At 41.4% G+C, this 1153433-nt stretch overlaps 4 protein-coding genes and 1 pseudogene across 14 annotated transcripts; 3 read left to right on the top strand and 2 right to left on the bottom strand.

Moving 5' to 3' along the window:
* Positions 1–390244: 390244 nt before the first annotated feature.
* On the bottom strand, positions 390245–405263 carry LACC1 (laccase domain containing 1). Of its 2 annotated transcripts, none has more exons than XM_081045722.1 (7): positions 404456–405263; positions 402749–403366; positions 401475–401653; positions 400560–400725; positions 395711–395936; positions 394278–394438; positions 390245–392788 (listed from the first exon to the last, which is right to left on the bottom strand). In XM_081045722.1, the coding sequence occupies exons 2-6, from the start codon at positions 403308–403310 to the stop codon at positions 394279–394281; spliced, it is 1293 nt and encodes a 430-aa protein (XP_080901848.1). In that variant the 5' UTR covers positions 403311–403366; positions 404456–405263; the 3' UTR covers positions 390245–392788; position 394278. The 2 variants fall into 2 exon arrangements, with proteins under 2 accessions (XP_080901848.1, XP_080901847.1); XM_081045721.1 differs by lacking the exon at positions 404456–405263 and adding an exon at positions 404080–404226.
* CCDC122 (coiled-coil domain containing 122) lies at positions 404358–447138 on the top strand. The gene is made up of 9 exons (XM_081045723.1): positions 404358–404986; positions 405736–405778; positions 407452–407608; positions 408542–408625; positions 424053–424132; positions 424652–424767; positions 429067–429465; positions 430262–430378; positions 445484–447138. The coding sequence occupies exons 5-9, from the start codon at positions 424087–424089 to the stop codon at positions 445631–445633; spliced, it is 828 nt and encodes a 275-aa protein (XP_080901849.1). The 5' UTR covers positions 404358–404986; positions 405736–405778; positions 407452–407608; positions 408542–408625; positions 424053–424086; the 3' UTR covers positions 445634–447138.
* Positions 447139–480684: 33546 nt separating this feature from the next.
* On the top strand, positions 480685–993459 carry ENOX1 (ecto-NOX disulfide-thiol exchanger 1). Of its 9 annotated transcripts, none has more exons than XM_081045511.1 (18): positions 480871–481008; positions 579592–579656; positions 741289–741427; positions 764837–764983; positions 803551–803691; positions 804532–804669; positions 855808–855981; positions 857235–857441; positions 860945–861178; positions 871480–871692; positions 888790–888896; positions 892853–892970; positions 917161–917345; positions 943435–943542; positions 947562–947618; positions 973355–973457; positions 982518–982603; positions 992491–993459. In XM_081045511.1, the coding sequence occupies exons 4-18, from the start codon at positions 764896–764898 to the stop codon at positions 992620–992622; spliced, it is 2091 nt and encodes a 696-aa protein (XP_080901637.1). In that variant the 5' UTR covers positions 480871–481008; positions 579592–579656; positions 741289–741427; positions 764837–764895; the 3' UTR covers positions 992623–993459. The 9 variants fall into 9 exon arrangements, with proteins under 9 accessions (XP_080901643.1, XP_080901637.1, XP_080901641.1 ...); XM_081045509.1 differs by lacking the exon at positions 480871–481008 and adding an exon at positions 481897–481944; XM_081045512.1 differs by lacking the exon at positions 480871–481008 and adding an exon at positions 482260–482371.
* On the top strand, positions 590210–591362 carry LOC308496916 (hsc70-interacting protein-like; annotated as a pseudogene). Its single transcript has one exon. The product of its transcript is annotated as a hsc70-interacting protein-like (transcript).
* Positions 993460–1082017: 88558 nt separating the features above from the next.
* DNAJC15 (DnaJ heat shock protein family (Hsp40) member C15) lies at positions 1082018–1143805 on the bottom strand. The gene is given in 7 exon segments (XM_081045978.1): positions 1082018–1082235; positions 1106594–1106664; positions 1114955–1115031; positions 1123195–1123268; positions 1125655–1125706; positions 1143626–1143640; positions 1143644–1143805. Coding segments are annotated over 7 exon segments (444 nt in total). The 5' UTR covers positions 1143728–1143805; the 3' UTR covers positions 1082018–1082164.
* Between the last annotated feature and the right edge of the window lie 9628 nt (positions 1143806–1153433).

The raw sequence follows: 1153433 nt of genomic DNA, 5'->3' as shown, positions 1-1153433 counted from the left end.
ACAAGCCCGGAAACAACCATGGTTCACCTGAATTACTCATATGGAGACTTCTAGCAAACAGTTGGACTTTTCTTCACATTATGCTCTTCGAAAGCCTCATTTTCTAGCTTCCCTTCATTTATGGTATTTTTCAAATAGAATACTAAACACTGGTTTGTCATAAAAAGGTGGTAATACCATGAGGAGGTGATTCTAGTAACCAGTTTTGAAACAAATGCCCTTTATTCCTTTTTCAAAAAATTGTGGTAAAATACACAGCACATAAAAGTCAGCATTTTAACCATTTTTAACTGTATAGTTCTGTGGCATTCAATACAACCATCACCACTATTCATCTCCAGAATCGTTCCATCTTCTCAAACTGAAACGCCATGTCCACTAAACACCAACTGCCTGTCCTTCTCCTCCAGCTCCTGGTAACCACCATGCTACTTTGTCTGTATGAATTTGCCTGCTCTTGGTACCTCATATAATTTCCTTTAATTGACTCAATGCCCATAAATCCCATTCAACAGCAGAAATGGGATTCCGCATCAAGAGGAAAGGGACTCGTTAGACTTCTGGCTGTTAGTTCAGGCATCCATTTTGACACAAACAGACTTGTAGAAATTTGCAAGTCTGGGTTCCTGGTTCTAGATCAGCTTTTTGAGATTCCTTTACGGTGATGAGGAAACCACTTTAACAAATGTCCGTATTGGGTTAGTTCCTTCTTAGGAATCGCATGGACCATGGTTCTATAACTCTAGGTAGGGCCTGCTCAGTTATAAAAGGGAGATTCTATCCTTGAAGGAATGTTGAATTAGTTAACAGTTGGAGGGTGACCCTTGGATGTACCCCAAACACTTTCAGACTCCTTTGGGATGGAAGCGTAAATAAAACGTATTCTTGTGGCACAGTCACATTTAACTCTTATAGCAGAGTGGTTAAGGGCATAGGCTTTGAGTCCAAATCCTGGCTTTCCACTGATGAGCTGGGCTACCTAAGGCAAGTTAGTTAACTTCTGTAAACTTCAACTTCATCACTTGTAAGACCAGTTTAATAACACTTCATCTCTTTGAATCGTGTGTAACTCTTGGCGTGTAGTAGGCATTCAGTGGAAGTTGATAATTATTATTAACCAACTGTTTTGGCTGGAGTTTCCGTAGAAGACAAATTAATCTTCTTGTGCCATTCCTGCACATGAAAATCATGCGTGATTGACCAGCAATGGGCCATAATTATAAGCTTGCTGAAGATCAAAATCACTACTTTAAAGAACTCTGGGATCTCACTTTCCTAGTTTGAAAATAAAAACACAGATGCCTTCTTGATTATGTATCTCCTAATCCTATCTAGACTGTATTAAAAAAAAAAATCTACCCCATGATAAACTGCACACATGTTGATGACAAAATTTTCTAGGAGCAGTTTCCATTTTGACGTGTAGTTTCATAGATTGTATTGCTAGAGAGTTTGGCAAGATAGACAATAAGATATCGCTATGACATCTTGGATAGATGAAACTACAGATGAATGGGACCAGGGGAATTCATCCAGGGCTGTAAGAAAGTAACCCGTAAACTGAGCAGTAATTTCATCAGAATATGCCAGAACACACGAGCAAATTGTTGGGCTGGGACATGGCAGCAGTGAACACACTGGCTTTTGCTGTCATAACAAATTGTCACATGTTTTTAAAGAAACGATGACATGGTTTCGTAAAATGGAAAGAAAGAAAAAGAAGAGTAATTCTGCTGCTGTTGTTTATGAAATAGGTTGAAAGGATGATTAGAGAGCAAGAAATTAATAAATTATTTGGCATGCGAGCTCATAGTAACAGACCACAGAATAAAATCTTTGTCAGTGGTTTCTTCTAGTTGCTCTTAGAGTGAAAAGAAAGTAAGATTGAGAATTTGAACACTTGGATTTTATGCCAATTTCTCCTAGTTCTACTATTGTGATCTAAACAAAGCACTTATTTCCAGGCCTTCTTTGTCTGGTTTGTAAAATGAGAATAATATTAGAATATTTACTCTCTTAATTCATGCTGCTGTTGTGATGGTCACCTTAAATAGGTGAAAAGTCTTTGAAAAATATAAAGCATAATATGTGTTCTAATTATACTCATTTTCCAGAGATTTATACCTTATTTCTCCATTACATTGTGGGTTATTTTTGTTTGTTTGTTTGTTTGTTCATTTCAAAAGTTGTGCAACTTTCCCCTTATCTCTCAGAAATACTTAGCAAATACTTGTGCTGCTTACTAAGAAGATGGGCTCAGGGCTTGATTATAGCTGTTTCTATGTACTTGATACTTTCTTTGGTGATTCCTGTCTCTCCTCCCAGCAGTCCTGCAGGAGAACCGTAAAGTATGTTGAAGGTCGGCTGATTGATTTTAGGGACACATCCTGTCTAGGACCAGAGGGAACCCCACATTTTTCCTAAGGAGGATGGGATGATTAATTAGAATGAACTAAGTTGTTCTCATTAGCACTTTTCTTAGGGCTGGCGATATAGATTATGTACTAGCCCAATGTTCTGATTTATCTTGGTCTACACATACCTACTATTTAAACACAGAAAGATCACGAACTACTATATTTAATAGAATCTAAGACCCCATTGCTTATAAGACTTATATTTATGTTATTTCCTGTAAGAAACCACAACCCCCCCCAATTATAATTTTAAGATTTTAGTGATATTATTTAGTGTTAAGCCCTGATTTCAGGGATTTTGAAATGGAGAAACTGTGATTTAGTGTTGATGAGCTATGGTAATGTTTATGAGTGTCTGTTGTGCCCAAGGAATGGATAAGGGCATTCCTTCATTCAGTTGCCACAACAGACGCATGAGACAGGTTTTCTTTTATATATTTTATAGATAAGGAGACTGAGACACAGAGAAGCTACTCTGCTGAATGAGTTAGAACTGGTAAATAATGATCCTGGAATTTAGGTCCAGGTCTGTCTGATTCCAAAGCCTTTTATGCCACGTTGGGTTTTGTTGTGTATCGACCTATCAGGAAGTTTGACTCTTGCTCTAACTGTATTACAGGGCTAGAAAACATTTGGCTGGCAACATTGTGTGTCCTAGCTAGATGTTCCTCCTTTTTAAATCATGAGTCACATTTGACTTTCACAAGATAACTGACCCCAGAATGGACTAGCGTGTTCACTAGTGTGGATATACCACAAAATCTATTAATTCTCCTACTTTTGTCGATCAACTAGAATGTTGTATTAAATCTTTTTGTACATACCTCCTTGTGCATATAAGGGTCATTTCTTCTACGGGTATACACCTGGAATGGTATAGTTGGGTTGTAGGCAGTGTGTATTTTCAATACCACCAAATGTTCCCCAATGTTTAAATTGATTTATACTTCTATGCTCTGTGTATGAGAATTTCTATTTCCCCTTAATCTTTGACAACATTTGGCATTGTCAAACTTCAAACTTTGCAAATCTGATGAGTGGGAAATGGTAACTCTGCTCTTTTAATTTACTGGTGATCTTTTGTTTCTGAGATGTATTAAAGCTCATTGGAATGTGGACTGTGCCCACAGTACCACAATTCTTAGGAATTGCATCATACCATCCACCCTCCAACCTCACCTGAGTGTCCAATGCAGATGCAGAGGGGTGGGCAGGCCAGGGCGTGTGAGATGTGTCATGCTTTAGGGCTGATAACTGCCTTGGCACCCACATCCTGTTAGTGTGCAGGACTGCAAGGCCATAACAAATAGTGACCCCAATTTTCTTAAGTGTAGCCTTCTTTCTGTTTAATGCTTGGCTACATTTAGGAGCAACTCTTCCTGATGAGCTTGCAGAGTAAAAAAATAGCCTCCAGCCAAAGGTCCTTGGCAGAAAACATTGTGCTTCTGATGTCTGCTAAGAATCTATGCCAGGTAGACATGGTGACACCTAGACATGGCAACAGGTAGACATGGTGACCAAGTAGACATGGTGGATGAATAGACATGGTGACCACATAGACACGGTGACAAGGTAGACATGGTGGACAAATAGACATGGTGGCAATAACTTGTTGATTAGATTCTCCCTGGGCCTATCTCCCTTAACTGTTCAAGTTCATTTGAGCATTAGACTTGGGGTGGAGTGGAGGAGACTAGGATTCGGAGTACACATGAGCTGATGTCAGCTCCACCTCTTAACAAATAGATGATCTTATCTCTAAGCCACAACTTTCTCATCTGCAAAATGGTGATCATAACAACACCTGCCCTGTACGATTGTTAGGATTCGGTGAGGTAGTGCAGGGGTACAGTAAGAGCTCATTAAATGGCAGCCATTTGTGGTAACAACTATCTGATTTATGTCTGAGAATCATAGGTCACAGTAAATGACACAAGTGCCACAGGATTTGCATTGGTCTCCAAGTTCATCCCACTATATAATGTATTATAATACCATTTGCATTATAATTCCCATTAGCCCCTAGTTTGCAATCTCTATACAAGGTAAATTTTTATACCTCTATACAAGGTAAGTTTTTACCTTGTATAGAGATTGCAAACTAGGGGCTAATGGGAATGTATTTTACTTGACCTGCAAAATATTATTATGATTTATTTAAATTTGGTTGAACTTTTAAAAACTGGGGAGTCTCAAATAAATATCTTAATTTCTTGCTTCTTTTGAAAAATTGAAGCTCTGGTTACACTAGGCCAGAGACCTATGTATTTAAGATAACCCCAAGAGGTCCCTCTCAATGGGCATGCTTCCTCTTATCTGCCAGAGTCCACAGGCCCACACACTGGATGTATTTACTTGTATTTCCCGCCTGGCCCTCATAGGAATCTGAATGTGTGGTTCCTGTTTTTGTGATTGCCAGTCTTCACGGTTCCTTCGTGATGATGAAGCTATCATTCTCTGAGCAGGGCCTTATGATTCCTACCTATGGCTTTCAGGGACAGAGGAGGAAACTAATGTTTGGTGTCAGGCCAACTGTGTGCCAGACATTTGTGCTCTGCACTTTACACACCCTACATTATTTCATCTTCACAATAGCTGTGCAGTATATACTATTATCCTCAAACACAAATTACAAAGTACATTATTGTAAGTGGCAAAACAAGGTTGGGAAACTGAATACCTTGCTGCAGGTCACACCGCTACAAAGAGGCAGACCTGGGAAGTGAGTCTGGCCCTTTAGAACTCCTAACCCATTTTCTACTCATTAGATTTCGCCAAAGGACAGGAAATTAGCTTGTCAGAGATTCTGCTGTCCAGCACTGTTAAGGCTCACCTAAATGTTCTGGCAGTTGTTAACTGGGTTTTAGGTCTTCCCCGGGAGGAGGGGTCCAGGATCTCTGAGGAGGAGGTGCGCATGTGTGAGCCCCAGGGCATTATCTACTCTGCCCCGTTTGGTGCTACCCCCTCCTTCAGTGGCCATCGCCCCAAAGGACCAAGTGAGATGAGCATCTAATCTTCAGGGATGGCTTTAGGTCTGGCTGAGCTCCAACACGCTAATGAGGCAGGGGTTTTGAGGTTAAAGAGGCAGGCCCCCTCCTTACCTGTCCGACTGAGATGTCCCAGCCCAGTTCTGGACAGTCAGGGAAAATGTCCGACTGAGAGTCTGAGCAAGTGGAAACAGGATGTGTGTCATACTGACGGTAATCACACGGCTGGTGTAGTAAATGGGAATGAGTTAGTAGAAGTCTGATTGGCTCTTAACTGGATAAATATTGTGTAGCAGTTACCTGGGTAAAAACCCGCTTCCTGTACAGGGTTGATTTAAAAACAAAACAAAAACAAACCAAAGACTCTTGTGGGTTGAGTGCTCTGTACCATGTAATTATTTCCCAACTAATGATGCCAACTCAACTTTATGCAAAGGGAAGAGTCAAAAACAATTCTTATTGGCCAAGGGATAGTCCAAAGTGTAGAACTATTGCTCCACAGCTTCAAAGGTGAGAACCACTTGTTCCTTTGTTCTTCAAACAATTCACAGCTATGGAAACCTCCTTAAATTAAAAAAAAAAAAGAGAAAGAAGGAAAAGAAAAAGAAAAAGTGTGTCATTTAATTTAACACTCACAATTTCGTAGGAAGTCCTGTGTGTGGCCTTAGAAGCCAGAAGACTTTATGTCCACTGAGATCCTTGGTCAGGGAACTTAGCTTCTAGCTTTGTTTTCACCTACAGACATGAGACGATAATATGTCAATTTCTACTCGGCGCTGGGATGTTCAAGTGAGATGATGTTCAATCCAGGCAACAAACATTTATTGAACGTCCATTATGTGCCAGGCACTATGCTGAGAACAAGAGATAAAAGTGTCCTGGAACCTCAAACACTCCCAGTTTGCTGGGGACCGACCCTTTAATGAGTGTCCTGTTTCATACTGAAGGATGCTTGTGGAGACAGAAGTCCATTCTGTGCGACAGGAGCTCAGGGAAAGCCCCCGTCCCACTCTGGAAAGGCAATGGGTGGGAGGTGGTATGTGCTGGCTGTTGGAGATGTATGGGGGTCCACGAGGAACAGAAAGGGGACCGTAAGGAGGGGAGCAGCATGCGGGGCACCTACAAACCCTCTAGTGTTCGTCAGAGTTCAGTGGGTCACTGGGAAGGAGTGGCGCAGGGGGATGAAGTTGGCAAGGTGGGTGGGCTGGGCAAGCCCGGCTGCAGAGGGAGGCTCTTGGGCTTCCCGCTGGACGTGGAGGGCCACTACTGGGGGAAGAGATGCTGGCAAATGTTAGGGATGGAAGCAGACAGTGGAGGGTGTTTCAATCTTGCCATCATCAGGTAGTATGGAGCCAGTCCACGGCCATCTAGTCAAGGATGTAAAACAAGCCTTCTCTGGAACTTTATCCCTCCAAAGTCTGCTCTTTTATGCAGTTGTGTGCCTATTTGAAGTGAGTTCTTCAGCCTTCCCTCCATCCTTCCTGTCACATGCCCTGGCCCAGCTTTGAGCTCATCCTCAGCCAGGATTCCTGCATGTGTTGGACCTCACCACCCTCACTGCCAGCCTGCCAAGTGCATATTTTTCTCTACTTTGTTCCTGCGAGAGAGTCCAGGCCCCACCAAGGCTCTTTGAGCATTCCAGGACCCAACTGCCTCCAGCCCTGCGATTCTGTGACCTCCTCCAAGGTCAGACGCTCGCCCTGGCTTTGTCTCTTCAGCATAAGCTGGGGAGGTTTTTGGTCTCATCAGGGACTGGGAGCCAGACTCCCCCCACAACAATCTGCAAAAATAGCCCCTGGTCCCTCTCTCTTCCACTCCCTTTAGGGGCAAGAAAGCATGGTGCCCATCACCTTTGCCCACCTGGTTTATTGGGACTGCTTAGACAGGCCTTGTCCTGCCAGCACCAGCCCAGGGCAAGAGTTCTGACAGAGAACCACAGCCCAAACCTCTCTGTCCAGAAAGCTCATCAACGGAGCTAACAGACTGGTAAATAAATACATTAGGTTTGTCTACCATGCAAAACAGCAGCAGTTAAAACATTTGTGTAAAGCTGTAGTTTTCACTTGACTAAAAGTTGGTAAAATATTAAAGATGACAATTTAATTATCATTGTACATGTATGGGTGATCTTTTCATGACGTGGCAATGTTTGGAAAAATAATAAATAGAGGCCTAAATACTAGTAAGTTATTACATAATTATTACATACACTTTATTTTTCTTGCCTTATTTCAGCTCAATCACTATGTTATAATCAAGATTACATTTGATAATGACATAAAGGATAAAATATATTGTAATTATGTAAAGGTAACAAGGGATAAATATATTTTTATTTAGAAAGTGAATTAAATTGAATGTAAAATTTTATAATTATTTTTATATGCTCTTTTAAATAGCTGCTGTTCTCCCAAAATAGTAAAATTACCTTTTAAAATTAAGAGATAAGTTATAGATTATAATTAATAAATATCAAAATTTTAAATCAAAATGATTTAAGTAGAGCTGAGTTTTTAATTTTTCTGAGTATTTGAATCGTATTAAATATTTTATAAAAAGTAAGTCTAGTTGTATTTCAAGCATTAAATATCTTTTTATTTGCCAATGTCAAGAATTGCTGTCATGTTTTATGCATGTCATGTGTATATTTATAAAAACACAAATTTAAGAGTAATATGAGTAGTTTAATATTGCAAAATGTTTTCCTGTCACCATGTTGTGATTGCCCTGATAATTTGCAAGTATCTCTAGAACCATACACTGGAGCACAAATTAATCCTCTAGCACTACTGTGAACCAATATTATACTACATTTTGGTACATTAAATTGGAAGATTCTGTCTTCCACCCTGTCAGAAAGGGCGGTCTTGGCAAGTTAATTTGTCTTTTATCTTCATGCTTCTGTCACTCAAACATTTCTGGCACTTTGAAGCAGTGTTCATGTCTGACCTTGGCGTGGCGCAGCCTATAAAACTTCACAACATTTCAATGCAGTTATCTTTTATTTCAAGGACAAAAGAGCAAGAGTAATAGACAAGTGATTCCCTGGGGCCTGAATGGTTTTCACTACGAGAATAGGTTAGTTATTAGATAGAATGTATATGGTTACAAGTTATACTGTGTACCAATGAACACCAGATCAGCATAACAAATGTCAGAGGTGCCCATGTATTTCTTTATGACATTTTTTTGCTTGTTTGTGTTAAGTGTATTTATATTGTGTAAGAGCCTCTAGAGCATGGGAAAAATAAAATATAGGACAGACAATTAAGTTTAAATTTCAGATAAACAATGACTAATTTTTAGTATAAGTATGTCCCCTAAATTGCATGCGACATACTTATTGTTCATTGTTTATATAAAATTCAGAGTTAACTGAACATCCCGGATTTTTATTTGCTAAATCTGGCAACCCTAAGCATGCTTTCTCCTGCCCAGGACTGGAGATAGTACTGAGCGAAAAGGCATGATGTGAAACACAAAAAAGAGGGGAATATACCCAGCATTCCAGAGTTCTCCAGAAGATGATTTCTTAATACGCCATATTTGGAAAATAGGAGAAATCACTTAAGGACGCTGCTAAACTCTTCAATTATCCTATTTGTATAACTGAAAAGAATGCTGTTAAGTTAAAATTTGTCCAGAATTGATTGACTCATTGCCTTATAAGGGTCTCTTGACACAAGCCAAGAAGACTGTTCTTTGCACCTGTGGTTCAGGGTGTGAAGACCTATTTCCTACCAAATATTACAGAAGAAGCTTATCCAACAGGAATGCAGGATGTTTACGATGCAGGTAGATTATGAAGAAATTAGTAAGTTCTTGAAGAACAACAAGAACTAAGCCAAAATGCACCACCCACTGCTGAGGTGGTACCTCTGTGAGGGTTCAGGCCCCCATCCTTCCTGCTCCAGAGGATGAAAGTGGCTTCTTCCCATGGGCATTATCCTTGGCAGCCCTCCCTCTGTAGGTAAAATCATTATCCTAATGGGGAAATTGGATCCTATCATTCCTCTGTTTAAAAATTTCAAGACACCCGATTCAGCAGTTTCCCAAATTTTAGTCAAAAGGAAGTGGAAGAGTGAGCCACAAGGTATCCCGGGCAGAGCATACCTGGCAGAGAGAGAGTGGAGAGTGCACAGGTCCTGTGGTTTACGGAAGCTAGTGTGGCTCCAGGAGGGTGCCTCAGGGAAGAGCACTAACTGAGCTCCGGGTGTCGTAGCTCTGCAGCCCACTGCAGGGACTTGGTGGCTATTCCAAATGAGGTGAGGAGCACCGCACACAGCATTCCTCCTTGATAGCATTCAAAGTTTTGAAAGGAAACATTTAAGAGAATAATGTTTTTCACCATATGGTGAGACATTATTCCTCTCTGTTGGTGAACCACCCAAAGTCCCTTGGCACGAGCACACCGATCCCCTTTGGGAAACAGTGGTTCGTAGGGATCAGTCCAAACTCCGTTCCTTAGCATGACCTCCGGGGCTCTTGAGTTTGAATCTCTTTAGAAATTAAAATTCCTCCCATTGTACCTACACACATACACCAGAGTGTTTACAGTTCCCCAGGCCCTTTCATTCAGCTCAAACGTCACCTCCACTGCTAATGTTTCATTTCATCATGTTCCCTGTCTGCTCTCAAAGCACTCACGAGGTGTCTGAGTTAGTCAGAATAGGTGGATAGATCACAGACACTCCCTAAATCTTATAGATCTAAAACAACAAAGATGGGTTTCTCATTGACGCAAAGCGTGCTGTGGATTTGGGACGCTCTCCTGGGTAACTGACCTCACATGTTGGCTCTCTGTTGCTGTAATCGCAGCCTACACTTCCACAATCACCAAAATATCAGATGAAAACTCTGATGAGCCTCACATGGGTGGTGCAATGCTTCTGCCTGTATCATTTTCTCTAACATTTATTGACCAAAGCAACTTGGCCCCACCTGGAAGGGGCACTAAAAATATTGGTAGATGGCATTCGTGTTACGTAATCCCTCTTTAGGCGTGCTTGTCATGCTGGCCGTGATTTGTTTCCCTTATGTCTCCCCCACACTATCACGCTGTGAGTGTCTCTGCAGCTCATCATCTTACTCTGTCGTGGCCTAGACTAGCACTGGCCTTGTACGTAGTAGGTGCTGAATAAATGTGGTGTTTTTTTTTTTTTTTTTTTACCAAATAAATGTTCACCATCGAAAACTCAAACGGGTGGCTCAGAGGAACTGTGTGTTCCATATTTTTATATTTTACTTTGTTTCTAGGAAAGCATAGCCCCAATCCTGAAGTTTCCTGCATTTCTCACAAATTGGCTGGGTCAAATCATGAGGTTTATGAGTTTTTAAAAGTTACCAACAAAGACCATTAGTTTCTTAGTGTTGCTGGAATATTTACAACAGTATAATTTTTGCTCATACCTACTCTCCAGGGAGCATAATCTAGTTACAGGCATTACCTAATGCAATCAGTTCTGGGGAGGGGAATGGAGGTATAATAACCTCCATTGTCTGGGAGGAAAACTTGGGAAGGTTCAGTAGTTTGCATAAGTACACAAGGGCGCATAAAGGGCTTGATTTCCTGACTTTGGGTCATACATCTCTCCATTCCCTCTGGGTCTGGCTTCATTTTTCAAACCCCCAAAATGTATGAAAGAGGCCAATTTTAACTGGTTTCTTTCAAGGTGAATACTGGTTTTTTGTTTTTTTTTGCAATATCTTTTTCATATTGATGGGTTCAAAATCATTACTATAATAATAAATCCACATAAATAGCAAACAATATGGCTCTGAAGCCAAGGTCACTTGTCAGGTTGAGCTGGATAAACTCAGAGCATAATAATAAATGACCACACGGATCCCATCCTTCTAAGATTTCCTCACTTTAGACTTGAGAACATCTCGACATGAAATCTATCCTGATTTAAACGAATATATCCAACCCGCTTCCCAACAGCTGTCTCAGGATGTTTGCACAGCGCACTGAAGGCCTTGGGTGGTCAGTCAGCCACTCTATTTTCTTGAAAAAGTGGCTCAGAGGTTAAAAAGACCCTCACCATAAAATGTTGCATGTCACCTGGCTTCTTCAAAGTCTTTTTCCTTCCACTTTGTTGGTTCATTCATTCATTTCATTATCCATTCACCGAGCATTTCAGAGTACTTACTCTGTGCTGGACAACTGGGCTTACTGTAGGTCATTGAAAAGCACCTGGTCTCTCCCCTCTGGGACCTCACCATCCAATGCATGTATGACTAATTACACTCCAAGATAGTAAGTGCAATAATCTGCGCAGCATAGATTAATAGCCCTGAGGACAGTCAGTCTTGGGGTGGCCAGGGAAGAGGTCCGGAGAGCTTCCCATATGAGGCGACTGCTAACTTTTCCTATGGCCACAGAGCTGGGAGGTGGTGGAACCAGGTCGCAAGCTCAGCTCCGTGAGAACCCAGAGCCCATTCCTTCTACATTTGGATGAACAGCCTTTCATTCATCAGTCTCCTTTTCTTCTCTAGTTGCGAAGCAACAAATGATGTTTATAAAAGTGTTCCTGGTAGATGATGACCACTTTTAGAATTTGTTGTAAAGCTTTGTTTTTGTTGTGCAAAGTTTAAACCTCCAGAGTCCAGATTCTTGCTAGGACCATAGTATGGGTTTGTAGTCAGGGGCTTCTGAATGTGTGGAAATGAAGTCTAGAGTCTTCTCAGAACAGACACGCCAGGATGACAGCATTCTATCTTGTCTGCTCTACAGAACTCTGTTGCCTGTGATTTTTGAAGATGGCAACGGCCACCAAGAAATCATTCTACTGGGACACAGCCCTCTGGCAAGTGTCTGCTTCATGAGTCTTTCCAACTGAGGGAAAGATGACACCTATTTACAAAGCCCCCATTTAAAACCCATAGTTTAGTAAAAAGCATTTTTCCTTTTTTTTTTTCAAAGCCGTATATATACATATTTGATCTGAATGTCAGGGGTAGGTGCGGGGGCATTATCTTGCGAGCAGAAATCATCCTGTCAAGGTCCAGAATATTCTCTGCCTTCACTGTCTCTCTCGGCATTTCCTATTTCTTCTTGTGTGTCTCTAGAGACGGCGCATCTTGTTTGTATTGACCTGTTTGACCCAGTGCTACAGAATGGAGAAAATGTTCTAAGCTGTTCCAGGAAGCAGCCCGAATCTCTCTGAAGGTCACAGAATTTCAAGTCACATATGTGCAGCCAGCTCCGTGCTTTAAACAACTCCAGAGAGAGAGGTCCCTCTGGGCTCCTGCAGTCTCCGGGGAAGAAAATGCCCTATCAGCTTCTATTCCAGGGCCCGTCAGCCGCACAGCCCTGCGATTGCACAGGGAACGTATTAGCTGACTGAAATCCCAGCATTAGAGAAAACAAGACTGGGACGTTGCTTTCCCCGTGGTGTGGCTTGGCTTGCTCTCTTGGTTGTTCCTTTTCCCATAAAATGCGTCTTTTGGAAGCCACAACCCAAGCATCATCAGCACAACCCACCTGTGTGCACAGCACACAGGTACATGAGCTGATGCTGGCCCCCTAGGAGCCTGTTCGCGTCTGGGTCCGTGCTTGTCGTTAAGTATTAACAAATCTCCTCAGACCGACTTGTGAAAGCTCAGGCATAGTCCTGATTTTGATTGGCATCAGCAGGTGACCCATAAGAAATATGGGCTCTGGTTATTCCGTAGCAAGTGGAAGCAGGGTCTGGTGGTGGTTCTCCAACCTTGGCGTATTAGGAAGGAATATTGGTGTAAAAGGGCCTGGGCCTTTTTACTTTTAGGAAGTTCCCCAGGAGAGCCTGATACATACCAAAGTTTGAGAACCACTGCTGGAAGCACAGCACTACTTACGTATTATGTCTTCAAATTTAGTTGCATGCTAGTGAGATGCTTATAAATGAAACTATGTATTTCTTGAGGCTTACCTTTTACCAAATCGTTTCTTATTACATTTGGAAGGGAAGACATAGAAGGTACCAGAGGTACTATCTTCTTACAAGGCAATCAGGAGAAAACCTGAATCATTGATAAGGAGGGTTACTAAGCAACCATTAGCCTAGTTAAGATGTCGAAAGTGCTTCAAAGAAAAACTCCTTGGCCTAGGGAGGGCGCTTCAGTCCCCACTGACAGAACGGTGAGCAACTTTATTTTGCTTCTATTATTACTGCTGGCAAACACACCTGAAGACAGCATCCTTATCAAATACTTCAAGAAATACGAAACGATATTTCACATGAAAGCTAAATAATTTATGCAAGACAGTAAACACAGAAGACTTAAGTAAATAGTCCTTGGTGAAGGGTAACTGAGTAAACTAATCTGTACTTGTGTGGTGAAGTTTTGCTAAAGGACTGTTTTTTTCTAAGAAATGGGCAACTGTGTTGCCCGTTAAGATAACTGAATTTTGCACACAGAGCTCTTCAGTTAGTCGCATGTCCCCACAGCCGCTCTTGTCCCTGCTGTGGGGCTGAGTGGCTGTGAGGCCTGCTGGGATTTGAACATTTGAACCTCGTTTTTCTCAGAGTGTGAGGGGTTCCCATGCTGCTAATTGGCTCAAATACACCCTCACTGCCTCTCTATTAGTCCCATGACAGCACCCAACCGGCTGGGTGGTAATTTAAAACAAAACAAAACAAAAAACAAAACATCAAAACCAAGAGGAAAACTGCTACTAAATATTCCAACACTTAGTTCTTTGTTGGAAAATGTTTACAGGGGCCCAGTAACGACTGCTGTTCCCATAGACAGAGTGTGTGTATTTTTTTTTTTTTTAAGGCCTCTGCTTACAGCTCTGTGAAGACAGTTATCCTCAAAAGTAGCTGGTTACTGCTGGCTTCCTTAGTGCCCGCAGGACACACTCTGAGCCGTTAAAGCCGGGACTGACGGGACCTCTAAACACAGTGGACTTACGTTTACTCGGCCACATTTCTAAACTCAAATTTATAACCCGGGCAAATATTTGGTGTGAGGGCAACTGCATGGAGTATTTGAAATCAGGACTGTTGTTAGAAACGGCAGACATACAAATATTTCACCTAATTTCAGGGCTGGAACAACTACCATGTTCTCAAACACAAGGCATGTAGAAGATTGTCTCGAACAGTTTTCTCTACAAACATGTTCCAGCTGGGAAGGACTTGGAGGGGCTTACTTGAGATTATTTATTTACTAATATCCAGGCTCTAATCCTATAGAGAAAATGGGAAAAAGAGCCTTTTTTCTTTCAGCTGGCCTCTTTCTTTCCACTGGGACGAGAACACATTCTCTGGATTAAACACTAAATATATTAATGGTTTGTTTGGGCTAACTAGTTAAGAATGCTGAACAGGGAAAAGTCACTTTTCCTTCCTTGCTTCCATTTTCTGCTTTCATGTGGTCAGTTTCTTATGGTCCACTCTACAGAGGCACGTAACATGGACTGGGGTCCCTTGCTGTCGGGCTGCCTGGTGGGCAGAGGTGGCTGCGAGCATGGTGTCCTGGGCAGCGTGTGTCCAGGCCACTGGGCAGTGTGTGTCCAGTTGTCATTAGTACACCTGTGTGCCATTTGGGTCCAAATCTCAGATAACAGTCTTCCACTGCTGAAGGAAGGCTGATGTAAACGTGCAGAAATACTGATGCAGTCAGACAGGTCCAGTTCTGTTGCATGTACAGGAATCCCCAAGGAACACATCTAAGTTGTGAGTCACTGCTCTTTACCTATGGAAACAGTTCTACCAAGAGGCCTGAGTAATGTAGGCTGACGTAGGTACTGGGCCGCTGTTTTGGGTTTTTTTTTTTTACTGTGCCTGTTTTATAATAAAAACTGTTTTACTTCCTAGACTTTACGGAGCATTTTATACTTTCCAGATTCCTTTCAACTGCTATCTCCTGTCACCCTCTTAGTAGCCCTGCAAAATAAACAATTATCGTCTCCCTTTGACATAGAAAGAAATAAGCTTCAAGTTCATCTAATGTGATGTTTAGAAAACTTAAGTAATGAATACCTTTAAAAAAAAGTGCTTACAGACGCCAAGTGTTGACTTAAATTATTTTTATGTAGCGTTACATAAAAATGTGCAAAGATTCTGTATGTTTATATTCATTACACAACCATTAAAAAATCTACTGATTAAATATAAACAAGACAAAACTATCAACATTCAAGTTAAAAACATTCATTTCATGTGTTAGGTGATATTTTGCTGAAACCAAACTGCCAGTACTGGGCTTTATAATAGACCCATGTATCTACATTTTTCATACTTCACTTATCAACATGATTGCTTTTATTAGTTTGAGTCATTATGCTTACCACAATCGCTATTCTCCCATTTTAACCTGACCTCATGTTGAACCATGGGTCCATGATTGTGAAGGACCATCGATTGAAAGGTATAAGCCAAAATTTCATACTCAAAGTTAAAAGAAATCAGTATATAATGAAAAAGTCCTTATTGAGTATTTGCTGTAATCCTTAGCGTTGCTGACCTGTTGGAGATTGGTGCAAACAGAAACAGGATCCAATGAAAACATTCACTCACTTAGTCATTTGACTGAACTGTGGCTCTGGGATGATGCCTCCATTCTTCCTCCATATTTCTTCATTTGAATTACCCTCTGTCAGTAAAGCCTTCTAATACCCCACCCTTCAATGTTAATTAAAACCTGTCCATTCCACAAGGTCCAATTCAAATGCTTCCTCTTCCGGTCAGAATTGTACCGCCTGTCCCCATACCCCACAGCTTATCCCTTTGCTTCACTCTGCCTTGGGTTGTAGTTAGCAGTTAGTTGCATGCATGTCAGGTTTCCTCACTGGGTGGAAACTTTTAAGCCAGGTATCTTTTCATAATCATTGTGGTTCCCAATATGAATGAAATGTCCTAGTTTTAGGGGAAAGCCAAGTGAGGAATCCTCACAGGATATGAATTTGAGCTCCACAAGAGGCAGAACTCTCTGTCAATTGCTTGTTTTCTGACAAAACGGAAGCCTGTCGGCATAGATTGGTTGACACAAAACTTTAAACTTTCAAAGCTTGAGCAGATTGAGGACTCTTCATCTAATCCAAATCTCTTGTTTTATAGGAGAAACCGAGTCTCAGAGAAATGAAACGACTTGCCCAAGGAAAGGTCACACAGGTAAGTATATGTAGCACCAGTAATTAACTCTGAGCTCAGTGTGCTCTGCTGTATCAGACAGCTTTCCTGCCATCAAGTCTTCATTGATCCCTGCAGAAGCCATTCCAGGCAGAATGCTCAGATCTCAGAGAAGAGGCTCAACCCATTTGTTCATCAGAAGTTCCTGAGATTGATTCATACTGCCTGCTACAGTCCAACGTTTTATTTTCTTACCCAATTCTACTCACCAAAAAATGCAGCCTTGGATCATATTTAACAGACAGCAACAGATCTCATTAAGGACAGATTGTGTGTGTCCAGCATACAGTAGGCAATAACAAAAAAATTTCTATACATTTGAATGAATAAATCAACATCCACATCCTAAATCCCATAAAATTATAAATACAGACACTGATAAAATGAACCAATGAGCTCGCAAACATAAATTACAGATGGCAAGAGTACAGAGCTAATAGTACGGTTTTCCATTTAACCATTCACACTTTACATCAGGGGTGGTTAAACTCTGGTCCTTGGGCCAAATCCAGGACTTCTTTTTGTTAATAAAGTTTTATTGGAACATGGCCATGCCCTTTTGTTTACAAATTGTCTATGGCTGCTCTTGGGCTGGTAGAGTTGAACAGTTGTGACAAAGACTATATGGGCCACAAAACCTAAAATATTTACTACCTGGCCTTTTATAGAAAAATGTCTAGCCCTCGAACTTGATGTGTTTCTTAACCTGGAGTTTGCATTTAACTCTAACAGGATCTCTACACATACTTTTGGAATTCTACCAGAACTTTTCAATGTTATGTTTTTATGTCTGATAATCTGGAGTCATGACTACTCTAGAACCTAGTCACAGTGTTTCCATGTCTGCATTGAGATTTGGGTTTAGAGTTGTTGGAAACGTGAGAAGGTGGGAAAACCTCACAGTGGGCTAGACAAAGTCCCTTTATCCAGGGCTGTGTTAACTACCTTGCCTGTGACTTAGGGGCATCTGCCCACGAGTCAGGTAAACTCAGAACCAGAAAATAACACACAGCATTTTTCTACCCTCGAGAGACTCCTCTTGGCATAGCTAAACCTACTTTCCTTGCTCCAGAGGAAAAGGAGGGTAGTTATTTTTGCTATTTGGAGGAGGGGTCCACATTAAACTTTGCATGGGGTACATTTTTCTTAGTTTCTTCACCAATTCATGTCCCAGGTATTCATGAAGTAGTCAGTGGGTTTCCAAGGACCTGGGCTTTTGCCAGGGAAACCAGTGTTACTCCATCTGGATAGAGGGATTGTACCACCTTGCTGCCTCACTAGAAATGTGTCTCTCACAGAAAATATGAAGTTGAGCTTGGTCATCCATTTAAAATGGTGTCCTTGAGCCATTTACACATCCTTGGGGGTCTATATCAATCCAATCGGATTCATGAAGAGAGAGAGGGAGATGAAAGCAGACAGGCTTTTAAAAGTTCATGGCCTGTGAAAAATAAGACTGGTTGGTTAAAGGGGGAGCTTTCAAAGCAAGAAAGCAGAACTTGACTTATAAAGCTTGAAACCCATGGCAAGGCAATCAAAATACTGATTTCCCCAAAGTACAAAGACTTTTGTGGTATTTCAAACCAAGGAACTGCTTAGAGGAACTCAATTTTAGTCTTGACTAGTTAAAATAAAGTTTACAATTGCAAACTGGAACAATCCTGTAGGAAAGAATTACATAGCAGGAGTTATAAAGAAAAGCCATGCCCCTAGGCCCAGTAATTCTACTCCTAGGAATTTTTCTTAAGGAAATAATTCACAGAAACCAAAGAATATGTAAACAAAAATGTTCACTGCCACATTATTTTTAAGAAATAAAATAAGAAAGTATTTATGTAAAAAATATCAGTGCTAGGAGAATGTTTAGTGATTTATGCTACATCAATATCATAAAAATATTAACATGAATAATTATAAAGAACATGTAGAAATATGGAGAAATGTGCTATAGGTTAAGTAAAAATAATAGCAAGCTAAGTAGAATGTTCAACAAATTAGGTTGGTGCAAAAGTAATTGCGGTTTTTGCAATTATTTTTAACTTTTTAAACCACAATTACTTTTGTACCAACCTAATAATTGTGGTATGTAAACATTACATGCAAAGAATGAGGTAATAGCAAAGAATGAAAATAGTTTAATTAGGTAGTGTGACAATATGGGTGACATTTAAAATATTTTCTTTAACAATGTTTTTTTTTTTTTTCCAAAAAAGAATGAGGGCAGTCACTAATTAAAAAGCCAAAATCTCAGAGACAAATATTAAGGGAACACCATATTTTAATTTTGACCTAGATTTGATACATCAGGAGAAAATAAAATCAGTTTATTCAAACATCATAAGGATTCTGAAGAGAATCTGGGTGCCAAAAGTCACGCTACGCCCTTTCTTGTGAGAGCTAATGGGCACTGAGCACTTACTGTGTGGAAATGTCTTTTCGTCTTCAAACATCTTCTGTGGCAAGCACTAACATCATTCACATTTTTCAGAGGAGGTAGTAGGCATAGAGAGGATGGTAATTTGCGCACCAATCACACAGATAACTACCCAGGGGCAGAGCTGGGATTTAGTTCAAGTTTGATTTCAGTCGGAAACACTTCGAGACTTTATGTGTAGCAGAGGCGGCCTATCAGACTAAAAAACTCTTAGAAGGAGTAGGTGCTTGGTCATCAGACAGACCTGAATTTGGATTTTGGCTTTTTGCATCAGCTAGGATGCTTTTAATGAAAGGAAATGGAATCTGATGCATGCTGGTATGAGCACTTACAAAATTTATGATCTTATGTAACATGGAGGCCAGAGGCTGGGCTTGGTGGGCTTGGTGGGGTTGGCAGCTCGGTGATGCCATCCAGGACCCTTGCTGTCTTTCCCCCTTGCCCTTCTGCCATCCTTGGAATGATGTTTGCTGGGAAAACTATGTATCACATCCTTGCCCGAGATGGAAAAGACAGTTCCTCTGCTTGGGATGCTCTCTCAGGAGAGGACGCTTTCCTCCGAAGACTTCCAGCAGAAATGTGCTCCAGGGTCATTCTCGAACTAGTTTCTGGCTGGGGATCATGGTAGCCGGATAGGTTTACACCAGTGTGGAGGTGTCAACGTCAGAGAGTCAGCCATGATGTTCACTGCACTCTTCTCTTGGTTACCTGACATGTTTGCATTTCCATGTCTTCACCTGTAAGATGGTGGGGCTGAGGATTCCACGATGAGGGTTGGATGTGCCTGGTCCATGGGGGACATTCGGTATTAGTTGAGTTTGTTAGTTGGAGGAGGAAGGAAGAGAGTAGTGGTTGAATAAGCTTGAGCTCTCCGGGGTGCAATCCTATTGTGCTTAATTCTTTTTCTTTACCATCCCACCCTCCAGCAATGATAGAATGATCATTTGGTAAAAGATGAGGTGCTAATACTCCTAAAATATTTTAAATATTCTTTTATCCCCACTGTTTTTCGCAGCTTTATTGAGATAACATTGACATAAAAATTGTACGTATTTAAGGTGTCCAACTGGATGTTTTGCTGTACGTATACACTGTGAAAACGATCACCACAATCCAGCTAACTAACATGTCACCTCTATATATTTACCGTGTGTGTTGAGAAGATTTAATCTAAGATCTACCCTCTTAGCAAATTTCAAGAATACCATACAGTATTCTTAACTGTTGTCACATGCTGTTCATTAGATCTCCAGAACTTTTTTATCTTGTGTAACTGAAATTATCACCTCTTCTTGTCTTAAGCATTCACCCCACATCTCTATTGAATATACAGTTGATAAGAAAACAGCATAAATCCAGAGTTTTAAGATGTTATGAAGTTCCATTGTTTAAAAACTGGAAATTAGATTTCCTAGAAAATTCACAATTTTTAAGATCCATGCTAAACAAGGTAATTTCTGCAGTTTCCCACCCCCCACTTGTCTTTGTTACTGGTGTTTCTCTCAGGCTGTTTTTCGTTGATGCCTTAACCCTCAAATTTCCTTCTCTGCATTATTGTTAATTTATGTACTAAGTGCAAAAACAATGGGTGTTCACAAGTTGCAAATTCAGGCACCTGAACATTTGTGGCTGTTCCCACCCTAGTCCCTTCTTACAAAAGCAGAAAGCACTTTCTCGGTTAAGTGACCCGTTAGGACCAACTCCCCTGGAGGGACATCACGCCCAGAACTATTTCACATACTAATGTGTAGGCTGTGCTCCTCTCACCATTCCATCTGCCCCTCTACCCCCATCTCTGGTGACACGTGTGTGACAGAATGATCCCTGGAGGCCGACACAAGGAGCTGTGACAAACAAGAAAGAACTGGTTTGCAGAGCCTGTTACGGTAGCATGAGTATGCACTGATTCTTTCCCTCTTTCTGGCCTTCCTTCCTCCTTCTCTCCCAGTGGCCCCTGGATAGAGCTCCTGGATATAACTGTGGTTCCTGTCAAATCAGACGCTAGGATATCAGAAATCATAGCATGTTTCTTTATTTGGGTGACTAAGTGCCAGCCCCACGATGAAGCCTGAGTTCTGGTGCATTTTACCAGTGTGTGCAGATACAAAGACACTGCTGATTTTGGCATCTCTAGTCAAACGCCGCAGGAAGGATGATATGCTTATCTCTGTAGCCAGTTCCTACTTAATTCTCCAGGCTTTATCCACTTACTGCAACCGTAAAACCCTACTAACACATTAAAAATTATAAAATACCAACAGGCAATAGAGTTCAACCCATAAGAACGTGGCTGTAAAGTAATAAATAATTTGTGTGAACATCATTTATTATAATGCAATCATACAATACTTAATAAGTGATTTAAAAGAAAAGTATTACTTAGAATTTTTCTACCCAAACACAACCATCTTTATTTTTGTGTTTCTAGGTAGCACTGGCCATATGTCTGCATGTTCAAATAGTTATAACCATAATGCATAGGTAATATTACATATATTACATACACGGTCAGAGAACTAAGTATGTGAACTCATCCTAGAAAAAGTGCTACACACCTCATTGCTGACTATCACTACGGTCACCTTCGAAGTGCTCCCCTTGGGAAACTATGCACTGATGCCAGTGCTTAGTCCACCCTTCAAAGCAATTCTGGAACTCTTTCTGGAATGGCCATCAGAGCTGTCGTCATATTACCCTTGATGTCCTGAATGCCATCACAATGTCTTACTCTCAATATTTCCTTTATCTTCAGGTAAAGAAGAAGTCATCGGGGGCCAGATCAGGTGAGTAGGGAGGGTGTTCCAATCCAGTTATTTGTTTACTGGCTAAAAACTCCCTCACAGACAGTGCCGTGTGAGCTGGTGCATTGTCGTGATGCAAGAGCCATGAATTGTTGGTGAAAAGTTGAGGTCGTCTAACTTTTTCAAGCAGCCTTTTCAGCACTTCCAAATAGTAAAATTGGTTAACTGTCCAGTTGGTACCAATTCATAATGAATAATCCCTCTGATATCAAAAAAGGTTAGCAACATTGTTGCAACAAGTTTGCAAATTTAATTTTGAGACTATGTATATATTATAAATGGTAGTAGACCTTATGTTCTTGAATTTGACATTCTCAATTTCAGTTATTTGCATGGGACTTCAAAGATCACAGTAACTTGTAATTTTGCAGGGGTTTGAGTTTGAAAGGGCTGGGTTTCAAAGCTGCTGTGCAAGAAGATGGGAATCAGACAGTCAGTGAGCAAGCACAGCCCACTGTTTCTGGATTTCAGTACAGCTTTTGTGCATCTGGAGCTTGCTAGGGACTCTAACGAACCGACAGAAATGGTGTTTCCTTGCAGATTTAGGTGAGTACACTAATGATGTGATATAATACTATGTAAAATTCGTTTTATTGGCAGAATTTATTTTATAGCTTTACGAGCAAATCCTGAGCTCATAGATTCATTAAGAATCTTAAGGGGTTACTTAACGTTTTTAGTGACTGCATTTTAAAGGGGGAAATTACATGATGCAATGGTTTTCACTGATCCAGGAATGTGCAAAGATGTTAGGCCATATTCTTCACGCATGCCAACAGTGTACTGTATTCTACTTTTTCACGTGACAATTTACATATAAATGTTTTCACATGGTGTTAGGTAACCCTCATAAAGATCAGGTCAAATGACTACACAGTATTACACTGAGTTGTTAGATCATTTGCCAAGCCACTGATCTCTTGCTCAGGTTTTTTTCAGTTTTGCACTATTAAAGATAATGATAAACCTCACATCTACTTTTGAACTATTTTCTTGGGACAAATTCCTAGAGGAGGTAAAAGGAGATGGATGTTTTTATGACTCTTGATAGAAATTATTGTATTGTTTTCCATAAGATTTATGTAAATGTATATGACCATCGATGTAGGAATGCCAGTTGAGTGATGCAAAAGAGATGTTTTCTGTTAGTTAAATGGGTGCAAAATGATTCGGTATTATTTTACTTTCCAATGCTTTGATTTGTGTCCAGGTTACACATTGTACATATATTTAGAATCCAAATTTCATTTTAAGTGCGGTATCCGTTTATATCCTTTGCTGGGTTTCTTTTAGGGGGTCATTCTGGGCTTTGGAGTTGACAGAGGTGGAGACGAGGAGTTTGAATTCCAACTCTGTCACTTACTAGCTGTGTGACTTTGGGCAACTGACTACATCGTCCTGTTCTCTGCTTCCTCACCTATAAAGTGCGCATAACTGCATTTCTCACGGAGTCTTGTTAAAAGAATTAACCAGGCTAGCACATGTGAAGAAGTACTGAGCACATACATTTAAAAAGTTTCCTGAGTTTTTAGTCCTATGATATGGTTTCAGTTGTTGGTTGGTATCCTATCGCGCTCAAGGTAAGTGCTCCTTAGCTTCTCAGCAGCCTGGGTGCCTGCCATCTCTGCGTTCATCGACTACTCGTTCTTCACAGGAAATGTCCTGACTATTTCTTACTGTTTCCTAATTCTATCCATGCCTTTCTGCAAGCAGTTCTTCCCCTCCTGCCCCTGCCACTGTCTCCATTTAGCAGACTGCTAATCATCCTTCAGAATAGCTTCTGGAACTTTCCTTGACCCTCCAGTCTAACTTTACTCCTCTCCCTCCTGTAGACCCCTGTGCCTGTCTCCATTATGGCATTTATCGCATTATTCTCTAGTGTCGATTTACTTGTATTTTTTCCTCAAGTAGACCCTAAGCCTCATGTGAGTAAAAGCCATGTTTTATTTGATTTTACAGCCTGACTTGTAGCACAATGGTTGGAGTGAGGAAAGTGCTCAGCAAATATTTGTTGAATGAATGAATCAATATCTGCATTACTCATTGGGTGTGAATGTAAATGTCTTAAAAAGGAAAGAAAATCACTTTCACCGGCCAAATGTTTGCCATCCCTTGGGTGGATTGGATGTAGGGCAGGGTGGTGGGAGGAAGGGCTTCATTTTTCAGGGACTGCTCCAGATGTGTGACCTGTGCAGTTACAGTATACCCATGTCCTCCTATCAGCCTGCCATCGCCCACCATGGTTCTGAACTGTTCTCTAAAACCCTGAGAGGCAGAGAACTGCTGGGGGTGATTGAGTTTGTCAGTGTGACCTGTTCTCTGAAGGCAAGCCCCAGAGAGGAATCCCCAAATTATGGTGGGCAGTGCCTGCCTGGCAGGAAGTAATGAATCTCCCAAGATGAGAACTTGGGAAGTGACAACATCTATTTGGATGGTCAAGTTCTGATCTAATTGTCCAGAACATAGAAACAGGCGCATGTTTTGGCACGTCTCTTAATGCTGAAATACTCATGTAAGGGGTTTGGGAGGAGTCTAGCTGGGAAGCCTTAGAGTAAGTAAAACTTGAGTTAGATCTCGAAAGAAACAGGTAAGTGAAACGTAGTATGTTTTCTTAGCAAGAAGAACAACAGTGAAACATGAGGTGTGGAAACCCTGAGGGGGCAGTTCTGGGTGGAGCGGAGAAAGTGAGGAAGGCAGATGGGGCGAGTGGTGGCTTATGGGGGTTGGAAGGCTTCCCTGAGAATGCCTTGCAGCACATCTGTGCAGTGTTGGGGAGCCCTCTGCCACCTGTCTGGTGTCCTCCTTCAGCATGGGAGTGCAGAGGCCACAGCAGGGGGCTCTGAAGGACAGAAGTGAGAAGTCTCAATGGGCAGTTCCCTTGGCGTCTTACTATTCTGCCCTGGTGGAGAGCAGTGGCCTGGGCTTCCTGGGGGGACTTCTCACCGAGAATCTGGAAGGCAGGCTCAGAATTGCAGCTCAGGGGTCAGTCACAGCTGCCTGCATGCTTCAGCTTGTTGGATGTTTGCAGGGAGGGTGGAGAGCAGTGGGGGTTGGAAAGGAGCCTTTATTCAGGCAGGAGGGCGGCATTTTCGGTACACGTTCCTTTGGAAGAACATCCAGGATGGTATGTGTTTCATAACACTATGCAACCAGATACATCCTGGGCTGGTTGGATCCATGACTTGCCGTGTGTATTTTAATCAAGCCCAATCTCCTTAAAAATGTTATTGGCAGAGCTGGGGAACAGGTATGTCATACGGCCTCTGTGGCTAAGTGTTAGGGCGTTGAACTTTTCATAACCCTCACCGTCCAAAGACCAGACATGGCACCTGTGCTACTAAGGGGAAAGAAATGATTCAGAAAAAACACAACAAACTCTGACTTGTTTTCTAGACTTGGGCCCTGCATGCACTCAGGTGTTTTCCTTAAGCAAAAGTACTTGCTGGCCAGACAGATCATTAACCACAGTGACTGGGTGTCCATTTGGGACAGGTGCTGTTTGTGGTGATGGGAATAATTAGCTCTGGAAATGGTGACCAGGTCACGGTGAAGGCCCTTTCTAAATTATGGTGCCAGGCTCACCCAGACCCTCCTTCCTGCTACTGCCGGATGCAATCAACCAGTGGTCAGACGGACCCAGGGGACACCACCCTGAAGTGCTGAAAGCAGAGAGCACTGTCGTTCTTCTCCCTTTTGTACCCTAGACGGTGACAAGTTCCTTTCTATCTTTCCACCCCCTCCTTTCTATCTTCGGTCTGGTTAAACTAAAAACATTTCAAATGCCACTATTTATTGAGAATTTACATGTTGGCTCTATCTATATTTTTCTATTGGCACTCGTGAATGTTATCTGCCTTGGCTCTCTTGGATTCTCCTGGACATAGGATCCTTATGAATAAAGCATTCAAAGCCAAATGTTCCAGTGTGACAACTTGATGTGTTACTGGAGAGGGGCATAAGACGCAGATCAGGTCCCAGAGGAAGACTGGAAGCTGCCGGGGCCCCGTGGAAGGAAGACTCCGCCTGGAGTCCGAAGAGTTCCTTCAAATACTGAGTCTGCCACTAACCAGGTACTTGATCAGGCAGTTGCTCCACCTCGGTTTCTTTGTAAAATGGTGTGACGTATCGTACCAGTGTTCCTCATTTTGCTGTCTCTGTCTGGTGGAGGATTATGCCTCCTTGCCCCACGGTGCCAGGCGTGGCCATGTGATTTTTGGCTCCCCTCCCTCCTGTGGAAGGACTCTGTATTCCTGCTCCATTGACGTCAGGCTTGGCTAGGAGATTTGCTTTGGCTGATAAAAGTGAGGACGAGTAATTGTGTCATTATTGTATAGATGCCTTAAGAGCCCTTGTGTGGCTGCCACATCTTTCTCAGTGGGTCCTGGCATGAAAAAGACCTGGAGCAGGACTGCAGCTGACCCTGTAATGTGTGACATGAGTGAGAAATAAACCTCTGTGGCCATAAACACTGAGATCTGGGTGTTGTATGTTATTGCAGCATAACTTAGCTTAAGCTGATTAATACAATTGAGAATAATATGATCTCTCTGATGGGCTTCTTGTGAGAATCAAATGAAAGAATTAAATCAAAAATGTGTAGTGCACTTACAAGGTGCCACCTACTCTGTTCTAGGTCCAAGAGCTACAAAGGTGTATAAGGCATGACGCCCACCCGCTAAGAGCTAAGAGTTAATAGAAGAGACAGAGAGTTCTAAAAACTCTGTTAATATCGATATATAGTAGACCTATGGCATTTGTAAGGGATTCAGCCTGGGCTGTCACAAATTCTCCAATTCAGGAAAACCTCTTAAGGTGTTTTCCTCAGAAAATGCTTCAAGACTAGTGAGTTGAGAAGACCAAAACTGCAGCATGACGTGGCCGCTGGGCCGCTGTGTGGGGTCAGCTGTACGACTGCCCAGCACCCACCTACACCACCGACGCCAAAGCACATTATTCATACCCAGGTCTTATGAAAATATTTTATGTCAGTGGCATATGATCGCTTGTAAGTAGTCAAAACCACGAATGGAAATTATCCAAGAATCCAGGGTACATAGTATGCAGCGTGGTAGTATTTGATATCCAGGGTGGTTTATCACTTGATAAATGGTTGGTCTAAAGTTAGAGAATGGAGCTCCTTAATAAAATCTACAGTATGTTTGTTCTAATCAGGGGTGGTTTTGCCATCGGAAAGAGAAACCCACTCCAACGAGTTCAGTTAAGGAGGGATGAGGGAAAGGATGCGGGACGTGGGGAAGGATCTCCTGGGATCTGTAAAGCCTCCAGGCAGTACCCTTGCCATTCGTCATCTCCGTTCCTTCCTAAGAATGTCCACTTCCCTCTCTCCCATCTGCTTTCCCTACAAATTGGGCTTCCTCACGTGGTCTCGCCCTGGTCTGCTTTGCCACTGCAGACCCGGCCCCTCTCTAGGTGACTGCAATGGGTAAATTTATGTGTCAACTTGGCTGGGCCCTGGGGTGCCCACATATTTGCTCAAACATTATTCTGGGTGTTTTTGTGACGGTGTTTCTGGATGAGATAAGCATTTAAACTGGTAGTCTGAGTAAAGCATATTGCCCTCCTCAATGTGGGTGGGCCTCAGCCAGTCAGCCTTGCGACTGGGATGTTGGTTCTTCCTGGCTCTCGAGCCTGCCAGTCTTTGGCCTGGAACTACCCTGTGGGCTCTCTCGATTTGAAGGCCTTTGGACTCGGACTAGAACTAAACCATCAGCTCTCCTGGCTCTCCAGCCTGCCGACTCACTCTGCAGATACTGGGGTTTGCTGGCCTCCATAACAGCCTAAGCCAGCTCCTTCTCACAAATCTCTTTCTGTATCCACGAACATCCTTTGGTTCTGCTTCGCTGGAGAACCCTGACTAATACAGTGATTGGACAGCTTCAAGCTCACAGACGCCTTAACTGTCCGTTCTAGATCTCAGTACCAGTGCTGTGGGAGAGCAACTCTGACCTTTCTCAGGCAGGAGACGCTCCCCAGTCCAGTGAGTGCTGGGTGGGGATGGTGTGGCCTACGGGCCAGCCTGTTCAGAGTGGGGACAAGACTGGTTCGGGAAGGTGTTGTGGGTGAGGAACAAATGAATAGCATTTCTCTCACAGTTTTCCTCTCCAGCTAATGCAACTAACTTAGCCTCTGTGGACTCAAGAAGAGGCATTTATACTATTGTGAGGACATCAAGGGGTTGTCCTTCTGAGTTCTACTGCCTGGAAGTCCGGCACACTAAATGGCTCCTTTCTGTCCCACACTTGCTTTCTAATAAAAGAAAAAAGCAACACTTTGCTCCTATGACCACAAATGTACTTTTAGTCATTTTGGGGACAATGCTATTATCCACCATGCCCTTCTAGAACACTGGACCAGGAGACACTAGAATGAGGGTTTACATGGGCTCTGCTTTCCTCCAGCTCTGTGACATTGGCAAGCTAATTCCCTTCTGGGGCCTCACTTTATGCCTCTGTCAAATGGGGTGAACACCCATCTCTGAAGATACAATGAGGTGGTGCTGTGCAAAATTCATTATGATGTAAAATGTTATGTTAAATCTGTTTAAGAAGTCGATAACTAGATAGAATAACTAGAAGGTACTATAAAAAAACATCTAGTCCAACCCCTTAATTGCAAAGATTATGAAACTGAGGCTCAAAGACGTGTTATTATGGCTATGGACGTAAACAGTGATTCTCACAATTCTATGGTTTATTCTCTGACTTCCCACCTGCCACCAGGTGTTTGTTTTCATAGCTGGGAGGGTCAGCATCTCCAGGCTGCCTCCCCTCCCTCTCCTTTTAAGGACTTTGCTTTCTCTGGGGCCTCTTGTTGGACCCCCTCTGAGGGGAAATGTGTGATCTTCTTCCCTAATCAGGAAGCCAGCGTATGCCAGCTGCTCTTCTGGGGGCACACTTGCCAAGGCCAACATCCAAACTCCTATGGCAAGAAGAGTCGAAAGCCATAGATCCCAGTGAGGATTAAGTCATGCGGCAGAAGAAAACGGCCGCACACAGGCAGGTGAGCCCCGTAGCCAGGTTTTCTGGGATGTGCAACTTGGCAGAGTGGAGCCTGAGCGCCCCGCAAACAGCTTTTGATCCAACGCCACAGTGGTTTTTGAACTCAGAGTGAACACTTTAATCACTCTTGGCTCCGATTCCCCAGGTTAATTTCCTGACATCTAAGGAGCTTTGTTTAGTGTATGTAACTTCCTGCCTTTTATGTCAGAGCCTGTGAACTGACGGAATCATGGAATGAGCCAAGATAACCTGGGGGTGGGGGCAAGTATTTGAGACTCCTTTCCTAGCTTTATTTTCCTTAGTCACACACTTGCCCTTAGTCACTTTTTTCTTGATAGGAACACAATAGGGGGCGCTTATGTAAGATGTCAGAGGAGGGTGGGGAGGGTCTGGACCTGTCCTTGCCCAAGTGAAGAGCTGGAGAGGTTTTACCCCGGTTTTATGACTTTGCACTGGTGTCAGGGGCCTTTGGGGAGCAGCCACAGTGGGCCCTTGTCCTCGGTCTGTTTCATTATTCTCTCCACCCTCCTTCTTCCCCATTCAAAGGCCCCTAGCAACCGTGGACCGACAAACAGGACAGAACAAGTGAACCCCACCCCCCACCCCCCGCCATTACCCTGTTGTCTGAGCTGTACAAAGTCCCCTATAGCTTCCCTCACCCTCTACCTTCCCAAAAGGAACCTCTTCCCCAGTCTGCATTTGTGTCCCCTTTCTTGGTTTGACAGCACCATTTTATCAGAGTTGGTTCAGTTGTTTGTCCTTTATGTGGGTGAATGCCAGGGTTTCTAGAAGTTTCTGGACAGCTGGGCTGTGCCTCTTTGGCTTCATGCATATGGTGCCTCAGCAGACAGGAGTCTAATAAGTGTTTTTGAGTTCGGCAGCTGTTGCAACATTTACCTCTCTCCAGTGGCTGTGGTGAGGCTTGGTTGCATTTCAGACATCCACGGTGCAAGTGTGAAGTAGTTAAGTTTGGGGACACAAATGTAAAGCAAACAAACAAACAAACATGATTGCTTTTACTTAGTAGGGGCTGAATGCATTAGCTCAGGAGATAAAGGGAAGCTCTCTTTGCCAGTAAGGCATTATCTAGAGCATAATAAACGAGAAGGGCCCTTAAAGAGCATGTCCAATAAACCCACGGACGCCTGGGTCCCGTGGGCTGGTTTGCTTTTTGTTTGTGTGACCCCAAGCAGTCCTTAGTAGGCGCTCAGTAAATGATTGTTGAATGAATGACTGAGACTGCCCACCCCCTGATATTTTCCAGATGAGCACACAGCTCCACAGAAGCTGTCATAGAACTAGGAAGATGAAAATCTGTCTCTTGCCTCCCAATCTTGTGCTGCTTCTGCTCAGCTGACTTGTTTGTGTCGTGTGTCTGCTGTGGACCACTGCCTGCTTCAAAGGACACTGCCTGCTTCTGACGGCCCTCGGACCTCAGGAACCTCCTCAGGACTTCACAACTTCATGAGAAGGAGGGCCCAGCGATGTGTCGGCATGACATTTTTGTGGCTATTGGGAATCTGGGGGAGTCTTCTTTAGACTTGACTGGGTCCCTAAATCTGAATGTCCAGTGGTGTAGGGTCAGAGACAAATGCTGCCCAATGTGGTGCTCCCTGACCCTAGCTCCTCCCTCAGGGTAACCTCCAGAAGAAGTTGTTAAGGGGACACTGTGACATATGGATCAGGCTTGGGTGGAGCCCATGGTTAGCCATCGAGAAGAGTCACCTTAAAAATCTACCCTCCCCCAGTTACAAACAAACAAACAATGAAATCCTTAGGAGCAAAACAACTCAAGAAAATACTTTGTTCGAGAATTCCCACAGTCTCCATAACTCTTTGCCTCTCTCTTTTCTCAGTCTCTGTCTCCGTCTTTGCCTTTCTCAGTTTCTGACACACACGAACACAAGCTCACATACACACAGTTCAGTTAATTCTTTCACCCAGTTTTTACCAACAGCCACCTTGTATGCTCTGCTCTGCAGGTGACTGGAAAAAAATGCCAGCATTAAAGTTAAATTGACTTGTATTCGAAGGGACTTAATTATCCAGGGACTCAGTGGGAGGAAAGGCAGAGGAGCCATTGGATCCCCAGTGGGATGAAGCAGCCTCTGCAGAGGGGACAGTGGTGTCACTGGCACGGAGCCCAGGAATGGTCATCACAGAGGCAGTGAATCACCTGCCTCACACAGGTGGCTCCTGCCCTGCCCCCTGGGTGAACTCCCTAGGTCCTGGAGCCAGGCGGGCTCGGACTACAAACTCATCCCTGACCCAAGTTAGGAGCTAGGGCCAAAACAGCAGGAGAACCAAGACAGTGGGAGGTTTCCATGGCCATGCCCTTGGAGAAATGCCAGCAATAGGAGTCTAATTCTAGAACCTTCTTAAGCAAGACACTTTAAAGTCCTGACGTCAAGGTTTCCTACACTGGGAGAAAAAAGATTGTTTATAGCACTGAGGCTAGGTAATGCCCTGGTTTCTAATTTAACACTTCTTTTTTTCATTCCTTCCTATTTCCTCTACCAACTAGCTACCTCCCCAGGGTGTTCGTAGGAATAATGAGAACATGTGTAATTGCTGCGAGCTCCTTAAAAGGAAAGTGCTATATAAACAGAGTATTTTTATGTGTGCACGTAAAATAGATCTTCTCTGGCTAGAAGTTTCTTATTCATGGAGCTAAATGAAATAGGTTTATTTGGAAAAGCAGTGATCCCACAGGACCTGAGTAAGGCAAAGAGCTTGTGTTTTGGGGGAAAATCAGTCAATATCAGAACTGTTCCTAGCTAGCATTCATTTCTTCCCCCTCTCTGTGGAGTCTTCATTCGTTTCTACCTTATTCTCTTTGTTTTACCTAATGCGGCTGCCAGAGCACACACATGGGCTTCTCTGGGAGAATGTAAGGTGGTTTTAGGTAGTGGTGGGTTGGTAATTCTTTAACGACTAGATCTTGGTGGGGGGTAGCCCTAATTTTTAATTTTTGCCAATTTTTACAATGTTAATACTCCCCGCCATAGCCAGTGTTAAGCTAGTGACGTGGGGCTGCTGTGGATGGAGTTGGGGAGATATGCACAATGGACACCATTATGTGGTTTTTCCATCATTCAGATAAAATAGATGTAAATAACCCAAGAGCACAGATCATTGTCCATTGTCGTCAAGTTATTAGGAAGTGATGAGTTTTGACAATTCATTACATTTGTTTTTAAGATGATTTAATTATGAGTTTTGTGATTTGATTTTTAATAATGGTTGCATTAACAAGTGACATGCAAAATTTCAGAAAATTTGGTGTTTGGCTCTCCCCAGATGGCATGAGAGGGCCCCAGCAGCCCACCGTGCCCAGGGCTGAAGTGTTGAGCTTGGTGCGGCCTTGATGCTGAAGCCCCTGAAATGTCTGGCTCTCTTCGCCAGGCATCTGTTGGGTGTTTCCACCTGGATGTCACATTATAAGGGTATATGTATAAAAGACAATGTAAATAATTCCGGGTTTCCCCACGAGTGTCCACTTCTGACTTTATCCAAATTAAAAATCTTAGTGTCATCATCTTTCCTCTTTCTCTCTTAGTCTTCACATTTGCTAGGCTACTATTGTCAAGTCTTCCCTTGCGACATCTCTTGTAGCAGGGGTTCTCAAACTTGGCTGCACGTTGGAATCACTGAGGAGCTTTAAACAAACATAGCTGACCCTTCAACGAAGTGGCATGTAGCCCCCCTCTCTGCCCCATTCAAAATTTGGCATCTAACTTTCAAGTCCTCAAGAACTTAACTGATAACAGCCTACTGTTGACTGGAAGCCTTACCGATAACATAAATTGTCAGTTAACGCCTATTTTGTATGTTATGTATGTATTATATACTGTATTCTTACAGAGTAAGCTAGAGAAATGAAAGTGCTGCTAAAACTCATAAGGAAGAGACAATACACGTATAGTACGATACTGGATTTATGGACACTGTAAATTGACATGGTCTGTCTGCAAGATGAGAAGAGCCACACAGTTCAAACCCATGTTGTTCAAGGGTCCGCTGTACTGCTCTCTGGATTCCATTCATGGAGACGCTGATGTAACTGGTATGGCGTGCTGCCTGGGCATCACGATTGTGAAAAGCTCCCCAGGTGACTGAGGCTCAAACAGGGCTGAAAATCACTGTCCTCTCCGTTTGCCTGGGTGCCCTCCTAAGACAGTACAATGGAAACCCAGCTTGGAAGGCGAGCAGACTTGGCTGTGAATCTTGGCTTTGCCTCTTACTAGGCCATGTTTCTTACACCTCTGAGCTTCACCTTCGCCAAACCGTCAGTGGGAATAATAAGCCTGATCGTAGGTGGTTATGTAAACATACTTTAGTTCAGGGCTTCACTTAATGAAAGTCAGATTCCTACTTCGTATTTCTGTGGGCTCCTAATTGACCTTGCCTTTCATTTACTCCTCAGACTACATATCTCAAACGCTACTGCTAAGAAGATAATTCTCAAAAGTCAAACCTCTGTTCAAACACCTCGTGGCTCCTCTTTAGCGACATTAAGCTGCCTCCTCAAGGCCCCTCAAAGATCTCACCCCAATGTACCTTACCAACCTCCCCTTCCACCAGGAAGCTGGAACATCTCCCTCAGGCCTGCAAATCTATCTGGGGCTTCCATTCTCTAGCTTTCCCCCATCCCACCCCTTCCCCCCAACCCTATGATGCTCTCTTGGAAGGCCCTGCCTGCTCCTCCCTCAGGGACCAGCTCACAGCTCTCAGGGAGCCTTTCTTTGCAGGCCGACTTCGATGGCCATCTCTTTTTCCCAGGCTCTTTTATTTCTTGCTCTCCTCTACTCTGTGCTCCCCCATTGAATGTAGACATCTGCACTTCATATCCTCAGAATGAGGCCTCCTGGATGACAGGGATCTCTCTTTACCCATGGCGAAGGCTGTCTCTGGGACATGGTCAGTGAGAGTAGCTAAGTATGCAGGCCTGCTAGCTCAGAGCTGCCATTTTCTGAAGTTGCTCAGTGGGAGGGAGACGGAAGTGACTAAGTAATTCTGAGGTCCCACGGCCACTCTTCTGGCACCCCTTCCCTACCTCTGGCTTTCCAATCTGCCTCAGTGTACGTACTATACCTAATTTACCTCAGTTTCTCCTGGGCATTCAGAATGATAATCCCTGGCCTGAACTCTAGTTCAGGCAGCTCTCCCCAGGGCCCTGTAAGCCCCAGACACTCAGCAAGGATGGAAATGAGGAAGACAGTGAGAAGATGAAGGTCCTTCCTGCCCAGCTCTTGGTTGTCACCACCACTTACCCCTGGGAGCACTGCATAGGACAGGGAGAGGCCTCGTACCAACACTCTATTCACTTGTCTCCCCAGAGAACGTATGTCCAATACCACTCACAGTAAAAGAAATGCTGATTTTAGAGCAATTGATTTAAAAATAATGTCTAGGTGAAAGTAAACTCCTTTACTTGGGCTGTTCGATATCCTATTACTGTACCGTAACCATTTTGGATGAGCAGGTTGTAATTTCAGTTTCTTGTTTCGACCTCTTGTGCTCAGTTTCCTAGCTGAGTAATCACCATCATCACGGACTCAATTGGGCAAGTTGAAAACCTCTGAATCCCCCTTGACTCCCTTCCTGCCTCACCTTCCAAACCAAATTAGCCTCTAAGGGCTGTTGAAGCCTCAAAAGCCACATGCCTGGCTGTCCTGTCCATTCTCACAATGGCCTATTTCAGGCTTCCACTTTCTCTTGGTCGCTCTATGGTAAGCCTCTGACTTTCCCTGCACATGTCACACTTCACTGCTGCCTGATCTGGCTTCCTAAACTCTGATAAATCATACCCAAGTTTAAAATCCTGTTTCACCCAAAGAATTAAGTCTAGACCCTTTAATGTGGTTCCCATGCATTCATTCACATCTGCCTCCAACCCACCTTATATCTGCCTAATACCCTCTCCTTTTCCTCCACTTAACCTGTGTCCCAGACACATCACGCATCTCAAGGGGCTTTCATGCCTCCACGCCCTGTGTCTTCTATGTCCCTTGCCTGGAATGCCTTTCTCTCCTCTTCCACCTGAATATTCCAACGCAACTCTTAAGTTACACCTCTACATAACCTTCCTTGATTCTCTCTGACAAAATTAATGATTTCTTCTTTGTGTTCTCATAGCCCTTAGTACAAATCTTATTCTGCACTTGACTGCATTATTTTAAGTATTTGTTTTCGTATCTGCCCTCATTCAACTGTAGCTTAGTCATTTTGGTATTCCCCAGTGGCCCCATGTGGAGGGAGGTGTTCCACAGATGTTTGAGGACTAAATGAGTGCATTTCCGGTCTCATGTTGCACATGCTCTCTCTGCTATCCTCCTCCACAAGAGATATACCAACAGACCAAGTGGAGAGAGCCTAGAAGCAGACAGTGATACCCACAAGTATCTTAAAACTCGGTTGTATGCCTGGAAGAAACTTCCTCCCAGATCCCATGTGGCAAAAAATATTGAAGCGAGCCATAGCAGACAGGTGAAAAGTCTAACCTTCACCCTCAGAAAAGCTGTGTTTGGAAAAACCGTGTTGATTTTAACTTGAGTGTTAGCCACCCATAAAATGCTGCTGGAAATCTCTTTGGGGTTGGCCCAAGTCACAGAATTGTGTGGATCGTTTTCTAAGCTATGCTTTGTTCAAATAGCAATTCCCAGTTTGCCTCAGGTGTGGAGTTCGGGTTCACGGTTCACTGCATGTTTTAGGAAAACACGAGCAAAGATTCCAATCCTCCTTTCCCCCCTTACAGTATGTGAGGCTTAGCTTGTTTGTTCACATGACTCAGACTTCTCAGAGAACAGATTGCTGATAATGACCATTCCATCTCTTGGCTCTCTCCCAAAAGAACCATATTTAAGCTCTCGGTGGATTTGAATGTCCACAAAATATTACTCTCCAGGGTAAGCCTGGGGGATTTGGGGGAACTTTGGAGTCGCTGACAGAGCCAGAGTTCTGGGCCCACGTTAAAGACAAGGCCACACTTGGCCATTTCCTGGGAGATCTAGCCAGATTGAAAGAATGAATAAATGAATCCTTCCCCATAACTTGAAAAAAGGCTTTGAAAACCCAAGTGCGTATTTAATGTTGTTTTCCCTTCTCATCAGCCTTCCTCTCTCTCCCCGCCAGAGGTTCACCCACTTGCCTTTGAGCAGACTTGGTGAAGGCTGTTCACTAACCTTTACTTTGCCGGATTAGCCTTCAGCATCAAACAGTAAAAGACACCATCAGAAACCATTGTGCAGGACTGGAGGCTGGATGGTTCTCTAATGAAATCTGGCTAAAACAGAAGGAAAAGCACTTTTGAAACAAAAGTAGAATGACAGTAGGGCATAAAATGTCTTCATCCCCTTTATTCAAGCAAATGGCATCTAGGCAGGTTGTCCCTTCTCATCAAGTGGGCATGTGTGCTGGGGGTGGTGTTGACAGAGTGCAGCTGGGTGCTAGGGAGATGCTGGTGGAGCAGCCAGGTGGTGAAAGGGAGGAGGGTTTGGCAGCGTCTGGGCTGATTCCTGTTAGAGCTCCGGCAAGGATCACCAGTATGGAAGGGAGCTCCAACTCCATGTCAGCAAGTAAATGGCCACGGGAGTCTCTGTAAATGACAGCGGTGCTGCTTGTGTCTGCCTGGGCTGGTATTGGTGACATCTACTTGTCAGACCTTCAGGAATTAACGTACATTACACTAAAATTACTGTCCAGGGGTGAGCATGAACCTGGGAACAGTGAGGAAAGGAGAACCTGAGTGATCAGGTAGGTCTGGTTAACCCTGGAGAAGGATAATGCTGGAAAGCAACTGGGGACCAGATCTAGTGTCTGTCATATGGTAGGTCCTCAGGAAACACTTGCTAAACGAATGCATGACCCACGCAGAGGGCAAAGGACAACAGGCAGCTTCTGATGACCTTGGCTACTCTACTGGCTTCCCCAAAAGTATAAAGCCTTGAGTTAATGTAGGGGGGAGAATGCTAATGGGGGGAGGAATTAGCTTGCAAATAGGATGCAGTAAATACAGGGGAGGTACAATAGCCTCTATTTATTGGGTATCTATGTTCCAAGAATTCTGCACGTTTATCAACACTCCTTACAAATACCCTGCAAGGTAAGTGTCTTTATCCCCATTGTATGTAAGAGTGCGTTGCCGAAAGTCACCTGGCTTTGTACGACCATCCAACCATGCAACTTTGGCTGCACATCCAAGGTTCAAACCTAAAGTCCACATCTTTGCTCTATCCAAGCTATCCTTAAGCAGGTAGCATGTTCTCTCTGAGGAGGCCCGTGTTGCCCACACTTTAATGCAAGAAGGTGTCACCGTCTTTAATCTTTAGGTGGACTCCTGAGAGCCCACTCTGGCACAGTGCCATTTACACAAGGATTTCACAGCACTGTATGATCAGGTGTCTTGAACATACAAGAGCAACAAAGTTGTCTCTCCTGGTTGAAAATGGAGAAACTGCATGAGGAAGTTATACGACTTGTTTGAGAGTCTAGAGAGTGAGTCATTGATGGAGTGTGCATGGCAATGAGGACATTTAGGAGGCGGTTAGGAAAACTGCAATGGATCTGTGACATATAATAGTGTGTACCTATTGCTCTGGTTACAAGCTCGGACAATTAAGTTCGCGAACTTTCCACCGTGCGCTTACACAGTGGAAAGTTCGTAAACTTAATTGTCCGACCTCGGTAAGGAATGGTTTTTGCATTTTCAGTGCTTGTAATTGTATATCCTAGGATACAGCAAAAACAATGCCAAGACATTTTAGATCACATAGAGCACAGCTGTCATTCAGAGGCCATTCTGCCTAGAGATTGGTTTGTCTTATGTGAAGGGAGTATCTGGTCCCCAAATCCGATTTATTACCCATGTTTCCACTAACACCTTTGTGGACCCTCTACTTTCAAATCTCTATATGGTCCAAGGTTTGTAGGAGAGCAATAGCCAGAAAGGTGCAAGGGGAGCCTCTCTACCAAGGTCCTCCCTGGATTTCCCTTTGACATTTACCACAGTTAGATGATGCTTTCATGTGTGGATGTGGCCCCATCCCCTCATGTTCCAATGAATACCAACCTGGAGGTCTAGCTGTCCTGGACAGGATCTCTGGGGGATAGGATGCCCAGCTCTGTTCTGGGGGTTACTGGAAGGCACCTGGGGAAAAAAAAGAGAAACAAAATGGAAATCAATCATTTGTCCAACCTGAGTGTTCTTCAAAATGTGATCCATGACACACTCGTTCCATGAGCTGGTCTGTGATAAAAAGGTTTGGGGGATGTTGCATGTTATATTACCCATGGGGAGCTTCACAAGACAAGTCCGCCTATTAAAGGTTACAAGAAGCCTTACAGAAAACAACCCATCTCTTTTTGCTTACCATATTTTTCTACAATTTACTTGAGTATGGAATGCTATCTCCCCTCACGCCACCATCTCATCTCTTAAGATCCAAGGAAATCACTTAGCATTGAGGGAGAATAAACATGCAGAAGATGGAATCTGCTGGCTTAAAGGAAGTGAGAGCCCTTTTTCCATTAGTCACTCCCAAATTCCATTCAGCAAACCATCAAGGTATCCGGAGGGAGGCTCACAAAACATTATGTCAATCCTGGAAAGATGCCTTCACTTTGACCGGAAAAGCACCCACTACCATATGCAGTGTGCAGCAGGAAGAAATGGGCCACAGGAGTAGCCTCCCAAGTGCTGCCCATTTGCAGTCACTTCCTCGAAGAAGTCTTGCCAACACCTTGCTTGAGCTTGGCCTCCTTCAATTGTATACTCTCATAGAACCTGCTCCTTTCCTTCAGAGTACTCATCCCGTTTTGCAATTAGGCACCCACTGGATTGGCTTATGGCTTCCTCTGGAATAAGAGCAAGAGAACAGGGACCAGCACATAACTGGTGCTCAATAAATTTTGATCAAAATTTTTTATTCAATCCATGAGAGGCCATAATAAATTCACATCCCTTGGTACTCATTCAACCAGATTCCTCTTCACACTCCAAGCAAAAATCTGTATTGTTTGCTAGGATTACCATAACAAATAAACACAAACTTGGTGGCTAAAACAATAGAAATGTATTCTCTCTCAGTTCTGGAGGCGAGAAGTCTGAAATGAAGGTGTTGGCAGGATTGGTTCCCCCTGGAGGCGCCGAGGGAGAATTCGTTCCATGCCCCTCTCCTAGCTTCTGGTGTCCCTTGGCTTGAAAGTTGTATTAGTCCAGTCTCTGCCTCCATCCTCACATGACCTTCTGCTCTCTGTGCATGTAATCTAAGAGATGCCTGAATGAAACTTTGGAATCCCTCAAACATAACAAGAGCCTACGGCTGTACCACCCTGTCCCCACTCTGCTGCCAACAATTATATACCATATAATTACCTTCTCACGCATCTTCTAAAGTATTTTCTAAAAACTGGGGGCTTACACATCTTACCATTGTTAATTCTGTCAACAGACATGTGTTGGATATCCTTGACCAGTGGTAAGATTTCTCTAGATGGAGAAGATAGGGAGGCATTTCAGGTGACAAAACCATAAGTAGTAAAAGTTCAGCCCAGGTGAGAAAGAAAGATTAATTTCCCTCTCTCTCTGACCCATTTTTCACCTTCCTTATACCAACAAGCCACAGTATTCACCAACTACCCATTCATCCATCTTGTTCTCAGCCATAGTTGTGCTGGTTGTTTTCGCTGGAGCTATAGACAAGACATTTGCCATGGAAGAGGTAGCTAAGTTGTGAGCAGAAAAATGGGACAATATACAAAAGAACTACCGTGTTTCCTTGAAAATAAGACCTAATCAAAAAATAAGCCCTAACATGATTTTTCAGGAGGATATCCCCTGAACATAAGCCCTAATGCATCTTTTGGAGCAAAAATTAATATAAGACCCAGTCTTATTTTCGGGGAAACATGGTAGGATTTCCATCCTCTGGGAAAATGCCTCTTGAAAGAACTACAGGAAGTCTATGAAATCTTAGGTCGCTGCTGTCACTGAAAGAAGTAAGGCTGAATATGAACTTGGTCATCGAGGGCTTTGGTTCTGCTTTAGATACCCTTTCCTTCAGGGGTAAGAAGAGAGCAGAAGAGCTAATCTGGATGACTGCTACTTCCTACGGAACCCAAGTTCGTCGTAAGGGGACCAGATGACCCGGTGGTCCACGATCTCTGGAAAATGGAACGAGAAAAATATCCTGCCCCTACCTTCAACAAACTGTAGAGTTCATGGCTTACTTTATGAATTAACATCTCAGATGAATATATTGATGGAGGTTGGGAAGTGTTCCAGCTTTGAGTGCTAAATCACAGAACCATTTGGAGTCACGATCTTGTGTTGGGCTAGGATTCCCCATGAAGGCCCTCCTCTTTGTTACTCCCTTGTATGCCTTCACCCTTCTCCCTCCAAATCCCAAATAGATACGGTTCTAGAGTAACACCACCAGGCAGACATACCTAGTATCTTATTAGCTCAAATGACTTGACAAGAGGAAATGAAAGCATAATTATGTTTCTATCAATATATCAAAAAGAAGAATGAGGGAAGAGGCAGACTTTGGTCCTTTCCTGGTCATAAGGAAGAAGAGACGTGATATATCTGAAAGAATCCAGTTTGCTTTTTCCATCTACTTCCTTAAATAAAAGTAAAATATGAATCCACAGATAAGGAAGAGCTGGAAGAAAATTAATGAAATGCTGAGGAATTATCTTGATGAATGTCAAAAACATACCTCATCTGAAGAAGGAAATGTTTGCAAGATTTTTGTGGAAAAGGAGGAAGGCACACTGCAGTAAAATCAATATCCATTTCTGTGGGGGCAGGAAACACTTTCTGAAAATTAAGTTCTAAACATATAGTGATGGTTTTGAGATTGAGACACTTGGAGAGAGAAAAACCTGGATGAGTTTCAAAATCTTGCTTTCTTTTTTTTTTTAATTTATTGGGGTGACAATTGTTAGTGAAATTACATAGATTTCAGGTGTACAATTCTGTATTACATCATCTATAAATCCCACTCTGTGTTCACCACCCAGAGTCAGTTCTTCTTCCATCACCATATATTTGATCCCCCTTACCATCATCTCCCTCCCCCCACCCCCCTTACTCTCTGGTAACCACTAAACTATTGTCTGTGTCTACGAGTTTTTGTTTCTAATTTGTTTGTCTTGCTCTTTTGTTGTTTTTGGTTTATATACCACATATCAGTGAAATCATAGGGTTCTCTGCTTTTTCTGTCTGACTTATTTCGCTTAGAATTATACTCTCAAGATCCATCCATGTTGTCACAAATGTTCCTATATCATCTTTTCTTACTGCCAAATAGTATTCCATTGTGTATATATACCACAACTTTATCCATTCATCTATCGAAGGACATTTTGGTTGTTTCCATGTCTTGGCCACCGTAAACAAAGCTGCAATGAACATTGGAGCACACGTGTCTTTATGTATAAATGTTTTCAAATTTTTTGGGTAGATACCCAGGAGAGGGATTGCTGTGTGTGGAGGGTCCTCAAAAAATCTTGCTTTCTAATATTCATGTCCTTTCTTTCTAGGAAGCAAAATTTATGAACTTCAGAATTAAATTCAAAAGATATAGAACTTGGTATGCTGGAAATATTCACTAGCAAATATGTCAGACTCCAATAAAGATGGGTCTGATGTATTTACCTAGGAGAGAAGGAATCTTGTTTTTAATTCTTTTAAGTCAGGCAAATGAAATGCATTTCATTAACCTTGATGCATTAGGGGGGCCCTCGGCTCACACATTTTATTTAGTAAAAGGGCATAGTATACTTTTGTCTCCTAATGTCTGCTTGTTCTGAGAAATCTTTTTGCCTTTCATGCACACACTGGAAGCCCATCTCCAAGGTACATTCATTTCCAAACAATATCCTCAATCAGGTGCATTGCAAAATGGATCACTCAATCCTCCCCACAAAGAAGACAAACTGTCATTGGAAGGTAGCCTTCCCAAGGCTGGGATGTGGAGTGGGTGCTTGGGGAAGGAGGGTGGGCTTTTTTTGGGACAGTGATGGAAGCTTTAGGAGCCTTTTTGCCCTGTGGTTGATGAAACACTCTCATCCTCTCATCTGAAATAATAGTCCTTTGACCAAGTATGTCCACTGAATTCTGAGATTGTACAATGTGAATGCTAATGAAAGTCAAGTGAAAGAAAGCAGTCAGAGAGGAACAAGAGAGGAGAGAGGATATTTCCAGATGAGGTTTGAAATGAGATCATGAGTTGCTGAGGTGAAGACATGTAGGATGGCTATTCCAGATGGCAGGAACTGTAGAAGATGTCACCGAGTGTTTGTCTTTAGGGAAAGAGAAAAACATAAAGGGACAGAAACACCAAATAGTAAAAGCACTACCTACATCACAGAACCCTGTTTTAAAATTGGAAAATGCTAAAAGAATACAGATTTTAATTTAAGTGACTTTGCTGAACATGATTTTCAAAAGTAAGAGTAATTTTCCAGGGTATGGTGGCTTAGTGGTTGAATTGTGGCCTTCCAACAGATATGCCCACATCCTAACCCCCAGAACACGTGAATGTAATCTTATTTGGAAAAAGCATCTTTGTAGATGTAACTAAGTTAAAAATCTTTAGAGATCGTTGTTCGTTACCTGGGTGGGTCCTAAATCCAGTGCAAGTGTCTTTATAAGAGATAAAAGAGAGGACACAGACACACTGAGGGAAGAGGTCCTTGTGAAGATAGAGGCAGAGATTGGAGTGATGAGGCCATAAGCCAAGGAACGTCTTGAGCCCCAAGAAACTGGAAGAGGCAAGGAAGGAGTCTCTGCAAGAGATTTCAGAGGGAGTGTGTCCTGTGCACACCTTGGCTTTAAACTTCTGATTTCCAGGACTGTAAAGTAATAAAGATTTCTTGTCGTAAGCCCCCCAGTTGTGGTAATTTGTTAGGGCAGTTCTAGCACTCAAACGTGGGTGGACATAGCAGGGTCTAAATGTCCATATACACCAAGTTTTGAACTGCGGGCCTTCCTCTTCCTAACCTTTTGCATGTCCCTTAGCATCTCTAAGTTGCAGCTTCTGCTTCTATAAAAAACTGGTAAGACAAATAGTACCTGCCTCCTAGGTTGTGGGGAGCAAAGCACTCAATGTGTGGAAAGAATGGGACACAGTGAATGTCACATAGTAGGTGCTCAGTAATGGCTGCTGATATTATTATTATTACGGTGATGATTATCTCCCTCACCCCAAACTACTTGCACTGATGCTTACACATTACCCACTCATGTTGGTGAGGACGCCATTCTCTCTCAGCTCCAAACACACACGCCTGTAACCTGCTCTGCAGGGCTGGGGCCAGGACTCTGTTAACTACATACCTCCTTTGCCAATTAGCGACACTCCAGGGAGATAGGATGGACACCAGGAGGGGAGAAGGGACTTGTCCTTTCTGTTTGACTGCTTTTCCTGTCAGCAGTGACCTTCATCCTGGAAGCAGCAATGGTTCCAGCTGTTTGCAGCCCCATCACGTGCTCTGAGGGACCAGCACCCGCCAGGCAGAGCCTCCTCCTCAGAAGTCAGAGCCCCAGCTCCGAGTGCCCCTTCTCCAAGCTTCTAGGGTTGGATGACCCAAGTCCCTTCCTGGGTTCCCCCAACCCTAGAGGTGTCTGTTAGCTACTTCCTACAGTTCCCAGCTTTTGTCACCTCAGCGTCTCCCAAGGCTGTTTAACCAATTCTCTATATTATATTCTGTTAAATTCAGCGAAGTTTCTGTCTGCTGTCTATCCCCTGGTGGATCAACACTCTGTGTGGGTTTCTTGGTTTATGTGTGTGGGAAATGGTTCAGCCGATGAGCACTGAATTGAAACCAGAAAGACTAAGAATTGTATCTTGGCTCCTTTACTTTCCAGCTGAAAAAATCTTGGCCAAAATACTTGGCCTCTTTGAGAGTCCAATTTTCTTATTTGTGAAATGGGATTAATAATGTTTATCTTGTAGGGTTATATATAGTTGAATGAGATAATGTTTAAAACGTTCCTGGCACCTAATGGATGTTCAAGAGATGTCGGCTATCATTTTATGGGTGTTAGAAATATATTTTCACATGTGTACATCTTTTCTAGGTTCCTCTGCTTTCCACTGTTGAGCTTCTGAGCTCCTCTGGGTGTCTGGACTTTCTTATTTCAGCTTCCTGGGTTCATTTAGGGTTCTCCTAGACGAGAAGACTGCAGTTGTTATGTTAATTAGCTTGACTCCAGCGAACTTCAGAACGAGGAAGTGATAGCGGTGCCTGTGAAAGGAGTTGGCTTTAAAATGCACAATAAATGAGGATGACAAATAAGACCTCCATTGGGAAGCGCCTTTGGGACACTTAATAGCCTGGTGCTCACTCAGCACTTTTTCTCACGTGGGTATACTCCTAACTTTTAGAAGGACACTCAGTAAGAGGCTGTGGCACCCCTGGGGATGGCAGAATGTGAATTAAAAACTAAATGAATACAATAAGATGGGGACTATTCCTCTAAGACTCATTTAAAGCCACTCCCATGTTTAAAGACTATTTCAATATCAAAGAACCTGGTCTGCAAGTCACCACACATTCCCTGGGCACCTGTGGAAGCTAAGGAAGCATTCTGTAGGGGCTGTCAGAGTTAAAGGCAAACAAAAACCATGGTTTTAGCCAGTGTGGGATTTCCCGTATAATGGAGAGACCAAACTAACAGGCCTGACCACAAATATATCTGCATATGTGACTTATCTAGATTCTAGAATTTTCTGTAACTCCCAGGAAGATTCCCGAACTGGCAGGTGCAGGGCTGCAGGCATTGAAAAGCATTTTTCAGAGTCAGAGACAAAAGTATTTTTCATTCCCTCCATTCTCTCTTCCCACCCACCCCCAGCTGACCCCAATGCCGACTCTGCTGCTAGATATCATTTCATCAACTCCCAGGAGGCTCGATCCATCCGCTTGCCTCCCAATGACTGCCCCTTGTCAAAGTACATCATCCATACTCTCTCAGGACCCTGGCTTCTTTGTATGAGAACATTTGGTCAGCCAGCTGGACAAACCACCTATGGCACCAGACACTGGGCGAGGCCTATTGACGCAAAGGCACATAAAGTGTAGATTCTGTCTCAAGGAGTTTACAGTCTCAGTAGGAGAGACAGACAGGTGAGCAATGTGTACGTTGAATGCAAACGATCTTGGCTTCTAGGAGGACGAAGCACAGAGGGCATGGCCATTCTAACAAAGACGCGACGAGAAGGAGTTTCGTAGACAGTGTACAATGCTATCCCTTTCAGGAACTATGACTTTGGAGGGTGAGTAAATGGGGCTTGCAGGCACTATAGCAAAACAGAGGATGGGCAAACAAAACATTGAAGTCTCAAAATAGAAACACCTTTCAGGTTCGAACCTCAGGGGACAGAAAGGAGGGCATCAGGCTGGTGGTGAAGGGGTTGGTTTGGCAGAGAGCACAGGAGGACAAAGCTCTTGCTTTAATTATCTTTGTTCTGCACCTCATGGCCGGCCCTGATGCTTCAGTTAGGTGTTTCGCACCGCATCCTCTCATGCCTGCTGCCCGCAGACTTATAAGTACCACGTCAGGATAGTTGAAGTGGTACCACATTTGGAGATAGGGCTCAGGAGAAGCACTTGGGCCCTCTCTCCAGCCAGGGTTCCAATGAAAGTTCTGCTATGCTCCCCCCCCCCCTTCCATCCCAGGAAATGGGCTCTCTTCTAAAAACATCCCGGGGGCACCTTCCGCTCCTTGGTCCCATGCTGGTCACCACGGCCAGTCACTAGTGCTTTTCAACATTTTCTATTTTCCAAGTACTGAGCTGGTTGCTTTGGAAGCAAATAAACAGTGAGCACAGTCCCTGCCATTGAGACTTGCAATTTTTGTTGGGGAGCCAGACTTATACATAGATTTTCATATAATATAGTCATGGCCAGTGGGGAGGTATGCAGAGGGTGCTTTAGGGGTTCCAAGGAGCAACACTCCACCCAACCTGGAGCTTTTGAGAAGCTTTCGAGAAGTGATGGAGGCTGAGCTGCATGTTCAAAGGTGAGTGAAGGGCAGCTATGTTAAAAAAAGATGGACAGAAACTGCAGACTGAGGAAGGAGCATGAGCAACAGCACAGGCACTTGAAACAACCGAGGAAGGAGCCCAATGACAGCGTACAAAGTGAGACAGGGGCGGGCAGAAGAGGACATTAGAAGGGTAGAGGCCAGTTCGTGCGGGACCCAGCTCGCTAAGCAGAGAGCTTAGCTGTTTTCTGTCATGTTGGGAAGCCAGACCGGTTTTCTGTTGAGAGTGACATGCTTAGATGTTGTCTAACTGCAGAATGGAAGATGGATTTAAGTGGTGGTGGGTGGGGGGTGGGCAGTGTTAAGACTGGAAGCCGGGAGTAAGGTAAGAGAGGCTGAGCTCCTGAGCTAGCAAAGGGGTGACAGAGTGGAGGACAGGGGGAGGAGTCAATTCATGGGCCATTTGGAACCAAAGAAGCAATTGGATTTAGTGATGATTGGCTAAAGGAGAGAAGAGAGAGGAGGAAGCAGGATGATTTAGTTTGAGGCTTGGCTGAATGGAAACCCGGACTCAGGTTGATGAACTCAGCCTGGGAACACAGGAGCAAGACAGAGTTCTGAGGAAGTGGGGTCGCTTAGAGTTCAGCTTTGGTTGCTCAGACAAGAAGAGTTTGGAGGGCCCAAGAAAGGGTTTGCTCAGCAGGGAGCTGGACAGGTGATCTGAAACTCCTGAGAGAGCAGAGGTGACTCGTGAGCATATCAACATGTGGGTGGGAAGCTCAATGTTGACAGAGAGCAGAGGTGACTCGTGAGCGTATCAACATGTGGGTGGGAAACTCAATGGTGACAGTGGCTGGAATCATCTCTGAAGAGAAAAACAGGAGATAGAAGATTAACACATTATCCCTTCTTTTCAGGCAATCTCACTGGGGTGAGAAAGGCTTGGACCCAAATAACTAGAATATAAGGAACCATGTAATAATCCCTACAATTACAGCAGCTGCATTTTCCAGGTCAAATATTGGGTCATGTGGTCTCACCACGCTCTGACCACAGACATAATTTTTGAAGGAGAGTTTTGTCAGAAATCCAGTTGCCTTAGTTGTTCTAATAGAGGTACAAGTAGAAATGTTTTTAAAGCATAGAGTAAGAAGAAATTTGTGGAGAAAGAGGAATTTGAGTTAATCCCTAACAGTGGACTTGGGAAGTTTCAACTCTACCTATATTTAATGTCTTCATGATATATTTATTGTGTCATCCTGGAGCCTCCAAGAATAGGGTGCCCTGGTGAAAAAAATTTGGGAGTCCCACAGCAGGTGCAAACTGGCTCAAGTCTTTAGAAGGGTTTTGGGGCTCTAGAGTTTCTTTAGGATTCTGGGTCCCAGTAATTTGTACTGATGTCAGCTTTTCTCATCCTGTGTCAACCAATGGTAACACACCTAAATGGATACAATTAATGTGTTCCATTATTTGTAAATGTAATGAGGGTTCAGTTATGTCTAAACTGGAATTCAGAGTATGCCTATTTGCAGGATAAATGAGCTATTGGCCAGCTAGCACTCTCAGCCCCCCAAATCTGCCTCGTGAATTGTTTTGTACAAGGTTTTTTGTTTATTTCCCCCCCTGAATCTTGCAGGGTAATAGAGGAAGTTTAGTGCATGAGCATCTTGGAGAGAGATGAGAGGTAGTAGAGAATGGCAACAATGTCTGCCTCCTCTGCTTCGTGTTATGAACCTCAACTTTTTATTCTGAAAAATCCTCAAAAAGTTCCAAGAATGGTACAGTACATACCCTTCACTTAGATTCACCAACATTAATATTTTGTAACATTCGCTTCCCCTCCATGTATATTGTGTAGCATACACATTTTAATTTTTTTGAAACACTTGAGAGTTAGTTGTAGGCGTCATGAGCTTTTATGCCAAAAGGCTTCATCATTGATATCCTAGGAAGAGGGATATTATTTTGTGTGGTTATAATACAACTTTCACACTCAGAAATTTCATGTTTATACAATAATATTATCTACTATGCAGCTCACATTCAAATCTCACTATTCCCATTAAGGTCTATTGTGGCCCCCCCACTTTGTTTTTTCCATTTAAAATTCCAGAACCCAATCCAGGACCATTCATTGTCTTTAGCATTATGTCTATCCAGTCCCGTTAGTCTAGAGAACAGTCCCACAATCTTTTGTGATTTTCCATGACATGCAGATTTTTGAAGGCTCCAGGCCCGTTGCTTTACTAATCCTCATTTTGGATTCTTCTGATTGTTTCCTCATGGCTAGATTCAGTTAAACATTTGGGCACGTCTGGTTTTTGAGCTCCGGCGTGGAGGGTCATGTGCAGAACTAGAGAGCTGTGTGATTGACATCCTGGCCCAGGCAGGGAGCCCTTCCTGACCAGACGCATCTCAGGGCACTAAGGACAAGCAGGGCCGGTGGACAGTTCCAGAGCTTTGCAGCTTCGATGTGACCAGGCTCAGTGCAGCAGAGCAAACATGAGACAGTGGCCTGGGACGGCTGTCAGAGACTTACGGGAGCCCAGAGAGAAGCACAAGAGAGCAGCACCCTTGGAGTGCTATGGAGTGGACACATCCATAAACTGTGTGAGGCTCCCCTGGGGTTCCAGAAGTACTTGGGACTGTTGTCACTCAGGGTGGAGATGTCTGTGTTGTTGATACTCTTCCTGATTAGACGGTGGGGTAGAAGTCCAATAGTCAGGTGAAAGTTGGGGTTTGCAGTCTGGAGAGAAGGAGAACGGACTGCTTAGCAGATGGGAAATGAATCAATAATGGAAAGAAACTACCAAGATTTTCCTTTTCCTGAGCGAAGCAGAAGCTGTTGTGATGGAGCGGGGAGGGGGATGGAACTGTACTATAGTCCGAGAGCCTACGTAAACTCATTTTTAATAGAATTTTTATCATAATGAAACAGGAAAGGCACACATTGTACTTCCTTTTTCAAGGAGAGATTTCCTGCTCCTGACATTTCCCCTGATCATTTTGAGAAATGTGTGGGAGACAGAGCACCCGCTTCTGTGCCCACCTTTGAAACGCCGGGTCACACGTCTGCTGCCCTCCCTCCTGACTTTGCCCAGTGCAGGGGGCATCTACGGCTTCCTTGGTAGGAAGGAAATCAAAGTAGAAACCAAGCTCGCTTAGGAATAAAGAGGAGGGGATTCTTGCCATTGCATGGAGCTGGTCCCCCCTTGGAGCTCTAGGGCCAGGCAGATCCGGGTTGTGAGCCTTTTGATCTTAAAGCCCCTTTGATCCTGGACTGATTCAGGCAGGGGCGGGGCACGGGGGGCAAAGGGGGGATATAGCTGGTGATTTGTGCAATCATTTGCTCACTCTTAAGACCAAATCTTACCTCACGGCCATTAAAATTGTGAACAAAATGTTTCAAAGCAGGAAATCATTTTTTTGTTAAATGTATTTATTTATTATATTAAGCAATGATGCCGTCTACTTGTAAAGCATTTTACCATTTACAAAACATTTTCCTAAATGATGTTTGGCCTTCACATTAGCTTCCTAATGTAGGTAAAAGGAGGAAGTACCCTAGAATCCAGGAGCTCTCAGCCCAGTGGTAGGTCCTCTGCTCCTTGCGTCCTCCTCTCAGCAGCTGGGTGCCATCTAAGATGTTCGTTATGAGAGCTAATTCATCCACCTTTCACCTTTCAGGCTCCTCTGAGTTCTTCCTTCCACCTGTTACCAGGTCTGCACGGAAAGAAGACCAGATGGCACTAGGGAAAACCCTGGGCCTCCTTGGGCAGCTGTTGACCCAGAGAGAGGAAGATGCCTCTGAAATTTCCCCCTTTTGTGAAAACACAAATTCTCACGCAATGTGGGAGAGTCACCCTGCCTTCTCATGAGACTGCTTGGAAGGAACAAATATGCTCTGCAAGAGTTATTTTCTTTGACCAACAGAAAGCAGGTCTGTGTTAAGATCAGCTTCTGGGTTGGCCCCTGAGTCTGGGATGATGGATTTCAGAAGGTCAGCAGGCCACCTGCCAAATTTCTGCGGGGTGTGTGTGTATGTGTGTGTGTGTGCGCGCGCTCAGGCAGCTATTAGATCACTCTAAATAATCCTCCGTAGGTCATAGCTCCTTTCATGTGTCACTCACAGATAAGACATCACGATGGAAGTGGCAGCCTCCACGTACAAGTTCAGCTAACACTGGCTTGCCTTTGCCACTTTTGAGAAAGGTAGCTTCCACCAAACGTTTGTGAAATCCCTGAAAAGGGAAGGTTATAAGGGGAGAGCTTTCTAACAGCTGCACCGCAGGGTTTTTCTGAAGGCCGACCAGGGTCTTTCCACACGGAGGTGAAGCCCTGCTGGTGGCTGAGAGTGACACTTGAAGACCCGCCCCCCTTGGTTCTCCTCTGGGAAGCTAAATCAAACATTTGTCGATACACATGTTTGCACGTTCCTGCCAGATGTTCTGGAGTGCAGCCCATTACGACGCTCTCTGTGAAGCTTAGTGTCTATGTCGCGAGGTGGAAAGCATAGGAAATTGTATACCGAAGGGGAAAAAAGCACCAAATCTGAGAGGCAAGCTTTTCTCAGGCTTAAAAGGAGATTAGGAAATCTAGAAAATTCAGAGGTTATTATGGTAGAACCAAAAGAACCAGCCAATTCAGGATAAAACAAAACAAGTCATGCTCGTGTTCGTGGAAACATTATTTACAATAGCCAAAAGGTGAAAGCCACCCAAATGTCCATCCATGGATGAATGGGTAAGCAAATGTAGTCTATACATCCAGTGGGATATTATTCAGCCAAAAAGGGGAAGGAAATTCTGACATATACTATAACAGGGATGAACCCTGAAAACATTATGCTCAATGAAATAAGACAGTCACAAAAGGACAGGTACTGTATGAGTCCCCTATATGAAGTATCCAGAGTACTCACATTCACAGAGACAGAAAGCGGAATGGTGGTTGCCAGGGACAGGGGGAGGGAGGGTGGGAAGTTGTTGTTTAATAGGTGCAGGGTTTTAGTTTTGCAAGATAAAAAATTCCTTTCAAGAGAATGGTTGCACAACAGTGTGAAAATACTTAACACTACTGAACTGTACACTTAAAAATGCTTACAATGGTCAGTTTTATGCTCTGTGTACTCTGCCACAATTAAAAAACAACAAAAGACCCAACCAAACAAAAATAAGGCAAGACAAGCTAGTTCTAAAACAACTCATGGGTCCAGAGAGCTTTGTTGACTGGCTGCTCAGACATCTTGTAGACACAGCTACATGTGGCCCGCTGGGGAGTGGAGTCAGAAGGGGAATCTCAGCTGGGCGAGGAACTGCCATGGGGAGGGCTGTTCAGGAGGGAGTTGGCTCATCCTTCGCCCTTTGCCTTCCTGGGAATTCTTCCCTCCATGTATGACTTCCAGAGAAAAACTTGTTTCTGAGTTTTACTCTAAACACTTACAGTGTGCTGGGCAGGGCACTGCTGTCTCTTTAAGATTTCTGGAGACTGGAGTGGTTTGTCTTTCCTTGGGCACAAAGAATGATCAGACTCATTGGTCAGATAGGAGATTTCTGCCTGGGTTGGTGGCTGATCTAACAGATGTTTCACAAAGCAGAATACACAAGGTTCTCTGTGCAACTATGGTAATTTAGAGGAGTCCAACCTCTATAATATAAATACAATTGAAAATTACACATTTAACTGGCTGGTTGGAGCAGCCGGATAATCAGCTCATCCCTAGCACGCGGGTAGAATTCCGGCACCCACGTTTACGATCAGATGCATTCCAGGGAAGGGCAAATGACATCGTGAAGCTTTGTATGAATGCAGATGAAGCACCAGACTACACAGAGGAAAGTCGTGGGGGAACTGCATCAGCCCACCGCACAAGGTAACCGACAGGCATGCCACGCTCAAGACTGCTCCCATGGTAGGTGCCAGCACTGGATTTGTGCTATGGATTCCTTTCAACAAAACTTTATTGGTGCTATTAATTTAAAGTGGTTAATTTGAATTTTACTGACTGTTTAAGTTTTGTTTCCAGTTCCTGTATAAACTTGTGTTTCTTTTCAAGTATGTCAGAGCCACAAGCATGAAGAGTGTATATCGACACTTGTGTGGGTATATTTTCAAGTGGCTGTATAATGTTAATAATTTATGTGAACACTCAGCGCCCAGGATGCCTTCTCCTCTTTAGAAGCTCCTACAGCTCCCAGGGTGAGGAGCCCATTATCACGTGGGGCGCTAAGAGGCTCCATCACATTTGCTGAGACCTTTCTGGGGCCAATAAAGTGACTTATTGAGAGTAACCGAACTTACATTTAGGAAATCTACCCATAAATACATAAAGCTGTAACAAAATAAATACCAGCTTCCTGTGTGTGCTCATGAAGAACCTGGCCCCCTGACTTCTCTCTCAGCCTCTTCTCTCAGGCTCCGTTGATGCTCCTCCATATGTGAACCCTTCATGACCTTTCTTGTCACTGCTCTGGTTAGCTGGCTGGCTGCTTGTTTTGTTCAGGATGCTTGTGTCATGTACAGAAACTTCTAGCCTTGACATCAGCACATGCTCAGGTTTCACTCTTAACACAGTCCTGATCCAGCAGTTTCTATGGAGTTGGCTTCCCTGGGAACCATTCTGCAGGCTGCTGATTTCTTCTTGTGCTCGTCACCACAAGACTGGCTTTTCTTGTGTTCACGGCAATTTGTGTGTCTCTCTCTGAGCATTTACTCTGCCCTCCTCTTGCACTCTCTGTTGAGATGTGGATCCTGCCCCGAGTGATAAGAGGGGCCCTTGGAGCTCTGGGGGCAGGAAGTCCCTTCCTGGGCAGGAGCCAAGGTGAAAACGGATTCCAACTTGGGGTGGAGACTTGGGCGTCCAGACACGTTGTGAAACCATTAATGTTTTTGCTGTCACTACTAGTTAGGGGCTATTTCTGGTTAACTTTCCATGACCTATGTCATAGAGGTATCACACCTCTACTATTCATTCATTTGGTAAATATTTACTAGACATCTCCTATATGACAGCCATTATTCCAGGTTTTGTCAATACCAAGGTGAGTAAAATATAGTGTTTGCCATTCGTGAGCTTGTGGTCTCTTTGGGATGCCACGTGCATTTAAATAGGTTGCCATTCATTGTGACAAATGCCCTACCATGTAATAAAAGGCCATACCATATAATAAAGCCCGTCTGGGGTGAAAAGGAGGAGCCGCCTAGCTGCCAGGGGAGGTCAAGAGAGACATCAAGGGGTGAAGGGCATGCCATTTGAACCCCTCTTGAAGGATGAATAGGAGTTCCTTTGGTGGGAAACATGGGTGGGTAGGCATTCATGGTGGAAAGGAGTTTGTGAAAAAACTCAAAGAAAGAGAACAGCATGGAGCTTGGGTAAAATATAATTTGTTCAGGATGGCTGATGCACAGGTTTTTGTGTATGTATTGTGGGAGGGAGGGGGTGGTGGCTACTCATACTGGAAAGAATCAGGGTGCAGAGTCCAAAGAGGCTCAGGCTCCAGGCCAATCAGGGGCAACTGTAACCACTCCTCTGTCTTTGGGCTGTTGTGTTTTCCCCTTCCTTCCTCCCTCCTTCTTTCCTTCCTTTCTTTCCTTTCCTTCCTTCCTTCCTTCCTTCCTTCCTTCCTTCCTTCCTTCCTTCCTTCCTTCCTTCCTTCCTTCCTTCCCTCCCTTTTAACAGCTTTATAACTCACCCATCATACAATTCACCTGTTTAAATTATACAGTTCAGTGGTTTTTAGTATATTCACAGAGTTGTACAACTATCAGCACAATTAATTTTAGCACAGTTTCATAACCTCAGAAAGCAAAAACACACCCTTTAGCAAAAACATACCCAAACACACCCCCACACACACAACCTGTATCTCCCTGCCCCCCTTTTCAGCCCCAATCAACCACTAATTCACTTTCTGTCTCCATGGATTTGTCTATTCTAGACGTTTCATGAAGATGGAATCATACAATATGTGGTCCTTTGGTGACTGGTTTTTTCCATTTAGTGTGGTGTATTTTCTTTAGCAGTTGCAGAATGGGCAGCAATTGTATTTCCCTTAATCCTACAAAGAGAGAATGAGTTCATGGGAGAGAAACAGAAAGTAAACAGTGGTGGAGTAAAAGGGCCAAGCTATAAAGCCATTCATTTCATTTACGATATTTTTCTGGGACCACAGCTCCCCAGGTGTGAATACTTCTCTTACAAAGACTTCCTCTTGTTTTGAGCAATAGGTAGTTTATCTGGAGCCTCCTGACCTGCAGGCGAGGATTGCGTATCCTAGGGGTGGAGACAATCCTTCTCTTTCCCACTCTCATATTGCCATTGCCTCCAAGAAGCCACTGCTGAACTTGGCACCTATGCTCTTTGCTGCTCTATGAGCCTCCTGCCTGATAATGCATACACAAAATCGCTTCTTTTCCAGGACAAACTTGATGAAATACTAAGGGGCATAAGCGGTACCAGAACTGTTTTCAGAAGTGTTGTAAAATTCACATTTGCAAATTCAACAGGGCAGCCCTGTCCATTGCATATGTTGCTGTGCAGAATTGCTGAGTTCTGCAAAGGGCTGTTTTCTTTCTCTGGGAGGCCTGCTGGCACATTTTCAAAGACCACATCAGTCAGCATGAGCAGCCCTGGGCCTGTTCCATGCAGCTGTCTCGGGTTTTATAGACCCTATGACGGAATTTTATAGACTGGCTGCCATTTTGGGTTGTAGGCTAGTGATTCTCACTCTTTCCCTGCATGAACATTTGATTTTAAATCTGTTTGCAAAATGACACCGTTAGCCTGAATCATCTTAGACTTCAAGTGCTAAAATAGAACGGAATATGCAGTAGTTGACTCATACTATTGTAGTTAAACTACATGTCACTTATTACTACATGACTTTAAGGATTGTTATAATTAATTTTATAAGGTACATCGACTCCAGAGAGCGTCTTCCATCTTGTTCTCTTCTCTGGCAGTGTACTTCATTAGTACACTTCTACCAAAGACTATACTTTAAGAGCTCATTGTGTTTAACTCTGCTTTCTCTCTCTCTCTCTCTCTCTCTCTCTCTCTCTCTCATATTTATATTTACCAAAATAGGATTACAAATTTCCCCTAGTATTTTAATTAGGAAGATTTTGTCATATGGCTTGAGGTTGTCCTTTAATGGTTTTAAAAATGTGCTAAATGAGAAAGGGAAATGGGAGAGGCAGATCTAGGACAGCAAGTAGAAAGAATGCTTGCTGCCCGTGGAAATCCCAGCCTAGCGAAGGGAAGCTTCTAGCTGAGGTTCAAGATCAATTTGCCTAATCATAGCAGCTGAGACCCAGAACCTGATCTTGGAGTTGACCTCTTCTAAGTGCTAATTCGGTGGTGTGGTGTGGGCCTGGAACACCAACGCCAGGAGAGGTGGTGGCAGCACACTTTTCACCAGATATCAATGAGCTCACAATCCCTGACCAGCCTGGTATGATAGGTGAGCACAGGTTTTATAACCAGTGGGCCTGCATTGGACTTTGGGGCCATTTACTAGCTGTGTGATGGTGGCCCAGTTATTCAACATCTCTGATCTTCAATTTACTTCTTCTGTAACAGAAATATGACAACACCTCTCTCCGGGGGCTTTTTGTAAAGACGAAATACGCAGTGAATGTTGTAGATATGGGGGAGTTCAGATTCAAGATTTGTCCCTGTCCTTTGATCAGACAGTATGTGACATGACCCGTGTGAGAGTCCCTGACCAGAGATTCAGCTAGAAAGGTGGCTTTATCCATTTCTCTCATATTTCTTTCCTGGATCCATTTGCTCCTTTACTCAATGATGAACACCAAGTGCCTGACCCTGAGCAGAGGCTGGGGGTAAAACCATGACAGTCAGACCTTGTCTTGCTTCTTCCTGCTGGTCTAGTGGAGGTGCTGGCCTTGGAGGACAGTTCCAACCAGTGTGGGTAAGCACCGTGCTGGGGGCATTTGGAGAGTCAGATAGCTTAGGTGGGGAGGGGTGCAGGAAAGTGGAACCCCCAAGGAGGCAGAGGAGGTACAGGCAAGGGCGAGGCAAAGAGTGTAGAACAACACACAGTGGGCAAAGAAATGGGGATGATGTGGCTCCTGGTATGTCCAGAGTGTGAGGGTGAGGGAAATACAGAACTCAATATCGAGCTCCAGAGACAGGACGGGCTCCCTGCACAGGCCTTTTCTCCTTGCCTCCCCAACGCACTTCCATTCCTCAGATGTTGATGCCATGGATGCTGGCATCCCTAAGGTAGGACGCTGGGGCATTCCTCACATGCAGTGTTAGAAGCTGAAATGCCTTTTTCCATGGAAACAACACGTTCAATGATGGTTTCATGTCGTTAGCGTAGTGCTATAAATAACACTTTCGAAGGGACTTTAATTTTAACTAGTAAAATATAGAAAAACACTGGGGGATGGTAAAATATAGAAAAATACCTGTTTCCTGACTAGGGATCCTTTGAAATGCAGAGTGCTGGGCTTCTTGCTCTGGCCAGCGGAGCTCAGCTCAGATCCACAGGCTGGCTCTGCTTGGACTTGAATGTGTGGTCCAGTGAGGCTCTCTCCACAGGGCTTCTGTTGTTCCACCGCTCTATGCTCCCTGACTTGGTCTGTGGGGAGACTGATTTGGGAACCCTTCTCTAGGCAGCAGAGATTAGGTGTAGTATAATTTTTTCCATCTGATTCACCATCAGCCTGGGGTTCATCCACATACAAAGTCAAGCGTGATAGCTGAGGCAGTGTTTGGAGGTGACTTCTCACATTCCGGCAAGTGCCTCTTTTTCTTTTCCCTTCTTCCAGTCCTCCTCCATGTCTCTTACCTCACCATGCTAGTGTTTTTCTAGCTCAATTCAATTCAATTCAATTCAATTCAATTCAATTCAATTCAATTCAATTCAATTCAATTCAATTCAATTCGGCAAAAGCAGATGGGACATCTGCTACTGTGCCTGCCACTCTAGGGTGCAGGGCTAACACAATGCAGAGCTCTCACCCCCACGGACTTTGCAGTCTGGCAGAGGGGGTGGAGGACAGAGGCCTGGTGGGATAGTAGCCCTATTGGGGCAGAGTCTCCGGGAGCCTGGGGACTTGTACCTCAGCCACGTTGGGGACAAGGAGGCCTGTAGAACCAGCAGGAAGTAGCTAGACAAATGCAGCTGCGTTCCAGGCACAGAGGAAAACAGGAGCAAAGACGCAGACACTTTCTTAGCCTGGTGCACGCAGGATGTGAGCCAATGGCGAGGGCAGAGAGGAGGCGGAAGTGGAGAGCCGTGAGAGCCGAGGATGGGGAGGCCAGAACCAGGCTTTCCTGTTTCTCCCCAGAGGCATGGAGGGTGCAGCCCTCCGAGCTGAGATGGACACTGACTTCTGCTCTATGGGAAGTGTGTATTTTTCAAAATTTCCTTAGAGGAAAGAGTCCCAGGAGAGGAGAGGGGCTGAGCCTGCACTGGCAGGAAAAGTGGATTAAAAGCAAACCCAAAATAGCTCCTGAGGGTTGACCAGATGGAAATTAGATTGCTGGTCTGTGTGGGTGTAACCCTGGGAGGCCAGTAGAACAGTGAGAACCGGGGAGTGATCCATCTTCTAGAGAGTAGGGGCGAAAATGTTGCTGTCTGGTCCCTACTCAGCAAATGTCACAAAAGAATATTACCCAAAAAAAGCCCCATAAAAAAAAAAAAATTCCAAGTGTAAAGGATTTTTGAGTGCCACAGGGGGGGAAAATCACTTTATTCATGGATGACTGTCAAGATTACTGGCCCTGCTCTTTACAATAATACCTAGACTTGTTTGGGAAGTAACAATAGGGAGGCAGCTTTCTAGTCTTTCTTCCTGAGCTATGAAGAATTCAGCCATTCTCCTTAGGTTGCTGTCATTAGGTGAGGGGTGTCCCATTTAGGAAAATGCACCCGGCCTTAGAAAGTGGCTGGTTTGCCGTCTTTTCTGCTTGTGTCTGTCTTTGGTCTTGACATGTAAAGCCACGTACTTAAGAAGAAAAAAAGCTGGGGTGCTGTGAACATGTAACGTCTGTGCCCTTTTGGTTTCTTCTCTTATTGCTGCAGTGTTTGGGAGACTCGGTCCAGGGAAGTGAGGCTTCTGCTGTTTAGGCTGCCCTCGGCTGCCCAGCACCCCTGTTGGGTGATTCCCCTCTTAAAACTACAGGAAGTAGCAGCTCCAGGCTGAGCACACACCTCCTTCTCCTGAGAACGACAGGCTTCGGGAAGGGAGATTTAGATTTCAAGTAAACAGGAGGGAAGATTTCATAAGCTTCTTGGAAACGCCTGGACCTGATGCTTGTCATCTGCTACTAAATTTGGCCTTTTCGTTTTTCTCACACAGGAGACAATGGCAACCGTGGCACAAATTCCGGGATGGATTTAGATAAACAACTTGGCTGCTGAGGATTTTTACCTGATATGGGTCCCAGAAATATCCAGGGTTATAAGCCTGACTCAGGACTATTTCAATTAAAGTGTCAGGAATAGAAAAATTCAATCTACCTGATCACTCACTCTCTTTTGTTTTTGAGACTTATAGTTTCATTATTCTTAATAAACTGCTGGAGGCAAAACTATTTTTGTCCTTTCAGCTTTTATGTCATGTGTAAGCTGAGTTCCGCATTTGGATAATATTGTGGACAGATTCAGTTTCACCTCCACCCTTTTCCCGGACAGGTGGAACACATCTCCCCTACCTAGAGCATAATGCCTGTACATGGCACTATTACAGCACTCATCGCCGATTGCATATTATTTGTTCACGAGTCTGTTTCCCTCGGTGCTCCTGGAATCCCATTAGGATCCATCTCTCATTGACTTTTGAATTCTCGCTGTGAGCACAGTGCCTGGCACCCAGTAGGCATGTATTTGATGCTAAATGATCATCCTGATTCTGGGGGATGATGATTTTGGGTGCCAACTGACAAAGGAATAGAGAGAAAAGCTCATGGAAAGACAGCTAAAAGGAAGAGGAAAGCACAGAATTTGAAAAGATCCAAGGATCCTTTTTTTTGTTTCCTAGCTGTTTCTGTCACCTGGGGCAAATCACCAATTTGACCTTTTGTTACCCCTGAAATGATAATACTGCTTTCCTTGTAGATTTTGGGGAGAGGATTAAATGATACAATAGATATGAAAATGCTTTCTCACCTGTGATGTGTTTTATGTAGAAACATCCTCATTCTTGGAAAGAAGCTCCTGTACCCAGAATCGTCACAGCCGTGTTCCTGTGTAATTCCCGCACATTCTATCTGAATGACCCGGGCAAGTAAATCACATAGCCTGTCATGGATGCTTCTTTGGTAAGGAAACTGTCAGTGCTATTTCCCAGGATCAAAAGATGTAACACACATTAATATGGTTTGAAGAATATTAAGGTCTGTGAACTGGGGCCATGGTATTATCAGATAAGGGGGGGCGGTTCTCCCTTCTGCTTGAGTTCCCTGCTATCCTTCCTGCCCCTGCCCTCCTCCCTTCCCCCACCGGTTCTGGGCACATGTGCATGCATGTGTGTAGTGTGGGGACAGGAGGTAACAGCCCCTCTGAGTGCCAGCAGCTGTGCTCATCTTTGCTGTGCAATAACCCAGGTGGGCTGGATTCTTGGCAGTCTGCTACAAGGACAGAATGTGGAGAGCAGCAGAAGCTGCCTCTGCTGAAATCCCCCTTTTGGGCAGATCCATCCAGATGTACAAACAGACACAGACATTTCTGGTATACCTGCTCTCAAACTGGACATCAACAATGTTTGTCACTCTTTTACAAACAAGGTCAGCTTTTCTCATCAGCCAGACAATAGAAGCAGTTAGGGTTGTTACCTGTGCACTGAAAATAAAGCATTTCATGCAGGATTAAATAGAACCTTAATAAGCAGGACCCTCAGTTCACCAGAATTATGTTGTTGTGTTTAGTATTCATGGGAAAGATTAGCAAGCAACACACAAAGCTGGTGTGTCAGGATGATGTATTAAGATATTAATTTGTGCTTTGTTTGTGCTGCGATGGAAAAATGCAATTGAGTGAGACACTGTTGTGCTTTATTTTATCCCACATTTCTCATTCTAAGAGAGTGGACAGGTCTTTTAGGGGCACTTGACTCTGAACTCCTTGGGCAGAAGGGGGAGATGAGGATCTCGGGTGTGCAAATGAAATTTGAGAGGGAGGTACAGTGTCCTGAGACTGGGGCACTGGTGGAGATTGGCTGCAGAGTCATGGCACCATTACCCCTGCTGTGTCCAGAGGAGCAATGAGACCTTGCACAGAAATGGTTGTGTAGAGTTCCCAAGGGCTGAAACCCAGGAAATGGGCCCCCCGGCCTTGGTAACTGGCTTCTGCTGCCCCTGGCACGGGCAAGGAAATGCCAAGCATTAGAACTTCAAGAGATCACCTGGCAGGTCAGGAAGCCCCACTGGATCCTGAGACTGAATTTTAGAATCATTGTTCAGAGTCGAATTGAATGAAAAGAAATACATGTGATGCATTTCTTGGAAAGCTGACAAGAGTTTGCAAACTTACCCTGACTTGGTTGGCAGTATTTATTTTAGAGATGCAATTTCCAGTGAGCTCTATGAGGTCAACTGATTTCCAGTCCAGTTTCCAGCAGCTATGTTTTCAGGACTGTAGGGGCTTAGAGAGTTGAGGGTAGAACAAGCAGAAAGCTGAGAGCCGAGTTTCGGAAGTCAGAGGTGGCATTTGGAGAAGACTGGCTCACTGGAGCCAGGGGCTGGAGTGTCTCTCGTCTCTTCCCAGTGGGAATCCCTGAAACCCCTAGAGTTTGTGACAATGGCAAACTCAGGAACCAGCTCATTAAATCCCCGTAACAGCCTTGGGATGCGGGCAACTGTTACTAGTCTCCGATTTTACAAAGAAACTGAGGTACAGAGATGCTCAAGATCACATACCCTGTTTCCCCGAAAACAAGACCTGTCCGGACAATCAGTTCTAATGCGTCTTTTGGAGCAAAAATTAATATAAAACCTGGTATATTATATTATGTTATATTACATTACATTACGTTATATTTATTATATTATATTATGTTATATTATATTATATTATATTATATTATATTATATTATATTCAAGACCCGGTGATACAGGTTAGCTCGCCTGTCTCTAGGTAGACAGGGAGGTCCCTGGTGGAATAAACAAAGACAGCCATATCCTAAAACTCCAGGTTTTGAAATCACTCCTTCGCTCCAGGACATAATATAACAAGGCCTTGAGATTAATCATAAAATTCCTTTTGGCCTGACAGATGGAACAGATCTGATAGATAAGAGTGGGATACTTTGCTAATCCCTTCAGGATGGGCAAGCAGAAAAAACCTGGTAGATAAATTTCTAGAAGGCGCCAGTTCCCTTCTTCAAACAGTTCCCTTCTTCAAACAGCAACCCTTCCTCAAACAGGCAAGGGAAGGTATAAAAGTAAGAGCTTTTGCCTCAGTCACGGGCCACCCCCATTCGGGAACCCCTCCAGCTTGGGAGCTTTGACTCTATGCTTTCAATAAACTATCCTCTTTTTAAAACTCTTTGCCTCTCCTGGGTCCGTGTTTCCATTCTTCGGTCTCACGAGGCAGGATCCCAGCCCACACCCAGAAACTGCTGGCAGATCCAACATCATCTACATCATTTGGGGACTCACAGAAAAAATATTCCTCCTTCACCAGTCTTATAGTAAGGGGCAAAGCCAGGAGTGAACCAAGCAGTCTGGCTTTAGAGTTCATGCTCTTAGAAACTACTCTTCTGCCAGTTGATCTTGAATTATCACGGATGGGCTGGGATATTGTTACTGGACAGGGCTCATGGGTCAGGGTGCTAATCCAAGCAATGATGGAGGAGATTTTTTGCTGTGAGTGAGTGCCGGGATTGTGTCTCCTGAGACTGAAGAATGGAAACAGGGACCAAGGAGAGGCGAGGAGTTTTTAAAAGGAGGACAGTTTATTGAAAGCAAAGTGTCAGAGCTCCTGAGCAGGAAGAGGTCCCAAACGGAGGTGCCCAGCGTGGGGCAAGGGCTCTTATTCTTATATCTTCTCTTGCCCACTTGAAGAAGGGAACTGACGCCTTCTAATGAAATTTGTCTGCCAGGTTTGTTCTGTTTGTCCATTCTCAAGGAATTTACAAAATAACCCACTCCTATCTATCAGATCTGCTCCATTTGTCTGGCCAAAAGGAATTTTATGATTAACCTCAAGGCGCTGTTACATTTTGTCCTGGAGAGAAAGAGTGATTTCAAAAGTTTCAGAATATGTCTGTCTTTTGTTTATTCCACCAGGGACCTCCCTGTCTGCCTTATAACATGCTAACTAATCTGTCTCAGCAAGACTGTAAATCATCAAGGAAAGTCAAGTATGCCTATTCTTTGTGGTTCTGAAGAGGTAAAATATTTTTTTTTTTTAGGACAAATTTTTACAAGTTCTGAAACAAAAAGAGGTTTCCGGCCAACCCTTGGTTGTTTCACTTCTGAAATACTGAGCAGCTCTCTTGCTAGCACATTTTGGTTCATCGGGATTTTACTTCAACCAATAACTTACTGTCACTGTGGCCATCTTGAAGTGGACAAAGCCATATGCCTCCTGCGCCAACTTTATAACTTAACCAGCTCTGGTCTGGTCTGTGGGGCTCTTGTTTGGAAACACCTAAATATAAGGAGGGGCACTGGAATCTTGGGATGAAATCGCAAAAACAGTGGTATTTGCTTTCTGGTAAGGACACTGACTTCTGACAGCGTATATGGGCAAAACATAGAATGAACGGTTTCTTCCAGACCACGCCATTGAAATGAAATTTGACTGGGATTTGGAGAGCATTATTCCTACCTTTGGGGAATTCCTGTGTGGATGTAAATAGAGCTTAGTATTTGTTTATAGGTAAATACCCACAGGGTCATAACAGGTGAGGGCTTAAGGATATAGCAATGACAGCACTTTCTTTTTGGAATAAGACTTTATGTTTGGGTACTTTCTGTGTAACACCACTTTCTGGATTTGAAGATGACATTTCTCATGATATTCTCAACCCATGGTCATATGGCAGAGTGGTCTTATAAAAACAGATACATTTATACTCTAGGCCAGTTTTCATTCCATGGAGTGTAACAGTCAAGAAGCTTCCTCTGTTAGAAACTTTGAGACGACCCCATTCCTCCCTCCCCCAGGGGAGCTGCCACAGGGCTGTCTGCCTCAGTCACAGTGGGTCTCAGCAATGAGGAAATCACTGAATGAAATCATCTGCATGGCTCTGACAACAGTGAAACAATTACATAGGTTTCAAGTGTACATTTCTATAATCCATCACCTATACGTCACATTGTGTGTTCACCACCCAGCGTCAATTCTCCTTCCATCACCATATAGTTGACCCCCTTACCCTCATCTACCACCTGCCCCTTACCCTCTGGTGATCACTAAACTGTTATCTGTGTCTATGAGTTTTTGTTTAAAAAGACCATTATATCCCACCTAATTGCAGTGTTACCTTTGTGGTATCAGGTGACTGTATATGGTTATAACATGATTTTTTCTACTGCCTTTTATTTCTGATCCAGCTTTCCCTTTGGACTTGGGTTTCTGACTCTGATACAAAGCCGTCTGCCCGTCTGTCTATCCTTCTATCCATCCACCCATCCATTTGTCCATTCAGTCTTCTATTCAAGTATTATCCACTGCCGGCTTTCTCTGTGACTGGCCTCTCTCAGTGCCCCAGGTGACTCTGCTCTCCTCAGGGGGGCTCTCATTGGTCCCTTTTGTCACCATGCCACCCTCAGGTTCATTTTCTCGGCCCCTCCCGTGGCCACACAGTCCATTGTAGTACCAAGTTGACTGGTCTGCAGTTCCCATCTAATTCTGGGGGAGGGAGGCCACAGTTCCACCCTGGGTCCTCTTCTTCCTGTGAAGTGGAACCCATCCTCATATCACACCCTACCTTCTTTAAAGCCCTGCTTTCTAAGGGCAGCTCAGAAATTTTCAGATCTAAAGAAAAAGCTTTGATAAAACCTGAATCCTGCTAAAACCCTTTCTCTTAACAGCCTTACAAAGTCTATTTCCTTTAGAGTGAAGTATAGTTTGAAATTCAGGGCAGGAGCAATGGTGTCTTTTTTCCTGTGAGAATATTCCCTTCCTGGGGATTGTCTGTCTCAAAAGCACGGTCTACCTTGGAGTAGAGGCCAACAAATGTTCACTGGGAAGAGATAGGGGGCAATAGTCAAGTATCCCTGGATAAGTGGGAACCTGTGTGGGCCCCACCCTCCAGTGGCCCCCATTTTTCACCTCTGTTGCCCTGAACTGTGCTGTTTCATGTGACATGGAGAAACTGCCTTTCTCCTTATCCTGGTTCTGATTTATGTGGCCTTTTTCAAGATCAAAACTTAAAGTAGAGCTCCTGAGTTGCAAACCCCCGACAGGGCACGGAGGCCTCTGAGCTGCACTTAGCTGTCACACCACGTCCTGTCTGAACCACTAGCCCTGGGCAGTTGGCCCCAAGTGGAGAAGCAGCAGCCCCAGGGTGTCACCATCTGGCAGACCAGCAAACCATAGAAGCTTCTCCAGTGGGCGTCCCTCAACTTCCGCTCCCTGGATTTTGACTGGTGTCCAATGCAAGCACCCTCGCGAAACTTAGGCAGCTTGAAGGTTGCTTTTCAAGGACCTGGACAACAAGGTTAACTCAAGGACAGTTCTTGGCCCTGGGTGTGGCAATGACCTACTCCTTCTGTCTGACATTATGGCTCTCTTCCCAGTCATCTTAGGGGGAGGGGTCTACCCATGTACTTCCCAAATTTCTTATCATTTTGGCTTGAGGATTCAAACCTTCTGGGCTCTGTCATGCTTCTGGGTCTTTATATATTTTATTGCTTCTGAGGATACTTTCTACTCATAGTCCTTGATTCAGCGGCATTCACTGAAGTAGCTGGGCACTTCTCCACGTACTGACATGGCCCAAGTCCTAACGGTCTTGCCCAGCATGTAATTCCATGTCCTGGGACACTGCCTCGAGGACTCCCTCTCCCTTTACATCCCTTTTCCCCCTTTCCTCTCAGCCCTGAATTAGGGGCTCTTCCTCTGCTCCCTTAGAACCCGACACACATTTTTATCATGACACTATCATGTATTGTAATTGCTTTCTTGGTCAACCCTTTTTCGACCTAATTACTTCTTAAAAGGGCAAAGATAGCGTCTTGTTCACTAATAACACTGGTTGCACATAGAAGACCTTCAATGGAATTTACTAAATGAATGGATAAATAAATGATCGTTTAAATGCATTTTCAAAAGCACATCTTGGTGAAGGATTGAGTAAGAGTATATTCTCAGAACTGGGAAAACAAACCAGAGAAATTTAGTGTGATTTTAATTTTAACCTGACCTTGAAGCCCTAGGGTGAATAAACAGAAGATGAAAGACAAAATATTGGATTTAAGAAATGGCAATTTTCTCAATGTTTAAAGTTTTAAAAATCCCATGCAATTTTGCCCACAGAGAGGAACGAAAAATGTTGCCATGAGAGAGCTGTGAATTTCATCTTGTCTCCGGGACAACAAAGTGAATAATTTTAGAAAGAGACGGAGAGAAATTGAGACAGCTTCACAAAGCAAACTCACTGTTCCAACCAAAAAAAAAAAAAAAAAAAGTCATTTCAAAAAAAGAAAAATGAAGACTATCAAAACAGAAGGATAGGAATCAAAACCAAAACCAAAGAAAATATAGATTCTCTATACAGCATCTTCTCCTGGTGTAAGCTGAGCAGGAGATGGTGAAACAACGGAAATGTTATGAGTATTCATCTCTATTAAGACATCACTGCGTCGTCTTTCTGACGTTTACATCAGGGAAGAAATGTCAAGTCGAAACCATGTGAAGAAGCTGTCTCCCAAGGCCCATGGCAAAACCTGATCAGTCCATAGAAATCCTGACAGGCTGTCCGTGAAGACGCTGACAGGGAACAGAGCTGCTCGGAAGGATTGGCACTCTCCTCTGGCTTTGCTCTAGCGCCTGGAGCATTCTTCTTTCGGCTCCATCAGGAGCAAATCTCAGGTCTGTTTCCTTCATGGTTGTTTGCCTCCTGATTCTGGCATTCTGCGAATCAGTTTGTTGTCATGGAAACAACCATTTAGACCATGCATCTGAACAGGGCCTTGCAAAGTGGATGAATAGGACCCAAAAAAGTATCCACTTCAGTGCAGCAAGGCTCCCGTCAGGAATACAGTCACTGCTCGGGCAGCAGCGGGGCTGTTACATGGATTCCTAGAGCGTTCTCGGTTCATTCCTTCATCTGTCCATGTACTCAGAACACATTTGTTTACTAGTTCTTAAGTGTCCTTAACATGTGCCTTCAGCAGAGATGTTTCTGACGTCAGTATCAGGGCCCTCCCACGGTAGCCGAGCTCCCACATTCGGTCAGCACATTCCCACAACAGTCCACCGCGGTCATGGCCACTTCCAGCGCTTCATGTTTAGAATGTGGATGAGGAGCTGCTTCTGACTCTCTGTCTGCGGCATCGATTGTGAGATCTCTGAGGGCCTCGGGCCGTCGGGGCAGGCAGTTCCTTCTGCAGTAGTGCCCATAGCGTGGCAGTTAGATGACAGCACCCCAAGTCATGGTGGGAGGAGAACCCACAGGTGGGAGCCTAGAGCTAGGGAGAGGAGTAAGAGTCATTGGGGAAAAGCAGCTAGCTCCAAAGGGCATTTTATTCCGTGTAAGCAATGTGAAGCCATTCTGAGGACCTCCCTACCTGAAAACTAAGTGAAATTATGCATTCTAAACATGGTTTGGGGGGCAATGAGTCACTTTAACCCAGAGAATAACATCGAATAGGACAATAGTTGGGGGTCATTTAGCACCCCAAATGATACTGAAAGCAGAGTATTGCATATCGCAAAAGCCAACCAAGGTCTTGATCTATGGGTATTCAGAATGACAAAACACATTAAGAAAAGCTAAACAGATATGAATATATACATGTATTTTTTTAAGGAGGTGAAGTGTGTAGTATATTTCAGGAAGATGCCCTACCAAATTGATAAGAAAGGGAAGAAAAATTTTTTATGAAAAATTAAGTCACGTGAAATATTTCTATGTGTATTCTATGTGAATAGAGTTACTATTTTTTATCTCAGTGCCAAGGGTTCTTCAACATGGACTCCACAGAAGCACGGCTAGCGTGGGAGGGATCTTTGCAACCACATTTTACAATGGTTGTTAAATAATGATTGACCTTGGAATGCTTTCTGTGATGGAATCTTACACAGAGCCCCACCTGTATGTGAAAACCCCTCTGTCTGCCAGCTTGGGTGGAAGGAGCTGTAAGAAATGCTGGTTTCAGGTTTAGAAGATGTCTTAGTCTGCTGGGCTGCCATAACGAAAGACCACAGATTGGCTTACACTATAGAACTTGACTCTCAGTTCTGGAGGCTGGAAGCCCAAGCTCAAAGCGCCACCGTGGTCATCTTCCTGGCTTGTAGACGGCTGCCTTCTGGCTGTGTCTTCATATGGAAGCGAGAGAGACAGAGAGCTCTTTGGTGTCTCTTTACGAGGACACTGATGCCATCGTAGGACCCCAGTCTCATGACCTCATCTACCCCTAATTACCTCCCGAAGCCCCCATCTCCCAATACTACCATGTTGTGGGGTAGGGCTTTGACATCTGAATCTGGGGGGACATAATTCAGTCCATGGCAGGTGGAATGAGAAGGTATAGGGAGAGTCTGTGGTTCCGGCAGGCAGACGGGGGACTGCTGCCAGGTGATGCTTTCGAAGCCAGGGTCCTGGCTTCTACTGCACAGCCTCACCTTCTGGAACAGCCACCCTGGGTACCAGTGCTCAGTCTCTTCTGCCCTTTGAGAGCTGGGTGGGTTTCAGGAAGGCTGCCTTGTCTAAAGCTTGTTCTGGAGGCTGCCTTGTCTAAAGCTTGTTAGGAGCAGTATTAACCGTTGTATTAGAAACAGTTGTCATGGACAGAGCCCTGGCTGAAGTCTGCACTGTTCACATAGAGTACCTCACTTCACCTTCACGACCACCTAGGCTAAGGCACCCTTACCCCTTTCATTTCATCGAGAGGGTGCAGGCGCTATGTGATAAAGCAAGGTCACACAGCCAGGAAGAGGCACAGCTGGGGATGGAACTCAGGCTGTCCGGCTCTGTGGCTGTGCCCTTAACAGCACCACCCTTGGGGATGGACTGGACAAGCCCATAATCAGGAGAAGTGTGAGAGTAACCCCTCCCCTGGTCTGAGTGTCTGAGATGAGCTGTGTGGCCCCTGGTCAGGGCTAGGGCTGGCAGGTTGGCCTGTGGGTGTTTCCCAAGGTGAGAGCACAGGCATGGACTCAAACCCTCTGCTTTTCCCAGTGCCAAATAATGAAGTAGATAGGCTTATTCCAGTCCTATTCTCAGTGTCCTGTTTCCTAGTTGGATAGAGGTCAAAGGTCTCTTTATGGAGGATCACAGGCTCTAGGCACTAAGCCAGGCCTATGAAGCTACCTGAAACCTTTTGGTGCCATTGGACAGGACCACATGGAGCAGGATACCATTTTAGTGTGAGAAGTAACTGCTGGTCCCTTCTCCGGGGTGACCATCTCCCCTTCCTCAGTGGTCCTCAATCGTTACCACAGATGTTCATGTGCTGGCTGTCCGAGAGCCCAGACCTGCTGTCACAGCTCTTGGATTGATGTCAGTGTGTCCCAGGGCTCTTAGTATCAGCTGTTGTTCCAGGTTGGATGGTCCGTGTGCTCAGCGCCACAGGAAGAAATGGGGGGTGGTATGGAAGGGTGAGGATATGTAGGGGAGCAGGGAATATGCTTTGCTGCCGATGTGTAAGCAGTATGTCAGATTTGGGAGTTACAGTGATAAGAGTTCAGGCTTGGCTTGTCACTGGGTAACTTTGGGCAAATGACTTTACCTTCCCAAAGTCCAGCTTTCTCACTTACAAAGTACAGGACCTGCATTGCAGGCTGTTGTCTGGATTAACCTAAGGTGTGTGCCGTCTAGTCGGGACTCAACAATGTTAATTTTTTTTTCCTCGGAGGCTGAAGGTTACGTACTTTTACTTAAAGAAACGCTTCTGCTAGAGTTTAATTGATTTGATATTTCCTCTGTAGATTGTTTGTTTGCCTTTGCCCATGGATCTTTTTACAACTGAGACACTTTCATGCTTTTGAGTAAAGAGCGGAAGTTAAGCCAAGGAAGAAGCAAAGCTGGGGTTTAAAGACAGTCAAGGAACAGTGAGGACCTCCCGTTGGTAGGAAAGAATCACAATGACTTTGTCATTCACAATGACTTTGAAAGAATCACAAAGAAAAAAAAAGGATATCCTGGGGAAAAACTGCATTGACATTCATTCCACTGTCTCAAGTCTTGGAGAGCTTGACAAATTATTGTTTTATGTCATGCTCTCAAGTGTAACCTCGACAAAGAACCACTGTCTCCTAGAAAGACTCAAACAAGTGAAATTAGGGAACTGGAAGAGCAAAACAATAGTAAAGAATCACCCACCAGAACAAGAACAAAGAAGGAAGCATCCTCACAAACTCAGAATAATATTTCAGACCAGATTCTGCCTGAGGTCAATATTCCCTGAACAGACCTGCCCCAGGTGACAGCTGGTTAGCAGAAGATGGATGGTTGAAGAGTTAAAACTCATCTTTTACTCTTCTTCCCTGCAGATCTTAATTTTCAAACATGATTTTCTAGCTAACTCTTCAGTAATAGGGAGCAGCTGATGCATTATGAGGTTTCTTTCCTATGGGAACAAGCACTTTGCTGGTGGAGAAACACAGCAAGAAAAAAACAACAAAAAGCCATGCAAGTGGATTGATGAGCGCGAAGCAATGGCACGATTGGCCAAGAAAGAAGGGTAGGAAGTCACCCATGGAGATGAAGCACACAGATGTCATTTAATATTGCTTTCAGTTTCGGGAGGAAGAAATTGCCTCCCAGCTGAGCACGTGGTGGTGAAGAAGTTTCTGTGTTCTCATTCCGACCAGGACTCTCCTCTCCCCCGCGGCCTCCCCAGATGCAAGCGTCTTACACTGAGGGGCTTTGAAAGGCTCTTCATTCATTCCAAGGCAGTGGAATGGAGAGTGGCATGTAAAGTGCGGGCAGTCAAAAGCACCTCTGTGTGGACGACTTTCCTGAAGATGCTTCTCTTTCCTATATCACCAGGATCTTCTCCAACAAATGTATAGCTTATTCCTCCAAATGGCTTTTGAGAAACAATCATTCTGATTTTGCCTCCCCCACATATAGGGATTTAAAAATAACCAATGTTAGGATCAAACCCCGGATTAGCTATTTCTGGTGCCTGTCTTCCTTCCAAGTCATGAAGAAAATAACATCATTCAGGGCCATAGTCGCCTCACGTGGCATCTTCCTGTATCTCTGTCAGCATAAACATTCATCCATTCATCCCCTCATTGCCAGCCAACTGAAAGCAATGTGACTGACACATAAATTGTGTGAGGCAAGGGACAGGTGGGTTCGCTGAGCTCGGGGCCCTGCCAGCCCTCCTATCATTTAATAAGAAAGCTCTCAAATAAACACCGTATGATTTAACTGAATCTGAGCTAGGAGATACGGGTTTTACAGAAACTAATTATGGCAAGCAGCCTGACATATTAGTGCAGTAAATCTCACCGATGTGAGGCCCTTGAGCTGCTGCTCTGTTGGTTTATTCTCTCTCTCTCTCTCTCTCTCTCTCGCTCTCGCTCTCGCTCTCGCTCTCGCTCTCTCTCTCCGTCTCTCTCCGTCTCTCTCTGTCTCTCTCCGTCTCTCTGCATCTGTTTCTTTCATTCAGTCTCTTTTCACTTACTTTCATCTCTATCTCCTCTTTCTGGCATGTTTAGATTTTGAATAGGGGTTTGGTACTTGTAACCCACTGATTCCTCCTTCAGATCAATAAACATATGGTGTGTGTGTATGTGTGTGTGTGTGTGTGTGTGTGTGTGTGTGTTGGTCTTTCTGCTACAATGGACATGACAATTCAGGACTGAATGGTATAATAAATCAATGTGGCAGGTGGGGATGGGAGGAGGGGGGCAGTGAATAAAAAAATGATTGACACTTCCTGCCTTCAAATACCTTATCATGGATGTCACTGGGGTGGTACTGGTGGCTATGGAAAGGGGAGGAAGAGAGTTATGTAAACAACTAGCCATGGAAACATCAGGAAGAATAAGGTACAGGCCATTTGTCATGAGAGTGCAGACGGAGGTGTTTTAATTCTGACTAGGCTAACTTTAGCTCCTTTCCTGCAAGGCTACCTTCTGTTTTGGCTAGGAACGGAATGCTTGATTAAGTATTGGGACCGAATGGACTCATAATTGCATTTATTATTTACTTAAGAAGAAGTCTGGAGCTAAGTGGTCTCAGAATTTGTTCAGTCACTTGGTAATCCTTCCATGCTTTTCCCATCTTTCTTTGCCATTTTCAGTATTAATGGCTTTTTGTTCTTATGCTTCATGGTCTTAAGATAGCTGCTGCAGTTCCAGACATTGCATGAGCATCCCGAGATGAAAGGACGGGGCAAAGGCAAAAGACCTTCTCTTGATTAGTCTTTAGATTTTTATTTTTTAAGAAACAAAAGCTTTTTCTGAAGCCTCCAAAAAAAAATGTTCCTTGTACTCTTGTGGTCTGAACTGGATGGCTAGCTTTAAGGAAGAATAGGAATGTGAGTCAGATAACCATGATTTATTTCCTAGGGATCGATGTGTTGTCACACTATTACAATTGAGATTCTGTGAGGAAGGGGGTAGAGGGCTGGGGATGGCAGCTGGGTGGGCCAATCTATGATATCTGTCACACTTTCTTCTATGCTATTTGAGGAAAAGGACATTTGTCTTACATCAGTTACTGAGGTGCCCTCTCCCCCGGCAGATGCTCCTCACGTAAGTACCCTTCTCTGCCATTTGCTTTGCTGCGTAGTCACCAGTGGGATTCTTCAACTACAGTTCCCCTGAAACAATATTGCTTCCTCTACACATAGCTCCACATAGGATTTCAGATCAGACAGACCTGGGTTCAAATCCTATCCCAGATGTACTGCTCACTAGCTCTGTGGTCTGGAGCAAATGACTTAATTTCCACACTTGGTAAAAATACACGAAATAATTTGTTTCTCATTGCATTACTATGAGGATTAAACAACGAGTGTACAGTGCCTTGCACAATAAATGACAGTTTTCTCTTTCTCCACATTTGAAACATAATATTAGCTGACGTTTACTGAGTGCTTACTGTATGCCTGGCACAACTTTAACTGCTTCATACAAATTAATTTATTTGACCCTCTCACCAGCTTAGCGAGGTCTGTAATAGCATCATGTGCTTTGACAGCTGAAAGAATAAGCGAGAAAAGTATATTTGTCTAAGTTTCCAGACACAGAAACAGAATGAAGTCTGAATCAAGGTTGTTGGTCTGGAGCCTGGGCGCTCACCACTGTGTGCTACTTCCTCCCACTCACAGTGTGTCTGTCCCGGGAACGGGTTCCTGCCCAGCCACCACCAAATCTTCTCATGAGGCCACAGACTTTCGGCAGTAGGCTGTGTGAGTAACCCCACTGTGCGGCGGTGGAGGATCGTGGGTCCTCCAAGGGCAGGGGCTCTGTCCTGTCTGAGAGGTGGCACAACAGCAAAGCAAGGTCACAGGAGGGAGGGAGAAGGGGTAATGCTTGGCAATACACATCAGGCTGTACCCCACCAAAGGGTTTCCTTCCGCCTTGGCTCGTTTAGCCAACGTCAGTGTGGGTTCTAGCATCCAGCTCCCGACACACGGGGACTGCCCTCAGAGAAGCAGGGATGGGAAGACTCCCGCTTCCCACAGAACCCCTGAGCCCTTATACTACTTTCTAGGTGACAGAGTGAAAAGATCACTACTTTCACTGACAGAGTGAAAAGATCAGCTTTAGAACCCAGCAGCATCATCAAATCATTTTGATATTCTCTCTGGGTATAGCTTTTCTAAAGGCAATAAGACAACCTTGTTTGTTACATGGAGGAAAACGGCCATCTTCCCTTTGGCTTCTGAAAAACCCAGTCAGTCGCAATGAATGATTGTAACGAATGGAAATAGGCTGCAACATCAAAACTTTAGGTACCCCACGGAGCTCAGGGACTAAAGCACCTTTTGGTCTGAGATCCCAGAAACCAAGGGAGAGAAAAGATCAGAATGCAAAGCTGAATCTCTGCTCTGCTGGCTGTCCTGTCTAAGTAATTTCAATTTGATTTTTTGGATGGTGGTATTTCTTTCTTAAGGGAAATATCAGTGCCTGCCTTAATATGCATTCCATGAAAAGAAACAGATGAGTCGTAAACAGTGTTGGAAAGGTCTTTGATGTGGATAGAACATTTTTCATTAAAAAAAAAAAAAAGGAATGATACCACAGTCTGTGAGGTTGGATGGAGGATGGTGGGATGGGGAAAGTGGAGGTGTTTAAGGACTGTACTCGGAGGAGACAAATTCCTCTGCACATCCCCTTATCTCTTTGCTGTTGTTTGTTGCCTTTGGACTTTGAGTAAAGGATGAACACCCACAATAGTGGACCAGACAGCTGCAGGGGCACAGGCCTGCCTAGAAACAAATCTCTGCATTGTATATGATGAGTGACAGTGAATTGTTTACATGCCAGGCATAGAATCATTGGTTACTTAGGCCTCTCTGAGCATTGCTGAGCCCTAGATTCAAGATTGCCATTTTAAAAGTGATTTCCTGGTACCTTATCGCACATGATTTCCTAGTAACCTTGGCTGGAGGTAGGATAAGGGAGATTTAAGAGTTATCTGATCTTACCGAGGAAACCTGGGCTCAGAGCAGCTAAATGACTTGGGATGGGGGAAGCACTCTGACTTCTCTTCTTTGCTAACAAACCCCACCAAACCATTGGGCCCTTCTCCTCTTGGTCGGGAGTTCCCCGCAAGGCCTCCCTTAGATGGGGAGACCTGAGTTCAACGCAGGAGGAAGGTGCTGTCCAGTAAAAGAGGATGGAGACATGATGGTTTGGGTCACCAGCTTGTGGCCTCCATAGGCTCAGAGGTGCAGGTAGGTTCGGCAGGGCAAGTATATGTCCAAATTCTAGAATTATGCGCACACTGAATACTGGAAGGGGCCTCAGAGGTTTTCCAGGCTAGTTCTCACCAATGAGGAAAATGAGGCTAATTCTGCCTCACACATGGCAATTCCCATGTGTGGGTTTTTCCTCCACACCACCCAAGTCTCTGACACCAGCTGGGTGTCCTATAATTCAACTCAACCCTGACACTACCTGGGGAAATCATCAGATCCTACAGGATAAGATATCAGTCCCCCAAGACTGCCATCTCCTTTAGTTGCTGATCGCAGGCCAGCTTCCAATGACCTTCTCCTTGGCTTCAATTAATTTGCTAGAGTGACTCACAGAACTCAGAAAAAGATGTTACTGACTAGATCACTGGTTTATTATAAAAGAATGTAACTCAGGAACAGCCAGATGGAAGAGAGGCATAGGACAAAGTTTGTGGGAAAAGGCTCAGAGCTTCCAAGCTTTCTTGGAATCTCCGTGTGTTCATCAACCTAGAAGTTCTCTGAACCCCATCCTTTTGGTTTTTTATGGAAGCTTTGTTACAAAGCCACGAATGATTAAATCATTGACTATTGGTGATTGATTTAACCTCCGGCCCTTTTCCCTTCCCCAGAGGTCAGGGGGTGGGACTGAAAGTTCCAACCCTCTAGTCACAGGATTGACTTGCCTGGCAACCAGCCCTGATCCTTAGTTACCTAGGGGCTTTCCAAAAGTCACCTCATTAATATAACAAAAGATACCTTTATGTCTCTCATCACTTAGGAAATTCCAAGAGTTTTAGAAGCTGTGGGCCAAGAATGGGTCAAAACCCATATATTTCATATTATAAATTACAACATCACAGAGACTCAGACAGGTGACTAGATTGACCTAAAGCCACACAGATGTCTCTGCAGGTGTCCAGTCCAGAGCACTTTTCTCTGTCCCTCACTGCCCAGCATTTTGGTTTCTTTCTGCAGGTCGTGGGGGTGAGGAACACAAGTCTGGGAATGGGTGAGACTCAAGTTTGAATTCCGCCTTGGTTGTAAGCTGGCTATACACCTTTGAGTGGCGCGTTCAAGGTAGAAAGAAAGGGGGAATGGCAGGTGGTTCTGTCTAAGACTGTCTCTTTTTCTCAGGAAAGGAAAATTAATTTTGAAGATGCATCCAGGAGTCTTCTGCTTGCATTCCATGGGCCAGGATGGGGTGATCTGGCTCTCTTTGGCTTCAAGGGAAGAGAGCATTAAGCTGTAGTCTCTGTAGTAGGAGGTGCGAGGGAGAAGGGGGCGGGACATAGTTTATAGGGGTCAGTCAACATCATCTGCCTCAGATCACACCCTGAATTTCAGGGAGTAGGGGCATGGGACCCAGTCTACAGCCCAGCCTCATGTGTAACCCAGGGAAGCAGCTTCTTACTCTAAGAACCAGGTGAAATTGGTTCCAGTGTCCACTTCTTGGTACTCCCAAGGTTATCTCCATGATGTCTTCATATAAGAAGGAAGGTCGGCTCTGGCTCGTAGCCCCTTTTCAGTGGCATCAGTTCCACTTGAGGACCACGTCCCTGCCTGTGGGTGCTGTCCTTGTTCTCCCCAGTTGACCCAAACATGGATCTCAGAGATTTTCTTTTCTTTCCGTCAACCTCCCCAAGCTCTAGGTACATGCCTTTTCCTAAGAAGTGAGTTTAGGGTGGGGTTCTCTGACCTCAAAGCCAAGGAAAATTCACTAGAAGAAAACAAACTGGTTATGCCATTGTTTGTACATCGTTTAGTCAGAAGGCGCTCTTTTAATTGTGTTTTCCCCTGTTGGGGTGCAGGCTAAGTCTGTTTCCCAAAGTCCTGCTTGCGCCATTGTGTGACGCTGCCTTCCCAGAGCAGGGTGGGGGTTTGATAAATTCGCTACATAAAAGCAGGGGGACAATTAGGAATGAGGAAGCACCCACTCAAATATCTGAGCACTTTGGCAAACGTTTGGGGACTAAAAAGTAAGAACTACTTTCTTTGGTTAACTAGGGTTTCAAAAGGGATTTTTTTCTTGAATTTTTCACTTTCTCATGTGAAAATTTTTCTTATTGTTCTCTTGGTGGGGGAAATAGGTTTCAATGTGAAACTCTGGTCACCTCCAATGGGGTCAGTGGGATTTTGCTGACTTAAAAATATCTATCTATCCATATCCATGTCCATATCCAATCTATTTAAATATACCTGAAACTAATAATATTACGTCAACTGTAATTGAAAAATTTTAAAAAGAAAATTAAATATGGAAAAAAATGGATGTAAAAGAACCATCTATGGATTTATAAGAAGTTGGAATTTCAGCTCAGCAGTTCCACTTTGTGCCTTAAGAGGAATAGAAAGTATAACAAAAGGAATCTCCTGTCTACCCCCAGAGAGCAGAAGAGAAAACAAACCTCTAGCCCACAGCCTGGATATCGTGCAAAGTTCAGGTGTGGAATTACAGCTTTAGACCACTGTCTGGGGTCAATGAAACTTTGCTTTGGGATGATAAATGAGGCACGGGTTAGATGTGACAATGTGATATGAACTAGCTCTCTGAACAGGCTCAGAAAAGTGGTTCCTGTCTTGATTTCAATGTTAGTAAAAAGGACAAAAACCCCCAAAGAGTTGATCATCACAGTAAAAAAAAAACCAAACACCAAAAAACAAAACTCTATATTGATATGTTTTTATATCTATTTAAATATTTGCCTACAACTTTTGTAATGTCTCTCTTCCATCTACCCACTTTGCAGACAAGAAGTACTGCATTCCTGAGGTTGCATTGGAGAAAAGCTCCAAGATCTTGGGTCAGAAATAAGGGCACTAAATGTTTTTTCTTTTCCACGAGACAATGTCTCTGGATCTGGAACATGCCTGTGTCTTTGCTGTGTCTCTTTTCCCTTATGTGAAGGGTGAAATGTCATTACTCAGATTCCTCAATGCCCTGAAGACATCCTGATGGGCGATTTTCAGGTGGCTTGTGTTGGAAACACTTCCTGGTCATGGCTTCAGGGAGTCAAAGAAGGGCATCGAGAGAATTTCACTGCTGATAGAATATAGAAAATGTCCTTCTAGGCCCAGAATGGAAAAGAAGCCACCTGCATCAGTCCATTCTAGTTGATGAGTCATCTGACTTAATAGACCTATCAGCTCCTCACTTAGGCTCTATTTACATATTCTTTTTTTTTTTTTTGGTGGGGGTGGGAAGAGAGAGGTGGTGGGAGGAAATTAAGTACTTTTCACCTGTGCTAATGTTTCCTTCCCCTGAGCTGTAATGTGAGATCCCTTCTCAGAGGAATCAGAAGTGGAAGCAATAGCTGAAGTTTGATAGGTCATCATCTTGCAGGTGGGAGCAGAGTGTGACATCAAACAATCCTGTGGGGCCAGGAGGAAAGTAGGAAGAATTCATTCAAGATGTTCATTACCACGTATGAGAAGTCGAATTGATTTTTACAAAGTTGCTTTGTAGAATCTTCTAGAAGGGTATGTTGAACAGCCTCTTTATTCAAACAATGTCCCCAAGTATATTCATCAGTGGGGGATGAGAAACTGAGACTTGTATGAAGTTCTTTCAAAGGAAGAACTGTCACCAACCCCATCCCATTTTATAGATGAAGAAACTGAACTTTAAAAAAAGAGAGTTGTTTCCACAGTCCACTCGAGCTGAGAGAACCATCTACATTGAGTTAAGACTTAACTATTGTCCTATTACTGTCTTCCTCCCTCTGTTCCTGGGGTTGAGGGTGGCACTGAAGGTGGATGACAGGCCAGATTGATCATGTCACTGGTGTTTCGTGCAGCAGCTTAGGCCAAACTGTTGTAGCAGCCATATAGATTAACCTACAGTCGGGTCTTTCCAGATGAGTCCCTCAGCCTTGTGAGGCAACCACAAAGAACTATTTACTGCTCCCCACACATGGCATTCTCTTTGTTGTTTTTGTGCTTTTGGACATTTACTCTGCCTAGAATTCCCTTCCTCATTTTCTCTTCTGGTGAAGTCCCTCTTCATTCTTCAGCCCCTTCTCCGTGGTCACCTCTCTAGGAAGCCACTTCAAAGCATGCCTCTCACAGCCGGTCACCCTGTACGCCGTCAGTACCTGATCAGGCACCGGCATCTCTCTTTATGCTGTGTGTACGACTCGAGGACAGTGACCTGGGCCTTTTTAGTTTTATAGACGTATGCCTCAACAATGCCTGACACTTCAAATGTATTTTTTATTCATTGATTATTCAGTCAATCCTGTTACCCTCAAAGCTGAAACAGTACCAGTGGCATAAGAACTCCCACAGAAACCTGTATTAATTCACTCTCATTATACCTAACCTCTTGAGGGCAGTTGCTGGGAGCTCACGAAGCAAACCCAAGCCAGTGGGTGTGTAAGAAGGGAGCTTCGAGCCTGCCAGCATTTTCTATTCAGATGCTATTCTCCACTGTCAACATGTGTCAGGTGCCCCTTCCACCCCCATCTCATTCAATCATCACCACAGCACTACAAAGTAGGTTTTATGATCCTTACTTTGCATGTGAGGAAACTGAGGCAAAGAGAGATTACATCCTTGGCTCAAGGTCACAGAGCTCTCTACCATGGCAAAGCCAGATACAGCCTTTGGTCAGCTGAAGGGTGAAGGTGGTACTCTTGACCACTGAGTTACACTGTTTTTTAACATATCCACCCCAGCAGCTGTGTAAGTGGCACAACAGTGGCAGGAAGTGGGAAGGGCTGGCTCAACCTGGGCTAAACGTTTGTTTTCACCTTCAGGCTTAGAGGGAGATTCCTAAATGGGGCTGGCCCGGTGCTGAGTGTTCAGGTAATCTTTTGGGAGAGGCACCGCTGCGCCTTTCCGACCCAGGCTTCTGTGGTGTCTACACCCATCACTGTCCTTGTTGAAGACCAAGTGTGAGGAGCTACACACACACACACACACACACACACACACACACACACACACACTCACTCCGCTAAACAGCTGCTGATTGGAGGCCAGGCAACAAACTCAGAAGCACTGCATAATCAGTATCAGGGGAAAGGTCCCGTGTGGGGCCTGCCAAGAGGCAGCTCAGCTGACTCCAAACACCAGTGGGAAGAAGCCCTGGGGCCCCAAAGCTCGGCTGCTGCCCTGTACTTGCTCAGAGTTCTGGGCAGGGGTTTGGGGTGGGAGGGGAAATCTTCCAGCTGGTCCACAGCAGCCCCGGGCAATGGTCAGAGCCTGGGACATGCAATCCTGGGGGGCTTCCCTGCTTGCTGCACACCCAACTGCTGCCAAGAGACCCCAGGAAAAGCTTGAGAACAAAGAGGCAATAAACACACTCTGAACTCTTTTACCAACTGGCTCCATCCCAAACAAAAATGAGAAATGAATTGCTGGAATAAGCGTGGTGTGTGTGTGTGTGTGTGTGTGTGTGTGTGTGTGTGTGTGTGTGTAAAACTGATGGAAAAGAAAACCCTGTTATGGGAATACTCTGTTTGGACAATTTAAAGTTATGAAATGAATACAGCACATTTAATTTCTATAAATTGGCCCCCTGAAAAAGCTGACCTGATAAGCTATAAAATCTTAGCGTCTCAAATTTCCTAAGTTTTAACATTTCTGGGAGAAAGGCAAAGTGTGTGTTTACAGATATGATCTATCATTTTTATAACAACACTGCTGGGTTGCTATCCTTGACCCCATTTACAGAGGACAAAAGTAATGCTCAGATTGTACAAGTAATTTGTTCAAGGTCATGTTGCTGGTATTTAAATACGGTCTTTTAGATTCCCCATTTCATGCTATTTCTGCTATGCTTCTCTGTGTGCAAATATGTATTATTATTAATACAATGTCCCAAGCCAGATCAATATTCAGCAGTAGCTATGTGAGTGACTGCTCAATGTATCGGCTTTTTATAGACAACCTGTGGGCGTGTTGTCACCCAAGCCCTGGACCCAGGGCTTAATTTCTGACTCTCAATTACTTCCTCTGTTCTTTTCCTTGATGAAATAAATATGTTGCCACTTGCCTTTATTCCTATTTCATAAGACTTGGTGAATTCAAGTCTCCAAGCTGCTGCCAATATCTTAGCCACAAGGTATCCACACATTTTGCTAATTGTTGTTTTGTTTGTTGTTTGGTTAAAGTCAGACCATATCTACTTTGTCTGGAATTGAGCTGAAGGTTTTTGGAGCGGTCCAGGTGAGAGGCTTGACCTATGGCCTAAGGAGATTGGCATGGTTAACTCACCATCTGGAAAGTTCTTTTGAGCCCTTCCTTCCATGAAGGCCTTGCTTCTAGGGGACCATCAGCATGTCTAGGAGGTTGCAGTTTTGTAGGAATGGGATCAACCCAAGAAAAGTGGCAAACGTAACTTCTCTTTTGCTATCAAGGTGAGTATGAATACAAAAATCAAGCTCCATAGAAAATAATGGGAATAAAACCAAACACTTATGTATGTCTGACCTGTTAACAAGAGGAATCAAAACAACAACAAAAAATCCTTTCAGGACTTTTCTGATTTGATCATTTGACTGAAATAATTTGTAAATATAGCTGTTAAATTGCTGAATATCTGCCAATACTTGTGAGAACACAGAAAAAGTACGATCGATGGGAAGACCTATCCTCAAAAATATTTAACATTAATGAGCACTGATTTACATGATAAAACCAACAATCCCTACAACAATTCTATCCCTTTCAAAATAAAGAATCTCTGTGCAGAGAAGGCAAGAAACTTGTCCAAACTCACACACTAAATGGTTCTTTGACTCCATTGTTCATACTTGGCTCAGTTACTAATTCACTCATTTGTTCAGTAAGTATTTTTTGGCTGTGCCTTCTGGGTGCTATTCTAGGCCCCGGGGTGCAGCAGTCAACAAGCCCAAAGCAGACCCCTCTTCCTGCGGAGCTTGCACTTGAGTCAGGGGTCACTCCCAAACTGCGAGTATCATGTTTAGCGTGACACCCACACCTCCTGAAGCTCCATGCATGAAAATTCACACCTCCAAAGGTGTGGCAAGTGCTGGGTCTCTGTGGCAGGTGTTTGTTTTAGTGAACCAATTTTACACTGTGAGTCCCAGAGGAACAGATGTTGAAGCCTCTCTCTTGTTTCCCGTCACGTGTTCTGGAGGCGGGGTGTCCTAAGATCAGGGTACCAGCACGGTCAGCTTCTAGAGAAGGCCCTCTTCTGCGTCACAGACTTCTTGCTGCCTTGCACTTGGGGGAAGGGGCTATGGAGTGCTGGGGGGGTCTCTTACCTAAGAATGCTAACCCCACCCCTGAGGGCTCCACCCTGATCAGGACCGAAGCACCTCCCAAAGGCCCTACCTTCTAATACCATCATCTTGGGGGTTAGCACTTCAACATAGGAACTTTGGGGGACCACAGTCAGGCCATAGCACTTGCCTAAGCCAAGCCAAGCCAAGGAGTGAGAGTAACTAGACGCTTTACACAAAGGAAGGATGGAATGAGGGCAAGTTAGAATCTTAAATAACTCACTAACTAACTAGGTAACTAACTACCGTGTTTCCCAAAAAATAAGACCTAGCCGGACAATCAGCTCTAATGCAAAAATTAATATAAGACTCGGTATCATATTATATTATATTATATTATATTATATTATATTATATTATATTATATTATATTATATTAATTATATTATACCCGGTCTTATATTATAGTAAAATCAGACCGGGTCTTATATTAATTTTTGCTCCACAGGACACATTAGAGCTGATTGTTTGGCTAGGTCTTATTTTTGGGGAAACACCGTAACTAACTTCTTCAGCCCTAAAAGCTTCACTGGTCAGTGGCATCAGTGATCAGATGATTCCCAGAGGGGAAACCGGGGCTGTTAAATCTAAAAACTTTCTGTGAACATTAGTTCCAGTTGCTATAATACCCTTCCATAAAAAAAGACAATTTCTCTCAATTCATCGGTCTCAAGGTCATAATGATTTTCAGCTCAGAGGAGGGGATGTTCTTAGGCATCACGAGGCCTTGATTTCAAACAAATTTGTCTTGCTTTCTGTTACCACTGACAGAGCTGCCATTGACGGAACCGAGGGCATCAAAGCCCAGCGCACATCCCCAGGCCTGGGGAGATTCAGCAGACCATGAATCAGATTTGAGAAATGGGCTCTGTGTGGAACCCATCTCCAGTCTCTTTAGGATACACCCAGGATTTCATTGTAAACCACCCATCCCATCTTGTGTACAGACGGCTCTGCGCAACTCACACGCACACAACTGCCTCTGCTCGTGGGACAGCTTTCCCCGGACAAGGGATTTGCTGTGCTTTTTCACAAAAGACACTCCATGAGGCAAAGAACTGATGTACGAGTGAGTCCATGTTACAGTCTGGCGGCGGGGACTCCTTGGAGAAGGGCTCCCAGTAAAATCAGGGGACTGACGGTGCTGTGTTTGTGTTAGGTGTGGGCCCCATGCTGCATGCCAGCCCACTCACTATTCATAATACCTGCATCTGGGGTCATTGGAGAGGCCCTCATGCCCCACCTACTAACTGAGATCCTTATGCACCTTTTCCCTAGGTTTTCAACATGCACTAGTTTACTCTGCTGCTGAGTGTGCAAAACAACGCTGGTTTTATGTCTCCGCCTGGCCTTTGTACTGCTGAGCTCAGGGCAAGCCCTAGTCAGCCTCTGCAGATCTGAGTGTGACAAGACCTGAGAGCTTGCCTGCTCACTTGATACACAAGGATTCGGTGGCCCAGAGACCGTGAGCACCAGGCCAGGGCCCCGGCTACTTATTTTTAGAGGTAGGACCAGACACCAACTATCACAGTGCTTGGTGTTGGGATCTTTTCACTTATCCATTCGACATCTGAGAAGCACTTAAGCCAGGTCTTTGAGGAACAGAGGATAGGGAGATTAAAAGGAGATCTCTGTCTCGATGAGTCCATGGTCTTGTTGCAAGAAGTGCTGGGAGTTAACATCGAAGGGAGAGAGGCCTTTGGATGCTGCGAGAAAAAGAGTCTTCCCACGGTTGCCATCCTCCACTGAATGCGACTCAAACCAAATCAGCACAAATCTGAGATTCACTAAATAAAACCACTGGAAAACAAGGTCAACGTGACCAAGGCCAAGAGAACCAACACAAGTGCTTTTTCATCCTTCCTGAGAGGCGAGCTGAGGAGTGGCCCCCAGTGACAGCTGCGGGACTCATGCCTGGGCTTTGTCCCCCACCCCAGCGCTGCCTGGGATGAATCACACACCAGAGAACAACGGGGCTATTTCTTAAGAGTCATTTGTCAAGTTGACATCCCTGCCTAGAGTTATTTAGGGCTTTCTAAAGACACCCCTTTCCCTCCCTGCTGCAGGAAGCACCTGTGAGGCTGAGGAGCTGTGGTTTTGCTCAATAGCACTTTGATATCCCGGACGGCCATCAGTTACTCTTCTGTCCCTGCTGCACGGACTTTGGCTGATACAACGATAGGGCAGCTCAGAGAGGATGATGATGAGGAAGAGGAGGGTGAGTTCCTCTGGGATCTCAAGCCAGACACTGTCTGGAGGTGACCTTCTCGCTGATTTCTGTGGGGGCTCTTCCAGGCAAGGACAGACTGAGTCGTCAGCTGGCTGGACTTGGCATATAACTGAGACACTCCCATGGGGAGGTTTCCCTCCCCAAGCCGAGCCATGCTCTGCCAGCTACGGAGAGAGAAAGCAGGTCTGTAAGATGGCCCGCAAAACTAGTTTTCTGATTCGGGTAAATGATTTAGGGAGAGGGAAGCTGGAGAGGAATCAGAGGAGAAAAACACAAACAGTTAGAGGACTGGGTGAGTGGACCTCTGAAAGCAGTTAGGGAAATTAGAGTTGCTGAGTCTGGGAAGGCCAAAATGAACTGAGAACCAGCTTGATTACAGGAGAATAACTGTATGGGGATTAGTGGCCATTTCCACTGAGAATATGACGTGAGCTGGAGAGGCTTAAATTGCTGCCTGAGGATTTTGTTCAGTATAGATTGCCTGTCTGCATTACTACACTGTTCTTATTCCTGGAGTGGTGGGGCTCCTTCCCTAGAGATGTGCATGAATGAAATGACATCATCCCTGCGGGAATGGTTTAGAAAACGTCTTAATGGCACATGGGTCTCTCCCTTCACACTGCCCAACAGCCCAGCTGACCCTTAGATATCGATCAGTTTGGCAGAGTCAAGAGTCATTCCCGACATTCTAAGATGAGGTATCTCTGCCTTTTCCAATGCATTTTGCATATTGAGGTCCCACTTATCTTCCTTAGACTCATCTTGAGTCATGGCAATGTTCTTCTCAAAAAACATTGATGCCCCATTCATTCATTTATTCCACAAATATTGAGTATCCATTGTGTTGAGGACCTATTATGTGCCTGGCACTATATCAAACTTTGTGCATATAATGTGGCACAAAATGCAACAGGGCCTCAAGGAGGTCACTCTGTCTTCATATCCTTGTCCTGGAATTTTTCAAGGCGCCCACCATCAGGTTTTAACATGTCTTTTTGACTTTATGTCTACTACAAAACCTTCTCTTCCACCAGACTAGTCTGTTCACCATGCCCAACCCACTCTGGGCCTTGGATCTTGCCATTACTGATGTATAGAATATCCGTATCCAAAGCCCATCTCTCCTTCTGAGCTAACACGGTTCCCCCTCCTTTAGGAGAACTTCTGTGGCCACTTATGGGGGCACCTCAGCCCCCACATTGGTTACTTGGTACTAGGTATTGTCTGCCTGAGTGCAGACTGCAAATTGGACAGCTGCTGTGCTTACTATGACCACTTCTGCCCTCACTCACTGTGGATAAGACCTGAGAGAGCCATGACCAAGTCCTGAGAATTCCCAGGCTGCAAGGGCGTGGGCTTAATTTGCCACAGTGGGGAGTTATGTGGGACACCTAGATGGAATCCAAATGTTTGCTGCTTCAAGTGTTTGCCTTCAAGTAGGCCTGTTGGTCATTCAAATCAGTTGATAAGCACGGGGGAGTGTGAGAATATCTTGGACAATCTAAGGAAGGGATCAACCAATTACAGGTTGGGAGGTAGTTGTTTCACAGGCTCATGGCCTCTCGGGTCTAAAGTACCATAGGAGTGCCCTTGTCCAGTCTCACACGTAATGTAAGACCCTCTACAAGACCCATGATTGCCCCCTTTGTGGGTGTGAAGTTCTGGCCAGAGGTTGGACATCATTTAGACTTCCTTAGATCTTCTTTAATTCTTTGAGTCTATGATTTTCTGTGAATCCCAAATTTCATCTTTAATTAATTCTTGGTACTGGTAGAAAAATTAGTTCAGCTATTCCTCCTGATCTTTTCTCTGCCTGGATGGTAGGGTGTTGACTATTGTTATATCTTCACATGGAGGGTCTGAGACCCCCTCCCCCAGACCATGTGAAGTAATACCCTTTCTCATGGGACTGTGAGGACAGGGAGAAGGATCCGTGTGGCCCTGGGGATTTCTTTCCAATCCACACAGTAGGAGATCTTGTCTGGGAAAATGGCATCAGGCAAGAGCGAAAAGGAGAGAGTGAGCAAGCCCTCAGGGTAGCCCTCAATCATACCATCCTTTTCTTCTGGTTAAGCTGGTGTGAGATGTGTCTCTTCCATTTGTAACCCATGAGTCCAGAATAATTTAGGAACTTTCTTAATTTTCCTGTTTTCTAGATACTGTGAAAAGTGAACTAAAGATCAGAAACTATTAGTCTCAGCGTCCAACCTGTCCATGATGGTTTGGGAAAGAATCAGGAGAAAGAAAGGATGGGGAATAATGTAGATGAGAAGTGAAACGTTCTCACGTGTGAGGTCCTGTGAGATGGGACCCATAGGTGATTCATGGAGTCCAGGTACCTTTGCTCCTTTTAGACCACCGCTTGGTTAAAATAAATCACGGCCCCAAACTTATACAGACTCAGGCCAACCTTGGAGTCCCAAAGTGAGTGTTGTTCCATTGTGTGGACATGGTGCTATTTGTTGGGTAAAATCCAGAAGTTTAGAGAGTACTTGGTAGATTCTCAGTGTTTTGGCAGCCAAGGGGAAAGAAAGAAGAAAAATAGAAGAAAGATCAGAACATGAGAAACGTAGACAGTAAACTAAGGAGAGAGAGACATGACTCCATCAATAAAATGCTGATTGAACATCTCCTATGTGTGTGAGGCTGTGTTAGTTTCAACTTGTCATTTCAAAGCAACAAGCAGAAACCTTATTTGTGACGACAGACGCTAAGAGCTAGGTGTGTCTGGTGTAAGAAAAACTCACACCCAGGTATGAATAGCAAGCAGCAAAGACAATTACTCATGATGGCTGTTGAGGAAGGAACAAGGGTGAATGAACACACGTTTAAATTAGAAGTTAACACCTATGGAAAATGTTTTTATGATATTCATTTAAAGCCTGGAACAGTGCACACAGAGAGACTGTGGCATCTCCCTTGGAGGGGGGCTGTAGAGAACAGTTTAGACTGCCTCATGGCTGCTTCTCAAGCTTGATTACAGGTCTGCGTCTCTGCCCGTCACATCTGTTTTTCAGTAACACTCTGGAGGAAGGCACGTTATCCCTTTGGACCCTTAAACATAATCCATCTAAAGCTTTTGCTTTTTTTTTTTTCCTGGCAGAGTTAGTTTTTCATGTTTGTTTTGTCAAGAAAAGGCATAATATATATATTTTTTCTTCCCTCCCCCCCGCAGTAAACAGTTGAACAAAATGTATACAACTTTGTCCAAACTTTTTAAATGCTTCCAGATTTGGATCAAGTGTTTATGTAGCTTTTAGAAAGTCAGAATGGATCTTGAAAGGTCAGAAGCTACCTGAACTTTTGACTCTGCCCTCAGCTCACTCACTGTGTGGGCATTGTTTTATCTTCCAACTGGGAAAACGAAGGGCCATTCTTTAGCCCTATCTTCGTCCCAGAGCCTTTCCCCTCTTGCAGTCTGTGCCACTACCCGCAAGCTGAAAAACACCCCAGGGGACCATCGCACCATTGTGAAAGGACTAATCGCCACATACCACTAGGTTTTCCTTCCTGGCCTGCGTCATAGGCCAGAGCCTGTGGTTCCCACATTGTTTCTGTCATCATCTCAACCAAGCCTAACTCTTGATCTGGAGTCTGGGCAGGACAGCCCGTATCAGCACGGACTCTTATGTAAGTGGCTCTGGGGAGAGCTGGCCATAAACAAACATTTTTTTTAGCCCTTGTTTTCTCTGCAGCCTTGAACATTTTTTTTTTCCTCTGAGGCTGCTGATGTGCTCCTGTGGCAGGATGGCAAGTTCCCAGCTTAGAAATGTCTTGCGCTGCATTTCTAGGTTCTAAAATCAGAACGAAGGGGACCCAAGTGTTCAAAGAAACTGAATTAACGAGAATGGGGACATGGAGATGGATTTCTCTACAACAGGATGTGAGGTAGCATTTCAAAAGTGTGTCCACACGTCGTGCTGCTGGTCACCCCTGGTAAATTACACAGTTGCTTCAGCGCAAGGGATGTGGGGACCAGCAGCTAATCTGGGAATGGAGAAGGGATGTCATGACTACCGCGTCCGGTCTCTCAGGGTCAAAGGCAGATTCACTGTATGTACCAAGTACATACTATGAGAACAATGGGACTGAGTATTTGTAGAATCCATGTTTCCTTGGGCCACTCCGTCTCAGAAACTCAAAGGAGGAACAATTTATGATAACGCTCTCAAAACACTCTGCCTCTAACTCCCATTAATTACTGCATTTAGTGGAAATCCCACCCAAGTAGGCAGTTCCTGGGCCTTTCTAATAGGGACAGTCGGACAGGTCAGACAGGCTCCCATTCACTGGGGACAACCCTGGGGGCTAAAGCTGTTGCTCCTGTGGCAGACAGATGGCATCTGTGAGGCTACCTGGTATCAGCTGCTTGTCTGAAGCAGCACTTCCCCTCCCCTTTGATAGTCTCATTGGGAGGCTCCCACAGACTGACCCTGAACCCTCAGTCCCCCAGGCAGTTGTCAGCTGCTTTGTGTAGAAAGCCAGGCTGATTTCTCCGTATCTCTGAGTAACTCAAATCATTTCACTATGAATTACTAAGTGCTTTGTTATTTTGGGGAGTGGGAGGCTGGGAAGCACATCAAGAGTTTCTGTTGGTTTTTCCTTGAGTCTACTGAGACCCCTGAGAGAGGACGTACTGCCTCTGCCTGGTCACGTTGTTGCCCATTCAGGAAAGCTCCACTCTGCTCACTGGCAAGGCTGAGTTCGCAACTGTACTAACCCCACCTCTCTCATCACTGTCTCTGTTTGCAGAGACTTCTCTGTTTGCAGAGAAGTAGGATAGAGCCACCGGGAAAGGAAGTGGCTCACCTAAGGCCACTTGGCTTGTCCTTGGTCACACGGAGCTGGGAGTGGCTACAGAATTTACGGGGTGAGGCACAAAATCAAAGTGTGGGGCCCCTTTTAAAACCCTATTAAGAATTTCAAGGTGACAATAGCTAATCATTAAACTCAGCGTAGGCCTTATGCAAATGCACAAGTTGCACAGCGTCTCTAGTTTCCAGAGCAGAGTGGCTGAAAGAGGTAAGTACTTTGAGGGCCACGTAAAAAAGCCTACAGAGATACTTCTAGCACCTGAGTACTGCCTCGTGGGATCACTATAAATAACAAACACCATTCTGAATACTTCCATATGTTAAACCATTTTATACACATACATATAAATCATTTACATCTATTAAATCATGAATCCTCACAACACCCATACTAAGCAGGCACTATTATCCCCCCATCCCGCTTTACAGATGAGGGAACTGAAGCACAAGAGAATTTCAGAGAACGTTGATTTTGAATTTGGTTCTCAGCTTTCTGATAAAGAACCTCTATTGTTCAAGTCTACCTGGAACTTTCTAGACCTGAAGGGACTGAGTCATTCTAAACCCAGATAATTGTTTTATGTGACACCAAACAAATGTATTCCTATGTCACGGTAGGCACTACCCTTCCAGTAACTGAAGCATTCCTTTCCGTGATCCTGGGCATTCTGTTGGGCATCAAGGTGCCTGGGATGATTTAAGTCACAACCAGAGGGTTTCTCTGTGAGCATAGAATCCAAACAAAGCTAATTGCATGGTCTCATGGGAGACGCCAACGAGACTAACACAGAATCTTGGAAATCCTCCTCCTTGTGCTTTAATGTATGTCTTCCTGGTGGTTGCAAGTGCCCCTGTCTGCTGGACACCATGTCACTCCCACCAACTCATGCCAGGCCAGTTATAGGACAGCTGAGTGGCTCGTCCCTTTCTTTACATTGTTGAGTTCTAGTCTGGGATTTCATCCCAAACATCATGACCCCATGGTAGCTCATTTACAAACCAACTTCGAGGATGGTTGAGCCACAGAATGCCTGTTGATTTCTACCAGTTCCCACTTCCGAGGGCAAACCGAATCCGGGCCTGTGGGTGCTGCCTGAATCGAGCATTTAAGTAGCTCTGAGAGGAGTAGATGTTAAAGTGTTGAAATTATGTTGGTTCTGTCGTGAACGTAGAATAAAGATGCCAGGCTGGCCCCTTGGAGGTACATTAACTCTAAAAGCGCCACCGAGTGGTATTAAATAATTCAACAGTGAAACTGCACTTGGATGGCTTTCAAGTGGGACTGAGGAAATAGCCGTAAACTCGATGAGTTTTGCATCAATAGAGAAGTAGTTTTGTGTTTTGTTTGGTTTGTAAGCCTCCACTTGAAAGTTGTCTCCTCCCTGACAAAAGTCAGGGTGATTCATAAAACCATCTTCTGATATAAAGAGAAAGTACTCGAGGGATTTTGAAGGGCAGCGTCTGGGAACAACTGAAAGAGTGGCATGATCGGGTTATGAAGAGGACATTGGTGACGAGGATGATGACAGCTAACCTTAAAAATATTTTCGCTCTCTATATAAAAATATTAATTTTTAAACAACCCTATGAGGTGAATCTCATTTTACTGGGAGAAAATGGATTTTGAATCAGCAATGGTTCTAGAGAAAAAGGAGATGAGTCTTAACCTCTGAACTTGAAGCGTTAAGAATTGGCTGAAACTGGAAATTTGTTCTAGATGGGAGATATGGTTCTAGGCAGACCAGCAGGTGCTGGATATTGGTGGGGTATATGGGGGAGGACCAGAGACCACAGGAGATAAGCGATGGAGGTGGAAGAGGGACCTGAAAGGACTAGGGCGGGGGTGTAACTAGGTCAAACATACCAGGATAAAGTTCTCCTCAGATCCTTTGCCGAGAAGGGATCCAAAAGCATCCACTCTCTAGTTAGGCGTGGATATTAATTGGCATTGATTCTATGTGTTTGTGCTCAAGTTAGTTGTCAGTAGACTGGTTAGATGTCATTGCAAGGTGTGGATTCTGCCTTTCTTTCCCAATCACTTTTGCTCCATTATAAACAGGGAAGCAGGAGCCAGTTGATCAGCACATAGTCACTTAGTCTTCTCCCCCTCCCTGGCAGCTGGTTTCACCATGTCCATTTGTAAAAGAGGAAATGGTGGCTCAGAGTTACTCGGTAATTTTTATCGCTAGGTAATTCACAGGGGAGGAGTTCAGATCTGGGTTTCGGATCTCTCCTGACGCGTCCCCTGTGGGGAATCAGGCAAACAGCAGCCCTCAGATACAAGCAGTCAGCCAGGCTTATTCCAGTCTGCAGCGTGTCTCCTTCAGAAGGCTGCCGGTAGCTGCTCCCTGCAGCCCCAGCTCAGGTTCAAGTCTCCTTTAGCTCATCCATCCTTTGCTTACTCACGTGTGGTAATGTGAGAAAAGCAAGAATATGGCTTGGGAGTTCCTTACCTACTTTTTTATGTTCAAATCAGCTCTTTGAAAGCTTAGTCAAACTACAATGATAGTAATAACATGAGTCATTTATCACTAAAGCAGGGAATCAAACTTCTAGAGCATCTACTAGGGACCAGGTACTGTTTTAAGCATGTGACATTTATTTAGTTGGCCCCATATGTTCATAAAGCAGTTTCCGTGTGTGTGTGTGTGTGTGTGTGTGTGTGTGTGTGTGTGTATCGCAATGGATGCTAGAATTTGTTTTATCTGGCTCTAGTCTTGAAACTTGTCAAAATGAATTTGAGCAGGGCCTGACCTTCGTAGAATCTGATTCTTACATGAGGCTCCAAAAAATGGTCCCACGCTAAAGCCTGCCCTTCTGGCAAAGGGAGGAGCCAGACAAGAAAGCCAGGGTCTGAGGCCTCCCTGGATTTCCCCAGGCCTCAACTCCCTGGGAGTGTTTCTCAGAATCTCCGGTTGTTTCCCTCCTTGCTCTTCTTTTGCTATCTCCCCTGCCACCGCAAGTCTTTCCTTGTCATGGTGAAGAGCCACATGCTAGCTACCATGTGCATCAACCCCCCACCTTCCTCTGGCTCTCAGGACCAAAGCCTCAGCTCTTGGGACCCTCTACACTTTCCTGCTTCCTGGGAGGGTGGAGACTGCTCACACACCCGATGCCTGCACAGTAGAGACACATGCACCTAGTCAGCTGAAGAATTTGGCTCCAGGGGTCCAAAGACACTCTACACCCAGCCCTGTGCAGTAATTCCCCTCATAAATCTCAGCTGTAACTGCAAATTATTTAGACTATCCTGTTTTACTTCCTTCTCCTTTCCCTTCAGATTCAAAGGATTTGAGATTTAAGAGAAACATTGAGTCTGAATTAAGCAGCATGCTTACCTTGATCATCTTTAAATCTCTCATTTCACCAGCGTGGGGGAATCTCAGGAGTGGGGAGAGGTGGGGGTGGGGTAAGGGTTGGGGGGGATCTGAGGCAGAGATCAGAAGATATCTACAGATAAAAAGACACTTGCAAAGCCAAACCTGCTATGGACTTGATAATAGTGAAGGTGGTTCAGCCCAAAGGAAACACAAAACCAGAGGCCAGCCTACCTCAATGCGACATTATTGCCCTTAATAATTGTCCTCGGTGGTGGTACACCTCCAGAATTTTGAAACAGGAAATAAACAAGATTCCAGGGGCCACAGCAAGACAGTAATGACAGTTTGGGGTTACAGCAGCAGCCACTTTTTTGATTAGGCCTCCGTCCCTCCCCTTGATCCCTCCCCTTGGCCGTGGCAAGGGGTTTAGGGTGCTATTTGATCCCTGTGGCTTTTCTTCCACCCCGTTCAAGTAGCTGCTTGCAGGCTTCTCCTGGCCTAGCACACAAACAAACTTTGAATAACAAAGGAAAACCCTGGCAGCATATTCCAAGGCAGGCCTGAGGCGGGGATTTCCCAGAGTTTGTTATAAGAGGCAACCTGCTCTCCCCACCAGGTAGGGAGGAGCCAGGAATCAGGTGAAAAAGCCTTGACTCAGGCCTAGAGAATTTCAGTGTCAACACCCACTCTTCGAGACGTGCTGTTTAATTATACCTGTTATCTTCAATGAAAAGGTCACTCACTCTATATAGCAAGTAATTAATTGCTTACAGCTTCACATACTGCTCTGCTTCTAATCCCTTTGCATTTCTGGTTAATTTGTGTAGGAAAACCGTTTTGTTTTATGGGATGGCAACCACAGTCCATGGTCATTTGGTGAGCTGGCTCCGTTTGATGGGTCCTTTGTAAACAACTGTGTGTAGAATTGAAGGGTATGGGTGGGCAGCATGGTACTCAATTGAGTAGTTCAAACTGGTGTCAGTTGTCTCATCCATGTCAGAGGTTCACTGAATGACTGGAAACCAGAATAATCGCTGTGGTCCCAGTAGAAAAGGAGGAAAGCATGTGGGTTTCTAGGGAGAACATTCGTTCACACCACTCTGCATGACTGCACTCAGGGTCTCCCTGCTCCCAACTTCCTGTCCTCAGTCCTCAGAGTGACTGCCCCGGACCATCAGGGGTTCCCTCTTAGGACTGGTCAGCTCTTTTCCGAAGAAGATGCCTTAGTGAAGAGTCACGCTTCGCCCTGTCATGCTTGTGGCTTTGCTTGTTGTCATTGTGGACGGAAAAAGGGCCACAGGTTAAATCTGACAAGCTTAGGAGCCTGAAAATAACCACACAGGATGGCGTGAACATAAAAATTCCTAGCTAGGGTGGGCCGTGGCGGGAAGTCACATCCAATCTGTTGCTTGCTTGACAAAGGTCAGTTAATCTTTACATTAAGTGAGCCTGTCTATTGTCTTTTTGCATGGAAGATAACATCCTTAGAATGTCAGGAATCCAGACCAGAGCAGGAAACTACAGAATCCCACGTTGTTATTCTTGTCCCCGGATCACCATCTCTAGTGCTGTAAAAAGTGATCTATTAACGATCCTGTACCCACCTATGAGAAAGAAGTACCTGTCTCTCCAATTTACTTTTATCCAATCCCAGAGATTTTCCTGCTTTGCTTTCTCTCTTAATCTACCACCAGTGGATTTCATGGAACCCTCCGCCTTTGATTCTACGTATAAACTGCAACTCGCCATTTTGCGGAGCATTTTCTCAATCCATTGAGATTTTGCTTCCTGCAAGTGTCGTCCGTTTGGCTCAAATAAACTCTTATCAGCTGTTTCTTATGCTGGATTTTTCTTTTGTTGACATCATGATGACAAAAGGGAAAGATGAAAGTTGCCAAATTTGGTTTATAACTCAGCATCATAATTTAGCCCTTTCATTTCCCTTAAGAGTCCAATATGTTGGAGATAATTTTCAGGAGAGATGAGGGGGATGGTGGATTGGTAGAAGGAAGGAGTGTCAAAATGTGTTTTATCATTTCTTCACCTTTTTTTCTACCCTTTTTTCTACATGGGACTCATTTAATCTCTATTATAAGCTCCTCAGTAACCAGAAACCCATCATCTACACCTGTATCCACAACTGACCCAGTTTCTGTAATACTGTTTTCCTCACAGTTTTTTGGCTACGTATTTTTTGATCACCTCTTCATATGACAGTAATTTTATTGAAAAACAATAGGAGAACATAGTCATTCCTCTAACATGGTTGATCAACAATTTTTTAAATTTTAGATTAATAGTTGGGAGGCACAAACATGTGGCCCACGTGGGGATATATGTGTTATTTATAGCACCTGTACACTAAAAACTACAAGACATTAATGAAAGAAACTGAAGAAGACAGAAATAAATGAAAAGATAGGCCATGCTCATGGATTGGAAGAATGAACATTGTTAAAATATCCATGCAAACCAAAGCAATTTACAGATTCAATGCAATCCCTATCAAAATTCCAAGAGTATTCTTCATGGAAATAGAACAATCCTAAAATTTATATGGAACTACAAAAGACCATAAATAGCCAAAACAATCTTGACAAAGAAAAACAATGCTGACGGCATCACATTCCCTGATTGCAAACCGTATTACACAGCTCTAGTAGTCAAAACAGTACGGTATTGTCATAAAAACAGACACATACTTCAATAGAAGAGAATAGAAAGCCAAGAAATAAACCCATACATTACATAGTTAATTAATTTATGACAAAAGAGTCAAGAATATACAATGGAGAAAGGAGAGTCTCTTCAATAAGTAGTGTTGGGAAAACTGGACAGTCACCTCCAAAAGAATGAAACTGGACCACTATTTTATACCATACACAATATTTAACTCGAAATGGATTAAAGGCTTCAGTGTAAAACACAATACAATAAAACTCCTAGAAGAAAACAGTCTGTATACTTCTTGACATAGGTCTTGGTGGTAATTTTTCAAATCTGACACAAAAAGCAAAAGCAACAAAAGGAAAAATCAACAAGTGAGACTACATTAAACTAACTTTGCACAGTGAAAGAAACCATCAACAAAATGAAAATGCAGCCTACTGAATGGGAGAAGATAATTGCAAATGATATATCTAATAAGGGGCCAATATTCAAAATATACAAAGAAGCCATGCAACTCAATAGCAAAAAACCAGTTTGATTAAATAAATGATGGGCAGAGGATCTAAATACACATTTTTCCAAAGAAGACATGCAGATGACCAACAGGTACATGAAAAGGTGCTCATCATCACTAATCATCAAAAAAATGCAAATCAAAACCACAAGGAGCTATCACTTCACATCTGTTAGAATGGCTCTTACCAAAAAGACAAGAAATAACAATTGTTGGCAAGGATGTAGAGAAAAGGGAACCCTTGTGCACTGTTGATGACAATGTAAATTAGTACAGCCACTATGGAAAAAAAGGATAGAAATTCCAAAAAATTAAAAATAGAAAGACCATATGACCCAGCATCTCCACCTCTGGGTATTTATCTGAAGGAAATGAAAATACTAACTCAAAAAGACTTATGCACCCCCATGTTTATTGCATCATGATCTACAATGGCAAAGATATGAAAACAACTTAAGTGTACATCAATATGCATGAATGGATAAATAAAATGTGATATATACAGAGTGTGCCAAAAAATGTGTACACATTTTAAGAAAGGAAAAAACTGTATTAATATATACTGATAACAAAAGATGAATACAAGTCACGTTTGACCTCTGCAGTTACAAAAGGTGCTGAAAGTGGTTACCATCAGCGTCCTTCTGATTATGGTGATACTTCTGATTATGGTGAACTATTGCTTGAGAAATGTTGATCAAAGTATTAACATCTCTTAAATTGTGTATACATTTTTTTGACATCCCTGTTATATATATGTATATATGTATACATATATATACGTTTATATGTACATATATAATGGAATACTATTCAGCCATAAAAAATGAAATCTTGCCATCTGCGACAACATGGATGGATCTTGAGGGTATTAAGCTAAGTGAAATAAGTCAGAGACAGACAAATACTGATGATGTCACTTATATGTGAAATCTAAAGCCAAAGGAAAACCAAACAAAAACAAAAATCCAAGCTCATAAAATGGAAACCAGATTGGTGGTTGCCAGAGGTTGCCTATGGGAGGGAGTGCGGAAAACAAGTGAAGGGAGTCAAAAGGTACCACTTTCAATTATAAAATAAGTCAAAAGGATGTAATGTACAGCATGATACTGTATTGCATGTTTGAAAGTTGTTAAGAGAGTAGGTTTTAAAAGCTCTCATCAGAAGAAAAATATTTTTATAAATACCTAAGGTGATACATATTAACTAGACTTATTGTGGTGATCATTTCGGAATGTATACAAATATCAAGTCATTATGTTGTACACCTGAAACTAACATAATATTATATGTCAATTATACCTTATTAAAAAAAAAAAAGACTGTAACTCACAGGAAGAAATACATTGCTACCTGGGACATACATAAGAGTTTTATACAATACTTACCATTACTATGAGCAAATAACTCTGATATAGATAGAATGCTACATGATTATTAGAGTTAAAAGTTTGTAAGAAAATAGAAAAATGAGGATTTTATTGTATTGAAAAGCAAGAAGTTTTAACTGAGATCTTTCCCATGGCAATTACCTTGAGCACTATAAATGAAAGCCCATTTTTGTGTAGAAATGTTGTTTTCCTACTAGAAAGGAAATCTAATACTCCATTTAAAATCCAACGAAAACCCAGGTTCTGGCTTCCACAATACTTCTGACAGACTATATAATTAAAGTGGAGTGAGGAAAATATGTTACTTCAACCAGGAATTCTGCTGGGAGAGAAAAATGACATTATTTGTAGCATTTTCCAAGGACCAATTCTATATAAATATCAGGTGTTATTCTATCCACCTTTCATAATTAGAAAGAAAAAAATATTATGAAACATTTTCTTTACAAAGAAGTAAGACTATGAATCCTGAGTAATTGCCACCACAGACATTCAATAGAGCATGGAAGTCAAACTCAAATGGTCAGCCTATTTTCCTGTCTCAAATTCTTTTCCTTGGTTGAAAAAATTTTTAAGTCTTAAATCTACAGGCTGCCATGGAAGTGAAAGAACCAGTCTCTGTTGAGACATCGCCTTTTCTGAAGTCTCGAATGGAAAGTTTTATGAAACGTAAGATGGAATAAAGTTAATGAGAATGTAGGAGGGCGGTCTTGAAGACTCCAATTTTGCCTAGAAGACCTCACAGTTTCTTCCTTGGCAATATAGTCTAGAGGGTTATACATTACTTTGCCAATTGGTTCCAGAAGTTGGTCAACTGTTTTGATATCTCTCTGAGGAGTTATCTTTTGTTGCTCATAGCACAGACACTTTGTAAGACTGCAATTTCTTGGACTTCAATTACCTGTGAAATTTCTTTTGGAAAGGTTAAATTAAGTACCAAGGGCACCATTACCTTGCTTTTTCTACTCAGGTACATTAGGGTTTTATGCCTCAGTGGATATGGAGAGAAATTATGGAAGGTGGAAGAGGGAGATTTTAAACAGATCTGAGGTAAAAAAAAAAAAAAAAAAAGGGAGGGAGGACTGGATAGCAATGGGATGTATATAGTGAGGTGTTTCTTATTCCAGAAAGACGATAGAATGAAACATCGTCACTATCACCAGAGCTCTCTAGCTTTGAAATTCCCTGGCACTCTTGATGATAATAATAATAATAATAATAATAATAATAATAATGATGATGATGACGATCCTTATGATGAGAATAATAATAGCTAGAGTAAACATTTAGTGATCTCTAAGTAAGTGCCGGACGTGGAACCAAGCATTTTATGTGTATTCTTTCATTTAATCCTCACGATAACCCAGTTTTGCTCAGAGGATTAGTAACTTGCCCCAAAACTAATGCTAACAATTGGCACCGCAAGGATTTGATTTTGAGTCAAGTGGAATCCCTAGTCTCTTAGCCATTATGCTGTCCTGCCTTCTCGATACCTGTAAGATGTCCACAGTGAAGTATCTGTGCTTTCTAGAACGGGTCTCATGGGGAGTCAGTGCTAATGCACCACTAATGCTGATGGCATCCTCTTTTGTTGACCCCTCTGTTTTTCTTAAGAAAGAATGCTCTCTCCATAATTCTAATGTACGAGATCTAAGGCACTGTGACAACATTTCCTTTGGCTGCTTTCAAATTTGCCAGTTTATAATATTCCCTCAGTGACCATGTGTAGTCAGGGTGATTGGTCCAGACTTGGGCATGTCAGCTGGACCAATAAGTGTCCTTCTCTGAGACCTTTTCAACTGAAGGTCGCAAGAACACTCTTAGTTACATGAGCCAGTCAGTGATTTTTTTTTTTTTTGGTCTTATTTCATGTCGAGTTTCTGAAAAAGTCCTGATCAATATAACCTTATTGCTAACTCTTCTCAATGTTTGTTTCATTGTAGGCCCCAGAACACTTTAGCTATAGGAGAATTTGGTTTTGTCCTAATGAACACCAAGAAGTTTGTTAGATAGTAAATGAAAAATGAGAAAAAGATGGGGAATGGGTACTGAGAGGGAAATGCCCTCATGCTTGAGAACATAGTGTTGGACTGTTGGGGAATATAGTTCCATGGGAAGTTGTAATATTTCTTCCAAATTATTTGTTTAAATAGGTAAGAAATTTGCACAAGGACGAGGTGCTAGAGAAGACGCCATCTTGTCTACATGTAGGAGAATCCTGAGGAGTTTCTGGATCTAATCTCTCCTTTTTTGTGCCAAGTTTGAGAACTCATCATACTTTAGGCTTCATAAAATATTTCTCCTGTGGGTGCTTCTGTTTCTGTAAAATTTCTGGGTATGCATGCCTTGCTAGTGGAACCTTTCTCCACTGTGTACATCTTTGTCCCCAAAGGACATATAAGAAAAAAATATATCAGCTTGTTTTTCTATCTAAATGGAGGTTTGTGCTCAACACAAAAATCTAGCTACAAATAAATTATGTTCTGATCTTGAAGGATAAAATAAACACAAAGCAATGCAGAGCTCTGTGTTGCCAGGGCGAAATGGAACATGACGTTCAGAAGTTTCCAATTGAGTTCCCAAATTAGAATAAATCTTGGCAAAATGCATACTCACGTCCCAATAGGAATCTTATCATTTGAACTCGACACTGGCTCCTCCACGCCTTACTTATTCCAGTAGCTCCCAGGAGGCCCGAGGACCTGACTCCATGTGCTCTGGAGCTGCCCCAGGCCTGCTGGTTTTAGCTTTGTCTCACTCACGTCGGTTGGAAAAAGCATCAACACCCTGACCAACGATCTAAGACTTGGACACCCACTTCCAGCCCCATTTCTTTTAGGAAAGCCAGCAGTTGCTGCTGGACCTGTGCACTGGGTGGCTGTCACTACTTGGTCTCACAGCTGCAGCCCTCTCCGAGGCACTTGGTGGTAGGTGATGGATCCAAGCCTTTTGGCTGAGCTCTGGGTTACTACAGAAGTCTCTGGCTCATACATTCTATGAAGTAGTTCATTTCTAGATTAGAGGCTTTCTAGGAGAGGTGGTCTGGTTCAGTGTGGGACTTCCTATCGGAGGTTTTAAATGAAATACGTCCATATGGCTGCTCATTAGTGTCAGGCAAGGGTAAATACTTGCTGAGTTACATTCCAGGGGCCAGGATACCAAACTTCATCACCAAAATGGCCTTGAAGAGCTCCCTTCTTTGTTCCTGGGGTCTCTCAGCGCAGGATTTCACCTCATCTCCTTCTACTCATGGACCACAGTGTAGAGTTTCATCAGCCATGTCCTCTTTGCCCCTTAACATGCTGTGCTCTGTCTAACCTTAAGACTTCGGCTCATGCCAGGTTCCCTCTTGCAATGCTTCCTTCCACTGCACTCTACAAATGCTGTTCATCCCTCCAGCTCATCTCACATATTACGTCCTATGGGCAGCATCCCTGCCAACGTCAGCCCACTTTTGTTGCTTGCCTTTCTCTTTCGTCAAGGCCTACATCACACCATCACTGCCCCACGGATGTTTAGTCTTTTATTTTTCTGCAATTGTGTCCCATAGTTGTACCAATGCATTTTGAATTCAGGGCACACATTTCAGACTTTCCTGTTTTAATATATGCAACTTGAAAGATAGGTACTTGGAATGTGCTGAAAGTTGAATGTAAATCTAAAAAAAGATGAGCAAATTCTTTACACTAAAAGCTACAGAACATTACTGAGATAAATTAAAGAAGTCCTAAATAAATGAAGGTAGAGATCATGTTCCTGGATTGTAAGACTCGATATTATAATAACAGAAGCATATTTTCAGGAGCGTGGGAAAGGTGAAGATTTCATAAACAGCGTTCATAATTTTATGATGTACCAAACATAAAATGGATGTTAGATGACATTAAAAATGAGAACGTCTGTTTATCAAAGACACCATTAAAAGAGTGAAAAAGGAAGCCATGGATTAGAAGAAAATATTAGCAAATTATAGGACTTATATTCAATATAAACAAAGGATGTATATTGGACAAAGGATTTATATCCAAAAACCATATCAAGATATCCCACAAATTAATAAAAAAAGATAGGCATCTCAACAGAAAAAAAAATTGCAAAAAAACTGAAAGAGTAGTTTACAAGAGAGGAAAGCCGAATGGCCAAAGAACATAAGAAAAGACGCGTAACTTCATTTGTCATCAGAAAAATGCAAATTAAAATCATGAGCTTCAAAAACACAGCCATCAGAATGGCTAAATTATAAAGGACATTCCAGAGCAAGTATTGGTGAGGAGTTGGAATATTTGGAACTCTTACACACTGTTATAAAACAGTATTAGTGTGCAGGTGGCACAACCCTTACTTAGCAGGAGCTACTAAATCTGAACATAGGAATTAGCACGTTTGCTCCTAGGTATAAATGAATACATATGCTCATCAAAGGACATGTAGAAAAATATTCACAGCGCCACTGTGCATAATGACCCAATGAGGAAACAACCCAAACATCCACCAGCAGCAGAGTGAATAAACAAATGTATATTGATGCAATGAAATGCTTTCAGCAAAGAGAATGAGCAAACTATTGCTACATGAAATGATCGGGATAAATTTCAGACATACTATCGAGCAAAAGAAGTCAGACACAAAGAGTGTATATTGTAGACTTCCATTCCTTTGAAGTCCAGAAAGAGGCAAAGCTAATCATGATAACCAGGAAGGCTTTTAAGATGCAATAGTTCTGTTTCTTTGTCTGGGTGGTGGTAACAAGAATTTGTTCTTTTTGTGCAAGTTCCCTGAACTATACACTTACGATTAATGCATTTTTCTGTATGTGTGAAGTATTTGTTTAAAAGCAAAAGATTACGTCCTAGGAGAATGAACTCATCAGGGATTTTTACCCACTGTTTCACTTCTGCTCATAAACCCAGGAGTGGAAAAATGAGGAAAATTTGATTAAACAAACGGACCCATAAATCCCCTTTCAAACCTCATCTTGACCTTGGAAAGGATAAAACCCTGGTTTGAGCCACTCAGCTTCTCCTGCTTCAACCAATGGACTCATAAAACCATTTTATAGATGTCGTTTTGCTTTGCTTTCAACAAGGAAAGCATCTTTATTAATAACACTCGCGTTCTCATCATCTCTCTACGTAGCTTCCCTCCTGGCTTAGAATCTCCTAAATCTCTCTCATGACTGTAACCTTGCTGAATCTTGCATTATAACTCTGTTTATTCTTTTCTTATCTCACCACCCCAACCTTCCGAGGGCAAAATAGCCCTGTGCTGCTCAGTTCAACACATAGGAGAGAGGCTCAAGGCTGGATTTGTAAAAATATTTAATTTAATTGGATTAACGGCAAAGCTCAGGGTTATAAACTAAGTGGGTGGTTTCAGCTGCAATGGGTAGGCCTTAGATGGTCCTCTCTGTGAGTGGGGTAGAAGGCCACCACGCCCACCGAACCCCAGCCAGGTGCTGAGGTGTCTTTGATAGAGTCCTCAAGAACACAGGCTTGATTTTCCAGGGGTGGTCGTGGGCACACACATTGATTTAGGACATTCCATCCAGAACATTCTTAAATGAGGCAAATTAGAAAACATAGTCTCCTGTTTTTATGTAAATTTTATCAATTACACCAAAGTGAGGTGAGACAACATTGTATTTGAGATCTTGAACTCCTGAATTTAAAGTGTTTCTAGTTTTGCCATTACTACTAACTGTGGAACATAGGTGGTGAGGATGGGGGAGGGGCGCTTAGCACCTGTTTGCGTATCTTCCCCCAACACACAGGATTATTGCGGGGATTCATCCATGCATGCATGCATTCAGCTTTCAATTTCAACATTCAACATTTATTCAAAGCATTTTATGTGTCAGCCATCTGTGGGCTCTGGGGACTCACAAAAGACTCACAGTCCAGTTGGTAAGAAAAATGTTCAGTATTTCTCAACCTATTTTTCATTACTGGCCTCTAAGGAGACTTCTTTGACATTTTGTTCCTAACCTCCCTCCGTCCCTCCATGAAATTTTAATACCACAGATTACATATATATATGTGAATGTATGCATATTTGTGCTTTACAATAGGAAGAGTGAGATTTTTCTAACACCCCTCCTCCAAGAACTACTTCTCGCCCCCTCGGGAGAGATATTCCCTCCAGTGAAGGAAACAAATGATTGCCATGGTGAGGGCAGTAGAGAAAGAGGTAGAAGCTGCAGGGTCACTCTACCACCCTTAGGTGGAGAGACCAGTTGTGATGGGTGACATTTGGGAAGACTTCAGGGAGAAAATGGAGGTGCTGGAGATCACCAAGGACGCATCAGGACGGCCTGGCAGCCATAGGGAGGGTCGTACCCATGGAAAGGCACAGGGGCTGTGAGGCCGTGTGCCCACTCTAGGTGGGTGCAAGTGGAGAGACCCAGGGTCAGGAGGCAGGCAGGGGCAGTGATGGGGAACCTTGAAAGTTGAGCCTAAGAGCAGACCTTATCCCAAGGTCCATGGGGACACAAAAAGTCTTAAAGAGGGAGAATTACTGGACCATCATCATAAGTTTTCCAGTTCATTCCGGCTTTTGTGTGGATGAGGCAGGGAAATCAGGTCTGAGAACTACAGAATTTGTAGAAGCTGAAGAAGAAATCGTGAAAATTTGAGTGAGAGCAGTTGCCTGTGAGGATGAGAGAAGGGAGAGAGTTTTGCAGACAGGATTAAGTGACACCGTGCACGTGACAGCCCCTGACATGTTGCAGGTAACTGATAGGGCTAATTCCTAAAACTCAGGGTTTGGGACCATTTGAGGGGCCTGGCGCTGCAGAAGCTTCTCAGAGGCCTCAGAACCAGATTGCGTAAGCCTCTCAGTGGCCCGAGGTTTGATATCTGTTAAGTCAATGTTTCTCTTTGAGGTACACTGGGCAGACTATACCTAGGCAGGGGCTGCGAGGGGGACAGCGAGTGCTGCTCCTTGGCTGAACCCCGACCTCTGAGCTGAATGGGCCCGGGATTTATGGGTAACGACAGGACCGTACAAGATGTGTGCAGTGTTTTCCCCACTGACTGCCCATGTCCCCGGTCTCTCGGCTCCGGTCAGCCTGAATCCACTGCCTACATGGGGGGCTGCATTTGCCGCCCCTTCTGCCTGGGTTTGCTCTCCTCTGGAAATTTCTCACGGAAATTAGACTGCTTAGGGATTACCCCACATGAAGATATTCACTTCCTACCTGGCAGGGGCTTTGAGGATGATGAAAAAACTAAAAGAAGGCAGCAGTGATATGCTGCTGGGGAAAATGAGGAATGTTCATGTGGAAATGGCCTTTCTGTTCAGGGCAGGAGCAGGAGTCGGGAGCCTTTCAGCCATAGAAAGGCTGTTTGCTGCTCCTGGAGGCCAGGGAAGAGTCCAGGAAGTGGGTCGGGCAGGGTGCTGCCACTGCTGGTGCCGCTTCTTCTCTCTTCTGGCAGCAGCAGCTGCCCAGAGAGCCACCTAATCAGGCCTTGGGGTGTACAGGAAGCTGTCTGTCCTCGGCCCAGGACCCTGTGATACAGGCTAACATCCATTCCCTCTGGCGGTATGCTGTGTGTCATAAGATGGATTTGAAGTAAAGATGAATGCTCGTTTGCCTGTCCTGAATCAGTTCCATCAGATGCAAAACTAATCAGGTCCCCACAGGGGACCACCTCCTCTGTGCTCATCATAGAACACCCCTTTCTGACAGAACATTCCTTCCAACACCTTCCAAGCCCTCCTGAAGCTCACCACAGTCACAGCAGGAATCATGGACCGCCAGTCTCCCTCCCAGCCATCCCTGCTAATGTCCCCTCTCTGTGGCGTCCCCAGTCTCAGCTTCACTGGGCCTCCAGCATCGGCTGTCTGCTCAGCCTACCCCCAGTTGGACTGACAGCTGAGTCTCAGACTGTTTGCCTTGGCTCGGACATAAGGCCTTTAGAACACTGCTTTTTGAAACTGCCCTTCGTGGGTTTGCCATGAAACTTGGGCAAAGGGCCTTGGCCCTATGCCTACCCAGGGTGTAGGATTTGGATTTAGCTGGGCTCACAGAGCTTTCTAGATTCCACTTATTTGTCAGGAGAAGGTGGAAACAACAGTGCTGAGAGGGAACCAGAGCTACGGACGATTAAGGAGCTGGCTAGGGAGCCCTCAAATGTCCCAACGAGGCCAGGACTTCTGACTTGGCTCGTGTTTCATTCCAGGCAGGGGCTACCCAACCATTCAAAGGACATGTCCTCCGAGTGCTGACTCACACGTTTTGGTATCAGTGGGAGGTCATTCAGTGGCTTACCACAGTCCCTGACATCGCCCCCATTTAAAAATTAACTGGATTAGGAGCTTAGGGGTATGTTAGGTAAACACCAGGAGAATGCAAATCTGGAAGCGAGGACCAGCACACTGTGACAAACTCAGGATTCACAGCAACTTCAAGGGGCTGAACAATGATGGAAAGTTCTGAGAGGAATGAGAAATGTGAATGAGAATTGTGAATGATTTTTCTATGAACTATGTAGTGCGAGAGAGGAGAGGAGGGGTGTACCATCATGCATTGGAAGTGTTCAGGAGTTTAGTTGACAGTAAGATCAAGGGAATATAAAATACAAGCTCCAGTGTCTCAAATTTCACTTACCCAAAACTAAGCGTGTCAGACTTTACTTCCCTTCATTGTCCCAATTACTGTTGATCTAGGATATTAGGGTTCCAGAATTATCTCTTATATGGTTTTAATGATCTATGATGTGATGGCAATCTGTAGCCAGTTATTTAATATGCATATATTTGGTGCATTATCCCATAATATATTTTCGTAAATCACTTGATCATCTATTTTTTAGATCAATATTTATTGAGCACATAATAAGTACTATACACCTTGCTAGTTGCTGGAAATACAGTAATAAATGAGATAGGCATCATCCCTGCCTTCTAGAGCTTGTTCTATTAGGGGAGACACACGTTAAACTTGTAAATGCACATAAAATTATTCAAAATTATAATCCTCATTAGCTTTATGAAAGTACAAGGTTCTAGACAGCATATAGGGGAGAGACAGGCCTGGCTTTGGGAAGTGAGAAAGTGAATTCTGAGCTCACTTAGGGATATATAGCTATTCTGCCCAATATGGTAGCCACTAGACACGTGTGGCTATTTAAAGTTAAATGTATTAAAATCAAATGAAATTAGAAGTCTAGTTCCTTAGTTGCCACTTTTCAGTGCTCAATAGCCTTTGTCAACAAGTGGCTGCCACGTTATATAACAGATATAGAATGTTTTCATCATTGCAGAAAGTTCTACTGAGTGGCCCTGTTATATAGTATTCAACCAGCTGGGAAGCAGCCCCGGTGAGGGAGAAGGAAACACCTTAAGCCAAAAAAATGCACACCCTGATTTAGAGAAACAATTATAATCCAAGAGAAACAAGGTTTTTAGAATGTTCGGTGTGACATTGGATGGTGGGTTTCAGTGAAGGATCAGAAGAGATGGGAAATATCCCTCCTCCTGTTTTCTGACACAAGCTTGAACAAACACTACCCAGCAAAATGTCCAGTTCTTATTCCCACAGGGCCTCGTGTTCTGGACCTTTGCTTTGGTTCCCAGGTGTATGAAATAATTAGTGACCAAGACAACATGACAGAGAACAATACTGTGTTTGAATTGTTCAGCAAAATATAAAATGAGTGACATAGAATATGACAAGTGACAGTAAGTTTCAAAGTGTATAGTAAAAATCACATGTAACAAATGTGTGGTGAGGGTCGGCCGTCACTACCCTCTGAGTCGTTTGCCATTTGCAACAGCCTCTTGTGCTCTGCCCCCAGAGTAATTGTTGGTGCTCCTTTGAGTTCTGTGTCCTTGGGCCCTATTCTCTTTGCTCTCTACATATCCCCCTGGGTGCGGCCATTCACTCCTTGACTTCACACATGATCCAGATGGTTCCCAAGTCTGTATTTCTAGCCCCAGACCACTCTCCGTGCTTCAGACCTCTAAATTCTAACACCCACTAATAATGTCCAATTGTACATTTCACAGACACTTGAAACGCATCCCTGGGGTGCCCAGCCAAACTGCACGCTTCTCAGGTGCTGACTTCAAGAATGGCAACACTGTTCAAGCTGGAAGCCACACGCTTGGGTGTCATCCTTGACTTGGCACTGAAATTCCTATCAGTCACTAAGTCCTGTTGATTCTGACTCCCAAATATCTCCTTGAATTCATTGACTTGTCTCCTGCCTTTCTCTATTCTCCTAGTTGATATTTCACAGCCTGGGGATAGAACCATTTCCTAACCATTCTCCATGGTCCAGTCTGCGGCCTTCCAAAGAGTGCTTCACAGTGCTGTCATAACAGCCTTTGGTGATCTGCTCATGTCCTTCCACCGTCACCAACCTTCCATGCCTCCCCGTTACACGGGTCCAAATGACTTTCCCTTTTTAAAATTTATTTATTAGATTCAGGAGTACAAAAAATATAATAATTAGACATTTACACGCCTCAGAAAGTGATAACCCTACCAATCTACTACCCTTCTGACATCATTTATAGCTGTTATAATACCTCGTCCCCTGACATAGCCCCTATCGTCAATATATATTGACTATATTCCCTATGCTGTACTCTACATCATGTGACCATATATATGTATAATATATATGTGTATATTTATTATAATTATAGTTGACCTTCCATATTATTCTACTTCAGCTTCCAGACTTGCTATAGTTGCAGGCTCCTCTTGATTTGGCCCTGATAACTTCTCCAGCTGCTTCGCTTACTCTCTCTCCCTCGTACATTTTTCTGCAAATACACTTAGCTTCATTTAGTTCCAGGAATCCATCATGCTTAACTTTGTATTGGGATTTTTGCACATTCCATTTCCAGAAACATTTTCACCACTCCATGGCTTCTTTCCCCCTTTTTCTTCCTGGTTTATTTTGTTTAAATATCATTTTTTTTCAAGGAAACTCCCCCAATTCCCCAGCATGGGGTTAACTAACCCTGTCATATACCCATTGAAGTGAATTGAATAATGGCTCCCCAAAAGATAAGTCCACATTCTAATCCCCAAAACCTATGAATGCTAGCTTAATTGGAAAAAGTGCCTTTGCAGATATAATTAAGGATCTTGAGATCATTTTGGATTGTCCAGGTGGGATCTGGACATGTGTCTTTACAAGAGGCACAGAGAGAAGAGAAAAAGGACATGTAAATAAGGAGACAGATTGGAGTTATACAGCCCTAAGCAGAGGACTGTCTGGAGCTAGCAGGAGCCAGGAGAGGTAAGGAAGGAGTCTTCCTTAGAAACTTCTGAGGAAGCGAGACCCTGCCAACACCTTGATTTCAAATGTGTAGCCTCCAGAATGGTCAGAGAATAAATTTCTGTTGCTTTATGCCTCCCTGTTTGTGTTGTTTTGTTTCAGCAGCCCCAGGGGACTAATGCACCACCCCTTAACTTCCATGATACCTCATCACAATGCTTCAAAGTGGCCTCTGTTCTTGTTTGTCTTCCTAAGCGCAAAGTTTCCTGAGGGCAGGAGCGTGCATATGTTTACAATTGCATTCCCAACACTGGCTCAGGACCTGGTACAGATTAAGAAATCATCTGGTGTACGAATGAAGCACTGTTGCCCCATATACACAAGATAAGCTTGTGTATATGGACTGGAGCTGGTCTGATGAAATGGGCAGGATTTGGACAACTCTGAGAATGTGTTATTCCCAGCAATAGGAACCAAATTAACGAGGGCCTTGAGATGAAGATGAGAATAATACATGAGCTCATAGAGACCAACCTGATTACAGCATGGGGTTCTTAGAGTAAAGCCAGGTGATCTCCAGGGTGACAGAAGCTTCTCCTGCAGACCAGAATTTCCCTGGCAGGTGTACTCAGCACCTCTGTGTGCTGCAAAACGATCAGTTTGTCATGACACCTGTTCTCCCCAGAATGGCTGCCCAGGATCTGGCGTATCAGAGCAACCCACCACAGCATACATATGTTATCATGTTCTTTGAGTGCCATGGCTTGAAAAAGACTGGGAAATACTGCTAAGGTGAGGGGTCATTAAAGCTTCTTGAACTGAAACATGAATCGGACCAGCTACATAATATGGGGGCCCCAGTACCAAATAAAAATGTGGACCTTCGGTTCAAACACCATTAAGAGGGCAAGAGCAGAGCATCAAAGTGTGGAACCCTTCTAAATGTGGGGTTCTATGTAGTTGCACAGGTCTCACACCCATGAAGCTGACCCTGACCATGGAAGAGAGGTTTGCTGGAATGGATGCGAAGGTGTGTGAAATGGGTTGAAAGGATGGGGGCTATGTCAGGGGACGAGGCAAGGGACCCCATTGCAGTAATCCAGGAAGATGGGGGTGCGGGGGCCCTGGCTAAGATGGTTCGAAGAGATGCCATGTGTTCAGAGTCAGAGATGCTTCCGGGTCTTTCCAGACTTCTCAGAGAAGGGGGACGCATCAGGGGAGCCCTCAGGAACTGGGGGACATCAGTGTGTCGTGAAACTTGTGCTGCAAGCTGCCGCAGGCAGGAATGACTACAGCTCACAGAGGCGATGAGAGTGGCACAGGCATTTTACTGTGTCACAAAGGACCCCTGGAGATTTCAGGTGGCTGCCTAATAACTTACACCTGTAGTGAAGGAGATGGATGGAAAAGGTGGTGGGAGAGGGCAGCCCTCAACGGCCTCCAGTGGCCGGATTGTGAGAGGGTGAGGAGAGGTGGGGACTCGCCAGCCCGTTCCTGCCCACAGGACACAGCCATTGTACAGCCTCAGCTCTCCATGGCTAGGTAGGGACCCAGGGGGCACCCTGGCCAGAGCTTCAGACTTGTAATGAGAAGCCAAGGATTCAGAATTGTGACATCTTCCTCACCGTTTAAGTGCTGACAACTAAGCAAATGTTTTCTTATAAGTACTGTAAGCCAAACAACACACATCCATGGGCCAGTCTGGCTCCCGGCCTAGGCTGGCAGCCTCTGCATAGGACGCAGTGGGTCAGAGCTGGGGCGGGGTTCACGTCCCATTCTGCCACCTGGCCAGCTGTGTCCTCAGGCAGAGCCCCACGGGGCCTCGCTTTTCTATATAATGGGGACAATTGTAGCATTCGTCCCTCAGGGTAGTGGTGAGGATTAAATGATCTTTGAGGTAAAGCACAGATGAAAGTATGTACAAGCTACATAAAAGGTGGCTGTTGCAATTCCACGTCTCTACTACACGTGAGCTTCTGTGCTGGGAACTTTGTGTAGTTTATTCTGTGCTCACAATCAGGCTATCAAGCATGCTTCCCACAGTGTACCCACATCCCACAGGATGTGTGATTGCAGCACTGTTGTCAGATATACGCAAGATAAACAGAACGGGCTCAGAGATAAGAAGTCACTTGCCTCAAATCACGGATTCTTCTGAGTAAGAATTCAAATATCATTCTTTCTGCCTCCAAAGGTGTTGCTTTTTAAACAGTGGTTCTTACCCTATAGTGACTCTTGTATTTTTATCATAGAGATTTCTAGAAAAAATCTTCCAGCCAATGGTACTTTGCAAACAAAAATTTGATAACAAACTCCAAAAAGAAAAAAGAAAAAATGTGTCCCCTAATCAAACTCTTTCTCAAAACAAAAGTAATCAGAGCTGCCCCTGTATCTCCCCACTCCCATCCAAGGACTCTTAAATAGCATTCTTTGGGGGAACACATTATTCTTTGTAGTTTCCCAAATCCCCAGGACAACCCCTGCATTCCTCGTCTGCCTCAGGGGGGAAGGAGTTGATAGTTTAATGGACAAGGGACCTAAGCACAGGCCCAGAGGCAAGAGTTTAAGAAGCCTCAAGCCCTTATTGAGTAGACCAACTCCCTGGGGATGTTCAGCAATGTTGACAGGAGTCAGATCCTCACAGGGGGTGTGGGCCTCTGTGCCCTGGAAGGCAATTAGGTGTGTGCTCAGTGGTATACACTCTATGTTGATCTTCTGGTCTACAGGCTGATCATACCATCTCCCACTTCTCTTGGGGACTTCACACTCTGGAGCTGTCTACCTAGAATCTTCCAGTAATCAGACTTTCTTTTCTCAAGAAAAAAAAAAAAAAAAGAAAAAAAGAAAAATGAAGGAAAAAAAAGATTTGCATTGTTTGTAGATCTGAAAGTAGCAGCAAGCATTTTAAGGTGTTCCTGGGACAAAGTTTGGGTGTTTGAATTGGGAGTGGAATTGGGGTGGGGGGAGGTCCCAGCTGGGCAAGTCAGAGTGATGAAATACATGGCAAACGGCTTTGTCTGATTCTTTTGACTATAGGCAAGCCAGTAGGGCTGAGAGCACGATGTTCTCAGTAACAGCCTTGACAATGACATGATTTGTTTCCTTCCAAAACTGAAAATGGCATCTCAGCCTGCAAAGGAAAGCATTCTTCTGAACCTGTGGGATGGGAGAGCAGATTTCATCCTCCAGAGTAGGAAAGGAAGGCATTTAGCAGAGCAGACTCCAATAGAAATGTCATCTGGCCAGAACACTTGCCTAAACAATGCATATTTTATTTGTTTTGAAGGAATTTCTCTTCAGTCTATTCATGGGTAGGATTTCAGATGAAGATGTCCCTCTTTCTCAATGACCAGATAGAAACTGAATATTGCCTCTGGCCAAGGGGCACCTGAGATATTTCTGTAATTCATGGCAGAAACGAAGTCTTCAAATTTGACCCAAGCAGCTGACATTTTTTGGCCCTAGGCTGATAACTACTTCAATGGTTTTCTTTTTTCATGCTTTTCTGGATTCTTTTAGTTGGAAGGATGTAGAAGAAGCCTCAGTGCTTTCTCAATGGGGGAAACTGAAAGCTAATAGGCGTTTATGCCTTTTAGAAAAAAATGATGGTTGCAGTTAGTTAGCAGTTAATAATGACTGTAAGTGATTGTCAATCTCTTGAGCTGCACAGATACTACAGATAGAAATAGGTGAGGGTTCCCATGTTTTCTCCATCAGTGAAATGCATAAATTAAGCTTGACTTTGGCCGAAGAATACCAGAGACGTGGACCCCGACCCCTCTGAAATTACAGTGGAGCGCATGAGCAGCACGCCTCAGTCACAAACATGCCCTACTGGCTTGACTATAGTCAAAAGAATCAGACAAAGCTGATGTATTTCATCACTCTGACTTGCCCAGCTGGGACCTCCCCCCACCCCAATTCCACTCCCAATTCAAACACCCAAACGACAGGCACAGGCTCCAATCTGTTCATTCTAAATCAGTGGCTTGAATTCAGATCTCATTTGACAATATAAATTATACTCTGAAGGTGGAGGAAGTTTTCAGGCTGGCCAACAACAGCCCACTTGCTTCTGGAGGATTTGTCCACTTTTTGTAACTTTGTGTCTATGGACTAATGTATTGATCTCCATGTCCTCATAGCAAATCCCACAAGTTCTATGTCACCATTCTGCTGGAGGGAATGACCTCTTCTTTCCCTTTTTACTGGGATTCTGCTTTCTTAGAGGTTCCCGTGGGGGTGGGGAGATGGTACCTGGCTTTGGTGCGAGCAGAGAGAGGTAGGTGGCTTAACTGGACATGCCACACACAGCAGGAAGGGCTCCAGGGCATGGAAGGAGCAGTTCATTTTAGGAAGGAGTTTCAATCTTACGAGGCATTTACTAGTGATGGGGCCTTTGGCAACACCTTCTTGAGGAGTCCCTCTGCCTGCAGGGACCCTTTGAAGCTCAGTTTCCACATCTGGAAAATGGAAGCAACAACAATAATAAATGATGCTTCCCACATGGGGTTGTGAAGATAACGAGATGGGGTATGAGAAAGCACCTAATATGGTGACACACTGTCACATAACTGGCATTCAGGAAATACTGAGTCTGGATCTGTTAGAGAAAGAGACAGCACGTACAAAAGCATCAGCAAATATAAATACACTGAATACAAACTGTATACAGGCTGAGAAACAGGTGGGGGATAATTTGGATATGAGGCACTCTGTGGGCTAGCAGATAAAGTTATTCAGGAAAACTTGGACACTTCATGTGGATGCCCCTTAAAGGACATCTTTCTCAGCATAGCCAGGCTTTTTGGGTTCTTCCTGATGGTCAGGATTTGGTCAGGGCTTCTGTGTGGGGCTCTTGGCTCTGCTTCTGCTGCTCCTGTAAGAGGGAACTTAGCCCCACCCATGGAGGGCTGCAAAATTCAGCAAGTAAAAATACAGAACGCTCAGTGAAACTTGAATTGCAAACAAACAATGGATAATTGTTTACTATAAGTATGTCCCATGTAATATTTGGGATGTACTTACACTAAAACAAATTCATTGTTTATCTGAGATTAAAATTGAACTGAGTGTCCCATATTGCATTTAGAGACCCTACCCTGTCTCCCCAACTTGTAAAGGACCAAGGGCAGAACTCAGAAGGACACCCCACACCGATATCTGGGTGGATAGATCAATTCCAGAAAAATAATGAGGCCAAGAATTTCTATTGTCAGCCAAGGTCTGTCAGCTCCCCACATTGAACCAGGGACTCTCCTTGTGGAAACACCAAGATTGATGCCCCTGAGTGTGGTAGCTTTGGAGATTCAGCTCCAGAGAGAAAATGCTGCCTGCCCTGGACAAGGACCTGAAAGAAATTACCTGTGACCATAGATCAGGGGTTTCTCCAGAGATCAGTTTCCCACCTCAGAGGCAAGCCTGATGGCATCCATAATTGGGCATTATAATACATTCAATCCCAAGAGGCATGATGTGTTTGCTAATATATGACTAAAATGTCTCCGGAAGAATATTCCAGAAAATGATCATGCTGGCTGCTTCTGGGGGAAGAGATATGGTGTCTGAGAAATAAGGATGTGAGGGAGATGTTTCACGGTATGCTTTTTTGAATATTTTAAAGGAGATCTAAGTAAATTCAGTAACTTTTAAAATGTTTACCTTAAATCAAAATTTAAAGTGGAAGGTGTGAGTCTTCTATTTTGAATTCTGCTACCACTAGAGAGACATTAGTTACTTATGGAAAGTGGAAAGGCAGGGGGGGTGAGATGCTTAGGTGTTTTGTTTAGGTCCTGTTATTATTTTCTAAACTAAAATAAACTTCTGCTTCTGGGAAGATGGAGTAGATATACTTTCTCCTATTTCCTCACTAAGGACAACTAAAATCTCTGAGCATTACATCTAAAACAAACAGTAGATGATTTTGGAAGATGGAGAGGAGAAGGCAGACCAGCTAGGCACGTCGAGACTTGAGAAATGACATGGTCACGAGTTCCCTGGTTTTCTCTTTGCTTCCTATAGCCCAGACTTGGAGCCAAAGAAACCAGCAACACAGAAAGGCCAACAGCAGCAGACAAAGAAAAAAAGGAAAGAAAAACCTGCTTTCTCTATCCAAAGGAAGAGGACAGGAGCAGTCTCAAAAGACAGCAAACTTTTAGACAATAATCGCTCCTTCAGCCAAATACCACAGAAAAGACTGTGCCCCGCTCCCACTCACGCCAGCCAAGACCAGGTGGAAAATCTATACTTCCGCCCTTGTGAGGCTGTATTGAGGTGCCTCCCCCCGCAATCCCTTCACAGGCGTACAGTCAGAGAATGCCAAGTATGGGCCCAGTACTTCCATCTCCACTGGCTTGCAGAAACACCCCTCATCCCCACCCGAAGGTATTTGGAGACTACATGGGGAGCAGGAGCTTCCATTCTCACTCAGCCTTAACAAGGAGCCCCCGCCCTCGGGTGTCAACAGAGGCCGGGTGGGGACCCTGGATTTCTCCCTCCACCTGGCAGTAACAAGGTGGTTTCCCTGCCCCCAAAATCTCCCGCTAGAGCAGTATCAGAAAAATGACACTTAAAAACAGAAGGTTTAAATAAGTTCCAGAGTCGCATCACATATTTTGATATACAGCTTTTTGTTGGTTTCCTGTGGCTGCTACAACAGATGACCACAAACTGGTTGTATTTCCTCAGAGTTCTGGAGGCCAGAAGTCTGAAAAGGGTGCTGGCAGGGCAGCTATCCCTGTGGACACTTTGGGGGATAATCGCTCTTTGCCTCTTCTAGCATCATGGGCAGTCACCACTCCTTGACTGGTGGCGACTTCACTCCAATCTCTGTCGTGTTCTGTATCTTGGGTGTATTGATGCCAATAGTTTGGTTGTGACATTGTGCTACCATTTTATAAGATGTTACCATTGGGGGAAACTGAGTAAAAACTAAAGGAGCTCTGTCTACATTATTTCTTAGAATTGCATGCGAATCTGCAATTGTCTCAAAAAGTTTAGTTACAAAAACCTGAAAGTAACTTAAAAAAAACTATGTTTCTGTATTACTTTATAATTTAAAATAAAAATAAACAATGTACTAGGAAATATGTATCTAACATAAATCACAAAAAGTCAATATGTTAGTGTAACATGACCTTTACGTCACTGTTACGAACAGACAATGTGATAGAAAAATAAATGTGACAAATAATTCTCAAACTAAGCCATGCAAATGGCCAGTATGAAGTGTGAGCATGAGTTCCATCAGCTTCCATTCTGGTTAGCGCCCCCTTTCACTCTTAAAACACTCTTGATTGGACAACTAGTTACACGATCGTCTTACTCATAAACCAAAAAAAGATGTTCAGCTTCACAAGTAGTGAGAGAAATGTGAAAAAACAAGTGACTGTTTTCTCCCATCAAATGTTAAAGAATACAAGTTTGCTAATTCTCACTGTTGACAAAGTTGTATGGAAGGTGTTTCTTCTGTGTTCTGCTGGTGAGAGTATAAATTGACTCAGATTTTCTGGAGAGTAATTTATTAGGATGTATTAAAAACCTTGAAAAAGCAGATTCTCATGAAGAGCAAGTCCATTTCTAGAAAATTAGATGAGTATACAAAGATGTATGTTTAAGGATTTTCACTGACATGTTATATATACATTGAAAACAATTAAAATATAAAATGTCCATTAATATATAAATGATGGCACATATATATACATGTACATGCTATAGACTATTATGTAGCCATTCACATATATATATATATATGTATATAACTAAATATTAATATTAGCATATCTTGGTAAATGAGTTATTTGTTAATGCTTATTTTCTCATATATACTATTCTATGGTTTCTAAACTAATTTCAAAAGTCATATACAATTTTTGTGATCATAATACTGCAAACCTATTTTAAAAAGATTATGAGAAAATTCTATCTAGAAGATCAAGGTAAACTCAAGGAGATTAAGTGAAGCAAGAAAATGCAAAGTGTCACCTGAGAAAGAAAGTGGCCTCCACAGGATGTAGGAATTGATTCTAGCATCTAAGAATATGGTTGAAGCTGGGCTTAGTTAACGTGAAAAGGACGGTCACCTTGCTGTTCTGTTTTTGAATGCACTGGTGGCTGCATTCGGAATGAGAACATATGAGACAGGTACTTTATACACTGCAAAATGCTGTGAAAATGTTGGTTGTCACGCACATCACAGGTGACCTCTCCATGCTGTTGAGATGGGATTTAAGGGCAGCTCTGGAACCCCAATGAGCCAGCTTGATGCCCATGAATGGGGCGCTCTGACATGTAGTTCATGTTTAGCCATCCTTGGGCTCTATGCTGACACAGCACAAGGTGTGGTGCCCAGAGCAAAGGTTTGGGCGTCGTAAGACATAGGTTCAAATTCTGACAGACCCATTTACCACCTTAGGAAATCAGGGCAAATTGCTAAAATTTCTCTAGCTGCTTCCTCCCCTTGGAAATGAAGAAAATCCTAATCCTCGCGTCACAGGAGTGAATTGAGAACCTGGTGCAATGGGGTGTGTGAGAGTGTTTTGCAAATGCACATTCTCCAAAGCTGGGTTCGTGTATTAGCAACTCAGTATTGACACTAGAAGGCATGGCACTCCTGTGTGGACCCACTGGCCACCTGCAGTCCCGGGGAATTGACAAGCTCCTTAAATTCTTGAAACTTTTGTTTCCTCATCTATAAAATGAAAAGTATAATAATTTCCTTATAATGGTTTTAATGAGAATTACATGAGATAATAAAGTAGGGAAGGAAACCCACATTTATTGAGTATCTGCTTTGTGTCATATACAAACTAGGTGGTTTTATATGATAGTAAAAAAACCAAATATAAGGCATATATTTCCCCCCAAATTACCCCATGATATAGAGGGCTTTGCCTTACATTCAGGTCCTTATACTGTTTCTTATAGTATGGGATGTTTTCTCCATTATTTTATTTGTGAAAAACAATCTACCATTTGGGAAAGACACACTAGACCAAAATGAGTCAATGGATGCTGTTTGGGGCACACAGAGGTCATCTGACAGAATCGGGGGAACAGGAGACATGAGCACTGACTCAGGAAGCAACACTCCAGGATGGGTCACCTGCACTCAAGGCTCCTGATCAAACACCCGTATCTGCGGGGGATTGCCTGGCGCTCCCCATAGCCTTAGGAGCTCATTTCTTTGGTATGACGAACAGTGTCAAGACTGTTGATGGGTCAGGAATATTGTCCATGCTCCAGCCCCTTTTATGAATAAGATATAAGGAAGTGGCCAATCTATGCCCTCCACCAGCCCCTTGGTCCTCTGTCCCCGACCAGAAGTGCCCAGGGCTCTCCTAAAACGATCACATTTGCCCAGTGCCAGCCTGTCAGGCACCCTGCTCACTGGACTGCCAGGGCCAGAGTGGGTCTTCCTGAAACTACTGAATGAGCTGAACGGCTATTTTTGAGCTTAATTGCCAATACATGTCTGTATGGCTGGCAGGGTACCGTCTAAAATTTTTGAGGCTGTGAGAGAGATTTATAGTTCCCCATGAGCATCTCACCTCAAGAGGCTACCAATAGTTACCAAAAGAATCTGATGTTTTCTAAACTGCCAAATTGGCTTAAGTCAGAAGACAATGTTGTCTGTCTCCCCCCATCAGACCATAAAGTCCGTTAAGGTTGGGACCGGGCCATTTTTGTTGGCTGCTTTCAAATGCCTAGTATGGTACAGTACTTCATTCAAAAGTATACATAGGAAGCAGACACGTTTAGTGATTACAAGGGTTGGATTTGCAATAAAACTTCCTGTGTTTAATACTGGCTCTTGCAAATAGTGAGAAACTTTGGTGAGGTTACTTAACCTCACTATGCCTCAGTTTCTTCTGTAAAATGGAAATGGTGACAATGGCATGATGCACTTCATAGAGCTCTGATGTAGATTAAATTAATAGACATGCAGAGCTCAGAACAGTACCTGACTTTCTATTCTCATTATGTACGAGGTCTGACAATTAAGTTCGCGAACTCATCCTAGAAAAAGTGCTACATACCTCATTGCTGAATATCACTACGGTCACCTTTGAAGTCCTCCCCTTGGGAAGCTATGCACTGATGCCAGTGCCTAGTCCACCCTTCAAAGCAGTTTTGGAATTCTCTTTCTGGAATGGCTATCAGAGTTGTCATCGTATTACCCTTGATGTCCTGAATGTCATCAAAATGTCTTCCTTTCAATATTTCCTTTATCTTCGGGTAAAGAAGTAAGTCATTGGGGGCCAGCTCAGGTGAGTAGGGAGGGTGTTCCAATACAGTCATTTGTTTACTGGCTAGAAACTCCCTCACAGACAGTGCCGTGTGAGCTGGTGCATTGTCGTGATGCAAGAGCCATGAATCGTTGGTGCAAAGTTCAGGTCGTCTAAGTTTTTCACGCAGACTTTTCAGCACTTCCAAATAGTAAACTTGGTTAACTGTTTGTCCAGTTGGTACAAATTCACAATGAATAATCCCTCTGATATGAAAATAGGCTAGCAATATTGTTGCAACAAGTTTGGGAACTTAATTGTCAGGCCTCGTTTGTATATAATGTTTGTTATATAAATTAGTAGTCGTCACGCAGTGTTCTGGTAACTGCACAAAAACCCTGTCCAGACCAGCTATTAGTGTACAATGAGTTGCCATAAATCTACTGAGTCCAAGAACTATTTCCCTGTCAATGAATCCACCTGCAGCGCACACTAAACCCGTCCTGGCAGGGTTGGAGGCGTTCCACACAGCTAGCCCCTTCAGTTCCCACTCCTACTTCTGCCACAGGCCAGCAGGACGCTTTCTTGAGAAGGCCACCTGGGACCCAGTCCCAAGTCATTGTTAATGGGTCCCATTATAGCTACACTAAGTGACCTCCCTACCGGGATGTTGATTGTGACAATCCTTCTTTGTTCCATTCCATCTCATTAATTTACGCTCCTTTTTCCCTGACCCTGTCCAGGGCTATGCTCAGTGATTCTAAGAGTGAACTGGGATGAGAAGAGGGTACTTGTTGACTATTGGAAACTAATGGCTTTTCCCATTGGAGGCGGGTTTGGCAGTTGTTCTGAGTTTAGGCTAACATGTGTGTGAAGGACTTGCGCTGTTCACAGCACCACGTGGGTTTCCACACGCATGCCCAGAAGCACCACCACATGCATACAGATCCACGTCAGTGGCACACACACCGCTGTGCACCTACATGTGTTCACAAGCCCTCTTCTTCCTCACACAGCTCCCGAACTTCTCCTGAAAAGATCTGGCATAGGGAGAGAAGGGGAAGCAATCCACTTCAATCCTCACATGACATTTGCTTCTCACTTGTTTTGAAGAATTCAGGTCCCTTCCTCATGTTTAGTCTCTTCCTCTCCCCTCTTGACTCCTGTCCATTCCTCCCCCACTCCGGGAGGGCTCCAACTTCCATGTGTGTAAGGCCCAGGTATGCGAGTGTGCACTGTGCTCAAGGAATGACTCACTGTAAATGCAACTCTGCAGACCCTTTGTATCCGGGAAGGAGGAAGTCAGCACAATGTCCTGCCGTACTGACCATCCTCCTCACTGCTCTGGGGCTGTGGTGGTGAGGACAGTCACAGGGAAAGGAACATTCCAGACTTGAGGGCTGAGATGCCAACTCCCCTGGTTGCTGCTTATCTCAGGAGACTGTGCCCTTGGACCCCTAAGTATTTAGAGGCCACTGCTTCCCACACCTTTGAGATGGTCCCACTTATTGGGCAAATCCCTGTGTTAGGTACACACCAAACACCCTCTCACTGACGTGGCTTGTATTATATGCAAAGACAGCAACCATGAGCGTGGGGTCCATCGACAGGAGGAAGGCCTCTCCTTCTTGTCCAAGATGGTGACAAAATGGCCCTACCCCTTCCACACAAAGGAGGCTATTTATAGATTGGTGTGTCTATGGCCACCGAGGTGTGTCTCTATGAATAGAACTTTCCAGAATAAACTTCCAAGCTGATTTTCGTAACAGTCTCCTAAATAGTGTTGACTGACAGGGAGAGGCAAAGTTATCTGAGTTTCCACCAGCTAGTAAAAGGCATGGCTGAGGAATTTGACGAGGGATATGTTAACGAGGTTCAGTAGGTAAACTCCTAGCCAGAGAGAAAGGCGAGAGAAAGGTTGCACCGATGTATTTTTCTCCTCTAATTATGCACTGGCTTTGGCAAAGCAAGTAGATAATGCAGGTAAGACATGTGCGTGGTGTGGTTGTCAAGGAGATGGGGGGGGGTGTCAATTTGCTGAGCTCAATGCACAGGGAGACCCAATCAGCACAGCCCAGCATTTAGATTTCTGGAAACTTACCAAATCTCTGCGTCTCTGTCCAAAAGCTCTGTTGAGTTTAGTGATTTGTGGTAACTTCTCACCTTTCCATGTTTCTCTTCTCCCTACCACCCCCTCAGCCTGTGAAACTGCCGACATAAAATGACATCCTCTGCCGCCAGGGAGTTTCAGCCAGGGGGAGATTGCCTGATGTCTGTGAGCGCCTCTAAGGACTGCACGAAGCAAGACAAACATCCAACCCAACTCCCAGCTCCCACTCGTCGGGACTGTGAGGGAAACAGAGGCCTCCTCAGCTCACTGACTGGCTGGTTCCAAGAACAGGTGACTAGACTCGAGAAATGAGCCTGGCGTGACAGGGGTTTGGAGCCAGAGAGGAACAGGCCAGACCTGAGAGCAAGAAAGCTGAACTGCAGATGTTGTTGACATGTTTCCATGTCACCCGAGTGTTTGGATCCAGGTACTAGAATGACAGGGTTTTTCTGGCAGGATGGTGGGGAAGCTTCTGGGACCCGCTAGGCCAGGGTGAGCCTTGCTGGCTGTTCTGTTTTTCCTGGGGTCGCCTCTTGTGGAACCTGTTCCTTTTTAGTACATTGGTAAATCGTTACAGAGCCACAACTGGGCTGTGTGTGACTTCCCCCAGGCTTCATTAGCCTTGGACATGAAGGAGACTGTCAACTCCTAGGATCAAATTTTGTTTGTCCAACTGCATCCCCCAGGGTCCCTTGGTCCCTTAGATGCTCCGTGGTCAGTCCCGCTGTTGGAAATAAGACTGTGTCTTCTGTAAGCTATTGCTTCTGTAAGGGGTTCCCTCACAGAGTTGTTGGACCGCAGAAGTTGAGTAGATCAGGTTTGAGTTACATAAGACCCTTTCCTTTCAGGGCACAACCCCTACCACCACAGGGGATAAATGGTGTGGAGTCGAACCACAGCCACCCATGTCTTCCACTCCCATTGTTTTTCTCCTCGGGGAGATATTCTCCCCAGGGGGGCACACCACCCTTCCTTTAACTGGCCTTCTTTTATTCTACCCCCTCCCCCGCCCCCATTACAGTTTACCAGTTGAAGAGGCCTAGTTCAGCCTCTTCACAGATGAATGGATCCCCAAATACTGACAAATGTAGAACAATTTGATTGCACATGAGAGGAGGAGGGCCGGAGGGGAGGAAAGTAGAAAGCACCCTGGGACAGGTGAGTGGGGGCAGTGACAAAGCTGAGAGGTGAGATTGCTGGAGACTTCAGAGGAGGACATCCTATGTCCTAAGTGCTTCCATAGCAACCCGGGCTTTCCTCTGAATTGCCTCCCACGATTATAGTGCCTTGAAACTGCTCTTTCAGCCGTCTCCCCACTAATCTATGAGCTTCAGAGACTGAAGCTTTAATCTCTGTATTCCCAGAACCCAGCTTAGTTTCTGATATCTAACAGGTGTTCAAAACACAGAAGAACGGTTCGGGCAAAGGTCTAGGGACAAAACAGGCAAATTGTGGGCCGGGACAGTAAACAAAATTACTTGGTTTGAAATGATGGATACGTGTAGGGAAAAGGCTCCTGCAATGGAGGGCCACCCTTTGATAGTTAGCCTTGAGTATTTATATTTTACTTAACAGTGAGGCAGAAGCTGAAGTCAACTCGTGGGTGTGGATCGGACAACAGGGCTACAGAATTCATTTTCAGAAGTTGTGTTTGGAATGGTTGGAGTGAGGAGAGAGGAGGAAGGAGGCAGGGGGCTGAGGTATGCAGCAAGGTGTTGTGGGTAGTCAGTCAGCACGACACAGGGAACAGGAGCTGAAGGAGCATTTGTGGAGCGAAAGGCTGGAGCAGAGGGGGAGGGGCAGAGAACAGGAACTGGGCTGGGCTATGTGAGAGACTTAGAGATGTGGATTCCTTCATTCATTTGTTCCTGTGTGTGTTTATTCATAAACTCGCAGGTGCTTTATCCAGCATTGGCTGTGGCAATGCCCTTACTAGGGCTCCTCTCTGTGTGGTGCCAGGTGGCAGCCGCAGGGCACAGCACAGCCAGAGGATGGACTGACTTCAGTCTCCACTGCTTCCTGACCTGATTCTACCTGTGTGGTGCTTGGTATTTACTTAACTTGTCGAAACCTCACTCTCCTCACCCATGACGTGGGGATGATGACGTCCCTCATCAAGTTATTGTGAGAATTGCCTGAGATAATGTATGGAACTAACAGAGCTTAGCTATCATAGGACAAATGAATATTTTTATGTATTAGGCCCATTGGGATACCCAAACAGGTAAGGCCCCATCTTGTCCTCTAGCACCCCAAAGACAACTTTGGGGGGCAGGGATATTTGTAAACTGTGCTGTATGATGTAATGTGGTAAATGATTTAGTAGAAGGATGACACTGATGTCATGGAATTCAGACAGAGAGACAAATGGGGTCTGGGGCGTGAAGAGAGATGCCACACAGGAAACGGTAATTGAACTGGGTTTTGAAAAGAAATAGACATTTGGAAGATGAGAGGAGGGAAGAGGAAAAGGCATTTCAGACAAGAGGAATAACTGTACAAAAGATCAAAGGATAATGACACACCTCCCTCCCGGGGTTGTAGGAGTGGACTCGTCAGGGTCTGCATTGTATGAAGGAAGCACTTGAAATATCAACAAACACTAGTTTTCTCCCTGCTTTTGCTAACTCCCAGCTGTATCTTCTCTAGACAACTTGGAGCTCCAGAAAATGGAGGGATGTCTCACAAAAGAGGAGAGAAGGCAAGTGTTCTAAGGCCAAAGCTTTTATGACTATGGTTGGTGAGTGAATGAAGGAAGATAAAGCACGTGTCTACAGAGGAAGCCGACTAAGGTCACTCAAGGTAAAAGGAGCAGAAACAAGAGGATTCATGTCACATAGGTTAGGAAGGAAATGTCTGAGGAATGAGTTTGGTCAATTATGACAAACGTAAAGAGAGGTCAAAAATGGAAGCACATTGCTGGGGCTGCTTCTCGTGACTTTCAGCAGCCGACTTATGGGTTTCCATGGTAACAGCTGTGACCACTCTAAGAGGCTGGCTCTCCAATGTTTCCACATGGCTCCAGAAATGTTTTTTCTTCTGCTGGCATCCTTACTGTCCTCTGTACCCCATCAGGTCCATGGTACAGGTAGGTCCCAGAGAGGTGGGAGCAAGAGGGCACGCAGCTCTACCCAGAGCCACCCCACAGACCAGCCACTCTCCCAGGACAGCCCCTCCCACTGGAACCTTCTGACCATTAGGCTGTCCACTCAGGACCACCCCACTTCGTGAAGGACAGTTGCCTTCCAACCTGGAGTCAGCCTTGCGGAGGAATTTGGTAAAACCAAATTAAAACAAAAACAAAGTCTTTCCATGTCATTATCGTAGCTGGGATTGGTCTTCCAACTACCCGTTGGTACAATTCTCCAAAAGAGGACCTTACAGGACTCGTACTTCAAATATTTAATGACAAATAAATATGGTTGTCAAGATAAAGTCCTATGAGACTGGATTATTCACAAATGCACTGGAAAGTAATGAGACCACATTAAACTCCTATGTGTCCCATCTATTCCAGAACCTACAACAAAACTCAGGGGGCTTACAGTTCCTAAAAACTACAGGCTAGTAGGCCTTCGCTTGAATCGCATGACAGTGCAGGAGGATATGGAACTCCCTTTGGTTTATTTATAGCTGAAACCCTCTAGAGTGGACTAAAATAGAAGCAACTCCTGAAAGGACAATAATACAATGGAGAAGACAAATAAACATGGTAGGATATTTCCTTTTTTGTTGCCTCCTTTTTGCTTCGTATTTTGTAAAACTTAGTGAATTGAATCTAAAGAGCTACTCTAAGATAGCAGTGTAAGCGACCATGCTAATGGTTAATTCCCTTTTGGTTGGTCAGTTTTTTAAAACTTTGAAGAAAATAAAGATCAAAGATGAAGGAGATTGTATATAATTTTGCTGGAGAAATAAAGGCAAAAGCAAGTGGTTAAGGAGGAAGTGGGCTGTAGGAAAAATAAGTCATAGCTAAGGGACTGGCTAACAGAGAAGGAAAGCTGAAATCTATGCTTGTGGAAGAGAAGCTCTTGACTCTTCATCGGGGACTGAGCTGTGTTCTCACTGGCGTTCTTATTCTGCTAGATCCTTCTCACTCCGTGCGCAATAAAACCTTGCTGGTTAGTCACCAAATACTAACCTAGAAGCTGCGAATTGCAAAGTGGAATGCTTAGCACATGGGCGTATAGAAAGAACGATACTCTAAACCCCCTGCACTTTCACCTACCTCAGAGACCCCAGACTAGGTGAGAGCCCCATGTACGTGCTTGTTTGTGCAACACCTCAAGTGCCTCTTTTCCTACAGCCATCGCTCTTGTGTTACTTGTCTTCCCACAAGTGATAAGTTCCATGAGGGCAGTGACTCTTGATGAATTGACCCCACCTGTATGTATCTGGAGCATCTAGTATTCTGCCTGAAACACACAGTAGGTCTTCAATACATAACGAACGAACGAATGAATGAATGAATGAATGAAAAAGCAGTGGAAGAACAAATACCATTTCTAGGCTGTTGAGATTAATTCATCCCTCTTTTAGAACGGCAATGGAACATGTCATTCAAATATCAGCTCACTCTCCCCTCCTTCCTCTTTCCTTTTTTCTTTCTTCTCTTACTGCCACATGCTTCACTCCTCACCCCTCCCATCAGCCTTTAGATATTAAAATGACAACATCAACAAAAAGCATGAACTGCATTCCAAGCATCTGTATCCTGGAGGAGGTAGGGTTGCTGATATGGCTGGAACAAGCGCAGCCCACGTCCCCTGCTCTGCTGCATGGGGTTTTTATTGAACAGGAACATGTCGACTGGCGTATTGTCAGTTAGGAAAGAGAAGCTGTGCCTTGTGGTGGCTTTGAGTGTGGAGCAATTTTTTCTTCATCTTTGAAGATGAAGAGCCCTTGTAGGCAAAGCAAGTCAAAATGAGCCTGAATGCTTCAAGCTCTATGCAACCCAGGAAGAATGCGGTGCGGTGATATTGTTTAGAAAGAGACTCGGTAATTGCTGCACTGGAGAGCCGACATTTGCAGAACTCAGTTGTGTGGCGTCTGACTGAGTAAGTTAGCAAAATAAAGACAGATGGCAATGGATTAACTCCAACACACCCACCAGACAATGGAAGCCAACAGAACTGTGGAGGGCTCTAAAAAGGCGCTTTCTGGGATAGTTTGCCCACTGCCTCCAGGAGATGCCACCTAGTGACTCCCTAAAACATTGCATCTTGCACGACCTTGCACCTTGAGGATACAATTAAGGGGACCGTGCCCTACATAGATTGGCTTTGCTTAACAGGAAAAGAGAGAGGGAGACATACCAGATCATGCTGGAGTTGAAAATTTATAGTTTACTGTTCAGTTCACTGAGAAATAACGGTGGAATTCTGTATTCCTCCTGGTATGCTTAGAGGAAAATGAAAAACAAAAAAGAAAAGAAAGAGAAAAAGAAACAAAGAACACAAATCCTGCAAGACAGGCAACTAACTATCTTTCATCCAGAAATACATGACCCAGAGATACATTCGAAATTCAGGACAAATTTGGGTCCTCACTTTGTACAAATAAAACCTGGGGTAGTGAATCATTTCAAATGTCAGATCCAGCTGGGTACAGAAGCTCTCTGAATGGCATGGGACTGTGAAATGGGCTCCACACTCACAGCTGGGAGCCTGTGGTCACTGAGGTTGTCTGCCATGGCTGCAGGCAAGGGGACTGGTGGTACGTGACAACCGTACATCAGGCTATGAAATCTCCTAATTTGTTCCAACAGTTTTTCATTCAAAAGGCTCTGTGTTCTCCTGACTGTCTGAGGGCAGGAGATGAAATATGCTGAGAACATATAGAAAAGGTGATGTTTTTCCATCTAAAGAAGAGATGAAGAAGTAATACGAGCACTTTTGTTAGGTGCTACCCAACTAGGGTTTCATTATGTATGTCCCTCCGTTGTGGAAGGCATCGTTTGATTGGCAATTTGTACTACTACCATATGTAATTGAGGGCTTATAGTCCTTGAACATGTGCCAAAAACTTGGCGGCGAAATACTGATTATTCCTGCTATAGGATTTATTTTATAAGTGAAGGTCTAGGCAACTGACCCCGAGTGCCAAGTCATTGAGGAGGAAATGAGGTATAGGTTCTGGCCTCTCCATCACTACCTACCCCACTCAGCTGACACAATTTTTCTCATTTATCCCTGGAGGTCACCTGGTCTATGTTTGGGCCAAAAGTTCTTTTCTCTTTTGACCCTTAACAACTTTTGGTGACCAGCTAATGGTACCAGCTGTGTCTGCAAATTGGGGGAGGGCGGATCCAGTCTGGCGGGCCAGGTACTTGTGTGGTGAACTGGTTTGACTCTAGTCAACAAGGTCCAGGTGTCCAGGGTGAGAGCCTGGGTCCCCAGGTGCTACAATTCTGCCTTCTCAAGTAATTCTCTCTAGAGGCCCATATCCTTTGAGCTCAGTTTATTTGGGGGCAGAAAGCTCTACACATAGACACCAAATGCTGTTCACCCTGGTCTACTTTGAATTCCATTAACACTCATTGATTAACTCATCGAAAGCTTACCACATGCAAGGCACTGTGATAGGAGTTAAAACCCAGAAGTCAGAGAAAGGGTGTAGCTTTGGCTCTGCATGCAGTAGTCATTTACCTGACTGAGAGCTCTGCTTCCACTTTGACTGAATGAGAATACTGGGCTGAAGTAAACCCTCTAAATTCCTCTCTCATGCTAATGTTTTATGGCTTGAGGAAGAAAGAATGGGAGAATGTGAGGCTGGGTTTCAGATTTGGTTTCTTAAGGTATATTAATTTTATCATTTATTCATTAAAAGAGAGTTTTTTAGTACTGACTCAAAAGAGAGTTTTTTTAGTCCTGACACTGTGTGTCAGGAACTAGTCTTATACAATGAACAAGACAAAGTCTCTGGCCTCACAGAGCTTACAGCCTATTGGGAGAGACAAAGAGTAAACAAAATAAACAATATATGCAAACTATAACACGCCGGATGAGGAGTGCTATGAAGAAATAAAGCAGAGTAAGGAAAGAGAGGGGGAGAGTGACCAGGGAAAGCTTCTCTCTGAGAAAGAGGTATCTATTCCACTTGATGAGAGGTAGAGAATGATGTGGGATTTGGGAGAAGAGAGTCCCAGGCAGAGGGAGGTGCAAATGTGAGGGCTCTCGGGGGACAGTAGGCTGGGCATGCCTGAGGAACAGCAAGGGACCCCTTCGATGAATAGTTTATCCATTGCTATATGTGGCCAACCCACCACGGGTTGGAACCCCAAACTGGCTGGTGAATATCTCCTATGTGCCAGGCACTATTCCAGGGGTTTGGGGACACAGAGATGAAAACAAATCACTACCTGTGCAGGAGAATTTCGCATGTCAGTGAAAAGCCAGCCATGCATAGAGAAAACTCTACCTAATAGTGTGAAAGAGGCGCTATGACGAAGATCATGGCTGAGGGAGATGGGAACTCAGTGAAGAAGGTGACATTTCATTGGGTCTGGAAGGATGAGGTGGAGTTGGACAGGCTGAGGATGGGGTACTAGTATTTGCAAAGGCAAGGTTGCATAGAAGGGGGATGTGTGACTGGAGAATAATGAATCGAGATCCGGTAGATCAAAACATAGGGCAACAAGAAGACATTGCCAACGAAACCAGAACGGCTTTTTGTGCCTCCTCTGCTTTGACATAGCTTTACATTTGGACTTTATTCTGTAGACCAGTGGTCCCCATGATTCACTCTTAAGGACTGTCTTTACATACATTCTTTGTAATGGATCGTGTCTTCAAAGGTGTCTTTTCAACCCCCCTAAATACTGTAGTTATTAAGAAGTAAGGAATTTGTTTCCCATTTCAAAAAGTCATCCAACCTTCATAACTTCCAATCAGACCTACAGATAAGCATGAGATACAGCATGTTACCAAACTGGGTTGATAAAATATTATTCGGGAGAAAAGGAGCTCCCCTATGCAGTGAGCCATATCATGGGTGTACTTCTGCATCAGACAAACCCCCAAATCTCAGAGGTTTAACACAGGAAGCTTTATCCTTGTGCACGTGAGGTCCTCTGTGGGCTGGGAAGCCACTGAGAACATTTCTTCCAAGGTCCCTGTGTCATGGTAGAGGCACCCTATCTCAGTCTGGAAGTGACATTGTCAGTTTTGTTCACAGTCCAGTCCATTGGACAAAACTGTAGTCACATGCCCAGCCTAATGGAAAGGGAGGCTGGAACACGTGGGTGTGCACGTGTAATATTTGTTCATCACTAACAGCCTCTGTCATGTGGCATAAATGTGCAGTTTTGCTCCTAGGTTCTTGGAGTTCAGGGGAAGCTCCGGTTGAGAACCACTGCTCTGGCAATAGCTAACAGGGGAATGACTGGATTGGCTTCTTTCTCTGAGAGACCACACAGGTAGTAGTTCAGAGAATGGACTGTATTGAGTAGGCAGGGAGACCAGTTGGGAAGCACTTGGTCCAAATGGGGCAGGATGAGGGCCTGGCACAAAGAATTGGCAGTGAGATAGAGCAGGGGAATGAGTTCTAAAAATAGTCTGGGGTAAAATCCCTCAGTGTTGGGGACCAGATATGATGCCTGAGGGAGTCGGAGGTGTCAAAGTTGATTCTTGGGTTTCTAGGCTGGGTGATTCAGAGGCACTAGGACAGCAAAAGCATGAGTCAGAGCGGAAGGCAGAGCCAGGCAGGCGGGATCCCCTTCACCAGGGCTGTGGGCATAATGGCTGCCAGTCATCCTTTTTCCTTCTGACCTAGTCATTTTCCTTACCTCCTCCCCACCCAAGAAAATACCAGGTCTGAGTCACAGCCTGTGGGAATTCCAAAGCCAAGGCACCAGACTTAGGGCAGGTCCAGCCGGAAGTTTCAGACTCCAATCCAGAGATAAAAAGCTTTCTTTGCACTAACTGTGCCTGCTTAGGTCTTCTGTTAAGTGTCTGGGCCAAGCAGCCCTTATCACTGCCACCATTGCCAGCACTCAGGGCTCCTTCTTCCCTTCTACTCACTTTCCTTCATCAGAGTTTTCCTTCTGGACTCTTCGTAGTTGTCCCTGCTGACCTTGCCAGTTGGCACCAAGCATTACAGCAACCCCCTCATCCCCTTGGAGATACTGTAATCAAAAGTATCCGTGCACTTCTAGTTCAGAAACCCAGGCTGCCTGTCTACCATTAGGCAGAAATCTCATCCATGGAAAGATCACACCTTCCCAACTGCTGCAAAGTGAGCAGAAAGGGGCAAACCCCACCCCTTTCAACAAAGGGCTATGCTTTTTAATTGCTCACTCTGTACATCAGAGCCCTGAGTGCAAAAATCAATTCTGTTCCCAGTTTGAAACATCAGTCTCTTAGCAGAATCTACTATGATATGGTTTCTCTGAACTTAATAAAGACAATTGAAAAATCACCCAAGAAGAGGTGAAACCACACTTAGGAACAAACTGTATTCAGTTTATCAAAGTCTACTCAGTTTACTCAACGCAATAAACTGTTAATGAGCAAGTGGTCATTATAATGGATGGCAGAAGAGAATGGGCTTGGGTGTCAGGGAAAACTTAGTACTTGGATTCTAACTTACTGCGTGTTGCACAGCTTCGCCGTCCTTGTCTACAAAAGAGGGATCAGAGAAGGCAAATGGTTGTGCTGTTTTAGGATCGGGCCCATGATATGCAGGGAACCTAACACACACCACACACAAACACACACAGACACACACACACACACACACACACACACACGGTGCCAAAAAATGTATACACATTTTAAGAAAGGAAAAACTGTATTAAAATTGCAATACTCAATATATACTGATAACAAAAGATGAATACAAGTCACGTTTGACTTCTGCAATTACAAGAGGTGCTCAAAGTGGTTACCATTAGCATAATTTTAATACAGTTCTTTCCTTTCTTAAAATATGTATACATTTTTTGGCACCCTCTGTGTGTGTGTGTGTATGTGTGTGTGTGTATATATATATACACACACACACACACATATATATATATACATACCCCCACTATCTGAAAGCAGAATGTTCCTATGAAAATCTTTGGTAAGCTGAAATGGCAGACAGCAAAGAAACAATTACCAGTAATTTCTATGGAAACATTTTTGAGCATTCCTAGACCCTAAAATTAACTTACCAAATCATACCAAATGACACATAAAACCTAAAATAACACTGACATATAGTAATAGCGGGACCACTCCCACTGCAGGGGGCACCCACTGCCTCTATGTAACTCTATGCTCACTATAACACAAACGCTGAACAGTTTTTGCTATTCACCTTTTTTTTTTTTTTTGTAAAAGTGCAAATACTCTGGATTTCTTTCAGTTAGCAAAAACAGGCACTATTGTAGGTTTTTAGTAAACACGAAGTGTCCTAACAAACTTTCAAAAAGTGGGGGATATGTGTGCGTGTGTGTATGTATGTACTCGTATATATAATACATATGTAAAATACTGAATGATATATCCATGTTTGTTTTAATACTGGGATACATTTAAACCTACTTACCCAGTTAGATTACTTAAATGTGACCTAATAATAATTAGATAAAATTAATATTCCACGAAGATGGCCCATTTCCAAATTTTAAAATGTCACTACTAATAATGAAGATGTTGGGTTGCAAGACACCTCCAAGAAAATCCAGAGAAATGTTCTTTAAATACTGAACCAGTGTGGAGCAGGGCGTAATGAGCAACAGCCTCCTTCCCTTTTACCAGAGACTGAGAACATAAATGTCTTCTCGGGGTTTGAGAGACATCGACATTAAATGTAACATAAACGGGAAGCATTTTGAATAAGAGAGCCATCCAAATAGGCACATGATCGTCTCAGTGGTGCCGCCGTGTTGAAACACACTGATCCTCTCAAGTTCACTCCCCATGGATAGTAGTCTCATGGCTGGGGAGCCCCTACTATTCAGCCAGTGTCCACCAAACTAGCTCCTTACAATGGGAGGCCTTTCTGCTTGGTTGTCCCCTGGGCCACGACCCACTTGTAGGACATGCTTAATACGTGTCTCTGTAGAGCTGATCAAAGAATAGTGCTTGTGTGAAAGTGGTTCTCTTTATGCCAGGTCTAGGCTTTGGGTGAGATGAACACAAAGAAGGAGGGGAAGAAGAAACAGCCGCCTGGTCAGCGGGACGATGCACGTCCTGGGCTGCTCTTCCCACATTCTCTTTACTGAATTCTTGAAGATCCCACTCAAATACTTCCTCTGTGTCCCCATCGGGACCCATTCCCTAACCCAAGGCAGAATGAGTTCCTCTCTCCTTGAGCTTCTTCTAACACTGTGCACATAGAGTCAACACACTATACGACAATTAGCTGTTTAGGTGTGGGTGTCCTCTGCTATTCTTTAATCACCTTGAGGGCAAGGGTTGTGTCTTATCTCTCATCCCTAGATCCTGGCATATGGCAAATGCGCAATGAACATACGCTAAATTGGGTTGGCTCCTACAATGCGTGATGTGCCTCAACCAGACTTTCAAGAACCAAGACCTTGCCTGTGGGAACGGAAAGTGAGTCTCCATTTTAATTTGTGTATCAGGACTCGTGTTTCCTGCCAGTCTGCCAAGCTTTTGACCCAGATTCCTCCTCTGAACCTACTTGCCGGGTCCAAGTGCAAACATAATTCCTGCTCTGACCCAGATCCACGGCCTCTACTCGTTCCAGCTCACCAGGGTCTCCTACTTTGGCCTCCTCTATGAAACCTGGTGTGTGACCAAGGCAACCCTGGTGAAGAGCCAGGTGGGGCACGCTGCATTGCAAGGTCCCAGAGTGACATCTGACTCTGCTGGCTGTCTGCAAGGCACCTGGGTGGGCCAAGCAGAGTAAGCTTTCATGGGCTCAAGTATCCAGCGTGCTGCCCACAGGGCAGCCTGGGGCAGGAAGCAGGTGCAGACGTAGCCCGCAGTGGAGCCCTGGAGGCAGCATTTTGGTCGGTCAGGGTAGCTGGCTTGCCCCACTGGCTGTGACCATGCCACCAAAAAGGTATGGATGAAACCGGAACAAGAGTTCAGGGAATAGGAAAACGGCAAAGAAGATGTATATAGATTGAAAGGAGGTAGAAGGATGGATTTTGTTTAGACCAACTTGGGGCCCTGGTACCCCTAATAGTGGGTACCAATAGTTGGCCTCAAAAGCTGTGCCCACATCCTAACCCCTGGTACCTATGAATGAGCCCATTTATACAAGGTGTCTTTGCAGACATAATTAAGTAAAGGATTTTAAGAGGAGTTTTCCAGCACTTAGGGTGGACCCTAAATCCAGTGACAGTTGTCTTTAATAGAGACAGGAAGAGGGCGATTTGGGACAGAGATGCACAGAGGAGAAGGCCATGTGAAGATAGAAACAGGGATCGGAGTGACACTGCCACAAAGCAAGGAATGCCGGGAGCCACCAGAAGCTGGAAGAGGCAGGAATCTTCTCTTCTAGAGCCTTCAGAGGAAGTATGGCCCTGCCTATACCTCAGACTTTGGATTCCAGAGTTGGCAGAGAACAAATTTGTGTTGTTGTAAGCCCCCAAGTTCCTGGTACTTTGTTATGGCAGCTCAAGAAAATTAACACAGCCCTCCTGGGCTCATTTGCCAGAGAAATGGGTATGCATTTCAGTGTTTGGGTCCCTGAAGTTTCTCAGAGCATTCAGGAAAGAAGACGAGGCACAAGCCAAGCGGCTGGCTCAGCACCCACAGAAATAGCTCCTTTCCCCGCAAATGATCAGTAGAGACCGAAAGTAGCCACGGGAAGAAAGTTTCTGTTATTTACCTAAGTTCATTCTGAGAAAGTATCTGCTGCTCGCAAGAGAAGTAATAGTAATAGAAGTAATGATCATCATCGTAATAATTACAGGGAGCATGCCATATGTCAGACACTATATCGAGGGTTCTGCATACATCCATTTTTCTGATGAGAAAATTGAAACTCCAAATGATTAGGTCAACTTTTCCATAGTGCTTACTATGTAGCCCTGTTCGAAGAACTATCCATTTACGAACGAATTCAATCCTAATAATCTAGTGGGGAGGAACTCTTATCTCCACTTTACAGATAAGAAAACCAAGGCACAGAGAAGTTGCACAACATGTCTAATGTCACACAGTGAGGAAGTGGAGGAGCTGGCATTCAAATCCAAGAAGTCTTGCCCCAAAGATTCTGCCTTTGCCTAACGCTATCCCATAGCTCTAGGGAAAAATAGCGATTTGATTGCAGGTGCGTCTGACCCCAAACCCCACGTTTAATCTATGAGCTGCACTGCCTCTTAGAATACCAAGAGGTCGAATCACCCTGTGAACATTCGTCCTGCCCATGTGACCGTCCCTTCTGCCTTCTCAGTCACAGGCTCCGAGGGTTGTCAGCCAGGAGACCTGATTCCTCCCTGTTGTTGCACAATCCTCAGGTCGGCGGCAGGCGTACATGGAAGCTCAGACCCAGCCCTGGCAGTGGATGACATTGGCTTCGAGGGCCAGTCTCCAGGAGACTCAGGAGAGCCCTCGTCACCATCCTCTGTCCCCTCTCCCCACGCTGTCCTGTCCATGTTTACCAGTTGTATAACTGAGGTTTTTAGTGTTTCAACAAATATTTATCAGGCATTTGTTGCATGCTGTGCGATGTGGTATTTGCTGGAGGTAGAGTAAAGGTTCAGGCCCATGCAAAACACGTGTGCTCTCCAATTCTAAATGACAGGAGCTATCAAGGAAGACTAAGATTCATAACAGCCGCTACTTTTAGAGTGCTGGTTATGTGCCAGTCATTATCTAATCCTCCCAACACAAGCTGCTCTGGGACAACGCAGGAGGCCCTAACCCCATCTCCGGAGGTCCACAATGGGTTCCTGGAGCAGTGCTGGTGGACACCTGAGGGATGAGTAGGAGCTGGCCAGGTAAAGAAAGGCAGTCAGGGAGAATGCTCTTCCAGGCAGAAGCCTGAAGCTTGTATGTGCTGTAGAAAGGGCAAGGAGCTCAGTGCAGCTGGGGGCAGAGCACGAGGTGGGAGCAGCGATGGGTGTGGTGGGAGAGGGAAGTCTGCAGGTAAAGATCACAGTGGCTTCGCAAGCCGGACTAAAGGTTTATTAGTCCCGGGGACTGGCGTCCTCCCTATCAGTACATGTCAGCTGGGATCCTTAATATCTTATCGCTCTTGCTACATGCTCTGTGCCCTGTCCACCTGCTTCCAGGTGGATGAACAGCCCAGAATTACAGTCCGCCCACCCGTCTGATTTGGAGGCGCCACTACTGCCCCAAAGTTCCTTGGATATTGATGCTGGCCTTCATTTTGTTCAAGTTCACCACCCCCTGTAGACAAACCAAATTGATGGCTAGATACCACCAGCCCTGGACAGAAGACTCTCAGGACAGTTATTCCTCTCCGCTGTCTCAGCTGCTCCTTCCTCCCCACTTTCTGGTGCCTTAGGGTATCCCCGAATGCTTCAGGAAGATGCCTGCCCTCTGCAGGTTAAGATGAGATTCAGAGCTGTGTCCTGGCAAAGGCGACACAGCTGGTCAGTGGAAGGAGACCCTGGTCTCGTTACTCTACATCCAGGGGTTTGCTCAAGGGCAACGACTCTAGAGACATGTAGCTTGGTTCTGAACACAGGCCGTACTGCTAAGTAGCAGCTGGGCGATTTGGGGGCATGTTATTTAGCTCTCCTAAGCCTCGACTTCCTCAAATGTAAAAAGGTGAAAATGTATCTCCCTCATGGGACTCCACTGGGAATTAGAAAATGCATGTAGAGCACTTAGCACATGTCCAGGCGTTTACTAAAGACTCCCACGGTTATGCTGTAACACTGGATTCCCCGTTAGGTGTGAGGCATTCTGCTCCCGACTGCTGCTGGATCTCTACGCCAAGGGAAGCTTTCTTGCTCAAGAGCATGTCCCTTTTCTGTCTGGGGAAGCCCACATTCAGTGACTGATTGCTGTGGGGAGACCGATTCTGGCCTCCTTGTACCCTTGAGAGTAATCAGTCGAGTACCCCTCCATCTTCAGAGCTCCTGAGATCAGCTTAGATCTCTGTTGCCACTGCAGGGGGCTCACTTCTTCTAATCCTGTTTCCTCAGCTCTCTGACAGGGGCCGTTTCCTAGAGCAGTCGCACATAAATGTCCTACCTGCAACCTCAGAGTCTCAGATGACCGAAGCTGTAAGAACGAGGAAGGCCACCTCACTGCCGGCAAAGATCAAGCCTGTGCTAATATTGACAAGAATACTCAACTGGAGGCAAATTAGGTGATTGGGTTATATTTATTGCCTACTCTTAGAAAAGTTATTTCTGCGTTGGTTTGAAGTTCCTATTAGGAAGATAATGCACAAACTCGAAATTCACAAGTATGTGTGACTTACAAAAGTGAAATATTCTTTAGCAAAGACCCAACTTCAGGCTTCTTTCAGACACTGATTGCTCTGAGCAAGACACGAGTCTGGGATAAACACCAAGTAATATTTATCTTTTAGACTCTTTTATGTTAGAAATATAAATTAATATCACGTTATTAATATTCAGACTCTTTTACGTTAGAAATGTAAACCAACCAACAACTAAGTCACGAATTCAGTTATTAGTGTTACCTATTGTTTTCCAAAGTCTAAATCATACATATCATGAACTCTTATCACGAGACCTATTAGGAAGAGTATAGGATCATTTGGGCAAACCACTATGCTGATGCGTAGAGTTGTCACATTTTTCATACATGCTTTACCAATTTTTAATGAATTCGAAAATAGTAAAACATATTTAACACTAAAAGTCTGCAGCACACAGTTTAGTTTTATTTTTGATAACTGCAAAGATATTTGGCCTTTGAATGATTATCAGTGCATAATATATGTGCTGAGATAACAGTTACTAGAGAGTTATAGATGAGGCCAGATTTCATGTATTTATGATTAAGATATACACTAATATCCATATTTGCATCCATTAATCTTATTGAATATAAATATGAGGACCATTGTTGTAATATTGGTAATTGGGGTATAGCTGCTAGTGGTACAACAGGGAGCTCATTGATTCAAATGGGATTAGGTAGATAGGTAGGAAGAGTTTTACATTAAAGTTTACATATACTGTCATGAGGTGTACAGTTATATAAATATTGAAAACTGTATATACTCGTGTCACCAAAATACTGATCGAGATCCAGAACATGTTTTTAGAGATGAGGAGCCAGGAAGAGAGAAACAACGGTCAAAAACGACCCCAAAATAGTCGAAACAGCAGTTCTTCACGTTTGTTGAAGTTTTATCTTAAGCAGCTTAATAGTTTAAATATAGGCAAACACTTTAAATTAGACTCTTCGGTATCAAAAAGATGGTGATGAAGAAATTATAAAGAAGACACTGAATTTTCTCAGAAATCCCCTCCCCCACTCCAAATATTCCTCTCTTCAAATATTGTTCTTTACGTTAGCTTTGCTGAAATAGCCACATTTAGTTATTAGGGGAAATATATATTTAGAGGCTTTGGAAATTACACCAAAGGATTTTCCATGCTTTCAGCAAAGGGAGGCGTAGCCACCCAGTGTGTTAAATTTTGCAAAAGAAACTGTGGGGCTGGCATCGCCCCTGCCCTACCTCTCCCAACGGAGCCAGGAGACTGGAGCAATGGGAAATGGTGCCACTCTCCAGCCGTTCCTATTGGCTGGCTCACAGTTCACCTCATGGCGTTAGTATAATGACTATGCTGTGGGTTTGACAGTTGCAACATCGAATCCACCACAAAGTCTCTTTCTCACTTCCAGGGAGTTCCGCTGGCCCTCCCTTAGTTTGGTGTAAGATCCAACCACAACTTTAATTATTAGTCTTCTTGAGAGACCCAGCAGACTCTCTCCCACACACACTGACTCCCTCCACTCAGCCATGAATGAACAATCCAGCTCTTTACGACTAACTCCCCAAATAAGTGTCAAGCCCCAAAGCGTGAGTGAAATAATGACAGGCCCTACACAGCACCACCTGGGCACGCCACTCCTATTTTGTGTCTTATGCAATATCTTACACACATCCGCTGCCTGAGTAAAACTTTCTCTGGTGCCTTCCTCTGACTCATGAAAACATCGACTTACTCCACTGTAGACAATCCTGGATCCTATTTAGCTGTGCTTGTGGAAGAGGCATCATCAAGGTTGCTTAGCAGCAGAAACTGATTGATTAAAAACAACTTTCTAGGAGGAAAGCATGCTCATGTTTTCCTATGGATTCATGTCTTCTGGCTGACTGACTCGCTAACTGAATTACTCAAAAAGATTTTCTCCTCATATGTGCTGGAGGTACCCGGAGGGCAAATGCCTGGGAAAGACTCGACAGTTAGAAAGTGGATGAGACACCTTGAAGCAATGAGGGGGGCCATGTTTCTTCTGTCCAGAAACCTCTAATTAGAAAGTCTGAGGACTCGGTGTGTCTTGCTGTCAGGTTTTATGAGCGGCTCCGGCAGGATGAGGGAGAAGCTCAGAGAGGGAGGAGGGACATGTGTCATGCTGGGGATTGGGCCAATCAACCCAGGAAACAACTTATTTATGACCTAGTGACTTGAGGCACACCGGGTGCCAAACTCCTTTTGTTGAACTATTTAGACTAACAGTTACGCTCATGGGGCCAGGAAGGTAAGAAAAATAGCAAAGCTCCCTGTGGAAGTGGGTGGGACGGGGCAAGCATTTACATTTGTTGAACGATTATTATGTGTTAGCCACTGTTTTCAGCATTTTTTATATGCAAAAATAAATACGATTAGTTTAACAGTGTCTTTAAAGATGAGAAACCAAGACTTGGAGAGGTTCAGTTCATGAATATGCTACCTGTCAGGAGCAGGGGTGGGATTTGAACCCCGGCAGCCATCACTCCTATGGACTGCATGACCTCGGCCCTCAGTCTCAGCTGATGGTGACCACGGGGGAAACTGTGCCCCTGAGGTGGCAGATCTTTCCATTTTTTCCCCAGAAAGCCAGTTTATCTGAATATATTAGTGAGAAATTTCTGAATTTTTAAATCATTGGCAATATCTTTTTTAAAAAATATATTTTTATAAAACTCATATCAGGTCAGCAATTGAATGCTGGCTGCATGGGATCTGGATTGCTTCCTTCTTGCTGAAAGTCATTCGATCATTGCTCAACCTGCAGCTCTGTGTACATAGGGCACAAACCTGGCCCAAGGAAGTGGGAATGTACACAGGAACCCCCACGGGCCCCAGTGCAGGAAACACCCTTGGAGGAAGCCTTGCAATGTTGGGTCATCAGAGGGAGTTTGATTGCCCAGGTGTCACTAGTTTCACCAGAAACCCAGGGAGAACGTGCACTTCAGATTTGCAATGGAGGAGTCTAGGCCCTGTATTTAGGCCACAGTGTTGTGATTCTGTAGTTCAAAGGTCAGTGGGTTACCAGTCAGCTGAGATACTGATACTCTTAGCCCTCAGAGGACTGGGGAGTTTCTGTGGTCCAGATGTCCCTTGGCTGGTCACCTCTGGCAGTAAGTAGCTCCTCCTTTCAGTTTAATCCCGTGTTGCAGACACTGTGTATTTCTTAAAATGTCTGCCACGAAGTTAAAATAGTTGGGGAGTGCTACTATAGTCTGTGCCTTATATGATATGGATTACCTAACTTACCATCAAGTTTTTTCTTTTTGATGAATGGAATCTACATCTTTATGTAGATCTTTTAATTTTTTTCCTCTTCTGCCCACCTGGATAATAGAACATCCTCCTCCCAGTTCTCCTCCTTCCCCTTATTCCATGGATCCTTTCATGAAAAACAAATCAGTACACTTCATTCATTCATTCATTCCAGTTCTCTTCCTGACTTCCAATCTCACATAGCAATTTGGTGCTATTCGGTGTCAATTTATTCAATAATAATTTGTTATTTGTTTGGAAAGGTCCCTGGGGAGAGGGCACAGGGACCACTGGGAGAATCAGTGTGACTCAGTCTGCCTGGGATATTCCTAGTGTTAGCACGGAAAGTCCCAGGGACCCCCTCAGTGCTGGGCTAATCAGGATGGTTTCCCCCCAGGTCCACCTGTTGTCACAGACACAGCAAAGCACTCTTGTTCATACAAGTGAGTAGGTATGGACAGGGAGGGGGAGTGTTTCACACCAAGTAAGCTCAATTCTTTTACTGCATGCATACAAGGTCATCTGCTACGAGGACGGTGAGCAAATGGTAGAGGAATTGTCACTCAGTGAACTCTAGGTCCCTTCATACCATGTTCTTGTAAAGCAACCTTATAGCATCTTACATTGGGTGTATCTATGCTTTGTGTGGATGTGCTCTGTTATTTCTTGGAGAATGCAAATTAATACAAGTAACGGAATACGTGAAATGACCATACAGTTGACCCTCGCACAAGGTGGGGGTTGGGGCGCCCACCACCCTCCCCACCCCCGTGCAGTAAAATATCCATGTATAACTTTTGATTCTCTAATAACTTTACTAAGAGCCTACTGTTGACTGGAAGACTTGTTGATACTATAATGCTATAAACAGTCGATTAAGACATATTTTGTATGCTATATGTATCACATACTGTATTATTACAATAAATCTAGACAAAAGAAAATTCTATTAAGTTATAATGAAGAGAAAATACATTCACATTAATGTACGTATTTGCTGAAAAAAGTCTATGTATAAGTGGACACACGTAGTTCCAACCCATGTTGTTCAAGGGGCAACTGTATATTTATTTTTCAAAAATAAAAGGCAAATTCAAAAGACGTAATCTGTCAAGATGAGGCATCACCTAAATCACGAGAGGCACCTGTCCCTGTAACTGCCATTCTTTAATAACCACTTGTCCTCAACTGGCCCACATGGTCCGGCTCTCTGCCCCTCCCCCCATCCTACATAACACGCTTAGTTTAAGTAACAGCTACTCACTCAGAAGTGGGGGACATGTGGCTGTTATGGAGGGAGGGAAAATTTGAACTGTGACCCTCAAAGATGCACTGGAGGGTAAATATCGCAAAGCTGTGAGCGGAGCCCAAAACAAGGCAAGTGAAACTCAACCCATGAACTTGGACAAGCTCTTAACCTTTCTGTGCCCCCGCACCTCCATCTGCAAAGTGAACGGGTGGATGGGCTACTCAAACCCTTCTCTCCCTCATGCATTCTAGAATTCTAGGACTTTTTGAGGGATGGTAAAGCACGCGAGGCAGTTACAAACACACATATATACACAAATTAGAAATCTTTGGCATGTGAAGCCAAGGGACTAGGCCAGCGGTCCCTGCAAGAAATGAGGATTACAACGAGAATGGACAAAACCCTAGAACGATGGGAACCAGACTACAATCTGAAAGTTGGTGACAAAGCAGTCTCACTCCCCCATCAGAAGCAAACTTTTCTAAGTTTGCTTTGCTAAATTGTAACGGTATACAATGAGCAAACTTCTCATTGTATACCGTTACACTTTAGAAAAGATTTTCACACAGGACAATGGCTTACAGTTGAGAAGCACTTGAACATGAACAGTGTTTCATTTGTTCCTCACACAATCTTGGGAGGCAGATAGCAGTTTCTATTGTCCCCATTTTATAGATGAGGAAACTGAGTTTCCAAGTAATTAAGATCACAGAGATGAGTCTTGGACCCCATTCTTGTGAATGTCTGTACCTTCTATAGAGAATGGGGAACAGTGGGGTCTTACCACTGCACAGCCATTTCAGAAGTGGGAACCCTGGGCGTGGAGGGTTAGGGACCCATGGAACTCACTGTGTCCTCACCAGGCTAGAGCAGAGGCCAGCCGTTGTGAATGCCATTAGGTCAGCCTGCTCTTAGGGTCACCGAAGCGATGTGACTATAGATTTGAGGGTAGCCTGACCAGTCTGTGTCCTTGCACCACTGATCCAGTCACTGCTAGAGCCCTTCTTCCTAAATGTTCCAACACGACAGCTGTGGTCTGGGAGGCTGTGGGATTGAAACGATCTAAGTCTGTGTGGACCTCAGGCCTCTCTGCTGTATAAAGCTGGATTCTATTGTACCATTTCTGATGTTCTTTAGATGTTTTTTTCTATTATAAATTATTATTCCAAAAATAGATCCGTAATGGATTCTTGGACATCTGAATTTAATTAGGAACCTTCTTCTCCCTGACATGGATGTGGTTTTACTGTTTCTGGCCAGGCCAGACAAGAATGTCTGAAGACAGATTTCTGAAGTGTGGGCCAATTCTTCTGATCTCTTTACCCCAGGCCTCTGCTTTGAGGTGACTTAAACTTGCTGTCTGCCATCACTCTGGTCAGTAAGGAGTGTGTGGAATGTCTCAGAAGCGACTGCCCCCGGAGCCAAGGCTGTCCCCGTGACCCCATCAGGGTCCTCTGGGATTCAGAGGGTTACTTCATGTCCAGTATTGGGGGACTGTGGCAGGATCACCCCAGCCATCTAATCATTTCACGACATGGGAGGGGGTGATGGGATAAAATCTCCCGTGTGTGTGTGTGTGTGTGTTCTGTTTCTGAGGTGTTTGGCCTGTGGAGCCTCCAAGGGTACTGTGGGCTCCATTTTTTGTTTCCCAACAGGACTAAGACCAGAAACTCACTTACTGTTTGTCCTGTAGCTTCTCTGCTTAGCAACACCTCCCCCTTGGAGCTGGTGCTGCCTAAAGAATGAGAGGTTTCCAGGGAGCCCTGACAATTGTTCCCAAGTGCATGCCCTCTGCCCCTCCGTGTGTGCAGGCCACACTACCTGTACCTGGGCTGCAGAAGCCCACGCCTCCTAATGAAACTCCCAGGTGCTCAAGCAGCGAAGATGGGATGGCACATCCAGCCATTTATTCACTCATATCTCCACCCAGTCATCCCTCACATAGCTACTGAGTGCGCAGGGTGTGCCGTGTGCCAGGCTGGGTCCTGGGCATTCGGTAGTAAACACAGAAGACACGGTCCGGGGAGGGGTTTCTGTGTCAGTCCAGCAGCCTGAAGCACTCCATCTGCTTTTGCTTCAGGTGTGTTACTTCCTGCCAAGAGCCTGGACGTGTTTAGGGCCCTCCTTACGTTTGGGAAGCTCTGGCTCCACTCTGCTCCTTTGGAGCCCGGCCCTTGGTTGGCCTTGCGTGAGGAGCAGGGCCCGGAGGTGCCTCTGTCAGCACTTTGCAATGAGCGCCGTGCCCGGGGAGGGGTCGGGGCGTGGGCCTCTGCAGGCTGTGTCATCCGGGCTCCGCTGCAGAGCTTACATCACGTAGGGAAGCTGAGCTCGTTGCTAGGCTGTGGCTATTTATTTTTATAAACGAGACTTGTGCTTAATTTAGAAATCTCCTTTTTCTTTTTCTTTTTCCCCCAGCGTCATCTGGCTGTCTGGCACCATCAAAGCATCGCATTTTTGACCCAACAAGAGTTCGTGGGTGGATGGGGGTGGGAAGGAGGTTGGGGAGCAGACTGGTGCCAGCCCGGCTGCCTCATGGGGTGGTAGAAACACGTGGCTGTGCCATCAGCACCCTGTTTGGCTTCTGGGCCAGTCTCATCTGTGACACCTACATAGTCCTGGCTTGGAACAACAAGATAGAAAGCGCCCTGGGCGCTAGCTCCTCTTCTGATGAACCCCACACTGGGATACCGAAGGCCAGGTTACACAAAAGAGGACCAAAGTCAGGTGCCAGAAGCAGGTGATGTCTAGACTGTCAATTCTTTGGATATAGCTGTTTAATAGAGCCACTCTATTGCGGCTATTTTGATTTGGCCTAAAAATTCAGCCAATAAGTGTTCAGCTTTCACAAAATAAGTGAAGAGTAAAATGGGCATTTTATATTCTACCTTTGAGCTTTGCCCAGCTCCGACCTTCACCCTATTGCCAATCCTACCTCTGGGCACCAAGGTGTATGGATCGGGGACAGGTGAGGGAAAGATGTGGCAGAGGTTCTAAATGGGAGAAAGATCAGGATCACATAATGGTCAAGAGTGAAATAAAGGTCAAGAATGAGGTGACTGGCAAAGCTGGGCGCAGATAGAGAGTAGAGGAGTCTGGAGAGGCCTCTGGAGGCAATAAAAGTGTCACTCAAGTTGCAAGAGTGATGGAAGGAGGGGAGGGAACTTGGTTATTAAACATAAAACCCAGTGAATTTGCATTCTGACACTCCAGTTTTGAGGCTGTGTCAGAACAGCGGCATGAAATCGTTGGGCAAGAAAATATCCCACTTAGGATTCAGAATGGCTCAGGTTGGCTCTTCAGTGTGTGACTCATAAACGTCTACACATTTTACTTTGGGGCTTGTTTGAGCCTCAGTCTCCCCATATCAAATGCAGATGATTATGTCTACCCGTCCTCTTTCCTCACCTCTTGTTCTCCCTCCAAGTGACATGAAGAGGTGTGAGCCAGCCGCTCGTAAACCGCTTGCAGTCGCTTGGAGCAAGATACTTGTGTAACAGTGGGTATTAGGATAGATGCATGTTCTGTGACTCAGACATTTCCGAGTTGGGCAAAGGTAGCTGCCTCTGCTTGGTGACTCGTGTAGACCCCGTGATCGATGCCTTCAGCTGGGATGTGTAGCGTTTGTGATGGATTTGCTCTTGCCACAGCAGAGACCTTCATCTTTACGCAAAGGCTATCGACTGAGGGAGGTTGTGCATGGGCACTAGGAGATTCGATGTGAACAGAGTGGAAAGGAAGCGGGCATTTCTACCCGCCATCTAGAGTTTGAGTCATCGAGTTCCCCTCGCCAACAAAGAAATTCTTCCAAAGACTGCCGTTCGTCAAGGTTTGTCAAGGTTCTCTGCCAGGTTTCACAGCTTTCTTTGTGGATATTTACCATCACGAGATAGGTCTCTGCTGGTGTGGTCCTGGGGTGTCCTTCCAGAACTGGTGCAAGGAGGCAGCAGGTGCTGTGGCCTCAGCTTCCAGAAGCCTGACCAGAGGCAGCCATGGCTGGGCAGGAGCCCCCGTGCACCCTCAGCGTGGAGGCAAAGGACATAGGCGTCTCTACTCTGCTGACCCAGCCCTACTGCCGAACACTTGCCATCGCTGATCCCTTATTCTAAGAGCCCACTCTCTCTCCTCTGGTACAGTTCATCTCTGTTCCTGCCACCAACTCATTGCGTTGTTATTTTTCACCGTGTCCCTGCCTTCAGATTTCATATGGATTCCTTTCTCAGGAGTCGTGTTTTGATTCCCTCCTCATTTACTTCCAAGTGCCAAGAACAACTGTGTTCCGGCAGGAGGATATTATTTGGCTTAAAAGAAAGAACGCACAGTGGCTTCTCCGCACTTGCATTCTTTGGGTTTACAGGGGGATTTATTCTGGGAACTGCTGAGAGCCTCCTTCCAGGCTCTCCCCCCAGTAACTTGTTCTTGTCAGTCACTTTGCTTTCATTGTTTGCAGCTGGATGACGAGAAGAGCTTTTCTCTCCAAGCCTGGGTATAAGGGCTCAGCACCCCCTCCCTCCACCATTACACCCCAAGGATCTTGGCTGGGCCCACATGGAATATTCCAGTGGGTATTGTCTCCATTTTTACAGATTTGAGCCTCCTCACCAGTATTTGTGCGATAAACCTTGCATTCTCTTCCTGAACTGTTAGTGTCTCCAGTGCTAGGGCTTAGAGTTTCCCCTTCAAGGTAGTCCTCTCTGAGTGACCAGCCGCATTCCCGGGTTTAGCAGGAGGGCAGGGCCCCACCGACACTTGCTCCTCTGTTGACACCAGGGAGGCTTTAACGACACATGGTGAGCCTGGTAGCTGGTGTTGTCACTGTCCTATTCACATTTTGGGGGAGTTGTGTCGCCCCATTCACCAGTTGGTATAGTGATTTAGGAATTTGCTATTTGTTGGAGAACTAAATGAAAACCCAGGAGGGGCTGGGCACCGCGCAGGCAGCAAGCAGGCCTGCTCGCCTGTCCCCAGAGGACATTCTGTGTCCCCTGGGAGTGACCTGGCCTAGACTTGGTCTGCCTGGACCTATTGCAAATGACAGCCTAGTTTCCTCTAGACTGGAGGGCAGTCTGCACCCCCAGATGGAATGCTGCACTTGCGGGTGAGGGAAGGGAGGCTTTGAGGGGTCAGCCAGCCAGACCCTGACCAGTGGAACAAGCCAGGGCTGGCAGTGAGCAGCCCTCACACTTGAATGTGCTTCCAGGTTTACGAATCGGCTCCCGGCAGTCTCACCACAGCTCTGGGAGGTACATAGGACAGGTGTTATTACTCTGATTTTACCAATGAGGAAACCAAGTTCCAGGAAGTTTAGTTAACTTCCTGGTAGTCAATTAAGTAAATGACTGGTGGACTTGAGACCAGAAACCCCAGGTTCCTGACATCTGTTCCAGCGTTTTCCATTTCCTATGCTGCACTTCAGCAGGGCTTATGTAAAACAGCAAAGGCAAGTCCTAGTCCTTCCAGCCGGGAAGGTGTCAGAAGCTGGTGTGGATTCACACTGGAAGTGCTGGGGCCTGGGAGGGTGTGAGTGCTGTGTCCACTTTGACGGCAAGGCCAGGCTGCGTGACTCGGCAGGGCTGAGACCATTTGCAGGCTTGCTATTTATGAGGCTACAGTGAAGGGAGCACACATGAGAGGAAGGAGTTTCTGCAGGTACACCGTGCATACACGCGCGCATGCCTGGCCAGAGTCACGAGGGCCGTTTGCCATGATGGCTGTTGAAGATGGATGGAGCAGGTCCCCTTGGAGGTCACCTGCAACTTCCAGACACACCGTGGCTTCTTACCTCCAGCTTCTGCACCTCTGCTTGCGGGCTTTTTCTGGCCACAGGAATTTGCTGAGTCCCTGCATGGGGCAGCCCAGATGAGCCCTGGAATTAACTGTACCTGGAGCAACCCTTAACCGATGAGCAATGGATCTGGGGGAAAGATGCCTCAGGTTCTTTGCCCATCGATAGGACAACTAAAGTGTGTTCTAACTGAGATTTTTAGAGGGACCCCAGCAGGAGTGAGCCCCAGTGTTCTCAAGCAGCCTACTCATTAACATCCCTTTACTGGCTTTCCTCTCTTCTGTCTTGCTTCCTCAAAACCTCACTTCATTTCCTGGGATCATCTCCCCAGTAAACTGTGCGTCCAGATTCCTGTCTCAGGACACAAAGCAGTGCCCAGCTCCTGCTTCCCAGGAGTGCCTGGGATGCGGTAGGCTTCCAACACAGCCAGGTGCCCGCCGAGAGTGGCAAGTGTGCATTTCCTGGTTGGGCATGGCTGCTTTGCGGCCGTTGGCCAGGCAGACTGTGGCTCTGGGAAAAATGATGATGGAATTCATCAGGTTGGAAGAATCTCTTCTCTTCTGTGTCCAGAAGAGCCCTACATCAGGGCAGCATGGGTAAGAAACAGAGAACCGAGCTCAGTGTCTTGGAAAACGATGCCAGCTTGAAGTCAGCCTACATTTTCTTGGTGTTTTGTCTTCTGTTTTGCCAACCATGAGGGCTCTGAGGAAGTGCTGTCTCAGCTACTGCTCATCACGTCTCAGGCCCGGGAAGCAGCACCATACACGCTCACCTTCATGGAGCAGGTCTGGATTGACTTGCTTTCTAAATTCCTCTTACTGCAGCTGCAGGAGACCCTCTGGGGCCTGGGATGGAAAGTAGGGTCCCAGATGCCACTTTCCCATCAATTCTCCTGTGTTCCAGCAGACACCAGACTGAACTTGCTATGAAGCTGACACATGAGAGCAAACGTGCCCTTCTAATGTTTCATAACCCACCTCCCACAAAACAGAAGGCACCCTTTCTCTCACGTTATGCCCTGCCTTGTGCTTGACATTTTTAACGGGCTGAGTCTACAGCCGACTTTGCATTCCCAACACCTCCCACTTGAGCTGGCTCCCGGTCCCTCTAGGCCTGAGGCTCCCAGTCACGTGCTATACCCCAGAGAACATTGTGGGCTCCCTTTCTGGGCAGCACACACTCCTTCTCACCTTGACATTTAGGACCTGCTGTTTCTCTTCTGCTCCAATAAATCTGGGCCAGTCAAGATTCACTGTGCCCCAGGCAGGGCTGGGATAAGTGGCCTTTTCTGTGGGTGTTGGGTGAAAAGCAAGCATGCTCTTTCTGCTGCTGTTCCCTGGCTTTGCAACTCTGTGAAACCCTAAGCAGAAAGCCCAGTTTCCATTTCCAGACCCTTGTCTGGTCTGCACATAGCTGAGTATATCTTCAAAGTTCCTCTGCTTACACCAGGCAAAGCAACACTGTCCGTTTCTTGGACTCTTCCTTGTTTGTGGCCCAGGCTGAGCTGCAGGTTCCCTGGGCTCTAGTGTGACACAGAGGTGTCAATAACTGAGGAACATAGAGGCTGAGCCTGTTCTGTCCCTCCCCTCCCGCCATGCCTCATTCTGCAATTGGGGTTGCAATTGGACCAGCTTAGGACCAAGGGAAGTGAAGCTTTTTAGTGCCAAGTATGAGCAGCTAAGCAATGCCAAGAGTGTGTATGTATGGGCGATAAAGTCATCAGAAAGAGGGACAGGAGAAAGGCAGGGAGAGATAACAAACGGGAGAGGGAAAGAAGGAAAAGGAGAAAAATGAGCCCACAAAGCGATAGTAATGCAGAAGAGTGGCTGACTGCCACCTACAATCCTGTGAGTGGCACTGATGCCATCTGTCACCCATCCCTGTTTCAAAGGAGTGGCAGGAACTGGTGAACACATGTGCTTGCTTCAGAGAATACACACCTCAATGTTAGAACCCTGTTGCCTGCCATGGTCCCCTGGAGTGGGAATGAGCACGACCCATCTGACTCAACAGTAAGAGGTCTTGACACAAGGATTTTAAAATGCTTTGTAAGATAAATAAATCACTTGTATAAATATACAATGGTGCTCTTCTCTTACTCATCCCGAGACTTAAACACACCCTATTAGCACAACCCCCTACCCATATTAATTTTAGAATGCTGGTTTAAAATATTCTTAAGGAAGAGACTGTGGCAGTTGGGTTGAGCATATTGCCTGGCACATCCTAGGTGCCCAGGAAGCGTCTGAAATGGAATTAGTGACGGAACGAATAAGAGAGCAATACAAAGAAGACTATTTTAGCAAGCAGATTCCTGAATGTTCAACACTGATTACGTTTTGAAACACTTCATGGCTTGTGTCCTGGGCCCCGAGGATGCAAGGATGAGTGAGCTCTCCACACGCATGGTCACTATGACAGATGATCACCCCCCACCCCGGAATGCTTGTGCAAGGAAGCTGGGGACAGGGCATGAGATGGCTGATGCTGCCCAGCAGATTCTGGAGAGGTCCGTCGATATGCGGGTTTTGAGGCTGCCGAGGTCTCACCAGACAGATCAGGCACTGGAGGACAGAACCTAAGGACCATGAAGGTATGAAAAAGCCCGCTGTGACAGAGAGCTGCTATGCCTGGGTTTGGTGGGGACAAACGGAAGGGGTGTGTGTGTGTGTGTGTGTGTGTGTGTGTGTGTGTGTGTGTGTAGGAGGGAAGGTAGGGGTCCTGGTGAAAGAAAACACAGACAAGATAGAGATCCTTGAATGCCTTTTGTAACCACCAGCTTTTGCTGGTCACCAAAAGTTTTAGAGTGTCTTCTATAGGACCAGACATTAATGAGGGAAAACAGTAGGTTTCACTTATTAAATCTTCATGTCTCCTTAGGGGCTCCTAGCTGATGGTAAAAGGGAAGGAGCTCTCATCTCTAAGCACCTGACAGTACTTAAGTGCTTTGAGTCCATATTACTCTCTACTGTGAGCTACCTCAGGGCAAAAGTACCCTGGTGTGTGAGCAGACTGAGCACCACAGAGCTTTACTGAAGGTATGTATGTATAGCTGGGTGGATGGATGGGCAGATGGACGGGTGGACGAGCAGAGTCCTACAAAAGACTGTAAGTCCTACCACTCTCCTAGGGGGGCAAAATTCATCCTTACCATGAGTCCTTGTTTATCACTAGCCTTGCAAGTCTCTCACAGGCACAGCGCCCAGAAGAAATCATTCTGGAATGACAAGAGACAAGACTGGAGCCCTAAAGAATTTAGGGAGAAATCCGGTCAGGGCTTATCAGAAGTGCAGCTAGCACAGGCCCCAAGGTCTGGGAGGAGGAGGAAAGGCTCTGCAGACCCTTGGGCTCGCGGGCCCCCAGCAGAGCTGGCAGAAATGGGCCCAGTGCTGCAACAGCACGAACACGTCTGCTACAGAAGGCCTTGGGAGCCAGGAGAGTTGATAAAGCCCTAATGGGAGCAGATAAAAGGCACTTATGTTCCCAAGTCCCTGGGCTCCTGCCACCCTGTGGCTCCCTGGGGAGGTACTTGTGGTGTTTGGATGTTTCTCTCACAGAGGCCTGGGGAGAAAAATAGCCACTCAACATCGAATAGATTAACCACTATGTCACTGCTTCTGCCGGCCTCATTCTGACACTTCTCCCTTCTGACTGTAGAAAACAATTGTCCTCTAATTGCTTTCATAATCTTGCTCATGGAGCTACAGCGATGACAAAAAGCTCTCATTTGTTATTGTTTGTTGTGAACATTGATTTAAGCCGAATTATTCCTCGGTTGCACATGAGTCCATGTATTCTGAAGAATAGAGTGTGCCCCACCGCTCAACGCCTCGTAGGCAGGGTCTTTGGAGCCTGGAGGGGAATGTTACAGCTTGTTTCTTGCTTCTCTCTAGGTCTGAGGGCTGCACCTTCCAGGAGGTCACGAATCAGACCCTCCGCCCAAAACACAGCACCGAAGTGGGGTCCTTGTGTAGCTGAGGGCCACCAGCCAGCAGTGTTTGACGAATAATTGCAGGAAGGCAGCCAGTGGATCCGAGTTCTCACCAATCTAACGGAATTTCCCTAGAATTCAGGACCAGCCTTTGACACTGTGTGCTATCGTCTCTTCTTCCAAAGCACAGAATCGAAAGGCAGAAAAATATCACAAGTTGTTGACATAATAAAATAGTGTTTATTAGAGTTTGGTGCTGGATGCTAGACAGTCTTTGAGAAGCTTATTTCCTGCAATCTGCGTACAGATCATACCTGGAAGGCGCGGAGATTGCACGGAATGCCTGGAAATATGAGCAGGTGGTGTGAGCCCAACATTCCAATCAACGGGCACTGATTTTCAGAGTAGCAATCAAGTGGACAATGTTTAAGAGAAATACCTGTGTGTGAATTAAAGGTAGGGCTCAGAAATCTAAGTTGCTTGGCTGATTACTTGGTTCATTTGTCCAACTCTATTTACTGAAGAACTTTAAAGTACAAATACCAAATGAGGCACCGAGAATTTTAAAGAAGAATAAGCCACTGCCTGCAGCTTTGAGGGCCTTACACTCTGGCGAGAAGTAGAATATGAATACATTATGTAAATAATTAGAGTATCATAGTACATGAAGAGTAGAAAGTATTAGGAAAGCATCAAGGAAAGATTATGGGCTCAGCCTGAGGAGATGGGACCCAGATTTGAATGGGCCTGGAAGGGTTGGTGAGCCTCTGAAAGATTTGCTGAGGGCATTTCAGGCCCGGAAGCTGGAAGAGCAAGGAGTAGTTAGGACACGGAAGCAGTCTGTGTGGCTGGAGAGAGCTGGGGCTAGTTCTGGAAGGTTGAGTGATGTGGGCCTTCACAACACAGGCTTTCAGTGGGAGGGGGCATGAAGAGACTCCCTCTGGCCCATGTGGAGGGGATGGATGGATGGAGGGAAGACAGGAAGAGAGGCAAGTGGGAACATGGCAGAATTAGTGGGCTAGAGGACAAGCTCCAAGACACCCATGAGAGATGGAGTCTATTCCACCCTCTCCACCCTCGTGTTTCTTGCTTTTCTCTTTATAGTGCCTTTTGGGCACTACTACACACAGCTGTTTTATAATTTGATTCTCTTAATCTGCTTATGCTGGGAGCCCTCCCCCACGTTTTTCTTGGATTCTGACAGCCAGCGTCTATTTCTGCAAGGTCAGGCTGCACGGTATTATTTTTGTCCTGGGCTGTGGATGAGAGACGCCAGTATACACAGTCAGGTTAATGGGAGTCCCTCATACAGGCTGGACTCAAGTTGAAGTCCCTCCTTTATGATCTAAGTAATTAATTCATGTTTTCTCTTTACTGAAGCTGGAGTTATTGGTGTAAGGACCTGGATCTCTCCCTCTTTTCTCTGTCAAGGCTGTTTATAATTCAGGGGTCAAGTCTCAGCTGGAATGAACACAAATTCATCAGACACCTGCTGTTTACACTTCACTCACTATTCCAGGTTGTGTTTAAGAAAGAGTCTGAATAGTGTCCAATGGCCAAAGGAAGGTGCAGACTGCTGAGGAAAGTGTAGGCGAGGTGTTCGTTGCAATAAGCAGCCCCTACCGCGTGCCGACCTGGGCCAGCCTTGGGCTAATGGTGAACATCTGTCCTTCCCTGGAGTATTGCCCATGTGCTTGGAGTAACTCGACATCTTTGGACTTCACAGACACAAACACCTGCCTCTGGGATAACTGTCACAGTTGTTTCCAAATCATTTCTACGAAAGGTGATATATGAAAGGGCTCTCTTGGAGGCCTCACAAGGAGCCCTGCCCTGGACCTCTCCCTACTGTCTCTCCCAAGGGTGTTAAGAATCCAGAGGTCAAGAGTCAGCCGACATATGATCACAGATTCATTGCACACCTGCTGTTTACATGTACACCACTATTTCAGGATGTGTCCGAGAAAGAGTCTAGACGCTGAGTCTCAGCAAAAGTCCCTTTTAATCCCTCCCATTACCAACAGTGCTTGTTTCTGGCTTGGGACAGCCTTTGTATACACTGTTGTGAAAACTAATCTCTCCTAACATACTTGCAAAGCCTGATGCATGTCATCTGGACCCCCACCTCCCTACCAGTGACGCAGAAACAAGAGAAGGGCTAGTCTCTGGAATGCTTCTTAGACCTTAACCCTCCAGCCATACTGAGGAAGCAGCCACTCTTTTGGAGATGGTCAATCGATTTGCCTATAAACCAACCAACCAACCAACCTACATTTCTCTGAACCTGTTCCCCTTTCCCAAAGGTAACATATTCTGAAGAATAAGACAAAAGAAAAATAAATAAGTTAATTTAGTACCTCCCGTATATGTGATTTTCGGTTAAGTGCCTATAGCATCAAAAAGAAACTAATTAAAAAAAAACCCTCTGACCTCATGGAGGCTAACATGAAACGATATGGCCCCTCTTACCCATATAGAGACCGAAATTTTAAAAACAAACATAGTGTAAAACACAGAACTTACATGTCTGTAAAAATTCTAGATTTTCTGATTGTAGAATCCTGGACAAGTTAATTGATCTGAAGATGAATATTTCTCATGTTTTGTGTCCTTGCTTTATTGGTTCTTTAAGCACATGCTTTGCCTGTCTACTAGTAATCCATATGGGGGCCATAACTGTACACACCACAGGATACAGTCTATGCACACAGGACAATATTGGAAGGAAAAAAGAACCCGTATGTCATTTGGGTTTCTCAAGAGAAAACAGAACCAGTAGGAGACTATATAAACACACACACACACACACACACACAGAGAGAGAGAGAGAGAGAGAGAGAGAGAGAGAGAGAGAATTTATTTTGAGGAATTGGCTTAAGTAATTATGGGGGTAGCTGGGGTGCCTGGAATCTGGGAGGCAGGCCACAGGCCGGCTGGAAGCTCTCAGCCCCCGATGCTGCTGCAGTCCACAAATGGAATTTCTTCTTACTCTGGAAAACTTGAGCTTTGCTTTAAAGGCCTTTTAACTGATTAGTGGAAGCCCACCCAGATTATCAAAGATAATCTTTACTTAAAATCAATTTTAATAGATGTTAATCACTTCTACAAAATGCCTCCACAGCAACACCTAGATTACTGGGTGCTTTTTCTTTTTTAATTTTAATTAAATTTATCAGAGAAACATTGGTGAATAACATTATGTAAGTTTCAGGTGCAAAACTTTATAAAGCATCATCTGCACGTTCCATTGTGCCCACACCAGGCAAAGTCTAGTCTCCTCCTGTCACCATTTAGTGGACCGCCTTTACTCTTCTCATTCTCTCCCCACCCCCTTTCCCTTCTGGTAACTACCTTCTCCTGACAGCATGCCCTCAGTAAATCACTCAACAAGAGCCCTTGTCTCAGGCTCTGCTTCTAGGGAACCCAACGTAAGACCCAAACATTTACTTGGAGAGAGCTTCCCTTCTTTGTGCAATCCTGAGCCATTTGCTCGCTATGATTCTTCCATTCAGATCCCTGGGTGCAGCCCAGCCACGTGATATTTTGAGCCAGAAGAGGAAAATGGCCTTGCCTGTGCTGCCACCCCAGACCTCTGCAGCCAGGGAGCCTGGTACACTGAGACCTCTTTGTCTAACATTTTGTCTAATTCTTCCTGGCCAAGTCTATTCAATTAGCCTGACCTGCTCTTTACAACAAATAATCACACTTTCAACCACCGAAGTTTGAATTTCAGGAAAAATGCTCATTCATTCATTCATTCATTCATCCAGCCAGCCAGCTATTCACCTGTCTACCCATCTAATAGTTACAGAATATTGTCCATGTAGCCAGGTACTGTGCTAGGTGCAGAGTATGTGGCTGCATACCGTGTTTCCCTGAAAATAAGACCAGGTCTTATGTTAATTTTTGTTCCAAAAGACGCATTAAGGCTTACATTCAGGGAATGTCATCCTGAAAAATCATGCTAGAGCTTATTTTCCGGTTAGGTCTTATTTTCGGGGAAACACGGTACATAGATAAGACATAGTAACTGCCCTCTAGGAACTGGCATTGTAGAGGGAGAAACAAACAAGCAAATAGGCAATTGCAATGACATTTGTGATCCATGCTAGAATATGGTGCTAGAAGGACACAGAGAAGCTCCTAAATCAGTGTGGAGGTTCAGAACGGCTTGGTCTTCATTGTGGCTGATCTAAACAGAAGTAAATAGAATGAACACTCCCTAGCACACTGCATATCTGAGCCAGTGACTTCCAAGAATAAGGTATTACAATGTACAAAGATGTGTGTAGTTTTAAACACAGAATGGTTGCCTAGTGATGGACAGAATAATGCGATATAAATGCAAAGGACTCTGCCTGCTGTGTTATTATTGCTGTAACTTTTCTCCCACTCAAATGCTCACTTCCTGGGGGCCCAAAGAAAGAGCAGCTGAATTAGATGATTTCTGCCCTGGGACTGGCTAGATCGGTGGCAATCAAAACCCGGGTCTTCCGCTGCCTTTCCACCCAATGGCAAGGCTGATCGCCCACAGACACGGTCAAGATAGGGGGTCTCACTGCCTTATTATTGCCTATTCCTCCCATGCCATTCATCAATCTATTCCTGCAAGACATGCAGAGGTTACAGCATAACTATGATGTTAGGAACGTTAATTGTTCTGCGTAGATATTAGCGTGGCTGGTGCTAATGGGAAAGTAATTACTTCTCTGAGTCTTTATGGCCATTTTTATTGCCCTCTGGTGGTTATGTAGTTATTAGGCTAAAGATGGTAATGACATAATACACGGTGGCTATTACTGCTTTGGCTATAGAATTGGGGGTGGAAGAGTCATAAAGGAGGAGGAGTTTGGGAGAGGCTGGGACTTGATAAATGCTTAATTTTTCTTGAGAGTATTTTTATCTTTGCAGAGAGTTCTCTTTGCACAGAAGAATGTAAAATCCTACATGTACCAGTGATGTGGTGATTCAAGAACCCCAAGATATTATTCAATTGTCAGCTCTGTTGGTGATTATGTGCTGGAGTCTGAAACACAAGGAGTGTCCTGGTCTCTCTGACTACCTCCCGTCATCCAGTTCCCTGCGTTGTAAGCCTCGAGGTTGGTCTTTATTCCTCCATCTCTCTTACTCTCCTGCACCCCACTTCCGGCCATTCTCAAAGCCCACCGATTGTATCTCCTGAGCATCTCACTCTATTGCAGGTCTTTGGTCGTGACCATGGCTTTGGTAGATCCGTGCGCTTCTCTCTTCCTAGACTGCTGATTGACAGCTGCTGCCTTACTGGCCTCCCCCCTCCATTCTCAACTATTCCTACCCACCAGTCGTGTCAGTTCCTTATTCACAATTCTCCTCACTGATTACCGAATAAAATAAAAATTTCATTCCAAGATGCTTCAGGATCTAAGCCCTACCCACCTTTCTAACTTGACCTCCTTTCACATTTCCTTCTCATTCCCAATAGCCCCGTGTCTGACTCATTATTTGTGCTTCTCTGAAGTGCAGAGTGCCTTCTCCTCATATGCCACTCTTACTCCCTGGAGTGCGCTCATCCTTCTGGGTTACTTCATCTGAAAGCATTTCCTGACTCGACCGAGCAAACATGGCCATAGCTTTCCTGTACATGGGGTATTCCACCTAAAAAAAGCCTAGAAATGACCACATTATATTGTAACAGTATGTTCGTTCATCTGTTTCCTCACAAGACTGTGAACTTCTAGAGGTTTACAAGGTTTTTCTCATTTTAATTTCTGGTACCTGGCTCAGTGTTAGGAACACAGCAATTATTTATTGTGTGCTGAATAAATGAGTAAAGTGGATTTCTTCCTCATGTGCTAAGATCTTCTGGATAAATCAGTTACACTTTGTAAGGATCGTACGAGGCATTTTTATCAACTTACAGTCAGTCACCTAGTCACATCTGTTAGAAGGCCCGGCTCCCTTTCTTCATGATCCCCACACATGCTGTTCCCTCTGCCTGGAACACCCTTCCTTCCTCTTCATATAATTTCAGCTTAAATGTGTATTCCTTGAAGAAGTGCTTATTTAGCACCCTTCTAACCCCATCAGACTAGGCTAGGCCCCCTGTGATACATTCCCATGGCATCTACGTGTTGTTTTTCCATTTCACTTATCTTAATTATAATTAGAAAAATACTTGTTTAATTATTTATCTAATAATTGTTTTAGCTCCTAAATATTAAGCTCCTTGAAGGCGGGGACTATCTTTGTCTTATTCAACACTGAGTTCCCGGGCCTGAGTTCACCTTGCCTAGAGAGAGTCTATAATAAATATTCAAAATAAAAACTGGAAAAGTCCCCAAGGCAAGACATACCTTTAACATCTGCTTATCCACATACATTAAAAGGTTACAGGACTACATCTCTTTCCAGAGATAGGCTGACGTGCATGTTTTCTTCCATAACATTTCAAGCCACACGTCGTGAAACCTCATGAATTTGGACTAAGGAAAATAGGGAGAAGAGAGGTTCTTTCACCTATGTGGTAAATTTCAACTTGAGGCCCTTTCTTCCAGGTTAGTTTAATTCCACATCTACTGAGCACCTACTATGGGTCAGGTACTGTCCTAGACTCAACACTGGGTATATGAACACGAACATGACACGTGACTTGGAGATGTGTAAAGCCCTTTGAGAAATGTCTTTCTATAGATGTAATAAGTTTACATTTACTCTAAACACGACTTGTTTCTTTACACTTGATCTTAGCCAAAAGGCCGAGAAGCGATACAACTTGTTTCTTTAAATCACGTGGTCGTCTTCGCCCAGTTCTGTCTGGAGTGTTCTTTTCTGTCTTGACCATTTGGTCAGTTATTATTTACCTTTCCCATATCAAAGCCTTTGACTAAGATCACACCCCTCCTTTCCTCCCTGCTCCCTTCTTTCCTTCCCCAGAGCCCTACCCTCATAGTTCCTTCTTCATTCAAGGTCCCCGGACTTATTTTAATATAATATAAGATTGGGTCTAATGTAATATAAAATATAATATACCAAATCTTATATAATATAATATCATATAAGACCGGGTCTTCTATTAACTTTTGCTCCAAAAGACGCTTTAGAGCTGATGGTCTGGCGAGGTCTTATTTTCGGGGAAACACGGTATTCTGTGTGTGCCTTCAGGGCAGGGATCATCATTTCCTTCTGCTTCCAGCACAGTGACCAAGACATAGGAAAAACTTGATGATTTTTGCTGCTGTTACGACAAATGAATACTTGAATAAAACTAGTGGTTTTAACTAGAGAGCCTGCAAGCCTATTTTTTAATGACTTGTTTCCAGTTAGGAATACTCACTCCTACAGAGACCAAGACCTCCAAAGTTCCTCAGTTGTTTGTTTGTTTTTTTCTCCCTGTAATCAACTAAATTAAACATCCCCTAGTACAGCCTTTTTATGTCAGGCTTCTATGAGGTTCAGCCATCTGAAGTTACTATTTTTGTGCCTCAAAAATGATTGAACATCAGCCCGCCCGTGGGTCAACCAATACTTAGCAAATCCACCCATTAACGATGGTGCCCAGGTAAATATCAAAGTGTCTGTATTTAAATGTTCCACATTCCAAAGGAAAGGACTGTTCTCCTTATCTCAGCCTGGGTTTCCCTGGCTTGTCTCCAATGCTATTCAGAAAGGTCTGCTAAGCCCACTGCTTCTTTCCTTCCCCCTGCCTGAGATCACAAATGCTTGGAGTGCTGTGCAGAAAGAATCTCTTACAGGATCACTTATGAAAGGTTAGCATTTTTGGCTAATTAGCAAAAGGCTAGCACAAAGCAGATACACAATAAATGTTACTGAATGAATACGAAGCCACACAGTGGCTGTTACACATGTCATGGAGAGTATCTCCAGTCGGTTGGGATATGGGGGCTTGTGGGATGATGGTTTGGGGAAGCACCTTCCTTTCTCGAATGAGAGTCACACTTTTTGGCTCTTTGTCCCTGGGCCTTTAATTCCACTGTCCTGCTCCTTCCCATGTGACCAACACCCACAGGAGAAGCTGTCCTCGGAACTGTCTAACCGACAGCCTCTGTCTGAGGCTTTATTGCTTATGCCTCCCTTTACTCTGTTTCTAAGGCAAATGGTGTGATTGGCTCCCAGACTCCTGCCTCGTCACCTGTCTATGCTTATACTTTCACTGCTGAAATCTCACGACCAATATCTCTCTACCAGAATTGCCTTAGATTTCACTCCTTCACAGAGACTTCATTTTCTCTGGTCACTCAAAATAGCATCTCAGGACGTTGACAGAGCACTTGGGACCAACACCCAGCACCACCCCTACTGGTCTGATGTGCCTCTCGGATATCTCCCAGCCCAAGACAGGGATGACTTTTCCCCATCCCAAATCCGGGCAGAAAAGGGGACAGGAACACAGGCCTGTCCCTCCACCCCACCCCCAAGGATCTTCCTTTTGCCACCAGTCAGACTTAAATGTCATCTAACACTGTTCAAAACTCAGCCTCCACTTAGCTTCCATCTCACACTCATATTTCCTGGGATTATGTGAAAAGGTGGAGGAAGAGAAGGCAGAAGAGAGGGGCAAAGCCCAAGAACCTGGATATTTTTCTTGGGTGAGTCGGGACTGCTTTGCACAAAAAGAAGCTGTGTATGGAAGTGTGCTGTGTAGTTTAAGGCCACCACAACTATAGAGGCTAATTCACTTAGCAGGAATTCTGACCTGGCTCCCAGGGAGAATTGCTTCCAGCTCTCCCCTGTTGGTATTATTCCTTTTTGCCCTCCAGGCAAATAAATCCTTCTCCCATCTCACAGGGTTTAGCCTTCAGTCTGAGTCCTTGATCTCCTCCGGTCTACCCGCTCTCACCTTTCCCCCAATCTCCCGTTCCCCTTGTTCTGTGACATTGAGGCACACAGGGTTTCCAGTCACTGCAGTACACCTTGTGATTATGATGTAACTGGGTAGTTTATTACCTTCTCAGAAAGGCTTCAAAATTATCACTAGGAAGAGAGTGTCCATGTGGGCAGATAAGATGGCTGCTGCATTCCACTCCTGGCCGGTGTCCATGTGGGCAGATAAGATGGCTGCTGCATTCCACCCCAATGATGTCATTCTGCCATTCTCCCATAGTGGGCACTTCCATGGAGAAACTGAGGGATGTGACAGGGCAAAGCACTCAGCTAAAATGGAATTCCAAACATAGGACCTACACAAGGGTTTCCGGTAATCACTCTATAGGGAGTCTACCACAAGCCAGGGCTTAGATTCCTCTCTCTTTTTGTTCTCTCCTGCCTTTTGGGAGTTTAAAAGTAAGTCAGGGACATCTTGTAGCTGGTGGCAAAAGTATTCATTATGAAAGAGAACTCATTTTGTCATACATAGTGTATAGCACAAGTATTAATGTGTGTGACTTTTGGAGTTAGATTGCCTGGGTATAAATCTCAACTCCGACAATTTTTAGGATTTTAAACATGGATAGGTTGCTTAACCTCTCTGTGCCTCAGTTTCCTCACCTATAATATAAGAATTACAATAGGATGTAACTCACAACTCACTGTGAAGGTCTAATAATTTAATATAATATATACCACACTTAGAACAGTGTCTGGCAAAAAGCTGACAGAAATACATTATGATATTATTGGTGGTAGTAGTGGTAGAAATAATGTTTAGTATCTGCCTTAGAGGAGTATGTTTTCCTGTAGCTTTTTTCCCTATGTGACAGAACTCACCGAACCCCTTGACTATGTCCCTGGACCCTCTAGTTCTCTGGACCTCTGAGACTCACTGGTTTAGCAGAAAGAGTCCCAGACGGGAAGTCAGAAGACCTGAGGCTATTTGTAGCTACACGCATACTAGTCATTGACAGCACACTGCAGACCAGGCCTTGTTCTAGGTTCTCCTCATCTTACTTTCTGTATTCTTCACACCACTTCCGCAAGGTAGCTATTATTTCCTCCATTTCACAGGTGAGGAAACAGTTTTCAGAATGGTGTAGCGACTGAGCCAGTGCTACGAAGCAGAAAACATGGGTCTAGAACCACTATTAAAATCCAGGATTCTCAACCTTTGTAACCATAATTTCTCCCACCAAAATATCCCTGTCATATCCATCTTACAGGACGGGAGTCCAAAGAGAAAGTATTTATGCAAGTGGGCTGCAGGCCGTGACTTGGCCTGCCAGCATCGGACTCCAAGCAGAAGGAAGCCCCTGGAGGATCCAGCGAGATGTAGGAGATGCTAATGATGGGAAGAGACTTCAGATTCCAGGCTGGACACTGGGGCCTGGCACTAGGCTGAGTGGCAGGCGCATCGGTCTATAGGGCTGTGGGAGGCAGCAGGGGCGGGGTTGCTTCTGGGCCATGCTCACCTTGTGGGAGAGAGAATTGCACCCTCGCTACTCCCCATTCAGCCCTGTGGAGGGTTCCCCTCAGCACTGAGGCCTGTGAGGCTTTATCAAACACCAGAGCACTCCCTGTGGGCATAGAGAGAGCTGGCTTTAGTGAAAGGAGCCTGGTGAAAACTTGTCTGGAGCAAATGGTCTCAGCTGGCTCTCAGGATCTGGAACCCGGCCTGGGGACAATTGGTCATTGTGATAAAGATCCCAGGATCTGGCCTTCTGCTTCCTCTCTCATTCCTGAATATTCCAAGGGCAGGATCTAACAGGGTGTAAGAGAAGGCTGGGGAAAGAAGCTGGACGATGAGTTTCCTACTGGAAACAGACTTGCAGTCATCCTATGAGGAGATATTGGGAAACAATGGGATTTGGGGAAAGAATGACACTTTGGTTCTCACATTTTGGTATGATCCATTGATTTTGCTTCTTATGGCTGTCTCCACCATCTCATGGTTTATCGCCATAATTCTGACTAGATTTCCTGCTCTGACATTTGCCCATTCTAGTCAGGCCCACTGTAGTTCAAAGTGACGCTGCTAAATGCTCGTGACTTTCCCTGCATCAAAACTCTTGTGGGATTTCCCATTGCCCTCAGGATGAAGGCCTAGCACTGAACTTGGCTTTCAAGGCAATGAGGGTTCTGGACTGTGATTACTACTGTTGCAGCCCCATCGCTAGTCACTTTCCACCCCCTCTCTTCAGTTAAGGGTTTGTAAGATTAATAAATGGATGAAAGAGTTGTTTCTGGAACGATCAGCAGTATTATCGGAATAGAAGAAGCCCTCCATCATGGGCGGATGAAAACATTGTGCTCGCATCAGATGGGGGATGTCAGCTGTGCCCTGGAATCTAAGAAGCCTGAAGTCTAGTTCTGGCTCAACTGCTGGTTTTATTGTGTAATCTGCCACATGTTGCTTCCAGTCTCTGTTCCTTCTTTCATTATATAAAATAGGGCCAGAGAAGTAATGATTCTATTGTCTTATTTTTACCTTTTCAAGTTACTTCAAAGAGAAATCTAATAGTACACAGAGAAACACTTCCCAAATTCAAAGTATTATTAATATATGTCCCTTATGTACTAAGGTGCACAGCATTAATTACCTTTAAAATCCTTTCTAGGTCATGCAGAAATCTGTACTTTATATACGGGAGGTAATACCTAAGGTTTGTTTCCCTTTAGAGCAGGCGTGTACTTAAAGCACTTGCACACACCTTCGCACGTGGCTGGATCTGAGAAGCGGGCCTGACTTGGAAGCCTTGCCCACTTCTGCTCACCAGTTGTTGTCCTTAACAGAGGGGCTCAGCGAGAAGGTAGGACAGATGGGTCCTGCCTGGATGAAGTAAAGAGGGTTCCATCTTGAGGAAACCTCAAAAATTAATGCTTTTTGTGGCACATATAATGATTACCCTCAGAGGAATGGGAAAAGAATGTAAAATACTAGAATGGGGGGGGGGTCATGGGCTGTTGTAGGTCCCTGCTCGTCCTATGCTCTTCCTCACCCCATATTCTCTGCCTTCAGTCTCTTTCCCAACCTGGGATGCAGCTCTCCTTTTCTTACCACAGTCTTCTACATTCATATATTTTTTCACCTAGTGAACTCTTGGAAGATACCATACATATTGCATGAATGAATGAAGAAATGAAAGTATGCTGGATGGAGGGTGGGATGGACGGCATGAACATGAAGCCAGAAAGCCTGGGTTCTTATTTGCATCAGCCCAACAACCTTATGAAGTACGTAGAGCGTCAATTATTGGTCCCAAAAGGGTTTGGAAAGTGAAGTGACTTGCTTGAAGATGTACTGCTAAATCGTGGCAGACCTGAGCCTTCACTCTTAGGACATCTTTCTTCCCACAACATCAAAATTCTTGAAGAAAAGACTTAATTTCCATGTTTGAGACTGAGAACAAGCTTCCTTTAGAGAAAAGAACATTTATGTGCCTGTCTACTTTGTCACCTCTTCCTCGCCTTCAGCAAGTGATTTCAGAGGCACGCCGGTACTCACAGGCTAATTTTAAAGGCAGGTTTGGAAAGCGACACCTGTTGGCATCATGGTAAGACAGAAGTAAAGCTTTCAGCCCATTTTTGCAGACTTCTAATGAAAGACTCAGTATAGTTATCTGCTTAGGAAACAAGCCTGTTTCCATGGTAGGGGAGGAACTGAGGGAGGAAAGAAAAAGAATAGAGAATATTTTCTCCAGATACACTGAACAATTCAAAGGGAAATTCAGTGACCAGGATATGGCAAAGGGTGAGCTCTGATAAATAGAATAACTCCTTATGTCTCATCCAAGGGACGGGATAAATGAGAAACTTGGGCATAAAAATGTTTCATTGAGCTCATGAAGGTGCCATATTTCACACGCTGGGGTTCATATCTCTCCATTTAGACTCTGAAGCTAGATTTCCTGGGTTTTAAACCCTGATTTTACCACCAACTAGCTCTGTATTCATGGGCATGGTTCTTAAGCCCTCTATTCCCATCTGTAAAATGGGGATAATAAAAGTTAATGCCTCCTTGGTAGGTGGTTGTAAGAATTCGGTGAATTAGCTTGTGATAAGTGTGTGGCACATGTTAAATGCTATTGTTACTGTCATCATTACAGCTGGTACTTGGAGCAAAGCATATACTGTAAGACATTTCTTTTCAAATGTGTCAAACAAGGGAGGAAAGAGTAGCTACGTAACTTGGGCACTTCTATACATTCTGACCTTTCTCTCTGTCTCCCATCCCCAACCTTCTGGAAATTTCAGACTTCATATGTTCGGGGTAAGACACAGGTATATGTATTTTGAAAAGGCAGATCTAAAATGCTTTCTTTCATTCTACTCATCAACTTAATATCCTACCAGAACTCCAAATTTAAGATATTTCTCTGGAGGGTAAAGGTATTTTTACTTCATGAGGATTACCAGGGTAATATAAGCTTGGGCAGGGCATGTCCATATTATTAAGTCCATTCCCTTAGCTAGATTGAAGTCAATCCAATTTAGGATTCATAATTCTTTTCCATTTTGGATAAGCTGATGAGCACACCTCACATTTACAGATGATATTATCATGATGATAATACTTCTGGAGAAACTAAGGTCTAATAATTTAACGTTTGTTCATAGGGTATTGTGTACATTACGCTGCAACTGACGTTTTCCCCTTAATAATCTATGCCGACCTCCTTCCAGGTTCATGCACTGTAGGTCTAATGCATTCTTTTTTAATAGCTACATAATATTCCACAATGTATATCTTTTCCATACTTTGTTCAACCACTCCCTATTGCAGGAAATGCAAATTGTTTGCTACCAGATTTCTACCACTGGCCACTGTGCTGCAGTAAACACCCTTGCACAAATACCCTTGGGCACTTTTTCTTTCTTCTTAGGATAAGATCACGAAAGTGTAATGGTTGGATCATAAGGTTGTGCCTTGGTAATTTCAGATGATGTTGCCAAAAAGTTTGGAACACTTCACCACTGCCCCTCCCACGAGCTCCTTCCCATATATGTGCTATGGGATGGGGGCAGATTTATCTAGAAACCTTCCAGTGGAGGCAGCCAGGAGTATAACAAAACTATGATTCACGGTTCGTGAAGTACTTTGGATTTTATGGGTCGGCTAAAACCTCAGTACATAACGTGCTTCATGCCCTTTTCTGAACATAACTGAGTCTGTGATGTGGCTGAATTTACCACCCACCATTGCATAGCCATAAGCATCAACCCACCTTCCATCCTTGCTCCTACATAGTTTTGCATGACACCTGCTTGAGGGAGAGAGAGAGAGGGAAGGAGTAGACACACACACACACACACACACACGCACACACACACACACACACACACAGTGCAGGGGGGCAGGTAGGAGGAATTGTGGGAGTGCGAATGCATATATCCAGAGACCACAAGATACATGTCAGGTGACAATGTATTTCCTTATTTTCATGCTCTCTCTGCTCAGAAACATTTTCAGCTTAATAGCGGCTGACTTCTGTAACAACCTCCTGTAATCTCCTGCAAATCCAATGGACTCTATGTTGTCACACTTCATCAGCTGTGTTACAATTCCCAGTAACTGGCATACAATTGATGTCCAATCCCTGAAAAGCTGGCCCCAAATAAATGGCTTCAAGGGTCTTAATGCTAAATCAGAGGCATTCTGAACAGATTCTGAAAGTATTCTAAGTCAGGACAAATCCTCCCTAGAATCCAATTTGGCTGTTTCATTATCAGTTTTCTTTCCCACGTGTGGAAAGATGATAAACAGCACTGTAAACATGTAGATGACATTGACTTTTTGTGACCTAATGTTTCCGATGAAGAGAGAAGTACAGGTTGTTAAAACGGGGAAAATGCACACAACCCACTGACAGCAGATGACTGCAAGTTTCATTTTGAACAGGAATCCTTTGTCACTTTACTACCTCAGTGACAAAGACCTGGCTGCTTCCACATTTTACACTGGTTTCATTTAACCTTTGGGCACAGAGAACTGATACACCTACTCCACAAACTAAAAGCCACCTTAAAAAAATTGAAAGTTGCTATCTATTGCTCAGGCCAAGATTTTCAGGGGAACAGAGAAGAGTGGTGACAGCAAACGTTCCAGGACCAAAGTGACTTAACTTCTCTGTATCTCAGTTTCTTCCCTTGGAAAATGGGCCGATAGTGGTTTGTACCTCCTTTTTTTTTTTTTTTTTAAAGTGCCACTAAGAAGAACCATGTGATAACCAACGGGTGCGAGGGTATATGGACAAAGAGGGAAAGTTTAGTTAATATAATCTAGCCTCAGAGAAATCGTATGAACTGTTGGAGCCTGGTTGTCATTTTAAGTTAATAGGTCTCCATGTAAAGTACTGGACTTGACAGTATACTAGTGTTCCTGTTCAAAGCCTTTGGAGTTGGACAGATCTGGGTTGAAATCCTTGCTCTGTCCCTTCGTAGCTGTGGGCCCCCCATTTCTTCATTTCCCTTGTGGGGATGAAATGGGGGGCTGTATGTCACACAGTGCAAACCCAATGCCCTGCAAGGGAGCAATGCATGGCAGCTGTAATTATTATTACACTTAACCTCTTGCTCTCGTGCATTGACAACGTACTAGTTTCCTCTTGCTGCTCTAACAAACTACCACAACTCTGACGGCTTCAAACAATGGAAATTGATTCTCTCACAGTTATGGAAGCTGGAAAGGTGAAAGCAGGTGTCAGCAGGACCACCCTCCCTGCAGGAGCCCGGGAGGAAAATCAGTTTCTCGCTTCTTTCAGCTGCTGGAGGCTGCCGGCATTCCTTGGCGTTATTTGGCTTGTGGCTGCCTCACTCCATCCTCTGCCCATCTTCACATTGCCTTCTTTAGGTGTGTCTAATGTCCCCTGGCCATTCTCAAGGACACTTTTGATAGTATTTAGGGCCCATCCAGATCATTCAGGATAATCTCATCTCAAAATCCTTAATTTACTCATGTCTGCTACAACTTTACCACGTAAAATGACATTCACAGGTTCTAGAGATTAGGGCTGATGTTTTGGGGGGCACCACTCAGTCCACTGCAGTCCCTGACCCTGTGTCACACTACCCTGGATGTCGCAGATTTCTAGCTGAGGAAGGGAGGAAATCAAAAGGGAAGCAACAACTTCACTAACCAGAATTCGGAGAATAGGGAGTATTTGTCAATCAAAAGCAAAATAAAGATATTGTTTCTGAGGTACTGGACTCTTCTTTCAAACATAAACAATGGTCACAAACAGGGGATTGGCTTAGAGGTCCAGACGGTGGATTCTGGACCTATGTGGTTTGGTCCACTTTTAGCTGTATCTTGGGAAATTTGCTTCACTTCTCTATACTTCAGTTTCCTTTTCTGTAAAATGAGGACAGTTAGGGTGCCCACCTCAAGGGGTGCCCATGAGGACTAAAATTATTAAGTGTTGTCATGCCTTTCTGTGCATGTAGCTGAAGAAAAGATTGGAGACCAGGTAGAACACTTGCAACATTTCTACAATCAGAAATCCCCACTCTCTGCTTTTTTTCCTTCTAATTCCATGACTTGCTTCCAAGAGCATTATACAGCAAACATTCTTGTTAATGAAGAGTCATTGTTCTCAGGAAACTCATGACTTGAGATTTCCTGTGCGATTATGCATACTATGAATGTGTCCTGTGAGCTGAGAGGTCTGAAAGGGCAGCTCCAATTTTGTGGGACTGAAGCTTATATAATTATATAATATGGGGGCTCTCTTGACAAAAAGGGACACAAAGTCAGAAATGCAAAATTATGTACAAAAGTGAATAGTTACTATGAGAAAAGAAAGCACGACCAATCACAGGGTCAAGCTGGTCCTGGAAGGGAAATGAAATGCAAATTCCAGGGCCAGGCCTATGCATATGGTGACAGTTTAGGTGGTTGACAGCAGCAGCTCCAGAAGTGGTCTTGGCAGGGTGGACCCAATTGGCAGCCCTCTCCTGGACCAGGAGTCAGTAAAGTTAGATCTCTTGGTTAATAAAGGAGATTTATTACAGGTAAACTAAAGGCAATTATCTTTAGTTTATCTTGAGTGTTCCCTAAATACTATCAAAAGTGTCCTTCTTTTCTCTTTGTAAGATTTCATAGATAACGATGTACATAGATGTCTGAAACAATAGTCCAATTTGGGGTTAAGAAGACATAGTCCTGTGTTTCTTTTTAAGTTCTTAGCCTTCATCTAGAAAAGGATCATTTTTCAGATCCTAGGTCTTATCTGGATGGAGAACGGAGCCTGGAAATGTGGGTCTGGGGTATGCCAGGATTACAGTGCCTTCTTAAACAACACATTTTTGTTTTGATCCCCTCCTTCTCTCTCAAGCTTGAGTTTTATGTGGCTGGAAGAGAAAGCATGTGTTTAAGAATTTGTGTGGTGAGTCCTGACCCCCAGGGTTTCTCAGTACTGTCTGGCAACTTTGGAAGGGCTGAGGGTATTCCAGAAAGTATAATCCTGCCCAAGCAACCACTGGAAGTGGGGCAATGCCTGTTTATATCTCCCTCTCATTTCTTTTTTATTGTGTCCTCCTCACCTATCTTCACATTCCATGCCCTCCCCCTTCCTGCTTCATTTCAGAATCCTACAGATACCAAATTAAGAAATCGCTCAATACCTGGGATCTCTGAGATACCCAAAAGCATGACTCTAATGATGATGGAATTTTGGGTACTGTGACAGGAAATGGAAAGCTCATGTGGAGAGCTGCGGGGACAATAAGCTCCCAGGCACTTGCCAAATGACTCAGAAGCCAGGCCTGCCCACTCCTCGTACTCACCAGGCTGCTGCCGCCCTTCAAGGTCAGCTGACCCCTACCTTGGGCAGTGAAGCTGGGCCAGCTCTGCCAGGCCCAGTGAAAGTCACATGCCCATGCCAGCCTGTCCACACTTGCTCATCAGTCAGAAGCCACAGCACATGGAGGAGTGCTGTGGATTTCAGCGTGGATCATCACAGAACTGGTGCTTCCTGAAGCCCAGGGTTAATCTAAATGGCTCAGGGATATGCAGAAAGCTGGCACAAAACTGGTTTCTGCTCTTGGATGGTACATGGGACCCGATTCTACTGAGGGAGTCCGTGTTTCAGCTTAACAAACATGTATTACTAATGTGTGTAGTAGCCCTTTATCTAACTATTCATTCAACAAACACTTAACACATGCCGGGCACTTTGCTGGTAAAAGACACAAAGAAAAATTCACAAGTTAGATTATAAAAACATATGCGCACACCAGAAATACTAGTGTCATGTGATAAATGTTGTAATGGAAGATAAATAGAATTTTAGGGCAGACAAGAAATAGGATCGATGAAGTGTGTGTGTGTGTTTGTGTGTGTGTGTCTGTGTGTGTGTGTGTGTGTGTGTGTGTGTGTGTGTGTGTGTATAGGGGTTCTAACCCAAACCAGGCAAATGTGATTTTTTTCCCCATAGGTAACCTAAGGATCCAAGTGTCTCCTGCCAGTCTAGACCTTTTCCCAGTAAGAAGTAGCTTTCCCCTCCTACCTTCCCATCAGGGTCACTTCTAGTATATTTTGAGTGAAAGTGTCATCTCACATTCCTTCCTGAGGTGAGGCCACCCATGTGCCAGCCTTCTTTCCATGGCACCCTGTTCTTAATGGCTGCTGACAGCTCCTCTGATTACTGACCTAGTCCTTCTTTCCCTCCCCCAGGACAGTATCCCCATTCTGCCCCAAAGCACCCAATTAAAGCTGTTCTACGGAACAGAGTGATGGAAAGGTTGGAGGCTATGGAAGGGGTCACAAGATAATGAAGAATGGAAAGTATTTAAAATAGAAAATCAGATGCCACTGTTCTTTAAAATGTTGTAGCCATCCTCACCCCAAGAAATTTCTCGTGGCCCATCTTGGGCTCCACACCAGCCACCTTCCCTGGACCCTCTCCACTCTCTCCAGAGACCACTGTGTGTTCCTGGATACTCAGATCCTGGAGTAGGTCTTTGCTTCCCTAAGGAAACTCAAATGTGTGGTTACTTTATGAAGCAGAAGTTTAGTATTTCTGTGTCCTGGCCTCTCTCAGTCAGACTAGGTAACTCTGCAGGTCATTTTCGTAAATAAAGGCCACTACCCGAGGTCCCTTTCTTTGAGCAGCTCTCCTAGACACAGAACAGAGTCAGTCATTTTGCTATGATTGTTCAATCATTTATTTTTCACCCCCTTAAAGGTGAGAGGTGGAATAAAATTAAATCTTGTAGACCTGAATCTCCTATGGAGCCCCTTTTATCAAAGAAGTTATGGGGAGCAATATGGAGGCCAGGGAAGGCAGGTCCCAGGGAGGGCTGGCCATTTGGGCTGACGTTTTGCATACCTGTCAGTCAGGGGGTGTGTCCTGGACAGATTCCTTGAATCTTACCACAGTACCCTGAATTTGATGCTTTCTCTTCTACGTTGAACTTGTGATTCTAAGCTGTGAAAGAGACCTTGAAAGGATGGACCTTGAAAGAGGACTTTCAGAACTGCTTCAGAAAGTGGCAAGAACGATGGGATAAGTGTGTTTGAAATGAGGGGACTTAATGGCAATGTGTCTTTTATTGTAATAAATTTTTTAAATTTAAATATTCACTATATTGTTTGATCACATGTCGTACATTATCTTTTCCCAACCTGAATAGAAATCCATGCCCAACAATTAACTGGCAAAAGGTATGAGCGAAACCCATTTTTAAAACTTGCATATTTACTATAAGACAGACAATACGATTGAGTCATTGTTTTGTGCATGGAAGTAAATAAAATAATAATTATTGTAAAGAAGAAAACTGGTACTATAAAAAAGCATTCTCTACCCAATTTCTTGGTCCAAAAATACTGCAGTCACAGCATGGGTATATGCACATCCCAGCTCCTCCTCTTGCCCCGTCAGCCTGGCCAAGTAACCTGGTCACAATGCCTCAGATAGTTCAGAATGAGAATAAGTGAAGATTTAAAAACAAACAAACAAACAAACAAACAAACAAACAAACAAACAAAACTTGCTTTGGTTTAAACGACCTAAGTAATGTGAAAAAAAATCAACATTAAAAAAAAATTTTCATTTTTATTATTTTTTAATTTGGATCATGCAGCATTTAGGTCTTGTTGAATGCCATCTGGGGATGTGTTTCCTTCTCCTGCTCTGAGAGATCACTTCTAGCCCATTCCAAAGGCTGTGAGTCTGTCCCAGCAGCTGGCTGCTGCCAGTTGGGCTTAGGCATCGGCCCATTTGCCTTCACTCTCCCCTCATGACAGATGTTTGTGAAGCTTTAATGCTGGCCAGAGTCCCCTTCCCTGGTAAGTGGCAGGAAGGGACTCTCCTCTGAGGCAGCCATGGGGTTCGGGCCCAGTAGTCCCGGGGCTGCCTGCCTGCCGCATCACCACCACCCTGCACCACCAGGGCCTACACCAGGTTGAGTGGCTAAGAATATTCATGGCAGTACTTAGCACGTGGTTTATGTTCACTGTCTGGTACCTAGTTCACCATCTGGGATAGAAAGATGAAATAGAGCAGCCCTGAGCAGAATGACGACACATATCCACGGAGACTCAGGATGTATAAACTATAGCATCCTAGGGGAAGGGGCCAGGGAGATACTGAGGACAGGAATGTTGTTGTTTAAGAGTTTTAAGAACACAGAGGGAATTCCACTGTTTAAAAAGTGAATAAGAAGAAAGAAGCCTAACCCAGCAAGAGGCAATGACCCCAAAATTCTGACACCAACAGGCAGCAACTTCCAATTCAAAGCCACCAGTCCTCCCTCACTGATCTCCCTTTTCCTGAACTCCTATCACATTTCCCATCTTTATTATATGGTTTGGCCTTTATACCATACTCTGTTTTATGTTGTCTCCCAACCGTGGTTCCATGTATACCCATATGGCACACTTCAAAACATACCTTCTCTTAACCATAGCTCACACCCAATTGATTGCACCAAACAAGTTAAATTTGTCACACACTGTTACTAAGGTCCAACGTGCTGCTTCCCATATAGAAGATCCCTGCCTGTCCATTGGCTGGAACTTCCTGCCTTTCCATTGGATGGCAGCAGCATTCACTGTAGTTTGTGATCACAATGGAAAGGCTCCAGGTCACACATTGCTTCTGGTATACGGCAATTTCTATCAAATAAAAACATTACGGTGTGTCCTCATCCACCTTATTCACCGGATCTGGCACCGTGTGACTTCTGGCTCTTCCCCAAAGTCAAAATGACCAAGAAAGGTAAATGTTTTGAATCGATTCAGGGCATCGAGGCCGCCACGACAGTGCAACTAAAGACACTCACGAAAGAGGACTTTCAGAGCTGCTTCAGAAAGTGGCAAGAACGATGGGATAAGTGTGTTTGAAATGAGGGGACTTAATGGCAATGTGTCTTTTATTGTAATAAATGTTTTAAATTTAAATATTCACTATATTGTTTGATCACATGTCGTACATTATCTCTTCCCAACCTGAATAGAAATCCATGCCCAACAGTTAACTGGCAAAAGGTATGAGTTAAACCCATTTTTAAAACTTGCATATTTACTATAAGACAGACAATACGATTGAGTCATTGTTTTGTGCATGGAAGTAAATAAAATAATAATTATTGTAAAGAAGAAAACTGGTACTATAAAAAAGCATTCTCTACACAATTTCTTGGTCCAAAAATTATTTTTAAGGCTTCTAATAACAAAAAATTTTAAACATACACTGAAGTAAATAGTTTAACTCCTGTATAACCATCACCCTGAGTCCAGAATTCTCAAGTTTTCACCACTCTTGTTTCATTCATTCCCCTTTTACCCAAAGTAATTAAAAATTTTAATAACAAATCCCAGATATGTTACTTATCCCTATACATTTCAGTATGCATCTCTAAAAATTATGGACATTTTCTTTCATAACCACAATGCCTTTATCAACCTGATTAGCATCAACATAAAATTAACAATTCCTGGATTTCATCTAAACTTCTCTGATTGTTTTCAAAGAGCAAGAACATCATTGAAAAGAAGGCCTCTTTCCAAACCTGTCACAGGGAGCCATGCTGGGAACTGACAAGAGAAGGCAGTGATTCAATCTTAGGTCAATTCTTATCTGGCCATACTAGCAAAGTCTGAGAATTATAGTCACAAGCATGAAGCTGGCTAGTCTCTGGCCTGATGGTAAGACTGGCCTGGAATCCAGCTTTCTGGGGAGAGGCTGTTGGATTCCAGAGAGCAGTGCTGTTTAGAGGTGTGTGTGTGTGTTCAGATAGGGGATTTCTTTGGGGGCACTGAAGTGGGAATGGATATTAGGGGGTAGTGATAGAATTCAGGGGTGCTATGAATTTAGATGGGGAAAAGGGATCCATCTTAAGTTTTTATTAAGCTTTAATGGAAATTTTAAATTTATTTCAACTATAAATATAGGCAGCAAACTACAGAAGTATTAGCATCTGTGACTTTGTCACCAATAGAAATGAAAATATTTTAATACCATATTATAGTTGTTACTGCTATCTTCAAATACTGTGAATGCTTTATGATTACTTTGAAACATCAACAAATTTTTTTTTTCGTTTTACTATTTGGATAACTGCATTTCAATATACTCAACTTCCTTTGTAATCCTGTATATTTTATTTTAAAAAGACAGTATTCTGTGAAAAGTCCACAGACTTCACCAGATGGCCAAAAGAATCCATGGCATATAGAGAAAGGACCCCTGGGATCAAGACAGCCTGTGTAAGGACATCCAGAAAGACTAACAACTGGGTTGCTGGGATGTTGAGGAGAGAAAAGAGAATTACCTCTTGACTAGCTCATCAGTTTTTTTGAATCCTGCACATAACAATAACCAGGAGTGAGACATCAGACCCTGAAGGAGCCGGAATCAGTGCAAGAGCCATATGAAGGCCCATCTCCAAATCTACTTTTCTCTTAATGCTGGCATATGAGTCACAAACTTTGGCCAGCTCTTCTGAAAGGATGCTCAAAGTCCTTTAGAGGCAGAGTACTATAAAAATCTAAGGTATTAATAGAATCCCTCCCACCTCAAGGCTGCGGCTCCTCCCACGGCCTTCCTGGCAACATATTGGGCATCCTGCCAAACTGCCTTTGTGGGGAAGACTGATGGAGACATCTCTCAGCTCACAGCCTGAAGCCCATATTGACTTCCTGTTGTGAACAGGGCAGAAGGGAGGTAAAGCAATTGGCCTAAACTCCCTTTTCTGGAAAATGGGAGCAATGCCACTTGCCACCTACCTCACTGAGTTTTAAGTCAATCAGCAAGGTGTATATAAGAAATAAGAGTGTCACATTATTGTATCATGAAAAAGTTACCAAGCTTTGTTAAAGGAAGAAGGTAAAACTAACCAGCTTGGATCACACTGATCACATTCTCTACCTAAAAATTCATCAGTCTGGTTTGCATCTCACTGGCGAAATTGTGCAGTGCATTGCATATAACTGCCTTATACAGGAACCATATCTTAGAATTTTCCAAGCAAGGATAAAGATCTTTTTCAGTCATTTTTGCTTCCTACAGCCACAGCAAATTATCAGCCTTTAAATTGCACATTACATGTTGTGTGGCCTTTGGCTGGCATGTGTTAACAATGATCAAACATTAAAAACGGCTGGCAACTATTCACATTGGCTCCAAACTGGAAATGACCCAAATGTGCATCAATAGCAGAGTGAATTAAATAATTCGTGGTATATTCCTAAAGGGCATACTATACAGCAGGAAGAGAGAGTGAACCATTGCTGCTGGCAACGACATGTATCCGCCTCACAAATATAAGTTGGAGAGGAAAAAAAACAGACAGAAAAGAATACACATTGAATGATTCCATTTGTATAGAGCTCACAAACAGCCAAAGCCAGCCTGGGGCATTACAAATCAGAGCGGTGGTTGCCTGTGGATGGTGAACAGTGCTAGGAGACATGAGTGGGGTCCCGGGTTGCTAGTGCTAACTCTGTTTCTTGACTTGGGTATTGGCTACTTGGATGTATTCATTTTGTAAAAAGTTAGGGAGCTGTACACTTATAATTTGTGCACTTTTCTCTGTGGGTGTTATATACTTCAACAAAATGTCAGAATTAAAGAAAGACAGAGTCCCCCAATTTTTTTATACCCCCTCCTTCGGAGCACTACCTTTCTTAGAGAATTGGTGATATTTGAAAACAATGTTAAGAAATCTAAAATTCCTAATTGGGGTTTCTGTTAATAAGAAAATTACAGAAAGTAAGCTATACTGCCCACTTCCTACCCCCCAATCGAGTTATAATTCTTTTTTATTGATATATGTCTTCATCTTAAATGACAGATATCATAAAGCCAACTGTGATCTGTTCTAGTGACTTGTTAAACTGACCTTAAATAAAGTGAGCAATGATGAGGATGGCCTTACCAGGAGCTTCTCCCAGGAGGCAGGGTGGTGGTGTGGTTTGGCCGTGACGAGGGCACCCAGCCGAGCTGATGGAATAGGGCCTGACATCATTCTTGCTCAGCTCAGGTGGCATGCATGCAGCAGGACAAGGGGACACTTCTTCTATTTTTTCCTAATTGGTGGGCCCCAGTGGGTACCACTTTATAAAGAGGACTAAGGAGGGATGAGTCCCTACTGCTGCCCCCACAGGACCCTTTCTTCTGCTGCTTGCTGTTGATGCCCTGCCCCTCCCTTCTTCAGTTGCCCACCTTCATTTTTTCCTCTCTTTACACAGGATGTCTTTGGGAACCACTTTTCTTCTATGTCTCTCTGTCATCCCACCCCATGCTTCAGAGTGGAACTTAACTGTAAGACCACCGGTTTCACTATTTCCTTAGTGCAGTAAAAGGTGAGAGCTCTGTTTAAGAGTCCCCCAAACCCAGTTCCTATCCCAATGCTTGGTGTCTAGAATGTGCTTAAGAAACATTTGTTCAAAAAAGGAACTACAGATTCATGGTATTTCTTTTGGCCCTTTTGCACTTTTGTCTTTCCCTTATTCTGGGATATTTGTTCTGACTATCAGTGTGGAAAGAGAGCATGTATCAGAGTTAGATCTGATGCCAGAATCCCACCAGTCACTTGTCACTTGTTAAACTCTGAACAAGTTACACACTCCCTTGCAGTTTTCATTTTCTTAACTATAAAATAGGGTTAATACTATCTCCTTGCAAAGATCTGGGGAGGGCTGTATAGACAAAACATGAGAACAGTATGTGCATATAGCACTGCACAGGCATTCATTTCCTCATGCGTTTGATAACATTTTGATAAGCTTGAAATAAATGTGAGAAGCTCGGATAGTTATAGTGATACATAAACAGGCTTCCACTCTCATTATGCACAGAATTCTTTGAGGGGATTTATTTGTAATCAATAAATACAAAAACATTTTTGCATGGGTATTATAATAGAACTATATATGGTGTTTATCTATCTATCTGTCTATCTATCTATCTATCAATCTATCAATCTATCATTTAGCTATCCAGGCATTCATTCTTCTATTTGTATATGTATATAATTCTTTTGTCTGGATTTATAAGTAATAATATTAAGTACTGTACTTTTTGCTAATAATATTATTAATACTACCTACAGAGAAATGTCTGCTATAAAATTATAACAATATACATACAGAGAGAGATGTTTCCATTATAATCATTTTCTGGGGCATAGGATATCAGGTGCATTTTTCAATTTCTTTTTTTTTAAAGATTTTATTGGGGAAAGTGTGTACTTCCAGGCCTTTTTTCCTAGTCAAGTTGTTGTCCTTTCAATCTTACTTGTGGAGGGCACAGCTCAGCTCCAGGTCCAGTTGCCATTTCTAGTTGCAGGGGGCACAGCCCACCATCCCTTGCGGGAGTCAAACTCGCAACCTTGTGGTTGAGAGGACACACTCCAACCAACTGAGCCATCCGGGAGCTCAGCGGCAGCTCAGCTCAAGGTGCTGTGTTCAATCTTAGTTGCAGGGGGCGGAGCCCACCATCCCTTGCGGGACTGGAGGAGTTGAACCAGCAACCTTGTGGTTGAGAGCCCACTGGCCCATGTGGGAATCAAACCGGCAGCCTTCAGAGTTAGGAGCATGGAGCTCTAACCGCCTGAGCCACCGGCCGGCCCTCAATTTCTTCATTAAACTTTTCTATATTATTTGAAATCTCTAGTAGCAGCTATCATTTAAAAAAAAACATTAAAATGCTAAAAGTTTTATGAACTAAATAAATTTGAAACCCTAGACAAAGTGGAAAAAAAATCCAATGTCAAAATTGGCATAAGAAATAAGGAACTTGAATAGACCAATAAGTTTTAAAGATATTAAATTATAATTATAAATTATAAATTATAATTGACAACTTCCCTTCTCAAAAAACTGCAGGTCCAAATGGTTTTACAGGTAAATTCTATCAAATTCTTGAGGAACAATAAATTTCCATCTGCATTATCCATTATTCCAGAAGAGACAAAAGCCAAAACTGCAAAGCTCATTTCATAATATTGGTATCATCAGATAAACACAGTATAAAAAAAAGAAAATTATACCTTCTTTCTTTTATGCAAATAGGTGGATTGTGCCAACATAATTCAGAACATTAATAGATTAATTTTCTTTAATCTCATAATTTCAATTGAAACAGAAAAAGCATTTGACAAATTCTTTACTTATTTATAATAAAAACTCTTAGCAAAATAAGAGTAGGAAAAGATTTCTTTAATTCCCTTAAGTAGACGATGATTGTATTCCAAAACCCTCAGCAAATATTTTACTTAATAAAGAAATTTTAAGTGCATTCCTGTTAAGACTGGAAACAAAACAAATATTCTCACTGTCAGAAACCACTGTATATTACAACCAATACTATATTGGAAATCCTGGCCAACACTAAAGGGAAGAAAGAGAAATAATAGGTAGAATTGGAAAAAAGAAACAAACTATTGTTTTTGGCAGGTGATATACTATCTACTCAGAATAACCAATAAAATCAACAGGTAAACTATGAGAACTAGGTGGATATCTGATCAAACTGTAACAGCATTTCCAACAGCAAACAACTAGAAATCTTATTTTAAAAAGCAAGATACTGACAATTAAATTATAGAATAATCAACATAGAGACCCATCTGAAATCCAGCTGAACAGAACTTTTATAATTAAGGATATAAAGAAGCCATGTCGAGACTGGTACGAGGGGTGGAGACACAAACGAGCTGGCCCCACACCTGGGTGTTGTGAATGAAAATTGGGAGGGAAATCTCGGCCACAGAGGTTCCCCACAGAGGAGCAAAGGACGCCAGCCTCCCCAGCCAGGAATACTGGTACCAGAAAGAGATGCCCCCCCAACATCTGACTGTGAAAAACAGTGAGGATTCCCACCATCCAGGTACAAAAGAAGGCAGCAGGAAACCCAGATGTTTTCTTAAACGACCCGCACACAGACTCTCTCACTCCCAGGCACTCACCTTGGGTTCCAGCGGAGGGTTGGTGACTCAGGCAGCATTGGAGGCATACGAGGGGCAGACTGAGGTGAGTGGAGTGGAGTCGAGTTGAGGGCTGGAGGACATTTGCCATTTTCCTGTTGTGAAGTTCTCTTGCGCAGCCGGCAGGCCGGTACCATCTTTCCTGTGTTGAGCCCTCCCCCTCAGGCCAAATCTAACTCTGATTTGTTCCTCTGCTGACTCCACCCTGCTGACTCACCGAGACCCTGCCACACCCAACTCCTTATCACAGGAGGCTTTGTCAGCAGCTGAACCTTATAGGAGCCGGCAGCTAGCAGCAAGCCTCAGAGTGTGCTGGCTTTTTGCAGAACTACCGCAGTCCTGGTACTGGTGGCAGCCATCTTCAGTTCATAGCATGGACTCTCCCACGTGCCTCCAGCTCTGACACAGGCAGAGACTAACTGTGGGTTGCTTTGTAGCTCCTATCATGTATTCCCTGGCTGGTAACAGGCAGTGGCTGACGTGGGCCTGCACCAGAATCCTGCCCAAGAGACCCCAGAATCAACATACTTGTAGATTGGTTTCAGACCACAGCAGAGCACCCCTTAATTAGCCCCATAAGTGGCACACACAAAGAGCAGTCTCATCAGGCACCAGAGCCCACTGGGGAAAATCCCACTCAATGGAGTAAGCCCCCCACATAGCAGCCTGTAAGCTGTGGACATGGCCAAACCCTACAGCCAGTTAGTCTGAGGGTCAATCCTACTCACTGATGTGCCAGTAGCAATCAAGGCTCAAATATAAGAGGGCACACACAACCCACACAAAGGACACTCCCGGAGTACCCTGGGCAGGTGACCATGGAGACTGTGTCACTGGGCCCCACAGGACACCTACTACATAAAGTCACCTGGCCAAGACTGGGAGACATAGCAGATCCACCTAATATGTAGAAATAAACACAGAGATGCAACCAAATTGAGGAAACAAAGAAATACATCCCAAATAAAAGAACAGGCGAAAACTCTATAAAAAGAACTAAATAAAATGGAGGCAAGCAAATTATCGGAGACAGAGTTTAAGACAATGGTTATAAGAATGCTCAAGGAACTTAGTCAGAACTTCAACAAAGAGATAACAAGCATAAAAAAGGGCATAGAAACTATAAAAAAGAACCAGTCAGAAGCGAAGAATATAATAACTGAGATGAAGAATGCACTAGAAGAAATCACCAACAGAATAGATGAAGCAGAGGATCAAATCAGTGAAAACAAGGTAGCAGAAAACACCCAATCACAACAGTGAAAAGAAAAAAGAATCCAAAAATTTGGGGATAGTTTAAGAAAGCTCTGGGACAATATCAAGCATAATAACATTCACATCATAGGGGTACCAGAAGGACAAGAGAGAAAGCAGGGGACTAAGAGTCTATTTGAAGAAATAATAACTAAAAACTTTCCTAACCTGATGAAAAAAATAGATATATAAGCCAGGAAGTGCAGAGAGTCCCAACCAAGATGAACCTAAACAGGCCCACACCAAGACACCTTATAATTAAAATGGCAAAGGTTAAAGACAAAGAGAGAATTCTAAAAGCAGCAGGAGAAAGGCAACTAGTAACTTATAAGGGAGCTCCAATAAGGCTGTCAGCTGATTTCTCAACAGAAACTTTGCACTCAAAGTGATGAAAAGCAAGGACCTACAAAAAGACTACTCTCCACAGCAAAGCTGTCATTTAAAATTGGAGAGATAAAGAGCTTTTAAGACAAGAAAAGCTAAAGGAATTCATTACCACTGTGCCGGTATTATAAGAAATATTAATGTAATGTAAATATTCTTTACAATGAGGGGGGAAAAGGATTAAAAACTACGAACAAAATGGCAACAACTACATATCTATGAATAATTATTTTCAATGTAAATGGATTAAATACTCCAATCAAAAGACATAGGGTGGCTGAATGGATAAGAGAACAAAACCCATACATATGTTGCCTACAAGAGACACACTTCAGACTGAAAGGCACACACAGAGTGAAAGTAAAGGAATGGAAAAAGTTACTTCATAAAAATGGAGAAAAAAAAAAAAAAGCTGGGGTAGGAATACTTATACCAGACAAAATAGACTTTAAAACAAAGGTTATAACAAGAGAAAAAGAGGGATTACCTAGTAATCCCACTTCTAGGTAATCATCTGAAGGAATCCAAAATGCTACTTTGAGGGGCTGTGTGCATGCATATGTTCATTGCAGCATTGTTTACAATGGCCGAGATGTGGAGGCAGCCTGGGTGTCCATCAATGGATGAATGGATAAAGAAGAGATGGTCCATATATACAATGGAATATTGCTCAGCCAGGGAAGGGAATGGGTTCTCACCATCTGTGGCAGCATGGATGGACCTGGAGGGTATTGTGCTGAGTGGAGAGTGTCAGACAGAGAAAGACAGATGCAATGTGATTTCACTTATATGTGGAATCTAAAGAACAAAACAAACAAACAAACAGAAAGAAAAAAATAAATTTTAAAAGAGCAAGACACTGTTCACAAAGCAACAACAACTGAAAAATGTCCAGTAATTAATTTAACCAAGAATACTTAAGGCCTGCTTGAGGAAAACTTAAACCTTCCAATAAAGGACATAGAAAAAAAAACCTAAGTGAATGAAAGGCTCTCAATCTTGGGTGAGAAGATTTAATATTATAAAGATATCAACTCTCCCCACATTTATCTAGTAAATACAATCAATTCCCATCAAAGTTCCAGCTAGATCTTTGAGATCCATGATAAACTTATTCTAAAATGTGTCTGATATTGAGACAGTAGAAAAAACTTCAAAAAAACTTTATATGGTATAAAATTAGTTATAAAGCATATCAAAGTTAAGGATTTCTGTTATACAAAGGGCATATGGATAAAGTTACAAATGTATTTCAAAATGGGAGAAGAGCCTTTACAATATAGAAGAACACAAATCAAAGAAGAACTCAAACAACAAATCAACAAGAGAAATACAGTAGCCTCAACAGAAAAAATGGGCAAAGTATGCCAACAGGAAATTTACAGAGCAATACACTCAAAAAGCTAAAAAATTGTAAGTAACTTGGCAAATATACACAACCATGAGCTATAATTACATATATGTTTTGACTGGAAAAAATTAGAAAGCTGAATTATGCCCTGTGTTGGCTAGATGTGAGGCTCACCTTACTGGTGAGAGTAAGGACTGGCCCTGCAAGTGGGAAGAAGAAGTACTATCTGCACTATTCAGGCAAAGTTAGGTAAACCTGTGTCCTGTAAACTGATAAGACTGAAAAAAGGGTAAGGAAATGAGAGGAAATAACAAGGTTTGCAGCTTAATTGACTGGTGACAGAGTCCAGGATAGAGAATGAAGAAGGAAGAGGAGCTGGTTTGGGGATAAAGATTATGTTTCCCATTTTGGACCTGTTAAGAATTACGAACTTAGGGGACTTCCTGATGGAAATAGGAGATACTCAATCAATATTAACTTCTTCCCCATCAAATATATTCTCTTTTTCTTCTGTGTTTAGGAAAGTTTGAATCTTAATTTGTAATTTTCTCCAACTTAAAATTCTGTTTACAGTTTAAGGGCCAATTTTTCTATTAATCCCTTCTCAATGCTAAAAAAAGAAAACACTGATTTTTCAGATCATCACAACTTTTAAGCTATAGTTAGAAGCTGAGTAGGAAGATATCCTACTTTTTCCAAGTCACCTAATGTCAACATTCTTGGGCATATTTTTTAAAGTGAGGTAAAGAATACCTAAGGCATTGGAAAGGTCATGCATTTTGGTGCCAGAACACTTGAATTTAAATATACTAGCTCTACTGCTAGCAAGCTATGCAATTTTGGTCAAGAGGCTTAGCCTTCAATAAATGGGACTAAATAATAATTACCTTCCACGAATGTTATTAATATTAAATAAAATTATATAGATTAAGTGTCAGACCCATAGTAGATGTGTCATAAAAACTATCATTATTATTATTATTATATAATACTACCACAGATGCTTACCTTCAATTCTTATTCATTCTAAATTTCACAGAATAGTCTGTATCAGTACTGTTCAATAGGAATATAATGCGATCCACACATGTCATTTAAATTTTTTCATAGCCATAATAAGAAAGTAAAAAGAAGCAGGTCAAATTGATTTTAATAATATATACTTTATTTAATCCAACACATACAAAATATAATTTCAACATGTGACCAATACAAAAGTTATTAATGAAATATTTTATGTTCTTTTTTGGTGTTGTTTTCAAAATCTGTGCGTATTTATTCTTAGAACACATCTCCATTTTGAACGAGCCACATTTCAAGTGCTTCATAACCAGATGTGGCTAGTGGATTGAACAATACAGTTCTTAGAAGCAGTGTTTTAAATCCTGCATAATTTAAACATTCTCTTGAAAATCAACAACTCTTCTGTATTATGCTCAGGTCATAAGAGTTTGTCGAAGGAACAATAGGACTCCCCTCCCCCCCCTCCCCCCCCCGCCACTTTAGTCATTAGAAATGGAGGTTTCTTTGGACCAGTTGTTAGGCCTTTGGTGCTTCTGGAAAGAGGTCTTTGCAAATGCTCCCTCCTTTCCTGCCAGTCTCTTGGAACCACACTGAATGGGGCCTTGGAAGGATCCATGGAGCGGTTTTAGCTGCACCTTGAGGGGAGTGAAGGTTTTTGAACTCTTCCCTTCTGGGTTCAGAATATTAATTCTAAAACAAATCTTATTCCATCCCAGAACTTTGAAGATCCAAACTGTACCAGCCATTAAACAATGGAAAGGAAGGAGGCAGCTTTTCCCATTTGGGGCTCACTCAGGTTCCAATGGAAACAAGCAGCCTGTTTGCTGTTTGGAATTGGTTTGGAGTGAGATAAAGAAAAAAATACATATTGTATAAGCTTGTGGTGATGACAGATTGGGTAAGACAAATATTAACAATACTTGAAACAAATGAAAATGTATGAAATCATGACCTTTCTCTGCAATAGCTAAGGGAATATCCTGCTTTGGGTGAGAGGGTGACCAGATGACTTCTCTCAGATCCATTTTAAGTTTATTATTCTCTAGTTTTTGAAATAATTATGTACATAACATTTATTGTGGTAAAAACACCTGACATGAAACTTACCATAGAACATGAAATGTCGTGTACAGTTCAGTAGTGCCGAGTATATTCACATTGTTATAAAACAGATTTCCAGAACTTTTTCATCTTGTAAATCTGAAACTATACACATTAAACAAAAGTTCCTTTTCCCCTCTCCCCTCAGTTCCTATCCACCACCATTCTACTTTGTGTTTTTAAGAATTTGACAACTTTAGACACCTCATAGAAATGGACTCATACAGTATTTGTCTTCTGTGATGGAATTATTTCTCTTAGCATAATATCCTCAAGGGCCATCTATGTTGTCCCAACAACATATTAATAATAATTTTATTTTTTAAGTTTAATCTCCCAGATTTATCAGTTTTGGAAACGCATTTGATTTTTTTTCACCAAACTTCTACTGAACAACACCTATATGCTGCATGGGCAGCCTAGTTTCATGTTGAATAGCTTAAAAAGCTGGAACCTTTGGTCTCAAGTTCATGCAGCCACGGCTGGGACATTCTCCCTCCAGCAAGCTCTGAAGAACATGCCAGGGAATGCACAGCACTGTGTCCAACATAAATTCTATTCTCCTCAGCCAGGCACTTCATTACTCCATTTTCTTACTCTCCTAGGAGATGATTCAGGCCCACAAATCATGGGGAATATAGGTAAAAGTAAGCAAAGAATGTGTGGGTGGCCTTGAATAAAGTGGAGATGAATTCACAAGCTCAATATTTCATGCTCAGTGATTTGAGTGGGACACAGACTGGCCAATGGCAAAGAATCCCACATCACAAGACTTTGTCCGCACCCTCTGTCTTTCCCATTCCCAATGCTTTTGACATCTCTAGAGCAGCAAGGGATTCCACTCTGCCTCATGTGTCTTGGGTCAAAGAGAACAAGCACAGAGCTCCAATGTGTGATTCCCAGCCTGAAAGGAACCAAGTGTCTTCTGATAAACAACACTTGAGATTTTTTTTTTTTTATGAAGGCATTAGACTGACCTTCTTTTGAAATGGGCTAGACAGGGTAAACAAGGAGAGATCTTGTTTTCCCTTCATACTGGAAAAATAACATTTCTCCCTTTCCAGTTCAGTACAGTTGACTGAATTGGAAAGGAATCTATTTTCTCTGGAAAGATTTATTTGCCCAACAGTCGTGTTTTTGTATGTGTGTGTGTGTGTGTTGGCAAGAGGTGATAGATTTTCCAGAACAAGGGGCGTCTTGTTCACAATTTAAAGGGGCCCAGACGTTGACGATGGAATTTAACGTTAGGGAGAGCTTTTGCAGCCTTCATTAACGCGCATGCTGGATGCCCAGCACGTCAAACTGGCCTGGGCATCCGGACAGGGAGGCCAGTGCGCCGGGGCGGGACTCTGGGGCCCCGCCCACTCATGGGTTGCAGATAACAACATCTTTCCTTTTTTCACCTCAGTCTCGAAGACATGTGAAAATTAGACTCTGTTAGGAAGCATCTGCATGTTCATTTTTCAAATAGAGAATTGTTTCCAAAAAAGTTAAACAATTCTTGAATAAAGCCATGTGGAAAAGCTAAGAGTAGACTAACCTCCTCTCCTCACAACCAGAGTTCTTTTCCCACCTGGGACACACGTTTCAGGCTCAAGCAAAGCTGTAAATTCCTTTCTGGCCAAATTAGAGAGAAGACTTCTAGGAATTATTGGGCACCCCTATCTCTTGCCTCCTCTCCTCAGCTTCACCAAGGACTGGCATCATATTGGAAACTTGAGGGTGAGGATCTCCTACTTGATTGAGAATTGTTGTCACTACTTTTAATTTTCTTGTATTATGTACCAGGCATTAACATAATATAAAATAAAATTGTATACTTTGGGGTAGTTCTTTGAGAACATTTCTTTGAAGGTGAATGACCTACTTTTCATGAGTTCAAAAAAAGTTAAATATGTACATATGTATATGAACACCAGAAAAATATATGTATTTTAATACATATTTTCTGGTGTTAGAATATATATTTTGGTATTAGAAAAGGATATTATATATATATATATTATATAGATATATAGATATATATAGAATATATATAGAATATATAGATTACATAGATAATATATAGAGAGAGTGAGAGACAAAAAATGTATACACATTTAAGAAAGAAAAAACTGTATTAAAATTGTAATACTCAATATATACTGATAATGAAAGATTAATACAAGTCATGTGTGTACATTTTTTTGGCACCCTCGGTATATAGTCTAACACCAGAAAAGTAATATACCTTAAGCTAGTTTCTTTCCTCTGATTTTTTTGTTTGTTTCCAAGTCACCAATTGCTGAGCTCAACTGACAGCTCAGCTGGATTTCGCACAAGTGACTTTTCACTCAGCTGGTCTTTGCCTTGCCAGGTACAGCTGGCCAATGTAAAGGAAAGGAAAGGTGTTTTTCCTTTGAGCACGAACGTTAAAACTTTTACCACATTTTCCATCGCCTGGTGTCTGTTTTCAAGGAAGCGCAGACAGGCAGAAAATAGAGGAGTCTGAAATTTCTCCTTTGTAGATGTTGGCTTCCAGCCTTTTAGTGCATTTAATTTAGCAAATGTCCACATAATTAAATGAGGGGAACATAGAATTTTTCTTTGATGGCAAAATGGTTTCCATGAGGAAAAACTGGCTGATGGCATTGGCTCGGAGGTGGTGCTGGAAGACTTCACAGCAGCCGGGCGCCCTCCTTCAGTGCTCAGACCATCCACCTTCCCAGGGACTGGCAGTGTCGTAGGGCTTTGTAACCATCTAACTTCTTGAGGCATTTTAAATATTTACAAATACATCCTTCCCACTGTGCACTGAAGTCCCTGTATTTGACATAACTGGAAATTTCACTAATTCCTATTATGTTCTTTATTACCCAGTTTGAAGATGGGTGGGACTGAATCTGGGCTAAATGGATTTCACACTGGCTTTAAATTTCCCCAGCAAGTGTCTCTGGGAAAGACCCCAAAATTTTCCAGGGCAGGTTCCAGTCTTTTCTTCTTAGTCTGTTCAACAAATATCCTCCCCATGCTGGGTGTTAAATATATATTAATTGGAAAAGCTGTCCATGAGGTAAAAGAAATAGAGCACAGGAAAGAAAAATGGCAGCAAAGGATGAAACGGGTGATCACTGAGTAGATCTGATTCTCCATCTCCAAGTTATTCTTGTAGGGCTCCTAGCCTAATGAAGCTTCTGGGTCTGTCTCTGCCACGCTCTCTTCTCTGCTTCGCCTCCAGTGCTGTCTCCTAAACTCCACCCATTCGTCCTTCCATCGGCACCCTTCATTTCTCACCCCCCAGTGCTGAGAGCCCTCCCAGGTAACTGTTTCTCTTGCCTCACTTCCATCTCTTTCCCTCCAGCCAAAGGTCTCAGGAATAGGGGTAAATTCAAAACAACTTCTTCCTTAAGAAGCAGGCAATCTCTGGAATGCAATAATGTGAAGCTGGATGAATCCTGTACTCTGGGTTTCTGCATGTGAGACAAGAGGGGGCTGCCTCGAGTTATAAGAAGGAGATTTAAGATGGGATATTAGCACTTGGCAACTACTGTCGAAGTTGGTTGTTCACAGAGATGCATTTCACACTTGGGCTGTGGACAAGGTTAATGTAACAGAATGGGGTAAAAACTGACCGACCATCTAAGCAGCTGACCTGAGAATTTCTCCTACCTTGATGAGCCGGCCTGATGTGAACAGTGGAGCAGGATGATTAGGCCCAGGAATGTTATGGAACAAAAAGAACAAAGAGAGGATTAAATTGCTCTGTATAAGAAAACGAAGGCATAATACTTTTTACTAGTGAGGGTGGGGGTAGAAGGAAAGGGAGAATGTTGAACTACATGGTAGTATCCATCAGTTGATGGAAAAAAATATTATACCATGTCAATTTTAGTTGTTTTGCTTGTTTACATTGGTATGGTGTAAACCTCTGTCTAGTCTTCAGTAAAGGATATCCAGTACTTACAAATTACAATGAAGTACAAACAAAAACTGTGTGTGTGTGTGTGTGTGTGTGTGTGTGTGTGTGTGTGTGAAAATAAGGGACCCTTGTGGATTTTCTATATCCAGAGCCGCATGTTGGAGAAAGCGCACAGTGGACAATGAGGTAATTCACATATCGACACACAGTCAATATTTCAATGGGAAGAATTGGAACTTGACCAGCAATATCATAAGGCACACCTTCCTTATGTATGCGAAATCCAGGAGACAGGAAGGATGCAAGGCCCCCTCAGATGGGAATGTGGGCCAATTCATTTAAGGCTCAAAGGACAGATTTTGTTTTTCTCTGATGCCTTAGTTAAATTAAGAGCACATTTAGCAAAGTAGGGGGGCGATGGCTGGGCAGCCATCTACTGACTTGATTTGGGTCTGACAGCATTACCTGCAATAAGAAAGCAAACTAAAAGAAATTTTAAACTTCTCTCCAGTACTTTGACTGTACTGAAAGAGTCCTGACATTCTTTCACAAAAATGTATGGATCACAGACATATGGATTCATCCAAAAATGTTAATTTCATGAACCCAGATTTGACAAGGGCCATTGAGCACATGAATCCAGCCTCTGGAAACAACTGCCTGGACTTGACCCCCCTTTACTTGTAAGTGACCTTATGCAAGTTCCTTGAACTCCCTATGCCTCAGTTTTCTCTTCTGTAAAATGGGGATAATCATAGTTCCTAGCTCTTCAGGTCCTTGAGAAGAGTGAGTTAGTGTGCAAAATGTACTTAAAATCTTTCTGGTACATTCAGAACCTGAATTATTATTATCTTGCCTTATCACAGGAAGCTGGGAAGGGGATTATGCTAGGAAATTTATGCATATACCTCAATCTTCCCAACAACTAATTTTCATAACAATGGCACATTATTAAACCTATTTTCTCAGCTGAAGACCTGAGACCAAGGAAGATGAGTAAATTTCCCAAGGTCATACAACTGGTTAGAATCAGATGCCATGTAGGCCATTTCTTATGTAAGACTACAAAGGAAAATTACAATTACTGGTTATTGCTCACACAAGGAAGAGTGCAGTATCTTAGATCGTATTTAAATAGAAATGGAAAACCAAACAGGAAATAGCTATGTTAAGTGCATTAGGTTAGCCACATACTATTTTAAATGGGAACGTGTGAAATAAAATGAAACGGTTACAGTTTATCTCTGAGCAGAAAGTACATGGAATAAGCAGTATGGCTGAGCTAGCGTGTCTGCAGAGTCTTCCTTTCTGGTCTGCTCTGGCTTGATTTTTAAAACACAATATTAAGAGTAGATTTAGCCAACATCTCAAATTTTAAATATGTTCATATTAGTTGAGAGACATATGTTTTCCCTAAAAGCTGTGTGTAAAGCAAAATTCCCTTCTTCTCTTGTTAAACAGTTGAGCAAGCCTGGTTTTCTGGAGGTTACCTTTCCTGTCCACCTGTGACTTGGAGCTGGTTATTGACCACAGTTCTGGGGATGGGCTGGGAGGCAGGAAAGAATCAGTCTTCGTTGAGCACTTCCTGTTGTCAGCCCCACGCAGGACAGCCATCGTCCCTTCCAATCCCCAGCACCATCTTCTGAGGGTGGTGCTCTCATCCTCCTGTTAGAGATCAAAACACTGACACGTAGAGATTTAGTTAACTTACTCATGTCACAGTCACCAACGGGGGCAGCCGGCTTCAAACCTAGGACTCCTTGCCTCCAAAACCCAACTCCTATTATTCATAATTTGCTCCCGTGTGTTGAAGATGGATCTGGATTAAGTCAAATTCCAGGCCAGGAATTGATACAAGTTGTGAGTTGTTACTAAGACTAGAATCATTCATTTTGATGTGTGTAAGGAAAGGGAGAAGGTCAGGTACTTCTAAGTAACTGCTAGATGGACAAAGAAAACACCAAGAGCTCCGCTGGCCTGGGCCTACAATATAATCACGTGACTTCTCCCTTCTTCCCTCAACACTTTTTGACATTATTCCAAGAAATCTTCAGACTCTCATCTCTTAAACCAGTGGTTCTCTTACTTTTCACATGTGGAATAATTGGCACGTTTTATTCTTATGAATGGTACGCTCCCGTGAGTGTACTCAAGGCTCCGATAAATGTGCTACATCTGCATTCCTTTCTCTTCCACTCAAGAAGGCCTATAAGAATGTGAGCAAATATTGTGTGGTTATTAGAGCCATCATTTTGAATCCATACTCATTTATGCAAAGCAGCACGTCTTCTGCTAACTTCAGCAGTTCCACCATTATTTGTAAAAAGCTACATGCAAGATATCAAAAAGCTGCTACTCAGATGTGTTTGAAATCTAAATGAAGCAGGCACCGTGGGTATATATTTTGACGTATTTCTAAAGGAACAAGTTTTCTGCATTGTATTGTTTTTCATTTTTTCTTTTTTTGGTGAGGGTTCTTTCTGTGCTCTGCTTCCATCAGTAGGAACTAACTAACCTAGAGTTACCTAAACTCACCATCTCAGAGTCGTTTGAGTGTCTCCCTCATGCCTCACTATTTCTCTCATATTGGTTCCCTTTTCTCCATCTTTAGTTTAGGTCCTCATTATCTTCCTTCTGGACGATTTTCTGCCCACTTGGTTCCCTGCCTCTTTTCTCTTTTCTCTATAATATTTTCATCTCATTGCTGCCAGATGTGTGTTCCCCAAATACAGTTTAAATGCTATCATTTTATTGTAAGAAAACTCTAAATAGCTACCCAGATCCAGGGCAAACTCCTCAGCTCAGCTCCTAAAACACCTTGCCGTCTGATCCCAACAAGCTTTCTGCTATTTGCACCCTATGCCTCAGCCAAAACATAATGGATAACCGGTGTCTGTATTTCTCTTTGCCCACTCATTCTGCATTTCATTAAAATGCTACCCATCCTTCAAGGTCCTATTCATCCTCCAAAAACCTCTCTCCTGATTCTCTCAATCAAATGAGATGTACTCAGTCTTCCTTTGAACCCTTCTGTCATGAAATGAACAGAAATGGCTGTATCTCACTCTAATTTCTATTATTATCTCTACAGTAGTTCTTTAGTCTCTTGCCCCACCCCCACCCCCTCCACATACACTAAATTTATCCTAGCAGTTGAGACTTTGTATCTCTTGCAGTTCCAGGATGGTCTTTCTCATGAAGTGATGATTGCAATGCTGTTGGTGGTGGTGCTGTTAGAGAAAGGGAAGAAGAACAAAAAGGAGTGGGAGGAGGAGGAGAGGGAAAGAAGAGGAAGAGAAGGGAAAGGAGGACAGAAGGAGGAGGAGAGGGAAAAGATGGTTAGAGAGCTGTTTTTCTTCTCCAGTCATCATGGTTGGACAGCTCTAATAGTTGGAAAGTTTATCCCTACAGTTATCTAAAATCTGCCCGCTTGAAATTCAGTTCCATAAATATTTATTGAGTGATGATTATGTAGAAATTGCCCCATTTTAGGCACAAATCACATTCACTGATCCAAATATAGCTGAGATGCCCGCCCTTCCACCACCCATCACCAGGAACGTTCTTCTCACATATTGAGGAAGAAAAAGGCTTCTCTGGAGTCCACCCTCTTAGCAGCTTCTTCAAGCTTCGTCCACCTCTGCTCTCCAGGTTCATTTCTGGAAAGTGCCTTTCTCCACTCATCTCTGAGCTACAATATGTATGAGAGTGCATGTGGGGCTGCTGAGAGATGTATTGAATTTATTATCATTATGTATAGCAAGCTCCTGGGGGTCAGAGGCAGAAAGGTTTGTTTTTCCATTTACACAAAAAAATGTATCTGAGCCTCATGGTTAAATTTTCAAATAATTTGAAGATTACTACCCTATTTCTCATAAATCTTCTTTGGCAAGATTTATTTACTTTGGAAACAAAGAGTGGAGGGATACTGAAAAAGGTTCTTAGTCAAAATACCAGGAGATGGGCTTAAAAGGGGTGTATTTAGAAAGAGGAGTCATTTATTTAGGATTGAGTAGATAAATGACAGTTCATAATTACAGGGATGGGGAAAGTTTTGTGAGTCGGAGTGCCTGGATTATATCAATCTTTGGTGGTACTCTTCTATTGCTGGCAGAAAAAACAGACCTAACTGTGGTCTCATAGGTTAATTATGTGAATTAGACTTTGTTGTAGGGAGTTGCTATGCAATGCTTTATCTGATTTGACACTTGGACCAGCCAACTCCACTGATGGCTTCCTTTTCATCACTGCTGCCATTACCCTCATTTTCTCTCTCCTGAGCCATGTAATGACCTCCCAGCTGGGATGCTCGTCTCCAATTACTCCTCTCTCCAAAACATACCACACAACCCAGTGAGGGTAATCATGCTAAAATGCTGCTCTGATCGTGTTCCTGGCTCAGCAGTCCTGTTTTCTTAAATTGTATGTCTTAAACTTGGATGTCCCCTCCCGCCTCCCCCCTGGAGACATTCCTAAGCTCCATATAGAGTTGACCACGCCCACTTTTTACCTGTTATTTTTGATACAGATTTCAACCCTAGTACTTAGGACACTTTATTTCTTTATATCTCTCTCTTACTTCCAAGACTCATTTTACATTCGTATCCCCAACACCTCCCTACCATAGCGTGTAGCACCTAGTGCGTGTCTCACGTCTTGTCTTAGGAATGAATAGAGGACAGTCCAGTCTTCTCGGCACTGCACGCTAGGCTCACCTGTGTGGGCTCACCTGTCTCTCCAGTATGCCTCTTCCTGGGCTCTCTTTCTTTGGACACCACAGAACAAACCTTTTCCTGAACAAGGCTTGAATGTTCCCACCTTGATGGGAAAATCCTTCAACTGTGCAGTCTGTGGCTTCACCTGGGTGGTGTCTTCCCTTTCTCTACTTGTTGAAACCTGACTCACCTTTCCAGAGACAGTCTAGACATGGCTCCTCCATGAGGCGTCCCCATGCTCTGGCAACACCTGGTTGACCTGTCTTTGACAGCGCTGATCATGCACTTATTTCATGACCTCTTTCAATTTCATCTTCACCGCAGCCTTTAGACTAGGGTTTCAACAAAACAGGGGCTAAGAAAGTGTGTAGAGTGGAAATAATATGGCAACTTGCTCACCATAGTGAAGCTCAGTTGACTTTGCTGGGCACACAGGCCTGTCCCTGCCGCATAGACCTTGCCCTTGAACAAGTACTAGAAAATGATACCTCACAGGCAGTGATGGCATTGCTAGGACATGGTCAGGCCAGTCTTTTCCTCTCTGTATTGTCCCTGGAGGAGTAGTGAGCCAGGCTGTAGAGCCTGGAGCTTCCCAGCCTGTGTTCCCCACCGCGATGGGTTACATCTCACCCCTCAGTGTGGCCAGGCCTGGCCCACAACCACCCGAGTCCCTGGGCCGGTGGCCTCTGGCCATTAGCTCAGGGTGCCTCACAGACACTGTGCATAGGTCTGTTAGGACAAAGGTTGGAGGGCACTGATCTGAGTCCTATTAGGGCCAAACCACGAACACGTGGGCATGCACACACTGCTGTGGGAAATGCCTCCCTTTGCATTTGGTGTCCTATTGGTGAGCACAGCAGGAACAGCTGGGAACCTGGATCCAGGAGCGATTTCCCAAACCCATTCCTTACATCTGAGTGACTTGAAGCAGATTATTTGAACTTTCTGGGCTCCTGTTTCCTTGGGGATTTTTTTTTTTTTTAATCTTCAGGGACTTATTTTTTTTTTAAGCTGGCTTCATTTGGGGTTAGGAGGAAGCCATGATTTGAGGTTCTCAGCTCCTCCCTCATTTTAGTCAGGGTCGTTCCCTCTGGTCTGTTTTATAGGTGAGGGGAGCAGATAGGCCTCCCCTGGAAAAGACTGCCAGAGCGGGTGACATGCACACTCCCTTTCAATGCTCACATCCTTGTGGTCTCTGAAAACCTATTTCCTATCGCTCTGTGGAAAGTAAGTATATTGATACACGTTAGGCCACAACTTTTTCATTCTTAAAATAGTTTGTTTTTTCTGATCTGGTCACTTGATCATTTGGTTTTCTGAAAATGTAGAGCTTCTGGGTGAGGTAAAAGCCTTAAGGATATGGGTGTTAAATCCATTCAGTAGAAGGCAGAAACTGTGGTTCCTCTTGGAAAAGGAATGTGAATATCTTCTGGGAGCATCAAATGCCACAGATTTCAGCTTCAGGTGGCTTAATTCTCCCCCTCCCAAGTAAATATTATATGACTATGAGCTAATTTTAGAAAAATGCAATCTTCAGATTTTGTGCTAATCATTTATTAATTCAACAAATAATTGCTTGTGGTAGCCATACCACTGTTTGGCCCCAAACTGTCCAGATTAGACTCTGTGTGTTATGTGATCCCCACTAATTATTTCTTACGCTCCCTTTCACTCTGCATATCAAGCACCATCCCTCTGCCAGCTATCTGCCCCTCCGGCTTCGGCTTCATTGGGGGAGATTCACAAGCCACTCAGCCCATTCAAAGCAGGGAATTGGTTCCAAACAACCTCCTGAAATTTATTTCTGAGCCTGATCAATTGAAGGTTGTTAGTGGTAAACAAAGGATGGTGGAGGCAAAAAAGAAGCTGCAAAACTGGACAAAAAAAAAAAAGGAAGGTGGACCCTGAAAAAATGATAGGATTTAGAATCAACCCATCTAGGTAAGGCCTGCTTCCATCTTGGATATGCATTTTTAGAAGATTCTGAATTCATGCTTTCTCCTCTGTGTTTGTGTAATTACTGTTTCTAACAGTTTGGTTTTGCACGTGAGGATTTTGTCACTGGCGTGAACATTCACCCGGATTTTGACCATGACAGACTCCTGCTTGCTGAGTCAGAAACCAGTCTGTGAGGCAGGAATTCACTTGATGAATGGAGATAGGTACAAGGCGCCTCCTTCACTATTCACAAGCATGATTTATTCACTTTATTTCACACACCAGCTTCTGTCTCCATCCACAGAACTGGAAAGAGGGTCTTGTTTATGTAAAAGCCTTGTAAAATGAATCCATTCCCGCAGGCCTCCTCCTTAGCTACGGGAAGGACTCCCAGACATGCTGTGCACTGTATAAACACACACTTTTATCAACACCTGGCCACCTTCTCTGTTTATAGCCTGTATATTCTCTTCCCCTGTTCTGAACTAGCAATGCTTCTTATTTCACTTACAAGCTGGATTGGATTTCTGGGATCTTCTCCTATATATACGTGTGTGTGTTTGTGTAGTGAAATGATGACCATGTTAAATCTAATTAACATCCCTCACCACATAGTAACAATACTTTTTTTCTTGTGATGAGAACTTTTAAGATCTAATCCCTTAGCAAATTTCAAATATAATATAGTATTATTAAATATAGTCACCGTGCTATACATTATGTCCCCAGGACTTAGTTGTTCTATAATTGAAAGTTTGTACCTTTTGACTGCCCCCTCACCGATTTCACCCCCACCTGCACCCCCAGCCTGTGGCAGCTACCAATCTTTTCTCTGTATCTATTAGCTCAATTTTTTGTTGTTTTTAGATTCCACATATACATAAGATTGTACAGTTTTGTCTTTCTCTGACTTATCTCAGTGTTCCAAATGGCAAGATTTCCTTTTTATTGCTGAATAATATTATATACATATATATATATATATCACATTTATAGAATATATAGATATAGATATATTACATTACATACCACATTGTCTTTACCCATTCATCTGTTAATGGACTCTTAAGTTGTTTCTATGTCTTTGGCTATTGTAAATAATGCTGTAATGAACACAGGGGTGCCTGTATCTTTCTGAGTCAATGTTTTTGCTTTCTTTGGATAAATACCCTGGAGTGGAATTTCTGGATCACATGATAGTTCTATTTTTAATTTTTTGAGAAGCCTTCATTCTCTTTTTCATAGTGGCTGTGCCAACTTACATTCCCACCAACGGTGCACGAGGGTTTCAATTTCTCTATAGCCTCACAAATACTTGTTATTTCTCATCTTTTTGACAAAGGCCATAATAATGGGTGTCAGGAGATATGTCATGTGTTTTTAATTTGCATTTCCCTGATGATTAGCGGTGCTGAACACCTTTTTATGTACTGAGATCTTCTCACTGTTCCCGCTCTACCATTACAGATCATGTAAGGTCCAGTTGAAACACAGCCTGTCCAAAACCTTCACTGGCCCCCACTGTGGACATAAGGTCTCCTTCCTCTTAGCAACTCTGACATTGCTTCACAAGCTTTCTCCTGGCATTCATCATTTTTCATTGGTAACCTGGTAATTGGTATACAACTCTCAGGGCTCCTATTATTACTACAAACACCTGGACCGCAGGGTGTGCTTATCTCCATCAGGACTGGGACCATGCGAGATCATCGAAACATTTGCCTCAGACACAAAATTTAAGGGGGCCCTCAAAAGCCCAGTCAAATGAAAACCATTATTATGTGACATATTAAAAAACAAAAATTAGTGAAAAAATCCACGACGAGCATGTTATCAAAATTTTCACTAAAGCCTCAGGCTTTAAAATGGCCCATCACTGTTACTGATTCTGGCTTTATTGGAGATTTTGATATTCTATTCATCAAGGATTGTTGTTGCTGTTGCATGTTTTGATTTTTCAAAACAATTACTGCATTCACGTGTTATTTATCTTGATTCTTGAGTTTTTTGGCTCCCTCTTAAATGCTCTGCTTGGGGCGAGTGCTCACTCACCTCACCCTGGTCCTGGCTCTGATCACCATGGCAACTAGCACAGGACTTTGTCCAGATATGCCCTCAATTAATATTTCATGAATGAATGAAGGAATACCAGCAGACATATTTTAGGTGCTTCTTTTTCTCTTTTCTTCTTTCTAAAAGCAAAATGACACTTAAGCCACCATCCAGCATCTACTATGACATTTAGACAGGCAGCACAGTTAGGGAAGTGGCAGTGCTTTCAAGTGGTTGGTTGTAGCACCAGTCAACGTTGCTCTTGCCAATTAAAATAATTGATCCTGAGCCTCTTTTACTGTGACAGCACCGCCTCCAGTCTTGCTTTATTTCATAAACAATTCTTGAGAAGCTAAATGGCCACAGAGGCACAGAATCATCTTTCACTCTCTCTCTTAGTGAGTTATAAGCCACTAACAACAAAAATAACTTGTTTGGAAGACCAACATACTGGGAGCAGGGGTCCTGTGGATGGGTTTCTTCAGGTGTCTAAATGCTTCCAGGGAGAGGAACAAGGCACAGGCCTGAAAACCAAATGTGATGGGTCCACCCCACCAACTATACTACACAGCTTGACAGGAAGTAACTTTTTTCCATCACAATAGCACAGACACATAGGAGAGAGTCCCGTTTCTCAGGGGAAAAAGACACAGATCACACAGGTATTTAGTCTAGTCTCGCACATGGCCTGAAGATGATGGTTGATTTTTCAGTATATTCCTCAACATTCATCTTACACAGACAAGAATGACCATTCACAAAATCCTCTCACAAAATCATCTCCAGAAAGTTGACCCTGTAATAACAAAATTATTTCTGTGCCCTGGTAGATGGCCCATGACAATAATGTTTTTGATTCTGTTATAGAAATTTTATTCAGCAAACAGTGCTGTCATAGTGTTTTCTCTGTGTTCTGTCCACATAACAGTCACTGTCCCTAAGCGGGGAAAGAAGATTTTATTCTTTAAAAGTTACTATGATTTACACTTTATGTCCTGGCATCGAATGATTGTTAGTTTTTATCTATCCTCACTCCTTCTAACCTTAAGTAGTCCAACTGCAAAAAAGTTATAAAACTAACTTTAGTTAATTAAAAAAACAAAAATAATCCACCCCCAAATCCAGGACCTAGAAGAAAGGAAATGATTCTTAGAGACTATCACTTTTTTTTCTCTGACAGTCTTCAAATAAATTCTTTTCCCATTTTGTTTCTTTTCCTTTTCATGGTGTAGTGACTGAAACTTCACTTCCATTTCACCTCTGGAAATCTGAGAATCTGAGACTTAGCAATACAAATCATCTTCCAGGATGTGCCAACACCTCCTGGAGTGTTAAGTGAGCTTGGTAATGGATTAGGTTTAGACTCCACATTTCGTGAGCGCCACCTTTCATGAGGCCCTACTGTGTGCTAGCCATCCATGCGAGGCAACTTTCCCATGTTATTCATTTAACCCTTTGAAGAGTCTAGAGGGAGAGCAGGTATCAACAGGCTCATGTAGAAGAAATTAAAACCAGGACTCCAAGAGGTCATAATGTGCCCAGTGTCGCAAAATTAGTGAGGGGCAAGGTTTAGCCCATGTCTCTTGCGTTTCTCATTGCGTACACCTGCCTGGTATTCATCACAGTCTGCCATTATTTTTAGAAGGGAAATTCTGCACTGCTTCGCCTCCAAGAGATGCACAGGATATGTTTATCCAACCCAGTCTGTTATGTGGTTAGTTCCCAAGGTGAAACGAAATCAAACCTAAGAGGTCTCAAGCATTAATTCAACCTATTTTAAGAAACAAGCACTGTTTTGTTTGGCTTTCCAGTCCCGTATTCCTTTCTCTGGAGTTCCATATTTTTTCAGGGAAATTGCTCCTTTTTCAGGAAGATCGTCCTAATTTCTAAAAAGGCTTACAAGTAACAGGTTCTAGATCACCTTGGAAGAACTAGTAAGGTAATTGTGTGTGAAAAAGAGAACAATTTGATCCAACGATGAGGAAAATGCATCACAATTTATACACCTGAATTTTGGGGTTATCTGTGGGCACAGTTGTGTGTGCACCGGGGGTGAGGGGAGAATGTGTGTAACAGAAATTGAATGGTGCTGAAAAATATATCCTAATCATTCAGGATCGTGTTTTTGATAAACAAGCATTCAAATGTTCATGACTACAAGTATCATGGATAAAACGACTCCAGTGAAAACCAGTGCAGGAGAGTCAGGGGGAAATAGCTCATCACAGTGGTCAGCATGTGGGCTCTTAAAGTCAGCCGTGTGAGTTTATATCCCAGTTCTGCTCCTTACTAGTTTTGTAGCATCTGGTAGATCACTTAAAAAATGAACAAGTGAGTTCTATCTGTTCAGCATTCCCATCTGTACAATGGACTCGATAACAGTAAGTATGTATAAGGATATTGAGAAGATTAAAGCAGAAAGTGCATGTCAAGTGTGTGACGTTTCATGAAAGTGAGCTATTACCAAAAGGGGGATGTGTCTGTAGCACTTTTGAGCTCCTTGTAGTAGAATAATCTATTTCTCAGGTTTATGAAATTGGGAAAGAGTTAATCACGACGGGAGTTGTTACCCAATTGAGAAATAGAGGATGTGATTTTATTAGTGGAAATCAACACGACCTCTGTAACTCAGGAGCACAAAGCATAAAAAGCATGATGAGGAGGACACCTAACCAACAAACAGTACTAACTGCAGTATTGTGGACAGCTGAGCCTCCAAAGCCTCTATGTGCCTCTAACAATTAGCAGGCAATAACCCTGTTCAGTGGCAGTGGGTCAGTGAGTACAAGAGGCACCAGCAAATTTAAAAAGAGCAGATGCCCCTTTGCAGGACATTTAATTAAAGTAGAAAGACCTGTAATAACATCCCCACTGTGCTCTTGATGTAAATTGGAGAGGCACAGCATCGTATAAATTCTCCCGACCAGGAGGCTGGTGTGGAAAGAGCCAGACACTGTGGACCACATCAGATCCTGCCCGGAGGACTTCCGGGTACGTCAGCTGACAACAACTACCCCGAAGTCACAGAGCACTTTCAGCTCAGCAGAGTTCTGGGTCACAAAATGGGTGGGAAGCCACAGAGCTGCAGGCTTTTTAAATGCAGTTAAAGATTACACCACCCGTAATGAAACACCTTTCTATCTCCTCATGGCCGCAATTACTTAGTCACCGATAATACAAGAAATTCTTCAGAAATAATTCACAGAGCACAGAAATCAAGCCCCACCCTTTTATGTTCTGAGACATTAGGGGTAGCTTCCTTTGTGGAAGGGGGACGTAGACTGCATGGCGCATGCTCAGTCCATGGTACCCTCTCACAAACACGGGAGACCTAAACTTTGGAAGGTGGTAGGCAGTTCCACAGAGAAACAGTGTAAGAGGTGTCTGCCCCCCCACAGCAGTGGCTGGTTTCAAATATGGTCTCCGTGTCCCAGCTTTACAGCACTGGGCAAATGACTTCATTCCCTGTACTTCTTGGTTTTGTCATTCATTAAGTGGAAGGAATAATAACGCCTACCTCACAGGGTTGCTGTGCTTGGCACACTGTTGGTACTAAATAATTGTCAACTATTATGCCCATTCTTCTGAGCTGTTAACAGTGGCCTCACCTCTTTGATAGTCTAGCAAAGAAGTCTTTGAAAAATAGCACCAATAAAGTGCATATTTCATGTAGATAAAATACTAACATTCTTTTGGATACATATCCAGAAGGATAGCTGGGTTGAGTGGTAATTGTTAATTTTTTGAGGAACCCTCATACTGTTTTCCACAACAGCATTTTACATCCCACCAATAGGGCATGAGGGTCCCCTTCCCCTTTTCTCTGCATCCTTGCTGACACTGTTCTTTTGTTCTTTTTTTGATAATAGCTATCCTAACTGGTAGTATGAGGTGATACATATCATTGTGTTTTTTTCTTTTTTATATATAAATTTTATCTCAATAAAGGTGTTAAAAAATATCTAACACTGTACCTGACACATAAGTAGGGAGCTTAGACAATACAGGTAGCTATTGGCTCTTTGATTGCTATGTGAAGAGGTAACATGTCTTGCTCTTTCTTTGAACAATGTTCTCCTCCTCTGTTAGTTCTGCTGTTTTGACCTTTCCCAGTGGACCTGTTGAGGGTTCACAAATAACTGCCTTTGGCAGTTACTTACAGGGTTCATTCGGAATGCATTCACCTGCTAGGTGCTAAGACCAGAGGGGAAAGGGGCACAGAGAGGAGTGTGGATGGGTCCCTTCTTTATGGAACTTAAATGGTAACAACAAAGCCTCACAAGTGTTAGGATGGGAAAGTCAGCATGTGAGCAAGTCGTGTGTCAGGAACACATAGGAGAAGGAAGGAAAGGCTTCCCCGAGGAAGTGAAATTTGAGCTGAAAACTGAAGGGTTCTAGACATTAGTGACACTGGAATAAGTGTCCAGGTGGGTGGAAGAATGTGGTTCCAAGACCTGCAAGGAGAAGAAGCCTGGAGCTGAGAGGAACGGAGACGTCTCCAGCTGCCTTAAGAAGAGGTGGAAAGGTGGGTGGTGGCCAGATTCTGCTGCAGACTTGGAGACCACGGCAGAGGGTGAGGTTTGATCCTGAGAGTGATGGGGAAATTACTGAAGGGTTTCAAGTAAGGGAGGGAAATGATGCTATCTGACATCAAGAAGCCCCATTCTGGCTGCTCTGTAGGGAAGAGAGAATGTGGGGAACCTGGCAAGAGGCATTAATGCATTCTCTCTTGATGACTCTGGCCCAGCTTTGGTGGTTTGCAGGCAAAGAAGTGGGTAGATTTGAGAGAAATTTAAATGTTTGGCTTAAAACCAATGCTAGCCCTGTACCACCATCCAGATAGGGATGAGACAGGTAGGAAACTGAACTTCTAACATGTCCTTCTGCTAACGACACTTGGAACATATTTAGTTTGGAGAAAGAAGGGAACTGATATCTGAAGTGGAACTTAGAGTTGTCTACCCCTGTCACTTATCCATGCTAATGTACTTGACCCATTGCTTCCTTCAGCTAATAAAGATTGGCTTGCTCTCCTTTCACTCTAATTATGCTTATCACTGCAGGGGTCTAAAAAAGCCAGGAATAACTCAACAGCAGTCGCTCTGGACAAACAATCAGCAAACAAAGATAACTTTAAAGAGTGTCAAGCCCAGCTTTCTGACTCCCTCATCAGCATCAAGGCCATTGTCTCAACAGCCGGAGTCACCAACAGAAAGGGCCAGGGCTGCTGGAACCAAGCGTGACTCATCTGTTTACTAGAGAGGAAAGATAACGTGCAGAAGTTGACAGCTGTCTCTCAGGAGACCATTGTACCTGGAAATGAGGGCACTGGGTTCCAGCTGGAAATGTTTCCACTGGCACAGACACAGACTGGATGAGAGGTCACTGCATGGGAATGTGAGTGAGTGAGTAAACGAGTGAATGAGTGAGTGAATGAGTGAGTGAACGAGTGCATGCATGTATTTTAAGAGACGGGTCTTCACAGCTGTGAAGGACTGGCTGTTCTAAGTCACTCTGGTTGTGTCACTGAGTAACTTAAAGGTTAGTGATCCGATTATGTGTGCTTCCTTCTTTACAGCTTAGAAGTAACCAGACTTCCCCATCAGCAGACTTCCTTTCTAGGCAGAAGTAAGATTAAGGGCAACAGCAATAGGAATATTGGTGTCACATTAATGGTACATCGCATTCTGAAGGCGGTGGACCTTTCAGGTTATATACATACATTACTTCTAGTGAAGCAATGACATCTGGGTGCCCTTAGGAGTATGAATCATCCAGGGAGCTTTAAAATACTGATGCCTGGGCCCACCCTCTAAAAACTGATTTTATTGATCTGGGTGGAGCCCAGGCACTGGCATTTTAAGGCTCCCCACAGATCTGATTATCACGACAATCAGCTTCATTTTATTATCAGGGAAACAGAGCCCCAAGGTGCCAAGGAACTTGCATAAGAGTAAGATCAGGGACTTGAACCTTGGGCCTGTCTGGCTACCCACGCTCCCACCCAGTTGCTTCCCATACTGACTAGTGAGTGCTTGGGTAGAGAGTGAGCGGGGACAGAGGGGATCCCAGGTCAGCTCCCCGGCAGGTTCCTGGGAACTGTGTGAGCAGGAGGCCCCGCCCCGGGCTGAGTCCCCCTGCAGCTCGGGGTGTGGGTCCATAAAGGAGAGCAGAGTGGGCATATTCCCCGCCTTCCTTCGTGGTTGCAGCAGCTCCTGGCCTCCATCCAAGCCGCAGGGGGTGGCCCAGAGGAGACACTGGGCAGAAAGTTGAGCAGGGCATGGCCAGGTTGGGGCAGGCAGCCCCATGCCCACTCATTTACCCTTTGCTGTGTTGCACTGCTGCAGGGAGATGAACTTTCTTCCCAAGTGTCTGCCTCCTCGCCCTGTGCTATGTCAGCTCAGGGCTGGCGCCAGGTGCCCCGACTACCTCTGACCTGGACTTCTGAAACCCTGGCGCTATCTGGAGGAGGTCACACTGGTTGGTACACTATTGCAAGGAAAGGAAGCATCTCTGATTCGTCCTTTGTTGATCTCTGGTTGTTTCTCCAACCACGAACAAAGTTGCCCATGACTGCCTGCCAGAAATATAATCAAATGGGATTCTGAAGCTTCCTTGAAATCTCCCACTTCACAAATGCAGGGGAGTCTAGCAAGGTATACCTGATATCATCCCTGGGAGTGGCTGAAAAAGGATTGTGCTCTTTGGGATGAAGGAAGGAGGGCAGAAATTTGTGGAATCTGAGGTGGGAGCTGTCTGACCCTCTCTGTACTTCAGATCTGAACCCTACTTTTATATTCCCCATAGAGGTTTGGACCTTCATTCGTTTATTTACTCAGCTGTTATTAAGAGTTTATAGTGCTGGGGAGTCTTAGAGGATTAAGACGCTTTCCTGACCTTATGTGGCTCACCGTGTAGCAGGGGAGAAGTCACATAAAGAGGCGAAAAGCCCTGGTATGGTGGGGACACAGGGAGAGGCCTGGGCTGGGTCAGGAGGTGGGGTGGGTGGGTGTCCTGGAGGGGCAATCCCTCACTTGATGTTACTGAGTGCCCAGCAGGAGTCAACCAGGTGGCAAGTGGAGAAATGGTTTTCTAAGTGAAGCCGATAGTTTCAGCAGAGGGACAGGGAAATTCAATAAAGGATCCCCTTGTCCAAAAGTCACGTGGGCTTAGCTGCAGAGACGTCCTTTTCTCGGTTCACAAACTTGGACTTCCTTTTCTGTGTTCAGGCCAAAGGGCTGAATCCAAAGTGCAGCTGAATTCCTCACTCCAATTTTTTTTTTTTTTCAACAGAAACATGCAGATCCGAAGACCTACCAGCCACACCAAAGAGCTTTTCCCAAGAAGGCATGGTCCAGGAAGAGGCAGCTGTGCTGGGGGAGGGATGTTACATTCTGGACCAAAACACATGACTCAAATAAGGTCAACAATGCAAAAAGCACAGGCACTGCAGAAAGGAGTCATTTTCTCCTTTGGTAAGCATTACGGTTCATAATACTAAGTGTCAGAGCAGGGCATAGCAGGGCAGACAAATAAATGCTGGGTGGGAGGGGAACCTGGATTCCAGTCCTGGCTCTGCCACATAGGGTCTCGGATGACCTACTTCAGTTTTCGGATCTTGACGGTGTTTGTATATAAAATCGGGCAGAGGGAGTCCCCAACATAAGCGCCCTGAAGCTTGTGAGTTGCATGCTCATGACACACCTCTGCAGTCAGTTTCTACTGAGGACAGGGGTCGGAGGGTTGGGTATGGTTCCATGAACAAGAGCAAAGGGTGTTGGTCTCCAGCTCCATTTCTGTCTCCTTGTCACCTGAGAGGACCATGGCTAGTTCTCCTTGCAGGTCACTTTATTTCTCCATGGCCATGACCTTCACTTTGCCTGTTTAGCAACACTACACTTATCACTGCTAAGATGCATTGGTTTCTTTCCGCCGGTGCTGAGCCAGTCTACTTTATAAGAGAATTCACAATGGTTGTGTCATAGTCGTGCTCTCCGCTTCCTGAGTGGAATAGCACCAGTTTTGATGTTATATTACTTATAGTTAATTACATTATATTCTGGATTGTTCTTCAATGGTGAGGTGCAGAGGAGGTTTGCTAGTTCATTCCCTTATGGTATTTGAAAAAAATAAGCCCCCCGAATTAAGTCCATGTTATTATCTCCTTCTATTTCCAAATAGGTTTTTTAAGGCTTATCAAATTAAAAAACATATCTAAACACCTGTAGTCTGTCATGGAATAGTGGGGGGGGAGCAGAAATCCACACGAAGTAGAGGCCACAGAAGGCAGTGCTTGGACAGACGCCCTTCCCTTTCCATTCCCACTGTTGCCACTTGAGGTGAGGCCTCGTCAGCTCACCCCAGGACTGTTAGAAGAACTTCACTCTTGTTCCCCAGCCTCCAACTTCCTTCCCCGGCAGTCTGTGCTGTCCGGGTAGCTCAGTTACCAAGTCACAGGTCAGCTCAGAGTTTCTCCATAGCTCCTCAGCCAATGCAGCATAAAATCCATCCCCCGCAACCAGACATTCACATGCTTTACTACTATGTGGCCCCTCCTGACTCCCCAGGGGCCCCACAGCTGTGAAATGGGTCTACTCATTGTCCTGTGATAGTCCTGGAATTGGTTCCCTTTGGGCCTGGACTTAGGGATCCCTCTGCAACCCGCTCTCAGAAGCCCCTTCCCTCCTCCTGGATGTGGGTTTCAATCCTACCCACAGACTCTGACTGTAGAGCTGGACGCACAGTCCCCACCCAGATACGCCTGTGGCAATCTATTTTGGTGAGCGATCGTTTTGTGCTATTTCCCTTTGCTATTTAGAGATTAAGAAGATATCCCTGGGCCAAATGATACCTCTTGTCCCCACTTTTCCATTTTGCTGGCAGCTCCACTGTCCTCCAGTTTCTCTGCTCCAGTGACTTCAGAGTCCCCTTTTCTTCAAAAACCCAGAAAGGACTCGATATTATTGAGATATTTTTCTTGGCTGTCCAAGTACTCTATGTCCAAGCACATTGTATACAGTTTCATAGTTTTGTCCCTCACATTGTACATCTGTCTTTATAATACCTGAGCAGGTAAGGAGAAAGAGAATACTGATGTCTACTGCATATCTACTGCGTGGCAAGCGTGGGCACATTTGGACACATTGGAATTTACCTACAAACTTGTCTGAAGTATTTCGATCCATGCTTTCAAACAAGGAACTCAAGCTCAGAGGGGGTTAATGGCTTCCTCAAAGACAGTTTGGTGCCAGATATGGTGCTAAAGAGAAAAAAAGAATTGTGGTGAGATGGAGCTTGTTAGGACAGGCTTCACATTTGGGGTGGGATCTGAGCCGGACGTAGGTCTGGTGGGCAGGACGAGAGGGCACTGAGAGCGTGAGTAGCATCATGAAGATTTCAGACTCAAAGTGACAACATGACCACCTATGTCTTTTAGAGATCATACCTGATTTCCTTTAAAAATGGAATATTAAAGTTAATCGCCTGGTTTTGAGTCTACAAACACTGCAATGTGCTAGGAGGGCCAAAGGTCAGGGGTAAGTGAACTTCACAGCAGCATGTTAAGAACAGAATAAATGAGGAGAAAGAAGCAGAGATTTTTAAATTTTAACTCCAGGTCAAAAGAGGACTCAACACAAAATGGCTGAATCTGGGCAGCCAAACAATCCCGGATGGTTTCATACAGCAGGATAAAAATGAATGAGCCAAAGTGAGTTCACGGATGATAAGACATGCACAACTCTGTGCAAGAGGGTGTGTGTGTGTGTGTGTGTGTGTGTGTGCGCGCGCGTGTAGCTAAAGGTATGTAGGAACTCTGTACTTTCTGCTCAATTCTGCTATGAACCTAAAATTACTCTAAAAAATAAAGTCTATTTTAGAAATAAAAGAAAAGATCGACAATAAACAAAATGAGTAATTCCAGGTCCCAGAGCTGTCCACTGTGGTACGAGGAGAGGGGAGTATTGCCCTTCTTTCGGTGTGTGGGAGCATCGACACCTCACTCAGCTACTGTGAATTTCATCACCTTGTATTTTTCTGGTTCACTTGCTTATGAGTATTGAAGGCCTTGAAGAGCAAGACATGGAATGTGAAAAGGGGGAAGAGGAAAATGAAGAGAAGCAATTGAAGGATGCTTCAGTTGTCTGAATATTGAACAATAAAAGGTGGCTGCATGTATAGGTTGCAAAAGCTTAATGATTAAGTGTCCAACAAGAGGAGTTTTGCAGAAAATTTAATATATGGTGACTTTGGGAAGTTGTTCACTTCTGTAATTTTTTCAACATTTTTTCTCTAAAACAAGGATAACAACACCTGCCTCATATGGTTACGGTGAGAATTAAATAACATAATGTACATAAAATTCTTAGCCCGAAGCCTGCATTCATTTGTTAAAGCTAGTTAGTGGGAGCCTATTATGAGCTAGACAACAAGAATGCCATGAAGAGCAAAACAGATCCCTCCGAGCTCATCGAGTTTACCATCTTGAGGGGGAGACAGACATCCAAGAAGGAAACACAAAAATAATTAACTATGAATTTTGGAGAGTCCTATCAAGGAAGAACTCAGAAGGCTGTGAGAAAATAACCAGGGCCTCTGAGTACTTGATCAATACATAGTAGTTAAAGACAGACTTTTTTAAACTAGACAGATGGATTCATTTCTATCAGACAAACCCTCCCACAAAGAATAATTGGGAAAAACTGGATAAAATAGTTTAAAAAGACATCTGTTTGAAGGAATACATAAGACCAATGCAGCAAAGACATTCGTAGACAAGATTCCAGAAAGAGGTAAATACAAAGAGGTGAGGTCAAAACGCAACTCTGCTTTCTCCTGGAAGCATCTGCAAGTTCATTGGGGCTATAGATTGTTTTCAGCAATCTCATGTGACAAAATTCGCATGCGTGGCCTGCTAATGTGAGGGGCCCTGAGAAATACCCTAGCTTTTAGTTGGGAGCTCTAAAGGGCAACGCTGTAAGAATAAAGGCAGACGAGGCACAGGCCAGCTCTCACAAAAACTGAAAGTCCAGGTTGGATTAAGGTGCTTTGCCACGTGAATCTAATCCTTCACAAAGAAAGAGAAGATCATCCAGAACCTCAAATAATCTCTATAATTTTTCATAGAAAAATGTCCAGTACTCAGTTTTAAAAATTCTCCTATATCAAGAGACAGACCAATGACCAAAATCACTGAAAAACAATAAAAACAGATCCATAGAGGATACAGATACCTTACAGATATGGAAGGTATCAGACACACACTTTTAAATACTGTTAAATGTATTCCCAAAAAATCCAGAAGGAGGGAAGCCTCCTAAGCTCATTTTACAAGACCACAATCACCCTGATCCCAAACCAGACAAAGACATTACCAAAAAAAAAGAAAAAGAAAACTACAGGCCAATATCCCTAATGAACATAGATGCAAAAATCCTCAACAACATATTAGCAAACTGAATTCTATAATACGTTAAAATGATTTAATGTGGTCATCATAAACCATGACCAAGTCGGATTCATTCCTGGTATGTAAAGTTGGTTCAACATTCATAAATCAATTAATGTGATACACCACATTAACAAAATAAAAACTAAAAACCATATGGTTATATCAATAGATGCAGAAAAAGCATTTGACAAAATCCAGCATGCATTTATGATAAAAAAAAAAAAAACTATGACCAAAGTGGAAATAGAGGGATCATATCTCAACATAATAAAGGCCATATAAGATAAACCCACAGCTAACATCATACTCAGTGGGGAAAGGCTAAAAGCATTTCCCTTACAATCAGGAACAAGACAAGGTTGCCCACTTTCACCGCTTTTATTGAACATAGTCTGGAAGTTCTAGCCACAGCAATCAGACAAGAAAACGAAATAATGGGCATCCAAATTGGAAAGGAGCAAGTAAAATTGTCATTATATGCAGATGACATGATACTATATAGAGAAAATAACAAAGACTCCACGAAAAAATTATTAGAACTGATAAATGAATTTAGTAAAGTAGCAGGATACAAAATTAATATTCAGAAATCAGCTGCATTTGTATACACGAATGACAAACTATCAGAAGGAGAAATTAAGTAAACCATCCCATTTATGATTGCTTCAAAAACAATAAAATGCAAGAAATTAAGTAAACCATCCCATTTATGATTGCTTCAAAAACAATAAATTTAACCAAGGAAGTAAAAGACCTGTATTCAGAAAATTATAAGACATTGAAGAAAGAAATTAAAGATACAAAATAAATGGAAACATATACATGCTCATGGATTGGAAGAATTAATATAGTTAAAATGTCCATACTACCTAAGGTAATATATAGATTCAACGCAATCCTGATCAAATTACCAATGACATTTTTCACAGAACTAAAACATATAATCCTAAACTTTACATGGAATCATAGAAGACCCCAAATAGCCATGGCAATCTTGAGAAATAGGAACAAAGTGGGAGGTATCATGCTACCTGACATAAAATCATACCACACGGCTATAGTAATCAAAACAGCATGATATTGGCATAAAAACAGAAACATAGATCAATGTATGAGAAGAATAAAGAGCCCAGAAATAAATCCATGCCTATATGGTCATTTAATCTATGATAATGGAAGCAAGAATTTAAGTTGGGGTTAAGACAGTCTGTTTAATAAATGGTGCTGGGAAAATTGTACAGACACATGCAAAAAATGAAGCTGGACCACCTTCTGATGCCAATACAAGAATAAATTCAAAATGAATAAAAGACTTAAATGTAAGACCCAAAACCATAAAACTCCTAGAAGAAAATATGGGAAGTAAATTTGCAGACATTACCTTTAGTAATATTTTTACTGATACATCTTCTCAGGCAAGGGAAGCAAATTAAAAATAAACATGTGGGATTACATCAAACTAAAAAGTTTTTTTCACAGCAAGGAAACCATCAATAAAACAAAAAGGCATCATACAGAATGTGAGAAGATATTTGCCAATGATATATCTGATAAGGGGTTAATATCCAAAATTTATAAAAAAACTCATACAACACAACACCAAGAAAAACAAACAACCCAATTAAAAAATAGGCATAGTCCATGAAAAGACATTTCTCTAAAGAAGACATACAGATGGCTAACAGACATATGAAAAAATGCTCAACGTCACTAATCATTAGAGAAACACAAATAAAAAACACAATGAGATACCACCTCACCCTGGTCAGAGTGACTATCATCAATAAGTCAACAAACCACAAGTGCTGGCAAGGATGTGGAGAAAAGGGAACCCTTGTGCACTCTTGGTGGGTTTGCAGATTAGTGCAGCAACTATGGAAAACTGTATGGAGATACCTCAAAAGAAAAAAAAAAAGGAAAATTCAACTATCTTATGACCCAGCAATTCCATTCCTGGGTATGTATCCAAAGAAATCCAAAACACTAATTTGAAAAAATATATTACCCCTATGTTTATTGCAGCACTATTCATAATAGCCAAGATATGGAAAAACCAAAATGCCCATCAATAGACAATCGGATAAAGAAACAGTGGTACATTTACACAATGGAGTGTTACTTGCCCATAAAGAAGAACGAAATACTACCATTTGCAATGACATGGATGGACCTAGAGAATATTATACTAAGTGAAATAAGTCAGACGGAGAAAGAAAAATACCATATAATCTCACTTATATGTGGGATCTAAAGAACAGAATAAACAAACAAACAAAACAGAAGTAGACTCAGAGATATAGGGAAACAAAACTGAAGATTGATAAGTGGGAGTGGTGGGGGATGGGGGAGAAGGTGAAGGGATTAGAACGTACAAATTAGTAGTCACAATATAGCCACGGGGATATGACATAGTTTGGGGAATATAATCAATAATGTTGTAAAGATTTTGTAGGGGGTCAGATGGGCACTAGTCTTACTAGGAAGGCCACTTCATGGATTCACGGACTGTGTAGATGTCTGATCAGTGTATCACTGTGCACTGTACACCTGAAGCTGAAGCTGATTAATATCGAATGTCAACTAGAATTAAATATATATATATATGTATATATACATATATACATATATATATATTCCCCCCCAACCCCCACAGGATGTAGAGTACAGCATACGAAATAGAGTCAACTAAATTGTAACAGCTATATACGATGTCAGAGGGGTAGTAAGTTGGGGGAGGGGGTTATCACTTTGTGAGGGGTGTAAATGTCTAACTATTATCTTGTTTCCCCGAAAATAAGACCTAGCCCGACAATCAGCTCTAATGTGTCTTTTGGAGCAAAAATTAATATAAGGCCCAGTCTTATTTTACTATAATAAAAGACCTGGTCTTATATAACATAACATAACATAGCATAGCATAGCATAGCATAGCATAGCATAGCATAGCATAGCATAGCATAGCATAGCATAGCATAGCATAGCATAGCATAGCATAGCGTAGTATAGTATAATACAATATAATATAATACCAGGTCTTATATTAACTTTTGCTCCAAAAGATACATCAGAGCTGATTATCCAGCTAGGTCTTATTTTCGGGGAAACACTGTCCATTGTTTTGTACACTTGAAACTAATTAAAAAAATAGAAAAAATATACTGTTAAGTTTATTAGAGTAACTTGATGACAAGATGGAGAATCTCAACAGACGCTTGACATCTATAAAAAAAGAAGAAAATTCTAAAATTGCGAAATGCAATAAATAAAAGTGAAAACTCAATAAGTGAATTAGGACAGCTATGTCACATTGGACATAGCTGAAGAGAAAAATAATGGACCAAAATGTAGGTCAGTAGGAATTATCCAGACTGAACCACAAAGAGAAATAAGAATGCAAAATAGAGAAAAAGAAGGTAAGAGGTATATGGAACATTGTAAATAATCATTTATAAAATATGTAAGTGCCAGAAACGAGAAGGAAAATGGGCAAAGGAAATATTTAAAGAGAGTTTTCTAAAACTGATGAAAGGCTCAAGCCACCGAGGCATAAAACCCTATAATTCCCGTGGTGGACAAACGCATATCAACTACGGCAAGGCACACCATAATAAAAGTGTTGAAAACCAAAGACAAAGATAGAAAATGTTAAAAGCAGCCAGAGGGAAAAATAAGACACATTCTCTTCAAGGAGAACAATAAGGCTGAAAGAAGAATTCTTTTTTTTTTTTTTTTTTTTTTTTAAGAGGTTTACTTTCACAAATATTTTATTGCCCTCATATTCTTTTTTTTTTATTAGTTACAGTATGTTAAGTGAAATAAGTCAGAAAGAGAAAGACAAGTACCATATGATCTCACTTATATATGGAATCTAAAGAAAAGACTATGTGAATGAACTAATCAGAGTCAGTTTTGGGGACGCAGAGAAAAAACCGAGAGTGGTTAGATGGGTGTGTGGGAGGGGGTTGGGGATAAGGGGAAAGGTGAAGGGATTTGGAAGCAGCTGGTAACCACAAGATGGCCTCAGGGTTTTTCTTTTGAAAGAAGAATTCTTAAGACAAATTACACCATCCCATACCTCTTCCAAACTAGGGTTTTTAAAATTGTCTTTCAATATTGAAGATAAAATTGATTAATTTAAAAAAAATAATCTTTTTTTATTATAAAATAAAGCACAGATACAGAACCACCCAAAACCAATGAAGAGCTTCATAAATTATTTTAAGGCAAATACTCTTGCAACCACCATAAAGAAATAGAACTTTGCCAGCCACTCAGAAATGTCTCTTTGTTTGCTATTCTGATCACAATGTACTCCCTTGTCTAACAGCAACCATTACGCTATTTATTGTAATCTCTTTCTTGAGTTTATATTTTGATTATCCAAATATACATTTCTACACTTGTCTATTAAAAAATGTTTGTTATATCATGTAAGTGTCTTTTAATCTGCTGGAGGCCCTCCATTCCTTTCTTCACCTTAGGCTTTATCTGTTGAAGACCCTGAGCCACTTCATCTGTAGAATTTTCCAGAGTCTGGATTTTTGTAGCATCACAATCATGGTACAGCTCAGCAAGCCCCTCTCTTCTGTGTGTTTCTTGCAAATTGTTGGCTGGATCCAAAGCCTTGACTACTATACAAGTATTTTCTGGAGGAATTTGTCATCAATACTTGCCCTAAAGGAAATACACAGGGAGGTCTTCAGACAGAACAAAAGGGATGTTAACTGACAGCAAAAAATTATAGGAAAGAATAAAGAGTAAGGAAAAGATATACATGTAAGTAACTCTAAATAAATACTGACTCTCTAAAACAGTATTCATAATGTCTTATGGGGTTTTAAATATATGTAGAATTAAAATATACAATAACAATACAGCATAAAATTCAGAAAAAAGATAAGTCAAAGTGTTCAAAGGCCCATTCATTTGCACAGGAATTGATTGTTAAAATGCTATTTTATCTTGTATTTTAATAAATCCAGGATTCATGTTTAATCTCTAAAGGAGCCTTTTCAAGAATGCCAAAAGATTATATTTGTATACGAGCAACTGCCAAGATGTGAAAAAATGAAGCAGTGGAACTATTCGATTATCCTAAAAGAAAGTAAGGAGGAAAATAAAGGAACATAAAATGAACAGGATAAATTGGAAAAAAAAATAGTAAGATGGTAAATTTAAACTCAAATGTTACAGTAATTGTAGTAAATGTAAACAAGATTATAAAATTTACATTGTCCGACTGTATTAAAAAAAAAAAAATAACAAGACCCAATAATACAATGCTTGCAAGACAAGCATCTTAAATACAAAGATACAAAAAGAATAAAAATTTTAACATGGAGAAAGATATACCATATAAACCATAACCAAAAGGAGGCTGGCATAATTATATTCATATCAAACAAAGTAAAGTGTAGGGCAAGAAGGGACACTTTAAAATAATAAAAGAGTCAATCCACTAGGTTGATAAAATAGTCTCAAATTGGTATTGTTTCATAATATAGCTTCAGAATATAAAGATAAAACTGACAGAATTAAAGGAGAAATAGGCAAATCCATAATCACAGTGGAAACTATAAAAAATATTTTTCACTGAAACTGACAGAAAAAAAAAGTACAATAGTGAGAAAAATCAGACATGGTCCCCGCCTGCATTGAACTTGCATTAGCAGGGGTGTCCAAACTTTTTTCAACATTTTTCACCAAGGGCCATATGCGGTAAAATACACAGCCAGGCCACTCCCTCGAGGTGAAGTACGTATTGCCTCACCTGGTTTATTTAAGTAAACTGAATATATTTTTGGAATTTGCTGTGGGCCAATTAAAAATGGATTGCGGGCCGCAGTTGGCCCGTGGGCCACAGTTTGGACACCCCTGCATTAGAGTAATGGTAATCAGATAAGCACATGAATGAAAATTTCAAGTTAGCTGAGTGCTTCTGAAGGAAAGGAAGACAGTTTTATGACAATGACCATGACCTGGGCTGAAGGAATCAAAAAGTCTTTACTGAGAAAGTGACACTTGATTTCAGACTTGAAAGATCTCAGATCTGAAAGATGAATGGTGGTTAATTAGGAGAGTGGAAGTAGAAGTGTGGCATAGAGAGCCTTCGACATGGGGCAACATGACGTCTGCAAAGATCCTGTGGTAGGAAGCAGCATGTGAGTTTGAGGACCTGGAAGGAGGGCCGAGTGACCAAAACACAATGTATGAAGGCAAGTAGCTCAGAATCAGGTTGGAGAGGTGGGCCAAACCAGAACATTGAGAATTTTGGAGGCCATGTTATGGATATTAGGCTTTATCCAGAGAGCAATGAGAGGGCAATCAAGAGTGTTAAACAAGGTTGATATTATTATTGGATTTGTGTTTGGAAAAGATTATTCTAGCTGTGGCATGAGAACAGATTGTAGAAGGTCAGAATCAACAGCAACCAAAGGACACAACGGTTTTTACCAGATGAGGGATGACGGTGTAGGCAGTGGAGGTGGAGAAGAGTTAGATTCAAGAGACACTGAGGAGGTAAAATCAACAGGACGTAGTGAAGGATTACGTGGTGACTGAGGGCAAGGCAGGCATCAAGGATCTCTTTTCAGGTTCTTGCTTGGGTCTGACAGTGATGCCATTTTCTGAAATAAGAAACACAGGAAGAGGGTAGGGCTCTAGAGAAAAGATCATAAACTCAGTTTTGGACACACTGAGATTGAGGGATTTCTTTTCTTTCTTTCTTTTTTTTTGTTAGAGAGTGCTCTATAGAATGTCTTCTCAAGGCTCTTAATTGATTTTTCTTTGTGGAGTTTGGTTTGCTTTATTTGCTTTTCTTACCCCCCGCACTCTAACATTTCAAAAATGCAATTGAAAGCCCTGACTGCAGTGCTTTATCATGTCACTGTATCAAAATATTGACACTTGCCTAATTTGAACCTTCCCAGGGAGTAAGGCAAACAAGAGAGAAGATGGAAAATTTGTTGTGATCCCCAGGAGAGCCCGCAGGATGTTGGATACTGACCCCAGTTAGAGTCCAAATGTGTCAGGGAACTTTCCTGCCTCTGGTTGTCAAGGACCAGCGAACAGGGCAGGATTGCTTTTATTGAAGATGCTGTACAAGGATGAACAAGCCAAGTTTAGGGGAATCGGCTCTCTACACACAGGGCCACTTCAGAGAAACACTCATGAGCTCTCCCTTCATTGAAAATTAAAGCTGTCAAAGATATGAATCAGATGTCATGTAAAGGAGAGGCCAATTATTTCTTCCAAAGCAATTTCCTGGTAGAGCTCCAGGATGGGACATGCCATCTCCCATGCTCCAGGCTGGTTGGCAAGTAGTTCCGAAAACCTTTCCCTGAGAAAGAACACAGTGGAGATGACAGCCTGCATAGTCAATTCACATCCAGAAAAAGAAAACGTATATTCATGGCTATTCCTTCTTCTTGTTCTCCTTCTTCTCCTCTTCCTTCTTCTTCTTCCTCTTTCTCTCCTTTCTCCTTTTCATCTTCTTCTTCTTTGTTAGTAACCTTAGGAGGATGTATCCTTTTATTCCACACATATTTTTTCCCCTGCTTCTCCCTTCTATTGTCCTTTAATTCTTTTGGGGCTTAATTTAAAAGAAGAAATTAAATTCCTATCTGTTAAGGCCTGATAAGAAATCTGATTGTGGTATCCAACTGGAATGTGGTTCATACATTATGTAAGGTGTAAATGATGTGTTCTTCTTTAAGAGGGCTTAAACGTTAAGGTTTTGCCCCATATCATGATTATTAAGTCTACAGTTTTAACAGTTGGCGAATTGGAGGGAAGATCTGCTTCCTTACTTGGAATAGAATCTTGAGTTTTATAACCATATGAAGGAGATCAGAGGAGATGATTTACAAAGCTTTTTCAAAGCTATGAACCATAACTCACAATTGTCATAATCATAATTGTCAAAAGGGGAAAGGTGGTAAATGTTCAGGAAGTTATTGTTTTATGTGACTTTCTGTATTTCTGATTTGCTTGAGATCATCATCTTAGGAATTTATAAAACAAAAATTTATCTACACGTAGCCTGAAACCATGTCTAAGAGCCATGACTTTGTTTAATACCAATGCTACTAACACAAAAGCACCATACAGTTGTGATTTTTTTGTGTGATAGTGTAAATGAATGTAATAATATCATTAAAATTAAATGTTAATAACAAGTTAATTATATATTTATGAAGATTTATTCTTTTAAATTTTTTTTTCAATTACAGTTGACATTCAATATTATATTAGTTTCAGGTGTACAGCATAGTGGTTAGACACTTACAGAATTTATGAAGTGATCCCTCTGATAAGTCCAATACCCACCTGATATCATACATAGTTATTCCTATGCCGTCCTTTATATGCCCCTGACATTTTTGAAGCAGGGAGGCTCTTAAACCATCAAGTAGTCCAGGGCTGTCTGATTTGATATCCTGTTTTCAATCCTCCCCACTTCCCACTACCCATAAGGAAAGAAAGTCACAAAGGGGAAGTTACACGATTTGTATCTCAGAATTAATCTTATGAATTTTCTTCAGAGAGCCAAGAGCTTGAGATAGCCTTTGTTCTAACAGACTGATCTGACACTTAACAAAGAGAAAGTCTCAAATGATTGCACTGGGAAGAACTTTCCTACCTAAAGTCCCTCTCCATGGGTTCTGGGCTTTGAATGTGCTTTCACCGTTTTTATGTCCATTTTGGATTCCTGCAGACTCTGAAATTAGGAGGAAGCCATCAGGTTCTTGGATAATTGCTGAGTGTAATTGAGGGGACTGAGAGAAGTTCCTTAAAGCATGTCTGAACTTGCTCCTTGCTTTGGACCCCTCCTACACACTGGTAACTGAGTATTAAGCTTTTGAGCTGATAAATAAAAGTCTTGGAGTTGAGTGTTTTGCTTTCGTGTTTGCAAGCTACGTGTTCACTTCCTTTCCTCTAAGAGAACACTTGCTTACTTCCCATGTGGCCCCAAACCACATTGAGAAATATTGGCCAAAGCTACCTTTTAATAATTTATCATGTTGTTGCTTGTTCTTGAATTTGATGGATGAAACAAATGGCCTAGAGTTTGTGATTAATGGAATCCCATTTCTATTCCAACCCCAACTCATTAACCAATGATTTCTACGTGTGCCTGTCATGTTAACAAATATGTCAGAGGCCTTAGTTTTAAACCTGGGGCTAAGCTGGTCATCTCAGTTGCAGTACTAATTCATTCCAAACAATTATTTAATAGAATGGCCTCGGTTTTCCCATCTGCAAAATGAATTTGATGTTGGCGATATTGGTGTTAAAGTAAAAAATTGGTGTTAAAGTAAAAAATTGGTGTAAAATTAAGAAAATTGCAGAAGGCTGTGACATAACCTAGTGTATTATCACTTTATAACAGAGAGTTTTACCGACCAAAGAGAAGAGCTATGAGCCGCTCATGGCATTGCTGATAATTTATTATTAATGATTTCTAAAAATTCCAGCATTGCAGGAAGATTCAAGCATCATTACTGCACTATGCTTTGCTTTTGTGGTAATGGACAGCTATTTTTCACTGTCACTTTCATGGGCAGCAGGGGAGCACAGTTGAACAATTTTAACAAATATAGGACAGTAGAAGACATATTCTAGGCTCTGTCACTTGTTATTAATTGAATGATCAATTTCAGCTTTTATCAGAAACAAGAATTTCCTAGACATAGGCAGTAACCCGTATACCTGCTCCTCACCTGTACCCTGATACATCACACCCGGTCAGAGGCAAGGGTCAGGAAACACTGAATTTGTTAGCACTTTTAGGCTTAAAGAATGAAAGAATCCACATCATCACTTTTTTCCCCCTTGCTTTCTATGTAATCGAGAAGAAACAGTCATGTATAATTTCAGGCAGTGAAGACGCTTCTATCTGATCAAACTTTCCTGTGGATTAGAGTGAAAAAGTTCTTTTGTTGTCACCGAAAAGATCTTTTCTAGAGGCTTCTAAAAAAATCATGTTTCAGAGAGGGCTTTGTCTTGTAGACTGCTCTTGGAGACAAGGACTCCCTGCTTCCCCACAATGTAAAATAAGTCAAACCCAGTTAACATACTATGGAAGCAAAACTACGCCAACCCCCATTGTTACAAATGGAAGCCATTCCTTTCTGTGTGAATCACAAGGCCCCTTCTGCATCTCCAGCTTGTGATTTGTCTCTCTTCAAAATGTCTGTCCCTGGGGATGGTTGTGTCTGAAGACGCCATCAGCAGGAACAAGGATGTCAGGGGTCTTGGTCTGTCTCCTCCTCTTTTCCGCGCCTGCCCCTTGGTGAGTTGGTGCTGCACGAACAAACAAGTTTGAATGGCATAGTTTCAAAGGGACAAAGAATGCCAAGATAATAGCTCTCTGCAAACGTGGTGCAATGGGCAGATGGAGGAGGTGGAGGAAGAAGATATTTAGCATGTATGCACTCATTATTAAAAGCTTACAGCTGAGCAATTGCATATTTGTTTTGATATCTTCTGACCTCATTGAGTTTTCCTTTGTGCAGTCCAAGCCTGTGCAACAAACACTTTTTATCCAATTACAGTTGGCAGTGTGTTTTTTCCCAATCAGCAGGGCCCTTGGTTGTGTGGTAAGAGTCAGCAGGAACGAGGGCGTCAGGGGTCTTCTTCTTCTTTTTTCTTATTTTCCATGCCTGCCCTTTGTTGTTTGGCTTTATGTTATTTGATGCCGAGAAACGACTCTAGATGCATCATATTTTCCACCCATTAATCAATGCTAATCCAAAAAAGCATGAGGCGTAGACAGGGACGTTCTCTCGCCTTCACTGACAAAACAAATCAGTGTTTATATTTGGAATCTGTTCCAGACAAATGAAAGGACAAAAGAGAATGCACTATCCATTAAGCACCATGAAAACATGGCTATAAAATCTCACAATTTGTTCAGAGCCAGTAAATGGACATTGCGATATTTGTAACCTGTATTATGGTCTAGTGAAGTATTCCTTAAAAGGCATTACATGGAAAAGAAGGCCCTGAAGATGTTTGAGAGAGGAATTCTGGGGTTCAATAACTTTGGGGAGTATTTCATACAAGACTAGTAATCTTGGAGAGTCATAATGTATAATAGAATTTCACAGCTCTGACAACTCCTTCTGTTAAAAACAAAACAAACAAAACTATTATAACTCCACATCTTAAAAATGTATTTGATCACAGGTCACATTTTTAAGCTAATTTTTCTGGGAATAATACCTATCTGAAAGTAGCAAGTAAAACAAGTGACCTATAAATAACAGTTTGGGAATAGATCAGTGCTTTTAATTAAAAGATAATTTCCAACCCAAGGTCTGCTACTGATTTGTAGTACATCACAAGCCACCATCAATAATATCCTGCTATACCCCATCAACAATATTTTCTTCTAAATGAAAATAATAATATAAGTGAAAATTTATTAAGATTTTTAAATTAAATTTATGGAGGTGACATTCGTTAGTAAAATTAAGTTCTTATGATATGTCAGGCACTTTAATAACTGCTCCAATGCCTGATCTCATTTATTCCTTTACACTTGTGTTTATTTATAAATAAATCGAAGTAATAGAAGAATACATTCTCATCACAAAAAGGAAAAAAAAAAACACGAAGAAAATTCCTTTAATTTTAGTAAGTAAACATCTAGGTCTTTTTCTGTGCATTTACATAAAAACGTGTCCTTGCAAAAGCATATGCATATTTAATTATTTACATAATTAGAATCATGAATACTATGGTGCAAAAGGCTTTTTTCATTTAAAAGTGTGTGTTAAAGATATTTCTATCAGTATATGTGCAGCTACCACATTCCTTTTAATGGCTTTATGACATTTATGGTACATATGTACCCCTAGTTTTTTATAGGTAGATATTCAGCTTATTTTCAAATTTTCATCCATGTAAACAATTAATTTTATTTCTGTTTCTGGTAGTATGCCAGATATACATCTTTGAATGATGCCCCAATTGAAGCAACCAGAATGCTGGAGAAAATATAGACTATATCATCTAGTGCATAAAGAAGGAATCCTCAAGGTCAAAAACAAGGTGAAGACAGGGACCATGTGGAGCAAGAGACTGCCAAAGTTGTCTTTCTTTCTGAGGTTTTTTACTGAATCCAGGAAAATTTGAGCTACTGCTTGGTGAGATGGAACCAGGAAGTACAACTTAATGTCCATACAAGGAGCTGAAGCCAGTAGAAAACACCCAACATAAAGCTGGCATTCAAAGGGCTATACCTTCCATGTAATGGTAAACAAGGAGGAAAACCACCATTCAGAAGGAACAATAAATAAATTTACCTGGCTCAATCTGGGAGCTAGACAGAGGATGAGGGCAATCACTGCTGAGAATTCAAAACCACAATCCTGACTTCATGTGGGTTTGCAGCCTAGTTTATGTCTTTGTATTTCAAAAAATTTAAGTAAAAAATATAAAGAGGATCTAGGTCCCATTGAGAGGTGGTGCCTCTAGGAATATTTTGTAAACAAAACAAATTTAAAAGAAATCCCAGACCTCAAAGAATTCTTACTGATAATGTTATAAGAAAAATGATTAGCCTACAGTCAAAATTCACAAGACACATAAGGAACCAAGACACCATAAGTGAAAACCAGCAGAAATAGTAAACAGGAGAATCTAACTTGCGAAGAATTTATATACTGGAATTATCATCACTAAAGATTAAAAGAAGACTATTATTTAATATTTTGAGAAATAAAGGATAAGCTTGAGAATATAAACAAGAGTTAGAAATTTTAAAAGAACAAAATATATTTGTAAAAGAATCACTAGAGAACTTCTGGAATTCTAGAATACGTATACAAATTGAATTAATTAGGCAATGTAAACAAGCAGGTAAGACAGACACAGCTAAAGAGATTAGTCAATTGGAAGATATAGGTAAAAAAGCTATACAGAATATAGTTTAGAGAGGTCAAGAGATAGAAAATATGGAGGATATGTTAAAGACGTAGAGGATAGAGCAGGACTATCTGACATACATTAATGAAAGTTTCGGAGGGCAATAATCAGAATAATGGGGAAAAGGCAATATTTGAAGAGATAATGGCTGAGAATTTTTCCTAATTATTGAAAGACCCTTTCATTTTCAAGAACGTCAATAGTCACAAGTACGATTAGAAAGAGATAAATTTATATCTGAACATGTTGCAGTGAAGCAAAACACCAAAGAAAAAGAGATTGAAAAAAAGAAAAGAAAACAGTTGGCAAGTAGACACAGCCACTTACAAAATAAAGGCAATTCGATTGGTGGCTAGCTTCTTAAAAGTAACATTGGCAACAATAATTTCGTCATGCTGAGAGAATATAAATATCAATTTAGAATCTTATACTAAGAAAACATCTCTCAAGATTGAGGGGAAGTAAAGATATTTTCTATTCTTTTGCTTAGCCATGCACTACTTACCTTGTCACAGACTGGTTGCTTCACCTATGAGCATTGTCCCTTTATTTTGAATAGGAATAAGGGAAACAGCAAAAAGTAAGAAAACATGCTAGGTAATTCTGCTCTCTGTTTACCTAGAAGTCCCAGCTACACTTCCACTTACACCTCATTGGCTAGAGTTCCATCACGTGACCTCACTTTTCTGCAAGGGAGCCTGAGACACATTGCCTCGCCCAACAAAATTTAGCCTGTTTATAAAAAGGACAAGTATGGTAGATATTAAATAAGCCACTAGTAAACAATTTCTATCACAATCAAGAACAAAACACGGTTTCTGTCCTCTAAGAATTCATGGTCTAATGAGAGAGGTGGACCTATGAAAAAGGTAAATGTAGAATTCCAGACACACTGCTATAGTTCTTTCTATAAATTAAATGGAGAGGCTTTACTACTATTGCTTTTGGTCTCTGTTCATTCATCATTCCATCAGTGAACCAACCGATTTTAGTGAGCTGCCTCTTGTGCTAGGGATTATACTAGTTCAGGGGGACAAAGAAAAATCAAATGTGGTTCCCTCTTTGTAAAGGTTTATTACCTAGTGGAAGATGTCAGGTAGAAAAAAAATACTCTGGTGCCAAAAAATTTTTATAACATAAACTGGGGAAGAGGAATAAAAGAGCGTGTTATGAGTTGACTTCTGTCCCCAGAATTCCTTTGTTGATGTCTTCACCCCCAGTACCTCAGAATGTGACCTTATTTGGAGATGGTGTCTCTATGGAGGTAATCAAGTTAGAATGAGGTCGTTAGGGTGGGCCCTAATTCATTATGACTGGCATCTTATATGAAGGGAGGATTTGGACACAGATATGCATTGAGGGAAGGCACTATGAAGAGACAGGAAAAAGATGGCCATTTACAAACCAAGGAGAGAGGCCTGGGACACATTCATCTCTCCCAGGCCTCAGAGGGAACCAAGACTGACCACACCTTGAGTTTGGACTTTTGGCTTCCACAACTGGGAGACAATCAACTTCTATTATTTAAGCCACGCAGTCTGTGGTCTTTGTCATGGCAGCCCTAGCAAATTAATACAGAGGGAATGATACAATTCTCCTTGAGGAGTGGAGAGTGAAAATGTTTTAGAAAAGCCTTCATGGATTACCTGAAGATGGAGCTGTGGGATGAGTGGACACTCACCACAGAGTTAGAGAAGGAGGAGCAGGCAGGATTCTAGTCCAAAAGAACGTTCTGGGTAGAGATTTAGAAGTGTGAAGAAGGACAGCATGACCTGAGAAAGAACTATGGCAGGAACTGTAGCAGGAATACGGGTTTCGAGGTAAAATGCCGTGAGGGAGGAGAAGGGAGTAGTAAAATGACCAGATTAAGAAGGATCTTTGATTTCACAAAAAAAGCATCTCATTGAAAAATAAATATGAAATAGGTTTGTATCTTGTTTTGTATCGGATTGAGTCTGTTTCTGATCTTTTTTTTTTTTTTTGGTGGCCCCTTAAAGGAGACTTCTTCATCAGTTAAAAGTGATACTCAGATGAAATGTGCCCCCTCTAGTCTCCAGAACGTTCTGTACAGCACCCGCTACATTCAGAGCCACAGTGTTGAACAAGTAGCTACTGATGGAAATACGGAGCTGTACCCTCTGTATGGCTTGACATACTTTCATGAAGTCAAGGTCAAGGTCAGAGTCCTTCTAATACGAATGTGTTCTTTCGATTCTTTTGAGACCATTTAAGAGTTGGGCCTTTGCTTAAAGACACAAAATCAGTTAATGGAGCAGATTGTCTGAGGATGAGGTGATATTATGCTACAATTATGTCTTTTCAAATAATTGTGGTATCTTGTACCTTTCTAATTTGAAGTTTCTGTTCTGGGTGCATGTTTCATTTCTCAATTTAACTAACTCAAGTACATGCAGGAGATATTAGAGGAGCAGTAGATACAGGCCTTGCATGTTCAAACCAGAGAATAGAACACTCTAGTGTGTTTTAAAATAGAAACTTTTTCAATTAAACCAACTCCCTCCTGCTCAATAAAATCCATCTAAATCAAATTTGATGACAGTACTTTTTAACTGTAATAAATGACTACAAACAAGCAATTTAATTTGCAATGCCTGCCACATGAAATATAATTAACCTAGCATGACCTTCATTATAATATTTGTCACACCTTCAATCAAGGTTATCAAAATGGCCATTATTCATAAGCGATAGCAGCCATTCATTGCTGACTTCTGTTATGCCAACATTCGAAACCAATACTTCGTCTTCTACATAGAAATTAAATTTTAGAAGCGATTAAATAAAACAATGTATTATAAATCCTTGTTGCTAAAATACAGGATGTGGAACGTATTATACATGAGGAAAGTCTAAATAACATAGCAACTGGATTCCATTTGAGGAATCTGCTATCCATTCATTGTGTGGCTTGGATAAATCCTTCAACACTACTGTACTTCGGTTTTTTCACCCGTAAAATAAAAATAGGAGACATAGATGCCCACTCATCCAAATGAAACACACTGAGATTAAAGCAATAATATTCCAGTTGTCCTTGCTTGAATATACACTAAAAATCTTACAGCAAAATGAGCGTTTATGCTTGAAAAGCCTGGAGCCATTCACAATTAATGTTGGAAGGTGATACTCAGAGCTTAGCAGATAGAAAGATAGAATCAACACCAACTTTGCTTATGGAGGGACTCTTTTTTTTTTTTTTGGTGCATTTCTGGAAAAGGACAAACAACCAAGTAAATAGACGTTGTTTAGAAGAATACTGATGTTAATTGGATATGAAAATCGCTATCACTGGAGTTAAGCACTCTTGCTGCTTTGGGGACTGAGTTGAAAGAACTGTAGTTCACCACAAGGGCCTCATACCAAATCTCACATCAGATCAGAATCAGTAACAGATGTATTAATACAAATAGAAAGACAATGACACCTACAGGGTTTTTTTTTTTAAAAAAAAAAAACAAACAAACATGTATATGTAAGTTGACATTTCTACATGTGATTCTTATTTACTAATGGCAGTTCTGTTTGGCATAAACAATTGCAGGCCGCCCTGACTTATATACACCTTTCTTATTACCTCATATCTAAGAAATGGTCTGGACAGTCAGCGTGATCAGTAGAGAAAACGGACACTCCTAGGACCCAAAGGGCACAAGTGACTCCCTGAGTCTCTAGAATCCCCTGATGACCAGCATGGGTGCTCTCCCAAATATCTGGATTGCCCTTCCCTGATACCAATCCACTTTTTCCTCAAACTGGAAGGTGCTGCACTGTTTATGTTTTTTAAAAATGGGTTCAAAATTCCACCGACATGCTCTGTTTGACTTTTAACAGATTAGAAAACTGTCTCCATTTTTTATAATGGCACAGATAGATTTTAAAAAATCATCTATATTGCTTTTGCCATCAAGATCATATAACCAGGGAACATTTCAAACATCTTTTTTCCAAATCCTCTCTCTCTCCAGCACATACTTCTTTCAAAAGCAATTAATTTCTCACTCCTCATTAAAATAAGTGTGTTCACATTTTTGAAATACCAGCTAGCTTACTATCAGCCACCTGTCATGGTAGAAATGGTAAGCGATTTAGGTCATTCATCTTTTTTTAGAAGACAGTAACTCACCCTGAGACTTAACAGCTCTTTTAAGTACCTTGCCATGAGATAACCAGGGAACCTCTGCATAATACAAAAGAATATTATGGCTGTGGGCAAAAGCACAGGCACATGTCAACTGCAAGATGTCAAAATACGCTGAAAATGAATTAACACAGAAGATGCTACTCGTAATACCTCTTTCTGTCTGGTGAAATCCCCGAGGACTGTGGGTCACACAAACCTCTCACACTTGGACCAAGTGAGAAAGCCAGTAGTTATCCATATGATAATGGTGAATTTTAATTTGTTTTTTAAGATAAATAGAAGTTTGCCATGTTCACCCCCTGGGATGCCCACCCTCTATGGCACCAAACAGCCATTGATTTTAAGGTGTGTAGGAAATGGATCTTTGAAGGGGGGTTGTGTTTATGAGTACCCAGTGATTGCTTCAGCCTCAGAATATGCAGTACCTATGCCACTTTTGACTAGGAATACATTTCTCCGTGGCAGCCATGTTGTAATTCTTAGTGTCTTGAGTCATTTCTTAGGTATTTTTTAACTTAAATCATAACTATTTAATCTACAATGTATATTAATTACTACTCTATTCTGGTCTTCTAAGAACTTAAGTAGATTTTATGGTTTAGAAACTAACCAATACCAGACTTATTCTGATTATCATGGAAATGTAACCCGTATGGTAGGCCCATTACTTCTCTTGTACTATGGTGACTGTATCCACCTACTGACTCACCTGGGTCCCAAATGGATCGGTGAGCATAGAAGGAGGCAGTCAGGAAAATGAAACCGATCTTCTACTTGGTTTGTACCAATCGTTGTGGAGAGGAGTCCTAGGCCTTCTCATTCCTGAACTGATAATAAATGTTCTACATACTGAGAATAACAAAATCTGTTCTTTACTCAGGGTTCGGTTCATAGGGGTAAAGCAGGGTCTCTCAACCATGATACCATCGACATTTGGGGCAGGATGATTCTTCATTGTGGAGGGCTGTCGTGTGCAGTGTAGGATGTTTAGGAGTATCCTGGCCTCTACTACCCACTAGATACCAGTAGCAGTCCTTCCCCCAGTTATGACAACCAAACATGTTTACAAGCATTTCCGAGTGCCCCTGAGGGGCAAAATCACTCCAGGTAAGAACCATTAATTTAAAGCTAAAAGAATCAAAGGGGCAGTTGGGTGTTTTGCTGCCTCTTTCCTTTGCACCACACAATGAGGCCTAGAGTTTTAGAGCTTGCCCGTGGAGCCTTCCTCTTTCCCTTCCCAGATCCCAGTCCTCTCTTCCTGAAGTCTTCTTTTTTCCCCCTTTTATCTCCGTGTCCTTCCTTTCTCTGTTTCCCTAGACATGCTGCTCAGCCCAACAAAGATGATCAAACCCAGAGTCCATTCTTCATATCTCGCCAATTTCACAGCCCCCATTGCATGAGGAGTATCTAGGCTTTTCACCTTTCTCCTCTTTTTGCAGAGTGGAGGAATAAACTCACTTCTCAGAGTTTAAGAACCGAGGGAAGGATGGGGCAAAGCAAGTGAAGGATCATTTCTCACAACCTGCACTGCTACTGAGCAAGTCAGCCCCAGCTTTAGCTCTTGCCGAGATCATTGCAATGAACTGACTGGTCTCCTTGCTTCTACGCTTGCAGCACACTCTTTGTTATCGGCCCAGAAGCTAGACTGACTCCTACTAAACGTGATTCAGGTCATGCCACTCATCTACTCAAAACCCTGCAAATACTCTTCATTACACTCAGAATAAAATCTGCTGTGCACACCATGGCCTGAAGGCCTTCTATGACTTGGCCCACGCAGCTGCCTCTGACCTCAGTGCCTACTGCTTTCCCCCCTTGCTCTCTCTGCTTCAGCCACACAGATCTCCTTGTGGTTCCTTGGCCCAGAAGGTATATTGCTAACTTAGATCCTTTGCACTGCCTCTTCCCTCTGCCTCGACTGCTCTTTGGTTAGATATTCATCCGAATGGCCACTTCCCTCACCTCCTTCAGGTCTCTGCTCAAATGTTAGCTTTTCAACGAGGCCAATTCTGTTCACCCTAATTAACACTGCAACTTCTCCTATCCCCTGTCCCAACTTTCCCAGACCACCTAACCTACTCTCCTTTTATTTCCTTTTACTAAAAGCATTGATCAGTTTTTAATATCAAATATATATGCTTGTTACTTTTCCTGTATTTGTTTTGTTCACCAACATAGCCAGTGTTTAGGATGGTACCTATACATAGTAGGCACTCAATATTTACCAAATGATATTTATTCAGTGAATAAGTGAGTGAAGATTGAATTCTCTTCAAGGTGAAAGTGGGGCAGAAAATGGAGAGGGCCTGTTGCCCAGATTGTGATGCAACCTCTGAGAGAATAAATAGGACGACCAGACCACTAGTGACAGATTGGGCCCGAGATGTGCAGAAATAACCTGTATAGTTTAGGAAGCGCACTTGGTGCCCGTGAGTGAGCAGGCTGCCGTGGGATAAGAGAGGAAGCAGGGAGGCCAGTGAGGAAGTTATTGCGGTAGTTCAGGCGAGACATAGTGGTCCATGGTAATATTTGTGGGCACGCACTTTGGAGGTATTACTGAGAACATTTGCTGAACCATTAGACGAAGATGTAGGAAAGTAGGGGAGAAGGATGGTGTTCTCATTTGCTGAGATAGGAAAGATGAGAGAGAAATAAAATTCTTGTGAGAAAATCAAAAATTGTTTGGCTGTGTTGTTTGTGGTACCTGATGATGTTATCACGTAGGACACTGGACAGAAGACCTAGAACCCAAGGAGGAAGTCGGGCTGCATTTATATATTATTGGTTTTGTTAGCTCATATTGATGCTTCAACAGCCTTGTGAGCAGCCAGGCAAACATTCCGTTCAAATCATGCCACTGACACCTGAGACAAGCTAACTAGTTGTTCACTAAACATTCTTATTCCCCCAGAGAAGAATTGTTGCTGTTGGAGGCAACTGCCCACCAGGACTCATTTCTTAGCTGTTCTCGCATTTATTCTTATTCTTAAAAAAAAGTAAAATGTATTAATTTTTATTTTTCTAATTTGTAACATTTAATAATTCTGTCAGAGGCTAAAATTTACCTAATGATAATTAACAGAGAAATAATTTACTAACTTAAAATGTAAGTAAGAATTCAATTAAATATTTCAAATATTTATGTAAAAAATCAGTTTCAAATATCTTCTACTCTTCTGTAATTATTGAATTATATATCCATCTGAGGGAAAAAGAGAATCTCTTTCTCCTTGTATTCTGCATCTAGAGTGTTCCTAGTACAGAATGGATGTTTAACAGGTAGTAGTTTAATGAATAAAATAATTCATGTTCAAAAAATTCATTTGTTTCATAAAGAAGGTCCCCAAAGAGAATTTGACTTAAAAATACTTTGTTAGGCTAGTATTACTGTTATCTGAATCTAAAGTAACAAAAATGCTTGTCTTTAAACATATTCCCTGAATTTAAAGCTGTTTGGCAGCATACTTAAATACCTACTATCTTCATAACCTCTAGCTTAGTAATTACACTTTTGACATACAACCCTGAGAATATACTAATAAAAACCTTAATGTAATTTAAAATAGCATAGTGTTTTATGCAACCTAAAATGACCAATGGTAGGAAATATTTATGTACCCAACGGCAAGTATTGACAAAATATTGTGCAGATATTAACAGTTATGTTTATAAAGCATTTCATAACATGAAAAGAAATCCTATAATGTTAAGTTTAAAAAGCTCTAATCTAAATTACATACAAAGTATAAATGCAACCAGGCCAAAACTTATGTGTAGATCAATTACTGGAAAGAAATATTACTCAGTTATCTATGATTTTGCGAGGGTGTTGTCAGGACCTGAGAAAATTTCCCTTTACCACTTTAGTTCTTCCTGCTGGTGGAATAATTCAAATGACATGCAGCAGAATAACAGGAGAAAATGAAATTTTAATACATGCCCACAGGGAATTCACATAAACATGAAAATTCCAAAGGCAGTGAGGAAAAATGAGATGTATTTGTCATTTTGGACTACTGAGGGGAAGGTAGTGAATTCACAGGTAGATGAGAAAGAGCCAACATTTGGTAAACACATTTTTGCAGGGCCACCCAGAAACACTGAGACAGAAAGGGAACTGTAGGGGACAGATATTTTGCTGTCTGCCACTCTTAATTCATATGCTAATGTAATTATGCTAGTGACTATGCTTAGGCTTCCTTCCTGAAGCAGGTTTTTCTATCAGAATTTCTTTAGGCAGGTGAAGAGGAAAGTAGAAAAGTCTTCTTGAAATTTTTGGGCTTTAATTATTTTCAGCTCAAAATAATTTATACACCAGGGTGACTCACTTCTGACCCCTATAGTGCTACAATTATGAGATTTTTTCCTTTTCATGTTTTCCCCCTAAATTCTTTTGTCATAGCTTATATTCCAAGCTGCCATCATCTCTTCTCTGAACCACTGCACAGTTGCATGCATTCTTTCATTATTTATACGTTAGATAGAGTGACCTTCTGAAATAAACTGGAGCCTTCTTAAATAAGTTGGCTTTCTAGTTCAAGTAGAATAAAAGCCAAAATCTTTTAACTGGTTGACAAAGACATGCTTGATCTGATCTGCTCTATAGGTCCTACTTATTGGATGTATATTTAAAGGCATTTCTCCTATAATTCACCATTATATTTTTGAAAAAAAAAAAAAAGCTTACACCTTATTTATGTTCTTCCATTCACTAAATTCCACCTAAATCACTGATGATAAATCATATTTCCCTCACTCATATTTCACTCACAGTTCACCCAACTTGATAATTTCAGAAACTTTTGTTAATAGAACGTACATGTATTTCACATCCCACCCATATAAATATAGGTGCAACTAGGACAAATCGCCTAAAAATGTTGCTAGTGATATCTACTGAAGTAAGGGAATATGAATGAATGATTGTCAAGATGAATTCATATTAAGCAGTATGTTCCTTATTGGTTATATAGGAAGCATGAGCTTCATGTAGCAAAAACCATAATTGTTTACGAGAGATTAAATCAGGTGCTCTATCTAGGAAAGGAGATCTGCACTCACATTTATTTATTTCTTACCTGGGGTAAACAATTAATATTTGCTATTTGCCTTAAGTCTGGAAGTGTTTGTAAATGCCTGATACAGGGAAAATAAACGAAGATGGCTAAACAGCCATCTGAAATAAAGCTGATTCTTTTGCTTAGTTCCAGTTCAGTGGGGCTCCCTGGGTAGAATAAAACGGCTAGATCAGGATTGTCTTATAGAAAAACAATGCAAGCCACATAGGTCATTTTACATTTCTAGTAGCTACATTAAAGAAATAAAACTGAAACAGAAGAAATTAGTTTTAATAACACATTTTATTTGACTCACTAATCTAAAATATAGCTCTTTTAATATGTAATCAATGTAAAAATTGTTGAGGTGTTTATTATTTTTCTGTACTCAGGTTTCAAATGCAGCGTGCATTTTATACTTAAGAAACATCTCAATTTGAACCATCCCATTTCAAGTACTCAGCAGCCATCTATGGCTAGTGGACGCCATGTTGGATGGCATAGAGCTCAGTAATATGCCAAGAGGAGAGTGCGACCAAATAAGAAATGTCTAAGTCCACTTCTCTGGGTGGCTGACGAGGCAAATCGTAAACACTTTTCTGGGATTGGCTGCCTTCAGTTTTTGAGATAACGAAGCCGACAAGCCTGGATTCCAACAATCTGATATGGGTTGTCCAAGACTTCAGCCAGCCAAGGTCAATCAGTGGATGCACTACGTTGCACATGGTTGAAACTCTGACAAGATTTCTCTTTGCCTTCCAAACAAGTCTGCAGAAGTCTTTTATTGATTCATCAGCCACACTGATCTTCAGTTAGGATGGCCTATATACTTGATCACTCAAACAGGGGTACTTTTGAAGGACAGAGGAGATACTCAACAATGACCTTGAGATAACAGGTATAATAGGAGACTGTCCCCGCTGGCAAATCAGGACATATGAGTACAATCCACCCTACCTTCAGTCAGTGTCTCCACCTCTTAAAGAACTTGGGTTACTGTCCATAGGCACATGTTTCCCCAGCATCTGTGTAACTCCATGAAGAGGAGCCAGTTTCCACAGGAGCCCCGCTTCCTCCAGTAGGGTTCTGGGTGTCATCCTAAGAGGCAGCGTCATAAAGGGTCTTTTGGTCTCATGTCTAATAACATTGCTTTGGTGCAATTTGCAAGCTTCCTGTTTTGCAATTTTCCACTGTGGGTCATGCTTAAATTGGGGGTTTAATGAGAAATGGCTTTTGTCAGTTAAGTGGAGCTTCTTGTTGGCAGGGTCTCCCAAAGAAAGCAGAGGACCAGTAAACAAAGCTGTGCGTGTGGGTGACCAGGAGACCTTTTTCTTTCTCTTTTCCTTCCTTCCTTTCTTCCTTCCTTCCTTCTTTTCTTCCTTCCTTCCTTCCTTCCTCCCTCCCTCCCTATCTCCCTCCCTCCTTCCCTTTCTCTCTCCTTCCCTCCCTCCCTTTTTCCTTCTCTCTCTCTCTCTCTCTCTCTCTTTCTCTCTCTCTCTCTCTGTCTCTCTCTCTCTCTCTCTGTCTCTTTCTCTCTCTCCCATATATATTTAAAAGAAGTGGAGCTATCATCTCTGACATCCAAGGGGAATATTTCACGGGAAGTAACAGATGGCTCAAAGCCACCTTCATTTCTCAGTGAGAGAGAATGCCCGTGGGCTTGGAAAATTGAAGGTTTAGAAGCTAATTTTGTTTGACTCTTGAATCCATTTCAGACAAGGACTCCAAAATAGAAGATTAAAGGATTTTACTTGTGCTTCTAAGTACCTTGAGCTTGGAAAGGTAAAAAATACAGAAGTAGGATGACTGTGAATGGATCCACAGGAGATTAAACAGGAGGAACTTACTGGTATTAGCCCCAGGGTAGTTAGATAGAATTCTCATATTAGGGTTTGGTTGGTATAGTTCTTTTTTATGTTAAGACTGGAGTGCTTCACAAAATTGGAAGACACTGGGTTACCATATCAGGTTATATTTTATGTAGAAACTACAGGTCAACTTACTCAGAACAAAAAGGCATATAGTAAGATTTAGAGGTTAGTGTGAGTATTGCAAGAAAGGTAATGAAAAGTGCAAAGAACTCAAGTCTATTCATTATTTCATCAAATATTTATTGAGCACCTACTATGTGGCAGTGTTCTGTTTTAGGTCCTGTGATCAGCTATGAAGAAGGTAGAGAAAGATTCTGTCCTCTACAACACAACAGCAAGAAGCTGACAATCAAGAGGTAAACAAATAGTGAGGTAATTTCAGATGTGTATAGGCACATGAAGAAAACTGAAAAGGGCATTGGCAGAAAGAATAAGTAGGGTGGAATGAAGGTACTTTCAATAGTGTGATCAGGGAAGATTTCTTTGAGGACGTGGTACTTCACCTGAAGCCTGAATGATAAGAACTTCCAGGTGACAGGAATACATATGCAAAGGCAGCTTAGCCCACTGTGTGCCAGCCATCATTTTAAGTACTAGGGATATAGTGTGAAAAAATTAGGCAACATTCTTGCCCTCATAGAACTTGTATTTCAGTCTGGGTGGGGAAAAAAAATGAACCAAATAGAAAAAACTTAGCTGGGAGGTGCTAGGTGGAAAAATTAATTAGGGATGACGACAGATCATGGCTCAGGGAGAGTTTCACCAAGAAGGTTAACAGTTGAGCAAGAACCTGTAGGAGGTAAGGGAACGAGCCATCCACATTTATGGGGAAAACAAGTGTTCTAGAGAGGGAGCAGCCAGTGCAAAGGCATGAGACAAGAATATGTGTAGCTCATTTGAGTAACAGTTAGGAGGCCAATGAGACTGGAGTGTACCCAGGAAAAGGACAAGAACAATTCATACTTAATAGTTAGTACTTAATATCAGAAGATGATGGGTGCCTGGAAAGTGGAGGGAGCCTTCACATCCCAGAATCATCATACCTGCTGCACAGAGAAGCTCTCTGATAGTGGAAGACCTATGTGTAGTTCTGTGAGATAATGCTCACTCCAGTAATGTTTTGTCACCTTTGTATTTTTTTTCACCTACTTCAAATCCCACCATTTCTCCAGATATTATAAACTCAAGAATTAAATTATGTGTCCAGAGGTAGTTTGCTTCAATATTTTCTAACTTGGTTCATTGATTTATAAGGAAAGATTAAAGATTCCCTGATCGATACCCTAAGACTTCATGATTTCATCCGTTCTTGGATGTTGGTTAACCAACAATTCTTTAGGGGAACTTCAGATATCTTTCAGGTATTGATTTCTGCTTTAATTCGTTGTGGGCAGAGAACATACGTTGTATGATTTAGATGACTGTACAAATGTTGAAATTGTTTTCTGGCGTTAAGTATGGTCTTAGTGATTAATCCGTGTACTTAATTCTCCGGGGTTTTTGTTTGTTTGTATGAAAATATCTTTATTTCTCCTAATCTTTGAAGAATTATTTTCACTCAATATAAAATTCTAGGTTGCCAGTTGTTGTATTTCAGAACTTTACAGATACTACACCACTCTCTCCTGACTTTTATTTCTGTTGAGAAGCAATCTATTTATAACTGTTACTTTGAAAATTGCAAGTCTTTTTCTTCAAGCACCTTTTAAATTGCTTTTGTTTTTAGTTTTCAGCAGTTTACTACATTGTGCTTGGGGTAGTTTTCTTTGCATTTAATTTTTTTGGATCTTAGAGCTTCCTGAATGTGAGTTGATATGTTTCATCAGATTTTGGAAATGCTCAGTCATTACCTCTTCAGATATTGCTCTTGTCATATTTCTCACACCTCTATACTTGTAAACCCAATCACAAGTGTTAGCTCTTTTTTTTTTCCAAACTGTATACTATATACCCTTACACTCTTACTATATTTTTCCTCTTTCTTTTCTCTCTGTGGGTTAACCTAAATTTGTTTTCACTTACCTATCTTTCAGTTCAGTAATTCTCTCTTTCGCTCTGTCTAATTTTTTTTGTTAAACCCATCTACTAAGTTATTAATCAATACTTTTCAATTTTACTATTTTTATTGGATTCTTTATTTAAATATTCCAGTTTCCTGTTATCCAAATTGTCATCAGTTTTCTAAAAAATATCAATTACAGTTAATTTGAGGTTTCTTTCAGACAACTCCAATATCTGGGTTGTCCATGGATCCATTTTTATCATTTTCTTTTTATCTCTTGATTTTCAGTTATTTGGTCCTCTCTCCGAGTATGCCCTGTGATTTTCTATTGAATAACTTGAATTGAATATGAAAAATTACAGAGGCTCTTGTGATATTATCTTCTTTCATAAAATATTTAATTTTCTCCTGCAAAGCAATTAGAGTTGGAGCAAGTAACCACGATTCAATGGAGAAGTAGAGGTTGAATTTCAGTTTTTGTGAGGACTTGTCTATTTACAGTTTGCTTTTATTCTTAGCATGTAATTCTTCATGGGTATCAACTCAAAGAGTAAAATTTTTAGCACTGCCTTTCTTCCTTGGTGGGACGTGAACTCCAATTGTGTCTCCCCAGCACAATGTTATCAACAAAAGTTTGCTAGACTTTTTAACCTCTTTGTGTGTTTCACTTCTAATCTTTTCATCTGCACAGCTTAGCAGTCACAATATGTCTCCAGGGTAAAAGCAACAGAGAATGTGAGCAGTCTCATTGTATTTTCTTTCTTTCCAGAATATATATCCCCTAACTCGCTTCTCCCTTGATAGTTCTCCAATGTTTTTAATTGCTACGTTTTAGTATTTGTCCAGCTTTACTTGATGCTATCAGAGGGAGAACTGATTTAATGTAAGCTACTGTAATTCCTAAAAATGTACATGAATTGTACTTTTAAACTTTTATTTACTTGTTTTTTCATTTTTTAATTAGTTTTAGGTGCACAAAACAAAGTAATAGTTAGATGTTTATCATTTATATCCCTCACACTGTGTCAACCCCCCTCCCCCATCCACTACCCCTCTGACATTGCACTCAGCCATTACATTTCCACTGTCTCTATTCCTAATGCTGTACTCTGCTTCTTGTAAGTATATACATACATACACACACACACACACACACACACAAACACACACACACACACACATATATAAACTTGTAGTTGACATTCATTATTGTTCAGCTTCAGCTTCAGGTGTACAGTGCAGTGATCAGGCATCTACATCTTCCCTGAGGTGATTTCCCTAATGAGACAAGTGTCCATCAGATGCCCTACAAAATCTTTACAACATTATTGATTACATTCCCCAAATTAACTTTTGTAACCCCCTGGCAATCTTGTGGTTACTGACTGCTTTCTAATCCCCTCACCTTCCCCCTTATCCCCACCCCGTTCCCATCTAACAACCCTCAGTTTTTCCTCTATGTCTCTGAAACTGTTTCTGATTAGTTCATTCACTTATTCTTTTCTTTAGATCCACATATATGTGAGATCATATGGTATTTGTCTTTCTCTGTCTGACTTATTTCACTTAACATAATGTTCTCTAGGTCCATCCATGTTGTTGCAAAGGTAAGATTTCTTTCTTCTTTATGGCTGCATAATACTCCATTGTATAAATGTACCACAGTTTCTTAATCCAGTCGTCTACCAATGGGCATTTTGGTTGTTTCCGTCTTGGCTATTGTGTATGTTCATGGACAGGAAGAATTAATATAGTTAAAATGTCCATACTGCCTAAAGCAATATACATATTCAATACAATTCCTATCAAACTACCAACAACGTTTTTCACATAAATAGAACACATAATCCTAAAATTTATATGGGACCATAAAAGACCCTGAATAGCCTCAGCAATCTTGAGAAATAAGAACAAAGTGGGAGGTATAATGATACCTGACATCAAATTATACTACAAGGCTACAGTAATAAAAACAGCATGGTACTGGCATAAAAACAGACACATAGATCAATGGAACAGAATAGACAGCCCAGAAACAAATCCATGCCTATATGGCCATTTAATCTATGACAATGGAAGCAAGAATTTACAGTGGTGTAAAGACAGTCTATTCAATAAATGGTGCTGGGAAACCTGGACAGATACATGCAAAAAAAATGAGGCTGGACCACCTCCTTACACCATATACAAAAATAAATTCAAAACAGCTTAAAGACTTAAATGTAAGATCTGAAACCATAAAATTCCTAGAAGAAAATATAGGAAGAAACTTTACAGATATTACCCGGAGTAAAATTTTTACTGATATATCCCCTTGCGCAAGGGAAGTAAGAGAAAAAATAAACATGTGGGATTACATCAAACTAAAAAGTTTTTTCACAGCAAAGGAAACCATCAATAAAACAAAAACAGATTCTACTGAATGGGAAAAGATATTTGCCAATGATATATGCAATAAGGGGTTAATATCACAAATTTATAAAAAACTCACTCAACTCAACTCCAAAAAGACAGACAACCCAATTAAAAAATGGGCAGAGAACATGAAGAGACATTTTTCTAAAAAGGACATACAGATGGCAAACAGGCATATGAAAAAATACTCAATCTCACTAACCATCAGAGAAATGCAAATAAAAACCACAATGAGGTACCACCTCACCCCAGTCAAAATGGCTATCATCAATAAATCAACAAACATCAAGTACTGGGGAGGATGTGGAGAAAAGGGAACCCTTGTGCACTGTTGGTGGGATTGCAGATTGGTGCAGCCACTCTGGAAAACAGCATAGAGGTATCTCAAAAATCTGAAAATGGAACTACCTTATGATCCAGCAATTCCACTCCTAGGTATCTATCCAGAGAAATCCAAAACTCTAATGCAAAACTTTTATTTACTTTTAAATACCATTTTGATGAAAATTTTACTTAAACATCTAAGAATCATTATCGATCTGCCAAGTGAAGTAAGGACACCTGTTACTTGACAAACACATTTTTAATAGATAACTACACTGTGGTCATGCTGGAAACCAAGTAACAGGAGGAAAGAAATAAACCATGAGATCATATTACCATTAAGGTGTTAGTTGAAACCAAAGGGAAAGGTACTGAAAAACAATGTCAGTGTGGGTGTGTGTAGGAGAAAGAGAACCATTAATAGCCCATTTATTTTTAGAAAATATTTTTTTCATTCTAAAAATATGACCACTTACCGGGTAGCACTATGATCTTTCAGTGTAACTTGGTAAAAGGAGATGTTGATTGAGAGGCAGGTGATATTACTCATTCCGTGTCTCCTGAAATTTTGAAAATAAGATGGCAGAACTGAGTTTCCTCTTTTCCTCAGCTGGTGAAAAATCACAGCTGCACCAGTTATACGAGAGGCAGCAAAACATGGCAGCATTGATGGAAAAAGAACTATTCTGTGTCCATTCTACAGTAAGAGCAGTTATGTGAAATGAATGAATAAGGAGAGAAATGGATAAACACAGCCTTTCAACCCTTTACTTGGGTTATCAACCTCTAACGAACCACTAACTTGCTCTCCCACAACAAAAATGCCAAGCTGCTGGAGATAGATGCTACAATTCACCAAACAGGTAACACCAGAAGGCGTATGGAAGAATTCCAAAGGAAGAGTAGAGGAAAGAGAAGGGACCTTCGAGTCATAGTAACTAGGTTCAAATTCCCAGATTCTGTCACTTCTTATCTATGTGGGCTTAGTCATTTTGCCTGAGTCTCTGCTTTTCAATTTGTAATCTGAGAATAATACCTACCTTGTAATACTGTTACACAGATTAGAAATTTCCAACAAAATGACAGACATAAATAGGTTCCCAATAAATAATTGGTATAGTTGTTATCTCTTTCTCAAAACCTCAAACAAAATAATGTATATTTAGTTACTTATTGTCACGTAATCACTTCTGTGGCAGACAATTTGCTTTAGAGATTCTTTCAGAGTGAACTATCAATTTTTATAGTAGAAGAGTCATGTGAAATCAGCAAAGGGTGAGATAATGACTTCATTAATAATAGTCATCCCAGGAGCTATTAGTAATTTCTCATGGGGAAATAAAACAATTAAACACTATATGGTTGAGAAAAAAGGAAATCAAATGGAGTGTAGCCTTTGCAGTTATGATTTGTATTTCATTTATCATTTGAATACAGTGAGACTTCAATGTAGGCTTAGTTCTTTGTCATAAGTGATTAGAAACAGAAAATTAATTTGTGGCACAGTGACCTTTACACCAGTCAGTGTGCTCTTTCTGGTACCACAATTGTAAAGATTATTTATAAACAAGAACCTCTACATTATCGATGTTACCACCACTGCCCATCGCATCTTTCATGTCCTTAACTTACCCCTCATTGGGTTTAGAACCCAAGGCCCATAGTTATAATCATTCTGTCTCCCACTCAATTTCCTCGCCACTTTCCCTTCCATTATGAAGGTATGGCAAAACACCAAACTTCTCACTATTGTCCCATTTCTCTTTATAGTAAAACTCGAGTTGTCTTTGCTTGTTCTGTCTACTCCCCCTCCACTCATTTTCTCCTAAGCCCCAATCAGGCTATTGTGCAAACCACTCCTCTTAACACGTTCTTATCAAAGGCACCGAATCCAATAGTCAACTCCACATCCTTATCTTACTCCGCAACATTTGCTGCAGGTGACAATTTCTATCTTTAAAAAGCAACTTTCTTTCGTTGGCTACGGAGATATATCCCTGCCTAGCTTGTCTCAGGCTTCACAGGCTCCTGCTCCTCAGTCTTCTCTGATGGGTCCCTTCCTTTTCTTGATTTCTGAGTATTGCCATGCACTGGGGCAAATCCTCAGATTCCTCTTCACTCTCTGATGATCACATCCAGACCAGGGACTTAAATAGCATCTACATATTTCATCAAGTCTAAGATTCTGTGAGAGGCTGAATAATGGCCCTCAAAAATAGCCTGGTCCTAATTCTTGGGATCCGGAATGTTACTTTATAAGGCAACAAGGACTTTGCAAATGTGCTTCAGTTTAGAATATTCCTGTGGGAATGCTAGCCCTAAATGTAATCATGGCAGAAAGGACAGGCAAAGGGAGATTTGACAATGGAGATAGAAGGCAATGTGATGGCTGAAGGAAGATGCTCGACTGTTGGCTTTGAGGATGGAGGAAGGGGCTACAAGCCAAGGGGTGCAAGAATTGCAGCTCTAAGAGCTGGAAAAAACAAGAAAAGGAATTCTCCCATAAAGCCTTTGTAGGAATGTGGCTTTGGTGGCAAACCAATGAAACTTTTTGGACTTTCTGGCCTCTAGAACTGTGAAAGTATAAAATTGCATTGTTTTAAGCCATCAAGTTTAAGCCATCAAGGACCACAAACTTTTGGTCCTTTGTTATGGTGGTCATAGGAAACTGATACAGATATACTTTTATCTTTACATTTTAGCATCTTTGAGATCAGAATGCATCTAACAGCTTTGTACCTTCTTTTAAGCATTTGAAATTAAGAAGGGAACATAAGGAAGATGACATAGAGGTGGGAGAAAGCAAGGCTGGGGTTGGATTGTAGGGTAGTTAATAAGATTATGTGTTTTCTTGAGGGTGGTTGTGCTACCCAGGGATCTGAAAAAGAGGCATTTCAAAGGTATATTAATCTTGATGTATAGAAACAATGGACAAGGCTTGCTTAAGGCAAAGATAAAACTTTTCCTAAGAAATTGTATTCCTGGCAGCGTGACTACCCACCTTGACCTTCCCATGTAGGAATTTATGATCAGACCACCTGGTGAGGTTACTTTCAGTCACTGGAGTTATCAGGCTTATTATAGAACTCCTTTTTCATCTGCATTACATTATTATTAACTAACATCCATAGTTGATATTAGGGTTCAATCTTTGTGTTGTATAGTGCTATGGGTTTTGACAAATGGGTAATGTCATATAACCATCATTGTAGTATCATACAGAATAGTTTCCCCTAAAAATTTTCTGTGTTCCATCTATTCACCACTCTTTCCTTCCTCCGCAACCCTTGGCAACCACTGTAGTGTTCTAATGTTATGTGACTCAATGACTAGACAATTCCCAGGACAGACGCGAGAAAGCATATGCTTGACTTTTCTGCTGCTCCTGACACATTGCCTTCATGTTTAATGTTTGTGCTTTTCAAAGCTATTAAGGAACTGCAACATATTTTTTGGGTTAAAAAAAGAAAAAACAACAACAGCCCTGCTTTTACCTAATAATGTTCCATCTTGTACTTCTTTCAGAAAGATTGCTTGGTTCCTAATTATTACCCAGCTGTGGTCTCTGAGGCTACCCTCTGAAAGCTGTGATTCATATGGGGGCTCACTGGGAAATAGTTTCTCTCAGAGATTCATTTCCTCTTTTTAGGGTTCTCCCCACTCTCATATTTCTTTTTCTTTTCATGTCTTCATTGTCTAACAGGTTTGAGTTATTGAGATTTCTAAATCTGTTTTTATGCAATGCCACTTTAATTAAGGAATGCTCACGAGCAAATTGATTTTTCCCATCAGTCCTGGTGGAAGCCTATGCTTGAAACCTGCCAAGTGGCAGATGCTCTAATATTGGTATTGGGGTGGAGGGAACATGGAGAGCTACCAAAGGGCTGAGTGTCTTTCTGTGCGGATGGGGACAGAGGGACTACCAAGTGGATGAGTTGTCTTCTCTGATGAGGAGAGGATCTCTGTCCTTTTTACTCTGGGACTACCTGTCAAAGCAGCTGAAATGTGACACATGTCCTTTCTGGTCTTCCCCGTGGGTCCTGGGGGTTTCTCTCTCCTTTCGTCATGACCACCGGCATCAGATCATTTCCTTACCCTCCAATACTAGACTATTCTCTCGGAGAAACTGGCCAGCTACAAAACCACAGCTATTGCTAAACGTGAAGTTCTCCTAGTGCTAAGGAAGGAGATAATGTATTCAAGAGAGGAGATTATTTATGCTCATGTATAAACCAAGTTCATAAGAATGGTTTCTTTCCCCAAATTGCTTGTCATTTTCCAAGCACATAAATTTTTCTTTCACACATGTTTTACATGTACTCATCCTGATGTCAGTGTTTCCATTTCTTTCTTTCTTCTTCCTCTTCCTCTGTGGAGTCTTCTCTGTGGCCCCAGGGTGAGCCAGTCACTCTTTGTTCAATCTCTCCATAATTCTTTTTTTTTTTTTTTAAGATTTTATTGGGGAAAGGGAACAGGACTTTTTACTGGGGAACAGTGTGTACTTCCGGGACTTTTCCAAGTCAAGTTGTTGTCCTTTCAATCTTAGTTGTGGAGAGCGCAGCTCAGCAACAGGTCCAGTTGCCGTTTTCTAGTTGCAGGGGGCACAGCCCACCATCCCTTGTGGGAGTCGAATTGCCAACCCTGTGGTTAAGAGGACCCACTCCAATCAACTGAGCCATCCGAGAGCTCAGCGGCAGCTCAGCTCAAGGTGCCGTGTTCAATCTTAGTTGTGGGGAGCAGAGCCCACCATCCCTTGGGGGAATTGAGAGTCAAACTGGCAACCTTGTGGTTGAGAGCCCACGCTCCAACCTACTGAGCCATCTGGCCAACCAGGAGCTGAGCGGCAGCTCATTGACTTCATTCTAGTAGCAGAGGGCACAGCTCACTGGCCCATGTTGAAATTGAACCGGCAGCTCCATTGCCCAGAGCTTGCACTCTAACCAACTGAGCCACCCGTCCGCCTGTAATTCTTTATATATAATGTTAACATAACACTTTTGACTCCTCTACTATGTAACAAGTTCTCTCTTAAAGGCAAGTAGTTCATATAGAGCTCCACAATCCACAGTTAGGTGCTCAAGAAATTATTGATTGAAAGAATGAACTTAGATCTTTAAAATATAGATTTGAGTGTAAGCTGTCGACCCCATGGCCTACATGTCTGGAGGAATGGTGCAACCAGCCCACTGCAGGCCATTTTCAAGAGGACTGAGAGGCTCTGGGCAAAGAATTAGAACAACAAGATATGTTCCTGGAAAGACGTAAGTTCTCCTGCCTCCAGCTCCACACATGTTCTGCACATGTTTTGCCTTAAACTCTTCCTCCTTTGCTGAGCTAATTTCATTTATGTTTCAGAGCTGAGTTTAAATATCACTTCCCTAGCCACACAGACTGTCAGCCCCCCTCCATCTTGTTCTTCCCTTCCAAAGGCCCCCCATTTCTACATCAATATCTGCGTACATCATGTTTAGTTACTTGTCCATTGTCTGTCCTATTTGCTTGTAAATTTCATAAGGTCAAGACCATCCCCTCTTGTTTACAGCTTTCCTCCCTGATTCTGGCCCAGTTCCTATTCACAATAGGAATGCAAAAATATTTGTTAAATAAACAAATTAGTATATGCAAATGCCTACCCAATGTTCCACTTCAGTGACTCATAAGTACACCAAATTGAATATGTTGCAAACTTTTGATGTCCCCTTTGAAATCTGTTCTCCATCGTTTTCGTCTTAGTAAATGCATCAGCCTCCATCGAGTTACTCAAGCCAAAACTTGGTAGTTGATCATAATTCTTCTTTTCTTTTATCATGCTTCCATATTGAATCTATCAGTGAATTCTTCCTATACTGAAATACATCTCCCGTTTACTTAAAACCATCACCAGTGTCACTGTTTTTCTTCAAGACACCATTGTCTCTCATCTGGATGACTGCAATTTGCCTCCTGACTGTTCCCCTCTCATTGCTAATTTGATTGCTAATTGATCGCTAATTCACCACACAGCAGTCAAGGTATCTTTGTAAGATGTAAAGAAAAGTATGCCAATGCTCTGCTCTTTAATATCTACCCTGCTTCAACCCACAAACCCAAGCAGAGCTTGGCCTCTCCTTACCCACCAGTCCCACCTCCTGTCATTCTGCCTGTCTCTCCCTGGGCTCTGGCCACACTCGCCCCAAGTTCATCTCAGGTCATGCTGCCTTTTTCCTTAGGGCCTTTACTATTCCCTTTGCTGGCAAAACTCTTCACCTCCCTCCTTAAAGGGTTGTTTCCTTCTTGCTCTTTGAGTAGCAGTTTAAACGTCATTTCCTGAGTGAGGCCACCTCTTGACATCTTTGTCGGCTCTTGTCCTTTGTCACAACACCTTGACTGTTTTCTTCTAAGCACTTAATGTCCATTTATTAACTGGTTTACATATTTACTGTCTGCTCGCTGGAACACAAGCTCCATGATGCTTCTTTTGCGCATGAATGTACAGCACGAGACTTAGTGCTCAGCAAATAGTAGATATTCAATAAACATTTGTGGACTGTAAGAACAGACAAATGAATGAACATAGTTCAGGGACAACGGCATGGGGATGGGGTGGAAGGGTGGTTTTGAGGACAGTCCAGGGTCTGTCACAACGAGCTGCAGGGATCCAGAGACTGGTTCTCGTTACCTTGGTCACCATCAGCCTCAGTGTAGACATCTGCCACAGTTGGCCTCTCGGGTGGGTAGTGAAGGCCTCACCTCAGTCACAGCAGAGATTAAGCACCATGAGAGGCTGGACACACTGGGTTGCCATCAGGGCCAAGGTGAGCTGTTGGAACCCTTGGGTGGTGCCCTCTGGGAAAAATTTGGGCCTGGCTAGAACCTGTATGGGCAGAACTGGAGGGGGCTGAAGGTTCTACAGTGCATGTGAGGGCGGAGCTAGAAACAATGACATTTTGTCAGAGTTGTGGCCAGGGACATGTGGGTTTTTTGCTTAGCTACATCTTTTAAGCCTGATTTCTCAACTGTTCATTTATTTGGGGTTTGATTTTTATCTTTGAGACTTTTAGAGTAGGTGGTATTAAAAATCACTTGCATCAGTAGGAGTGGAAGATGAGGACTCCGGAAGTTAAAACCGCAGTCCCATGGGTGGTAGTGGTTGCCATATTATGAAGTCACTTTGGAAATACACGAAAAAGCAGACACAAAAGATCTCTGAGCCATGTTCCAGCTGTTGTAGACACTCTTCAGGTATTTACCTCAACGAGTCCACTAGCTGTCTTAATAGGTCACAAGTGGCTGCCTTGTATTTTTTAAAGAGTTCTTACCAGGTGATCTAATTTAAGTGCACATTTGGGCCAAATTCTCATCCTTTACAACTCTATGGAGACATGAATTCATTAGCAAAACGGCATAGAGTTCTTAAAAAGGAAGAATTGTCCACCAGTCGGTGAGTTAGCCTAAAGTATTAAGAACTCTATCTTCTGTTTCCAGTCTGTTTGTTGTCAAATTATTTCCCTCAATGGGGGCTGATTCTCCTGAGGGGCCGACATGTCTTGTTCTCATGCCCAACAGTGTCCTGGGTGAGGAGAATGAGATCACAGCAAATCAACAATAGATTCGTCTTGCCCAATATCCAGCCTCTTCAGACTTCCTCTCCCTCCCTCGCTGAGGCTACTGAAGCCCAGTTTCAAGCTTAGCCATTTCCCAGGCTTGAACAGTAGAAAATGTTCCAGCCTACACCTTGACTCTGTCTTGTGTGCCAGCTCTGCCCTGTGCACATGCCCTTCTGTCTTCCACCCAAGAGCTGGTCTCCACCTCATGTGTCACTTGTGAGAATCCTGCTTCCCTTTTATCCCTGGTGTCTGAGTTTCTGCATCAGAAACCTGATATTACCGTTGTCTTTTTAAAATATTTTTCTTCTTTAAGATTTTTTTTTATTGTGGTAAAATATACCTAACATAAAACTTACCATTTTAACCATTTTTAAGTGCATAGTATATTCACGTTGTGAATTCATTCACATTATTGTGCAACCGTCACTGCTATCCACCTCCAGAAATTTTTCATCATCCCAAACTGAAACTCCGTAACCAAGAAGCAGTCACTCCCCACTTCCCCCTCCCCACAACCCCAGCGACCTCTGTTCACTCGCTGGCCACTCTCCGATGGTCTTGCCTCACTCTTGCCTGCCCAGCTCTTTGTTCCCTAGCCACAGGGACTAGTCAGGGACTAGAATCTTCTTTTTGAACTTTGACACAGAAGGTGAAGCCCTGCTACTTGCTAACAAAATTTTCATATTTTCTGTCTGCCTGGACTTCTGAATATCACTTCATATGTCTTCACTGCCTTTTTCCGCCTGTCTCTCCTACTTTCCTTACCATTCCGCTTTGAGCTCCAACCCCAAATACATTCTTCCTCCTTCCAAGACCCTTCCACATATCGGTGGCTTATCCCAACTCCTGAAACAGTGTTCTGTCTGCTAGACTACACTTGTTCTCAGCACTGGTAGCTGGACTCATCTCCCTGCTCCCTCATTCCAAGTCCTCTTCCCTCCCAGTATGCTCTTCCCCAGCCCCTGGGAGGCCAGAGACACTCCCATTCAGTACTTGTTCACATGGGGACAAAGCCACTGGCTCTGCAACCTTTAGGAGTATAAGGCTCTCAGTCCCCCTAGGGGCACATTGATGCACATTCAGAATTATTCACAAAAGCCTATGAGAATTGACAAAGCACTTATCCAGGCAAACAGTCAGCATTCCTGCAACACGATTGAGATGAGTTTGAAAGGACTGGAGTGACCTGATAGGTAATCTCCTTTCAGAGAAAGATTTGAAAGACTGACTTCAAAAGTCATCAGTTACATTTCCCAGGCTCCACATCACCGTGCGAAATATGAATCTTTTTGAGAAAACCACCAACCAAGACAGGAACTAAATATGTCACTGTGTCCTATTGTACTTGAGCAGGTTAGATTGTTAAAACCTACAGTCCTATCCTGAAGTAAAGCTTGTTCTTCTAATGTACCGTATTCGTCTTCCCTTCTATTAAAGACTGATTTAATTAAAAGATTCGTTTCTCTACCATTTTAATAGTAGGTATTTTTAGAGGTCAGTGAAATATTACTGTGAAATTGACAATAATGACCCAATTCCTCATCTCCTTCAATAGTCATGACACATTTAAGACTTATCTCCCTGAGAAAAGAGATGAGATAGAATTAGATATTCATAATAAATCTGAATTCTCAAGTACTTCATTTTTCAGTGATCCTTTAAAAATAGTGCAGAGAGCCTATTTAAGATAGCATTTGGGTCGTCTCTAACAGTCTAATTCTCTTTGTCACATGTTGCTTTTGTTCAGAACCGACGCAAAATAGGTACGGGGCAGGGATGTCAGCATCAGGCAGGTGAGGGAGGAGTTCAAAGCTGAATTTTCAGCTATAAGATGACTAAGGTCTGAAGCTCTAGTGTAAAATGTAGTGACTGCAGATGATAACACTGTATTATATAACTGACATTTGCTAAGAGGGTAGAACTTAAATGTTATCATCAAAATAAAATAAAATATATATTTTTGAAAAGCTGAATTTATATAGTATGGAAGCAGAATCATATAGAGCGACTATTCTCCAGCTGAGCAGGAATCAGGGAAATAAAAGTCTGATGAGACTCATACAAAAAGCAGAGATGGTGAAAGCATTTTGGGGACAAACGCAAAGAAGAGAATACGTGACTGGAATTCAGACTTAGGGATGCTCAGAGGACTTTTGTGGTTTGTTTGTACCAATGCCCTTTTAGAATGCCCACCTTTGGTGTTTTAATTCAACAGCTGACTTCTTGTCTACATGCCTGGGGTCTACTAACAGGTGCCATACAACAGGACAAAGGCTTTCTCATAACACACTTAGTTGTAGAAAGGGTATTAGGTTTTAATTTGCAAGACTTAAGTTTAAGTTATAATTCCACTGCTTTTTCAACATATATTTGGAGCAAATCACTTACCCTCTCTGAACCTGTTTCTTCCTCTACATAATAACAAAATCTACTTCAATACCTAGTCTTTTTGGCATCAAGTGAGCTAAGGAGGCTTTCAGTATTGGAAATCCTTTTATAGCTATTAAAGCTAGATATTCCTAAAAGAAACGTCTTGCAATCTCTTAAAAGAAAAATCCAGCCATGTGTCCCATAGGAAATGTCCCCTGCATGCAGAAAACAAAGTCAAGAGTTAGTATTTTCCTGTTCAGTTCTGTTCAAGAGTTCTATGTTATGTGTTTTTTTTTTTTTTTAGCTGCAAATAATGGACATTTCTGCCAAATACGTAATAATGATAATACTAACTCTGAACTTCTTCTGGCTGCCACTTTAGCACTAAGCCAGTAAGCCAACGCTGAGCCAAATGGCACACATTTTTCTGGGACTTTTCAGTGTGACGTCAGGTCATTTTATCCCAGACTTTTCTATGCAGATCTTCCCCGACCTGTCTGTAACGTTATGTAAAAGAGAGATAACTTTAAAAAAAAAGAAAAGAAAGAAAAACTTTATATTTTAGAACAGTTTCACTTTTACAGAAAACTTGTGAAGACAGTTCAGGGCGTTCCCATATACCCCACACTCACGTTCCTGTATCATAAAGTTGCATTATTAATATGGTATATGTGTTGCCATTAATGAACTGATATTGAAACGCTATTATTAACTAAAGTCCATAATTTATTTAGTTTTCCTTAGTTTTTACCTAATTTTTTTTCCTGTTCCAAAATCCATCCAAGACATCACATTGCATATTTAGTTATCATGTCTCCTTAGGCGCCTCTTAGCTGTAACAGGTTTTGAGACTTTCTTTGTTTCTGATGACTTTGACAGTTTGGGAGAGTACTGGTGAGGTATATTGTGGAATACCTCTTAGTTGGAATTTGTCTGATTTGTTTTTTCCTCGTGGTTAAACTGGGATTATTGGTTTTGGAGAGAAAGACCACAGATGTAAAGTACCATTTTCATCACATCACATTAAGGATGCATGTTATCAGCCTCACTTATCACTGTTGATGTTGACCTTGATCACCTGGCTGAGGTAGGGTTTGGCAGGTTTCTGCACTATACAGTCATTTTGTATTCCCCCTTTTGTACTGTACTCTTCTGAAGGAAGGTGCTAAGCGCAGGCTACACAGCCACACTTCAGGAGAGGAGAGTCAGGCTCCACCTCTTCGAGGATGCAGTATCTACATAAATCATTTGGAATTCTTCTGCATGAGAGATAATCCCCTTTCAACCCCATTTATTTATTTATTAAATTGTTTATATCAGTATAGATTCATGGGCATTTATTTCATACTGTGGGTTATAATCCAATACTAACTTTATATAATATTTTTGCCCAAATGGCTTCAGCTTTGGACATTGGGAGCTCTTTTAGTTGGCTCCTATATCCATCCCTTTGTAATATGTCCCTCGTTATGAGATTTTTGTTTGGTTTTGGTTTTTGGATACTGTCTGTCACTGCAAAATACTCCAGGCTCATCGTGTATATTTCTTGCCTCCATTCTAGAATTGGCCATTTCTCCATGGAGCTCTGCTCTCTTCTATTGGAGAAGGTACCATTTTACTCCAACCAGCAATGTATGAAGTTTCCGTTTCCCCCACATCCTCACCAACACTTGCAATTTTCACTCTTTCTGAGTTTAGCCACTCTATAGGGTGTGTAGTGGTATCTTGTGGTCTTAATTTGCATTCCCTAATGACTAATGCATTGAGCCTATTTTCAGGTGTTTGTTAGCTATTTGTATTTCTTCTTTGGACAAATGTCTATTCAAATCATTTGCCCAGTTTTCAAGACAGTTGGTTGTTTATCTTTTATTATTGAGTTGTAAAAGTTATTTATTGCATGTAAAAGTCCTTTATTGGATAATGTGTTGTAGATATTTTCTCCCAATCTTTGTCTTATTATTATTTTTTGCAGTATCTTGTGAAGACCAAAAGTTTTTGATTTTGATGAAGTCAAATGTATCCAATTTTTAATGGATGTGCTTTTGATTTCATATACAAAAAAAAAATATTTACCAATCCATCATCACAAAGGTTTTTCTCCTGTGTATTCTTCTAGTCATCTTATGATTTAAGCTTTTATATTCAAGTCTATAATCGATTTAAAGTTAGTTTTTTTCAAAGGGATATCCAATTGTTTCAGTTCCATTTGTTGAAAGGCTATCTTTCCCCATTGAGTTATCTTGGCACATTTGTTGAAAATAAATTGACCATGTATATGTGGGCTTATTTCTGGGCTATTCTGCACCATTGATCTTTGAGTCTATCATTTTGCCAATAACACGCTGTCTTGTTTACTATGTGTTGAGCTTTGAAATCAGGTAGTTTAAGTCCTTCAACTTCGTTCTCCTTTCTCAAAATTGTTTTGACTTTCCTACGTCCTTTGCATTTACAAAAACTTCCTAGGATCAGCTTACTCATGTCTAATAAATGAAGTCAGCTGAGATTTTGGTAGGGATTATTTTGAATCTCTTGGTCAGTTTGGCAAAATTGGCATCTTTTTTTTTTATTAAATTTATTGGGGTGACAATTGTTAGTAAATTTACATAGATTTCAGGTGTACAATTCTGTATTATATCATCTATAAATCCCATTGTGTGTTCACCACCCAGAAAAATCGGCATCTTAACAATGGCAAGTTTTACAATTCATGAACATGATGTATTTCTCACTCTAATTTAAGTCATCTTTAATTTCTTTCAGCAATATCTTGTAATGCTTATATTTAAATATTTAAAATATTTTTCTAAGTATTTTGTTTTTTTGATGTTATTATGAAGGGAATTTTTTTATTAATTACATTAAAAACAAATTTATTTGGGAATATTGGGAAACAGAGCGCTTCTCCAGGGCCCATCAGCTTCCGGTCGTTGTACTGCAATCTAGTTGTGGAGAGAGAGTGCAGCTCAGCTCCAAGTCCAGTCGCCATTTTTACCGACAACCTTGTTGTTGAGAGCTTGTGCTCTAACCAACTGAGCCATACGGCTGCCCCCTATTTAAGACTGTTTGTTGTTAGCACATAGGAATACATTGCTGTCTGTATTAGGTTGGTGCAAAAGTAATTGCGGTTTTGGAAATTATTTTTAACCTTTTAAACTGCAATTACTTTTACACCAACCCAGTATATTAATCTAGTATCCTGTGACCTTGCTAAACTTTATCATTAATTCTATTAGTCTTTTCCTTAGACTTGTTAGGATTTTCTACACACAAGATCATTTCATGTGTGAATAAGGTATTTTACTTCTTTGCTGATATATATGCCATTAGTTTATTTTTCTTGTCTTACTTGACTGGATAAAACCTCCAATACAATAAACTTCTTCAACCAAAGGGAGAAAGAAATTAGTCTTTCATCACTAAGTATGATATCAATCGTGTCTTTTTTTTATAGATACCCTTTATTAATTTAAGGAAGTTCTCTTTTATTCCTGTTTTTTTTGGGAATTATTAACACGAACAGGTACTTTTTTCTCTGTTCTTTTTCTACATCTATCGAGAAGATTATATGGTTTTTGCCCTTTATCCTCTTAATAATATATTACAATAATGTATTATAGTATATCACATTGATTGATTTTAGAACTTTACTCTTGCAAATACCATTTTTTTCATAGTCATTTTTACACATTGGTGAATTTGATTTGCTGGTGTTTTACTTAAGATGTTTGTGTCTATACTCATGAGGGTTATTATTCCATAGTTTTATTATTTACTTTCCCTGTGATACCTGTCTTGCTTTGATATAAGGCTAATACTGGCCTCATTGAATAAGTAGAAAAACGTTTCCTCCTCTGTTTTCTCAGTTTGTGTAGAATTGGTGGTAATTGTTGTTATTTTTTTCCTTAAATACTTGATAGATTTAACCAATAATGTCACTTGGGCCTTGGCTTTTCTATGTGTAAAGAGTTTTATATAGTAATTAAATTTCTTGATGTAGATTTAGTCAGATTTGCAATTTCTTTATAAGTTAGTTTTAGTAATTTGTGTCTTTCTAGGAATCTGTCTGTTAATTTGTCAACTTCATTGAAATTGTCTAATTTGTTAGCATAAAGTTCTTCATAGTATTCCCCTATAACTATTTTGATTTCTTCATGGTCTTTGTTAGTATGTCTCTTTCATTCCTGACTTTGGCAGTCTCTGTCTACTTCCATCTTTCTTTGGTCAGGTTAGGTAAAGGTTTATCAATTTTGTTGATGTTTTCAAACAACCAAATTTTACTATAATTTAATTGGAATTCTCTGCTGTTTTGCTCTTTTGTATTTTACTGATTCCATTTAGATCTTTATTATTCTTTTCTTCTATCCTCTTTGGGTTTGATTTGTTCTTCTTTTCCTAGCTTCTTATGATAGAAACCTAGATTATTAAATTTAGATTTTTCTTCCTTTTTAACATAAGCATTTATAGCTATAGGTTTCCATCTAAGCACTATTTTAGCTGTGTCCCATACATTTTGATGTGATTTATTCTAATTTTTAAAATTAGTTCACAATATTTTCTAATTTCTCTTGTGGTTTCTTTTTTTGACTCAGAGGTTATTTAGAAGTGTGCTGTTTGTTTTCCAAACATTTGAGGATTTTCCAGATGTCTTTTTGCTATTAATTTCTAATTTAGTTCCATAGTAGTCAGAGAATATGCTCTGTATGATTCTAATCTTATCAAATTTATTATTATTTGTTTTATGGACTTAGCATAAGATCTACACTGGGAGATTTTCTGTATACACCTGAAAATAATGGACATTCTGCTGTTGGTGGTAGAGTGCTTTATGTATGTCAACTAGGCCAAATTGTTTGATAGTGTTCAAGTTTTCCTTACTGATTTTCTTTTTAGTTCTATCAATTACCGAGAGAGTAAATCTCCAACGATAATTGTTGATTGGTCTATTTCCACTATCATCTTGTCAGTTTTTGCTCCATGTATTTTGGGACTCTGCTGTGAGGAGCATTACATGTGTATTGTTATATCTTCTTGCTTCCTTTTTATCATTACTAAGTGTCCCCGTTTTTCTCTAAGAATATTCCTTGTCTTAAATTTATTTTGTCTTCTATTAGTGCAGCTACTCCAGCTATCCTCTGGTTACTATTTGCATGGTGTATCTATATGGTGTCCCTTATAGCATAAACCTCCCATGATTTACTTTTTGTTTCTCTCATAAATGTTTGGGCATTTATGTTAAGCATTGTTTTATAGATTGCTTCCCTCCAGATGTTCAATCATTTCCTTAGAATAAGGAATTCATTTAGTTACCATCCCGCAAACAATTGGATCTTGTCCTGCTAGACTCCATAAGATACTGTGAAGTTTTTCTTCAGTCTCTTCTCTCTCTCCTTCTCTCCATACTCTCCTCTCTACACAGTTTCCCTAACACCCCCCCTTCTCCTTTAAGGTACTGAGTGGTTCACAACAACTGATCTGTCTCTTTTTATTAGGGCCCAGAGATTGCAATAAACTCGTTCGTGTTCTTCAGTAACTAATTATGGGTGGCCTTATTGAGGAGAGGGTTTGTTTTGTTGTTGTTAGTGTGTGTGTGTGTGTGCGTGTGTGTGTGTGTGTGGTGGCAGCCACCTGTGTATTCTCAACTCCATCTCCAATCCATCTGTCCAGGATAAGGAGCAATATCCCTTTGGGATATGAATTAACATTCGTCACATATCATTTCACAGCAGTTTGTAGGAGCAACATCAAAATTGATGTTGAAATTATAGAAAGAATTGGCAAATAGATTGATGACAGTAAAATCCTTGTGTGTGTAACTGGAAAATAATACAGGTAACCCCCATATAACACGATTGTTAGGATCCTAAAAATGCCATGTTATGAGAATCTGTGTTACACGAAACAAAGAACTAGTACAAGAAAGAGGGTTAGGTTCCAAAAATTAAAAACACATACTATTATATTTTTATAATTAAGAGAAATATCTTTAAAGCAATTTTCACCAAAACTATAACATACTAATATGCATTAAATAATGTTTTCTTTGTCATCACTACAAAACGTTAACCGAGGACGTTTTCTTTTTGACAAGATATCTTTATCCTTTCAACTTAATACTCCACGAACAAAATGGATTTAAAATTCTAATAAACTTTAAAATTCTGAAGTCAAATCAGATATGACATCCACGCTCGAATGAAAAATTTCAAATGAGATATCTTTTGCTCTTAAAAGCTCTTATTATGCTCTGTGTTGTTCAGGAATTTCTCTAATTCTCAAGCTGTGTTAGAGTGAAACTGTGTTACAGATGTGCTGTGTTATATGGGGGTTACCTGTATTAGGAAGGCAAAGAGGAACTTTTCTTGAATGAGGATTTATAGACAGATACAAATAGATACAAATATAGATATAGATAGATAGATATATGGATATCTATCTATCTATCTATCTATCTATCTATATATATAAATATAGGTTCTCTGTTCTATGCCAAAATAGTGAACACCTCTGCAGCATAAAATGCTTCACGCAGCAATGATATCCATAAATGAATCCAGATTTTATTGTATCACCAAAGTGTTAAAAATGTATTTCTCCTTTTGTATTCTGTGCCAATAGAAAGAAACACACAAGGATAAGACTGGACTTTAAACTTAGCTGATTTGAAGTGCTTGGGGAATTTCATAAATGTTACAAACAATTTTTGATACATTCAGTGTTGTTCCTTTTAATACTTTCCCAGAGCCACCAACTTTTTTGATCCTTCAAAGTGATTAAATTTTGATCTTTTAGAAATGTTCTTTTGTCCTTAAAAGAAAAAAATTTCTCATGGAAACTGTATCAAATGTAAAGAGAGTGGGCGTTTACAATTTCTCAAACTAGTTAGAATTCTCAACTTCAGTCCTCATATTTTTGTGATGGTGGGGACACTAGGGCACAAGGCAGCATGAGGGGCGAGGGGTGCCCTAGTGTTTTTGGTGATCGCACCAAAAACATCTAGAAGAGAGTTCTGCACATTACAAGTCTCAGTTGGAATTTCACTGGGGTGGTGCCTTCTGGTGAAAGACAAGTGAAAGAGATAGAAACAGAGAGGAGCCGACAGTGAAAAGATGAGAGCTTTCATGGGAATCTTATGTAAGACATGATATGTATAAGTACACACGTGTACATACGTGTGCACACACACACACACAAACACAATTTTTTTTTCACTGTAAAAGTCTTCAGTGTTGAAAGTTGGATGAGTAACGAAGGGTATTGCCTGTTCTTCTCCATTCAATACCAAAGAAACTATTTACCTTGGGCCCAGAAAAGGCTGTTTTTTTTCTCCTCCACCCCATCCCCACACCCTTTATGCACATGACTATTTATTTGGTTGCTGGCCTTTCCAAATGGTTCACCTGGGACAGGTGTGTACGGCCAGGGCAGGTAAGAGCCAGAGATGAGATAGGTTGGGCATTTGCTCTATAACAAGTGCCATCCTCTCCTTCCCACCCTAGGGACATGTTTCTGGGTATGTAAAATTCATTGACTTTTATTCTGATTTTCCAAACCCAGTTGGAAAATTTGAATACAAATGCCTCTCCCCCTTTTCAAGGTGTCTGTAAGGTTATCTGAGGAAAGTCCTAAGTAAAACAGACCTTGCCAGGGACACTAACTAGGTTCTTGGTTCCTTTCTTAATTCTCTCTATAATAGTAAAACATTAGAAGAGTTTTCTAGATCAGCATATTGATTTTCTCAATGAGAAAATGGCATGCCGGAGAGGCTGAGAGGCTTTGTCACTCTCACAGCTGGTCTTCACTCAGCTGGGACTTGAATTTGCTCCCCTGGGCTCTCAGGCCAGCATTCTTTCCACTCAGCTGGTTACATCCCCGATGGACGCTAGCCAAAGAACTTCCTGATGAAAAGGACCTTCCATTTTTTACAACGGCTGGCTCGAAAATATTTTCTTCGGCATCATGCAGTGTGATGAGATATGTTTTGTACGGAAGCATTATTCCTTATTACGAATTTATTTTTAGCCTCCTTTTAGACATCAGAAAACGGAAAGGCTGAGTTGCATAGAGTCTCAAATGTCCAGGCAACACTGCTCTTCACAGGACAAGGGCCGGCTTCTGAGGGCAGGGCGATGTGGCTGGAGCAAGAACTGTCGCTGCCCGTGTACAGTGAGGCCCAGAGCACTGCGTCCCTTCTGACAGTCCCCCCCTTCTCAGAGCCCCCAAATAAACCGAGATTTGGATTGCCAAAGGCATTCATAGGCAAGGAGGTTAAAAGTCCCTTGACACCAACACCACACTTTGATCACTCGGTCGCATCCAAGGGCATCTATGAAGCCCCGTGCGAGGCTCGCTGCAGGGGCGCTCACAGGCCTGCGTCTCCCGTGGCTGCTCGGCCTGGTCCAGCCCGGCCCAGCTCCGCCTGCACGCGCACCGCAGCGCTGGAGCTACGCTTCTCGCCTCCACAGCAGGAGCCCTTTTTGGTTCCTCCCCAGATGTTAGTCCAAGTTCAGGACTCATCTTCCCTGACGGTGGAACCTATGCTCGCACCCCGACTTGCACGAGATTCTGCACCAGAGACACCCCAGCCAGTAGTCAGAGCTTATGCAGAGGAAATGGCAGCATCTGTTTTCTTCTTCCCCAAGGCAGAGGGAACGTTTACAGTGCGTTTTTAGGAAAGCGATTTACAGCCAGGAATTGGAAGAGCTGAAGTATTTTTGCAAGACCGATGTCTCACATTACAGGTTTATGATTTGCCTAAAAATAAATCATTTATTTTAGGCTTGGACTTCAGAGAGAAGAAAAATAAAGTCTTAGAATATTTTCCTTCAACTTCTCCATGACATTCTTTACATCAGGAAGGGAGATGTGGGAAGGCAAGATGGAGTTTCTGGAGAGAAGGGGAACCCAACACGACTTTCCCTTGGTTTATTTATGAGATTACATTTTCCTGGCCATAATACACTAATTCCATTTTGTGACTCACTCAGACAATTTACTGTGTTTAAAACTACATTAAATTCTTTTCCCAGTGCTTAGGTCAAATATACATACTAGGTATACAATTGTAAATTCTTCCTGCCAAGTCAAGCTCATGGTATGGACACAGTATTTGTGTTCTCGTTGCCATGGTGACCAGAAACCGTTAAAGCCAAAACCTCAGAAAACAGAGTGACTGTGCATATGATATGTATGTGTGTGCTTCTTAAAATATTCTTCTCAAATATGGATCTAAAAATCTCTTAAAATTAGTTTTCCATTACTAGCATGTAGGTTATTACCTAAAAAGAATATTTTCAGAACGTTCTCTTTTAACTCATTCCTTTTCTCTCTAAACTGTAATCTAATGGTCATTTATCTCAAAAGACAGATTTTGTAATACATGAGAAATGCTTTTTTTAAAATATGGATGAAACATCCCAATGAGAATAAAGTTTAACGAAGTTGTTTTCCTACTGAAACACACTGTCTTTTTCAAATCTCCCCTTTAAAGCCGTTTATACAGGGATAATAAAATATTTTTCCCAGTTTGTTTGAGAACTTGGTAAATAAACTGGGGCAATGCTAGACAGTGCCAAGATATTAAACATTTACCAGCTGTAAGTATTCAAACTTTTCCTTTTGTTGGCTGATGGCCCTTGGGTCCCGGACTAACCCTTTTTATTTCCTCATATACTTTATTCTGTGAGATGATTTTTTTTAAATTTATTGGGGTGACAGTTGTTAGTAAAATTACATAGATTTCAGGTGTACAATTCTGTATTACATCATCTATAAATCCCATTGTGTGTTCACCACCCAGAGTCAGTTCTCCTTCCATCACCATATATTTGATCCCCCTTACCCTCATCTCCCACCCCCAAGTGAGATGAATTTTAAGGGCTCACCCTCAAAAGTAACACTAAATGGGAGTAGAGAATGTAATTTTTATAAGGCCTAGAACCTTCTCAGCATTGGATAAAAAAACAAATCTCTCATCCACACATCGTTCTTCTTATATTTCCAAGTGCAAAGGAAGGATGGCTGAAAAACCTTCATTGAGTAATTTTCCTGTCCCCATTGCTCGTTTCATAAGGACACCAGAAAGAGGATTAACACATCCCTTGTTCCATAATTCCTGGCTTAATTTTTAACCTATAACCTAGCACCAAAATGCTCCACAACCCTTTTTTTATTTCAAGATATTTCTATGTAGGAGGCATAATACAAATAAAGTCATAGCACTATATTTAAGCATTTATTTCCTATTTTTGATGCTATCTCGAATTTAATATCTAAGCATCAAAAACATCTCAAGCTCAATAACCTGGCTCTTTTTCTGCCATCTGGTGGAAAAATGGAGAAACAGGGAAATTAGGTAATAAACCAAGAAGAGTTTCTTCAGAGTCCATAAATGCGTCCGTCAGCAAATGTTTATGGGCTATTATTATCACTCATTATTTTATTCAAATAGTACTCATCGAGGCTTTTGGTACCATTAAGCACCCTACTCTTTGAATTAGCCACACAATCCCTGTTCCTCAAAGGGCTGTGAGATATTACATAACAGCTTAGTTATTTCCTAGCAATCAATTTAAACACAGGACATGGCTGGGATTCTTTAAGACTATGAGGTTACCACTTAGCTCATGTTCATAGTACTTTGCTGTTTAATGATATTATGACCCTGAGATACTCATGGTTTTGTGAGCATTTCTAATAAGAAAGAAAGAGAGGCGAAGAGAAGGGTGAGGGAAGGAGAAACTCCCCTATGCCTTATAAAGCAAAAATTAAAGCTTTGGAAGCATCTCTCAATAAACCATGTAAGAGTCTCTGAAAGATCTCTTTATGGGGAAAAATAACCCCTGTGAGCTATCTCCATTTTTAGCCATTCCTAATGTATAGGCTATGGAAAATGGGCATGTGATAGTAGAGGTGTGATAATAATTATACTAACTGCCACAGATTTGAGGAAAGTGACAGCCTCCTCAAATTAACAAAATGACACTACAAGCCTCATTTGAATTGGCCCATGTATATAGTCAAATCCAAGATTCCTTCTTCTTGCCAAAATCCACACAGAAGAGGCAGCCATAAGTCACGTAGGAGTTACCATGCTTGTTATTAAATGTCCTGTTCATTTCAAGGAAATGGGGCTCTTTACGCCAATGGATTCTGGATGGAGGCACTTAAGACGGATGGGATTTTATGTTAAAAGGGACTATTGGTTTGGTCTATTGTTGTTAAGAACATTGAAATCTTAGGAAGGCCCTTCAGAATGCTCCAGAATCATTACCAGGGGGACAGAGGCTTCATGTTAAACCTCTCTGAGTATAATTATCAATGGGTATATTTTGAATAGACACTCAGATATGTGATGCTTTGCTAAACAAAATAAAATTTTATGTAGTCCAAAAATAGATTTTAAAAATATATCCTCTGGGGTTTTTGTAGCTGGTTGTCTACTCCAGCTTAGCCACAAGCATCTGGTATGCTGCACTAGCCTGGAAGCTCAGGGCAGTTTCACTCCTGTAAATGCTCCTCACACCTCTTATCCACTGACCAGAACATCCAGAGGATTTGGAACCTATGGAAGAGAAACTGGCAATCAGCGAGATTCAGTGTAAGCTCCTTATGATCAAATTACTTCAGTCTAAACTCGTTTTTCATTGAAATGGTTTCTACACTGTAAGTACAGTGTGTCTATGTGACAGCAAAACACCCTGAAACCTTCCTGATGACAAAAAAAAGGAGAAAAATGAACTGAATCCAAATACAATTGGATTAATACACGTGGAGAGATTGCCATCCAAACAAGGATGTCTCTAGAAGAAATTTAAAGTAGTCTGTCATGTTTCCATTTTAATTCAAATTTGAAAAAAAATAGAAGGTATGCCTTTTGAAGTTTGCTCAATAAACATGTAACTGAGTGTGCTCTAGATGGCTGGTTGTGTGCCAGGATTTGGGGATAGAAACATGGATGACGTGGAAAGTCTGACCTCTGGGAGCACTAGTGTCTCTTGTTCCATAACAAGAGTTATGCTTATGATAGAAAGCCAGAGAACTAGAGATGAGAGAATCAGGAGCAAAATCCAGGCAGACATCTACGGGGCTAAATTTGGCAAAGCTATATGTGAAGTTCCAGACTAAGGGTTAAAAAAATATTAGCTATGCCCTTGTAGAATGGGGAGACAAGGGTTAGCAACTATTTCATGAAAGACTTAATGGTTTGAGAGGTCCCAATATAGGGTGACCATGCAATGTAGCTCCCCCAAAAGCCAGTGCAATGCTGAGGTGCACCATGTAACTATGCTGATCTAGAACAAATTGGCAACCACCCTCTTCTATTCCGTGATGGTTCTGATATCAGAATGTTGTATTCTGCACTGGACACTGCGTATTAGTCGGGCTACAGACAAATTCTAGTGCATTTGTCAGAGATCCGTTGAGATGACAATGGGTTAGAAACTAGAAACTATTCACCAGATGTTCACTGAATGCCTACTTCCTTTCAGTCACTGATTTTGGAACAAAATGATGAACAAAACACACAAGGTTCACGTGGATATGACTGCTTAATGAAAACAGAAGATGAACATACTGATAAGTGTTACTTTAAAAACCACCCAAACCCTGTCCCAGGAAGCACATAGGAAGGGAACTAGAGACAAGATGTTTAGACTGGAAAGAGGAAGGTGAAAAGGACACACAAATATCTTATTAAAATGTGAGAAAAGGTTTTCTATAGGAGAGTGACTAAAGATATCCCTTAAGACCCTGACGAGTAGAACCATGGCCAGTGAGAAACAGGAAGAGATAATCAACGTAAGATCAAACTTCCTATACATCTGGTCAATTCAACAGAGACAGAGGCCAGATTAGAGGAAGAAATGTTCTTCACCAACCCCCTTCCCAAAGCAGAAATGCCACGACTACTGCTTGTATACAAGTTGGAGGCCCATGATGATGGTGGGTCCAACCTTTGTGTCCCCTCGGTACTTTGTAGGTACCTCTGTGAGCACTTCTCACTCAGCCCACTTGTCCAATCCTTGAGTAGCTTCGTTAACTTCCCTGCAACCATCGTGTCCAGCCTCTAAGCCTCAATTCAGGTTCTCATCATTTTTACCTGGGCTCTTAGTCAGGAAACATTCCGTTGCAAATGACAAAAACTCACTCAAGCTTCCTCAATCAAAAAGGAATGCCTTGGTGTGTGTAACTGGTAAGTTCATTGCTATACTGGTTTCAGACACAGCTACACTTAGGTTCTAGATTCCAGAGATACACGCAGTATCAATAAAGACCTATTTCCCCATCTTTCCCTCTAAGTATCGGCATATTGATCCGAGGGCTCTCTCCATGCAGCAGGAAAGATGGCCTCTGGAAGCCAAAAGCTACATCTTTTCATCCTGAAGCAAAACCAAACAGTGTTATGCATAGGAGGTATGTGTGCAACTTCATGGGAGAAGTCTGATTGGTGCTCTTTGGATTATGTGCATACCTGGATCGATCTCAGTGAACTAGGGAAAAGGTATTATAATGGGCTGGGTTTGGGTCATATGTCCCCTTTTTGCGGGGGAGAAGCCAGGGCAGGGCAATTCTCCTCCAAAAAGCAGACGCTTAGACAGACCAAAAAACACACACACAAAAAACAACAAACAAACAAACAAACAAACAAAAAATAAATTGGATGTCTTCTACAGTTACACTATTTCAATAACTTCCTATTTGCCCCATGACTTCTCCAGTTCATGCTTTTCTTCGCTAGAAGAATAATCTTCCTAAACGGCAATTGCAATTCTCTGCCTTCCCCTCTTAAAGCCTGAAGGAACAACTATTTGTCTACAAAATAAAGTCAAAAGTCATTAGTATCTGGCCCTGTACCTACCTCTCAGTCTTATTTCTCCCTAGGCTGCTCTCATAGCCAGAGCGCCAATCATTAGGAATTGCTTGCAGTTCCTCAAACATATGAGATTATTTAATGCCTGTCTTTACTTAGTGTCCCTTCTATCTCCTTCCCCAATCCCACTAATTTCCTTTCCAGAGTTAACCCATAATCACCTCCTCTCCAAGCCTATCCTGCTCCCACCAGGTAGGATTTATCCACCTTTGCCCTACGCACACCTCTGTCTCTAGCTGATGCATTTGCTTACATGCCATGTCCCCATCTAATGACCTCTGGGCTCCTAGAGGACAGGCATCAAGCTTTCTTCATCCTTACATTTCTGGTAATCGCCTGGCTGATAATAGGAACCTAATGAGCACTTTTAAGGGAGAGTAAAAGAGGAAAGGCAGGAAGGAAGAAAGGAAATACACAGATTCCCCAGGGCCTGTCCTTTCCCTCCATATAATAAACAAATTTTGAAAATTATATTCTGGGTAAAAGGTCTGAATCCTGTTGTCTCAATCAAAGTAATGAGAATTTGGGACCCAGTCACAGTGGAAGACAGATAGATGAAGAGAACATGGGAAGAGAGGACAAAAGTCCTTATGGTGCCCTTTCTGGTGTGGACTAGCATAGACCGGCCACTCGTCCCACCCAGATAAGAGGTGAGCCCAGTCACAATACAAGAAGCACCATCTTTAGTAAAACACTGGCTGCCCTGTTTCTGACTCACTTCCTCCTGGGCAGTCATGTGGAGAAATGGAAGTGAACGGAGAATTTCAGAGGTGACCCAATTCTCTGCTGAAGCCTTTCCAATCACAGGTCTGAGTGTATTTTAATTATACCTGGACACAGGAGCCCTCGCCCAGGCATAGCTGAAATGAAATCCCCTGACAGACTGTCCCTGTGGCCTGTAAAGATTTGCTTAAGCTTGTGGTTATCTCAAGAGCCTGACATCACACTGATCATTAAACAACAGTGCCGAGGCACAGCTGGGCGTTACCATGGCAACCTGCACTGGTTTTGCCTGCAGAGCTTGGTAACAAGAGCGTTTTATTATGGGTCATTAAGGGCAAAAGGCTTCATTTACATTATTTCCTGTAAAATCGTATTATTTCAGGTGTTACCCTACATTGCCATCTATGCAGCTCTTCTAAAAAGAAATCCTAAGTGTGGGGTATTAGGTAGAGTACCAACCACGAGCTTCAGGTAAACGGTAAAGCACAGTTTCTATAGATGAGAAAGGCATTTCTGCATAGGGATGCGGGCTAAGGAGGCTCCCAGTGTTCTCTGAAGGCAGAGAATTCTGATTCTGAAAAGTGAAAGTCTTTCTCTTTATCATCTGTTCCCTGGGCCTGTGTCATGCTTTAGACTCATTGAGAAGGATTCTTGGGTCCTGTGATCGACCAAATCCGATTGGACAAATTCGGCTCTGCTCTTTTTCCCTTTAAACGTTATTCTGTGCCTGTTAAGAGCACAGCATGAGGTCTACCTTCATCACAAACCTCTGAGCACACAAAGCAGCACTGCTGGCTGTACGTATGGACAATGCTACACAGATCTCTGCAGATTATTCCTCTTGCTTAACTGACACTCGATGCCCACTGATTAGTGACTCCCTGTTTCTCCTCCCCACCCTTAGCAACCGCCATTCCACTCTGATTCTGTTATAACTTTGACAATGCTAGACACAGCGTATAAGTGGAATCACGCGCTTCCTACGATTTGGCCTATTTCTTATGCACATCAGCTGCTGAATGTCTTATGTTCCAGGGTAACCTTTCTTTCCCAGCTGTACCAAACGCAGGAAACGGTAGCTTCTATCCATACAAAGCACTTAAAGCTCTAGAAGGCAGTGATGCTTTCTCTTGTGTAACTATGCCTGAGAGGAGGGAAATTAGGTATTCAAACCTGGCCAGCATCTTTCTGAAGCCCCGGCCCCTGGCCAGCATTGTAGGCTGACCTGGAGCCGCTGGACAGCGACTTCTCTTAACTGTGATGGGTCTGAGTCTAATTGGGAGAAGGGACCGGAGATCATTCATTCACTCACAGCTCCATCTGCTTCCTATAACTAAGGATATCAGTTCTACAGAGGCAATACCACCAACACCACAGAGTATGCCTTAGCTTTCCAATAGTTCCTTCAGGCTTTTCCAAATGCTTACAAGTCCTCTCATGACCAAGAAAACTCTGGGGATCTTGCACCCCAGGATGACAGCTGAGAACTAGAGAGAGACAGCAAAGTAATCTTTACATTTTCTGAGTGAATGTATACAGCCAGGGATACATGAAATGCTTCCATGTTCAGAAAACCACTTACCTAAATGAATGGAGCACTAGGCATGTCATTGAGTTAGTTCACGATTTCACTGGCATTTGACACCATCCTCCAAGGAGGGCGGCAGTTGACTTCAGATGACTCAGAGTGGCGCAGTGGCCAGCAAGGGGGCGACTGTCAGTGCTTTGCTTATAAAGAAGATGATACAGAATTTCTGGAGCATATTTTTAAATGTTCACCAGAACTGGTAGAACTAGAAGAAGTAGGCTTTTGTGCCAAATTACACTCTTTTAACTGTAGAATTAAGGTATTTCTATTATAAATATCTATAATAGCTCTATCTCTTCCATGAAGGTTGAGTGACACAAGGCAGGAGACATGTGAGTTAAGCCAATCTGAATGTCCCAGGTGTGTTTCCTGGTGTGACCGGGGACCAAAGAGGTGGCTCCAGGACACACTTCCTGCTCAGCTGTGTGAGCCCCCAGCATACCTTCAAGCCCAAGAAGATACCACTTGAGGGTTATGACAAAGAGACTATTTTAAAAGTTGCTTTTCTTGCTCCAGAAAAGGCTAGCTTAGTTTTGAAAATGAGGCAGTACTACAGATATACAATAAAGGATATGTAAGCCCATGCTATGTGTAGAATGGAGGTGAATATGAGTTTTAACTGTTTTCTTTTTATATCAGCAGTTTCCTCCTGCTAAAAGGGTTGCAGCTACGTATGTCAGGAAGTGCCCTATTTTAGGAGCTTCATCTTCCACCACTCTAAATCAATGAGAATATGAGGAATTCAAATTAAAAGGGGCAAAGTTCTGAGGACAGGGTTGCATACTCAACTCCCAACAAGCTAGATTAAAAGATTGGATTTAATCACAAATTATGGTCCCAAATCCCCTGCTTTACCTCTGGTATATTTACAGTGAACTCGCATAAAGATTTTACAAATACAGAACTATTTTTCATGGATAAAGACAACTGAATAAGAATGGTATTTATACATAAAATCAAACGTTTGTAATCCACATTTTAAATTTCCTGTGTTTAGAATACATGGGATCATTTCTGTATGCACAACTGAAATAAAATTTGTTGTTTAATATGATAAACAGAACACATACAGACCATATTTGAGAAATGCAAATATCTTAGACATAATAATGACAAAGATAAAGGAGAAAAAATTAAATGAAGCCCAAATTAATAAAATGGACATGTTTTTAAAAATTAGTGGTGGTGTTTACTTCCAAATGTTCTCCCCCATTGTTTATTCCTGGCTTCTAAGTAGTAAAAGCATTACAGTGATATGCATTACCAGAAATAACATGGATTAATATTGTAACAGTTTGAGCAAAATGAACTAATTTAATTAACTTGCCTATTACCTAATAAACATTTAAAAGTTCAGCTAATCCTGCTGCGAATTAAAGGACTGAGCTGCCTGTGGATGTGTCACAGAGAAGATTCTTTTCTTTCACGTTATTTCCCTCATTAATAGTTCTGAAGAAAATCATACATGTCATTTAGCATCAAGCCTATGAAAAACCAAAAAGCACTATTCAAAATGAAAAGTTTAATTATTTTGACCTATTTGCATAGGTAAAACTTGAATGATCTTTCATTTCTTTTCTTTTCTTTTTAAAGTGATATCGCTTACGAGTATAAACTTAAACTAACACTTGGACTAGGGTTTCACATTTCTTTTTGCACTGCTTACTTCAAAGTCACCTGATTCTATACCTCTTGCTATTCAATGTGACTAAATAATATGTGACCTGAGTATGAGACCCTCCATTCTTTGACTGGATAAAATGGTCAAAAGTGTTAGCCCAGTCCACTTATAAGAAATCTTTATAAGCTCATTGAGAATAAATAATAGTCAAGCTTGAAGAGGCCATTTAAGAGCCAGTCATCTCCAGTGTGGATAAGCAAAGAGACCTATAAATAAAATGTCAAGAGCTATCTGTGTGGAGTAATAATTTTGCATTGTTCATATGGAACCCAAATCTCGAGAGTTTTAAGGGCCTCGGGACATCATCTCATGATTTCTGCAGCTCCTGAATAGGGTCATAGGAGGCTGACATCTAGCCTTGGAGAACAGATGGGGACGCTAAGGACTGTAGTGGGCCTTATATTTATTTTGGTAAAGCACGAAGCCACATTCTTTTTTTAATTTCATTTTCAAGGACCTCAGGTACATGGGACTGAGTTGATCACACTTGTCAGTTCAAGTACACTATTAGCATCCATCCGCAGAAGGTCCCTGATTTGTTTTATTACTTTTCCCTTCACCTCCCATCTCCAATCCCATGTCTCTCCCTACTCTCCTGGAAAACTATATAAAAGTATGTGCTGTCCTTCCAGGTATACCACATGTAAACGTATGCATTTCTGACCCCGAAATTTTGTCCCTGGAAATGTACCCCAGAGAAAAGCTTGTACACATTCACAAGAAACTATGTACATATCTCTCTCACGGAGATGTTTGGGAGCAGCAAAGAAATGCAAGCCACCTCTGTTTATCATTAAGTGAATAAATACATAAAATATGGCTTCTATACATGACAGAATACTGTGTAACAGCTGGAGGCAGTGAATTAAATTCTCATATAGTCACATAAAAAATGAAATAGAATGAGCTGTAGAGCACAATGCATTTATGTAAAATTTTCAAATGAGACACAGAAAACAATGTTAAGTAGTTCTCAGACATATATTCACTCATCTCTCATTTTTAAATGAAAACAAACAGATGTAGTTTAAGAATGAAGGGACGAAAGGAAAGAAAAACATGCAAGGGTAAGAGAGGAAAATACAAATGAAACAAAGGGGTCCATGGATATAAATTATTAACTATGTACCAACACAGTATTAAGATCTCTGTATTCATTATCTTATTTCAAACTTACAACACCCTTATGAGGTAGGTACTATTATTTCTTCTACTAAAAGTTGAGGCAATTGAGGCTCAGAAAGGGTAAATATCCCACCAAAGGGCTCATTGCAAGAAAGTGACAGATCCAGTTTGCAAATGGGGGAAACATAGCCCTAAAGTCACTAGGCAGTTATGAAATCACTCTGGAAGCTGTGCTTTCGGTGGAGTCAAGATCTTTCATTAGAGGGCTGGCCCAGTGGCTCAGGCGGTTGGAGCTCCGTGCTCCTAACACTGAAGGCTGCCTATTTGATTCCCACATGGGCCAGTGGGCTCTCAACCACAAGGTTGCCGGGGCGATTCCTCAAATCCCTCAAGGAATGGTGGGCTGCGCCCCCTGCAACTAAGATTGAACACGGCACCTTGAGCTGAGCTGCCGCTGAGCTCCCGGATGGCTCAGTTGGTTGGAGCGCATCCTCTTAACCACAAGGTTGCTGGTTTGATTCCCGCAAGGGATGGTGGGCTGCGCCCCCTGCAACTAGAAAACGGCAACTGGACCTGGAGCTGAGCTGCGCCCTCCACAACTAAGACTGAAAGGACAACAACTTGAAGCTGAACGGCACCCTCCACAACTAAAACTGAAAGGACAACAACTTGACTTGGAAAAAAGTTCTGGAAGTACACACTGTTCCCCCAATAAAGACCTGTTCCTCTTCCCCAATAAAAAATCTTAAAAAAAAAAAAAAAGATGGTTCATTAGAAATTGTCCCATAGCGGTTTTCTCTGTTAGAATTCTATGCTCAGCTCTCAACTATTAATTGTTTATGTTCCCCAGATTCTAGGAAGAGAGTATTAAAAGTAGAAGACATAATGTGTAACAGACATTGAGATATTTTCTGCTGTGACAAATAAATACACTTGCATCTGATTTATACTTCAGTGTTTCATTAATTTGGCTACCATCAGTTAATATCAAAGAAACCAATAAGCCTAGGTACACTGGTAAAATTTAGTTTCTGGATATGGAAAGGTAAGAAAGTAATTCAACAATGTGGTGACTCCTCTCTTATCATCACTATACCTGAAAATCCGGCTTGACCCTACCTATAAGCTCTCTCTAAACACCATAGATTGTCCTCAGTAGATTATAAAGCTTCTGAGAGTATATATTCTGTTTTCTAGTAATAAAAACTATTCTATAGTTGATCTTGAAAATGTTAAAGAAAAATATTCACTAACCAGAATAATCAATTAAATTTCCATACGTTTTATGCGATGCTTCCAGGTTGCTAGAGATTAAATTTAACAATGATGGAATCTCTTGGAAAGACATACATTTTTTTCCAAAAAATATATAAATAGTTATTATGTTAATAAACAATTACATTATATTAATAAACAATTAATAGTTGCGAGTTGAGCATAGAATTCTAACAGAGAAAACCAACTATGGAAAAATTTCTAATGAATGATCTTCACGCCAGCAAAAGCACAGCTCTGAGTGATTATTATATGTATATATTATATATATATAACATATTATATGTATATTATATATATATATATGAAAACCAGCCCACACACCTATAATTTATTTTCTTTATAATTGCTTAATGGAAAATGTCTTTTGAGAGCTCTAGCAGAGATGGCACACAAACTGTTTCTGATCATTGAAAGAACAAGGAGAAAGAAGAGCAGGGGGACACCAGTGACATCACTGAATAATATGAGGCTTGAGATTGTCACTTTTCTATTATATATGTTTAGTTTGCAATCCAGAGAAAGAAGCAGAAAATAGGAAGCCACAATAAAAAGTATCAGCGATTGATAATCTCATATGAATCCTTAAAAGCTAAAAAAAATAAAAAGAAATATGGTAGAAGGGAGATCAAATTTATCTTATATGAACTCTGAGATTCAAGGCTCTATAAATAGAAAAGGAATTGAATAGATAGTATTAATGGAGGGCATATTTAATACATTCCGTCTCTTGGAAATTTACTAATACCTATTAGTAAAACCTTTATGTTCCACGAAGAAGAATCTGATTAAAGAAATCCACATGGACTCTATTTCTTTATGTAGAGTAATAATTCTTTGTATTTTTAGGATTTTGAAACTCTTTAAAAATTTGGTGGACGTTATGACCCATCTTTTTTCAAAATGCACATTCATACATCTATTTACATAAAATTCCAAAATTTCATAAATCTGAAACTCAAGGACTTAGACTGGAAAGATCAAATTGATAGGCTATGAAGCAATTCAATCTACATATCCTCTAATGATTCTTTTTATAAAGTTTTTTTTATGATACATCTTGACATTTGCTATTTTTCAGGTGCTCACATAGTACACAGAATGATAGTCAACCATCTAACTTCAGGCAAGGTCCAATTTTGACATTAGATTTTGTTTATTTTACTAGGGCTGCCATTGAATTCTGCAAATTGAAGATCTCATAATGATACTTCCAGGAACTAGTGTCAAAGGATATAAAAAAAATCTGGTTACCAAGGAGAGGGCTAGTGATCCCTTGAGCTGATGGAAGGGAGGCGATATTAATCAGTGGATATATCAAACAAATAGAAGAGAACTGAGAGTTCATCAAAGCTTGTTGCTTTCTGAAAAAGTCAATCTAGAAGCGTGTTCCACTGGTATAGTTGATAATACACTAAAATATTCTTGTCTAACCCCCATGTCAAGTATATCATTGAGGTTTAATGCAGTCATGTGCTGACAGCATTAGAAATGCTATCTCCCGAGTACACTAAATCAAATTGAGGACAGTTAGTAAGCTATGAGATCAGTTCCTTGTGTCTTGGGATGGTCTAATGAGAAGCATGGATCCATTAGGAAAAGCTTTAGGCCCCAAAGCTATTCCTACTACCTACTCCTCACTGGATGTTCATCTCTGTTCCTCAGGTGTCATTAAACCAAAGGTGCAGCTGAGACCTAAGATAACATTAGCTTGCTCAGTTAGCTCAGACATGACTAACGAAGGATGTCATTTTGTACACTCAGATTTTTTTTTTTTAGTTGCTACTATGTGGGTGATACTATAAAAAGCAACGTGATAAATTTTAGGTAAAAGATAATAAAAAGCAGGAAGGTATTGTGAGGAAGCCTGATGTATGAAATCGGAAATACTGGGATTGACCCCTGGCTCTGTCACTTTGTAACTATGTCATCCTCCACAGTCTCTCTGAGCCTCAGTTTTTTCATAGGTAAAGTGAAAATATAATGCTTATTCCTTAGGGATTTTCTGACTTTTCACATTAGCCATCAGTATTTTTCATTACATTCCAAATATATTTTAAATGTAATTTTTATTTCCATTATACTAATCAATGTGTGTCCTGAATCCCTTTTTCTTTTTCTTTCTTTCCTTCTTTCCTTCTTTCTTTCCTTCCTTCCTTCCTTCCCTCCCTCCCTCCCTCCCTCCCTCCCTCCCTCCCTCCCTCCCTCCCTCCCTCCCTCCCTCTCTCTCTCTCTCTCTCTCTCTCTCTCTCTCTCTCTCTCTCTCTCTTTCTTTCTTTCTTTCTTTCTTTCTTTCTTTCTTCTTAATAAGATAGAACATATTCCTAAGAAATTGTATGTAGGAAGTAAATGTTTGACACTGACTACATCTCAAAAATCCTTTTAAACATTTGATTGGATATAGAAATCTAGGTCAAAAGTTAGTTTCTTGCAGAAGAGAAGGCGTTGTTCTACGGTTTTCTAGCTTTGAGTGTTATTCTCGAGAAGACTGACACAATTCTCATTCCTAGCCTCTATGGTGTGACCTGTTTTTTCCTCTTAGAAACTTAAATATGTTTTTATTGTTCAAGAATATCGTAAAATTTCAAGATATTGTGAGCTTTGCTGTCTCTTTCATTTCTTTGTGCTACTGTTCACTTGAAGGGCCTTTTCATCAGAATTCTTATGTTCTTCACTTCAGGGACATTTTCTTGCATCATTTCTGTGATAATTTCCTCCCTTCTACTTTCCATTCCTTTTTTTAAAGAACATTTCAAACAATCCTCCTGTTTTCAGCCTGATCTCACACTCACCTCTTCAGAGAAACTTGGTATCTCCAAATCCTAATTCCTGGAACAGAAGGGTACAGCCATGCTGACTTCACAAGGTTTCCTCATGCTGGCCAGTCAGCTACTAAGAGCCACAGCCCTGAGCTCTCAGGTTACAAGGATCCAGCTACTGTTAATCATTTACATAACCAGGCAGAGCAGGGATTTCCACTCCACCCTCTCTTCTCTTCTATCCACTCTCCTGCCACCGCTCTGTCTCTTTTCCTCCTTTACCTTCCTCATTTCTTTGCCCTATGATCACTTGATTCTCCTCTTCTTTTACCCTCTTCCATTTCCCCCTTAAACTTTACCATCTACCTGTATACTAACCCTACTCTTCATCTGTCCCCATCTCCATTCCATTGCCTATCATCTATCCTCTGTATAGGCTCACCTGGCAGTAGTTGTAGCTATAGACATAGCATTCTGGAGCTGGAAGGGTTCCATTCACAGCCGAAGAATCAGGCCCAGGGAGATTGGGCTGATTTGTTAGTGGAGCATCAGGTCCAATCTGCTAACTCTGGGTTCATTGTACTTCCCATTACACAATAGTTGAGGGGACCTCAATGTTAGGAACCCAAACTCCTGGGTATCATCCCTATGCATTTTGTAGTGCAAATCCCACCAGAAAAGTGGATTTTTATATGGTGTCTGAGTTAACTACGTCATTAGAGAGTAGTCTCTGGATATTCCAAAAGCAAAATAAAAGAAATGAAAAAGGTGTTTCTAGAAATTGCTAGCATTCATTGAACACTTATTATGCACCATTTGTTTTTTTTTTCATGTGTTATCATATTTAAGCCATATACTAACTTTATGTAATAGATGCTCTCATAAGCTCTGATTTCAATATGATGAAAGGTTAGGGAAATTAATTTCTTTACTCATAAGAGGGACAGATATAGGAAGGAATCATTTGCAAGTCTGGTTCTCAAGTCCATGCTTATGATGCTTCCAGATAAACATTGTTTAAAGCATTAACAGAGCCCTCTAGACAAGATCAGTAGTCCTAGAGCCTGCCTGATTTAAAAACAGCCTTCAAGTGTTCATGCTGTCTGCCTGTTTAGTAATACCTGCCTCTCCTACCTCTTTGCAAACCTCTACATTCAGAAAGGGATGGATTCTCTCCAGTCCCTGTCCAACTTCATCCTGAGCCCTTCCACCCTCGTGGAAAAAGGTCAATATAGGAAAAGTAGTTTTCCAGACCGTTTTCAATGTGGCTTACTGTTTTTCAGTTAAAAACATTTGGTGAAGTGATCTTTTGAAGGCTATTATAACAATTACATCTAGCAATCCTCTTAAGGTTTATTTAAATTGAGGTAATTTTCATCCATCTAAGTTTTTGATGGGCTCTCCAGGTTCTCGTGAGTGCTGTTTTGAGCTGTAAATCTAGTTTGGCTAATGGAGGCTTAATAAGCAAAATGTTCTTGCTTTTTCTCCAGTATAACTCAGCTATAGATCGTAGCAACAAATCTTGATTTTGCCTTGAATCATGTGTTGACCAGCTTGTCAGAATTTCAGGTGGCATTGTATATGTATGTGGGTGGAATCGCTACAATTTATATGTAACTGAATTAAAAAAATATATATTTCTTTCAAATGACTTCAACCCTATGACTCATTTTCAATTTGGAAAGAAAATTGTCCGGTATATGGTAGTCTATGAGAGCTGCATTTTGGCAAGCACAATTTATACTTCATTATCTTTTTTTTTTGGTCAAGGCAGTTTTTAGAAAGGTGTTTGTATCATCTGTTAAACTGATGTGTTTCTTCTTCGACTGCCATACCAGCTTTATACCTTATTTTCAAAATCTTCAGGGCATGTGTCTCATTGCTTTAAAGTATAATGAACCATATATCAGATCGTAACATATGTTCTGGTCTTCAAAGCTAGAAGTCTACTACCTGTTTCCTAACAAGTAGGGAGCCCAGCAAATGCTCTGCTGTGTCTCCACAGTAAGGAATGGAACGTCGTGTTCATTGGGCTTTCCAAGGCCTTTGGAGCCAGTGTGGAATCCAGGACAAACATTAGTTTGTTTCTCGCAGACTTGTCACCACGAGGTGATTCCGTCTGGTAGATTAAGGCAAAGAATGAGGGCCAGTGAGGTCCCTGGGGGCACTGTGTTGAGTAATGCCTTCCCCCAATACCAATTCATGTCCCTTGGAACCTTAGAATGTGACCCCAAGCGGAAATAGGGGCTTTGCGGATGGAATTAGTTGAGACCAGGTCATACTGGATTAGAGTGGGCACTGAATCCGATGACTTATGTCCTTAGAAGACAAAAGACAGAGACAACAGGAAAGAGACAGGTGTCGCAAAGATGCAGCTACAGGCTAAGGATTACCAGAAACCACCAGAAACTAGAAAGAAGCAAGGAAGCCTCTTCTCTTGTGCCGTCAGAGAAAATGTGGCTCTGTCAGTACCTTGATTTTAGACTTCTTGCCTACAGAACTTTGAGAGAATCAATTTCTTTTCATTTAAACCACCTGGTTGGGGTAGTTTGTTACAGCAGCCCTAGGAATGAACGCACTGAGGAACTTCTGATGATTTTGTTGAAGAGAAGTGATGACAGTTAAGACTGTTGTAAACACTCAGGACTCCTGGGTAGAGAACTTTAAACAGCTAGAATGTGGGTGGTGGGTGAGAAGTATGCTTGGGAAAAGAGCACACAGCAACCAGAGATTTCAAGCAAAAGGGCAACTGCTAAGGCAGTGAGGACAATACAAAGTCACTGCCAGCCTTGGAATGGAGGGTTAGAGCTGCAAATGAAAGAGTAGACGTCAGGAATACCCTGGGCCATCAGTAACCTATTAATCTTCCCAGCCACACCAGCACACATAAACATAGGACCACTGAGCCCAGCCTGGTCATTTTGCAAAGAATTCAACATCAGTAAATGGAAAGCTGTTTACTGTGGATTATGGGAAGTGGTTCATTGCTTTGGGAAATCCAAGCTCAGGACCAAAGCTCAGACCCAGCTCTGCTCTCAGGAACATTGGGAAGCACATGGGCTGTGGCATTGAGCAGACGTGTTTACATCCTGGCTCCATTGCTTTCTGGTTGCTTGGCTATAGTATTTTAACAAAATGCCATGAACCACGGTGTCCTCATGTAAAATGGGAATAAAAAATACTCACTTTATAAGTGATTGTAGGGATCAAGTGAGATAACATACACGAAGCAGCCAGCTTACAGAAGGTGCTCATTAAAAGTTCCTTTGGTCCCTTCCATCCATGACATCCAGGGAACTAAATAGTAATTATTCCCTTCCTCTTCACACTTGTATCCCTAAGATACTTGGCAGGGTATGATTTCCAAGGAAATGAGGAGGCTGTGTTTGGTCATTTATGCTGATATGATAATGTACTTAATACACTACTTCCCTGGTCTAGGATAAAAACTATTTTTAAAACCCGCTATATACTTAATTAACATATCCATCACCTCCCTGTTGTTTTTTTTCTTTTCTTGGTGTGAGAACATTTACGTTCTACTCTCTCAGCAAATTGCAATTATCTACTACAGTGTTATCAACTACAGTCACCAAGTTTTATATTAGATACATTATTAAAGGATAAATTCTTTTTTAGTGGCCATTCTTAACATGTATTAATAAGAGGTCTTCTAAAAGCTATGGATTTAACTCAGAAGCAGACCTCAATGTCTGCTATGGTGAAGAGATAAACTCCTTGGGCTGTTTTGAGCTTCCATTCTAGAGTGTATGTGCTGGCCAGTGAAGCAAGGGATTATATAGCTGGCTCCTCTTACACACAGCTGAGATCAGTCCAAGACTGAGATGGAGCAAACGTGTTCTACAGTAGGACGGGAAAGGTAACATTTGAAGCTTTCCTTTTCTCTAGTTCTGCGAAACCATAAATAATATCTCTTCACATAGACTTTTCTGGGCCAAAACTCTGAAGGCTTCTAGAAAGTAAGGGTTTTCTAGTTTGGATTCAAACCAAGACCTCAGGCCCGGCTATAATGGGCCGCCCAGCGCCTCCCCTGCATGAATCCCCTTTCCCTTTCCTTTAAAAAGGATGAAAATAGCCTGAAATCTTGTTTGTGATGTTTTTTTTCTTGTTTTCAGTATTTTGTTCTACCCAGAGAAAGAAGTTACATTTCAATCCTACAATAATTAAATCATGAAGGACCAATTGAGAACATTTGTTTTGCTGAACTGGATGAACTAGTTATCAAATTTAGAAGTACTTTCTTGAAAGGAAAAGGAAGGCAAAAAAAGAAAAAAAGAAAAGAAAGAAAAGAGAGAAAAGAGAGAAAGAGAGAAAGAGAGAAAGAAAGAAAGAAAGAAAGAGAGAGAGAGAGAGAGAGAGAGAGAGAGAGAGAGAGAGAGAGAGAGAGAGAAAGAAAGAAAGAAAGAAAGAGAAAGAAGAAAGTGGAAGGAAGGAGGAAAGGAGGCGAGGAGAGAGAAGGGGAAGGGATACGAGATGAAGGGAAGGAAAAGAAGAAAAACTATAACATGGGAGAAGCACACCTTTTGGGTTGTTTGTTAAACCCAGATCACCTGTCTTATGCCTTCCCTGGTCTAAAGTCGTCACCTCATTTCTTATCTACCGAAGAGTGAAATGCTATAGTGGGTGACCTCTCACAGCTGAAACTCGGTAGGTCCGACAATTTAGCTCATCCTGTACTTGCGAGAAAGTTTGCTTAGAAGAAACTACATCCAGGATAACAGCTGATAACATAAAATAAATGCTCAGTGTTAGTCACTTTCCTCACAACTACCCCTGAGGAGATACCATTTTTATCTTTGAGTAAAATGAGGCCTAGCGTGATTAAGAAACTTGCTTTGGGCCCTATAGCTATTATAATCAGCACTCATACGCGGGTCAGGGATCCAGTACCCTGAGCCTGTAACCACCCAGCCACACTGGCATTCCTCAAGTGGAGAAAAGGAACCAGAATGTCCCCTCCTGGCACAATTCAGCAGCAGCGTGTGGGCCCCAGACCCTGGAGACAGTGTGGGAAGGGGTTTGCTTGAAAAAGCAGCAGTGTTTTTTAGTTCCTCATGTTTTCTTAGAAAGAGGAGGTTTCCACTCCACTTTCTACGAGGAAAAAGATGGGTGGCACTCCTCTGATTCTCTCTGCCTCCTTCACTTACTTCTCCTCAGAGGAAGAGGAGTAAACCGTCTGATGTGGGAGAATGGAAGAAGAGCCCAGTGTCTTGCCCCCACAATTTCATTGCTTCTCCCCCAGTCTGCCCTGATACACTACTTCTGCGGTTAACTATCCAGAGCAATCTCTGCCCCTCTCAGAGTGGGGAGGCCCTCCACTGGTATGGCTGAGTCAGGAATTCTGTGCAAACTGTAACAAGCCCCTTTCACCATACATGTAAAGCCCTATTTTCCAATCATTTTTATAAGCAAGAAAAGGGATGGTTTTCTCTCCATCTCTCTGACTCTTCTGTCTCAGTTCACAACTTCCTCAGCTCCCCATTTCTTCCACGTCAAAAGTGGGAATAGTACTACCCACTTCACAGGTGTGTTCCAACAGTTAAATGAGATAAAGTATATAAACCCCTCTGCACGTGGTAACATTTAGTTTCTTACCCCTTTTCTTCTTCTCATAGTCACAATCCAACTTTTATGAATTGTTTTCTTATTAAAGAAATATAAGTATATCTTCCATCATACAATCCCTTATTGCAAAGATTTAATTTCATTTTTATAACATCTCATAACTTTAGGCAATAAAACTAAATTTGTGTAAATAAGTGTCAATGAGATCCAAGATGTCAGAGTAGATAAACTCTGTGCCTGCTCCTTTCCATGAACACATTAAAATTACAACTAAATTATAGAACAATCAACCTGGAGAACCATTTGAAGTCTAGCTGAGCAGAAGTTTTATAACGAAGGATATAAAGAAGCCACGTCGAGACTGGTAGGAGCGGAGGAGACATGAAACAGCTGACCGCAAACCTGCTTGTAGTGGTTAAGAATCAGGAGGGAGATCTCGGCCACAGAACTTCCCCCAGAGGAGGAAGGGACCCCATCCAGACCCACATTGAGCTTCCCAGCCTGGATTACTGGTGCGGGGTATAGTAGCCTCCACAATATCTGGCTGCAAAAAACAGTGAGGATTCTGACATCCAGGTGGGGTGGAAAACGATGGGAAACCCAGGCGTCTTCTTAAAGGGCCCACACAGACTCACTTGCTCGCAGGCACTCACCTTGGGCTCCAGTGAAGGGATGGTGATCTGGGCATCTGAGGCAAAAAAAAAAAAAAGGGCAGATTGAAGTGTGTAGCTTCACGGTGAGGAGTGGAGGACAGGAGTGAGGAGTTCCTTCTCCCATACAACCCGGCGGGTAAGTGCCATCTTTCCTGTGTTGAGCCCACCCCTCCATGGCCAAATCTGAATCTGATTGGCCTGGTGAGCTCCACGGTGATAGCACTCCATCAACTCCCCCAAAGAGGAAGGCACTTTCTCCATGAGCAGCCAGCTCCGCCCGCATTGCACTCTTTCTTGGAAAACTCTGGGAGTTTTTCAGGCAGGCGGCCACTGGCCTCCATGTGCTCTGAGATGTTTGCTGAATAGTTTCAGGCTCAGGCCTCAGGGTGTCCTAGCTATTTGCGGAGCTAATTCAGACCCGATACTTGTGGCAGCCGTCCTTGTTGGCAGCATGGCTTCTCCCATTGCCTCTAAATTTAGCACAGGCAGTGAACAACTATGGATGGCTTTGTAGCTCCTACCAGGTAGTCCTGAGCTGGTCACAGGAAGTGGTTGACCTGGGTCTGTACCAGAGCTTCTCCCAAGAGGTCCCCAAACCAATATACTAGGAGATTGGCTTCAGACCACAACAGAGCACCACCAAACTAGTCCCACAAGAGGCATACACAAAGGGCAATATCAAAAGGCACCAGAGCTCACTGGGGCGAATCCCACTCAGTGAGGTAAGCCCCTCGCACAGCAACCCATGAGCTGTAGACGGGGCCAAACTCCACTACCAGTCAGCCCACAGGTCAATCCCACCCACTGACATGTCAGTAGCAATCAACTATAACAGGAGGGCACACACAGCCACACAAGGGACACTCTTGGAACACCTGGAGCAGGTAACAAGGGAGACTGTGACGCTGGGCCCCTTAGCCTACTACATGAGACTCCCTGGCCAAGACTGGGAGACATAGCAGGTCTACCTAATACATAGAAACACACACAGAGAGGCAGACTAAATGAGGAGACAAAGAAACATGTCCCAAATGAAGGAACAGGAGAAAACTCCAGAAAAAGAACTAAACAAAATGGAGGGAAGCAACCTACCAGATACAGAGTTCAAAACAATAGTTATAAGGATGCTCAAGGAACATAGCAAGAACAACAAAGAGCTAGCAAGCATGAAAATGGACATAGAAACTATAGAAAAGAACCAGTCAGAAATAAAGACTACAATAACTGAAATAAAGAATTCACAAAAAGGAATCACCAGCAGATTAGATGAAGCAGAGGATCGAATCAGCAATTTGGAGGACAAGGTAGCAAATCAGAACAGCGAAAAGAAAAAAGAACACCCAAAATGAGGACAGGTTAAGACCTCTGGGACAACATCAAGGTTGAAAACATTTGCATCATACAAGTACCAGAAGAAGAGAGAGAGCAAGGGATTGAGAACCTATTTGAAGAAAAAATGACTGAAAACTTTCCTAACCTGGTGAAGGAAATAGACATACAAGCCCAGGAAGTGCAGAGTCCCAACGAAGATGAACCCAAACAGGTCCACACCAAGACACATTATGATTAAAATGGCAAAGGTTAAAGACAAATAGAGAATTCTAAAAGCAGCAAGAAAAAGGCAACTAGTAACTTATAAGGAAGCTCTCATGAGATTGTCAGCTGACTTCTCAACAGACACTTTGCAGGACAGAAAATATTTTATTGGCACAAAATATAGAACATGATGAAAAGCAAGGAACTACAACCAAGGGGAATCTACCCAGCAACAAGGACAGATAAAGGGCTTCCCAGACAAGAGAAAACTAAAGGAGTTCATCACCACCAAAGCAGTATTACATGGAATGTTAGAGTGATCACTTTAAGATGGGAAAATATAAGAAGAACAAAAATATGAAAAACAAAATGGCAATAGCTACATATCTATCAACAATTACTTTCAATGTAAATGGATTAAATGCTCCAATCAAAAGACATGAAAAAAACAGAACCCCTATGCTACCTACAAGAGACTCACTTCAGATTGAAAATCACACACAGATGGAAAGTAAAGAGATTGGAAAAAGATATTTTATGAAAATGGAAACAAACAAAGAAACAAAAACAAAAATGTTGGGGTAGCCATACTTATACCAGACAAAACAGATTTTAAAACAAAGGCTCTAAGACCAAAAAGGACCCAGTAATCCCATTTCTGGGTATTTATCCGAAGAAACCCAAAACACTACTTCAAGGGGATGTGTGTATCCATATGTTCATTGCAGCATTGTTTACAATGGCCAAGATGTGGAGGCAGCCTGGGTGTCCATAGATGGATGAGTGGATAAAGATTAGGTGATACATATATGCAATGGAATATTGCTCGGCCATGGAAGAGAATGGGTTCTCACCATCTGCAGCAGCATGGATGGACCTGGAGGGTATTGTGCTGAGTGGAGCTTGATAGACAGAAAAAGATAGATGCAATGTGATTTCACTTATATGTGGAATCTAAAGAACAAAATAAACAAAACAGAAACAAACTCAGAGATACAGAAAACATTTTGATGGTTGCTAGATGGGAGGGGAGTTGGACGTGTGGGTGAAAAACAGGAAGATATTAAGAATTACAAATTGGTTGTTACAAAGTAGTTATGTGGATATAGGGTATAGCATAAGGAACATAGTCAATACTATTGTATTAACTCTGTATGGTGTCAGATGGGTACTATATGATAGATGGGAGGTGGTTGGGGGCTGGGTGAAAAAGGGGAAGGGATTAAGAAGTACAGATTGGTAGTTACAAAATAGTCATGGGGATATAAAGTAAAGCATAGGGAATATAGTCAATGATAGGGCAATAACTACAGGTAGTGCCAGATGCATATTAGACTAGTCAGGGATATAATTTCTTAAGTTATATAAATGTCTAACCATTATACTCTATATGCTGTACAGCTGAAATTAATACAAAATAATATTGAATGTCAACTGTAATTGAAAATTTTTAAAAGGTGGGAAAATATTAAGGGAAATAAGAGGTCCAGATTTCCAGGTTTAAAACAAGTAAGTTTTGGGGATGTAATGTACAGCACAGGGAATATAGTCAATAATATTGTGATAGCATGGTTCAGCAGATGAGAGCTGAACATTTCTCACTGATGTGTAGCATGACTCTCTTTCCCTTAGGAAGTAAGTGACAAACTGATACGTGTCATTGGAATCAACGAGTCAGCCCTGTCAGCAGATCCTGGCAGGATCTGCCTTTAGGCTCTGCACTTAAGGGATTATCTCGGCCAAGCCAGAAGACACACCTGACAGGGCTCCTGGAACACAGAGTTTTCAAAGGCTGTACCTCAGGACCTAACAGCTTCATGCAGGCAAACCTCAGTAGGAGGACAGATCCAGGGAGGGTTCTGCTTGATTCTGGCTCCAAGCTGGAGCTCCATGATGCCAACAACGAGGGGAAAGGATGACAATCACTCAGGGCATTTTGGTCCCTCCTCGTGGGTCCCTTCACTGTGGTGATGCTGCCCATCTCCAGCATGGACCTGCCCAGTTTTGAATTTTCTGCTTTTCCTTCCCATTTAGATTTCTGTCCACATTGGCCCCAGAACCAGGAAAAGAGACATAACAAAAACCATTTCTTAGCATTTCCTTGAATTCTGGGGGATTGTACACCTTGAGTCCCTGGAAAAGAGTCTGTTAGGAGAGGGACACACCAGTTTGTTTCTTCTGTACCCTGGTCTTTCCTTAGCCACCCTTCCAGAAGTCCACCTTTGTTTCTCAAACTCAACTGTACTCTTTAGGAAGAGTCACAAAAGGGTGGCCCTTCCCTCTTTCCCACTGGTTTAGAGGTCAGAAAAAGCAGAGTAGAATAGAAACAGGGAGTGGTCATGAAGTCCCCAATTTCACCCCCTCTGTAGTCATTTTTTTAAGTTTAAAAGTCGCTAACTCAGTGTTTACCCATCCTTCCCGTATTGGCCTAAGTGGTTATGTCTGCCATAACTTTTGGACAGCCACGAGGTTTGGGAATTTGAAAGAAACTAAAGATGTCATTTCCTTTTTTTTTTTTTTTTTTTTTTTTTTTAGAGAGAGAGAAATAAACTGTGTGTATCTTCAATATGTAGTGTTTGAAGTGTGATTTAGCTTATGCCATTATGAAGAAACTTCAACATCTATTTTGGTTTGGTAATTAATGAAAAATAATGTGAGACCGTATCAATGTTACCTGCCATCTATTTAAATGACTGCTTTTGAGATTGCTAATTGAACCAATTTGCTGGAGCAGTAATGCCATTGAGTGTCGCCTGCTTGGAACATGGCTTAGCTCACCAGAATCAGACAGAAAGACCTACAGGTCATAAGTAGGTAGAAAGCTAGTAGCATCATATTTCTTTTTTAGGTAAACTTATCCAACATTTCAATAGCATAACAGAAAAGATACACTTTCACCTGAGACAAAAGTTAGTCCACTCCAGCAGAAGCTTTAGCATTTGTGATTCCTAGGTTTAGCAAGATAAGAACTGGACCTCTAGGACTTTGCAGTGGGATGAAGGGGACAAGTGTTAATGGCGGAAGCCATGGCTGATTTTATACCTGGTCAAAGAGAGATAGTTCTTTTTGGGAAAGAAGGGCATGGGTGGGCCTCATATTGGAGGAAAAATTAGGATCTGTGACTAATCTAAGTGATGATATGTACTTATGTCATATTTTTATGCAAAAAATAAAGGCAATTGATGAAAAACAATCAAGTCGTGTCACCTTCGTCATTTGCTAACATTCCCAAACTCCCACTGGAACAGTGGTAACAACTAGAGTTTAATGACCTTGTACTTGTCCTACCAATCATTCACACTCATCATTATGATATTATTTGGCTTTTTCTTTCACTCCTCCCCACTCCCCACAAAAGAGGTCACTTGTCACTGAGAAAACTCTGTTAACTGCTGAGGGGCTTGTTGTGAAGCTTTCGGTATTATGGATGAAACGAATTGTTGGATAATTCTGTGTCTTAGACATTCAAGTATTTGAACTCATACATAGTGACCAGGTATTATGAAAATTCCCCTGCTTTGCAAAAGTAACCCGAGCTTTCCTGAGGAACTGACTTGTGTGGTTGTTGGAGGGACTAAAATTGCATGAGTTGGGAGGCTCCTGGCTGTTTCCTTCCAGAAATATTATGCGGCCCTACCCATACACTTCCTGCCCCAGTCCCAGTTTTGGAAGCTGAATGTGTGACATCTGGCAAAGGTAGGGGAGCCAACCTTCCCTCAAAACCTTAATGGGATACAACTTCCTTCCTTCCTGAACTATTATAATGAACTATTATATTTCTCATTCCTCATTCTTCACTATCAGAGCTCAGTGATGAAATGATAGAGAGCTTGAGGGATTTTAATAATGGGGACTACCAGCTATGAAAATATTGACTCATGTCTTACAGAAATTGATATTGGCTTACTACATTGAGTCTTTCTATTCTTTATAAAATGTCTTAGTCTGACATACGCGACATATGGTAGACCAGTGTTTCTCAAACTTGAACATGCTGCATATATCAAAATCACTTGGAGAACTTATTTAAATCCAGACTGCTGGGCGCCATCCCCAGAGATGCTGACTCAGCAGGCCTGGATTGGGACCCAAGGATTTGTATTACTAACAGGTTTCCAGGTAAAGCTGCTGGTCCAAGCACCTGACTACGAGAATTCCCGTTGTAGTGAAAGATACCTGTGAGGCAGGGTTAGGGTGACCAACTCATTCTGATTTGCCTGGGACTTTCCCAGTTTTTATAGCAACAGTTCCACATCCCAGGGACTCTTTCAGTTTGGGGCAAATCAGGACAGATGGTCGGTCACCCTATTTTTGGTCGGAGAGGCCAAAAATATCTCTCGTTCGAATGGAAACTTTGCATTTCTTAATATTTCCAAAAAACATTTTCAAGTTTGCTGTATTATGAATTTATATTGAGATGATCAAAAGAATTTTTCAATCACTAGGTTTAAGATACTTCATCTCTCTACTATCCATATTTTCAGAAATATGAATTGTTTCACAATATTCCGTAATAACTGTAATGAGATCTTACTGAGGCATGAAAGCTCTGTGTGGCACCGTGTTAACATTTCACATATATTATATCTAATTCAGACAACAGTACAGCTTGTTAGAAATTATAGCTAATACAGGTGGGCAACAGGTGACACAGCGGGTGACCCTGCAGCTGGGCTTTGAGCCCAGATCTCTCTGGCTCCAAAGCTTGTCTTCTTTCCCTTACAACGATCTGAGTGGGTATTCATTGTTTCTAGGGTTTAACATTTGCCATCACTTAATAGGTATAAGATGTTCAAGGCCAGTCTTCTTATCTGAGCACTAAATCTGCAAATATAGCGCACGCCACCATGTAAACACTGGTGTCTCCTCCTACGGGAACAGAAGGTCTGCAAACAGGCTTTTCGTGATTAGGAAAAACTGGCAGAAGCAGGAAAAAATGATCAAAAAGCAATTTCATTGTCATATTAAATTATTTCACACGTATCAGGCACACTAAAATAGAGAATAAAAGTTGAAGAATACACACAAATATAATGTGATCTCTTTACCAATCTCTTTATCACATTTCAACAATTATCAGTCATTCCTTATTGCAAGAAGCCGGAGTCTTTCTTTTCCTGGGCAATTTTCACATGTTCCCTGCTGACACAGTTCACTCTCACATCCTTCTCCCAACAGCCCAGGATGAAATTCTCTCCACTGTTTTCCCTCCTGTCCTTCCTACTAGAAAGCTCCCGAGGTTCCATTTTCTCGCCTGTGCCATCTCAGGAACAGCTCCTCCTTTTCTGAAGGAGAGCTATTTACTCATGTTTTGGGAAGCTTTAAACTTTTTTTATTTTAGGAGGATTGAAAAAGGAAACCTGGTCAAAATATGTCGCTTTCTCCTGGGCTGCTCACCCTTGATAATTTCATTCCAACCAGGAAAATGACCTGTTGACTCATGAAACTCACTTGGTGGATTCTCTCCCCACTGTCCCCATTTGGCAACGCCTCACCGTAAGTCTAGGATCAGTTCTTTGCTTCGTCTGTCCGTCTTGTGACTCAGAAAGGGCACTTTTCATATGTTTGTTACTTTATATATATTTGGGTTCGTCAGAATGTTGGGAGGACTTGCTTTTATGATTTCCTCGGACAGGTGTTCTCAATTCTCAGCATCCTCCCACATCTATGAGAATGTTATGTCTGCACAGTATGAAACACTTCACAGTCACCTTTCTTCTTCTTTCTCGATTTCCATTATGCAGAATTACTTAATTGTTTGGTTTTGTTTCTAACCATGAGAAAGTAAATGCTATGAAGGCAAACATTCTCCCAGACTCCTGGCACCTGTGTGCCTACCTCAGTCAGTGGCAGAGAACCCCTGCGGCCTCCTCTCCCAGTAGGACGGCTCACCTGAAGTGGGCGTAAAGGCACCTGCTCAGAATAGATCGTCCAAAAAGAGAACTAAAAGTGTCCTTGGCCCCAAAGCAGAGTCTATGGGGTGTCACCGATCACCCACAGTGTCACCTCACGCCTGTGGCCTTCTTGGCCCTGAGCCTAGATCTTCACCAACCTCGCTTTTGTGACTTGGTTTTAAACTTCACCTGTGTCGCTGGGCTTGGTCTGGTCCTTCCTTGCCAATAGTTCAAGACATGAACTGGCTACCGCATACCTTTTATGTTCCCCCAAATGTCGGATAAAAGAGGAAGATGAAACTCTGCACGCAGTTATGCCCCAAAATGAGGTATATGTGGCTGAAACTTTCAAAGAATGAGAAAGTGACTGGGACAGTGGCTAGTAGCAGGTGACAGGAAGTACCAAGTTCAGCAAACACACAGAAAACGCCATTGTTCCAGGCTCAGCAAATAGCAGCTGCATAATCCTTTCTTTAGGTCATCATTTAAAAGTCAAATATCTTGAACCAGGACACCAGACAAAGACACAACATTAGTCTTATGTTTTTTTTTTCATAAGCAAATGAGGACTATTAACAGAAAACAGGTTAAACATAAATGGCCAACATCATAAAAGGTTTTTACTTAACACATGTCTCAGTAACAAAGCAAAAGTGTCCTAACGACATTTAGCATTTCACATTAAGATAATTGTAGAAACTGTAAGAAACCAACAACAAACAAGTTTTTTTATTTCTTTTCATGTAAAATGTCTTTTGTTGTTTGCTCACAAGATCAAATTGCTCCTTTTTGGCCAAGCTTGGGGATGCTGTTTTAAACTCTGAACTGAACCAGATAAAAGTTGCTGGTGGTTTCTTCCTCTCTAAGGCGTAGACCAGCAGAGCCCCTGCCAGGCCTTGGGCCTTCCCGGGGTCATTTCCTGACCACAGAGCAGGAACTGCGGAGGGAGGGACATGGGGCAACTTTGACATCTTTGTTTTAGAGAATCAAGGGCACAGCCTTCCATTTGAATTTCTGGTTGGCAAGTTCCAAGGAATATGATCTTTTAGCCAATAATCCATCTCAGTATTGTCCCAAAGAGTTGTAATAACGCACACAAGTCAGTCAATCAGGTTTGCAGAACATACAACTTCTCCCCCAACTCTTCTTTCTGAAAAAATAGTTCTTTCCAGAAAGCAAGTAATTGCTACTGAGAATTTGGTTATTTCTGACTTGTGAGCAGCTTGCAAAACAGTATTTCGATTAAGATGCCAGTTTGGTGATGTTTGTTTAATCATTAACATATTACATTTTCTGGATTGAATAGCTGGAGATTACCCAGAAAGCTAGGGAAGGAGAGTTTGAACCAGAAACACAGATTAGAGAATTAGACTAACTGATCGTTTAACTTTCCCAACTACACTCAGAAAGTTTAGGATTAATTAATCTGGCCTGCACTAGGTTTTGTATATAACTATCTGGGAAGACATGTTTTGCTAAACAAATTAATCATGTAATAAAATTACATAGTGCATTTTAAACGACTAAAGAGAATAACAGTAAGGTATAACTATTTTTGTGTGTGTGCTTTATTTCTATCGAATTTAAATGGGTGAAGGAGAATATAATGTTTTGTTGAATAGTGATTTAAGTATTTTTTTTTTTTTTGCAATCACGGAACTTTCTTAATAACAGCAAGAGGATGAAATAGTATGTTTAGAAAGACAAATAATACATTTAGGGAGACTCAAAACACTACGACAAGTTTGTGTTTCAACATTTGACTTCTCAGTCTAGTTCTTTTCTTTCTATATTTTAAAATTAATTTTTGTTACATTCAATGTCTCGGTATAACTATATTATGATTGTAGGCAATCTGATGGAAAAAAGCACCAAATCTAATACAACAAAGAAAAACTTTATTGTGGCATGCTATGTCCCAGTGCTATATCAAAGTACTTTTTCTCTATATTCAAGACTTTCCCCTTTTTATAGTCTAGCTGATGTCATTTCCTTTTTGGAACCCAAAAGGCAAAGAGAATGTTTCCCAGATTAAGCAATAGTACACGTCACATTAGAGACCCAAGGTGTGAGTCAAGAGCCAGGAACTGGGAACCTGGTACTAGGTAGGAACCAGGTAACTCAACACCCAGACAGCAAGAACCTGGTGTGTCTGTAAGAAGTAACCCCAGCTGGTCTCCACTACTAAGACCAGGGTAAGGGCAGTCTTGCATCTGACCTAGCCAAGAAAACACAGGAACAGTATTGGTAAAGTACCAGGCAACCATGTAATTCATTGTCCAAATCGGCATACTTTTGAGAGTGAAAGATACTAATTAATAATTATTATAGCAAGACAAAAAGAGTAGACCAAGCCTATTCCAGGCAAAATAAGACTTACGGGCACCAGTTAGGAAACTATGTCGAGCTACACAGTTTTTAGATCATGAAAACACAGAGCAGAGGGGATCATCTGCTAACCCTTTTGTTTTATAGGTAGAATAGCACAGGTGTCAGGTGTAAAGGGGACTTTCTCAAAGGCTGACAGCAAGTTACTGGCAGAATGAGGAGTAGAATGGGAGTTTCCTGCTCCCAGCCCAGTGTTTTCCCAGTGTTGTCAGCCACATATTTGTGTAGTGTTTTATTGTCTTCAAAGCGTGCTGACAATCTCACATAGCCCCAAGTTTCCCCAGGCCACACCATTCGGGAATATAAACTAACTTTGTAGCAACAATAACAAATAGCATTTTCCGGGTTCTTTCTGTACCTTGTGATTTCAGACATTTCAGGTCTGCTTTAAATTCCTGTTAAACAATTTCTAGGAGTCTCCTAGGGTCAACTCATGGTCGTTCATGTATAAAGTCCTCCCTGCGTTGTGTGGAATCTACCATGTCCCTCAGCCTCCCCTTCAGGCCAGTGTAGCATAACCACCATGAGCTGGGGATCTGAAGTCAGAGCTACATTCTACTCCCTGGGTACTATTAAAGTTTGGAACACAGCATTAACCTCTTAAGGCCTAAAATTGCTCTAGGCCTAAATTTTTGTCAAATGTGGCCTTAATAGAATTACTTTCTGGAATTATGGCTATTACGTGAAATGAGGTAGAGTCGATTTTCAATATTTTTGGTAGTTCTATTCTATAAAGTCATCACAAACACTAAATTAGCAAATACGGAACCATCACTCCTAGGGGAAATACAGCGTTAGGTTCCTGGCAGGAACCTAATGCTGTGTGTATATATATGCCATATATGTATAGATCATATATATGATATATCATATATATATATATATATATATATATATATATATATATATATATACAAAACCTTGTTTTATGTGTGTTTCTGTTTGAAAACACCTTATTGAACATATAGAATTGATTCACTAATATTAAATGCATGACCAACAGCTCTATAACTCATGCCGGAACAAAGCTTCCCCAATGTTGATATTTTTCCTAAGGCAGATCACAGCTTTCTTGTGCTTACGAACACTGGAAAGTACTTTGGGGGCCATTTTGAATAGCAAGATCACAAACAAAAAGCAGAAAAATGTGAAAAATATGGCACGACATAGTCCACAAGAAAGATACTTGTTGACAGTATGAGAGCCGAAACAAGAAGACAGAAGGTTACCCATTGGACAGCAGCTGGGAACACACACTGTGTGTCAGGGGACTTAAATTTTTCTCCATTCTGTACTTGTCTATGAAGACCACAAAAGCTCCGTGAGTACTGATTTTGGAGTTACTAATAAATTTTAGCAAGTAGGAGAATATGGAATGTACAAATAATGATGGTTGTCTATATTAAACAGCTTCGCACAGTAATGACACGGAACCCCCAACAAATGCTAACTATTGTTGTTCTTATGTGATTGTTGGTAAGAAAAGCCTCCCAACAAGCCCTAAGACACAGGGAAGCCGCTCCTCACAATTGCTGGAGACCCCAGTGCTACCTACTGCTGATGTCAACCAAAGGAGATATTTTCTTCTCCAGGACAAAGCCTTATACCCCACGTAGGACAAGTGTGAATTTTTCCCAAGTGGCACCAACGTCCATCAGGTAATAGACTCCTAGTGAGCCCGCTTTCCAGGTCCCCTAGGGTCATAACTACTGAGTCTTTAGGTGAACATCATGTGGCTCTAACTCGGACACCCGTTTCCCCTCCTGAGTCCTCTCAGCATTTGACCCTCAAGGTGTTTATATGTTACGCGTGCAAATGCACAGCACGTCAGAATGAATTAATGACCCAGCATCAAACAAATTCCACCCACACTTGAATGCCCCCCAGTTTCTCTTACTAAAGGTACACAGATTTTCCATTCCCTTTCTTTCATTTCTGTTTTGTTTTGTTTTGCTTTATTTTTCACGCTCCGCCTTCAGCTCTCTCTGTGGCCTCGTACATTCTCCTACTCTTGGAGCTTGTTCTTGAAAAGGATTTAATTCCTCCTCTGGCTGCCCTCAGGGTTTTCTCTTTCCCTGTCCTCTCAGACGCCTTGATTTCTGGCTCATTCACTGTCTCAAATTCCAAATATTCCCTCTTCTAGCAGATCCCCTTCCTGCAGACCTTTCTATAATTGAGCTTGTTGTTCTCCTCTGGCTGTCTTCACTTCCGAGAATGGCCTCCTCCTCCCTCCGCCCTTTCCTCCCCTGTGGCCCTTGGAAAAGCCTTGTTTTCTCTGGGGCAGACCCAGACTGTCGCCTTTCCTCAGCAGGGGGTGTCTTGTCCCTGCAGTCTTTTTCCTGTGCTTTTTGTTGAGCTCTAGTTGCATGCTTGGTTTCCCACTTCCCTTTCCTTTCTTATCGCTGTCTGAAATCCATCACACTTGACTCACGAGATTTGTAGTTTTGGATTTTGAAAAAAAATTGGATTGTCTTAAAATAGATGGTACTTGAACACTCTGTGCACCTCCCCGATAGAACAGCTTGTGATCACCTAGATTTGGATACACTGTAGGTCACGTCCCGCCCTCTGAATCTGCAACTCCACACAGGTCAGCTCATTGAGCTTGCCAACCAAGCCTGTGCCTTAGGTTCTGTCATTACCAGCGCCATAAAGAGCTGATGCAATTCCTTATTGCTCTGGAGTTTTAAAAATCATTCCCAAGCATTAATTTGCTGTGTAGGTTAACACTGTGATCCTTGCTGCTTCCACTTCCTCGGCCCTGCCCCACTTACTCAGCCCCCACTCACTCTCCTGCAACGGCTCAGCTAGGGCTGCCAAGGGCTGCCTGAAACATCAACCCAATGACCTTGCCCATTCTCCTTGTCTCATTCTCCTTCTCGGTCTTCTCAGCACGGTCAAACACTGTTCATTCTTTCCTTCAGTAATCCCTGAGCATTTCTCTCTACCAAGCTCTGCTTTAAGTACGTAGGATAGGTTAATACAGGTCCCTGCTTTTGTGAAGGTCATATTTCATTCCACTGGGGGCAGACATCAAACAGCATAAACAACAAATTATTGTTATGTAGACAGATTAGTACGTAAACTATCAGGAATATTAGCAGTCCTAGAGAGAAAAAAGAAAGGTGGAGCAGGGTAATGGGGTTGGATAGATGCAGTTAGTGGGAGCTTTCAGTGTTCAAAGAGTGGTCAGGTAGACAGCCCTGCAAAGGGAACAAAGAAGCAGAGGCTTGAAGAAGGTGAGAGGAAAAGTCGTGTAGACATCTGGGGGGTGGTCCAGGCTGAGAGGGTAGCCAGTGCTAAGTTCCTAAGGCGGGGTGTGTCTGCCTGTGCAGGGAACAGCAAGGAGGCCAGTGCACTGCAGAGGAGAGAGGTGAGGGGAGGGTCGTAGGAGATGAAGTCATACAGCTAATGGACCTCAGGCTATCTCCGGCCTAAAGCCCTGTCGACCACACTCCCCCTTGGCCTCCATTAGTGTGCTGTGCTGGTTCTCTCTTTAGTTGCTTCCTTTCCTCCCTCTCCAGGGGCCTTTCCTTAGCTTCCCTCAGAGTTGGGTGCTCCAGATGCTCTTTTCTCATCTTCCTCTGCTTCCACGCCAGCTCTCTTTTTCAATCACATCTATATCCTTGGCTTTAACTGTATGAATAATTCCCCAAACTTCCTCCAGGATATACGTACTACCAAGGTACTGTTTCTAACTTGGTGTCTTACAAGCATGTCATACTCAGTATGTAATAAATCGGCTTCCTCTCAAGCCAGTATTTCCTGTTGCCATTAATGAAAACTCTATTTCATTGGCCACTGTACTTAAAAATCTCAGTTACCATCCTCCTCCTTATCGATCAGTGTCGCAGTGCTCGTAAGTCTAGCTCCCAAAATGGCAGCTTCACATGGGATCTTGTGCCCAAGGCAACCACAATTCTGACAAGGGTTTGCGAGTCACTTTTAGACTTCTATATGATCATATACACCTACCACATTTCTGATTCCCGATAACAGTTTGTGATGACTCTACCAAAACATTAAATTGGTTTTATCCTAGAATCATTTGCAAGTTGATAATACAGGGCAATTCCAAAGAGCTAGACAAGGTCGCCTTGGTTTTGTGAAAACGGACAGAAGAATAGGGTGCTGCTTGCGAGCTCTTCTGCTGGGGCCCGGACATTCAGATCCTGCTCTCTGCTGGGTCTCCCCTGGCGTTTGTATATCATCACTGAGGCTGCTTGCAGGTCCTGCCTGGTACTATAATTCAGCAGTTTATCACAAATCCCCTCAGAAAAGAATGCAAGGAATGAGCGAAAACCCTGGAAGTAACCCATCTACCCCCCAACCCGCTGAAAGATAGCACAGCTTACAGGCATAGCTCACCACCAGTCTCCACTGGCACCGTTCAGTTTTTAAATGAGAAGCCCATCGTCTACCCCCATTTCCACCTTGAACCACAGGGTACGAGCAGCATTATTTATTCTTTCCAGGCATTGTTATTTTCCATGGCACTTCTTTTGCAAGAACAAAATGAGGGGTCACCCCGTCCTGCCTGCTTCCGGCGTCTTCACTCTCCTTCCTTCCTTCCCTCCCTCTGCGTCTCTCCTGAGAAGCCATTACACACCCTGCCTTTAGACAGAGAAAGACAGTGGAAACACAGCTGCTGCCTCTTGACAAGTGCGTGCCATGCCTCCCTCTTTGGGTACTGCCCTTTTTGGAGCACACACTGCATACTCCATTCCTGTCCACCCTTTGTGTAACTGTCCACCCTTCTTCCTTTGGGGAGGAGAAGGCACTCTCTAGGAAGGGGCTGTGCTACCTGCATGAAGCACAAGCTCTGGCTCTGTTGGCAAAGATTCAAAAGTGGCATTGGAACAAGACGGGGTCAGCAGCAGGGTCCCCATGCGAGGTAGGTGAGGGCAGACACGGCGAGAGTGGTCCTGAGACCTAGCAGAGAAGTGATGGGCTCACTTGCAGAGACTGGCCACTCGCAGAAACACTTGAGGCGTTTCTACAGGTCTGAACGTTGGGGTTTAGTAGCTAGAGAAGTCTGATGACAGGTCAGAGACCTAGTGGAGAAAGGAAAGGAGTGAGAGTGAGTAGAGAGAAGAGGGTTTGGACAGAAATAAGGCCAGGGTGGGGTGGGGTGGGGTGAGGGTGGGGGTTGCTCCCTTCCCGGATCTCCCAGCCAGCACACAAAGGACCTCACAAAAGCTGTTTCCAGCTTCCTGGCCTGTCTAACCTCAGTCTAACAGTAAGACCAGAAACCACTGGTGTTAGTGACTTCCTAACACACCCGTAAAGTACTTAGGCACGCCCCACTGTTCACACATTCGTGTGAAGAGTCCTATTTATTAGAACTGGGAGCAGTAGGTTGGAAACTCTTAGGAAGATTCTGTCAGGGATTCTGCGAATTCTATGGCCTTCAACTGGCTGTGTCTGCTTTGTATCCATTCTTTACATGCCCCTCTCACCCCAATGTCTGAGGCCCACAAAGCCGCGGCGACATTGTTGTGAACTCCTGGTTGAGGGAATACTTTTAAAGCCTCACAGTCTAAACTCTGAACCTTATCCATCACATCAGGTCCACTCAGCCTCTCTACTTTCGTGGGTTTCATAGTTGGTGTCCGCTTCCTGTGCTGTTTCACTTGGAATTGGTCATTGTGTTCTGAACAGGTATGATTGGTCTGCCATCCCCGTAGAAAACTGGCTTGCAAATTCTCTCCAGACTCCATTTTCTGCACCCGTGACTAGGAGATGCCCAAGACACCCACAGCCAGGCGGGAAGTGTGGGCAGCGGGGACGTTCACTCAGCATCATGGCATCTGGTAACTGGCTGTGGGGCAGGAAAGTGCCAGAGGGGAAGGAAAAGCTTACACATAAAACAGAAACTTGCCTAGATTCGACCAGTATACATTTCACAGTGGCAAAAACCTTGAAAGCACAGAGCTTAAACGTCCCTTATTAGCCTGACGTATAGTGAAACTGATTGCAATTAGAAGAACACTGGCCAATCCGATTAGCCAATATGTAATTAACAAGTTCGATGAAAAAATATTCAACGCCAATGAACAACAAATGTATGTTTTATTATAGGCTTTATTAAACATTATCTGGCTAATTTGGCCAACACGGTAAATTTATTACGTATATGGGCACATTCTGGAAAGATAACGTTTGGTGCCTCAGCTCACCATCTCTGCCAAGGAATATCCTGGGCTGTTTAGCTTGTGTCATTTGTCATTGACTAATTAGCCTTTTAATTGCTCCCATCTTATGAAAAAGAATGATGGGAAGAGTACACTGGAAGTAGTTGCTGGAAATGATTTAAAACTTTGACATAATTTCCTGAGCCATCCTCTGGTTATTTGGTAAGCCGGACTGGAAAGTCCAGTACACAGATGTGCTTCAGAGGCTGAGTGCCAAGTACCCCAGGGCCTGGGAGGGCAAAGTATGGGTGCACCCAACTCCCAGCGAGTTGAGTCTGAGCTCACTGCCCAGATGGTTGCAATAAAATCCTCCTTTCACAGAAGAGAAAAACATTTTGAAACAGCTCTCCTATGTACAGTATTATCACAGACAAGCATCGAAAATCAAGTCTGAGTCACGCATTTTAATGCAAAGTGCTATTTTTAGTTGACAGTGTCAGCTGTTAGTTGATACTATCCTGATGTCTGGGCCTCTTGGCCAGAGTTCCAGTGATTGGCTGATCATTAATGGACTGGGTGAGACATGACTTATTAACAAGTTTCAGTTTGAGGCTGTGAATTGGTGGCATAATGGTCTTGCCCCTTCTCTGCCCCACGATCAAAGTGTGGTCGCTGAGAAGTTGTGACCAAACATGGCTCCTCCCACGTCTTTCTCATCTCTGCTCTTTCAGAAATAGGCAGGGTTTTATCAAAGAGCGTTCTTATTTGATGCCACTGTGTAAGTATAATTTGGAAAAAGTAGCATTTTTAAAACCAAGACATTTTTAAAAGGGGCTTTTGTTAAAAATACGTAAAACTGGATTTTCCCTAGTGATGTGTTTATATTCACGGATCACCCAGGCTTTCTGTGGCCCAGGCTTCTTACACATTCCCAGAAATTCAGCAAAGTCTTCTGAGAGGAGGCATCTGGAGAGGTCTGCTTCTGTTTTCAGCATCTCACTTGTCCCCAGGCTATTCAGCAAGATCCTAAAACATGGGGCCCAGGGAATGACCAGGAAAAGTCAGGATTCAGGACTCTCCAGGGTTGCAGGGCGGGCAGTGGGTCTTTCAGCCTTTCTCCTCGTGGTTAGGCTTATTGTCTTGGGCTGGCTGGCATCCACCATGCTTGTTTGTTTATTTGGTGGATAAAACCTTTCTCTTGTTGGTTCTCATGTTTCTAGATCCTAGCATAACATACCTGATGACTGCCAGGAAATGATTTTCACCCCAGGACGACCAGTCAGGGCAGTAACCACAGTCTGGGAACCAGAGAAATCCAACTGCAAGTCTGAAGCAATTTAATTTATCTTAATAAATGTTCACAGTAAGTGGAAAATGTGGAGGCCAGTTCTCCATTACTTAGTAAATTCAAAATATAGGCAAAAACAATCAAATCTAGTTTTTATCCAAATGTGTCTGACGATTGCTTCAGGTTTTCCATTTCATTGTGTTAGTTATTCAAATGCGTTTTACCAAATGCAAAAGCTGACGGTCTCTCAGTGTTTCATTACCAGCCAACATTTGAGCTACTGGGAAAGCAACTTGGCAACGTGTGTCAAAAGGCATAAAAACATGCATGTCTTTGGACAAGTGATTCCATTTCTTGAAATGTTTTGAAATTTATCCTCGGGAGATAAACAACTATTGTATACGAAAATTGAGATAACTAAGCAATCATCTTGAAGCAGACCACATGTCCAACAGGATATTTAGAATAAGTAATGGTAAATCCATATTACGGAATACTATGCAGCCATTTAAAAGCTATACCTTTGAAGAACAATAATGGCAAACATTTCATATCACAAAAAGAAAAGAAATGGTGTGGAGAAAGAGATAGAGACAGAAACAGAGCAGTGTGGGAAGGCGTGAGATTGGAAGATGGGACAGTTGAGGACAACGGAATGTGAACAGATTTACTATTGACATGTGGCATCACAGGGCCGAGACGTGGGCTATGCTGCAATGAGCATGTGCAGACTCTTCTGAGGAATTATTCACTTGCTCAGTTGGTTGGTGTAGTAAGCTATTCCAGAGGATTCTAGAGCCCTGACAAGCAGGTGAGTGAAACTATGAGCAGGTGGAGACCACACACCTTCTGTTCATACCAGAGACACGTCTCTTTTCTTAGCAACTACCTTACAGGGTAGTCTTAACATGCTTGGTCACACTCTTCTTCAATTAAAAACATCATACGAATTATCTCAGAGCTGTCTTGTAACGGCAACACTTTACCTTTTCTTCCCTTCTCAGGCACATTTCTTAAAGGAATACACTCAAAATGTCAACTTCCTTATAATTTGTCCTCACTTTTCAGTACATTGAAATCAGGCCTCGACTCCCACCGCGTCCCTCAGATGTGACAAAGGTCACCACATGGCTTCCTAGTTGCTGAATTCAATAGACTCCTTTATGTTCTCATCTACTTGGACCCAACACAGCATTTAACCATTCTTTGTTGAGTTTTCTCTAAAACTCTTCAAAGTCATCATTCTCACTTAATTATCCTTTTATTCTTACCATTCCTTGTCTCTTTTACTCACACCTCCTACTAATCCTGGCCATTCCCACTGACTTTCTGAAAAATGTCTCTTTATCTTTCCAGATTCGGCTCCAAGTTCAATACCACTGTGGAATCTTTGTTCATACACTCCCTCTTCAGAGGTGGATTTACATGGAAGTTAATAAAACTTGAGCATCAGGACACTTCATTGGCAAAAGCCCCTTCCAAGGCCCTGGGGATCACGTGTTCATCAGGCCAGAGATCTTTGTTGAACTTGAAGATGAAATCTGTTTTAACTGTAATCAGTTAAGTGCTCTGTTTCTTTCCACTCTGTCCCCACCCCATTTGGCACATGTCTCTTCACACCAGGTAGCCTGGAGTGGCCAAGGGCATTTGCGGGATCCAGTTCAGGGAGAGTTGAGTTAGATGTTTATTTAGATTTCATCAGATGCATTTACGTGGTTCATAAACACTTCCATGTATAGTTAAGTGACGCTAGCTGTCTTGGTGTAGGGAGGGTTTCCGGGAACACTCCTGCTGCCCTTGAGGCTGACTCACCCTGGATAATGACACTCACCAGCAGGGAAGCCAAAGGCTGCATCATAATGAGAAGAGCCTGTCACCTGGGTTCTGGGCCTATAAGGCCATTTAGGGGAAACAGGTGCTTAGCTGTAATGAACTTTCTTCTAATCCTTAGATATGTAAAATTGTAAGAGAATGATTTAGCCTTTAATCACACTTAATCAAATTGATCAACAATAAAAAGTTCAATGAACTATGCTTGAGCAGAGACTGAATTGCATTTCCATCTCTCTATGAAAAGCGATCATAGAAAAACCATTGTCACATGAAGAGATGATCAAAGACTATACAGTCAAACCATAAAAGGAAAATGTTTTAGAAGTTTGTTATGCAGCTAGTTAATAAAACTGCTGTGTTGGGTATTTTCCCCCTGGATTTTGTATTCATATGGCATTCATCAGATTTTTAAAACTTGGAATTTGTTGTAATGTCTTTTCTCACTGTAAATAAAATTTCTCTTCCATACTTAAATGTATATGAGCAATTTAGTATGTTTTACCTTAAGGAGAGCCCTGCAAATCACATTAACTTCAGGCTCCAGAAGCCTGGATCCTCCTGGCTTCTCTTGCAGACCTGGGTAGCAACCTCAGGTCTTCATTTTGTAGCTCCATTGCTTAGCCCGAGCCCAAATGCCTACTTCAGGCTCAATAAATGTTTGTTGAAAAATATTTCATCCCCAAATATTACGATGTTATACTCAGGGTTTACTTTATCTTACTCAGAGGGTGAAAGCTAAAGGCATCCTAAAAAACCAATTGCAATTCGGTGGGTTGCACTCAGCTTTTGTGCTCTTCTGCTCATATAGTGCTTCGAAATACTGTGTCTCCACTCCTAATGAGAGGGAGACAGAATAAAGGAGAAAAATGCAGGACTTCCTCTAATTATTATAGGTGACTGAGAATATAGAGTACACAAAATGCAGAATAAATTAAAGAAAAATAATGACAAATATCTGCCTAGGATCCCCTTGAAACCCTGAGCAATCCAAATTCCCTTTTCTGCAGACTACCCAGCTATTAGGAGCAGAGTCAGGGCTTAGAACTCATCTTCAAACATCAACTCCTTTACTTTGTTATTTTCCATTGTCTTGGAGGCCTTGCTATTTCAGGGGACGAACTCTACCCGGAGGCCTAAATCGTAGGTATTCAGCCAGTTGCTGAGTCTGCAGAGCACCCGCCCAAGTCTGGCTTTTTCCGCTTTCGGTCTCTCTCTTTCCCCTATTCTTGATACTCTTTTCTGTGGGACTCCAACCCACCCTCTTTAGTCTGAGTCTAATGTTGATCCCTTTCTGTATCATTGGCACCTAATCTGCTCCTCTTCTGGGTTTTATGATCAGAACTCTATGACCTCACCTCACCCTTGACTTCCACCCTAGCTCAAGTTCTTTCTTTCTTTGATGACTAGTCTTTTCCTTTCTAGATTTTCATAACCATAGAGATGCAGTCCTTTTATTTTATCCTTTGTAGGTGTTTATCTGATCTTCATCATCAGACCCTTTACCCTGGCATCCCCTCTCTTTGTAGACATTACAAGCACATTTCCTGAAAATAATTGACATTTCTCTGATATATAGCTCTTGTGATTTAATCCAGTTTATCCTTCATCCTCCAATCCTGTCAGCCACATATAAGTAAATATAAAACTGTCATTTGTAATCCATGTCTACAGACCACTCATGAACTATATACCTCCTTAGGGAGGGAGGGAGGGAGGGAAGGAGGGAGAGAGAGAGAGAAAGAAAGAGAGAGAGAGAGAGAACGCCAAGTCAGGATTCATAAATCATAGAGATGGCAGCATAGCCCTGTTTAGGAAGTCAATAAAAGTAAATGTAAAATAATCAGTATAAACAAAAGAAAGAGGAGGACATGGAACACTAGCCATGAAGAAGACAGAACACTTATTCAATGTTCTAGGTAAAATAAAAAAGAAGATTTGGAAAACAGTTGAGAATGGACTTCTAGCGGAAATTGAAATATAAGTCTAAATCCTTGAAGCATAGAATAGATATTTCAAACAAGAGTCAGAATAAAGAAAATGTAAAATTTTATGTTCCGGTGGCAAGAGAAACATCCCCCTCTGTCTGAGAAGAATGATCAACTAAACTGAAGGTGCAACATCTGGGCCTTAAAGGTCCATATTGAACCCAGAAGAAGAAAACTCAATCACCAAGACGACAGGTGCTGTAGGCTGATTACATTTCTAGCTCATGAAAAAAATGAAGAACTGCATCACTCTTCTTTATGTGCTGCATTTTGAAATGTGATATTTAAAAGAATAATAGTTAGATTAAAATAGAAGTGAATTAGCACAAGAAATATAGAAGGTTAAAAGGGTACACAGTAAATTCATTTACATGAGAATTCTTTGGAGGCAGATTCAGAGTATATTCAAGTTTGAAGATATAGGGACAATGTGTTTCAATGGTAATAAGAATATTTGCTTCTTGTTTTTGAATAAATTTGGTTTGACTCCAAAAACCTGTTACTCATAATGATAGGTTTTTCAGAATTATTAATTAAAAACCAATTAACTATAGTCTCAACCTGGATTTCTTTCCAGTTCCCTTGGCTGTTAGTGTTTCTTGAAAGGGAAATATAACAAAGTCTAGTTCTACCTTTTCAGAGGGTCTGACAATCCTGTACCATCACACAGGAAGCAAAACAGGTGTTTTTCTACTAATGTTGGCATAAAGTTGTATTGAAAAAAACAGAACATCTCAGGGGATTGTCAGGCCATGAAAAGAGGGTAGGTAAGAAGTAAAAATCTGCATTATCTGATCTTGACCAAATTTGGAGAATGACATTTTGCACATCTTCAGACTGCTTCTCTGTATTTACATTAGAAATCTTTCCGCACTTGATACACAGAACGACATATACATCTTGGAAAAACGAATGCTTCCATTTGGGAAAGCGAGTACCCAGGATTTTACTCCTCCCAGGTCATATGAACCTTGGAGTAGACAAAAGCCAGTGACATTGGTCTTTGTCCCCCACTAAGCCCACAGTAGTCAGGGACTGGATGCCATGTGCTAACCAAACACGGTGATCAGCACTGCTTTCTGTCAACTCACAAGAAAGTCCCCCAAAATCATCTGAGCTGCAGACACATAGCAAGAAAAGCACAACAAAAGGTACATTTCTTTCTGTTATATCCTAGATCATGCAAGGTTGTTACAAAGAAATATACCCTCATTCTCTCGTATCCCCATGTCCCGTTCTTATGTATGTGTGGTACTCCCAACTTTGGCATAATTCCTTGGCAGGGAAAAGACAGATTGTATGATTTCTGAAGTCTTTTCCCAGAAGGAGATCCAATCTTAAAAAAGAGTTGTGTTTCCTGGGGATGCACTGAATAGCCCCACTGTTTTCTCAGGAAGCTGTTTATGTGTTCACTTTGTGCTTAACCAACCACACCCCCCAAATAACGCAAGCAAAGAGGCACTGTAAAGAGTTCACATTTGAATTGTTTTGGACAATTTTCTGGCAAGAAATGAAGTGTTCCAAGTTAGGGGCTATTTCTCACACAAGAAGAGTAGGCAACCCTGGGCTGACAAGTCTTTCAGTAAGATCAGCTCCCACTTTGTAGCTGTAGTGAAGGGTATTACAGCCAGGAACCAAATTACAGCTGAGTCTTAGGATCAGGGCGCCTTGACCCATGAGGGTGATTCAGCTCGTGTCTCAAGAGGAACTTATGCATCTTGGGAATCATTTCATTAAAGAATTGGAGCCAGATTTCTTGAAACAAAGGGAGAGGTCTCATATTCTGAGAAGCTGAACTAGTTTGGATAGGCTTACAAAATTGAGATTACTACAATTCAGTGTATCAGTGGAACTTCATTTCTACAGACAAGAGTCAAGACTGAGATCATGATGGCGTTTATAAACCATAAAATTCTTTCACACTCTCCTACTATGGAAAGACAAATTTAAGTGTCCTCTCCAAAAAGCTGGGCTCTTTGACTGCTTGACTAATAGAATTCAGAGGAGCCACTCTGCTTGTTTTCATACCCAGGCCTTAAAGATACTGGGCTTTCACTTCCTGTCCCTTGGGATGCTCACACTTGAGATTAGCATTCCAACCGCCATGCTGTAAGGAAGTCCGAGCAGCACATGACAAGACCCACGTGAGAGGAACCCAGGACCCTCGAACGTGATTTGGGCTAAACTCCCGGCGAATAAGTAGCACCAACTTGCCAGCCATGTGCATGCACAATCATGGAAATGGATCCACTCGTCCCCAGGCAAGCTGCTCCAGCTGGTCCCATTCTAGCAGGCGAGTTGTCCCTGTTGAGCCCCGAAAAAATGGCAGATTTATGATCAAAAGAAATTATTGTGTTTTAAGCAACTAAATTTTAGAGTAGACTATTATGTAGCAGCAAATAAATGATACAGTCAACTTGTCACAGGATATATTTAGGCAATCTGAGGATTAAAAGTGATTTTTCCTTAATCCAGTTTTGATTTTGAAATCTAAAAAAGCAGATTCAGTTTAAGAGAGGACATGCTTTGTAGCAAATATAAATTTGATGTTAGTGTTTTGCAATAAGCTCTGTTAAATCAATATCCCACATGTTTAAAATTGAAAACAATAATACTAATAACAAAAACACAGCACTATTGGCAAATTCGAACGATTCCTAACATGGGGGTCTTATTATTGTTATCTTTGACATCTTTGCCTTCAGTTGCACGTCTCAGTGATGGACTATTTTAACACTTTAATTTTTTTGGAACATTAGATTATATGGAGAGAATTGTGATTATATGACCATTAAGATGTTTGGCCCGGGGGAGAATACATCAACACAAAACCTTATGAAATGTAGAGTAAATGAAACACTAAAAAACCTGATAAATTTATTACAATCCATCTCAAGTACTCACAATAAAGATATATTCACTTATTTGTCCATTCACTTGACAAATATGTAATGAGCTCCAGTCACGTACCAAGCACATGTTAGTGGTTAAACATAAAGATGAATAAGAAGATATAGTGAGGGGCCTTCCTGGTGGCTCAGGCGGTTAGAGCTCCATGCTCCTAACTCCGAAGGCTGCCAGTTCAATTCCCACATGGGCCAGTGGGCTCTCAACCACAAGGTTGCCAATTCAATTCCTTGAGTCCCACAAGGGATGGTGGGCTCCGTCCCCTGCAACTAAGATTGAACATGGCACCTTGAGCTGAGCTGCTGCTGAGCTCCCAGAGGGCTCAGTTGGTTGGAGCACATCCTCTCAACCACAAGGTTGCCGGTTTGACTCCTGCAAGGGATGGTGGGCTGTGCCCCCTGCAACTAGCAACGGCAACGGCAACTGGACCTGGAGCTGAGCTGTGCCCTCCACAACTAAGCCTGAAAGGACAACTTGACTTGGAAAAAAGTCCTGGCAGTACACACTGTTCCCCAGTAAAGTCCTGTTCCCCTTCCCCAATAAAATCTTTAAAAAATAAAAATAAAAAAAGAAGATATAGTGAAAACAATGAGTAACAATGATTGCCTTCTGAAAAGGAAAACAGCGTTCCTTTTCCTTTTCAATTGGGTTGAAATACCTCTCACTCTTGTCTGCAAAGTATTTCTGTACATTTGTACAGAAATCTGTACATCTGTACATCTGGGGAAACTGGGGCTTATGGACCTCAAACCATTTCCCCCGCCTGTATCCAATGGGGCAGAAATTGCCCATGGAGAGCCACACACTTTCAAAGGGTTTAGCAGCTGTACACCCTGGAAAAGACAATAGGTTGGCTCAGATTCTTGTCTATTTTAGCCAGTGGGGTGCTGTCAGATGTTCCTCCCCCACCTCTGATGACAGCACTTTGATTTTCCTTTCAGGGCCCACTGTCAGTGGCCACTTTTTTTTTTTTTTTCTTTTTTTTTTTGCTGCTGTCCCAGGTTAGCTAAGGTGGCAACATTACATTTTGTTTTTCCTGGCTACAATCACTGCTTTAGAGTTGGGCAGGAGACACAAGTCAGAAACATTTGGACCTTCTTTGTGGCTGCCAGGGGTTGACCCAGGGTTGCAAGCCTAGGGGTGTAAGTCTGGAGCTCCTGGGGCAACCATAAGGGGAGTGTCTGACCAGGAGTGAAGCTAATACACAGGGGAGCAGAGCAGAGACGGGGAGAGATCCATTAGGCCCTGGGGGTGGGAACAGACCATGTGAGCCTGTAATTCCCATCCTTTCACTGAAGCTCATTTGAATAAGGTTTCTGTCATTTGCAACCAGAAGGTTTGTAAAGTAGCTGATCTATCAGATGAACCCATTTTTGGTCAAGAAATGGTGTATGGAGGTAAGTATGATTTGAAAGAGGAAATTAAGAAGAGCCCAGAGTCTGGGTCCTCCCCAGGGAGGGTGTTCCAGGCAGCTGAAGACAGACGCAAGCATCTTGAAGATGGTTTGGGGGCTGATAAAAAGCAGGGGGAATCAAGGGATATGGTAACTTCCAGAAATTCTCTTTACTTCTACCTATGGGCTTGATACTTGACAACCATGCATACACTAGAACTTAATGTTTTATAAGATTTTTAAAAATTACCTACAACATGATTTAAGTTTTCAAAGAACATCCACACCCCCATTTCAATTATCCTTCTAACTGTGCCACCAGGTTCATTACTATCCCATATTAGAGATGATATAACCAAAGCCCAGAAAGAAAAGGTCATGGATTTGGATCTAAGTTAAATGAGTCTGAATTTAATGTTCGTTGCACTGCTCTACCCCTGTTGAAAACAACTTAGGTCATCTTTATTGTAATCTCACATTTGAAGCATTTGTGTTGGGGCGAGGGGGAAAGAAAATATCAAGGATTCTGATTCCAAAGTGTTTCCGAAACTCGTCAAATGAAGATTGTAGGAACTAAAAGTTTGAGATGGCAAACTGAAAAGAAAAACCTCTCTTTTTTTATTATATCAGGATAATCAGATAATAATTTTAAATTGATATTAGATTTTTCTGACAATATGACTTCTCTGCTCTTCGGGCCAGACTAGGCTGCCAAGACCGGTGAGATGGGGCTGGTGGGGAATGGAGAGACGGGGACGGTTAGGGGATTTATAGGAAAGTTGACACCCTCTCCCCTAGATATTCCAGATAGGATTTTGCAGCAAGACAATCAGCTGGAGAGGTTGGCATCGTCAAAGATACAGGACTTCCTAAATTAATTTCATCCCTTTTAATTAAGAAGCTGACCAGGAGGAGAAAATCATAGTTTTCTACCAGGAAAGGCCTGGGAAGACAAGAGGAGGAAGTCACAGACAATCCATCCCGTTGCTGCCCTGAGAGCTTGGGAGGGATATGGAAAGGGTGCAGAGAGGAATATGGGAAGGAGATAGTGGGAAGTCATAACCTGATATTCCCAAACTGGGAATTTGGTGCAGAGCTGGGAGATCTCCTGGACAGGCTGAGAGGAACACCAGGGGTGGAGGGGTTCCTGCTCACTGCCTGTTCCCCCTGCGCTGAGGTCCAATGATGAGGATAGAGAACATAGTCGAGCAGGAAAAGAGGTTTGATGCTGGTCCTAAACTTCCTGCAGCTTCTGTGTAGCACGGATAGCAGGTTGAGAAATTTAGGACCTGATAATGATGAGGTGGGGGAGGGGGCAAGACAGATAATCCTGTAGAAGCTATAGAGTATGCAGCCTGGGCAGATGTGGGGAGACTCAGAGCAATTTACCAGTGAGGGAAAGCCAAAAGTAATAGGGTCGGCAGGGGGAGGCCCTGGGCCAGAATAAGTCAAGAAAGAAAAATCACGAGGTCAGCTTTATTTACAGTGGCCAAGACACGGAAACAACCAAAGTGTCCTTCGATAGATGATTGGATAAAGAAGATGTGGGATATGTACACAATGGAATACTACCCTGCCATAGGAAAAGATGAAATAGTGCCATTTGTGACAACATGGATGGGTCTTGAGATTATAATGCTAAGTGAAATAAGTCACACAGAAAAAGCCAAGAACCATATGACTTCACTCATATGTGGGATATAAAACCAAAACCAGCGTAGGAAAAAGGCAAACAAACAAAAACTCATAGACACAGACAACAGTTTAGTGGTTACCGGAGGGTAAGGGGAGAGGAGGGTGGTAGATGAGGGTAAAGGGGATCAAACATATGGTGATGGAAGAAGAACTGACTCTGGGTGGTCAACACACAATGGGATTTATAGATGATGTAATACAGAATTGTACACCTGAAATCTATGTAACTTTACTAACACTTGTCACCCCAATGAACTTCAATTAAAAAAAAAAATCACAAGGTCATCAGCCACAGGCACCAACAACGGGTCCAACTCCCATCAGCAGGTGACAGCCAGGGCCCACTCAAGGGTAGCAGCAGGCTGGGGTCCCCTTCTCCCCATGGTCTGAGATTATGTGAGCTGCTCCCCCATTACCCAAATACCACCTTAGAGAGAATGCCAAGAAAAGGGGAAGAATTGGAAAGTCTGAGCAATTATCCCAAAGCATTGACTTAAACCTAAGGAGACTTAAGATTATCAGAGCAAATTGGACAGAAATGGGTGTGTGAGTGCCGGAGTGGCCATACCCAGGAAGCTGGAGATTCCTGAGGACTCTGGACCTTGTTAACCAGTATTTGTGCTAAATCCCTCCCTGGGTGTATTCTTACTCTTTCTACCACTGAGTGATTAGGTTTCTTCCTTTGGAACACTGATCCCCAGGCTGGCTTAATAATAAGAATCACCTGGAGAATTTAACAACACAGTATTTTAGATTTTATATATAGTCTCACCAGACCGACTGTATTAGAATTTCTAAGGGAGGGTCCAGGATCCATATTTTTACAAGCACCTCCAGTGACCCCTGTGATCAAGGTGACAAATGCTGGTATAGATTTTAGCAGAGCTGTGACAAGTAAAATGTGTCCTAAGGCCCTCTCAGTTGTGTGACCTGGCAAGCTGACTCTGGCTATGTTTGCAAGGACAGTGGAAATGTCTTGTTAATCTTCTAAAACTAGCATTCTTCCTGATTGTATTTCTTTCTCCTTCATTGTTTAGGGTTCAAATGTTACCACTTCATTACCATGCCTACACTAAGCCAAATTAAATTCTGTCAGTTTGGTTAAAAGATGTTAAGCCCTTTGTTTTGAATCACTCAGACAAATGAACAGCTTGGATGGCTACATCCCACACTTCAGTACGGCCATCGGGATTGGTTTAGGGGAAACAGTGACAGTCAGAGCACAGCCAATGATGGGGGTTCTCCGATGAAGTGAAGAATGCCCTTTCTCTACCCCAGATGTGAATGGGGTAGAGAAATTAATTAATATCACTTAATGTCAGTTTGCTGGGGGATTAATCATAACATTTGGGGGCAAGCCACAGAAATCTTCATTTCTGACCAACTCAGCCAGAAAGTTTGTAGATCACGGCACCAGACAGAGAGCAAGAATCTATGCTCATATCTGACACAGCTCAGATTGTGGAGAAAAGAAAGGTGTTTTAGTCAGGAATCATGGTAATTTCCAGTAAAGAAAGAAGATGGCAACAAAAAGTGCGTGGCTTGAGGCCCATGAGGAAGGAAGGGTGGCTCCCGCAGGAAAATGCCTCTATTTTCCAGGCTCTGAGGAATCAGGTGAGCTCCAGAGAGCAGAGTTAAGTCTGCTGGTCACACAGATGTTCCCTGCACACAGCAGGACCTGCCCGGCAAAGACTGTTAAACACTGATGGGAAAAGAAGGGCATAAGGATGGGTGAGACATGCCCCTGTCCCCGCAGAGTCCACAGCCATCTAACCCTGTGAGAGAGGTGGCCTGTCGGAGAACAGTCCGTGGGGGCACCAGGAAAAAAATCACCTATCTGTCGCCAGGACCAGGAAGGGCTCCAAGAAGGCAAGTTGGAGCCCGATTCTGAAAGACAAGTAAACTTTTGTTCCTGGTTTTCTTTTGTTTTCGTATTTTACCATGTTCCAAAAAGGATTTGAAGCAATTTTGAGTTGGAATGTCCCCAGCTGAGAAGTGGTTTGCGGGCAGACAAAACAACAGGAAGTAAGGCACAAAATAATGATAAATGAACACAACCGAGGCAGGGAGGAAAAAGGAGCACAGCAGGGTGGAGAGACCGTGGGAATGGTCGTGGGAGGGGCTCCACTCGCCCAGGGGAGAGGTGATGAGCGCCCAGACCAAGCCAGGATCAGCGGGCGTGGGAAAGAGGTACCTGCATGAAGACATCTTATAAAGCAAAATCTGCAGGGCTGGCCACAAATAAAATGTGGTGGGTTAAAGGAAAGGGAAGAGTTGAAAAACATGCTGACATTTCTAATTTTGGTGCAGACCAGATGAAAACATAATCAACCAAGATGGAAAATATGGGACAAGTGTCAGGCAGAGAAATACTTGGGCAGGAATGAAGCCGTTAGTGTAGAACCAGTCTGTTTGGAATTTTTAAAATATACATTATAGGTGAAATGGGTGAAAGGGGGCGTCAAAAGGTACGAACTTCCATTTATAAAATAAATAAGTCTTGGGGATGCAATATACAGCATGGGACTATAGTTAATAATACTGTATTACATATTTGAAAGTTCTAAAAGAGTAGATTCTAAAACTTCTCATCACAGGAACAAAAATTATAACTACATAAGGTAACAGACATTAGCAGGACTTACGTGATGATCATTTTGCAATGTATACAAATATCAAATCATTATGTTGTACACCTGAAATTAATATAATGTTATATGTCAATTATACTTCAATAAAAATTAATAAACGAAAAAATCCCAGAAGAAAGGTGTTTTAAATATTTTAGGATCACTCAAATTATTAAAGTGTTTTGGTATCTAAGGACGAAGAAAAAAATACTTCAAAGAAACAGTAACAACAAATATAAATTCTACAAAAACCTACCTTGAATGCCTCACTCAAGGAGAGTAATTTTGGCAAAATGATGTGTGTCACGCAGGGGACCCTGCTTGCTGCGCCATTTGTCATGCAGGGTGGCCTGCGGGTCTCTGCTCTCGCTCCCCTCATAAGAACGCAGGACATGGTGAGGCCAAAAAGGAACACCCATGGAGCCATAAGTAGGGGAGTCATACCACTATATTCTCTCCGGTGGCATCCGCCTCTCTGCAATCCGCTCTTGCTAGCCCCCATTTCTTTTTGCTAGCGTAGCCACAGCAGTTATATTAGTGGCCAATGGCTTACGGGTTACAGCTGATGGCCAACTAGCCACAGCTGCTGGCCATCTGATCATAGTTGATGGCCATTTACTACCCGAGCCAGCACCTTTCTATGTGAGGCCGAGAGCCTGGAAACTGTTTTTTTGGGGCTTTGTCCCCACAATGTGATAGCAGGTTATTCTGCTAGAAATATTGAATATATTAGGTGCTACTTTTAGCAGAGATTGCAAATAAAGGGGAACAGATGATCCTACTACCATATAAAGTATTAGTTATGAGGTTATTTATTTGTAGTAAGCGTCAGGCACTGCATGAATAGAATAATTCATAGTGCTGACTCAGAGAACTGAGAGAATTCTGAAGCCAAACAAAGAGTAAAAATGATGATAGATAGACAGACAGACAGACAGACAGATAGATAGATAGATAGATAGAGCAGGAGAAAGATCTCCGGAACAGCTATCAGTCCGAGCTTAAGCTCCAACCTCAAGGAGGAAGCAGAACAAGTTGAATACAGACAGGAGCACAAAAGCTTCAAAAATAAGATGCAAATCGGATAGGAGCTTAATTTGCAACCTCCTTGAGCCCTAGAGACTGATTACACACGTTATTTTCTCCTGTGCTTCCTTGAGTTTTGGTGTTGCAGTTGTTTTGTTGTATTGTGTTTATTTTCGCCGAGCAGAAAAATACTCTGAGAAACGATAGGGTGCTACCAGGCAGAGGACAGTAGTAGCAGCCGCGCCTTCTCGTTTCAGAATGAGGCAGGGGATGGAGATAAGCCAGTGGGAAATAATGAACATCGCAGCTAATTACCATAGTCCAGGAGTCAGCTGAGGGGCCGTGGGACCTGGTCCAACCTACAAGACACCTAGAGCTTTAACCAGTGAGAGATTGAGCCCAACCGGTCCAGGTCCCTGTGGATTGCACAGGACAAACCCCCATTCCAAAATAAGGCAGGGAAACAAACAGAGTGAGCCTGCCTCGGTTTTACCACTGAGCACACAAACTGCTTTAGAAAGAAACAGCAGCATTTTGTACCAAAACTTGGCAAGCCCATGGCATTGACAAGGTGCTAAGAGAGTTAGTTGATGCTTGACCTCACCAAGACTCAGCCTGTTTGGGTTCCAGCCCGTCTGAACCTTGATAATGAACACATATCACTGAGGCTTCTGATGAGGCAAGCCTGCTCTCTGCTATGTTCTCCAGCTGTCACTTGAACTAACTGGTAAAATTTCAGCAGACAATAGTGAGACTGTCGAGTCAGACAGTAACTCTTTTAATGATTCCAGCGAGGTCTCTGGATTTACTTGGATATCAGGAGTTCAGGCTTGGGGAGAAGAGAGAGGAGCAAAGGCAACTACAGGAGTAAGGCATGTATGTCATCAGAAAGAAATTCTCCTTTCTGGAAGAAATGGGGGTATCTATAGGTGAGTGCTTCCCTGCTAAATACATATTAAAGTTGTGGATTAAATTTGTAAGACTCAATTGCTTCACTACAGTAATCCCTCTTATCTGAGGGGGATACATTCCAAGTCTTCCAGTGGAAGCCTGAAACTGGGGATACTTACCTCACCCTGCATATAGTACTATGTTTTTTCCTGTGCATGCAGACTATGGTAAAGTTTAATAAATTAGGCCCAGTAAGAGGCAGGTTAACGACAATAATAATAATAAAATAGAACAATTATAACAATATACTGTAATACAAGTTGTATGAATGGCTTTGGGGGCCATTATTAAGTAAAATAAGGGTGACAGAACACAAGCTCTGTGATACTGTGACAATCTGACAATCGAGACCCCTAGGCTAACAGGTGGGAGCGTACACAGTGTGGATGTGCTGGACAAAGGGTTGATTCACATCCCAGGTGGGACAGAGTAGGAACGTGCGCGATTTCATCATGCTCCTTAGAACAGCACACAACTTAAAACTTATGAACCGTTTATTTCTGGAATTTTCTTTCCATTTAATATTTTTAGACAGCAATTGTCCACAGGTAACTGATACTGTAGAAAGTGCAACCTCAGACACCGGGGGATGACTGTACTTTTGTCGATTGTACATCCAAGAATTTGAAGCCTGGAGCAGGCTTTTGAATGCACAAGAAGCAAGAAATGAAGAAACACTGAAAATAGCAGAATAAAGGGAAATTATGAGAATGGGAAGGATTGTCGGGGAGCAGGACATAACACGGATCTTCTGTGATGACAGCATCCCGACTCTGGAGGACAGATCGACCCTCAAAAAGAAACCGAGCTAGGAAGAGATGGGCGACGCCCTGGTCTAATGGGCTTCTACTCTTTCCTTCACCATCTCTGTCAATCCCCAGCTTTCACCTTTCGTTACAGACACAGGCAGGAGAGATATTTGAGATAGAGAATAAATAAAATGGTGAGTTCTGACCAAAGAGAACGGACGTGGGCCAGAGTGTTGGAACAGGGCGGGAGACCTCCTACCACTAAATCCTGGGGAGATCTCAGAAATGGGGTGCAGGCAGCTGGAGCATCAGAACAGAACCATTTCAAGTTTACAGAGTGGTACATTTGTACTATATGAACCAGCTAAATACCTGCCCTGGTAACAGATCCTGCTTTCATTCTACTTGTTTCCTTTCCACTCCATATCAGATTCCTTTACACAGGACCCCAAATAACTAATTCCATACCACCCCAGATGTGGTTGTCTGTTTACGTAACTGCCTCCCTCACTATTGTAAAAAAAAAAACCCAAGAAAAGGGTCTTTATGTCTGTTTTAGGCATCTGATCCTTTACCTTGGATAGGAGAGCTGGAATCCTGGAAGAGGTAGCATCTGAGAGATGCTTGTGTACGATAAAATTCAGAAACGCAGAGAAGGGGAGAACTGAATTTGTAAGCTATGGAAATAGAATAAAAGAAGGCAGGGAAGTGAGTAGTAAAGGGCTGTTGTAGAAAGAGGAAATTCTGAAATCTGGCTGCACGAAGGAAGAAGAAAGGGGAGTAGCAGAGACTAAGTCTGAAAAGGTATTCTGAGGTCAAACCATAAAGTCACATCCATAAGCAGCTAAGGAAATCGAACTATATGACACAGACCATGGAGAAGAGCTGAATAATTAGAGCATGGGCAAATCATCTGCGGGTGTGTAATTATTCAGTGGGACAGAGTCTAAGCATTGGGGCCAGTTAAACTGATGTTTCAATAGTCTAGGTAGGAGGCAGTGTCATAACTTGACCTTGGCAGGTAGTGACAGTGGGAATGGAGAGGACAGTTTGGATGTGAAAGACATTGTAGAGTGTAACTTACAGCCCTTGGTAATTGATCAGAGCACACATAAAGAAGGGTCAGAATCAAAGGTGATGGCAAAGCAGTGAGCCTTGATTCCGGGGAAGAAGCTGTTCTCTTAAGAGCATAATTCAGACAAGGACCAGCTGGAAATCAGGTTGGGAGAGGGAGAGGAGGGTTACACTAATGACATTTGAATCTGATGGACTAAGCAGAACATCAAGGAGAGGGTTACAGCGAACAGTAGTAAGTGTAGGATCAGAGCTTCAGAGAGACATCAGAAATGGAGATAGGGAATAAATCCAAACAGACTTCTATTTCACTGAGCATAAAAAGACAAGGCTTCCATGTGTGGACTCGGATCCCACCTATGGCACTCACTTCCTCATTTCCTGAGGCTCCTCCCTGTTTCTGGGAGAAAGTTGGGCAGGCAGGTGGGACAGGGTGGCTCCTGCACCACCTACCTGGGCTGCCATGGTGCAAAGCTGATGTCCAAGAGGCCAGGCAGGAGAAGAGACAGCCTTTCCCCAGAGCCTGTCTCAGCCTCCAGAAAATTCTATTTTTTTAAAGCTTTTTAATCATGCTATTTATAAGTCAGTAGAAATGGAGAGAATATTTTATAGAACAAAAATTTATACATGAGTAAAATAAGCTAACCATGGCAAGGAAATGCTGGATTGCTCCAAGAAGCTTTAGTGTGGCGGAACAACAAAAATAAGAAAAAAAAAACACTATCTCCAAGAAAAAATTTTTTTTCTTTTAAGTACTTCGAGGTGATATCAATCTAACAATATCTCATCGTTGTTAATAATAATGACACAAGTGCCAGGTCATCAGGCAGGATGTTCCTGTGTTCTGCTCCTACGGGGTTTACGTGCTAGTGACTTTATCTTTTCTGAGTGTTGCCACACTATTTCTTCTTTTGAAAAATTAGATTTGTTTGTTTGTTTTTAATTTTATTGGGTAACAGTATGTTTTTCCCCCAGGACCCATCAGCTCCAAGTCAAGTCATTGTCCTTCAATCTAGTTGTAGAGGGCACAGCTCCCAGTGGCCCATGTGGGAATCGAACCGGCAACCTTGTTGTTAAGAGCACCACACTCTAACCAACTGAGCTAACCGATCACCTGAAACATTAGATTTTTAATTTTGAAAACGTTTTCTAGCCTACTTCTGGACTGGACATTGTGAAAAACTAGGCGTCCCAACAGCCACATCCCACAGAACAATAATTCTAACCACTTGTGTAAGAGCACACTTTCACAGTTAACCACTTCATTTCACCAAAACAATTACACCATATTCACTTGGATAATTTCCTTCTCTCCTGAAGTTACTTATATTTCCACTTAAAAAGTAAAATGAACCAAAATGATCAAGTGTTCATGGTCTGGAGTTCCTCCGTCTGGATCCTGGAGCTCTTCCTGCTGCTGCCGTAACCAATTGCCACATTTTAAGCCGCATGGCTGAAAATGACAGAAATGTACTTTTTCACAGTTCTGACTCCACAGGTCCTAGGTCAAGGTGTCCGCAGGGCACGCTCCCTCTGAAGGCTCTGGGGAAGAATATTCCTTGCCACTTGCAGCCTGTACTGGCCCCAGACATTTCTAGGCTTGAGGTGCAGCACTCTTATCTCTACCTCTGTCTTCACATGGTCGTCTTCCCTTTGTCTGTCTGTGTGCCCATTCTGTCCCTTATAAAGACATTCACATAGCCCACTCTAATCCAAGATGGCCATATCTCAAGACCCTCAACTTAATTATACCTGCAAAGACCCTTTTCCATATACAATCACTTACACAAGTACCAAGAGTTAGGACTTGGACATGTCTTTTCTTGGAGAGGGGCAAACTTCAACCCCACTAATTTACCTCTCTGTGCTTTTGTTTCCTCATCTGTAAAATGATGAGAGGATGCTACTAATACTCAGTCATCGTATAAGTAAATAATACATGAAAACCACTTAGCACAATGCTTGAAACATAAATATGGGCTGTTATCGTTTGCTTGGGTAATGAAAGAAACAAACAAAGAAAAAACAAGATCAAGTTGCGATTCTGTTCTGCACCGCGTACATTTCTGTAAAGTAGTTCTCATTTTAAGTTTTATACAATGTTTCCTTCATTTTGACTTCACTAAATCTTTGTGAACTAGAAAGACATTTTGAGTATCATATTATACCTATTTTGCAACTGAATACACTGAGGCAGGGTGTGGTTACGTCATTTCCACTAATTACTAGCAAAGCTGGAACTTGAACTCTGGTGGTCTGACGATAAATGAAGCACTCTTTCTATTCTGCCAGCATACCCAGGCAAGTTGTTGTGTATTTTTTATGACAAACCATCCTCCTATAGTCAACATTTCATCTAGATATAAGGAAGGGATCGTGAGAGAGATCTTCATTTGAAATATACCTATGACAATTAATACGGAAGAGAGATGAAAAAGCCAGACGAACTAGAAAAGAGGGAGACGAAAATATATTTATGAAGAGATAGAAGGCAGCCTTTATTTAAAATGTCCTTTTCTGCAAGTTCCGTATGTAATACTTCAGTATGTTTGGTCCAGAATAGGTTACCAAGCAACCTCATCAGGCCTATCACTTTGCATGTGCTCCTCTGTGTCCCTGCCTGGTGATGGGTTAGAGCCACAGGATGTCCACAGGGGAGCTGTTACTCACTTTGTCCCCTTTCTAACCTTGCTCAGTGGCAGTTAACAGAGGTTCCAGCCCAGCGTCTAACGCTTCAGGGAATGTGGGGGCAGAACCAGATCAGAAACAGGCAATAAAATAACAGCAGGAAGAAACCTGGAATTTAATCCCTTGCCAACCGTGGTGAGGACAAACCCACTCTATTTTGTTCTAAAGGTATTCGTTGATGTGGAGAAAATGAGATCTATTGAAAGGAAAGCACACGGAGGAGGGATTCTGGTGTTTTCATGTAGATCATTCAGCCTCTAAATTCCCCTGCGAGCTCTTGCTAGAAGCCAGAGAGCTTCACAGAAAAGAACAGAAGAAAAAGGGTAAGGAGTGGGTGAGATGGTTAGGTGGAGACACACTCTTCTAAATTTTATCCTCAAAATATGGAGTGTGAATAATTTCATAAGGTGATGAAATATGAACAAACATGGGTATTATAACCTCCTTTGGAAATTGGACTCACGCTGTTTAAAGTCATTTTAATAACCCTGTGGTTTATTCTATAATATATTTTCCAAAGTGCTGTAGAAAGCCTCAAGGTACATTTACAATGAAATCATTCAGCAAAGTCCTTTACACCATTGATAATAGTAATAAAATGAAAAGGGTCACATCTAACTCTAAACCACATTAAGATAAGTCTTTGCCCTTGTATGGAATTTTCCTTGAAGTGACTGACTTCTGGGTAAGAATTAATTAAATCTCACAACTGGAATGAGAGGCAAAATTCCAGACAAGTACAATTATATCCTGTTATGAAGCACTGTTTCGATTCACAGGTTGGGTTACACGTGGATCAGCCGAAGCCCAGGGTGCCCATGAAAATGGCGCAGGCATCCTTCACTCTGTAACCCTGAATGCTTATAGCACAACGTTACCCTTTGTCCAGGAGACCTGATTAAATGACTGACTCAGGAACACGCTGCTTTTGTTTTCCTCATTTACGCCATGCTGCCTTTCAGCTCTTCGTCCCACATGATGCCCATCTAATCCCACGTTTAAAGCATTACAACGTGTGACATAATGACACCATAATTAATTTCTCAAACTCAACCGCTTCGCATTTCTCCAATCTGTCTTCAATGAAAGTACAGAACAAAATGTGTCCCGTGTCCTTGTAGGAGCTATTTCTACGAAGCGCGGGAAGACTGGTCTTTCCTCCTGCCTCCAGTACTGAATTTTATTTGGTTATGTTATATTTGTGGAAACTGTATTTTTTTTTAAAGATGTAATTCCCCTCTAATTGGATCTTGAAGTCTGTGGGACATATGTCTTCCAGGAGCTGGCCAGAGGCCAAGAGCAGGAAATGGCCAAATATCCATCAGATGGTAATGCCAGCACATTGAGTTACCACTGTGCTCTATTACATTTGAACAGGAACCTTTAAATGGCACGTGGTCCATTTGGGTAACTCTGTGCTCTTTTCCTCAGCCCCCTTCCAGGCCTTCATGTTTCATTTCCTGCCCGCAAGTTAAATCTGACTTCCCATCCTGTCAGTTAGATGTCCTTCATGTCATGTGCCACACGCAGAACGTGCTTCTCAGGATCAAGGCCAAATCGAGGACCTTCCCTGCCCACTTGGGTCAGATACAAAGACTAGCCTAACTGGGAAGACACGACAGTGTGCAAATAAGAAACAGAGATCACGTGTATAGCTTATTGTAGCTTCTGACAAGCTCTGGCTGAGCCAACCAAAGTGATGAGGTATAGAGACAGATTTTCTGAAAAGGCTTCAGGAGGCTGGGAGTTTTAGGACATGTTTTAAATGTTAAAATGTAAAGGAATGAGAATGGAAAGGCAGGTTCAGTGAAAAAAAGGGTATCCTAGGAGCAGAGAAAATCTCAGAATGACACAAGCACGAAGAGATGAGCTGCTGTGAGCATGAAAAAAACTGGAGATGATGGAAGTCCAAAACAGGTAAGTTTTTCCCACAACCTCTCCAGAGAGTCAGTCAATAAGCAAATATGTCCTCAAAAGACTAACTGCTCTTCTGTTGTGTTACATTTGGTGAAACACATTATATCCTCTCAGGTGCCTCTTGTGATTCAAATGACAAAAACAAGTTATCTGTTGCTCACCTATGAAGAACAATGAGTCACTAATTGTCACATCAAGCATCTATTTCTTACAGAACCACGGAAGTGACTATGGTTAGATATTGGAGAAACAGTGCGGTTATTACAAAACTTGGATTCGTGGTTTTTGGTAATGAAACCTCCGCTCTGCCCTGATATTGCTAGCTCTGCAGCCAGAGCACAGATCCCTTTGTCAGGGTGACCCCACAGAATTCCCTGTCAAATGCAGTGACAACCCTTCTTTATCATTCGCTATTTAAAAAAGACTCTTCCATGAACAGTGTGGCCAAATCCTGAGGGCGTCTGAGAATTTCTCCTCCTTTCACTGCTGCCTGCGCCCCTGGAGTCCTGCTGTGAAGGTTTTCCGAGCCAGCGGAGCGGAGCGCCCTGGGACCGCCTGCAGCCTCCTTTCTCAGGGCTCTGGTCCAATGACCCCACCTCTAAACCTCATCATTTTCAGCAGCCCAAGGAGCTCAAGGCTTCCACTGGAGGGCTTTGCCTCCGATCCCTTGCTCGTTCTCTAGGGCATTAAAAACAAAAAACTGCCTGCTGGTTTTCCCCATCATCAGAGTGTGTTCTCCGGACCCCTCTTCACCCAGATTAAACGCAGGAGAGCAGACACACCATAATATAAACACATTAATTCACTTTTCATCTACTTTCTCATCCACTCAACAAACACCATTTAGCACTTACTCTGCACGGGACACTGTGCTAGGTTTTATGGCCGGTGGGGCGTGGAGGCAGGGGTCTCTGGGAGTGTGGGCTGGGAGGGCACCCCGAGGCTTGCCGCGTGCACGGATGGAGACCACCCAACTCCCGTGCCATCTGCCCTGGTCTGGGAGTTCACTGGTTCGAGCAGGTGTAGAAAATGGGAGGACCCAGTGTCCTCGGGGTCCAAAACTAAAGGAGGAAGGGACTGAGAGAGGAGTTTAAGAATGCAGTTACAAGCCACATATGACATCGCTTCCCAAACAGCGCCCTCCTCTCCAGATGCTCGTCTCCAGCAAACCCTGGACGCCAAGTCCTCACTGCGTATGCCCACCACCCCTCACCACACCTCTGCAGGTACCCGGCCCACTCAGACATTAGCTGACACTGTTGAATAAACAGATAAAGGAGGTGAGACTACTGGTCCTTTGTTGGAGAGTGTGAAATAAGCAAAAAGGAGAAATTGGAAAGTAAAAAAGCAGAAAATGATTATGTTCATTTGTTCTTGCCTTTTAAAAAAGGGGGGGTGGGTTTGCTACTATCTCCGTTTCCAAGACAGAAAATCAAAACTGAATGGATAAATGATGTGCCTTCTAAGGATATTGCAAAACAAGAAGAGAGCCCAGATCTCCTCCTTCAAGGTTCTGATTTGCACGGATTTCTTACTATCACCTTGAGAAAGATTTCCCCCCCATCTAAGTCCCCAGAGTAAGATAAGTTTTAACTCTGACTTCTGCATAGCATCTATCTGGTTCTAAGTGAATATGGCCACTGGACTTTGGATACCAGTGAGCAAGAGAAACTCTAAGGGTTTCTCTAAAAGAAGTGACAGGATACCTACCTGTGTGAGAAGGGAAAACCATCCAGTACCTCCCCTCGCTCCCCAGTCGCCCTCACACACACATGCCCAATACTGACAATGTTAGTACATCTTCTGAGGAGACAGAAATGCATAAATCTCACAGAATCCATCTTTAGGGGAAAGCAGATGGTTATATAATATGCTTTGTGAGTCAGAAGAATTCCTAGAAAGAAAAAACTAATAATCGATTGACAACGCAAATAAATTGTTGCTACGTACGGCCATATTTTTTTTCTTTGCACAGAAGGCAATTAAGATGACACCAAGGAAAACTGCCTTGACTGTTCACAGAAGTCAGACTTAACAAGTCAAAGAGCTTTTTCTCAGATAAATCCAGCCCTACTCCGCCTTCTATCTTCCCTCACTTCCAGCAGCCTTTCCCGCTGGGCGATGCTAAGCTTTTTGTTGAGTCAGACCAGCATGTCTTGCAGCTGAAGGTGCATTGACAGGCTTCTGACAGGCAGGGCTGACGGACTTTGAGGTTCATTCCCATCCATCAGCCTGACAGGCTTCACAGAGCTAGACTTCAGCACCTGTAACAGCACTTCCCCAGGGCCTCGGCACACCAGGCTAATATCAGAGAAAAGAACATATGGCAATTTACCAGCCATCTCCCTGCATCCTCAGGCACTCACTTGCCAGAGTAAGGAAGGGCTCTGGCCTCCCGCTAGAATCTGGAGGAGGCCGCCTCAGCTCCGTTCCAGTTTGAGGATGTGCTCATGAGTGTGGCTTCGAAAAAAATTCATTTTACACAGTTCTTTTATTTTGTTCTTATTCCTTCATTAGAAAATAAAAAGGATGGGTCCTCCACTGGACCCGGGTGCCCTTTTACTTTTAGTGCAAAGATTCCCTGTGCTTTTCTTTAGGCAGGTGAACTGCCATTTCTCTGATGAAAACTGGTATGGAGCACGCCTCAGCCTTTCTCGCCTCTGGCTTTTTGACATTGTCAGCATTTGAGGTAGGAGAAAGTTTGACTAAGTTGTAGATATTGTTCGTTCACCTGTAGTTTCAAGTCAAGGAGGCCCTGGAAACCCATTAGCCAGGAGCGTTGGGTTTTCTGTTATTTCTTCTCTGCTTTCCACCCTCTTTTTGGGTTCGGAGGGAAGATTATAGAGCCAATTTTGTTCATCAAGGCTTCCTTGGGTTCACTGCTGTTGGCTGCCCCCACCAAAAATCACGATTTAAATATTGTATGGGTTTTTCTTTGTGTTACCATGGGAGCAAAGGGCTTTCATATCCTTGTATCTCCTAACCGGAAGCACAAGTCTTTTCCTTTTATCTTTTTCTATTAATAGTTTTTTTAATTAATTGATAACAATTAAAAAGTATGAAAAACCAAAGAAATGTGCATATTTCCAGCTTCCCTTAAAAGTAGGTTCTCCTGAACCTGCTAGGCCTGCATTCCTATATGCAGTGATCAGTCACACCCCTTTACTCAAGGTGGGCACCCTGCACTCAACCCCGTCCCCTCCACTCCCATCATCCAGCTGAAGTCACGTTACCTGTGATTCCTGGTCTTTTGGATATTCATTACCAAATCTTTTCATCAGGACTGAGAGTCCCAGGGAAGGGTTTTTCGTTTGTTTGTTTGTTTTTAACCAATTTCTGATTCTTCTAAACCCATGGGAGATAAAAACTAGGTCAAAAATATCATCGTTTCTGGTTTAAGGATCTGATTACATTTGGCAGATAATTCATCTCCCTGACAACAAGTCAGAAATAACTAGAGGTGGGTATCTCCTGATCTGGGATAGAATTTTCTCGCTTTGGGAATATATAGGTAGAAACCAAGTCCAGGGAAGTTACCCCTTAAGTTTTTATGCTTTGAGCTGTTAGCCCTGAAGTATTGTCTGATGATGGACAGGTGACGATTAAACATACTTGACTTTATCTTTGACTCTCTTTGAACACAACATCAGTATTTACTCTCAGGACCTTTTCAAACTTAATTTGAAAGAGCTCCTTGCCACCCAATTCCCTACTCCTGGAACTTCTAACTAGTATCAATTTCAAGCACAAAGTCCCAGACTATTTTTCGATATGTATATTCTTATCATCTGAACTTGGGATACTTCCAAACTATGCCCAAGTTTAGTACATTTAAATGAAGTCAAGCAAGTTGAATTCTTTATAAAGCCTGTTATCCAAAAAGCAGTGATCCTCATAGTGGAAGGTCACAAGCCAAGAGCTATCGAGAAAACAGAATTTAAAACTCATAGTTAAGACTTAAATGATATGGTTTAACCAGCACCAAAATTTATTCCTGTAACTAAAAAGTATGAAAAACCAAACTAAACTGTGATTTTGTGTGACTGCTCTGCAACTAATCCTGAGCTTCTTGGGAACAGAGACTTCATCTTATTCCTGACGTGACCTCAGCACCGCATCCTCTGCCAGGCAGCGGAAGTTCAGTGAATGTATGTTGAATGACTAGATCAGACGTAATTTTTCTGAATTATGCTGGATGGAAGCTCAGAAAGAGCCAAGAATATCAAAAGCACATGCTTTTGCTGATTTTTGAAAGTAATGAGTTCAAAGATTTCAAAACCATATGTGTGTTGTTAATGGACCTAGAATGTCCTAGAATATATTAACTTAGGCCCTTGTGAGGGTTGGGGGTGAGGGGTGGGGAAACTCTGCAGAAAGAGCCTTCTCATCCTTTGTTAACTATAAAATCTACAGCTGTCCCACAAATAGCCCTCCTCTAGTAAGAGGCCTGCTCTACAGGGCTCCCGTAGTGGGTGTTTACAGGTCGGCCCATATCAGCAGGACAAGAATAGCAGGGAAGGTGACGCTGAGCGGAGGGTCCCATCAGGCCTTAGGAATTCCAAGTCCTATGAGATGACAATCTAGGTGGCCTGATAGTAGCAGAAGGTGTGAAACATGGACAAAATTAGTGTGGGTTTTCAAGTAGTAAAGATAAAATGATTTTCCCTCTTTTTGTTGTTGTTGTTTCGTTTTCCAGCATTTTTTTATGGAACAACAATTGACATAGAGTATTATATCAATTTCAAATGTGTAACATAGTTATTCAACCTTTATGTCCATTACGAAATGATAACCACAGTAAGTCTAGTGATTCCATTTTACCTTTCTTGGTGACATTTTACAGTGTGTGTTTTTTGCTTGATTTAGAGCCAGTTGACAATGGCCCATTGTTGAAGTGGTCTCTCTTCTTCCCATTCCTAAATTCTAAATACCTTGGCAAGATGGGCACATGCTCTACTGGTGTTATCCATAGATGCTTTAACTAAAGAGTCTGTTTCTTAAGTAATGCCTGAGATGACAGATTAGCTTGGCATAATTTCTCTTATCTATTTTTTATGTCAAGTTGATTTTTATTTAACTGTAAATAGGAAAAACGGGAAAAAAGATAACTAGGAAAACCTGATTTTTAAAATTCTCACATTAAATCAGATTGTAAAAGGACAGAAAACTCAGACAGAATTTTTGCAGGCAGAATTTGCAGGCAGAATTTGAGCAAGTTACTGGGTCTCTTGCTGTACCATACGAGGTCTCACAATTAAGTTCGTGAACTTGTGGCAACGATGTTGCTAACTTTTTTTGATATTGGAGGGATTACTCCTTATAAATTTGTACCACCTGGACAAATATTTACCAAGTTTACTATTTGGAAGTGCTGAAAAGGCTGCATGAAAAAGTTAGATGAAAAAAACCTGAAGCTTTCACCAACAGTTCATGGCTCTTGCATCATGACAATACACAGCACTGTCTTTGCGGGAGTTTTCAGCTAGTAAACAAATAACTGTATTGGAACACTCTCCCTACTCACCTCATCTGGCCCCCAATGACTTCTTCCTTTACCCGAAGATAAAGGAAATATGGAAAGGAAGACATTTTGATGACATTCAGGCATCAAGGGTAATACAATGACAGCTCTGATGGCCATTCCAGAAAAAAGAGTTCCAAATTGCTTTGAAGGGTGGACTAGGTGCTGGCGTCGGTGCATAGCTTCCCCAGGGGAGTACTTCGAAGGTGACCATAGTGATATTCAGCAATGAGGTATGTAGCACTTTTTCTAGGATGAGTTTGCAAACTTAATTGTCAGACCTAGTATGTCAAAGAGTAAGATCGGACCCACGGATTAAATGTTTATTTTAGGATTAACACTAAAAAATGAAATTTCCTACCAGCCTTAAATACTTTTAAATAAAGTTTTAATTGAAGTTTAACATCTATGAAGAAAAGTGCATACATTATAATTTCTTACTTAAAGAATTATCACAAAAAGAAGTCAACTACCTTGATGAAGAAATCCAACACTACCAGCCCTCCTCATGGTGTACCCAATCACTCCCTCTGTCCTCTCCAAACACAACCACCATCCTCACTCTGACATCACAAATGAATTTGCCTTTGAACATTATTAAAATGAAATTATACCGTAGGTATGTTTTATGTCTGCTAGCCTTATATTGGTCTACAATTTGGTGCTAATCAAAATTCAGACTTACTAACAGGGATGACCTTTGTGTCTATACCTGTGTGTCATTCAGGATTATTTAGGGAGGAAAAAGTGACTATGTGACTTGAGTGGAAAGACCTTGAATAGAAAATTAGAAAGAATTAGGAGAGCTGAGGGAACAAGGGTCCACTTTAGGAGACCTAGAAATACAGTGATCACAGAGAAGCCTGTGGTCTCAGCTGCCTGTGTAAAGAAACCTAACTGTCAAGGGAAGCCATCAGGGATGACTTCAGCTTCCCACCCAGGGCTGTCACAAGAGAAATATATACCTTCTTCTCTTCTGACTTCCATTTAAGCTTCTTTCAGTGGCAGATTTAACCCCAAATTCTACTGGAAAGAGATTCAGGAAAATGTCGTTCTGGATTTCTTTCCTGTGATACAGGAGAGAACACAGAAAGGGGTAAATATGATACTGAGCTCAGAACAGATCATTTGCCTGGAGCTTAGACACTTTTAAGTTAGGTGATGGGAGAGACTCGGCCTGTCTGAATTTCTGATGTGCTGATCTCTCCTATGTCTTCAGATTCATGCCCAATACAAATCCTCTAGTGCCCTCCTTAGGGAAGCTGGAAAGGCTGCTTCTATTGTACTTCTTTCACGACCAGCAAATTAGAAGGCCCTCTTCTCTTATTTTGCAGATTGTACAAGGCAGCGTTTGAAGAAAAGCAAGCTTGTGTATAATCATCGGAGGGTCCCCAGAATTAGATCAATATGAAACTCGTTGTATTGCATGTGGCCACTTCCCATGGACCATGTCTTTCAGATGGTGAGACCACCTCTCTGGGAAGATGTAGTTGAAAATAATTATTAGTCATCATCCTCTACTAACAGAAACAATTTTCTCCTCTCACCTAGTTTTCCACCCTTAGAGGCTGCCCTGTCCTCTCAAAGGAATTACCAGAGAGCAAGGACTTCTGTTGGTTTGCTTTTCTGTGCATCTAAATGTCCTGACTATAATCTCCAGTGGGTCCCAGTAACCAGGCAACAGAAGACATGCTCCAGTTGCGAGGTCCTCAATCCACTTTTTCTGTGCTATTCTCATTCAGAGTAAGAACACCAAAGGCAGAACTGCAGAAATTAGACTTAGGTCTTTATTGCTACAATCCGATAACTGGATTCACCCCCTTCTTGTTACTGATCAGAAATTCTGTGCTAAGTACTCCTAAATGGATTAGAACCATAAATCTCACCTAAGAATAAGATCAAAGTCAGCTTCCTGTTTTCCTTACAGAAAAAGAAAATGGAAGGAGATAGCTTTTTTTCTGGTGACAGTTTATTTTAACCCAGATGCTTTCCCCATTTGCAATTTAGTCTCACTTGTGTATTCAGAAGCATTGCCAATCCGGATGGGTTTCTTGGGCAGAGACTAAGAGACAAGGTTAAACACAGATGTTCTGGTGCCTGAAATCCTTTAGAGTCCACCAGGACCTGAGCTGTTAAAATAAACTCAGGGAGAACTGTCTGGACCCATTTTTCTAGAGACAAAGTGAGCATAAATAAGCATAGAATCAACAGACCTCTTGGGCCAAGGTCAGAGGCAACCTGGGGACGTGGATTTACAGAGAAAAATACTATCTATACTACATTTGCTACAAGACAGTACAGAATCAGATATTCTGGCTTTTAATCATCAGGGTATCACGAGGAAAAGAGGTCTAGATTGGCACTGAGCCTGTCAACACTTTATATAATAAATGCTTCATTTACTGGAAATTTGGCTTTTAGGTTGCCAAAGCTAAAAATGACACTCAAATGTGAGGTCAAACTGTAGTTTATAATTCCCTTTATTAGCTAAACACATACAGTCCTAACTATCCAGATGAAAGGGGTAACTGTTTTCTCAAATGGTACCTCAATCTCTAGTGATTTACAAAGTACTTTTACATCCATCATCTCACCATTATGGTGTGTGTGCCCCTGTTACACAGATGAGTTGAACTGGAAATAGGTTCAGGTGCCAGTTTTAAGGGTCTTCCTCTCTTCTCTGGGCAACATTAGTTTTTGTGTGGCCTAGCAGATGCGATTGTCCTTTGTCTGTTCCAGGCACAGACACCTGTAGAGAAGCCAGCAGACTAGAACTTGCTCACGCTAACACCTTAGGTGAGCGTCCCTCCCACTGTCTGGGTTTCAGCTTCTGCGTAGGCACATTCTAGATAGGTTGTCAAAGTGCTGTGGTCATCCTCACCAGCTAACAGAAATGATAAGAATGAGATTGTGTGGCCGTGGGACTTCTACACTCGGTGGTGGGAATATAAATTAGTATGACTGTGTTGGCATTGCGTAATAAAATTTAAAAGGGAAATACTAATTTACCTATACATTTTATATCTGATAAATAATCTGATCCAATGTGATAGTCACATAAATACGAAAAGGTGTTCATCACCACATGGGACTAGATAAAAAAATTACGATATACTCATCATGCAAGAGAATCTATGCACCTAATAAAAAGAGTCACGGAGATTTATGTCTGTTGACTTGAGTAGAAGCTCCATGACAGTTTTTAAAGAAAAGGAATTACAAAGCAGCATAGTTGGTACAATCCCATTTATGTGTAAATCAAATAAAATCCCGTATCATGCCATGATCCAGTCTCAGCAGTGTCGCATTCACAGAAACAGCCCAGCTTACCAAAAGGCATTACAAATTAATTTCAGCCTTTGCTCTCAGCTTCCAGAAAACATAAGGAATGTATGATTCCTAACCCAAAGAACTACATTTTAAAATACCCTCTGTACCCCACCTTCTTCAGCTTGTTCTCTAACTCTCACACTGTAATAACTCCTGCAGACTCTCTCTCCCCACAGCCTTTTCCAGTTTCAACCACAAACTTCACCCAAAAAATGATCAACCACTGCTCTTTTTGTCCCTCTTCACTCTTTCTTTGGTTTTCTCTTCGGTGATTTCCATAATCTGAATAATAAGGTGGGGAGAGAAAAAAACGCTAAGGGAACACAATTTTCTCCCCAGGGAGTAGAACAAAAAGAGATTGACTATGCACCTACTATGATGTCTTAACCTTAACCTAGTAGTAAATGCAAAATCATTATACTATTATCTACTGTATATGTACATAGAAGTGTCTTCAAGGATGTTGCAAAATTCTTAACAATAATGTCTCATCTGGGATTTCCCTGTGAATTTTGTTTTTAACTTTATATCTCTCTATCTCTTTGAATTATTCATGATAAACATGTTTTGTTTATAACCAGAAGTGAGAAATAAGCTCATATCCACGTGAAAAAGGGATTGTCGTGATGCTCATAAGGAGCAATGGATGAGAAAAAAATAAAAACACAATTTAAGTATAAATCACATGCATTTTAAATAAATACTGTTAGACCTTCCCTTCCTGTTTTCAACATTCATTAATAAGCTCCATTAGTTTGGAATTGTTTTAATGACTCCTACATGTTCCGCTGGTCAGTTTCTTAGCAACAGTTGAGCACCCCCCTCTATTGCTAAATTCATTTTACTACCAATCAATCCTGCTTACTTTGTGGGTCCACTGTATTATGACTCGTACGGGATCTACTAACTTACACAATATGTTAAACAGTTCAAACAAATTGTAACTCTTGTCATCTATTTGTGCTGGAAGCCATCATTTTTATGAGTCTCTTCGGTGAACAGGGAGTTACCTTACATGTGTTTTTATCCCTCTCAATCTCTCCACACCTCCACATCCCTGCACCTCCTTCTAAATATATAGCACTTATTTATTGTTATGATTTGTGAGCCAGACAAACTTCCCTGAAAATCAAGCTGCCTGCCTCTGTAGTTCCCAACATTCTGAGTCATGAGTCTCCTCTTGGCTAGGGGAGTTCTGAACAGGAGTTTGCAACACATTGCTGTGGGGCAGAGCCCCACGACTGCTGTCACTTATGTCAGATAACAGGCACTCTTGATTTCTGAGCAGGGAGCCTGTTAGACTCTCCATCCAGAAAGGTCAAATGGCACCTTTGCTTGTGGCTGGAAATTCCATCCTGGGAATTCCAGAATGTAGAAATTGTCACCTGATGATTATATTTACCTCTCAAAGTACCTTCAGAATTATAACTGAATCAGTTATGGGCAAAGCTAACTGAAAGGATATCGATTTGTGAGGAGAAAAGCAGTAACTGCTAATTGAAATCCTGAAGGACCTGAAAAACTGGAAAAGTGATTCGAAACAAGCTTTAATAGGCTGGCTCCAGAACAGAATATTCAGAGGGAAAGAAGTGCCAAAGGAAGTAGAAAATGGCTGACCTTTTGTCCGCACAGATTCAGGAGTCAGGAAGGGACTATACCTTCCAGTGATATCGTGTGTATTTGTGTATTTGTGTGTGTGTGTATGTGCACGCATGCGTGCAGAAGCAGGGAGGGGGGGGCGGGAGGGGGGGAGGGAGAGAATACAGCATGGCACATCTGTTTGCTTCCTCTTTATTTCTTTTGTCCTTCAGATTCACTTGAGTAGCCCTCAATTATATGGATACGGCTGAGTAAACCCCATGGAACTGGGACTATGGTGTAATATAGTGTATATGGTCCTTTATTCCTCAGGGTTTTTTCTTTCCTTCTGTTGTTTTTCAGAGTGACTTCTGCTAGGAAATAAATCAACTTGGCCAGAAGCCTGACTTTTCTACCCCTGAAGGAAGAGCTCAGCAGGGTCACTTCCCCAGAGAAGCCTTCTCTGACCTTCCTGACCGGATGATTCTCTGTTTATCTAATCTCACCTGCACCACCTTATCACAGTTGTGGCTTTGTGTTTATACTGTTACTCTTTGTTTACTATCTCAATATCCTCCTCCAGGCTTTAAGCAACATTGAGGCAAAGACCACGACTCTCTTTGCTCATAATTATATTCCTAAGGCCTTGCACAGTGTCTGAGCCACATTAGCACTCAATAAATACAGTACTTGTCAAAAAGTAGATGAATGAATGAATGAATGAATGAATGAATGAATGAATGAATGAATAAGATCTTTTTAGCATGGTCCCAATCGAGGTCAGTGAGCAGAGAGGATAACAACACGTCCAACATAAAGTTACCGTAAAGTTTAAAAGATGGGGCCAGTCGAGTGTCCCTGGATTTGAGTTGGAAACAGAGAAGATGACAGTTGTCTATAATGTGACAGACACTAGAACTACTCATGACTCATCCTTCCTGGGAAGGCCTGTCCTATGAACTGGCTGGGTACATAACCAAAGAAACAACCTTTACAAATGATATCATCATGGGCCTCAGACTCATAGACTGACACCATTTCATCTGAGGAATGGACAGATTTGAGGGGAGTGACCCTCCCTCAAAGGCTCGTTGAGGTTAGGATAGGGCTCTGCCAAACCAGGCCTTGTCGCCAGCCCTACTACCATGTTTCTGGACAGCAGGTGATGTTTACCAACAAGAGTAAGAAACATTCTGGATCCAGATAAATCCACTGTGGGGACAGAGCCAGAAGTACAGTTTCCAGGGTCTCAGCCTCACTTGGAAAGGTCCTGGCTCAGGCAGTAAATGGCCATCAACTGTGACTGGATGGCCATCAGCTGTGGCTAGTTGGCCGTCAGCTGTAACCAGTGAGCCACTGGCCACTAATATAACTGCTATGGCTACGCTAGCAGGAAAATGGGGGCTAGCAAGAAGATGGTGGCTGGCGAGCACAGATTGCAGTTAGCAAGTGAGGTTGGTTGGCAGAGAGCAGTGGATGGCAGGATGCGGATCGTGTGGCTCCTGCTTCCTGTGTCTCCAACCCAGCCGCCAGCGAGAATATAGTGGTGTGACTCCCCTACCTATGGCCCCGTGGGTGTTCCTTTTTGGCCTTACCATGTCCTGCGTTCTTATATGGGGAGCGGGAGCTGAGACCCCGCCTGACACCCTGCATGACATCCACAAATGGTGCTTCCCCTTCTTGCCTGCCGCTACTTCTGCTGGAGGGTTTCTGGGTCACCCCACCCCACATGAACCTCATAATCAGTGGTTTATCCCTCACTAGGCTCTCACCCACCTTGTATTCACACAGTGATTTTCATCTGAACCTGCTCTAGATGAGATTAGCACCCTGTGAACGTCACCAGGGGAAGAAATTGAAGTCGTTATAACTCAAAGGGACCTGGTCAGTTGGTTGGAAGTCAGAGCCACAGAGTAGAACCCAGAACACCTGCAAATGAGAACTTCCAGACTGCACCCCGACACCCTTCAGCACCCTAAGAACAGGGAACTTCCATCTCTGTATTTCCAGCAAGGCCAACCTCTACTCAGAGCTTTCTGCCCTTACCACTGTTGGTCCCCACATATGACCTCGGAAGCAGACTGAATTCCCCCCTACCGAAGACACATGTAAACACGCGACGGATGCCATGATATCAGATGAGGATGCCATTAGAGATGAAAGAAGGAGGGACTGATTGCCTGGACTGTCTGTCTGGTTCTATAGTCACGTGAGAACTTGAGAACCACACTCAAGGAACTTCCAGTGCCAGTTATTTCCACCCAAAACTAGATAGACAAATACTTTTGTGGTATCAATAAAGACCAAAAGAGAATGAATCCATTGAGCTCAGCCAGCCTCTCACCAGTGCCACCTCAATCCTAGACGTTATCCTCCCAAAAATATAGATTGACTCACTTCACCGTTCAGATTAAAAGTCTCCATGTGCTTCTCATTATCCACAGGATCAAGTGCAAACTCTCTTCACCTCCTTGTGTCATTTCCCTCCACCCTCCACACACTCTTGAATTTGTACCAGCAACATCAACTTGTAAAATTTCTTTATAGGTATTTTAAATATAAATTAATGCATACTCACAAATCAAACAAAGTAGCACATAGAAAACTATGATGTTCTCTTTTTCAAAATCTCCATTTCTTTCCCTTTAGACAGAAACTGTTAATGCTTTGGTGGGTAACCCTTCAGATCTTTTTCTATACATAAACTTTTATGTATTGGAGTTACATTGCAACTTACTGAACCAACTAATGCACACATAAAAAAAATACATAGAAACAGATAGAAACATACAAGGGGAAAGCAGTGTAAACAGAGAGGTTCAGGCCACTATGCTTCATGCCTGAGAGCCTGTGAGACAAGCTGTGCTCTGCTGTGCCTTAGGAGAGCTCAGTGTCCAGGTCTGTGGCGTGTAAACACCCCATGAAGCTGAGTGTGGTTCTAGCGCTCACGGGTGTAGGTTTGACTGCAGCTGATATTCACCTTAGCAATTTGCTTCAAGGCTGAATCCTCTCATTGGATGGGACTCCGCTATACATGAACATACCTTCGTTATTATAATGCTTTGCAACCACAAGCATTTTTCAAGTATTTATCTCCTTATTTTTAGCCACTGCCTGATATACCATTAACTAGATGGACCGTGGTTCATTTAACCTCCTCCTGTTGATGGGCATTTCGCCCCAGGTCTCATTAATATAGATGATGCATCAGCCATCCTTTGACAGAAGCCTCAGTTTGGGAATGTTGGTAGGATACATACCCAGTAGTGAAAATAATGAAAAAAGGTGGGAACTTTTACATTTTTGCTGAAGATTACTAAATGGTTATATAAATTAAAACACATATGAATAGTGACCTCACTGTTTTCTCAGGAATGTTTTAGAGTTATTTATTGTAGAAAAGTATGAAAAAGAAAGCAAAAATGTCCTGTAACCTCCACTAAAACTTACAATATAGAATTACAATATGTAAATTTAAAAACTAAAAAGTAAAAAAAATTCTCCTTCTTCACAATTTTTTCCAAAAGTAAACTACCCCATATTTCCTTTAAATTTTTTTTGCATGCATGTGATAGCATTCTTATATACATACAAAAAACATACACATGTCTTCTTAAAAAGAGATTATTATATATGTGCAACTTTTTAATTGTGCTTTTCTTCCCATTCAAAAAATATTTCTTTGCTATTCTTTCCATATCAGTATATATGACTCTACCTAGTTGCAGTGGCTGCAGACTATTCCATTCTATTGGTTTTTCGTAATTTATTTAACTCGTCCCTCCGGACTGATATTTATAACATTTCAAGTCTTATGCTATTGATTCTAAAGACACTCATTGCAAACCACTCATAGTCTAACACTCATTCCTCAAATTGAGCACTGTTATCTTTATTTATATTTTATTATTAATATACAGATGTAAGTAGTATGATTGTGTCTGCCCCAGCAAACTGTGAATTTCTTAAAGAACAGGAGCATGCCTTACAATTTGGTAAATCCCCAGGGCCTAGGACACCGTTACATAATATTTGCTCACTAAATATCGTATGAATGCATAGAGAGATGAAAAAATGAGCTAGTAAAGGTCTATCTTTTCTTAGTTTTCATATGAGCCTGAAAAATACGCATTTTATGGGTCCACTGATACAAGGGACATTTGTTAAGCATCTACTATATGCAACATATTATGGACCACATGGCCAGGAACTGAGGCAGGTGCGTATATAATGATGATAAATGGAGATAAGGGCCAAAGGAAGTGCCACAGGCAATCAGAGGGGAAAAGACAGCATTTGTAGAAAACAGTATAAGCTTAACATCAGATAGTGTAGCATTCGTAAACCAGCTTTTTTTGGGGGGCGGGGAGGGTGGGCAGAGGGCTTGATTTGTAGTACACACAATTTGTATGGCAATTTCCAAGCTCCCAATATGTGTAAAAATTACTGAAGCCGGTACAAGCCTTCTCCAGCAGTACGCTGAATCAGGACATCCCAGCCAACCTTTTGGAAACCTCCTTTCTTCCCGTCACCATGACTTCCCAATACCACATCTTCAGTGATTGCCAGCCATCTCATACACTCTATGGGTGAAACAGTGTTTTAGGGAGGGTTCTTAGCAAACAGAAACAGGGAGCACCACAAAACAACTACGGGGAGGCTGGTTTTCTCAGTGGTTAGAGCGCAGTGCTCATAACACCTAGGTCGTCAGTTGGATTCCCACATGGGCCGGTGAGCTGCCCACTCTACAGCTACATTGAAAACAACGATTTGACTTGGAGCTGATGGGTCCTGGAAAAACATACTTTTCCCCTAATATCCCCCAATAAAAATTAAAACAAACAAACAAAAAATCACAACTTCAAGACCTGGTTAAAAATGCAGAAAAGTGCGGTCCAATCGTCTATGCTTCACGTCCTGTCTTGCTGGCTCTCAAGGGGTCCATCCTCTCCCCAGAGGCTTCCATTCCCCATTACGTTGCCTACATTGCTGAGTTCTTCATGAATGCCTCCAACCTGGTTGTGTTGAACGAACCAGAAATGTCTTAGAAAGAGAAGAAAAACAAATGGAGATTGCATGTTATAAGCAAGGCTCAACTCTACCTGAGCTCACACCCCCTGAAGCTTTCACGTGTATTTACACATCAAATGTACAGCAGAAATACGGAGACTGAAGTCTGCAGGATGAGTCAGAGTGTATTTTAAGAGGTACTGAACTCACTTGAAGATTATATTTTTCTTTGGATCCAGGCAACCAAATGTATCAGCTGTGCCACGAGAAGGTATAATTTCAAGATCCTGTTTTGGTTCCCCAAGTAAGAATATCGTACAAGTTTCTGAAGAGGGAATTTACAAGAATTAGTCACTCTTCGCTCAAAGTGTTTTTAGTAGGATTGTTTGGCTTTGAGCTCTCCTGTTTATCAGAAATCTTGAAAACAAAATAAAAACAGCCAACCAAAAAAAATCATATTCACCTCTTTGGGAGTTTAAAATGTATTTTTCCAAATAGAACTTCAACCTACAATATTCTCATTCATCAGCTCCAGACTTGCCACCCAAAGTAAGATTCTAATTTTCCACTCAAAATAAACCGTGAAAACGAGTATATCGGAAGAGGTCCCTTGGAGAATTAAATGGTGCCTTTGATGATCAAAATGAAGAAAGGATGGGAAATCATAGAGACAAAATTTAACCCAACCTGGTGAAAATCAATAAAAATGGGTTTTTGTTTATTTGTTGAAATGAAGAACATGGATACACTATCTCTGAACATGAACAGTGCGTGCATTCCACGGTTTCTATGGAAGATTTCAGCTACGGGAAATTGTTAAAGCTAATCTCTAGGAAGAAGAAGAATGCTGTGTTTAAGAGGAAACATAATGTATCAAGACAACAAAGGCTGAGCAGGGAGGACTGGGTACAAGAAGAGGACCCAACCTAGAGCCGACGACTGGGCCTGACAACCTTTGACACCTTTCTGACCAGGGCCACTGTCGTCAGCATGCCACCGGTACAGTCTCACAGAGCCCCCCGCCCGCCAGGGCCCTGGCTGGGGGCGAATGTTCTCTGGTTGCTTCTTGAGATTCTGAATTTTATCTTTGAATTTGTGGGTTTGAAATGAAGTCTACGGAGACAATGGAGTGTGTGCTGGCGGCGTGGCACCCCAGCCTGCAGGAGGGCCCTTCTCAACCTCCCTCCCTGGGATGGGCTCGTAGCTGCCCGCTCTTCCACTTCTGGACGCCTGAGGCCGTGCCCAGCCTCCCCTTCCTGCCCCATTGCAGGAAAGGACAGCTGCTGCCCGTTGGTCCCGGCTAAGCTTAGGCACCAGAAAGGCTGGCGTAGAGCTGATGTGCTTTGCATGCTCTTGGAACAGGGCATGCACTCCAGGTGGCGTCCCCACCCTGGGCTCATAAACCCACAGCACATTAGGCAGGTGACTGGGCCTCTTACCCACCCTTGATCCAGCTACTGAGTGCCTCCCGAGGCAGAAGTAGCAATTCCTTGGGGGTCACCCATCAGCAGTGGGTTGGGGCAGTGACGTGATCCTGTGAGAAGGGGAGACTGACTTCCCAGCTCCTAGCCAGGTATACAGGTCACTCCAGTGGCTGAACATTGATATACAATTAGTGACTGTTATATGCCTCTCTTTTACATTTTCTTCACTTAATTACCTCTCTATATCTCCCTCCAAGACTTAATATTTTTAGTCATTTGAGCACATGCTTTTAGCTGCAGCCCTCTGCCCAGATTCTCATCTCTTACTCCAGACCAAGAATCAGCAAATGCCCAAGAGGAAAGGCAGACACAGAAGCCAGCTCACCTCTGCTGTTCCTTTTTCTCTGGGATCTTAGCCCCTAACATCCTGGTTGCTTTGGCGACACATCAAAATAAAAATGGTTTGTTTTAAATGGCTTTTATTTTCCAATGGGAGCATAGGTAGGCATGCCACAAGTCTAGTTCTTCATTGCTGGAAACTGATAATATCGTTTGGCGTCATAAATTAGACAACTATCCCTACAGACAGAAACAACAGAGGGACATCAACCATTTCAGAATCCTAACTATCATTCTGAGTTCAGAGACTCTGAATTTTAATTAGTTTGTATGAAATAGTATTTTACATTAGTTCTTTAAAGTAGACTATGTCTTTGACTGTGTGTTTTTTCAATTGACATTTTAGGCGATTTATATCACCTACTTGTAACATTTTGCAGGCTGAAAACTTTGTGGGCACATTGTATACCATAATACTTCCAGGCCTGGGTTGTCTATCTGCGTGGTCAAGTTAAACAATTAACTACTTTCTGGGGAAATATGGCCCCACCTAAGTGTACATCCTCCATCCAACCCCTGTGTGGAGGGAGTACTGCCGCCTGCCACCTGGGCAGGCACATGCCCTGGTAAGACCCCTCACTAGTCATAAAATTTCACAGGGAAACGTCAAACCTGCCCTTCTCTCAATTTCTTCTCAAAATAGTATATGCAGGGAACTCCTCTTTATCAGTAACAAGATGGGGTTCTAAACAGACAATATACTAGGAATTTCTTTGTGGAGTATTTTTTTTTAAAAACTTAGTTTTATGAAACATCATTCAAGGAAGATTACCATAAAACCATACAGTCCACTGCTTCCTCTTGAATCTAAAAGTGTTCAAGGGAAAAACATAGATTGCTGTAGGTCTCATTGTTTGGGTCCCTCATATATGAACGATGCTTTCGCATCAAGTCTTTGCCTTGTGTACAGAGAGGTCACAAGAGGAAGTCATTCTAAACTTGCCATTTTATTTACTGCAGAAATAATTGTTGGGGATGTTGACCTCCATGGGAAATCGCAGGACATGCTTCTCCCAGCTCTCAGTATCAGGAAGAGCTATGCGTCTCTAAAAAAAATAGTTCGTCCTCATTTTTAGACACTGTAAACGTTGTAATCTACTGTGTTTCATTTTGTTTGGCAGCTAGGAAGCTCAGAGCCAAATCTGGAACCCACCTCAGGCAATGTATTTCAAGTATCTTGATAATTAATTTTGACGCTGGTTTTACTTTATTTTCCTTATTTTTTTCTTCCCTCTAATTTCTCCAGTTATGCTGCGGCTTTGGCTATGTATTTTCAGATATAAACTCTCATACTTTTTGGAATGAAACGAAGGATAAGTGACATGTGAATAAACCACGTCAGGAATGGGGACAGGCTGTCATTACTCCTCCATCGTTTTGTGTTTTGGATCGACCCTCCTGGCGTGGACAGGGCGGGCTGTTACATCATCCTGCAGCACCAGCCTTTAAAGCAGGGACCCTCTGGAAGTTCCTGTGCTGGCAGGACCCCGGAAGTGAGGGGAGAGGAGCGCGTGGCCCACCCCAATGGCAACTGCTGATTCGCAACAGCTGACAGCTTAGAGACCTGCTTTCACAGCTGGCCATAGTCCCTCCCAGCTCTGAATGTTATTGTATTCTACAATTTTATGAGGAGTCCTTAAACTCACAGGTTAATTCTGCTTTTGTAAATTCTTGACATTGTTGTGACAACTCTCTTCTCTCTGTTTCTCGAAGCCCTTATCTATTAAGAGTACTTGCTGCTCAGCTTCTTCCAGAAGGTTCTAGCCAACGTGAAAATCTGAGTGAGGACTCATTGTCCCTGCCCCCACGCTTCCACTCCACAACAAAAATGGGGTTAGCAGCACACATGATATTAGCCATCCTGGTCCCCATAGAAGCGATTCTTACAGAGGGTGGGAGAAGAGGAAAAGATTCAATGTATTTCTCCTTTTGAGAATCCTACAGAATTGGGATTACATTGACCAAATGTGATCACCTTTGGAATCATTTGCCTTCCTCCCAGCACTTTAAAAGTTTTCTTTGAATTTTTGCTTGAACCTGTTGTTCAGGGCAGGGTGTGCATACACCTTGCGGGGAGATAATGAAGCTAAGAGAGTCAGGCGGGGTGAGAAAGGTGAGTGCTGTATTCTGCGCTCCTGGGCGATGTTCATCCATCTGCAGACGGGGCAGTGAAGTCACGCCCAGGGCAGAACAAGGGAGGCCTATATGCGATTTTTGGGGAGGGGGTTGGCTGAGTGAGGTGGCAGTTGGGCAGGCCCCCCCAGCACAGATCGGGCATGGGCAGCTGCATCCGGGAGTTGTTTATTGCACCAGAGGTCTGCTGCCTTTCAGGGAAATGCCAGGGGCCCTAGTTTCCGTCCTGCGAGGAGAGGTCTGACTTGGCAGAGGGGTATGACTTGGCTCCTGGCTGCTTTGACCATGCCCGTAGCTGACCTAACAATGACAATGTTTCCTTTTTTACAAAACACGTGTTACATTTCATATGATGGGCCATATGTGGAGGCTGGTATGAGGCTAGGCCAACCCCAGCAGGTTTCTAAGGGTCCTTGGCAGCCTCTGTCATCCACGCAGTCAGTATCATGGGTCAGGAATAACGCTAAGCCACTGGGGACAACTTCCAAAAAGGAGCTTAGGATGTGACAGCAGGAAAAGAAGAGAGAAAAATAATGTCAACATGGTGTGATAATTGAGGGATTGGGGGTGGGGAGTATAGTAGTGCCTCAAAGAAGAGAGCAACCCATGCTGGGGGACTTAGAGAAAGTTCAGAGAATTAACCTTGCAGTGAAAAATAAGTGGTGGTTTGCCAGGGTTGCATGGGGGAGGGGAGCAGGAGGCGGGCAACTCGCAGTAAGTGCAAAGATGTGGCAGGAAAATCAGCGTGGAGAACTTGCCAGGAATGTGCCTTTCTTTTAACCAAGACTGAGAAGAAACAAAGAAGGAAGGAAGGAAGGAAGGAAGGAAGGAAGGAAGGAAGGAAGGAAGGAAGGAAGGAAAGAGAAAGAAAGAAAGAAAGAAAGAAAGAAAGAAAGAAAGAAAGAAAGAAAGAAAGAAAGAAAGAAAGAAAGAAAGAAAAAAGAGACAATAAAATACGCTGTATCATTTTTCATGGAAAGTCAGTTTCTCCCCACACCAACAACAATGAGAAAATATGTTGGAGAATGTTTCTGTTCAAATACTAGTTTGAAAGAGGACTAAATCGCTGGCCTCTTTGCGTGTCAGTCTGTCCCTGGGAGGAGAGCATGGCAAAGAAGTTTCCTTATATTTTCCATGTTTTCGCATGGTCTCTGAGAAGCTTTGCTGAGATTCTCCCGACACCATTGCACAGCCTGAAAAGGCCACCAGCGGCCTAGTTGCTCAGTTTCCCGTGCACCTCCTTCATCCAGACATAGAACAGGCCACAGTGCAGATGTAAGTAGTTGGTTCCACTGTTGCCACAGGCAGGAAAAAAATGCTTCCCGCCACACTCGCTCCTCCCTCTCAGGCTTTTGTTGTTTTTCCACGTGTACTCACATGGTCACGCTGCTCCCCAACCACTGTGAGAACCCACTGCCATGTTGGGAAATGTCCCTACTGCAGTCATTAGGGGGTTCTTCCTTCCCCATCTATCTCCTTGTCACAGTGTCTTTCCTTCTTCCAGCATAACTATAATAAATATTTCCAGGCACCAGAAATCTGCTGAGATGAGGCTGTTTTGCTCATGAATTCCTACTTCCCAATTCCCTTGATGCCTTGTTCATTGTATGTGTCAACGTTCACAGCCACGATGCTCATATATTTGGTCGGACATGATTCTGCATGTTTCTGTGAAGGTGGCTTTTGGATGAGATTAATAATTAAATCCAGTGGACTTAAAGTAAAGCAGGTTACTGTCCATAATGTGGGTGGGCCTCCCCAAACCAGCTGAAGGCGTTAGTGGAACAAAAACTGACCTCCCCCTTAGTAGATGGCCTTTGAACTTCAACTACAGCTCCTCGCTGTGTCCCCAGCCTGCTAGCCTGCCCTGAAGATTTTGTACTTATGAAACATCCACAACCACATGAACGAGTTTCTTAAAATCTCCCTCTCTCTATCCTTGTCTCTGTTTCTCTCTGACTCTCTGTCTCTTTATATACATCCAGAGGGTGCCAAAAACATGTATACACATTTTAAGAAAGAAAAAAAACTCTATTAAAATTGTAATACTCAATATATACTGATAACAAAAGATGAATACAAGTCACATTTGACGTCTGCAATTACATATTGCTACCATAATTCAATTCAACTTCGATAGCATCTTTTAAAATATGTATACATTTTTTCGGCACCCCCCCCCCCCGGTATAGACACATATAAACACACACATCTTGTTGTTCTGTTTCTCTGGAAATCCTTGACTAATGCACCCTTCTCCCAGGGTAAACCAAAGGTGTCCTCATTAACCATGTGGTACTACGTACCTCATAGCCCCCAAGGTCCTCCAAAGAGCTTACCTCGAAGTTCATACATGGCAGACTGGGAATTGGGCAAATTGGGGGAAGGTCATTAACAGGGCTTTTGCTGTATAAATATACACAAGTATTTTACCTCAGGGTAGGGAAATCCAGCTTGTGGAGAGTAACACACCATTTAATTAGAGAAAGCAAAGGGACCAATCCTTCCCTGAAACGAGTGACAACTAACAGAAAAACATAACACCAATCTTTGCTCTGTACTCACTGGATTTTCTTGATTTTCAGATATCACTTTAGATTGAGTGTTTTCTTGCCTTTTTGATAGTTTAGGTCTGGTGTTAATTTAATTAACTGACCTACTTACATCGACATTCACGTATACAAAATCTCTCATGGACACCTATGGGACTTTTTACCTAGTAGCCTTCTAAGTATTATTGGAGATCCCTGAAGAAAACTGTTTCTTCAATTCTCTTGGGAGAGCTGCCCCCTCCCATCCATCTCCATGGACACTCTGTTAGCCCTGTGCTACTCGCTGATACAACTAACACCCAAGGGTAAGATCCTAACTCAAGCAGGGCCAACAAGCTCCTTCTCTAGGAGTTTTGGACCTGGGACTGAGAAAATCACATTCTCTCTCTCTAAGCTTTCAGCAGTTATATTTTCTGTCATTAAAATAAAGCTGTTGAAAAATGAATGTGGGGAGTTAGGGTTTTCAAGAACATATTTCCAGTTGTTCCAGAGGCCCAGTATTTTTCTGACCTTGGTTTCCATGTGAGATGTGTCTGTCCTGATAATAAACACTCTTTTCCTCTATGGTAACCCAACTTGGGTTTCTGTCACTTGCAATCAAAGGAATCTGATGTAATATGTGTGGAAAAGCACAGCATCTATGAAACCAGGACTCTGTTCTGGTCTCAAGGCAGCTGAAGTCATGTTACCTCAGACAAGTAAACACTTGCCATCTGACACAGGGTGTGCCACCGGGAAGCCACTCCATGGGTACTTCTTGTCATGGAGTTGGCTCTAGAGCTGGGTTCTTATCCACCCTCAAAAAATTTTTCTCTTCAACTTTACTAGGAATACATATTCACATGTGTAATCTCCTGCACAGATTATGACCATCTCAGCCACCTGCCTGATCAGTAGACTTTCAGAGTCAACACTGCTAAAGTTGAGAAAAATACTTGGAGGAATTATAAATTATAGAAGCATAAAAAAGAATAAAAAATGAAATCTGAAAACGCTCAAGTTCTGATTATGCTCCCTCCACTTCTTACCTGTCTCCAAACTTATTTTGGGGAGGAGGTGAAGGAACCTCTAGAATTGATTTTCCCCCCCGTCTTTTGCGTCCCCCGCCCCAGTCTGGTTCAAGCCGTTGTTTCTCAGTCTAGTTGTGTAGGACACAGCTCCCTGGCCCATGCTGGTATTATGAGCCTTGCACTCCCCCTGGCTGAGGCAGTCAGTTGCCAGTTGTTGGTTGGCCACTCACAGCAGCTCACGGAAGCTCTCACCGGCTGCCGGCCACTCATGCTGGTTGCCGGCCATTCATGGCAGCACAGAGCAGCCCAGCTCCAGGGAGAGCTATAGTTCACAGTCTTAGCTGTAGAGGGCGCAGCTCACTGGCCCATGTGGGAATTGAACCGGTTGCCTTTGGCATTAGGAGCACGGCCCTCCAACCACCTGAGCCACCGGGCCAGTCCTAGAATCATTTCTAAGTTCCACTTTACTCCTGCGCATCAAGCCTAAAAATATCAGTTTTCCCCCTTTGTTGGCTTTTCCTTCATGAGGAATTTTTACACACTTAAGATATTCAGAGGATAAAACAACTTCCACTTCTTGCTTCCTCTCATCCAACCAAAAGGTTATTTTTTAAAACATAAAATTAGATGACTAACTCCCTTGTCTAAAACACTCCATTTGTTTCTCACAATACTTAGGAAAAAAAGTATCTGACCATGACTCACAAAGCCCTGTAGAATCAGGGCCCTGTATACCCTCCTGTCTATCCCCAAACATGTCAACCTTCCCTTCACTCACCCTCTTCAGACACTCTTGTTCCTCTGAACCTCTTGAAAATGCCTAGTCCCAAGAGTGGTATTCCAAACCGGAAATACTGTGCTTACTGAACCTACCAGGCTCAGGTCTTCCGGAGGCCCCTGGAAGGGCTGCAACACCAGCCATGAGGAAGTTTTTACCTTGGAGACAGAGATCCTTATGATATCAGACCAACATTTGTTCTTTTACTGTCAATACGTGAGAACTAAGTAGGCAACTGCCTGATTTTTCCCCTGCTCCGAGCGTCATGGGACCCACATCATCACTGAAGTGAGACCACAGAGCCAGCACCAGGCCCCTGGCAGTACAGAGTGTCATGGTTAGTGATCCAAGTTCAATTTAGACAAAAGTAGGTTTCAAACCTGGCTTTACTACTTAGTGGCTGTACTACTTAAACAAGTCACTTAATCTTACTGAGCCTCAATTTTCTACACTGCAATGTGGGAATTATTTGACTTTGTCAGAGATAAATTGGGAAAAGCATATTAAACCCTTTCTCATAGTAAGCACTCAGGCACTGCTAACTCCTGAACAGTAACTAGACAGCATTGGAGTCTTGGCTTTTATTTCTGTTTGGCAAACTTCATAGGTGCGGACATTAAAAGACTGGTTAAGCAAGTTAAGAGCTAGCAAAGCAGTCAACTTTTTGTTGCTTGTGATTGTGGTAGGCCCTGCCTGAAGCCACTGTAACACCTTTGCTGGGTGCACGGCGGGACCATGGTTCTCAGGTGAGGCAGAGCAACCCCGAATCGAACCCCTTGGTCGTGAGGCACGCTTCTGACACCCACAAGACCTCTCACCCAGAAGCCCTGGGGTGGAGGGTAGGAATGGAAACAAGTTCACAAGATCATTCTCACCGCACACATAAGCTCCCAGTATGTTACTGGTGCTCAATCCCAAACTGACTTCCTTATTGAAAAAGAGAATCTATAATTCTGATCCCAGATGCAATTTCCATTTAGTTTTGCATCTTTTGAAAAATCTTTCTCCAAAACATAAATGATATAGTAGAGATGTTTTTGTGGGGTTCTTTTGGTTTTCGTTTTTTTGTTTTTTAGAAATGTGTGAACAAAAGGATGGCTGGGATATTTATTTCAAAGCCCTGCAGACCGCCTCTTTGACATCCCAAAGTTCCTCAATGGTCCTGTAAATTGAATATTATGTAATCACATGCTTGGAAGACCCATTCTTTCAAAGACCTGCCTCCCACAATGCAGGCTGCATGAGGTGGAAACTTATAGTTCGTTTATAATATTAATGTAGCACCCGCATTTAGCACTTTATCACTCTTATCACCTTAATCTGTCTAATAAAGAATCTGACTCCCATTTTGATGTTTGATTATTAACACCTTTCAAGCCACATCAAGCCAACAACACTTTCAAGCCAATATGTTCCTTTCTCCTCCGCCCCACATCTGGAAAAGCCGATAAGAAAGGCTGGTACTTCCTCCTTTGGCAGCAGCAAGCAGTTCAAGTCATGCAAGCCGAGCACATGTGAGGGAACACTCATTCCAGCCCGACACTCGAACCACCATAAAATCCAAGCCAGTCATGCTCTGCTTCTCTCAAGCCATTTTCTTGGACCCGTGTAGCAATTTGCTCTGCTCTCCCTTGAAAGCCTCATTATATGAGTAGCAAACCTTCTCATACCCTCTGTGTGTGTGTGTGTGTGTGTGTGTGTGTGTGTGTATGACTCTCAGTCTAGACACTTGAACCATTTTTGGGGTGGTGGCGGGCCCATCTTGTGGAATGACCCAAACAATCTGGAAAATGGCGGTAGCCTTTCTACCTGTGTCAGTACCGGAAGCCTGTCTATACAGTCAGCGCATGGCTGCAAGATCCGTTCCCCCACCATGCTGCTCTGATTCTGTCACTTCTCCACTAAGGTTAGAATTAAATTTTCTCAGTGGTTTCCCTACAAAATCAAGGTCCAAAACCTTAGCCTGCTATCTAAGGCCCATCATTTTATCTTTATCTTTCTAAGCTTGTCTCCTCTACAGTTTTTCAAAAAACCCTGTTAGTTAGCCAATAGTTGAAGTAGTTATTCGCAAAGGAATTGAAATGTCTGTCTTGTATTCATAATTGGCCTTGTATTGTGTTTCCATTGTTGTCTTCAAGTATTACTTGTATCTTATGATGTTATTTAAACTTTCAGTTCTTAACAATTTTCCCGTACTGTTATTTTAAGAAGACATTCTTTGTTCCTCCTACAGGACGTAAGGCAAAGTCTGACACCTCATATGTGCTTCACGAATGTTTATTCTCCTAATGTGATTTTATAATGAGTCATAAATCTACTCCAAGATTTCTCAAGGGTGAAAAATTAAAACAAAGGATAATTTTTAATGTGGACTTTACAGCCAAATTTTATGTTTAAACATGTATGACTTTATAGGATTGGGTTTGGGAAAATATTTTTTAATAGAAAAATGAAATGTATCTGTCCTTTAGTCTGTTGTGATAAACAAACACATTTTTCTCACAACTGTCACTTATCAACGATAAACCACGCCTTGGCTGAATTATTACATCAGTTGGTTTGTTTTGAATGTATTGATTTTTTACAGGAATTTAAAAACTAATATTCTTTTAGTATAGATTTTAATCATTCAACCAGCACTACTAGCTACCTTGTTTCCAAAAAGTAAGACATGGTCATGTTTTTCCACTGTGCTGGTGTTTACATGGGTATACAGAAGCGGGACTGTGGCTCCTTCCAAAAAGCATTTCTCTCCTTTAAGCCCGCTATGTAGTCTCCTTCCTGGGAAGATAATAGCTCAAGGAGAGTGAGTTGGGGCATCACAGCTCTCTCAGTAACAACCGCAGTCATGCCAGTAATGCTTCTAGCACGATGACACTGGATATGCCATGATAACCAGTAGAGTTCTGAATTATTTGCATGAAGGCCAAAAATGTAGGTGGCTCACCTTTCCCTTTAACTTACTTAGATGCAAAGAAAAGGATGTCCAACAGAAAGCCTTCCGTGGTCTAGAAGCTCCTTGGACAATATTCATACCAAAGCCCTTCTCAAAAAGCCTACTAGTAATATCCCCAAATAGGCTCTATTCTCACTTACTAGCTATTAACAGCTTGTTCAGTAAAGGCAGATGAGTCTACAGATCTGCACACATAACCATCTGGGAGGAGGGGGCTAGAGATTAGAAAAGAAAAGGACGTTCCTAAGAAATGCTTTGGGTCACATACTGAGACTTCCTCGAATATTTCTGAGAACCATACTAGAGCTTGAGTTGCCTATTTTCACTGTGCTTTTGTGAAGGTGACACTGCTTGCAGACTAAACCACACGATTCATATTTCTTAAGTACTGCCTCAGCTCCACACTCTAAATTCTACAGCACTTAGTCAGTTTCCCTGGTACAACTTCAGCTACCATTCACTACAAAACTCACTGTACGTACACAAACACTCAAGACATTCTTTGGTGTCTCGGCTCTTTCCCACCTCACTCAACACCCTTCGTGTGTTTCCTCCCTCCTAGTTAACTACCATTCCCTTCATTCCATTTTCTCACTCATAACTCCTGCCGACAGCCTTCCAGGTCTGAAACAATTTCCATTCAGCAACCTCCACATTCCTCACTTTTAAATGCTCCATATATTTGGATAGTCTGAAGAAACCTTAAAATTCCTGAGGTCTCCTTAGAGGACTTTTAGATCTGCCCCAATCGTTTGCTACTCTCAATATACTTTCCCACACTATGTTCCTCTCTTGTACTTTTCTGGCTTGCAATATTGATTGTAGCAGCATCTAAATCTGGCAGTGGCATACTAGGATGCTAAATAAATCTTCATTCATAATGACGGAGGCTAATAAAGCAGTTCTCTAAGATAAGGTCGTGATGGCATGTGAGGAACGTGTCAGTAAGCTCCCTCAATCACTAAGATTTATTTTATTCTTTAAAAAAAATGCAGCCTCATTTACCAGCTGCACAAAGCAAAATGCATTATCACAAATTAGCATCAGGTTTCTTAACTAATGTGTATTTTTTTAAAATATCTAGAATCACCACGCATGGCTGGTTGTAACACAAGTGACATTTATCAGTAAAATATGGAATTAATTCCATGAAGACTAAAAGTCTAAGTAGATAATATTTTAAATATGCTCCCATACTTGAAGGGTTTCTGGTAAATACAATCTGAATATTCCACTGATATCCCAATTAGGTTTCTAGTCTTTGTATCAGATGAGTAAAATAATCATTCCTAAATAAATACCACATGTCCAGTAATGATTACATTTTATTATTTCTTTTGCACTTATCTTGTAATAACCAGCCAACAAATCCAGAATAGCAGTTTACATTATAATGTTGTCACCTTTTCGTGGGGATTTGATCCTAAATATGACCAGAAAATCCAGTACAAAAATATCTCCTTGGACTCATTTCTTGGTTTCCATTCTGTTCTATCACATTCCCAAATGGGACAGGTAAAATAGAGGTACTTTTATTTATCAATCAATTAGTAGAACAACAATGGGAAAAGCAGCAATTCTTTTTTATGTCAAGAGCTGGTCACTTTATTTTCAGGCAAGAGCTGACTTTAAATTCTTAAATATTGACTAACTAGCTTCCAGTTAAAATGTAGATTGAACACAAGTATTTACTATTTTCCCTCCAGAAACCTCACTTAGAAGGTAATAAAGATATTAAAACATAAAAATCCACAAATATAAAGAAAACAAGAAAAGAAATGAAAACAAAATTTTGAAAGTTGGGTATCAGATGGGTGAATGGTTACTAACTTAGGAAACTTGAAACAGCTTGGAAGTGTTTTGAGGTAGGTGAGCCACAGTGTAACTCCAGAAATAAGTAGTTGCATGTTACATACCACAGAAAGCCTCGGTAATTGGGGTATCAATTACCTCTGAAAGTGGGGGGTTCAAGTGAAGCTAAAAGCCAGAAGCTTAGTTGAAAATCTATACAAGAAACAACCTCATAGATCTCCTCCAGTCTGCTCAGCCAAATGAGTACCAGGAAAGAAAACAAAAGGTTTGCACACTGAAGAGGTAGAAACAGGAGACTCTGGCCTTGCCTCATGACACATACTACAGGAATACTGTACTAAAAACAGGGAGAACAGAACAAATGTGAAACTTTTGAAGGGCGAACCCCCCACCCTTGCCCTGACCCCTTCTCCCATTCCATCCCAAAATGTGGCAGGAGCTCAAAACCCTCAAGCATGAAATTAGAGGAGTCATTTCCAGGGAAAATTACCCTGCAAAAACAAACAAACAAACAAACAAACAAACAAAATACCCTACAAATATTGACAGCTGGGGTTCCTCTAAGAAAATAGCCAGATTATCTTAGAGGGAAGCCTACTACTCAACAAGGTCATCCACTCATTCAGAATTTATAAGCAACCTTTATTGGTACCTTGAATATGAGCATACAACCAATAATAACACTGAATGAAAGAAAGATCTGTGATATGAAAGATATAGACCAAAACTAAACAAACAGGAGAAAAAAGAGTTAGAGAAAAAACAGAATAAAACATAAGAAAACTTCAAATAAACAAAAATAACTAATCCTCGTAATCCGCAGAAAAATAAAATAGATATAACATTCACAGAACAAGAAAAGTAGGCTATAAAAAAGCAACATTTATTGAATAAAACCAAATTCATGGGAATTATGAAAAAAAATAGCAGAAATAAACATTTTAAAGGAGGAAATGGAAGATCAAGTTTATTTAGAAAGTATGACATATCTGTTCAAAAGTTAGAAAATAGAAAAAGGATAAGAAAATTAAGAGGATCAATCTAGATGTCTAATATCATTTTTAAAGGAATATTCAGAAAGAAAAAATAAAACAGAGGGGTAGACAATTATTAAAGAAGTACTTTGAAATAGTATCAGAACTAAACAAAGTAGCTTCCAAACGGAAGAACTCACAAAATGCCCCGTATAACGCATGCACAAAGTGCACATCAATTCCTATAGTCAGGAGCTAAAACCTCCCACAGAATGAAAAACATAAAGATCAGGAATCAAACTAACATCGATTACATCATGTTATTATTAATACAACACGCACAATAACATAAGGTGTAACATCAGAACCTAGAAGATAATGGAGCAAGGCCTTCAAAATCTTAAGGAACATGACTTGTATTCTAAGAACCTAGTCAAATGATCCACTGATTGTCACAATAGAATATAGACACCACGATCTCAAAAAACACATTTCCTATGAACTCCTTCCTAGGAAGCTACAATAAGATGTGCTCCATCACAACAATAGAGGAAACCAAGAAAGAGGGAGGCATGGAATCTAGGAAATAGTGGGTACAACATGGGAGAGAAGAAAGGGGAATCCCAAATATGGTGATGAAGGAAGATTTCTTGGCAACATCTGTATGACTGGCCTAAATATCAGCCAGTCCAGACTTGGGGTGGGGGGAGGAAGGGGGCGCTAGTTGTTTATAAGAAAGATGTCTTCAAGGAAACAAAAAATGATGTGATAGGTTACCTGATGTAATTAAATATATCCAGAGAGTTTCTGGTAGAGAGTTCAAGAATGATTCATGGTAGTAAACAGCATATAAAACTAAACAAATGAAGAAAAGAAGATGATTATTAACTCTAGGAAAAACAAACAGGTATAAAAGAATGCTATGAATAATATTTACAAGGGAATAATAATGTACCTAATGAATACTAATCTAACAAAAATTATGTTGAGAAAATGTGAGGGCTAAAGTATCTTTCGTAGTAGGAAGTTAGTAGATAATATCTAAAGATGAAAATTAAGAAATAAAACTAGAAGCATATTATTGAGAAATACAAAATTAAATATTACAAGAAAGCTAAAAGATTAAAAGAGATGGCTTCTTGAAAATGGGATTTGGGAATAGAAAGAGGTTCAGCAAGGGAATCCTGTTTTTCATGTATAGCTTTACAGAACTATTTGACAATTTAAACTATGTACATATGTAACTTTGATTAAAAGTAAAATTAAATATAAAAATTAGAAAACGTGCTAGCTACAACTTACTGGTACAAAATTGTAAGAAAGACAAGTGTAATTAGAGCTGATTCTAAAATGTATGTGAAAATGCAAAGTATATAGAAATGCCAAGACATGCAGTGTAGTACTGGCATAGAAATAGACAAAGCAGTGAAACAAAGTAGAATTAAGAAAATATTCATACATGTACAGTCATCTGATTTGTGACAAAAGCATCACTGTAATTTAGGGGGGAAGATTGGAATTTTTAATAACTGTTGCGGAACTAATTGTGTATTCATTTGGGGGGAAAATGAACTTTGACCCTTACTTCACACCATATACAAAAAGTTAGTTTGAAGTAGATTATAAATCTAAAAGTGAAAAATAAACCTTTAGAAGAGAACAGGGTAAAATATTTATAAACCTGGAATAGGATTTAAATAGTACAACATAAAATTTCTAGTCAAGGTGGTGGAGAAGGTTAACTCTGTGATTACTTCCTCTCACAGTCACATCAAAACTATAATTAAACTACAGAACAACCATCATTAAGAATCATCTGAAGTCTAGCTAAACCGAAGCCCTACAACTAAGGACATACAGAAGAAGTCACATTGAGAGACTGGTAGGAGGGGCAGAGACATGGAACGGGTTGGTCCCACACCCGTGTGTGACCATTGAAAGTCAGGGGGGATATCTCAGCTGCAGAGATTCCCCTTGAGGAGCCAGGGGTCCCAAACCCACACCAGGCTCCCCAGCCCAGGGTTCCAGTGCCAGGAAGAGAAGTCCCCATACCTTCTGGCTGTGAAAACCATTGGAGATTGTGGCTGAGTGAGACTGAGGGCACCTGAGGTCCCAGGCACTCCTTTTAAAGGGCACAGACTTACCTGCTAATGGATTCACTTGCTCTGAGCTCCAGCACTGAGGCTCCAAGGACATACAGAGAGGAACTGATTTGTCTTGCCTCAAGGCGAGGTCAGGAGGGGCGCTTTCCCTTGGAAAGAGGAGCTGGAGGAAGCCATTGCTTCTTTGTTGAGCCCTCCCGCCTCCAGGCGTGCATATGCAGGTGGCCACCATATTTGAGTTTCCATCAATCGCCCACCCTGGTGATTCTCTGAGGGCTTGTCCAACCCAACTTTTGGGCACACCCAAGCCGCTTCCAGTGGCTTTTCCTTACAAACTGCCTGTCTTGTCTCATGCTGTGGCCTTTCCTAAAAACACTCAAATGTTCACAAAATCCAACCAAGCAGCATCTGGCTTTGGCATGTCCCGTACCTCTGACTGAATAGCCCTAAGTCTGGCACTAGAGAGAGCTGGCCTCAGTTCAGGGCTAGTCCTCAGGTGGCAGCTCGAAGCCCAGTACCACTTGCAGCCATCTGAAGATTGTTTTATGGTTTATGCCCCATGGCTCAGGCAGGGCACAGCTGCAGCTGAACTTGGCCTGCCCCCCCCAGTCAGACCAGGGGCTGGCACATCTAGCAGAGAGTTTTGGACCAAGTTGGAGCATCACACAACTACTACCGGGAATTACACCCAAAGAGCACACTGGGCAGGCACCAGAGCCCCGCTAAAGCAAATCCTGCTCTGTAAGGTCAGCCTCTGGACAACAACTCCTCCACTATAGTCCCTGCCAGTCCTCACAACCAATCAACCCGAGGGTCAATCCCTCCCATTGATCTGTGGACAGCAACCAAGGCTCAATTACAACAGGAGGACACACACAACCCAAGGGACACACCTGGAGCACCCAGCTCAGGTGACTGGGCCCCACAGGGCATCTACTACATAAGGCCACTCTACTAAGACTGGGCAACATAGCAGCCCTACCTAATATCTAGAAACAAACACAAGGAGGCAGCCAAAATGAGGAGACAGAAAAAGAGCTTCCCAGACAAGAAAAAGCTAAAGGAGTACATCACCACCAAATCAGTATTACAAGGAACCATAGAGAGACTTTACAATGGAAAAAAAAAATGCTCAATTTTATTATTCATTAGGCAAATATAAATTAAAATCAGAATAGATACCACTCTGTACTCACCAGAATAGCTCGAATTTAAGACAGGTGATAATAAAAGTTGATGAAAATGTGTGGCAACTGGAGTTTTCATATGTTACTAGTAGAAATTTAATTATATAACCATTTTGGAAAATTGTTTGGCAATATCCATGTGCCTATACTAAGTGCCAGCAATTCCCCTCCTAGGTATACACACAAGAGGAATGAATGCACACACCCAGCAAAAGATATACAAGAATACTCATAGAAAACATATTCATTAAAGTGAAAACACTGGTAATAACGCAAATCTTCATCAGCAATAGAGATAAACAAACTATGGCATTTTCATACATTGAGATACTGAGTAACAATTATAAAAAGCCAACAATTATTATATGCAACGATATGGATGAATTCCACAGACATCGTGTTGGGAGAAAGAAGCTAGACGCAAATGAGTACATATACCAAGGGTGCCAAAAAAATGTATACACCTGACTTGTATTCATCTTTTGTTATTGGTATATATTGAGTATTACAATTTTAAAAGAGTTTTTTCCTTTCTTAAATTGTGTATACATTTTTTGGCACATTCTGCAGTATGATTCTGTTTATCTGAGGTTTGCAGGCAAAACTAATTTTTATGGATAGAAGTCAGAGTTATTACCTCTGAGGACAGAGGTATTGACGGGAAAGGAGCACAAAAATGCCTTTTGAGATACTGGAAATACTTTGTATCTTGAATTGATTTGTGGATCTGTGGATATGTTCATAAATAAAAATTCAACAAAATATATACGTCCAATTCATGCACTTTACTGTATGTTATACCTCAATGGAAAAGTTTGTTTGGGGGACATCCTCTCGCATGTTCTTTAAGCACCTTCACCTTACTCTGAGTGTCCATATCACCACTCCCTCTTATTTCCAGTAATCCTGGTTGAAGCCTATTTACTCTTGGAGCCAAGCTGAAAGCAGGTTCCCAACTGTTCAGCCCCATGATTCTTCCAGTATCACACCATTAAAACACCCTCTTCCCTAACCACTCAGAGTTACAGTTTAACCATCTCAAGCTTAATCGTCTCAAAATATATGCTGTTTCAGACATTCTGGCCTTCCATCAGCCTTAAGTAAAATGCTTGCTTTTGGGGAAATTGCATAGACTATTTTTAAGATTCCATGCTGTCATCTTATCCCACATTCTAAGCTTGCTCAAGTCCTGCTCCCCTCCCATGCCCCCCCAAAAGGACAAAAGCAGAAAAGAAAAAAAAATAGATAAAAAAAAATGGCTGTGTAAATTTCTAAAACAAAAAAAAATTTCTGGTAGCACAAATTTCATTTTATCATTTTGTAATTCTCATATTTTTCTTCTCCCTTTCTTTTACACTATTCCTATTCCTTCTTTTCTCTCTAGCTATATCTTATAATCTTTAACATGATATATGAAGAATGAAATAGCTCTAGAATGATTTTTTTTCATTAATATACATTTTAGAGCAGTGTTATGTTTAAAAAAATATTGAGCGGGAAGTTAAGAAAGTTCCATATACTTCCTTTCCAAGACACCCCATTTTCTGCCTACATTTTTCCTATTAACGTCTGCTATTGGTGTGGTACAATTTTACATTGATTAACCAATATTGATACATTATTATGAACTAAAGTCCATAGTTTGAGTTCACTCTTTGTGTTGTATAGTCTATGAGTTTTGACATATGCGTAGATATATATCTCCCATTACAGTATCAAACAGAATAGTTTCTGTGCCCTAAAAATGCCCTGTGTGGCAACTGTTCAACTCCCCACCCCCATCTTCACCACCCCCACTGAACCCTGGCAATCTCTGCTATTTTTATTTTCCCCATAGTTTTGCCTTTTCCAGAATGTCATATAGTTGGCTTCTCACTTGCAATATGCACTTAGTTTCCTCCATGTCTTTTCATGGCTTGATAGCTCATTTCTTTTTATTGATGAATAGCATTCCATTATTTGGATGCCATTATTTGGATCCATTATTTCACCTAGTGAAAGAGATCTTGCTTGCTTCTAATTTTGACAATTCTGAATAAAACTGCTACAAACATTTGTGTCCAAGTTTACACATGGACATAAGTTTTCAACTCACTTGGTTAAACAAGCTGGGAATATGGATCACATGGTAAGATTATGTTTAGTTTCATCTTCTTTTTTTTTTTTTAACATTTTAAAAACAAAAAAATGAGGCACTTCTCCAGAATGGGATATTGAGAATAGCCTTTCTCCCACTGCTAATCTAGTCCTGCTCAATAATAGGTCTCATAATAGTTAACATTTGGGATATCCAAGATGGCGGAGTAGACAAACGCTGTGCCTGCCTTTTTCCATGCACACATTAAAATTACAACTCCATTATAGAACAATCAACCTGGAGAACCACCTGAAGTCTAGCTAAACAGATATAACACGATATAACAAAGAAGCCATGCTGAGACTGGTAGGAAGGGTGGATACACAGAATGGGCTGAGCCCACACCTCCGTGTGGTGGCTGAGAATTGAAAGGGATATCTCGGCTGCAGAGGTTCCCCCCGGAAGAGTGAGGAAACCCCAGCCCCATACCAGGCTCCCCAGCCCAGAGTACCAGTGCTGGGAAGAGGAGCACATCCATATCTGGCTGTGAAAAACAGTGGGGATTCCGACGAAGGCTGCAAAAAACCCAGATGCCCTCTTAAAGGGCCTGGGCACAGACTTACTTGCTTGCAGGCACTCACCCTGGGCCTTGGTGGTTGGACAGTGACTTGGGGGGCGTTGGAGGCTTACGGGGGGCAGCGGTATGTGGATTCTGGGCGAGTGCTGGAGAATAGTCACCATTTTCCCGGTGGAGGCCCTCTTCCTACAGCTTGCAGGCAGACGCCATCTTCTCCGCGTTGAGTCCACCCTCTCTGGACATCTGAATCTGATTGGTCTGTTGAGCTCCACTGCTTCACCCTGCTGACTCCCTGGAACCCTGTTCTACTCAACTTCCCCATCGCCAGAGGCACTTTCTCAGTGAACAGCCAGTGCAATCTGCATTGCATACTTTCTTGGAAACTATCAGAGTCCACAGACTCCAGACAGGTGGTGACTGGCCTCAATGTGTTCCTGAGACTTTTGCTGAGTAGCTCCGGGCTCAGCACTGGCAGCAAACCAGAATCTACATTAACTTGGTGGGCACAACTCATGCCACTCTGGCGACTTCATGAGACCCTACCTCACCTAACTTTTGTACTGCAGGAGGCTTTATTGTGGCTGAACTTTAAGGGAGCCAGCAGGTGACAACAGGTCTTGGGGGCATCTTGGCTTTTTGTGGAGCTACCCCAGGCTCAGTACTGTTGGGAAACATCCTTGGTTCACAACGTGGCCTCTCCTATAGGCCTCCAGGTTCAGTACAGGCAATGAACAATCACAGATCCCTTTGTAGTTCCTACCTGATAATCCCTAGCCGGTCCCAGGCAGGGGTGACCTGAGCCTGCACCAGGGATGTAGGGTATAGCATATGGAATATAGTCAGTAATATTGTAATAACTATACATGGTGTCAGATGGATACTAGATTTATTGATGTGATAGATGGGATAAGGTCGGGGGGCCAGGGTATAAAAGGTAAAGGGATTAAGTACAAATTGGTAGTTACAAAATAGTCACAGGATGTAAAGTAAAGCATGGGAAATATAGTCCATGATATGGCAATGACTATGTATAGTGCTGTGTGGGTATTAGACTAGTCAGGGGAATCACTTCTTATATAAATGTCTAACCACTATGTTGTATATGCTGTACACCTGAAATTAATGTAAAATAATATTGAATGTTAACTGTAATTAAAAAATTAAGAAGGAAGGGGGAAGGTGAAGGGCAATAAGTGGTCCAAATTTCCAGGTATAAAACAAATAAGTCATGGGGATGTAATGTGCAGCATGGGGAATATAGGCAATAATATCACGATAGCATAGTGTGGTGTCAGATGATCTCTGGGCTTATCATGGTGATCACTTCTTTAGGTATGTAAATGTTTAATGACAATGGTATACACCTGAAACTAACATAATATATGTTAGCTATATTTTTTATAAATATCTTTTATAAAAATTTTTTAAATAGTTAATATTTTAACATCTTATCCTCTACCTTTCTTCTCTTAAAGGAACCTCTGAACTCCTCTGTACAACATATCAAAATCAAGTAAACTGGGAAGACAACCAAAATGCCTTGAGTCAAATTCCGTTGGTAAGATCTCTATCTTTTTCTTAGGCTAATGAGCTTTGAAATGAGTTAGGCCATGTTTGACTCCAAGATCCAAGTTTGACTTACTAGCTCCTCGTGGCAGTTCCTTAATCTTCCATAGCCTCAGTTTCCCATCTATAAATGGTCATAAAATCACTGCACAATGGAATTGAAGAAAGAAATTTGATGAGATGGCAAAGTGGGAGACGTTAAACAAGTTTACTTCCCCTCTGATTTAGACTAGATGAATACCACACTGTATTCCCCACCACCCCTCCACTTCCCTGGGTAATACTAGTAAATAGTCTACCTCTTTTCAGGAGACCAGGAAATCTCTGGTAAGACTTCCAAGTGAATTTTTGAAAAGTCTTCGAAAGACTTCTAAGAATGAATGGCATCTGTGGAAGTCATTAGGATTAGGATGTAAATAGACATTGACAGCTCTCTTGATAGTTTTACTCCTTAGCGTTCTTTAATGTATTTTCCTCCCTGCATTTTAAACGAAGATTCCAGAAGATAATACAAAGAAGTTATTGCCCAGTTAAATTTTAATCAATCTTGTGGTTCACTCCCCTTAATCTGTCCCAGGAAATACCAGTCTTTCTGCGACACAGTCTAATTTGTCCACAGAATTCAACTCTGACTCTTCAAACAACAAGGTAATGTGGGATCATCGTTCCTACAAGGACAACAAAGGTCAAATGAAAGGAACACCGTGTTGAGACTGCTTGGAGCCTTGTGAAAGTGAGACTGCTGGTTTTTATGGATGTGAGTGTAAAAATCATTTTTCATGGAAACATATCTATCTGTAGATGTTAGATCTACCCACCACAGGGAGTATCCAGTCAAAATTAAGTGACTTCACAGAGATGGAAAGTGCTGAGATTTACTGATCACATCTAGGATACGTCATATTTCTTAGAGCTAGCTAGCTGTGCTTTTAGCATCATAATGAATGGCATCTCCCTTTTGTCTCCCTAAATGATTACCAGAGGCTTACCAGCTGTCTAAATGCACCAATATTATGACCTTCTGCCAGTCGTATATCCCAATATTCTTTCCCCAAGATAATTTACCCTCTTAACCTTCAGGGTTATATTTGCATCATGAAGCCAGCATTTTTTCTGCCTCAAAAGAGGGCATGACCCATGTTTGATGTGTTCATGTGCTTTGTAGCCCAGAGCCTAGTGAACGTGGTGTTGAATATCTGTTGATAAATGCCATGTCCTTATTGTAAAATAGGCAATTAAAGATGCAAATTCTCTCTTTACAATGTGATTACCAACCCAATGCTTAATAATTTGCATTTTACAATTTGCTACATGACAGGAGCTATGCAGAGTATTAAAAATAATTACAGGCCCTGACATTCTCAAGAGATGTGTGCTGAGACTTTTACAAATTCCTCAAATCACAGATACCTTTCTAGCATAGAATTTCTCTCATAAAGTTCAGTCAAGTATCACTAAAACCTTTTAATTGACCCCTTAAGACCTTTATAATTCTATAAATAGAAGACTAGACTCATTTATAAAGGTAATAATAAGAATTCTGTCTGGAAAATTTATTGAAATAGTTTATGAATTGCCTTTCCTTATTTCCTTATGGATCTCATGGTAAAAGCATTCCTGCCATGAGTCCAAGACACTGCCAACTGGCATTCCTACTCCATAATTTATCCCCAAATGTATTTTGCTGTATAAGCATCTTCTACCAGGGGTGCCAAAAAATGTATACATGTGGACACTTGGGTCAACGTTGCTCAAGCAGTAGTTTGCCGTCATCAGAAGGGTCTGGATGCTGATGGGAACCACTTTGAGCACCTCTTGTCATTGCAGACGTCAAACATGACTTGTATTCATCTTTTGTTATTGGTAGATATTATCACAATTTTAATACAGTTTTTTTTTCCTTTCTTAAAATGTGTATACACTTTTTTGGCACCCTCTGTAGTTCTTAGATTTCTTAGCTTTCTCTTCCCTTCCCTGCCAATCCTCTTCACTGGTTCGTTTTAGTTTTTTTTTTTTTTCCATGTTTGTTTTTTTGTTTAGCAGGGGCATTTTCTACAACATTTCCATAAACACTTACTTCACAAAAGTACCTGGATGGGAAGATAGACCAACAACCATAAAATCAGGCTAAGATGAGGATGCTTGGCAACGGGTAGGCTCCGCGCAAGGAAAATGACACTCCTGCCAACCAGCCTCTCCGCAGGGTATAGGAGTCAATTGTGCCCTCAGCAAAATTCAAATGATCACATTCTGTGGACCACTGGGTTACTTAGCAATAGTGAAAGCTGCACATGTTAATTCTCTGAATGCCATGGGTCCTATAATGACTGTTTTTAAAGTTCTAATATAATTTGTGAACACACATCCTTTTTCAGAGAGAGAGAGAGGGAGGGAGACTAAATTAGTGAGCCCTGTTGTGTGTAGGAACTGGGCTACTTGCATTATACTCTGGAGACATGACATCATTTAATTCTCCCTGTAACGTTATGAGGTAGGTATATTATTCCTATTCTTACAAGAAACTAAAGCTCTGAGAAGATATAAACATGTCCAACATTACACAACTAATAATTGGGTGGGAAATAATTCAAACCTGGGTTTTTCTGACCCAACAGTGTTATTTTCACTGGAACTTTGCTGTTCACAATGTCATCAGCTGACAGCATTGGTGTCACCTGGGACGTTGCTGAAAATGCAGAATCTCTGAGAAACTTAAACCAATGAATTAGATAATTATAGAATGAAGTCTGCCAAGTCTTGTAACTGCCTAGGAAAGAATGGAAAACTAAGAAACTGAGGCAGAGGGACTGAAAGGGTTGGTAAAAGTTGAATTCCCTACTTAATTAGCTAATCTAAACATTAACTCTGTTCGTTTTCTCTGGGATCTTTATAGCCCTTCCTTACGTTGCTTTAGATTCCCTCTTCCAAATAGTCTCCTCTACTAGTCTCTCTTATCCCAATCAGTGACATGACCCCAATTGCCCAGGCCTGTCCTAGGGGTCTTTAATTATTCTCTTTTCATTGTCCTACATGTAATCCATCACCTCCAAAATAAATACCAAAAGTTCACCACACTTCACCATCACCACCCTCATCCAAAACACCCATCCCTTTCCCAGATGATTACATGGTCTCATAACTCACTATTCTTTCTTTCTCTACTCTTTGACTCTTGCCAATCATTCATTACACAGAAGTCAAAGTGATAATTTTAATGATATTTTGAAGGAAATCCTTTTGTATTAAGAATAAAGTTCAAGCCCCATGATCCAGCCACTCTTTTTACGAGCCTCTCTTTTATTTACCAGGCTTGAGTTAAATTGGCCTTCCTTCTTTTTCTGGAGCATGTCAAACTCCTTCTTAGCTCAGGATCTTCATCCTCCCTTTGTCTGGAATGCTACTCCCCAGATCTTTCTGTGCCTCCTCATCATTCACATGTGAGCTCAAATATCAGCTCCTTGGAGGAGCCTTACCTGACAATTTTAACTAGAGCAGCCTCTCCTTATATCTGCCATTGATTCCATTACCCTGTTTTGTTGTTTTATTTTTTTCATAGCTCTGCAGCATGTTGGGTTTGCCAGGAAGCAGAGATTCAGGAGTAATTTCGCAAGTGGGAAGTTCGTTAGTTTCTCTTGATCATCACCTGAGGAAGGGAAGGAAAATAAGAGGATTGGGCAAATGGGGGGAAGCTGGGCTACAACTATATTCTCAAAAAAGGCCTCAGCCAACCGCACAGTTAAATTCTGAAGCTTCAACCGCCCTTTAGAGATGTACCAAGTTTCAGCAAGAGGGGACAAGTTTTTATACCCCCATGTAAACCAGTTTCTGGACGCCAGCTGCCCCAGGGAGGCAGAACAGCTCTGTTCAGTTAAGACAATTCCCAAAAAAAGCTGACAGCTAACACTATCTGTTTGCAGCACTCCCAGCAGCTTGGGGAGTATGTTTTTTTGTACTGAATGAGGACATAGGTAACCCACACAGAGACCCCTCGTCTCCTCTTCCTTTTTTCCCTCTCCGTTCCCTTCCTCTCCCTTTCCCCCCTACTGCCTTAAGACTAAGAGGATTCACCTTGTGAAGCCAAAGCTGTTGTCAGAGAACACATTTTGGAGTAATTTCTTCCTTTAGCCTGGGATAAAGTATAAGAGTGAACCGGCAACCTTTTCAGGGCTACCACAAGCTTCGGAATGTGATGGAGGAGTAAAAGAAATCAGATTTCATGACTAGAATTTCTGAAGCAGTGTAGAACTCAAGGGCTATAGTTCTGGGCACCAAAGGAATATTAAAATTTATGGAAGGTTCTGGGCCTCCACTGATATTTACTCTGTTTTATTCCAATCTCAGATTACATTTTAAGGAAAACAAAATGAAAAATTATATTCTTTAAACTCATTTATTAACTATGTGCATTTGCCAGTTAGATGAAAAACCTGCTGCCAACATACTGCCAAAGCCAAGTAAAACTGAGGTTAGACTTTATATGTAGTTCCTTAAAGAAAACCACATATAAATATAGTTAATATTTTATATCTAGAACTATCTAGCTATCTATATCAATGTACATTTACATATATAGATATATCAGCTGTCAGCTGATTTCCAGATAGTGAAGTTTGTAATATTCCATTGAAAATAATACTCTTCAAGACCATAATGTTTGTACTCAATTACTCGGACCAGTCTATCCAAAAAACACTTCTAATAATGGCATGAGATATGTGGAAAATTTGTGAGAACAGCTAATGCCAAAATTAAACCGAAAACTCGAGGCATCCAAAGTCCAAAAGGGCATTATGGGTACATTGGCAGGCTGGAGTGTACCCAGCTCAGTTGCAAGGGCCAGGGTAGGATTTTCTCATCTACTCTTTTCTTTCCTTCTTCGGTTTCTGCAGGAACTTAAATACATTCTTTATCTAGATGACAGAGTCCACCTTCTGGTATCTGTCTAGTGACTGGCTGCAGAGAGGAACCGAGTATTGAACTTGGCTGAGGAAATCATGCTTTAGGTTGCCTCTGACCAGCCGTCTGGTTTGTTCAGGGACATGAGCTGCCTTCAGGGAGGAGGCACTTTCTTCCTCCACAGCTGAATTTCAATGAGCAGAATCAGTCACCAAAGTCAGGACACCCTATGCCCTGACAGGCTCCCGGGCTCCTCAGGATGAGGCCAGACTGGGGATTAGAGCGTGTTACATTTTATCTTAAACAAACATGGAGCAGCGGCATGTCTCCAGGATGCTTTCTCCTGAACATGGAGGAGTGTAAGTTAGGGCTGCACGGCCTTCTCCTTCCTGCCCTGATGCCTGACGCTCCTCTGAAATGAAAGGCATCTTCTTTTCAAGAGAGTCATAGAAACAATGCATAACAATTGCTAGTTATACATCTCACTCACATAATTAGCAAACAGATTCCACAGGTCATAAATTGCGAGTGCTTCAATTTCATCTTGTCCTTCCTTAAAAGTCAAAAGCCAGCATATTCAGTATAAATCAACTCCACAGTACAGTCACCAGGAGGGCAAAATCCGAGGGTTCACGACAGATTCTGGTACGTTTCCGTTTTTATCTGATTGTGCAGTGTTGGGAAAACGTTTAGTTGCAGTAACCGCTTCAGTATGTGTTACTCCTCCTAGGTGTCTGATTCCTCTCAATTTATTTCACTGACAAAAAGCATGTTTTTTAAATTTGCCTGCATCACGGAGACAACTGAGGAAAGGGGGAACACAAAATGAGCCCCATTGCTTATAAATTATTGAAGCATGTTGTCAGCAACAATAAATCCTGGTGACAGGTGACAGCCTCCGAAGCACAGAGCATGCAGCCCAATCTTGGAGCCTGGTGGGGAAAAAAGAAGGAAATAACACGACTTCTTGAATGGAGAATTGAAGAAGCCCCTACCTAGTTAGGTTTCGAATATGGAGTTGGGGAATCTCTTCACAGTCAACCCCGATCACAATTAACCAGTAAGTCGTTTTTCAAATGGTCGGATAAGGTTTTATACCATTTCTGTTGTTCTTGTTCTTTCTTTAACATATTACCTGGTTGACAACTAGTCAACTAAAGTGATTTAGACAATATGTTTCAGAGGAAAAGCTTATTGGCACCAAATACGAAAACCTCTTACACCTTCTGTAAAAAAGTGTTAAAAAAAAAAAGATATAAAACAAGCTCTTACTTTAACTAGTTGATGAAATAAATATAAAGGATACTGAATATTTTCATGGCGTTTGTGTGAATCCCATTCTCCCTATCTTCAGTTCTAATTCAACAAGCATTTGCTGGGGTCTCTCAGTAACTTCCTGTCTCTCTTTTTGAAACAAATATAGTCTTGCAAGGTATTTAGAACTTCTTGGCCAGCAAAAGGATAAGAAAAAAATGCCATTACTACGGTGTTAACCACAATTTTTCTGTTGCATTAATGTAGCAGTTTATTTTTGTCCATCCACATCATTAAATACCACAGGGCAGCTAGTAGTAATCACTGTATTTTGTTTCAAGAAACACCATGAGCTCCCCAGACTAATTCAGAATGGACTCAGGCCTAATGTCAAAGGGACACAGAGACCATCAGGTGTCAGGTCCAGCGCCGCTGGGTCTTGGGTGGGAAGGCGCCCTTCTGCTCTCCCAGCCTCAGCGACCTGCACCTGTATGACCCTGGGAGCGGGTGCCTCGGCCGGCTGGCACCCCGGGCACCTCACTCGACCACCCTAGGCCCAGGCCCTGCCTCAAGGATGCTACCTTGGTGAACTTTATGACTCCAGAGACCTCTGATCTCTCTTCGTGTCCGCAGAGTGGGAGACCGGTGGCTCCAGGACGAATCCCACCCCGCGAGCCGAGCCGTGGTGGACGCTTTCCGAAGGAGCTGCCCCAGGCTGGGCTAAGGAGGCCCCGCCACGCGTGCTCGCGAGGGCAGTTTCTCAGCGCTGACTCGGGACCTTCCAGCTCCGTGCCCACTGCTCCCCCAGACTTGGTAGTTTTAAATTCAAGGCCACCATCCTAGGAGAAAGATTTTTATTTTTTTATTTTTACCTTTAAGATTATTTGAAAAAAAAATGTGCTTATCTTATCTAGGAAATATTGGAGAAAGAAAGAGACAGGGAGAAGGGGAAAGAGGGAGCGAGGGAGCGGGAGACAGAGAGAGAGAGTCTACCTATAATTATCGAAAGAAAATAACATTGGTTAGTAAAATTACATAGGTTTCGAGTGTACAATTCTGTAATACATCTATATATCGCATTGTGTGTTCACCGCCCAGGCCGTTCTCCTTCCATCACCATATAGTTGATCCCGTTTACCCTCTTCTACCACCCCTTCACCCCTTCCCCTCTGGTAACTGCTAAACTGTTGTCTGTGTCTATGGGTTTTTGTCTGTCTTGTTCAGTTGTTGTTTTCAGTAACCAATGTATCCCAGCAAACTGAATTAAAAAACATTATAAAAAGAAAATGAGACCTGATTCTAGGGTAATGAGGTGGATGTATGTGTGCTTGCTTACACGTGGGGGTGGGGTGAGTGTATGTACCAAGGACAGAAAGAGAGAGACAGACTAGCCTAGGTATGGCAGTTTGTTTTGGTAGAGTCCTGACTTGATGTCTCACCTAACAAAGAAGGCAGGTTTAACAGGCCATGCAAGCTACACCTTCCACCAACTCAGGAAAATGTCTCAGCCTCAGTCTTGATTGGATGTGCACACTTTTTTTGTTTGTTTGTTTGAAACAGAGGACGTTGTCAGATGGAAGGCAGAAAGTCTCATGGGGCACACCACGGGAAGTCTTTCTTCCTGCCAGGATTCACAGAACCGGGTCATCATCTCTGACTTCTGCGGCGGCAGAAGACCAGCCAACCAGGGCTGGACGTGCAGACTTGCGAATTCTCTCAATTGTATTTTTGAGGAAAAAGTTACTTTGCAAACTGGTCAGTTTGCCCCTGAACTGCAAATTCTCTTCGTCCCCACCCCAACCACTAGTTCCTTTCCCCACTGCCACTAGTCTCTATTTCCATTTCCCCTTCCTCAGGCATTTCTCTGCCTCTAGAAAGATAAGCAATTATTTTCAGCTTCGAGCAGAATGCTGCCCCTTAGGGGCCCTCCAAATGCAGTAAGTCTGGGAAAAGGTGGCTGATTGACAGATCCAGGGCTACCTGGCAGGTACTGTGGGATTCCAAGGGACTGGTGAGCTTGGTGTAACTGGCTGGAGAAAAATCTGTATGAAAAATAGAGGAATCGAAGCTTCTCCGCCTCCTCTGGAGGAATCCGATTGCTTCTTTCTTTCCCATTGGCAGATAATTCCACTTTTAGATGCCTACACGAAAGGCAGAAACCATTTGCTTTGTGAATTTTAGTGTTTCCTCATTCATAGTGTGTGTGATTCCTGGCCAGTATTAAACGGGCTGAACTCCCTGGGTTTGCAATTTTTGCCTGGATCCCCAGCGGGCTCTGCCTGTCACATTCTGCTCAGGACCACTTGAGGCTAAGTCAGGACATAGGAGCTCAGTTGTTGCTCCGAATTCTCAGCGGTGCTATTCACGTGTCACCCTGTAATTGGCACAGTACCGCCAACTTGCCACATTTCAGCGACTGTTTTTGTGTATGCCAGAGTATTATTCTAAGGCTCCGGGTTCATGGTTTTCTTTTTCATTTAAATCCCTCTGGTAGATTACTGCAATAGCTTACAGTAGATTAGTTGGGTCAGTTTTGTCTTGTTGCTTAAAGTCAATTCAGTTTAACAATCATTTATCAAATTCTTGCTCAGGACAGATATAAAAGCTGCAGAGGTTACATAAAAAGTTGAGACATAGTTTACAATCTACTTGGGTCGATCATTTAAGCACAAAAAGGAATGTGACACACTGTAGAGTTAGATAGGTGCTTTAGGATACATAAAACATTGTTCCTTTACTATTATGCTGTTAGCAGTTGGCTATCAGGAATGGGAGACTGATGAGAAAAGGCACGAAAAACAAAAAGCAGGAAAGGGGCTCGATCCAACACTTCTGTACAATAAGCAAGTCCAGACCTTAATTCTGAGAGGACCCCCTGCTCCTCTGGCTACCCTGGAACCCTCTGAACAGTGCTATGTGTCACTCTCTTTTCAGGGTATCAGTGTGGAGAAGCTGTTATTCACTTTTTTAAGACTTCATTTTTTTAGGACAGTTTCAGGTTTACAACAAAATTGAGAGGAAGGCACAGAGATTTCCCATAGATCCCTGTCCACACATGCTCGGCCTCCTCCATTACAAACAACACTCATCAGAGTGGGGCATTTCTTTACCAAGTATGAACCTACATGGACTCGTCATCACCACCCGGAGTCCATACTTACCTTAGGGTTCACTCTTGGTGTCGTACATTGTATGCGTATGGACAAATGCATAATGACATGTATCCATCATTATAATATTAGAATATTTCCACTGCCCTGTTCTCTGCCTATTCATTCCCAGACCCTGGCAAACGCCGATCTTTTTGCCGTCTCCATAGCTTTTTGCCTTTTCCAGAATGGCATAGAGTCGGAATCAGACAGTATGTAGCCTTTTCTGATTGTCTTCCTTCACTTAGTAACATGCATTTAAGATTCCTCCATGTCTTTTCACGGCTAGATACCTCATTTCTTTGTAGTGCTGAATACTATTCCATTGTCTGGATGTACTATAGCTTATTTATCTGGTAACCTGCTGTGAGGGAAACAGTTTTGTTCTTTCCTGTAAAGGGGCAAACCCAGGTCTTCCCTACGAGGTCTTTCCTTCCTGTGTGTCTCCTGTACTACCCAGACAAATCACTTCACTTCTGACACTTTTGGTCACCAAATGTGTGGGAGTTTTCCCCACAACAACAAGCAAGTCTCCGACACCTGCTGAGTGTCCAGGAGCCATGGGTAATTCTCAGAACTCTTCCTGGGTCAACGCAGGAAGTAAAGGCAGACTGAGAAGGGCAATAAGGTGTTCTTGAGGCAAGAATTCTATTGAACAGTTGAATATACATGTTTGAAGCTTAGAAGAGGGACTGGCCTAGAGAGTTTGATTTGGAAATCATTAACATACAGCTGACATTTGAGTCAATGTGAGTAGATGAGGTTCCAGGGAGAATGTGTAGGGTGAGAAGGGACCAAAGTTGAGAGCCAAACACTAAAACACTAAAGAGCGGAAATCAGTGACATTTCCTATTGACACAGAATTGGCACTAAGCCCTTAGTTTAGGTTTTTGAGATGTTTGGGATGTTGAGTTGGGAATTCATTTAGTTTGGGTTTGGTGGTATGTATTTATGTGGCTCCTAGCCACTTACTTCCATGTATACTTAAGTGACTGCTGGCTGTCCTAGTACAGAAATGACTTCCTGAATGCCCCTACCATGTACCATGCCACCTGTGACAAGAATTGTGAGAGAATGTGTGGCCAGAGGACACGTAGTGACATGAACATTGCACTTGGCACCAGAAATGCGTAGGTAGCAAAGAATTAAGATACAAAATGTTTGGAACCAAAAGAAAAATCCTCCTATGGCAAATTCCTCCATTTATAAATCACGTATGAAGAAAACTTGAAGTTTTCCCAAATTTGACAACAATCCTTAAGATGTGTACGATCATTCCTATGAGTTGTAAAACTGAAACTGTTTTAAACATCATCAATAAGATAATTTTTATTAGCCGTACTAGAAGGCAGATAGGACTACTCTTCTGTTATTCCTATAGAAAATATTATAAAGACGTTGTCATTATGAAGAATTGAAGATAAAAAGGATATGCTATCGAAATGTGTTTAGGCAGTGACGTAATTAAAACATGGTATTTATTTCTGTATTTCTGGATGTTTGTGGTTTTTGGAAGCTTTCTAAAATTTGTTATTATGATCTCAAATAAAAAGTAAATAGAAAAATCATAGGCTTAAACTCAACAAAATTACGAATTATATCAAATGCAATTTTTCTAACCACTCCAAATAAAAAGCAGAGATTGTCAGATCAGATGAGATATCAAAAAATACACGCCATCTATAAGAATCCTACATTAAATATGACAAAGGGAAAAGGGAACAGTTTTAAAAAGATCGACGGTGATAACACTAATTAAAACATATCTGGAGTTGTATTAATATCAGACAAAGTGGGTTCAAAGGAAAGAATATTAGCAGGGAGAAGGAGGGTATTTTATAATGATAAAGGAAGAAATTCATCAGGGGACATAACAGTTCTAAATGATTTTTGTACCTCTTAACAGAACTCCAAAATACATGAAGCAAACTGGTAATACTGGAAAAAGCAACAAAAAAAAAGGAAACAGAAACAGAAAAGTCCACTGGGGTGTCAGAGATTCCACTGCTCTCTCAGTAACTGACAGAAGAAGTAGACAGAAAAATCACTAAATATACAGAAGACTGGAACAGCATTATCAACATACCTGACCTAATCAACACGTATAGACAATTCCGTCTAACTTCAGCAAAATACACAGTTTTTACAAATGTACATGCAACATTTACCAGATGTATTAGTTTCCTAGGGCTGCCATAACAAAATACCACAAACTAGGTGACTGAAAACAACAGAAATTTCTTGTCTCACAGTCGTTAGATTAGGGTCCACCCTAATCCAGTCTGACCTCATTTTAACGTGGTTAGACCTGCAAAGATTCTATTTCCACATAAAGTCACATTCACAGATACTGGGAACATATCATTTTTGGGGGGCGACAAGTCAACCCTCAACACCAGATGAGACCATATTCTGGACCAAAAAACAAGTCTTAATAAACATAAAAAGATTAAAATAATATAATGTACTTTCTCTGACCACAAGGAATTAAATTTTAAAAAAATCAGTAACATCAATATATTCGGAAGATCTCCAAATATTTAGAAACTAAACAACACACTTCTAAATAACCCATGGATCAAAGAACAAATGATGAGTGGAATTAGAAATTGAGGTGAATGAAAATGAAAACGTATCCAAACCTGTTGGATCTACCTAAAGAGTTCTCAGGGGCATCATACACTTATATTTAGTGCTTGCAGCATGATATGCTTACATTAGCAAACTAAAGGGCTTAAAATGAATGATTTAAGTTTGCACCCCCAAAAAAAACTAGAAAGAGGATTGCAAATAAATCCCCAAATAAGCATAAAGGGAATTAAAATAGATAAGAATAGAAATCAATGAAATAGAAAACAGAAAAGCAATAGAGAAAGTCAATGAAACAAAAAGCCAGTTCTTTAAAAAATAAAATAAAATTAATAAACTCTAGCTAGACGGATCAGGTAAAGAAGAGAAAAACACATAAACTACCTACTTCCTTAGAAGACACAAATAACCAAAGTTCAGCTAAGAAGGATTAGCTGGCCTAGGTTACCCCCATATCTTTTAAAGAAATTAAATTGGAGTTAAATTTCCAAACACATACAGCTTTATAAGAGTTCTCTTTTGATATTGATTTATATATTTTAACTTTTTTCTATAGTTGTTTTTATAAATCTTCTCTTTTGTTTTCTGGTGTCTCAGTATAATGTTGTGTAATGTGTCATTTGGCATGGGACCTATTGTGTTTCCTAAACCTGAGGATTCGTGGTCTTCATGAATTCTGGAAAACTCTCAGCCATACTACCAGAAGTGGAATCCCCACCATTCACTCCTTACTTAATCAGCGTTAGGCTCATTTTTGGTCTACAACAGCCGACCATATTTAGGCATCCAGCTCTTCCCTCGCTCAAATTCCAGTTCTCAGAGGCACTCAGTTACTGAGACTCTTTTAAATTTAGATAGACTCTTTTAATAAACCAACAATGCCCTGTCTCTAACGAGTGGAATATTGAAAACCACAGTCGTAAAGTAGACACATTTTTGAGTATCTGCTGAGTCCATGCCTTTCTTTGTGATTGCTCTCTCACCACAAACCCCTTCTGTTGTATTTGTGCCCTATTACCCCTTCTCCCTGGATTAAGCAAATTGACACAAAGATGGGTACCTTGCCCAAACTGCATTCCCTTTCTTAGAATTTAGAATGAGCACACACGGCACTAAGTCACTTTAGAGAAGGAAAGAAGAGAAAGAAACCAAAACAAATGAAGCCAAGGCCTTTTGAAGGAAGGGTGCTAGTGTGAGGAGCAGAAAGTCCAACTCGTACCATCCCCAAAACTGACAGTCTTCTTCCTGAAAGGATCACATTCTGCTAAATTTGAATCCCCACAACAAACCACCCAGTTTACTTTAATTGCTGGTATGTGGATATCCTGGGTAAACCCGAAAATCACCATCCCTATAGCAATTCCATTTTCTAGTCGTACACCCTGACAGTGGAAGAGAACTAAAATAAATGTTTACTTTCAGAACAGTATGTTTCTCATAGAATTGAATGTATTGATTACCAATTAGAATTCTAAATTCCATGTCACAGATCTTGTTTTCAGAGATATAGCCTAGTACTTGTAGTTGTAAATGTATAATTAGTATGGGCATAAGATATTTTTAAATATGTACTCAGAGAATTCACTGGAAGGATAATAATTATACATGCTCCTTTTACCTCCTTTAGATAGTAAGGGGTCAAGTGTCCTACACAGATACTGAGGACCACTGCCGGCTCCCAGTTTGATTTGCTCAGGTGACCACAGGAATGATTTCGCTTCCTGTTCTTTAGGAACAATAAAAGGAAGTAATAACTCCATTTTCTAAATGGGCAAGAGTGGTAATAGGAACGTGCTGGTAAGGGAATTGAGGTCTCAAATGATCAAAAGGAGTGGGAAGGGTAAAACTGTGAGTCCTAAACGGAAAAGGAAGGTTATTATTGTTTTGAGAGATTGAGGAACATCTGCTTGTGCTTCTTGGGGGTGTTGCCGATATTCCAGAAAGAAGTGCTCACACATTGCTGTCAATCCCCCAATTATTTTACCAACGACAGGAGCAGTTAGACCAAGTCACGCATACAGGCGCTGCTTGCAGAATTGCAGTTAGAGGCAATGAACTGTTTACATATGCCAGCAAAAGTCATACTAAATTCATATAATCTCAACGGCAGATGAGAACTACATGCCACGGCCCCCAACAGGAGTCAGGAGACGGCAAAGAAAAGACCCGCAGTAGGTACTGATGAGCTCAAAGAATTCTCTCCCAGACGTTACAGTGAGGGCAAGCACCCCTCATGCTCAATTCCATCGTTCTCATAAATGGCTACACATAAAAGTATTACAACTTAATTGCTTTGCTTTGTTCAAAAGAAAAAAAGTATCAAAAGTCTAATTCTTTACATTTTAGATGAATAATAAATAATATGAAATCATACTCAATACACAACATTGCTTCTATAAATTGTCCTTTAGTCCCAAGTATGGTCCATTAAAGGGGAGAGGGGAGGATGGAGGCAATAAAAGTGAAACTAGTAAATAGAGAAGAATGAAGAGGAGAAAGGGAGATAGGCAATAAGGGAGGTAAAGAGTAACAATAAAGGGGCGGCCAGATGGCTCAGTTGGTTAGCGCGCGAGCTCTAAACAACAGGGTTGCAGGTTCAATTCCCACATGGGCCAGTGAGCTGTGTCTTCTGCAACTAGACTGAAGGACAACTACTTGGAGCTGATGGGCCCTGGAGAATATTCCCCAATAAAACTTTTTTAAAAAATGAAAAAAAGAGTAATAATAAAGAAGTCAGATATACCAATAAAAATAAGAGAAACAAGTGTAGTGACTACTGATAACAAACATTTTTCTGGTGAAAACTAATTATAAAATACCTCTCCTTCCCATTCTTTTTACCTGCCTCTTTAGTGAATTTGTAATGACTTTTTAATTTAAATGTTGACAATGGGAACATACAAACATTTAATGTTTTAAAACATTTTAAATTTTAAAGAATGGTAAAAATATCTGGAAATTGTAAAAATATCTGGAAATTTTCAAATTCTAACAAGGTATCATTTAACAAACTATAAAAACTACATCTTATATCATTTTAAAGGCATCATGATATAATAATTTATAAAGTTGAAATACTGAAGAAGGGGGGGAAAGCTTTATTTCTTTTATTGCTTTCAAAGTTCCTGTATCTTTTTCACCAGAAAATGGACTTTGAGCTTGTATTCAAGGGCATGTCAATTGTTGACTGTATCTCTCTGAAACAAAGGAAAGAAAAACAATTACTGCTTTCCAATGCCTGCTAGTTAAAACATAATGGAGCTTTTTCTCTTCTTTTCATTTTTTCCTCTCTCTCTCTCTCTCTCTCTCTCTCTCTCTCTCTCTCTCTCTCTCTCTCTTTCTCTCTCTCTCTTTTTCTGGCAGAAGGGTTAAAGGGTCAGCCAATTTGTTTCTGTCAAATAAATCTGTCAAAATGTTAGATCAGGTGAGTGAACAAAAGGAAAATGTTACTGGATGTCTGGCCATTATTCCCCCAAGGCAGTAATTAGAGCAATATCACTTAACATTTGAAATCATCACATAGAATTCATAGCAAAGTTTCCATCCTACATTAAGATCATGCCTAGCGACCACTCCAAATGTCTCAACTATCTAAATTTTCATTTCTTAATAGGTTAGATTTTCCTGCAAACTGTAAAATTCTTATTTTTTACTGTATTAAAAACTCTACTAAAATGTACACATGGTGCTGAGATTTTAGGTAGAGATTCTCAGCTCTGGACATGCAGAGCTGAGAATAGGACACCCAGAGTGTCCCCTAGTGCAGACTGGTGCTCTCCAGGTCAAGTTTGGAAGGGACATCAATTAATATTCTATCTCTTAGACTAATATTTCTCACATAAGTAAATTCTAAACTCCCTTTAAAGGGAAAAATTTAGAAATAACCTGTTTTATTTTAATAAAAGCACAACATTACATATCCATTCCTTACACTTTAAATATTTACACAACTATAAATCCAAAAGAAATTTACAATGATATACTACACATATTAAAACAAAATGAGGAAAATTCAAATTTTCAACGTTTAATTTCATGCATGGCATTGGTTTTTTGAAAGTAGATCTCTGATGTAGAAAAATGTAAACTCAGATCCAATTTTAAAATATACCCTTTCTAGAATGATGGTTACCAGGGGTTGGGAGGTTGGGGAGATGGGGAGATGCTGGTCAAAGGGTACAAGCTTTCAATTATTAGGTATATAAGCTCTGGGGAATCTCAGGTACAGCTTATGGACTCTAGATAATAACACTGTGCTGTGTACTTGAAATTTACTAAGACAGTAGATCTTAAGTGTGTGTTCTCACCACACCACACACAAATAAAAAATGGTAACTATGTGAGATGATGGATGTGTTAACCTAATTGTAGAAAATCATTTCACACAGTATATATATGTCAAATCATCGCACTGTACACTTTAAAATATATACAATTTTATTTGTTAATTCAGCTTCAGTAAAGATGAAAAAACTTAAAAAATAAAATATACTTTCTCCTACCATGAACAAGCTTCTGTGTAGTATACAGAATAAAGCCTAACTCCTTAGCACAACATTTTATAGTCAGATCCCTTTCCAACCTCATGCCCCTCTATATCCCCATGTGGCCTTCACCAACTTCCAGCTGGATGGCTTTCCGTGTCTTGCCGTCCTCCCAGAAAATACCAGTCCTTGCGTGTGCCTATGGCTTCCCCCACACTATTTTTCCAGCCTCCACTCTCCTCTGCCTACCAGCATTCTAAGTTTGCTCTAAGACTCAGCTCCAATGCCACCTGTTTCATAAAGGCATCTTCCTGTCCCCTGGACTGGAGAACTGCACCTTCCCATGAGTTTCTAGAGCACATTGCTCATACCTGTTTTCAGGCTGCTTGGTATTTATTATTAATATGTTAGCTATTTATAGATCTGTCTTCCTTACAGCACTGTTAACCTTATTAAAAATTACAGCAATATTGAGATTAATTCACACCATATACAAGTCACCCATTCAAAGTGTGCAACTGAATGGTTTTTAGTATAGTTACACAGTTGTGCAGTCATGACCACAATTTTAGAACATTTTCATCACCCCAGAAAGAAATCCTTTACCCATTAGAAGTCATTCCCCACCTCTTACCCCCAGCCCTATGCAAACATCAATTTAGTTTTTGTCTCTATAGATTTGCCTATTCTGGACATTTCATATGAATGGCGTCATCAAATATGCGATCTTTTGTGTACATGTAAACCTTTCACAGGCAGAGACCAACTCCTATTCATGGAAGGAGTCGATAAGAAGGGTAGATGTGTGCCATAACAGAAAAATAATGAGTTTGCAGTCACACAGACCTGCGTTAAAATCTCAATCCTGCTATTTACTGGTTGTGTAACTTTGGGCAAGTCACTTCATCTCTCTGAGTCTCAGTTTACACATCTGTAAAATAGGGATAACAATTTTTCTCTTGAAAGATGATTGCAAGAATTAGAAATAGAATATAAAAGGTTCCTAGAAAAGAGGCTTCTCAATAAATGGAAGCTTTTATTTGTACTTATCTCTGTATACCCACCATAGCTGGCATAGTAGATAGTAATAGATATTGATTAACTAATTTATGGACAAGTGATGAAGAATTCTAATGCCTTTCCTTCAGAGTGCCAATGGACTTTCAATAATTATGGGAAAGAGAGTGCTCCCAGGGCCACATCTGTCCTGGAAGATCTAAACTGGTCCCTTTGTTTGTCAGCCACTGTTCTCCCTCAGAGACTGGTCAATGGAGAGAAACAACAGAGCCAATAAACAAATCAAGGGTCTGTAATCAGAGGAGAAGTGACCGGGTCCTGGCCCTGATCCCGGCATTCTAAAGGCACTCTGAAAAATCAGCTCATCCATCTCAACGTCTAGTTTTCATTTGTATATATTTCTTCATCAAATAATTACTGTTGTTGTCCCTATTACAGTACAAAAGAAGTCTAAATCACACCAGAAAAAACAATTTGAATTCTCCTTAAGAAAAGCAATGCCATCTGAGTCACAAGTAGAAAGAAGTACAGAAAGGGAAAGGCATAGAATAGATGTTGATTCAAAGGAACGAAAAGTCCAACCACCACAAAACAATTAAATGAGACCTAGAGAGTCTTAATAAATTAGGAACCTTCCCGATGAGACTGAGAAGGCTCTTTACAGGAAAGAAAGGCACTAGCATACCAATCCAATTCCCCAAAAGAAAGAGAAGAGACAAAAGAAACAAGTCATAGTAAGTTTAACTGAGTCATGCTTATAATAGAGGATGCAATGATTGAATCAACAGCCTGGAAGAAATTGAATAGTCTGACTTAAAACAAAAGGGTACATAAGTAATTCAATCTCTATAGAAGTGAAAAATGGCAGGAATTTTAAAGAAGGAGGGATCTAATTTCCAAGAGATGGTAGTGCAAGTTACATGAGTTTTCTGTAAGACTTCATTTTCTTTTTACAACCAATACACTGCAAACCATGGGAATAATTAAAAATACAATCATTTAATTTGGCAATTGATTATCAAAGCAGTTTAGTTTAACCAAAAGAAAGAATAAAAAACAGAAATAATTTTGGAAACTTGCTATTGCAACATTTTTTTTTTATAAAGAACCAGACAAATTAATTACCTTCTAGTTGGAAAAAATGTGTGAAATTCAGATGGAGAAATATCAAATTGGTGTGTGGAAATGCTTGAATTGATAAATTCTAGCCGTTACAAGTAAGCACAGGAAAATTTCAAACATGGCCATGAGGTAATACCCTTTATTGGCACAGAAACAGGCTGACCGTTCCCATCTCAAATTGCTCTAGTTCTTTACTTTACCCTTTCCCAAATAACTTGTCCCATGATGAGAGAATGCTTACCTTCTGCAGCAAAAGAAGAGGGCCAGTAAGTTTTTCCATCCACTTATCTCTATAAAAATAAGACAAAGAAGAAAAATACATCGATTTTTAATATGTCTAGTTCCTATACCCGTGGCCTGCTCGCATATTTCATAAACAAGTCATTTTAAAACCTCGTGCTATGACCTCACCTCCCTTTTGTGTAAACAAATATCCTCTCAGGACATGGAGACACCTGAGACTTTGTTTCTATATCAAATGCACACAGGTGAGAACAGCTCCTAAAACTCTCCAAGGATATTTGCCCACTGTAAATGAGAGACTCTCTGAGTATCGAGACCTGAAGTTAAGAGTGATGCATGTATTTCTTTCTTGTCGTTCCAGATTCCATCAGAGGTCTGTTGAAAGTGTTTTCTAACAGGTTCAATAGTGAGGGTTACCTGAAGAACAGGCCCATCTGGGCTCCAATGCTCAGTCGTCAAGAAGGGGAACCAAGGCCTACAGATTTGACTTGGTCTTTGTTTATGTAAGAAACTGTCAAGACTGAAACCCATTTTCAATACTGAGCATCCACAAAAGGAATCCCTCTAGTGCTGACAAACTTGGGAATTGGGAAAGAAGAGGGAACACTGAGGTAACAAAATATTGGCTTTCAATATTACGCTAAGCATAACTGAGAACCCAAATCCAGGCCCCAAATAACCAACATGATACTCATTGCAAGAAATGAACAAAGCACAAACATCCTCCAGTGGAAAATGGCAGAAAAATTGTTCTGGTTCACCAAGCTTCCTAATTCTTTTAATATTCACAATTATCCTGGTTCTTGCATTGAATGTGCTTATTAAATTTCTCTCTGACAGGCCGCACAAACTTTAAGCCTTAGTGGTTGGATTTGTTTTTTGCGCCCTTAACATTCCCCAAAAGTTTTGTTTCAAGAACCAAAAGTCTACTGCCCTGGCTGTTAGTCACTAGTCTCCTGTCCTATGTTGGACCCTTCCAGGGACTTACTCATTTACCCAAGTGAAGTGCATCTTTTTTATTTTTCTCTCTAGCTTAGATTTCTAACCACGGGAACAATAACATGGTACCTATAATCTGCCGTAACAGGGTTAAAGTTCTGCAAACATTAGCTCATGGAGATTCTTCTGAACAAGTATGAAGAACCGTTGTATATTGGAAACACTATGTATGACACACTAATAAAACATGGATGTAGAACATTACAGTATGGCTGCCTAGTGGCCAACGCAGCTGAAGGGCATAATTACATGTACACTCCAGCCTCTGGATTCCCTGTTACTGCTCAAGTTCCTTTCTACTTCTCAAGACCAAAGAACCCAATGGGATTCTTTGAAGAACATTCGGTTTTTCCCTTATCATCAGAATAGTTTATAGCAACAAAAACTCAGTCCAGCAAAAGGTTATGGCCTATGACTCAGATATTTTTAAAACTGACCAAGGTATCCTCTGGTATCTCAGATCCCTATTAGCCTAGGATAGGTACTACTTAATATTATAAAGGTTAGCTTAATGGACAATCTAAGTCAATTAGTAAAAAGGGCAGAATTGTAAACAGGGGAAGTAATATGTAATCCATTCTATGTCCATTATCACGGGGCTCAACTCACTGAGCTGTTGGCTTTTTGCTGCCGTAAGGATACAAGGATTCCACCACCAAGTGAGGTATTGGACCGGATCACCTCTGCTCATTTTCTGAGGAAGGCTGTGTGGAATGACAGAGGAGTTTACGATTTTAAGCCCCTACCCTCCAAAAACGCTGGATTCCAGTTCTGTCTGTTGTATAATATTGAACAAATGATTTAACCCTTCTGAGTCTTGGTTTCTTATGATAAGATGGGTGTAATTACACCAACTTTAGAGAGCTGCAAATGCTTTTGTTGTATTCATCACATTTTGATTTGTTTAGAGTTCTGTCTCTGAGCTTCTTGAGAGCAGAGACTGCGTCCTATCCATCTCCCGTTCTTGAAGCCCTAACACAAGCCCAACAAGTAAGTCATTCAATAATTGTTGGTTAAATTGTAAACTATTTGCACAGCTATACCTTTTTCATGACAACATACTGAATAACATTTTTGTAAAGAAAAAAAACTCGTTTTAAATTCAGACGGTGTAGTGGATTAGATCTTTAGAAAATATTCAGCCTCATTCCTTTCCTGAACGAGAGAAGTACGTATCCTCACCTCTTGATTTTAGACTTTGGGCATGTGTGTCGCTTTGGCTAACAGGATGTCCATGGACATGACATGAGCAGAGGGTTGAACTGGGCTGGCACGTCGGGCTTTCTCTCCTGAACTCCTGCCTTTCACCCTGTGAAGAGCCTGTCTTGAACAGCCACTAGTCCAAGGAGGATGAGAGACACGTGGTGCCGAGGAAGGCGTCCCAGGGCCAGGCTAGATTAGCCAAACCTCAATTGACCTTTAGACGTGTGAAGCGGGAAGACTTATTACTCTATGCCACTGAGTTTTGGGTGGTTTGCTAGACATCGTTACTGTGGTCTAACTAATTAATAGTTGGTGTTCCCTGAAGGAATATGCACCATTTGCTACAGTATTAGCTCTCAAAGTGGACTATGCTTTTAAATGACTGAATCAATTGTTTATTGAATTCAGTAGATTGCCTACTAATGTAAATGTGTTCTTGAGGTGTTGTTTCCAGCGGTATAGGATTAAAATTGAGGACCTGAAGGCAATTTCCTGAAACAAGGTCTCCCCATACGCCTGGCCCAGGCAATGTTTGCCATGAGACGTACTGCTTGAAATTTTGTTTAAGTGAGAAGGTTTCCCTTTTCCATGGTCAGTCACCCCTGAATGCCTGGTGATGGCATTTGTAGGAATATCTACGAACCAGGACCAAATTCTTTTCTCCTCAGGCAGTAGAGCATAGAGAACTCTCCATGGGACCATGATGTGGGTGACAGGAGAGAAGGTGGTGACCAGGACCGCCAGCCATGGGAGTCTGGGTGCAGTTTGACAATTTTAATAAGTTGCCAAGGGTTACTGATACCAGTGGAGACTGTGCCTGCAGATTTCAGATGAGATAAGTGGAAAGAAATTTTTGAAAGAAATTTACCAGCCTCAAGCATTCAACAGGGCATAGGCATCAATCAGTTTTTTTACAGAGATGGAAATGGAGATAAGTGGCAAACTTGGTAGGTTAATTAAGTAGCAGTTGGTTAAGAAATCTCCTACTTTCTACCTCATATACTTGCTGTAAATTTTAAATGAGATTATGACTACACAATGCCTGGTCTATGGAAGTACTCAATAAATGTTATAATTATTATTACTGCGATTACTATTTTAGTGTTTTACTTAATTTTAAAACTCACCCAGCACAGCCAGTAATTACCTCTGTATCTCTGTGTAAGTTATGTAATCACTCGGGCCCTGAGTTTATTCATCTGTGAAATAAAGTGGTTGGAACAGATGATATTTAATGTCTTTTTCTAGATCTAAAAACCTCTAGTTTTACATTAACAGGAATCGATCACATCTGTCTTAACTAAGGTTTTGTACTCACTGGGGTGGGGGTGAGGGCTCTTTCTGACCATAATTCTGGTGTCCTGAAAAATCTTGTTTCTTGTTTGTCTTAGCTAAATTTTCCTCCTGTGGAAAACACTTTTTTTTGGAAAAAGTTGATTGGACTTTACGTCAGTTTCTAGCCCTATTTATGCCTGGGAACTTAGAACTGAGGTACTATAAAGAGAAAAACCCAAACTGGAAAGGTTGTCTTTTCTGTTTATAGGGTCATACTTTTCCCATTTGGTTTTTCTCTGAGGCTTTCCTCAAGAAAACGAAAGCCCCTTAACAGAAGTGCTACAGGAAGGACGCCCCTACTGTTTTAATGGTATGGGTCTAATTACAATAATATGATAGATTGTTTACCATACACTGAAGAGAGGAAACTTCAAGTTGTTCCGGGTATAGATACTGCAAATAATTCAGTAAGATACCACTGACTTCACTGAAGGATCACTGTCTAAAATTCTACATAATGGCATTTTTACTATCAGCATAACTTCATGTATATCATAAACAGTAACTTAATGATGACAAAGCACATCAGAGCAGAAATCAAAGCACACTTGCCAAATGATGAATTTACCCCTATCTGTTGGCCTTCTTTTGAAAAGTGCTAACTAAGGCTTTGGCCGAAAGTTCCGCTTTTGCTGGAGGGAATGTGCTCGCTGAGCCCCCTGAATCTCGCTGCCTCTTGTCTATAAGACAAGCCCTCTGTGTCCTGCATCACCAGGGTTCCCACTCTACGGCATCTTAGTTTTCTGCACACAAATGTGCTGTTGTTTCTCCCGTGGTAGAAACACCAAAGCCTCTCTCGGTCCCTCGGCCCTCTCCAGGTCCTGTCCATGTTGCACGTCCATCTGCCCATGCACACTCTCCATTTCTTCTTCTCCTGTTCTGCCTGGAGCCGACTCCTACCAGGCTCTCCTCCATTTCAATGAAACTGCTACTTCTTATCCTCATGAACTGCTACATCGCCAAATTCAAAGGTCAATTCTTGGTCCGAGTTGATTGTCCCCGTTTTTGAAATACTGTCTCCATTTGGCTTCCAGACACTACCCTCTCTGGCCTGTCCTTCGACTTCATTGGCTGCTCCTTCCTGACCTTTCCTGAATCCTCCTCATCTTCCTTACTTCTAATGTTGGAATCCCTGGAGCCAAATCTTCAGACATCTCTTCTCTAGTTACATGTATTCTCTAGATGACCTCAGCCTTCCTGTGGCTTTCAGAACCATCCATATGCAGATGAATCCAAAATGCCTCTAAGTCCAGGCCTTCCCTGCCCATTCTTTCTAAAATAACACCCCTTCCTGTCATGTTCTGTTCCCTTTCCCTGTGCTATGTCTTTTCCCAGCACTTAATTTTCAGCAGGGACTTTATATTATATATCTATTCATGGATTTGTCTATCATGTTCCCCTCCTGACTAGAATGAGAGCAGGATTTGGTCTGGTTCCTTTCTGTATCTCCAGGACCCGAAATAGGATCTGGTGTGGTATACATTAGGTACCCAATATGTATTTGTCGAGTGAATAATTAATCTCAAAATTAATTCTTTCAAATTGTCCAGCACCCTTTTCTTTTAGGTAACAGCGCCAGACAGGCAATAGCTGTAGCTCTCTGAGTAGGAGGACAGCAGGCTGCCTGAGTTATTTACTACTCAGAATGCAGGTGAAGGGACGCAAGAGTGAGCTGAGGGGTATCCTGCAGGGGGAGCTGGGGAGTGGCAGCAATTCTAATTCCTGTCCAAACCAGGGAATGGCAAAGCCAGTGCAGTGCAGTGCAGTGGCTGGTACTGGGTGGGGAGCATGGGAGGGGACGGCCACCGCCTAAAAGCACAGCATCCTAACTCTCAGGTGAAGCATGGAGACAAGGATCCTCCAAACGGCACTCGAGGTTAGCCAGGGGGCCTATCCGATGTCCCCGAGCAGAAGGAAATGTGCAAAGCGCACAGGAGACCTACCACCTTCATGCCTGTCTCCTTCATCTCAGTGTCGGGTCAGATTGTGGCAGCCTGCAGATGGGCTGACGCTCCATCCCGTGTCAGAGGTGGGGTGGGCTGGGCAGGTACTATGGGTGATGCAAAGATAAACGGACAAAAGTTCTGCCCTGGAAGTGCCTGCAGACATAGACGAGATGGTCGGCAACCCATAGAAGTAAGAGCGTTACATAACATTTAATGTGCTTGTGGAACCGTGGAATCATAGCAAATTATATCTGTAAAGGAGGCTATTTCTGGATCGTGTTTAAATATAGAACTAGTCTCTTGGGTACAAGAAAAAGAACAATTTACCAGTCACAAAGCTCTTCATCTGCAAAACGCAGACTTTAAACCGAGTTCATTTTTATGTTTCCTTTCAGTTCTAAATTGCTGATTCTTAATTCTCAAACATGTAGCCCTATATAGATACACATACAAACAGAGATAATGAAATCTCATTAATTTGGATTTTGCTGATTTGGAATTTATGATCAACCAGCATAGTGAGGTAGTTGAATTCTAATTTTAATTTTGCTCTATCGGTGACAGTAGCTTGTTCAAAACACATTGCAAACAGGTCATAAAGGAATGCTCACCAACTTTAAAGAACAAAATGATGTTTTCAAAGTGTTCTGAGCTCCCATTTGTAAACAAATAGCTATAGTGGCCATCAGACTCTTGGACTAGTGTTTCTATACACTTTATACAGATCCCTGAGCTCGGGCCCCCTGGACAGAGGGGGGTGGACATGCCAGGTGCCCGACCCTCACTCACCTACCTGGAGCCTCAGGAATCAGAATCTGACTTAAGGGGAAGCCAAGGGAAAGCCTGGCCAGAAGAACCAGGGCCTGGCTGCTTCTTCCCTGAACCGCCTATGGTATTTCTTGCTCTGGGAGTAAAAAGTACTTGTGAAAAGTGAATAATAAAAAGGATGTATTCTTCTTTATTAATAGGTGATTATGTAAACTTCATTCCTTTAGAAAAAATGTAGTGAATGCCTGTTGTACAGGAGGCACTATTATATATGCTTGTTACATTACAGACTTTTCAGTAACACGTGTTTATTTCATCCACAGCTCTTGAAAACATGCTAGAAGAATACCTCATTATTATACAGTTAACTCCAATGGGAACTTCAGTTTCATTGCCTCAAAAGGCTGCAGGTGAACCTTCCAGGCAAATGGGAATGTCACCAAAAATAGAAACTAAGGTGATCAGGGAACACTAACATTTAGCAAAAGCTTTTAGGACTGAGGTCAGAAAAGCTAAAATTCAGAATGAGATGCAAATTGAAAAAAACCAGGAAGGGAATGGAAACAGATCCTGGACACCACATCACTAGAAATTTTCGTTATACCTTAGAGAAATGATGACAAAGTGAATCCTGAAGGGGAGATGGATCAGGGGAGCAGTACCAGAAGTCAGTAAGTCATCCGGCTGAGTCAAAAGACTAATCAAGACAGGCCAGGGGCCTCCTCTCCCTTGAACACGATGAGTGCATCTCCAGCTCTGTGTCTTTCCTAATGCCCCTCTCCTCACCCACTGTCTGACTTTCCAGATACTGTTCATTCTTCAGAGCCAGGCTTCAGAAGCGCTTCCACTTCTCCTCCGGGCAGCCTCTCTAACTCCTCCTACCCAGAATGACAGCCCCTTTCTGGATATCCCGGGGAATCCTTCCAGCACCATAGTTTACCACTAAATGGCTCCTGAATGGATTAGAGGACAGGTTCCTTACTAGCAAGACTCATGCCTCAAACCTTTTAATGATACATACTTAATGAAATGCATTTGTTGAAAAGAATAACACCGTAGGGAAGTGAAACTATCTTAGAGAATTTGGGATGTGTGGTCCATACTACTCATTGCACTTAACACCTTAGAAGACATAAAGGAGGCGCTAAAATATGTTTGACTGGCATAGTGATTGACTGACAAAAGATAATAAGGAAGTTTTTCTTTACTGTGACCTTTCATTCTACCTTATATGTTAATAATGCATGAAGTTGATTAGTGCAAATAATCAGATAATATGTCTCAAAGTAAACTCAAGACATTCACCACCACCCTATGCACCCCCCAAAACTGTTTGGACTCCTGTATCCTCTATCCTAATTAATGACATCACCATTTGCCCAGGAATCTGGTGGTCACCCAGCACTCTGATCTTACTTTCATATTTGATTCCTTTTCTAAAGGTTCTGGGGCCAATTCCAGTTCACGTGGGGAGGCTGTTTTCCCCACACTACCACAAAGCCAGTCTCTGACACCAGCTGGGTGTCCTACAATTCAACTCAGTTCTGACACTCTACCTGGAGAGTTAGATCTCACAGGTTAAGAGATCACTCCCACAAGACTGCCCCCTTTCAGTGGCCAATCACAAGGCCAGGGTGTCCCCTGTTCTTCTGACCAACCGGCTGTAGATCGCAGGTTCCAACGACCCCCTCCTTGGGTTCAACTAATTTGCTAGAGCAGCTTACAGAACTGCTCTAAGTCACTGGTTTATTATCCAAGAACGTAACTCAGGAACAGCCAGATGGAAGAGAGGCATAGGACAAGGTGTGGGAAAAGGCTGAGAGCTTCCATGCTTTCTCGGAATCTCCGTGTTCACCAACGTGGAAGCTCACTGAACCTCATCCTTTTGGGTGTTTATGGAGGCTTCCTCACATGGCATGATAATTGAACCATTGGCCATTGGTGACTGATTCAACCTGCAGCCCCGCTCCCCTCCCCAGAGGTCAGGGGTGGGACTGAAAGTTCCAATCCTCTCGTCATAGGATTCCCCTACTAAGTAGCCCTGATCCTTAGCTTACCCAGGGGCTTTCCAAAAGTCGCCTCATTAACATAACAAAAGATACCTCTATGTCTCTCATCACTCAGGGAATTCCCCTGGGCTTTAGGAGCTTTGTGCCAGGAATGGAGACAAATATACAGATAGAGATAAATCACAATTATAAGTCACAGTATCAGACCATCAAATTCTGTTGATGTTCTCAGATCATTTCTGCCTCTTTTTCAGCACAGCTTTTATCTTGGTTCAGGCCTTAGCATCTCCACCCAAGCTCTGTGGTCATTTCCTACTGGTTGCCTTGGTGTCGCCTCTCTCCAATCCGTGCCACATATATCTTGGGATGATCTTTCTAAAATGTACATCTGTTCAGGTCATCCCCCTTTCTAAATATTCCAATGACTTTTAATGCCTAAAAGATACAGTCCTTACTTTACTGCATGTCATTCAAGTGCCCGCATAATCTGGTCCCCGCCTTTCCTTTCAATATGCACTTTGGCTATTGGCCTGTATACACCATGCCTTCTTCCCAGGCTGAAATGGTCAGACACTGAAATACCATGCCATCTCATCTTACATGTGGAACCATTTTGACTCTATTCATTGAGAGTATGGGTTACTCCCAGACCTAAACCAAGGAGTAATTTCTTTTTCGACCACTTCTGCAAGGCTGATACTTGGGTTGTCACTATGCCTGGTAAAACCTTCCATATATTTGCTCATATACCCATTTTACCAACTAGATCTCCTCTGCTCTCAGAAGGGTAGGGAGGGACATATCAGATTCTGGGATGGGGAGAGAGCACTTTGGCATGTCATTTATTTCCACTGAAGGGAACTAAAGTTTCGCCACCCTGAAGCTGCCTTTTGGGATATTGATTTTAAGCTATTTATTAAGAAACGTGACTCAGAAAGAAACTTTGGCTCTCTTCCCCACCTTCCTGTCCAAGAGATTCAGACCAAAAAAAAAAAAAAAAAAAAAAGGGCTTCAGAAAAGAACCCTTGGGATGGTGGCCTTAGCCTAATTGGAATTAAGTATGGCAAATAGGCAGGCTTCAGGCTGTTAGCTAGAGATCCTCTGTGTCCCATTGTTGCTGAGTTGCCCAGCAAAAATTTGCCTACCTTTTGTGTTCAGCTCTTCCTCAATTACCTGTGAATCGCCCATCCTCACTTCTGAAATCTAAGACTGTGCACCCACCCCTTTTCTCCTTTGTTCAAAATGTCATACATACCCAGTGTTGCCTCATGCTCTTTGGAATGTTCAAACTTACGTAAATTCCCCATGTGTATGCATTAAAATTTGATTTTCTCCTGTTAATCTATTTCTGTTAATCTCATTACTAGCCCAGCTAGAAGAACTGAGAAGGTGGGAGGAAAAGTATTAATTGCTTTTGAGCTCCCACACCAACACCATAATAATCACTCAAATGTTTGCTGAACACTGGTGAGCCAATGATGAAAGAGTTTAAAAGAGAAGGAATTTAGGGGGAAGAGAACAGCAGGAGCAAAGGCTCAGGAGCAGCAGTGAATTTGCAGTTGGCTGAGAGGAGCTCAGGGCGTTTTCTTTCCGGACATTGCCAAATTGCAGGTTTTTATGAAAGGGCTAAAGGTGAGGGAAGGAACCAGCTTTAACAAAGCAGTGCTTTACTCAATAAGTAAAACATGAAACAGAAAAATAACCCAAAGACTTCTGCCTGGGACGCTGGAAGACTGGTGGCAACTTCACAGAAAAGGAAAGCTTGGATTGCACGTTCAGACCAGTTTCCACAGCCTGATTTTGAAAAAAAATGTCTAAGGAGGAAAAACAGGATGGTTACTTACAATGTCCTTCCCAAAACGAGGGCTTGCGCCACCCGGTGGCCATTAGCCCAACTTTAGATTCAATTCTTTTTAAGTGGCTTGAACGCTCCAAATTTGTACTTGCATACCCTAGCACAGTGCCAGGCATGAAGAAGCTATTGAATCATGTTTTGTTAAATGAATGAATGAGTTGAATGTATAAGTGAGGCAAAGCTCTGCGGTGAAAGAGCTCTGATCTGAAGGTCAAGAGAGCAGAGCTGGAGCCCAGAGCAGGTTGCCCACCCTAGTCCACGTGGCGAATCGATGATTTTGAGCTAAAGTCACCTGAGAATCAGCAAGGGCAGGAAGAGCTCTCTGAGTCTCCTCTGTTCCCCTAAAAGCAGGAAATAAATCTCCATGACAGGTTCCTTCCCCACTCCTGAAGGACCGGAACAACCTTATCACAAGAGTTACAAAACCCAGAGTCGAAAAAGCGTGTGTAAACAAACCTTGTAACGCCTTTGCTAATTTATCTAAGCCCGAACTGCTCAGATCCCTCACTGATACCCAAACCTGCTTCGATTCCCTTCTAATGAGCACTAACTTTCTGTCCTGCCAGTGTCTCATCAATGTACCGTTTCTCTAAGGACAAAAAGCACCTAGTTCCATCACTTTTTGAGCCTCATTTTGTGATCTGAGCATCGTATTATTGATTCTCCTGTGAGCGCCTGTTTGCTTCTGTTCTCCTGTTAATCTAGTCTTGTGTCTACTTTATTACTTTATAACTAGTCCAGCTGGAAGAACTAAAGAGGGGTCGAATGGGGGGGGTGCCCCTCCCACTCCCCAACAGCAAATGCCTAGTTCCACACTATTAACTGTGGGGTGATCCTAAGAAAGTCCCCAAATCTCGGTCTCAGTATTGATGTCGGATCTCTAAGTACAGGATCACTAAGGTGATGTCCAACTTGAATGTTACTGACTGAGGCTTCTATTTCTTCATCTGAAAAAAATGAGGTGGTCAAGCTTGATGATACACAAAAATCCCTTCAAGTTGTAGCATCATGCTCTTTTGAATTTATACAAACACATGATTTTTCTGGAAAATTATTAGGTGAGATCAAAACTCCTTGGAGGGTCACAGCACAAGAAGGTTGATCATACGAGGCGATATGCAAACTTTCCGCAGTTGAACTTGAAGTCAGAGCTGGAGACATCTTTCTGGTTCTGACCTCGGTTCCCTTCTGATTGTGTCTTCATCTCTCCTCAGACATGTTTCTAACCGTGGCTTTGCAGATGCTATTCCCCCTGGTTCCCAGGCTCAGGCCCCTCCTACAGCTTACTTCACCCTCCCTCAAGTCCAGGCCCCTCACCTGGGTGGGAATCGAAGAGTGAACAAGTATTACTGTGTGGAATTTTTAGGTTAATGGAATTACAATATTACATGTTCGTCTAACTTTCTCAGCTAAAATGCAAGATCAAGATGAAAAGACATTTTTAAAACAATCGTGTTCCTAACACAGGGTCTCACATGCAATAGACAGTCAGTACTTTTGAACACTGATGTTTGTAATGAAGAGTTAAAAAGCATGAGCCAATTCTAGGGCTGGGGCAGGAATTATACATGACGACTATGGAAGATGTGTAGAGCCAGAAAGTAAGGAGGGGCTAAAAGAAACCTCATCATGATGAAATGGTGTCAAAGGGACACAGGAACCCACCTAAAAAAGGGCCAAATAGCCAATCTGAGCAATAAAAGTTAATATTGGATTATAATCCAAAGTACAAAATAAATATCCATGAATCTATACTGGTATAAAGTATTCAATAAATAATAAATGGAGAAGAATAGACAAATCTGTGCAGAAACATTTCAAATAACTTAGTAAATATTCTGTCCTCACGGAAGTGAGCGTAACACCCCACTCCACACGTGTCGCCGTGCACACACCACCAAAGAGCAGAGCATGGAAGGGGGAGTGAAAGTGTGACTCTGGAGAAAGCTGACAAATACTACTTCAGCCAGATAATCCAGAGTGCTAAATCACTGGCAGTACTTACCCTTGATATGACTGGGCTTCTGTACTCTTCCTCCCAAGATCCATAACCCAGATCTAATCTCGAGAAAAACATCAGAGAAATCCCAGTTGAGGGGCATTCTACAAAATACCTGACACATACTGCTCAAAGCTGCTCAAGTTGGGAAAAATAAAGTCTGAGAAACGGTCACAGCCAAGAAAGGGGAACCTTAGGAGACATAATGAGTAAATGTCATGTGGGATCTTGGATGGGATCCTGGAACAGCAAAAGAACATTAAGTGAACAGAAAGGAAATCTCAGTAAAGTATGGACTACAGTTAATAATAATGTATCAATATCGGTTCATTAATTGCAACAAATGTACGAAATTAGTGTAAGATGTTAGTAATAGGGAAAATGGAGTATGGATTCATGGGTGTTTGCAGTTCTCTATGAATCTAAACGCTTGCTATTCTAAATGCTCGCTATTCTAAAATTAAGAATTAATTTTCTTTAAAGCATAAGCCCATCACACTTAACACCATGTGGCGATTCAAGGAAATGTCAAAGTATTATTAAGTACCTTTTGGAAAATTAGGTAGCAGAAGGATATATTAAAGAAACAGGGATTTTTCAATCTAGGAAGGAAAAAGATAAAAGATGGTTTAGCCACAGTTTCATGTATGTGTGTGTGTGTGTGTATATATATATATATATATATATGTATTATATATTATTTTATATATATTTATATTTATTATATATTTTTTTTCATTTGAAAAAAGTATTGCATTAAAGAAAATATAGGGAAAATACAGAAAAAGCAGAAAGGGGAAATAAAAGCTTTCATAATTTCACCATCTAATACAACTATTGTTACTATTTTATTTTCAATTTTTAAAACAGGCATATATTTTTTGTAGTTTCTCTCATGTTGTAGTAGTCATACTTGATACACAATTTGATTTCTTTTACTTGAAGGTAAATCTCACATGGAGTTCATTGGCTTCACTCTGCATTTTGGACAGAATTAAGTGAAAAGGAACTACGTGACCTCCCAGGACTGTATGAGTATCCTAAATCCGCTTGACTTCTCGAGGATGTACTGCAAAACCAGAGGGGCTGCATATGATATTACACAGGCACTTGGTGGTATATCTCGCCATTTCATTGTGGAGGAGGTGTGATATTTCAGAAACAAAATGAAAATGGGGGAAAGTCCATCGTCAGACAAGAGCCTCAGAAATAAGAGGTAGGGCACTAAAAGCACTGGAGTTGGAAAATAGTTTAGGGGAATTCAGAAAGGGTATGTGTTTAAGGAGCAGTATGAACAACTATAAAATGGCAAGGAATCAGAGGGCTGTGAAGGATAATCTATTTTGCAAATGTGTGGTGTGTGAACACGAGGTCAGAAGAAAGACTGTGGTGGAGTAAGAGGTAAGAAGTATTACCATTATTAAAATCTCCTTCGTCACTCCTAGGTAGGAGCTTGAATTCAGACAATAGTGTTTCTTAAGGTTTGAAACAGTGGCTATTTTTCAGATAAAAAAGTTTGACATCTTAGATTCAGCCAGATTGAGGGAACTAGACACAGTCAACATTCTTGAGTACATACTGCCACCCAGTGGACGAACATGTGTGATGCACAGAGCATTTGCAGAGGAAAAGACAAAGGAAGATAAGAAGAGGTGATGTCCATGACCGGAGTGCTAAAACTTCCGGTTCACTGAAGGCCGGTTATCATACATGACCCAAACCTGAATCACACCGCTCATTTAAAATGCCAGAGTAGGTTTTAATGCACATTTCCAAAATGTTCTGATAAGCATTTTCAGAGGCTTTCAGCAACGAGAGAAAAATATTATGAGTGTCCCTATCACCACATTAAAGTCTCATTAATGCTAATGAAACTTATGCCCATGAATTTCCAATAAGACAAGTCAGAGACACTTAACTTATAATAGGACAGAAAGAGGGCTGTCAAGGCAGAGATTAGAGATTCAGATCTTGATTCCCTGGGGTGCTAAGAGCTTTGACATGAAGTCCAGGAGGAATTATACTTTTGGCATAATAACCTTGAGTGTCTCTTCATGCAAAGCAAGTAAATATATGCATAGAAATATTAGATAAAGATCATGGGTGCAAGTTGGGTTATTTAAATATGTATTGAGACCCTGTTTAGGTGTGGATTTCTTAGTGATTCAACCTGGAGGGGCACATCTCTTGGGGTAACTCCGTAAGAATCTTCTGGTATTCTGTGGCCAAGTCTAAACCTATTGATTGTGTTTCCTAAAAAAAATTAATAGAATTTATAGGATTTGAATGACATTGAAAATCCAAAGAAAACTAGGCTGGGGCTTTATTTTTTGCAATGTTTATGCAGTACCCTCTCCAAGCGGTTTATTTCACCCCCTCTGAATACCTCTAGATAGGAACCCGCTAACTAATGTGCTTCTCCTTCATTGTCTGGGATTTATTGATCTAACCCCACTTAGAAGCTAATAAGTCAGCCTATCACTGTTTCATGGATGTTGGCCGAAGACATGAGATGCTGAATCAGAGACAAAAGACTTCATCATTCACAATAAACAAGCAGGATGAACATCATATCTGAGCTAGTTTCCCTGCTACCCCAAGTCCCAAGGGGGGTCCAGGTGTATCTGGTACACACCATAGCTTTGTGAAAACAATAGGTTAAGAATACTGAGCTTGGGGAATCCACGGCTTTTATAGTAAGTGGTAACAAGCCCACCTTGTTTCCAAAGTGGAATCTTAATTGACGCCTCATGATTACTTGCTGCACACACAACCCTGGTACATGGCCTGACAAGAAGCAGTCAAAGGCCTCGCGGGATCTGAAGTCCCCTGGAGGACTGCCTTTCCCAGCATTCATACTAATCCAAAATTAGCCTCCCGATCACTTCCAGTCATTAGTTCTGTTGATCCCTTACCCATTCCACATTTTGTGCTTCAAACATCAGCAGTGTTGCCAATGAAACTCCCTTTCTCAGAGTGAATAATTTCTAATCCCTTTGACCATTCCTCCTATGATCTGGCTTTAGGCCCCCTCACCGCCAGTGTTGTTGTTTAAGGCTTACTTCCCCAAATAGACTAAATACTCCAATCACTAAATAGTCTCATCACTGCAGAACAGAACAGAAACACATCACTTTGCTCATTCTAGAAGTCTTTCTCTATATAGCTGCCTAAGATCCCACGAGCCTTTCTGGCAGTCCCATGAATTTCCACTGAAAAACCCTGACTTTTAACATAAACTGCTAATAAGTCACACACTTAAATTCTATTCTACTGTTATGTCAGAGGATGGAAGCTCCATGTAGTTTTTTTCATTAAAGGAATTATCATACCAACCAGAGCGCATTTAATATAATAGAAAATGTAAGAAGAGTAAGCTCCTTCTCTAAAAATAGCTGTTATTTTGCAGTTTTAGCAGAAAAGTGTAACTCCTTATCGTCTCCTGTTTTTGTGAATTATGGGCCTCCTCTATAGAAACTGTTTGTTCTCTGTGTTAATATAAATGCCACAGACTCTCATGCTTTGTTGAAATATGAATCCAACAGTCAGAGACCTTTGCTTTTTTCTCTTCCCTCCCCACATCACGCCTGCACAAGGAAAGGGAGTTGACCATGTTCATCTTCTGCTTTGATCAAGAAAACTAACATGTATACGTCTATACTTTTCAAAAACAGAAACGTTACTTTAAATATTACTAGCAGGGCAATAAGTTTAAATTTTTTTTTGAATTATAACTAAATTTCAAACACACAGAGAAGTAAATAGTACAATGAACTCCCAGATAACCATCACTCAGATTCAACAATACGTATCAAGATTTTGTCACATTTGTATCATCTGTCATTATTATTATTATTATTATTATTATTACTATATTAATGTATTCGCTAGCAACTCACAGGTAACACATCAGCTTTTTAACAATGTAGTTCAATATAGATCGATATGGATATTTTTCCCATAAGTGCATTGTCATTAACATTTACCAAAATTAACAATAATTCCTTGGTATCATGTAATACCTAGTCCATATTCAAATTTCCCCAAGTGTCTCAAAAACATGTTTTTATAGTTGTTTTCTTGTCACTGTAATACAAACTAGGTCCACGCATTACATGGAATTGTAATGTTTCATAAGTCTCTTTCAATCTAGATTGACATTCTTCATCAGTTGGGAAAAGTGGATCCGTTTCTTCACCACTGTGAATTTGTGGTATCGTGACCTTAATCCTCCTTCCTCCATATCTCTTACACATTAGCTCTCGAGCCTGATTAGATTCAGACTCAATGTTTGTGAAAGGATCATTTAAAGGTCATTCTGAGTGCCCCCTTCTCCAGCGCACTGGGGAGCAACACCCGCCAGTCGCCTCCCTATGATTAAATCGTGTTAAGGAATGAGCCATTGATGCTTATGGAAGTTTCCTTTTTTCTTTCTTCCTTCCTCCCTCTCTCTCTTTCCACCACTCCCCCACCCCACCTTTCTTTTGTCAAGAATATGCGTTGAAAGCTGTCAAGCCTTTTAGTTATGTATGGAGATAGTCATGTGATTTTTCTACTTAGAATTATTGGTATTTAATACCTTTGATAGAAAATGTAAGCAACAGTAAATGTCCCTTGTAACGCCGCCTCAGTTGTGGATTTTAATTTTTTTCATTATCATTCTTTTCTAGAAATTCAGGTATCATTTTGTAACCCCCTTTTGTAACCGACTCTTACAGCACAGCTGCTCATCTTGCTTAGATCCTGCTGCACTGGTGACCTGGTCACACTCACGCACGCGCTGGCATTTTGAGGGATTTCATGTCACCAGCTTTTGTTGATGATGCATGCTATCTCTGTTTTTTCCCTTCTGCTGTCCTCGTAGTTTGTTCAGTTTTCAGTCAGAGTTTTAAAGTGGTAATTCAAAACTGCTACCATGATAGCAAATCTAGAATATCTCAACGAATTATTCAGTAAGACAACCAGTTAAAACTGCAAATGTTTTAGAGAGAGGTTGAAGGTCATTGTCACAGAGCACAGGAACAATCGCTGAAGTTTGGATGCCTTTGTAAGGGTTCTCTGCTAGAAACGATCTTTGCAAGTAGTTTTATAGCCCAGAATTGGTTTTGTTTGTTTGCTTTGTTTTGTAACTAGAGAAGAAGGAACTTCCCCCCCTCCCTCATGTGACTTATTTCCTTCACCAGCAATTTGAACAATCTCCAGTTTCAATGCCAAGCACGGGAATCCCATCAGCCCTGAGAGAAAAGCAGGCCTGAGAAACTCAAAACTTACTACATGAAAAGTAAAGGATATAATAAGAATTCTATCCAATGAATTATGGGGACTATATTGCTGCAACTATACCTTCCACCAAGCTCACGGCTTTTGGAGGGGAGATGAAGAGTGACAGCGAAGGAGATTCCTACTTAGATCCTCGAGTAAGATCTGCACTAATCATTGAGTATCATTCAGGGCCAAATTTTCTTCATGTATTTAAACAGATATGCGCTTTGGAGGGTTATAAATCAAAATCTACATAAGTAAAATTATATGAATAGAAGCAGGGTGAAGAAAAAACGCAGAGTCTAGGTTGGAAAATTAGATGTGATTTCCCATAGTTATAACAGAAAATAACATGAGTTTTTTGTTTGTTTGTTGTTTTTGTAGTTCCTGTTGTGGAGTCTTTGTTGCATGGCTAAAGTTGAGAACAGGGACCCCATATTCTAGGCACAAAAAGCAGAATTTGCTAAGTGGACCCCCAAACTCCTGGTGCCCTGAAACTATCATCTACTTGCAGAGATTAAGGCTTTATGGGAGAAGTTGGTGAGAATTAAAGAGCATTGTTAGAGTCTTGTGCATTACCCTTCCCTCCTCAAAAGAACCCCCACCTCCCCTAGCAGAGCCAGGTACTAGGGCAGCTGCTGAAATAAATTCTTAGGCCCAAGATGGAGCCACCACTGCCCAGAGTGAAATGTCAACAAACCAGACTTTCTTGTTCCTTTAAATCAGGGGTGTCCAAACTTTTTTCAGTGTTTTTCACCAAGGGCCATATGCGGTAAAATACACAAACAGCCGGGCCACTCACTCGAGGTGAAGTACGTATTGCCTCACCTGGTTTATTTAAGTAAACAAAATATATTTTTGGAATTTGCTGCGGGCCAATTAACAATGGATCATGGGCCACAGTTGGCCCGCGGGCCTCAGTTTGGACACCCCTGCTTTAAATACTCTGCCTGGCCAGAAAAGCAGTGAATCCCCAACCACCAACCCAAGGCTGGACTCTATACTTGGGTCCTTGTTCCTTCTCACCCCAAACAAGGTTGACTGTGTAACCCAGCCAATCAGATATTTTCTATTTTTCTCTTCTTCGTTCTTTATTCTTTATCCTGTAAAAGCTTCCTGTAAAAGCAATTCCAGCCCGTTTTTGCAATTCTTTGAATGCAGACTGCTTCATGAAGTGTTCAAGTTTGTGTCACCTAAATTGTCTTCTTTAATCATTTTTCAATAGAACTACATTAAACAATCATTCAAGAAGTTTTACTGAACTTCACCTGTGGTTCCCAAGTTTGGGGATGGCAAGCACTGTGACCTGTTCTTGACTCTCTCCTGTTAAAGTCTAAAGGAAAGATGGTGGCGAGTGGTTGGGGCTGCCTGGAAGAACAGAGAGACGGCTACATTGGGAGTAGTCTGAACATTCAGAATTTGGATGGGCAAAACTGCCTAGTTTCCTGTGGGCTAAAGGACCATAGGTAGACTAGAACTGCCTTTATAACACTTTGCTCAGGGAATAGCGCAGCTGTGTAGAGCGCACCATTAAAGCAGGAGTTAAACAGTCAGCTGGAGGGCACTCTGTCTGGATTTGTGTATGTGCAGGGGGTGAACTGAAGAAGTCTCCCACTTCCCACTAATGTAACCTGTATCCTTCCTTACCACCCAAACTCTGGCAACAGCAGGTGAGAAAGAGGAGCAAGGTAGGGGAAATAGAAAACCAAGCCTTATACTTTAATGCCTGTTTGGTCCCAGCTGAGGAGAAGCTTTAAATTTAGATCAGATTGAACTTGGTAATATTCTAAGATTTATCACAAGTTGGAAACAGGAAAGTTTAATGATGGGTAAAATAACATGGCTGGGCATCTTAAAAATATATCTCCATTACAAATGTTCTTTCCTTAGAACGACTTTAACATATCATTATTATTTAAATAAACTCAAGTAAATATTGGAGCTTTAAAGTACCTGGTAAAAATTGACACCCCCCCCCACACCCCCACACACACAGTATTGGATCATTAGAGGATCCCCTCCTCTCCCTCCCTCCCTTTTTCCTTCTATAGATATGATTACAATGTGTTAACATCTTTGCCAGAGACGAAAAATATGAAGACGAATAAGACATGGTCCTTACTCGGAAGTAGCTCATGTTTAGTAGTAGACATGCAAACAGACCGACATTTAAAAAATCAATACACTAAGGACTATAAAAAATGCACAGGATGCTGGGAAAATGTTCTGGAAGAGGTAACCCTGATCCAGGTCTTAAAGGATGGCTTAAAGGATTCAAGAGAAGCGAGATTGACAATTGCTGTGCACGCAGAGCCAGGATGGGGTACAAAACCAGGGGCGGGAGAAAACATGGCTGTGGAAGGCCATGGTAAGACCCATTGTGGACCCAATGACACAGAAAAAAAGTTCATGTGTTTTGATACAGCACAACTTTCCTTATATGGTAGAAAGTGGACCTTTGAACACTAACATGGCTCTGCAGCCTGCCTAAAAGCCACTGAGATTCTGTATATGGCTGGCATACTACTCACTGTGTTGTACCACACTGACAGCGGAGCTTCGGTCACATCTCCTTGAGGATCTATGACACGAGAGTGCTGTATCCACTCTCTGGGATGTGTAGGTTGTAAATGTCCTTGGTATTGCTTGTTTGCTAGTTTAGTAGAAAGCGTAAGTGAAAGGAACCTTGAACCCAATCTCAGTTCTAGCCAGTCTTTGAATGTAAGCCAACCTCCATGGAGTGACCTAGCTTAGTGGCATATTGTAGGAAATGAGCAACGGACAGAGTGGCTGGCATATACCGTATCGAGTAAGGAGTGGGGGAAATAGAAGAGGTGAGCAGGGGAGAGACTGTGACAGCACTTACCAACTTTTGTGAGTGGGTCTTCATCTTGGAAACAGTGGAAAAGCCATAAAATAATTTTGAGGGATGTAACATGACCAGATTTGCATTTCAGAGCAATGACTAATGGCAGTGCAAGAAAAGATTCAACGAGGAAGGACTAGTTAGGAAGCTGCTCTAGTGAGGCAGGTGAGAGATGACAATCCAAATGTCTGGAAGGTGAGAGAGACTGGAACGGATGGTAGATTTACAAAGTCTATAGTGTGAGAAGGGAAGGAGTAAAGGAAAGGGAGGCATTCAGAAACCTCTCAGGCTTTCTAGATGGGCGACTGCATGAATCATTTCATTCTCTGAGACAGAACACCAGAGGGGAACAGGTTTTGGAGAGAAAATGATGAGTGAAGTTTGGAGGATGTTGTATTTTAGGGGCTCACATATCCAACGAGGAACTCTATAGCCATGTCTGAATATATATTTTAAAGTAGAAAATTCAAAAGAATTAAGTTACTTTATGAATATGAAACATTAGTTATGAAAACAAGGATGACGGCATAAAATAAGAAGATACAACTCTAAAACATGTGCTTAAGGAATGTGAAAGAATAGGGAAGTACTACTAAGACATAAACTGAAGCAATGTGTGACACAAAACCAGGAATTGAGAAAACGAGAGGATATTAAAAACTCAAAACTTAACTGTCACCATGAATAAAGCTATTTTCTACAAATGCTCTCATGAAATAAGAGTGCTCTTCTTTTGTTGTTGTTGGAAAGGAATGTGATATTTTGAGCTATCGAGTCTGCTGGAAATTTTGTTTAATAAAATAGAGTAACTGGACACCCCAGCCTTCTGAGAATTAATGAAACAAAAAAAGCTGATTGAGATTCAGAAAGGACAAAGTTTACCTCAGGCACTTGGCACAAAGACTCAGGGAATGCGATGTAAGCATTTCTTTCTCTACAAAGAAAATACGTCAAAGGAGAGTAAGAAAAGTTTGTCTCACGCCACTGACGTGATCATCATGAGTCCAAACTAAATGTGTTAGTCAGGAAGACGTACAGGCAGATTTCCTTTCCTTCACTGAGCAGGGACTTAACAAAGACCAATGCCGTGACTTACGTCAGCTGCCTCCTCCTTGAAATCACAAGTTTAAAAGCACTGCCTACAGTGGGAATGTACATGCTCTAGACCAGAGTTCCCCATAACACATACAGTGAGCGTACGGACAACACGTACCATTCTTTACTGGCACAATATCCAAAATTTTATACACACAAATCTATGATTCCACTGCATCTACTACATTTTGTGTGGATTTTACGTTAGCTGGGGCAAAGAGGCTATATATCATACATAGCAAATCTGTATTTCTTGTTTACCATTTAGCATGCACATGCGTGTACACACACACACACACACACACACACACACACAAAGATAATTGAGCTTTGCTTTTTGAAAGCGCTGACTTCCACAGATCGGTGGCATTCTCTAAGAGTGCACACAAAAAGGAGGATAGATACATTGTAAGTATAACTTTTGGACAACCAGGTGAAAACAAATGCCAAATCCCACTGTGAGATACAGAACAATGTAATTCAGATGTCACTGCCATTTTATCATCCAGCTTCTGAGACCATGGGTATTATTAATGTTTTGTCATGTGACACAGAATAAGTTTCTCTGAATTTCCCTCCAAAAATTTACTTATAGAAAAGCAGTTATTGGAGATTCTGTAGAAGGGAGATCCAGGTGGGTGAGTGTTCCTAAATGTTTTCATGTACTTGAATTACAATACCGTTTTCCCGAAAATAAGACCTAGCTGGACAATCAACTCTAATGTGTCTTTTGGAGCAAAAAAATTTGTCTTATAGTAAAATAAAACCGAGTCTTTAACATAATACAACACAACATAACATAATATAATACCAGGTCTTATATAAGACCGGGTCTTTTATTAAGTTTTGCTCCAAAAGACGCATTACAGCTGATGGTCCGGCTAGGTCTTATTTTCGGGGAAACATGGTACATTACATCTGAAGTAAAAGCAGCACATTGATTAACTTTAAATGCCCTCTTTTTTTTTCTGTACTAGTAAATACAGAGATAAAGACTGGTTCAACTTTATATCAAGAAAGAGCAGAGCTTCTTATAGAAATACTGCCTCCTAGTGGAAAGATCATGTTTTCGTATAGCCTATTTATTTTTAGTCACTATGCTGTTCTTCACAAATTAAAATTACAATTAAATAAATGGTAGTTTGGTAATTAATACCTCCAAAAGAATCATATCATGAACTCTTATTTGATTTCCAAACTTAATTTTTCTGCTTAATAAAATGACAGCTGACATTTCCTATGTGCAGTTAAGTAGCAGTGCTTTGATTGAAAACAAAACTTATTAAAAATCATCATTGGGGTTGCAGCCTAAAAGTCCCAGAAACATATATGCTGATGCTTAAGAGTAACAGAAACCTTGCAGGGGCAATAGCATATGATTATTTAACAACCTAGTCATTTTGTTTCTGAGTTACTGAATCAGTATTTTTCACTCAATAAAACCGAAGGAGACAATTTTTCACTATATGCTTCTGCACAGAAAATTCAAAATCACAGACAATCAAACATAATTTTTATTTGTTTTTTTAACATTTTCATACATAAAGTGAAACATGGCTGCCTAGTATTCTATAAATTTGTAAACTTCAAACAAAATTATGCACCGTGAAGAACTGGAAAGTTATCAACCTTTCTCAAGGTGTGGAATTATTCCTTAATCTTTATTGTAACCATTAAATGAAAAGAATGGTTTCATGAGTTTGCAACTGCTGCCCTATGTTTTGTGTTTAATGCTTTCTCTGAATTGGAAGAAATGAGGTGTTTTGCTTAAGTTTCACACTGAGCTATGAGTTGCAGAGAATTAAATCAAATAAGGTTATCAGGTTGCGTCAACCTTACAACACATATCAAGTATTGAAATTGTTGGTTTATTGACTATCAACCTTTCACTGGATATTAAACATCTTGAGGGCTAGGACTGTAGTTTTTTAACTTGACCTAATACTTCAACAAAATTTTAACTGAGTGAATAAATGATATTAACAAAAGATTGAAAAACAAACTAAAAAAAAGGTTGAAAATAAAATTTTAATTCCAATATTTTTGATTAACTGTAAAATCTGCAATGAGATCTGCAATCACAAGATGGAGGTTCAAATCTATTTTATCACAAATTATTTGACTTTAACCTCGACCTCAGCGAGGCTCAATTTTCTCATCTGTATGAAAAGGGTAACAGCTGAACTATGTATTTCAGAGTAGCTGTAAAGGTAAAATGAGATAATGTCTGTGAAAGTACTTCGTAAATATCCAACAAATGTAATTTTCTATTATTCTACTGTGTATTCATGTAAGAAACATATGTATAAGAAATCTTAAGATATGATGTGACAATTCATGTTAACATATACACCATATACCGGTTTCCCAGTAACACTCACATTAACATGTATACCATTGTTTCCCAAATGAAAAACAGCTTAACTCCTGGCTTAGCCTCCAAATATATTTAAAACCACGCATACCCCACAAAAAATATGCCTTCCCTCAAGACACAGGCCCCAGCACTTTTTCTCTAGCAAATACTGTAAAAGACACCCATGCCTCCCCTTCCTCAAAACACTGCAATCTGACCCCCCACCACTTCCTGGAGGATGGCTTCAATATGGTGAATCCATCGGATTCTTCTCAGTCCTCATTTCACCTCTGAAGATTTCTTTTGAGTACCTCTTCTTTCTTCAAAATGACTATATTCTATTTTTTTCATACTTCTATGATTATTATTTTTTTACTGGTTCAGCTACTTGTTCTTCAAATGCAGGTGCTGTATGCCGTTTCATCCTTGGACTTTTTTGTCTCCCAGCAATTCTGCTTAGATAATCCAGCCTACTCCAATGGACTAAAGCATCATCTCTGCATAGCCAGCTTCTACATCTGTGTCTTTTTCCTGGCTCCCTCCTAGGTTCCACGTCTCCGTTTCTAATTGGTGACCATGTATTTCCACCTGCATGTCTTCTGGTCTGTGTGTCAAATTCAATACCGTTCTCCCTTGTTTGAACCTCCTCCCTCCTTTTGTTGCCATGCAGGGTAGTCAGCCAAGCAGAAATCTTGGAGTCCTCAACGATGTCTCCACTCTCCCTCACCACTCATTTCCGTATCTACTAACAGGATCCACTGATTCCATCTCTGAAATGTCTCTCTGATCCATCAACTGTCTTCTCCATTTTAATGTCCATTGCCTTCATTCTGGCTTCACTATTTCTTTTTTACAGCATTTTGATTGCCTCTGAACTAGTCTCTCTGCTTTGGTCTCTCTCATTTTAAATCCATCCTGGTAAATATGATGCCAAGGAAATAAAAACACTCCTCTACTTGTTATGCCTACACTTTGCCTGGAAAATAAACTCCAAACTCTGACATGGCATTTGAAACCCTAAATAATGTTCCCAACCTGTTTTTCCAGTAAGTCCTGTCTACACCCTTCTTTCTCTAAAACGTGTGGCACACTTTCAGTTTTATGCCCTCATTCATGATCTTCTCTCAACCTGTTATGTTGTTTTTCATTTGTCCAAAGCCTGTACATCTTTCAGGCCCTTGTGATGTAATTTTCTCTATAATATCTCCTCTATTCTGCCTTCCAGATAGAATAAATCCTTCCTTCTTCTGTACTCTTCTACTGCTATTAAAAATTAAATTTATGTACTAGAAGCCTTTATCCCCTCCACTGCATTAGACTCAAAGGGAAAAGTCTTACCATTTTTATTTCCCCTGTTCTTTACACCATGACTGATAAACAGAAGATTCCCAATAAATACTTAACAGACCTTTTCCTGATTCATGCAACAAATACAGAGAACAAACGTTAAGAGGAATCCTTATCTGTATAAAATGTATAAGCCACATCATACCGACGTTTTTGCCAGTTATTGTCAGAATCAAATGAAAATCATTTGGCTTTAGATAATAGTGAAAATTTACCCTAAAGATGAATTATCCATTGTAATCCTTTGGTATTAAGTAAACCAAACAGCTAAATTTCTCTCCTGAAGTCAGTTTGGAAGGAGGCAGGAAACAGTCACATAAAAATTCAGACAAGTATCTGTAAAAATAAACAGAAATCAAATATGAGATCCTTACTAGTGCTATTAGAATATCAAAGTGAGAATCATGTAGTCTGTTAAAGTCTTTTGTGTGTTAAAGGGTTCAAGATATTTGGAAGACTAAGAGTACTATTAATTCAATTAAAAGTAACCTTAAGGAAAATTAGATATATGCTAAAGGGTCAGTGCTAAATCACTGTAATGAAATATTTTTAGATAACTATAAAAAACCTCTCTCTAATAAATGGTAATTTTATTAAATTACACTCAGTCTTGCTCTATGACTGAAGATCAGGTGTCAGCAAACTATAGCCTGTGGGCCAAACCTGGCCCTTCGCTTGTTTTATAAATAAAGTTTTATTGAAACACAGCCAAACTCATTTGTTTCTGTATCATTCCTGTGTGCTTTTGCTCTGCAAAGTTGAGTAGTTGAGACACAGACTGTATGTCTCACAAAGCCTAACATATTTACTATTTGGCTCTTTAAAGAAAAATGGCCAATAGAAATCTAGTTGACAACCAAGCCATTTTGTATGAGGATTTCTTAGTATTCTAGAATTTAGAATCATTATATAAAAATTCCTTCTCAAAAAATAAAAATAAAAAAAGAAAGGTATAAGGATGTTATGACCTAGCCATCCCTCTTCTGGATACTTAGCAGGAAAACTTGAAAACACTTATATGGAAAGATGTATGTACCCCTATGTTCATTGCAGCATTATTCACAATTGCCAAGACATGGAAACAACCTAAGTGTCCTTTGATCAATGATTGGATAAAGAGGATGTGGTACATATAAGCAATAGAATATTACTCAGCTGTAAGAAAAGATGAAATACTGCCATTTGTGACAACATGGATAGATCTTGAGAATATCTTGCTAAGTGAAATGAGTCAGACAGAAAAGGTTAAGAACCTTATGATTTCACTCCTATGTGGGTTATGAAACAAAAAGCAACAAACAAGCAAACTCATAGACACAGACAACAGTATGGTGGTTACCAGAGTGGAAGGGGAGTAATGGGAAAATGAAGAGGGACAAATATATGGTGACAGAAGAAAACTAGATTTTAGGTGCTGAGCACACAATGCAATATACAGATGGTGTATTATAAAGTTGTACACCTGAAACTTACATAATGTTATTAACTAATATTACCCCAATAAATTTAATTTTTAAAAAAAGGATGTTATCATAGTAAAGTACATAGATTATTAAAGAATAAATTATTTTTTATACCTTTAACGTATGCATGCCTGATTAACTAGGAAAAGGAGTGGCTGTTCTTTCTGTTAGAGTATGTCACTGCAAATGAACTTTTCTACCACTATTGTTTCACTAAAAAGTGGAAACTTAATTCTTCCTATAGGAATAAGGGAGTAAATATAATTATCTTTAAAAATGAGGGGAGGGAAAGGTGGAAAGAGGAAGAAGGGGATGGGCGAGAGGGAGAGGCGTTGGGAGAGGGGAGGTAGAACCTACTGTACCTCATTCTCTAATTGATATGAAGCCAATCTGTGTACCAAAATTAAGGCCATCTCGGACATGGGAGAAGAACTTGTCAGGATGGCAGGATGTACAGAGGTTGAGATCTTGCTTCTGGTCCTCAATATTCTGTGGTAAAATTCCTCCCCGTTCTAGAAGAATCCTTAGGATAAAGATTTTCCAAAAAATAGCAAGAGTTTATTTTACCAATGGTCAATGCAACATGAAAAAAAATGTATGGATATTGGTGGAAATGAATTGTTGGAAATATATGCTTGGAAGAATACAAATTATTATTCAGTTACAGAACGTGGACTAATCAGGAAATGGTAGATTTTATCACCATTTATCACCTAAATTCATATATGAAGTATACAACTTTCCATATTGTCCTGCAAACATAATCTGGGTACAGAATTCTGTTATCAAAACCAAGTTCTTATTTGAAAAGAAACTTTAAAGTTACCAGGGTAGTTGTAAACAAGAGTCATTTGATTCAGACAAGGCATGCTTTTTAGTCATTTGGTCTTCCCATCTCCTTTCCTTCTATTACCAAATTTTTCACACAAAATTTGTTTTTCCATAAAGACTTTATGACATGAAATATGACTACAAATTAGTGATACTTATTCCACAAGTAACATTTAAAGATCCATTTCAATCCTTTCTACTTATGTGCTAAACAAGGTAGAACCTGGGCAAGGTTTTGCTGATTGGAATAGAAACACTGTTCAAATCAGACATCAATTTTCCTTTGTATTACAGAAAGGACAAATTTTAACAGCTATTAATAGCAAAACTTCATAAATTCAAAACTGCAAAGGACCATAAAAATTTTGAATGTGACTGTGTTTATATCATCTAATATTTTTGGTAAGAAATACATTCCTCTAGTTAATTGGAGAATACAAATAATTTTAAAATATCAGCTTCCTGACAGTTTATTGTATTTAGGAAGATTTAACTGGGGAATGACTATGAAGTACACGCCAACTTTTCTACATGAAGTTTAAGTAGTTCTCTTAAAACTATATACCAACTGTTTCTTCCTTCACTTTTTAATTTATTGTTGTGAAATATTTTATTAACTATTTCATTTTTTAATCCCCCTTTTTTTTATTAGTTTCAGGTGCACAAGACAAAGTAATACTTAGACGTTTATCATTTATATCCCTCACACTGTGGACCTCTCTCCCCCCATCTTCCTTCACTTTTAAATCAAGAAGAGATACTATCCAGGAAAATTTCTGGATGTTTGTTATGAAAACTTAGGTGAGAATAGATTTCATATTTAAAATGAGTTTTTGCATACATGTATATGTCAACGATTTAAATATCTGCCACCTAAATTTTTCTTGGATTTACTAATGGTTCCCTAATTTTCATTTTACAAGCAATAAGCAAACTTGCAGTTCCAGACTGAAATCAAACATACCTGGTGGCCTTACGAATGTCTACATAGGGATTTGGGGAGTCAAACAGCCGTACACATTCAGGATCAAGATTATGGAATGCCTTTGCTGATTCCCTTGGAAGTGTGAAGCAGCAAGGGCCTACTGACGGTCCCAGCACCACAATAATATCTTCCAAACGACAGGCATATTCTGCTCTCATAGCATTCACTGTAGCCATAGCAACACCTAACAAAGTACCTCTCCAACCTGGTAAATAAGAGAAAAAGAAACAAAGTTAAAACATGACAAAATTTCACCTTAATTTATATCTAAGTTAAAAATGAGCAGTCAGTTGACGTATTTCTCGAAGTCCAGAAATAGTAAGGGAATCACAAACTTAAGCTAAATAATCAATTAACTAATTAAAATACTGTTTTTTAAAGGAGGTATACCATATGTAGCACATGACATAGAAGAGACATTTAATTTCTTCCATTTCTTTTAAAAAATGTTGTGTCCTTTTAGTTTCCACTGGGATATATCTTCTTAGTCTTCTCTGTCTCTCTCTTCCTGCCTTACTTTTTCCCCCACATTTTAAAAAAACTGTGGAAGAAAAACATAACATTTGCCATTTTAACCATTTTAAAGTGTACACCTCAGTAGTGTTAAATATATTTACATTGTGCAGGCAATCTCCACAAATTTTTCATCTTGCATAGTTAAAACTCTATACAAGTTATTAAACAATAAATCACCCTTTCCACCTTCCCCCAAACCATTCTACTTTGTTTCTATGAATTTGATTACTCCAGATACCTCATATAAGTGGAATCATACAGCATTTATTTATTTTTTATTATTACTTACAGGACTTTATTGGGGAACAGCGTGCACTTCCAGGCCTTTTTTTCCAAGTCAAGTTGTTGTCCTTTCAATCTTAGTTGTGGAGGGTGCCGTTCAGCTTCAAGTTGTTGTCCTTTCAGTCTTAGTTGTGGAGGACGCAGCTCAACTCCAGGCCCAGTTGCCGTTGTTAGTTGCAGGGGGCGCAGCCCACCATCCCTTGCAGGAGTTGAAGAGTTGAACTTGCCTTGTGGTTGAGAGGACTCGCTCCAATCAACTGAGCCATTCGGGAGGTAGCTCAGCTCAAGGTGTCATGTTCAATCTTAGTTGCAGGGGGCGCAGCCCATCACCCCTTGCGGGAGTCGAAGAGTTGAACTTGCCTTGTGGTTGAAAGCCCAGTGGCCCACGTGGGACTTGAACCGGCAGCCTTCGGAGTTAGGAGCGTGGAGCTCTAACCGCCTAAGCTACCGGGTCGGCGCGCATTTGTGTTTTTGTGATTAACTTTTTTCACTTAGCATAACGTCCTCAAAGTTCATTCATGTTGTAACATGTGTCAGGATTCCCTTCTTTTTAAAGGCTCAATAATATTCCATTGTATGTATACACCACATTGCTTATCCATTAATCCATCAACGGACACATGAGTTGCTTCAATCTCTTGGCTATTGTGAACAATGCTGCTATTAGCACGGTTTGCAAATATCTGATTGAGATCCTGCTTTCAGTTCTTTTGGATATATATTCAGATATATACTCAGAAGTAGAATTGCTGGACAGTATGGTAATTCTACATTAAAACTTTTAAGGAAACACCGTGTCATTTTCCCATAGCAGCTGCACATTCCCACCAACACTGAATCAGTGTTCCGATTTCTCCATATCCTCACCAAAACTTATTACTTTGTTATTACTTTGTTTTGTTTGTGTGTTTGTTTTTCTGTATTAGCCATCTTAATGGGTGACATCTCACTGTGGTTTCAAAGATTTGCATTTTCCTAGTTATGTGGAACATCTGTAGGGAAGATGTTAAAGAAAATTTGCCTTCATTGGTTGGTGTGAGCTTTTGTCTACTAGCTTTTGTCTGTTACTGCATGTGAGGTGATGGTTAGCTTAGGGTTAAAAGAATTCTGTGCTGAGATTAGGTATTGAGTAAATTCCCCCTTTGGTCTCATTCTCCCCAGCAGGGGAAGATATGAGATGAGGTTGCTTTTCTGTCCCCCTTTGTTCTCATTATCCGGAGTAGGGGAGATAAGAGATGATGTTGCTTTCTGTCCGTTTCGCCCACCTCAACAGATAAAGTGAGGAAGTAGCAAAATTATATCGGGATGACATGACACACATGTTGCCAGGCTTTGGAAGACCTTGGGCCTATAGCCCCAAGCAGGAACAGTAGATGTTGCTTGTCCGGATGAACTAGCCCTTCAGCCGGATAAGCAATATTTTTATCATTGACTGCCGGACCGTCCTGGAACTGGCCATTTCCAGAGGGGGAGCCAGGAACAAGACATCTGAGAAAATATGTAAGACAGACTTCAGTTGGCAGTGTAATTTCATCATTTGGTCATTTGTCATTGGTGATCCTTCATCATTCTGACATTTTGAAAACTTCCAACAAAATGCAGCTTACACCATCAGGGGATGTCCTGACTTCCAGCGGCGAACCTCGTGAGGTCTGGCTGGTTCCCAGTCTCTCCAGTGTTGTTCCCCATGGTCAGCCTTCTTGAGAACAGCTTGCAACTTCAAAAGATGCCCTAACTTCCAACAATAACTGCAACAGCAACGGCAACAGCAGCAACATTCTTGAGAATTTGTTAGCATCTTAAAAACACACGCAGCTTGAAGCTTACATCAAAAGATGTCTTGACTTCTAGCAGCAACAACAACAACATTCTTGGGACCTAGCAAACAGCGGTGTGGGAGATGCCTGAGTCTCTCAGCTACAGACCTGGCAAGGCTTTGATTTATGACTTTTCAAGGACTGCTTTCCCTCAGTTTGGTGAGCTTTATTGGCATCTACTATAATAGTTACTCTCACGTAAAGCTTATCACTGCTTTTGGAGAATCCTTAGTGATGTTATCTGTGTATTTAATTTAATTAGCCAAGTGATTTTTGATCAATAATAAACATATGTTGGGATCTCTTAAACTTATACGTATATATACTCCTTTGCCATGACATCGTTATCTATATAGTTTAGTGCTAATCACCTTTACTTTCGGACATTAACATATTCTATTAATTGCCTTTGTCTTTTGTTATTACAAGTTACAAAATAAATTGATTAGCTATTACTAAATAAATTTCTCCCCCCTCTCTAGTGTGCCCTCCTTCTTTTCCCCACTTATCATTACAGCATCTTTTCACATGCTTGTTGATCATTTTTATATCATCTTTGAAGAAATGTCTATTCAAGTTCTTTGTCCATATTTTAATCAGGTTATTTGTTTTTTTGTTGTTGTTGAGTTGTAGGAGTTCTGTATATATTCTGGATATTAACCCTTTGTCAGGTATATGAATTGCAAATATTCTCTCCCATTCCATGAGCTGCCTTTTTTACTTTGTTGATTGTGTCCTTTGACACAGAGTTTTATATTTTGATGAAATCTAATTTATCTGTTTTTAATTTTGTTGCTTTTGCTTTTCTTTTCATATCTAAGAAACCATTGCCTAATCCAAGGTCACAAGGATTTACACTTGTTTTCTTCTACGAGTTTTATAATTTTAGCTTACATGTAATTCTTTGATACATTTTGAGGTATTTTTATATATGATGTAAGATAAGGGTCCATCATCCATTTTTTTGCACGTGAATATCCAGTTTCCTCAGCACCATTTGTTAAAGAGATTGTGCTTTTCCCATTGTATAGTCTAGGTACCTGGTTGAAAATCATTTGACCATATACGCAAGGGTTTATTTCTGGAGTCTCTATTTTATTCTATTGGTCTATATGTCTGTCTTTATGCCAGTACCATACTGTTTTGATTACTGTAGCTATGGATTATTTTTTGAAGTCAGGAAGTGTGAGACCACTAACTGTTCTTTTTCAACAGTTTCATTTTGACAGCTTTATCTTTGGTATTTTTAAACTTAATGTTTTAAAACCTAAGAAGTAACAAATAATATCCCCTTTGTATATCCGGGAACTAAGATTCAAATTTTAAATAACTTTTGACAATGTCAATTAGCAATCCTGATTTCTAGTCATCTGATTCCATCACTTTAGCTAGGTCAAAAGAAAAATATGCCATTTTCTTATTTATCTATGGCCTAAAAACCAAAGTAGTCATAGATTTACAAGCAGAAGGAAATCCAAAAGATCATCCCTCATTTCACATAGAATCACAACGACTGGATAATCTAAATGGTATTTTAAAAACCTCCAGGAAACAAAACTCCATAACCTTAATACATCATCTAAAGACTTTTACATTTTGTTCTTATCTTTAGAGAATAGCTAAAGCCACTACACTATAGCATATTGAACCAAATGCAGTTTTCCAAACATTTCTTACTTGTCCTTATCTTCATACCTTTATCCATGCTGCTGCCATCTTCATGAACACTTTTTTGCAGTATGCCTAACCTTCCTGTTCCCCAATGCCTAGACTTTAAGGCTCCTAATCCAGAGGCAGTACCACTCCCTGGGGAGTGTTTTGAAAAGCACGAAGACTCTTTGTTTTTTAATTACAATAATTGGGGATTTCGAAAACCAAGCAAACTGTCTGCAATGCAAGATTATCTTGCCCAAAATGTTAACTGCATCCCTTCTGAAAAACGCTGGCACCTAGCCAAACCCTATACATTCCTCAGGAATCAGCCCATGTATGTACTTCTGGGAATTCCACTCTGACTCATACAATTTGACTTAGGTATTCCTTTTATCTGCTTTTATAATAGGATTATGCTGAACCTACCCCCATCTTTACACTGATCACCCTGTAAAGCAATGAACTGTTTATCCGTCTGTCATGCTCTCCAGAGAGAAATTATCATTTTTCCTGTAATACAAAATTGGTAAAATCCTACATGCTTCATTAAGTTTACTTACCAGCGTGAGCAACACCACATGCTTTTTTGACAGGATCTGCAAAAACTATAGGTATACAGTCAGCACCAAGAGCCGCTACTGTGACTCCTCTCTGATTTGTGGTGATTCCATCGTAAGATTCAGGCTCCTTCCTTCCCATAACCCAAACGTCATTGGCATGATCAGTCTAATACCAGAGATGTGCAATAAAAATGTTTTGAAAGTAGAACTTCTCATACCATTAGTTTTTCTGAAAGTGCTTATTTTGTACACAATCATATAACCAGTTTAAGATTACTAGCATTCATTACATATATCACCTCTACATATAACAAATTTACTTATCATTTAACTTTTGGTATTATAATTTCTGCATATTTTATTGAAGGGAAAGCAGACTTTAACACTGAAAAATTCAATACTGTCCATAATGAACACTTCCCATTTGAAATGGATCCCTACGTGAAGAACTTTCCACAAAGGACTAATTCATTTACCAAGAAATTTACCAAAGAAATTACCAAGTCAATGATATTTATACTTGTCCTAGACTCAAGTAAAGCTAGAATTCTGTAAGAAACAAGGCATTATCTCATCAATTGTACCCTAAGTTCCTGGTGTTGATTTAGAAAACAATGGCTTTTCTCTTCCACCATTTAGGAACCTTCCTTCTACATTAAAAAGGGCAGTGATACTATACTCTGTGAGAATTAGCTATACTTTTAGACATGAGGAGCTCCAGGTGAAATATATACATCACAGAATTGATTTTCAGGCTGTTGTCTATAGATATAAGAAAAACAACCCCAAGCATTATCCTAAAGTTCTAGATAAAACACCAGATGCAAAAGTTAAATAAGTTGATTAAAGCTCATTAGTCATTAGTAGAGTTAAGAACAAACTTGATAGCTTTCAAAATATGCAACATAATTTTACCTTTATTCGGTAAAATTTCTTTGCATTAAATCCTGCGGCACTCCCCAACCTACGCAGATTTTCTTGAACAACTATCTTGGGATCTCTCCGTTTGGAACTACTGAAGAGATTGAACGAGCTGAGAGTTGGTATGTAAGATATCCCACCTGTTCTTGTAGTAAATCCATGTATGAAAATATCTGTTGAAGATAAGTTGTGAAGATTAAAAATATGTTAATACAAAATACTGTAAAGAGCATTACAAACTCTATCTCTTGGTTAGACTTTCCCTGATCATCTCAACCTGCATTTGTTTATCTGGCATCTACTTTCCACAGCACCTTGGCCCTCCATGTGTTCTTTTTACACACTGCTTTGTGTTTGTTTTACCTTTCCTTCGGGATTATTGCTCTTCAGAGAGTATCTTCTGTCCTATTTGTCTTTGTTATACTCAATAGCATATACCGTGTTTCCCCGAAAATAAGACCTACCCAGACAATCAGCTCTAATGGGTCTTTCGGAGCAAAAATTAATATAACACCCGGCCTTATTTTACTACAAGACCTGGTCTTATATAATAAAATATAAGACCGGGCCTTTTATAAGACCGGTGGCTTTGAAGGGAGCATCACTTGATATCCCTTGACATCCTTAACACTACAAGACCACCTATGACACTCCCATGTTGCAACTGATGCTAATGAGCACAGAAGCCCACAATAGCTGTGCGGACAGAGCCATGAGTGCAGTTTCCAGGCTCTCGCCCTCAGATGGAAAGGTGCTCACTCGGGTAGTAAATGGCCATCAACTGTGACTGGATGGCCATCAGCTGTGGCTAGTTGGCCGTCAGCTGTAACCAGTGAGCAACTGGCCACTAATATAACTGCTGTGGCTACGCTAGCAGCAAATGGGGGCTAGCGAGAAGATGGTGGCTCAGCTAGCAAGAGCGGATTGCAGTTGGAGTGCGGCGGATTGCAGCTAGCAAGTGAGATTGGCTGGCAGAGAGAAGTGGACGGCAGGTTGTGGATAGTGTGGCTCCTGCTTCCTGTGTCTCCAACCCAGTCGCCAGAGAGAATATAGCAGTATGACTCCCCTATCTATGGCTCTGTCGGTGTTTGTTTTTGGCCTCTCCATATCCTGCATTCTTATGTGGGGAGTGGGAGGTGAGACCCCGAATGCCACCCTGCATGACAATAGTCTACAAAAAACAGAGGGCAAAAAAGAGGTGAACAACTTCAAAAGAAAGACTTGTTTTTCATGTGCCTGGTGAAAACAACAGACAGTGCTTAACATACCTGGGATCAAAAGAGATGTGATAATGGTTAATTCTCCATTCAGTGCTGGCAGACTTCTCAAATACGTTTCTATTTCATTCTGGATTGCTTCTAGTTCTTGAGCTGCGGTTATGTTAATTTCAGTGGACTGTTTCAAAAGACCTCCCCTCAAAGTCAGCTGTAAATCTTCAAACTCAAAATTGTAAACATCTGTGAAGAGTTGATCAATAAAAGCTTTCATTAATGTCTTCCGGTGCGTGGGTACAATTACCTTAATGCTGCTCAGATTTTTTTCATCAATTTTTTGTTTAATGGTATACAAAGAGGCAGCCACACTGGGATTGCTAACAGTCTCAAATTCTCTCAGGAGAGTTGACAATTCATTGTTTGTTTCTAATTCATAATTATCATGATCACCATCCCTTGGACAGCTGATGTTACTGCAACACATTATGCAAAGGAACTTGGCCTTGGCGGCATGGTGGCATCGAATAGCAGTCAATGTGTTCAGCAATGTCTGGTGATAGTTTTTCTGAGCATTCAATTTCCAACTAAAGAGATCAATCAATACTGCTTCTGCCATCTTTCAATAACTGTACAAAGCTCTTCAAAGAAGTCTTCTGTGCCCCCCAAAATCACCTGTAAAGAAAAATTAGCATAAATAACACAAAATTATATCAATCTTCTTATAGTTACAACAGAAACGTGTGGCTAAGAAAGCAAAGAGAATCGCATTGATCTAAAAGTGTCACCAAAACCGTAACTCTAGAACCCTCCCAGAAAGGCTAGTCCACTATTTGTCATGAGAATCATGACAATTCAAGTAAAGACACCTCTTAATTCAAAGTATATGTACCTCTTTCCAAAAAAAAACCACAGTTCCTGTTTTGTTTTGTTTTTCATACAGCAAATTTTAAGCAGGGAATTAATTACGTGCGGATTTAGACCAAGTCCAATTTTTAAATTACATGGTATCGATTTATGCGATACTAATTCTGACATGCCAGGCATGTTAGGTCACATCCCTTCAGACGAAATACCGGGGCCTTACATTCAGTATTTTAAGTGGAGCTGTACTTTCCAATCGCGTCTTTCAGGGATAAGAGCTGAGACGGCCTATTTCCTTCCAGCGTTTACACAACAGTCCAGGAACGGCAATGGGCACAGAACTGACTGCCCCCTGGAGCAGGCCTGCGTCCCACGTGCTGTCCTACTCAGTGCCGCCGCGAGACCGTCCCCTGCAGCCCCAGTCCTCCGCGCCCCGGCTGCCGCTGCTTCGTGGGGGACCCGTTTTCCTAAGCCCTTTCCCGCACGGTTTTCCCCGGCCGCCACCCCAAACCTCCACCCCCTACCGTGCAGGGCTCCCGCTCCAGTTCATCTCGCTAGTTGTGAAAAAGGTTGAGAGAAGTAAGGGCGCCCGTGAACTCCCGCAGGGCGCAACCGTGCCACCCGCCGCTCCCGCGCTGGGCTCGGGGGCGCGTCCCCACCCGCGGGGCCTCGCCCCGCCCCGCCCCGCCCCCTGGGAGTCCAGCCAATCAGGGCCCGGGATCTCCCTCCCGACGCGCGGCCGCCCCTCGCTTCCGGCGCCCGGCGTGCGGCGCGCTGTCCGACGTGCGGCCCCCGGCCCGTCCCCGCCCGGAGGCCCGAGCTAGCGGGAGCGTGTCCTCCGGGGTCCGACGCCTGTGTCGTCGGCGGCGACGCCCGTCCTCCCTCAGCCACCTCACGCACCTCCGCGCGGACCGGCGGATCCTCGCCGGGCGTCCACCGGGCTCGCGCCCCGCAGGCCGTGGCCGGCCGCGCCCGCGCGGGGGAATCCCGCGAGGAGCCGACGCCGCGCCCGCCGGGGCCTCTGCAGTTCCGGTCGGGGCGGCCGGTCGAGCCCGCTCCCCGCCGAGGGAAGAGGAAGCGGAACAGACCGCGGAAGGCGCCCGCACACGTCGCACGCCCGCTCCCGCCCGCGAGGGGACGTCCTCCCCGAGTGCGCTCGGCGTCCCGCGCCGCCGGGCCCGTCGCTGCCCCACGGGGCGGGCGGTGAGACGCTCCCCGCGGCTCCGGTGACAGCGCCTCCTTCGCTGGCGCGTGTGCCGTTTGCAGACGCGCGTGGTTGCGCCTGTGCGTGGTCGCCGATCCCGCCGCGGTCGCTGGCCGGAGCTGCGCCCCCCACAGCCCCTCACCCGGGTTGGCAAACACGCGTCCCTGACGTCCTTGCAAAAATACGATCCACGCTGGGGGGCGCTAACCACTGGGGCTGCGACAACGGTGCGGATTTGCTTTCTTGATCAGCCCTCGGGGACCGTGACATTTATTTGTAAAAAGTGGAGCAGATGCCATAGTCCAGGGAGGGTAGGGCCAACCCTCAGGGGCGGGAGGAAGGGCATCGCCAGGCACTGGGCCTGGAGGACGGGGACGCCCCTCTTCTCACGCGGTGGCTCGGGGGGGGGGCGGGGGGGGTGCCGACCTGACCCTGCGCCCGAAGGAGCCCGGCTCGGGGAGCTCAGAACCGCAGGTGCTTCCGTGTGACCGGCGCGTGGGCTCACCCACCCCCCCGGGGGCGGAGCCTACGCCCACCCACCCTCCCGGGGCGGAGCCTACGCCCACCCACCATCCCGGGGGCGGAGCCTACGCTTCAAGTATCCCGGCAGGTGCTTTTGTCACAATGTGTATTTTCGTTACTTTCGCCGGACGTTGGTTCTGAGCCCCGAGTGGTAGATGGTGCACCTGATCAGAAGGTGCGCTCTGCCCCGAGCCTGTTTTACGTTAAATACGGGCACCCTAAGCGAAACAGGTCTTTTAGCGACAGAGCCCGTTTCAAACACTTATCCCAGTGGTCAGAGACAATGGGGGGAATTCCTTTTATTTCACATTCCACGCAGTGGCAGCACATTGAAGAAGAAACATTTCGCAGGAGGAACGCTGCCAGGGAAGAGCTCGTCCTTCTGTTTTATTTGCCTACGGGTTCTTTTCCCCCTTCCCTTCTGACGCTCGTCTCCTTGCACTCTTACCTCTAGGGACTCCACTCCAGGTGGACCTTTGCAACCCGGTCCCTGGGAGGCAAGTCTGGGCGTGTTTTGTTTTACTGCTTTGTTCTGTTTTCATCTCTACTGATGATTCAAATGCATAATGAGCTTTGGAAAAACAACCGGCCTAATCCTCAACCTTGGGCGGGCCGCATGATTTCATCCTTTACTTATGCTATTACTTCTATTTAGTACACCCTTCTCTTTATATAATACTTATTTAACTGTTGTTTGTTCAAGACCCTTCAAGCTCAGATGTGACTTCCTTGAATCCCTATCCCCTCACTAAACAGAATTAATTGCTTTTTCTTTAGCATTTTATTTCCCATACAGAAGCAGCCCTCTCATAGATGCAGTCTGGACCCATAGCCAGGCAATACATTGAAAAACTGGATTAAACGTTGAGTTGTACACTGTATATAACAGAACTTGCTGGTATATAAGTTATATCCAAATAAAGCTGTTTACAAGAAAATTCAGTTAAACCAGAAAGTCATGAAAAAGTATAAGACCTTAAACAGTTTATTTTAACTTAAGACACTTTTTAGGTTAAATGTATGCCCATTTGCCAATATATTGAGAAAGTCCAAGACTTTTTCTTTGCATGGGGCCTGCTGATTAAGAGTTCTGCCTCGTGTCTCTTGCATAAACTATACCTCTAAACCATGAGCTAAGATTTCCCAACATTTTGTTCCTTTATGAGGAAAATAACTTAAAGGCATTTGTGAAGCTCTCTGAGAGCAGAGTTCTTTCTAATCATTCATAGTTGCCTCACACATTCAAACAACTCACCTTTACTGGGTCTTTCCAAAATATTAAACATAGATTTTAAAGAAACAACAAATTTTATTTCTACATTGTTTCATTGGCTTGTATAGCATTCAATTAAATTATGAAAGCACAGTAACAAGTACAACTGGCATAAACAGGTTCAGGAAGAAACACAAGTAACACTGTCAGATTTGTACAGGTCAGCTGGTAGCAGAGATGGGCAGTGTCACTAGAAAAGTAGCTTCTTAACCATTTAGCATTGAGCTTGAGCTTTCAGCATGATAGGGGAATTAGTTTATGATTTACAAAGGAAATAGAATGAGTTAATTGTTAGAGGTTAAGTGGAATTAGACTTAGAGATTGTCTGCTGTATCACCTACATTTTAATTATTTGACTATATTTTTCATAGAGACTTAGAGCATTTGCGTGCAGAGAGAATGACTGTGTTAGGGGAAACCATTGGGGAAATCCCCATTCTTATGTCACCACGTGAATCTCATGAGAACAAGTGGGATTTAAAAAACAACAAAAACTGAACAGTTGTTTTTAAGCCATTTGCACTAAAGTTTATGGGTACTTCAGGAAAGGATATATATATATATATATATATATATATATATATATATATAGCACACTTTCTGTTTAAAAGTTGTGGTAGTTTCCTAAGGTTGCCATAACAAACTACCAAAATTGGATGGCTTAAAACAACAAAAATGTGTTTATTGTCTCATAGTTATGGAGGCAGCAGTCTCGGATCAAGGTATTATCAGGACCATGTTCCCTTCAGAGCTTTTGCTTGTCTCTTCCAGCTCTGATGGTTCTAGGTGTTCCTTGGCTTGAGGCTGCATGACTTGAGGCCCTAATGCTCTGTCCTCACTCACATGGTCTACTTTCCTGTGTGTCTGACCCTCAGATCTCCTCTATCATTCTCATAGAAGGACAGTGTGGAGATAAAGGCCAACCATATGAGAACAAGCAAAGTCTCTTCAGAGCTTGCTAGAACAAGGGAGTCAGCCACCATCACTTGTGTTTTGGCAGAGACTCAAAGGCAAGCAGAAGAGTGGGCAAGTTTTATAGTGGAAACATGTTCAGGTATGCCCCGATTGGAGACTTTTGACATGGGGAAGCTAACTAGTAGCTTGGCTAACTAGAAGCAGGGCATCCTATGTGATTGGTTAAGAGCGCATATTTGGCTTTCTCTGGTTGGTCCCAAGTTGGAAGTAGGGACAAAAATTAGGGAAGCTGTCAGTTATTAATCAAGCACTGCCCATTTTGGCTCAACTGTTACATTGGTTATTGTTTAGCTTCCTGGATTATTAGAGACAGTGGTCTGACTTCCTTCAAGTCTGACTTATGGATAGCAGGCTGGCTTCCTGGGTTGGTTATTGCAGTTAATAGGTGGGTGGATGTTAGTTTCCTGGGTTGGTTGCTGCAGGCTGTGAGTCAGACTTCTGTTTTTGTATGTTGTCTGGTACTGCGTATTTAGTCTAAACTATCATTGAATTTAGTGTCCACTCTATATCCAGGATTATCTCATCTTGAGTTCCTTAACCTAATTATATCTGCAAAGACCCTTTTTCCAAGTAAGATCATATTCACAGGTTCTCTCATTGGTGAGGGGTACCCTTCAACCTACTATAAGCTTCTCTTGGTTTAGAAATCACGCTTACTTGTTTATAGAGTAAAAAAAAAAAGACCTTACCTCTTACTGTCTTAAATGAGACATGCAAGTAAGTATGACTGGATTTCACCAAAGGCCTATATATACATTTTTTTCTCCCAAACAATTGCCTGGGTATCTCTTAAAGCTTCGATTCAAGCTCTACACCAATCCTTGTATGTCTATACCCCAAAACATATATTTTGGTAGTCCAGTACTTTCTATACATTTAGAGAAATCCCACCTTGGTTAGAAATCTATAAGCAACATGTGTAACGTATGAATGTTGTCTATGTTGTCTTTGACAGGAAATTAAGGACTATAACAAATCCTCTGGGTTTTTTTTTTCTTTTTTCTGCCTTCAGCATTCTGAAACTTTAATCTCATTGCCTAGCCAGAGGAGAGTATGATTTCTAGATTGAGAAGATTCTAAGACTGACATATAACAGGTATGCGCTATATTTTTAATGATTCAATTAATTCCTTTTGGATGACCTTGACGATGTTATAACTTCTTGAAAATACATGGTTGAAAAGACTTCTGGTCTTTTTTACTTAAAGAATGTGTTATTGATTCGTACTCATTTGTACAATGTCACATTTTTTCCGGTTATGCTTCTTTGATTTGTTAGAATTGAACTACCCAGATCTCATTCTATCATGCTTATGACAAATATAGAACATAATTTAAAATTCCCTTGATTCCAGGAAAAAATTTTATCTCATCTTTCCCCAGATTAATTTTTTTAGCTTATCTAGTCAAACATCAGCTTTAATGTTAAACTCCCCCTCCCATTTACAGAACAACAATTTCATACTTATGTGAAAATTATCTACAAAAATTTTCTTGTTTTCTAATAAAATATCTATTTTAAATATCTATTCCATTCAAAATGAACAATGGTGCTTATGTGACGTGGGTGCACATATACAACTGCCTTCTGTTACTTCTTCTTTGCCAAAAGCTCTCAAAAGCCCTAGTGAAGTTTGGCAGTCTTGCTTTATTTTGCTCATTAACTTGGAGGGAGGTGTCAGGTGATGAGTTTCCAAAAGCTGGGACCACGTCCTTATTCAAATTTCCTCCCAAGAGCCAAGTACAGGGGCTTACCTCTTGAATTCAAATGAGATCATACACAAATCATGCCTATCACAGTGCTTTATTACATATTAAGTACCTAATAAATGTTAATTTGGATCCTAATTGTTTCAAATTCCATGCTTCCTGCTTATTAGATGGATATGTGACCTGTGGCACACTCTAATTTCTCCAAGTCTCAGTTTCCTCATCTACAAAACATAGGCAAAAAAAAATCTAGCTTGTAGGATTGTGCTGAGGGGGAAAAAGATAAACCATGTAAAAGCACCTTTAAAAGTGCTGGTTACTTAGTACTCAATACATGTTGACTATAGTTAATATAGAAGAATGGTGGTTTATTATAGTTTTATTGCATTGTTTTCTGTAAAACTACTTTTTTAGTTGAAAGTGTTTTAATGATTTTGTTTTATATGTAATGTTTGGATATATACTATCAAACACTATAGGTATTGTAGGTTTTTTTGTTTGTTTTGGAATCAGAGTTATTTAATTCATCTCTATATTCCCTACCATGCCTTGCGTATAATATGTACCCACATATGTGGGTGGTTTGAGTGAAAGAGTAATTGGTACCATCTAGGCTCTAAACTCTTGTTTTCATTGATTTATACAATTGTAATGAATTATAAGTAGATGGCAGTCGTTTGTTTTCATTTTTATTTTTTGTCTATTCTACAGTAGAGACCAAGAAAAAAACTAAAACTTTCCCAATTTTAAAGTAGATATCCTTTCATGAATAGTTGGTTTAAATAAGTGCCACCCAAAAGTTCTTCAATTTATGTTGCTTTAGAAATAGAGATCAAGAAGTACCAGTTACTTTATTTTTTATTGTGTGAATCTAATTTTCTTCGTTTTTTAGATTTCTTTCTCAAATACTTTAGAGAGTACAAAAATGAGTAAGACATTGTATTTGCCTTTCTGGAGCTTACAGTGTAATGGAGAAATACAGTATAAAATAATGGAAATCAAATAAAAATTTGTTGAGTGTCAGGAATTTGCTAAATGTTCACATCTATTTTATTTAGTCCTCACAATAATATTAATGAAGCAGGCACTACTATTGTTCCCATTTTACAGACAAGGAACCTGAGGCCCTGGTTGGAAAGAATGTACCTAATAAACTAGTAAATGACACAACCTGGATTCAAGATTAGCTCTCTCTTACTCTAGGGCCTGTACTGTTATAAGTGATGATATTATAAAGTTATAGAAACAATTGTACTAAAGAGTGAGAAACCACATCTACCCACCAAGATCAAGAAAGACTTCTTAAAGAAGATGACATCTAAGAGAGAATTGAAAGATCAGTTGCAATGTTGACATGATCGGAACAGTGTTTTAGGAGCATTATTCTGTCAGTAGAACAGACTGAATTGGAGTGGAGATAGATTACAATCAGATACTTATTATGTGCCAGGCAAGGTTCTAGATCTCTGACCTCATGGAGCTTACATTAGTAAAAGAAGGTAGAAAAGAAACAAATGTATAAGATGTCAAGAGAAGAAACAAATATATAAGATATCAGTGGCGATAAATGCTATAAAAGAAAAATGAGGCAGGGTAAGGAAATGGAAGGTGAAGGAGGGCAGGTCATGTATTAGAGTTACTAGGAAAGGCTTCTTTACCGGTAGTATTTGGAAATGGTGAGGAGTGGTTGGATTGCAATATAATTTGAAGATGGAACCAATGAGTTTTGCCAAAAGAATTCCATGCCGCTTGTAAGAGAAAGAAGAGTCACGATTCTGGCTTGTCTTTTGGGTAAAACAATTGGGGCAACAGTCCCGAGCCACATACTTGGGGAGGATTTTTGAAAGGACCTACAAAACATCAACGATGAGTTCTTATTTATGATTATGTTAAGCAAGTTTGGTTCAGTTGCCCTCGGCACTACACCCTTTTAGAGACCTCCCTGCTAATGTCTCCAGGGTTTGGGGCCTGAACAAGAAAAATGAACTTATAATTTACCAAGATGGAGAAGACTGAAGAAGCAGGTTTAGTGGTGGTGGTGATGGACACCAGTGATGGACAGATAAGTCAGGAGTTTAGGATGGAACATACGAAGTTGAAATGCCTATAAGAAATCCAAGGGGAGATATCAGGCAGGCAGTTTGGTATCAGTCGGGATCTCAAGAGGGGTGCTCAGGTTAGAGATACAAATTTCGGACTTGTCAGCCTATAAGTGGATTTTAAAGCCATGGAACTGGGTGACGTCACCTGCAAAATGAGTATAGGGAAAAGAAAAGGCCTGAGGGTTGGGCACTAGGACATTCTAACATACATGAGAAAGATAAGGAGGAACCAGCAGAGGAAACCAAGAAGTATAGTGTTTCAAAAAGGTGGACATGATCAAATGCGTCAAATGGTGTGACTAGTTCAAGAAAGATGACTGAACTTGTCCATTGAATGTGCAAACATGGAGATCAAAGATACTGTAATAATCACTTTCTTTTTATCAACTAGAGAGCTCTAAAAATCTCTCATGAGGAAATCTAGCTATCTGTTTTGTGTTCCGTAAATTCGGGGTTCGAATCATACTTTTAGCAGGCAGTTTTGCAAAGAGAATTATTCTACAAAAAGTAAATGCTACCATTAAAAATGAAAGCATGAGACAGAATGACATTAGCAGAGAGGATGTGTCTTTCCATTGGTGATGGAACTCTATTTTGGGCAAGAAATAATTTCTGAGAAGTTTATGTTTTCTGGCTGATCAGGAAAGATAGGTGAAACCTGTCAGAAATGTCAGTCAACCGATCTGTGACAGTTCTGCACCCTAAGGCCCATTTGCATCATGTACAGTATATACCTGGCATACTTGGAAGAAGGTGATCTTCGGTAGGAGCAAAGTATAGTCATGAAGGGAAGTCAGGGGTCAGCCAAAGGCCCAGCCTGAGGAGTCTGTGGTGATAGCGAGAGATGAAAATGAAGAAGCCAAATCCAAGAAAAGAAGATGCAAAGAGGGGCAGTTCACACTCTTTAATGGCCTTTGGGTGAGTTCTTACTGGATGTGGGAATGGGGAGCCAGCTTGGGAGCTCCACTGGCAGAGACTAGATAATAACTTAATTCGCGCGTCCATTCTAATCCCTCCTCACATCTGTGTGGCTTTAGGCAATACCTCATGAGTGAGTGAGAATAATAAAACACTTCATTATTTAAATTGGAAGATAAACGTAAAGCGTGTGCTTCCCAGATGAGATTGACGTATATCCATGGCTTTTCTAAGTTACCACCGTCAGGATTCCTCAAACATGTTGTTGACTTGGAATGTTATGTGACATGATTCTAGAGACATGGGTTGTAGACAGTGAGCCATACAGTAGCTGACCATTGAAAATAGAAGTGAGTTTAAATATTTGTATTATATTTTTCTTACAAGCTTGCATTTTATTGCTGTTTGAGAGTTTAGAATGCTACAGTGGGGCTCTTTGAAGCAGGCCTTGAAATGGTTCTCATTGAAAGAGTGAAACTGTGAGTTTCAGTTTTTGTTGTATTAGTGGACTTACAATGCTTAGAAGAATAAAAGAACCTGTTTTTTAATGATGCAGCACAGTGGTTCAGAGTATGTGTTCCGGATATAGTCGTATTTGCCGCCTCTGCCATGTCCCAAGGTTCCTGCCCTTTGCTGTTATAAGTCCCAGCAGGGGAAAACCCACACACTTAGCTCACATTCAACTCTGGTATTTTCCTGCAAACAAGGATTACTATAGGCCGGTGTTCTACTTCTGAAGAACCCAGAAAAGATGCTATGAAAGCCCTGTTGATAACGGACAGATGGCATAAGGAAGTCCTGTCTTATATCTGTCTGCAATCTCTTCCAAGTGAATTTGCCATAAGCTTTGAAGCATGCTGGCATCTTGAGGCTGGCTGGCAGAGATAGGCACACAGCTCTGTATAGGAAAGGAGCAGCACTAGGGTTGTGGTTGTTATTAGGGCGGTTCACTAGTATTCTGATTCCACCCCTCTTTGGGCATATAATGGAAGAAACTTCCTTATTATGTAAAGTTGGGTGTGATCATGAACGGGCTTTGACTAGTGGAGTGTAAGTACAGGTTATTTGTGCCATTACTGGGCAGAGAACTTTAAGTGACAGCATGACTTGTCTTGTGTCCTTCCCTCTACCATGTTGACTGTGGAAGCTCATCAAGATGGAGCCTTCATCAGCCTGAGTTCCCTTAGATGGGAAGAAGCTTCCTGCCAGCCTAGTGTTGACATATAACATCATAAGAAATAAACTTTCATTATTTTAAGGCACTGAGATTTTGAGGATATTTATTACTACAGCATAACTTTGCCTATTTTTTAAAATTTTATTTTTCTTATAGTTGACGTACAATATTATTTTTTAATTTTTATTATTTTTTTAAAGATTTTATTGGGGAAGGGGGACAGGATTTTATTGGGGAACAGTGTATACTTCCAGGACTATTTCAAAGCTAAGTTGTTGTCCTTTCAGTCTTAGTTGTGGAGAGCGCAGCTCAGCTCCAAGTCCAGTTGCCGTTGCTAGTTGCAGGGGGCGCAGCCCACCATCCCTTGTGGGAGTCGAGTCAGACCGGTAACCTTGTGGTTGAGAGGACGCGCTCCAAACAACTGAGCCATCTGGGAGCTCAGCGGCAGCTCAGCTCAAGGTGCCGTGTTCAGTCTTAGTTGCAGGGGGCTCAGCCCACCATCCCTTGCGGGAGTCGAGGAGTCCAACTGGCAACTTTGTGGTTGAGCGCCCACTGGCCCATGTGGGAATCGAACTGGCAGCCTTTGGTGTTAGGAGCACGGAGCTCCAACCTCCTGAGCCACCGGGCCTGCCCAACATACAATATTATATTAGTTTCAAGTGTACAACATAGAACTCTTAAGGTAGAGTGGTGAAGGGTTAATTACAGTGGATTCAAGAAGCATGATAGGAAAGGAAGTAGACAGCAAGGGTCTTGGCTCTCAAGAAGAAGAAAGAAATAGCTGAAGGGGGTTATAAGGCCAAGCAAAGGTGGTTATTGTTGATTTCATGATGGGATGTTCAGGATAATAGGTTTGACTAAGGTAGAAGGAAATTCTGTAGATGGAATATTTGAGGAGTAATCTTGAGTGGAAGAGAAAGGAGTACAAAAGTGGACGATTGGCCTTATTCATTGAGCAAAGGCACTTTATTCATTGTAAGAAAAGGATAGACTAGATGTGGGTTCAGGTGCAGGAAGACTGGTAGGTGGGCTGATTTACCATACTCTCATTTTTTTCTTGCTATCTCAGTTAAATAAGAAGCTGAGTTATCAACTGAAAGAGGAGGGGGGAAAAGATCTGGAATATTTCAAGACAGAGGAGAAGGAGTGAAATAGTTACAAAACTTGGTGAATCCTATGGGTGTAGCATCAAAGGGCCACTGATACAATGGTCCTGAATTTCAAATGAGCCGACAACACATGTGAGTGTTTTCCAGCAAAGCAACTGGTTGGGATTTTCCTAGGGAAGTAGGATAGGGAGAGAGCTCTAAGAGGAGTGAGGATGAATGCAAAGGAATCTAAGCCAGGTAAAGAGTGAAGTGAATACATGATGGGCTGAGGGATCCTGAAAATGTAGAAGAGTCTGTGTGGTTGAACAGCTCTTCTAGTCAAAATGCTCGGAGGAATGAACGGAAAATGAAAAGAGTTTGAATCGGAGACATGGAAGAGGTGTAGTAGTAATCTGTGGGTGGTTGGGGGCGGATGGATGAGAGACAACATCAAAGAACTGAGAGGTCAAGATGTTAGAAGTACCATCGGTGTGAATGTTGAGATCCCAATGATATGTAAGAGGAGGAGTAATAGAGACTCAGTGAATCACATGCTGCAATGTAGGAGTGAGGAGTGGAGACTGGAAGTCACAAGAAAGCAGCCAGGAAGAGTAAAGCTTATCTAGTCTGATGGTGTGAACTTCAAAGACACTAAGTATTTTTAGGGAGAGGATAGAATAGCAGTTTGGCAGTGGTAACAGAGAACAGGAAAAGTGTCTCATCTCCAGACTTAGCGGCTTGAAGGTGACAAAGCAATATCTTTGGAGGATTTCAGTTCTAACTGAAAAAACGGTGAAGGGAAAGCTCACTGAAAAGGATGAAGATAAGAGACAATTTTGCTGAAGATGGATCAAGAGATCCATGGGTTACAATTGAAGGATATACAAGAATTGGGGAGTGGGTGACATATCAAATTAGGGGACTGACTGAGCCTAATAAGGATGGGTCTTCAGGATGAGGATGACATGGGGGTCTTAGGCTTCTCCGGAGGCTGAGGTTACCAGGGATGTGGGGTAGAATGGGAATAGTGCCCACAGTTCTTAGCCAGATTGTGGAGATGACACTGTGATTTGGGGGGGAGAGAGAAATGGGGACTCACCAGAAAGGTAACTGACCTAGAGAGGACTTAACAGGAAATGAAGAATTCACTGAGTCTCTGCAGTTGTGCAGATTGTGGTGTTGAAGCCCCGGGAGCAGGTCTGTGGAACTGTAGTGGTTCCATCAGTGGACTTAATGAAATAGTCCTCCCTAAATAGAAATGTGGGAAGTCAAGGGAATGGAACGGAGAGGGTTGATTAAAGCAATATTTCAGCCATACAGAAATAGAAAAGTAGCTGGATTCTGGAGTGCTATATAAAGACATGGCTCTTCCCTTAAACAAATTATAACCTTGGTAGTCTAGAATACTGGTTAAGAACGTGAACCTTGGAGCCAAACTACCTGAATTCACATAAAATCTCTGACACTAAAAACTATCTATCTGACTTAGGGCAAATTTCTTGGTCTCTGTTAAATGAAAATTAGAATAATAGTATTAACTTTATAGGAAAAAATGAGTTAATATTTGAAGGTTAATATTAATATTTGTAAAGTTCTGACACATGGCACAGAATAACCACTATATAATGTTTGCTTCTGTTGTTATTTTTTTATCTAAAACACTGAAAACTGTCAGACACAAGATAAGCACTATGTAATTGTTTACCACTATAATCAACTGAGAGAACTAACAGAAAGTATACAGAGAGCATGCATTTTCAAGATAGGTAGGTAGAATGAGGGATAAAGTCTGTGATCATGAAATTCATACAAAAGAGCTAGAGAAGAAATCAGATTTGGATATATTACCATTAATCTGGTGTAGACTGTATGTTAAGTACAAAGGACATAAAATAATGGCATGAACAGAGTGAATGGGCTCAGTATCAGGGAAGACCTCACAAAGGAAGCAAGTCTGAAGTGATATTTGGAGGAAGGAAGGGGCATGAAGAAACAGAAAAATAAATTCTCGGGTGATTATGGCTCTGCTGAGTAAAGCTCTCAGGATTTCTTTAGCTTGATAAAATAATTCTGGATAGATTTGAGTCTCCTATTTTAGGAAGCAGTTTAACTTGTTGTTCTTTTCTTTTTGCTTGTATATCAACTTTCAGTTCTTTAAAATTTTATTTTTGGGAAAACACATGTAACTAGTATACAAGTACTTTGTATTTAACCATCTTTAGGAAAGACATTTAATAATTTTGCACATTTGCTTGTAGAAGCTTCCTTACACATGCCTTACTTTTTTTTTTTTTTTTTAATTAATTTTATTGGGTGACAATTGTTAGTAAATTTACATAGATTTCAGGTGTACAATTCTGTATTACATCGTCTATAAATCCCATTGTGTGTTCACCACCCAGAGTCAGTTCTCCTTCCATCACCATATATTTGATCCCCTTTACCCTCATCACCCACCCCCCACCCCCTTACCCTCTGGTAACCACTAAATTATTGTCTGTGTCTATGAGTTTTTGTTTCTCATTTGTTTGTCTTGTTCTTTTTGGTTTATATACCACATATCAGTGAAATTATAGGGTTCTCTGCTTTTTCTGTCTGACTTGTTTCACTTAGCATTATTCTCTCGAGATCCATCCATGTTGTCACAAATGTTCCTATATCATCTTTCCTTAACGCCGAATAGTATTCCATTGTGTATATGTACCACAACTTCTTTATCCATTCATCTATCGAAGGACATTTTGGTTGTTTCCATGTCTTGGCCACCGTAAACAAAGCTGCAATGAACATTGGCGTACACGTGTCTCTATAGAGAAATGCTTTTATATTTTTGGGGTAGATACCCAGGAGAGCGATTGCTGGGTCATATGGTAATTCTATTCGTAATTTCTTGAGGAACCTCCACACTGCCTTCCATAGCGGCTGCACCAGTCTGCATTCCCACCAACAGTGTATGAGAGTTCCTTTTTCTCCACAGCCTCTCCAACACTTGTTACTATTTGTCTTGTTGATGATAGCCATTCTGAATGGGGTGAGGTGATATCTCATTGTGGTTTTTATTTGCATTTCTCTGATGATTAGTAATGTTGAGCATTTTTTCATATGTCTATTTGCCATTTGTATGTCCTCTTTGGAGAAATGTCTCTTCAGGTCCTCTGTCCATTTTTCAATTGGATTGTTTGTTTTTTTGTTGTTGAGTTTCATGAGTTCCTTGTATATTTTGGATATTAGCCCCTTATCAGAGGAACTGTTTGCGAAAATCTTCTCCCATTCAGTTGGTTGCCTCATTATTTTGTCAATAGTTTCTTTTGCTGTGCAGAAGCTTTTCAGTTTCATATAATCCCATTTGTTTATTTTAGTTTTTACTTCCATTGCCTTTGGAGTCAAATTCATAAAATGCTCTTTGAAACCAAGGTCCATAAGTTTAGTACCTATGTTTTCTTCAATGCAGTTTATTGTGTCAGGTCTTATGCTTAAGTCTTTGATCCATTTTGAATTAATTTTGGTACATGGTGACAGATAGCAGTCCAGTTTCATTCTTTTGCACGTAGCTATCCAATTCTGCCAGCACCATTTATTGAAGAGGCTGTCTTTCGTCCATTGTATGTTTTTAGCTTCTTTGTCAAAAATTATCTGTCCATATTTATGTGGTTTTATTTCTGGGTTCTCAATTCTATTCCATTGGTCTATGTGTCTGTTTTTCCGCCAATACCAAGCTGTTTTGATTATTGTGGCCCTGTAGTACAAGGAAAAATCAGGGAGTGTGATACCTCCAGTATTGTTCTTTTTTTTTAATATTGCTTTGGCTATTCGGGGTCTTTTGTGGTTCCAAACAAATCTGATGATTTTTTGTTCTATTTCTTTAAAAAATGCCATTGGGATTTTAATGGGGATTGCATTAAATCTGTATATGGCTTTGGGTAATATGGCCATTTTAACTATGTTGATTCTTCCAATCCATGAGCACGGAATGTCTTTCCATTTCTTTGTGTCTTCTTCAATTTCTTTCAAAAATGTCTTATAGTTTTCAGCATATAAATCCTTCACATCCTTGGTTAAGTTTATTCCTAGGTATTTTATTCTTTTTGCTGCAATTGCAAAAGGAATTGTTTTTTCTATCTCTTTTTCTGAGATTTCATTGTTGGTATATAGGAAAGCAATGGACTTTTGTACGTTGATTTTGTAGCCAGCAACTTTACTATATTCATTGATTGTTTCTAATAGCTTTTTGGTGGAGTCTTTAGGGTTTTCTATATATAGCATCATGTCATCTGCAAAGAGTGACAATTTAACTTCTTCATTCCCAATTTGGATGCCTTTTATTTCTTTCTCTTGCCTGATAGCTCTGGCGAGGACTTCCAACACTATGTTGAAAAGCAGAGGTGATAGGGGACAACCTTGTCGTGTTCCTGAACGTAGAGCAAAGGGCTTCAGCTTTTCACCATTAATTATGAGGTTAGCTGAGGGCTTGTCGTATATGGCCTTTATTATGTTGAGGTATTTTCCTTCTATACCAATTTTAGTAAGTGTTTTAATCATAAATGGATGTTGTATCTTATCAAATGCTTTTTCTGCATCAATTGATAGAATCATATGATTTTTGTCCTTTATTTTGTTTATGTGATGTATCACATTGATGGATTTGCGAATGTTGAACCATCCTTGTGCCCCGGGGATGAACCCCACTTGGTCGTGATGAATAATCTTTTTAATGCATTGTTGTATTCGATTTGCTAGAATTTTGTTTAGGATTTTAGCATCTGTATTCATCAGAGATATAGGTCTGTAGTTTTCTTTTTTTGTGTTGTCCTTACCAGGTTTTGGTATCAGGGTAATGTTGGCCTCATAAAATGAGTTAGGGAGTACTGACTCTTCTTCAATTTTTTGGAAGAGTTTGAGCAGGATTGGTATTAGATCCTCTTTGAAGGTTTGGTAGAATTCACTGGTGAAGCCATCTGGTCCAGGACTTTTGATTTTGGGAAGGTTTTTGATGACTGATTCAATTTCCTTACTGGTGATCGGCCTGTTAAGATTTTCCAGATCTTCATGATTCAGCCTTGGAAGGCTATATGTTTCTAAGAACTTGTCCATTTCTTCTAAGTTATTAAATTTGGTGGCATATAGTCCTTCATAGTATTCTTGGATAATCCTTTGTATTTCTGTGGTGTCCGTGATAACTTCCCCTTTTTCATTTCTGATTTTGTTAATTAGTGTCTTCTCTCTTTTTATCTTAGTGAGTCTAGCCAAGGGTTTGTCGATTTTGTTAATCTTTTCAAAGAACCAGCTTTTTGTCACATTAATTTTTTCTATTGTCTTTTTGTTCTCTATTTCATTTAGTTCTGCTCTGATTTTTGTTATTTCCTTTCTTCTGCTGACCTTGGGTTTCGCTTGTTCTTCTTTTTCTAGTTTTTTAAGGTGTAACATGAGGTTATTTATTTGGGATTTTTCTTGTTTCTTGAGATAGGCCTGTAATGATATAAATTTCCCTCTTAAAACTGCTTTCGCGGCATCCCAAAAATTTTGGTAGGATGTATTTTCATTGTCATTTGTTTCTATGTATCTTTTGAGCTCTCCTCTAATTTCTTCTTTGACCCAGTCATTCTTTAAAAGTATGTTGTTTAATCTCCATGTATTTGTGTTTTTTCCTGCTTTCTTTTTGCAGTTGATATCCAATTTCAAAGCTTTGTGATCAGAGAATATGCTTGGTATGATTTCAATCTTCTTAAATTTGCTGAGGCTGATTTTGTGTCCCAATATATGGTCTATCCTTGAGAATGTTCCATGTACACTAGAAAAGAATGTATAGTCTGATGTTTTCGGATGAAGTGCTCTATATATGTCAATTATGTCCAATTCATCTAATGTGTCATTTAGGGCTGCGATTTCGTTATTTATCTTCTGTTTGGATGATCTATCCATAGCTGTCAATGATGTATTTAAGTCCCCTAGTATAATTGTGTTTTGGTCAATTTCTCCCTTTAGTTCTGTTAGTAGTTGCTTGGTATATTTCGGTGCTCTCTGATTGGGGGCATAAATATTGATGACTGTTATGTCTTCTTGTTGTATAGTCCCCTTTACCATTATGAAATGTCCATCTTTGTCTCTTGTTATCTTTTTCACCCTGAAGTCTGTTTCATCGGAAATCATTATGGCTACACCTGATTTTTTCTGGGTACCGTTTGCTTGAAGTGTCAATTTCCACCCTTTCACTTTGAGTCTATGCTTGTCCTTGTAGCTGAGACGTGTCTCTTGTAGGCAGCATATGGTTGGGTTTAGTTTTTTGATCCAATCTGCTACTCTGTGTCTCTTTATTGGTGAGTTCAGTCCATTTACATTTAGGGTGATTATTGATATGTGAGGATTTCCTGTCATTCTGTCTTTAGTTTTCTGGTAAGGCTGTGTCTCCATTGTTTCTTTGCCTTTTTGTTGTTGTCTGTTATTTCTGTGTGGTAGTATTCTATGATGTTTCCCTCTGTTTCTTCTTTTATTACAGTATATATTTCAGATTTGGATGTTTTTTGAGTGGTTACCCTTGAGTTTATGTAAAAGAAAGTTTGATATTTAGAGTATTCCAGTTTCTTCAGTACGCTTACTTTCTCTATTCCCATATTCCAGTTCAGGCCATTACGCTCCCCTTTTTTATGTTTCGGTTGCCACAAGTTGTCCCTGTTGATGGTGGTCTAATAGCCTCCTTTAGTATTTCTTGTAGTGCAGGTCGTGTATTAGAAAATTCCCTCAGCTTCTGGATGTCTGGAAAGGTCTTTATTCCTCCTTCATATCTAAAGGAGATCTTTGCTGGATATATTATTCTTGGCTCATGATTTCTCTCTTTCAATAGTTTGAATATTTGGTTCCATTCCCTCCTAGCTTGTAGAGTTTCTGCTGAAAAATCTGATGATAATCTAATGGGCTTTCCTTTGTAAGTTACCGTCTTCTTTTCCCTGGCTGCCTTGAGGATTCTTTCTTTATCATTGATTTTAGACAGCTTCAATACAATGTGCCTTGGTGAAGGCCTGTTGGGATTGAGGTAATTAGGTGTTCTATTTGCTTCTTGGATTCGAGGATCCAGTTCTGTCCACAAGTTTGGGAAGTTCTCATCGACGATTTGTTTGAATATATTCTCTGTTCCCTTCCCTCTTTCTTCTACTTCTGGTATGCCCATTATTCTTATATTGCTCTTTCTGATGGAGTCAGAAAGTTCTTGTAGAGTTCTTTCATTTCTTTTAAGTCTCAAGTCTCTTTCTTCTTCCCTCTGTGTAAATTCCAGGTTCCTATCTTCGATGTCACTGATTCTTTCCTCCATCTGGTCAACTCTACTACCTAAGCTGGATATTTTATTGTTAATTTCTTCTATTGAGTTCTTAATCTCCAGAAATTCTATTTGGTTCTTTTTCAAGATTTCAATCTCTTTTGTAAAATGCTCATGGTGTTCTTTGATTGTGTTTCTGAGTTCATTAAACTGCCTTTCTGTGTTTTCTTGCATCTCGTTCAGTTTTTTCAGAATTGCGATCTTGAATTCTCTGTCATTTAAATCACAAAGGTCCATATCTCTAAGTTCCTTTTCTGGAGAGTTTTCACTTTCTTTCTGAGCTGTCTTGTTGCCTTGGTTATTCATGGCAATCACTGATTTACTATTTCTCTTCCTAGACATCTACAGGAGTGTCTTCTGCAACAGGTTGATAGGTATGCGAAGAGCTTTTGGAGTTCCAAAGCTCTTTATGCACCAGATTCAGAGCCCGTTTGTTTCAGCAGTTCTGTTTACTCCTGCAGGGATCCGCCCAGATAGGTGGGGCCAGGGGCGGGGTGAGTTGTGAGAGGTGGCCCAGAGCAATGGCGGCGACCACCACCACAGCCAGTCCTGCTTCCACAGCTCCCTCCCCTTTGCCGGAACTAGTTGAGCTGCGAATCTGTGTCTGCGGTCCACAGTTCTCAGAGCAGCAAATATTCTGTCCTTTAATCCGACACTGCTACTTTATAGCTTCTAGCACCGGGCAGGTGGGGGCGGGGCGAGCTCTGGGAGGGTAGGGAGGGGGCGGCTAGTCTCCGTGCTTAGGGCTTCCGTTCTCCGCTCGGCAGTGAGGGCTTAAACCACCGATTTCAGCCCTCTTCCCTCAGTCTTTGCTCCGAGGTCTGCCGTGAGCGAGCGTTGGGTTCAGCGGTTTTGTATGCTGCCCCCTCAGCCCTGTGGGCCGTAAGCGGAGCCCTAGCAGTCCGAGTCCTTCCCTCTCCCGCAGCAGCGGAAGATCCGGGCGCAGCGGGCTCCCGAGCACCGAGCTAGGTCTGTGTCCTGCGCCCGTGCGGCTCCTTCTCCGCACTTCTCCTCTCCCTCCTCCCCCGCTCGCGGGATTCACCCACCTGGAGGTGAATTCAGTAGTCGGCCTCTTCGTCTTGCCTGTCTGCTGTGCAAGGAGTCCTTTGTGGAGTTATTGTTGTCCGATTCGTTGTAAATTCCAGGGGAGCGTTACAGAGGCTCACCTCACGCCGCCATTTTTTTTTCCTACTCACATGCCTTACTTTTTATGGCAGCATTTTACTTCTTTTGGCTTGCAAAGTGTATCATGACTTTTTTATGATTGGAAAGATTCACAGGTTCTATAAAAATCAATTAAGATTTATTTTTTTAAAAGGATGTCATCTAAATAGAAAACAAAAAAAAACACAAACAAACAAAAAAAAGAAAACAAAGCCACATGTTCAAATGTTAAAAAGGAGATGACAATTTCAGAAGTATTTAACAACATTACATTTCTTTTATTAATCATGCAAACTTATATGATCTCCTTTATGTAGGAAAGGACAGGCAAATTCAGATACCCTTTTTCCTAAATCTGGTAATTTCCTTTACTCTGCCAACTCAGCCTTCATTTGCTGATAGGGGAAAGAACTGTGTTGGTAGGGGAAAGAACTCTTCCACCTTTCAAAGGAGAAAAATACCCCCTCATCTTATCAGTTACTCATAGATATAGAAGACATTGAAATACGATTTTAAACCTGCATAGGGCTTACCCTGGCCAGAACAGAACTGGACAGAAGTGCAGTGTCTATATCTTATACCCATGGCAGAATTTGCTAATCCAACGTGGCACTGTTTCTCCCTGATTCTGGCTGTAGTTTTAGAATCCATTTCATCACAGTACTGAAGGTACCAGCTACTAATCCATAGTAATTATTGCGCACTATGTACGCCAGGTGCTATGTAAAGCATGTTACGTGTATTACTTTAATTGTTGTAACAGCCCTGCGAGGTTTTATGGATGAGGGCACTGATGAGCCAAGAAGTTAAGAAACTTGCTCAAGATCCTAACAGCTGAAAAGCTGGAGAACCGAGATTCAAGTACAGTTCTACTTTCCTCCCCATATCTCTCACTTAACCATTGTATTTTAATTTTTGGAACTAATGATCAAATGTCATTGCCATTTCTGTAAGGTATTTGGCAACTAATTTACTTTTAGGATCACCAGGATATATGAAAAGAAAAAAAAAAGCAAAAGAAAAGTGAAAGATTATCTATATTGAATATTTTGTAGAAAGGTGAGCCAAAAGGGCAAAAGAGACAGAAGAATGTCAGACAACAAAGAAAAGAAGAGTCAAGGAGTTCTTGAAGAAGGTAATAAAGTAATCCTAAGAAATAAATAATTAAAAGATAAACAGCAACAAAGAAGTCTATATGATAGGACAATTGTGTTAAAATTTATAACAAATTTGAATATAGGGAAGCTGTTAAATTTCTCCAGGAAGAAACTCAGTGTTTAGAAAAGGCATAACCACCTGAAAATGCAGGCCTATAACGAAAATCTGTCAACTATAATTGCTATATCGTTGTTATGGTTGCAGTATAATTATAACATATGTGTAAGTGGTCTGGATAAAAACAATTGGGACAATCAAAATATTTATACTGTTCCATAAAGAAACAGGTGTAGCATTGCAGTAGGCGATTTTGAATTGCCTATTATTATGGTCTTTGATTTTGGCTCTGTTTACATTGAGAAAGGGAAGAGAACCAACCCTAAATTTAGTTTATTTATGAAAAAACATCACATTTTTTATGACTGTGAGTAAGGAAACATAACTTTCTTAGATTGTTTGCATTACAATTTGTCATGCACTTCATTCTTTTGTCTAGCTCTGGCTAAACAAGACACGTCTTCATTGACCGATGCTGTAAAACAAGTTGCAAAGCAACAGCAGTCACAAACGTCAGAAATAGAAAAAAATAAAAAGGTTCTGTTTCATTTGCAGGTAACCTGTCTTATACTATCTTCTGAATGAGTATTTTTTTATATAACTATGTTAAATTAGTAATAGGGAAGTTATTAAGGATACTTAATTTGGGGATACAGTTTTAAATGCATATGTTTTTGTATTTACCTTTCTTATTCTATTATCACTAAGTGAAATCTATATGAGTATTCCCGTTTCATGGAATATTTTATACACCCATTATACAAAGATTCAACAATGTCTTCTTGCAACTGTAGTATGAACAAATAAAACCCAGTGTGTCACAAATAATTATTTTAAATTCACTTTTATTTTCCCTAAAATGCTGAATTGAAGGACGGTTGAGTTTGTAAGCCAGTGTTTTGAAAGCTATGGCTTGTGAGTTACTAGTTGTCAGTTAACATTTAAAGTAGATAAGGAACATTGCTGTGTTCTTTATGTTTCCTAATATACTTATAATTCCATTACAAAGGATCTGGAAGCCATGCTTGGTTTTTGCATACAGAATAATTAGATATAACTATACTCTGTTAACATAGCTAAAAAAAAGAAAGAAAAAAACAAAATGGAAACAATACCTTTGTACAGGTTTTTTGTTTTTGCTTTTAAATATATAATAGAAATGAAAAGAATAGGTTTTAGAGTTGAACTGCCTAGTTTGGAAGACAAGATTTGCTACTTCCAGGTCTGTGCTTTAATTTCTCTGTACTTCTGTTTTCTCATTTGTAAAATGGAGATAATTGTAGGACCATCATTTAATCATGATGATTAAGTGAATTAATACTTGTAAATATTATATATGGTATCCTTGCTAGGACCAGATTTTGATATTTTGGCTTTAGGTATTAATGCCTCAGCAGAGGCATGGTAATAATTATACTATTATGGTAATATGGATTTCTTACAAATATTTGCATTGCATTAGCTACTTAGAAAAGAATACACATTTACACTAGAATCTAATACAAAAATAATAATGTCTCAGATTTCTATAAAGACATTTTCTATAAACTTCTCAGTCTTCAAAATGTTTCAAAGATGTTGTCTCACTTACATTGAGGGCCTACTTTCTATTACTGTGTTTCCCCGAAAATAAGACCTAGCCGGACAATCAGCTCTAATGCGTCTTTTGGAGCAAAAATTAATATAAGACCTGGTATTATATTGTTATGTTATGTTATGTTATGTTATGTTATGTTATGTTATGTTATGTTATGTTATACCCAGTCTTATAGTAAAATAAGACCCGGTCTTATATTAATTTTTGTTCCAAATGACGCATTAGAACTGACTGTCTGGCTAGGTCTTATTTTCGGGGAAACACGGTAAGCATTTTGCTCAACATTATCCTCTTTCTTAAGTTTCTCACCATCTATTAAAGAGGGAGCAAAAAAGTAAACAAATAATTACACTCAGGGCAGCAGTGTCAGGAATAGAGGCATGAACACAGATTTAACACTGAAGAAGGAGTGACCCCAAAGAAAGTGATGATTCAGTTGAGTGGTAAAGGACAGTTGGAGTTCACTTGAGTCATTAGGTGTCTGGGAAGGTTAAGGGTTCGGGGGTGAGCAGGATGATGTTCCAGTCAAGAAGAACCCAAGAAAATTCACAGAGGCCTGAAACCACATTAATACGTTTCATAGAACTAGAAGTTAGTTGGTGGTATAACATAGAGTGTTTTGAGAAGTGGGAGGCAAACAATAAACAAAATAAAGAAATAAACCGAAAGAAGGTAATTCCACTGATCGATGTATTAAAAAAGAAATACAACAGGATAATGTATGGAGAGTAACTGGGGGAGGAGGGTGTGTGGTTAACTTATATTTTGATTCAGGAAGACCGTTCTGAGGAGTAATAAAGCTGAGTTGTGAAATACAAAGACACTATCAGGTAATAGCTAGGGGTAGAGAATTCTACAGTGGAACAATTACAAATGCCCTTAGGTGGGAGGGAACTAGACATATTTAATAAACAGAAAGGAGGCGGGCAGGTGGAGAGAATACTATATGAGAAAGATGGAACAGTATACATGGATGAGAGCACATGCAGCCTTGTAAGTCCCCTTAGGAATTAGAATTTTAGTTTTAATGCAACGGGAAACCATTGGAGAATGTTGAGCAGGGAAGTAATATGATGAGATGTATATTTTTAAAAGATTCTCTGGCCTAATATATGGAGCCTGGCTGAGGTACAGAGGGAAGAAGTGAAACGGAAAGAGCGGTTGGAAGCTAGGCCATGCTACAAAAAATAATCAGAAGTGAATTTGGAATTTTATTTTGGCAGCCCAACCATCAAGGTGTGCTGGTAAATAGGGTGTTGGGTAAGGTAAAGGGAAGACTCGAGAATGACTTCTAGGTTTTTTAGTGTCCAAGTGGAAAGTGGTGCAGTTTGAATTCAGGAGGACCGGGGAAGGAACATGTGGAGCGTGTAAATTAAATGTTCTTTTCTGAACATGTATAGTTGATATGTTTATTAGATATAGAAATAGAAATGTCAAGTGGGCATTTGAAATATCAGAACTGGAGATAAAAATTGAGATTCATCAGCATATTGTATTTTTCAGTGTACTTCCCTCTTTTGTCTCTGACAGGAAAAGGATAGACTGGGTCTGCCTTTTTAGTGCAGTGCCTCTCTCCCAAAATTATAAATTCGTTCAGAGAGAATGACTGTACTAGACAGAAAAAAAAAAGAAAGATGGAGGATGGCCTGTGTTGGTGGCAGTTAGATATACAAGTAAATAATAAGGAGAATGGAGGAAATAGGATGGCTCCCCAAGTAGTACCATTAGTTAATTGGTTTGTAAAAACAGGGGTGTGATGGTTTGCATTTTGGTCCCAATTCTTCATTCTTGTGCCTATTCATGCCCTTTGCCATGTGTCATTACAATGCCCTCCCACACTGGGTATATATCTACCCACTGACTATGAGTCTCATCATGTGACCAACTGCTGATGTTATGAGATCAGAAGCTTAAAAAAGCTCTTCCATAATTGGGCTTCCTTCTGCATCTGCTGTCATCCTGAGAAGGACATGCCTAGCCTGGCCCACTGGTGAATAAGATACAAGCCAAGACACCCCAGCTGGCTAGTTGGCCAAATTAGATCATCTTACAGCCAGCCAACCCCAGACATTTAAACAAATCCAATCAAGGTCAACATCTAGCCAGTCATGTGAGAAATAAACACTTATTTTTGTATATCTCTGAGGTTTTGCAGTTCTGACAATTCATAATTGATACAAGGAAGAACAGGATGGGATGGGGGGAGGATTGATCTGATTTTTCGACATGATAAATGTGAGATGGCTAGTGGCAGCCGGGTATAGGACTCAACAGCCATTAATGTTCTGTGAATCATCAGCATATATGTAGTTCAAGATGTAAGTGTGGATAAGGTTACCCAAGGAGTATGTATAGAATGAGAGGAGGAAATTATGGTGACTGCACCCTGATGAAGGCCTGCGTTTGGAGGAGCCATTGTGATTGACAAGGAATGCTCAGCGACAGCTGGGAAAACCAGAAGAGTGGTGGTGTGAAAACGAGGGTTCAAAAAGGAGGTCCTTGTTAGAACTGCCAAATGCCCAAGAGGTAAGGCAGACATCTTTATAATCATTTTACAAATGAAGAAACTGAGGTTTGGCTAGGGTAATTAGGTTTGCTATGATTATATCAACTAGTAAATAGCAGTAAGGGCGATAGAACCTAGGTCTTTTGATTTTTTTTTTTTTTAAATCCAGGGCTTCATCATTTTTATCATATTGTTTCTCTTCAGTGTGTGCTTCTGATGCCCAATAAATATATTGTTAAAATGATTGTAAAGTATCTTTTATATGTAAAATGTTAAGACATGATAAAATTTCAATATTTAGAGTTATATGAACATTAAATAATAAGAAATATACTGGGGGTGCCAGAAAAATGTATACAAGTGGACACTTTGGTCAACATTGCTCAAGCAGTAGTTCGCTGTAATCAGAAGTGTCTGGATGCTGACGGTAACCACTTTGAGCACCTCTTGTAATTGCAGACGTCAAATATGACTTGTATTCATCTTTTGTTATCAGTATATATACGGTTCCTTTCTTAAAATGTGTATACAATATTTTTTGGCACTCTCTTTATAACTCTGGGCTCCCACTGAGTTTATAACATAGTCATGTTACGTTATTGCATGTTTCCTTCTATTATACATCAATTTTTCTATATCTGATAAATATATTTTTTATGTTGTGATTTTCCTACATGCACTATGGATCAAAAAAGTGACTTTCATGTTAAATATCATGAATTAATAACAATAATGTTGAAATATTTTACAGAGTGAACTTCATGAGCTGGAAAAACAAATAGCATCTGTCTCTGCAGAAACTAAAGAAACAGAAAGGCAAATTTATCAGCAAGATGCTGCTATCGAGAATAGCAAATTGCAGTGTGAAAACCTGGAAACGCAAATCAAATCCTTACATACAGAAAATGTAAAGCTTAAATTTGACATAGACGCAACCCAAGAAGATTTTGAGGAACACAAGATAAGATATAATGAATACTATGCAAAAATAAAAGTGTATAAAGATAGTATGGGGGAGGAAGAAAGCAAATGGTCATTTATGACTGAACTCCATGAAAAACGAGAGCTTGTTAAAAAACTGAAGATAATGAAAGAGGAACTCAGGCAAGATCTCCAAAATCCACAAGGAAACCGGATAAAACAAGTACAGGTTTGAAATATCACTTATTAAAACTTTTTCTAGTACTTGTTTTTTTTCTTTTCTTTTTAGTAAGTACACTTACTATAAGTGATAAATTTATTACTAACTTAATAAAATACCCACAGATGCTCTAACCAGATTCAGAAATTATTTTCAAAACTTTAAAACACTTGGATAAGTACATGAGTTATGTAACAACTGTGCCAAACATGAAAATGCATAAAGAAAATATCCCCAAGTCCCCTGTGGATTAATAAAATACATAGTCATACAAAATCACAGTGAATAAGCAATCCCTTTGTTACAAAAAGTGTGACTCACAAAAATGTGGAAACCCTGCTTTTTAAGCTAATGGATCCCTGACCGATCTAAGTCAATTTAGTATGCTTAATGCTGTTATACAAACAATATGAATTAATAATTGTACCTTAACATCTTTCTATTTCTTTTACTATTTTTTGAAGATAGTGGGAGGTACAAACTTAAAATATCTATCATTTCTTGCTAGAGAATTAGAAATCATCCCTTACACTCTTGCCCAGCAGTTGCCACTATAACTGTCACTATATTATTTTTTATGTCTTATTTTCATTTGGATTTTAGTTCTAAAATTTCACATCTAAGATTTGTTTGTTTGTTTGTTTGGAGAATCATTTTTTATCATTTGTACCATAGAAGTAATATTTTAATCCTATTTATCAAAGTTAAATATGACTAGTTTTCTTAAGTTATAGAAACACTGAAAATCTTGGATTTATATTATTCATTGTTTGATTTGTATATTTTAAATTTTATAAACATACAGGAAGATATTTCAAAGCTAAAGAATAATATTATAACTATAAAAGAGTCTATCATTGAAAAAGCTTGCTTTCTTGAGGAAGAAAAGAAAACACATGAAAAATTAAGAAAAGAAATAGAGGTAAGTCTTTATCTGGATTTCAGTTTTTATGGGACCATTTCTTAAACTTGTATGATGCTCATAATTTCCACAGTCTACTCTCAATTCCCCAAACAGCTAGACAAAAAACAAAACAAAACAAAACAAATAAACAAAAAAAACAAACAAAAGAACTATAAAAAACATTAGATAAGTCCAAATAATTAATAGGTAATTAGAGATAACTCCCCCATTCAAAGATATTGAAATATGAATGTGTTCAGAAAGCACTCACTCCTTTTTAAATCTGGCCTAGAATTCTTCCAGGTCTCATTCCACCAGCAACCTGGTACCCAATTAATGGCTAGCAAGCAGAGGCTTTTGAGCCAAAAATGATGAACATTCCTCGATAGACATCAGACTCCTCAAAATGGACTAAAAGACAATGAAGACATTGGTATTCTAAACCCCTCCAACTTCATATTTGCAATTATTGAGTCCAATTAAAAAAACACTGATATAGAAAATTGAAAGTAAGACTAAACTTGGTAGACTTCTATAGTCATTTTTTAGTTGAAAACAACTAAAGAAAATGTTGAACAAGCTAGCAGAACATTGGGTAAATGGTATGAAAATTCTTTTTTTAAAACATGAACATCCAAAAAACAGTGTAAAAAAATGACTAATAAAGGATTGACAACTAAAACCACAACGACGTCCCATATATATCCCATCAGCTTATCAATATTACAATTGTTAAGATGTGAAGCACCTGAATTCTGATATGTATTGATGTGAGTGTAAATTGGTAAAAGCATTTTGGAAAGGAATTTGACATTACCTAATACTTTCTTTAAGCTAATATACTTTATTGAGGTATAATTGTCATAAGAGTAAGTACACAAATTGTAAGGATTTCGCCTGGTTAACTCTGACTAATGTACATGTACACCCATGTTACCATCACCTAGACCAAGACATAAAACTTTCCCATTATGACCAGAAAGTTCTCTTGGGCCCTTTTGTCAGGCTACCACTATTCTGATTTTTTAAAAACAGGTTTATTATATAATCTACATACCATACAATTCACCTATTTAAAGTGTATAATTTAATTGTTTAAGTTTATGCACAGATAATTTGTAACTAAAGCCACAGTCAATTTTAGAAATGTTTTGTCACCTCAAAAAGAAACCACATACCATTTAGCTATGATCTTCCCATTTGTCTATTGTATTTACCCATATTTTTGCTCTACCAGAGTCTTTTCTTCTTTTCTTATTTCCTAAGATTCCTTCTTTTATCATTTCCTTTCTCTTTAGAAAAGTTCTAATTTCATTATTTTATGATAGGTCTCTGGTCACAAATTCTTAGAGGTTTTTTCATCTGAGAATATCTTGATTTCCCCTTCATTGCTGCCGGATATTTTTGCTGGATATAGAATTCTAGGTTGACAGTTCTTTCTACAGTTGAAAAATATGATGCCACTTCTTTCTGGTCTCCATGGTTTCTAATGAGAAATCCTCTGCTATTTGAATTGTTTTTCTCCGTATAGATAAGGTGTTTGTTTTCTGCTGCTTTCAAGATTCTTCTGTCTTTCGTTTTCAGAAGTTTTATTGTGATGTGTTTTGGCATGAATTTCTTTAGATTTATCCTATTTGGAATACTCTCAGCTTCTTGATTCTGTAGGTTTATGTCTTTTTCCAAATTAGGAGAAATTTAGCTTTTATTTACTTCATTACTTTTCCAGCTTTGCCCTTTCTTTTCTCTTTCCTGGACTCTGATGACACAAATGATAGATCTTTTTTTGTTTTTGTCCCACAGGTCCCTGAGGCTCTGTTCATATCTTTTGTCAGTCTATTTTCTCTCTGTTGTTCTGATTGAGTAATTTCTAGGGTTCTATCTTCATTCATGGATTCTTTGCATTTCCCCTATTTTCTGCTATTGAACCTGGTTCTTGCTTTGATGAGTGGCTTTCTTTTGAAATCTGGACATGTGGTTATTATTTTTTGGATTATTGTTACTTCTGCGTGGTGGTGGAAATTCAGATTCCCTAGTCAGTCTCCATTACCTTTCATGGAGGGATGAAGGACTTCTTGTTACTCCTGGCCAGGAGTGGGAGTTCTGGCTGCCCACTAGGCCTCTGCTGATAACCCTATGGCTATGAGGGGCAGAGGCATCTGGTTACTGTCCCCCATGTGGCCTCCACCATGTGGATGTGGCCTTGTTACTACTGAATGGCGGTGAAAAGCTTGACTCTCCACTCGGTCTCCTCTGACAATCTCTCACTGAGCAGGAGAAGGATGCCTTTTAACCACTAGATGGGGGTAGAAGCCCACGTTCCCCAAATGAGCTTCTCTGACAACAGTGTTTGCCAGAGCCCAGTAAGGTGAAAATTCCTGGCTCCCCAATTAGCCTTCTCTGACACCACCCCTACAGGGCAATTGGGACACTTTGTTAAGAGTCTAGCAATGGTGGAAGTTAGACTTTTCACTCATTCTTTGCTGGTTTGGATGGTGGTGGTGCCATAGTTTTCTTCTGTGGTGTTTGACTTTAATAGAGTAATTACTGTCTAAAAGTTTTCTCTTTTGCTAGGCTGCCCTTTCCTGGTTCTTTGGTTAGAGAGAGCAGGCTTCTTTTGGAGCTTCTTTTTTATCTGCACCGATTGGCATTTCCAGGTTGCTGTCTTCTCCAATATGCACTCTGGGATATATGAGGCAAAGTGAAAACCCAGGGAACTCATCACCATGTCGTGCCTTGGCTCCTGAGGGCCCAGGACAGTTTGCTTTCTTCACTCCATTTTTCAGAAGCTTCTTATGTTTACTTTATATATAATGTCCAGGGTTTCCAGTTGTACTTAGCAGAAGGAATAGGTGTATAATGTATATCTACTTCATCTTGTCAGAAGTATTGGGTATTTTTAATGGTAAAGGGTGATGTAAATGGCCACTGATGTTAGATTTAGATGGAATGTCACTGAGTTGAGACTTCATTTTTTTGATGTTATCATCATTAAACTTTTTACCCTGAAAACTTAATAAACTGGTTTTAAGCTTTCATAATAGGGATACCTCTGTTAATATTCTTTTCGCTTTTTAGTTCTATTTCTATTACCTTTAATACATTTAAAAGTAGTCCTCAATTGTATCACCATATTATGGTTGAGAAAATAAAAATCTAAGACATTAGAGATCATCGATAGTAAATTATAAAATTGAAAGACACGGCCACACTATTGTCTTGAGAACATTTCAGTTTTTCAACAATTCCTCTTATTCCTTGACGAGAATTGATCGTTGATGTGAATTACTTCTTGCTCAAAACAACCAGTTTTTTTTAAAGAGGATAAATTCACATATCTACAGTTTTTATTACTTATTTCTTCTTTTACTGTTTTTTTCTACCCCTTCTGAATGGCTTCAGCCATGGCCTTGGTGTATGTAGCTCATGGTCATCTTTTGCCTGCATTATAGCATTCTTTCATTCTAATCTTTAATGCTTTCAAAAATTTTGTGCTTTGCATGGTTTCGTTTTGATAATAATGTTGCTTTTTACATTTTATTTTTTTTTTGGTTCAGAAGAAATGAAAATGGTTTTTGAAGTTTACATATTTTTTAGTCAAATAAATATTTTGGTAATTTTAGGCCATATCTAAATGCAAGAAGTATTTCCAAATATTTATCCCCAAGTGCCTTTTTGCCCCAGTCTATTGTCTGTCTTGAGATAGATAGATAGATAGATAGATAGATAGATAGATAGATAGATAGAAATTTAGAAGAAGGAGTCTATAAATAAGAGAGAGGAAAATAAAGATAAGTTATGAGCCATGTAAAAGTTGGGGAAGCAAAATATAAAGCATACAAAAACAAAACTTCAATACAAAGTATTAAGCGACAATTAGTGATTTTTAGTTCAAGGTTAAAAAAATGTCATTTGCCAAATCTAAGAGTTTTCAGGGAGAGGAGATTAGAGCAGTGAGAGTCTTTTTAGCAAATGATTGCTACAAGCAATATTTTGTGACAATAGACATTGTGTAAAGCATTTTGTGAGTCATTGATGGTTACTCTTGCCTAAATTTTGTACAATCTTAACTCCAAATGTAACAGGATAGGACAAATTTAGAGCACTTTCAGAGCTATTCAGGGTCCAGAACAAAATATGTTTGACTTGCTACAATACAACATGCATCTTATAATTAACTAATGCATTAATACGGGCCTACCTCATTCTTTTTAACTGCTGCAAAATATCCCACAGTGTGGCTATACCTTAATTGATTTAACTATGCCACAAGTGATAGACATTAAATAGTTTCCCGTGTTTCATTATTAAAAATAATGTAGTGAACATTATAGCACGTATACCCTTTGCACCAAGAAGTAGAATTACTCGGCGATAAGACAAAGTCCATGATCTTTCTATTACTTACTATCTTTTCTTAATAATTATCATCACAAATACTACTACTACTACTAGTAATAATAATAATAATAATAATACTAGTAATAACAATAAGAATAAAATAGTACTATGGATTCTTACCCACCTTCGCATGACCCTCATTGAACAAATATTAAAATTGGCCTTATTGAGAGCCCCCAATCTCCATATTAACTTCCTTCACATACTTGGCTCTAACTTGAGTGCACATGCATGGGGGCTAAAGTTTCAAGGAGCACAGTGGAGAAACCACAGCTGCAATATTGAAGAGCTAAGCTGAGATTTTTAGCATGTACACAGTACGGTATCTGCCCACTGCCCATGGCTGTCACACCTTAGCAGTAAAGGTCGTACTCAGAACTAAGAACTGAGACAAAGCTGGACTAAGAACAAGACTTGGACGTCAGAACAAAACTGAGACACACTTACAAAAGTATAAAATAAGGTCTCATAAGTTCAAGATGGTCCACCAGTAATTTAACAGAACAAAACTCAACACTTTTCAGAGGAAAATAACAGAATCCGGAGTTTGCACTATATGTACAATAGTCAGTTAATAATAAAACCTTCTTAGACGTATAAAGAAATAATAAAGTATTACCTATAAATAAGAGAATAATTAATACAAACGATTACAGTTGACTCAGTAGATTTTAGACAAGGACTGAAACTTGTGATAAATCTGTTATATATCCTACAGGAAAAAACTCGGCTATGACGGAAAAGAGAGAATTTTAATAATGTAAAAGAATCAAATGGAAACCTTAGCGCTAAAAAAAAGCTGAAAACAATTCATTGGGTGGTATTAACAAGTTAGGCACAACAGAAGGCAAGGTCCTTCTTGAACTTGACAAATCAGCATTCGTCAAAGCAAGCACACAGAGAAAATGAACAAAACGTTGAAAAAATGCTCAGAGCCACGTTGATTTGTGGGACCATGTTCAGCAATGTTACATGTGGGAAATTAGAGTCCCAGAAATAGAGAAGAGAGAAAAAAAAAGAACAGAAAAATATTGGCAAAAATTTTTCCAAACTTGAAAAAGAATAACTCGTAGATTCAAATTTTGCAAGCTTAAAAACTTAGTAAACCCCAAGCAGGATAAATATAGAAAAAAATGACATCTATAGAAATTGTCAAGCTACCAAAAACCAAATAAAAAGAAAAATATCTTAAAGGCAGCCAGAAATAAAGTCACATGATTTACACAAGAACAATGATTAGAATACTTACTGATTTTTCTAAATAGATTTTATGTTTTAGAGCAGCTTTAGGTTCACAGCAAAATTGAATGGAAAGTACAGAATTTCCATATGCCCACTACTCCCCTAAAGCCTCCTCCAAGTCTCCTCCACTGTCAGTGTCCCCCACCAGATGGAACATTCCTTTCAAATGATAAACTTACATTGACATGGCAATATCACCCAGAGTCCGTAGTTTACGTTAGGGTTTACTCTTGGTGTTGTGCCTTCTATAGGTCTTGAAAAATGTGTAATGACATGTATTCATCATTACAGTATCACATAGATTCCTTGCCCTAAAAATCCGCTATGCTCTGCTCTTCCTCCTTCCCTCCCTTCTTTTCCTCTCCTCTAATCCCTAACTAAACTACTGATCTTTTTTTCCCACGACTTTGCTTTTTCCAGAATGTCATAGAGTTGGAATTATGTAGTATGTAGACTTTTCAGACTGGTTTCTCTCACTTAGTAATATGCCTTTAAGGTTCCTTATGTTTTTTTCATGGTTTGATAGCTTTTCTTTTCTTTTTTACAGTGCCAAATAATACTCTGTTGTCTGGCTGTACCACATTTTATCTGTTCATCTACTGAAGGATATCTTGGTTGCTTCCAAGTTTGGGCAATTATGAATAAAGCTGCTATAAACATTCATGTACAAGTCGTGATACAGACATAAGATTTCAACTCATTTGGGTGAATACCAAAGAATTTGGTTACTGGATTGCGTGGTAAAAGTATGTTTAGTTTTGTAAGAAACTGCCAAACTGTTTTCCAATGTGGCTCTACCATTTTGCATTCCCACCAACAATGAATGAGAGTTTCTGTTGCTCTACATCCTCACCAGCATTTGGTTTTGTGAGTTTTCCAGATTTGGGCATTGTAGTAGGTGTGTAGAGATATCTCATTGTTGTTTTAATTTGCAAATCTCTGGTGACATATAACGTGGAACATCTTTTCATTTGCTATTTGCCATCTGTATATCTTTTTTGATGAGGTGTCTATTCAGGTCTTTGGTCCATTTTTTAAAAATAGTATGGTTGGTTGGTTTCTTATTGTTGAATAAATTGTCTATCTTTATCTATTTTAAATAACAGTCATTTTTCAGATGCATCTTTTGCAAATATTTTCTCCCTGTCTGTGGTTTGTCTTGTCATTCTCTTGTAGTGTCTTTTACAGAGCAGAAGTTTTTAATTTTAATGAATTCCAGTTTATCAATTATTTCTTTCATGGATTATGCCTTCTGAGTTGTATCTAAAAAGCTGTGCCATATCCAAGGTTATCTAGGTTTTCTCCTATGTTCTCTTCTAGGAGTTTTATAGTTTTGTGTTTCACATTCAAGCCTATGATCCATTTTGAGATAATTTTGCGACATGTGTAAGATCTGTGTCTAGATTCATTTTATTTTGAATAAGTAAATGAACATCCAGTTGTTTCAGCACCAATTTTTTGAAGAGATTCTCTTTGCTTTTTTGTATTGCCTTTGCTTCTTTATCAAAGGCCAGTTGACTATTTTTATGTGGGTCTATTTCTGGGCCCTCTATTATGTTCCATTGATCTACCTGTCTCTTTTTTTCTTTCCATTGCCACACTATCAAAATTACTATAACTTTATAGTAAATCTTGAAGTCAGATACTATCAGTCCCCCAACCTTGTTCTTCCCTTTCAATATTATGTTGGCTATTCTGGGTCTTTTGCCTTTCCATATAAACTTTAGAATCAGTTCATTAATGCCTACAAAATAACTGGAAGGGATTTTGACTGAAATTGCACTGAATCTCTTGCTCAAGTTGGGGAGTACTGATAACTTTATCCATGAACGTGGAGTAACTCTCCATTTATTTAGTTCTTCTTTGATTTTTTGTTATCAGAGTCTTATAGTTTTTCTCATATACATCATCTTTTGTTAGACTTACACCTACGTGTGTAATTTTTGGAGGGTGCTAATGTAAATGGTTATTGTGCTTCTCATTTCAAATTCTACTTGCTCATTTTTGGTATATAGGACAGTGATTGACTTTTGTACATTATCCTTGCATTCTTCAACCTTGCTATAATTTATTACTGATTTTTTTAAAAAATTATAAAAAGTAGAGGTCAGTAAAAAATAGTAGGCATCATTAAATTCTGAAAGAAGGAAAAAAAAACTGTGGAACAATGATTCTATATGAATTTTATACCTAGTGAAAATATTTATCATACATGAAAGTCAAGAAAGGGATTTACTTATCAACAAAAGCTGATGGATTTTGTTTCCAGTAGACCTCTTACAAAAAATACTAAAGAAAGTTCTTAAAGCTGAAAAGGAAATTATACCAAGAAGTAATTAAAAGCACTGGAAATGGGAAATATATGAATAAACAAATGAGTCTTTCATTTCTCAAATTATTTAAAGGTTAATTCATGCTTTAAAATTAAAACAATGTATTTTGAGTTTTGTGACATATACAGAAGTAAAACATATCTCAATAATTGCCTTTTCTGTCACCATGTATATGACCCCCTATACCTTTTTCAATTTTCCCTCATCACCTTTTTCCTTTGGTAACTGACATACTGTTGTCTATGTCTATGAGTTTTTTGTTTGTTTGTTTTGTTTGTTTATTTGTTGCTTTCTATTTTATATTCCACACATTAGTGAAATCATATGGTTTTCGTATATTTTATTTTCAGGTGCACATGCAACATTCACCAAGATAGACAATCTACTGGATGATAAATTTGAAATAATTTTATATTCTTTGATCACAATAGAATTCAATTAGAAATCCATAAAAATAAAAGCTAAAAGATTTATATGATCTGTAGAGAAAACAGAATATAATTTACAATAGCTAAGATATGGAAGCAACCCAAGTGTTTATTGATAGCTGATTGGATAAAGAAGATGTGACACATATGTACAATGAAATCTTACCATTTTCAACAACATGGATGGACCTAGAGGACATTATGTTAAGTGAAATAAGTCAGACAGATGAAGACAAGTACCATATGATTTCATTAATATGTGGAGTCTGAAAAACTCAAATTAAACGAATGAACAATAACAACAACAACATCAGAAACAAACTGATAGATACAGAGAACAAACTGGTGGTTGCCAGATGAGAGTGGGTAGGGGGATGGATGAAAAAGGTGAAATGGATTAAGAAGTACAAATTGCCAATTATTAAAATAGTCATGGGGATGTAAGTACAGCATAGGGAATATAGTCAGTAACATTATAGTAACTACGGATGGTGTCAGGTGGGCACTAGACTTACTGGGGTGGTCACTTTGTAAGGTATATAAGTGTCTAGTCATGATGTTACATTCCTGAAACTAATATAGTATTGTATGTCAACTGTAACTGAAAATAAATTTAAAAAAAATAAATCAATATAAGTAAGATAGCTAGAAAATAAATAAACGTTTCAAAATTGGGCATTACAATTCTAAACTCATGAGTCAAAGAAAAAAATCACCAGAATTATTAGAAAATATTTGAAATTGAATGATAATGAAAGCACAATATATGAAAAATGGTTGAGTATAGTGAAAGCAGTGGTTAGAGGAAAATTTACACCTTTAAATGCCTCTGTTAGAACAGAAAAAAGCACTTATCTAGGCTTTCACCACAAAAGACTAAAAGAAAAAGAATAAACCCAGCCAAAAACAAATGGAAGGAGTGAAATGATAACTAGCAGAAATCAGTGAAATAGAAAACAAAAACTAGAGGAAAAATAATCAACAAAGCCAAAGTTGAAAAAACTAATAAAATAGATACACCATAGCACACTGATAAAGAAAAGAAAGGATAGTATGGACATTACTTCAGGTTCTATAGACTTAAAAGTGTGATAAAAGCCTATTATGAATAAATTTATGTCAATAAATTTGACAACTTAGATGAAATGGGCATGTTCCTTGAAAAACACACCTTCCATAACTAACACAAGATGAAATTACTTTTATGTTTACGCTTATGATCCATTTCAAATTAAGCTTTATAAACGGTGTGGGGTAGAACTCAGTAAAATTGAATTCATAGTTAAAACCCTGCCCATGAGGAAAGCTTCAGACTGACATGGCTTCACTGGTGAATTCTGTCACACATTTAAGGAAGAAATAATGTCCAGCCTATTCAAACTCCTTCAGAAAATGGAAAGAGAGCTCTTCCCAACTCATTTTAGAGGGCCAGTATAACCCCGATACAAAAGGGAACAGGAGCATTAGCAGAAGAGACATTACAGGTCAATGTCCCTCATGAACATAGATGCAAAATTCCCTATCAAAATATTTTCCAATTGAATTCAGCTATATATAAAATGGCTAATCCCTCATGACAAAACAGAGTTTATACCAGGAATGCAGTTGGTTCAACTTTCAGAAAGCAAACGATGTTATTTACCACATTAACAAAATGAAGGAGATAAAAGGATATACCTAACTCAATAGTTGCAGAAACAGCATTAGAAAAATTCACCCATTTATAATAGCAGTTCTTGGCAAATTAAGAATAGAAGGGAACATTCTCAACCTGATAAGTGGCATCTATAAAAAACTTACAGCAGCAACATATTTATTGATGAAATTTTGAATGCTTTTTCCCTAAGATTGGGAATAACGCAAAGATGTCTTATCCCATTTCCTCTATGAAATATGCTGGAGGTCATACTCAGTTCTCTAAGACAAGAAAAAAATATATAAGGCATAAAGACTGTAAAGAAGTGAAACTGTCTTTATTCACAGACCGCACGATTGCTTTTATAACAAATCCTAAGGAATACACACACACACACACACACACACACACACACACACACACACTAATAAACCAGTAAGTGAATTTAGTAAGGTCTGAGGAAAAAAGATAAAAATACAAAAATCAATAGTATTTCTATGTAGTTTCTATGTAGTAGCAATAAACAACTGGAAAGTGAAATGAATGAAACTCTTTTTTATTAACCCTAAAGAACATAAAATACTTGCCAATAAATTTTCTGAAAAAAAGTGTAAACTTTTACATCTACAAGGAAAATATATCTGAGAAATTAAACACTACTAAATAAATACAGTGATATACTAGATTCATGGTCTACAAAACTCAGTATTTTTAAAATGTTAACTTTCCCCCCAAAATGATCTATGGTTTCAACACCATTCCATGAAACTCCCAGTAAGATTTTTTTTGTAAAAATTAAGCTGATTTTAAAATGCCTATGCAAATGCAAAAGAACTAGTTAGCCAAAACAATCTTGAAAAAGAATAAAGTTGTAATACCCTACCTATTAGTAAGATTTATTATGAACCTACAATTATCAAGAAAGTGTATACTGTTAAAAAGAATAAATAAGTGGACCAATGGAACAGAATAGAGTTCAGAAATCAATTACGCTTTGTAAATTTTACAAAGGTTTCAAGATAATTCAATGAAGAAGGAAAGCCTTATCATAAGTGGTATTGGAACAACTGGGTGTCTGTATGGAAACAATGACCCCTATACTTACTTCACAACATACACAAAACTTCATTTGAAATGGATCAGAGATCTAATCATAAAAGCGAAAATCGTTAAGCTTCTAGGAGAAACCTTAGGAGAATATCTTCATTATGCTGGATTAAGCAAAGATTGCCTAGGACACACAATACGTACTAACCATAAAGGGAAGAAAAAAAAAAAAACGATACATTGATTGAACTTCAAAACTTCTGTTCTTCAAAAGGCAACATCAAGGAAATGAAAGGACAAAATCAAAGGAGTAAAAATATTTTCAATACATATAGCATAGAAAGGACTTATATCCAGATCTTGTATATAAAGAACTCCTACAGTTATTTTTTAAAAATAGGTAAAATATGTAAACAGAAATTTTACAAAAGAAGGCATAGGATGGCCAATAAGTACATGCAAAGATACTTGGCATCTTTAACCATCAAGAAAATGAAAATTAAAACCACAATAAGATACCATTTCACATGTAATAGAATGGTGAAAATTACAACAAATGATAATACCAAATTTTGCCAAGGGTGTGGAGCAACTGGAAATTTCTTGCATTTTTTTGTTGAGATTATAAAATGGTGCCACTGCTTTGGAAAATGGTTTGGCAGTTTCTTAAAAAGTTAGCATACACCACCTACCCCAGCTCTCAGCAATTCCCTCCTAGGTGTTTAGTGAACAAAAATGAAAACATATATCTTTGAAAAAGCTGACATATGAAGGCTGATAGAAGCTTTATTCATAATAGCTCTAAGATAGAAACATCACAAAGGTCCCTCAAAAGAAGAATGGATAAGCAGATTGTGGTATATTCTGATAATGGAACACTAGTCAGCAATAAAATGAATGAACTACTAACACACAACATGGATGTATGAATTTGTCAAAACTCATTGAACTGCACACTTAAAAATCTGTATATTTATACTTCCATAAAAATATTTAACCGTACTTTTTTGAGTGAAGAGCTTCAGCAAAGAGAAGTTACATGACATGTTTAAGTGGCAGCAAGTGAGTTCCAGGTCTTTTAAGTGCAGTATATTCTCCACGGTAAAACAGCCACATCACGTGAATGTCTGTTACATGTGTGGAGAAATTGAGAACAATATAGAATTTGGCAACATATTTTACATAACGTTCTTCTCAGAATAGGGTAGCAGCTGTTTGATTTACAAAAACTGTCTCATTTTATTTATGTATGTATTCATTAATTCATTCAACACATTCATTGAGTTCACACTATGTGCCAGTTACTCTTTTAGGTTCTGACAGTAGAATGGTGAACAAAATAAATGGTTAAAAATCCCTGTCCTCATGGAACTTGCATTCTAGGTGGTGAGATAGACATCACAAGATATATAAGTAAGACATAGCACTAGCTGTGGCTGGGGGTCTAGAGTTTCACTAAGGGGACCTTGTACGTCTCTATTCTGAGCCGTTGTGTAGTCATTTCATAGCTTAACTATTGAAGAATAATTTCAGAAGCAGGCTAATATGCAACCAACCACATTTACTGATTAATAAAAAATTTGTTCCAATTATTTTATTTCTGTTAATGTATTTTATGAACACAATTCTATGAACATGCATTGTGACTGTATTCTCCTAATGAATGTATTCTATTGGCTATGTCAATGCACATATATATCAATGGATATATATCCTCTTAAACATATTCGATGTATAAAAAATCTTCTTTTGAATAGAGCTTCATTATTTAATATAATATTTCAGTTTATTCTATATTTATTTCTAATCCTTTTAAAGTCATTTTCTATTTTGCCAACACATCAGCCAGCTTAGTTCACCAATTTGAATGAATTATCTGAATTTGCAGAATTACCAAACACCAAAAACTTAGAAAGACGTATAAAGTTCATGGCAATTTATGTGAAGTATGAGTTGACAAGTCTTCACTTTGTTCTTATAGCCATGCTTTGGAATGCTTAGTGTGTTTCAGTTCCAGGTCCCCTGCTCTGCTGCAGAAATGTGTTTCAATATAATTGGTTTCCTTTGTCATCTTGTGTGTTTTATTTTATGCATTTAAAAACATTATTCTAAAGAGTCCATAGTCTTCACCATACTGTCAGAATGATTCATGTACACTTAAAACCTATGTAATTTTACTAACCATTGTCACCCCAATAAATTTAATTTAAAAAAACAGGAGACATTTACAAAGAGATAAAATTAATTCCATAATAAAGTGGGATGTATTATTAAAAAAAAAAAGGATCCATGGCATAATAAAGGTAAAGAACCCAGAGCTAAGGGAAGAGCTGGGAAAGAGAGGGGAATTTTTGCTGGTGGAAAAACAGAGATGAAAAAAAGAATAATTGGCACGCAGTATATCCCCGTCAGCATATAGCACCATCTGGGTCGCAGCAAGAATAGCTGATGGGGAGACAGGTCGGGGACAGAGCCTTAAGGCTCCAGAAACGCAGAACCTTGTATCCCTATATCCCTTTTAGGCTATAAACTTATTTTTGGCATATCAGTTCTTTTGATAAATTTGGTGAATTGGTGTTTTGACAAATTAATCCTTATTTGAATTGACTTAGAACCAGCCTCCTGACTTTCTAGGGCACCCCCTTCAGTGGATAGAGAAATAAAAAGGTAACATCCCTATTACTCTATCAGTTCATTTATAAGTGGGTGTTTTACTGCAATGAAATGCCCTTCACATCCACTAGGATGGCTATGATTAAAAAAGACATAATAAGTATTTTCAAGCATGTGAAGAAATTGGAACCCTCACACATTTATCATGGAGATGTGAATGTGGAAAGTAGCCTGGTAGTTCCTCAGATGGTTAAGCATAGAGTCACCATATGACCCAGTCATTCCACTCCTAGATATATACCCCAGACGAGTGAAAACGTGTGTCCACACCAAAACTTGTACATGAATGTTCATAGCAGCATTGTTCATATTAAGCAAAAAGTGGAAACAGTTCAAATGTTCATCAACTGATAAAATGGATGAATAGAATGTAGTATATCACACAACAGAATAAAAGAGAATGGAGCACTGACACCTGCTAAAACATAGATGCTAAGTGAAAAAAGCCAGTCACAAAAGATCCCATGTGATTCCATTTTATAAAATGTGCAGAATAGGCAAATCTATATAAAGACAAAGCAGTTCAGTAGTTGCCTAGTGCTAAGGGTGGTGTGGGGGAACGGGGAGTCAATGCGATGGGTACTAGGTCTCTTTCTGGGCTAATGAAAATGTACTAAAATTGATTGTGGTGATGGCTGCACAACCCTGTGAATATACTAAGAGCCACTTTTTACACTTTAAAGGATGGATTGTGCAGTATGTGAATTATATCTTAATAAAGCTGTTACAAAAAAGGCTGGGTGCTCTTTGTACAGCCAGCACCAGTATCAGGAATTTGGACTTTTTGACTTTTCTGTGACCTGAGGCCAAAGCTCCTGCACTTTCCACTGTACTCACTGACTTCCAGTGTGGCACTGTCTGGCTCAGCATAAATACTGATCTACTTAATGTCTGGGAAATGCACCACAGGACCTAAGTGTTTTAGATCAGTGGGTCTGTGTTTCCCTGAAACACTCACACAGGAAATAGAACCGTTGCTCTGGATTGGTAACTGCCTGATAAGTAGAAGGTACTCCAGCACGGATATTTCACTTGAGTTCAAATCCAAAATACCATCACTTGGTAGCTGTAAAACCTTGGTCAAATCACTTAAACTCTTTGATCTTTGGTTTCTTTATACAAAAATGGGGTAATGGTATCTACATCATGGGTGTGACAAAAATTTAATTATATGTAAAAAGCTCTCAGCACAGTAACAGGTAATGTTGAATAGTTATAATTACTGTTTATATTTATTATCATTATTATTTACAGTGAATAATTTCTAATAAAGTGCTTTCCTCTTTAGAGTAGTCAAAATATCCTTTAAGGTTGTTTACTGTTTATCCTTCTCAAGCCCTGTTGACGTGTAATCTTCTTTTAATAGGTACAACATAAGAGATATGGTGCAATTCTTAAGCGTTTGCATTGTCAGGTGAACAAGCTTCAGTCAAATAGAAGACAGTGGCAATGGAACATTCAACAATTAGAAAAAACAGCAGCTGAACTAAGAAGATGCATTGCAATGAAAGATTAACCTGTCCCTAGAGCAATGCAGAACACACAGTATGCCAAGAAAACCTTACAGGACAGGATGCAGAGAAATCCTTTGGATTCTTTTTTTTACTCTTATTGATTTTTACTAAAGTATAATTGACCAACAGTATTACATTTGTTGCTACATATATAATAGTAGTGGTGCTATCATTTACATACCACTATCAGAGGTTTGTCTTCATGACACACACAGAGGGGGCCAAAAAAATGTATACACATTTTAAGAAAGGAAAAAAACTGTATTATAATTACACTGATGGTAACCACTTTGAGCACCTCTTGTAAGCAGAAGTCAAATGTGACTTGTATTCATTTTTTTATTGGTGTATATTATTACAATTTTAATACAGTTTTTTTCTTCCTTAAAATGTGTATACATGTTTTTGGCACCCTTTGTATATTTTCTCTTTTTTGAATCAGTCATTATTTGTTAAAGTACCTTCCAACACTGCAGGAGACAGCAGTAGATAGACAATCGGAACTCTTGCAGAATCGTGGGTAATTCGATGAATACTTTTCATGTATAAGATGTACTCATGAATGCCTGTTTATAAATATATTGCCTTTACTATTATACGAAGTAAAAATTCAGAGGAAAAGAAACACTTGAATTTACAATGATTTAAATTGTTAAGATATTTAAATAGATGTCTGTTTCAAACTTTTTATTAGTACTTGTTTTCTTACTACTGTCTTCACAGCAGTCCATAAATATTCACATTTACAATAATGTTGTTATATGTTCAATGTCTCAGATATTTTTCTTAGTTTTCTCTTCCATACAGAAGGTAGCAATCATTTTTCTTTGTTATTAGATAACATTTTTAGAATGTTGCAAAGTATAAATTTTTTTCATGTTTCTGTCTGGAAATTTTCTATTATTGTTCTATGACTAAAATAACATCGTGTAAGGCAAACATACAAGCTCTTAAAAGAAGTGTTAACCAGTATAGACTAAGTATTTTTTTTCATTGAAAGACAAGTGCTATGTCCATGGCAACAAATCAAAATTTAACTTGTCCTTTTTAAGATAAAAGTGCTCCTTTTCATGGCTCCATTGAATCAAATTTTTAGGAGCAGAAACAAAGCATTAATTATTGAATGCATGGTTTTTTAATTTTTATTTTTCAATTTTCAATTACAGTTGAAATTCAATATTATATTAGTTTCAGGTGTACAACATAGTGGTTAGACATTTATATAACTTATGAAGTGATCTCCCAATAAGTCTAGTACCCACCTGGCTGTCACCATACAGTTACTACAATATTATTGATTATATTTACCATACTGTACTTTATATCCCCATGACTATTTTTATAACTGCCAATTTGTATTTCTTAATCCCGTCACCTTTTTCATACCTGCCCACCCCCCCAAATTCCTTCCCCTCTGGCAACCATCAGTTTGTTCTCTGTACCTGAGTGTTTCAATTTTGTGCATTTATTTTGCTTTTAGATTCCACATATAAGTGAAATCATATGGTATTTGTCTTTCTCTGTCTGACTTATTCCACCTAGTATAATACCCTTTGGTCCATCCATTTTGTTGCAGATTGTTAAGTTTTTATTCTTTTTTATGGCCAAATAGGAATACATACTTTTTAAATATTTGCTTTAGGATTTAGTGATCTCAAATCAACAATATCAAAATGATATCTCAAGTTCATAATTTTCTCTTAATGTCTAATATTAATAGTCTTATTATGAATTAACATAGTTTATTATGGCTAACACTTTAAATGGCTTATGCTGTAGTACAATCAGCTTTGGTCCATGACTCTGAAACACAGCTGTGACTAAAAACAGTTAAACCTGTGGATTGTGGAGTGAACCCACTATGCTCAGCTGAATACAAAGCTGAGCCAAACATGTATTATATAAAAACATATTTAAATGTAATTTGCATATTTAAAAGGCTCATCTTATAGTTATACTTTATTTGCAGTTCATAAATTTCTAGTTTTAAAACTTTTTAAGTTTATAATCAGTTTCAAAATATTTGTAGAAAATAGCTAACACCTTGAGCTATGTTTTTGGAAGTTTATTTTATAATGAGCAATAACGAAGATAGGTTTAATATGCTTAAAATAATGCCTTCTATTTGAGAAAGTAATTTTCAATGTAGTTTTTTAAAATATCAATGGTAATAATATATGTACCTATTTTAAGTTTTGTGACAATTTAAAGAATTATTTGAAAGAGAAAACTTTTCCCTTACTCTTCAAAAGCATTTCAGGTGATGGAGGCTTTCAGATTAATCAAGAACTAAAACTCGAGGTATCCTCAAGCCTGATAATATATTATAGTTAGAGGATATAATATTTTAACATGGTCACAAACTCTAAAGTTAGAAAATTAAAGTAATTTGAAAAATTTCTCTATAACTGAATCTAGCTTAGAATATGAGCTCTTCTGCTTAATGGTCTTTCTCACTTATACTTTGGAAGACAGTTCGGTGATTTACAAAACTAAAGGTACTCTTAACACATGATCCAGCAATCACAGTCTTCATTATTTATGCAAAGGAATTGAAAACTGATGTCCACACAAAAACACACATGCTTATAACGGCTTTATTCATAATTGCTTAAACCTTGAAGCAACCAAAATATCCTTTTGTAAGTGAATGGATAAATAATCTGTGGTCCATCCAGACAATGGAATATTATTTATTGCTAAAAACAAATGAGTTCTCAAACCATGAAAAGACATGAAAAACCTTAAGTGTATATTTACATTTGCATTACATATGAGAAAGAAGCCAACCTGAAAAGGCTACACACTGTGTGATTCCAACTCTATGACATTCTGGAAAAGGTAAAACTATGGAGACAGTAAAAAAGATCAGTGGTTGCCTGGTCTGGGGGCAGTGGGGTTGGAGGAGAGATGAATAGGGAGAGCACAGAGGGCAGTATACTATCATACTCCATGATAATGGATACCTGTCATTACCCATGTCTCCAAACCTATAGAATGGACACCCAAAAGAGTGAACCTTAAGGTGAACTATGGGCTTTAGCTGATTATGTGTTGGCGTAGAGTCATCCTTGGTAAAAAGCAGTGGACCACTCTGGGAGTGATGTTAACAATGGAAGAGGCGGTGCATGTGCAGGCGGCGTGTACACGGGAAACTTCTGTACTTCCACTCCATTTTGTTGCAAACCTACAACTTCTCTAAAAAAAATTAGGTATTTTTAGAAATAAAAAAGCCCCCAATTGCACAGATAATACTATGTGAGCATTCATGTCAGTAAAGGCAAGTGAGATCCTGCTGAAAAAAATTGCTTTGGAACCTTTTAAAGTTCACATAGATGATTGCAATTTAAACTCTGAGTTTTGTATCATCTTGCGTGGAACATGGAATCCCTTGTTCATAAAAATCATTAAGTCCTATATGAATACTATGGACATTTCAGACCTTTTTTGGGGAAGGGGTGGGTTCAGTAGTTTCAGAAGATCTTGTGGTTTTGCAACTAAAAACTGTTTGATTTGTTAGTTGCTCATATTTTCAATATTATAAATACTTAATTTTCATTAACTAAGATAATGATTACTAAAGCTAATGACCAGAAGCTAGAAGTTCCATGCCTGTGTAAAATAACCCATGCTATATTTGTTTATTTCAATTTATAATGTATTTCTAAGGGAAAGGTTTGTTTTATTTTACTTTTGTGATAAATTTATCAGTGTAAGGAACAGGTTCTATATCACATTAGCTACCAAATAACGCTCCTAAATGTTACTGAACTATGACCCAAGCCAGGAAAAAGAAATTGACGCAGAAACTAATAGCACAATAGATTTATCCAATGCATAGTGAAGAATTGGATGCTCCGAATTGCTTTTTTCTCTTCTGTAATGTTCCATTGAAATGATGGCTGTGGGATCTAGGTCTTGAGAAAAATAAAAATAGCATATGATTTGGTAAAGACAAAGTTCTGTTTACACAATCCAATGAAAACAGACTTGAAGTAATGAACCTTCAATCTCCTAATTGATGAGATGGTGTATTCCAAAAGCAAAACCAGAGTTCATGTGGTAAAAAGTTTTTAAATTCTTCTTATCTCAAAAGCTCTCTGGCAGAACAATCATGTTAAATTGGAATAAAATTACAGATATTTGCCAGTATCACTCAGTCACAGGGCACAAGGTAATTTAGAAGCAATGATAATCTGCTGCCAGTCTAAGATACATTTGCAAATATTTCTGTCTGAAATGTTTATCAAGAAGTATAATCCACCTCATCTACTATTATTTATTACGCCCCATGACATTATTTTAAATAGAGTAGACATATGTAATCCCCATGCTTCCATTGGAGAAACATCCTCAAGGGTTCTCAAGATTGTTCCTCCTAGAATCCATAGTGCTTGTTTGTGCATACGACATGGAAAAAAAATAGCAAGCCTGCAATTCGCATCAGCTGTTTTGTTTTCAGTGACTAGTGTTAAATAACTCACGTGCAGTCATCTCAGTACATCAACTGGGCTGAAAATATCACACAACTTTCTTTTCATCTACCCTTTCCATAGAGACTCTATACAGCCATTATTAAGTGTCTGTCATTCCTTGGAGTGAGACCTTTTTGAGGGCGCTGCATCCTTTAGACGTAATATTGATTTTGCTGAGCAGTTACGTGATATTGGTATTATTTTAATTTGTGGCTCATATAGATTTGTATAAAGCACTTACTTCTCAGAAAGGCCCATTCTTTTCTAATCTTTCACTAATTTGGATTATTCATCTTCTAAACCTCTCAGTCTCAATTAATCTGTCAATGTAATTTACCCATGCACAGTTTTCTAATAATGTAATTCTGTTTAGTTACTTTTTTTGGAGTTTTGTTTTATGCTTTCATTTGGAACATGTTTCATTGTCTCCTCATTTTGGCTGCCTCCTGGTGTTTGTTTTTATGTATTAGGTAGAGCTGCTATGTCTCCCAGCTTTAGTAGAATGGCCTTATATAGTTGGTGTGTTGTGGGGCCCAGTGGCACAGTCTCCCTGCTCTGGGTGCTCCAGGTGTGTCCCTTGTGTGGGTTGTGTGTCCCCTCCTGTTGTACTTGAGCCTTGATTGCTGTTGGCGCATCAATGGATGGGATTGACCCTTCGGCTGATTGTTTGTGAAGGTTGGCCATTACTACAGTGGAGGGGCTATTGTTCGGGGCTGACCCCATGGAGTGAGATTTGCTTTAGCTGGGTTCTGGTTCCTGCTGAGTCTGCCCTTTCTGTGTGTCATTTATGGGGGTGGTTGGGTGGTGCTCTGGTGTGGTCTGAAGCAGACCACTGGGTATATTGGTTCTGGGGTCTTTTAGGAGGGGCTCTGGTACAGGCCAAGGTCAGCCACTGCCTGTGCCCTGCCTGGGGCCACTTGGAATGAACTACACAGTGATCTGCAGATGGTTGCCACTTGTGCTGGGCTTGGGGGTGCCTGGGAGAGGCTAAGCAATGAACAGGCTGGCTACCACTAGTGCCAGGCTTGGGGCTGCTTAGCAAGAGGTATGGAGCCTGCCGAGGCCAGATGCTGCTTGTTTGGGATTTGTGAACCTTTGATAGGTTTTAGGAACGTCTGCAGCCTGAGCAAAGATAGGCTGTTTGTATGTAAAAGCTACTGGAATTGGCTTGGGCGGGCCCACAAGTTGTATGGGGTGGGGTCTCAGGGAATCAGCAGGGTGGGGCCAAGGATGGTTGGGGTGGGGCTAGGTTGGTGGAGGCACAGCTAGGGCTCCTGCCCGTGGGTGCCAGCTGGGTGCGGGAACACTCAACAAAGGAACAGTAGAGTCTGCCAGTACTTCTGTCTGGGAGAAAGCTGCTTCTCCCTGGCACCTTTCGAGCGGCTTCCCCAGTGCTGGAGTTCGGAACAAGCGAGTCCGTTCATCAGTAAGTCTATGTGCAGGCCCTTTAAGAGGAACACCTGGGACTCCAGCTGCCCCCCTGTCTCACTCAGCCGCAATCTTCACTGGTTTTCACAGCCACAGGTTGTGGGGACCTCTCTGTTACCAGAACCCTGTGCTGGAGAATCTGGGGTGGAGCTGGGAACCCCTCCCTCCTCAGGGGGGTACTCTGCAGCTGAGATATCCCTCCCAATTTTCAGTCAGCACACGTTAGTGTGCGGCCAGACCATTCAGTGTCTGCCCCTCCTACCAGTCTCCATATGGCTTTTTCTGTATGTCCTTAATTATAAGACTTCAAGCAATTCTCGATGATGGTTGTCCTGTAGTTTAGTTGTAATTCTGATGTGGTCATGAGTGGAGGCGAGCACTGGGTTTACCTCCTTTACTATCTTGGCCAGAACTCAAGATACTCTTTATTAAAAATAGAAGTCAGAACACTTCTCTGAATAGAAGTTTATACCTTAATCATAAATGTAATGCATATTTAGGATAATTTGGGACAATTTCACTTTGTTTTTATTGTTTCTATATGAGCTATGCATAATTATAGAGTTTAACTATAATTCTAATGTAATTTTCCCCAATGATACACTTTATATCTTTCCTAATTACATCTATATCAAAATAATATTCAGAAAATCAGCATTCTATATCTAATATATTATTCTTTACACCACTGAATATAGCCTCTCTTTTAATCACTTTTAAATATTCTTTACTTTTTTCTCCTATAACTACAATATCCCATTAGATGATGGCACGGGGGTTTTGAGCACTTTTCAGAGTTTGGCATCAGAGGTATCCTTAACCATGCTTATTAGGCCTTAGAGAGTGCTCATTTTCTTGTACCAAGAGAGTTTTGAGCTTTCATTAAGATGTTTCCCAGTTGCTTTAATTTGAGATTCAGTTTAGTACAATTATGGCTGCTTGAATCAGGGATATTTGAGAAATAACCTACATAGCAAAATGGAATAGCATTGAGTAGCCAGTAAATAAAAAACACACAGTAAAATGGTTTAATATCCCATATATCAAAGGGAAAATGCATATTCTATGATATTAACTAATAGCTAATACATCACCATATGGGTAAATAATTTCAAAGAATACCAGAGTCCTTGAAATTGTAAGCATTCTTTGAATTGGAATTAAAAATGCAACACTATTTAATGTGGTGGAATGAATAAAAAAATGAAATACCAAATATACCTTATTAAATAATGGAAGAATAGAGCTTATTAATGTGCATATTATCAAGAGTATGAATTCATTGAATAAGTTAAGAGAAAAGTTAAGATTACAAAACATTATAAACAATATAGTCTAATCATGTTTTTGGAAAAAAGTGACTATGAGCTGTATTTCAATGAGGTAGGAATATTTCGCCCACATCCAGCCCAAGTACTACTGTTTTCTCTGGGCTAACTATTCCCAGCTCTGCAATGACAACTCATGTGACATTAGATGGAGTCCCTTCACCATCCTAGTTACAGTCCTTTAGTCTGCCTTGGTATTGTCCTAGAAAAGATGAAGAACAGAAAACAGTACTCAACGTATAGTCTGATCAGCTGCTTGTAGAAGACGCCTATGTCACTCCATATTTGGGACTTGGTTTTCTATTAACGCAACCTGTTTACAAGTGCTTTTGTTGTCATCGTATTATATTGCTCACTCATTTTAAACAACCCAAACCTGATTTTTGTTGGCATACAAGGGATTAAATTTTTTGCCTGACCATAGAATCATTATTTATTGTCATTTAATACATTTTTCTTACTGGCTCATTCTGAATCTTATGAAATGGCATATGGGATGTCATACTTGATAACAAAATTTGATTTAGGATATTGAATATTGTAAATGGAAATCAAACATTGTTCTAAGTAGGAAAATTTCAATATTATTCTCCACAGCATGTGTATTCTGTCTATGACATCTACAAACAGAGAAGTTATGCTCTTCAAAAGAGTAATTAAAAAAGCTAACATTTACTGAGCCTTTGCTGTGAGACACTATGAATTAGATCACAAATGCTCCTATTTTAGAGATGAGAAAGTTATTTACTAAGATACTTACATAAAGAAACATTTTGCTTCACCAACTCTGGTTAACCAGAAATATGGTTCATACAAGAGAAGCAAGATAGATACCAGGTTCTCTTACTTTAATTTTCAATGTTTAGAATAGTGGACCTGTGTAAACAAATCCAAAGGACACTGAAGGGAAAAGGAGAAACTTTATTCAGATAACAGTTCGCAGCCTCCGGGAGAAATCTCCGCAGAGAAAAGGAGAGGCTATTTTTTACAGAACGACTTCCTACCCATAGTTCCCATATCAGCCCATTTTACGTAAATGAGGTTTTTAAATTGCACACTTTGGATAGGTCAAGGCAGGTACCAATATGTTGGTTGGAGGATAGCATGGCAATGACAGAACAAGGAACTTCTTTGCAGCGCTTGACTCAGACGGCCTAAGCAGGTGGGGTGCAGCATGGGAAACCAAGAGTGCAGCTTGTGGTTCTTCCCTGTATACAGAGTAAGTTACAAGTCACTAAATGGCTACTAGGCTCTAAATTTGAATTTAGGCCCGATTAACCATAAGAAGTCTGAGTCCATCCTAATAGATAAATTCCTTCTCAAGGTTCATATTAGGTAATCTTCTCAGGGTCTACATCTAACAATCTCGATCAGTTATAATCCCAATTATCCTTTTAAAGCATTACAATGAACTCATAGATTTTCATATATTTGATGTTTTAGTCAATGACGTTATTATTATATAATAATGTGAATAGTATCATGTTCAAATGGCCCATTTTTGACCAGTGGGAACTTCTTCAGTTTAGCTTCTATGTCCTTTGGCATAACCCCAAGTTTTTCCTAGTTTAGTTGCTTTCAGGAATGACAACTTGTCCCAGACTTACCTTCTACATTCCCTCTGCCTGAGATGTGAAACCTGCTACTTTACCACGGAGCTCTTATTTCTTTATTAGGAAACGGTAGTGAGAGACAACAAGCTGAACGCTAAGGATGTTCATCGCTACTGGCCTTTCTTGTTCCTGGGGCTTTTCAGTGGACAGAGCTAGGAGATATCAATACTTTTGGACAAAAAAAAATCATGAGTTTATACTGTATTTTCCACTCGAAGATCACATGGAGTTTTACTTACCACCTTCAATTTTATAGGCATATTTTTTTCTCATGCTGAAAAATATTAGTTCCTAAATTACATTACTATTTTTATTTTTTAATAATAAAAGTGTTTTGATTTTTCAATTTTGAATTTTTACTTTTCAAAATATCAACAACCGTAAGACAATTTCAGTATGTCAAGCACATTTTAACTCTTTTTTTCTCACTCATTATGGATTTTTACCTCAGTGTCGTCATTTCGAATAGCTCTTCTCTGGATTCAGCAGTATGTGGTAAACAGAGAAGTTGTAAAAGATAAGATTGAACTCAAGACATACCTGGGGAGTCGTCTGTTTGGTTTGGTAGTTTATTTTAAAACTAAACTCAACATTCCAGATTGCACGCAGAGTGCTAATATTTATTGAACACCTAAGATATGCTAGACATAGGCAAGGGTGCCTCGCAAATATGTACCTTGATGTAATTAAGTACGCCAAGGTTCTGGATCATTTATTCAACAGATGTACCTCACTAACTGCATCTTTCTGCAACACAACATAATGTGCGATATATATTCTCTCTCCCTTCTCCCACACCCAGTTGTGCCCACAAGACATGAAAAAGATGGTTCAGTTTAGTAACGTTTAAGGGGTAAGTATAACCAAGTACCACTATGTTTCACATGTTTTCAGAAGAGTGAGCAATGTGCGCTGTCTTTGGGATGGTGGGTAGGATTTCGATGGAAAGGTAAGGATTAGATATTTCAAACCACAGCTGCTGTGTGCTGGAACAGCCACAACATGCAGGTCTAAGTGGGGGAGGAGTACACGAGAATGTCTGAATTAGATCCATGGAGATTCAGAGGCTGTATGTGATTCGGAGGGCTGCATGGTGGAGGGAGGAAAGAGAAACATCTCTTGAGAGTCTCCACCATTGGTTCACCCAGTGGCTCTGGCTCCTCTGGGTTGTTTGGGACATGAAATCATAACTGTGTCAATGCTTCTTTATATAGTAGTATGTGTATATTATTATGTATAATAATTCCATCATAATGGTATCAAAACGTGAAATCTGCAAACATCTGTGTTTTCTGTAATCATTCAAGTAGGTCCCTCTCCCACAAGCAGCCCTTAGCCAACCAACCCATCCATCCAAGTTAAACTGGAAATTAACTTTGGAGCATGCCACAAGGCCTTTAAAAATAGCAACCTAGACTTTTTTCGTTTTTAAGTCTTAAAATGTACTAAATAAACATGAAGAGGTAGCAATTTAAAATTTTTAATTTGTCTCTTAAAACCAAAACATCTGGTTCAGATGTTTTTATTGTTCATAGCTCTGAAAGCAGCTAACGGGTTGATGCCATTTTGTTATGCCTCTTGAAAGTAAAAAGACAAGGCCTGGTAAGTGTTACTTTGACACATGCTTGAACAAAACCTGCCAAAATACGTCCTACAACCCCCAAACCGACAGATGGTCACCCACGGCACCAGGATGACTGACTCCGAAAGCCCTAGACGGTTGTGTGAGTTGTAAGGACTTGTTTTAGGTCATCCCACCCATCCCAAGACTCAGCTTCCCACAGAGATGGGGAGTCTGGCCCCTGCTGCCATGCCCCGGCCCACACCACCCACGGTACCTAGCATTTGACTGATTCATTCATTCACTTAACAAAAATACCTTTGGGGCAGCCACTCTGTGCAGGCTACTAGGATTCAGTGCACAAAGACAGAAGTGGTTCCTGAAGTCGTGGAGCTGACAACCGAGCAGGGAAGGCAGCGGTAAGGAGCTTCCAGGTTAGTGGTTGAAATGTCAAGGTGGTAAGTGCTCTGAAGAAGTATTACAGGGATATCGTGGGAAGTTCAAGTAAGACTTGGTCTAGCTATTGATCCATGGAGATTCTCGAACGTAAGAGAACAAGCAAATTATCCTTAGCAAGCACTTTTTCTGGTGTTGCTACGTATGTCTCATACACTCGCGTAAGCATTTTGTAAACAGTAATTCTACACAACTTCCTTATACGGTAGGTGCTATTATGATCATCATTCCCATTTCACATATTGAGAAAGTGAGGCACGGGGAGGTTTTTTTTGTTGTTGTTTTGTTTTGTTTTTAAGTGACTTGCGCATGGTCACATAGTGACATAATGGCTTAGCCAGGATTTGGACCCGGACGCTCTCAACCACCATGCTCGGCATCTTCTCTTACAGAGTCCATATAACGCACAGGGGGAGAAGCACGCACATCAAGGTCCAGCACATGCTGTCATTAGCTTGAGTACGTTCGTCTTCCTGAGCCAATCGCAAAATTTAATTGGATCGAGGATTAATAAATTCCATCAGAAATCCAAGTGGAGCTGGATAATACTTTAATATATAATTCATATTTTTTTTCTCATCTAATTTTTCCCCTCACCCCTTTCAAGCCAATAGCCAGCTCTGCACTCCACTACCTCTGGTGTAGAAAGTAAAAGAACCTCTATATTTTCTAGCCTTTCCTTCCAAAAATAATACTAAGGCCATAGAAGAACTTAAAACTGTTTATAGAAGGTGCATAAGGGAGATATGTTTGCAAAAGCGAGCAAAGTTTGAAAAAAGTGAGAGGAAGGGAAAGGAGTCCTGGAGCAGGAGTCAGTGCGGCCTTCAGAACTATCCAGAAGCAGAAGAGTCTGGTGCAGAAGGGTTTTGAGCGCTGGCTGTGCCTGGTGAAGCAGCGAGGACAGGGTATCATCAGAGGGCTGCCGGACGATAAAGGACAACGCGGGTGGAAAGAGACAATGGGCGTGAATTCAGTCGGACCCAATCGGGAAACCACTGTCTTCATCCATGTTCTGGAGGGTGTACCCTCCCGGCCACTCGGCCAGACCTCAGAGAGATCACACATTTCTGATCGTTTTCAAGCATAGTAGATACAGTCTCATCTTTAGTTAAGCAGAAACCCAACTTTAATGTTGTTTCAGCTAAATCTTCTCCTCTTCCCTCAACTGAGGTCTGACTCCTGGCTTTGTTTGGGTACCAAGAGTAGGATGGGCAGGCTATTTCTACTGATGTCTTCTTTTGAACTCCGGCTTTCAGCACCACGGCCTCCCCTACCCCACCACAATGGGAGGAGTAGTAAGGCTGACAGGAAAGAACAAAGGCCTATTTTTGTGGCTTTTGCTGTTTGTAGTTCTGTCACATGTGGACCCTCTCTGTTTTAGGTTGTATTTGCAGATTCTTTAACTACTTCCCAGTCAGAGAACTCTAGTCTGCACCATTCTCTAGCGGGATACCTTCCAAATGACGTCTTTACCATCCCTTGCAGCTCCCACCCTCCAGGGACACACCCACACCCTCTTGCTGCTGGGGTCCTTTCACTTTAACAGGTAACCTCTTGCGCTGGCTCAAACCCGACTCCCTTCTGGAGTCCACTTGGTGATATGCAAAATCTCAGAGCAATGCCTTGTAATGTTTTGGCTTGGGGGAGGTTTCCAAGAGAGGTAGAGGTTAAGTGTTCCTCCAAGCTGGAATGGTGGGCAGTCCAGGGTCAGAAATTGAGTTATAGAAAATAAATGGATTTCTTACACAGTTATGTTTGTAGCTTGAGGGTCATACCTGCTAAAACAGTAAGCCCACAATGTGTGTGTTGTCCCCTGGAACAGTGTGACACATGGCCCTCATCATCTATTAATGTAGGCAAAGAACTTTTTGCTCATTGTAATAAATGTCGTTGGAGTTCCTTGGTATAGTTACAGAGGAGAAGAAGTCATTGCCATTATCCTATTGGAGGCTGAAGGAACAATTTACTTTCTAATCAATTTGTACCATGGAGACTGTGGTATCCAGTGAGGAGTACCTACTGGTTTCTCATTCAAGGGTGTACGAACAGCCTTCTTTAGTAGAGCAATACAGAGAAAGATTTCTTCCCCTCCTCTTCTCCCCTCGCCCTCTCTCTTCGTTTGTCAATTTATCTGTAATAGTTCAAAATCCTAAAGTCCCTGCTATCACTAGTTGTCACAACGGTGGCTTCTGTTCACCACCTACTTTCTAGATTTTATCTCGTCCTTGTTGTGGCAGCAGGGGACCAACTTGTTTTGACAAGTTTCTGTTCTATTGATCTTCTCTGTTAATTTTCAAGATACTTAGGAGGAAAGTCCTTTACTCTGTGTTGGGAAAACAAAATCTGTTACCTGGCATTTACCCAATATTAATAACAGTTTTAAAAGGACAAAATTTCATACTTAAAAGTACATGATGCTACCGTGTCACTGGATTGCACTTTATATCTAAAGAACTATTATGTGCTGCTGGGTTAACTTTGACATGCTTAGTTAATGGGAAAAAGAGAACAAAGAAAATAAACCGCCAAAATGGGTCTGCCAATCATAAAGAAGAGAGCCCGGTTGGGGGTCTCTCAGGAATCACACATCTACTATTCTGCCTCTCCCGCTGGCTTCCTCACTTGTCAGATCTTTTTGATTTTTCAATTACACAGCTCTGAATTCTTAGAAAGGTAACAATACCGAAGCCCAGCAAATCTGTTAAAATTCTCAAAAAAGAAACAAAGAGCCAGGAAAGTGGAACAGACTCAGAAACGGCTGTTCTCAGCTCACAGCACAGAATATGTTTTCTGGGAGTATGACATGGTTTCATGGCAATTTCAGGTCAATTGCTGAATACGACTTTTCTAGGGCTCATCCCTCAATTGGTTATGAGTTATTTTACAATAGTTCTCAAAGTTCCCTGTGAGCCCATAAATGCCTATCTAGTGAACTTGGCAGATAAAAACTCTCACTCTTTAAATGTGTTCATAATCACAGTTTATAAGCTAATTGTGTATTCCAGATCAGCTAATTTTCCAGATAAAATAGATGTTAGACAATTCAGATTTTATGCCACCATCATTTCCATTGATTACTGACAAATATTAGGGATCCAATAGTGTAGCATACAATTAAATGAAACAATTTCAAATGGATGAAGGAGGGCATTTCGTCTTAATGTGAATCATTTTATTTTAGCAATATCTATTGCTCACATATATTTATCCGTCATTCACATACCCCCTAGACACTTATGTGCTATGCAAAACATAGTGATGGGCTGAGAAATATCCTATGCTATTGTATTCAATGGTAATTAACAAAAAAAATTCCTGGAAATGGTGCACTGAGTGGGCAGTAAACTGGATTAGATATGATGATAGCTGGCAACATTGTCCACTGAGCAGCACATTTGAGCGGGAGTCGTGTTTCTAAATGCCAGTCAAGGCAATCCTCTCCTCAAAGCAAATTACATCTCTTGATTCCTTAGTTTCTCCAGCATTAAGGGTTGAGAGGAATCCCTGGTGAAGATTCCCAAGGTCTTGCTTTACCAGAGCTTTCCATTTCATACTGACTCATAATTCATATATTAACTAGGTAGTTCTTAAACCTACCTGAGGCATCTCAAGACTTGGAGCCTTTAAAATATCTGAGGTTGCTAATTACCCCTGGAAGGTGATAGAAGTGGGGTAGAGTATAACATTCCTCTACCTTGTATTCCTATTGTGCTTAGGCTTCCACAGTGTAGATCATTGCTTGCTTTTTGTCAATGTCTATATTTGCACATATCAATTTTTATGAGTTAAGCCTTAAGCCACGAATTTTTTTTTTAATTTATTTATTGGGGTGACAATTGTTAATGAAATTACATAATTTCAGGTGTACAATTCCGTATTACATCATCAATAAATCCCACTGTGTGTTCACCACCCAGAGTCAGTTCTCCTTCCATCACCAAATATTTGATCCCCCTTACCCTCATCTCCCTCCCCCCACCCCCGTTACCTACCCTCTGGTAACCACTAAACTATTGTCTGTGTCTATGAGTTCTTGTTTCTCATTTGTTTGTCTTGTTTTTGGTTTATATACCACATATCAGTGAAATCATAGGGTTCTCTGCTTTTTCTGTCTGACTTATTTCGCTTAGCATTATATTCTCAAGATCCATCCATGTTGTCACAAATGTTCCTATATCATCTTTCCTTAACGCTGAATAGTATTCCATTGTGTATATATACCATGACTTCTTTATCCATTCATCTATTGAAGGACATTTTGGTTGTTTCCATGTCTTGGCCACCGTAAACAAAGCTGCAATGAACATTGGAGCACACGTGTCTTTATGAATAAATGATTTCAGATTCTTTGGGTAGATACCCAGGAGAGGGATTGCTGGGTCATATGGTAATTCTATTCGTAATTTTTTGAGGAACCTCCACACTGCCTTCCATAGCGGCTGCACCAGTCTGCATTCCCACCAACAGTGTATGAGAGTTCCTTTTTCTCCACAGCCTCTCCAACACTTGTTACTATTTGTTTTGTTGATGAAAGCCATTCTGACTGGGGTGAGGTGATATCTCATTGTGGTTTTCATTTGCATTTCTCTGATGATTAGTGATGTTGAGCATTTTTTCATATGTCTATTTGCCATTTGTAAGTCCTCTTTAGAGAAATGTCTCTTCAGGTCCTCTGCCCATTTTTCAATTGGGTTGTTTGTTTTTTTGTTGTTGAGTTTCATGAGTTCCTTGTATATTTTGGATATTAGACCCTTATCGGAGGAACTGTTTGCAAAAATCTTCTCCCATTCAGTCGGTTGCCTCTTTATTTTGTCGATGGTTTCTTTTGCTGTGCAGAAACTTTTAAGTTTCATATAGTCCCATTTGTTTATTTTAGCTTTTACTTCCATTGCCTTTGGAGTCAAATTCATAAAATGCTCTTTGAACCCATGGTCCATAAGTTTAGTACCTATGTTTTCTTCTATGCAGTTTATTGTGTCAGGTCTTATGCTTAAGTCTTTGATCCATTTTGAATTAATTTTGGTACATGGTGACAGATAACAGTCCAGTTTCATTCTTTTGCACATGGCTATCCAATTCTCCCAGCACCATTTATTGAAGAGGCTGTCTTTTCTCCATTGTATGTTTTTAGCTTCTTTGTAAAAAATTATCTGTCCATATTTATGTGGTTTTATTTCTGGGTTCTCAATTCTATTCCATTGGTCTATGTGTCTGTTTTTCCGCCAATACCATGCTGTTTTGATTATTGTAGCCCTGTAGTACAAGCTAAAGTCAGGCAGTGTGATACCTCCAGCACTGTTCTTTTTTCTTAAGATTGCTTTGGTTATTCAGGGTCTTTTGTGGTTCCAAACAAATCTGATGATTTTTTGTTCTATTTCTTTAAAAAATGCCATTGGGATTTTGATGGGGATTGCATTAAATCTGTATATTGCTTTGGGTAATATGCTTAAGCCACGAATTTTGACCTAAATTTGAAGAGAAAGGCAAAATAGGGGTTTCTTAGCTGAGCAGAAGAAACTGTGGAAAGTTCTCAGTTCTGGCTGCGTATTGGAATTACCTGAGACATTTTTGAAAAACACTGAATCTTTGGCCACTCTCCAAACCGATTAAACCAGACTTGTATAAGAGGCTTGGGCCTCAGCATTTCACAAAGTTATCCAGACGTTTTTGATGTGTAGCTAGAACTGAGACCCACTGGAAAACATAAACCAACAGTGAGTGAGAAGAGGACGTATCTTATGGCTGTGGAAGACTCTCAGGGACAGGAACAAAAGTGTGCTCAGAGGAAAACAGAATTGCCTCGGATCAGTTTTGCATAAAGGGAAAAGCATGCGGAACAAATGAGAGCTTCATAGAACCAAGCAGGTAGGCTTCGAAAATCACCAGCTGGTAAGAAGGACTTGGTCTGAGAAGGGACTGAATGTGAATGACAAGACAATGATGTCCAGAGGGTCCCTTGATCTAGACACACCCTATTCTGTGACCTTGTAATCGCCAATGTGCAGAATAGTCAACAAATCCTGCATTCAAAGAGCTTCTGAGCACTGAAAAATTTCACGTCTTACTCCTGAGGAAAGGCATGAGAGGAAAAGTTGCATTGAATGAGTGACTAATTGTCAAGCACTTGTTTTGTATGAGATACTATAAAAGATAGAAATAAAACAGGGTCCCTGACTCTAATGAGCACATTTCCAATGGGTGGCAAGATAGTTGTAATAACAATACTCATATTATGTATCATGGCAAATTTTCACTTCCAGGCCATGCTTATTTACACCCTTCTTCTTCAACACACCTCTAGAGCTATTTAAAGTCTGGGACTAGATGTCACGTGTTGGGTCAGACTGCAAGTGCCGCGGTTTTAGAGAAGGAAGAGGTCACAACGCACAGAGCTGACCTAGGAGCAGGCTTTATGGAGGGCTTAGTCCTTAACTGGGCTTGATGGCTGAATCGGCTGTAGGGAAGAGACAGAAGGGTGTTCTCGGTCCTGGGGACATCTTTCACTGATGTCACCGTTGTCCCCTGGGGAAGTCAGAGGCAGGTCCAGTGTGCTGACATGCAGGAAGCTTCGCTACCCTCAGAGCGTGACCAGTGCCGCCAGGCCAGGTGACACCTCACAAGAGCCACTTTTTACAGCGGGCTGAATGACGAAACCTCTGTCCACACTGCCGCATCCTGCACAGTGTGCTCTGTGAACCACCTATCGCCATGACAACCCCGAAGCCTTTACCAGGCCAGAGCAATTGACATCTAAAGGAGGTGCCCTATGTCTGAAAGCACAGTGGGCTGTAGAATAAATGGTTTACTGATATTTATACAAGGAGGCCTGACAAGTTCGTGAACTCGTTGCAACAATGTTGTTAATGTTTTGTGATATCAGAATGATTGTTCATTATGAATTTGTACCAACTGGACAAACAGTTAACCAAGTTTACTATTTGGAAATGCTAAAAAGACTGCGTGAAAACATTAGACGACCTGAACTTTTCCCCAACAATTCATGGCTCTTGCATCACGACAATGCACCAGCCACATGGCACTGTCTGTGAGGGAGTTTTTAGCCAGGAAACAAATAACTGTATTGAAACACCCTCCCTACTCACCTGGTCTGGCCCCCAATGACTTCTTTCTTTACCTGAAGATAAAGGAAATGTTGAAAGGAAGACATTTTGATGGCATTCAGGACATCAAGGGTAATACGACGACAGCTCTGATGGCCATTCCAGAGAAAGAGTTCTAAAATTGCTTTGAAAGGTGGACTAGGTGCTGGCGTCAGTGCATAACTTCCCAAGGGGTGTACTTTAAAGGTGACCATAGTGATATTCAGCAGTGAGGTATGTAGCACTTATTCTAGGATGAGTTCCTGAACTTAATTGTTTGACCTCGTATTACAATACATGATAGAATGATATTTTCTGTTTCCAGACCTTACAGCCCACACTTTGGGCACCTAAATTAGTTCTGGGAGAGGTTAGCTGCCATGAACACACACCATCAAGAAAGGGATAAATGGAAGGAATCTGATTGTGGGGAGTAAAAGAGAGACTGGGGGCCCACAGGGAGGTGGGGTGCTACAAGGAAGGCAGTGGGGGCCAAGGCAGCAAATGCTGTCTGCTTCCTGGTTTTCCTGAGGTCCATGTGTGCAGGGAAGTCCTGGAGTTTTCCTGGAGCTGCTGCGCGCCACGCCTGGCATGTCCAGACCTCGGAGTCACTGAGAGGGCACCCAGCAACGTGCAGCTTCTAAACGTGCCCCAGATGGTGTGTTGTGCAAGCACCCGGTAATGCAGGACAATCCTCTGAGCAGAAGCGGGATGGATCACTGCAGATCACCCCACCTGCAGTTAGACCTTAGACACCGCAGAAGCTGTGGAGTCAAGAATCCCAGTGTCCTACCTAGACAGTGGTTACCAGACTCCAACGTGCAAAGAGTAGCCTGTTATGTGAAGATGTCGGGCATCAGACGAGGGGTTTATGATTCAGCAAGTCTGAGGTTCAGGCCGGAACCTGTGTCTTTCACGAGCTCCCAGACCATCCCGGTGCAGGGAGGTGGAGAGTCTGAGAATCACTGAGCTGGGGTTTCGTCGCGGTGCACAAACCATCCTGTGCTGGGGTGAGTGCACCTACAGGTAGGGAAGCCCAGCCCCTGCTTACCTCCAGGTGGAAAGCATAAAATAAGCATTCACATACACTGCATAGCTCATGGCCTCCACGTTATGATAAACGTTCCTCTTCCGCTTCTTTGTAATACGTTCGGAAATATGTTTGCCTCTAAGGTGGATCAGACTGAGGATGGAAAGGAGAGCTGTCAGCAGAGCAAAGGAGATGGATTATTTTCAACCTGTGGAGGTGTCTCTCAATTTTTACTTGGTGATGCTTCCATGTAGGGAAATTTAACTTTCTTTCTAGAAAGGTGTTTTATTGTTGTTGGTTTTTTAAATATCAAGGTAGATTTCTGGGAAGGCAATTATTTTGTTTTTATTAAGTATTTCTTTTAATACCAATAGTAAAGTGACTTAGAATATATTCATAAAGAAACAAACACAGCCATTTTTCAAATGTCTTGAAGTCTTCATGACAGGTAACAAAGGTCTTTTCTTATTTATGGTGTGTGTATCTGTTGAATGTACACAATAGTTATCTGCAAAACCTCTAACAAAGGGAAAATTAGAGCCCAGTAGATGGCACTGTTTGCTATTTTTTACAAGTTAATTCAGTGAGCAATCATTCCCCTCATCCCCAAACCTATTTGTTTTGACAATAATATAAATCCAACCTCCATTTTTAAAAAGCATGACTTACAAGGAGCCCAATCATTATGTCCTTTTCCAAGCCCACATTGAGTAACTCGCACAATTTATTAAATAGAAAAGTACTTAAGGGTTATTAATCTTGTCTGAGAGTAGAAAGCATTTGACTCGCTCCTTTTCTTTCACTGCTGCTAGGCAGCTGTATTTCTCCTTTCCCCTTCAGCCCTCATACACACTACTACAGATGCTCTCTCTTCAAAAAAGATGTAGGTTAAAAATCAATTTCAGGCCAGAACTGCACTTGGGTTTAAATGAAACTATGTTTGTATTGGGATTACACCTGGCTGTTCTCTAGCATCTTCTTTCCCCAAACATTATAATACATTTATGAACAAATACTTTATTTTGTCTTTTGACATGAGAAAGAACAACTGTGTAATTGATGTGGGTAGGACACTGAAACCAAGGGCAGTGGTATGGGCTTTGGGCTCCAATCCCCGCGCTAATCATACGACCCTGGGGATAATAGTAGTTAACTTTTCTGTGCAGCATTTTTCACATGTATATAACGGTGATAACACTGCCTACTCCATAGGGGTGTTATGGAAACGGAATTAGATAATGTAAGCCTCTAGTACAATGCATGATTTGCTGTAGGTACTCAAGTAGTACCTACTTGATGACATACTATGTTTTTTGAGTACCTACTATGTTTGTTCTTTATGTTTATATCAAATTAATCTCCTAGAGTTGGGCATGCTTTACAAAAAAGTTCCTTCAAGAACTTCAGCAAAACAAATTGCATAACCTCCATTAGCAATATACTTAGTCTTAACTCTCCCCCAGTGTAAGTGATGCTAAATTACTGTGTTTTCTCATCATTAACATCAAACCTATATATTTAAGCTTTTGGGTCTTTAGAGCCACATGAAGGCAATTCAGCAAGCACCATTTACTGTTGAAGGTTAAAGTGGCTGTACCCTATAATCTCCTACTCAGCTGCCAATACTAATTTAATACAGAGAGGTGAACACATGGCTGAAATGTGTAGCGCAGTATCTATTTTTCCCATCTTGGTTTAAAATTATGAAAATTATATATTGTCTACAAAAGCTAGTATTTGTAGTTAGTGATAGTTTCCCAACACCAGGACACTAGATAGAGTACATCAAAGTGCCAAGATATTCTACTAGGAATTAAAATTTGATATCTGTTGGCATTCAATTTGATTAAAATTCAGAAACCGAGCAGAAAAAAGATTAACAAAATGAACTGGAATGTTCAGAAGGAGAAAAAAAAAACACAAAAAACAACTAGTAAAAAATAAAGGAGGGGAACTCACCCCAACAACAACTTGCATTTTCTATATTTATCCATGTCTATTAGCTTCACTTGGTTGTCAATTTTAATTGGTTTGCAACATGCTGTGGTTCTAATGTATTCAGAATTTCAATTGCTATTTCTTCCATCTAAGACAGTATCCCAAATGCAGTCTATTCCTTGTGAATAATAAGGGTTTCTCTCATTATAGAAATAAATAACTTATGAAATCTACTGTTGGTTTTTATACCTGAGGACACAACTGTTTAGAAGTGCAGAAAATGTCTCCTTCACAAATCTTATTTGCTTCGCTGAGAGCCAGGATGATTCATCAAGGTTGGCCCAGTGCTAGTTAAGATTTGTAAAGGTTAAAGTCAAGGCAGGTGCCGACCAGAATGTCAGGAGCTCACGCCCGACGTTCCTATCTTTCCAGTGCAATTGTTTCTTGGACGCCAAGACTATTTTTAAAAGAGAAAGAATCCTACTCTGCTTGTGTGCAATGTATGTCTGCAGCTACATATATCTATATAATACTTGACGGTTTTAAAATTTGAGAGGCCATGTGACATAATGAAGAAAAGCACAGGCCTTAGAGAAAGACAGATCCGGAGTCCTAGAGAGGTATCAGCATCTATTAGTTTTCTTACCTTGGGCACTTATTTGCCTTTTCTGAAGCGGAGCTTTGTCATCTGTAAAAAATGAGGATAATAATGCATGCCCCACAGGAAGTGATTGGGATGTTTTATCACAATGCCTGAAATGTAGGAGATGCTCAATATCTGATTAAACATTAATTCAAATGGAGCATTGGTAACAACTTCATATATGAGAATCTAGGTTTGCCACAATAAAAAAGTTAGTTGTTGATAATTATTCTTAACCATAATTGTAAGAGAAATAACAACAGAATTTCCTTAAAGAGAGAGGATATATTATTAGTACATTTAGAATGTAAGAAAAATAACACTGTAGAAAACACTATTAAGTATAGCGAAATATACTGTAGAACAACAAAGGGCAAGACATTATGTTGCTTTTAGGCCATTCATTTGTTCACTCCTATTAATAAAAATAATCCCCCCACACACACTTGAGTAAACCGAACAGGTATTTTTCTAGGATTTACTTTAAATGGGACTGATTGATATTTAGATATTCAAGTTTGTTAATTTAGCTAGTGTCAATATGTATGTGTGTGTCTAGTCTTCTGCCCTGTTCAGAGATATTAGCTAATATGTGCCTAATAACTGTATGGAAATTAAAGATTAAACAAGATAAACAAGAAGACCTAAGGGTCGTGGAGTTGAGAGCTGGGCTCACTTTCCTCCGTCATTTTGTCTGAATGTGTCTCCGACCTCTCACTTGATATGAAAAGTTGGAAAAGCACTTAAAATCTCGGATGGTTTATTGAAGGGATAATAAAACTGAAGTACCACATGTTGATGCTGGATACGTGAATGAATTCAGGGTGCGTATTCTCTAAGTATTTAAAATGTTATTAGACTATATTATCATAAGGTCTTCATTTTGGATAAGATTTCCGTCTAAGAAAAATAGAGTGATTGATGTTTTGTTTCTCTTTTTTTTTTTTTCCTGGAAAATAAGAAACTGAATTAAGGATATGATGTTAGCTGTAATTCAGCAATACCAGTGTTTGACAGAGACTGTTTGGGTGAGAAAGGTTGGTAGTCTCTTGAGTGGATTATGATTCTAAGTAGTAAGACAGTACGGTTAACCACGGACTTCCTTGATGGACCATTTTGAAAAGATAATTAGCCAAAATGCTGCTAAAAGACTGAAATACATCTGCAAAATGATAGCAGACATAGAAAGGATGCTGATTTGGTCCCTAAGCTAGTGCACTTCTCAAACACATGCATTGTGATTTTATTCTGGCAACTTCTAGGGTTGCAGGACAACTGCTAAGTGAGCAAGTCCTCAGCTCCAATCTCGTCTAGTTAGTAGAAGTACTGACTGTTTCCTGCTTCATCTCAGGAAAGCAGCCACTGAGAAATGCATAGTCATTCTCATACCCTTCCCTTCATTTCTCTCTACTGTTCCCCAACTATCTTATTGCACAATCTGGCTTGTGTGCCCAACACTTTTCAAAGCTCAATATAGCACACAAACATCTCCGAACTCTCAGGTGCCATTAGCACGAACAGAGGACATTAATAGCAGACTCTCAGTTGCAAAGTCATGTGTATCCTAGTTTTAGTGTCTGACTTCTGGACAACCCATAAGATGTTAGCAGTCAATACACCACAGGTTTTCTTAACGAAATGAAAGGTTAAGCTTGGACTTTTCCGGGCTCTTCCACTTATTCCGTTTTGCAGGTTACAGGTGAGTCTAATAGAGAAGTGGCTATGTGTTTGAGCTGCTGAAGAGGCAGCAACTTCTTGGAAGTATGATAGGGCTGGAAAGTAATATTGAACATCGGCATCACATGTTTCACTAACTGACACAGAAAATTAACAATAGACGATGGTTTTCGTGGGTTGAGCAGCAGCCCAGATGGCCAGGATGTCAGATGTTGCTCTGTATTCAATAATTGTTTCTTGAGTCCTGCTGGTAGGCTAGCCATACTATTAATTAATTCATTAAACAAGTATTTATTAAGCACTTTCTGTGGGCTGGGGTCAGAGTTAAGGGCTGAGATAAAAAGGAAAGAAAATAGAGGGGCTTCTCGGCACGTTCATAGAGCGGTCATGGTTATTACCATGACGTTCCTTCAGCGTCAGTTGAGAAGAGCACGGACAGATTCTGCAGGTTAGATTCCTCTCTAGCTGTGCTGCTGGCTTGTGGAGGGTCTTGGACGGGCATTTAACCCCGCAGTCTCACTTTCTGCTTCCATACAAGGAGGCTGATGATAAAACTGACCTATCCAGCTTTGCCACAGTGTCACTCTGATGGACACACGAGATCATCAATATGAGAATGCTTTGAAAATTGTGAAGTGCCTATTTTAGTTTCACGTTGCAATAGACAGAAATCATAATTCCCACCTCTTCCCCTCACATGGATGCTGTTGCTTCTTGGCGTTTATTGACCAACAATGCTTTCTCCCTGATTTACAGACGGAATTACACAGACTTCCTGCCCTGTGATTCTAAACCACGCAGACATGCCTGATAGAAAGATGAGACAGCAATCACAGTGGACAATAGTGTGTGATGATTACTAATACCTTTATAAACGGTATGCATTTCCCACGTGGCAAGTGTCATGGACATTTTTCTTAGTACTTAGGATGTTTGCTTATTGTGCAAAAATAACTTACGTAATGTAAAACAAGAAGAAAGGTATGGGTAGATCGAAAATAATGGAATTTGAGTAAAGAGAAGGGAATAAATAACACATTGGGCAGTTGGGTCCAACAAGATGTGTTGAACAGATTAAATACCGTATATGCAACATATTACTATATGCTTTACACTATGCTGAGTCCAACACTGGTGTTGGCGTGAGATAAATAGCAACTGAGTTTGCAAGTGGATTCTTCAGTTTACTCTGAAAACTATGCCAAGTATTTCAACTCATGGTTGATTGTGGTATTATAGTTAGCTTCGAAGATATTATTTTTAAATAGTAACAACTGCAGGAAAACACCCCTGAATATTTTAGCATTTATACAATGCCTTAGATTTTACAAAATTTTTATGTGAACAATTTAATCTTTGTAATAACTGTGTGAGATGGGCATCATCATTTCTAATTTAAAGATGAAAACGCTGGACAGGAGTTGGTAATTTACTCAAAGTAAGACAGTAAGTGGGAGACCCATGGCTTGAACCCAGGTTTTCTAACTCTGAGATGAGTTTTCCATCTTTGCTTCACATGAATAAATCAACAGTCTAAAATAAAGCACAATTATAATGGGCTGAAAAAAAGAAGGAAACCTGGAAAGTAAATTAAAAGGCAAATTCAAAGCACAGATTGAATTTGGAAGCATTGTCCCTCTTATCCCTCCTCTTATTCCAGTTGCAGAATTTTCAAGTCAGTTCCATTGATTTCCAGAACGATGCAGGCATTAGAAGGATTTTGTGAAAAGGTCATTCTATGCAAACAGTACCTTCTTACAGAATGTCAGTGTGAAGGTTTAATTGTGGATTGTGGTTCTGCATATGTGTTGCATACATTACTTTCACAGTGTTATTGGTATGCTCAAAAAAGAGACTGAGGTGAGAGTCACTAAAAAGTTTAAAGCGTTAATTTTATTTCATATGCAATATGAAATCTGAAAAGGGAGTGACAATGGCTTTAAACTTAATATAAGCCAAAACACAAAGTCATGAAAGTCATAATTGACATTTCCATTTTAAGAATTAAACATGATTCTGCATTAATAACAAGGCTACATGAGTAAAACCTATACAGGTTCATATAATTATGCATTGTTGTCAACACAACTTTAATGATTTCCTGGAAATTCAAACAGTCTTCTAGTCAAAGAACAGCTTACTACGTGGCCTCTTGGCCAAAGTTAGGGTAAAAGACAACACCAACTACAATAACTCTTCGGGTAGGGTCTGGCTGCTAGAACAGAATATCATAGACTGAGTGGCTTAAACAACAGGCATTTATTTGTCACAGTTCTGAAGCCTAGGAAGTCCAAGATTAAGGTGCTGGCAGATCCAGCATCTAGTGAAAACCCTCTTTCTGGTTTGCAGATGGTGGTTTTCTTGTTGCGTCCTCACATGGTGGAGAACAAACTCTTCCATCTCTTCTTGTAAGGGCACTAATCCCATTCATGGGGGCTCCACCCCCATGATTGAATTAACTCCCAAAGGCCCCATCTCCTGACACCATCACATTGGGGCTAAGGATTTCAGGATACGAGGTGGGGTGGGGGAGGGCACAAGCATTCAGTCCATAGCAGGTAGGTGAGCACATTTAGCATTTTCCTCCCCTCCCCGGCCCACCCCAGCACAATACGAACATCTTAACACAAGATCTTTTAAAACAATAAGAACAAACTCTTGCTTCTTCTCTCTTAGACTATTGCCTCCACTCTAGAAATCTAAAATGGAGATTGTCTCACTAAAACAGCTGCTAAAGGCCAATTTCCATTTCTTTTCATTTTTCTTCGATACTTATCATGGAATAAAACTATCAAAATGTATGAAAATAACATTGTGCTCTGGATTTTCTATTCTACAGTTTCAGAGAATCATCTGACCAGAGGAGTATTTTATTGATCATCAATGTCTGGCTCTAGGAAGTACTGTGTATAAATACTTTTAATTAGACCTATTTATAAAGAGCTTCAGAGAGGATAATTCCACCATCTTTCTTATGAACTCAATTTGGATACAATCCCTTTGTCAGGAAACTCTTCTTTATGCTTTGATTAAATCCCTTATATGCAACAGATTAAGAAATATAAATATACAGACCGAATCTTTGCACGTGAAAACTTGACTATTAGAATATCTTAAATATGGGAAAAGAACTTGATTTTATTTATTTCCAAAAACTTGTGTTGTGATTTTTATAATATAAAACTCACTGATGAATGTTTCAGGCTAGGTCATACAGGTTGCAATCCCTTGATGAGATCTTCATGGTTTGGGGGTTGGTTTACAATTTCAAAAATTTTTGGAGTGGTCTGGCGCCAAGGAACTATTTAATGCCTGCTGAAATCACAGGAAACTGATTTAGATAGGTGAATATATGGTGCGATATGAAGGGTAGGAAGTTGATCAAGAAGGAGGGAAGACAGATATGTGCCTTTTCTGCTGGGCTGTTCTTGTTTAGACATCACCGTATCTGAAAACTGAATTCCAATAATATTTTATTTATTCAGAATATCATCTAGACACGGGAAGTAAGTAAAAAGAGACTGTAGTGAAAAATAGATGTTCCCAATTTTATCCAGTGGAGCTCTCTTTCAAGCGGAGAAGAATCTACAATCAGTCACACTGATAGAAATAAGAAGAGATAGCTGACATCTTAAAGAAATATAGAGAAAGCAGACATGTGGACTCAAAAGTCTATTTTGTGGAGGAAGATGGTTTATTAGGGTTCTCGAGAAAAGAACAGATATGCATACAGTTGACCCTTGAATAACACAGGTTTGAAATGCATGGGTGCACTTATATGTGGATTTTTTCCAATAAATATACAGTTGGCTCTCTGTACCTCCGTATCTCCAGATTTTGCATCTATGGATTCAACCAACCACACATGAGAAACAGTATTTTCGATCCAAGGGGTTAGGAATACATGGATAGAAGTTGGCAGATGGTCGACTTAAGTTATACGTGGATTTTTGACTTCATCCCTAGCCCCCATGTTGTTCAAGGGTCAACGGTGTTTATATACATATACATATACATATACATATATATATATATTTATATGATGTATGTATTTATTATAAGGCATTGGCTCACATGATTATGAAGCACTGCAATATTCTGTCTGCGAGCTGGAGGCCCAGGAATGCCAGTGGTGTAGTTCCAGTAGGAGTCCAAAGACCTGAGAGCCAGAACAACAGACGGCATCAAGCAGAGAGGGAATTCTATCTTTCTCTACTTTTTTCAAGTCCTGGACAGATTGGATCATGCCCATACACACTGGGGAGGGCAATGGGCTTTACTCAGTCTACAGGTTCAAATACTAATCTCATCCAGAAACATCCTCACAGACTCACCCAGAAATAATGTTTAGCCAAATATCTGGGAACCCCACGGTCTAGTCAAGTTCACACATAAAACCGTGTTTCCCCCAAAATAAGACCTAGCCGACCATCAGTTCTAATGCCTCTTTTGGAGCAAAAATTAATATAAGACCCGGTCTTATTATACTATAAGACAAGGTATAATATAATATAATAAATATAATTAATGTACAATACCAGTTCTTATTTTACTATAAGACCGGATATAATATAATATAATAAATATAATAATATAATATAATATAATATAATATAATATAATATAATATAATATTAGTACTGGCTCTTATATTAATTTTTGCTTCAAAAGACGCATTAGAACTGATTGTCCGTCTAAGTCTTATTTTTGGGGAAACACGGAGTTAACTATCCCGGAGGGTAAATTCTATATACTCCCAGTAACCACTAGGGGCATGTCAACATTAAGGAAGAAGGAAATGCTTAGTATTGTCTCATTTAATCTTCATAAATAGTGCTAAGAGGTAGGTATTAAGTTATCTCTATTTTCAGATAAGGTAACTGAGGTTTCTAAGTTAAAAGTAAAACTTCCCAAATTCACTGAAATAACAATAGACCCATGATACAAATCCAGCTCAGTCTGATCTGAAATCTCACCCTATTTTTACTCTTTCTGTGCCATCTATTTTACCGTTAAATATTAATGTTTATTCTAGAGATTTTGGTTTCTGAAGATTAGGTTAAAGAATATACAACATACTATATGTTAGCAGGACTGCCAGAAAGTCATTCAATTAAAAAATCTTTTTCTTAATTATTCTGGTCAAATATGGATGGTTTTGGTACATTAATTTAAAGGCTGGTTTTTGAGAATGAAGTGAAAAAAAAAAGGAAGTGGAAAGCATCCATCTCTTTAAACTTCAGCCACGCCAGGTACTGCATATGAGGGATGTTATATGGCTACTCAACTTGGTTCTGGACCAATTGCTTCATCCTGTCTCCCAGTTCCAAATGTTGTTTCTACCTTCACCTCACCTTTCAGATGCAATGCTATAAACTTGGTATCTCTTAATAAAGACTTTGGTACCTCTTTCTGTCCAAGGCAACTCCTGGCCCACGGTGGCCCTACACAGAGAAATTTGTGACATCTAGCACTGGGAAGAATAAAGATAAGTGATCCTGTGCAATAAGAGGATACCCTTGCAGTTACGGAAATTCTCTGATTTGCTAAATATAATGACTGTCTCCTTTGATTAATGCCAGAGACATGCTATCAATTCTCCAAAGCTTTTTAATGCATATTGTTACGCCAAGTACTGTAAACTAGTTCCAAGATTATAGCTTCTCTCACATATTGCCTTTTATTATCTCATTATTTTTTTATATGAGTTGCACATACAGGATGGTAACTTACTTGGTTAGAACTTTCATAATTCACTATGTAGGGTGTATATTCTTCAGAGAGCTACTATAGACAATTAATCTCACTTGTTTTCTTTCTTTCCTTCTTTCCTACCATCAATTATTTAGGTTTCATTTTAAAAATAGCACCAGAGGTCCTGGTCTCTTAGATTGGCAGAATGGGGTAGGCTGTGTTGGGGTTGTTTTACTAAGGCATCAGTAGCCTTCTGTACAACTAGCACATTGGCAAAAATATAAATATTGTTATATGTTTCATTAGTAACAATAGCTTCCTGGGTAAAACAGTGAACATGCCCGATTGCAAAAGTAGGGAATTCTGTTGGAATTATAGCCAGCATTTGCATTGTTAAGCACTGTTTTTGGATTCTTACAAGCAAAATAAAACAAACCTCCTCAATTTTGCCTGCAGCAATTGACATAAAACATGAACTCAAGTAACTTACCTCCAGGCTCACCTTCTGCAGAACCAGTAGATGGTCACTCCATAGAACACTCTGGTTACTTATTGAAATCGAGAATCTTTTCTGCTCCATCACGGAATGCAGTACCAGATCCAAGGTCAGAGCTGGACTTCATCTTGGGGGTGGAGGTTAAGTAATGCAAAGCATCCACAGAATGGCCAGAGGCCAAGGAGAGGCTTGTGACTCCAGAACATGTCAGCTGAAGGTGAGATTAAGTTTTAAAAGGACCATTAACATGTACTCATTGTTAGAGGTGGGGAAACCAAAAGGACAAGTGTAAAGGACTTGCTGAACAAAAAGCCCATCTTGGAAAGAAAGAGCATGAAAGGGAAAAAGAAAAAAACAACACTTTTGAGTCTTTTTGTGAAAGTGTTGTAACATTTTGCTAAAATGCTAGAATTTAAATGGCTGAACTTTGATTTGAATGACATTTAAAAAAAAAGAACCTATGCAAAGAAAATGTCTGGAAGAGTATATGCCAAAATAGTAATGATGGTTGCTCCCTGAGAGGTGATGTTACAGCAATTTTTTCTTCTTTATACATTTCTGCATTGCCTATCCCCTCTCCGTCCCCCACAATGAGCACACACACTGCTTTTACAATTGAGGGGGATAAAACAGTGAACTATTTTTGTTTTAAATAAAGACATTTTAAGGTTGGTTTTATTCTGTAAAATAAATTTTTGCATAGCTAAATTAGCAGGGCAAAGTACCATTGGGGAAGCAGAACCTGTGTGACGAAGAAAATATAGACTAATGAAAAACAAATGAACACAAAAGCTTGGGTTTGCAACAGCAGCAGAATTTATAGAATGACAGCACCTCTAGAATTAGGGAACCCACAATTTCCTGCATGTGTCTGTTTCTGCCAACTTTTGGTTGTCTGTGGTTTTCTTAAAATATCTTTGGAAGGGACTCCCAAGAATCATCAAATCAGTTCAACATCCTTTCATTTATAATCTAACAAAGGCTTCCAGAATTTCTACAAGAGCTTCCCTTCATGCACATGTTCCAATTATCTATCCAACATTTTTGACTTAGATGACACGAAGAGTTACTGAGCTTCTAAAACATGAGGGACCTTTCTTGCATTAAGGAAGAAGGAAAAGCTACTTCATGTAGTTTTCTTAATCAGTAAGGTAGTTATAGTCTCCACTTTATATAGGATGGCCAACTGAAGCTCAGAAAGTGCGTTGCCCAAGGTCTTACAACCAGTTGTTGGCCAGACTAGGATTTGAACTCGGATCTTATTACTTGGTGCCCAGTGTTATTTTCATATGACACTGAGACTACCTCTGGAAAAGGGAAAAGGTGTAACTGTTGGTCCTGAGGAGGCAGGGTATGTAAAGTACTCAATACATGGATGGTTGGCTTTCAATAGCTCGAATTATGTGACTGGCTTTAGGTCTGTACCACCCTGTAAGTGAAAGGGAAGTTCACAGTTGCGTTGCTTTTAAACACTGAACTTCTTGTTTTCTTGTATTATTGCTTTTCTACTCCTTATAATTTTGTTATGAATTGAGTGAAGGAGTTGTATTTATAAATGTTATAGTAACCAAAAATAATTCTGTATTAATAAGTGAAAAGAAACTGAGAAGGTAAAAATTAAGAAATTTTCAGGAGAGGAATGATAAAATGTTAAAATTTTTCAAGAATAGACTACTGGGACTTTGTAGATATAGAAATTTAAAAATACATGGGTGGCTCTACTAATTTTTTTCTCAGTTGAATGTAAACTCGAGCATATTCTACTCAATTCTGTGCTGCACGGGGATCTCCAGTGAGAGGTAATCCATAGCTGCCATTGAGAGCATGGTCCATTTTTTGTCAGTAATTTCCTTCCTCTCCCAAATCTAGAATTCAGAATACAGCAATAGAATAGATTTTACTTTATACATCATGTGATAATCTAAGTGATTACTACTAGGGAATGTCAATATGAAAACATGCATGTATACATTGGCCACTAATAATTTTCCACTGAAAGGTATGTTTATTTAACAAACAGCTTCATTACGTTGTATTGGTAATTCAAATGGAAGTTTGTTGTACCTGGTCAAGTGATAAATTAGTCTTATGTTCCTGTTTTTGTTTCCAAGAACAATGATAGCTAGATTTTAGGCCCCTTCAAGGCAGAGATAGATTGCGTTTTATCCTTTAGTGGTAATAACCACGGCGTGAGGAACAGAAGTGATTATGAAGTAGGTTCTCAATAAATAACTTGTTTGGTTTACTGATTTGCTTAAGCATCGTCTTTAGATTAAAACTAGAAGCGAGGACATTAGTAAATCTACCAATTCATTTCCAGTTAGCCATAACTGTCAATGTGTATGTGAAACACGGGTTCTTAACCTGAGCTTCAGAGGAGGTTCCCTTAACTCCCTCCAACTATATTCAAAACTTGTTTGTACGTTCGTATGTTCTTTTTCCTGAGGAGATGATCCGTAGCTTTCTTCAGCTTTCAGGAAACCCGTAAGTCCATCAACTATGAAGAACCATTGGTATCGAATCTAAACACCTGCTTCTGAAATGTCAGCACTGATAACTAAGAAAACCTGCCTACTTTTGCTTGGGAGAAACTGTAACTTTTTTTCTCTTATGTTTGATTTTCCTAAAGATGCGTGATGTCCAGTCAGAATTGTTATCGTACGTAATGTCTGAAATAAAGCAATGCACAAAAGCACGACTATGCACAGGATAACTTGACACTTCTCCTTGCTCCCGTGCTATGCTCTGTACTGAGCTGGCACTGCGTTTGGGCATAGGTCAAGGTGCTTTTCATCATTTAAAACTCTAATAGGCTAAGTGATCTGAGACCTAATTATGGGGGAAATTACCTGTGTCCTGATGCATGCTCACATCCACTAAAACCCAGGGCAGCACTTCAGCTAACGGTCCTTGCCTCTCACTTCAAAGAATTTGGGGCAATCTGCTCCCATCCTGAGAAGCTGAGGTTGGAATTCATGGTACCTCTCATAGCCTGAATCTACCAGTCTTCAGAGGTAGAAGGCTTTTATTCTTTTTATTTAGACCGACAGGGTAGAGTAGTTAGCTGTGGTCAAATCAGTTTAAAGTGTTTCTCCACACACTCCGCCCTTTTCCAATCCTGTGTTTTTAAGGAAGTTAATGTTTGACTAGTTTTTTGCATTGCTGCAGAGCGAAAAAATCAGTTACCTTAAGGAACATTCCCTTTTTAGGAAGAAAGATAGGACCTTTATAATTATGCTATTGATTCTCAACCCAACTGATAGCAACATATGAAAATGAATCTCTTAGTAGTACCTTTTATTATTATTTAGTATTTAAGTAGCATGAGGAGTTATGGTTTATAGCATTTTAATCCTAGCTGTTCCTTCAAACTTTTATCTTTAAGTGGGTCAGAAATACGATATATCTTATGTTGTTATTCTTTCTATTTATCTTTTAAATTAACATATATTAAGATTCTTACTTTGCAAATGTTGGCTTCTTATAAATGTATTTATTTTTACAAAGAAAAGACTGCTCCCTTGGGTGGTCATCAGAGAGGGTATGGCTTTGTTACGTTCTTCCGTCCCACCAAGTAAGAGAAGCACGTGAAACACTGTTGAAACTCTGAAGGGAACTTTCTAAGGAAAACAAAGCTTTAAAATGATTTTGGAAGATTATGATTCATACCCATTTTAAAGATTGGCTGTCGAGTTCATTTTGGGTACCAAGAGTTTTCCTGCTCCTCCTGTAAATTCTAGAGCTTCCTTTCAAGTAAAAAAAATGTAAATATCTAAGCTTTCAACATAACAAAAAAAAACACATGAATTCCATATCACACAAAAAAAATGGCTAAGAAGATTGTAAATTGAGTGACAGAAGGGAAGTCATTTAAAGGGACCCCCACTATAAAACACAGGGCAGCACCCAAATAAATCCATTTTTAATTTTCACTTTGTTTCCGTTATACTTCAAAGCTGTGATATCACGAATGGAGATAGAAGCAGCTCACTGAAGAGCCCAAGTTCAAAGGAATTGGAATTTAGCATGGAATGCAAAATTGAGGACTTTTGCTTCTAAGAGGATGGTTGAAACATGCCAAGGTTGAAGAATGTGGGCTTGGTGCTACAGAAGAATTAGGTGTCTGGGGTGACCCTGAGTGTATTGGCAATGGCTATGAAGTAACGCTCTTTACCAGAGAAAAGCTTGTACCTGACAAGCTTTTAGAAAGGTGCATTTCTCTTAACACTCTTTTCCTGTCCTTCTGCTCTAGAAGGGACATTAAAAACTGCTAATGAATGGTGACATTCCTGTTTGGAGAGGGACTGAAGTAAAGCACACTTCAGCCTCCTCACAGGTAAGGTACCCATGGGCTTCTCCGCAGAGCACTCTCTGCTTGCACCCTTTGGAAAGGCTGTACAATGGGTCAGTATTCTCTGCTGTCTTTCTTCGCACTGGAGCTCTGGCCACCAGAGGGGAAAACAGCCACACACAGGGAAATCGCGTAAGTTAACATCAAGCAAGCCTGGTGGGTTAGTAATGACTTTCCCAGGATCCAAGTCTTTGCCTCCAGGATGTGTGAACCTAGAAAACAATGTCATTCATTCAACATTTATAGAGAACACACAAAACACACGGTACTGTGCTCAGTACCGGAGGGCATGCAAGAAGATACACACCACAATCTGTGCCAGGGGCTTTCTGACAGGAAGGCTATTTCAAGTATCTTAGGACCCCTCAAGACATTCTTGGATGAATAAAATTGCACTCAGCATTTAAAATAAACATGGAGAAGGACACTGTGAGGACAATATGTATTTAAGGAGGGAGGGCATGCAAATGTGCTTGAAAGTATTATTGCTAAGCTATACAATGTAGCTTGGATGAATGAGGGAGCAGGAGGTTTAAGGGGGCAGAGCTCCTGGCTGGCCTCTCTGGACCCTTCTTGGAGGAGCTGATGCCTACCCACACAGTTAGCTGAATCCGAACAAAGGAGGCCGGCACTTTTACCTGGGAAGTGGATAACTTGGAGGGAAAGTGGCCTCCGGAGGAGGAAGAAATGCCACATCCCACTTGGAGTGAGAAGCGCCCGCGCCCCCCAGCGTGCAGGCCGACCGCACCCTCCGCAGACCCCCCTCGCCCCCCCCGCCCGCATCCTCCACCCAGGCCCGGCGGTGGGCCGCGCGGCGCCCGGTTCCCCGCCCACTCCACGCCCGCAGCCCTTGCGCGCTCCAGCTGCAGCCAGAACTCGGCCCGTGCGCCCGGGTCCTGGGCTCGGCCCCTCAGCGGTCCGAGCGCCCCCGAGGTTGCAGTGTGACCGTGGGGTCCCGATTCCTGCTCCCCACGCGCAGTCCGGAGCCCGGACAGCGGCGGCGGGAGCGGGCGGCTCGGGCCCTCCCGCAGGGGGCAGCGCGCAGCGGGTGCGGGCGCCGCCTCTGCCCCCCGGCGGCCGCGCGCTCCGCCCGCTCAGCCCGCTCCGCCCGCTCGGCTCCGGGGCCCGCGCGCCGCCCGCCCTTCCTGCCCCGCGGCCCCCGGGCGGGCAGCGCCCCGACGCGAGACGCGCGTCCGGTCCTCCGGCCGGGGCCTGACGGATTTCCGGGGGCGAAGAATTTGGCCTCGGTCCCTGCGAGCATCCCGGCCGCTCTCCCCCTCCTCCCGCGACGCCCCCCCCGTGGGCGCGCGCGCACCACACACACTCCCACTCGCAGGCGCGCGTGCGCACGCCCGCGCCCCGAGCCGCGGAGTCTCGGGCGCCCCTCGGCAGATCCCACTCTCGGGCGCCGCCACTCACACAGGCTCCCGGCCGCCACGGGGCGTCCTCCGTCTGCGGCGGCGGCGGCGGAGGCGGTGCGGGGAACGGCCGCCGCAGCTCCGAGCCCGGGACGGAGTCCGGGGAAGCGGGGAGGCGGCCGCCGCGCCGGGGAGGAGCCGCGCCCGGCGCCCGGTTCCGCGGCCCCAGGTAAGCGGCTCCGGGGCCCGCAGCATCCCCGGGGCGCCCGGGTAGAGGCCGGTTCCCGGGTCCCGCCCCCGCCGCGGCGCGGGGCAGAGGCTCCGGGGGGAGTGGGCCGGGGGCGGGGAACGGAGCCCGAGTCAGGCGGTGCGGCGGGGGCGCGGAAGCGCGGGGCTCCGGAGCAGCGCCCGCGCCCCCCAGGTCCAGCCCTGTCACTTTTGCGCCCCCGGGTGCCCGGCGCCCCAGACCCCGCTCTCCCCGCGCCGCCGCCAGCCCTCGTGGGCTCGCGGCTCCGCGCCCGCCTCCCACCTCCCTGCACCTTGGACAGCGCCCCCGCCGCCCCCGCGCCGCCCCGGGGTCGCGTCCCGCTCCCGCTCCCGCAGCCCGCCTGCTGCTCGCCTCCTCCCGGGTCGGCGTCCTCCCGCCTCGGCGCCCTCCGCGGGGGTGCGGGCCGGGAACTTTCCCCCCGCCTCGTCCGCGCTCGGTGCTGTTGTTGTTGTCTGGGACCGTCCCCTTAGCGCGGGGACCTCGGACACCTGGGACGCGTCTTCCTCGGGGGGAGCCCGTCCTGCCGGCCGAGCACGGGGCGCGAGCGGCTCTGGGCAGCTGGGCTCGGCCGGAGGCTGGCGGGGCGCAGAGCCCGCACCCCGGGAACGGGCCTCCCGCCGCCGCTCGTGCTCCCCACCTAGCGGGACTCGACACGTGCGCGCCTCCCACGGACGCGGCCCCTCCCGGACCACCCCGGTCCTCCCCCTGCACGGCCACGGCCACCCCATAGGTTGGACACCCGGGGCTCGCGGGTCCGGATTGGCTGAAGGCGTAACCCCGCCTCCTTCTCGGAGGGGGGTGGTTCTGGCGTGCGTGGTTGTCATCCCGCGGCGCTCACGCGGGGGAAGTGGGGTCCACAGGTAGCCGAGCCCGGCTCCGTGGGATCCCCGCGTCCTGGTGTGTACAGCTCCTCACCCACCCTGCTTCCTTCAAACTCGCTCCTGCTTTTCTCCTTTTTCTGTCTCTCAACATTTTAGTGCTAAATATTTAAAAAAAAAAAAAAAACAGAAAAAGAAACTTAGCCCTACCTTTATTAATACTGTATTTGTTCGGTGGTATCGATTTTTAAAGCAGATCTAGAAGAACGAGGAAACAAGTGCGTACGCGGAGGTTCGTGGCAAACTGGGCTGCAGATTTGAGTCCAGTAGTCTGGAGAAAGTAATGGGTGCCTAAGGGATCCGAAAAAGGGTGGGAAACGCGGGAAGGCAATTGTTTCTTGGAGAAGGAGAGACGCAGGAGCTAGCTTGGGAAGCTGAGGGAGAAGGAGCTGGGTCATTTGTGGGCTGAGATGTGAAGGAGAAACCCCGACCGGCGCTCCGGAGAGGTAGGTCCATTCTGCGGAAGAGGATTCTGTCTGGGAAAGTGGTAACATGGGCTAGTATTTAGTTCATTGTTCACACATTTCGTTTTTGTGTTGCTAGTGTTACCCCTTGGATAGGAGACTTCATAGTAATGATGTCAAACCATGAAGTGGATGTCGCATTTTCCAGTTTCTTGTAATATATAGATTTGCAAGTGGTAATGCATTTTGAAAAAGTGAATTTCGGAGGCTCCTCTAGAGGGATGCACTACACAGTTAAGTTAGAGCGCTTTTGAAATATTGTGAAGAGAGATGGGTGAACATTGCATCAAATCCAAAGATTGTTCTGGCATTATTTAGGACCTTGGCAAAAAAAATGTATAAATGATACTGATTTCTCTTTATTTTGAAGCATGATCGCCTCTAGCATTTTGAAGCTTTAATTCCTTCAGGCTGTTTTGATGTTGTGTCTGCCCGTCTGAGAATATTGTAATTCTTATCTTTAGAAACCTTGTTGCAAAACAAACCGCAACTGATACAAGTTAATGCTGACAACTTTATATTGAGTGCACTGTGTGTTATATTATTTGTAAGCTAGTGAAATATGCAAGAGTAACATAGCGTGACTGTTACTCCCCAGGGACCCATATCAAAACAAAGTGGGGAGTCACGTGAGGCTATTTCAGGGAGAACAATTCAGTTATTTTAAAAATGATTCTTGGGTGTAAACAGCAACCACATTTTCTCATTTGAATTATTATCTTTGTACACAGTTGTAGCACGTGATATTAAATAAAGTAGCATATTAAATATGTTATATGATTCCAAAGTAGATAGTAAAGGCTTTCCATTTATTATTTTTACATAAGCAGACAGAATTGCTTTTCTGACTGGAGAACTTTGCATTCAAGGAACAGAATTTGATACTTCCGGCAAACTAGAAGTTTTTGCTATTGTTGAGAAAATAATTCCTACTATGTTTTCATATCTCTAGGTCATGCCTTGACTTGCCTTGAGGGATTTGGATTCTAGATTTTGGCCTCTCGAATTTAATGGGTTTGGAGGTAGAGAGGAGAAGAATGTACAGTCACACACACACATATAGGAAAAGTAGATGTATGTATTTCAACACAGCTATGTATTTATACGCATAGTTTGGGGAAACATTCCGTTTATTTGTACATGTATTGTCATCCTTAGAAATTTTTTTCTCATTCTTGTCCAGAGGTGGCCCTGTTTTAAACTGTAGAAAGCATTATCACCAGTAGAATTGGCCAATAGATCATGGAAACAGACAATAGTATTTTGTTGCTTGGCAACCACCTACTGTGAGTGAAAAACAAAGCAGTGACAGCTGCTTCCACATCCTGATACTGATATTGTAGCTCAAGCATTGCAGCCCTCCAAGTGAGACAAATCTAAGTTTCATTTGCGTAAGGTGAAGCTGTTTCTTTCGGGGGATGTGTTTAAAAAGAATATTTAAACATTTTATTAAATAAGAATTATATTGTTGTTGTGGGATGAAATGAAGCATCCAATTACAATAGCCCTCTTAAGCTTAGTGTAAACTGAAAAATGCAAGATTGGGAGGAGGGTGTAGTCCCTTCTCATTCTTCCCTTTATAGTCAGTCGTCAAACAGCGTGCGCTCATTTTCTGCTGCAGCAGGTTCTCTTAGGATTTCACAGCAACTTGGAGTTCTCTATGATACCTAAATAGGTGGTTGGATTTCACTGCTAGGGGTGAATTAGAGACTGGTGCTCTGGCCTAACCCTTTAATTTTAAGGGACACTGTAGCACAAGTGAGATGATATGACTTGACCCTGGTGACAGAGCTATCTCCAGGGTGTCTTCCCTCGGGGCTCACTTGAAAAAATTTCCCATTTCCTCCCTTGACTTTTTTTGGGGGGGATGGGGTGGGGGGGTTCTTTGTTTACATCAAATTTTTGACCAAGATTTTTATCCTAATAAAGAGACTTAGAAAACACAGGGAGGCTTCAGAGTAAAACTTCAGTATTGACACTAGGCTACACTGGAGTTTTAGATACATTGTATTCTGTGTATTCTGCCTTCAGTCTGTGACAGTTCTTTGACTCCCCCTCTTTCCCCAAACTGGGGAAGCCCAGTCCCTGGCCTTGGTAATTGTTTACAGCTTTGGACAGTCTTTAAGGCTCTATTATCTCTATGTGAGTTTTGAACAAGGATGGGATTGAAGATTGTGTTGGTCAGTCTGTATACCTGCAAGAGTCTGAACGTTACAGCTAATTAATCACTCGTCCCAGGCCGCTGTCTGCAACATGACAGACGTAGCATTGGTGTCGTGATCTGGGCTCTTTAGTGACAGTGTCACTGCATAAAACTCGTTTCAGTCTTTCATCAAAGCTGTCTTGCCAAAAGAGTTACCTGAACCTGTCGTGGAGGACAAGTCACCTGTGAGAGATGGTGATTAGTGCACATTGTTTTTTAACTCCAAAATTATAATGATTATTGGATGGCAAACTTGAATCACCTAGGCACTGGTAAACATTTCTTCTAAATTTAGGGAATGTATTGCATGCACAATACCTTCTGAGTTTCCTTACGCTATTTTTAAAAAAATCTGTATTCCTTTGTTTATTATTTATGATAAAGGTAGGCATTTAATTTTAATATGACATCTCAAGTAAAAAAAATGTGGAGTGGACTGGTTGGAGAAAGAATGGAATGACAGTATTAAGTACCACTGAAGAGCCATTTTCACCAGAAAGGCAAGCACTTTAGCAGATTTGTAGGGGGAATAATTGATTTACAGCATGTTTAACCTAGTTTCAGAAGCCTGCTATTAACTTGTTCTAGCTAGAAGGATTTTCAAGCAGAATAATAATTTGGTAAATTTCAAGTGAACTTCACTGATTTTTTTTAAAAGAAAAAAACACAACAAACAACATTTTCCACCCTGGTTGTACTTCGTCCAGGACAAATATTTGTTTTCAATCCTTTAGGATTAATCTTAATTTAAGGTCATTATTATATTTTAAAATTTCAGAACCATTTCTCTTTGCCTAGTGTGATGTTAAACATTCTGTACTTCATACCTTTAATTTAATCCACCGGAATCTTGACATGTAATGAATTTTCCTCTCCTATCTTCATGTACAAGATAATGTATGTATGTGCAAACACACGATACTTACATTTTTTCCTTTTTGTTGTTTACATCCTTATGATAGAACAGTAAAGGACTTGATTTTTTTTAATATAGTAAAGGGAAACTTTAAACGAGATATTTACATTTTCAATTTTCTTATGTCAGCTTCTGCTATTGTAACCTGTAAACTCTCACCTACACAAGTAGGATGATCAGTTAAAACAAGGAACTAAAAAAATATGTATCTGAACAGCATCCACTTGCTACCCTCCAGGCTAGACTAGGAAGCATATTCTCTCATTCTTAGATGCTTAGATTTTTCACACCCACATACACATTGAGCTGAAGGTCCTGTAGGCTCTTCTTTCTTTTATTTTAAGAGGGGACAGAAGTAGCATTCGATTGGGAGACCTGTGTGTGGCAGGTTTTTTAAAATAAAGCCTATATATTTTGAGATTTTCAAAAAGGCAATAGTATTGGGACAATTAAATTGAATTATTTCCTTCGGCGATTTTTCAAATTTATGCTGCGAACATAATCCATGGCCCTTAGAGCACTGCCTGGCACGTGGGAGGAGCGCAGCGTGTACTTTGTGGAACACGCCCTCTCCTGTTTGTAATGGTGCAGATATTTCATTTTGTGCCCGTATGAATAGTAACAGGTGAGAAAATGGAGAAGAACTTCTTGTAGTTTTCATTGTTTCTGACACTGTAGAAAACAAGTAAAAATAATTAACTTAGCCAGTGATAGTTTGCAACATACCATTGTTAGTGTAGAAAGTCACGCGAGGGGTATCGATCTTCCACCAACACAGGCATGTGAGTGCAGACTGGCTGCTTCAGGGCCCATCGCAGCGTAACAAAGGCTGCAGCAGTTAGTCTGAAGGACTGCTGCTGTACTGGAGCTGGAGGGTGACGTTTGCTCGCCCCAGGTTCATTGTGCAGACTGGACTTGGCCCAGGGGCTGTGCCTAACATCTCCAATGGTGGGAGGAAACCCACAGACTTACGGTGGCCAAACCTCTGTTTTGGTCTTGTTTGCAGGAGGGCAACTTGAAAACTGCAGGAGCTGTTGTGCACATAAGGGGTAGAGCCCAGGTCCCAGGTACTGCATTTCTGGTCATTGAAAGAAGCCATAATCCCAAGAGCTCCGTGCCATTGAAATAAGACTTTGTTCTTTACCCTGCTCCGTCTTTGTGAAGTAGGTGGAAAGGGATCGTGTCTCTGGGGAAAAGCTGGCAGAACCACCAGGTAGGTAACACCCGGCTAACTCCCTATGCGTCTTGCGAATTTCTCACCTTGGCACCGCTGTCCAGGGGTGTGTTTCCTTTGTAGGATTTCATTCACCGTTTCCTGCAGCATGTCTTTGGTAAAGTTATGCTGACAAAAGGTTACAGTGTTTTGCTGGAGGGATTCCTGAGTGTCTTGCATATCGCGGGTGCTCAATCTGTATTTGTTTAGTTTTACTAGTGGCATTGCACCTACTGTTTTTATAGATATGGAAGGTAGTTTTGTTCAGGGAACCTACTTAAATAATAGCCACACCACTTCTTTAACACACAGCTATCGAGCATGTACTATATGAATGGTCCGGTGTTTGGCTCCAGGGATCATAGCGATTCTTAAGGCACTGTTTGTGCTCATAGAAGAGAACATGCTACTCGCAGGGAGTCCGTGTGGTTTAAAAGTGACCATGCAGGGGTGTCGGTAGGTGTGGGGAGCAGGGCGGGGGACTGACCAAAGGGGACCTTGTGAGGGCCACTCAGGACGCACTTAGTGATATTGGTCAGTGTTTCACCGTCTGCCTGTTCAAAGGGATCCCATAAGTGCTTGTTATGAGTACTGAGTCCTGGGTGCCACCCAGGGCCACCGAGTCAGAGCAGACACGGTCACGTTGGTGTGCGTATGCCCAGATGCCCTCTGCTCTCATTCATGTCTGCAGGGTTCTTCCTCAAGTGGCCACTCTTCTCCCCCCGGGAGCCTCCTCTCCACGTGTGGGGCAGCTCAGGGTTAATGGCCTCGAGAGTGGACCTCAGCCAGTGACAGGAGAGAGCAGGGTGGTGATACACTGCCATCCGGGACCCACAGGGGCCCTACCGGACTCCACTGTGCTTCACTGTTGTCCGTAATGGCAGTCTGTCTGCTAGGCAATCGGGGCTGTATTGGGTGTCTCCCTTTCCTCTCCCAGGGTTTCCTAGGGTCCCCTCCCAAACAAATAACTTGCACTTAAATTCTGTCTCAATGTCTGTTCCTGGAGGAACCCAACATGTGATACTGAAGAAGCTGCTTTATTATATTCCAGTTTTGGTTAATGCCCCCCCCCCCCTGGTTTTTATAATGAGGCAGATTTGAGAGGCCCAACCTTGGGTTGTCGAGAGCTACTGAAGGATTCAGGTGAAGCCAGTGCCATTTATTGACTTGCAGCTGAGAAAGATCATGCTGAGCTGAGGGAGGGAGATGAGCTGGCAGGTGGCAGGGCAGGCGGTGGTGAGCCGCTAAGCCGAGGCAGTGACTGTGGGAGGGCCGCAGGACGGGCTTTGCTGGAAAGCTGTGTGGAGGGTCCGCATGACATAGAGGCCTGTGATGTGCGGTCTCCGAGCTCACTGCCATTTCCAAGCGAGGTTTCAGCACTCTCCCCTGTACCAGGGCCCCGTCTGTCCACTCGGCGGGCGTGACAGCCCTTCCAGGGCTGAGCGCTCTGCCTGGCCCATAATCGTGGTCAGGCTTTCTAGAGTTAAGTAGTATAAGTCTAGGCATACAGAAAAGAAGACAGAAAGATACATTAAAGAGTATAAATAATTCACTACCAGATCATTAGAAGAAGAGCGGTATATTTTACAGGAAAGCTTTGTGCAGCTATAGAAAATGATAGTTGGAGAGGTATCTGTCACACATGTCCCAGATACATGATGACTAGTGATTTTTCCCCCCATGCTCTTGGCTGAGTGGTGATTTTCATTCAGCATCAGCTTCTGGAAGACCTAGCATGTGCTTGTATCTGTTGTTTTTCCTGCTTCTCTGATAGTATTGCAGTTTAGCTGAATGAATGAGTGGTAGCTGGGGTGGGGCTGCTTCATTGCTCTTCTTCAGTCAAACTGCCAGGGTGTGGACTGCAGTTTCTCCTGCCAGGTCTCAGGCCACCAGCTCCCCCAAGAGATGAAAGGGTCCAGAGGGTGGGCCGAGGAAAGCCTAAATCCACAAACAGAGCCATTTTGAAATACATGCTGAATTATGCAATGAGCGGGTTAAAGCTTGCTAGATGATAGGAAATAAGATCAGGCAGCCTCCTACTTGTCTCACGTATGGATCCTAATATTCTGGCTCTGTCTGTCGTCAGAAAGGCAAAGACTGAGTAATGAACTGGGAGAACCGGACACCATCATATTTCTGCAAAAGCAGAATTGAGCCAACGACGCAGGGGAGATGGAATGATGAGATGTTGTCGAGCGGGTCAGCAGAGCGCTTACTGGGCCTTGCTTTTCAGGGAGCACGCAGTCGTGACAGTGGAAATGCTGAACATGTGAGTGGAAAGAGACCCGATGGGTGTAACACAGCGGAAAGGAAGAGGCCTTCTAAATGTAGAGTACTAAGCACATTTATGATGTTTTTAATTAAACCTTTTATTTGGAGATAATTGTAAATTCCTGTACAGTTGTGAGAAATCATGCAGAGAGGTCCGCGTGCCCTTTCCCCATTTCCCCCGAGGACAACCTCTTGCAAACCTGTAATCCAGTGTCACCACCAGGATATTGGGTGCTATCCATCTATCCTGTTCAGATTTCCCCAGCCTTACTGCTGCTTATTCGGTGTGTTGTGTGTGCCCATGTGCACACGCGTATTTTGTTGTCTTTAATCCTTAGGATATTTTTTACTTTAAAAAGAGCCCTTTACATTCTAGAATTTTGAAAATAAAGGTCACTTGTTTAGACTAGTGCTGGCTCAATTGTAACTGAGGAAAGGTGCTGTAGAATAAATTCCTCAAGCCGCTTCTAAGTCTTCACTTCTGCAAAGCGGTGCCAGGGGCCCCCTGAGGGGGCAGGAAGGGCAGTGCACCACTCAGCCAGGTAGGACTTCCACTTAATTTATGTCTTGTTTACTATTATATGGTAATAAGAAAACCTTTGAAGAGTATGACTGTTGTAAAAGAAGCTTGCTTATTACAGCTCATTGTGAGTCTTCTTCCTTATACTAGCATTTCTAGCCTTCCCTTCCCACGTATCTTTTCCTTCCCTCTCCGGTCTGTGTTGGAGGGTCTCACCCCTGCAAGCTGCTTCCCAGATTTCTGGATGAGCGGCCGTGTTACGTTCAGCCCATGGGAGGCACATGGGAGACAGCAGGGAGAAGGGCAAAGCCAGGCTCTGTTCCCCTCCCTTTGGCTCTGAGCGGCATCTGTGGCAGTGGGGACGCCTGTCTGGAGCCCCACTCATACCTGATAGACCTTTGGTTCTAGCTGCTCACAGCTGACTGACCTGTGGACTCCAGCGGCGCCCCCGCTGCTGTTGGCGCTCCAGGCGAGGGGAGTAAGAGCCTTCTGCTCTGGCCAATCTCTGCATACCTCACTGTCCTGTGTTAGGCTCTCCTCCTCCACGGCCTGATAACCAATTCTCACTAGTAAATATCCTCAATGAAAAGTACTTGGAGAGATTTCTAGTTTCCTAGTTAGGCATTCCCCAGTTCCTCAAGAGATGGCAATAGTATAGGTTTTCTTCTGAGATCCTGGCTTCTTCCACTGCAGATATCTTGCTCGCTCCAATCAGAGTAGAAGTGCCGGCATTTGTAACCTGACCCCTTCCACCAGGCGTCTCTGGGCCGTTACTGACTATTCATCCCTTCCTCGTTTGGTTTTCCAAACACTGATTTCCCGTTGTCAGATGTATTTGGCAGTTTGGAAGCCTTCCCTAGCATCTTTGTCATTCTATCCCGAACTCTCCTTTTCCTAACCTTCCCTGTCTTATTTTCTGCCAGTGGTTCTTTCTGACCTCATTGCCATGTGTAATATCCTTAGGCCCCTAGTAACATGTTGGTCCCATGACTTGCTCCTGAATGTACTTTGGTAGACAGGTCAGACCTCTGGTACATAGGGATTTGGCTTTGCTGGCACTTCACTTTCCTGCACAAGCATGCTTTTTTTTATGATTCTCAGGCTCCTTTACCTCATATCCCTATAGAAGTACGTATGATTCTATAAAAGTGATGGTCAAGAAGTTAGGAAGCTTTTGGAAGGACGGAACAGCATCTTCAAGTATAAAGTATAAAGCTTTTGGAAGGACGGATGCAACTAGTATCTTCAAGTATAAAGCACGTTTGGAAGCCATGTCAGAGGTAGCAAAGCTGGGGGCCAGCATGGGAGCCACACAAGCTGCCTTAAAGAAGGGGGCACACAAGAGAAACTTGGTATGCTTAGAGAAGGTGTTAGGGTCTCCTAGTGCCTGCTCAGGCTCCGCCCCCTGTGGGGAGCTTCGCCTCCTGTTGGGGGGCAGTTTCGGGGGTTGCTACGGTGGTATTGGTCCCACAGTTGGCTGCATTGTGTAGCTTCATCCTGTCTCCCGGCAGTCTCCGACCGACTACAGAGAGCTGGGAGTTGGATCAAGGAGAAGCCTTAGAGTTATCTTGGACTGAGATGTTCAAAAGGTCGCACAAACAGCCCAGTTGTAGGTGCCCCGTCCTCAGATGCCAGGAGCCTTTAGGCATCGCAGCACACGTGAAAACAGTCTTAAAATTAATGGCCATGCGCGTTGCCACTAGGTCGCTGGACTTGGGCTGGGAAAGCTTCAAGGCTGTGGCTTACGAAGAATTGACACATGGAAGAGCAGCCTGTGGCGTGGGCTGTAAGTGCGTTCAGTGGGGTTGGCTCTTGCAGTGGGGCAGGGCTGGGGGAATGTTTCGGGGGCTGGTGCACACAGCTCCGAGCACACGGGTCTCTTTGGAACCTGTCCACAAGGCCACCCTCTTGCCTCTGCTCTTTATAATGACCAGACGTGGTGAGTGCTGGGCGGGAGAATTGTGGATTAGGCGGCTCTGGGGGAACTCACAATGGGAAAGAAACAAGGTTATTTTAAATGGATATAAGCTCTGAAGGCAAGTAATTAAGGCACATTTCAGCCTCATGGCCAAATTAGGGTTCTAGTTAATACAAATGCAAGATTAGGAAACATAAATCAGTTGCACACCTATAATCATTGAAGAACAGTTTGTTTAGTAGCCAAATAGCAGTTATGCCTGCTCTTACATGCCTTTCCCCTCCATAGACCTTGTCCCTTTCTCTCTTGGCACTGGCTGAGTTCAGGCTCCTCTTGTCCCTGGCAGTGATCTGTGCAGTTTCCCGCAGGAAAGCGGTGCCTCCGTCAGAGCCCACAGCCGTTTCTGAGGACATTGTCCTGAAGCCTGGTCTTCTACCCATTTCAGTTGCATTTTTCTGCCAAGATGTCATCTCTGTTTCTTGCCATATTCTCAGGAATGTGCAGTGGCACGAGGAGACAGTTTTTAAAGGGAATTTCTTTTTAGGCAGTAGGGACTTGATTCTGTCAACAAACAAAGCGGGTCCTGCCCAAGATAGAGAAGCTGTTTTTTGGGCTCTGGTTGATGCTCTCTCTATTGTGTTGAGTTGGCCCCACGTCAGTTCTGATTTTTCTCATCTAGTTATTAAGAGAATAATGTGGACGTGTAGATTACAATCTCCATAACATTGTGACCTAGCTTGATACTCTGTTCGTAGTAGAGATTTAATGCTCTTGGAGGAAGGCATGCTACGCATTCACTGTGCCAAACGAGTCAGTGTTTATTGTGTCAAGTTCACCCTGGGCGCCGGAAATGCAGTGGTGATCGAAAACAGTCACTGTCCCTGTCTGCTGCGAGCCCACGGTGTACTGGAAAGGCTATTATACTGGATAAGATACTGGAAAGGATTATTAAGCAAAATGAAAATAATTATATAATTAGAACTCATGATAAGCAGCTGGAAAAAAACCAGGTCTCTCTGAAAGGGTATAATGCGTGTGAAGTGGGCAGGCAAGGCTTATCTAAGAGAGTCATTTAGAAATTAAGACCTGAAGAGTCATTGGTTATCCAGGTGGGAAGTCCAGTGTGGGAAGCCCAGACATGAGAAGGAGTCACTGAAAGATGGCCATTGTGGCTGGAGAGCAGAGAGCGACGGGGACAGTGGCTGGGAATGGGGCTGCTGAGAGGTAGGTGAAGGCCCGATGGCGCCAGACCTACGGGCCTGTCCTGCTGAGGACTTTGCGTTTTATTCTAAGTGCATGGGTGGCCATTGCAGGGTTTTTGTTCTGTTTCATTTTTCACATTGAGGCGAAATTCACATAACATAAAATGAACCATTTCAAAGTGAATAATTCAGTGGCATTTAGTACATGCACAGTGTTGTGCAACCACTGTGTTGTATCTGTTCCAAAACATTTGTGTCGCCCCAAAAGGAAACCCCATACCCATTAAGCAGCCATTGAAGGGCTTTGGAGGGAGTGAGGTGGTGTGACTTGTACTGTGTTTCCCCGAAAATAAGACCTAGCCAGACTATTAGCTCTAATGTGTCTTTTGCAGCAAAAATTAATGTAAGACCTGGTATTATAGTACATTACATTACATTATACTGTACTATATTATGTTATATTATTTTACTTTATTTTATTTTTTACCCGGTATTATTATATCATATTATATTATATTATATTATATTATACACAGCCTTATATTATAGTAAAATAAGACCGGGTCTTATTTTAATTTTAGCTCCAAAAGACACATTAGAGCTGATGGTCTGGCTAGGTCTTATTTTCAGGGAAACACGGTAGTATGTAAGATCTTTCCGGCAAGTTTCTGGAGAATGGATTGGAGAGGACAAGAGTGGAAGCAAGACAGCCCACCTGGAAATTATAGTCAAGTCTGAGTGAGCTGGTGGTGGTGGCTCCCTTAAGAAGAGACAAGAATAGTAGCCACAGATATGGGGAAGAGGGGATTATCCAAGATGGAGGGACAGAACCGGGTCTATTTATCCGTGAGTGACTTCGTCACCTTGTCTACATCACTGGTTCCCAGAGGGTGATCTGTGCCCCATTCGGATCAATCTAGGATGCCTGTTAAAAGTACAGCTACTTACACGCACCTCAAGATACTGAAGCAGAAGGACCAATTGGGGACCCTGATGGAGTCTGACTGCCCCTGAGGTTTGAGAACACGTATTGTTGCTGACTTTGTCATTCTGATGCCCTTTAAGAATGGAAGGTGACCAGACAGTCCATCAAAGTGAGATGAATTAGAATGAGACACAGAGTAGACAAAGGATAACCTAGGGCATGTTTGTAAGTTTGAGTGGGAGGGATGCTTTTTGGGGATGTGTCTTTAACTTGATCCCCGAGGCGGATGCGTTACGTGGACAATTTTGGTGTTATTTTCTGTGCTTTTCTTTTTAGAGTATTGTGACTCTCCCAGATTAAGTGGTGACTGACTGAGAACAACGGCAGGACCGTGAAATATCATGTAGGCACAGTGCAGCAATTTATTGTAAAAGAGACAAACAGCTCCTGGAGATTAGCTTGTAAAACAAACCATCCTAGTATATTTGCAGTTCCCCTGTTTCTACAAGATTCCTATTACTTTAAAGAGATGTTGACTTCAATTAACTGATTTTAGAAGTGGGAGTTTTTGCGACTTTAGAGTCAGAAAATCTTGTGGTATAAAAATCACCAATAAACAAATTAAGATTTTTGTATTTTGACTTCTGTTTTCCATTTGCCTTTGGTACGGTTTTCTAACCCAGTGTTAACTTTTTAGAGCTGTCACTCGCAGCCCGAGTCTGCGACACTCACATGTTCCTATCCCAGTGGTGTTTGGAGCTTTCAAATAATCCCCTTCCATCCACCCCGTTCCCAACAATTTATGACATACATTTGGTTAAGTTATAATTTTAGAACTGAAAGGGGTCGTAGAGAATGTGTAGTTTGCTAGTTTGCTTATAACTATTACCCTTGGAGAACTTAAAGTTGTCAGAATAAGGCTTTCCTATTGAGGGGGGGGGGTTCGGTCCTTGGGGATTGACCCCCATGAGTAAGTGTGTGTAATATCCAGTGGCAGTCAAGGATTCAGTCCTCTTCTCTACCTAATGAAATAGCACCTCAGCCCAGCCGCCCCTCTGCAGCTTTTGAGTGGCCTCAGTGGCACCTGCTCTTTCTGGAGGCAGTCATGTGCGTTGCTATCCCTGTATCTTCGGCTCTCCCCCTTTTTGGAATAGGAAGTGCTCAGCTTTTGGAAGAGGATGTTTCATTTTGATTAATATTTTTCCCACTCTTCTCGAAAGCCACTTTGGCACCTCTGGTTGTGTTTCTTTTTCAGCGTCCAAATTCAGACCTTAAGTGGTCTCATTGCTTTGTCATGCAGTTTTATAATGTTTTGAGGGCCTTTCTGGCTTCTTTGATTTCTGCCCCCCACACACACTGGAACATTTAAGTTTAGAGGGAGTATGAGGTAAAGCTATTCGTTTATTTTACACTAAAGATAAACAATCAGTAAATAGCCAACTTTTTAAAAAAAGCTTAATTTTTCTGTCCCACAAAAATTCATGCTATCATATAAGAGCAAACACTATAGAATACAAAAAAGGAAAGTAAAATAACTCAGAAATACTAGAGATAATCATTATGGACATTTTAGTAAAATGTTTCCAGGCATATCTCTTGGTCTCTGTCTCTTTCTATCTCTGTCTCTATATACATATGTACATTACACACATACATATGTATGTATATATGTGTGTATATGTATTCATACATATATACCATGTACAAATAAAATTCTAAATAAATGGGGTTTTGCTTTATGTGCTCTTCTGTAGTCTGTTTTTCTAACAACATGTGGTGGGCATCTTTCCATGTCAATAAATATATATTATCTTTTTAATGACTGGTTACTTTTATTGGATGGTTTTCTTTGTAACACCAATCCTAGGGCAAACTAGCTTAAATAATAAGAATAAATGGAAAATTCCAGTGGGTGGGGACTTTTGGCCTGATTCATTTGGGTTTAGGATTGCTTTATTTTTTCTTTGCTACTCTTTTTCATGCTCCTAATGGTAGCATATGACATCTCTTTGGGCCCATTCACTATTCAGAGAAGGAGAGCTCTCTCAGTCTTTAGACTAGAATCCTGGGTTTCCTCCTACCTGGATCATCTTAGGTAATGTGACGGGGGATGCCATTTTCAATGCTTCAGATTTGGGTACAAGTTTATGCTCATCCCGTCCAAACTTCATGAATAAGAAAGTCAGAGTTCTGCTAGAGAAGAAGGCGGGGACCGGATTGCAGAGGAGGCAGCTAAGGGTGTCTGTTAGGGTTTACAAGGCTTAGACGTTCCTGTGGTTTTCAGTTTTTCCATCTAAAAATCCTCGCTGCTTGAAGCCTGCTTGTACTTATGTACAGCGTTTTATGCTTGTGCAATGAGCTCATTTGGGTAAATTCTTCTTAGAAGAAGTGCTGGATCCAAAGGTTGGCCACTTTTACGTTTTAATGGCCATAAGCCATCAAAGCTGTGATACTACACTTTTGCCTATTATATGTTCTACGTTGAAATCCCTCAACGGCCTGTTGTGAAATTTTTTTTATATGTTTTTTGCTTTTGAATCTTTTAGTGGAGACTTCCGAATTAAAGCAGAATGTCAGGTGTCACAATTTCTCTGAGCAAGACAAATTTGAAGTGACATAATCTGAGCTTAATTTAAGCTTCTCTGGTGTAAAATGGACTCTACCAGCTGCAAGCCTCATGGTTGGTGGCTGCTGGCTCAGGGTAGACGATCTGCGTGCCTCTGAGTGCTCACCTGAGACATGCCATGGCACGTGCTCTGCAGCCACTCTGTCGCTGTTCTCGTCCCCATCCCAGTGTGTAATAAAGATCAGCGAGGCATAATTGGAAGTGCTGGGAGCTGATGGCCAGTCATGCACTCACGCTGCATTTTCAGCTGTAGTACCTACTACAGGGGAACCTGCTAGAAAAAATTAACTTACAAATTAGGGACCTCTGGGATGGCAGGACCTGGTGTGTCTTGGTCGTCGTTTTGAGGAAGTGAGTGGGGAACTCATTGGGATGGCACATTTTTAGGGACCCAATGGCAGAGATGTGCTCTCTGCCATCTTGGCCTTTATTAAGGTGAATGAGAAGGGCATTTGGATGGGAACCTAGTGGTCTCTGAGTTACAGTCTGTGACGGGTATTTTCAGACATGGTTGCAGATACCATCCTATGCAACCCTCATTGCAGCATTGTTTGTTTGTTTGTTTTTATTAAGGTGAATGAGAAGGGCATTTGGACGGGAACCTAGTGGTCTCTGAGTTACAGTCTGTGACGGGTATTTTCAGACATGGTTGCAGATACCATCCTATGCAACCCTCATTGCAGCATTGTTTGTTTGTTTGTTTTTATGCCACTAGTAAGGGGAAAAGCTCAGACGGATTAAATCACTTGTCTGCCGTCATAGCTGGTAAGTGGAAGAAACAGGAATTTTGAGCTCTTTCTTCCCACACATTGATGCACCTTGTCTCCCAAAATGGAAATTATTAATAGCAACTTGCTTTATTTTAACTGATGGTACAAAAGAAGAAGTGCAATGTTTAGTTTTGAAATTGAAATACGGCATTGAAGAGATTGCCCTGAGAACTGTAAATGATAAAAATGTAAGTGCAAATGGCCTAAATGAGGTGTGTGACGTAGAAAATAAGGAAGTTGGATCAACAGTGACAAAGGGAATAGGCTTACCTGTGGAAAATGACTGTAGGATGAGCGTTTCATGAGCATGAGATATGTGGATAAGGGCTAAGTAGTAAAAACAGGTTAGGTAAAGTGGTACGGTATATGTGAGCACATTCTAGAGATCTGAATATGCTCAAGAAATATAAGTTATTATTGCTAAATTAGAAATGTTTATCATGGAAGCATATTTCCATGACAGAATTTTATTTCAAAGTAGAGAAGTGGTGGCGTTTGGAAATGTGTACATTTGGCTGCTGTTTTCATTTGGGTTCAGAATGCTAGAAAGATATGGATCAAAAAAGCCAAACACTATCCTTATCAAGAAGGAAAAAAAAAGAACAACTTATAAGTAAAAGCAGAACTTTATCAGGGTGGAAATACGTTTATACTTAGAAAGCGAATGTTAAGGTGTAGACCACTTGGTGGAGAAAAGTAATGGCTTAAACTCACAGGAATGGAATTATGGATAGCACAGGGTGACTTCTGCTGACATTTCGAATTAGAGTTCTTTGTGGGCGTGGGTCAAAAGGAGGCCTCCACTTCTCTGTCTCTCTCACTTCCCTCCCCACTCCCCGCCTTTATTGCCAAATGCCAGGTGGGACTGGAGGGCACTGACAGACTGAGTGGTCCTAGTGAGTCTCCTATTGCATCTGGCAACACATGTATTCCGTCCTTGAGCTCCTGCTGGCGGCTAGGTACTGCCTGTGTGTGGTGTCTGCCAGCGGACAGTCGAGTAAGAGCCACAGGGGAGAGTGGAGGGCTTTGGCACGTGCACAGCTGTACATGGCAGACCCTGCCTGCTCTAAGTGCTTTGCTGGGAGCTGAGTGCATTCTTTCCCGCCGGTGCTCTAATGAAGCCATTACAGAAAACCTGCTGTAGTGTCTCCATAGTCACGTTTATTGGAATTCACTCCATCGTCCAATTGCACTGATCATTAAAAAGTTTTAATGTGCAGTCTCAACTTTTCTCTCCTTGGCTTGAGGCAGTCGCTGCCCGCCCTGTTTGGCAGTCATCCTGAGTGGCTGTGAGCACCAGTGATGTTATTGGCTGAGGAGTAAAACAGAAGCTGAATCAAGTTTGGCTCCTAGCATACTTCAGGGCAGAGCTTCTGGTCCCGGGCTTAAAACAACACAGACACAGCAGCTGAAAATGTCACTGAGCAATGCATCCGCAAATGGCCTTTGGTGCTCTGTGGGGGCATCTGGGCCTCAGCATTGAAGATGCCGCTGAAAACTTCCACTGCTCCAAATTTGTGCTCATGTCTCTTTAGTCTCTAAATCTTAGCGTGAAATATTTAGGACCCCAGGAAAGCTAAATTAATGGCGAGTCAGAGTAATTAAGGCAAAGTAAATAATCTCCAAGGTTCTCATTCCCCGTGAAACTAATTTCATATCTTATCCTTCATGTGTTAAAAATAGTTCTCTGCTAATTCAAGATGCCCATGCTCTGTGTTGCTGAAGTGTACTTCAGTTCGATTGAAAGATGCCGAGCAGAGAGTTATTTTCAATTGGGCATTTTTCTGGTTGTTGTTTAAGAGACACATTTTGGCACCGCAAGAGCGCGAATGTCTTGGGGTGAACGGAGAGTTGGACACAGCTGTGGCTGGGCAGCTGCTGGGCCAACGAGCTATGGTAACTTGCAGCTGGGACAGCCTTCTCATCCATGTGGCAAGAACTCTGTTCCCACCCTCCTGTCCAGTGACGAGATTGCAGGACGTTGGCCATTGCGTGACCTTGTCCCCGTGTACAGGTTTAGACACTAACTCTGTTCAGCCCTTCTGAGCCACAGGGACATTGGGGCTTGAACATGATCTTAGAGTTTTTGTCACCTTCAAAGAATCAGCATACATGAGGGAACAGTTATGAGCTTCTGAGTGTTTAGACCTCAGTGTACAAAGCCCATCGTTCCACAGCTGAGCTATTGCAGTGACAATACCCCATTGTCCCAGGGCCTGAGAGGACACTTGGGCCTGAAGGCATGGCTGTGACCCGGTGCTTCCCCATGCTAAGGAAACTGCTCTCGGATTGATTATTGCTACAGCAGTGGCCTTGATGGAATGAGAAAATTCTTTTTCCTTGTGATAAGAGAGTATCTGGGTTAGAACGACCACAGGTGCTTGAAGAGAAATGCAGGACATATGGACCCTCAGTTACCTACAGCCGAAATACGAGATTGTTATCTTGCTGTTGCTCACTTTCAAAATCCCTACTTATATTTTTCTCTTCAAAGAGCTGCCTCAGCCCTTTAGACTCCAGAGAAATGCTGTTTTGCTTTTAAAAAGTTGTGAGGTGGCCATATGGGGTACCACAGGCCAACCTCGGAGACACTGCGGCTCGGTTCCGGACCCCTGGGTAAAGCGAGTCGTGATCTTTGTGCTGGCGGAGGGTCGCGCCTTCAGTGTGTAAAAACCACAATACCCGTGAAACACAGAATGGGGTACAGTAAAATGAGGTAGGCCTGCAGTCGCTTTCCAGCACAGTGGAGTGTGTTTCTAGTCACACATCTGTGCAGGAAAATGGGGCTAATTAATGGAAGGAGAAGCACACTGCAGCGACTGTCATGCCTCTCACGCTTTTTGATATTTAGTTTTAGAGTTACTAGAAGATGTTTTCGGTCAGTGAAGTGTTCCCTCTTGCTAAATTTTACATTTCTCTTTCTGAGGAAAAAATGTTAAACTTGAGTTGAGTGTTGGCATGTGGTACGTGTGGGGAATAATAACATTTTTGCTGTATGTAAGGACATCATACTCTCTTTGTACGTTGTGACTTCTTAGTAAGACCACCTTGATGATAATCCCCACGTGCATTTCTACAGCACCCAACAGTGTGCAAACCATCAGGTCAGCTTTCGATCATCAGAACTGGATAATCTTATCCCTGTTTCAAAGGTGATGACACTGAAATTTGGTGAAGTCAGTTTGCTATTTATTCCTTCATTGACTCACCTTTTAGTTCACAAACTGTTTCGGGGTGCATCCTGATGTTATGACAGTTCTGAATGTACAAAGTGAGATGACCCCTGCCCTCGCGGAGCACAGGCCACACAAGGAAATGGATGGGTGTGGGTACCTTCATGGTGGGCCAGCATCACGGTGCAGTTAGAGGTTTGTTCGTACAGGCAGGTGCGAATTATTCTGACCCGGGCATTGAGGTGCTGGTCATAGAGGTGAGAATTAGCTGGGCTCCAGAGGGCTGCCAGGGAGAGACCGTTGCTCAAAGCTGAGACAGAAAAACAGAACGTTCCAGAAGAGCAGTGTGACGTGGCTGGGGAGTATGAGCTGAGGCGATAAGCTTAGAAGCTCACATCGCTTATAAATGACAGAGCTGGAAGGTAGGGGGTTCCTGCTTCCCGCTTGATTTTCTCCTTTCCACTACATTCTTGGTTGCGTATTTGGGTTTTCTTTTTTCTCCTTCTAAATATGTCGTTAGCACCCTCTGTACAATCCAGGTTGAAAAATGTGACGCGTAGGGATTTCGTATGACTCATCAGCTACAGGCACAGCTTGCATTATGGTCAATGCATGAATCTGGGTGTGTCTGTCCCTCTGTGTTAGTTAAGCTGAAGTGACTGGGCTGAGGCCCAGATGTTCTCAGTTAAGTGTCGTGACAGGCGAAGCAAATGCCATTTTACCAACCACAAACAGGTACACTTCTGCATGACCCAGCCCTGGTGCAGAGGTCGCCCAGCATACGTATATTTGTATTTGGTACTTGGAAATATATAAAGCCTTAGTAATTATTCTGAAGGGGTTGGTGTTTTTTTTAAAGCTGTTGGTCTGGTTTAAAATGGCTTTTTGTTCACAGCGATGAGTAAGTACTACAAATAATTGAAAATGACTTGGAAAAGGAGGGTAGAGTGGAGGTAAGGCATATTAGTTGCTGGCTGATACTTTTGCTTTGAAAGCAGGTGGTTTTGTTAGATTTTGTACACTGTAGGTGGTGTAAAGAACAAACCTTTCCATTTTTCTTCCCCCAAGAGCCATGATGTTATCTTAGTAATTGAAAATAATCTTCTAAAGTTGCTCTTTAACTAGATTTACACAATCCCCTTTCAAATCATCTGTTATCTGCCCTTACATTTCACAGCAAATGTTGCTGTCTGCACAGACCCTGCTAATAAGAAGATCAAGTGTAACTCTTTTCATGATTTGAAATAAAGTGTTTCTATTGTAATTATCCTGGCTTCTGGTTGTGCTGTTACAAGTGGGCTCATTTCTCAGCTGGGTTTATGAGGATGTTTCATTGTGGAATGTAAGGCCTTCTGTTCCAGCAGTGTTTTCTTGCATAAACGTCTGAAGGATTTCTCTCTCTCAATCAGGTTAATTTTTTATGTTAAAAAAATATTTTTGTAGATATTTCAGGGTATGGACTGGGAGTAGGGAGAGGTAGGTTTGGAGAAATTTTTTTTTCTGCTATACTTGGGTGACACTTGAGGGGTGCTATATCCTCTGTTTATATCTTTACTGACCTCAGTTTCACAAAATTAGAGTGAACACTGTACCTATTTAACTGCAGTGGGCAGGTTTTAAATTGGTGTTTTATGATGGTGGCGAGAGGTAAACATCAAAGGTGCTGCTAAGGAATGTTGTGAGAAGCTGTTTCCTTTGGAATTCCTTTGGAATTCTTCAGGAATCGGATAGATTCTCACACGTTTAGGATACACATTCTCCATGAGTTTTATAGGTTTCTGACAGTGCACGTAACTATTTCTAGCCTGTGTTCACATTTTAGTTTTAAGTTGCTATGTTATCCCCCTATTGCATGATTGATCTGTAGAAGCCTTTTGGTTTTCCTAGGCTAGCAAAATTTTCAATAATGTCTTCTTTAAATCAAAAATTACTAATTATTTCCTCAAGGAAGCTATCAATCAAACCGTAGAAAGATAAAAGCACATTAAGTCCTATTTAAGTTGGACTATCGAATCACTCTGAGACTGTACGTAGGAGGTTCTCAGTGGGTATTTGTTACGGGTATTTGGCGGAGTGAAAAAGGCCTGAGGGTTGAACGAAGGATGGGGTCTGAGAGGGAAGACACAGAGGCAACTAGTTGGTTTTCAGGAGGTGTTTGAGTACAGTCCCCATGGCTGCACTTCAGGGCCTGTGGTTAGATGGAGGCCCAACTCCTTCCTCCATGTAACAACTGTGCAAATCCTTTAAATTTTGAGCTGAATTTCCCTTGGGTCCAAAATAAGAGGGTTGGACAAACTGACCCTCAAAGATCAAAGATTCTCAACTGCTCTGAAATGACAAATTCTCTAAAATCTGAAGAATGTTCGAATCACTCATATACCAATAATAGAGTGGGTTCATGAGCAATAGTTAAACTATACGGTCTGTCTTTTTAGGCTATCCATTGTATCGATCAATTCTATTAGGAGGGATTATTGGGAATTGGTTGGATCATTTAGACACCTTTTTAATTACATTAACAAAATATAAATATTCCATAAATATGCCTATTCACAGGCTTCATATAACGTGGGGCTTTTTTTCCTTCTTAAAATCCCTTCTGACCTTAGCTGGAAGGAGTATTGTTTGGTATTGTAAATGGTAAGAGAATAAATATCTTGCCTAATTCCCACAGTTAGCGACCAGCGGCAGTGCCTTCTTAGGATGCAGCCTTCCAAGTGGTTGCTTGTCCCAGATAAACGACTTCCATCTGGAGAAAATGGGTAACGCTGGCTCATGCTCATTGGCGGCAAGAGATCCAGGCTGTGCTTCTACTTTTCTATGTTGTGTTTTGTCTTGTTTAGTACATACCATGTCTCCCACTTAAAAGAGATCTAGGAATAGTCATGGGGAGTTAAAATCAAATTTGTCCCGTGGTTAACTGAACAGGTGAAGAAGTTGAGAAGGAAGAAACGCAAGTCCGACAGTTACAAGGAAGCGAATTGCCCACTCCCAGGGATCTCAGAAGACGGAGACTTGGCTGTGCTGTACACCAGTAGCTCCCAATATGCACACCCGGGGAGGAAGGGAAAAGTGAAGGCAGGTATGCGTGGAACAATTGGAAAAGGCTACACATGGAGCTTACATGTATCCTGGGGCTTCAAACGGAGAGTAGACAGAAGTGGTAACGAAGTTGACATTGCCCCTGAGCTGCTTTAATATAGGAGTTTCTCACTGAACGGAGATGTGGCCAGATGAATTCCTCAGACTTTGCCAACGCTTGATCTCAGCATCATATCCATCTCAGACACACCCAGGTGCATTGAACACCAGGAAACCCAGCTTTCTTTGACATTGGGTGTAGAAAAAGTGACGAAGGAGGACTAATTAGATCTGCAGGAGGAAGCCGGGGGGAGAGGGCAGAGAGACGCATGCTCTTACTTTACTGTTTCGTCTCTTCCTGTTTTACTGCCGACTACTTGGGACCCTGTTTGCAGCCCCTCTCCTGTAAAAGTCGGTAGGAGTGCACTGACCGAGGCTGGAAAGTGACACAGATTTGGCTGGAAGCAGTGCCTTCATAGTGTTGTAGAGCCGGACTCCTGGGTGATTCAGCAGACACAAATGAGAAGACAAAGGAACCACTGTCCCTTTAGTAGAACAGGAAGCAGAGGTGGGTGCCAGCAGAGGGCAACTCATCTGCGCACAATTTCATCTAATGCAGCAAAGTGAGCCAGGCACCCGAGACAGTGAGTGGGGAGCGCTGATTTGTAACCCGCGAATGGAGCGACGTTTGGGTGGCGGTGTGTAGGTAGTTTTATGTACTGTCACAGAATAGAGTGGGGTGCTTTTTTGTCACAGTGTGAAAAATGCCCTGAGAGTAACTGCGTGAGTCCGAAGTAGCTGCAAGGTGTTTGGTAGGGTGACGGTCTATCTGACGGTGCAGAAAGATGAGGGTACGTATGTTTCTGTGGGTTTTAGGTACTGGCTGTATTAGTCTTTGTGTGAAATAAAGGTGATTTCCTTCAGACTGAAAACATCTATTACACTGTTTTTTATAACTGATCATAGTTCTGAGGAATTTTACTTTTCCTTACCTCCGTTTCTTTACATCTGAGTGGAAAATGAGGTTTCTTGCGGGCATTGCTGCTATGGAAGCATGGTTTCCTGGAAATAAAATGAGGGCAGGGAGGAGGAAGACCCCAGGCCTCTTGACTTTGGGCAATTCATTGAGAATTTGGGTGGTCAGAGCTTCCCTCTCACAGTACTAATAATTATACTTCCGTTTTTCTGTATCTCAGGAATTTGGAGAAAATAAATGAGGTAACAGCATAAATGTTTGAGCTCTCTGCAGGGAGAAATGCTATATAATCATAAGCAACATAATGCTCGCTGCCAGGCGGGTTGTGTTGGTTTCTCTATCTTTTCTACTTTAATACTCTGGAAGTAAAGTCAGGAAATCACGGTCCCCCTTAGCTCCCTGAGAAGATTTCCCACAGATCCTGCGCATTTGAACTTAGCTTTAGGTGAAGAGTCTTTTTACGTGCAATGTATGTGTGGTACCTGTTGTTTGGGTTCCCTCGGGATTTTTTTTTTTTTTTGATCTAGCTTAATCGAATCCAAGGAAGGGGACAGCGTAGCTGATGGCCGAGGCAGGCAGTAGGGACAGGTGCCAGTGGAGTCCTGGGGCTCTAAAGGAGACAGTCCGTCGTCAGCGCACTGGGTAACGTGCTGATGTGGTCCCTGGTTACGGGGGTGGGGTGGCGGGACTCAGACGGCCGGTGTCCATAGCATGTGGCAAGACTTGTGGTCCCCTCCATACCTTCAGGAGAGTGGGAAGTGAGGGTATGGTCCTGGCATTCGTAATGATTACTAGGGGCTGTTTGTCTGCTCTAGGGATGCAGGACAGTGTACATCTTGTTGCATTTTAGAAGGATTTAGTTTTTAGAAGTTTTAAATGAAATTCTAGCACAAAGTGATACTTTTTAGCTTTTTGGGAAGTACTTAACCAGACCAGAATGCTCTTTGATGGTGGCAGATAATTGAAGTGTTCATTTTTATTATGTAAATGAAAAACAATGAGCTTTGTTTTCATGGTGTATCGTTGTAGGGAAGCGAGTCTTACACTGATAACCTTTCAGACGTATAGATGCCGAGTGCGGTATTCCCAGGTTCCCTCTGCTCTGTACTGCCCGTTATTGTACAGTTATGATAATTAAACCGTCCTATTATTCTCCTGATAGGATGTAAGTCTTCTGAAAGCAGAGGCCATATTCCTCTTGCTCACCGTTGTGGCTGTAGCATCTAATAGAGTACGTGACACAGAGCAAATGCTCTGTAATTATCTGTCGGATGGATGGATGGATGGATGGATGGATGGATGGATGGATGGATGGATGCAGCTTGATTACTCTGTACCCAGCATGGGTTCAGACACCCTCCGAGAAGCAAATATCATAAGCGTTGCCCACAGCTACACACTGAAGAGATATCACTTTATCATTCCAGGTGATATAAAAATGCCAACCTGTGAAAACTATTACTCTTTATTTTCACATGCTTATCAGATGATTCTGGTGTGCAGCTTGGAATGTCAACCTCTGATGTAGAGTTTTACAATTCCATTTTACTCTGAAAGACACTGGCTTCTCTATCACTGGAAGTTAGAAAAATAATGAGGCATTTTCATGTTAGGTGTGGTAGAGACTATTTGAGCATAGTATGAGGAGTGGAAAAAGTTCCACGGAGTAAGTTTAGCACTTTGCTCTTGTCTATCGTGCTGTCATGTTCCCCCAAATCTGGTTGGACTTTAAACGAACAAAAAATATTTACTTATGTGACTGTTTATTATTGGTAACTATTTGTGTGTATTATTTGTTACCATTGCTACTAATAATATCAATGAGAACACGTATGAGATACTAATCATCCTTCGAGTATTATAAATATCATTCCATTTCATCCTCTCACTGACACCCTATTAGAGAGGCACTGTTTTATCCCCATTTTACAGATACAGACATCAGGGCTTATAAACAAGTTCAGTCACTTGCCCAAAACCATTCAGGTAGGTAGTTGTAAATTCACCTTTTTATTTTGAGATAATTGTACATTTACATGCAGTTTTAAGAAATAATATATAGAGAGATCCCTTGGATCTTTCACCTAGTTTCTCCCAAGGGTAATATCTCCTGAAACGACAGTACAGTGTCACAACCAGTGCGCCCACATCAGTACAGCAGGATACAGGACATTACCACCCCACAGGGGCGTCCACGCACCCTTCTCTGGGCTCGCACATGTATCTCCTCTCTTCTTACCCTTCCCCCGTAGCCCTGACCCCAGCAGCCACCAGTCTGTTTTCTAGATTCTATAATTCTGTCATTTCACGAGTGGTATACAAACACAGCATGTGCCTTTTGGGGTTGGCTTTTTTCCACACAACATAATTCCCTGGAGATGCATTTAGGTTGTTGCTTCTACCAATAGTTCGTTCCGTTTTATTCTGAGGGATAGTCCAACTTTTTAATCACTTTTCTGTCAGACGACTTCTGGGTTGTTCCCAAGTTTTGACTACTATGAATAAAGTTGCTATGGACATTCGTGTGTAGGCTCGTGTTTGGACATATCCCAGGTTTTTATTTCTCTGGGATAAATGCCCAAGAGTGCAATTGGTGGGTAGTTTCATGTTTAGTTTTTCTAAGAAACTGCCCAACGGATTTCTATAGTGGCTGTACCATTTTACATTCTCACCTGCAGTGGATGAATGATGGTTTTCCCGCATCCTCTTTAGCATTTGACATTGTCATTATTTTTTTTTAGCCACCCTGATAGGTATATAGTGATACCTCATTGTCATTTTAATTTGCATCTGTGTTCACATGGCAGCATGGCTTCGGGCTGGCTGGTCACAAGTCTGGCTGGCTGTCAGCTGGCGGAATGAGGGTGGCAGAGCCACATGTCCTTCTGTATCTTCTCATCCAGCAAACCAGGTTGGTGACTGGGCAAAGTTCTGAGGAACAAGAAGCTCACAAGCTCTTTTGAGACCTCCACTTGGAACTGGCAGACCTTTGCTCCCATGTGCTCTGTTATGCAAAGCAAGTCACAAGGCCAGCCCAGATCAGGAGTGGGGAATACACTGCCCAGATCAGGGGTGGGGAATACACTGCCCAGATCAGGAGTGGGGAATACACTGCCCAGATCAGGGGTGGGAGAAGCTGCAAAGTCACTATCAAAGGGCGTGGATACAGATGGGACAGAGGTGGGGGCCACTTTGCAATTAATATACCACACCAGGTGTCTTGGATCTTCCATCCATTTTTGCCCTTTATAACACACATAAATATTTGTGAAAATATAGTTGACTGGGAGTTGGAAAATCAATTGTGTGTGTGTGTGTTAAGAAATCGGATTAAGGGTACTTAGAGCCCTAATATTATCCAGCTTGTTTATTAACACTTACCTTTAGCATATGCAGGATTGGCTTCTGCCTAAATCACAATGGGACAGTTAAAATTAAAGAAATGTAATCAGATTTTCATCTTTTTTTGTAGTGTAAGTGTTACATAGGCTACTTTCTGCCTATCCAGTTTCAACTCAGCTGCTTCTGGGCAGCCCTTAAATTCATTCAGCAAATCTTTACTAAGTGCCAGGCACTAGGGCTAAAGAAAAAAAAGAAAAGCGAAAAGGAGGCCCAAGGTCCCTGCTGAGGACTTGCAGTCCCGCGAGAGACGTGGCTGTGCTGCCGTGACAGGTGGTGTGCTGTGTGTGCCCCCGCAGGCACAGCCTTTGCTCTGGGCCTCGGCACTTATCCCGGTTTTCCTTCTCACCTGGAACAACGTGGCCTCCACTCTGTTCTGCTTCCCTCCCCCAGGTGTGCAGTCACGGGTGTCTGTGGGAGACTTAGAGCTTTGTCTGTGAATGAGGTGTCCCTGCATCCCAGCTGAGTGACAGTGTTCTGGGGACGGGTTTCTCAGGAGTAAGGGGTTTCTCTGCTTGCTAGTGAGTTCGGCTCATCTTAGTAATTAGCCACAGGCTGGCTAGAGCTAGTGCGGGTCTCACACCATAATTATTTTATGGCTTTGACGGAAGCTCCACAGCTCTCTGTAACATTTTAGTTCCTCGGCTAAGGTCGCACCAAAGAGTGATCGACCTGTTTGACAATTAAGATGACAACTGTGGATTACTTTATAGTTTAATTTTTGTTAAAAATGTAATTGAGGAGAAATGTAAATGGGACAGTATCTACCAAACGGTTAGGATTGGTAATCTCTGGCTGGTAATGATGATTTGTTTTCTTCTTTAGTTAGGCTCAATTGTGTTTTCTAATTTTATAGTATACAAATGTGTTATATTTGTAAAAAAAGAAAAAATTAAAAAGTTTATGTGAAAGAAATTTAGGGCCCACAAGTAATGATTTCTGACCAGGGAGAGAGCATGAGAGCGGGAGGCTTTAGAGCTTCACGGGTGTCAGAGACCCCGAGTGAAGGGGTGACAGAGCCCTCCTGACCGAATGTTATGTCAACATAGAGAGGTAAGAAGCAGAGTAGGGGATTCTGACCCGATTCCGTTCTCTGCGGTCATTCTTTGTGCTTCCCGGGGTGCCCTTCGTACAGTGAGCCACTCACATGCCACGCGGACGCTCTGACAGAGATGGTCGTGTGGAGGCAGGGCTGCAGGTGAAAATGCTCACATCTGGCCCACAGCCTTTCAGTTAGGAGCGTGCCTGGACGTTTCCTGTGCAGTGTGGAAGAGCGGAGTGGTTTGTGTTCTGGGGCTTGGAACAATGGTGTCCTTTCTTTGATGTCCCGAGCAGATCTGGTGATGTGAAGGATGGGGCAACATGTGACCTCTGAGTTTTCTGTTGTGGAGAGCCCACGCAGCACGCAGGCTGTGCCGTGTCGTGGAGCATGCATCCTACTTAACAGGTGTAGGGTCAACAGGATCGTAAGCAGACTTAGCAACACAGGCAGGCGGCATGAATCCATGTGCAGAAATTAGAGTCAGCAACGCTGGCCCAGCCATTCGGAACACAAGCAGCTACATGGAGCACATACTCCCGTTCTGAAAGGTAAGGACTAGATTCCGATGAAGAAAACCTGGTCATAACGGGCTGAGGAAAAGCAGCAGAAACCAGCCTAAAGGAATCAAGGCCTAAAGAAAGGTGGAGCCTGGCTGCTGACGGGCGCCCTGGAGTTCCTCAGTGCTAAGGGATTACACTGTTTCAGGGTTCTTTAGAAACTGTTTTAGGAAGGACCGTTTGCATGAAATTGTAGGGTTTTCCCCAAACCACTTGGCTGATGTTTTAAAGACTTACTCAAAGCATCTTAGGCCAAAGACTCAGAAACAGAAATGCTGAGGATATATGTTTACTTCTCCTCTCTCCCCTAGACTACCTGTCTCCACAGCACACCTTTTCCCGTAGGTAGCTCTGATCAGCTTCCTTTGTCCCCCTGGGAATTGAGACGTTAATCTTAATTCTTAATTCTAGTGTCCTCTGGTAAGATTCCAGGATACAATTTCAATATATATATAAAAAGCAATTGTATTACCATATACTAGCAATGAGCAATCAGAAATTGAAATAAAAATGCCATTTACAATAGTACCAAAATGAAATACTTAGGGAAAAATCTGACAACAGATGTGCAAAACCTGTACACTGAAAAACCATAATATTTTGCTGAGAAAAAGAGGGCCTAAATAAATAGCAAGCTTTTACGTGGTCAGAAGTCTCACCGTTGTTAGAATGTCAGTTTTCCCCAAATTGATCTATAGGTTCAATGTAACTCCAATCAAAATGCCAGCAGTTTTTGAAATTTATCAGACAAAGCTAAAAAGTCACATAGATACACAAAGAACTTAGAGTAGCCAAAACAACTTTGAAAAAGAACAAAGTTGAAGGACTAAAACTACTTGGTTTTAAGTCTTGTAAAGCTAAGTAATCAGGAGTGTGGTGATGATGTCACAACAAACAGTCAAACAGATTATTGGAACAACAGAGAGACTCAGAGATAAAACAATACACATAGACAACTGATTTTAGACAAAAGTGCCCAGGCAAATCAGTGCAGAAAAGATTGTTTGTTCAACAATGGCTCTGGAACAATTGGGTATCTGTAAGCAGAAAAATGAACATTGAACTATATCTTATAGTATATATATATATATATATATATATATATATAAAACACAAAATAGATCACAGATATCTATGTACAATCTAAAACTGTAAATCTTCTAGAAGAAAACATAGGGTAATTCTTTGTGATATTGGGTTGGAGAAAGATGTCCTAAATATGATATTAAAAGCACAGTGCATGAAGGAATAAATTGATAAACTGGACTCCATCAAAATGAAAAGTTTCTGCTTTTCACAAGATACTGTTAAGAAAATGCAAAGATAAGCCACAGATTGGGAGAAAATATTTGTAAATATATCTGGTAATTGACTTGCATTCAGAATATATGTCACTCTCAAAACTTAAAAAAAAAATTGGGCAAATGATTTAAACAGATAGTTTACCAAAGAAGAAATGTGGGTGACAAATAAACACATGGAAAGATGCTCAAAATCATTCATCATTAGGGAACTGCAAATTAACATCCAGTGAGATAATTCAATAGACATTCACATGGCTCTAATTAAAACAACGGACCATGTCAAATGCTGGAATATGGAAGAAATGGAACTTTCATTCACTGTTAGTGGGGATGTAAAATGGTACGGGTACTTTGGAAAATAGTTTGGCAGTTTTCTAAAAAATTACACATACCCCTATCACGTGGTTCACCCCTTCTCACATCTAGCTATTTACCCAAGAGGAAAGAAAACGTGTGTCCATACAAAGACGTGGATATGAAAGTTCCTTGCATTGTGCTTCGTAAGAGCCAAAAACTGGAAACAACTCAAATGTTCTTGAGATGAAAGGACACTCATTGTAGCATGACCATGTCTGTGCTGAAACTACACAGGAATAAAATGGAATGAACTATTGATTCATGCAACTACATGGATAATCTCAGTATAACAATGCTGCATGAAAGAAGCCAGGCCAAAAATGAAAGTACGTACTGTACGAGTCCATATATTTGAAAATATGGAAAATGCTAACGAAGCTATTGTGTTAGAAAGCAAATCAGTGGTTGCCTGGGGAGGGGAAGGGTGAGAGGGCGAGCTTACAAAAGGGCATGAAAAACACTTGGAGGTAATGGATGTGTTCGTGATCTCAACTGTTGCCATGGTTTCACAGAGACGAGTGTTAAAACTTATGAAATGGGATACTTTAAAGTGTACAGTGTATTGGGTTTGAGTTATTCCTCCATAAAGCTATTAAAAACACTGCAGTAACGTTCCGTAGCAGGCAGAGCAGGACGTACACAGGGCGTTTTCTGGGCACAAAGAAAGGAGTGAGTCTCTACTCGCTTCGGCAGCACGTGTACCCAAATTGGAATGATACAGAGATTAGCCTGGCCCCCTGCACAAGGATGACACGCACATTTGTGAAGTGTTCCATCAGAGAAAAAAAAACAACATAAAAAATAAAAGAAAGGAGTGGTTCAGTCTTTCCTGGGAGTGGAGAGTTAGTAAAGCTTTACAGGGGTGGCGATCTTCACTGAGCTGAGAAAGATTGAATCAGCGTTGTGGGAACTGCTACCAAGACAAAACAGTCCAGCTAAGGAGCTAGCATCAGCGAGGGCTGAGAGGTGTGAGGGAGTGTGGCAAAAACATTTGAGGGGTCCTGCGAGGTACAGCATCCTGGCAGCCATGGAGGTGAATGAAGCCGAAGACTCAAGTAGGGGCCAGACCCTGGATCCTGTTCATCATTCTGCACTATTAGGAGTTTAGGCCCAGGCGGCCCCTGAAAGTGTTTGATCTGAGCAATAGGCGACCATATTCATTTACAGGAAGATTACCCTCACGTTAGCATGATGGCTTATCTGTGATAATTAGGGATACATAGGATTTTCGTTAAATAAGAAGAGCATTTTCCATTGATAAAGGTCCCACGTGAGCACACTTCCTGTGAAAGTATTTTATTTTGAAAGGGTCTGAAAGAAATTTGGTCACACGGCAAATCTGGCCCCAAATGCCAACTGTGCAGACACATACGCACGGACGTACGTACGTTCCTGGATTTCTCTCCTGTCCCCCACTTGTACCTGACTTGTTCACGCAGAGGGCACATTCATCAATCTTGTTCCAAGGCTCTTTTGACAAAAGGTTCCAGATCAGAGATTCTGACTTAATCTAAATTGTAAACGTGCCTCACTGCAGAATCACATCAGAGGGCCGCTGAGAACCAGGGTCAGCAGCCTGGAGATTCCCAAGGCATCTTTGTGGTCCAGCTCCAGTGGCCCAAGAGCTCAAGGTCAGGCCCACCCTTACCAAACCCACCCTTGGGTTCTTTGAAAAGCTCTTTGCAGTGTTGCCGGCCAGCATATAATCCCTCAGCTGGAAGGTGACACCCTGGACATAATCAAAGGATGCTGGAAGTAATATCACTGGCATGAGGGGACGATTGCAGTCCAGAGCCCTCTGATTTCCACATCCACTTGGATTCTGCTGCAGATATTTCTACTTTCTGATAATCTTTGGTCACTAAAGCCAGGTATGCCAGATTTGTTTACCTGGTACAAAAGCCTTCTTGCTTTTTCTTTCTCCTGGGAATGGACCTTTAGCCACGTGTGTTGGAAAACTAAATCTCCAAGGGGTACGTCAGTGTGCCTATGGGGAAAATCTAAATATTAAATAAATATTTTCTGACTTTTCATACTAGTGGTTTAGTAATCGTTTAAAAATCAGATCCATTTAAAAAATCAGATCCAGCATTTGCATGTTTTTTGAGGACTGGGGAATGGTAAAGCCTGTTAATTTTATAGTGTATTAGAATTACCAACAGATAGGTAATCGTTTGATTTATGCTGGGAGGGTAAATATTATATTCAGCAAAGAACTCTGAATTCTTGAAGGTCATAAGTAAAAACACGATGAAATGATAGTGAGAATCGTTTCATTTGCTTTACGGTTGAGCTGTGAGGACTGATTGTTGAGTTACTAACTGCTCAGCTACCTTAAACACGGGGAGAAGTGAATGTGTCTGTTGTTATCATCATTATTGTTTTTACTGTTCCTCTTAGTTCAGAAAATACCACCAGGCACATTCTCAGAGATCAGTGGTTTGTGTAGGTTTTAAGTGAAGTCAGGCCCTACTCATTGCCTGGTGAGGCACAAGGCCAGTCCCCCTGCAGGGAGCAGGTGTGTCTCTGCTCCCGTGATCCTGACGTGGCCCTCGCTGTAGTTACATACCGAGCCCAGCATTTCCATGGCTCCTTTCTCCAAGGCGAGCTCCTGCCTGGGCCACAGAGGCCCCTCTCTGCACCTGTTCAAAGAGACAAAAGCAAAATTATGTTTATCTCTATATGGCACAGATCTGTTGTAAAAAAGGAAGCGTTTCAAACTTCACAAAATTGTTCTGTGTAGTTTTGACGTGGTTACAAGCCACGGGAAGTGGGGTCTTTATAATTTCTCCTAGGAAGTACCTGTAGCCGAATTTGCTCTCGGCCTTAATCTTATTAATGTCAGAATATATTCATGCAAATAGTTTCCTTTAAATGGAACTGACTCCATTTATAATAAATCTTTACTAAAATTCAGATGAGAGGAGGAAGAAAGAGTTCTGTGTAACTTGATGAGAAACCATTATGTAATAGCGATTGACAATGGTGACGATGACAGCTGATGATAACTGCACAGTATTTACCATGTGCCGGGCGCTTTTTCATGGGCTTCTAATTTGACCCTTATAAGGATCCTATGGGGGTCGATGCTATTATTTTTCCTATTTTCCAGATCTGGGAACTGAATCTCAGAGACATTAATTAACTTATTTGGTGTTACATGGCTTGTAAGTGGTGGAGGAAAATTCAGACTCCGGCAGTCTCACGTTAGCAGCTGTGTTCTGAATTAGGGTGCTATCTTGCCGCCTCATGACAGAACCTGTTGAAGAAATCATCTTAAAGACTCGATGTAAGTTCTGGTTTTAATGGCATAAGTCACTAAAATAAAGCAGTTGCATGGGCACAATTTATTGAGTACCTACTATGCCAGGTACTGTGCTAAGTACTTTGCACGTATTATTTAGTGTTTTGCATGTATTATTTAATCCTCTTAATAATGTTTTGAGGCAGGTATTATCATTCACATTTCGTAGATGAGAAAAATGAGGCTTACAGAGGTTTACTGGCTTGCTCAAGGTCAGAGAGTAATTTGAGATAGGATTCAAAGCCCAGTTTTTGACTCAAATGCTTGTGTTCTTCACCCTAAGCTAAAATGTAATAAAAAGGACTCAAATTGGACTGTTTCATGCATAGGCAGCTCTATTATGCAAGTCATGCCATTAATTTTGAACTTTTCAGTTAATATAAATAACTCATACATATCAGAATTGTTGCAGATTCTCAAATGGTTTTATCTTCACATTTAAAAGTGTGTCCAGCAATGGGACTGGTGCCTGAATAATGCTTGTAATTATTGGGCAGTATATTCTAGAGTGGGGGTTCTTAACCTGTTAGTGTCATGGATGTCTTCGATTGTCTTTCTGTTTGAGTAAAGTGTGTGGATGTATAAAATAAAATATGTAGGGTGACAAGAGACTAATTCCATTGAAAGAGTTACCAAATTGTTAAAACAAATTTGTTTTGTGGGAATACGTGTGCTGCGTTATTAACACATTATATTCGAGGTAGCACTGGGTATAACAACCACTGTAATTCCAAACTGAGTATGAGCCTAGATGATATTTTGAAACATCAACAATAACAATGAGATATGGAAATACCTATGATTTCTGTTGATGGTAGTTGTACAAATCCTGCTAATACTATCATGATTTGTTGTCTAAATTCATAATTGAAGCAAACACTAAATTTCAGTTAGCCATTGATGAAAATGTAGATCTGATTGTTTTTCCCGTCTGAGTTTAAGTACCTGCATGAATTCTATCCGTGGACCCCTCTGGGATCCATGGACCCGGATGAGCAAACTCTAGCCTACAGGGTATTGATTCATCTTGTGCTCTTCAAGTAAAGGTACAAATTTGATGTGTGGTTTACATCTAGAGACGGCAAAAGCAGAAGTACACTTTCAAGGTCGAGGATGGGGTGACACATGCCCAGAAAGCTAGCTCATGAAGGGCAACAGTAATCGAAGTTGTAAATAGGAGACTTTGATATTAAAAGGATGTTACTGACTTTATACCATGATAGAATCCACTAGACTATTACCCTTTCCCATGCCTTGTTTTCGTGCACAATAGTAGTACTGTACCACGTTGGTTTATTCAGAAATATTTATTGTCTGCTATGTCCAGGCACTGGGTTGTCATTTGTCTATCAATTTGAATCTCACAGTTCTTTGAAATTATACCCATTTTTTTAGACTAGGAGCCTGAAGTATGCAGTGGCTTTGATGTACTTGTAAGTGATAGAGCCAGTCATCTTACTTTGCCTACTGGGGGGTACCACCCACTCTTGCAGTAGTCCCAGCTTGCTACACTGGAGGGGAGGGCTCGGTAACTGAAGAGTTTAGCTGCCCCTACTCCCAGGAACAGCTGAGACGTGGTGACACAGACTGGCATGATATATAGTCACGGTGATTTTCAACTGAAAATCACTGAACTTGTTAAGGGCAGATAAACTGCATTTTGAAGTTCAAATTGCTATTTGGAAGCAAGAAAGCAGATTTCAGGTTAATGGATTTGGAGCCAGATTACTTTGTGCTTGACTGGCTTTTGGTAAATCGGCCATATGTTCTGAGTCTGCTCATAAATTCTGTTTGCTCTCCTCCCGTTTTCTTTTTGTGCTGTTTTATTCACCAGTATCCCATTCACTCTCAACCTCACTTTTCCATGTTTTGGCCACCTTCTCTCTTTTATGTTTCAGAAATTCTCCATCACTTTTTGTCAGAACTCTGTAGATGGAACAGTGATGGTCCTCTGGACCCTCAGAAATACCTCTCCTTTCATGTTCAGATGGTTTTCACATTCCTCCTCCCCTCAACTTAGGGTCATTGGTTAAATTCTGCCCAGGTTAGAGCTCAGCATGACCACTTATCTTTGGTGTTAGTTACACTGCCTGTCATTAGCCTAAGATAAACTTCTAAAAAGTTTGTCTCCATATACCAGTATTTTTAAAAAAATTAATTCAATTTTTACTCTTTAAAAGTCTTCCAATAACAGATACCATACAAGATTATATAAAATTCAAACATTACAGAAATTCATTAATATAGAAAATGAAAAGAGCCTATCTCATAATTTCCCCTGTTACTCCAAACACTTTGTTGCCTGTGTGTAGACTAACATACGTTAATAAATATAGTTATTTATTTTCATATAAATATGAGATTACATCATGTATATATTTCTGCAACTTGCCTTTTAAGAGTTTTACTTATCATATCTCATAGACATATCTTTATGTCAATACAAATAGGTATACTTCAATTTTTAAAGTGGTATAAGAGGGCATTTTATGTATATATGAGAATTTATTTAATCTGTCCCTTATAGATGGATATTTGAGTTTACCATTTTTAACCATCACGAAGCTGCAAAGAATGTTCACATATACTCCAATTGCCTATAAAAATATAGTATATATATATATATGTGTATATATATATATATGTATGTTCATTTTTAATAAAATCAAAGGGAATTTTCAAAGAAAACTATGCTCTTAATTCTACTACTGTCATCTAGTGTTTTTGAGTTTTCTATATTCCCTTCCACACGTCAGCTTTTTATACACATTATTTTAATAATAGTATATTTTATCATTTTATATCTTGCTTTTATCACTTGATATCCTTTTATAAGCATTTTTCCATGTTGTTAAATTTTCTTGGTGGTTCTAAGAGAAATGTCAGTTTCCATTATATTGATTTTCTGATTGATGCTTTTGTCTTCTACTCTTCTGCTTTCTGTTACCTGTCTCATGATACTTCAGCAGTGCAACCTTTCTACTGCAGTTTCCGCTCTTCTTCCATGTTCTCTGCTAAACAGCTTCTTCTCCCTCCACTCTTGGGAAATCTTCGGACCAGAGGCTGTGGCATCCTGGCCAGCCTCTCTGTGGAGCTGTAGGTCCAGCTCACCCCTCGTGCTTAATAAATTCCTGATCATCATTTGTGACTGAGTGCCTTCCCAGTGAGCTCCCTAAGAATTTTCTCCCCATTTCAGTGCCTCTACAAACACTGCCTTCTGGGAAAAGAAGTATGCCCTGTTGGTAATCCCTAAATGCTAAGATGCATTGTAGATGTAATTTGTATTCACAGCCATTTATACAGTGCATGTAGGCAGTTCAGCACCAAGGAGAGTGACTATTTGCTTTAGCTTGGGTTCAAGGTCAGTGGAGGATTTACTGTGTTAGGCCTCTGTAGTGCTGTTGGCTAGATGTAAAGTGTATAAACAAACTTTAATAATGGCAAAAGCACTGGCAGAGCTGCACCTGAGGAAATAGTAAAGTTCACACTTCTGTAGCTTAGACTTAATGGAAGCAAATCGTCTTCATATTTAACATTTGGGTTGTTTGTCTTACTATCAGTTCCTGGAGTGATTCATCACATGTCTTCCGTTCCTCTACACATAACTGCTTAACAGCCTATTCCAGAATTCCATTTGGTCTTTGTCTTGTTTCCAGGCCTGGGGACGGGTTCACATTTCCCTTTGTGTGCCTTAGAAATCCTTGCCGTGGTGTTCTGGCCTCCTTTGCTCTGAATGTCTCCAGGGCTGGGAGTACTGCTTCCTTATTAGCTGTTGGTTCACTGACGAAACAAAACAAAAACAAAAAACATGACTTGAGGGGCTTATTAGGGCCTCGAATGGACCTTTTTTTGGTCTTTTTATGTAGCAGCTTCTCAGAACTAGTTCAAAGTTGCCCAGACCCTGTTTCAGAGAAGCCTTGAAGCCTCATGCTCTCACTGGAAAGGTACTCTGGCCGTTCCTTGTGCCCCGCAAACGCTGCAGGTTTTCACTGAAAGGGAAATCTGGCATAAGATAGAAGATGGTGGAAAGCTGCTAAATCCAGAAGAAAATCCCCCTTTTTACTCAGAAACAGAACTGTAAGCCTCTGTTTCTTCCTCCCGGTGCTGCAGCACTTATTCTGCTTCCCCGGCCTCTCCTGAGGCCGAGGACGGCAGGCGGGAGGGTGATTGCATCTCTGCAGGTGGCACGAGGGCGGCAGGGCTTTTCCCAGTGTGGTGGCTCCGGGTACTGGCCTTTTGCCTTGACCATCTTCTCAAGGGGCTTTAAGAGAACTTGAGGCCTTATGCCTGAGAACCCCTGGCCTGGACCTGTTAGAAAGCCTGCTTCAAAAGCTACTTCAAAGAGTTTCTGAGTTAATAGGAAATGTGGCTCTTTTGTTTTCCAGTGAAAATGTTCTGAAGGAGTGGGATTGGAGGGGAGCCTCTAATCCCATCTGGTCTGTAGCATCTTCTCCATTGAACTGGGGAGAGATTTGTAGTTCTCACAGTGAACTATTTAGGTTAGTCATCATGTCTCTAAGAAGGACTGATGACAATCCAAATCAACTCCCAGTGAGGGATTATCTCAGCGGCTTTCTGACTGGTCCCTCTGCTTCCATCCCCACCTCCTCCCTCATTTCGTCTGTCTTTAAGTGATCACATCACTCTCCCCCAGACCAAAATGGAAGTCTGTCTGACTTAAAAACCAGAAATATTGGAGTCAACTTCGAGTCCTCTTTTTCTCTCACATCCACATCCAATCTCTGAGCAATCCTGTCAGCTCCAGAACCTGAAACATATCCTGAAGGTGACCACTTCTCACCACGTCCGCTGTCAACCTCTTGGTTGAGCCACCATCGTCTCTTAGCTGGTTTATGACAGTCGCCTCTTAGCTTTTCTCTCTGCTTCTACCTTAGCTTACCATCAATACAGCAGCTCGACCAATTCTGTTAAAATGTAATTTAGTTCAACAAGGGTGCCAAGATGATTCAATGGGAAAAGGATAGTCTTTTTAACAAATGGTGCTAGACAACTGGATTTCTCTGCGCAAAACGATATACAGTTAGATAGACCCTATTCCCTTACACCATATACAAAATTTAATTCAAAATGGATTAAAGACCTAAGTGTAAGAGCTAAAACTGTAAAACTCTTAGAAAAAGACATAGATGTAAATCTCCATGATCTTGGAGTAGGCAACACTTTCTAAAATATGGCACCAGAAGCACAAGTGACAGAAGAACAGATACATTAGACTTCATCAGAATTAAAAACTTTTGTGTTTCACAGCACATCATAAAAAAGTGAAAAGACAACCCACAAAGTGGTAGAAAATATTTTCAAGTCATGTATCTGACAAAGGACTTGTGTCTAAGGTATAAAGCACTTCTATAACTCAATAACAAAAGACATAACCTGATTAAAATGAGCAAAGGATCTGAGTAGACGTTTCTCCAAAGAAAATGTGCAGAAGATCAATAAGCCAACAAAAGGATGGTCACCATTTCTCGCATCTGTGGAATGCAAATCAAAACCGCTGGGAGATGTCACTTCACACCAATTTGGACAACTATGATATAAAGACAAGGACAAGTGTTGAGGGTGTGGAGCACTGGGAACCCTCATGCACTGCTGGGGGAATGTAAAAAGATTCAGTCACTTTGGAAATAGCGTGGCAGTTCCTTGGAGGGTTAAACGTAGGGTTATATGATCCAGCAATTTTAGTCCTAGGTATTTATTTACCCAAAAGAAATGCATGTATTTTTCTGCATAGAAACTAGTATACAAATGTTCATAAAGCATTATTTGTAATAGCTAAAAAGTGGAAACAACCCAAATGTTCATCAAACAATGAATGGGGAGACAAAATATTGTCTGTCCATACAATGGAATGTTATTCAGCAATAAAAAGAAATGAAGTACTGATACATGCTACAACAAGGCTGACCCTTGAAAACGTTGTTCTAAGTGAAAGAAGCCAGTCACAAAAGACCAAATATTACATGATGCCATTTTTAAGAAATATCCAGAATAGGCAAATCTATGGAGACAGAAAGTGTATGAGTGGCTGCCTAGGGATGGCGTCTGTGGGATGTTTTTTTTTTTTAAATTTTTTATTTTTGGAGTAATGACATGTTCTAAAGTTGATTGTGGTGATGGTTTCACAACTTGTGAATATACTGAAAGCCATTGAATTGTATGCTTTAAATGGAGTAATTCTTTGACATGTCAATTATCTCTCAATACAGATGTTATAAAAATAATAAATTTAGTGATATTACTCCTTCGCTTAAAACTCTCCAATAGCTGCCCTTCTCATTCAGAGTAAAAGCAAAGTCTTTCCGATGGTCCTTGGTACTTTCGTGACTTGAATACTCACCACACTTTGCCTCCGTTACCACACTCCAGACACCTTGGCCTCATTTCTGTTTCTCAGAAATGTTAGATTTCTAACTTGCTACTTAGGAATCTGCTGTCCCCTCTGCTTGTAATGCTTTTCTCATTTCTGTCCACATGACTCTCTCACTTTCCTCAGGTCTTTATCCAGCTATCACCTTATCTAACCATCTTATTTAAAATGCAACCCACTACACTAGCTCTTATTTTTCTTCCGATCTCTTAGAATCATCTAACAAAATATATGCATAAACATAGGTGTTAATTAATTAGTTAATTACTTACTTAATTAATGTATTGTGTTAGTTCCTCTTGAAGGCCAAAGGTTTGGTCTGGTGTTTTTCACCAGTCCCTCCCCAGTACCTAGAAGAGTGCTGGTATATAGCAGGGGCTTGCTCAGTGGATATTTATTGAATGAATGAACTGGTACAAGTTTGTTAGTGGACAATTGGTATCAATTAATCTGATTAGCTAGTTGGAACTCAGAAAACAGTAGGAGTCAGAAGAAATGTGAAATAGGATAATTTTTTTGTTTTTTTTAATGGGCCTTTGCAGATTGGTCAAAGTTTGGGATGGTGGATTCTGCCCATAAAGGGGCAACCTCTCTAAGTCAGGAATTTCGGGGTGAGGGTCTTTGATGCTAGTGGAGAAAAAAGTTCAGAGAGGAAATGTGATGGAAGGAAAATCAAAACAGAAAAGGGCTTAAAGGCGGTCCCCTTCCTTTGCAGCTTTAATGCGAGTGCATGTTGGGCCTTCTTAAGAATTGAGTTACTGAGCAGCAAGCTTAGTATGAGGAGATGAGATGGTTTCAGAGTTTTTGAGGCAAAAAATCATGAATATATGCTTATTATTATCAGGTATCATGAAGAGGAAGTAAACACACATGACCCTAGAGCAGGGGTGTCCAAACTGCGGCCGGCAGGCCAACTGCAGTCTGCAATCCATTGTTAATTAGCCCGCAGCAAAGTCCAAAAATATATTTAGTTTACTTAAATAAACCAGGTAAGGCAATACATACTTCACCTGGAGTGAGTGACCCCGCTCTTTGTGTATTTTACCTCATATGGCCCTTGGTAAAAAACATTGAAAAAAATTTTGACACCTCTGCCCTAGAAGAATCAATTGTCACCTTGGTATACCTTTTGGAAATTAACTCACTTTATTGTTTTTAAAAATATATCTAATGACACGCAGTTCATTAAATATATCTAATGACACGCAGGTCACTCTTTGAAAAGTAGTGAATGAAACCATTGTTTCTAGTTAAATGTGGATGAGAGATGGGTCGTTTAAATAGAGTGGGTTAATATTATCTGTACCGATTAATCTTTTTAATTGATAATTTTAAAACTTGTACCATTGTAATTTGATATATGGTACTAGAGAAAGGCAGTTAATCACAAAATAGGTGTTTTCGGTGTGAAAAAAAAAATTTTTCTTCCACTTAATGTCACAGAGCTTTTCCTTAAATTACTAGATTGTTTGACTATATATTTGACTGTATAGCTATATATTATGTAAAAAAACTGGTTAAAGATTCCTGAATTTAAAATACTATGGCTTGGGGCCAGCCCAGTGGCTCAGGAGGTTGTAGCTCCATACTCCTATGCCTCCTACACCGAAGGCTGCCGGTTCGATTCCCACATGGGCCAGTGGGCTCTCAACCACAAGGTTGTTGGTTCCGCAGGGGATGGTGGACTGTGCCCCTTGCAACTAGCAATGGCAACTGGATCTGGAGCTGAGCTGTGCCCTCCACAACTAAGACTGAAAGGACAGCAACTTGACTTGGAAAAGTCCCAGAAGTACACACTGTTCCCCAATAAAGTCCTGTTCCCCTTCTCCAATGAAAATCTTAAAAAAAAAAAAAGTAAATAAATAAAATACTATGGTCTAATTTATAAAATTATTTTCCTCTTGGTTATATCATATACTGGGAGCTTACGTAAAAGGACTTTTGAAAGTATTTGCAAGAATATGACATTCCCAATGCTTAATAATAATATTTGGAAAACACCATCTTATTAATAACATTTTCCTACATATTTTCATTTAAAATACACAAGATTTTCAAGGAAACTAATTATGGTGATAAATTTAGTTTTAAATTAAAGTAAGAATTCTATAGAAGGAAGAGAAACATGATTTAAAATCATAGCCCCAGCTCCTTTTGGAGTGAGGCTGATCCCCAGCGGGGGGTGTTGAGCAGAATAAGAATTAAACCCCACACTATTAGATATGTTTGCAGTGTCAGGGCTCATTGTGTGTTCAGTGTGATTGCAAATTAGCTAGACAGGAATTTTAAATAATAAAAGTCAAGGTATATCCTTGATATTTACAAATTATGACTTGCTGGATAACATTTATATTTGTGGATGCCAGACTTTTCATCAGGTGGTCTCTTCTGGGTCAAGCCTGGTCTCCTTTCTTGTTGGTGGTATCACCCTGCTTTTCACTCATGGTATGTAAATATGTGAAATATGCATTCTGGGTAATGAATGTAAGTTGTGTAGCTGGGTGGTGTCATTGGCCAGTGAGATCAGTTCTGAGGAAGGGCTCTCATCTATCCAGAATAGTTTAGTGAAGGTCTAAACCAAATAGAAACATCCATGCTCAAGAACAGTGAAGCTTGGAAGAGAGTTGAACCTATCAGACTACCCAAGCATTCTTTGGCACTGCTGAGCAATTCAGAGATTTCCCAGAGATCTAGACCAATGTTCGTTGGAGGAAATCTGTGTCAGTCAGTCCAGTGCCCAGGGCTGCCTTTTATTTACTATAAATACACCAAGATACATAGCCAGTCTGTTAACATTCAGGACCATTCAGGCCAGAACGGGCGGATCTTCCCAATATTGTCTGGGATTGGGAAAAACTAAAGGACAGTGGCATGTAGCAATGCAAATTTAAATCATTTTTTCCATTTGATCCATGATTCTGGAAGTTCTTTCAGAGGTCATCTTTGACTTTATGACATACAGCATTGTCTTGATAGTCAAAAGTACAAGATGCAATGGGAAAAATACAGAGTGCCAAAAAAATGTATACACATTTTAAGCAAGGAAAAAACTATTAAAATTGTAATACTCAATATACACGATAACAAAAGATGAACACAAGTCATGTGTATACATTTTTTTGGCACCCCTGGTATTTTCTGGTGTCTTGTGGGAGACCCTGCTCACTGCTCCATTTGTCGTGCGAGGCGGCTTGCGGGGTCTCTGTACCCGCTCCCCACATAAGAACACAGGACATGGTGAGGCCAAAAAGGAACACTCACGGAGCCATGGGTAGGGGAGTCATACCACTACAGTCTCGCTGGCGGCTGGAGCCACACGACGTGTGACCTGCCTTCCGCTTCTCTGCCTGCCAACCGACCGACTGACCAGTGCAGCCGCGGCAGTTATATCAGTGACTAATTGGCTAACTGATTACAGCTGATGGCCATCTACTACCCGAGCCAGCACCTTTCCATGTGAGGCCGAGAGCCTGGAAACTGCTCTCTGGGACTGTCCCCACAGCTGATCAATATTTAAAACAACGCAACAAAACAAAAACACTAAATCTAAGTCTGCCTTCCACTAGAAATCATCTATGGCAGAGTGAGATTAGATCTAATCTGCATTAGGACTGTATCTTCTGGTCCACTAGATTCCTCCAAGTTAAGTTGGCTGTTTTGAAGGCTTTCTACTGTGGGATTTGGGAGGAGAGATGCGGCGGGAGTTTGGATAAGAAAGGATGGCAAGGCAATGTTTTATGTCTTTTCCAGTTTGAATCCAGCATCGTTGCTGCCTTCCATGTCTTCAGTAAGGGCTCAGCACCACCCCTTCCACTTCTCCTAACGTCTCCAGAGCCACCTTTCACTACAGCCTTGAGGCTGGTTCTGGAGTTTCCCACCCAGACAGTCTCCTTAGCTTCTGTTGTTAGCCCAGTACGAAGCGTCCGGGTGAGAATGAGTCTTTCCCTAGGACTAGGGGGCCAAGCTGTAAATTAGACACAAAATACGATGAACTAACTTAGGTGGGATCAAGTAATTCACCAGACCATGTGTGCTACTTCACAGTTTGTCTACAGCTGTTAGCACTACTTCTTAACCTTGTGTCAATTTTGCCAGAAAGCTTGCTCATCTGATGAGCCCCATATAATCTGAAGATGATCACGTGGAAATGGAGCACTTGCTTTCACTTTCCCAGGGCCACAATAAAGGCATGCCAGTACGAGTTCTAGAATTTTAAAAAAACATTTTCATCCAATGAGTTGTGTAATTCTGACTTTAGAAAAAACAGCTTTTAGTGACGGCACCTCTGAAACGTAACCCGTTGACTGGCTTTGTTTAGAGAAAATAAGCAAACTACCATGTTTCGTTTGCTGAAAGTTTTTGATAATTTTCTTGCCATAATTTGGGAAAGTAAAACATATAGTAAAGCTCTTCAGGTTTTCTGGCCTACATTAATAATTAAAAAATCAATAAGCGCACTGTAGCAAAAGTTTCTATACAAGTATAAATGTGTATGATTGAATCAATAAGGTACATTAAACCGTGTTCTCTGCAGCCAAGCTGACAGAGAGTGCAAAGTGGGTTTAAAAAAAAAATCAATAAAAGGAGGGAAGTGGAAGGGGTTATTCCTGAAAATGGGTTTTGCTCATCATTCTCTGTGGCTCACTTTACCTTCTATAATGTTGCCCTTTTCTGGGAAGTCTGAGGAAGCAGGGATTCTTCCCATCACTGTGCTGTGGTCAGTACTCAATGGAAGGCATATGTGGTTTTAAGCCTTAACCTTGAATGACCTACTGGTGTGATTAGATTGTGTGTATGAACTGCCCTTCCAACTTGGAGGTTTTGAATTATTTTTCCCCATGGCCTCTCACTTTCACATTCCATTTTGGCTCCAAATTTGCCTTGTCCTTTCATACTCTCCGATTCCGCAAGTACTTGTATTATTTAAAACGACTGGTAATAAATTGTACTGTTTGTTTCGGTTTGGCAAATACTGTAATGTGTCTTATTGATTACTTCATTGTTTTGTTATATATAGCGAGGAGGAATTTTTTATGTCTGTTCAGAAAAGCCAAGTTGTAATTGTGGTCTTGAAAGATCCAGTTACTAGATTGTTCTCTTAAATATCATGCTTTCTGATACATTTAAACATTGAGTGTTTTGATTAATATTTTATAGCGTAGGAATACATTGTCTATTTTCCTGAACTCATTTTCCACTTTGAAATGGTAGGTCTTTCTAAAAAATTTCCTGACGCAAGCTGAGATATGTAAAAGCATATTACAAACAAATACTGTCATTCCTTCCCCCGCCCCCCGTCTTTGGAGACAGGGAAGCAGACAGATAGTCTGGTAGAAAGCCTGCTGAAGTCAGGGTTGGCAATGGTGTCTTAAATCTAGAGCATGATTTTTCTTATCTATAACATTATGGTATGTAAGAGGTCTAAAAATATAACTAGGCAACCATAAGTTTTCTGATTCTGGGTCTTCCAGAGCTGTCCTCTGTCCTCGTGAATATGTCCCATCTATCTTTGTCCCAAACTGGAATCTTCTTTACATCACGCATTATTCTCGTCTCTTCAACAGGAATGCTCACTTTTCCCAGGTGCCTTTGGTTCATGCTGAGATTTCATTAAATCAGAGTTGTCAGCACCTGTGTGCCTACACCTGCATCAGGTTCCTAATGGGTCTTCAGATCTGGGTGTTCGGAAATGCACAGGACACGGGGCAGAGGTTCATTGGATTTGCCTCTTTGTCTTCTCCACGATGATTCCCATAGAAAAGGGAGGCAGGGGGGTCCAGAAGTTTCCAAAGATACTTCCAGCTGTGAAAGGGGCGAACTGCAGTGACAATTTTTCATTTCTCTTTCTGTTGAAGACAAGAATTTCTGATGTCAAGGCATCGTATCCATTGGTATAGGTTATAGGGCAATTGTATGGCCTCCACTTAGACTATTCATTGGGATTCATTTTCATGAAGTTCTGCTGCCGGGTTAAAGGATGGAAGAGATCGCCCTTGTGTTGGTTCCTCGGGCTGCGGTAACAAAGTGCGCACACATGGGGTAGCTCAAAACAACAAATATGGATTATCCTGTAGTTCTGGAGACCAGGGGTCTGAGATTAAGCTGTGGGCTGGCCACGTTCCCTCAGACACGTGTCGGGGAGTCCTTCCTTGCCGTTTTCTAGCCTCTGGCAACCCTGGGCCTCGCTTCGCTTGTGGTGTAGCACTTCAGTCTCTGCCTTGCTTGTCACATGGCGTCCTGCCTTTGTGTGTCTATCTGTTCTCTTCTCCGGATCAAGTTACGTTGGGGTAGGGCCCACCCGAATGACTGCATCTTAATTGGATCACAGCTTACCAGACCCAGTTTCCAGATACGGTCGGGCTCACAGGTACTGGACGTTAGGACTTCCACAGATCATTGTGGGGGACACGATTCAACACGTAATCGCCCTGAAGCTTTTTGCCACGTCTAGGAGGCACAGCATCTCTTGGGGAGGGGTTCAATCTGAGCTCTGCCGTCTGAACAATTGGATTTGGAAAACAAGTCTCTGGTACAAGGAAAGATGGCAAAGCTTTTTAAAGGACAGTTGGTGCATTGAAAAACTGTGTTTCTGCTTTTCTTTGGAACATTCAGACAAAGTCAAGGATAAATCGCCATGCTGGATGTGGCTTACGCTAATGCCTTTTGATGCTTCTGACATGTTTGTAAAGCCCAAGATTCGTTTGTACATGGTGGTGATTATTTTTCAGTTATTTGTGTGGAAAATAACTGAGCTGATGTAGTTTTTTCAATAACATGCTTACTGGACCTCCCACACAGCACATGCTGTCTGGTCTTTGTTCTTCTTTTGCTACAGAAGGTATTTTTACATACCATTTGTTGTATTTTGTTGTTGTTATTCCCCTATGTGGATGGTGTAAGATGATTTATGGTGTATGAAATACTTATATTTTTCTTTCCCATTCCCCACAGTACATACAATTTTCGTTTGTGCAGAATGGGGTCTGGTCCCCCAGGTAGGTTTACCCTTCACCAGGTGTGGAGGGAGGGTTCCAGGGAGGGGCTAGTTAATAGTGACGTGTATCTGGTCCGGCGTATTAGATGTGAGCTGTGTTTTACTTTGTGTGTGTTCCTGTGCAATTAGATGTAATTTGTGTCAGTGAGGTGAGCTGTCACTATGTCCCACAGCCTGGTACTGACTTTTCCACATCCAGAACAGTCTGATGGGCAGGTTGGAACTTACTTTGTGATGTCTCCCTGGGGTGGAGTGTAAGGTGAGAGAATCCAGTGAGCGCTGAGGGTCAGGAAACCCCCCAAATTAATACACAATGCTGCCTGAGACTACGCTTCATCTTCCGAACTTTTTCAATGGCCTCTTAATTCTTGTGGGGATTCACACTTTTGAAAATCTTGGTACAGGATTTAAGGTGAATGCATCTTAATATTCCTTCATCTAACAGCACACTGTCTTTTTTTTTAAAGGGTACTGTTTTTAGCATTAGTTCTTCAATGCTTAGCAGTTGGAAGCTAATTGACTTACTTTTACTTTTTTTTTGTAAATGGCAGGGGGCTTATTGGGTATTCATTCTTATTCGCTACATGTGTTTTAATGACTTGGTAGAAAATGAAACTAGTTTTCTGAGAGTGGAAGTACAGTTGACCCTTGAACAAGCAGGGGTTAGGGGCAATCAACCCCCTCCCTGCACAGTCGAAAAGCTGTATATAATTTTTGACTCCCTGAAAACTTAACTACGAATAGACTACTGTTGACCTCACTAATAACATAGTCAATTAACACATATTTTGTATGTTATGTGTTTTATATACTGTATTCTTACAATAAAGTAAGTTCAGAGGATAGATGTTATTATGAAAATCATAAGGAAAATACATTTACAGTACTCTATGTATTTATTGAAAAAAATCCGTGTATAAATGGACTGCACTGTTCAAACCTGTATTGTGCGAGGGTCAGCTGTGGATTCTAGAGGCTCAAATTGTTACATGTCAATTTCAAATGGCCTTTGGTAATAAGGATTTGAGGGTACACACTTATGAACAAACACGTTATGAGATATAGGTTCGATGTATTTTCTGCTATTGGGTGCTTAGTCAAAAGGAGTGGGGGAAGACAAAAAACTAAGAAAATTATCGAGGTATGAAACAGGAGTGGGTCCCGGCTGTACAAGAATCAATCCTGCAAATAGGCTGTTTTTAAGGGTGAGCAGAGTAGGTGCAGAAGGAATATCAGGCTGGGCGTGGCGGTGCTCTAAACCTCTTCAATTATATTCATGTTACATGTGGCTCCGATTAGGTTTGCGGTGAATTCTGATGCTGTTGGTATTGATTTTAATTTTCTTTCCCTTTTCCTTCTCTGCTTGGGATGAAATGTTAATTAACTCACCTGTGAAACTCGTGTGACTCATATTGCTTGTTTAATTTAGATTGCAAGCCCACGGGGCAGAGTCCTTTCTTTTCTCGGCAGTGTGAAGGACCCCTTGGCAGAAATGTTTATCATCATTATTATTATTATGCATTATAAGAATCATGAGGTTCTGCTAAAATATTATGTTGATTGCACTCACTCAGAAATGATAGCTTTAGTCCTTTTCAACTTGAAAATATTTTAGTTTGCTTTAAGCAGGTTAAATGGTGATTTCATCATGAAGACTACGCTAGGTACTAAATTGAAAGATAGTTTGAATGCATTTTTGAATTATGTTGGTTATTCTGAGCCAAAAGCAGTTACACCTTCAATGTAAAGTATGTTTTAATCATATTCAATCTCTTCTCACTCTAGAATGGCAATGTGGATTTTTCCCCCCAAATTATTCCCCCCAGAGGAATAAAAACTAGGAGTGGACCAAGCTAAAAAAAGTTTGGCTGAGGAAAGGAGTTATGACTGAGTGAAAACAGGTGGCTACAATATTCTGCTTAGAAATATCTTCAACAGGAACTTTTTTTTTTTTAAAAAAAGATAAACTCTGTCATTTACTGCGGAAGCTCCAACCTTGGAAAGTGACAGAGAACTGAAGCACATACCAGAATAATTCAGTCCAAAAAACACTCCATGTGAAATATCACAACACAGAAAACCTCATTAATTAAAACTGACATGGAAAGGCCAGCCAAATTAGTAAAGTAGAGTAATCTCTGGTATTTGGCAAATTGATGTGATTACCCAAGGTCGTTACCTAGAACTTGGGAGGTAGTGGGTAGTGGGGAAGAACTCAGAGAGAAGGTGGGCTGGCTTAGTGGGTCTGTGCTTATAATGACTGGTTACTCCTTCTATGAATTCTGTAAACATTTCTGCAGTGCCTATTATGTAATTGGCACTGTGCTAGGAACTGGGCATACCCAGATGTGCCAGACACTGCTTTCTGCCCTCAAGGAAGAGATATACCATAAAGAGTTAGGAAGCTGTGTAAAAGACCAGTGGCAGGTTACAGGGCGTCACGCACGTACGGAGAATGGATAGGAGCCCGAGAAAGCTGCCACGAGGAGGTGATGCCTGAGCTGAATGCTGCAGAGCGAAGGTGAAGATGAGGGGACAGCATGAGCAAAGGCACTGCCATCAGAAACAACAGACATAACAGGGTGCCACAAGCGGTTTCTGGATCACCCACAGTGGGGGCAGGGATGGGGAGGCTAGGCAGTGGACACAGGCTCGACTGGAACTTACATTAAGGAGCTTGGGCTTTGTTCTGTAAATGATACCTACTGAAGGTTTTGAAGCGAGGATGTCGTGCAGTCAGTGTTGTGTTTTACAAAGGTCTCTGGGGCATGGTTTCTTCAGTAGAGGATGAATTTGTGGGTGGAACAAGGCCAGAGGCATGTAGACCCATTAGGAGATGTTTTGAGTTATCCAGGCAGAAAAGGAGAAGCACTAGAATCTGGATGGAAGAAGCAGCAGCCCTGGGAGGTGACATGGGTGTAGACTCTGATGGCAGTGGAGGAATAGCGAATGAATCTCAGATTCGCTTGGGGATTCCTAGTGGATTGCTGGCGCTACCAACTGAAACTGAGAACAAGGGTGGAGGTTAAGGTGGATGATTGAAGATGAGGACATGCTTCATTTGATGTGCCGTGGGATATGGCTAGTACCTCTGGTCCACGGTATGCGCTGAGATAGCACCTACCGCCTTCCTCTCCTTCCTTCCCTTCTGTTTGCCCCTTCACTGCAGTCGGATTTAAGGCAGCCAATGGCAGTAATGGGTGTGAGGGTCATTAACAGATGGTGATAGATAACAGTGTGGGGATGGGAGAGATTCCCCCCACACAACATGGGTAGCGGGGATCCCCAGAGAGTGGGAAGGGGATCCCATCCAGAATTGAGGGGCAGGGCTCCCAGAGCAGGAGCAGAGGGGCACCCCCTGCAGAGTGGGGTGACTCCAGAAGCAACCTAGTGCAGAATAGACCTGTTTGATTTACAAAGTTCACTTTTCTTCTGTCACTAAGACAAAGGTTTACTCACTTCTTCCGTCAGAGAGACTTCAATATTTTCAGGTTATCATTTTGCCATTCATTTTTTTCCCCTTTTAGTCTCCTTGAATGTATTGACTTTTAAAATTTGATTCCACTTTGATCGAAACATTGGCTTCTGTGCTGTGTGTACAGAGAACACACACCGTTTGCCTAAGATTGCCCTTGTTAAGACTATTTTTATGTGCTAATTTATTTTTCAAGGTAAAAATGTGAACAAAATGTTACAAAAATGTTTTAATAAATAGATGACAAAACGTGACTTTTCGGTGGGTTACTTAGATGTTTGAAAATCGCTCTTCCAGCGCTAATCTTCAGAAATAATGCACAGAAAAGTGTTTACCTGTGCCTAAATTATCCCAAATACCAAATTTGCAGAGTATGAGTCAAGAGGTTTTACTATAATCAAGAGAGTAGTGTTTTAATCTGAGTTAAATAGATACTTACTTAGATTTTCTACTTTATTTTAGCATATATAATTATATCCAGAGTATATGGTGAGTAAATACAAATTTAGGGAATGTTGGATATTGTGGAACACTGGATTTTCTGTTCCATATTCTGCTACTTTCTCAATGAATGACATCAGGCAAAATGGAGAATTTCTTTGGGTTTCAGTTTCCTTGTGTGTAAAACAGAACGGCTGGACCAAGTCCATGCCTTTTGTGTTTATTACATTATTACTTTTGACTCAGTGAATAAAGCTGAGAGAGGGGCTCGGGTTGGAGTTGGAAGGTAACTGTGTGCCAAGGACCTCACAAGGAGCTTAGCTGGCCGAAAAGAAAGGGCAGAAAGGGAGACCCCCACATTCCTCTCCCAGTCACACAGATTCTTGATGATCTTCTATACACCTCCACTTGCCATTTCAAATAATTTATACAAAATATTTTACAAAGATGCATGATTGGGTTGTAAATACATGGTCCATTTTTTCCTCCAACTTGTGGTTTATAGAACATGGATAAGTGGCACATAACCAAAAGAGTTAATGGTTAGATAAGACTTGGGAAATACTACTTACCGGGGACCCCTCACTTAGAAATTCCCAATGCATCTCACATTTTCCAGGAAGTTCTTCTGTAAACAGATATGTTTCTTTTTTTTTAACCTGGCAGTTCTCACATGCATTTATTAGATTCTATTTTACTCAGAATCTATTGCCATCCCAGAGATCCCTTGATCTCAGTACACTTCACGGGAAACAGTGGTATCTTGCCAAAGCTCTCCAGATGTGCACCAGGGGGCCAGGGGCAGATGCTGGGGATGAGCATGAGCTAGACTCAGATGTGTATCCCACCCCGTGAGTTCTTATAACTCAAAGAGGCCTGGAAAATAGATTCAGAAAGAAACTAAATGCTTTCATTCCCACTCAAAGCCTTTAACTGACCAGTGCTGATGTTATTATTCAGATAGTCTTTAATTCCACCTTAAGCAAGAGACTTGAACTAAAACTTACGACTTTGAGGTTTTCACATTTTTCTTTTATTGTGAGGACCGTTCTAGAAAATGAATGTGCTCTGACTTGTGAAAATCCCACCTGGTTGGATTCATAGGTCTTTCTAATTCCCACGTCACTCTTGTCCCTTCACCTTTCTCTAGGGAAGAAGGAAAAGAAAGATGACCAGGAAAGAGGAAAGGAAGCTAGGAGGAGGGGAAATTGTGTTCATAAAAGCCCAAGGGTGTTAAATTCTGGCAGCGGGCACTGGGCCATTAGTACGTTAGCCTGCTTGACATTTTTTTTTTTAATAGTAGAAAATAGTGTTAGAGGGAGCTTTTGTTTTAAATTTAGAATGACTTCTTGCTGTGGGTTGGTGATATTGGTATTTATACGAGATGTGCTAATATAGTTATTTTGGGTCTGCAAACAACCCTTAACGTTTGATTTCTTTAAAATGAGTCAATAACCAGAGGGTAAGGGGGCTGGGGGGAGGGAGATGAGGGTAAGGGGGATCAAATATATGGTGATGGAAGGAGAACTGACTCTGGGTGGTGAACATACAATGGGATTTATAGATGATGTAATACAGAATTGTACACCTGAAATTTATGTAAATTTACAATTGTCACCCCAATAAATTTTAAAAAAGCAAAACCCTAAAAATAACAGTAATAATTTTAGCAGAGTCTTAAAAAAACACTCCTCGAACTTGACAATATTGTCCCAACGGTTTCCTACCTTTAATTAGCGGTGAGGGCCACAGGGCGGTGGGGTGGGCAGGTGAGAGGAGAGGCGGCCTCCTGCGTCAGAAGGTTTGCTCAGACACCCCCTTCCCACCCTCTGCCTGGTCTCCCCTCTGCCCCTGGGCCTCCACAGCAGCCACACATGAACTGCAGCAGCTTCTTTAGCCATCCTCATCCTCCTGGGACTGAGCCCCTGACTTCAGGGAACCCTATGCCGAACACAGACTTTCTAGAACAACTTTCTAATGACAAACATGGATTGAATTCCCTTTAGTCTGCGTGTGCGTTGTCTGCAGAGTAAGGATCGGCACCATCCCAGTAGCCTTGCCGAGCAGCGCTTGAGCTGGGTGAGGAGGGGCTGACAGCCATGTGTTGGGTCTACAGGAAGTTCCGGTGTTTATTCCCATCTGGTTGAGCACGTGTGATGAGGAATTAGTCAGAGAACGATCGTACAAAGGAATGTGACTTGACTCCGTGAAAGCGATTTGGGGGACACCTGCCATTGCTCTGCAGTTTGAGACAGTGAGAAGTGCACCACGAAAGAGCTGGGCTGTCAGTACTGACATCTGCACAGGGGGGAAACGCCAGGAGCTTGGTGTGTTCCTTGATGCACATGTGGCCTTGAGGCCAAACTTTAAACACTTCTGCAAAACACACACACACACACACACACACACACACACACACACACACACACAAAAACCCAGCATGTTTGTTCAGTCTCTTCAGGGCTGAATTCTGACCAAAGGAGATTTTCTACTTCCCCCATCAAGCCCGTTTTTCTTGACCGCCATTGTTTAAACATGTGTATTATTTGTTGGGTGATTCAGGTGTTTCCCAGGAGTTTATTTTATAAACTTATGTAGATGATGGAATGGTCACTGAAGAATTCAAGTTGAGACATGAAAAATTGCATAGCACAAGAGTTTAGAACCTTAAGGTTTTCTTTGTCCTCTGCTGTGTGCTATGCTATGGATTTACATTTAAAAAAATGCATGGCCATACTTTGTTTCACTCCTTTGTTTTATAAATATGTGGTTTGCTTTGAAAAGTGACATTGTCATTACGTGCTCCTTGGACCATATCTGGTTACCACAAAAGCTAGAAGCATCAAAACTATCTCAGTGGCTTACAGCTAGTCAGAACAAGAAAGTGGCCGTAGAAATAACAGCAGAGAGCGGTGGTCACTTCTCATGCAGAAATTGTGGAAGATAAATTTGACTCAGGAGACAAAAGATATACACTTATTGGTGAAGGTCTTGCCGCCTACTTCTGCCTTGGCCTCAGGGAAACGAGTAGGTCTTTGGCTGATACTGGGTTAGCTCTTCCGATCCCTCCGTCTGAGACACGTCACCGCAAGAGAATAAAACCATTGCCACTTGGTGATTCCCGAGGTCTGTATTCTTTAGCTGGGCGGTGATATAAAGGCCCAGGTAGCTGTGTCCTGATTCCTGAACATTCAGGCATTACACGGAATCACGGGTCTTCACAGTCATCTTGTCTGGGTCAGAAGGATTGGCTGATGCTGCTTAACGAGTGGGAGAGGACACCGCATTTGACTTCCTCATAATTTAAAGATAAAATGCTGCCATCACTCCTTCTAAATACCAGTCAGAAAAAGCTTATCCTTTTCTGCCAAGGTCAAATGCTTTAGAATTACAGTGTAAATCAAGGAAATGGGGACATACATCCCATGTAATAATGTTTGAATTCTCGATATGCAAGAGAACATTAGCTTTGTCATGTCAAACACCAGAGTATTCAGTGGAGGCGATCATGCTCTCTCTTGCTCCTTCCCCCAGTGGGTCTGTGTTCTCACAGTGAGAATAAGAGTCGGATAATGTTTCTTTTGTAGGTATCTTATATATGCTGCATTCATAGCAAGATGAAGCAGGGCAACTAATGTAAAAGTGTGTTTTTGCATAGATTTAAATAGATGCTATGGGTGTGAAAGCGATGGGGAGGAGGAAGGACAAAGAAAGGGAGAGAGAGAGAGAGAGAGAGAGAGAGAGAGAGAGAGAGAGAGAGAGAATGTTCTTCTGAGGAAGGATGAATTAGATAAACATGACTTGGAAGCCATCCAGAATCTTTAAGTTCATGTTAGTTTTCGGTTGAATTTCCTCCAAAACCCATTTATTACCAGAGTTATAACACAAAGGCAGGCTTGACTGGTTTTTGTGTGATCTTTGCATACACATTTGGTGTTTATTGAGTTTCTACTACGGTGCTAGCCAGCGGTGGTACGCACATGGACAGAACAGTTCTGGTGCTCAGGTACAGAAAAGCAGTATTTCATCAGTGTGGTACGGACACAGCTGCCACAGACAGAGTGGAGGGAGCCATAGATGCTGTGGGAGTTCCCTCTCCTGCCTTTTCTGCCCTGGGTTGGAGGTATTGATGACACAGGTCTCAAAGGGAGGAGAGAAGGAGAAACAAGCCCTCAGACATACAAGGGGTAGCATACACAGACGGTTGAGCCGGCCCCTTTGAACCCAGCATCCTGAGTTCTTGGCGGGGGACAGATACGCCATTCCTATTTGTGCAGGAGCATGCATTACCTTTTATGCGTGAAAAGTCCTTCATGTGCATTTGATTTATTTAATTGAAAGGAACTGATGGAGAGGCAAAGTGGGCACTTCCATTTGGGCACTGGCAAAAGAACGTGAAAAATGCATCCCTAGAATCTTCTGGCGTTTGTAGCATCACTTAAAAGACCTAATGTGATGTCATGTATGATTTATGCTGTGTAGGTGTTTTTCTACCGTGTTTGAAGCAGATAGGTATTAGAGTGTAATACATTATGTAGTTTCAAATATAAAAACTGCTTAGTGATGTGAACAGATAAGGTGTTGTACTGCTGATCAGATAGCTCAGAATAACTGTTTTCAGTGGCAAAGCTTCTATTTGGACATTTTTATCCTAATGAAACACTCAGAAGTCTAATTTCCTTTTTTTTCTTACTTGTAGCTAGAGAGTTTGGTTCAATTTTTCACACACACACATGCACACACACACTTTTTTTTTCTTTCTTTTTTATTTTTTTATTTTCTGCTAGGCTTTTGTATAGATACTTCAAGTGCCACCACCAATTTGAAGGAGAGCAATCAGCCGGGCAGAAAGAGTCCTGGATCCCGTGTTTAGCTGCGATATCACCTCCCTTCTGATTCTGACCGTCAATGGCTCTCACTTTGTCTTGGGCTTTCCTTTTTGCAGGAGGGTGTTAAAAATGCATCTATACTCACAAAGTGCTTTGTTACCAACTCGAGGTGAATACAAGAAGAGTAGGAGTTGAAACTGCTTTGGAGAGTGACAGAGTCGGCTGTCTCCCACTTTTTAATTTTTAGTCGACATTTGTGGTGATGTCATTCCCAAACAATGCTAACAGGTAGAATACAGAGGACTTCCGTGGCTTCCGAGTCATTTTTAGGAAATGGAAGCATTTAAATGAGAATCCAACTTTGCTTTTATAGGTACTGGTTTCAATCATGTTCTGGGCTTATGTGGTAGGAGAAAAGCTAGAGAAAGCAGAGAGTGTTCCACCCAGAGGTAGTTTCACACTCTCTGGACTTCCAACTGCCAAATATGGCTTCCCCGGAGTGATTTTCAAGATGTGGAAGTAGGAAAAGCTACAAAACATATCTTAAATGGGACAAAGCTGCTGTGTGGCAGGTCCCGGCTCCCACTTGCTGCGCCAAGGCAGAGAATGAGTGTCGCACCTGGGGTCTCCTGCTCAGAACCTCGATGGAACAGTTTGGGGAAGGCTGGAAACTCTGGAACTGTGTTGATGCTCCTGGAAAGAAAACCTGTTTTGGCTCCTTGATTTTTTAAAGCCCTTCTTGCAATGATGTCATTCTTCTTAGTAGGTTTGGTGTGTCGTCAAGGTTTTCTCATAGAGATTCAGATGGATACTGTCCTGTGTATGTGAAGCTAAGGGTACCACGTTGGGAGTCTTTTTCACACTCGGATACGGGATGTGTAATCATTCTAATTTCATTTAGCATTTGGACCAGTGTTGCCCAATATTTCAGAATCTCAGGGTATGAAGGAATTCAGTGGCCAGTGGCTGGCTTCATAGCATAGTAGCTTTGTAATCTTGAAGAAATTACTCAACCTGTCTCTTTACCCTTAGAATAAGAGCAACAAGAAGACTATTACCCACCTCATGGATTGGTTATTGTGATTTAATAAGATATGTAAAGTGCTTCTCTTAGTGTTTGGCATTTAGGATACACCAAGAAACCACATCTACCACCATCATTATCATCATTATTTTATGTCCAGTCTTTATCTGATATTGCATGTTTCTTAAAACTTTGTCAAGTACTCTACTCTCTCAAGGGACAGAGAATGTACTGAATCTCCAGGCAGGCCCATGTTTGCCTCTGCAGAAATTCTTCCTCATGTTGGTTTTTCTGCTTCTTAGAAATTTCTCCCCAATGGTCCATACTGTGCTCTGACATGTCAGTCTTAAACCGTCTTCTGTTTTTTCTGTGACAGACATTCAGCTGTTAGAAGTCACAGGCTGTATTTCTCCTACGTCTTTTAAACACCTTATTATCCCTATTTTGCAAAAGAAAACTGAGGCTCACAGAGATTCATTAATGTCCTTTTGGTTATATAGCTAATAAGTTGCCAAAATAATTTGAACCTGGTACCTTTCGATGAATTCTTCTCTACAGCCCTTTCAAATATGGTCCTCAGAACTGAGCTTAATACCCCAGGTGTTGTCATCCAGTACAGAGCTCCGAGTGGGATTGCTGTTTTCCTAGTTTGGGATCCTGTGATCTTCTGTTCTTTATTATGCCCACTACATTCTGTGTCTAACAAGTGTGCGCTGAATACTGAACGAACACAAAGTCGTAGATGAGGCCCCGAGGTCCAGCACTCCCATGGCCATGAATAAAGCAGAGGTGTCTGCCCTCTCAGAATTCACATCTAGTGCAGGGTGGGCTGCACAGTCCAGTGCAATTGAAAAGGTGGGGTCCCTTGTTCAGAAAGAGGAGGAAAAAGGGGCCATTAAAGATATAAAATATAAAGTTGTTTCCTCCTGTCTTCCATGGTCTCTCAACTTGTTTTTTTTTTTTTCTTACTTGCTATTAATGCCATTCTAAGTAAAGAATAATTGAAAATTTAAATTATTAGCATGAACTTTACCACTCAGCCTTTATATTGTGCAATGCCAGCTTTAAATGTAAATATAAAGGCACCAAACTTGTGTGTGGAATCAACAAAATTACACAGTTCCTATGTATTCCGTTTTTACCAGAACAGAAGAAACACTGCACAAAACTACCTTGGTTGTTTTTATTTCACTTCTTGACAATACTTCAAGAAGTCAAGAAGTCACTTCTTGACTATATGAATATTCTCCCCAGCACTTTCTGCCTTTGGATTGCTGATAAATAAGGAAGAAGTGAATGGAAAACATACGATGAATTCCCTTCTCTTTCCCATTCTTTATGTCATCATTTTCGGCATAAATGGTTGGTTAGCATTTACAACACCGTTGCCTTCTTTCTGCAATGGAACCAAATTCTGGGAAGCACTGCCTTTCGGGGCTGTCAGTGGCTCTGCTTACTCACCACTCCATCACAAACGTAAGACACTTACCTTCCTTTTAGTCTTGCTAAAATGCCACCCATGTGGGTCCCCTGCAGTTCTGTCCTCAATGGCCATTGAGCAAGCTGTTTGCAATGAGGTGGAAAGGAGCTGTGCACATGTAAGCTGTGTGTTCTCCTGTACCCATGCTCCGTTACTTCATCAGGTTCACCCACAGAACACACGCTCAAAGACAATATGATGAAGAATGTCAAGATGGTAACAGATGGGTAGTAAACCAAGTGTGGGCCATTCTGAGAGTGGGGCGCTGTGTGACTTCACAGGTCACACCCATAATGCCAGCCCTGTCTCCTAGGCAATCAGGTGAGTCTGACACAAGGCAGATGGCATCTGAGTTATCATTGAGACAGCCCTGTGGCCTTGAGCACCTGACAAGACTGGGTAACGTTTCAGGGTGACGGTGATGTTGACGTAGCCATTGACGGAAGGAGTAGACAAAGAGAGACATTGACTGTAATTTACAACATTGTAATGTGTCTCTGAAAGTTACTAAGAGGGTAGATCTTAAACACCTTCATCACAAGGAAAGACACTTCTAACTGTGTGGTGATCATTTTGTGATATGTACCTATATCGAATCGTTATGTTGTACACAGTTGAACTGTGCGAGTTCACTTATATGTGTTTTTGTTTTTCAATAAATATATAGGAATATTTTTTGAAGATGTTCTTACTGAGAAGCAATCTTATTGATTATACTAGGTTACCGTAAAGCAGTCATACTGCTGCTTTTTCATGATCAATGTGTGATCCTTATACCTGTAAATAATTACGAATTAATTTTTGTCATTATGTTTTCATTTGTGATGTGTACTGTTAGTAACACGTACAACATCTACAGTGTTTTGTATCCTATAAGATGCTATTGATGTGGGTGCTGACAGATGCTTCATCTTGTGAACAGAGGATGTAAACTTACGGCGATGATACAGTGTGGTACTGTAAGTCATTTCTCTTCCTTATGACTTTCACAATAACATTTTCTTTTCTCTAACTTATTTTATTGTGAGAACACAGTATATAATGCATAAAACACACAAACTGTGTGTTAATCAACTGTTGGTGTTATTGGTAAGGCTTCGGTTCAACCGTAGGCTATTAGTTGTTGAGTTTTAGGGGAGTCAAAAGTTCTACGGGGATTTTCGACTCCACAGGGTAGAGGGGTCGGTGCCCTTTGCCCCCGCATTATTCAAATGTCAACTGTACAATGTTACATGTTAATTATATCTCAGTTTTACAAAAGGAGGCGCTGAAAGGGTTTCTACATGAGGGAAAATGTGAGCTAAGGCATGGAGGATTGGAAGTACGGACTCTTTAGGTTCAGGGAGCAGCTGTAGTCCAGAGAGGCCTGGGCAAGGAGAACATGGTGATTTTATAGAACATTTACTCTGTGTGGCAGGAGAATAATGGAATAAGATCCTTGCTTCTTTATTTTCATTTATATTGCATGGGGTCTATAAATCTGCTAAGAGTCCTGAGAGAAACACCATATTTATATAGGTGATTTTTTCAGTGATATTGTAAGTAATTTATATACTCGTAAACTTTAGACAATATCCCCCCAAATGAAACACTGTTAATTCTCTGGTTTGCTTTTAGAATGATTACAGTTAGAAAGATAAATCTGGAATTTTCCCCCCAAATATATCTGCTTGAAGAAAGGATGAGGTGAACATGCTGTAGGTCTTTTCTTTATATGTGAAAATTTCAGTGGATTTAAATGTGTTACCCTTATCATGTCTCAGCGATAGCATGTGAGTTTTGATATCTTCTCCAGCAGCCTGAGGCAGGAGGTCAGAATTGGCCAAGAGGCTCATTCATTCGGGCAGGCTAGGGGCTGGGAGGTGGTACGGTCCATTAGGTGCATGGCCAAAGGGCTCCTGAGTAGTCTTCAGAGTTCTGGCCGCTCCACTTCATATTCTGAGGCTGTCCATACCTGGTCCGCTGCACTTGGTCCTTTGATGGTTGCTGCTCTGGATTCCTTATGTCGAGCTGAGGACTTAACTCAGGTGTCTCTTGTCTATGAGTGTCTTAGGACTTGGTGCATTTCTAGTTTCCTCTTGTTTTACCCACGATCTTATCTCACAGCTTCCCAGCCACTGTGTTATGACCCTTGGTTTGGGAGGGTTTCGGAGGGTGGTTAATGGTCAGGTACTGCATGGAACAGCTCCAGCTCCCCCGGGTAGAGAGGCAGGCTAGAGCGAGACAAAGTCATGGAAACCCAAACCCGCACAAATCAAAGCCCTGAATGTGTGGGGCTGATGCGCATTTATGTGAATGTGTGCTTCTGGGGGTAGGTGTGGAGCACCACGACTCATTTACTACTTCTAACAGATTTTGGGTGGAGTCTTCAGGATTTTCTGTGCATAGCATATTATCTGCAAATAAAGACACTTTTACTTTTGTCTTTCTAATCATTTGAAGGCCTTTTATTTCTTTCTCTTGCCTAAGTGTGCTGCCTAGGACTTCAATTACTATGTTAAATAGAAGTGGCTGGAGAGATCAGCCTGTCTTGCTACTGATCTTGCAGGGAGAGCTTTCAGCTTTTCCCCACTGAGTATAACGTTAGCTGTGGGCTTGTCATCTATGGCCTTTACTATGTTGAGATATGTTCCTTCTATGCTTAGTTTGTTGAGACTGTTTATCCTGAAGGGATATTGAATTTTGTCAAATGCCTTTTCTGCGTCTCTTGAGATGATCATGTTTTTTATTCTGAATTTTGTTAATATGGTGAATCACTGTTTTGTGAATATTGAACCATCCTTGCATCCCTGGAATAAATCCCACTTCATCATGATGTGTGATCCTTTCAATGTACTTTCGAATTTGGTTTGCTGATATTTTTTAAGGATGTCACATCTATGTTCATCAGGGATATTTCCCTGTATTTTCTTGTCGTGTCCTAGTCTAGCTTTGGTATCAGAGTAATGCTGGTCTCCTCTACTTTTTGGAAGAGTTTGAGAAGGATTGATATTAGTTCTTCTTTAACTGTTTGGTCTATGTGTGCCCTTAAAGCGGGAGTGTGACTCTTGTAGGAAGCATATCAATTTTTTTTTAATCCATTAATTAAAATCCATAAAGCTACTCTATGTCTTATCCATAAAATCCATAAAAAAATCCATAAAATCCATAGCTACTCTATGTCTTCTAATTGGAGAATTTAGTTTTATTTACCTTTGACGTACTTATTGATAGGTACAGACTTATTATTGCCATTTTGTTAATTGTTTTCTGATTGTTTTATAATTCCTTCATTCCTCCCTTGCGCTCTTTCTTTGTGATTTGATGATTTTCTGTACTGGTATGTTTTGATTCCTTTTTCTTTATCTTTTTTTGTATCTACTGTAAGTTTTTGCTTTGTGGTTACCATGAGGCTTTCATAAAACATCTTATATTTTAAACTGAGAAGAACTGAACCTCAGACACATACAAATGCTCTACATTTTTTCAACCCCCCATATTTTATGTTTTTGATATTACAATTTATCTTTTTATATTATGTATCCATTAACAAATCATTATAATTATATTTATTTTTGATATGTTTGTTTTACTCTTTATACTAATGTTATACGTGATTTACCCACTACCATTACAACATTAGAGTATTCTGAATTTATTTACTTTTACCAGTGAGTTTCATACTTTCATATGTTTTCTTGTTACTAATTAGCATCCTTTAATTTCTGCCTGAAGAACTCCCTTTAACATTTCTTGTAAAGCTTGTCTAGTGGTTCTGAATTCCTTCAGCTTTTGCTTATCTGGTAAACTATATATCTCTTCTTTAATTCTGAATGACAATGTTGCCAGGTAGAGTGGTCTTGGAAAGCAGGGTTGTTGTTTTTTTTCCCTTTTTTCTTTCCTTCAACACTATGAATATATTACCTTCAGGCTACAAAGATTATGCTGAAAAAATCTGTTTATATTCTTATGAGTGTTCCCTATACATAACAATTTGTCTTTCTTTTACTGCTTTTAGTATTTTCTCCATGTATTCAACTTTTGACACTCAATTATCATGTGTTTTCATGTGGTCTCTTTGGATTCTTCTTGTTTGGTAATCTCTGGGCTTCCTGGATCTGGATGTCCACTCTTGCCTCAAGTTAGGAAATGTTACAGCCATTGTATTTTGAATAAGCTTTCTGCTTTTGAATGAGCTTTTTCTCTTATTCTGAGAACTCTATAATGCATATATCAATCTATTTGATGGAATCCCATAATCCCGTGTACTGTCTTCACTGTTTTTCATTCTTTTTTCTTTTTTCTCCTCTATTTGGGTGATTCCATTGCCCTGTCTTTGAGTTCACTGGTTCTTTCTTACACTTGATCGTCTGCTGTTGAACTCCTCAATTGAAATTTTCAGTTCACTTAAGTATTTTTTAGCTGTTTGATTTCTGTTTGTTACTTTTTAATATTTTCTACCTCTGTTGAAATTCTCACTTTGCTCATGCATGCATTACTTTCTTCACATTGGTGAACATCTTTGTGAGTATTGTTTTAAACTCTCTATCAAGTAAATAACTTACTCCATTTCATTATGATCTATTTCTAGAGATTTATCTTATTCTTTAAATTACGTGGCTCCTTGTGTAGTTTTGGCACATTAAATGAAACATCCACCTCTCGTAGTATTAACAGAGTGGTCTCATGAAGGAGGTGAACTTCATTAGTCAGCCTGAACGAAATCCCTGGTTGTCTCTTAAACCTTTGTGATTGAGCAAGCTGCCTTCTTTGTTGTTAGTTCTTTTCAGCAGTTGAGGGTGTCCAAGACCTACCAGTGTCCCAAAGGGGAGGGCCACATTCAGCACCTAGACACAGGCTGACTGGAAGCTGGATTCTTAGGTAGCGACTGGGAGAATATGTAGTTAAGCTCCTTGCAGTGATAAACTAGGTGATGGGTGTTTTTGCATGCTCCCTCTGCACCACACCAAAATGTACACGTATAGCACTGGCAGCTGTGGGTGCTTCTGTGCCTGTTAAGAAGTACCGCTTTGTCTGCAGCAGTCCTGTGGGACTGCAAGTTCCATTGACTCTCAGAGCTGCGTGATTCGGGTTGTTTCCCTTGGGCAGCATCTGTAAAAGTTGGGGTGCTGGACTTATGTACAAGCTCCTTCTAGGGACATGTAAGCAACTTGGAGCTGGCTACAGGGAGAAGGTGAGAGAGATATCTGCCACCATGCCATGGTTTCCAGGGAGGGTAGCCAGTCTCTTAGTTACTCTTAAAATTGTCTTTCTTTTTTTTAGCTTCATAACTTGGCAGTGTAGATTGTTGGTTTTGAACTATTCTTATTTTTTAATACAAGCTGTTTTTAAAGCTACAAATTTTCCTCTAAGCGCTCTTTAGTTAATTTCACAATTTTTTAATATGTTATGTGTTCATTATGCAATTCTAAGTATTTTTTAATTTTCTTGTGATTTCATCCTTGGATTCATGGATTATTTAGAAGGACATAGCTTAATTTCCCGATAATTGAGTTGGAATTTCTAGATCTCTTATTGATTTCTGATTTCAATTCTTTGTGGACATATCTGTATGATATTTTAAAATTTATTGAAAATTATTTTATGTTCCAATATGGGGTCTGTCCTATTGAATATTCTTCAAAGTACTGACAAGAATGTATATTATATAAATTTTGCATTGTTGAGTTTAGTATTCTGTATATATTTTAAGTTAAATTTTGTTAATTGTGTTGTTCAAATACTGTTTATCTATCTTATTTTTTTCTTTTTATCATCTCCCGAGAGTGATATGTTAAAAATCTTTATATATGTGATTTTTTTCATTCCTCCTCTAATTTCTGTCATTTTTTTGCTTCATGTATATTAAAATTTGGGGGCACATACCTATTTGAATTGTTATTCTTTATTAATGAAGCAGCCCTCTAATACCACTTTATTATTGTGACATAACTCAGTTTACCTGGTAATATCCAGTGATTTGAAGTATATACTGTTTGATATTTACATGGCCAACTCAGCTCTCATATGTGTCATGCGAGTATTACATAATATATATATTTTTTATTATTTTTTTAACTGTGTCTTTCAATCTAAAGAGCATAATTTTTATGGAGCATATAATTATTTGCTTTCTTATCTAGATTAACAATCGATGCCTTGTAATTTGTTGATTAATTTTATGTCTATTTAATATAACTATTGATATTCACATTTAATTATTATTATTATTGCTATTTGGTTTTATTTGCCCCCTCTTTTTCTGTTCCTCCTTTCTTGTCCTTTTTTAATTGAATATTTTCAGAATCTCATTTTGTATCCTCCTTTTTATTTATATTTTTGTATTATTTTTAATAGTTGCTCCAGAGATGACAATGGTTAGCTTTATCTCATTGCAAACTACTTTCAATTAATGTTAAAAAACTGCACTTAAAATGGTAGAACCTAACCTGAGTACACTTTTATTTATTTCTCTTTGCCTTTATGTTGTTGCTCTGATATTTTTATTCTACATATGTTATCAAACCCAGAATACATTACTGTTGCTTTTGTATTAGTGAGCTGACTTAAAAATTGAGGTAGGAAGTAGTATTTTATATTTATATATTAATTATTTCTATCTTTGATTCATTTTTTCCTATAAGTCTCAATGTCCAACATCCAATGTCTCTAATGATCTGAGTACCGTTTCACTTCAGTTAGAATACTTCCTTTAAGTCTTTCTTGTCATGCAGACTTCTGTAAATGGCTTTTGCTTATCTGAAAGTCTTTATTTTGCCTTAACTTTTGAACTGAAATATATGAATGCTCTTTTTTTTGCCAAATGTAAAATTTTAGTTACGTTTTATTTTTCAGTAATGTAAATATGTCATTCCATTGTCTCTGACCTTTATTATTTCTAACAGTAAATGTTATCATTCTTATCCCTTACCCGTGTGTGTGTGTGTGTGTGTGTGTGTGTGTGTTATCCTAGACTTGTGTTTAATAGTTATCCTAGACTGTTTTTAATTTCTTTATATTTGTTTTTTGGAGTATGACAATGATTTTCCAAGCTGTGATGCTCTTTTTTAATTTATACTGGATTTGTTAGTGTTGTTTTTGATTTGTAAAATTTTCAGTCAATATTTTTTCTGAAGATAGTGTTTCTTTTCTCATTTGTCTTTTCTCTCCTCTGAGGTTTCCCATCACAAGTATGTTATACTACTTTGTAATGTCCCTCAGCTTATTGAGCCTTTGTAATAATAAATTTATTTATGCATTTATGATTTCTGTGCTTTAATTTGGATGATTTCTGTTGGTCTCACACTTCAAGTTTATTGATTCTTTCTTTTGGCCGGTCTGCTGTTAACCCCACCCATTAAAAATTTCAATTCAGAGACTGTGTTTTTCAATTTAGGATTTCCACGTGCCTTGTGTTACAATCTCTATCTTTCCTGACATTCCCCTCTAGTTATCCTTTAGACCCAAACTCTCACAGCTTGTGTACCATGTTTACAGTGGTATTTTGAAGTTTTTGTTTGCTAATTCCAACACTAAAATTTGTTTTTATTGACTGAATTTTCTTGACTCTTTGCTACATTTTCTAATTTATTTTCATATCTGGTGAATTTTTATTGTGTCCTGATACCATGAAAGATATGTTGTAGGTATTCTGGATTGCTAATTTCCTTTGACGACTTCTGTGTTGTGTTGCAGCACCCAGCTATGTTATATAACCATCACGTTAAACTTGTGGAGGCATGGTATTAGGCTTTGTCAGGGTAAGTCTATTTTAGTTTTGCTTTCACTCCTGGGAGAAATAGCCTTTCAACATAGTATTTTCTTTTAAGTTGTGGCTCTCCTGTGGTGTCACTGGAAAGCTCAGACTGTTTCCCAGGGCCCACCTAAGTTGGCAAGACTTGAATTGGAAATTTTGTTTCCTCTAAGTTGAGCAGCTGCTGAAATCTATATTTGGTTTTCAGCCTTTCATTGGTTTGTTTTCTCCAGTGCTCTCTGGAGTCTTGCCCCATGCATGCATGCATGCACAATTAAGTAATCAGCCAAAGATTTATTTGCAGATTGCAGGTTTTGTGTTTCCCTTCTATGGATTTCTTCTTTCTCTGACCCTCACCCTGAGCACTTTTCATAGTGCTCTGGCAGTCTCAGGCTCTGTCCTCTGACTCCTCAGACCAATAAGACTATGGATTTCTGCTTGAATTCCATCTATACTGCCCTGGGGGAAAAGATGTACAACAGCACATCTTATCCAGTGTGGTTTCTTTCTTTCAAAGGTCAGCTCTCCTCTTTGTTTGGTTTCTCTTCAATGCCTTCAAAGAGTTGTGTTTATATTTTGTGTCAAGTTGGTACTTATTTTCAGCAGGTGGGTTAGTCCGATCAAAGCTACTCCAGCATTATTAGAAGTCAGAACTTCTCCCAAGGTCTAGATCGGTGAGTTTAAACTGTTTATAATGATTTTAAGTTCCATCAGGACTTGTTTCTGCTGTCTTATTTCTATTTTATACTTACTGTTTTTTCTTTTTCCTTATTTTTGCCTTCTTTCAAAATTTCCTTTGACTATATAAAATTTTCTTTCGTTTGTTTAAAAGATATTCATTCAATTTTTATTCTTTAGGTGATTCTCCCTGACTTATTCATATACAGTTTTCTTTTTTCTTTTTCTCTATAAATATCTTAATTTAATAGTTATCCTTAATCCTCCCTATCAGGAAAAGTACAATAGTATTGCCTGTCTTTGGTGTCTTTTCCCCATCCCTTTCATTTTGTATTTTAGAGTTTTTAGTTCTTTGTCATCAAGGATTCTTTAGGTTTGAGCATGGGGAGGGAATAGAATAGTCTGTGCTAGTTTATCATTTTGCCATCAATTGCATATAGTTGTTTTTAAATAAAATGTAATTCCATTAGATACAGGATTGCTTTTTAAAATGTACAATGGAGACACTAATAAAGAAACAGCTTCTGAAGGAAGGCTGATATAGAATTGGCAAACAAGACGTATTTTTTTATAGTCAGCGATTCCTTTCTGAACACATTATAGGAAAACAAAACAGTCTTCATTTGGAATTTCAGGTAAGTTCTCTTAGCTCTTAGCATATAACCTGTTTATTACATATTTTGCTTTGAGTGTCTCAGCTACTGATTGAAAATTCACTACCAAGAGGTAGTGTGGGGATATTCTATAGAGCTAATTAAGAACGGACTCATCACTGGGCCTTTTGACAGGGGGAGGAGATAGATATTCAACATTCCCAGAGAAGTCTCAGAGAAGTAACTGAGAATACCATCAGAGGTTGTTTGCATTTATGATCCTGATAAGTACCTCTACTTGGGGGCAAACACATTTCTCGTTACCCGTAAATAAAGAAGAGAGGCATAAAGAAAGTGAATGGAACAAGAGGAAAAAGCTAAATTGTTAGGTGGAACAGTTATTCCATACTCTTTGTGTTTCTATAGTGGAGAGAATTTGTATGTTAAACCTGAGCAAGGAAGAATATGGAAAGAACACTACCCATTTCACTATGCTCTGTCATTTCTCCCTCTGCTGGGTTGGAGGTTTCCTGCAAGGTGAGTTAGGGAGTAGGAACTGGGCACGCCCTGGACTTTGAGATCTGCCCACTGGTAGTTTTCTAGCTATCCAGTGGATAAGCTTAATCCTCAGGAGAATGTAAACCAATCCTTTTGATGGCAGATATGAAGCCATGTTCTCCAATCAGATTGAACAGTAAAATCCTGTACCTTTATCCTCTATCTACATGCTTCATTGACCTTTGTATTTTGATTGGAACTTCAGAGGAGTGTTGTTAGTCTTTAAAATCCAACATTATATTTTGGTGCCCAAAGTCAGTTTGTATGGTGATGAAAAATGATAGAACTATTGTAGAGCACTAAAAAAGAGTGCAGGCAAACTATTAATACGGTCAACATTTTGGATGGCTCTAAAGGGCATTATGCTGACTGGGGGGGAAAAGAAACAGTCTCAAGAGGTTATATGGTATATGGTTCAATTTATATAACATTCTTGAAATGACATGATTAGAGGTGGAGAACACATTAGTGGTGGCCGGGGGACAGGGGTGGGATGGGGAGTAGCATACGAGAGTTCCCCGTTGGAGATAGAATTTTGTATCTTGATTGTAATGGTGGTTACATGAACCTGTACAGGGGGAAAATTGCCTGAAACCACACACACACACACATACACACACACACAGACACACACACACACGAATGCATGCTAAAGCTGATAAAATCTGAATAAGGCCCGTCACCTGCAGTATTGTACCAATGTAGTTTCCTGGATTTGATGCTTTACAGTAGTATATAATATGTTACCATATGGGGGAAGCTGGGCTAAAGCTACACAGAACTCTCAATTTTTGTAATATTCTGTGAGTTGATAATTATTCCAAAATTAAAAATTAAAAAAGTGCAAAGACTGCCACTTAATCTGGGTTCCTCCCCATGTAAAAAGTAATAGTGGGGGATGAGCTAGAATTGATAAAGCTGGATCTGCTGTGAGCACCTTTGCAATAATATATTGTGTCCCAGCTAAAGTCGTCCCACAAATAATGTTCAAAACCTAAGAAAATATCCTAGTAAACAGTGAATTTTTGAAGTCCATTTATCTCTTCCTGAGAATTTTTTAATCTCAAAAGTAGATTTTATTTCTGTCCTTACTGAATGAGATTGTTGGCTGCCTTTCTTTCTGGTTCACATGTGACACTTAGGAAACTCAAGCTCATTTGTGAATATAAAAATACATTTTCATTTATGGTTGGCTCTAATAAAATCAAGGTGCTCTTTAAAAACAAATGATTATTTTGGGGGAAGAAGTACAGAGTCAGGAACCATGAATGGTTTGGGTAATTATTATTCATTACACAGGTATTAACCAGTGTTCATTGTTTAACAGAAATATATACTTCAAGCCCTTAAATATCCAGAACATGAAGGAATTTTTCTTTATTATTGAAATCACTGTATGCAAAGCTAGTAGCATTTGAAAGCTAATCTCCCTATGTGCCAGAGTAATTATAGCAAAGTAAATAATGTCTAGTGTTCTTATTCCCTACAGAAATGGTTTAATATCTTACCTTTCAAAACTGGTTTTCAGCTCATTCAAAAAGCCGAAAAGTTTCTTAGTATTCAGGAAAGGAGGAACTTGAACAGTGCTCTGAAGCGTATCTTCCCAACAGCCATTGCTGTTGTACTGGAGCACATTCTCCATCTGAGGAGAAAACAAATCCCCACATGGGAGCTGGGGGGTGTTCCTTCTCAGAGCCCCAGATCAGAATCCTGAACCAGAAGCCACCGTGTGTAAAGAAGAAGTGATTTGTGTGGCTTGCTGCTGTTTCCATAGGTGGCGTTCTTCCCTTAATTCGTTTCTAAACTGATGCCCGTGTGATATTAGGGCCTTCCAAACATTCCCATGAGATGTTACATAACGGGCCTGAGCCACCATGTTGATTTATTATCCGCTGGGATTTTCTTTTTCATCCTTTATAAGGTGTGTGGTGTTTGTCCCAGTCTCTTTACAGGTTCCAGAATGAATTGCTGTGCAATTGCTTCACAGGTTATAAGGCAGTAATCAACTAGGATGAGTTCTTTGCTTCTACATCTAAAACGTTGTATCAGAATGCCAAAGCAATTCCTGCTCTTTGAAACTGTGAAGTTGTTTTTCACAGGCCCCTTTACTGGTGTATGGGCTGGAAGCTATGAATTTTTCCCTAAAAGGTTAAAACTGTGAGGAGAGTGTCTCAGCATATATGACTCATGTTCCTTCTAGAGCAGGATCATTGGGAAACATTTTGTTTTGAATAAATATATCTTTAGTGAAGTGTGCAAAAGACTTGACATGTGCTATTTGCAGTTTTCAGCCTGTTATAATTTTGTGAAAAGTACAGTGTTGATTGAAATTTTCTATTTTTGATCCTGGTGTTAAGATCGTTTCTGTTTTATTTTTAGCCTCAGTAAGATACTGAGGGGGAAAAAAAAAACTTCATTTTTGTGAGTTCTTATTTATATTAAAATGGTAATATTTCAGATTTTCAAAAGATGCCTTTGTATAATATAGTTTAATTGTTTAAATTTTAGCTCATAATCTGTCTATTTGACAACTATTGAGTTTTACAATTTGTTATTTATGCTGTGACTTGGTATTCTGCAGAATTTCTGCTATTTGGCTGACTACTCTAGGAATTAGGGCCTTTGGAGGTATTTCCAATTTTACATTATCAATCTTTTTTTTTCTCCCCCCCCCCTTTTTTGTGTTTAAGAGAGCTTCTAGATCAAGATGGGATGTATTTACCAGGTTACCAAACGGTAGTTACGTAGGAGTTGTGACTCTTTCATACTGGTTGTCAAACACAAAAAAGGGAGGTTTGAAACGGGCCAACAAAGCATTATTTATGAGAGCGCATCACCGCTGGAAACAGTGCATTGAAAATTTGGGTGAAAACCAGTGAGACCAAAAGGTTCCCTGCTGACCCACCCAATTCTGCTGAGTCCTCCCCTCCTTAAACTTCCCAGATCTGCTTCTCTCCTGCTCCACCCTCACTCTCTGCTAGTGTCCAGTGTTGTCTGCACGTTTCCTCTGCCTTTGTTCTCCCTCTTCCTTCATTGCCCTGCCAGATGTGGTTGTTCTTTACAGCTGTATCCTTCCCTTCTGCCCTGATCTGGAGTAACTGTGAGCGCGGCATGGTCTGTTTTATTTGGTTTTGGAGCCTCCCCTCAGCAGGACAGAAAGAACCATAGAAGCTGCACTTACTGGAGCCGATAGGCCCCAAATCAGTCTTGCTCCCCTAGGTTAGGCATTGAGAGTGGTGGGTACCCTTCTGTGTGCTCTGTAGCACCTCTTTATGTGGCCCCCACATTTCGCCAACTACCTTACGATGTCTAAAAATTGCCCATTCTGTAGAAAATGTCTTTACAGTCACCCCAGTTGCTTTTCCAGCCGAGCCCAACTAGAAAGCAGAAACAGGAGGAGCCAAGAGAAGTCAGAAAGCAAAGAAAATGGTATAAGGACTTTGGAAAACAGCCTGGCAGTTCCTCCAAAGGTTAAACATAGAGGTACCATATGAGCCAGTAATTCTTTTAGGCATATACCCAAGAGACTGAAAATACATGTTCATAGGGACCTGTACCCAGTGTTCATAACAGCATTATTCGTAATAGCTCAAAAGAGAAAAGACCAACAAAGTGCAGCAATGTATGTATGAATAGGTAAAGTGGTCTACACACAACGGAATTTTATTCAGCTATAAAAGGAACAAAGTTTGGACACATGGTACAACATGGATGAACCTTGGAGACATGCTGAGTGAAAGGAGCCTGTGACAAAATCCACTTGCTGATTCAATTTCATGAAATGTCTCCAACAGGCAGGTGCCTAGAAACAGAAAGTAAATTTGTGTTTGCCGTGGACTGTGATGGGAGGAAGCATGGAGAGTGACTGCTAATGGTTCCGGGGTTTCTTCTGGGGATGATGAAATGCTCTGGAATTAGACATGGGGATAGTTTCACAACTGTGAATAGACTAAAATTCACTGAATTGTACTCTGTAAAGGGGTGGAGTTTTATGGTATGTGAATTCTGCATAAAGCTGTTATTCAAAATAAAAAGAAAAGATGAAAGAATTTAAAGGTAAAAGGAGAAAGGGTTTGAATCTGTTTCATTGACCCTCAGTGGGCTCTCTGACTGTCGTGACGGGTGACATCACCTTTGCAGATGAGGGCATCAAGGCGCTGAGAGGGTAAGTGACCCTACCCAGGATCCTGCGCTGTGTGGTAGGGAGGCAGGAAGAAACCATTCTTCCAAACAAGCTCATTCCACTCGTTTTGTTTCCTTAGAAGAACGTGCACCTCGTATCAGATGGCTTTTGTGAACACATCACCCTTTGAGGCCTGATTACTGAATTAGTTTGAAGTCTGGACACCGTCAGGGCAAAGCCCTGCCTGTTGTCTGCCCCTTAGCTACTTGAGACACGTCACCATTAGTGCCGGTGCTCGTCTCACTCTGGCCTGTGTTTTCTCTCCTCACTGAAAACAGTGTGGTTGCTGGTCTTCTCCAGGAAAGGAGAGTGGCTGGGGCTTATGCTTCGGGGTGACTTTCATTTCTTAAAAGCACCACATGAAAGACAAACTGCAGGTCAAATTCGGGCAAGGGTTTGACTGCAGCTGTTGCACGGGAGAGAACGCATTCATGAGGAAGGACTCTCTCAGAGGAGGGAGAACACTTGGGTTTCATAAAACAAGAAAGTCAGTGAATAAGGGTGGTGGTGGGTCTTATCTCGGAGCTGGAGAAGGCGGGTGGTCCTTTGCACGTAGCCCCTTCTCAGCCACGTCTTCTCCAATGTCAACAATATGTTGAAATTGAGCATACTTCTATTGGTGTTACAGACGTGGACGGGGATATATTGTCCCCTTTTTGCACAATTCAAGTGAGATGCATTCACTTCACGCGGGGTCAGTTTTAAAGGAAACTAAAAGATGACCTAAGGAGAGTTAGAGGAAAGGACTGGCTTGTGTGAACAAGTGCGAGAGGTAAATGAGGTCCTGGCAGTGACCACTAAGGCCGCCAGAGCCACTGCCAGCTAGAAAAGCACAAATTCAGCCGGAGAGGAACTTTGGAGTAAGGTGATGGAGTTATTTTTGAACATAGGAAGTGGTTAAAAAAAAATCCCGTTTGGTGGTGTTAAGACTGATTCTGTTCCAGCACAGATTAGCTCAGTAACAAATTGGGCTTTCTTAGTGTTTTTTTCTTTCTTTTTTTTTTTTTCCCAGGCCTCATTTCCATGATTTTACCATATGGAAACTCTGACTTTTCTAAAGAGCTTGCTCCATTGAGCAAGCTTGGTTGCATTTTTCAAATGTTTCTTGACAGTAACAGCTCTATTTCTCAATTAGCAAAGGGAATAAAGTTGATTAAGCATATCCATGGGGTGACAATTTACATCTGATTAGCCCTCTAAGGTAAACATTCAAAGGTCACACAAAGAACTTTTACGTCTTTTTGCCTACAGACCAGTCACTAACTCCTAGCTTTCTGGTAGGTACTCCTCATAGTTGAAAAGCCCTGTTTTAAAATGATGGACTTTAACTGATATCGAGTAATAAAATCTGTAGAATGTAAAGCTTTGTTGACATTTTGTTTGTTGCATGTTTCTAACCATATTCTGATAACCATCTGTTTTGATGAGAACTATTAGCTAATCACAGACCAAAAAGAAAAAAGGGCCATATGTATGGATTTGCAGCATTCATGGATTTATCCTTAGAGCTGAAAGGTCTTCCAACATTTTTTTTTCCTGACTAAAAATAGGCAAACAGAGAAAGGGAGGGAGGAAATTAGCTCTAACTCCTCTGTTATACAAATTAACCATAAATCCTTATTTTATGCTTACAGGAATCAGAATAGCTTCATTACTGTCTTGTGTATGAGAAAGATTCAGCACGGTAAATTTATAGTGTTAATTGCTCAGGCAGTAGTTTCGGTGGTCCTATGATATTTTGTTAACTGCGTCTCTAAAACCTGTGATTGTTATAATTTAGTTAAAATGGCAGCTTTTTTATACACGTGACCCTGCTCTCTCAATTCATTCATACGGACATGCGTTTGTCTTCTTTCTTCATTGTATTCATTCTTTATAAACAGTGCAAGTAATTATGTTGTTGGTAATTTTTTAATTATAAAAATATGCATGCTCTTGGTTAAAACACTAGATAACGTAAAAAGGCATGAAGAAGAAAAGAAGGTTATGAAGAAGAAATTCATATTCCTACCTCTAGAAGATAATGATTATCTACATTTTGGTAAATAGCCTTCCGAATATGTGCTTGATTTTTTTTTTCTGTGCACATAAACAAACATTCTAACGTAGGACACTGTTATACATTGTTTTTAACCAAATTTTAAAAATTTCTGTAACACATGATGCGTAGCTTTCTGTGTAAGTAAATATGCACGTATCTTTGATTTTGATGGACATTTGGGATGTTCTCTAGATAAATTCTGGTGAAAATTCTGGGTCATAATTTTTGATATTTACGTTAAACTACTTTTCAGAACTCACTTATCAAGAGTGATTAATGGTGCCCATTTTCCTATACCTTCAATAACAAAATATGTTTTTAATCTTTAATTTTTAATCCAAATAACCTATAAAAATTGGATTTCTTTGATTTGGAAGTCTGAAAACTTTACATAAATTTAGAGGCATTTTCTGTACAAGTTCATGTCATTTGTTTATTTTGCTTTTTCTAATAGGAGGTTGGATTTTTGTATTGGTTCACAGGAGCTCTTTATGTATTAGGAAGATTAATCCTCTGCTATGTAAATCAGTTTAATCAGAATAAATTAGGTGCCAGCCAATATGCCAAATATGCATTTGTCTCTTTTTGTTGATTGTCTTTTCACTTGAATTTATAGTATTTCCCCCCAATTAAAAGCCACTTATTCAGTTTGTCGATTGTATTAATTTTTGTAGTTTTTTTGGCTTTTAAAATCATGCTTGGAAAAACCTTCCCCTTGAATTATGGAAGTTGTCCTTTAAATTTTCTTCTAGTTCTTCTGTGATTTTTAGAAATTTATCTATCTGGAATTAATTTGGAGTAGAGATACTTGCTAAGGATGCAGAACTATTATTTCTACACATTTAACTCTTTGCCCCAGAGCCTTGGTTTCAGAGCCATTGCTGTTCCACTTTCATTATACACAAAGTTCCCATGGGTCTTTGGATCTAATCCTGTTTTTTCTGTTCCATAGATCTGTTACCATGCTTCCATTATTGTCATATGGCAGTGTTAGCTTTCCCTCAGTTAGGTGGAGCTTTGAAGAGCATTGAGAGTTATTCCTAAGACTTAAGGAAGTGACCCCTGAATGAACCGTAAAGATGAGTAGTGATGAGATGAGTGAGGGTCAGGTGGGGTTGTGGGGAAGTGCGTTCTAGGCAGAGACTTTGGTATGAATGGTCTCCGAGGTGAGGACTAATGGTGTGTGTGTGTGTGTGTGTGTGTGTGTGAAGTATGAGTTGGGTGTCATGAGAAATGAAGTCATAGCTGTAGTCCAGTACCTGATGTTTGCGGTTTTTTCTGCCATGTAAGAAATTTAGATTTGTTTTCAGATAGTGTATATTATTAAAGTGTTTTAAGCAGAGACCTGACACTGTCTAATTTGTGTTTTAGATAGATTTTTTTAAATTCTTTTCATGTGTAGGACCGATTTAGAGAGATGAGGCTGGAGGCAGGGAGACCACTAGACATTTCTGTAGCAGTCCAAGTAAGAGGTCACAGGGACCTGAACCAAGGTGGGTGGGGTGGTAGGGGGAGAGAAGAGGGGCACATGAGAGGCCTGTTTTGGTGATTACGCCTGAAGGATGATGGATGATGCAGGTAGAAGAGCGAAGGGTGGTTCCAAATTTCCCAGTATTGTAAATGGGCTTGGTTTTCTAGACATGGTGGAGACAAGTCTGTCTTGTGAAGAGGAGATGGCGGAGTTAACTTGGTGTCTTAGGAGAATGGCGGGTGAGGGAAGGATCTGACCAAACAAGATGGATGGGCTTCCAGCCCAGTAGCCGTTGGAAGGTGTTAGATACAGTATTCAAACCGTGAGGTTTGCACTCACGTGTTCTCTGTGAACACATGCCTATGACTTCTCCCAGGCTCCGTACGTACACATCCTGGTGGTGAACTCCTGCCCTTCTCATAGCTTCTCCTGGGACCAGCTGGCAGGCTCTGGAAGTTGTGTTTAATCTACATATTTCACATAGCCAGTGGGAAACAGGTCGCCATCTCTCAGTTTCATACATTACCTGTGTCAGCAGCTAAATGGCTCACTGTGCTTTGCAGATGAGATTTGAAGCAAGTGAACTTTGAATGATGATGACCCTATAAAAGGAGCCATAAGAAACACTTGTTGCAGCTGACAGAAAAATCTTGTCGCAGAAGCCAGGACAGAAATGCTGGCTACCAAGGCTTTTTGGCTTATACACACTGGCTGGTCTCTCTCAAATAAAGGGGGAATTATTTTTTTGTCTATTGGAAGGCGATCTCCAATAGATTCATACCTGATAGGAGTCACAACATGAACGGCAATATAGGAAGAATAACCTCCATGTGATTTGTGCCACTGAACTGCCAACTGTGTGTCATTAAGGAAATATGGGTAGCCTTTGTCGTCATTCTCAATTTATATTTATTGAACAGCATGGTGTTTGAAGTCAGGCTTATAAATACCCACTTGGTCAGGTTGAGTCTACCAGTAATTTATGCTGAGCATGTAGAAGTTACAATTTAAAAAAAAAAAATTAATCATCTGTGGGCTTCCTGGGAAGATTACTTTTTAAAAAATCTGCTTGTCTTTTTTTTTAAAACTTATTTATAAACAAGGCTGGCTGTTCTGTCAAAAGAGTGTTCCAGATACAAAACCTCCAACCCCCCTTCTTTGCTGCAAAGACTTTAGTTTCTAAGAAGAGTGAGGATGGTAGATTGGTAGACACACCTCTGAGATGTCAGGTTCTTCTTTTCCTAGCTGAAGTCTCCTTGAGTCAGAATTGCTGAGGATGGGGGCATGGGTATCCTGGCCTGTAGTTTTTTTTTTTGTTTAAGCTACAGGCTCTGTTGTATTTTGTAATAATGAAGCAGTGCTTAAAATGTTACCAAGGTGGAATACAACTTATTTCCCTTAGTTTTCTCATTGGGAGCCAAGAACGGAAAACCAGGACAGGTAGGAGGTGGAGGAGACGCCTTGAGCAGAGCAGAGAGAACTGCAAAAAAAAAAAGGGATTAAAAAAGAAATGCATTGTGGTAATGAATCCTGTGCGTGTGTGTATGCAGACAGGTATATATTCACATTCATATTCACATTCAGATGTTTATGTGTGTATAAGATAAGATCACATACAGTTTTTGATGCAGAATATATAATTTACCTATATAGATTGATTTATGGACACAGAAGGGAATGGAAACAAATGGACATTGTCATACATAGCCCTAAAGCAGTCTGTCTGAATGGTAACGAAAGTCTGGCTTTTTTTGAGTTGATTTTTACCTTTTTCTCTTAAACGCAACTCTGTTCATTTTTTCACTTCTCAGAGATGGGCGTAATGCTTCCTGACTACATTGGTACTCACTCCTACATGCATCCATTAAAGACCTGACACAGTCCCCCAGTTTTGTTTTCAGTTCGTCATTCTTTGCTGGGTCTTCCCCGTCATTTCATCCCCTCACACTGGTGTCCAGCTCTGGACCTGCTCTCACTCTTATCGTTGCCTCAGTCCCTTTTCTTCATCCCGGGCCTTCCTGCCTCTGTATTTTGACTCTGGACGTGGATCCTGGTAGCTGTCCACTCAAATCCACTCCACCCTTGTCCTAGAAGCACAGCCCTACCGTGTTCCCCAGCCTCTCTCGCGGTTTGGTGGCCATGTGGGTAACACCTCTCCAGGGGAATGTGAGTGACATGATGTGTGCCCTTTCTAGGCCTGCCCCATAAACACCTCCTTCACATGCTCCTCTCTGAACTTTTCGCCTTTTGGCTGAGTGACATGGGCGCCGCTGCTGGTTGGGCTCTTGGAATGACTGTCATCGTACCCCCATCTGAGTTGCTTGTATCACCATGTGAGAAAGAAATGAAACTGGTTACTACAGAGCCAAAGCATTTGGTGGTAGTAATGCAGTTCAGTCTACCTGAAGTAAGACAACTCACAAATCCACAAATCTTTACCTAGACCCCAGGGCTTTTCCCTGAAACTGAGATCCAGATATCTAAGTGCTCATCAGACATGTCTTGGGTAATGTCTCTCAGGTATCTTAAACTCAACGTGTCTAACTGCTGACCATTACCTCCCTCTCTGTCTGCTCCTTTCCCAGTGGCCCTTTCTCTGTAATAGTAGCCCTGGCCAACCAGATGCCCAAGCCATATACTCGGGAGGCCGTTTTGACTACTCTTACTGCTATGTTCCTCATTTGATCCAGTTAGTCCAGATCTAAATTTGTCCTGTTGACCTGCTTTTTGTATGTGTGTGTGTGTGTGTGTGTGTGTGTGTGTGTGTATAGAGAGAGAGAGAGATAGATAGATAGATAGATAGATAGATAGATAGATATTTATTTATTTTTTGAGCACAGGCATACTCACTCTCTTGCATATTGTCTACTTTCTCACTAGAATAGTGGAATTCGGTAATTGTGACACGTAATAGATGTTGGCAAAGCCTAAACTTTTGCTATCTGACTCATTACAGAAAATTTTGCCAACTTCTGATCTAGTCAATTGCCAAAGTCTGTTCATTTTGTTTTCTTACTATTCTCTTGAAGCCATCCTCTTCTTTCCGTTTCCACTCTCAGCATTCCCATCCTCATCTGGTCCACTGAAATGGTGTCCTGAGTGGTTTCTGTGAGTCTTGTCTCACAGTCTTATAATCCACACTCCATATGGCAGCCACAGTTATCTTGCTAAAAGGAAAATGTTGAAGATTTATTCATTTCTACACTTAGCCTACTCTAATGATACAACTCCCAAATCTGTATGTCTTTACCTACAAGCCAAGTCTCTCTCCTGAAACTCAGATGCACATACCACCATATTAGTTAAAATCCCTCGTTGGCTTCTCGTTGCCCTTAGGATACCGAAGCTGAGGCCCGGGCTTGCCTCTTTGCTTGACCCCAGCCATTCTTCTTTTCGTGTTTTGCTGATGTGAGTTCTCTCTTGTCTTTGGGTCTTCTCCTCCTCTTTCCGACATTCCCCTTTTACCTGGTTAGTCTTCCTTATCTCTCATGTCAAAGGTTCAAAGGTACTTTACCTCGGAGGTCCATCCTGATCTCCTGATCAGGTTTGATCGCTTTGTTATGTGCTCTCATAACACCGTGTGTTTCCTCTGTGATTACAGTTACTCACATTATTACCTCTCTTCCTTCCACTGACTAAATTCTGCAGGAGGAGGGCTGTGTCTGTATCAAGTCTCACTGACTATCCGGTATCCATCATACTTGGCATGTGGCTGGCAGGTTGTGGGCAGCACTGTGGAGTCGTACCAAGTCATATTTCCTCCCTCCAGGAACTGATCATAAGAAGGAGAATGCCTTTTTTAGAGTAAGGATTCAAATGGAATTAAGTCCAAAGAAAATAAACAATGAAGGGAGCAAGTTATGAAATAAGCAGGCTGGGTGGGAGCAAAGTGGGAGAGATAAACTCTGTAGAATACAGGAGCAGAGGAAACTGTGCCAATAAAACCACATGCAAAAGTCAGTCCGGACATCCCGAACACCTAGTACTACACAGAGACGTGACCCATCCCACTCTGACTATGACAGTGTCAGCCATCTCTGTCATAAGGGAGAGAGAAAGAGCAGTTCTCTTTGCCCTAGTTCGGGAGAACCCTTGAGCAAGTTGTCCTTCATTCATTGTTACATTCAATCTTTCATTTGTTTGTTTAACAAATACTGGGGGTTCCAAAAAAATGTATGCCCATAGCTTGTATTCACCTTTTATGATTGGTATACATTGAGTATTACAATTTTAATACCATTTTTTCCTTTCTTAAAATGGGTGTACATTTTTTTGGCACCGTCTGTATTTGTAAAGCATGACACAGATGCCTGGGGATACAACTGTTAAGGGGGAAAAGAAGCTATTACATCAATGGGAAGCCAGACACCAAAAATGTAATTACAGGACAATATCGTTAGCACTGTAATGTATCAGTCTGTATAAAGTAGCGTGAGACCACGGAGGAGGAGCTAATTTTGTGTTTACCTGTTTCTGGTGGGATGAAAATGGGAATGTGCGTTAGCATTTTGTTTGTTTGTTTGAGTGAAGGAAGAGGGTAAAATTCACCCATCTTGCAGTTTGGTTTTGCCTGAGTAGTTTCTCGGTGCTGCCTTTGCTTTTCCCACTTTGCTTTGGGACAGTGTGCTGTTTTCCCCAGGAATTTGCTGCCGATCCAGCAATTCATGCATTTGCCGCGAGACCAGCAATAACGGCATTTCCTTGACATACACAGTTGAGTCGTAGGGGAGAAGACAGACATTGTTCCCATGATGTCATCGCCCCTCCCCAACCTCCCTGAGGAGGACACACAGAAAACTCAGTTCCTGGGCGTTGACCATATGAAATAGCCAAGTGGGGACAAATCACACTTGAATTAAGAAATCCATGTGAGTGAAGTTTGTTTGCATTTACACAGGAAACTTTTTTTTTTTAAACAGGTAATTCACTTGGCTAAGAACAAACCCCAGTCTTTGTGGGCAAGCATACGTACGGTGTGACATTAGAATCTCCTTGTGCCCCATTAAGCCAGATAACACAGAAATGAACGGCCAGTATGGCTGGAGAAATTCCAGGCTTTCCTCAGTTCTTTCTCTTTATTCTTCTCAGTCTTTTTTTTTTTTTTCTTTTAAGAAATTCTTGTTTTTCCTGCTCACCCCTTTTCTTCATCCTCCAAAATTTTTTGGAAATAGACTAACCCTGATTGTAAAACTCTCACTGGCCACTGATGGTGTAAGTATTGACAACATATATTCAAATCCCATCTCCCCAACAGGGAGACTCAGATGCTTTACTTAATGAACTCACTAAGCCTTTATTTTTTCATCTTGAAAATGAGAATATTGATATAACCGTCTGCCTCAAAAGAGTGTTATGAGGATTAAATGAGATAATATAAGTAAAATCCTGGTAAGGGCGCCTTAATGTTATCTTTTGTTACCAGGTCTGAACACCTAAGGCTTGCCCATTGTTTCTTCTCTGGTTAGAATGTCAGACACTTTTCCTGTGCCATTCCCGCCTCTCCTATGGCCAGAGCCACCGAAGGAGGACCCTAAGGCTTCATACATGACTTTGGATTCCGTGGTTGGTGTTTGTTGGCTGAGACTTCATTTATTTCAGGTTTCTCAGTGTTTGAAACTGTGTGGTTATTTTCCCTCCTGGTTCTTCTAAAAGGCTGTGTGTGGCAAGTTTTTCCAGGTCCTCAGAGGGCTAATCTGATGAGTAATGGTGTGCCACTCAGCAAGCTGGGTGCTGTCTGTGGGGACAGAGTCCCAGAGAGCAGTTTCCAGGCTCTCGGCCTCATGTGGAAAGGTGCTGGCTCGGGTAGTAGATGGCCATCAGTTGTGACTAGGTGGCCATGAGCTGTAACCAGTTAGTCATTGGCCACTGATATAACTGCCGTGGCTGAGCTAGCAACAGTGGATTGCAGTTAGCAAGGGGGTTGGTTGGTTGGCTGAGAAGCAGACGGCGGATTGCGGCTGGCAGGTGCGGTTAGCAAGCACAGATGGCGGATTGTGGATCATGTGGCTCCTACTTCCTGTGTATTGCCCAGCTGCCAGTGAGACTGGGGTGCAGGAAGACACTTTGTTGGGGTACTGACAGATGGTTACTTTGGTTTCTCAACCAGTGAGAATATAGTGGTATGACCCTCTATCTATGGCTCTGTTGTTGTTCCTTTTTGACCTCACCATATCCTGCGTTCTTGTGCGGGGAGCGGGAGCAGACCCTGCCTGACAGATGCCCATAATTTATTAGCCTTTGTTCTACCAGCAGCAACTTAAAGAAACAAAATCTGTTAACACATAATACTCCTCTTCCCAAATTTCCTTTTCAACTGAGGCCTTACGTTGCTCGACGTCAGAATTGCCACGTACACTGACTCATTTCTTCATTATATAAGCCACTCACAGGTCACTGCTCAGATGTGGGCTGACAGCAAGGTGCCCAAATGACTCTCAGCTGTGCCTTGACACCTGGGCTCACCTGCGCTCCCAGAGAAACACCATACTCAGCTCCTCACCGTTGGCTGTGACTATGCATGGATGCCTTGTTAGCATGGAAAGCAACTCCTCTCTGCCCTCCCAGCAGCGACCTTCTCAGGGGAATGGAAGGAAACTCTGTAGGAGTCAGACTGCAGTTACTGGAAAGGGAACTTTTTGCAGAAAGCGCAGGTCAAGTAGATCTGGACGTAGGGAAATATGAAGACTCCCAGTGTGGGAAAGTGTCATCTGAGTGAATTTGAAAGTTGAGGCAGAATACATCCAGTTGTGTTTAAAGCAAACACCAGAGAGAATGACCCTGGGGATCCTGGGAAATTCAGGGAGAGCCGCATGATTTATACTATGAGGCCAAAAAGAAAGTAAATGCTAAAGGAACAGTAATTTCCAAAAACCATCAGCTCTGAAGAGACATTCTAAACACCATTTCTTTGAAAACCATTGAAACGCTCAAATATTTATAGTGATATTATTTAGCTATGACCATGAAGCTTTTTGGCTTGGCTGATACAACATATGTATTCCCATTTCGTAATTATCTAGGGTAAATATTGCTCAAAAATGCCCATAAAATGATGGTTCATCACTGTCATTGCCTGCAGCTACTGTGCATAAAGGAGCATTGGCTTAATTACGCTCTTAATCCTTCCCGCTCTACAAAGAGGTCATTGCATTCAGGGCGCTAAATGCAACGTGGAAATTCAATTGTTTCTGAAGGTTACCTGTTGTCTGCAGGGTGAGGTCCTCAGAGGAGTGCCAGGGCCTCAAAAACTAAGATATTATCACCCCCTCCTCGTTAATATCACTGGTGTGGATTGGGAGTGCTATCTTGGGTTTGATAAGATTTGAAAGGACTTTTGCCACCCGTTAGGCCCACTCAGAGGGTTATCAGAACCTGCCACATTTTAAATATCTGTGTTAGGAGATATCGTTGGACATCCGACTTTTGCTTATTTTTGTCCTGACTTTATACATGTTCCCCTTCCTTTCCTCTAACAATCCAACTCTGGTGTTCCATCACCAAGTACAGCTGGGTAAAGTCCATCCTGACCATTTTGGTTCCTCAATAACGGAGCTACTTATCTCACCACATTCAGGCACTTGATATTTACTGACATACTTTGCTCCTTCCTGTCATTAAAATATGATTGTTCAAAAAGTTTAAACGGGCAACAAGACAATTACATAGATGGCTGAAATAGAAACTAGAAAAGGAGCTAGGAACTCAAGTGAGGAAGATGTTATTTCTGGTTAAGACATCACAACAGCCTCGTGGAATAGGTTGTATTTAAGTGAGACCTTGAAAAAGGTTAGGTTTTGACAGGTGAATTGCTTCTTGCACAGATACAGACATCTGCATTAGCTTAGAGCAGAATCTCTGTGGAGGCAGGATATGAGTTCTCTTTCCTTCGTGCTCTTCCTGACACATGGTCTCTGCTTGACACAGAGTAGGTGCCTAATACATATTTGTTGTCACCAGAGGCAATGAAATGACCATTGCTTCTAGGAGAAGGATTGAAGTGATAGAAACATTCAACCGCATAACAGAACAAAAGCAAATCCTTGCCCAGAAGTCCTGGGATCTTTTCAAAGAGGGCATGTTTCCTTTGAACTCTTTGTTGGTTTCTTGGACACACTTACTTTGATGTCATGTGAAAGAGTGAATGAGGGTCTCGGGGATTAGAGCCTAGTTGCTTTTAAAAAGGGTAAAGGGGATCAAATATATGGTGATGGAAGGAGAACTGATTCTGGGTGGTGAACACACAGTGGGATTTATAGATGATGTAATACAGAATTGTACACCTGAAATCTATGTAACTTTGCTAATAATTGTCACCCCAATAAACTTTAATTAAAAAACAAATTATCTTTGGAGATGGATCTGTGCCTACTTCATCCTGGAATAGAAAGGAAACCACTGCAGAAACCCAACTGAATTGGTGTATTTTTAAGTCTTACTGTCTTTTGGCCTAGTTTTGTTGTCTTTGCTACATCTGCTTTACTTCTACTTGAGAAAGTTTATATCTGACTTACAAATAGCCATCAAATTAGTGTAGTGAGCCTGGCGAGATCCATGAGTGAGGGGACATGTTCCCACTACCAGCTTAAAACCAATCAGGCGGAACCCTGCATTACAGAAACCAAATTGCAGAAACCAAACTCTCAAGCTGGGGAAAAAGTGAGCCAAGATTTGAAAGTGTCTAAGGAAGGGACAATAAACAAACATTGCTGCGTCCTCCAGCATGCCAGCCAGCAGTGGCAGTTCAGTCTCTCCAGATGCTTCTACAACCGAGAAGGGATTTGCTATCTTGTCGGAGAGCACAGCTCTTCCCCACTGCCAGCCTCTCCTGCCACAGATGACCCAGAGGCCACTGAGAAGCTGTGCCCGGGGGAACCTGAAAGCTTTTTGTTCCTTGCAGGACTGCGCCCAGTCTCACTTTGCTGGACAGTTGCAGGAACCTCAGCCATCGGAGGAGAGTTTCCCTCCAGTTACCTGCTGTTGACCTTGGCCTAATTCATCATGTTTTGGCTGATAATTCAAAAATGGAGGATGAGGTACCTTTAGACACGCTGTACCATATTCTTCCTCGGAGGCTGTTTGTTTTACTAAAGCTAATGATTCTATTCTGTTATATTAAAAACCCAAGGTTTATTTTATAAGCATGACAATGTGTCATTATATGAGCGGTATTCCACAGGCCCTAAGCAAAACACGTGAAATGTCATTTCAAGTGCCAGGTTTTTTCCTAATTCCATTTTTTTAAACAGAATTTTGAAAGTGGCTCAGATCTAATTGGCTCCCCCAGGACCCCAGCTCCTGTTACATTTGTGGCGTTTCTTTTTTTGAGAAGCCTCTGGAGAGCCTGAACTGCCTCTGCTAGTTGGTGCACGGAGGATGCAGCAACGTTTTTTCTTTTTTCTTAGAAACTTTCACATCTTGGCTCAACTCCTCCCTGAGCCTGAATGTTTGTTTTTGCAATTGTTTTTATAATGTTGGGTTCTGCTTTTCCTATTATTGAATTTCATATGAGTGCCACCACCCACGGTGGCCAGCCTGTCTCTGCTGTGAAAGAAAAACAGAGAGAAAAAGAAAAACAAAAGAAAAACAAAATAGTCAGTAGTACAGATCCATGGAAATAATACTTACCAAACACAGTTTTAATAAATCGGCTTTAAGCGTGTCTAGTCTACAGAAAGCAAACACCTGTTTAGACAACAGCTGAGTTATTTTTAGTGGTACAGATTCCGATGTTTCTATCGTCTGAACAACTGTGAGAAGACTGCCAAAATCTCCCCCTTAATCACAGTGAGATCATACCTTTGAAACGCCACACGGGGAAGTAAATGAAAGAAGATGTCCTCCTGATACTGGGGGAGGGGAAAGGGGAGAGTCAGCAACCCAGGGCCTTTTTCTTCTTTCACAGTGTTTGTTTCAGCCGGACACTTATACTTCAGGAGCTGAGACACATGGCAACAGAGAGACATACGTACAGTGTCTGTTTTAAAATATGTTATTAAAAGGTATTAAAAGATTCTGTTTCAGCGCCTTAGCCTTCCATGCTGGAACTGAAAGCTGGGAATCAGGGAAGCTGAACATTCCGGAAACAATCGACCTGATTTGGGCAAACCATGCTGAAGGCCAGATGTGAAAGCTTGTTGAGCACAGTGGTTACGCTGCCTTTTGGGGTTGAATTAGAAGTAGCATATGGAGCAATAGCAAGAAACGTGTTCCTCTTTGGGAAGATAAATGATCTGAAGTCTCTGTATCAGGAGAGCTTTATCGTGTAACATTTGATATCTCCTCCTAAACACAGACTGGCAGAGAACAATAAGAATGGTTTCACCCTTAAGTGCCTCTTGATTGTGAGTGTGTGTGTGTGTGTGTGTGTGTGTGTAGAATGTGAGAATATCTGCTTAACTGAAATCTGATTGTCTGGTTCTTGGTTAAGCAGGACCTGCCCAAGCACAGGAAAACCTGATTTCAGGCTTAGCAGGCAATGATGTTAAGAATAACAATTGAATTAAAAACAGTAAGATTCTTATTAATTCATTTAAAAATATTTCTCAAGATTTTTCTTCCCAAGATAAAAATCTATGTATTTGCCAAATGGCATGAGTGCCAGACAGACTCCATTTGGGTAAATGTACTCATGTTGTTGTCTTAAGGGAGACAGCAGAGACCTGGGAAACACACAGTCCCGTTTTTATCTCATTTGCGCCATTACAGAGCTGGACAACCCGGGGCAGGTGACTTTGTCTGTGACCCTTACCTTTTCTCATGTATGAAATAAGATTGGGTTAGGTGACATCTAAAGTCCCTTCTACATCTAGTATTCTGTAAAAGAAAAGTGTAAAGAAAAGCAGAGGAAAAGCTAAGTGTGGTAGCTCAATGACTGAGGAAGGGTTTTCTGGGTGGAGAAGGAAAAGAATCAGGCAAGGCTGTAACAAATGTCCCCTTCTCTGTCTGTCTTCACTTCAGCCGTGTCAGGAGATAACTCTGAAGGATCCTCCTGTGTGCTTCCTCTCTTTCTCCCTTTTCTCTCCCCTTCCTCATGTTTCTTTGTTTCTTTACATCTTTCTCCACACCCTCACTCACTATTATCTTTACATCTCTGACGACTGGTTTTAGTAAGGATTTGTCAAGAAGACACAAAAATAATGATGAAACTTGTTGGAAAAATCATTTTCGAGTTTTTCCCTTTCATTTCCTAGGATCTGTCATAGCTTCACTTTCACTAACTAAAAAAAAAAAAAAAAAAGAAAAGTTTCAACTCGTGGATTGTATGTTCATAATGACGATAATCGTGATGAGGGTACTAACCTTGAATGCTTACTGTGTGCCAGGAACTCTTCTTAAAGCTTTGAGAGTCGTAACTTATTTAATCTTCGTAACAACGCCATGAGATAAGTCCTGTTATCATCACCATCTGCAGACAAAGACATTCGATCAGAAAGGTTGAGAAACTGGCCCAAGTTTTACAGTTAATTCTGGCGAAGTTGGGCGTCTATCCTAGGCAGAACTTTTCGTGTCACTGCTCTTGTCCACCGGCCTTGCTGCACCTCCCCCGAGGTGGGATGAGATCTTTTATTCATGTTTTGTATCCCCTTGAGAATTCATCACAGTGTTTGAGCAAAGTATACTTTGAGTTTGAGTGGAACTGAATTAAAACAACACCATCCTAGATGGAAGGGAAGGCTGTCCAGGCTTCCCTTGCCTCAGGCCTCCGGGGGAAACCGAGCTCAGGTCCACCCAGACCAGCTCTCTGATGAACATTTGACTTATTATTTGGAAGCGTCTCCTTCCTTTTTGTGTGAAACTCATGAACTCTTTTAACTTGCAAGGTTCAGTTTTAACAGAGTTAGACTGTAATTTCAAGAAGTTGAATTGCATTTCTGTGATACTGAGTGATACTGTAGTATTATTGAAATGGATGTATCTGGTAAGTCCATGTATGGACCAAGTGGTACTTGAAGGAATCCCAGGAACATCGGTCCATGAAAGCACAACATTTCCCTTTAGGGAAACTGCCTGACTGCAGTTGACATCTTTTGAGATATACTAGGTTTTTACTTATCATAAACATTTGATGCAGAAAAAAAGATCGATACGTTTACACTCCAAGGTCAATATTTCTACTCTGATATATGACATTAGGGGTTAGCGGAGGAAATAAGAGAGCTATTTTTTAAAATATATTTATTGCCATGGTACAAGGATAATACCTTTTTGCTCAGGTGCTGTTTCAGAAGGTAAAGGATGCATTGTTTATTCATTATGTTCTCTAACGCCTCACTTATCTGGTGGTCAGGTTTCCAGCAACTCTTATCATCTGGAACATATATGTGTGTCCAGAAGTATAAGATCATGGAAAAATTCATGTTGGAAAGGATCTTAGGGATAATTTAATGCAGTTGCCTTATTTTGCAGGTGAGAAAGTACAGCCTCAAATGAGTAAGGGGCCTAGTGATGGATCAGTATAAAGTCTCCAACTAGAAAACAGTAATTATAAAGGTAGCATACTGTGTACTCTATTAATTCACTTCATAAATATTTGTTGAGAACCTATAACGAGTAAGACATTAGGGATGGAGCAGTCGTCCTTGGACTAAGAAAGATGTGGACCCTCTTTGAAGCTCTTAGCAAACACGTGTGTCAGGAGGCCACAGAGGAGAAATATCTGAGAATGATTCCTAGTCAACTGTGTGAAGATGGCAAGGACATCTTATTACTTTCCCATTTCTCATACCTTCCGGGAGATGAAGTTGTTGACCACAGGGAGAAATGAAAGGAATGCTCACAGCATATAAATCTGGGAACATTTAGTGTGAGCAAATCTACTGACTTGTATAGTCTCCAAAGAATTGTAACTTTTCGTTCCAGTGCTAGGTCTTAATAAGTTCATGTCGATAATCGTGCGTCAAGAAAAGGTTAAAGGTCTTTCAACATGCTCTTTTAGCAAAGTGCTTAAGTGCATAAAACATTTTAGAAAACTTCAAGATAGAAAAACATCTGTGCGTAAAAGGATGAACTTCACTTCTCTGGGACATTTACTCAAAAGTCATCAAAACTTGTTGAAAGTGTGATATGCGTGACAACGTACGTCCAGCCCATGACTAGATGAGTTGGATTTTAGTGGAGGGGAATTTGACTATCACGGTCAATAAAGTTGATGTTTAGCTATTAACTTTACAATAGGGTGTTGTAAACTGAAGCCCCATTATAGATTGCTGTGTGAGGGGTCAAGCTAAGTGTGGAAGGAGGTGATGGATAAATAGGGCTACAGAAACTTGTGCAACCTCAGCAATGGGCCAGATCTCTGACTTCATTTGATCCTCAGATTAGTTCTGTGTGGTACGCAGTGTTATCCCCATTTTACAGACAGGGAAGCTTAGGATCAAGAGATGAGGTAATTTGCCCAAGAGATAGAGTTGGCACACAGCAGGAGTTGAATCTGATTTGTGAGTCCAAAGCCAAGACTCGGTCCATAGTGTCCGAAGCAAGTGCCATTTTATTCTTCAACTGACAGACAGTGTAGCTTGAGGGCCACGTGCATTCATTTAGTTACGTATCCACTCATCCACTCAACAAATATTTGAAAACCAGCTTTGTGCTGGACTATTTAGGGAAAGGCAGTTAGGAATTAATTAAAAAAAATTGAACTACAGGATAATACAGTAAATAATAAAGGTACTTGACAAAAGCACGTGGGTGTTTTTTTGTTTGTTTGTTTTTTGTCTATAGACTCAGTACTATTCCTTTAAGAACAGACCTTTAACTTGAGGGCATTTTTTTAAATTAAAAAAAAAAAAGATTGATTAGCTATGAAAACAGAATGAAATCATTTTTAGTTAGCAAAGCCTTTTTTTTTTTTTTTTAATTGCACATCCGTGCTATGTTGGGATGTTGGCCGCGGTGACAAAACGAAGACAAGCTTTGTTTTTCTCCACCTTCATGGTGACAGCCGACCTATACCTATGCCGTGCGCACAACGTTTGTCGTAGCACCTCCCAGATTTCCCAGTAAGTGATGATGCTTTATTGCCTCACCAATTCTGAATCAGTGAAGACTAAATTCGTGACTATTTCAGCATGTACAATTAGAAAACGAGAACTATACTGTTAGCATATTCTAGAGAGCACAGTCTCCCAAGTCAGAAGACCTAGATGTGCACGAAGCTCCTTTCACGTGTGTGGTGGCCTTGTGCGAGGCTTTCCCTCTCTGAGCCTGATTTCCTTATTTAATAGTGCTGGTGTCACATACTGTTATGAGAAGTAAGTGATACAGTACCTGTGGGAAATGCTTTGCGAAGAAGGTTCTAATATGTGCTGTGTGCAGATAGATGTCTGCAGCATCATCGCTCTGTTTCAGGCCGGGTTTCAGGTGTCGTATGAAGATAATCCGGCATTTGCCATTGAGTTCAAGCTGTGAAGGGAGGAAGAACGTAGAGACATAGAAAGGCAGAGAGGTTGTTTTGACTCTAAAGGGAGCAGAGTGTCGGCAGCTTTTGCCTTATCTTTGCCGACTGAGTTCCTCACCGTTTCCAGTGATAGATGCCCCTCGCTTCCTGCTGCTTGTGTATCAGGAGGGGCCTGTAAGCTGTCTCATGGGTTTCCGGTGTCCAATTCTGTAACACATCATCTCTATGTCACATTGTGTGTTCACCGTCCAGACTCAGTTCTCCTTCCATCGCCATATATTGGATCCCTTTTCCTATGGAACTTTACTAACAATTGTCACCCCAATAAACTTTAATTAATAATAATAATAATAAAAACATGTCTCGTAATGGTGTCAATGGCCCAGCACCTTCAGGCCGACCTGGTCCCTGAGCCACCGCTTCCTTTCAGTTACGCTTACCTGTGGCTTGTCTGCTTGCCGGGCCGCCCACTGTCGGTCCATCTTCCTTAGTGCCTTAGATTCTTTCTCGTTGCAGACTCTCGGCATCGAGTCCCCGTGAATTAGCCTCGGTTGGCCTTCACTCTTGTCATCTGTCTTTCCTGGATTCTCTTTGCAAATCTCAATCACCAGACTATCAAAACAGAAAGAAAATGTTAATGATTTGAGAAATTACAGGTAGGAAAATGATGTGTCCAGGCAGTAGAAAGGGTTCCATAGGCAGAGTGGATGGAGAGATGAGCCCTGTGGCAGATGACCTTCATGGGAGTGGGCCCACTCGTGGGGCGTGAGTCACTGTCAGCTTCAAGGGGTAGGGCGCTTGGGTGTTCATCTGACAGCAGGCCAAGAGGCGAGTCTGCCTGTGTGTGCTGGGAGCACGTCGGTCTCATGTGCCTTTGTGAAAGCGTTTGGTAAGAAAGTCCATGGTGAGGGAAAGTGATTTCCGCCTGAACATAAACAGCCACCATGTGTTAGCCCTGAAAAGAGATTTTCTCAATCTCACCTTAAGTGTGTGTGTGGGGCTGGGTGGGGTGGCAGATGCAGCTGACCAAGTGTCTCAAACTCCTTTCTCCTGCAGCCCTTTGGCTGTTCCTGGTCCAGTGTATGTGGGTACCGTGAACTCGACCACGCTGTCTAATAGTGGGGCTGTGCTCGCAACGTAGGGGGGCTTTGGAAAAACATTATTAGAAAAAAGCAGCAGAGAGGAAGTCCGCAGAACAATGAGAAAACAAACAACCCACCTTCAGTAAGAACAGAGAATGTTCTTGAATGTTCTATGACTCACAAGGGCAAACGCAGAGGCAGACACCCCCTCACTGTTCCCCCTTCACATTTCAAAGTGTTGTGGGGAGGGAGTCCCCCAGCTTCTGAGGGAGAGCCTGGCAGATGGAGAATGGGGCCTATTTTTAAATCTTGTGCAGGTAGCACGTAGACTAAGCAGCGTGTCCAGGCTGCAGGGTCCACCCACAGTGTTTTTCTGCTTTAAATACGATCTGAATTCTTTTAGTGCTAATTTTATGTGGTTGAATTTTACTCCTTTAAATAAAGTTGCCAAGACCTGACCTGTTACCTCTTTGGTTCTAGTGTTTTTGTTTTTTCCTTTTTAAAATCTGTGCAGTGCTTCTGGTATTCTTTGAGCAACCTACAGAAATGGTGAGGAGATCCCGATGAGGGGTCCAAAGCGGTACCGTTAGCCTGTCAGTCCCGGGCTCTGTGTTTCTCCCATTTCTGAGGAAGTGCCATCTGTGTCACCCTCTGGAGAGTTTCTGAAGGGCTTGTGTGTGAGAGGCCTTGTCGTTCATAATTAAAATGTCTTGTTGAAAAGCGATGTCACATTGCACTTTAATATTTGTTCTCTGGAAGGTCTGCTTTCATGATATGGCTTGTTTAGTTTTGTCAGCCACCTTTTATGGATTTTTCAAGTAGCATCGAGACAGAAGGAGCTGAAGGAAGGTTGGCAGTGGCACCTGTCTCCTCCAGAATGCGAGTTCTCACATGGAGAACAGTGCTTGGGAGGCTCCCTGCATTTTCTGGGTGACACACAGAGGTGTGTGATGTGTTATATGATCTGCAAAGAAGCCCGGTTCTTCCATGCAGCTCTGCTGATAACTTGCTGTGTGACCTTGGGCAAGACTTGTCACCTTATTTGCCCTCAGCTTCCTGTAATGTAATGGGAACGACAACAACAACAGCACATAAGTCTTCTTTTTGGTCCTTGAAAGATTGTTGAAATGATACCAACATGCGGTGAATTGCAAAAACCATCTATTAAACTCTAGATATTTACATATATCTAGATCTGTATGCATATGGAGATATGTGTATGTGTGGGCACCACACACACAGATTATACCTTTGTTTTCACAGTAAGGGAGAGGTGCTGAAGCTGAACTTGAGTTCTCTCGGTAGGTGGGCCCGACGCTCTCACCACGGGGCATCTTGTGTGGCCCTCAGACCTACTCCCCTAGAAGGAGCCTCCCAGCTCAGTAAATATACCCCCTCCTGTTCAGAAATCTTCGTGGATTTTTCTTTCACATCCAGTCTATCCAGCACCAATGCTGTCAGTTCTTCCTTCAAAACGTATTTCAAATACACCCACTTCCACTGCTCCCATGCTAGGCCAGACCATCGTCATCAGCCTCTGTCCATTGCCTTTGTTTTCCATCCTTTTCCCACATGGTAGCCAGAGTGAGCTTTTGGAAACGTCAAACGCATGATGAGGGTGGAGCCCAGCTTCAAACGAGTCAGCAGCCGCTGGTGCCGCTAGAGTGAAATTCGACCTTCTCACCGTGACCTCCCTGGCAGACCCTAATGGCACTGCCCGCCCTGCCTTGTGCACTGCATCCTAGTAAAGCTGGACTCCTTTCAGTTCTTCCACACACTGCACTCTTTCTTGCCTTAAGGATTAAAAAAATATATATTTATTTTTCTAGAGTAGATGTAGGTTCCCAGCAAAACTGAACAGAACTACAGAGTTCCCATATAACTCCTGTCCCCACACAACCCTCCATGCATAGCCGCTTCCCACCATGGACACCCCCACCAGATACTACGTTTGTCGCAAGTGATGGGCCTACACTGACACATCATCACCTCAAGTCCTTAGCTTCACGTGGGGTTCACTCTGGGTGTTGTGCGTTCTATGGGTTTGGACAAATGTCTAATGACATGTCTCCAACATTACAGTGTCATACAGAATAGTTTCACTGCCCTGAAAATCCTCTATGCTCCCCTACTCATCTTTCCCCTTCCCTAATCCCTGGCAACCACTGAGAGTTTTACTGTCTCCATTGGTTCATCTTTCGTAGGATGCCATTTACTTGGATCAGACAGTATGTGGCCTTTTCAGATGCGCTTCGTTCACTGTCATGTGCATTTAAGGTTCCTTCATGTCGTTTCATGACTTTAAGTAGTTGGCTGTAGTTTTTTGCTCTGCTTGGCTTTTCCTGCCCACCCCATATGAGGAGCCTCGCCTATTACACACCCTGCTGTGTGGTCTTCACAGCACCCATGACCCTCTGACATTTTGTTTTTTGCTGCCTGCCTGCCTCTCCCAGTAGATCCTAAGCTGTGTGGCAGGGGAGGCCTTGTCTGCCTTATTCCTGCCTGTCCTCCCATTGCCTAGAGCAGTACTTGGTCCATACTAGGTGCTCAGTAAATGTTTGAAGAGTTGAAGGCATGAATGACCTGAATATCAATCCCCGTTAGCTTTACTCTTCTCTTCTACTTGGTTTTCAAGTGACAGACTCTTTCCTTCATACCGATCCAGGTTTTGTTCAGAGGAAGAGGCAGACATTCATGTTAAGTCACTGAGTCTGAGACTTATTTCTTGTTCACCTTTGGCTTCTGAAGCTCTCTTGGTTGTCTGCTGAATTTAATGGGTCTCCAGGCGAACGCCGTTGGTAGCCTTGGTGGGAATCAGTCACATTGCAAGGGAGAACAGAGGCAGTAGAAAATGATTAAGGGAAACCAGCAGAAAAGTATGATTTAACACTTACTGAGTCACACATTGTACTCAAAGCTGTGTAGAACATAAAAAGCGAATTAGGAGACAAGTCAGATATAAAATGAGTGAGCACACAAATACCGCAGAGAGGAAGGTATTTCTTCCGATGCCTTCTCTCATTTACCAAACTGTAGTCCTATCAAAATATATATGTTAGTTCAGGAGAGAAACAATGCAGCCCGTTCTGAGGCCTGGTCATGCCCTGAGAGGCCTGCAATTTCATTACGGCTCTTTAAAGAAACTTTCTCTTAAGGTGAACAGACTTTCGAGGGAGGCCAAACCAAGTGAAGCTGAGTTTAATGTTCTCATTAAAATGTTAAAGAGGCTTTATTCATGAACGGCTGAAGCCATAATTGCTTTATCCTTGTAAACCATGAAAATATGGGGTGATCTCTCACAGAGGCAGGCACCCAGTCCTCTGACAGCAAGGGCTGTTTCATGGCAAGCTTGGCAGGCTTTAGGGTCCCAGGAGTGGGGTGTCTGGGGGGTATTTTCCAGGGATGCAGAGGAAGTGTTGGCTGGGAGGACCCCTTCATCGATCCGTTTTTCTTCTGTAGGTCTTGTTCTGTGTGCACTACTTGACTACTTGATCTTGAGTTCTAAGTGGGAAATGACATGGGAGATGAACACACATAGGGACCTGCGTGTGATGGAAGGAAGTGGTTGTGTGTGTGTGTGTGTGTGTGTGTGTGTGTGTTTCAGTCCTCCCAGCAGCAGTAGCGTACTGAGATGAGAACAGAAGAAGTCCAAAGAAGCTGAGGTTCGGGTGAGAGTGAACAGAGAATTCATCTGGAAAAGCTGTCATGTGACTCAGGGGGAGTGGGCCCTCAGAACTGGCTTGGGGAGGTACCGTATTTCCCGTGCTTCTCTTTGTCATCCTTAATCCCCAGGACGAAAACATAGCTCTGCAATTTTTGGTAGTGAATGCGGATGGCAAATACAACTCTTTTTGCTTCCTGGAAATACTTATAATTATGTAGAGCCAAGGCTGAAAGAGTGGTGTACTATTTGTTGGAAACCTCAAAATGAAATTTAGGGGGGAGGAGGAGATGAAAGCATGTTATCTTTTCTCCAATTCCTCATTGTTAGAAAACCCTGTTTGTTAAATGGCAACAAAGCTAGTTCTCATGAAATGTGGTATAATGATATAAGCGGCTTCCAGGAGTTGTTTTCAAGTAGTTTTGATTTTTTTTCCTTTTTTTTTCATTGATGAGCCCTTAAGATACTTTCCTCTATAGATTAAAATACATGTGTCCTAGAGCTGTCAAAGTTTTTTTCTTCCAGGGGTCAAATCCTTCTTTTCAGATGTGAGTACAGGGCATTCCTTCCAACTGGTTCAAGTCTGAGTGGCCAATAGAGTTGAAGGTTAACACAGGAAGATTGCTCTATGTGATTGGATCGGTTTCTTCCATCTTGATCCAATGATGTGAATGTCAGTGTTCATATCAGAAAAGCTCTGATAGTTTTTGAACATGAAGAAAGTGAATTCCCATTTCTGGAACACTGTTGAGTATACAAAATACATTTTTTTTTTTTTAAATTAAGAGCTTCAGAGCAAGATATAACAAATTACCACTGCTGGCTGAGCCAGCTCCACCTCTAAACTCTCGGTTTATTGGTATGGGATGCCTTGCAGTTTCTATTTTGGGGACCTGCTAGCCTGGTCCCTGAATTCTGAGGTGAATCCAGAGAGGCGGAGACTTTTCGGGTTCTATTCAGCTACAGCTCAGCTAGTTCTGTCTGCCCTTCCCCTTATCAAAGCGAGGATTGCAATCCCTTTCCTGGGCCGTAGAGTGAATCCGTTCTGGAGCTTTCTTGGCTTGCATAGAAAATCTTGGTGGCCTATGGTCAGGTCCTCAGCTCTCTGTTCCAACTAAGACACCACTGGGGAAGTGTGATGGTGTGATGGGACCATCAGTAATATCGGGGTATGTGCAAAGGACTGTGGGAACAAATGGGGATGGCATATTTTATTCCAGGCTACTGTATGTTTCCGAGAACTTTTGTCTGCTTTTCAGTTTTCCATTGTCTCAGTTGCTATTAGGATGTTAATTGTCACCTCTGACTGCTCAGTGTGGCTGCCCAAAGCAGCTTGCTTCCCTTTCTGGTTCTTGACAGTGAGTTACATCCAAGACCCTATGTTGACCTTACAATGAGGCAACAATACTCAAAACCTAGGGGAAATCTTCAAAGTGTATTAGTGTGTGGTGACATTTTCCTCCAGCTACTTAATTCTGTTATTTCTTAGGCTTAGATTGATTGGTCGGTTGTTTGATTAACTCATTCCTTCATCATATATTTTGGGAACATATCCTATATGCCAGCAGTATACAGTACACCACCTAGATACTGGGATAAAAGGGTGGGCAAACCAAATTTGCCTACAAAGTTTCGCTGATAGTTACAGGGGTTGAAAATTAAGGAGTGAAATACCTATAGAAAACCAAATTGCTTTCTTCAATTCGAGGAGTACGTGTGAGATTGTCATATCACTGCCTACTCTGCAGAGTTCTCCACAAGTGCATTTCATGTGGGAAGTGGGACCAGGCATTTTCTCTATTACAATGATTTTCATATATTTATTAAGCTGTTACTTGTAAGGCTTCCTGATGGGGCCTTAAATGAGCCTTTTTTGTGTGCTGCCTGTGTCTTTGTCAAGAAGCAGTCTGTTAACTCTGACCTGTGTCATTCATCTGCCTCGGGCTAGTAATTACCCACATTTCAGTCATTCCAGGAGTGTTTGGGGGATCTGCACAAAGAGGGAGAAGACCAACAAGAGGGTGGGGTTCATGGTGGGTTGGAGGGAATGCACTTAGGGAAACCTTGGTTGGAATGAAATCCTGATGTCTAGTAATTTTACATCTTTACACCCTTTGAGCACAGCAGCTGAATATTCTAGAATGGTTCTACATTTTAACATATGCTAAGAAAATGCTAGCTTCCTCCATTAAAAAAAAATATATTCTTTTTCTTCTCAACTGTCGCCTGGCCACAGGCTGGAAGGATGTCAGCAGTCCGAGGGTGACAGTGGGACAGTAGATGAGTCCAGCAGTTGTTCTGACATTGCTAAGCTCTGTGTCTGGGGGGAGGGGGGATGGTTATGTAGGAATAACAGAGATGCAGCTCTAGGGAAGGAAGGCGCAAAAGGGAGGGGAGTAGACTACTGGGGCTCTTAGTGAAGAAAAGGGAAAATGGATCAAGATGTTTGATTGTCCTTGCTTCTCTCCCTTATCTCCTTCTTCTCCTATAAGGAGGGTGTGAAACAGCAGGCCGATTGAAAGAGAGTTGAATTAGAGCTGGGAGGGCACTTGGAGTTAGTGAGGGAGAAGGAAAATGAGTCATAGAAATCACCAAAGTAAGAGAGCAGGAAGGCGATGGGACAGGAAGTACTTAAATGTAGGGAGAAGAGGGTCCCAGAGAGGGGCGTGCACAGGGGTCACAGGGGTCACAGGGAGTCTCGGTTCCTCCCAGCGGGGCACCTGCCAAATAGCCACTGCCCTTCCCCACAGACCTTTTCCTGACTTTCCTATTAACTTCAGTGCGCTTCCTTGATGGTTCCTGTATTGCTGGTTGCGATGTCCTTGCCACTCTGTGTGATCAAATAGCAAACTTGGAGGCCCAGTTGTGTCTTGCCTGCGCCCTTGCAGCGCTCAGCAGACTTCTGAGTCTGTGCTGCTCGCATTTGATGTTCGCCATTCCTCCTTGTCTACAGGTAGACAGTTGAAAGGGAAAAAATGTTCCTAAGGGCTGCCGCATTTATATCTCATGCATACAAATATTCAGAGCAGTTGGAAAAAAGATTGTGAAATGAAGATCTAATATGTTCGCAAAGTCAGGGAGTTGCCTCTTTCAGTACTAGTCTGGGTATCTGGCCCAATCCAGCACCGTGCTCTCTGTGCCTGTAGATGGGCTCGTTCTTGAAACAACTCTTTCTCTCTTTAGAAAGCTCATTCAGGAAACCTTCCCAATATTCCAGGCCTGGCTCAGGGGCTTTCTTCGTGTGCACCCGTGTCTACCTCTGCACCCGGTGCTGATCTTTCCCCATTCGAGCCACCTTTCCATGTTGTAATTTCTGTCCTTCCACCAGACTTTGGCTCTGTACACAGTGTTGGTTACTATGGAGTACTTACGTAGATGTTCACTAACTGGTTAGAGAATGAATAAGTGGCCTAGGATGCTGGTCTTTGAGTGTAAAATAAAATTCTTCTAGGATTCGCTTTTACATATCAGTTTACAACCAGCCTACATGTTCTAGAAAAGCAACCGTGATTTAGCCAGTGGTCAGGAGTTTCTGAGGAGTTTTGGAGGTCCCCCGATTCATGCAACTGTAATGAAGAGATTGTGATTCCCGGACACCAAAGGGCAGTCTCAGAGTGTCAGGAAACCTCTTTCTTTTGATTCTCATAATCGCGGGCCAGAGGCATAAGGCACCTCAAACCAAGCCTCTCAGACTTTAATGTACTTAAGAATCACCGAAGATCCTGCTAAAATGCCGATTCGGTTGCACTGGGTCTCAGTAGAGTTGTCAGTTTCGGCGTTTCAGGCTCCCTGGCGATGCTGGTGGTGCTGGACCATGGACTCGACTTGAGTAATCAGGCTTTAAAGTACTTTCTTGAAAATAAAGTTGGGATTTATTCTGTGAAAATGTCTAGATGCATTTTTATAGTTTGCAGAACAACAGTTTCTGAGAGAAAACTTATCAGCATCTAACTCTTATTTTAACTTGGAAATTTGCAAAAAGTCTTTCCCACACTTAAAAATAGTAATCCCATGCTGGCCAGCCCCCGAAAATGCCTCAGAGCGTCACTTTAGACGATTCAGCCCTTAATGAACATACAGCTGCATGTATTTGGGTTTTCTCAGGTTTGGGCACCCCGGCCCTGGTACTGGCCCTGGGGTAGCTGCCTCGGCATCAAGGCCTGCTTTTAAAGCAGAAAGAGTTCTTCGGAAGATTGACAGCTCCAGGGTTGTGTTTATGATGAGACTTTCACATTTATCGATTGATGCCAGGTTAGCACCATGCAGAGACCTTCTCCAAGAGCAAATGGCTGGAAACAAGAAAGGGCAATGTTTAGCTCGAACTTGGCAAGCAGAACCTTGTATCTGCTTCCGTATGTTCCAACAGCTCTGAATTTCATGTTTGACGTTTCTTTCTAACAAGGTGGCCTTTATTTTACAGGTCCTTTGCTGCAGCATGATGCCATATTTATAACACGTGGAGGACAGACAGCTCACCATGGTCAGGTAAAAGGATCGAGTGTACAGCCAAGTGACAAGCAGGATGAATGGCAGGATGTGTGTCACTGTGAGAAGTGATTCAGTCATACTGTTGACATCATTGTCTTACGTGTGTTTCACGCACTTGTGCCTGGGGTGCAGAGGGCCTGTCCTAGGGGACCTCAGGGCACTGATGTGCCCCAGAAGTACCCACAAAGCCCCTGCAACGGGGCCTATGTAAGTAACCCGTGAGCAAACAGGACTGGTCCTCTGACATCTCTTCCCATCTTCTGCAGAGTGAACGCAGAACGATTACTATTGTTCATCTTTATTACCTTATCAGAAGGCTTTTATCTTTTCAACGTTTATGTAAATATGCGAATACTGAAGACTCTTCTAATTAAAATCTTATCTCTGTCCCTCAGTCTGAAGTTGGTTTTCCAAAAATTCTTTGCATTTTTTTTTTAAATAAACACATGTGTCACAACTTTGATTTGCCCAAATAGGTCACCAAGATTAATTTTCCATTAACCTTTATTGCTTCTGTTTCTTTTTAATCATCTTTTTAGAGGATTAAACAGTCGCCATTAGGTCAGCCTCTATATAGAATATGTCATTATTTTCTTTGATGGGACGGATGAGGCAGGTGGTCCAGTGACTGAATCTGGCCCCAGGAACTGAGTCAAAGGACCTGCAGATACACCCACACGAGTTCTGTCAATTGTGGCAGCTTTGCCATTGGTCTCACTTCTTCTGTGACCCCGTCTGTCTTGGTTTTCTCTGGTGGCTGTAACAAATAGCACAACCTGGGTGGTTTTTACCAGCAGACACATATCTCGAAGTTGTGGAGGCTGGAAGTTGGAAACAAAGGTGTTGGCCGGGTTGGTTCCTTCTGAGGCCGTGAGGGAGAATCTGTGCCCCTCTCCTAGTGTCCGGTGGTCTCAGGCGTTCCTGGCCTTAGATGACCATCCTCTCCCTGTGTCTTCACATTGACTTCCTTGTAGGTATGTCTGTCTCTGTGTTCAAAGTTTCCCTTTTTATAAGAATGCCTGCCATACTGGATTACGGACCAGTATGCACCTTTGAAATACAGTGACCTTTACCTGTGTGAGAAGTTAAGCCACTAGCATCTTTTTGGAGGACACAATTTAACCCCAGCACTGTCTGACGGAAGGAGACTTGATCCCTTTTGGTGTCCCCTAAGGCAACCAGCACAGTGCCTGTCGCTTAATATTGGTTGAATGAGTGAGGGGCAGCGGCTGTAAAGGCCCCGGGCCAATTGGATTTTCACAAGCAAAGTGCAGTGACCAGATGTGGGAAGGCATCATGCTGAGCCCTGTCCGCAGTGACCTCTGACTTTCAGGAGAGTCCAAGTTGAACAACATCATACGTGGGAAAAGATTTTCCCTTTAAAAGCAAACCCAAGTAGCATTTTCATAAAATGCAGCCCTCTGTGTGAGCATGCCATGCTTTCTCTGTTGGCATCGCAGGCTGAACTGCCAATTTGCATGTCGCCTCTATCAGTACATAAAGATATCTTTCCAGCTAATTCAATGCCATTTAAATCATACTTAGGCAGGCTATTCTTTCTTTCCAGCTGCATCGCTTTGCACTTATTAAATTTAATGTTTGGTTCCCTCCCCTCGCACTAATCTGTAAATGCTATCCTGACACAGACCTGCTCCAGTTGTGCTTTCTTTCTTTTCTAGGCTTCTTTTGCATAGAAGTTATAAGTTATATCTTCTGAGGGTTTAGATTTCAGTGTTGATAAAATATGAGGATACTGGTCTCCAGGTAGCACTTAAATGATCCATTCTTTAGAGATGTTTATGTAGAAAACCCTTATTTCCTGTAAGGGTAGAACTTTCTGATCAGGTCTACTGTTACTTCCAAGAAAATATTACCTTTTTATACCCAGACAAAGCCTTCTGCTGAGAGAAGTCCAAGGCCAATGGTGGATTTCCTTCTGGGAGTGAAGTTAGGCCTTTAGAAGCCCCGTGAATTCACTTTAGCCCCTGGGTGAGCGTGCCATGGAGGCCAGCCACGGTGTTGATGTCGCCCGTGTGGCTCAGGTCCCTGCCTCCCCAAGGCTGCACCGCAGCGGCTGGGACAATTGATTCTCAGGTGCCTCGACCCCATAGGAGCTTTCTGGTTCCTGAGGGTGAGATACAGGCTACCTCCTGGCCAAGCGATAGCATTGACCCAGACAACACTGAAGTTACGAGGTGATGACAGGAAGTAGAAGATGAATATGAACATGAAAATTACTTTTAGCATGTCTTTTAGCATGTTTTTTTTTTTAACACATGCTTTTTAATTAGTATAGATACCTTAGACAAGACTAATATTTAGAGGAGTTCCACACTATTACATCAATGGTGTGAATTTCTGACACTGACATCAGTCCTAAGAAAGTTGGTAAATCAAGGGACACGGGTTTATAGAGTGTGTGAGGCATGCAGGAAGGGTTCCATCAAATGCCCGACACGGACTTGTGACTCCATCCCGGTGCCTCCAAACGCTCACTTTCCTCTTCCATTTTGTTCCAGAGCTTACTACCCTCCATCAGACGCCTCCTGTAACTTACCATCTGACTCTCCCCCTTGTTTGGTTTGCGGAAATGTCTAGGGCTTCAGTAAAATGAAAGGAATTAATTTGTCACACAGTGACCAAAATCAGAGTGATGGTGGAAGAGCCCTTTGCCAATTACCTGTAGAGCTCTGGGAGCAATTGCATTCTGGTCGTTAAACTGTCCTTAAGTATCTTGCTACATACTCTAAAATATGTACTACAGTTATAACAGTCTAATAAATCTTATCTCAATAACTAGGTTATTTTATGTATACCTAGTACTTCTCTACTATTAAAGAAAAAATAAACCAGAAGTAAAACCTCTAGTGCCTTGAAAAATAATTTATGGTTGCTTAGTCTTTTCCCCACTTCCATTTTGCATTCTTCAGTTTCACTAACCTTAGATTTCTGTAATTTCAGATGTAAGAGCTTTGTGTAATTGATAATAATATAGTCATTATTAAAGTCTGATTTAACAGAAAATTGGAAATGATTTTTATGTCCTTTTAGTTAGTAACGTGGTAGTTTTTTTAGACTTCTGAAATTAGACAGTATTTATGATGCATGGAAAATATTTTAATTAAATAAATTGTGCTTTGAAGCAAGATTCTATCAACCTTTCTTAGAAAACGTTTGCACATGGGTAAGTTAAAATACGAATCTTAGTGTTTGTTCTCTCTGAGATCTTCTTCTGCCTGTATCTCTTGACGGTTCTTTCTTCGTTTCTTTTAAATCCATGAGTCTCTGTTCAGTGCTTTTAAGCTGATAATATAAAAGTAATGAAGAAGAGCAGGTCTGCCAGGGTTCCTGGCAGAACTCAGAAGCTTGGCATTCTCCTCCATCGCTCGCTTCCCCTACATTTAGTTATCACCAAGCTCTGTCAAGTTTCTGTAATTCTTTCATATTTTTACTTTCCTTTTCCTTTTCATCTGTGACCATCCTTTTCTTTCCCTTGTGTTTGTCTGACCATACAGTGTGTTCATTTGTTCATTCTTTTGTTCATTCATTCATTCATTCATTCATTCACTCATTCATGTATGATCCTTCTCAGGTGTGCCAAACATTGGTCTGGGGATAGCGTTAACGATGTTATAATTTAGGTGGGAGACGATCGTCCAAAAATTATTGCTATGAGGGAGCTATATACTAAGTATACCTTACATATAGGAAAAAGAGTTTGCTTGGGGGAGTCAGGAATAGCTTTATGGAGAGATGGCATTTGAGTGGAGTTTGGAAGCACTAGAACGTTGCCAGGTGGCCCAGTGGGGTGGAGAGAGAACATTCCAAAGGAGACGGAGGGCGGGCGGCTTAGCAGGGAGGCACGAGGGATCCAGGTGTGTTTTCGCTGACCGTGCTGTTTGAGTGATCCTGGAGCATGAAGTGGGAGGAGGTAACTGAGCTGGACGAGGCTCAGTGGGGCGGCAGGAATCGAGTTGGAGGTCCCCTGACAGATTGCTGAGCCTTCCTTTCTATCTCACTTCTACAAACTCCGGTTGCCGTCAGTTCATCCTTCATGTTGCAACCAGCCGGCCTGTTAAGATGCTTGTCTTCCCTGCTCCCAGGTCGGAGTGCTTCTAAAGGAAAGCGAGACCTCCCTCACCTGACACTGGAAGATCTCAGCCTTTTCTCTCTCTCTTAGTCACTCTGTAAATCATTTACTCATGCTAGAGTCGCCTGCTTTGCTTCTCACATGCAGTTCTTTTCCTCTCCCAGCTTCCATTTTCACAATCCTCTCATCCTTCCAGGTCTCATGCAAATTCCTATCCTTTATGAAACACTTCTCCACTCACACGTACTCCTACCCCCTCTGAACTCCAGGAGAACTTTCTCTGCACTCTTTGCATCCCAATGGCCATGTGTTTCTTTCTGTCACGTTATTTGTGACACTCTCGGAAGGACTGCCCCATGTGGAAGGGAAGGGTGTCTGCCAATGATGTGTCTGACCTGGGTCCACTGCAAGTGCAGCTTCTTGCCTATTGTGGACAATGCATCAGTGTTGGTGATAACGATGGAGGAGACAGGTCCTTCCCCCTGTAAGGCTGTTCCAGAGGTGGAACGGAGGGATTGATTGTCCTATGGAAGAGGCAGTGGTTAATGAAACATCCAGATGAAACTCTTCGAGAATTATTGCTGGGGAAGGTAGAAGGATTACATTAAACCCAAATCAGGGATGTGTACAGAAAAGAGGTCCGCTTTGAAAACTAGTGAGACTGCCATGGGAAGAAGAAACCGAGAAAGCCACTGGGCCCTATGTGACTCGTCTGGACCATGAGTGACGCATTACATAACAGGTGAAAGCACCTCTATTGCATTACGACGCTCTCTGCATCTTTGTGTGATGTGGCCTCTGGAAAACTTGATTCGATTTAAGACTTCTCAGTTGCAGGTCTGGAGACAATCACAAATTCAGAAATACATTTATGAAAGTCTGTTGCCACTGAGCTCAAAAGACCATAATCCTATTACTTGCGATTTTGAAAAGGGTAAACATGAAGAACTGAAAGGAGATATTGATTAAAGAAGTAATATAAACAGAAATAATGGAATCAAAGTAACCGAGGCGATATTGGGCCTAATGGACCTTGTTCTTTTAATGCCTTTCTTCTGCTCTTTGCATGGAGTTGGCCCTGCTGTCGATTGGACTCTGTGCACAGGCAGAGAAGGACGTAATGGAAGAATTAGTATTGCTGTCTATAAAAAACAATCAGTCTGTTCTTAAGCACATCAATCAGTCTGTGAAATCAATTAACTGGAATTGTTTATATTCGGCTTATAAGATAATGAGACGGATGATGAGAAAAGACTGTACGCCTTACACATAGTAGACACTCAGTAAATGCTTCTTGAATTAAAAAAAGGAAAGGACACCGTGGATTTAGGTTAAAAACAACTTCAGTGTAAGTCCTCTGTCAGTACTAATTGAGTCCGTTCCTGCTACTTGACTGACTATCTAATAGTACTGGAAATGTAGATTACGCAATTCCACTGATCTCTGAAGTGAGTTCTCACACTCTGCTGCCAGGCAATCCAGGCCAGCTTTGTGTGACCTTGAGTCTTTCCACTATTTAGAGTCTGAACTGTTTCCTTTCACTAAACTTGCTGCTCTGTAGCGTTCCGGCAGATTGCATTGTTTGAAGCATCATTTTGATGAAGTGACTTCCTCTTCAGAAAACTTCAGTGTCTCCTCTTTGTCTGCAAAGTTACAGACTCCTGTTCTTTGGAGTTCAGTTCACTAGATGACTTTGAGGGGCTTCTGCATTCAGATGCCCCCCACGGCCCCTCCTCATGGAACCCCCACCAGCCTCCTACCCGCACATGCTGGGCAAGACGGACGTGTCTCTTCATCGTGTCTTTTCATGTTTGACCACGCACAGTATCCTCCTCGGACTCCTTCCTCTCACATCTGTACCCATCCAATTAAGAGTCAGTGCCGCCTAAGGCAACAGTTGTATTGCTTGAAACGGTGCATTATCAGAAGCCGTGTTATGAAGATAATTATGTCGGTGGTACAAACCGTGGGAGGGACTAGAGAGACGCAGGCTCACAGTAACAGAGGTGTTTTACCGCAGTTGTTTCAACAATAATGGTGTTTTCAGTCTCTGTAAGAGTGTGGCTTAAAACCCTGAGCATCACTGAAACAATACAACATTGTACGCTATCTCGTTTCACAAGTTTGGAGTGAGCAGAACTGGTGTTTAAAAAAATTATTTCAAAATCTTAATGACCCACTATGGTGAGAAACAGAGAAGAAAGGACTTAAAGCAGCTGTATTGTAAGCACTTGTAAGCAGGGCTTTTCCCCTATGCCAGCAGCCTTAGTCTGCATAAAATACATTTTAGTCCTCAATCGATTGATCACTTTATATTTAATACATGGGGTGCAGACGCTGCAGAACAAATGCCTGTAGTGCTTATTTTTCAAAACCGAGTTTTCTCCCTTTTTCCTCCATTGAGTGGGCCTGTTCCCTTTCCACTCTTTTGCCTGGTGGTTTTCCCCGCTGAATACTCTCTTTTAGGTTAAGTATCAGTTTGAGAATTCTTACAGGCTGTTCTGAAATAAGGGCATCCTTTCACGCCACACAATGCCCAGCACCGTGTTAGGACAGTGAGATGTATTAGTTTGTAGGAGCGTGCGACTATTCAGTTCAGTTTCACCTAAATCCCCAAGTTGATAGTTTCCTTGTATCCTGTTCCTTCTGGACACTGGGCCTTGTCTTAGTGTTGAAAACAAACAAAGGAAAAAGAGTAATCCCCATTTCACTGTCAATGTGAAAGGATGAAGAGTGACTGGTAAGTTTCAGGTTAAAGATGAGTACACGATTTAGTTCCTGGCCCTTCCTGAAACTCCATTAAAATGATGTTTAAAGGGAATTTTTTGTTTTGTTTTAAAGGCACACACCCATAAGAACAAAGAAATGAGGCAACAACCACAGCACTTTGGAGTCTGGGCTATAGACAGATGAGAGGTAGCTTACTCAGTTGGCCTGAGAAAGTGGAATTTCAATCTGGCAGAGGAGAAAGGAAGAGGTATAGCCTAATTTACATTGACGAACTCTGCAAAAGCTCAGGAGTTTTCAGCAAAAAGAACCCCTTGGAAATGAGAGTGAAGATGGAATTAAAATTAAAATTAAGAGTATTGGTTCAAAGTTCAGATCTGCTTTCCATCTTTATATAAGGAGGTAACTGCCCCTCTTTCACTCCAACAGAAGAATGGAACTTATTATTAGTAGTATTATTTTTTGTGGAGATGATAATGTAGAAGGTTTCTAGATTAGAAGGCATCAGGAAAAGTTAAGTCTTGCAATCAGGGAGATTGTACTGATTCACCAAACCCTGAGAACCACAGCTACCGTCTTCTTTCTGCCCCATAGCCCGAGGGCAGCCAGGGTGATACCCCACCTTTAGGAGACCTCCATGGGTTCTGACCTAAAATATAAGACTCAAGGATACTGATATGAGGGCTGCCCCCAAGGAAGAGGCCTAAGCAGAACGATCCTAAACTAAATGTCAAATCAACACCGTGCCCCACCCCCAGCCTTCCTGTTGAGTCTCCAGTTCCCTCTCTGAAGTATCAGCAGACAACCAAAGATCATCATACATTTCAGGAAAGTCTCTATCATGAGAGATAGTAACTAAACATGCAAACAGAAAAAGAAAAAAAAAAACTTGGAGAAAACAGAACCTTTGCATGAAGAAGAAATCTTGAAGAAGAAATCTTAAAGGAGAAATAAGTAATGTTCATTGCAGCTTTGTTTACGGTGGCCAAGACATGGAAACAACCAAAATGTCCTTCGATAGACGAATGGATAAAGAAGTTGTGGTACATATACACAATGGAATACTATTCGGCGTTAAGGAAAGATGATATAGGAACATTTGTGACAACATGGATGGATCTTGAGAGTATAATGCTAAGTGAAATAAGTCAGACAGAAAAAGCAGAGAACCATATGATTTCACTGATATGTGGTATATAAACCAAAAACAAGACAAACAAATGAGAAACAAAAACTCATAGACACAGACAATAGTTTAGTGGTTACCAGAGGGTAAGGGGGGTGGGGGGAGGGAGATGAGGGTAAGGGGGATCAAATATATGGTGATGGACGGAGAACTGACTCTGGGTGGTGAACACACAATGGGATTTATAGTTGATGTAATACAGAATTGTACACCTGAAATTATGTAATTTCATTAACAATTGTCACCCCAATAAATAAATTTAAAAAAAAAGAAATAAGTATCCTCAGAGAGACAAGGGGTGATTTTGCAATCATGAAACAACAGAATTTACAAGTGTTAAATGATACATTTAGGGAAACTTCCCTGAATGTGGAGTAAAAAGAGAAAGAATAGAAAATAGTGTACAAAAAATAAGAAACTTAATAGGATTGGTCCATCAGGTCCAACATCCAAAAATAGCAACTCCAGATTGAGACAATGTAGAAAACAGAGGACAGAAAACCATCAAAGGAATAATTCAGCAAAATTCCCCACAACCAAAGATAGGAGTTTTCAGATTAAAAGATGATACCAGCACATCATCATGAAACTTGACAACACTCATGTGCCCCAGTAAATGACAGGGTAAATCAATAAAAAGAAAGACCCAGGATCCCAGCGGCAGGACAGAAACCAGCGTGCAGCGGGACTAGTGATTGGAGGAGGGTGACAGGTGCATGACAGACTTCGTTAAGGTGATGAAGCTGATGGAACACCTGATGTGTTTGTGCGGCGGGGAGATTGATCAATCTGGGGAGGCTTCGGGGGTAACCTGGTGACAAGTACATAGGAAACTAACCCAAATTCAGTGTAACAATGATTCACTCCAAGGAAGACAAAAAGTAACACACGAGAGGAAATGTAACTACAGATTATTACATGACTCAGCTACTAATCATGTCTCTGTAGCTGTAATGATATAAAAATGATATGTAATGATATTTCACGTAACTACAATTGTGGTAGAATTCTGAAAGGATGAGAAGGTGGGGCATGTATGTATATATATATATATAAAGTAACAGAGGCACGTTATTTAAATTTTAGTCCCTTTCAATTTGGCCTCTTTACGGCACTCAGAGACACTGATACTTAATGGAGTAAGCTGGGGACATCCATTTGGGGAAATTGTATAACTATGAGACTTCCAAATAAAATATTGTCAAATTTTCTAATGAGCTACCTGACCTGGCTTTCGTGAACATGACTTCCTTTTACATTGCTTTTATGCCTGAAATAACTAAATATAATTCTTTTTAAAAATTAATTTTTATTAAATTTATTGCAGTGACATTGGTTAGTAAAATCATATAGGTTTCAAGTGTACAATTCTGTAATACATCATCTATCTATATACTGCACTGTGTTCACCACCCAGAATCAATTTTCCTTCCATTTATTTGACCCGCTTTACCCTCTACGGCCATCCCTCTTCCCCCATTACCCTCTGGTAACCGCTAAACTGTTGTCTGTGTCTATGAGTTTTTGTTTGTTTGTCTTGTCCGTTTGTTGCTTTCAGTTTTATGTCCCATGTATGAGTGACGTCATATGGCTCTTGATTTTTTTCTGTCTGACTTATTTTGCTTAGCATGATTGTCTCCAGATCCATCCATGTTGTTGCAAATAGCACTATTTCATCTTTTCTTATGGCAGAATAGTATTCCATTGTGTATATGTACCACATCTTCTTCATCCAGTCATCTACTGAAGGACACTTTAGTTGTTCCCGTGTTTTGGTCACTGTAAATAAAGCTGCAATGAACATAGGGGTACATATATTTTTACGGATAAATGTTTTTAGATTTTTTTTGGGTAGATATCCAGAAGAGGGATTGCTGGGTCATATGGTAACTCTATTCTTAATTTTTTGAGGAACCTCCACACTGCCTTCCATAGTGGCTGCACCAGTCTGCATTCCCACCAGCAGTGTATGAGGGTTCCTTTTCCTCCACAACCTCTCTTGCACTTGTTATTACTTGTCTTATTTGTTGATGATAGCCATTCTGACAGCTTTGAGGTGGTCTCTCATTGTGGTTTTGATTTATGTTTTCCTAATAGCTCGTGAAGTTGAGCATTTTTTAAATATATCTGTTGGCCATTTGTACGTCTTCTTGGGAGAAGTGTCTGTTCGGGTTCTCTGCCTATTTTTGTATTATTTGTTTTGTTGTTGTTGAATTGTATTAAGTTCTTTATATATTTTGGGTATTAGGCCCTTTATTGGAGGCACTGTTTCCAAAAATCTTCTCTTATTGGAGAATTGCCTCTTTGTTTTGTTGATGGTTTCTTTTGTTGTGCAGAAGCTTTTCAGTTTGCTATAGTCCCATTCATTTATTTTTGCTTTTACTTCCCTTGCCTTGAGGTCAAATTCAGAAAATCCTCTCTGAACCCAAGGTCCGTAAGTTTAGTAACTTGTTTTCTTCTATGCAGTTTATTGTTTCCCATCTTATGTTTAGGACTTTGATTCGTCTTACTTTTGGTACACCTTGACGATCATGCCGAGCTTGTGCCCAGGTCTGGAATTGGGGCCGCAGCCTTGGCCAAGCCCGCCGCCTCCCACCGCTTCCCCACCACGGACCCCCTCAAAGTGAGCGAGCTCTGGGCCTTTGTGCAAATGTGTAAGCAGGACCCGAGCGTTCTGCACACTGACGAATGCGTTTCCCTGAAGCAGTGGGTGGAGAGCATGGGGGGTAAAATGCCACCTGCTACCAATTAAATCAGAAGAAAATATCAAGGAAGAAAAAGCAGATAGTAAGGAGGCGGAGGAAAAGATAAAGACAGATGAACAGTCAGGTGATGTAGAGATTGACAGTGAGGGTGTGACTGCCCCAGGCACTGATGCCCCTCAGGAAACGGGAGACGAAGCTGTAGAGATAACTGAGGAGATGATGGATCAGGCAAATGATAAAGAGTGCCTTCAGGTGATGCCCTAAATGGTGGTGACCTATAGAGAGCGTTGACTTGTTCACAGACACCAGCAAGCCGAATCCTCGCTTGGCCACTCTGTCTGGCAGGAGAGCCAGTGTCTTCATCAAATTACAGGAGCCAAACACTGCCATCCGAGCCTGTGACAGACCTACTGAAATAATTCCTGATGCAGCTCAGCTCTGCAAAGGGCGAGGGAAAGCACACGGACATCTGGGCCGTTGGGAAGAAGCAGCCCATGCCCTTGCTCTTGTGTGTAAATTGCATTATGATGAAGGTGCCAGTTTGATGCTGAAGGAAGTCCAACTGAGGGCCCAGAAAATCGCCGAACATCAGAGAACGTATGAGCGGAAATGTGAAGAGTGAGAGATGAAAGAATGGAAAGTGTTAAGAAGCGTCAGGAAGAACCTGAGAGAGCCCAGAGGGAGGAAGAAGCCAGAGGACAGTCAGGTGCCCAGTATGGCTCTTTGTCCAGGTGGCTTTCCTGGGGGGGGGGTGCCTGCTGATTTTCCTGGAAGAATGCCTAGAATGGGAAGAGGCATGTCTGGAATGGTGGGAATGCCTGGGCTCCATGAAAATCTTCGTGATCCAGAGGTTCTTGCAGGCATGCCAGATCCATCGTTTTGGTGCACTCCCAGAATGTGGCCCAGAACCTGCAAATATGTCAAAATATCAGAGCAACCTAAGGGTTATGAGGGTCATCAGAAAATTGTCCGCCAAATTTGGAGTTCAAGTGTAATGCCCTTCTGACAAAGCCCTTGCTGAAGGAAAAGCAATGTAGATCACCAGTGGAGGTGGCAGTAATGCAAACTGGTGTACCTCTGACCTCGTGCAGAAAGCTGGGGTGTTTTGCAGAGAATCCCTACCCCTCTGTCCCAAATGTAGCTGTAGCAATTTACAGTGGTTTGCTGCTAGGGTATTTGTCAGATAATGTTTTCCTACTAGGAATTACAAACTTTAAACACTTTTAAACCCTAAAAATATTTAAAAACAAATTAGAAGGGTGTGTTAAACCCCAAAACAAACAAACACAAATTTGGTACATAGTGACAGATAGCAGTCTAGTTTCATTCTTTTGCACGTGGCTTTCCAGTTCTGCCAGCACCTTTTATTGAAGAGGCTGTCTTTTCTCCATTGTATGCTTTTGGCTCCTTTGTCAAAAATTATCTGCCCATATATATGTGGGTTTATTTCTGGGTTCTCAGTACTGTTCCATTGGTCTATGTGTCTGTTTTTCTGCCAGTACCATGCTGTTTTGATTATTGTAGCCCTGTATAATACAAGTTAAAGTCAGGCAGTGTGATACCTCCAGCATTGTTCTTTTTTCTTAGAATTGCTTTGGATATTCAGGGTCTTTTGTGGTTCCATACAAATCTGATGATTTTTTGTTCTATTTCTTTAAAAAATGCCATTGGGATTTTGATGGGGATTGCATTAAATCTGTATATTGCTCTGGGTAATACGGCCATTTTAACTATGTTGACTCTTCCAATCCATGAGCATGGAATGTCTTTCCATTTCTTTGTGTCTTCTTCAATTTCTTTTAATAATGTCTTATAGGTTTCAGTGTATACATTCTCCTTCACGTCCTTTGTTAAAATTATTCCTAGGTATTTTATCCTTTTTGTTGCAATCACAAAAGGAACTGTATCCTTCATTTCTTTTTCTGAAATATCATCGTTAGTATATAGGAATGGGATGGATTTTTGTGCGTTGATTTTGTATCCTGCAACTTTACTGTGTTTGTTTATTATTTCTAATAGATTTTTGGTAAAGTCTTTAGGGTTTTCTATATAAAGGAACATGTCATCTGCAAAATAGGACAAATTAACTTCTTAATTTAACTTCTTCAGTTTGGATGCCTTTTATTTCTTTCTATTTCCTGATTGGGCAAGGACTTCCTATACAATTTGAACAACAGTGGAGATAGGGGGCATCCTTGGAAAACATAATTCTTGATCAAGATGTCATTGATTCTCGTCTTCAGATACTTGTTAGTCACTGTCAGATACTATACAAGTAGTGATAAGAAGAAAAAATTCAAGCCATTTTACCACCATTCCAAATTACAGACATTAAAATTATGTTTTAAAAATTCAGTAGCTTTAATCATTTCCTTTGTTATGTAAATACAGTACTCTGATCATTCCCATTGAGTTTTTCCTGTAGAGTAATTAAAAGTAATAATGAGGCCCGAATTTGTAAAAGGTGTGTTCAACCTTAGAGCAGTCACCCCATTGATTCCAATAAAAGATCACATTAGCCCTAAATGGAAAGAAGTGTCTGAAACCCATACAGAGAGGAGTTGGGAAGCTGCTACTTGTATCTTTGCCCACCCCTCCCCGCTCTGCCTTTCTAGGTCCCTACCTTCAGCAGCTACCTGGGCTGCTTCTCCGCGTAGGGCAGTGGTGCCCTCTGCAGTAGCCTGTAGACGTGGCTGTTTGGGGTCATGTCCAGTACCTCTCAGCAGAGTGGTGAGGTCTGTGTTTCCAGACTCCGGGGAACCTGAGGGCCAGCTGTAACCTGGCCAGAGGTGCCCGCTGCCCCAGGCCCCACCTGGTTCCCTGGGGCTGAAGGGTGTCAATCGCTCATAGCAAACCTGGAACAAGTCAGAGCACAGCAGTGCTCCAGGAGCTGCTGGTTGGCAGACTCTGGGTTCCGGATGTGGAAACAGAGCTCAGAATAATGACTTAGAGACTTGAAAGCAGCTGACCCCTGTGCCTAGTGCTAAACAGGTGGAACTGTGATGAATAAGTCGGTATAAATGCAAACTAATTTAAAAAATATCTCTCATGTGGTCATATTAGATTTTGCAGACCTTTTGATTTCTTCAGGCATGGGAGAGAGCTGCTTTCAACTGTGTTCATGTGATGAGACAATAAAATGTATACAGTTGTGGAATATGGTCTACACCTTAAATTCAGAGGCTATTTCTGGATTATCTACATGCTGTATTTTATCATTTGTCTCAAGAATTAGGGTGAAGAAAAGGGCAATACATCTGAAGATGACAAACTTCATTGTTTAATAAAAGGAAAATAAGTCGAAGTTAATGGGGAATATACCGTGTTTCCCCGAAAATAAAACCTGGTCTTACATTAAGTGTTGTTCCAAAAGATGCATTAGGGCTTATGTTCAGGGAATGTCCTCCTGAAAAATCATGCTAAGGCTTGTTTTCTGGTTAGGTCTTATTTTCGGGGAAAGATGGTAGCTTGTGTTTTGAATCTTCAGTTGATTATTTTCCTGCTGTCCCTTTAATGGGTTCCTAGGAAAGTTCGTAACAGTGTTTTAGGAGAAAAGCTGGGAAAGGGATATTATCCTTTCACTAAATTAGCTGGAAAAGAAGGAGGGCACTTGAGAATACACAGCAGAGAGCACTCTCCTTCTGCAGAGGGGACAGTGGGGTCCATTCGGTGCCCTCCGTATTCAAGGCTGAAATGGGAAACAATAGTGCTTTAATTTGCTGCTCAGTAAATGGGCCTGCTGATTTACTCTCATTTTGCAGGCCTCTAATATATCCTTAAAATCCTCTCAAGGGCTTTCTACTTTTAGCCTGAGGTCTCTGTGCTTTATTTTCCTTTTGTTCTTCAAACACTCTCATTGAATCTTCCCGTTTCATCTTCTGAGAGGTTCAGGATAAGGCATGGCACCCACCGAGGAATTTAGAGGGAGCCTGTGACATGTCTCCATGATGTTAAGCCACTTAAAATCCTAGAAAATAGTCCCAGCTTGCATTAGCAATAGATTAATGCAGGCGAACTTTAGAGTCTTAATTTTTAAAAATTTACATTTTTACTAGTGACGACTGAAAAACATTGGCATTCTTTCTGCCCGCCTTATTGATTGCAATTGCAAATACTTCCAAAAAATGCTGGAATGACTTCTTACTGTTCCATAAGGAGCAAAATATTACTTGATCCATTTATTGGCTGTTAAATATTAAAAAAAAACAATTTTCCAGAAACATCCGTAACTATATGTAACATGCCCATGAATCACAATGGGCAATACATTCTGATATGCATGCCTAACACTTGTGTAGCTAGGTTTACAAGTCTAAGAGAATTCGCGAAGAGGAAAGGTTAAATTGGGGGGAGGTTTCTCACTTGAGAATTCATTAAGAGAATGGTAAAAATAGGGGTACTTTCAGATGACATCAAAATAGTGATTCCTCAGGTGGTACCCAACTTTTTGCTCCAGATTTCCTGGATGGGAGCTGGCGGTGTCCCCATCTTTATGACCTGAATCAGGAATGGTGGAAAACCATGGTGGATTTATTACGTGGGATCAAGGAAACCTATCTGTTCTTGAATTTCCCAGTGAAAAATGAACAGGTGTCGTTTTTTTAGGGTTAAGGGATATCTGTTCTGAGGGGAGATTCAAAGAAGAGCAGGAAGCTCTTAGGGAGAGGAGGCGAGGGAAAGAAGGATTGGTAAAGGGTCTGGAGAGCAGGGAGGGTGCAGAGACAGGAGTAGGCAGGGGAGTGGCTGCAGGGCTGAGAAGGAGAGTCAGGAAGAAGGGTGTCTGTTGGTGGGCGGCTTCTAGACCTGGGGTTGGAATTTAAGAAGAAACATTTGAAACATTTGGAACATTTGGCAACAAGTGACAGATCAGAATGACATTTGGGGGAGAGATTCTTGCTGTGAGTTATAAAGTAACTCAGCGGAGGAGGAAAGCTGGCGCTGATAAGGGCAGCAGCTGAGGAAGGAAGAGGGAGAGGGACAGGACTCGGTGACAGGAGTGGTATCGAAAAGACAGAAAATAAAGAGAACTTACAGATAACTTTCAATCAAGGCTGGATTGATGCCTTGAACTGTTCCCATTCCTAACAGCCAAAAAAAAAAAAAAAAAAGAAAAAGAAAAGAAAAAGAAAGAAGCAGGCAAGGTATCCAGAAGATTATTCTGCAAAGGACCAGATGCCTTCTGGAATAGGTCAGTTCTCTTCTAAGTTTGTGGAACTGTGGAAATACAACAGTTTTGCAAAAGATAGAAATATGTTAAGTTGGTCATTTCTCCTTTGCAAGTGCTCGGACCCTTCTCGTCATCCCTCCTGCTCCCAGGAGATCTAGGATGGCAGTAAATAAAGAAGCGTGGTCAGAGTTAGCAATCAGGGAAGGAAGCGTGGGCCTGGGGATCTCCCTGCACTCACAGTATTGGGAGCTGGGTGTGGGACTGCGCATCCCACTTCACGGAGAGAAGGGAGGAAGTTGGGAGCAGACAGATGTCCTGAGCTGCTTTGTGAGAAGGCTAAGGAAGAAGAGAGCCAGGCGAGGAGCCGTCAGAGTGGCGTTAAACCTATGAAATCATTTGATCTACACTTAAAATGAATGTTTGCTTCATTAGAGCTGACAGCATGATTTGGGCTGTTAGGCCACAAATGAAGGGACAGGTTCACGTCCACAGAGAATTCGCAGTCTGGATGCAGCAGAACAAGCACCCAAATTGTCATGGCATACGAAAGATTTTCATGAACCTTTCTTCTTTTACAAATACAATTCACCTTTTATTCTTCTTAGAGTTGACCACGAGAATTCTTTAAATGGGCATCAGGTAAAACAGTTTTAAGAAAATCCTTGGAATACTATTCTGCCATAAGAAAAGATGAAATAGTATTGTTTGTGACAACATGGATGGATCTTGAGATTATTATGCTAAGTGAAATAAGTCAGAAAAAGTCGAGAACCATATGATTTTACTCATATGTGGGCCATAAAACTGAAAACAGCAAAAGAACAAGACAAACAAATGAAGAAACAAAAACTCATAGACACAGACAATAGTTTAGTGGTTACCAGACGGTAAGGGGGGAAGAGGGTGGTAGAGGAGGGTAAAAGGGATCAAATATATGGTGATGGAAGGAGACCTGACTCTGGGTGGTGAACACACAATGAGATATGTAGATGATGTAATACAGAATTGTACATTTGAAACCTATATAATTTTACTAACCATTGTCACCCCAATAAACTTTAATAAAAAAAAAAGGAAAAGAAAACCCTGCACTCACTAGGGGTGAAGCTATTTAAACAACAACAAACGGGTGAAGGTGGTCAAAAGATACAAACTTCCAGTTGTAAAATAAATAAGTCGTGAGGATGTAGTGTGCAGCGTGGGGACCCTAGTAATAATACTGTGTTGTCTACGTGAAAGGTGCTGAGAGTCCATCTTAAAAGTCTCATCACAAGAAAAGACATTTTTAGCCAGGTCTGGTGACAGATGTTAACCGGACTTGCTATGGGGATCATTTCACAATGTATACATACAGCAAATTACGTTATACACCTGAAACTAATATACGGTTACATGTCAATTTTATCTCAATGAAATTTTTTTTAAAGAAGAGAAAACATTAATTTTTACACTGTAATCAAAATTAGTCCCCACGCCCCACCCAGCAGGGTCGCTTATAATACCGTGTGCGTGGTTAGTTCTAAACTGGAAATCTGCTTGAATCTTGTACTAGTCAGGGTTTTCCAGAGAAACAGAATCAATAGATATGCACATCTGTGCATGTGTGTAAATATGTATGTGAAGCATGTATGTATTAAGAGATTTCTTTTAAGGAATCGGCTGACACAATTGTGGGAGCTGGCAAGTCCGAAACTCGCAGGGTAGACCATCAGTCTGGAAACTTAGGCCGGATTTCTGTGTTATAGTCTTGAACAGCATTCCTTCTCCTCTTGCAAACTCAGGTTTTGCTCTTGAGGCTTTGACTGATGGGATGAGGCCCATTCAGATTATCCAGGGTCATCTCCTTACCTCAAGATTGGTAACATTAATTGCATCTACAAAATGCGTTTATGGCAACATCTGGACCAGTGCTGGACCAAACAGGCGGGCCCCATAGCCCACCAAGTTGACACACAAAATTTTACCATCATAGATCTCTTTATTGTAGTGAAAGAGCAGAGTTGGCTGTATGTGGCCCCATTTCCTCAGTGTTGAAATCTTTACACTGGAGAAAGATTTTCTTAGTGATTCTATGGTGGCAGTTTTAATGGTACATATTTTTTTTCTGACAAATTATTAAATAAAAAAAATTGCTTGTAAAGCAGGGTGATATCAGCCCCTTAGTTCTGTCCTCCACGATGCCAGATGGTCTAGTCTGCTCCGCGTGGTGCCTGGGTGGGCATGAGGGACGCAGGCTGTTGGCTTCTCCAGGTGGACAGTAAGAGGGCTCAGCTGGCTGTGTGACAGTCACATGGAACGTGGGGAGCTAATGTTTTCTGGACAGAATTGTAGAATTTACTGTCTTCTGCACATACAATTTTGAAGCCTCAACGTTGTGCTTTTCTGGTTAGTTGTATTTAATATGCATGCAAATTCACGATGGATGCTGCATGCCAAGGACATAATTTATAAATCGGCACTTTCCCTGGTTGTTAGTAATTTTGGCCACTTTAAAAATGAATACTTTGAAGAAATACATATGAAATTTATATGTAGTATCTTTAGTTTACAGAGAAAATCATGTAGTCCATTGTCTACTGGAAAGGTAGACCTCTGCTGTCACGTTCTCTGTTTAAGGCAGGTATGCATAATGCTAAAGGTCGCAGTGGTTATACTTGTCTTTCCTGCGAATGGTTTGGATTCGGTGTCGCAGATGTTGGCCTCCATTAACAATGCTGACAGATGTGTGTTTGTGAAGCGAGATTGCAGCCTGGTACCATTGGGGTGAGTCACGTCAGCTGGTAAACACGCCTCACGTCGCACAGTGGCATATTGTACTTCTAGGTGGAAGACCTCCGGTTCCGCCCTGCGCAACCGAGAGGGAGAACCCCAGAGACAGATGGTGCAGCCTCTCTGACTTCCCGTTAGGCTTGTTGTCTTGGCAACTGAAACACAGCCATCAATCTTTCCTCAGGCAGGGAACTCCAGTCACCCTCGCTTCACCGTGACCTTTTCTCCGACCCCCTCCAGTCTGTTGCTGGGCTCCGCCTGGCAGCTCCCAGGCAGCTCTGGGTTTTCTGTTCCTCGCTCCTCTCCAGGCCACCCCCAGCTTCTGTTCTTTCCCCTGGGATGACTGGACCCTCGTCGCTGTTCTCCTGGCTTCCCACCTGCTCCCTCTTCTGTCAGCCCCAAACCGGGCTTCGCACCCCTTCCTCCCGCTGTTGAAGAGAGACGCCTTTTAGCTTAGCCCGCTGGGGTTGCAGCATTCTTTGCAGGGGGCAGACCTCCATCCTCAACTTCAGTTGTCTGCCCTGGCATGCTAGTTAGAGTCATTTTTCAGCACCCTTCTCTCGGAGCCGCACGTCTTCAGGACGGTCGGTCACCCTCGTCCTGCGCCTTCCCGTCACTGTGGACCACTTGACAGAGAGGGCCCTGTCTCTGAGTTATCTCCATCCCTCTTGCAGTCAGCCCTCTTTCAGTGATAATGAGCCAAGCCTCCAGCTGAGAAGTATTACTGGCCCCGCCATCATCCTCTCCATAAATATTGTCACCAACTTGTGTGTCAGCATAGTAGTAGCTGTACAAAATGGACTGAATTCACACATGGCCTGTGGACATCGACTCAAAACCCCACCAGGGCTTCTCTGTATGTCGTGAAGCTTGGTGAAGGACCTGAGTTGGGGTGAGAGTCCATCTTGGCTCTGCTCACCGTGTGTCCTTGGGCGCTGCTGGATCCACCAGGTCAAGAGGTGACTTCCCCACCCCCAACCCCTCCACAGCAAAGGCACCTTCAGCCAGACCAGCTCCTGGGAACAGAGCCTAAGGGGCACCGTTTTCTAATTCATTTGAGGGGCATCATGTACTAATTTGCAGCTGGGCACCCTGTCAGCCTGTGGAGACCTTGACTTAGGGTACATGTGAAAATCAAGAAGAAAGGAAGTGAAGTTTTCTCTTAAGGGAAAACATCAAAAGGAAGAGCAAATCTAGTCCCTCTCCTTCAGAAACAGTGAATGGTGGGGAATCTGGCTTTTGCTATCGAATTATGTGACAGTGTTTGGTATAAGTACCAGGTGAACATAATTTTGTGATAGTCACATCCAGGCAAATATTGTGCAGTGGCTTCTCTTCCCTTTTCTTCCTCTCCCCTCCTCTTCCCCACCCTCTTCCTCCTCTTTGCTCCCATCTTCCTCTCCTCCTCTTGTCCTCCTCTTCCTTTTTTGATAAGAAGCATAGCAGCTGATGAACATATAAAATATTCCAGAGGACTCAGAGATGCCCTCTTCCGGGTGGGACTGTGTCACAAGTAACTAACCACAAGTTATGAAGTTATGAAGTTTACCACAAACTTCATAAACATAAACTGCACTCTGTGCAGTGGGCAGAGTGGCCGTCTAACTGTCACAGAATGTTTGGGAGCGTGGAAGCTGCACGCTTGATTTACATGGAGCTCCGCAGCCGTGAGTGTAAGAAGCTGAGCCTGGCTTGTTTTGGGAGTTTAGACATGTACTGATCTCCCCCATGGCTTATGATTTCCCAAAAGTCTGGATCAAGGGCACTGACGGGTCCCCGCGAGAGCACCGTGAGTGAAGACATCTGCCAGAGTGGACCGGCCTGAGCATGTCCGAGGGACTGGTGGCTCCAGGTACTGCCCTGACCAAAGTGGCTTCGCCTCAGCTCCCCTTGCCAACAACGCTCTTTCTCATGCACACAAAACAAGTGTGTTGTGAGGGTCGTGGCCTGAAGCAGGGGTCGGCAAGCTGCGGCCCTTGGGACAAATCCAGCCTGTGGCCTGTTTTGTAAGGAACAAGGGCTAAGAAGTGTTTGTACATTTTTAAAGCATTGTATAAACTAAACAAAGAGGAATACACTACAGAGATACAATATTTAGGCCTTAGAAGCCCAAAATGTTTATCATCTGGCCCTTAACAGGCAAGTTTGCTTCCCCCTGCAGAGAACTGGTTGGAGATGCCTCTGGAGCCCTTTCTGGTGGTCCTTTTTGCACAGAGGCAGTCTCACGCGTGGCACTGGCTTCCCTGGTACCTGGGCCTTGAGGTTGGTGTTCTAGAGGAAATTACTTGTCCAGAGGATCCTGTCAGCAGTGTGGATTGTGACTTATAGATGGCAAGTGGCAAAGGTCAGTGGAGCAGAGGAAGAGCACAGGAGAAGAGGGCAGGGCTGTCAAGCAGCAGGCCGGGGGAAGGAGGGGGGTGACACCCATGCTCCCCACTGCCAGGGCATCCTGGAGGGGTCACTGAGGGCGGGAAGCCTGAGGGGAGTGCAGGAACCTGGGACGTAGGCCTGACACACGACGGATTTGCAGCAGCGTGAGTGAGGAGGCTGTGCGTGTGCGTGTGTGTGTGTGTGTGTGTGTGTGTGTGTGTTGGCTTGTACTTATGTTTTGCAGTTCCCAATGTGTTTCTCATTTTGTAATTGTGAGAACCCTGCAGCAGAAAGAAAGGGTGTTGCTGTTGACCTCACTTTATAGAGAAAAAAGGAATGAAGCTTCATCAGAGACGTGTAGTTATTATCTGGGAGCTGGAACTGAAACCCAGATATTCTGGCTCTAAAAGCCAAGAGTCAGAGAGTTATCAGTAGGCAGGGTTAACTCTGCACCCCACTCCCCCAGCACAGAAGCTTTCTCACTCCATGTTAAGTCTTCTCATAACTTCAGTGTATGAACATATATGGGGACAAAGCCCCCAAAAAGCAGTTTCCAGGCTCTCGGCCTCACACAGAAAGGTGCTGGCTCGTGTAGTAAATGGCCATCAACTGTGATTGGATGGCCATCAGCTGTGGCTAGTTGGCCATCAGCTGTAACCAGTGAGCCATTGGCCACTAATATAACTGCTGTGGCTACGCTAAATGGGGGCTAGCAAGAAGATGGTGGCTGGGCTGGCAAGCATGGATTGCAGTTAGCACGGAGGAGTACGGGTTGCAGATTGCAGAGAAGTGGACAGCAGCTTGCGAATAGTGTGGCTCCTGCTTCCTGTTCCTCCAGCCCAGCCGCCAGTGAGAATATATTGGTTTGACTCCCCTATCTATGGCTCTGTGGGTGTTCCTTTTTGGCCTCACCATGTCCTGCGTTCTTATGTGGGGAGTGGGAGCTGAGACCCCACCTGACATCCTGCACGACAACATATAAGACAGTAGAAAAGGGTAGAACTGGAATTGTTCTGTGTATCTCAGCGCTGTCACCATCTCACATGTGAAGGCAGATGTGGAAGAAACTTATAGGAGTGTGCGAGGTCATGTGTAGGGTGCTAGGTTGTGTATGGATGTCTTGGGACTTTGAGTTGACACAGGTTACCTGGACCCTCTCGTCCGACCTTCATGAAGAACATATGGGAGGAATGACTGTGAGAAATCATTAACAATCCTATGAGAAGCTTAATCAAAATGAGAGATGTTTTCCCTGTTTTCCATAGATGTCAGAACAAGACACTATGAAATAGGTAAATCGAGTGGTCCGTCCTCTGTATGTGTGCTTTGGGTATCAGAAAACCATCCCTCCTTTGCGATGGGACAGGAGAATTTTATGCATTTACTCCCTGTGTACATACTTCAATATTTTTGTCCGAATTAAGTGTGCAGGGGAGCCCGTGGTGGCCTGCAAGGCTCTAGCTCTGTGGCTCGGTCTGACCCTGCGCCCAGGAGTTGGTCTTGGAGTCCGTGGGGCCGATCCGTGCCTCGGCAGCCACAGGGAGATCCATCACAGTAATAGCCATCTCACTGTCTCTGGGAAGCAGCCACATCCATATTCAGATAAGGAGCTCTCTCACTGACAATACCGAGAGGCTCCGGAATAATGCTGTCCTTGCACTGCTCGTAAAATATGTTAAAAAATAAAGCCCTAAAAGGCATGCTTGTGAAGAGTGAGGACAGGAAAAGGAAAATGAGCCTAGCTATTCACATGGTGCGCTTTTGCTCGGAGCAAGAAGTGTCACTTTTTCAGAGTGGCATTTCATCTCTGGCAGTGTCCTTATGAAGGCCAGATCAGCTGTGGGTTAGTGGCTCTGGAGCTGACGTGGCTCTTGGCCTTCCTAACTCCTTGTCTCTTTCTGATTTCAGCTTCAGCGCCATTTCTTAGAGAGCCTTCCCCACACCCAATCTGGGGGTTTCTCCCCCACCCTGCCCTCTGCATTCTGTGTCAGCATCAGGTTTTATTTTGCTCACAGCACTTACCGCTCTTTGAAATGATTTTTTTTTTTAAATTTATTTAAGTTGACTGTGTCTGTCTTACCTCTGGGAGGTAAGCTTCATGGGAACAGAAGCCAACTATGACCCTCGGGGTTACTATTGTTTTTGGGTAGCCTGGCCTGTTTGTAGGTGCTCAGTCAATTAACTGAGCGAATGAATGCATGCATGCATGAATGAGTTAGTATGTGCTTTTCTGTTCCTCAGGTCCACAGTGTCATGCCCAGATACTGGGTTGTGGTCTTTCCTAGTAGAAGAATCCAAAGGGATTATATTGATTTTCTATTATTGCAGCAACAAATCACTACAAACTGAGCGACTTAAACAATATAAACGTGTCGTCTCCAAGTCCTGGAGGTGAGAATTCCAGCGCAGGTCTCAGGCTGCTGCAATCGGGTGTCAGCAGGGCTACACCCCGGTCTGGAGGCTCCAAAGGAAATCCATGTTTTAGCTCATAGAGGCCACACACGTAGCCCCTTCTTGTCCTCAAAGCCACCGAGGGTGGGTGGAGCCTTTCTCATGCTGCCACCTCTGTGATTCTCTACATCTGGGGCAGTTTCTCGGCTATTAAGGACTCTCGTGATTAGACGAGTTTCCTTGGAGAATTGAGGGGACTCTCCCATCTCACTGTCCTTAGCATTCATCACACCTGTAAAATCCTTTGTGCCGTGTGAAGTAACATCACCACAGGTTCCGGGGAGTAGGACATGGATATCTTGGGGGGAGGGGGTGAGGACACGTCTTATTCTGCCTACCACATGGCCTTATTTCACAGGAGAAATGGAGGGATGGTCCAGCCCAAAGCCTCATTTGTCTCCCAGCATGTACATTGTGAAAGAGAGAGGTCCCAACTCATTTATTTACTCATTCAACAAGAAGTGTGTGGTGACAGAGTCTCAGAGAGCAGTTTCCAGGCTCTTGGCCTCACGTGGAAAGGTGCTGGCTCAGGTAGTAGATGGCCATCAGCTGTGACTGGTTGGCCATCCGCTGTAACCAGTTAGCCATTGGCCACTGATGTAACTGCCGTGGCTACGCTAGCAAGTGCGGATTGCGGATTGCAGTTAGTAAGTGAGGTTGGTTGGCAGAGAAGCAGATGGCAGGTTGCAGATCGTGTGGCTCCTGCTTCCTGTGTCTCCAACCCAGCTGCCAGCGAGAATATAGTGGTATGACTCCCCTATCTATTGCTCCGTGGGTGTTCCTTTTTGGCCTCACTATGTCCTGCGTTCTTATGTGGGGAGCGGGAGCTGAGACCCCACATGACACCCTGCATGACAAAGTGTTTGTGGTGCTTGTCACGTTCTCCTGGACACATTGTTTCTGGTGGCAGCCTGGGCCAGGCTAGATTGTTGTTTTGTAGGGTTCTTATGGGGACCCTGAAGAAGTGGGCTCACAGAACCAGGCCTGACAGTCAGAAATCGGGTTGCTAACCAAAATGGGTCAGTGTGTCCGAAAAGGACTTGGAGCAGCAATAGTAGTGGAGATAGTGGTGACAAATGACGTTTATTGAGCACAGACTTCTTTGGAGTAATTTTTACTTAATTCATGTAATCTTTATAACAATCCTGTAATAGAGGTACTATGATTATCTCCATTTTACAGATGATGAAACTAAGGCACAGAGAGGTTAAATAAGTTCTCTAATAAGCGATTGAGCGAGGATTCGGAACTCCAGGCCATCTGGCTGTTAACCCTGCTCCCTATGCACCTTACGCTGTCCTCTCACGGGGCCCATTAGAGAGGAGCTGAAGGAGCGACCGAGAAGACCCGGGTGGGTGCTGGGCAGAAGGGCCTGCGTCGTGCAGGTGTGCCTGTCGGGCCGTTATTTGGACCTCATGGTTTCTGCCATAGGAACACAGGGCAGACGCCACTGTGTGTCAGGCACAGCCGTCTGCCTGCCATGGGGAGAGGTGAGGACACTGAGCTTGGGAGGAGGTAGGCGTTGCCGGTGAGAGCTTGGCGAGGGAGACATTACACACTGCACCGTGCTGAGCCATCCAGCCATCCGTTGGGCTTCCGGTTTTCATCAAGTACAGAGAGTGGAGTGGAAAGAGTAAGGGGTCCAGAGCCCTGAGTTCATGTGTCTGCTTCGTCAGTTACCAGCTCTGGGTCTGGGTCAACCCACTCAAGCCACTGAGCCTCTGTGAAGAGAGAAGACAAATTCCACTTGTCTGTACCTGCAGGGTGGGAGAAGGGTCCAGTGATGACTGCCAAGTGCTCTGTAAATGTTGGTTGTTTTGTCCACGTGCCTAAAATGACAAGGGGAGGAAAGGAAGCAAGTGTGAGCGCCTCGGGGTCATGAAAACCTGTCTGTTTTGTGTCACCCGTGGGGTAGACTGGAGAGTATGAGCAAGACATGGAGTTTTCTTCCCATAGCCTCTGTGCGAGAGGCTGATTGATGGCAGGCACTTACAGGTCGGCCTGTGAAAGCATGTCATCAATCAGGCCTTAAGAGGGACATTGTCTTTGGCGTACAAATCCCTGGGCCCCATGGCTCCAATAACCTGACGGTGGTCATTGTTTTTGTAAGTGTAGGGTGGCCAGTCAGTCCCCAGAATTTCTTACATGAAGGTGGTATTCTTTTGTGGGTTTGACTTAATTGCATGAGCACAGGTGACAGCTGTGAGTTCCAGACTTTAGAGGTGCAAAAACTTCTCTGGGAGGGAGTGAGCCTCAGCAGATACGTACCCAAATAATCAGTCATACGAGGTCTGACAATTAAGTTCACGGACTAGTCCTAGAAAAAGTGCTACACACCTCATTGCTGAATATCACTGTGGTCACCTTAGAAGTCCTCCCCTTGGGAAGCTATACACCGATGCCAGTGGCTAGTCCACCCTTCAAAGCAGTTTTGGAACTCTTTTTCTGAAATGGCCATCAGAGTTGTCATATTACCCTTGAAGTCCTGAATGTCATCCAAATGTCTTCCTTTCAATATTTCCTTTATCTTCGGGTAAAGAAAGAAGTCATTGGGGGCCAGATCAGGCGAGTAGGGAGGGTGTTCCAATACAGTTATTTGTTTACTGGCTAAAAACTACCTCACAGACAGTGCCGTGTGAGCTGGTGCATTGTCGTGATGCAAGAGCCAGGAATTGTTGGGGAAAAGTTCTAACTTTCTCACACAACCTTTTCAGCACTTCCAAATAGTAAACTTAGTTAACTGTGTGTTCAGTTGGTACAGATTCATAATGAATAATCCCTCTGATATCAAAAAAGGTTAGCGACATCGTTGCAACAAGTTCACGGACTTAATTGTCAGACTTTGTACACAACTGTCAAGGAAGAGCAAGAAAGACTCTGAGAGTTCCCCCTGCCTGTAAGAGAGTAAGTAGCTGACCACAATTTAATACATGCCAGGAAAGACACAAATCTCGTGGGTCAGACATGAAGGATTCCCTCCTCCGAGCACCGCAGACAGCATGGGCTCCATGCTTCTACCGTTGTCCTTGGCCCCCCAGCTCCCAGGGGAACAAGGCAGAGCAGGCCACGTGGATACTTCACACACAGTGGGGCTGTGTCACTTCTGAGGGACACAGACTTCAGGAAATCACCTGTCTAACAGAGGGCTGTCGGCATACTTACCCAGCCTGTATCATCCTGGTCAGAAGACACTTCCATCCTCCATCCAGCAGGGATGCTGTTTTTATCCTTCCAGGCTATTTGCTTTACAAACATCCTTGAAAAGACAATTGGGAGCAAAAACTGTCACAAGACATATAGTAAAGCCTCCCAATAGAAACTAATGCATACTTAGCTACATTCCTGATAATCACTTACCAAGGTGTTTCTCTTTAGATGTACAGAGCTGTACCAGTGAGCTGGTGCAATCTGAACTCTTTGTGAAAAAAATCCATTTCGAATTCTCTTCTGGTGAGTTCTAGTCAACATTTTAGGATGGGATTCAGCCAGACTTGTTGCTTAAATGCTCAATTATCACAGAGTTCAGAAATTATAATGAATTGGTAATTAAGTTATATTTTAATTAAAAATTATTTACATGAAGTGTTCAGAATGCATTTGGTTGATTGTTTCTTTGATCAACTTTGGTTACAGCAGTAACAAAAGTAGTAATTTGATGCTTTTATAAAGGGTGATAGCAGTGTAAACTTTACATAAGAATTTTTGCTTAGAACAACATATACACTTTTCTTTGTGTTCTGCAATAAACTTTCTAGGAAAATTCTTACTGGGAAAATTATTATTTTATGTACAAGTTTCTTTATATTTGATTTTTTAATGAAGTCCCTAAATATGTTCAATCTTCTTTTATGATCATGGTTAAAAATTGTAGACCTATCATCGCCTACTCAGTATGTAGTTGGTGACAGATTGAACCCAAATGTCTTGGATAATTGGTGAGAACGTTGGATATGAACTTTGACTTTTTTAGGTTTAGACTTACTAGAAAGACCCACATGGTGCTGTTAGAAAATTCAAGGACCCACATTCTGCCTGGAAGTTAGTGTAGTGCATGGTTTTAGATGCAGCTGGATCTGGATTAAACTCCAGCTCTGCTCATTCTGAATTCTGTAATTTACCTAAAATATCTGAGCCCCAATTTCCACATCTGAAAATTGTGGATAGTGCCTGTTGCATCATAGGATATTTGTGTGGCATAAATGATATGTATTGAAAACTGATGCATTCCTTTAGCAATGCAAAGGGAATGTTGAAGTCAGTTCATGATCATTATGAAGTTGTTTTTTTTTGTTATGTTTTTTGGTTGTTTTTTACTTTCAGCTTGGGTGATGCTTTAAATTCTTAGTTAAATTCCTTCTCTAAAGTACTCATTTATTGTCTCTCATTTTCCTAGTTATCTAACTGCATTGGGAATTAAAGTCATCCTTTAAAAATCATCCCATAGATATCAAAAGCTCTTAACTTACTAGATGCTAATGAGAAAGTCGAGAATCTGCTCCAACCCATCATTGCTGGTATACACAGAACTAGCTAGGGAAACGCGAGTTGGCTTAAATGTCCAGAATAAGATGCTTTGCAGATTTCAAAATATGTCACTCACTATAAAATTAATTCAAGTGTTTACTAGCCACCCACATACTAATCAGGGTTGAAAGTATGAAAGACCACAGGGGAGACTGGGCTGTTCCCTTTGTGTTACCAGAGCTGATATTCAGAAATGATGACAGCTCACATGTATGTGATGCCCAGAGTTTTATGGAAAATCAGGAACGGAATATTTAAAAACTAATTACAATTAATTAAGATGACTAAAAGAGCTATGGCAGTTTGGGATTCTATTTTTATCAATTTAATCAATGTCTCCAATGAGAAGTAGGAAGGAGATTTTACATTTAACAAACAACTTAAAAGCTTTGCATGGGAATGGAATGAGTAAGCACAATGAGCAGAAGAACATTAAGTGCCGTTCTGCACTTTTAAAATAAACAGCAACTATATTCCATGAAGGCTGAAGAAGTGGGGAGAAAGGGAGAGGAAAGTTGATGTTTTTCAGCAAATAGGACAATGGAAGATGAATGGTAAGGTGCCTGCCTCCTCCTGAAGGGTACATCTCTATTTGCTGCTACTGAGTAGAAAACAGTATGATGTGCTAAGACCAGCTTTTATATCGTGTGTGTGTGTGTGTGTGTGTGTGTGTGTGTGTGTGTGTGTGGTGTGGCCAATAGGGCTTCAGACTGTATATAAAATGTTAAAGGTTTTACTTAGTATAGATTGGGCTAAACATTTACTTCTGGTCAAGTATTACCATATACGAAACTTTTAAAAATAGTAGCTATCCTAAAGGGAGAAAACAAATTGGAACCATTTGGAAAATATGTCAGAACTAGTAGTCTAAACTGATTGTTAATGGCAGAACTTGGAAAATGTTGACATTTTTTCTTAGTTCAACTCATTAAATGGGCAGCTCCCAAGGGCAGGTGCTGTGTGTAGAGACGGCACCCACCGTGGTCGTTACCGCCTCTTCTCAGCCAGGTCCCAACCAGAACAGGTGGTGGGGGCCTGGGCGTCCCATGTAGGAGACCAGGTTTCCAAATCTAACCTTTGCCTTAAGGAGGTCACATAGTGGGGAAACGTGCATGGTGGTGAGACAGGAAGCGTGTATACACTTACATCAGTTGCTTAGGACAACAATTTTTCTTTATATGTAAAAATGGCTTGAGTTAATTTTTACAGGTGATATTTTCTCCTACAGAACGGTGCATTTTTTCTTTAAAAGGCAGTGAAATGAGTATTCTTTTTCATTTTCTACTTGTGTGCTTCTTGACCTTGGACCTTTTGTAGTCCTGAACACAAATATCCCACAAACACAGCTGTAGCACAAATGATGACGTAGGCAGTCAGCTCAAGTGGAGGAAGCTCAAACTCCGGGCTCTATGAGACAGGAAGGTGGATGTCCATTAAACAGAGTTGTTGAGGCTACAGAAAGTTATCTGCACAAAGCTGCAGGGTCAGCGTTTTTTAGAAAGTATCGTGGATGAGTAGTTAAGTAAAGACATCCAATCCCAGCGGGATCGCCGGGAAGTGAGGTGTATGCTTTCTCCTTCTTGAACGTTGGGGCAAATTGCTTTTGGTTCTCCTATAGCTGTCTCTTGGGTGCTTCTCCCTAAGTTCTGCTTGTGTTACTTTGAAAATCCTTTTTGTTCAAATGACCTTAGTATCAGTGGCACCATAGGCTAAATTTAATTGCTATTTTAAAAATACTGTCTTTTTCCCCCAATAGTAATTCCTTCATTCACAATTAATTAAAACATAATGTATTAGATACTTGTTTAAACTCCCTATTCTTCAGTATTGAGTTATTTATTTACCATCAGTGGCATGTAGCATTTCTCTCAGCTCCTAGCTTTCTCTTCTAACAGTGATTAAATTTTGAGATATTTAAAGCAAAGAAACCTGCAGAGACAGATAAAATTGTGTGTGTGCGCACGCGCACGCGTGTGTGTCTAGGGGAGTTCTTACCCTTTTTTAAAGAAGTATTTATAGGATAGTGGCAGGATCTTTTTAAATTAAAGGCTCAATTGCATAGTGATTATTAGCATATGTACATTTGGGCAAGTTATTAAACATGTTTTATTTACCAATCTGTAAAATTAGGATATTATTAGGATATTAACAGTCTCTATTGCTCCTGTTGTGCATTAAAAGTTGGAAAGCATTCAAACTAGTATCTAGCACATAGTAAGTGCTCAGTAATAAATGTTACCATTTATTATTGTTACCATTTATTATTGTTACCATTTATTATTAATCATTAATAAATGTGGCTATTGCCATTCTGGTCGGTTTTATCTTGATTATTTGTATTCTAGGATTTTGTCAAATCAATAGCTGCTTTTTAATTTGAGCTATCTTAAGAGGTACATGAGACTTCCTTAAAAATTTGTTTTCTGTGACCGATACTGTCTCTGATTTCAAGTGACTTGATTTAAATCATGCAGGTGGTCACAGGGATTCCAAGACCTTGAGGTCACATGTCTCATTCTTCTGTTCCTCACCTCTGGGATGGCCCTGCCCTCGGAGCAAGCGATTGACACCTGTGGACGAAGCTCTGGGGGCTGGATTTAGTTATTGTTTCTTCCCAGCTGTGGGGTGACTTGGTTCCCCTTTCTGGGCTCAGGATTTCTGAGGTCTCCTAAAGCCAGATTCGGGGGCACAAAGCCCTGAGATTTGAGTTCTGGGTCTGCTGAGATCTGGTCTAAGGCATGAGGTTATCTGATCAGACATCCCACCAGCTGGGTATTCTTGAAGTATTTCTTCAGCATGTATTTACACAGGGAAATGATTTTCAGTAATAAAAGTACAATATATTAGCCGAGTTATTAATTTATTTACTTTCTCTGGCCAAGGCAAGATCAATGTTCTGGGGTGGAAATTGTGAAAGTTTTTCTGTTTTCGTTTTTCTTGATTCCACTGTAGTTTCTGTGTGTGTGTGTGTGTGTGTGTGTGTGTGTGTGTGTGTTCTAAATCAAACAAGTAATTGGAGACATATTAAAAGATTTACATCTTAGATAATAAAGTGTCTTGCCTCCGTCAGAGAGCAGGAGCCATGCTTCTTTGATTTGAGAACTTGAGCAGGCAGTGACTGCGGTGACTCCAACAAGGTAGACGGGTGATTTGGGGCAGATTTTCTTTGCCTGGGTGGGAAATGGGACAGGCTGTTTCCTACTTGAGAGTGCTGTTTTAATATTTTGCTAGTTATATAAGGGATTGCATGATGAAATAGTTGATTGGTACATATTACTCAACACTTGAGCACACTGAAGAGATTGGCTCCCAACAATCTGGCCTCTGGCTGTGCCACTTTGAGGGACTTTGAGACTCTCCGAGCCTCGGAGCCATCACGCTTAAGGGACAAGACAGAAAAAAGGGAGAAAAGGGGGTCATCCCAAGGCCTTCCCCTCTAACAGCTAAATGCAAACCTTCCTACAACCCGGACTTCCCCGCTCTCTTCCCATTGGCCAGCGCTTGCTGCAGCGGGGGCTGGCGGAGCAAGTATTTCACTTTCCTATTTTTTTAGGGGCTGCTGGTAGCACCCCTTGTCTTCTCTTTTAACTATAAATGGGCTTGATCGTGGGTTTTAGGCCAGTCAACCGACAGGACGTCAAAGTGCTTCTGGGGATTTCTGTGTGTTATAAGTCCTGTTAAAGTAAGCCTCTAGCAGAACCGGGCAAGCAGAGAAAACGTTCACAAATTGTGCATTTTCTTATGTCTAACAATGCTGTCGATTGCTAGATGCAATAATAGCGTTTTAGAATTTTAAAAAGAGCCCACCCACATTTAACGTACATATTATTTTAAGGTTTATCTCATTTTCAAAAAATATTAAAATTGAAAAAAGCATGTGTTCTGGAATTGAGGAGCTAAGGATGTAGGTATGATTGTGATGAACTTGAAAATTTAATTTTCTTCCTTATAAATGTGGCATTTTTAAGTAAGGAATAACATGTTGCATGATTTTAGCTACTCAGAGAAAAACAAACGCTGCTTTTAGAGGGTATATACTCTACTTCAAATGCCATCATTTGGGGGAACTATTTTAAGATTAATTTTACAAGACTGCCAAAGTATGTATTTATTTTATAATAATATCAAATAACAGTAAAGATTTTCATTGATTTAAAACAGCATCAAAACACTTCAGAATAATCACTTACAGATGTGAGGGTTTTTCTAAAACCTGAAGACAGAAACCATCTTGGGTCAGACCCCTGATCTGAAATAGGATGTCTTATGGGGGTGTCTGTAGCCAACCCCAAAGCTTACATACTTGCTACTAACTCACAGGGTCCCAATCAGTGTTGCTTATTTTTATTTTCAGTTCAATTCAATTAAAAAGCATGAATCAAATCTGTACTGATGCTCTAAGACTAAAGTCAGTCTGTATTCAAATTTTCTTAAGAAAATAACTGGTTCTCAACAATTTGATTACAATAGCTAGTTTGTTCTCATTAGTTTTACCTAATTTCTCTTTTTGTGTGTGTGTGTGCAGGAATTTGCATATGTCACATTTTTTTTTTTTGTGGTTAGTGTTAAAGTTTATGCCAACTCTGTGCTATTATTTATGGTTCCTAAAGAGGAGTTAATACTCCTAGAATAAAGGAAAACTAAAACTAAAAAATCCAGATTTGTAGAGAATTGTATTCTGAGCTGGAGGCCTAAAGGAACTAACTAAATAATGCCGACCATCCGCAGTGGTTTGAAAATCCAGTATTCAGATATATTACATATGAAATACATAATGTCCTTCATTTATTGGTTGTGACATCACCGTCCAGATTTATGTGCTCCTGTACACACATACTCACACATGCACACATATAGACACACACTATCCACATGTAAACGTACGTAATCATATTTTTCATATATCTAAAATATATTCAAGTTATTTTTCATATTTTAACAGATTGTGAAATCTTCTTGGAGAATAAAATATACAACCACAAGTAAAGACCTCGCTAAGCAATGCTGCTAGAAGACCTACCGGTCACAATAGAAAGACTAGCCCTTTGGTTCTGTTATCACATCCTGTTTGCTGCACAGATTTAAACGTTTTGGCAAATACGTATGTCAGGTTGGAAGTAAGTTCCCTAAATGACAGTCTTTACTAAAGTGTAGTGCATTTAAAGAAACTTTCTCTGAATTAGGGGGTCAACTATTGCAGTTTTCTGAAAAAGATCCTCGACACTGAAGATGACAGGGTGAGCTAATTCTGCTGCCTGGCGTGAGGTCTCCAGTGAGGACGCAACGCGGCTCTTTGGCTGAGATGCTGTTTCCAATAAATAAGGGACAGCTTCCAGTGCTGTGGCCTGGTTTGACATCTCATGGGAAATGAAACTATGTGAAAAGTTGGAAACTAATTCCTACCCCCACTCCCTGAAGTAGCCAAACTATATTTACAAGATGTGCCATTATTTGGTGGCCATCCAGAAAGTGGAGTCAATGTAGCCCTATTTTATGGAATAAAATCACAGTGGTAAACATCCCCCAGTCCATGTGTCCTCATCAGGGGATGATTTGAAGAAAGCAGGTTCTGATTCTAGGAGCTGAACAACACGGCCTGTGCTGCTGTCTTTGAGTGCTACTCTCTGACCCTTTCCCTGCTTTTTCTTTGGCTTTCTCTGATGACTCTCAGCAGAGAATTATGGTTGGGGTTTTTCTCTTTGCCAGATAAGGATGGTTTTGTAATGATGGATTTCCAAAGAAAGCCGTGTTCTCAGCTCTCTGAAATCCTGGCAGGACTGAGGTGACATGCGCCTGCCATGTTCAGATTTACTTGTTGAGGATCTGTTAGAGTCTCGTCACACTAAATGTTGTGGGAGGCTGTTATTTAGAGTGGGGAGAAACTGGAGATGAAAGAGTGTTTGGAACAATCTCTGTAGATAAAGCAGAGACTCTCAGTAATCACTTGTTAGTGCTGTTCTTAAAGGACTTAATTCAAATGTGGTGACTGCCTCCTGAGGTCAGAAAAACCCAATGGACACGTGCTCTGGATTTGCCCCCTGCTGTATTCAGTATCCCAGAATAGGAAGGGCTTTGCGGAGGCCTGACCTCTACCTGGTGTCTGCGGTCTGCTGGGCCGCAGAGGACAAAGGTTTGTGGATGTGCCATTGATTTTTTTTCACCTCTTCTGGAGACCAGTATTTCTTCTAGAGACCAGTATTTCTGAGTATCCTCCTTGATTTTCTGTATCATCTGTGGTAGGTTGTCTGTTCTGTTTAAATCATTTAACTCTGCTTTGTTCATTTCTAACCAAAGGAAAAGAAGCTTTGTAAAGATTTAGGAGATAACTGAAAACACATACTTGTGTGCAATATTTTAAACTCTTGGAACGTTGGTGCTGAATGCATTTAAGGCCGAAGGGCTGTGCCAGGGTTGAAATTCCGTGAAAGATGAGGAGCTGTGAGCTGAGTCACTGGGCTTCACGCAGCACTGCCTCCACGAGGCACTGTTAGGCAGTGGTGCTGGTCTCCATAAAATGACACCCAGTCAGCATGGGGTTCTGCTCCATTTATCTCAGAGTGTGTGGAGTCCTTGTATTCTTAACTGTCACCAACAATCCTGACTCCTTATCTTACACACAGGAACCCAAGCCTTGCACTGGATCAAGGTCTCCAAGTGAGCTGCGGCAGGACTTCGGGTCCTAGCCTTTCACTCATGGTGCTGTTTTTCCCAGTGCCAAATGTAATGCAGAATGTCCGCTTGCTTCCTGGATTTATCTATCTGCTTTGCTCGGTATATTTTCCAAGCTTTAGCTTTTTTCCTACTAATTGATTACTGTACCCTCGTATTTCTTCAGTGACTGGTCTCCCTCCTTCCCTCAGCTCTGTTCCTTCCAGACTTGGCTCCTTGGATCTCTGCCGCCCAGGGTTTGGGTTATGCTTGTTACCACGTACGGAGGACTTTGGTGAAGGAAGCTGGGATGTACTGTGCATCCATTTTGGACTACAATTATCCCCTCTAGATTTATGGAATAAGGAAGAATGTCACAATGCAGGATAATTTTTACTGAGAGAATAGAATATTTGTATTAAGAGCCTCATTACAAAAATTCATGGGCTTGCAGAGTTTCCAGAGGTGTCCATAGAGACACAGAGATAATTGCAATGAGAAAACAGAGGCCCTGGGAAGTTAAGTGGCAATGCTCAGTTAAACAGCAAGTTACACTAGAGCCTGGGTAAATGCTAGATGATCCACCTGCTTTTCTAGAGTCATCTTTCCACGAGTTTGTGAAATAATTGTTCATGACAGACTATAAATGCAAAATTTCACCTTCGAGGTCAGTCTTTTGAAATTGGAGGTGATGTTATGCTATTACTAATAATAGGAGAGAGACCCTTTTAAGTGTTTGCCGTGTGTCACTCTTACTTGCGTGACCGTTGGCGTGGTACCCAGTGCTGAGGACCCATTGTTAGCATCACGCATTTGACATTAACCCTTCTTGATGTCTGATAGTAACAGCAAAACTTTGGTGCCTGACTTTCCAAATCTCAGGCAGCTTGAATGTGGTTCGGGTCAGAACTCTCTTCTTATTCCATCATTTGGTCTCCTTTCTAGGAATGAGTCCCTACCTACCCAAGTCAACTGGTTGAACTTGGGCTGTACCTGAGCTGTGCTCGCTCAGAAGTCCAGCCAGTGACAGGGCCCTGCTGCTTCCTTGTTGACAGATAAACAAACATCTGCTGACCATTGCAGGAGCACTTCCAAGGACTAGCCCACTTCCTGTGTGTTGTCCTGGGACCCGGAATTCTCTAGTTTCCTTTTACCCCGAACTACTGAGGTCACAGTGAACTTTATGCTTTGCCCACTCCATCTCTCTCTCCCTCTCTGTCTCTGTCTCTGTCTCTCTCTCTCTCTCTCTCTCTCTCTCTCTCTCTCTCTCTCTCACACACACACACACACACACACACACACACACTCTCACTCTCTCTGTGTCTCTGTCTCTCTCCAACCACAAGACTGGTACAAGTTCTCGCCTCTCGTTTGCTGCCTTAACTGGCTATGAGTAGCTGACAAGACCCACCAAAATTCCGATATACATCAGTTTACCAATATTAGACAATATTAAGCACTATTTCTCACTTCTCACATGTGGAAATTACAGGAAGTATATGAACTGAACATATAATTCTGTATTTACAGAGTGGAAGATATCTTTCTAGTACATTTATCTCTGTCAAAAGACCCCCCAAATCATATATTCACTCTTCTCATGTTGTGTTTTTTTCTAAGTTTCTCTACAGGGAACATCACTGGAAGCTGAGTTGTTAATTCAGTTGCGACTTTGTTTTTTATAATAGGCATTTGTTCAAACAAAGAAATGCTTATCAGTGGAAATGATAACCGTGATAAATTGCCTCAGTTCTCATGCTTACCTACTATTTCCTGGTGGCACTACATCCCAGTTTTAAGTCTGAAAGAAATTAAGCTGAATGTCTTTTCCGGGGGAGCTTTCATTTCCCACTGATGATTTATAGAGTTTTTGTCCTGCACCCCTTCTTGGATTCTATCCTCTTTCATCACGTCCCAGGTATTAATCCCCTATTTAGTCTGCCTTTATTCCCACTCGTATTTCACTCTATTTTTTTAATTCCTTTCTCTCCCTTTGCTCCTGATCTTCAGCACAGCTGCCATAGAAACGTTTCCCTGCTTTCTGCAAACATGCACAATACATGGGAATTTGGGCCTTGGGAGAACTACTACTCTGGAGAGCCGCTGTGCTTGATTAGTAAGTGGCAGATATACCTACTGTGGTGTAGAAAAGTGTTCTCAGGGTTGTGTTTGCCCACATGCACCTTCTCTGTTATTGGCCCCTTTGGGCCATTAGCATTGTTTTACTATGTTTTGGACTTGTATTTGCAAAAGAGCTCTTCATGGTGTCATGTTACTGATAGGCCCTGATGCAGCCTCTCCCAATTTTCCACTTAAATACCAATGGTGACACAGAAAAAGCAAAAACAAAACATAACACTGGTAGAAAATAAGACTGATAGCCTTTGTCAGATTCCTAGAGGAATTTGTACTGATTACAAGGCAGATGGAGGTGAATTGAGAATAAAAATCACTGGCCAACGTTGGACGTCTGTACCGAAGGCCTGAGCAGCCATCTCCTGTTATGTGTTTTTTGATACGTTCAAAATACTTTAGCAGATCTCCTCCTCTATACCAACTTTTTATAAATCCCCACAGACCACAACTCCCAGAAATTTATTCTCCTTGTTCAGTGGATGGTGCTGGAGGGAAAGAATAAGATCCATTCCGGGTGGTCAAGTCCCCCCAACAACACACCATCAAACTATGTGAGTGCTGTGTTTCCCTGATAATAAGACCTAGCCAGGCAATCAGCTCTAATGCATCTTTTGGAGCAAAAATTAATATAAGACCCAGTCTTATTTTACTATAAGATCGGGTCTTATATAATATAATTAATATATAATATATGATATGATATATAATATAACTAATATAATATAATATAATATAATATAATACTGGTTCTTACATTAATTTTTGCTCCAAAAGACGCATTAGAGCTGATTGTCCAGCTAGGTCTTGTTTTCGGGGAAACACAGTAGAAGCAGGAAGAGCTCATCCAGCACTGAACGCATGGATTGTGGCTTTTCTTGTACTCTTCGTCTGATAGGGGTTGTGGGGTTGAGAAATGTGTAACGATAGGGAATAAAATCCTACCCAGTCACTTAGGGTTGTCTAGGATGAGTGCTAACTAAACACCAAACGTGTCCAGACCAACTTGTATCACAGGGTAGAAGTGAGAAGTGGTGCAGAAGCTACCACCACGGGGTGTTGCCAGCCAGGAACCACAGATATTATCTGTTAGCCAACTCTAAGTATGGATGACTGTACCCCAGTTCTAGAGTGAATAAACACGAAGATGCCCAAAACTGTAGTCCAGGAAGAGGTTCTGTTAATGGAGAGTAGGTGTTGCTTTAAAATTACTTTAGTTAAAACATACAAGTTGTGCATGAACACAGCTTGTGGTGGATACGGAAAATAATACAGAAATACTTAGACTAAAAATTACAATGTTTCTTTTTACTCTCTAATCTCACTTACCTCCCCAGAAGTAAATACAATTACCCTTTACGTGTGTATGTGCCCTTCTAAATAATTTTTATACATATAAAACACACACACACACACATACACACACACACACAGATATTTTAAAATATAAATGGCATTACTTTGGTCATATTGTTCTGAAACTTGTCTTTTTATTTAATAATGTATCTTAAAGATTTTGTTCCATATTATTACCTATAGATCTACTTCATTCATTTTAATAGATGTGTAATATTCCATTTTATGGATACTCTGTAGTTTACTTTATCATTCCCCTATGGGTGGACTTTTATGTGGATTCTAACGTGGGATTATTACAAACAATGGTACAATGAGCTGCCTTGTTTTTGTGTACACATGTAAGAATGTCTATGGGATAGATTCCTCGAAGGAAAATTGTTGGATTAAATGGTGCATACATTTTGCATTCTAATGGATACTGACACATCCCCTCTAAAATAGCTACCGATTTCCTTTCTCATCAATGGTTATGAAAATGCCCATATCCCTCATATTTATACCACCACGGCAGACTCTCAAACTTCAAAATTTTTATCTGCTTGTTAGATGACAGACAACCTGCACTGCTATGATTAGTAGTGAACCGAATGCCTTTCTTTGTGTTACTGTTGTAAACATCTTCAATAATCATAAAATTTAAATCTTACCTTTAAAACGTAAGATAATTTTTATTTTGAAACTTGGATTATTGATTCTAAAATTTTTTATAAGAATAAATGGGTGAGCTAGTTAAAATTTTGAGGAAAAGAAAAAGTAAATGGTAGTGAAAGAAAGAATACTTGTCTTATAAGTAACTGAATATCAGATACAACTACAGTAAACGGTCTACAGATCAATAGACAACATAGTGGTACTATTAAAAGGGCTGTAAAAGACCCAGTATGTGAAATGGTTTGGAATATGGTAAAAACGCATCAAAATCAATGAAGAATCAAATATCTTTTCAAAAATGATATTTTGTTAATTGTTTAACAAAATAAATTGAAATCATAATAAAATAGTAAGGTTGTTAAGCTAGAAGAAAATACAGCATATATATATATATACATATACATATATATCTGTATATATATATACACACATATATATATATATATATATATTATTCTGCACTTGGGAAGGTATGCCAATTATAAAGTAAAACAAATGCTAAAGTAAAATACATATTTTAATATACTAAATATTAACATTTCCAAATGGTAAGAAGAAATCCACCATATGAAAAATCAAATGACACTGAAAACTGGGGAAAATATTTGCTACAAATATGACAGACATGGGGTTAATGTCATCAATACTTAAAAGAATTTCTTAAATCCATGAGAAAAAAAAGCAACTAACATCTCAGTAGAAAAATGAACAGAGCGTGAATAAAGAAAATGTAAATCCTCCCAGCTAAGGCTGCTTCAGGAAGAACAAATAGCTAATGGAAACTGGACGTTTCATAGTAACTTGACAGCTGAGTGGTTTGTGTAAAGATACTGTTGTTTGTCTTGACAGTAATGGAAATCATTCTCGTTTTAAAGAATCTAATATTAGAAGGTAGTATATGACAAGCCACATTTCAACAACTAAGTAACTTACAAGATCTATTAAGGAAAAAAAAAAACAGATTCAAAAGTGCCTTCTTGATAGCAAAGTATGATCGGAGATACAGCATTATAGTCACATAATGTGATGAAACTATGTAGTTTCTGAGTTTTAGCCAAATAAAAAAAAAAGAAAAATAATAAAAGACTACTTACACTTACGAGGTGTGACAATGAAGTTCACGAACCTGTTGCAACGATGTTGCTAACTTTTTTTTGATATCTGAGGGATTATTCATTATGAATTTGTACCAACTGGACAAACAGTTAACCAAGTTTACTATTTGGAAGTGCTGAAAAGGCTGCGTGAAAAAGTTAGGTGACCTGAACTTTTCGCCAACAATTCATGGCTCTTGCATCACAACAATGCACCAGCTCACACGGCACTGTCTGGGAGGGAGTTTTTAGCCAGTAAACAAATAACTGTATTGAAACACCCTCCCTACTCACCTGACCTGGCCCCCAGTGACTTCTTTCTTTACCCGACGGTAAAGGAAATATAGAACAAAGATATTTTAATGACATTTGAGACATCAAGGGTAATACGAAGACAGCTCTGATGGCCATTCTAGAAAACAAGTTCCAAAATTTATTTGAAGGGTGGACTAGCCACTGGCATCAGGGCATAGCTACCCAAGGGGAGCACTTCGAAGGTGACTGTAGTGATATTCAGCAATGAGGTATGTAGCACTTTTTCTAGGATGAGTTCTTGAATGTAACTGTCAGACCTTCGTAGATACTGTGTTCCTAATTTGGTTTTAAAAATACTACTTCTTTATAGCATGGAAACTCTTTCATTTGTCCTGAGATAAATTAGTAGTTAGGGCTTCCTGAAAAAAAAATTGTTTCGCACCATTCAGCTGACTCACTCTCATTTGTTTTCACTTCTTCAGTGGTGAAAAGAGGAGGGTACATACAGAGGAAATGCGCACACACATGACTCAGTTTCCCTGTTTTTCAGTAACTCTTCTAAGGAGCCGAGGAGGTAAAGCTGGCGGAGCCTCAGGCTTGCCTGGCTACAGGAATGCACAGAAAACGTGCTCTAAAGAGAACCCACGTGTGTGTTGCCAGCAGGATGCAGAATTTGCAGTCTCTTTTCAGTGCTGTGCTCAAGAGTGAACTTGGCTCTGACCCACAGCAGTATTTCACAGCAGTATTTCCTGCTCTAGGAGGAAGCCTTGTGCTGCCAATAGCTGCAATTCAGTAGTACAAATTCTAACAGTATATCCTAGGAAAAAATAAATCAAAGATTTGTGTAAAAGGATATGCATTGCAGCATTATTAAAAATGGCAAAAAATGTAGAAACTTATCCTCAATGAGAACGTTTAAAGACATTATGGCACCTTCATAAGGTAGACTATTACAGCCATTAAGCACTCATGTTTTTAAAGACCATTTAACCAAATGGGAAAACACATTATCACATTAAGTAAATAAAGCAGGGTTCAAAATGGCACTTATAGTATGAGCTCATTTTGTAAAAATAAGAAAAAAAAAAGTGCTTTGGAAGATACCAGAGTGAACTATTCCAAAGAAAATTTAATAGTAGTAGATGATATTATGTGGATTTATATTTTTTGTGCATTTCTTTTTTCCCCAAAAATATTCTGCTGAGAGCAAATATTTTATAAGAAGTTTGTGTGTGTTTGTGTGTGTGTGTGTCCTCATATATTACATTGAGGGCCACAGAAGTTAATTCTTTTACTTCATATATATGTGTTTCTTTGTGGAGAGAGGCAGGAGCTTGAGCTTTTGGATTAAAATAAACAGGCAAAACTCATTTTGGGGACTGTATATTAATGGCAATAAGCTTTAACTGAGGGAGGTTGTTTTAATTGCATTCCTATTTTAAATGATAAGGCTTCCACCTCTTATTGCTGTCTTCTTGGAATAGTCTCACCCTAGTGTTGAAAGTAGCATTTGAGGACTATGAGGCAAACATGTGGGAAATAAAGACATTGTATAATCAAGTGTGAGGGCCAAACAGGTAGAAATGGACACTCGGCTAACAAAATTGCTGTTGTTCCTCCCTAATTTTCACACATCTGTTGGTAATGTCTGCCTCTGAAAAGAAACTCCTTATAAAAGGTGTCCACTTGAGGCTTCTCTGAAAGACGGAAGTTCACACACACACACACACACTCTCTCTCTCTCTCTCTCTCTCTCTCTCTCTCTCTCTCTCTCTCTCTCTCTCCAAAATGCTGACGAAAACAGACAATAAGTAGCATACATAGGGGCGGGAGGGAATGGTGAGACTAGAGAACACCACAAATGTTAAGGAAGTTTTGTCAGATATAGTCTGATTTAAAATTAATTAGAAGAGACCAGGACTTGGAATAAAATTCCCTTTCTCAGGACTCTATGGAGTGTTTATTTCTGTAAATGGAAGAGGGTTAGAAAAGCTCCACTAATGAGAGCATTTAAATTAGATAAACAGGGACTGGGTGGAAGGCAGGAGAGCATCTACTGAAAGCTTTACTTATGAGTGGCAGTCATTCCTTCTTTTCTACCTTATAAGAAAGAATTTTCTATAAAAAATCTTTTAAGTTGACTCTAAAATAGGCATGGAACCCCTATAAACTGGGAAAATCAGATATGAGTGCAAAAATAGATGGCAAAGAGCAATTTCTGCAATGATAACTGATAGTAAAAAGTGAGTTCAACTCTCTAGAAGTGTAAATTGGCACAACATCTGTGGAAGGCAGTTAGGTAATAGCTAATAATCATCTAAATTAAAAATGCAGACTTTCCCTTCTGGGTAATTGGAGTAGATGTACTTTTTCCTATTCCTTTCACTAAATACAACTAAAATCCCTGGACATTATGTAGAGAACAAATACAAGATTCTGAAAGGTGAAGATGAGAAGGAGGCAGACTGGTTATGGACATCAGGACCAGAGGAATTTCTGGTGTGTTCCCTGTATTTTAGTTTTGTCTAATATATCTAAGACTTGATACTGAAGGAGCTGGCAACCTGAAAATGCCAGTGGCTGCAGAGAAAAAAACAAAACAAAAACCAATGAAGTCTACTCATTCCATCCAGGAGAGTAGGCAAGAGATAGCAAGGTAGGGCAGTTTGGGGAATAACCTCTCCACCCCACAAAACACAACAGGAAAAAACTGACCTCACTCCATCCATGCCAGGAAAGGCTGAGTGGGGGAGGTCTAGACTTTCACCTCCCAGAGGCTGTAACATTCCTGTGAGGTGTTGTCAGAGACCAAATAGGGAGCCAGGACTTTCACCCCCATGGACCAGTAATGAATGGCTTGTTTCCCGTTCCTAGACTTCCACCTAAATCTGGGGAAAATTAGGCACCCCTTTCCCTTCCTGCCGGGATTGTGACAGAAGAGACCGTGTGGAGACTCCGGACTTCCACGACTGCACGGTCGTAATGAAACCACTCTATGCTCAGCATCTTAGGAGACCTCCCAGGAGCCAGAATCCCCACCCACTCAACAGTGTGAGAAACTCCCGCTTGGGTGAGGTACCTGGACGTCTGTGTTCACGTGGCAATAATGTCAGATCAATGTCAGGGAAAAGCAATTAAAACAGAAGGTTTAAATAAGATCCAGAGTCTCAGCATAATACAGAAATGTCCAGGTTTAAATTGAAAACCACTCTTCATACCAAGAACCAGGAAGATCTTTAATTGTATGAAAAAAGATAACTGATGACTGTCAGAATGGTCCTCTAAGGATTTTAAAGCAGCCATGATAAAAATGTTTCACCAAACAACTACAAACATTCTTGAAATAAATGAAAATTTAAAAAGCCCCAGCAAAGAAATAGAAAATCTCAGCAAGGAAATATAAGTTATACAAGAAAATCTATATGGAAATATTAGAACTCAAAATACAAAAACCAAAATAAAAAGCTCAACAGCAGATAGTATCAACAGCAGAATGGAGGAGATAGAGGAAAGTATCAGAGAACTAGAAGACAGAATGATAGAAAATTACCCAATCTACATAGGAGAGACAAAAATAAAAATTAAAAAAAAATGAGGCGAACCTCAGGGACTTATGGGTTTATAACAGAAGATCTAATATACATGACGTTGAAGTACCAAAAGGAAAGGAGAAAGAGGGCAGTGCTGGAACAGTGCTTGAAATTATAAGGGAAAAAAATATATGTATATATAGGCGAAAACTTCCAAAATTTATTAAGAGACATAAACCTACAGAGTCAAGAAGCTGAGCAAATCCCACATAGAATAAGCACAGTGAAATCTACATGAAGACATATTAAAATTAAACATCTAAAAACTATTTTCAAGGAAACTTCTTGAAAGCAGCAAGAGAAAATAACATCTTACCTACAAGAGAAAAACAATTAAAAGGGCAGCAAATTTCTCAACCGAAACAATGAAAGCCAGAAGGAAACGGTGCAATATTTTCAAGTGCAGAAAGAAAGCTGTAAATTCATAAACGTAGTGAAAATGTCCTTCAAGAATGCAGGGAAAATCGAGATATTCTCAGAATAAGAAAAAACTAAGAGAATTAGACACTAAGCGACTTGTCATACAAAAGTAGGTTGAGGAAGTTCTCTGAACACAAAGGAAACAAAAACGGGTATTTAGGAAAACAGGAGGGATGAACAAACATGGTAAACAAAACTATGGGTAAATAAATACATTAGGCTTTCTGTCTCTTGAGTTTTCTAAATTATATTTGGTAGTTAACATGTAAATTATAACACTGTCTGAGATAACTAATAAATGAATGTAGAGGAAATATTCAATACAGTTGTACACAGGGTGCCAAAAATGTATATACATTTTAAGGAAAAAACTGTATTAATTGTAATATTCAATATATACTGATAACAAAAGCTGAATACAAGTCACGTTTGACGTCTGCAATTACAGCAGGTGCTCAAAGTGGTTCCCATCAGCATCCAGACATTTCTGATTACGGCGAACTACTACTTAAGCATAGATAATTATCTCTTAAAATATGTATACATTTTTTTTTGCCATGCCCGATATTTTAAATAGGGCAGGTAAGGGGAGAAAAGTAGTTTTCTGGTCTTCATTTGAACAGGTAAAATGGTGCCACTACTAGACTGTGATGCAGTCTGTTATGTATGTGTGTATATATGTAAAACCTAAAGCAGCCATGAAAAAATTATTCAGAGATACAATGCAGACATTACAAAGAACGAGATAACCCAAATGTATTGATTTATATGAAAATGCATACTCTAGAACTTTGCCATGGTATATTAGTTTAAACGCATGTTAATATACACAAGTGTGTATATTAACATTTTTATATGCGCAGAGTACTTTTGAGATGATAGGCAAGTGACTCGAAACCATGCTTGAGTCTGAGGAGAGGAGCTGTGTGTCTGGAGGGCACGTGTGGGAGAAGCCCTGCTTACTATCCTTATATACTGTGTTGTTCGTCTTGAATTTTGTACTTTGTGCTTGTATTACTAAGTGCAGAATATGTTAGCATGTTTAAATGTCCACAAATAGACTCAAGTATATATGTGGTAACATTTTAAGATGGGATGGGTTATTTCATAACAGACCTTGGGGAAGCTGCCTGCCCGTTGAAGGAGGGTGAACACAGTCATACAGCTACTTAACTCTTTATATCCAAATGAATTCCAAATGAAGATATACTAGCTCTGACAATTAAGTTCGTGAACTTGTTGCAACAATGTCGCTAACCTTTTTTGCTATCAGAGGGATTATTCATTATGAATTTGTACCAACTGGAGAGTTAGCCAACCAAGTTTACTATTCGGAAGTGCTGAAAAAGCTGCATGAAAAAGTTAGACGACCTGAACTTTTCGCCAACAATTCAAGCTCTTGCATCACGACAATGCACCAGCTCACAGGGCTGTCTGTGAGGGAGTTTTTAGCCAGTAAACAAATAACTGTATTGAACACCCTCCCTACTCACCTGGTCTGGCCCCCAATGACTTCTTTCTTTACCTGAAGATAAAGGAAATATTGAAAGGAAGACATTTTGATGACATTCAGGACATCAAGGGTAATACGATGACAGCTCTGATGGCAATTCCAGAAAAAGAGTTCCAACATTGCTTTGAAGGGTGGACTAGGCGCTGGTGTCAGTGCATAACTTCCCAAGGGGAGGACTTCGAAGGTGACCGTAGTGATATTCAGCAATGAGGTATGTAGCACTTTTTCTAGGATAAGTTCATGAATCTAATTGTCAGACCACGTAAATGAAAAAAAAAGGAAAAAAATGTTAGTATGACCAAAACCGCAGTACCCAAATATATAAACTATATGCAGTGATACAGTGCTTGTACACGAGAGTGACAAGATAAATTGCAGAGGATTCGTATAATTGATTACTACATGGCAGCAGAAATGAGTAAACTACTGATACAAGAAACAGTGTGGATAAATCCCGTGGACATAATGTTAAGCTAAAGAAGCTATTTACAGACCCAACCTATGGTGTTCCATGTTAGGATGCTGGTTCGTTTTCAAGAGGAAGGTAGGAGACGTGGCTGGCAGGGACCTGGCAGCGCTTCTGTGCTGCGGCTGCTGTTCCTTCTCTTGGGCGGAAGCACAGGTAGAGCAGGTGTGTGTCTGCTCGGGGGTAATGCAGAAAGCAATATACTGTTCTGTAGGCACTTTTTACTAAAGCAGTTTTAAAAACAGCATACAAACAACAGTTTTTGACTCTTCTATTGGCAAAGACTTATTTAAAAACGAAGGTGAAATGAAAAAAAGGAAGTTGTGTTTTGGTCGTACTACAAATGATAAGTTTTCAAAGGGCAGGCTGTCAGTTGTTTCAAAATTTTGTTCAACAATTTCTGTAGAGTGAGGTGGCATGTGGGGTCTCAGTTCCCGCTCCCCACACAAGAACGCAGGACATGGTGAGGCCAAAAAGGAACACCCACGGAGCCATAGGTAGGGGAGTCACACCACTGTAGTCTCACTGGAGGCTGGATTCACACAACGTGTGACCTGCTGTCTGCTTTTCTGCCAACCGACCAACTCCCTTTGCTAACTGCAACCCGCCGTCCTAACTGCAGTCCGCACTTGCCAGCCACCATCTTCTTGCTAGCCCCCATTTCCCTGCTAGCGTAGCCACGGCAGTTATATTAGTGGCCAATGGCTTACGGGTTACAGCTGACGGCCAACTAGCCACAGCTGATGGCCATCCAATCACAGTTGATGGCCATTTATTACCTGAGCCAGCACCTTTCCACGTGAGGCCGAGAGCCTGGAAACTGCTCTCCTGGCTCTGTCCCCACAATTTCCATCAAAGGAATTTATCCTAAGAACAACATGATAAAAATATATAAGGGAGCACTGTAAGGATATTCGTAGTAGCTTTATTGATAAGAATGAAAAATCAGACATAAACGAAGTGCCCAGCAATGGGAGTTTAACTGTTAATGGTATACATGGAATACGTTGTGGCCAGATACATGGCCATTTTTATTTGTGTGGAAAGTTGTATGACTAGTTTGCTGAAGAAAACAGCAGTTTCCAGGTCTGTTTCTCTCCTGCCAACACACACACACACACACACACACACACACACACACACAAACACACACTCACTCACACACTCACTCACATATGCACACTCAAAATCACATTATTGAAAACATCTGTATCTAAATAGTTTGAAACACTAATCACTAACGTCAGCAGACTTTATCTAGGTTTTTGTGTGGTTTTTTCCTTGTGTTTTCTGTTTTGTAGTTTTAAAAAACAAAACAAAACAAAATACAGGTAGATGTGACTTTTCAATATCTGAAGAAAATAGTAAAACCAGAGTAAACAAAAACACCTGTAAAGCATCTTAGTATATTTCCTCCAGTTGCCCTCTGGCCTTAATCAGGTTTTTAAGTTAAAATGGGAGGAAAAGAGGAAGGGAAGAGAGAAATATGAAGAAACCATACGTTTAAGTTTAATGGTGTTAAATGATAATATTGAAAAATATGAATCTTACCATTTCAAAGAGTTTTTATTATGAGAATTATTTCTAGGTCATCGTTTGTTTAAGTTCTATTCATTTATAGATTGAATGGTAGTGATATAATTCTAAGTATTTTTTAATATATTGAAAGAAAATAAAAAGTCATGTGTACTTCAAATTTAAAAATAGTTTTTTTTATAATCCACTAGACCAGGAATGGTTCCAGGTTCTATGGAGTTTTAAAGTTATATGACTTTTGAGGTTGTCTTTAAGGAAAAAAAAATAAGAGGAGAATTTGGGGTATAATGTTTAGTTACTGATCCTTGGAAAGGGCCCATGGCCATGAGGGGACCTGGTACTTGTTTCCTTCACTTCATCCAAAATTCACGTTTACACAGAAGCTTCGTTTACTTATGCCCCATTCCCCCTTTTCGGAGGGGATTTATAGCTTAATATTATTATATTACGGTAGCACACCTAGTTTTTGATAATGCAATTTAAAGATATCTTATGGACACTGATTCATTAAAATACAAAGAAAAAATATGTATTTAAGCCTTACCGTGGAAGGCTGTTAAGCTTCCTGATGTCTTAAGGCCCTACACGTATCATAATTGGATTTTAAAGAAAGTAATTGATTTAGCAAGCCTGTATTTAATTAATATTATTTATTTATTTACTCCTGCAAATAGCCTCACGCTCAAACCTACTTTGGGGAAATGTTTATGAATAAATTGACAAGCAGACTGTTTTTAGATTTGGCTTGTCATCAGAGGCAGTAAGTGTGAGGTTCTTATGGGAATTTCGAAGTTTAGAAAAAGACTGAATTGTTAAACGCTGATCACACAGATGTGGGTGCTTCCTTTCAGGGTTTAGGGCATGCTGTGTGTGGTGACAAGCCTCCCAGCAGGCAGCCTGCCCCGCCTATTGTCAGTGGCCTACTTGCAGACAGCATCTCAGGTTCCTGATGCCAGGGTAAGGAGTCTCTCTTGGGGGTTCTCTCCATGCTGTGAAGTTAAATTCAGGTCCCTGACGGGGCAGTGCAGGCAGTGGGGCTCTAAAGACGCTGCTCTCTCATCCCACTATTCCAGAAATAACAGGACTTGTTATCAGGTCAACTGTTACTTGTGGTAACCTCATCCCTAGGAGAGCTGAGCCATGTTTTTTTATTGTGGTGAAAAACACATACTATTATACTTACCTTCTTAACAAATCTTTAAGGGCTCAAGACATGTTGTACAGCGGATTTCTAGAAGGTTTATTCATCTTACAAAATGGAAACTCTGTACCCATTGAAACTCCTTATTTCCCCATTCCTCCAGCTTCTGTCAACCACCATTCTACCTTGTTTCTTTGGGTTTCAGTACTCTAGATATCTTATATAAATGGAATCATGCGGTATTTGTCTTTCTGTGACTGGCAGTTAGCATTGTGTCCACAAGGTTTATTGACGTTGTATCATGTGTCAAGATTTCCTTCTTTATGGCCAAATAATATTCTGTTGTACACACACACACACACACACACACACACACACACATACACACGAGGTCAGACAACTAAGTTCATAAACTCATCCTAGAAAAAGCACTACACACCTCATTTCTGAATGTCACTATGGTCGCCTTCGAAGTGCTCCCCTTGGTAAGCTGTGCACCGACACCAGTGTGCAGTCCACCCTTCAAAGCAGTTTTGGAACTCTTTTCTGGAATGGCTATCAGAGATACCCTTCTATTACCCTTGATGTCCCGAATGTCATCAAAATGTCTTACTTTCAACATTTCCTTTATCTTCAGGTAAAGAAAGAAGGCATTGGGGGCCAGATCAGGTGAGCAGGGAGGGTGTTCCAATATAGTTACTTGTTTACTGGCTAAAAACTCCCTCACAGACACAGTGCCCTGTGAGCTGGTGCATTGTCGTGATGCAAGAGCCATGAATTGTTGGCGAAAAGTTCAAGTCATTTTCGTCTAAGTTTTTCACGGTGCCTTTTCAGCACTTCCAAATAATAAACTTGGTTAACTGTTTGTCCAGTTGATACAAATTCATAATGAATAATCCCTCTGACATCAAAAAAGGTTAGCGACATTGTTGCAACAGGTTCGCGAACTTAATTGTGAGACCTTGTTTGTGTGTGTGTGTGTGTCTGTGTGCGCCGTTTTCTTTATTCATTCATCCATTGATGGACTTTTAGTCTGTTCCTACATTTTGACTATTGTGAATACTGCTGCAATGAACATGGGAGGACAGATATCACTTTTAGGTCCTGATTTCAATTCTCTTGTATATATCTCCATAAGTAGAATTGCTTGGTCATATGGTAGTTCTTTTTAAAATTTTCTGAGGGCCCTCCTTACTGTTTTCCTCAGCAGCTGTACCATTTTACATTCCCACCAACGGTACACAAGGGTTCCAATTTCTCCACACCTTCGCCAATACTTGTTATTTTCTGCTTTTTCCACCCTTTTTTTAATAATGGCCACCTAAAGAGATACTTCATTGTGATGTTGATTCACATGTTTTGATAATTAGTGATGTTAAGTATCTTGTCTTATACCTGTTGGCCGTTTGTACGTGTTTTTTTGAGGAATGTCCTTTGCCCATTTTTTAATCAAATTTGTTATTTTTTCGTTTGTTTTTGTTGGTGTTTTACTACTGAGTTGTAGGAATTTTTTTAAAAATATATTTTGGATATTAACTCCTTATTAGATATATGGTTTGCAGATATTTTATCCTATTCTGTAGGTTACTTGTCACTCTGTTGATTGTTTCTTTGGCTGTGCAGAAGCCTTTTAGTCTGATGTCGTTCTACTTGTCTATTTTCATTTTTGTTAACTGTGCTTCTTGTGTCATATCCAAAAAGTCATTGCCCAGGACAGTGTCTTCCCCTATGTTTTCTTTTATGAGTTTTTAAATATATTTATTGTTATTTTTCAATTACAGTTGACATTTGATATTATTTTACATTAGTTTCAGGTTTACAGGGGTATGGCACAGTGTTTAGACATTTACATAATTTGTGAGGTGATCCGTCCTATTAATCTAGTACCCACTCATCTGACGCCATATATAGTCATTGCAATATTATTGACTTTTTTGTAACTTCCAATTTGTAATCCCTTCACCTTTTTCACCCAACCCTCCTCCCATATGGCAACCCTCAGTTTGTTCTCTTTATCTATGGGTCTGTTTCTGTTTTGTTTGTTTGTTTACTTTGTTCTTTAGATTCCCATATAAGTGAGATCATATGGTATTTGTCTTTCTCAGCCTGAGTTATTTCACTCAGCATGATACCGTCTAGGTCCATCCATGTTGTTGCAAATGGTGTATTACTCAACCATAAAGAAGAATAAAGTCTTCTGAGTTATATAGTTTCAGGTTTTATGATTAAGTCTTTAATCTATTTTGAGCTAATTTTTAAAAATGGTGTAAGTTGTGGGTCCAGTTTTATTCTTTAGCATGTGGACCTCCAGTTTTTGCAGCACCATTTGTTGAAGAGAAAGAATGGTCTTTCCCCACTTCACAGTCTTGGTACCCTTTTCAAACATCCTTTCTGGGCTCCTATTTGTTCCATTGGTCTATACGTCTGTCTTTATGCCAATACTATACTGTTTTGATTACTGTAGCTCTGTAATATGTTTTGAAGTCAGGAACTGTGAGAACCAACTCTGTTTTTCTTTGTCAAGGTTGTTTTCAGTCTTTTGTGGTTACATATAAATTTTAGATTTTTTTTTCTGTTTCTGTAAAAAATGTCATTGGGATTTTGATAGGGGTTGCATTGAATCTATAGATTGCTTTGTGCAGTGTGGACATATTAACAATACTGATTCTTCCTGTACATGATGTTTTCCATTTATTTGTGTCTTCTTTAATTTCTTTCATCATTTTTTTTTCCTAATGTATAAGTCTTCCACCTTCTTGGTTAAGTTTGTTCCTAAGTATTTTATTGTTTTTGATTCTATTATAAATGGGATTGTTTTCTTAATTTCCTTTTTAAGTTGTGTGTTGTTAATGTATAGAAGTACAACTGATTTTTTAAATGTTGATTTGGTATTCACAACTTTGCTGAATTCATTTATTCTAATAGTTTGTTGTTGTGTTTTTTTTTAATATGCAGTGTATTTAGGATTTTCTACATGTAAGATTGTGTCACCTGTAAACAAGGATACTTTACTTCTTTTTTTCTGATTTAGATGCCTTTATTTCTTCGGAACTTTTGGGCTAGTATTTCCAGTAATATGTTGAATAGAACTGGCATCCTAATTTTGTTCCTGATCTTAGAGGAAAAGTTTTCCAGTTTTTCACAATTCAGTATGATGTTAGCTGAGGGCTTTTTATATATAGCCTTTTTTATGTGAATTTGATTCTATTCCTAGTTTGTTGAGTGGTTTGTTTGTTTGTTTGTTTGTTTAATCATGAAAAGATGTTAAATTTTGTCAGGTACTTTTGTTGCATCTATTGGCATGATCACGGGACTTTTATTCCTTATTCATTAATGTGGTGTATCACGTTGATGGAAGTTCATATGTTGTACTATCCTTGCATCCCAAGGATAAATCCCACTTGGTCATGGTATGGGATGCTTTTAATGTACTGTTCAATTCAGTTTTCTAGTATTTTGTTGAGGATTTTTACATCTTTATTCATCAGAGTTGTTGGTCTAATATCCTTTTTTTATTTTTTTGTAGTATCTTTGGCTTTATTATCAGGGTAATGCTGGCCTCATCAAATGAATTTGGGAATGTTCTTTCCTCTTCGGTTTCCTGGAAAAGGTTAAGAAGGATTGGCATTGATTCTTACTTAAATATTTGAAGCCATCTGATCGTGAGCTTTTTTTTTTTTAGTTTTTGGTTACTAATTTAATCTTCTTACTCATTATAGGTCTGTTCAGAGTTGCTATTTCTTCATGAATCAGTCTTGTTAGATTGTATGTTTCTAGAAATTTATTTCTTCTAGGTTATCCAAATTGTTGGTATGTAATTGTTTATAGAAATCTCTTATAATTCTTTCTAGTTCTATGGCATCCGTTGTATTATCTCCTCTTCCATTTCTATTTTTATTTACTTGATTCTTCTCTTTTTTATCTTAGTCTAGCTAAAGGTTTGTCTGTTTTTTTTTTATCTTTTCAAAAAAACAATTCTTAGTTTCATTGATTTACCCATTTTTAAAATAGTTTAATGGAGTGTAATTTGCAGACCATAAAGTTCACCCATTTGAAGTATATAATTCAAAGGTTTTTAACATATGTACAGAGTTGTATAACCATTATCACGATCTAATTTTAGATTATTTTCATCATCCAAAAAGGAAACTTTGTACCCATTAGCAGGCTGAGCCATATTTAGCTTTATAAATATTATGGACTTCTGAGAATCTATTTTTGACTGGAATGAGTACGATGAGCTTTGAGAACCAACTTTGACTGTTGTTGATATGATGAATTTTTGGATATGGTTTAATGAACAACAAAATTCATTAAAATATATAGTTTATTGTTAATAACTTGTATACATTTTTATTGTCACTTAGAAATATCTTTAAGAATAGTTTTTATCACTCAGAAATATTTATTATGAAATTAAGGCTTAGTATTTCTTTGCAACAATACATTAATTAAGTTAGCTGTGTTGATGATCTTGATGTGGTGAGTAAAAGAGTAATGGATGACAGGAAAACGAAATTTATCGTATTATGTTTATGGAACAAAGTACCAGGCTGTAGGGGAAGGCACAGATCAGACGTTACTGATATGTTTGGGGGATCATATCATGAAAGTATTGCTGAGAGAAATACTGAGGATAATTTATGATAATTAATTGGTTACCAGATTATTTTTTGATATCAAGTTCCCCTTGAGGAAAAATCATTAACTTTTAAATCTACCTTACAGGGAATTCTTGAGTGAAGACTTTCCAGGAGTCATAAAGTCTGCTTTCTCTTCATTCTTTTGGAAAGTATCCATAATTCTATTCCTGAGCCTTTAGCAAGAATAAGTTTAAAAAATAATCTGTCCTTTATAGCTGATGACACATGGGGCGTCGACAAATGTTGTTTCTCTCCGTTTGGAACTATTTGTCATTGGTAATCCAGTTGCCTTCCAGATCTTTCTTAGCCATCAAGAAGACCTCTGTCTCCCACACATGGTTCTCTCAAACTAGTGACTTACAAGCACATGAGTATAGTCCGTGCAGGGGATGTCTGTGTTTTCATTTCTGACATTTTCTGCTACTATTAATTGTGCCGGTTACTGTGAGACATACTTAGTTTGTTCTTCCTGGCTGTAATACACACCATCTTCTTCAAAATGAGCCTTCCTGGGACTGCCTCACAGAGGTCAGCTTTCAGAGTAGGTGAAATGGTTTCCTTTTGGCTTCCTTCCTACAGTCACCCCTCATCAACCTGCCCACAAAACAAATTACCAAGAATTCTTTAATAATACAGTAATAACATTCAGATATGAAAATGACTATTGACAGTGATTGATTGGATATGAATGACTGAAAAAACCCTGCAGAATTGGCAAAAAGGAACAGAAAGTGGCGACTGAATATAATGTCGGAATCTTGGAGAGCATTAGGGAATCTGTTTTTGAGGCCAGTGTGTTAACAGGAGGGAAAGCAGTGTGACATTGCTGGAACTCGCGAAGGAGAGCAAGTGACCATGCCAGGGGTAAGTCCGGGCTTCTAGGCGAAGCTCCCAACTGCTGAGAGGTTCACTTGTTTTGAAAACTGTACGAGTAATTATTGTTAAGTCACATTCTGCGGTTGCTAGCATTGTGTGCAAAGTGGCTTCCCAAAAGAAGTAATGCTAAAATGCATTAGAAATGATGAATTAAGATCGAAGAGCCTCAGTTGAAATAACCTAAATTACATGCTGCAACATTTGTTTTTCTCAAGTGGCCGAAATCACTGACTTAAGCTGTTTAAAATGTCAAAAACATATACAATAGTCCCCCCTCATCTGCTGTTTCGCTGCCTGCGGTTTCAGTTACCCATGGTCAATCATGGTCCAAAAATACTTAATGGAAAATTCCAGTAATAAACGATTTATAAGTTTTAAATTGGGCGCTGTTCTGAGTAGTGTGATGAAATCGCGTGGTCTCCAGCTCCGTCCCACCTGGGATGTGATCGTCCGTGCCCAGAGTATCCACGCTTATGTGTGCCGCCTGCCCATCATTCACTTAGTAGCCTTCTAGGTTATCAGATCTACGGTCACAGTATCACAGTGCTTGTTTATAAGTATCCTTTAATTTACTTTACTATGGCCCCAAATTATAAGAGTAGTGATGCTGGCGATTTGGATATGCCAAAGAGAAGCTATGAAGTGTATGTATGTGTAGGAAAAAATGTATTGTGTATAGGGTTCGAGGCTATAGGCATCCATTGGGGTATTGAAATGTATGTCCCATGGATAAGGAGGAACTACTGTGTTCTTAGTAAGGTTGGAGAGTCAGCCATACTTCGGGGAGGACCATAGGTCTTCATCATCCAAGGAGAGCTCTGAGACCACATGCACTGTGACTTGATTTGTGTCACTATAAATAAATTCAGAACGACTGATGCATCCTGACATTCGGACAGGGCTGAACAGGGATGTGACTGAGTCATGTTTGTGAGTTTCTGGGTTCAAGTCCTTCAGTATATATTTAGCATGTAACAGTTAAACGTTTAGACTGAAGGATTGATCTTCGAAGTATTAACATTCTTGGTGCCTAACAGATATCCACCTATGCATGTGCGCGTCGGGGTAAACAGAGCAGCTTCCCAAGGCCCCGTTGCATGACAAGGGACATCATTGATATAAATGGGGAGCATGGCACCTGGTAACAAAGGTTTCCACAGGTAATGCTTAATCGATTGGCAAGACAAAACTTCTTTCAACCGCCCCACAGGATGGGAGCGAGATAACAAGAATTGTTGACATTGTTGAACTATTTCTACTGAATATTTTCATAACAATAACCCCAAACGGTGATGTTGCTGAACTGTCTCTATTGAACATTTTGCACAGTGCTACCACAAGCCTCTCCACCATCCTAGTTTAGAATAACCTGAATTTGGCAACTCACTGTCAGTTGAAATTTTTATACTGAGTAGTGTTTTAAATAGATTTCTTAATTAGAAATGAGTGATTCATTTTTATTCTCTAAATTTATAAGTTGTTAGTATGCTTTATTAGAATTCACCTAGTTTGATAAATCATAAAAGTAAACTGAACTGAAGAAAGAACCAGAGAAAAGTGGGAAATGTTTTGACAACATAGAAGAAAAAAAAAAAAAAACTTTGAAATTCATTCTGTAATTTTGCAACTATTCTGTGTGAGTGACCTCTACCCTCATGAATAATAATAATGACGGATCAAAAAAATGTAAAATAAAGGAGGCTGAAGCAAGTGAAAGTGATATCTTTATTCAGTGCATGCACTAACTGTTAACTAACCATAAATAAATCCACACTTTTTTTAATAGAAAGTAAATTTTCCTAACTCCATTTAATAAATGTTGAGGAAATACTTCATATCCACCAGTCTGATTAGGTACCAAACCTTTTGCCATTCTGGGACACCTCACATGATTCAATCTCAATATGGGAGGGTGTGTGTGTGTGTGTGTGTGTGTGTGTGTGTGTGTGAGAGAAAGAGAGAGGGGGGGGAATGTACAGTTGAATACACAGTACTAACGTGCATGTGATTAGATGGGTCCCACTTTGGAAAAGCTAGAATCCATTTATTATCTGCAAAATTTTGCAAAAATATTATATAAATGCCAAGAACATTTTGACTTTATAATATAATATCACACTGGAGAAATATCTGGACTCTATCCTGATAGGGCAGATGGTCGATATTATGTGCTAAGAATAGGCACTTCGTAATTCCCAGTGTTTGGGACTCTGCCACGTAAATCTGAAATGGGTCAAAGGGAAACTCAGGAGTTTCATGTAGTTATGAGAGGTGCAACATTTCAAAGCTGGGAGAGTCATCGGAAGACATTTTCTGGGACAATGCTGTTAGTAAAGGTATACTTGGAATCGGAGACTAATTTATCTGGCTTTTGTCTGAATGAACAGGAAATGGAAACAATTCTTTTATGAAGTGCCTAGGAGTCTAGTGGAGTAATGTTTTTTTTTTCTTGTAACAGCCATTTTAAATGTTTGTGTTGATCCCATCTTTCATTAACTTTTATGCCACAATAATTAAATAAAAGTTACCACTTTTCAATGCAGGTACAATATGTTTGCTGGCTTTAATGAGAACCTGCAAGACTGAAAAACCAGAATTCCATAACCTGGTTTATGTTATAAGTGAGAGAAGAACTTTTTTTTTCCAATTGCAAGTGTGAAGTTATATGGGGAGAAATAATCAGATGCTGCATGTATCATGCTGTATAATCATTTTGCCTTTTAGACGTGAACCATAGACTTTCATCTTCTCACAGGTTTGTCATTAGATTGGAGGAAGCAGCATCCAAATGTGTTGAGACTGCTTCTAGAAAGCTCGAATTTCGTATCTGCCATAACATAACTCAGACCCAGAATTATTCATTATAACTGAAACATAAACTATTTACATAAATAAAGCATGACTATTTGATTAAATCAGAACCACTGGGTGGAGAGAATTTATGAAAACAATAAGGAACTTTTAAGGTACGAAACTATTCAGTCACAAATGAGTTATTACAAACATAACGAGTGCCTTATGCAGGGTAAAAAAAAGAAAACTATATTCACAGATACACACACACACACAAAGGGATGTTGTATGTGATAGGTGGGCCGGTAAAGGCACACACATGGTCATTCAGGCAAGTTAAGAAAGTTTTTATTGTAAGAGACCAAAGTTTATCAGGCTGAGCAAAAGATGGCTACACCCCGGGCTGCATTTCTAAAGACTTGCAGCCCCGAAGGAGTGGGTGAGGAGGGTTTTGTAGGGAATGTGCTAACAGGGTAGCATAGTTTGACAGAAAATGTTGATTGCCTGCAAGCCAGTAGCTGTTTTGTGGCGTTTTCTGTTATCACAATTTTGGCTCTGTCTGCAGGGGCAGGCCCGTGCTCATGGCTCTGACTGTATGTCAAGGTCTCTGAGACCTGACATTCAGAGAACTAACAGTAAGTCAAAGTCTTGAACATTCAGAGACTTAACAGTATGATTTGTTGGTTTGCTGGCCCCAAAGAGGAGCGTATCTGTACGTGTCACCCAGATCAGAGGGAAGACGCAGGGACAGGGAAGGTGGCAGATCCAAGACTGGCCTGTGGAGAGAAGAGGCATGAACAGACTCTCACATGTATTGAGGGCCTTCTCTGTCACAGTGCCATGCTAGGCGTTTTATGCATATTGTAACATGAGAAGAACAAAGAGAGTGAACAGCAGAGTCACTGGCCGAGATGACAAGGAAGGGGTGGTGTGATCTGTGGGGAACGTCGAGCGATGAAAGGGCGGTGGGTAGCTGGCCCTGACATCAGAGCACAGCCAGCTCTGGAGATTCCACAGGAGAGGGTTCCAGCCCATACCTGTCCTCTGCACTGACTCAGGTAGTTCTGTGCTCATTCAAAGCACATCTGTCACACGGGAGGTCTTTAGCTCATATGGGATGGGAAGAATGGAAAAAGGCCAGAAAGTGAACTGACATTAGGGGTATTTATATCTGTCTCTCTGTCCATCTGTCTGCTCATCTATCCAGGAGCAGTATCTGTACGTGTCACCCAGATCAGAGGTCCATCGGTCCAGTTCAGGGAGGCAGAAAGAAAGTCCAAGACAAACAAATGAGAAACAAAAACTCATAGACACAGACAATAGTTTAGTGGTTACCAGAGGGTAAAGTGGGGGTGTGGGGGATGGAAGATGAGGGGAAGGGGGATCAAATATATGGGGATGGAAGGAGAACTGATTCTGGGTGGTGAACACACAATGGGATTTATAGATGATGTAATACAGAATTGTACACCTGAAATCTATGTAATTTTACTAACAAATGTCACCCCAATAAATAAATAAAAAAAAAGAAAGTCCTTAGCCAAACCCTGTGATCAGTAATCCTTAGTTCCCATGTCACATTCATTTCTAACTACAGCTGTGTCTGTCGTTGTGGCCAGGACAGCAGCTTGTGTTCATACGATGACCTGGTATCGCCAGGGAAAAGTTGTATAATATTCAGTGTACTTTTTTTTAAGAAGGTAGACTCAGGAGAAATGTATTCTAGAAAGATTTCCATCTCTCCATTAGAATGATGATTCCTTGAGGGAAGAAATCATCTCTTCTTCATCTCCATATCCTTTGACGTCTAGCACAATGTTTTCTACATAGTAGGTCAAATATTTGTGACAGTGAACAGAATAGAAATCATTTTAAGGTTGGGGTAAAAAAAAACAATGTTGTTCCAAATCCAGTATTCCTATTATTAGGACACTCAACTGGAAGTGGTGCCTTGCCCTACCTCTACTCCTACCCCACTGAGCCCTCAAAATAAGATGATGTTTTTATGTATAGACTTAAGGATTAAATTACTGAAGTGCCTTTAGGAATGAAGAGGATGAGTTCCTGAGACATTTTTTTTGGAACATTGAACAAAGGAAGATATTGTAAACTTGGGGTCACTGGAAGGAATTATTCTCTACAACTCCAGGCAGAGGCTCCCCTCTGTCTGCTTTCCCAGATGATTCTCAGCTCAGTGACTTGGGTGCTGGTAGCCCTTAGCCTCGTGCAACACCCTAAACTCAAGGTGGGACTCAGCCAGATGAAACTCGGGGATGAGAACTGGAGCCCTTCCAAGGTGTCTGTACCTGGGGCCTAGCCAGGGCATCCCCGTATCCAGCCAGGCCTAACACATATCTGTGATGAGACCAAATCTCCCTCCAAGAAAATCAGCACTGCAGTAGGCTCTTGAATCTGCTCATTGCAGTAGGTTCTTGAGTCTGCTCTGTGATTTCCGTGACCATATTTGTCCTAATGGGTGAGCTGTCTCATCCTTGAGCTTCATTTTCCATAGTTATAAAATGTATTATATCTGCCCTGGAGAATTATCGGTCAGATCCTATACAATAATTAGTGTGATGTGTTGCGGGGGTGGAAAAAGCACCATATCCACATTAGGCCAGCCTTCTCTTTGTGGCCAAACCAGTTTTGGTAGCTTTGCTGCCAAGAATGTGTTAGCTTACTACCACTGATTGTGGCTGACAATAAGAAAAATTGTGAGGAACTTTTTACTAATAAGCTATGTAGTTATAAACGAGTTATTTAGGGTATATTGGTAATTCCAATGCAAGAAAAATTAGTGTAATTTATGGAGTGTGAACCTCTTTATACCATAAGCACAAAATGTACTCTTGGCTTGATTAATCCAATGCTTTGATTCCAGCACCTTCGTCAGAGACCCTTCCACCTTCCCAGCAGAATGATGACTGCCTCCGTGGTATTCAACAAGCTCACTAAAACGCTAATATTTTCACTTAAATCTAGTTAAGACCCTATTAACACTCTTAAGTGGTTCTGCAATGTTCTTTTTCTGATGGAAACATTTTACTTACCACAGAGCTGTTTTTATGTAAGAACAGCATTTTACCTCTACAGGTCCTTCCGAGTTTCTGTTAAACTGTTCCTTGAATCCTAAAAAAAAGTGCTTTCACATTCTACACAGTATATTTTAAAGGACTCCAAAACTTTTCCTACAACTTCATGCATAGCATGCTGTATCACCTGCAGTTTAAAATTTTTTTAAGACGTTACAATAAAAGTAAAACCAGCTGTGTCGTGCTTTTTGCAATTTACCATTTGCCTCCTTTCTGTGGAGAGGAGCCCCCTTTATGAACCAATGAAGTAGGCTCGAGAAATGGCCCGGCTTTCTAAACCACAGAATGTGTTCATAGATACTCTGAAAGTAGAGATTTGGAGTTCTGATGTTCTTTCAATCTGCTCGAGTATAAGATATTAATTAATTCAATAAATACTTAGCTTCTAGAATGTGGCAAGCACTCTAGGTCTTGTAGGAAAAGCATTGAGCAACACAGACAAAAACTCTTCCTTCCTCAAGCATATTTTCTTGGGTGGGGGAGGGTGTTACATTTTTAGGAGAAGAATGTTATGCTAGTAATTTTGGCTCTTGGGGGGGAAAAGTTCCAATTTTTAGCATTTGCTGACCATGGCTGATTTCAGGCTACTGGTGTGATGTCACTGAATGGGAGTTGGGAAGAGAGGGGCCTTCCCAATCAGCAATCTGGAGTTGGGCAGAGCTAGGAGAGGCAGGCAATAAACAAAATAAGTGTGTAGAATATGTACCATGTCAGGTGGTACTATGTGCTGTGGAGGGTAATAAAGCAGGGGAGGGAGCGTAGGGGTGTTAGAGGAGGGTCGCAATCATAAATATGGTGATCAGGGAAGGCCTTGCTGAAATGGTAACTTCTGGGTAAAAACCAGAGGAGGTGAGGGAGCAAGCATGCAGATGCCTAGGAAGCAGGTTCCAGGTGAAGGGAACAGCCAGTGCATGATGGTGAAGTGAGGAGGTGCCAGGCATGTTTGAGGGAAGACAGTGAAGCCAACATGGCTGTAGATGAGTGAGCAAGAAGGTAGATTTGGGAGGGACTCAGGACATTGTTTAAGGACTTCGTTTTTCTGTCCGAGTGAGATGGGAGACTTTGAAGGGTCTTGGGCAAAAGAGTGACACAGTCTGACTTAACATTTTAACAAAACCTCCAGTGAGAATAGACTAAATGGAGAAAGGGCCAGAAACATGGAGATGAGTTAGGAGCTGATGTAATTATCCAGGTGAGAGACATTTGTGATTGGGACCAGGACAGTTAGATGTGGTCATATTCTGGGTTCATTTTGTGCTAGAGGCAACATGATTTGTTGACCGATTGGATGCCTAGTGTGTGACAGGCAGAGGTGAGTCAAAGATGACACCCAGGTTTGGGTTTAGAAGACAGTCAGACCCAAGGTTTTTGTTGGTTTTGAGGTCAGACTTAGATTCTGGTCCTGCCTTTGTCTCTTACCAGCTGTTGGTTTCCTTTCGGGCAGATGTGTAGTCCTGACATTGGATGAGCCGTAACGCGACATGCTCCAGTGCTTTATGTCATTGCCTTCCTCGTGTCCAGCACAGAGTGGGCATGTGCTAATTATTTGTTGAGTGGATGTTGTCATTCCTTTCTCTATAGTTCAGTTTCCATAACTGTGAGATCTAAATAATATACCAACTTTACAGATGGTTTTGAAGACTAAATGAAAAATGATGTGTCCAAACTATGTTGTACCTCCAATCAATAGAAAACATTCCTACATGGAGGCTACAATTACTATTGTCCATATTCTGTGTCATTTAGGACACTGACATGGGAGGGACCACATTGTGGACATCCAGAAGGGAGGCTTCTTCGTAGGAAAAATAATGGTGGCTGATTCTCACCATCTTCATTAACACTGTTTCACTAAGAGCCATCTTTTGAGTAACTCAAAAATACAGGCCTTGCATGTCTAGAAGCCCTAGAAGCCCTGAAATGCAAACCGCTTCAGCTGAATCACTGCAAATAGAAAGGGTGTCCTATCCATAGGACAGAAGCAAGAGAATTGTCCCATAGGAATCACTTTCTACGCATACATATTGCTTACCATGATGATGGGTGTTTTAAAATGGCACCTAGTCTGGGCTTTTGGAATAAAAATGGAAGGACTGTGGGATATTACAAGTACATGATTGAGCAGTCACCGAAGTGTTTCAGAGACAGTGCGCTTCAATTGTCACGGTAGCCAGAAGCTGCCAGATAGGTCCTCCCGCACCCTCACCCAGATGTCTAATGTCTATAACATGCTCCAAATGGTGACAGAGCCAGGTGTGAATGTATAACGTCACTTTGTTTTGTCCTTAAAAGTTTAGAAAATCTTTTTAAAGCTCGGAGATTGAATTTAGTTAAGAGTGAGCCAGTGAGAATTTGATAGAACATCTGTGTTTCTGAAGTTTGTATTTCAAGCTGTGTATGAATACCCAGTTGCCTTCTCGGATGAGTGTATTCATTCCACACATTCTGAGGAGGAATTCCTAGAACCTGTTAATACGACCATGCTAATAAGACCATGCAGTCTCAATGACTGCAGAATTTCAAACTGTCAATAGGAATCTTACCTTCTTGTGTTATGTCTTAGGTACCAAATCAGGCTAATGCCTGGTAAAGAAAAGAACAGACAGTAATTGCCAGTAGCTCCTAGAGTTGATTGTTTTACGGAAAGAACTTTGCCTTGATTATACCGTTTCCCCGAAAATAAGACCTAGCCAGACCATCAGCTCTAATGCATCTTTTGGAGCAAATATTAATATAAGACACAGTGTATATTATATACTATATTATATATTTTATAGTACAGTACAGTATAGTAAAATAAGACTGGGTCTTATACTAATTTTTGCTCCAAAAGATGCATTAGTACTGATGGTCCAGCTAGGTCTTATTTTCGGGGAAACATAGTAGCTCTTCAGTAAGTGAAATTGTATATATATTATAAGTAAATTAGATTTTCACAAGTGTTTTATTTTGGTTTTATATGAGAAAGCTAATGTTAGCCAACATTTTCCTGGGAAAATACCTCTGGTGAAGGTAAAATGTAACCTCCCCTTGCCATCGACTCCAGGACCCTGTGAAAGAATGTTCCCTGAGCACTATAATACATGTTAAAAGAGCAGTCCACAATTCTTGAGAAAGAAAAAAATGTAATGTTCTATTAATCTGTGTGAAGAACAATAAACAAATATTTATTGCAGTTATATTTTTTCTGGTGACTGGGGGGGGTGAGAGAAAATAAGGGAGAATTAGATTTTTTTATAAGGAGATCGAAGTCAGTCAGTCAAGGAAAAAGAAGACTATAGGAGAGTCTGATGAAGAAAAAAATAATAACTCCATCTGCCTAACATGACTCCATGCTTCTCAGACCCTGACCTCATTTGGGTCCCAGTTTCCCTTCTCACTCAGTCCCCACATAAAATCCACTAAGCCCCATGTTGGCCCAGGTGTGCACTCACCCCTTTCTGAGGCACCATTTCTCCTCTTAGCTGAGGGTCTAGCCCCAGGGAGGTGGGGCGTGTCAGAGTCATCAAAGAGCCTGCTCACTGCCTCCTGTTCTCCACTCACCTTTCTGATAAACCACCGGAGCCCTTCACCTCTAACCACCTCCCTAGTGTCCGCTGGCTCTTCCGAGATAACTGTCTCGCAGGGAAGTGCCTCTAAGGTAAAACATTTTTACCTCCCTTTTGGTTCTGTGCAGAGTTCAGCCTGATGAACTGTTTAAGCAGAAGCTGACCTTGTGGGGCAGTGCAGTTTAATAGAACTTTCTGCGATGGCTGAAATTGTCTGGGTCTGTGCGATCCAGTAGAGTCGGAGCCAATAGCCACTTGGGGCTACTTAGACGTAGATTAATTAAAGTGCAGTGAAAGGAAACAGTCAGTTCCTTAGTCACACTACCCACATGTGGCTCTTGGCTGCTGAATTAGGTGGCACCGCTTCAAAGGAATCCCAGTTCTGAGGGGAATGGGCCAATTCTGGTATCCACTATGCTAGACCTGGGCTGATAGGAGCCCCAGTAAATTGTGGTCTCGAGGAAGCCATGGTGAGTGCAAAGGTGCAGCAGGTGGCCATCCATCGTGCTCCCTGTAGCGAGTTCTGGAAGGGAGACGTCCACGGTCACCATGTTACCCACCTCCCAGCAAATAGTGGTGTAGCCCCAAGTGTAGGCTTCAGAGTTCGGCCTGGGTTTGTACGCTGGCTTGACCCATAGTTACTGATGAGACCAGGGGCAGTTATGTACATTCTCTCAACTTTGGTTTCTTCATTCTCAAAATGGAGATAACAATACCTACTTCCCAGGGTTGTTGTGAACATTCAGTGAGGTAATAAATGGAAAACAGTACCATGTCTGGCATATCCTAACCACCTACTTTATTAGTCTAAGATTAGATACTGTGGGTCTTACATCAGCCTCAGAAACCTCTTCCTACAACTTAAGCAAAATAGTAATTAGCCTTTTGAACTGAAGTACTAAAGAAACAAAAAGATAATTCAGGAATCGTTGCTACATTGCCTAGACCTTTCAAACACATTTTTTTTGTACAAATAACTATCCTTATATGAAGATGCCTATTTTGAGGAATAATGTGTGTGTACATGTGTATGAGCGTAAAGACTAATATTTATTGACACTGTTACATCAGACAGGCACAGTCTAGCTAACAGAGCATGTGAAAAGAAGTACTTGAACTCTGTTTGCACTTGGCAACCCAAGCCAGTTGTGTTTTCATCCCTCTCATTCACACTTGGTGACAACTGAAATCCCCTCTTCAAAGAGTTGTACCACACTTTTGGATATGGCTTTCCGGGTTGCAAAGGGAGGAGGGTTACCTGATGGGACAATATCTGTGCATCTTGGGAGGATTTCTTCTGCCCTCTTTCCTTGCAATTCCACTGTCACCTACCCGTGCACAAATTGGGCATGGTGTGGCTGGGGCTCCGTAAGAGAGCAGCTCATGTGGGGGCCATCTCCTGGCTGACCTTGTAGAGACACCACTAGACCTAGAGGACAGGCGGATCGGATACCATCCAAACACTGGAATGGAGTCAACCAGCTGGACTTCCAGTTTCAGTGTGCTGCTCAGCTCAGTCACTCAACTTTTGTGCAAAACACGTCATATGTTTGACAGGAGGAGGAGGTCAGGAAGCCAATATGTACTGAGCGTCCTCACTATGACTTGTTTTCAGTAGTCCAAGACTGAAAGAATGAAGAAGGCTGAAGAATGTTTTCAAAAGGGGTGCCTGTGTGTGCTGGGCTGGGGGTGGGTAGTGGCAGCAACAGGATTACAAATCCAAATGGGTCCTCAAGGGGGAGGCTGCCTGCTACCCTCTCTGAACACTCTGTTGCTCCTCCTCAATTCCCCTCCCCTCCCAGGGGACCTTTAGGGCTTCTCTGTGTTGTTTTATTTTTGTGGGTTCACCACTGACAAGGTAACCAAGAGAACAAAGATGGGGCATTAGCAGCTGCCCCAGAGACTCGGAAGGGTCCTATGCAGCTGTCTCGCACACTTTCTCTCTCTACTCACTCCATCCCCAAACAATTTTATTTCTGATCCCATCAGTAGGTAAGGCTATGGAATTGTTTCTTCATTTTGGTCCTTCTCTCTGGAAATGTGTAGACCTGAAAATACATTTTGGATGAAACATAAGAATCCCTTTGCCAGAAAAACAGTCCCCCTTTTGTTCTTCCCCCCTTCCTCCCTCAATCCCTCCCTTCCAGATTACATTTTTAGCATAGAAAAATCTATACCAATAAGTTTTACATATTGATGTAAAAACAAAAATTCAACCAAACTAGTTTTGAGTAATTAACTTAAATCACATACTAATAGATATTGATGTATTATTACAGGAGTAAATCAAATAACCTAATTCTTAATGTTTATTTCCTAGGATTTTGTTTTTCCTTCTACATGTATGTTTTTATTAAAACAGTGATAGTATTTTAACTCATGTGTCAATAAAACCACATGAATGTTCCCGTAAGTTACTTAATCACACATTTTTACCTGTCCCAGATGCTCAAGATTTTAAGTTAGTGCATATGTGCTAAGTTATGTTTATAAGGACTGAAGGTTTCAGGAAATATTGATGAGCTGATGTACAGTAACAAAAGTCTTAAATCCAGAAGTTTCTTACATTTAAATGCATATCTAATTACAAGAAGTTGTACTGGCACACTTTCATGGATTCCTTTCACATTTCATATCTAATCAAAACGATGTTGAAATAATTTTTTCCCACTAACATGAATGATTAAAAACTTGCTGGCCATACACCATAAAAAACAGACACCGAGTGTTGTGATAATTAGGAGTAATTAGCTGTCTGGAAGACTCTCTGGGAAGCTTTTTGAAGTGGTCTGCAGGCCGTTCCTCCAGTCACATCCATTGGGGAGCTCCGTGGAGGCAGGGGCTTCCAGAAAAGGTGAGACCTGGCAGATGTGCGGGTTATGGGAGGGCTTCAAAGCCAAAACTGTCTTTTGACTTCAAAGGTGCCCTGGGAAAAGTTACCTCAAATTTATTAGCCCAAACCATGATTATCACATAATCCTTCGGCAGGATTTGTGGATGGGACCTATACGATGTACTTTTATCTCAGAAAGGACTCCGGTGGGAGGGAACAAAAGATATACCTGGCCGAGTCCCCAGTTTTGCCCAGGGTTTGCTGCTCACACCTTTCCTCAAGTGTTCTTTTTAGAGTTTTAATGAAATATTTTATACGTATGATGAAAACAACAGAATATGTTTTTACATGATAAAGAATAGTAAAAAAGCATCTATGTCATCCATCCTTAGAAATCGAACATTAGAAATCGAATGCCTCCTGTGTCCTCTTCTCCAGTTTGATCCCCTCTCCTCCTTCTCCCACCAAAACGCTTTTCTGTAGAGACACCGTATATATATGCATCTGTAGACGTACTGTTTTATATGTTTTTGAAGTTTATATAGGGTCATACTCAGTTTTGCTTTTTTTTTAATTCATTACTTTCCTGAGATTTATCTCTGTAGGTTAGTGTAACTATACTTTACTAATTCTCCCTGCTGTGAAATATTCTATTGTTTGGCTATTCCAAAAGTTTGTAATAAAGTTTGTGATGAACTTCATTTGACACGGTTGTTCATGGTTTCATTTTTTTTTTTTTGTTATTTTTTGCTACTACTACAATACTGCTCGGACCTTTGACCTTTCTCAAGTCTCTGACGCATAGGTGCACGTACTTCTCTGGGGGACATATTTAACCATGCATGTGATTAGTCAATGGGTATGTGTATCTTCAAATGCAATGCTAAATGACTTTCTAAAGTGGTTGGAGAAATTTACATTCCTCCCAGTTCATAGTATCCGAGTTACCAACATTTGAAAGCTAGTTCTTCCCCAATCCTGAGTATCAAATGGTATCTCATACTTTAAATTTATATTTCTCTGGTTCTATTTGAGCATCACTTCATAAGTTTATTGGCCATTTGTGTTTCCTCTTCGTTGAAATATTTCACCTGACATATGCCAGTTTCTTTGTTGGGCTGTCTTTATCTGTTGATGTACAGGCTTTCTCTCTATATTCTATGTAACATCCTCTGTGCGTTTTACTTTTACCACATTTGTGGATTAACTCCTCACTTTTTTTATGGTGTGTTTTGGTAAAGAAAATTTTAATTAGGCTGTATTTCTTGTCATTTTCTGTTGCTTATGTCTCATAATCTCTCTTTCACATTTTCCATTTTCTTTGTCACTTTATGCTTTAATCTGGCTTTATTCCTTCAAGTTTGTCTTTTAGTTTACTGAGTTTTTTTCCCAAGTATATTCTAATTTGTAGTGTGAACCTACCCTGTTTCCCTGAAAATAAGACTGAGCCGGACAATCAGCTCTAATGCATCTTTTAGAGCAAAAATTAATATGACACGGTATTATGTTTATATTATATTACATTACATTATATTATACTATATTATATTATATTACATTATATTATATTACCCAGTCTTACAGTAAAATAAGACCAGGTCTCATATTAAATTTTACTCCAAAGGACGCAATAGATCTGATTGTCCGGCCAGGTCTTATTTTCGGGGAAACACAGTATAAGTGAGTTTTTACATCAAAATTCTTATTTTCTGAAAAATGTCTATTTTATCTTTTAAATCTGATTGAACATTTTTGATAGTCATTGTGTTTTTTATTTCTTTAGCCATTTGGAGCATAACTATTTTATATTCTGCATCAGATAATGTTAATAGTTGAAGTCATCAAGGTTTTAAATCTTTGGCTTGCTGATAATTCTGACTTTCATCCATGGTGGCTTGGTTCCTCATCTTCATTTTGTAATTGATCATGAGCTCAATCTGTGGGAACTATGAGGAACCTGTATTAACTGCTATGGACCAAACTGTGTTCTCCCCCAAATCTGTATGTTGAAGCCTTAGCTCCTAATATGACTGTATCTGGAGATGGGACCTTTAGGAGCTAATTAAAGTTAACTTAGGTCCAACAGGACTGTGGCCTCATAAGAAGAGGAAGAAAGAGCGATCTCTGTCTCTCTCCCTATTATGTGAGGACACGAGAAGGTGGCCCTCTGCAAGCCAGAAAGAGAGCCCTCACCAGAACCTGGCTGACGATGTTGACACCCTGATCTCAGACTTCCAGCTTCGAGACCTATGAGAACATACATGTCCGTTGTTTAAGCCACACAGTCTGTGGTATTTGTTATGGTGGCCTGAGATGGCTAACACATTAGTGCTGTTTTTTTCCAGAATACACTTGCCTGTGCTTCAGTTGGGCATCAGGGAGTACTGCCAACTTAGGACAGCTTTTGTTTAGTTATTTGGTCTGGGGTTTTCCTGACAGCCCAAGTAATGTAAATGTGAACTCCACAGCCATGGGAGAACTGGTCTCCTGTTGTAGATTCTAAAGGGAGACAATTGTTGTTGTTGTTGTTGTTGTTATTATTATTATTATTATTATTGTTTATCCTGGGAGCGGCAGGGACAGGTAGCCTTCCTATCTATTTCCTCTGCAAAGGGTGTTAGCTTCTAGCACTCACTGTGACTCAGAGCGTGTTTCCTTCATGCACAGGTGGAATTTAGGAGTCTCAGGGTTCATGGCCTTTTTTACACCCGTTAGTATCCAAAGCCAGGCAGGCTGGTTTTAGTCATTTGTTCTCAGGGAAGCCTCAGGCTCAGGATTTTTATTACCATTCTGGTTTTAGTTTGTGGGTTCCATTCTTTGTTAGTGTCCATTGTTTTCTGGAGAGCTCAGCAATGTGTTTATATGTAAGTTAGTTATAATTTATCCAACATGTAGGTGTGTTTGACTGGAGTCTGGCCCAATGAGTCAGCAATATAAGTCTGGTCCAATAATCTTTGTCTTTAAAATACCACATCTTCCTCATCGCACTTCAGACATGTGCACTGTAGTTAGGAAACACGAGACTTCAGTGTTGGAAAAAAACATATTTCAATCTCATCCATTGGGTTTAAATTTTTGCCCTGGGACTGGGCTAGGATGGAATGGAAGGTTATGGTAAGCCAGACCCTGCATCCGCATGTCCGCGTCACCAGAGCGGCCCTGTTTTCATTATTTGTTGAGATCCTGAGTAGAATTTCCACTGCCAGACTGAATCTTGAAACTAGTGAATCAGTCTTAGGTTCTTATGGGTGAGGAATCTACAGTTCCAAAGCCACATCTCTGGGAGGTATGGGGAAGGGGGCTCAGGTAAGACTTTCAGTCCCAAGTTCCTACCCCACGTACCCTACGTCAGAGGGCGAGGCCCTATTTTACAGATCGTTACTGGTCCACATCACAGGTTTGTATTTTGATCTGATTCTTATCTGTTACTCTTTGAAGTATAGCATGGATTGCTCAGCCATACTCCCAGCAGGGGAAAGAGGATAAAGTATAAAGCATTAGTGTGATCACTGATTGACATTATTGAGTAAAAGAAATGAAGATGTAGAGGGCAGTGTGACATTTTTTATTTACTAGCGAATGAGCTAAGACTGTGATCCAGATTTTTTCACTCCAGATCCACTCATTTATACATCTTGTTTTAATGAGATACTATCAAATCTATAAATAGTGTGTCAAAAAATTGTTTTTAATGTGTATACTTCAGTTTTGTCAGGTCAATATAAGACAGTGAAATGAACTAATTTATTAAAATGATAGAACCATACTTAATCTGGATTGAGATTTTTTTCCAGGAACCAATTAAATGAACTTTGTATTTATCTTGTCCCATTTCACTTCAAAACCTAATTTGAATCTCCATTTCCATTGCTTTGTCAGAAAGGCAGATTAACTTCAAAAGCATTCTCTGCTCTCAACTGTGTCTTTCTTATTGTAGATTTAAAAGAAAAATAAAATACACAGAGGTTAGTAGAATCAGAGGAGAACCCCTAAATAATTTTCATGTCGTCTGTCTAAATCATTATCTCTGGTGTATATAGCTTCTAGAATGAAGTTGTATCAACTGATAGTTAAAAAATGAAGTTTATTTATTTTTACTTAGAATCAAATTGTCACCTACATTAATATATCACATGTTGAAACATGAAGAAGAACTTCTAGAGGATGTTGTGAGGCTTGGATTTGACTCGAATGGCTTCAGTTATAAAGTGGAACATTAGTCCACATGAACCCAGCTGTCTGTATCAGATAGTTCTTTGCAAAAGTGTGAGGTTTTCCTTATTCTGGAAAAAAAAAAATACTGATAGATTGTCCCAGCCGTCATAAGGCATGGGATTGACATATAAGTATTCTGCAGGTGAAAAGCCATTCTCACTCTGTCCGTCAGGGATATGAGTCAACAATATAGGCTGTTACAAAAGGCGAACACCATCTGGGGTTGCATTAACCACAGTGTAATGTGCAGGAATCATGAAATAATCCACGCACTGTGCTCCACATTGATAAAGCCCACATTGGAGTCTAATTTCCTAATTTCCACCTCTATCTTTGAGACACAATATTAGGAAATTGGAGATGGGCCAGAGAAAAGGAATGAAAATGACTTGAAAGTACCAACACTTATCTAGGCTGGAACTGAAAGAAAGTGGAATTCTTTGTAACCAAGGAGGGAAAGTGAAGGGGTGGCACGAGACTAGTTCTGAGTGGGTCTCCATCTATAGTAGAATTGGGACTGGCAGGTGCCTCTTGTCCTGAATCTGTCTTTTAAAGTCAAGTTCTTAGCACTCAAAATAAGTGGCCATGATGGCCAGCGCTGGTTGTTCTTGTATCACTTCTCGAATCCAGCACCTACTCAATGAAAATATAGGAGTATGAGGGCATGGTGTCTTATTGGGTTCATTCCAAGGTAATTCCAAAGCCAAATATGAGCCAGAAGGAGGGGAAATCTAGGGCAGGCATATGCCAGAGGCCATGAGATGGGAAGGCTTGGGCCTCCTATTGGTCCAGAGTGAGTGCTGGGCAAGGCACTGTGGGGATAGAGATGGAGAGAGCTTCCAGCCTTCGAGGCGGTCACTGGCAAGAGCTTGCCAGCACAGTTGGTTCAGTATGGAAAGACACGTAGGAGTTTGCCAGTTAGACACGTGGTAGGAGAACATCAGACAGACAGAGTAAAGGTGAAGTACCAAGTGGGAATGGAATGCTGGGTGGAACACCGAGTTTGGACAGAGAGCAGAGATCAAAACTGGGTGGTTAGGTGGGTGTCAAAATGCGAGGCCTTTTTATCAGGTAAAGAGACTTAATTGTCATTCTGTTGTCAAGAGTGAACCATTTGGCTTGAGACTTTTATCAGATGTGCGTCTTGTGAGCATCGTCTGGGGAAGTTTGAAGACCGTCGTTGCCCTGCTTGGGGTTGGAGTAGAGTGGCCTGAGTAGACTCAGAGAAATTAGGGAAGGATTCGCAGGAGGCAGCTCTGTGTCCGGGAGTCCCGTACCATGGAGGTAACGGGTGGGGGGTGCATAAAGAATTTAGGGGGCAGAAACAAGAGGTCTTGACTGGTCAAGAATGATCAATGAATCTAAAGATGCTTCAAGGTGGTACCATAGACTGAGAATTGGGAGTATTAGTATCCTATGGCTGCAAATTACCTCAATTTAGTGGCTTAAAACAATACAAAATTGTTACCTTACATTACACGATTCCAGTGGCCAGAAGTTAGAAATCTGAAATGGGTTTTATTGGGCTGAAATCAAGGCGTCAACCTGGCTAGACTCCCTCCAGACACACTAGGGGAGAATCCTTCCTTGCCTTTTTCAGCTTCTAGAGGTTGTTTACGTTCTTTGCTTCATGCCCTGCTTCTGTCTGTAAAACCAGCCATGGCCAATCAAGTCTTTACCACATTGAATCACTCGAACACTGACTCTTTAGCTGCCCTCTCATAAGCACCTTTGTGATTCTATTGAACCCACCTGGAGAATCTCAAGATCCTTAACCAAATCGTATCTGCATAATCCTTGTTGACAGATAAGGTAACAAATCTAAGGTTCTGGGGATGAGGATGTGAACATCTTTGGGGGAAAACTGAGTGGACATGTCAAATCTGAGAAACGTATGTTCTGAAGGAGGAAGGGATGGATCGACATGAGGAGGGGGGAAGGAAAAGTAATTATTAGATTTCCCGGCCAGGAAAGAGCTAGGTAGGTCATCTTCTATACTTTAAAATAAACTGTAACTCTTATATTCAGAATGAACCAGAAATTTGTCATTTCATTGGATTTCATTGCTTCTGAAATTGTACCCAGAATAACAGGTTTATGCTGAAGGTCCAGTTCTCAAAAAGTATATCAACAATGGCTGGAGTATGGCCTTTTTGTACGATTCTAACCTAAAGTCAGTTTCTCGTGTTAAATGTCATAGCCTCTGCTCTGTAATATTCTGTTCTTGGCAAACCTGGCGCAGTTTTAATAGGACGGCTGACTCTGCTGCACATAACAAATGACACGTATGTTCTTGAAACCCGACATTATGCCTGTCTCATGAGTTTATACATTTTCAGTGAAATTTTAGAACACAGGTTAATATTTGGGCTTTAGGAAAATGAAATTATGAAGAGGATGGATGAGTAATGTGTAGTTGTGTGTGTGTGTGTGTGTGTGTGTGTGTGTTTGTGTGTAATACTGGCTTCCAGACCAACAATTTAATGAAACCAACAATTCCACCCTGACTTCTTTAGTCATTCCCACCTCCGTGCCTTAAATTGATGGTTTTCCTGCTTTCTGGCTTCTGCAATATCTGTTACCGTCAGCTTACGAGCTGGCTAAAGGTAATTAGAGTTTCTCCGTCTGGAGCTTGAGTGCATTTCATGCTGCCATGATTCAGGCTGTGGGATGATAGCGGGAATGGCATGGCTACTGTCCTGAGGATTTTCAGACTCTGACTTTTCATTCTGTGCACAGACAGTCATATTGTAAGGTAAACCACTCCTCATACGTCTTCAGCTTGCTTTTGCTTGAATATTCTCAATTTGTGTGTGTTCATACACCAAAACACACAAGTGGGTGAGGACTTGTGCTTTGGTGTCATTGGAATACAAAGGTACATAAGGCATGGCCCTCACCCTCAAAGAAGTTTCTCGTCCAATAGGAGAGGTAGTGACTTTGCAGGAACACCTATTAATGTAGGATTAACTATGATGAGTGCTGTAAGTGAGACCCAGAAAGCTTGTTGGCTGTTCAGCAGGAGAGCTTTCTGATTGCAGGGAGAATCAAGGGAGCTTTCCATGTGAGTTAATATTTAAATTTAGTTTTGATGGGTGGATAGGATATTTAGAACTGGAAGGAAGTTTGGGACCATGACATTCCAAGCACAGATAGAAAATCAGCAGAGGTCAAGAGGGAAAATTGCATAAGTACTTAGAGGACATTGAATGACATGGTGTGACTCTCCTTGGAGTGGTGGGATTAATGTGGAAAAGACAACTGTCATGCCCTAAAAAACACTGAATGCTATGCTAAGTGAGGAATTTGGTGTTGACAGATTTTTTCTTAAGTTTTTTTATCTTTTGTTTTTTAACTCTTTACATTCCTGAAGTAAACTCTGTTTGTCTGTGTGTATTTTTATTTAAATTGGATTCTATTAGTCAATATTTAATTTTAGAGTTTTGCATTGATATGCCTAAGTGAGTTTGCTCTGTAATTTTCTTTTTGTTTGTATGTCAGGTTTGGTTATCAGTTACTCTTGCTTTATAAAAAGAACTTGGAAACTATCCTTCTCTTTTTTTTCCCTTATGCTCTGGAAGAGTTTAAATGGTATATTGGAATTATCTGTTATTTTAAAGGTTTGGCAAGTTGAGCTATGAAACCATCTAGGCTGTGTGTGTGTGGGGGGACAAAGCCCCAAAAAACAGTTTCCAGGCTCTCGGCCTCACATAGAAAGGTGCTGGCTCGGGTAGTAAATGGCCATCAACTGTGATCAGATGGCCAGCAGCTGTGGCTAGTTGGCCGTCAGCTGTAACCCATAGGCCATTGGCCACTAATATAACGGCTGTGGCTACGCTAGCAGAAAGAAATGGGGGCTAGCAAGAAGGTGGTGGCTGGCAAGCGCGGACTGCTGTTAGGCAGATTATGTAGATCCTGCTTCCTGTGTCTCCAGCCCAGCTGCCAGCGAGAATATATTGGTTTTACTCCCCTACTTATGGCTCCATGGGTGTTCCTTTTTGGCCTTACCGTGTCCTGCGTTCTTGGGCGGGGAGTGGGAGCTGAGACCCTGCACGACAAATGGCGCAGTGAGCAGGGTCCCCCGCACGACAGTGTGTGTGTGTGTGTGTGTGTGTGTGTGTGTGTGTGTGTGTGTGATTTTGGTGGTAATTAACTACTTAATAGTTGGTAATTGGTTTGATTAGATCTTTTCTCTCTTCCGGAGCTGGTTTGGCATACCGGTAATATGGTCTATAAAATTACCTCTTTCATCCAAGTTTTGAAATTTATTTACATAGTTAAGCAAAGACATTTGTTATGATTTAAAACTGCTGTGATTTATTTGTGTTATTTGCCTCTCATTGTTTCTTACTTTGTATAATTGGATTAGCCTCCCCCCTCATTCTCTTTGATTTGGTTAGCTAACAGTTTAAGTACTAGCATTTTAATTTATATGTATTAATGCTCTAATCCTTTTTCTTCCAATTAATTTATATTATGTATATTAATTCCTTTTTTCTGCTTTCTATAGTTTTCATTTCCTTTAACTTCCAAACTTGGATGCTTTATTTTTTATTTTTTCTTGCTTATTAATAAACTATTTAAAACTATGAATTTTCCTTTGAGCACTGCATTAGCTATCCTATGGGGTTTTTTAATACAGTTGTTTTCTAGATGTTCCTTTACTTGACCCCAGAATTATGAGAGAGATTTAATATTTTTAGAAGCTAGGGCATATTTTTTTCTAATTTTGTTAATAATTGAAAGTTTTATTACTTCATGATAGAGAATGTTTTCTATACTTTCCTATTCAGGGGAATTTATTGATGTTTTATTTGTGGTGTAATACGTTGTCAAATTTTGTACAGATTTGATGGATAGGATAAAACAACACATTTTCTCTCTTTCCAGGGTGCAGATATAATACATACTAACTTGATCTACTATTTTAATTATGGTATTCAGATATTCTATATCATTGCGTATTTTTTGTCCACTTGATTTATCACAAATAGATAATTTTCTGCTCTTAATCTGTTTCTATATTTTTTTCCAGTGCCCCCTATAGACATTTTAGGTCGGACAATTTTTCATGCTGAATGGCTGTCCTGTGTATTGCAGGATGTTTAGCCTCCCTTGCTTCTACATAATTAAAGCCAGTAGAGTCTTCCAGTTTATTTTAACAACCAAAAACACCCACTAGGAGACTAGGGACAGTATCACTTGTAATTTACAACCACTTATGATTGGAAAATATGCTTTTAACACTTTTTTTCCCTTCTTTATATGATAGTTCTAAATGTCTTGTGAGAAAATTTAAGAATTTTTAAAAAATTGTTTTTAACTGTGTGTGAAAGAATAGGTTATTTTTCCTGTCTCTTTCCGGGGATTGAGTGAAATAGTGATGCCAGAAAGAGCCATTAGGAATCAGAGATTACTAAAATTGCTTGTCTCAGACCCACCCCCTTCTAATATTCTGCTCCGTATTTGTGTACAAGAGACTACAAGATGTACCAAATAAATGAACTCTTCCAATAGCCTTAAAATAAATTTGAATATCATATTTCAACAAGAGTCCTAACTTTCATTACCATCTGCTGCAACTAATCTCCCAAAGGGCAAGCTATATTAAACTGACAAGTTCTTGAATGTAAATATTGCATACTAAATAACGTATATACATGAAATTTAAAACTTCTCAAGATTCTAAAATAAATCCCTAAAGACTCCAGCAAATTTCTGTTCATATCGCACAAAAAAACAAAAAGCCCATCAGAATTTCACTGAGAGAGGGTGGAACCTTACCTACAAAAATTAACTCTGGAGTTTTTTGAACTCAAGATGAGCTTACTAAATATTGTGTGCAAACAGTGTGGAAGGAATATAACAATTGCAAAGCAACTTTTGGCTAGCTCATCAGAATTGGAAAGAATCCCCCCAAATGTGTGTAGGATTTGAAACAGCTTAGCTGAGGCTAACACATATTGACATCAAAGTCTTTTGTAGGGTGGTTGAAAATGACTTTCACTGCTATAGAAAGGAGAATAAGTGTGTATTTTTAGGTATTCACCTGACCATACAGGAACTGTTCTCAGTGCAGCTACTCTGGTTGGCACTTGAACGTACCTCACAGGGAAGCTGGTCCAAATTTACCACTGGAGAGAATTAAGTTATACTCTGTCTGCAGATGCTCATAACATGACTTGTTGGTGCTAAAAAAAGGGTTCATCATTATTTACAAAAACAAAAAAGCTGAAGATCAGCTGACCAAACACACAGAGATTACTAATTTGTAGAAAATTAGAATATGATAAAAATCTACTTACCATAAAAATTAACACAGAATGCCATTTAATTGGTCGTTTCTGGTGTAGCACGGGATTTAGGATTTGATGTATCTCGGGGACATGAGTATCCCAGGTTATGTCCTAAAGCCACAGATTTAGAAGAAGCCCACTGATTCATTCTTTCACTCTGAACTCAGATTTAGATTTTCCAGGTCTTCCTTCCTTTCAAAGACCCAACTACCAGCTGCTTGCATCTGGGTGCCCTCCCCCCACCAGACACACACACACACACACACACACACACACACACACACACAGCTCTCGCCACCCACTCTGCCCTCTGTGCTAGTCGTATTGGTGGCCATGTCAAAGAACCCCATGAAGCTACTTGTCCCTACTCTAGGGCCTCTTTGGGAGAAGCTGGCTTGTTCCCAGTTTCTTATCACTCTATCTGCAGTAAAATATCAGCTTCTTTGAATTAGGATACATTTAAATTCTTCCTTTCCCATTGAGAACTATAAAGTGAGTTTTTTTGGTGTGGGTTTTTGTTTTTGTTTTTGTTTTGTGTGTGTGTTTAGTTGGCTTTTTGGTTCATTTGCAGATCTCAGGTCTTTGCAATTTCTGCCCTTTAGGCTTGTTCTTAATTTTCTTTGTGATGAGTCTTCTAAGCAAGCCTAACTCTGTGTCTCCAAGGACACGTGTGCTCCGTTCCCATGTTCATTCACCCGTAACTCCTCGTAGTCTTGTGAGGAGATCAGGAACATAGACACCAATGGTCAGAGGTCAATGGAATTTGTTCCCCACATACAGGGAAGACATGGACTCTCCTGTGAAAACAGTCCAAGTGCACTTGCTGGATACTGCAGGCTGATATGCCGATTGTTTGTGCATTCGGGAATTGTGCTGTATACTTCTTAGCTTCAGTGTGTAGTGTTCGCCATGACCATAGAACCCGAGGGTTAGAAGAATAGGAAGGGGATGTTAAAAGTTATCTAATGTAATGGATTTTTCTGCTGCATAAATTTCTCTCCAGTACCTCTGTCAAGTGGACAATTAAATCTGTTTGAACAGCTCTGGGTACAGATAACTCACTCCTAAAACCATTTGAAGATAGAAGATTCTATATTTTATTAAACCACCATTCTTTTCTCTGTGGCTTCATCCCATTATAGAGTTTATATTCAGTGTGTGCTTTGTAGGTCCCAGACACTGTTCTGGACTCTTTTCGTCTTCAAAAAACCCTGTGACATAGCTAATTAATAACTTGATTTTATGGATGAGGAAATCAAGTCATAGAGAGTTTAAGAAGCTTATCCAAGGCTGCAAAACTTGAAGAAAAAAAATAAAGGAACTAGAATTCCTATGTAGGACATAGGATATCTGGTCCCATGCTCTTAATTAACTGAACAATACTCCATAAATCTAATATGTCTTCTAGAATTGTGTAACATTAGTAAATCTTCCAGTTATGAAGTTTTATAAATCACTGGGGGAAGGAAATGGGATGTGGAATTAAGTCAGGTGATTGTATTTGGATTTCTCATTCATTCATTCATTCATTCAACAAAGGTACCTACTGTGGCGGTCTGATAGATGCTGCAGATAGAGCAATGAACTAGACATACCAGCCCTGCTGTAAGAGAGCTTACCTTCTAGTACGGGGAGGCACATGCAGACAGCAAACAAGAAAGTATCAAACGATGTTCAGAGGGAAATAACGCAAGGTGATTTGCTTATAACTGTTGCGTGACTTCTACTTGTGATGGGAAGGCCTTTCTGAGGAGGTAGCATTTGAATTGAGAACAAATATTTGCTGGTTTATTCGTTATGATTAAGGATTAGAAATAAAAATTTTCAAATGTCAAAAATTTTGGAAACAAAGGAAAATCATCTTAGCGCATAAATATAATACATTCCCCCCCAATTTACCTCTTCTCCTTTATCCATTATGCAAGTAAATTTGAGTTAGCTCTTACTGTGTTTCCCCGAAAATAAGACCTAGTTGGACAATCAGCTCTAATGCGTCTTTTGGAGCAAACATTAATATAAGACTTGGTCTTATAGTAAAATAAGACAGGGTATAATATGATCTAATATGATCTAATATGATATAATGTATAATATGATATAATACTGGGTCTTATATTAATTTTTGTTATTCCCAGTTGAGATAATTTTGTTGATATTCCCAGGTTGTACTTACTTACATCTTGTCCAACCAGAAGAGGAGCCAGTGGTCTCATCTGCCTCGATACCTATGCTGTGATTTGGTGACCTTTTACAGTTCTTCCCAAATTGTGTTTAGGTCTATCTATCTTGTTTGTATTAGAAGCCAGATGGTTTCAGATGGCTGTTCTGTGCAGTCAAACTAAGCAAAACTGATTTTGTTTTATTTTTCCCCCTCCTTTCTCTCTCTAATTATGTATTGCATGCACATTTGATTGTTCATAGACTCAATCAAGCCTCTGAGTCCCGCTTCCCTTTCTCTATAGTTTCCCATTTTAAACAGTTCTTTGTTGCGGTACTTACAGTAGGTGTCACTTCAAGGACAAAGGTTGTCCATTAGGATGGGGCATGGAAGCAGAGAGTTGTCAATTGACGGGGAATGCCAAGCGTTTGAAGTCATCTAGGGATGCTATGAATGTTTGAGCTTTCTGTCTAGAATGCTCCTCCTTATATAGTTTGCATGGTTAAAAAAAAAAAAATCCTACTCATCTTTGAAGATTTAGCTAAAATACCACCATTTCCTCTTTTCAAGCTTTCCATGACATCTCCTATTTTTTCAATCTATGCACATCCTCCCCTTGCCTTGGTCTCTCTCCTAAGCAGCTGTTTCCTGAATACAGCGATTTGGCATATGGCCTCTAGTGCGTTGTGGCACGCACACACTTGTGTACACGCAAATGTGGGCCACACTGAGATCCTCAAGGTCAGGGACCAGGAATCATGCCATTTTCTTGTTTATTTTATGATTATTACTTTTTTAATTGAAGTGAAATTTGCATACCCAAAATTAACAATTTTAAAGTGAACAGTTCAATGGCATTTAATACGTTCACAATGTTGTGCGATCGCCACTGCTAGCTGTCTCCTTCCAAAACATTTTCTCATCCCAACTGGAAACCCCATACCGTGCAGCAATTGTCCCCTGTCCCTCCCTTCAGCCCCTAGCAGTCACTTGTTTGTTTTTGTATCCTCAGGGCCATGCATAATACTTGGCTCAGAGTAAGTGTCTAATAAATGTTGATTAGAACAATGACTGCATTACAGATTTCTGAAAGGAGAGGAACTGTCTTCATTTAGATTGCTTCATTCATTCCCACTCTTTCGGACTGATCAGCGTGAGCCAGGCAGAGGCCGGGAACAAGGCCTGGAGTTTAGGATAGAACCCAGAGCTGTTCAATCGAAATACTATGTGCTCCATATATATATGGGTACGGAAACCTTCTAGAAGCTACATATGTTAGTTTTCTGTTATCGCTGTAACAATTGCCACAGACTCAGTGGCTTAAAACAACCAAAATTTGTTCTCTTTATAGTATTGAAGGTCAGAAGACGAGTGTAGTTCTCACTGGGCTAAAATCAAAGTGTCAGCAGGATTACGTTCCTTCTGAAGGAATCCATATTGTCTTCCAAATTAACATGCCTCTCATGCAAAAGCCTATCTCAATCTGGACTAGCTGTAGTTTAGGTTCTCAGTAGCCACTTGTGGCTGCTGGTTACCGTTTTGTACTGCAAAGATCCAGAAGGATAGGCGGACACTGAAAAATAATTACAAGTGTGACATGTGTCAGGAAAAAGTCCAGGGTCCATGCTGTACAGAGCCCAGCCTCATTGTGAGGTGTGGCAAGGTTTCCTGCAGAAAGCAGAAACCTGGATGACGGGATTGGGTCTTACACACAGAAGGAGACGTTATATGCTTCTGCCCCACCAGTTTAAAACCCTTAAATACCTTCTGCAGTCCTATGACAAAAGTCCATGCTAAGGATTTGGGGCCAATCTAAGTAAAGAAATGATGGGATTATATGTGCATTTCTTCAACAAACAATTACCGTGATTGCTTTTAAGATCCCATTTTCTTCATTCTTAACATTTCTCCCTGAGTGGTCTTTTTAATTGAAGAAAATAAATTTCTTCTTGCATTGTTTTCTCACACAAGTTTCCTGTTAGTCCACAAGGTTAATACATTTCAACAGAATGTAAGTAATTCCATTTTTCTCTTTTTAGTTTCTAGGAACTTGCATATTACAATACAGTCCTAGGATGTGTGTTCTTAACTTCTCCCTTGCCCAGGCCCTTACCCCTAGCTACAGTGAGGGTGTACATTCTCATTCTTGTAACAACAGTAGACTGTCATGCCACCTGCGTTTTTTGATTTTTACAGAAGTGGAACCTGGCAGAAAATTCCAAATGGCTAGACAGACATTGTATTGGGTGAAGAGAACCATAGCTGGCACTTCGCTAAATTACTGAGAAATCTTTGTTTTATTCTTCTTAGCCCTGCTATTTTGAGCCACTGGCATAAGTGGTAGCTTGTAAATAACCTGGGTCTAAAAGCACCCTGTACATGGGCGTCTCAGGAGGAGGTGAGAGGTGGACAGCGCTGAAGGTAGAGGCGCTCCTCAGGGAACATTTAATAAAACTGATTTTTCGATGGTTGGAAGATACGGACTGAATGCTGCCTACTGAAATGTTCTGTGTCACTTGCCTCTGTCCAGAGAGTAGCTCATGTATTTTCCATTTGTCAGGGGCAGGGCATGGACAGAAAATAAATCAGCAGTAGTGTAGTTTCCTGAGATTTACCTTGTTTGTTTTATGAAAACCGTTTGGCAAACTTTCCTCTCTAATCTCACCTGATAAGCAGGTACTATTTGCTGCTTTTTCCAAGATGGACTCGGAGTTTTAAGGCGTCAAGTGGAGTGAAACTTCCCGTTAGTTCTCATGAAATCATCAACAGAGAGAGACTGCTCAGCCGCCTTCCCGGAGATCTTTATGGTGATTTGTCCTCAGTAAATATTAAAAGTCCAGGTGATTGATGCTTCCACCTTTTCTTCCAAAATCTAAGATATTTCTTCATTATATAGGTGCTTAAAACAAATTTTAAATTCAGTTTCAACGCAATCAACTCCTAGGAAACATCTGAGCCTGTTGTGTCCCCTTCGCAGGAAGGCTCTTTTCCTCCTGACCCCCTGACCCCCTCTGCCTGCCTCTCAGCTGGTTAAAAAGGGGCTTCTCTTGAGTCTTCTTAATTCTATTTGCCTTCTGTAGCCCATGACCCCATTTATCCTTCTCTGTTTCAGGCCCCACATTGCAGAAACTTCCACAAGGGGAAGGGAAAATAACATCCAGCTTCACTTAATTAGTTCATTTCCCTTCCGATCACATTTCAGTCTGATGTATGATTCCCAGAGCATCAAGGAGGTGCAGGCATCATGCTATCTGGTACCTCTCCACATGGATGCCAGTCGTGTTGAATAGCCTGGGTTTTCCACACCCTGTGTCTCTGTAATGAACCCATGCAAATATTCACGCTGTGATTCTTGAGGGAGAAAGCCGCCTACTGTGATGAAGTATGTTTGTAGGAATCCAGTGGTTTCTCCTTAGTGAGAATTCAAACCAACAGACGTTTACATAACACAGGTGCCCTAACTGGGATTAAAGTAAAAAACAAAAGCATATATTTTAGTCAGCAGTTTTAGAAGTCTTAGAATTCCAACCATTCTTCCACCTCTCATGGTTTTGGCCTCTAGTGAATTACAAAGATGAAAAACTGGAAATGGTACGCCTGTTGCACACATGAAATTGTTTCCATCAGTGTCTTGTAAGCACTGATTTTAACCCAAAACATTAATTTCGTAATAGTGGCTGTATTGTCAATACATTGGAGATTAATAGAGTGGTATATGCCATGAGTGCTCAGGCTGAAAGGATTCTTTCATTTGCATAATCCATTGACAATGTTGCACTTTTTCTAATTGGATGGGAAAAGCTATTTGGCAGTTGCTTCCCTGATTGGCATCTCTGTAATCTTTTAAGACCCCAACTCATCTGAAAAGCCCTTCACATGGGCTCTTGTTTTTCTCTATCAGATTGACGCGTATAATATTACATTTTAAAAAGCACTTAGTCTGTCACAGGCAGGCAGCATTAGCCTTGAAGATGTGCAGTCCGTGTTGTCATTTCAAGGGGGAAATTGGTTAAATGACGGGGGAAATATGGCAGTTCATGAACAAAATTCTTTCTGAGTTTCGTTTTCTGTTCCAGTCATTCATTTCTCTGTCACTAACCTCATTAGGTCAAGGGCTTACAGGCATTTTGTACAAACTCGGCATATGTTTTGGTGACAGTGGTATGTGTTTTAACATCTGAAGGGTGATTTTATTTCCTGTTTGGGGGGGAACGATCCTTTTCAAATACCTCCCCTGTTTAACTTGAAAAATTAATATTGCACAGTGCATTTTGCCTCAGGGAAGCCTTTACAGCAGGTTGCTGATCTTTGTCTCACTTTTCCCATGAGTCAGAGAACTCCTCCAACTCGTGCCAGCAGCTGTAAAGACCAAGCAACTGAATTAACTTCTGTGGCAAGACTGATTGTTTTGGATCCTGTTCCTTTATTTGTCCTAAACTGATCAGGCATCAGAGGAGAACAGTATACTCTGGGTTTGAATCTTTAAGGAGTGTTCCTTTGTTGGAATAATAATGGAAAAAATTAGTCAGGTTCACGCTGAAGGTGCGCTATGAAATGAAACATCTGTAGGCCCCTGTGGTGTCTGGGTCACACTTGCAGGGCTGTGCCGCCAGCTTACATCTAGAATACTTCATCAGTACCGAACAGATGCTGGTGGAAATAGGTCATCGTAGCAGCAGAGCCTGAGAACACACACATTTCTTTATTCTTGCACTGACAGCCAATACATTGCATTCATGCTAATTATGAAAATGTCACGCCCTCTCTGGAATATCGGTACGCGTCTGGTAGCAAACCGTGGCAGCATCAAGAGGTAAAAATCACACTAGCTCCGGAAGACTTGTACAACACCATTTCCATGATCCAGATAAATAACCCTCTCAGTATTAGCAAGTGGAAGTGAGGGGAGGGAGAGGCCTGAGAGTACATGGCGTTCTAAGATAGATGTGTTTGAGTGCCTTTTGGTTGCAGACACCCAGAAGGAGGCTAATTCATACAGGTACATCAGTCTTGTGAAAGAAAAAGTCAGAGATAAGAAAAATGAGCAGCACGAGGACATGAAGCAGTGACATCCAATGAGTCCTTGTCACCAGCCGTCATGACTATGCAAGCCTGATGTTAGTTTTCCATGCGTTATGCAATTTCCTTGACCAAGCAGAGAGCCTTTGGAGCACTGGTAGCAGTTAACATCACACAAGTTTCTGTTTCTTTCTAGACTGCCTTATATGTTTTAGCACCAAGGAGATACTTCTCTATCCCCATGTGCCTCTAAAATTTTTAAGAGAATCAATGAATGCATAATTTGTACCTGTCCCAGAGAGAATGGAGTGACTCAGTGATGTCATTAATGGCGCGATGTTAAATTTTATCTCACGCAAGAGGTGATCTTCATGTGAAAACTGTAAGGACTGGCCTCAGGGATAAGCAGATAATGATCCCTCTAACAGCAGGGCTGGATCCCAAAGGGATTGTTGCTGAAAGCTCCGGGGGTCAGTTTTGCCCTTGTGAATTGTGGTTGCCGCATTGGAACACATAGCAACTGACTTCACTGCACAGAACACATCTTACCTCTGCCTCTGGAGAGTGCCCGCTGGAGACCTCTGTCTCAAAAGGCAGGTGAGCCGAGATTTCCTGTGCAAGAATTCAGGACAAGGCTGAGTGAGATTTCTGTCTCCAGCAGCAGCCAAAAAATTGCTTTCTCCGCTCTGGTCCCGAGGTGCTGACTGATGAAGCAGATGAAATCCATTAGTCCTAAGCCACGAGTGCGATGACCCCCATGAATCATCATTGTTTTCACGGAGCTCAGGGCCTGGAAACCCTCCTTGCCCGAGCCCCTGGTATATGGATTGTTGCAAGTGGAAAGGTCCCCGAGCTTCCTAGGGACAAGAGAGCAAAATAATATTCTGCTGTCTTCAGCTTGGTTAACAGTCTCTGTTTTGTTGTTTGAGCCAAACAGTTCTTAACATTTGCTTTTAAGCAATTTGTGGCTACTTGTTTTTCAATCTGAGAAAATTTAGGGGCAAAGGTACAAAGTCTTATAATGTGGTGGGGGAAGAGGCTTATATAAACCTAGAATTCCAGCTGGTGGAATTGGGAGGGATTTTTTTCCATGTTGAGTCTCTATTTTTTTTTTATGTTTGTCTTTGTCTTTGTGTACAAGTCTATAGGTGTATATGTACATTTTTGTTCATATGTAGCAATCTTCATTTTGTGGAACCCTCCTCGCTCAGAGAACACTCTTGATGAGATAGCCTGTATTCTCTTCCTTTGTCTTTATCCTGGGAGACTTTTCTTCTGTATTACACTGTTGATCACCTCCTTCTATCTGAAATCCTCATTTCCTTTTGCTTATGAGATGTCTGTAACTCTTGGTCCCTCCTACTTGTCTGATATGCACACAAACGGGCATATCTCCTTTTCTTGCTCTTCACTTTACGGTGCTTTGCAGATACAGGGCTTTTTGAAAATTGAAGGAAGTTTTGTGGCAATCCTGCATTGAGCAATCTATTAACATTTGCTCACTTTGTGTGTCTGTGTCAGATTTTGGTAATTCTCACAATATTTCAGACTTTTTCATTATTAGTATATCTGTTATGTTGATATGTGATCAGCGATCTTTGATGTTATTATTGTAATTATTTTGGGGTGCCACAGAATGCACCCATATAAGATGGAAAACGTAATCGATAAATGCTCCACTTACTAGCCATTCCCTTGTCTGTCTCCCTCTTCTTGGGCCTCCCTACTCTCTGCGATGCAACAATATTGAAATTAGGCCAATTAATAACCCTACAGTTGCCTCTAAGTGTACAAGTGAAAGGAAGAGTCACATGTTTCTCACTTCAAATCAAAATCTAGAAATGATTCAACTCAGTGAAGAAGGCATGTGGAAAGTTGGGATAGGCTGAAAGCTAGGCCTCTTGTACCAAACAGCCAAGTTGTGAATGCAAAGGGAATGTTCTTAAAGGAAATTAAAAATGCTATTCCAGTGAACATATGAATGATAAGAAAGTGAAATAGCCTTATTGCTGATCTGGAGAAAGTTTTAGAGGTCTGGATAGAAGATCAAACCAGCCACAGCATGCCTTTATACCAAAGCCTACCGTGTTTCCCTGAAAATAAGACCTAACCAGAAAATAAGCCCTAGCATGATTTTTCAGGATGACATCCCCTGAACATAAGCCCTAATGCATCTTTTGGAGCAAAACTTAATATAAGACCCGGTCTTATTTTCAGGGAAACACAGTAATCCAGAGCAAGACTGTAACTCTCTTCAGTTGATGAAGGCTGAGAGAGGTAAGAAAGCTGTAGAAGTAAAATCTGAAACTAGCAGAAGCTGATTCATGAGATTTAAGGCAAGAAGCCATCTTCATAACATAAAAGTGCAAGGCTAAGAGGGAGAACCTGCAGCAAGCTATCCGGAAGATCTAGCTAAGATAATTCATGAAGGTGGCTGCACCAAACAACAGATTTTCAGATGTAGATGAAACAGCTTTCTGTTTGAAGAAGGAGCCATCTAGAACCTTCACAGGTAGAGAGAAGTCTATGACTGGCTTCAAAGCTTCAAAGGACAGGCTGACTCTCATGTAAGGGACTAATGCAACTGGTGACTTTTCGTTGAAGCCAGTGCTCATTTACCATTCCAAAAATCCTAGCGCCCTTTAAGAGTTATGCTATATCTACTCTACCTGTGCTTTGTAAGTAGAACAACAAAGCCTGGGTGACAGGACATCTATTTACAACACTGTTTGCTGAATATATTAAGCCCACTGTTGAGACCTACTGCTTAGAAAAAAGTATTCTTTTCCAAATATTAGTACTGATTGACGTTGCACCTGGTCATCCAAGAGCATTGATGGAGATGTACATGAAATTAATGTTGTTTTCAGGCCTGCTAACACAACACCCATTCCACAGCCCACGGATCAAGGAGTAATTTTGACTTTCAAATCTTATTATGTAAGAAATACATTTCATAAGGCAATACCTGTCATGGAAAGAGATTCCTGTAATGAATCTGGGCAAAGTAAATTCACAGCCTTCTGGAAAGGATTCACTATTCTAGATGCCATTAAGTAAATTTGTGATTTATGGGAAGAGGTTAGAAAAATCAACATTAACAGGAGTTTGGAAGAAGTTAATTCCAACCCTCATGGATGACTTTGAGGGGTTCATGACTTCAGCGGAGGAAGTAACTGCAGATGTGGTGGAAAAGGCAAGAGAACTAGAATTAGAAGTGGAGCCTGAAGATGTGACTGAATTGTTGCCATCTCCTGATAAAACTTAACAGATAAGGAGTTACTTCTTATGGATGAGCAAAGAAAGTGGTTTCTTGAGATGGAATCTACTCCTGGTGAATATACTGTGAACATTGAAAGGACAACAAAGGATTTAGACTATTACATAAACTTAATTGATAAAGCAACAGCAAGGTTTGGAAGGTTTGACTCCGATTTTGAAAGAAACTCTGTGGTAAAATGCTATCAAATAGTATAATATGCTACAGAGAAATTCTTCATGAAAGGAAGAATCAATCTATGTGGCAGACTTCATTGTTGTCTGATTTTAAGAAATTTCCATGGCCACCCCAATCTTCAGCAACCACCACCCTGATCAGTCAGCAGCCATCAACATCGAGGCAAGACCTTCCACCAGCAAAAAGATTATGACTTACTGAGGGCTCAGACAATGGTTAGCGTTTTTTAGTAATAACATATTTTTTTAAGTAAGGTATGTACATTTTAAAAGACATAATGCCGTCTCACACTTAATAGAATGTAGTACAGTGGAAACGTAACTTTTACATGCACTGGAAAACCAAAAAATTTGTTTGACTTGTTTTATTGCGATATTTACTTTACTGCGGTGGTCTGGAACTGAACTCACAAGATCTCCAAAGTATGCCTGTATACAATAACAAACAAATGTTTAATGATTGATGAAAGGGATTTAGAGATTATCCACTTCCACTCCTTCAAATCTCAAATGGGGAATCAGAAGCTTTCTATTTCTCTATCTCTTATTTAGCAGTCTCTTTGAAAGGTAGTTTTAAGGCTTTTAATCTTAAACACAGATTCTCTCCTTGAGTTCAGATCTAGTAGAGAAGCAAAGAACACTGGAGTCAGACAAATGGAGCATACACCATAAGTTTTGTTATCAATATGGCTGAATTGGAGCATATGGCTTACATCTGTGACCACATGGGCTTCTTAACACAGCCTCATGGACATAAACTCACCCCTCAGTTACAGGCAGAGCTAGACAGCCCCAGTCCTCCCTAGCTGTGGCAGGCTGTTGAAAACATAACAGAATAGGAGGTCCCGTGCCTCTTATGAATTTAAGGGAGGAAAGTGATGAGCTGGAGGAACTCAATTCTCTTTCCCAAACACAAAAATCAGATGAATTACTCCTTTCCAAGGAGAAGTACATAAGAAGGCAGAGACTATATCATCTTATAAAGTTGATATTCCTTCCCTCTATGGAAACATGGGAAATGGGAGGATAAGCATTCATCAAGAGTAGGAAGTGTGTGGCCATTTTCCTAAAGACATCTTGCTTCAAGTATAAAATGTGTACAATATTGCAGTGGAAAGAATAGAATCCTTCCTGCTTTTCTCATGTGCTAATTCCTTTCAACATGCTTTCCATCTTTCTTCTCCCCCTCCCCCCCCCACTCCCCACCCAGGTGGCCACTGAAGGCTTCATAATTAAGCCATCTTTCATCTGGACTCCGAGTCTCTGTAATGAGTCTGGATGAAAGATGCTCATTCACTCTAACCAACTGCAGTCTCATTTTTCCTGGTCCTTTCCTGCCACTGAAATTGCTCTCAAAGACGTCTCACTTTTCCTTGCACTTTGTCCCCAAGTTGTAACATTCATCATCTCTGTTTACTTTTCATACCACTTGACCATTATGAGGCACTAACATGGTTGATGCCTCTTCTTACTTTAAATTTTCAATGCCTTTGGCCTCTCAAGTCCTCCAGGTTCTTTGATATCTTTCTCTTTCTCAAAGTGTGCCTACATGGCTCTTTTCTCACCTCCTTTTCTTGTCTTGTGTTAGGTCCTTTTTATCCATCATGGCTTCCACTACTACCTCCATACAAAGGAATCCCAGATGACTGTCACCAACTCCTCCTTTCTCTCACTCTAGGCCCAGATTTCCCAACTTTCTGGTTTCTTCTGGGGCACATCTTACTGGGACTTTGGAATTTAAGCATCTCCAAATGAAACAGATTACATCTTACAAAACAACTTGCTTCTATTTTTCATCCCCTCTCTTTGTTAATGTTATCTCTAGTCCCTTTGCTTCCTAAACTGAAAATCTTAAAGGTATCCTTAGTTATAGTCAGTGTGTTCTAAACCATGCTGGGTGCTAAGAAAACAGAGGCAAATTAAGACAAAGTTCCTGCTCTCAACCAGTTCTCAGATAGTAATTTAAATTCAGTAACAAAGCTTGTGATTAGTACAACTATAGAAATATTTATGGGAGAGTTACAGAGCTAACCCACAGAAGGGAATGACTAGCTTTTTCTTGGGTGTGGTATGGGGTAAGTTATGAACTGGATTTTCAAAACCAATTTTGAATTTGTCAAGTGGTCCTTTTCACCATGTGAAAAGACATGGAACTAGAAACATCCCAATGTGGCCAGGGAGCTATAAGGGCCTCACTCTTAGGGGATGAAGATGGATGGTACATGAAGCTGAGTGGCAGCAGCAGGGGCCAGATGGCGAAAGATAATTTGTGCACTGCTAAGGAGCTTGTTCTTTATACTCAAAGTAAAATATTTTAATAAAGGAAGAGGCATTGTCTAAATATGCCTCTCCATGCAGTAATGCGAGGACTCTTCTTCTGCTGAGAGTCTCACCCAAGCCTATGGATTATAATGGAAACTCAGGAGAACAGAAAATAGAGAATAACTGGCAAGTTGATTAACAGTCTCCTGGATGAATATCTGGAGTTCTGTCCATCCGCCCATCCATCCATCCATCCATCCATCCATCCATCCATCCATCCATCCATCCATCCATCCATTCCTCTGTCTGCCCTGGCTGGGTGTTATATGCTTGTGTGGCATACTTTATAAGAGAGCCCAGTGAGAATAAAGAACCAGGGATGAGACAGACAAACATGATTTAACACTATTATAGAAAAGATCATTTTAATAGTAATGTCACTTGGAAAAGGGTGAGGATGTAGTCAGGAAGATGCCTTAAGGAACTACTCCAAATGAAAGGTTAAGTGAGTGGATGAATAAATGAAGGGATACATTTATATTTAAGGTCATACAGCTGTTTTACTATCTGCTACCTAATTTTTAGCTTTTCTTACAAAGATACCTCAGCCACATTGCATACAATCATTGATTCCATAAATATTTATTGATTACCTACTCAAGCTATCATCCCAGAGCATTGGACAGAGCTGCACCCATAACAGATAGCATGCAATCATGCACTTTCTGGCCATATTCAGCCTCTGAATTCTTCTCAATTTCAGACCCGTAGCAGCCACTACTAATAGGTCAAAATTGGCTTTTGAAATGAAGTTTATTTGCCTTTGTCTGTCTAGTCTCGTCAATAGAATGAGTCTTAAAAACTTAATGATTGTGGTGGTAAAAATAATTATTCTAATGGACGCAAATCAACAAATGGATGTAGGAGCCTGGATTTCAGCAGACCCAGAACTGCACAGCGCTGCAGCTTCAGGGCCTGCCCCAGGTGAGAGACTGGCTACGGCCAGAGCCGGTGTGGCGAGCACTTCAGGAGCTTGTGGCTTCCTTACCTGTACTGCTCTCTCTTCTCCCAACCTGTGGTCTGCCTTGACTCCTAGAGCCTCAGGTGGGTTGGGCAGATAGAACACACTGTTTCTGGGAGGAGGTTATCATGCTGACACTGGTTTGGTTAAAGTACGATTTTTCTGTTTCTTAGTGACAGAGGAGTCTCTGGTTTCCTTCCAAAGCTGCCCTGACATGTTAGCTGAGAACAACTCTTCATTGTTAAAAGCTGCAGTTTTAATTCACATACTGGGTGTTGTTAGTGTGTGCTGTTCTTCATGGACCATGTGCTCCAAGCCAGCTGTTCTAGAAGGTTTCATGCATATCAGGGAAGGGGGTAAACAATTTCTGGATTAGGCCTTAGAGGCAAAGAATTTATCTGGCATCTTTATTCAAAATGCAATGGCTGTAGTTAACTATCCGATTTCACTCAAGTTTATAAATAGTAGTGCCAGTTGTCAAAGGATTGAAAAAAGAGTGTTACAGGCATACCTCTTTTTATTGCACTTGACTTTGTCACTCTTCATAGATGTTTTTATTTTTTTTTTACAACTTGAAGGTCTGTGGCAACCCTGTATCAAGCAAGTCTATTGGCGCCATTTTTCCAACAGCATTTGCTCCTGTTGTGTCTCTGTGCCACATTTTGGTAATTCTCACAATGTTTCCATCGTTTTATTATTACTGTATTTGCTATGATGATCTGTAATCCGTGATCTTTGAGGAATCATTTGTGAAAGGAAGAGTCAAACGATGAAGGAAACTTCATTGTCTTATTTTAAGAAATCGCCACGGCCACCCCAGTCTTCAGCAACCAGCACCCTGATTGATCAGCAGCCATCAACACTCAGACAAGACCTTCCACCAGCAAGAAGATCATGACTCATTGTAGGGTCAGATGGTGGTTAGCATTCTTTTACCAATAAAGGATTTTTTATTTATTAAATGTATTGGGGTGACATTGGTTAATAAAATTATATAGGTTTCAAGTGTACATTCCTATAACACATCATCTCTGTACAGTATTGTGTGTTCACCAACCACAGTCAGTTTTCCTTCCATCACTATATTTGACCCCCTTTTCCCTCTTCTACCATTCTCCCCTCCCCCCTTACCCTCTGGTAACCACTAAGCTGTTGTCTGTGTCTGTGTGTTTTTGTTTGCTTGTTTGTCTTGTTTGTTTGTGCTTTCAGTTTTAAATCCCACATATAAGTGAAGTCACATGATCTTGACTTTATCTGCCCGACTTATTTTGCTTTGCACGATTATCTCAAGATCCATCCATGCTGTCGCAAATGGCACTATTTCGTCTTTTCCTATGGCCAAGTAATACAGTACTTGTAATTAAGGCATGTGCATTGTTTTCTTTAGACGTGATGCTATTGCACACCTAATACACTACATTAGAGTGTAAATATAACTTTCGTAGGCACTAGGAAAGCAAAAACTTGTGTGACTTGCTTTATTGAGGTATTTGCTTAATTGCAGTGGCCTGGAACCTGACCTGCAATAGGTGTGCCTATATTCTTAAGAAAGATTCATCACCTGGAGATTTTTTTATAGTAAGTTTTGTAAGATTTTTGTAAGTTTTTTTTTTTACAGTAAGTACAACAGATCAGCATTTTTATAGTAGGGGAGCATTTTCTGTCATATTTAGAGACTCAAAGTAAACATTTTTAAATGTTAGAAAGCTTTAGACCCAAACAGACAGGAGTCTCATTAGACAGCAGACTAGCTAGCATTCACAAATTGAAATATCCTGCCATAAAATTTATTGGAAACAAGAAGCTAGGAAAAGGCATGTATGCAATTCAGTAAATATCCAGCTCTGGGGTTTTTAGCTTGTTAAGCTCAAAGATGTTTGAATCCTTCCCTTCCCTGACTCATGTTAGGGTGGTTTATAAATCTAGCTTGTCAATTCTTTCTTTCTCTTGAAGCTCTGACTGTGGGAAGGGAGCAGAATAGACATGCAGATTAAATACCGACCCCTCCTGTCTGAGGTACTCAGCTCGCTGTACGTCAGTTTGTCTCCTCTAAATTAGGGACGCACATCATTCTCATTTTCCTATTTTCTATAAATACATAATATCAATTAATTATTTGGCCACATCTAGGCAGAGGTAAAATTAACTTTGGAAGTTATGTTTATCATTTGGGGCAATTAATTTTTTTTTTTTTTTTTTACAAAGTGTCTCTTGGCAAGCAGTTTATTTTTTTGCATATAACTTTGTCTATTTTCAAACATATTAAACATTTTACCTAACATGTAAATGTTAGGTAAAAGTGATAGAACTCAGACTGCAGATCACATGATTTTTAAAACAATAATAGAGGTAAAAAGATTACAAATGAATGCTGATGTGGAGAAAAAGCATTTGATGTTGTATTAAAATGTGTTACTTTGATAACTCTTCAGAGTGAAGTGTAAGAAATAGGCTCTGATATTGACCTTCTTGTTAAGGATTTGGTTATTATCTGGTTTTTACTCCAAGTTTCCAAACCACTAATCACACTATCCAGTTTTATTTGTGTTTTCTTCTCTATCTGTCCTGGCGAGTTTAAAAAAATCTTCCTGGAGACTTCAATCAGGAATTGATATGGAGGTATTTTGTTCATATTATGAATAAACACATCGATTGGTTGAATGGAATAGCATTTTCCATTGGCTCTCTTTACTTCTAGGAGCACAGATTGTTTCATTCATTCTTATTTTCAATGGTCTGGGCTGGGTCACTGAAAAAATAATAGATAGGATTTTAGTCATAATAATTGGCATAATAAAACAGCTGCAATATTAATAATGACAGGCCCTTAAATTTTACAGTAGTTTATGCTTTGCGAAGCATTTTCTTTTTTCCTTTTTTTTTCAGTATGATAGCATTTATTTATTTATTTTTATTATTATTTTTTTTTTTTTGCGAAGCATTTTCAACACATATGAACACTTAATCTCATTTTAGGTAAACTATAAAGAGAGTTCAGTAAGTTATTAAACTTTTCAAAGACCTATACCTTCTCTTATAATTATTCTCCTCTCAAGTGATCCAGTCTAGGTAATACTAGTACGTTCTTAGAGTTCTTAGCTTCTAGGCTTAGTTGTTTGTCTTCCAGAAATAATACCTCATTCCCCAAATAACTAGTGTTTCTTCTGGATTGCTGCAGATAGAACGACTTTAACAACAACAACAACAACAACAACAACAAAATCACGTTCTAACAGAACATAGATATGCGATTGCCATTGAGAATAACAATTCATGTATTCCAAACCCAGAAATAAAACATATTTACTCACCCTGAGTGTTCATCTTCCTTAGAAACACTGGTAGAATAGAATTTATGTGATATAATAAGTATAAAATTCTTTGACCTGTGCATTGATAGTTTGCTGTAAAATGACTACACCTAAAATGTTCCAAATGCCTTGAATTTGTGTCTAAGTTCATTGAGTTTACCCCTTATGACTGTGGAATAATCATCCTTTTTGAAGAAAGCAGTATGACCTCACAGAGAAATTTGGTCTTATTATTTTAAGAATAAAAAAGTCTAATGTCAAACATAAACTGGCAAATTAATCCATGCTAATAAATAACAAATGGGAAAAAATGTAAACCTTAATCTCTCCAGAGCAATTTACTTTTATTCAACATCTGTATAAGAAGGCAACATTTTAGTTGTAGAAACATTTTGTTGAAATTTGGCTTATAAAAACAGGCATTTCTTACATTTCCTATTCTTAATTACCCTCAGTCACAAGTTATTTTAATACTACAATACAAATGGTGATTATAAAGATGAAGCATTTAAAATTGAGCCAATAAGTAACATAGAAAAATATCTTTAAAAATTATCGTAGTAGGTGAGATTCATTTTCCATCCATCAGCTGTTTTGTTTTGTTTTTCGGAGTGACCCTAAGGGACATTTACTAGGATGGCATGTTTTGTTGTAGTCCTTGTTTGCTTTTACGTGAATCTTAAAAGGTTAGTGATGCCCAGCAGTTGTCTTAGTTCCCCGGTCTTGGTTGACACATAGCTCATCCTTGGATTTTTTGCTGTTTCCAGTTGCTTTTGTCCAAAGTGCACATTTGAGAACTCACAGACGAGAATAAGGAAACAGAAAGCAGGAATCTTTCCCTTGACTAAGCAAATGATACTAAAATTTTACTGAAGATGGATTGAAACCGTGACTCTCACTCCCTACAGTGTGTCTTTGTGGGTACTGGAGCTGTGACCCCATGGCTACCCTTCACCCACCCAGACCTTTCACTTGTCTCCCATCAGGCTTTTGGGATCCTGAGACCCCATCCTGGATCTATGGGTGAGAGAGAGCCCCTGGCCCTGGGAGCTTCTGAGGTCCCCAGCCTCATGCATTGTGTGTCAAGGGCTGCGGAGCTTAAGCCTGTGGCAGGCTCTGCCGACAAAAGCTGCAGCAGGCCAAGGAGGGAGCCAGGCGTGTTTGATGCCCAAAGCTGGGATTCAGACTTACTTTCATTTAGGAAGCATTTTCTCTGTCACTTCCCTCTTGCTCCGCTTGAGGCTCGCTGGCCCTCATTTTTTCTTTTCTGTGAATGCACCAGCCTTTCACTGTTCTCTCTGCCCGGAACTTCCTGCCATTGATCTTCTTTCTCCTCATTTAGATGTCACTTCCTCCCACCCCATGAGGACGCTCACTTTGACTTTCTTCATTGCGCTGTCTGAAGTAACCTGATTCATCCCTTTGTTTATTCTTATGCTCTGTGTCTCTCATTACTCCCCTTCCCCACACGAAATAGAAGCTTCCTGACAGTACAGACCTTGGTCCTCTTTGTTCACAACTATTGTCCCTCTCTTAGAGTGATGCACTGGTGGTAGGAGCCCGTCAGATGTTGTATTCATGAATGCATGAATGAACGAATGAACAAATGCATGAATGCATGAATGAACGAATGAACGAATGCATGAATGCATGAATGAACGAATGAACGAATGCATGAATGCATGAATGAACGAATGAACGAATGCATGAATGCATGAATGAACGAATGAACGAATGCATGAATGCATGAATGAATGAATGAATGAATGAATGAGATAGATGATAGTGTTAGGGCTCTGCCTTAGCAGGATTTATAGGGGCTGCAGACACCAGCCTGGAAAATTCTCCATCCGCCACAGAAGGACAGGTGTTTCTCTTTTCAAATATTTGCCTTAGAAATAAACTTTTGGAACACAGCTTTCATTTCTTAAGTTAGGGATTAGCTCTACTTCTGTGAAAACAGCCGATTCAGTTTATTAATTGAGAGCAAAGAATACGTAAACACTTTCTTATTTAAATAAACAGAGTTGATATGTATGAGAGGTTCACTTCTTGGCAATACACATTTTTGAAGTTATTTCCTCCTCCTATCCAAGCACTCACAGGAGTTTCCTCACTGTCCCTGAGGTAATGTGGTGGTTTCCTTAAGGCTCTTCCACCTTTGGAACACACAACATTTGTCTTTGCTTATCGTCGGCCTCCTGCTGCATTCCCTCCCGGCTGCTCCGGGGTGCCCGTTTCTGTGGCCACACAGTACATGAGTAAGGCTTACTGGACGTCATCATGCTCTCTCATATCACTCCCTGTATTAATTATTGTTAACAGGCCACGTTGATTTAAAACTTGTGAGGTGCCAGGCACTGCTCTATGTCACGGCCCCTTTTACCCTGTAGCAGTCCTTCGATGTGGTTGTTCTCATGAATTCAGACACACTGTGCCTGTCATGTCCTATGGATAAGGAATCAGCCCATGTAGGCAGCTGGCTCTTGGTGGTACAGTGACCACACTGGGGGGCAGGTTTGCACCTTGCAGCTGGCTTGGTGCCCATGTCCCTCCTCCCCATCTGAACAAGTACAGGTGAGCATACCTGTCATTCATTCCCTGCATACCAGCCGCAAGTGCAGTCAGTGCCCTGCACTGCATACACTCTCAACATTGTACCTTAGGGATGATGAGAATGGGGAGATGCAAATCCCACAAACATAAGATCGTGGGCAGTCACATGAAGATGCAAGAGGAATCCCAGGAATCTGCTGAATTCTTTTGTCCGTGAAATAATCATTTCCTAGACCTGTGTTTTGGTTACACACTTTGCTCCCTCACTCCGCCTCCCAGAATTGTTGGTAGGGATGGAGGGGGAACAAATGAAAGCGTAAAGAAATATTGTTTACTGCCCTTGGAATGACTTTTAGATACAAGGAGCGGGCATGTTTGGGTCAGAATGCCGACAGAATAATACTGGAAGTGGTCCGGTAAGAGTGAGCGTTGTATAGAGGGCCGCCGTGGCTGTGGAAATTGGGGAGGCTTTCCAACAATCAGTCCTGGTGACCTTGTTACCTAAGGTTAGCAAAGCACCCAAACAGAGCAGATCACGGTTGGCACCACGCAATCTGTGTCTTACAGTTACTGATGTATTGTTTAAAATGTCTTCTTTTCTAGAAGACTGATCCCCACCAGAACAAAAAACAAAAACAAAAACAAACAAAAAAAAGCACCAAAGTTAACAGACAATGGAAAATTAGGAAACGTATTCACCATACATACAACAGATGATGGGCTCATTTCCTTGCTAAGTACGTGAGGGGCTGATATATATCAGCCAATAAAAGTAACAATCCAGTAAAAGAAAATAAGTAAAGAATATGAATGGTTATTTCAAAGGAAAACACAATGGCCAAGAAACATGGCCTCATTAACGATGAAAGAAAACAAAATAAAGTAAGATAGTATTTTTAAATTGTCAATTTAAAACAATTGACACTATGCTGTCATAGTGAGAAGTTATCATATTGTTGGGAAGAGTGGAGGTTGGTGAAATATTTTTTTGGAGGAGTTTTAGCTCTGTCTATGTAAGATATGCGGCTCTAACAATAGGAAAATATATTGCATCTTCTTTTGTAATAATTAAGACTTGGAAGTCTTAATTATTGGAAGTAACCTAAAAGTATACCAGTAGAGATATAGGTATTACAGCGACCTGTTGGATAGGATGCAATGTACCTGTTAAAAAGAACAAGTCAGGGTGGCCAGTTAGCTCACTTGGTTAGAGCAGGGTGCTAATAACACCAAGGTTACTGGTTCAATACCGGCATGGGCCACTGTGAGCTGCGCCCTCCTTAAAAAACAAAAAAACAAAACAAGAGCAAGTCAATCTCTGCCAGTGATATGGACCAATGCTGCAGGAATTTTCTACATAGTGGAACACATTTGAATAAAATAGCAAACGTCTCTGTATAGTTTCAGCATGTGCCAGCAAACAGGCACGTGTGTCAATAGGAAGATATATATACACACACATATATATATGCAGGCTGTACGTGAAACTGTATGGTTATTACCTCTAGAAAGTGAGACGGGTGGGCGGGAAGCCTACATGTCTTGCTTCATCTTTTTGAACCAGTTGAAACTTTTATTTTAATCATCTATTAGTTTTAAAGAAAAACCCTAGGTAGAATATACTTAAAGCACTTTACTAAAAGGAGAATATGTGTCAATGTTTTTAAAAAGTAACTTAACCCAGAGAATTAAATATTTTTCCTTATGGTCCACGTGTCTGGTATGTTGTAGTTCCTGTTAGAAATTAAAGTTTCCCTTGTTATAAAAGCTAAACACCATATATTTTGCTAACCTTCTCCATGACTCTCATTCCTACCGCTGTTCTGGATGGTTCCTTTCCTGCTGTATTACCTTTGGCAACTGACTCGAAGGAAGAAATTCCATGTATTTTCCACAGTTATGAACCTTGGTCTCCTGTTAATAGTTTTGGATATTTATGATGTGGGATAATTTATATATACACCTGAAGAACAATAAAGAAAGCATATTCAAATATGTGCTCCTTTTCAGGAGTTGTCTGACCTGCCTGAGTGACAGTGAGGTCTAAATCTGCAGAATCTGCAGTGGGTTTGGGGCTCATAGATTTAGTTTTAAGTCACCTTGAATGCTCTGCTCACTCGATGTTGTGTAGAAAGTAAGGTTGTGCACAGAATACTGGATTCCAGTGCGGTTTATAAAATGCCAAAGCCCCCAAACGGTTGTAATTAAAAAAAAAAAAAAGAAATTGAGCACTGAAAGTGAGAAAGAAAAACACACACAACACCTGTAAAAACTCCAAGGATGCGTATGTCTGGAGGGGCTATTTCTGTAGCCTGTGAGCCTTACAGATTTCAGGAATCAGCAAGCCAGAGCGTGTGTCTAGCTCCAGAGGTGACCCCTGCTTCCTTGGACAGCATAGCCGAGCTCTGTAGGCCAGATGTGTGGGTGTTTGCCAGACGTCTCTGACTGAGTAGTGCACTGAACTGCAAAAGTCCCCAGTAACATATTTGTACTCTGTTCGTGTCACCTATTTTTATTATAGAAGCCAAATGGTTTGCAGAGAAAAGGGGCAAGACATAGGGAGGCTGAAAACTAGAGAAGCATTCTCTCATATTGCTTTTGTCCTCTCTAAGGGGACAAACTGTGGTTAGAGGCTAAAAGTAGACAATTGGTTAAGTGGCAGAAAAGAAATACTCTCTTATCAGAAAGATACCTCAGTCCCAAAGACTGTATTGGCCAGCTGGTACAGGGCAATCTGCTACATGACAAAAAAATACTTTAAAAAAACAAACCCCGCAGCTTTCTTATAAAACTCTGCCTCTATTCTGTGTATCTTTCGTTCGTTTCCCATTTATAATTTGCCATAAGAATCCATTTTGTCCTTCATCTGGAAGAGTGGAAGAAAAAAAAGAAAAATAATAAATTGTCCAACCTGTTTAGTGTTGAAAGGTGGAAGTGTCTCCTTGTCACAGAGGCCAAAATAAATAAATGAAAGGCTGCCAGAACAAGGCGGATCAGTGACTAATGCAATGATCGGTGATAGGAACACTGGGCTCGCTCTGACGTCCTGCTAACCCAGACCATCCTGCAAAGCGCTGGCTCCTTCAGAGCTGTGCTGGCGTCTTACTCCAGCCTGACAGCCCATCCAGCCTTGCTCTGCCTCAAGGAACTGAGCGACCGGCTAATTGTTTTCAAATTAACTGCTGCCTGAACAAGGACGCCCAGAGGAATAGTTCACACGCTGCAGACTGTAAAACCTCTAGCCACCAGTCAAGCCGCATTGTCAACACACCAGCTGATGGGATTTTGGCTGAAGACTGAAAAAGTTAGAAAGGTGCTTATGGAGAGTGAAAAGGGCAGCTGCCAATGAGAAGCCTAGCAAAGATGTCCCCTGTTGTCCCCGGAGGCGCCCAAATCTGCAGATGCTGCCTTCTTGACAGCCCAGCGCCATGTTGGCTTCCCTTCCTATGATCAGAGGGATCACAGGAGCAGCCTTCCTGTGAGGTGGCTCACGGAGCAATCGCACAGGCAGGACGCCCTCCGACTCTGGTGTGATTTCTTACCCTTGGTTGTGTCAGTGGGGTACTAGGCCGGGATTTGCTGAAATGTTATAAGGCAGGAATTATGTATGAGTGGGGAAGAGCGTTAGTCCTACCGTGTTTCCCCGAAAAGAAGACCTAATGGACAATCAGCTCTAATGCGTCTTTTGGAGCAAAAATTAATGTTATATATAATTATATATGATATGTAATATCTATAATAATATAATATAATATAACATTATATTATACTGTATTATTATATAAGACCTGGTCTTATATAATAATGCAGTATAATATAATATAATATAATATAATACCTGGTATAATATAATATGATACCTGGTATAATATAATATGATACCTGGTATAATGTAATGTAATATAATATAATATAATATAATATATAATATATATAATATAATATAATATAATATAATATAATATAATATAATATAATACTGAGTCTTTATAATATAATATGTAATATAATATAATACCGAAATATAATGTAATATAATACAATACTGGGTCTTATATTAATCTTTCCTCCAAAAGACGCATTAGAGCTGACGGTCTGGCGAGGTCTTATTTTCAGGGAAACACGGTAGTCAGTAGCACAGGCCCCATCAGCTATGACCTGCTGACACACAAAACTCCCTATATCTTGCTGCTCACCATTCCTTTCAGCCGCCAATGAATGTGCTTTTAGCCCAGCTCCTTCAGCTGCTGGGACCCGGCAGGTTCACTGTTAGGCTGTCGTCCTCGCCAGTGATGGGGAAGGTGGGGGCAGGTTGTGTTTCTGCGCAGTGCAGCTCCCCATTCGGCCGGGCGAGGATAACAGCCCGAGCCAGATCAGCCAAAGCCACTGTGCTTCTAATCTCTGCCATCTTTGTCCCTGCCACAGGGACACCCTCCCGATGGGCGGTCCTCTCTCCTACACTCATTTCTATGCCTGCCAGGGCGTGTCTTCTACCAGAACCACCCTCCCAGTGCCCTTTCCTGAAGTTGTGGCTTGCTCCTAGGTCTTCTGAAACCCATTTTCCATGGAGGCCTGGTAGCTTCAGTCTCCTTTATGGAACCCCCCCCCCCACCTCCTAGCCATGAATGAAACATCTCTCTTACGTGGAGGATACTCTTGCTTTGCACCCACAATGCTCCTGGACTTGGAGATGGCGGGAGCTCCTGGCTGACCATTTCTTCTCCCGCCCTCGGTACCAGCTGCCCCACCTGAAGGCTCCTCAGTCCTGCCGCTGCCCTTCCTGCTCCTCAAGATGGACTTCTCTACCCCTCGCCACCTCTGATGTGCGACGAGAACCTTCTGCTTCACATGGGACTGTGTGTGTTCACCTACTTGTCCTTGCTTTTCCTACTGATGGAAATATTTGTCATTTTCTTTTTCACCTACTTAAATCCTTTTTAGCTCAGATCTCTTTCACCCTCTCCCTGAGAACCCCTGCCAATAGAGATTTCTTCTTTAAATCTTACTGTAGCCACTTTTTGGTGCATAATTATACACAGTGCCTGTGACAGTCAACTTTTATTTTGTATTATAGTTCAAATACTGTAATGCCATTTAACTTTTTTAAGTGTTTTGTGCCTTACGTACTTACTTAGATTGTCAGGCTCTTTGAGGGCAGAACCTTCTGGGAACTTTCTTTGATGTAATTAACATCAAACTTCTCTCATATTGAAGGATCTGTTAAATGTTTACTGAATGAGAGAAAGAGTTCACCAATCATGGAGAAATATTTTAAGATGTGAGGGAGCCTTACCTTCTTTTGTTGCTTATTTGCCTTTCAAAACCAATCTCCTGATGTGGCGTCTTAGTTCCGAGCTTTAACTTGCTGTGGGAGTTGAGAAAGCTGCAGTGAAGTAATTTGAGCTTGGAAGAAAAAAAACATTTTAAATTACACATTATAAGTACAAAGTCAAAGCTGTAGAAGAGTCAAAAATAGTGTCAATATTTATGATCATCTCTATAAAGAAAGAAATGTAGTGTCCTTAAAGGAAAGCCTAGTGTTCACTGGAAAAAAAAAAATGTTTCTTTTGTCTTTTGCTGCATATTAGAAAAGAAAATTAATTTGTTCTCTAGTTAAAACAATTAGACAACTAAGCCCAGTAACTTTTCTTTGTTTCTTTCTTTTTTTTTTTTTAATTGCTTGCTTGTTTTCTTGGAGGTATCAGAGAGAATGGGAGAGGTTAATGATTTAGAGAAAAATAATATTATTTACAGTTAGAGCTCACCATGGGGTGCTCCAGGCTATGATTCGAATGTCTCTGTGGCATCAAAATATTTTTCATTTTAGGGAAGCACCCCCAAAGGAGAGAATTCTAAGGCAGGGGATATTTATGGAGATTGGATGTGTTATATACGGGAGGAGGTCAGCTCTAACTGCTGAGCGTCTCTTTCCTTTGATTTCTCTTGCTCTGTGCTATTTTGGTAAAGCAGTGTGCCAACCCTAGCTGCCGTGGAACAGTCATACATGTTTACCAGCTGCCAATTATAAACGTGTGCCCCAAGCGTAGCAGTGTTCTTTGTCTTTCTGCTTTTCTTCCTGCACTAATGATTCACAAACTCAACACATCCAGAATTTGGAGACTGGTTTTGTAACTTGTCATTTCCTTTGTGCACCAATTAAGTCTGTGTAATTTCAATTGAATTTTATTTTCCGATTTGGACATTTCCATGTGGGGAGACTGAGGTTTTCTCCGTCCTGTGCCGGGGCTTTGATGCAATGATTTATGAAGGTACTTGGAGAAATATTGATCCTGCTAATAGCTTCTATCTTGCCACGTAATGTTTTCCATTTTACTCAGTTGAAAGACCATATTCCCTTTCTCGTCATCTGATTGACCATAAACGCTATGGCTTTCCCTCTGCAATTATCTCACTTACCAAAGCAGTGGGTAACAATCAAGTATTTATAGACTAATTAGTGAAGTGCACATGTCTAAATAGTCCTTACATAATACACAGAAGTACTGTACAGTTCGGTACGAGGCAAAGAAGCAAGGGTTGAGAACACCAATGGTTGAGGACACATATGCTACTGATGGCAGTTGTCTTTTGTGTGATTATTAGGGCACAGTGAAGGAGATGTTGTAATAATAGCACTTTTCCTCTATAGCTTCTCTCCTTGATCCTAACTTCTTTTTATTTATGAAACCTTTGGTATATCCGTGGATATCCAGTGTATTTTAGAGTCACTTTTTAAAATTTGTTATCTCAAGGTACCTATATTCAGGAATATATCATTTAACACTTGAGCTCTTGGGTAAAAAGACATGATAAAAATGGAAGTATTTTGTTATCGAGAAGGCGACTTTGTATTTTGAAGTCTTCATTATTGTCTAAGGTATAATTAGCCCAATTTTGAAAATAAGAGAAACGTTGCTGATGTAACAAATTATAATGGGCTAGGAGTCAGAAGACCACATTTGGTTTCTGGCTTTGCAACCAGTCACTGTGTGTCCTGGTAGTGGCCATATAAGTCCTTTGGGTGGATTATACCTTAAGTATAAGGACTTATACCACTTTTATCATTTTGGAACTAAAGATACAAAATATTATAAAAGTCAAAGGAGATAATGAATGTCCAGTTTGTTTGTAAATTGTACGGTACTATAGAAACATAACCCTTTTTTTCCCTTTCCCCCCCACAGCTTTATTGAGATTTTATTGACATAAACATGTGTAAGTTTAAGGTATGCAATGTGATGATTGGATACACACATATATTATGAAATGATTATCACAATAAGGTTAATTTACACCTCCATCCCCTCACATATTTACTTTTTTCTTCCATGTGGTAATAACATTTAAGATTTACTCTCTTAGCCGTTTTTAGGTCTGTAATACAGTATTGCTAATTATAGTCACCATGCTGTACATTAGGTCCCCAGAACTTACTCATTTTATAGCTGGAAGTTTGTACCCTTTGACAAACATCTCCGTTTTTCTCCCACTCCAGCTTCTGGCCACCACCATTCTAAGCTCTATTTCTATGAGTTTAGCTTTTTTAGATTCCACTGATAAGTGAGATCACACAGTATTTGTCTTTCACTGTCTAACATATTTTACTTAGCATAATGCCCTCAAGGTCCATCCATGTTGTCACGAAAGGCAGAATTTCCTTTTTTTATGGCTGAATAATGCTGATTACACACACACACACACCATTTTCTTTATCCATTTGTTTGTTGATGGATACTTTCATAGTTTCCATGTCTTGGCTCTTGTGAATAATGCTACAATGAACATGGGGTGCATATATCTCTTCCAAATAGTTATTCCATTTCCTTAAGTTACATCATCAGAAGTGGGATTGCTGGCTAATCTGGTAGCTTTCTTTTTAATTTCTTCAGTACCCTACATACTGTGTTCCTTAGTGGCTGTACCAATTTACATTCCCACCAACAGGTCACCAGGGTTTCCTTCCCTCCTCATTCTCACCACGACTTTCTCTTGTTCTTTTGATAACAGCCATTCTAACAAATCTGAGGAGATTATCTCATTGTCGCTTTGATTTGCATTTCCCTGATGGTTAGTGATGGTGAGCACCTTATTATACCTGTTGGCCATTTGTATATCTTCTTTGGAAAAATATCTGTCTGCCTGTTTTTAAAGCAGATTGTTGTTTTTTCTGGCTATTGAGTTATATGAGTTCCATAGATATTATGGAAATTAACGGCATGTCAGATAGATGGTTTGCAAATATTTTCTCCCATTCTGTAGGTGGCTTTTTTTTTTTCCTGATTGTTTCTTTTGCTGTGCAGAAGCTTTTTAGTTTTATGTTGATTTTTGCTTGTTTGTGATTTTGTTGCTTGTGATTTTGGTGTTATAGCCAAAGCATTGTTACCAAGACGAGTGTCAAGGAGCTTTCCCCCCGTTTTCATCTAGCAGTTTTACAGTTTTGGGTCTTACACTTAAATCTTCAATTTATTTTGAGTTAATTTTTGTGAGTGGTGTAAACTAGGGGTCCATTTTATTATTTGCAAATGAATATTCAGTTTTCCCAACACCATTTGTTAAAGAGACTCCAGACTTCTGTTGTGTAGTGTAGGTGCCTTTGTGGACAATCATTTGAGCAATATGCAAGGGTTTGTTTCTGGAATCTCTGTTCTATTCCATTGGTCTACATATCTGTCTTTATGTCAGTACCATACTATTTTGATTACTATACCTTTGTAATACGTTTTGAAATCAGAAAGTATAAGCTTTCTAACTTTGTTCTTTTTTTCAAGATTGTTTTGACTATTTAGAGTCCCTTGAGATTTCCTAAGAATTTTAGGATGGATTTTTTTTTTCATTTCTGCAAAAAATACAACTGGGATTTTGATAGAGATTGCATTAAATCTGCAAGTCATTTTGGGTGGTATTGTCATCATTACAATATTAAGTCTTCCAATTCATGTACATGGGATTTCTATTAATTTATTTGTGTCTTTTTTAATTTCTTTCATCAACATCTTATACTTTTCAATGTATAGATCTTTCACCTCCTTCGTTAAATTTATTTCTAAGTATTTTATTAGTTTTGATGCTATTATATTTGGGATTGTTGTCTTTATTTTTTTTTCCAGATAGTTTGTAGTTGCTGTATAGAAATGCAATTGATTTTTGTATATTGATTTTGTATCCTGTAACTTTACTGAATTCATTTATTAGTTCTAACAATTTTTTGGTGTGATGCCTTTAAAAAAGAAAACAAACATTTACAATCACATAATAGGTAATGAAGGGTTTCTTGTGCGCTAACTGTAGACAGCAATAGGGTTACAGCCTGGACTGCTGCTATGTAAGTAAGGTTTCTTTCTATTTTGGCATCTATTGTACCTTCTGATTAGATGTATGTCTGGATCTTCACCTATATCTGCCTTTGTCATTCCATATACACTTTGGAGGGGATGGAAACTCTCTTTGCAATCTCAAAAGGAGATTATGGGATCTCTTTGGAAATAACGAGGAATGCCTCATTCTCCAGGACCCACTTGCAATTTTTTATATTTTACCCCAAGTAACATTAATGCACTTGGAAAGATATTTTGTGCTTTTTCACAGCATTCTAGGCCTAGAAAGAAATGACAAACAATACTTCAACATAGCTGCCTTAAGTAAACATCACTGTGTGCCTGATTTATGCCACACTTTTTGTTGGTTCATTTTCCTGCATTTCCTTTCATCCCTCTACTTGTCATTATTTGCAGGAACTAACAATTTGTAAAACCAGAAACCAAAGCAAAACCGAATCTTACAAATGACATCAAAAAGGAAGGAGCAGACATATTTAAGTGAGCCAGCCAAGTGTGACCTTTCTCTTGCAACTTTGTCATCAGGGCAGCCAAGTGTCAAGCCCAGTCTGTCTTCTGTGGTAGCTTTTTTTTTTTTTTGCTTTTTTTGGTTTGATTTCTTTCATTTTGGAAAATTAAAATAGCTGTGGATGATGGTTGTCCTACATTCACCTTAAACTTTTGCCATGACTTCTTCATAGACTGTTCCATGTAATTTCTCCAGTTCAGTATATAGAGGTTGTAACTACAGGTATATAATCCTAACTGACATAGTAACATTTCTGTTCAACTTTACTGTCATGTTTCCTTTTTATATGTTGTTCCCTCTCCTGCTGCCCCCTCTCACCTGTCTTTAGGTGCCTATGGTGTCCCATTTTGTCTCAGGACCTCTCAACCCCCTTTCCACTCTTCCATGTTCAAATACCCCAGGCGCCAACATTACCTGCCCCACTCAGTGTTATTATAAACTGCTAGTTTTTCTCTTATTATGGCTAGTGAAATTAAGAAAAAGTCATAGATTAAACTCATTCAAATTAAGGTATCTGTGACCAACGAATTCTGCTAAGGGAGTGTTTCCATTTTAAAGGAGAATGATAGTCTTCAGATGTGCTATTTATTTGGATAAACTTTCATCCATCCACTTATTATTTCAGTAGATAACTGCGTGTCTCTTCTTACCTTAATGTATTCAGACAGATAAAGGAAAAAGAGGTCAGGTAGACCTTTTTGAGTGGGTTGGTCCTGGACCTTACGTTATGACACTGGTTAAACCCCATGTGTCAGGCTTTCTTGGTTCTACGGTTTATATGCAGATGTGGCCTGATCCTACCTCCTTATTGGCAGGAGCAATGGCAGATTGAGTAAAAAGAGGAAAAACAGATAAACGGAAGCAAGCTGGGGCATGGAAAGGCAGCCAGACAAAGGGAGGAGAAAGTGTAGCCAGAAGATTGAATTATTTAACCTTCAAGAGCTCTTCTGACCCTAAAATTTTGTGCACGTGAGAAAGAAAAAGGGAAGAAATACCATATGGAATGAAAGAGATGGAGGGGGTTATAGGAATACAGTAAAAGGCTGACTTTTTTGTTAGCTAACCGCCTCCAGGGTAATGAATATATGATGATGTGCTGTTCACCTCCCACAGCAAAGGGGAGCCCTTGTCTGTGGCTTCTAGGAGTTTAAAGACCCACTGGTGTGAGGCCTTCTTGGTTTGCCCCTTTCCTGACATCAGAGAACATCTCCCACTGTGAGGTTGAGGCTGCCCATAAATAATACTTCAGCATCGTCTCCTTAAGCATTTTCCTGCCTCAGCCACAGCCTGCAGAGAGGGTTGGTAAGAGACCAGAGATCTCTCAGGGCAGCTGGGCTCAAGGTCCCTGTCCTTTCTGGCAGAAGCTAGAGATGGCTCAGGCATCAGTTAGAGACCAAGGCATCAGTTAGAGACAGGGCAGGGCTGCAGGACATCAAAATACAGAGGGTCGGGACAACACCCAGCTCCTTATAAAAGTAATGTTTTCTAAACTGAAGAAGCAAGAGATGGGTGGGGGCTGGGGGGATTTACACGTGTTTGTGACGAGAGTTTAAACACACTAAGCTTATGTATATACACTAAGTCAAAACAGTCTTGTGTGTGTGAGTTGGGCCCATCCTCTCCTGGAAGGGAAAGAGCTGCACGGAAGCCCCTGGAGGCGAGAACAGCTTTGTGGCCTATTGTGCTGCCATGATGTTTTGTGCAATTGAGTGGCATTAAGATGCCAAATGCTCTTTTGCTTTGCTCCTCAACTGTTGCAGCTTATTAAACCTCTATCAAATTTGACAAAATTATAATATACCTTTTAAGGTGAAAAATGTCTTTGATGTATAAAAATGCTCTGTAGCTTTAAAAGGTCAGTAGCTTCCTGGAGCAGAAATATGCCATGTAATTTTTAAAGTATAAATAATCCCCAAACTTGATTTCATTGCTCCATTTTGAAGTGCTGCCATGGACGAAGGTCAGCTATGTTCTGTGAGAGGTGTGCTGTGCTTGGAGGAGAACTTGAGAAAGCATTTCTTGAAGTAGCATCTGCAATTTTGATTTTATTTAAACAAGCCAAGTGAAATTAAATTTAGGATTGTGTGTCCTTTTAAGAGTTATCTAAACTTTCTGAAAAAAAGATCTTTTGAGTTATTACAGTTTTGAAGAATGTTGTTGGGGTAAAACCATCACACTGGGGATTTACTCTGTAAATATGTGTTGTTTATGATGTGACCTTTTATGCAATTGAGAAACAGATGATATGAAACCCTTGCCTTCGTAGCAAAAAATGGTGATGTAAATTACTGTTGTAATTTATCAAAAGATTCATCAGACAGAGATGATTCGCTTTAACACAATAGAAACCGTAGCTCTTTTGCTTTGTATGAATATCCTGAGATAGCTCTTAGGATCTTCAAAAGTAGGGGGAAAATTGAACTTTTTACAGCACGTAATTGTGGGAAAGTTCCTTAACCTCTCTGAGGCTCCATCTTCTCCTGTATAAACTGGCCAGTAATAATTTAACTCTCAGAGTTTTTGTGGCAGTGACTGAGGCTCTGAGAAATGGAGTTGCATCTTATTCAAGCAAGGATTACGTGGACCTCAACTGCAGTCAGGGACAAGATGAGAAAGATATGTGCTTGGAATGGGTCTTCAAAGGCCATGAATACACCCTGAGGGTATTATGCTAAGTGAAACAAGTCCAATGGAAAAGGACAAAAATTGTATGATTTCACTCATATGAGGAATTTAAAAACAAACACACAAAATTTGCCTTTGAGAAAGACAAATACCATATGATTTCACTTACATGTGGGCTCTAAAGAACAGAATAAATGAGCAAACAAAACAGAAATAGACTCAGAGATATAGAGAAAGAAAACGGTTGGTTGCTAGATGGGAGGATGGAGGGGATGGGGGAGAAGGTGAAGAGATTAGAAAGAGCAAATTAGTAGCCACAATATAGTCACGGGGATATGAAATAAAGTATGACGAATATAATCAACAATGTTGTAAAGATTATGTAGGGTGCCAGAGGGGCACTGGACTTATCGGGGGACCACTTTATAGACGGTGTAGATGCCTGACCACTAAGCAGTACACCTGAAGCTGAAGTAGAATAATATCGTATGTCAACTATAAGAAAAAAAACAGATACGTATATGTAGTCATGGGAGGTGGAGTATAGCCTAAGGAAGATAGTCAGTGATATTGTAACAGTTATATAAGATGTCAGAGGGGTAGTAGCTTGGGGGAGGCGAGTTATCACTTTGGGAAAAGTGTAAAAAACAAACAAACAAAACCAAACAAAAACAGATTTATAGATATGGACAACAGATTGATAGTTACCGGAAGGGAAGGGGTGTGGAGGGAGGGCAAAATGGGTAAAGGGGGGTCAAATGTATGGTAAGCATGGAAACTAGACTTTTGGTGGTGAGTGTGTTGTGTACAGATATCAACTTACAATGTTGCACACATGAAAATGATTTCATGTTATAAATCAATATTACCTCAATTTAAAAATAAGAATAGCAAATGTGGTTCTCTGCCTACTTGTACCATCTCTTGGGAAGTCCTACACAGCCCACTACCTCTCCATCCTGAGACTGAATTGCCCAGTGAGCTCTGGAGGAAGACGCCATGTTTGTTGTCTGAAATCCTGCACATGGTGGCACTCTGCATGTGTGTAAGAAACCCAGCACCATGCCTGCGCAGTTAATATCATAGTGTTTCCTTGACCCTAGCGCTTTGGATTCAAGCTTTCCTGGACCAATAAAACCTGAATGTGGGATTCAGTGTAGCTTCAAACCTGGATCATGAGAGTTCAACTTGAAGTGGATGGTTCTGAAACCTGAGCTGTTGGAAGAGGGTTATTGTGCGATAGTCTGCATTTTCATTGGACACTGAGGACGAGACATGTGGGAATTATGTTCAGTATTTTATTTATGTTATGTGTGTGTCTGTCTGTCCGTCCATCCATCCATCCATCCATCCATCCATCCATCCATCCATCTATCTATCTATCTATATTTACCTAGTGGCTTAGCAACTTCACTTTATAACAGGATTGCTGAGCATAATCACGATGCTGTTTGTTAGATCTCCAGAATGTATCCATCTTCTAGATGCAAGAATGTACCCTTAAACAGCCTCTCCCCATTTCCCCCCACCCCCAGCCCCTGGTAGCCACCATTCCACTCTCTGTTGTTACAAGTTCAGCTTCTTTCAGATTCCACATGTAAGTGAGATCATACACCGTTTGTCTTGTCTGACTTACCTCTCTTGGCACAGTGCCCTCAAGGCCCACCCATGTCACAAATGTCAGGGTGTCCTTTCTCATGGCTGAGTAATATGCCACTGTAAGTGCACACCACATCTTCTTTATCCAGTCGTCCATTGACCCACACTTAAGTTGTATTCGTGTCTTGGCTACTAGGAATAATGCTGCAATGAACGTGGGAGTGCAGATATTTCTTCAGTATCCTGTTTTCATTTTAAATGAACAATTCAGTGAAATTAGGGTAGGGTTTTTGCAGAAGGATGTATTGGTGCTCAGTTTTCCTCGGCTTATGATGAAAAGGGAGGAAACAGTTAAAAGGCGGGAATGGTATGGACATTATATAGAATTTGTTGGTCTTGCTTGGCAGTGTGCATTCCTTTCTTGGTAGAAGCACTTCAAGTTTTCCTTTGGGATCCAGGTTTCTTCCTAACCTATAAAGTTCAAGTGGTACTGACGTCATCTTCCAGCTTCAGGGTGGGGGTTTAGGCTCCCCAGGACCATTCAACCATTCAGACTATTACGTCCTCACCCTGCAAACCCCGGAGATGGCATGTGAACCAAGACAGCTTAATAAGACCCAGTGATAAAACATTTGTGGAACTCAGGGAAAAAGGTTTTGTTTTGGTTTGGTTTTAAATGTAGGTTGTCATATGATACAACATAAATCTGGAGCTTCTGGTAGTCATTTTGCCTCCATTAAAGATAAGCTGCTTAAAAATGAAGCCAGTGCAGAGAGAGGGTAACGGAATTAACAGATGGAGAAAGGTTCTGATAATATAATTTAGCACCTAGATTTAGACATACCTGAACCCATTATCACTTAAAATTTTCAGTTAAGTGTGCCAATGAATACCCTTTTTACTTTAGCTACTTTGAGTTAGGTTTCTGTTATTTTAAACCAGTATAGTTCTAATAAAATGTTTTGTTTTGTTTTAAGAATTGTTTTGCTTTCAGGAAATTTTGTTAGTTTTGATGTAAAAAAACAAACAAATAAACAAAAAAATGTGACAACTTCCAAATAACCGTTTCCCTGAAAAGAGGACCTAGTCAGACAATCAGCTCTAATGCATCTTTTGAAGCAAAAATTTATATAAGACCCGGTATTACATTATACTATATTATATAAGATATATATATATTATAGTGAAATAAGACCAGGTCTTATATTAATTTTTGCTCCAAAAGGCACATTAGAGCTGATTGTCCTGCTAGGTCTTATTTTCAGGGAAACACAGAAGTACGTTTCCTCTGAAAGGGATGCTTATTTCATCTCTAATATGTTCCAATAATCTGACATTTAAGCTCCGTTCTAAAACTGTTACCTTACTTCAGAACAGAATTTTTATCAATTACACTTAAAAAAAGTCTTTAACCCAATCTTAGATCTAGGAATGCACTCGTTTTATGTAAAGCGTTACTTGGTTTTCATATGCTCTCTAGCTACCCTCTTGGCGGGAAGGACTTCGGTTCCCAGCACGGCTGCCCCTGGCAGTGGGAAAGTCAGGCCTGCACACCGAGCGTAGGCCTACCTTACCTGATGGCACGTGGGGTCTCAGACCTCTCTCTTGTGGGGGTCGCAATGCTATCTCACACCGGAGACTCCCACTTTCCCAAAGTGCCTGTGGGGAGACCATCTCTCATTCAGTCTCCGTAAGTCTTGTGAGCTATCTGAAGTATGCGTTTAGGCAGAATGTGGTTTTGTAATATCTGATCATTATTGTTAACTCAATTTACTCATTTCAAATAGTAAAATTTCCTGAGTTGTTTGCTCACCATTTCAAAATGGAAGCACTCCCCGTGGACCGAGAATTGCGCCTTAGTTTGTCTTATCTGGTGATTACTGAGCAACTGCTCTTTCAGACCCTTCTCTGTGATGTCTTTATCAGTTCCCTGTTTCAGTCAAAGATAAATTTTATCTTCACACATCACTGATGAAGTTTTTTTAAAAGTTTGCTTCCCTTATACACGTATCTTGTCACTTATCTGGCAGCACAAATTAAGTTCACATGTTCTTCTGCAGGCTTCCTGGTTGTTTGAAACCATTTCCTTTCCCTAACCTTGTCTCTGGTTTCTTTTCATCTAAGGAAACCTAAGCAGATACAGGCTTAAGAATATTAACGTGACAAAAGTAGTTGACTGTGTTAGGAAAATCTTTCCTCCTGGAAAGGAAATTCAGTCTTCACTAATGAGCCTTATTCCCAAGCTGGTCTGTGGACCTCGGGTGGGTTCTTGGAGACCTTCACTCGGATCCAGTTCAGAGAAGAGAAGATGGGCCCAGCCTGCCTCTGGTGTGATTTAATGGTTGGCTGAGTGGCTGAGCCAGCTTAACAAATGATGAGCTTGCATGCTTATTGAAACAACAACCCCAGATTACTCCAGAGGGAGATGTTGACAGCTCATATGGGAAGAGAAGCGGTTTCGTCCAGCCTGGCTTAACCGTGTCGGAGAGACTTTGCAGATGGCACTCATTTCCAGGAAATCCCATCTGACACCAGGACTGAGCCAGACCATCTCAGGGTTGTTGTGAGAAGGATAAGTTAGGTCCTTTAGTAGAGTTTTGACTAGTTCCTGGTTCCTGTGTCGTGCTGTTGAAGCCATTTTACAACATAAGAATGTTAAGTGAGAGTGTGGTGGTAGGTGAGAGGTCTTTTTTTTAAAAGACAGGTTTATTTAGATGTAAGTGATCTGCCATCAAAGTTCAGTCTTGACTGAATCACAAATCACAATAAAGCAGACATCAGGGGTGCAGGGAATGTGCCTCTGTTCCATTAATTCTGCAGAGGCCTGCAAGGCGGGATCCTTAGAAAGTGGTGAGCTGGAAACATGCAGTGAGGGTCCAAGGACACTTATGTTGATTTAGGTCCCTTCCGCTGACCTCCGTTTGCTATTAGAGTGGCATAGGAGCTCCTTCCCACCACCCACTGCCCCTGTGGGATCTGCTGCGGCTGCACTGACCTCTTCTCATGCCCCTGGCCCATCGTGTACCAGGCCCCAGGTATGTACTCCCCGCTTACCCGTAACAGTCACTACAGGGCATTTGCGTCTGCTCCCTGAGTGCTATTGACTAGAACCAGAGCTTGGCAGCTCCTTCTGATCCTCGACTTGCAGCTAGAATGCCAACTTCCCTAAGATGGCATTCAGTGCCTTCTCCAGACCGGCCTAGAATTGCCTCCACTCCATGTCCAGTCACTCTGTCCAATGTCCAGGCTGTACCTCCTTCCTAGCCCTTATCACAATTTGAAATTATTTTTTAGCTTGTCTATTTCCTGTCTCCTCCTACTACAATATATAATCAGGGCCTTACTCCCCACCATATTCCCATCATTTATATATCACCTGGCACAATATAAGGGCTCAATTAATAATGAATGTTTGAATTTTCTAGACCTGATTGAATGCTGATCCATGATTATGTGTGTATCAGATGTACACAAACAACTCTCTTGCCCTTAGCCATTGTAGGGGAAACGACAACCAATAGAAATACCACCCCCTCCTTCCTCCCTCCAACCCCACTCCTGCCAGAGGTCCCTGGAGCTCACACAAATTGGCTGGTTTTATTGGGTAAAGGAGGAAAGAGGACAGCGGGTGCTAATAATAGACATGCATTTCTTGCTTGGAGGTGAGACCTTCCTCTGAAACACCTTTCTGACACAAACACCAATTGCCTTTTCCTCACCTCCCTCCACCCCCCATCCCCTGCCCCGGGTATATGCACATTGTTAAATACAACAGGTTGGACTTCCAATTTTTTTAAATCATCCAGTTTCGAAAAGTTTCTTGTCATTTCTTTACATGCGACCTTTGGGTTTGTTTTGTGAAATGTGTAATCCTACCACCTGGCAGAAAAGCAGGAAGAGAAGCAGACTCTAGGAAAGCTGAGTCTTCCCAGTGGACCTTTCACAGTGACTCAGGGTCCCCAGACTAGGCCTGTGACCCAGGCCATCACAGGATTCCATTTCATCCCTCTCCAGCCCACATTCCCCGCTCCCTCCTCCCCACCGGGGTGTGTGATAGAGGAAACAGAAAGAAACCTGACAAAAAGATTAGTTTTGTGAGGCCATTTGATGGCAGACTAGACAGCAAATGCCACCCTAGAGTCGGCTGGAAAAGCCAGACATGTAAGAATTGTATTTTCATTGTTACTTTGAAGATGGTAGGATGGGAAAGCTTGATAGCTTCATACACATATAGGACCTTTAGAGATGAGTGTCGGTTTCCTGAGACACATACAGCCTGTTTTATGTGCGGGCACATTTGGTTTTCATGATACCTGGAATTCCTTTGAGATGGCAAAGAAATGTCACTGAACATCCTGCCCCTCTCCTCCCTCAGGTCATGAGAGTGGGACCACCTGTGAGGTCAATTGGACAGGTGCTCAGAGACGCCCTGTCACCTCAAGGGACTAAGAAGTCAGAGGACAGAACAGTAGATGCAGATTTAAGAGTGTGAGGTGTTTCTGTGAGCACAAGGAAGGGGCAGGGGAGGGGAGGGAAGGGGGGGAGGGGAGGGGAGAGGAGGGGAGGGGAGGGGGGAGGGGAGGGGGGAGGGGAGAGGGGAGGGGAAGGGAGGGGAGGGGGGAGGGGAAGGGAGGGGAGGGGAAGGGAGGGGGGAGGGGAGGGGAGGAAAAAGGGGAAAAAGGAAAAGGAAAAAGAGGAAAAAGAGAAAAAAGAAGGGAAGATAAGGGAAAAGAAAAGAAAAGAAAAAAGAAGGACTGGCTTCTGTTGGGTATGTTTGGCCCTAGGTTTATTTCAGAGCAAAACAACTGTTCTCTCTTATCAACTCATTCTTTCCTTTGGAAGATAAGCAAAAATATCACTCTCTCCTCAGTCCAAGTGCTCTGCTCATCTTTACCGGCAGGCTTTTCAATGATTGGCTTCTTCCTGGAGCAGAGACGCATTAAATTCCTGTCAGGAAAGATGGCTCTCACCCGATGCATCTGGACTTTGTTCTCTTTGTAGTTGGACCTTGTGGGAGGGGGTGTTTTCTGTTGAGATTACATTCCCAGTTCAAAAAAAAAAAAAAATCAATGTGCTAACATGGGTGTAAAGGTTGGCTTCTGGAATTATTTTGGCAATAAGTATACTCTTTTATTAAAAACACAATAGCACCTTTCCTTAATTCAATGCTGCCAACTGTTATCAAGCATCTACTGTGTGTCAGGCAATGTGTAGTACTCGGGATGAAAGGAGATGAAATGTGCTCTTTATGAAGGTAGAAAACAATAAGAACACCTGTAAGAAACAGTGGTGTGCTTGGGTTCTTATTTTATCATAATTGAAAATAGCTATTTATTGAGCACCTAACTTTCAGGCACTTTGCACGAATCATCTCCACTCCTTGTAACAATCTGGCTAAAGAGAGTGTATTAACTTTAATTTACACCCAAAGAAATTAAGGGTCAGAGAAGATGAATAACTTTCCAAGTTTCTACAATAGGGAAATGATTCTGATTCATTGTGTACTTTTTTTTTTCAGTTGGACAATAATTTGATAGGGATGCATTTTAAATAAAGCTACCTCATGTGCCAGTTTTAAAGACCATTATGAAAGAGATGAACAAAAGAGACATGATCTTGATAATCTGTAAAAGCTCAGTGAGCTAGTATGTGAAAGGATGGGTGAACTATTTATCAGAGAATCAACATATGACATAGACGGAGACAAATAAGAGATAATTTCTGAAAAGTTAGAAGCAACGTTTTCTTCTCTGGTCCATTATTGGAAACAGGATTCAAATAAAAACCTGGTGTTGTCTTAAAGGGGTAAAACCCAAGGAAAAAATGAACCACAGGTCTCTGATGTCGACCACCTTTCCTGTCAGAGGAGAGGCCAGAGAACCTCAAATCGTATCGTTCAGTGATTCATTTGTAGTATATACTGTAGCATCCAGAATATTTTACATGACAAATCAATACACACACATTTATAGATTCTCACAAAATACACTCATACACGTGCGAAACAAGAGTTTCATGAAATGTTATGTCTCCTGCATATGAAATACTCTGACATCTTGTATTCTAGTTAATAGAGTAAGTTCCAGTCATGATCCACTCAGTGATGGCTCACAACATGATTGTGAAACAAGGCTCTGTCTAATTCCTCAGTTTCTTGCCTGTCCTCTCTTCATCCCTCAACCCTGGAGAAATATCACAAGCAAAACTAGAAGCACTAACACACTTCACATTCCTTCGCCCCCTTCTGTGTTCCCAATTCCCAAGTACAACACCCATGACCCCCCCTTACCCTCCGCTCATACCTGTGCTCTAAATACCAGGGGCCTCTGGCATCGATACCACTTCCTTTTTGCACATGAGGGAAAGGTCTCATTTGTCACTGATGCTCTGCAAATTGATCGCTGTGGGATTCCCCCCCCCACCCCCAAGTAAATGAAGCTTCTCTAACAGTCAGAAAATAATTCTTTTTTTCTTTTTCTTTTTTGTATTATTGGATGCTTTTCTTTCTAACTTTTGTACCTGGAAAAAGAAAAAAAAAAGACTTTGTTACTCAATAGTCTTATAATTCCATTAGGAACTTTATCTTTTTATTTTAGAGAAAGAAGTCAAAACTTAGAAACCTAAATGCAATGCAGGCCCAACAAATGATTTGAGAGTTATCATTTCAATTACAAACACGATGGTTTTTATCATGGAAATCTTCATTTGAAAGTACTGGTACTGAAGTTTTGTGTTAGGGAAAGACTAATTGTCTTTCACCCGAATCGTCTATTTCAAATTTGTCTTCTCATGAAAACTACAATAGGATAAAAACTTGAGTGTTGTACATTTTTCAGAGTCAGTGTTAAACTGGTCTGAGCCACTCAGGGTTTCTAACCAAACCTTGTAGTGTCTTTTTTGAGCAGAATAATACAGTATACAATATCATGCACTCTTTACTTATATTTGAAATCATTTTTTTAGCACAAAAACTGCAGAAGAAAAATACTGAGGATAGATTGGAGTTTGATTATGGAACTATGAGAGATTTTCCTAAGCTTAAAGTTTAAAACTTTTATTAAATAGTGGCAATAAAGTAATAAGAGTAGTTTTGATAAATGATCTAGAAGTATGAGACTTCACTGTAGAAATATATTCACTATAAAAACTTCCGATCAACATGTTTTTTGAGAATCATGATGGCATCCTAGAGACCACCCTCTCCCTCACTCCCCACATAAAGAATTATTATGTCCTATTTTATCCTTAAAGATACCTCAAATCCATCTGTTTCTGTTTCTCAAAGGCACCATTTTTGGGGGGTGGGTGGGGAGGTGGCGTCTTTAGGAGACTGAAATGGCTACCTTGTCATCCAGCCCACTTTCATTCTTGACTTCTCTAATCGATTTTCACCTTAGCTGTCCAAGTAAACTATTAGTAGCACAAGTCAGACTGTGACATTGCCCTGTGTACTGGGAAGCACATGTCTAACACAGTAAACAACCCATGAAGCTCTGCAGGATCTAGCTTATGCCCCTGTCACTAATGTCACCACTTCTTGCCACACTGGCCTCCTTTCCATTCCTTGAACTCACTGAACCACTTTCCTTCTCAGAGTCTTCCCACATACCTTGTGATGCCAAATATTTTTGAAGTTGCTATCGAGGTTCAGAAAAGCTAAGTAGATGGTGAGATGGCAGACTTAAATCTAAATATATTAGCATTTGCATTAATTATAAATAGACAATGCTGCAGTTAAAGTACAAAGATTGTCAGATTGGATAAGGCCCAACTTAATGCTACTTTCAAGAGATATATCTAAAATATAAGAATGTAAAAAAGGTTGGAAGAAAAAATATAAGGAAATAAAAACATGAAACACAAATACCAACATTCCCCTCTACACCCCTTCCAAATAAAAGGCAGTGTAGTTATATTAATACTGAGAAAACTTCAAAGCAAAAAAAATACCAGATATCAAAAGGATCTTTTACACTGCTAAAGGCTTCAATTCACCTGGAAGTTATAATAATTCTCAAATTTTAGCCACTTAATAATATGAGGTAACTAAAGCAAAATTGACAGAACTATGAGGAGAGAGACAAAGAGTCACAGATAGAAGAGATTGTGATATATCTCTTTCAGTAATCAAGCGAACAGACAAAAAGTAAGCATTTAGAAGGTTTGAACAATATAACAAACTTTACTTGTGAACACACAAAAAACATTGAACACATAAGTGCATAAAATCATTTTTGTCCAGTATACATGGAATATAGAAAAAACACTTGACCAGATACTGAATAAAAAAAATCAAGTCTCAAAATATTTGAAATGGTTAAAATCTTACAAAGAATTAAAAATCCATCACTACTTATTTTAGCTACATCAGCAACAATAATCTTGAAAACAACAGTAATGTTGACTATTTCTATATTTTAAAGTTAAGACTTATACTGCTGAATAAATAATAGGTCAAAGAAGAAATCACAGTGACAATTAGAAATATTTTGACCTGAAAACGAATGAAGTTTTGACATATCAAAATGTATAAAATGCAACTAAAGTCATCTTTGAGGGAAATTTATAGCCTTAAATTCATATGTTAGAATAAAGTCTGAAAATTAATGAATGAACATCCATCTCAAAGTCTTAGAAAAGTAAACTAAAAGAAAGTAGAAGGAAGGAGAAAGTAAAGATAAGAATACAAAACAATGAAAATTTAAAAACAAATATGTAGCTGAGACCATTATCAAAGCCAAAAGTTTATTCATTGAAAAGTCTATTAAAATTGGCAAGCTCAAAGTTTGGAAATGTACTTTGATCTACTGTATATAATACCTTGAGTTTGTTTATACATCTGAGTTTTTACACTGATGATAAATTAACTTTAATTACATTCAAAAAAATTTTTTTTAAAGAGAATAAACCATTAGGCTAAAATGTATAAGTGTGCTTTTTAATTTCTGGATGTACGATACAATTTTATACTTGTATCTCACTGCATCATATCTGATTACAGAAATTAAAGCAAAATTTACAAGCAAAAAAAAAAAAAAAAAAAAAAAAAAAAAAAAAAGGCAACCTCAAACAAGGAAAAAGAGATTCAAATAGCCAGGCAATTAGGAATGAAAAAAGGAGATATCATTATAGCTTCTGATAGACATTGAAAATATAATAAGAAGACATTATCAACGACTTGAATAAGTATATGTTTTTGTGAAGCAAATATTAGCAAGTTAAATCAGATAACATATAAAGAAGTAATACATGAGCAAATTGAGTTTAAACCAGGGACACAAGATTGATTTAATGTAATTTTCCTCACTAATTTTGTAAAAGAGAAAAATCATATGATTTTTCTCATTATATGTCAATACAGTATTTATTAAAATTCTACATTATTTTATGATAATAATTCATAGTATACCAGAAAGGAAAGGACATTTTCTTAATCTGAAAAGGGCATCCACCCAAAAGTCTACAGTACGTTTTATGTATGTACACCCCAAATCTACAACTAAAGCCAGTGTTCTGCCAGGTGTCCTTCTGGCCTCATTCAGACCTGGAATGCTGTTCCATTTGACATTTAGTTGCTTACCTTCTCTATGGTTTCATAAAACAAAAAAAAAGTGAAATAAAAGGAAAATGAAGGAAATACTTTGTTTATTTTTGATACCATATTGAATGTCTATAAAGATGGTAAGATTAGATTAAATATATCATTATGATTTTAAGTTAGGCATTGTCTTAAAAAATGCCAGTTTCACGAAGAATGCAGAGTTGGCACGGAGGCCCAAGCCCAGAAGACAGGCCAAGGTCAAGCCCTCGTACCAGCTGAGAGGAACAAACTAGTGCTGAGAGGATGGATAGCTGCTGTGGGGCCAGGGAAGCTGCGTCCACAACCCATGAAATTCAGGTTCATCAAGAGAGGGCTGTTGTCAAGATATGGAAACAACCAAAATGCCCATCGGTAGATGACTGGATTAAGAAGCTGTGGTACATTTATACAATGGAGTATTACGCAGCCATAAAGAAGAAAGAAATCTTATCATTTGCAGCAACATGGATGGATCTAGAGAACATTATGTTAAGTGAAATAAGTCAGAAAGAGAAAGACAAGTACCATATGATCTCACTTATATATGGAATCTAAAGAAAAGACTATGTGAATGAACTAATCAGAGTCAGTTTTGGGGACGCAGAGAAAAAACCGAGAGTGGTTAGATGGGTGTGTGGGAGGGGGTTGGGGATAAGGGGAAAGGTGAAGGGATTTGGAAGCAGCTGGTAACCACAAGATGGCCTCAGGGTTTTTCTTTTGAAAATTAATTTGGGGAAGGTATTCTATAATGTTGTAAAGATTTTGTTGGGTATCCGATGGACATGCGTCCTATTTGGGAGACCACCTCAGGGATACTGTGGATACCTGATCATGGCATTGTACATGAGAAGCTAAACATTAATGAATGCCAACTATAATTTTATATATATAATGTGATGGTTCAGTGTGAGGTCGGAGGGATAGTGGATGGGGGGAGGGGGGTTCACAGTATGAGGGATATAAATGATGAACGTCTAAGTATTACCTTGTTTTGTACACCTGAAACTAATAAATAAATTAATTAATAAAAAAAAAAAAAAAAAAGAAGAGGACACAGAGACACACAGTGAGAATGCCATGTGATGACAGACAACAGAGGCAAATACTGGGTGATCTGCAAGCCAAGGAATGCCAAGGCTTGCTGGCGAATCACCAGAAGCTAAGCAGAAGCAAGGAAGGATTCTCCCTATCAGTCTCAGAGAGAACATGACCATGCCAACATCTCAGTTTGGGACTTCTAGTTTCCAGAACTGTGATACAATAATTTTCTGTTCACACAGTTTGTGGCACTGTTTCCGGCAGTCCTAGAAAACTAATTCAAAGATATTTCTGTATCAGTAGAGAGCTGCTTCATTCTATTTGACAGCTGCATAGTATTCCCTTATATGGCTGGACCAGAATTTATTTACTCAGTCCTCTACTGGACTCAGTCCTCTACTGGACATTTAAGTTGTTTTCAAACATTTGCCATTAAAAAGAATGCAAATTGAAAAAAAAAAAAAAGAGAGGGCTGTTGTCTAATTGGAGGACAGAGGCTAAATACCCATAGCATGATTTCTGCTTCCAGGTTTTTGTGAGAACTCTGCCTACGGGATGTTAACTGTGGCCGGATGAACCCTGCCCCAAATCACCCTTAGACTCCAGGCAAATGAGATAGTAGTTCTTCTACTCCTTGGTTGCAGTCAATAATAATCCAGGAAAATTTTTATGTCTGTGGTTTATCATCATGAGAAGACAGAAGAAACATTGATTTTTAGCGGTTTCCTCCACCTGGTTCAATACTTTTGGATATTGTGTCTCACATCACGGGGTCTTTTATAATTTAACTTGAGAGCTTATTAGTTTCTCGTGAAATATTTTGATATAGTTGTCCTAATTCACAGGAACAATGCTGAGAACTACATAGAAAACAAAGTAGTTATTATCACAGTCATCATTATAACTTCTGCATGTTTTCTGTATTTCCCAAGCCACTTCATTCTGGGAATAAAAACAAATCACAATAACAGTTGCAAGACGGCATTTCCTTGGCTCCAACTAGTTCTCAGATTCCTCCAAATAGCTTTGGCGTTTCCCGTGAGCGTCTCGCGTGTGTTCTGTGAGCAAGTCCTGTCAATTGCTGGTAATCACCGGAAAGTGTATTCCTCTCCACCTGGGGGAAGGTTTCCAGTTGCTGTGCTTCCTATGTTATTGGTACCAGAGTTTCGATGCTTTCTGCTGATGCCCATCCACGGATGGCCGAGCCTCACATCCAGGGCACTGAGATTCATCCTGGGAGTGTCATCTTCCATCAATGGACCAGTGCTAACGGATAAATGCAACTGCTGTCTTGCATTCTAGTGTCTCACTGAGATTTCAGATAAACCCAGGACTCCTGCATGCCTGATGGAACAGACTCTCCATACTCAAACAGTAGACGTTTTCTTCTCAGCCTCACTTCTTTTTTCTTGTCTCATTGTCCCTTGTCCTAGAAGAAAATTGTTTCCTTGTCACTCCTTTTCCTTCCATTCCTGTCCTTGGTCTGCCATGTAGATTGGTCCAAAGAGAATCCACCTGTCAGTCCTCCAGACGCACGAAGTACTCCTGACTCAGGGTGCACAGGGCTTCAGCTCAGACACAGAGCGCGAATAAGTACCCTGCTAGGTGTGCCCGCACAAAGAAGGAACAGCTTTGTGTTTTTTACAGCTAGATCTTTAAAACGTTCCTTCACAAACAACTAAGATTGTGGGTGCTGAGAATAATAGATGTTATGGAAGGTGATGATATATTTTGAAGGAGGAACGTTGTCATGTAGACACTTCTCTGCCTCTTTAGCATTCTGGTTTGGAATGCGTATTTTTCTTGAAGAAGGTTTTACAGAATTGAGAAACTATGGAGTTCTTTTGTTTGTTTGTTTATTTTAAGTGAAACTCTCTGCTTTCTAATAGTCCAAAAACTCATTCTGTTCTATTCTCTGTGGTTTGAAGGCTTTCAGCAAAATAGGGGATCTTGTTTTGTTATTACACGCAAGTAAATCAGCAATAAAATTTCCCAAAGCCAATACTGTAAACTTTTGTATGCTAGAAGACCAAATTCCTGAAATGCAATGCTAGTTACCTGCTTCATTAAGAAACACCAGTATAGACAAATTTTATGAAAACATTATGGAAAGCAATTGGCTAGAGAGTGATTACAGAGGTTAATCTGTGTACTAATTGGCTTGTTTAGGATGTACCACCAAACCAGGTTCACCGATCATTTCCAGTATAAGTAAGTGGTGCAGCATTATGGCAATTAAAACATGATTTACTTTTCTACCGTGTTTCTACATTAACTTAAAAATTATCGTTAGCGTTTAATCCAAATCAGCAAAAATAATATAGCATCTGAAGGGAGCATTTACTTTTCGAGTAATTTTTCCTGCTGCCGAATGTGTGGAGTGGTGCAAGACCAAACTTTATATCTGAACTGCAGAGCTTAAAGGCTATTCTCGTAAGGCATGTGCCTTCTCTTGTCTCCCCTATTTATTTATGCTCCAGGTCATTATTCTAGTGAATGTGACAGTGCAGTCATTCATACCGTTACACATTATCAGGTGTATGTGCAAATTATAACGTTCTTCCACAGAGGAAGGAGCAGACCTATATCAGCGTGATATAAGAGGGACAAAGAAAAGTCACTTGATACAATAAGGAAAATAAATGATGTAGATTTTTTTTTAACTGGGAGATATTTTTTTCCCTTGCAAGAAGCTTATTTCTGCTAAATTAAGACTTTCTAGCGAACACATTACCAAAATTGCTATGAGAGAAGGTAGACTGATGGTACATGCTGACCACAGGCTCTCCCTGGGCTGAAACTCTGAGCCCCGAATTTAGAACATGGTGACGTTGTCAGCCCTCCCCTTTCTGAGGCCCATGGGAAGCCAGTCCACTTGTACGATATTTTCTCTTTGTTGTGAGAATAACTTTGCCACAACATGCTCGAGGTCCTAAACCAGAGAACTTGGGATGATGATGAGAGGGCAGGGTGGCAGGGAAGTAGAGACTGAGAAGACCCAGTCAGGACAGTGTAACTTCCGGTGATGCTGGGGGAAATGAAAAGATGTGTCTCACTGAGTAGTGAAGGGGCACAAAGAGTGCCTCTTGCTTTGGGACAATTCTTTCAGATCTGAGAACTTTGGGATGTCTTCTGATTGCACTTTCGTTTAGCTGGGTGTGTCTGTGAGCTCCTCAGTGATAGGTTTCAAGTGTTTATTCAGGTCCAAACACAGTGCGAGGCACGTAGTGGTTATGAAGTGTTTGGTGGTGGTGGTGGGGTGATGATGATGATGATGGTGATGATGGCAACAGCTAAAGCAGCAAACATTTATTCTGAGCATTTTATATGTATTATCTAATGTTATCTATATGACAGTTGTATGGAGACATTATTTTCTTCCATTCACAGATGAAGCATAGAGTTTAAGTGTTTTGCACTGGGTCACACAACTGGAAAGTGATAGAGCTGAGGATCAGATCTTTCTGATAATGAAAACAGTACAAAGATGCACATTGTTGAATGAACTATGGAGTAATGCGAGCACTATTTCCATTTACATCCATGGACCCAGAAGCTGTGTGTTTTGCCTTAAACTGGGGCAGGGTTTCTCAACCTATTGACATTTTAGGCCAGATAGTACTTCATTGTGGGGGCAGTCGTGTGCATAATAGGGTGTTTAGCAACATCCCTAACTTCTACCCACTAGATGCCAGCCATACACACCCCTACTCCCTTCCCCATTGTGGCAACCAAAAATGTCTCTAGAAGGCAAAATCATTGCCAGTTGAGATGTGCTGGACGGAGAGTGCTGCCTTAGGCGTTGACTTCAGAACGACCAGTTCCTACTGTGGTCATCTGGGAATATTGTAACTTGCAGAGACTAACCCAGAAAATCTAGTTTACATTCATTTACCTTCCTCTGTGACAGCATTACTGTTTTCACCCTCTAGAAGTTAGGGGACAGTTAGGGAACAGTTCTCCTCCCTCCCCCCGCCATGATTTTTCCTTCTGTTATAGAAGAACAGGAAGGCAAAAACATTATCCTTGGAAAATGATGAGAATCTATACACAATCCACAAAAGTCACTCTTATCCTGGGAGAGGAAAAGAGTAGACATTTAGGAGAAGGGCCATGGATGAAGGGCCTGCAGTAGGAGTGGGAAGGGTTATAATTCATTGGTTGCGGCAAGACCAGGCCTAGTCTTGAGACCACAAGTCCGTGGCCAGATGCAAGCTTCCTCGGCCGAGAGGCAGTTGGGAGCAGGACCCAAGTAGATTGTTACATACCTCTCTCTTAGGTTTCTTGAAAATCTTCATCTATTGAGTACCCAAAGTCTGTTGTGATTGACTCATAAAAAGGAAGCGGATGTCTGATACAAAGGGTGTGGTTTGATTTAAAATAGGAAGAGCCGGTGCATATTTTTGGAGAGAAAATTCTACTTCTGCATTTGAGAATCACTGATGAAGGTTCCCATGTTCACTACATGCTAAAGTACAGGCTTTGTGGTTCCAGTGTGCTGTTTTAGAACCTTGTATGGCTGCACTGTCATTTAGTTCTGTTCTCCTTAGCATTTTGGCCTGGATACCCTGGACTGCTTAAATGGGTATTCAAATACCTCTATAACAGTGAAAATTTCTAAGTATTGAAGGGTGCATTTTAGAGAGAATGGTCTGCTTTAAAGTTACTTAGGTAAGGCTCCCGGAGACTGTTCAAGTTTAATGAGGCTAACTCTGTATGTATTTAATTTGTTAAAAAATAATATTAATGCATGAGAGAATGGCATTTTATGGAATTCATATGCTCTAGCACTCTGGGCAGATTTGCTTTTTATTCTAGCTTAATAAAAAAATTAGTGTAGATAATTTTGATTTAGAAAATCAGTATTTATAGAATAGATAAACTAGGCCATGAGTTTGGAGTATCACTCAAGGTATGATCAAACAATACGGTGAATGTTTAAATAAAAAACAATTCATTAGAGTAAAAGACACATTGCTGTTAATCCCCCTCAAAATACTCCCTCTCACTTAAAACACACTTATCCCGTGTTCTTGCCACTTTTTGAAGCAGTTCTGGAAGCCCTCTTTCGTGAGGGTCTTTAATTGGACTGTCGTGGCTGCCTCGGTCCTGAATTATTTTGATTTGGGGGAAGACCCAGGAGTCACATGGTGCCAGATCCAGGGAATAAGGTGGATGAGGACACACCATAATGTTTTTATTTGACAGAAATTGCCATATACCAGAAGTGATGTGTGACCTGGGGCATTGTCATGATGGAGGATGATTTACAGCACACTTTAAAACACACCTTCTCAACCATAGCTCACAGCTGACTGACTGAGCCAAACAAGTTGAAACTTGACACGCACTGTGACTAAGTTTCCACGCGCCACTTCCCATATTGAAGGTCCCTGCCTTTCTGTTGGATGACACTTTGTAGCAGCATTCACCATAGTTTTGATCACTGCGAAAAGGCTATGTGTCACACATCGCTTCTGGTACGGCAATTTCTGTCCAATGAAAACATTACAGGGTGTCCTCATCCACCTTATTCACTGATCTGGCACCGTGCAACTTCCGGCTCTTCCCCAACGTCAAAACGACCATGAAAGGTAAACATTTTGAATCAATTCAGGACATCGAGGCAGCCACGACAGCAGAACTAAAGACACTCTCGAAAGAGGACTTCCAGAACTGCTTTAGAAAGGGGCATGAACAACAAGGTAAATGTGTTCAAAGTGGGGGGAGGGGGGGAGGGGGGAGGGGGGTGTATTTTAAGGGTGATTAATGGCAATGTGTCTTTTACTGTAATAATTTTTTAAATTTAAACATTCACCATATGTTTTGATCACACCTCATAAATATATTCTTAAGTGAAAAAAAAGAGGCTAATGTAAATAACACTTCTAATTCATAAAGGGCCATGCGGGTCTGAGAGTCAGTGAGGATGGGAAGGGAGTGATTAACAAAACTAAGGTGCTCATAACTCGACCTCACTGTCAATCATAAATAATATATATCAGAAACTTAGCATGAGTTAAAGGAAAATGTAATTTGTCTTTTTAAAATAAATTTGTATGTCAACTTCCTTCAAGATATTTCTATGGAGATTCTAGGGAAATTAGACAAAATAGTGAGGAGAGACAAAACCTAAGCAGACAATGAATTCAGTTGTGTATAGCTGGGAACTCTGGCCTTTGGTCCTGTTCTTCAGTCTGGCCTGTGCCTGGGGGAAGGATGTGACGAGGTGAGCTGTCATTACGCACTGGGGGCCAACCATTTCCTGAGCCCTTTAGGAGATACATAGGAGTCCTTGCTTTCAAGAACTGTGTATTCTGGAGTTAAATCAATTAAAGTATGTCCATTAAAAAGACCAGTATGCTTTTTGTTAAAAGTTGTGTTGGAAGCAGCATTTTCCAAACTTTTTGGTCTCAAGACGTGTTATACTCTTAAAACTTACTGAGGACTCCAAAGAGCTTTCATCCACACAGTCTATGTCTATCAATATTTGCTGTGTTAGAAATTAAACGGAAAATTTTAATGTATTTACATAGTTACACATTTAAAAACAACAATAAACACATTACCTTTAAGATAAATAACATACTTTTTGGAAAATATATTTTTCAAGACAAAAAATTTTAATAATGAGAAGGTTAGTGTTCTACCTTTTTGCAAATATCTTTAATAGTTGACGTGACTGGCTTCATAGAAGACATTTGGATTCTCTTACCTGTTTCACCGTTCAGTCTGGTAAGATACGTTTGGTTGAAGAATATAAAGAAAATCCAGGCCCATAAATGTCTCTGAAAATGAAAGAGTATTTTAATAGCCTTTTCAGATGACTATGGATGCTGTTCTTTGACACGGCACCAAAAAGTCAAAAAATGCCTTCTTTTTAAGACTACAGCACTTTTACCCACTCTTGCCTTTGCCCAATCAGTGTCAATACCAACTCTGTAAAAAAAGACAAATTACATTTTAGTATTATAATGAAAATAGATTTGACTTCCCGGACCCCATAACAGGATCTCACGGATACCCAGGAGTCTGCAGTACATACTTTGAGAACTGCTGTTACAGAACATTTTAAAACATGGGGAAAAGTCCGCTGCTTATTGTTTGGTGGAAAAGGACAGACCTGTCCAATGTTTTGAATAAAAAATAGTAAAGCAAAAAAACTGGAAAGTATATGTCAAACTGTTAAATAATGATAATATTCAGGACAGAAGAATTATAGGTCATTTTATTTTCCTCTTTTTGTTTATTTTATAGAATTTTCTACAGATAATATTCGTAACAGAACAGTTCTTTATTCTACATGTTAGAAATTAAATATTTTGAAAATTTAAGCAAACTACAAAACCTCATATCGTCCCATTACCCTAATTATACTGTCTTTACTCCTTTTTTAGAAATTTTATTGTGCTATGAAAACACTTACTATAAGATCCACCCTTAGTTTTTTAAGTATAGAGAATTATAACTACAGGCATAGTGTTATACAACAGATCTTCAGAGCTTCTTTGTTTGTGCTTGTTGCTCATTTTAGTTTTTATTCATTTGTATTTATATTTTGAATAGTGTTTTTCATAGAATATTAGAAAATTCATTTTCCCATTTGTTATTGTATATGGCCAAGAAGCTTTTATTCTAATTATACATAAAATATTAGCTCTCTTATCACTGGTACAAATGTTGGCTCATATGGAGATGAACTGGCTAATCTAAATATGGTACCCGATGATATTAGTTAATGCAGTTTCTTCCTAAAAGGAAGTAACAGTGATTTTTCATTAACTGAGTTTAAAGAAATGTAATCATTACATTAATACTTTATAATTTTAGATCCTAAATTATGCTAATTTGATTTTAATGATTTAGTAAATTCCTGTTTGCTCTTAAAGATTTAGAAATAGCCAGAGGTATTTCAGTTCAGGCAGTTTTGTGTAATGTTATTGTCGCTATAACTACACTCTTTTAACTTTTAATCATTCTCAACCTGGTTTATTCTGCACACAACTTAGGGCTAATGTGGGAAGATAATTATTTCCAACTTCTGGTGTTGCATTGTGTCTATGTAGGAGAGATTTCTGCTGGTTGACATTAAGCTACATCTATTTCCTAAGCCATGTAATTTCATTTCTTAGTGTCGTGTGTGTGATGAGCTCCAGAGGAGGGCATTTTAACACAGGTGGCCTCTGCTGGGACACGCCCGGTGGCTTCCTATGAGAAGTGAGAAGTGGGAAATAATTGACTGGCAGCACTTCCTTTGTACATCTGTGGCCATTCTGGAGAAATTTTGCTCTTTAGTTTGGCAGCATACATTAGTATTTAAAATACACATTCCATTTCATCAACAGTTCAAGATGTCTATAGTAAGACAGCAGTCCTCTGGGTAGAAAGGGGGTCACAAAGTAGATCCCCCAAACAGCTTGTTTACTCTGATTATATACTTCACTTCTTAACGGTGTCTATGTCAAGCTTATACCTCCACTGAATCACATTTTTTATGAAGGCCGGTAGGTATTGTTTGAAATACTATGAACATAGGATGCTTTGTTTAGTTACTTCATGTCTGTTCACATGTCACATGAAATATTAGGTGAGTATTAAAACACAATACACAAGAGTCCTCTTAGCTTTAATGATTGATTCAGGGAGAGCCCGAGTCACAGGCATTCTTGGAGTATAAACTCAGACAACTCCAGTTGGACAGCTTAGAGCGACAGCTTCATTCATAGTTTGTTTGTTGTTTTAATAGTTACACAAAGAGTTAGAATACTGACTTTTTAAGTTAAGGGGGTGCTGGCGAAACTCTACCTGGGATTAAAACCATCTCCTCCACTTTAGTGGTATCATTTAGGAAACATTGTTAGCGACTTTCTGTCAATGTCTTTATCTGTAAAATGGGAATAACAATGTTTGTATAAGGATTAAATTAGCTAATACACGTAAACTACTTAAAACAAGCAGGAAACTTTCAACATATTTTAACTACTGTTATTAGTAGTTGTACTATAATTCTTTTTTTTAGGTAAACACACCATAATGTAAAGCAATGCCCCCAAATTTCTGCATTAATATACATAGTTTGGGAGTCAAGTTTTGCATACTCTAGCTTCATTAAAGTCTATTTCAAGTGTAAGAGAACATGATACTGCTTCGACTTAAAAATAAGAAAATGAAAATGGTAGAGTCAGGGAAAAGAAAGACATACTAGTAAACATGTAATTTCCTAAATTAAAAAGAAAAAAAATTGATGGAGTGGCTGAATAATAAAATGAAAATGTTGAATGCCAAAATGGTCAATTGGAAAGTTAAAGCACTCCTTCCAAAATACAAAGCAATGAGAAGAATGAAAACATGAGAGAAAGTGGGACATGGAAAATCAATCCAAGAGGTCAAACATTTATTGACTAAGAGTTCTAGAAGGGAACAGAGAAAATAAATAAGTAATAATCAAAGAAATTATCAGAAAAATAACAGAAGACAATTTCTCTGAGTTGAACATAGACTTATGTCTTGAGATTAAATGGCTTGGCCAATTGCCAGCACAATGAAAGAAAACAACCTATACTTAGGTGCATCTGATGAAAAATTTCAGAGCTTCTAGGATAAAGAAAAAACTAGTTTTCAAAGATGAAAAGCAAAAGTGCTATCTAAGAAAGAACAAGCATTAATTATGTTACCAGACTGCTTTTGGCCACACTGGATTCTGCAATACAGTGAAGCATAAAGCTTTCAAGTTGTCATGGAAAATTATTTTGAACCTAGAAATCTCAAACATGAAAGTAAAATAAAGATATTTAACTTACAGATCTACCACAACAAAACGAAAATCAAAATGTGTGGTAGAATTAAAAAATGGACGATAAGATCTTCAAACTCATAACAATTATGAAATTTTACATTAAAATAATATATTTTATATTAAAATAACAATGAAGATTTTTATCTAATACCTTGATAACCCTTAGTGTTGGTGAGTATGGGAAATAAGTACTCTCTTATGTAGTTTAGGTGAAATTATAGTAATTTAATACAGTCATTTGGAAGATAGTTTGGCAGCGTGTATTAGTATTTAAAATACACATTCCATTTGATCTAACAGTTCTAGATGTCTATAGTAAGACAGTAGTCCTCTGGGTAGAAAGGGTGTGTACTAAGGAATAACTGTGCAAAGAATAGGACTGGGGGATTGGGCAAAGAACATCATCTCAGGGGTCTTCTCTACCCTTTACACGATATAAGTACTTATGTTAAGTGCCCCAGAATTCAGAAGGAGAATGGGTCGCGAAGTCGGTCAGTGGCTACATCAACATGAAGGAGATTAAGCTTCATCTACTACTATGGGAAACAAACTATTCTGATCAACAGAGAAAAGGTTGAGTTGAATCTCCTCCAAATTCAAGTAAATTAAAACATGCAGTTTTGAGCTGAAATGAAGCTTAAAAAGTTTCAACCCCAAAGGAAGCCCTTTTGGAAAATTATGACAGAGTGGAAATTGAGTTATAATGGAAGTCTATCCACTCTATAATTTTATGGTTTTCCAAACGGTGTATCATCTCACTTTGCATTGTGTTTACTTAATTAGACGTTTGAAATATGGAAAACAATATTTAGAAGAAAGTAGAAACATAGACTTAATGAGACACACAGAACAAACAGAAAAGATAAATCCAGGTGTCTTTATATTTTAATCACACAAATAATAATTCTGATGTAGAAGGGTAGCTGGATCTCTTAGTGCTTTCTATCACTCAGCTTCTTTATGACATACATAATATCAGTTTTTTCTTGCAAGACGCATCAGGCTAAATGACAGAAGGCAAAACCAAAAAAAAAATATATGTTATTTCTTGATTTCTTCTCAGCTGGGCTGAAATTAGCTCTGTAATAAACTCTACTTGTATAATACTTTAGAAATATGGGTCCCAAAATCAATATTAAAAAAACTACAAATAAGTTCTCCTTTCCTTAAGTAGCATACAATAGAATTTTTAGAGGAGAGAAAGTCCATAATTGGGGGTTTATGGGAAGAAATATGAAATTGAGTGTAATAAAACATAGTAGCCATGAAGTGACAACAATTGCCTCTGGAGTTGTGACAGCATGACATGAAGCCCGTAGCACAAGGCCTCGCACCTAATACCCAACACCTAGCTAATATTATTTAAATTTGTAATTTATTTAACAAACTTTGATTGTGTGCTGTGTGTCTGACACTGCAGGGCGCTGATGTATGGGGCTTTGGGGGAAGAAGGGAACCAGGGAGGTTATGTCTTGCTGAGCCAGATACTTCAGAGCAAGTAACTATTCCAAATGAAGAAGAAAGTAAAGTAAGCTGTACTGTAACTGGGTGATTTTCCGCTTTAAGACTTTGCACTGGTACCATGAACTAGGGTGTCCTTCAATCCGTGTGAGCAGGGAGGGAGAGAGAAATTGCCTATTAATAGGAATTTGTTTTAGACTATGAAAGAACTTTAAACCCCAAATGCCCCACACACCACTGCTTTTTTTTTTCTTTCTTTCTTTTTCTTGGCCTTCTAGTTCAAAGAACATTAAAGTCTTCTGTTTTCAATATTTTAGAAAACTGTGCCTTTCAATTATTACAGAGTATGAAAAGCTCGTTTAGAAACATTTGTGCTTTTTAAATTTTTCATCCTGGTTTTTCAAGGCCAGAATAAAGAACGAAAATAATGGGTAAGAAACAAAGGCTTTCAAGTGCAAGATGTGGAGGCTCTAATTAAAGGATGATGAAAAAGTGACTAGTCCTCCAAATCTTTAATAAAGCTAGTTAATTCTCCACTAATGCTATAGGAATTATGTTCTAGTGAGCTGGGACATTTTATTCATAATCAGCAATATTATGTGCTTTTAATTAGGAGTTGTACTTCCATTTGTCGGCCACTACTGAAAGAAAAGTGATACCGCACGTTATCCTACACGGTTTCATAATCATCCTCAGAAAACTTTACATATCAAGCCTGCGTAGAACACTGTTTGCTAAGAATTGTATACATCAAACCAAGGGACACCCTCTCTCTCCTCTAGGAGTACATCATCCAAAGTAAATTATGGGCAGGTTAAGATTCAAGGAATTAAAAATATACGTTGCTCAACGACCCACCGAATGGGAGAAAATGTTTGCAAATCATATACTGACAAGGGATTGATATCTAGAATATATGGAGAACTCCTACAACTCAACAACAATAACAAACCAAACAAGTCAACTAAAAAAAAAAAAAACGGTGAAGGACTTGAATAGACATTTCTCCAAAGAAGACACACAAATGACCAATACATATATGTAAAGTTGCTCAATATCTCTCATCATTAGGGAAATGAAAATCACAGCCACAATGAGATACCTCTTTGTACCCCTTAGGATGGCTAGTATAAGAAGATAATAATAACAAGTGTTGGTGAGGATGTTGAGAAATTGGAACACGTATGCACTGCTGATAATATAAAATGATGCAGCCTCTATGGAAAACAGTGTGGCAATTCCTCAAAAAAAAGTATAAATAAAATTACCATATTATCCAACAATTCCACTTCTGGGTATATACCCCCCAAAATTAAAGGAGGGTCTCAAAGAGGCATTTGCTTGTCCATGTTCATAGCAGCATTATTTACAATAGACAAAATATGGAAACAACCCAATTGTCCGTCGATGGATGAATCGGTAAACAAAATGTAATATACCATACAACACAATATTAAGCAGCCTTTCAAGGGAAGGACATTCTGGCACATGCTACAACATGGATGGACCTTGAGAACATTATGTTAAGTTAAAAAAGCCAGTCATTGTATGTTTCTACTTATATGAGGTAGCTAGAGTAGTCAGATTCATGGAAACGGAAAGTAGAATGCTGGTTTTCAGGGGATGGGGGTGGGGAAATGGGGAAGCTGGTTTTCAGGGGATGAAGGTGGGGAAATGGGGAATTGTTGTTTAATGGGTACAAAGTTTTAGTTTTTGCAAGATGAGAAGAGTTCTGGAGATAAATAATGGTGATGGTTGCACACCAGAGTAGGTGTACTTAATGCCACTGAACAGTACAGTTGAAAATAGTTAAGATGGTAAATTTTATGTTATGTGTATTTTACCACAATAAAGAATTTAAAAGTATACGTACTTTGACATTAAATGTGAAAGGGTAGTTGATGAAATGAGGGCTTTAAGCACAAAGTCAAATTTTTTCTTCCTCTCTCCCTCCTTCCTGTCACCGTCTTCCCTCCCTCCTTCCTTCTTTCCTTTCTAATATTTATCGAATACTATCAGTGTGCCTTGTATTATTCTCGACACCTGGGATATCAGGTCAGAAACAAAACTATTCTTCAGACCTCATGTTGCTAAATAACTCATGTGAGTGAAACCAGATAAAAAAACACATTGACTAATGCATGTATAATTGAATTTCAGGTGGTGAGGTTATGGAAAAAACGATAAAGCAGGGTAGAGATAGAGAAATGGATGCGTGATTTAAAGTAGGGTGCTAGGTAAGGCCTCTTTGAAGCCTGAATGAAGAGGGACATATCCGTGCAGATACCTGGGGGAAGAGTATCCAGGGAGATGACGTGGCATGTGCCAAGGTCCAGAAGCTGCAATGTGCTTGATGTGTTTGAGGAAAGGGAGGACTCCAGGTCACTGGAGTAGAGTGAGCTGAGCAGGAGGGAAAGTGGACTTGGGCTGGATAGGATGTGGGGAGAGCAAAGGTGTCAACATGAATCCAAAGATTTGACCTCAACACCTCAGTGAATGGCGGAATGTGCTGCTCACCAACATAGGGACCCAGAGAGGAACACATGACCACGGTGGGGACCCAGAGGGGAACACATGACCAGGGTGGGGACCCAGAGGGCAACACATGACTAGAATGGGGACCCAGAGAGGGACATGGGTGGGGACCCAGAGAGGAACATATGACCAGCGTGGGGAACAAGAGACTGGTGCCTGATGATTCCAAAAGAGCATTTGGCAAATACGCTTGTCATGAAAGGAGTTAGGCACGTGAGCAAGTAATGTGTTTGCAGTGTCCTGTGAAGACCTTGACGTGAGAACTTAATCGGAGTTCCATTTTCAGATGTCATTTATCAGACAGTGAGTCAGAAAGGCTAACGGTTAACTAAATGGCTCTGAGGGTGGGGCAATGTGAGGAAGGCAGTTGGGTGGCTCAGATCATTTCCAGAAAATTATACTGTGGCTCTAGCCGGGGAGGATGGACACGAAGAGACACACCCCATAGGTACTGTGAAGAAAGGATGGGGAAAGCTCTGCATTAGAAGCTCTGCGCTAAGTGACGAACAGTGATGGATTAAAAGAAAAGGAAAGTTAAGGGTCATTTCTAATCACTGCTTGTGTTTGTGGTGGGCCGTGCCCCTCCCCCTGCATGCAAATTCCCCCGTCAAGAGGAGAATCTGGTGATTTTCTGTGCTAATGACAGTCGACCTGATGGCACTGATTGATGCTTGATGGTTAGGTTTACCTTCTCTGAAGTTGGAATGACCCCTCAGAGGTCAGGAATGTAGTCCCATTGTCTTCCAGCTCAGGGACATGGGGGCTATCTGAAGATGGAGGGGGGCCTGAGAGGGGGGCTAAAGGGACAGGACTCGGTCATTCTACCAGAGCAGCTCTGCATGTATCGAAAGGGTTGTTTCCCTGAAAGATTTTGCTTAAAAATAGTTTCACTGCTACGAGGAAGGCTAAAAAGTCACTGATCCTGTTCACTGACCCTTGTTTGTCCAATGAGAAAACAGCAACAGTGAGATAGTGGTGTCCTCTTTATTCTCATCCCCTTTGCCGTGGTCTCCTCTTTCCCGTTTTAGTAGTTATTGCGGATTTGCAAGGAATGTTATCCTTGTAATCTTACTACCAGTGAATGGAGCAGATAGGGTAGAGCATTATTTAAAAAACAAGCACCCAGGTCTCCTGCCTCTAACCTGCATCTCAGAACTAGGCCTCCCGTCCTGAGAGCCTCCTCCAGTATGGGGCCAGGGAAGTTGAGTTTTTATTAATAAATAGGCACCTCAGATGATGGTCTTGCAGGTGGTCCTGAGGCCACATTTCGAGAATAATCAAAGTAGATTACTATGTTTTTTGTGTGTGAAGGAACAACCCGTGTAGTGGGGTTGGTCAAGAATTCTCATTGAGCATTATGGGTAAAAACCAGATTGAGACCAAACGACACACCAAGGAGGCCGTGCTACGGTGACGTGGTTGAGACCAAAGTTCTCCGTTCTTTCCACAAAAGCGTTGCGTCCCAAACACGAGTCTATAGAACAGTGACTTTGCTTGTTTGGTTTTCTTCTGTGATCCATAGTGAAATGAGAAAAACGTAGGACAGCATTGTATTTTATCAAGAATCTCCATTCATTCTGAGATTCCAAATGATTTTGGTATTAAAATATCCCTTTTATGACGTTATGGTAATTGTATATAATAGGTTCTTTTTTCTTCTTCTTCTTTTTTTTCTTTTAATGGCACAAATTCCACAAATCTGGATACCAGTGCACTAACATCAGTGCGTATACCTGAAAAGAAAGCATGGGCCACACAGTAGAGCTCTGCCCTCCAAGCCCCTCTCCTGGGAGCCTGGCTGGTTCTGTTTGAAAACCACTGATGTTGTGCAAGAGTATCGGGTAGGAGCAGTCCTGAGACCTAGATTCTAATCTCATCTCATCACTAATTAGCTATGTGACTGACAAATGACTACATTTCTCTGGGCCTGTATCATCATCTAGGATTCTGTGTGCTTAAAGATGTGTTTCTATATTTTGAAATAAGGGAAGTATTAAAATGGATTAAGGGCTGTTTTCCTTCATTATGAGTAATTTATCAACTCTACCATATTTGTATGAAATGACTAATACAATTTTTTATTCAGCCCAGTACACAAAAAGTCATTAAGCCAGTCCTGGTTTGCCCAGAGTGGTGTTTAATTCAAAGCAATCGCCATTCCCTAGTAATCCAGCTCTCTGTGGCTCAGTAGTAAAAATACTGGATTATCTGAATCTCGTTAGTGCAAGACTCATTTTTTTTAATTTCCCTGTTTTTAAATTGAGCAGACGCTGGCTGTCACTGGGTGTGCCCTTGAGCGCCAGCGTCGGACGCCTCGGAAGGTGGACCCACCGTGGTAACCGCGTCCTGCCCAGCTGCTCTGGTCCACGGGCAAATCGTCAGATGTGTAGGATGTGCTGACATCCATGACTCATACACATCAGTCTCCGTGGTGTTCTATAAATACTTAAATGTCACATCAGCGTTAAACTGAAATTTCCATGTGGGGCAGCTCTCTTGCCTTGCGGTCTTTCTTTCTCCGTGTATTCGGCCAGGAGCACCTAAGGAACCTGCTCCATCTGCTGAACGTTGAGCTAGGCAGTGAGGGCGCCTTCCAGGACCTTGGGGAGCTCCTTGTCAGGGGGAGGAGTTAGGCTTACAAATAAAGGATTCAAGTCCAGTGTCAGCGCAGTATTGGAATATGTTTGTTTTCAGTCTTTACACTCAAACTTGTGTTCATGTTTGCTGCGAGCAGTGGCCTCTCAGGGCACAGTGCCTTTTGGGGTAGGCTGGAATGTTGGGGCGGAGGGGTCATAGGTGGGCACAGCCCCCTCCGTAACCGTAACCCGCAGGCTCTGCTCATGCTTTCCCTGCCTTCTACTGCTCTTTGTTTTTGGGAGGACGGCCATGAGGTGGCTTTGAACAAAGAACTACTTTGGAAGGACATTTTGGTTGTTTCCATGTGGTGATGGAAGGAGAACTGACTCTGGGTGGTGATTACACAATGGGATTTATAGGTGATGTAATACAGAATTGTACACCTGAAACCTATGTAAATTTACTAACAATTGTCACCCCAATAAATTTAATTTAAAAAAAAAAAGAACTACTTTGGGACCCAAGGTCGTGACGTGTGTGCAAACTGTGTAGGGTAAGGGGGACTCTGCCGCCTTCCTTGTTGGGGTGAGGCAGTCACTGGTCTCACGAGACAGAGAATTTGGGCGCAGCCCCACCCGTAGGGGTGCGGGAACCACAGGCCCAGGGTGACGTGTTGTTGAGCAAACTGGGATGAGGGGTGCCACCAGTCTTTCGGCGGTCCTGACGGCTGCTCTCCACAAGGACCGTTGTGTCCTGCGTGACACGCTCGTCACCTCGGGGTGCATACGAATGTGTCTGCTAAGGGAGGCTATCTCATTGTTCTAAAATCGCCGCCAAGTGTTTTATAATTCAGTTGATCATGTCAGTAAAACATTGGAATTTATTGCTTTATGTCTTTCGTTATGTACCTGTAAATATATAGAAGTTAATTATCCTCTTATTATAGGAAAAGCCTGTTTACAGACACAAGAGGTCAGCGTACCTCGTGCAAAGGGTCTGGACAGAAGTCAAATGACATTGACTTGTTCACAGAGCTCCCACTGAGAGTGTGGGCCAGAGCGTGTTGTTTTGTTTGCAAAATAGTGATATGTTCTTGTGCATGCTTATGTTAAGGAGAGCTGTTTCTGGCAAGGTATACTTACAACGTTTGCATGTATACAAAATTTGTATCATACCAAGGTTCTGGTGAATGGTGAATTCCTGGGAGCTATTATTAAGAGTAACTACCTCCCTCACCCCCCGCCCCTTTAGCAAAATTAGAAAGCATCGTATTGTTTGGATGTGGGAAATGACATGGGTTAAAATATTGCCCTACTCCTTTGTTCATTCCTGCTTTTATCTGGGGGGGGGCTAGGGGTGAGGGACCTGGGGGGCCCTGTGCCGCCCTTCTCTGGACTCCTACGGTAAGTATAATTGATTGTGCACATTTGGCATTTGATTGTACATCAGAATCTTTGTTGCTTGTCAGTCTTCCCCCCAGTACTGTGGTTCCTTAAGGACAGGAATCTTATATAAGTACACCCCGCCCCCATTGGCTTACGATTATTCGTGTGTTTGGGGATGAATGAGTGGAGTGACGAAGTGAAGCAGTGGGGCCTTCTGAGCGAGACCTACCTTCCCTTCACATCTGCCAGCCCAGGGTAATTTCAGATAGCCAGATCATATAGACAGTTCGTTACGTTTCTTTACAGTGAGATAGTTGACATTAATTTAAAACAAACAAACAAAAACAAACAAACAAACATGGCATGGGACAGCCATAATTATAGCCTTCTGGCTAATCACTCTTGTGATTCATTGGACTCCAAGGGTCTGTACAAACATGTCTTCCCCTCACCCCAATCAGTGGAGCCCCATTGGGCCTCTCCTGGCCCTGCCGAGTTGTCACTAGTATTTCTGTCCCACTTCACTCTGCTCAGTGGCCGGGCCAGTGTAGCAGCTCCCATGCACTGTGCCCCCTGCTTGGCTGCTCTCCTCCTGTGTCTTCCACAGAACATATCCAGGTGTTTGGCTCCTGTTCTCTTGGGCACAAGGACACGAGACTTTGGAGACTCGAGTCAGGGTATGAGCCCCAGCTCTACCATTTATTAGCTTTATGACGTGGGACAAATGACTCTTCTAGCCTCACTTCCATCATCTACTAAAATGAAGATAATCAAACCTACCTCACAGGGTTGCAGAAATTTAATAAGGTAACCAGTAAGTGTTGCTTTTCTCTCCTTTTCTGTCTACTGGTCTGGTTACATGTGAGGGAAGGGAATGACGGTACGTTCTTTCTGTGGTGTAATGAGTAGGTGCAGTCTTTATATTTCAGCTCTCGGAAGTAATATCACACGTTTTTGAAAATACAGAACATCTGTTGAACTGACAGAGATGATGCTAAATCCTCTGCAGATAATGAAGAAAAAAAGTGTAGGTTTCTGCACAGGAGAAAGTCACTTTACCTTCACTCTGATTAAAGCTCTTGGTACCGTCTAATGCCGTATAATGCATTTATGAGAAGGATTGTAGTGGTCCTGAATTCTTATGCTAGACCTTTAACACGAAATCTCTAAAGAATAGGCCGCTTGGGTTTATACAGTTAAATGTGGTTGGAGATTATCTGCAGAAGCATGGAGCTCTGCCATGAGACATAGTTGTGCCATCACCTTTAAATGTGGCCCGTTTTAATTGCTCACCTTCTCAGGGATTGCTAAAGCAGCTGGCCATTTGGGGCTCAGCTGTGGTGATTTCAGCAATCTGCTTTGGCCAGATCCCTTTTTCTTTTCTTTTCTTTTCTTCTTTTTTTTTAAGTAAGTACAGAGATGCCACCCTGAAAAGTTCCTAGCAACTTAAATTATTTATTAGCTGTCTTAGTTTAGTACATTTCTTTTTAATCCTAACGTTTAAAGAGGAAGAGAGAATTCATGGACGGATTACTTTTAAAGAGTGATGGTCAGTGCAGGTGACAGTCGGTGCCCAGAGCGAGCCCGCCCCCATGACTCCTCACACATGCACGTCCCTGACACAGAACCTGCCTCTTCCCGGCCTTTGCACCGATCATGACCCTGGTCTCTTCACTGCTGTGGTGGTTGCAAAACAACCTGGGGCCTAGACCTGCTTGCTGTCACTTCCTGTCCCCCAAGTGCTTACATCATGCTTTCTCTCTTAGTCCCCTCAAATGGCCTCTGCTCTGCCTGGCCAAGGGCCATGACAGCAAAGCCTCCGTGTTCCTGCATCGGTGTAGCTCATTTGATGATAGTTTTGTTCATGGGTCCATACCCATGTCTCTTCATCTGGAGAAAAAACCCTGTACAGAGAAAGATGATGTCATATCCTTTTGTACCCCCACCCAGCTAGCCTGGTTTCTTCTGCATGGTAGGAAATAAGACAGTGTTTGTTAGTAATTATCTTAGTCCGTTTGGGCAGCTGTAACAAAAATGCTATAAACAGCGTGACTTATAAACAACTGAAATTTGTTTCTTACACTTCTGGAGGCTGGAGAGTTCAAGATCAAGGCGCCGGGAGATTCCGTGTCTAGTGAGGGCTCATTTCCTGGTGTCTTCACGGTAGCCTCTAAGGCATAAGGCAAAATGGATTTTTCTCAGCCTTTTCGTTGTTGTTGAGTAAGAAGAGCACTAATCCCAGTTTTGAGGGCTTTCCTCCATGAGGTCCTCACCTCCCAAAGGCCTCCCCTATTCTAATGCCATGACACTGGGCATTAGGTTTCAACACAGGAATTTGGAGATGGGAGGGGACACCACATTGAGACCATACCAGTGACATTAGAGAATTTTTAAGAATTTAAATAAAATATAGTTACGGAATTCTTAACAAAAAGCCTTGCCTTTGTGCTTTAGAGAACTTATTAGTAAGATAATTAGAACATCAAGATACCTTGTGTCTCTGTAGGGTGACTGTTATACTTAAGGGAATACAGGGAACAACCAGGGACAACACCAGTGAAATCCATTCCTGCGCAGGTTGCTGGGGAAGGGACCCCAGCACCTGCTTCTGACCTACAACGGGGGGTTAGTAAAAGCTGGGCAGCGGCCAGTGTCACTGTGATGAGACCCAGTCACTGAGCCAGTTGGAGAGGTCCTTAACTAGGCACCGTCACCTTTCTAAACTAGAGTTCACTTATTTATTCAATTATTTGATAAACATTTTAAAAAACATTTACTGTGGGCTGAGTGTTGGGTTCTGGAAACCCGAAGATAAACGAGGCGTAGGCTCATTCTGAAAGCTCAGAGCCCAGTAGGGAGGCAGACACGTGTGTAGACACTTAAAACGTAGTGTCAGCATTCAGGGATGGAGACGTTACACAAAACTTTGGGGGTCTAGGAGGGACTGAGCTCTGAAGTCCGAACCCATTTCCCTGTTCTAAGGACACGGGGAGCAGAGACACGGGCATGGAGTCTGAATGAGTCTGGGACTGCCCAGGGGTGAGTGGGTGGCACAGGTCTGACAGATCACATGGGGGGAAGCGTTCCTTTCACTCTCTCTTTGGTTCTGCCCCCAGCCCCTACCCCCTTGCTGATTAACTCTCTTGTCTCCCCAGGGCCTGCTCCTGGGATCTGCTCTTTGGCCTGGGGTCTCCTGGTCTTTGCTTTCCCAGTCCCAGCTTGTCTGGCTGCCACTCAAACGCTCAGCGTAGGCTTTCTGCCAGGTGCTATGGGCAGACTGAGATGAATTACCCATCTCTGAACTAGTTAAAGGAAGATCCTGGAGGGTATGTGGAAAGGCATTTCAGACAGTGGGAACAGCTTGAGCTGAAGCACAGAGGCAGGAAATGGGAAGCAATGATCAAAGTGGTAGCCAATCAAGCTGTAGAGGTAAGTTGAAGTTTGTTTTTAGGTCAGAGAATCTATCCATTATTAGTAGGCAGATAAGTTTTTGTCATTTATTTATTTGTTTGTTTTTAAACCAGCTTGGGATGAATGCAGTGCTGTAGGTTGATGAATCAGAGGTGGTGTATATCGTGGATGGTAAGATTGGGAGAAAAACACATATGTGTTCAATAATGTTATTGAGTTGAATTGGGTTGAATTGAATTGAGTTCAACTGAACTGAATTGAATTGAATCAAATAGAATGGAATCTATTTCTCTTGTCTGGGTATGAATTAATCTGCATCTCAGTTGCTTTGACAATACCTCTTGGGGAAACTTTTGCATCGTGATTACTAACCAAAAGGAAGAAACCGCATGACTGTTTACATACTTGGAACTAGTACCCAGGCTTTCTGTGTTCTTCACCATGTTCTCTTTAGGCTGCCCGTCTTTCATATACTATGGAAAGGAAACAGGATTTGGCAAGGATTCTTGGTTTGGGCAGGGCAGAATTCTGTCACATATTGCCTAGAATCACTAATTTCAATCTTTAATGAGAGAATGTTACATTGAGTGGAGATTCCACTTGATTATATTTTCTATAATTTACTTTTAAATGCTTTGGTGTAGACACTGTGGGGAGTGTGTATTGTATGTGAATTAATCTGCATTTCAGAAATGGTAAACTAATATCGAAGCACGTAATCGAGGATATCTGGTTCAGGGTTTTCAGCTAGTATTTGGAAGATTTATGAGATGGTGACCATTAACATTCCAGCAATCTTCGTATCCACCTAGATGCCTTTTGAAAGTGACCTTAGAGTTATTGACCATTGTGTAGGCAAGCCTCTCCTAAACTAACTAAAAGAGCTAGCTGAATGCTGCCTTAGAATATCATATATGCCTGCACTGAACTTTTGATCCAAAATGCTGCTGGAACACCAAAAAACAAAAACAAAAACAGAGGGGGACTTCTCATGGGACTGAGTACATAACTGTTTTTGTGTCCATTTACAAATAGATATTTGCATATGTGGCAAAATTTGGTAGCAAGGTTGTGGGGGAGGAGACCTACAGGTCACACCTACCAGATGGTAACTAATATTGAATGATCGTGTTGTCTCAGATTCTACCAGTTCTCACAATGCACTTCCTGAAAATGAAATGAATGAAAGGGGGGAAGGGAAGGCTTTCAAAGGAGAAGAAACCTTACTGATATAGTTGATGAGTTCTTTTTGGTGAGGAATGATGGTTGGTTTTGTTTGAGGAATGCTGTCTTTGATCCTGTCTCAGTGCTCCCTGACTCATCCCATAAGATCCATTTGGAAGGGAAATAATAGTGTGTTCTTTCGCCAAGGGGCAGAGCAGAGATAATTGGCCCACCCTAGACCTGATCAAACCTAGAACCATGGCAGAGGGCACTCACTCCTGAATTTTGGTCAATGACATTGGCGGGGCTTTGTTTCATACAATATGGGTTTCACAGAACTGTATGCTTCACATGAGACTTGTAGGGACCTGGAAATTGAGGGCATTTTCCTTTCCAAATCACCAGACCCCAAACTTCATAAACATATTTTCCATCATAAAATACAATTGTGAGGTACAGTATAGCCTGTTTTATCTGAAACACATTGTTTGTTTGTGTGGTAATCTAAGCTCCCCATCACTGAATTAGCATAATGGGTTTAGCCTATTTTTGTCTTAGGGTATTGTTTAGAAGGAAAAATTAATACAGTCTGTTTGTATTAATCGCAAATTACATTTTGTTTTTCTTTGATATGTTTTCTTTGATGTGAAGGAAAAGACTAAATCTCTTTAAAAGGCAAAAAAAAAAAAGATCAATGAGTCTGTTTAGCATGAGTACAATCTAAAGAATTTAGTAAACTGCACAAGATGGGAAAGCTAATGTTCTGTGTTTGGGGCTGCTTTGCTTGTTTAAGGACTTGAATTTCAACTCAGGTGGCTTCGTAGGCATGTAAGAAGTTCTCACCCTAAGACTGTAGAACATTCTGCAACTATCCAGTTAGATTTACTAGGTTACTGAAAAGCAAGTTAGATAAAATACCAACTAGACTTTTCTAGAAGCATGAGTCAAAGAACCAAAATACTACATCTCCCTCCTTGTTCCCTATGTTCTTGTGCAGAAGAATTTTGTTTTCCCCAGATGGCTTCAGTGATGATTCTAGAGCAAGGGAACTTGATCCTTCAGTAGCCAGGAAAGCAGAGCGCTCAGAGTTTCTCACTTCTGCCAGCTGGAGAAGAAAGGACTTAATCCACAAGCCAGGCTCCCTGCTGCATTTGTGTACACAGTGACAGCACTGCAGCCAGCGTGCTCTGATGTGGACACCTCCCTTCGTGCAACAGGAGTCCCAGAAAACCTGTGTCTAATTCACATTTTCATAGATCAATAGAGGATTTCTCACTGACTTAAATTATAATTTCAGAGCTGTTTTATCTGAAATTTAGATAGATCTCCAGTTGGCAGTAGCTTTAACTTTCTGCCCTGCAGGCTTTCTGTCCAGAAATGAAGGATATGTAAATGAATGCAGTGGTTTCGGAACCAGTGGCAAATTCTGTTATAAAGCAATAACCATCCCTTGCTTGATATACAACCATGCATTTGTGTCTCAAGCATCTGTGGAGCTCCTGCTCACCACCAGGCACCTAGGGCAGAACACGTATAAGGCTTGATGTCCTCACCTGGGGCGTTCTCATTCTCCTGGGGAAGACCGAGCAGAGCTGTGGGTCTAGCTCCACGGCATTCGTGACCGGAGGCCCACGTGTGCTTGTCCTGGGAGTGCGAAGAGGACAACCTAACTCGTCCCAGACATCCAGCGACAGTGTCCAGGATTTGTCAGAAGAGGAGGAATTAGCCACGTGTAGCAGGGGATGGGGGCTTACGGGACATGTTGGCAGAGGGAACAGCAGCAGGCAATCGGCACACATCAGAAGTACGTGTGGGCAGCGCTCTCCCAGCACTGGCCATGTGATGGCAAATCTTTGGAGCTGCAGGACTAGCGCAGCGGAGTGGCTGACACATGAACCCCAGCCAGGCAGCCTGGGATCATATCTGGGTGCGATCTGAGGCAAGTCCCCTTGGCCTCTCTGGGTATAAGTGTCCTCACCTATAACATGGGGGTTATAATGATATTATGTACCACAGGAGGTCGTGGTGAGAGTGTAATCAAGGAACAGGGCCTAGCATGTGACACATATGCTGTAAGTATTTGTTAAATAAAAAATGTGAGACCGGGAGGGTCAGGGCAGTGGCTGTTCATAAAAGACACTCAAATGATGAATGAAAAATAAATCCCCAGAAATGTTCCTAATGAAAAGCTGACTAACACTCTAACTTTCAAAGCTAGAAGGAAAGATGTAGGGTAGCAGTTGTCTAACTGGACAGTGAATAAGAATTGCCTGGGGAGCTCATTAAAATGCGATTCTTCGCCCCGCCCTTCACAGATCCAATGCTTAGCTCTTGGCTGAGATGCAGGAATATGCATTTAAAAATTCACCAATAGTGATGAATTACAGAACTGTACACCTGAAACCTATGTAACTTTACTAACAATTGTCACCCCAATAAACTTCAATTAAAATAAAAAAACAAACTCACCAATGGTGATTTTTAAGCAGAGGGTCCCAGAATCTTTTGGAGGCAATTCCTTTGTGTTTGCCCCTTTGGAGTATGTGACTCACAGGGACTCAGAAGGCCTGTTCTGGTCCCAGCTGTGTCACTTCGGGTTCTGTGACCTCTGATAAATCGATTAAAGCTGGGAACATCCATTATATGAGAATAATATCATCGCACTGCAGTGAACATGAAATGAGATGTGTATCTGAAAAGCATTAGTGAACCGGCCATTTTTAAGTGGGCTTGTTATTAGAAATGAGGGTGCTTCCTGGCAGACAGGAAGTCTCAGTCCTAATGACAAGGTTAGTTTAGGATTGCAGAGGGTGAGGGTGATCCAAGCTGCACTTCTGGCCACTTTTCTCCAGAGAATCACCTACCCCTTCGATGGCATCTTGATTGATTACCCGGCTAAAATTCCAGTGCTCAGCAGATGCAAGTAAAGGGAGTTATTGCTTTGTAAGGCAAACCATCCCATTATCAGGCAGCTCTGGTTGTAAGGAAGTTGTGCAGATGAAGCCAACATGGGCCCACCAGTAGATTTCTGCATATCGTTTTAGACAGCTAAGAGTGGAAGTGTTCGTGAGAGCAGGCTGTTTGCATTGAGCGAGACCAGAACCTGAACTTGGGTGTGGGAAGCACAGAGGAGGTGGCCAGCGGGGCACTGTGCATTGTCACGCAGGGGACCCTGCTCGCTGCGCCATTTGTCATGCAGGGTCTCAGCTCCCACTCCCCGCCCAAGAACGCAGGACACGGTAAGGCCAAAAAGGAACACCCATGGAGCCATAGATAGGGAAGTCAAACCAATATATTCTCGCTGGCGGCTGGACTGGAGACACAGGAAGCAGGATCTACATAATCTGCCTAACAGCAGTCCGCGCTTGCCAGCCACCATCTTCTTGCTAGCCCCCATTCCATTCCTGCTAGCGTAGCCACAGCCGTTATATTAGTGGCCAATGGCCTACGGGTTACAGCTGACGGCCAACTAGCCACAGCTGCTGGCATCTGATCACAGTTGATGGCCATTTACTACCCGAGCCAGCACCTTTCTATGTGAGGCCGAGAGCCTGGAAACTGCTTTTTTGGGGTTTTGTCCCCACAGCATTGTCCCCATTCCTCCCCACCCCGCTGTTTAAGTTAACATTCCCTCTCAACTGAGGGGTTTCGCTATGGCTACAAGTTCAAATACCAAAGTGAAAAGAGAAGGGAGGATTTAGAAAAAAAATAAAGGATCAGAGAAGGCCTTATTATAATTTACTAAGATGAACATATATTTGACGCCAGATAGAAACATTCTCCTAAAATGTCGTTGCTCCTGGTTTAGGAAATTAAGAGCTACCCCTCGGGACTGAATGTGATGGAACAAAATATTTAGGACTGAAAACAAAACAAACTCTGGATTGGAAATTTAGGATATATAAAACTGGTTTGAAGTGTATTTTATTCCAAAATTGCCTCTTTGTCTCTGGAGATGAATCTGAGGTAGATTTTATGGCTCTAGTCAACCCCCAAGGATAAAAGCTAATTATTACTCTGCTCTCACTGCCCGATACACATACAAACGTGTGGATAAATGTGTTTGAATATAAACAAGCATTGCATTGATATGTGCATTTTGTGGGGACAGAGCCCCAGAGTGCCGTTTCCAGGCTCTTGGCCTCACGAGAAAAGGTGCTGACTCAGGTAGTAAATGGCCATCAACTGTGATTCGATGGCCATCAGCTGTGGCTACTTGGCCGTCAGCTGTAACCAGTGAGCCACTGGCCACTAATATAACTGCCATGGCTACGCTAGCAGCAAATGGGGGGCTAGCGAGAAGATGGTGGCTGAGCCAGCAAGTGGTGGAGTGAGGGTTGCGGATTGTGTGGCTCCTGCTTCCTGTGTCTCCAACCCAGCCGCCAGCGAGACTATAGTGGTGTGACTCCCCTACCTATGGCTCCGTGGGTGTTCCTTTTTGGCCTCATCATGTCCTGTGTTCTTATGTGGAGAGCGGGAGCTGAGACCTCGCAGGCCGCGCCGCACGACAAATGGCGCAGTGAGCAGGGTCCCCCACGTGACACATGGCGTAGTCGGCAGGGTACGGTGCTGGCCAAAGCTCTCCGAAGGGCGATGGAGCAGTTTGTACATATGAACACTCAGTCTAAGGAAGACCAGGAGGAGCAGCTGCCGGAGAGCTGGATGCCCGTTGAGGGGTGGGAAGACGTGGACGGTTCCCCAACCAGCAGAGGCCAAAGAAAGCGAAGGACATTGTGGCCATGTGAGCTGGGAACTGCTTGTTGATGCAGCCTGGATGCGGGACTTGTCCCAGGAGGAAACAATGGCTGAGTCCTCCCTGGGAGATGAGGGTGAGGTCAAGGTCATCCCTCACCCCCAGGACAGCCCTGGCGAATGACTATGGACTATGGGGAATTGCCTTCCATCCCTAATTTAATGGACCGCTTGACTGCTTGAGAACATACCACCATGTAGTGGAACTGGCGGGGGTTTGCTTTTGTGTCTTGACCGGCCACCATTGAGAATATTAAGCACCTTGACTGTGAGTTGCTGTTCTTCCATCAGGGTACCCTGAGAGGCCCAGGAGAGTGTCAGTGCCCTGAGAGGCCCTGGCTGTGCCCAGGAGAGTGGCAGTGCCCTGAGAGGCCCTGGCTGTGCCCAGGAAGTCTGGCTGTGCCCAGAAGCACTGGTGGTGCCCTGAAAAACCCTGGCTGTGTCCAGAGAGCCTGGCTGTGTCTAGGATATTGCATTCACCTCAAGGATCCTTGCACAGGGTCTCTCGCAGAAGACGCTTGTTGCGTAGATTGTGAGGTGAGAACCTGTAGTGGTGGAGTGTGGGGACAGAGCCTCAGAGAGCAGTTTCCAGGCTCTCGGCCTCACGTGCAAAGGTGCTCACTCAGGTAGTACATGGCCATCAACTGTGATTGGCTGGTCATCAGCTGTGGCTAGTTGGCCGTCAGCTGTAACCAGTGAGCCATTGGCCACTAATATAACTGCTGTGGCTACGCTAGCAGAAAAATGGGGGCTAGCGAGAAGATGGTGGCTGAACCAGCAAGTGGCGGAGTGAGGGTTGCAGATCGGGTGGCTCCTGCTTCCTGTCTCTCCAACCCAGCCGCCAGCGAGAATATAGTGGTGTGACTTCCCTACCCATGGCTCCGTGGGTGTTCCTGTTTGGCCTCACCATGTCCTGTGTTCTTATGTGGGGAGCAGGAGCTGAGACCCCGCCTGTCACCCCGCACGACACATTTCCTAGTTAAATATTTTGGTGCTTCCTATGAAAACATTTAATTATTTATATAACAAGGTGATGGAAAATTGTACTGTTGAAATCCTTAATTTTTCCTGAAAACTCATTTTTCAAAAACTGTGTGATCAATAGCTAAGGCAGAGCTTTGACCTGAAGGTAAAGAAGGAGTTAGGATTTTTCTCTTTTTTTAATTTATTGATTTTAAATGTATTCGTTATGTTTGTGTTATTTTTCCCTTATTATAATAAGTCTTATAAAGAAAATGTAGATCAGAGGTGGAGATGTCGTCATAATGTTTGACCCATCGTTTACAAAGCTCTCCAAAATTTCCTGGTGGAGTAAATAGGCAGTTGCTTGTGTTTAGTTATAGACAATTCTTTGAGTTGCAAGGTGAGGTTTGTGTTAAGAATAATGGAATCATATTCATGTTGGTTGTTACTCTTGCGGGGTGTGTTCTTAGACTTAACCTCTCCAGTATTAAAATGATAAATGACAAGAGAAGAGGAATCAAGAACAAAGGATGAATCTCAGAAAAATAGGGATAGTCCCAAACTGGGCCCATCTCTCCAGTCCTATTTCCTTGTTCTGTTCTTTTTTCTTTTTTCTTTTTGTTTTCATTTTTAAGGAGGGTGCAGCTCACAGTGGCCCATGCGGGGATCGAACCGGCAACCTTGGTGTTCTTGGCACCACACTCTAATTAACTGAGCTAACCGGCCGCCCCATCCAGTACTATTTCTTGCCACTTCTCTCCTTGTCTACACACCAGCCCTTCCTTCTCTGAGTTTTTCATGTTCCTCACCCTCCCTTCTCCTAGTTATTTAATTATGCTGTTTCTTCTGGCGCCTAACTCCCTTCATTTTTTTTTTTCTTTCTGTGCCAGTATAACTTATTCTCAAGGCCTCAGGATAAATGCTGTTCTTTCAGGATTCTTTTATGATCGGTCTCTCTACTCCCCATCTAGCATGCTGTTCTTGGTTTACCCCAGCACCGAGCACAAATTAGGATTAGTATTATTCCTCTTACTTTGAGTCTCCCCAGCTGGGCTATAAACCCCATGATGCCTGAAACTCTGTCTTATTCATCATTACGTCTCTGGCAATCAGGGCAAGGCTTGACACACCTTAGGTACTAGACTAATAATAGTTGTTAGGAAAAGGATAATGGATGAATGACTATATGGATGGATGGATGGATGGAAGGGTGGGTGGGGGGATGGATGAATAGAATGCTCACAAAGAATGGCAAATACCCTATGAGTCAGTATCTCATTAATAGCAATTTGAGCCAGGATATTTGTACTTCTTTGGTTCTTATAATAAATACAGGTTGATTGATTTATTTAAGTGCCACACAAAAATGCGAGGGATAGGCATCAAGGAAAATGCGAACATCCAGATATGAAGCCGATAATATCACTGTTATTTCCTTGGCCAAAACTGGGCAGGAAAAACTGCACTGGTTTTGGAAGCGCTCTAAAAATATATTTCTAACATTTAATTTTTTTTATTGTAAATGGTTTTCTTTATTATACGGTATGTTAGATGTCTCTAGAACAGTCCTGGCAAGTCTTTCAGTCAATTATATGCTCATTGGCAAAGTGTTTCAAAATATTTTGGTAAACTTTGGAGCTGTCTGCCATTCGGCAGTTCATATGACATTTCCATGTCAGTATGTTGCTTTTTTATTGCATTTTGTTCACTCATCACTTGAGTGCTTCTTGCCAGCTTTTGTTCTCAGGATGGAATAGGTTTGAATTTTGGGATGAAAATATGCAAAATGGTATGAGAGCCTCAAACAGTATTGTGTATTCAGAAGTGTATAGTACAGTCAGAAGGAAAGCCTTAGAATTAGCTTTCTGGGTTCTGTTACTCTGGCAAGATTTTTGTGGAATTGTTTGTAACAGTTAAAATCTGAACAGCTATTTTTAGAACTCAACCTGATCTTATAAAAAAATAAATCATACTTCTATATGAACATTGCATGTGCATAAGTAATATAAAAAATATAAACACACACAGACACACACACTTCTAAGTTTTACACTGAGATAATGGCATGATCATCTATGAAAAGGAAATTTCTGGTGATTTCCGCTTGGATCTCTTAGGATGAATCTGGAAGATCATTACAGTTTGAAGCAGCAGTGGCTGGTGACAGTTTTTCCACTACAAAGAGGTGAAATGATGCAGACCAGTGGTCTAACATTTCCCAAAGCACCATCAAAGAACAAAGAAGAATCAGTGAAATGGCAGATTGATTTATGCTTTATTTGGGGAATTTTAGAATTTCTTGGGCAAACTACTTTTCCCCCCCAGAAGAACCTCTTGACCTAATTCAGTGCATTGTAACTGAAAGATCTTACTCACAACTCAGAATATGGTTCAGAAGTGGTATGGTGTTTCATTTTACTTTTAAAATTTCCAGAAAATTCCACATCAATCTAATGTGTTTACATTGAAGTAAACTGACACCTGGATTTCAATACCAATGAAGCAAAGAGTCCATATATATATATATATATATATTTGTGCTATATATATATAGCACAAATTCTATCATTTGAACAATAATCATAAACTAAGCTCTTAAGAATGAAATTGCAATCTGAAAATATGTCAGCTTCCCCACAACAGAATATTCCTCAAGCAGATCTCACTAACAATTAAAACTGTTTTGTCTCTAAAGAAGCTCATCACGTCCAAGTCACTTTAAAAGGTCTTCATGAGAGCGAGAAAACACATTCAGCAGTGTGCTTTGAAAGCCACGCAGAATGCATGGAGCCCCTGAAGCTGATGCCTCTGTGATGAAATGCCTCAGCTAACATCCATATTTTATCCAAAACCTATAACTTACTGAGCTGGAGCGCCACTGGGCTCCTTAAGAAGCTAAGTATGTAGAAGAATAGTGCATCAAGTTGAAACTTCAGGAATCCAGGAATATAAAATCTATCCTTAAACTTGTATGGCATTAGTAAAAAAAAAAAAAAGAAAAAGAAAATCGCAGTCTGGACGTGACTGAATTTCCTTATATGTTTCTGCATCCTGTCATAAAAGAGTAGTAGTGTCAGTTCTTATCAACGTTCTGTGTACCAGCCTCTGTTTCAGTGAGTTATGAGTGACTTATGTATAGTAGCCCATTAAATTCTCACAACATCCCCATAAGTTAGGCACTATGATCCCCCAACTTACAGATGAGCAAACTAAGGGTAAAAAGGTGAAATAACTTGCTCAAGGTCACACAGCCAGAAAATCAGGGCTTAGAGGTGGAATTTGAACTGAGGCAGCCTGGTTCCAGAGTTTATACTCTGAACACCTGCATCACTCTGCCTCTCACCTGCAGGTGCCTCTAATTACACAGGCTCTGCAATTCCCAATACGGGGAATGGCTTTGCCAGAGCCCTTAGGAGCTGGGCCCAGCAGGAGGGTAGGACCAAGAGGAACCACAAGGAGAACTAACACCTCAGAATGGTTTAGAATTTGCAAAGCACTTTCGCTTGAACTTGCTCCTTTTCTCTATACACTAAAATGATAAATTTATGGAATACTTACATATGCCAGACACTCTTCTAAGCGAAGCAACATGGTAATAAATGAGACAACATCTTTGCTTTTGTGGAACTTACCTACTTAAAAGGGTTGCATAGTAATGACAACCACTGGTGTGTGTGAATGCCTCAGAAACAAGAGCGCAGGCTGGCCAGACAGCAAAATCTTGCTCTCTTCTGATTCTGGTATGTTGGTGCAAAAGTAATTGCGGTTTTTGCAATTATTTTTAACCTTTTAAACTGTAATTACGCTTGCACCAACCTAGTGAAAGGCTTGTGAAAGTTTACCTGGCATGACCTGGGAGGGTCCTTAAGCTCTGCTTTTATTCACAGCAAGTGATCCTGTTGCATTCAGAGATTATTGTGGGGACAGAGTCCCAGAGAGCAGTTTCCAGGCTCTCGGCCTCACATGGAAGGGTGCTGGCTCAGGTAGTAAATGGCCATCAGCTGTGACTAGTTGGACATCAGCTGTTACCAGTTAGCCATTAGCTACTGATATAACTGCCGTGGCTGAGCTAGCAAGGCGGATTGCAGTTAGTAAGTGAGGTTGGTTGATTGGCTGAGAGGCCGACGGTGGGTTATGGATAGTGAGGAACCTGCTTCCTGTGTCTCCAACCCAGCCACCAGCGAGAATATAGTGATATGACTCCCCTGTCTATGGCTCCGTGGGTGTTCCTTTTTGGCCTCACCATGTCCTGCGTTCTTGTGCGGGGAGCAAGAGCTGAGACCCTGCATGACAATTATTTACTGCTTTTGGTTGTTTTTCTATTGCAAAACATTTTGGTGACTTCCTCCTCTCTCCCTCTCCCTTTCCTCCTCCTTCTCCTCCTCCCCTTCCCCCTTCCTCCTTGCTCTTGCCCCCACCATGTCCCCTCTCCCTGTCTCCATCTCCATCTCTATATCCAGACAAAGTCTTCCCATAATGACTTGAAGTCTGTTACTACTTGTGAACCTTTCTAAGTCTTAATTTTTGTTAAAACCATATATGTGCATGTTTACCCAACTGTGGGGACAGAGCCAGGAATGCAGTTTCCAGGCTTTCAGCCTCACATAGAAAGGTGCTGGCTCAGGTAGTAAATGGCCATCAGCTGTGGCTAGTTGGCCGTCAGCTGTAACCAGTGAGCCATTGGCCACTAATATAACTGCCATGGCTACGCTAGCAGAGAATGGGGGCTAGCAAGGAGATGGTGGCTGAGCCAGCAAGTGGCGCAGTGAGGGTTGAGAATTGTGTGGCTCCTGCTTCCTGTGTCTCCAATCCAGCCGCCAGTGAGAGTATAGTAGAGAGTATAGGGTGTTCCTTTTTGGCCTAGCCATATCCTGCATTCTTATGTAGGGAGTGGGAATAGAGACCCCGCAGGCTGCCCCGCACGACACCAACCCTGAGAATATGTGTCTGGAAACTTTGCAGCAGCTGGAAAATTCTCATTCAGGAAGGAAGGGGGGGGTCTGTATTTTTTTCTTTATGAAAAGAAAGCCAACATTAATTTTTGAAGCTCCTACAAGATGGGAAGTATTTAAAGTCTGCTGTTTTATTTCAGATGTTGGTCTATATCGAATGACATTAGAAAAACTCTTCATTTGAAATGTTTAAACTCAGAGCAAAGAAATTTTGAAGAGGAATGAGAATACCATCCACAGTCTTTCTTATTTTGACATTTGTCTCTCTTTTAAGGTTTTCTACATCTGTCACAGAGTAGTTATTATATCCAGAAGATTCAACTTTGTGCCACACCAGGTACATCCCAAGTTGTGGGGACAGAGTCCCAGAGAGCAGTTTCCAGGCTCTCGGCCTCACGTGGAAAGGTGCTGGCTCAGGTAGTAGATGGCCGTCAGCTCTGGCTAGTTGGCCGTCAGCTGTAACCCTTAAGCCATTGGCCACTAATATAACTGCCGTGGCTACGCTAGCAGGAAAAAAAGGGGGCTAGCAAGAAGATAGTGGCTGAGCCAGCAAGAGTAGATTGCAGTTAGCACAGTGGATTGCAGTTAGCAAGTGAGGTTGGTTGGTTGGCAGAGAAGAGGACAGCAGGTTGCGGATCTTGTGGTTCCTGCTTCCTGTGTCTCCAGCCCAGCCACCAGTGAGAATATAGTGGTGTGACTCCCCTATCTATTGCTCTGTGGGTGTTCCTTTTTGGCCTCACCACGTCCTGCATTCTTATGTGGGGAGTGAGAGCAGAGACCCAGCTGGACACCCTGCATGACACAAGTGACATAAATTCTGTGGTGTCCTGCCGTGCCTGAAGTCATTTGAGTTGTTTCATGTGATGGTGGAGGTATTGTGTCCTAGAAATAAAAGTTGGGGTATGCCTCACAGACCCTGAATCTGATGGGCAGTTTGTCATACTGCTTATTGGAAATTATAGATGAAATAAATGACAGATTCAGGATATTTCAGGAGGGCTCCAATTTAAGCAGTCTTCCATTGCTGCATTCGAGAGCAAAAGAGACCACTCTGCCCCTTTCTCTGATATGAGTTAGGGACCATCATGGAGAGTCAGGAAGAACAGGCGTTTACTCACCTCACATATTTTTTCATAAATACTCGTATTTTAACCACAATTTTCTTCTCTCTTCTTTTTTTTCTTTCTTTAACACTTAATATCCCTGAAGTAGGCTAATTTGTCATGGATTCTATAATGTTTCTGTGATAATGTCTGCCATAGGATAGGATTTGTAGAAGCATTTCTGTTTGAGACTTTAAAATGCAGTATTTTAATTTCTGAAATACCAATGAGACCTTATTTAAATGCCATGGGCTATCCTATGAAACACATAGTCTATTTGGATGATTTCCAAATAGATATTTTTTAAATGTTAATAAGGATTTCACATTTATTTTTTTATCAATAAAATACACATATGTTCTTTTTAAAATTGAAAAATACAACAGGTTTCTAATGAAAGGCTGTAGTCCTGGAGCTCAACTCAAGATTTATTGAGCACAGAAAAGCTTATAATTCTTTTGATATTTCTGTGTTTATACTTTTATTAGTGCCTTTATAGCTCTACATAGATTTATAATATTGGTCAAATGAAGTATATGTGTATGTGTTTGTGTGTGTATAATTACCATTTCTTGACTCATCAACCTCAGACATTACCTGTTGACTTATGACAGCTTATTTGTGCTACTACCGCCCCACTCCCAATGTACTCACATTTTTCGTTCTTGTTTCCTATGTACCTTTAAATAACACACTTATTCTGGTATCAGTCTTATTAACTATAGACAGAATCTGATGATTTCTTACTTTGTAAGATGAAAATATTACCCTTTGCATAACTTCCTTTTAAACCTTCATTGGTGCTTTTAATTATATGGTGGTTAGTAAGGCTGATATTATTTATATTTGATTTTTAACCATATTAAAATTTTAGTGTTTGTATTAGGTTGTATTTGTATGTGTATTTGTATAGTGTTTGTACTCTAAAGATTAAAACTCAATAAAAAAGTATTATGAATATGTAATTGTCAGTCACCGCTGATCAAAGTAGTATACTATAATTACATTGACTTATCTGTATAGCTTTTTGTATTTCCTAGAGTTTCTGATTGCTTTCATTTTTCTCTGATTCATCTGCCTTTATGGCATGGCATCCTTATGTGCCTTCAGCTTCTCAGGAGGTACGTAGAATGAAGCCTTTGTAATTCCTTCTTTTCTTGGGTACCTCTCTCTGTCCCAGGCTGGAGCAAATGCTGTCTGGACATCTTATCTGGCATTGATCATCCCTGGATCCATGTCTCACCTTCATTCCATATGCTGCTGAAGCAAATCCTTAGGAAGCTTCAAATGGGACATGTAGGAAGAGGTTAATAGTCTGAATTTCTACATATTTGAAAATGCCTTGATTAATGTTTTAGCTAGATCAAGAATTGTAGGTTAAAAATAATGTTCCCTAGGAATTTGTGAGACATTGCCCTACTTTTAGCATCCAACATTTGCTGATAAGAAATCTGATTCTTATCCCCTTTTCTTCCCCTCAGATTTTAGAAACTTATTTTTAGGATTTCTTACTAAAACATCTGGTTATGGTTCTTTTCGTGATGTGCCCTTTTGATGGGCATCTTAATGGGCCCTTTCATTCTGAAAACTCGTGACCTTTAGTTGTGGGAATTCTTTTAAATGATTTCTTTGATATTCCTTTTCTGTTTTTCTGCTTTGGAATTTCTTTAGAAATCTTATTTGGGCCCTCTGCTTGAATCCTATGCATCATTTCTCCCGTGTTTTCCTTTTTTTTTTTTCAATGTTTTGTTTAACTTTTTGGGGGGGGGACTTATTCAAAACTATTTTCTTACCATATATCGATTTTTGTGAAAAATTTTGACTATTATACTTTTAATCTTCTAATATTCTTTTTTATTCTCTAATTGTTCCTTTGTATGTGTGTGTGTGTGTGTGTGTGTCTGTGTGTGTGTATAGAATCCTCTTCTTGTATTTTAGAGTTTTTAAAGTCCTCATCTGTTTCCCAAATTATTCAGGTTTCCTCAAGGGTCATTTTTATTTGCTTGTTTGCTCATAGATATTTATCTTTATATTTACCACTTTCTTTAAAGTCTGTCAATAGTCGTCATCCAAATATATGTAAGAATGCCAATTTGCCTGGGAACTCTGTGTCATCAGCGATTATAGCCCAGCACCTACCCTTTTACAATGTTGGTCAGAAATCTGGTGGTTTCCCAACAGGCTTCTCCAAGTTTCTGCATTTTTTGATCATCCTCCCTTCTTACATGTATCCATGTTATAGCTTTATCCGTCTTCTGTTCAATTCTGTCATCTAGAATTTTGCCAAACTGTTTCATCCATTCCCATTTTCTTTGGTTTTATAGATTTATGACCATTTGTCTTCTTGACTTTCAATATTAGTGAGAACCTGAGAAGGCATGGGATAAACTGATGTGATCAGTTTGCCATCTTGAGCTGGATACAACTAGAACCACTACAAACCTCATGTCTTTTTACAGTTGCCTGAGAAGTTAAGATGTGAAATAATTTGCTGCTACCTCACTAAAGGATAGTTATGTTTCTTTTACTTATTTATTTGCTAAGAGAGGCAGTATCGTCTCCATTATTTTTGAAGTAAGAGTGGTTATGTATGTTAACCTTTGTTATCTGCTTCGCTTATGGTACCCTGTGTCTTCTTGGAAATAATTGTTATGGATATTACTAATAGCCATAACATTACTAATAAATTATAATGTTAGTAATGAATTGCTTTTGTGTAGGTCACTTTATACAATTTGTTTATATTTAATTATAAATCCAAACCAGTCTAGACTGTATCTCACAAAAAGGAGCATAAGTTCAATTATTAATATAAATATAAGGAGCACAGACTTCCAATGAATCCAAACTTAAATGTGTGGAATGATTCAACAGCTTCTCACTTCGAAATGATTTTATATAGAGGGTGCCAAAAAAAAGTATATACATTTTAATAAAGGAAAAAATTGTATTAAAATTGTAATACAATGAATGGCACTAGCATTCATTTGATTAACGCCACCTTTTGAGCCAACGTCATAGTACATATCGCTACATAATTCAATTCAACTTTGAAAAGTAACACATAGATAACATCACTTAAAAGGTGTACTTTCTTTTGGCCCTCCGGTATTTACCAAAGAGTTACAATGACATTATAGAGAGTTCCTTAGGTTTTTCCCAAAAGTGTGGGGTTTGTTTTATTTTTGTTTTTCGGTTTGTTTGGTAGAAATTGACAAATCAGTTCTAAAATTTATGTGGAAATACAAAGATTTATAAAAATCAAACTTTTTTTCTCTTTTATTGAGTCAAACGTTTTTGAAAAAAGAATAACAATATTTGGGGACTCTCAATATTCCCTGATTTCAAGACTTACTATAAAAGCATAAATAATGAAGACCCTATGATACATCGCAAACCCGATGGTTTAAATTTGAGGCTAAGTTTAAAGATGGTGTGTCTAGATCTCGCCAAGTTTCATTAAAAGCCGTGGTGTCATTTTGCATTACAGTTGAATAGAAGTGGATCCGGTGGGATATTGCATCTTTCTTAGTAGCAATACATTTTCTTTTTATCCTTCCCTGGCTGTGTTGTTATGGTAGATACCTGCTTTCACACCAAATCCTAGAAAATCATGTCTAATTTCATGGATCTACTTTTTTTTCTAAAGGGGCTCATTTTCTAGCTTTTCAATTATCATCAGAGGATCTGTAAACAGCTAATCACGTGTGCCTGTTTAGCTGTGATTGATCTTGAGTGTTACCTTCCTCACTGAAGCCTTCTTAAGTCCCATCATCCCCAGCGGAGAGGATGTCCAACTGGCTGAAGCTTCCGAGCAGTCTTTGCCTCCCCAACATCCTCATGCTCCATTATACAATACCATACGTCTTCCTAAACACTTGAGTCCTTAGTATGTGCCGCTGGTGGTACCAAGCACTTTATATCTGTGATCTTACTTAATGCTCACAACCTGTGCCAGAAGTGTATCATGGCTGCACTTTGCCCATGAAGAAGCTGGGCTTAGAGTTGAAGTCCCTTGCCCCAGGTCATGCAGCTGGTAAGTGGTGAAGCAGGAACCTCCTGCACCCTCCACCCGGGCAGTCTGGTCCAGACTCCATTCTTTAAAATACTTACGTATTAGTACCACCTTCTTATCAATTTTGACATCCTAATAGTATGCCCCTCCAAGGCAATAAGATGCTTCAGGGAAAGACAATCTTGCTTATTTCAGTATTCCTGGAATTTTCTGACTTATTGATTGACTCATAAGTATGCAATAAATAGTGGCTGAGTGAATACTTGAAAATTGACATTGGGATTTTATGGGAAAAGAAGTCTACAAGTTAGAGATAGAATCTGAAACTTTGCTTTATGTGGTATCAAAAAAACAATGCTGGTATATGAGGTTTTAAGAAGAGTTTCTAGTTATTTTTTATTCCTGTCATTTAGATTAGATTCTACAGTCCAAATACCTTCTTTTTTTTTGCTCATTCTTTGTCAAGCGTTTTTTCCCTTCTTTTATACAAAGATAAACTGGCTGTGTTCTTTTTTCTTTACCCCCATGTAATAATCCCAGGCTACAGGTCTGCAGAACTCTGAAAATGCTATCAATGGTTTTCCCCTGTTTGTTTATTCATGACTTAAGCTTTCAGTACCAAAAAGAAAAGAAAAATTTTGAAAAGTTATGTGTGACCTTCCTACTCCATCATTCTCTAGTTCCCCCAATGCAGTGTGGATATGAGCTGAAAGTTCCAAGACTCAGGCAGGGGTCTATGGCATTAAAAGCTAGAACTTCAAGGGAAATTTTCAGGTGGTTAATTGGTGGTCTGTGACCTTGAAACACACTGCAGGAGTGGATGCTGGGGCAGCTGGTAGAGGGTAAGCTGTGGGGCTATCTGTGTTGGCACTGGAACCACCTGAAATATGTCGATATTGAACCAAAAACTGAGAATAAAAATCTAGACCGAGCCTTGCTCAGTCACTCTCAGCTGTTAAAATGGATTAGCCATGACAAGATAGTGATATCACTCCGTGGTATCCACAGAAACTGTGGGTTCCATTTCTCATCGCATCAGGAAAACGCTCAGGAAAAGGCAGAGTTCTCTTTCACCAGAAGTGAAGGAACGTAGGTTATACAAAGGGACCAGAGGAAGACTAGACGTGTGCATAGCTATCATATATGGAACTCAGCACACAAACCTGCCTCATGACACAAGGGAGCTGCTGGGTTTCCAGTGAGTTCTCTCTCTTTGCATAAGGAAGAAAGGCAGGAAAAAGTGTACCGCTTACAGCTGAGTGTCTGTATTTCTGTGGAGCCTGACTGAGTAAGACAGTATTTGATGTAACACTGAAGCAAATGAAGAAAGAACACTTCTTTATTAATTCAGTAATATTTGAATTAATTTAATATATGTTGGCATTATCTGTTCTCTTGTCAACTTTGTTTTTTCTAAATCACATAGGCCATGGAGTAAAATGAGGAAAGAGCCAGACCCGAGGCCCCTGGGTTTTCATAGACCCATTCTAAGCCTGACTGTGCTTTACTCTTCTCATCTGTAAAATGGGGCCACAACACTCCAGTTGCAGGGCCGTTCTGCAGACTGAAGGGCCCTGTAGATGAAGCCCCTTGCACAGAGCCTTGAAGCTGGTAGAAATATTCCACAATACTCGTGTCGCTGCCCTCGGACACACACCCCACCCCCAGTTCTTCAATCCTGGCTGTTTAGATAAGAGGGAAAGCGGAGTTCACTTAGTTTAATGAAATACTTCTGACCTTTAGAGATTCCTAAATACGGTGCTGAAAGTTTACTGTTCCCCACCCTGCCATTTATGAATAAGGAGATTTGGGGGGTACAAAATTAACAGGCATTAATACCATTATTTTAATAATAGCAGTTCATGCTAATAATAGCACTTTCTGACCACGGTGGCTGAGACTGGCCGTAATGGTACTTTGGACATATCCCAAAGGTGTGCTTTTCTTTCCTTCCAGAAGCACCTGGCATATGAAAACCGTACTGTCTTCCATGAGACTTCTTTTGTGAACAGCTTCCATTTAAAAGACTTTTGTGAATATATTGCTTCAGTCCTCAAAGAACGTATTTTTCTTCTGATCTGCTGGTGATCTTAAGGTTTGTGTTAATTTTTTTCATTTGTCTCACTAATTATTAATTTTGAGAGATAGTTTTAAAATGGACGATAGTCATACTCTATTGCAGTAAGAACCCTGGAAGGAGATTACGCAGAGAATGTAATCCTTTGATTTCATTGGGAAATGGACATAAATGAAAAGAAATTTGATATGCTGCTTCTCATACTTATTATTGTATACTCTGTGGGATGTTACAAGGATATTAGAAATAAAATATCCCCTACATTGGCTTAAAACAAATTTTATTTCTGTATTATTCATAAATTCTAACCAAACAGATTCAATTAATTTATATTGTATGTCGACATATATCAGATTTCGTTAACTGTTTTCAATTAGTTAAGATCTTGTGGATGAATTATATTTTGAAACACTGAAAAGCAAAACTATATTTGTTGATAACTAGTATTATCATGACATTTTTCAAACAATAAAGTCTCAGTGGCCAGAATGTTTTCATTTAGTTCTACCAAGGGTTACTAACCCTACGATTTATAATGGTAGAACAGGGTGGTGACTGTTTTGTTTAATGTGTGTATATTAACAGCTTGAAAATTTATTAACAATACTGTTGCATACTCAAGAGAAAAGCTTGCTAGCCAACCAGTGTTGGAAGTACATGTTTTACTGTTGAGATAGTACAAGTAAAATACTTTTATTTTGAAAGTGCTTTCTGGCAAAGACCTACCCAAAGGATAAATTCTATCCATGCATCTTTCATGGATGGAAAAATAAACAGGAGAGAGGGTACACCTTGGTATACTGAGTGGACGAAAACTGAATGAAGAACAAGGGAGAAGGGGTACAGTACATCCCAATAATGACATGTATTTGCCCACAAGCATTTATTTCATTTGGTAGGACTTTTATTCTGTCCATGGAGACAAATATTTTCTCTCCTAAGAGTCCTTTGCTGTTTCTGTTTTTGTTTGTTTGTTTGTTTGATTTCTCAAAACAAACTCGATTGTACTGCAATGTGGGGCTAGATTCCAGTTTTCCCATCACATCCTTCTTTGTTGGACCTTGAGACTGACTCACTTCGAAGTGTGAGGCAGGCAGTAAGGATTAGGGGAGATGGTGGCTGGGAAGTTGTGCCTTCATATTCAACTCAATTCTGTCAATTTGGTAGAATATTGTAGTGCGTAGACACCTAATACATGTATCCATAAAAACAGATGTGCTGGAAAGACCTTGAAAACTTACCGACTATTCCTCCTGACTCTATAAATAAGACCCCGCTTGAACTTTTTTGACACCAGTGAGAATCTATTTATTTTCAAACCTTCATACTCAGGTACCCACTTTTCTTTTGAGACCAAATATAGATGTTCCTTTCTTAGAAACCTTATTGTCAAGAAATCCTAAGTAATTCCTAACCTCCTAGCATGGCATTTTATTTCTTCTTCCATGTAAAGAGAGAATTTATTGGTCAGAATCCCCCTGTATCATCATAAATGCGAATCATCCTTTTTCTCTTCAGGAGAGATAGATGCATTTTTGTGAACTTTTCCTATAAAGCTCTATAATCCCAAAATGTGTTCATTCTCACAGCTCTTTTCTAAGTCTCTTAAATTCTCTACATTCCATTTAAGCTTAAGAGTTCAGACTTTTTTTCCACAGCCTCTCCAACACTTATAATTTCTTGTCTTATTGATAACAGACATTCTTAACAGGTGTGAGGTGGTATCTCATTGTGGTTTTCATTTGCATTTCCCTGATAGCTAGTGACGTTGAGCATTTTCACATATATCTGTTGGCCGTTTGTATGTCTTCTTAGGAAAAGTATCTATTCAGGTCCTTTTTAATTGGATTGTTTGTTTTTGTTGTTGTTGTTCAGTTATATGAGTTCTGTTTATATTGTACATATTAGCCCCTTATCAAAAGTGTTGTCTGCAGATGTCTCCTCCCATTTTGTTGGTTGCCTCTTTGTTTCTTTAATGGTTTCTTTTGCTGTGCAGACGCTATTTAGTTTAAACCATATGATTTCACTTTTTTGTGGGATATAAAACTGAAAGCAATAAACAAGACAAACGAACAAAAACTCATAGACACAGACAACAGCTTAATGTTTACCAGAGGGTGGGGGCGGTGGTAGAAGAGGAAAAAGGGCGTCAAATATATGGTGATGGAAGGACACTGAGTCTATAACACATACAGTGTGATATATAGATGATGTATTACAGAATTGTACATTTGAGACCTATATAATTGTATTAACCAATGTCACCCCAATAAATTAAAAAAAAAGTCCAGACTGGTTAAAGGGACGTTAAAAATTATTTATTGGTGTTTCTCAGTGGGGTGACTAGTGACACTTATGATGCAAGATTGTCCCATGGCTTTTAGAACGGTTAGTAGCCCTGGTTCCAGGAACCAAAGGCCAATAGCTTCCCCAGGCCCCTCGCCCCCATTATGATAACCAGTTTCAACCTTCTTTGCATTTCTCTGCAGGGGAGGACCAGGGCTGCTCTGAGTATAACCTTCTCACTTAAAGTTCAAAATACTGAAATGGGCAGTTGAGTTAAGGGTGAGCTGGGCCGAGACCATAGTTTTTAGCTTTGAGTACCACTCTCTTCCCATGCTGTTACATCTCTATTCTGGGCTTACGTGTGTTTTTCAGCTGTTTAGAAACACTGATACGCACATATGATGTTTTTTTGGAGAGCCAGGCTTTCTGGTTTGGTGCTTAAAGGAGGTCAGTGTTGTTTGATACAGGTACATGGATATGGGAAAGATAATGCCAGAACTCAGTGCAGGAAAATGTCAGAGAGAGGACAACTCTGGAGATTTAGGGAAAAGATAGGACCCGGGCCCCAGAGCAAACGGTGGGGCTGATGTTGTAAAGGTGCCAGCTCAGTCACTGAGAGACGGAAGGGTAGAAAATCTGAAAGCTGAGAGAAAACTGAAAATGGTAAGTAACAAAGGAAGGCTTTTTCATTTGCTTTTCACCATGTGGCCCAGTTTCAGTTCTCTGCTCCATGGCACAGAATTTGGGGGATCAGTGTGTGGGAGCTCTTATGGCCCTTGACTGTAGCCAGTATCCCTGGCCTGCCCCCTCCCCCCCACTGCCCTCCATCAGCGTTGATGTCTTCATCGCTTTGCCCCCATTTTGTTCTTCATGCATGCAGAGAATAGGAAATGACTTGACTTTTATTTCTCTGGATCCTTCCAAAGTGTGAAGTAAAGTTTTATAAATTACAAGGAAAGGACTTAAAAACAATTCAGCTTCAGGACATTTCTCCCCCAAAAGCTTTGTTAAGGCTCTTGAGACATTTACTGTTATACAGGTACAAGGAGTCCAAGGCAAAACAAATTCTCATTCACTAGTATGTTCTCTGAATTTAACATAAGAATTCATTGAATTCCCTGGTACGAAGGTTACTTACTAACAAAATGAGAAGAATTCATGACTTAAAGATAACATTCAAAGAAGGGGTATTTCGGTTGTTATGGTGAATTGCACTTAGTATCTGCCTTACCTTCCACAAAATACACACAGTAAGTACAGTGTTGAAAATGAGAACTGGATTAAAGGACACTTTGCTTTGTTGTCTAGTCAAATTAAGAATCCTACATGATAAGATTTATCATCTATAAAAAGGCTGCATTTATGGAGAGATAATAATATCAAAGCATTCCCTTATATTGGATTATTTGATTATTTAAAGTATTATGACTAAGTTCCTGAGCCAGATTATTTAAACATGGTGATTTTCCTGTTCTGTCTTCTTTTGTGCACAGGACAACAAATTATATTTGACTTCTCAGACTTTCTCATTTCCTGAAATGTACTACTAGTTCTATAAATATGGAATAATAAATATCAGCTTTATGAGACCATGTTCCTCCCCTAGTTGAAAAATATCATATAATAAAAAATACAAGGATGTAATATTGAAAATTATAAGTCAATATGCCTTCTTATTGGGGTATGTATCTAACTCTAATGCATGGAAACTACTTTTTCAGAAAAACGTGTACTGTGTAATACCACTTATTTATATGATATAGTTCCGCCCTCATATTTAACAATACATCTCAAGTTACTCGTTCCTTACCAGTGAAGTGTTTCAGACTTATTTACCACTATGATAAAAACAAAAACAAAATTGTTTGGCTCCTTGTTATTAATTCTAAAAGTTACATATGATGCAATTAATAAGATATTTGTGGGTTCCCTTCCTGCTAGAGTCCCCCAGCATCCAATGAAAACCTTGCAATTACATTAGAAAATGTTTAATGGCAATTTTGAAAGGAAAGGAAGTGTTTGTGAAGGGTTTAAAAAAAAAGTCAATTGTGGTCTTGCACAACTAATTGGTACTTTAAGTGTGCACAGTGTAATTCCGAAATCCATACTCTTATCGTACATTTTTAGCAGCATTGAAAATGTGACGTCCATTAGCTGTGTCTCTTAAACCTCACATTCATACCTTGTAAGGCCGTGAAAGAGTAGCTTTCCCGAATGGTACATGAGTGGAAACACTCTTTTAAAGCCAGAGGATTCAACATAATTATGTTCAGATAATTCCCTTCCATCTAGACATGACCACCCATTTGCAGAAGTGCCACTGACGTCATATCAGGGACAGTCTTTTCTTCCATATTAACTGTCCATTGTTCCTCTGGCTAAAGATGGAGAATAATCAGCCTGGGCGTTCTGGGCTCAGGAGTAAGAAAATTGGACTTACCAGAACAGCTCCTTCTAATGACCTGAATTTCTACAGCATTTTTCTTTTAAACCACAAAATTTTAAAAACATATTAACTTAAAACAACTTCTAAAAATTTTCAGTTACAGTTGGCATACGATATTATATGAGTTTCTGGTTATTCATTTTTATTATGAAGTAGTTTGTACCTACAGAAAATAATAAACCTATGTACCCACCCCCATATTTTAAAATATTGATACCACTATATTTGCTATGGAGTCTCTTTTGAAGAGTTAAAAAAACCTTGCTAACCTTCCTATTCATCCATCTCAAGATAATATAATTGTTATGTATAGATAGACATCCATACTAACATAAGTCTATCTACATAGAGAGAATATTATGTACATACGCGTCTGTCTTTTCCTACTGATTTTTCCTATGAGCAGTTTCTAATGTGAGCTGACCAGTTCCATCACAATCAAGTATCATTGTGTCTAAACAGTGAGGAAAGACAGAAGAAATAGAGCAAAGACAAACAAGAGAGAATGAAAGAAGGAAGAAGGGATTACTCCCAGTCCTTAGCCTGTGAGGTTCAATCGGTGTTGATGAGTTGCGTGCTATGTTCATAATTTCAAGATCTGTCTCAAGTTAAATGTTTGTTTAGTGCCTGGTGCTCCAAGAAAAAACAGAAGCTATCAAAATCCTCAAGTGAAAATATATTTGTACTTTTCAGTGGATTTTAGGGTTTTTTTGTGGGTGTTTTGCCGAGTATGTGCCAAATAAATGTTTGTTGAATGATTGAATGCATGAACAAAGTAGTAAATATTTGTAGAGTTTACATTAATAAATAGGATGGTTACATGGTCATTTGACTTGGAGGTATTTTAGTGTTCTTGGCAATCATCTGTTATCTACTACAACACTTAACTTTGCCATTTTAGACCTCCTATGATTGAGAACTGAGGTCTACAAATAAATGAAAGATCAAAGTTAACTGAGAGCATCAATTCCTGAGAGTTATTAAACGTCTCTGGTTAGGGTTCCCAGATTATTTGGGATCTAAGAGAAAGTATCCATTGCCTTAAAATTGTAAGAGCTACAGAGGTCTGACAATTAACTCTGCAAACTTGGTGCAACAGTGTTGCTAACCTCGTTTGATAGAGAGATTATTCATTATGAATTTGTACCACCTGGCCAGACAGTTAACCAAATTTACTATTTGGAAGTGCTAAAAAGACTGCATGAAAAAGATGAAAACGACCTGAAATTTTCACCAACAATTCATAGCTCTTGCATCACGACAATGCACCAGCTCACACAGACCGTCTGTCAGGGAGTTTTTAGACAGTAAACAAATAACTGTATTGGAACACCCTCCCTACTCACCTGATCTGGCCCCCAGTGACTTCTTTACCTGAAGATAAAGGAAATACTGAAAGGAAGACATTGTGATGACATTCAGGACATCAACGGTAATACAATGACAGCTCTGATGGCCATTCCAGAAAGAGTTCCAGAATTGCTTTGAAGGGTGGACTAGGCACTGGTGTCAGTGCATAAGTTTCCAAGGGGAGGACTTCGAAGGTGACTGTAGTGATATTCAGCAATGAGGAGTGTAGCACTTTTTCTAGGGTGAGTTCGCGAACTTAATTGTCACACCTCGTATATCTTAGAGTTTAGACTATTCTCAAATTCTGCCGTCTTGTTATTCTAAGAGAGCAAAGCTTTTTTTTGATCAATTATATTTGTGTGTATGACTGTGGGCTGAGCCACTTGATACCACTAAAAAATGAAACTTTGAAAAATTCAAGAGAAAAATTATTTCTAGAACTGACAGCCTTTCCTGAGTTTAATTCTCACTCTTTTAAATTATTTATTCCCTTCAAGATACTGGGGATTATTAGACTGTAAATGATCTTGCCACTTGCCAAATTTAATTTTCTATATGAAAAGATTAATAAGTATTGAGAATTTACTTTTGCTCTCCCTTGCAAGCAATGTTCTGAAAGTTAAGTTTGTAGGGTTTTTTCTTCATTTTTGTTGTATTTGCTGGAGTTCTCTTCAGCTAAGATTTGTGCCAAGTTTAGTGTTTTTTTTTAATTTAAATTTATTTATTGGGGTGACAATTGTTAATGAAATTACATAATTTCAGGTGTACAATTCTGTATTACATCAACTTTAAATCCCATTGTGTGTTCACCACCCAGAGTCAGTTCTCCTTCCATCACCATGTATTTGATCCCCCTTTACCCTCATCTCCCTCCTCCCACCCCCCTTACCCTCTGGTAACCACTAAACTATTGTCTGTGTCTATGAGTTTTTGTTTCTCATTTGTTTGTCTTGTTTTTGGTTTATATACCACATATCAGTGAAATCATAGGGTTCTCTGCTTTTTCTGTCTGACTTATTTCGCTTAGCGTTATACTCTCAAGATCCATCTATGTTGTCACAAATGTTCCTATATCATCTTTCCTTACCAAGTTTAGTTTTAAACAGACTTTTGTGATTGAATATAAGTCCTCAGAAATAGGGTTTGTGTCAGAAATTTTTGCACTCAGTGGCCTATAGCTGCCCTGCTGGGTATCCTCATAGCACTTAGGATTTTAGGTATGTGTGGAATCAGCGGAGAAATGCTTTTCCACCTTACTCACATATATTTTGAAGTAGAATTTGTTCTGGTGCTACCAATATTCCCAGGGTGAGATTATTAGTACTATTTTCTACCAGTAAAAGTGTGCTTTTTATCAGTGTCCGTAATAATGATAGATCCACAGGTAGCCTTTGCTTTCCATTTGGTATATCTGTTGATAAGTGTGATGGAATTTCAGCAAATTGCACCATCTTTATTTCTGGTGGATTTTGCTTTAGAAAATCAAATCGCTGCTTTATCCACCTGTCTGCCTCCAAGTGTTGCCTGATAATCAGCTCAGATTATCGCCAGATGGGCAGCCCTCCTTCCGTCCTCCCCTTCCTCTGTAGGCGCAGGCTCTCAGGAGCCGGAGTGGAGCCGTGGGTAGAGCCACACCAGCCAAGATGGAGCTGTGTGGAAAAGGAGGAAATGTACTAGGACAACTGTTATCCTTCTACATTTTCTGTTCCATTTCTTTTATATCGGGTTGCATAGAATTTTAAAAGAAAGAAGCCAAAGGGAGGGAAGGAGGGGAAGAGGCAGGAAGGGGAGAAAGAAAGAGAGAAAGGAAAGAAGGAAGATAGATTAGACCAAGGATGGCTTGGCAGAAATACGATTGGTCATGATGTTGGATTATAAAAATTTTTTCACATATGATTTGAGGAAAAGCTGTTAAAATTTAAAATGTAATGGAGAAGAGTGAGAAAATAAGTGTGATCTTTAAGTGTCATCTCAGATTAGAAGGTTGGCCAATTCCTCTTGAGTAAATTGAAATCTGAATTTAGATTCTTAATACAGATGCAGTTCTGCAGTGCATTATTCCAGAAACTGTTGAAGACAAAAAGGTGAACAGGTCTAGGCAGAAAACAAAGCTTAATACGTGTCAGGAACTTAGAAAAATTGTAAGTTTCACTGTGCTCTTAATACTTGAGACATAGACATAAATAATTCAAGACAAAGAATGTTAAGGATACTTAGGAAAGAGACAAAATTAATATAGGGAAACCTCTCTATTTGGGTAAACTAAAGAGAGCACACTTGTTGAAATTATGTGATGATTAATTTCAAGGACAGTTATGTACTTTCAAGTAAATACAGTCATATAATCTCGTGGCTAATAAAAACCTCAACAAAACAATAATGAAAACCTCTACACTCCTTCATGATGCCTTACTTTCCCCCTATAATTTTACTCTATGATGACCTTCACTGGGAGGGATTTGGCCTTTTACCCTCCTAAGTAACTTGCATTAATTTAGAAAACATTGGACTCACCTAAAGTCAGTGGTCAACTTTATTAGAATACAGGTCTCCTAATAATACTTCTTTGACAAATTCATTACTATTTAAATTGAAGGAAAATTTAAATATTACCGGTGTATTGGTGGTAAGACCCAGAAGGATGGTTTCCAAATGACTATTTTCATTTACATGTAACATTTTATTTCTCCTTACCAGTAAGGTTTCACTCAAGGGGAAGAATAGTAAGGCACTGAAGTACAGGGCACTTTACTCGTAGCTGTGTGTCTACTCAGGAAAGAGGGCAAAGAGTGCAGACATCCCAGCCCCCAAGCCTGGCAGAGATAAGTGGGAGGAAAAGATAAGAGCTAAGAGGTATTGCCGACCAGCTTTCTTGTTCCTGTTACTTCTGAATTTGACTTGCAGCCAGTGTTCCTTTAATTTTATCTTTAGCTTATATTGATAGTACAGGGTGTGTGCACATGCACACACTAGAGGTAAGAGGAGGAGTTTATTTTTTTTTAAATAGACAAAAAGGAGTGACATCTTTTTATAGAAAGGTATTTTCCTAAATTCTTCCCTGAAAATATGGACATTTGAATAAATACTATAAGCGAAAGTGTTCCAGATAAAATATCTGAGAACATTTCCATTCATTTGAAATGTTTCACACACACAGAGGACTGCTGTCTACTGCACAATGTCGTCACTGTTAGACATTCCATCTTAAATTTTAGCAGAGAAAGTATAATCCCAAAATAAAGTGAGTTAAGGGAACGGAATGTACTTTTCCTTTAATTTAATTGTTTGTTGTTGTTCTTTTAAAGACCTGGATAAGAATCCACTTACTAATCACGTTTTCTTAGAATTGTCACAAGTATATATATTCGACAACACAGAGGACAACAGTCATAATAGATGAAATAATTTTCAACATTCTAGAGCTCAGTTTTCTTATCAGAAACATTACTAAATTGAAAGTAAAATAGATCACATTAAGAAATTCCACTTGTATTTAAAATATCTATTTATAAAAATGATAATACTCATAAGAGCTATAGAAAATATAATTTATAAAAAAAGTATTTTTACTTATGCACTTCTCAGCAAAGTGAGACATAGTGCACATAAATTCTGCTCCTTTTTACCTTTGAGAATTCCTGTCATTTGTAAAAATATGCTGTTACTTTATGCGTTGATTGAAAATGCTAAAATTGTATTTTTAAAATGAATATTGGAAAAGGAGATGGCAGGATATAAATAGTACTAACCTCTCCTTGTGCTGCACTTAGAATTTTTTCTTTTACAATGACCTTCCCATCTCATTTTGTTTATGTCCTAGAGGGCATGCATAGAACCTTGCCCAAGTAGGCTATGATTTAAATTTTCGCTAAACAAATAAACAATAAAGTTAGTTAAAGGTGACCTACAAAGGTGAATTTCCAAAAGTCCCATAACTTCAGTGGGCTAAATACCAGCCAGCCGGGAAGGCTCTGGGAGGCCTAACGTTCCATGTTCTCCTTCCATGTTTCCTCTCCAAGGCCCCAGTCTATCTATTGCGGTGGCATGTGGCAGGCTTTCTTTTCTGGGCCCAGTGTGCTCCATGCCATGCGTTTTCCTGGAATGAAATTCAAGGAAATACCATTTCTAAAAATATGCTTTGTGGGTTTTAAAAAATGTATTTCCTTTCTACTAGTACATGTACTTAGGGGTCCTAATAAATGACATTCACTCACAGGGAAAAAAAAATCACTGTGGATTTGGTTTCGTCTATGCAACACATATAACTGCTTTAACAAAGTGCAAACATTGTCCTCTTCTGGTGACATTTTATTTTTGTGGGTTTATGGCCCTGGGCACTCTATGCTGACTAAAAACAGTAGCTAAAGCATTTACCCAGGGTTTATTTATACCAGAAATGTTTCTTTACTTAGATTAGCTGGTAGAGTCCTTACCAGTCCCATATTATTTCATGTACATTTTATAAATAAAGAAATTAGGACATACACTGTTTATTAAAAATGTCACGTTCATATGGCTAATAACTATGAAGCTGGGATTACTTTCTTCTTTTTGTTTTTTAACTTTTTTCTTTTATTGTAAAATACTCATTTTTAAGAATTTTTTTTTTCTATTGCAAGGTTTTAGTTTGAAAATGTTTAGCCGTATAGGAAAGTTGAAAGCAGTTTGCAGTGAACACTCATATTTACCTACCACTGTGCTTCATTCCTTCCCTCTCTCCAGCCATGACTCCATCTTATTTTTGGATACATGTCACGGTAAATGGTAGACATCACTACAATTTCCCCAAATACTTTGGCATATGTATCATTGCTAAAATTCAAAGTTTATGATTCTTTCAATAAAATTTTTAAGGTAAAATTTATGTACGTATTCACATAAAATGCGCATATCTTAAGTGTACATTTTCATGAGTTCCAACAAATGTATACACCTGTGCCAACCAAATCTGTATCACCCCAGAAAGACCCCTTACACTCCTTCCAAGTCCGCAGAGTAAATCAAGTTCTAGAACTTTGCATAAACAGAATCATACACTCCATACTCTTTTGTGTCAGGTTTGTTTCACGTTGTATATGTTGCTGAGATTAATCCGTTCTTGAGTTTATCAGTCGTTTCTTGCTGTTTCTTGCTGAGTGACATTCCACTATATGAATGTATCACAGGTTTTTATCTGTTTTCTATTGATGGACACCTGTGCTCTTTCCAGGTTACGACAATTACAAATGAAGCTGCTATGAACATTCTAGAACAAGTCTTTTTGTGAACATAGGCTTTCATTTCTATTAGGTCAATACTCAAGAGTGCAGTTTTCGTCATCGGTAGCCGTGTATTAAGTTTTAGAGGAAATTGCCAGATCTTTGTCTCAAGTAGGTGCACCACTTTACATCCCCACCAATAACATGATAGTTGTAGTCGTTCTACATCCTCAACAACATGTGGTGTTGTCAGTCTTTTTCATCTTAGCCATTGGGTGGTTTGTAGTGATATTTCATTGTGATCTAATATATGTTTTCTGTGCTGACTAATATGTTCAAATGTTCTTCATGTGCTTACTGGCCACTCATATATCTTCGTTTGTCAAGTATCCACTAAATCATTTGCCTATCTTTATATTGGGTTTGTATTTATATTATTGAGGTATAAGAAATACATATATATATATATATATATATACACACATATATATATACATATATATGTATATACTGTGTAAACAGTATATGTATATACTGTTTACTGTGTAAACGCATGGTGGAAAGTTCACGAACTTAATTGTGTGAACTTGTGTGTGTATGTGTGTGTGTGTGTTTGTGTGTGTGTGTGTGTGTGGGGAGAGAGAGATGTTCTATGTAGGATATTTAATTATTCCAGTACTAGTTGTTGAAAAGACTTCCCTTTCCCACTTGGGATGCCTTAGTGCTAGTCTCACATATCTAATGACCACATATACACGTGTGTCTATTTCTGAGCTCTCTTTTCTGTTCCATTGATTTTGCTCTTTATGCTGTTACCACACTGTATTGATTACTGTAGCTTTATAGTAAGTCTTCAAGGCAGATGGTGTAAGCCCTCCATCCTTGTTGTTTTTCTACAAGATTGGTTTAGATTTCTTAGTTCTAAAATGTTATATAGATTTTAGAATCAGCTTGCCAGTTTCTAAAAGGAATCAGCATGGGATTGGTGGGATTATGATTGGGACTGTGTTCAATCTAGGGCTCAACTTGGGAAGAATTGATACCTTATCAACATTGAGCCTTCCAATCCATAAACATACGTGCTTTCTCTGCGTAGATAGCTCTTCTTCAGTATTTTCTAGTTTTCAGTGTAAAATTCCTGCATGCCTCATGTTTCATTCATTACTAAGAATTGTATGTATTTTTAATGTTTTACATGCTCAACATCATTAGTCACTAGAAAAATGCAAACCAAAACCACCAAGTACCACTTCACACCCACTTGGATTACCGTAATAAAAAAGACAGTCAATAACAAGTGTTGGTGAAAATTCCTCCTACATTTTAGTGGGAATGTAAAATTTCTGTAGCCACTTACCTTGGAAAACAGTTTGGCATTTCCTCAAAAAGCTAACATTATCATTTATACCCTACAATTCCATTTCTAGGTACAGCCAAGAGAACTGGAAATATATGTTCACACAAAATGCTTGTGTACTAATATTCATAGCAATATTGTACCTAATAGCCTAATGTATAGATAACCGAAATATTTAGCACCTGATGAATGGATAAAGAAAATGTGGTATACACATATACAATGGAATATTAATCAGCCAAAAAAAGAAATGAAATACTGATTCATGCTACAATGTAGATGAATCTTGAAAACATTATGCTAAGTGAAAGAAACCAGACACAAAAGACCACATATTATATATATTATAATTCCACTTATATGAAATGTCCACAATAGACAACTTCTTTCTCTCTTACTTTTCACATCAAATCACTTAAATTTATGCATTAATCTGTTAAAATATCTATGAAATTGATTTCTTCTTTATTTCCATAGCTGCTCTTTTATTTCAGATTCTTAATATTTTGTGTGGAGTATCACAGCATTCTTTCTAACATTTACCCTTACCTTAAGTTTTAGCCCCTTGAATCCATTCCCTCACTCTATCTCAGAATAATGTTTCTAAAAACATAAATATAATTATGTCACTTTTCTACATTAAATAATTTAATGGCTTTCTCTTACAATGTTTATTTTCAAGTTCTTTTTCTACTATTTTAAAATACTTGAAGTCTGTTTTCAAAGAAATGTCAAATACTGGAGTTGAACAAATAAGTAAATGGATGGTGGGAGCCAAGTTTCTCCCTATCAGGGCATTTGCAGACAAGGAAGTCTAGTACTGAATTAGACATGTCAGTGTGAAGTCATGTTTAGCCTAATACACATACAGATGGGCAGATGCAGAAACAATTTTAGCTATGTGCATATACCTGTGTATTTCCTAGCTCTTTCTGCTGGGAGAGCTTGGGGGGCAGTGATACCCCAGTAGCAACTAGTACATTACTGCCCAGATCTTGGTATCTAAATATTATCCTCCAATAAAAGGAATTAGGGATGCTTAGAGAAATGGCTAGTTCTAGCACTGGGACAGTAAAACTCCAATATAAGCCTGGAGCATCTGGTATGCCCTAAAGCAATAAAGTACTCATATAAAAAAAACAAAAGGATGGAGCATGTCACAGGGTATAAGAGCCAACCTAACAAAGTTCCCACTGGCCAAAGCTAGAACACTTTGAGCAACAAAATAGATAACATAGTATTGGATTACAACCCAAAGTATAAAATAAACCTGAATTCATACTAATATCAGTAAAGGGGTGAACAAACAACCACATGGAGTAGAAGGGACAAATCTTTCTTATAGAACAATTCCAAGTAATATAGATGGCTATAGCTCCCTCCAGGAAGTGAAGCTTACGCTCACCCTTCAACATGGCCTGGACTTACTGACTGATTTCCAAATAACAGAGTGTGATGTAGAGAGGGAAAACAGCAACTTGGCAGTGGCGATACCTGCTCAACACTGCACTAACCAAGAGCTCAAGGTTATAAAACTCCTGGCTCGTATTCCTCAAGACTGTCAGCTCCTGAGTCACAAGGAAAAACTGAGAGGCTGCCACACGTCAAAAGAGACCAGAGAGACGTGAGGACCCAATGCCATGTGGTGTCTTGGAACAGAGGAAGTACATCAGTGGAAAAATCGGTGAAACATGAATGAATCTGGAGTTCAGTTAATAGCAGCACACCAGTGTTGGTTTCCGGTTGTGACAAATGAGCCATGGCACTGGAAGATGTTACTACAGGGCAGGACTGGTGGAGGGAGGAGTTTATGGGAATCTCGGCATTATCTGTATACCTTTCCTGTAAGTCTAACATTATTCCAAAAAAAGAAGTTGTTTAATAAATGTAGAAGGCCCAATGTAAGCCAGATAGTGGCATAGCTGCTGTGGCTGAAGTACCATTACAGCGCCCAGAGACCTGCCTGCCTGGCCTCTCCCTCACTCTTTCACTCCCTCCCTTCCTAGGACCCCAGGGTCCTCTGGCCTGTGTTTTGCAAACTGCTGCCCTATAGAATTAAATCCAAACTCCCTGACACTTCTGGAGCCGTTCATCTTTTCCCCCTTGCCTAGCGTTCATCTTCATCATCTGTTGACCTCTTGCCTCCTATGTTTATTTTCTTCATATATTCTGAAGGCAGTTTCTTTTCTTCAAGCAGACAGACCATGACCTTCTTATTGATTGTGCACTTGCATTCTTTTTCACTCAAAAGACTTTTCTCAAGCTTGTTCAACTTCAAAAACTCGTTTTATGCTCTCTTTATATGGTCCTAGACTTCGGCTCAACAGCCCTCGTCTCTCTGAAGTCTCTAAGAGGGAGGGAGGTGCTCTGAAAGTAATTCTACAGTAATGTGTAGTCACGCTCAGTTGTCTGTCTACACCTCCGTCTGCGTCCCTCTTTCCTCCAATAGGTGGAAAGCTCCTGAAGGAAACGACAGCTTCTCTCTATGCTAAATATCGAGCATGGTGCCCAGCACATAGTAGGTATTCAGAAAATGATGGACGGAGGGATGGAGGGATGGATAGTAGCAAGTTTATTGAAACTAAGGTATTTCCTTTTCTGTAGCATTTATATTTATTTGAATCTAGTTATAAAACTACAAATTCAACATTTTAATAAGCAAGTTGATCCCAGTCTGCCAGCTTATATAGAAAAGCATTGGATTTTCAAGAATAAGTAATAGTCTTGATTCAACGGGTTCGTGTATACAAAATATGGAGACTGGTTTGGGCTTTGTTCCTTTAAATAACAAAAATGCTACATGGTGTATACTTTACAGTAAATTAACCATGTACTGTCATGTTGCCTTTTCAGTCTGCCTGCATTTGAAGGAGTTGTCAGTAAAGCTAGCCGCATACATTTGTCATCATTAGCCATTCCAAGGTGATGCAGGTGGCCCAGCTATTCTCAGGCACTTTAATTTGCCAATTATTGTACCCACGGCTAAGAACAGACAGTGATTAGTTTCACATTTTGCTCACTGGGTAGCTTAATGTTCTTGTCACCTTACATTGAGTTTTAAATGTGCAAAGCGCAAAAAATGTCAAACGTGTTTCTCAGACTTGGGGTGTGTGTATCATACCTTATAATTTGAATTGCTTCTGGATGTGGAAATTAAAGAGCCTGATTGATTAATAAAAGAAGCAGATAAAATGGCAAAGTACATGAAGAAAGATAACTGTGTGTGTATGTAAACACAAACATACATACCTGCGCATACACACACACACACACACACACACAGGGTGCCAAGAAAATGTATGCACATTTTAAGAAAGGAAAAAACTATTAAAATTGCAATACTCAATATATACTGAACACGAAAGGTGAATACAAGTCACGTTTGACTTCTGCAATTACAAGAGGTGCTCAAAGTGGTTCCCATCAGCATCCAGACACTTCTGATATGGCGAACTACTATTTGAGCAACATTGACCAAACTGTCCACTTGTATACATTTTCTTGGCACCTCCAGTACATATAGGCATGTATATACACGTAGATCTACATATAGATATCAATATCTGCATATACCCAGAGGTACCTTTTTTCCTTTTCTTTCACAGAAGCACCATTTGTTAGCTCTTGGAGTCTAAGTGGTAGTTGATGGCTTAGATTACTACCACGTAAGGAAAGAAAGAGAGAATGGTAGGATCTTTTTTATAAAATAGCATTCAATCTTAATAATTGCCTTCTTTGAATGTTCTCAGGCAATACAGGTTACCCAAAACGCAGAATAAGATACATCATTTTTTAACATAATGAATATTCATTACCATATATTTTGGACACTTTTGCTACAGCTATGTATTAATGCCTTGTTTTTAAAATTGTTATAGAAAGGTAGAAACGTTCCCTTTGGAAAAATCCAAAATCACACTGGCAGTTTTGTCTGCTGTTCTTTTTCTTAATTGCCTGGGAGTGAAGGTGACTCATTTACGGCTACTTACCTGAGTGCCATTATTAGCAAAAGAGATTATTTAACATTATAGGAAGGCATGGGAAAATGTCAGGCACTCTGCATCCCAAACCAAACTTTATTTGCCACCCTCCTGAAGAATTTGTTTGCATATAATGTTGTTCGCACCACTGATAACAGAAAATGTATTTAATAACTACTCAGAATTAATATGCTATAGTATGCATGGCTGCCTAATTTAATTTATCTCTGATTAAGCCTATTATGTTTGAGATCATTTACAGAAGAGATTTTTTTTTTTGCCAGCTGTAAGCTTATTTGAATTGTAATATAAGTTAATAATGTGTGAAATAACTAGTGGGGCCTACTTCTAAATGTTAATTCTGCCAACTGACTTCCTGAGATGATACAAACCCGGAACATTCATTGGCATTTAGTTAATATCTTGCATGAAGACCAGACCTTGGGATGAATATGAAAATTCATTAGTTTAGGAGGCAAAGACACATGGAACAGTGGTGCTTTAATTCTGAAATGCAGAAAAAAGGCCATCACATTGTAAAAGTCCTGGGAAAATCAATGATTGATAATCACAGAACATGACGTGTAAGAGAACACGTAACCTTTCCGTGATTTTTGTTCTAAGAGTATTGCCTCAACATTAAATAATCATTTGAGGAGATACGAGTGGGAACTTCAAGGGCTTGTCAACGATCTCTGCAACACTGGCCTTGATCCCTGGTGAGTTGGTCTCTTCAGTGGGCCCCATTAGAGAGAGGGAAGGGACTTGTGCAGTTGCTTGTCAGCGGCTTGTTCTCCCGGTTATAGGCCATGCTTGTCTTTATGCTTTTGTTGAACCAACTGTTTCATCTCCCTGCCCGATCCTTCTTTCCAATGCCATGAGCGGTTATCGCCGAAAAAGTGATTGGGCTAATTATGTCCCCTTTCTCAGCAGTTGGCCTCATTTAGAGCTCTATGCATCACTAGATGTAGTTGCATTGCTTAGCACATAAACATTATTTGTATATAAGTTTAAATGTGGTGATGCGATCACTTCTTACTCACCCCAGTACTGCCTTTCTCCCTACTTGGAATGCCTTTTCTGGCCCTCACATACCGTGTTTCCGCAAAAATAAGACCTAGCCAGACCATCAGCTCTAATGTGTCTTTTGGAGCAAAAATTCATATAAGACCCGGTATCATATCATATCATGTCATGTCATATCATATCATATCATATCATATCATATATCATTTCATATCATATATTATATAAGACCTGGTATTATAGTTTAGTATAATACATTATAGTATAGTATATTATGTAAGACCCGGTCTTAATATAATTTTTACTCCAAAAGACGTGGTAGAGCTGATAGTCCGGCTAGGTCTTATTTTGGGGGAAACACGGTAGCTATTCTACCCAGGCCTCAAGACCTTCTTGGAACCCTACCTGCTCTGTGCAGATTCCCCAACCATCTCAGGCCATAGCCGTTTCCTTTTTGAGCTCCTTAGGAGGTCATTGGCTTGATCATTTTGTCACCTTCCATGTATTCTACAGGGAGTGCCCTTCAGGCAGAGGCCTTGAGTTTTAAATCTTTGTGTTCCCACAGTACCTAATACAGTTTCGTGTGCAAAAATTACATCAATAATTGTGGTGATTACTGATCAGAATGAAACTATGACAAGGGAGAAGCTCACATTATCATGGACCCTACCTAGGTGAATACGTTTAAAGTCAGTTTGTGGGTTCCCATTTGTTTTAAATGTGAAGTGGAAACTCATATGTAATATTTAAAAAGTCAGAGATCACAATGTAGATTTCTCCTCATTTTGAATGGCTCCTGCTAGACCTACACTACTTTGGATCTCAGAATGAATTGTAAAGCAGTGTTTCTTCGCCCTGGCTTACATTAGAATCGGGCAGGGAATTTCAAACATAGAAGCTGCTGACTGGACTCACCTTCAGACCAAGTATATCAGAGGATATAGTATCATCTGTCTGAAGCTAAACACCTGATTCTCATAAGAAGCCAGACTGGAGAACCACTGGTGTAAAGAAAACGTAAAGGTCATTAAAGTCATTCATCCATCTGGTATTTGATTGCTTTCTACAGCTGTTTAGCAATGAAAGACGCGTGCTTCTAAAGGAGGACTGAAACTGCAGCTTTTTGATTCAGGCATCCATTGCCACATTCAGGCCTTCTCGCCAGCCACCAAGCAGGGTGACCCACTGTCTGGCTGTGTCAGCGACTGTCCTGTACTAACATGGAAAGTCCTGCACAGTGGGAAACCCCTCAGGACTGGCAGGCTAGGGCAGCCGGTCACCCTGCTGCCAACACATGCATTCATTGCATACTACAGAGTTGTGTTTTGATCAATTTTTGTTGTTGAGAAGAAGCAAAAAGTATTTTTGGGGGCAGACAGAATATTTAATGGAAAAAACAGAAATAACTAGAACGCTTTAAAACCTTAGCAGTGTTAAGGTCAAAGAGACATATCCAGAGAAAAAGGGAAAACATCACAACAGGCTCTTGCAGAATTCCTGCAAGAAAGATAAAGGAGGGGTTTTGTTTTATGTAGTTCATTGGAGAACATCAAAATATTCGGTCACTTTTATCTCTGCTATTTAGATAAAGTAAGAATGATTTTGTAGTGTAAGAAGGCATTAAGTGAAAATCTCAAATTTGTAAATATAATCAACTAAACTATATGTTCCTTGAGGAAAGTTATTTTTACAATTAGGAAAACAGACATATTCAAGGCTATGTGCAAAGTTAGTGACAGAGCATCTGGTTCCCAGTAGGTTTTGGTAGGTTCTTGCCCTCTTTCCTATTATACGTCCTTTAATTCCCACTAACATTTAGCATGATCCCTTCCTTTCAGATAAAAGTAAATGTTGGTAGATTGATAGAAAAAGTGAAAGTATTTTAATAACGGAAATAGGTTTCAACAGTTTAATTTATAATTGTAGCATTAAAGACTATTCATCATGGATCCCCATTTGAGTTATATTTTGGTGTCACGGTATAGTTCTGGAGCTTAAGGATTAGTCTTTTTCCAGTTATTTTCCATTCAGGTCACGTTGATCACTGAGCAACCAGTCCAAGCATCACATGGTTGATTCATTTTATTCATTGATTGCCAAAAATTGTCAGTTGGGTCTGAGGCATATGACCGTCTTCATTCCCAAACCAAATCCATTGAATTGGCAGCCATTCAGCCACTGCTTTGGTGATCAGCTGCCCATGATACTGATGGGTGCATAGGTGAGATGTTAAACTGTATTCTTAGAAATGTCTAGTCTCATTATAATCGTGGTAGATTTTTCTCCCACTCGAAAAGAGAAAGCATAAATAAATAAAACTTGTGATATATTGATGTGTTCCTTTTTTTCCCCTTAAGTGAAGCATTTAGCTGAAGTTGTAAAACTCAGAAAAACATACTGTGGGATAGGAAATTGCAGATCAACTCATCCATCCTTCACAAAATATGTTAATAAGTAGCACCTGAAAAAAAAAAATGTGGGCAGCATCTGTAGGCAAATAAGTTTGTAATAGGCCAGGTAAAACAAAATTAAACAGCTGCCTGGAATGGGGAGAGGTGAGGGCTTGAGAGTATGCACATTCCCAAATTATCTAGCCACAGAACTCTTACAGTGAACATCTGGAGAGACTTCGTCTAACGTTCTCATTTTGTAGTTAAACAAGCTGTGTCCCAGAAAAGTTAAAAAATCGATCCAGAATCAAATACTTCCCTTAATTTTTTCCAGGCCTCCTTTATCCTCCACTTGCATGTTGCTTCCCCTAATTGCCTGTAAGCACTTTCCCCGTCGCTCCTCAGTAGCTGAGGATAATTCCATTGACCAGCTTTCTAATCGTGCAATGCCAAGAAACGGAAGCAGAAACTAGTCACTTTGAAAAGATGGACTTTTAGAGTTTAAGGTTTCAGTATCTTCTCATGCTCTGATTTCAATAGCTCTTACTAATTGGGCACCTGCAGTATGCCAGGTTCTTTATATGTATTATATGATTTAATCCCATTAACAACCTGCAGTGTGCCCATTTTTCTACTGGGGAAATGATTAGCTTCCTGAAGGTCATACATTCAGTAAGTGGAAGAACTGGGATTTAAAACAAGGTCCATCTAACTAGAAAGTCTTTCATCTTATCGAACGCAGAGATATGATTACAGCTACATTAGAAGTGATGGCACAGTTAATTTTTTTAAAAAAATATTGAACCACTATTGAGTATGGCATGATACAGAGAGAATTACATCATTTCATGAAGACAAATTTTTAAGAGACGTACTCAGGAAAATAAAAATATATTCAAATAATACATTAAAAGGATAACCAGCAAGCTGACTAAAATTTGTTTTGGGGATGAGACAAGGAATGCCTACGTATTCACTTTAGCTGCACAGATATGTGTGCTTTTCAAGCCAAAATATATCATTTGGGACAGGAAAGGGAAGTCCATCACTGGAAGGTGATCTGGGCAGGTAATGGTGAGAATGTCTTATGTGGGTAGGTTTTTGCTGGATGACGGTGCTTTTCCCGTGAATTTGGGGTGTGCGTTGAATGAGTGAGTGGAGTTTCACGGTTGATATTCAATGACCTCAGGTACTTGTCGGCCTTCCAAGTGACTGATCGTCACTTGCAGTTATCTCAAAGATGATTTTCTGCAGTCTCTTATTTAATAAACTTGCATAGCTTTTCTTTATTTATTTGGGCCAATCCTCTTACTGGTCTGTTTTTAAATCCTCTTTTGGGCCAGTTTCTTTTTTTCCCTTTCCCTCTCCCCTCCCCCTCTCCCTCCGTCTTTCCCTCTTTCCCTTCCTGTTTATTGAGAAATTGATGTGGCATCTGCCTCAAATTGATTTGGGGTCCAAATTTCTGTAGCCAAGATGGCAGTGAGATGCTATAAAGATACATTTATGGAGGAGTTCAACTTACTTTGCCTGGTGCCTCCTAGAAAATAGCAGACAATTAAAATGATTTTGTTGCTGTCCTCCCTGAAATTAGTGGTCAGGTAGTTAGTAGTTGATTTGGGGTCACAGCTAAATTTCTTGGGATAAACAAAGTAGTCTGGAGTGAATTACTTAATAAGTACATATAATTTCAACGTAAAATTTGTAAGACTGGGAATTGCATCAAGGAATCAAAACACTATGATGAGATAAATAGAGAGCGAAGAAACAAGGAGGAAATGCTACTGAGCAAAACTGCCAGCGTGTTTTGGAAGATGGCACCGTGATGGAGGAGGAGCTGAGGTGTGCTGAGGACAACTGCAGACATTCTCAGGAGCCTGGGCAGCCTCCGGAGGGCGCCCGGTGAGGGTGACACTGGAAAGGGGGCACTGGTTAAAAGTAGTTACAGAGTAGTTAGCAGTAGTGAGTGGAAGGTGGCATGTGACGTAGTTATAGCCTGCTCCCCTCCCTGATTACACTGCCACTACACAAGACCCAGTCCTGCTGCAGGCCTGAGGGATAGTCTTGGGCTGCATGGAATCACAGATGCTCTGGACTCACGAACACTAGGCCCACGAGACACAGGTGAAATGCAACAGTAAGCAGGTAAGACCTGCCTGGGCTACTCCACATGTGGCTCCCGGAGCACCTGTTGCCAGGACACCTATAGCCAGCGACAGGCTCTTTAGGCAGGAGAGTGAGGGATTCTCACCTAAAGAAACTGAATAGCCCACAGACATGACCTGACTGGCATTCGGAATCCCCATCGACATGGCTAGATGGCTCGCCCGGCTAGATGGGAGTGCCTCATGGGGAATAGGGACACCCTGCCCCCACGCAGGGTTTCCAGTCAGTCTTGTAGTCCCAAATATAAAGGAGTTTTATATTTTCTTTATATATATATGTATATATGCATGTATGTCTATATATTTAAGGTATTCATATGTAAATAAATATAATATATATGAATGTCAAATATAAATGAGTAGTGAAAGGGGTCACCAGATATTTGCGTATAGCCCTCCAACATAAAATATAGAATAAAATATAGAGATCAAAACAGAGAGAGAAAGAAAGGGGCTGGGGGCTCAAAAAAAATACAGATAACTCAGGAAACAAAAGAAACAGTTTTAATAACCTATGATACTTTTAGAAAGATGAGAGACAGTGTTATATCTGTAAAAAAAAAGAGGTCATTTTATAATAAAAGGAATAATCAGGAAATAAGAATGAGATCTTGGACAGTAAACATAGTGAAAACATCCAGAGATGTAGAAGATAAAGTCTAGTAAACTTTCTAGAAAGTAGAGTACCAGGCCAAGATGGACAGTGGGGGTGAAGGGAAAATAAGGTACAAAATGTAGTGGATCAGTCCACAAGTTTGAGCATTTTACCACGTAAGTTCCAAAAACAGAAAACAGGAAAAAGTGATGGGGAGACAAGTATGAAAGAATCATACAAGAAAAAAAAATTCAAAATGGAATAACAAGAATTTACAGATTAAAAGGGAAGAGAAAGTGCCAGAATAAATAGATAAGAAAATATCCTCTTTAAGATTCATTACTATGAGAGTTCAGAACACCAGGGATTAAAAAGCAGATTTCAAAACCTTTCAGACCAATAAACCAGGTCACATATAAACAATCCGGAATACCAATGGCATCAAACTTCTCAAATGCAACACTGGAAACTAGAAAGTAATGTAAAGCCTTAAATGTTCTGAGGGAAGTGACTTTTTACTTAGAATTCAGTTATAAACTTAGCTACGTCGCAAGCATGTGTGAGAGTAGAATTAAGACATTTTCGGACACATTAAGGAAAGTCTCAACAAATTTACCTCCCATATACCTTTTCTTAGGAAGCTTCTAGAGAATGTGCTCTACAAAAATGAGGCTGTAAACCAAGAAAGAGGAAACCATGGGATCCAAGAAACGGGGGACCCATCACAGGCGAGAGGCACAGGGATTTCGCAAGATGGTGTTAAAAAGAAGCCCCAGGACAACAGGTGGGCAGCTGGCCTGGGAAACCCCATAGATCAGACAGACTGAAAGGGAGACTCCAGAGGGAACAATAGATGTGACAAATTGACTCACTGGGTTGATCACATAAAAATGGTTTCCACAGGGCTAATGGAGTTCAGAAACAATTAGTAATAGACACACAAAAGAAAGAAGAGACAACATCAGGAAAACCAAAATATTGAACAAGATGGGAAGTGTGTTCTTAGGCTACATGGCTCAATAGTAACAGTATCACGAGGTCATAATAATAAACCTAGAATATCAATTTAACCCCCAATTTCTACTTGACTTCCTGGAAAGATGGGGCAGAAAAACTTGTTGGGAAGTGGTTATGGGGTAAGAGTGCTACATTTCTTTTTGTTTTGCACAGTAGTGAGACATTAGATAATCTCTAAAAGTAATTAACTTAAGAAATATCACTATGCACACATTACTTAAATATATGGAAAAAATACCAGAATTAAAAGTTAAAAGTGGTTTTGTCTTCCATGGCGGGATTCATCCTCCTTGGGGGTGGGGGGTAGACCTGCTGGTTAGTCTCCCTGCCCTGAAGAAGCCCCTACATTAACCAAACTGAGAACAAGTGTTGGGGCAGCAGTCGTACCCATATAGGAGGTTACTCACTCTGGCAAATAAACATTTCATCATAGAAGCAACCAGAACAAAAGTGGTTTCCTCTGAGAAAGGAGTCAGGAGTGACATTGGGGGTGGGGGACTCCTGGATTAGGTTACGGGCCTTTCCATGTTGTTCGCCTTTTTCACCTATAGACATGTATTACTTGGATAAGTAATAAATAAGTTGGTTTTATAATTGACTGGAATTAGAAATAGAGGTTATAAGGCCAAATCACACAAATCCCCCTCCCAAAAAAAGCAAACACAAAAGCAGGAAGACGTCGATGGTACTTTTTTTGGTATCTTCCCGAATGCAGGGATATGTCCGTTGTCTGATAACAGTCGATGCCTCAGCAGCCCCTGCCAGTCTCACTCCAGCCAACATTTCCTGTCGTCTACAGGGCTGCTTACATCCTGTGCCCAAGCTCTGCCGGGCCTCTTCCTGTGCCCTTTACAGCACCTGTCTTTTCCCTCACCTGAGCCTTCGCTTCTGGCGCAGCTATCTCTCACCTTCCATTCGCTTGTTCTCTTTCATCCTGCCTCCCTCCCTCCTTCCTCTTGTTCCACCTCCATCCCTACCTACTCATAGCTCACAGGCCTCATAGCATTCTCCTCTGTCTCTTAATCCCTGTTACATCGCCGTTGGCACTACTTGCACACACTACCTTCAATCCCAGGTGATTTTTAACTTGTTCTGTCTTTCAAGAGCCTGGAAGGTGGCAGGGGCAGGAAGCGTATTGCACTGGTATGTGTCCCTCCTGCAGAGCCAGGCGGACGCTGGCATATTCCAGGTCCTGCCTCAGATAACAATTAAATGAATAAATTTGTCTTTCATTAAACATGAAATCTGTTCAGACGCATGGCCCAGAACTTAACGTCTGTATCGACGTCGATAAATATGAGTGGGAAGTCAGGATTTTGTGTTTGTTTCTGTTGGAAGGAAGCTGACGTGCTTTGGCCTGAGGGGAAGATGGTGCTCAGAGCCGAAAAGGTAAACTGCTCCCCAGAACCCTGTGCTCATACTTTCTTGTGAAGACTGTGGAAAACTTGTCACCTGGAGGATTGAGGTTTTTATGTGACTCTGCTCGGGTTACGAGTAAGCTGGCACTGAGGAAAATGTAAGCAAGATCTCACCTCAGCCTCCAGGGAGAGAAGTGCCCGGATGTGGCCGTGACCCTGAGGGACAGTAGCACCACCGCAGGTGTGGCAGGAAAAGGGAAAGCTCTCAGGGGGCCAGACCATTAATATCAGAAAGGAAGCCCTTACCTGCGCCATGACACCCCAAGGTCACGTGGGTAGAGTGTTGCAGCTTGTTCCCTTCCTACTTCATTAGGCTCTAGCCTGCACTCTCCAAGCCTCTTGAGAACCACTCAAATTATAACTGTATTCGTGCAAAACATTCCATTTGTGGAAGTAACAACATGCCCTTCAACGTTGGCTGTGTGCAAACAGTGGGGTGCTGTGGGGCCCTTAGAAAGAATCAGGTGGACTCTCCAAGTTCTCATGTGGTGAGGACTTTAGCATACACTCCTAAAGGAAAAGTGAGTGTGGCGTGGGGTCACTGCCTTCGCGTCTTTACTCAAATACCGTCTTTTCCAGGAGGCCTGCTTAACCACTTTATTTATAATTGCAGATATCCCCCCTCTTGTTCCTGGCTTTTTCTCCATTAGCATTGATCCCTATTTGACATAATATACCTTCTATTCATTTGTTGATGATCTGTCTCCCCCACTGGAATGTAAGCTGCATGAGGGATTGTGTGGGTTTTGTTTACTGCGCTGTCCCGCAGTGCCTTAGAATGATTGGATGAATGAATTTGTACGTGGAAGTTTATTGTTTGCCCAGAACCGTTCTGGAAGGTTCCACAAACCTAACTCAGTAGTAATCCCTGAGCAGTGAAACAGGAGTCTGTGGAGGATGACTGACTCTTACGGTATATATCTTATCTTGTATGTGTATCACTTTTTAGAATAAAAACACTAGCTTCATAGGGAATCCCATTTAAAGTGTTTCTCAAATGGCTGCGATGAAGTACAAGGGATTCAGTCAGCATCAATTGTTTCTCGTTCTGAGATGAGGAACACCATTCAGAATCTCACTTCTTTCCATAAGTCAAGTTGTAATAGACCACAGTTCAAGTCCATGGACTTGGTATTTCATGAAGCCTTTACCAACAGCCTTTTCTCTTCCATCACAGTGGTGCCATCCATACTTGGGGGGGTATGTGGGGGAATTTTTAAATCAGGTACATTTATATCTTCTGATTTTTAGGTAAGTGACCCGGGGCAGATTACTTGACCACCCTGAGTCTCAGTTCCCTTACCTATAAAATTGGGATCATTTTCCCTATGAACAAAGGGTGTTGTCCAAGCAATACCAGATGAAACCTGTGTTCTTAGTGCCCAGTGGTATCTGGTTCGAGGCAGGGTTGGTTCCCTTTTCCCTGCAGAAGATGACCCAGTGAGAGGATTGAGTGATATCTTCAGCCCTACCTACTGCACGTGTGTTCCCAACATCACCAAGGAGTTTGGGAGAAACATACTATCTCAACCCTCACCTGAACTGGTGAATGAGAATCTGTTTAACAAAATACCAAGGAGATTCCTGTGCACAAAGAACTTTGAGAAGCTCTGTTTTTATGTTTCTCAAGCAGTGTTTCAGACAGGCTCCTACTAATCATGTATTTATTTTCTGTATTTCCTGATGTGTTGACATCTTAGGAGCTTAGGGACCCCAGGGGGAGGTACTGTCCTTCCCAGGGTTCCCTAATTCCTAGAGAGAGCAAACCAGTTGCCTGGGAACATGCCTTTGCTATGCAAATCAACCAATCCAGAGTCCATGCCCCCACCTGCCTCCTGTCCTCAGGCTCCAGAATACTACCCCCTGCCCTGAATCACCCCAGGGCCACGTACTGGACAATTAGGAACCATGCCTATACCCGGGAACCCATTGAAATCAAACCTATCCAATCCTAAACCTCTCACCCTGCCTTGCTTTGCCTTTCCTGTGGAAACCATAGTAAAGCCTCTTGCCCACATTTTATTCTCACTCCCTCTGCTCCTGACCCACTCCAGTGCCTCTGCATGTGGCCCAGTGTGGCCCAGTGTGGCAATGCCTGCCCTCCTTCTCTTGGGAACCATTAGTTGCAAACTGTGTTTTCAATGCAAGTTTTAATTTTCAATGCAAGCATCTCCTATTCTGTTGTCCTCACCATACCAGAATAGAACCAAATCCCGGGTACGTTTTAAAACAAGGCTGCTGCTCCTTTAAACTCTTCTCCTAGTTTAATGCCACTTGCCACCCCTCCCGCTTCACCTTGACAACTTCAGTTTCATTTGGAGGGTGAGAGTGCCCAGCAGAGCTGGAAGTACTGGTGGGGCGTGGCTAACCAGCTGAAACCTAGGCTGCTTAAGCCACCTCATCAGCCTGAACTACTTTTAAATAAAGATGATTGGGAATAATCACGAACAGGACTGTAAATCCGCTTAAAGTCGTATGACTACGTTGAATACCATGAATGCTCCTTAAGCTCAAGCTTTGAGCACTTCAGAAAGTGCTATGAGAAATGATTAAGACCTCCGAGATAATGGAACTGTTTGAATGGAAACACAAACTTATTTATAGTATTCTGAGATGTCAAGGAAATGAAAACCTGCCATCACATCCATTCGTTTCTCCCTGTGGCTTCAGGTGGAGTCACTCTCCCCAGGGAGCCTCTGTGATGTTACCCAGCAGCTCCCCTCCCCCATTTGCTTTTTACCTCTTGTCTCTTCTGTTTTGAAAATATTCTTGACATACGGAAGGCAGCTAACTGAAGCTGAGGTTAATAAAAGTAAATATTAAAAGAGCATAAAAGGGACTTTCTCCCTATGACTCAAAGGAAAAAAATAATACTTCGACATTCTGAAATAGATATTTCAGAAATATCCCACATTGTTAGGTAAGATGATGAGAACAGAAGATAGATAGCAGTTTTATAGTAACATTTTCCTTATGAAAGGTTTACTACAGTTTTAGTAAGAAACTAGAATTTGACTAGCAGCTTTGAATTAGAAATATTAGACAAGGAGGTTTTTCCAGTGTATTATGACTACCAAATTTGTTTCCATAAAAAAATAAATACTTCTTAACACACTGTGGGGACAGAGCCAGGAGTGTAGTTTCCAGGCTCTCAGCCTCACGTGGAAAGGTGCTGGCTCGGGTAGTAAATGGCTGTCGACTGTGATTGGATGGCCGTCAGCTGTAACCAGTGAGCCATTGGCCACTAATATAACTGCTGTGGCTACGCTAGCAGAAAGATGGGGGCTAGCAAGTAGAGGGTGGCTGGCAAGCGCGGATTGCAGTTAGGACGGCGGGTTGCAGACAGTGTGGTGGACAGTGTGGCTCCTGCTTCCTGTGTCTCCAGCCCAGCCGCCAGTGAGAATATAGTGGTGTGACTCCCCTACCTATGGCTCCGTGGGTGTTCCTTTTTGGCCTCACCATGTCCTGTTGTCGTGCAGGGTCTCAGCTCCCGCTCCCCACATAAGAACGCAGGACACGGTAAGGCCAAAAAGGAACACCCACGGCGCCATAGATAGGGGCGTCAAACCAATATATTCTCGCTGGTGGCATCTGCCTCTCTGCAGTCCGCTCTTGCTAGCCCCCGTTTCTTGCTAGCCCCATTCCTCTCTGCTAGCGTAGCCACAGCAGTTATATTAGTGGCCAATGGCTTACGGGTTACAGCTCATGGCCAACTAGCCACAGCTGACGACCATCTGATCACAGTTAATGGCCATTTACTACCCGAGCCAGCACCTTTCTATGAGAGGCCGAGAGCCTGGAAACTGTTTTTTTGGGGCTTTGTCCCCACACCTGTGTTCTTATGTGGGGAGCGGGACAAGACCCTCGCAGGCCTCCCCGAGTGACACACACACACACACACACACAGAGTAAATATGTAAGGTGATGCTTGTGTTAACTAACTTTATTGTGGTAATCACTTACAATATTATATATATTAAATCATCACTTGTACACTTAAATGGATACAATTTTATTTGGCAATTATACCTCATCAAAGCTGGAAAAGAAATTAATAAATCTATTTGTTATGACCATAAAAGAAACTTTGGCTGCAGATAATCAGCATTTTGCTCCCCAGAACTGGCACTATCAGGTTCGACATACTGCCCAAGCAGGGTCTAAAATGTGACTTGGGAACTGGGTGAATGGCAGCATGTCCTGAAACCACAGCCTTTTTTCTCAGGTATTTTGCTTGATTGCTCCTTGACCCTTTTCCAAGAAACTTAATTTGCCCAAGGGAGTCTCGCACAGGAAAAGAGTGTTTGCATCTACTTAGGGAAATGTGCCTGTAATAATGGCTAATTTAGAACGAGAGGACAGAATGGAATGGAATGGATTGATAAGCCAGTTTGAGCAGGCCTAGAACAACCTGGGCCTCGTACCTCATAAAAGCAGCTGGGCAGCGAAGCAGCTTGCCGCACCTGGGTCTGGGAAGACGCATCTCCACTCAACAAGCGTTGTCTCTGTAAACGCCCTGCAAAATTCTACTCCTACCCATGCCTCAAGGCCCGCCAGCTCGTCTTAAGTTTCCCTTACGCTTCTAAGATGGTGCGGGTTTCTCGGTTCAGACCTGCAGACCCCAGTGTTGAAATCACTCTCACAGGTATGTTTCCCATTTTAAACTTTGGGGAGTCCTTTAGGTGACAGCAGAGTGTGTGGTGGCGGGCGATACTGTGCCCTCGAGTTAAAAGCACTTTCTTGGTTGCCAGGAGAGCTAGTGAATGTGCCTGGGCGTGGATTCTCCAGAGAGAGAGAGCTCGACTCAGCTTCTTTCTCACTTACTGAGCTTAACAGGACCCAGCAGTCAAAACTAGGGAGCTCACGTCTCATTTAGCAGAATGAAGGATGAGTTAAAGCCAAACAACAACAACAACAAAAAACAACAAAATAAGAGAGAAAAAGAAACAGAAGAAACGGAACGTGGCGAAACGGAACGTGGCCACTGCCTGGCTCTTCTGTGCTGCTCCATTTCCTGTCTTTGTCTTTTTCCTCTTCACTTTTCTGCCAAGAAAATATGGTCAATCTATCTATACCCATAGCCTCAAGACTAGCAATATACTGAAAGGGCAAAGGTGACAACCAGAAGTTGCTTAAAATAAATTTAAAAACCCGAAGCTAGACTATTTTCTTTATGTCAACTTTCTTTGCTATTTAGAAAAATAATAATAAAAAAAAGTTGAAACCATTGACCATATTTGCATTCTCAAGGCTGAGCTTAAAGTCCTGTGTATGCACAGGGGTAATGAGACACCTTTAAAAAAAATTAAATCTGCCTTTGCACAATTAGCAAATTATTAAACAAGCTTTCCTATAAAGTCTGCAAGCAATTGCTTGTTTCCACTAATAAGAGAAGATGTTTTACAAGGTTCACGTTGATTGATTGATAAATGCTGATAAAATGAAAGTAGGGTTGAAATGCAGTGTACCAGCTGCAGTATAAATTACTTTTGTTCAATAATGTTTCAAGTGGCTATATATTCATGGTTTACCTTTCCATAAATATTCCAGTCTTCTTTGAGACATCCAGTGTGCAAATTCATCTCTGAAAATAACTGTCAGGAACCAGTTAGGATGGAGCATTTCTATGTCTGCATGTACTTTTTTGCTCAATTATGAGCATAAATTGTTGTGCACATTTAAAAATGGACACTTTATATTTAATGTGAAATGAGCGCTACGATGTTTTAATATACTTTGAAAATCACGTTCCCTCGATTGGCCGAAGTGTAATGTTCCCTACATTTCTGTGTAGCTTTACCCACTCTAAACCTCTCACCGCTAGCCTTACACCATTCGCGAAAAGCATTACATTGTGAGCCCACTGCCATACGACTGTTGTGGCAGCTGTGTCAGGTTCCATGAGAGGGCCTGGTATGGGCTGTTTCTCACTTAGAGGGTTCCAGATGTCGGAGATGCTTGTGCAAACCCAAATTCCTGTTGCTTATGAGTGAGCAGTGGATCAGCAGGATATCCTGCAACCTGGGCCAAACCCGAAGGAGCAGAGTGTTCCAGCAGGATCGGACACACATTAGGTCACAGACCATCCTGCAGAGTTCTCTCTCCTCTCCTGTGTTGTCCATACCCATGGGATAGACCCCCACAGCTACTGCCTTGAGAACCCTCGAGTATGCAGATTTAGGGGTCCAACCAATCTCATAATTTTGGGCATTTTAAGATGACCCGCCTCATCCAAACTCCTGGGAAATTAGATGTCCCCCAAAAATGCCTTTGACATACTTTTCTCCACAAAGTCATTTCAATTCAGCAAATATGTACCCGCCTACTTTTAGCCAGGCACTGTGCTGGGAATATAGATATAAAGCAACTGATTATCCAGAAGGAGCTTATAATATCTAGTCATCACCTTGAACATTTGCAATTTGTTATTTAAAAGATATCTACATAAACTGTCAAAATGTCTTGAGTCCCTAGCTGGTACCAGGCACTATTCTAGATGGTCAGTAAACATTCTAGACATTTCCTTTCTTCAGGATTTATCAGAGACCACCAGGTTCTGGTGGCCCTCTAACGCAGGCTTTCTCTTTGAGCTACCTCATTGCCGGTTACCAGATAAAAGTTGTCCTCAAGAATATGGCTGCTGCCGGACCTGGACTGAGACCAGTGGAACCAAGCAGAGACCACCACTCTGAACGTAGTCAGTGGGCACACTGCCCTCAGGATGGGCATGTCGATTATGGGGCAGGAATGTGGGGCTGTGTGATGAGGCAGTTAAGAATGCTGAGAATCAAGCTGATTTTGGAATGTGGGTCCCAGTAGAAGCAGACTAAACTGGCGAGTGAGGGCTGAGGGTTGGGCAGAAGTTGCGTTGGGCTAGTAAATGGTACACGTCCAAGTGATTGACTGGACGATGAGGACAGAAAGCTGACTAGTGATGAAGGTCATAGAGAGGCAGCCAAGAGATGAAAGCAGGTTAACAAGTGTGTGAGTTGTTAGAGCCATCAGCCTCATCAGCACTGGAACATTCTGAAGGATAAGCAGCTGTTGGGATGGGTTCAACCATCAAGAGAATCAGCTTAAGGATCATAAACAAGGAGTGAAGTCTCTGCCGCTGAGAACTTGGTCATGAGAAGTAAAATGTGGCTCCAGTAGTCTGAGTCACAAGGCTGTCTGCAGGACCAGAAGCATGATGGAGAGTTTCTGAGTCTGGGAGCATGATGTCCCCTCAGCCCAGACGTCACTGTCAGTGTCTGGTAGGCAGTAGACACTCCACGGTATCCCACTGAGCTGACCTGGGTTCTGGGAGAGAAGGAGGTTTCCAAAAGGAAGCGATTTTGAAGTGACAATGAATTTTTTATAAAAAAAATCCAATTAAATTACCCTGGCACCTAGTGGAGGGGAGTCAAACACATGAGAAAGATCATTTCTTTAAATGATACATACATCGTCCCATATTTATGTCTGTTCCCTCCCTTAGTTCCTTTCCTGTGGAATGGCGTTAAGTAAGAAGGGGGGCAGATGGGATGGAACCTGGGAAGTTCTGAGAGCGTGTGGTCAGCTGGTCACCAGTCAGAGACGTTTCCCTTGCCGGAGGATTTGGAGAGAAAGAAATGAAACGGGCAGGGTGAAATGTCTGTGAAAACCTGAGTAAGATGCCAGGCTTTGGCTGAGGTCCACCGGGTGTCTCTTCTGATTTTCCATCAGGAAGGGTCTGCCTGCCAATCAACTCACCTGCCCCGAGGCTCTTATGTTTGTGGTGATAGCTGCCCGTAAACATAACAGGAAAGTTGATTCCGTGCAGCCTTACGGAGAGTCCTATTGTGCTAGTGTTGTACATCACACACAAGAATTGTAAAGCGCACTCTTTTAAACAATGTCCTGCGTCCCTAAGTTGGGTCCTTGGATATAACAAAGCTGAGCCAGGCAGCATTTATGCCCAGTGTCTTTCTGAGCCCCAGAGCCATCCCTCACTCCGTACGCCTGTGCCACCATTCTCTGACTTGACACTAGATGGGGCATTGTTGTTATTACAGTGGCTCTACAGTGTGAATCTATAAAATCAAGAAGGATGAACACATTTCTTCAGAACCTAATATTGTGGTACTGAATCAGAGAACATTCTAGAAAGAAACAGCTATGAAAAGTGTCTACTCCCGGCCCTGCCTGTTCATTTTTACCTGAGAAAATTGTGACCAGCCCAAGTTCAGACAGCAAGTCAGCGGCAGCCCAGATTTGGACGCCAGAACCCAGGGCAGCCCTGGCAGCACGCCCACCGTCCGCACACCTGGGAGGAGGTGCGGGTGACTCAGGAATCTAAGAAGCCAAAGGCGCGGCTCTCAGAAGCTGCCTTCTTTTACACGGAGGATAAAAAAGGTTAAATCTCCAAGGCGCGCCCCCAATTCTTCCTACAACTTGACTCTACATGTGGACGACTCTAAGCAAAGTCAACAATGAACACACCACACACTTGCTCTGTTTATCTTTTCAACTCTCTCTTGAACACGCAGGCACACTCGTCACACATACATGCACACTGTATCTTTGAAAAAAATGGCAATATGAATGAATTCAATTTTACACAATATAAATAAACAAGATATGACTTACGGCATTTTGAGTCTAGCTAGTGTAAAGCCCCCGCAGGTTTTTAACTCCGGTTTAATTAGCTTCAAGGCCCCGTGAAAGCCCGTCTCGGTCTTGTCTTCTTCTCGGTCTCCCAGCCATTTACCCATAGTCTTCACATGAGCGTTAGAAGCCTGGGGTCTTAGATCCATCGCCTGGGACCCAACTGAGGACAGAGACTTCCCAGAACCCATTTCTCTCTCCAGGTCTACCCAGCGGACCTCCCCGCTTTTCCCTCTGTGCTTTTCCCTCTATGGCCGAGGAGGAGTCCAGCCTTCATCTCCACTCAAGAAATGCGTGTGATTAAGTGATTGAAAGAACATGATCAGTTTCTCCTTCCTCTCCTCCCTTCTGACTTTTCATCCTTTGAGACCAGACAGGTTCCGGCACAGAGCACAATGCTTATAAACCCTGTAGTTGATCACTCTCTGCAGACTTTTTTTTTTTCATAGCAGGCCCGCTTTCTTAAAAAGGTTAATTTCACTTGTGTGTTAGGCACACGGAAAAGGGGTGACTGTCGAGGTTGCTCTTTCTTATTTCAGTGGTAGCAGCCCTCCCTCTGGGGCCTACAGAGCTAATTCAGATTTCCGTTTCAGTTAAGGAAGCTGTGTCACTTTCTCTGTTTCTCCCCAAGTACTTGAAGTCCTCTCCTTAGTGCACGTCTGGGGTACTTGCGATGAAGGGCAGGCTAGTAAGAAAGAAGCCATCTAGCTTGTGATTTTTCTTTCATGTTAGACATCACAAACTTAAATCTTCTTAAAGTAAAATACTTTTTTGAAAGTCTCACTTGAAGAAGTTGGCGTGTATGGGCTGCTATCCCCCCACCAGATTTGGAATGCTCCCCTCTGTTTGGTCTCATCGTATTCATCCTTTGAGACCCAGCTCACATGTCACCTCCTCTGCAGGGCCTCTACCCTGCTTACTCCCAAGTCCCCTTCCAGAATGTTCATTCTTCATTTTGTGCTCTCAGAGCATTTTATTTGTACCACTAGAATGTAATCCCTGTACATTACAACCAGTTGTATATGTGTCCTGCCAGCCCAGGGGTGGGCTCCTCCCAGGCAGGAAGAGCAGATGGTGCCTGGTTTGTCTTACGTCAGGGAGCCCAGGGAATGGTGTGCGTCGCGGGTCTGTACAGATTTATGGGGTTGAGTGAAATGATGTCAGCACTAGCTCTTTTAACATAAGGGTTCTGAGGTTTGGGAAACTGTATCAAGTGAAAGTGGAATTTAAAAACCAGACTCTCCAGAAAAAGTTTCCTGAAGACTTTAGTTTTTATGTTCTTATTTTTAAGGGGAAAGACTCGCCATATACTACCATGTCTATGAAAATAGTGGTTATTTATTTGCTTGCCACATCTAAATAGGATAGAATTTTTTTTTTAAGTCACAGATTCACTTTGCTTTACACAAAGAATTATACATTCTAGAAAGTTGTGTGTGAGTCTAATGGCTATAAATCACATTATGCATTAAAATGCATTAAAAAACAGATTTCCAAGTGAAAAACATCTATATAAAAAAGATAATTTCTGAATTTATCAGGAAATTTGCCTATTATGGAGAAGAATTTTTCCTAGAATGATAAAGAAAGGCTGTCCTGGACTCCAATCACCATTTAGCTGGCATTAATTTCATGCTTTTCCAGTCTGTTAAAACACTGGGCTTACTCCTAAGATTATTTTTAATTTATGCAACAGATATTCTTGGTTTTCTAAAGTGAGTAACTCCTCTCACTGTCATAAAATTGGTATGTATTATGTATTATTTCTGGTTCAGTTAATACAAAATTCCTCACATGGGTATTTAATGATTTTAATGCACATCTTATTGGAAAGGGGTCCGTGTAGTAAATGCTTGATGTGTAAGTCGAACTGAGGACTGACGAGGATGCCCATGGAGAGCAGAGAAAAGGACTCCGGGCACACATCTCCACGCTTGGAACTGAAGCTTTGTATGAGATGTATTTAAACCTTTCCATGGTCCTTATTTCTAGCTTGGTCCAAAGGGAATTGTCGAGAGGTGCGGAGTGGTGTGGGTTTGGGGTTATTGCGGCTAGAGTTCACAGTGACTGGCTCAGGCTGCCAGTGTCCCTTTGCACTCAGAGCGAAGGTCACTGCTGCCTCTCTTTTCTCCCAGGGGTGTGCACAGCAGAGGTGCTTTAATAATGCACTCGGGGAAAATCATGTTCTGGGCTCTGGAACTATGCGTTTAACACATTCTCAGCAAATGCCACGTGCAGAACCTAGGGCTTTTAGACCATGCATACACAAAACACTCGAGCATTGACCTTTTTCAGTCAACAATACTGGACATGTTGAGTACTTTTAAAATTCAAACCTAGCTATTAAAATGTGTTGTGGTTTTCACGGCCTGCTGAGACCTGCCTGCACCAGCACCCAGCTAATCTGGGGTCTGGGGAGAGCTTGGGACTCGTCAGACTCGGTTCTTCTTTACTGCTTTTAGCTCCATGCATGGAAGCTGGGGCCACGCTGCTCAATTCTCCCTCCATATAGGTGTCCTTATTCCCCAGGAGACCTTTCTCGCGTTGGGGCATTTGTATCGCAAGCATCCCATTTGGACCAGCAGATAAGCCTCCACCCAATTTTAATTAAGTAGTAAAAGTGACCTTTATTTATTAGAGTTTTATTTCAAACATAGATATACCCTCCTTCCTACTGCTACTTTAAAACATGTTTTTATTGGTTGTGTCTTTTCTCCTAAAACGCATCTCTAAAGAGAAAACCCCCCACCTCCTTGTGAGATCTCATCCAACTTTTTTTTTTTTTTGTATTAGTTTCAGGTGTACAAGACAAGGTAATACGTAGACGTTCATCATTTATATCTCTCACACTGTGAACCCCCCTCCCCCCATCCACTATCCCTCCGACCTCACACCGAGCCATCACATTATACATATAAAATTATAGTTGGCATTCATTAATGATTAGCTTCTGGTGTACAATGCCATGATCAGGCATCCACAGTATCCCTGAGGTTTTATGACTGGTCCTTGGGATCAGAACACGCGGAGCTGTGTGGCTGCCTGGAGGTTGCATTTACCAAAGGTGATGGCTGCCAGCAGACCTGCAGTCCTGCCGTGGGGCAGGTAGGTTCTGGGACGGGCCTCCAGGTGGGAGAGCTGCATCTGATCTATTCCACTGGATTAAAAATGAAAACCTGTTCAGAAGCAAGCTGCTCACCTCTAGCCTGGAGCCTCTAGTAGCATTCCCAGGTTAATGAATGTGTTTTAAGGTAATAGTGTTTCCTTCCTTATGGCTTCAACCTCCCCCCCTCGCACCTTTGTTTTACTTCTCTTTCTGTTTGGACACTGGAAATAGCCGTCATAATTCTAATACTCTGAGCCAAGATACTGATAGAGTAAGACATACAGCCTTTGTGAGAAATGACGTGTAAATTTAGCTTAGTGAAAAGTAACCTGCAGTCAGTTAACTGGAGTCTCTGGTTAATAGAGAATCCATTTTGATTTATAATTGTTCAGGGGAGATTGCAAACATTATAATATAAAAACAAGTTTGCATTGTAGCATGTAGCTAATACTTTGGATGCGATACGGAATTATTCCAATTTCTTAAACCTACATGTACACATCCAGAACTACCGTGTTTCCCCGAAAATAAGACCGAGCCGGACCATCAGCGATAATGCGCCTTTTGGAGCAAAAATTAATATAGACCGGGTCTTATATAATATAATATGATATGATACGATATGATATAATTAATATAATATAATATAACATAATATAATACCAGGTCTTATATTAATTTTTGCTCCAAAAGACTCATTAGAGCTGATGGTCTGGCTAGGTCTTATTTACAGGGAGACATAGTATTTACTGACTACCCAGAAAACCTTCTGGGTTTTCAGAAGGACAATCTGAATACATCAAAAGTATCAGAAATGAATAGGGCCACTCTTCAGTCTTTCTTTGTCTTTTATGGCTGTGACATTTTTCAAGCGTACTGGTTAGTTATTTGTAGGATGTGTTTGATTTGAGTATGTCTGATGTCCTCTCATGATTAACTTGAGGTTCTATCATTTTGGCAAGAATACCACAGAGGTGACATACCCTTCTCAGTGCATCGTATCCAAGGGCACATGATGTGAATACATGTTATTGCTGGTTTGACATCTTTTTGATAACTTCAGTTGAAACAATATTACCCAGTTTAGTTCGCCAAATTATATCATTAATTAGAACATCATATTCTATCATTCTGATGATTGAGGTTTATATTTAGTATTTTAATTAAAATATGGTTTTATATAATATATTTTTTCACCTGGTTACAATGATACTTTGGGGATTTTTAAAATTGTAAATGCTGGGGGTGGAGACCAGCATATGTATTTTGGAAAACGTCCTCAGGCACGCCAGTGCCCTTCAAATGTGGAGGGGCTGTGTGCCAGGCCCAGAGGCCAGCTCTGTGGCTACTGAAAGAAGCAGATATCTGCGTCCAGTTTTAGGCAAACATCTAAGGTGACTCTGATTTTCAGTTTCTGTTCTGTAAAGTTGTGAGAATTCCATGACATGATGTATGTGGAAGTCGTCTATAGTAGGGGCTCGGCAAATTTTAGGTAAAGTAGAATCTGATTTTGATTTTTGTGTAAAAAAACACATTCAATCTCAGAACAGTAAAATGTCAAAAAAATATCCGTAGTTAGTTAAATCTTGTCGGAAGTACTGTCAGCAAACGTTTAGCTGTTCAAATTTATAGACGCACATTGATCACAAGTAGGATAGAGATTTTTAACGTTTCTAGCTCCTTAGGTTAACCACTTATTTCCACCTTTTCATTTCTGCTAATATGAAGTTCGGGTTTCCCATAAGTTTGTCCTTTCATTCATTTATTTGTTTTGTGCCAAATTGTCAGACCTGATAATTAACATATAAATGATATGAAAGTCCAGGTTCATCAGACTTCGAGGCTAAGACTTCTTAGATCTAGATAAGGAACAAGATGAGGGTTTTAATTATATTTCTCAGGTGAAACACCAGTGGCTGCTTTACCCTTTTAGATAAGTATCCTCATTTTTAATTTGATTTATTTTACATAAGGAGTTGTCTTATATACCATGTTTCCCCGAAAATAAGACCTAGCTGGACAGTCTGCTCTAATGCATCTTTTGGAGCAAAAGTTAATATAAGACCCATCTTATTTTACTATAATATAAGATTGTATATATAATATAATATAATATAATATAATATGTATTATAATATAATATAATTAATATAATATAATTAATATAATATGTCTTATATTAATTTTTGCTCCAAATGACACATTGGAGCTGATGGTCTGGCTAGGTCTAATTTTCAGGGAAACACGGTAACCTCAAAATTCTCGGAGCCAAAGTGTTTCCTCAAAGTAAAAATTCTAAAAATATCCCATCTCTACCTATATGTTTTATTATAATTATCATTATCATTAGTAGTAGTAGTTCTGAAACCATTTCCTGGGTCTATAATATGCTGATAGACAGATCTGTAGACATATTGAAAGCGATGCAATGTGGCCTAAAATTTTTAACAAGAAAAATCCAGCTCATTGCTCATTTATTCGCTGTATTTTGCTAGGTTCGTGCTAGATGCACAATAGGAGTGAAAGAAACAGAATGAGTGCCTGCCTGCATGGAACTCTAGTAGGAGAGACAGACATTGGGGAGAAAAGGAAATGGAGAAAAATATTTATTTACAATACACAAAATATTATGAAGTAAAAGAACAGGTCACTATAAGAGGGGATGGCCATTGATAATGTAAGACGGGTAAGAAAAGATTCACCTAGTCAGAGCAAAGACTGCTCAGCCAGTGCTGTGTCTGCAGGAGTCCGAGCCGGGGCTACCCTTCCATGGTATTCATGAACCCTTGAGATTGGAAGATAGGGAAGGTGATCTGCAAACTTCCCAATCAGTACCATACTGTGGAATATAGATCAGCCAGCTACTTCTTCAGAAACTTGAGGAAGCCTTCTCTCCCCTTCATTCTTCTAAGTAATTAATCAAATAGTTATTATTGACTATACACTACAGTGGCTGTCAAATTGTGATGGACATCAGAATCGCCTTTGCAGCTGTTTTAATTCATGTCTGGATCTCACATCAGATCCACTGAATCCGAAATTCAGTGGAGACCACTGAATGACTACTGACTGGGGTGGAGACCAGCATATGTATTTTGGAAAACGTCCTCAGGCACACCAGTGCCCTTCAAATGTGGAGGGGCTGTGTGCCAGTCCCAGAGGCCAGCTCTGTGGCTACTGAAAGAAGCAGATATCTGCGTGGGGGACAAACATGCTTTCGTGCATTATATAGATTCAGTAAAGGAAGCATTTGATTTCTCTGTAGAAAGCTCACATCTCCTCCTTCCAAATTAAGTTAATAACTTTAACTGTTCTAGCGCCTTGAAAATCCCCCTTTTTTAGTCCACCAAGTCCCTGAAGCCAGAAACCTGTGAATAATTTTTTGATATTACCTTCTTGGACCATCACCTCCACATTACAGCTCACCTATTCCTGTCCTTCCGTCTACAGAAATAGCTTTCAGATCTGTTCCCTTCTCCATCTCTGCTACCACTGCCTCATCTTGTCTAGTCTCTAGTCCTTACCTCGGAGCAGGTTAACGCTCCTCGAGCTCTCTCCCTGTGAGCTTACACTCCCCTTTGCTGTAAGAATTATCATCCTAAATTATAAATGTGATCCCAATTTACTCCATTGCTTGTGGAAATCAGTCTTTTAGCACAGCCCCTGCCTGTATCAGTATCATTCCTCACCATTTCACCACTTGCCCCTCAAACTCCCGCCAAACAAAAACACTTTCTACACCACACCATACATTTTTCAGCTGAGTGTCTTTACCCTTAGTGTTGTTGATGCCTAAAACATGCTTTTATTTCTTTCTAATATACACCCCACCTCCAATTTTCACCTTCATTTATCCTTCAAGAAAATATAAAGTCACCTCCACTGGCACAGTTGATTAGTTCTTCCATTATGTTCTTTATATTAAGCTGTGTTTTAATGAATGCATCCACCCACTTATCTACATTCCGACCAATATACTGACCTATGTGCCTGGGCCTCCCTTCTTTGGAGTGAGTTTTTGTTGGCTTAGAACTTAACATGGAGCTACTCATAGGAGTTAAGTAAATATTCACTGAGTGAATGGGGAAAATAATGAATGAACCTGAAACCAGTTTGCCGTATCCCCTACCCAATGATCCTGATTTCATTCTTTGATGTATTATGTAACTAATCTAGACCATTTTCTATATCTGCTTTCCTTCTAATATATAAATATTACTTTCATCCTTTATTTTTTCCCCCAAGTTTCAAAACTAGGTTGTCATTCCAAAACTGGCACCAACTCTTGGGAATTCCAGTAGTCATTATGGGCAGTTTTCAAAGTTGCACAAACTTCTCAAGGTCAAATGAACTAATCCTGATAAATGTGTTTCAATCTCAGATTTGCCAGAGAGGAAAGTGGGTAGCGTTTAACCTACTATTATATCACCTTGGTTCCAGGATTGAATCTTACACTTGCTTCTTGTTCTGAGAGTATCTCCTACAGTAGTAGCTATAATGTCTTCCCTCTCCCCACCCCCACCACCACCTTGGGCTAAAATTTCATGCTTGCATTGTTTATTATACCCTTCCCAGTTTATGGGTTATTTTGCTTGCAGAAGGAGACTCACAAAATGGGAGTCGAGCAATTTTGTCATTTTTGTTATTTATTGTTAATGGCCTTCCCCAAAAGTATTTCTATTTTTTCTTCTTCCTCCCTGTCAGATGTTTTAAAGTATATACTATGTACTTTTGGTATATTTATCAAAATGTCCAATCCCAGTCCTTCTGGATTTAGGCCTTCCAGTGTTTTTCTAAGAATTCTCCCCACACTTGTGTGACAGTCTTTACTTCTGTGTCGCTGTTTCTACTTATTTCTCATCCTCTTGGAATCAGAATTCCAAAGAGAAGTACTTGTAAAGACATAATGCTTTCTATAGTGGGATCTGCTTTTCAGTCACTACGGTTATGACTGTAAAAGAACTTTTACAGTGTTTTCCGTAAGTCAATGGCATGGATCTGATTAGAATTAATGTTCTCTGTCCTGATTTTTATGAAAGCCAGGCTGGCGTAGTAATTTTCTTCTGAGAGTCCTGTCATGCTCATGTTGTTACTAACTTTTCTTTGTACCCCGTCAATATTAAGCCTATTATATGGTTCTTCTGTGTTCTCAAAGGTCGCAAACAGGATCCTGTCATTCCAAACCTGGTTTAATTAAACCTGTGTAAATCTGCTCTCAATGACTTTATTTAAAACTGTCTTAAAATATATGATATTCTGTGTATTTTTTGGTCTTCTGTCTAATGAATTCTGAGACTACTTTCTATGCTATAAAAATGTGTTTTATTTTCTTTCTACTAAAATGATGGCTTTTATGCTTTGAGCAGTAAAATCCTAGTGTTAGTATTTCTTGAGTTGGTGAGTAAATACATGTTTATATTGTCAAAATTTTTCTAATCCTTTGCGTCTATCTTTTATAAAAAAGCCCGCTTTGGTTTTCTAGTTTATAAACTAGCATCTTTATATAGAAAAAAACATTGTACTTAGAAAGCATGAATTTAAATCCCTTGACATTTTCCTCAAAGCAACATTTTAGAGAACGAAGCCACCATTGTTATTGTGTAGATATGGAGAGCAATATGATGTGAATAACCTCACTTAAATATAAAGTGGTGAAGGGAGAAGCAGTCCTGCTGGCAGTAGCCTGCACACTTTGGGGCCTACCATTCCTTTCTTGAGCTGCCCGCCCACCTTCCCTCTCCCTCTTCCTATCGAGATTATTTTCATATTTCAAGATTCAACCCATATTTCAAGATTTGTCTTCGCTGCGATGCTTCCTAACACTCCCTATGAAAATAATGTCTTTCCTGTCTCCTCACCACACATTTCTACATTTTTAAAAATATTATTGGTTGCAACATCTAGTGACCGACCTCCTACAATGGAGAGACATCGTTCTATAAATGGCAATAGAGACTGTTAGTAGGCATAATTTTTTTTCAGCCACTGTAGCTTTTTTTTAAAAAAAAGTGTAAGTTACAAGAGCTTTCAAAATACCAACTGCATGTAATATGCATTTTAAAGGGAGAAATGAGATATATAGGTTGTATGAGTGACATTAGTTGGTGTCTTGAAATACTCATATGTGAGTCATAATTACACTCGCACACTTCCAAAGACCCAGGCATCGTTTTTGAAAGGGTGGTATTTAAGTGAACCTGATGCCAGTTGCAGCGGCCAGTAGTTGGGCAGAGAGGACAGGTGCCAACAGGATATTTTAGGAGAACTTGGATTCCCACAGTCTCTTCTCTCCCACCTGTTTGTGACATGTCTTTTAGGACTGGGCCGTGGAGGAGACTGTGCATTTTATGCTGTTAAATAGAGTGAGTCCAGATGGTTCTGACCCGTGTTCTGACCAGCAGGCCGCCCTGCATCTCAACGCTTCTTGGTAGTTTTGAACATGCAATGCTACTAAGAGTCCTGAGTTTTAAATTCCTCCTGGTCTAAAGCTTCCTGGCTAGAACTGCGTGGCCCATCAGTCTCCAGCATTGGAATACATGACAAGAAGGGAAATAAATGGTGTTTCCTGATGAGACATCATCATCAGTGATCAGACAAAGCCCTGTCATAGGTCTGTCTGCTGTGTGCAAGGTACTATGCTAAGGAGTTGATTATCCAAATTGCTCCCTGCCTTTCAATGTCGGGGAAACTAGTTGGAGACAAAACACAAATATACAGACACACAAAGAAAATATCCACAAGAAAATGGGGCATGTTAAGTGTGAAAGGGGCACTTCGGACACTGGTTGTCAGCATGCAGTAGTTCTGTGGAAGGTGTTTGATGGTGGGTACCAGCTTAACACTTTTTGCCATATCTGCACCACCAGAACATTTATTTACTTATTTATTTATACATAACTCAATGAAGGATCTATTTCAGCATCTTCCTAAGCAATAATATCAGCAAAATCTTACGGTTCTTCTCCTAATACATTTTCTTCCTGACACATATTAGTTTGAACTATATGAAACTGCCAATATTTGACTAATTTTTAATCCACCGAAGCATCAATTTCATGTGGCTCAAAGTAAACAGAACTATTAAAAATGAAAATAATGATTTCATGTCTCACCTTCAACTCCCAGACATAGCACCCTTGAGAAATTCTGGAGTGAGAGGGAGCAAGCAGTCATAAAGAGCTGATCTTGTAAGGTTTTACAGCCGAGGTGGGTCTTGATGTGAGCTCGGAAGGAAGGAGGCAGAGGAGAGTTTGGGAGCGATGGCCGTTGGGAAGGGAAGTGCCATGAGTGGCAATGTATGGGAGGCAGTGTGTGCCACCAGTGGGAGGCCCTGTATGCCACCAGTAGGAAAGGAGAGCCACCGTCCAGAGGCAGTGCTCCTGTCTCCTCTGATGTAAATGCTAAATCCCTGCATTTATTTGAGAAGCATGTTTTTGAAGCATGTGGGCAGAGTTTTCAGACCTTTCCGGAGTGTTCTGAAAATTGTTCTCTTAATATCACTGATGCCTTAAGCAGGGTCAGGTATTTCCATTAGGGCATGTGTGGTTGTCAGCAAGGTGACCACGTTGGAAAGAGATATGTAATGTAAGTACAGGCAGCGTGAGTGTGACTGCATGGCGACAGCTGCGTAGAATGGGAGGCTCCATGCCACCTGCTCCCTTAGAGTCAAGCGCCTCTGGCTATGGAATCCCAGGGAAGTGTCTCTTGCCAAAGACACCAACTGACGGGGGTGAGGCTCTCTCCAGTTCATTCTAGAAGCTCCCTTTGCCATTCCTGTGGACATCTTGATATCTTTCTGGCCCTTCCCTACCGTGCTGAAGACTCCAGCCTCAGGCTCTCCTCTTTACTGGGGAACCACCCGGCACATTCCTCTGAGCTTAGTGTGAGGGTGACTCAAAGGTCAGTTTCCCAGGATGAGTTCAGTGCCATGCCCGCCTGGCAGGCCCCGGCTTAGCCAGGCCTGAGGTGTGTTCCAGCAGAGATCACCGAGGCATCTGACCACAGGCCATGGAACAACGTGAACTATATTTATTTGGAATGGAAAGAGGACATCTGTGCTCTAATGTGTTGAAAAAACTCCCCGCGTGTTTCCAGTGGCGGAAATGTGTCCCCATTAGTTTTAGAGCTTGCTATAATTTAGAAAATTATGGGTAGGCCTTATTATTTCCTTATACTTAAAGAGAATGAACTTGTATGTGTTTTATTGACAATGTATTGGTGCTCGGTATCTAGTGTTCTTTATTTGTGTCTGGCAAAAAGCACAAGGCAGGGCTGCTGCTCACCTGAGTTAATGGTGTCTAGACCCCACAAAAGCTTGAAGGTCAAAGTAGAAGCCAACAGTCTTAACCACAAAAACAATCCATAATTTAATCTCAGAGCCAGGATGAGGCTAAATTGCATACAAGTCCTTCAGATGTCACAGTCACTTTCTTTCTTGTGAGTCCAGGGAAACCATAATTCCTGGTGACAATTATGTATCATTTTCCTTTAAGACATAGGAGGAGCGAGCATGCCACACCACAGGGGCCACACACGAGTACCAGGGACAGTCAGGATGCAGACGCAGTGAGGTAAAAGTGCTAGCAAGAGGTTTGATTGTGGCTTCCGAGGGAAAGGTCAGGTGAAGCAGGGTTTGCAGGCTTAGGATGGGCTTGTTTGAACAGCTTGGGGCTCTGAGGGGCTGTCTCTGGTTGTCTGGTACCTGGATCTGGGAGATTAAGGCAGGGGGACAGTGTCGTGGTGTCCGAGCCCCCCAGAGGAATGAAGGAGGGCATGCGCTCTGGAGGGTGGTTTGCATTCAAAGCGTGTGTGTCCAGGTGTGTTGTTTGCTCTCTGTAGGAATAACTACCACAGGGTAGGGCAGCTCCTGCAGTGTCAGCAAGGCCCCGGCTGTCAAAACATCAGGAAATATACAAAATAAAAACCACAGCTAATACAGTATGTATGTGCGTGTGTAAATATGTACACTCACAACATACTCATCATATTTATTCAGTGCATTTGGGGGGAAAGGGAAGGGAGGAAGCATGTCTGCTGTCTGCCAGACACTGTGCGGGCTGATGACGATTTTAGCAGAGAAAACGTATTTTAAAACTCTAAGTCAGCCTGTCCTTCGGGAAGGCCAACTTACCGAAGGAGTAATCATGTAATATAACCTCAGAGACTGAGAAATCTTACGGAGAAGAATTGGGTTGATAGAAGGACAGAAGGTAATTGAAATTGTTGTTTCAGGTAGATTAGGACAGGTGTCCCCGCAGGGGGTGACACTTCAGCAGAGAAGGGACTAAGGGGACAGAGCAGGGTTTTGTACGGGAACCACAAGTGCACAGTTACTGAGGGCATCTTGCTTGTCAGGCTTTAGGAAGAGTAGCAAGACCTGTGTCCTGGGAGCTCCGGGTGTCCGGGGGCTGTAAGAACTGAAGTTGCAGAGGTGACCAGAAGGCAGTTTCTAAAGGAGCTTGGAGGCCATCCAAGAGCGAGGGGAAGCTGTTTGTGCCAGTTTCTGGGGTGCTAGAATCTTCAGCCATCTGAAGACACTGGATTGGCTTTAGCCTCAAAATGCAAATTAAGTAGCCCTCCCCCACCACTCTATTTTCTTGTCTTCTAAACTATTAAATGTTTTGGTATTCATTTGAGATGGCAAGCTTAATAGGTTTCTCCCCAAAGTTCTGAATTTGCTTTATTTATTTATTTATTACAGTTTTAGACAAATCAAACACAAATGTCTCCATATAATACAGAAGGACAGCTTTAGGTCTTGACTGTTTGAAAATGACTTTCTGTCATTAAGTTCCTTGGCATATCTGTGGCATTTAAATAAAATTAAATACGATTTCAAAAACTGCCACAATTCTGTAAATCTAGGAGAAGCAAAAAGATCTATGAGCAATCAACAATTTGCTTTTATTTTCTATTAAATCATGGTGGTGTTTTGCACTTGTATTATTTACTGAATATGAAGTAAAATCCACTCACACTCCACTTACCATAAGTGCGCTCACAAAAAAAACCTCATTTCAAATCTAATTGTGGACATTGTTCCTTCATTAAAAATTCATAGGGTTTGTGACTGTATCACGGAAGTACTGGAGTCTCCATTATTTCCCCAGCTCCTTTCCCACTGCCAATTCTGATCAGAATTTTAAAACACCCATATCTACAAAGGTGTTTTCTCAAGAATAAGCAAACAAAAAAAAGGAGGAGAAGGAGAAAGAAAGAGGGGGAGAGAGGGAGGGTGGGAGGGAGAGAGGGAAAGAGGGAGGGGAAGAAAGAAAAAAAGAAAGAAGGAAGGAAGGAAGATTATAAACAGAAAGGCATTCTGACCAGAAACGCTGCAGTTTCCCAATGGAGTTTCAGTATATGTAGGGAAATGGAAAACCTTCTGTTCACCCCAATACTGTGTGCCTGCTATTAACTCTCTCCTCAGTTAACTTTAAATGTGTTATTAACTGATAGCCAGTTGACTGTTTTGTTTTAGGTAAGGGGAGCGGGGAGTAGGCTGCTGGCTCAGTGGCTTCTCTGTTCTGGTTCTAACACCTCCCCACCCACGTTAGAATACCTCAGTCACGTGCCACTTATGAATGCTGTGCACATGGTTTGTGGCCGCGGCTGAGAAGCAAATAATGCTTTGCAGGTAAACGCTTGGGTCATCCTCCACGTTGAGCCCCCGTTGCTTATACTTTGTATCTTCCATTGGTTTGGGTCAAAAAGGGACCAATACAAGAAAACTAGTGAGAGTGTCAATAAGAATAGGTAACTACGTCTGACAAAACTGTGGTCACATGACATAGCGGCAATACACTTTTCTGGGTCTCACATATTAATTTGTAACCATTGCATTACATTTAATGTATTTCAGAAATCACCTTTTTCTCCTGATAATAAACTAGTTTTTGCAACTGCGCCCAGCAAGGCACTTGCAAATGCAGAAACAGTTTGAGCTCAATACGACTCTTATTGGAAGGCTGCAACTGTAACGTCTATTCTGCATCCCATTTTCAGTATTAATTCACATTTTCTCTTCAATGTGCTGCCCTTCCTAAAGTGGCCTGCTCGTATCCGTGGTTCCCGAGTGTGTCATCTAAAGGCAGATAACATGTCCAAAAAGCCGCTCCCATTGTTGGCTATTGTTCTGAATTCCGTTTGCTGGATTAAGACAGCAAAGTGACACTACAAGCGTCTCCCTCTGTTTGATCTACTGGAGCAAAACAGCAAGGCTACAGCGAAACCCCTGCCACACACAGGTTCAAACCACCTGGTTTATTATTCTGGCGTCATGTGGACCAAGAGTGAATTAAAACCCAATACCGATAGGAAAAAACAGAGAGGCCAGAATATGTACTTTGCAGGGGGAATGGCCAGTGTGTCCTGGGGGAGTTCTTGCTGCTCTTTTATAATTGAAAGAATTCCTTTATGAGAATCTATCTGAAGGGATCTGGATTTTAACTAACAGCATTGCCAGTAATGTTTCATTTCTTTCAGTTCATCCAAAAGGCATTATGCATTAGCCCCTCAAATTACTTGTGAGATGAGGGCTGAAGGCATAAAGTGGAAAAGCTCAGGAAACTAGCCCACGGGGAACTTGTGACGGGAGCTCTCCCATAATATGCAAATTGTGCTGCCACAGTGCTATGCACATTTTAATAGGAGAGGCAGAAAAAGGGATGTCCGCAGATCAGCCCTCAGGACTTAAGTTTACCTTTACTGGGAAAGAAAAGTGACGGTTGCAATGGCAATGATTCTGGTAAGCACACCATGAGATTGATTCATTTGTCCCTCACACAGTTTCGTAGACCCTCATGCTTCCAGCACCTCCACATGTCGGTGATCCCTTGGAATAGGGATTAGAAGTTGGGATTTCTGGTTTATTCAGCTTGTGGCTCTCCAGAGCTCCACGGTACCTCTGCCTTGCCCATTCTGTAGCTCTTGTTCATGATGGCAGGCAGAAAGGAGTCGGAGTCGGAACCTGACTTTACCTCCCAGGCATCCCACTCATATGGCACCGACCAGCTTTTCCACCTTGCCTTCCTATCCCTCACTGTTGTATTTTGTTGGGTAGCAGAAATGTGGTGGGGTTTGGTGAATTGGAGATTATGAACAGGAGCTGTCTCCACAGGGATAACGGCTCGGGCAGTCCTTGAGGCTGATGCTGCTTGTACCTTATGTCAGCTCAACCACAGGTTTGCCCTCAGTATCTGTATCTGGACAAAATTCAGCCCAGTTTGGCTAAGGCGCCTGTGAGATCTTCTGATAAAACCTAACCCACTGAAACTCTCAGGCTGCAGGTCAATCCTAGGTACACATCTTACACATTTGTCCTCCCCTCTTCTCTAGTACGCAATCAGTATTCTGACTAAGAAACATGTGCTTCTCAGTGGAGGATGAATCTTGGGATATTTTCCAGCAGTGGTTTCTGCTGATTTGCCCAGATTCTTTCCCTTGCCTACTTTAGACCTGAAGTAGAGGGGTTAAGATGGCTGACTGGGGCCTGGGTAAGGGTCACGCAAAGGCCTCCAGGTGTGATCACCTAGGAACCTCTGACCACGGCTCCACCTTGCCACCAGGCTGTCCCCTCGCACAAGGCTGACGCTGGCATTTTCTCTCTGAGTACTCTGGTTTCATGTGTACTCTCTGCTCACAGCAGCTCCTCTGGTTTCAGCCCATTTGTCTTTCTTTTTTGGGGGGGCTAAGGGTTTGGAGGGGAGGGAGGAATCTTACTGAGTTTCCTGTCTTCCTACAAGCCTAGCAATATCCAGAATACAGTAGCTGTTGTTAATGGCCAGGCTCCTAAGAGTATCCAGTGTGCCATACACAGAGAGCTCAAGTCTGCCCATGCCTTGGAATGTGCAGACTCCTTGAAGGTGGGTTCTGTGTCCTGCTCCCCACTGTATTCCTGATCTCAAGCGCAGTGACTGCATAGAAAGTATTCAGTAGAGCTCTGCTGAGTGAATGCATCTCCCCGGGATGGAGCTCGCCCTTTTACCCCCGACTCCTCAGTCTTTAGAGGGGTCAAAGCAACAAGGACCTCATCTGCCTCTTTGTGGGAGACAACCTCAGTTCCCCCAATCTAGATCAGCTGGGGTCCAGGCTGAGACAAATGGAACCCGGGACCCTGCCCTACACTAGCTTGAGTAAATAATCCAAAGTCTTCACTTTTGTAATTAGTGTCAGGTGTACGAAACAATGTGATAGTTAGACATTTACACCCTTCACAAAGTGTAATCCCCCACCCCAATCTACTCCTTTGACACCGCTTACAGTCTTAACTTTCTGAATCTTCGGTGTTGTTCATCTGTAAAAAATCACTAATGACATCTGTCTCAGAGGTTGTTGTAGGTTTTCATGAGATCAGAGATGGGGGACTGTTACCTAGTAATCTGCTTTCCCTGTGGGTGCCTCTGGGGGTGGGGCAAGGGGATGATAGCCTCCTTTCACTTTATTAAGACTTCAGCTTTTTAAACTCATTACAAGCACTGGTGTTAGTAATGATACCTTTTGAAATTAAAACACCCTTACAAGAATATTAGTTTCCATCTACCCAATGTACATGGATGTTTATTCTCAAATCCAAAGGAACAGTGTCACTGCATTTCCATGCAAATTTCACTACTATAAAACAAAGACCTTTGAATTAACCAGTAGTTAGTAATGGAAGCAAGAGTTGGGGAGTCTGTCAGAATGAAGATGGTAAGCGTTTGGTGATGGAGTAAGCCTTTGGTAGAGGAGAACTCGCTCTGTGGGACGTCTGGAAGGAATGCTGCATTTACTTTTCGGTGGATCATGTGTCTCACTGTTACGTCTACCTTGTTTGGAGCTTGTTAGTAAAACTATTCATGTTGTGGAGATTGTGTCAGGTTGATATGTGGATAAGTACACGAACACATGTGTACTTCATTGTGAAAGTAATAGTCACCATCCGAGTCGCATCGCTGTCCAATGCCAGGCGACCATGGGAGTGGACAGCCACTGCCCTTCTCAGACCATCACCTCCTATACTGCTCTGTTTAACCACTAGTTGTCGGATATGTTCTTAGTCACTATTTTATAACAACCGGTATCTCATAATAAACCATAAAATTTAGAATTGCACAAGAGTGAGAACATCAGAGGACTTGAAGAGCAGAAGTTCTCGTTCATTAAGACTAGAAAGGAAGGAATATGATAATGCTAGTGGGAATTCTTTAAAATATTTGCTGAGGTTGGGCTTAAGCCATCTAGCTGTGAAAATAGTAAACCATCGTAGCAATAGCGATCTACTGTATTTCCCACAAAGCACACTCAGCATAATATTTTTTATAAAGAATGAAACCATAAATAAATACGATTACAATAAGCTAACATGAGATTACATTCAGTACCGTGGGCCAGATGTTCTTTTTTCATATCTCTGTTCTTTAGGGTCACTGTTGGCTGTTTCTTCTGCCTTCCTTTGATGATATGTAAGCAGTCTGTGAATAAATAACTGAGGATGGCATTTGATCCTGAACTGAGTTTGGTGATTTTGAAGGGAAATACAGCTTTGTTTATCTCACCTGCAGTGGGCAGGGAAGACACCAACAGAGCCTCAGAACAGCCATTGAAAGCCTTGTAGGCTCCAGGCAGCAGCAGCTTTTCTGGAGAAGGCCTCATCCCAATCACATGAAACATGTGAAACACATTCACATCTGACATTCGATGTAATTTTGTCTAAAGGATATTTGCATAGGACTTTTATAATTTTGCTTATTAAATTATTTGCCTACAAGTTACGCCATTCATTTAAAACCAGCTCTGATTTCTCCATAATTGTGCAGTCAGGAATGTTTGACAAAGTGAGAAAGCCCCACTGACAAATGGTTTTCATCTAGAATGATGTCGATATGAATATTAAATTTGATAATCAGAGTTGTCATAGTATAAAACGTATAGGTGTTTCATTAAATAACAATTTGTTTTGGACAATTCGTGTTGCGGTTATGCATTGACACAACATTTTCAGCACTCCAGCATTATTGTATTATGGGTCTAATTGATGACACAACCATAATTAGAAAAATAGGCTACTTTCCCTGGGGCGGTTGGGTTCTTGATCTGGAAGACTGGAGTAGGGGAAGAGGTTCTATCTGAGGGGCTTAGTTCTCCAAATACCATTCCCTCAGATGGGAGGATTTCTGTGTGACATTCTTAAGAAGCAAATGTCATATTGAACTGAGAATGAGTTAAGATGGGAGAAGATGGTGGGGAGGGCAGCCCATTTGCACCTTCTTAGGGAAATCCATAACCAAAACAGAGAGGAGTAGAGAAGGAATTGTAGCTGTGGCAGCAATGTTTACAATGACCTTCGATCTTTTCTCCATGGTGGAACCTTACCATCAGCAGTCATCCCACCCCCACTTTAGAGGCAGGAATGTCCATGGAGGTTTTCTGTGTTTTATCAAGGCCTTGCTGAGATCACTGTGTGCAGCCACGCCTTATTTCTGATGGTATCCCCTGATCTCCAAAGCTGCTAGAACTGAAAGACCTTCACCAAGAAAGAACTGAGGCAGACTCTCTAGGAGCTTCTGAATCACGACTGTCCCTGGAGGCCGAAATCACCTTGCTGGGCCTCTCCTCCCTCTGCCAGCCTCAGGAGCCTTTGGGCCCACAGGCATTCCTCTTGTCTGAGCACCTCCACTTGAATCTCGCTGAGCACAGCCAGTGACACCAAGGGTCTGACACTTTTCCTCAGAGTGTTCCCTGCCAGCCTTGAGCTTTCCAAGTGGCTATATTACCACACATGCTTCTGCATCAGGCCCTCGTGTCCCAGTATCCCTCCCCTAACTAGCCCAACTGCCTCAGGAAACCACACCATCTGTGAATTCCCACGGAGTGAAAAGGACCCTCCCAGGGAACCAAAGCCCCCACTGTCCTGCCCGCTGGTTACAGAGCATAGGGAAGGGCTGTCAGTGGTCATGTAGACAAAGAGAAAACACAGTCTCTAGCCCGGGGCAACACATTGGAGGTGGGGGGTCCTGCTAAGTCTGTAACTCCTGGGCAATCTTGACCTCGGAGCTAATGCTTTATTCATCATGTCACAATGGCATCATTAAGAGCACATTAGTTTAAAGAGTAACTAACATGTGCTGGTGACCCCACTAAGGAGAAATGTTACAGGATGAGCAGCCAGCTCAGGCTGGTCGTGGTCTGGTCTGGGTTTTATCGCAGGTAGATTTCCATAGAGTTAAGAGCTCTAATCAGGGCTTTTTGGAAAATAGATAACTCATTTACCAGAGCTCGCAGCCATTTAAGGGTCAGTTATTCACCCATTGCAATTAAAATGTTCCACTTTGTAGCTTAATATGTTTTCCATGGTTGGGTCAAGGTGTAAAATGAGTACATAATGAAAAAATAGAGCACAGAACAGCACATATTATAGTTCTATTTTGTCTGCCTTCCCTGATAGAAGAAGATAATAACGTTTACAGAAATTGCTTTCTGGTATAAGTGGCCAAAAAGACCATTGTGTGACCACTAGGCCTTTCTACACTATGTGTGCAGACAAAAGTGTTCTTTGATTTTGGGTGGTGACCATGCTTGATAGATGTCACCTGCCTGGAGGGCTGTGTCTTGAAGCCTGAAATCCACCTGAAGTCTCTTGCAGAGGCTGCCCTCTGGTTCGAAAGGACTCTTTCCCATGGTGTCTTTGCTGCTCTTTCTCAGCAGCCCATAACTTCGCCATTTCAAGTGGAGATTTTATGTAACTACAGCATTCTGTGTCCATGGTCCATTCTGTAAACTGTTCTGAACAGGAATGTGAAGAGAACAGAGAGTGCAAACAGAAGAAACGTGGTTGAGAGGAAGCAGAAACTCTCTGCTATGTCCTTGTTTACTCGTCTGTGACTTACTTAGTTGGCAGTCATCCCTCAATATCGCTTTTCAGGGGCTAGAAATTCCCTTTCCCAAGGCCACCCATCACTGCAGAAGTAGGGTTCAAGGGCCAAGCTCAAATCTCTTACGTTCTAGACAAGGTCTCTGCTGAAGGGAGAATTTGTCAACTGTTAGCCTATTTTGAAACTATTGCCTGTCAGAAACATTTCGGGGATTTCTGTATCTTCCAGAAGTGGGAGTGGATGTACTCTCGGGTTTGAACCTTAATGTTCTGTTTCTCCTGAATCGTCAGGGACTTAGAAAAAACTTTGCTGAAAGGGAGACTCTTCTGGTTAAGAAGGACCCAGGATTATGTCTGCAAATTACTCAGTCACCAGCAGTCAGCAATGGTGACTTTTCTTATGGTAGGTGTATTTTGGGACGTAGAAGATAACATAAGACCACATATTTTGTGTGTGCTGGAGAGAGAGCCATTAATGAGAGAAATGAGGTGGCCCCATTATATATTTCACAAACAGTTTCAAGTGGAATATAGTTCGCAGAAAATCTGAAATAGTCTAAGTGTGGAAGGTCCTATATTTTAAATCTTGTCTATATAAAGACTTTGAAATTACACATTATCATAGTAGCATTCAGTCCTATTTTCTTTTCTGTTTTTAATGGAAAGAGAAGTACTTTATCCCTAAGGTCTCAAGCTTCCTCTTTTATTATTATGTTCAGTTTAGAAATATAAAGTGTAATTTTTAAAGCAAAGGTTTCTTGAAAACAAAATAATTTTACCACTGTAGTTTCTATATGTATATATAGAAGATATCAAAGGATAATTGGCTTTATCTACTATGCTGGTCGAGTAGTCGTTCTGGCAAATTTGGTTATTTTGTTCAATTGCATGATTTCAGAGGGAGACCTTCTGGTTCTCTCTCATTTTCTCTCTTTCTCTTTCTCTCTCTCAATGTTGAGTTCTTCGAAGACAGACATGTCATGGGTGAAACCTTATCATTCACTCAGTAACCATTTTCTCCCTAAGATGGAGGAATAATAATTTGTAGTTTAAAATTGTCTGCCTGACAAAGTGGAAAAATGGAGGATATAATCACAGATCCTTAATGGCATTTTGTGTTTGAGAAATGGCCAGATCTGCTTTTGATCTTCTGAGATGCATGCCAATTGAAACTTTTCCTTTCTCCTGATGATTTCAATTCCTTAGCACTGTACATATATGCCTTTGTTACACTAATGCATTCTTAATGGCTCTGCAGATTCCGTTATTTATAGATTTCGTTCAGCTCATCCAAAGAGCAGCTGCAGAAAATCTCACAAAAGGAGAACATCACAGTAACCGGCTGATGACCCTTCATTGGCTGCCAGGGAATTGTGGGATCATAGGTCTTGGAGAATGACTTGTCAAGTGCACCAAAAGTTTATCTGGAAAGATCTTAACTTTTTTTTTTTTTAATTCTCTTTCTTTGACGTATTAAATTCATCTGTATTCTAGGTTCCAACAGCAATTTACCCTTTTGTGTTCTTTAGCTTTCAAATCTCCAACTTTTGAGATTGGACCCTGGAGATGAAGTGTATCCCTTTGTATCTTTGTTACTTCCTTCTTTCCCTTTTATTTTCCTTTTTTCTTTTCTTCCCTCCTTCTATACCTGAATTCATTTGAAAAATGTGTGCATGTGTTTGTGTGTGTGTGTAATATGTATATGATTTTAAATATATGGTATAAATTTATAAACATATGTATATACAAGGTCGGATAATTAAGTTCGTGAATTCATCCTTAAAAAGGTGCTACATACCTTATTGCCAAATATCACCATAGTCACCTTCAAAGTCCTCCCCTTCGGAAGCTATGCACTGACACCAACACCTATTAAAGCAGTTTTGGAACTCTTTTTCTGGAATGTCCATCAGAGCTGCCCTCGTATTACCCTCGATGTCCTGAATGTCATCAAAATATCTTCCTTTCAATATTTCCTTTATCTTCAGGTAAAGAAAGAAGTCTTTGGGGGCCAGATCAGGTGAGCAGGGAGGGTGTTCCAATACAGTGATTTGTTTACTGGCTCGAAACTCCCTCACAGACAGGGCCGTGTGAGCTGGTGCATTGTCGTGATGCAAGAGTCATGAATTGTTGGCAAAAAGTCAGGTCATCTAACATTTTCATGCAGCCTTTTCAGCACTTCCAAATAGTAAACTTGGTTAACCGTCTGTCCAGTTGGTACAAACTCATAATGAATAATCCCTCTGATATCAAAAAGGGTTAGCAGCGTCATTGCAACAAGTTCACGAACTTCATTGTCAGACCTCGAATATGTGTATGTATAGAGATAGGTGAGGACAGGTAGTGTGCTTGCTAGGAGCAGGGTATGCAAACATAACTAGTTTCCGTAATCATTCTACGCTTGTTTATTAGGGACATAGATGTAAACAACCAATTAGAGCATGACGGTACAAACGCTGGTATGGAGAAAGGTACAGAGTGCCATGGGAGCACAGAGGAGGGAGCACATATCCCCTTTGTGTTCTTGCCTTAAAGGATAAACTGAAAACTCCATAGAACAGGAATACCACCTTCCCCAGGTGTACTGCATGCTGCTGTAGGTCAATTCGTGACATTTTTGAAAAGAGTTGAGTGATTGTATAAATATGTGAGGAACAGGTCAGGTATGAAAGGAGGCCTTTTGATTTTATGGCTTTGATGAAAAGTGTTATCAGGTTCAGCCCTGACTGAATTGATCTTTGCTCAGTTCTAGCCTCTGCTCATACTGTTTTGAAAAGGTGATGTTTCTATCATTGAGAAAGATCTCTTTAGCTTTATTTGATCTAATATTCCTACTGTAAAATTCTCTCATCAAAAATTTCCTGTAAAATCTAATTCCTCATAAAATCTCACTTAATCTAAATCTTTTCTTCAAAACCTCAGTTCTTTTATTTCCCATTCATCAGGAGATTTCTATTATTAATAACCGACATCCAGCATGTAGTCCTGCTCTGGTGACCGATGGAAATGTGTCGTGAGAGTGCATCATTAGGCAGGTTCGTCACTGTGCGAACATGAGAACATGTACTTACACAAACCTAGAAGGCACAGTCCGCTACACACCTAGGCTGTAAGGTGTACCGCTGTCACATACGCGCCCTGCCATTGACGAAAACATTAATGTGACACATGTCTGTATTTAACAGACTGGAAAACCCTATCATGCTTTATGATGGAGTACCTTAGGTAATCATTATCAGCTGCCTCTTCATGGTCCTCTTCAAGCTCTCTCCTCCAAAGCCTTCCCCCCACCCCAAAATTAATCCGATCAAAGAATGCAGGATCCATGTAGATTTCACTGGCATTTCTGAGAGGCGCCTGGAGAAGGATTTGCACTGTGTGCTTTCCAGTGAACCACTGAACATCTGCCTTAGTCATTTATCTTCTCTGATATCCCCTTTCCCTTGGGTGGGAATTAAAGACCTCTTTTTTCTTTCTTTCTTTCTTTCTTTCTTTCTTTCTTTCTTTCTTTCTTTCTTTCTTTCTTTCTCTCTCTCTCTCTCTCTCTCTCTCTCTCTCTCTCTCTCTCTTTCCTTCCTTCCTTCCTTCCTTCCTTCCTTCCTTCCTTCCTTCCTTCTTTCCTCTTTCTTTCTTTCTTGCTCCTCAAAGCACTAACCCATGGTACCTTCTTGTACCACATTTGGCAGAGCAATTCCACTCTGCCTCAAAACTTGCAGATTCCCCTTATCTCCTAGATCAGAAAAGCAAAAGATGGCAGCACTCACCAGGGCCCATTCAACTTAGAAACCTGTTCAGTAATCCTCTACAGTAATTAGAGTATGTTCTTTGGGATCCTTTTGTGTCTGAAGAGGTAATATGGAAAACTTTATAAAAATGGTGAAAGACCTTAAGCTTTTCTAGTTGTTTGTCAGGGGGAATGTTGGTCTGAATTACTTAGTTTAACATTAGAGGAAGCAGAAATGTCCCTGTTATTATTCATATACAGTTGCTTAACAATTATGGAGTTAATACATAAGTAATAACATCTATTTAACAATATTCTGTATTGTTTTAAACTATGGAACATTTTCAAAACCTCAAGAAAGTATCCTACTGATTATATGAAAACCAAAGTGAGATTTTTTTCTTAGTGATAGAAGAAGAAAGTAGAACCTTGAATGGGAATACATTTTTCTTTTTTACTATATGTATAAACCATGGTATGCTAATGAATAATTTTCATAAAATAAGGAAGTTTCAGATGTCATATTAAATAAATTTCCTTTGGAATCAACTCTTAACAAGGCATTAATAAATCTGATTTTCTCACTATAATTATTTTTCCACTGCAGTAGCTATGAACCTAATGAACCTAAGGCCCTATATTAAACAAAATCATTCTTTAAGAAAAAGAATTCTCAATATTTAAACTCATCTCTACCCCCTTTAATAGGAATCTATGTTTTGTGGACGGTTACCAATGAGTTTTTATTTTTCTCTGTGTGTGTATGTGTGACTGTAAAAGTTGAACAGAGTTACAAAAACTTGTGTTATTAAAAGTGGGAGAAGCCTGTGACTTTTTTTTTTTTTTTAGGCCAAATAGTGTTTTTATACACTTGGTGAGTTTCAGACTATTTACCTCATTGCCATAGCGCAATGAAATCCCGAGCATAAATAGATCCTGTTGAACAGTTATAAAGTTGGGTGTGAAGTTTTGTACCTTAACAAAGAACAGGTTAAATTTCAGATGAACCCTGGACGAAAGCTGTACTGTTATCTTGGCATCTTACACATCTGACTGATGGTCGTAACTCACTGAAAGTTCTGAATGGATACTGCTAATCTCATAATTGGTCATGAATTTCTTGAAAGCTTTTGTAGTTGCATAGGCAGACAAAACTTAGAACAATTCATACATCTTTTAAATTATAGTATGTCATTTTATAAAGGAATTGTGGAAAATGAAGAAATATTCTGCTACAATTTAGGTGTGGCACAGAAAACTAGGGCAACACTTACTTGTAGAAATATCAAGTGTTACCGTTTTAGAATTAATTACATAATCATCCAGCAAAACACAAAGATCCCAGGGTACCTTAATGGCTACAGCATACTTCCAAATAAAATAATAATTATTATTTACACCACAATTCCAAGTGCTTTATTAGCTATAATTTTTAACTACCCACATCTCTGTGTGTGAATAAATGTCATTAAGAATATTAATTTTTCTGTAGTTTAGAGATAAGAAAACTAAGGCAGAGAAATTGATTTGAATGATAAATTAGGCATTAGGATCTGGAATCATCTGAAGAGGCAGGTATTCAATAGAAACAATAGATGTTAGGAGAAAATAAAACTAGCTCTTGCGACTCTTCATAAATTACTAGGTAGTAATTATTTTAAAATATCGCCTTTCTTCCAAGCCAAATGATCGACTCAATTTCAATTTTTTAAAGAGCTGGGTGGCATCCTTGAGACTATTGGAAATGCCTAAGATACGATAGAACTCACTTTAGAGTCACCATTCTAGGGAAATGGTAGCCACAAGAAGTTGTGTGTCATTGAAATCATTGGATTGGGAGTTTCAAGAAGTATAAGAAATTGAAAGTCACAGCGTCTCATTAGGGGATAAGTCAGGTTTACAAACCACATCTTACAAGCAAAGTGATGTGTTTTTTAATGAAATATAATAGAGGTTTGTTAAGATGAGCATGAAAAATGTGGGTAGAAGCGATGGGCCTTCAGGACACTTGATGCCCCTATGTAGACCATAATCTCTAAGGTGAAAACTACCACTGGAACAGGTAGTTACTGAGCCAAAGAGAGCTCCCACCATCCCTACAACACTGTAGCACAAGACAAGGTGAAACAAGGCCAGTCAGGCACAAATCATGAGGCCTACATAGTAAAGGGATGTTCTCTATTTGAATGTTCCAGAACTGCAGACTGACTGGACAGAAAAAAAGTTGTAATTATTGCCCATCTGGGTAGAACCTGCACTATAAGGAAGCCAGACAACTAAATTTCATTTGGGGAGTAAGTAAGACAAATAGTGACCTTGCGATAATCTGAAAGGGTTCTACCACAGGGCAATTTGAGCAAAAGAATGAACACATTCCAGACTAACTCTACTTTGGTGTTCTCAGTGGTTAGAGATTGAGAGATAGAAAGTGCTTCACTGTCCCATCACAGAAATATTGCTGGTGTGTAGCTAAAGGGCAGATATTTAAGTTTGCTACATATTTATGTTACTGAGTTTGTTTCATATGGGGAGGATCCCTTTGTCTGATGGTATCCATTCCCGAAGATAATTGATACACAATAAGCAAGTTCTGACTTCATTTGGGTAGTAGAGTTTAACTGCAAGGTATGAAATCTTTGTCCTGAGTACAGTGTGCCCCCAAAGTGGGAATCGTTCACTCCTGTATGATGAAGATGTTTCCTCTTCCTGTCAGACTATGGAAAACAGTCCCCACTCTTGCTTGAGCCCCACTCGCAGAGGGCTAGGGGTTTGTAGGGACCGTGGAAGCAGTTTGCTCATTGTCTGCCCGTCCTTGAAATATTGCAACCTGAGCTTCCATTTGAATTAACCTTACGCTCAACTGGCGATATCTTTTTCTTTGACAGTACAGTGCTCAAAGGGTTACTGATTCTCGCACCTAAGAATCAAAGAACTGAAAGAGTATTCTATAAAAGGGCCAGACTTTCTGCTAGATACATGACAAACAGACCATCACACCTAATTCTAAAATAGCCATAAACAGAAACATGGCTTAGAAAAATTTCTAAATTTATACCTAAATAAAAACAAATATTTAAATTCAGTTGTTACATCACATCTACTTAAAAGACAGACTTCTCAGATCACCCACCTAAGCGTGGTATATTTTACCTTCCAGTTTTGAACTGATGAAGTGTACCTAAAATGTGTATGTATGAATGTTATGTTTTTGCATTTTTTTTAGGATGGAGACAAGGCATAGCATTTTATAAATAGTATGATGTGGAGGGACCCTTTGCAACTTTATTTAATGTTTATTATTTGTTTTTGGTAGAAATGTGCTTTGAAAAGTTGTATATATATATATATATATACATATATATATATATTTACACATATACATACATATATACATATACATATATACATATACATATATACATACATACATATATGTGTGTGTATATATATGTGTGTGTGTGTATATGTGTGTGTGTGTGTGTGTGTATAGATAGTGCCAAAGATAAGTATACAGATTTTAAGAAAGGAAAAAAACTATATTAAAATTGTAATACAATGAATGATGCTAGCATTCATTTGATCGATGCCATCTTTTGAGCGAATTCATACTACACATCGCTACCATAATTCAATTCAACTTTGAAAAGTAATACATAGATAACATCTCTTAAAGTGTGTATGTACTGGGGTGGGGAGTGCCAAAAAATGTATGCAAGCGGACACTTTGGTCAACACTGTTTAAGTGGTTCGCCGTAATCAGAAGTGGTGTCTGGACGCTGATGGGAACCACTTTGACCATCTCTTATAATTGCTGAAGTCAAACATGACTTGTATTCATCTTTTGTTATTGGTACGTAATGAGTATAACAATTTTAATAGCTTTGTTCTTTCTTAAAATGTATATACATTTTTTTGGCACCATCTGTGCATGCTGTACAATTCTAGGGAGAATTGTGGCCAGTTCAATTTATCATTCATAGAACTGAAAGAAAAGAAGAAACAAATCTACCAAATGCTTTTTTGTTTGCTGCCCCAACGCCCTCTAGACCTTCATTTACGAGCAGCAAACCATTCTTTCCCTTTGCCTTCCCAGACTATTGTAGTTTGGGTACACGCCTTTCCCAGCCTCATGGTGCATAGATTCTTGCTTTTTCTTCTTCTCTACTTTTCATCCCTCTCTGAATACATTTTACCATCGACCATCTTCCAAAATAACACCATCCATTAATTTTTTAACGTTAAAAACATCGCACTTAGCCCCGAGCCTGCCCTCTGCATTGATGTGTAGTGTGTGGAAGAGGCTGTGCAGGGACTGATAAGCCCCAGTCGGTCGGTCGTGAAGTCTCTTCTGCCGAACAGCCAGGGCCCAGCTGCTCTGACAAATGGGCTGTGCATCCAGCCTGCTGGGCGCTGGGTGAGTGAGGAGCTGACCCACCTTCTCAGGGGGCCCTGCAGCCAGGACTCTGCCCTGAGACACAGGATGCAGAGCCCTGCAGCGTCTGTCACTGAATGTTGTTCTTCGCTGTTTGTTTTTAAATGGACAGCTGTCCCCCCCCTTGAAGACACCCTCAGTTTACTGTTACGGTTTTTCACCACGCTCCTTTCCCTTTTGCAGAGTCGGATGACCTCCGTGGGAACGGTACACTCAGCCTTCTGGCTCCTGAGCCCCAGGATGCTCATAATTCAATAGTAGATGCAGGTGGCGTTGACAGCATCACCCAGTGTCCCCAGCACCTTCCTCAGATGATGGCTGCAGGTAAATGTTGGTGGCCAGCCCAGGACACGAGTCATTTTGAGTTCTTAGTGGGAAAGCGTGCCTAGCCATGACAGTAGGCGTTTGAATCCAAAGCCCGGGACCCTTAAAGAAACCAGACTGGGGAACTGCGGAATGTCAAAGAGCATTAAGTCAGGTTGGACATATTTTGCTGTGTGTGTGTGTGTGTGTGTTGGCTTTGTACTGTTCGTTCTTAATATCATTTATTTATTTTGTTTTGATGAAAGTCTGTGCGTATAAGAACGATTTTAGAAAAGTCGCTTTAGGGCAGACACCTGCTTTTCCTTAACGTAAGGATGGAAAGAGTTTGTAAAGGAGGGAATCTGTTGCAAGGTGACACTTCGTAAATTCAGGCAGGACCAGTTTCATGACTTGACAACTATGTTAGAGATTCTAGTCAAGAGTTAAAAGGTAGGCCTGCTCCAGAAGTGTAGTCAGAAACAGATGAACTTATTTCTTCTTGGTCTCCTAAGCCGATTGACTTGTCTCACAAGGAGAGTATTCCTGCTTTAGCTCTCTGTCTTGGAACTTAGCTCCCGTTTCCCTGGGAGGATTAAGTGAGACTTCAGTTTTGTGCAGGGTACTTCCGTAATGGCATTCTGTGTATAACTAAACTCTCCGTCAGTAAGTTTCCTCCCAGGATGTATTTGGACACTCTTTATGTTTATGTCTGAAGGAAACGTTGCAGTAGATTATACTGCTGCATTTTATTGTGGTTTGGGACTATGCTAAATGAAGCCTCACATTTCTAGAAAAGGGATTTCCTTTAAAACAAACACCCTTGTCTATTGACTGTGAGTCGTCTGTTTGTTTTTCCTGCAGCCGCCGATGGTTTGGGGAGCATAGCGATGGACACAACCCGGCTCAATATGTCCGTGACAGATCCCACAGCCTGGGCCACCGCCATGAACAATTTGGGCATGGTTCCCGTGGGGCTGCCTGGACAGCAGCTCGTGTCTGGTAATCATGGGTTCTCATGGGGCTGACGATGCTTGCAGCCGTGTCAAAGGGTGTAGGTGACAGGTGCCCAGAAACATCTCCACACACGTGTCGAACACGGTCTGTGATTTATGGCTGGGGCATGTTTGGCATGTTGTGCCTGAGATTCTTTTCCTCATCACCTCATGCTTCTGCCCCATAGCTGTTCTCAGAAAAGAAGCCATGTGCAATATCTGTCATCTGGAGCATTGCCATGCCAGTTTCATAATTTAAATGGGTAAACAGAGAGCTCATATTTGCTATCCAGTTTACAAAACTCTTTCACATGCATTATGCCATTTGTTTCCACAGTCTTCTCTTTGACATAAGTAGATACCTACTGTTGCTGCTCTTGTTAATATTCTCATTTTCAAAGCACTGACGCAGAATTAGGTGACTTTTCCAGCACTGAAGTGGCAGAGCTAGACATCCACCTCAACTGACACTTAATTCCACCTTTTCTTTCCACCACACTTTGGAATCCTAATACAACGTGTTCAGTAGGGAAAATGTTTAGAAATGTCACAGAGTAGGAGGTCATCATTTAATTGCATGCATGTTTATTGAGATTTGCCTTGTGCCCTGTAACAAGACCTTTGGGAAATAAAATACATATGTTAAGTGTCCTTGAGGAGCGTGTCTCTCTAAATGGAAAAACACAGCAGCAAACAACCAGTAATAAAGATAATGTGTAGAATCAGGTGTTCAGTAGTTGTTCAGGCTAGCAATGTAGTAATTTCCAGAAGAATCGATTACTGGTGCTCTGAGGGAAGATGTTAGGCAGTGGGACTTGAGCTGTCTGGAAAGATAATTGGATTTGCCATATTCATTCCCTCACTTACTCCCTCCCTCACTCACTCACACACTCAACACATATTTATTGAGACACTGTCCTGGTGCAGAGACTCCAGCAGTAAACAAAACAGGCATGGTCCCTGCTCTTCCAGAATGTTCAATGGACAGGTGGCAGTCAGTTACTATACTTAGCTCCACACCCACAGGCCTGCATGCTTTGAGCTGAGTTGACCAAGCATTTGCTTTCTTTCTTTTTCTTTTTTTTTTGTTGTCTCTGGCTGCTCATAGATATGAAAGTCTAAACTGGCTGTAGTAAATTATATATAATCTGTGTTCATGTATGTACATATACACATATACATATGCATATGCATATTTACATATGTATACATATAGTTCTTTTTTTAATGCACAATTCTTTCTTTAATATAAAAGAACATGGAAGAGGACGTGAGATGGGAAAGTGGGAGACAGAAAAAGGAAAGTCCAAGATGGAGTTCCAAAACATTATACTTAGGATATTTATAAAATTCGCCAGAATGTTATAAAATTCATACAACTGAAGACCAGTCAGCTGTGGGATGCATGTGTATGTCCATGAATGACATTTTCTGTGCTTTGAGCACACGTTTATCCAGACCCCTTTTCCCGAAAGCTGATCTAGACAGAGACATCCTTCGAATAACTGGAGAGTAAACACTGATATTTTTCTGCCCACATTTTCCCAGCTGCCTAATTGAAATATTTCTGCAGAAGAAATTACTTTACTCTTGTCTCCAACTGCCACTTCCCTCCGAAAAGGTTGTATGACTTCCAGAGTAAGCCACACCTCCATAATTATTTTTGCTCATTATTTTGAGTCTTCTGACATTTTACCCATGACCAATTTATGATTTTCTCACCAACTTACCATTAAAAGAATTACAGCTGTACTCATTATAGAAGGTTTACCCGATTCTGCCCTGAACTACGTTCTCTATCTCCTGTACTAGCCAAACTGCTTACGCTGTGTTTTGAGCCTCTCGGGGTCTTCCTGGGCATGCCTTTATTTCCCCACTCTGCTAACTGAACTATACCTCACATTGTTCTCGGGGCTGCCCGTGGACTCCACTTGTTGACACTATTTCAGGGTCAGGTTCTGTTTTATTTGATTAGTGTTTATGTATTTTCTTACAGTCTTTTTTCTGTGCAAATATTTTAATCATGTTAAATACAAGATTTTCTACTATGCATTTTTAGCACCTTATTCTAAATTATTTTTCCATTTTATAGTTTTGTATTAAAAAGTTTTATATACTCCATTGAATAAATCTTTCCTAGTTTTTTTAACCATTCTAGTTTTACATGTAGGCTGTTACCATCTTTCCCCTCTTACTAGCCAAGTTTCTTTGGAAAGCTTAATCTCTTCTGGCATGTAAAAGCATTTCACCTTTTCTGTGAAATAATGATTGTATCTCTTTCATGGGACTGTTGTCAGATTTAAATACGATAACTTACATAAAATACTGGTATTGGTTTCTTTCCAGCATAGTCAGAGAGCCAAAGAATGTTGCTTCTAGCTCAGTTGTCGTATTGGCCCCCCCTGGAATCCTTTCCACTGTCTGGACAATGTCAGAGGCAGTCTTTAATGCCTCAGAAGGGATTTAAAGATTATTTAGTGTAAACTTCCTTCCAAGAAGTCTCCTCTAAAACATCTCTGGTGGGATTATGGAGAGGCTGGATTTTAACAGCATGTGGCTTTCTCCCCAGATTTCTGATATTTCTAAATGACCAACTACTTTTCCCATATTTAGTAAAATTAAACTGATACTAAATCCCATTCCTTACTTCTTCTTCTGTTTATTAGCAAACCAAGGTGTACGCTTTTCATACCCTCTGATTTTATCAAAAGGATTTTCCAGGAAACCATATCACTTACCACACACCTTTCCGACACGTAGTTGTGAGCTCCAATTACACCTTTTCTGTTTTTCTGTTTTCCTCCTACCTCATCACCTAGCTGTTTCCAACACAATCCGACATGTAGTTGTGAGCTCCAATTATACCTTTTCTGTTTCTCTGTTTTCCTCCTACCTCATCACCTAGCTGTTTCCAACACAATCCCATTCCCACTTTTGTGAACTTCCCTTTTACCTTCTTCAATATGAAGTGCTGCTTGATACCATCACATTTCATTTGTTTCTTTTCTCTGAAATATATCATTATGTTGTTATACTCCAGCCCTGAATCCTGTACTACAGAGTGTTGGTTTATCTTTGAGGTAATATTTATCTCCTATGAGTATGCTGTTGTTTCATATTTATTTTGTTTCCCCGTACTTTTAGTTCTGTGGAATTTTTTATTTGTGGTGTTGATTGGTTTTTATGATCAAGACATTGTGCATTGGTATAGATCCAGGTTTTTCTAAACTGGTCTGTTGGAACGTCAGTCCCTCAGTTGTTCAGCAGGGCAGATGTCATATAAGTATGTACATGGCTGAACGACAGTGGGAAACTCTGGGTCGGACTCAGGCAAGTCACTTTCTCTGTGGGTTCCCTCAGAGCCCTGACTATGCTAAGGTGCGACTGCAGTTTCAGAGAGTGGTATCTGGTATAGAGGATTGCCCAAAGTCAATTTAGCCTTTAAAAATATGTATATATCTATTAGCATGTCATGAGACATGTCAGAATAATTTAGCCTTTAAAAAAAATATGTATTCTAGTATGTCATGAGACATGTCAGAATATAGCCATCTAAACCAAATTTTCCATCAACTGTGAAGATCCTTTTCTGTCCATTTTTCTCTGCCATGTGATATCTTCCCTGTGATCTTATTTACGATTTTGTTGGTTTGTGTTTTCGCTGAACAGTGTCACTCCCTAATCTCGAGTTTCAAAATAATTCCCTTGTGCTCAAGTGTTGCCTGAAGCCTTCCCAGTTGTCTATGATACACACTGTCACTTTCCAGGAGCCCCCACCTGTGGTGTCATAGGCCGAAATCTAGAATACCAAATCCTGAGCTTTGATCCCATCTGTGTGACCAGCTCCTGAGCTTTGATCCCATCTGCGTGACCAGCTGCTCCCTCCCTGGATGCCCTGTCTTCTTTTCCAATGTAACAGTCATCGACTGGAAGAGTTGGAAAGCAGCAGCTGAGTCCCCAGGTTTTAATTTTCTGGCCTAGGTCTGCATGGGAACTGGAACCCTTTCTGGATATACTCTGACCGTGAGATTATGCCTTGCTTTCCTCTAATCTTTTTGAAATTTTCTTTCCTAATGTCAGCAATTCCTCCTTAGCTATTATGTACTTTGACATATATATTTTACCTCACGTTTCTTAGCATTCCATTTGCCGGATTTCTAATACGCGTTCTGAAAATGCATCACGCCTCCCTAGTAGCTGTGAAAGGGCTACATAATGACAGTGCCACAGGCCTTATCGGGGATTAACGTGGAGCCAATAAAAGAATGTCTTGACTCTTATAAGTATCCGTGAACACTCTGAATTGTTCCTTGGCTCATACCTTGCTGTTTCTTCTCCCGAAGCTCTGAGTCTACTGTCGCACTTCTGTTCCCTGCCACTCTGAGAAGAGCTTAGCTGTATAACTCACAGGGAGGCTAAGATGGGTTACAGTCCCTCTCTGCCCTCTTCCTCCCCCTCTCCCATTCACTGATGCTTCCACCCATTTGAATTCCTCTCTGCTTCCATGAGTATTTCTTTCTCTTTTCCTTCTCGGATTCTTTAATCCTTCCAGAAATACCTTTTTTTCTCTTGAATACGCCCAGATTTGAAGAGGCATTTTTAAAATCCTTTTCATCTCCTGAAGTATCACTCTTTTAACTGGAATTTATTGAGCCAGACATTGTGCTGGAATCCAAGACATAGACCTTACTCATATTTTACAGCCTAGTGGGAGACTCAGAGAAGTGTAAATACGTAAATACAAATCAACGTGCTAAGTAGTTATGCTGCTAACAGGTAAAGGGTGCCATAGGATGTCATTGAAGAGTGTTAAACAGGGGAGTAGTATAATTAGAGGTGTGTTTTTACAGAGCATTTTTGTAAGTCCTGCAAATAACTAATGGGAGTGTGGAAAGGTTGGCGGCAAAGAGATTGGATGGGGAGCTATAACACTTACTCAAATAAGAGACAATAATGGCAGTAATGGCAGCAACGACCCTGGCAATGGAGATGGAGAGAAGTGAAGACATTTAATTAGAGAAACAACAGGCATGGAGGACTTGAGTCCACATATCATGTAAAGAGAATGGAGAACCAACAATGACCCCTGGCTTCTGGCTTTGGAGATTGTGTAAATGGTAGGGTCATTGATGGAAGTGGGGAAGGCTGGAAGGAAAGAAGAGTGGGGGTGGGTGATGGCAAATCTCTTTTTGGATGTGTTGAATTTGAATAACCTGTTGGAAGGACTCATATGATACGCAGTCAGATTTAAGAGTCTAGAGCTCGGGAATGAAGGGTGGCTGGGGATTTAGCTTTGGCAGCCTCAGAATGTGGCTGGTCACTGATGAGCTGTGCACCTTTCTTTCCTGGCCACGCTTTTGCTGTGAAATTAGACATAGGCCTTTAACTGTTCATCCAAGTGTCAACCTAACCTCCAGTTGCATCTCCGAAAATGTCTTTTCTCTACTTTCTCTTTTTTGACCCAACATAGTCCTGTGTATTTCTGGGCTCCAAGGTCTGAAATGAGAAAAGTGGTCTTAGATTAAAAAGAATGGACTCTAAGCTTCTCTGCCTGAAATCATCTCATCAGCTCACAGAGACACTCAGATGGACTATCTGTTGATAAACCATCCCACATACTTGGTTTTCAAATGAAAATACTATTCAAACCAGCCAACTTCCTTTCTTCAGTCCCTTCCAATATTAACGGTGACAGTCTGACACAGGAGTGGTTACAGGAAAGCAGATAGCCGGCTGTGTGATCATTGGGCTCTCCATAAGACGATGCACGGAGTCCTCGTTTGCTTTTCTTTTCCATCTGTTGAAAGATTTCTCATTATCAAGTGTCAGAAAACAAACAGGCCCTTGACTTATGTTTCATAATTCATGTACCTGCTTCCCTATATTCTGTTACACTGTCCACAGTTATTTACCCTCTTCTCGTCAGCACATTGGGACAGTGCATCAGTATATTCACTCATTGACCACAATGTTACCGAAGGTTCAAAATGCACAGCGTGTTTTACAAGGCACTAGAGAAGCAGCAATTTACACAACACACAGATGACATCCCTGTGGAACACACATCTTTGTAAAGAAGCAGATGTTATCTAAATAACTGTGCAAATGATTATTTATTACTACAACTGTGGGATGTTACAAAATTGGAATGAGGGGGCCTAACCTAGCTTGGCAGTATTGGAGGGGTTTAGAAAAGACTCTTCTAATGAGGTACTATTTAGGCTACGATACGAAGCATAAATGACAGTATCCAGGTAGCAGGAGAGAAGAGTCAGAAGAAAAGGGGAATATGGAAAAATCCAAAAATTCTAAAACCAGAAAGTACCCTGTGTAAAGGACTGAAGTGATGGGAGCCTGATTCTTTTAAGGAAGTGGAAGTTTGGTGAATGTGGGCCAGAGGTAGTGGTTGGGGTGGGGTTGACAGGTTGGCCAGATTTTGCCTGCCAAAGTAAAGAGGACAGATTTTATTGGACGTGCAAGCTGTTGAAGGATTTTAAGCAGAGAAGTAACCTCCAACTCATGTTTAAAAATAAAAAAAACATTACCTGAGTTGTTTTCTAGGGTCTACATTGAAGAGTGGCAAGAGAGGAATCTGTGTATCCATCTAGAGGGCTATTGGAAGTCCAGAAAGGGATTATGGCGATAAATGGCCTAGATATATCCATATGGGATTGGAATATAAAGCACCTACTATGTGTCAGATGTTGCCATAGGTGCTGGGTGGGGATACACATGCCCTTCTGGAGCTTTCATTCTAGTGCCAAGTTTGTGACGTGTGTGTCTACAGTATTTTTAGAGAGATGAGAATTTGGAGAAAGTTGTTTCCAAACAAACGTTTGCTTCTGCCTGTACTGTGTACTATGTAATGTAATTGACATCACTTAAAACAAATCAAGGTTCCTCAAATAACTCTCCGTAAGTGACAACAGCCTATATCCTTGTTGGCTAGAGAAGTTGTAAAATGAAAGTCCTTTTCAGATGCTTACATAACATAATATAGTCATTTGAAATGCAGTCATTTTTCTCTTCCCTGGAATGACGAATATAAATTTAACTTCTCTGAGTTCAATTGTCTATAAAGCGAACGATAATAATCTCAACATCAGAGAGTTGTTGCAGCTTCCAGAAATCGGTAATGTAAAGTGTGGGACATGTTGTAGGAATCCTAGCCTTTGAGTTTCCTTTGCCCTCATTGGAGAGCAGTTCAGGAAGAGTATGGAACGGGAAAGAGGGACTTCGCTGTCTCCCTACTTTTAGGGAATGAAGACTGGCCCCTGCACAAAACAGTCCCCCTGTTTTGACTTTTCTCCTGCTCCAGGAACAGTGACAACCATTCTTTCAAAGCCAAGTGAGTGGAGGCATCCCCTGCCCCCAGGGCACGCCCATCAATGGTAGCTCTACGACAGCGTCACTCAAAATATTTTCCACAAGTCACTTGTGTCGACTTGTCCTCAGTGGTAGATTCCAGGACCCATTTCAGACCCTGTGAAACACAAGGTCCTGAAAAGTACAACTAAAAGTTTGAGAACACAGCTCCTTAAAGCATTTCAGGGGTTGGGCTGGCAGGTGAAACAAACAAACAAAATACCCCATTTGGCTTCGGGATGGGGAGCAAAGCTTGCCTCGCGCTACATTTCTGTGGTCTGAACTACAACACAATTCTACCACTGAAAAATTTTGTAAAGGTCCCTGAGCCCAAATGTACCTAAAAGGTAGCTACAGGTGCAAATTTAAAAATCATATATTAAGTATCTACTATGCTTAAGCACTTTGTATAATCTCATTGAATCAGGTTTTATCTTGTAAAAAGGTGTCTTGGGCATTAGACACACATCCTTGAACTCCAATAAACTATATTTTCTGCCTCATCAGGGACATTTGCTTGCTATCATAGAAGACATTTTGACCTTGAAGCTTTTCCTCCTGAAAGTTTATGCCTATGGGGCAAAGAGACACTTTATCCTTGACGGAAAGGAGAAATACTTAGAGTCTTCAAGTTCACTAAATCTTTCTGACCACGAGGGCATCTTTAAAGAAATATTTCTCCCTTCACTGGATGGGAGTCTGGTGCACTCCATCAGTTAACACTTCCTAACCATTTATTCCATCTCAGCAGGAAAAATAGGCCTCAACACCCTAACATGAGGTGACTAGAGTCTCCACAGGGACCCTTGCACAGAGTGAATCATTGCTGACGAGCTTCTAACCAGAGACATTTTTATGAGCCGTGCAATCACTCAAAAATGCTCACTTTGTATTTTCAAAACTGAGTGGCCTCTGTCTTGGAAACCATGCATTTGAGAACATCTTTTTGAATTTGTTCATCCCCAGCTGTGAGAAAGCACTGCCTAGTCATGGGTAGGAAAAAAGCAATTTAGCACAATAATAGAGGAAGACGATGATTTCATCCTTGTCTGGCTTTCTATGTCATCTCGCTGGGACTTGGCCAGGACATGGCAGGCCAGAGCTCGATAGGAGCAAAATGGGGAAGGAGCCTAGGACACAGCAGGCCCTGACCGAGCAGAGAAGACTGATGGGCACAAAGGTCAGAAAAATCCAGTGTCCCACGAGGAAGAAGTGTGCTGGAGCCCTGGAGACTTGGTGTTATTCCTCCTCTGCTCTGTCACCCGGTAGTTAAGTGACCATAGGCCAGTCACACACATTTCAAGGGCCTTGCTATGCCCACCTGTCAAAGGAGGGTGTCCAGGTGCCCTGAAAGCACTGAAATTCTATCGTTTAGGAAAATCCTAAAAATCAAGAACACTAGCCCTTCCCACAATGCTACAGTGACCTACACCCAGTGAATGCCATGAGGAAATAAAGTGAGATGGTGACTTCTAACAGGAACCCCACGAAGAGTATCCGTCATGAAGGTCATCTTTTTGGTGGTGATGGAGTTTTCTGTTTGTGTATTTGTTCTTTTTTTTATTTATTGGGGTGACAATTGTTAGTAAAATTACACAGATTTCAGTTGTACAATTCTGTAAATCTATCATCTATAAATCCCATTGTGTGTTCACCACCCAGAGTAAGTTCTTCTTCCATCACCATATATTTGACCCCCTTTACCCTCACCTCCTAGGCTGAGGGTTTGTCATATATGACCTTTATTATGTTAAGCTTTTTCCTTCTATACCTATTTTATTAAGTGTTTTAATCATAAATGGATGTTGTATCTTGTCAAATGCTTTTTCTGCATCAATGGATATAATCATATGATTTTTGTCCTTTATTTTGTTTATGTGATGTATCACATTGATGGATTTGTGTATGTTGAACCATCCTTGTGCCCTGGGGATGAACCCCACTTGGTCTTGATGAATATTTTTTTTAATGCATTGTTGTATTCGATTTGCTAGAATTTTGTTTAGGATTTTTGCGTCTGTATTCATCAGAGATATTGGTCTGTAGTTTTCTTTTTTTGTGTTGTCCTTACCAGGTTTTGGTATCAGGGTAATGTTGGCCTCATAAAATGAGTTAGGGAGTACTGTCTCTTCTTCAATTTTTTGGAAGAGTTTGAGCAGGATTGGTATTAGATCCTCTTTGAAGGTTTGGAAGAATATACTAGTGAAGCCATCTGGTCCAGGACTTTTGCTTTTGGGAAGGTTTTGGATGACTGATTCAATTTCGTAACTGGTAATCAGTATGTTTAGATTTTCCAGTTCTTCATGGTTCAGCCTAAGAAGGCTATATGTTTCTAAGAACTTGTCCATTTCTTCTAGGTTATTGAATTTGGTGGCATATAGTCCTTCATAGTATTCTTGGATGATCCTTTGTATTTCTGTGGTGTCCTTGATAACTTCCCCTTTTTCATTTCTGATTTTGTTAATTAGTGTCTTTTCTCTTTTTATCTTAGTGAGTCTAGCCAAGGGTTTGTCAATTTTGTTAATCTTTTCAAAGAACCAGCTCTTCGTCACATTAATTTTTTTCTATTGTCTTTTTGTTCTCTATTTCATTTAGTTCTGCTCTGATTTTTATTATTTCCTTTCTTCTGCTGACCTTGGGTTTCATTTGTTCTTCTTTTTCTAGTTCTTTAAAGTGTAACATGAGGTTATTTATTTGGGATTTTTCTTGTTTCTTGAGATATGCCTTGAGATAGGCCTGATATAAATTTCCCTCTTAAAACTGCTTTTGCTGCATCCCAAAAATTTTGGTAGGATGTATTTTCATTGTCATTTGTTTCTATGTATCTTTTGATCTCTAATTTCTTTTTTGACCCAGTCGTTCTTTAAAAGTATGTTGTTTAATCTCCATGTATTTGTGTTTTTTCCTGCTTTCTTTTGCAGTTGATATCCAATTTCAAAGCCTTGTGATCAGAGAATATGCTTGGTATGATTTCAGTCTTCTTAAATTTGTTGAGGCTGATTTTCTGTCCCAACATATGGTCTATCCTTGAGATTGTTCCATGTACACTAAAAAAAAAAAAAAAAAGTATAGTCTTATGTTTTAGGATGAAATGCTCTATGTCAGTTATGTCCATATCATCTAATGTGTCATTTAGGGCTGCTATTTTGTTATTTATTTTCTGTTTGGCTGATCTGTCCATAGCTGTCAATGATATATTTAGGTCCCCTAGTATAATCGTGTTTTCTCACGTCAATTTCTCCCTGTAGTTCTGTTAGTAGTTGTTTGGTCTATTTTGGTGCTCCCTGATTGGGGGCATAAATATTGATGACTGTTATGTCTTCTTGTTGTATAGTCCCCTTTACCATTATGAAATGTCCATCTTTGTCTCTTGTTACTTTTTTCACACTGAAGTCTGTTTCATCTGATATCAGTATGGGTACACCTGATTTTCTCTGGATACCATTTGCTTGGAGTGTCAGTTTCCACCTTTTTACTTTGAGTCTATGCTTGTCCTTGTAGGGTTGGGTTTAGTTTTTTGATCCAATCTGCTATGCTGTGCCTTTTTATTGGTGAGTTCAATCCATTTACATTTAGGGTGATTATTTATATGTGAGGATTTCCTGTGATTCTATCTTTAGTTTTCTGGTAAGGCTGTGTCTCCATTGTTTCTTTGCCTTTTTGTTGTTGTCTGTTATTTCTGTGTGGTGGTATTCTATGATGTTTCCCTCTGTTTCTTCTTTTATTACTGTATATATTTCAGTTCTGGATTTTTTTTGAGTGGTTACCCTTAAGTTTATGTAAAAGAAAGTTTGATATTTAGAGTATTCCATTTTCTTCAGCACGTTTACTTTCTCCATTTCCATATTCTGGGTCAGGCCTTTACTCTCCCCCTTTTTATTTTTCGGTTGCCACAAATTGTCCCTGTTGATGGTGGTCGAATAGCCTCCTTTAGTATTTCTTGTAGTGCAGGTCGTGTATTAGAAAATTCCCTCAGCTTCTGTATGTCTGGAAAGGTCTTTATTCCTCCTTCATATCTAAAGGATATCTTTGCTGGATGTATTATTCGTAGCTCATAATTTCTCTCTTTCAATAGTTGGAATATTTGGTTCCACTCCCTCCTGGCTTGTAGTTTCTGCTGAAAAATCTGATGATAATCTAATGGGCTTTCCTTTGTAGGTTACCGTCTTCTTTTCCCTGGCTGCCTTGAGGATTCTTTCTTTATCATTGATTTTTGACAGCTTCAATACAGTGTGCCTTGGAGAAGACCTGTTGGGGTTGAGATAATTAGGTGTTCTATTTGCTTCTTGTTTTTGAGGATCCAGTTCTTTCCACAAGTTTGGAAAGTTCTAATCAACTGTTTGTTTGAATATACACTCTGTTCCCTTCCCTCTTTCTTCTTCTTCTGGTATGCCCATTATTCTTATATCGATCTTTCTGATGGAGTCAGAAAGTTCTTGTAGAGTTCTTTCATTTCTTTTAAGTCTCAAGTCTCTGTCTTCTTCCATCCATGTAATTTCCAGCGTACTATCTTTGATGTCACTCATTCTTTCCTCCATCTGGTCAACTCTACTACCTAAGCTAGCTATTTCATTCTTAATTTCTTCTTTTGCATTCTTAATCTCCAGAAATTTTGTTTGGTTCTTTTTTAAAATTTCAATCTCTTTCATAAAATGCTCATGTTGTTCTTTGATCATGTTTCTGAGTACATTAAATTGCCTTTCTGTGTTTTCTTTCATCTCATTGAGTTTTTTCAGAACTGCAATCTTGAATTCTCTGTCATTTAAGTCACATAATTCCATATCTTTAAGTACCTTTTCTGGAGACTTTTCACTTTCTTTCTGAGCTGTCTTGTTGTCTTGGTTATTCATGGCAATTACTGATTTATTATTTCTCTTCCTAGACATCTACAGGAGTGGCTTCTGCAACAGGTTGATAGGAAGAGGTCTTTCTTTTGTTTGCCAATACTTGTTGGTAGAATGTTTTATTTTTCTCCCCGACTGCAGCCTTTTTTTCTCTCTCACACTGTAGTGCTATGTTTCCTCTGCACTATTCCAGCTTCTCACACAATGGGGGGATTCCCTGGGAGACGGCTTCTCCTCTGTTAATAGTTCTCCTGGGTCACAGGGTGCAGTATCTGTGTGGGTATGCAGAGAGCTTTTGAAGTTCCAAAGCTCTTCCTGCACCAGATTCAGAGCCCATATGTTTCAGCAGTTCTGTTTACTCCTGCAGGGATCCACCCAAATAGGTGGGGCCAGGGGTGGGGTGAGTTGTGAGAGGTGGCCCAGAGCAATGGTGACGACCACCACCACAGCCAGTCCTGCTTCCACAGCTCCCTCCCCTTTGCCGGAACTAGTTGAGCTGCGAATCTGTGTCTGCGGTCCATGGTTCTCAGAACAGCAAATATTCTGTTCTTTTGATCTGACACTGCTACTATTCCACTGCTAGCACTGGGCAGCAGGGGGCAGGGCGAGCTCTGGGAGGGTGGGGGGGGGGGCTAGTCTCAGTGCCTAAGGCTTCCGTTCTCTGCTGGGCAGTGAGGGCTTAAACCACCATTTTCAGCCTTCTTCCCTCAGTTTTTTCTCTGAGGTCTCTGCCGTGAGCATTGGGTTCAGCCATGTTATATGCTGCCCCCTCAGCCCTGTGGGCCATAAGCGGAGCCCTAGCAGTCCAAGTCTTTCCCTCTCCCGCAGCTGCAGCTGCGGTAGTTCCGGGAGCAGAGAGCTCGGAGCACTGAGCTAGGTCTGCGTCCTGCGCCCCCGCGGCTCCATCTCCGCACTTCTCCCTTTCCTCCTCCCCCGCTCCCACGATTCACCCACCTGTAGGTGAATTCAGTAGTGGGCCTCTTCATCTTGCCTGTCTGCTGCGCAGGGAGTCCTTTGTGGAGTTATAGTTGTTCGGTTAGGTGTAAATTCCAGGGGAGATTTACAGAGGCTCACCTCATGCCGCCATTTTGATGACATCTCTGTGTGTTTGTTCTTTAATGGATCCAGAGAGCACCTGCAGAGGTAACAGACATGTAGCCGTGTGAATGATGAAGGAGAGTTATCGTAAGGAGCTTCAGTCTTTCTAGGCTTTGAAGAAACAAGTTGTAAAACAGGGAAGGACATATCCCTGCTCGTTTCAGGGGCCTTTGACGTAGCAGTGCTCTCTGCTGCGTGACCAGTAGCCGAGGGCAAATATAAAGTGAGCGGTAGTGTAGATGCTAGAAATGGAGGATCTTGGTACACTCCACCATAGGCAGCGTGTGAGTGGGGTGTTTCATATCTCAGCTTTTCCTATCAGTGCAAAATAATAGGGTACAAACCATCCAAAATCCTAAATAAGTCACCATGTTTGTTTTTATTTGTAATGGCTTTTCATCATGGCTACATCTGATTTATGAATTTAAAGGTCCTTAAAGAAAATTACGAACTTTGTAAAAAATAGTTCAGGAGGGAACCAGAAATGTACATTTGCTTGCTCACCTGCCTTCGCAAAGCTCTTGTTGTTCTCTGGAGCCCATGCTCAAACCAAGGAAAAGAACTCCATCGCATCTGTGCCAGGTCTTTGCAGTCTGTGTGTGCTGGGCTCCCTTGAAGTAGTAAACTGAGGCATTCTGTTTTAAACGGCCCTGCTGGGCTCTACATTTAGGAAGGAAAAGTAAATAAGGCCATGCTTGTTCCAATTGTGTTAACGAGCACTGGAAAACAAGACTTGGGCCAAAAAAATAAAATATCCTGAAGTATGGATGATTAAGAATTGATTGGAATGTGGTAGCCTCTGTATGGGAAGATGAGAGCACCAACTCCTAGAAATAAGATTTGGGACTTAGAAAGGACTTTAGGTAGTCCTATCTCATACTGGTATTTAGTGTTTAATCCTGCAGAGAGATTTCAGATACACCATTTCATTTAAACCTTTGCAATCTGTTCCCCAGTGGCAAATATATTTTGTACGGTTCCTGTGCTTGTGGCAGACATTGCGAACCTATCAGGGGCCTTTCCTGCTTGTATCTCAGCCCACCGCTCCAAGCAGCCACCATCAGTATAAATGTGAAGAGATCTGTCTGCAAACAGTGATCTGTTCCAGCCCTTTTATTCTATAGATGAGGACATAAAGGTCTGGAGATGGTCTCATTAAGTTCTACAGAGCAGTGCATCTTGACTGTTCTCCATTTTTGATAGGCTGGAGGTGAATACCCCAGGTAGTCTCACCTATCACTTCCACACCTGACGAAGAGCAGGCCAAGTTTGGGAGGACCAGTGTGTTTCTCACTGAGTGAAACTGACTGGTTATAAAAGAACAACTAAACTCTAACCTTGGCTGCTAACGCATAAGACTTAATCAACAGGAGAAGACCTTTTTTATTCATTCACTATAAGAATTTTGTGTAGGGGATGTAAATTACAGCATAGGAAATATAGTCAATAATATTGTAATTGTGTATCGTATCAGGGTGATCACTTTGTAAGGTAGTATGTGAATATCCAATCACTATGTTGTACACCCAGAACTAATATTGTAATTGAAAAATAAATTTTAAAAAAATTCTGTATGTTGAAATAAAAGGAAAAACCTATCTATATTTCACCAGGTAACTGTGATACAGATAAAATTAACGAGGTATGTTCATTTTTTTACATTTATAATCAGAATCTCCTTAACTCTTCCTTGTTTCATTTTTCAGTGTTATTACTTTGTTTATCCTGGGGACTGTGTTCAGTCATTCATCATTTCCTTATGCTGGATCTATCTGTCAAATCTATCCATCTCCATTTATCTGTCCTTCCTTCTTCCCTTCGGGTTTTCCTTCCTTTCTTCCTTTCTTCCTTCTCTCCTTTCTTTCTCCTTTCCTTTCATCTAATCTGTGTTGTCTGCTTTGAAGAGAAAGAACGATGTTTTATTCATCTTTGCACCCCCACGCCTCCCCACACCATACTTGTCATGCATTAGTACTCAGTAAATGTGTGTTAAAAAAAAAATCTTTCCCCTGTGATTTCTTGCCTCTTTCACCCACTATCAAAATGGTACAAATCACATGCCCCCTTTTTCTCCTATTTGAAAAGAAGAAATTAAAAAGTACCTTCCTTACAGGCTTATGATTTTATCAGGTTTGAGGCCTGAATGTCCACAGCAGGTAGCTCTGAGAATATATAAGCTTCTTGTTGCCAGTTACTTGTCCTTCCAGCCAACTATGTGTCACAGGGTGAAGTGCTATTGTGTTTTGGCTGAAAATGAATTTCCTTCCAGCAGCATTTCAAAAACATACAATGCTTCATATTCTGTTTTCTTATTATTTGTGGTCCACCTTTTTATATGAATTATTTATAATGACTAATGCAAAATATCAGAAATACCTGCAGAGCTGTGCTTGGTTTTGCCTCGAACTCCTTGGTACCTACTTATAATGGTCAAGATAGGGGATCCTTCCCACTCTAGCAGCCCCACCCTGACTTTTTTGTCTTAGGACAAATAAAAGAACACAGAGAAGGGATTTCTTTAAAATACTTCTCAGGAGAGTCATTCATTTCACACTTTGAATAAAAAAAAAACACATTTGTAAAGAAATTAGTAGCTTTTAAGGAAAAACATATTATGATTTTTTGATGTGCATATAAAAATACAGCCAAATGTACAGAAAATATTGATACTAAAATTTTACTTTCAAGAAAAACAAATGAACGTTTGAGTTAATATTATACCCTCCTCCACTTTAGGGATGCATACACTTTCTAATGTCATAGTTTTACAATATCCATCTTTCTTTCCATCTTTCCTCTCTTCCTCCTTCCTTCCCTACTTCTCTTCCTTTCTTCTTTCCTTCCTTTCTTTCTTCCATCCATCCATCCATCCATATTTGTTCACCACCTTTCACTATGAAGAACTAAAATGATTTCTGCCCTCATGGAGCTCATACTCTGATGGTGGAGATAATAGTAAACAACTATAAGTATATCACTACAAGTTATAATAATTCCTGTGAAGGAAATAATAGTATGCTGCAATGATAGAGCATAAAGAGATGATGGAGGTGGATTTATGGTAGATCTTCACATAATTAGGAAAAGCTTCTCTGTGTAGACAAAATTTAAGCAGAGATCCTGATGGATGAGAAGGAGCCAGCACTGGAAAGGGTGGAAGAATGTGTGAGAGGACCCTGATGGCAGAAGAAGCTTCATGTGCTTGAAGAAGGACCAGAGGGCAAGTTTAGTGGGTGAGGTGGAGATTGTTAGGAAAAGAGTTTGGAGCGTTGGTTAGAAACCTTGTCAGTCCTGGGAAAGAGTCTAGATATAATGGTAACATTAATTGAAGTTTGTTTGCTTGTTTGTTCATTCATTCATTCATTCACTCACTCAACAGAGGGATTCCGTGATTGAATTTGGATGTTCAAATGGATTTGGGGGTGGGGGATGGGAACAAAAGGGTGTCAGTAAAGAGGCCCTGCAAGGCCAGAGAAGAAATGAGTGTGGTTATGACTAGGGGAATGGATGGTAGTGAGGTTGGAGAGATGAGCACAGATTTGTGATACGTTTTTGAGGCAGACCCCTTAGTATTTTGTGATTAGATGAGAGAAAGGGGAATTGAGATGAATCCCAAATTTCTATCTGAAGCAACTCAGTAAATGTTGGTGGCATTTCATGAAATGAGAAACGCAGGAGGAACAGATAATCGGGGAGAATCACGCATTCTGATCTGTACATCTCAGGTCTGAACTCTCATGAGAAATCTAAGTGGTGATACAAAGAAGGCAGATGGATACCCAGGTCCAGACTGACGTACACAGATAGAGACATCTGTTTATCAGCAGGGAGAGCACAGTTGGTACCATGGCCATGAGGGAAATGGCATGAGGAAAGCAGAGGAAGAGGAAGGCGTAAGAGTAGGCTTTGAACATTTCCAGCATTTGAAGTTGAAGAAGAAGAGGGTAAGCCAGTAAAGGGGGGTTGAAGAGAAAGAAACAGCCAAACAATTAGAAGGAGAACACAAGTGTCCAACATTACGGGAACCAAGCCATACGTGTGTCTCATTCACACAGGAGGCAGCAGAATTGGTTTCTCCTGAGGTCAAGGAAAAAGACCACAATGAGGGAGGCCATCGGTGATGTTGACAAGAGCCGTTTTGGTGGCATTGTAGAGGTTTGTGGGTTAGAGATGGAGGGATATCCTAAGGATCAAGGGAGATGGTGATAGGGAGGCCCCTGAAAAGCCCTAAAGGGCCATACAAAGAAAATAACTTCTTATTAATTAGTAATAGTACTTTTATGATGTCAATGGAGTCACTATTTTTCACCTTTTTTCCCTATTTAAATTTGGACCAACTCCTTTCAAGAAACAAAAAAGAAGAAGAAAGGGAGGGAGGGAAGGAGGTAGGAAAAGAAAGAATAGTGACAAATGAGAAGTAGAAACATTTTGTATAGTCAACTCTTTGAAGATGCTCGTCTAGAAAGGGGCAGGTAAATTTCAGGTAACTGGAGGGAGATATGGGATCAAGAGAAAATTAAGACCAAGTAGGGCATAACGATAAGCTTTTGGCAATGCCCATAAACGGGAAGAAGTGATTGATTGGATAAAGGAGCCATGGAAAATGTAAATCTTGAGAAGTGCCAAAGTTCCTGGTTTGGGCAAAGCTTTTCAGTCCATATCACAGATAGTGAAACTGAGGCACAGAAAATAGTGGATCCTCCTTGTGGGATCATATAATGAGCCACTGAGAGGGAGGGCTTTAAAATGCAAAATGAAATATATTATTGACTCATCCAGTCTTGCACTTGGCACAATTGTCATATAACTACTGAATTTGTGCAGACATTTCCCTTGATACATAATAGAACAGTTATAATATGTGTCCACTGAGGTTACTATTGGGTACAGCCATCTGACAGCAGGCCACTTCTCCTTTTTGAGCAATCTCTCCTTCTGCAGAGTAACTTTGCACGTCGGGAGTTCATTTATATGCCTTGATTTCTCCCTGCTGTAACTCGTTCTAAATATTTACATCGGTTAATCAGTCGATTATTGTGAAACCCACTGAAGTCCACATAGCTTTTAGAAATGAGGAGAATTATTACTTCTGCTGTGAGATAATAATGCCTCACCTCCCTGTTTGGACCTGCTCTCCAAGTATATGCGATGCTTATAAAGAATAGATCTCTCACCATTCTCGCTACGAATGTAAGCATTTGAATCCTCTGCATCTTGTATTTGCCTCGAAGTCATTTTTGTTTGTTTTTCACACAGGTTAGGTGACCACCAAATCATTTCTCTCCCTCCCTTCTTCCCTACCTCTCCCTCTGCCCAAATGCAGTGGTATCTATTATTCTACAGGAAAAAATAGCCTTAATCTCCCCAGACCTCACTGGTTTGCCTCCAGGAATAGAGTTCTATACCTAAACAAAGAGGTTTTTCATATAAACAAGATGACTGTATTAGCCTTGTGAAATTCCACCACTTGCATCATGGAACACTAATAAAATATTTGACTTTGTTTGCTAGGCATGTGAATTTAGGGCTAGTGTGAGTAACGCCCTTCATCCCTATGACCTTAAGTTTCCTCATTAGAAAATGGGACTATCGACAATATCTATTGCACCGTCCTTCCTTTCAAGGATCAACTATATTGCATATTACACAGCATAAAAAAGGAAATTAAGAGATGTCTTAGGATCAGTACAGTCTTTTACACACTAAGAATTTTAACTGTACAATTATTTTCCTTCTCTAAGTTTCTAGCACTGAATCAGAGGAGTGTAGGTTTTAAATTCTGATGTTGCCAAACTATTCTCTACGAAAGTTGAACCCATTTTACACTTACACCAATCGTGGATACTTAAAGTCATTTTAACCTCTATTAACTTCATTGTGAAAAATGATTTTACATACCGATTTTCATTACTTTGACTACCCTGTTGGTATTTTGAGCAGCTCCCAATTTCAAATAGTAGAAATAACCCTGCAGTTAATATCTTTGACATTTTATTTCCCATTTGGAATATTTCTTTAAGATCAATTTCCAGGTGAACAGATGACATGGTCATTTTAGTTACTCTTGAGACATCACAGAATTACTTTTGAAAGGGTTACGCAATTTATACTCTCATCAGATATGCCTGAATGTTTTCTTTTTGGCATCCTTGCTAACTCTGGGTGGTACTGAAATTATTTTTGCTGATTTACTAAGCAAAAGTCATGTCTTTTATTGCCCAGAAGCCATAATTTAAAAGGCCTCCTAGTGGTCTCACAGCCAGATGGAAGCCTGGCAGTGACACCAGAGGTTTGTTTTCTGTTCTTTGACCTGCTAGTTAATAATTAGGCAATATTTCCAGACTCCAGTTGGATCAGATTGAACTGCTCTTGCAGAGCTGTTAATGATTCAGAAACGCCCTTCCCCAGCAGCTCCACCCATCGCAGTTCTGCAGGCTCCTTTAAGGACACCTCAAGGCCTCCTTCATTTGAATGGTCTTCTCTGGTCCCTCTGGCCTCCTCAGTGACGCCCTTTGTTCCCCGCACCAAAGCAATTACTGCTCTTACCATATGGTCTGACCCTGGGCTAGAATCCATTTGTTTCTATTAGTTTCTCTGCTGATCGGATTTTGTAAGACCGATACACTCCACCTGCCAGGTGCTGTTAATTAACAGCATGCCTTTTCTCTTTAGGTTTTGCTGTTTGTGAGCAAACACACTTCCTTGGGCAGTGCTAGCCACGCATAGATGCATAATTAATATTTTCAGTCATGTTGAACTGAATCCCCTGTCAAACACATTTCACTCCAAATGGCAATGGAGCACGGAACACTATACTCTCCCCTGACATATCATTGCCGGAACTCTGAACAGACAAAGCAAACTTATGATATTTTGCTTTCTGACATCATGGTTTCCATAGCATTTCAATTTGCCTTGTTTGGTCTTTTCTGGTTTAGTCTTCTGGCTTATTCCAGTGAGCAAGATTAGTTTCTGCTCTAACAAAACATCGTAAGTGTTCTCATACAGTGGGTTGAATTTCTTCTCTATTTAGATCATGTCTCTTAAGTCATGCCAATCAACTTAATGCCGACAGCTTTCATTGTTATTAATATTATTAACTCTGTCTCTAATGTTAGCATTTTTCCACCTCTACTATTTTCAGAATATGCCCGTTCGTGTTATCCATGCATCTTTGCTTAATAATATCTGGTTTCATTGATGCACTGAGCTTCTCCAGCTGGGGAAAAAGCTTCTACCCATCTATGGCTAACTTTGCCTCCTTGGTTTAAAGTACTTACAAACCACAAATGTTCAATTGTACCACCTCTACCATGATTTTTAAGATGCTAAATCTCTAATATGAATCCTTATCAAATGTTCAAAAGCACCTGTATGCATGCATGTGTGTGTCTGTCTATATATGTGTGTGTACATGTTTATAGACCATGTCTCCCTGAAAATAAGACCTAACTGGACAATCAGCTCTAATGTGCCTTTTGGAGCAAAAATTAATACACAACACAGTCTTATTTTACTATAAGACCGGGTCTTATATAATATAATGTAATACCAGGTCTTATACTAATTTTTGTTCCAAAAGACGCATTAGAGCTGATTGTCCGGCTAGGTATTATTTTGGGGGAAACAGGGTATGTATACATGTGTATATAATAGATGTTTACAAACGTGGGTAGCCATATATATGTATATACATATATGCATAAGTTTATGTGTGTATATCCCTGTATCCTCTGTAGATAGCAATTAGCATAGAGGTAAAAGTGTCTACAGAGGATTTCAGGTCACTTTGTTTTAGCTTTGGAACACGTTTGAATGATCACGCAAGCAGAAAGTCATCAGGCGTTAACCATAGTGATTCCCCAGTTAGAGCACGAGGATGTGCCGTCTCTGGGAAGCACAGTTCCACACCAGGACCTGTACCCTGCCACTGTCCATATCGTATCTCTTCACTTTGCCCCTGGCCAGCAGGCTCCATCCACACTGGCCTCCTTTTCATGTTGGAACATGTGAAGCTTGTTCTTGCCCTCAGGCCTGTGTTACATCCATTCCCTCGGCCTGGAATCCTCTCTCCCAGCTCGCCTCACTTCTCTTATCCTGGCTCCTTGCTATTGGGGCTCAAATCAAAAGTCTTGTTTGCAGAGAGACCTTCATTGATGGGGGATGACTTCCTCCCTCCTCCGCTACCCTCAGGGCTGTTCCCCTACTACAGACAATCACCATCTGAAAGGAACTTCTCTCTTTATTGTTTGTTTATGTCCCAGCAATCCCCACTAGGAGGTAAGCTTCCGGAGAGTAGGGAGCAAGGCTTTGTTCAAAGCTGTCTTTCCAGTTCTTAAAACATGCCTGACACATACCCCGAAAATAAGACCTAGACGGGCAATCAGTTCTAATGCGTCTTTTGGAGCAAAAAGTAATATAAGACCCAGTCTTATTTTACTATAAGTAAAATAAGTAAACTATAAGTAAAATAACACCGGGTCTTATATACTAGCTTATACTAATAATATAATATAATATAATATAATACCGGGTCTTATATTAATTTTTAATCCAAAAGATGCATTAGAGCTGATGGTCCCACTAGGACTTATTTTCAGAGAAACATGGTAGACGGCTTTTATTAATATTTGCTGGATGGGGGAATATATCAAAGAAGCATTGCCTTTAGAGGAGTCTAAAACTTTCATGTGATTTTCTTCTCCCGCATCTAAATTCATTAGGGTTTATTTTTTTACAAGGAATTTCACAAACATTTAGTATAGTTAATGTTACTGGGTCAAGTTTTGATATTTGAACTCTAATTCTTGGTAGAAATTTGACAGCTTGTGATCAAATGTTGCTTCCAAGAATCAACTACAATATGTTGAAATCAGTTCTAAACATTTTGAAAGAACAGCTAAGGAGAATTTCTACTTACTAACATAAGTAAAATTTTGAAGTTAATTTCCCAAAAGGGAATGACACCAAGACACTGTGTTCTTGTACTATTTAATGCCTAAAAGGAATTTTATTTCTCATTTCTTAATTGTCCAAAACAAGTGAAAAATTTTACATGCAAGTCAACAATGGATGATTAAAAACAGTTCTTTGGTGAACATTTGTTTCAATCACATATTCTCCCCAGTTACAAATTTACTGACTGGAAAGCAGCCATTAAGCACATCATTTGCTTCGGAAAAATAATATGTTAATATGGTAATGTAATGTGGGTTCTCTTTGTTTCTTTATCATAGAGGAGTTTGCCCTTGCTGAGCTGCACTTCTCGTTCTAAAAATTATTTGATGTTAAGTTAAATTTCCCAACAGGCCTACCCATCCAATCTTAAATAATCCTCTTTCGAAAACACCAACATTATTACCAAGAAATTATCTGCATGCTCAGCATGTCATGACATGGATGGGGTGGCAGGGGGAGGCGGGGGACTCGTGAGTCCCTTTTCACCCATTTCCCATCAAAGACAGAGTTGAGAGAATAAAAGAAACTTGGAATGTACAAAGGAAAGTTTTAGTATCATTTTATTATAAAAATTTTGAATAAAGAGTAGAAGAAGGAAATTGTTATAATGTCAGAGCTTGGAAATAACTGCTACTTACATAGACGTATTTGCTTCTGGTCATTTCTTTTTCTGCAAATGTATAAACAAATATATAAACAAATGTGTTTACTTTTAAAAATATGATGCGATGTCTTTTCAAATATATAGGTGTTTATCACTTTTTCTTACCTTGAGGGAGAAAGACACAGTTTTCTCATGTCATTAAGTATTCTGTGGATGTACAGTAACCGACTTAGCCACACATATTGTGAGTCCAGTCCTCAAGTCCTTGATGAAACTGATATTATTGGATTTTAAATGTTTGCTAATGAGATGGACGAAAAGTAGCTTGCTTTTACTTGAACTTTTTCAAATCTTTTTTCCCCAGTTTTGTTGAGATATAATTGACATACACCACTGTATATGTTGAAGGTGTACAATATAATAATTTCACTTACATATGTTGTAAAATAATTATCGTAATACGTTTAGTTAACTTTCATCATCTCACATAGATATTTAAAGAAAGAAAAAAACCCGTTTCCTTGTGATGAGAACTCTTAGGATTTTCTCACTTAACAGCTTTCATGTTAATGACACAGCACTGGTAAGAACGGTCACCATGCTATACGTTCCATCCCTAGGATTTATCTTATACCTGGAAGTTTGTACCTCTGACCACCTTGTTCCAATCCTCCCCACCCCTACCTCTGATAACCACACATCTGATCTCTTTTCCTATGAATCTGAACCTTTTGACTATAACTATTTCTTCTCTCATGAATTCCCTGTTTGTGTTCTATTGAAACATTCTCCTTCTTTTTTTCTTTTTGACTTATTAGGGTTCTTTGTATATTAGGGATTTTGCCCCTTTAAATCTTACATATTTCGTAAGTATTTGTAGCAGTTAGGGTTTGAATTTAATTTAGGTTACTATGTTTTTATAGAATTGTTACTTAATGTAGAAGTTCATCATTGTAAGCTTTCTAAATTAATCTTGAGAATATTCTGAGAGTTGTGAGCTTGTTGATGGCATGAGATCAGATTTTCTCCTGCTTCTAATTTTTAATTTTTATTCATGAAATATTTTAAATGTACATAAAAGTGCACTCATTTAAGCACCAGCCAGAGAACCTTTCCCTTCTAGCCAGGAAGCAGGGAGAACTTAATCTGGATCGCAGTAATGTGAGCCAACCATCCAACCCCCGTGATGCCGCGATGCCACCTTTCCCACACATTTCTTTTTCTCTGCTCTTTCGGTATTAATATCCATCCCTGAGGCAATGAGCACTGAACAGCCTCATTTGAATTACAGTACCAGGTAGGAATCAAGGAAAAACCAGGAATAAAAATGATCATTTCACGTATATTCTCCTGACACAGAGATGACTATTACCTATGTGTTTGGGTGCGGCAGGAAACTATGTTTCACCCAGCAGGACTTAAAACTGCCCTTCTTTTAATGATTTCCAAAGGCTGTGCGCTGTTAGAAACTCTGCCTCTTGACAGATTTGTCCTCCTCCTGAATGCCTTTGCTCAGAACACACCCCTACTCAGTGGATTGAAGAGCCGTGTGGCATAGTGGGAAAACCATGGACTCACGAGCCATGTGAATGGAGGCAAATGATTCCATTTCTCTGGACTTCCAGTTTCCTTGTCCAGAAGATGGGATTCCTCTCATCTGCTTCATGGGGTTGTTGTGGGAAAGAATAGCATAGCCTATGTGATACCCGTCATAACTGCAGTGCATTCGGAAGGTACTCAGTACCTGGGAGTATCAGTGTCATTAGCATTTGACAGACTGGTCTCCCATGGTTCTCTTTCCCAGAGATTTTGCTGCATCATTAGAGGAAGGACTTCTATTAGTATTTCTCATGCCTACTGTGGTTCTGATTAAGGGGAAGCTTAGAGGTGCTGCTGTCATCCATTCTCCACAAGTGCTGTTGGGTCAGCAAAGCTTTGTTAATAATAATAATTGCCTACATTCACTAGGTATGTGCCAGACCTTTTCCTAAGTATCTTACTGTTATTGGCTCACCTAATCTTCATCTAATGAAATAGACGCTAGTATTAACCTCGTTTTTACAAACCAGCACATCACGGCCCAGAGAGGCCGAGGTGTCTGTTCCCTATCACTGCTCTTGAGTGGCACGGCCAGGATGTGATCACCCGCCGTCTGGCTCCCTGCCAACAGTCTCAGTCATCTCTCCCTGCTGCCTCCCTGGAGTGGCGGCCTTCACATCCTGGGACGGCTCACTCAGAAAGGTGTGAAAACACCTGCTGGAAGGAGAGAGACGGAGGACGCTCAGAGTTGAGTGTCATTTACTTGCAGGGTGGTGTCCAGAAGGGGCAAAGCCACTGCCAAACAAAGTCCCTGAATTCTGCTAACAGCAAACTGGCTTTGTATTTTTTCCCCCCACACAGAATCTCCAAGGGCGAGGAGAATTCCTGTTGATAGAAAGGGTATCATTTCTTATTTTGCCAAGACCCCTTTGGGTAATCACAACCCCGTTAAAGCTCAGCAGCAGGAGACTACGAGAGAGGCTTTGTTGGTAGTACCTTAGGGTGTGTTACCTTTAAGTAAATCAAGAGACCTTATTTATTAAGTCTGTCGAATTTACTTAAAATACTAATTCTCGGGGCAGCAATGAAAGGATGGATGGATTTCCCATGGATTACAAACCTCAAATAATAATATCGCAATATTAGCAATATCTAAAATGAGCTTTGTCTTAATATTCATTTTAGCACCAGGATAATGATGTTTCCCTCCTCAGTTCTATTTTAATCTGAAATACAAACAGCTTAAGCTTTACTTGCCTGGAATCATTATTACAGTGAGGTTGAGCCATCTGTGTTTTTCTTATTCTGCTCAAAGCTCCAAGGAGAAGTCTGGAAATTTAACAAGTTGGGAGAAACATTTCTGTGGAGTAAATTCAGATATACAGTGACATCTAAAGCCCTGTAGGTTTTTTGTTTTCTTTGGGAGACTTTTTCTCTCTTGGATTGAGCTGAGTGAGAATTAATCACACCCTACCAAATCATCTACGTTTTCCAAAACCTTTGGAGTCTGGAACCGTATTGCATGCCAAATTATACTCAGTTCGTCTGTAATCCCCAATGTGCTCCTGGGGGACTTTTGAGATTCTAGAATTGGCATAATGGCAGGCTGTGTTTAAAATGGGATCCATTAAGTATCTCTTGTTGGAAGACTTAAAAGCTTTATATACGTGCGCCTGACATTTCTAAGTTGATATCAGGCAGGCCAGCACAGAATGCATTCCTAAGACTGGATTCAACTGGGCTCATTGTAGCCGTGATTCTATTTTTACAGATGACCTAAATAATCTGTTCTATATTATAGCTTTAATGAACTATAATTGACATAAAATAAACTGTCCATGTTTAAATTGTACAATTTGATGAGGTTTGATATGTATACACTTAGGAAATCATCACAATCAAAATAAGGAACATATCTGTCACACCAGATTTCCCTGTTGCCTTTGTAATGTCTCCCTCCTACATACTCAAACCACTCCTCCATCCCAGGCAACTGTGGCTCTTCTATCTGTCTCCATAAATTATTTTGCATTTCCAGAATTTTATATAAATGAAATTATACAGAATGTAGTCCATTTCTGGCTTCTTTCCCTCACCATAATTATTCTGATAGTCATCCATGTTTTCACATATACCAATGACTCAATAGAAGCAATAACCTTGTCTTGTTCCTGATCTTCTAAGGAAAACGCAATTAAATATAAGGATATCTGTAAATTTTAATTACATCATCTTTATTAGATTGAGGAGGTTTCCTTGAGATTTTAGTTGGCTGAGAGAATGGATGTTGGATTTTTTAAAATAATTTTTCTGCATCTATGGAGATGATCGTGGGTATTTTTCTTTCTCAGTCTGTAATTTACTCTGGTAAATTACACTGATAGAGTTTTCTTAATGTTAAGCCAACCTTACATTCCTGGGATAAACCTTACTTGGTCATGATGTATTATCGTTTATGTAGGTCATTATATTCAATGTGTTAAAAATTTGCATTAAAGTTCATAACTATTATAATTTATAAGTTTCTTTCCTTCTAATGTCTTTGGTTTTATTATCAGGGTAATGCTGGCATCATAAAATGAATGAAGAAGTGTGCCCTCCTCTTCAATTTTCTAGAAGACTTTACATAGAATTACTATTTTTGCTGTAATATTGAATTTCTATTGGGGCAGAATTCCCTAGTGAAATCATCTGGGATTGAAGTTTCCTTGTGGGAATGATTTTAACTACAAATTCAACTTTTTTAATAGATATAGAGCTTTATAGATTTTCTTAAATGGCATTTGGTAATTTGTGTCTTTCAAGGAATCTGTTCCTCTAAATTGTCTAATCTATTGACATAGGTTTGTTCATAATATTCCTTTATACTTATAATTTGCATGTGATCTATAGTTATTTTACCTCTCTCATGCCTAATATTAGTAATTTTTCCTTCCTAATGCTGGCTGGAGGTTTATCAATTTCATTGATCTTCACAAAGAAGTTAACATTTGATTTTATTAATTTTCTGTTTAGTTTTTGTTTTTAATTTCATTGATTTCTGCTCTTTATTATTTTCTTTTTCTGCTTATATTAGCTTACTTTGCTCTTCTTTTTTCTAGTTTTTTTAAGGTGAAAGCCAGGGTCATTATATTTTGTAATATAGGCATTTAGTGCATTTCTCTAAGTACTGCTTTAGCTACATCTTATACATTTTGGTATGTTGTTTTATTTTCATCCAGTTCAAAATAATTTTTAATTTCTCTTTTAATTTCTTGTTTGACCTACAGGTTATTCAAAAATATATTATTTAGTCTGCATATATTCCAGATGTATTTCTGTCATTAATTTCTAATTTAATTCCATTGTGTTCTGAAAATATACTCTGTATAATTTGTGTATTTGTAATTTTATTGAGGTTTGCTTTATGCCCCAAATATGGCCTAATTTAGCAAATAATACCATGTACACTTGAAAAGAATGTGTTTTCCGCTATTGTTGGGCAGTGTTCTGAAATATCAATTAGGTTAAATTGGTTGATAGTGTATTTTAAGTTTTCTATATCTTTACTGATTTTCTGTCTATTTGTCCTAGGAATTTTTGAGAAAGTGTTATTGAAATCTCTGATTGTTACTGTGGATTTCTCTACCTTTCCTATTCTATCAGTTTCTACGTCATGTATTGTGAATGTTTGGGATTGTTATGTTCTCGTGATGATTTGACCTCTTTATGATTATGAAATGAACCTTCTTACCCCTGGCGATATTTTTGTTGTTGTTATTCTGAAATCTACTTCATCTGATATTAATATAGCCCCCTCTCCGGATTTCTTTTGTTTAGTGTTAGCATGGTGTATATTTTTTCAGTTCTTTTACTTTTAACATTATATTTAACCGGAATTTCTTGTAAGCAGCATATATTGTAGTTGAGTCTTACTTTTGAAATCCAATTTAAAATTTAAAGTCTGTTTTTTAATTGGGGTATTTAAACCACTTACATTTAGTATGATTATTAGCATGGTTATGTTAAAATAAATCTTACTAATTGATTTTCTTCTTTATTCCATCTTTTCTATTTTTCTGCCTTATTTTTAATTGAGTATATTTTACGGTTCCAGTTGTATCTCTTTCATTGGCTTATCATTCCACATGCAGTGAAATGTATTTACTGTTATACATTATCCTTCTACATGAGTTATAAACCCAAAATGCATTGTTAGTATTTTTTGCTTTTTCAATCAATTATCTTTTAAAGAAGTTTTAAAAATGTCATTTACACTGAACCATATATTCCACAATTTCTGATTTCTTCATTTGTTTGTGTAGATGAACATGAAGATTTATATTTCATATCACATTTCTCTTTAAAAAGGACTTTCCTTATAATTTCTTATTACTGTAGGTCCTTTGGTGATGGATTCTTTCCATTTTTTATGCCTGAAAAACTCTTTATGTTACTTTCTATTTTTGAACAATGTTCTTACTGGGTATAGAATTCTTAGTTAACATTCTTTTTCTTTCAGTTCTTTAAAAGTATTACTCCTGTGTCTTTTGTCTTCTATTGTTTCCCACAAGAAATTTGCTTTCATTATTTTTGTTCCTCTGTACGTAATGTATTTTTTTGTCTCTGGATGCTTTTAAGAATTTGTCTTTATTGCTGACTTTAAGTAACTTTATGGTATGTCTTGGAGTACTTGTCTTCATATCTCTTGTATTTTATATCTTCAACTTCTTGGATCTGTGAGTTTATAGTTTTTATCAAAATTGCATAATCTTCAGCCATTATTTTTTCAAATATTTTTGTCTCTGGCTTCCTTCTTCAGTGAATTTAATTACAAGTATATTAGGCTGCTTATACCGTGTTTCCCCGAAAATAAGACCTAGCCGGACAATCATATCTAATGCATCTTTTGGAGCAAAAATTAATATAAGACCCAGTATTATATTATATTATATTACATTACATTATATTATATTAAAGACCAGGTCTTATATTAGTAAAATAAGCCCGGGTCTTATATTAATTTTTGCTCCAAAAGACGCATTAGAGCTGATTGTCTGGCTACGTCTTATTTGCGGGGAAACACAGTATTTGTCCCACAGCTCTTTTATGCTCCGTTCATTTTCTTTTATGTTGCCTTTTTTTTTATTAAAAAAATGTAATTACAGTTGAAATTCAGTATTAGTTTTAGGTATACTGTATAGTGGTTAGATATTTATAAACCGTGTTTCCCCGAAAATAAGACCTAGCTGGACAATCAGCTCTAATGCGTCTTTTGGAACAAAAATTAATATAAGACCCAGTCTTATTTTACTATAACATAAGACTGGGTCTTATATAATATAATAATAATATATTATAATACCAGGTCTTATATTAATTTTTGCTCCAAAAGATGCATTAGAGCTGCTTGTCCAGCTAGGTCTTATTTTGGGGGAAACACAGTAGCTTATGAAGTGATCCCCTGATAAATCTAGTACCCATCTTGTACAATACATAGTTATTACAATACTTTTACTATTCTACCTATGCTATACTTTACATCCCCTTGACTATTTTGTAACTACCAATTTATAGTTCTTAATCCCTTCACCTTTTTCAGCAGGCCTTCCCGCTTCCATCCCAACTTAGGCAACTATCAGTTTGTTCTCTGTATCTGTGAGTCTGTTTCTATTTTGTTTGTTTATTTTGTATTTTAGATTCCACATATAAGTGAAATCATGTTATTTGTCTTTCTCTATCTGATTTATTTTGCTTATCTTAATACCTTTTAGCATTATATTGTCACAAATGATTAGATTTCATTCTTTTTATGGCCAAGTAATATTGCACTGCATATGGTACCACCTCTTCGTTATCCATTCATCTACCTATGGACACCTATGTTGCTTCCATATCTTCGATATTGTAAATAATGTGGCAGTGAACAAAGGGATACATATATCTTTTCAAATTCATGATTTGGGTTTCTTCAGGTAAATACTCAGAAGTGGGATTGCTAGGACATATGGTATTTCTATTTTTCATTTTGTGAGGAACTTTCATACTGTTTTCCATAGTGGCTGCACCAATTTGCAATCCCACCAACAATCACAAGTGTCCCCTTTCATCCACATCATCACCAACATGTGTGTTTGTTGATTTATTGATGATAGCCATTCTGACAGGTGTGAACTGATATCTCCTTGTAATTTTCATTTCTCTGATAATTAGTGATATGGAAGATCTTGTCATTTATTTATTGGATATCTGTATGTTCTCTTTTGAGAAATGCCTCTTCAGGTCCTCCGCCTATTTTTAAAATAAGAGTGTTTGGATTTTTTTGTTGTTTTCCTTTTTTTTTTTTTTTTTTTTTTGGTGTTAAGTTGTATGAATTCTTTCTTTATATATTTTGGATATTTTCCCCTCATAGGATATATCATTGGTGAATATCTTCTCTCATCCAGTAGGTTGTCATTTTGTTTTGTTGATGGTTTGCTTCACTGTGCAAAATCTTTTTAGTTTGACGTAATCCCATTTGTTTTGTTTTGTTTTTCTTTTGTTTCCCTTGCCCAAGTAGACATATCCTAAAACTTGTTTCTAAAAGCAATGTCAAAGAGTTTACTGCCTGTGATTTTTTTCTAGGAGTTTTATGGTTTTGGGTATTACATTTAAGTCTTTAATCCATTTTGAGTTTATTCTTGTATATGATGTAAGAAAGTGGTGCAGTTTCATTTTTTTGCATATATCTGTCCAGGTTTCCCAACACCATTTATTGAAGAGACTATCTTTACCCCATTGTGTATTCTTTCCTCCTTTGTCATAAATCAGTTGACCTTATATGTGTGGGTTTACTTCTGGGCTCTCTGTTATGTTCCATTGATCTGTGTGTCTGTTTTTCTGCCTCTGCCATGCAGTTTTGATTACTATAGCCTTGTAGTATAGTTCGATATCAGGTAGTGTAATACTTCCAACTTTGTTCTTCTTTCTCAAGATTACTTTGACTGTTTTGGGTCTTTTGTGGTTCTATACAAATTTTAGGATTATTTATTATAGTCCTGTGAAAAATGCCATTGGATTTTTTAAAGAGATTGCATTGAATCTATAGGTTGCTTAGAGTAGTATGGATTTTTAATGATATTAATTCTTTCTATCCATGAACATGGTATATGTTTCCATTTATTTGTATCTTCTTGAGTTTCCTTCTTCATTGTCTCGTAATTTTCTGAGTACAGGATTTTTACCTCCTTGGTTAAATGTATCCTTATGTATTTTATTTTTTAATATAATTGTAAATGAGATTGTTTTCTGAATTTCTTTCTGATAGTTCATTAATTGGTGTATAAAAATTCAACTGATTTCTGAATATTAATTTTGTATCCTACTACTTTACTGACTTCATTTATCAGTTCTGAAAGTTTTTTGGTGGAGTCCTTAGCGTTCTCTATATACAATATTATATCATCTGAAAATAATGATAGTTTTTCTTCTTCCTTTCTGAGTTGGATGTTTTCATTTCTTTTTTTGTCTGACTGCTGCAGCTAAGACTCTCAATACTGTGTTGAATAAAAGTGATGAAAAGTAAGACATCCTTGTTTTGTACCTGACCTTGAGGAAAGCACGTTCAGCTTTTCACTGTTGAATATTATATTAGCTGTGGGTTTATCACATGTTGTCTTTATAATGTTGAGGTATGTTACCTCTATTCCCACTTCACAGAAAGCTTTTATCATAAATCAACGCTAGATTTGTCAAACACTTTTTCTGCATCTATTGATATGATCATATTTTTTATCTTTCATTTTGTTTATGTGGTGTATCACATTAATTGATTTGGAGATATTGAATCAACCTTGCGTCCCTAGAATAAATTCCACTTTATCGGGGTATGATCTTTTTAATGTATTGCTGAATTTGGTTTGCTAATGTTTTATTGAGGATTTTTACATCTATGTTAATAAGGGATGTTGACCTATAATTTTCTTCTTCTATAATGTCTTTGCTTTTGGAATCAGGATAATGCTGGCCTCATAAAGTGAACTTGGGAGTCTTACTTACTCTTCAATTTTTTGCAATAGTTTGAGAATGATAGATGTTAATTCTTTGGATGTTTGGTAAAATTCACCTGTGAAGCCATCTGGTCCAGAACTTTTGTTTGTTGGGTGTTTTTTGAGTACTGATTTCATTAGGTTAGTAGTTTTTGGCCTGTTTCTTCTTGATTCAATCTTGGAAGATTGTATATTTATGGGAATTTATTCATTTCTTCCATGTTGTCCAATTTGTTGGCATATAATTGTTCATAGTATTTTCTTACAATCCTCTGTATTTCTGTGCTGTCAATTGTCACTTCTCCTCTTTCACTTCTGATTTTATTTATTTGGGTCTTCTCTCTTTTTATTTTGTTTTGATAAGTCTACATAAAGATTTATCAATTTTGTTTATCTTTTCAAAAAACCAACTCTTGGTTTCATTAATTTTGGGGTTTTTTTTAGGCTATATTTCATTTATATCTGCTCTGATTTTTTATTATTCCCTTCCTTCTGCTCACTGTGGGTTTTGTTTGTTCTTGTTTTTCTAGTTCCTTTAGCTGTAAGTTTAGATTGTTTATTTGAAATTTTTCTTGTATGTTGTCTTTTTTATCCCCGTGTTTTATTTTTGGATAGTTTCTGCTGTTGTGTCTGCAAGTTCACTAATTTTCAAATGTAATGTTTCATCTGCTGTTAATTTCATGCAGTGTATTTTATCTCATATATTGTAGTTCTCATCTCTAAATGTTCAATTTGAGCCTTTTAAAAAATCCTCCATGTGTCTACTTACTATGTTTGATCTTTATGTCACCTTCTTGAACATATGCAACAGTTATAACCATTTTATTATCTTTGTCTGCTAATTCTGTCTTCTATGTCATTTATGTTTTTGCTTCTATTGATTTATGTTCCTCGTTATTATGTGTCACATATTTCTGCTTCTTTATATGCCTACTGTGTTATTTTCTTTTTACTTTTGCTGTAACTAGTACTATAAACTTATTATCTTAAGAAAACATAGACTTATTATCTTACAGTTCTGTAGGTTAGAAAGTCTCACTGGACTAAAATCAAGGTGTCATCAGGGTTGCATCTTTCTGGAGGCTCCAGGAGAGAATGTTTCCTGGTCTTTTCCAGCTTCTAGAGGCCACCTGCATTCTTTGGCTAGTGGTTCCCTCCATCTTCAAAGCCAACAATGATGACTTGAATTCTTCTCACATCAAATTACTGTTCTCCTCTGCCTCCCTCTTCCTCTTTTTAGGAATCTTGTGATTACATTGAGCCCCCTAGAATAATCCAGGATAATCTCTCTATTTTTAGGTCAGCTAATTAGCATCCCCAATGCCATCTGTAGTCTTAATTTCCCTTTGCCATGTAAAATAACATATTTACTTTACTTAGCCTTTTATACCTGGCAATTTTTCACTGGTTGCCAGACACTGTGAATCTCACCTTTTTAGGTTCTGGATATTTTTGTATTCTTATAAATATCCTTTAGGTTTATTCTAGGACACATTTAAGTTAATTGGAAGCAGTCTGAGCCTTTTGAAACTTACTTTTATACTTTGTTATCAGAATCAGAGAGGCCTTTAGTCTAGGGCTAATTGTGCCCTACTACTGAGGCAATGCCATTCTGAGTATTCTGCCCAAAACCTCATGAATTATGAGGCTTTTCTTCTCTAGCTAAGATCACAAACTCTTCTCAGTCTTTGAAATCTATGGACTGTTCCTTCTAATCCTTTTGGGTGACTCTTTTCTCAGCCTTGGGGAGTTTCCTCACACACATATACTGCTCAGTTTTCAGCTGAAGACTTGAGGTGGACCCTCTTTATATCTTTGAGCACTGTATGTGTGTGTGCATGTTATTCTGTGTGTGTGCACGTGTACACACACAGTTCTCTTTTCTCCAGTATTCTGCCTTGCAAACTCTGGTGGCCTTAGTCTCCCCAAACTACCAACTACGTCTTTAACCGGGAGACTGCTGGGCTCCTGCCTGGCTTCTCCTGCTTGTTCCATAGCCTGGAAACTCTCCCAGCAGTACGTTGGGCAATCATATAACTCATCTCATTAATTTCCCTTCTCTCAGGAATCATTGGCTTGCACTGCCTGATGGCCAATATCTGAAAAGGGTGTTTCATACATTTTATCTGGCTTTTGTAGTTGTTTCAGGTGGGAGAGTATATCCAGTCTTTGTTACTCTCTCCTTGCCACAAGTAGAAGTCAAACATTTGTTTTTTTCCCTACATGTTTCATTTTGATAAGGGCAGAAAAAAAAAAACAATACCCAGATATTTATTTAGCAACTGATAGGTCTTGGGCACTGACCAAACAGAACAGATGCTGGCCTAAAACAGTGATAAGGCTATGCTGGAGTTTACCTGCTAAAGGTCAGTTCAGTGTAGTGTTGAAACCCCATTGCCTATTCAATCCAGGTTTTTATCATCGACAGTCCCAGTGAGACAAAAAGAGTTTTGCAGTAAGACTCACCAGCGTTTGAGTTTTGACTCTTCCATTTCTAGCCGACCATTTGACCGAGATTTTCTCCATTCCTTAAATATTCCTGTACTGTTTAGTCATGATTAAGTATGATAAAGTATCTGAAGGTGCCTCACATCTTGCCTGGCACCTTGAAAACGAGTACCCATCCCCTTCCCAAACCTTCCTCCACGATCCATGTGGATTTTTCAAAGCCAAACACAGTGTCCTGCTAACAGCAGATTTTTACTGAGGGTCGTTCACCCAAGAGGAGAAAGAGACTGTACCTAGGAGCTATTTATGGGAAAACAAGGTCTGAAGAATCAGGACTGTGAGATGGCACGTGGGGGAAGTTGGGTAGTGACAGCATAGCTAAGAAACGTCCCAGTCAGCCCAAGGGGAGCTGGTGCCCACGGCCACAGGGGGCTAGCCCAGCAGGTGTGCAGGGATGAGGCAGGGAGAGCTGCCTCAGTTCACTTAGAAGAGCTTAGCAGGAGGCTCTCTGACCTGCCTCCTTCCAACACGTCTCTCGCTGCTTCTTAAGATGACAGCAGTTCAGAGCTGCCCTGGCACAGTCCTTTGACAAATAATGGCAAAGGGGGACAGTGTGGTAGATGCTTTGGGGGACTTGATTTCTCTGACATCACCCTTAGGGATTAGGATTTACGTACCTCCTACGCATATGACCATCTTTTCCTAATCTACCGTGAATGTGTCTGTCCTGTAACTGCATGTATTGTCAGCCCTTTCATTTCATTTGAGGATGCTTTTCAACACAGTAAGATATTCTTTATTTGTCACTTTTACATTCTCTGAAAATTTTAGTCCGTCTGAAAGCAGGAAGCCTGAACACTTGTCTTCAACCTTTCTGTGCCCCTAGCACTTAGCACGCACCTTGAGCATAAGTACTGGCTGATGACAGTATTTAATAAGTGTGTTACAGAGTCCTTTGTTCAAGACATTGGGTAAGATATTGAGCAGAAAAGGCCCCAGGATAAATCCTCATGGTACCCATCTGATATATCCTCCCAGCTCAAACTGTTTCGTTTTAGTTTAACTTAGCTCTGTTTATTCGATAAACATTTTATGCTGAAATTACTCCCTTTACTCAAGACTCTGTCCCTTCTGTCTGTGATGGGAGGAAGTTAAATACCTGTGATAAAGTTTTCAGATTCTTTTGACTGACTTAACAAATGTATTTGGAAAAAAATGTGATGATCTGTTTTTGTTACAGCCAAAACAAACAAATATAATCGAATAAGGGTATGAATGGCCAAGCTAGCATTTCTATTCTGGTTTTGCTGGCACATGTAAATTCCTTGTTCATTTGCAATAAGCAGATGCAGCTTAGCTAATCCCTTGTACTCCAAATTGATAAATCTCTACTTAGGAATCTCAGTCCTCCACACCAACGGCACAGTGGATGGAAACCAGTAAGAGGGTGGCTGATCTAGAATGCCCCTGGTATTAAGAAGGGGAGAAAGATATATAGTGATAAAGGTACAAAAATATGAATAAAACACCCAACAGTCCTCTGCCCTCAAAATGTCATTTGAGCAAAGCAGTAAAAACAACTGCGATTGAACGTGTGGCTCCAGCCCCGAGGGGAGGCCACCCTCTGGCTTGGATTTGTATTTGCAAAGTTTTCTGTGCTTGGGTTTGATGACATAATGGCTCCACTAGATAGTTTCTTGAAATTCCGAGTGTGGCCAGGCTCTTTTCAGGATGATGGCCTGGGTGCTGTGGAGGCCTGCCTAACTTCGCTGTCACTGTCAAGGGCAGCTGTGTGCTCACGTGTCTGTCACGGTGCCTGAGCGCCTCGGGCCAGGGATCCTGGGCGACCTCTGTGCCCTCTGTGGAGTACCTAGCACATCACCTGCCTACCTCGAACATGAGGAATACTGAATGAGAAAATACCCCAGAGGGACCAAGGGCAGAATGTCACCTGGCTCCTCAGTTTTTCCAGCTGCAAAACGTATTGGGTGACCCAAATATGGAGAATGGTATAGTTCTGCTGAGACCAAGGTGACAGTCACACACACACACACACACACACACACACACTTCCCCGCCCCCCTCCTGGCATGCTTGTGTATGCTCTTTCAAGCACAATAACTTATGGGATAATACATTGGATTGTCTTTCTGCACGAGATAAGCTCTTAGCACCACTGTGGAACCCGAGAGGCTTTTGGAATAGAAAATCCTAACTGTAATTTACATTTGAGTATTGATTTCTTGTTTGTGAATTGCTGGCCCATAAATGCCCATCATAGTATTTGGCACCCCTGAGAACAGTGTGAAGTGGTCAGGGCAGGTAGCCTCACACCTGAGCCGAGGAACGTGAGGTGGCCATGGAACTGAACCGCATATATGGTGCCTGCCAGCTCTTTCCCTCTGCCCGTCCTCGCGGCACACCACAGGCAGCCTGACCCTCACTGCAGCCGGGACGGCATGGCCCACACCCTGCCTCTCCTCCAATTCCAGTGACGCTGAAAACCTCCGCTTCCTCATCCATCTGTAAATGGTGGAGGGGGAGTCTTGGAAAGATGTGCCGAGGACTGCTTTGTTAAACGGTGGAAAAGGATTTTGAAAATACAGTGTTGCATGAAGGCTTTGTAGCCATTCAAAATCTCTGGGAATGAGAACGAGATGTAGAACCCCTGAAGGAAGAAAAACATTATTTTGAATTTACAACTGGACAGAAAATAATTAATTGCAAATGAAAATCTGGGTGAGAGTCTCTGCTTTTAACCTTGAACATTCCAGGAAAAGAAAAAAAAAAAAAAAAAAATATATATATATATATATATATATATATATATATATATATATATATATATATTTGGAGTATGTTTTTTGTGGAGGAAAGGGAATTACTCAGGATGTTGCCAGAAATGAAAGGCTATCAGAAAGTATGATTTGGCATGGGTGCCTTCTAAATTAACATGTAAATCAACATACAAGTAATTAAATCTGTCCAGGGCCTCAGGTATAATGAGGAGATTTTAAAGTCTGGTACTGCTCAGTTTTAATTCACAGCCTTATGTCCACACAACATTTCAGTCAACGAAGGACCACATACATGACGGTGGTCCCATAACATTATAACAGAGCTGAAAAATTCCTGTCACCTAGTGATGTCATACCATTTTAACTTCATAGCGCAATGCATTGCCCAGGCATCTGTGGTGACACTCGTGTAAACAAACCTGCTTCACTGCCAGGCGTGTAAAAGTAGCACGTACTAGCATGTACCGGGCGTAATGCCTGATGATGATCATAAAGGACGATGGTATTGGTTTATGTATTTACTGTACTATACTTCTTATCATTACTTGAGTGTACCCTTTATACTTATTTTAAAAATGTTTGCTGTAAAAGGGTATGCCGTGTTACACGGCGGCCTCATACATCTCGTGTGTACTGCCTCTCTGGATCGTATCATATTCTCTTGTGCCCGATGTAATTTCGTGTGGTTTTATACAGTAACATGTACAGCCTGTCGTTCAGGTGCCACAGGCTGTACCATGTAACGAGGGCTGTAGTGGGCTGTACCACCTAGGTTTGTGTGAGCGAATGATGAAATCGTCTAACGACGCGTTTCTCACAAAGTTTCCCTTTATTAAGCAGCACATGACTGTATTAAAAACACACGTGTGTATGTGTGTGCGTGTGTATGTGTGTAAAGACGCTGAATAACATAGACATATTCATTTAAGTTAATAAAATAGGATTACAAAGGGAAAATCCACGTTTAAGGGGAAAGCAGATGCCAAATATATGAATGAACACAATTGGCGTGTTTCAGTATAACACCTAATCTTCCTGGCAGAAAAAGCAGAGAGGAAACAGTTCTGGATTCTGGAATTCTCATTTCCACAGACAGAAAAAAATCTTGGGTCCTTGAGGGTAGGAAGAAGTTTTTATTACTAATACTAAACTGGGAGAAATTTCTCCTTTGGGGAAACTGTCGGGCACTGCCTCCTCAGTTTTCGTAGAAGACCCTCTTAATTTCCGCCTGAAGAATTACTTCTTAAAATTAGGATACATAATAAAACAAACAATAACTTAAAAAGCAACAGAGGATTGGGGTTTGCCTTTTCTTTAAACAAAGGCTACTACGACAGTGCTATATTATGTTTACTGTGGAACACCCACGTCTGGAGTCGTACACACAAATATATATATATATATATATATATATATATATATGTATATACATACATATATTTGTTATATATATATACTATATATTTTTATATATAGTATATATATTTTATTTATATAATATTGTATATATATATATATATATATATTATATATTATATATAATTGTGCCAGACGGCCTGCGGGGTCTCTAGTCCTGTTCCCCACATAAGAACGCAGCATGTGGCTAGGCCAAAAAGGAACACCCACGGAGCCATAGATAGGGGAGTCATACCACTATGGTCTCACTGGAGGCTGGAGTCACACGACCTGCAACCTGCTGTCCGCTTCTCTGTCTGCCAACCGACTGACTCGACTCAATGGACTCCCGACTCACTCACCAACCAGCGCAGCCACGGCAGTTATATCAGTGGCTAATGGCTCACTGGTAACAGCTGATAGTCAATTAGCCACAGCTGATGGCCATTTACTACCCGAGCCAGCACCTTTCCACGTGAGGCCGAGAGCCTGGAAACTGCTCTCTGGGACTCTGTCCCCACAATAATATTCATCAGTAAAATGATAGCTAATATGTGTCTCACACTTCCCATGTATCAGGCACTCTTTTAAGCTCTTTATGTTTTTTAACTCATTTATAATCCTTACAACCACTCTATCAAGGTAAATATTATTTTTAGTCCTTTTCGCAGATTAAGAAGCTAGGTGTGGAGAGGCTAGTCAGTTGGGCAGGAGGGGTGAACCTGCCTTTGGAGCCACCCCTCATCTGTCTTTCCCTGCGATTTCTCTCTTCTTTCCATCTTCAGCTCTATTTGTTCTCATTTCCTTATTCCTACCCCTACTCTACATTTCCTTTATTTTCTCCATCTTTACTTTTCCCTTAGTTGAGCATAATGTAAAATTGAAGGTAGTGTTTATTGACTATGGTTTAGGCTTCCTATTTAAAATTTTAACGGCATTTTATTTGTACCTCTTTTGTAAGCTTGTTTTGATTATGTAGTATTTTACTTATGCCACTGTTAGATTATAGCATTCCCCTGGGGCATGAAAGGAAACTGTAATAGAAAGATACCTGTTGCTGTGCTGAGTTTCCCAAGTGTTCCTATGTTGGTTGACCTTATGTAGATTGAAATGATACTCTGCTTACCCTCCTACTTCTCTATCTCATCCACTTACGATCCGGTCTGTGTTTCTGCAGCCATGAGCTGGCAGGAGGGTGAATGAATGCGAGGGCTGTCTTACAGATGCTGTATTAACCAGCACTCAAAGACCAGTCCTGTCAGTGAATCCTGAGCACACCCTCACTCCTTGTACCTCTTAGTCTCATTGTCTGGCCCATGCAAGTAACATCATCCACATTTTCCAGTGATAATAAGCGGCCTCACTAGCAGAAATCCTCGTGGCTCTCCTTGTTCAGTTAATAAGGTAAATAGAAGGCCAGACATCATTTGCTGTAGAATCTTATGTGAATTTTTGTGTGACGTTGTGGATTGAACATTGAACAACCAGATATTTCGTTGTCTTGTCCCTTTAGTATGAACTCCGTGAGCTCTGTGAATTTTGTAATTTCTTTCCTTCATTTCACAGGTAGTCTTTCAGGTGATGCTGTGTGCCAAGGGCAGTGTTAGACCTGGTGGAGAAGGGGATGAGTAAGTCAGCCCGTGGCCACACAGTCTAGACAAACTAAATTAATTAACATTAGGTTAGTGTATGATTCTAAAGCAACACGTGATTCGAAGTTTCCTTGAGGAGCACTCGTGATGTGTTTATTTTTAAAATAAGCTCTATTTTTTCTCTGAGTCCACAGCGATATGCTGACCTTATTTAAAGAAACCAACTGTGTATTGCTTCAATACCTTCAAACAGTAAGTTTACATTGAAACCTACATAAATTGTTTAAAATAAGATGATGTGAATGTTTTCTTTGAAGCTAAATATTGAATAAGGTTTTTTTTTGTTCTTGTTTAAGTTTATGAGATGTTACCTATTTCCCAGATGCCTTTGTAAACTGAAATCAAGGTTGATAAATGAAAAGAAAAGGTGATCCCCTCCACCTTGCCTCAGGAAGATACAGGTTACAAAGTGAACGTCCCTGTGAAGACATTTACATGCTGTGAAATGCCACCTTTGCATGCATGACCACCAACTGTACTGGGCTTTATATCAATGTGATGCCAGGTTACTACCCTGGCTTAAAGAAAGGGGACAGGGGTCTCCTTGCTACTGAGCAAGGAGTCATTGAATGCAGGAAAGAAATGTGTTAATATAAACAATTTACTCTTTCGACATATACTGGATTGTCCCCACTCCTTAGAAAGACAGACTAAAGGATAGATAATTAGCATTATCTAATTAAAGAGTACTTCTTATGTGCTTGACTGAATATTCAAAAATATTTCTCAAGATTCAATAGTGTTTCATCTTCACTTTCTGCCTTGTGCCATGCTCCTGTCAGGTAGGACAAAGCAGAGAACACCAAGAGCCTATTCAGTTCTTTTTTTTTTTAATCATTATATAACAGCCCTGCTGTACAAAGTCACATAACATTATACAGAGAGAAAATTAATCATCAGCTAATGAGACAGGAATATGAAAAGAAGTTTGAAAGAAGTAATTTAGAGACCCCAATTAGGGCCTGTTCTCGTGGGTTTCCTGGGATCACTCGCTGATCCCAAGTTTAGGGCTGTGAGAAGGGCAGGGCAGGGAGGGTGGGAAGGGAGGGGAGGGCAGGAGAGGAGGGAGAAAGAAATAGAAGCTACAGCTTCTGGGCACACAAAGAAGCTTTTGTAATGCTCCAGATGAGAACTAATGAGAACCTAGATAGCCGTGGGGACAAAATAGATGAGGATGTAGAAGACCTTTCCAGGGTAGGCCTGTCCGAAAGGTCTTGGCACATAGTGGGACGCGGCTGCCTATAGAGGTTTTATACTAGGAACTGAGAGGAAGGGGAAGTCCCATTGAAAGAAATAGGCAAACCCTGTAGTCACTTAATCTACCCAGGAGTATCTAATAGAATGGAGTAGGACGGATGTCCCAGATATTGTCAACAGTTTGCTGTGGAGTACATTCACACAAGACATAGAAACATGTTGAGAGGGTGTCAGCAGGCCACAGAGCAGGGAAATTAGTTAGCATGCGCCACCAACACAAGGAATTAAGAGTCCCCCACATGCAATGAGGCTTGGCAATGATCCTCAAAACTGGAAATCAACGACAAAGGGTTCAAAAGTCAATGTCAGGGGAAGGAGCCTGCATGGATATGTCTAAGAGGATCTGCTCTGCTTCTGTGGCTGAGTGTGACCTGCAAGGAGAAATTTGCTGGTGAATTATAAGGGACAGGAACTGTAGGAAAGGGTCGCCCTGCCATTGTCTAGACCTTGCCAGCCAGGGAGGAGATATTTGAGACAGGAGGACAACCTCAGAAGACAGATTTTGGAAAATTCAATGGAAAATGCAAACTTACTTCGTTTCAAAATGGCATCCTGCAGAGATAAGATGTGTGTGGTTTAGTTGAATGAGGTCATTGACAGTGTCAACTGTGACGGGACTGTCAAAAAGACTTATGTAATGGAATGATGTGAAGCTCTCAGCACACAGCAAGCACTGAAGTGTGGCTACTGTGTTTTAGTCATAATATATCAAGTCACTAAAAAATATAGAGTTCAGAATTCAGAAAGGTAGAAAACACTGCTAATCAAATAAGTCGGCTTCTATCTGGACTATTTCTGGGAATAAACTTGGATATCCTCAAAGGTGGGTTTTATTTATTTATTTATTTTAATTTTTTTATTTTATTTTATTGGGGAACAGTGTGTTTCTCCAGGGCCCATCAGTTCCAAGTCACTGTTCTTCCATCTAGTTGTGAAAGGCACAGCTCAGCTCTAAGTCCAGTCACTATTTTCAATGTTTAGTTGCAGGGGTGCACCCCGCCATCCCATGAGGGAGTTGAACCGGCAGCCTTCTTGTTGAGAGCTTGCGCTCTAACCAACTGAGCCTTCCGGCCACTCTGGAAGCTCAGCGGCAGCTCATTGTCTTCAGTCTAGTTGTGGAGGGCGCAGCTCACTGGCCCATGTGGGAATCGAACTGGCAACTCTGTTGTTCAGAGCTCGTGCTCTAATCAGCTGAGCCATCTAGCCGCCCTTTTTTTTTAAATTTTTTAAATTAAATTTATTGGGGGTGATGTTGGTTAATAAAATTATATAGGTTTTAAGAGTACAATTCTATAATACATCATCTGTATATCGCATTGTGTGCTCACCACCCAGAGTCAGTTCTCCTTCCATCACCAGATATTTGACCCCCTTTACCCTCATCTACCACCTCACCCCCCTAACCCTCTGTTAACCACTAATCTATTGTCTGTGTCTATTACTTTTTGCTTCTTTGTTTGTTTGTCTTGTTCCATTGTTGCTTTCAGTTTTATATCCCACATGAGTGAAATCATATGGTTATACACTTTTTCTGTCTGACTTATTTCACTTAGCATAATAATCTCAAGATCCATTCATGTTGTTGCAAATGGCACTATTTCATCTTTTCTCATGGCCAAGTAGTATTCCATTGTGTATATGTACCACATCTTCTTGATCCAGTAATCTATGGAAGGATACTTTGGTTGTTTCCATGCTTGGCAACCATGAATAATGCTGCAGTGAACATGGGGGTACATGTATCTTTACAGATAAATGTTTTCATTTTTTTCTGGTAGATACCCTGAAGAGAGATTGCTGAGTCATACAGTACCTCTATTCTTAATATTTTGAGAAACCTATTTTCCATAGTGGCTGTACTAGTTTACGTTCCCACCAGCAGTGTATGGGGGTTCAAGAAGGACAGTCATGTGGAAGGATAAGGGAAGCAGGGTGCTGAGGCTGGCTGAGAGATGACTCAGCTGTCCTGTGAGCTTTCTTCGTGGATCTGACCAGTAATGACAGGAAAGATAATTAGGCATGTGAGAGTAGCCCAGGGGTGCAGAGTAAGGTCATGGATTTCTCTCCAGGATATCAGGCCCTGAGTCAACATATGAGGGATAAATCTCATAAATCCCTCATGGTGCAAACCATTAGAAAATGAAATGGGCCCGCTTGGTAGGTGGTGAATGCATTGTCACTAGACATGTCCTGAGGAAGACAAGATGGAGAGACGTTGGAGAACCCAAATGCACCATGATGAGGCAGCAGGACTCTTGGTTCTGATTTCAGCTCCACTCTTAACTGGCTGTGTGACTTTAGACAAGTCGCTTACCTCTCTGGGCCTCAATTTTCTCATCTCTAAATCAAGAGGGTAGGATTAAGAAATGCCCAAGTCTCTTTCAGTGTTGAAATGTCATGGGTGACGCCCAGTGTCCTTCGCTTCCTGACTGGCATGTGCCAGTATGGTTCTTATGCCTCAGCTATGAGGCCCATTGTGTCTGCAGACTATGTTTCAGCAGGTGCAGGAAACACAGAGCGGCTTACTTGGAGTGTGACAGCTCAGGCCTCTGTACAGAAACTGCTCTGGCATCAAATTCAAATCACCACCCCCAGTGTCAGTTGAATTTCGCCGAAACTTCAACAGGCTTTCGCCTCCTGCTCACTCAAAACATACTTGGTTTTCGAGGGCCTGCTTCATGTGCAGGTTGCAGGAAAGATCTGACAGACTTCTTTTAGCAGTCAGTTCTCCGCTGTGCTGGTTTTGTTCAGAAGTTTTGAAATCCTCTTCACTCCATGTCGTGGCATAGTTTCAAATATGGACACATATCTCTTCACTCAAGTCGACAGCACTGAAAGTATCTGTGGATAGTTGCATTCCTCCATTCGGCCGGCATTGCAATCCAGTCAGGAGACCAAGGGGGTTTCCTGATGGAATGAGGGCTTTGTTTATAATGTGTGCACAGCGGGCCTCCAGAAGCTCGCGTTGGGTATTCATTTTGGGTTTGAATGGAAGACACAGCTCTGGATCTCTGGAGAGATCACTGAAGCATTTTTAATTTTACTTTCTTAAAGATTCTGCTTGTAGGCCTTCACTTATGTTATGAAGTACACTATTATGTTAACTTATAATCTGTATGGTTGATTTGTTCCCAGGAAATATGTAGCAATCTTCAAGATTTGTTTTTTGTTTTTTTCATAAAGGGAAAACATAAGAGCGATTCTGCCTCCAGGGGACTGGTTTTCAACATTTCTTCAAAGAGAACCTTTAGAAATACCTTTGCATTTATGATCCTAATGGGTATATTTGGGGACTACCTTTTTTACATGCCCATTGCACATATAAAATTCATCCTTTATAAGACTCAGGTCAGCCGTCAGCCCCTCCGGGATTCCTTCTGTGACACTATCCCCCATATAGTTTCTTAGGGCTGCCGTAACAAAGGACCACAAATGGAATGTCTTAACACAGAAACTTATTCTCTCACAGTTCTGGAGGCCGAAAGTCTGAAATCAAGGTTTTGGCAGGGCCATCCTCTCTCTGAAGGCTCTAGGGAAAAGCCTGTTTTATGCCTTTTTCTTCGTGTCTGGTTTTTGTTAATGTCCTTAGTGTTCCCTGGCTTGTAGCTCCATGTCTCCCCTCACTGCCTCCATAGTCACATGGCTGTCTCTCAGACGTCTGTCTGTCTCTTCCCCTCTTTCTATAAAGACACCAGTCACGTAAGACAGGTCCCACGTTAATCAAGTGGGACCTTATCTTGATTACATCTGTTAAGACCCAAGTATTTCCAAATAAAGTCACATTCACAGGTTCCAGGGGAGTTACATATATCTTTACAGGGGGACAAAATTCCACCCATAGTCCCTAACCCAGACTGGTTTGATGCCCCCTTCTCTGTGTTTCCATAGCACCTTTTTAAAATGTCTCATAAGAGTTATCCTACTGTATTGTCATTTTCTGGGTAGTTGTCTCTGCCACTAGACTCTCACCTCCCCAAAGGAAGCCCTCATCTTACGATGACTTTGCAGGCAGAGTACCTAGCGAAACATCCAACACCGAGGAGGCACTCCGGTGTTTGTCCAATGAAACACTTCGTCATCATTGTGATCCTTTATGTGTAGTTAGTGTTAATAACATATCTACGTAAGGGTACATCAGTATTATTTTACACTATATATATGTTGGATATAATTACTATGATTTATCGTGTATTTAGCATGTGCTGGATATTATGTTAAACACTTTGGTGTTTTTTTTTTTAATCCCATTTAATCCTCACAAGAATATTAAAATTTAGATATGATTATCCCCATTTTACAGATATTACAAATCAGACTTAGGAAGATGAGTTAAATTTCCTGAGGTCACACAGCCAGTGTGGGGGAGACCCAGGGACCTGGTCACGGGTATATTTGACTGCAGATTTGGGCCCTTAACGCTTTGAAAATCCTGCCTGCGCCATATTGTCTTCTCGGACGCTCCCGATTTGTGGAGGTGGTTTGGTGTTCGTGTTCACAGTCAGCTAATGATGAAGACACTGAAACCCAGAGAGGTTAGGGCGCCAGTCGGCCTCACGGTCACCCTGCTGTGCCCACATCCTTTTCCTTCAAGATCACCTGTTTAAAAACTACTCTTCTTGTTCATCATAAAATGATTTTTTAAGACTATTTGAGAAAAGGAGGACATAGAATGAAAAAAGCTTAACTTTGATAGTTCGTGTACTTAACTGACATAGAAGAGCAGGGCTTGTAAATGGCAATGGGAAACTATCAGGAGAAACAGTTTCCCCGTCTTCAAGTTGCCGGAAACAGAACATCCTCCCGTGTCACATGGTTTCTCTGTTGAGAGACGCGAGATCATATTTTGAGTCAGTAATTCTTTTGGAGGAAGGAGAGGAATGGCTGCATGTGCGTCAGAACCCCTCCAGCCTGTCTCTCTACCCTGCACAAGCCCAGGCTGTGTCTCCCACGTGCTCAGCATCCCCCCAGACAGGATGTCTCACCTGAGCCTCAGGTGGGAGGAAGCCCCGCCTCTGAGACTCAGCACCCATCTGGGCTTGACACTGGTCAGGCTCTGCCCTCTGCCCCAGCACTGATAGCTGGGGTGTCTGCCTCCATCCCCAAGCCCCAGGCCTCGGTTTCTGGATCCTGTCTTGCTTCTCCAGCCTGAGTCACAACTCAGGTAACTTGTACGATTTCCTGTAAGATTGTAAGATTTCTTGACTTGTGACACCGTAGTGTTATTGCCAGACCTCAGGTTCCCTTGGACTGAGTGAGAACCCTGGACCAGGGTGGTTCAGACCCAGGGACCTGTGGAGAATCTGCTGGCCTAGGTGGCCTGCCTAGTCTTGTGTTTTGTCTGCCGCTAACAGTCCCTAACTAGGACACGACCTGCAGTGCTACCATGTGGCCTGATTACCGCCTCCTTTCTCAGAGTATTCTCTGTGAGGACTATGTCCTGCTTTCTGGGCCAGACTTGTGCCAGCACTGACAGCTTACCTCTCTCCCCTCAACTGCATCCCAACCCAGCGTAGTGTCTACGCTCACACCTAACCCATTTATGCCCAGCCCTGACTGGAGATAGGCCTCTGTTATCTTTCTTTCAAGTAGGGTCTAGTTCTCACTTCACCTATGAAACTTGTTACTAAGGCATCGATTGGGAAGGGCAGACAAGGGGCACGCCAGGGCCAGCAGACAAGGGTGGAGTGCACAGCCAGGACGGCCCTCTGACCTGGCAGAGTGCACAGCTGACTTTTAGTGGCCGATGCAATGACAGTGAGGAAAAAAACTGAAATGCACCGCTCGAAGGGCCAGGTCCCTTCTGATGTGATCTGTCTCTTCAGAGTGGCCACACTGTTGCGTGCTCACCATACCGTAGCCCTGGGCTATCATTCGGAATTCCCCAGGCCTGGCAGGTTCTCCTTCCTGGATGGCTCTGATAATCCTTTGAGCCTCAGATCATATTTTTCAACTCTTCTTTTGAGTTTGGTGCCCATCCTTCATGCTCTTCTCAAACCCTGTGATTCCCCCCAAATGGGGAACATATTACAGTTACCTCTGTTACTCCAGATTCTGGCAAGAGGATGTGCCCAGTAAAGAAAGAAAGAATGAATGAATGAACTAACGAATGAATGAACGAACGAATGAACGAATGAAATCACCTTGCCTCTAAAGTCCTGACTGCAAAACCCCAACCCGTTATTTGAAAAACCCCGTCTAAATGGATAAAACACTGGACACTGTGTGAATCAGTAAGCAGGGTATCTGTTTCTGTTTTTATCTTGTCCAACTGGGAAAAAAACAACTAAAAAGAAACCTTTATTGAGCTTGGCCTGGCCACCTCTGTGCTCGCAGTCAGCTGTGCAGAGAGGAGCTGGTGGGGCCCGCAGTCTTTGAAATATATAGCAGTCTTTGAAATATATATCGCTTCCTCTTGTTTCAGTACACTTCCTAAAAGGAAGTTCTATAGACTTAATCGGATTCTTTCTTGTGGCAATCTAAGTTTTCTTCCTCCTTTCCCTGAGTGGAATTATAACTCATTATCTCTGAAGTTCACAGGGGCACCTTTCTAAGCAGGGCAAGGAATTGCCTTAGAGATACATTCTCTCCTCACCTTTGTCTTCTGTGCGTGTGTCTTTCTCAGACTCGCAAAAACTGTGCATTTGCTTTAATGACTTAGTACATAATAGGCTCCTGTGCTATTTGAGAAAACAATTTCCATCTGTTCATATATTGTTAAAAAGTAATGGGTTCTCTTAAAAGAAAAAAAAAAGTTTAATCCTTCCCTACTTCCTTCCTCCAATACTTAATTTCAGATCCTTTGAGGTCCAACATAATTTAAGTGTTAATTCCTTTCTAAGCTCTTTTCCAGCTACTACCCTCACCATGCAGATTTCATTAAACCTCAGAGTCCGTTCATATAGATGTCTCAGGAAAAGCAAAGTAACTCTTGCTGCATATTAAAAGGTTTTACTCAAGAGAAGTGTTTTTCGTCCCCGTTTCTGAAGATGTATTTATTTGGCCTTCAAAAAAGAAACCAGAGGTATGTTACAACTAAAAAAGAATGCAAGCCCATGTCTCTCATCTCATCTCTGGGAAACATCTGGTTATTGTAATTTACAGGGCTCTCATTTCTGGGTTTGCAGCCCTGAGTGGTTTTAGCCTTAAATCGCCTTGTGTTGGCAAACAATAGTGAGGGCCAGGCCAGGAAAGAACCAGATGAGGCTTGTGTAGGAAATGAGACTAAATAAAGGCATCAGCACGCTGATATTCCCATTTCTATTTCTAATATATTCACCTTGGAAGCCAGTACGTTATTTCAGTGACGATGACATTGAAAACCATTGTATTCTGGAAATTCTCCTTGGCATCAGAACGCTACGTCTTTTTTTTTTTTTTTTAAGAGTAGAATACATTTCTAGTAGTGGCATGTATTAGGTGAATGATGAAATTGGGTCATTCTAGGTAGAAACTTCGAAGTAGTTAAAAGAGACGTATTCAAATAAAATATAGAGCTGAGACCTGGGCTGTCGTTGTACTCTGCCAAATGTTTGCTTTGTGATGCTGGAAATGTCACTTAAGTGCTGTAAGCTTCAATTTCTTTACCTGTAAAATGGGATTACAACCTGTGAAACTTCATGAGGATTTCACATGAGTAACCCCAGTCTAAGTCTTGTCTCTGTGACTTCCAAACATTTATGTCTTTGCATATCCCTTGGTTTTGTGCAGCATTTAGGGTTAAAAATATCAAAACCAAAGAAAAAAAAAACCCTCATTTTCCTGAAGCCCCGGTGGTACGCTATCAAATTAAATGGATTTCCTAACAAAATGGGACCGCAGTCCTCTTGGGGATGTTGGTCAGAATCACCCTGCCTCTTCTGTTCAGCCCAGAGGAGTGGAAACATCCATGGTGGCTGGAGGAAAGCTGTCATAAACCTTTTCCCTGAAAGGGAAAGCTTGTGCTGGTCCTTCTGCGTGCTCTGGAATGGCTTAGTAAATCCAGGTCCGCGTGTCATTTCACCTGCCTCCGAGCTTATGTGACATTTCAGCACAGGTAAGCAGAGAGGCCATGCACGGGCTGAGGCTCGACTGTACACGAGAAACACAGACGGGGAGCGGCAGGAAAGAAGAACAGGAATGATCCATGAGAAAGAGAGAGAAAAAGATAGGGAAGTGAGACAAGGGAAGGGAATTTCATCCGTGAGGACTGTGGTGGAGTGTCACCGTGACTATGCATGTTTTTCTACCTAGGAACAGGATCACACCACTTGGGCGAGCATCTGTTCCCTACAAACAGAAAAACTCTCAGGAGAAGGGTCCCTTCCAGCTCCTCTAGAAACTCAGTACCTTTAAACAGTCCCTGCTCTTAGAAAAGTCTTACTTATTTATATATATATGTATGTCACCTTTGAAATAACTTGCTTCATTATCACAGTGAAACAATTCAGTGTTTATATTGGAAAACTCATTCCTTTTGCCTCCTTCCGTTTTTTACAAAGGGCATAAATTTGTTTTCTTAAACAGGGAATAAAGATTTCAGAAGGGTGGTCAATTTGCTGATTGAATTACAGGAAGAAAGTGTGATTATCCAATAAAAGATACAAATGTCTATAGCTAATTTTATGCCTGCATGTATCTAACTCAGCCATAGTAATTATAATCACTCCTTTTTTATTTTTTTATTTTTTATTTCCTGGGGGCAATAGATTAGGTTGGACTGAATGCATCATTATAAAATAGGCACATGTAAATTGAACTTTCCTAAATCTAGGTCAATTGGATAAGAAGGCTCTTTTGATTAAAGCAGGTTGACAGATTCACAGGATACTTCAACGTTAAATGATATTTCTTCCTCCATTCTGGGTCATAAAGCAGTGTAGGTAACACACCAATGTGAAGAAACAGAAAATCACCTTCACAATAATTGCCGAACTTCATAGTGCATGGGTTTCCTCTTGAATATGTTGTATTCCGTTCTGCCACGTTAATGTTTTAAATAATATAATGTTCTTTTGGTGTAGTTTTTCAAAAGTTCATCTTTTAATTTTGCTTTACCTTTCTGGAATAGCTTCCCATAATGCTATACCTAATCCAGGAGAAATTCCTAAAGACTAGCAAGCATAAAGTCAAATTATCTTTTCGGGAAAATACGAAAATTGATTTCAGATCCTCCAGACATAGTGTTATCTTGTGTACTTTCCAGACTCGATCTGTGTGTCAGGCTTTGATCCAGGCCTCAACATGATGACAGGGATCACCCCCATTAACCCAATGCTACCTGGCCTGGGGCTGGTACCGCCCCCACCGCCAACGGAAGTGGCTGTCGTCAAAGAAATAATCCACTGCAAAAGCTGTACTCTTTTCCCTCAAAATCCAAGTAAGTGACACCTGTTAGAGATGTTTGCTTCTCAATTTAAATTTATTTTTTTTAATATCGTATTGCATTCATTTCCAGATGGGACTCACAATTCTTCCACATCGATACACAGAGTGGGGATCCATTCTGCAGAAGTTCTTTGTTTCTAGGTTAGAACAAACACATGGGGATGTGTCTGGGTGTGTGTCCAAGAGATGAATCAACACCTTGGAAGCAGGATATGTGATTTGGGGGTAGATATCCAGCATGAAGAGTCTTCCACATGCAATGGAAGCATAACTTTTGCTGCAAATGCAGTGTGAAATCTGTGAGCTCTTCCGTACATCTTCACAAATGTAGGAGACAAACTGAAATGTTTTCTTGCTGGATGGAAAATTGAATTAATTTGGCAGTTAGCAATTTGGGATAGGGAGGAGCCTGCATCTCAGAGTTTCTGGGACAAATTGCATTTGCTTGAACGAAACATACATTTGATGAAATAAATGGGCCAGAATTTTTTTATTAGTTTTTTAATTCAGCCTCAGACACTAAGTTTATGGGCTTAAATAGCTAGGACATTTTTTTTCCTATTAATCAGTGTTGCCTTTTTTTAAGTGGACTTTTCAGCAGATTGCTTTAGTAATCTACATATAAACTAGGTAAAATGTTGTGACAGTGTACATTTTATCTTTTTATACAGCCTTTCCCAAACTTAATAGTTTGCTCATTTAAATGTGAATAATAATAATAAAAAAAGCATTTTTTTCAGGCCCAGGCTTTCCCAGCCAAGTAAGTACCATTCTTGCTTTCAGGTCCCAGCCCCACCCTCTGCTTTGCTGTGCCATTATTCCACAACAAGGCAAAGCAGATAATGAACCGAGGTTTTTTTATCATGTTGTCATTTTATCACGCTTTGTACGTTGTGAAGTTTTTCTTTCCCATTCTCTGGGCCCCTATATTATGAAGGAGAAATGAAATTATGCTAACATTTGCTTTCTCTTCATTCACGGGCCATCATAGGCACTCTGGGTGGAAATGAACCCGAAAGGTAAAGAAAGCTTGGGAGGTGGAGGGGAGAGGTACTGAAAATCAGGACAGCCCGCGATCAATGTAAGTTGCTATAGAAATGTATCATGACCCAGAGTGGAGACAGTTACTCTGCAAATTTTATTTTTGCCAGGTGAACCAGAAAAAAAATAATAATAAAAATTAAAAAATAAGAGCTCAAAGAAATCAAAGGCAAAACCCTCTGTTTCGTTGTGCTTAATTATTAGATCTCCCACCTCCGTCCACAAGAGAACGACCTCCTGGGTGTAAGACTGTGTTTGTCGGAGGATTACCAGAAAATGCCACCGAGGAAATTATTCAAGAAGTCTTTGAGCAGTGTGGTGATATCACAGCGATTCGGAAAAGCAAGAAGAATTTTTGTCACATTCGCTTTGCCGAGGAATTCATGGTTGATAAAGCCATTTACCTTTCCGGTACTTTGCATTACATAAGGGGTTTTCTAGGCACTTTGTTATGTTTTATGATGTTAATATGAGTTTATTCCCTCTTGCCTCACCGTTTGGGGCTGGGAAAGGAGGAATTCTGCTTTTCCCTTGGCTGCAGTCTGTGAATATACCTCACGGGACCGCTTTCCCCCTTCCAGTCTCCAGGAATATTCCATCAAGTTTCTAATTAACGATCACAAGTGCTTATTAGATGAAAAGCAATATTATGAAAACTGAGGGCCATTATTATTGAATGTCGTTCTCTGGGGGAATAGAGTCCTCTCTGCGCATAATTTCAGTTTTTCAGAAGGGGTTCACTTTCTAGACATCAGGGGACCCAAATCAAGGTCAGTTCTTTGCAGAAAATCGTCCACGGGCCCTGAGGGAAAACCCAATAGCATCACCCAATTGCCAGTACATTTAGCTTGGTTAATCCCACCCCATGGTGGTCCCTTCTTCTTTGGTGCCAATTTGTATGGGAGATGTTTATAGATGTTGAAATTAGGCTGCCACCACCTTCCACTCTGTATATGAGCAAGTGTATGGAGTCTGTCAAGAAGGCTTTGGCGGAATCTAAGAATTGTGGGGTTGCTATTGACATGTGGCTTTGGAAGGACGTGCTTTTAGATTTAGCTCATTGCCATTTCCTCACACTATCTATCTGCATATTTCAGTCTGTCACTCTGCACACCACCTCCCTATTCGTGAGCCACAGCTAATGCAGGAGGGTGAGAAAAGAATAGGAAAAAAATTAAAGCACATCTGAACATGACTAGTAGGTTTTCTTGCTTTGTGCAGTCAGCCCCTATTGCCATGAAATTCTCTTGCAAACCCCAGAAACCTTGGGGTTATTCCAACAACGCAGAAACTTTCCTGAGCTAGATAATGATACAGAGAACTTTAAAACCCTTGTTCCACTAAAACCCTACAAAGCGAAGAAAAAAAAAATCTGACAGCATTCCAAAATGGAGATGGAAGACAAAACATAGAATGACGATATTGTACAACACCCAAACAGCGATATTTTCCATTTCACATATTCTTGAGCTGTAGCCTCAGAATGGTCCATTAAACAACTTGGGGATTCTGCTGAGTGCCTGGCAATGGGCTTCACATGCCTGGGGCCAGATAACCTCTCTCGGAGACTCCTTTCCCTCATCCTGCAAAAGTGCGATAGTAACTGTACTGCCGCTAGGATTCTTATGCGGAATAAATCAAAATAATGGATATTGCGTGCTGAGCAGGACACTTCAACATAGGGACTGTTCAGTGCGTAAATGGTTGTTTCTAACACCAGTACGCTGATGATGATAAAGAAGGACTGGCTGTTGTTTCTCAGGAACCCAGCCCTGGGAACGTGGGTTCTAATCACAGCTCTACCAATAAAACAATTACTTTCTGCCACCTGATTAAATGAGCTGGTTAGAGTGGATCAAAGCTGCTTTACCACACGGACATAGCACAATGTTCAGACCAGTCAGAGTCCCCATAAGACAGTGCCAAAGATGAACAGGCCCAAATGTTGGCACGTTAAAGGGTCACCTTTACTGATGCCTTGATGTCACATTTCTGCCAGCTCGGACCCTGGCCTGCCAGTCATTGGGACCCTCCATTGCTCCCCCATCTGCCCCTTTTGGGGTGGAGGAACACACAGCGAAGGCCTCACCTCCGGCCTGCCAGCCTGGGTGCATGGGCATCCCACAGCTCTGCCTTGGCCGCCCTGCGGAGGCTGCAGCACCCATCCCAGGAGAATCCGAAAGGCTGATGACCCGGAGGGGCAGGAAGGCGGGAAGCCTGCTCGTCGTGCCTGTGGGCGCCTGCCAGCCAGCCCAGCTGGAAGGCCTGTTTAATTTTAGGAACGTTCACATCTGAAGGCCAAGCTAATTTTAGACTCAGCCTCATCAGGGTCTCTTTTAAGGCCTTAATGATGATGTTTTGGTGAAAGAGAGGGTGCTTTTTGGAATCAGAAATGTCTGCAAAGCAGTGCTCTGGACGTGAGCAAGGGAAAGGTGCTTGGCCAGCTGGGACACTAGCCAGTCCTCGGCCTTCCTGCCAGCTCAGCTCTTATGTATTTGTCACTGTGGCCTGCAGACTTATTAAACCCCATGGCCCACCACCAAGATGCACTCACCTTAGCACTCATTCTGCTCATCTGTGATCTGATATTTGCATTTTTGATAGGTATTGTTATGTCTTCCCATTTTTCGATAACACTGTTGAAACTTAGGAATAAGAGGGTCATAAATGGGAACCAGATGTGAGATCTGTTTCATATTTGTAACTTCTCAAAGGTGTGACTGTGCCCTACTGGGGAGCAGCCAGCCTCCACAGGGATTTTCAGCTGAGTTTCAACCCCAAATGCCACGATAACCCATTGAAATCTACCAGGAGAGCTTGCACACAAGCACTGAGCACCGCACGGCCTAGCATTTCACAGCGGTGTCTTCTTTGCAAAGGCCTTACACAGCAAAAAAACCCTTATTCTGCTCTCTCCTCTGGCTGCCCCAACAGCTGCAGTCCTGCTGGAACTGAATTTACATTTTTAAAATCTGAGGGCCTCAAATGAAAGAGCAAGCTCAAAAGCCAAGTCTTCTTCATTTGCAGTTGGGCCGGCTGTCTGGTTTCAGTTCTGTAGCTGTTGATTTCTCAAATCGAGTTTCTGCTCGCAGTCTTTGTAAGTTGGGTAGCTCAGTCAGTGCCCCAAGACTTGCAGGCCCATGTTTTGCTCTGGCTCTGAGTGCTCCTATGGGTTCCTGCAGCTTCAAAGACAGGGTGGACTGTATATGCAGCGCCACCTGCCAGATGAGGGGCTGCAGGCCTGTAAGGAAGGCAGTGGCGAGGCCTCTGGACTGAAGGTGACACATCCTTCTGCGTGCCCCAGAGGATAAGTAGAAATAGAACAGCATTGCAGTATTGCCCTGGTAATGATGGCTTCTGCAGCTCCCGAGAGAGAATAAAGTGATAGGCTGTGAGGGAGGTGCTGTGGAACTTACTTTGTAGATCTCTTTAAATATCATAGATACTCTTTATTTACTCCTACACCACCTCCTTCTAAAAAGAATTTAAGACAGCTTATCCAATCAAGTTACAGTAAATTGAAACTATGAAGTGAAGGCCATAAGAAAAAAAGGTAGAGGGGGAAGAAAAAAAGTCCTACATACCAATTTTGTTCTTGAGCTTCCTGGAAGCCAGAGGGAAGAAGGAGTTAGGGTAAGCGCCTGATTTTTGGGATCTTCCTCTTGGTGACATTGCTTAAAGATGGGTAGGTGACCGTCTGAGACACCTCCCAGCAGTCTTTTTATCCCCAGATCTCTAATGCGCTCCACTGGACAATGCTTCCAGGTTACAGGGGAGAAGGATAACTGCTTCCCACCCCGATGGCAAGGGTGCCCTTGGTAAGGGCTGAGCAATTAAGCCAGGGCTCTCCTAGCGCCCTGGGCCACACGGTGCCGCTGGAGACTGCAGTGTGACCAGACTTTCTGTCCTTTCAGGTTACCGGATGCGCTTAGGCTCTAGCACCGACAAGAAGGACTCGGGCCGCCTTCACGTGGACTTTGCCCAGGCCAGGGACGACTTCTACGAGTGGGAATGCAAGCAGAGGATGCGCGCCCGCGAGGAGCGGCACCGGCGCAAGCTGGAGGAGGACCGGCTGCGGCCGCCGTCCCCGCCGGCCATCATGCACTACTCGGAGCACGAGGCGGCGCTGCTGGCCGAGAAGCTGAAAGGTAGGCGGCGCCCTGGCGTGTGTCCTCCCCACGCGCGGGAGCCCCGCGGCTGTCTCTTGTCCCTTCTCGTGCTGACGTCAGGTGAGCGGGACGTCCTGGAAGCCAGACCCCTGCTTGGGACCGAGCGCTGCCCCTCTCCGCGCGCTCCCCACGGCGCTCTGTGGATGTGTGCGTACTGTCCCCGAACACCACTGCCGGGGAGGGCGCAGCAGCGGCACGCCCGCAGCAGGGCCCTGCCTCCGGGCTCCTCTGCGGAGCGGCCACACCTGGCGCCCACACCTGGCGCCCACACCTGTGACCGGGCCGCGGCTTCTGCTGCTCTGGGGAGTGAAGCCTTTCTTCACGCGGGTCAGACACCGCGCTGGGGGCCTTGGGGGACAAGACACACGTGGAACAGTGTCCCTGCCTTCAGAGACTGAGTTGAAGGGACTCTCCTCACTCCTGAAGGATGAGTAGCACGAGAAGGTGTCTGTTTCATTTCTTCAGATGTTTGCGGTTCTCCTCTCCCGTGGGTGATGCTGTGAGAGAGAAAAACACGGAGGCTTTAGTGCTGGCCCAGTGAACCACGATGGTGGGAGGGCCAGATCGTGAAATTAGGATGCTGTGTGTGTGTGTGTGTGTGTGTGTGTGTGTGTGTGTGTGGACTTTTTTGTCGTTAGTAATCTAACTTGTGTGACCTGAGCAACATCCGAGCGTTTTACAGGCAAATGAAGGTCAGCCCCTCCTCAGGTTGTGGGGTGTGTCAAGTTTTAATGAGAGTGCACAGGTCCCAGTCACTGGCCACACAGAGGTGGCTACAAGTGAATGATTAACTGGAATGCAAAGCCACTCACGCCACTGTCAACCAAGGTATAAGCGACATGCTTTGGGAACTCAGGAATGAGTGGAGTAAAACGTTAAGGAAGGCGTCAAGAAAGTCGTCACAGAGGAGGTAGCATTTGAATTTCACAGGATGAACAAGATGTTTTCCCCAGGAAAAAAAAGGGGCATAAAGACATTCCAATCCGAGACTGGACTCCTAGGAATACAGCCACAGGAAGCGGAGAGGAAGGGCAGGGGGCTGGGGGGGGTGAAGGGTACTTCGCCTGCTCTGGCAGATGTGAGAGCTGCCTGGAAGCTTACAGAGCACCGCGAGGCTGGAGACACAGTCTCCAAATTTTGGAACCCTAAACGGCTGCCGCAGGACTTGGGGGTTATTTCATAAGCAATGGAGAAGCCATTAAAGATTTCTTACGACAGGAGAGAGATGATTGATCCTTTGAGTGTTTTAGAATGTAGCTAGTGCATCGCTGGCAGTGTGTAAAGTGGATTGGATGTTTCCACTAGAGGAAATGTATGAAAAGCTGCCCAAATCCAGTTTTACAAAGATAGGAAATTGACAGTCTATGCTTTGAAAAACAATTCTTAAACAAAAGGACTTCTGCTTATAACCCTCATCCCGTGTTCAGGGCTTGGGAACCCCTAATACACTGCAGTTGCCACGAAATGCCCCGTTGTAATACAGAGGCCATGGCTGTCCCTCGAATAAAAAGCCTATAAAATGGAAACACAGACATTGTCTCACTTTTCCATCCAGACACGAAACCATAAGGAGTGGCGAGAAAGAGAAAGGGCAGCGTCCTTAACCAGGAATGTTGACTTGGGAACAAATACATTTTCCTTTAATAGCCAGTGCATTCTATAGTATCAGCTTGTGAACTACACCAACCAAACTGTATTCAGCCATGTCTGCTCCTAGAAGTGACACAAACCAGCACCTTGATTTTGTGACCTTGTGGAGGAATCTCACGGAAGTTTGGCATTTACCTTGTGTCATGTTTAAGGCACCAACACAGAAGTACCTGCACATAGGAGGAGCTCAGTATCGCCTTTCCTGGTAGAGGATAGCCGATCGAGCTGTCCGTGTGGTAAAGTAATTTGCAAGCCTTGCCATTTCAAAGATATGTATTTATATATATGAGTGTAATTTGCAGAATTTAGAAGCCGCGCCGTTGCCAAGTACTATGTGATCCCTGGAGGAGAGAACAGATTGGAAATTTTAATAGATGGCAGTTACAGTAGAATGAACGAGCTGGGGATACATCTTAGGCCACAGTCAGGTAATATCAAGCTTGACAATTTCAACCCAAGCACAGGGTTTGTAATATAAACAGCATTTAATTGCTTAGGAAATGGGCTTCCTCAGAGAGGAAATCCACTCCATGCTCTTTATAATGCTACAAAACCAGGCAGGAGGAGCCAAGGAAGCGGTTTTCCGGAAGATGATTTCATGGCTGTGGGGACATAAAATGCAGTCAGGACCTAAGGTAAAGAAGCCTGCATCAAAAAGGAGATGGAAATGCAATTGGAGAATGCCTAATTGGACTTGAGTTTTTTCCTCCCCAAAGAAATCTTGCATCTTATGTTTATTACAGACATTCCCCCCCCCCCCCCCCGCATTTTACAGCGTACTGGTTTAGTCTTACAATTTTCTTTTTGAAAATCAGCTTTATCCAGCCAATTCCATACAAGCCAACTCTTTATCATAACCCACAGGTCCTTCCGTATCCTGCTCAGTGCTAAAACTACACACACAGTGCATGCTCAGTCAATTAAGTCCTTTCTCTCCCCGTTAGCTATTGGGATCTATGAACATGTTGCGTTTCTGGCCAGGAGTGCTGTTCAGGCATGAATGAAAGGATAGGGACGTGATGTGCCATCAGCTGTCATTCCCGTCACTCCACAAGTGTTTGTGGAGCCATTTCCCATGTGCCTGGTACTGTCTGAGCTGGGGGGTGGGGGGGGGCGCGGGGAGAAAATCGATCCCAGCCCTTGCCTCCCAGTTTGTTACTCTAGTGACAAAGGCAATTGCAAAGTACCCTTTACTCCCACTATTGCAAGCGGGCGCTGCAGGTTGCTGCCCCAGGAGAGATAGGCACCCCATCTGGGCAGTACAGGGGTGAGTGAGTGGGGGGGAACCTTCTGGGACTAGGGAAACCCACATTCAGTGGCCACCGGACCTCCTGAAGTCAGAAGGAACATCGAGTTGCAATTGTCTAGGGTCTAAGGCATGGAGCCCCCAGTGTCTTGTAACGCTAATGCAAATTCTAAAAAAGGAAATTATTGGGCACGCTGCTGATTAAATAGACGTTGTCCTGAGCCGACTCAACTTAATGAAGACTGACTGGAAAGTAACTGCTTACAGACCCAAAGTTCACGGCATGGCTTTGAGAAAGTGAGAATGAGTGCGACAGCATCATAATTACACTTTACTGGAGACGGTAGCACCAGAAAGATGAGATAATGAATGTCAGTGTTTGTCTAACACAGACCATCCACCCCTGGAGGACCCTGTGTTTGGATGGTGGAAGAAAGACATTGATTAGGCAGCGAGGAGAGATTATATCCTAAATCCTTGGGGATCTGTCCTAGCAAGAACATTGAAAAGTTTTTGTGTACTTTGTCCCCCTTTGGAAAGCTTCACATAATCTTTCATTATGTGATGAAATGAAGAGTTTTTCCCTGCGTCAGGTGAGGCTTTGACAAAGCTTTGCAAGCAGCACCCCTGGGATTTCCTGATATGTCATCAAGAACTCGGTGCTCCTGGGAGCAGCACTCACCGTTTCCAGAAGCCTGGGTTCGGATTTGCATACAGAGTGGCCCCGTGTCAGCCTGCCAGAGGGACTACAGTGGAGGTGGGGCCAACATTTTGCTGGGATGGTTGTCAGTATTTATGGTTCTAAGAACGTAAAGATCGATAATACTATGAGCCAAGTGAAAGTTCCATTAGCTAAAAGCCAGGCTTCCTTCTGAGGGCACCGGAGCCTGTGTGCAAATCACTGCGTCAGGCACTACTCACCTTGACCTTCATCGATGAAAAACAGGCCATTTCATTTGGAAACATTTGGCTTGACCCCAAAGCAGGACTGATCAGTGCATTTTCATATCACTCCCCCCGTTAGGTATTTTTTTTTTTTTTTTACAGGCACTAAATAGTTGGGGAGATTGTGTGTGTGTGTGTGTGTGTGTGTGTGTGTGCGTGCTGGATCAAGGGAAAGGTTAACCAATGTGTATTAACCAATGTGTATAGCCTTTCATGCTATCCATGATTGGAGGACAGGTAAGGTACCAACCCTCCCCCCTTTGATGGTTAATTGAGCAACCAGAAAATGGAGACTTGTTTAGGGATGCCCAGTGTGTAGGGACACTAACATTTTAGGAATGTGGTGGTAGCAGTGCTTTGGCCATCACTGTGAACTATTCCCAGGTATCATAGAAGCCAAAACGCAATGACAACCTTATAGCACACAGTTGTGTGTGTGTGTGTGTGTGTCTGTCTGTCTGACTGTCTGTACGTACACGTGTATGTGTGTCCCCATGTCTTTGGAAAGAAAAGTGTTGTAGAATGTCTTCCTTTTTATTCTCATTCTTGAAACATTTTGGTCAAACATGGCATCTCCTCCCCTGTTATTCCTTTACAGACTGGGCCATAAATAAGGTTACTATTACAGCCCACCTCAGTTTTCACACTCATCGTTCGTGGCCTGGCTTTTATCCCATCTGCCATTCTGAAATGTAGGGCCGGATCTCCCTCTGTGCACAAAGGCGGAGAAAAAGCTGCTTACCAATTTGATTTATTTTCCCCTTTATCATCTGGATGTCAGTTCGCATCAAGTTCACCAAGTGCCCACCTGCCGAGACCTTGGGGTTGCTGTTAGGACGGCAGCCTGGATCCTGCCTTGTGCAGCTTGCAGTATAGAGGGTCTGAAAGGGCACAGTGGCAGTGACATCATAACTGCCTTGCACATGTAAAATGAACATGCACCAATGGCTTAACTCTTTCATTAGTGAGGGAATCGGTAAGAAGCTAAACCTGGTTCAGAAGAGAATTTGCTTTATAAATGTGTATGGTTTCTACTGGAACCACATGCATTTGCATTGTTGTAGAGAAGAATTACTTGCATTGTTACCAGTTCGCCACAACTTAGGTTCTACCCCTACAACATTGTAAAATAGCCCAAAGACAATGACAGGTTCACACTTCTGTAGAATCAGATGACCCAGGGGGCACTGGAGAGGGTCCTCTCGGCTGTGCCCAGCATGCCACTGAAAGGATCGGCAGTAATCTCTATGCCCATTTCCTAGTCTGTCTTTTTTTTTCCCCCCACAGTTTTTTCTTCCAGGATAGGGATGATGTTTTAGCAGCTATTCTTGAAATGGGGTGGAGGGGTTGGGGACAGGGATTCACAAAGCTCCTAAGAATCACACCAATCTTTCCAAAATCCTCCACTATCTCAGCTGCAAGTTTCAGGTTTTTGTTATCTCTTAACTTGGATGAGCTCCTAACCAGTTTCCCTGGCTTTCATGGAGGATTTCTCCCAGTGCGTCTCAAACCTGAACGTACAAATGAATCACCTGGAATAGAATGCATGTTCTGAGTAAGAATGAGTCTGCATTTTCAACAAGCTCCTGAAAAAAGCTCGTGTTTGTGATCTTTGAATAGCAAAGATTTATCCGTATGCAATTTTTCAATGCCTACCACGTGCCAGGTGCCCAATAAACGCAGGAGAGAGGGAGCGGGAGGGAGGTTGACAAAATCTGAAGTAACCAGAAATGAAATGAGATGGGTATGGATTCAGGTAGTGACACTGAAGTGTTATAGATAAGCAGTTTAGTATTTATTCTTCACAAAGCTAGAAATAGTTATTGCCCCCTCAGAATTAAAAATGTTTTCAAAAAGACTCCTGAGTCATTTGCTAAGCTGGTTAGAGCTTTACTGTAGAAAGAGCTGCTTCTGTGTGATTATCTGATGTCACTTTTAACTTTCATCCCCCATGGTAATGACCTCAGGCCTGTAGGATGAAAGGACCCACCAGCTTAAGTGTCTTGAGAACATGGATGTCTGGTAGGCAGTGTGAAAATACTCTTTAACGTGAAATTATAAAGTTCATTATCAACTGATGTTTCCCAACATTAGACCATCGAATTTCGAGCTTTCTAGTGTTAATCACTGAAGATCAGTTAGAAATAGAGTGTAACAAACTAGAGATAGACTGCAAAGGGAAACATTCAGAGTGACCATAAGATTGAAATATTTGTTTGGAAGTTTTATTCTCATGTTAGCCTGTCAAAACTGGAGACAGATCTATAAACCAACAATTATGGTACAGAGTGACTAATGCTTTAATAGCTGGATGTGGAGGGGACTGTGGAAGCATTGCAAAGGGGCACCCAATTCATCGTAGGGTCACAGAAAAGCTTCTTTTATGAAAGGCACTTAGGCTGAATCTGGGGCAAACAGTGACAGCTTGGTGGACCAGGAAACTGGGGGTGGGGGGGGTGGGCCTGGGATATGTGCACAGTACATGCAGAAGTGGACAAGCCGGGCCATGGTGTTTGAGAAAGAGGAGTGTGGAAAAGGGACGGGCGATGTAGTGAAAGGAGAATGCAAAGGAGAAAACATGTTAGGTAAACCTACGTGTGACGGTTGTAAGGACCCTGACGAGAAAACATTGGGCAATTTTTAGTAAGAAATGCTCTGTACTCACTTCATAATACGATATCAATTTTCACAGTTCTTACTGTGGAGAAAAGCATGTTTGTGCATTCTAGGTTCTGAACCGCTCCCATGTTCAAAGTTATGCCAGAGCATGCTCACAGGAAGTAGTTGGCATTTTTATAAGTGTGTCTGATGTGATTTTTATGAGCAGCGTTAATTTCTTTCCATATGAATAGCTTTAATAATGCTGCACTCTAAATCCGGTTTAAGTGAGTTTCTATTGTTTTCTGTCTTTCAGTGATCTTTCCACTGAAGACAAAATTGAATTTACAGCTAGATATTGAAAATGACCGCTCCCAACACACCTCTGTGGTCATTCAGAGAGAGTTACTGGCTTAGTCTTAATTAATATGAAGTCACTTCTTACAGGCAACAGATACAGATCAGACTTACCAATGGTGCACTAGTGATTTTTTTACATTTAATTTAAATGTCAGTACATCAGTCAGACACTGGCCTCCCAGTATCCACGAGTTCCGAAAGAGGAATGAAATTGGGAGTTTTCAAAACTATGTCCTTCTTTTAAGCTAATGGAGTTCTGTCTACTATTACTTGTTAAAATGATAGAGCGTCTTTTGCCTACTTAGTTTTTAAATGATATGTTTTCAGTTGCTTAATCCCAAGAATGCTGTTTCTCTTTCTGGAAACTATCAGCTAACTATAATCTGCATGTGAACTTATGTTCCAGGTCGATGAGTGGAGAACCGTAAAATTTGTTTTTCAGATCATTCGAGCAAATGTACATTTTCTTCCTGACAGTAAAGTAGGGTATTTATGAGCTGAGTGACCGCAAGCAAGGGAAGAAAAAAGTTTGCAAGGGAAAGAAAGAAGGAACAGTGTTTCTCTCTCTTTGTAAGCTTGAGAGTGAAAACCTTGGGGATTTTTTTTCTGCATTTTGTACAGATGAAAGGCACAGCAAAGGGGGAAAAATGGTACATGAAGTCAGTGTTCTCTGTTGTTCTCGTATTTTAAGACAAAAGAAAAAAGATTTCTTATAAGCATTGGGTTTATTTCTGCTGTCTTTTTTGGAGGTCCATTCTCCTAACATATATTGGCAGGGAGCGAGCTAGAGAGTATGAGGCAGGCAAAATTTATTTTGACTGTAACGGTTGCAGTGGGTGTCTCACGAGCATAATGCTAAATTATGGACCTCTCCATGGCCTGATGTAGTTTAAGTTGTATGATGGATTTTATCTTATACAAGCTGCCCTGGCCCATGAAAAGAGATAAGAAACCATTGCAGCTGAAGTTCACTGAGGGTTGAACTTAGACTGAAATTCCAGAGTTGACAAAATTGTGTGAGCCAGCTATGATGCTGTGCCCGTGGGTTACGATTTTCCAAGGAAACTTGAGTCTCCTTTGTAGGGTGCCCCATGCGCATGCCTCAGGCCAGGTACCTCCTCTGGCAAAAGTGCGAGAGCAGAGTGGGCACAGAAAGAAAAAGCGTTGGTTCCCGGACCCAGACTGCCATGGTGGCAGCAGGAGATGGCCTGGCATGGTGGCTGAGCAGCTGCACGTCCCTAGTAGCGGTTTCTGTCCTAGAGAAGGCAGAACACACTCCTCACACTGCACAAGTTGGGCTAACCCTGCCTTCATTCAGCATGTGTGTCTCCTGGGCGAGCAGCAATCACAGTAGTGAAGTGGTACCCAGCCTGTGAGGGGCACTCTGGGAGGAAAGATACTCACAGGATTCGTAGGGCACTCTGCAAAATGCACAGAGCACTCCACAAAGGCAGGATTTGTGTGATGCGTGAAAGACTAACAACAATGGTTGATTACAGAACATCTGGTGAATAAAATAAAGTAGAACCCCTTTACCAAATATGAACCACCCTCTAGCCATTCATCTGGAGTGTATATATGTATGTATGAGGTGTGACAATTAACTTCGCGAACATGTTACAATGATGTTGTAACCTTTTTTGATATCAGGGGGATTATTCATTATGAGTTTGTACCAACTGGATAAACGGTTAACCAAGTTTACTATTTGGAAGTGCTGAAAAGGCTGCATGAAAAAGTTAGACCTGAACTTTTTGCCAACAATTCATGGCTCTTGCATCACGACAATGCACCAGCTCTCACAGCACTGTCTGTGAGGGAGTTTTTAGCCAGTAAGCAAATAACTGTATTGGAACACCCTCCCTACTCACCTGATCTGGCCCCCAATGACTTCTGTCTTTACCTGAAGTTAAAGGAAATATTGAGAGAAAGACATTTTGATGACACTCAGGACATCAAGGTTAATACGATGACAGCTCTGATAGCCATTCTAGAAAAAGAGTTCCAAAATTGCTTTGAAGGGTGGACTAGGCACTGGTGTCAGTGCAGAGCTTCCCAAGGGGAGTACCTCGAAGGTGACTGGAGTGATAGTCAGCAATGAGGTATGTAGCACTTTTTCAGGATGAGTTCGCAAACTTAATTGTCCGATCTCAGGTGTATGTGTGTGTATGTATATGTGTACATAAGTGTTTATAAAAACTATATAATAACATTAAACACTATAATAATACATATTACACACACACACACACACACACACACACACACACACACACACACTCTGCATAAAGATGTCTCTGATGTCCCTTCAGTGGAGGGAACACAGTAGGTAAATGAGGAAGTAAATGAGGAAGAACCTGAATCTTCTATTTTAATCTTGTGCCGTAGTTTTAGAATTAAGTCTCTGCCCATTTTACTTAAGAAAAATGTAGGATATTTTTCTTAAATCACATTTTCCAGGGGTAGGAAAATACCAATGAAAGACTCCTCCCTTTAAGTTGGCCTGGAAAATATGCAGTGAGCCTTCAGCAGTAGAACTGATTAATGTTGTAATAACTGGCATATAACTTCCAGTACAGACTTGCTCATTCTCCACCTCCACACCAAACCACACAGGTCTGTTCCAGGAACCATTCCCAACAGGCAAGTCCATATGTTTACTCTGAAATAAACTTTATCACTTATTTTCCAATGGAACCTCATTCCCCCTCCTGTGCCCATCCCCACCACTACACACACCCCTTAAACCAGGTTCAGTTGGGTTTTCAGTAGCCTTCTAAATCAAGCACTGACCACCCCAGGTCCTCTTTTGTTGAAAACAAGGAAATACTCTATTTTTCAGCCTAATCAAATATGTTATATTAAACCGAAAATGAAATTAGTTTTGAACTGCTGTCAAACAAGAATGGACTTATTCCTACGACCACCTCGGGAACAATATCTTATATTATAACCAGTTTAAGAGTAATTTAATCTGTCATTTATATTTTGATACTAACTCAGCTAATTCGATAAGTCAGAAAACTGGCATCACCGTATAATATTTCTGTATAATATTCCTGTGTATCATATCACTGTGTAATATTTATGATGAAAGGATAAAGAAATGAAGTGGAGACCGCGTATGTTGCTAACAGTTTTTCGAACCACACTGAAGAAAGAGAAATCAGGGTTTGGAGGAAGAATGAGATTGTACCAAATTACAAAGAATGCCCAGAACAGATATACAATTGAGCTCATCGAGTTGGTAGATGAGAGGGCAAAGCACCCTGCATTTCTTGGATGTTTGTGATGCCAGGGGGTTCAATGAGAAAAGAGAAGTTAAGTGATGATGGAATGATGAGTGTCAGGAAAGCCAATTTGTCAGATTCTGAAAATGTATCCATTTGGATGGGCCGCACTCTGTCTTTTCAGAGGGACCAATGTTAAGTGTATTTCCTTGCCTTGGCGTGATTTGTGCTTGGTGGTTTTCCATTTCCAGACGATAGCAAGTTTTCCGAGGCTATCACAGTGCTTCTTTCCTGGATCGAACGAGGCGAAGTGAATCGTCGTTCCGCAAACCAGTTCTACTCCATGGTGCAGTCAGCCAACAGCCACGTCCGCCGGCTGATGAATGAAAAAGCCACCCACGAGCAAGAGATGGAGGAAGCGAAGGAGAATTTCAAAAACGCCTTAACCGGAATCCTCACTCAATGTAAGTAAGATGTTGGGGGCCGTCAGTCTTGCCGTGATTTTGCCTTTTCTTTCGTATTCATTTTTTTTCTTTTTTCATTTGGGGGTAAGTAGTTCGAGAATTTCCCACTTTCCTCCATCTTGAATGGCACCCCTCATAACCTATATCATGTTGTGTGGCGACTTGGAGGAACATGGACCCTGCCCCGAGAGTTTACTTCTCCAGGTGAGCATCATTTCTGTAGCTTTTCCTCAGAACACCCAGCCCGGCCACCAGGTCACAGCAGCCAGATGGACGGCTGCCTGCTGCCTCCCCACAGCTCACAGCACAGCTGCGTGCTGCCACACGTCCCCGCACGTCCTCCTAGTGTGGACCGTAGGAAGAGACCCTGGACACCTTGTCCCTGGGCTCTGTTTAGGAACAAGGTACCATCAGGAAAACTTCTCCCCGGGATCCTTTATTTGAGGTGAGCTTCTGGCTGTCAACACAAGCGACTCAGGAGTAGAGATTTTTCTGCAGGATTATTTGTTGTCCTTTCTTCCTTTGGAAAGCAAATCGCCTTAACTACTCAATGCTGGTGATTTTTCATGTCCAGATCCTAAATTGATGAAGGGGTTTCAGTGGGGCTTTCTCATAGAACAATAGTCAGAGTAATTACCCAAGGCTCTATTCAAAAAAAGGGCATATATTTTTTTAATGGGCATTCTATCTGTGTCTGTAGTTAATGTCACAGCGTCATAATGCATCACAGCTGCTGAGATCCCCTCGCTTGGTAAAAGCCATCGAATGACACTGTAACAATGCCATGCTCCATTCCATGCCAGGTGCAGGGTCCCACACAGGACGGTGACATGTGCGATTTACATATTCATTGTGAAAATTAGTATTATTGTCAATGACATAATGTGCCGAAGGCCTGTCACTCTTTCATCCGTGTAAACCCAAGGGATAATGTATCTGTGAGGAGAGGAAAATAGAGGGGCTTGAAAAAAGAGGGTCGTAATCATGAAAGTGTTTTATATGACTTTGTCGTCAAGAGACCATTTTTGCAGCAGCGTAAACTATGATCTAAGACACTCCCAAACATAAACTCAGAGAAGTGACCCAATATCCGGTATGAGACCAACCTGGAACAGCTGTCTTTAAAGAAAAGGAGTGGGAAAAACAGAACTGCTCTATGCCATCCAGGCCACTATCAGACCACCTTACCCAGATTCCCCAGTCTTGAGGAATGGCCCTTTACCCACTGTGTGTGGCCAGCACTTCTGAAGACAGGGTTGCTAGGGATAGGATTAAAAAAAAACAAAAAAAAAACAAAAAAAACCACTAATATTGGTACCACCTTTTAAAGGAGGGAAGCAAAGAATGGATTAGTGGGTAGAAGGAGGTAAGGCTGGGTTAGTAATGGAAGGGAGAGAGGGAAAGGCCACCAATTCTAATACCTACATACAGTTCCTGCAACGCTATGGCAAAAAGCCAAATGCCTAGACAATAGAATGATCACTGGTATCAATCCTCAATAAATTCTCATTCCCACGCAGTTTACCTAGCAGGGAAGACACAACCCTTCCTCAGGCCACGAAGACCAAGGCAGCCACATATTAGAAAACGGGAGGAATTTAGTTTTCTTTGGCAATATCTATTGAAAGAAGCTCCTATGAAAGCAAAGCCCCCATCATGTGGCTGAAAGAATGCGATATGCCTGCCTGGCATGGTACAGGTATGAGCTGGCCTCGGTTTGAAACCACTGAGAGCCAGGCAAAGAAGTCTAGTGTGTGGGAATCGAAACCTCAGCGTTTCACTGCTGACAAAACCAGATTGGAAAACGAGACTGAGATCTGCACAATAAAGGATTATGGGGTTGAACATCTGGCCACTGGCAGCACGGAGGTCCACGGGCCTTGTCCCCTGGCGTCTGCCCTATGAGTACCACACGGCCTGTGGAGGAGCAGTGGGACGGGTGCTGTCTGCAGACAGCCCACCTCAGTCCCCCGGGGCTGGAGCAGGGCCAGGAATTCTGGAGGGAGATCCCGTCTCATGGAAACCACAGGAGTGGAGATGACTGTCATTGATACGTTTCAGGGACCTCAACTATAACACCTCAAACATTGAATTCTTGCTTTTGATCTTCAGACCTGTTCCCCTTTGGGTTTTCCTTCCAATTTTAGTAAATCCCCAAGCCAAGATGCTGTCAGTTTTACACCCACCACCAACCTCACACCTAGGCCTTCAGGAAGCTCCATTGTTTCTAGCTTCACACAGACACACTTCCCTGCGTTTTAATTGACACCATCCAAGTGCAGGCTGCCCGAGCACCATAGAAGCCTGGTGTGTCTGTTAGATACTGTCTGCCCGTGAGTAACAGGAAACCCCACCAAACTGTCTTTAATAAATGGGGTTGTTTTCTTTTCACACACAGTAAAATCCAGATTTACGTGCTTTTTGGCACTGCTTCGGTGGTTCAAGGAAGGCTGTCAGGCCTGAGGTTTCTGTGATGTGGTCAGCTTTTCCTGGATGGTTATCTAAGATGGCTGCTAATGCTCCTGCCATCACATTTTCTTCTTTTACTTCTTTCTTCCTTTTTTTTTTTTTTTTTTTTTTTTTAAATAGGCTGAATCACATAAGAAAAAGAAGAGGCAAAAAGAAAGAGGATGGGGTTGTACCTTTACAGCAGGGGTGTCCAAACATTTTTCAGCGTTTTTCACCAAGGGCCATATGCGGTAAAATACACAAACAGCCGGACCACTCACTAGAGGTGAAGTACGTATTGCCTCACCTGGTTTATTTAAGTAAACTAAATATATTTTTGGAATTTGCTGCGGGCCAATTAACAATGGATTGCGGGCCGCAGTTGGCCCGTGGGCCGCAGTTTGGACATCTCTGCTTCTTTAGAGCAAGAAAGCAAAACTTGCTCAAAGATCCCCTTTCATTAAATCTGATTGTGCAGAATTGTTACGTGTGGTCTTGCCTCGCTACAAGGGAAATGGGAAATACACTCTTTTGACTGGGCCCATTGCTCTCCAGAATAAAACTGGAGTTCTAGTAAGGCAGAAAGAAGGGGGAATGGCTACGGGGAGGCATTTAGCAGTTTCTGCCATACGTAGTTCTTCCCTTTCCACTTTTACTTCGGTTCAGTCTACTTTTAAGACATCATCTGATGTAATTCAGATTCTGTCTTCCCCACTTAATTCCTTGGGTAGCTTCCCAATGTACTTGAAATAATATCCACTCTCCCTAACCTGCAAAGCTCTCCATGCTGTCAGTGCTTCCTGACTCATCCCTATTCATTCTTTCCAGCTGAGCCCTTCAGAGCTCACCCCACCTCTGAGCCTTTGCATATCTGTTCTCTCTGTATGATGTGCTCTTCCCCCCCGCACACACACGCTTGAGTCCATCTTCCCCTTTCGGTCTTGGCTGAAAGATGATGACTCCTTCCGAGAGCCCTTTCTGATCCACTGTCTCCTAGTAGGTTCACCATCACTGCATCTTATTAGGTCCTTTGGAACACTTATCAAAATGTGTAATAATTTAGTGATCTGTCGTCTGTTTTTGATGATTATAACAAGCATCGCAAAGGAAGTGACATGTCTCTTTTAGTCATTAATATATGTCAAGTGTCTGGAACAAATATTTGGTGATGAGTGAGTGGATGAATGAATAGATTGGAGGGAAGGCAGGAAGGAAGCCCGAAACAGTAAGGTTAGGAGTTTCCAGGGACCTCCTAGAGTCGTTTGGCTTTGGCGTTGGAACTGTCTGCAGGTAATGAGGTTTCAACTTGCATGTGTAATCAAGCAAAACATAAAAAGCCCCCACTAGCTATGCTTTTGTTGGAAATTTCTATGCTTTACCAGATATTTGGTAGCAGGCTAGAGGGTTTGAGGAGAGGTGGGATGGCAGAGTCAACAGGAAAATTCGCTTTGACATATCCCCCATTGTAACTGTCCCACAACCTTCACATTTTCCATATTCCTATTACTATTTGGGGGATCCCGCTTAACCCTGTAATTTGGTTCTGGGAAATAGTCAGCAGCCAGCAGCTACCAACAGAGATGGCGAGGATTCCAGCTGATCTTGTCGCCTTCAGGCTGGCTGAGGGGCTCATACCCCAGCCATGGAGAACCTGAGGGGTCTTCCTGTGTGTCCTCGACAGCCCTTCAGGGAGACCTGCAGATGGGAGATACCTGAGACATGAGCCTCAGCTGGTATGAAGGCTGTGAGGTAGAACAGGAAGACCGCGTATCTCACTGAGCAACCGTGGAATGTTCCGTTCTCTTCTGTGTGGTTTCACAAAGCTGACTCCTCCCCAGATGCAGAGGGCAACCAAATCCTAACATTCATCATGGAAATACTAGCAGTAACCTGGCCAGCCTGGTAGGAAGGTGCTCATTTTGCCATCCTTTGAATTTTAAATGTATCTCATGTCACGTCTGGTGGAGTCATGTTCACTCAACCACCTGTTTTGCTTTCTCCAGCTCGGTTCAGTGTGATAGGGTTACTTTGGTATCAGTGCGTGGAGTTGCTTCGAAAACCATACCTGGTAAAGTCCACAGTAATGGACACACTCGTTGGGCTTTCCAAAAGCAGGACCAGTCATACCCCCATTTATCTGCATTATGTTCCTGGCAAGCACCCCGGGAATCACATTTTGGCTTCCACACTTAGAATTAGAATAGGATTGTTAAGCACTCAAATTCAGGAATGGCAGCTCAGCTTTCTTTCTCCTACATGGCTGGAAATCTAGCTCTTCAGCAGTAGTTCCGGAGTGCTCCCTCCCACGTAAAAGATCCCCACAATAGGAACACCCTTCTCCGAAGCATCCCATGCCAGCCCCCCTCCCATTAGTAAGCCAAGAGTACCGGGAAATTGTCCCATGGCAGCCCCCCATCAGAAAGCCAAGAGTGCTGGGAAAAGCAGGCCTACTGATGAATTAGATTCTTACTGCAAGTGTGGCTGGCCTGGAGTCCTGAAGGAAGGGCTCATTTAAGAACTGCCAGGAAAGTTCAGGTACACTGCCGAATTCCAAGATGGTGAAATTGTGAGTCGCTGTATGGATTTTGCTGGAAATAGCCAATTGGTTGAACAGGAGAAGGGAATTTCATTAAGTCTTAGTCCGTAAGCTGGATAAGATGCACTCACCTCCTTGCCTTGCTTGTTATATTTGTCCTGACTTCCATATTTGAGCAAATAGCATTTGCTCAGAGAGGGGGAAAAGAGCCATTAATAGTAACATAAAGAAAAAGTTGTGACGTATTTCAAGGTCCATATTCAAGTTCATCAGTTAACTTCCAGCTTTGTTGGTGTTGGATTCTGTCAACATTTTTCCCAGGATCAGCTATTAAACATAATTAAATAGGCATTGTTTCCGTCTCAGCGTTGGATTAACACATCAGGAGTTTGGGGAGTACCGCCTCCATTCACTTCTATCCGGGATCCTTTTGTTTGTTTGTTTGTTTTAACTTTTGAGCATAGATGGGCACTTATCAAAGACGTTAGATGAGGACATCTTCTATTCTGCTGTGACACCCGGGGCTTTCTCCTCCTTTCTGGGCCAGCTGGGCACATCTCATTCCTAGATATATAAGAAAGAGGAAAAAATCCAGTACAAATCAGTCATCTCATTCAGATGTCATCTTATCCTCATATCATCCTGTCTCATGTTTATGTTATTTCTTAAACTGTCCATTTGGCAGAAACTTCCCCAGGTTTCCCAACTGAGCGACTTTGGGGTATTGATCTTTGCCTTTAGAAAGATGCGTGCTCCATAGGGACTCCGCCGAGGCCTACCCACCTTCGAGTTTCCAGTTATGAGCAAAGCCTGTTGTCTCAAAGCTCAGAGAGGAATAGTTTAGAAAGTTCAGGAAGCATGTACCGCGGCATTCAATTATTAATATGCATGCCAAGATGATCAATTGTGCATGCCTTGTCACAACGTTCACACATCTAATGAAAATTTAAACACTCCGTGATATGCCCACTTTGGTCCTTTCCCAACATGCTTCCTGGGGAAAGAGAAAGGAACAAAGTGGGGAAAAGGCAAGCGGGAAAGCAGACTGCAGTGGAGCTGGGTTTATTAATATTCATTTAAAAATGCTTTCCATAAATATAATGAGCAGGATTGAGAAGTAGAAACTGTAGAATGTCAGAGCTAGAGGGGACCTGAGGGACGCACTGGTTCCAACCCCCTCATTTTGCCGAGGAAGAAACTGAGGCTCAGGGACCAGACGTGATAGCCTTGGTCATTTAGCAGTTTACGGACAGATGAGACCCCAAGGCTCTTGGCTTCTTGTACCATTTGCTTTCTACCACCAGGTGCTTTTTATTACGAAAAATGAAAATAAGCAGAGGAGGACATTCTAACTCTAAATGTACAGTTTACAGGTGGAGTTAAAGAAGTGTGCTGGCATCACACCGAGTACAAATGCTGCTCTCTGGTTAGAAAACAAAGCACTTGCCTCTAGCATTACCCCCCAGTCCAGCTTCTATCACACTTCTTCCATGAGACCTTGGCTGTCTGTTACGACACATAACCATCTCCCTCTGTCCTGCCATCTGCAGCTCCTGTTAGTACTATCTGCTTGAGCATTTAGTTACTTTCTCAAGTTTGTTTGTTTTTCCCTCTGGCAAGATTTCAGGCTAAATGGATACAGATACTTAGCATTCTCATTTCACAGCGCTCTGCCTGACTCTTGGAAAGCTCCTCCATACAAAGACCAGTTGACAGTTAGGTAACATAGGTGGAACTGATGCTGGCATTGGAAGTTGAGCTGAAAGCTAATAACCACAAAACATATTCTAACCATTAGATTTTTGAGTAAACCATGCTTTCAACTGGCTTGGCCCTAATATACTCCCTTAAAGTAGAATATGGAGCATACACATTAGTTGAGAACTTTGCAGTAGTGTTACGACCGTACTGTTATTAATATTATTTTAACCTGGAGGTTGGGAAGGTGAGAACTGTCATACAAATTTGCTTTTTACGTGGGTGGTAGGAATTTGCATCAACCTCCCCTTAGAACTTGAAGTAGCAAATAGTAGAGAGAGTTTTGATCGGGCGCGAAGCGATCCTGGTTCTAACCCAGCTCCATTGTTAATGAGCCAGGTGACTTTAGAAAAGTCCTTTAAGTGTCTTAGCTCACAGTGTTCCCATCTCTGTCGTGAAAGCGTTTGACCAGACAGTTCCCTAACTTAGTTCCTTCCCACTCAGAATGTTCTGCAGCCCTTATCATGTCACTGACTTCGATCCTTTAATATCTCTGAATATCTAAACACAATCACAATGTCAGGCGCTCCTGAGCTGATCACAGAACAGAGGATCAGCTGCTCCTCCACACACGGTGCTGTTTGTGCCTTGCTGTGGCCGTTGTGGTTACATCTGCTGGGCAGCACTGTGACTTTTAAGCCACATTTCACCCCTGAGGGTGTGTGTGGCACCCTCACCTGCTGGTGCTACAAACTGGCCGAATTCTTCAGAGAGGCTGCACTTTGCCCTCACTGGTCTCCTCTGTCACATCCTCGTCTCTTCTCTGACTAAAATCGTAAAAGCCTGAGGTGTTTGAATGAATGATGAAATCCATCCACAAATATTTATTGGGTTCCTCTGAAGTGGCAGGTAGTCTGCAAAGAGCTCCAGGGAAACGTGAGGGATCTCTGCTCTCGGTGTGCACCGTGACCCCGCCTCAGGCAGATTGCTGTCCTCATCCACATTTCTTCTGCCTAAAAAGCTCTTTCTGAAATCACTGACTTCTTCCGAACATCCCAGCTAAACGTTTTATTTCCGCCAAGGGAAATTTGACTCCTGTGTCCCTACTGTGGAAAAATAATTTTATGAAGTGTTAAAATGTTTTCCCATGTCTGTGGCCGTCATTGCTCTCTTTCATCCATGGGAAAAAATTCCCCTAACTGCTTTAGCAACTTGACAGATTTTCTGTGTATCCTCAACATCATACTGATAGGTATACTTGCTGATGCTTTAAGTGCCGGAAACATAATTTTCATTAAAAATACTTCTTTGCTCCCAGGGAATAAATGTCCAGAGAAAATATTATTTATAAGAACTTCCAAGTCGAGGCTGAACACAGAATTTTCTGTTCACAGGGTACCAAAGTGACACTGGAGGATGCTGGAAGCCCGCCAGGGCTGAGTTGAACGTTTTTTGGTATCTTCTCTTTCAGTCTCACTGAAAATATATAAACTGAGCCAAATAATACCACTGCGATAGTAACATTTTTAAAAAATTAATGACAGCAAACATGAGAGAAAAAATAAGTCTTAAACTCTGGAACAACAGAGCATTGCAGGAGGCTAGATTTCAAGAACAACCATAGTACATGTTGAGTGAAGCAATTCAGGGAAGATATAACTTTGGGAGCTAAAGTTGAAAACCCTGATACCTTGACATGAGCCCAGCTGTAGGGACTGGAGAAGAAGCCACTGCCAAGTGTAAGGGGAATGGGTGCGTGTGTGTACGTGTGTGTGTACACGTGTGTACGTGTGTGTACCCTGGTGGTGGTTGCTGGGGAAAGAGGGACTGAAGAAACTGTCTCTGAACTACTTTGGAAAGAATCCACATACAAAAATTAATTACACAAAAAGTTTTTTAAAGCCAGGACACTTTCAAACTAGATCTGAGGACAAGCAAGGTGTCAGTAAAGTTACTTTAAGGCAGAGGTGACGTGTTCTTGCCTCTTCATGCCCCTGAAAAAGAGTACAGCTTAATGGTCATGCTCCACCAATAACAGTCATGCTCCACCAATAACGGTCATGCTCCATCAAAAGGAAGCTGTGTCCAGGGAGAAGGATGGAAACGTAGCCACAGGCACAGTGAAAGGGTTTCGGTTGAAGGAGACACACTGCTTAGGTGTGGACGCACTTTCTCTAGCAGGGCAGCCCTGCGACCCTCAAAGCCAAACTTTACCACCTGCTCCTTTGCAGATAAAGGTTGCCAACCCCGTTCTGTGGGGTCACAGAGCTAGAAAGAGTTTTCAGGACAGTCAAGCTCATCCCGCTGTGCCTGGGGGTCTGGACAGCTGGAGGCTTTCTTCAGGCCACACAGCACCTTAGAGGTGGAGCCTCGGCTTCCTGACCCTCCCTGCGCTCTCACAGCAGTCCTTCAGAGGGTGTGCTTCCTGAAAGCATTTCCGTGGCTCCACCTCCTGAAGTGTGCCTTGCTGGGGCTTCTTATTTAACAGCAGTAATAAAAACAAGTAGCGCAGAATGGATTTCTGATTAAAGTGCGTGCTGAGGAGGTGATTCCAGTCTGGTAGACACACATGGAAGGGCCCTTTTTCCAGACACTTCAATTCTTCTTTACTGTCAGATTCCTTAATACACTCTTGGAGAGGGGGCAGTGACGCTCCTTGCCCCATCATAGCATCCAGTGTTTGGCTTCTTTGTGGCAGAAAATTCTATTTACCTTAAGGTTTTGGTCCTTCCTGCCTGCTTTGGTACTGTCCACAAGCTCCCTTACAGCACTTCTTACACCGTGACTCAGTCATGTATGGTGTTCCCCCACTATCCGAAAGTAGAGTGTTCCTATGAAAATCTTTTGCAAGCCAAAATGGTGTAAACTGAAGATGCAATTACCATTAATTTATATGGAAAACTTTTTGAGGGTTCTTAGACCACACAATAACGTACCAAATCACACCAAATACACCGAATTCCATCCAGTTTTACACTCAGTATAACACACTTCCAAGCTCTCTTAGGCTTTTCTGATACCTTCAAATACATGATTTGAAGTTGGGCACATGCAATTTCCATTCCCAGTCTCACCACTTGCTAGGTACAGGACCTGGGACAAGTAATTCTACCTCTGTCAATCTCAGTTTCTTTACCAGTGAAATGGGTATAGTGTCTGCCTCAGAGGATTGCTGGGGACTTTGAGAAAATTAACTGAAATTTAAATGTTTTAAATCAGAGGTTCTCAAACTGCAGCATGCATTGGAATCACCTGGAGAGCCTGTTAAAACACAATCTGCTAGATTGGTGGCTGCCAGAGGCAGGGGGTGGGGGCGGGGGAAATGGGTGAAGGGAGCCAGAAGGTACAAACTTCCAGTTATAAGGTAAAGAAGTCCAGGGGATAGAATGTGCAATATGATGATCAGAGTTAGCAATACTGTCTTGTGTATTTGAAAACTGCTAAGAGAGTAGATCTTAAAAGTTCTCATCACAACAATAAAAATTGTAAATGTGATGGATGTTAACTACCGTATTTCCCCGAAAATAAGACCTAGCCAGACCCTCAGCTCTAATGCGTCTTTTGGAGCAAAAATTAATATAAGACCCGGTCTTATTTGAATATAATATAAGACCGGGTCTTATAATGTAATATAATATAATATAATATAATATAATATAATATAATATAATATAATATAATATATATAATATAATACCAAGTCTAATATAATATAATATAATACCGGGTCTTATATTAATTTTTGCTCCAAAACACACATTAGAGTTGATGGTCCGGCTAGGTCTTATTTTCGGGGAAACACGGCATGTAAGAATGTCAGGAGATATGTGTGAGGGTGTTCACTTCAGCCTTATTAATACACATGTGAATAGATTTCCATGATATGATAAGTGAAAAAAAGCAAGGTGCTGCACAGTGTGTATAATATTAGCACTTTTGTGTAAGTGAAACACAGGCTGCACATAGAAAACTAGACACAGCGCGTACTATCTTTGTAACGTTTTCTCTGGATGGATATGCTGGATATGTTAGCAGTGGTTACCTTTAAAGAGTGAGACAGGGTGAGCAGATAGTCAGGATGGGGAAGGAGACTTGACGGTTCATTTTATTCCTTTTTTCTTATAGTTGTTCGTTGCTTTAATTAGTCCATAGGGATAATCTAGGCAGGAGGATTTGTTGGATTTAAAAAGCCTGAAAAATGCTATGTATTGTAAGGAACCATTAAAATGATAATTTTCTCATGGATTTTTGTTTTGTTACTTTCCAAAGTATTTGAATTATATGCATTGTCAAGGGGATCTCCAGTGCCTTGAAATGTGTCGTGATTTATACAAAGCTTAAAAAGTCGCTGTCTGTCTAATGTCTTTCCATGTATTTGAACAACGTCACCATTTCCCGCTTGCTTGAAGTTTACTGAAAGCATCCTATTTTCTTTGTATAATTGGCTCAGCATGTTTCTCTTTCTTTCTATCCCCATCCCAGTCCCCAAGAGAATCCCAAATCTCTGGCGTCATCTAGTCAGGAAGTTCAGACTGGAACTTCCTGAACTCCTGCAGTTGGTGTAACAAGGGGGTGTGATGGATTCACAGTGTCACGCAATGCTCTTTTTCCTCCTCTCAAGACAAAACCCCAGAATGCCCTTTTTCCTCCTCAACTTGAAATTCCTGTCCATGCGTTCATGATACGTGGGTTTGACCATGTTCATCCTGCTTCCTGGGCTTCCTGCCAGACTGACTGACAGACTCCTCTGAGATCAGGCCCCAGAGCCTACCTGAGGGAGCTCGTGGAAATCTCTCTGGGAATCTCTCATAGCAGCTTCTTCTTACCATGTCCCCGTGTTTGACACTAACTGCTTCTCCCTCTGGCTTTGTCTTGCTCCCTTGGGTGCCCTGAGAGCCCAATCACTTACTACATTCCATCCATTATAATTCTTCAACCCAGGGCCAGGCTCACCAGCCCCACCCAACTTTGAGTATTTAAAGACAACAGTAAAAAGGTCTATTATTTCCTTTGTTATGTGCCTGTGCAAAAAAATCTCTTATGACCTCTTAATAGAGGATTTGGAAAAAGTATTATCCCTTAAAGGAAAATAAGATTTCCTACTGAATCTGGTAGAGTGAAGGCTCTCTCGTGAGCCCAGATCGCATTAAAAACAAAAATGAAGCTTGGAAGGTTAGTTCCAGATGCTCTATTTAGGAAGGCCTACCGCGGGTAAGGACTTAATCAGTTTCTCCAGATATTTAGGACGCTACATGGGTTGAAGGCTCTTTCCCAGCTGCTTAGCTGGAACAAAAGATGCAGGAGGTCCAGGAACTAGGAGAAAGAATGCAGTCAGGAGGGTACAAAGGCAAAAGGGCTGTGCTTATGTTCTTTGGGGGAACCTGACCTTTCTCTTTTGAGGCTTCCAATGTGCTTCTGTGTGGAGCTCAAAATTCAGGAGCGTTGTGCAGCCCAGAAATCGGTGGTTGCGTGATGGGTGCTCTGCTCCTTCCCAGGAAGTTTGTTCCCATTGTTCTGTTTCTGGGTAAATGGATGTCCAGTTCTGAGCTTTCCTTCCCTGAGAAGACAGAAGACAAGTGCTGCTCAAGATCATTTATAAAGTTCTCTCTCAAGTAAGGAGTGTGCTCTGAACTCAGCAGATGCTCAAACACTTTTGAAGGGGGGGGAAGTACAAAAAAAAAGTTATGAAATTCACTTGGTTTTATGGGTTTTGTTTTTAAATTATGAAGGATATAAACATATATGCCCATGTGGTATATGTATGTGGGGGTGTGTGTATGTCGCCTCAGTTACACACTTACGAGGTAGTGAATAATCACTAGTAGAGTGTTACATTTATTAAAGAAGGAGGCCATTAGATTAAGGTGGCTCTGAGGCTGTGGTGGCTTACATAAACAAACCAAAATCTAAGTCTGTCAGTGCTTCAGGGTTACACAATCGAAACCCAAGGACAACCAATCATAAACAGCCAAGGAGGCTTTGAGATATGGCGAGTCTGTAATTTCCTTGCTTTGTTTCCCCCTTTTCTCTGTGAAAGCCTCTCCCCAGCTCCTGTCGGTGGATTGCTTTTAACCACTTCCAGTTTAACACTGCCCAATTTGAATCAATTTTTGCTCAAATAAACTCTTCAAACTTTTAATATGCCTTAGTTTATCTTTTAACAAAAGGTTTGCAGCTGCAAAGAGTACTGAGCAATTTCCTCATTGTTCTGTTTATCCTCTCGTGTTCATTTATACCTACTAGAAATGTGTATGAGAGACTTTATTATGACACCTCAGGCTGACATTCAAGCATACTTGTGAAAAGTCAGTCACTTTTGTGTCCATGACCTTCAGATAACCTAACTTAGGCAAAACACTTACAACATAGAATCAGGGGGGAAAGATTTGCAAGGTGTGAAAGGTAAATTTAAATTTTCTGACTAAGAGTTCTTTCTGTTGATAATACTTTTAAAATGTTATGCTAACTGCTGTAGGCCCAGGAAGACCTTACAGTCACACTCCATAGACCACTAGGGGTGGTGAAAGCAATGATGGGGGTTGACTAATATGAGATGTGATCAAACAATACATGAGTGTTTAAATTACAAAAAACAAAACTGTATTACAGTAAAAGACACGTTGTGATTAATCCCCCAAAGAATACTCCCCCTTGCTGAATTTATTCTGCCTAAATCACATCTTCAGTAAGTTACATTTCTGGAACAAATGCCAGTGCCATCTTGTCTACTATTTATCTCTTTTTTGAGCTTTTAAGTAGAATTTTAAAGATCCCATCACTGCTTGTAGCTTTATTGTGTATGGAACGAGTAGAATGAATTCTACTGGAGAGGTACTGAGTGGTAGTTGAATTCATTGATTTCTTTTTGACAATGAAGAGTCTATGGTCTTTACCTGTGACATCAATTCTAGCGGGCATCTGATTTATGACTTAAAAAATGCATGTCTTTGAATCACATTCATTAGGTCATAGGCTCGGAGGTCCTCTCTAATGATGATGAATTTGTGCTGATCCAAGCACTCTTTGAGTCCTTTTGTGTGCCCAAGAAATTTCATTTGCAAGACAAACGTGAACTAGGCCATAGAACTACTGTGAGAGTATATTTTAAACCTAAGCTGAGTTACAGTTTTTGGGTTTTGCTTTGGGTTTTCTTTTTTTTTTTATTTGTTAATATGTGCAGGAGAGTATAAAACTTAATAAGGAAAGAAGTGTAAAATTAATCACATTTAGTTTTGTTTTTAATTAATTCCCCTATTGAAAAGAATACAATTACATGAAATCAAGAATGGCCCAGAAAACTTAAGATAGATCTCTTTGAATTCTGACTGCTTCCTAAACTCCCAGTATGTATTTCAGCTCCATCTGGATGACCTTCAGGCATCTCAAATTTAGCATGTCCAAGAGCAATTTTCTTACCTTTTTTCTGAGACCTCCACCTGTACTCATCCTCTTGGACTCTGATGTACTTCCCAAGCTTGAGTCGTCCTTAGCTCCCTCCTCTTCTCCCTCACAGCAAATCATCCACCATGTCCTGTCAACTTGCCCTGTCAAATGATTCCTTGCTCCTCCCTCCACTCCAGGGCTCTGCCTTAATTCAAGCCTTGTCATTTCTCCCAAGCAGATCCTACTTAGATCTGCCCCCTGTGGCCTACAGTATCAAGTTTACAAACTGGCTTGGCATACATGGTCCTTTCTTATTCATTCTTGCCCAGCATTAGCCCCACCCCCACCAGCTCTGTTCACAGGAAGTCCTTTCACAATTCCAAGTCAGGCTTTTAACTGGCCAACCAACCCGGCCTTCTCAGCTGAACAAGCATTGATACACTGGTTAAGGCCTATCGAAAATGTTGCATTCTTTGGGGGTGTTGCCTGACTCCGCCTACTAAGTTAAGTACTACGTCCCCATAGGTGTCATCCATACCTCTCTTGTTTAGGGTAATTATCTGCTTGTCTTTCTTTCTCCCTAGAGACTGTGATCTCACCAAGGGCAAGGACTATGTCTTAATCATATATTTCTAGCAACCAGTCAAATGCCTGGTAACCAGTAGGATCTCAGATGTTTGCTAAAAGAATGAACAAGTGCATGAATTCAACTGATGTTCCGGCATATGGTAATAGCACGTTCTAAATAACTGAGACACTTCCCCTCAAACATGGAATATCTGTAGTAACACATGACTTGAGTAGATGGGGGATCTATTTTTACCTTTGAACATGTGTAGTTTTTGGCCCTTGGCTCTTTGTTCTAAGTGCTTTTCCTTCTGTACTCCTCCCTGTGAATTACTGGTCTCTTACCTACCGCCCTCCACTCCACACACATGTATGAACACATACTTTTTCTGAAGTATATCCCATTTATTAACTGCCTTCCCTGATTCATGGCAGAATTTTGACTATCACCACCCAAATACTCGCCTCCACCCTTATTGTCCCTCCCCTCAGGCCTGCTGTCAGGACACCAGTTTTTATTCTTCTAAATGTTATCATTCAGAGAGCTCTACTATGAAGAGTAACGGGGGACCTGTTACTCTTTAATATCTCACAGTCACTACCACCTCTGTCCCTGCCACATAATCTCATCTGACAATGTATTCCACGATGGCACGGGGACTGACTGCTGTGTGTTGCCTGAGCAGAAGGCAGCTTGAAGACCCCGAAGAACCCAGCCTGCATACTGACAGAACAACAGTGAGGCTGCATCGTTCTCCTCCATCAGCCAAGATGCAGCGTGGCCGAGCCATGGGGTTGGTGGTCATTTGAAAGGAAGCACTCAAGGTGACTAGCCTGGCAGTGTGACTTCCTCCAGGTGAGGTGAGGAGATCGAAGCCCCTCCCACTCAAGGAGAGTATGAGCTAAACTGCTGGCAGATCCTCCTGTTCAAACTGAGTGCAATAAATTGATCATGTGGCATGATGATAAAGTTTGGTAAATAAGGAGGTTTAGAGTTGGGATTCTCTTGAGGTGGAAAACAATCAACATAAAAGCCCCTGTGAAAACTACCCATAGATCAGGTAGTGGTTGCTTATCGGCATCATAGGATATTTACAATGTGGGAAGTGAACGGAAACAGCTTTCTTCTTCTGCCCCTCACACACCTGTCTATTCTGTGTGCTAATTTTTAAAAGTGATGCCCCAGGTGTTGTTCTTCCGTGGAGATTATTCTATGACTCTTTGACATTCTTTGGACACCTGGAAGATTTGGAAGAGCTTTGATGTCCTTTTTGGTAATAGAGCCTTGGAAATCTCTTAAGAAAAATTTATGTTTGATAGAGTCTTAGCATCCATGAGAAGCTAATTTTAACTATGACATTCTAACTAAATATGTGCAAGTTCATGTTCAATTGTATGGTTAGTTCAGTGCTATAATTTCCTTAATCCCATGCTTACTAAGTCAATAATTTTTTCAGCAAGACTGAATCTGCAGTTGGTTGGCCCCACCTGTAATATCCACTCCTGAGAGCCTACCGCTCTCTCTATAGAGCTTTGTTCACAACCCCTCCACATTTATCATTCCATTCTCACCGTGTCTGGAAGCCACAGAAGTTCTCAATGAAGTCAAAGTGATAGAGTTGGAGTTTCAAGGGATCTGGGAACCAGAGGGAGGGAAGTCTTATGGAAGTGAAAATGGAATGACAGAGAATGGTATGTGGTCATGGTGAACTACAGCGGGTGCCCTGTGGTGTGGAAATAAAGTCTGCATGCCAGTGCTGCTGGTTGGGGGAGCCTCAGTCTGTCTTGAAGTGGAGGCAGTGACCCCTCTTCCCTGCCAGAAAGCTGCAGGGAAGGCTGTAGTGGGTACAACGGGGGAGGTAAAAGGAGCCAAGGAGTAGCGATGGGCCTGAGATTGAGGGGAGATATGACACTTCTGTCTACTACTACTTACTACTCATTGCCCCAACTTGGAACTTGAACATGGTCAAGTCTTCAGAGGGCTACAGTTGAGTCCTTGAGATGAAGACCAAACGAAAAAAAAAAAAAAAAGATATATGTTTGGCTCTTCCTCATTCAGCCATTCCATCCCAACTTCACTTCTAAGCCCCAAGCCAGGCATTGCTTTATCTATATATCTGTATCTGTATGCCAACCCCTGTACCCATATGATCAATAGATCTAGGTATATAGATACACCAAGTCACATTTGTAAAAGAACCAAAGAATGCTTGGAAGCAGGTGCCCATGACCTTTGCCTGGTCATACTTAGAGTTTATTTTAACCTAAAGTTGTGGAGACAGACTTGAAGGGAGACACCCCAACCTTGCTAAAATGTAAGTACAAAAAGGCACAAATGGGATGGCTATTGATGATGTTAGTTCTACTGTGACATCATCCATAGATGCCTAGTGTCTTTGCTTTGCTTCCCTATAGTGATCACAACATAAATTACTTGTCTTGTTTGACTTCCTTGTTCACCAAAGTTGAGCAGATTGTGGCCGTTTTCAACGCTTCTACCAGACAAAAAGCTTGGGACCATTTCTCGAAAGCTCAGCGCAAGAACATAGACATTTGGCGAAAGCATTCTGAGGTTGGTGATTTTATTATTACTTTCTAACCACCATCACACAGCTGGATTGGCAGAGAAAAATGTGGCTGCAGCCATTACGCTTTTTGTTACAGTGGGCAGTCGTCCTGCCATTGTCCTGTCTCATTGTCAGCTCCAAATCCAGCTCAGATTTGTCTCTTCCCCAGAAAAGCAACTGACTTCGTGCTTTGAGGACAGAGTGCTTTTCTCCTCTGCAAAGGGAGAAAAAAAATCTCTTCCATTCGTAACTAAGAGCTCAGCAATAAACCAAGACACTTTCTCTAACAATTATTAAAAAGGAAAAGTGTGGCGTAAAATCGAAAACTAGTTTTTCATAAAAATGGAGTTTTTTCTCACTGTCCTACAACGTGATGATGATGGTTTCTTCTTTGGGCTAGAAAGGACAAGTATGCCTTTCATCTGCGTTTTCTCATCACTAGCAATGTCTTAGTCCCCTGTGCCGGCCCGTGGTTCTATCACACCCCTCCCAGAGCACGTTCCTCAGGGGAGTGAACCGCCAGGCTGTAGCCACATCCACCCTTCTGCATCAATGAATGTGTGAAGTGTGAGTATTTCCCCCAAGGAAGGAGTCCAGAGTTTGAACTTCTTTGCCACCTGGAAGGTCCAGAATGTGTCTTTAGTCATTGGTCGTCCAGCTGTTATTTTTTTAACTCCACAGTGTAGTGTATGCTGTGAACCTGTAATTTAAAAGTAAGTATACTGTCTTCGTTGCTTCTTTTTTTTTTTTTAATGAGAGAATATTTCTCATGTGGATGCCTCTCCATCTCTAGCATGTTGATGTTAAAGTTCTCTAAATGATACTCCCCTCTGTCAAAATTCCAAAGGTATAGAAGGTAAGGTTTACGTATTTAATGATTCTGACTCACACTTGTAAAATAAGTGTTTCATAGAGTTTGAGGAGGCACAAAGTACTGTGACATCAGTCATTCGGGTAGCATTTTAAGTGCCCATTAACTAATGCTAAATTACACTTCAATACCAATGGCACTGGGTATAATATCCACATGAATACCAAATGAATTCTTTATTATCACTGTTTTTATGGTGAATTCCGAATGACTTCACAATAATGGGACACTTAAAGTGCTAGTGCAATTTATTGTTAAGAAAGACATTTTTTGTTTTGTTCACAAATGCCTAAGAAGGTACTTGGTGAGTGACGCAGTTCTGTTCCTCCGTTCAGGACTATGAGTGAGGAGGAGGTGAGATTCTGCTTTAATTTTTCAGGGTCCAGAAAAACAAAGGGTGCATACCTAACGCTCTCCTAGACTGAATGGAGATCAGTGGGAGTGAAGGTTGATTTTCAGGAGGAAAGAGCCCTTGTTTATGAGGATATATACAAATCGAGGGGCATGAAGCACAAATCAGATCCATAAACTGTGATTCATATTTGGGGAGCATCTATGAATTGTTTGTTTTCTTTTTCATAAAAGCAAGCATGATTAAAAGAAATGTTAAGAGAAAGGCAAGTGGCATGATGCTGAATAAACCTGGGTAGAGAAAGGCTGACATTAGTATACAAGTGTCAGCGCGTAGCAGGCATTGATGTAAATCTCTCTTCCTACTGTGTCCAATCCCCTCCGTTAGCCCTGGCTCCCCACTCTGGGCCTGGGCTCTCTCCACTGCAGAGCAGGACATGCAAAGCTTCCAGCTTTGTTCCAAGGAAGCCTGCTTGCTTTGCTTTACTGAGAGGTAGAAATGGATGCAGTCCTGAAAAGTGCTCCTGGAAAGGGTCTTTGTGACTCCCTACCTCTCCCACCACCTCTTTTGATATGCTAGGCAATAGAATTCTAAATTGCCTTTGATTTTTCTTTCCTACGTGTCACTTAATTGATTAAGTACCAGTTGGTAATTTAACATTGTGGATGATTTCTCAGTTACATATGAGCTTGATAATTGGCTTGATTTTTTTTTCTGCGTTCCCATGTACAGCATCTGTTAATTATCTGCAACACCTTTACAGATGTATTAGCGTGTACCAGTGAATTACTGCTGAACCAGGGACACCCTGTGGGAACACCCCCCGCTTTTTCTGCTTCCCCTCCCACTTTTTCCTGCCTACCGCCCTTCCCCACAAGAACAGCTACTGTGTGACAGTTTGTCATTAATTGTAGGGACTAAACAATAGGCCCTTTCAGCCTCATTTATTCTTTCCACCTGACTTTTCCTCGTTTTAAGTATTTTCAGGCCACCTCTTTGGGAATTGGGCTCTTTGTCGGCAGAAAAATTAGCTGTTCACAACCTGGAAACGTCCCCACTAATCACGTGTTCCATTTGCCTCTGATACCCAGTGGTATTGTTTAAAGCAGAATTGCCACCTCTTTCTACTGGGTGACTCAGTCAAGTAAGGAGGCATGGCCTGTCATCCTAGTAGCCTTTCAGGACTGCCTGTGTTGGCGGGGACCTAGCTTCTCCGCCAACCCCTTTCCCTGTCCTCTGCATTGGTGATTCCCGGGCTTCAGAGTTGGCCATACAAATAGTGTAAGCAGTAAATAATTTCCTTTCCGTCATGCTACAGCTAAAATCTGTGAGCTAAGGAGAGAAGTGAATTGAGAGAACCCATACCACAGACTAATGCCTGTACATCAATTAAATGGGCGCTAGAACAATGCTTAAAGTCATGCCATTAATGCATTAGGTGTTATAATTGAGTACTATTGTTCCTCATCGGTTTATTTATTATAAAGTGAAACCGTTTTAACTGACTTTTCTTTAGAGACTTCAATTTAAATGGGGTAAAAAAAAGGAAAAGGCAGCCCTTTTCCTTAAGACAGTACATATAAGAGAACAAAATGGGTAAGGATTCACAAATACATAATATGCAGGTTGATGCAAAATAAGAATTCAATTATTTAACAAAAAGGATTACAATGTCCCGATGTTTGGGCACCGTTGTGAAAAACATATATTCCGTCATTCTTTACTTTTTACAGGTTTTCACATACACTCTTCCATTCAAACAGCCTTGTATTGCTACTCTTCCCCATTTTGGGTGAGTTGACAAAGGCTCAGAGAAATGGAATGCCTTGCCTGCAGTCACACCCCTATCAAGTAGAGAACACATGTTATGATGCTAAGATCTTAAAGGGTGCTAAAGCCACCACCACAACGAAAACAATGAACCCTACACGATAATGTGGAACACCAAAAAAAGAAGGCATCTGTTTTCATTTTGTCTCCAACATTTTTTGATTTTACCATTTGGATATTTGAATGAGTTGTGCGTGCGTGTGTGCGTGCATGTGTGTGTGTGTGTGTGTGTGTGTGTGTGTGTGTGATCACACCTGGGCGCATGCCCACACACGGGCACCATTTTGTATGAAGAATAACAGTGATCTACATTATCAGCTTAGAGAACCAAGTGCATAGCATGGTCGTAAGCGTCTTACGTGCATTAACTTACTTTAGCCTCAAAACTGATTGTCACAGTGTCCCAGTGAGTAAATTGAGGCTAAGATTGCTGAAGGAACATTCCTGAAGTTACCCAGTAGGTCAGTGGCAGACTGGGTCTTTGAAAAGTTTCCTTGCTTATTCCTGATCATTAGCTATGAGCCCCTCTTATGTGCCAGCCATGGTGATAGGTACTTTTGTGTAATCACAACAGCCCTGCCAGGTAGATGATATTATTTCCCTTTCTACAAATGAGGAAATTGAGACTCAAAGATTGAATAATTTGCTGAAGAGCCCTTGATTCTTTATTGGTGAGCAGAAATTTATCCCAAGCCTGACAGCAAATCCCCATCGTTCCAGCCCCTGCCCCACCCCCACCCCCAGACCCCTCAGAACTTCATCCTAGATTGGACGGGGCAATGTTTGGGAGGTAGAGACTTCAGATTCTACTATGTGTTCCTATGTCAGTCATAATAACTAAGAGACCATTGGGAAAAGGTATGTTGACGCGTGTCTGTGACTGACACTCATGTATCCTTAACTTCCAGGAACTCCGGAATGCTCAAAGTGAGCAGCTCATGGGCATCCGGCGTGAAGAAGAAATGGAAATGTCAGATGATGAGACCTGTGACAGCCCTACTAAAAAAATGAGAGTCGACGAATCAGGTAATGCTAACAACTGCCCTATACCCGTGACTTGTCATGGTGACCTTCCTACTCTGAGGTGGGGCATACGTGTTGGGAAGCGACCACATAACTCATGTTTACTTGAGTTATACTAAACCTTCATCTCTGAGTGACTCTGCCTTTTATTAACAGAACTCTACTCTCCTTCCTCAGAGCATAGTAATTTACATTGTTCCAGTTGTTTCTTTATATGTAGGTCTGGGGCCATTAGCCTTTTCTCAGGGATATGTGCCTATTCCCATAAAAAAATCCCTTTCCAGAGTATGGCAGTCATCTTTAATGCTGAAGTCCAGATAAAATCTCGTTTCAGTCAGTGTACTTCTAACATGAGAATTGTTTAATCCCTAAAGAAGCTTTCTAGCCTCTGAGCCAATGTGCTGGAGAATTAGACTTTTTTCCAATAAATTTGAGTTCATCTAACCTGCGATTGAAGGCTTGGCCCACTGGGTATCCAGAACGGGGCATCACTCTGGAGTTGCAAAAAGGAGAAAAGCTCAGAATGAGCCCTGGGTTATGTGCTCTATCTCCTCTGAGATACTGATTTAAAACTCTCTCCTCCAATTATGTAGATGTAAATCCCTTGGTGTTGTAAAAGCAGCCCAGGGAAATGCTCGCTCAAACATAAGAGACACCAAAGGAGATTGCGTGTCCATGCGGGAGAGCGTAGTCTAGAGGGCCTGAGAGTTGCCACCATCATCAAAAAAGCAAAGTAGAGGCCTAACATAGCTTTGATCTGTCTCCTCATATGTTCCAGTGAATAAAACAGCCTGTCCCAAGCTTTTTAACAGAAAGGTTCAGTTAACCAGAGAACCTTTGCTAATTTGTTGGTGGAAGATTCCAAAGTGACCAGGCTGTCACAATGGCAGAGTGGTCAGATGCTGTGTTTCTCCCAGGCTTAGACGAGAATGGCAGCGGCGTAAATAATGGTGGGGAGGAAAAGCTCCTGCATCCAGGCATATCGGAAGGGAGTTTAACTTCCTTAGCGCAGTGGCTCTCAGAAGTGTGGTCCCCAGTCCAGCAAGGTCAGCGTCACCTAGGAGCTTACTAGAAATGTGTATTCTCGGGACCTATCCATGACCTACTGAATGAGAAACATCCAGTAATCTGGGGTTTAAGACTTGCATGCTAAAATTTGAGAACCACTACCTTGGAAATTTTCCTTTTTATCCTCCAATTCCATTCACTTAAGTCTTTCGGAAGCTTAGCATTAAAAAAAAAATACATCATGCCACTATTATTTGAAGCCACATATCTTTTGTCTGAAAAACGAACCTGGCATTTATGTGTCAGTGTGTGTCTCCTACTAAGCCCATATCAGATTTCTCAGAACTGGTTGATTATTGGGGAAGGATTTTCTTATTTGGGGAAACCACCTTCCTCCCAGCATTTCTATTCTGCAAATCTTCATACATCAAAAGAGCATGTTTTAGTGTGATTTTCTTAAATTCAATGAAATCTTTCCAATAAAGAAATAAAACTTGTTTTGCTCACAAAAGCTTTCATCATTTTTGAAATCTCTGGATGAGGGGAAGGTTGGCTACTTCACATCTTATAAAAAAGGTATAGGAGGAAAGAATTGAGTTCATCAGAAGTTTTGATTTGAAATTGTAGCTTTTATTTTTAAGCAGGGGGGAAGGATGGCTTTAAAAAACAAAAACAAGAAAACAACCTATCAATTTCCCAAGTGAGAAATGTATATACTTTTTGTATATACATTTTTTTTTTGTAGCCTACTTAGCATAGAGCCAGAATAATAATGACTCAGAACAGTAGGCTCACAGAGGGGCTCCTGCAGACATGGGTGGGCCCCTGAGGTCTGCTGCAGGAGAATCCACAGAGAAGCTAAGGACCTCTCCCCGCCCCTCAGCAGGGACCATAGGGTTCTCTCTGGAAGGATGGAAGACCCCTCTTCCCAGACCTCTCTTGGTTTTCCCCAGGCATCTAATAAGAGCCCGAAGTGAGACCTGAACTTTCAGAAGCTTTCGCTAGGCTTGTTTCTTGGTCAGTGGAAATTAATGAGTACAACAGTGAATGTTCTGAGGGAGGAGATGAAAGAACTCGAGTTCAAATGCCAGGTCCCCAGGAGTTCAAAGCCTTTTTCGTGCTTTTCAAAATGAGATGGACCAGAGAACGTGCTGTATGGTTTATGAGGAAAGCTCAGGACTGATTAGAGGGAAAGGCAAGCCACTAACCTCTTTTATTCCACTGGGCCCCGGAGATCCTTCCAAAAGGCAGGCACCTGTTTTTCTTTCAGCCCACGTATTGGGGACAGAGCCGAGAGCAAGAACTCCCATCTAGTGTTTTGACCAAGCCTCAGACAGACGCCATCAAACTGCTGCTTGAAGGGGTGGGGGGGGGTGTGAAGGGATGGAGGGATGAGGCCCCATAGTCTGAGAGGGAAACACACCTTTCAGTCGCATTTCCTTAGGTGACACAGCATTCATTTTAGGTGCAAATTTGCATCTGTCAGTCACCCATGAATAGGCTTCTCAAAATGTAGCTCTAATTCAGAGGAATTGCCAAATGCTATAATAGAAGTAAAATCCTCTATCCTTTTAAAGAATCTCTTGCCTTTTTCCTTTCTGCAAAATGGTGAGATTTTCACCTCAGACCTCCTCAGCAGTAGCTGACGCAGGAATTCCTGGAAATTCCAGGGAGGGGAAGGGTATCCTCCTGGGAGCTTCCTGCCTGTGCGAGGTCTGTGGTGAGGCCGTCCCCCCACCAGACATTTGAGTCTGGTCCACCAGATTTGGCTTTCCTCTTCATCTCTCCCCTAGAACAAAAACTGATAGGCACCACTTTATTTCTGACGGGGAGCTGGAGAGAATTGGTTTCTAGAAAGAGCATAATGCATTATGTGAGGACTTGCATCAGACCTTGAGTTTAATTTTTTTTTTAATCAGCGTTCAATATATCTCTGATCTTCTGGTTATGAAGAATACTTCATGGTGCTTTTGCTTTTTACCACAATTAAGAATTGACAGTGTGTCTTTGGCTAGAGTTCCCCAGTGCTGCTGAAGTGCGATATAATTCTGGGCAGGCTGCTCACTGTTCCTTGTCAGCTGAATCTTACAGGGAAAAGGGAGTTAGCTGGAGCAAAACTAAGATGCTGATAAAAACATGAAAATGAGCTTTGTTTGTAAATTTGAAAATCAGGACAGATTTATCAAAGCGTTCATTCAAGAAGACTGGCAGCCTGTTCCAAAGCCCATGAGGAGAATTTTTGATAAAACTTCGACTTGATTGTTGCATAGTCTACCTCCCACAGGAATCAAGACCCACTTTAAAAGCCAGGTCTCTTCCTCCTCCTCCCTCTCTCTCTCTCCTTCTCCTTCCCCCAGGTGGGCAGCGCAGGTAGAGCAGGAGAGCACAGAGGAACGAGGGAAGAACAAAGGAAGTCTGTCCCAGATTGTGAGGCCTCAGACGCAGAGCCTGGGTAGTCTTAGTATCGCTGGGGAGAGTTACATGAGTCAGTGCCTGGAAAGCCCTTATTACAGTGTTGAGCACATAGTAAGTACCTGTTAGCAAGTATAACACAGTCAGTAACTGTTAACTCCGCGTGGTATCTCTCTCGTCCTCCTGCACCTGGCCTTAGGCCTCTCAGCAACTCAGTGCCCAAGTAAAGCTTATTGACTTCACCGCAATTTCCCCTTCTTCTGCTCTTGGTTTTCTATGCCTGTGTCCCGTAAGTTGATAGGAAGATGGTGACCCGAAAAATCTGTGCTCTTACTAGATTTAGATGGCAAGCATTAAGAAGCGTGTTTAAACAAAGTTGATCCATTTCCCCCAAATTTTCAGAACTTTTATACATAAAAAATTCAGGACGACGTACTTAATAGGCTACATCCCAGACAGGCAAAACTCAGCATCGTTCTAATTCTCAACAAACATTCGTCGAGCACCTTCTCGTGTTCAAGGCACTGTGGGACCCAGGGGGTACGGAGAGGGTTAGACACAGTGTACTCAAGGGTGTGAGACACTTTTAGAAGAGAAGAGATAAACACGTTAAATTACTAAAAAATAAAATGCCTTAATGCCAAGCATGTCCTAAAGCCATTAACTTAAATTCAGTGTAAACCAAAATGAACATCACTATACAGTGTACATTACCTCGTCCAATATTTAGTGAGTACACATCGTACGTTGAACACAAATTTTAGAAGAGTGACAATGAATACATCCTTTGCTTAATGGACACCCCTTAAACCATTCCATAATGTACAGATGTTCTTGGATTTTAATCACACCTCATTTAAACTCTGGGTGCTTTGCAGGAGCCAATACTCTTTAACTACCAAGAGTGTTTTCTGAGTTGTCAATTTCCCATGGAAACTCACCACACCATAGGTACAGACTTTTTTTTTTTCCTTCTAATTTCAATAGCAAGTCAAATAAGGACTTTCCAAATCTTTCAGCCAACTCGGTCAACTTAGGGATTCATAATTAAGTTTCTTTGGAACCAGTAGTATTCCATCTGTCCGAATTGTTTTCTATGGAGCTGGACGCTTTAGGTTAAAACAAGTAATAATAATAAGTCTCTCTCTGGCTATCCCCTTGATCTCTTTGAACACCAGGACTGCCTGTTTTCATGATTTGGTTTATTTCCTGTATGGCAGTGCTTTTGAAAGACATCCAGGATACCCAGTGGGGAAGGCACCATCAGGCAGGAGCCTAAGAAGAGTCTCACGGCTGCCCCAGGCACCAGACTGGGTACAGAAGGAAGGGGCGACTGGTTGTGAGACAAGGGTCCTGCAGTCAACAGATGGGACCACCTGAAGGGGGCCGTGTCTCTCCCAGCGGGTGGAAGCTTTCAATTGCATTGAAGAGGATCTAAGCAGGCTCACTCTAGAGTGGCTGAGAACTAGGCAGAGGGACAAGAGCATTCAGCATGGAAAGTGAGATGGCTCAGTCTGGGGCCACGTGTCAGGGAGGAGCTTCCCGCACCAGCAGACCCCAAAGGCAGGGCCTCAGTGCTGAGAGGAAGTTTGGAAGGATAAGCTATGTGCAGACTTCTGTTTTTACACGTAATAGCCTGAAGGAGAAATAGAGCAGTGGTGTGTGTCCGTCAGTGACCACCAAGTTAAAGGCAAGCATTTTATTTGCAACCACAAAGGAATATCTTCTGGGAACCCAAATGCCAAACAAGAAAATGTGATTAATTAAAACTAATATGGCTGAAAGATGATGAACTAAATCTGCCGGTGGGCTGCGTAGCATGCTTCATTCCTAAGGTCTTGAAATAGACCTTCGTTTCCAGGGAGCCAAGGCTTTTTCTGTTTCATCCTTAATAAGAAAAAAACAAACAACAACAACAAGAAACACCTGCTAATCTTGCCAAAGAATTTAAATACATGTTTATTTTGGGAAGATTTTTCAGTGCCCTGATTTCATAAACAGTTACAGTTCCGCTTTCATACTGAACATGTTTCTGAAAAGTATTTATTTTTGTAAATTGCTTTACCTTTTAAACATAAGAGACAGAGGTTATTAGATTGAACCTGTAGCATAGGTCTCCTTTGTAATGAAATGCTCCTTCTGCCCAACCAGACTGTGTTTACTTGTTTTATAAATTCACATTTGGAGCTGAAACTGTTGTCAAGCTTAGTCCCCTTATAGTTTTATTTTTATGTAGCACCTGACAGTGCCGTTATCCTGACATCTCTCTCATATATGCACACATTTTCCATACGCATGAGTTTCACGTGAAATTGATTTGTGCTGTTGAAATCGAATCGTGTCCAGGAAAGCACAGAATTTCCCCGATACTCTAACCACCCAACTGTGTTGCACCTCCACAAAACTCGGCTGAGCCCTCTCGGAGGCTCTCCGAGCATCCACGCAGGTCGGGACTAGCATGGAGCTGGGTGGGCTCTCCGAATGCTTTCCTGTGTGCCACACCAGCTCAGGCTCCCAGCTGCACTGGCGGAGGAGACTCCAGCTTTGTTAAGCCCTGGCTTCTTGCCTAGTGATAGGAGCCCCTGAAGCCTGGTGAAGGGCATAGGCTGATGATGGGCAGAGCAGAAAAGTGAGGAAGTTAACAGCCAATTTTCAGGAAAAGCTACAGAGACCTTGACCTGGGAAGACTGCGGACAAATGGCCAGTGAGTAGCAGGTTCACCACAGCTGCCCGTGCACAGACCCCAGCGGTTGGTTTCCCTTAGAAAATCACGATCTAGATCACAGTTTATTATGTTTTCTGGTCATTTCATCCTGATTAGGGCTGATGCAGGATCATTACATAAGTAGATTTAATCCTGTTTTCTTAGCAGACTTGAAGGATACTGGGGGAATATTTATGTAATAAGATGCAAAGTTGCTATGGAAAATACTATAGCAACCTAACATCTTCCCAGAGCCAAGCAGCCACTTGTAACAGCAATCTGAATTTACATTTATGTTAGTGTCATTTTATTGACACTCTTAGTATCTCATTCTGACAGGATGTTGAAATATGTTTTCAGCTTATATTTGAGCCAAATTAACACAGTGCTGTTGGATTTTAAGTGTGGTTTGCACAATTTTGGGGGGAAAAATCAGAATATTTTTGAGGGAATTTAGGTGACAGAATCTGGGTAAGTGCGTGAGTTGTTTTTCTTTTTCCTTTCCTAAGCATAGGAAAGAATTCCTTAGTAGTATTTATTCCTAATTTTTCCTTTTAGTTTGTAAATAATAGGTAGGAATGTCTGATTGTGAAATAGGGATTATCCTTTTCAACATTGGCACAGGTTGTCAAATTCTCACCTGTGATTCTATCGGTGCATATAGAAAATACTTCTAGTAGATCAGCTCATTGCCCTCCAACAGTGTGTAACATTTCAAACACAAAATCTGTTTTTCGTATAAAAATAATACCTAGTCACTTTGGAAAATGTAAACATGAATAATAAAGAAGAAAAGAAATGCTGGTTAGTTATAACACTGCAAAAGACTGGTTTCTATTTCTTTTTCTGCACAGCTTAACAATATAAGCATGTTTCTCTGTATTTTTAAAAGCTCAGACACAATAATTCGACATGATTTTGTTTTCAGACAGACCTCCTTGTGTAACCAGTGAATCTTTTTTAAGCTTTTTATATGTTAATGAAATAGAAAATATAGAGTAAATAGTGTGTTCTTTCACGTGAACCTTTGGGAATTGAAGTTGTATCTTTGAGGTGGTCAAAAAGGACACCTGAGGTTATGAAAAGCCTGATAACTGGTCCGGCCCACCCAAAAGCATCTATGACGTCCCTTAAATGGGAGTGTGGCGGGACAAGCTATAGATGTGTAGCTGGTTGGTAGTGGAGAGATAGTGTCTATTGATTTTCTTCTGTACCTCTCCATCTAAAACTTAAATTGTGACTATAGCACTGTTAAAGTGGGGCACCGGCCAAAAGAATCAATACCAGACCATATTAAAACACATGCTTTACCAACTTCTTAGCACAGTGATGTACTGTTTATGAACATCTTTGTCCTAATTCTCCCATGCTTTCGTACTGCATTGTTCATCAAAACACAGTTGGTGACATAAAGCTATTGTATCTTGGCTCCTAACACTGTTACCCAAAGCTTCATTAATCAAAGGCCTGAAGACACTCATCTACAGTATGGATACAGAAGGTGAGGACAAGAAGACGTCTTAGAGAATTCCAGTTAGCCATGCACAGTTTGGTGCCACGCAACTAATGAAAAAATAATAATTGAAAGAAATAATTACTTTCTTCCCTTTTTTGGAAATTCCCCCAGCCGCTATATGATACTTGTACAGCAGGTCCTCAAATAACGCCATTTTGTTACAACATTGATGAGGAAAAATAATCGTTTCCTGGCTAGAGCCATTGACCATGTGTGGAATTCACGCGTTCTGCCATGTTTGCGTGGGTTTCTCCAGGGCCTCCGGTTTCCTCCCACATCCCAAAGATGTGCACGTGAGGTGAATAGTGTGTCTACACTGTCCCAGTCTGAGTAAGTGTGGGTGTGGGTATGAGTGTGCTCTGTGATGGAAGGGCGTCCGGTCCTGTCCAGGGTGGGTTCCCACCTTGCTCCCTAAGCCACCGGGACAGGCTCTGGCCACCTCAATCCTGAACTGTAATAAGCGGGTTGGAAATAATGATCTTACTTGTTTTTATTAATCTTTCTTAAATGTACATATAGCTCACATTTATTTCAATGTATAATATTAGAAGTGCATTGAGTCTTTATTTAAAAGTTTGCTGATATTTTTGTGACCAGAAATATGCCGTAGGAACTTAACTCCTGTTTCTTTCAGTCAGCCTATGGTGAAATTGGTTTCATCGTATGTTGTTTTGCCTAAAGTCACAGTTTTTAAGAACCTGTTGACTGTGTTAAGTGAGGACTTACGGTACTTAGAAGCCCTGGTAATTGAAGTTTGTGGCAATTAGAAATTATTATTATAGTAAGCCCTCTGGTATTGAAATGGCTTAGAGACTCTTCTTTCTCACTTGGGTGAATGCCCATGATACCAGGGAGGCACGAAACTGCTCAGCAACACTTCCCCCCAGTTCTGGGGCACAGTGAGTCACATCCTGGGAAGTGGTTAAAGAAGGGATGTTTTATTTGACTCTCCATCACTAATAGAGAAGCGGGGAGAAATATTCCTAGAGAAGCTGCAAGACAGAATCTGTGTCATGATGCTTCAGGCAGGGTGTCACAGGGTCTTTAATGAGCCCGCCGTGACTTCTGGAGCCGCTGTGTCCCAGAGGCCCTTGCTTGACTCATTGCCACTTGACACAGTTACCTAAATTTGCAGTTCTCAGAATTACGCTAGGAACACATAAACCTCTGACACTAGGCTACTGGTTAATTAATCACATATCTATATGCAGCAGCCTTGAAATAAATCATCCTTCAGAAGACTATATAATGCCGTGAAAGAAGGTTCTCAGTATATTGCTAAGTGATTGTTGCACAAGAAAGAGCTGAGGCTGCAGAGCAAACCAGAAGTTCCTTTGGGGTCTATAGGATTTCACATCTGGGAGACACAGCTTCAGGAGGAACGTGAAATGTGCTCTGAGGAGGGAGGAAAAAGACACAAGTTTATAAAGGCAAAACCTGCCAGCTTACCTAAGTTGTTTTGAAAGAATTATGATTGGCACAGACAAATGTAACTAACATCAGTCTACACAGGATAGGTTACTGTGCTGGTTGTTAGGTTGGAGTTCATAGAAATAAGCCTCCATCTGAGAAGAGCAACAGGCACAGCCGTTTGTGGTAGGCATAGGCTAAACATTCATGTGCAATCCAGGTGTGGACGTGCATAAAGCCAAGTCCCCCAGGGACCCCTGCCCAGGTTCACTTCAGGGCCCCTTGATATTAGTGACTCCATTTCAGATGTTTCTATCCACATAGTAAAAGCAGTTTCTAATCAACGTATAGATCATTCCAGCTGTATGTTTTTGTATGTGTTGTACCCACAGTTTGTATGTTAGGAGATTATCTATACAGATGTAGGTGAATACATTCAGAGTGATTATTTCTAGATGGTGCAATTGAAGGTGATTTTTGTTTTCCTCTTTGTGTATCTCAAAAAATTCACCTAATATATGCATGTATTATTTTAATAATTAAATTATAATAAATAGTAATTTTAAAATTACCTAGGAGAATCTGATGTAAAATTCATATTGATTGGGAAATACCACCTGGCCATTTCCAATCATTCAGGAAAGTCAAAAGTGGTAATGAATAGTAACTAGTATCAGATGAGGTCAGTCATTGAATTGCCTTCTTTTTCTATAAACTAGGGAATTTCCACATTTAATTTGCCCTAATACACTTACCTTTTATGGCACCACTAAATTATGGGAGAAAAGCTCCGGAATATCCTTCAAATACCTTAAGTGGCATCCTAAGAGTCTAACCAAATAAAATCAGTCAAGGATTTTGAATGCGTGGTATGTGCGCGGCATCATGATACCATTCGAAGGCAAAGCTGGACTGAAGATGTTTATAACCTTAGAATGTTAATCCAAACAGAGCTGATTGGGGCATATGCTTAGTCTTCCCATTATTTTCTGTATTTTCTACTAACATTCTAAGGTTATAAACCTTAATCCAGACGGAGCTGATTGGGGCGTATGCTTAGTCTTCCCATTATTTTCTTCTGTATTTTCTTTTGTATTTTCTTCCCATTATTTTCTGTATTTTCTGTATTTTCTACTAACATTCTAAGGTTGTAAACCTTAATCCAGACGGAGCTGATTGGGGCGGATGCTTAGTCTTCCCATTATTTTTTGTATTTTCTACTAACTAGCAAGAGATTGGCTTCAACACAGGCAGTGCATCCAGAAAACTGTTTTGAAGCTCATTCCAACAGAAATGCCAGCTTTTAAAAATATCCAGGAAATTGGCACAATCCCTTTTTTAGCTGAGTGATATATATTTCCTCAAAAGCAATCTGCTCTGTGGTTTTAGCAAGAAGAAGAAGAAATGCTATGAAGAGGTCAAATTCATTGGGCCAGAGCCGTGCCATGTCATGCGTTTCCTTTGGTAAACCACACACTGTCACAACCCACACTTTCCATCGCCTAACTCTCCAAACAGGTAACGAGAAACATAAAGACATCTCTCAAAACGCAGGCACAGACATGATGGCTCATCTGGAATGATCTGAGCTACAATATTAACCCTTTGACTTCCCCATTTCATCCCATGTTTCCTCTGCATCCCCAGGGCCTGGGAGAGCCTACCTGCAGGTCACCAGTTTATTGAGTCTCCATCTAATTTCAAGACTTATTGAAGTGCCCTCCGTGCTTGCATGTTCCTGAGGCTTTTTTTTATGAGATGTACCTCCTAATAAAACTTAAAAATAAAAGCCTTAGGCATGGGATATACAATAATATCAATCCTTAGTTTCAATTTAGAAGAGATCTTAGAAGTAATACACATATGTCCTCTTCCTCCCCACATGTTCTAAATGAGAAAAGTGTGTGTGTGTGTGTGTGTGTGTGTGTGTGTGTGTGTGTTTACCCCGAACAATAGTTAGTTGGAGTGCTGAGTAAATTCTGTAAGTTTATGCTGGGTATTTCTTGTAATTATAAGTTTTTAGGCACAACTTACATGACAACACTTATTTGTCAAATAATTTGGAGGTCGGTTAAGAGGTTTCATTCTTCCTTTAGTTACTTACCATCCAGTTGTTTACGGAATGTCTCTACCTGCTATACTAGACTTTCGTAGTATAGTTCACATAATCTGAGCCTCCTAAAGCAGTCATTTCTCAATCCTTAGCTCTTTGCCTCCATGAATTGTCTTAAGCAATATCCTAATACAAAGCAGCAACAAAATTAAAATAAATATTCAGTGACTCCTTACAATGTATACAGAACCATGATACCGTTTTCCTTGCAGTGTCACATTAAGGGGAAAAAATAGCAAAGTCTTATAAGACTAATGGAGACTCAGTCTTTGATCTGAGAGTGCTATTTATCTCCTCTGAAAAATCCCAGTACCGTATCATCAGAGTTCTCTTTTTTTCTGGAGTAGTATTGTGTCATGGACCCGTATAGTACCTGCTCTTCGTACTCTCAGAAGTCACAGCAGAACTAGCCAATAAACTCTACCATAAACAACTGTGAGAACTGAGCGTACCTGAGAAGTTGTGTAAATCTGTCCATCTGAACTCTGTCTTACTCCTGGAGAAGGTCTGTTTTGTTTCTCCGCTTGTGTTAAGCACATAAGGGTGACACCATGCTGAAACGGGAGGACCTTCTACCCCATATGATCCTCAGGATAGTTTGGGATCTTTTCCTCCCCGAATGGCCAGTACATTGCACTGTACACAGTAGGTGGACAAGAATTTATTCAAAGCATGGATAGGAAATTAAAACTAGGAAGAACGAATTTTCAGTTTGTTGAAGGATATATATTTTTTTCAGTTTAGACAAAAGAAAAAAAGAAAGAAAGAAAAACTACAAAACAACAAAACACCTTTGTCTGTTTAATCCTACAGCAGTGACCATGTTTTTCAGATAAGGACCCTGAGGTCTAATGGAGGTTAACTGACGTGCGCCAAGTCTCATAACTGGTACGAGGCTTCAGGGCCCCATCTCTCTTTCTCTAATACCCCTCAGCCTGCCTCCAATGTATAATCTATGTCCACACACCTCTCTGAGATTGACAGTAGCAGAAATATGGGCTTCCTCTCAGGTGTACCCCTCCTTAGAAACACCCTAGAGTCCTCAGACCACCCCACGCGTCCCGCTCATCCTCATGTCTCTGTGGCCCCCTGCTTCCGTCATTATATATCAGAGACTCTATATGTTACACTTTAGAGCAGGAAAAATGACGTGATCTTTCAGGCCTTTAAAATATGGTGGACTAGGGCAAGGTAAAGGGTGGGGATAAAAGGAGGAACAACAAAGAAATGAGAAAGGTAACATTTGAAACTTTTTTCTCTAGAACTTGAGAAATTATTGCAATTATTACAGATGGAAAATACATCTTGATTGTTTTTTTTTGTAATTGAAAGTTGTTAATCTTTGGGCTCTCACAAGAAATTAAAATTTAAATTGGACTTTTTGCCTCTTCTATATAACATTTAGGCCCCTAAGGAATATTATAATTGATGCCAGATTATCAGGACCATGTTAACAAAGTATTTTACGTAAAATTATCCATAGCACCTTCTCTCTCATGGTCAATAAAAAGCTAGTAACAAGAGAGCATCTTTCTCAGAGGAATTCTTTTAACCTTTCAGATATAAAATATTTCATGCCAATTCCTGCTTAATTGGAGGGAAGTCATTTTTTAAAAATCATTGGATATGAGTTTGAAGTCTGTTCCATCCCTGACTCCTTTAATTTAATCAAGGTCACCTCATAAACTTGCCCAAACAGCTCTAATTCTCAGTTCAAAAAAGGGGGTAGAGGTGTTTAAAAGCACTCGTGTTTGATTAATATTACTTAACTGGGGCTTAAGCACTTGCAGAGTGTTTTTAAGGAGTTGCTAGTAAGAATAAAGCACTGCTACCTAAAAAATTATACTCCTCAGAAACCAAAAACAAATCATTTTAATGAACAAAGCAAAAACTGCCTTTTGTGGGGAAATGAGAAAGATTATCATGCTCAACATATAGAAGGTTTTAATATCTGAACAGCCCTCTCCCGGGGAAAAATTGTGGTAACTTAGCCATCCAGACAGTTTTTAAAATGCCTGCACTTTTCCTTGCCCCAAGGACTCAGAGAAGATGTATGCTGAGTTTAGGGAAGCAGGACTCTGTAGCACTAAAGCTCTGGGGATGAAAAGAAGAAATGCGAAGGTGTGTCCTCCCATGGAAGGAGGTGAACCGGGGCCATCTGAACGGATGAGAAATGAAGAGTTCTGAAAAGAAGTTTTTGACAGGCTTCCTCCCGTGTTTCCTTCCCATTTTCTGGGCCTGGCTGAGGAACGTCAAGCTCCCCTTGATGCTCTCCTTAAGACGGTCATCCAAATGGTCAAGTCATTAGAAAGACCCTGAGGTGTTGGCCTCTGTGAGGGAGAATCAGTATCCCTGGCAGAGTCACTGAACGGAGCGAAGAAACAACTTGGGAAGTAGATGAGGCCAGAGGCCGCTTGAGGTATCTCAGTTTTGTTTCCACCATGGCTTAGCAAATGATGTCCCTTCTCCAAAAGCCTGAGCTTTTTCAGCAGTGACATAAGGCTCATCCTAAGAGAGTGTCCTGAAGGTGGTAGGAAATAACCAATTAAGGGATTCTGTGGCATTTTGCAAATACCAAGTACTGTGGCAATGTTGGGAATTGATACTGGTCAGCCATAACAGAATATAAATGAGTTCTTCACAGCCCTGTCTGCATACGAGAAAGGCCTGGAAGCATCATACAAATACCAATGCCTGCGGGTTAATACCCAGGCAGCTATGTTATTAAAACATTCCTCAGGTGATTCTGACGCCCAAAAGATTGAAAACACTGGCATGTAACAGGAGGATTGATGGCTGTCAATAATAGATGGGGAAATGGAAAAAAAGAAACAGGTTGAAGTAAGGTCATAAAATATGAGAATGAGAAGAAAATTAAAATGGAGTAAAAGGTAAATGGTTTAGTGGGAAGGAAGTGAGTGAAATAGGCAATAATGAAGGAGCAAAGGAAGAAGAAATGAAAGGGAAGGAGGTAGTTTATTCGTCTAAGTCTGACCTGCATGACACAGGTGGAGACACCCCGTCATCATATCTGCATGAGGTGCCCTTGAAGTAGCCGTTGGTCTAAATGGGAAAAAGGCTGGTTGGAAGGAGAGGGAAAATGACGGTAGCTTGATGCAGAAAAATGTGCTAAGAGCCCAGGACAAAGTCCCTGTTTTTCTCTGACTCTAGGAAAATAACCAAGGGACTGTTTTCTCACCCATGAGCGGTGAGAAAGGGAAGCAGGGCTGCCTGGGCACATGCCAAACAGAAGAGTCCGAGGACCTCACGACTGGTGTAGGCAGAGCCGGCACACAGGACGGGGCTCGTCTCCTCCAGTAAGAGGTTCGGTCAAGGGTGGTTGGTTCCCACCATGCACAGCGGCTCCGCAGGGCCTCTCTGGGGTGCCAGCCACAAACCTGCTGTAGCAGGAACTTTCCCCAGAAATGTGGCTGCAAAGAAAACTCATCCACAAGAGCATCCAGTAGATCAGAAAAATGTGTCATGGAGACACTGCCTGGAGGATTTATGAAAGCATTCCGTCACAAAATCATCACAGGAGAGGCTGGAAGCCGCATTAAGAGAGGAACAGGTAGAGAGATTAGTGAAATGTGAAAAGGCAAGATGGACCGCAGGGAATCCTAAAAGGCCACAGATGGATGGTAAAAGCTGGAGAGGAGGAGGTCTTTGCAATAACAGGGAAGCTGGTAGAAAAGGCTGAGAGAAAGCAGGTGTCAAAAAAAAAAAAATGCAAGAAATGCAAGCATGGAAAAAGGTCTGGAAGAAAGCATGAGGAGATGAGGATCTAGTTTTAGTTTAGGGGAGTGGTTGTACCCCTGTGGCATGCATTAGAATCACTCTAGAAACTTGTTGAAATGCATATTCCCAGACCCCAGTCCAGAAACTCGGGTTCAGCAGATTTGGGATGGGGCCACGAAGTCTTACTTAAGACCTACCAAGGCGGTGTGTGGAACAAACTTGGAGGAATACGGGCCTTGAGATACCAATTAGTTGTTCATACCAGTGTCGTTCTGCCTTGGTTGTATTTTCAGAGGATGGGGAGTATATTTGTCCTGACGCCAGGCACATGTAAGTGTGCAGAAATCAGTGTCCACGTTGGTGAGGAGGGTATGGGGAGGAGCTGACGTGAGGGGCGGCCTGAGCTCAGTCACTGCCCATTACTTCCCACCAAGCTTAAGAGCAAAATCTCGGTCCCCTCTCAGTGGACTAGATAGCTGGAGTTTATATAGGGCACAGAAACTGAGAGAAGAAAAAGGTTTTCTATTCAATTCATCTTTGTTATCCCAAGCATTTGGTGTTAGAAAAGCTTTGTGGGAAAGTCACTATTTCTTGCAAAGGGCGACGCCTGGGACTGAGAACATGCTTTGCTTTGGGGCTGACCTTCATTTATTTCACATTTCAGAGTGTGGATGTATTTTATGTGGTAGGAAGCAGCAGCTCAATGTGTGTGTGTGTGTGTGTGTGTGTGTGTGTGTGTGTGTGTGCATGCAGTGTAAGGGGGGTAGTAGGCTTAGGAAAATATCACTTCTTGAGGGGAACGTTTCTTAAAGAAAATGAGAAGTGACCATTTGTTAAATTGGAAAGAAATCAGCAAGTTAGGAGGAGAAAGAGGTGACAGCCCTTGCATGTGAGAGGAGACACCCCTTCAGGGGAAGGCTTCTCTCTTTGGACAAGACAAGCTGTGGTGCAGTCGCACCAAGCAAAACCCACTGGTGAAGTGAATGATGTACCCACGCATGGGGGGGCCTGTCTGGGAAGGAGGGGGACCGTGGCCAAGGGAGGGGTGTCTGTTCCTGAAAATCCGTGTCGTTACGTGATTTATCTGGGTTTAAGTGTGACTCCGTAAAAAGCATCTTTGAAGCCTTTAGAAGGTAGAAGAAAGGTAGTGCTGTATGTTGGAAAGGGAAGTAGGGATTGAAAGTGAAAAAGACAACTGAAGTCTAATCAAAAGAAAAGGAAGAATAGAGGTGGGGTGCCCTCCAGGAGTGGCTGTTGCCTGGACTTGGGGCTCTTAGCAGCCCAGCCTCCTCAACCCCCACTGATCTTGTGCAGTCAGTCTGGGCAGCTGCTCCTTCTGGAGACAGCTGGGTCCTCCGTGAAAGCCACCTCCCCCATGTGGCAGCCCCACCCCTGCACCCCCTCAGCTGTGCATGTGGGGCCCAGCCCAGCCCCTCCCCGTTCACGGAAGCGCCCTCCTTCAGCTCTCCCTTCCCAGCCGGAGCCTCCTCTCCCTTAATCCTATTGGCTGACACACTGTGGGCACAGCCCCACCCAGGGCAGTTCTAAGAGGCCGCGGCCAGGTCCATAGCTGTCCTTGGTTCTCCTGGCTGCCTGGCAGGGCGCTCCTGAGCTCAGGCAGGGGCCGTGCTGTGCCTACAGCAGCACTCACCTAAGGTGTGCAGGGGTCACTGCATACGCCCTTCCCGGAGGACACCTAAGGCGTTCCTCAGCCGGGTAGCAGGCGGCATCCTTCAGCAGCCTTCTAAGTGGCATACTCGTCCTGCTGCAGCAGGGAGTGGGCATGCCTCTTTCTTTTGTGTGCTTTCCTCTGAGGACAATGGAGGTGGCTGTGGGAGGCGTCAGAGGGTAACGCCAATGGGCAAACGATGACGCATAATGTGGACTCTATCGTGTCAGTCGCCCAGAAGCAACCCAGAGCCCCTACCACTGGCGCAGACCCCTTCTTAGGAAGAGCTGTGTGGAGGGACTGGAGGAGCACTTGGTTTTCCCGAGTCACCTGCTGCCGGTCGTGCCTCTAGACTCACATTTGCGCCATTACAATAACAGCATCTAGCTTACCTGCACTTTCCAAATTACCCTCATCCCCCTGGCCTCACACAAAGATGGAGCCAGACAGCGTGCTTCTCTTCAGACCTGAATAACAGCTCATGCGCAGACAGTCATACAGGCTGCACATATAAGGTGTGCCAATCTAAGCTGTAATAATAATAATTCTGCAAAAATGTCGCAGAAGGAGTTTCCGTGAGCAGTTTGAGGAAGATTGCTTCTTCCGTGACTATCCAGGTGTTACTGGAAAACAGATCGAAGGTGGTCCGTTGGGACCATAAGAGGCTGTATCCAGCAGGACACTGGCTGTGCGGCCGGCATCTCACAATGTTGTCCAGCCCTGAGCCTGGACATGGGGAGGCACCACAGTGACCGCTGCCCAATGAGCCAGTGCCTTCATCTCATCTGTGGGTGGGGCTGCAACTTCTCAACCTGTTCAGACGCTTGGGACCAAACTCCTTTACTCTAACTGAAGGTGCTAGACACTTACACACGCAGGTGGGGGAGATGGTCGGGTAGGCGCTGCGGCGGAGGTCCTTTGAGAAGCATGAGACCTTGGACACAGCTCTCTTAATGGGGCCTTATTAACCCTTGAGGCCCTGGAGCTCAGCGGTTTGCAGCTGTCAGTGGGGCCACTTCAGAGGAGGGAGACACGGGGCAGGAGAAGGCATCTCTGACTGGTTGGAATCGGACCTCAAGACAGCCAGATGGATGAGCTCAGCCATTCCCGCATTTCTCCTGCGGTAGACACGTGTGTGTATTTTTCACAAAGAGCCAAGCTCTTCACTTCCCTCGCAGGGCCTCACTCCAGCTGGACACTCCCCACAATAGAGGCAAGAATGGAACGTTCCTTCTGGGAGGAACGGAGTCACCACTGCGGAGCTGCCCCTGCTTTCCTTCTCTGCAAGGCCACGTCATGCATTACGTCTAGGAATGCAGGTTCTGCAGTCTCACCTACTGGTCGTAAACCTGTACCTGCACAGCACAAACCTGTCCAACCACCAGGTCTCTCACACTCAGAAATACGAGGTCTGACATGTTCGCAAATGCATCCTACAAAAAGTGCTACACACCTCACTGCTGCATATCACTATGGTCACGTTCGAAGTCCTCCCCCTGGGAAGCTGTGCGCTGATGCCAGCACCTAGTCCACCCTTCAAAGCAACTTTGGAACTCTTTTTCTGGAATGGCCATCAGAACTGTCATCATATTACCCTTGATGTCCTGATTGTCATCGAAATGTCTTCCTTTCAATATTTCCTTTATGTTCGGGTAAAGAAAGAAGTCATTGGGGGCCAGATCAGGTGAGTAGGGAGGATGTTCCAACACAGTTATTTGTTTACTGGCTAAAATCTCCCTCACAGACAGTGCTGTGTGAGCTGGTGCATTGTCGTGATGCAGGAGCCATGAATTGTTGGTGAAACGTTCAGGTCGTCTAACTTTTTCACGCAGCCTTTTCAGCACTTAGAAATAGTAAACTTGGTTAACTGTTTGTCCAGCTGGTACAAATTCATAGTGAATAATCCCTCTGATGTCAAGAAAGTTTAGCAACATCACTGTAACAAATTAACAATCGTGTTTCCTAGGTCTCACTTTGTGTGAGGTGAAAGGAGTTTGTGCAAATAGAATTCTCTTAGCACATTGCCTGGCACATAAACGTCTGAGCTCTTACTGTCACTGCTATTATCACCACCGCTGCTGCTGCTGCTACTGTTATTTAGGGAAAATGGGAAGGAAAACAGAGGAGTGACTTTTTTGCCCAAATCTCCCCCTCACTCCCTGAGGAGGTGCTCAGGGCATTGGGATGGGCTGGGAGGACCACCGTCAAGGGTGCTGAGCGTGGAGCTGGGCTGCAGACAATAGGAGGTCATGGAATGAAACCAGAATGACGAGATCAGCGTATGGTTCCCCCAGAAGTATTTGTCCAAATATGCAAACCAGAACCGCAGTCCAGGAACCAGGTGACAGACTGAGCAGTGTCCGGCGCTTCTCAAAGTGTGCTCTCGGTCCCAGCAGCCTCAGCACCACCTGGGCACTCGCAGGAAAGCAAATGCTCAAGCTTCAGCCAGGACACACCATGTTGTGGGGCTCGGAAAGATGTGTTTCAGCAGATTCTGACGGGCGCCTATATCTGTGAATCGTTGGGTTAAACTAACCCCAGCTGTTTCATAAGTAAGTCCCAAATCTTCAGAGACTTACAAAAAACAAAAAACAAAGCAAAACAGTTTATTTCTTGGGCACAGAAGCGTCCAAAGCAGATATTCTTGGTCTCTGAGCAGCTGTCCTCCATGTGCTCATTCCAGTGGCAGGAAGACAACGAGGGATTGTGCAGAAAGCAGACGTCACTCCTGCTCACACTCCCTGGGTGAAAGCGAGTCAGATGGCGACCCCAAGGCTGTCAGTCACCTCTCAGGAATACCACTGTATTAGCACAGAAAAGCAGAGCTTGGGAGGTACACAGAAGACCGGCTGAGGACCCCAGGAACCCTGTGAGAAGAGCCAGGATGCAGGGAGGACGATGGAGCCTGCAGAGTCCCTAAGTCACCAGGCCGTCAGGGCTGGAAGGAGAACAGATACCACGGGGGTGTCTTCCAGGCCTCAGACGCGGCCATTCGTCCTGTGTTCTGGGCCTACCAGCACAACCACCCATCTGGGCAGCCCATGAGATCCTTGAAAAGGACTTTCCTTGCACGTGGGAAAGAAGTGCATGGTTCAGCAGCCTGCTCCCGCCATTCCAGGAGGACATTTGTCAGCGTGGAGGGAGGATATTAAACACAGTTCCCCAAGGACACAAAGCCGAACTGTTCTGGAGACATCCAGATATTGTTAGAAACAATATGTTGAAGTGTTCTATTATTCAGTTACATCTTGCCTGAGCATGAAAAAAAGATATTAACATACTATTAGCTTACTGGGACATCACCCAAAATAACTTATGTTTTTCATATAGTGCTAATTGTTTTTCTGAGGCTGGCTCAGGCTCGTAAGAGAGAGATTTCAAAGCTTCCACCAGATTATTTACGTAAAGAAGTTAAGCATGCCATTACCTGTTCCCATGGAAACACAAGTAAGTAATACAGGAGCAGGAAGAGGAGGTCACTTTGACCATAATTAATATGAAGAATAATGGTTTATATAGAATCTAGTAGAGTCCAGTGAGGTGACGTAATACCTTTAAACCTCTTTTTCAGCAGTGCAATTTAATGTTTAGATCCATTTTCATACTCTAGCGTCACTTTGGTAATTTTAGGAGCCTCATGCTGATTTTTAAAATGTAAGTTAACTTTGTTGAGCAAAGTTTTTCCAATGCTGTTATTTCATTTTTGATCCAATCAGAAAATTCCAGCACCAGTTTTTCCAAGGTCCTGATCCAGTAGAGATTGATGACTGCCCTGGCTTTCGCTTTTCATATGTCACAGCTCCTTTCACATGGTTTCTCCATAAACAGTTGGCTGCTAAAGGAATCAGTGATAATCCAGACGCACCACTGGATTCAGCAGGGCCTTTAAAACCACCAAAGGAAGGCTGATTTATGCTCAGAATAGTTTACCTTTGAAGCGTCTTCTTGTATCTTTTTTTTTTTTTTCTTAAATTGAAAACTGGTAATCCACATGTGGTGGTTCTTAGCTAAATATTCCATTCATTGGAACACAGGGCCCGCCTTGGGGATTCTTACCAAAAGAGGCATACTGTCGTTTATTTTTAATTCTTGTGCTTGTTTGAGTAGTGCATTTATTGTTCTGTCTCTCAAGGGTACATTTTATCATGGAAACTTGGTTACACATTTTTCAAAATCATTTAATTTATTACATTGTCCCAGAACGAACTAAAGAGAAAAAAAAATAAGAGAAATGAAAGAGTGGACCTTTCAAGTTTCTGAATTTTTAATGCAGTGAGAAATGACATTAAGTTAGAAGTTATTAGGATTTTGTTTCTTTTAGAGCTCCGGTCCAGGAAACACTAGCTGCTTCTAGGAAGCCTCGTCTAGGGTGTGGGTTCAGCACTGCAGCCTGACGCTTTATAACATCTACAAACAGGTGGCCTCAAGTTAAGTGGTATCAATATACAATTTCTCACCCTTTAGAAGATAGCCACTTTGCTGCCACATGAGTAACCAAACATTTTGTTTTGCAAATATCTAGCTTGAAATCACTTAATCAGGAATGTAAACCAGTTCTATGCCCCAATTATAAAAACATTGATGGGATTGGCTATGGTATTGATTGGGGGGGCTGGACGGAGTTGCAGCAGCTGGGTTTTTATATATATGTAATGATACCGCGTTCCTATTCCAGAACTGCAAACAACATGATAGCCTACCTGGCAAGAGCCGTGGTCACTTGGTTTAGCCAAGAATAAGAGCTGTCAGTAGTGCCATTCCACGAGCTTATAAGAGAACCCCTAAAGTAATAGATGGTGCGCTTTCCTCCATGTATTTATGTTCAGATAATTTATTTAAATAATGTTGCTGGCGCATGCTTTATAGCTGCTTGCATTTTGCTACACAGATTTCAGTATCTTGCAGACTATGCAATTCATTTGGAAAATGTAATTTCCATCCCTGCATACTAATCGATTTCTTCACAAACACCTGCTATCAGTTATGATAATAAAAATGCCAGTCTGAATTGAGAAAGGGCCAAATAGAGCTTCCTAAGGAAATGACTTAAGTGTCTTTGAATGCTACTAAATGTAGTAATGTGCTTCTGTAGTGCCAACACTTTTTTCATCGTTTGCATTTTCGGTAATTTTGCCCTATTACAACATCCGTCTCTCAAATGATGCCTCGTAACCATTTCCTCATGGATTGGTAAACTGAGTTGTCAGGAGTGGGTGTCTCAGGGTGCGGACAAGATCTGAGGTCAGGCAGAGCAATGTCACGCCCCCTAGCTCATGCTCGTGGGTGTCCCCTGGGTCATGTCTGATTTCAGGAGTCCCTAAAAACTGTAAAATTGGCTGCTCCCTGGTTTTGTACACACGTGTCCACCAAACAAAATTCCCTTTGCTCATTCCCTTCAGCCTGCAGCTCATTCCGCACACCTCCACCTAACCGATCATCCTGTCACCCGCTTCCTCAGGTCTTCAGTCCTCGTCACTTGGCCGCTCCGTTGAGCCAACCCTCCAGCCTGACTTCTGAGCCTCCATGCTCTCTCACCACCTGACACAGCTCACCTGTCTCTCCCGCTTCCAGACAGACTCTGGCCTTTTTTTTGGTCGAGCTTCTCTCCTTCCTGCCCCAGATACTCTCTTCAATTATCGTTGCTGGACATTTGCTTAGGCTCTTGCTCCTGAGGAGATGCCCATGCCCACTTCTTGGATTGCATCCTCCAAAGCCCATTTAATTATTCCTTTAATTATTGCATTTTTCTTTCTCTTCCCTGAGCTCGTATAGAAAGTATTCATTTGCCATAAACCTTGACACTATGTTGCTCGTTCAGTTAGTCATTTGAGCAGCATTTATTGAGTGCTTCCTGTATATCAGGCATCAGCCGGCCCTCTCTTCCTGTGAATGTGTTGGTTTCCTTCCAAATGTGTCAGTTTCTTATTTGCAGCTCTGTGAGAGAAGAGACATGTTCTGTCTCTTCCTTTCATGATCCAAGATGCCCGGGCTCAGAGCACACATGCAATAAATCCTTGTTGACTAATTGATCCCTAATGGTTTGCAGTCAAGAATTTTCTGGTAAATTGCATGTTCCATTTGATTGGTATTTTAGTGTGTACTCTACATAGGTGATCATTTTGAAAAGTAGAATACCACAAAACAATTATTAACATAATTTGACGTTTGATGTTTGCGGAGTGCATTCACCAGTGTCTCACGGCACGTCAGTAAAGACCTGCCGTCATCGTATATGACAGCAGGAGGACACATGAGACACTGCCCTCGATCTGGCTGTCTGGCTGGGGTCGGGGTTCCGGGAGGTGGTGGGAGTGAGCACGGGCTGAGGACCATAGTAAGTCCAAATGGTACCTCACAAACCGGAAGTTACTTCTTTGAAGAAGTTTCTAATAACAAGCTTTTAAAGTGTTCTTTCACTTTTCTCTTGCTTCCAAAAGTATGGAAAGAATTTTCTGTGGGAGGGGGAAATAATGTACGACACCGGTGGGAGAGAAGAGAGGGAGAATTCGAGATTGGTTTTTAACCACCCCGACGGGCAGAATCGCCCAGGGGCTGAGAGCCAGGACCCTGGAGCCAGCAGCCTGGGTGTGAAGACTGTTTGTGTGACTTGCTTTGAGGGATCACACGCGTCCTCTGGCTTCTCTGGGCCTCGTTTTCCTCATCTGTAAAGAGGGAGACTAAGAGCAGCACACATGTCACAGGCTCGATGGGGCTAGTTATGAAGTGCGTGAGTTCACACGAAGCTCTTGGCCCGTGTCCGTTTTATGGCAGATGCTCAGCAAGCTGCTGTCCACACTGGAGAGACCACGGAGCAGTAAGCTGGCATGTGAGGGAAGGGTGTCCCGTCCTTCACTGTCTCTTTGGCCATTCACGCTTCTCTGTCATTCAGTTCCTTGAGACGTGCAAGACCCTGAGTGAGCGGCCTCGGTCTTCCAGGGAGAGGGCGATGTGACTGACTGAGGTCTGAACCTACACACAGAATTGTAGGTGTCAGGAAGGAGAGTTAGAGTCACCCGTCAGCCTTGCAGAGAAAAAGAGTTTTCCTCTGCTGGTGAAACAGATGGAAGTAGCTTACCATTCTGATAGGAGTCAGAGAAAATAGTTTGTGCCGTTTGTCCCAGCAGAGAGCAGGGGGTGGCGTGCATAAGCACCCTCCCTGCCCTAGGCCGCTGCGTGCTCCCCTTGCAGGGCTGCTGAGGATGAGAAAAGGACAGCACTGCAAGGAGCCAAGGAATCCTGCAGAAAGGGAGAGGACAGCAACGTGGTCCATGGGATTGTCACCTGGAATCCTGAACATTGCCATCACCCCAAACACATACTGACTTCCCGAGGATGCCCAGCATAGCGGGAGGGGTCCAGAGACAACACATTTGGAAGAGCTCCGTCAGGTTCCCATGGGAAACATTCATACATAAGACAGGACAAATAGAATCGATTTTTTAAAAAGTTGCACAAGAAGGGGTGCTTGCCAACGGTGAGGAGCCCTGGGGTGAGGCATTTCGGTGTGATTTCCGAGCTGGATCGGACGTGCAGAATGTGGGTGAGACTCCCCTTTCCCACAGAAGGCCCCCTCCGTTGAAGCACGAAGGTAACTCACCTGAACTCATTCTGTTTGTCCCCCAGCCCTGGCCGCTCAGGCCTATGCCCTTAAAGAAGAGAATGACAGTCTCCGTTGGCAGCTGGATGCCTATAGGAATGAGGTGGAACTACTGAAACAAGAAAAAGAACAGCTTTTCCGAACAGAAGAAAACCTCACCAAGGACCAACAGCTTCAGTTCCTACAGCAAACCTTGCAAGGCATGCAGCAGGTATGTAAGCCCACAATTGTTTTGTTTTTTTGTTTTTGAACAGGGGTGGAAGTGAAATGGGAGCCATTTGCCAGGACAGGTGAGGGAGAAGAAATGACAACCAAAAAGCTAAGTTGCTGGGAAAGAGCAGTGCTGATGACTGTTGGTAGAAGGGTAGAGCCTGGGGAAAAGCCAAACTAAAGAAATACATTGCAGAAATCCGCCCTCGAGGTAGAAAGTAAAGGAAGAAAGTCTGGGTGATGGAGAGGTTTGGATATGAAATTTAGCCTCATCGCTAATGGTCTGTACAATCCTGATCGTGACATAAGTGTTTTGTTCTCAGAACTTTTAAATGAAAAGCATGCCAACTGATTACACCAAAGCAGAGTGAGTTTGTTTGTTTTCAAGATCAGTGAAAACAGAAGCGATGTTGTTTCCACTTCTTTTGGATTATGCTTAGGATCTAGTGAGTTTCATGAACACACTACATCTTTAAGAAATATTTGTTGATGGGATGGATGAAGCACTAGAACTTGGGGGGAGAGACAACTTTAAAATAGGCCAGGGTCTGTGCTTTTGTTAAAGAATGGCAGACTCAGGGCGGCACACTCGAGTTAAAGGAGTGTATTTCCAGCAGTTATTAGAAGGAGACAAGCTGTCTGAATACGATGGAACACGGTCTGTGGGAAATGACTTGTAGAAGAGGAGATAACCGGAGCCCTGGCAGTGGGGGAACCAAATCAAAGATTCGTAGCTGGATTTATATCTGAAAACATCAGCTGATACCTGATACACAGGGTGTTTTGGTCTTTGGATCTATCATAGAATAATATAGCATAAATTATCATCACACATAGGTATTTTTTTGACCCTTCTGAATATGTGAATTTAACCACTCTTTTCTGGCAAAAAGGAAAAAGATTTTTTTTTTATTTAAACAAGGGAAATATAAGTAGGATAATGGGAAATTAAATACATAGTGAATGGGATATTTTTTTAAATTCCCCCATGCATATTGACTGCTACAGTAGCTAAGATCAGGAGCATGAATTGGTTATAAAAGTGTGTTAACAATGAGAGGTAGCTGCTGCAGAAACATTCACCAAGCAGGGAAAAATAATTGAGAAGAAGGGATGTAAAAAAGAAGTGGGGATTGGGATATAAACAAGTTAAAGACCAAGTCACGGAAATTATGTCTCAAACATCTCCTGCCATTTTAAAGCAATTTTTGAGTCTTGGCTTTGAGTGCCGACTGGTTGGTGGTCACAGTGTGTGTTAGACAAATCAGTGAGACTCAGAGGAGAGAGTCTGCCAGGAAAATGTCATTGCCGACATTGTGGAGGTCCTGGTCCTTGGAAATCGCTGTAACAGCTGCTGTGCTAGGCTCCCGGGGGTTGTTCACAGCGCCTGACACTGTGTGCGTGTGTGGGTGACCTTGCCAGGAGGGGAGTCTGTCGGTTTCCCCAGACCATGACCCCAGACCTAGCCCACAAGCTACGATGTCCCACCTTTCACAGCACTCCCACTTTTCTTTCAGGAAGATTATCCCAGTTGCTTTAAAAGTTGATACAACCTTCAAGGTGGTTGAAGATTCAAATTTAAAAGAAAGTCAGAGGAGGTGAGAGTGAACTGGGCAGTCAGGGAAAAGTGTGGTGGGGGTGCCAGCACAGGGCGCTGGGGATCTGGGGAGCCCTGGGCCTGGGCCACTCAGGAGCAGAGCTGGAAATCACCACTGCCGAGAGCCGCTTCAAGAAGATAGTCCGCTGCTGCAGCTTCTCACACATTTGCAGAATCTCCTTATCAGTAGGAACTTTATTTTAGTCTAGTTTTTTCTGTTTTGTCTTTTGAGATTTGGTTTTGGTTTTGGTTTGGCTAGTTTGGGTTTGGTTTAAACAACAGAAACTTACTGTCTCACAGTGCTGGAGGCTGCAAGTGCAAGATGAAGGTCAGCAGGGTGGGTCCTCTGAGGGCTGTGAGGGGAGGGTGTGCTCCAGGGCTCTCCCCAGCTTCTGGCGGTTCACTGGTCATCTTTGTCCTTCCTTAGCTTGTAGACAGATCACCTGCTCTCTGCCTTCATCTTGACATGGCATTCTCCCTGTATGTGTGTGTGTCCAAATATCCACTTTTGATAAGGTCACAATTTATATAGAATTAAGTGGCCGATGCTACTCCAGTATGACCTCAGCTTAACGAATGACATCTGCAATGACTCTTTTCAATTAAGGTCCCATTCTGAGGGGCAGGGCACGCAGTTCACTCAATCACAGACACACAGCAGAGAGGCAGCATATATTTGTTGATTGGAGGAGTGAATGGACAGAGGCCCGGAGGCCAGAACTAGCATGGCGGCTGTGGGGAGCTCTGGGTTACGTGGCTTCTGGGGTCCTCAACAGCGATGCAGGGCGTGGTGAGAGCTGACACCCTAGAGTTACCACCGTGGAGCACCTCCTCAGCCCCTAGAGGTACTAACCCCAGGGCAACAGATACGATTTTAATTTTTGCTGGTTGTTTTGTTGGCTGCGTGGCTATCTCTGTTGCAACAGATCTTCAACATAGTTTGAAAATATGTGTGTTTTTTAAGATTTATATTTCTACCTTAGCATCACTTTGAATAAATTACCGCAACTTGGTAATTTGAGCCCCACTGCAAAGAATTCTCCTGACTTTAAAACCTCCTCTCAATCTGCCCGCTCTCCGCTTTTTAAATTAGAAAATCATGGTCTCACGGGAACGTCAACAGACCGAGGAGGGGTGAGCCTGCCACATGTCATTGCTTTAGCAATCCATCTATGGGAAATTATTTCTGTAACAAACAAAAGAAAATAGAGAGCCTTAACAGCCTTAGAACTCGCACACAATTTTTAGAATTGCCTTCCAGGGTAGCCAGAAGATCTCTAACCTTTCTTCTTGTAATCCCGTAAGGATATGTTGACTGACTTCACACGGTTTCTCGTGTGTTCATGAGGAAAACATTATGGGCGGGATTCCTCAAAATGAAAAACCCTCGGGTGACTTTGTCTGGTTGTTTCTCAGACTACCCCTGCATCACTGTGAGTCATAATTTATATTAGAGGTTCCACACACAAGGGAATAAGAGCTTGACTCCATGGTAACACATACTCTCTCCATGGTCTTCAGCTCGCAGTGAAGTTAGTTTGCCTGTGCCACAGCGATAGTGAGGCTATCCACTTTCGTTTGTATCTTCAGATACACAGTGAAAGAATATACAGATTTTAAACTCTTATTGATCTTCAGATTATCACACTGAATTGTTTTTTGAGGTTTACTGGGGTAAAAAAGTACATACAATACAAATAACTCTTTTTAGGGGCGTTGTTGTATGGATTTTGGCAAATGCGTACACTCATGTAACCACCACTAACACAGTCAATGTATAACATGTTTCCATCACCACCAAACCCACCACTGATTTGTTTTCTACCCTTATAGCTTGCCTTTTCCAGAATGCCATACGAGATCTGACAATTAAGTTCGCAAACTTATTGTAATGATGTTGTAACCTTTTTTGATATCAGAGGGATTATTCATTATGAATTTGTACCAACTGGACAAACAGTTAACCAAGTTTCCTATTTGAAAGTGCTGAAAAGGCTGCGTGAAAAAATTAGATGACCTGAACTTTTCTCCAACAATTCATGGCTCTTGCATCACGACAATGCACCAGCTCACACGGCACTGTCTGTGAGGGAGTTTTTAGCCAGTAAACAAATAACTGTATTGGAACACCTTCCCTAGCTCATCTGATCTGGTCCCCAATGACTTCTTACTTTACCCGAAGATAAAGGAAATATTGAAAGAAAGACATTTTGGTGACATTCAGGACATCAAGGGTAATACAATGACAGCCTGATGGCCATTCCAGAAAAAGAGTTCCAAAATTGCTTTGAAGGGTGGACTAGGCACTGGCATCAGTACATAGCTTCCCAAGGGGAGTACTTCGAAGGTGACCATAGTGATATTCAGCAATGATGTGTGTAGCACTTTTTCTAGGAGGAGTTTGCGACCTTAATAGTCAGACCTCGTGTGTGTGGAATCACACAGTATGTAGTCTTTGGAGTCTGGCTTCTTTCACTTACTCATTTGCAAAATAATGGATTTGAGATTTATCCATGTTGCTGTGGATCAGTTCATTCGTTTTTATGCTGAATAGTATTCTATTGTAAGAAGAGCCATAATTTATTTGTCATCAATTAGTGGACGTTTGGGTGATTTCCTGTTTGGGGCAAATACAAATAAGTCTGCTGTAAACATTCATTCACAAGCTCTTTGTTTGGACATAATTTTTCATTTCACTTGGGTGAATACCTAGGAGGAGGATTGCTGGGTCATATGGTATGTTTAACTTTTTAAGAAACTGCTGAACTGTTTTCCAAAATGTCTGGACCATTGTGCATTCTCGGACTACCTGAGAATTCCAGTTGTTCTGTGTCCCCGTTGGTCAGTACTTGGTATGGTCAGTTTGTGGTTTTATTTGTTTGTTTTGTCTTTTTCAACACTATAGTATGGTGTTTTAGCCACTACATGAAGGTTTTAATCACACCTAAATTTAAACAATATTTGTATTTTCATGCTTGAGTGTAGGTCACTATGTCATATTTTTAAATAACCAACTTAAAATCAAAATTCTTTTTGAAGCCATGTGTAAGTCGTATTGACAGGACTGATAAATATTCAGGTAATAACAGGATACCACTATAAACTGCTGATCATAAAACTGTGCGTAACTAACGACAATTATGTCAGAAGATGTCCTCATGAATACTTTAATGCTTTGAAACAGTGTTAGCAAATGTCGTCTGAAGACCAGCTGTCTTCAGCCACTGAGCTGCTGTTACCCACGTAGAGCAGTGGCTAGTCAATTGTGTTAACTACAGAGAAATCGGGGAACAGATTATGATGATCAACACCATTTTAGAAATTAAGGATTAATAACAAGTGGTGTTTTCCTTTATTCCCCAAGAGACAAATATGTGTGATTTTCTGTGTGTGTGTGTGTGTGTGTGTGTATGTGTGTGTGTAAACAAAACCTCACTAACGCAGACAATTTTATAGAAGACAGAGAAATACAGTACTGTTACTTTCCTAAAATATGAAATAACCCCAGCTGATCTGGGCAACTGTTGGTCAAGAATTGGTCTTTGAGATAAATTAATAAATAAATGGAAGTGTGTTGAAGTTAGAATATCAGTGAGTGTGTCTGACCACTTAAGTTAAGCATCTCATCTCTCCTAAAATCTCCTTCGCACTGTTCAATTGCGCAGTAAGTATTTAGTGATAGTAAAAAGTCTGCGCACAATTGTTCTTTGGAATTCGTATGTTATGAAGCCTGATATGTACGAGTTAAAGTCAGGATAAATATGGTCGCAGGAGTGGCACTGAGGGTGGCGGTGATGGTGGCTGTGGTCGTGAAGGTGGCAATGCTGAATGGGACTGTGCTGATGAAGGTGGCCGGTGGCGACGGTGGCTGGGGACAGTGCTGTTTTTGATCATTAGAAATTTGGGGGAAAGACAGGTAAAATGAGCATATCCAAGAACATTTTAGAGATGATGATGATGATGATGATGATTATTCTGAAAAAGAGCTTGTTCCTTAAAAATGATGAAAATCCTCCAAAGCCCAGCAGGCCCACTGCTCCCAGAGGACTTCATGTGGTGGTGCCACAGAGCGTGGGGGAGGTGCTCCAGGCAAAGAACACAGACAAACTAATGAGAGTTTGCAGCAGGAGTTTTCTTTTCCTTGGTAATTTTTCAGTTTAGTTTTGTGTTCTTACTTTCTTCCTGAACTGCCCACCGATCAGATAATAGATTACTAGTCTGATGTTCTGACTAGTAACATCAGACTTTTCCTTCTATTATCTGTTTAAACTTTATCTTTCATCATTTCAATTGAGGTTTTTATTTGATAATCATGTTATGTTATTTGCAAATATTACTTTTCTCTTTCATTTTTATCTCTTTATGCAATCGTATTCTTAGTTTTCAGTTGCAGTATCTTCTCAGCTCTTTTTAAGAATACTAATTAGAATTTTAAAAAATTCTCTTTGTTCCTGAATCATTTCTGTCACTTCCAGGATTGGTCCTTTGTTTTTCACATCTCAGTCTGTCTTCTCCTGCTACAGGTTTCTTCCTGTGGGGATGCTGGGTACTGTGTGCTTGAGAGGGAAGGACTCGGTTTACCCTCCTAGGAAGCTGTGTGGTTTGCTTACTGCTGAGTCAAGGTCACCCCCACGGCTGAGTCTTTCTCCCGGGGAGTGGAGATTGACTGGCAGGTTTTCAGGAGAGGTGGGGATTGCACAAACACCAGAATCTGTCACACACTAGAAATCCCTTCCCACTCTCTTTGCTTTTTGAAGTTTATTCTTTGACAGACATTTTAATTGAGTCTCCAGAGGAAGGGAAAACAAAAAGCAAATGCCCATGGACTGTGTCTGACATTTTGAACAAAGACCCGTTTCAGGGGCTCTTAACTTTGATAAAGTCCTTGAATGGATTCTTGGTTAGTGTGTGTGCCTGGGAGGCAGGCAGGGGAAGGGTATTACAGGTTATTCCGGCTGTCCAGAAACATGCAGGCAAAGGAAGAACAGCAAGCACGTTTTCCAAGTGTCTATGAGGAAGGAACATGGGAACGTAAGGGAGTATGCTTTGGAATAAAGATGGCTGCTGCAGGATGAGGGGGCAGGTACACAGATTAGGAGGGCTTTAGGGAGGAGGAAAGGAAGACAAATAGTCTGGAAAAGGTGACACGAAGAGGCTGCAATATGTAATAACAATAGAGAAATGGTTAACTTTTTCTTTATCCTGTGTTGGCGTTTTGCCCTAGAGAAAAAGGAGGCAGGGAATTAAGAAAAAAACTGATGGTATGGAGGTGGGCAAGCCTAAACTCAAAAAGATATGCAAAGGGTGGAGCCTAGAAGCTCTTCCAGCGGGAGGCTGAGCAGAATATGCAGAGATAAGGGACACACAGAGGCACGACAGTTCTTTCTCTATAGTTAAAAAAAAGAAGAAAAAAAAGAAGAAAAAAGATTAAGGAAAATGACACAAACAAATGTAGAAAAGAACAAGAAGAGTAAAAAAAAGACACTTCTCTAAAAAACGAAATTCAATATTTTTATAACAATAAGTTATATTTTAAGAGCTTTTGTGAAATGTTTACATACATGAACTAGATGTAGAAGGTGAAAAAATAAAGAATGATCCATTTGGAATTTAAGTTGTAATATGTTAATAGTATGAGACTCTTCCTTCTAAGTAGGTGTCTTCCTTCATGCACCTCAAAATTGTTCAGTTGGAAGAGAATAGCACATACAGGGTGATCAGGAAGAAGCATGTCTCAACATTATTGTAATATCTTTAATCTATGAAAACATTATACATCAGTGCAGAAAATAATTCAGTACCACTGAATAGCACTGAACACAGCAAGAAAATCACATTATTACAGTGTAGAGAAAGGGGCTTTCTTTTAGACTTTCATGTGCAAGTAGGGAAACATTTAGTTTTTAACTGTTCAAGAACTGTGTGCATAAATATACACTCACACACATGCAAAACTCTAGAATATTTATAAGCTGCGGCTGTGGAGACAGCCCATGTTCATTGGATTCCATTTCAGTGGCCCAGATGAAGCTTCTTTCTGAATAGAAAACAGCTCATACGATAATTCCCACATTCATATTAGAAGTCTTTGACATTTTAGTAGAATCAGAAAAATCATAAAACATGTACATCTCTCGGGTGACGTGGCTTTAAAAGGGTTGAAGACTGGACATCAAGGCACGCAGTACCTGCCAAATTTTGGGTCCACCGTGGTCGTCCTTTCCTTTGATTTAACTACCTTAGAGTTTGCAATTTCATTTTCCACCCATTCTGCAGCCAGGTACCTTGGGACGGTCCCTTAGCGTAGCAGTGCACATGGTGGTGATGATAATGCCCGTTTATAATCCAGGGCACCGTTCCCTGGGCTGCTAAGTCACATGCAGAGTTCCTGCAGGCGGCGAGTGCATTTTCTGACATGTGCATTCCGTGGCCCGACAGAGGAAGGTGTGTGTCCCACGTCGGTGAGACTATTGAAGGCATTGTTGGTGCATTTGGAACCAGAACTAGAAACCAGTTCTCCTATTCTGAGCCCAAGGCTTTACATTACAAAGCCATACATGTTCGAAATGATCATACCCACACCAGACACCTGCTAAAGGGGCTGGAAGGGTAAAGCATGTTGCCATTTGACTCTGGCCAAGAGGCAAAGACTAAAAGGAAAGATGATGGGGAGGAAAGCTCCCCACATTCTTCAGCAGTTTCAAGCAAGGATGGGCCACTGGGCATCTTGCTGTTTTCTCTGGACAGAGACCATGAAATAAGGAGGAAGATAAGCTGCCTTCCTGTCACTGATGGGTGCCAAGCTTTTGCACAAGAAAATGAAAACACTGCACCTGTAGAAGGAACACTGGCTCCAGCTTGACTGTGTTGTGTACAATTTTGCATGAGTCAACCTGTCTGACCCTCAGCTCCTTCATTTGGAGACTGGGTCCCGCCAACCTCAGTCAGGACTTGTTGCCATACAATGAGGTCATATGCGTGAACACAGTTTGAAAAGCACTATACAAATGCTAACTAACTACGATTGCCACATTCCAGGTGAAACTATAAAGCAGTGTAGAGGTTTAAGAGGAGACTCAGGATTTGCAGAGAAAGTCTGGACCAACCCAAATCTGAGTGCCCTGACCCTGGGATGCCCTGTGCTGGGGTTCCCACAGCCCTTACAGCAGGGGGGCCCACTCTCCACGGTTAACCCCCCAGAGCATGTCCACATTATTTCCCACAATGCTCACAACTCAGATTAGGAAGGCTTATCCTGCGTACTCAGGTAAGAAATCGAGACCTAAAGATGTCAAGTGACTTGCCCAGGGTACAGCATGTACCTGGCAAAGACGCAATTCCAACCCCCTGTGTTCTCTGGAAGTGGAGCTCCAGAACCGCCGTCAGAAGACCAGCAAGCTCTGTTCTTCCTGTGCTCATGGGTTGTTAGAAATATTATTGGCGGAAACCCATTACCTGTTTCCTGACTCTGTGTCTTTACATCCGCGGATTGAGAGCTAGCAACAAGAAAGTAACATACATGTGGCTTTGATTTATTAACTCTGGACTGTGAAAATAAAACGCTTCACTTCCAGGAAGGGAAAATTTAACTACAGGAGTTTTCAGCGCATCGTTTGTTATCCTGTTTCGCTGTTAATTATTTTGATCATCAAATGCATCCTCATTGGTAATCATCCCTTCCGAAAATAATGAGGCACAGGCGACCCGATGTAGGAGCCAGGGGTGGAAACACTGGCATTGCCCAGCACACCACGAAAGTTCTCTGGCGTCTACCTTTGGCTGTTTGTCCCTGAAGTCTGCAGCAGGAAATCCCGCAGCATCCCCCATAGGCTTGCAGCCATTCCCAGGACAAAAGAACTCCGTTTTCCCAGCACCATCAGCTGCAGTCTTTGGATGACCTTTGAATAACCCTCCCCTCCAGCACCTCTTTTGGAAATTGCCTCTTGACGTATAGGCCATATCACACCCAGAGTACTAGATTTATAGTGAAATGGATCTCTTCTTAAATGCAATAAATCAGAAAACAGGCTTTGGCTGCAGACACATACTGGCTTTTACTCTGTTTGACCATTGTCGTCTCTCCCTCCAGCCATGGACGCTAAAATGAATCCACGTGTCCTGGCCTTGACTTTCTTTCTGTATAGTCTGCCGATGGAAAGAAGCAGCCTCACCCACCTACGCTGCAGCCCTGGACAGGGGACACACACGGCCGCCTGCATATAGCAGGTGTCGCGCTCCCAGCCAGACTGATGTAATTATCCATCTCTGGAATCAGGCAGCAGTTGGGAGGGGATCGTGCTCCAAGGCTTTCTCTGTGCAGCTGGTCTGTCTGGAAGGACGCACGAGGTTTGTGAAGACCAGCCAATTTTCTTCTCATCAGAAATGAAGGCTCTGAAGAGAAAGCATGGAGAAATGTGGTGGGGGTGAAAGACAACAATGGAGAAATGAAGCAGAAAGGAGGAGAACGAGTCAGAGAGAAAAAAATCCTCTTTATCTGAGCAAGAGAATAGAGAGGGAAAGAGACGTAGGTGGGAGTTGCCGCCTTTCTGGATCTAGGTTTGTCATTTTAATTTTTGTTTTCCTTTTTATAAAAGAATATATATTCAATGCAGGAAACTTGGAAACATAAAAGAAGCATATAAAAGGAAACAAACCATTCCTTGTGTCACTACCCAGGTAAAACTATTGTTAGCATGGACATGTATGCTTTGAGTCTTTCCTCTATGTCTGCATAAACATACAGGGTTAATCATTTTTCAGTATTGACCAATGGAATAGCCACGCCCAATCATTTCAAGTTGCTAGAACGGTAACCAAAGTGTGGAATTCGTAATTCAGTTCCAAGGTGTTGCTAGGTGGTTAGTTGAAGACTGTGTTGTCTCCTCTGTTTAACAAAGCATCCTGAGTAGTCATCAAGGGAAACTTAAAGTTAGTGCCCTGTCTGGTTCTCACATTAGAGACCTCCCCCCCCCCCACATTGCACTCCATTGATCACTGAAAAAGACCAATCACTGAAAAGACCCTGCCTGGTGACATTCTTATCTTGACGCTCAGTTTGGTAATTACCAGTCCAGTTTCTGCGCTTCCTGTTTCATCTGTGTCTCTGTGCCACCCTCACCTTCTTCCTTCTCCTGTCTCTCTCTCACATACAGGCACACATGCACACACGCACACATGCACACACACACACATGCACACACACATCACACATATACTTCACACATGCACACCTCGTACATTCACTTCATACACATACATCACACACGCACAAACACACACACCATTTAGTAAATGACTATAACAGCTTTATTTGCTGGAAGTACTAGGGACGATAAAATAGTGTATTTGAACTCTGGTTGTAGGTTTCCCAGGAAGGAGCGTTACAAGTAGTGCTTATAAATGAAAGACGAGCAGAGTGACTTTTCAAAAAAAAATCTTTATTATCACTTTCTTTCTTCTTCCTTTGTTCTCTTAATTTATTCTGCCGTGCCCCCATTTTTTATGTTTTCCACCACCAGCACCACCTTAATTTATTTTAAGCAGATGTCACTCGGGTATTGCAGCCAGAGGGGTTTCAGGAGCAGGCAGGGGTCTCTCGTGGACAGTATTAGAGATGTGTATTTCACCCGTGCTTTACATTGTATCCTTAGGAAGTCATTTCAATCATTTAAACACAGAGTACTGCTCTGCAATTTTGTCCTTCACTAGTTTCCTTCCTTTCTCCTGGGTTCATATTTCTTCCCTCGTGGTTTGTGCTTCTTATCTTCAGTGCTACTCAATTAATTTCAGGAAGGTTTTGGGAATGACCTAACTCTAAAGTCCATAAAAATGCTGTCATGCTGAATTTCTCTTTACAATATAATTTCCCATAGTAATCGTGCTGTTTATCATTTGGGAAGAAGGAAAAAAAGGGGGGCGGGCTCATGATGTAGTTTTGCCGCTTTGTGTCGGATATGAGCGCAGATGGATTGCAGAGAATCACCCGGTCATTCAAGGAGCGCTCCCAGGTCTGGTCTTTCACTCACAGGGTCTTAGCTGACTAGACTGGTATTTTCAGTCCAGCTTTTCCTCCCATCTGGTGAATGACTTGCTCGATTTTAAGCCCCTAATTTGCTGGCCATTTTCCCTGTGAAACGCACGCTTTGCTTTGGCCATGTGGCCCACCCACAGTAGGAAAGCATGATCAAATGCGACAATAAAGGGAATTCTGCTTTAGATATAAAATTTGTACTGGGTATGGGCTCCGTTTTACCACTATTCTTATAGCAAGAGGACTGCAACATACAGAATGGAAAAACTAGTTGGGGCATTAGCGGGGCCCGAATCAAGCCAACTTACTTCCTAGTTTCAATCAAATAGTGAGGTTATGTCACTGAGCTAAGCCCCCCGCCCTTCCAGTGTCACCTCTCGCTGCCCAGGGCTCCCGATTCCTGGCCCTCAGGTCCAGAGTCTGCCTCCTCATTCTCGCTTGCATTCAGAGAGTCTTTTCCTTTTACATGCATTCATACCTACCTCCTATCTCCCTGAAAAAAATGAGGGTGAGACACAGAGGCTCTGATTTTCCCCTGACATGTTAAGTAAATGTTAGTTTCTTTTTTCTATTGATGTTGGAGTAGAAACTAATTCTGACACCTAAGACCAGTCTTTTATGGCTAATTTAGTACTTCATATCCAACAACTATCTGAATAAATAAAGGAGGAAAAGAACACGCTGTTAAGGCACCACATACATTTTATTCTCAGCAACTGGAAACTCTAAACCAGCTTCTCTAATTCTTGCTCTCTGCTGCTTTCACGACTCATGGCCAAATAAATAATAATTTCATGTCACTAGTGGAGTAGAACTAGCCTTCTGACAAGACTTGGTTGAAACATGAGGATTAATGAGGCCATTCTGTTCTCAGAGGTCACAAATGCTCTGTGCTGATGTTAAAAATCTGAGGGAGTTTATTAGTGACTGACCTGACCAGAGCGTCTGGTGTGGCCCTGCGGCCCTGAGAGAACGACTGACTCCCACCTCAGGAAATAAGCCACTGTGTGTTCATTTCTGCTGAGGGTGTGTATATGTCGTCACCAATGTTCCCATTCTGACGACGACTTTCCGTGATCCGGATGCTTTAAGAACCGTCATGATGTTTGCATGTGTCCCTGCTCATCAAGGGACCAAGGCAGAGAACTGGGAGGTGAGAGCTCTCCAAACCAGGCAGTATGGTGCTTCAAACTTCTTCCTGTTTTTCCTGATGTTGGAGGTGAGATTATGTCACAAACTGAAACACATAGGACAATGGGAAACATGCCAGCCCCACTCTTTAGTGAAAGACCCAAGGTGTCAGGGAACAGGACGTTTTTCTAAGCAGCCCCACTGTTCCCTTCCTCTTGCTGTTCCTGCCGATGTTTGTGGTTGGTGAAGCTTGATGAACAGGACACATACAGAAGACTGTACTTATCAAATGTCCTAGAGCATTTGGCACAAAGAGCAATCCCATGCTAGGCCTTAAAGCAAGTCTCAACAAATGGCAGAGGAGTGCTATCGTATTTTCTGACCACAACAAAATAGAAATCGATATCACAAATGATAGCTAAATTAATCTTACATATTTGGAATTTTAAAAACACATCTAAATGCACATGTGCATGAACTTCACACAGATGTCACACACACCCACGTCACCTATCACAGACAGACACATCACACACACATGCTCGCACGTCACATACAAACACATCACACATGCACACAGGTGTAAAAAAAATCAGAATTGTAATTTTAAAATATTTTGAAGTGATTGATAATTAAAATGCACCATATCAAAACTTGTGGGATTCAGCTAAGACAGAACCTAGAAGAAAAATTTTGAAGTTTAAATGTCTGCTCTAGGAAAAGAGAACACTGGAAACAGGAGTAAGCATCCAACTCTATTAAAAAAGGCTGAACTCCAAGAAGGAAGGCTAAATAAAGATAAGAATAAAAATCACTAAAATCACAAACAGCCATACATTAGAGAAGTTCAGCAATGCCAAGTGTGGTTTATTTTAAAAGACTAATAAAATGGAAAACCTTTGTCAACATTGATCACAAAAAGGAGAAGGATGCAATAAACAATATTAAAAATGAAATGAAGTATAATTACAGATGTAACGGAGATTAAAGAGATGTGAGAGTATCAGAAATAGCTCTAGGACAAATTTGTAAACTTAGGTGACGCAAATTCTTATAGGAAAAAATACCTTATCAAAATTAAATCAGGAAGAAATTGAAAGCCCAAATGATCTCATTTGAAAATTTGATTTAGTGCCTTAAAATCTTATATAAAGCAACAAACTCAAAATGGCTTTACAGGCAAGTTTAACCAAATATTCAAGGAAGATTATGCCAGATTTATGTAGAGAACAGCAAAGAACGAAATATGTCCGAACTAATTCATAAAGCTTGTATACTTGATACCAAAACAGGCCAAGGGCAGTAAAAAAAGACGTGGGGAGAATCACAGGTCACTCTCACTTACTACTATAGATTTAAAATTCCTTAAAACAAACAAACAAACAAAAAACTAATATAAACCACCAAATTGGATTTATTCCAGGAATGCAAGGTTGGTTCAGCATTACAAAAGTCTATTAATGTAATATATCTCATTAACATGTTAAACCAGAATAATACAATCATCTTAATGGCTACGAGATATCTGTGTATGATTTAAAATTGAAACAACCAAAGGAAGATGGGGCTTTTGAGAATTTGGACTAAACGAGAATTTATCCCATTGCAGGTTATCTACAGTGAATTCAGTGGCAAACCAACTGACTTTTTTTCTAACCATTCCAGAGTAATCCCAATATAATCCTATTAATCCTGATGTAATTACTTGGACTGGAATGTAACTGCTTGATATCACTGGCTTTACATTTTTACATCATGATTTACATTTTCAAATTGTCATCTGAAAGCTAAAAGAAAAAGATTACTGCACAAAGTCTACTACCGTGTTTCCCTGAAAATAAGACGCAGTCAGACCATCAGCTCTAATGCGTCTTTTGGAGCAAAAAGTAATATAAAACCCTGTCTTATATTATACCCGGTCTTACAGTAAAATAAAACCGGATCTTATATTAATTTTTGCTCCAAAAGACACATTAGAGTGGATGGTCTGTCAGGGTCTTATTTTGGGGGAAACACAGTAACGGACCCTAAACATGCGGTTTTTCTATTCCTTCCTTTTGAAAAATTAGAAGTCAAAACGAACCTTGGTGTTATTCCCTATTTCTAGAATGCAGAGTTAGCTAGCCATATACGTGGTTTGACAATTAAGTTTGCAAGCTTGTTGCAACGCTGTTGCTAACCTTTTGTGATATCAGAGGGATTATTCATTATGAATTTGTACCAACTGGACAAACAGTTGACCAAGTTTACTATTTGGAAGTGCTGAAAAGGCTGCGTGAAAAAGTTAGGTGACCTGAACTTTTTGCCAACAATTGATGGCTCTTGCATCACGACAATGCACCAGCTCACACGGCACTGCTTATTTGTTAGCCAGTAAACAAATAACTGTATTGGAACACCCTCCCTACTCACCTGATCTGGCCCCCAATGACTTCTGTCTTTACCCGAAAATAAAGGAAATATTGAAAAGAAGACATTTTGATGACATTCAGGACATCAAGGGTAACAGAATGACAGCTTTGATGGCCATTCCAGAAAGAGAGTTCCACAATTGCTTTGAAGGGTGGACTAGGTGCTGGCATCAGTGCACAGCTTCCCAAGGGGAATATGTCGAAGGTGACCGTAGTGATATTCAGCAGCGAGGTATGTAGCACTTTCTGTGTGATCTTCTTATCAGGGATGATGATCTTATCTGTGCCATCATTGTTAGGAGCTGGGCTTTCTGCTGACTTCAGCAAAACCTGTGATTGAAATTTTCATTAAAAGAACATGGATAGACTTCCACACATAATGTTAAAATACATGCAGTAGCTGATCAGGAGTGGAGGGACGGCTAAGGTTGGAGGAACATTCCATCACAGGGTAGATTGATATGGACATTAAGTGTAAAGCTACAGCCCTAATTTCTTTTAATTTTCATACGTCGGCAGCCTTTTTCTTTTTAGGCTGTTATCATCCATGGCCATGCTGACACCATTTATTGGGAAGGGTCTGAGTCATTCAGTTCACTTCTGTATTGCCTCCTATATTTAATGTCTCTGAAGCAGAGAAGATTGGTTTAAAATGGTAATTTTCTGTCTGCAAGATGGGTGGTGCTGCATTTCATTTTACCAAATAGATCTCGGCCCCAGGCCGATGGTAAGACTTTTGCAGCGGTGCTATTTGTTAAGGTTCTCTGTTGCTGGTTTTCCTTGAAGACAATCTGCAGTTTAGACACCGGGAAAGCCTGAGATAGTCCAGAAGCTAAGTAGCTGCCACAAGGCAACATGGGCAGGTGGGTACTTGTCTCTCTGTGGCTTGGAGTAGGGAGCCAGTAGGGAGACTTGGTATCTCCAGGAGGTTCTGATTGCTCTGAGACTCCTAAAATGTGGGGTTCCAGACCAACCTACGTGTGTTAAAATACCATGGGAACTTCGGGGGGACAAGCAGACTCAGTCGGCCTCCCACTTCTTCTGTGCTTGATGAATGCGTCCATTTATTGCCGGAGCTTGTCCCAGAGGCACCTGAAAGGTCAGACTGCTCAGTTCAGGGCTCTTCTCTCCTCCCCCTGCCCCTACATGTCAGGGTCTCCTCGTTGTAAAAATGTTAAACTTGTATTAACAAAGAAAAATTGGGAATGCTATAATTCATTGAATCGGCTCCACTCAAATTCTACAGTTAAGCAGGAGTTAAGTAACCTAGGTGATGAAAGCCTTCCAGACCCACGATACAGAAAGTTTTCCATCATTAGACGTCAGTGATGTAGAGAGGAACTTCAGCTATATGTTCTCTGTTTATCCACAGAATGTGTCTGCTCACTAGAACTTTCTCATTGTTAGGATTTAACTAAAAGCTCTCAAGGCCCCAACACATGTTCGTATTTCATAACCATTAAGTCAAGAGCTGCTTTCCTGACACCGCTATCAAGGAGGTCTGTGATGGAGGAAATGCCTGCTGTTGATGCTAGAATGAGCCACGTTCAGATCAGCAGGGGCCCACCTGCACAATGCCCAGACGACCTCCAAAGCTGTGTATCAGCTACCTCCAAAGACGGCCACAGGATTTGGGTCAAAAGTCACCCATGAAGGGTTTTGTAGCTGTAAGCTCTGATTTGTGACTGCGTTACAAACCCTGCAAAGGAAGAATAAGTCTCTGTTGGCCTCCAGGCCACAGTGCAAGACACAGCTGTTCAATCAGGTTTTTGTTTGAAGTAAATGCGCCAACCTGGCTGGAAAGCATGTTAATATTTTAAATTTCTACATTAACAGCTGTACATGTGCCCAGGGGCTGAGGTGATGGCCGCCTCATATAATTGCAAGGGGAAAAAAAGTGAAAAGAATAAATAAATCCTAGCAAATTGGATTATCATTTGCAGTGCAATTGCCAGAGAGAATCTCACTGATATATATTCCTACTTCAGCAAGGCATTTGACACCTTCTCTGGTGAATTGCATGAAGGGTGTTAATTCAGGTTGGCTGGCCCTGTGTTTTGAAAATTGGCAGAAGGAGGGCAACCAGCATGGCTAGGGTGGGGCTTTCTCTCTGAATATTAATCCCCAGTAGTGCCCGCTCATGCAAGTTAAAAGTAAGTTAAAGGTCCCCTGAACCTCGCCAGGTCTTAATCTCTCTATTTTTGCAAAGAGGACAATGACAGCATTTTCCTTGGACCCCTTTGCCATCCGAGGAGCCTCACACACTTAATGGATGTTCTTTAGTCTCACATTGTCCCTCTGGTGAGTATCGTTAACTTCATTTAACATGTGAAGAAAGCAAAGGACAGGTAGCTGAAATGACTCTGCAAATCACACAATTAAAGGAAATTCATCTGAAGAAGAGAAAATAGAGACTTTCAAACCATTTTTGCATCTTCTTTTCCAGTGTTCAGTATTCAAGAAATTGATGTATTGCTTTGCAAATGATAAATTATTCTCAAGAGACAGTTGTGAGGGAAAAGAGACCAAAGTAGTAAAGTGGCTTGTTCAAAATCAGACAGCACATCATGCTAACCTTTGAAATGAGGACCTGTTGCATGTATATATATATATACCACATATATATATATATTATATATATATATATATATATATATATATATGTATATATATTTAATGTACTGATCTTCTTGCCAATCATTGGCTGTATTTTAGTAATAATGTTGCTTTATCAGGATATAGTGTATTATGACTAGTAACACAATTGCATTATACAAATGCCAAAAAGTATCTGTCTTTCACACAGGTCCCTCCCAGGAGGACATTCAAGTCAAGGAAGGAAATGGTCTCTAAAGCCATTCTGGTGAAACAGTCCCCCTTTACCCTGCCCAGGAGACCAAGAGGGTGACCTCCGTGGGCTGCCTGCCAGTGGTGTGTCCAGTGTAATTTGACACTCAGAGGATTATTTTTTAAATGTCCTCCTCCTCTAAATGACGAAATTATTTTCAGTAACAATCATGAAATGAAAATAATAATAGTGGCCAAGAAAGAAATGCAGGCAGTGGAATTTTTTCTGATATTGAATTTCACATACCATTATGCCTGTAAAAAATAAGTAAAATAGTACAAGGAAAGGGAAAAACAAATCACAACTATCTATTCAGTGTTTCTCAACCTCTGGGCCACTCTTGAAGTCTTATATCTATCACTCCTGTTTCTCTTTGGAAATTTTGCATGGCTCACAGAATTCCCAGATTTTTCCCAGTGTTCCGGGCCAGCCCCAGGGAACCTGGAAGCATTCCAGCTTCAGGGGCCTGCTCTCTAGGGTTACACACCTGCCCTCCCCTAGAGAGCCCATGCTCTCCCTTCACCCCCACCCAGGGAGATCTTACCCAGATGTACACTTACTGTCGTACCCTTTGGTCTGGCCCTTACTCGTACTTTAGAGAAGGGAATCCATGCCAGAGCCCAATGCCCTGGGAGGGTGGCAAGGTGCCTTATGTCACAGGCACCCCAGACTCTTGCAAACACTTGCTTCCGCTTTTTCACCAGTCTCCCAGAGCTGTCCAGGCTCCCGGCGTATCAATAGGCATGACCCCAAAAGGCAACCCCAGGCAGGCCTTCCGGTGGACTGCTGGCTCTGGCTGACTTCAGGATCTGAACACCAGGGAAGCAGAGCCACAGCTCCAGGCATCTCTGGGCTGTAAAGGGAGCCTGATCCCATCACAAGCAAGAGATTGCCTTTCTGCCTAGCAATGAGAATGGCATTTAAAATTCAATATCAGAAAAGATATTGACAAGATTAAGGGCCTGAAGGAATTGATTTATGAGGAAAGACCCAAGGAATTAAATATGTATAGCCTAGTGTAATAGGATATTAGGCTCCGAGCGCAATTTCATTTCTGTGATCCAGTATTCCTGCTATCGGTCGTCTGAGTGCTGGAGTTCTCTCCAAGGGTGTCTTTGCCCTAGGGGTCACAGTGCTGCAGGCAGAGAGGGAGGCACCGAGATTGATAAACCGGGCCCCAGGCTTGGTTACCCTCATATGCAGCCATAAATTGAAGTGCAGTTTCATCCCCAGGTGGAAGCACATGACATTTTAAACTAGAATAGATCTTGAGTCATCTCACCACCCCCTGTGCCAAGAAAATGTAAGCTAGTTCAATTCCACCTTTTTTTCCCCAAGGAGAAAAGTGAACCTTGGAGGGACCAGGTGGTAAATGACTGCCCTTCCCTGGAGCCAGGTTCTTCTCCTTTGTCAGGAATCCCTCGAGATGTGTTTGCCTTCAGGCAAAGCCTTGCACTTAGGTTATGATAATATGCAGGTGATTTTTCACGTCTCAGACTTTCCCTAACAGTCGGAGATGGGCTCAGGATTGACACTGTCCCATATAAAACAGGCACAGGCAGACTTCATCAGCAGGAGCTAAGGCTGACACCATGTCTCCGTGGTTCTGAAGTCAGTGAGAACCAAAAAGGACTGAGGGGTGGAGGGCCTGGGAGTCCTGGCGAGAAAAGAAGATGCAGCACGCTGTGTGTTTGGGCAGCAGGATCTCACCAGGGAGACAGGATTCACGGGTGTATCCTCTCCTTACAGCAAGGCAAGGTGACAGGAATCGGGCAGAGTGGGCCACAGGTGGGGTCTTGGTCGCAGGCTGACATATACCGAGGAATCAGGTTGGAGGCAGGTGCATAGGCAGAGAGGGCGTTTCCACACAGACCTGATATTCAAACGGTCCCTCCAGACACAGTCATATGCACCCTCGGTAGAAAATTCTCTTTGGAAGCCCCTGGACCTCAGGTGCTGAGGTGATACGCGACTGGCCTCACCGAGTAAGGCTTCTGCTTCATAGCAAAGCTATGTAGATGGGCTAACAGTTACTAAAACTGAATCAAAAGAGCAAAAACACGTTAAACTGGTGACACTCCATGGGTTCACCTGTTTCCAGACTTTGATGCCTAAATATTCAGTGGCTCATTCCTAAGAATTAGTTTTGATTCAACATGGACGCCTCCCGAGCCCATTTTCCTCACCCAAAGCTGATCCCCAGAAATCCTCTAGGGAAACTACACTGGTTATCCTTGTTATTAGAGCGTCTTGCGCCACCCTCAGTTAATCGTGGTGTGTCTGTTAGCTTCCTCGCGATACAGCATCGGGGCCAGGCTGCTTAGTGTCTGTTTCTCCGAATCTTTCTATCGTCTAGCCCAGCACGGGGTACAGTGGGACATCAGTGTCGATCGAAGGAAGGAAGGAATATCAGCAGACTGTTTTAAAATAAGTGAACATAGAGCCAAGCACTGGGGAAATCCTGAAGTGAGGGGAAGACGGAAAAAGAAAACTATATGCATGCACGTGTCTCTGTGTGGGGATGTGAAAGTATCATTCACTGTCAGTGTACGAGGTCTGATTTAGGTTCCCGAACTTGTTGCAATGATGTTGCTAACCTTTTTTGATATCAGAGGGATTATTCATTATGAATTTGTACCAATTGGACAAACAGTTAACCGAGTTTACTATTTGGAAGTGCTGAAAAGACTGTGTGAAAAAGTTAGACGACCTGAACTTCTCACCAACAATTCCTGGCTCTTGCATCACGACAATGCACCAGCTCACACGGCACTGTCTGTGAGGGAGTTTTTAGTCAGTAAACAAATAACTGTATTGGAACACCCTCCCTACTTACCTGATCTGGCCCCCAATGACTTCTTTCTTTACCTGAAGATAAAGGAAATATTGAAAAGAAGACATTTTGATGACATTCAGGACATCAAGGGTAATACAACAACAGCTGTGATGGCCATTCCAGAAAAAGAGTTCCAGAATTGCTTTGAAGGGTGGACTAAGCACTGGTGTAGTGCAGCTTCCCAAGAGGAGGACTTCAAAGGTGGCTGTAGTGATATTCAGCAATGAGGTGTGTAGCACTTTTTTTAGGATGAGTTCGCAAACTTAATTGTCAGACCTCGTATACTACTGGTGGCATGAGTTCACCTTACCCACTACCTACCTAAATTTAGAAAGAGTACTGCCCCACCACCATGCAAGACACAAAATCAGTGTTGTAATTAAGTGTCCTCTCTATTCTGTACCAAACACCGCCTCTATCCACCAGCCACCCACCATCCAGCCAGATTCCTGAGTTATCTGTGAGTGTCAGCTTATAATGAGATGTTGCTGGTGTATTTCGATTAGAGTATTTGCATGGCAGTCTGTGACATTCGTGGGATCTAACCTTATGTAATCTGTTAGCTACATAGAAACTTCACCTCAGTAACAAAATCATAACATTGAAGAGAAAAGACAAGGTGGGGGTTCCAGTGTTGAAAGGAAATTTAAATCCACCACATCACTCGCTGAGGTAGGTGTACACAAAAGTGTGTGTCCGCCAGCCCTAGCTCTTACGTGGAAATGGTGAACGCCTAGATAGAAGCGTTACTAGCAGGATTTTAAGTTTGGCGTGTCCTGGTTTCCATTTCAAATTGACAGTGCATTGCGGTTGCCAGGGAAGAAACCCCGGTTTGAAGCAGGAAAATTGAGTTGTGCAAGTGGTAGCTCTCTCCTGGACAGTGTGGCCGTGGATACGTGACTTGGCCTCTTGTGTGCCTATGATTCACCCAGCTGTAAAAATGGAAATGTGACCTCACTTACTCTGGGGCTTCAAATAACATCCGTAGTGCTCTTTGAATGTGTCAGAGAGAAAGAGCCATTACACACTGAAGTCTATAGCCCCACAAGCATTACAAATACTCTTATTAAGTCAGTGGCCTGGAAATATCAAGGTGTGTCAGGTTCGGCGTTTATTTACCTGTTACTGTCCACCAGAGTGCTTGCACTTGATTGGCATATGGATAACTGTGTAACTGGAACACCAAAAATCGTGATGGTACATCTGTTTAATGCCATGCTCTCCAAAATGAAATTTAAATTATGCTGCACTCAGCCAGTCCAGCCTAGAGACCCTTCTGATTAAGGTCTAGCTGCCTGTGAACGTGTATTAAAAATTCAAGCTAGAGAGATTATTATCCAGGCTCATAAATTTCAAGTGCAAAAGGACCAGAAAGGCTGACTTAAATTACCTGGTTGTGGACTATCACATGGTTTTCACAGGACATCTAGTCAGACAAAGAACAGCAGTTTTGAATCAACACTGTTTTGAATGCATAAATATTAGATTCACGAGTTTATGCTTTACAAACAAAAGAAAGCATTAATTTTGAAGAATGCAGAAAACAATCTAGGGATGTTGATTTTATTTTCCTCTAGTGGTGGTTTTGTTGTTGTTGTTGTTTTGTCCTTTTTTTTTTTTTTTTTTTGGTGGACCATGGGGGCAAAATTACATAATTATGGCTGGATTTCCCAAGTGTTTTAAGAAATATTCCCCTTTACATTAAGAGAGACATCTGGAACTGCCAGAGTAATGAATCAAAATGTCTTATACGGCACTGCTATTTTCCTGTGAAAGTTTCATATAGCCTTATGTCTAGAACAATAAATTACCCAGTAATAGTTCCTCAGGTAGTTTTTGTTATTGTGGTTGTTTTTTTTGCCTCTGTGTGTGGTTTTTTGTTTTGTTTTGGTTTGGTTTTGCTAGATCGTGGTTTAATCCTATGCAAGTGAGGAAACCAGTGCAAGCATTCATCTATCTCTTGACTCATTCATGACCTGTGAGTCAGAGAGAACGAAATTATCACCCACACCATTGGTGGAGGCAGTCTACCTGGGGAGACAGCTATGGAATGTAATACACCCTAGTAAGTGCTTTGGGAGACGTTAGAACAGCTCACTTTGCTTGGGTGATTGACCGAATCCAAGGATACTGCATATAGTTGGGCAGGTTCTGTCCTGGAGAAGGGCAGCAGACTAAATGGGTGAGCGGGAATGAGGTCAAGCCCCCACTTCACTGTGAAGCCATGTGCTCTAGTGGGAAGCTGTGTCTTCCCAGAGGGTGGAGCTCTTTTCGAATGTATACGTCATCAGACCAGTTGTTGTTTGGCCCACAAGCATTCTTTCACTTGACTTAAAAAAATGAATAGGAATCTGCCAGGCAGAATTCTGGAGAGTGAGCTCGTCAGAGAGTTGTGAAAGGACCTAGTATTTCTAGGGAAAGACAAGAAGAGCAATGGTTTGGATTTTATCCAGTAGAGGTGGGGGAGCCAGCAGTGTTTTTTAAGCACGGGAGGACTTTAATTCTTTCATTCTATGGAGTGCATCCACCCCATTATACCTAATGCACTCTCCCAGTAAAGGAGGCTCGGATCATCTCCAATCCCCCCTTCCCGCCCATACAGGCTGCAGTGGAACACAGCAGTACACGTTCCCTAATGGACCTATGGGAGAATTCCCGTGGCATGCGCTCACAGCAGTGGAACTGCTGGTCCATAGGGCGTGCCTAAAAAGTTGATGAGCCACGGCTGCTGTACAGAATGGCTGTGCCAGTCTGTCCCCCACCAATAGTACATAAGTGTTACTGTGCCCCACATCCCACTAGCAACATTATCCAGGTTTCTAACATTTGCCAGTCTAATAACATAAGACGCAACATCTTTTAAAAACGTGGTACTTCTCTGACTCCCTGTGCGTTTAAGCACCTCATTATGTGCGTACTAGCCACTGAAGTTTATTTACATGTCTAAGAAGAATAGTCAAGAGTAGTGGTTCTCACATCTGCGGAACTTGTAAACAATACTGATGCCTGGACCCCGTAGAAGACCAACTAACTCAGATTATATACAGGTGGGACCCAGGCAGATAGGCTTTTTCAAAAACCTGCACATATGATCTCACTTATCTGTGGAATCTAAAGAAATAAATGAAAAAACAAAACAGAAACAGGCTCATAGATACAGAGAACATTTTGATGATTGCCAGATGGGAGAGGGGTTGGGGAAATGGGTGAGAAAGGGGAAGGGATTAAGAAGTAAAAATTGCCAGTTATAAAAATAGTCACAGAGGTGTAAAGTACAGCATAGGGAATATAGTCAATAATTTTGTAGTAACTATGTATGGTGTCTGATGGGAACTAGACTTATCGGGGTGATCACTTTGTAAGTTATATAAATATCTAATCACTATGTTGTACATCTGAAACTAATATCACGACAAGCGAAACTAACAGAAAGATCGTTTTGTCACCCGGAAACAGTAGCCAGGTCCTTCCTATGAATATGTTGCAAACTTCAGTGAAACCGTTTTGTAACCTGTACCTCTTGTGTGGGAAACAGTATATACAGCGTTTCTTCTATGTCCAGAGACATTTGCACACCTTGCTTTTAATGGTTGCATGGTGTTGCATTGTACAGATGAGCCATCAGTGGTTCTGAATTAAGCTACCTACCTTTGAAGATAATCTCCTGCCCTTCCTTTGGCTCATTTTTAAGGGAGTTTTACGATTAGATTTGGAATTGTCTAAAGATGTGACAGTTCAATCTGCATCATGGAAGTCAGAGCACCAGATCCCCTCGGAACTGTTCTGGAGCCAATCGTGAGGGAGCATGAGGAACAAGGTCATCCTCGCTGTTTGGAAACAGTCATTTTAGGTACTTGTCACGGTGCCACGGTACAATATGAGCTCCCTGGTTTCTGTACCTTAATCAACTGATGCACAATTAAATCACGGAAAGTTTTAAGGAGCCAATGTGGGATGTGTGTTGCACTTCACATATGATTATGATATGGGCAGCTGGTGAAACAGGAGGTGCTGAGTTCTTAGAAAATTGCAAGGAAATCAGTTTATGCTAGGAGACCAAAGTGGGTTCTCACATTTCTATGCAGAGTAGGGACCAGGGCAAGCAAGCCCAAGAGAACATGCAGTACGTTGTTTCTGAGTACTCCCTACCCCCCTAATGTAACCCCATGCGAGTGGTTTTGAAGATGTAATTTACTCCTTCCAGTTGGTGGGTTTTAGCATTCAGAACACAGTGCCAGCGTTTATTCAGGCCTTGGGAGTTCAGAACTGCCCGGGCAGCTAGCTCCTTGGCAGCCAGCTGGTCCAGGCCCTAAAGAAGCTTCCTGCTTTCGTGGCAGGAAAACAGTACGGTTTTCATATGACTAGTGCACCATTTGTTATGGACAACAGCAGGAAAAAAAAGCACTTTGGTCTTTTCAAGCTAGTCCCTGGTTGTCAAGGAGCTGTGAATAGACATAGCTGAGTACAGGGCCTGTTTCTGAAGCTCTTGAATGTTCTCCAGCCCGAGTACATGTTAACGTAGAGCCTGTTCCAAAGAATTAGTCCCGACAGCAGACAGCAGCGTGCTTTTGGCAAGAGCTGAGCCTCCGCAGGAGTTCCAGTTGACAGGGCAAGGAAAGTGCAAGGTTTACAGGAATCCATCCAGTGGCCCTGCTTAAAAATAGCGGTGTGGGCCACGGTTTCGTGTTTTGACAGCTTATATCAGCAGTTTTCACGGCTGATATATTGATTGCAGTTTGGACTTCAGTCCTGCTGATCTAATAAAACATCCCTGTCATAACAGAGAAAGGAACTGGATCTTCTGTGGTCCAGCCACTTGGTGAAGTAGCTGTCCTGTCACGTAACATGAGGTAATCTTGGACGAGACAACTAATTATATACGTGTTCTTTTTAAATCTCTTCTTCTGCCAATATGTTGTTTATTAACACTATTCTACATATTTTACAAATATGCATTTGTTTGAAAGAATACATAATGGTGCCTTCACAAATACTAAAACAAACTTGTTTTCTCGTGCTTCAGCACCACGGACAGCCTGCGAATGTGCCCTCAACTACAATAGTGGTTACTCTAAGCTGGGAGTGGGCAGGGGGACAGCCACCAAAGGTCACTGAAGTCTGGACTATGCTTTAAGACGTGTCCAAATCTTCTCCTGTGTTTGAACAGGTGTTTTGAATATCTTAACAATTGCCTCTCCTCCAGCCCTATTTACCCTCAGTATCCTTTCATTTCACAGCAATTGCTGACCATCCAGGAGGAACTAAACACTAAGAAGTCCGAACTGGAACAAGCAAAGGAAGAGCAGTCACACACACAAGCGTTACTTAAAGTCCTCCAGGAACAAGTAAGTGAGCACAGCAGCTCCCGTCGGCAGAGCAGTTCCAGTCCTGCCTCTGGCTTGACACCCACGAACATTCCAGAAGTCAGTGTGCAGTTCAGGGAGCTTGCGCCCTGCCCGTCCTCCCAACCGCATTGCTATGTGGGATTTCTTATCTAATTTTTAGACCTATTTAGACGACCCAAGCCCGCCCCCGATGTGTGAACGTTTCTTCCAGAAGACAAATAAATTTTGACAAAGTTTTAAAATACTGGCCATGCAGATAGATTTCAAAGCCAGCAGCTAGTTTCCTTGTAAGCCCAGTCGTGAGGAAAAGGAGTTTAGCGTAACCCATGGTGCTCCTGCAGACGTGTGAATGTGGAGGACTGATTCTTAGCAACATTAAAAGCATACCTTCCCAGCGCGTCTTATCTGCCCGTGGTGAGCAGCAAACCCTTTTACATGGCGTTTGTAAGTCTGATCATTTCATCCTGGCTTTCTTTGATACTCGAGTGTGGCCTGACATTGATAAGTGGATTTGGAAGGACTTACGGCAGGGTAAGATGGATCGCTGGGCAGCAGAGTGAAATCTAAGCCCCGTGTCTCCACGGGAAAGGCCGGCAGCTCTTGAAAACACGTTCCTATTGTAGGCTTTCACTTGCTGCCCGCCGTGTACTGTAATTGGGAGGAAAACATCACATATAGTAACTCCAACTCTAATCAAATTAAGGTTGTTTTAAAGTTTTAACTTACAGTGGTTTATGAGAACACTATTTGTACATCAAAGTTACTGCGAAAGTGACATTTTAAAAAACATGAAGTTGGAAGAGTATGACTCTAGTCAGCTGTGACTCATTACTTTGCACGTGTTTATTTTTTAAAGGTTTGGGATCAAGAAAATATATTTTTAGTTTTCCCTAAAAGTACAAATGATTTGTGAGGGAAAAGTGAAGATATTGGATAGTTATAAGCTTCTATAGCTTTGGAGGAAGATGCTGTATAAAACTAATCATTAGCTTTATGTAATTAATTCAGTAACTCAGGCTGAGGCTGAATCTGTATGATTTTGGGTAAGTTAGACTGAACTGAAAAATATTGTGACTAAATTTGCATGATCGATGGCCTAGGAGACCTGACATCACTGTTCTTCCTGCCCTTCTATTATTAAAAGACGCCCAGCAGAATGGAGCAGATCTGGTCCAAATTCAATCCTGATCAAACAGACATAGCTCTGAGCTTTGTTCTTTACTCCCACCCTCTTGCTCATGTGAGTGCTCATTCTCTCTCTCTCTCTCTCTCTCTCTCTCTCTCTCTCTCTCTCTCTCTCTCTCTCTCTCTCATTTACTAGGATGGGGAGGGACGAATTTCTCTTTTCTCAAAGTGACTCACATCCTTTATTTTGATTCGAAGTCCAAACCCCAGTCCTAAAAATAGATTCTAAGTTTTGCAGAAAGAATTGATATGTTCTTGTTATGGTATGCATTTTTAAAGAGCAAAACGCGAATACAGTTGTTATTGAAACATCATACTTCACTCTCCATTGCTTAAAAAAAATAAGTGAAAAGCGTGAAGAAAATTCAAAACAGCTAAAATCATTAAAAACCCAGGAAATAATGACTGGGAAGGAAGCGTTTTTGAATTTGCTGTACTGATTGAAATGGCATGGCTCTTTTCAAGCAAAGGCACCAAGAATTGTAAACCTAAGCGGACCCACAGCAGCCAAATGCAGCCCGGCGCTGTTGCCTGACACCAGGCTCTTTTCCTGACAGCCCCTAGCCTGGTGCCCCTATCATCCTTGCAGATGGCAGCATGCAGTGGACATGCTCCGTTCATGTCTGCAGCCACCCACCCACAGACATACACGTAAAAACACGCTTCCACCTCCACCTCCTGCCTTATGAGAGTTTCTTTGGACTTGCATAGACATGTATCAACACCTTTTCAGTGCCTGCATGAATAAGGCCTAAACCAATGGCCTCACTGCTGGAGATTCTGATTGTTTGGGCCTAGACTCTGGCTACTGAGAGAGAGAGGGAGAGAGAGAGGGGGACCCTTCTCTGAAGACTTGGAATTTTGCTGTTCAAAGTGACTGCCACTTGATGGGCATACTGAAAAAAAGGACAAGGTCCTGAGGGTAGATCCTTGCCATCAGTAGGCCCCACCCCTCCAGGGAAGGCAGGCTCATTCCCTGAGTTGTCTGTTTGCTAAGATGCAGCTTCTCTGAGTCCTTCTGGGACCCACTGGCTCCTGCCTTTCATCTCCTTTACAAAGGTGGTAGCTTCCGGCCCCTGGAGCTTACTCACAAAGCCAAGTATCATCAGACACAATGTTCAAGCTCTCCATCTGGAGGATGGGAGCAGCGAAGGGAGAAGGGGGAGCAGGCCAGCCAGGGGAAAGGCCTCAGCTGCAGGAGGGAGGAGTGACCTGGGGTCATTCCGGCAGAAGAGAGCAGGGGAGGGACAGTACAGGTGGACAGGGAGAGATGAGAGCAAATGCGTAGCTGATGGAGACGGCACACAGTTGAAGGAGAGCATGGAGTAGGAAGATGAGATTTATTTAAAAGGGAGAAGGAGGGCAGCGGGTATGTTTGTGCCAGTCACCATGTAAAGGTGGGCAGGCTTTCACCACAGCCCCGAACTTCCGCTGAAAAATAACAAGACCTTCTGAGCTAGCCCCACTTTAACTCACAGAGGCATGAGTTACGGGACCCAAGGTGGGATGAAGAAGATGAGGGATATGTACAATAAGAAAACGTTCAGATGGGAAAACATAGAGGGTTTGTGTAAGCCCTTCCGTGCCTCTGATAGTAGATGCTAGTCTGTGACCGCCTCACTTCGTCACACATTGCCTGTGCTCCCTTAGGCTTGTGATGTGTGAAACACCAGTGCGGCCCAGAAGAAGAGTAGGTAGGATTTTTCTTTGTGAGAATGATGTGGAAATGAGCCACCATCAGCCCCGTTGGTCCACGATCAGATGCCCCACCTTGAATTTCTTTATGTCACCACTATTCCTTCGGCAAAGCCCCTCTCTTAACATGGAGAGCATATGGCTTCCTTGCCGAGAGTTTGAGATTGCCTTAGAAAATATAATGAAGCTTTCCTCTTAATATGTACAAATAGCCAGAAAGAACCAATGTTTGAATCAAGTGGTAGGCATGCATTTATTTTCTCTCAACCTTTAAGCATGTATGTCCCACCATGAATACTTTATTTTGGTCATTAAAAAAATAATATAGAAGATGCTGTTTCCAAAGCACAATAAGCCAGGAAGGAAAACAGGCAGCAGCTGCAAGGCCGCTCACCCTCTGCCCTTGCTCTCAGCCTCCATATGTCTGCTTGAGTCAGGCGAGGATAAAATACCAATTAAAAGATTCCAGAAATCTCCTGGTACTGATTACTCCCAAGCCTTCCGAGAGAGTAGAGAGTAGTGTTTTCAAATGTTCACTGTTAAAAATCTCTTTTGAGAGCTAGCATTTCTTCTAATTCCTCAGTGCCCAAGCAGATATCTTCCCAGGGCTTCCTTGAGGAAAAGAAGCAACTCCTCTTTCAGGCCTTCAGAAGCCATGTCACTTGTGCCAGTGTGCTCTCGAGGAGGACGTGTGCAGTAGCACTGCGGCACGTTAACCGAAAATACATCATTCACGAATAATTGTTCGTACAACATCATTTAGCTGGTGGCAATTTGCAAGCACTGCAGGGTTGGAATTAATAGCAATACAACGAGGAAATGAAATCATTTTTTACTCTTAGGAACCATTTTTTTTGTACATTTTATGCCTATGGAATTGCTCTCTAATCTTATTATTAAAAAATAATGACCAGGACCCATTTATTTTTTGCCAGCCATGAAGTTTCATAAAATATTGGCTTCCAACTGGTTTCAACAGGACTCATTAGAACCATGAGTTCCCTCAGTTTTTTTTTTTCTGGTTGGAAGTTTCATAAAGAGAAACTCAGGTGAATTAGTGTTAATAGTGATATGATCTTAACAGCTATGCAAGCTTATTCATTTGAGTTTTTTGTTTTGTTTTTTCCTTAAATTTGCAGTTAAAAGGTACCAAGGAGTTGGTCGAGACCAATGGCCACAGCCACGAGGACACAAATGTAGGTATCACACACCTGGTATTTGTTCTTCTTGCTTGATGTGGGTTGGATGCCCATGGGAATGTGACACTTTATTTATAACACAAAAGAAGTGAGAAGCCCTGCCCCTTGGTGGCGTACTAAGGTTAATGTGTATGGTTTGGCCTTACAGTGTGGTAGATAAGCTCTGCTGTTGGTTGCTCAGGTTACCAAAAGGCACCCTACAAACACTGTGTTTCCCCAAAAATAAGACCTAGCCAAGCTCTAATGCATCTTTTGGAGCAAAAATTAACATAAGACTTGGACTTATTTTACTATAAGACCGGGTATAATATATAATATAATATAATATAACATAACATAACATAACATAATATATAATATAATATAATATAATATAATATAATATAATAAAAAGTAATATAATGTTATAATATAATACCGGGTCTTATGTAATATAATGTAAGACTGGGTCTTGATATGATATGATATGATATGATATGATATGATATGATATGATATGATATGATACTGGGTCTTATATTAATTTTTGCTCCAAAAGACACATTAGAGCTGATTGTCCGGCTAGGTCTTATTTTCGGGGAAACACGGTACTTGAGCTAATCTCTACCATACAAATTTGAATCTCAGTGAATTTGTCTGAGCCCATTATACTCTCAAAGCAGTAAACGAATGGTGTGTTGGGAGTCCACATGGGGTGAGACCCAAGACGGTAATAAGTTGGATATTGCGTGTATATTTGTCAAGTCTGCCTGGCAACAAAATGACTGCCAGGCTGAAGAGGTGTCAAAGCAAATCCTTTCTTCCCGAGAAGCCCTTGGAAGTGTACCTCTCTTCTGTTTGGGACCCAGAATAGTAGCATGACACATCTGTCTTCCTGATTCAGGGTGTAACGGTACAAGACCCCATCAGCACGCCTCCTTCCTGTCTATGTTTCTTGCATTGTCCCAAATTAGTCAAGTACTCTCTCTGCCTTGGAAGTGCCTTAGTCTCAGGTGGAATATTATACCATGTATGTCATTGTCTCTCCATATGTTTTATGGTTTTGTTTTTGTCTTGTTCAGACTCTGACACCTGTCTGTATCCTCATCACAAAAAAATGCTGACTAAGCAGTTCTTTTCACAACACAGAATCAGACATGGTAATAAATGCTTGATTAAACTAGCGCGAAGAGAAATTATACGTTTCATGTTCACTCTTATTGTAATTATACGCAGTAAAAAGACTGACATTCATAGTACCCAAAATCTGCTCTTATGAATTGCTGTTCCTACCAAACAGACATTTAACATATGCTTAGAGAGAACCTACTGTGTACCTGGAGCTCTGCTAAGTGCTGGGTCGGAGGGTGGTTTACAAAGAATTGTAAGGCTTGCTGTGTGCCCTCAGAGGACTTGTAATGGAGGTGAGCAGCTGGGAACGCAAGGGCCACATACACGACGTGGCAGGTGTACAGGAAGGTGAGGCCGCTGTGATGTGACTTAGTGTGAAACCTGGCCTTTGCTGCTTGTGAACTCTGTCAGCGTGGCAAGCTACTTAACCCCTCAGAGCTCCATTTTCAGGTGTCAAATGCACGATGAAGCCTACCTCAAAAACACCCACAATGTGGCAATGAGCTAAAGAACGTGACTACCGTAAGGGTGCTTTTATTGGGGTTTCTTTGTGCTGGAAAATTAAGACTGGCTTCCTGGGTCTGTGGCGTTTTGGTTTAGCTTTGAAGAATGGATAAGGACGGAGAGAGTAGGAAGCTAGAGGAAGAAGCCACTTATTCAGAGCTGTCTGTCCATAGGAGACATTGCGTCTTCTAACTCCAACATGTCATAACCGCCTTTCTTACCCTAAGACCTTTCTTCAGGATCCTGTTTTCAGGACACACAGCTGTGCCCTCGTCAGCCAGAACTTTCATATGCACTCCCGTCAGAGTCTGTCCCCTTGTGCATCCCAAGGAACCTGCTGTCTAACCCAATAAGCCAGACCAAGTGGCAGGGTGCCTCAGTTTCCTGGTCTGTAAAATGGGGCTGATAGGACCTGTCTTTCCGTTCTCCAGGCTTGGTGTGAGAAGCAAGTGAGGAAATGGATGTGGAAGGTTCTCATCACGTTGTAATTGTGAGGTTCTACCTGAGCAGGATGTTGTCAGCATTACAGACTCACCTGCTGACTGCGTGAGCTTAGATGGTTCAGGGTAAAATAGGCCCAACACGATATCAAGCCCATAGTCTCTGTTCTGAGGAATATCAAAAGGCATCTGTGATTACATGGGAGAAGTGAAAGGAGGTCGTCTTCCGGGTCTTTTGCCCTTTCTAGAGGAAAATTTTTAGATTTTAAGACCACTTCTCTAGAATCCATGATGCGGACTTCGTTATCAATCCAAAGAACTGAGTTTTGAGAGGTGGTGTTCAGGTCCCATCGTAGGGAGGAACAGCACAGTGAACGAGGGAGGATGAGATATTTCTGCATGACACCACTGGCGGCCCCCTCTGTCATTGCGCAGAGGGCGGGGCTCAATTCTCCAGTCACTGTCTATTTTGTCCGGGGTTCCCAGGAAGGTGAATTATTCCCTTCTCCTTCTCGTTCTCATCTGCAAAGTCATCTCCTTTGGGCAGTTTTCCTAGCACCTCCAGTAGAGTTATGTGAAAGTAAAGAAACAAAAATCACTTATCTGAGCCACATATGGGGAGCGCTGGCAAAATATTTTGTCAAGATATTTTTAAATGTCTGAAATGAGGTCTGGGTGTCATGTGATGTTTCCACCAGCCCCGTGAGGGTCGAAGGAGACTGAGAGAGTTTGAAAGCATTTTAATGACCAAATCGCCATGTGACCCAGGCAGGTCCTTTGACTTCTTTGAACGTCACCTTCCTCATCCTTAAATGTGCTAAGTCCCTGGCCCAGAGTGTGCATTCAACAGGCGCCAGCCCCTCTTCCTGCATCAATACCGATAGTACTCACGGTAGCAGGCAGTACTCTGACAGGGTAAATTTTAATGCAAGTCACGAAGTTTAAAGCCTCTGCCCCAGAAGTTATTGACTGAGACACATAGATTTTTGTGTGGGTGTATAATTATTCACATGTGAGGGCAGAGATTTACTATATTATCATTTATTAATAATAATTACACAGTCGACTGGGACTGGCATGCCTGGGTATTCTTGTGAGAGTTGACGATTGCTTTTCAAAAATGATACTATTATAAATGTAAAAAGAAAAAGTTTGCAGGAAACTAGGAAATTACAGAAAAGAAGGCAGATGTGAAGAAAAATAACTTAGTACCTCATTCCTCACAGGTAACCACTATTGATATTTCATTTTAGTTCATTCCCGCCATATGGGTGTATATGACCAGAGGGAAAAACCCATAAGTAAATGAATAAATAAATACGATCACATAGTCTTCAGTTTTGTACCATCTTGACTTCTCATTATACCATAAGTATTTTTCTTGTCACCAAATTTTCCTCAAAGACTTGATTCTTAATGGCTGGATAATGTAGTTACGAAATAATTGAATAATACGCCTATGTGTTAAGCATTTAACTTCCCATTTTCTAACTATTATAAATAACGCTGTAATTAACATGCCCATAAATCTTGGTCTGCATCTCTCATATTTGTTTCTGGGGGATTCTGTGTATTAAAAGCTGTGTCACGAAGTCTGGCAGGGAGCTTCAGGCTTACAGAATCGTTTGGGATTCAGAATGCCAGCGTCGCAGGTGACTGCTTACGGTACCCAGGAGTCATGTTGGAGGGGTCCACTAAAAGATATGTCGAGTCTTCTAACTTACTAAGAATTCTTTTGCCTCAGTCTCAAGAGCTGTCAAGTGTATGGGACAAGTGTATGCTAGCCACATCTGGATTTGGTCAGTTTTCTGTGATTTTTCTCTCGTTTTACATTTTATTGAGTAGCAACAGTATCTGACCAACACTTCCTTGAGGTCCCCAAACAGAGGCATCTTTATGAAGCCATCTTTGTCCCCGTATCCCAAGATCTTCTGGGAGCTTTTGCCCAGGAGAAAAGATTTCAGAAGGCTGATCTAAAACCATTAGAACCAGAAACTGAGATCAAGTGCAAAGGCCTCGCTCTCCGCGAGCACTGCCCTCGCTGATTTTAAACAGCTTTTGCTTTGTGTTTGGAATTGGGTGGATTAATAACAGTGGGTGGTCAAACCTCTGAAGTTTAAACTTTAAACCCAAGTTGAAAACTCGCCTTTCTCACAGTTCTTCCGAGATTTCAGTTATTCCCCATCCAATTTTCTTTCCCAAAAAGCAGAGCTGTATTTTTTTGATCTCCATTTCCCCACAGTCTCCCAAACCCTAGGAGTGCTGGAGAACAAGCCTGGTCTCTGGTAATTATGCATCACAGATCCCCAAATCTTCAATTAAATAAGGCAATCTGTCCTCGTCTAGCATCGTTTTTGATGGCCTTCCTCCCAGAGGTATCCCCACCTATGGTCCTTCCATGTGAATGTTTAGTGAGAAAGTGGAGGTGCAGGGAGAGGGCACGAGAAATGCAGGAACAAGTAGGAGGAATCAAATCAAGTGACGGCCTCGGTCTGCGATGTATAGTCCAGTTTGATCGAAAAGGTTTCCACGAATTTTCTCTCCTGCCCTCCTTGCTTCTGCTGTAGGAAAGCTGCTTCCCCACATACTCTGCTTGCACAACAAAGGCCCACACTAGGGTTAGAGAAACCATGTGCAATCTGTAAAGAGGCTTCATTTGTGACGCCGAAGGTTACCACTGTCAAGTCAAACACCCTTTCCACCCCACAACAAAAGAAAAGCACGAACCAGAAAAGGCTTCCATTTTTCACGTTGCCTCCATAAGAGAGTAAATCCTCAGAGTTGTCCTTAAATCTGTCCGTGTAAAGATGTTTGGAGAGTACGGAAGAAATACTGTGTGAAGAACATTTTTTCAGTTTAGTACACCGCAGCGGAAAGCAACTGCCAGCCATGTATTTTAATGATGTTTGTGCAGAACCCCTGCGGGCACGGAGGGCTTTGCCCAGTTTCCAATGTGGCTTTCATCCTTTAGGCAGGTAATCAGGAGAGATAAGAATACACTCTGATGCATTAAACAAGGTGAAAAAGAAAAAGAAAAACCCCACAGGGAAAATGGAACCATATCCTCAAAGGGCAAAGGCAACCCAGGCTCGAACCTTTCCTCCCATAACAACTCGCCCCGTGCTCTTGGGAACCCCGGTCTTGAACTGGAAGAGGAGTAGACGAGACAGTATTAGGACTGACATCTCCCAACCCCATCCCACAGGCTCTGTCAGAGCAAACTGGAGCCCCCGCCCCAGCGAGCATGAGCCAAGCAGAAACCGGGCTGTAAGATGCAGTTGTTAACAGTTCTCCCAGCCCCTGCATGTCTCTCTCGCCATCTCCTGCTGCCTTCTTCTTGTACAGGGCCAGCCCCTCAGCTTGTGTTCCGATACAGCCCGCCATCCCTTCTTTACTCAGTAAGCTGACAAGTATTCATTGAAGGAGAGAGCAAAGCATAGGGGTTCGGACCGATCTGGGTGCCAAGGGGCCCGGGTGCAATCCTGGCTCTACCACTTACTATCCGGGCAACCCTGAGTGATGGACGGAACCCCAAGCATCCCGTTCTGTTCACTTCTAAAAGGAAGGTGATAATCCTACCTACCTCATAGTCTTAGCGTGACACTGCTTACGGTGCTGATGTGATCGGTACGTGTTGGGTGTTGTTATTTCCCCAGCCTTCCTCATGCCTGGTGCTGTGCAAGGTCCTAGAGCTCCGTCGCTGAGTAACACACGAGTACTTCCTGCCTCACGCGCAGCCGACACACTGCCCTTACCAAAGCTAGTCCACGTTTCCAATCCCTCAGAACCCACTCTCCCGGCCTTCAGGTCAATATCACAGTGGGACTGCCTCATTTGCATGTTTGCAAAAGCTCTCTGGAGATAAGAACTTTATTGGAAGAGCTGTCAAGTGTATGGGTCAAGTGTATGCTAGCCACATCTGGATTTGGTCAGTTTTCTGTGATTTTTCTCTCGTTTTACATTTTATTGAGTAGCAACAGTATCTGACCAACACTTCCTTGAGGTCCCCAAACAGAGGCATCTTTATGAAGCCACCTTTGTCCCCGTATCCCAAGATCTTCTGGGAGCTTGTGCCCAGGAGAAAAGATTTCAGAAGGCTAATCTAAAACCATTAGAACCAGAAACTGAGATCAAGTGCAAAGGCCTCGCTCTCCGCGAGCACTGCCCTCGCTGATTTTAAACAGCTTTTGCTTTGTGTTTGGAATTGGGTGGATTAATAACAGTGGGCCTTCCATGGAGAAGAGTGTCTAGTGGGAGTGGGGTGCAGTGTGTGCATAGGTAGGGTATAAGACCCCTGTAAAGCTCAGCTGGAAAATCAGAGGCCAGGGCGAGATGGACCCACGTCTGTAGGTGCCTGATCTTACCCTTGCTCTGTAGATGTCTGAAATCCGCAAGGCAGACTTTTCATGAGCTAGTGTTTTCTTTACCCTGGACTACATGACCCTGCTCGCATACTAAGTGTTCTTACCTAGAACTTGGCCTTTTCCTCAAGTCACAGACCCTGTAATCATTGATTTGCGCCTGCTGATATGTATCCTTCCCCCCCTTTACCCCCATGCCACGCTCTGTACCCTTTTGCCCCCACCAGCTGCCTCCTTCCATTTGGCATACCATGTTTCCTGCTGTGAAATCCATAATTATACCTGGGAAAAGAACCCCATTCACATCCCATCCCAGCACCCTTGAAAGAGATTGATGCCTGGAAGTGTCCCTGTCAGTATACCCACTTCCCGGCACGTGCACACCTCCAACAATGGGTCAGAGGCAGAATTACTGTCCAAACCAGGCAGAAGCTGGCCCGTTCATTCACTGTTAGTGCTTTTGTTTCCAGTTAAGCACTCAAGAGAAGTGCCCTCACCAGGTGCCTCCCTGCCAAGTGACAGTGTTTCACAGCTGGAACGTGGGGCTGCAATTTATCCCTTGTGTCAGGACAGGAGATGGTAGGACCTGCTCGGCCATTCATGGACGTGGAACATGGAGCCAGATTAGCACATGTGCAATAAAGCTGACAGATTTGGTTTCAAGAAGTGAAAATACCTTCTTCCCCAGGCCAGGTTAAAGAAAAACAGGCAAAGGAGACATAAATCCCAGCTCTGTGAGGTGGTCTGATGTGGACATGGATACCTTCGTAGCTAAAACCAAGATCTGAAACAGACTTTTCCCACTTTGGAGATCATACTTCGTCTGAAAGGTTAATAATAATCCTACCTCATGTAGAAGCAAAAGCAATTATTTAGCATAGAAGACTGGTAACTTTTATGAATCCAATATACATGCACATAAATACTCTTATCCTAAAAGTGCCATTTTCTTATTGTGAAAAATTTGAAAAATGCAGAAAAATATACAGAAAAAATAACCACCTGCAATCTCACCACTCAGACATCCGTGTTTCCATTTCTTTATATTTCCTCTGTTGCTGTATGTGCACAAACATATATTTTCACCAAATTTACAGCATATCATATGGGCAGCTTTACGGCCTGCATTCTTTTCCTAATAAATCACAAGCATTTCCCCATGTTATTAAATTAGTGCCTAATACTTCATGCCACAGATGTGCTCTCGTTTATTTAATCAGTCCCTGCTGTGGGACTTTAAAATATTATTTGTTTTTGCTGTCACATACAGTATGCGATGAATATTCTTCAACAATGTGTTAGCTGATTCATCCGCCATTTAAGAACTTTCTGAATGGAGAAGCTTTTCCACTTGATCGGGATTTATAGAGATAGACACTGATTCTTTTCAAAGAGTAAAGCGCAGCCCCTACACCTATCGTGTTTCCCCGAAAATAAGACCTAGCCAGACCACCAGCTCTAATGTGCCTTTTAGAGCAAAACTTAATATAAGACCCGGTCTTATTTTACTATAACATAAGACTGGGTCTACTATAATAATATAGTATAATATAATATAATATAATATAATATAATATAATATAATATAATATAATATAATATATAATACTAGGTATAATATATCATATACATAAAACTAGGTATAATATAATACTGAGTCTTATGTGATATAAGACCGGGTCTTTATAATTAATATAATACCAGCTCTTATATTAATTTTTGCTCCAAAAGACGCATTAGAGCTGATGGTCTGACTAGATCTTATTTTCAGGGAAACACGGTAGGTGATGAAATGAACAGCCAATAATAATGTGTGGGTGTTACCACATAGAGAGGGTTTGGAGTTCCTCAACTGGAGAGGAAAGTAACCCTCAAGACTCTTGGCATTCCGGAAAAAAAAAAAATCGATTGTATGTACCATATAAGTAATTCAGAACAATCCTGACACATGTGATTTGGGGTTTTGTGCTGTGAACTCTAGGGCAGTCTTCTTGGTGCTCGGGGTCCTATAGCCTATTACCCATGTGGATCCCAGACCAAGGCTCACGGACCCAGGCTGCCACGACCCAAATGAGGCTCGTTCACTGTCTCGAGAGAACACATGAGATTGAGCAGTGAGATCAATTAAAAGGACAAAATGCATTCTAGTCCCAAACTGAGAATTCAGCTTTTATTTCTAATATGGCCAGGAACATACATGTACGCGCCAAGCCATCAACAAGACATGCATACATAAGCACACAGACACGAGTGGAGTGCATTCTGAAGTCGAATAAACCTGGAGGGCTCAGTCACAGGGCCGCTGCTTCCAGTGAGACACAGCTTAGCACTGCCTGATAATGCTGACCAAAAATGAAGTTTAGGAGCATTTGTGGGAAACGCCAGGAGCCCAAAAGGTGGGCAGAGGCAGAATTTTCTTCTGGTGCCATTGGAAGGGGAGAATAAGGAGCATTCTTCACTCAAGCCACGTCAGTTCCTTGTCCACTAGGATTAAAGATCAAAAACAGCGAGGAACAAAGATTCACCAGTAGGGGAACGTCCTCTCTTCTTAGTTCTGTAAGGAGCCATAGAGCTTCCTAGATGTTTGTTGTTGTTGTTTAGAGTATACACGTCCTAGGTGATTTTCATGCTCCTGGCTTCTGCTAACCACACCTGACCCAGAAAGGGGAGAGGTGTGAAATGTAGGAGCCATGGCTGGCAGCAGCCTTAGTCAGCCCACCATCTGTGACACTGGCTTTCCTGGAGGCCTTCCTCCTGTGCTCAGCACGCCCTGCCATCCTGGGAGAGTTCTGAAATGCTGCAAAGGGCGGTCGGTCATCCTCTATTTCCACACACACAGCTCACCGCCACGCCTCATCCATCATTTTGCCACATAACTCACTGGACTGTGGCATTTCTTTGAGGAACTATGTCAGAAGATGACAAAGAGGAAAGTAGGTGGAAAGGTGAGAAGGAGGAAGAAGGGGGGCCAGGGGCAGGAAAGAGGCAAGAGGAAGAGCTTCCCTAAGTTTCATCGCCTTCTACTGCCCGCCTTCTAAATCGACCCTGGCAGGCAGACAAGCAATGGCTTTCACTGTCGTCCACACTGCGACCAACGCCAGCTTTGAACTCTGCCTTCGCCAAAGGTGTTTGTGGATGCACGAATGTACATGCTTAGTAAAAACTTTAGCCAAAAATGCGGTTCTCAAATTCGAAGCAAAAAGCTCCAATGTTAATCTGCAAATAGAATATCAGTGGATTTACCTGGAGAAACTGCAAAGATTGGATTTGGAAATGAATATGTTCAAACCACCCAATAAAGTGGAGTGTGTTCTAATCATTCAACCTCAGAAGTCTTCCCGGCTCTGCGGGAGACACCTCTTTCCATTCCCTTTCTTCCCTCTCTAGGGTCTAACAGGCAGGGCCCAGCCCAGCTGGGAGTTCATTGCCAGTGCAGCTTCACCTCCCTGCCTCCTGGCCGCCCACCGTGCCCAGAGGCACACCAGCAGGCATCATGTCTGATGCCCACCCAGGCATCAGACATCCGTTTGTTTGTTTCTGCCTGTAACTGAGCATTGTAATCAAACCTCCAAGAAGGTTGCAGACCTCACACTTGTGGGTTTAAATCTAACATAGGAGATCAGAAAATTCTAGAACCTCAGCAAACTCCACCTCAGTCCCCTCCATATGTCCATGATTCAGACAGAGCAAAAGGTAAACGGCAAAGGAAAGAATCGCCCCAAGGAAGAGGCCTTCACGTGTTATATTCTTTATAGAAAGATTGCGGGGTTTTGCTATAGAAATGGGTCTGCAGTTCTTAGCTATGCAGCTGCAGGCCAGGGAGGCCCTTTCCCATCACCCTCTCTGTCTCTCGGCAGCTTATAAACATGTGAAGTCACCATCATCCGGAGACCGGTGAACAGTCCCTTGTCAGGTGTATGGCAGTCATTCTCCAAAAACTCTGCAGGTTCCTCTGAAAAGACTCCGCAGCCTTGGAACGCTTAATGGTTTCTTCATTTTGTTTTTCAGATTTCTGTTCATTTGATTTTTTTTTTTCAAGAAACTTCTATAAGCCGCGGGCTTCCTAGCCCTGACATTGGCCTGGAGGAAGAGATGTGTGGCTGTGATGCTTATCATAATCATCATTTTTACGAGGTCAGCTTCCCTATGAGATTAGAGTGGCTTTCTTTGTCTGGACAACTTCCAGACTGTTCAGTAGCTGATGAGCTACTTATGCCTATGAGACTCTCTGAATCTAATTTGCACAGGCAATTTCTTTCCATGCCAACTATGAGAATGATGACTTGAAACTATGAGAAAGGTCTACAAGTGCAATCTTTGTGAGGCCCCTGTACCTACGCAGGTGTAATTCCCCTCCCCACTACATAAAACACACGCACACTTACGCCCATGAACACAAGCTTACATGCGGGGGGTGCCAAAACAATGTAGACAAGTGGACACTTTGGTCAGCATTGCTCAAGCAGTAGTTCACCGTCATCAGAAGTGTCTGGACGCTGATGGGGAGCACTCTGAGCACCTCTTGTCATTGCAGACGTCAAACGTGATTTGTATTCATCTTTTGTTATCGGTATATAGTGAGTATTACAATTGTAATAGTTTTTTTCCTTTCTGACAATGTGTATACATTTTTTGGCACCCTCTGTATATGTATTGTTCCTGGCCATTTTATGTAACAATATTCAAATGGGTCCCCGTGGTAAGAACGGAATAACTATTGGCCTGGTGTTGGGAATAGCCGTTGGCCTCCTTATGTTGAATAAATGACCTTAGTCAATAAGTCGAATTCAGCTCACTGCACCATTCATTCAAAATTCTAAATAATTAGATTTTTTATTGATAATTCCACTTTCCTCCATCTATCATGTCATCCTTTTTTGCTGGCAATGCAAATTGTACTTGATTTTAAGCCCAGCTCAATTCCTGTTTCTTGGGGCCTTATCCTAAGATCAGCCCAAATCAATTAGCATCTTTCCCATATTCCCACAATATTTATCATTGTTGTAAACATGCTGAGCAGCCCCGGTATGATAGGTCTCTCTCCTCAACTCAGGTGTAAACGCATTAAGGGAGGTGATGTGTATGTAAATGCCATCCAGAACCTAACACAGTAATGAGCCTGTGTAGGTGGGTGCATTTGTAATACATTTAAAATACTTACTGATTGAGGATTGAGTTGACGTAGAATTTCCAGCAGCTTCAGCCAGCTCTGCGAATCTGTTTGGCCTGCTTAAGCAAGAGTTGCACACACTTTCTTCGGCGTATTATCCGCAGGTGGTCTTGAAGATAAACATGTTTTATTCCGGCTCACTTTAAGAGGTGTCCATAAATCTTGTGGACGGTGAAAGTTAGAATTCAAGTGGTGGGGGTCACCTTATCCAGCTTTTTTGTTTTATGGATTTTAATTTGGGATGTATTTTCTTGCCTAATTGTTGTAAGCCTGTGAGTCTTATATTTTCAAAGGCGATACTTCCCAAACGTTAGTAAACAACAGAAGCAAACAGCGAGCTTTTTCAAATACAGATGCTGGGCTGCACCCTAGAGTTTCAGGCTGGGTAGGTCTGGGCTGGGGCCTGAGAACTTGCATTTCCCATAAGCTCCCAGTCACGCCACTGCGACCAGTCTGTGGACCACACTCTGAATAACTGCCACCTGCTGTCCACGCCAGTGCAGGTTAGGTCTGCTCTGGGCTGCTGCAGCACCCAAGGTCAACCCGGGGCACAGCTTCTATCACACTGTGTTTCAATGTATTTTACATGCCTATCCATCCTCTAAGCCCTTCTGTTCTTTGAGAGCAGGAAGAGCTAGTATTCATCTTTGAATCTTGTTGTCTAGCACTAAGCCTACCATAGTGTAGCTGCTCAATACATATTTGAAGAATGAAGGATGATGGCGGTTCAGTAAATTCCAGTCAAAGGAGACTGCACTGACGTGTGCAGAGACCTTAGTCTAAATGTTGAGTTTGGTTGCTGGTCAACCCAAAGAGGAAAATACACAGCCAGTAACTGCCAGACTCTGGTTCATAAGAAGTCACGCCCATTTGGAGAAGATGCAAAAGATAGTTGGACTCACAACTAGCCACTCCTGTGTCCATCCGAGTCCACATGATGGGCAGTGTGTCCAGGGTGTTGGGAGCTCACCTGATCATAGCCCAGTCCCTGCCCTCAAGGGACACACGGCCCATGGAGGACACAGCATGTGACTGACAAAGAAAATCCACAAGGACTGGCTTCAGTCCTCTCAGTAAGGAAGCAGACTGGGGGTGGGATTGGGGGCTTCAGCAAAGTGGAGAAGTTGTGATTCCCTGGGAGGCTCCTTGGACAGAAGCCCTACAGACTAACAGCTCCAGAGTCTGGCTACCTGGCGCCCGATCTTGGAGCCACTGCTTTTCAAGTATGTGAGCTTAGAAGCTTATTTGTGTCTCAATTTCTTCATCTGTAAAATGGGGATAATAGTGCCAGACCTAGCACCTGCCAAGCACTCAGTGAGAGCGAACTATCGGTATTGTCCTCATTACCACTATTCATGCTGCTTTCTATTCCGAGGACCTCCGGTTCTACAGCCGTCGGGCTCCATGCCCCAGCAAGCCCGCACTCTTAGTTGTTAGGATAGTCCTCAGGGCTGGCACCTGCAAGAAGGCAGTGAGGACAGATAACTGGAGTTTGCTGTGTGGGGAAGGGAGTCATATTTAACGTTTACTAAGATCTCCCAGGATGCCTGGCAAACCTTGTGGACTTTGATTTCACTTTAACAATAATGAAGTGCCTCTCTGTCTCGTGTGTCAGACTGCGTCCCATCTATTCTCATGACCTAATTTACCACCATAAAGGTCACAGAGACTCTAAATTTTAATATTAGCATTAGTAATGTAAACTCAGCAGGTGAAAATTATGATAGTGGGTGCTTTGTAGCAGAGAAAAATAAGAAACGTCACACTGAGAAATGGACCGGGAAAATAACATGCCAAGAGCGCCATAATACAATTAATCTTTACTAGCAATAGAGTCTGTATCATACAAGATAAATCAAACCGACTAATTCTGGATGTACATAAATACATTTAAAAGTACTTCACTTTAGTTTCTTCTGTTTGCTGCTCCATTTTTTTTGTTGAGGAGATTTTTCATGTCGGTACATTTTCAGGCTATGAAGGAAATGGACTTGCGTAGATACGGCAGTGTGGGTTACATTTTTTACGTAGCGATGAGAAGCACACAGCTGTTTTTGAGATAAAGGGTATTTTTTCATTCGGTTACATCTTCAGTGACATCTAGTAAAACTGAAAATAAAATACTACAACCTACTCTTCAAATAATGAATGGAGTTACTGGAATACAAAAGAATTTTTCCCTCATTTTAAGGTCGTTTTAATTTCATACGGCTGTCATAAAACTATTCCAAAAGAAAGTCGTTTCATCGCCAGCTTGAGACCATACTTGAAGTGTGGTATGACTGTGATAAGCATAATGAAGTTAGGATCCAGGCAGCAGTGCTGCTATTAGTATTTAATGGGAAACATTGCAAAATTGAAATTACTCTTTCCCATCAAAGTCTTTGTTCTCTGATTAAAAGAACATATGGGAATCTTATTTTTCAAATAAAAACTAAACAACAATAATGTATACATATACATGTGTGTATATACATACACACACACATATATCATATGTACGTGTAGGGGGAGGAGGGTTATAGATGAAATATAAAGGGTAAATATTTGAATATACAAGGTCTGACATTTGAGTTCGCGAACTCATCCTAGAAAAAGTGCTTCACACCTCACCTTCAAAGCACTCCCCTTGGGAAGCTATGCACCGATGCCAGCGCCTAGTCCACCCTTCAAAGCAATTTTGGAACTCTTTTTCTGGAATGGCCATCAGAGCTGTCGTCGTATTACTCTTGATGTACAGACTGTCATCAGAATGTCTACCTTTCAATACTTCCTTTATCTTCAGGTAAAGAAAGAAGTCATTGGGGGACAGATCAGGTGAGTGGGTAGGGTGTTTACTGGCTAAAAACTCCCTCACAGACAGTGCCGTGAGAGCTGGTACATTGTCGTGATGCAAGAGCTATGCATTGATGGTGAAAAGTTCAGGTCGTCTAACTTTTTCACGCAGCCTTTTCAGCACCTCCAAATAGTAACCTTGGTTAACTGTTTGTCCAGCTGGTACAAATCCATAATGAATAATCCCTCTGATATCAAAGAAGGTTAGCAACATCGTTACAACAAGTTCGCAAACTTACTGGTCAGTTCTCTGTGTGTGTGTGTGTGTGTGTGTGTAAATATATTTGTAATGAGAAACCAAGAAAAGTTATTACTAAGAATTAAAGTGAACTAGAGAATTGTCTTAAATTTTTGAAAAAGAAAGGAGAAAGGTTATAAGCTTATATTACGGTCTCCAAAAAAGTTACTATTTAAATTAAAAACATATTGAAAGCATTAATAATAGGTACAAATTCAAAATTAATGTTTTACCTTCTTTAAGATAGTGAAGAAATTATTTCACTTCAAGATGACACGGTGACAGATGCCTTTAGGGACGAAAAGGACGTGAAATGCCCAAAGAGACTGCACTGTTCGATTCACTACCTGCTGCGTATATCCCTCATACACTTTAAATAAATCACTACAGGTCACGGGTACTGGCCAAACCCTTGGTGCCGGTCAGTTGCTCCTCTGAAGTTTATCCTCTCTTTGTAGTAACAGATTCATTTGATAAAATTCAACAAATATCACTGAAGGTCTACTGTTTGTTCTTTTAAAAAATATTGGTTGTAGATTTACTGGTGCCGGGGACATTGTTCCCGTGCAGCAAAATTACAGGCAGAGCCATCCCATACCGCCCAGGCAGGGACACTTAGGGTGACAGGGAAATGGGTGTCCACTGGGACCGTGCAGGGTAGGAAGAGGGACAGAAGATGAGCTGCAGAATCACTGCCAAATGCTCTCCTAGGGCGCCTGATATTTCCAGCTGCCCTTCCAAGATGTCACATCCAGTATTTCTGAACTATTGGAGCTGGCGCTTTTCACGCTTTCTGATCTTTGATTGTGGTGTTGTCTTGCTAGTGGTCCAGGCTTGACTAGTTTGAATTTTTTTAACTTTCTCCCCTTTTTTCTGTTTCTCACACTCTGAATCTGCCCATTCTTCCTTCTGAATGGCTTCTGCATCCCCATTTCCCCTTTTCCTTGCTCCTCAATGGTTTTGGGCCTGTGGCTGGCCCTCCACATGGGACCCCCGCCGAGCCTCTTCCCCGCTCAGCTGTCCTGCATGTGGCCCACGTTCAATGTATGGAGGGCTGCTTAGACCATGGCTTTCCTCCCCCGACGTCTTCCAAACTAGGACAGCCTGTGTGCTGCATGGCATCTTATTCATCATGTCCCACAATAAGTTAGGCTTGTACAAAGGAAGTCTGTCACCACCTCACAGCAACAGACAGCCAGGCCCCGTCCCTACTAACACTGCTTCTGGAACAGGCCCTGCTGGCTTCCTGCCCTGCTTCCATTTGCATTCACAACTGCGAGCGCCACTGCTCATCCGTCCTGCCTGGAGCCCTGCTGGCACCTGAATGGGCTGGGCTATAGGCAGCCCTCAGAAGGGGATTCGGTCCCTGTGCTCAACAGGCGTGTTTTAACTGACAGGGTTAGAATAGGTGCCGGGAGGGTAATCAAGAGGCAGCTTAGCCCAGTACTTAAGGCCGTGGAGCGAGACAGCATTGGTTCAAGTCTCAGGTCTGCTTCTTGCTAGTTGTGTGACCTTCGGCAAGTCATTAGCCTCTCTGTGCCTCAATTTCCTCATCCATAAAATGGGAAAGCAATAGTACTGACATCATAGGGCTGTGGTGAGCATTAAAGGAGTCCATATTTGTAAAGTTCTTATAATTCTACCTGCGCATAGTAAGCACTCTATAAGTGTTTATCAAATAAATACAACCAAGGACGACCTAAAAGGAAGGCCACCGGGAGAAATGCTGTATCTGGGTGTCTCTAGCTCCTAAACCACACCAGTCTTTCTGAAAAGTGTCCTTTTTATGACCTGTAACTAGTTCTCACCTATTCTAATCTTTGCAGTTGGAATTCTTAGAAAGCACAGGCCTTAGCGTTACCTGAGAACATAGGGATGCACTCCGGGCCAGCAGTGAACCCTAGTGAGGTGGAACATCTCAGCATGTAAGCTGTGGTCATGTTGATGAAATGGCTGAATCTTGGCCGAGGGCAGAAGCCCTGCACGTCCACTTCCAAATTCTCTCTGAGGCTGAAGCCTGTTGGGCTTCTGGCCTCCCCTCACACACCCCTAAACACCAAAGGCTCCTGGGGAAACATCACAGATAGGTGGGAGCCCACAACCTTGGCACCAGGGGTACTGAGCTTCAGCACCTGATGCTATTAGCAGGGCCTGGGGACTCGTAACCCACAGAAAATTCCCAAGGGCCTCTTGGCTCCTGGGGATGGATAAATTCTTACTTTCCCTTGAACCAGAAGAAATTCTGAAGCTTAGTCACTTATGCTCATCCATCCTTTTCACAGCTGTTGGCTTTTGTATGATTTTTCTTGCTCTGCTTCTTTCCTTTCTAATTTTTTCTGGGCTCTGAAATCCGGGATAAGGACATATTGTCTATACCGAGTGGGCAGCCTTATTCTGAAGGGAAGCTGCAACTCAAGGACAGGGCCATGGAGCAGGCATGGGATTCTGGAGCAAGAAGATGCAGTAGAGGTTGTCTCCTTCGAATCTGTCTCCTACAAATAGAAGTGAGGAAACAAGGGTGCACAGCAAGTCAGTGGTAATTCACACCCGCCTGCTGCGTCCAAACCCATCATTTGCTCACTATTTCAGGCCACTGTGTGTGTGTCATGTATCCGCCACTGGGCACCTGCTCCATGCTAGTCACTGGCTCATAAAGGGAAGGCTGGGAGGTACCGCCATTCTCCTTCCTGACCCCAGTTCTAATCTTACAAGGAACAGCTTGAAGGTTATCGGAGACTGGAATACCACTTGATGAATTGTTTTTGGTACTTTGACCAAAAAAACTGTGAGTAAAGGGTACTGAAGTAGCTGATTGGCATCTTGACTGTGGTCTCCAGGGCCCCTGGTTTCACGGAGTGTGATGTTGAAGAGTAAGGTGTAGCAGAAAACAGCAACACAAGGCCGTGGAACAAGGAAAGCAGAGAAATGGAGCCTTGTGGTGTGGTGTTAGCAGAGTGGGAGGTGGCATGGGGAAGCTTTACCACGCAGATCTTCACACAGTCCCACTCACCGTGCAGTCGTAGCTGGAGAGGCTGCCAGCCTTTGGAGGGTCATAGGGAAGTCACGTGGTGGTGACCTTCCTACCTACCATGTGTTATTCAGTGAGGTAGTCGCTACTGGCTGTACATACAGCTCTTCCCAATGACACCTGCATGTCATTGACTTTATTTCTTTTTAAATTATAAGGATAGCAGTATAACCGCATTGCCACAGAACATGTAGAAAAGAGAAAACATGCACTCTTTGAACACGACCATGGTTAACGTACATATTTTTGCACATACGTTTTTATATGACTACAGTCAAAGTCATAAACAGAATTCTTACATGTACTGAATCTACATATGTATTATTCAACTGTTCTGTATCCAGCCGGTCCTTTGAATAATAAAAGTGAGTGACGATGATACTATTGATGCCACCATGTATTCCTAGATATTTATAATTTTCCCAAGCACCATCTCACTTACGGCACTTGGTCCGCATGGCACCCCTGGGTGATGGGTATAGGTTGTTAATCATGTCTTACAGAAGAGGACGTTTTAAAATGCCCTGCCTAAAGTCATCCAGTCCGTAAGTAATGGTGGCAGAGTTAAAGCACAGTTTCCACTAGGCCATCTGCTTCACCTTCTCAGATACGGTGACTGCTTTAAAGGAGTTGCTGGTTTTGCTGAAGAAACAAACACAGGTGGAAATCCATTCTGTCTAAATGTGTGCATGATCGGCTTCTATTATCAGTGACATGGGTAATGTGTTGAGATAAGGAAAACTTACAAGTAGCTTGAAATGAGTGCCTCTGAGAGATATGGGATTTGCACTGTGTATACAAAGGTAACTAGGAAGTGGTGAAGAAAAGGGAGGACAGGGCTTGCCCAAGCCTGGCCAGTCCTTGGTGGAAGAGCCAAGGCTCAGCTCTGTCTCTCCTACCAGCTCGTGGCCATCTCTCATTTGGAATTCATCTGGGCAGTGGTAAATGCAAGTAGGCAAACCTCGAGGTCAGTGATGATAAATCACAGAAGTGAAAAAGTTAACTGCGATGAGAGCTGAACCCATGAGAATGAAAGACCTCTGATAGAAAGTAGAGAAGAAAAAGTGGTGACTGAACTTGGGCAAGTACCAAAGTTAGAGTTTAAGAAGAAGAAAATGACCTTCTTCTCCGTGTGCAGTGGACCAGCAGAGGGAATAGAAAAGCCAGTGAGGACTAAACCAAAACTTAACGAGGAAAAGGAAAGAAAAACACAGGACCTTCTAGGTAACAGAAGCAAGTGAGGCAGACGGTTCAAGAGGTGCTGATGTCAAGTGATGTCAAGTCCCACGTGGTAAGAGGGCTGAGATAATGCAGGCAGTCACTGACAAATCTTTCAAAGAGCAGTTTCATGGGGTAGTTGATGAGAAGACTGAGATTTCAGGTGGGGAGGCTGTAGGTACAATGGGGGTACACCTTCTAGAGGCTTTGCAGTGGAAAGTAAACAGCACCAAAGTTAAAGAGGCCACGGGAATAAGAAACAAAGGGAATAACAAAAGGATTTTATAAACTGGGGAAGCCATTATGATTGGTTCTTAGGGGTTTGGGTGGGTAGAGGAGAACAAAAACAAAACAGCAGTAAAGTACAATTCTAGCTCAGTAAATTACTGCACAAGAGCTTTCCTAAAGGGATAAATTACTTCGATCATTTCTCAAAGTAACTGATACGGACTCTTAGAGGGGAAATGTCTGCCTTCAAGTAGCTAACTCTTTAAGAAGTCTTTTTGAAAAAGGCCATGCTGTCTCGTTTCTAGTTATAGAAAACCTCTTCCAGGCCTTTAATGAATCCTTCTAAGTGTCACAGAAATTAGAGTTAAAGGTAAACTGAGAAAAGATTTATTAGACAATCTTGTCCATTCTCCTGCCAAGTGTAGAATTGTTACGTATTGTGCATTTTCTAGTCTGGAGAGCTTTTTATTGTGTCAAGTAGCTGGTGGTCTCAGCACTTCCCTTAGAAAACTATTTCATAATCCTATTGACCTCTGCAAGGAAACTTTTTTTTTTTGCCTTTATAAGAGGAAGTTTTATTGTCAGTTATTTACCTTAGTTGTTTCAGAATTTGCAAGGAAGCTCTAGATCCCCATCCCAATGGTTCTTTCCCAGTGTATACACTGTTAACAATTTGTCCTTTGTAACCTCCTTCACCTCCCAACCCCATCTACCCTTACCCACGTCCAATTTGCAATCTGGAACACCTTTCTAGAACAACTAGTAGACACATCATTCTTTGGTGCCTATTACATCTATCGGTGAAGGATTTGAATGTGATAGATGAAAAAGAGTCTTCATAATTTTGTGTTTCTAATGGAGAAACTTTCCCATTCTAAGGTTCCTTCCATTGTCCAGAGATTTGGGGTGGAAGTATTAACGACAGTGATGTTTTAAGACATGCACAAAACCTTGCTAACTCATGATCCAATGTCCCAGTAAAAGGTGTTGCCCTATAACTAAATATAAATTAGAACATCCGAAGTAGAAAATATGAAACTCTTAAGATAGGACTTAAGACTTGAACCATGTTTTTTCCAGAGTTAAAGATGAAGCATAAACTATGTCCTCTGATACCCTTGAGGACGTGCTATCCTACTGTTTAATATTGTGGCCAATTGGTCCCTATTGTGATGGGTTGTTTTCATAGAAGATTTTGGCAACTGTCCGTTTGAGGTTTTATCTTGTACTACCAGACAGCGTCATCAGACTTATCCTCCTGGATCTTACAACCTGATCATCCCCCCACGAAGGGGGTATGGAGGCCTAACATGCAGTGAGCTGCATTACAGGAGAGCAACACTGAGCTGGGGGAACCGACCTCTTTTATATCAAGCAGTAAGCAAGCCTTTTCTTTGTCCCAGAAGGAGACATAAAGGTTGCGTGCCACACACACAAACCTGAGAAATGGCCCATAAAAAACACCTGTCAGGGCCTTGCTGAGTTCAAAAACCTGGACATCCTACTTTCTCCCAAAGAGCTTGACAAGATGTCATGGAAACCTTAAGTTCAACATTTTCAAAGTGAAATGTGTCATCTTCTCCCATACTTGCTTCTTCCTCTGTTTTCCTCTTTACCAAGGTACCTACTCATTCTCATCATTCTCCTCATCCTCAAGTCACCAGATATGTTTTAGTTCTACCTCTCAAATATCTCTTATGTTTTGCATACCACTGACTGGGTTTGGACCCTCCTCATGAAAAGGTAAAAAAATAAACAGACTATTGCAGTAGGCTCCAACCTGGCAGCCCTGCCTCCAGTTTCACTGCCTCCAAACCAGTAATCTAAAATTCTTCATTGTTCATGTAAAGCGTCTACTGAACACTCTTCACTGGTTAAGCCTTCCAAACAAAATGCAAACTCCTCATCGTGGTCTGCCTACTCCTCCAGTTCCATCTACTCTCATTTCCAATACGGTTTCGTATAGACCTTTTGTAAGAATTACTTGCTGGTTCTTGAGTAAGCATGTGCGAACTGCCACTTTGGACTCAGTGTCCTTAAAACCTTAGCATTCCTTGGCATTGAGTAGGCATGGGCTACATGTATGTGGCATAAACATGTATTGGGTGGCTAAAGTAAAACCAGGCTTAGCTTAAATGCAACAGTAGTTTGGTTTGGGGAGTTATTTAGTTTCACATTTTCTCTGTGTATTTACCAGTCATGATGGTGGAGCTCTTTTGACAAACACTGGGAGATCATAGATTCATAGACACTAAGGACAGCCATGGAGAGAGGGGACAGATGTCTCTTGCATCTCCTTGGTAGTTTGTAGACTACCCCAAATTCACAGCCTACCAATAATTATAATTGTCTTATTGAATTGAACAAACTTTTGTAAATACAGACAGATCAAATTAACTTAATTTTTCTAAGAAACCCATGATTAATGAGTCATTAAATCAATCCCCCCTTTTTATAAAAAGAAAGAAAAAAAACCTAAGCATTTTGTTTAATGCTTTCCATTGAAGCTCTGACCTCCACCTGCTTTTTCTTACAAAGAAATCTAGGCTCTTTAAATGACATAATCTTAGAACAGAGAAATTTCCAAAGAATTAAAACAGCTGTGGATCTTTGTTTTCATGATTACATAATGAAATCATATGGTCATGTGATGGTGTCCTTTACGGCCTTTTTTACAAGCTTTGTGGATTTCTTTTTAGTTAAAGTTTATTGGGGTGACAATTGTTAGTAAAGTTACATAGATTTCAGGTGTACAATTCTGTATTACATCATCTATAAATCCCACTGTGTGTTTACCACCCAGAGTCAGTTCACCTTCCATCACCATATATTTGATCCCCCTTACCCTCATCACCCATCCCCCACCCCCTTACCCTCTGGTAACCACTAAACTATTGTCTGTGTCTATGAATTTTTTTTCTTCATTTGTTTGTCTTGTTCTTTCGTTGTTTTCAGTTTTATAGACCACATATCAGTGAAATCATATGGTTGTCTGACTTATTTCACTTAGCATTATAATCTCAAGATCCATCCATGTTGTCGCAAATGGCACTATTTCATCTTTTCTTATGGCAGAATAGTATTCCGCCTTTTTTTTTTTTATATAGTGGAAAAAACAAAAGCACAGAATATCAAGTGGCTTGCTAAATTCAATAGTCTATCTTCTAGCCCTTACACTGCATCCATATTAACTTGAAATTTTGTCTCTGGCAAAATGTGTGACCTACACATTCACCCCTCTCGTTAATTCTGCGACTTTGTCAGCAAGAGTCTGAGCGTTTGGATCCTGCCTGAGGCAGGCTTGCACTGCAGGGGGCTTAGTCAGTAGTGACGCCTTTGAGCAGTCCCAAGTTGGTCCACTTCACCAAAGGATGTTAGAGGCCCACGTCTCACACTAACATGCTTGGACACACCTTTGACTATAATAGAAATCTTCCTTTTGGAGATTCTTGCGGCCAACTTATTACAGTCTGCACGCACTCCTTGGAGCCTGCCGGGCCAGCCTGGTTAGGTACTGTATCGCTTCCCTTCTGGAGAGTCAGAAAAGCACCTCCACCTCCTTCTGGACACAGCTCGTAACAGTACCAAAGGCTGACGCATCTGCCAGCCTCAGGTCTGTCAGGCCCAGGCCTGCCAGACACGTGTGGGAGCCTTGCAAAGAGATGACCCCTGATGGTGACCATGTAGGAGCACCGCATTCGTGGTCAGCAGAGCACAGGCCACAGCATTCAATCTTAAGAACTATTTCCACAGAAAGGTAATCCTAGGTCTCTTTCTGTCTTTGCACCCTCATCTGCCCAAACCTAAAACATCATCAAAGCAACCTCACTGGGAGGCCACACTGACCCCCCGTAGATGCGTTAATTCAGCAGCATTTCCTGGGCTTGCTCAGAGTCCCCCTTGTTTTTATGACCCCAGCTTGGAACATGGGGACGGGTACGTAGTAGCTTTCTGGAGCGGTCTCAGTGTGTTCTGCCATTGCCATTTCCTGCTGGCTTCCAGTGTGCTGCCAGCCTTCTCTGGTCCATTTCCCTCCCTAAACCTGGATTCGCCACTGTGTGATGGCCCCAGGACACAACTCAATTTTGGCAATTAGTGTGGGCATTTTGTCTGCTGAACTCTTCTCAGTAATTTCATTTTTCCCCAATTATCATGTGAACAGATCTGTGAACAAATCACCCTTTCTTGGAGATACTGTTTCCACTCGGCCCTGGGGTTCATTATTTATATTTTTCTGAAGTGATACAATCATCGCCCTAATTACTATTTTTCCATCCTCTTTCCTCCTACACCTCTGTTGGGAGACCTTTCCAGAACCTGTACTCTGCTCGACAGTCTTCCCCTCCCAGTGCCAGGCGTGGAAGTCCAGTACCACTTGTCTGTGGGACCTCTTTGTCCTTAGGGCATACCACTAAGAGAAATCAGCATGCTCCCTGACCCCACTCACCGAGGGAGATGAAGTGCCCCTCTGTGCTCTCGTGTCCCTCTGTGTCCCTCTAGGCTGTGTCAACCGCCTAACCGGAAAATACGGTATGTAATTGAAACACAGGAGCAATGTGTATCCTCTTCCCGGGAACTCCTCTTTGTAAAATATATATGTTCCTCGCATCTACATAAGCCTTTGGGTTTGTTCTGATCTAAAGTTCTCGATTGCGTTTCTGCTGGGGCTGGTTTGCAAGGTCCCGTTTTGAAAGCCATGTGAGCACCTTTCTTCTCTAGCGAACTTCTATGTCCAGCTGGCTCCAGCCTTTCCCTAGACTGTTCCCAAAACCCTTTCTGACCCTTTGTCCTCACGGGCACACTCCTACCGTCAGCCTATCTCGGGCCTCAGTAAGTGGCTTCCTTCTGATCTACCACTGTGGCCCCTCAATTCTTTACCCATCTTCCCCTCTCACTCAGTCTCCAGCAGGTAAGTGTGACCTTTCAAGGAGCCAAATGCTCACCAAGTGTTTCCAACTTTCTCAGGAGGAACTGCCTTCCTGACAATCTCTAATTATCTCTGATTTACAAAATGATAGGTCATAGGTCAAAGTCAGTTCCCAGATCTATTTTGACCGGCATGCACTGAGGGCTTTTCTTTTCTTTTCTTTTTTTTTTATTTGAATGTCTCCAGATGGGGTTTGTGTTCTTTACATGCTCAATATGCTCCAAACAATTCTCTGTATTCTCTTACCTGTCCAATTTTGTTACTTTGTAGTAACTACAAAATATTCTATAACTGGTTCCAGCCATGGTAACACCTGCCAAACCGTTTGCCCAGACTTTCTAAGTTCTCCTTTGTCCCTACCTACCCTCTATCGTTTTGGCAGATTCCCCACCATCTATGGGAAATGTCCTTAACTCTTTTCTCAGTATTCTAATCCTTCTTTGAGACCTATCTTTCAGCAAGAAATTTCCCCCCAACAAGATTCAGCTACCCTAAAGACTTATCCCATACACCGAGTTTCCCTGAAAATAAGACCTAGCCAGACCATCAGCTCTAATGCACCTTTTGGAGCAAAAATTAATATAAGACCCGGTCTTATTTCACTATAAGACTGGGTATAATATAATATAATATAATATAATATAACATAACATAATATAATATATATAATACCGGGTCTTATATTAATTTTTGCTCCAAAAGACGCATTGGAGCTGATGGTCTGGCTCGGTCTTATTTTGGGGGAAACATGGTATGCAGGTTTCTGGTCATTAAATTTGACTTTCTGTTAAATCACTGTCCATATTTTGAGTCCTAATATCACGTCTAGAAGGATATGAGTCAAAGCCTTTTCTCTGGTTTTAAATAAAAAAATGACTATAGAAAGAACTAAAAATAGCCCAGCCTTAGTGTTTTGTGTGTTATTGGTTTGCCGTACAATTCTTCATTTCTAGTTTCCAAAGAAAAGAATTTCCCAACCTTTGCTTTATCTACTGTTTGCAGTTGTGTATAAGGATATAGACCTTCTCAACTTAAGCACTCCTACCTCCCCTCCTCAGTGGGCCCCGTTTCTCTCATATGCACACAAATTGCTAGCATAGTATTATAAATCAGCCTGTGTATGCTCTTCAGAAAATTTTTCATATTTGAGATAAAACATGTTAGAGCAGCTACAGTAAAATATAGTCTTTGCTAGCACAATTTACTCAAAATGTGGACAAAACTTAAGATAACTTGCACCAAATTTGCCACTTGTGCAGAGAATTACTTGGTTCGCTGAGAGCTGTAGCCAGGAGCCTAAGTTTTAGAATTACTTTCCACTATTGGGCCAGGAGATTAATTACTTGTAAAAGTTGACCTTCAGGGGCGGCCGGTTAGCTCAGTTGGTTAGAGCATGATGCTCGTAACACCAGGGTTGCTGGTTCGATCCCCGCATAGGCCACTATGAGCTGCGCCCTCCACAGCTACCTTGAAACAACTACTTGACTTGGAGCTGATGGGTCCTAGAAAAACACTTAAAATAAATACAAGTTAAAAATAAAAAAAGTTGACCTTTAGTTATAAATGACAGTGATGACCTCTTTTATAGGGTTTAGGTGACTTGGTGGCTTTTATTGAAATAGAGAGACTTTACATAAATAAATACCCGTACGTTTTTGTTTTTTAACTTTATAGGAGATCAATGTCTTGACAGTCGCATTGGTCAACCAAGACCGAGAGAACAACATTGAGAAAAGAAGTCAAGGCTTAAAATCCGAGAAAGAGGCTCTGCTAATTGGTAAGGAAATCATGTTTTCCTCATCTGTTCTCTTAAATAATTCTTAGGTACTCCACTTAAATATCATTTAAGTAATTCACCTCCAACTTGTTAATGATTTAAATAGCTTTGTCTTCTGGTCAGAGGTGAAATGAACTTCGTCAAGATTATATTACGTACATTCCAAATTAGGAGCGTACAGACCAATGGGGGTTTGGCTCTTCTGTAACTGTGTATATTAGTTGCTTGTCCAACATAAAACTGAGTACAGGAAGACAGATTAATTTGCATCTCACATGTTACAAATCCGAGTTTCAAAATTTGGACATATCGCTTCCAACTAGAGGCCAGGTTGGGTCCATTCCAAAAGTTCCAAACCAAGCCAGATCCCCAGGCTCACAAGAGGCCATGTCCTCAGGCCAGGACAATGATGCTGACCACAGAGGGACACCCTGACCAGCAGTTAGGCCGATGCAGGACAGTCCAATCCATATATATATAGCAATCCTAGTTATATGTGGTGATCTGTGACACTAATTTATCTGGGCAAAGGCATGGATTCTTTCCAGACATTCTCATGACCATTTTAGAAGGTTGGAGTCTTTAACACATGAAACTAAGGTTCATATCACAGAAGATCAGAGGGATTTCACTGATAACATAATTAGAACCTCACAGATTTGGAACCTAAGTCCCTTGGGAGTTCAACCTCTATGTCAGATTTTCTGCTTGGAGGTTAATGGAGACAGAGGGTTATGTTCCAACTCAACTAAAGAAGATAGGCCCTTAGAAAGCACTTTATTATTGTGATTTCTGGATTATTTATTTTGCACTCAATCCTTGTGAAGACAGGTTGACATCTAATTGGACCTAAAAGAATTACCTTTTTATGGGGGCATTGCAGGGTAGCATTTTACATCTCCCAACACATTAGATCAGCTTGACATTGCCTATCTCTATGCCAGAACTCCTCATTCATTTCGTATACGGCCTAATGTTGGATTTGGCTTTGAACTTGTGTGGGATACAGTAAGTCGACACTTTTGATTTAGGACCAAACCTAAATCAAAATGTTTGGCTGGAAACCACTGGCTATTGTTTTGAAGGTGAATGGATGAAAATTTTTTTACTAGTAGACAAATGGCTTTGAAGAGATGTTGACAGAGTAATTCTGGGTCTGTGTCACTCCATCTTTTCTTGCTTTTTAATTAGTTTTAATACAATAGATTTCCAATCCCACCTGTCAGTGCTGGTCGTCATTGTAAATCCTATCCAGATACAGTCAAAACCTTCTCCACAACTGTTTTTTTATAAAGCAATTGTTCTTCAAAACTTTCTCAGACTCCTGAGAAGCGTCCTCAGAGTCTAACTGATCAGGCAAACTTCTTTACATATCCTCCCTACTCCTCTGAAGTTGAGGACATATTATGGGAAACCAAGATGCTTCTTTACATCAAGCCCTCCCCCAACCACCACCGTTTCCATCACTGTGACCATTTCACGCATCTGCACACAACCGTCTGCATCTCAATTGGAATGTTCCCCCTCACACATGGGTATTAAGAAACAGAATGGGATGTAGAGAAATGCACTTTATAAAGGTTGAGTGGTGACTTTTGGTGTTTTCAGTGAATTGAGAGTTGCGACTATATTTCGGCTGCACCTGAGAAAAGTAATCTGGGAAGTGTGTTCTTCTCTAAAAGCTACTGACCACAAAGAATGAGTCATTGACCTAGATCTTGTTTCCAAGATGCAAATGTCCGTATCAATAAATCAACCAACATTTGTCAAGAGCCTACTAGAAAAATTACAAGCCTTCATTGTGGAAAGGATCCATTTGGGCAGCCTGTTTAAAAGGCAGAATGTTTCGCCCCACACAGAGAGATTCTGTTTATTGTAAAACTAACATCTGAGGTGACACGGACGCAGGTACTTCTGGGACCGTGTTTTAGGAACTACCGGCTTGCCATATGCCGAGAACTGTGTTAGTGAATGGGGGTGACAGGGTGATCTCTCTCCTCAGGCAGTTCATAGACGAGTGGGACAGAAAGCGGTTAATGGCAATGAAATGTGGTTCCCGCTAAAATCAGAAACACAGAGGGGCTACTTGCTATAGATGCCTCATGGGAAGGTAGGATGCGCAGGGTTTTTCTGGACAGATAAGGAAGCTGCCAAGACCATTCCAGATACAAGAAACAGTTTACTGAAAGGCCCAAATACAGTCTCAGGGGGTTAGTTAAAGTAAGACAGACAGACAGATATTAAAAAAAAAAAAAAAAAAAAAAAGAACAGTGCAAGATCAGGTGCTGTACTCACCACATAAATGGATCAAACTGCTTTATGGAAACTTCAACGTTTTTGGAATCCCAAGACACTGAGAAGCATCAGCCCAAACCACAAGTGTTTGATCAGTCTACCACCCACCCACAGCCTTGCCTCTTGCTTTTTCACTCTGCAGCTGCCCAGAGACAGCTGTCCCCTCGTGGCTTAGTAGGAAGCGCTGATTTTACAGAGCATTCTCCCTGCTGGCTCTCCAGTTCAGTGTCCTTGGAGCCTTCGTATAGGCTGCAACATGAAGCAAGCATACTTCAGGTTGGCATATGGTCAGGCGTCCATTGGTTTCCAGCGAGATATGACTGTCTAGAGCAAGCTGTTGCTCTGCAGACCTGAGGTTCCGTGGCTGCTCCCAGCCCCGCTCCAGTGAACTGATAGTCCTGGGGTTTTCTGAGCTTTCCCACGAGACTCCCCACCACCGTGGATGTAGGGAAAGCTAATCTAGGCCAGAACCTTACAGTTTGGAACGAAACTCCAAGCAGCCTGAGGAAGGGGAGCGTATTCTGGTAGGATCCCACTTCTCATCCAACTTAAAGAGAATACTGCATTGACCAAATTGAACGTACAAACTGATATTTTGGTCTCATCAGATAACCAATAAATTTTTTTTTAAAGTCCATAAGAGGAAACGAGGGTAGTGGGATGGATTGGCCCTGTGACAAAACACAGTTCCTGGTGATCTTTAAATGGTGCTAACCACGGGAGGCCCACTGTGAGTGTCTGTGGATGGAGGTGGCTGATGCACTGTGCAAACTGCTTAGCCGCCGCCACCTGACTCCTCACAGTGTACAAACGGAGGAGCTTTGACCGGGTGATGTTTCTCAGCTCAGTCCTCAAAGTCTGCGAGGGCTGTTACGGAAGCTGCATTGCCCGTAGGCGGAGCTCTCATATGTCGGAAGATCAGACCATCAACACATAAACGTGCACTCTACTGCCTTACACCTTTAGCATTAAAGAGAAGGTCGGGGTGATCACTTCGTAAGTTATTGAAGTGTCTAATCACTGTGTTGTACACCTGAAACTAATATACTATTGTAGGTCGACTGCAACTGAAAATTTATTTTTAAATTTAATAAAAATTAAAAAATGAAACCAAAAAAATGTACGGCATAGCGACTATAGTTCAATAATACCGTGTTGCATATTTCAGAGTTGATTGGATAGTAGATCTTAAAAATTCTCATCACAGACAAAAAATTTTGTTAACTATGTATGATGATAGATGTTAACTAGAGTTACTGTGATCATTTCACTATATATAGAAATACCGAGTCGTTATGTAATATACCTAATACTAAAACAATGTTGCACGCTAATTACATCTCAATTTTTAAAACTTTGATTTGCTAAAAAAAAAAAAGGAAATCTTGTCTTGACCCCATGACCCTTTTCAACCAACAGCCCATTTCCCTGTTCACCATCCAAAGCATAACTTCTCTAAGCAGTGTCTGCGCTCACAGTCTTCATTTCCTTTCCTCCACTCCCTTGAGCCCACTGCAGCCTGGCTTGCATCCTCACGCTGAAGCTGTTCAGATCAGTGTGACCAAAGAACGTCACGTGGCCAATTTCTCAACTCCCGCCATCTGTCAGCTGCCCTTGATACTCACATCTTCTAGAAGGACTTTCTCCTCTTGGCTTTCACGACACCACTCTTTCTTAATGATCACTCCCTGTAAGATTCCTTTGATGAGTTTTCCTCAGCTTAAACTCTAAATCCTGGGCCTCTTCAGGATGCAGTCTTGAGGTCTCTTCACTCGCTAGGTGATCTCGATGAGTACTTTGACTTCAAATCCCTTCTAGTTGCCCCTGACTCACAAATTCGCATCATCTCCAACTACCCTTTGGCATCTCCACTTAGATACTAATGGACCTCTCACATTTAATAAGGCTAAAACAGAACTCTTGATCCTACCCTTTTCTCTGCCCTAATATGCTCCTCCCCTGGTCGTCCCATCTGAGGAAATGGTACCACCCGGTTGCTAAGGACGGATACTGAGGAGTCATCCTTGATTCCTCCTGAATGTTTACCATTCACATGCAGGCCATCAGCTCCACCTTCAATGGCCACTACTGTGCGATCCACATCACTGCGTACCACTTCACGTCTTGTGTAAATGCTTCTAATTGGTCATCCAGTTTCCCTTTCATCTATTCACCACACAGCAACTTGAATGAAATTTTAAAAACACAATTTAGATCATATCATGCCCCTGCTCAGAACACTTCCGCTGGTTTCCTACTGTATTTAGCATTTAATCCAAACCCCTACCTCTGGCAGACAAGGCTCCCCGCCTACTTCTAATAGCATGCTGTCCCACTCCCCAGCCAAGCATGTCCCTGCCAGCTTATTTCCACCTCAGGTCCTTTGCACTTCCTGTTGCCTGTACCTGGAGTAATCTTCTTCCAGGATCTCTGTGGCTGGCTCCTTCTCACCTAATACTCAGGCAACTGTACCTTCACTCAACCTCCCGGTGCAAAGTAGCACTCCACAAGCTTGAGGTTACCCTCCATTCTATCCTAGTACCTCTTGTTGTCTTCACTTTGCTTACAGCTATCTGAAAATAGCTCCATTCATCTTTACGTTTATCATCGGGTTTGCTTACCTCGAATGTAAGTTCCCCCAGAGCAGGGACCTTGTCTGTCCTGTCATCTGGCACCTTGACACCTAATTGCGGCTAAGGAGGTGATTAAAGAAGAGTGGATGAAGCAGTAAGCAGCTAGTAGCAGTTGGCTAATTTAAATGCTGCCCCTTTGATCCTCAGTCTATAAATCAGAATGAACTAGATGATTTTGGTGCGAAAAGCCCAAAATGCCTTTGTGCCTGTTTAAATGTGCCTTCCTAATGAGGGATTTACCACTGAGCTGGTTTGTGTATCTCTCTAATGTAGTTTTTAAAGCCCTGAGATGTGCAAAAAGCTTAAGAGTACCGACAACCTCCTGTACTCCTTTCTTATGTTCAGAAATTAGGTACTTCCACCGTTGGGAAACCCATTCTTAAATATGGAGACCTCTACGTCTCCGTGAAATGGCCAGGACCAATTGTTGTGTCTGTCCCTTTGGAGATTCACCAATTCAGTAATTCAGGCTAAGTTCTCCACCCTCAGTTCCTAGTGTTCCTTTTACGAAGCCTTTACGTCCCTCCCAGAGGACCATAAAGTCGTCTCCAGCTTCTGGAGCATTTTTCCTTCAATTTTGAGTTACAGCTATGGTTCTTTTGATTTAAAAAAAAAAAAAATCCCAGTTCTTTCAAAGGAGCAGCACGGAAGATTTAGTTGATTATTTAGGAAGCTTCCCCCAAATGAATCTGATCCAAAGCCAGGCTCTAGAAATGACGTTTTCTCAGGTAGCATGACCGATGCTTCCGGGACGCTAGTAGGATGGGGCAGGGAAGGAAGCAGGCGGAGGAGGGGCACAGTATTGAGAGGATGAAGACTGGCGCTTCCCACGTCTGCTGTATCTCTAGCAATACTGAATAACTAGGTTGCCATTCATAGGAAAAGTTTGGGAAACCTTTATTTAACTACCTGCCTTGGCTCCACAGGTCTCTACATTTTAGACAATTGCTAAACTTTTATAAAGAAAAGCTACTGGCTTGTTAATATTAACTACCATTGAGATGGTTCTGTATACCGTCCTAAGAAAAAATATTCATTTCTGAGTCAGAATTTCCAATTTGATTTTAGTAAGATATATATAAATCATATTAGTTTTACAAACAAAATCGTTTCAATAGTTTCCATGCCCAAAGATTAACAAAACTAATAATTTAAAAAAGATAAACAAATAGGACTACATAAAACTAAAAAGCTTCTTCTGCGCAGTAAGGAAACCATCAACAACACCAAGAGGTAACCAACCAACTAGGGAAGATATTTGCAAGTGATATTTCCAATAAGTGGCTAATATCCAAAATATATAAAGAACTCATATCACTCCACAACAACAACCACAACAAACAAACAAACAAAACAGTTAAAAAATTGGCATAGGATCTGAATAAACATTTTTCCAAGGAAGACACAGAGATGGCAAACAGGCGCATGAAATGGTGCTTAATGTCACTAATTATTAGGGAAATGCAAATCAAAACCAATGAGATATCACCTCGTACCTGTTAGAATGACTGTCATCAATAAGTCAACAAATAACAGGTGCTGGTGAGCATGTGGACAAAAGGGAACCCTCATGCATTGTCAGTGGCATTGCAAATTGGTACAGCCACTATGGAAAACAGTATGGAGGTGCCTAAAAAAATTAAGAATAGAACTACCGTAAGATTGGGACTGAGGGGCAGTGCACAGTGAAGTTGCAGATACAGAGGAATGCCAACCTCTCCGAGGTGACAGAAGCAGCCAACCCAGGTCCTCCCGTGCCTGGTTTCCTGAAAGTTCCTCTCTCGGCATTTCATCTCTTAGGCCAAGAGTTATCAACCTCTCCCCCATCCCCCCGACCCCATCCTCTTCTGACTCATTCCGTTCATTCCACTGAAGACATTTAACTTCACACTCCCACGGGCATTTATAGGCCAGGCTGTGGGTTTTCTGGGAGATGTTGCTAAGTCTCTGTCCAGTGGGGCTGTTACTATGAAAAATGTTCTTCTCTGTTTGCTGAGACCCTTGGGGTACTTAACTCCTAAGCCTGTTTAAGCCCCTCTACCTTCTGAGTTGCCCCTTGCCCCATGGGAAACCCACACATCTGTGTCACCCCAACGCTCCAGCACCACTCTGCTCCCATCTCAGCCCCACATCTCCCCTGTGCTCGGGTAGGTGCAAAGCCAGGTCAGTCAGTCCGCTGCCTAAGCAGACGTCCAACTAGGAAAGGAATGCTCCCCGTCTCTTGCCATAGCCCTCTAACTCTATGGACCACTCTCTTGGAGCATCCCATCTCCTCCCTGGAAGAACCCGTGTGTGAGAAGGAAACAGCTGTCCTCCTCCTTGTGGGGATGGGGCCCACCTGTCATTTGGCGGAGGCTCTCTGTGGAAGGTGCTGGACATAGTACCACTTGTCCTCAGCCTGGGACAGCAGGGAAAGCCCCACTCACCATCCTGAAACAGCGGCAACTCTCCTAAGAATTCTGCCCCCCTCCTACTTAACGAATGCAAATGAAAGAGTTATTCTGTAAATATGTCTATTTTTTTTTTTTTTTAGTAAATCATTCATGAGCCCCCATATTTTAACTCTTGTTAGTAACAGGATTACTGACCATGCCCCCTTACCAGATTTGAGAATTTCAGACACAGAGAAGTAGTTGCCAGGTCTATAAAATTAAAACATAAATGAACAAATAAAGTGGTAGAAGAGGAACAAGACAATACCACTCAAACACATTAAAAATGGCTGTTTGCCACCTAAAGATATTAAAACTACATTATTACCTTTCATCATCACCATTATTTCATAAAAGAAGGACATTTTAGCGAAAAGAACATGATCTCAGAATAAAATGGTAGCGCTTTATGTCTCAGGGAAAAAAAAGATCAATTTCTGAAAGGAGGGTTTGAGTTTTATGGAGAAATGTAATGAATTATTTCTCTTCCTCATTTCACTGTAAGAGTGCTTGTCAAGACGCTTTGATTCTCTGCCCTCAGCCTAAGGATGAACTGGGAACTTTTCTTTAAAACCTGGCACGCATCCCAGCACATCCCAAACACCACACAGGAGCTCAGGGGACCATGACAACCTACTGGAGATCAAGCCAAGGTCACCAGCAATTCCTAGGATGACCGAGTGCAAGCAGATGTGTTGTCGTCTGGTGTTGCCCAGACTGCATTTCATACAAGGTGGTCTTCCCTTCGCTTTGGCTTTCGAGCATCAGAGCTTCTGAATAAACAATGTGAGGGCTTATCCTCAGATTTGCCTGCTTAAAAGAGGTCTGAAACATTGTCAGTCTGAACACAGGCTCTTAACAAATAGCAGCACAGCTTGCAGAGCCCACATCTTCATTTTCACTATTTTGATTTTGGATGTAGGAGCAGGGAGGGTGGAAGGGTAGTGCTTTTACATCAGCTTACACCTGCCACCAACATCCAGTGTTTTCTTGGTCAGTACAATGTTGACTGTTGATTTTCATGATAGAAAAGTCTTCTGAGTGATAATCAGATTCCAGCCAAAAATGATCCGTTCCTGGTAAACGATCTTGTAAATTACGGCAGCGAGAAGAAGAGCGAGCTGGCTTCCTTTAAGCAACAGCAACAACCGGGGGGAATTGCAGAGGTTTCGGGAAGGATTTATGCTTCCTTCAGTGGCCGTTAGGAGAAATATGGATTCAATACTTTTCATAACTAGCAGCTACAATTATCGGGGAAATCTGAGGCGGCGTGATTTCTGGCCCAAGTGTGTGCATCGTTTTCCTCCTGCAAAGCCCACGGAGGAAAAGAAAAGAGATGATTTTATCCTTCCAATAACTACAATTTTATATTGGTCAATCAAGCATAAAATTGGTAGTTGAGATGCTTCCAGGAGTCTTTGTTTAGCAATGCCTTTATTCATCTCTGTATTATCTCAGACTCTAGCTTTTCTAACTACTGTCATTCCAGGAGATAGAGTATTCTGTTTACCATTGTTGCTGTTACGGTCTTCAGAACAGGCTGTTACTGAATGCTGGTTGAGTGCTGTTAAGACATGGCAAGACTGTAACTTAGCCAGATAAAACCATCATTGGGGCTAGATGACATTAGGAGATGTCATCTCATAGATAAGACTCTTAGTTCCCTCTTAGTAATGTCAATGTTTGTCTTTTTAATTCAGGCATCATATCAACGTTTCTTCATGTCCATCCTTTCGGAGCCAACATAGAATATCTTTGGTCCTACATGCAGCAGCTGGACTCCAAGGTAACTTCTTTTTCTCAAGGACACTTGTGTTGCTGACACTTAGCATATTGACTGCTGGCTGAAGGGGTCCCTGTGTGAGCTGCATTACGGATAGGATAGTGTCTTTGTGGAAAGAAAAGCAGTTATCTGAAATGACAGTGTTTCAGCAGATGTCAAATTACTTTTAAAATCATAGGAGGGACTTAAATTGATTGGCCTGAAAGTTCTCAAAACAAGGGAGAAATTGGGTGTGGGTGGCTAAGGGGGCATTGTTCTTATACCGTATTCTCACAGGTTTCTACATGTTAAGGACTCTACACAACAGAGGAAAAATCACCTCAAATAACATAAAAGTCTGATATGGTTGTCAAGAAAGCTATATTAATGGTTGTTTCTCGGCATTATTCTCAAAATGGCAAAAGTGACTACAAAGTCAGCTTTGTCCTTCAAGGGTCACTCCTAGAGTCAGGACACCACTCCTTATTTCTCTGCGGCTCAGTTTTTCCCATCTGCCAACAAGCTGTACTCCTAGCCCTATACAGTGTTTGTTGCCTAAAGCAAAGGGACAGAAAGAGTTCAGTTTCTGTATGGAATTCCGGGGACCCGTGGGAGGGGCCCCTGTCGAAATACAGTGATATCATTAACCAGTATTGCCCGCGGAAGCCCTGAAAGAGGATGGATACAGAGTCCAACAGGGAAGTGAGGCCTGTCACTGAGGAGCTGGTCGAAAATCCTGCTGGGAAGAAACTTGGGAATAAGGACGCTTCCAGAGAGCACAGTGAAGTGTGTGGGATTGGGAGGACCGGCCGCATAGCCCTCAGCTCTGCGACCCTGAAATGCACACGTACAAGTCATTCTAAATCTTCAACAGTCAGTATCGATTAAATTACTACACTGAGTTCTTACTTTGATTCAAGTGATCTCACCAATTCATGGTCCCACAACCGCTTGACCTTTCTAATCGGTCTTATTACTTCCCCTTTGAGATAAGTCGTCTGGAAAAAAAAGTATTTTTCAGTCATAGAGACACACGCGCTTTTATCCTCTCACAGCTGGTGACAGGGTGGACCAAAGCAGAGGGAAAGAGTTTGAGGGGATTATAAGATTCTTGAAGTTCAAAATAATAGTATTGTCTTCTCTGCGAGCTCCCCTCATATCGATAGGGAGATCATAGGAAATGCTCATTTTAACTCACATGAAATGAGAAGGAAGAGCTCTCGATGGCACTTTGTTGAAATAAAGCTTTGAAGGGCTTCTTTTTTTTTTGGCCCTTCGGCAATACCATTCTTCCCTAATAGCACCACTACCTTTATCTGGATGATTAAATGAAGTACTGCTTGTACCCATTTGGCCTAGAATAAGCCCTCAAGAAATTATTCCTATTGTTGCTATCATCTTCCCTTGTTTGGTTGACATTTCTTTCCTCCCCTTTATGGAAATCCTAACTGGGAATCCTTGGTTGAGAAGCAGTTGTTATATGAGCTGAAATGGCCAACAAATCCACTGGTTATTTATCGAAGAGTTTCTGGCTCTTGTCTGCTGTCTGCTCCATCAGTGCAGATTGACTGTGTGTGTGTACGTGCGTGTGTGTGTGCGTGCGAGTGTGTGTCTTGTCACACAAGTGTGCGTGCGTGAGTGTGCGTGTGAAGTCACCTGGGATGATAAAGAGGAATTACATCTGTGAGGTGGATGTCCTTGTTTTATTCTTACCTCGAGACAGTCCGTGTGCTCAGCTATACGTTCTCCCTCAGAAGTCTCCCTCATGGGCCTTTCTAGAAGGGATTCAGTCAAGGGGAATTCCATTTCATCTCAGACTGGTGCTTTTATTTTAGAAGATAATGAAGAAAGTGTTTTCCTCACAGAGGAAATACACAGGGTCTCCCCCAGACAGGCCTCCCTCTCCTGAATGAAATGTTCAGTAGAGCTGTCAAATATTTCCCATGTGCCTAAGGTTAAAAAAAAAATACATATGTGTATATGTGTGGGATATATATATACACACGTATGTATATATATACATATATGTGTATGTATACATGTGTGTGTGTGTGTGTGTGTATATATATATATATCTCGAAAAAGTGCTCTGACTTACAAACTCCTGGGTGCTAGAGATTGGACTCAACGTTCTTTCTATCCCAGTGACGCTGAAAGGATATTGACTTGTTAATCCAGAGAGCAAATTATTGCTGTATACTGGAATCCCGTATCCTCGGGGCTTGAAGCAGAAAACAAAATAATGAGAGGTTGCCCTCTAAGTATCCCGCGGGGCCTTGTACCTCATCAGTTGGAAGAGGCTCATAATCCTGGAGCCGCCGCCAGCCCGGTGCTGCCGCAGGTCCCCAGTGCCCGGCCTGGAGCACCTCTGGTTAATCAGAACCAACAGAGTGTCATGGACACTCCACAAAGTTTGCTTAATATTGCTTTAGGCACTGGATTCCCCCCACCCACACACAGTTCCCCCTCCAGGGGTGCAGGGGGGCTGCCGACTCTAGTAGGATAGCTATTTAAAAATTCCACATAGAACCACACAGTTTCCTTTGCGTGGGACAACATCACCACAAATGCTGGCGAGAGCAAGCTGATGAGAGCAAGGAAAGCAGGCTTAGTCCAGCCTGTGTGGAGCAGTTTTTATTAGGATTTCCCCAAAGGCCATATGTGGGTCTAAGAATGATTAGAAACGGAAGGAGAGACAGGGATTAATTTAAATTGCTCTGGGCGTGTAAATTGGACGTGGCTCCCTAAAACTGTGTAGCCCCGTTAACAGGCCACTTTCCAGTTAGATAGTATTCCGGCTTTGATGATGATATTCGCATATCTTTCTCTTCTCAGCCTCTTCTAACCCACTCACTCTCATTCTCTCAGCTCTCTCTCGTGTCAGAAGACACACGACCAGGTCAGAAAGAGTCATTCCAAGGAAGACAGGGCAAGGGCGGTGGGGGGACATGGCTTTCTGAAGCTTTGCTGAGTCAGAAATCACACCCTGGGCACAGGCTGGTGAGCTCTTCCAACAGCCAAGACTATCTGATCGACACACAGTCTCCCACGTCAGCCCAGAGGCCCGCAGCCCACGCGCCGGTCCTACGGAGCAAGGAGTGAAGCATTAGCGGGTGACTGTTTTCCATTTTATGGTCAGTAGCACGGACCTCTCTGCTCTCCCACGATTTATGTGCTCTTTAGAGTAAGCCCCAGGTCTCCACGTGTGTCTGGTTGCTCCCTCCACATACGAGTGGCCTCTTCCCGAGGCCCACTGAGTGGGCCAGGCTGGACACAGTGGAGCCACAAATGCCAAAGGCTTTAGAAAGACTGCCTTTGGGGCATGGCACCAGAGTGCCGCGATGGGCATGTGCACATCTCCCACCGGAGGGGCAAACCATTTGCATTTCTGTACTAAAAGCATATCTCTGGAAGCACGAAACTGAAATGTCTGTCAGTTCTAAGGAGATTCAAATCGGACTTAATTGGAGAGCATTCTTTCCCAGACTAGGGAAGAGCTAGGCAGTAAGGGAGGTGGTTGTAAGATCGCCCACCTGAATAATCTTTAACATTATGTATATTCTGGTGTTCTCCTAAATAGCTACCTGTCACAGCATATTAATGAGTAAATGGGTTTTCTGTTGCTTAGACAGGCTGTAATGAATGTGTTTTTTAGAGATCAGCTCTGAAAAGCACATAACATAAGAAGTATTGGAGATAACTACTTCTATTTGGCTACATAGAGCATAAAGACAGTTGCTCAACCACAGCAAGAGAAATGGGCAAAGTTACCAGGGCCCCCGTGAAGAATGCTCAGTGAGTTCATTGCTTGTCACAGACCCAGCACGCCCTACAGGCTAAGTAGAACAGGAATGGCCAGGACACCAAGGAAATTGAAGAACCTTGCTCTCAAAAGGCTTGTAGTCTACTTGAGGAAATGGTATAATAGCTATGAACTAACTTGAGAATCAGACGTGAACTAATGATGTGCTAAATTGGGTAGGAAAATATTTAATGAAATAGAGAAGAGCGAAATAGGTGATTATTAACAGGAGATATCCTTGAATCCATGCTTATTCTTGCGGCTTCCCTCCGGGGTACTTTAGCTCTTGTTGCCACATTTCTTCCCTTTCTGCTCTTTCTCCTCTTCTCTCCTTCCTTTTCTCCTTCTAAGTCTTCTATTTATCTTCTTCCTTCTTTCCCTCTCTTTCCCTTTTCCCTGTCCCTCTTCCTTCTGGTTCTCTCCTACTCTCTTCCTCATCCTCACTTGTTTATCTTCTCTTCTTTTTCCTCCCATACTTTCTCCTTTGTGTCCCCTCTCCCTCTCTCCCTCCCTCTCTCCCTCCCTCCCTCCATTCCTTTCTCCACCCCACCCCATCCCCCTCACCTCTGCCCATTCTGCATTTCTCTCTGCAAATGTTTATAGCAAGATGTCTGTGTGCCCAGGCTGTGCTTTGCCCAGGGATCTGAAGAATAAACAAGGTGGAATGTGCACTAAGCACTAACAGTCAGCTTATCCTATGTAAGGAAATCTGGTTTTCCAATTGGCTGTTCTGACTCTCCAGTCTCCTCGGCAAAGCCTGTGCCAGTGTCTTCTCAGTGCCTCAGACGAGAGCCGCTTGTCACTTGGCTTCCCTTGCCTGACTGATACGGGACATGGAGCCAACCATCCTTATAATAAAATTGGTTTATGTCTGCTTGTGTCAATTGATACACATGTTCAGAGGCCCGGCAAGGAAGCAGCAGGCTTGAGCTTGAGTCCGCAGATCAGAAAAAAATTCCAGCAGGTCTTACCATAAATTACCTCTGTGGTGGTACCACTACATAAGCTCCTTCATTACACGGAGCTTTTATTCCTTCTCATCTTCTCTTTTTTAAATTAGAGCAAATCAATCCTTTCTAAAAGAATCAATTTTAGAAATGTTTAAACGAAACGGGTAGGGAGGGAATCCACCAACAACATCAAAGGCTGAAAATACACAGACCACCAATTTCTTGGAACAAAAGCCAGCTGGATAAGAGGGTAATAAAAATATCATGTTAACTTCTACAGCATCAAATACATGATGTATGGGAAAATGAGATTTCCTAGTCACGGCACATGTGTCTTACCTGTTCATAAGGCCACACAGAGTTCTCTTAACCATGTGTATGTGATTGTCCTGGCTGCAGCGTTGTGAGAGCGGTTGTAGTGCTGTGAAAGTCAGGCTGGGTTGGGCCTCAGGAGCCCTGCACGGAGTTCTAGCCCTCCCTCACCAGCTGGACAAGCAGCACCCTTCCCTGGACCCCAGCGTTCCATCTGTGACAAATAGCTCGGAGAAGTGCCCTGATCTCCAGAAGGATTCGGGGAAGGGACCTCTGCACAGCTGATGAGAAAATGGGGTGCATTTCATGCTGAGCTCTGAGTGCTTTGTTTTATGCGACGACACCGTAACTCTGAGTTCTCAAGACCAAGAAATTATTGGTAGGACAATAAAGGGTATTGTGAAGGCAAAATTGCAAGAACTGACAAATTATTTATAAGGGGGAGAAGAAAACAGAATTAAAGTAAATGAAGATTCTTTGGCCATAAAGTAAAAATAATAATAATAATAATAATAATAATAATACAAATTGAATTTTCTCCTCAATTTGTCTTGAAAATCCCAAAATGTAATATGTCATAAATGTTATTTGGTCAAGGTATGGAAAAGGTTTAAAAACCATTAACCTAACCTGAAAGCTCCTTGATCTTTCTTCTGGCGTGAGATATAAACATCTTTAAGGAAATGCTCTAGAATTTAGCTGAGAGACTTATTAAATTGATGTTTCAGATAGCATCTCCTTATCTGTTCTGTAACTGTGACACGTCCCCATCCACCTTACTTACATCTTTATGGCAGAATCTGGCTGTCCCATGGCACTACCAACAATAACTTTTGAGGGCACTAATTCCCATTATGTTAATTTCTGGCTGTGTCCAAATCTGAGGTATGTTCAACTGGTGATTCAAACTAAGTAATCAGGAGAATTTCAGAGCCCAGTTTCACAGCTTCTTAGCTCTGTGTCCTTGGACAACTTATTTAACATCTCTGTGCCTCAGTTTCACCCTCTGAGTTAAATGACAATACATGAATGGCATTCAGGACAGTACCTGGCACACAGTAAGTACTGCGAAGTATTGGCTGCCATGTTTGGGGCTTTAAAGTTCGTAAGACCTATTACATGCATCCTGTCAGTCTGAGATCTTTGCTCCAGCCTAGTGGATGGATGAATTGTGAAGGGCTTGCCCCAAGTCCGCTGCTTACTACGTGGTGGAGCCAGCACTCACACCCAAGACCGCAGGGCATTCAGTCAGTTTCTTTCCAGTTCCCTTGTCTTGCAAGTGAGAAAACACCCAAAGGGACTGATTTAGACAAGGTGAAGGTGGTCGTTGGTCCTGCCATGATCAGAATCCAAATCTTCTGCCAGCGCGTCATTCTTCCAGCTGGGGGCAGGGGAGGTGTGCTTGCTTGTTGAATGAGCTTTCTGAGGAGCTCGTGCGCACAAAGCACTTACTGTGTGCTTTGGCCCACAGTGAGGCCTCTCTCCTGCTGCCTTCTGCTTCCTTTGAGGTTCAAGTTAGGCTCAGGTCAAAAGGCACCGTGGACAAAAAGATTCCCCAGGATCTGCTTTCTGTTTTGGTTCCTGCGGGGATGCATTGGCATACGAATGCTTGAGTTGGGAATTTCCCATTTTTTGCTGTTGATGACATGACTCTAAAGTATTCACCACAGAGGTCCTGGGTCGTGTACATGGACCCCTCTACCAGGACCCCTCCCCATGAGCTGAGACGTAATGACCTGTGGCAGTTGGCATCCGAGGTAACGAACAAGGCCAAGGAATCTGGATCTGCACCCCAGCTCCATACTTACCGCCGGGGTGACCTAATCTCTCTGGACCTCAGTGTCCTCACTTGTAAATTATTCCCTCTCTCGTGAGAGTGTGGTGAGAATTAAAGGAAGTGTCTTCAGAAGATTCTGAAAAGGTTCTGGGCGACTGTGAGTTGTTACGCTTTTTACAACCACCTGTAGGGCGACTGGGTGGCATTGCCTGGCCTGACCCCAGCTGGCCTCCCACACAGACATTATCTTCAGATCAGATCTTTATTTCACCCTGAGGAATTCAGCCTTGTCTTCCTTGCTAATGAGTAGCACGAGGCTTCTTCCCATCATTTCCAAGGCAGGTGATGTTTATGCTGGAAACAAGCCTAGAACGACCGGGCTGGGGTTACCTGGATCTGTCAGCTTCTCTGTTGCCTCTTCTGGATCTGAGGAAGGAGCGCTCATCCCAGGGGCGTCGCTGGGACGTGACTGGAACTGGAGCTACCGTAGAGAGCTGTGCTGTCCTCCTGCAAAGGACAGGAGGAAGCCTGTTTACAGGACAGTGTGGCCTCGTAAAGCTTAAAGACCGAAGCCTTGTGGACTGATGAAAAACTGGGCTTGACCACGGGCTTCTCTGTACTTGTTTCCTTTGCCTTCTGAGCACGGCGTGTGACCCACCTACCACAAAAGGCTGGATGTTAGCATGTCATATCTACAGCACTGATATACAGACACATAGAAAGGGTACTCGTGCCAGGCACTGGGCTGCATTTTACGTGTAATTCTCTCAGTAACACTGACAGGGGTATCGTGATTTCTATTATACACATGACCAACGGAGAATTACAGCTATTAACTGACCTGTCACACAGCTTGCTTGAGGATTAGCCCAGATTCAAATCCAAGGCTGTCTGAATTAAGTCCCCATTCTTACTTAACCCACATGCACCTGAACATAAGAATTACCTGGGGTGATTGTTAAAGGTAGATTATGTGGGCTCCTCCCCAGATCAGCTGAATCAGAGTCTCCAGAGAAGGAGCAGGGGAAGCTTTAACAAGTACCCCCAGGTGCTTGATATTTATTAATAAAAGAACAAAGAATGACTACACTCTTGGTTGTCCACCTGCTGAGGACAGTCCTGGGGAGAGCTGAAAACACCAGCGCTCAGGTCCCAACCCACATGTAGCGGCTTTGTCCCCAATTCTGTCTCTGCTAAAACGCTTGTGTAGCTCACTCAGATGTCTCAGCTGTAAAATGGAGATAGCTCAGTGTCCGCCTCACACATGTCACGGGAGGGCTGTGAGAATGAGGTGAGGAGACCAGTGAAGGAGAGCTGCCCAGTGTTCACTGAAAGAGAATGCACTTTTCAGGTCACTAGGAACCTTTTCATAACCTGTTTAGTAGGCGTTTGTGGGTTGATCTGGGATCTAATAAGCCATTTAACATTGTTTTACAGGGAAATGCATTCAGCTTTTAAACTAATTGTGGGGACAGAGTTCCAGAGTGCAGTTTCCAGGCTCTCACCCTCACGTGGGAAGGTGCTGGCTCGGGTAGTAGAGGGCCGTCAGCTGTGGCTGGTTGGCCATCAGCTGTAACCGGGTAGCCAACTAGCCACTGATATAACTGCCGTGCCTACGCTGGTTGGTTGGTTGGCAGAGAAGCAGACAGCGGATTGCATATCATGTGGCTCCTGCTTCCTGTGTCTCCAACCCAGCCGCCAGTGAGAATATAGTGGTGTGACTCCCCTACCTATGGCTCCGTGGGTGTTCCTTTTTGCCTCACCATGTCCTGCGTTCTTATGAGGGGCGCGGGACCAGAGACCCTGCATGACAGGTGGTATGTATGTGGGGGGGCGGGGAGCAGGTCAGAGGTTCTTTCTGAGTCTTATTTCTTAATAAACAGTTTAAAATTAATATCCCAAAAGGATAGTTTCAGAGTGGCAAAACCTTGGTTCCCTTCAGCCTCTACTTAAAGTTTTGTATTATAGGCCCAGGAATCTTAATATCATGGGAAACCTTTTTCATGTGAATATTAAGTGAACAGTTGATTTGACTTCTGGTCTATTTGGTCTCTCTTTAAAATTAGTCTTAATACTGTTAAATGGAAAGTATCTAGATGGTATCTAGACGGTGATTATACCATGGCACATAAGGCTAAGGTCTGATTCATTGAATGTGTCTGTGGGTAAGTCAGTGGTCTTCACACATCTTTGTGAAATGTCACTCCCATTTGCTGAGGCTTACAGAGACTATGTTGGTGCAGGGATCGTTTAGCTCGTAAGAATAGTAGACACAAGATTCCAACAGAAATGTGTGACCCCCAGTGCCAGGGCCTTAGTTACCTTGCTGTATGAGGTCCCCATGCACACGCATGGGTCAGGAAGCAAACACAGGAAAACGAGCATCGGGCTGTGTTAGAGCAGGATTGGGCTTGATTTATCCTTTATTTGAGAAAAAATGAATTATTGGTATATAAATGTATGAAAGGAAAACAAAAATTGGTAGAAGAAACTGCATTTTAAAAAATCTACCTGGATTTTACAACTGGATGTCAAGACTTTTATTGCTGTAGGTTTGGGGTTTCATTTCATTTCTGTTCTGAATCCTTTAGTGTTTTCTGGTCCCTGTGAAAGTTAAAGGAAGACAAAGAAGTTAGGATGGCAAGAAATCTACCCACATGCTCTCTAGCCCTCACTGAGTTACATACAAGTGCTGCCCTTTGTAGAACAAAGTGTGGGCACCAGTAGCTTTTCCGGAAGTGGTGATGGATTGACTCTGAACTCTCTTAAATCCTGTCCCCTGTCTCCTCTGATATCAAGGGAGGGCTGCTAAGGCATGGCACTGCCAGTGAGGTGGCCATCCATATGAAGGGTGCGTCTGGTACTTTCTATTTGCCTCATTCCGGACCCTAACGGCTGCTCCCAGATCGAGGAGAATCCTGTGTAGTGCTTTTCTCGGGCTCCCTTTATAAGGACATTTGACAGCCACGTAGAAAACTGCCTGCCATTTGTGTCACTGGGAAAGCACGTCCTTACGCAGCCCCTTCTTTGAGTTCCTTCCCTAACACTGACTTATCTTCCTTTCTAACAGATATCCGCAAACGAAATCGAAATGCTTTTGATGAGGCTGCCACGCATGTTTAAACAGGAATTCACAGGTGTGGGAGCAACGCTGGAAAAAAGGTGGAAGTTGTGTGCCTTTGAAGGAATCAAAACAACTTAACTGTGAACAGCAAAAAAAAAAAAAAAAAGTATCTGGAAATGAAACTGCCTGAACCATCCAGGGCTGTGCGTGCGAGGGGGCACAGGAGGCCTGGGGTTGGTCCCCACGCAGGACCTGGGTGGAGCCATCAGAGCCTGACTGTAGTGACATCTGTGGCGTGCCCTTGTGAGTGGAAGTGTAATTGTGTACCAGTTCCCTACAACAAACAAAGCTTCATACTGTGACAGATCTGTTTGCTCTGAAAACCAATGATTCCACACTCATAATGATGGCAAAATCTTAAAATATGCTACATTTGAGAATAGCTCACTAAGCAAAATATTTAAAGTTAATGATGGCTGTAGCCGTGGCTGCTGCTAGGCTGCAGAGTTGTTTATGTAATGTACAGCTGAAATCATTCAATGACATTTTCCTGGAAGTCTATCTTTCTGTTTTAGAAAAAAAAAAAAAAAGTAATTTTACAGTGAGGAAAAATCATACCAAAAGAAAACTTGAATATGTGTCTGAACAGTTATTGTATTTTGTAAATTAAGTTATATGCTGTTCCAGGGACTTTTGCCTTATTGGAGAGGCAGAAAATGTGATTGGACTCCTTGAGAATGCTTTATCAAGAATATTATTTTTCTAATGTAACGATTCTCCATCATAAGTTCTCTTAACATGGACTGCATAACAATTTTCATAAAATGTAAATAAAGGAAAAACTAGAGCTACTGTCTTGTACTTGGTATGTAATATTCAGGTTTATGCATCAAAATAAACATTCAGTAAATATTCCTGTTACAAATTTTATAGCAAAGATATTAATTTTTTTCAATAAATATGACTTCTGCCAGATTGGGTTTGCTACTTATTCTTTGATAGATCTTAATTCTTCCTTAAGAAATCTTCACATTCAATCCCATCTCGTAGCCCATTTTTAAATGATTAAATGCATGAGTGACATTAAGAGACAAAACATTTCAAACAAAAACTTGTAAAAATTATGAAGTGGAAAGAACTAAGAAAAGGAGATTATACAACATTAGAATAGATATTCTTTGAAAATACCAAGATACAACATCCAAGTATAATCAGCGTAGAATATACTTTTGTTTTGTGTATCATGGGCAGGTACAAAATAGCCAATTAGTTTATTTTATTCATCCCTGGATTTATTTATTTGTATGTTTGCTGGAAAGCATATATGTCAGAAAAGGAATTAAAGAATTCATAATTGGATCAACAATTTAAACAGGAATTTGGGCTCCCCTTTTTACTTCTAATTATAAGTAGGATAGAGCCTTAAATTGTATCCCCTGCCTGCTTTCTTACATAAGAATCAGAAAAGGGCAAGCATTCAAGATATTCGTTGATTTTAAATGAAACATTTTTTTTAGGAAGATAGCTGAACAATGACTGTTCTTTGAAATTCTAAAAAGATAGGACATAATATAGGAAATAATATAATATAGGAATAAATATTAAATATTTATATTAAAATAATAAAATATAGGAATAAAATAATATAGGAAATAATAGGAAATTATTTTAAAAAATAGGAAATAAAAAAATAAGAAAATGATTTCCTATTGGACATGGCTGTCCTCAGGATCTTTTTGTTGAGCCCTGAGATATTAAGGTACTTACTTATTTGCACCTCCCATAACTATCAACACATATGTTATGTTCCAGGCTCTGTGCTAACGCCATGTATGCGGAGATGAAAAAGAAAAGACCCTCTCCTTAATGAGCTCAGAGCTCAATGGGTAAAAGTCATTTTCCCAAAAGTTTCTCCATGATGTGAGCCAGGTGACAGGAAAGATGGGATTCAAACTAAATGGCAGTATCATATTAAATGTGGAAACACTGGAGGCCTTTCCATGCCCATCTTTCCACATCCATGCCCGCTACCACCATCCTCCTGACACAAATAATGATACAGCAGTCAAAAAGGAGACGACCTCATTTACAGATATTACAAGATAGAAAACTAAAAGGGTCACCTGAAAAATAATTAGAAGGAAAGAACTCCATAAAGTGGCTAGTTACAAAGACATAAAGTCGAGTAGGGACACAAAGTACCACAATCTAGACTATTTCTAATTGAAAGTGTGGGAGATGTTTTCAAATTTGCATTTATCCTTTCAGCTGCTGCTGGTAGTCACTTTAGCAGAAGGATACACTGCACAGGATAAGACCCTCACTCATAGCTCTGATTAGGAAAAGAAATTGGAGGGACCTTGTCTTAGATCTGACAAGCAGACACGATTTTCTAAACACATGGTTCTGAGCCTTACATGACAACTCCTAGGAATGAAATGGTTAATGGAGCTTCCAAAAATATTTGAGTAATTCCCAGAGATAAGTGTCTGCACTAGGAGACTCTATTTTGGCTGTGATATTTTTATTTTATACTTGAAATTAATTATATTTGTTATCTAGAAAGATATTATACATATTTAGCTTCAGTTTGAACAACTTATTTTTGCAGAAAACGTTTCTAAGTTATTTCACAGATATTCAGGTTCCATTGGGACTTTAGAGATCACCTGGGGAAGGAGCTAACATTGGTATCTTTGAGAGCCACCTGGAATATATATATATATATATATATATATATATATATATATATATATATATATATATATATACATATATATATATACATATACATATATATATACACACACACATATATATATACACACACACACACACACACACACACACACATACATCTGTCACCCCATCCTCTAGTCCTCAGGATAATTCTGTTCAAAGATGCTACTGTTGTCCTCATTTGTCACACAAGGAAAATGAGGCTCAGAACTTCTAAGTGATTTGGCCAAGTTTGCACGGTTGGTAAATTTTGAATACAGAATTTGAACCCAGGGCTGACTGACTCCAAAACGCTCTTTTTTGCACAATGTCATGCTTCTAGTCCAATCTGTTCCCGCGCCTCCCGTGAGCTCAGTGCCCATCTGGGGCCTTTGGATCATTGCTTTTATTCTCCTTTTTTCTCCACCATCCCTTGTACATGAGTAGAGATGTGAAAATTCTTCAGCCTTTCCTAAATCTACCCAGTAAGAAATCGTGGTTTTGGATTCCAAGAATAAGCAGAGCATTAGAGGTTTGGAGATCCTTGTAATCTGGTCCCAATGGGACTTTCTGGGTTGCTTTTTCACTGCTTCCCTAAATAGGCCTAATATATTGTGGCTTTCTGCTTTTGCTTATATATTTCTATTCACATGAAATGAACTTACATATAGTTATCACAATTCGACACAGTCTTAAGAGGAAAACACAAAGACGTCCCTCCCCCCCACCTCACCCAATCGGTGAAGCTTTTCTCCGCCTCCCAGAGGAAGTCATTTCCCCTGTGTCTGCATGGTCCCCCCACATTGACTGTCTCTTAAGGTACTTAACCGTCTTTGCCTCGTCTCCCTATTAAATCTCATACTCAGAAAGATTGGGCATGTCTCATGGACATTGAATTATTTCTCAAAGTGGTTTTGCTTATAAATATTTAGAAAGTAAGACAGAGAATGAACCAAGACGTTTTTCTAAGGCCAGGGGTGAGCTTGCTTATACACAAGGGGAACAAATCTTCAAACTATTTGAAAAGGCTGCAAATGCTTTCGATCCAAGATTCCAAGGCAGAAATGTGAGAGACAAGGCACTCCATATTAAACACATTCCTTCTCACCCGTCAACCCAGATCAATGAGCAACTCTTCGATGAAGCCCGGACCGCCTCAGGAACCTCCTCCCCAGTGTTCCCAGCACTATTCATTATATTTCTACTGCAGTCCTCAGACTGTGTCTTAGTCATTTGTGAATGTAGCTGTCTGTCCCACTCCTGGAAGCGGAAGACCTCCCTGACTCACCCATCTAGTTCCCTCAGAGTCTGACATGACATACTGTGACTTTTAAATAAATATTTATTGATCGAATGAACCAAATGAATTAAAGAAAAGCCCACACCGATTCAGGTATTAGGTCCAATAATAGAGGGTAGAATTTTCTGCCCTTCAGTTGTACGATCTTGGCAGAATTCTCACTTACTTAAAAAATTATTGTAGTAAAATATACATAACATTTTTCATTTTATCCATTCATAATTGTACAATTCAGTGGCATTAAATACACACAATATTATGTAACCTGTCACCCGTTTATAGAAAACTTTTTCATCATCATCCGCAACAAAAATTTTATGTATCCATTAAATGATAACTGGGGACAGAGCCCCAGAGAGCAGTTTCCAGGCTCTCGGCCTCACGTGGAAAGGTGCTGACTCAGATAGTAAATGGCCATCAACTGTGATTGGATGGCCATCAGCTGTGGCTCGTTGGCCGTCAGCTGTAACCAGTGAGCCATTGGCCACTAATGTAACTGCTGTGGCCACGCTAGCAGCAAATGGGGGCTAGTGAGAAGATGGTGGCTGAGCCAGCAAGCGGTGGAGTGAGGGTTGCGGATCGTGTGGCTCCTGCTTCCTGTGTCTCCAACCCAGCCGCCAGCGAGACTATAGTGGTATGACTCCCCTACCTATAGCTCCGTGGGTGTTCCTTTTTGGCCTCACCATGTCCTGCGTTCCTATGTGGGGAGCGGGAGCTGACACCCCGTGTGACACCCTGCATGACAACTACTTCAGAGGGTTGTTGTGGTGATGAGATGAGAGAGCCTCCATACGGTACCTAACGCAAAGCCAGGAAGACTAAAGTCCTTGGTCTCCTCAAAAGCACTGCTTTAGACACATCATCCCAAGCAAGTCAAGTAGGCAAGCCCGCTATCAATCTGCCTCTGCCCTTATGGATAAACAGGCAGTGTTTATGTTTCTAAGTATAAGAATAACACAGGTAAAAGACAAACATCATCCCTACAAATATTCCATTAAATATTTCAAGTGTAAGACTGACGTACGCGAAATAATTGTAGCTCTCTAATCTACAAAGATTCTCACAATTCTTATAAAGTCAACGAGCACGGAGAAAAGTTAAAGCTTGATTCTTTGTTGCAGCTCCCTTTTTATTTATTTGGTATGTTTCTAATAAACAGTAATCAGGGTCAAATACATTCAACTGTGAAGAAACTATATGGGGCTCTGGTCTACTGCCATTTTGAATGATGGTCAACGAAGTTTGCAGTATGCAAGGATTAAATAAAGTATTAATTATGTGTTTTTTAACCCAGCAGGGACATTGTCAGAAAAAATTATAGTTGTAGTTAGAGCACTTAATAGTATTATTTTAGAGAGTGCACATCTATTATAATTGCTGAGAGTATCAAAGTAAAGGACTCCAGTAAATCTAGTTAATTACAGACCGGTGGTGTTAATAAAATTAGCTGTTATGGTCCAAAATTTTAGCTCTCTTTGCCTCCTCTCAGAACTGTACAAATACCCAAACAATAAAGCTCAGGCATTTGTACTGCACATTTCACCTCTTCTACAATGTACATTTATTGGTACACAGCTATGTAATGGAATGTTCTTACTTCATAGGAAAAACAGACTCATAAAAATAAATCGCAGACATTTTACAGTAGAAAATGGCATTTTTCCATACAAAGCAGAAAAAGTGGTTAATGTACAATAGAAAGTGCATTGCATGTAATGAAATGCATTTTTTTTGTCTAGCAAATATATTTATTGTGTGTTGAAAATTGTAATATCTTCCTCTGCACAAGGAAATTTCTATTATAATGCTCATTTGCTATTGTAGGGAGTGAAACCCTTTTTCTTATTTACCAAAGTAGTCTATCATAATATCAACCCACAACACTGTCAAGTTCACTTAAGAAGAGCTACGTAGAGATAAGAAAAGGACTGGATCAGAAGCCAGAATATTTCATTCCATCTGCTTCTCATATCTGAGCAAATGCTGTATAATCCACTACATCTGGCAGCAATCGCGTTCCGGAAAGCATTCTCCTTTCAGAAGAAAAGCCTAAAAATTAGTCAATTTGAGGCTCTCACCAATACATCTTTTACCTTTGAATATGTTTATGTATCAGTGAAGGTTTGTTTCTCAGGTATGTTTTTGAGAGAGAATGTAAAGCTTGGGTGGGGAAATCAAACATGACTAAGTAACATACCACCTAACATAGTGCTGTCTTCGTGTGGAGATAACGTTTGAAAACTATTATCAGTCGTTTATTAAACATATTGATTGTTACATCAAATCAATATGTCATGCATCGTTTTTATAATCACAGTAAATCAAGTTTCAAATAGGAAGTGCTGTGCATTCTCACTGAGCATAATTGTCACTTCCTTGGGCTGAGCTGTAACCGAGAAGGGCTTTGCATCTTATTATCTGTTCCTTGAGCATATAAAGGTAACTTCAGTTCGATGCATGCCAGACAAAGGGCTTTGTGGTACTGGGCCTGGTATGGCATCCAACTGTGGGTAGCAGAGGACAGATTGTGCCAACCTAGAGTCAAGTATTTAGTATTGCTGCTTACAGTAAGGGGCTGGTAAAGGAAGCTTCCAACCCCTCGGTCGTGGAAAGGGTGGATGGCAGGGAGCAGAAGCAACATCGTGAGGTGTGCAATAGCACTGTTCTGGAATCATCCCAAGTGAGTGATCATAGGCACAGGATTTAATCTCTTTGATACGTTCCGAAATGCGGATAGTATTATAGTCACAAGAATCTCATAGAGTCTTTCTGTATTTTATCCACTAACCGGGTTTTACTAGGTCGTCTGAGATTATGGAACTCTTCCTGGCAAAAGTTTTCAATCTTACGGCCCTGCCCAGAGGGTCCCACTAACATATTAAGTGAACCAGCTTCCTGATCTCCCTGGAATAGCAAATGCTTTAACGCAACGTAATGGGGGAGGTCCCACCAGTCCCAAGAGCCTGATGGGCTGTGTGGAACTAGAATGAGGACTTCTGAAGAACTCCAGACTCCTGTAGCCTCCCTGGGAGGTTTTAGGGACTCAGAAAATTGATGAATAACCGGTAAAATTCCTAACTCAAACCAGGCCACTTGGAAGAGAGTCTTGGCCATAGTAAAATTGCTAACTCAAAACATATCTGGTGTGTTTTCTCAAATGTAAAATATTTCAGAAGAAAGAGAACAACAACACTCTTGGGACAGAGAAAGGACTAGATACTTTCCCTGGCCCTCTCCCTCCAGTAAGGATGGGATATTTTGGTGGGAGACTCGAAAGGACAAAATCTGTCTTGCGCTTCTCTGTTTCACATTGCTTTCATGGAAGGTCAACCTGGATGTTTTATCCCATATTTCCCCAGCACCCAGGTTAAAGGAAAGCTATACTGGGAGAAGGGGTAAGTAAATGCTCATGACTGCCATTTGGAAGTGTGGCGTGGGGTGCAGGAGCCCCCAACTCTTGCTTTGTTGCAACAACCTTTTTGAGGTAACCTATTGCATGTTTCCTTCTTTTCCTCTAGGGCTTGATCTTCCAGTACTTACGGGTATCTCACTGTTTCAGTGATTTGTCAGGTCAAGTGTAATGGCGTTTTACTAAACTGGGAAGGACACTCACTACTGTGCATCTATGAATGCACAGGTGTATACATTCACACATACACACACTAATAAAAATTAGGGCACATGCGCATTTAACATGCGCATGTAGCCAGAGTCACAATTCCATTGACCCTCAGACACCTCTGCCTTCGCCCGCCATTTTTGCTGTCTCAGGTTCTTCCTTCTCCTCCCTCTGTTAGCTATCCATACTTCCCAGCAGGATGATTAACTGAGGACAAATAAGAGAAGGTGCCACTCAACCCTGTAAGTAATAAACATGTGGAACTTACTTTGAAAAGAGGAATACCAGCAGGAAAGGTAAGTGGATTTGCAAATATTCCAGACACCAATGAAACAGCCCCAAAGGCAAAGAAACTGAGGTAGCCAACCCATGAGTATGTTCCAGGGGGGCACTGGAACAAGGTTTTACCTTGGGGCATTTTGTATTTCCACGAAACAATTTCTAGATGAAGGTTATTAATAGTCTATGTAATGGCTGATCTATATCCAAAACTCTCCCTGTAACTTTGTAATCAACTCTTACTCCAACTCTGAACGTGTTCCTTTGCCCTGTTTTTGCCAATGAGATGGTAACAGAAGCTTGACAAGTACCTGCAAGTTTCTGCACGCCCTCTTGCACGACTGATATTTGTACCTGCACTACAAGAATATGCTGGGCTAGCCTCAATACATGTAGTTGAGGCAAGTGACCTCGGCCAAAGCCATCCAAATCAGCTGACATCCAGCTGATCTCTCAAAAGAACATATCAGAGAAAGCACAACACAGCCCCAACTGTTGATCAGTAGATTTGTGAGCTAAATAAATGGTTGTTTTAAGCTACCAAATTTTGAAGTGACTTGTGGTGCAACACTATTTGTGACAACAGATAACCAACACAGAAATTGTGATTTAGAATTAGGGTACTGTTATAGCCAAACACAAACAAACAAACAGAATGTGCCATTGTCTGTGATACCAAACACTGGGAAGGGTCTAGAAAACTCTATAACAGAGAAAACTGTTATAGAAAGATGGAAAAATAGCAACATGGTTATGAAGCAGAAAAAAAAGGTAAAATTGCCATGTGGTAATTCAGAAGATAGAAAATATACCAAATTAACTTTGGAATATGAGCAATTACATTTCCAGACAGAATGTTGGAAGTACCTGTTGAAAGTATCAGTGGCTTTTACTATCTGCATATTGGTAAGTTTGTACAAGAAAAAGAAAAGTAACTGACCAGTGGGTAAACAAATTTAGAGGGACCAGGACTTCCTGGTCAGAAAATAAAATTGCTTCTCATCTCTGATCTCTCCAGTTAGCAAAAGATTCTCAAAGTAAAATGCAGCCTGGGACAAGGATCCAATCAAATATTTATCTATAAGCCCTTTTATTATGATCTTTGAGAGAAATAAAGCAGAACATAGGAGACCCTCTAAAGGAGACAAAAAGACTGCTGGGAATCTTAGGAGCATTGCCCCCGCAGCAATCTGACTTGCCCAAATAACAATGAGATCTATCTCTAAAAGAACTGTAGGTGTTAACTTTGGCTCATCAGATTTATAAGAAACCCATAAAAATTTTGAGGGTACTATATTGGCAAAAGTTTTGTCAACTTATACTAAAAAAACTGAGACTGTTGAAAAAAATGTAAGAAAACCTCTGGGTCCCCCATTTTCACAGGCAGGAAGTAGGCTTAGAAAATTTCTCAAAGGACACAGAGGTGGCCAAGGAGAGCGGAAAACTAAAGACATCCCAGATGGTAAAGCACAGAGCCATAGAAAACAATGCGCTGGAGAGTCCCTCTCAGGGAGCAGAGCTGAGGCCTAATCAAGGTGTATCCCCCACCCCTGAACTGGGGGGTCCTGAAAGCATTTGCCAGGCTGGGCTGCAGGACTTCTATGAACCTATACTTCTGATATGTTTTCCATTCTCCATCTTTTCAGATGAGATCGTCTGCTATGGTTATCCTGTCCTTTCCTACCCCCATATATAACATTTGGCAGCCAATCGCTTGTCTTTTTTATTATAAGTCTTCGACTCACAGGAACTTTACCCAAGGGGCCAAAGTCAGACCTGTTATGCATCTTGAGATCCTTGACATTGAACCTGATAATGTAATTAGGTGGGATCTTTAGGGATTTGGAGAGGAGGGAGTGAGTGTATTTTGCATGTGAAAGTAAAATGGATAGTTGGGACCAGAGCACAGACATTCCACTTCTGTATCAATTTCCATTCCAATTTCTACATCAGTTTTCTGTTGCCACACATAGCACTGCATTAACAGACCACCCAACATTGAATGGCTTGAAACAACAGTCAATTTTTTAGCTCACAGGCCTGCAGCTTTGTGATTTAAGTTGGGAATTTCTCCTTCTCTTGGTTGAATTCATTTGCATGTTTTCTAGGTCAGCCTGCTGGCTGGGACCATGCTTTTGGTGGTGGTTGGCTTGGGGTAAGCTTGTCTCAAATGACCTCTTCTGTGACAAATCCATTCTCCTCCACAAGTCTCTCTCAGCTTCGCAGCAGACTAACTTTAGCATATACTCACGTATGAAGAAGAAGCAGGAGTATAATTAAGATCATGATCATGAATAGCAGCAAGAGAGCAAGCCTCAATGCACAAGGACTTCCCAAGCTTCTTGCCTATCACTTGTTAACAACTGATTGGGCAAAAGAAGCACATGGCTGAGCCCAGAAACAAGGGGTGGGGCCATCAATGCAATCAACCCACTGTCATTCCCAAACTGTCTGTCTGAAAACTAGTGTCCCAGGAGGTGTTATGAGATAGTCCACTTAAAAGAGGTTCTTTGGTTATACAAATTTGTGAAATGCTGCATATTATATCCTCTTGGTGGGTCACAATACCACTTATACCTGTAAAGCCTCTGAGAACTTTTATGTCTGTTTATCTTGGTTTCACTGGTGTCTCCTCCCACACGTATTTAACCAGGAAGCACATTGTTAAAAAGAGACAACAGACCCAAAATGAAGCCCTCATGCTAAACCCCAGCAAAACTTAATCCCTAGATTTACAGCAGTTTTAGTTTCTCCCAGGAGTAGAATTTTAAACCAATCAGCTTGGAATTTCCTGGTCAGCACTAGAGAGACAATCATCTTGATAAACCCCTTACCTCCTCCTAAGGAGAGCATCCAGGAAGATAACCTTGCCTGAAATAATCCACTCTTCTAACTTCCTCTTGCCACTATCCTTCTATAAAAACCTTCCATTCTGTACAACTCCTAGGAGCACCCTATTTCGTACATGGGATGGTGTCTCGTGCATGAATTGTTCAATCAAGTCAATTAGCTCTTGAAACGTTCTCGTTTGAATTTTTATTCTTTAACAACTTTAGTCACAAAAACTATTTAAACACATCTCACAGCACAAGTGTTCCCTGAATCACAGTCTGAGAGACACTAGTCTAAGTTATGAAAACTCATTGGAATAATTGCATTACAATAAAGAGCTTCAGGAGACGTAGAAGTTTTCATGACGCAGACCAATAAACTGCCCGTGGTCATCACTTTCTCTGCTCCCACTTCAGGAAAATCAAGATTCAGAGAAATTAAGAAACCCCCCACAGAAAGGGAGCGGCAGAGCTGGGGTGCATACTCATATGTGCCTGACCGAACACCTGTCACCCTTTTATCTCTCTACCTGTCCATGGGGGAATGTCACACACCATGACTAGCAGGTGTGATGATGGCCTAGAAGTTGAGAAATTAGTTTCAGCCCTGGCTTTGCCACTAAGTGATCTGGAGCAGGTCACCTCCTAAACAGAGTGGATTGGGAACACCCTCTGTTTATGTTCCCTCGCAGCTGAAAGAATCTGGAAAATATTTTGATGAACAGCTTTTTGGGATATAAGACTCCTCTGAGGCTTCCCCATCTGCCATCAGAAAAAAATGACCTAAAACTTACTGCCTTGTTCTTAACCTGGTCGTGAATATAACAAATTCATTTCTTAATGTGTTTATTTGAATCATTTAAGATATTCCATGTACCCTCCCAGCCTGAAATTCTTCCTTGGCCCTATCTAATTTTCCAGTGAAATCTCAATGATGTACTCCAGGGAGGGCATATTAATATTCTGAGGAAATACAGTGCCTGCCCTGCAGACTAATTTTAGAATATTCATCCTGAGGATGCTTTTCTTCTTCCTGTCCTAATTTTTGCTTAGGTTGTCAGCCTGTTGGACCACATTAAGCTGGGTGGTGACTTTCCTTTATTAAGCATTCGTTCCTGAGGGCTTGCTCTTTGGGAGGAAGGGAAGGAGGCCCAGGAAAGGGACACTTCTTAGCTCTTGGCTGCTCTGAGCTTGCCCTGGGGGAGACAAAGCCTGAGAGGACATGGAAATTGCCGGGTGAAAGGCAGAGGCAAGCCACTTTGTCAGGGTCGCCATGGTACTGCCGTGGAGTCCATCTTGGCTCTATCTGACCATAACGCTGAGGCTCAGGCAATGAGAGGGCTTGGTCTCAGAATCACTTCCAAATCTCTGATCTAATGTCTGCTTTGGTGTAGCAGCACCCACAGCACCACACTAGGCTTTCAATAAAATCCTTTGTCTTAGAGGAAGCGTCCACAATATATCTGCCTCCTGTTCTCCTACAAGAAGCCCCACGGCTCCTGTGCTTTCATTGCCACCAGTCTCACAGTACATACAAGACTAGCTTCCCCTTCCTTCGGGCAGGGAGGGGCCCCGGGGCAGAGTGTCTCGGCCTCAGTACTGTCGACATTCTGAGCTGGATAGGTCTCTGTTGTGCTGCTGTCCTGTGTATCATAGGCTGTTTAACAGCTCTACTTGCCCACTGGATGACAGTAGCACTCCCTACTACCCCAGGCACAACAGTCAAAAAGGACTCCAAGCATTGCCAAATGTCCCCAGGGAGGCAAGTTCTCTACCGGTTGAAAACCACTGCTCTAGAGTATTGGAAAAAAATCCCAATTGTTGTTTTTTTTTTAGTAAAACTGGATACTCTCACCACCACCACCACCACCACCAAGCAGTGTGCTTGATATGCTGAGCTTCCCTCCAAGTCCCTGCCCGTGTATAGTCGGGATTTCTTCTCACAGTTGTTCACATCAAAGACTTTTTTTGGGCAGCTGTTGTTTTCTGTTTCTTTTCCACTTTCCTCCACCTCTAGTACCTTTTGTTGCTTTACTTACCAGGTTTTACAGCTCTTTATCAGGTTTCCAATAGGGAGCCCATTCTCCAAGTTCCTCTAGCCATCATGCTTAAGCGATGTGGGACAAATTTAGCAGCAAGATTGGGGCAGACTCCAATGGCATGACATGATGTCACATTCAGAAGTCATGCTTCCCAGTGGTGGTCGGCCAGGATGATAAACACAGCATGCATCCCCCAGTTCCTTCTCTCTCAGAGTGAATTCTCTGTGGACTCATCTAAGTTCAATTCCCAAGACCTCCACCCCCACTGAGCTAGGGTCAAAGTCTGAAACAGTCTGGAGTCTCCAAAAGATAATATCATTTGCTTTAAATCATACCACCATCAGATGAGAGAACCAAAATTCGAAGGTGGGTTTATCTCCTTCCAAAAGCCCGTGCTTTTCCCATCACTGCCATGCCAACCACATTCCTCCAGAAAAACTAGGAGCAATGATTTGGGAACACCATGACAGGCATTCCACATTTTCACCACCCCTCCTCACACACTAGCTTGCACATGGACATCTTTTTATGCCTCTGACATGAAATCAATAGACAGTGACACTAGATTAAATTAATAAATATACAGTGTTTATTGTGTGGCAGGTAGACCCTCATTTGATTCTAATAAAAACCTAACAGAGAAAATACTCTCTTTATTCCTTTTTTGTCCACCTTTTTCCATTTTCTGTTTAAGAGTCTGGAAGAGCAGCTTAAGACCACGCAGCGGTTGTTCTTACCTGCACGGTGGGAGCTGCAGCCCGGTTTTCCGTGGCAGGCTGAGTGCTCCAGTCCTCAGTAGGGCACCTGCCCACCTTCAGATGAGTCTGAGACCTCGAGGTGAGCAGCAGTGAACTCGGGAGCTGACGCAGTCCATTCACCCTGAATTTCCTCCTTGGTCACAGCCTTTCGAGCAGTGGCCTGCTTCTTCCTTTTCAATCTCATCAGAATCTCCATAGAAGCCAAGATCAGGCATGACCTCCCATGAGTGTTCATGGGAGATGGTGCCACGCAGAACTTCCCAGGATGGCATCCGCCACACCAGACCCACAAGCTCCCCTGTAGCTTCAGGAGGATGGCCGCATCCCCATAGCGCAGAGGAGATTCTGTGTTTCAAAGAGCGAACGATGGTCGGCAGGCTAACAAGAGATGCCTTCGTGACAGGCTGGTGGTCAGCCCTGCGCTCAGTAAGCACGAGAAGTCCAGTTCCCAGAAGGCTGCCTGGATCTGCATAGCAAAGGTTCCAGGAGTAAGCGGCCAGCAATAGGAGTGGCTCCCGTGGCAGCAGCAGACCAGCACAGCTCACTGGCAGGTATTCCTGGAAACAGGACACTGACATCAACTGGGTTTTCAATGGCAACAATGGTGCAAGCTGCCAGCAGAAGCTTCTCTCAGGTTCTCTTCAGATTGATGATGTAGATGCCATCACTTTTCCTTTTGTAGATGTACTGTCCATGTGGAAGTCAAGGTTAGTGCCACCTAAGTGGGTTCTTGCTAAAGGAATTTAAGGACATCTTCCTCCTGCATTTGCCGGACATCAAGGGCTCTGGACATCGTGAAAGTTTCCATTTAAATCACCATGGGAACCCATATGCCAACTGAACCTCTCTCTGGGTAACATGTAAAGGCTCCTTATTCTTATTTAAAGATAGAGTAAGAGAGGTATCTGTAACCTGACCTACATCACACAGCTAGTAAGAGACTGGGCTGGACAAGCTCCAGAATGCTTTAATTATTGGCTGGTCCTTAGGAGAAAAAGGAATGAGAGAGTTGGAGATAGGAAGTGTGTGTGTGTGTGTGTGTGTGTGTGTGTGTGTGTGTGTGAGAGAGAGAGAGAGAGAGAGAGAGAGAGAGAGAGAGAGAGAGAGAGACTGAGAGAGAGAGAGAGAGAGAGAGAGATTTTAAGGCATGGCTCATGCAATTATGGAAGCTGGCAAACCCAAAATTCACAGGGCAGGTCAACAGGCTAGAAATTCAGGTGATGTTGCAAATCTTGAGTCTAAAAACTGCCAGGCAGTCTAGAGAGCTGGAAACTCAGGCAGAATTTCTATGTTGCAGTCTTGAGGCAAATTGCTTCCTTGGAAAAGCTGCTGTATTTGTAAGGCCTTTTACAGGTTGGACGAGGCCCGCCCACACTGTGGCGAGTCATCTACTTTACTCAAGTCTACTGACCTAAATGTTCACCACCTCTAAAAAAATACCTTCACAGCGATATCTAGACTAGTGTTTGACCCGACAACTGGGTGCCATGGATATCCAATTGACACTTAAAATTAACCATCACCCACAGGAATAAGGATAAGGCAAACAGAAGTGTTATTCTTGGCATCTGCTGATTGCTTAAAGGGAAGTTGGCCCTTTCAATTCCAGTAGGAAGGAGGCACTGTACTCAACACAGGAACAAAGCCGTGGGAAAGCCACACAGGATTAGCACAGAGACTAGAGGGTATGTTCCAACTGCAAAGGAAGGTGGAGGGGAGCAATGCAGAGAGTAACAGCCCAGGATGCTGTGGGAAGGAGCACCACAGGTTGGCTTCCTTCCTTCAAATCCATGCTTGCTGATTAGATCGAACTTGTCTTAGATAAGTCTCCATGTTAGCAGATAAGGTGTGCCACCATCGTGGAAATAATGGGAGTTTCGAGAGCTCTGAAAACCTGCTGCCCACCTAAACTCTTCTTCTATCATCCAAAATAGATTTTAAAAGACTCATTGATGGTAAGCCCAGGAAAACACATTCCAATTTCTTGCAAATGGTTCCATCTAGAGATAAGCATGTGGGAACCGAGCGTAAGTTAACAAGCTGCCTTTGCAAGAAGCGTTTCCACTGCTTGCGATCCCTTCTGGTTCTGTCTGCATCCTTGGCTTGATTTCAGAGATGTTATGTTGTTGAGGATTTTTGGGTTTGTTTAATATGTTTTCGCCTAATACAAATGATTAGTGGAGAGAGGTCCTGAGCGCTGTAAGAAGAATACGTTGTAGGATGTTGTGTATTAAAAACTGGCTTGGAGTGCAGGCATCAGCTTCTTGCAACTCAGCTCAGAGCCGGTTCTAATTTTCGTTGCTATGTTCAGACTGGCCTCTGGAGAGTAAAGTGACCATGTGGAGCAGTTTTGTGAAATGTTTAAATGGAAAAAAAATAAAAGATAAAGGGAGATGACTCAGTTATTCAGGAGAGAGATCATAACTCCAGGACACATTTCTATCCCTCGTCCTTTGCTATTTGAACTTGGATGTTCTATGCCTCAGTTTATCTCCTGGCAACCCTCAAATGGTAATAACACTTGTTTGCCTTCTTCCTACCTAATAAGTAATAAATCAGGATGTTGGAATATTCTGTAATCCTAGAGTATATAAATCAAGCAGAGTAAAATATAGAAACCATCAATAGCGTCACCTTAGGTCAAAAACAAGATTTAAATTCCAGACTCCGATGATGAAAAGCGAGTGGGCGGAAATGCTGTCAGTTGGCTCATAGGTCTTGTCTCCATGTTTAACACGTTCTCTTTCAGACCAAGGAGTCTTTGGTGAAAGACAGGCTCACAGTACAGTTGCTCTGTTATAATAGCAGATTGACAAAAATGGAGACAGATGGTTGCTCAGTGGCAGGTTTTTACCATGAATTTACTGTTTATGGAATGTGCTCGATTGATGGCGCCAGTGACAAAATCTGCTGTTTAAAGGAAGAGATCACGAGGGTCAAGGTCAAAGACCTGGTCATCTTCTCCTCAGCCCCCTCACCCCAATCCCCGACAAGAGGCTTAGGCTACCTGCCAAGTCCCCAAAAGGGAAACGGTCTCTGGACTCACAGTGACACCGATTGTGAAACAAGAGAACAGCTGCAGCCCCATTTATCTCCCACACTGGCAGAGAAAATGCCAGGGAGTGCCAGTTGTGTGAGGCTGGGAGACAGATCGGGACTCTTCTCCTGGTTATTGTTTTGTGTTCATGTTCTTGGGAAACAGCATGGGAGTGGGCGTGGGAGGGTGACGATAATGCATTGCCCCAAATGAGAGCCCCAGCTGAGTCATCATTGCACGATCCTTCAAGACATGGTGACTGTTCTCATCAAACCCCTGAAGTCTGACAAATCCCACCCATCATGTCTTCCAATTCCGTACAAGCTTTAGCCAGTCCTCCCAGGCTGCGCACAGTTTTAGGATGTCCTGCTTTCATCACGTCAGAGGATTTCTGCAATCCCAACTGGCCTAATTCTGTTTTCTGAACCTTTTTTTTTTTTTTTTTTTTTGAAGGAGGCTCAAACTTCAGTAAAACGCTCCGGTACTCTCCCTTGGCTCTTTTGAGGCACCTTTGGCACCTTTTGTCAGCCATTGCGAGTCAGTGACATAAAGAAAAATCACAGCCAAGGAAACGTGGTTGCGAACCAAGGAAAAGTAGGTCTCCTTGGCCTGCCAGTGCCCAGTGGGAGGGGGCTGCGGTGGTGCGCCCTCTCCTGGTGGACCTGTTCCATTGTCCTGTCACTGTCCTCTTCCCATGCGGTTAAGTAACATACTGGATTTGAACATGTACCATCAAAGTATTCCTGAGACAAGCTGCACTGAGTGTGTGAGTGCTGAATGAGATGTGACTGTAACCGTAAAAACATTCTGGCTGGACACTCAAGGGACAACAGACGGGTCCTTGTGCTGTTAACAACCTACTAACAACCCTTACATGGCACAGAGAGGGAAGGAAAAGAACAGAGAGACAAAGAAGGATAAAAAGAATCATGCAGGGAGAAATAGAGATAAAGACAAAGAATGAAACTGAGAGGGAAGGTTGAAGAAAGAAGGGAAGAGAAGGAAAGGCAGAAGGGAGGGAAGGGAGTAAGACAGAAGGGAAACTGGAAGGAAGGGAGGAAGAAGGAAGGAAGGAAGGAAGGAAGGAAGGAAGGAAGGAAGGAAGGAAGGAAGGAAGGAAGGAAAGAAGGAAGGGAGGAAGAAAGAAGGAAGGAAGGAGAGGGAGGGAGGGAAGGAAGGAAGGGAAGGAAAAGAAAGAGGGCTAGATGCTTTAGACGTGTTTTTCCATGGCAAATCAGTGCTTCGTAGTAATGGAGAAGCCAGCGATGGTGACTACTCTAAAACAGTCAATTCAGTTGAAATCAGCACACTTGCCTTGAGGGCTGACTCAGGATGCACACAATAGAGCAGAGTAAGGGGATTAAGAGCAGCCAACATCCTGCCCTCAGTGTGAGAATGAGCACTGAGTGAAACACTAAAATATCTACCAACTGCTGTTGGAGCACCGAGGCCCACGCGACACTCCTTTCAGACAAGGTAATGGAGATCTCATGACTTTGTTAGTCAATTAGAAAGTCAAATCTTGATCAGAAGAAAACAGCCAGTTAACCAGCCAGCCAACCAACCAACCAACCAACCACCAATCCACCTTCCCATCAACCAACCAAGAACAGCCCTTGCCTGTACGGTACATATAGAGCTATAGCGTTGCTGGAGGCTTAATAAAAATGCCAGATGTCTTGCCAGACACTTTCAACTATCACAATAACAATGAAAAGAAAAACTGAATCTCTGAAAATTTAAGAGTTTTATTTGGGCCTTAGTGAAGACTGTAGCCCAGGAACACAGATTCAAGGAGCCTTGAAAGAATGCTCCAGCCTCAAAAAGGAAACGGTGCTTATATAAGCAGACAAGTGAGCAAAAATTACATCTGTTGCATCAGAAGTTTCAGCTGGAGTACATACATTTCAATGATTGACAGTCTTATAACAAGAGGAAAGAATATATAGGAAAGATTAGGTTGGGTCCTTGGTACCACCGGGCATGAGGGACTCTAGAGACAGAGTCTGGAAACAACTAAATGGCCTTGAAACTCTTTGAGATGATTTTTTATCTGGATGGAGAAAGACCAGACACTGTTCTCTGTACTCACTGACTTTTAGTTTTGAAACTCTGTAGGAGGTGTACTGACTAGCTCCTAAACTTCATGTCTTCATGAAGAACTTGAGGAGGCTCAACATTCTGTCTTGGTTAGTGGTTTAGGGGAACAACCTCAGCACCCTTTCCTTTCCTCACAAGCTTCTATTGAAAACAGAAACAGTTGATCTCACCCACTACCACCAAAAAGTTCCCTCCCACCAAGTCCCATCTGCCATGTGGCCTGGTTTTGGAGATTCCTGTAGCAGTCCAGGAAGAACCTTCTTATAGCACATGACATTTCCTGGATCAGCACCTTGATTAGCAATTTAGAATCTTCCCAGGAGCTGGACCTCAGAGCTATCTTGTTTAACCTTCTCCACCTTCTACCATGTGAGACCACAGCACAAAGCCTCCAGTATGAACAGGAAGACAGACTTCCCCAGACACGGCCATGCTCGTTCCTCCATCAAGGACTCCCCAGCCTCCAGAACTCTTATCTTACAGGGGCTCATGGCACCTGCAAATCCAACCTGTAGTCATTTCCCCTGATTCTGGATATATGGATCACGTGTTCTCACAACTGGAACAATGTCCACATTGGTTCCCTGATCCTGGAACAACAGCCATTACAAACATCGTGGCGACTCACTATACGGATGACATCGTGCTGAGAGGACATATTAAGCTACAAACAACAAACTCCTTATACTTCAGGCTTGAAAATATTGAAGCCACACCCGACGGTACTGGAAGAAAAACTGGATGAATCTACAATGATTTTAAGATTTCTCAAAACTGATGGAGGTAGACAGAAAATCAGTAGGGAAGAAAAGACCTGAAGGACATTGGACCTAATTTACATTTATGAAACACTTCACCAACAACAGAAGAATACATGCTCTTTACAAAGGTGCATGAGATAGTACACTAAAGAAGCCATGTGCTAAGTCATAAAACAAATCTCAATACATTTAAAAGCATGCAGTGCTGAGAAAGAAAGAGAGAGGAAACAAAAAAAAAAGAAAAGCAGGTTTGGGAAATAAGGTTCAAAATGATGGTCATTTGACATCAAATTTTATGAATAAATGTGATAAAAATTTTATAAGTAATCTGTTGTTCACTTCCACAAAAGCTACAAGATTAAAAAAAAAACAGATTAAATTGCAATAAAAGGAACTTGTGTAGATATAATTGTCCTTGATGGGAAAGATGACCGACATAAACTTAACGGCTTCATTTCTTTTTCTGACAATACCCTGTGATGTCATATTACAACATGCTAAGTCACGTGGTAATGCGCTGGGAAGCAGCTATTGCCATCACTTACAACCCTTGAATTATATTATTTTATTTCACAGAAAATAGCTTTCTACGACTGTTGTATTTCCATCAGTTAAAAGTTTAAGTGTACTTGTGATGGATTAGGGTTGGGTTAGGGTGTAAAATTCACGTGGCCAAAATATTTAAAGGTTGCTTCTAAAATGTCTTCTTTGGCTAAGAATTCCACATCCTTTATTGAGTGAAGGACCCCACAAGACTCTCATCTCCCTGATCTCAGAGGGCCTCATTGTCTCAGATAGGAAATTCTTGAGAGCATTAGATTCTCCAGGTATTTCTCCCTACCTTTCATGCAAAAAGTATTAGGCTGAAATGGTTGTACAAGCTAGTAACTTAAGTATAAGAAGCAACTCTTAGGGGAATGGCTCATCTGACTGTGCCAGGAAGTTTGCTGGAATTCAGATTTAATATTGATTAGTTTTGATTGCTCATCTATTGCAATGTTTCTGTTGATGGAAAAACATCATTGTATGCCATTTGTTTATAAATTAATAGTGATGATAACATTATTATTGTTTCTATCTTCTACCCCTACCAATATTCATGGTATTAAGATAAAGAATATGACTTTACAAATGTTTACATTTAAAACATAGTATTTGACGTGGTAATGACAGGATATGTTCTGTTTTTCTACTTGACAAAAATATCAAGAAATGGCCAGTGAAGTTAGTCATCCATAGGATATTAATAATAATGGCTATGAAAATCTAAATAACAATGGCTATGAAAATCTAAATAACATTTTAAATGTAAGAAGAAAAAAAGTCTCCAAAAATAGCTTAAAATAGCCCAGGTCATGGTCAGCTCGGCTCTTGACAAGGTGGAAATACGTAAAAGCCAACTGAGAGCAAAGCCTTATACAGGTGAGCCCAGACTTGGTGAAGGTTTGTTGCAAGAAGATGCTACAGGAGGGAGAAAGTGTACTGAAAATAGCTCCCATGTGCTGCATGCTTTTATCATAGCCAGTGCTCTGAAGGTCATGACCTAATTTCTGGTTCTTTCAATCATTCATTCAACAAATATTTACAGAGCTCTTGCCTGAGTTTTAAATACTGAGCCAGGCTTTGCAGATGTAGCAGTGAAGAAGAAAGCATTCAACCCTGCCCTCAAGGGTCACACAATCCTATTAAACAAAGAACTACACAATCCATGATTTAGTAAGCATTACCACATAGTAAACATAAGTGTAACTGAGCCCAAGTATGGGGCTCGGGGCAGGTATGTAACTGGGGCACCTGATGAAGTCTAGAGTGCATGAATGACACTTACATTGAGATCTGAGGGCTGAATAGGAGTTAGCTAGACAGGGTGAGGAAAGAGCAGGCCAGCGAGAACAGCTGCACAGAAAGCTGTAGGGCTATCTTGGCTCCCACGCAGATTATGAGAAGTGGCGAGGAGTAGGTAGGGATTAGATCTTTGAGCTCTGGAAGGCCCAGTGCAGGGTAATCTCTGTTCACTGTATTTTAGCCTCCATCAGGGTGTTTCTCTTTGCCTCAGTTGTCAAACCTAGAAATGCCTAGAAAGAAATACCTGATCGCTAAGGGTGTGAACCAGCTGCAATGTGTGCATTCATCCTAGAGATGCCAATAGAAAGAACTTAAGCTTCATGTTTCAAACCACAGGACTACAGAAGCCTCCAGTAATCCCTTCTCTACCTTCTCATATGCAAACAGAGCTGCTGCAACACCCAACAGACCCGCCTTGGAAACCAATTACATAGCTTCCAGTAAGTTCCATGAACTTGAGCTTCCCAACGGTACTCCTAAGTCTGTGCTGCGTCTTGGTGGGAACAAAGCACAACCTGTTAATGTCAACATCATCAGGTCCCTCTGAGAAGGTTAGATAGCACACATGGCTTCACTACACGCTTTCTGAGTCTATATTCCTGCTATTTAGCCATTTGAATTCCTTTTTCATTCATTAGAAAAGAGAAACACTAGTAGAGGAGAATCCCAGAATCCATGTAAGTTTGAGTAACAACCCTAAAAAAAAAAATGTATAAAAGATTTTACTTCTCTTCACTTCCCTTTCTCTAGTCAGATTCAGCTAACAACACACAACAGAGGGAGTCGAGCTGTTCCTGTAATGCTTACAACTTGCAATTTTGCAGCTACAATAAGAAATAGGTGGAAATCTTTCTGTTTCTGGGATTGCTGAAATTTGACGTATAGTGGAGTCTGGACATGAGAGATGCGTTCTGCCCTGGATTTCTACTCTGTTTAATTGGCAGTGGCAGTCGAGAGCAGAGTTTTGATGAGTCTGCGGCTACACAGCTCTCAGCGGGAAGGCCGTGTGGTCAGCCAGTAACGGACATGGACGTGGTGAGTTACATCCAACATGCCACATGTGTCCCATCCCTGGCAGAGTGCTGAAGAGAAGTCATGGGCTTTGAGCGTGACAGCCTACAGTTGCATTCTGGCTCAGCTGCTTACCAGGTTACAATCTTGAAACTGAAAGGAGAAGTCCGTAGGTCAAACATCAGACCCTCAGGACCTCATCAGATTCTGTTACTACCATGTGCGCTGACCAGGGGTACATTTTTCCAGTCCTCTCTACCCCATGCACACAAACACAGTGACCTCACCAGTAACAGTTCACATTTGATTAGTCTGTGGCCCCCACCTGCTGCTACAGGATTGTGCTGACTTTGGCATTGTGAGACCCTAAGCAGAGAACCCAGCCCAGTCTACCTGGCCTCCTGGCCTACACCACTGTGAGGTAATGAATGGATGCTAGGTTTTGGTACTGTGTTAACACAGAAACAGGAAACTAATACAGGGCAAAAGGAGAGAAACCATTCTCTGTTCAACAGCCCCATAGCACTCTTGTCTCAGCACCCATATCTTACAGCCCAGGGAAACAGATCTTTCTGACTTTATTTATAATCCACTATTTGTCAAAGCTAAGACATGTGTCCGATGCGTATTGGGCCTAAAGATAGTCATTCCTCAGTCTTGAGGGTTACACTCCTCAGATCTTGGTTAAAACTCTTGCAGGCTTTCTTTGTGTATAGCAAGTTCTCGTAGGGGGCTTCCCAGTTCCACCCGAAGCCATGTATGAGGTCATCTCTATTCATTCACTCATGTGTTAAACAGTGAACACCTATCACGTGCCAAGTTCTATTCTGGGGTCTGGCCATGCAGAAGGAATGCAGCAAAGTCCTATCTTTCACAGAGCCTACATTTCCACAAGGAGTAAGGAGACAAATATATACCTATGTCAGCTGATGCCAAGGGCTATGAAGAGAAATAGAACAGAGTAAGGGGATTACGAGCAATCCAGGAGTAGAGAAAGTATTTCCTATATGGTGGTCAGCAACCGGTCAGACAGACAGGTCATTTGAGCAGTTCAAGAGTGAGCCATTGTCATGCGGGGTCTCAGCTCTTGCTCCCTGCACAAGAACACAGGATATGGTGAGGCCAAAAAGGAACCCTCACGGAGACATAGATAGGGGAGCATGGGGACAGAGCCCCAGAAAGCAGTTTCCAGGCTCTCGGCCTCACCTAGAAAGGTGCTGGCTCGGGTAGTAAATGGCCATCAACTGTGATCAGATGGCCATCAGCTGTGGCTAGTTGGCCGTCAGCTGTAACCAGTGAGCCATTGGCCACTAATATAACTGCTGTGGCTACGCTAGAAAGAAGTAGGGGCTAGCAAGAGCGGATTGCAGAGAGGCGGATGCCGCCGGAGAGAATATAGTGGTATGACTCCCCTACTTATGGCTCCGTGGGTGTTCCTTTTTAGTCTCACCGTATCCTGCGTTCTTATGTGGGGAGCGGGAGAAGAGGCCCCGCAGGCCGCCCCACACGACAGCGAGTCACACCACTATATTCTCGCCGGCGGCTGGGTTGGAGACACAGGAAGCAGGAGCCACACTATCTGCAAACTGCTGTCCACTTCTCTGCCAACCAAGCCCACTTGCTAACTGCAATTCGAGCTTGCTAGCTCAGCCACAGCAGCTACATCAGTAGCCAATGGCTAACTGGTTACAGCTGACGGCCAACCAGTCACAGCTAATGGCCATCTACTACCCAAGCCAGCACCTTTCCACACGAGGCCGAGAGCCTGGAAACTGCTCTCTGGGGCTCTGTCCCCACAGCCATGCAGATATGTGGACGAAGAGCATGGCAGGCAAAGGGGCTCCTAAGTGTGAGGGTGCTGAGATGAGAGAGCACTTGGCATGTGTGAGGGCTGACATTGTTGGAGAGGAATGAGCAAGGAGGAGAGTAGAAGGAAATGAGTCAGCGCAGTATCAGGGGCTAGGTCATGGAGCCCTTCCCAAAATGGCCAGTGGAGGTACTCTCCGTCCCCACAGGCCTCACTCTCTTTTTCCACTGAGACATACGAAGGCAAGCCAAGGGGCCAGCAAGAGAGGGCCAGGCATAGCAGGTAGCCGCTCCTAAAGCCCCACAGTCTGAACCTCTTCCCCCTCACCCAGAGAGAGGGGCAGAGAGAAATGGCAGCCCCAGCAACCAAGCAGACCAAAATAACATGGACAAGTCTCATACAATTAAAAAGCTAAAACAAACTCCAGCTCCCAAATGATTCTAATATTTTTGCAACTAGGGAGATATAGGATAAATGGACATATATGGTAAGGTTGAGCTATGGGACCAATAAAATGTTCTCTGTAAAAGATTTTATCTAGAAATTGACAGATGTCGAGGTAGGGCTACTAATAGTAAAAACCCTTAACCTTAGCATTATAGTCTAAACACAGGCAGATTGAGGTTAAAATGAAACACACAGTTTTATTGGTATATAGGAAGCAAGAAAGAGACATTGGTTTATATAAATCTCTAAACTGAAATTTGATTTTCAGCTAAGGTACTTTGGGGGAATACACATTTTAAAAAAGCTTTCAAATAAAATTGAAATATGCTTTTGAGTGACAGTTCAGGGCAGTAAGATACCATGGCTGTAGCAAGAAGGTCTTACTCTTGCAGGCCAAAGTTTTAATAATATATTTAACATAATTCTGCCCATATCATTGAATTAGGGCAGAATTAAGGGTCCTGGGGATTTCAGGAAAATTTTTGGCCAAGATGAACAATGAAAACCTTTGGAAAGTTGCCAAACTGATGTGTATCTGAAGTCATAGGCCAAATAAATTCACCAGTTTTCTGAAACTCAGCTAGGGAGCAAAGAAAGTTGATGGGGAAGAGAAAAGATTAGTTCATTAGTATTTGAAAGACAACAGAAGTCAAATGCTATAGACTGCAGGTTCATTTCCCCCAAATTTATATGTTGAAATCCTAACCCTCAACGTGAGGGCATTAGGAGGTGGGGCTTTGGGTGGTGATTAGGTCATGGGGGTGGAGCCCTCCTGAATGAGATCAGTGTCCTTATAGAGTTCTGGCTCCCTTTTCACCTTGTGAGGACACAATGAAAAGATGGCTGTTTATAAAGCAGCAATTGGTTTCTCACCAGAAACCAAATCTGCCAGCATCTCGATTTTGGAACTTCCAGCCTCCAGACCTGTGAGAAATAAATGTTTGGTGTCTAAGCCACCCAGTCTGGTATTTTTGTTCTGGTGTTGGCTGGCCAGCCTCTCGTGGGCCGGGTCACAACCTACCACTATGACAGCAGGTGTTGCGATTGTGTGACTCCCCCCAACTGCCGTCAGCGGTGACAGTGCCCAGCTGCGCAGACGGGGTGTGTGTGGAGGGGGTGCTCGGTGTCCGCCGTCGTAACCGGGCGCCGGGCTGCGCTCAGACTGCCTTCAGCTGGACGTGCTGAGGTCGGGGCGGTCCGGCCTGTGGGTGGCAGTGATGCTCGTGAGCGCCCTCCTGCGCGTCCCGGAGAACTCAGCACCTGAGCCGCAGGTACGTGCAGCTGGCGCCAAGCGGCCCCGTGACTCATCGGCCAGTGAGCAACCAAGACCTCCAGGGCTCCTAAACCACCGAAAAGTGCCACTCCCTACAGTGGCGGAGCCCGGAGCAGCGGGCTTCTGGCACCAACTCTAAGCGCCGTCTGGATTCTGGGGCACCCCCCCTCCTGCTGGACTTCAGCCCTCAAGTGGGGGGGAAGGCAAGTCTGTCGTTTGCCTGGGGCCTTACACATCCTTTGAAACGCTTGGAACGGAGGTGTCGTGCGGGGGACTCTGCCTGCTGCGCCATGCCATTGTCGTGCGGGGCGTCCGGAGGGGTCTCAGCTCCCGCTCCCCACACAAGAAGGCAGGACACGGTAAGGCCAAACAGGAACACCCACGGAGCCATAAGTAGGGGAGTCACACCAATATATTCTCACCGGTGGCATCCGCCTCTCTGCAACCCACTTTTGCTAGCCCCCATTTCCTGCTAGTATAACCATGGCAGTTATCTTAGTGGCCAATGGCTTACGGGTTACAGCTGACGGCCAACTAGCCACAGCTGATGGCCAACCAGTCACAGTTGATGGTCATTTACTACCCGAGCCAGCACCTTTCTATGTGAAGCCGAGAGCCTGGAAACTGCTTTTTGGGGCTCTGTCCCCATAGGAGGGATGCAGAAAAGCCGGTAACTCCTGGGAGAAGCAACCCAAGAAGCGTAGTGAGGCACACAGGAAGTGGTCGCCCTCTTTTCATTTATGTGATTTGAAGACAGGCCACTGACTCCCAGAAATCCATGAAACATCCTGCAATCTTTAAAAGTAGCCCAAGAGTTAGACTCTTGGACATCTTAGGATGTTGTGAAGGGCCCTATGGGCTGAGCTGCCAAAATCGAACCATCCTGCAGTGCTGAGGGGGCTGGTATAGTCTGACCTGAGAAAGGTGAGCATTGCCATATTACCTCAAAGATACATTTATTTGCATTTTTCAGTAATGTAGAGAAGAGCCTGGGAGTCTACAATATCTATAAGTACATGAATTTCTTTTTTAAAGGGCTTTTTGATTGCAATTTATCCCATGACTTTATTACTGGTTATAATACTGTTTCTATATGTTCCTGTTTTCAGCACTTGGAGAGTATGTTGAGCTTGTGACTTGAAAGGTAAGTAAAGATTCTTTGTTCTGAACTGCAGCTCATATACTCACCCTGCTTTTTTCCCCACCTCCTCCAATTAAACAAACAAACAAAAAACTATAAAGTATTCATTTTGTGCCTGGAATTGAGATAAACATAGTCTTACCAAGTTGATCATTGATGATACTTATGGGCAAGTTATTGTTTAGTAACACATTCTTTGGGTCTGATTTCTACTTCAAATGATGTATCCTACAGAAATAGTGTTTTAACATGTCAATCGTTTAAATTATCTGGGACGCGGTCATTCCATTAAACATTTTGAATTTATATCAAAGTAAGAACTTTACAATGTAACAAGAGAAAGGAAACCACCTTTGTCATCTGTCAGTCTTTCTTACAAATTGCTGATATTTTCTTAAACTTGGCTTCAGGATTCACCTTATGTTGTGCACATGTACCATTTTCTAAACTGAATACTACAGTTTGGGTTGCTTTGGGTTTGCTTAAAGTCCGAGTTCTAACCTCCCCTCAACCACCCTTTTAATTTACCTTTTCTATTTTAATTTAACCTATTTTATAGCAGTGTAAAATTTAGATGTCTTTATGTTTGTTTACCTACTAAACTTCCTCTTGAAATGGCAGGTAGTCTGCCAAGACTACAAAATGTATAACAAAAAATTAGACGTAGAAATTTGGTGTGTTCATACACGTCAATGGTAAATTAAAGAACAAATGCCTTGCCTTGTTGAAAGAGAAGCCTGTGCATCCAGCTGATTGCTGCACGCAGGCCCATTATGGTCAGATTTTTCTAAGAGGAGGCAGAAATCACAGATGTAAATGTAAAAATCTTTGTATCTCTAGAGACAAACTAGAGGGCCTGGAGTTTAAAACCATTGTGGACTAGACAATCTGACTGTGGGCCTTACTTAACCTGCTGGTCACTAGTTTGCAACCTGTGGTGTGGACTTTTGTTTTATTATAAAAGGCTGGTAGTTTAACGGTCAACTTCAAAATTAGGAGCTTTTCATTTTTAAACTATGGAATATATTATGACTCTTTGTAACTTTTTAAACAGGTATGCTTAAAGTATAGTATGTCCTTCTAAGTACTGAAGGTATAAAAGGCCTCTTATTACTGCTTCCTCCCAGGAGTTATAGAAATAAATAACAGAGCTGGGGGGGAGAACAACAACAAAATCAATGTATTTTGCCACATTAAGAGAATAATAACAAAATATGATCACCTCAGCAGATGCAGAAAGGTAACATCTTTTCATGAAAAACCACAAAACAACTCCTTGTTTTCAAAGAATAGAAGTGAATATCCTTTATCTATTAGACTATTCAAACCTACAGCAGTCACCACAGTTAATGGGAAGTTATTGAAAACTTTTGCTGAGATTTGAAATGAATCAAAGATGCTTGCTATCACCACTTATTTCATATTACAATAAAGGTTCTCGCCAGTAGAGTGAAGCCAGAAAAATAAATAAATACACAAGGATTGGAGAAGAAAAAATAAAACAACTTTTTTTTGTTTGCAGAAACTCCAAAGTACAAATACAAGCTATTAAAATTTTAAATCACATATGTGTGATTTAAATACACATGTGTGTGTGTGTGTGTGTGTGTGTGTGTGTGTATGGTTTCAAGTTTCACAATAAATATACCAATTGTGATGGTTAATTTTATGTGTCAACTTGACAGGGCTAAGGAATGCTGAGGTAGCTGGTAAAGCATAATTTGTGGGTGTGTCTATGAAGGTGTTTCCCAAAGAAATTGGCATTTGAATTGATAGCCTGCTTAAAGACCTCTTTTACCAATAAGGGCGGCCATCATCCAGTCCTTCGAGAGTCTGAATAGAACAAAAAGGCAGAGCAGGGGTGAATTCACTCTGTTTGAGTTGAGAGGCCTATCTTTTCCTGACCTCAGACAACAGTGCTCCTGGTTCTCGGGTTTTTACTCCCACCAGGACTTACCTTATAGCACCCCCCCAACCCCAGCCCATTTCTCAGGCTTTCAGACTCACACTGAATTATACCAAAAGCTTTCCTGTTTCTTCAGCTTGCAAAGAAAGGGCAGATCAAGGAATTTCTTGGCTGCCATAACAGTGTGAGCCAATTTCTAAAATTGACCGAGAGAGAGAGAGAGAGAGAGAGAGAGAGAGAGAGAGAGAGCGAGCCCCGACTATTATACCAATCAATAATACTTATACCAACAAAAAAAAAAAGGAAAAAGAAATTAAGATTCCATTTGCAATAACATCCAAAAGCATAAAGTATCTATGAAAAAATTAACAAAAGATATGCAGGACTTCTACAAAGAAAACCATAAAGCATTACTGAGGGAAATGAAAGAATACGTAGAGAATGTATACAGAATACATATACATATATTGAAAGGCTCAATATTGTCAAGATGTCACTTTCCCTAAAATTATTTCTTAATTCTATGCAATCCAAAACAAAATCCCAAAAGGTTTTTGCTGTTTTTATTGAGGAAATTGAGAATGTGATCCTCAATGTTTTTCTAAAAAAGGATTCTAAATATGGAAATACAAAAGAACAAAAATCAGTACAATCTTGAGGAGCAAAAATGTTAGAATGCCTCCTCTACTGTATTTCAATGTTACAAAATCAAGAGAGCGTGATATTAAAGCTAAGACATACAAATAAACCAATGTAAAGAAGCTTGATCTCTGATGATTACTCATTCCTATTCTGTTAACAGATAGCTTTTGTTGTTGTTTTCATGAGAGGACGTTGCATTTCTACCTCTGTTGAAATAATCATATTTTTCTTTTATTCCTGAATGTGGTAAAATGAATTAACATTAACTTTTGTAGGTTAGTACTTTCTTTAATAGTCTAAGAATATTTGTCTACTCTATGATCGTGAAAATGTTATCCAATGTTCTAGAAACTTTCTGATGTTATCTTTCACATTTAGATCTATACCCTGTAGAGACATTATGTTTGTAAAGGGGGGGTGGTGAGTAGGAGTCCAGTTTTATTTTCTATGTGTATATTCTACTTCCCAATACTTAGCTGACCACTAAGCTAACTGAGCAGACTTCAGTGACCACACATAACAAAAAATATAGACTTTATAAAATTAGTTCAGAAAAGTCATGAAACAAATACACAAACATCAGTAACAAATAATAGCAAGAAGTGGAAGGCAGATCTATGGCAACAAATTCCCTCAGTTTTTATTAGTCTATGAAAGTCTTTATTGCTCTTTCAGTTTTAAAGAATAATTTCACAGGGTACAAAATTCTAGTTTTTTACTTTTTTTTTTCTCTTTGACACTAAATATTTCATTTTACTCCCTTCTTACTTGCATGGTTTCTGAGAAGTCAGATGTAATTCTTATCTTTATTCCTCTATAGATAAGATTTTTTTTTTCCCTCTTCTTTCAGGAATTTTTTCTTTACCTTTGATTTTCTGTAGTTTGAAAATTATATGCCTTGCAAGTCATGGTTTAGTATAAAAGTTAAAAGGCACAATTATTTAAAATAAGTATATTTAGAATAATTTAATGAATACACAATGTAAAATATGTAAATTTTAGCATCAATAATATAAAATGTGGGAGACAAGTAAAAGTACAGAGTTTTTATTTGTAATTGAAGTTATCGGCTTAAAATAGACTCTTATGACATATTAAATATAAGATATTTTATGTAAGCCTCATGGTAACCACACAAAAAAATCCATTAGTAGATACACAAAAGAGAAAGGAATCAAAGAATACTACTACTACTACAAAAAAAAATCATCAAATTACAAAAGAAACAAGAGAGGAAGAAAAAACTACAAAAGAATCAGAAAACAATTAACAAAATGGCAATCATAAATCCTTACCTATCAATAATTATTTCAAATGTAAATATATTAAATTCTTCAATCTAAAGACATAGAGTGGCTTAATGGCTTAAAAAAATTGATTCAACAATATTTTGTCTACAAGAGACTCACTTTAGCTTTAAATGTACACATGGGATGAATGTAAAGAAATGGAAAAAAATGGTCCATGTAAATGGTAGCAGGAGTAGGTATAGTTACATCAGACAAACAGACTTTAAGACAAAGACAGTAACAAGAAACAAATAAGGTCATTATATAATGATAAAGGGATCAATTCATTAAGAGAATATAACAATTATAAATATATATGCACCCAACATTGGAACATGTAAATATTTAAAGCAAATATTAACAGAACTGAAGTGAGAAATACACAGTATACGATAAAATATAGGGGACTTCAATACCATACGTTCAACAATGAATAGATCATCCAGATAGAAAAATCAATAAGGAAACAGTGAACTTGAATAACACTATAGATCATGTAGGCCTAATAGACATAATACAGAATATTCTATCCAATAGCAGCAGAATACAGTCTTCTGAAGTACACATGGAACATTCTTCAGGATAAATCATATGTTAGGCCACAAAACAAACATTAACCAATTGAAGAAAATAGAAAACATATATCTAGTATCTTTTCTGACCATAATGGGCAGTATGAAATTAGAAATCAATAACAGAAGGAAAATTGGAAAATGCATAAATATGTGAAAATTAAACAACACACTCTTGAACAATCAACAGACCAAAGAGGAAATTAAAAACTACTTTGAGATAAATAAAAACAGAAATACAACATGCCAAAATATATGGAATGCATCAAAGGTGTTCTAAGAGTGAAGTTTATAGCAATAAACACTTATGTTAAGAGAAAAGAAAGATCTCAAATAAATAGCCTGACTTCATAGCTCAAGGAACTAATGAAAGAAGAATAAACTAAGCCCAAATTTAGCATAATGAAGGAAATAATAAAGATTAGAGCAGAAATAAATGAAATAGAGATGAGCAAAACAATAGAAAATATTAACAAAATAAGAGTTGTTTTCTAAAAAAGATAAAATTGACAAATCTTTAGCTAGATTAACCAAGAAAAAAAGAGAACACTCAAATAAATCAAAATTATAAATTAAAGAAGAGACATTACAACTAATATTACAGAAGCACAAAGGATTATAAGATACTATTATGAACAATTATACACCAACAAATTGGATTACCTAGAAGAAATGGGTAAATTCCTAGAAACATACAACCTACCAAGACGGAATCATGACGAAATAGAAAATCTGAACAAACCAATGAGTAAGAAGATTGAGTAATCAAAAACCTCTCAACAAAGAAAAGCCTATGACCAGATGACTTCGCTGGTGAATTCTACCAAACATTTAAAGAAACACCAATCCAATCCTTCTCAAACTCTTCCAAAAAATTGAGGAAAAGGGGACAGTGCCAAACTTATTTCACATGGCCAGCAAAACCAGACAAGAACAGTACATGAAAAGAAAATTACAAGTCATTACTTCTATTGAATGTAAGTTCAAAAATCCTTAACAAAATTCTAGCAAACCCAATTCAACAGGATCATACTCCATGATCGAGTTGAGGTTGTCCCTAAGGTACTAGGATGGTTCAATGTACATAAAACAGTAAATGTGACACACCACATTCACAGAATGAAGAATAAAAATCATATAATTATCTCAATAGATACCGAAAGAGCATTTGACAGAATCTCACATGCTTTCATGATAAAAACTCTCAACAAATTAGGCATAGAAGAAACGTACCTCAACATAATAAAGGCCGTGTATTACGAGCCCACAGTTAACATTATACGCAATGGTGCAAAGCTAAAAGCTTTTCCTCTAAAATCAGGAAAAAGACAAAGGTGCTCATTTTTACCACTTCCATACAAATCCTAAAGGAAGAAGTAAAATTATTGCTATTTGCTGATGACATGATCTTATATATAGTAAACCCTAAAGACTCCACCTAAATATTATTAGAACTAATAAACAAATTTAGTAAAGTTGCTAGATACAAAATAAAAATAAACAAGTTAGTTGTATTTCTATACACTAACAAAAAAACTGCCCCCAAATTTTAAAAATCCATTCACAATACCATCAAAAAGAATAAAATGCTTAAGAATAAATTTAACCAAAGAGATGAAAGATCGGTACACTGAAAACTATAAAACATTGATGAAGAAAATGAAGAAGACACAAGTAAATGGAAAGATATCCCATGTTCATGACTTGGAAGAACTAATATTATCCACACTACCCAAACTGATCTACAGAAGTAGAAAGAAATAATCCTAAAGTTTTTATTGATGTACAAAAGACCCCAAATAGTGAAAACAATCTTGATACAAGAATAAAGTTGGAGGTATCACACTTCCTGATTTCAAAATGTATTTAAAAATGTGCAAAAGCTACAGTAATCAAAACAGTATGGTACTGACAAAAACAGATATGTAGACCAATGGAACAGAATAGAGAGCTCAGAAATAAATCTGATTTTCAACCAGGGTACCAAGAACACCCAATGGGGAAAGGATAGTCTCTTCAATAAATGGTGTTGGGAAAACTGGGTGTCCACATGCAGAAGAATTAAATTGGACACTTATTTCACACAATATACAAAAATCAACTCAAAAGGGATTAAAGACTTAAATGTAAAATCTGAAACTAAAATTACTAGAAGAAAACATAAAAAAAATCTTCTCATTGGTCTGGGCATGATTTATTTATTTTGAATATTACCCCAAAAGCACAAGCAACAAAAGCAAAAATATGTAAGTGGAATTGCATCAATCTAAAAAGCTTCTGCACAACAAAAGAAATAATCAACAGAATGAAGAGAAAATGTACAGAACGGGAGAAAACATTTGCAAATCATATATCAGATAAAGGGTTAATATCCAAAATATATAAGAAATCAAACAAATCAATAGCAAAAAATATAAACAACCCAATTAAAAGATGGGCAAAGACCATGAATAGACATTTCTCAAAAGAAGATATACAAATGGCATCAGGTACATGAAAAGGTGATCAACATCACTAATCATCAAGGAAATGCAAATAAAAACTATGATGAGATATCACCTCATACTTGTCAGAATGGCTATCATCAAAAAGACAAGAAAACAAGTGTGGGTGGGGATGTGGAGGAAAGCAAACCTTTGTACACTGTTAGTGGAAATGTGAATTGTAGCTACTGTGAGAACCAATGTGGAGATTCCTAAAAAAGTAAAAATAAAGCCACCATATGATTCAGCAATCCTACTTCTTGATATATATCCAAAGGAAATGAAATCACTATCTCAAAGTGTTATCTGCACTCCCATAGTTATTGCAGCATTATTCACAGTAGCCAAGGTTTGGAAACATCTTAAATGCCTGTTTATGGATATATAGATAAAGAAAATGTGGCACATCGATATTTATATACATCCATATATCTATAGATATAGATATATAAATATAGATGTACCACATTTTCTTTCTATATATATATATATATATATATATATATATATATATATATATATATATATCTTTAGGTATATATCTTTAGATATATAGGTATATATATTATATATAGATATATATTAGGTATATATCTTTATATATATATACACACACACATATCTATATCTATATCTATATCTATATATCTATATCTATAGTTTTATCTTTTTATCTATATGGATATATAATGGGAAATTGTTCAGCCATGAAAAAGAAGGAAATCCTGCCATTTGTGACAACATGGATGAACCTGAGGGACATTATGCTAAGTGAAATACACCACACGCAGAAAGACAAATACTTCATGATCTCATTTACATGAAAAATCTAAAAATGTTAATCTGATAAAAGCAGAGGAGAATGGTGGTTGCTTAGGGCCTGGGATATGGGAGAAATGGAGAGATGATGGTCAAGGCTACAAAGTTCAATTATGCAAGATAAGTAAGTTCTGGAATTCTAATATACAGTATGGCAACTATAGTTAATAATACTGTGTTGCATTCTTGAAATTTGCTCAGAGAATAGATCTTAACTCTTTTCACCAGACAAAAAAATAAAGATAACTGTGTTAAATGATGGATATGTTAATTAGCTTGATTGTGGTAATAATTTCATTAAAACATACAAGGCTTATACACTGAAAACTACAAAACATTGAAACAAATTAAAGTAAACCTAAATAAACAGAAAGACATCCTATGCTTATAGATTGGAAGATTTAACATTGATAAGATGGCAATATTTCCCCCAAATAATTTAAGGTTCAATGCCATCTGTATCACAATCCTAGCTGGCTCTTTTATTTTTGGCAGAAATTGACAAGATGATCCTAAAGTTCATATAGAGATTTTAGGGACCCAGAATAGCCAAAACAATCTTGAAAACATTGGAGGACTCACACTTCCAAATTTTAAATCTTACTACAAAGTCCAAACCATGCAGTACTGGGATAAAGACAGACATATAAATCAATGGAATAGAATCGAAAGTCCAGAAACACATCCGCACATTTATGGTTGACTGATTTTTGACAAGGCTGCCAAGACCATTCAATGTGGAGAAAAACAATATTTTCAAGACATGGTGCTGAGACAACTGAATACACATGCAAAAGGATGGAGCTGTACCTCACACCATATTTTTATTCAAAATAAATTTACTTAAACATAAATTTATTCAGATCAGTGTAAGAGGAAAAATGTTAGAGAAAAAAATGAGGTTGTCTTCATGGCCTTGGATTAGACAATAATTTTCTAGATAGGACACCAAAAGAACAAGCAGCCAAAGAAAAAATACATTAGAGTTCATCAAAATTAAAAACTTTTTTTGCATCAAAGGGCACTATCAAAAACTGCAAAGACAAATCATAAAATCAGATCAAATATTTGCCAGTTATGTGTCTGATCAGACTCTAGTATCCAGAATATAAAAAAAGGCATTACAGGTAAACAATAAAAAGACGACCAAATTTAAAAATGAGAAAGGATCTGAATAAACATTTCTTCAGAGAAGATATACAAATGGCCAATAAGCACATGAAAAGTGCTCAACATCGTTAACCATTAGGGAAATGCAAAGCAAGTCAGAGTGAGATACTACTTCACACCCACTGAATGGCTACAATAAGAAAACATGGACATCAACACGTGTTGGTCAGTTTGTGGAGAAAGTGTAATCCATCATTGTTGGTAAGAACGTAAAACAGTGCAGCTGCTTTGGAAAACAGTTTGGAGATTCCTCAAAACATTAAACAGAATTGGAGGAAGTCTCAACATTTCCACTCCTAAGTATATACCTCAAAGAACTGAAAACATGTCATATAAAAAAATGTGGATCAATATTCATGGAAGTATTATTCCTAGTAACTAAAAGATGGGCACAACTTAGACGTCCATCAAGTGATGACTGGATAAACAAAATATGGTATAGCCATACAATGGAATATTATTCAGCCATAAAAAGGAATGAAATATTGGCACATCCTACAAAATGGATGAATTTTGAAAACATTTTGCTAAGTGACAGAGGCTAGACACATAATGCCACATATCACATGATTCTATTTATATAAAATGTCCAGAATAGACAAGTACAGCGGCATGAAGTAGATTCGTGGTTTCCAATGACTACTGGGAGAGGAGCACAGGGAGCGATTGCTAATGTGTATGGAGTTTCTCTCAGAGTGATGTGAACATTCTGAAGTTAAATAGTGGTGATATTTGCAAGCCATTGTTGATATACTAAAAATCACTGAATTTCACTGAATTGTGCAACGTAAAAGAGTGAGTTTTATGGTATGCGAATTATATCTCAAAAAATATATATATCAAAGTCTCTGTAAGTTTTCGCCAGAGTAAACATGTCTAGTCTCTCTAATCATTCCCCATGCCATTAATTCAGACTCCTACATAATGGTGACTATTTTTCTGTCATGATATTTATAAAATTTAATCTGAGAGAATATAGTACTGGTCTGATCAGCATAAAATAGCATGGGACTAATAGCTACAGTTTCGGACCCTGTATTTCAGTTAATGTAGCTGAAGATTAGTTTGTACACATGCGTCATATTAACTTGTATTGACCTTACTGTCATGTCATTTTTCACATATCATCCATACTATACTTGTAAGATTGGCTTTTGAATATAAGTGTAGGAATTTTCAGTTCGCCCTATAAAAGTTAGTCTTTATTTTGGCCCATTTTTCTAAGTTTTTGAGTTATTTTTAGGTTCCTGTATTATCATCAGGTGCAGCACACAACCAGTGTCCTTACCCAGGTGGTTAACAGGCAAACAACAGAACTTTGTCCTACACCCCTGTACCCCTTTCTCCAGGTAATCGGCAACAGCTCATTGATTAGAGTCTTTCTTCATTTTTGTACAAAAGCTAGGCTATGATGTTGGAACAGATAAAGCCTTAAATCTCAGTGACTCAAGACATAGAGGGAGGAAAGAAACATCCTGAAATTAAACTAACTTAAAATATAAATGATGACTCTCATTTGGGGTATTAAAGACATTTGGGCAGAAAATTCTTTATCATTGGGATTGACGCAAGTATTGCAGGATTGTTAGCATCCTTGAGACTCATCCATTAAGGGCCACTAGCTCGCTCTGGTCATGACAAACACTCACATTTCAAACTGCTCTTAGGAGGTGACTGAGACCCACTCTCAGCTGAAGCTGCTAATCCATCCCCATCAAGTCTGGCCTCAGGACCAACTTAGGCATGCCTTCTCTTATGCTGCTTACCATTATACTTCCCTTTGACCTTTTACTTGATTTTATGAGTGAATTATTCATTACCATCTCTGTTGAGGAAGAGAGTAAATGAATAAAGAGTGAATGTTCTCAGTATTCATTACCTACATAAAACACAAGAGACATAAAATGATCCAAAGGAAATCAGGGGAGGTGAGCATTGTCATAGAGGAAACACTCAGTTCAGAAAAACAACAACAACAAAAACAAAACTAAATTCTTTTGTCCTATTGGGTTAAACCTATTCATTAATTACTGGATGCCAGGTATTGTGTTAGATGCTGGATATATGGAGATAAATAGGACACAGTGTCTGCCTTCATGGAATTTTTTATCTAATGATAGAGACTGAGAAATGACAAGACAATTACAATACAGTGTTTTCAAAACTACGGTGGTGGCAAAGAGCCTTAGGGACACACCTGATAGTTCAGTGTGCTCCATTTCTGCAGCTATTTGGGGACCCTTTGAAAAGGCCCAGGAAATGACTGGCCCCCATTGTGGGTTTCTAGCATCTTCCAATGCCAGTCATGGCAGGGACCCGGGACAGTAGAAGGAAACCGGTAGGTTGCCTGAGGCCATGATCATACTGGAAGTTACAACCACAGGTTAACAAATTGAAGTCCTTGAACTGTGGAACTTAGAAACAAGGCAGCTAAGGCCAAAGCACAATATATCTGATGACTTCACAGGCTGATCATTGTTCGTCTACCCCACTAGGCCAGCTGACCCATTTGGCTCTCCGTTGCTTAATGACAGTCGTTATTGTTGCTTTCCAAAATGAAGCATTACATGGCTATACAGACACATGTGTGGAAGATATTTATGGCCTTTCCCAATGCAATATGTGTCAAGGCAAGCTCTTCCACTGAATGTATTCACTTATAAGTGTCACTCTACCACCCTCCCCACTGGCTAAGAAATAAGCATCCAGGAATGGCAACATGACCCTATAAAGATGTATAAAACGCACGCTGTGAATTAGTCCTTAAAGATGAAAGGCTGTGTGCTTGGAAGTACTTAAACCTTTATACAAATTTCAGATTTCTGCTGCTTGAACTGGATGCGGAGTGTGATTCATCAGGGTCTCGCTCTTGTTCAGGCTTCAGACATGCTGAGAAATGACCCAATAATCCAGGGGGAAGATGAGCCCATCTGTTCTCTGAATTTTCAGAAACCAAATATATGTATCCATTAAGAGAGCAAGACGTAATAGATCCTCATGGTGGCCCAAGGTGTCAGTGGTTTCCAGCCCAGAAGTTGGGATCAATAGACATCCCACCAATGACTGTCTATGAACTGATTGACCCCTTGTTGTCCGTGGAGCTTTATGTGAGCGTCACAGAGCTCACGCAGAGCAGGGAGCTATGTGCATGTGAGCATGTGTGTGCATGTGTGTACTGTCTGCCTCCCTCCTGGTATGAAGCCCTTATTTGCAAGCCCTCAGGGCATAAACAAAAAAAGGACATTTATTCAAATGAGACAATAAGGAATTTGAAAGTGGTTTGTAGACTATAAAACACATACTAATGATAGTTATTCGTTGCCATTTTATTATTAGTGCCCATTTAAATCTTTCCTTGTCACAATATGTTATTGTCATCAACATATAAAGAGGGGAATTTTTGTTATTTAAAAAAGCTGCAACTTGAGTTGCTCTTAGGACAAGAGAACTATCCTTGTTCCAGAAAATACTTGTTGGGGAATTTTGGTGCAGAAGGTAAAGGCTCAAGAACTTTGCCCTAAGGAGAGAGAGAAAAATCAAAGGTAAGGAAAGAGGCAATCAGAAAAGAGACATGGGGACAGGTATGGAGACTGGGGAGTTCAAAGAACTTTTAAGAACTGGGTGTCTTATATTTAAATCTAAGTTGTATAGTGTTGCATTATAAATTGTTCTCATTGCCCTAAAACTTCAGGAAGCCCTCTGCACACCCAACCTTATAGAGCAGAGGTATTTGGGGGAGTGAAGAAATCAGGATGGCATCAAGGATGGGGTGGCAGTGCAGAAAAGAATCAGAGCATGAGACGGTAAGGCAGTCCCTAGAACTGGCCTCTTATAGCTGCAGCAGAAATTCAGAGCCAATTGTTACTAGAAGAAATGTAAACTCATTCCACAGTGTTGCCTCTTCATGGGCCAGAACTAATGGTAACACTAAGGGCCTGGCCCTGTTCTTTTTTTCTCAAAGATTCACTGTGATATTGAATAAGATGGGCAAACAGCTCTCCCTGCACATTGAGGACATCCAACCTGCTTTGTGCAGCGAGTGCACATTGCTTCCCGGGCACCTGTAACCCGTATGCAAACCTGCAAGTGGAGCCAACGCTCTCCTTTGGAACCGACCTTCAAGCATAGATGCTTTTTTTCATCTTTTGTCTGCAACAGGACACTAACGTGTTGGTTGTTAAAAACACATAATAAGTAGGTTAGGTTCAGGATGACCATTCATGCTTTACTTGCAATAGTTGGTTGAATCGTGAGCCCAAATTTATAAAGATATCATTACACCCACTTTACAAAGAAACAGAGAGAGAGGTTAAGTCACTTGCACCTAATCATGCAGTGAGTCAAAAGAGTACCCAAATGTGGAATCTGCGCAAATGGACTCTAGGGTCCATCGTTTTGTTCCTGTGCTCTGACGTCAATGTCATTTGAATCTCAAAAGTAAAAAAAGTCCCATATGACATTGGGAGTCAGATTCCTTGAGGTCTACAGTTTTCAAACTAATGGATTTAGGGCTGGGTCAAATTTTGATGGTATTGCGAGTCTATTGGTCCTCTCAGAAACCAGATGTCAAGTCAAGGCTCACAAAGCAGCCCATGGAGGTGAGAGCCCATTGGGGTGGCCTTAGGGTGAAGGGCATTCATCATTCCCACTTCTGGGAATCAGACTAGCACTGGCCAGAGGATGAGGCGCAAGCAGAGGAACTGACCATGGTCCAGGAAAGGTGCAGACCAGATCCAGGAAACTCCCAAGGAAATCAATTCCAGTTTAGAGTAACTTGCAAGATCCAGGAGGTTTCCACAATTAGGATCCCTTTTCTTGGCTTGGAATGGGGATCCTGGGAAACCTGAGGAGGCCGACCAGAGTATCATGGGTCCCTAGGAGCCCAGAATGGTCAATGGGGGCCTCTGTGTGTGCCCCCACGCACCTGGAGCAAGAAGCAAATTGTTGGAGAGATATTATGAGCCATGAGGATCTGAGGGAGGAAGAGGAAAACCAGAGTTGTAGGCGAGATGTGTAAGAGAGAAGTACAGGGGGAGGCAGAGCTATAGGATTGTGTCTGTGTTTGTATTCCCAGCCCTTTGGCATCGGAAGGCGGGGCCGACTGAAAGGACTCAGGCCGGAAGTGGTGACAAGGATTACGGGGCAGCATTTGATTCCTCAAGGCCCCCTGCCTTGCTCAGCCTCTGATACATTCAGGTTTTCCAGTTTAGACTTATGGGTCCACAATCAGCCTGCGTCCAAAGAAAATGTCTTCTGGAAATTAAAGGAAATTGGCTCAAAGCCTTTTAAGAATTCTGAGATTAAGAATATTGGGCAGATGAAATATTAGTGAGATGAGAATAGTGTTGTAGGCAAGATGGCGGGTCAGCAGCTTTACCAAGGTGTCGTTTCAGGGGCATATGAAGGCGCAGTGCTCCCCAGTACAACCAGTTCCTCATTGGTGGCTGCATTTACTCCATCGATAATGTATTCTCTGTCCAGTGGCCTTTCCGAAACTCTAGCACAGAGCTTTCTGAAACATATCAATCTCCCTGTTTGTTGCCTCAGCTCACTGGCTACCAGGAAATGGGTAAAGTATCTGGGGGTTTAGTGAATGGGGAGAAGGGGGTGGTAGACTAGATTTGAGGTCATTTTCTCTCACTATCCTATCCTGCCAATATTTCCTACTCTACAGAACAATCAGATGCCATCAAATGAGCAATAGAAACTAACATAGGTTTAATGAAATGAGGGCCTTGGATTGACAAAACTTGTTTTAAGGACTCTCTGAGCTCTGGAAGCATAATTTACTTATAATTTTCTACTCTCCAGGAAGGGAAAACAGGTAGTTTATGTATTTCCAAGTTGAAGGTTGAAGGACTAAGGTCAAAAGGCATGATCCCATGGCAAACACTGCTGTCTGACTATACAGAGGGTGCCAAAAACAATGTATGCAAATTTTAAGAAAAGAAAAAAAAACTGTATTAAAATTGTAATACTCAATATATACCAATAACAAAAGATGAATGAAAGTCATGTGTATACATTTTTTTTGGCACCCCTGGTATGTGCTCCAAATCCCCTTTCCCTTTTGCCTTTTTCCTACTACAGAGAGTGAAAATGCTGGAGATTCATGTTCCCAGCCACCTTTGCAACTGAAGGCAGTGCTAACAGAACTCTGCTGAGAGGCCTCTGGGAAGGATTTTTCCTCCCTGGTCAAAGGAAGGAGGCACATAGGAGAACACCTTTATGAGACCCTCTTTTCTGTCTTTTGGACATAGTTGGGTGAGGGTACAGTGCCTGGAGTTGTGGCAGCCATCTATGACCATGAGAAGAAGGCTGAAAACTGGATGAGATGATAACGTGGTGTCTTGATGTTAAAGAAATGCTAAACTTACGCTGAAACCACCTCCAGATTTCTTTTTGAGTAAATAAACTACATTTATTGTCTAAGGCCCTGTTATTGGGGTTTTCTGTCACTTGTAGCTAAGCACATTCTTCTTTTGCTTCAATTGCAATAAATAGAGCAGTACAAATAACATATCTGAAAGTACAGCATGGCTGAGTCAAGGTGACAGGGCAGAAGGCAGTGAGGACATCTATCACAGGCTGGGATACTGGTTACACTTATTAGGTGGTAGCAAGACATTGGTTTCGGCTTCTTGCTTGTCTCGCCTTGAGTTTCAAATCACATACTTACTGAGGCTATAGTGTTAAGGGAAATGGTGGGAAATATTTAGGATGCTGGGTTATGCAAGTTATTTCTTGCCACTTCTAGCAAGGTCCTACGAGAAAGAGATACATATAGGTTAGAGAAGATCTGTCAGTAGAGAAAGAAGAAAAAGCACTTTCCTGAGATGCTCTCTGCTGATCACCAGCAATCTGAGTTGACTGAGAGTTTCATAGTATGGAGACTAGCTGGAGTTGGAAGCAGGGAAGTGCCGATGTAGCAAAATCAGGGCCCTAGCTCCCAAACCCTTCTCATTCAGCGTTCCTTCCCAGGCAGAGGACCCGTGGCTGGCAAAGGTCTGAGCAAAATGGCGCCTCCCCACCCAACCCTCTTGTTTTGAATTTCCTCAGCGAGGCCACATGACACTAATAAAGACAGGGGACAAACAAAGCTGGTAGACCAGCTCCATGGCCAAGGCAGCCATTGGAGGTACCTTAGTGCTATCTCCTTTCAAGAAAGAACTTGCGACAAGAGCATTTAGCTGATCGCTGCCAAGCTGGTAGTTCCCTTGGGATCTTGTTCAGCTTTAACGTTAAAGCCACACTCTTTCTGGGAAGCCTCTGGTTACTGACTGAGGATTAGGAGTACAAAGAGTGCACACAAGTCCCAGGGCCTGGCTGTTCCTGCCCAATGTGAGGCCCCTCTAAGGAGCTACCTTTGCTCTGAGGTTCCCTACTGAGTTAGCAGAGCCTTGGTCAGATCTGCCTGAGGCTTTCCCTCCCCAATCCTACAGCCTTCACTACTTCCTTTCACAGGCATTGCATCTCCACTACAGTCAGGAGGCGTTCCTTGCCCTACCATTTCCTTATCCTTATAACTTTTACAAGTATTATCCCTAAAAAACAATCTCTTGCACTCCGAATTCCACCTCAGTATTCTGCCTCCCAAAGGACCCAAACTGACACATTGGTTGCAGGAATTGACTTGAAGCAAAGATACCAGAAAGCCCACCAAGACTTTGAGGGACTGTATGGTCAGATGAGCTAAGGCTGCCCAACAATACACTGTGACACTTCAACTCTGTTAAAGTCCTAAAACAGTATCAGGATCTCAAAAACTCAACCCAACAGGAAGTGAGCTGAAAAGGTTGCGCAATTTCTAAGTATAGCGTCTTCCCTAATATCCCAAATAGACCACAGGGAAACAAATAAGGAATACTTTCCGAAGAACAGTATCATAGACTGCCAGATAAACTAACCAAGGAGTTGAATCCTCTCTCATCCTAATTATCCCAGATCAACAGGACTAGATATGTGCTAAAAACCAGTGCCTATTGTGTGTTTCCTATTACACTTTTTCCAAATGACAGTTTTTATTGGAGATATTGTCTTTCTTCTGCATCATTGTGTTTTGGGCAGGTACACTGTTGTTTACCTACATTGAGACATGATGGAAAAGATGACAAATCACCCCCAGATTTGAGGTTTGGTGTTAGCTACAGTAACTGGATGGGCCTGTGGATGTGTTCTCCCTGAGACAGTATATGAGAACATTCCACCTATAGTGGATGTTGGGAGGGAACGATGTCTCGACATGGTGGGTGGCCAAGGAGATGTGTTCTGGCAAACACTCTAGCAGGCCATCCACAGACACGGCTGAATTCCTCGCCGCTCGGACACCTTCCACAGTAGAGGCTGAAAACAACAACGGATATTTGCTTTGTCAGCCTCCTTGTACGGCTGAGACAATGGGAAAGCTTCTGCTGAGGCTTCTGAAAAGACGGTTTTCTTTCTAATAAAAAGGAGGGAGATACACAGGGAAAGGACTGTTCTATCGCCCACTTCCTTCCTTTCTGAGGTTACAGTCATGTGAGGATTTAATATCTGGAGCTATGATAGCCATCTTTCAACTGTGAGAAAGCGGGAGAATGGCAGAAACACAGATCCAGGCCCTGACACCTGCAACTACCCACCTCTAGACATCTCGTTAAGAAAAATATTCTTAGGATTTCAGTTATTGCTAGTTGGGTTTCAAGTTACCTGTAACTGAGTGCGTGCAAACTGCTCTAATCTCAGACTTCTTTGAAAGAAGCATCCACAGGGTCTCCAGTTATTTGCATTATCTTCATCCATCCAAAATTTTAAAAGTTTAACTACATCTTCATATATATCACATAAAATGTTAAAAAGTAAATACAATTATAAGATTTTGAGCTTTATTGTCATAACATTTCATATTTACTAGTTAAGAAACCTATCACCCATTCTAAATCACTGGTTCTGCTGAAAATGCTTATAACCTAGAAATATGGATCATGGATAAGACTTGAATGTCTATATCTAAGAAATAATTGGGTTACAAAACTGTAGTATATAGAGTCCTAGATTAGATAGACCAGATAGATGATAGATAGATAGATAGATAGATAGATAGATAGATAGATAGATAGATAGATAGATAGATAGATAGATAGATAGATAGATAGATAGATAGATAGATAGATAGATAGATAGATAGATAGATAGATAGATAGATAGATAGATAGATAGATAGATGATAGACAGATAGATGATAGACAGATAGATGATAGACAGATAGATGATAGATAGGCAGAGAATTTGGGAATTCCCAAGAGAGAGCAGTGAGTTAGTTCTCAAGAGAGGGCAGGTTCACAGACGTGGTATTGAGCCTTGGAGGATGAGTGGCTCAATCTCAAAGAATCCTTATACATCCACCCCTGAGATTTCGTGGTGCTTGCTATGTTTGCATATCCAGCCTTTTTTGACTTGGTAGAGGTTTTGTGAAAGCAAATAGAGGAGTCTGAGCTAGCCTGGAGATCAGGGGTGAGTAGGAGGGCGAGACACGGGATTGGTCAGGAAAAGCTTCTGTGAGAACATGACAATGAGGCGACAAGAGAATGATGAGTGGGAGGTAACTGGGTGAGGGGAGAATGAAGAACATTCAACTCAGAGGAAGCACCAGAAGGGAAAGCATCACATGTGTAGGATTAAACAAGGAGCGGCAGGGCTGAGGGCAGAAGGGGAAGGCAAAGCTGGGGAGGCAGACAGCGTCCTCGGAAACTGTGCTAGCCATAGTGGTGTTCATCAGAAAAGAAGTGGAAACCACTGAAGTGTTTTATTTAAGTGGTGTTTTGATGTGTTTAAAAAAGCTTGTTTATCCACCTTGGGAAGCTGGTAATAGAATTGGGCCACTGGTGACAGACTTTTCACACAGCTCTCAGAAGAGATTCTTTCCCTTTTTCAGATTGGATGGTCATGAACAATTCCTCCGGTCCCTTTGCTGTCCGTCATCAGCCAACACTTGAGGAGCGCTGACAGCATCTGGTTGCTGATCTGGGCTAAACGTCTAGTGTGAGTTTGTTTAATGATATATTTAATGTATGCTGGCTCACGGTATCAACGCTTTATCAGAGGAATAAATGGAAAGTTATTCTGGGCTGAGAGGGTAAAGATATCAGTTTATGGAAAGGAGAGCTTCTTTATGCACATATTCTGTAAACTACAGATCAAAAGCCGGAAGAGGAACACTAACCCTGAATAATGAAATCACACATTCAAGGGCTGGATGGAGTCAGTCATTCTGCTGATTTCTTTTTAAGGGAAAATCAACGTGTTTACCTAGGGTTGAATGCTTTGAAGATAAGTGCTTTGAAGGCAGAGCGAAATAGCTATCACTTTCAGCAGAAATAGGTGAACTTTCAAAATTGGGTTCCTTTAAATTGCGTGCTCTGGAGTGTCCTGCCAGACCAGGAGGGTCAGAGTGGCTTTCATTGCGTTCAGGGGCACTTTAACCTCTAATAATTCAGTTCCTTCATTAGGTCTGAGACCTAGGTGGTTTGGGACTGAGCTGACCTTACTGAAGATTTTATTTTGGGCTAAAAACCCAAACCCACATTCTCACCAAGAAAACTCCCAATGTGGTGGAATTGTCAGGAAAAAAATATAACCCAACCACAATCAGAGCCACAGTCGTGCCCCAGGCAAGTACATTTCTTACCTCCCACTCACTCCCCAATCCACTAGGCCTCATCCCTGCCTTCTCTCGTCCTTTCTCTCCCTCATTTTTTTTTTAAGGTAGGTAGTAACATCACCAAGCACCTGCCTCCCCAACCTTAAATCTTGATGTCATCCATGATTTCTCCTCCTCCTCTTCCTTCTACATTTATCTGAACATTAAAACCTCCACACCTGAAACTAATTTTAAAAAGAAATAAGCATAAATAAATAACTAAATAAATAACGTCCACAATTCTCTCTGTAGAGAGAAACTTCTCTCCTGAGAGTATTGGGTGAAGGAGAGGGTGTGTCCAGCTAGAGCCCAGTGATCTCCACAGCTAGGTTTCGGACGGGGGCACCAGGCAGGTGGAGAGATCCAGCCAGGAGACAGTTTGGGTAAGAGGTTTGCATTTGAATTTCTAAGGGTATAACCTCTGTGTTCCTGACTTCACCAGCCCAGGATTCCATAACAAGGTCCTACTTCCGTTTTATATTCCAAATTATTATCGCAGGAAACCATATCCTGCTTGCCTGCAGGAAATGGGTCTTCCTCAGAGCGTCTTTGTTTCATTTCCAGAAGTCCCTAGAGGGATGTCTCATCTGTATTCACAGATCAAACTGGCACCTGCTGGCTTGGGAAAGTGCATTCGTCAGGGCCATTTGGCCATGTGTGTCACAGGCCATCACAACTAGCTTTTGCAAGATCAGAGAATAAGCAGCTCTCCTTTTTAAGAGGGATGCTGATGATTTTCCTATAATTGAAGTAGCAGTGGAGGGGAGGGGGCCTCAAGGACAGAACAGTGCTCAGTGCCTCCACAATTCTTCTCTTTCCTCCTTTCTCTTGTTTCTGCCGTCTTTGCTCTTCTCTACGCACTGGTCTCTTTTTCTCTCCTTGTCCCCATGACGCAGGCCATGGCCACCTAATTCAATGCCAGGGATGCCTCTTACTAACTCTACGTGTCTCATGCCGACGCCAGGGCTGACCGCCGTGTCCAGGGAAAGAGGGCGCTATGACTAGCCAGGGCTCGGTCCAATGTCCACTTTTGCAGCAGGAGGCCAAGCTGCTACTAGGAGAAAGAGAGTGGCAGCCCATCAGTAGTTTCCACAGGACCCTACCCCTGTGTCTTCCTTTGTCGTTCTTTCCTGGGTGTCCGTGCCCACTGCCTCCAAAGCCACATGGCGTAGCCTTGTCCCCGAGACATAGCACAGCAGCAGTGTTTAAGGCCCAAACAACAAAGTGCATCACCAAGAAGGGAAGAAAACTCAAAGTCCAGCACCCGAGGACCCCCTGTGAAGTTGGCAGTTATATCTGGCACAGGACGTGGGAGGAAGAGAGATGAAGTACGATGGTGACAGTACCCAGGGTGTGGCTGGAGGTGAAGAGGAGGTGAGAGTTATTAGATTGCAGGTGAAGGACTGCACCCAGGCTGGCCTTGTGGAGGGCTGATCAGTTAGCACCAAATGGGACAGAGTTGGGGACTTGGACTCAAACCAGCAAGTGAGTCTTAGTGGCCCAAGATTTCTTGTAAAGCGTTGGTGTGTGTGTGTGTGTGTGTGTGTGTGTGTGTGTGTGTGTGTGTGTGTCTTATAGGGCCGAATAACCCAATAACCCAAGTGAATTAGCCAGTCAGCTCTAGCCAGACTCAAGATTCTGTGACTTTAGAAGCCCTGACTCTTCATGTCCTTCCCAAAGCCACAGGGAATGGAGGCCCCACTGGAATCCCACTGCCAGTGTTTGCCCTCTGCTCCCAGGCCCCGTTGCCAATTCTCATCTGCAGCAACAGTGCAGCACAGTGGTCCATCGGACTGGGGTCAGCAGAAGCCAGATGGGGCGGGAGGCGGCTGTGTGAGCGGTGCCTCCTGCTCCTGATGCAGGACCCCGGGTCCCACACTCTGGCCTGGGTCATGTCATAGGATGTGAGGCTGGTCGTCCTGCAGTGCCCACTCCGGTCCAGTATAGGCTGAGACCGCTGGTCCTGCCGTTGCCTGGGCCTTGACTGCAGCGGGTCCACGGAGCCAAAGTGAGCAGCCAAGCCTGATTTAAAGGGACCATTTAGACTTAGTCTCACCAGTGGCATGAAACACAGATGATTGAAGTTGCCGAGAAAGGCTTGGGGAATAGGAGTTTGTGGCTTGACAGAGTATAATTAACACATCATCTACACAAAACCCAAAAATGGACTCTGCAGCATCACCGTGATTACTCCCAGGAAATGCACTATAATTGTGTCGTGCAATCCAAATGCACTGGGACAAGCATTTATGTGTCTGGATGAAAGTCAAGGCAGATTAAGAAGCGCTTATGCCAGAGGCAGCTTCCCTGACCGTCATGAGGAGGCAAGGGGTGACGGGAACTACAGGGGGCTGGTTCAGTAAATAATTCCACAGCGATATAATAGGGTGTGCAATATAATATGCTGCACAGTTAGCAATACATTGCAGAATAATGAATAACAACTTTATTTGGCCCTGTAAGGACACATACACACACGCACGCGCGCACACACACACACACACACACACACACACACTCACCAACCTTTTAAAATGTCCACTGTATCATGTGAAAATAGCAGAATATGAAAACTGAAGAAACAGCATAAGCTCAGGATTCTCAAATGTTTGCTACTTTGTGTTTGCTTGTCTTGTATTTCCACAGTTTTGCTTTGAACCTGGGCTTTTTGTATAAGGAGAAAAATCTCAATTGGCATTATTTAAAAGAAACAACACTAAAGATCTTTCTCACACTAGGAGATTTCTTTTTGATTATTTCTACCCTTCCTTCCCCCTTCCCAGACACTGAATCCTTCCCAGGAATCTTGCCTGAGAAGAAGTCCTTTCCCCTTTTCTGCTCCTACTAATAGTTGGAGTCACTAGGGGCAGAAACCCCAAGATCCAATCAAATATGAGCAAACGAGAAAGAGAGAGAGAGAGAGGGAGGCATTGCAGGGGGGACTTGAAAAATAAACTCTTTAATTTAATGGTGTTCTATAAAACCCAGTTATTAAAGAAAATAAATGATAACAAAAGCAACATGACAATGGGTGACCATCTGTTGTGAGTGTCATAAAGAAGATTTCTGGAAGGAAGTTGAGCTAAATTATCTCTAAAGATTCCTCTTAATCTCAAATTCTGTGAAATAAAGAGTGAGCTGTAATAAAAGGAAGTTCGGGGGAAGAAAATGAGGAAACACTCTTCTAAATGGTTGGGACATGACATACATTCTCCTTTCACATACATTCTGTGGCTTCTGGCACTACTGCCGGCCTCCAACTGGTAAACTGGGCCTTTTTCTCATGTTCCAAAACACTCACCCTGGGTGTGTTCTCTTTCTCCTTGAAGGCAACCTGGCCATGCCCGGGTTTCAGTCCCCTTTTCTGTCTCTCTCTGTCCTGTGACTAGTGAGGATGGCGGCCCCTGCCTTCCCTCTGCGTGAACTGTGGGGTGGGGCTCCTGCTCCACCCCAATGGCCAAAGGAGCGTCCTCTCTGGGAAGCGCTCACATTACTCCTCATTCCGCGGCCCTCAGCCCTCTGGCAGACGCAGCAGAATCCCTAGGGTCCTGGGGGCTGCTGCTGGGCCACCATGTGGTGGGAAGGAGCTCACTCTGGAAGGGGTAGCACTTCATGCCACGCTATGTACATACTTTAGGCCAATATGTTTATGTGAAGTGCATGTGTGGGTAAGGAGGTATTTACCAGATCTGAGAGGTTTTTCCCCCGACACGTTCATGGGAAAGGAAGGACAGAGAGGGCGTTACTATTGGCTGACCGCCAAGAGGCACATCTTAAGTCACCTTTTCTCAAGAATTCCTTTTCACAGGATGAGGACAGACACACACACACACACACACACACACACACACACACACACACTCACACTCAGAGTGCTCAAATGTCTTGCCCAGGATGATGAGGCCACTAAGTGGCAAAGCAAGGGTTGTCTGCACCTTACGGTTTATTTAAGCTATTTGAAAGCATGAGATTTTGTTAATTTTTTTCTGAGTGTCACATCATTGGTAAAAGCAGTAATAAGTGGAGGGAAAGGTCATGCTTATACTGCAAGATTTTGGATTAAATTTCAGGTTACATGTAATTAAATTATACAATTCAGAATGTGATCCCACAGCTGTATTAGCAAGACAGACACACTCAGTGCTGATGCTCACCGCTGAATACGAAAGAGCCAGTTAATTTATACGGGGTAATTCAATTCAGGGGCCCGAAGCACCTAAAATGCCATTTTATTACAGCATGCTTTCATTTATGTAAGATGATTGTCATAGCAAAGCTATTTTATTGTTATAGAAGTTGGAACAGTATAGCGTATTTTTACTACATTATGAACGTATGATGAAAAATACTTTTTTGAATAAATACACCTGGCTACATTATTTTTTTTACTCGTTTCATAAATAACAATTGAGCACGGTTCTAGGTGCGGGGGATGCAGCAGGTTTCTTCCACTGAGCAAGTGAAGGGGACAGAAATTGTAGGAGGCTGGATAATGGCCCCCCAAAGATATCAGGTCCTAAGCCCTGGAACCCGTAAATGTCCCCCGACACTGAAAGAGGGTCTTTGTAGGTATGATTAAGTGAAGGGTCTTGCATTATCAGGGTGGGTCCCCAATGCAATCGCGTGCACTCTTCTAGAAGGGAAGCAGAGGGAGATTTTGACACAGTCACGGTGAGGAGAAGGTGACGTGAGGATGGAGCACAGACATGATGTCAGCCTTGAAGATGGAAGTGGACCAGCCACACGCCAAGGAACACTGGCAACCGTGGCAAGTCGGAGAGGCAGAACAGATTCCCGAGAGGCTCCAGAAGGAGCGTGGCCCTCATGACCGACACTGAATGTGGCCCACTGATGCCGGTTTCGGACTTCTGGCCTGCATAACTGTGGGAGAGCACATTTCCGTGGTTTCACATCACCAAGGGTGTGGGATTTGTTTCAGCATCCATAGGAAACGAATACTTACATACACACATGAACGTGATGCCATGGGCGGTGGCTGATCACAGGGAGATATGATAACTGGTGAAGGGAGGGGCCACTAGAGAGGACACAGCCCAGGCAGGCCTGTCTGCCAGTGAGCTTTCCAGCAGGGACCTGTGAACCTGGGGCAGGAGCAATGCACAGAGAGGAGGCTGCCTGCCGGCTGGCACACGGTGATTCGCAGCGAGGCAGGGCCCCACGGGTATGGGAGCAAACAGAAAGCCAGAGAGATTCAAGCGAAGCAGACCAGAGCCAAGGGCTATGAGCTGTTGTCAGAGGGGCTAGCTGCAGACATTTCGTGCAGGGTGTGGGGGCCAGAGTAAGGGCACGGATTTTAGATGTGTGAGCTGTGAAGCCTGAAGGATTTTAGCCAGGAATAATGTGATGTGCTTTACGTTAAGCAGAAATTGCCAGATGAAGAATGGCTTGCAAGGGACAAGGTGGAAGGGGGAAAGCAGCAGGAAGGCTGTTGCAGGAAGGCAGCAGCTCAGAGCGGCGGTGCTTGTGGCTTTCTCCCATGTTCCATCTCGTTCCCAAGGCCAGCTCCTCCTCTGGGTGCTCCTATTTCAATGATACGACCACCATTCCCCAGAGAACTATGACAAAAGTCCTTTTCACTTTGCCCTCCCCACCCCGTCATCACATAAGATCAGGCGGCCTCTGATTCCAGAACTTCACGCCCCACCTCCACCCTCCTAGTACCAACCACACTGTGTTTTGCCTGGATGAAGAGATTAGAGCGCTTGGCTGTACTCCAGGTCTCACTGATTAGCTGGGTGACCCTGGACAAGTCACTTAACTTCTCTGGTCCTTAGTTTCATTATCTGTAAAATGGTGACAACAGTCGTCTCCACTCACAGTAGTGTCATGGGGATTACATGAGATAACAAAGTGCTTAAAACAGTTGTGGGGACAGAGCCAGGAGTGCAGTTTCCAGGCTCTCGGCCTAACGTGGAAAGGTGCTGGCAAGAAGATGGTGGCTGAGCTGGCAAGAGCAGATTGCAGTTAGCACAGCGGATTGCAGCTAGCAAGTGAGGTTGGTTGGCAGAGACGCAGACAGCAGGTTGCGGATTGTGTGGCTCCTGCCTCCTGTGTGTCCAACCCAGCCGCCAGCGAGAATATAGTGGTGTGACTCCCCTGTCTATGGCTCCGTGGGTGTTCCTTTTTGGCCTCACCATGTCCTGAGTGCCTATGTGGGGAGCGTGAGCTGAGACCCTTCAGGCCGCCCTGCGTGACAACAGTGAATGTCCTTATAAGTCTTACCTGCCGTCATCTCCTTCACCACCACCACCACCATCCTCACCATCCTCCAGTTGGTCCCTTCCTCCTGTCCTTTTCCCTGCCAACCCCTCACACCCACCAATAGGGGATTAATCTTCCAGAAGGACTGCTTTGATCACATCACCTTCCTCAGACACCTTCAGTAACTGCAGGACGGGATGCCTCTCCTGTGAGCCTGAGCTCCACACCTGGCTCTCAGCCGCTCGTACTTCTCCAGTCTTCCCACTTCCCTAATTATTCCTACATCACAGCCAGCAGCAACCCTCGTTTTTCCTGAGCATGTGCTGCATTTGCTTTCTCCCCTCCAGGCTCGCCAGGGCCTCCCCCAGAGGGGTTGCGGGGAGCGTCCTCTGCTGCCTGCCCAGCTGGGCTGGCAGACTGAGTTTCACAGGTTTCCCAGCTCTTCTCATGCAGCCCTGGCCCTTCTCTCTCTCGAATCATCTCATTTACCAATGTGTCTATACTGGGGTGATCTAGAGACCCTTCTTCCTGCCTGCTTTTATCAGAAGGAGAGCTGCATCAAAACAATTTAATCTGAGACAGGATGCCAGGCCTGACTGTGTCTCCCTCCACAAAAAGAAGCATCTCCAGGTGGCTTCCTAAAGGTAGCAGGGCCTGGGACAGGCGGGGCAGTGAGGCGTCACTCTCCCCAAGACGCAGGGCCCAAGGCAGTCAGAGTGGAAATACATCCCTTTCCCCACGTAGGATTCTTAGATCGGGCTGTGTGGCCTCTGAGGAAAATTTGTACTTGTCCTGCCAGGAGCAACTTCCTAGACGACCAGTAAGGCCGTAGGTCCACCCACAGCTTTCCCGGGGCCACAGTCAGGAATTCTCCACCCACCCCACCCCATAGCTATGACAACTGAGCAGGAAATTGATTGCAGGAGCTCTAGGGGACAGGACTCTGGAAGAAACTGTTTAAAGGCACAGTTTTCCCAGTGCAGGTGTGGGACCCCTGCCCTAAGAGCTGGGGAGATAGCGAGAGGGTGGGTGACTAGAGGGAAGAAATTTCAGACCTGATCTGGAGAGCACGTGGGGGGACAACCTCCTATGCAGGCCCAAGTCTGGAAGGTGTGGGAGAAGGAAATGTCTACCTAGAATTTCAACTCTAATCCATTCTGCGTATTTGGAAATGGTCTTTGGAGATTGTGTCTGGCGATTGCTTGTGTTGCCTCATTGCTGGGAACAGCCTCAGCCACCTCCCTAGCCAATGTATACACATTTCGTGGAGGAAAGGGGATTCAAAATCAGAAAGTATTGGAAGGCACACTTTGGCCCCCTTTCTAACCCTCTCTTCACTTTTCTTAAAGGAGGAACAGTTGATCTGATTTATGAGTCCAGAGAGGAAGAAATTCCTGGGATCACATCCTACATACCAGTGGGTAGGGGTGCTTGGCCTTAAAAGTGGCAAGAAGCCAGCCCCTCTCTTGCTCTTGTGGCCCAGCTGTGCTCAGGCCGATAATTCTGTGTGCTCCCAGGCTCTACAGAGTCGGATGGGGGTGTCACAAACCAGACAGGCCTGCTATTGGGAGGCCCAGCCAGGTGTCTGCTGCCCCCTTAGTTCCTTCCCCTCCATCTGTGACTCAGTGGGGAGGTCTAGCTGTACTTCACTGGAGACCTCATAACCTCAATTCTGGGGGGGAAGTAAGAAGACACACACAGTTGTCCCCCTTTATCCACAGGGCATCTGTTCCAAGATTTCCAATGGATGCCTGAAACCATAATTAATACCCAACTTTCACCTTTTCACTTAAAAGAAGAACTTGATGGCTTCTCTTTGGCGTGTCCAAATTGCCAACATGACTACTCTTGCGCTTTGGGGCTGTTATGAAGTAAAATAAAGGTGACTTGAACACAAACACTGGTACTAAGTGACTAACGGGTGGGTGGCATATACAGCATGGATTATTGGACAATGGGTTGATTCGTGTCCTGGCCGGGATGGAGAGGGATGCTGAGAGCTCAGCACGCTCCTCGGAACAGTGCATAATTTAAAACTTATGAATTGTTTATTGCGGGAATTTTTCATTTACCATTTTTGGACCATGGTTGACTGAGGGTATCTGAAACTGTGGAAAATAAAAGCACGGATAAGGGGGGGGCTACGGTACATCCTCTCTAAGTGACTGCAGTAGGGGTACTGCCTAGTCTTTACCTCTGCTGATCCTGCTTCATGCGTGAACATACATACGTGCCATTGTCCCTCTCCGCTGAATTTCTGCTAAGTTGCCATTTGGAAAGGAATCCATGAAGGAATTAAGAAACAATGTGATTAACATCACAATGTTTTCCAAGATACTGGGTCCCTACTGCTGTGGCCTCTTCAGTACACAAGTCATCCAGATGCTGGCTCTTTCCCAGCGGTTAAGAACCAGGTAAGTCAAATTGATGATCGGTGTTTCTGCCATGGAGCATTAACTTCAGTCAATTATTGAAGTTACTGCTACTTTTGAAATAGTGTTTGCTTTAAATCTCCAATAATGTAAATCTCACAGGCAGGAAGAGTCCCTCTGCACCCATTCCAGCTCCAGTGAGAAACCAGAAAAGATGCTGAGAAGTTAAAAGATGGTAAAGACCTGGGTCTGTTGTTTGCCTAACACAACAAGCATCTTGAACGTGCTGAGACGAGATGAAGCCTTTTGTTCTGTTCCATTCATGTTGCACAGAGAAGTCACTGAACTTGGGTTTCAAATTACAGCAAAATAATTCAATTATGCAAATCATAAATGAGATTATATACTGTTGTTATGAATAAAACAGAAGTACCACTCTAAGGAGGCATTTCTCCCTTGTTAATTCTTATATTTTTTGTATTTAACATACCATTAAGATCTAAACTCCTAAAATGTATTCATTCAACCAATATTTACTAACATGCACTTGGTCTGTGTTGGGCTCTAGGGAAGCTTAGGAGCTTGTGGTTACTGAGCGAGATCAGACATGCTCGCAAGTAAATGCAATTGCAATCCTGCTCTAAGGGCCATACGAGGATGTATTCCTCTGCTACAGCTTCAGTAACAAAGTACCAGGAACCGGGCACCTTAAAACAACACAAATTTATTCTCTGACAGTTCTGAGGACTGGAAGTCTTGAAATCAAGGTGTCAGCAGAGACCACACTCTCTCTGCAGACGTTGGGGGAGGATCCTTCTTTTTCTCCTCCTAGTTTCTATTTGTTGTTAGCAGTCCTTGGCACTGCTTAGCTTGCAGGCAAATCACTCCAACCTGCACCTTCATCATCACGCGGTGTCCTTCCTGTGTGATTCTGTGTACACGCAGTCTTCTTCTTATAAGGACGCCAATCGTATTGGATTAGGGCCCACCCTGATCCCGCATAACCGCATCTGAACTGATTACATCTGCAAGGACCTTATTTCCAAATAAGGTCATAGCTGAGGTGGGGGCGTTAGGACTTCAACATATCTTTTGGGAGGTGGCAAGAGTGTGTGGGGGGTGGGCGGGCACAATTCAACCAATAACACAGTGATATTTTAAAACTTGAGGCCTTGTTGTGAAAGAGCAAATCGTTGAGGTTTAACTCCTACTCAGGGCATGAATAGACTCTGACTCATCTGGGCAGGGTTAGCCCTTGACACTGTTCCCAGTCAGGCATTTGTCCTCTGGGTGTCGAGGCAGCCCTGCCAGAAACACTCAGAGCCACTCAGAGGTCTGACCACTGGGGAGTTTGAACCTCTCTTCTCTCTCTTCCATCTTTCTTCTCCTATGGCATCTCACTCTAGAATGTACTTCTTAGACATTATTCAACCAATTCTAACCAGGGGGCCTTGAAAATTTTCAATTCCAGTAGCGGCCAATTGTCTACATATTTTGAGCAAAAACCTTCTTGTGAGCGGGCTTCTTTGACAGGTGACGCAGGACAAAGAGGTTTCCTGTGTGAACTAATGGGCCCCCTGGACACGGTCATCATGCCGGGAAATACCTCAGGCTTCCATACTAGTCTTCCAGGTGAAGCTCACCTTTCGGCTCGGAACTGTAGTGCTGTCCTTGAGGGAGAACCACGTCTAAGACCAAACAAGAGAAAAGCACTTTGCAAACTCTGAGTAACTAACAGTGGGTTATTTTGATGATCTTCATTTCACATTGCCTCTAGAACGGTGCTGTCACCATCACTGAATGAACGATCCAGTTGAAATTACTCTCAGGGACCTAGCAGACAGTGAAGTTAGACCCAGGCCACACAGAATCCCACAGTGCAGGTGGAAAATGTTTTTACTCCCCTCCACGGCTCTCCTCCCTACTCGCAGTCCAGCCTGTACCCAAAGCAGCAGAGCAGGTGGGGAGAGGATGCGAGTGTCACAGTTTCCTGACCCATGTCTGAATCCAAGTCTAGCCTGTGCTAGGGGGAGGGGAGAAGCTTTGAACAGGATGAGAGATAACAGTTTTGATAGCAGATGGTCCTGGAGTTTTTAATATCTGATAAGAAGAATGTACATGCTCACCTGGAAGCAACCAGAAAAGCGATGTGCTCTGCCTTGCATATTGTCCCAGGGCAAGGAAGAGTGGGACGGAAACACAATGGTAAGAAAAATTAAGTACCTTTCTGTTGGTACCTTGTTGGGTCCAGCAGAACTACATATGGTAACAAGAGGATCATGATGGAGCTAGGAAAAAGTTCTTCATCGAAGGGTCAGGAGTCGCTCAAAATAACGTTATCATGAGGGAGAAATAGAAGTTCTAAGTGGATTTCATTTGACTGCTGAGTTTTATCATGGAAGGAAGGACTTACAGACTTGAGCCTGTGAGGTGGTGTGGTAAAGGGGCTTCCCATGGAGATCCTCTCTCCCTACCTGCCTTCCCCTCTCCTGCTCCTTCATCTCCCCTTGTCCCCACGTATTTCCCTCCTACAAGTTCCCCAGTCACCATCCCTCCCCCGTTCTACCTGAGAAAACGCTATCCCTCCCCAAGGGAGTTTCAACCCCTTGGCTTCTTGTGTTACAAACTTGAGTAGCCAGGGTTCAGCCAGATTGGAAAGGAGACACTCAGCTCAGTCTTGGTGACACCACAAACAGAGGTTGCGTTTCTTGTCCTACACGTGAGGGAGAAGGTGACTCCTGGACCTACAGCTCAAGTACCACCTGGGAAGGGAGACTCTTGGGTCTCACCTACTAAACCTACTGAACCCAAATCTGCACTTTCACAAGATCCCAAGGGGAATTCATATGCACATTGGCATTTGAGAAGCACAAAACCAAAAAAGTGTTGGAATTTGGTTTGAGCACACACCTTCTTTGATATCCCTAACGTTAGGAGAGGAACCTCAGGCCAGACACCACGTCCTACATCCCATTTGCTAAGCGAGGTGACCCTGTGCATTAAAATAGTTTGGCCCTCTGGGTCATTCTCTGAATCACGACTTCTCTCTCTTTTTGTTTTCCTTTTGTTGTTTTGTTTTGTTGTAATTTCTAAGGTTTTCATAATCATCCATCTTTGGCAAACTTCATGGCTGCAACAGATGTGAAGCATTGGGCACGGTTGGTGCCCCCAAAGCAGTAAAAACTTAAAATCTTGATTAATAGTTTCTTCAGCATTCCTTAGAGACACATTTCACAGAACCTGGCTAGTTTTAAAAAACAAAACAAAACCTCCGGAGAAAAATGTAACATTCTCCCAAATTCAAAATGTGTACCAAATATAAAGCTCTGACTTTAATTTTTGGAGTTTTTTTTTCTCTTTCTAGTAACTATTCATAAAGCTCTCATGATAGGAATTGAGAACTGTTCTCATTTCCTCCCAGCATATTTTAACACTTTATTTTTAAAGGCTGAATTTTCTTGTGGCCTCCTCCCTACCAACATGTAGCATTAAATCACCAGTATCCCTACATAGGATATGGAGTAAAATACATCCAAAATCTACTCCGAAATAGATCACGCACAACAACCCCTTGAATCATCCATGCCTCTCATTCTCAAGATGGCCTCTAACAAAATGTAGGCCCAGACACGAGCAGCTCATTTTTTCTAATCCAAATTGCAATTCAAGTCCAAGAAGTATATTCATTTGCATGAAATATTCTTTCCAAGAAGTTCCTCCCAGGTGAGGAATTTTAAATGTGCTTCTCTCAACAGGGAAGGCAGACAAATGGCTTTGGCTGGTCAGTTGCATTTCTGACAGCCAGGAGATTCTAAATGGTTTCTTTTTTCATGAGATCAATAAACAGACAGACTCATATGCACAAAGCCGTCTTAGCCTCACCAATGCTAGCATAGACCACTTCGTAGGCTTCTCCTAAGGTGGAGACTTAAAATATCCTGACATCCCTGAAATATGTACGGTAACAAAAACAGTAAAAGAATGAAGATGAGAGAGACAGACTAAGCTCTGCCTGTACTCTCAAGACAGCTGTTTGGTACAGTTCAGGTTTGTTACTTGTGCAGAAGAAACACAGACGAAATTTAACTCCATCAGCAAGAACAAGCCCAGCTTTCTGTCACAGTTATCTTCACAGATAGCAAGAAAAACAGCCAATGTGAGATGAATTAATGTGACAGGGCAGTCATTGTTAGTCATAAGACCCCTGGAAGGGCCCGAGACCTGCAGAAGAACACAGAGATGGAAAATATTTAAATGCTGCAATCTCCATGTGTAGGTTTCCATGTATAGGCCTGAGCCTCGCGGGGCTAAGCTCGCGAGCCATGCAGCCTTCTCAGCCAAGCCTGTCTGTGAACACCGGCTATCAACCCCACAGACCCTTCACCCCTGAGGGCCAGAGTACCCGTGGGCTCACATGTTTTCCTTTATATCCACATTTCCTTCCGGAAGCAGAATCATGGGAAATTTTTCCTGGACGGCTCTGTGGGAACATTGCTCCTTTCCAAAATAGGATGACTTTCTCTAAGAAGGTTTTATGGGGAGGTAGGATCATAACGGATCTGGCTCCTTCTCTTGGTACTCCACCCCTATATCCCTGAGACCAAAAATACATTGGCCTTAAGATCCTAAGTCCAGGAAATTAGCTTTCCCACTGGGTTTGCTTTTCCCCAAAACCCTTCCATCAAATCACAGAGAACAATTAAGACCAGCTTGGACTTCTGCAAGTAGAGCTGATTTGGCAATCATTCTTGTCCAGTCATTGAACCACGGAAGAATCTTCTATCAGCATTGGTATTAAACATATCAGCCCTCGGTGAAAACAGGCAAACATAAAACAGTGAAAAAAATAGATAAGAATGCAAAAGACTCGCGGTGACAATGAAACACGCCAACATGGCAGCGTCCTTGGAGCTCCCTAAACAAATGGGAAAAGAGAATTAGAAACAATAGCATTAGAAACGGTGAAAATCTACAGTGTGCCAAGCAATATTCTAGGTTCTGTAGACACAGAGGACACACTTCTTGAAAAGGGACGTTGACACTGACCTTGAGGGTCTCGGGGATAAATGGGGATGCAGAAAGGTGGATGTTTTTACAACCCAGTGGGGAGCTACTACAACACAGGTGGGAAGGAAATCATCTGAGTGCACAGAGAAGGACCTGATCTTTCTGAGAGCAAGCAGAGACAATTTCTCAGAGGATGTTTATCTCTTAAGCATGTTAAAAGACAGGCTAGCTGGACAGACCAGCGATGTATGTGGTATATCCAGCTCCTTAAGCAGTCAGTAGAGTCAAACATCAAGCTGACCTGGGTTGGAACCAAACTGACAGGATGTGTCCCTGAGCAACTCACTTAGCCTTAGTGAGTCTCTGTTTCTGAATGTGCAATGTGGGAGAATAATATCTAGTTCATAAAATTCTTATCAGGATAAAAATCTCATCACACATACAAAATTCTCTCTACAGTGCTCAGCACATTCCAGGCTTTCAAGGCAACTTCTATTAGTTGTTCTACTTTGTGCTTTGGTTTTTCACCTGAGTGATGGACCACATGTAAGAGAGAAAGTCTCAAAGGAAAGAATACTGTTGTGGGTGTTTGCTCCCTCCACTTTGCATTAAAAAGAAAAAATATATATATAATGTAGCTCCTCAGGAATTGATGAAAGCAAATAACTTGCTGGTTCTCCCGCTGAGCCCATCAGACTTTGAGGGATATCTGAGAGTCATCCCACCAAAGGAGAGGCTGCCGACAGCATCCCATTTCAGCATGCCTGCTTGCTTTATGGACAGCCTGCTTGCATAATCAATAATACTGGCTCGGGGTAGCCAGTCTTATGCCAGCCCACCCCCCACATCAGGACTGCCTATCGATGGATGAGTGCTGCACCCGCTGTGCTGACTAAAGTCTGGACTCCTTTTCCGTGCTCGAGCGGCACACTGGGGGAGCTGTGGCTGACCCCTGGGGAGGCAGCTGGAGGCCTGGCCTTCTCACAAGTAACACACAGACTGGGGCCATCAGAGGGCTGGGCCTGCACCCACGGGTGGCCAAAAAGTAAGCACCGTGGGACAGAACTGTCCAGGACAGTTAGCAGAACAGGAGGGGCATTCTGCCCTGGAGTCCACAGCCTCAGAAAGCAGCACTTATTTAGCAACACATACGAGGTTTGCCAGACTTAGCAAATAAAATTACCCGATGTTCAGTTAAATTTGAACTTCATATAAACAATGAGTTTTATTTTTCAGCATAACTATGTCCCAAATATTCCATGGGCCATGCTTACACTAAGAAAAAAAAAATTGTCCATCATTTATCTGAAATTCAAATGTACCTGTGTGTCCTGTATTTAAGTGCCAAATATTTCATAGGACGTACTTATACTGAAAAATTATCCATTACCTGAATTCCGAATTTAACTGGGTCTCCTGTATTTTATATCTGGCAAGCCTACCACACACACATACATACATACACATGGAGGGAGCAGACACGGGTCTGTCTGCTGCAACCCTGACATCTAAAGCAGAGACTCTCCCTCAGGAAAAGCCCACACTTTTCAGCCTTGCATGCCAGGACGTCCACAGTCTGCCCCGCTCTTTGCCAGCCCTTTTCCTACTGTTTCCCAGCACCGCCACTCCATGCTCACCTGGCCAGGCCGCTTCCTGACCCCGGAACGTGTTCAAATATCTTACCTCACTCACACAAGGACGCAGACTTGCAATGCTCTCATGCCACGTGTTCACTCCCCACATCACCCCCAGGCTTCAAGACCCACCCGTATCTCACCCCTCCTCTAAATAGTCTATAATTACCCCTTCCTAGCACCCCCCACCCCCCTGCCATAGCCCTGCGGAGACCCCTTCCTGCTTGGAGCTCCAGGAGTGTCTGCTTTCTCCCTGAGTCACTTGGCCTTGGGCTACCTTGCTAGGTAAGTTTCATGTGTTGTTTTGGCAGGCATGAATGACGACTGTAACTGACAGGAGGAAATGACTCAATCGCTTATTCCTCTGCCTCTGTTCTGAGGCCCCACCTGCCTGGCTGGTGGGTACAACGATCCCGACCATTGTGTGGGCTCCCAGCAGGCAGCCATATGCAACTCCTGGGCTGGTAGCATGTGTGCTCTGGGGGCGGCGTGCGGTGAGGAGCAGACGCTAACTCCACTCAGTCTTCAAGTCTGAAACACACCCTGCTACATGCGTATGTCATCTCCCAAATTACAGGGTCGGTCTGGCAGTGCCTTTTTCCAAGGGAGCGCAGACGAATGCATTAAAAGTACTTAGCCTTTGAGTTCCAGCTCCAAAGTCCTGTCTTTGATGAAACCTTTTCTGTTCCCCTCAGAAAGAAGCCAAAGCCCTCACCAGGGCCTGCAGACCGTCCCTGATACGCCTTCCTCCTTTCTTTCTTGTCTGCCTCTCCCATTGCTTCTCCTTCCCTCACTGTGGCAGCCACACTGGCCTCCTGGCTGTTTCTTGAAAATGCCATGCACACTCCCTCAGCCTGGTCTCTATGCTTGCTGTTCCCTCTGCCTGGAATGTTCTCCCCTCTGTTATCCACACAGCTCACTCCCTCTCCCTACTCAGGTCCTTACTGATGACAGCAAGTGACATTAATCTCTTTCAGCTGACCGCCATATTGATAATTGTAGCATTGTTCCCAGCGATTCCCATCCTGTTTTTGCTTTATTTTTCTCCTTAGTATGTATCATCGGGAAACATACGTATTTGTTACTAGCTGTTCTTATTTATTGTCCATCAACCCGCACTCTGGAATATAAATGCCAGGAGAGCAGGAAGTTTTCCATCTGTTTTGTTTCACTGCTCTTGCCCTAGTGCACAAGACACGAGAGTCAAGGAACATTTGAGTGAGTAAATAAACGAACGATTGTTTTCTTGTATAATTTCACAAAACACTGTACAAAAATCTGTAACTGCATCTAGTTTATTTTCCGATGTTCACAGATCGCCCCCCCCACCCCCAGAGACTATGTTCTAGTGAATGAACAATGAACACACCAGGGAATGGAGGCAAAAGAAATGGGTCCCAGTCACCAATCCATAGCAGGAACTTACATATTAACGACGGGGACACGTGCTTGCTGACCTAATGAAAAAAGGAAAATGCTGAAAACTCATATACAAAAGCCTCAGAGAAGATCAAGCAAATAATCTTGGAGAAAACCAGCGCTGACCGTGGCAGAGGGTGAAGGCACTCTAGGGAGCAGCTATTTCTTCTGCAGAGGTGGGGGCCGCCCAGGCCCCTCAGCTCAGTGGAGCACACACAAGTCCCAGCCAGAGGGGTTGGACACAGCCTGAGGAGGTGAGGCAGAGTGAAGTTACCTGGCTCCCGTCAGAACTGAGCCCAGACTTCGGCCTCATTATCTATCACTAGCTGCAACCAACGAGCCACACACAGGCCCCACAAAACAGAGAGAGATCACAGGATGGCTGGGCCAGGTGCATGAATAAACCAACATACCTGTGAGTAATGAAATATTTACATGACGCACCGGCTTTAGTGAGACTCCGTGAAGAGGGCCTTAAGTGGGAAAAGAAGAGCATCAGCTTTCTTTCCTCTAGGCCAGGGATGGCAATGTCACCTCTGTGTGTTTTTATGGTAGGCACCCGGTCTCCTCAGGCTGCTAACACCACAGTTTGTGACTCGGGGTTTGCTGCTATTGTTATTGTTCTTTTGGTTATTAAAAGAAATTTCTGTTTTAAGAGAAACTAAATGCAAACACCTTAGCTGCAAGGAGGCTTAATTCTCTCTGAGGTTAACTCCTTGTTGATGATTAAGAAAGAAAGGTCCATTACACTATTTCTTCAAAATGATTAAACAACCTTTCCTCACACCTAAGCCTTCTGGAAACTTGCAGCTTCCAGAGGTGGCTGCAATGTAAAGAGGGTCATCTAGCCAATGAAGGGGAGAGTCTTTGAACTCAAAGAGAAGGGCCATGTGTCCATCACCCGCCTTTGCCTACAAAGCTGTTTGGAGAACACTGCCACAACCCTCGTCTAGGTAGTTTTCTCAGTACCAATCCTCCGTACAGAGCCTAAGTCTACTTCATCTGGGAAGTAAAACCCGGGAGAAGCGAGGGTGAGGGAGGAAAGAGGGAGAAAGATAGGAAAGAGAGAAAACCATGTGACGCAATGTTGCTGCTGTGGGTACCGCTTCTCTGCGGTCTGTTCCCTCAGCGCAAGGGGCTTCTGCAGCATGCTCCAGGAGGAACCACATCTCAGAGTGGAGACACAATGAATTCTCAGGTAATTGGTCCAGGTGCACGTCCAGGGAGGCAACAGCCTGCCCTTCTGGGTGTCATCTGGTCCTTCAGGAGCCCCTCAGGAAACCAGGCCCCAGGCCTGTGGCTGTGGCATTCATTGTATCCAATTTCTGGAGTGGAGGGCAGCTTGGGATGAGAGCGCTTGCCAGTGAGGCTGGGAGGAAGGGCCTCACCAGAGGGTTCAGGCAGTTCCGGGGTTTGGAGAGGCAGCAAAGCTGTTGGGGGGGTGGGAGCTGTGGGGTGGGCAGCATCTCCGGAAATAAGGTGGTTGTGAAGGAAGTCTTAGGAGGCCTCCAGTGTTTGTGTGCAACACAGCTGGTTCTCAAAGAACTTTTGGAAGTTCTTCCTACCTCCAAACTTAGTATCAAATTACTTCCCAGAATACCTTTGGAAGTTCACTTGTCATGCTTGTTGGCTAGTTTGTTTGCTTAAACCCAAGTCAGGTGAGAGATTCACCTGGCACTATCTGCTGGAGGGCTATCTTTCCCTCTTCGGCCCTATGTTATTGTGTGTGGTTTTGTTTGTTTGTTTTTTAAAGTATCATATTCCCAGATTCCTTTTGCTTTGGCCCAAGTGGCACCTTTTTTCTGTCCCACCTAGCCTCTTTCCTCAGCGGAGAACTGGCCTTCTCTGAGGTCAAAACTGAGGCCTTAGGTTTCAAGATTGTGACTTGGAATGATACAGCAGCCTCAAGGAAAATTGCTCAACCTTTCCAGGTAGCAATTGCAATGAAGTTGGCTCCAGAGGGAAACAGACGCAGATGAGATATGAGACAGAGATGGCAGGCCTCTGTGGGGCCCATCCAGGTTTACAGTTGGTCTTTCCTCATCAGTGTCCATGTTCCTTGAGGCTTGAGCGCCATACTTTCCACTTGCAGAGGCTGGCATGGGAAGTCAGGCCCAGAGTACGGCGTCTCTGCCAGGGGCTGGTGACATATTTCAGTGACATGTCAAGACACTGATGTCTACAGCTTCCACAGAATATTCGCTGTAAGACAGAGGAAATGGTTGGCGATCCATTCAGCAACTTCTTTTAAAAAGATGATAGCATATGCATGTTTTTCCAGATGGAGTATGCATTTCCCCACCATTTTCTACAGATCATTCATGACACTGGACTAGAGCACAGCTCAGGTGTGTGTGTGTGTGTGTGCTTTGTGTGCACGTGTGTGTTCATGTATGAGGGATTATGAGGTCCAAGAATGAGGCAGGAATAAATTGTGAAGAAAGCTCTTCACCCTATCCCCATGGCAGCACAAAGCAAATCAATGCAGTGGGCGAATGTAGAGGCAGCAGATGAATAGAAATCTCTCTGCCATCGCCCTGTGCTCACAAGAGACAGGGACCTTTCCTGCCCTTTCACTGTTCTGCCTACAAGACCCATTGTCATGTGTTTTTTTTTCAGGAGGAATTAAACATTAATTTGGTGCTCTTGCATCTTGTCCTATTTTTAGCTAAGTGTTAACTGTTCGTTCAAAAATAAACATCATAGGAGATGCATGCAACTGCCTTTTATACCTAAGGATGAAGAACTGGTTATGAAGAAGGTTAATTTTGCTATTCCGGAAAGATGATCCTGGTTGCTATGGCAAGGAATCTCCTGTCAGTCTCCCCCAATGAAGGAGGCCTCTCCTAAAAGAACAGCCTCTAGTAGAGGAGCAGTATGAATATATTTGCCACTGAGCTTTGACTCCAATGTTTAACTTAGCTGACAGGTCTGTGTTTTATCAGTTGGAATATCACAGACTTTAAATGTGCCGCCTATGGAACTCAGTTGAGTGAAACTGTATGCTCTCAGAATGGCCCAATTTTACCACCAGGATGGTTATTTTCTAAATCTCTTTAAAAGTATGGAATATACAGATGATGTATTATAGAATTGTACACTTGAAATCTATATAATTTTATCAACCAGTGTCACCCCAATAAATTTAATAAAATTAAATATATTTATACGTATACATACATATGTCTATATATTTAATTAATTGGGGTGACACTGGTTAATAAAATTATATATGTATATATGTGGAAGGATTTGGGCAAGAATAGAGCTACTCATGACCAACAGAGGAAAAGATCCAAAGAATACGTTACAAGATGTGGCTGCGATTGGTTTATAAATGGGAGTTCTTTTTGATGGAGTAGTTACTTGATTATTTAAAAAAAAAAATTCAATGATTTTGATCTGTGGTGTTCACAGCTGAATGATCTGCCATTCCTGCTGAAATTTATTCAGGCAATAATCCACAAGAAATCAGTTGTTTTCAGCAGTTTATGACTTGTTATTTAACATTTAACAGAATGGCTATTTATTTTGGAAACAACCAATTGTGAGAGGTTTATTGCTATTGTAAACCATAATCAACTGCTTGCATCATTACTAGTTTTGCAAGAGATAAAATGGGCAGCTGCGAGGGGAAAATTGTTGAGTAGCTTTAAACATTTGCATTTGCAATTGAGGGTGGGGGGGGGACTTCACCTTGAGGTTTGCCTGCATTTCCAGTATGAAATACTCGGCGTTCTGGTTAAAATTGGATCCAAATAAGATAATGCTCCAGAAGGTCTCTGCAATTGTTTTTCAATTACTTACGTGGCAAAGGAAGATACGATTTGGATGAGCTACGACAGTGTGTTTATCTCAGTATCGCGGCAGGCCTTAAGTTTCACCGCTTTCAGAGAAACCCAAGTGTCTGAGTAATTTACTCCAGCGAACCCTCAGAGAGCTCCTTCTGTCACCAGGGTCTCTGCTTTAGCACTTGCCGCTCCGCTGTAAGTCACTGCAGCAGACTGAGACCAGGACCGCGGTTAGGTCTCTGAGCAGCGGTCAGCCGCAGCCCCCGTCAGCGTGTGCAGCCACCGACCATGATTTAAGACAATGCCACACGCATCAAAAGCACACAGATTCTCTTGGGCAAGACTGGTCGGAGTTGTTTGGAATTTCTGGTGGGAATCATAGAGTCCTAGAGCTGACAGCTTCATGGAGGGGAGGAGGGAGAAGGCAAGGTCCCCAGCCAATGAGTATTCTGGATCCTGGGGCAATGAAACCAGGTGACAGTGCACAAACCATCACATCTTGCTGAGCCTCAGTTCTCACTGTTAAAAACGGAGATAATGATACCACCTCTCCTACTCCAGAAAGGTTGTCCTGAGAAGCAAAATGAGTGGGATAATACATCAAGAAATAGATAATGAAAGGGTTAAGATACAGTGAAATGTTTTGATTACAAACATCTTATTCTATTATTCTGCATGTCTAGGAGTAGCCTAAATCAATCAAACAGCTACATGGATTTTGCTCCAATACATCTGATATTTGAAAGTTTGTTTTGCAAGCATTGTGATGTGACATTTTCAGCCAGAAATTTTTCCAGGCAGAACACCATCTACAGTATTTTTTCTTTAGGAAAAACGGCAATAAGCAGACAGATGCATTTTTATCTTGGGCCTAGAAAAGAAGAATCCATTTTCGGATGTTCAGCCCCCTTCCTGCTCCCCCGACAAATATAGGCTGAGGGTGTGTGGAGGCTGATGAGGGCACTATCTTTATTAGCACCACTGCATTCCAGACCTCAGTCCCAGGGGGCTGGCAAGGCTCAAGGGACACAAGAGCCAGAGTGGCAGACAAGGGAGAAGGATAGAAACAGATACAGAGAAAGATAAAGACAAAGCAATACAGAGACAGAGATAGAGAAATAGAGGATAAATGATAGATAAATAAGATAGATAGATATACAGATAATAGATGATTGGTAGATAGATAGATAGATAGATAGATAGATAGATAGATAGATAGATAGATAGATAGATGATAGGCATATAGATAGATAGACAGAAAGACAGATGATAGGTGGCAGCTCCATGGGTCATCCCAGGGAGCTGACCAAGGCCCTCATCAGTAGCTGCAGGCTGTGGGCAGAAGGGAAGAGAGGAGGCAACAGAAAGAGAACTGGAGAGTGGCTTTGTTTGGGGTAGAATTGCTGCAAAGAGCAAAATCATTTGCAAAAAAAGACCTGTATTAAAAACAAATTCCTCCAACCCTCATGGCTTCAATAAACTAAGAAGCATAGAAAGGGAATAGAAGGGAAGAAAAGAGTGCAGCATCCTTGTGCGGGGAGCAAGCTGTGGCAACAGCCAGCCGCCTGTGGGCAGAGGGATGCAGAAACCCACCCCCACACCCGGAGCCTTCCCATCTCTGCCGAATGCAAGGGGTACCAAAGCCACAACATGACAGGGATGGCAAGGGTCCTTGATCTTTTACCATCCTGCAGATTTCTACTGCAAAAATAACAGTAATTGTCACCTAATACTTAGCATTTATGATGTGACAGAGATTTTCCTAAATGTTTTTCACGCAGTATCTCATTTATTCCTCACACAACCCAATGAATAGGTACTATCACTGCTTCCATTTCACAGAAGGGATCACATCTGTCTGAACGTTATTCTTAACCACTCTGATTTATATAGCAGTTTTTAAGGAATTTTAAAGACTTCCCATAACTCCCAATATCTTCACACATGTAACCTATTTTTTTTGCATAATTCCAATTATAATGAACTTATACTTCATACTCCTATTTTTTTCATGCTTGCACCATCATATCATTATTATTACAGTGTCTCCCTCATCCCTTGAATGACAGATATTTAGCATGAAAATTATCTGACTATCCTACATCAGGACCCTTGGGGTTGGCATTAGATCTATGTCCACAGAATGAATGTTTCTGGGTGCTTCCAACATGCCAAGCATTGTGCCACATCCTGGGTGAGCACATTGCCCGCCGCTAGCACACGTCCCCGCATCCCGGAGGCAGCCTCTGCTTAGCCCGGGCCGCAGAGCTGGGTCCAGATCCTAGAACAATGAGATTGATGGTGAGGACGAGATTTAGACAAGAAGAGCCTTTGCTCTTGTTTCCGCCAAGGCAGCCATCAGCAAACAACAGAAGGGACATCAACAAGAAGAAGATGGAGGAGGGTAAGTGGGGCTCCGATGGTCCCACCGTCTCTTGCAGGGCACACCCAGTGTTTCCTGGTCCTGCCAGCCTGTGCGGACATGTGGTCCACCAGGATGGAGAAGCGTGGAAGTGCTGCCTCACGGTCTTTGGGTACCTAACCTCATCAGCCACTAGAAACAATAGGCGTGACCAAACAAGGCAGTAATCCTGCTACTCAGCTTGGAATTTCAAGGTTGCAGGCCAGTACGACCCAATGGAACTTTCTGAATGATGGAAATGCTCTGTATCTTTGTGGTGCAACACGTTGGCCACGAGGTGCATTTTCGTTATTGAACACTTGATATGTGGCTGGTGTGTCTGAGAAGATCAATTGTGAATCGTATTTCATTTTGACTAATTTAAATTCATATTTAAACAGCCACATGTGGCTGCTGGCTACCATACTCAAATAATGCAGCTCTAGGTTTTGAGATTCCAGGTGAGCCAGAACTGAAACTCTTTTTCTGTTCAATTTTTCTGTCCATGCCTCTTAGGGACTCTCGGTGGCAGACCTGGACTGTGTCCTTACGTCCTTATGCAGCCTTGATTTTCATAGCAATTTGACATTCCTTTGCCCTGTGTGTAGGTGGCAGGAAGCAGAGTAGAAGAGCTGCATGCATCAGGCAGATTCATTCTTGCAAGTAACCAGAACCAACTCAGGTTGATATAAGCAGAAAATAAATTCATTACAAGTTTACTGAGAGGTGCACAGAATCACCAAGAAGGCAGAAGAACCAGGTTCAGGGGCCTGCCACGAGGACAGGCGGTGACTTGGGTCAAATGGGGAGGTCACAGTCTGCATTACGGATGCTGCTAACATCCGTCACTCGACGCCAGCGGTCAGGGTGCTTGCCAGCACTGGACTCAAAAGGTCATCTTTCTGCAGCCACTGCCAGCACCCTGGATCGTCATAACTCTGGGACTGGTTGGTGGTACCTGAGTCTCTGCCCACCTGCTAGCTGCAAAGGAGTCTGGCAAAGCAAGTAGCTGCCACTTCAGCTTCTGCAGTGGGAGGCAGGATCTGCCTTAGCTCAAGGAATTATACAAGGCTAGGAGGGGGCGCTCAGATGCTCGGTGATGACGAGGATGGCTATTCCTTCATGATAACAACACCCTTATGCAGACCTTTGTAGAGGCCAGCAAGAGCTGCAGTTCCTGTGGTTCAGTAAAGCCTCTCTGTGAGTCTAGCCAGGCCAGCAGAAGACCACGAGTCCAAACCCCCTTGTATTGGGCGCCCTGCAGAATGGCTTTCTCTGAAGGGCACTGAGGCATGATGTCATCGGTGGAGAGTATACGGCCCAATGAAATATATTATGTCCCATGAAATGTATTCGACACAGCCCCATGGAATGTATTATGTACATTCTAAGGCCATTGTTCATGATCCCAGAAAGTTTAGAGCCAAAGCATGGCCCCCCTGAATCTGGGTAGAAGACCCCAGTGTATGTATATTATGCATAAACCTCTTTCTTTGTTTTTTCTTACCTTTTCTAACCCCTATTTAACCCTTTGCCCTGATTCTGACACCTCCTTTAAAGCAAGTGGTTTATTTTACATTTTAATCGTGTGTTTGCAATCCACATTACTTCCCATGTCAAAATAAAAATATATAATATGAGCCAAAGATTATTCCAAGAAGTCATTTCAACATGCTAAGGACGCACAAAGCAGGCCAGTGGGCCCGGCCGAGTGCAGGGGAGGCAGTGCTGGGAAGCTCCTGAGAGGGCAAGTGTTGAGGATGGAGAGACAGACATTTATTCACAAAAAGGACAGGGCAAGGGAGAGGTAGCCTGAGCAGAACCTATATTTAATTTTGGTTTTCGGCTCTTTTTTCTAAACAATCGCTGTTGCAATCTGGAGGTGAGTTTTTAGCGCACAGATGCCTGAATGATTTTCTCTGACTCACGTTCTTGCCTTCCACACTTTTCCTATTTTCAGGGGAGCAGAGTGGGAAAGGACTCTCAGGCTAAATTAAGAGGCTCTCTTCTGGCCCCGCTTGGACCCCATCTGGCCCACTTGGCCACCATCCCCTGAGAGGTGGGCCTGGCACGGCAGTTCAGGCCTTTCAGCTAACTGTGGTGGCTCTGAAAAGGCCTGCTCATTCACTTCGGAAAGCAACACCCAAATAAATGCAAGCTCTTTGGTAGATTTAGCGGCCAAAGCAGCTGTGGGGACAGAGCCCCAGAGAGCAGTTTCCAGGCTCTCGGCCTCATGTGGAGAGGTGCTGGCTCAGGTAGTGGATGGCCGTCAGCTGTGGCTGGTTGGCCATCAGCTGTAGCCATTAAGCCATTGGCCACTGATATAACTGCCGCAGCTATGGAGGGGAGCCGAGGAGAGTGAAGGAGGAGACTGAAGGAGAGTAAGGAGAGTCGAGGACAGTTGGTCGGTTGGCAGCAAAGCGGACAGCAGGTCGCACGTCGTGTAAACCCAGCTGCCAGCGAGACCATAGTGGTATGACTTCCCTACCTATGGCTCCGTGGGTGTTCCTTTTTGGCCTCACCATGTCCTGCGTTCTTATGTGGGGAGCGGGAGCTGAGACCCCGCAGGCCGCCCCGCCGGACACCCCACACGACACATGGCGTAGTCGGCAGGATATGGTGTCGACTGAAACTCTAAGGAATGTACTGGAGCAGTTTACACGTGTAAAAGCTCAGTCACGTAAGCAGCCTACAGTGCCAGCCAAATCCTACCAAAGCATGGTGGAGCTGTTTGTGCGTGTGAGAGCCCAGCTTCGGGAGGCCCATGAGAAGCGACACCGGGAACGGGAGGCGCTGTCTGCCTGGGAGACCCAAGCCTCCAGCTGGCACACCACCTTCTTGGCCATGGAAGGCGTTGCTCTTATTTTGGTGATCTGCTGCGGCCTTAGGCTCCGAGGCTTGTGGACATCTTCCGCAGAGGCCTGCACCCACTCAGTCACCTGGCACGATGAGCAAGACCCCGACCAGGTAGGAATCGAGTCTGACTCCGGGCAAGGGGACGTGTGGCCCCCGCACAGTGTGTGGTGCTCGGTGGCCACTGTTCTCAGGAGTTGGACCCCCAAGGAGGGGTGGGAGGACATGGATGGCTCTCCGGCCAGCGTGGAGAGGGCCCTGCAGGCTCTGGCTGAGTGGTTGCTGGGGGAGGAGAAAGCTACAGCCGGCCGCGTGGGTGGATGTTCCTGAGGGCCTTGAGTCTTAACACGGAAAATGCGCTTAATGAAATGGCCCAGGTGCCGGACCAGGTGTCCCGGTTGGAGGTGCTGGAAGCCCGGGTCCGCCTGTTAGAAGAGGGGCCCCACAGTGGAGACATTGTAGCTCCCAACCCCCAAGCCCGGCCCATCGTGAAGCAAAGGGTAAACCGTGAGCAACCTTTGGGCCCTGGGGGTGTTGCTGCAGGCAACCCAGCTGTGACTGAGTTCACAGCCTACACCCCTTACACACCCACTGAGTTGCAGGAGCTGGGGGGGGGCGGTGCCGACAGCGCCCTGGAGAGCCAGTCTCAGCTTGGCTACTAGGTTTATGGGATGAGGGAGCAGACAACACTCTCTGCTCCCCAGGCGAGATAGAAAAGCTAGCCTTTGTGACAGTGCATCCATCCCTGTAACAGAGGTTACAGAACTGCCATAGGTTGGCCCATGACCAGGGCAACCACTCTCTAATGGAGTGGCTCACTGCTGCGGTACGCACAGTACGGGGACAGGCTGGTGAACTGCCAGGCACTGTGAGCCAATGGCAGTCATATACAGAACTCATGCAAATTATCCGTGAAATGGGTATGAGAAATGCTATTTTTAACCTTAACATGCAGGGAACCTATGTGCTCTCACTATGGCCTATTATGGGGTCCCCTGTACTGTTACATGTTGAAACTATGCAAGGGACCCCAAGCACTGCCATAAAGGTCTGGTACCACAAACCGGGAAAGGTGCCAGTGGCAGCGACCCTCCTTTCCCAGGACAAAAAGCTAGCGTGTATCCACCCAGATGGAAGGGATTTGCCATTGTTGGTTCCTAAGACTACCGTTTCTTTTCGTCCAGAGGTGTCAATAGTCTAATATGGCACAGGGACCCTCGCGGAAGACGCTTGTTGTGTAGATTATGAGGCGAGAACCTGTAGGGGTGGAGTGTGGGGACAGAGCCCCAGAAAGCAGTTTCCAGGCTCTCGGCCTCATGTGGAGAGGTGCTGGCTCAGATAGTGGATGGCCGTCAGCTGTGGCTGGTTGGCCATCAGCTGTAGCCATTAAGCCATTGGCCACTGATATAACTGCCGCAGCTACGGAGGGGAGCCGAGGAGAGTGAAGGAGGAGACTGAAGGAGAGTAAGGAGAGTCGAGAACAGTTGGTCGGTTGGCAGCAAAGCGGACAGCAGATGGCACGTCGTGTAAACCCAGCCTCCAGTGAGACCATAGTGATATGACTTCCCTACCTATGGCTCCGTGGGTGTTCCTTTTTGGCCTCACCATGTCCTGCGTTCTTATGTGGGGAGCGGGAGCAGAGACCCCACAGGCTGCCCCGCCAGACACCCCGTACGACAGCAGCTTTCTGAGCAAATGGTGCCAGACCAATTTAATTTCCTTTTCGGATAGAATGAAAGCACATACAGATAAGGAAACAGGCAATAGATGTAATCTCCGAGGCCTGCAGGGGAGCCTTTGACACCGTCCTGTGTGATGGTCTCATCAGCAGAACAAAACGGCAAGGTCAGAGTGGAGTGGAAACTCGAGGGAGGTCAAGTGGCCCTTGATGACCAACATGCTTGAGGTCCAGAGAGTCCTAGGTGAAACCCAAACTGAGTCCAAAATCAAAGTAGGATGTTGCAAGGACTCCAGGGATGGAGGGGCTCCCTTATTTGGTGTTGTCTGAATGGACTTCAAGCTGGGGGCAGAGTAATCTCTCACATGAGGGGTGGTGTGTCTGCGGGGGCCCAGTGGGGGTCAGATATTCTCCTGGGCCAGGGAGCAAAGGCTCTGCAGAGCTCCGGCTCTTCTTTCCTGGGCCTAATACCTTCTGTGGGAGGTGACACCTTGTGTTATAAAGAGCCTGGGTTGTCTTGGGTGTCAGGTAGATAGACTCGGGCTCTGATACCAACTCTGTTCCTTCTTGCTAGCTGGGTAGTCACTGGAGAGCCACTTACCCTCTCCTGACTTCAGTTTCCTTTCGGTGAAATGGGCATAATTCTACTTACCTTCTTTTGAACTAATAAATTGGAGGTTGGAATGAATGTAAAATGCTCAGTGCCCGCCCACATTCAGTAGTCACTCAATAAATGTTTTTCCTTTGCCTCCTAACCCCAGGCTTCCCAGGGCTCCCCAAATGTTCTGTGCCCCGTTACATTAACCTCGGTACACAGTGTCGCAAAGGGCCTGTGATGAAACCCAAATCCTCAGGGGCCCAGAAGCCCCCCGCCAGGAGCCATGTAATATGACACATAAACACAAACTAAAGCTCACAGGAGCTTAGTCACAAACAAACAGAGACAGGTGGACTTCCTTTTTTGTTTATGCTTTTATTTTTTTTTGTTCCACCTTTACTGAGATATATTTGACATATAACATTTGATACAATGGGATAATTTGGCACACATCTATAATCGTTGCAAAATAATTATCACAATAAGGTTAGCTGTCACTTATGGCACCTCCTATAATTACCATTTTTTTTTTATTTCTGCGCTAAGAACGCTTAAGATCCACTCTCCTAGCAACTCGCCAGTATATAATACAGTACTGGTTACTATGGTCACCATGCTGTACATTAGATGCCCAGAACTTATCATCTTATAACTAAAAGTCTGCATGTACCTTTTCACCAACATCTCCCCGCTTATCCCATGCCCCGGCCCTGGCGACCACCATTCTACTCGTTGTTTCTATGAGTCTGCCTTTTTCAGATTCCATGTGTAAGTGAGATCATGCAGGATTTGTCTTTCTCTGACTTCCCTCACTTAGCACAATAGGGCACTGCCCACCCATGTTGTCACAAATGTCAGGGTTTCCTTCTTTCTCATGGCTGATAATAGGCCACTGTAAGTGCACATCTTCTTTATCCAGTCATCTGTTGATGGCCACCTAAGTTGTTTCTCTATTTTGGCTATTGTGAATCATGCTGCGCTGAACATGGGAGCACACCTGTATCTCTTCGATATCCTGATTTCATTTCCTTTGGGTATACACTCAAAAATGGGTTTGCTAGGTCATAAGGTCGTTCTAGTTTTAATTTTTTGAGGAACCTCCATATTGTTTTCCTTAGTTGCTTCATTACTTTATAATCCTATCAACAGTGCACAAGGATTTTATTTTCTCCACATCCTCGCTAACACTTTTTATCTGTCTTTTTTATGATAGCCATTCTAACAGGTATGAAGTGATATCTTATTGTGGTTTTGATTCTCATTTCCCTGATGAACCTGCTGACCATCTGTATGTCTTCTTTGGAAAAATGTGTATTCGGATCCTCTGCCCATTTTTCAACCAGATTTTTTTTGTTTTGTTTTTTGGCTGTTGAGCTGTGTGCATTCTTTATATATTTTGGGCATTAACCCCTTATCAGAGATATGATTTGCAAATATTTTATTCTTTTTGGTAGGTTACCTTTTCATTCTGTTGATGATTTCCATTATGGAGAGCAATCTGCTTTACTCAAAGTCTATCAATTTAAATGTTCGTCTTAGCTAGAAACACCCTCACAGAAACATTCTGAATACTGTTTCACCAAATCCTTGGGTACTTTAAAGTAAGTGGTTTACTTTAAGTTGACAGATGAAATGAACCATAACAGACTTCAAACTGTACCCAGGGTACTCAGGGGACCCCCATTTCTCTCTCCACCTCTTGCCCCTGCTGGATTCAGGGTTTTCTTTCTGCACTTCCAGAGCACAAAGTGTTTCCCTAGAGGCAGGGCTCCTGACTCAGCCAGCTCGGTATCCTAGCGAACAGCACAGGGCCAGGCTCATAGCACGTGTTCAATAAATGCTTGTGGAATGTGTAAGAACTAAGAGACTATAGGTAGGTGCTGAGTGAGCCAGCTAATCTCCCCTCTGCTGCCTTCTCGAATCGGGAGGACCAGGGCCCCTTCATCTGTGCCCCTATCTGGATGCAGGTGTTCCCGTGGGAGTTGGGACTCCAGTTTCCCCTGGACTAGCTGTGTGACACTAGACAGCTCCCACCCCCTCTCTGGCACAGGGCAGGCACTCAATAAACAGTTCTCTCATTCAAGAAAACCAGAACTAGCCAGGCAAATGCCTGCGGGTAACGTTGACAGTGTGCAGCCTGACGTACCCCCAGAAAAGGTGGGAGGATCCCCTGGTCCAGGTTGAGGACAAAGCATGACGACGCTGACGAGGGTGACCGGGGAGCTGCTATTGGCACCCCGCCTGCTAGGTGTTAGACACATTTGCTTCTGTTGTTTCATGAACGATTTGCAAGGCAAGAGAGGGGTTTCTTGAACTTTCTGGGGCCACAAGCCTCTGGACCCCTTTTCAGAATAAAGTTTTGAAATACATACATTAAACATAAATAAAATTACAAATGAAACCAATTAGCTTAAAGTACAGTTTTCATAAAACGAAAAAACGTTCATGATAAGGTATGTACCTCAGTATCAATACATTAAATATTGAGACCTAGCAGCAAGTCTAAACACTTTAATTTTGAATTATCTGCAACAACTGTAACGTGATATGAAAAGAGCTGTGATTTCTATTGCTGAGAAAGGTCCGGGCTGCTCACGCTACTGTGATTTCTTGGCTACATTCATAATTGAAGAGCATAGTAAATTTCAGCCAGAGATTAGGGAAAATACCAATACTTTTTTTTCCTGTTCAAGTCCATAGACCCCCTGTATTCCATCCACAATTCCCTTCGAAGTCTACTATTAAGGTACATTTTTTCATCTCCAATGTCCAGAAGAGGAAACAGGAGTTCAGAGAAGTTCAGTAACTTCTCAAAGATCACACAGTAGGTAAAAGAGCCAGGGTTCAAACTCAGAAGCACTGTTTGCCCCCAAAGTGTGTTGTGTTTCCACCATGGCAGTGCTTCTCAGCCTTTGATGAGCATGCCGGTCACCTGGGAACCTTGTAAAAATGCTTAGTCCTAGGCCCCACCCCTACCAATTCTGACCCAGGGGGGTTGCCAGGGTATCTGAGATTCTGCGTTTCTGTCTCCTTTGCTGCTGCTGGTCCTCATACTGTCCATACTGCACTTCCCAATAATGATTTTGGAAAACTCCATCAAAGGAATGAGTCTATCAGTGCTTGACTCCTGGAGGGAGAAAGAGATAACTGGGCATCTCGTACTGCAAGTACGTGTCTCTGTGGCCAGGACCTGCGGGTGGAGGCTTGCTCACCATACGCTGTCTCTTCTCTCCCTTCGCTTACCATCTCTCCTTAAGCTGCCTGCTTGGGACTTGATTCTTCTCCAGGCTCCCCCTGAATTCCATTTTAAGCTGGTTTCACTTGGATAAAAATGCTGTGGAGGAAGGAGAGGTCCCAGGGCGCTTACCCTTAGTCAGGCGTGGGGCCGGCCTGCCCCCAGCTCCCAGAGAGAGCTGAGAGTCCTTCGCAGACTGCCCCAGGGGCCGCAGTTCTTGCTGCCTTCAGAGCTGGGTTCCCACACACCTGTGCAGACAGGCCAGTTCTGTGCATGTGCTGAGACGCTCAGGCTGTGTCCCATCCAGGCACGCTCAACCTTGCTTGGACGTGGAAATACCAGAGGGGCTTTAAAAAATACTGTTGCTGGCTCCTACTCCGGAAAGTCTGATGGTCTGGGGTGTGGCCTGGACCTTAGGAGTTGTAAAAGCCACACAGGTGGTTCCAAGAAACAGCCAAAGTAGAGAATCACTGGCTTAGTGAAAGGAAATCAATATGTACACAGCTAGGCACCAGGCACGACGATCACTGTTGTACACACACCACTTTATTCCATCCTCACAGAAATCCTGTGGAAAGGATGATGTGATCCCCATTTTACAGATAAGGAAACTGAGGACCCATAGAGGTTAAGTAACTTGTCCAAAGCCACACAGCAAGTAAGTGCATGAGGCAGCATTTAAATCCACACTAGTCTGTCTGAAAGCCTAAGTTCTTAGAATCATGCCATTTCCCAATGGAGGAAACACCAACGTGGTGACAGTTACCTGCTCCCAGACCTGATGCTGTCCCTTTCAGCTCAGTATTTGTCTTCTTTGCTATGATCAAGTGCTTTAAAAAACGCCATGGGTCCGGCCCAGTAGCTCAGGGGGTTGGAGCGCCGTGCTCCTAAAGCCGTGGTCACCCTTTTGATTCCCACATGGACCAGTGAGCTGTGCCCTCCATAGTAAGATTGTGAACAATGGCTCTTCCTAGAGCTGGGCTGCCATGAGCTACTGTGGGCTGCTGAGTGCTGCCAGGAGCGGCTGGAGGCCAGCGTGAGTGGCCGGCAGCCAGCGTGAGTGGCCGGCAGCCGATGAGAGCTGCCATGAGCTGCTGTGAGCAGCTGACCAATGACTGGCGACCGACTGCTGGGGGGGAGGAGGGTAGACGGGAAAAGAGGTGAGTGAAAGGGGGGAGAAGCGAAGGGGGAGACGAAAGGCAAAAGAAGGGGGTTAAAACGCCATGGATCTGGAAATCCATCACATGGTGCCTAATGGAGGCCTAGAGATCTGCAAGGTCTTTTCCAGTTCCTGCTCCAAAAGTACCTCCAGTTTGTTTGGCTGGATGCCTCTCCTGGCAACTAAATGCAACATGACAAGTGACAAATGTCCTGAGCGGTAGGGAGGTCCTTGGACTGTGACCATGTTGCAATGAATGAAAACCCGAGGGAACTTCATGAAATTCCAGACGTCCACTTGAAGTCAGGAGTCAAGTTTTCAGGAACTAAGTCTGAAACTCTTAAGAGCAAGTTATGTACTCAGTTGGTAATGTTCCCTGGGTGGCAGCAGGATGAGGGGACAGAGGACGGACTTCTAGACTTGGGGGTGAGATGAGCTGGGGGCAGCTCCAATTCCACACGTTCCTAAGTGTGATTCTGAGAAAGGTGTTTAAGCTCTTGAACCCACTTTTCGTGGGGGAAATGGGGATAAAAATACCTAGCTAACAGGGTTGTTGTGAGGATGAAAGAGATAATGTATATAAAAAATGTTTGTATGAGGAACTCAGTAATTGACAGCTGTGTATATCGTAGTATGCTTTGCCATAAACCTGGCGCAAGGGCGACTGCTTGCTTTCTCTCAAGTCTCTTGGATTGAGTTTTCAGCTATTAAACAGTAAGACTAAATCTTCTTATTTAGTCACAAATACTGCTAATCAGCTATTTTAGTAAAGAGATCCTAATTTCACTACAATGTCACTGTAAAATACTGTAGTTTCATTTCCAATCTAGAGACCTTCTGTCCACAGGTATTTCCTATAAGACAAATTCCTAAGTCTCGATATTAAGGCATCCTGGAAGGCGCCCCAGAAAAAAGAAAATGGCTAATGTTAGGGTGTTGAAACTATTGGTAATTTTTCATTTTTCATAAAAAAATTATTGTTGTAATATTTGTACTGTTCTTGAAGTAAAAAAAACCACTAGAGCCAAAGAGACAGGCAACACAAATGAACATCTCTGAAAAGCTACCATGTGCAGGCACTCGACAGGCACATACTTATCTATGGAATCGATAAACTCCCCAAACAACCCTGTGAGGTACATATTATTATACCCTTTCGTGAGTCAGGAAACCAAAAGAGAGGCTACAAAACTTCCCCATGGTCACTCTGCTGATAAGATGTGGCTCAGGGCTTCAAACGTGGGCTTGTGTGACTCAGAATGTCTGCTTTGTCCAGACTGCATGCTCCTTCGAAGGCGGGCGGCCAGTCCACGTGGCTCAGAAAAGGCTGTGTCCCACCCAGAGTCACAGCTCATCACCTGCAGAATTAGGGGACTAGAACCCTTGTCTCAGCCCTCAAAGTTACAGGAACTCAGGTGTGTTGTTTCTTTGAGAAAAATTGCCATCTTTAAACATATGTTTAAAAAGAAACCACAGAATTCTCAAATAAATGTTTATGGGATAATTTAGGTCAGACACACAGCATTGTCGGAAAATGCCTTGTAATAACACAAAGATCTGTCGTCCTCTCCTCTGCAAGCACTTCGGATGGGTGGCTAGTTTTCCAAGAGGCCCTGTGCAAAAATACAGGCACAGAAACACTTGGCGCCACCCGTCTCTGGAAGCGGATGGAGTAGGTGACACGAGTGGTGTGTGTACTTAGTGGAGAGGGTGGAGAGCAAGACCCAAGATGATTCCATGTCAGGTGAACACAGCCAAACACATGCAGATCCCACCAGCGCAGCGCATGTCCGCACGCTACCTGCCAGCTTTGCACCTGGCTCCAGGAAAAACGCTAATTGGCTTCAAGGTACAGTCGGACCTGATTGGCTGGGGTGCAAAGAAAAAATTTAAATCCACCAGCGTGGAGCACGTGGTGGCTTTTCCACAGACACAGAGCCCTACACATAAAACGTAAAATCATGGGGCATTACCAAGACAGACTGAAACCAAACAGAAGCTCTCCCTCCTGCCTACCTGAAAAATGCAGCAAAGATTCCTGCTTGGAGCTGGAGATAAAAAAATACCCACTTCAAAGTCTGTGCTACGAGGCCGTGGGTGAGGCACTTCCGTCATTTAGAAAAGAGCAAGTTTCAATGCTCCAGTGACTGTGCAAATGCACAATGGCTCTCGGATGAAAACAGTGTTGCTGTTCTCCCCAAAATATCAGTAATGCCTTGAACAAACACCTCTCTTCAAGGAGTCCAGGACATTCAATGCATTCCTCGTTATTTCCCACTCCTTTCTCATTAGTCTCACCGTCTCGCTCTGTGGGCAGGTAGGTGGGTGGTATTCCAGAAGGAGAAAGCGAGGCAAGGCAGACTGGGAGGCTGAGCTGGGGACCCAGAGCTTGCCGATGGTCCTGCAGGAATAACCCCTCAGCGCCCCAGCCTGTGTCCTGCAGACTAACACAGGTCGCTGGGACAAATGTGCAAAGAGGCCCCGAGTCAGAGAGGACAAAGGCAGATGGGCTTACTAGGAGAAAGAAAAACTTGCACTGCCCTGGTAGATTGATAACTCTCAGACAGCAAAGACCAAAGGCTAAGCGGCCTTGGGGACAAGAAATGGTTGCCCTTGGGGTTGGAAGGGGGACCCAAAACCTTAAGCAGAGTCACCTGCCACCTGTGTCCTCACTGCCTCTAGATAGTCAGAACCCTGTTCTAACCCCAACACTAAACCTCTCTTGGTTGATCAAGTTGTCCCCTAAAACCAATCTATACTATGGGCATTCCACTGCCACCAGTGAATGAGGCGCTGAACAATTACCGCCTGACCGCCTGCTGATCTCCTCGAACTAGGTGTCTGTGGCTCCACGTCTCCAGTCAGTTTAGACCTGTGACAAATCCGTCAGCCAGATCGTTCTTCTTTCCCCAGGAGGAACTGCCAGCCGGGCTTTCGGGGCAAACACCCTAGTCCCGATATTAAGAAATCCAAGCGGCGCTCAGCTCTGCTGACACCGGACACTTTACTGGGAGCCCGAAGGGAGGAAGGTGTACGTCACTGAGCATCTCCAAGCCTCACAGAAGCCCCTAGGAACCACCCTCTAGCCATTCCTGGGCTGCTAAAAAAGTCAACCCAAAAGGGAAGATGGTAACAATTTTTAATCACCTATTTGTATTTCTACACAGAGGATCTGTAGGGCCGTCACACATATTTTCAGCAAAATATTTGAATTAATAATTCCATCAGTTGCATGTTTTCAGGGTTTCTCTGAATTTCCCCTTCGTTACATTTGTTAAACGGCCCACACACTGTACGGATTCTTGCAGTTTCTTATCATGGTACTCATTATGTCTGTACAGAAAACTCATGTTCCGTACATAAATCCCAGTAGCAGTCAAACATAACACGTCCATGTGTGACTCGGCATATTGTTCTAATTTACCAGGCTGCTGTGAAAAACAGACTCCTCCCTTGACAAAACAAAATTCAAACTTTGTTTTACAGTCGACAGACCTTTACCTCATGTTAGCCTAACACTCAGTCCTCTTTCCTCTACTGATCTGAAAACAGGTCACAGGATGGTGCCTGGTGACAAAAAGAGACTCTCCCCGGCCACGGAAGTGGCTGCAACATGCACTGTACCCATGAACATCTAACTGGCCTTGGTGGGTCATTAAGATGTGACCATTTTGTGGGGTACATGCGTAGGGGCTGTGGGGGAAGAGGAAGGTGGTGGAAGGGCGAGGAAGGACCCGAAGGCCTATCTACCTCCTGGCAGAAGCTCCTCCTGGCAGAAGCTGGAAGGTGCCCTTACTCTTCACTGACACTGGGGATGGGATCCAGGCATCTGCGCAGACATAGTCAACAATATATTTTAGGGGTGACAGTTCCGTTGTGTCAGCATTTCTATTACCAAGGCCTGTGTTTAGAGTTCTTTATGCAGTCAAAGTGCTGCAGGCCAAAAATTGACATGAAGATACCTGAGGCAAGAAGGAAACAAACTAAGGAACCAGGCACTTTCTTTGGTATTTGCATTTCAAGGTAAATACAAAAATCAATTTTCAAGCATTGTTGGGCTGATTTCTATTTTCTCCTGCTCGCTTAGTTTGGTATAGAGGGGTAAAACCCCAACTTTCCTGAATGCTTTCTGAGAAAATGCACATATCTATGATTTGGGTTTCTGATAGCTGTCTTTAGAAGTGAACTAATCACGACAATGTTCTGAGGGACGGCTGGGCCAAGCCCTCAGGAAGTAGGAAGGGCTAAAAGAAAGAAAAGCAGCGCCTGCACGAGAGCTCACAGGACAGCTGAAGGACGAATGCATAAGGTTAGCGTCTCTTCTTTCAGAGTTGTACAATGGAAAAGTTGAGTGTAAATTCAATTTGAGCAAGTCAGATTTAATTTTAACTGTATTGGGAAAACTAGATAGATAAAAGTATCTTACAGTTTATCTTTTAGAATCTTAAAGCAAAACAAACACAACGGTATTTATCTATTTTCACATATTGAATTAAAAAAAATATCTGTTTAGAAAGGGGAAAACAAAGCCCACATACATAGACAGTAGGCGTGCAAAATGGAATAGAATAGAATGCAAACTGAATACCCAGGTACCCAGAAGCTGAGGAACAACGAGATGGGAGTGGGGATAATTAGGGAAGGCTACATTTCTGTGTGCACCTGCTGCTCTTTCTGCAACACCACACTGTACAACATTCCAGAAGAGCCAGAGATGCAGGCCACATGCAAATACAGTCTGACAACTCACCACCAGCGGACAAACATTATTAGATAATTCATCCTCCTCTGGAGGCATGGCAACCAAAATGTAAACACTTCTGAAGTCAACTCTTTATTATCCACATTCACAGAAGGGAAGAGCAAAGCCACTGGTAACCCGAGAGTAGATCGACGGCGACTGAGCTGGCACTGGAATGCACGTATTTTTGAATATAGGTGTACGAAATGTCCAAGTCTGCTATAAACATTATAGTCACGAGGAGTTAGAAACCTTTTCACCACGTGATCGGAGCAGCTGCAAGCAGTTAGGTGATAATCGCAAAGACACATTCTTAGATGGTGACTAAAGTATGGGTTCTACTAGATGCCCTGTAACTGTGCAAAACATAACTTTAGAATTTGGCAAAAAAGCATGGCATGAACAAATAATCCAGTTCACAGTTGAAATTTGAGAAAGCAATTTTCAAAACTGAGCACTGCATTTCCCTTTCAAATGCTGTTAAGTTCTCTCTTCTGGTTTCAATTCTCATTTTTTAACCTAAATACTCATGGCCTCTCTGCTCCTTTCAATAAAGCCAGCCTTCTCAGTCTCACCTTTACTTTAGTGCAGTGTCTTCCTGTCTTGCCTAAGCTCTGCTGCTTCATTTTCATGAGCGGTCTTCTGAACCGCACTCTGGATGTTCTCCTTGGAAGCTCTTGGCCCATGAATGTTTCAAAGAAAACCTCACCAGTTTCCTCCATTTCCATTCTTTAGTCAGAGAAACCCACACTATGATAAACTTTGCATCTGAACTTCTGCTGTGTGCACTAGGACAGACATCACAAGCTTCCAGGGCAGAATGAGACACTGGGTTCTCCTTGCTCGTGATGCCAGCTGAGACTGGAGCCTTCCATAAACCTGTTTTCTCCATCTATGTAACCCAAGGTCACAGCCAGCCAAGAATGGGCTAAGAGCCATGCAGGCCCTTTCAGCCTACTGATTCCCACAGACCTCGAGTCAGCGCCACACAGTGGAACAACATGTACTTTGGGCAGGCCACACTGGGTGAGGATCCCAGTCCCACCACTTACTGGCTACGCAGTCTGAGCCAAATTCCCAACTCCTCTGAGCCTTTCTTTCTTTATCTGTAAAATGCAGGTAATATTACGGTACTTTTCTCTTAGGTGTGCTATGAAAATCAAGTAACAATGTAGGCAGGATGCTTGGGACAAGGTGTTTAACGAGCACTAGCTATACTAAGATATTATGGATTTATGAAGAGGAGCTGATCCTAACTCCTTGGGCCCCCACACTACGGCTTACACACAGCATTGAATCAGTGTCAGAACACGATTTTCGTCGTCAAAAGCAAATTAAGTTTCCCACCGTTGATGTAATTTTCCAGGGGCATTTCCCTCCTTTGAGTTGAGGTACTAATTTGAAATTTATGGCCAACATCTAGCCTGAGTGATCTTATTCTGCCGATGTACAATTAAACCCCCTCCTAATGCTGGAGATTGTACATGTATGTCTATAGCAGTCTGTTCAGACTTCCAATGTTGACCAGTGCTGCTGGCACTGTTGAATAGAGCAGAGGGGGAAAGGGTTATTCTGGCAGGAAGAGAAATGAACAGTACTTAATGAACTTGCATTTCAACTGAGCAGGTTTTCTAATACAATTTTTTTTTAAAAAAAAAGCTTTTTATAAATTCTTTTGCTCAGCAACAATAAAAAAAGAAAAAGAGCGCTCAGCTGGGAACAATAGCTACTCAGCTCATAAAAATCATTAGAAGGAACATTTTCTTTGTCTACCATGCCTAGCAATTTCACTGGTAGGCAATAATCCAGATCACTTAGGTTCCACCTAAAAAGAGTCTAAAGAACCTTCTCAACCTTTCAGCTAATAAATTATACTAACGAAAAAGGTCTAATTCTCTAATGTGTGTGTATAATTCCACCATAAATAAAATTTTAGCTCACAGTTCATAGGATGCTTTTGACAAGAAGAGGAGACTAATGTAGTGTTGACAGGATATACTCTTTGGGTTGCCTTACCCTAGGAGGGAGGTACGGTGCTGACAGTTACTCACTGCCTTCAAACCCCCTTGTTGCCAGAGGCCTTCACCCAGGAGGTGACAGCTGAGCAAGGGGCAGGGTGGCTGTGGGTGGCGCGGCTCCCACTGCGAAATGAGCTGGCTGACTTGGATATTTAACCTCTCACTCTGCAGTTCAGCTTAAGTGGGCAGAGTCAGAGAAACTTCCTATTTTTGACATAAGGGGCTAATTCATCTCCTCCCACAGATGTCATGAGACTACCTTAAGCTAACTGCCAAATTTGTTGAAGATCTGTCATTATTTCCATGTTCACAGTTCCCCATGGTGACCAAAGGCTGTGCTCGGACAAAATATGCTATTTCTAACGAATTTCTGCTGGGCCGTAAACATTTATTTCTTCATTCAAACGTATCAAGCCAAAACAAAATTCTCTATGTTTAAGAATCTTTTTTCAATTTAGTTTGCGCATACTACACATTTAAGAATGAACTTACTTTATGTCTTTCCTGTCTGACACAGGAAGTGTTCAATATTTGCTGAATGACTAAAATGCATTTCAGACCAAATAAAGGAAATAGCTGGAAGCCTAAATGAAACATCTTCCACAATCGACACCCCTTTTTCCTTACTCCTCTCCACTTTGGACTTCAGCCTGGAGATTGGCACCATTAACTACAGGCTAAATAGCATTCCGGGCTCCCCTCTAATTAACTGCCCATTTGACTTACACTTTCTCTGGAATCCGGGAAGTAATTGTTTTGTTTCTAAAAGGTCTTTTCTGCTGCCTCAGATTGCATCTGTGATATAGGAAGAAATAGAAACTGCAATATCAACATAGAACTTAATTAAGAAGACTATGCAATGACAGCAAATATGTAAAAGCAGTCTTGACTGAAGATAGGTAACCATTCAAATAAGCTTTTCACAGATAATGAGTTGAGGGTGCACAACTATTGAAAATCTAATTTCATAAGGACACTGCCATTTAGAGAATGACTACTGAACTACATCGACCTAAAATAGAAGTTGTATCATTTGAAATGACTTCAGCTAGTTGTACTTAAACTACATTCCTGACGAAGTTTTTAAAACCATGTCTTCACTGATTTGATCAAGGGAGGAGGGGACGGGACACCCAAACCTACCCTGCCACACAGTGAAGATGCCCACGAATTCTTCCACAATGCTCTGTGTTCTCTCCCTCTGAATCTCAGCAGGCTCTACAACTCAGAATGACTGCCGTTTGCAGACCCAGGTTGAGTCTGCAGCCTCCACTTCCGGTCTCTTGGACCACTCTCTTGTATCACAGCCCCCCCCCCCCCCAGGTGTGAGGATGCTCTAATAGCCTGTGGAGAAGCCTCTGCACAGAGGAACCTCAGGCTCCCACCTGGCAGCCAGCCTGAAGTGTCTCCTCCTGCTCCAGCCAAGTGGCTCCAGTGGGGGCTGCATGAGACAGAGAAGAGCCATTCCTACCAGGTACTCCCAAACTGCAGACTCCAGAGTAAAACGAATTACTACTGGAACATACCTCAAACCTAACTCAAAGTAGTCTAAGATTTAAAATTAGTTAAAAGGAGCAGTGAAAGATGCAATAATTATATTTTTTCAGCAATTGCTATATGACTAAATGCTTCACACATCCTTATTCCCCACAACAACCTTATTAGATACGATAATTATTTTTTCTATTTTATAGATGAGGCAATTAATTACAGACGTGGATTAATTGCTCAAGAGCATGTAATAGGAAGATAATATTCAGAACCACATCTGACTCCAAGGCACATGCTTAGCAGGAAAACAGGGATAAAGGAAATTCCAAGCTAATGTTAGGGACTGAAATTCTCAAAAATATAGTATGAATTAGAAAATAGTTAAAATGTAGGCCCTGAAAGTGCCCCAACATTGCTTAGAATAACTTTCAAAATTGGCAGTAACATTTTTTGAAGCATAGTATTCAGAAAACATTTTCTTAGTATGTACAACTTTATGACATCTACTAAGTACAAGTGCGACATACTAAAGAGAGGTTACAAAGATGAATGACAACGTTCTTGCTCTAAAGGTTCTTACATTTTGGTAGAAGAAATCAGGCATGTTACACAAGGTACCAAGTTAGAAGTAGCGTCAAATGAGGAAGAAGTGGTCTGGGAACTTATTCATTCATTCAACAGATATTTATTGGATGCCAACAGAGCAGTGAACAAGACAGATATGTTTCCTGCTGATGATTCACATTACTTTTGCTAGAAGCACCAGAAAAGGAGGGATTCATTTTAGCTTGGCCTTGAACATCCTATCCCTAGGCTTTGGGCATGAGGAGTAAAGGATCGGGAGGGCATCTGAGGTAGAGATAACAGTGAGCAGAAAAAATGAAAAACACTAAAGCACAAGAAAATTAGGACATGCAAAGAACTTTAAAAGCAAGAACGATATTTTACTAACTTTCAAATGCAATCGATTTGTTATTTTATGTGCCCAAAGAAAAACTAGCAAAGATTTACAGCAGCGGCTCTCAACCAGTGGCGCTTCTGCCCTCCAGGGGACATTCAGCCCTGTCTGTCACAGCTGAGGGGGTGTGCTGGCCATTACAGGCGCAGGCATGGATCCCGCCAGTCACCCCACAACGCACAGGAAGGAGAGCCCCCACAAAAAGGAATCGCTCAGCTCCACACTGGTAATGTTGCCAAGACTGAGAACTCCCGAACTACGGACTGTAATAAACTGAAAGATGCACCTGGAATACCAAAAAGTATTTTAGGAGAGACGAAATGCTGTAGTCCAGTTTACCTGGGATGAACCCAGAACGTGTAGAGGAGTGCTGGAAAGTGATGCTGGCTGGCAGTGTGGATCTGAGTCTATGTTCTCAGCTTGGGGACCATGTAGTGATGGTGACCGGGGGCTGAGAAAACAGCAGAATGCCTGTAAATCACAGGGCCAGCCCTTCAAGAGCACGTGCCAACCCCTGGCTTTGAGAAACCCTGCCCTCTAACCACAATAATTCATACCCTATTTCTGCTATTATGACTGATCTCAGAACAACTCTGACTCACTAATCATATAGTATGTCCTCTATTGCTTTCAAAGCCCAGCTCTATGTCACGTATTCTGTGAAGCTCCCCCAGTGTGCTCAGTTTAAAATATTCTTTTCTTTTTTTGAACTTCTTTAGCATATCACCTATACGTCTCTAATAGTATTCTTGTGATTGGTCCTTCTAAATGCAAGTTCCTTTGGGCCAGGATCCATGACTGGTTCACACCTGTAACTCCCAGAGGACCTACTATAGCATCTTACCTGTTGTAAGTGGTCAATAAATATTTGTAGGATGAATAACTGAATAAATATACACTACTGGAAGACTATAATTATATACAAATTACTCAGACTTCTTACAACTCTTTCAGACTTTCCTCACAGGGCTCATTTTGTAAATCTTTAATCATTTTAGCAGCTCTCCAAGTTCAGCTATAGGGCCTCAGAGAGAGCAGGGTTCTTTAACAAGTCCAAAGCACTACTTCAGAAAACACCATTTTGTAAATTCCATTAAGTTTCTGTTCATTTCCCCAAGGGGGTGGTGGTCAGGGTTGGTCTCAAAACATTTAGAGCACCTTACACAGGCAGAGCACTAAATTCCTCTGAGGAAACAAGGGACAGTGTAAGTATAAATGTAAGCAGTAGAAACATTTCTACTGGCTGCTCACAATCACCAGTTACATTATGATGATCATACTTTTTAGCTACCTTTGTGTGGGGTATTTAGGACTAACAGAACAAAAAATCTTAAAATATATGACTATCACACAGAATGTAAGAATATAAGGGGACAAAGATCGGTTATAGAATTTTAAGACATTCCTTTAAAAGATAACACAAAGACAGATTATTAATCTTTTATTATATACCTTAATAGTGGAATAAGTTATTATTTTTGGTCAGCACATATATGCAATTAATACAGGGGTGGTTTAGGTTAATTTGCAGGACTTTGTTTTTTAAGTCCCCCTCCCTTTTCTCCTTCAACGTAGTCACTGTTTGGTGGTTGCTTCCAGTAAGTCTTTTGCTTCATTTATTTTGGTTGCTAAGTACGGAGATCCACCTGAGGACAATGGAGAATAAATGGATTAAAACACACTTCATTACTGACATTTTTTAAAGTCTCAAATATCAAAAAACACTCAATTATAATTCTGATATTTTCCCACACGTTCATCCTCTGACTAATTATTTTATAAGCTGACTAGAAATCAAAACAGCATAAACTTGTTTGGTGAAGCATTACAGACACCAACAATCAAAGATAACCTCTGAGAAAGATAATGAAAAAAAGTTATGATTGGGAATAAAATCTGAAAAACACTCAAATATTTCAACCATTTAACCAGAGAATTTTATGAAAGTAAGCGATGGTTCGATGAATAAAATAATGGTCTTTCACCAAGACCTTTTTTAAAAGGGAAGAATATTTATCTTTGAAGGAGGATATCTTTCTGAAGGAGGTAAAGAAATCCAAAGAATCTTTTGGAGTCTAATCAAACCTTGTAAACTCACAAAAATAAAATATATGTTAGAAAAGGCAACTATATACTACTCAGTTCTAAGCATCACATTTACTAATACAAATGAACAAATAAATGAATGATAATGAAGATAATGCTGAAGGAAATGCTTGTTCCCTGTTCTCTGAAACGATTCCATTAGAATACTTAGGAAATAGTCTTACATTCACTGTGCCCTAAAATAAAATTAAGTCAGTTCTTTTTTAGAGTTCTTTACAATGAATTCTTTCTAATGCAAACAAGAGGAAAATTGAGGTGAATTTAAAATTCAGAATCATTATAAATCACAAACAGAATCTATTGGACATACAAAAATACAAGCCCCAGACTGTCACATTAAACCTATTTAAGCCTCAGCCGCCTTTTCACTCCTAGTCCCGAACACTTCATTGTTTAACACTCAGGCTAACAATCAAATTACAGCTTACCAGTTTCTTTGTGTTTGTTTTTATTTTTTATTCTCCCCTTGTGTACAAACCACTTGTAGCTATTGGAAACATCATAAGATTTCAGCTTACAACAAACCAAAAACCATGTAGATACCGTGTTTCCCCGAAAATAAGACCCGGGTCTTATATTACTTTTTGCTCCAAAAGACACATTAGAGCTGATTGTCTGGCTAGGTCTTATTTTCGGGGAAACACGGTAGTACTGGCGTAAATTGTCCTGACTTTGTTCAGACCTTTTATTGATAATCATACCACTCACCTGATTAAGGGAAAAGAAAGCAGGCAAAATAAGTTCACACATATGGTGTTGGAGCAGAAAGGGCAATCAATGGGGGAGGAGCTGTATCTAGCTCTCTGCCCTTGAGGATACCACTGCCATTTTCATATCAAGATCTGAATCGCTATGAACACTTACGGAATATATCATAGAGTGTCCCTGAATATACAATAAGAATAACAAATGAAGCTGATGAAAGTTTCCACACGCACTGGGTTATGAAACAAACTGATTTCATGATTATCTTTGCAAATGATCTTAAAATTAGGTAACGTCAATCTTGGTAAGCCGTTTAAATGTTCAGTTACCAAGGTAATGCCAGGCATCTTGAATGTCCTCAACAAAGAGGAAAATGATAACTCAAATACAACCATATAATTGATTGATATGCATTCTGGGTATTTAAATCACAGGCCATAATAGGCTCATTGAGCATACAGAAAAAAATCAAGGTACAGAAGATCAAAAGTCTCATTAAACATTATATTTATTGATGGCAATGTTAGAAGGAAAAAAGGACAGTTTATTTAGAATAATCATAAAGTACTACTCGGCCTCTAAGTCAGAGGGACGCAGGACTTCTCAGTTATATCCAGGGTAAGAACTTTGGCTTGGCTCTCATTCTATCCTCAATCTACCTTCCTAGGATTTGGAAAAGTTGCTAAGTCAAAAATTACAATTCCTGTATTTCCTTCAGGAGTGTTTGGTTTAAATTGGGACCTTATTCAGGAGGGGCAATCTTGTGAGATCTGACAAGTAGGGTCAACGAAAGGCTTTCTGGCTGGGCCTCTGTCACTGCTATGCAGACGAGACCATGGGGTTTCCGGGGAAGCTTCTGGGCTTTTCCCTGGTTCCAGGGGCGTCTCTGAAGCAGAAGCCGCCCAACAAAGCAGCTCTATCACTGACATGGGAGGAGTCACCCTTGGAGGTCCAGGCTGGAATTTTGTCCTCCAGATCTTCACACAAACCACCACTTCCCTGTACTAAATGCTCTCCTGTTTAAAACATCTTGTTTCTGGCACTGAATCAATACAGGACACATATCCTATATTTAATGGAAACCATATTCACTTGAATCTTTCAATCCTGCTCAAATTTCTTGGGGGAATCATCTTGAATCTATTTAATTAGAATACTCATGCTCACCCTTGACCTCTGGACCTTTGTAATTCCACTAAAAACTGCTGGAGCTCTTCTGGGTTTGGCTATCATGAACTATCATGTTTTAGACCAACCCTCCATTTAACACCAACTACAAGAGTTGAATAAAATGCAGACACATCGAAAGCAAAGAACTGGAGGTCTACCAAGTCACCCAAGACTTGAGGGCCAAGACCCTAGATATAAGAAAAATGCATGGTGATGAGCCCAACATTCTGCACTGCTTTCTCCCTTCAAAGAAACCAAACACGAAAGAGTATATACTATATAATTCCACTTACAAGAAACGCTAGAAAAAAGTATCTAATATATGAGATCGGACAATTAAGTTCGCGAACTCATCCTAGAAAAAGCACTACATACCTCATTGCTGAATATCACTATGGTCACCTTCTAAGTACTCCCCTTGGGAAGCTACGTACCAACGCCAGTGCTTAGTCCACCCTTTCAAGCAATTCTGGAACTCTTTCTGGAATGGCCATCAGAACTATCGTCATATTACCCTTGATGTCCTGAATGTCATCAAAATGTCTTCCTTTCAATATTTCCTTTATCTTTGAGTAAAGAAAGAAGTCATTGGGCCAGATCAGGTGAAGAGGGAGAGTGTTCCAATACAGTTATTGGTTTACTGGCTAAAAACTCCCTCACAGACAGGGCCGTGTGAGCTGGTGCATTGTCGTGATGCAAGAGCCATGAATTGTTGGCGGAAAGTTCATGTCATCTAACTTTTTCATGCAGCCATTTCAACACTTCAAAATAGTAAACTGTGCAGTTGGTACAAATGCATAATGAATCATCCTGCTGATATCAAAAAAGGTTAACAGTATCATTGCAACAAGTTCTTGAACTTAATTGTCAGACCTCGTATGGTGGCAGAAAGTGGAACAATCACCCAAACTGGGGTAGGGCCTGGCAATGGGAAGGAACACAGAGGAACAATTTGAGTTTTTATCAGCTAACATTTTGTTTGTTTTTGCATCTATGTATATCCTGTGAGATCTTCACTAGGGTTTATAATCAAAGATATGTTACCCCCATAAGAAGAGAATGTGTTTTCTTTTGCTTCTATTTTTTTTTCTTTTTTTTTGGGGGGGGGGGGTGGAATTCACTTATAAAACTATCCTGGCCAGGGTTTTTATTCATGGGAAGATTTTAGTTACAGATTCAGTTTCTCAAATCAATAGGATTCTACTCATTTTCCATTTCTTCTTAGGTCAGTTTTGATGTTACGTTTTTCCTAGAATTTATTTCATTTAAATTTTAAATGCTTTAATATAAAGTTGATTAGTTATTTTTCAGAGAAGTAACCTGACTGTGAATTCTCTTGACCACTACTTTCTATTGTGATATTTTCCTTGATGCATGGGTTATTTAGAAACATACTGATTAATTACCAAACACTGGGAACCCCTAGATGTGTTCATTATTGTTTACTAATTTAATTAGGTTTATATCATGAATCCAAGATTGGCTTTAACATTAGAAAATTAATGCAATATATCACATAATCAGAATAAAGAACCAATATCATATAATCATCTCAATATATGCAGAAAACTCAATGCACTCATAATCAAAACTTTTAGTAAACTAAAAATAAATGGAAACTTACGTAATAGAAGTATCAAAAATATAGTAAACATACTTAGTAAAATGTTGATAACTTTGGCTTTGAGATCAGCAATGAGAAAAAGATACCTACTGTCATCATTTCTATTTAACACTATATAGAAGATTCTAGCCATTTTTAATAAATGCCCCCTTCTACCCCCTGCCCCCCAAAAGAAATAAGGATTGGAAAGAAAGAAATTATTCTCCATAAAGTACATGACTGAGTACATAGAAAATACAAAGGGATCTAAGACAAAATGAAATAATAAATGAATTTAATGAGCTGTTGGATACAATAACAATTTATATATAAATCAATTTTTATGTCCTAGAAATAAATAACTATACAATGTAAATTTTAGAAACAACAAAATTTATAATAGAATTAAAAAATCAACATCTAGGAATAAATTTAACAAATTATGTCTATGACCACAATTCGGAAAACTGAAAAGCCTCATTAAAGTAAATTAAAGACGATGTAAATAAATGAAAGGATATGCCTTGTTCATGGATTAGAAAATTCAGTATTGTAAAGACATCAATGACCCCCAAATGGATCCAGTGATTCACAGTAATTCCAATCATCACCCCAGGAGGTTTGCCAGTGAATGTGTACGTGTGTGCTTGCCCATGTGCACATGCAAATTGACAAGATAATTCCTAATTTATATTAAAATGTACAGGGCCACATACAGCCAAAAATATTAAGCAAAAATTTGAAGGATTTATACTACCAGAAAAGACTTGTTATGAAGCTACACAAATTAAAACTGTGTGGTACTGTCATAAGTATAATGAAATTAATCAACAAGAGAGAAAATATGAAAACATTTCCATAAATATCTGGTTACTTGATTAAAATAAGGTAACACTGTGGATCACTAGGGAAAGAAAGCCCTTTTCAATAAATAATGCTGGACCACTTGGATATCTGTATACAAATAATTGAAACGTTACCCATATCTCATACTACCTATTAATACAAAAATCAATTTCTAGTTTATTACAGACATAATTATGCAAGGTAAAGGTTCCAGAAATTATCTCCTGGAGATTTTCATGACCTTGAGACAGGCAAAAATTTCCTAAACAAAACCAAAAAGGCACTAACTATAAAGGGCAAGTTTGATAATCTGTACTATATTAAAATTAAGAATTTCTGTTCATGAACAGACACAACTAAGCATATGCAAAAGCAAGTCACAGAGAAAATATATTTGCAACACAAAGAACTTACATCTAAAATACCACAACATATGGTGTTCCCAAAAGATAGTAAGAAAAAGAGACAACCCAAACGAAAAAACAGATAAATGATAGCATATTCATACCATGGAATGCTGTACAGCAATAAAAAAAATACAAATGAATCATTACTATAACATTCACTGCTACATGAATGAATCTGACAAAAATAATACAAGAGAAAAGACAAATATAGAAGACTACATACTATATGATCCTACTTAAAGTTCTAAACAGCAAAACTAATCGATGAAGATAAATTGCCACAGGGTTACGAAAGTCAATTTGGGGAATGTAATCAACAATGTTGTAAAGATTTTGTAGGGTATCCGATAGACACTTGTCTCATTAGGGAGACCACCTCAGGGAAGATGTAGATGCCTGATCACTGCACTGCACACCTGAAGCTAAAGCATAATGAATGTCAACTACAATTTATTTATACATATAAATTATATATATGTATACATATGTAAATTTTATATATGTGTATGTATATGTAGTTACAAGAAGCAGAGTACAGCATTAGGAATAGAGACAGTGGAAATGTAATGGCTGTATGTGATGTCAGAGGGATAGTGAATGGGGGAGTGGGGAGTTGACACTGTGTGAGGAATATAAATGATAAATGTCTACTATTACATTGTTTTGCGCACCTGAAACTAATAATAAAATAAATAAATTGATTAAAAAAAAAGCCAGGATAGTAGTAACCTTTGGGGAATGGGGAGTGATTGGAAAAGTACAAGAGGAGAGTTTTTGTATGGTTTTACTTCTCCACGTGGGTACTGGCTACATAAATGGGGTCACTTTGTGACAGATCATTGAGTCATATACTTGTGATCTGTATACTTTTATGAACTTATATTTCAATTTTTAAAAGCTTATCAAAAAACTAACACTGGAGATATGTTCACCTCTCTGCAGTTTGATGACATTACATATTCATATGGTCCAAAAATCCCTGGGGCTCAGCAAACCTACGATGAAGGCCATAGTGATGAGGACAGTGACCAGGCATTGTTCTAACATATTATTTCATTTGGTTCTTGCAGCCATCGTTTCCAGTTTTGCAATTCTTGTTTTCATTACATAAAAAGACTGAATCACACCAAAGAGTTAATATGAGGTGGAGAACCCTGGCTCTTGAGCCTGCATGCTTCTTAATCACTATACCAAACTGCTTCTCATTTTGTTATCAGGATTTATTAAACGTGCGGTTACCCATTCCTGGTCCTCTTCCTTTTTGAAAGGACCGAAATCATGCGATTTGTCTTTTAAAAGACATATCTATCTATTCATTAGATAATAAATACCTTGATGAGCAATTAGGTCTTAGACTTCTCTGCATTATCAACACAGCTCTGAATACACAACTGAGACCGAGACAAGTGTTTTGGATGAGGAGGAGAAAAAGTGATGAGTCACTATTCCACTAGTTTCTTTCTTTTATTAGTTTCAGGTGTACAAAACAACATAATGATTAGACATTTACAATCTCACAAAGTGATAAACCCATCAAGTCTACTACCCATCTGTTACTGTACATAGCTATTACAATACCATTGACTATATTCCCTATGCTGTGTGTATGTGAGTATAAAATACATATACACACACATATAATTATAGTTGACATTCTATATTGTTTTATATTATTTTCAGGTGTGCAGCACAGTGATTATCCATTTATATAATCTATGAAGTGATCCCCCCAATAAGTCCAGTACCCATCTGACACCCTACAGTCTTTACATTATTTACTATATTCCCCATACTGTAGTTCACATCTCCGTGACTATTTTGTGACTAACAATTTGTACTTGCTAATCCCATCACTTTCTCCCTCATCCCCAACTTTCCTCCCATCGAACAACCATCAGTTTGTTCTCTGTATCTATGAGTCTACTTCTGTCTTGTTTGTTTATTCTGTTCTTTAGATTCCACACATAAGTAAGACCATACAGTATTCGTTTTCCTCAGTCTGACGTATTTCACTGAGCATGATATCCTCTAGGTGCAACCATGTTGTTGCAAATGGTAAGGTTTCATTCTTTCTTACGGCAGAGTAACACTCCATTGTAAAAATGTATCACAATATCTTTATCGAATCGTCTGTTGATGAGCATTTAGGTGTTTTTTTTTTTTTTTTTATTTTTTGGCTATTGTGAATACCACTGCAGTAAACATAGGGGTGCATATATTTTTTGGAATGAGTGTTTTGGATTTCTTTGAATAAATGCCCAGGAGTGAAATTGCTGGGTCATAAGGCAGCTAGCTCTATTTTTCAATTTTTTGAGGAATCTGCATACTGTTTTCCACAGTGGCTGCATGAGTGTTCCCTTTTCTCCACATCCTCGCCAGCACCTGTTGTTTCTTGATTTATTGATGATAGCTATTCTGACAGGAGTTAGGTGGTATCTCATAGTGATTTTTATTTGCATTTCCCTGATGATTAGTGATGTTGAGCATCTTTTCATATGTCTATTGGCCTTCTGTGTGTCCTCTTTAGAGAAATGTCTATTCAGGTCCTCTGCCCATTTTTTAATTGGATTGTTTGTTTTTCTGGTGTTGAATTGTACGCGTTTTTTATAAATTTTGGATATTAACCCCTTATCAGATGTATCATTGGCAAATATCTGCTCCCATTCAGCGGGATGTCTTTTTGTTTTGTTGATGGTTTCCTTTGCTGTGAAAACACTTTTCAGTTTGATGTAGTCCCATTTGTTTATTTTTTTTTCTTTTGTTTCCCTTGCACAACAAGATGTATCTATCAGTGAAAAAATTGCTAAGGCTAACGTCTGAGACTTTACTTCCTATACTGTCTTCTAAGAGTTTTATGGTTTGGGGTCTTACATTTAAGTTCCATTTTGACTTTATTCTCATTTATGGTGTAAGAAAGTGGTCCAGTTTCATTTTTTTGTACGCATCTGTCCAGTTTTCCCAGCACCATTTATTAAATAGACTGTTTTCACTCCAGTGTAAATTCTTGTCTCATTTGTCATAGATTAAATGACCATATATGAATGGATTTATTTCTGAGCTCTGTATTCTGTTCCATTGATCTATGTGTTTGTTTTTATGCCAATCCCACGCTGTTCTGATTACTATAAACTTGAAGTACAATTTGATTATCAGGTAGAGTGATACTTCCAGCTTTGTTCTTTCTGAGGATTGCCATGGCTATTCAGGGTCTTTTAAGATCCCATGTAAATTTTAGGATTATTTGTTCTAGTTCTGTGAAAAATGCAATTGGTATTTTGATAGGGATTGCACTGAGTCTATACATTACTTTGGGTAGCATGGACATTCTAACCATTAGAATTCTTCTTATCCATGAGTGTATGTTTCCATTTATTTGTATCTTCTTTAATTTCTCTCTGCAATGTCTTACAATTTTCTGAGTGCAGGTCTTTTACTTCCTCGGTTAAATTTATTTGTATTTTTTTGATGCAATTGTAAATGGGATTGTTTCTTTCTGATAGTTTATTATTGGTATATAAAAATGCAACCAATTTCTAAATATTAATTTTGCATCTTGCTATTTTAGTAAATTCATTTATCAGTTCTAATATTTTTTTTTGGTGGAATCTTTGGGGTTCTCTATATCAGCATGCCATCTGCAAATAATGACAATTTTACTTCTTCTTTTCCCATTTTGATACCTTTTATTTATTTTGCTTGTCTGACTGCTAGAACTTCCAGTACTATGTTCAATAAAAGTGGTGAAAGTGGGCATCCTGTCTTGTTCCTGATCTTAAGGAAAATGCTTTCGCTTTTCCCCATTGAGTATGATACTGGCTGTGGATTTGTCACATATGCTTTTATTGTGTTATGTTCCCTCATTGCTGAGAGTTTTTATCATAAGTGGATGTTGCATTTTGTCAAATGCTTTTTATGCATCTATTGATATGACCATAGTTTTTATTTTATATTTTGTTTATGTGGTGTATCACATTCATTGATTTATGGATATTGAACCAAACTTACATACCAGGAACGAACCCCACTTGACTGTGGTGTATGATCTTTTTAATGTATTGCTGAACTCAGTGTGCTAATACTTTGTTGAGGATTTTTGCATCTATTTTCATTAGGTACACTGCCTATAGTTTCCCTTTTTTTGTCATGTCTTTATCTGGTTTGGGAATCAGGGTATTGGTGACCTTGTAAAATGAGCTCGGGAGGCTTCCCTCCTCTTGTATTTTTTGGAATAGTTTGAGAATAGGTGTTAATTCTTTTTTGAATGTTTGGTAAAATCCACCTGTGAAGCCATCTGGTCCAGGACTTTTGTTTATTGGGAGGTTGTTGATTACTGATTCAATTTTGTTGGTAGTAATTTGTCTCGTCAAGATTTTCTTTTTTCTCTTGAGTCAGCCTTGGAAGATTGTATGCTTCTAGGAATTTATCCATTTCTTCCAGAGTGTCCAACTTGTTGGTGTATAGTTGCATGGAGTGTTTTCTTAATTTTTTTTGTATTTTTGTGTTGTCTATTGTCACTTCTCTTTCATTTCTGATTTTATTTATTTGGGTCCTCTCTCATTTTTCTTGATGAGTCCGGTTAAAGGTTTGTTAATTTTATCTTTTCATATAACCATCTCTTGGTATCACTGATATTTTGTATTTTTTTTTTTAACTCTACATTTCATTTATTTTTGCTCTGCTCTTTATTATTTCTTTCCTTGTGCTCACTTTGGGCTTCGTTTGCTGTTCTTTTTCCAGTTCCCTTAGGTGTAAAGATAAGACTGTTGATTTGAGATTTTTCTCATTTCTTTCGGTAAGCCTGCATTGCTACGAATTTCTCTATCTTGGTCTATCTTGGAAAAGTGTTCCATGTGCATTTTGAAAAGAATGTATTTTCTGGTGCTCTGGGGTGAAATGCTCTAAAAATATCAAACAAATCCATCCGAAATAGTGTGTCATTTAAGGCCTTTGTTTCCTTGTTGATTTTGTGTCTGGAAGATCTGTTCACTGGTATCACTGGGGTGTTAAAGTCCCCTACTATGACTGTGTTACTGTTGATCTCTGTCTTCATATCAGTCAATATTTGCTGTATATATTTAGGTGCTCCTATGTTAGGTGCATAAATGTTGACTAGGGCCATACCTTTATTATTGGACTGATCCCTTTTTTATTGTGTAATGTCCTTCTTTGTCTCTTATTATAGCCTTCATTTTAAAGTCTATTTTGTCTGAAACAAGTATTGCTACTCCAGATTTTTCTCATTTCCATTTGTGTGAAATATCTCTTGCCATCCCTTTGAGTCTGTGTGTCTTTTGATCTGAGGTGGATCTCTTATAGACAGCATATGCATGAGTCTTGTTTTCTCATCCACTCAGCTACCCTCTGTCTTTTGATTGAAGCGTTTAATCCATTTACATTTAAAGTGATTATTGATAAGTACATAGTTATTACCATTTTATTATTCATATTTTTTATCTTCATTTGTTTGTTTTCTTTTATCCTTGTGTCTTTCTTAGACAAATCTTATCATTGACTTTTCTATATTCCTTAACTCTCATCAAAACTTATAAATGTCTACATTCCAAATCTGTAAGACAGAAGTAAAAAGTATTGCCATCTGCTGATTTGAAGGGTTCTTATAGGCCACCCATCTCTCTAAAAAGAAAACTGTTACAATCATATGGAGGCAGATAGGAGTTTGACTTCTGGCATAAAGAATTCCACTGATCTGCTCCCCAGTGAAACTGATGAAGACTATCAAAAATCCTAACGATTTGAAGCCTCTGGAAATGGTCTTAAAAGCAAAAATAAAAAAAGAAACATCTATTCAAGAAAATATATGAAAATTCAGTAAGAAAAGCAGGAATCTGTGGTATTTGAAGCAAAACAGCTCTCCCCTCCCCCCCACACCCCAGTTCAGCAAAACAGAGGCTCCAAGCTGGACCACTGCAGCCAAGAACACAGGGCTCCCTCTCTTCCCAGCTCCTGCAAAGAAGGCTTTCTTTCTGGGAGGAACAAGATCTCCATGTTTCTTTTCCTGCCCTCAGCTGCCTGATGCTTAGGCAAAGCCCCAGGCAAGCGGAACAGGTTCTACCGTGGGCCTGGCTCCCTTAGACTAATGGGAGCTCAACAGCCCTTCTCCCAGTCCATAAGGCACGGTGGTTCTGTACCAAGAGAGGGAAGTCAAGAAGACCTCAGGCTACTGCCCCCTCTATCGCACACTTAGCTCCTACAGCAGGGGTTTCACTCAGTGAGAAATTTGTGATAGTTTTCACTCCCAACTCCAGAGCCCTGGCCCAGAGATTTTTGCCTGTGAAATAAACAGTGCATAAAAACCAATGGCTCCTAATCTCTTCCCAAAGGAACTGACTTCATTTGAAACAGCGTGGAGGGTACTCTCAAGGACAGAACAAGAACAGTACAAGTTTTGATGAAAAGCAACTGGGAGGAGATTCATGAATCCAACGAAGATACAGTTTAGACTGTAGGCCAGTTCACAAGACAGAACCAAAAAATAAGAGAGCAGAAAGGTGCCTTCCTGGATTCAGAACAAATATCAAGCACTGACCTCAGACACTATTCCATCAAACGAGCTATAATTTGATTGTTATTAGTTTGTAGAGAAATTTATGTCTTGGGGCAATTGGTCATAATTAGTGGAGTTTAACAGTTGGGTGTGATTGAGACATGAGAAGATGCAGAAGATGCAAGCCTTCCCGCTACCACTATCATCCCAGGGTGCGTGAGGGCAGATCCAAAGCTGTGCCTCCCTGAGCACAGTGTAATAGGCTTAACACTGTGGGTGTGGTGGTGGGGGGGTGGGCATGAGTATAGACTTCACTAAAATAATCCAGCCAGTTTCCAACAAAATATTACAAGGCATACAAAGAAACAGGAAAGGATGACAGTATGACCCGTACGGACATCATGAAAAAAGCAGCAACAGAAACTACCTGTGAGACTGTCCAGATGATGGATTTACGGAAAAAAAGATTTCAAAGTAGCTATTATAAATACATTCACAGAACTAAAAGTAAAAAAAAAAAATACTAGAAGGACTCAAGAGTAAATTTGAAGTGGCACAAGAAAGAACTAGTGAACCTGAAGACGCAGTGATTGAGATTATGCAAGCCAAAGACCAGAGAGAAAACAGAATAAAGAAAAAAGAACAGAGCCTCAGAGAAATGTGTGGGACATCATTACGTCTACCAATATATGTGTAATGGGAGTACCAAAAGGAGAAGAAAAAAATCTATGAATAAATAAAGGCTAAAAATTCCCAAGTTTACTGAAAAATAATAACCTACACATCCAAGAAAATCAACAAACCCCAAAGAGGATACATAGGCAAATACACCATAATAAAAATGCTGAAAGTCAAAGTCAAGGAGAAAATCTGGAAAGGACATTAGGATAAGGAGGACATTAGACTGAGGTGGCTAAAATGCCTTAGAAGTCTATGTAACCAAAACCTAAGCCTATAAATCCCTTAACATTAAGAAATCGAAACCTGAAGACGACTAATCACAAACAGCCAATTAGACTTTTCCAAGTAAGGCAAATAAATGCTAAAGCTATAGCCTGTCAAAGAATATCCTTGCTTTCTTTCTGCCCCTTCTCTATAAAAGTCTTTCCTCTAGCGCTGTCAGTGGAGCACTCATAACCACTTCTGGTTTGGCATTGCCCAATTCAAACAGATTTTGCCTAAATAAACTCTTAAAATTTTTAATATGCCCCAGTTCATCTTTTAACAGTAGCAAGAAAAAAAAAAGTGTCACTTATAAAGAAACCCCAGTAAGATTAATAGCTAACTTAGCAGAAATTAACAGAGGACACAAAATTGGGATAACATATTCAAAATCCTCAAAGAAAAAAATGTCAACCAAGAATACTATATCAGCAAAGCTGTCATTCAGAAATGAAGGTGAAACAAACACTATGCAAGATAAACAGAAACTGAAAGGATGTGTAGTTAGCAGATTCACTTTAGAAGAAACAATAAAGGAAGTTCTTTAAGATGGAAGCAAGTGATCTCAGATGGTAATTTCAATCCGCACACACAAAGACCACTTGATAAAAGTCACTATATAATTATAAAAGACAATACAAATGCAAACTTTTCTTTCTTCTCTTAACTGATAGAAAAAGCAATTATAAAAAATAACATGTATAAAATGTATTGTTGGGTCTATGACATAGAAACATGTATAATTGCTAGTAACAGCATAGGCTATAGCTAAAGAACATAGGGTTTTGTTTGGAAGTTATGAAAATGTTCTAAAATTGTGATAGCTGCACGTATCTGTAAATATACTAAAAACTTTTAAATTGTTTTTTAAATGGCTGGACTGTATGGTACATAAATTATATCTCAATGTAGCTGTTTTTTTAAAAAAATCAATTGAGATAGGAGGACCTGAAGAATACTTTGAGTCTGATTCAGTTTATCAGGTCATTAGAGAATCACAGAAACCTAGAGTTGGAAGGGTCTTATATATCTCCTATGACATCCCTACCAACTGTCCTCCAGCAGTTTTGTATCTCAAATTACCTTCACTGATCTGCCTGAATATCACTTTTTCCACTGCTGTAGCTTCAGTGTCTAGGACAGGGCCTTCCTTCCAGTAGGTACTCAGTAGTAACTGGTTAACTGATACTTTGTGAAGGGGAACTAAGATAGCTCCAACTATAAGGATAGTCTTCCTTACAGAGGTCCAATCTTCACTACCCGTAGTTTCTTCTCAGTGAACATAATTCTGCCTACACAAAGGCATAGAAGAGGAACTTCACACAAATATGCAACATTTTAACTATTAGATGTTACATAGAACCCCAATAAGTTTCTAACTATAGGAATGTTTTCTGTTCTTTATTACTTTGGCCGAAAACCTAGGAATCATTCTTCCTCACCCCTAATCCAACAGTTTTGTTGGCTTTGCCTTCAAAATATATCCTGAATTAGACCATTCTTTACATCACAAAAACCCTACTCTAAACCAATATTCTTTCTTGAGTTACAGTTTTCTCTACTAATTTCCATGCTTCCACTCGACTCCCTATGTTCTTCATAGCTGCTAAAGGAGTTTTTCTAATATTGTACATCAGATATCATTTCCATAACACTTAAGATTAAAGCCAAAGTTCTTAGCATAGCTTGCAAGCTACTCCAGTTTTTGGCCCTGGGCATCCTCTCCAATCATATTTCCCCCCTCTCCTCCCCTTGTTCACTATGCTATATCCCATCCATCTCCTTACAATTCCAGAAACACATAGTATGGTCTCATTTTTCAAGACCTTTGCACTTGATGTTCCTTATGCCTGAAATACTTTTAGATTTTTGTGTGACATATGCCCTCAGGTCTCTGTTCAAATATTATCTCTTTACTGAAAATTTATAATATGTCTGTAAGTTAATACTGCAACTGCCTCCTCTCCAGCTGCCAACTCTATCCGCCCTACTCTATTTTTCTTAAAAGTACTTATCATCATGGGACATTTTCTGTATCAGCTTATTTTGGTATAACAAACTACCCCAAAACTTAATGGCTAAAAACAACAGGGTATTTTTATTCTCACTATTCGGTGGGTTTGCTGATGATTCTTCTAAGATGGGAAAGGACAACTAGGGCAGGATGGTGCAGGATGGCCTCACTGGGACCTCAGCTGTGATGGCTAGGCCTCTTTCTCTGCTCGGTCCTTCATCCTTCAGGAGGTGAGTCCCCGGGTTCTAAGGGAGAAACAGCTGAAGCTCCAAGGCTTCTTGAGGCCCAGGTTCAGAATTCACCCAATGTCACTTATGCTACATTCTACTGATCAAAGCAAGTGACTCTGGCCGATCTGAATATAACAGGTGAAGAAATAGACCACCTCTGGATGAGGATTGTGTGAAGAAACTGTGGCCATTTTTAATCTACCAAATTGCCTACCTACTATCTGTTTCTCCCAGTGGAATGTAAGATTCATGAAGGCAAGGTCTTTGCTATCTTCTTCAGTGTCTAGTACACTGTCTGACTTTCATTAGGTACTCAATAAATATTTGCTGAATGAATGACTGACCACTCATATGACACTGCTTCTCCAACTGTTCATCATCCTTTTTGGGTTCTTCTGAATACTACTCAGTCTCTCAGTGTCCTTCAAAATCCGGCATCCAAAAAGGAAACAAAATTCTAGATAAGGTCTAACTGCCTAGCTCAGTATAGCTGAGTAATAAATATTAATTAAATGAATGAATGACAAGTAGAGAAGATTGTGGTAATATTCAGTCTTATAATACAGATATTGTTCACCTCAAGATTACACCAACTTATTTTTAACAGCTTTTACACTGTTGAATCTTCTAGGCTTTGAGATCAACTATACCCCCATGGCTCTTTTCCATGTGAACTATTGGCAAGTTTCTGTCCTATATTTACATAATTGATTTTTGGGACTGAAAAGAACATTACATTTATCTCTGTTGAATTTTTTGATGTTTTTTTTTTATCCTTGTTGAATTTAAATTTAATCTCTTCTAAATCATGGCTCTCTCTAGTTGATTATTTCCCTTGACATACAAATCAGCTCAACTAGCTTTCATGTTAAAGTATATATTAAAAGTAAACAACAAAGAAAAAAACAACATTGCTTCCTTTAATGCAGTATCTCCCTCTTCCAGCTATTAATTCATTTCTCTCCTCGTGTTTTCACAAAACTCAAAAAAATTATCTGTAAGAGCGATCTCAACTTCCTTATCTTCCTTTTACTCCTCAACCATCAAGTAAAACTGCATTTTAAGGTCATCAAAGTTTCCCAATGTTGCAAAAATACTATGGATCCTCCTGTGTCCTCATCTTAACAGTTTTCACAGCAGCATTCAGCACAGTTGATTATTTGTTTTCTTTAAATATATTCCTGTTTCACCTTCTATGGCACCATGCTCTCCATTCTCTACTCTATACATTCTTTTTTAAATGTTGTTTTGAAAAATACAAATTTTTGTAAAGATTATGTTAATTAAAGGAACATGTGGTAAGATTAATATTTTACAATGAGGCAATAGATAATTATCTTTAAAACTTTCTCAGTTTTAATGTCTAGTATTATAAATATTGATAGATATAATCCACAAAAGTCTTTTTGGGTTTGAGACCAAAAAGTTTGAGTACTATTATTCCTTTAATACAAAATAAGACATTAAAAAAATTAAAGCAACAAAAAAACGCAAAACAAACTCATACATACAGAACAGAATGGTGGTTAACAGAAGGGTGAGGGAAAGACAAAGAGGGTAAATAAAGGAAGGTCAAATACATGGTAATGGAAGAAAATTAGACTCCGGGTGGTGAGCACACAACTGTATGTAGATGGTGTATCACAATGTTGTGCACCTGAAATTTATATATATTTAACCAATGTTACCAGTAAATATTATTTAAAAAATTATTTTTCATACACAACGAATGCCTGCAAACCAAAAGGCGGAAAATACGACAAAAAGAGAATCTGACATGAGCTAGATATCGGAAGTATCAGACAAGGACTTCGAAATAACTATGAGTAACATATATCCAAAAATAGAGTAAAAATGGAAAAGAGAAACATATAAAGATTACAAAGAGATCTAGATTCCATAAAAAATTAATTGGCCATTTTAAAAAATTAAACTAAAAATTCAGTTAGTTTTAACAGTAGATTAGACAATGTCGAACGACAATGATCTAAAAAAAATAATTAAAAATATCTCTACAATAAACAATGAAAATATAGCAGAGAGCATAAAACACACAAGACACTGAAAAAAGTGGGAGCTGAAAATGCACACAATTGGAGCTTCAGAAGAGGAGAAAAAAGAAGCAATATTTAAACAGGTTACAAATAATGGAGCAGAATCTTCTACAATTGATGAAAGACATCATCCCATAGATTCAATAATCCACAAGCAGGATATGTGCAAAGAAACCTACACCTAGTTGCATCACAATAGAATTGCTGAAAATCAGAGAAAATCTTAAAAGCATTCTAAAGTCCCACCATTACCTGAGAAGTGGCCAAAGTATATAATATTTTATTTTGGACTATAGTAAGTCAAGGAAGCACTGTATGTTGTATTCTTTAGACAATCACTAAAAAATTCTTTGCTTTTTTAAAATGTTTATCAAGTCACTAAAGGAAAAAGGTAGAAAACAGTTTTAAAATTTTGAATGAGCCAAAAGAAGTCAAGAGAGCAATATAAACAGGTGAGTCAAATAGTAACATGCTATAAATATATTTAAATATAGAAAGTACATTAAGTATAAAATAACTAAATACTTGTATTAATAGTCTAAATTTGTCAGACTCATTAAAAGAGCAAAACCCAATTACATGTGCTAAGAAGAGAAAAACTTTAAAAAGATACAGAAAGATTGAAAGAAAAGGATACACCAAGTAAACACTACCCAAAAGAAAGCTCATGCAGCTGCAAATAATTTGAGATAAACCAAACTTTGTGGCAAGAAGAATGACTAGGAGTTAAGAGGGATATTACAAAATGAGGGGCTAATCCACAAGGAAAATATAACAATTCTAAATTATTTGCATCCAAATCATACTGCTACAATAAGGAAAAACAAACAAAAGATAGAACTAAATGGAGAAATACATAAATCCACAATCTAGCAGGTAAAGAAGAAATCAATAAGAATATACAGAAGATCGAATCAACACAACAAACTTTACTCGCACATTTAGAATACTGCATCCAATAATTACAGAATATACATGCTGTTCAGATTATTTACCAAAATTGACCATATGCTGGATCATAAAATAATGTTCAACATATTTCAAAGAATTGAAATCACAGTATCCTCTCTTCCCAAATGGAATTAAGCTTAAAGTCAGTAACATAGAGACAGTTAGAAAATCTTCAATTGCTAGGAAATTTAGGCAATACATGTCAAATAACACATGGCTCAAAGAAAAAATATCATAATGGAAACTATAGTATTATGAACTGAATGATAGCTGAAACCAATGGTCTAAATATCCATGTTTAAAAATTAGAAAAAGAACGGCACATTAAACTGAAAGAAAGAAGAGATAAGAATAACAATGATGATGTAGACAATTAATTTAGAAATGGAGAATAACAAAGTAGGTGATAATTCTTTGAAAAGACTAATAAAAATACATTGACCTCTAGCAAGATTTGCCAAGAAAATGGAATGATACAAATTAATAAATGACCAACACTGGGAATCAAAAAGTAGTGAACACTACAGCTACTATAAATATTAAACAAGTAATAAGAGGATATTATGAGCAACTTTATGCCAATTAATCTGAAATTTTAGGTGAAATGGAAAAATTCCTAGTAAAAAAGTAACCAAAACTAAAATAAGGAGAAACAAAAAATCTGAAGAGATTTATATCTCTTCAATAAATTGAATCTATAATTTTTTAAAAACTTTCTTACAAAAGAGTCTCCAAGCCCAGATGACTTCATTGGTGAATACTTATAAACAATAAGGCAAGAAATAACACATTTTATACAAATTCATTAAGAAAATGAAGGAAAACGCTGCTCAATTCCTTTTAAGAGGCTACAGTAACCTTGACAGCAAAATCTATCAACTTTCAAAAAAAGCAAAATTACAGCCTAATTTTTCTCGTAAACAGAGACACATTTTTATTCCTTTAAATTAACAGTAAGCATTTCTTATGCCGTGTTTAAGAAATCTTTGCCTAGTCTGTTTTTTTTTCGTTTTTTAATATATAGAAGCAGTATTGTTTTATCTTTCAGATTTAGGTTAAAATCTATTAAGAATCAATTTTCCATATGATATGTGTGAGGCAGAGTCAAGATTCATTTTTTCCCTATGAATATAAGGACACATGGACGCCACTGCCTATGAGTGCGAAGGCACCAGGAGTTTTACCCACCGCTGGTTTTGCACCATCAATGCAAATGTCAGAGAGTAAGCGTGAAATCGGTTTCCCCTCAGAGTTCCTGAAAGGGTCTGGGAACCGCTGGTGGTTGACAGCACACTTGGCTGAAGCTTCTGGGTATCAATGAAAACAAACAAACGACTGCTCCACGTTCCAATATGGACCAATCCCACAAGAATAACTGACCACAAGCAGCCAGACGCAAACGACTACACACGTTCAAAAGAGGCCAAACTAGTCTATGATGATATGAATCAAGACGGTGGTTCCTTCTAACGGTGAGGTAGACCGGGAGGCACCTTGCGGGGGTTTCAGAGGCATGGTGATGTTCTCGTTCTCCATCTGGGGGCTGGTCATATGGGTGTGTTTGTAAAAATTTAGATATAGTCGTATGATTAGTGTACGTTTCTGCCTGTATAGTACACTTCAGGATAAAGTATACTTAAAGATAAGGTGGGCACTAGACTTATCCGGGGGATGGTTTTGTAAGTTATATAAATGTTTAACATACACTATGCTGTACATCTGAAACTAATGTAATATTGACTGTTAACTAAAAATTTTAAAAAAATCAATAGATTGAGGACAAAAGTGCTTTCTTAAACATTAAATTGAATTACATTCTACTTAAAAGCTGACAGTAACTTCCCACTGTATATAAAATAAAGTTCCAACATGATACAAAATCTGCAGTGTTTCATTATTATAGAGCATACCTATGGTTTTCAAAATCTGGGCACCACCTCACGTCATGCTGCCTCTCCCCTCGCCTATTACATCCCTGTCGCCTACTTTTCTTTATTTCCTCCAAGTCTATAAACACACTGAGTCTTTCCTCTCATAGAGCCTTTGCACAGGCTCGTTCCTTGACTTTCCAAGCACTACAACACCACACAGCTCGTAGCTTCTTTTCATCCTTCAGGGTTCCTCAGAGAAGCCTTCCCAAGCACCCTATGGAAAGCTGCCTCTTTCCCATATTCTGTGCCTCAGTCCATTGATTCCTTCATTGCACTTACTGAAACTTGAAATAGGTTTACTTGTTTTTTTCTCTGTCCCCCTCTTAGAATGTATGATCGATGAGGACAGGATCTAGTTATCTTGTTTTATAGTTAAAGTCCCAAGATTTAGCACAATGTCTGGCATATTGTACAAGTGGAATAAATAATGTCTGAATGAATGAAGAATAATTTCGGGTGATTTCATATCAATCCAATGAGTCTTTTAAATTTTTGATATGATCATTATGTAATAGTTATCACTACCAATTCTACTTTACCCATAAATTTGACTTGTATGCCTTCTTTTTATCCATTTGCTTATTAATTCACTCATGGAAAAAAACAAAACAAAACAAAACTTGGGAGTTTATTAAATGTCAGCCATACAAAATTTGAATCAGCTATGTTCTTTATTTTTAAAGATCTCACCACTTATTAAGGAAAATTAATGCAATGAAACAAAATAATCTTTTTACCAAAAAAATAATGAACTCAAATACAAAGCCTCAAATCTAATTAAAATGTTGAAATGAAGAGAAAGATGAACCCTCTGAAACAAATAGCCTAGTACATCTATGAAGAGAGAAAACTGAACTAATTAGGCATCACTTTTTTTCAGTTAATCCATGTTGACTCTTGGTGATCGTATCTTTCATTTTCTAAATGCTTACAATTCGTATTTTAAAATATATTATAATAAATTATAATATATTGTTATCAGGGCTTCACGTCAAATGTAGCTTCTTTTACAATGAGAGTATTCAGGGAAAATCCATTCAACAGTATAATTACTTTGATTTGTTTTTAATTCCAATATTTAATCTAATTTTATTTAAATACTATTAAAAAAGAGTGAGACTATTTTTGTTTATTGAAAGGGGGCATAAATGGAAAAAGATTGAGAAGGGAACTGCCTAGCAAAACAGGAAGCTCTCCATCACTAAAAATCTTTAAGGAGAGCTAACAGGCCATTTTTCCCAGGATAGAGCAGAAACAGTCTTGATTTAGGAGGAAGTATTGTCTCTCAAAATAAGGTGAAGACACACTTTATAAAAAAAATTTCCAATCTGTGATAGACCAATTACTTTTAAAAAATACAAAAGCAGCACACATTTGGAGGTCATGGCAAGGTCAAGGTTTCCTTTTGATTTCTGTTTTTAACTTGGGCACACAGGTAAACAATGTGTGTCCTGGCATGGATAGGTGAACTACATTTTGAGTGGGTTAGATCACCTATAAAAGTACTCTGAGGTTCCACAGTTTTTCAAATATATCTAGTCTGTCCTCCTTTCTATATTCATTGGGCATTAATATCAAACTAATAATTTCATAACAATTAACCTCTTTCTTCATCAATTAAAAAAAACATAATTTGAAAGATATTAGTATAAAAACATTAGATCAATGACCTGAGATTTTTTTTATTGCGTTAACCTTTTATCTCACTAAATTGAAATAGCAAATTTTCCTTTTTACCAAAACACATCTGAATGCTCATTTAAAACTTGTTACAAAAAATTTGTTTTCAGCCATTTCTCACTTAATTTTCTGGTGTTACTTTCTTTGTACAAATTGATAATGAGATGTGTAACAAATTATAGTTGATCACACCTCTGAAATTCTAACTTTGTTTTACCAAAAGGTAGCCAAACCAACAGAAAAGTCCCCTGGGGCTGGTGCTAGGTTGGGGTGGGGGAACATTTGTGAATTTAATAAGCACTGAGTAGAGGATTTAAGTTTTTGTAACTACCTATAACACTTAGTGCTGATCTGGCCAAAGCAAACATGGTGAAAAATTATAAAAAGGAGTCAAAATTAAGAGTTACCCGTTCTCATGGACCTAGAGAATATTATGCTAAGTGAAGCAAGTCAAACAGAGAAAGAAAAATACTGTATGATTTCACTTATATGTGGAATCTAAAAAACAAAATAAATGAACAACAAAAGAACAGAAAGAGACTCAGACAGAGGACAACCTAATGGCTGCCAGAGGAGGGGGTTGGGGGACTGGATGAAAGAGGTGAAGGGATTAAAAAGTACAAATTGGCAGTTTCAAAATAGTCACAGAGATGTGAAGTACAGCATAGGGAATATAGTCAGTGATATTGTAATACCTCTCAATGGTGCCAGGTGAGTACTAGACTTATCCAGGGGACCACTTTATAAGTTATATAAATGTCTAACCACTATGCTGTACACCTGAAAGTAATGTAATATTGAATGTCAACTGTAGCTGAAAATTTAAAAATTAAAAAAAAAAAAGTTGGCCATTCTCATACTTTCCCAAATACCCCCAGCTTTCTCTCTCCAAGGACACTTGGACATTTTTGTTTACAATCTGTTATCTTCTCCCCATTAGAAAAAAATCAAAACAACCTTCCTTTTCAAGAGACAATTTCCAGACGTATGAGTTGTCATCTCCCAACTCCATCATACACGAATTCTATCTCTGCCATAGTTCTAAAAAGCCTTCGTTCACCCGCCTTTTACTAGAGCAGGCGTTCTTAACTACACGTACACAGATGGGTTTTAGGAAGCCCATGAAATCTCTGAAAATCCAAATATTTCAAAATTTTAGATGAATGAGCAATTATGTGGGCAAAATGTTCACAACTGTGAACATTCTTAGAGGGAACAATAATCCAAAGAGATTAAAAGCGTCTTTATTAAATTAAAAATGTGATCTGAATAGAAATGCAGGCTACAGGTTCTTCATTCATTAAATAGGCATACAAAGATATTACATTATATCATATCATCAAAAAGGGCTTTAGAAAGAAATCCCTTCATTTTGTAGATGATGAAATTGGCATTTGGAGAGGTTAAGGAGCGTGTTCAAGGTCATTGCTGGCTGGCAGGCAGAAGCCAGAGAAAAACACCGGCTTTCTGCTTCCAGGTCTACCCTTGACAGCCTACTATCCACACAGGAACAGACAGCAGGACATTAGTAAACATACTACAGGCAGTCAACAATCCACCTATGATAAGTACACAACCTCAGAATAAATCAAGCTATTGATTAATTCTTTAAACACTACTGGCTCATAAGATATATAAACATTTTCTGTTTTTACTGATGATATCTACAAATACGTATTCTCTTAGATACATTTCAGTAGAACTTGCTTCCTTGCCAGTAGGCACAATCAATAGCCTGTCAATCATCTGAAAAACATGAGTGCTTGATCCTTCTGCAATCAATAAGAGAAGGGCATGCACCGGACTTGGAAGGGACAGAGGATGTTTAGGAGGCAGAAGGCTTCAGAGGCACTTAAGCACATTTCTTTGTGAGGCAATTACTCTGAAAGCCCACAATGCAAAGTAAATTAGTTGAGTGGATCTTTCAGTAAATGTTGAAGCTGTTTAGAAATTTTAAGAAATTTTAAGAAAAACCTCGTTTCAAAGTTTATTCCCTTGTTTATTCTCACTAAAGAACAGCAAGTACAAAAACCAAAAAAAGATAATGTTTGGTAAAAAGAATTTTTATAGTAAGTAATTAAGAGAGAAAGCGAGGGGGAAAATGCCTTATTTTGGTGTCAGTTGAGATTGGTAGGAATCCAAAATTTGTTTTTAATTTTTTTCAAAACAATTACCGAAAGTCTATAAATAAGAATCCAAGGAACTCTTCACTCTCCTCCCCACCACCCCCCAACCTTGACTTCTCAAATACAGTGCAACTTTCTACCATCTGTTATTTTAGAGCAGAAACAGTAATGAACATATGGGCTTTCTCTCTCAAGCAGCTGTAGTGTAGTTAAAGTTATAATAATTGTCTTTCTGTAAGATAAATTTACATTAAAAACCTGGCCAGTTAAAAATAAATGGCTCAGCCTCAGAGCCTTCCACAATAAAATTAAGACATTCAGAATCATCTATGACATATTACATTCAGAGATTTAGAAGATACCCTCTAAATCTTGTGCTTTTATATTTAAGGTTAAACAAATATAATTCATGATGCTCAAATCAGTTTATGTAATCTGACAGTCCACAACTCATGTTTTCTCTTTCTCATTCACAATGCTAGAAGCTTTAAACAGGGGTGAGGTACTCATATATAAAAATCATAACTAAGTTCTTGAAAGCTGAAAATATAAATCCACCACTTCCGTGGGTCACTGAATTCCAATCTAAAGCCTGATTGAAGAAAAATCACAATACATGTGGCATATAAATTTCCATTTCAACTGTAAATCATTTATAATGAGTTTAAGTAAAGTGAAAGGAATTCAGAGCAGATTCTGATACATACATTATGAAAATTAAGAATTTTACCTACCTTTATCTGGGTGATTCAAAATCATGATTCTCCTGTGAGCTGTTCTAATCTTGGCCTTGCCAGCAGATAGGCTGTAAAAAGAAATTAAAGTGCTTACAATAAATGGTGTCAAATGCGGATTATAAATTAATGGTTTATATGGGTTTCAAGAAATTAAAAACTAATGAAAATTTCACCATCTTGTGGATAAATATGAAATCACAGCCTGTCACTTAATTCCAGTAACCATCAAAATAAATAATTGATTCAATGCTGCATGCATTTTTCTTCAGTCCTTTGTGATACTAGTCCTCATTTTCAATTTGAAAAATAAAACACAGTATGGAAGGTAAGGGAGTCATAGTCTATAGACTGACTATACTATAAGTCTGAAAACTTATGCTTCAAATTACTTTGCGGAAAAGCAGTATATATAGTATAACAGACAGGTCTTTGGACTCGACTGGACGAGTTGAGTGGACTGGACGGCTAGATTTCATTCAATCCCACTGCTACATAGAATGGGGTAACAATGGTGAATTTTTTTAACCTCTCCCTACTTCACTTTACTCATTGTAAATCACAGCTGGGAAAAAAAATATTCCTCGTAGAGCAATAGAAGGATTAAATTAGTTAATGCCAACAGAGTGCTGAGACAGTGCCTGGTGAGAACAAATGTTCCATAATCGTTAGCTTTATTATTACTGTGTTTCAACAGAGCATCTCAAAACATTTCATAGCTCATAATTTATTTAACTTTGTGAGAACCCTATGGGAAAAACTTGGCTGTTAGAACCTATGCTCTAAACAAAAATTAAAGAAGAAAGTTAAATAAGCCTAAAATTATTTCAGCAAAACCATATTTATCCAGTATTGGAAATGTTTACCATTAGTATATTTTCTTAGCAAGGAAAAAAAAATAATAACACCGACAAAACCAAAATCCTAGTGTTGTTACTTAATAGCTATTTTATCTAAGGCACTTAACTTCTCCAGGCCTCAAATGGGAACAACAGTACCCGACAAAGTATAGGATAGTTGTTGTGAAACTCAAAATGATTGATTTCGTTTGTATGGATGATTCACACTGTAGTGGATAAAAGCAGGTACTTTTAGAGATAGTCAGATACAGGTTCAAAATCCTGAGTCCACCACTCATTGGCTATTGTCTTGCTTACTTAAACTCTTTGAGTTATAATTTTCTCGTATGTATAATGGATATAATCAAACTATTTCCCAGGATTATTTTAAGGATAACTTAGATAATATAAAGATTAGGATGACCGAGAACACAGTTAGTGTCAGAGAATGGTAGTTATTATTAATATGAAGGGTGCTTATGAAAATGTATTATTTAGCTCCGACTTTTAAAATGGAGTATAAGTAACCTAATTTAACATTTCTTGAATGACTCAAAAGCACTATCATGAGTATCAATTAAGTACAAAGAAACTGTTAAGTCCTGCAGAGGTTTGCTTGTGCTTCTATGAAATGGTCATAAAATGCTATTGATTTAAGTTCTTCCATCTAATTTGAACACCGCCTCCCTGACCGTGAGTTGTCAATCCTTGATTCTGCTAGTGTTCCAGTCTCAAGGTGTGCCTTGCAACTTCTAATCTCCTGGAGTTAAATAACAAAACATCAAGCATGTTAAAACACACTATCCATTGCTGAATGAGCATATAAAACAATCTTCTATTAATAAAATAAACAAGTCTTGAGTTAAAGAAATCAAAAGACAAATCAAAAAATATCTTGAGACCAATGAAAATGGAAATACAACATAGCAGAACAGCCAAAGCAATTATAAGAAGAAAATTTATAGCAATAAATACCTACAAAAAGAAAAAGCTCACAAAAGTAACCCAACTTTGCACCTCAGGAAACTAGAAAAGAACAAACTAAGTCTAAAGTTAGTAGAAGAAAGGAAATAACAAAGATCAGAGTGATAATAAACGAAATAGAGATTAAAGAGACAATAGTAAGGATGAGTGAAATTAAGAACTAGTTTTTTGAAAAGATAACCAAAAGCGACAAACCATTAGCTAGACTCACCAAGAAAAGAGGACTCAAATAAATAAAATTAGAAATAAATGAGGAGACATTAACTGATACCACAGAAATATAAAGGATCATAAAAGACTACTATGAACAATTATACACCAACAAATTGGACACCTAAAAAGATTGCTAGAAACACAACCTACTATGCTTGCATCATGAAGAAAAAAAAATCTCAACAAATGACTAGCAATGTGATTGAATCAAGAACCTCCCAACAAAGAAAAGCCCAGGACAAGACGGCTTCATCGAATTCTACCAAACATTTAAAAACAATTAATTAGTATTAATCCTCTTTAATAGAAGAGATCACTGTCAAACTCATTTTACACGGCCAGCATTTTCCTGATACCAAAAACAGAGAAGGATAGATACTACAAGAAAAGAAAATTATAGGCCAATATTCCTGATAAACAGAAGTTAAAAAATCCTCAGCAAAATATTAGCAAACAGTATTCAACAATACACTAAAAGGATCATACACCATGATGAAGTGGGATTTATTCAAAGGATGCAATAGTTCAACATCCACAGATCCTTCAGCGTGATAGGTTAGTTTAACAAAATGTAGGATAAAAGTCCTATGATCATCTCCATTGATGCAGAAAAAGTATTTGACAAAATTCAACACACATTTATAAAAACAAAGTGGGCTTAGAAGGAATGTACCTCAACACAATAAAGGCTGTAGATGATAAATCCAAGCTAACATCATCCTCAGTAGTGAAAAGCTGAAAGCTTTTTCTCTAAGATCATGGAACAAGGCAAAATTCCCCAATCTCATTACTTTTATTCAACATAGTATTGGATGTCCTAGCCATACTAATTAAGTGACAAAAAGAAATAAAAGACATCTAAATTGAAAAATAAGAAATAAAACTGTCACTATTTGCAGATGGCACATACAAACAAACAAACACCTTAAAGATGACACCAAAAACCTGTGAGAACTAATAAGTGAATTCAGTAAAGTCACAGGGTAATATACAGAAGTCAGTTATGTTCCTATACACGAATAACAATCAGAAAGAGAAATTAAGAAAAAAATCCCATTTACAATTGCATCAAAAAGAATAAAATACATAGGAATAAATTTAACTATAAAGGTTAGAGACCTGTACTCTTGAAAACTTTAAGACACTGATGAAGGAAATTGAAGAAAACACAAATAAATGAAAAAATATACTGGGCTCATAGATTAGAAGAATTAATATTGTTAAAATGTCCACACTACCCAAAGCAATCTACAGATTTAATGCAATATCCATCAAAATACCAATGGCATTTTTCCCAAGCTAGAAAAAAGAATCCTAAAATTTGTATGGAACCATAAAAGACCCCAAATAACCAAAGCAATCTTGAGAAAGAACAAAGCTGGAGGTAGTATGCTCCCTGATTTCAAACTATACTCCAAAGCTATAGCATCAAAACAATATGGCACGAAAACAGACAGATCAATGAAACAGAGTAGAAGAGACTAGAAATAAATCCACACATATGTCGTCAATTAATCTATGACAAAGGAGGCAAGAATATATAATGGGGAAAGACAGTCTCTTCAATAAATTGTTGGAAAAACTGTATAGCTACATGCAAAAGAATGAAACTGGACCCCTATCTTATACCATTTACAAAAATAAATTTAAAATGGATTAAAGACTTGAACATAAGAACCCAAACCATAAAATTCCTGGAAGAAAACATAGGCAGTAAGCTCTTTGACAATAGTCTTAGGAATATTTTTTTGGATCAGTCTCCTTAGGAAAGAACAAAAGCGAAAATAAACAAATGGGAATACATCACAGTATTGTGAAAGAAACCATCAATACAGTGAAAGAAATCATCAACAAAATGAAAAGGCAACCTACTGAATGGGAGAAAGTATTTGCCAATAATACATCCAATAGAGGGTGAATATCCAAAATATATAAAGAACTTACACAACTTAATATCAGAAAAACTAGCCAATTTGAAAAATAGGCAGAGGACCTGGACAGACATTTTTTTCCAAAGATGACATATAGATGGTCACAGGTATATGCAAATGTTCAACATCACTGATCACCCCAGAAATGCAAATCAAAACCACCATAACCTCACACGTTACAATGACTGTCATCAAAAAGACAAGATATAAAAAGTGTTGGGAAGATGTGGAGAAAAGGAAACCCTTTTGCACTGCTGGTGGGAATGTAAATTGGTACAGCCATCATGGAAAAAGTATAGGTTCCTCAAAAAACTAAAAATAACAACTATCATGTGACCCAGCAACTCCACTTCTAGGTATATATCCAAAGGAAATGAAATCATTATCTCAAACAGATATCTGTGCCCCATGTTCATTCCAGCATCATTCACAATAGCTAAGACATGGAAATAACCTATATGTCCACTGATAGATGACTGGATAAAGCAAACGTGGAACACACATATATATACCAGGGGTGCCAAAAACGTATACACATGACTTGTATGCATCTTTTGTTATCAGTACAGATTGAGTATTATAATTTTAATATAGTTTTTTCCTTTCTTAAAATGTGTATACATTTGTTTGGCACCCCTGGTATATGTAAAATGGAGTATTATTCAGTCGTAAAAAGGGCAATCTTGCCATTTGTGACAACATGGATGAAACTTGAAGGCATATACTAAGTGAAATCAGTCAAAGACAAATACTGTACGATCTTATTTACACGTAGAATCTAAAAAGCCGAACTCATACAAACATAGATTGGTGTGTGCCAGAGGTGGGGGGAGGCAGCAAAATGGATGAAAGTGGTCAAAAGTTACAACTTAGGGTTATAAGATAGAAAAGTCCTGGGGGTGTAACGTACAGCATGGTAACTATAATTAACAATGCTGTCTTTATATTTGAAAGTTGTTAAGAGAGTAAATCTTAAAAACTCTCTTCACAAAGAAAAAAAATCTATAACTTTGTGAGGTGAACAATGTTAACTAAACTTTTTGTGGTAACTGTTTCGCAGTATAAACACATACCAAATCATTCATTATGTTAGATGCCTTAATAAATGTTTTAGTATAAAGGCTTAAGGGCATTCCTTTTGGCTGCTTACAGAAATCTTTTGGGGAACCATTCCAACTTACTTTTTGGTTTGTAGATAACTTTCGCAGAGACAAACAGACATTGTTTGATTACAAAGACTACTGAATTTTGAGAAAGAAATCATTAAAAATTGTACCAGGGCCATGAACAATATTGTTTAATTATCTATTAAGAATGAAAAACACATTACTAAGAAAAGTTCCAATATGATTTAGTTTCCTGTAGCTAATCTACATTTATCATTCCCTATTTTTGGTGCTCTGGAATACTTCTTTCCTTTATTAGTTATACCTTCTAGTATTGTGTATATATTTCACATGTCTCCTTAGGGAGATATAAACTACTTAAGGACAGAGGCTATGATTTGTATCTTAAAATACTATGTAGTATTCAATATGCGATAGGTGCTTAATGCATTTTATACCGCCCTCCAAATGTAATTGGCTGTCAAAAGAATAAAAGCTGTGTATCAGAAAATACTAACATTATGAAGGATTATCATACTACAGAAAAATTAAAAAGGGGGAGCTTTAAAAACCTTTTTAATTAAAACCAATCAAATGCAGACCACTAGATAATGAAGATATAAGTTCAAGAAGATATAAGTAAAATCCAAATTTCTACTGTACGTGTCTTTTGTGGGGTGTGTATATGTTAAGCTGCATCTTATTATGGATATTAAGCTTTAAGTTAGCACATAAGACAAAGTTTGAAAATCACTTCCATTGCCTATAAAAAACAGTACATAATACTCCATAAGCATTAGTACAAGTCTGCCAACCACAGAGCTAGACTGAAGTCAGAAATGTAAGGAAAGTTCACATGCACAAGGATGGCCATTCAAAATATTCTGCCTTTACGATAATAATTATCAGACTCCTAGTGGTGAGCTTTGCGAATGAAGAATGAATGTGTTCTCCTTTTCCTGAAGGGTTTATTCCGTTTTCTTTAAGTCTCTAGTACCTCTATACATTTGAATATGTTTGTCTGTTCTCGTAAAGCTAAAACAAGATGGGAGAATCGTAGTTCTTAAACATAATGTAAAAATTAAATGTAGCTCTGATGTGTCTCCAGTGTAGACAATTTCACCAGGAAACTGAAACTAACTTTAAATATCCTGTTGCCTAGATGAGCAATTTCAAACTGTGTCCCCTGTGCATGTGGCTGGGAGTGGAGGAGCGGGGAGTGGGGTGCATGGAACTGAGTGGTGGTCCCTGATCCTGCGGCAAATGGAACAACTTTGGTTTCATCTTTTCTACTGTTGGTTTTTGAATAATATTTAGTTTAGAATGCCACAGACTCTTTTAAAAAGTTTGTACGTCACAAATGTGCATCGTTTCAGAAAATACCAGGAATAATGAGTTTTCCTGGGCAGTAACATATTTTTGGCTTTACATACTATGTAACAATGTATAGAATCATCGAGTGGCACACAGAGTATTTTTTTTAATACATTATCGACAGAGTCGGCTCGATTTTGCCTTTACCCACTTATTACATATACATAGTCCAAGGTTCACCCACCACAGAAAAGGGAGCCACAGCAATAAAGTCACATCTTGAAGAATCTTCTCACAACCAACACTTGCCTGGCTGGGAGAAAGGACAAGAGGGAAAAAAGGAAGTTCTGCCTTCTGTTTGATGTGTGAAGGACAGAGGTGCAGCTTCTGCATTCATGATGGAGAAGGGAAGAAAGAGGAGCCAACATTCATTCAGCACCTGGTACCTGGGAGGCTCTCTTACAGAAAGGTATCATCATATCATTTTCTGTTATTTCAATATGACTAGGTATCATTAATTCCAGTTCAAAAATGAAGAAACTGAAGTGCAGGAAAGTTAAAAATGACCAAATGAGGCGATGTGGTGCCTGGGCGGCAGAAACAGGACAGGGAGCTGGTTTGCTCAGCTGACGTCTAAGGAGTTACTAAGTGCCGAGTCTGTGTTAAGAATTTCACCTGTGTTCACTGTTACAACGCTACACAGTAGAAATGAATTATTACCTCCAGTTTACAAATGGTAAAACTGAGGTCATGCAGCTACTGGGTGGTAAAACTGGTATCTGTACCCAGATTCACTGGTTATCAGTCTGTGCTCTTAACCACTGAATTTTCCTTGTGAAATTGTGTACAGCTTCCAACTCAATGGGATAAAACTTTATAACCATGTACCTTAATGTACCTTCAGTCAACTCTAATTATCTGCCCTAACAATGGGAGTGCCTCGGATGATATTAAATGATATTCTCCAAAACTTTGTGTTTGGTGGTTTCATGATGTAGTTCATTTCACATTTCAAAATTATGAATGGGATGTTATGGGGGAGGGGGCAATAAAAGTTCAAGAAAATGACAATGTTATTCTGAATAATATTAGTAATCTAGGTAACTTCCTAATCTGGTTCCCCTACTTAAAACCGTTTCCCTTTTTCTCTTCTTAGATAAGGAAAGATCTCATCTCTTTTTATATTTAAACAAAGCACCAAGCTAAATTGAGCAGTTTTCTCCTCTCTCCACCCCTTTCTGTATTTTTTTCTAAATCATAAGAAATAATAAAATGTTTTGGCCTTAAAGATATGCTAGTCTATTTCATAGAGATTTTAAAAATTATGTCAATATAGGACTTCATGATTTATTCCACTTAACTGTTGATTAAATCACGAGATTTGTTGTAAATTATAACCAACTCCCACAAAAATGTGAATGGGCTCTAAGGGAACATAAGGTAAACAAAGGAATATAGCTACTGGTAAATCTATGGTAGGGAACTTTAACTCTCTTAACTTTAAATGTTAAATGGTATCACACAGCAATCATACAATATTATTAACTTTCTCCTATGCTGTCCAAAGTTAGACAATAAATGGATACTAAAGTGAAACAAGAACAATAAAATACGCTAGATGTCAGACTGTAGAACTAGAAAAGAATGGTGAAACAGATCCCATATTATAACTGAAAATGATACATATCAAATTGTAAAACTGAATGCAGAGAGGATCGAGGGTCGCAATAAGGGATGTTAGAACTGCTTTGAAACTTCAGTACTGAAATGTAACAGCTCCTTGGTAAGGAGTAAAGACACATCCCGACTTTGCCTGATTTTTTTAGGGGGAGTGAGATATTCTTAGATTTGGGGTTTTAAAATTTAAAAACTCTGCCTCTTATTCATAATTTCAAACAGAAGGATAACTTTACGATAACATTTTCAGTACAAGCCGGGCCACAGAAGAAAACAATACTTATGCAGCACACCTACCTTACACCCAAAATAAGACTAGCTTCTCGCCTACTCATTTTCTGTTCAAATCCTCCTTTATAGTAGGATGACAGGCTCTGCGCAGGAAAGAAAGACCAAGAAATAATTAGTTCCATGTATGGGGTGGCATAACCTCAATCCCATTACGTAGCTGCCGTAAGACTAATGCATTTTACTAGAAGTCAACTTGAAATTATGGGGGGGGGGCATAAAACAATGATCCTTTTACAAAATACCATTACCAAGATGAACACTTAAAAAACGTTAACTTTTTTTTTTCCACTTTTAAATACCATCATTTTTCTACACTGAAATATAACTGAAAGCATAAGAGGTCGGTAGAAGCAAAAGCCTTGAAACTTTTTCTAAGTCCTGCAGTAATTTTCTCCTTGGATACTCTTGACCAAGTCATTCATTTATTGGTGATATGACAGGCATATTTTCCACCTACTAGACTGACTGACAGAGAGAGCAGAGGAGGAACTGACAAAGTGGGGAGGATGTCAGGATAGCAGATAGGGAGGCCAAGGATGACGAGAAAACTGGACTGAAAGGTCAACGTGGCTGGGGAGCAAGGAAAGGGGTAGTATCACAGAGGTACTGGGGCCTGTGGGCTGTGGAGGGCCTTGTAAACAATGGGAACAATGTGGGACTTTATTCTCAGTGCTAGGAGAAGCCAGGGCACCGGGGTAACGTGATTTGACTGTTTTGAAAGGATTACTCTAACTGCCACGTGGGAGGGCCTAACAGTAAGCTAGGCAAGGGATGGCGCGGGTATGGACCGACGTGGTAAAGGAGGTCGTGAAAAGTAGTCAGATTCTGGATGTACTTTGAAAGCAGGACTAACATTTGCTTGGTGGACTAAATGTGGACAGGAGAAAAGGAGAGGAGTTAAAGGGATGCAGTGAATATTGTTACACACTGTGCAGCTCCCCCTTCAGAAGTGAAGGACTTACCCCTCAGATGCTGGGGTGCTGCTGGCAGTTAGTACTCAGCTGTCAAACAATTTGGGAATTGCCTTGTCTGAAGAAAAGTAAGCCCATGCCACCTTCCCAGGCAGGCTCTTAAAACTGGCTGACAAGGGGTATAACCATTATAGTTATCTAGGGCTCAGTCCTTGGACTTCTGACCTATATTCACTGCCCGGGTGATGTGATTTAGTCTTCTGGCTCCTTGCCTCAACTTAGGACATGGGCATTGAGTCATCTGAGCGTCCAAGCTCCCCATGAGGTAGGCTGAGGCCTTTGTTAAGACCGCACTGCAGCCTAAATTGTCCCTGTTCTTTGGTCCTTTAACCTTCTCCTCCCTTACAGAGCTGCTGATCCTAAGAGCACTCCCTAACAAACTAACAGTTTGCTAATCTTTGTCTCAGTCTGCCTTCCAGAGAACTTACACTGCAAATGACTTCAAGGTTTCTGGTTTACACCGCCAAACTGCTACTTACTGACTTCGAGAAGGAGTCAAACAAATTGTATGTTTGTTGTGGGTAATAGATATCAAGAGATTGGTTTTGATGATGTAAGTTTGAAATGTCTAGTAAATATCTAGGTGGAGGAGAAGTCTGACCTGGAGAAAGGGAGTCACGCGTATACCGACAGTATTTAAAAGCATGAGCCTGAATGAGATCACTGATGGGGTGTGTGCAGACAAGTCCAAAGACTGAATCCTAGAGACACCAGGCTTAGCGGCACAGAAATGGAGGAGAATTAGTAAAGGAACCTGAGAAGGCCCAGCAGTGAGGTAGGAGGAAAAGCAGATGCCGACAATGAGGAAGTGAAAAATAGTTCCAAACACTTCTGATAGGTCAAGTAAGATGTGACCTGAGAATTGGCTGATGCATTTAGCCAAGAGTCAAAGACTGACGGGAGCAGAAAGGAGAGTCTGATGAGCGAGTTTAGGAGAAAACAGGAGGAAAGGGATGCGAGACTGCAAGTAAAGGCAACTCTTCGGGAGCTCTTAACAGAGAAATAGGATCCATGAACTCAACTTGTAGAAGGAAAACAATGCACATATGATTCAATGCACACGTTTCTAAAACGTGGACTCGTATTTGTGTAAGAGAAAATAAGTAAGCGTATGCATACATAAAACAAAATCTGAAAGTACGTACACAGAAAGGTTGTTTTTGGATGCTGGGATTACGAGGTTTTTGTATTTTTTATGTTTTTCTTTACTTGCTAAATTTTCAAAAATGAACCCAGGTTACTTACACAATTTTTTTTTAAAGTTCTAAATAAAGGAAACCAAGGAAATTACCAGTGTAAAAAAATGAGGCCCAGGCAGCCAGATCTGGTCATTTATATAAGCTGTTCTCTTTGAACAGCTTATTGTAAATTTCCACTTGGTAATAATTTTCTGGCAATTAATTCATTCAATGAACATTTCAGCACCTACTAGGTGCCAGGAACTTTTCAAATGAGACAGGTCAGGTTCTGTCCTTCATCACAGAGAAACTGCTTATCTATCTATGTACCAATACTGCGAGGAATAGGATATGTTCTTCCACGTTTCAAGCAGTTTACAAGCTAATGAGAAAAACAAAAAAATCCATTCCTCCAAGTATGAGAGAAGGGGATCAAATGGTTTAAGTATACATACTAACCTGGACAAATCTTATATAAATAAATATATATATACATACATATACATATGTATACATAATACATATATGCGCACATACACACACCTATAGGGAAATATATGACGGAATAATATATATTTACCAGGGGTGCCAAAAAAATGTAGACAAGTGGACACTTTGGTCAACGTTGCTCAAGCAGTAGTTCGCCATAATCAGAAGTGTCTAAACACTGATGGTAACCACTTTGAGCACCTCTTGTAATTGCAGAAGTCAACCGTGACTTGTATTCATCTTTTGTTATCGGTATACACTGAATATTACAATTTTAATAAAGTTTTCTTTTCTTAAAATGTGTATACATTTTTTCGGCACCCTCTGTATACAGAATAGGGAATTTAACACAGGAAGAGCAGTTGGTCTTAAGGTTTCTCTCAGGAGACTCAAATTCTTCCTAGATGCATGCATACCTGATTCCCTGATATTTCAATGCGTAATTTATTTGCCTTAGGGAGCTCCAAGATTTCAAATTTTCAGCATAATAAACATAAATTGATGATGTTTCATGAAGTGCCATTCCCATTATAGTCACAAAGCTTATGAACCCTAAAAGCAAGTATTATATCTGAGCAATTTATTTACTTTTATTTTGCGCAGGTGGAAAAGGAGACTCAGAAAAGGCTACAGAAAGTCAGGTTGTAGATGAGGCCACGTCCTAAAACACTGGCCTACTTAGGAGCCAGTCAATCTGTTAAACAGTCATCACAACCCTTCTAAAAGAACTAGATCATTCTGAGGATGGAAACTTAATATTTGGGGGCTGTATACAGAAAAGCGGACAAAGAGAAAACCAAAATAATTGCTCAAATTACTGAGCCCATTTCTTCAGAGAAAATCAGGCCTTCAAAACTCATGAAATTTAGGTTTCATATTACATAATTTTAGATAGAATAAATTTTATCACAGTATTTTAATATATTATTCTGTTTAAATTAGTATCTGTGTCATGAGCAAGCACAAAATTGTAACTCGGTACTCCTTGCCCCTCCTAAAATATAAAAGGCCCTTTTAAGCTTACAAACAATATACAAATATTGCACTATATTAGGATATATAGACTTACAATGCAGAACCACTTTTGACAACACTGGTGAGCCAAGGAAATGTTTAGATCCATAAAAATGAGATTATTAGACTAAGGAACAACTATATCATCAAATAGACATAGTAGATGGTCTTATTTTTCTAATAGAATTTCCAAGAACAGAAATAATGGGATTCCACTAGTTTTATTATGCTGTCTGAAATACACTCTGAACCTTGCACATTATTTTGGATTATTCTATTCATAAAGAATATATATACATATATTTATATATATACACACACACACACACACACACACACACAAACACACACATATATATAGACAACAGAAATCAAAATTACTATCCTTCTAAAATTAGCCTTAAATGTTATAGTGCCATATATTATCAAAAAATATGTATATGAAATGAACTGAGTTAAACAAAAGTCTTCATTAGCTAATTTACTCAGTCAGTCAATAGCTTGAAACACAAAAGTCCCTCCAGACAACTAGAAGAATTATATCATTCCACAGTCTTAGAGAAGAAATACATTTACCATAAACTATAAACTTTTATTGTGTACAATAATCTATTTGATTTATAGAGCCACAGAAGGATGGTTTTAATTAGTGTTATTTCCATGAATTTCACTTAACCATAAACAATAGAAGTTCAATGTTTAAAAATTGTATTCAAGTAAAAGGAGAAATTCGCATATAAGAAAATAAAAGCCTCAAAAGAAGATGAATGACTTGGGTTTTTTCCCAGGGGGAAAAAAAATACGGGTAATTAGGCATTAGCTTAATCAATAAAACACATTAATACTTTAAAAAGCAAGCAAAAGGGTACTGGTTCAAAACAGCAGACTGGATAATAAAGGTCTTTTGCTTTCCAAAGTGGTCTTGAAATGAGAGAAGAGCTAGTTTAAACAAGAAAAGTCTGTAATACGCTTAGAAAACAAGAAATGGGAAAAGTAGCAAACCAGAAAGTTTAAAGAAATCCTGAAAGATTGAGAACAGATAAAATTGCACATACAGAAAAATCCTAGCAGCTCTGGTCAGCAGAGGAAAGAAGGAAACACTTCTCAGAAATCAAGAAGAAAACACTAAATTCAGAATCAACAAATACAAAAAATAATTATCAGGGTAACTAATTCAACCAGAACAGCAGAGATAGACCATTTCTAAGTTCATTAACACAGAGCATAAGGGGCCTGCCACCTGCCACTTCAACCCTCAGGCTAAGAAAGAGAATCATGCCTGTGATGCATCTTACTGTGGGTGGTAGGTCCCAAGAGAAATAAAGGGGAGTATCAACAGATCACATTTCAGAACCCAAAGGCCGGTGACAAGGACAGTTATGCAAAGGAGTAAAACATACATGTAGTATGCAACTGCTCCTGGATTCTGAAGGCCCCAAGCCTGCCACTGGGTTCCTTGCTTTGGAAGACACGACTAGTGACATAACCCACCTATGTGTTCACAGACTACTGTCAATCTTCTCCTTCAATTAAATTGTTGAAGCAAACCTACCAAACTGCTGAGCAAGGCCACTTATAGTAATCAACTTAGACCTCATAAACATCAACCAACAACCAAAAATCATCAGACATTTGAACAAATCCAATATCACGGGGGAAAAGAATAGAACCAAGAATAGAACACTTAACGACTGGCTTTGGAGGAATGCGATAAATCAGGAAGCAGAAGGGAACTTAAAATGTCTAATTTAGACGTATTCAAAAGAACAGCACATCCCTACAAGATTAGGTTGCTATGAAAAAGAAACAAGAAAAATTCTTGGATATTAAAAAAACTGACATAAAAAACGTAGTGGATGGACTGAATAACAGAATGGTCACTGCCAAAGGTCAACCTGGTGGTCTGGGGAATAACCTCTGGAAATACTGTGGAATGTAGAACAAAAAGATAAGGGGATGGAGACTACGAGATAAAATGTTAGGCGATATAAAGGATAGACTCAGAGGTCCAACATCTCTCTAATAAGAGTTCCAGGAACAGAGAAGAGAGACAATAGAAGAAAACAAATTAAAGAAAAGAATATAAGAGAATCTTACAAAACAAAAGATAGGCAATTTCCCATAACTCACTAAGAATTCCTGTGAAATTTCAGAATATCAATAATAAGGAGAAAATCCCCAAAGTTTCCAGAGCTAAACAAATAAAAATCACCAAAACCTAAAAACCAAACGTACACACAACAAAAGGAAATCAAAACAGACTTCACACAAACGAGTAAGAACACGGAAGACCTGGCTGTGAGTATGCAGGAAAGCATGAGTGAGGCCTCTGAGGTCCCGCCTGAGCCGCGGCATCTGCACGCCTCTAACTGTGGCTCCACCAGACCCCAAGGAGCCAGCAGCTAAACGGTAATTACCAGTGAGAGCAACAGAAACAAACTGTCTAACGAACTTAAAACACTTTCCATCCACACACAAGTGCCACATGAAAAATTACTCTAGGCGGTATTCTAGCAAAAGGGAAAAAAACAAAGAGTACATAAGAAAAAGAAAGATGCGATTTAAAAACAACTTGATGTTAACGTGTAGAAGAAGCAAGTAATGTTTTAAGAAAAAAATTGATAAAGATATCCTAAGATGTTTCACTGCAAACTGCAAGAGTAGTACTTTGTGTAAAGAAGGCCAAATTTACCAAAAGCCGTGTTTCTTAACTTGAAGCCCACAAGGAAAGGGGAAGGGGGCGGGCATCACTTCTCTCTCCTTAAGGAAGGCAGGTGCCAGGTTCGGTGCCCCCAGGACAGTCTCCTGAACTACTCTGTCATATTGTGAGCCTCCACAGAGCACTGAAAACTTGCTCATTTCCTCGCTCTCTCATCCTTCACAATGTTAAAGAATGTCGTTCTACAAAACGGGGAGGGCCTCTATTTATGGTATAAATATATCTACTGAAGATCGCATAACACAAGAAAAATTGTTTCTGCAATTCTCTCTTTTATTACATATAAATGTATGGAAAGACATAAATAACGTTCATTTAAAGAACTATGTCACTATTTCCGTTCCTATTACTCTATTTCAAGCCACCGTCATCTATTACCTGGACCATCTTAATACCCTGTCACCAGGCTCACAGCTTCTACTCTGGTTCATCCTAGTCTATACTCTATGCAGCAGGCAGAGTAATAACTGAAAATAAAAACCACATTGCCCCATGCTCTCAACTTTCCAGAGGCTTTCCATCATATTTACAGGCAAAGCTGCAGTTCTTACTGCAGTCTCGGAGGCCCTAGCCATCTGGGCCCAAACCACCAGCATTCCCTCACACACGCCGCTGGCGTCACTGGCGCTGCGAAGCGCATTTCCAGTATCCTCACTGCCTAGAAAACTCTCGCTTGAGAAGTTCACCGGACCTGCTCTCTCATCTTCTCAGAGAGGCCTTCCTGACCTACTAATATAGAACGCCCTCTGCCGTTATTCTTGAACCTCTCGCCCTCATTTAGTTTCTTAAAAGCATTCAACACCTCTACATATTACGTATCTTACTTGCTCATTTGTTAGCTGTCTCCACTAAAATGTAAGCTCCTACAGGGCAGTGGCTTTGTCTGGTTCAAAACTATATCCCACTCCCCACATCAATGCCTGGTATGTAGTAGGTGCTTAATAAATATTTAATGAATGAATGCTAAATGCCTATTGATTCTTTAGCCAAATAAAATATAAACAGGAAATCAGAAAATAAACACATGCTCCCTCTAATCAGAGACGTACGAGGTCTGCAAAAGCACCTGCGGTTCTTTTGAACCTGAGTTACTTATTTGTCAGTATGTTGTCCTTTGAAAGTGAGGTCCCTGTTTACGGCCAATGAGCCTCAGACGCCTGTAACGCTTTGGGTAAGACAAACTGCTGCAAGCAGGCCAAGCTGATCTCCCCGAGATCTGCTGCGAGTTCCCAGAAGTCCCTGCTTTTGCTGCCCTGCTTCAGTGAGTTTCCGCTGCATTGCCTTGATCGTCTTCAGTGAACCACAGCTCACTGGCTATCATTCATTCTTCACTTATGTTCAGCTCAGCAGAGTGGCTATAATGCTGGGAGAGAAAATGTGTAAGCCCTACAGGATCTCAAGGTTGGAACCCTATAACTTTATGTTCGAGACGGCCACGTGGGATGGTCTAAGCGGTCTACTTTCAAATTTCAAGATGAAACAAACTCTTGGGGAAGCTGCAGAGCCGAGACCGCGTCTGTCTCACCAGCCATACCCAGCTCCTGGCCCCGGGGACACTCACTCCGTGAATAGGTGAGTAGTAATTAAACAAGGAAACGAAGATCACCTCAAAGTTGATGTACTACTACTAAAGGGATGTAATGAGAAGAAATGATTCGATGTCAAAACCTAGGACAACGTTAGATACAAAAAGAAAGTGACCAGGAAACTTAAAAGAAACTAAATCAATAAATGAGGCACACTCCTTGATGTAACAAAAGAAGTAAAACTTCTACATATGTTGGAAAATTCAAGCCATTTTCTGAATTACCATCAAATATGGCCCACGAACAAAAATCATGATGAGCTTTCTGACAAAAGCCATCTTTAACTTACAGGAGTTGCAATCTTCTTTGCAGTTTCTGTGATTACTTGTTCTAGAGGTTTCCAGATGTGAAATGCAAAGCGACCTAAATAGTAACAGGAAGAGAAGCAAATATATTTCCTACAATGAAAGTCAATACCCACAAGGTGCTTACCACAGTATTTACTGATAGCTTTTTTATACATGTTATTTTGATAACTATTTCAAAATTTACCAGAAAGTCGTGTTTTTTCAAATTTCTAATTTATTGACTATTATCATCATCGCTAAGAAATTGATCAAGTTCTAGTTCACGATTATAAAGCTACAAAAACTCAAAGTTATATATAGTATCTACAGTTACACGTCATAGGTCCCCCACACATAAAAATCCTAGTACCCTTTCCACAACTGTAGATGAAGTCCTTTAACATAAATGAATCTAAAATGATTATTTGTATTGCTTTCCAAAGTGATAATCACTTTGAAATATATATAAAATACTGTTTATGATTTATATACCATAGGAGTGATTTTAATGGAGTTAGCTCTAAAGTAAAAAGGCAATTACGTAGAAAATACTTACCAAAAATACTCAGTATCAATGTCTCACTGAGGATGACTACTCTCCTAAAAATTTATTTTACTGCTTTCCTTTCTTAAGCATCCTAATAATAAAAATTCCCCCAAACCCTGACAACTAAGAATCAATAAAACAGGTCCTAAATAGTTTTGAGGGCAGAGGAACAAGTACTATCTGGCTAATTGACCTTTTGCGCCCTAACCAGAATGTGTGCCTACTAATAATAGTATCTCTTTTCCCAAAAGTCTTGGTTATGACAGTTATGACACTCTGGAATTCAATTTCTAACCATAACCTTATTTGCAAATCCAAGTTTCTAATGGGAAAGATCAACTTGATAGATCTTTTAGAAGGAGTTACCTGTCTAAGTACACTGTTATTCTTGTGCAAACATGTTAGAGCCAAGTAGCCAATTAGGAGATAAAAAGCTCTTGAGATCAAGAACATTAAATAAGTGAAAGTAAGTGAGGCTAAAACCCAAACTCATCCAAATCACTTATCAGATAGATGTCAACTTTCATTTGATTCTACAATAGTATAAAATATAGCTTTTAAATTACCTCAAAAATCCTTCAAAACCATACACAATCAGGCAGACTAGATGAAAAAAGCAGTTAAAGGCTTCAGGAAGTCACATCTGGAGGTTTACTTTAACCATATGCCAAAAGACCTTGTTCCAACAAGTCTAAGTGTACTTTCTCCTAAATTCTACTACAGTATTCAGTTGCATTTGGCTCTGGAAAAGATCTAACTGTTATTGAATATTTTAGTTAGTAATATGAATTTGGCAACAGTGTGGTATGTACAGAATGCAAACACCAATTCTCATTTTAGAAAGACGCTGGCAAAAGTACATCTTGCTCTAATTTCAAATAAAAATCTTATATCTGAATTTGAAATAATTATGCCTATTCTGCTATAACTAATGTAAAATTGTTTTATGGTTATGGGGCAAGTTTGTCAGAATTCCCATTTAGTCCTGACATTCTTCTCATTACATCACGTAACTGTAATTTATGTAATGAGGCACAGAGCTTGATGGCACAAAGACCAAAAGAATCTGAACCACTGATCTTGATTTTAAAGTTCTTATTGTTAACCTATTTAAACAAGACTTGTAGGAAACTAAATACAATGCCAAACAAGTCTTTTTTTGCTCATTTTTCCATTGGATCTCACTAAACTCCATATAACCACAATGGAATGTGGCTTCATCTAAAAAGAAGATCCGATTAACAAGATCAAAGACATGAAACTTAAGAGATGCAAATACTAAAACAAAAAAAATGTAAATCTTTATCAATAAGGAAATGCTCTCCCATTAACATTAATTAGAGAATAGTATGCAATTTACAACTATAAGTTGATGACTGTAAGAGAGAGCATTTTGCTTTAAATCTTTATAACTATTTTTTCTAAACAGGTAATTTTGGCAGTTTTATCACAAACATTACATCGATGTTAAAAATGAAGTACTAAATGCACTACAGGGATCACCTATGCTCATCAGAAAGAACTGACAGCTCAGGAAATGTGTAATGCTACCTGCAAGAAAAAGAAAATATGGAGAATAAAGGAACCCCCGTATCATGTATATTGCTTCATATTAAAGATTTTTATTTGCACTACATTATGGCTCAAACTAAAATATTACCAGGAAGATACACTATTACCATCAGGGCGAGTTTTCCTAGCTTTTGTATCATTACTTTTCTTTATCCCAAAGTTTATCTAGATTTTGCTACACTAACAAATATTCAGTGACTAAATGGTGGAAAGAATGGGAATCTTATAACGTCTTAAAACCAAAAACCTCAGAGTACTGAGTCTTCTTCTGAATCACCCTAGGAGCGATTTGGAAATATTTTTTCTGCAACATTTATTGATTTGTATCCTTTATTTATCTTACCTGCAAATGCAAAAGCTGCGACACCCAGTCCTACAGCTATCAAACTTCTTGCCTAAGGAGGAAAAAAATGATTATCATTTACAATGTCACATGCTAGGTTTTAAATAATTTTTAATAATGTGAATAATTACGTTAAATACTACATTTTCTTCTGCTTTGAACAGAACTGCAGTGTCTATGGGATTATATCTGCTGTGCACTAATTTTCAGTGAACTAAAATAATTCTAGAGTTTCATTTAATTTCCACATATTTGAATTCATTTTAACCAAGAGCTTTTATATCACCTACTGCTAACATGCTTTCTACAGACTATTCTTAATAGTGGGTTTAATATATTCATCTTCTCTAAAGACAAAAGGCACATGTTTCTACCTCCATTACACTTGTAATACTCAATAGCATTTGCTATGGGTAAATTTAGTAAAATGTTAGGTGCATGGTTAGCAAATAAGTCAAAAACTATTAAAAGTGATAAATTAATTAAAAGCTAGTTTATTTCTACGTTTCTAGAACAATGTAAAAAATTTAAAACAAGAGGCAAGAATTCAGAATCTAAAGTTATGCGCTCATTCTAATAAAAATCTATTTTAAATTCCTATAGACTCCATATTATTCCATGCGTTTCTTCTTAACCATTTCAGGAAAATATGTAAGTCACAACAGAAAAAGGTTTATGTGGAAGAGATCAATGATCCCCCTCCTGGATCCAACCCCCAATATCTATTCTCCCCTTTCTACTGTGGGATCAGGAATTCCCATTTTTAGCCAGACGTGTATTTACAAGCTTCCCTTAGAGTTAGATATGCTTATGTTAACTAAGTGCCGGGGTATAGGCTCTAAGCAGAGTGGTATGTCCTTTTAGGACATAAGGACTTCTGAGAAGTCCTTCAGAGGTTTGGGGACATATCCTTCTCCTTTTCCATTTCTCCTTCCTGCTGTGCCTGGAGCAGCCACCTTGGGCAAAAGGCTTAACAGGATGAAGGGAGGCTGTATCCTGGAGGACCATGCAGCTGCCACAGAGCCCCTGGGCTGCCTCCATCTACATGAGGTAAGAATAGAATTCTATCTTCCTAAGCTACCACTATTTTCAGTTTTCAGGCATTTAACAGCCAGATCGAATTTGGCAGATACAGAATTAAAGAGAGACACCACAGAAATGTTTTTGTCTGATTCCTAGTGTGAGAAGCAAACACGTAAGATCCAGCAAAAATATTTTTAAAGCTGGAATAATCTCACTAGGGAACACAATGGGTTCATTTCACATTGTTGCAGAAGTTGTAAGAGGGAGGGCTGAGACTGAAGGAACTGCTAAATCCAACAAACCCCGTCAGCCTTCAGTCTTCAAGTTCTGATGGGAATGAAGTCAAAGGAAGTCAAAGGCCCAAATCTTCCAGGGGAAGACTCTCCACTGAGGAACATCAGGTCACAAAGGACACGCACGAAGGTCTCTAACTTTATTTTAGTACCCAGTAAGAGGGTGAGTACTGCCTTAAAGCAGATGTTCTGTTGAGGTGTATTTTTGCCACTTTCTAGAGCTTCTCTGTGCCACGTTCTGAGTTTTCCAGTCTTACCTTCCATTGGTTCACTTTAAGGACCCTGAGTCTAACCAAACTACTCAACTGATTCATGTGTGAATTTACTTTCCTTCCTTACAAACTTGTTTATTTTTTCATATGACTAGAAATATTTCTTTGCCTACCCTGATCTAACCTGTTTTTAGTATTTCAGCTTGAATCTGCCACAAAGTGGGAGAAGTCATCTGCAATACATAACAATGAGCACATACCCTAAAGTACAAAGAATTCCTCAACACTAATAAGACAACAGACAACCCAATAAAAAAAGGGCATACTAGGTGAAGGAACTCAGAGGAAAAATCTAAATGGCTAATAAACATATGAAAAGGTGCTCAACTGCAAAAGTAACTAGGGACTACTAACAAAAACAAGGAAGACAAAATGGTGCAGAAACATTCCTATCAGAATCTAAACATCTCTGGCCTGTGTGGAACGTGTCCTGTCCGCGGGTGCATCCAAGCACCACCCCCAGGACCTCCACTTCCCGGGGTTACTGCGCGGATAAAACGGAAACACTGTTTATAAAGGACTTGGCACAGCGGCGTCACACATGGTAAAACTAGGCTGTGAACTGCTGTCACTACTATCAATAACAATAACTGGCTATTATTGAATAGAAGTGGCATAACAGAAGTATGAACAATGTTTTAAAACATTTAAAGTTGTCTAAGAAAATTCACAGAAGTGGTTTTTGAGGTCGGCCCTAAAAAAGGAATTGGTCTTCTCTAGATTAAATAATCCCAATTTCCACAGTTTGAAAAATGCATATTTCAAAAATGTAGTCTTGAAAAAATTATTCCTATTTCACACTTTTATAGATTAATAATTGTGCATCACTTTTACTTTTCAACTATTCAAAATATATGAGACAAACAGTTGCCTCTACAATTTCAGAGATGTTTATTTTAAGGTATTTCTATCAGAAAAATGAAACCACGAGGCATTTGCTCATTTTGCATTTTAATCCAACAATGTAAGGCTAAACTGTGTTTAACAATAAAAATTCCGTTTAAAGCAACAGATAAGTGTTGAGCAGCGCTGATTGGTCTCCGTTTGTTCCTCCAGAGACCTTCCCCACCGTCTTTGTCTGGCTCTGCACCTCTGCACCTCTGCCTCCTCAGTCTCTAAGGGTTACATTAACCAGTCACCACTTGCCCTCTCGGTTCTGGTTGTTTTGCCAACAAGAGGAAGTGTCACCAGAACACCATGCTCGGGTTACCAGTCCCAGGGGAGGACTCCAAACACATCTGCGCTTTGCATCTTGGTATCCAAGTTGCCAAGGAAAACACAACGCAGTCAAGTACTGGACAGAACACGCTTTACTCACACGTAGAGGCAGGAAGACCAGCTCCAATTGTGTGCATGGGTCCCTTAAGCTGGGGGGTGCTCCCCAGCCCACAAAGGAAAGCCTCCTAGGAGTGCTCTTGTGCTGCAGCAGAAAGACCCCTTTCCCTCCCCTCCCCACCCCACCCCACCCTGGAGGCTTCTGAAAGCTGGGGCAAGTCTGAGGGCCCCTGACTAGGCCTTAAGCAGAACAAGGACTCCTCAGAGAGCCTGAAACAGGGAATGACAGCCACAAAGGCGGTAAGCCCAGCAGTCTGTGTGGGCGCCGCACCTCTTGGAACGGAAGTGTTCGAAGCCCAAGGCGAATGGGCAGAGCAGGTAAAAGACTGCAGGAGACTGCCTTGCCCAAGAGCAAACTTCCACAGAAACGTGCAGGGCGCGAAGGAGACAGAAACCGTGGTACCACTTATTCTCGGCTGCGTTTCCTCTTTGGCCACAGCACCTGTTTGGTAGCTCCTCTTCCACGCCTACAACTTGAGTTGCAGACCATAATTTCCATCTCCTCCCTTTGCCTGGGTGGGTAACAGTTTCCAACTGTTGTTAGTCCCTGAGATTCATCATTCCTTTTCGGTGACCTGAAACCATGCCCACACCTCTGCAAATAGTCCCTTCATTAAACTATCCTCAAAAAAGCCATCCAGCTGTCACAAGCAGGACAGGGCCTCCCGGAAGCAAACATCACTGCAGACCAGTGCCTACACTATGTAGAAGAGATGCGGCCGCACAGAACAAGGCAGAGGCTTACATCAGGTGGGTCTGCGGCGCCCGGGGCCTAGCGGGCCTCTAGTGTTTCTGCTGATCTCCAAATAACCTTTATTTGCATCCTTATTACAACATTGATGGCACTACATTATAGTTTAGTGTTCTGTCTCCTTTAGCTTTTCTAGATATCAGGAGTCTTTTAAAAATATGATGAAATCTATAGACCATCATCCCAGAAAACCACAAATAAATATATATACACTTTTTTCTGTATATAATTTGAGGGGATTCATGGGTTTCCCTGAAGCCCGTGAGCCCACAAGACCCAACATAAGAACCCCTGAAGTAAACAAATAAATAAACAAGCAAGCACGCTCAATGAAGTCCAGGAGGAAATCTCACTGAGCTCCTAGAGCCCATCAGAAGACCTGCCATATATATTTCATTTTTCATTCGTTCAGCAATACAACAGGGAAAAAAAAATGTTGATTCTGGAACTAATCTCAATTTCTAAAGACTAACGTTATACAAAGATAAACATAAAAGGCCTTGAAAGCTTTAAAAACAACAAAAACAAACCCAAATTAGGTGGCTCACTGGAGCAAAACAGGATGTTCAGTGAATGACGGAACTATGCGATCAAATCCACACTGAGAAGACGAAGCACAGCACAGCTAATCAAAAACTTACTTCTTTATTGGAATTAACATTCCTATGGAAAGGGAGTTGTACATGACTTACCTCTTTAATTATATTTTTAATTAACTTGATATTAAAATAGTTTATTCTTTTTCAGCATAAACAATTGATAAACAAAAACATATTATTTCAAAGTTGAACCTAACTTGAAATTTAAAAAAAATATCATGTTTTGCACAACCAGATTTTGTACTCTGAAATAAGAATACTGGTCCTTCTCATAAAGTTTTCTATAAAAATACTAAAGCTGGTAGATATAAGCAATTAAGTTAAAACTTTAACTTTAACTGGTACAGAATAAGAATATGATGTTTCCTAGAAAGAAAAATATGTGTCTAGTACCTAACATTTTTTCATTCACTAAAAAGTCATTGGTTTGTGTTATTTTTTCAGATGAAAATTTAGTGAGTTCTAAAACAAGTTCCCCCAACCCTCCACACATGTGAGTGACTCAAAAAGAGAAAAGAAAATATCTAATTGCAAATATGGAGAAGAGGCAGTACATGACAGTCAATCTGAAATCTGAGCAAGTAATTCACACAGAACTCGACAATATCTTTACCTGAATATCATTTTTAAAAGTAAAGTAACATCTGAAACATACTGGGGCTTTAAACAGCCCACGGTTCATTTGGCAGAACTGTGTAAATAGAGAATTCCATCAACATCTTCTCTATTTTACTCCTGTTGAAAAAAATTTCACATATGCCTTATCACGGTGCTATTTCACATTTACTTAAACTTCAGTATTGCATCCTCAGGCTAATAGATCTCGTTTCTTTTACGCATGCAACATGGAGTTTGATTCACTGGCACGCACAGAGATGTACTTCAATTTTTATTCTGAATGTTTTTTAAACAATGATGCTTTAAAACTAAATTGCCAGTAACAGAACAACAAAAATGACACTGAAAAGACAATTTCAAAGCCAAATGTTGACTCAGGCCTAGTGGTAGTACCACAAGTACAGTCATTCTCTACCAACTAGGCAATAACCGGGTTAAATGCCTACAATTGCTCAAACTACTAGACTGACATCATGGTACATCTGTGATTTTACACGAAGCAGAAAAAGGCTGTGGTTTCTTTGACTTAAAAAATTAGAAATCAGGCAGTGTGATTTATTAAAAACAGCCGTGTATACATCTGTACTCTGGCCTAAGCTAAAACTGTTATACACATATGTATGTAGGGGACATGAATGGTAAACATGAATCCCACATATGGTGCTTTAGTTCTTCTGTTTTTGTTTCGTTTTAATATTCACAAGACTGCCTTGGGCAAGTTTTAGTTTTGAAACATTTTTTTTGAAGATTCATACGTATATGGGTTAGAAAAGTAGCTAACATTTTCTAGGCCTGCAGAAGACCTAGGGGGCAGAGGTAACAAGTCTGCAGGCAGGGCATGCCTGCTGTGCTGGGGCATAGCCAGGAGGCTAGTGTACACAGAGCAGAATGTGAGAAGCAGAAAAAAAGAATAGGAAATGAAGTCAGAGAGGTAATAGTATGGGGAGATCATGTTAGGCCTTACGGGTCAATGCAAGGACTTGAGCTTTCTTATGAGTGATAGGAGACATGACTGTTGAGCAGAGGCTTCACATGATCTCCTTTAGAATCAAAAAGGATCCCTAGTGTCGTGTTGAGAACTGACATGTCAAAGGCAGAGGCATGGAGGTCAGTTAGCAATCTATTAAAATCATCCAAGAAAGAGACCATGGTAGTTTGGACCTAAGTGATTAGTGATGGGGATGAGGGGAAGTGATCAGATTCTGGATATATTCTCTCAGCTACAGACCTGGCAAGGTTTTCTTTTATGACTTTTCCAGTGCTGTTCTACCCAGGTTTGGTGAGCTTTTGGCATCTACTGTAATAGTTACTGCCCTATAGAGCTTATTACTGTTTTTGGATACTCCTTAGTGATGTTATTTGTGTATTTAGCCAAGTGATTTTTGATCAGTAGTAAACATATGTTGGGATCTCTTAAACTTACATGTATGTGTACTCCTCTGACATGACACTGTTAATCTTAACCATCTTTCTGTCATTAGCACATTCTATTGATTGCCTTTGTCTTTTGCTATTGCATATTGCTAACTAAATTGACTAGATATTAAATTAATTAGCCCCACTCTAGCGTGTGTTCCCCCCTTTCCATTTCCCCGCTCATCATTACACCTTAAATAGATACAATGTTTATTGTCAATTATACCTCCATAAAGCTGGGGGGACAAAGGATGCCAAGGTTGTTGCCTTAATGGAGTTGCCTTCCACTGAAAGGAAAGACTGTGAGAGGACTTGGGGGCAGAAGGGATGTCATAAGCTCTCTTTTAGACTTCTTTTTCTAAAAGCGTGTAATGAGTATGATAAATAAAAGCTCTAGCACAGCAGTATAAGAGTTCGTAACACCAGGGTAGAAAAAAGGCCTCGTCTGTTAATGGAAAAGAAGAATGAGTAGGTTGTCTCAAAAAACTTTCTTTGTTATCTTGCAGTGACTCAATTTTCAAGGGTTAATCACAAGCAAATCACTTTCTGCTGAACTCAGTGTTTTATGCTGCCTTATTATTTGGTTCCATTTCTACAAAGAAAGCTCTTTGAACAACAGCAAGTAGAAGAGAGAAAAGAGAGAGGAAACAAGAAAAACTGTTGGCAAATCAGAATTTGGGAGAGGTATTATTACACATGCAGATCAAAAGGAGAAGGGGAATTTATACTCAAGAAAAAGTGTGATAAAATGACTTTAGGGAGAGAATTTTTACAATTATGCCCCCCTAGAGCTTTCAAGCCAAATTGCTGTGACTTCCACAGATTTTCTTATCTAAATTGGACAATGCACATTAATCTACGTGGCTCTGACCATTATTGTTCTATTGCCAAACACAAATACATTTGAATTTCTCTCAAAACACCAATTCCCGTGAAAACTTTAAATTGAGTAAAAAAAAAAGAAAAGCAGAGCTAACTAATTTGTATTTACTCCACTTCAGAGTCATTTAATTTATTTTAAACCGCAGGCAAGCATTAATTTCTACAGCAAGACTGGAGAGTAAATAGGAGGCAAAACAAAAACAAACCAAAACAAAACAAAACCAAAAGCCAAACATAATAAGAAATAAAACTCTTAGGCTTATGACAAATTAGTACTTCTCCAATAACATAATTAACAAAAAATTCTCCAAACTTAAATCCTTGCTATACATAATGACTTCTTAAGAATAATTTTAAGTACTGTTTTGCATGTATTCAGTGACCTGCGGATATTACTACAATTAAAAAAAATCACCCTAAGAAAATAATCATAGAGGTGCATAAACATGAGAATATCATCACTGCATTATTTATAACATAAAAACTGAAAACAATTTGCATACCCAAAAGTGGAGGAATAAGTAAATAAATTAGGGCATATCCAAAATATGCATCGACAATTAAATAATATATTGAGGAATGTTGACAGATAATAGTTACACAGAGAATAAAAGAAGATTATAAAACAAAACATATATCCACACAGAGAAAAAAACAAAATGATAGAAACCGAAATGTTAATAGTAATTACATATTCTTAGTACCTACCTTTAATGATTAAAATAAAGTCTTTGCATTACATATCAAAAAAATCACATTATCAAAAAAATATGGCCTGAGATCTGGCTCTCTACTTGTCAGCTCCATGACCCTGGCCAAGCTACTTAACCTCCCTCTACACTAGTGTTTCCTTATCTGTAAAACGAGGGTAATAATTATACCTTCTTCCTCAGGTTGACATGAATTTTTATAAATTAGGACATTTATGTACATCACCTAGTATTTTACATATGGTAAACATTCAATAAATGGTAGCTATCGCAATTACTATTATATATATTATTATGCAATTGTTTCCTTTTAAATCAAGAGAAAAATAAAGGTTATTAAAAAAAGAAAAATCTTGGGACGGTCCCACCTGGTCAGAGTTTAATAACGTTTAAGTCCTTAAATCAGAAAAACTTCTGATCTGAAACTTGAAAAACAAATTCCTCCTGGCACTCTCCAGAAAAAACAAAGGCGGTGAACTTGGGATCTCCCTCGTCCTCCCTGCATGCTGATCTAAGAATGACCAGGCTATCTCTAGCTTCGGCCCCACCCTGTCACGCACCCCTACAGACTGACCTGAAGTCCTTAGTAAGTACCCCTCCAACTCTCTTGGCTCGCATCTGATGGACGCCTTACCTGCAACACTTTGTAGCTTTGCTTCTTCTTCTTGCTTGGGAAATCAGCCCACTTTCTAAAAGCTACTTTCCCTTTTTTACAACAGCCAATTTTACTTTCAGGCAGCAGTTTCTTAGGGTGGGAATAATGCTTATAGCCTAAATTTCACTACATGGTATTCTTTCCTTCCTTTTTGAGTTAAGGTGAATTAAAATGAACTCTGCTTTGAAGTTTAAGAATTTTTAAACATATCTTGAAGCTTCTGAAGACTGAAAATTAGCACAAAATCTAAGATTATAAATCATTTTTTTAAGTTGGATTTCTGATAAAATGATGGAGCAGCAATATGGTTCAGCGATACGGTAAAAAAAGCAAGGACTTTTGGAATCAAACTTGGTTTCATATGTTAGTCCTGCCATTTACTAGCTATATGACCTTGAGACAGTTAATTAATCTCTGATCCTCAGTTTTCTTATATGTAAAATGGTGGAAAGTAACATCTAACTTCACGGGACTATTAAGAGAAATGGAAAAACATAATCAGTGCCTGGTACAATAGCAGACATTTACTAAATATTAACTTCCTGTTTAACTATTTCACAACATGAACTCAGTACATTCATGAATATTATCTCATTTTTACCTATTCAATGAACACAAATAGAAAATACTATGGATATTATGGGGGCAAGAGACACGTATGAAATTTTTCACCTTATAAAAGACATTGTATTTGAAAAGACTGGAAAACTTTTGGGGCAAACAAACTCAGAAAAACACCTGTACTGGCCAAAATTGAATTTATACTACAAGGACCTAAATAATCCTCTACAAAATCTCATTCAGAAGAACCTTATCATACCAATAAAGTAGACAGTATTTGTCGCATTAGAAATAGATCTGTTGACGCTTAAAAATGAGAACGAATGAATCAACAATTCTAAACTGCATGATAGTCCAACTGTTTCTAAATAGTAGAATATCACAAGTTTTCTAGAAAAGGAAGAAAGGCTGAAATGGGTTACCCCAAATCAGTTCAAGGTAATAGACAAACTTTCATGGCACTTATTAAAACTTCTATTTAAAATTCTTTAGAAAAACCATGTATGTAGAAATGTTGTAAGTACTATATACGAATCAAGTTCTTGCTGAATAAAAATTTACTATCTTTGCAGCTATGCATATTTGGGGGGAGGGAAATGTGCTGTGTATAGCGCCACTCTGTAACTGTTTTCACCTCTGGTTTAGTTCTCTTCTCTTCAGTTCTATATACCTGCTACACAAAACAGGTTTTTCAGTTATGGTGGTGGTTGTTAAATTCTGTTTCCAAAAAGAAGTGAAAATTATTCTTTCAATATCATATTTAATAATTTGGAGGAATGAAACAATACCTTATACCTGCACACTGGCTCTTCTCTTCCCTGGCCCACACTAGATTGCATAACAAACTTGAAAGGACAAATACATGCATACCTCGTTTTCTCATGCTTCACAGGTATTGGGTTTTTCACAAAGTGAAAGCAAGACCCCTTCCCCCCACACACAACCAGCAAAAAGATTAGGACTTGCTTTATTATAATCCTTGCTTTATCACGGAGGTCTGGAACTGAACCTGCAACATATGGGAGGTCTGTCTGTACAGAAAGATTGGTAAGTCTCTCTCCGTTTCACAATCCTCTGGCACTCCCCATTAGCAGAAACTAACATCAGATATTGAAAGACAAAAATAAATCCAAAACCAATCAAACAAAAAGGAGCTTTGGTGAAGCTGCAAGGGTAACTGCACTCTTCTTGGTGGGCTGAGAGCAGCAGTCACCGACTCCAACACAAGGACAGCTTTTACTCTCATACATCATTAGGGGAATGATGAGAAAATGGGAAGAGGATCAAAACGGGATTCTTAGGATCCAGAGCTGCGATCCAGAATGAAGTTTCCCGTGAGATAAAATGTTGTACACACAAGGCTTCTTAGAGAAATGGCTGATTCTAGACCTGGGGCAAGAAAGTGACACAACAAGCGAGAGCACCTTGGTGGTAAGAAAGTGCTCAGAATAATCCGCAACAATGAGGTGTGCCAGGGTACCCAGCAGCCAGCTCAAGGAGCTCCCAATGACCAGAGCTGGAATAATCTGAGCAACAAAAGAGAAATACTGGACTATAACCCGAGTATACAATAAATATCCATGAATCCACATCCATACAAATAGCGACTGAAGACACCCACGGGGGAGAAGAGGCAAACTCCCGTGCAGAAAAATTCCAAATAATTTCATAGACTGCCCCACCCTCAAGGAGGGGAAGCAGAACTACCCACTCCTTAAGTGTGGGCCACACATACTGACTTCCTTTCAGAAAATACAGTGGCGACACCTGATAAATACTACAGACTGGATCAAGGTCAACATAAACTGTGACAAATCATGTTTATAATATATATCCTTCATATGAGGTGATGAAAAGGGCACTTTACCTCTTTGGTCTTCCTCCAGAAAACCCATACACTACCTAATTGTGAGAAAACCAGATGACAAGTTCCAATAGGGGGGAGTCCTACCTGAATAGAATTCTGAGTACTCCTCAAATCTGTCAAGGTCATCAAAAACAAGGCAAGTCTGAGAAACTGTCACAGCCAAGAGGAGCCAAAAGAGACATGAAAACTAAATGGAATGCGCTATCATGGATGGGATCCTGGAACATTAAAAGGACATTAGGTGAAAACTAAGAGAATCTAAAGAAAGTATGGCCTTTGGTGAAAAATGCATCAGTACTGGCTCATTAATTCTAACAAATGCACCACACTAATACAAGATGTTACTGAGGAAACTGAGTGTGAGGCATATGAAGACTCGGTGATCATTTCCCTTTTTCTGTAAATCTAAAACTAGTGTTTAAAAAGAAAAGTCGATTTAAAAGGTAAAAAGTTACACATGGTGATTAGATTTTCACGAGAGCTAACAATGCTTATTTAATCCCGAATAGCATTGAAATAATATTCAAAGAGCATACGATAATAAAAATGGAGTTCCACGAAATAACACTCTCTTTCTCTCACACTAGGGGCTAGACTTCCGTGGGCTACGGGAATGTCCACCGCTCATAACAGTGTTTTGTAACACTGCGTATAGGAGACTATGCTTTCACATTTTCCAACATCTGGGGAATTCAAACCAGTGTACAGCTGCAAATAAAGTGGGTATGTTGGTCCCACATGGGCCCACAGCCGCCGATCCAGTGCCTGACTTTCCCCTCCTCTCAGCCTGTTGAAAGGAGAGCTCGGTTCTGAAGGGGAACTGGACCAACAAGATGCAATGGTGGGAGATGGGAGGTGGGAAGGGGGAGAGCAGGGGACTTCTCCCTCTTCCTCTCTGTCTTCCTCTCTAGCAGCTCCAGTGCGTCTGCAGCTCCAGCTTCCTCTGGACAGAACGCCATGGTCCAGTTAACTAGAGTAGTTTTAAAAACGTGAACTCTTCCCTTTGGCTCTCCAGCCCACTTAGTGGCTCCTTGCTGTTCTCAACCTCTGGACTGCCTCACCATCACTCCATTACCTATAAAGCCAATTCTCCGACTTACATTTCTTTCATATAACTTAGGTATGTTTTCCTGGTTAGACCTTGACGCTCACAGAAAAGTTGAAAGGGAAAGACAAATGAAGAGAATATATTCTGAGTGAGAACACAGAGGCAAGAAAGCAGAGGACCCTGGGGTGTATCCGCGCACTAACGATAGGACCTTGGGCAAATTATTTTATTGCTTTAAGCCTCAATTTATTCATCCGTAAGTGGGGGGTTATAACGGTATCTATACCTCACAGGGCTATTACACAGACTAAATGAGTTCATGCACTTAAAGCATTAGCCTAACACCTGGCACAAAACACCGGCTGCCATCATCTCCTCCTCTAGACTGTACTCCCAACGTACTGTTTCCCTGCAAGTAAGACCTAGCTGGACCATCAGCTCTAATGCGTCTTTCGGAGCAAAAATTAATATAAGACCAGGTATCATATCATATTATATAAGACCCAGTATTATATTATACCCAGTCGTATAGTAAAATAAGACCGGGTCTTATATTAATTTTTGCTCCAAAAGACGCATTCAAGCTGATGGTCCGGCCAGGTCTTATTTTCAGGCAAATATGGTATCACCCACATTCTTAACTGCTCTTGCCCTCTTCTGCTTCTCTATCCTCTACACTTAATCTCCCTGAAACCCTCCACTGATCACACCACTCCTATAGAACTTCAACTGCCTACAGATACGGTTCACACTCCTTAACCTGCCATGCCGGGCTATCCAGTCTTATCCCAACCTATTTTTCCTAATTTTCTTTTCTATTGATGTAACCTACATTTTACAAAAACTTGTTTTTCTCTTTCTGGCTGCTCTTCAAAAATCAAATATTTTTCAAGTCCCTTGAGGACAAAATCCATGTTTGCTTCATCTTTTTTGTCCACTACAGCTCTTAGCCTCAGTACCTTACCTAACAAAGTGCGGACACCAGAAATATGTGTTGCATGAACAAATAAATGACAGCTCTTGAGGAAGTCAGCCATGAATTGGGTATTTAAATTTGAGCCAATTTGCCTTCCAGAGCAGGGTTTGGCAAACTATTGACCCACAGGCCAAATCTGGCCCTCCAACCATTTTTGTAAAGAAAGTTCTACCTGAACAACCACATTTCTGCATTGTCTGTGGCTGCTTTCACTACACCCGCAGAGCTCAGCGTGTGACAGGTATTTGTGCCTGCAGAGCCTCAAACACCTTTTAGCCCTTCACAAAGTAAGTTTGCTGACCTCTCTCCTTGAGGGTGGCAATCCTGATTTACCTATACTCCCATACACACCTCGTATATAGCTTCCATGTATTTGGTGTTCAAAAAACTCCCATTAAACTGAATTGAAATGACAAACTTTAAAAACAGAGTGGAGAATGCCTGTGTTGTTGGAGGTATTGGGCACTAAAATAGCCAAATCTTTAAAAAGCATAGCAGAAGTCACAGTATTATGTGTACTCTGACTACACATAACATTCGGTACTATTTTAAGCCTCTCTTTACCATTAAAAAAGTCAAAGAAGAGAGAGAGTCTCATTTATCTTACTCTTTTTTATTCCTTAAGGCCATCAGTTCTTCGTTCTAGAAAACATTTCTCTAATTTTCTCCCATCCAGTTGTTTCATTCATTTGTTAATTTAATCATCAAGAACAATTTATGGGGCAGCAACGAAGTGCCTGGTACTAGGTAGGGAGCCATGAGCATCCTTAAAACTTTGTCCCTGCCTATAAAGAATATCTAATTTTAGTTTAGAACACACATTTCAAACAGGAGAAAAAGCATTATTTAAGTAATGTCAGTAAATCAACGCATGAGCCAAGTCAGGTATCTGTTATTGGCCACCCAGTTTCAATTATCCACCAGGAAAAAAAAACAAAACACCAGAAAAATTATTTTAAATGTTCCAGTACCATGAATCAAACAATTTCTGAAAACTGGTAACACAGTCTACTCCATCATAGCTGCTACGACTGGGGGAAAAAAGGCATCAAAACTGTTTTGTTTACAAATTCCCTAAGGCATTTTTTTCTTCCAAAAAAGCATAAGCAGTAGATAACCTTCTAGATAAATATAAATTGCCTGAAAGTGTTATAAAATGTTAAAACTTCTATCTTGAGGCTGCAACATTTAAGTTCAAGAGAGACAACAGTTATACCAGAGGGAAATAAAGACAGAAAAGAATTGTCCTTCTGCCTCAAAAAGGGGAGTGCAAATAGTGATGGAGAGGGAAGATGGAGACTATTCACTCACTCAACAAACATTTATTTATCACACTTATAACATTTGCCATATAAATATACAAACATTTGGCACACACCAGGCCTTGTGCTACACTCTGGGGAAAGAGGGTTGAGCGAGACAGACACCCTTGTTCTTCCCAGACTCTAATATAACGGAGACACCTTACAGGAAAAAATAAGTGCATCAATACGTTAGATGCAAACACCCATGTTTTTCATTCAGTTACTCAATACTAATACAAATTAATGGCTGTTTATTTAATAAACAATTAAGTGACTACTGTGGTTCAAGTACAATGCCAATCACAGAAGCAGATAAAAGTTCTTGACTTATTTTGATACATTATAAGAAACACTATCATAAAAATTTGTATGATTTGTTAAGGAAACACATAGGAGGAAACTAGAAAAAGGAAACTGGCATCCGAGAAGGCTTCACATCAGTAAGCTGAGCCTGAAAGAATGAATAGGAGTTTGCCAGGCACAGAGTTTTCAAACAGAGGAGAAAACTGTAAGTCCAGTCACAGCAAAGGGTATAGAGAATGCAGGGGATGGAAAATGGGGCTGGGTAAGCCATTCTGGGGGTCAGTTCACAGAGTCCTGTATACTGCTCTGAGGAAAGTTTGGACTAGGGTAAATTTATAAAAAGGAATGGTGTCATTATTAGGTCTGAAGTATAGAAAAATAACTGACGGCAGTGTGGAGTTTACAAAGGGTAAAGGCCCAGAGGCAGAGACTTGTGTGTAAAGGCCATTGCAGTAGGCCAGGGAGAGATGATAAAGGCTACAGAACAGCAGTGGGAAGGAAGGGAGAAAGAAGTTACAGAGACCGGGATAAGTGACTGATGGAGTGAATGTCGGAGGTAAAGGAGAAAAGAGGAGTTGATGTTGGCATAAGGGAAAGAGGAGAATCAGCATGTTTGGGAAGAGGATATAATGAGTTATACATACAGAAGGTGCCAAAAATGTAGACACATGACTTGTATTCATCTTTGGTTATCGGTATATATTATTACAATTTTAATTTTTTTTCTTTCTTAAAATGTGTATACATTTTTTTGGCACCTCTGGTATTTCAGGTAGGCTGAATTTTGTAGGATTCACCGGTAGACAATTAGAGATTCGAGATTCATATTAACTCCATTCACTGAAAGAATAGTTCTTCTCATTCCTTCCATTCCAAAATAATTTATTCATTCAACCATTTCTTTTTGTAATGCTTACCACATATTAGGCACCATTGTAAATGCTGGAAATATACAGACAGCAAACAAAGTTCCTGCCCATGGAGCTTTTCAGTCTCCTCTTACGATATAAAGAATGGCAAGGAAAAATTCAGACAAAGTTAAAAACATGGATATACAACACATAATCCATGTGATTTCTTCAAAGGAAAGCTTTCCAGTATATTAAAACATGTTTTAAATCAAGCTGGAATTGAAAAATAGCAGGAGTGCTCTTTTTTTCAGTAATGAATAAATTCTCAGCCTTAATGTTCTTTTTTACTTTCCTATGAGAATCAGCTTTGCTAAAGTAATGTTTTACCCTGACCTCTGATTATTAAACAATAAATTGCAAGACACTATTTTATTCAAGGTACTACATTAGTATTTCTGCCTACATTTTTATATTTTGACTCTCCTAAACAGGCTAATAAACATTAATTCTTAGTTCCTAAAGAGAAGCTTACTTGAGAAAAAGAGTTCCCTAACATGTATGACTGCAGATACATATTCCAAAATCTTTAAATTGTATCCTTTTAAAAAAATGGTATGAAAAACGTTTTTCTTCAATTCCTTGACATTTTATTTTCTATTTTCAGTAAGATTACTGAATATATCCCACACGTAGGTCATTTACTCTTTCTTAACACTTAACGTTTGTCAACTTCCCATCACTTTCAGTACTTCCAAGTTCCCCAAAGTTATTATCAACTCTCTTATCTTCTACCTCATCATTGCTCATTACCGAGACCAAGGATTCCCAACAGAAGTCAACAGGCCTTTAGCGCCATTTTGCAAACCTGCGGACCTTTTGCTTGTCACAATAATTGGGATTAGGAGGGAAGGTATTTGGTGGATGAGGGAACTATTGATCCCAGAAGTCCTTAATAGTATGAAACAACCCTGTACAACAAACAACTGTCTGCATCCCTCAAAACGTTAAGACTCTGCTGGACATTAATCATGGAAGTCAGATCACAGTGGACTGGAGCAGCACGGAATGTGGTGCGCAAAGGGATGAAACGGCCAAGTTTCCAGACTTTCTCCATCTAATCCATTCTTCTTACAAATAACCTGAGAGAACTTTACAATGGCCTTACCCTTCACCCCTTGGCTTAAAACTCATCAAAATGGCCTTACTACCTCAGAATATACTAATTCTTCCGTGTGGTCTATCAGATGCTTCCTATGTTCTAGCCCCCACGTATTGCGGGGAACTGCACTGACCCATAAGGTAGCCACAAGCCACGTGTGGCTAATCTGAATGTGGCCAGTCCCAACAGAGGTGTCCTGTTAGCGTAAGGACTAGATTTCAAAGACAGAAATATATAAGTATATGTGTATGTTTCAACGTGTAATCAACATAAAAAATGTCAGTGATATACATCGGTGTGGGGACAGAGCCCCAGAGAGCAGTTTCCAGGCTCTCGGCCTCACGTGGAAAGGTGCTGGCTCGGGTAGTAAATGGCCGTCAGCTGTGGCTAGTTGGCCGTCAGCTGTAACCCGTGAGCCATTGGCCACTAATATAACCACCGTGGCTACGCTAGCAGGAAATGGGGGCTAGCGAGATGGTGGTGGCTGGCAACCGCGGATTAGTCAGCAGGCAGAGTGCAGTTAGCAAGGGGACCGTCGATTAGCAGAAAAAGCGGACAGCAGGTCGCAGGTCGCGAATCCAGCCTCCAGCGAGACTACAGTGGTATGACTCCCCTACCTATGGCTCCGCGGGGGTTCCTTTTCTGCCTCCCCATGTCCTGTGTTCCTACGTGGGGAGCGGGAGCAGAGACCTGGCAGGCCCACCCCAGGACAATCTAACAATTTTATGTCCATTACATGTTGAAATAATACAGTGCATATATTGGGTTAAATAAAAGTTAAAACTCAATCCACCTATTTCTGCTTCCTGTTTCCTATGGCGACAGCAAACTTAAAAACACCCGTGTGAGTGGCCGTGGGTGTTCTGGGCGCCTCCGTTTCCCAGCCCTGCGTGTCGCCCGCACCCGGCACGCGCCGCCCCCTACGGGCTGTCCTCCGGCCTGCGACGCCCAGGCCCCTCGGGGGCCCAGACACTGTCTCCTCTTCTCCTCGGAGTTAGTCACACGCTGCTGTTCTTCGGGCTTCGCTGTCCACCACGGGTTTCTCCGCGAAGCCTCCCCCGCCCGCCCGCCGGCCTCACGCCCCCGGGACGGACGGGTCCCCCGGGCGGTGAGAGAAGCCGTCCTGCGGCGCTTCTCTCAGCTCTATGTCCAGCTGCCTGTTTTCGGGTCTGGGTCCCCGCAGGACTGGACGCTCCCTGCGGGAAAGAAACGCTCTGGACACGCGGCCTCGGGGCGGGCCCGGCCGGCGGAGGGACGGGGGCGGGGGCGCGGGAGCCCCGCTCCCCGGGGAGGAAGGCGGTGCCCGGGAGGCGGGCTCGGAGGGCGGCGCGGGCGGCGCAGGACTCACCAGTCCCCGGTGGGGCTACGCGCCCGGCCCCGCGGGGCACGGCGGCGCGTACTCGGCGTCGCGCAGGCCCTCGCCGGCGGCCACGCGGCCTCGGGCGGCCATGGCTGTGCGGCCGCTACGGACGGCCGCGGGGACAAACTTGTGCGGCGATCGCTGCGCGGAGTCGGGGCGCGGGCGGGGCCGGCGGAGGGCGGGGGCGGGGCCGGCGGAGGGCGGGACCGGAAGGGGCGGGGCCGGCGGAGGGGCGGGGCCGGCGGGGGCGGGGGCGGGGCCGGCGGGGGCGGGGCCGGCGGGGGGCGGGGCCCTGGGAGACGCCGTCCTCCTGGGCTCGGGCCGCTCGTGCTGGCATGGAGCCAAGAACAAGGACAGGGAAGTAACTCGTGCAGGTGTGCAATGCACTTAGGAAGAGAATCACTCCCACAGTGCTATTGGTGTTCATGGAAAGGCCTGGCCTGTTTGAGCTGTTGTCATCAGAGAAGATTTGCCGGAGACTTAGCCATCGGGATGGTCAGTAAAGAAGGTGTGAGACTCGTTTAGGTGGAAGAGGACGAGGGCTGGAAATGTAAAAGGTGCCGTGTAGAACTGGGTAAAAAACACACATCGAGACCCTTCGGAGGGAGGGGACTGGATGTGCAAACTGCCGGTTCTAAAACAGCCATCGGGATGTAGAGTGCAGCGTAGGGAATGGAGCCAATAACATTGTAATAACTATGTATGGTGTGAGGTGCTACTCGACTCATCGGGGTGATCACTTCGTAAGTTACATAAATGTCAAGTCACTGTGTTGTACACCTGAAACTAATATTGTATGTCAACCGTAATTGAAAAATAAAAATTACTTTAAAAAAGATTCTTCCGAGACATGGTCTTACTACAGAAATTAATTTTCATCAGACTGTTGCGCAGTTCTCAAGGGCACTGGTGAACTAAGCAAGTGAATTTGATTGGGGCCTAAAGAACATTCATTTATTTATCCACTCATTCATTTATTCAATAAGCATTTATTGAGCATCTCTTAGGTATCAGGCACTGTTCTAGGCATTGGGCCTGCAGTGTCAACAAGATCTCTGATTCTTTGGCGTTCACCATCCAGGTTATGGTGTCCATTAGCAGCTGAGGCCTCGAAGTCCCAGGCTACGAGCCTGGAGCAGTTAGAGCAACACCCAGGTCCACTGAAGCTCCTCCTAAGGCAGCTGCTGCCCCCACAAGAACAAGGGAAGCTTCTAGAGCAGAAGTCAGGAAACACGGAGCAAGGAGAACTGGGGGAGGGAGAGAATAGCTACTTGGAGGGGAGATGGGCTCAGCAGGGTTCGCCTCAGCTCAGATCCCACCCAACCTATGGTGAGCAGTTTGCTGGCTGCTTCGGGCACCTGCTCCTACAGCAATAGTTTGTTTTAAAGAAAAATCTTCCCCAAAGGCTCCTCAGTTCTCAACCTTTGGTTCTTTACCAGGATCACCCTCACCAGCAAAGGAATTAAGTCCTCTGGCTCCCCACAGGATCTCTCTGACTTAGCCAAACTCACTTCCCAGGCTTCTGTGAGAAAGAAGAGAAATGCTTTTTGAGAAACCCAAAAGAGAGGCCACATTAAATTTTCACTGGCCTATTTTTTTTATTTTTTATTTTTTATTTTGGTTATAGCATGCCAAAGACAGATTGCATTATGTTCAATAGTTTGTTGAAGAAAAACGAACATTGGTCAACACATCCTAAAACACCTTAGGAAAAAAATGTTTTAACAAGTCTTTGTTGTTTAAAAAGACTTGGCAAAAAATTATATTGAACTCTGTGTGCCTCAGTAAAGTTGGGGATAATACTACCACTTCCCTTGTAAGGATTAAGTGAATTGACTTTTGTGGAGCTCTTAGAACAGTGCTGAATACCTATTACGTTCTATAAAAAGGTTAGTTACGGTTTCCTTTTATTACCTCTTTCACCTGTTTGTTTCCTTGTATATTTTCATCTTGCTGTCCCCTTCCAACTGTTGAGCGGTTGTCTTATCTTTGAAATGATAAAATTCGATTAGACATTACATAGTGATAAAGTATAATTATGGGGGGGAAGAGCAGTTTTTATGAAAATGAAATTAAATGTTTTGGAAAGACTGTATGAAAGCAACTTTAAAAAAAGCTGTCAAATGGTGGGCCTGGAAAAAGAATCCTAACAATTGAGTGTAATCCCACACTCAGTTTGCATTTAAAATGTCTTGTTCCCCTTTCGTTTAAAAAAAAAAACCCAAAAAACCCAAATTAGGAATCATAGAGGATAGATTATCAATGTGGAAGGAATCTGAAGCAGAACTGAATCAGAGGACTCACACACAAATAAAAGGCTTTCAGGCATACGCAGAGTACAAGACTAGCTACCGTGTATGTCTGTTGTGGTATTAAAATTTCACAGGGGCAGGGAGAGGGTGTTACTAGAAAAAAAATTGTTACTAGAAAAAAAAAATCTAACAAAGCTCCTTAGGAGGGTAAAGAAAAATAGATTGAGAAATAGTTATTTTTTTTTTTTGAAAAACACTTATAGACGTTTAAAGTATGTATCATTATTGTTATGATCCCCGATTTAATTGGTTTTTCAATTAATCTACCAAGCACTATCCTGGTCTGGTCAGAAAAGGGAGCTCTACTGTATGACCAAGTTCAGTGGGCACAAAGAAGAAGGAGCCTGAAAAGACCAAGGAAGGAGCCAGAGAAAACAGTACTGAAGCTGACCATGGAAAGGTAAATACAAATTTGCTGGATGGGGAAGAATGATGTAGGCTTGAGGGAACAAGGTCTACCACAAGTAATTCGGTTTTGCTAAAACTTAAAGTGTAAAGAAAGCAATGAAGATGGATACGGGGAGGCAGATAACCAGACAAAGGCCAGATATTGAACAGCTTTATTTAATAAGCAAAGGCTTTTAGAATTTATCTTACAGATGAAAGCAAAACATTTTGAATGCGGTAGTGACATGATGAGATCTACATGCTGGGAAAGTAATTCTGGTAGCAATATGGGATTGATGGGCCAAAACCAAACGGAAAAAGTCAGTAAGAAAGTTATTGCAATTCTCTGAGTAAGAGAAGTTGAGGCCTAAACGAGGGCAGTGGCAAAAAGGGCTATAGTGACTTTTACTGATTTTCTCCCCACATTCAATCCTTCTTGTCCTCACCCTACAAGGATCCAAGGATTGACTCTGTCCCCTACTGTCAGGGTGGACGCTGTTCGACATAGGCCAACCAATGAATCCCCATCATTCTAGCCATGATGATGTGTTTGTTTTATGGCTGGGAGCACAGCCCTTCTGGAACTTTGGGGTTGTGGGAAACGTTAGCTGGGTGTTTCTGGGAAAACAGATTCATCTCTCTTCAACTGGACACGAACAGAGAGATGTGAAGCCCAGACTGAGATTGGCAGTGATGTGACAGCCATGAGCTAAGGTGACTGATTTAGCATCCCAAAACAGGTCACATATAAATGAAAGATAGTGCTATAAATAATTGTGTAAGGACAACCGATGTAACTGGGACTCCTGGCAAACCGGGATATATGGTGCCCCTATCATCGGAAGAAATGACCTGGCATGAAGCAAACACCATTGAAAGCCACAAAGAGATTCAAAAGAAATTACGAAGTAACAATTCCTTTATTTTAACTTACATTTAATTTTGTATTTAAAGACTTAAGCATTCAAAAAGTAGACAGAGTGAACCCTCACATGAACCCTCACATACCAAAAATCCAGATTCAACAACTGTCAGGCTCCTGCCATATTTCTTGTATTTTCCCTGTTTTGATGAAGTATTTTAAAGGGAATCAAGATATCATGTCACTTTACCTGAATATTTCAGTATGTGTTTATGTTAAATATGGACATTTTGTAACTTATCACACCACTGTGACACCTATTAAAAAACAAAATTCCACGGAGTAAATGTGAAGATATGATTGGCTTTATTAAGCAATTCATGAATCAGGCAGCATGCCATCTAGCAAGGAGGGCTCTGATGGGTTGTATCACATGGAAGATTTTTATTGGCAGAAAGAGGGTGGGACTAAGAAGTTAAGAGAGTGGATTTCCAGTAAGGACACCTTCCCTTAGGGGAATGCAGGGGTGGGGTGGGTGTGATGGAGTGTCTTCTCTAGCAGATGACCTTATTGTGAATCAGGAAATTCCACACTGATTGGTTTAAAATTCTACTCCTAGGAGAGGCTAAAACTGCTATTAGGTTAAGTATTAAATCTAGATTTGGTATCATGGGCTTTTAGCACAAGTGACCCCATTTTGGGTCTGTGGCTTTTCTTTTTAACACACAAAATTAATTTTTGTGTCATCTAATATCCAATTCTTATCCAAATTTCCCTGATGGTTACAAAAACACAAAAATAACTCGTTTGTTCATGTCAGGATCCAAATAAGTCCACACATAGCAGTTGATGTTTATGTCACATTAGTCTCATTTAATCAGAAGCATCCCTCTGCAAACATTTTTTTCATGCCATTGACTTGTTGAAGTAACTGTCACCCTGTATTTAAGCCAGGTTTTAATTGGGTGTTCTGTATCTGCAAACAAAACATTCTAGAGAGAGAAGAGATAGAAGTCAGGACAGAGTGGAGTCATGAAGGCCAAAGAAATTTCAAGAAGGATGAAATCGTGAGAAATGCCAGATACCTACAGATAAATAGAGATAAGGATAAAAATGTGCCCACTGGATTTGCCAAGGAGGTGGTCACTGATGACCTGAGCAAAGGGAGTTTCACCCATGCTAGGGATGTAGTGATCGTCACCCATCCCGCATTCTAAACTATTCTGGACTATATTCTTTTTACAAAAGTTTAAGGACAGCAGTATGCAATCTGCTGTCCTTAGAGAAGGAAAAACTAGCTAATTTGGATTTTATCATCAATCAGATGATTAGGTTTTGAAAAATGACGATTTCTCACCCTCTGATTGCTTGGATATTTACTAAAAAAGTTCATCCCTTGGATCTGTGGGAAGACAGTGAAACGCTCTGCCTCCTTCCTCTTAAGATTTTACTGAACTACTTACAATAAGGAAATACAGCTGAGGAGGGGTTTCAGGCAGGGCTTCATTTCTAATCTTACAGGAGATTTAGAAATCAAAAGAAAGAAACTTAAGAGAAGTCGCTAGGGGATAAGCCAAAAAATGTTCTCATTTTTACTTTAACATGTATTTTCAGTTGCAGCTGCCTGACTGCCAGTAGCTGGCAAGCTGGCTTTGGTCTGTGTCAAAGGCAGTAAATAAGTGCCATTCATGGGGTTGTCATGGAAAATGGGTATCCACATTATGGGGATTTGTCTAACGGTCATCCAAAGTAGCATGTGCCACTCTGGGGCCAGCTAGAGATAATCCCATGAAAGAAAAGCTGGCACCAGCACACATGTGTTATTTTTCTGGAGCCAATTTGCATTTTGTGCTTTTGTCCATCTGTGCCAAAACAGCATAAATAATGCCAAACCCGGTCTTGTGATTATTTTCAGGCTGATTGAATCTGGCACATGACATGGTTTTATCTAATTAACCCACATGTGGTACAAAACAAAACAAATTTTAAATGGAAAGTTCTTTCTGCCTTTATTGAAAGACCGAGGTGAATATGTAATTATTTTGTCCTTGTCTCTCAGCCAAATTTATAGTTGAGAGAGGTCTTTTTCATTATATAGCAAAACAAGTTCTGTGTATTACCTGCCTATTATAATTAAAATTTATGTTTTTATATTTTCCAAAATCCAGCCCTTCCCTTTTTTCTCTCTGTCCCAAAAGGAGGAAAAATGTATGGAAGATATGTTCCTAATAGCAGCATAATAAGAGATATGTTTGGTCTTTTCCCCTTATATACTCCCCTCAGGCTTATCCTTACCTAACTAATATCAATCACACTATATTTTTAATTTATGTTATTGGACCACTGTTATTATGGGTCTTCTTGTTATGTAAATATTATAGTAGATGGATAGAGATAAAGGATACAGTAAACAATAAAACGTGGATCATGATAGCTCACAGGTTAGAAATTATCCTACCACAGGTTAGAAAATATCCTAGAATGTTTTTCATGATGAACACCCATGGGACGCGATGGCCTCCTTTTTACCTACTCTTTCCCTTTTGGGAAAATTTGGCCTTAATTCACATCCCATGGTTAGTCTTGCCCCATGCCCAGTGGTCCATCATTTCAACAAGACAACGCTGACACTGTGATTCCCTAGGAATGAGCCTTCCTAGCACCATGGGACCACATTATCCAATCAAAAGGTTGATCATCAGTGCATTTTTCAGATTGATTTATGACAAAACTGGGGAATTGTGAATGAAAAGGGGGCTACTTGACAGACTTGACAAGCTCAGGGATTACCTGGCAGGGCTGACAAGCTCCATAACTGAAAGTAACCACATAGGATGTTTTGATCATAAAAATTCCTTACTGAACCTGTCATAATGGGAAGTCACGTCCTAGGTCTATATGGTAGATTAATCTTTGCCTTGAGCAAGCCCTGTCCATTGTGTTTGTACATCTAGGATAACACACGTAAAATGTCAGAATGATCTGTTCTCCAGAGACAAACACCCCAGTACCAGGGCGAGACGACTCCACCATTCCTCATTGTTACCTTTCACCCACATACCTGTGTAAACTATGCATGTTACATGTGAACTATCCTGCCCCCACCAATATAAAAGAATATGTGTCTCTCCATTTTGCTCTTTATCCATGAGATTTCCCCCTTTACTTTCTCATGTCTCCTTAATCTACCACCAATGGATTTCCTGTATCTTCCTTATGTCTTCTACTTCAATTCTAATGTATAAAATAAACTATAAAACTGCTATTCCCTGGAACATTTTCTCAATCCTTTGAGATTTTGCTTCTGGGTCTGGCCCTTAGCCTTGGCTCAAATATGCTCTTTAAACTTTTCTTTAGGTTTGGAATTTGTTTTGCTGATGCATAATTACTATATTATAAAATGGTGGTATGAAAGCAGGCATCATAGTTCTCATCTAGCATTACTTCAGAACATCTAACAATGGTGAGTACGGCGGTACTCAGTAAAGGGCTCTTCCATACGGATGGAAGCAATAATATAAGAGTAGGAAGTGGTATATGCCCGCCATTTTTTAAGAGAGAAGAACTGGTCTCTAAAATGATGCTTTAAAAAAATGTACTTAAACATAAATCTCTAGAGTTGAGGAGTGGGGCAGAGACCAGGGGTAACTTGGCTATAAGGCCACCATGGAGGATGAAATCTGGGTTTAGTGTGTGACGGGATCAAGGCAGTTGGAAATGCAGCCAGTGAAACCAATGTGTGCTGTGGGGCTAAGGCTGAGGGGAGATGCCCCATATGGTGAATAGATTGGTTACATATAACGGGATTGAGCAAATAAGTAAATACGCTACAGATAGGAATCAAGTTATTAATTTTTGAAGGTACAGATATTTAAAAAGGAAGATTAGGAAAACCCTGTGCTATTTGATCAAAATTAGTGTAAACTCGTTGTTTTATTTTTATATCAATGTCTATTCATATAAGTTTTCTATGGCTGCTGTAACAAATTACCACAAACTGAGTGGCTTAAAATGACACCCAGTTATGAGTTCACAGTTCTGGAGGTCAGAAAGCCCAGGGGGCTCTCAATTCTATGTTCAGGGTCTCACAAGACCCAAATCAAGGTGTGGGTCAGGCTGGGCTTTAATCTGGAGGCTTTGGGGGAAAAATCAGCTTCATTCCCATTGTTTGCAGAATTTAGTTCTTTGCTGTTGTAGAACTGAGGTCACTGTTTCTTTCTGGCTGTCAGCCAGGGCCATCCTCATCTACTTGAGGCCTCCTTCATCCTTCCACATCCTGCCCCTACATCCTCAAGCCAGGAACACCATGTTGTCAAACCTTGTGTGATTCACGTCTGTGGCTTCCCTTCTGCTTCCAGCTGGAGAAAACTCTCTGCTTTTAAAGGACTCACCTGAATGGACCAGACTTACCTGAACAATCTTATTTTGAGACCAAATGATTTAGAACTTTAATCATACCTGCAAAATCCCTTCAGAGCAATACCTACATTAATGCTTGATTGACTAACTAGAACCAAGAATCTTAGGGGAGCTACCTTTAGAATTCTGTCTACCATACTATCTATGGATCGATAGATAGCTATATGAATACAGCTAGAAATAGAGATAAATATACGAGGTATATTTCCTATATATGTCTTCAGAAAGCCTATAATCAATGATATCCCAGTAAAAATGAGCATTCCTTATACCCAAATGCCGGTTTCTAAATACCAGTCCCCACTAAAATGAAACAGGTCTCCTTGGAAAAGTGGGTAATTCCATGGTTGAAGCAGGGAAAGTACAAGAAATGTCTGGAACATTTTGTTATACCAGAAAGTAAGCAAGGGTTCAAAGAACAATGGGGACATAGCAAAAGGATACTTGGGCTAGCATGAAAGGGTTCTCACTGGCCAAATGTGACAATCAAAATCAATAATGACAGTAGTGGATTATAACCCACTGAGTAAAACAAATATCCATGAGTCTTATTTGTATAAATAAATACAGAAGAGACAATGGAAAGCTCTTCCTTAAAGCAGAATGTCAGCTCATAAATGTTGAAGGAATGATGGAGTTGGAAATTACTACTTTGCAATCATAAATGATTCAGGCAAAGAACATCATTAGATGCTAAAACCAGTGGGTAAAAATTTGATGAGGAATAGGATATTTACATAGCCTCAAAGTATCTCCCCACAAATTGCATGTCAGTTGTTTATTAATTATTCATTAACTACGTAGTGGAGAAACCAGCATGTACCATCGTAACCAAGTGATAAGAGTCAGCATTGCGAATAACGGGACAAATGCCATCATATGTTTCCCAGAATGATGCACTGAAAAAAGCACAGCATCTCTGCTTTGGTATTCCTGCCAAAATGCAGCACTTTAGTTGAATCTTCAGGAAACATCTGACAAACTTTTGCAAATGACACTGCAAAAGTACTGGCCTGTGCTCTTCAAAAAACATCAAGGTCATTAGAGACAAGGAAAAAGTGGGAACAGTTCCAGTTTGAATAAGATGAAAGACAGAACAACTAAAATGGTCCTGGATTGTAAAGAAAAAGGGGGGAAAGTGAAGCAGTTTGCTTTTTTGTTTGTTTTATGATGGATTTTTTTGAGGACAACTGGCAAAATTTGAATGGACTCTGTGGCTTAGATGGTATTAGGTTGGTGCAAAAGTAATTGCAGTTTTTTTAATTGCAAAAACCACAATTACTTTTGCACCAACCTAGTAGTATGTGTTCATGTTAATTTCTTGATTTTTATGTGTACAACAATCATGTGGAAGAGTGTCTCTTTTTAGGAAACACACACTGAAGTATTTAGGAGTAAGGGGGCTATGTGCCAATGACTTTCAGTCAAATGTTTCTGCAAAATAAGTTTTTAAAACCCTGTTGTGGGTCAAATTGTGTCCCCTAAAGAGATCTGTTGAAGACCTAACCCTGTACCTGTGAATGAAGTGCTGGAAACGGAGCCCTTGCAGATGGAATCAAGTTAAGATGAGGTCATACTGGATTGGAGTGGGCCCCAAATACAATGACCAGTGTCCTCACCAGGAGAGAGACATTCGGAGACCTGTGAACACACAAAGAAGAAGGCCATGTGATAGCAGAGGAAGAGATGGGAGTGATGCAGCTATAACCCAGAAAATGCCAAAGACTTCCAAGCAACACCAGAAGCTGGACATCAACCATGGGACCCATTTTTCTTCAAGCCCTCAGAGGGAACCACATCTGCTAACATCTTGATT

This window comes from Rhinolophus hipposideros (genome assembly GCF_964194185.1).
Source record: "Rhinolophus hipposideros genome assembly, chromosome: 4".
In the NCBI taxonomy this organism is placed as follows: Eukaryota; Metazoa; Chordata; class Mammalia; order Chiroptera; family Rhinolophidae; genus Rhinolophus; species Rhinolophus hipposideros.
The sequence above is the reverse complement of the archived record's forward strand: the minus strand, read 5'-3'. Positions and strand labels throughout refer to the sequence as shown.

Bases quoted from the DNA above. Each gene is read 5' to 3' on its own strand.
- LACC1 (XM_081045722.1), bottom strand. From the start codon at position 403,310: ATGGCAGAAGCAGTATTGATTGATCTCTTTAGTTGGAAATTGAATGCT. The intron at 395,937-400,559 runs GTAAGTAAACTT...CTTATTTACCAG, and splicing joins ATGTGGTGTTGCTCACGCTG to GTTGGAGAGGTACTTTGTTA. The intron at 394,439-395,710 runs GTATGTTTGATT...CTTTATCCTAAG, and splicing joins GACATTCGTAAGGCCACCAG to GATTCTTCTAGAACGGGGAG.
- CCDC122 (XM_081045723.1), top strand. From the start codon at position 424,087: ATGTCAGACAACAAAGAAAAGAAGAGTCAAGGAGTTCTTGAAGAAG. The intron at 424,768-429,066 runs GTAACCTGTCTT...AATATTTTACAG, and splicing joins AGGTTCTGTTTCATTTGCAG to AGTGAACTTCATGAGCTGGA. The intron at 430,379-445,483 runs GTAAGTCTTTAT...TTCTTTTAATAG, and splicing joins AATTAAGAAAAGAAATAGAG to GTACAACATAAGAGATATGG.
- ENOX1 (XM_081045511.1), top strand. From the start codon at position 764,896: ATGGGATCCAAGAAACGGGGGACCCATCACAGGCGAGAGGCACAGGGA. The intron at 861,179-871,479 runs GTAGGCGGCGCC...TTCCATTTCCAG, and splicing joins GCTGGCCGAGAAGCTGAAAG to ACGATAGCAAGTTTTCCGAG. The intron at 982,604-992,490 runs GTAACTTCTTTT...CCTTTCTAACAG, and splicing joins TGCAGCAGCTGGACTCCAAG to ATATCCGCAAACGAAATCGA.